Below are 1,147,702 nucleotides of genomic sequence, written 5' to 3' on the forward strand. Positions count from 1 at the left end.
CTGGGCACTCAGGTGTGTGTGTGTTAAATGGAGATCTGCATGCACCTGTCTTTCCCCCATTAGGATTCAGGAGCTGGGATGGAGATGCTTACTGCAGTGTTGGGGTTTTGCCAGGGGAGTATAGGAGGTGAGAGAAAGATGGGGCAATTCAGATGATATGCACAGGAGAAATTGTAGTGATGAAATGTGTGGTCTGAGGATTAATCTGACCAAGATGGAAACTGAAAACTGGAGGTGACTAGGGAGGGATTAGAAAATTAGAGGTCTTGACAAGGTAGAAACTCCAGCATGGTGAGGGGCCGGGCAGGGAGGTGTATTGAGCCAGACAGGAGTGCTTTGGAAATTAAGAGGTGGAGCAATCTCAGGAAAAGGCAAAGTCAAGGCTATGACCTGGAGTTGCTGGCCAGAGCTAGAGGAAGAGGCTTAAGAGGTGAGATCTGGGGTTAGCCAGGCTGGAGGGCAGATGTTGGGGAGGATAGTGTGACCTAGGAGCCAATGTCCTTAGTGAACCACAAGGCCAGTGGCACCTGCCAGACGGGAAAACAAGCATGACAGGATAGCGCCTTCCAGGCAAGGGCCTTTTGAGGAAGGGAGGGTAGGCAGTGGTCTGGAAACTAAATGCAGAGCAGTGTGGTTCCCACTGGCAGCCCTTGGTCTTGGAAAAATGGGAGTGGCTGGTGGGGGAGCAGCTGTACAGATTAGGTAGACAGACAGACTCCTAGAGGGGTAAATTACATTCTTCTCCGTAATGTCACCTTTTGTCAAACGTTATCTAGATTAAACCTCAGTATAGGCAGGCTGCAGGGAATGGACATTCCAGTAGCCCCTGGGGTCCCAGCCTGCAGCAGCTTCATCTGTGCTTTGTGCACTTGGCTCTCAGTCATCTCTGCAAGGGACCCTGAAGCCTGGGAGATCAGAGTCACTCACCATTGATGACACTGCTAATAGATCCCTTCCCTGAGGATCCGGTCCTCGGCAATTCTGGACCCAGAACTCATTCTGGATGTAATCCCGGTCAACATTAATATCATTTGGAAGGTTCCTTTAACACTCAGTCTTACTCTGCTGGAGTATCCCAGTGATCAGTCCCTTATTTTTATTAAATTTGCTTTTTATTTAGGTCTCTGGAGATGGTTGAGGAGCCCATGACTTTCCTGTATGATCCCTTGAACATACCTTCCAAGTCAGTAGATTTCTTCTCAGGCAGCCTTCCTAAAAATGTTTCATTGTGGTCAGTTTTGAGTTCATCTCATCACCTAGACCTTACAGTCCCTGGGTAGGCAGGCAGTGGGTGATAGAAGCTCACACTCTATGCTTCTCCTCCTCTTACTCATTCCCACCCTGCTGAGGTTTAAGGAAAGCCAAGGATCAGGACCCACTTAAGCTTTCCTTGGCCTTGTTAAGTCCAATCATCTGGGGGGGGAAGAAGAGAAATGCTCATTGCAATCTTTGACCCCCCACTAACTGCTGTGGTGACTTTGAGCCAAGCCCTTGGCCTCCTTTTCCTTATCTGCAATGTTGCTGTGATTCGTGTGGTGAGGTTAGAGAGGCAGCACTTGGGATAAGCGTGCAGAGATGCGTCCAGCCATATGAAAGTACAGGATGCTGTGTGTGCTTCCTGCTTCATAGCACATTTTGTTTCTTGGAAGGTGAGTGGCCCAGCTGCCTCCCCAAAAACACATATTTCTGCCTTTCTCAGCGTAATCAGCAAGATGTTCCCACTTCTCAGCATTGCACTTTTCCCTTGAGTCTGCTAGCTGCTGGTGCAGAATAAACACTTTGGGCCCCTCCCTGTCCTGAGACAAAGCCCTCTGTGGTCATCCAGCATATGGCAAAGCTGCTACTTCTGGGCTGGAATATTTGAGGCAACAGTGACTTCCTCCTTCCCCAGTTACCTGGACACTCAGAGCCGGCCAGTGAAACATACAAAGGGAGGGGAAGAGAAGAGGGAAGCCATATTTCAGTTTCAGTTTATTTCACAGAAATGTTTTGAAATCCTTTATCTCTAATGGAAGCACAAACGGGTGTGGGGGAGTCAAAAATAGGGGAAAAATTTAGTCTGTAAGCAAATCATTAGATGGCATCAGAATTTGAGCCAGAGTAAAAATGCTGGACCTTGGCCCTTATCAGACAGAGAAGTGCAGCAGATCTCAGGTTGGGGGATTCTATTTAAAACCTGTTCAGTTCTGAGGAAGAGGAGTATGGACAGGGCAGAGGAAAAAGGAAAAATGGGAAAATCCCCCATGGACTTAAGGCCCCAGCAAAAAGAAACCATGTGCTTTCTCCCTGCTTCCCCACTTCCCTTCTGACTTGGGCAAATGAGGCAGTTCGTGCTCCCTTTAGGGCTGGAGGCAGTCTGCAGGGGCCTGCTGGGCAGAGAGGAAGTCTTCTCAAAGGCAGCACTCACAATCCAAAAGCAAGAATAGCAGTGGGACTTCAGGAAGGAAATGAAACAGGAAAAGGAAGCTCCACACCAACAGCTCCCTGATGAAGGGAGTCTGTGTGCCTAGGCTTTTCACGAAAGTGCTGCTGTCCTGAGTTGCACCCGTCTCCCCACCTAGGAACCCACCATGGACATTCTCAGCTGATATGGTGGCAGAGGATACCCTCCTTTCACTCAGGATGACAACCCGTGGGTGGGGTTTTCAACAAGTATAAAAAGCTCCTGGATAAACAAATCCCAAACAGGACTCTCACCCACAGTCCCAGTCCTCTCTCCTTCTTCAGACATCTGAAAAACAGAACCAATGGGTTTACAATATCTTGTTATTCAGCACTAATTCCAGGCTGTGGATGTAGGAAAAGCCACGTAAACAGGGAGGGGAGAACAGGTGAATGACCCCAATGTTTGAGAGCAAAAGAGCAGAATAATTGCCTCTGATTAAGTAAACAGAGAGTAGTATTAATAGATCTGTTCCAGAAATACTACAAAATAGAAGAGTATGTGAGCACCAGACGCACGTGATAAAGACCATGCTCTGGAAGATTCATTCCAAGGAGTAGAAGCAGTATTTGCTCAAGGCATTTAAGGAGAGCACGGACTCTGGAATGAGGGGAGAGAAAAGATAAGACATGCATAAACAGCTGGCAACACTAAGGAAAGGATTTAAGGAGAGGGATCTCTTTGTTAGAGAACTTAACATTACCCTAGAAACAGCAAGAGTATCATCAGCCCCAGGAAAATCTACCTCTGATGTGGAGACCAGGCTTAAGAAAATCCCCTAGAACCCAGAGAAAAAGTGCCAAACAAGGAAAATGGCCAAAGAGAACATTGTAGATACAGAGATCAGACAATGAGAATCCAGAGTCTTGTTAAGTGATAAAAGGAAAATACTAACAGAACGTGTGTAACAGGAACACCATTTTAGAGGAAACAAGAAGAAAAGTTTCCTAAACTCAAAAGATACTACACCAGAAGTGGGAAGTACTCACTGTGTTCAGGGGAACAAAAAGATACAAACTGAAAAACAACATCAGAATGCTTTTCACGTGAAAAACAACATCAGAATGCTTTTCACGTGAAAAACATTTGTAAGGTAGGATAATTAGGCCACTTACTACAACACAAACTGTATGTCTATCTAAATTGATGTGCAAAAGCAGGGATATGCTTGGATTTACTGGAAAACCATACAGGTGTTTTTCAGGAATGCACAAAATGAATCAAAGTAAATAACATCAGGAAAATTGTGTAAGAAATCTGTGAGCTGGTTGTGAGGCAGTGGGTCCTATTATGTACAAATTTAATGCTAAGTTACTGTGTTATGGCTATCAATATGTTACCGATACATGGAAATGTGTGTAATATAAAAAATAAATAATTTGATTAACATGATAGCCCCCCAATTCTAGGTCATTCCATGAAAGTTAGATAATAGGGAGTATGGGGAAGAAGAATAAAAATGTGCTGATTATGTGAGGGGATGAGTAGCATGATTTAGTTTTTGAAGATGGTAAGAGTCTTCGTGAAATTTTACTACTTTAAGGGACATACCAAAGCAACAGATTCTGCTGAATATGGAAGAATGGGAAAGAATGTCAGGGAACTACAGTCAAAGGTAAGAAATCATCATAATATTAACATCAAAATTGAATGTCAAATGCATTAGAATTATTTAATTGACTAGATTATCTACAATGATCATAATTACCAACTTCAGATTATATATAGCATGATCTGCAAATGTAGGATGAAATTAACAAAATAGATTGAGGAGTGCAAACACACTTCCTTTGGTGCTCGACAGATAAAATGTCAGCTTTTTTTTTTTTTTTAATTGAGACGGAATCTCACTCTGTTACCCAGGCTGGAGTGCAGTGGCGCGATCTCAGCTCACTGCAACCTCTGTCTCCCAGGTTCAAGCGATTCTCCTGCTTCAGCCTCCCAAGTAGCTGAGACCACAGGCACATGCCACCACACCCGGCTAATTTTTTTGTATTTTTAGTAGAGATGGGGTTTCACTGTGTTAGCCAGGATAGTCTCGATCTCCTGACCTCATGATCCGCCTGCCTCAGCTTCCCAAAGTGCTGGGATTACAGGCGTGAGCCACTGCACCCAGCCAAAATGTCAGCTTCTAAGTATGCATATCTGGATCTAAAGAGAATAAAAATGAAGATGATGATGAAAACAATTAACATTTGGGGGATATTTACTGTGTGGCAGGCAGTATTATAAGTTCTTTTCATATATTAACATATGTAGTCCTTAGGACAACCTTATGTTATAGGGATACTATTGTCTCTATACTCCAAATAGACCCAGCACAAAGGCCAAAAATATAATTGATATACTTTGCATAACAGATAAATATTGTACTCTGGAACTTCAGAGAATATACCTTTAAGGGCTCAGGAAGCATTTACCAAATTAGTCATATATTGGACCTTATCAAACCTCAGTAAATCCTCTCAAATCTTCTAGTCCCCCTCAGAAATCATAGATCACATTGTTCTAGACTACCTCATGTAGTAAAACTAAAAATATATGACAGGGATAGAAACTCTGAAATGGTCTTGTTTATGTGTTTTCTTACTGTTTGAATCTTGTACAATATGTATGTATTCTATGGTCATAAAATGACAGTTAAAAAGTAAAAAACGTTTTTTTTCTTATATGTATACAGAAACTAACCCTAATAAATCAAAAAGCAAAACAAAAAAGGATTCTTGGGTGGGCAAGGATCCATCCCAGGAGGAATACTGGGGTAATCTGTGGAGTTGAGGAAAGATCTCTTCTCCAGCCCGAAATGAACAAAATCAGAGCAGAGCCTGCCTGCCTGAGTCTGAGCCATGTGCTCACATGGATCCCCCTGTGCTGACTGGAATATGCAGTCTGACTGGTCAGGCCTGGATCCTCTGCCCTCACTGTGGCCAGGGGAATGGAGAGCTGTGCTTGGCAATCTCACCAGATCAAGATTTGGGGAAGCAGCAGTTCTCTAAGGGAGGTGGCAGTATATAGCACAAACACCTGATGTCCACCACAGAGGAAAAAGCAAGGCCAGGTATACTACCTACCCCTTTGTTCCAATAGGCATGTGTGATTCCTTAATTCTTTGGTGTATGAACTACAGGTCTACTATCTTCAACCATAAGATTTGCTCCATGGTACTATGCAGTCTCCACGAGGATCATAATATTCCAAAAAGATGTGTCACCTGCATTTCAATCACCTCCTCTTTAGTTTCTTACCCTCCAAACCAACGAGAGCTAAGAAAGCCATTTTGATCTCAGGCTACTGGTGATGTATTTCCCACTCTTCTTTCCCCTGGTTACTACCCGTCACCCTCCCATTGCTCCACCCCTCCACATGGTACCTCATTAACTCTGAGTCTCAGTTTCAGTGTCCCTTCCTAAGGGAAGCATTCTTTATACCCTGACCTTCCAGACCAGATTAATTTCACCTTTTCTTCAAATCACTTATGGCCATTTCAAATCATTCATTCGTATGTGACTTTTTGATTAGTGTTTTTGTCCTCATATACTCATCAATGTTCTTGGATAGAAACAATAGAAATCATTGGGTGTGGTGGCTCACGCCTGTAATCCTAGCACTTTGAGAGGCCAAGATGGCTGGATCACTTGAGGTCCGGAGTTTGAGACCAGCCTGGCCAACATGGCAAAACCCCATCTCTACTAAAAATACAAAAATTAGCCAAGCGTGGTGGCGTGCACCTGTAATCCCAGCTACTCAGGAGGCTGAGGCAGGAGAATCGCTTGAACCTGAGAAGTGGAGGTTGCCATGAGCCAAGATTGCACCACAGCCCTCCAGCCTGGGCGACAGAGCAAGACTCTGTCTCCAAAAAAAAAGAAAAGAAAAGAAAAGAAAGAAACAATAGAAATGGATTATGGTATATTTATGACAAAATTTATTAGGAAGCTCACAGTTTTAATGGGAGGCTGGAGAACAAGGATGAGACAGGGATGAGGGTTGGTGAGGCACAGCCAGCATCTTTCTAGGGATAGTGGGCTTAGGATGCTGCCACCTGAGCCTTCAAAACTGGGTCTTTACCGTTGTGCTACTGGAACCACCACCACTGGCACTCATTACTGGCCTACTGAACCCTTAACTCTGACCATATACCTTGTGTCACTTCTCCAAAGTCAGTATTCTGAGCAGGAGCATTTCACTGGCTGTGCTGTGCTTTGGTCATAAGCCTCCTTTCAGTTACCCAAGGGCCAGAGAGGGAATATCTGCCCACTCTTAGTTTCACAGCAGAAGAGGGACTTTGCTTATTAGTATTCTTTTCAGTGGCCCAGAATTGGAAACCACCAAAATGTCTCTCAATAGGTGAATTTCCCTGACAAGAAGTCCTTTGTGCTAAGTCCCAAATGGCTCCAGCTGGTTGCTCTCTGCCGGTGGAACCTCCTTCTCCTTCCCCCATAGTATATTTGTCTAAATCAGTGGTTCTCAACCTTGGCTCTGCATTCAAAGCATCTGGAAAATCTGATGGGGATTAAGTGGACTGGTTTAAAATTACCTGGCAGATGGCAGATGGTGGTTTGTAGTCTTCTTCCTGCTTAAAAAGGAAGACCAGACCCTTACCTCTCTCTCCCTCTCCTTGACCAAAGGGATTCTGTCTGTGAAAGAATTTTGTGAAATGCAAAGTTTTATTCAAATGTAAATGATAACCTTTACCTTTACTTCATGAGATGCCAAAGATCTTTTTATTTTTAACTTTTTACTATGGAAACATGAAACTATATAAAAGTAAAAGTAAGCAGAATAACGTAAGTCCTTAATAGCCCCATCATCACCCAGCTTTGAAAATTATCAAATCATGGCCAATTTTATTTTATTTATAACTTCAGCCTCTGCTCCCTCATTGACTTATTTTTATCACGTCATTCACAAATGTTTTAGTATGTATCTCTAATAGATAAAGAACCCTAACAAAACAGCCACCATACTATTAGCACCTCAAACAATGATCAATAAATTTGTTTGGACAAATTAGGATTCAAATAAACCAACTGCTTCAATTGGTATGTTTCCTCAGTCTCTTAATGTATAGATTCTGCCACCATGTCTTTTTTCCCTTTGTAATTTATTTATTAAAGAAATCAGGTCATTTTTCCTTTAAATTTTTGTTCATTATATATTTCACTGTTTGTATTCTCCTGATTTAAAACAAATCTATTTTTTAGAAGTTTTACATCTACAGAAAATCTATAAAAATAGTACAGAGAGTTCCCATATACTCTACCTACTTTACCCTATAATTAACATCTACATTATTATAAAACATTTCTTATAATAATAGATCAATTTTGATACATTATCATCAACCAAAATCTATGCTTTATTCAGATTTCCTTAGTTTTTCTCTAATGTCCTTTTTCTTCTCTAGGATACCACATTCCATTTAGTCATGTTATGTCTTCTTAGGCTCATCTTTGTTGTGAGAATTTCTCAGACTTTCATTATGCTTCATGATTGTTATAGACTGAATATTTTTGTTCTCAAATTCTTACGTTGAAATCCTAACTCCAATTGTATTGGTATTTGGAAGTAGGGCATTTGTAAAGTTATTAGGTCATGAGGTCAGAGCTCTCATGACTGAAATGAGTGACTTCATAAAAGAGACCCTAGAGAGCTCCCTCACCCCTTCTCACACGGAGGTTTCAGCACAAGATTATCTTCTATGAACCCAGAAGTGGACCCTCAGTAGGCACCAAATCTGCCAGTACCTGGATCTTGTACTTCTAGGCTCCGGAACTGGGAGAAACCAAGTATTTATTGTTTCTCAGCCGCCCAATCTGTGGTATTTTGTTCCAGCAGCTGTAATGGACTAAGATAATAACAATTTTGAGGCTTACTGGTCAGGTATTGTGTAGAATGTCCCTTCACTGGGATTTGCCTGGTGCTTTTCTCATGGTTAGAGAGGGATTATGTCTTTTTGGAGGAAAACCACAGACAAAAGTACCATTTTCATTACTTCATATTAAGGGTACATTCTACCAATATGACTTGTCAATGATGATTTTAACCTTGATCATGTGTTCAAGGTAGTGTTTGTCAGGTTTCTCCACAAAGTTACAAAGTTACTCCTTCTCCTGTTTTCATACTGCACTCTTTGGAAGGAAGTCATTATTCACAACCCACAAGGAGTGGGGAGTTATGCTCCACCTCCTTGAGGGCAGAGTAGCTACATGAATTATTTCCAGTTCTTTTGCACAGGATGTTTTTCTCTTCTCCTCCATTTATTTACTAACAAATATTCATTATTTATTTGTATTTCAGTATGGGCCTGTAGATATTTATTTGATACTTCAAGTTATAATCCAATACTACTTATTTTGTTGCTCAAATTCTTTCAGCTTTGGCCACTAGAAACATTTTCAGTTGGTCCCTGTGTCCCTGTTTCTTTGACACACCTCCATCGATATAGATTTTTGTCCTTTTTTATTTGGTGAACTTCCTTAATTTCTGGCATCACAAGATGCTTTAGGCTTATTATATATCCATGTTGCATATTTCCAATGTTAGAATCAGCCATTTCTCCAAAGGGCTTTGATTCCTTTTATGGAAAATGGTGTTAGAAACCAAAATGTGGCAGTTGCTGTGTTTGTTGCTATTGGAATATCATTGCTTCTAAGTCCACTCAGCTGACAGAGGAAGGAAATATGTGTGCACACTAACCTTTGTATGTACACATATGTGTGTGCATGTGTGAGTGTGTATATATATATATAGCCATATCTACATCAAGCTAAAAATGAATTCATACTGATGTTTCAAACTCTAATCTATTACTACATAGATCATTTTAGTCTCTTCCTAATATTTTAAATAGGTATTCGTTTGAATTTCTTATAAATTGTTAGATTAAGATGATAGTTCAATATTTTGGCAGAAATAATCCAAAGGAGGTAGTGTGCTCTTTCATCACAATGTGTATAACAACTGTCTATTCATGATGTTAGCAACCAATGATAATCATTCCCTAGATTCCATTAGTTCTCTAAAGTTTAACAAATGTTAAAATTTTGATTGGCTCTGTCCTTCCTCTTTGACTACCTGGAATACTTTGTGAGATAAATTTCCTCTCATTCCCTAGATTCCATTAATTCTTTAAAGTTTAACAAATGTTAAATTTTTGATTGCTTCTGTCCTTCGTCTTTGATTACCTGGAATACTTTGTGAGAAAAATTTCCTCTCAGTAACTATGTGGTGGCCCTGAGGAGGAGCTCACATAAAAAGGCAGGATAAATGCTTAGTTCTTTTCATTATTATTTTTAAAATAATAGATTGGTTTTCTAGAATCCTCCCAGGCTGACCACAGAGTTATTTTTGGCTCCAGGTACCATTATGAACTTGGAGCAGCTCTTTAGGTACATGGCTCAGCCCTCTACCTGCAGCCTTGAGTCCTGGGCATTCTGCCTTAGGATAGTGGAATGGGGGATGGTTGGTGGGGGTGGGGAGGTGGGGCAGAGGCAAAGAAGGATTTGAAAGGGATGGCAAGCTTGGGGGCTCTAAAGGATTTCCATATTCATCATATTCATCTAGAAAAAGCTCTGATCTCCAAAATCGTTAAAACTCGTATAGCTGTTGCCTTGGTTTTACAGTTTTTCATGTTGCCTTCGAAATCTTTGAAGTACATCTTTAAAAGTCCATCTTTAAAGTCTCCTCAAGTAACCAGGAAAGAAAGAACAGCCTGAAGATCTGGAAAGGGCATGTTTGATCCTAAATCATTAAAGGTAGCCTATCTAGGAGAAAAACCAAGTCGCCTTTGGAATGCTAGTGGAAGGGGGAAGGCCCTGGTCCTCCACCCTGGTTATTAGTTACCTAAAATACATTTTAAAAACCACATATGACCCCCTGCATGACCCCCATACATTCTGATTCAATTGGTCTGTGGTAGGAAAAAGTGGCAGCTTTTAAAAATTTTTATAAGCTTTTCGCGAGGTGACTCTAATGTTAAAGCAGGGCTATTTCCAAACCCCCTAGAACTCCAGCAGGCTAATGACAATTGTGTCATACCTACAGACTCATCACCTTAATGCAGTTGCTTCATGTTGTTAGATAATATCTCTGCCCTGCAACTCAGAAGACTAAGCTAGGAAAGATGATGTCATACAGTCTCATCCCTCCTTCGAACACTGGAGCCTGATGAGTGCAGCTCATTTCCAACACTTGGGTCTTTATTTATTATTATTATTTTTTGTAGAGATGGGGTCTCGCTATGTTGCCCAGACTGGTCTCGAATTCATGACCTCGAATGATCCTCTCACCTCGCCTCTCACAGTGCTGGAAATATAGGTATGAGCCACTGTACCCAGCCCTGGGTCCTCAACGTAAGACATAGCACTGTGCCCCAACCCTCAACTCCAAGAATGGCTACATTTACCTTCTGCCTGGCAGTGTTCTAAGTGCTTTACATATCTCAGCATCCCTAATAGGTTGGTATCATCTCCACTTAACAGATGGGCTGCTGGGATCTGAGGGAGTTAAGTGACTTGTTAAGGGCACAAGCCTGTTTCTGGGTGGGTCCGGACTCTTTCCCACCACATGCTGTCACTTACAGGCTGTGACTGACTTTATGCCCAGCCCCCCTCAAGGAGCTGCCTCCTGCTTTCTATTGCATAATCAATATTGACACCTGGTGTAGGGGCGCTCTACAGGTTGGGGAAGGCCTGGCCTGGAGTGAGGGATCCTAAATCCCTGCTCCTCAACATCAGGCCCTGAGTAGGCCTCTGCCCTAATGGTAGGGTAACCCACCCTCCTTCACAGCTCAGAGGTGTCAGGGTGTGTGAGGGAAAGACTAGAAAGCCTAGAAAGCTTCTTCTACCTCTCACCCCTCCTCACTCCCAGTCCTGGGCCACAGGATTTCACTCACAGCTCCTTCCACCCCCACACTTCCCCTGAAAATCTCACTGCCCTGTGACTTCTCCATGTGCCACTTCCTGTGCGTCAGACCCCCACGATCAGCTGCCCACTGCCTATGGTCACCCCAATTCCTGACTAGAACTACACTTACCACTGCTCACCCTTCTCCTACTCTCCCCTTCTCAGAAACTGACACCACATCCAGGAAACTCTGAACCACCACTAGCCCAGCGCTCCCTCTTCCCCATTCACTCAGTCACCAAGTCCCCTCAGTTTCACCACTCAAGATAGTTGTTAGACCATGGCGCCTCTCCATCCCCATTTCCCTAGGATGGGCCTTGGTGTCTGAGGCCAACCCTGCCTCATTTCCTCCAAACGCCCACCCAGGCCTTGTGCTTTGTGTACCACCACACCCAACCAAATGTACTTATTGCTTCTTTGGCTCCCAGCACTCAACTGAGAGCCCCAGCTCTTCCTCACCTGCTGGGACACTTCAGCTGACTCCAGATTGTGACGTAGGCGTTTATGTACCAGCCTTGCTCCAGGTTCAGGGCGCTGCCATACCTTCAGCCCCGCCCCGCCGCAAGCCTCATTTCCTCCGAACCCAACCCAGGCCTTGTGCTTTGTGTACCACGAAACCCAACCAAAGCTACTTTCCTGACTTGCTCTTTCGGCTCCCAGGAATCTTTATGTACTGACCTTGCTCCAGGTTCAGGGCGCGGCCACACCCCCAGCCCCGCCCCACCGCAGGCCCAACCCAGAGGCTGCTTTCGGTTTCCCTAGCGTTCCTGGGCCCTGGACTTTAACCAGGTCTGCAAGTCCCGCCCTGATTAGCTGCCTCCCGCACCAGTCCCGGCGCCGGGTCCTAAGGCGCCTAGGTTCCTCCCCTTATTCCTGCAGGGATTGGGCCTTGCGGCACCGCCCAGGCTCGGATTGGTCCGAGGGGAGACCCGCCCCTCTGCCCACTTGGGTCTTCCGGACAGCAGAGGAGCAGTGTCCGGCCATGGCCGGGGCCCGCAGGCTGGAGCTGGGCGAGGCCCTGGCACTGGGGTCGGGCTGGCGTCATGCGTGCCATGCTCTCCTCTACGCGCCGGACCCTGGCATGCTCTTCGGCCGCATCCCGCTGCGCTACGCCGTACTGGTGAGAAGGGGGCGCGCCCGGCCACTTTCTGCCTGAGCCCCGCACCCTCTCTGGGGGTCTCTTCTGGGGCTCCCCTGCCAATCCCTGCCTCCCCTTCTCGCAGATGCAGATGCGCTTCGATGGACGCCTGGGCTTCCCCGGCGGATTCGTGGACACGCAGGACAGCAGCCTAGAGGACGGGCTGAACCGCGAGCTGCGCGAGGAGCTCGGCGAGGCGGCGGCCGCTTTCCGCGTGGAGCGCACTGACTACCGCAGCTCCCACGCCGGGTCAGGGCCACGCGTTGTGGCCCACTTCTATGCCAAGCGTCTGACGCTCGAGCAGCTGTTGGCTGTGGAGGCCGGCGCAACACGCGCCAAGGACCACGGGCTGGAGGTGGGGCCAGCCTGGGACTCTGTCCCTTTCCCAATTTCCTCTTCTCTACCCCAAGAAAGCATTCCTGGAGAAAAGTCTGCCCCTCTGACCTTGCCCTCTCCCCAGTTTTCTTGGTGGAGTTGAGATCGTGGTCATCTCTACTTTGAATTAGTACTGCCAACCTGGGCTTTGTGTAAAGGTCTTTCCCACCCTTTACCAGGAGAGATCCTTTCTAGAACACACTCATCTGTGTCTCTCTGCTGTTCCCTGTTGACAGTGTGATAGATGATCACATTATCTAGGTGTGGCAACCTAGGTTTTATTCTTGGGGTTTGCTTTTCTTGTGTAGAACATGTGGCCCTGATATTTCAGGCAGGGCTAGTAGATAGATTACGTATGAAAGTGGTTCTGAAAATTTGGCAGGTAGCAGAATCATCTGGGCGTCTTATTAAAATAGCGATTTCTCTCAGCATTCCTGCATTGGTGGCGGGGCGGGGGGAGAGGAAACCTGACAATTTGCAATTTTCAAAATTCCCAAATAATACTGATGCAGCTAATCCGAGGACCACATTTTGACAACCACTGGTGAAAGGGTGTGAATACATCTTCGAGACAGGAGCCATTAGAGGTTTAGAAGCAGATGTGGGAAAGATTAACTGATAGAGCTAGATAACATGTTTCGGGTCATTTTCCTGCAGAAGGTTGAGCCAATAGGCTTTAGTGAGGTGTGAACCTTGGGCCTGTTTCTGCTGGAGTATTAAGGGGTGAGGCCTCTGCTCTAGAAATATCTGCTGGAGAGAGGATGGAGTTAAGGAAATGAGCCATCTGGGGCCCCAGTGTCTCCTGTCTCCTTCCTTTTACAGGTGCTGGGCCTGGTGCGAGTGCCCCTGTATACCCTGCGGGATGGTGTGGGAGGCCTGCCTACCTTCCTGGAGAATTCCTTTATTGGCTCTGCCCGGGAGCAGTTACTTGAAGCTCTCCAAGACTTGGGACTGCTGCAGTCTGGCTCTATTTCAGGCCTTAAGATTCCGGCTCATCACTAGAGGCAGCCCTCCATGGACCCATGGAAACTGAGATGAGGACCTTGGTACTAGGGAGGGAGGGAAGGACGTGGGAATGTTTTCTTATTGGACCTGAGAGATGACACATGATACCAGATTAAAAGAAGGAGAAGTGTGTACCATATGTTTTGAGCAGAGGCCCCTCCAACTCATGGCATCAGGGGCAAAGATTCACAGCTCATCCCAGGCACCCTGGCAGGTTCTCAGAGCCTGCCTCCTCCCTGTTTATATGCATACAGCCTAGTAACCCCCAGGCATGCAAATATACAATCTGTAACAACACATAGCCTGACACCTTCCCCTGGTCATGTCCAGTGTAACCAAGTGGCATTTGTCACCATTCCCTGGTCCCTGATTGCAAGGAACTTCTGAAGCAAGGGTGAGTCCTTCCTACACTCCTCCATGGCTGCCCTCCAGGGTCTAGCCCAGCCTATTTGTTAGGGAGGATAGAGAAGCAGAGGACCCCCTGTGCTTCCTGAAAATAGACTTGCTCTTGTCTTGAGTGGTGACCAAGGCAGTTGGCTCTTAAAAGGTGGGAGAACAGCCCAACCAATCCCCAGTCCTTTTCTTCGGAAACTGACCAGGAGGGGTAAGGAAGTGGCTAGGTCTCCTTGGACGGAGCATGGACGTGAGACCTGTGAGTACTGGTGTGTCTCCTCCAGAGCTTCCATCTTTGGGATGCCTGAGACTCTGAGACTATCAGAAGGGAATTGACCCACCCCAATCTAACGCTGCCCTGCCTTCACTTCATGTACATAATGGTGGTATAAAAACATAGACTGGAGGAGGTAATCCATGGAAAGACAAAAAGAAGAGGACTCAGGACAAGGCCCTGAGGAAGCCCAATCCTAAGAGTTTGGGCAGAGGGAACCAGGAACGTTAAAGACAGTAAGTGGACTATGTGGAGTGCTTGTGAGGATTTCACTACGTCCATTGAATTCAGTAACATGAAGTGTTTGATGACTATGATGGCAGCAATTTCGGGAAGGGTGGTGTGGAAGGCAGGCTGGATTGGTTGAGTGAATGGAAAGTGGGGGAATAGAGCATGTGAGAGGTTGGCCCTAAAGGGGCTCAGGTTAATAACTAGAGTGCTGTGGAGTCAAGGCATGTTTGAGATGGGAGGTAGGGCATGCCAATGCTGATGGCAACAGTCAAGATGGTGTGATGAGAGAGGTGGGAGGGGCATGAAGAGGAGGACCCCTGAATGAGCAGAGTTCATGAGAAAGGAGGAGGGATGGGACCTTTGTAGGAAGAGACACAGCCCTGCAGCCTCACAGAGCTCAATAAAACAGAAAAGGACGAGTATAGAAGATTAGGATGACTAAAGTAATGGGGAAACGATGAAGGAGTTTGAATCTCTTCTTTGTGAAATGAAGTAAGACTATCAGCTAGATGTGGGTGGAGCACGTTCTCAGAAGGTATGAAGTAGATGTTTTCCTAGGTGTTGAAATCAGGTTGATTAAAGAAACAGCAGAAGGGCAGGGCAAGGCTGAGCTCTGAGATGGTCAGTTTAGAGTAGGATGCTGGGCACTCAGGTGTGTGTGTGTTAAATGGAGATCTGCATGCACCTGTCTTCCCCCCATTAGGATTCAGGAGCTGGGATGGAGATGCTTACTGCAGTGTTGGGGTTTTGCCAGGGGAGTATAGGAGGTGAGAGAAAGATGGGGCAATTCAGATGATATGCACAGGAGAAACTGTAGTGATGAAATGTGTGGTCTGAGGATTAATCTGACCAAGATGGAAACTGAAAACTGGAAGTAACTAGGAAGGGATTAGGAAATTAGAGGTCTTGACAAGATAGAAACTCCAGTATGATGAGGGGTTGGGCAAGGAGGTATATTTGAGCCAGACAGGAGTGTTTTGGAAATTGAGAGGAGGAGCAATCTCAGGTAAAGGCAAAATAGAGGGTATGACCTGGGGTTGCTGGCCAGAGCCAGGGGAGGAGCCTTAAGAAGTGAGATCTAGGGTTGGTGAGGCTGGAGGGCAGGGTGAGCCTCCACGTGGGTGCTGGAGCAAGAAACCAACAGATGTTGAGGAGGATGGTGTGACCTAGGAGTCAGCATCCTTGGTGAACATGAGGAGTGGCCACAAGGCCAGTGGCACCTGCCAGAGGGGAAAGCAGGCATGACAGGATAGCATCTCCCAGGTGAGAGCCTTTTGAGGAAGGGAGGGTGGGCAGTGGTCTGGAAGCTCAATGCAGAGCAATGTGGTTCCCACTCTCAGCCCTTGGTCTTAGAAGAATGGGAGTATCCAGTGGGGGAACAGCTGTACAAATGAGATAGACCCCTAGAGGTTAATCGTCATCTCCTAATCTCACCCTGACCCTTTTGTCAAATGTTATCTAGATTAAACCTCAGTATAGGCAGGCTGAAGGAAATGGACATTCCAGTGGCTCCTGGGGTCCCAGCCTGTAGCAGCTTCATCTGCGCTTTGTGCACTTGCTCTCAGTCATCTCTGCAAGGGACCCTGAAGCCTGGGAGGTCAGAGTCACTGACCCTTGATGGCACTGCTGACACACCCCTTCCCTCAGGTAATTCTGGATGCATAACTCATTATGGGATGTAATCCAGGTCAACATTAATACCACCTGGAAGGTTCCGCCCTCAGCCTCACTCTGCTTGAGTATCCCAGTGATCAGTCTCTCAGGACCTGCCTACTGGGCAGCTCATCTCTCCACTTATTTGCATTAAATTGGCTTTTTATTTAGGTCTCTGGAGATGGTTACATGGGGAGGAGCCCATGACTTTCCTATATGATCCCTTGAATACTCTCCAAGTCAGTAGATTACTTCTCAGGCAGCCTTCATAAAAGTGTTTCAGTTTCACTGTACTGGGGTTTGTGTTCATCTCACTCACATAGACAGTCTCTGGGTAGGCAGACGGGGGGTGATACAAGCTCACACTCTGCATTTCTCCTCCTCTTAGCCATTCCCACCCTGCTGAGGTTTAAGGAAAGCCGGGGATGATGACCCACTTAAGCTTTCCTTGGCCTTGTTAAGTCCAATCATCTGGGGCAGGAAGAAGAAGAAGAGAAATGCTCATTGCAATCTTTGACCCCCACTAACTGCTGTGGTGACTTTGACCCAAGCCCTTGACCTCCTTTTCCTTCTCTGAAATGTTGCTGTGATTCCTGTGGTGAGATTAGGTGAGGCAGCACTTGGGATAAGCGTGCAGAGAGGCATTGAGCGGTATGAAAGTACAGGATGCCATGTACTTTCTGCTTCACAGCACATTTTGTTTCTTGCAAGGTGAGTGGCCCAGCCGCCTCCCCACAAACACCTGTTTCTGCCTTTCTCCGCATAATCAGCAAGCTGTTCCCACTTCTCAGTATTGCACTTTTCTGCTGGTGCAGAATAAAACCACTTTGAGCTCCTCCCTGTCCTGAGACAAAGTCCTCTGTGGTCACCCAGCATATGGCAAAGCTGCTGCTTTGGGCTGGAACATTTGAGGCAACAGTGACTTCCTCCTTTCCTAGTTACCTGAACCCTTAGAGCCGGGAGCCGGCCAGTGAAACAGACAAGGGGAGGGGAAGAGAAGAGGGAAGGCATGTTTCCTTTGTGAGTTTCAGTTTATTGCAAAGAAATGTTTTTGAAACCTTTGTCACCAATGGACTCATGAATGGGTGTCAGAGAGTCAAAAATAGAGGAAAAAATGTAGTCTGTAAACAAATCACTGGATGGCATTAGAATTTGAGCCAAAGTAAAAGATGCTGGAGCTTGGCCCTTATCAGAGAAGTATAGAAGAGCCAGGTAGGGGATTTTATTTACAACATGTTCAATTCTGAGGAATATGGACAGGGCAGAGGAAAAAGGAAAAATGGGAAACCCCCATGGACTTAAGGCCCCACAAAGAGAAACCACGTGCCTTCTCCCCCCTTCCCTTCCGGCTTGGGCAAATGAGGCAGTTCATGCTCCCTTTAGGGGCGGAGGCAGTCTACAGGGGCCAGCTGGGCACAGATGAAATCTTGCAAAGGAACCTTTCTTACACTCGAAAAGCAAGAATAGCAAAGGGACTTTGGGAAGGACATAAAACAAGAAAAGGAAGCTCCACACCAACGGTTCCCAGATGGAGGGAGTTTGTGTGTCTAGCGTTTTCACCAATGTGCTGCTCATCCTGATGCACAGATGCAAACTGGAGCTGCTGCCTGTGCCCTCACCATGGGCATGTACCCACCACAGGCATTCCCAGGTGATGCAGGGGCGGAGGATTCCCTCTTTCCACTCAGGATAACAACCCCTGGATGGGGTTTTCAACAAGTATAGAAAGCTCCTGGATGTAGCCAAGACTCTCACCCACAGTCCCAGTCCTCCCACCTTCTTCAGGTCTCTAGAAGACAGAACAGATGAGTTTACAACATCCTGTTATCCTCACTAGTCCTAGGCTGTGGATGTAGGGAAAGGCCAGGTAAACAAGGAAGGGAGAACAGTTGAATGACGCCAATTGTTTGAAACCAAAATTGCAGAACTGCCCACAATTAACTTAAGTAAACACCAAGGAACATAGGTCTGTTCCAGAAATACTACAAAATAGAAGAGTATGTGAGCACCAGATGCACGTGATGAAGACCATGCTCTGAAAGATTCATTCCAAGGAGTAGAAGCAGTATTTGCTCAGGGCATTTAACGAGAGCACAGACTCTGGAATGAGGGGAGAGAAAAGATAGGACATGCAGGAACAGCTGGCAACACCAAGGAAAGGATTTAAGGAGAGAGATCTCTGTATTGAAGAATTTAACATTATCCTAGAAACAGCAAGAGCATCATCAGCCCCAGGAAAATCTACCTCTGATGTGGAGACCAGGCTTAAGAAAATCCCCTAGAACCCAGAGAAAAAGTGCAAAACAAGGAAAATGGCCAAAGAGAACATCCTAGATATAGAGATCAGACAATGAGAATCCAGAGTCTTGTTAAGTGATAAAAGGAAAATACTAACAGAACGTGTGTAACAGGAACACCATTTTAGAGGAAACAAGAAGAAAAGTTTCCTAAACTCGAAAAGTACTACACCAGAAGTGGGCAGTACTCACTATGTTCAGGGGAACAAAAAGATAAAAACTGAAAAGCATCAGAATATTTTTTGTGTGAAGGAAATTTGTAAGGTAGGAGAATTAGGTCATTTATTACAGCACAAACTGCATGTCTATCTAAATAGACATTTAAGTGCAAAAACATGGATATTACTCGTAGTTTTACTGGAAAACCATACAGATGTTTTTTATGAATGTATAGAATGAATCAAAGTAAATAACTGATCAACAGGAAAACTAGGAAATTTGTGAGCTGGTTGTGAGGCAGTGGCTCCTATTATGTATAATTTTAGTGCGACGTGCTGTGTTAATGATAGCTGTCAAACAATATGTTAGCATTTGAAAGGAAATATGTATACTGGGAGCATAGTAATTATTTTATAAAGAATAACAATAAATCATTTGATTTTATGCTAGTTCCTAGGTTCTCATTTATTTTAGTAAAAGTGAGGAGGGAGGAAGCAGCATAAAAATGGGCTGGTTTTGCTGAGGAAATTAGCATGATTTGGTTTCTGAAAATGGTAAGACTTGTGAAATTTTACTATTTCAAAGTACATACCAAAACAATATGATTCTGGCTGAATATGAAAAGATGAGAAAGAATGCCAGGGAATTACGGTCAAAAAGTAAGAGATCATCGTAATATTAATATCAAAGGCCCTAGAATTCTTTAATTGATTAAGAGATTATCCACAATAATCATATAATCACCAACAACTTCAGATTATATACAGCAAAGTCTATTAGAAATTCATAAAATAGGCCGGGCGCGGTGGCTCAAGCCTGTAATCCCAGCACTTTGGGAGGCCGAGACGGGCGGATTACGAGGTCAGGAGATCGAGACCATCCTGGCTAATATGGTGAAACCCCGTCTCTACTAAAAAATACAAAAAACTAGCCGGGCAAGGTGGTGGGCGCCTGTAGTCCCAGCTACTCGGGAGGCTGAGGCAGGAGAATGGCGTAAACCCGGGAGGCGGAGCTTGCAGTGAGCTGAGATCCGGCCACTGCACTCCAGCCTGGGCGACAAAGCGAGACTCCGTCTCAAAAAAAAATAAATAAATAAATTTAAAAAAAGAAATTCATAAAATAGTATTAAGAGAGTGCTAACATACTTTCATCAATGTTTCACAGTTAAAATGTCAGCTGTAAGTATGATTATCTAGTAGCGAACAAGAATGAAAAGGAAGATGCTGATGACAACATTTTAGGGATGCTTACTGTGTGGCAGGCACTATTCTAAGCTCTTTTCATGTATTAACATATTGAGTCCTTAGAACAATCTTATGTTGTAGGGATACTATTGTCTTCATACTCGAAATAGACTCAGCACAAAAGTCAAAAATAAAATGAATGTATTTTGCTTATATATTGAGCTCTGTAACCTCAAGCAGTGAATATAATTTTAAAGGGTCAGGAAACATTTAGCAAATTAGTCATTTACTGGACCTTATAAAACCTCAATAGGCCGAGCACAGTGGCTCATGCCACCGAGGCAGGTGGATCATCTGAGGTCAGTAGTTCGAGACCAACCTGGCCACCATGATGAAACTCTGTCTCTACCAAAAATTAAAAAAAAAAAAAAAAACTAGCCGGATATAGTGGCACACATCTGTAATCTTAGCTACTCAGGAGGCTGGGGCAGGAGAATTGCTTGAACCTGGGAGGTGAAGGTTGCAGTGGTCCCATACCATGCTACAGCACCCAACCTGGGTGACAGGGAGAGACTCCATCTCCAAACAACAACAACAATAAAACCTCAGGGGAACATCATACACTGGGGCCTGTCGGGGGTTGGGGGGCTAGGGGAGAGACAGCATTAGGAGAAATACCTAATGTAGATGACGGGTTGATGGGTGCAGCAACCACCATGGCACGTGTATTCCTATGTAACAAACCTGCACATTCTGCACATGTCTCCCAGAACTTAAAGTATATATTTTATATATATACACACACACACATATATATATACACACACACACGCACATACACACACACACACACACACACACACACACAAACCTCAGTAAATCCTCTGGTCCTCTATCACCCTCTAAGAAATGATAAAGCACATACCAAGTTCTGGACCACATGTAGTAAAACTAGAAATAAATTCACAGGGACAGACACTCTGAAATATTCCTGTTATGACTTTCTACATTGTTCGAATCTTGCACAATATGTATGTATTCTATGGTCATAAAATGACTAGTTAAAATAATAAAAAGGAACTTTTTTTTTTTCTTGTGAGTATATAGAAACCAGCCCTAATACATCTAAAAAACAAAAACAAAAAAGGGCTCAGGGGTAAGTGGGGACCTATCCCGGTAAGAATTTTGGGGTAATATGTGGAGTTGAAGGAAGATCTCTTCCCCAGCCCCAAGAGATCAAAATCAGATTAGAGGCTGATTGACTCTGGGCCGTGCGCTCGCGTGGATCCCCTGTGCTGACTGGAATATGCAGTGTGACTGGGCCCTCTGCTCTGTGGCCAGCAGGGTGGAGAGTTGTGGTTGTCAGTCTCACCAGGTCAAGATCTGCGGGAGAAGATTTGTATAGGAGGAGGAGGCAGTGTATAGCAAAAACACCTGATGTCCGCTACACAGCGGGGAGAACAAAACCAGGTAAACTCACAGAAAGGTGCAGGGCCAGAGACCATGTTATATTAGAAGCATGCCCTGTGGCATCCAGCCTGGAATTATGAGGATAATAACAAGGAAACAAGGCTAGAAATTAATATTGCCAGGAGCTAGCCTGTGGAAAATTCTTCCTAATCTAACAGCTCATATACAGAAACAAGCAAACACAAACACTTGAGGTTTTTTAAACATTTGACAAAAATTTTAAAACTTTACATTATGTTACCAATAACAAGTTGTGAAACCAAAAAAAATTGTTTAAACTATCAATAATTAAAAACACATTTTAGGCCGGGCGCGGTGGCTCAAGCCTGTAATCCCAGCACTTTGGGAGGCCGAGACGGGCGGATCACGAGGTCAGGAGATCGAGACCATCCTGGCTAACACCGTGAAACCCCGTCTCTACTAAAAATACAAAAAACTAGCCAGGCGAGGTGGCGGGCGCCTGTAGTCCCAGCTACTCCGGAGGCTGAGGCAGGAGAATGGCGGGAACCCGGGAGGCGGAGCTTGCAGTGAGCTGAGATCCGGCCACTGCACTCCAGCCCGGGCTACAGAGCAAGACTCCGTCTCAAAAAAATAAAAAATAAATAAAAAATAAAAAATTAAAAAAAAAAAAAAAACACATTTTGATTACCATCCTAGAGGACAACTGAATAAACTTCCAATACACCATATGTAGAATGATAGCATAAAATTGTCATATGAAGACTAATCAAATAGTATGCAACTAAAAAAAGGTACAAAAATATTATAAGGGCATATTAGGTAATTAATTATGTTATCATTGTGGATTTTTTCATGATTGTAGGATTTTTTAGTTTTTTCAAGTTGTAATTTGTTGTGAATTTATATTCTAAATCACTTTCCTTTCATATGTAATTTTGGTTTCTTTTTTCTTAAAAAGTGTTCCCAGAGTTGTAAAAGATTCCAGCCCCACACAACGTAGCTCTGCCCGTGCATTGAGGCCTGGCACCCCTGGCCACTTGGATGGAGTGAAGTGGGGCAGGAAGTAGCTTTTCACTATCCCACATTCCCTGAAGACCCTGATGCTGGGGTTGAGACCCAAACAAGAAAGCTGGGATATAACTAATAGGGAAATAACTATCATCTGTTTGAGCTTTTTTCAGTTTGTAGAACTGACTGAAGTTAGTTATTCCTTATTTATCCAAGAGATGGTAAGTTATGTAAATGTTCTATACCAGGACTTACGGTGATGAAGAGGATAAGAGGTGAGGCAGAGAGAGTAATCGAACCCCAGTGAGCGTAAGTGGCTGAGAAACCATGGCCCCTGAACCTGAAGCCTTTCCTTGGTGTTGGTGTACTTCGTGGTCACATGGATGATTTAATGTCCCTAAGGCAGTTGTCTTCCATGGGAGGGATTCTCCTTAAAGGGAATCTTCCTATTACCAATGTCATGTAACAAACCATCCCCACATTTAGTGGGTTAGAATAACAGCAATTCATGATTGCAGTCAGACAGAGGCAGGAGCTCGAGTAGCTGGGAGCTTGCGTAGTCTCTCAACTGAGAGCAGTAGTCTCTCTCTCATCAGATCATCTCAGGGCCTCTCCATGTTTGTTTGGGCTTCCTCACAGCATGGCCACCTTATGGCAGTGAGACTGCTTACATGGCAGGTCTGGGCTCCAGCATGAGTGTTCCACCAAGCAAGGTGGAAGTTGCATGGCCTTTTCTGACTCAGCCTTATAAGTCACACAACTTCACTTTTCCCACATTCCATTGGTAACAAACTACACACAAACTCACAGATTCAAGGAGTGGGAGGACTGGGCTCCAAATCTTGATAAAGGAGCAGCACAGCTCTGGAAGATGGTGTGGGACAGGAGATATTCTACGGCAATCTTTGGAAAATACAATCTGCTACAGTGTCCCCAAATCCTTATTTTTTAAAATTATTATTTAATTATTTATTTTGATACTGAGTCTCGCTCTGTCACCAGGCTGGAGTGCAGTGGTGTGATCTTGGCTCACTGCAATCTCTGCCTCCTGGGTTCAAGCGATTCTCCTGCCTCAGCCTCCCAAGTAGCTGGGATTACAGGTGCTCACCACCACACCCAGCTAATTTTTGTATTTTCAGTAGAGATGGGGTTTCACCATGTTGGCCGGGATGGTCTCGATCTCTTGATCTTGTGATCCACCCACCTCAGCCTCCCAAAGTGCTGGGATTACAGGCGTGAGCCACCACACCTGGCCCAAATCCTTATTGTAAAAAGGAGGCACTGGATCTGAGAACCCTTGTCACAGCCCTGAATACGTTTTGGATGGAGCCAAGCACTAACTGACAGGATTAAAATCAGAGTGCCTGGCAGCAGGTCTTGCTCCGGTTCTTGACTTGCAGCTGTCATCCTGCTCCCACCTCACATGGGCCTGACAGACATGAGGCTGCCAAATCACATGTTAGAAACCTCTGGAGATGGACACAGGTTGATGCCATGTAAAAAGTCAGAGGGAAAGTTCTGGATTCTGGACTTTTTTTCTGCTAAGTTTTAAAGGCGTAATAATGTTCTAAGAAACCTTAGGTCTGGCTTACCATTGTTTCAGTATTCTAAGACACACATTTTTAAAATCTCTGAAATAGGAATGAATCTTACAATTGATGCCAGGTTTTGTTCTTGACATAGTTGATATTTGCTGCATACAGCTTTAAAAGTTTTAGAAGGAATGTCAGCATCTTGGGAAGAAATCCAAGAGACAAATGTGGGGAACTCTTAAGAAACGTTGCCCATCATGGCTCTTAATGGCACAGAGGATGATGTTTTATAGAAAGATATGGACACCTATGATCCCAATTTGAAGTGATTCAAAGAGATGGATGCTGTGTAGAAGTTTTAGAGATATCTAAGTCATTTTATTTTGCTTATATTTCCTTTCTATGTATGTACAAACATGATCTATAATAAAAGCTCATGTCTAAATGAGTCTGAAAGATCTTTTTTAATGTGCAGAAAATTTTAAAAACACCTTCTAATTGGCAGGAAACCATCATGTTATGGCTCCATGGCAGTATTTTTCTTTCTTAATGGTACCTAAAATATTAATGCATGTTGCAATCGATGTCTCAGAGTGGGTGAAACACAGGAGATAAGCCTTGTTTTCACCTCAGAGGTGGGTGAAGACCTAAGTGACTTCTAAGAAAGAGCCCATGGAATGTAGTGATGTCTGAGAGGTGAGGAGTCAGAAATGTCAGTGATGTGTAGGCCCATCCCCTGTCTGAGAATCCAACACCTTATACCTAAAGATCTGTTCAAATATTGGCTTCAATACCTCATTTCCCAAACTCAGATCTGTGGTCTGCCAAGGTGCTTCCAATTTTTAGGACAAAAAAGCTGAATGTTTGAAACTGGACACATGGGCTCCATAGGTATCAGGCATCTTGCTCTCAGACACTACTGAGAAAATGTCAATCCTCTTTTTAGTAACATTAATCACATTAAGTGCAACTCACATGCTGTTCATTCCTGGAATGTCCCACTTGTCCCAAGCCCCTATAATGTCTGACTTGTCCTTCAAAACTCATAATCCCTTTAGGGCCGCTTTTGCCCCCTCTCTTCTGGGCTACCATGGCAACCAGAGTATGCCTCTGCAATAGTACATATGCCATTGCCCAGGATTCTGTCTTTAAATTGCTTTTGGCCCTACTAGAACACGACTTTATTTCCCCAGCATATGGTATGTTTCTTATGAAGTAAACTCAATAAGCACTCAGTAAAATGCTTATTGAATGCATGCTTCATGAGAAGTCTTTGCTCTTATGGAAGCTAAAGAAGCCTCCACATAGAAGTTCATTTTGAATATTAATTTATATTAACCTTTGTCAAGAGTTTTCTCACATTGTGGCAAACAGCACTGGACTAAGATTCAAATCTCTTTTACAAGGTCCTATGACTTTGAGCAACTTCCCTAACCCTGCTGGGTCTTGGTCTCCCCATCTTCTGTGAACCTCTCAAGGGTGCCCTTTATTTTCCATTATTTAGCACAGTGCCTGACACATAGAATGTGCTCAGTAAATATTTATTTTAATAATGTAATCTGTAAAACAAATGAAGGGACTGGACAAATCTCAAAGGGCACTCTTTGGTTTCCTCATAATGCAAATAAACACTTCTCCTCACCTCATTCAATCAAAACACTTAATAATTCTTAATTCATAGGATATAGTTTAACAAAGTAAACTTATAAGGCTGCTTGGAGGTATCTCAGCAACTTATTACCATCCTAGCAACTTACTACCATTACACTCAAATGATGGGTATAGAGCAGATAAATTTACCGAAGGTACATGTTGAAGTTTGGAACTTAAGGCCATTTTTATCGATTACCATGTAATAGGGTTTTATTGGTTCCTAGAGACATTCCTTAGACCCTTTCCCACCTATTGGCTGACACCTGAAATTTTATCATCTTCTCAGTGTGAAGGTCTTTCTATCTTTAAAAAAACCATAGAATATTCATAATTTTTTTCAATAGTGCTCAATACTAGAATAAATATCTTTATGTATTAGCTACATGGAGCTTTTAAAGATAACATTGGTGAGTTGAGAAGTAATATTATTCCTGTTTCATGATACTATATCTATATATATAATGTATATTTACTATCTCTATCTATATGAATGTATATCTGTATGTGTGTATATGTTTGTGTGTGTGTGTGTGTGTGTGTGTGTGTGTGTATATATATATATATATATATATATATATATATAGAGAGAGAGAGAGAGAGAGAGAGAGAGAGAGAGAGAAAGGGTCTCACTCTGTCACCCAGGCTGGAGTGCAGTGGTGCAATCACAGCTCACTGTAGCCTTGACCTCCCTGGGTTCAGGTGACCCTTTCACCTCAGCCCCCGCAAGTAGCTACAGGTGTCTGCCACCACACCTGGCTAATTTTTATATATACATATTTTTTTTTGGTAGAGATAGGGTTTTGCCACGTTGCCCAGGCTGGTCTTGAATTCCTGGGCTCAAGTCATTCACCTGCCTCGGCCTCCCAAAGTGTTGAGATTATAGACATGAGCCACCACACTTGGCCCATTATAACATTTTAAAGGAATTAAATTAGTAAATCGTCACTGCAGATCTGCTGTATGACAGCTAGTGGCAATTTGTCATACGTTGGTTGTAGTGGGCAGGTTAAGTCTGCAAGTTCATATGTTATAGCCAATGATATAACAAGTCTTTGCTAAAAATCATAGGCAGGCCACATTTCTCTTGGAGCTCTGTATTGGATGTCAAGGTATTAAGTTAGTATCACTCGTTTATATCAATGCATAAAGAAAGGTCTGGAAGTGCACTCTTTAAGTGGGGAAAAACCACAAAGTTTCAAGGATAAAAAATGGAGCAACAGAGGCATTACTAAAATGGAAACAAAATTATGTTCAGAAGGTGTCATGGGGCATCCTGGATTTTATTAAAAAACAATTAATTGACATTCCATTGATTAACAATTACCAATGCTCTATAACAACCACACAATCTCAGCAGTGAGTAACATAATCATCTATTTAGCTTGTGTGCCTGCAGCCCTCCAGCTGGCCTGGAGTTAGCTGCTCTGGGTTGGGCTTAGCCGAGACTGACTCTGCTCCATGTGTTTCTCATCCTCCTCCTGGGACCAGCGAGCTAGATCAAGATGTTCATCTCTTAGTTACAGCAGTGAAGCAAGGAACAATTACACAAGTCCTTTCCTAGCCATTAGTGATACCACACCCACTAACATTCCATCGGTGAAAGCAAGTCACATGGCTGAACCCAAAGTTAAGAGGCAGGGAAATACATCTGCCTCTTGGTAAGAGGAACTTCAAAGTCAAATGGTAACAGGTGGGAATCGATACAAGGAGAGGTAGAAAATTAAAACCATTCATGTGGCTGGGCCTGGTGGCTCACGCCTGTAATCCCAGCACTTTGGGAGGCCAAGGCAGGTGGATCACTTGAGATCAGGAGTTCGAAACCAGCCTGACCAACATGGTCAAACCCCGACTCTACTAAAAATACAAAATTACCCAGGCATGGTGGCGCACTCCTGTAATCCCAGCTACGTGGGAGGCTGAGGCCAGAGAATCACTTGAACCCAGGAGGCAGAGGTTGCAGTGAGCTGAGATCATGCCATTGCACTCCAGCCTGGTCAATAAGAGTGACACTCTGTCTCAAAAAACAAACAAACCAACAAAAAACTATTCATGCAATTTACCGCATATACTAAGATGTAAATTATTTACAGCAGGCGTTATTTCCAGTAAACCAAGCCCGTTGGAAGAATAGTGGGTTTTTCAGGTATCATTAAATTTGGCTGAAAACCTCCCAGCTCTGCCTGTGATCTGCAATCTTGTCATTCCCAATTAGAACATTCCGGGCTGTGAAAAAACAGAACATTAAAAACTAGTAGAACTACCCAATTGTTCCCTGTCTTTTTACTTATTTTTAATTGAGATGTGGGCACCTGGGTGGTTTTGACTGAATTTCTTACTAGAACAGGAAAACTACGTCATAGCTTTATGTCAGGAACACGTATAAATAAATGCTGCTTACTAATTATGGAAGACCAAACAAAATGGACAGGAAGAAAAAGGTGGGTAAGTTCACTAATAAACTTCATTCCAAACTTCCTTAAACAAACCCATCTGCCCTTTCTTGTTAACAAAGCAAGCTAGAAAACTGACCTTTTGAAGTTAACCCTGTAGAAGTATTGGCACTGACCCTTAATTCCTACTGACCTATTCATTGGCTAATGGATGTTAAGGTGTTTTGCCTGTCTGGTTGCCTCATTGATGATGTGGACCTATCAGGTGGGTGCCAGATCTAATTCTGATCTGCATGACTTTTTGAGCTGTAACTGCTTAATCACTACTCATGGGGGCAGCCATAATGACTGGAACTCCATAGCTCAAATTCAGTGCTCACATACAAACAAGTTGCAAATTCAGGACTCAAACTCTACTTCCAATGTAAAGAAAAATCATTTTGCTTAAGTAAGCCTATCTCCCTTTATTATACATGCCAATACAGGAAGTTGTGTGCTGAGCCCCCTGTCATGGTATGTAGGAAGTCAAATATAGTTTTGGAAATGCAAATACATTTTCATTTGCTGATGGACATGTATTATTTATGAAGTCATTGGTTGTAAGTAATAGAAAATTCAATTTAAACCTTTTTGGTTCATGTACTGGAAAATCTCAGAGGCATATGAGTTTCAGAAGAATTTGATCCAGGGGCTTGATAATTCAGTTTTTCTCTCTCACTAGACTCTAATATGTATAGTGAGGGCTCCATCGCGAGGCTGGTTCCCCTTATTTGAATCTAAGGGAGAGTCCTTACATTTGCAATGATTTGTCTGCCCTGAACCAATCCCTGTGGTCAAAGGAAGGGATTGAGCTGATTGACTGAGACCTGGGCAACCTAAAACGGGCTCACAGCGCCAAGACGGATAGGATCAAATTTCATGACTACCATTCAATGAGGAGAAGAAGAGAACCACGATGTCCAAATAATGGTGTCATGGAAGGCAGAACTCTGTCTCCAAATTAAGTACATGATTATTTTTGTCAATTGAAGTATAAAAGGTTCACAAATGAAACTTGTATTTTCTGCCCAATTTCAAACAATTCCCTGGAATTGAAGGATTTATATGAAATTGTTGGTTCTCCTTGACAGCCTACCCACTTCCACCCCATATTTAATAAGAGACCAAAGTCAGAAATGGATAGTGCAGCTTATATACCATGGTAACTAAAACCATAGCCAATCTGTGTCCATAGGTTGTGTTGTTTAGAAAGCTTGGGCAGAGATAAAAGGGTCAAATGGCCTCTCATCTATCTGGCATAACTGTTCTACTTTAAGTCAAAGTTGAACATTCAAGCCTCAGCAGCAATATCTCAAATGTCAATTTAAGAAAAAACTTCAATTTCAAATTAGCTTGTTCTTCAAAGGGTATTTGAAAACATTTGTTTGCTTAAGCAACTAAAAACTTAGTCATATGGTTGGGACTCAAAGTAACGGGCTGGTGCAGCCTTGTAAGTTTATAAGCTCCACTTGCCCACATGTTTTTTGCATTAATTTGTGTCATCCTTAAAGCCAATAAGTTATTGAGCCTTTTACAACCGACAAAGTAGCATACTTCTTCCTCTTGGGGATATGAAAGCATGTTATAAACACTATTACCCTAGAATCCCTTGAGATTGTGTGTGTGCGTGTGTGTGTGTGTGTGTGTGTGTGTATGCATATGTATGTACCATATGTACCTCCTTATGAACAGATAATTGAGTGTCTACTATGTACAAGATATGTAATGCAAGTCACCTTAATTTGCAGAATCACCATATTTAATATAAGTCCTATTGTACAGATGATAAAACTGAGTCTTGGAGAGGCTAAATGATTTTCCCAGTAGCCATAGAGCTACCAAGTAGCAAAGCCTGAGTTGAACTCAGCTCTGCCTGTGGTCACAGCTCATGATCTGATTTGCCAAATTTCACTGCCTCATTCCCTCTCTAGGACCTAAATTAAGTCACATTTCTCATTTTGCTTTTTAGCTTTGCCTCCTTCCCTGCCCAGCTTGTCTGCTGCATTCCATAGTCATTGACTCACTAAATACTGATTGAGTACCTCTTATATGCCAGACACTGTTTTGGGTGCTAGAGATGCAGCACGAACAAAGTAGGCAAAAATCCCTGCCCTCGTGGGGCTTACAATTTTAGTTGGAATGGTTCAGTCAACTGTGCCTTGATCTCCCAGATTTCCATCGTAAATACCTTTTTCTTCTGATCATTCAATAAACTCAAGGCCTCTCCTCAAAATGTTGTCCTGAAATATAACTCCATATGTCAAATTCCTAAGGATGGTGGCAATTTTCCTTCCTTCTTCTGATCCAAGACACTCTTTGCTGCCCCATTGTTTCAGTTTCAGAGAAGGTGGCCAATCTCTGCCTTGACTGTTTGCCCAGTGGCACCTGGATATATGGGCACTGAGGTGTCCAGTGGGTCAAGAGATGGGAGTCACAGGTCCAGTTTCCAGGAGAGCAGCTTCTGAACCTGAGATGTGCAGGTAAGGAGTTCGTTGATAAGTGCTCTGAGGCACACACAGAGAGAAATGTTGAACTGCTATGCACCCACCACAGAGGTCAATTCTAGAGGGAGGTCTGGGGCTAGAATGGCCTTCGGAGACGTACCCAACTGGTGTGAGAGGTTGATGCCTTTGTACTCCCACTTCAATCAGTTGTTAGATATAGGCTGCCCTGGGAAGAGACTGACTTTGGGGGAGGTAGCTCTCTCTAGCCATGGCAAATTTCCAGATAGCGTCTCACCTGAGTGTTGGACTTCAACACACCTAGAAGCTGGAGGAATGAATGCTTCAGTCCTGGAGTGGAGGTTCCGGGAAACACACGACAGTCTCCACTGCAAAGGGCTTCTTCACGTGTAAGCAGAGTGGCATCTCCTCCCTGCCTTCCCTAGCTAGAATGTTCTCATGGGCTCCTCAACTCTAGATATTACTTCAGCAAGGTTTTGAAGAAAATCAGAAGTCTCAAAAACATGGAACACAAACTTCAGTACCCTTAGACTCACCAACACTACAGGAAAACTGGGCAGAAAGCCTCTAAGGCAAAGCTGTAAGTGTGAGCTACCATTGATCAAATCTGCTACTTACCTATAACTGGCTTTTCCATGTTGGTAACATCAGAAACATTTATTTGACTGGATTTTGTTATTATTTAGTTCCTTTTGCTCTTAAGCACTATGATATTGTTTTGTTTAGTTATAGTTAACACTTATTGGGCCAAACTAGGCATTGAACCTAAAGTTACACAGATTATCTCATTTACTCGTCAAAATAATCCAATGAAATAGGTATCACTATTATCTCCACTTAACAGATGAGGATATTGTGAGGCACAGTGAGGTTGGGGAGCTTCCACATGGTCACGTTACTGAGTGACAGAGCTGATATGAGAACTCAAGTCTACCTGATGACATTGCTTGAGCTCTTACCCCTGTACTTTCCTGCTTCTCTCCCTTTCACAGGGTTGTCCTGGGTTTCCTTTAAATTAAGTATAAAGACATACTCTTGGATCCTCCATGTCCCATTGACTTATTGATTGAATCATTAAACAAACATACCATATTCTAGATAGTATCCAAGGCACTGGAGCTGTGATACACAAGACAGGGACATTTATTGCTCTCAAACATTCTCCCAGGATGGTGTGAGGCATCAGAGAAGTAAACAGACACTCACAAGATAGAGGGATACATGATAAGCTATGTGTCTTAATCCATTTGTGTTGCTATAAAGGAACACTTGAGGCTGGGTAACTTAAAAAGAAAAGAGGTTTATTTGACTCACAGTTCTGCAGGCTGTACAAGAAGCATGGTGCCAGTATCTGCTGTTGGCAGAAGCCTCAGGCTGCGTCCACTCATGGCAGAAGGCAAAAAGGAGCCAGTGTGTCACATTGTGAGAGAGGGAGCAACAGAGAGGGAAGGGAGGTGCCAGGCTTTTTTCAACAATGAGTTCTGATTGGAACAAAGAAGGAGGACTCACTCCCAGTGAGGATGGCATCGGATAGTCATTCATAGGGGGTCCACTCCCATGACCCAAACACCTCCCACCAGGCTCCACCTCCAACACTGGGAATCAAATTTCAACATGAGACTGTGCAGTCAAATAAACTACACCCAAGTTGTAGCAATATGGGAAGCCCAGAGTACTGTAGGTGCACATAGGAGGGACTCCACCCAGTCGTGGGGGTGGGAGAGATGGTCAGTGAGAGTTTCATGGAAAGGATATGTAAGCAGAATCCTAAAGCAATTATCCAGGTAAATGTGTATATGTATGTGTAGGGGTAGAGCATGGGAAAAATGTTCTAACAAGCAATAGAATGCAAATGCTTGGAGGCAGACCCAAGAATTTAAAGAAATTGAGATGTCTGGGTCTCCTCTTTGAGAGTTTGGGTATGAAAAGGACATATTGAGTAGGGACCCAGATCATGCAAGCTTTCCAAGCCACATTCTAAAGATTGCATTTTATCCTAAGATAATTGGGAAACCATTGAAGAGTGTTAAATAGGGTGACATTGTCAGATTTGCATTTTATTTTGTGAATAAGTGGTTAGTTTTCTTTTTAACAGCTTCATTGTGGTATACTTTGCATAAAATAAACTGCATATAGTTAAAGTGTACAATTTGATAAATGTTCACATACGTATATACCTCTGAAACATTATTTTCCTGCTTCAGATTGCTAACACATTCTCACTTTAAGTTGTTATGTTTATTTAAGCTCTTGCTCTGTAAGTTCCAGTCAACGTTTGTTGTCTTTAGGAGACAGTTATTTTGTCCTGGGAAAACATGTTTCTGTTTTAATCTACCCTGCCTGGTAATGTGTTTTAAGCAGGAGCCGAATCCCTTCATGTGAGTTGAAGAACAGAGAAGGAATAAACCCCAGAGCTGGATGCTCCAGATACCACAGAATTCGATAGGCTACTATTTTTGGTACCACTCTGCTAGGCAACTCCTGCGGGCAATAGTTGCCTAGATTAAAATCTGCCATCCCAGGGAGTTTGATGTGGAAGAGGTGGATGAGTGGATGTTAAATATCAGCTGGCCAGTCTTGTTTTCATCAACCCTCATCCCAATAGGGGTTTTTGCAGTACTTTTATGTACCCTGACAACACTAGCAGACTGTGTTGATGCTGCCGGTTTCAATGGCAAAGGGACCAGCAAGGATTCATTTAAAGCCAGGCAGTGAAGAGGAAAAGGCAGAACCCAAAGGCCTTCCTCCACTATCCCCTCTGCCTGCTGCACATACCCAGCTGTCTGCCCCAGCCTGCCACCGCTCATTCCTCACACTCCTACTCTAGATGGCCTTCTGTCTCTCCAGGGTATTCTCACCCTTTTGGGTGTCACTGATAATTTCCTCAGAGTTTTGATTGCATCTGCTTCTGGAGCTATCTGCAGTAAATCTGGGGGGAGGGAACCAGCAGCCCATGCTAGTATACCACCTTAACAGAAAGAGGAAGAGGCCTGAACACGTTTCTTATAGACACAAAGCACCTTTGAGTCTACCTTCCCCATAAGAAGAGTGGTAGGGCGGGCCGCCCACGGAGGCCTGGTCAAGAACCAGCACTTCTTAAAGGAGAAGAAAAGATATTAAATGCTAGCCTTCTGTTTTCCTCTCAAAGTAAACCTAAGTTAAATCTTTAAGGTAATGACTCAGAAACTCTGAAAAGCGTTTAATAATAGCTCTTGATGATTCATATGAATGTTTTACTCTAAAGATGCTTGTCTTGGAGGAATGTTGGTGTGAAACTTTTGCTCCTAGGAAGTAGAAGTGAAAGTCTGAGTACTTATTGCTTTGTGAAGTGGTTATGATAATAGTAATTAATAACTTTGTTTCTCTATGCACTGCCAAAGAATTGGGCATTGCAAAAACACTCTAGAATAAAGCGATAAATAGATGGAGTAGCTAAAGACATTAATTAAGCTGCTTAAAATAAAGTACTGTTTCGTTCCTTTTTAACCCCAGTGTCTACAAAGTTTACAAAAGAATCACTGAACTAATTGCTTGGGTAGATCCCAAGATTATAATTTGCAGAACTCTATTATTAGATAAAAATGAAACTCCAAGATTCTAAAATGCATTTGATATCAATGCTTAAGTTTGAGGCCAAACCTCTTCTAACTGATAGAACTGAGAGGGTTCTTCACCTGGTAATCTTGGCCTGGCCTGCCGCCAAGTGGCTGTGTGACCTAGGCCAAGTCACTTACCTCTGTGGGTCCCAGTTTCCTCATCTATTTCAGTTCACCGAAATAGATCTCTAGGCTAGTCCACCATTCTCTTCACTTCCATGAAATCTATCCTTTCTGATATATTGCATGCTTTAGCAGACCCATCCCTGGAAAACTGTATGTAAAAACTGCTTTGGCATATCAAACCTAATTTTTCCCATGGGCTTAGGCCAGAGCTTTCTGAGGAGTGCCTCGTACACTGGTGAACCAGGAAAGTGATACAGATGGTAGCATCATTGATGCCCTCAGTTCTCAGGGTGGCTAGGCTGGAGTCCCCAAGACAACTCAGGATCTGAAGTAACCTCACATACTGTACAAATATAATTTTTATGAGTGCTTGGATGTGAAAAATTTTGGAAAGCCCTGTCTTCGGTTTATGAAGTAAGAGAAACATCCCCCACAGGAAGAAAAATTAAGATGCCATGGAATGATACTTAAGATTTCAGCAAAACTTAAAAAAACCATGTGCATACAAGCAGTATATTTCAATAAAAACTTTCAGATGAAATAGGGATAGTCATAAATATATGTTATGGTAATTCAGAAGAAAAGCCTATAAGAACCCTAGTAACTTTCACAGCAGATGTGGGAGAGCTAGACAGGAGTTTTTCCCCCTTACCTCTGAGTATGGCTGACATGGAAAAAGCTATCACTCTCCAAAAAACTTTTACAGAAACCAAGTTTACCTTTTTTTGTCCCTTTTATCACCTCATGGCACCTCTTTCTCTCCCTTTTAAAAATAGTCTGGTCCATTTCAGAGAGCACAAGATGACTGGCTTTGGCGTCTGGAGAGAGAAGATCTTCTCTCAATTCCAACAACCAACAGTATAATACTGACAAGTTACTTTAAGGGAAGAAATACAAATTCCTGTACAAATGTTTACCTTATCCATTTCTAAATACAAATTCTGGGGTGACTTAAGATAAAAATAATCATTTTTTCAGCATAATTATGGGATCTTCTTGTTTCTTTGTTTCAAGTCATGCCAACCACAGAGATGATCTGAGAATGTGACACTTCACAGCCATCAACATCCAGGGAGTTCATCTGATTCAACACTTTGATTTCAGATATAAAAACAAGGTTTCAGAGAGCTAGTTACCCCTAAAAAGTATTTAATGAGTCCAGAATCCAGGTCTACTTAAAATTTTTATATTAGTTTCCCTTTCTTCCCAGCCTTTCCCTAGTTTAAATGGCATTTATTGTATATTTTTAAAATATTTTGGTTTTGGCTGCCCAGCACATGAAGTTCTTTTTTATTTGCAGGGAGCTCCCAACTTTTGGTCACCTTCCCAACAGAAGCTGAAAGTGTCAGAAGAGGGCTTGCTTACATAGACTCCCTTGCAGCTAGGGCACAGACATGTGATCTATGCTCTGCCAATCTGACGTACCAGCAAAGACTTTTACTCTGGAATAGAAGGGAAGCAATTGCTCTCAGACAACATTAGCACAGTGCCTTCCTAACCAGAACCAGTAATGAGATATCATTTGGGAATCTGCCCTTTGGCCTTGAACTTGGTCCTCCAGACACATCAACATTTTTGTGAGCTCACCAGTATCTATTCAGTAAATTCTTTAGCCAGAATCTTCTATTCCTTGCAACTAAGACCCTTGACAAGTACAACTAATAATATTTCTATTTGTAAATCTTATCAAACACTTGCCATGTTCTAGGTATTGTTCTAAGCACTTACAAGTATACATTCATTTAATCCTCATAACTCCATGATATAGGTATCATGATTATGTCCATTTTACTGGTGAGAAAACTGAGGCACAGTGAGGGAAATAATTTCAGATTCAGAAATTTTCTCAAAATTTTAAGCAATGAAGAAGGAGGGCTAGGATTTGAACCAGGCTGTTTGGATCTAACTCTGAGCTCTTAATTGCTACACATACTACTTCTGCCTAATTTTTTCTGATTACATAATTAATAACTATAGAAATATTTAAACACTATAGAAGAGTAGAAGAAAATACAAATAAAACACAACTCTACTGCTTATCAAAAACTATTGTCTACAATAGTTAAACTATTTAAGTTTAGCCAGTACAGTACAATTTACTTCCTTGGTCACACTAACCATATTCCAAGTGCTCAGCAGCTCAGGAGCCTCATGGCTACTGTGCAGATGTAGCACATTTCTGTCATCTTAGAAAGTGTTAGTGGATGATGCTGGAGAGTCTGCTGGCATCCTCTCTTCGTAGCTCTCTGTGGCTATGTCCACACACACATGTAATTTTACATAAATGGTAAAAAGCTGTAGATGAAAGAGAATAAAGAAGAGCCCCACAATAAAAAACAGCTTTTAAAATATTATTTTCTAATAAACCAAGAGTGCATGACTCCTTCGGTTCATAAATGTTTTTCTCTAGGCTCTTACAACCATATAAAGTCACATATTCACATGTATAAGGCCTTATTGTTGTTGATAAACACTTTTAGCCCACTTTCTTTTTTCACTTAATAAAACATTATGAAAATCATTTTAAGTTGGCCAGTGCAAATCTAATTTATTAGTGGCTGTGTGGAATTCCATGGTTCAGACATTTGACAATATTTCCAATCTTCCCTCATTGCTGTGCTTCTTTCCATTTTTTTCTATCACAAGCAATGCCCAATAAACATTACTGGCCATAGATCCTTATAAACTAAGACTTCTATTTCTACAGGATTGATTCCTAGGAGTAGGATTGTTGGATTAAAGGGAATGTTTACATTTAATTTTAATAGCTATTGCCAAATTCTATTAGAATTTGGGCTAGAATGATCCCCATCTCCTCCAGCAATGCATTAGTCTACTGTAATCTGCCCTCTCTTTTCCTCTTCTGTCTCCCCCTACTCCAGACACCCCCATCCTGGCCAGCACTGCATGCTATCACATCTTTTAATGACTCTCAGAATTATTAATGAATGTATTGTCTGTCAACATTAGCATATCAAGGGTGGAACGGTGGCAGTAGCTGCCCAAGGTATAAACAATAAAACGTCACACTGTATGTAGAGGATACAAAAACAGTAATAAAACTGACTAAAAGTTGGTTTGCTTTTTATTATCACCAGACATTGGCCATGCTAAACAGTGTTATAGGTAACATACCCCTGCCCTCAAAAATCTTTCATTGGCCTAAATTCTAGGCAATTTCTGTGGTTACTGTTGAGTCTTAAGAATAGGTAGAATAGATAAGTAAAGCTTCAAATCCCAGTTATGTACTTGGCCTCAAACACACATGGACTCAGCTACACGTTTGTTTCAAGAGTAAATTTATGAGGTTCTCAAAAATTCTCTCTAACTTCAGGTGTGGTTTATGTATGCAGCCATTGTGGTACCACACATTTTTGTGCTTAAACAGGAGATTTAAAATAAACCACAATAGCTGAATGCAATTTTTCTTTTTTGAGATTAAAAAAAAACATGAAAATATTTCCAGTTAGAATCAGTTTTGAATAACGTACTCTGAAGATATGTTAGCACCAGGCTTTAAAATTTTCCTTGAAGTTTGGTGCACAGAAATTGTGGAGAAGCCCATGAACAATGCAATAACCGTAAAAATATAAGGAAATAAATAATTCCATAGAAAACATAATCAAATGTTGAAGAAGAGTGCCAGGAAAAATGATAAAATGTGCCGGTCTTACAGTGGCAAGAAATCACAAGGGCAATATTTGAACACCTTGATCATTTTCACCAAGAACTAGACATTTACTCTACACAGTGGATCAAATCAGTGTTCACTATTCAATCATTTGTTAAGTTTCAGTAGAAGATGTAATAGAAACTTACAATGAGTTTTCTGGCAAAAATATTTTAGTGGAAGTGTTTCAACTGCAGAGACATTTGAAATCCACTGAGGTCAATCCTGAAGAAACAAAGATGTGAACAATGGTACAATTTCTGGAATTTCTTGTGAAATGTGATTTTTATTAATCTCTATCTAATTTATCTTTATGCTTAAGACTTTTCTTAAAGATTTATTGGTTGCTTCGTGTTAAAGAAACTTTCAAAATTAAAATTAATAATGGGTTTTTAATGGAACTGTGAGTGAAGATAGGTGGACAAATCTGGCTGTTTCTTTAACATGGATATGCAAATGTTGACAAAATAACTGACATTTGCAGAAGTTAAAGCTCAAAATCAAGAAATACAATGTTTTCAGAGGAAAATGGTGGCTAGGACGCAGGACTAATTTGCAGCTCTCACTCGGATAGACAGACCAGCATGTGGAGACCCATATCGTGAACCTTTGCTCTAAGAACCACCATAGGAATATACCAGGAAGGCCAAGAGAATTAGCAGACGCTTTGAAGGAGGTGGATTGCTGCTGCAGGCTCCGTGGGACAGCCAACAAACTCTGAGGACAAAGGACATAATCTCTTGGGAGCTCTATGGCCCAGCACACCACCTGACCAAGGGCAAGCTTGTATCCTTCCTATCCTACTGCAGCTGATGCACTCTTGAAAGCACCATCTTCTGGCTGGAGACCAACTAACACGAGACCAGTGCATTTAACAAAAATACAACCAAGGACCCTCAGAGTCCACTTCACTCCCCTGCCACCTCCACCAGAGCAGGTGCTGGTATCCACAGCTGCCAGACTAGAAGAGGAGTCACATCAAAAAACTCCTTGTGGACACTCTCCAGTACCAGCCTGGAGCCTGGTAGTTCTGCTGAGTGGCTAGATCCAGAAGAGAAATAACAATCACTGCAGTTTGGCTCTCAGGAAGCCCCATCCCTAGGGGAAGGTGGAGAGGACCACATCAAGGGAGCACCCCTGTGGGGCAAAAGAATAGCAACCCTTGATTCTCAGATCTTCCCTCTGACACAGTCTACCCAAATGAGAAGAAACCAGAAAAACAATTCTAGTAACATGATAAAACAAGGTTCTTTAATACCATCAAAAGATCACACCAGCTCACCAGCATTGGATCCAAACCAAGACGAAATCTCTGAATTGCTGGAGAAAACTGCCAGGAAAAGAATTCAGAAGGTCAATTATCAAGCTAATAAAGGAGGCACCAGAGAAAGGTGAAATCTGACTTAAAGAAATTTTAAAAAAAGATGCAGGATATAAATGGAAAAGTCTCCAGTGAAATAGATAGGATAAATAAAAAACAATCACAACTTCTGAAGATGAAGGACACTTTTAGAGAAATGCAAAATGCACTGGAAAGTCTCAGCAATAGAATCAAACAAGTAGAAGGCTTTCAAATTAACCCAGTCCAACAAAGACAAAGAAAAAATAATTTTAAAAAATGTACAAAGCCTCCAAGAAGTTTGTAATCCCTCCAACAAGGGATTACATTAAATTACCAAACCCAAGAATAATTGGTGTTCCCAAGGAAGAAGAGAAATCTAAAAGTTTGGAAAATATATCTGAGGGTATAATTGAGGAAAACATCCCTGGCCTTGCTAGAGATTTAGACATTCAAATCCAAGATGCTCAAAGAACACCTGGGAAATTCATCACAAAAAAAATCACTACCTCAGAACATAGTCATCAGATTGTCTAAAGTCAAGACAAAGAAAAGAACCTTCAGAGCTGTGAGGCAAAAGCACCAGGTAACCTATAAAGGAAAATCTATCAGATTATCTAGCAGATCTCTTAGCAGAATCCCTACAAGCTAGAAGGGATTGGGGTCTTATCTTTAGCCTCTTTAAACAAAATAATTATCAGCCAATAATTTTGTCTCCAGTGAAACTAAGCTTCATAAATGAAGGAAAGCTAGTCTTTTTCAGACAAGCAAGTGCTGAGAGAATTCACCACTACCAAGCCAGCACTGCAAGAACTGCTAAAAGGAGCTCTAACAAATCCTCAAAATACACCAAAATATAATCTCCTTAAAGCATAATTCTGACAGGACCTATATAACAATAACATGATGAAAAAAACCACAAGATATTCAGGCAACAAATCACACAACAAACAGAATAGTACCTCACATCTCAATACTAAGGTGAATGTAAATGGCCTAAATGCTGCACTTAAAAGATACAGAATGGCAGAAAGAATTCACCAACCAAGTATCTGCTGTTTTCCAGAGACTCACCTGACACAGAAGGACTCACATAAACTTAAGGTAAAGGGGTGGAAAAAGATATTCCATGCAAATGGAAACCAAAAGTGAGCAGGAGTAGCTGTTCTTATATCAGACAAAACAAACTTTAAAGCAACAGTAGTTAAAAAAAGACAAAGAGGGACATTATATAATGATAAAAGGACTAGTCCAACAGGAAAATATCACAATCCTATATGTATATATGCACCTAACACTGAAGCTGCCAAATTTATAAAACAATCAGTCCTAGACCTAAGAAATGAGATAAACAGCAACACAATAATAGTAGGGGACTTCAGTAATCCACTGACAGCACTAGACAGGTCATCAGGATAGAATGTCAACAAAGAAACAATGGACTTGAACTATACCCTAGAACAAATGAATTTAACAGATATTTACAGAACATTCTACCCAACAACTGCAAAATATGCATTCTGTTCATCAGCACATGGAACATTCTCCAAGATAGTCCATATGATAGGCCACAAAACAAGTCTCAACAAATTTAAGAAAATCGAAATTATATCAAGTACTCTCTCAGACCACAGTGGAATAAAACTGGAAATCAACTCCAAATGGAACCCTCAAAACTATGCAAATACATGGAAATCAAATAACCTACTGCTGAATGATTGTTGGGTCAGCAATGAAATAAAGATAGAAATTAAAAAATTATTTGAACTGAACAATAATAGTGACACAACCTATCAAAACCTCTGGGATACAGCAAAAGTGGTGCTAAGAGGAAAGTTCATAGCATTAAATGCCTATGTCAAAAAGTCTGAAAAAGCACAAATAGAAAATCGAAGGTCACACCTCAAGAAACTACAGAAACAAGAACAAATCAGACACAAACCCAGCAGAAGGAAAGAAAGAGCAAAGATCAGAGCATAACTAAATGAAATTGAAACAAAAAAAGTACAAAAGATCAAGGACACAAAAAGCTGGTTCTTTGAAAAGATAAATAAAATTGATAGACCATTCATGAGACTAAACAAAACAAAAAACAAAACAGAAACAAGAGAGTAGATCCAAATAAGCTCAATTAGAAATGAAATGGGAGATATTACAACTGACACCACAGAAATACAAAAGATCACTCAAGGCTACTATAAGCACCTTTATGTGCATAAACTAGAAAACCTAGGGGAGATGGATAAATTCCTGGAAATATACAACCCTCCTAGATTAAACCAGGAAGAAATAGAAACTCTGAACAGACAAATAACAAGCAGTGAGATTGAAATGGTAATTTAAAAACTGCCAACAAAAAAAAGTCCAGGACCAGATGGATTCACAACTGAATTCTATCAGACATTCAAAGAAGAATTGGTACCAATCCTATTGACACTATTCCAAAAGATAGAGAAAGAGGGAATCCTCCCTAAATCATTCTATGAAGCCAGTATCACCCTAATACCAAAACCAGGAAAGGACATAACAAAAAAAGAAAACTACAGGCCAATATCCCTGATGAACATACATGCAAAAATCCTCAACAAAATACTAGCTAAGAGAATCCAACAATATATCAAAAAGATAATCCACCATGATCAAGTGGTTTCATACCAAGAATGCAGGGATGGTTTAACATAAGCAACTCAATAAATGTGATACATCACATAAATAGCATTAAAAACAAAAACCTCACAATCATCTCAATAGATGCAGAAAAAGCATTTGACAAAATCCAGCATCCCTTTATGATTAAAGCCCTCAGCAAAATCAGCACACAAGGGACTTACCTCAATGTAATAAAACCATCTATGACAAGCCCACAGCCAACATTATACGGAATGGGGAAAGGCTGAAGGCGTTCCGCCCTGAGAACTGAAACAAGACAAAGATGCCCACTTTCACCACTTCTATTCAACATAGTATTGGAAGTCCTAGCCAGAGCCATCAGACAAGAGAAACAGAAAAAGGGCATCCAAATAGGTAAAGAGGAATTCAAACAGTCATGTTTGCCAATGATATGATTATAGACCAAGAAAACCCTAAAGCCTCATCCAGAAATCTCCTTGAACTGGTAATGACTTCAGCAATGTTTCAGGATATAAAATTAATATGCACAAATCAGTAGCTCTGCTATACACCAAAAGTGACCAGGCTGAGAATCTGACTCCTTGAACTCAACCTTTTTTACAATAGCTGCAAAAAAATTAAAATACTTTGGAATATACTTAATCAAGGAAGTAAAAGACCTCTACAAGAAAAACCACAAAACTACTGAAAGAAATAACAGATGATACAAACAAATAGAAATACATCCCATGCTCATGGATGGGTAGAATCAATATTGTAAAAATGACCAGATTGCCAAAAGCAATCTACAAATTCAATGTAATTTTCATTAAAATATCACCATCATTCTTCACAAAACTACAAAAAAGAAGTCCTAAAATTCATATGCAACCAAAAAAGAGCCCACATAGCCAAAGCAAGCCTAAGCAAAAAAAAAAAAAAAAAAAACAAAAAAAAAAAAACAAAAAAAAAAAAAACAAATCTGGAGGCATCACATTACCTGATTTCAAGCTATACTATAAGGCTATGGTCACGGTTAATACCGAGTGTCAACTTAATTGGACTGAAGGATGCAAAATATTCATCCTGGTTGTGTCTGTGATGGTGTTGCCAAAGGAGTTTAACATTTGAGTCAGTGGGCTGGGAAAGGCAAACCCACCCTTAATCTGGGTGGACACCATCTAATCAGTTGCCAGCACAGCTAGAATATAAAGCAGGCAGAAAAACATGAAAAGACTAGGCAGGCCTAGCCTCCCAGCCTAAATCTTCCTCCCATGCTGGAGTCTTCCTGCCCTCAAACATCAGACTCCAAGTGCTTCAGTTTTGGGACAGGGACTGGCTTTTCCTGCTCCTCAGCTTGCAGATGGCCTATTGTGGGACCTTGTGATCATGTGAGTTAACACTTAAAAAACTCCCCAACTCCCCTTCAATCCGTCAGAGTTCTCTAGAAGGACAGAACTCATAGGATGAGTTCATCCTATGAGTTCTGTCCTTCTAGAGAACTCTGACTAATACAGTCACCAAAACAGCATGGTATTGATATAAAAATAGGCATATAGACCAATGGAACATAATAGAGAACCCAGAAATAAAGCCAAATACTTACAGCTAACTGATCTTCGACAAAGCCAACAAAAACATAAAGTGGGGAAAGGATACCCTATTCAACAAACAGTGCTGGGATAACTGGCCAGCCACATGTAGAAGAATGAAATTGGATCCTCATCTCTCACCTTATATAAAAATCAACTCAAGATGGATCAGAGACTTAAATCTAAGAACTGAAACCATAAAAATTCTAGAAGATAACTTTGGAGAGACCCTTCTAGCCATTGGCTTAGACAAAGACGTAATGACCAACAACCCAAAAGCAAATGCAACAAAAACAAAGATAAATAGATGGGACTTAATTAAACTGAAAAGCTTCTGCACAGCAAAAGAAATAATCAGCAGAGTTAACAGATAGCTTTTTCTCTCACATAGAGTGGGAGTAAAGCTTTGCAATCTATACATCTGACAAAGGACAAATATTCAGAATCTACAAGGACCTCAAACAAATTAGCAGGAAGAAAACAAACAATCCCATCAAAAAGTGGGCCAAGGACATGAATAGACAATTCTCAAAAGAAGATACACCAATGGCCAACAAGTATGAAAAAATGCTCAACATCACTAATTATTATGAAAATGCAAATCAAAACTACAATGTGATATCATCTTACTCCTGCAAGAATGACCATAATCAAAAAATTTTAAAAAACAGATGTTGGTGTGGATGTGGTGAAAAGGGAATACTTGTACACTGTTGGTGGGAATGTAAACTAGTACAACCACTATGGAAAACAGTGTGTAGATTCCTTAAAGAAATAAAAGTAGATCTATGGTTTGATCCAGCAATGCCACCACTGTGTATCTACCCAGAGGAAAAGAAGTCATTATACGAAAAAGGTATGCACTATATATACTTATATGTATATATTAAACAAATTGTATATATTATATACACATACATTTTTATATATGTGTATATATACATATATATTTATATACATATATTTATATATATTTATATATTTATATTTATATATTATAAATATATATACACATATATATTTATGTATATATTATATACACATATGTTTATATGTAATTATATATACATGTATGTGTATATGTGTGTGTGTGTGTGTGTGTGTGTGTGTGTGTATATAAAGAGAACCCAGAAATAAAGCCAAATACTTACAGCTAACTGATCTTCGACAAAGCAAACAAAAAATGTGTGTGTGTATATATATACACACACACATCGTGGATACTACTCAACCATAAAAAGGAATGAAATGATGGCATTTGCAGCAACCTGGATGGAATTAGAGACCATTTTTCTAAGTGAAGTAACTCAGGAATGGAAAACCAAACATCGTATGTTTTCACTCCTATGTGGGAGCTAAGCTATGAGGACACAAAGACATAAGAATGATACAATAGACTTTGGGGACTCGGGGAAAGCGTGGGAGGAGGGTGAGGGATAAAAGACTTCACACTGGGCTCAGTGTACACTGCTTGGATAATGAGTGCCAAATCTCAGAAATCACCACTAAAGAACTTATACATGTAACCAAACACCACCTGTTTCCCAAAAATCAATTGAAATATAAAAATATTTTAAAAACAGAAATATAACGTTTTCATTACTGAGATAAAGTAGGTAATTTTTTTCTTTTTTTCAAAAATCAGACTGATATAATTTTAAAACATTAATAATTATTTTTCCTTATTGTAATATAATATTTGTTTAATTTTTAATTTTTTGGCATAATTATACACATATAATACAATAATAGAAACATTCTTAGTCTGCATTTCTTTTCTTGCCTTCATTATGATTAGTTTCATTCCATGATTATTACTGAAATTTTTTTTGCAGTATAGAGGAGGACAGGGTGTTATAAAACCATTAAAAAGACACCCAGTTGGTTTTAAACAGCTAGAATTGGCCTTGAACAGTGTAATCTGAAGCACTGAGCTTTAAAATTGTTCCTTGAAGGTTGGTGCACAGAAATTCTGACACCATTGGGCACATGTCAGCATGTGTCAGCTCTAGAACTACCACAGACATCCCAGAAAGAGAAAAGTGAGTGACCAAAGGATCCACACATGATTTAATGAGCCATTTACCGTTTCACCATACCAGCCATGTACACTTACACATGCATGGCTTAATCTTTCTGACAAGCCCATTTCTTTCATTTACATTTCCCTGACTACAGGATAGCCGAGCAGCTTTTCATGTTTTTGGACATCTGACTACCTGCTAGAATTCATTCAGTCCTCTCTGGGATGGTGACATCCAGCCTGCTTGGGTCGGGAATCTCTGAAAATATAATGAAGCCTTTGGATTTCTTTCTGAGCAAACGGCCCACATTTTCATTGGTACAGACCCTTGCACCCAAGTTTAGGGGACTCAGAAACTACCCCTTCCTCATTCTACAGATACAGAAACTCAGGCCTATGATCTTGGACTAAAATAGAGCAAGCCCCACGCCATTTGAGACTTGTTTTTCTCATCTGCAGAACAGAACAATCACACTTAACCTCATAGGATGAATGTAAGGATTAAATGAGTTCATGTCTGAGCATGCAGTCTAGAAAACAGAGTTTCTTAAAGTTTGAGTTGATTTCCAATATTTAAAAATGAAGAGATCTCACACTTTTTGAAAAATCCACATTTTCTGGCCTCTCTTAGAAAGGTAGAAACCAGCAATCCTGCCTGTGCTCACCTTGTCATGAGCTAGCAATGGGAAACTGGGCTGGGAAAACTGCTGTTTCCAGACGCAGGCTTGATTTGCAGATCGCCACTGTTCTCAGCACTCCTCATGTTGCCTGGCAACAGTGTTGACCACTGTTTTTCTTTTCCAAGTAAAGGGGCTTTTATTTTATCTGCCAGGCCAGGAGGGCCTTTGGGCTGGGACTCCTGTGCACGTGTCAGTGTCAAATCAGTCACGTAAAGGTGATAAGGCCAGAAAAGGATTGAGATGGTGCCGTCCTTCTCTGGGAGACTTGCATTCTATCACTGAGGGAAGGGCCTTCCCATAATCCTGTCACCCTGATCATGAAAAATCCTAGTAATTATTTGAGAACTCTTTTTGCAATCTAGTCAAAAGACTAAAGGTGAAATTGCAGTTGCCTTTACCTCCAAACTGTTTGGCAATTGAGTCGATTTCTCTGTCTCCACTGTCACAACCCTAGTTCCAGCCACAATCACCTGCCCAGATTCTCATGAGACCAAGAAAAGCATTCAAATACCTTTTTGTGTCTTCATGTCCTTTAGATCACACTTGTTTTTAATAAACTCTCAAATTTTAGAGGTAATAAAGTCACAATTGCTGATTATTTCTCTGTTGCCTCTTTTTCATTTCAGGAATGCAAGGGGCATGAAGACAAATCATTGTACAGAAGATGAGGGGTGAGGGTTTGGCTGAGCTACAGTGATATTTGTCAACAAATTAGTAACCTGAAGTCAAATATTGTGGGCACTAACTTCTCAGAGGAAAGGTTTGTATGAGCAGCAAGGAGAATAGGAAGAGGAGCTTGGACAGGGATTTCCCAAAGTTTGGAGCTGATACTCTCCAAACACCACTCTTGGAAATTATGAACTTGCAGTTTTGAAATTCAGCTACTGAAAAGCCAGCTTAAACACCATGAACAGAAAAGGAACTATGCAAAGCCGGCTGTCTTGGGAGCACACACATGGTTAGCAGGCTGACAGAGTCCTCTGCCTTCTGTGCCTGCAAGGTAGCACATTCCTCTCCATGCATTTTCTTCTATTTTAATCAGGTACCATGTGGCCTTGGTAAAACCCCACAAGTATCCCTTTCTCTTTTTTCTTTTTTTTTTTTTTTTTTGAGATGGAGTCCTGCTCTGTTGCCCAGTCTGGAGTGCAGTGGTGCAATCTTGGTTCACTGCAAGCTCCACCTCCCGGGTTCACACCATTCTCCTGCCTCAGCCTCCCGAGCAGCTGGGACTACAGGAGCCCGCCACCAGCCACCACATCTGGCTAATTTTTTTTTTTTTTTTGTATTTTCAGTAGAGATGGGGTTTCACCGTGTTAGCCAGGATGGTCTCAATCTCCTGACCTCGTGATCCGCCTGCCTTGGCCTCCCAAAGTGCTGGGATTATAGGCATGAGCCACTGAGCCTGGCCACAGGTATCCCTTTCTGAGGCAAACTTCTGCAATGCCCAAGTCTTGTTTAGTGTCACTGGATGCTTAGCAACACTTTGAGAAATAGGGGTGTTCTAGTACTTCTTCAAGTGGGGTTCATATGTATGACAGCATGCCCTGGGGTCCTGGCTAAGTCTCAGGCCAGGTCTCCTAAATCAGAGTCTCCAAGGGTAGGTTTGGGGACCCTGTATTTTAAATTAATCAGATCCTGTATCCTCTGCACTTAAAATCCTCCAATCACTTCCCATTGTTTTTAGAAAACAACAACAACCCAATCTCTGTAAGTTTCCATGTCCTATGAGGTCCTACATGGTCTAGACCCTGCCTGTTTATCTCCCATGAGGCTGCCCTCCACCTCTGAGCTCATAACCCAAATGGCCTCTTGTCTGTGCATCATGGCAAGCTCTCTCCTTCCACAGGACCTTTGCACATGCTCTTACCCCTGCCTGAAATGATTTTTTCTTTCCATTTCACCTGGCTAACAACAAATTATCATTTAGTTAAGTCTCAACTCAGAAGTCTCCTGCTGGGTCATATCTCTCATTACTGCTTCTCATAATATTTGTCCCCTATTCACTGGCATGAATAAATTTCCTGTAGCGAGATCTCAAAACTGCAATTAAAAAAAAAAAAGGTATCATGGCAGGAACATTTAACATGAGATCCACCCTCTTAACAAATGCTTCTAAAATGTACAATACAGTACTATTAATTCATACTATACACTTCTCAATGGTGGGCCAGTGTCGACGTCTTCTTCCACTAAATCCACAGAGCTTAAATAATGCCTGGCACATAGTAAGTGCTCAATTCATATTGAGTAAAAGAAATGGTGTTTCCCAATGTGATATCATCCAGTGTCATGACTTTAAGGCCCATCTACTAGATGGTGACTCCTAAATTTACACCTTCAACCTCAAAATGTCTAAAATTAAACTCTTGATCCAATGTTCACCATCTTGGAAAACGGTTTCATCATTCACCCAGTTGCTTAGGGTCCAAAACTTTGTGTCATCCTTAACCTTTCTCTCACCAAATATTTGATCCATCAGCAACTCCTACAGCTTCCTTTCAAAATATTTTCAGAAACCTTCCGGTTCTCACCTGCTCCCCTGCTACTAGGTGCAAATCATTACCACCTCTCAACAAAACTTACTTCTGTAGTCCTTTTTAGAGGGAAACCCTTGGGTGTGTGGAAATAAATGAAGACAACTCTAATGAAAATAAACAGAAACTATGTATTCAGAGTTGGTTATAGCAAGAGAGTCAGCCTCCATTCCTTTTGGTTGGCACAGACTCAAAGGCAAGCAGTGCAGTGTGAATGATTTATAGTGTGAAAAGGGAAGGCTTCATGTTTGCTAGATCGGAAGTTGTTGGTATGGGGAAGCAGGAAATGGGCTACCTAGAAGCAAGGCATCCTGTGTGATTGGGCTGGGGAACATATTTGGTTTTCTCTCGTTGGTCCTGAGTTGGAAGCTGACTAAGTTGTGACCATTTTAGACCAATTGCTGCAGAGGTGGTTTGGCTTTCTGGACTGGTTGCTGCTGAGTTTGTGGATCAGAGTTCTATTTTTAAATGGTGTGGCCACCCTCTGTTTGTTTATTCCATCTCTCAGGTTGATGGGATATTTTATGGCCACTTGTACTGTCCAGCTGGCCCCAACCCTTAATCTAGTTGTAGGGAAACGATGGTAGGTCTAGTGTTCAAAAGAACTGCTTTGCTTTAGGAAACTCCCTCAGAATCACAGAATTGGTCCAGCTAGTCATTGTCTTCCCCAAGAAGGGGCAGGTTTTACAGGTAGAAGAGTGTAGACTTGGAAAAACCAGCTTCTCCTGGAGCACAGAGTAAGGGCTTTTACCTCCAGGGCATGCTTGACCCTGTGCTGGACTCTGAAAAGGCAGGCCAACAAAGCCCCACTCTGCCTGAGGATTTCCCAGCCTTCTATGAGGAGTGTGGCTCCTTGCTTGGTCCCTGCAGACTTCAGTTTGACCTCTTCTTTCCTCAAGGCTCACGGACTTCCTTGGGAAGGGAGGCCCCTGTCTATGTCCTTGGGTTCTAATTTCATCCATTCTCTGTGTGAGGAATCTCTGGTGGTTTCAAAGCATGTCTGCAAATTCTTTGACACTCCTTTTTGTAAGAGGTGGACTTGAGTTTCCCTCCCCTTGCATACAGGCCAACCTTAATAATTCATTTTTAATGAATAGAATGTAGCAAAAGTGATGCTGTGTGATTTCCAAGTTTAGGTCATGAAAAGTGATAGAGCTTCTGCCTGGATCTCTCTTTGGAACATGCACCTTTGGTTCTCTCAGCTGTCATGCAAGAAATAGGTCCACTCTGAAGCTGCTGTACTGGGGATCAGATGTAGAGCCCATGTCGAGAGCAGAGAGATGTCTGAGCAGCCCCAGCCATTCCAGCTCCCAGCTGCTTGAGTCTGCCTAACCCAGGCATCAGATATGTGGATGAAGAAGCTTTTGAGATGACCCCAGCCCCAGCCACCATCTGCATACAAACAAATGCATGAGAGACCCCAAGTAAGAACCACCTAGCTGAGCTTAGTCAGACCTCAGACCTGTGAAAGATCTAATAATAGATGGCAGTTGTTGTTTACACTACTAAGTTTGGACTACTTTGTTACACAGTAATAGATAACTGCTACAGAATCCTTGAACACTGCTGAGATAAGGAAGGAACAGGCAAGAGGAGCTATGGAGATTGGCCACCATCTGTGTGGTACCTCACTGCCAGTCATATCTGCAGCCTTGCTGAGGGGCAGGTCACTCCACTGCCACTGACCTGGGAGGATCAGCCTGGGATTCTTCAAATGTAAATGTCATCAAAATATAATACTAAACTCATAATTAATACAAGAATATCCTTCAAATTATACATCCTAGGGAGGGAGAAATTTAAATGACATTTGGTTATATGTGGTTAAAATTCTAATTCAGTCAAAAATACTAGGGTTAGAGATAATTATTTTTTCCTCCCCATGGAAACTATCTCATCTTTTCTTTCCTTGTGAATACAAGATTTTTCTGGAATTTCTACTAATTATAAAAATAAGCCATGGTAAATTATGGGACCTTCAAGATTATTTAGTTCAACTCTCATTCTTACTGATAAGGAAACTGAGTCTCAGAGAAGTGAAGGAATGTCCCTGAGTTAATAGATGGCAAGCAGTGGCTAGAGTCTAGGATTTTAGACTTCCAGTCCACTGTGCATTTCAAGTAATGAATGCTTGTTTTATGTATGTAACAAACCCTTATACAAGCACTTATGGGCCAACACTAAGTGCTGCACAAGTATTAACATATTTAATTCTCATGATGACCCTAGGAGGTAAGGGCTATTTTTATTTGCCATTTATAGTAAAAAGAAACAACTGAGTACAGAGAGGTTTTAAGTAACTGGCCCAAAGTCAGTACCTCCTTTAGACCTGGACAACAGGAAGCCTGGGGCTTTAGAAGGCCCCATTCTGGTCTCCTCTTGCCTATCCCTGTGGGATGAGGAATTAGTGGGGCCAAGATGCTTGCTTAGCTGGAGGCTCTGTTCTACCTTCTAGAACATGGCCATGTACCCTAGAATTCCCTGCCCAAACAGCCCTGAGAACACTTCCAGGTCCTGTGCAGGCATTTTCCTCCAGGGCTGGCCTCCGGAGGTGGACCTCCCCTCACATGTGTGTACTCTTGGGCCAGATGGATGGTCAAGGAACAGCTGTTTTGATTGTGAGGTTTGGGGGCAGCTTGAGTGTGTAGGATGGGGAGTTCTCACATGGTGAGGGATGGAGCTGGGGGCAGAGTAGAAGGAGAGGGAAAATAGGGGGGCTGGCTCTTCCCTCACTGCCACCTAACACAAAACTCTGAAGAGCATTAGAATTCTAAGTTTAAAAATGGCGCTCCAGAGCCAAGTGCAATGGTGTGCACCTGTGGTCCCAGCTACTTGGAAAGCCTGAGACAGGAGGAACCATTGAGTGCAGCAATTCCAGTACAGCCTGGGCAACATAGTGACTCTGTCTCAAAAAAACAAAACAAAACAAAACAACAAAAAAACAAGAGGTACTCCAGGTCATTATGAAGATATATTTGCCAAGGTAGAAGATAGAATAATTCTATGTGACAGTTTGCTAGAATAACCTATAACTTTTAAATCTTTGGATGTATACATGTGAGTCTTTATACTGTTATTCTGAGCCCCATAAATGTTAGCACTGAGCAGTGGTGTGCTGGTAGATGTTTAACAACCAGCTCTGGGGGTGGAAATAGTGTGGAGGAAGCCCTGATTTGTAGATTTCCATGATGTGAACACACCTACTATGGCTGATTTCAATCCACCAACAGAATATCACTGAGCAGGGAGCTGGGAAAGGACATGCACAATCAGTTCTCAGGAACCAGACAAGCCAACTCCAGCACATAATTCAGGGTTAGCCAATGCCACATGGCTAGCAAGCGAGAGAGGCAAAATTTGAACAAAGGCAGTTTGATTTCAGAATCTGGACTTCTAATCGCTATGTTGTTTCCTAGCCCTCTCTCTAGGAAAGAGACCCACATTATTAGACCCTGTAAAGTATTGAGGATTGTTGTACTAATCTGTACTTTGAGTCCTGGACCCTAGATGGCCATGTCCTAGCATCAGCTGATGCCAATATAACCATAGACATAGAGAAGACTTTCTGCCAGAAGCAAGGTGATCATATCTCCCCTCATTTTCAAAATCTCGTCTATGCTGTGTTGTCCTTGACTTTTGAGTTTATTCCAGCTTCTGGGAACTCCTGCTTCCTGGCTCCTGCCTGCTTGCCTCGCCTTACCTCCCACCTCAACTTGATCACTTTTACTCATTTGTCCCTGTGGCCTACCTGACCATGACCCACTGGGCATCTAACTGCTGAGCCTGGACTGTAGTTCCAAGCTGGGGACATTAGGTGTTGGGTTTTTTAAAGGGTCAGTTATCTTTCTACTTAATAGGTACTCACATGGGGAAGGGAACACATAAAATATTTTGACCAGTCAGGCGCGGTAGCTTGTAATCCCAGCACTTTGGAGGCTGAGGTGGGCAGATCACGAGGTCAGGAGTTTGAGACCAGCCTGACCAATATGGTGAAACCCTGGCTCTACTAAAAATACAAAAATTAGCTGGGCGTGGAGGTGCGCGCCTATAGTCCCAGCTGCTTGGGAGGCTGAGGCAGGAGAATCACTTGAACCCAGGAGGTGGAGGTTGCAGTGAGCCAAGATCATGCCACTGTACTCCAACCTGGGTGACAGAGTGAGACTGCATCTCAGCAACAACAACAACAAAAATATTTGACCATATAAAGGAATTCTACTTTTGAAAAAATTGAGAACTACTCCTTTTTCTTGACCACTCAGACTTTCTGACTATTCTATGAGAAAATAAAATTCTAATGCCTAAAGCATCCATTAAGTATAATGAATTTGGATACTGGATGCCGGGCTCTAATTTCCAAAGGTGCTACTTGTTTTTTTTCAGTTGTGACTGAAAGAGTGTCCTTGAAGTAATAACATTAATTGAAAGGATTTATGGCCAGCACAGTGGCTCACACCTGTAATTCCAGCACTTTGGGAGGCCAAGGCAGGTGGATCTCTTGAACACAGGAGTTTGAGACTAACCTGGGCAACATGGCAAAACTTTGTCTCTACAAAAAAACAAAAATTAGCTGGGTGTGGTGGTGCATGCCTGTAGTCCCAACTACTTGGGAGGCTGAGGTGGGAGGATTGCTTGAGCCTGAGAGATGGAGTCTACAGTGAGCCATGATCATGCCACTACAGTCCAGCCTGAGCGACAGAGTGAGACCATGTCTCAAAAAATAAAATAAAATAAAATAAAATAAAAAAGAAAAGAAAGGATCAGGGAACCAGAGTGACAAAACTCCTTAGCTAGAAGACCCCAGTCCCAAATTCCATTAAATTCAACTGGTTCATGGTCCATGATGATCTCTAGATTTAATTCCTGGGATATATACTCTTTTTTCCCCTTAACGTAGAGCAGTCATACTTACACCAGATAGCTATTTGGCTTTTTGGGAGTGAAAGATTTAATGAAAAGAATGCATCTGGGGTCTCAAGTAAAATCCACAAGCTTTTAGGAGAAACGAAATGTAGACCATTGTGGATCGGATAATTTTTGAGGTCTTTCTGATGCAAATCACAACATTCAGAGACCCAGCATGGTATGTTCTGATAGTTTCAGCCCAAAGCTGAGCTGACTGACATGCATGGGTTTTTGGAATATGTGCTATATTTTCACCAGTTCTGTAAAGACTGAGCAGATGTTTGGTGGCCCTAAAGGTCTGTCTCCAATTGCTACTCTTTCCAGAGCAGTAGTTTTCAAAGTATGATCTTTGGAAACTTGTTACAGTTGTAAATTCACCCCAGATCTGCTGAATTGGAAATTCTGGAGTATATTCCAGCAATCTGTTTTTTAACAAGTCTCCTAGGTGATGCTGATATGGCTGAAGTTTGAGAACCACTGTTCCTGAGTATAACTACAAGTCTGAAAGTGCCTCTAAGAACATTGGAAACATGGAGAGATAAGAAGCATGCTGGAGAGGGGGGAGGGAGACGAAGGGAAGCGGTAGAGGACCAGCAGCTTGGTGCATAAATTAATGGGGTCTAGCATTTCTCCAGGTGTAATTATCCCCTCTGAACTGACAATCAGCCTTCTACCAGTAGAGCAGCATATTGGTGGTTAAATTTTGTCACCACTTAAAATGTCTCATGACCCATTGGTTTCCCAAATTTGTGTTCCATTCTGGTTTCCATTCCAGAGGTGATCAGATGGCTTCCTGTGATTGCTTTTCAAGCACCCCTTGGAGAGGCATATGAACCTCCCTCCTCTCTTTCCTTATTTGCATGGAGAATATCTTTTTAACAAGGATGATTCAAATTTCTGGCATTTGGCCTTTCCTCCTCCCTGTGCTTCCCAGCACAGTAAACAGCATGCTAAACAGAGCTCAGAGGGAGCACATTAAATGCACAGAGAAGTAATACGATAAAGGCAAGCAGAAGTCTCAACCAGCCTCATCTTGCTTGTAATTGATACATTATACAACTTTTTTTTTTTTTTTTTGAGACGGAGTCTCGCTCTGTCGCCCAGGCTGGAGTGCAGTGAGGCGATCTCAGCTCACAGCAAGCTCCGCCTCCCGGGTTCACGCCATGTTCCTGCCTCAGCCTCCCGAGTAGCTGGGACTACATGCACCCACCACCACGCCCGGCTAATTTTTTTTGTATTTTTAGTAGAGACGCAGTGTCACTGTGTTAGCTAGGATGGTTTCGATCGCCTGACCTCGTGATCCGCCCACCTCAGCCTCCCAAAGTGCTGGGATTACAGACGTGAGCCACCGCACCCGGCCACATTATACAATCTTAAAAAGAAAATGCAGAAGTCTAGTTTCCTTTATGGCCAAACATTAATGAGTCCTGACTCCTGAGATCCTTCAATATATTCCAAAACCATAATGCTAAATCTAGGACTGTCATGCAACCCTGCAGTGTCAGAGTATAATCAGAAAAAAAAAAGTCATCTTTGGACACACAGAGAGACGGTGGGAGAATGGGACTTGTTTTTTCTCTTCAGCTGGAGGACATACATGGAGTTGCTTGGCTGGGAGCTTCTCCAGTATTATAGCAAAAGCTGTAGGTGTCTCACCCGTATTCCCTGGGCACACTGGTAATTGCATGCTGCAAGCACCATTGACTGTCAGCTTGAGGGTTTTTGTCCGGCCAAGGGAGTTTGCTTGGTCTGTGTGCAGGGTGAGCTAGAAATTTCAGGAGATAATATCCCTAGAAGCAACACTCACCCAATTGGTAGATAAATACCCTCTCAGAGTCCTCACCTCTTGGTTGGGACAGCTCTGAAGAGGGTCTTGCACAGCCCCCTAAATCACCCCAATAGGACTTAGCTCCTGTTGCTCACAATGGGAATTGGCTTAATAACATATCCTTTATTGCCTCTTTCTTTTCCTTGACTCACTCTCCTACTCCTTTGCTAGTATTTTCTTGGATAACCTCTTAAATAAACTACTTGTACTTGAATCCTTGTTTTCTGAGGTAAGTCACATTAAGACAAGGATGACAAAAAAATATTTAAGGTGACACATACAATAGGGGTAAGAAATAGCTTTCATTCTTAAAAACAAAAAGCAAACCATTACATTTAGGTAAATGGTACAATGAATTAATTTGTTCATTCATTCATTTGTTATCAACATTTATTGGGTACCTACTGTATGCATAATACTGGGCTAGACACTGTCCTCAAAGAATTTAATGTTTAAATCTAGTTTTGACTATAAGACCAACATGAAATGTGATTGAAGGATATTCAAATCAAAGGACTGTGGGAATAGAGAAGAAAGAATATCTGCTGGTGGTCAGGGGGTATTTGATAAAAGCTTTGCAAGGTAGACGGAAGAAGATTTAACCAGAGGACATTCTACGCAGAGAAAACAATAAGAGTAATTGTGAGGAGGTGAGAGAGTAAAAGGTATCTGGGGAGGTGAAGAATTCTGTGTGCCTGGAGCCCCAGGTAGATGTAGAGAGGCTGGGGTATGACGGTAAGACGGCTTGAATACCAGCCATCTTAAATCCAGAGGAAGGGGCTATTGTGTTTTGAGCAAGAGAGTGATATAGTCACAGCTGGACACTGGGAAGCTTAATCTGGTTGTATAGTATAACCTGGGTGGGAAGATTGGGCTATGGAGGCATATTACAAAAGTGCTGGAATATTTACAGTGTAGGTGTTAAAAAATACTTTTCAAAACATTACATACATGACTTTCAAACAAGTATAAAATGAATATGTCAAAGATTAGGAATCTCAAATTGAACTTGGAAAAGTCTCTATTTTCTTTCCTACCCCCAAAGCTTGGAAACAAAGACCAATAAACTCTTTCCACCATATTTGTCCTGGAGAACCTGTAAATTTGGTGAGTTCCTATCGTCTTGAAGTCTACCCAATTTTCTAAAGTTCCTGGCCTGTCAGGAAGTGACCTTTCTTAACACCTATGAGGTTGATAACTCATTAGCAAGGTAGCAGGCTAGCTTCCTAGGAGAGTTTTGTAGACATTGGCTCATATATAAATTCAAACCCTTAATACAGGGTTTGTTGTATGTGACTGGGCACAGAAATGGTTTCCAAGTATACTGATGTGATAATTCTTGTGCACTAAGCAATCAGCATACCTAGAAGCCATTTTTACACCCACTCACAGAAAACATACCTCAAAATCTTCCAGTGCATATGTGAAAGGAACTGGATAATTTGTTAATTCAACCACAATTCTGAAATCCTACATAGCTTCACTAATAAGGAGCACTAAAGATCAAAGAAACTTTTCAGAGGTCTCAATAATGATAACAGGTTAGGCACAGTGGCTCATGCCTGTATTCTCAGCACTTTGGGAGGCCAAGGCAAAAGAATTGGTTGAGCTCAGGAGTTTGAAAGTAGCATAGGCAACATAGAAAGACCTTGTCTCTACAAAAAATAAAAACAAAAATTAGCCTGATGTGGTGGCACACATCTTTAGTTCCAGCTACTCAGGAGGCTCTTTAGCCTGGGAGATCAAGGCTGCAGTGAGCTATTATCATGCCACTGCACTCCAGCTGGGCAACTGAGCAAGACCTTGTCTCAAAAATAATAATAATAATAATAATAATTAAATAATGTTAACAGAAGCAAGATGGCCAAATACAACCCTCCAGTGATCATTCCCCCCACAGGAATAACACGTTGACCAACTAACCACACAAGAAAGCACCTCCATAAGAACCCCAAATCAGGTAAGTGATCAAAGTACCTGCTTTTAACATCATATCAAAAAAACAGGCACTGAAGAGGGTAGGAAAGACAGTCCTGAATTGCCAGCACCACCCCTCCTCCATCCCCTGGCAGTGGCCACGTGATGTGCAGGGGAAAATCTGTGTACTTGGGGGAGGGACAGGGCAGTGATTGTGGACGCCCTATAATAGCGGAAAGCAACATAGGGCAGAACTCAGCTGGCACCCATGGAAGGAACATTTAGATCAGCCTTAGCCAGAGGGGGATCATCTCTTCCAGCAATTGGAACCTGAGTCCCAACTGATCTCATCACCATGGGCTAAAGCATTCTGGGGTTCTAAATAAACTTGAAAGATATTCTAGACCACAAGGACTGCATATCCTAATCAAGTCCTGGTGTTACTGGGCTTTGAATCCAGTGGACTTGGGGTATACATGCCCTAGTGAGACACCAAATGGAGCAGCCAAGGAAGTGCTTGCACCATCCCTCCCCTAATCCCCCAACCCCAGGCAGCGTAGCTCAGAGCTCTGGGACAGACTCCTTCCTTCCACTTAAGGAGAGAAGACAGAGTAAGGAGGATGTTGTCTTGCAATGTGGATAACAGCTAGCCAGGCCCTAGCTCCTGAAAGACATTTCTAGGTACACCCTGGGCCAGAAGGGAACCCATTGTCTTGAAGGGAAGAACCCAGTCTTGGCAGGATTCATCACCTGCTGACTGAAGAACTCTGGACCTTGAATAAACACCAGTGGTAGCCGAGTAGTACTCTCTGTGGGCCTTAGGTGAGACCCAGTGCTGTGCTGGTTTCAGAGGAGACCCAACATATTCTGACCTGTGGTGGCCATAAGGAGAGACTTCTTCTGTTTGAGAAAAGGAGAGGGAAAAATAAGGGATCTTTGTCTTGCAGCTTAGATATCAGCTCAGCCCACAGTGCGGTAAGCACAAAACTGGCTCCTGAAGTACCCAATTCCAGGCCTTGGCTCTTGGACAACATTTCTGAACTTGTCCTGGGCCAGAGGGGAGCCCGTTTCCCTGAGAGAGGAGAGACCCAGGCCTTGTAGCATTCACCACAAGCTTGTTGAAGAGGCTTCGTGCCTCGAGTAAACACCAGTGGTAGCCAAGCAGTACTCGCCATAGACCTGAGGTGGTGGTGGCTGTGAAGAAAGACGCCTTCAGGTTGAGGAAATGAGAAAGAAGAGTGAGAAGGACTTTGTCTTGCAGCTTTGGTGCCAACTTAGCCACAGTAGAATACAGCAGATTTCTAAGGTTCCTGACTCCAGGCCCTGGCTCCTGAAGAGCATTTCTGGACCAGTCTTGGGCTGGTGGGGAGCTTGTCACCCTGAAGGGAAAGACACAAACATCGCTGGATTTGCCACCTGCTGACTGAAGAGCTCCGGGCCTTAAGTGAACATCAGCAGTAGCCAGGCAGAGGTCACTGTGGGCTTTGGGTGAGACCCAGTGCTGCACTGGCTTTAGGTCTGACCCACTGCAGTCCCATTGGTGGGGGCCACAGGGGCACTTGTGCCACCCCTCCTCTAGTTCCAGGCAGCTCAACACAGATTGACTCTGTTTGGGGGAAAGTAAGAGAAGAGAACAAGAGTCTCTGTCTGGTAATCCAGGGAATTCTCTTGAATCTTACCCCAGGCCACAAAGGCAGTACCTATACAAGTGTGCAACAGTCACAACATTACTGGGCTTGGAGTGTCTCCTAATGCAGATACAGCTACAGTGACAAAAGACTTAGATCACAATGCTCAAATGCTTATGAATACTCGGAGACTTCTCAAGAAGGACGGGAACAAACAAGCCCAGACTGCAGAGACTACAATAAATTAACTCTTCAATGCCCAGACATCAAAGACTTCTCAAGAAGGACAGGTACAAACAAGCCCAGACTGCAAAGACTACAATAAATAACTAACTCTTCAATGCCCAGTCATCAATGAACATCCACAAGCATTGACCATCCAGAAAAACATGACCTCACCAAACATACTACATAAGGCACCAGTGACCAATCCTAGAGTGACAAAGATATGTGACTTTTCAGATAGAAAATTCAAAATAGCTGTTTTGAGGAAGCTCAGTGAAATTCAAGATAACACAGAGAAACATTCCAGAATCCTATCAGATAAATTTAACAAAGAGAGTGAAATAATTTTTAAAAAATCAGGCAGAAATTCCAGAGCTGACAAATACAACTGACATACTGAAGAATGCATCAGTCTCTCAACAGCAGAATTGATCAAGTGAAAGAAAGGATTAGTGAGCTTGAAGACAGGCTATTTGAAAATACACAGTGAGAGAAGACAAAAGAAAAAAGAATAAAAAAGAATGAAGCATGACTAGAGGAAATAGAAAATAGCCTCAGAAGGGAAAAATCTAAGAGTTATTGAAACTAGAGGATATAGAAAATAGCCTCAAAATCTAAGAGTTATTAGTCTTAAAGAGGAGGTAAAGAGAGAGATCAGGGTAGAAAGTTTATTCAGACAGATAATAACAAATAAACTTTCCAAACCTAGAGAAAGATATTAATACTCAAATCCAAGAACTTTATAGAACACCAAGCAGATTTAAGTGAAATAAGACTACCTCAAAGCACTTAATAATCCAAGTCCCAAAGATCAAAGATAAGGAAAAAACCCTAAAGGCAGCAGGAGAAAAGAAATAAATAATATACAAAGGATCTCCAATACATCTGGCAGTAGAATTCTCAGTGGAAACCTTACAGTCCAGGAGAGAGTGGCATTTAAGGAGCTGAAGGAAACAAACTTTTATTCTAGAATAGTATACTCAGTGAAAATATCATTTAAACATGAAGAAGAAATAAAAACTAACCCAGACAAACAAAAGCTGGTGGATTTCATCAACACCTGGCCTAGCCCACAAGAACTGATAAAGGCAGTTCTTCAATCTAAAAGAAAATAATGTTAATGAGCAATACAAAATCATCTGAATGTACAAAAGTCACTCATAATAAGTACACAGAAAAACACAGAATACTATAACACTGTAATTGTAGTGTGTCAGCTACTCATATGTTGTGTAGAAAGACTAAAAGTTGAACCTCTCAAAAATATTAACTACAGCAACTTTTCAAGACATAGACAGTACAATAAAACATAAATAGAAAGAAAAAGTTAAAAAACGGGGAATGAAGTTAAAATGTAGAATTTTTATTAATTTTATCTCTGCTTCTTCATTAATTTGTTTCTGCAGTCAGTGGTAAGTTGTCATCAGTTTAAAATAATGGGTTATAAGATGTTATTTTTAAGCCTTTTGGTAACCTTAAATCAAGAAACCTATAACAGATGCAAAAAAAACACTAAAAATAAAAAGCAAGAAATTAAAACCTACTGCCAGAGAAAATCACCTTCACAAAAAAGGAAGGAAGGAGACAAGGAAAGAAGAAAGGACAGAGGGAGGGAAGGAAGAAAGGAAGGAGGGAGGGAGGGAGGGAGGGAAGGAGGGGAGGAAGGAAGGAAAGAAGGAAAGAAGGAAGGAAGGAAGGACGGGAAGAGAAGGCCACAAAACAACCAGAAAACAAATAACCAAATGGCTGTATTAAGTCTTTATCTATTACTAATAACATTGAATGTAAATGAGTTAAACTCTCCAATCAAAAGACATAGTGCATGGGCTAGGCACAGTGGCTCATGCCTACAGTCTCAGTATTTTGGGAGGCTGAGGTGGGAGAATTGCTTGAGCCCAGGAGTTTAAGATCAGCCTGGGCAACATAGTGAGATCTCATCTCTCAAAAAATAAAATTAGCCAGGTGTGGTGGTGCACACTTGTAGTCCCAGCTACTCAGGAAACTGAGGTGGGAGGATTGCTTGAACCCAGCAGTTTGAGGTTACAGTGAGTTATAATTGTGCACCACTGCATGCCTGCCTAGGCAACAGAGTCAGTCCCAGTCTCTAAAAACAAACAAATGACAACAACAACAAAAACAGAGTGGCTAAACTGATTAAAAAATAAGACACCTTTGGGAGGCCGAGGTGGGTGGATCACGAGGTCAGGAGATCGAGACCATCCTGGCTAACACAGTGCAACCTCATCTCTACTAAAAATACAAAAAAAGTTAGCTGGGCGTGGTGGCAGGCGCCTGTGGTTCCAGCTACTCAGGAGGCTGAGGCAGGAGAATGGCGTGAACCCAGGAGGCGGAGCTTGCAGTGAGCCAAGATCGCTCCACTGCACTCCAACCCGGGTGACAGCGAGACTCCGTCTCAAAAAAAAAATAAGACCCAACAATCTGTTGCCTACAAGAAACATGCTACACCTATAAGAACACACACAGACTAAAAATAAAGGGATAGAAAAAGATGTTCCATGAAAATGGAAGCCAAAAAGGAGTAGGAGTAGCTATACTTACACCAGACAAAATAAATTTCAAAACGAAAACTATAATAAGGACAAAGAAGGTCATTATATGACAATAAAGGAGTCAATTCAGTAAGAGGATATTGTAAACATATATGCACCCAACACTAAGGCACCCAGATATAATATAAAGCAAATACTATTAGAGCTAATTAGAGAGAGAGAGACTCCAATATAATAATAGCTGGAGACTTTAGCACCCCCACTTTCAGCATTGGACAGATCTTTCAGACAGAATATCAACAAAGAAACATTGGGCTTAATCTGCATTATAGATCAAATAGATCTAACAGATTAGATACTTGTAAAACATTTCAGCCAACAGCTGCAGAATATACATTATTTTCCTTAGCACATGGATCATTCTGAAGGATAGGCCATATGTTAGGCCACAAAACAAGTCTTAATTTTTTTTAATGGAAATCATATCAAGTATCTTCTCTAACCACAAATAAATACAACTAGAAACTAATAACAAGAGGAAATTTGGAAACTATATAAACACTTGGAAATTAAACAATATGCTCCCGAATGACCAGTGGATCAATGAAGAAATTAAGAAGGAAATTTTAAAATGTCTTGAAACAAACAAAAATGAAAACAGAACATATCAAAACATGGGATTCAGTGAAAACAGTACTAAGAGGAAAATTTAGAGCAAAACTACCTACATCAAAAATGTAGGAAAACTTCAAATAAACAACTCAACAATGCATCTTAAAGAACTAGAAAACCAAGAGCAAAGCAAACTCAAAATTAGTAGATGAAAACAAATAATATCAAGCAGAAATAAATGAAACTGAAATAAAAAATAGAACAGAACAACAAAATGAAAAATTGATTTTTTTTAAAAGATAAAATTGACAAATCTTTAGGCTAAGAAAAAAAGATAGAAAACTCAAATAAAATCAGAGATGAAAAAGGAGACATTACAACTGATACTGTAAAAATTCACAAGATCATTAGAGACTACTATGAGCAACTATATGCCAGCAAACTGAAAATCTAGAAGAAATGGATAAATTCTTAGACACATACAACCTACAAATATTGAACCATGAAAAAATCCAAAAGACCAATAACAAGTAATGAGATCACAGCCATAATAAAAAGTCTCCCGGCAAAGAAAAGCTTCAACCTGATGGCTTCACTGCCGAATTCTACTAAATATTTAAAGAAGAATGAAAACCAATTCTCAAACTCAAAAAATAAGTGGAGGAAGGAATACTTCCACACTCATTCTATAAGGCTAGTATTACCCTGATACCAAAACCAGACTAAGATACATTAAAAAAAACTATAGGCCAGTATCCCTCATGAATACTGATGCAAAAATCTTCAACAAAATACTAGCAAACCAAAATTAACAACATATTAAAAAGATCATTCACCATGACCAAGTGAGATTTATCCCTTGGATGCAAAGACAGTTCAACACATACAAATCAATCAATGTGATACATCGTATCAACAGAATAAATAATAAAAACTATATGATCATTTCAATTGATGCTGAAAAAGCATTTAATACAATTCAACATTTCTTCATGATAAAAACCATCAAAAAACTGGGTCTAGAATGAACATACCTCAACACAATAAAAGCAATGTATGGCAGACACAGCTAGTATCATACTGAATGGAGAAAAATGGAAAGCTTTTCCTTTAAGATCTGGAACACAACAAGGATGCCCACTGTCAGCATTCTTATTCAACATAATAGTGGAAGTCCTAGAGCAATTAGGCAAAGATTTCTTGAGTAATATTCCACAAGAATAGGCAACCAAAGCAAAAATGGACAAATGGGATCACATCAAATTGAAAAACCTCTGTGCAGTAGAGGATACGGTCAACAAAGTGAAGAGACAACCCACAGAATGGGAGAAAATATTTGCAAACTATCCATCTGACAAAGGATTAATAACCAGAATAAGGAGTTCAGACAACTCTATAGGAAAAAATATGAGACAATTTAAAAATGGGCAAAAGATCTGAATAGACATTTCTCAAAAGAAGACATACAGATGGCAAACGGTTATATGAAAAGGTGCTCAACATCACTGATCATCAGAAAAATGCAAATCAAAACTACAATAAGATATTATCTCACTGCAGTAAAAATGGCTTTTATGCAAAAGATAGGCAATAACAAATGCTGGCAAGGATGTGGAGAAAATGAAACCCTCACACATTGTTAGTGAGCATGTAAGTTAGTACAGCCAATATGGAAAACAGTTTGGAGGTTCCTCAAAAACCTAAGACAGAAGTACCACATGATCCAGCAATTTTCCTGCCAGGTATATATCCCAAAGAAAGGAATCAGCATATCGAAGAGATATCTGTACTCCTATGTTTATTGCAGCACTATTCACAATAGCCAAGATTTAGAAGCAACCTAAGTGTCTATCAATAGACAAATGGATAATGAAAAAGTAGTACATATACACAGTGGAGTATTCAGCCATAAAAAAGAATGAGATTCTTTCATTTGCAACAACATGCATGGAATTGGAGGACATTATGTTGAGTGAAATAAGCCAGGTACAGAAAGTCATATTTCATATATTCTCACTCATGTATGGAAGCTAAAAATTAAAAGAAGTGAATTCATGGAGATACAAAGTATTAATAGAATGATGGTTACCAGAAGCTGGAAAGGGTAGTGGGGGTGGGAAAAAGTGGGGTTGGTTAATGGGTACAAAAGTATAGTTAGAATGAATAAGATCTACATGGGAGGCCGAGGCAGGTAGATCACTTGGGGTCAGGAGTTCAAGACCAGCCTGGCCAACATGGTGAAACTCTGTCTCTACTAAAAATAGAAAAATTAGCCAGGCATCATGGCACATGCCTGTAATCCCAGCTACTCGGAAGACTGAGGCAGGAGGATCTCTTGAACCCGGGAAGCAGAGGTTGCAGTGAGCAGAAATCCACTGCATTCCAGCCTGGGCAACAGAGCAAGACTCTGTCTCAAAAAAAAAATAATAATAATAATAAAAATAAGATCTGGTATTTGATAGCACAACAGCGTGGCTACAGACAACAGTAATTTATTGTACATTTATAAATAACTAAAGAGTATAATTCAATCATTTTTAACACAAAGAAAAGATGAGTGCTTGAAGCGATGGATACCTCATTTATCCTGATGTGATTACTGTATGCCAGTTTAGGACTTGAGGAGAGAGGGTTGTGGAAATCTACAAATTGATTTCTCAGTAAATGATCCTGCTGCATGAGTTAATATGATTACTGGAATTGTTCTAACAGTCCTATTAATGTCTATCTTCAACAAGTAGATGACATTTATATAAAAATTAAGTAATACCATAAAGCATATCTTGAGTCAGTTGAGGGGAAAGAATGGTCCTCTAGAGTTGCAGAGTGACCCCAGCAGTTGCACGTATGAGACATTCTAGTTTTTGCTATAAAATCGGAGGAAGCAACCAGAACTTCAGCAAGTTCTGGGGCTTCTCTCACATCACTGCCATATGCTCCCAGATGGGAACATAAATAAGCAATGAAAAGGGAGTGTTGAAATGAGAGATCTAATAACAGGTCATTTGAAAAGACAGAGCAAAGACTTGTAGCCATTTTCTAGCAATTTCACAACTACTACTGAAATCAGCATAACATTTGCAACCTGGCCTACATCAGAAAAAAAAAAAAAAGGTGTGTAATATACCATCAACGGAATTGTGGTTTGAATTCTCTCTGAATGTGCGTTCATTTCTCTTTTATCCCAGCTGCATCTGTACCTACCTTGCTGTGAAACAGCATAATTAACCGGTAGGTTTCAGGGAGAGGTGATAATTTTCAGCATATTCTAGGTCATTTTCAGTCAAAATTTTAGCTTGAAAATGCTTTTCCTTTTCACTTTGGCAGCAGCTTTCAGAAGTGGATTTTGCTGAAGCCTTCTATTCTCATCACTCTGATTGCTTTATTTATGCAGCAAATCACTGATTTGGTGTATAGGAAATTGTCATGTTTGGGCAGCAAAGCTTTTTAGTTAATGGATTGAGGAGTTCTAAACTTGTTTATAAAATACATGTATTTTTTTAAAGGCCCATAAAGTTCCAACTCATCATTCATTATATTCAAGGTAGTGATTAACAGTTAGTTCTTTTACCATTTACTTCAACTCTTCCTGTCAAATCAACACTGAAGAACGTATTTATCTAAACTTAAGAATATCTTGGTACTTGTCTTAATAACTAGGTTGGATAAATCAGTCTTTTCTTTAAACAACACTCTTAGTACTTTCTTCCCTGAATATCTAATCTCGTTGAATACTTTCTACTTTCAGGAAAGTAGAAAGATAGCCTGGAAAGATAGTCTCGCTATGACACTTCCTGTCTGGAAAACGACTAGGAACACCTCTGTTGAAATGACACCAGTGAACGATAGAAAGTAATAGATGCACAGGCCATAGATTTTGGAATGAAGTAGAAATCAAGGTTATGTGCTAGTCTTGGCTCTGCCATGACTTGGTTATGTCACTGTCTTGACCTTTCATGGCTTGTTTCTCCATCAATCAATTAAGAAAGTTGGATTAGACTATTACTTTACAATTTTCTGTTTTTGTTTTGTTTTAAGCAAGAGTTTTTCAAATAAAAATTTACTTGAAATTCAGATACATAATGCAGTATGTTGGTTTTCTATTGCTGTGTAACAAATCTCCCTAAAACTTAGTACCTTAAAGCAAAGGTAGTAATTTATTAATCTCTCAGTTCCATGGGTTAGGAAACTGAGATTGATTTGGCTGTGTTACCAAACTGAACTTGTGTCTACTTGCCCTGTGTGCAGAAAAAAGCCAAACACTAATATTAACATTTGCAGCAAGAGAAATTATTGCATTTATTGGAGGGTGCCAAGCAAGGAGAATCAGGCAGCTAATGCTTAAGACCTGAACTGTCTGATGGCTTACAAGCAAGGGTTCTGAAAGACAGGGATATATTTTAAGAAAGCAGAAGTTACAGGTAAAATCATAGGTGAATACATGGAAGTTATATACTGGTGTGGCCCAAAAAGGTAGGATATCTTGAAGTGGGAGCTTACAAGTCATAGGTGGATTTGGAGATTCTTTGATTTTGTAACTAGTCAAGGAAGCAAGGCTTTTGCTAAAAACTTGGGGTCAGCAGAAAGAAATGTTAAGGTCTGGTCTGTGGGCACGATCTTTTCCAGGCCCCTCAGGAAGAAATTTAGAACAAAGAACAATGGTCAGAATGTAGTCCTCAGTTCCTTCTTAACTGATGTCTACTTGATGGTGGTCAACGTTTTCCATCTGTTGGGAAAAAGTAACTCAAGAACATATGTCAAGATGTCATCTTTTGCTTTTGTAGGGAGCCAATATCTTATGAGTCTAATTTACTTGGCTCTCACTAGTTGATAGCTGTTAATGTCCTCCTTGTTTTTCTCCCTCCAGGTGGCTTCTCTTCAGTGATTTCCATTAGCTTGCAAAACTTAACCTTATTAAGTATTGATATTAGAGGCATTTATTTTTACTGTGGTTAGAGGAGTGAAAATGTTAGGTCTTTGCAGGACCCATTCATATGCATGACTCCCTGCAGCCCTCAGCAACCCTTTCTGAGGTTCTCCCTTCTTCAGGATCTCAAAGGCACTGGAGAACTGTGAGAGCAGGAGCCTAAGGGGAGACCAAGGAAGTGCCAGCCCCAGTCTTAGAAAACCCTCCTCCCTGTCCCCTACATGCTTCTAGGTAACCGGGGGTGGGACAGCATCTCTCTCTCTCCCCCTGCCTCCAATAGTATCCTTTAAAAAGGGCTTGGTGGGAACATCCTAGGCCCTGAATCCGCCAGTGCAGGTGCAGTAGACACCAGGCGGAAGCCACCCAGCTGGCTTTTAATCAGTCCGACTTAGCACCACTGGACTGTCTCAAGCCCTCCAGAATCCTGGCCTCCCCTATATTTGAGGGGATTCTTGAAGGCACATGTTTCTTGTAGTTATTGCTTGCTCTGACTTCCTGTTTCTGTAGATTGCTGTCCCTTGCAGCCACTTCCTTCTTTCTGCCTTGCATCCACCCAGACATTGGATCCAACTTTCTTTCCCTGCCTTCTCCAAATATACCTCACGCTCGTGTGGAGCCTTTGCTACTCAGTCTCTGGGTGCAACCATAGTTCTGAGGTTGGGAGTCCCTGTGGGTAAACACAGCAGGTCAGTTAATATCAGATATCAGGGATCCCTGTTTTCAGAAGTTTCTCAGCCAACCCTCCCACCTGTACCTTGTACTCACTGTCTCTTCCTGGGTCTCGCTTTCCTGCCTTCTTGCTTGGTCTCCACTCAGCTTCTCTCTGGTTTCAACCCCTTCATTTCCTCACGCTGTGGGGAGCTCCCACAGAGCTCAATATTCTCCCATCTTTATAGGTGGAGCAATTTTATGCTTCAGTCATGTTCCTAGTTTGATCCAGGGCATGTGTTGAGGGTTATCTTTCCACACACAAAAAAAATTTTTTAAAATACAAATATAAATGCATATAAGTAAATATTTTTATATCTATTCTCCCTGAGATTTTCCAATGCCTAATATTAAACTAACAATCATTATTTTAGCTCCCACTACCCATGTAAGGGTTTCATGGTGGGGAATGAGCCACAGGACAGAAGGGTGTGTAGCAAAATAGTTATGCCTTTAACTTCCAGACACAGAGAGACCCAGATATGAATCTTGGCTACAATACTTATTTGCTACGTGACCTTGGGCAAGTTACTCAACTTCTCTGGGCTTCAACTTCCTCACCTGTAAAATGGAGGTATCAACAACTACCACCTTATAGGATTCCCATGAGCATTAAATGAGAAAATACATATAAATCCCAGTGTTTGCTGCTTAATGAGCATTTGATATGTAGCTCTTTCATGTAGGTCACTGTATGAAGCAGAGAAGACAAGTTTTAGCCAAAAGAATAGTTATAATAATGTTATTAGCAAATACCATTATATATGTCAGGCACTTTACATGTATTAGTTCATTTTATTTTATCTTTTAACTTTTTAAACTTTAATTTTTTGTAAGAGACACTCAGGCTGGAGTACAGTGGCATGATCATGGCTCACTGCAGCCTCTAATTTCTGAGCTCAAGTGATCCTCCTGCCTCAGCCTCCCAAACAGGTAGGACTACAAGTGTGCACTACCATGTCTGGCTAATTTTTAGAGATAAGGTCTTGCTGTGTTGCCCAGGCTGGCCTTGAACTCCTGGCCTCAAGTAATCCTCCCACTTCAGCCTCCAAAAGCACTGGGATTACAGGGATGAACCATTGTGCCTGGCACATTAACTTTTTTTTGAGACACAGTCTTACTTTGTCACCCAGGCTAGAGTGCAATGGAGCGATCTTAGCTCACTGCAACCTTTGCCTCCCAGGTTCAAGCAATTCTCCTGCCTCAGCTTCCCAAGTAGCTGGGACTATAGGCGTGTGCTACCATACCCAGCTAATTTTTGTATTTTTAGTAGAGATGGAGTTTTGCCATGTTGGCCAAGCTGGTCTCAAACCCCTGACCTCAAGTGATCCACCCACCTTGGCCTCCCAAAATGCTGGGATTACAGGTGTGAGCCACCATGCCTGGCCTTAACTCATTTTAATTCACATAATAACTCTCTAAAGGAGAGAATATTATCTGTCTCTCAAAGATGTGAAACTCCAATCATTACTTCAAGATCACATGGCTAGGAAGCACAGGATTTAAACCAGACTTGCCCATGTCCTTGCTCTCTGCACTATTGCTCTCCCTCTTTATTTCCACACTGACCATTAGAACCAGATATGCCCTAGTAAGTCCAAATCACAGAGTGTATATCTGGTTAGGTCTCCTGAAGCAGAGGCTGAGACGGAGTTTGGGGCACAGGATGATTTTCAGAAATCAATACCTGTAGAAGAGGTAGGGAGCAAGAAGCATGAGGCAGTGGAAGATGAACTCTGACACAGGGACTGACAAACCTTTGACCAACCCCACAGGGCACTCCAGAACACAGATAACTCATCAAAATGGTTTTAGGAAGTGAAGCAGTTTTTGGTGTAGCAAAACTGAACCCACGGTAAGTATTCAAGGGAGGTCAGTTATTAGGGATATATCAGTTAGCAACTGTATTCAGCTCACATTGGAGACAATTTCCCTCAAAACAAATTAGGGATTGGACTTTTCTTTCACATAAACGAAACCTGGATATCAGCAGTATGAAGTTTCTATACTATCCTCCATGATATCAGCAGACATACTTAAACTCTTTTTTCTTTTTCTTTTTTTAGCAGCAGCAAGATTTATTGTGAAGAGCGAAAGGACCAAGCTTCCACAGCGTGGAAGGGGACCCGAGCGCGTTTCCCTCTTAAACTCTTTCTTAGCTCTGATAAAGACTCCCTCCTTGACCAAACTTTAGCTGAGCTCCACTGAGCTCTCTTCTCAACTAGGCCTAAGCAAATTAATGCAGGAACAGAAAAGCAAATACTGGATATTCTCACTTATAAGTGAGAGCTAAATATTGGGTACACTTTTAAGTGAGAGCTAAACATTGCAATGGGAACACTGGAATTGTGTGAACTGAGTGATCATTTCAGAAAATAAAAGGGTTTTCTGCAAAGGTTTCAGCCCCTGGTGTTTCCAGCCACTTCTACACAAACAGCAGTAGTGTCAACTTACCTGGCCTTCCTCTGCCGCCAGCCCCAGGCTGTCATGTTTGCCTAACGGAATACTGGAAGTTTTGCTTTCTCCATCACACCTTCAGTTCCATCTCAAACTTCTCTTCCCTTCCCCGGATTTTAACACTGCTCAACATTACCACCAGGAAAATATCCTGCATCATCTGTCCTACAAGCCCCACAATACGTGTGAGCAGTCTGATACTGCCCAAGTTCATGAACCTAAAGCGTTGTGATTTTTCTGCAGCAATGTTCAGCTGCTGAGGCCAGGCCTGGAGAAGACGAAAAGCCAGGCTTTGCTTTCAATAAGATCAGTGCATGTGAGATAAGGCAGATGAGCTAGAACAGAAGATAGTGGTGAGAGAAAGGAGTGTATGAAATCAAGAATTTGGAGTTTTATACCACAATTCTATCGTGAGTGGCTAGTACGTGCCAGGAGAATTCTATGATTAAGTTAATGTGTAAATCTTGTCTAGAAGGAGAAGAGAATAGACCAAGGCTAAAGTTGGAAGTGTCAAAGAAGCAGAAGTCACTCACATTAGCTAGAATGTGGGATGTTTGGTCATTTTTGTGATTTGGACAATGTTCATGCTTCGTGTTCAGACATGATTACAGAGTGGTCTTGTTTTGTTTGGATCCATCAGGGTCACTGAGTGGCCTTCTCTGATGTTGTTTTTCTGTGAAAGTGTTGTGTTCAACAGGAGAACACCAAGGCCCAGCTGATAGTACCGGGCCAGCTTCCAGGTGTCAAGGACTGCTTTTCTCTTTTGTCACCCCTTAGAACTAACCACACATTAAAAGAAAGAAAATTCCAGTTTTAAATACACTGGCTTTACTAGTCTGACATTCAGGAGAAACACAAAAGGCAGGGTTAACATGTTCCTCAAGCTCCCAACAGTAGAATGCTTTTGAAGACAAATTAAAATTTGAATTCAAAAATATAAAATTTGCATTCAAACTATTTGAATGCAAGAGCAATGAAAACATGAGAGTTTTACTTATTATAGATACAGTCTAGAAACACATAGTCTCAGAGTCTGACCTACTTTAAAACTGTGATCATCTTTGGGGGATTAGTTCACGGACACGAAATAATTTACTTTTAAATTCCATTATAGTTGCTGTGGTTTTAAAATAACAAATACTTTGTATTTTCATGACTTGTATATTGGTTTTCCTTCCTCCCCCAACACCATTCCTGCTATTTTAGCAAACAAATGCATCTAGAAACAACATATGATTCCCCAAATCATACTCTTCAGGGAAAAAATAAAATACAAAGTTAATGCTAGAAGGAAGGTATCAGGATCCCAACCATGGTCACAGTCACCAAGCTAGAGTGGAAGCACAAAAAGCTGATGCTAGGTTGCTGGAATCCTTGCTTTAGTTGGATAGCCTGATACTTGGGTGGGCAGAGACATTTTCTGTCTAGTAACTGCTGGATTTCCACTGCCTAGGATGTTGCTGGATAAATTATAAGGTCTCAATAAATGAATACATAAAAATTTTTGATAAACAAAGTGCTTTTCTCTTTTTTTTTTTTTAAGATGGAGTTTGGCTCTTGTTGCCCAGGTTGGAGTGCAATGGCGCAACCTCCGCCTCCTGGGTTCAAGCGATTCGTCTGCCTCAGCCTTCTTGAGTAGCTGGGATTACAGGCACCCGCCACCATGCCCGGCTAATTTTTGTATTGTTAGTAGAGACGGGGTTTCTCCATGTTGGTCAGGCTGGTCTCGAACTCCTGACCTCAGGTGATCCACCTGCTTGGCCTCCCAAAGTGCTAGGATTATAGGCATAAGCCACCGCCCCTGGCAAACAAAACACTTTTCTAGAAAGTCAGTGATTTGGAGTTGTAAGGTACTTTAGACCTTGTTATTGAAAATACGCTCTGTTGGCCAGCAGCACCAGCATCCCCTGCTAAATTGTTAGAAAAGTGGAATCTCAGGCTCCACCCAAAATTACTGAATCTGAATCTGCATTTTATTTAACTAGTTCTCAAGTGATAAACAGGGAGGTGAAAGTTTGAGAGGTACTGCTATAGACATCATCTATGTTTTCTAATCTTGGCTGCATATCACTGTAAGGAGCTTTTAAAATATATGAATACCTTTGCCCTATCTCTAAAGAATTTGATGTTCAGTCAGGATTGAGGACCACTGTTTGTAGCCCAATATCCTGTGTAACTGAGTTACTTAACCTTTCTGTGCCTGTTTTCTTATGTGTTAAATGGAGCTACCAATATCCTCTAGCCAAAGACCATAAGGAATATACCATAATTAAACAGTTCCTTCAGTGGCTTGCTGCAGTAAGGAAAATACCACACCAAAAGAGGCCATGAGTCATTTCAGAAACAATGTGTTAGGGTAAGGTTGTTTACAGGCTATGAACTTGTGTTAGGTCATGTGGGAGAGAATTCAAAGTGTTGTTTTGCTCTGAATTGAGTGCTGTCTAGAAGTGGGAGCAATTCTATTACGCCTTAATAATTTTTATATAGGAGATGAGAGGAATAAAACAAATTAAAGGCTGTAATTTGTAAACAAGTAGTCACTCATATTAGCTAAATGAGGGGGATATTTGGTCATTTGTAATGGGTTGGATTGTTCTTGTTTTTTCTGTTTGGACACAACTTTAGAGAGACCTTGTTTTTGTCTTGCTACATCATGGTCAGAGTGGCCTAGTCTGCTGCTGGTGTACATGAAATTGTCTGTGTCCACATGTAGTAACTATAAAAGCTGTTGATAAAATATTTCACTTTTTTTTTTTTTTTTTTAAAGGAACAGGGTCTAACTCTGTTGCTCAGGATGGAGTATGATGTGATCATAGCTCACTGTAACCTTGAACTCTTGGGCTTAAGTGATCCTCCCACCTAGCCTCCCAAGAAGCTAGGACTACAGGTGCATGCCACCATGACCAGCTAATTTTTTTTTTTTTTTGGTAGAGATGGGGGTCTTGCTATGTTGCTCATGCTGGTCCCAAGCTCCTGGGCTCAAGTTATCCTCCCACCTTGGCCTCCAAAGGTACTGGAATTACAGGCATAAGCCATTGCACCCAGCCCATTTTTTTCTTTGTATTATTATTTAGTGTTCCTGTTTATCTCTACTAACAGTTTTTGTTTAAATTTGACATAGTCTGATGTCAGTGTTGCTACAATCAGCTTTCTTTTTGTTAATATTTTCTTGGTACACATAGTTTTCCTTTCAAAATACTTTAAACCTTTCTTTGCGGTTTTAGGAGGTCTCTCATTAATGACATCCAGCTGGTATTTCTTTAATCTCACAATCTCTATATTTTATAGGTAAATTTAATCTATTTACATTTATTATAATTTGTATGACTGTCTCAGTACTATCTTTTTTCTTAATTCTCCTTTTAGTCATCTAAAGTTTGTATTAGATATTGAGTTTTTTCATTTCTAGCATTTAAAATTCTTCATAGAAATCCATTCTTGTTTCCTATCTGCCTATTTTTATTTTGTAATTTCTTGCTATGTTGAATAAAATTTACTTTTATTTATCTCCTTGAGCATCTGTTTTAGTTCACTCCTACTGCTATAAAAATATCTAAGATTGGGTAATTTATAAAGAAGAGAAATTTATTTTTATTCACAGTTCTGCAGGCTGAACAGTTAAAAATCAAGGTGTTGGCAGATTTGGTGTCTGGTGAGGGCTGCTCTCTGCTTCCAAGATATCACTTCTTTCTGTGTCTTCACATGGAAAAATGGGCAATCAGCTCCCTGGAACCTCTTTTATAAGGGTGTTAATCTTGTTCATGAGGGCTTGTCCTCATCATTTAATCACCTTCTAAAGGTACCACCTCTTATTATCATCACATCGGCAGTTAAGTTTTAACATATTCATTTTAGGAAGACATATTTAGACCATAGCAGCATCCTAAACATATTAAGATTTTTGTTGAACTCTTGCATAAATTAATTTTATATGAAAGACATTTGTTCTGTTGATCATACTGGCTTTTTTTCTTTTTGAGACAGAGTCTTGCTCTGTCAGTGCAATGGTGCGATCTTGACTCACTGCAACCTCTGCCTTCTGGGTTCAAGTTATTCTCCTGCTTCAACCTCCTGAGTAGCTGAGATTATAGGTGCCCTCCACCATGCCCAGCTAATTTTTGTATTTTTAGTAAAGACAGGGTTTCACCGTTTTGGCCAGGCTGGTCTCGAGCTCCTGACCTCAAGTGATCCACCTGTCTTGGCCTCCCAAAGTGCTGGGATTATAGGCATGAGCCACCACTCCTGGCCCATATTGGCTCTTTCTTTGCATTGATTTTTTATGTTTTAGAATTTGGATTTTGAATGGGAGAGATTTTATTTCCTCTTGAAAAATGTATTTTCTGAGCTGCACACGGTGGCTCATGCCTGTAATCCCAGCACTTTGGGAGGCCGAGGCAGGTGGATCACGAGGTCAGGAGATCGAGACCATCCTGGCTAAAATGGTGAAACCCTGTCTCTACTAAAAAAACCACAAATTAGCCAGGCATGGTGGCATGCGCCTGTAGTCCCAGCTACTCAGGAGGCTGAGGCAGGAGCTCTGCTTGAACCCAGGAGGCGGAGGTTGCAGTGGGCCAAGATTGTGCCACTGTACTCCAGCCTGGGCGATAGAGCGAGATTCTGTCTCAAAAAAAAAAAAAAAAAGCAGTATTTTCTATTTGTCTTTATATTTCAATGCACATCTGTCCTTATTTGATGTTTGCATAGTTGCTTCCATCTGGCTTCTGAGCCGCAGTACAAAATGGCCTCAAGGAATCCTGATCTTCGGTGATACTGAAGACTTTGCAATTCCTGTTACTGAGCCAATGAAAACTTAGTTTATCTCTTAGGGGTCATAAAATTTCAAAGGTGATCTCCCACATCCCCAGGCAAGCAAATGCGATAGGCAACAGTACAGTTTTTCTTTTTTGTCTTCAATTTGATGCAGATACCGGAGTGATTAAATTCCTTCTGAACCTCTGGCTTCATGCAACAAGTTTGGCTTTGGTCTCTCCTCTTGGGTGAAGCATTTTGGTCCCCTTAAATCCCACTGGCACCATTTTTCTTCTTACCTATGCCCTAAGAGTCTTGTGCTTCAGTTTATTCTCTGCTTTATGTTTTATTTTTTTCCTTTTATGGTTTATCTTGTTGTGAAACATGGCTATGTCTATTTTTATACTTAATTTATCACTGCTATGTTTTGAAGCAGAGGAGGTGCAAAAAAACATGATCTCATTTCACTTTGTTTACCAGAAGTCCCAACTTGCCATTCTTAGCATTATTCTGTTACATAATCCTATGAGTATATAAGCTCCTGGAGGGCAGGGGCTATGAGCTCCACATCATGATCTCCCCAGAGTTATTATAATGTCCAGGACATGGGAGAGGGTCCTCCATAAATGCTGATTTGAGTATGTTGACTTGGTAGGTGCCAGCCTTATCTCGAAGCCTCATGTTTTGAGAATCTATCACTACAGTCCTTTCTAAAAGCCTCTTCTCAGAGAGAGATGTTCATTCATTTCTTTATCTTATAGGTGTAATGTTTTAGTTCTATATTCGTGCATTAAAAAGAAGACCAAACTAGTCTCAAATGAAGTCCTCACAAATCTAAAAGCTTACATAAATGGTCAAAGAAGATAAATTTGGAAGAAGTATGCTGTATATTTCCCTTTCCCTCCAACTTCTAAACTTCCTTTCAAATCCTAGCTCAAGTCTCCTGGATATCTTTCCTAACCAACTCTTCTGACAATCCTTCTCTGACTTAGAATCCCTTCAGCAATGGTGGGTAAAGGTATATTATTATTATTCTATTGTGCATGGTTCTATGGTACTTTAAAATAGTTGCTTCATTTATAAAGTTCTGAAGCAAATTTTGAAGTTTTTCTTTGGCACCATTCTATTACTCACTTTGAGCCCATCTGACAGCCCTTCATTATACCCTTCACATTCCATTTCCACCCTTCCATACACGACTTGCTCTTAACAGACAATTAATAAAAAATATTTTACATTCATTTTGAATTGAGGTATAGCATATATAAGTGCATAAGTTTTAAGTGAACACAATAAAATTTTACATGTAAACATATACACTCATGTAGTCATTACCCAGATAGAGATACAGAGCATTTCCAAAATCACAGATGGCTCCTGTGAGCTCCTTCCCAGTCAATATCCTCTCTTCTGTGGAAGTAACTTGCCAATTTCAATTCTGATCTCTAGTATTACATATTAGTTTTGCCCGTTCTTGAACTTCATATAAAATATTAGTTTTGCCTATTCTTGAACTTCATATAAATGGAACCATAACTGTATGTATTCCTAAACTTTAGAAATAATTTCAAACTTACACACAAGTTGCAATCATAGTAGAGTGCATTCATATGCCCTTTGCCCAGATTTATGTATTGGTAATATTTTGCCTCTATTTGCTTTATTATTTACTTTACTACCTACCTTTATATTTCTATCATCTACCTAAATATTTTCTGAGCCTCTTCTTGAACATTTGAGAGTAACTAAGTTGTATATCCCATAGCTGTTTACCTCTATATACCTTCAGTGTGCATTTTCTAAAAATAAGAGTTTCTCTTATATAACCACAGGAGGGTTATCAAGTAAACATTGATAACATATTTTTATCTAAAGTACATATTCTGGATTTACCAATTGATCCAATACAGGATTCGGTCTAGCATCAGGTATTACATTTAGTTGTCATAGCTCTCTAATCTCTTTTAATCTGGTATATATAGTCTTTTGTTTGGTCTTTTATGACACTTAACATTTTTGAAGAAATTCTTTTTCTTTTGGTGGGATTTGCCTGATACTTCTTAATGATTAGATCTGGGTTATGCATTTCCAGCTGGGATATTACATAAGTGATGTTATATCTTTGGTGTCTCACATCTGGTGACACATGATGTTCATATGTCCCTCATCTGACATATTAATTTTGTTCACTTAGTAATCATTGTAATAGTTATGATTTTCCTCTTTCAACTAATAAGCAAGCTGTGGGGAGACACTTTTAAGACCATACACATATCCTGCTCCCCAACAAAATCTATCCCTCCCTAATCCTAGGTGTAGTATCCATTGATGATTCTTATCTGAACCAATCTTTCTCATGATGGTTGCAAAATGATAATAAAGTTAATAATAAAGTTGGATTTTCCAACTCTAACACCCCTACTATATTTACTAGTTGGTACTCAACATTCTACTGTAATGGACAGTCCTCCCTTTTCTCCTGTTTATTTATTATTATTTACATGAACTCTGGATTCCTGTTTTCCAAGTTTAAAATTAGTAAGCTGACCTTTAAAAGTATTTTTCTGTACTTGTTCTATTTTTAAAATCTACTTATTGTTGTGCCAGTACCACATGCACTTTGTTCATTCTTAAGACAGAGTCTATGGTTTAGATACATCTTGCTCCTATTACATATTATTCTGGGTGAATTTTAGAACCACTTTTACAAAATTATACCCCCCATGCCTTTTCTACTCATGGCTCTCCTCAATGCTGGTGGAAGATGGCAATGTGCTGAACCTACAAATTAGCTTAGAAATAACAGGGAATTTTGTGGTATGCAGTCTCTTCATCAGCAACAGGTCTGCTCTCCATTTATTAAAGTTTTAATCTGACCAACATTTCTAATGGACATATCTTCTGTAATACGCATAGGGTACGTGGATGTGCTATTGGCTTGTAAGATTCTAGAATGATCTTTAACTTTTACAAGAGTATCACCATGGTGTTGAAGTCAACCAAGAGAAAATCAAACAAAATAATCAAAGAAATAAAAAGATGAAGAGGAAGAAGATTCTATGTTCATTTCATCCATTTACCAAATAAACCTTCTAGAAGTTCTAGATTTCATTTGCCAGGCACTGTACTAGACATGGAGATGCAGAAGGGAAACCAGACCAGAAAAAGCAAGTAAAATAATTAGGTGGATGAAATAATAATAGGAAGCCTTGCTTAACACAGCAGGTAGTAAAGTGCTTGTTGGAAAATTATTAATAGTTTGATGAGATTTAATGTTGTATGATTAATTCATAATTTGCTAATTTACCGTCTAGGAAAACCAGACACAAAAAGGAAATGCCAGTATGTCATACATTTACAAAAAATTCTCTTGAGAAAAATGTAATTTAAAATCTGGAGACTTTTCCTCAGAGTTCCACTCTCTATATTCTGCCCCATAGGACAGAACTACCTGGAAAAGCCAGGGACTTCCATGGCATCAATTGAAAGCATGCAGACCTTGGCTTTCTGTGTTCTGCAATAAGCGATTAAGATTATCAGACACCAGTGAAAACTACAATGAATGGGTTCAACATGCATGCTGCTCCTTCTTTAGCCTTTAACAGCTTTTCACCATCTCTAAGGAGTCTGTCATCTCTGTTTAGAAGCATCAGTTTGTGTTACTAGAAGCACTGGCAGAATCAGAGACCCTGGGATGTGGCCTAGATCACTTGTCTATCAGACTAGGCTTGAACCCTCAGATGGAAGCATCATTCATAGCAGGGAGAAATGGGGGGCATAACTGCTCTGCAGTGCTAATTCTAGCTCTAGGCTCTATCTGTAGTTTAAAGAGATGTTCCCAGGCCATAATTTATTTCTCCTTCTTTTCTTCATCCTTCCTTCCCACAAGGAAGTATTGGGAAACATGACCTCAAGTATTTTCCTATCTTCCTGAGGTTAAATCTTTGGTAAACAAGAGTTCAATGCACATTTATCATGTCCAACTCCTTCTGGATAAATGGGAGGGAGTAAATTTAAGTAAACTAAAGTGGAACCTAAGAATTACAGTTCCAGTTTCAAATCAGCCACTCGCAAAAGCCTCCAGTTGATCTCCCTTTCTTCCTTCCTGTCTTTTTTTTTTTGAGAGAGGGTCAAAGGCGCGCTACCAAGTCTGCCTTTCCTCTCTTTTGAAAGGTGGTTTGATTTGCCATAAAAGACACACATTTGACATTCTGAGGAATACATCCTCTTCTCTATTTTTTTTTGAGCTCACAAGGAGGGGTCAAGGTCAGGGGGTGGGTGAACCCTGGGGATGTGTACATGTGAGGCCACCAAGGAGTGTGGAGAAATACATTTTTTTTCTTTTGGCGGAATTTAGTATCTCTCAATGATTAGATCCAGGTTATGCATTCTCAGCTGGGAAATACATAAGTAATGTTATGCTTTAAGGGCAACACGACATTCAGACACTTTCTGCTTAAAGTAAGAGAAAAGGATCACTACAGGATTTCTTAAAGTTGGTCAGATCAACCTAATTTATCAAGAGGAGAAATGAGTCATCCATGGATATTCTTCCTAGGTCTGCCTGTCCACGAAGAGACATGCAGAAGTCAAGAGTGCCTCTCTGGCCTGTCCAATGTACCTTACCACTTTGTTAGGTGGAGAGAAAATTGGAACATCGTCCTGAAAAAGCTGCAAGAACTCTCTTTAATTAAATTTTGAATCAATCCTTAGATGACTCAGCAGTTGTGGCTTATATGACTTCTTTGATATTCCAGAAACTAAGAATTTGTCTTCTTAAAGAAAGTTTCGAGAAGGCCATGTGAAAACAGAGGCAGCCACAAGCCAAGGAAAGACTGGAGTCCCCACAAAGCTGAAAGAGGCAAAAAGAATCCTCCCCTAGAGCCTTCAGACGTAGCTCTGTAGTACTAATAAGGAAAAATTTCCAAGATTAAAAAAACAAACAAACAAGTTTCACGTTTTACTGCTCAGAGCTATTTCCAGGTCTAATCAATAACTGTTAGGCCCAGGACTCTTGCTCAAGTCTAATTTTGGAGTTGGTTGAGAGGGTACATATGACCATCTTGACCAGCAACCTGGAGTGAATGGGTAAATGTTTTCCTTATTTTTAATTTATCCTCAACAGCACTCAACCCCTCCAATACATACTCAACCCTTTTCCCCTTTGAGGATGGTGAAGACAGCCCTGAAAAATATGCAATTTCACTCAAATATAAATAGGAATGGCATCCCCCAGAGTTCTGCAGTCCAGTAGGTGAATTGGCCCACCCTCATTCAAGCTCTGGCAATCTTCTTTCAACTCTCTTCCTGGCTCAGGTAATGGGAGAAAAGGGAGGTGGAGAACTTAAAGGACACAATGCACACTTTCTTTTCTTTTAGATACATGAGAGAAACTGCCTCCCAGAAAATTTGTCTATGCCATGTCTTCGGGTATGACACGGGGGAGGGGATTCATCTCTACCCAAAGCTTAAGAGAGGGCTTATGCAGCAGCATTCACCAGAATGGCTAGGAAACTTGGGCAACTGGAAGCTGGGGCTCTTCCCAGAACGAATGACTTGAAGTGCAGAGGCAACGTTTAGCGCTTAGTCTTAGTTAGCCACTCACTAGATATTAGATTCAGAAAAGTTACATAATCTTTGAGTCTCAATGTTCTTCATCTATGAAGCAAAGGTAACAACTACCTGGTAGGGTGGTTGAGGATTAAATGACAGACCATGTATAAAACATCTGACAGTGGGTGTTCAATAAATGCCATGTAGTTTTGACTCAAAACTTCAAGTATTAAGGAAGAGGGGCCCTGATGAGGCCTGGGAAGAGGGATCCATTGATTACTAAGTCAACCGTTAGGAATCTGCTGGTGCAATGTTATCCTATACTCAAGATTATCCATCTCCACACCAGTTTATCTGGAGTTGTACCAAAACATTCAGCCATAAAAAGAAAGTAACAATCTCAATCTATCCCAGTTTATAAAAACAGAAACTAAGTTAATGGATAAAATTTTCTTCATTCTCAATTTTCCCTCTCAGTACTCTTTCTTAAACCTTTGATACTTGGTGCAGATGCAGGACAACCCTAACTTAAAAACTTTAGACAAGATTGACAGTTTGTTTCACTTGTGATTATATTACTGATTTGAGATACCAAAGTAACACATCCCAAAAGCAACCTAAAAGAATTCATTATTTCTGTGTGAGGCCAATCACAGTTCATAACAGACAAAAATATGGTCAACATTTTACAGCATTCTTCAAAGGAAATCATGATTCCCAGGATAGAAGAATATACGAAAGTGTCCAGTGCCCCAATTTTAGGCTCTGCCAGTCACTTCTTTCGTGAGACTCCAAATAAGTCCTACACTTGCACTCTGCTTGTTTTCTCAATTATAATACTGGGTTGATGATATCTAACATTTGCACAGTTTTACAAGATGCTAAGCATTTTCCTGAGCGCACCCTCACACGAACATAAAAACACCTTAAAATATAAAATACTATACACATATAAAACATCACTATTATTACATTTGTACAGAATTTTCTCCAATTTGAATTGTTTTAGGGAGATGGCCAATTCACTGGCCTGAGTTCCACAAATGATTTGCCTGTCTATACATCATGTTGCTTTAGGTCAGTAGTTCTTAATCTCGGCCCATCTGCCCCTCTTCAAACAGGGGAGTTAAATATTTAACTGGGGAGCTTTAAAAACCACTGATGACTGGATCTCCTACTCTCCAAATTCCAAGAATATTGGACTGGGAATTTTAAAAGCTCTTCTGTGGGGATCTAACATGCAGCCAGTGTGGAGAATTACTGTGTTAGGTAAGGGTAAGACTTGCCTTTGTAAGCCATTGTGAAAATTCCCTGTGCCTGACATGCCCCCTTCTTGTGTTCCCTTGTGTTTGGGTGGACCTTGTCATAAATACTTATCTCAACGACTCCTGGGCCACAGAACCTTTGGGCCTCTTTATGGCTAAGTGGTGTCTAAAAATGGGCTTTGGATCATTAAATCACAAAATCACACCTTCTTCCCATGGCAGGCGTCCTTGTTGGTTACTAGCTAAATAAAATTACCCTGCAAGCAGGGAGATGCTGCCTGCCCCAATATTATAGATCTTTCCTTTATTTGCTTTCTATCAGCCCTTTTTTTTTTTTTTGGCCTACTTCCTCAGCTTTATGTTTTCCTAAATATCCATTTCTTCTGTTCTGTCATTGATGATATTTTAGCAGTAGGCTGGCTGTTATTAGCAACGTGCCAAACTGTTTGAAGAGGGGGAGATAAGCACACCATTACCCCACAAGGTAGGGCATCAGATTCAGTGCTTCTGCAGTTAACAGAAAAAAAGGGACAGTCAGCCAACAGCTCCAATGCTATCTTTGCTTCATCATTTAAACAAATCACTATTTTACATAAGGAAATTTACGTTGGATTCTCAGTACAGCCATGTATTATTATTCATCCTGACACAATCTTGTTAATATAGCCATCCATGCATCTTTGTCAGGACTTCTGTGATGAAGTGTTTAGTTAGTTCCTTTTGAAATAAAGCAGATTTGGTGCAGTGTCAAAAATTGATGTCTTATCCTCATCTGTTCAAACAAACTTTCTAAATGACCTAAAAATACTTGGTGCTCATAGAGTCTGCTTTTGGAGAATCAAAATCACAACTCTCTCTCCAGTCAAATTCAAAAAGCAACAATTATGCACCTACTATGCCAAGACTTTGTCCAGTTAAAATCATTTGTTTGCTTCTGTGGTGCTAAGGACTGCATTCACTGAGATTAATATGGCCTGTCTAACTTGAACAGGCCACCTCATTAATCTAAAAAGAATAAAACATGTGACATGGACTGTGGTTGTTTGCAAACATTTAAAAGCAGAAAAGCAAATGATGAAATTGAGGCTGGCAACCCTGCACGCTCAGGACTGACTGTTTTCTGGAGGGGATAATGACACTGAGTCCTCTCATTCCAGGGAATCCTAGGTAATTGCTGGAGGCAAAGTCTGAATGGCAGTCTTCATTTGCCTGGTAGGACATGCTTTGAGAGACCACTATCATTTATGGGGCCAAGGTGGTGGATGAGGTGTTCTAGCGGAAATAGCAATAAAACTGAAAACTGAAGAAATGTCTGTTGTTACAGTAAAGTCAACTTTAAGGAAAGTCCCTGAAGAGAGTAGAAGCTTTATCTATCACTAGTAAAATAAACTCTCATGTGAAGAACTTCTTCCCATTTAGAAAACAGGTAGCTATGAAGTAACACATGATTATAAAGCTATTGAAGGCCAGGCATGGTGGCTCAAGCCTTTAATCCCAACACTTTGGGATGCTAAGGTGGGCAGATCACCTGAGGTCAGGAGTTCGAGACCAGCCTGACCAACATGGAGAAACCCCATCTCTACTAAAAATAGAAAAATTAGCCGGACGTGGTAGTGCATGCCTGTAATCCCAGCTACTTGGGAGGCTGAGGCAGCAGAATTGCTTGAACCCGGGAGGTGGAGGTTGTGGTGAGCTGAGATGATGCCCTTGCACTCCAGCCTGGGCAACAAGAGCAAAACTCTGCCTCAATAAATAAATAAATAAAAATAAAAATAAAATAAAGCTATTGAAGATGTTTGCCCAAGGTGGCCTCATAGCATAGTGACTTGCTTCTGTCTGCCTGTCTTCACTCTCTTGGTTCAGCAGTTCAGTAAAAGTTATCAGCAACATGCCCTACCTCATTATGAAAAGGCTCCACTATAAAACTATTCATAAAAGCATGATAAGCAGTATCATGGTAAGTACCATAATAGAAATATAACATTCTTCTTGCCATAGTTCCTGCAAAAGTGGAGAAAACTTCCCAAGTGGTGGCCTTCAGGCAAAACCAGCAGTAAAAGGCACTTTTAGAATCACACACATCCTACCAAGGGAAAAGAATCAGCCATAGAAAAATAATATAGCTAGTAGAAGCACATCACACTCCAGCCTAGAAAACAATTTTGCAAGACTCAGTGCCACAGGAAGCCCACAATGTGTTTCTATTCTGACAAAAAATGAGGAATATCACAAACATTTGAAGGTATTCATCCCAGAGGTCCAAATAGCAGGTTCAGAGTCAGCAAGCTGAATGCTGCTCTTTTCCCATAATGGGTTTTCACTGTGACACAGCCAACAGTCTCTCTCTCTCCGGGGAATGATTTAGGGCGTAGGTTCAATCTTGCTGGAATCAGGAGAGACTTCACTCTGACACATTCTTTCTCAAAGAGGGTTTTTATTATTATTATTATTATTATTATTATTATTAGTAGTAGTAGTAGTAGTAGTAGTAGTAAAACAAAATAAGCTACCGGATGTAAGGCAAGTAAGCCTACAGACTAACAGAATTCATTCTGCATATGAGGAACCCTAAGTACGAATTCAACTTCCGTGTGTGTGACTGTGTCCTAACACTCTTTACACTAGAAAAACAGGCTATAGTTCTATACACATTTCTCCATATGTGCTGAAACATGGTCAGGTCCCATCTGCAAATTTACCTTTGTAAATCAGCTGTAAAGGTCATCCTTATATTCCATCCCTTGAGGAAAGTTGAAAAGCAGATTTGTACCTCACCATTAAAGACTGCGAAAGCACTACTGACTCTGAAATGCTTAATACTCTTGTAAAGTATATCCTTATACTTGCTGTAAGAAATACTTTCATTTATAGCTTGTTTGTGACAGCTGGCATCATCCAATTATCCATGCCAGGGGCCACTGTGGAAATAGGACGAATTAACATTTGCATTTCAGCTTCGGCTACCCTAGCAGGTAGGATAAAGGTCTTGGAGAGGAAGGATGACCAGTAGTGTAACTCTTGAAAGTATCCCTTAATCTGTAGGCCTCTCTAAGGCTTACAGAATTATACAAAGTTCAGTATTTCCATATTTTATTCCAAATAGCTAGTACCAAGGATGCTGGAACAAATGTCTAGTTTGAATGAAGTTTAATTCCAAAAGGTTCTCCATTTCAAGACAAAATCTAAAATAGTAAATCAAACTCAAGCTCAACTCAGGCCCAGGATGGCTCCACTGCTGAGAACTGAATTGCCATCATATCTGTCCAGCGGTCAGCACTGCTCAAGAGCAGGCTTCTAGTACTGCCTGGGATGCACAGAGTTGAGCAGGAGAGTATTGGAACCATGTACTCCCTATCTACAGTAGGCAGATTTCCATTTCTGAGCTGAACATTTGAGGACAGCTGCTGAGGCAAAATGCCTGTGCTGTAGCCAGAAATGGTAACCCTAAAGTTCTTGGGAAATCACATTTTGTAGCGTTGGACTAGGCAGACTGGTTTAGGTATTCCACAACTGGAGAGAAGGACCCAGTCCATCTGGGCCACTCAGTTTGTCAGAATGGAGTCCGGATCCTCTTCAAAGGATATGTATCTGTAGAAGCTGCTGGCAATGGGGACTGGTTGGGGTTGGCAGATGAGAGTGAAAGTTTTGTTCCCTTATTCTAGAAGACAGGGATCATATTTGTAATCCCAAAAGGTGATCAGAATTGTTACTTTAAAACTCAAAAACAGATCTACAGACCACCAACTATAGTGAAAGAAGGTGGTAAGTTTGGGGCAGGCTCTTTAAGTGCAGAAGGTTCCCTGCCTTCGTCAAAACATCTTATGTCTGGGCAACTGGCTACTTTCATATACTGATTCATTTTTCACAAATAATGCAGGAAAAAGATTTTATGTTCTCCCAGAAATAACTGTCCATTTGTCTCACAAGATAACAGCTCACTGACAATGCACCTAAGTTAGTCAAGAGCTCTGATGAAGATTTACAAGAATAATGTTTCCATGCCTAACACATCTATTCTGTAGTCCATGCATAAATGTGTAACTGTGACTTTCAAACTCTAATCATTTAAGAAACATGTTTTGTAAGGTTACAGTAGACATAGTCCTTAATATATAAAGTTGCTATAATCCTTCAGGAAAGGATTCGCCATTTTAGATGCCATTAAGAACATTCACGATTCATGGGAGAAAGTAAAAATATCAACATTAACAGGTGTTTGGAAGTTGATTCCAACTCTCAAGAGTGGCTCTGAGGGGTTCAAGGCTCCAGTGGAGGAATGAACTGCAGAAGTGGAGCCTGAAGATGTGACTGAATTGCTGTAATCTCATGCTAAAACTTGAACAGATAAGGAGGTGCTTCTTATGGATGAGTAAAGAAAGTGGTTTCTTGAGACAGGATCTACTTAGGGTGAAGATGCTGTGAACGCTGTTGAAATGACAACAAAGGATTTAGAAAATTCCATAAATTTAGTTGTGAAGCAGCAGCAGGGTATGAGGATTGACTCAAACTTTGAACAAAGTTCTACTGTGGGCAAAATGCTACCAAGCAGCACTCCATGCTACAGGGAAATCTTTTGTGACAGGAAGAGTCAATCAAGTGGCAAAGTCCATTGCCTTATGCTAAGAAACTGCCACAGTCACCCAACCTTCCAGAAACTACCACCCTGATCAGTCAGCATCAACTTTGAGGCAAGACCCTCTACCACTAAAAAGATTACAACTTGCTAAGGGCTCAGAAGATCTTTGGCATTTTCTGACAATATTTTAAAATTAAGTTATGTATATTTTTAAAGATATAATGCTATTGAAACACATTATAGACTTCAGTGTAACTTATATATGCATCAGGAAACTAAAAATTTTGTGATTTGCTTTATTGTGATATTTGATTTATTGCCGTGGTCTGAAACCAAACCCACAATATCTCTAATGTATGTCTGTATAAGTTCCTAAGCATAGTATGGGGGCATATCTAACTAATGTGTAACATTTGAAGTAGTGGCTATTCTTGAATTTACACTTTCACGTGAATTTTAGAATCAGTTTGACCAGCTCTAAGTCCTGTTGAGAGTTTTAAAACAGGATTGAAATGAATTATTTACAATATAACCTTCCATTCATGGCCGTGATATTCTTCTCCATTACTGAGGTTTTCTTATCTTTCAAAAAAGGACATAAGACCCTAGCATATTTCTTGTTAGGCTTTTCCTAGGTGATTTTTAATTGTTATTATAAATAATATCCATTTTCCCATAAAATATTGCTATATGTTTGTATATTAATCTTGTACTGTTACTTTTTTCAACTCTATTGGTTCTGATAGCTTGTCAGTTGTCTACCTTTCATCTTCTAGGTAAATATTTCTTACAAAAAATGAGATTTGCTCCTACTTTCCAATTTATCTCATTACCTTTACTTGTCTTACTGTACTGGCTAAGGCACCCAAGAATACTATGGAATAGAAGTTGTAGAGGATATCCTTGTTTGATCCCTGAAAAGAATTCTTCTAGCATTTTACCCTTGTATATGATGATTACTAGAGATAACTTTTAACAAGTCAACAAATTTCTAGTTTGATATATTTTTTTAACCAAATATGGTGTGGTGGTTTTAAATGTAATCTACTCCAGTTAAAGACTATGACAGTCTGTATTATTATCACTATTCAAACTCATGAATAACGAACAGTAACAAATAATGTTTTACTTTAGCACCCAGGAAGCTCAAAACCAAACGATCTGAATATAACAACTCTGCACAGCATAGCCTGCTCATCTATATGACATTGACGCTATTCCTTCCCCCAAATACCGCCTATTCTAACTTACATTATCCTAAATATTTTTCTCTTGTTTTTCTATTTTACTGAGTGGATTTCATATCAATTGCCATATATTTTTAATGAAATAAGATAAAGTATAAATAAAAACATTTTAAAAATGTGGCTATCTTTGGATTTAAAGTGAAAAATGTGATACAACCAGGATAGTATATCACATGGAGATCTAACACTATGACTAACAAACCTACTGGGTGATGTGAATTAAGAATTTGGCCGGGCGAGGCGGCTCACGCCTGTAATCCCAGCACTTTGGGAGGCCGAGGCGGGCGGATCACAAGGTCAGGAGATCGAGACCATCCTGGCTAACACGGTGAAACCCCGTCTCTACTAAAAATACAAAAAAATTAGCCGGGCGCGATGGCGGGTGCCTGTAGTCCCAGCTACTCAGGAGGCTGAGGCAGGAGAATGGCGGGATCCCGGGAGGCGGAGCTTGCAGTAAGCGGAGATCGCGCCATTGCACTCCAGCCTGGGGGACAGAGCGAGACTCCGTCTCAAAAAAAAAAAAAAAAAAAAAAAAAAGAATTTGGTTCAGAGGAAATCAAGTATTTAAACTGAGGTCTGCTTATACACATGGTTAAGCTTATTTGTCATGAGTAGTCATTAGTAAATACATGTTAATTTCATACAATTAAAAAGAAACCCACAAACCATTGGCATTTTGATTAATACATGATTAATAAGTCTGAACATACAATCTTAGATCATTATAAATTCTTTTTGAAACGTAGGCTGGATGCAGTGGCTCACACCTGTAATCCTAACAAATTGGGAGGCCATGGAAGGTAAAAAGCTTGAACTCAGAAGTTCAAGACTACCCTAGGCAACATAGTGGGACCCCATTTTTACAAAAAATTACAAATATTAGCCAGGCATGGTGGTGGGCACCTATAGTCCCAGCTACTTGGGAGGCTGAGGTGGAAGGATCACTTGAGATCACAAAGTCGTGGCTGCAGTGAGCCAAGATCACTCCAGCCTGGGCAACAGAGCAAAACCCTTTCTAAAAACCAAACAAACAAAACAACAACATTGATCTTATAATTGAGTGATAAAACTAAAAAGTCATCACCTCTCCTAACAAAAATGTAAACAGGACCCATAATTTATGATTTGATTGTCTTTCCTTTGACTGGGCTTTAACATATATGTTTCTGTAATTTAAATAAAAATCTATTTACTTTCTCCATTTTAGCAAATGGTTTCTTTACCCAAATAGGTTGCACCATAGTCCCCATATGGTTTTCTACTGTTCCACAACCACTATTTCACAAAGATTGACAAAACTTTAATAAAAGTTAAATTTATAGACATCTTAAGATAACTTGGGAAATATGCAGTAAAAAAGAATTGAGTCCACAAATTATGAATATTTTACCAATATGTCAAACACCAATTTCAGCAAATCCAATCTACCTAACTCATATGTTTAATGTGGCAAATTTTCTTTTTTTTTTTTTTTTTTGAGACGGAGTCTCGCTCTGTCGCCCAGGCTGGAGTGCAGTGGCGCGATCTCGGCTCACTACAAGCTCCGCCTCCGCCCTTCTCCTGCCCCAGCCTCCAGAGTAGTTGGGACGGACAACAGGCGCCCGCCACCACGCCCGGCTAATTTTTTTTCTATTTTAGTAGAGACGGGGTTTCACTGTGTTAGCCAGGATGGTCTCGATCTCCTGACCTCGTGATTCGCCCGTCTTGGCCTCCCAAAGTGCTGGGATTACAGGTGTGAGCCACCGCGCCCGGCCTTAATGTGGCAAATTTTCTAACAAAATTTAATGGGCGTATGAATGATATATTTATGCCCTTGACAAAGATGACATGTTTGATTTTGTTGTGACTAAGAAAGAAGAATATGATTTCTGGTGGTGATTATATCACTCTGGCTCATCAAAGCTCACAGAATGTGTAAGGTTCTGCCACATCCAAAGATGTTAGGCAAATGTAATAGAAGGTGCACCAGGCTGACACACGTTTTCATCATACAAATCTTCTGGCAGTTCCTCTTCATCTCCATCAGGAAAATATGTAGGGAATGGTAGATTTTTACCAAGATCCTTATATGCAGGCAGTTTAGAATCTCTGACCTGAGAGAAGGCAAAAATCGTAGTAAGTGATACGAATTAAGTTCTTTAAAGGTAGCCTTTTCAGCGATTATTCATAATCAAAGAAATACCCGCTACTACATTTTCTAATGTGAGTAACATGACTGTTACGTATATAGAGTAAAAAGAACTCAGTCAATGCTTTCCTTTAATTCTAAAAAATCTGACTAACCCAGTAACAGAAACTCAAGCTATAAGGATAAAATCATCAATTATTATTTATATCTTAACTTATAAGAATCTCTAGGACTGTCCCACAGGATAAAATCACACTCTAAAATTACGACTTGAATTTCATTTATATGGATTCATTTTCAAATATAATGACCTGACAAACTAGCATTTTTGTTAGTCTTAACTCTCAGAGCACATAATCAAAAATATCACTTCTTATTAAGGAAATTAGCTTACATTTTTCTTCCCCTACCAAAAGAGTCATTTCTCCAGCAAATAAAACAAATAAACAAGATTGTATTTCTGTGTCACATGGTCAAAAAAAAGTCTTGCATTGATGGAAGATTTAAAGATAATTCTTCAGCATTTTCAAATTTGGGTGAGGGCCTTTAAGTTGAGATTATTTTATATATCAAGTTGAAACTATTTTATATCATCCTTGATTTAGTACTGAATATTCCCAAGGCCTTAGTGCATTTTCTGCTTATAGGTGTGAGCAACAAGAACCAATCCTATCTTCATACACAATAAATGCAGCATGATGTATGTCAGAGCATACATTCTTACTGAGAAGTTAAAGACAGAATAATATTTAACAAAACCAGTAACAGACCTATGAATCTCTATAAGAGTTCTGTTAACTCTATATATTCTCAAAAATTCTAATTATATCTGTGAATTCATAGACTGAACAATTTTAATATAGGTACTGATGTGATCTAAAATGTTGAGTTTTATTTTTGGAAAATATTGGATTATTCAGAACTTCTGACTCATTCTACAGCCTTCATTCATAAGTAAATTTAAAAAAATTTACATGTAATTGTATACACAGAGTAAAATGAGGCATAATTACTTTAGCAATAAGAAATGAATAATTTGGTTGAAATAAGGTACACAGCTGCTAGGAACAGCCTGGTACAGAAAAACAGATCTACTTTAATCCCTCTTATTAAAATTGTTTCAAGAAATTATGAGTACATTACCCAGAAGAAAGTAAACTTGCTTAGTTTTGTCCCCCAATCCATTAATCTTGGGTTGAACTTTAAGAAGGGAAAAAAGTCATATTCTTACCATATTAAATTTGCTCAGTATTTAGGATTGAAAATAAATCCCAAGCAAAAAATCCAATAAAACCAATTACAACAAAACTTTCTGTGCTAATTTGAGAAATAAAAATTGTCATCAATGACCCAAAGAGATACTTCTCAGCTGCTTTCACACTTTTATAGAACTATTACACCTGATACATATTTTAGATAATAGAAGCACTGTTTATAAAACCTAAGTATTATAATTCATGGATCTGAAACGTTAATGACATCTCATCTCAACCATTTTTGTCTCGGTGGTGCAAAAGTTGAGGGCCAAAGATCTGCAGTCCATATGTACTTTTGTATTTTGTATTTAATCTTACCCCAGGTTTACTATTAATGTATTTTGTATTTAATCTTACCCCAGGTTTACTATTTCCCTGCCTGCACCAGGACTCCCTCAATTATCTACCTCATTCTTTTTATGTCTATCAGCAAACCAGTCTAAATCTTCTAAGAAAATATGGGGGAAGGGCAGACAAAAACCAGGCAAATCTGAAAATAAATTATATATAGGACATAGGAATGAACATGAATGAACAGTATTTTATAACATACATTTATACTTATTACGCTGTAAACAATAGTTCTCTAGCCTTCATTAATACATTTAGTGAATCTGAACAGCAAAACAAAAAGCTCAAGACAGTTAAACAGGTTGGTCATCTCTAAGACTATCTTTAAAAACTTTAGGATCTTAAAAAAAAAAGTTATTGGTAACCCTGTACTCTGAGGAAACAAAAGCTCCCAAGACGTGAGTGGATGTTAACAAAGTTGGCTGCCCACTAGGAAATGGCTCAAAACCCGTGGGCAAGGAAGGACTAATTTACCTGCTATGGAATCAATGGAAGAACGGAAATAATGGAGTGAAAGGACATAGCAAGTTTTATCATTTAAAACACAAACCTACAAAATGTTCCCCAAATTCATAATTTAATTAATGCCTGGGCAGATTCTTTAAGGTTACAAAAGAAAGTTATTTAAGCACCATATTTCAAAGATTTTTTTAAAGGATAAGTTCTTTTATTATATAAATACACTTGCTAAAAATATATTCACTAGTGTGTTAATAGTTCAAAGGGGACTGGACATTGTTCTGATGCCACAGTTTCTCAAAATGTATTTAGACTCCTCTTTCAGAACTCTTTGGTGTATCTTCTGAGTATCTTCAGTGATGGCAAACTATTATCAATTATGAGAGTGAATGGAGTTTTTGGAAGCAACCTTTTATTGAAGTAGGCGATAAATCTGAGTAATAAATGTTACTGGTTATCAACTATTAATTTATACAACTACATCAGAGTGTCATTGTATGTACTATGGTTTTTCAAGATAATTGACCATTCATCTTTGCTGGTGGCAGGGATATTGTAGAAGTACTTGAGAAGATGTTGTAGTAGTACTTGAGAAGTCACAGCAATCAATGGTAAGGTTCGGCTAGAAAACCAGGCTAGAATCATGTATGTAGAAAAATGGGCAGAAAAGGAGGATTTGACATTTAAAAATTAATCTGGTGACCAGTATACTTTTATTACAAAAAATAATCCTCCTTTATTAGACTATGCTATTTATAACCTGTGATCTGAAATGTGGGGCCAGGGATATGAAGATATGTCTTCATATGAATTATGAAGACAAAATACTATGGGAAGTACAATGACAATCCTCTGGCTTCAACTGCCTGTCATTGTAAGTATGGCTGCCTTACTTGGGGACTAGAAATCTACTTAAACTTAAAAACCCACAAACTTAAGGAAAAAACAAAACTTATAAAAGTTCATCAAATGCATTTTTCTTTCCTTTTTTTTTTTTTTTTAAAAGAAGCTAGGTTCCACTCTGTTGCCCAGGCTAGAAAGCAGTGGTGTGATCATAGCTCACTGCAGCCTCCAATTCCTGAGGCTACGTTATCCTATCCTCCCACTTCAGCCTCCTGAGTAGCTGGAATTACAGATGCAAGCCACCAGGCCTGGCTTAAATGCATTTTTTTCTTTAAGAAAAACGAGAATAATCCAGTCAGTAAAGTGAAGTGTCCCAGAAAGGTAATTTTAAAAAGCAAAACTCTTATTCCTTGTAAGATTTCAAAAAATTATTCCTTATACTAGAAATGAAAAAAATATATATAAGGAAACACTGAGTTTAAAAAGTCAGAGGTTTAAGTTTCACTATTTCTTTGCTGCTATCATTGGAAAATCAATGAATAATATACTCTGGAGAAGAGGTGACATCATGTCTAATACAAACTTATCTTCAGCATGGAAGATTCAAAACTCAGAGGTAAGAAAATCTGTATTATGTTGGAATAAACCCCATGCAGAATATTTATTTTGTATTTTATGGAAGTAAGTCTCTGAGAACTTAAAGAGTTTTTCTTAAAATGTATCTATCCGTACAAATTTTTTACTTTTTTTTTTTTTTTAAAGAAAAACACTTAAAGATGTAATCAGAGCATGTGTGCTAGTAATGATAAAAAAGCTCCTCCTCAAATGGCTACCTTTAACCACTTTTGATGATTCCAATTTTTACCTCATGTATTTCTGGTTTGTCAAAGTAACTCTTTTAAAAGTCAAAAAACATTTTTGGGGGGAGTGGGGGCAGGGTTTACTTATAATTGACACATAATTGTACATATATATGGGATACCGTGTGATGTCTCAATACATATATACATTGTATAACGATCAAATGAGGATAACTAGCAAATCTATTACTTTAAACATGTATCATTTCTTTGTGGTGATAACATTCAAAATCCTGTCTTCTAGCTATATTGAAATATACATTACTATTAGCTATAGTCAGTCCTTACTATATAACAGAACACCGGAATGTATTCTTCTTAACTAACTGTGCTTGTAGACCACCTCCCCCAGCTCTCCTCCCCACTATTTCCCCCCAGCCTCTGGTAAAACCATTCTGCTCTCTACTTCTATGAAATCAACTTTTTCAGATTCCACATAAAAGTGAGATACAATATTTGTCTTTCTGTGCCTAGTTTATTATACTTAACATAATGTCCTCCAGGTTTATCCGCGTCACCACAAACAATAGCAATTTATTCTGTTTTATGGCTGAAGAATATTTTAGTGTGTGTATGTATTCTCTAGAATATTCTTCAGCCATACATACATACACACACACACACACACACACACACACACACACACACTTTATCCATTCATTTGTAGATGGGGCACTTTAAAAAAGCTAACATGTTCCTTTTGGAAGGACAAAGATATACTGCTATTTTGGCAATAGTTATCCAAATATCCTTCTCATACTCCTGAAGATCTTTCTGCTTACTGGCCTGATACGGTTTGGATTTTTGTCTCCGCCCAAATCTCATGTCAAATTGTAATCCCCAATGTTGGAAGAGGGGCCTGGTGGGAAGCGACTGGGATCATGGGGGCAGACTTCCCCCTTACTGTTCTCGTGACAGTGAGTTCTCACAAGATCTTGTTTAAAAATACGTAGCACCTCCCTCTTCCCTGTCTTCCTCCTGCTCCAGCCATGTAAGACATGTCTGTCTCTCCTTCCCCTTTTGCCATGATTGTAAGTTTCCTGAAGCCTCCCTAGCCATACCTCCTGTACAGCCTATGGAACCACGAGCCAATTAAACCTCTTTTATTTATACATTACCCAATCTCAGGTATTTCTTTATGAGTCCATCCATTCTATTAGGATGGACTAATACACAGCTTTACCCTTTTTACAGGTTCTTGGTTTTACAGAAATAGAATACAGGTTATCTTGTGCATTTTTTTCACTCAGGTGCTACTAAAAAGCAGAAAGATTCAGTAAAGAACATGTGAAAAAACAGCCATTTATTTATAAGTCACATATATGAGTCAAAGGAGACTTTATGGCAAATATCCACACACATAAGCAATAGAACATAAAGACAGTAACTTGTCAGCTTGCGAGTAAGAAACAAAAAAAAAAGAAAAAAAAAGGAAAAAAAAAGAAGACACTTATACTTACCTTTACTAAGCAATTTTTATGTCCAGGTACAGAGCCATTTACATAGATTATGTTGTGCTTTGTGTTTATTCTCCACACCTAAAGCATGAAATAAAACCAAAAATTTTAGGATATACTTGTATTAAAACAAACAATGTTATTAAAAGCTAAGGATGGAAGTTGCTTGTAAAGTAAATAATCTTATCAGCGCTTCAGAATGTTGAATAAGAATTGAAAAACTTCAAGTCCTATGGATGACTTGTAATAGAAGACCACAGCAGATATATCTTATGGAAGTAGTAGAAAACTCTCATTTTAAATAGAGATCTCTGTGACTGAATGATCAAGACTATTTGGATATCTCAAAGGACTCTGTTGGCACCATTAACAATAACAAGTGGAAATTTAATTTAATTTAATTTTTAGTTAATACTACCTTGCTGTAACTACAGGCTGGAGAAGCTGCGACCTCACCAATTCTAATTTCTAAAGTAAGGAGACTGAGTAGATGGTCCTCAAAAGACCTTCATGTGGAGAAAAAGCTTAATAAATGGGAAAGAATGATTGGTCAAAAAATGGTACTGAGAAAATAAAATATTTGGAGAAGAAATCAAGTTTGACCCATGCCTCCTATCTAATAATGAATAAATATTAAATATTACAGAAATTGAAATCACACAATGGATGAAAATATAGCAAATAGATGGTCTCTGATGAGTACAATTGTAATAGAAGGGGTAAAAAAAATCTTAGGTTTAAGTATACAAAATTTGAAAACTTCTCCTGGTCAAAATTTATATATAAAACGTATCCAAAATAGAGACTGGGAGGATATGCACCAAAATGTTTCCAGTAATTGTCTTTGGGTACTGTTCTTATGAGTAGCTTATTTTCTTCTTTGTACTTTCTACACTTTAAAACATATATGCAAACAAATATAAACATTAGTTGCTTAACAGAAATATAGTTATACAGCATCCATTATAGCATAACTCAGTTTTACTTAGATACATTTCTCATTGGTAGAGACTGAATCCAACTTCTCTTAAATACACATAAATATTTTTTATAAAAATGGATGTATATCGCAATCCTTTTGTAGTGCTATTGTTTCCTCCTATTTTGATTGTCTCCCACTCTCCTTCTCCTTACCTACATCCACTTCCACACATACACATCTGATATATAATCCAAGAACCTGGTATATACCCTTCCACTCTTCTGTGATTATATGATGGCACAGCAACATACATATGTAGAGAGCTTTTGTTCAATCTTTTACTCAATAAAGAGTATTAAAGTGAATGCTCTGAAACTTATTTTTTTCATGCAACAATATCTTGTAAAAATCTTCCAGGTCCAAGAAAGGACTACTAATTTTGTCTCTTTAATGACTGCACTTTTCATGGCTTGAAATATACACTAACATTACTACCACTATGACTACAACTAGAGTGTACACACACACACACAATTCATGTATCCTCTTTTCCTCAATAATTTTAAAGCCTATTAGAACAATGGTACATAGACACAGATTAAATACATATTCTGCTGCCTTTGCATTTAGACAATTTAGCTGTTCCTAAAAAGAACCACTTGTAAAACTTACTTTCAGTCCATACGCTGTCCTATATATGTTTCCCATTTTTCCAGGCATTTTAGTTCCAGGCCAGACTCTGCCAATATCCTAAATGAGAAAACTAAAGTTAACACTTTTAAGTACTATCAATTTTAAACAGAACTGATCAAACCACAATGCAAACTAAAAATATAAATTATTAAAATGTTTTATTTTTCCCCTATTCAGCTAGGTCCCAGTAAGGAACTAAATATGGATTCAGACATATTTACTCCTAGAGGATTTCCTTTCTAAATGAGACTAGACTGACAAAATAAATACAGACTAAGAAACAGATTTAGGAGAAAAACTCAGTAACAACTGACCTAATACTGGGTAAGAATTAAAAAAGGACAAGGGCATACAGACACACCGACACATGATTCAAAGAAAAAAATGGACTGCCAGGCCTGTTTTGAACTCATCTTCTGCATTAACTGACTTAATGGACTTCATCCATATAACTGGTGCTGGGATGGTCCTACTCCTCTTTGCATTAGATGTTACTTTCCTTGATCAAAATATTAAAGGACAGAGTTAGTTATCGGAATACTCAGTTTGTCTAGCCCTGGTTTTCTCTGATTTATATAAATCTAACAGCTTCACACAGTCTCTGATTTTGGCTCTGATAATGGATGATAGTTCTGTATCTAAAGAAGCAAATCTGAATTACGACTAAAATGGAACAGCTTCTTACAATACATGAATTCTCAGAATATAAACACTTTTCCATCAGCTGCTCTCACAATAACAGGTGAAACTTCATCATGGCATTAGATATGTTTAATATGTAACCAACATATTGGTTACTTATCAACATGGCATTAGATAAATACCTCATCATGGCATTAGATATGTTTAATATGTAACCAATAGGCTTAAAAGACAATTCTGAGTATTATAGACTAAGTATCACTCTTATTCATTCTACAAATATATTCCATTATACATGACTACAATGTTCCAGTAGACAGAACTAAGGCATATACACACACACACACATCCCTCTATTTCTCTGTGTGTTACATTTTTCCTTGTGTGCATGCATGCATTCCCCTCCCCCACCAAGCAGTATATGCATACTTATAGTTTGAATTCAACACTATAGGGTTCATTTTAATTTTCCCATTTTCAAACTTTAATGCCCTTTTCCAATAGTGAGAAACCTAGCTCCATTATCAATATATTTACTTATCTGCTCAATCCTACAATTCACAGAAAATTATTTCAGAATTGCTAACTGATACTAATTCAAAAGACAAACTGAATTCAACATTTGCACAAAGTACCTTTTAAATTTAGACTCAGGGTATATACAGTCAAACTACAGATGCTCAGCTAACCTTCTGGAATATAACTAATTCTAGTCTGGCTCTGGGAAATGAGTGAGGGGCAAGGATCCATAAAAGTGTGACAAGTACTTGGAGCCCCCCCGGTGTCAGACTAAAATTATGTGACTTCATATCAAGGATAGACTGAGGACTACATGTGCAGAAGTTGAATATTTAGCATTAAAAAGAGCTTCACTAGTTATACTCACACCAGTTGAAAGAGCTCCAGGTCTCCTGTGGGTTTTCGTTTGACCATGCGTAGCAGGCTGGCCTTTAAATCCCCATCTTTTCACGACTCCTTGAAAACCTTTACCAATACTGAACAAAACAAACGTTAGAATTTACATAATGAAAAGAGCATAGACTATTCCCAATTGTACACTTTCCAGTACCAACTGTACACTTTATTGTTAGAGTTTTAACAAAGCTTCTTATCTAAATAACTAGAAAAGGCTATACAAGTAAAACTGCAAATAAACATTCTTTTATCTCTGTCCTGGTCTGCACCCCTTCCTGGAGTCTAATTCTATATAAAATGATTAATTCAAGATTGTGAGACACCAGCGAGTTAAGCACAGGGAATTTTATCTGAACAGGAGTTTTATCATCCTAATCCTGTGAAGATGACACAGTAAAAATGGAAAAGCTCTAGAAGTTTCAAAGTACTTAGAACAGATATGGCAAGCAGCCATTAAGATGGAACCCAAAGATCACCACCTCCTGGTACTCATGCTCTTGCTTAATTCCCTCCCCTTGAATTTGGGTGAACCTAGTCCCTTGCTTCTAATAAATAAAATATGGCAAAAGTGATGAGATGTCACTTCTGAGATTTGGTTACAAAGAGACTGTAGCTTCCATCTTGGTACTCTCTTGCTTGCCAGGCTCTGAAGGAAGCCAACTTCCACAGTTAGTGTAAACTGTCCTATGGAGAGACAAGCCACAAGGATGTCTCCAGCTATTAACGAAGGAGCTGAGGTCCACCAATGGCCTATTAGTGGGTATGAAGATAGAGTCTCCCCAGTTAGAACCCTGACATGACTACAGCCCTGGTTGATACTTGACTGCAGCCTTGGGAGAGACCCCAAGTCAGAGGCATCCAGCTAAGTTATAATGGGATTGCTGAGCACAGAAAACTGAGATAATAAATGTTTTTTACTTTAAGCTATTAAGTTTTAGGATAATGTGTTAGGCAGTAAAAGATACTAGTATAATAGAGGACTAAATAGAAAAAAATAATGCTCTAAATGCTGAACAAATTTTATTTTAGGAGATATCAGAAGGATCTTCATCTCAGGGTTGAGAAGAAACAAATGGAGAAATAAAATCAGAGAGTAATAATTTCTTACTATCTAAAATCTCCTTTTAAAATGAAATCACTCTATTTTCAAATTCTGTTAACTTAGAAGAACACCCCATGATCCAGGTAGAAAGCAAACAAAACTAAAACTCAAGCATTATTAAAGTTTGTTTCTGAAATGCTCAATATATTAGGTATAAAAGGTATGTAGCTTGAAACAACAAAGGCCATATGACAAACATACTGATGTTATGCTTTCAGCTATTCCCCTAAGATCAGGAACAAGACAAGTATGCCCACTTTCACCACTTCCATTCAACACTGCTAGAAGTCTTAGAGCAATTAGGCAAGATAAAGAAATAAAAGGTATCCAAATTGTAAAGGAGAAAGTAAAGTTGTCCCATTTGCAGATGGTATATATAGGAAATCCTAGACTCCACCAAAAAAGTGTTAGAATAAATTCAGTAAAGTTGCAGGATATAAAATTAATGTATAAAATTGGTAGTGTTTCTATGTACTAACAGTGAACTATTTGAAAAAAAAAATCAAGAAAACAATTCCATTTCCAATAGCTACGAAAAAATAAATAACCAGGAATAAACTTAATAATGGAAGTGAAAGATTTCTACACTGAAAATGATAAAATAATGATGAAAGAAACTGCAGAGGATGTGGGTAAATGGAAAGATATCCCCTGTTCATGAACTGGAAGAACTGCTAAAATGGCCATACTATAGGAAGTGGTCTACAGATTTAATGCAACCTCTATCAAAATACCAATGACACTCTTCATGGAAATAGAAAAAATAATCCTAGAATTCATATGGAACCACAAAAGACACTGAATAGCCAAAGCAATCCTGAGTAAGAATAAAAAAGCTGGAGACATCACACTACTTGACTTCAAAACATACTACACAAAGCTATAGGAGCCCAAAGAGCATGCTACTGGCATAAAAACAGACACACAGAACAATGGAATAGAACAGACGACCCAGAAATAAATTCACACATCATGGTCAATTCATTTTTGACAAAGGTAGCAATACCACGCATTGGGGAAAGACAGTCTGTTCTATAAATGGTGCTGGAAAACTTGAATACCCATATGTAATGAGGTTAGACCCCTCTCTCTCACCATATGCAAAAATCAATTCAAAATGGATTAAAGACGTAATGAAAAAAAAAAGTATGAAACTACTAGAAGAAAATATAGGGGAAATGCTTCACAATACTGGGCTGGGCAAGTATTTTTAAATGAGACCTCAAAGCACAGGCAGCAAAAGAAAAGACACATTACATCAAACTCAAAAGTTTTTTGCACAGCAAAAGAAACAAAGAGACAACCTACAGAATGGGAGAAAACATCTGCAAACTACATCTGACAAGAGATATCTAAAATACATACTAAAAGAACTGCAAAAACAAAACAAAACAAAACAAAACAAAACAAAAACAACTAAAATAACTGCAAAGGAACTCAACTAAAAAAACCCAAATAACCCAATTAAAAAATGAGCAAAATATCTTAATACATTTCTCAAAAGGAGACAAAGAAATGGCCAACAGGTATATGAAAAATGTTCAAAACCACTAATTATCAGGGAAATGCAAATCAAAACCACAATGAGATACCATCTTATTCCAGTTAGAATGGCTACTGTCAAAAAGACAAAAGAAAACGAAGCATTGGTGAGAATGTGGACAAGAGAACACATACAGTTAGTGGGGATATAAATTAGTATAGTGACTATGGAAAACAGTACGGAAGCATCCCTCAAAACATTAAAAATACGAAGACCATACGATCGAGCAATCCCACTATGGGGTAGATATCCAAAGGACATGAAATCAGCATGTTGAAGAGATATCTTATATTTATTGAGCACTAATCACAAAAGCCAAGATACAGAATCAATCTAAGTGTCCAACAACAGACAAATGGATAAAGAAAATGTGGTACATATACACAATGGAATATGATTCTGTCAAAAAAAATAAAATCTTGTCATTGGCAACAATGTTAATGAAACTGGAGGACATTATATTAAGTGAAATATACCAGACACAGAAAGATAAATAATGTTGATCTCACTCACATGTGGACTCTAAAAAATGTTGCTATCATAGAAATAGAGAGTGTAACAGTGATGACCCAGAGACTGGGGAGAGGATGAGGATGGGAATGAGGAGCATGGGGAAAGGTTGGTTAATAGGTACCAATCTACAATTAGATAGAAGGATTAAGTTCTGGTGTTCTATGGTACACTAGGTATCTATGGTTAACAGTAAATTATTATATATTACAAAATAGCTAGGAAGGTTTTTAAATGTTCTCACCACAAAAAATGATAAATGCATGAAGTAACAGGTACCGTAACTACCCTAATTTGATCATTACACAATATACACACATATTAAAACATCAACTTGTACCCCATAAATACAACTGCAATGTGTCAATTAAAAATAAAATTTGTCTTTGAATATATCAGTACAAAGGACACAATGAAAAGACTAGAAAAGAAGTGCAAGACTGTACTAGACTTTAAATTTTTTTTTTTTTTTTTTTTTTTTTTAAAGAGACAGGGTCTTACTCTGCCAACCAGGCTGGAGTGCAGTGGTACAGTCATAACTCACTGCAGTCTTAAACTCCTGGGCTCAAGCAATCCTCCTGTCTCAGCCTTGTGAGTGGCTAGGACTACAGACTACAGGTGCATGCCAGCACACTCAACTAATTTTTAATTTTTTTTGTTAGATAGAGGGGTCTTGCTTTGTTGCTTAGGCTGGTCTCGAACTTCTAGTCTTGAGTGATCCTCCCACCTGGGCCTCCCCAAGTATTGGGATTACAGGTGTGAGCCACCATGCCAGGCATGTGACATATTTTTATATACTCTTAAAATTAAGATTTTCTTTTCACCTTTCACTAGATAAAACATCAACATATTTTTAACAGAGTATTCCCTAACTCCACCAATGTTAGCTATTATTATATAGTGTACTGTTCAGGTCATTTACAAAGAGGACAAAGAGAAAAAGATTATAAAAACAAACTTATTTCCACAAGGACTTTGCTATGAACAAGCAATTATCAGAGAGCAACGGATTGAAGAAAGCCTACATGAATAATACAGTTTGTTTTCGATACATCAAAAATGCACTCTAAAAATAAGGATAAGGCTGGGTGCGGTGGTACACACCTGTAATCCCAGCACTTTGGGAAGCTGAGGTGAGAGGGCTGCTTGAGGTCAGGGGAGGCCAGCCTGGCTAACATAGTGAGACCTCAAACTTAAAAACAAAAATGATACATTATATGTACAACTTAACAGGTGAATACTATCAAATCATAGGTCAAAAGTTACTTTTATAAGAATAATTTAAAAGTAGCTTACACCACATTCTTCACATTAAGTCCGTGAACAGTGTGTATATAATTTTTTATGTGAAAACTCAAAATAATGTGTATATCTGATCAAAGAGCTAAAACATAACACATATTAAATAAAAACCCACTATTTAGTTATGTAAACTGATTAACATCTAAGAAGAGAATAATCAAATACTTAACTGAAATTATGCTTCAGAAATTTAACAAATGTTTCCATTTAACATTGAATTTTAGAATATAATTGAAAAGTACAGTGCTTGGCAATTTAAAAGTGAAAAGGAAATACCTAAAGAGTAATCTGAACGTACCATATCATTTGGCAAACAACACTTCAAAGAAAAAAGAAGAGAGAGACTGGCAACACTAAATGAACATGTTACATTAGCCATTCTTGGTAGAAAGTTTACTGGTACTTTTGTGTTCTTAAACTGATGATCTCTTAGTTAAAAAGAGAGTGTGAAGGCATGCACCAATAGAACACATGCCAGGTGAACTACAGAAGATAATTTAGCTCATTTTAAGAGTAAATAATTGTAAGATAAAAGTGGTATCCTGAAAGTGCTAATTATCTGTTGGCTAATTACAAACTGCTTTTCAATCTAGCTCTAGAATACATCATGTGGTTATACTGTGGACAATGAGAACCTCTTCAGTAACTTTTAAACAAAAGAATAGAACACAAATAACATGACAAATTATTGGCTGGATTCAGATTAGGGAGAACAGAGTGTACCTGTTGATCCATGGGAGGTACAGGTATTTGTACTACTCTCAGTTGTCACTCAACTTGAGAACAAAAATAAAACAAAAGCAAGAAATGAATTAATCTATCCTTAGCATAGCCAGACACATTTCAAATATAAGGTTTTCACAGGTCATACAAAATAAAATCTTCATTTTACTAAAAATAATATACAATATACTTTATGTTTTATATCCCTTAACCCTTTTCTGCTGTAGTTTTTAATTAATGATAGCAGAAAAAAAATCAAATAAAGGAAAGCTTAAAGTGGAAGGAACATAGAGATCCCAATTTTAGTGAGATATATTTGAAAATTAAGAAGACACAAAAGATGTATTTTATTTAGAGTATCTACACTAAAATACAGAAATTCAGATGTATCATTTAATCCAGGAAACATTATTGTCCTTGCTTCTCAGTCCATTTCCCCTTAGTACACTTTCAGTGCACGAAGGGTAGAAACTGTGTATTATTTAGCCCTAGCGCCCTGTCTAGAGACGTCAGAGTAAAATTTTTACTGGCTATAGCTGTGTCCTGGGAAGACAGGGGATTAAGTCTCCTTTCTTATGTCCTATAGTTTCCGATTATTGTATAATGGGCATGCCTTTTAGTTTGAAAAGATGGTTTGAAGAAAAGAGGAGAAGCTTAAAGGTATGGCTAATAATCCTGCAGAAGGGAATGCACAATTTAATGTTTCCCACTGAATTCTATAAATCTCTAGAGATTCTTACTATGAAAATTGCATTCCCTTGCTATACTGTGACAAATGTCCAAACGTCTACCAGCAGACACACAGGTTTTAATATAAATCGGTCATGTATTTCTTTACTTTGTGGGAAACTGCCTTTCCTTGCATGATTCTAGATATACTTGTCTACGGGGATAAAATGAAATGTCCATAAGGTAAAGAGTGACCATATACCTGCTTTTAAACCCATCCATTCTGTGCCCTCTGAGACCTTCCTCTAAAATTCCCATCCCGAGTCTCTCCCTTGAGAAGCCACTGGATTCTCCTACCTTCTGTTCCCTTCATATCCCTCCTCCTCTTCAATGGAACACAAACTGCTTCTCCTTCTCTCATCTACCATCCACTCTCTGCAATCCATCTTTCTCTCCAATTACTCTTTGGAATTCACTCTGAGGTTAATCCCCAAATCCCTAATCCAAGTCTTTTACTAAAACAGCTTTTTATTTTGGAAGTTTTAAGGAATATTCAGGAGCAGAGAGATTAACTCAATAAATCCCTATGTATCCATCACCCAATGTCAAACAATTACTGACTCAAGGCCCATTTTTTTTTCATCTGTTTCTCTCTCCTGACAACTCCAATAGATTATTGTGAGGCAAACTCCAGATACCCTATCATTTCATTCACAAATATTTCAGTACAGATCTCTAAAAGATAAGAATACTTTTAAAGAACAAAACCACAATACCATTATCATGACCTAAAAAATTTAGTAATTTCTTAACATCAGTGTTTAGATTTCCATAGGCTCTTTTAAAATAGAATCTCTCCACAGGGTTTTCCTCTACCCCTTAACGTCTCATCCCTTTCCATTGTCGTCATTTCCTCCCTATTTTCCTGCTTCCATAATATTCTTTGAGAAATTTCTTTCCTCTTGCTGCCTCTGATTCTCTTCTCACTAAGGTTTAAAAAGAGGGATTGGCAAAATGGCCTGTGCTGGCTGTATGTTTTCATAAATAAAGTTTTATTGGGATAGAGTCATGCACACTAATTTACATATTGCCTATCTCTAATTTAGAGCTGCAATGGCAGAATAAGTTAGTTCTCTCACATGCAAGAGAGAACATAATGTCTGCAAACCTAAGATATTTACTTCCCATTCTTTGAGAAAAAGTTTGTTGACCCCTGAAGCTATTAGTAATAAGCTGGAGCTCCACAACCTTGCACTCTGGCAAGAATTCTGCTACGATCCCATTCTACAGATGTACCAACCATATCCAATTGGAAGTACCTCAGCCATTCACTTACAGTGTTTCCAAAACAAACCAAACATCCCTCTTTCTTCAAGTTATCCTTCACAGCCACTAGAGCAAAATTCCCAAGGTGGTAATCTAATCAAATAAATTTGTACTCTGCTTTAAGAAACAAAAACAAGCAAACAAACTTAGATGGTTCCCCAGTAATATTTTTAGGTTAGAATATATAAGGCTTTTTATAACTGGATGCAACCTGACTTCCAAACATTGAAAAATCTTAGTCATAGCAGATTACTCCATAAGTCCCTAAATAAGCCACTCTTCCATGCCTTTGTTCATTTTGTTCCCTCTGCCTCAAATACCCTTTGTACTATGTTGTCCATCTTTCCACTATTGTCATGAAAAAACAACCAAGTATTTATTATCAAGTTGCAGCACCTGTAAAACATTCGGTTTTTTTTTTTTTTTTTTTTTTTTTTGAGACAGACTCTCACTCTGTTTACCAGGCTGGATGGAGTACAGTGGTGTGATCTTGGCTCACTGCAACCCCCGCCTCCCAGGTTCAAGCAATTCTCATGCCTCAGCCTCCCAAGCAGCACCTGCCACCACGGCCAATTTTTTGTCTTTTTAGTAGAGATGAAGTTTCGCTATGTTGGTCAGGCTGGTCTCAAACTCCTGGCCTCGAGTGATCTGTCCACTCTGGCTTCCCAAAGTGCTGGGATTACGGGTGTAAGTCACTATGCCCAGCCCAAAATATCTGATTTTTATTTTTTAAAAATCAAAATCCATACTCTAAGCAGAGGTTTTTCAATTAGAACCATTTCCAAATTGTTTTCTTTTTTTCTTCAGGGAAATGTTTAGAGCCCTGCAATTTATCCAGCCACTGATAAAGCTGGTTAGAGCTGGCAGGAACTCCAAATTATTCTTGCATACACTGTCCCCCCTGCCTGGCCATGAGCACAGTCAGGCAAGGTCTACTAGTATGCCCTCCAAATTAACTTTCTCTCTTTATGCTGTAAGATGTTTAAGCGACTTGTACATATATCACTCAAAACACCAGTAACTGTGTACCAAATGGAAAAAGGACACTTGACTTCTTTAAGAATACACCAAAATCGGGCTACATTTTTAAAATTTAATAAACAGAAGTGGGAGTGGGAAGGTGAAGAAATTACTGGTTTAAAAATCAGCTTCTCTGTTATGGTAAAATGGAGATTCACAGGAAAATGGAGATTCACCTGCGTTTCTAGCTAAAATCAAGACTGAGCTGAAACGAACCACTAAAACAGATCAGAATTAAGATGAAATCTTTTAACTGTGATACAGTATTACTGAATATAAAAGCAAAATGTCTAAATCAACATCAAAAGAAATTCTGGTAGGCTATACTACTTTATTATGCTTTAGATTCAAACTATCCAAATGTTCTTAGTTTTAAAACAAACAAAAAATTCCAATAAACAAAAAAGAACAATTTTTGCCAAAATATATTACACGTATATAAAAGGCTTATTAGCCAGTTGACAATCTCCCTCAGGATTAGCTTTTAACTCATGATGAACTAATATGGCACAAACATTTTAATCTTTTACTATAGCTTCTCCTCATTTCAGCAAACTTCCCCAGATGTTTCCTACTTACTTCCATTTCCACATAGCATCTTTACTGAAGATCCCTGTAAAGTGTGGGAGTCAATTTCTACCCAATTCAGTGTTGCTGTCTAAACCTACTTGATTAGTGACCAACAGCTGCTGAGCCCACAAGTCAGTTCCAGTTGCTTTGTGTTCCATTCACATATAGTTAGAAAGTGGCATGGAGTATCGGTATAGCTGTAACTCTTGAGGACAAATTTGTGACAGCATGACCTGAAATGCAGGTATATGATTTCTGTCTAAAAACCATAAACCTCCCATCAATATCTGGGAACATTTTTATCAACAAGAGTGCGAGGAGTGCACTGCTTATGGCTTTTCTGACATCAAATCTAGCTCATTTAATAGTACAAACAGCCAAATGTGCAATGATTCCTTCAATTTCCCAACTGCACTAAATAAACCCAGAACACCACATTTGCTGTCCTGGGCATCTTTGTTCTTCTCATAAAAGAAAACACAAATAAACAATTCTACAATATCATGAAAGGACATATATTTTCTGAAGGTCTTCAGCCATATAATGTTCTTCAACAGATTAGAAAGCCATATTGTCATGAGCTATGAATCTACTGTCGTGTATTATTTCTTCATTAGTGCAGATAAGGGTGAGTTACGCCACTTCGAAAACTGAGGAATTATTTTTTGGAAATAGATTTTTAGAATTGAAAGAAACCTTAGAAACCATTTAGCCTCAGACCCTCAGGTTAAAGATAACAAAATCCCCACAAGTTAAGCCACTTGCCCAAAATCAAATTGCTGGTAAATGGAAGCATCTAGCCACGCTTTCAACCCAGGTCATAGTGCCTCTCAAGAAACAGATTAGAAGAAAAATATTAAAATATTCCAGCAAATCAGAGAGGCATGAAGGCATTTCAAGGGCATCCTCATTACTCTGTAAATTCCAGATACAACAGATAGTATGTGATCTTAAAATTATCTAGAGTGTTTTGTAAAGCTACTACTTCGTTACATAAAATATAAAGTAAGGCAAAACTTAATGTATTAGAAAACACGAGAATTGAATTCCTAATAATGTCATGTTTTCTATTCATTTCGAAAGATATTTTCTATTCAGGAAAACACAGATCTTTCTTTTTAAAATTGAAACAAATTACAAAGCAGCAACATTAATAATAGTGATAGTAGCTAATACTTCTGAGCATTTACTTATTATGTGCCAGGCTTTGATCTAAGAGCTTTCTATGCACTGTCATTCAATCTTTGTAATATGGGTATTAAGTACATTTACAATTATTCTTATGTTAAAAATGAAGCAGCAAAGAGATTAAGAAAGTTATCTAGGTCACAGAGCTACTGAAAGGCCCATGCTTTTAGCCACCACCCTAGATTGCCTCTTATTAGGCCTTAATTTTGCTGAGCTTGAGTAAAAACGTGCTGCTTTGTAAATAGGGAGGCAATTATAGATGACCACTAATAAAATTTTTAACCCAACAAAACAACTAAATAAAACCCCAAGACACCGCTCTCCAACCACACATTCATTCTGACTGATTTAAGAGGGGGTAATTTTTACAAAGATTATTTCTCTCTATAGTTTAATCACTCATCTTGAAAATTGTTTCACTGATACATTAAAAACACACTGCTTTGAATAACTTGTACATAAAGTTACTTGTTGAAAATGAAATAAAATTGAAAATACACAGGACAGCACAGCAATTGTATCGCGAAGGAGCACATACCTTGCTTTCTCCTTCCAGAGTTTACAACCAACATCTATCAGTTAGAACAATGAGCTTGTGGGCAGAGTTTCTGACAGTGTGTAGACACTCCACTCAACAGTGTACTGGGCTAGGTATAGAGCCCACAAAGTCCTTACTCTTTTAAGAACCCATGTTGACAGTTTAAACACTTTTAAGACTTTGATAGGCAACATACTTCTTTACACATTTTGGTATCTGAATGAAAGAATCCAAACTAACTGAATCTCAGTAAATGTGCCAAGGTGCTCCAATACCTAATCTCCTCCACCCCACTCCCCTTAATTTTTATTACTGGCCAGGTGCGATGGCTCACACCTGTAATCCCAGCACTTTGGGAGGCTGAGGCAAGCGGATCACAAGGTCAGGAGATCGAGACCATCCTGGCTAAAACGGTGAAACTCCGTCTCTACTAAAAATACAAAAAATTAGCCAGGCATGGTGGCGGGCGCCTGTAGTCCCAGCTCCTCGGGAGGCTGAGGCAGGAGAATGGCGTGAAGCCGGGAGGCGGAGCTTGCAGTGAGCCGAGATCACGCCACTGCACTCCAGCCTGGGCAACAGAGCAAGACTCCGTCTCAAGAAAAAAAAAAAACCAAAAAACCAAAATGTATTACTAATGATAACATTATCAAGTAGTTATTTTTCTGTTTTGAGAGCCGAAGGTAACGAGAATTTAAAAGGGCAATGACAACTTTAAAGTAGTAAGATTATTCCTGAAAATATGAGTTGTTTTAATCAGCCCAGACTTGTAGACAAGATTTTTAAATTATCCTTTCAGAAAGAAAAAGGTATTTTAAGTACCTGAAGTCTTCTGACTTCAAATTTTAAGTAAGTAAATAAATTACAGATAACCAGAAGAAAAATTACTTCAGGTATGCACTGTCATGAATTCAAAGATCAACAAGACACCCAGCAGGAAGTTCTCTCCATGCTATTATGACTGCATCACTACCATCTCTGTCCTTCAAGTCATTTCAGGCAGATACTAACACTGCTCCCTAAACACAGCAGAATGCATCTTTAGTTTTCTTTTTATTTGTTCTTTGTTTCATTCTTCTCTCATTTCTCCTTTTTTTTTTTTTTTACAAGTTATAATAAGCACCACTAGAATTCAACAGAAAAAAAATGGGCTAAACATCCTATGCTGAGGGTACAATTAACAGTCATACCTCAGCTTACTCACTATCTATGCATTATCTATAGTTGTTCCCTCTTCAAAACTGAGACTGAAAGAATGGGAAAATGTTAGACTCTAAACCATCATCTATTAAAAGTTACAATGGAATATAATTGCTACCATAGAACAAGAACATAAACTTTAAAAATGTACCCAGGGTAGGGGCAGGGAGAAAAGACATCATGATACATGCTCTTTTAAAGATTTTATTTGGAATGAATTACATAAACTGCCATATTTCAAAGACTGGGCTTCATTATCTATTGATAGTATAATAAAACTATGTAAAAATGTTCTGCTAGGGAGTTCTACTTATTAGATGTAAAAATCTTCCTCATACAATCTAAATAAATTTGTCTTCTACCATCCTTTTGATGAAGAACTACTTCTGGTGTTGGTGAGATTGTAAACTAGTTCAACCATTATGGAAAACAGTATGGCGATTCCTCAAGGATCTAGAACTAGAAATACCATATGACCCAGCCATCCCATTACTGGGTATATATCCAAAGGATTATAAATCATGCTGCTATAAAGACACATGCACACATATGTTTATTGCGGCACTATTCACAATAGCAAAGACTTGGAATCAACCCAAATGTCCATCAGTGACAGACTGGATTAAGAAAATGTGGCATATATACACCATGGAATACTATGCAGCCATAAAAAAGGATGAATTTGTGTCCTTTGTAGGGACATGGATGCAGCTGGAAACCATCATTCTCAGCAAACTATGGCAAGAACAGAAAACCAAACACCGCATGTTCTCACTCATAGGTGGGAACTGAACAATGAGATCACTTGGACTCGGGAAGGGGAACATCATACACTGGGGTCTATCACGGGGAGCGGGAAGGGGGAGGGATTGCATTAGGAGTTATACCTGATGTAAATGACGAGTTGATGGGTGCTGACGAGTTGATGGGTGCAGCACGCCAACATGGCACAAGTATACATATGTAACAAACCTACATGTTATGTACATGTACCCTAGAACTTAAAGTATAATAATAAAAAAAAAGTAAAAATTAAAATGAATTCTGGTAAATTATATATTCACCTCACACCCTAACGTGACACTGGTAAATTTACCTGTTTATCTAGAGAATTATAACCAACATCAGTATAGGTAAACACAATGTATCTTTCAAGTAAGCAAGTTTCCTAATGCAATTTTATTTTAAAAGGAACACTTAAAAATTGTAAGTATATCTTCAAGAAGCTTTACTGTTGGTTACTGGCCACTTTTTAGAAAACTGTCTGCAGACAATTTCATTCCTGAGGTAGACAGATTCTACTAACACTATTTTCTTGAAATGTAGATAGTGTTTGTTCCTTTAAAAAAATTTTTTCGTTATTTCTAAAGTACATTTAACTCAGCAATTAAAGTTGAAGGTATAAGGTGAAAAACATTGAAATCTAGTACTAAAAATATAAGTGAAGATTAGTAATTAAAATATAATTATTACAACATGATAAACATTAAAAAATCAGGGATTGAGATTTTTCTCTTTTCTAATGAAGAGATAATGAAGCTAATTACTAAACAGACTAGTTTTCAGTTTTATGCTAACTAAAATGTAACAGGCCCACTTTCATTGGCAATGTTATTTTAATTACATTAAACTAGCTTGCTTTTAAACAGATGTTTATATGTTATAATTCAAGCAGAATTAAGGAAAGAAAGGCATTCTGAATTCTGTGCTAGGTAGAAGAGTGAGGAGGAAAAGTGGGTTAACTGATGAGCTTCTATTTTCCAGTCCAGTGGTTCTCAATGTGTGTTCCTGGACCAGCAGCATCTATATCACCTGGAAACTTGGTAGAAATGCAAATTCTCAGGTATTAACCCCAGATCGACAGAATCAGAAGCTCCGTGGGTAGGGTCCATCAATCTGTGCTCAACTAAACCTCCAGGAGATTATAAAGCCCACTCAAGGATCAGAACCACTGCTCCAGCCTATAAATCCATGTCCTTTCATCACTCCCTTAACCATGGCACTGCACGTATTTTCCCCTAGTGTTCACACTTGTAAGAGGATTAATATCCAGAAGATAGTGCCCAAAAGTTCCAAAATGCATTAAGGAAAGAAGATAGAGGAGTTTAAAAGGAAAAAAAAAGTTAAGCAAATGCATGCACATGCATGTGTACATGTACACACATATAACACAGGGAAGTCAGTGGCAGAGAGAAGACAGAAAAGGCAATGGCAACTAGGGCTGTATGCAGCTGGGAATACAACGCTGCACTCAAAGGAAACTCAAAACAGTTTCAGATGAGAAGGACAACGAATCCTATAAATTTACAAGCATTTAAAATTAAAAGCACCTTACAGCAATAATAACATGTCAGCTACAAGAGCTATAGTTACTGGTAACATTTAGCAAAAGGTCAAATAAAGTCCAATTCATTCTCATGTAAGTAATAAATACCTCATGAAGGTATGCACACACACATGCAAGGAAAATCCTGCCCCACTGTTAATACAGTTAAACTTTTTGTACTGTGGCCCATATAATAGTGGTGATCTTCTCAAATGGAGGTCCTCACTTCTCCAGAGCTGACTGTCGACTACTTTAAATTCCAGGGCTGGTTATTCCCCCAACTCTTATAAGCTATTTAATCCTGAAGCTGGTGCGTGGCTATACACAATCTTGTTTTCTATGAAAATGATCTTATGAAAAAGAAAAAAAAGTTTTCCTCTTTTACTTTATGCTTACAAGAAGGCAGCTAAAGTTTTAAAAATCACTTTAAAGAAGCCAAGGAAACCAAACAGAAGCATATGAGATGAAAGCACTTACTGAAGATAGGCATTTGAAAAGCCAGGCTCTAATCCAAGTTAGTCACAAGTCCAGCCACAAGGCAAATGTTAACAAAGGCCTCTGACTTTGCATGGTTTCTTAGAATATTCCATATATTGTATAAAATACACAATGGAATTCACACAACATTAACTGTGTATAAATTAACAAAATTACTATGTGGCATTTTATATGCAATAATTCAAAAATTAACAAGCAAAATAATCTGATTTACAACACAGATATTTCTCCAAGTAACCAAATCAAAGCTTTTAAAGCTCCAATATTTTGAGTTCTTGCCAAAGGAAAGCAAACAGAGTTTCCAAGGAACCAGCGATTTCAGGGGTTCTTGTAACTAGGAACAAGTTCATGATAATCAGCAAGCAGGAAAAAAAAGGAGGACAGGTTTACAATCTCTCTAAAAAGAAGTCTCACCTTGCTACCAATCTATCCCACATTTCATTTCTAAATAGCGAAATGAAGGTTATTAAAGCAGCCAGCAGCTTTTGCAATGGCCTATATTTGAAACTAGGAAGACTGCATCTTAACTGTATGAAGGAAAGTGATATTAGCTCTTGTCCAGTTGCTTTTGATAAAAGGTGCTCTGGTTCAGTCTCTGTGATTACAAACCTATCCCAGAGCACCTGTAAACAATGGCATATTTTTCAGAGGGTTCCTAGTCAGAATAATCCCTGCAGAATTATCATGCAACAAAAAGGAGAAAACTGAGGCATCAAAAGAAATGAAATTATCATTTATGTTGAAGAAACAAACATCTGATCTTTGACAAACCTGACAAAAACAAGAAATGGGGAAAGGATTCCCTATTTAATAAATGGTGCTGCGAAAACTGGCTAGCCATATGTAGAGAGCTGAAACTGGATCCCTTCCTTACACTTTATACAAAAATTAATTCAAGATGGATTAAAGACTTAAATGTTGGACCTAAAACCATAAAAATCCTAGAAGAAAACCTAGGCGATACCATTCAGGACACAGGCATGGGCAAGGACTTCATGACTAAAACACCAAAAGCAATGGCAACAAAAGCCAAAACAGACAAACGGGATCTAATTAAACTAAAGAGCTTTGGCATGGCAAAAGAAACTACCATGAGAGTGAACACGCAACCTACAGAATAGGAGAAAATTTTTGCAATCTACCCATCTGACAAAGGGCTAATATCCAGAATCTACAAAGAACTCAGACAAATGTACAAGAGAAAAACAACCCCATCAAAAAGTGGGCAAAGGATATGAACAGACACTTCTCAAAAGAAGACATTTATGCAGCCAACAGATACATGAAAAAATGCTCATCATCACTGGTCATCAGAGAAATGCAAATCAAAACCACAATGAGATACCATCTCACACCAGTTAGAATGGCGATCCTTAAAAAGTCAGGAAACAACAGGTGCTGGAGAGGATGTGGAGAAATAGGAACACTTTTACACTATTGGTAGGAGTGTAAACTAGTTCAACCATTGTAGAAGACAGTGTGGTGATTCCTCAAGGATCTAGAACTAGAAATACCATTTGACCCAGCAATCCCATTACTGGATATATATCCAAAGGATTATAAATCACGCTGCTATAAAGACACATGCACACATATGTTTACTGCGGCACTATTCACAATAGCAAAGATGTACAACCAACCCAAATTTCCATCAATGATAGACTGCATTAAGAAAATGTGGTACATACACACCATGGAATACTATGCAGCAGCCATAAAAAAGGATGAGTTCATGTCCTTTGCAGGGACATGGAAGCTGGAAACCATCATTCTCAGCAAACTATCACAAGGACAGAAAACCAAACACTGCATGTTCTCACTCATAGGTGGGAACTGAACAATGACAACACTTGGACACAGGGCGGGGAACATCACACACCACACCCTGTTAGGGGTGGGGGGTTGGGGGAGAGATAGCATTAGGAGAAATACCTAATGTAAATGATGAGTTGGTGGGTGCAGCAAACTAACATGGCACATGTATACCTATGTATCAAAACTGCATGTTGTGCACATGTACCCTAGAACTTAAAGTATAATAAAAAAACAAATAAATAAAAAGCTATAACCTGATATGAACAGTTTACATACAATTAATTTGGCACAATTTAAAAACCAATATCATAGGTAGCATTAAAGATTTGAATTCAGAATGAAAAATATATTTATCCTTTATTCACTGACTTGAAAGACTGCACTTCTTTCACTTACTCTGCTCTCTTTTAATAGATGAAAACAAAAGGAAAAGAGAACTTGCTATAAGGACCTACGTTTTGGCTGTGACATCCACATACTGTCCTGGACGAAAGTGAGCAGCATAAAGAGGAGTGCCTTTATGAAAAGAAAATGAAAAATCAATATGAAATTTGACAGCACAGAAACAACTTTATGCAACATAAACTATATCCAGGAAGGCTTTGAGCTATCTGATTTCAAAATGGTAAAAGATTCTCTTCTGCAATTAGAAACATCCAAACAACGAAATTATTCAACAAACATGTCTTTTGACTGACTTCACAGAGACCAAAAGTGGTGCTGTTTGAAATGAGTGATTCCCATGACAACACAGTGTTCTTGCTGTCAAACACATAAATTTGATGATTCTTGGTTGTTTTAGTGAATAACTGTATATTAAATTAAGATATATTTCTTGTTTTCACATTGGGAAAACAAAAAGAATAACTAAAAATTGTTGGGGCTTCATTAAATATCTTGTACCCACTGGACAAACAGGAAAACAATTACTTGAACCCAAGTCCCTCATATGGTGGGTATGTATGACATCTATACAAAGCCTCTACATATCAGATTTTGGGTGAACTCCTCATTGTACCAATAAAACACAGTTCTCTAGTTCATGCTTAGATATTTAGAATAGCAAAAAACTGCCTTTATAGATACTCTTAATTTTATATAGAAACGTTTACAAAACCAGTTGTATGTAAATAAAGTCTTACTTTAAATGTACTTTGGAAACGTTATTTTAAAAGTTTTTAAATTTTGTGATGAATCAAAGCCCTTCATAATATTGTTTACATAAACTTGAAACTAACATTGAAGAGAACTATTTGGCAATTAATTAGCAAACATTTACAGGGCACTTACAAATACGTGCAGCTAGAAGTTCAAGAATGTAAGACACGGCCCCTGACAGCAAGACATTTATTATCTTGGTAAAGAATAAACATTAACATCATCAAGTAAGATATACTTTTTTAAATGGCAGAAACCACTGTAGTAGAGAATGTGACTGAAAGTTTATTATAGTTATAGTTTATTTAATACAAGCAGCAAAGTGCTGTAGGATTTCGGGGGGGACCTCCTTTAAGTTACAACCCAACCTGGATTTACATAGGCAGAGAAAAACGTTGAATGAAGAAAATAGAGATTTAATCATTCCACACTGTCTACATATTATCAAAACATCACACTGCATCCCATAAATGTATATAATTATGTCAATCAAAATAGTATTAATTTTTTAAAAAGAAATTAAAAGTGACCTTTTATGAGGTTGAACTGCTGATTTTTGACCATTTTGGATGCCAAAAAACAATTTTATATGATTTGAGCTACAGCAAAAGTTAATGTGGGCTTACTTTTATCTTTATCATAGAGTTTAAGAAAGTTAGATGTGTTAATACCAAAGAGAATATTAAAAAGTGCTTCAGAACTGTCTATACAACAAATATTTTAGAACCATCCCTTTATATTTAAAGTAGTTCCATTATAAACCATTCTAATACACAATGACCCAAGTACCTCTACTAATTTTTATATTTAATTCCATTTACCTTGCCTTAAAATTGCAAAATTTTAACTTCAAAGAATACTTTTAATTCTACCTTATATCAAGGCTGACCATGTCACACGAATAAAAGCCTACTGCAACTGTATTTTACTTAAAGCAGTTTAGTTCAGATATTAAATACCAAATCCTAAAACAGCATTCTACTGTCCTCTTGTCAGAACTCAAGTTCAGAGATCAGGGAGCTTTTCTGAAGTTCAGACATCAAAATGTTATATTTTGCTAACCATATGAGCCAATATAATCATATGCCAAATCTTTACTCTTTGACATTTCATGGATTAGGAAAAATATCTTGGAATTTTTAAGTAAGAATCTTTACATTGAGGTGCTATGGTCAGTCCCTTCCATTGTTATATTTTCTCCAGTTCTTCTATCTAAGCAAGAGCCTGGCTATTTTTCATGAATGCCAGCCTATGACCAATGATCTTTGAATTTTAAAAGTTACCGTATTTCTTTGAGGTGGCTTTTTCAAATGTTAAACTCTCTCTATATTAAAAACAAAAGTGTTCCTCTCTCACAGAAAGCAAAGAGTTCTCTACAGGTTTTTCCACTTTAAAAAAAAAAAAAAAAAAAAAGGCTTGTTTGTTCCTAGTGATTAAATCAGATACAGTTTTGTATTTAAAAGTAAGTGAGACTTTGCATTTTAGATGTAGCTTTATTGAAAGGGCTGACATTAAACAAATTGCATATTTGGGTATTTTTACCTCCCTCCTCTCCCCGACCTCAAATTACCTGGTTTAATTGCAGCATTATCTGTTATATTAAAGATTTTAACTGTCTGTTTTGGCGGCAATCCAAGTTCTCGGTAAAATTCCAATACGGGTGTAGCTTTCTAGAGGAAAAACAGCACATACAAGTAATACATTGAATACTCAAAGTGGAATTGAATGCATAGAGATCTAAATCGAGTTATTAGCACCCCAGAAAATAAATCAAAGCATACTTTATTCCTTAATGAACAAAGGGCACCCAATTCCCCTTATTTAAGGGAGGTGAGATTTATAGCTATATTTTATCACATCTCTGTGAATAATCTTACTACTTAGATTCCAACCATGTACATAGTGTTCACATATAGTACACTGGGAAAGACCTCTGTTCTGCAGGAAAACAAAGAGTTGTGCTCATTTTTAAATTCTGACCAGAGACTGACTGAATTAAGAACCCAAACCCCAAAAAATCAACTCTCTGCCTATTCTGCACTTATTCTGAACTGGAAGAAAACACGGTATGTTACATTTAAATGTTATGACCACCAACTTCAGAATCTCAAATGTGGCCAGGTTATATCTACAGATACCTAAACATCTCTGGTTAAATCATTTTCACACTCTATAAGGAAACTAAGTCACATCCTTTTCTAAAATCCTCACCACTGTTTCCTCTTCCTCCCTTTGAGCTGATCAAATAAAAGAATTAAGAGAACTTCTCCATGCTCTTACCAAATCAAATTGTCTATACCAGTACTTGTATATTAACAGTAGTATCCTCCCACCCCACTCTAGGTTACCCATGAGATGCACATGGAGAGCTTCTAGAAAATGCCAATGGCAAGGGCCCTCTGCTTAGAGATTATAACTTCACTGTCTAGTGTGGGGTCTAGGCATTGCTCATTTTCAAGCACCTCACATGATTTCTATGTCAAATTGGGGCTGGAAATCAGCTGATAGATAAGCTGTCCATATTTTTATTAAAAGCAACAATTCACACCCCTTCGTACCTATTCAATGGTTCCCTCCTGAGACTGTCCCCACTCTCTTCTAAGAAATCTTCATTTTTCTACCCTTTCTACTGGAACTTCCTATCACTATATATAACATGTCACAAAAATTCACATATTAAAACCAACTTTTTCTTGACCACATATTCTTTAGCTAATTTTTCTGTTCCCCCTTACAGCAAAGCTCCTGGAAAGACTTGCCAAGTCTACTTTCTCTCCTCCCATTCTGTGAACCCAGTTTAATCAGGCGCTTTCAGCCCCCAGAACTCAATGGAAAGTGCTTATCATTCACCAAGGATCTCCATACAGTCAACCACACTGGTTGATACTCATTTTACTGAATCTACCAGCAATGCTTAACACAGGTGACCACTCTCTCCACAAAACACTTTCTCTTGGCTTCCAGTTACTACTCCCTCGATTCTCATATATGTGAATGACTGCACATTTCTAACTTCAATTCCAAATTCTACTCTGAACTATAAATTCCTATGTCCAACTGCCAAGCCATTATCTCCAATGTGATATAGAAACTTAAGCTTAACGTGTCTAAAACTGAACTCCCTTAACCAAGCCTGCCCTTCCCTGGCCTTCGTCCAAATCTCAATTAAAAAGGTAACTCCCACAATGCTGCTGTTTAGGCCAAAAATCTTATAGTCACCCTTGATTCTTTTCTTCTTCACATTTCACGTCCCATTCATCAGCAATTCCTCCAGACTATTTAAAAATACAGCCCACACCAACCACTTTCCACCCCATCCCAAGGTCAACCTCATCCACTATCTTCTGCCTGGATTATTTCAATAGCCTCCTAACTGGTCTCCAACATTCCACACTCCTGACTCTCTAGTCTGTTCTCAATTCACAGGCTGGCATTATCATTTTAAAACTCAAGCCATATCATATATCTACAGTGGCTTCTACTTCTTGCAGAATCCAGTCCTAAGTCCTTACCATAGTTTAAAAGGTTCTACACAATCTGACCTCATCTTTTACTCTCCTCCTGACTCAGCCTGCTTCAGAAAAAAATGCACTCCCTTATTGGCCCAAGAACACATTACACACTGGCCTCAAGACCTTTGCACATCCTATTGCCTCTGTCTAGAATGCTTTTCTGCCATATTTTTGCATGACTGGCTCCCTTACTTATTCAGGTAGCCATAAGAATATCAACTTACCTTGTCTAATTACTCAATCTGAAATAGCACCATTTTTTGTCACTTATCAACCCCTCAGCCTACTTTTATTTTATTAAAGTATATTATTTTTATTAATACCAGTTATTTAAGCATACCAGGAAGCTTCCGAGAAAAATCCTTTACATTTTTAGTATTATCCTTCAAAGCATTTATCTCCATGTGTTATGATACACATTTTTTACTGTTTCTATGTCTTCTATGATAGCAGTACCTAACCTTTTCGGTACCAGGGACTGGTTTCACGGAAGACCATTTTTCCACAGATCAGTGGAGGCAGCAGGAGGGACGGTTTCAGAATGAAAACTGTTCCACCTCAGATTATCAGGCATTGGAGTCTCATAAGGAGTATGCAACCTAGATCCCTCACATGCACAGCTCACAAGAGGGTTTGTGCTCCGTAAGAATCTAGTGCTGCCACTGATCTGACTGACAGGAGGTAGAGCTCAGGTGGTAACTAATGCTCACTCTCCTGCCGTTCACCTCCTGCTGTGCAGTCCAGTTCCTAACAGGCCACAGAGCAGTCCACAGTCCGGGGGTTGGGGATCCCTGTTCTATGTAAGGACCTCCCCATTTCACCCCCAAACCTACCCAAATGTAAGCTTCTTGAAAGCAGACACTTGCTTTAGTTGCTGCTATATCCCCAGCTCCTGGTAGATCCTGCTGTCTGCTCTCCACTCCTGCCTTCTGTCCTGCTATTGTAAACATCACTACAACCAGTGTCATTAAAAACAAAACCTATAGACATCTTATTTTCTTGTAACTCCTGGGTCTTCCCCCCCACCTTAATTCTTAAGACTCGATATAGATTGCTATAGGACTTACAAAAAAGTTATGCCACTTTTTATTTCCTGATGTGAAGAGGGCCTCTTTCATTACAATATACAACATAGTACATCTATTTTCCTGCTGTTCCCTCTCCCTCAACTTTCCAACCATAAATGAAGACCCTGCAGGCCCCCAATGGCTATTGTACTCTATGTATGCTTACCTGTATCTGTCTGCACCACTCTCTTCAGCTGTGATCTCCTCCCTACCCTGCATCTCTAAAGCTTCAAAGCTGAGGAAGAGGGAACAGCAGGTAGATGTATCCGCGTTGGTTTTATTCTGGCGAAGAGGCACTCTTCACACTGGGAAATATAAGTACATGTCTCCAGTACTAAATTCAGTTATATTTCCTATCCAGATCCCTCTCTGAGCAGCCTTACCAGAGCACATTGCTCCTCTGTCTATACCAACACTAGACACTGGAATATATCTCAATTATTGTCCATATCACCAAACACTTATCTACTCAAATGTTGGTCAGCATGCTGACCTGTGAGCACCGGGATGGTAAACGCCGTTTTTATTCATCTGTGTCTCTAACTTTACAGCTAAGCACAGTGGCAGGTTAGACAATAAAGAAGTGGGCTAAATGAACAATGAAAAGAAACAGAAGATAAATGACAGGCATCCATCTGGGTATAAAGTTTGCCTAACTCCTCCCACTTTTCTACTCTTCTGCTGCATCAGTTCTTGGAACACAACGTTACTGTGTTTGTGGCCTCAATCTTCAGTTCTAGTTACTGTAAAAGTACAGGCCTAAAAGATACATCATGACTTGCTCTGAGGATGAACAAATCAGCAAGAAACTACTATAAAACCAAACCAATAGTAACTTATAATTTAAAAAACAAGAATAGCAGCAACTGAAAAACCCTAATCAACTCAAGATGACACTGATAATAACAAAGTATCCTTCCCCGAAATTCCAATGAAGTGCCTGCATAGTCAGACTTGTTTGTAGAATATATGAATACTCAGCAAACTTTAGTTACCTGTTCAGTTTAAAATGTAAACCGTTAGTACCCCTTTATAACTTACTCAGTTGCCTATCGTTGACATGAAATTGGGTGGCACTGGCTTGTAAGCACAGAAGTTTAATTTTTGGATCAGTCTACAACTTACTAGGAATCTCCCTGGAGCTCTCCAGTAGAGCCATACAACAAATGCTGAGAAGCTCTACTTTGATGTCCACTGAAGACTGTTTTATACCTTATAGAGTTCTCTCAAGAAGCTATCCTTTCCTCCACAAGAGTGATACCACAAATTCATTCCAATCATTCTCTATTATTTTATTTCCTACATGCTGAAATTAACACTAACAACCAACACCACTATTATCAAGTACCCTGCTTTTCATCTTCAATCATACTCACTTCTGCAACAAGTACAAACACAAAATTTTCATTTAACAGTATGGTTCCCTGAAATTATTTTCCTGATGTATAAAATTCAGATTAATTAAATGTTAGAATCAAGTTTATTTTTGACATTCACATATTCCACATGATTTTAAAAGCATATTATTTTGTTAATGTCAGCTTTTTAAGCATATCTGGAAGTTTCTGAGGAAAATCCTTTACTATTTTAGTAATACAAAACAGACAATATAAACATCTCAACCTAAGTAACTTTGTAGACTAAACCATAAATAGAACTAAGGTAAAACATACTTCTTGATTATCATCCAATTTCACTAATAAACACTTTTTTATTTTAAAATAAAAAATCAAAATATTATAAAATTAGGTCTCAGTCAGGAGGAAAACCAAATGCTGAAGTAGACTTAAAACCAGAAGCAGTGTGAAAGACTTTTTTTTTTCAAATTTCTAAATAAGTAAATGATTTCAAAAGGCAATTTAAAAGACTGACAGTATTGTCACACTTGGATAATCCCATCTATGAGGTTGCATTCTTTTCCCCCACTTCAAAGTTCTCTGCAATTATCCTTCCCACAATGAAAATACCTCTCCTCCTAAGATGAATTGATTTAATCAATGTTGAAGGCCATTTAACCTCCTCATTCAAAAACACTATGTACCGCATCAGTTTTTATTTATAATAAGGTACAAAATAAAAAGGCAACATAGTCTAATTTCTGGGAGGCATAAAATCTTTACAGATGAAAAGAAAACAGTTCTAACACTATTATAAATAAAAGTGATTTAATTAATTTCCAAATGTTTAGATATATGAAATTTTATATTCATAGGTCTTCATTTTTTAAAAAATCCTCTAAAATCAATCTATTTGCAATTTTTCTTGAGAGCTATAATATGAAGTCTGTATACATTTAGTTTCAAAAATCTTTGTTTTCAAACAAAAATGCTGTATTTACAAATAATTCTAAAACTTCATTTCCACATTTCATTTTGAAGAAAGGTCAGTTTATAGACAAAGCTTTTTTCTTGATATTGTAATAAATGTCATCTGGACTTAGAAATTTTGTATCTTGAAGAAATTTTGTATCTTGAAGAAAGAAGGGCCTTTGCAGTACTTTCTATGCTAGAGAAGTGAAGTTTTCAAAGTTTATGTAAATTAAGTGGGTCAAAATCCAGAACATTAGAACATAACATCCAAATCACCCTGCTGTGCTATGTAACCACTGAAGAGAATAAAGCTATCGGAATAAGCTAAAGAGAAAAAAATGTGTGAACAGCCTCGACTATGAAATGCAGTACCTATCATTTCTGTAATATTTTTAATTATTAGTACTGTTACAGTAATACTATTAGTATTACTTTCATAAAATTTTGATTATAACACATCTTCATCACTAAGTAAAATAGAATAAATTGAGCTCCCATGTACTTTTTTTCTCCAAACTTTTTTTTTCTTGAGAAGTAAAATATTCCGAGAACCAATGTGAGACTTTCAGAACTGGAAGAGAATTTAGAGACCATCAAGTACTATTCCTTGTTTTTATGGGTAAGAAAACAGATGTTCAAAAGGCGAGTAAGGGGGACCTAAAGGTAGAAATCAGGATTAGAACTCAACTCTTCTGATCCCACATCACTTATTCTCTCGCCACCTCATATTTCAGGGGAAGCAATCTTCACAGACCTGCTGGGGCAGAAGGGATTACCCTAGCATGCTTGATTTACAAATATCAAGGCCATGAAGTCATCAATCTACAAAACTGGTAATGAAAATGAAGATGATGACGCTAGTCATTACAAAAACCCAGAAGTACAATCAAGTAGAAAACAGTGGCATCTATCAAACCAAAGATTTACTCATATGAAGGCTGGTACATATTAATACATTTTTAAAAAGTCAAACACTTGATTTTTTAAAAAAGTTCCCATAAATATCTCATTGTACGCTATAATTACTATGGAGTTATTTGAAGCCCGAGTCTGTTAGTCAATAAATTGTTAAAAATAGCAGGAGAGATATTATTACAAAGTTGTAAAGAAAAATAAATGGTCTATGCTACCATAATACTCAAAAATAGCTAACTTCTCTAACACGAAACAAAATAAACCATGTCACAGATTTCAATGATATCCACCACCACTTATTGACTAATCAGTATTTCTCACCATTTATAGAACTATGATTTTGTGAACATCTCAAACATCTCTTTCCTCCAAAGCTTCCCTCTTCCTTGTTCCTGTCCCAGAGTATGTCATCAGCACTGACCTACCTGTGTCCTCCCACCCAGTCCTTTCCAATTCCTGCCCCTTCCAATCTCAATGCAACTGCCTTGCTTCTAAAGGCTCTTATCAACTCTCCCCTGATCTCTTAAAACAATCTCCTAAAGTCTTTCCTCCTGCTAGATTTTTAAAATCTTAGATAATTAATTTAACAATTTGAACAAGTTACCTAAAGAATTCAGAAAGCACCTCAAAGTCCATAGGATGAAGTCTAAACCTCACACTACCTTGATAGCTGCAGCTTCACCACCCTCCCCACGCTGGCCTGGCCTGCACACTAAAATGCAGCCACATTACACTTCTCTTCCCAAGAACACATGCTCTTCCATGTTGTCTCTGCTTCTGCAGAGGCCATTCTTTCTGGAATGCCTCTAACACCTATTTTCCTTTCTATTCTCCTCCTTGTGAAACCTCCAGGGATTTTCCCTGGCAGAATTGGCTGTCACTGGTTCTGTGCTCCTTGGATTTATAATATTGTACTGAGATGGCTGGTTTATTTGTGTAACTTCCTCACTAGCTTATGCGCTCCCAGGGGGCAGATATCAAGACACACTTAAATAAGGCTCTGGAGTCTGTCACTCTACCTCTTACCAGTGGGTGACTTTGAATGAGTTAGTTAACTGCGTTAGCCTCAGAGGCTGAAAAGTTTACATAAAGTAACAAATGAAAAAGGCGTAATGCTTATGCATGTGGCATGTAATAAATGTTCAATAAAAGTTAACTATGATAAGAAAATAGAGTAGTTAGTAGGCACACAATAAACAACTGATAGTTTTGAGAGTCAGAGATTATAGGTTGTATCCTAACTTCTGCCTTGTTCATTTCATAAACAATTTACAATGGAAAAAAAGTTTGTCTTAGAGATAAGTAATATGTTCTAGTAAACCTAAACATGTTTAGTGAAAGCCATCACCATTTTGAGAAAGGTTTTCTGGTTTTAGTTATTCAATACAGATACTCACTAGGCAGTTTTCCAAACTATAAACTCAGTACTCTACTTAAAAAAAAAAAATGTTTTATTAAAAAAATGTGATTTGGGTTCTTATATAGCTTTCTCCTAAACACTGAAAGCTCCTTCTAGAATACACAAAATTAATTCCCACGTGCTCCTGGTGTCAAGTGTTAAGACAACTTTCCATAGGAAGAAAGTGAAATGAAACATAAAACAATAGCAAAATAACAAAATCTACTGAGTGTCTGTTATATTCCAGGCACATTTGAAAAACCTAATTTAATCCATGTGATAAACCTATTAGGTAAGTAGTATTTTTATTCCCATTGTACGGATATACAAACACTACAGCTTACAGAGGTAAAAGTACTTGTTCCAGATACAGGGGGAGGTATTAGAACAAACTCAAGAGTCTCCAAGACTCCTGGGAAAAATGGTTGTACCAGACTGCCTCCCCCAAATACACAACTTTCCTCACAAACAAATGCAAGTTTGTGGCTGTGGAACAATCTCAAAACATAAACTCATCCAGATTTGAAACTGATGAAAAATGCAGTATTCTAGCTATGAAAATACATCCTTACACGAAAACGTGATACAGTTTTTCCTCCTACAGACAGGGCTGCCGTTTTTCCATTATGGTTTTCCTTTGAAGTATACTTTAGGACATGGCAGTCTTGTACCTAAAAAAACAAACATAAAAAAACTAAGCATGTGCCAATACATATTTTAACATTGCAAACCAGCCACATTGAGACCTTAGGACAAACAGGAATTCCCTACAGTTACTTACCTCATCTTTCCTCTAACACCAACCACAATCTCAAAAACATAAAATTTTTTTTAAAAAAATGATTAAATACACACTTTGGGAGGCCGAGGCAGGCAGATCACGAGGTCAGGAGATCGAGACCATCCTGGCTAACACGGTGAAACCCCATCTCTACTAAAAATACAAAAAATTAGCCAGGCGTGGTGGGGGGGCGCCTGTAGTCCCAGCAACTTGGGAGGCTAAAGCAGGAGAATGGCGAGAAGCTGGGAGGCGGAGCTTGCAGTAAGCCAAGATTGCACCACTGCACTTCAGCCTGGGCAACAGAGCGAGACTCCATCTCAAAAAAATAAAAAATAAAATGAATTTAAACAAAATATACATGCAACCACTACCCAGCTCAAAAGTAGAATCCCAAAAGCCCGTGTGTGTCTCTTCCCAGTCACCTCCTCATCTTTTTACTCTAGAGCAGGAGTACTCGAAAATATGGTCACCAGCCAAGCAGTGTCAGGATCCCCTGGGAACTTTTAATACAGATGCAGATTCTCAGGCCTCAATCCAGACCTACTGAATCAGAATCTTTGTGTTTTATAAGACCTCTATGTGATTCTGAGGTTCACTAAAGTTTGAGAAGCACTGCCCTAGAAATAACTGTTGACATTTATGGTAGCCATTTACTTTTCATTGTAATTACTATTTTGGAAAGTATTGCTTAACAATGTATTTAGATTTGCCTGCTTTAAACTTTATATAAATGGAATCAGATTTTAGGTACTCTTCCATGTCTTACTTCACTTATTTGTAAGGTTCATCTATATTGTGTGTAGCTCTATTCTGTTCACTTTCATTGCTGTACAACATTTCATTATGTGAAAATAACATGATTTGTTTACCTGTTCTACTGTGGACAGAGACTTGGGTTATTTCTAGTTTGCTGGGATTAAGTGTGATGATGCTGCTCAAGTTTTCTAGTAATACTTGGAAGCGGAATTGCTAGACTACAAGGCTTACCCGTCTTAATTTTGCCACATAATGCTAAAGTGTTTTCCAAAATGGTTTTGTACCAATTTACAATCCCACCAGCCATTCCTGAAAGTCCCCTGCCCCCACCAGTTTCCTCAGAGTTCACAAAACTACCGTCTTATACTTGGTCATTCAGAGCCAATAATAATGAGAAAAGGATCTATAGACTCTTTGTGCCTTATTAGCACTCTAAGCACTTAGATGCATGAGCTCGTACTTTACATCACCTGTATCATTACTTGCCTAAGACTAAGCCCCAAGGATCAACTGAGTTGTTCAAAGTGATTTGGGGAGTGATGATCACTTACCAGTATCTTTCTATAATAATAATAATAACAACAACAATAATAATGATAAAGACAATAGTAGCTTATAGTGGACACACAACATTGTTTCAAGTGCCTGACATTTATCATCTTGTGCAATCTACACAATAACCCTTTGAGGTAGGTCACAATTATTTCTTTTACAGAATAGAGTATCTTTTACAGATGAGGCACAGTGCTCCAAGAACACACTAGTAAGTGGCAGAATCAGGACTGCAACTCAGGTATTCTGGTCTCAGGACCCACATTCTTACCCATTAGACTACAGCTTATCTTAGTGAACAAAATGCAGCCTCACCAGACAAGAGTATTATATTCTGTTAGCAAAAAGATCAAAACTGTAATTTGGAGTTGAAAGAATTCCATAAAAGAAAACAAAATGGGACTGAGATGTTTTTCCGATTATAAAGTAAACAAGGGGATCTGTAAAAGGATAGGTTATACTTAAAAAAAGAAATTCATTGTTCTGGTTATCCAAATACCAGTATCAGAAGGCCATTGCTCAGGCAAGGGTGAGGGCATTCCTGAAACCACCATAAGTTCTTTAATACTATTTATGTTCAACATTACCCCTTTCTTCACCATACAGTTCCATGTTTCAGGATACAAATAGTTCTTGTTAAGGTTTGCACAAACAGCTCTTGAAACACATAGATATCTCTTACACCTTCTGTTTCTTTCTTACCTGAAGTAATGTGACCACGTGCTTTTCACCATCCTTGGTCCATAAAGGCATCATGCCCAGTTTCAAGGCAATAAGGCCAACTCTAAAGGAACCTGGCAATTAAAACCAAAGCAATGTGAATTAAAGCTTTTGCAACGCTCGCCAACATGATGAAATCGTTTTTCCTAAAGTCAAGTTTCAGTATGAGGAGCAGGCACAAAAGAAATATGCCAATATATTCAGAGTAAAATAGGACTGTTCTTTACAGACCTAAGTGCCTTCAACCATGCCTGGCATGACATATTGGGGCTCAATAAATATTTGTAAAATGAACAAACATAAATACATGAAATAAAGAAAATACATAAGTTAGATATATTCTGGTTTTAAAATAATGGCATTCATACAGGGCATGATAAATCCATCATTTTGCTTTCCTAGTATCAATTCTTACCCAACTTTATTCATTAGAAAACATCTATTACTCAGACTCTGAGAAGATAGCTGAGGCTATAGAGATGTCAAAACTGGTCATATATTGCTAAAATATGTACGTCTACAACAAGACACTTAGATTCTTTGCATAAACTGGTAAAGTTGCCTCATTCAGAAGTTCTGATAACCAATTCAACTGTCACAATAAACCCTAACCAGGGACCACACACTTAATAGAAAAGGCCTTATTCCTCTTGGTCTGGCCACACATGGGTTTAGCATCTTTCTAGACACCAAGAGGTGATTCAGGGGTTATGCTTTCCAAATCTACAGTGCTACAACATCCCAACTGAACATCCATGCAACACATTACAACTTATATCACACTCTTCCAGCCTTTCTTTCCTGACTTATATTCTTTTTAGCTGAAGTAAACAAGAGAATGTATGCAGAATGATTCTCCCTTCACCTATAAAACAGCTTCTCAAGGAGGTCTTTATTATCATCAGGCATTCACTAAAACTAGACTAGGAGGTTGGAAATAAACTTGCAAAACAAACCACAATAAAACAGACAGACACAGCACATGAAAAATAAATTAAAGAAATGATAAATTTATCAAGCAGTCACTATGATTTTAAATGTGTCCAGCCACACAGCAATTAGGAAAAGAGAGCTCATCAAATACAAAATAATCACCTGGTTCCCAAGGATGTATAGGCCATGGTTCATCTTTCAGAGGACATAGTTTACTTGCTAATTGGGCTTTATCTTCATCAGAGACCAACTGCTTAATGAATGGGACATTTTCTTCAGAAAGATGCTCATCCCACCACGTACCACTCTTTCCATGAATACTTCTAACAAAAAGCCAGATGTGTGTTCTATAAAAAGAAAAAATAAAACCAAACCACAATTTTAAAACTTCCTCCATTTAATATAGAAAAGGGAAGTCACAAATTGGAAAGTGCAGTCAGGGCCTTAGGAAAGGGCTTAGATTCTGTATACTTTTTTTTCATGTCTCCAACCTTTTCTTCATCCCCACATTCCTTCGGATAAGGCTCGCATTTAAACTGTTTGTCGTTACCCTGGAGAAAAAAAATTCATTTTCTCCTCGCAGATAAACAGATTCCCAAAAAAACAGTCCTACCTATAGACATGAGAAGCCACTAACCCATTTGGACGTGTACCTTAATAGTTATACATTCAGTGGAGGTGGCAGAAGGTGGCATGCTGATGTTTGTCTAATAAGCTCACCTCCTCCCTGCAATAGCATGGCCTAGGTTCAGGGAAGTAAAGAAACTGGGTGTGCAAAGTTAAAAGATCCACAAAAGGCATGATCTCTGAACAGGTGCACGTACCAAGAAAGACCTTAGTGGGTGGAGGTCAGGAAGAAGGGGTGTAATTCTTGCATGGAGGGTCAGAACAGAAGTAAAGCTTTTTGCAGTCTACTCTCCTTTGTAGTCAGGTAAATTCAGGTTAGATTCCCAATTTTCTACTTATTAGTTGAGTGACTTTGAGCAAATTAACTCACCTCTCTAACCTTCAGTTTTAACTGTAATCTTTATGATAGTAGTTTGCTCCCGTGAGGCTACATAAGGCACCTCATACACTTAGCAGAGCGCTCAGTACCTGGCAAACGCTCAGTAATTGTAAGATATCATTGCTGTTAATAGCGTTCGCTGCTAGGGGCTGGCTCATAAGCGTTTTTAAAAAACCACCACTTTAATCCCCTTACAACGTGCTTCCTTAGGTTAACGGCCCTTATTCTTCTGTGTCCCACGTCTGAACAGAGCCCCTTCCTCCTGCACCCACGGGAGGCCCAACTGCACCAGGCCATTCCACTGCTCCAGGACGCGGCTGTGCAAGCAGGACACCCTCACACCTTCCTACCTGTTCCCTGGGCCAAAGGCAGCACCCAGGCCGTCCCCGACTCGACCCAGCACCTGGGCGCCGACCTGGGTCAGCAGCCTCCAACCCGGCATGGATTAGCCCGGGAAGACTCGACTCACGACTTCCGGGCGCCCCGCCGCTCTGCTTTCAGAGCGTCCCCACGCCACCGCCACGTGGACGCAGCAGCCGTGGGGAAGTCGTCGCAAGGGTCGCCGGAACGGTCTACGGCCGTTTGCCCTCCGCGACGGAAAGAAAGCCGCCGGACCCACTTCCGGTGCGTTTTACAATGAACTCCGGGCACTGGAATCGCTCTCAGGAAACTATAGTTCCGCTTCCACCGTTGTCCTGCTTTGGATTTGAGTTGGAGTAGGTACGGGTGGGCGGGGACTGAGTCGCCTCCCCAGGGGTAAAATAAAGGGGATGTTCAGAGTTTAAACTTTAGAATAATAAGGACAGACTTCCTGAGGACGCTAAGAAAAATGAAAACACTTCTATATAGTGCCCGTTGTGGGACAACTCATTATGCTAAGCAGCGCTTGATAATCTTATATTTGTTAATCATAAAAAACGGTCCTGAAAGGAAGTAGTTATTTTTGTATTATAAATGAGGAAACTAACTCAGAATTTAAGTGCTGGTCCGAAACAACACATCTGGCAGAGAAGCAGAGTTGGCACTGAAACAGGGTTGGCATGTGTTAGCAATAGACTACAGCCATAGAAATGATGTATGACTTCCAGGGCTGGATCATAAAACATATTGTTACTTCAGTTTTTGTCTCTTGGATTGCTCCCTATGGAGAAAGCTAGCCGTCATTTCCTGTATACACTCAAACAGCTCTGCAGTGAGGAACATACAAAGAGGAACCAACTAGCCAGTCATGACTGAGCCACCTAGGAAGTGGATCCACCAGCCCTAGGCTGCAACTTGTGAAGACATTAAGCCTGAATCACCCAGCCAGGCAACTCAAGAATTCCTGACCAGGCATTGGCCGGGCGCGGTGGCTCAAGCCTGTAATCCCAGCACTTTGGGAGGCCGAGGCGGGTGGATCACGAGGTCAGGAGATCGAGACTATCCTGGCTAACACGGTGAAACCCCGTCTCTACTAAAAATACAAAAAACTAGCCGGGCGTGGTGGCGGGCGCCTGTAGTCTCAGCTACTCGGGAGGCTGAGGCGGGAGAATGGCATGAACCCGGGAGGCGGAGCTTGCAGTGAGCCAAGATCAGGCCACTGCACTCCAGCCTGGGAGACACAGCGAGACTCCGTCTCAAAAAAAAAAAAAAAAAAAAAAAAAAAAAGAATTCCTGACCAGGAGAAATTGCCAGAGAAAATAAATGTTTTTTGGAGTCATTAAGCTTTAGGGTAATTTGTGATGCAGCAATAGATAGCTAATGCACCTTCTCTACAAACAGTCCCCTGTCCTGGGTTCCAGATACAGCCTAATCACCATCTATGTGACTAGGACATTTATTCTTCTACTAATTCCCTTATTTGTCAGATTACTGTTTGTAGAAATTTGGAAATAAGCACTTTAAAGTGTAGCTATTTCAACCTTCTCTTTTTAGTAGAGATCTGGCTATCCTGGCTTAACAGGTCCAGACAATGGTCAATTTCTGGCCACTACTTGGACTTTAGTGGGCTAAAAAATCTTTACTTTGCTTTGCTTGTCCATTCATTCCACTCATTGCTGTTGCAGTTACCTTAGACACTTTTCAATACTATTTTGAACCTTGAAGGAAAAACTACATCTCTTCATTCTAGCCATGCTGCCTGGCCTCCCAGATACTTAAGGATGGCTCTTCATTGAACAAACATGTTTTCAGGTGTGCTACATGCAAGAAGTTGAGAATAAGAATACTTCTATGCTACTGCCAATAACTAACATTTCTTATCCATGTAATGTGCTAGAGTATGTGCTCAGCATTGTGGAAGCCCATCAACCAACACTACTAGGAGAAAACAAGAACTCATACAAAGTTGAGTTTAATTAGCTTGATGCAGCAAAAGACAGCATATGTCTGAGGATGTTTCCAAAAGAGTGACCTGCGAGGGGCTTGAAATGAAATTTGGACTTAAGGCTGAGTGATTTTAAGGTGGCATCAGAGAAGCAGGAGCTTGTTTTGGAATGGATGCTGTCACGAAGAAAGGACAGTTCGGAATTGGATATCTTGATAATCTTTGTTCTAGAGACAGGAAGAACAGAGAGGAAGTGGGCATAATGTTTGTAAGAAAGCAGCAATCACTCAGAATAAGGAACTGTTAGTCATTTTGCAGCAGTGGTGTGATACACAGTATGGTCTATTAGAAATTTTGTAATGATGGGCTGGGCGTGGTGGCTCACACCTGTAATCCCAGCACTTTGGGAGGCCGAGGCAGGTGGATCACAAGGTCAGGAGATCGAGACCATCCTGGCTAACACAGTGAAACCCCATCTCTACTGGGAAAAAAAAAAAAAAAAAACAAAACAAAACTAGCTGGGCATGGTGGCGGGCACCTGTAGTCCCAGCTACTCAGGAGGCTGAGGCAGGAGAATGGTGTGAACCCAGGAGGCGGAGTTTGCAGTGAGCTGAGATTGCACCACTGCACTCCAGCCTGGGTGACAGAGCAAGACTCCATCTCAAAAAAAAAAAAAAAAAAAAAAAAAAAAAATTGTATTGATGTTCTGCTATAAATACTGCAGTCTGGTTACTAACAGTATTCAATTTTACTCTCTCAGTATATTTTCTCACTTAAATGTTATAACAATCCACTGTGACAATAGTATAATTATCTGGATTTTACAGTTAAGAAAATAGGCATACAGAGATTACATAACTTAAATAAAATCACCCAGCTATTAACCGGTAGAGCCAAAGACTGTGACCATAGATAGAACTTATGCTTTTAGAAATTTTGTTTCTTTGGCTCTCTATGACAAACATGTCACTACCCTTGCCTTGGAATTTCTTTAAGGCTAAAGAAGAAAATCAGTAAGTAAACATATCACACGCAGTGGTCAGTGAGGATTGAAGAGGTAGCCATTTGGTCTAACCTTTTCCCATAGTACCAAATATCTCCTAGTCCATAAGGAGGACCTTGACAGCAGGCACCACTGCTGAACTGAATCAAGGTAAAACATGGTTTGTCTGCTGTCGTGAAAAACGTGTCTCCTGATTGCCAGCCAGGGCTGAGCGGTGTCATACTTGATTTAGTCACTGCAATATGCTGCTAATTGACAGTTACCAGGCCCAGTTGTCAAGGGACCCAGCCTAAGCTTTTCTAGGGCAGCCAGGCACTGACCTAGAGCTTCCTGTTATTTCTGATGTCATCCTTCAGAAACTGCCTTAGACCCGAAATTGTAATGCCATTTTGCCTCTCTAAGATTTCAATTCCTCATTGGAATAAAGATAACTTGCACCATCTCTTTTTAGTGCTACAATTCTATAACTCTTACTCCACTAATTCGGACCAACAGATGATCTCATAAACCTTCTCTTATTAAATAAAACATTAGGAATAGATTCATTTTTGAATTACTAAAGCTATGTTCAGTACAAGAGAATGGTCATAGAAGGAGTAGATTTCAAACCAAGAGTTCACTGAAAATAATCTTTTTTATGTGTTCCTGCCATTAGGCTCTACCATTAGCTCTTATAATGTTTGTGATATATCCTGTATAGTTGGATTATTGCAGGATGGTAAATTTTTTGTTGGGTAATTTCCATTTTAGTATTCATTTATGCTGTCTCTTAGTTTATAACATACCTTATATTTGAAATTAGAAATCTTTTAAATAATGAGTTTGGATTTACTAAGTTATCCTTGACCTTCCTCCATTTTTCTAAAGTTGTGAGGATCTAGCATATTTTAAAATCAGTGAAGATGTTATGAAGGTGAGTCAAGCATGCATTTGGGGTGTAGATAAAATGAACTTTAAGAGATTTTTGAACTTTAAGATTCCATTGCTGGCTGAAATGGAAAAGTTGAAAGGCCGTATTGCAAACTCCACAGATACTCATTCAATAAGAGAATGAATTCTGCTTCAATGTCCTTCAGTAAGGTCAAATCACAATTTGTAACTTTAAAATATTGCTTTTAAAGCATAATTTTTATTTGTAAATTCCCAAGTAAGCCCACAGTCTTTAGGGTTCTAAGAGATGATCAGAATTAAAATTCATTTGGCTTGAAGAAAGCCTAAAAAATAGAAAAAAGCAGTATGGCCATGTAGTAATCTGGGTTTAAAGTTTTAAAACTTACTGTAATTATACCAATGGGCGTTTTTTAAAGTTCTTTGATTACTTAGAAAAAATATTAGCAACAGACAATATAGCATCACATGCCAGGGAACTAATGCTTTCCAAAAGGATATCTCCTCCTCCCTGGTCTTCCTTGCAATGCCTTGGTGGCTAGAGTATAGCTCTAGACCGGTGGATACTCTGGTTACCTAGGATCATAATCAGAGCCTCTGGCCCTTGCAGATACAGAATCTGGAGAAATTCTAGAGACCGAGTTCATTTAGGATTTTGATTCCACTTGGAGGAGGCCTGGGGGTTCCCAGAAAAATGGTAAATAACTACCATTTGCATTGCTTTTGCTTAGTGGCAGACACTGATCTATGTGCTTTCCATATATTTATTAACTTATTTAATCCTCACCTGTGAAGTGGGTACCGTTAGTTTCATCCCCATTTTACAAATATGGAAACTGAGACACAGAAAAGATGAGCAGGTCATTCAAGCGCACAAACTTTACATTTGTTAAAGTGGAGCCAGGAGTTGAGGCCAGGCAGGCTGTCTACAGAGTCCAGGTGCTTAACTGATCTGCTGTACTGCCTCTTTCCTTAGAAGAGAAAGCTGCATAGCACATTATTGGAACAGTCAGCTCAGCATCCAGAGAATGCCCCAGACCAGCAAAGACTGATGATGATAGTGCTAAGCCTGCATCTTTAGATGTCTGATCAGTCTAGATCAGAATCAGTCGGTCTCAAGAGAGAGTGATGAGGCCGAACTGCTTGAGAGAGTCACCCATTCAATTCCTATGCAACCTCCCTGGAGGCTTTTCAGAGCCCACGTGATGTCATAAGCTAGTGATTCTCAACCCTGAATGTGTACGAGATTTACCTGGGAATCTTGCTAAAATGCGGAACCTGATTCATTAGGTCTAAGGTGGGATCTGAGAGTCTGCATTTCTAACAAGCTCAAGATGATGTCAGTGCTGACCACATATTGGGTGGCAGCATTCTAAAAAGGGCTGTGAACTCAGAGCCAAGAGACTTGGGATTCAATCTCAGCTCTAAACTTAATTAGCAGTGCGACACAGAGTAAATCACTTCACCTCTCTACTTGTTCCTCTGTGAGATGGCAGAAAGCAGGGTTTGTCCAGCCGAGGACTTCTAGTCTTCTAAGTGAAAGTCCTTCTGGAAGGTAGAAAACAATAGTCATATTCTTCTTCTTTTTTTTTTTTTTTTAAGACAGAATCTTGCTCTGTCACCAGGCTGGAGTGCAGAGTCTCACTCTGTCACCAGGTTGGGGTGCAGTGGCGTGATCTCGGCTCACTGCAACCTCCACCTCCTGGGTTCACACCATTCTCCTGCCTCAGTCTCCCGAGTAGCTGGGTTTACAGGTGCCTGCCACCACATCCGGCTAATTTTTGTATTTTTTTTTTTTTTAAGTAGAGACAGGTTTCACCATTTTGGCTAGGATGCTCTTGATCTCTTGACCTCGTGATCCACCTGCCTCAGCCTCCTAAAGTGCTGGGATTATAGGCGTGAGCCACTGTGCCCAGCCACAATAGTCACATTATTCTAAATGTTTATGTCCTAATTCTTAAAATCTGTAAATGTGCTTTATTACATGACAAAAGGGACTTTGCAGATGTAATTACGGTTTTGAACCTTGAGATATGGAGATCATACTAGATTATCTGGGTGGACCCAATGTAATTACATGAGTTCTTAAAATCTGAGAACATTTCTGGCTGTGGTGAGAAATGTAACAATGGAGGAAGGGTAAGATAAATGCAATGTAAAAAGAATCGACCTAACAGTGTTTGCCTGGAAGATGGAAGAAGGCGTCCACAAGCCAAGGAATACAGTGACCTCTAGAAGCTAGAAAAGGCAAGGGAATATATTATCCCGTAGGGCCTCCAGAATAGAATGCAACTCTGCAGACACCTTCATAGTAACCCGGTGAGACTCATGTCAAACTTTTGACCCCTGGAATTGTAAGATAACAAATTTGTGTTGTTTAAGCCGTTTAGCTTTGGGTACTTTGTTATAGCAGAAATGGAAAACTATTATAGACCATTAAGCCCAAAATTCAAAATGCTGGTAACTCATAGAGCAAACGGAATTTGATTTTGGAATATTTTGAGATATAGCATCAAGATTTTAAAAGAAACGATTCTATTTTCTTTATTTTTTACTTTTTTAATTTTTAGAGATGTGGTCTTGCTCTGTCACCTAGGCTGGAGTGCAGTGGCATGATATGGCTCACTGCAGCCTCAAACTTATGGGCTCAAGTGATCCTCCTGCCTGCCTTCTGAGTAGCTAGGACTACAGGTGAGTGCCACCATGCCTGGCTAAATTTTTCATTTTTTTGTAGACAGGGTCTTGCTGTGTTGTCCAGGCTGGACTCAAACTCCTGGCCTCATGCAATCCTCCTGCTTTAGCCTTCCAAGGTGCTAGGATTACAGGCATGCGCCACCACACCCAGCCAATATTCTATTTTTTAGTTTCCTTTTGAGGTCTAAAAAAATCATTATTAGTATGAGTAAGACCCCAAAAGCAAATATAATAAAAATAAATAAATGGGACTTAATTTAACTAAAAAGCTTCTGTACAGCAAAAGAAATCATCATCAGAGTAAATAGACTGTCACGCATGTCTGTGTGAAGACAGTCCACCAAACAAGCTTTGTTTGAGCAAAGGCTGTTTATTTCACCTGGGTGCAGGTGGGCTGCGTCCGAAAAAGGAGTCAGCAAAAGGTGGTGGGATTATCATTAGTTCTTATAGGTTTGGGATAGGCATACAAAGTACATTCTTAAGGGCAGGGGAGAATATTACGAAGTACCTTTTTAAGGGTGGGGGAGAAGATTACAAAGTACCTTCTTAACTGCATGGTGGGGAGGCTATATCGTTATCAGTTAGGGTGAGACAGGAGCAAATCACAATGGTGGAATGTCATCAGTTAAGGCTATTTTCACTATTTTCACTTATTTTGTGGATCTCCAGTTGCTTCAGGCCATCTGGATGTATATGTGCAGGTCACAGGGGATATGATGGCTTCACTTGGGCTCAGACGCCTGATGTTCCTGTCTTCTTATATTAATAAGAAAAACAAAATAGTGGTGAAGTGTTGGGGCAGTGAAAATTTTTGGTGGTGGTATGGAGAGAAATGGGTGATGTTTCTCAGGGCTGCTTTGAGCAGGATTAGGGGCAGTGTGGGAACCTAGAGTGGGAGAGATTAAACTGAAGAAAGATTTTGGGGTAAGGGGTGATATTGTGGGGTTGTTAGAAGGAGCATTTGTCATATAGAATGATTGGTGATGGCCTGGATGCATTTTTTTATGAATTGAGAAACTAAACGGAAGACACAAGGTCCAAATAAGAGAAGGAGAAAAACAGGTATTAAAGGACTAAGAATTGGGAGAACCCAGGACATCCAGTTAGAGAGTGCTCAAGGGGGTTCAGCATAATTATTTGCTTGGTTGGCGAGTTTTTGGGCTCTATCCTTGAGTTTTTTTATGCTGTCATATACCAGGTCAGACTGACTTAGGTAAAAACAAACAAACAAAAAACAACACTCTTCATTTAAAAATACATAGAGTCCTCCTTTTTCAGCAGTGAGTAAATCGAGGCCTCGGCAATTTTGGAGGAAAGAGAAATGCAAAACGCGCAATTGTTTGTTAAAGAAGGATTAGAAATGGCTAGGAGAGACTGAGTGAGATTGATAGTGTGGTGGAGATAGCTGGAGAGAGGTAGAGGGAGACATAAGAATGAGAACGAGAATAAAAGTAAGTATAAAAGTAAAGAATAGGACTTCATCAGAGTGAAAAGTATTGGAGTGTGTCCCGTCAGCAAAGTTCATTTATCCACTCCAAGAGGGAGTCAAGAGTGGCAGATTGGGGATAGATTTTCATGATGGAAAGGAAATGAGAGGTTTTAAGTGATGACAGAATACAATGGGCCTGTGAGGCTAAAAGGAGTTTGTTTGTTTGTTTGTTTGTTTTTTTGGTCTAAGAACCATCTGCCTTGAGTGGAGAGGGATTGATAGGTGGAAACTTCATTTGGAGAGTACATAGGAGTGACCAATGAGGAGGAGAAAAACTGGCTGTGAGGGACAGAAGTTGGAAGCTAGCTGCTTCTTTAGCTACCTTATCAGCATAAGCATTGCCCTGAGCAATGGGATCTGATGCCCTTTGATGGCCCTTGCAGTGAATGAGTCCAGCTTCCTTTGGAAGTAAAGCAGCTTTGAGAAGAGTTTTTATGAAAGAGGCATTAATGATGGAGGACCCTTGTGTAGTGAGGAAATCTCTTTCAGCCCATATAACAGCATGGTGGTGCAGGCTATGGAAGGCATATTGAGAGTCAGTGTAAATATTGATGCATAGTCCCTTTGCAAGAGTGAGGGCCTGAGTTAAGGCAGTGAGTTCAGCTTCCTAAGAGGTAGTGGAGGGGGGCAGAGCAGTAGCCTCAATGATAGATGTGGAAGATACTATAGCATAGCCTGCCTTTGGTGGTGAGTGGCAATTAAACCTGGTGGAACTGCCATTAATAAACCAAGAGTGATCAGGGTGAGGAACAGAAAAGGAGGAAATATGGGGAAATGGAGTGAATGCCAGGTGGATCAGAGAGATAATCATGGGAGTCAGGTGTGGTATCAGGAATAATGTGGGGGCCAGCCTAAAACAGTAAGGTCAAGTTGTTTGGACAGAAAGGCTACAGGGCAGGATCCCAGCTCTTGTGTAAGAATTCCAACTGCACAGCCCTGCACTTCGGCTGTGTGTAATGAAAAAGGATTGGGATGCGTTGTGGGAGCAGCTTTTAGGGCTGTTTTTAAGGAATGGAAAGAGGGGTGGCAAAAGAATTTAGGATTTATGGGATCAGCTAGGTTTCCCTTTGTGAGTTTATATAATGGTTTTGTTAGGATGGCAAAACCAGGTATCCAAAGGCGAAAGTGTCCAGCCATGCCTAGGAAGGAAAGGAGTTGTTGTTTTGTAGAAGGGATTGGGGTTTGAGAGATTGGTCGGACATTATCAGCAGGGAGAGCACATGTGTTTTTGCAAAGAATTATGTTGAGATAGGTAATGGATGAGGAAGAAATTGGTGGGGGGGGAATGTGCTATATCCCTTTGAAAGTAGATGTTGGAGAAGCAGGAGGGTGTCCTGTTGAGAAGATTTGTGGGGAGGGGATATAAAGTAAAAGGTCATCAAAATATTGAATAAGGTGAGAAGCAGATGAATGGAAAGAAAGTAAATCATGAGAAAGGGCTTGACTGAAGTAATGGGGGCTGTCCCTGAAGCCTTGAGGCAGTACAGCCCAGGTAAGTTGCTGAGGCTGATGGGTGTCAGGATCAGTCCAAGTGAAAGCAAAGAGAGGCTGGGATGAAGGGTGCAAAGGAATAGTAAATAAAGCATCTTGGAGATCCATAATAGAATAATGGGTTATGGAGGGAGGTATTGAGGATAGGAGAGTATATGGGTTTGGCACTATAGGATGGATGGGAAGGACAATTTGATTAATAAGGTGAAGATCCTGAACCAACCTTTAAGACTTGTCTGGTTTTTGGACAGGTAGGGTAGGGGAGTTTTAAGAGGTTTACAAGCCTGGCCATCAATACCTGCAACAGTTATGGAGGCAAGGGAAACAGGCCCTTGAAAAGAAGGTAATGTGGAGTGGGTAGCCTCCATATTGATTAAGAAGGGAACGGACTTACCCTCCACTGTAAGAGTTACCCAAAGCATCTGTGATGGTCCAGGAGACTTCCAAGGCGATCGGGCAGTGTCAGTCTTCAGCAGCTAAGCAGGGAAGATCTGGAAAGGAGTCAGTCGGAAAGCCTTGAGCCAGAGTGCCAGGGGTTCTGGGAGTGGCTGCCAGGTGAGTTGGACAGTCGAATTTCCAGTGGGGTCCTGCACAGATGGGACATGGCTTAGGAGGAATCCCAGGCTACGGGCATTCCTTAGCCCAGTGGCCAGATTTCCGGCACTTAAAGCAAGATCCTGGGGGAGGAAGTCCTGAAGGAACGCCTAACTGCTGTGGCTTAGGCGTTTTGAAGTTCTTGTGTGCTGGAGATGTGACTGGGGTTTCTCTCACAGCAGAGACAAGTAATTGCAACTCTTCTCTGTTATTGTACACCTTGAAGGTGAGGTTAATTAAGTCCTGTTATGGGGTTTGGGGGCCAAAATCTAATTTTTGGAGCTTTATTTAATGTCGGGAGTGGATTGGGTAATAAAATGCATATTGAGAATAAGAAGGCCTTCTGACCTTTTAGGGTCTAGGCTGTAAACCATCTCAGGATTGCTGCCAAATGAGTCATGAACTGGGCTGGGTTTTTATATTTGACCAAAAAGAGCCTAAACACTAACTGATTTGGGAGAGGTTGGATATAGAAAAAGGAGCATTAACCTTGACTATGCCTTTAGCTCCAGCCACCTTTTTAAGAGGAAATTTTTGGGCAGGTGGGTAAGGGCTAGTCATGGAATGAAACTGTAAGCCAGAACAGGTGTGAGGAGGGGAGGTGATAGAAGGATTATAGGGTGTGGAAGTGGAGGCTGAGGAAGAATTAGAGCCTGATTCAGCCTTGAGGGGAGTGACCTGAGGAGGAGCAGTCTGGAGAGGAGGGAAGAGGTCAGATGGGTAAATAGAAAAGGAAGATTGAAAAGACTTAGTGATGCTTGGGGTTGGGACTGAAGGGACAGATGGGAGGGAAAGAAGGAGGATTTGGGATGAGTCACATTAGGACCAGAGAATAGGGAGGGAACGAAGTGTGAAAAATGCCTGGATGTAAGGCACCTCAGACCATTTGCCCATTTTTCAACAAAAATTATCTAGGTCTTGTAGGATGGAGAAGTTGAAAGTGTCATTTTCTGGCCATTTAGAGCCATTATCAAGTTTGTATTGGGGCCAAGTGGTGTTGCAGAAGAAAATAAGGTGTTTAGGTTTTAGGTCAGTTGTGAGTTGAAGAGGTTTTAAGTTTTTGAGAACATAGGCTAAGGGAGAAGAGGGAGGAATGGAGGGTGGAGGGTTGCCCATAGTGAAGGAGGCAAGCCCAGAGAAAAGAGAGGGTAGCGACATGGAGAGAAGAGGTGGGGGGTGCCTGCCCCCCCGGAAAGTGGTGCTTGCCACTAAGGGTGAAGGATCAAGACAGGCATCCCTGTGGTGATCAGACACCTCTGAAACGTGGGTGAATAATCAAGCAGGCATCCCCGCAGTGATTAAACACCAAGGGAAGACTGTCTCCCCAAGTCGATGACCGGCACTAGAGTTTTGGGTTCACGGATAAAACGCATCTCCTCTGTCTCTACCAGAAAAGGAATGGAATTGAAATTAAGAGAAGGGAGAGACTGAAGGATGGCACCAAGATTGAAAGGAGAAAGAGGTTGAGGGATAGTGAGAGAGGTTGGATAAGAGAGTAAAAAGAGGCCGCTTACCCGATTTAAAATTGGTGAGATGTTCCTTGGGCTGGTTGGTCTGAGGACCTGAGGTTGTAGGTGGATCTTTCTCACGGAGCAAAGAGCAGGAGGACAGGGGATTGATTTCCCAAGGGAGGTCCCCCAATCCACCAAATGTCACAGGGGATATGATGGCTTAGCTTGGGCTCAGAGGCCTGACACAGACAGATGGAAGAAAATATCTGCAAACTATGTGTCCAATAAAGGACTAATATGCAGAATCTACAAGAAAATAAATCATCAAGAAAAATCTACAACAGATAATCCCATCAAAAAGTGGGCAAATGACATGAAGAGACATTTATCAAAACAAGATATACAAATGGCCAAAAAATATGAGAATATGTTTAACATCACTAATCATCAGATAAATGCAAATGAAAACCACAATTAGATATCTCCATACCCCAGCCAGAGTGACCATTATTAAAAAGTCAAAAAACAGTACATATTGGCATGGATATGGTAAAAAGTGAATATTTATACACTACTGGTGGGAATGTAAACTAGTAGAACTTCTATGGAAAACGGTATGGAGAATTCTTAAAGAACTAAAAACAGATTTACCATTCAATCCAGCAATCCCACTACTGGGTATCTACCCAAGAGAAGCCGTTATATCAAGGAGACACCTGCATGCATATGTTTATTGTGGCACAATTCACAAGCACAATTATTGACCAATGAATGGATAAAAAAATTTGGTGTATATGCACCATGGAATACTACTCAGACATTTTAAAAAGAATTTAATAATGTCTTTTGCAGAAACTTGGATGTAGCTGTAGGTCATAATTCTAAGTGAAGTAACCCAGGGGTGGAAAACCAAATACTGTATGTTCTTACTTATAAGTGGGAACTAAGCTATGGGTACATAAAGGCAAACAGAAGGTATAATGGACTTTGGGGGCTCAGAAGGGAGAGGATGAGTTGGCAGTGAACGATTAAGAAAACTACACATTGGTTACAATGGACTCTACTCAGGGGAAGGATGCACTAAAATATCAGACTTCACCACTATACAGTTCATCTATGTAACTATAAACCATTAGTACCCCAAAAGCTGTTGAAATTTAAAAAGTAATTTTTGGTAAGAAGGCTTGTATCCTTTAAAAATCCAAATTAATGATCACTTGCATTATTTTGTACATCCATTTATTAAAAATACTTGATTGAATATCAACTGTGAAATATACAGTTTTTAGTAGTAGGTGCTTGACAAATATTGTTTAAATAATCAAATGAATTTGAATCACACTTCATTCAATGTAGAAGATAAAATAACAATGATAATACCTGTTATTTATTGGGCATTTTTTATGTCAGGTAATTGGCTCGGAATAGACACCATCAAAGTTTTTCCTGACAATAATGATAGATATGTTCACTATTTTACATATGTGAGTGCATGTCAGTTAAAGAGTAAGCAACTTGGCCGAGTGCGGTGGCTCAAGCCTGTAATCCTAGCACTTTGGGAGGCCAAGGTGGGTGGATCACCTGAGGTCGGGAGTTTGAGACCAGCCTGACCAATATAGGGAAACCTGTCTCTACTAAAAATACAAAATTAGCCGGGTGTGGTGGTGCATGCCTGTAATTCCAGCTACTTGGGAGACTGAGGCAGGAGAATTGCTTGAACCTGGGAGGTGGAGGTTGCAGTGAGCCAAGATCGTGCCATTGCACTCCAGCCTAGGCAACAAGAGTGAAATTCCATCTCAAAAAAAAAAAAGGTAAGCAACTTGCACACTTAGCTAATAGTTAGCACAGTGGAAATTCAAAACTAGGTTTGTCTGGCTCTAAAACCTCTAATCACGCTCCCATTTTTCTTTTACTCTAGAGCATCAAGACAAAAAAACTCAGCCTTCGAGGAACTCACAGTGTAGCAGAAAAGACAAAGGAGGTAAACAGGAGGAGGTAAGTGCCAAAGCAGAGATGTATGTACAAAGTACCTGGACTGGAAGCGCATAAAGGAGTTAACATCTCAATTATTTCTTATGGGAAGAGTAAGATTGCCCAGGAATACAGAAAGCGTTAGAAATAAAAGGAACACAATTCTAGCAACTATTGCTAGGTAATAAACTGCCCCAAACTTTTTGATATCGAGAAACAGTCACTTTACTATTTGTATGGCTTCTCTTAACTAGGAATTCAGAAAGGACATGGCAAGGATAGCTGTCTCTGCCTCATGACACCTGAGGCTTCAGCTGCGATGACTTATAGACTGGGAGTGATGTCAGCTGGGGGCTGAAACCACCTGCAGCCTCATTTACTCCATGCCTGCTAGTAGATGCTGGCTATGAAGTGGAATCTCAACTGGGCTGTAAACTGGAACAACTATATGTTTGAGCTTCCTCAAAATTTGGTAGTTGGGTTCCCAGGGCAAGCACGCCAAGAGAACTAGATTACCTTTTGTGTGACCTAGCCCTGAAAGTCACAGAGTATCACTTGACTTCAGCCACAAGCTGGCCCATATTTAAGGGGAAGAAACACAGACCCACCCCTGAATGTGAACATGGCAAAGCCACATTGTAAGAAGAACACGTGGATAGAAGGTATTGTTGCAGCCATCTGTACAACTACAAGCACCATGCATATGTCCATGTGAAATAATGAAGTTGCATCTAGGCAGTTGCAGGGATTGACCACTTCTGACTATCAAGAGTTTAACACTTGAACCATTTAGCCTGACAGTTCCTTGCATCTGATGTTCCTCCTTGCTCACACCACCTCTCCAATACTCCCTCATCTGCAAAGCCTGCCTTAGGTCTGCACTTTCCATGAGGACTTTCTCATAATCAATAGCCCTGGCTGTTAGCTCCCTGCTTTCTTAGCAATTATTGTGTGGGGTGTTTTTACCTTGTGAAAAAGCTTCAGATTATGTCTGGCTGCTTACAGGAGAAAAAATAAGCTTTATTCCATATTTTCGTGTGCTACCTAGTATAGCTTTTGCATAAAATCCTAGTGTCTCCTCCCTTCAAAGGCCAGGCTTGAAGAATTGTGGATGCCCAAAAGGACATGGGGACTTTACTATGATCAAGTGTCAATAGCACAGTCTGGGAGATTTGCCATCAAATGGGGTGAGCTGCTGACATTAAGCTCCCTTTCCACTGTGTCTGTGACCCCCAGTGGCAAGGCCTGGGCAGCTGAAGTGGGTCCAGTAGGAGGAATGGACAAGCTGCAAGGGGCAGAAAGGACACTGCTAGCTTTCAGGGGTCATGCGGTGACAGTGATCCCACCATTTGTGGTATTAGACTCCAACCAGGTCTTTCAGGATCGTCATGGCAACTTACCCATCTGTGCCGCCGAGCTGAGATGAGACAGGATTCCTTTAGTAACCAAGGAACCCAGGAGATGATGCTTGAAATAATTCTTTATGCCCAGGCAGAAATAAATGCCTTTGCAGCTTTAGTAACCATGAAGCATCATGGGGCATGGCTTTCACTGTCCCTTTAGTTCAAAATGGAACAAAATGGCTTTTTAAAGTGGGAATTTCCAACCCAGGTCCAAATGTATCCTTGCTTCACAAAGCACACATCCCGCTGAAGCCAATGAGCATCACACCTGAGCTTCTGAGACGAGCTTCTGGTCACGATTATATAAATTACCTTGAAATAGACCAGGCGCTCTCTGGCTGAAATCACTGTGCTTCATCTAATCTCTTTTTTATTTCCTATTGAAATCTCAGCCAGTCTCTCAGTAGGGCAAACAGTTATGCTTGGCAAGAGTTTAATACTTTAACCATTTAGCCTGACAATTCCTTGCATCTGATGTCCCTCCTTGCTCACACCACCTCTCCAATACTCCCTCATCTGCAAGGCCTGCCTTAGGCCTGCCCCTTCCATGAGGACTTTCTCATAATCAATAGCCCTGGCTGTTAGCTCCCCCTTTTCTTAGCAATTATTGTGTGGGGTGTATATTGTATGTGTGTGTATAATGTATATATTTATGTTCTTGCATGGTATCGTTCTCTTTTATTATAAGTAGTGAGAAGCCTCAAGCTTCTAAATCATGGCTTCTCAATTAAATTGCAAACTCTTTAAGGGCAGAGTTGTAGGATATGGTTGCTTGGCCCTTCCAGGAACCCCATATTTATAATAAGAGCTCCAGAAACACTTGGAAATCTTAGAAGTGATGGTTGCAGATGTGTGTACTCTGTCCATGTACTAACAACTGAACTGTTCATGTTGAAAGGAGGACTTTCATGGTATGTGAATTATACTTCAATAAGAAAAAACTCAAAAATATGTGGAAATCTGGTATGAAATACAGAGAGAGTAGCCAGAATTATACCAGCAGGAGTAGAGGCAACCACAGAACTCTGGCTTGGGTGAAAAGGCCTGAACTTTGGTTACCAAACATCTAGCAAAAGGAAAAGTTTCTGTGTTGCCCATCGGCATGCTTCTGCCTCCTCCACCAGCAACATTAGCAGAAGCAGAGGGCTTAATATTGATATACTCATATAGTAGCCAAGAGCTTTTTTTTTTTTTTTAAACCCAGACAGGTCTGGGTTCAAATCCTATTTTGTCACTATTTCTATGCATCTAGGTGAATCGCTTAGTTTCTCTGCGCTTCGTCATCTTTAAAGTACGATAAAAAAAAATACTTCCTTCACAAGGTAACAGTACAGATTAAAGGAAATAATGTATATAAAGTGTTCAACACAGTACCTGGCACATAGTAAGAATTAAAATAATGCTGACTACAATTATTAATAGTAATATTTATATTCACTTTATTTTAGGTATTATAATCATTATAAAAAATCTCTCAAAAGAAGACATTCCTACAGACAAAAGACACAATAAAAAATGCTCATCATCACTCACCATCAGGGAAACGCAAATCAAAACCACAATGAGATACCATCTCACACCAGTTAGAATGGCAATCATTAAAAAAATCAGGAAACAACAGGTGCTGGAGAGGATGTGGAGAAATAGGAACACTTTTACACTGTTGATGGGACTGTAAACTAGTTCAACCATTGTGGAAAATAGTGTGGCGATTCCTCAAGGATCTAGAACCAGAAATACCATTTGACCCAGCCATCCCATTACTGGGGATATACCCAAAGGATTATAAGTCATGCTGCTATAAAGACACATGCACACATATGTTTATTGCGGCATTATTCACAATAGCAAAGACTTGGAATCAACCCAAATGTCCATCAGTGACAGACTGGATTAAGAAAATGTGGCACATATACACCATGGAATACTATGCAGCCATAAAAAAGGATGAGTTTGTGTCCTTTGTAGGGACATGGATGCAGCTGGAAACCATCATTCTCAGCAAACTGTCACAAGAACAGAAAACCAAATATTGCATGTTCTCACTCATAGGTGGGAATTGAACAATGAGATCACTTGGACACAGGAAGGGGAACATCACATACCGGGTCCTATTGTGGGGAGGGGGGAAGGGGGAGGGATAGCATTAGGAGATATACCTATTGTAAATGACGAGTTGATGGGTGCAGCACACCAACATGGCACATGTGTACATATGTAACAAACCTGCACGTTGTGCACATGTACCCTAGAACTTAAAGTATAAAATAATAAAAAAAGTAAAAAAAAAAATCTCAATTCATCCTTTTCTAACTTTCTCATTGGTGTTTTCAGCATGAATAATTCATCTTAATGTAATCATGCAAGACTCCTAAGAAGATGTTAGGAGACCCTGTTGTCATTCTGTTGGCCTCTAGTGTCCTTTATCTTCACATTTGCCAGCTTCCTTTTACTACTATGGAAATACAACATAAGCAAAAGTAATGTTTTCACCGTTTAAAAACGTCGTCAGCAGCATCATCGTCATTAGCTGCACCAGGAAGCCATGACTCCTTTCTGGACAAGATGCACTTGCCTCTCTTCCTTCCATCTCTTTCTTGCTCCTTGAAGTTCAGAATCCCTAGTCCAGGAGCATTGCAGAGAATGCCAGGCATGAGTCTGCAGACTTTACTTTAAAAGAAAACAAGTTCCTTCAAGTGAGTTCATCATGATGGGAATGATAATCTGTTTAAGAGAATGTGTGTTCTTTGGCAAAGGAACTGCTGTTATACCATAACAGTAGTAATAGTAGTAATAAAAATACCAATAATAAATTTATTTTTGAATTTATTTACGTAGTGTCTGGTGTTATGCTAAATGTTTTACAAATATTATTTCATTTCATTCCCACAACAATCTATGAAGAAAGTACTGTGGCTAGAGAGGTTAGGTAAATTGCCCAAGACAACATATCTAGAAACATCCCTCGTGAAGCCATTTACCTAGTACAACCTGGTTTAGACCCAAGGTCTCCTAATTCACATTCTTATTATTTCCACTACATGTGGTCCTCGGCCTTTGAGCTTGCTGTTTTGGGAGACTGAAAGCAGAACTGTTTATAAAATGTCTCCTTGCTTAAGTTATGGCCAGAAAGGTAGGGGGAAATTATTTTAAAAATGAAACATCAATTAGATTGGAAATGTTCACATGTAAAATGTCATTATGAGTAGACAAGTCCTTTGCAAAAAGAAGCCTGTGACTTGATCAGAGAAGAAAATAAGATATATCAACATTGATTCTTAGGGACATAGACTTCGTCATCTAACCTGGACACTTTCTCCCATGAGCACAGGGGAATGTCCCAACAATGGGCACATGGGAGGTCTCAAGCAGAAAAAAGGTGCTGGTCACAATGGATACTTTCTTGGACTTTAAAGCACAGTGGTCTTCTGAGGAGGAAAATGAAGCCAGCATGGGGGACAAGAAGCCATTCTCCCTCAAACCCTCAGTTTCCCCCATCAAACTTCCAGCAAATTTAGAAAACACCATAATCACTGTGTCCTTCCTGCTTCCAGGAATATGAGATTTTATTTTACTCTACCCATTGTATTATGCATATAAGTGTGAATAATCTTATTCCAAATCCTGAAGTAAAAAATGGAAGGAGCCATCATATAATGCACACCAGGGAAGTAGTAAGGAGCGGTCAATAGAAAATACTGGGAAGGCACACAGTGGATTTCCCAGAGATGGAGGAGAGGAGGACACTATAATGGTCTGTCCTTTTGCCTTTTCTCTGCAGTGGCAACTCAAATGATTTGATCTAGGCTAGAGCAAATTGAAAAGCCTCTGTCTCTTTTCCATCTCATGTAAGAAAGTGAAGTACAGGTTGGCGATTGGGCAATGTTTTTGTCTTCTTCAACAAATATCCAAACACCTTCTGTGTTCCAAATCCTATGTGCATCTGCTGTCTACATGCTATCTGCTAGCTATGTGCTTAGTCTCATGGGGAAATCAAAGATGAACATGTTCTCCAAGGTTCTAGGGCAGAATACTTATAATAAAACATTAGATTAGCAATACCATCATATTAATTTAGATACTTCGTTTTGCCATAAGGGTTCAAGGACCAGAAAGGAAGTCACGGGAATGAGTTCCCTTTGTGGCTGGTGGTGTAGAGGAGGAATGGCCGTGCAGCATTGCCTCTGTCTACCTCTGCCCCACCATATTTCTCTCTGCCAAAAGCCAAGTTATATTAGTCAGAAATCTTTATTTATTTATTTATTTATTTATTTTTGAGACGGAGTCTCACTCTGTCACCCAGGCTGGAGTGCAGTGGAGCGATCTCGGCTCACTGCAAGCTCCGCCTCCCGGGTTCATGCCATTCTCCTGCCTCAGCCTCCCGTGTAGCTGGGACTACAGGCGCCTGCCACCACGCCCGGCTAATGTTTTGTATTTTTAGTAGAGACGGGGTTTCACCATGTTAGCCAGAATTGTCTCGAGCTCCTGACCTCGTGATCCGTCCGTCTCGGCCTCCCAAGGTGCTGGGATTACAGGCCTGAGCCACCATGCCCGGCCGGAAATCTTTAATTGCAAGCAACAAAAGTCCAACTTCAACTGAATTAAACGAAAAGAAAATTCATAGGCGTTTGTGGCTGCAAATTTCAATGGTAGATCTCACTTTAGGCAATGCTGGATCCAGAGCCTGACTGAGGCCATCAGGATGCTATCTTATTCTTTTCTCAATTTTATCTCTTACGTTCTGCTCTCTTCTGTTTTGGCCTCATTTCCATGAGGTGGCGGGATGGCCTCCTGCACACGCAGATTCCTCCTCTCACAGTGTAGTAACCCCCAAGGAGTTCTATTCTCCTAAGAGCTCCAGCAAAATAATCCAAGCCCCAAAGTCCTGGGTTTGAATTATTTGGCCTGGCTCAGGTCAAATATTTATCAATGAGCTAGTCACTAGATTGAGGGCCATGAAATGCTCTAGGTTTTTGCATTTTTTCAGCTAGCTTTATTTATTTATGTATTGCCAAGCTTTTGCCTTCTAGGCTGTACAACTTGCCCATTATGCTATAAATAACGACTTATAGCCACTTTACGATATGCCATATACATTAATATAACACTTTGAAGATATTATGTTCTTAAGTACTCAGAAGAACTCTAAGAGGTAGAAAATATTGTCTTCATTTTACAAATAAGAAACCTGAAGGTCAGAGATGTTAACTAAATTTACACATTCTCTGGGGAACCTGTTTCTGCCTGACACCAAAACTCTTGGTCATAGTCATAATAATTCTGCCTTCTTTTGGAGGTTCAGATCAGCTTGTTATCCATTCTTGCTAGAATAGACAAATATACTTTCTAGGATGGGCTGAGATCTGCAGGAAAAAAAATAAAGACTAAATCCCACGGGTGGGGAAGCTCAGGTAAGCTCATTTTGATCCTAAAGATACTAAAAACAAAACATAGAATAGGATGGTAATTTCTCAGCTGTGGCTATAATTTAATGATATTTTTAGTCACTTTCAATTCTTTTGCTTAATATTAAATTCTAAATGAATTAGTTTAGATTATGAAATTATTTTCTCAGTCTAATTCAGTTCCTGTGCGTGTACATATTTTTAATATCCCACACTCCATTCCATCTGGGTTTGACATTTGGGGCTCTGATTGCTTTCCATGATGCAAGGATTGCAATCCCAGCGGATCCCAGCATTGCCAAGGATTACCTCTGGGTTGTTAATGAATGCAGGCAAGTCCTTTTTAGCATTTTTATGTCACTTGGAAAAATCATTCAATATGCAAGAATGAAGAAAAAAAATCTTTCTCTTGAAATACACCAAAACTGTTAATCACCAGTAAAAGAAATTCTTGTCTTAGAAAGTACTCTGGCGATCAGGATGGGAACATTAATGGGGAAGTGGTGTCTGCCCGCCTTGAGTAAGCCCTGCCAAACTCAGGCATGCTTTCAAATTTTGTAAAAATGAAGGCTAATATATATATATGTGCATGTATGTTCTATATACCTAAAAGAACATTGTGTACTATAAGATACCATTATATTTTTGAATCTATTTTTTTTCCCTCGTAAATTCCTGGGCAACACTAGAGAAATTATTTCAGAGCTTGAAGCCATGTTTAGTTTTTAGGAAAAAGCATTTTTTGTTCCATCAACAAGGTTGGAGTTTCAGAATCCTGCTATGTCCTCAGGAGTCACAAACAGGAATGGAATGGCAGCCTGGTGCACGTTTATGAACTTACACTGGGGTTTCAAAATTAGAAAACACTGTAAGTTTAATAAAATAAGAAATGCCTACAAAACTTCAGTGTTTCTGAGTAAGGTTCATTATTACATTATACATACTGAAGACCCAAAAAGGTCAGGATCCCACACACAGTTAAGAATACCAACATTTCTTTGTGATGCTCTGTATAGCTGCAAATGGCAGAACAACCTTTAAATTAACAATATGAAGAAGGCTTAGATGCATTTTGGCACTGAAGGAAAAAGGATAATGGAATTGCAGGGATAAATTTGTCTTATTATTGGCAACTATGAAATTTTTAAAATGAAACCTTTGTAAATGTTTAATGAGATTTTTCTTTTTCTCCTGAGTTATCACATTAACAATATATTTTATAGCCCATGACTTCTTACAGCAAACATAGGATTCAGTTTTATGTTTATCTCTTTTGCATCATAATTTCCTTTGTTCACTCCAAGTTTTCAGGAAAGCTTTGTTAAACACTACTTTCTGTTCTTGGTTGCCCTTTGGGGGATTAAGCAAGGAAAATGTGTCCATGGTGGTGTCACGGGTGGTGGGTGTGGGGTATGATTTAAAGAAAAATGCAGCCACCTAGAAATCTGTTAATGTGATACAAGGGCAGGAGATAATTAGCAGAGGAACCTGGAACCACATCCAAAGTGAGAGGTGAGGATGGGTGGGGAGGCAATCCAGGTGAGTGACTGGGTGGCATGCTAATCTAATAAACTGAGATATTAGAACATTTTATTGTGTGTTATTTTAGTTGATGTGAAATTCACATAACATAACCTATATAACATAAAATTAGTCATTTTAAAGTGGAAAATTTAGTGATATTTAGTAATCTCAAAATGTTGTGAGCCACCACCTCTATCTAGCTCCAGCAAAATATCCCAATAGGGTGATAACATTCCTGTCGGGGTGTTTTGTTGGACTGGAGTAACTTGGGGGCCATCTGAATTACACAATTGCATTACATAAACCTTGGGAAACTGGTCATATTCTCTTGTATTACAATTTTGTTGTATTTAATAATGTTTGCCTGAAAATCTTGGTGCTAAACTGAGAATTTTGGTGTAATACCAGAATTTGATTTGTGCTTGCCAGCTATATTGCTTTTTTTTCTTTTCCTTTTTTTTTTTTTTTTTTTTTTTTTTGAGACTGAGTCTCACTCTGTTGCCAGGCTGGAGTGCAGTGGCGTGATCTCGGCTCACTGCAATCTCTGCCTCCCAGGTTCAAGTGATTCTCCTGCCCCAGCCTCCCAAGTAGCTGGGACTACAGGCGCCCACCACCACGTCCAGCTAATTTTTGTATTTTTAGTAGAGACGGGATTTCACCATGTTGCCAGTGTGGTCTCGATCTCTTGACCTCATGATCTGCCCACCTTGGCCTCCCAAAGTGCTGGGCCAGCTATATTCCTTAAAAGACTGCACTGAGAGTCTATTGTAAGTGGTTCCCCTCCCACCAGAAGGACAACTTCTCTTACAGATTTATTTCTGCATGCTCTAATCATGTACTGGGCACTAAATAGGGTCTCAGTTTAAAGGTAAGACAGGGCTCTGCTCTCTGGGAGAAACTAAGGTACTAGGTGGGGAGAAAGGTTCTGAAAGAGGTATGCACAGGTAAAAAGGGAACCTACAAGATAAATATTTGGTCAAATCAAGGGTAGGGGAGGGAGGTCTAGGAGGGCTTTTTTTCTTTTGTCTTTTTTTTTTTTTTTTCTGAGACGGAGTCTCACTCTGTCACCCAGCCTGGAGTACAGTGGCGCGATCTTGGCTCACTGCAACCTCTGCATCCCAGGTTCAAGGGATTCTCCCACCTCAGCCTCCTGAGTAGCTAGGATCGCAGGTGCACACTACAATGCCCAGCTAATTTTTGTATTTTTAGTAGAAATGGGGTTTCAACATGTTGGCCAGGTTGGTCTCGAACTCCTGACCTGAGGTGATCTGCCCACCTTGGCCTCCCAAGGTGCTGGGATTACAGGCATGAGCCACCATGCCAGGGCTAGGAGGGCTTCTGAGAGGAGTTGACATGTGAGCTGAGTCTCCCAACATAAGTAGACATTAACTGGGTGAAGGGGTGGGATGGGGGAAGTTTCAACAAACCAATGTGAAGAGTTTGTTAGCAGTGTAGGGTGGGGTGGGGTGGCTAGAAGTGGGCAGAGAAAGTGTGCAAGGATCATGATGAAAATCAGATGCATATTATGTTCAAGGTCATATTCAAAAGTTAGGATTTCATTCTGAAGTTTGTGGGGAGCCACTGAAGTATTTTAGGCAGGGCAATGAGATGCTCAGATTTATTTCATAACTACCACTGTGGCAGCAGTATGGAGAGCAGATTGGATGAAGGTAACACGGATTATAGAAACCAGTTAGGAAAATATTTTACTTCCTAGACAAGAGGGGATAGGGTTAGAATAAGTCAGGAGCAGTGGCTATACAAAGAAGTGTAAAAATGATGACAAATAATAATAGCAAATATCACAATATACTGAGTACTGTGGCAAATGTGAGGTGTAATAGATGTTGTGCTTTGCAACCCAGATCTCCCTATTCAGGCTTGAGAATTTATTCTTCCAGTTGCTGAGACCCAGAGGCTCAACTTTTCTGAAATTTCCTTAGTTGAGAAGAGATGCTTTGACCAAAACTAACCCTTCTTTTGAGGTATCTGCTGGCTTATCTGTGATGGGGTATAAAGGCCAGGCCCCTTTTCCCAAACTTGGGATCACGTCAAATGGCTGCCCCCTTCAAAGCTTCTTATGGGATCAGAGTGCCACTTCCTTTTCTTTCCTTCCGCAGTTCATGATCCTGGTAATACTCCCTTAATAGTCTATCTGCATTCTAATCTTGATCTTAGAGTTTGCTTTTCAGGGAATGCAACCTCCAGATATTGTTTTAAGGTGCTTGCATACATTATCTGAAATTGTAGCAATTTGTCAAAGTAGGAATCATTCTCCTTATTCTACAGATGGGAAAGTTGAGGCTCAGAGATACCATCCCACTCTTAAATAGCAGAGATTGGATTTGAATTCATATTGCTTTGACTTGAAAACACCAGGTATTTTCACATACCATGTTCAAGAGGAAGGCACTGAGTCGAGACAGAATTAAAGGTAGAATTTTTTAAGGAGGGATTTGATTGTCTATTTCATGTGGAGGGCAAGGCAGGGGATGGTGATAAAAATGATTGACTGGCTTGATTGTTCTTCTCACCTGTGTCCTTACCTCTCTTCCTACACCACTACTCTACTTTCAATGTTTGAGAACATCTTCATGAGAAAGTCCTCAAGCAGTAAATGTCTTAAGTGTTAAGGCGTATATAATATGTCTAATGGGATCCCAAAGTCCTAGAGTCAGAGGGCAGCTCTAGGCTGTGAGCTCCTCCAGGAGCAGGGACCAAATATTTTTATCTCTGCTTCTCTCACTTTAACTCCCATTCCCCTAGTTCTCACCCCCAAGCCTAGTGCAAGGTTGGTGCTTATTAAGTGCTGGGTAGACTAAAAAAAAGGGAGGTATTCAAGCAGATTTAGAATAAGCTCTCCTGGGCAAAGTCTAGAATCAGCAGGTATTTTTAACACCACTCCTTGACTTGGTCTATGTTTTTCTTCTATTACCATGGGAAGCCTTTTCACAATTCTTGAACAACCCACATTTACTCTAAGAATCATCTAGTAATATTTTGCATTTATTTTGTGGTAGGCAGAATGGCCCCCCGAATAAGTCCAAGCCCTAGTCCCTGGAACCCATAAACATGTTCTGTTTATGGGTTTATGACTTGATGTAATTACGGTTACAGACCTTAGGATCTTGGATTGTCTGGATGGGCCAATCTAATCATAATCCCTTAAAAGCAGAAAACTTCTTTGGCTGGAGTCAGTGAAATAACGGCAGAAAAAGAAGTTAGATTTAATGTTCGAGAAAGACACACCAGTGCTGGAGGGGGCCATATGGAGAGCGTGAGAGGGAATGTGAGAAACCCTTCAGAGTAAAGATTGTGTCTGCCCCCACCCCCTGATCCCTGACACTGCCCTCCCCTCTGCTTTCTTGCCCAGCTGATAGCCAGCAAGAAAATGGGGACTTCAGTTCTACAACTGCAACCAACAACCTGAGTGAGCTTGGAAGCAGATTCTTTCCAGAGCATCTAGTAAGGAACACAGCCCTACTGACATCTTGATTTCAGCCTTATGAGACTTTAAGCAGAGGATGCACCTGAGTGTTCTTGGATTTCTGACCTATAGAAACAGTGCGATAATCAATGTGTGTTGTTTTACACCCTAAGTTTGTAGATGTGTTATGCAGAAATAGCAAACAAATACAACTTTGTCAAGTAGGCTATAAAAAGGAGTTCTCAGAGGGAGGTCCCTGAGACCCTTTCAGGGGGTATCTGTGGTAAAAATTATTTTCGTAAAAACGTTAAAATGTTGCTCACATTTTTCACTATATTGACATTGGCATCAATGGTGCAAAAGCGATGGCGGGTAAAACTGTTGGGGCTTTAGCTCACATCAAGAAAGTGGCACCACACCGTACTAGTGGTCCCTGTATTTTTCACCATCACACACTTGCAGAAAAAACATACAGTTTCACTTAACACCGTTCCTGATGCAGCAGGAAAATTGTTATCTTTATGAAATCTTGACCCGTGAGTTCATGTCTTTTTCAAATGCTGGGAGACAAATTGCAAAGCACCAGAATGTGCTTTTGCTGCATTTTAACCTAAAATGGTTGCTACAAAAGGAAAAGCATACATGCCATTGTGTTTGGAGCTGATCTAGCTGTTTTTTTCCCCACAGAACATCATTTTTACTTGTAAAATGACTGACAGATAAGGCAGAGCTATTCAGACTTGGGAGATATTTTCTTAAAAATGATTGAAGTGAGCCTGTCACTTCAAGAAAAACAGCTGACAGTGTTTGTTGGCAATTATAACATTTGAGCTTCCTAACAAAGATTAGAGTTTTGGAAAGCCTGAACCTGTCACCATAATTTGACAAATTCTCCGTACTTAAAAACTGTCTGGTGAAATCAGCAGTAATATTGCACAGCAATAGAAAATGCAGGGTTTTTTGATATTATAAAATAAACTGTGCAAGCATTTGAAACATCTAAATAGCTGAGTGGATCAATATTTTCTGAATGACAAGTGCATGATGCTACAAAATCGTGCATGGGTAAAAGAACCATTGAAAATACTAGGGCAATTTTATTGATATGATTTCATATTCTGTGTTGCAACTAACCTTTAAAATTTAAAAGACTACCACTTGTTGAGTTTGGATGTGGTAAAAAGAAGGACAATTATCTGAAAAAGCTAAAAATAGCTCTCCCCTTTCCAATGACATGTCCATGTAAGGTCAGGTTTTCAACATTGTACTTCAACCAAAACATCATTTCATAACACGTTGAATATAGAAGCAGATATAAGAGTCTGGCAATCTTTTATTAAACAAGACACTAAAGATTTGAAAAATTATAAAACAATGCTGCACTTCTCACTGACTGTTTTTTGGTGTTGAAAATACAGTTTGTTATGAAAGTATTTTATTTATGTTATCATGTAATGGGTCTATTATTGCTATTTAAATAAATTAATAAATATATTCCATTTCCAGTTTCAATTCCTAATATGGCAAATATTAATAAATATAAGCCACAGAAATAAAGCCTCTTGAGGGTCTTCAAGAATTTTAAAGTGTATATATTATCTATTGAGACCCAGTGGAGAGCAGGCCATACACAGATATAACTCAGTGGTTCCAAATTTTCACACAGAGCCAACATAAGCCCAGAGGTAGTTTTCATTGGACTTGCACAGATTGGTTCTTGCAGTTTTTTTGTTTGTTTGTTTTAGAGCGAGTCTTGCCCTGTCACCCAAGCTGGAGTGCAGTAGCGCGGTCTCGGTTCACTGCAACCTCCACCTCAGATTTCAGCGATTCTCCTGCCTCAGCCCCTTGGGGAGCTGGTATTACAGGCATACACCACCACACCTGGCTAACTTTTGTATTTTAGTAGAGATGGGGTTTCACCATGTTGGCCAGGCTGGTCTTGAACTCCTGACCTCAGGTGATCTGCCTGCCTCGGCCTCCCAAAGTGCTGGGATTACAGGCGTGAACCACCGTGCCCAGCTGGCTCTTGTCATCTTTTAAAACAGTTACTGAATTTTAAATGAGCTTTTAATATTTATAGATCAGTAGGTTTTACATGAAATACCAGGTTTTTCAGTTTTCTTGAAAAGCTGGATGGCCTGGCTGCATTGGGTCCACATTCTTGCATGGCCCCTGGACCTGGGTAGCAGCTGCCTTCTTCTGGACACACACGTTCCAATTTCCCTCCATTCTTCTTACGTTACTCTTTATGTCCCTCTGTTAAAACCTGGTTTTCTTAGTTATTCTTATGGCTTGCACAGCTCTTGGAAGCATCTGTATTTGTGATGTCCAACCTAAATGGTCTCCTCGATGGCAAGAAGTTGTGGAGAACTGGCTGTGGCTTGAGAATTTTCTATTGCTTTCAGGGCCGATGTTGTACATAACAAGACACCAAGTGCCCAAAACAACAATCTGAGATCATCAGATGAGATGGATCTTTCTGAATTTGGGAGCAAAGAGTATTTTAAGGCTAATTTCTCTCAAATTTCCTAATAATCTGCTGCTTGATATGGCAAGTGAATGAGTATAGCGCAAGAAGGATAGCCGAAATGGGGATTACACAGTGAGTTTGGGTTTAGGAGCCAGAATATCCATATTTAAATCCTGGCTCTGAACTTTCATAGCTGTGCAATCCTGGCAAGCTACTTAATCTCTCTGTGTCTCAGTTTCCTCATCTGCAAAGTAAGGCTATTAATACTACCAATCTCACAAGGATGTTGGGAGGATTAAATGAGATAGTACATTACAAGCACTTAGAACAGTGCCTGGCACACAGTAGCCTTTTGTTATGGACTGAATATTACTGTCTCTCCAAAATTCATATATGAAGCCCTACCCCTCAATGTGATGGTATGAAGAGGTGGGGACTTTTGGAGAGAATTAGGCTTAGATGAGGTCATGAGGGTGGGATCCTTGTGACGAGATTAGTGCCCTTATAAGAAGAGACCAGAAAGCTAACTCTCTCTCTCTATCATGATAGGACATAGTAAGAAGATGGCTGTTTGCAAGCCAGAAGTGAGCCCTCACCAGGAGCCAAATTGACTTGTACTTTGATCTTCGACTTTCCAGACTTCAGAACTGCGAGAAGTAAATTTCTGTTGTTTAAGCTACCTAGTTTGTGGTATTTTGTTATAGCAACTTGAACTAAGACACTCTTCAATAATTCATAGATATTATTTTTATTGTTCTTTTGAGATGAACTTGAGTCTGACTGTGAAAAGGAAAGTAAACTGCCTTAAGGTTCTGCCAGGACAACTGCACTCTATTCTCTCCGCCCCATCACACAGACTACAGGAATCCTGACATAAGTGTAGAGATCCCAACAGATCTTTGTGAATGACAGGGTGCATCATTTAATTGATAGACACAAACACTTAATCTACCTGTTAAATCTACAGTGGATTAAAGATTGATCATAAGAATATTAACAAGTCTATTCATTCATTTACTTATGTTATTAATCATCTCTGTATTTATTAAATGTCTGTTGAGTGTTTACTATGTTCCAGGTACATAGACATGAAAGTTCATGTCTTGGTTTGGGGTTAGAAATAATCACCAGATATTTCCATAATATTGTATCTAAATATTTTAATTCCTTGTTTATTAGAAGCAGTGATCCATGTTTCCATTGTACTATGAAAGAGCTACTTCTAATCTGAGGCCACATTGCGTACATGAAATAAATTACTGTTAGGAAATTGCCTTGAAAAGAGAAACAAGACCACAACTTTTAGAAGAATTCTGTAAGTACCCAATTTATTAATAAAACAATATAGCTTAAATAGTTACGAGTTTTTCCGTCATACAATTTTACCATCCTTCCCAAAATGTTGTGCATTTGGTTGACATGTATTTGCAAGATTAGGATCTATAATTGTAACTCTGGAAATCATACAAGGCATTTTATTTGCTTGTTAATACTGCTCTTGCCTTCAAACAAACAACAAATTTTGCCTTGTGATTTACTTCTTCATCTCTCTGACCAAAAATAAACTCCACTTTGTGCCTTTTATGCTTGCAAAAACACTTGCCTGTTTCTCTGCAAGAAGATTATACAAGTTAAACATTCATCCTTTTGGTTCCAGACTGGCCAGCTTATATTGAAACAAAACACCTCCTCCCCAAACAATCATTCCAGGCATTTCTGCTTATAGAGTTTGCTCTCAGAAGTGATAGAAAGGAGGCAAGAATTTCCCACACTAAGCTCAAGAGTCAACTTAGTGGACCAGATATTGGGAGCTGTGCTGCATGGCCATGTGCCATGCGTAAGTTTCTGTTGTTGTGGTTCCAGTGAAGACTCTTTGAGGTCACTTCTAGGGATTGACACCATCCATGCAGTGGTGTGTGATGCCACTTTTAAGAGGGCAGGGACTGGCCAGGAGGAGCACTTTCTAGTCTTGTCTAAGGGAGAGGTGTGAGTATAAAGCAGCCAGACTGATTTGAGGTGTGCAGCTTCTGGCCTCGGTCTCATTACTTTCTACTGTTGCCCCTGAGACAGGCAGGACTTTTATGCTACTGTCAGGAAGAGGTGCCATTCTCAAGCAGACTAGAAGCTGCCCTGTATTTGATGGTCTCCATCATGACATCCTTAAGTCTAGAGTCTCACTCCTCTTGGTATAGTCCAGGGACTGCATTAGCATCACCTGGAACCTTGTTAAAGATGCAGAATCTTGGGTCCCACACAGACCTATGTATCACAATCTGAATTTTAATAAGACTTGCAGGTGATTTGTGTACACAGTAAAAAGTATGAGAGGTGCTGGGCTAGATGACCCAGACCTACCTCAAAAAGACCCACCTCAAAAAGAAGAAGTGAATAAACCTCTTCTGTAGTAGAGAACCATTCTCAGCAGGGAGGAATTAGAGATAACAACTGCAAAAACCGTGTGGGTTTTTCTCTTTTTATTTTAAACATGCAAAATACAGTCCATGCATCTGCCATTTTAAAAAGTCTCTCATCCTATAGCAGATAAAACCAAGTATATTTTGGCTATCAACGTTCAATAAATGTTTCAAAATGCTTTAGAGTGTAAAGATAAGAAATTTAGCAAAATTTCAACAAACCTGTATAAAAAACGGATACAGATACCATTTTATTTCAAGGCGACATGCTGTAATGTAAATAGTAAGTTATTATTATCTGTATTTCTTTGTAAAAAGTTAACGATACAAGGGTTTAACAGATCCAGGCCTCAGGGCTACACATGCAAAAAAAATTGTCAAATAGTTAAAAATCACCAAAACGTGCTATTTTTAAATGTGTATGTGTTGTTTTTTTTAAAGTACAGGAGTAGTAGAAGTATTAAATATGAAATATTAGCAGGAGTAGTATTTCAGAACTCTGTAAAACTGTGTGGGGAGTTCATGGTGCTAGTGTTCTGGAAGATTCGTACATTTCTGATGAACATTTTGGTTTAATTCCTTTGCCATTGTAATAGTCCACAACTTGGTTTGGGACTTCAGCCAACACGCTCTTTGCCAGGGCAGCTGGAGATGCCTGCAGGGAAGAAGAAATCATCATGACATTGGCTTCTGGTCAAAGGAACCAGACTCAACCTAAAAGATTTGAGTCCTGCTCTGGGCAGCTAAGTTTTATTCACTTTCATTCATACATGATTTGTCAAGGGTCTACTTCAAGCAAGAGTTGTCAGATTGTTGGAAAATGGGCCTTTAATTTCATTGTTATATATTTTTATGCCTGTCTCAAACTATAAAACTATTTACATCTGAAGATGAGTAAAAGTTGGATGGGAGAATGAATTGTTCTGCAGTTTTATTTCTAATTTTCACTCAATTTTAGACACTGATTTATGTTCCAGGTGCCACACTAGGGTTTAAGGGTCTACGGTTCTTGTCTCAGGAAGGCTGTAATCACATGAGGGGAGCTAGGCATGGCCAATATTAACCCCACTATGAGGTAGAATATGATACATGCTATAGAGCAGCAATGTCACGTCACATGGGAGCTTATTAGCAATGTAGACTCTCAGACCCAACTCAGAGCTACTAGTGATTCATATGCATATTGAAATTTGAGAAGCACTTCTCTAGAGAATCACAAACAGTGAGGCCAGGGCATAAAAAACATAGAGACCAACTTTTCTTCTAAGAGGAGGCGGCTTTTAAGTTGAGCATATTTTAATACATAGCGACGGGGTAGGGGAATGGCATTTGACCATCCTAGGGACAGTGAGTCACCTGATGGAGCTGAAGGAAGTGTGCATGGCAAGTGGGGGATGAGGGGGTTTAGGGGTAGATGTAGGATTGATTGGGCATTTGGTTGGAAAATTGGCTTGAGACCAGGTGATGGAGAGTCTGGAATGCCACACTAATTCATTTAGCCTTTATTCTATCAGCCTTATGGATCTACTGCATGATTTGGGGGCAGGGGCACAGAAGGACCATGTGATTTATGGTGATGATTCTGCAGCAGAGAAAGGTTGAGGCTGATATCATACATGGACTCTGGAGTCATTCATGCAGACCTGGGCTTTACTCCTGGCTCTGGCGTTTAGTACTAACTGTACAACCCCTGGACAAGCAACTTCAATGGCCTGAGCCTCATTATTAGCTATTATTGAAGAGATTAAAAACTTGAGGCAGACTTAACAAGTGTTTGAGATTCCAAAAGAAAGAGGGCTGGACTGAATACCATGTGACCTGGTTTTCAGTTCTTTCTTTTCTATGTGGCTTGCCACTTGGCCATTTAACTTTACTAAGCCCCGCTGTTCTTAGAGGCAAAAGAGAAAAGAAAAGAATTCACTCTATCTCAGAGAGTCTCAAAATAAGAGACATGTATCTTTTAAGCAATCTGAAAACACTGTAAAGAGTTTTTCTAAAGTGATCTTTCACATTTTGAAGATATCATAGCATGATGGACATTTGTGATCTACAGATGTCCCTTTATTTTATAAATAACCGCTCAGGGTTGTGTGTTATACCATGGTCCATGTGTATAGTGGGGCAGATACAAAAGTCATTTATACCCTTTTCTCCCTGACTGTTTCTCATTCGAAGGTTAGAAAGTCAAATCCTTGATTGTCCGGCTTCCTTTACATCTAGGGATGACAATATGACCCAATTCCGTCCTTTGAGATAGAAGTGAAAATTTCCTAGGGGAGGTTTTTTGGAAAGCTTTTCTCTCCTGGTTAAAAGTTAAAAGACTTTTTCTTTGTGAAAAATCTTTAACAATACAAGAATTTAACAGATTCTGGACTCAGGGCTACACATGCAAAAAAAAATTGTCAGGTAGTTAAAAATTACCAAAATGTCCTATTTTTAAAGGTGTATGTATTTTTTTTAAGTACAGGAGTAGTAAAAGTATTAAATATTAAATATTGGCAGGAGTAGCATTTTGGAACTCTGTAAAAGTGTGTGGAGGTCATAGTGCTAGTGTTCTGGAAGACTTGTACATTTTTTTTTTTTTTGAGATGGCGTTTCACTCTGTCACCCAGGCTGGAGTGCAGTGGCGCGATCTCGGCTCACTGTAACCTCTGCCTCCCGGGTTCAAGCAATTCTCCTGTTTCAGCCTCCAGAGTAGTTGAGATTACAGGCGCCTGCCACCACGCCCAGCTAATTTTATATTTTTAGTAGACATGGGGTGTCACCATACTGGCCAGGCTGGTCTCGAACTCCTGACCTCAGGTGATCCACCTGCCTCAGCCTCTCAAAGTCCTGAGATTACAGGCGTGAGCCACCGCGCCCGGCCTTGAAGACTTGTACATTTCTGATGAACATTTTGGTTTAATCCCTTTGCCATTGTAATAGTCCAGGACTTAGTTTGGGACTTCAGCCAACATGCTCTAGACACAGTTGGCCCTATGTCCCTTTCCTCTTCCTTTCTATCTTGAAATAGAATGTGATTACTGGAGCTGTAGCAACCATTTTATCATTATGTAGGAAGAGCAAAGGGAATCACAAAGTGCTGGCTCTGACACTATTGAATCACTGATCCAGCAGCAATGAGCCCCTCACTTCTAGCTATATGAGAAAAAATATGTTCTATTTGTATAATCCAGGGTTTCTCAATCTTGACACTATTGACATTTGGGGCTGAATAATTCTTTGTGTGGGGGACTGTCTGGTGCATTGTAGGAAGTTTAGCAGCATCCTTAGCCTCTACTCACTAGATATGAACAGAAGCCCTGTATTTGTTACCATCAAAAATGTCAGATATTCCAAAATGTTTCCTGGGGCATAATGTTACCCTTGGTCAAGAACCATTTATGTAATCCTTGTAAGATGGATTTACTGTTGCTTGCAGCAAAAAATATTCCTAAACCAGTCTGTCAAGTAGCTCTTCCTCTGATGATGGTAATATTCTATATCTGTGCTGTCCAATATGGGAGTTCTTAGTCTCATGCAACTATTGAGTCCTTGAAATAAGGCAAGTTTGACTGAGGAACTGAGTTTGAAATTTTATTTTCTTTTAATGAATTTAAATATAAATAGCTACATGTGGTTAGTGGCTACCATATTGGACAGCATTGTTCCCAAAGGATTCCCCCATCCTCTTGCATATCTGTGCTGGCAAGCAAATAAGGCTTTGGGGACATGTATTGGGTGGGAAAGGGTCAAGAATATGAATGAAACTGGTAATAACTGTAATAAAAGCTTTATTTATTAACCACCTACATGGACCAGGCACTGTCTTAAGCTTTATATAGACAACACCTTATCTTTGCAATGCATGTATCATTTACCTCATTTTATAGATGAAAGTCTGTGGCATGGAGAGGTTAAATAACTTGCCCAGAGTCACATAGCTTAAAGCGTATGATAATTTGAGTGTGTCTCCTAAATTAATGTGCTGGAAACTTAATTGTCAATGCAACAGGGTTGGGAAGTGGGGCCTCATAAGAGGTCAGTATCATGGGAGCAGGTTAGTTATCATGAGAGTGGGTTGTTATAAAAGAGAGTCTGCCCCTTGTGCTTTCCTTCTCTCTGTCTTACATGTTTGCTTGTGCCTTCCGTAGCTCTGCCATGAGATGACCCTTGGAGTTGCTGGTGCTATGCTCTTGGACTTCCCAGACTCCAAAACCATGAGCCAAATAAACTTCAGTTCTTTATAAATTATCCAGTCTGTGATATTCTGTTATACGAGCAGGAAAAAAGACCATAACATAACTTGTGCCCTGTAAACTCTAAAGCTCTGAGTTATCATGCAGAGCAGAAAAAGACAGGCAATTCATGGGCTAACGGCTTACATAAAATGATTTAAGCTGCTACCTTCCCTTTTATTTATAGCTTATTGAATTCAAAGTAGATTAGTTTGGGTAATGAAATGGCTTTCAAAATCTAATTTGAAATCCATGAAGATAAGATGGGTGAGTATGCTCCTGGTGTTCTTCCTTGGTCATTCACAGAGCAGCCAGAGACTTTGTGTAGCACAGAGACTATGAGTAGCACCCTACTTCCTTGCTCTGCCCCTAGCATTCCTCTTGTTGCCAATGTCGCTGAAATTCCCTGCTCTCCAAGGCTGTCTTTCCTCAAATACTTAATTTAAGCTGTAAGCCTTTTCCCATGGCTACTCCTGTCTGCTTTGAGGTCCTGTAGCAACATTTTAATTCTTCTCAACCACCCACAGGTTGCTTAGCATGTGATTTTTCTGCTGGTACCTTTCTCCCAGTCATGCAATTCTCCAGTAAATGTCTTGAGGTCTGGATCCATGGTTGTATCATTTCATTGTGGTCCTAGTGACTAGCATGTGCCTTGCACAGAACAAGCATTCTGTAAGTGTTTTGGGGAAGAGGAGGAGGCCTGAGGGTACAGGTTAGAACCTTTCATAGCTCAGTGACATTGTGTTAGCACACAAGTGTGTTGGGGGGGGGGGGAGGTGAGGAGGTGGGGGATGCAGAGGGGAGAAAGGGTGATTTGGGGAAGTTAATGAATCTCCTAGACAGTGAACTCTTTGATCCTGCTTCACTATGCAAAGCTATCACTGGTATTCAGTGATGTGGCTACCTATTTTGTCTGGCTGAAAAGAATACAGCATTAAAATCAGGAAAAACACCCTTTCCTCCATCTTAGACACCTTGGGAGAAACTAGCTTCATTAATGAACATAATTGCAACAAATTTGGCCTGCTCTACCTCATCCCTCTGTAAAGAATACTACTTCTTTTTAACTCTACTCCTTGCTGTCCATAGGCAGACAACTTGAGGGCTTAGTGCATCTCTTTCATTAATGAGTACCTTTATTTGAAAATCTCTTCCTAGGGAAACTCGAGGATGGGATATAATAACACAATTACCCCTCATCCACATGCATAGCCCTGGGAGCTTGTGGGAAGATTGCTGCTGCTGTTACTGGGAAACTCTCTCTGTACTCAACTCTGTAGCCAGGGATTGATTTTCTGCTCCTTCAGTGATTTTAATTACACTGCAGCCCTCCTTAAAAGTAGAGTAGTAATTGTGTGGCTGTACAGTTATGAACAGTACCTCATCATCCAAGGAGCCTTGGGATGTGCAGTTACTTCCCTATGAAGTCTGGGCAGCTCATGAAATGTAGGGTTCAGCTGAGGCAGCTAAGCTGGTGATTTATCTGAATTCTCATTTTAAAGCCTGTCCAAAGAAGGTGGCAGAACAAACAGCAATTTCTGAAGAGCATATGCTAAAAGCTCTCACACTAGGACTGGTACCAGGATTACAGTCAAGTATGCATGGGGGTGGGAGGATGGGTGGATCATTGTTTTGATGATCCATTTAGCTTTCCACCTCTCATCTGTAATTTCCTTACACAGTGTAGGTGAGATTCCAGTATGAACCCAAATTGGGAGTCAGATGTGTCTGGATATATCTGATAAACTCACTATGAAGTATGTCAGGGATTTGTTTGAATGAGTTTTTGACTGGAGGAGAAAGGCTTTACCAAATAAGCTTGAAGTGGAGGGGATGGCATCCTGCCTGACCCAAATAACTGATTTGAGCCCTATGAAGGGAGGGACTGCCATGGAAGTTAATGAAGATGCTTTCCAGCAGGGATCTTTGACACATCTCACTGCATTAATGGCTCAGGTGACAGAGGGGACTCTGTAGCATGGAAAGGAGAGGACGCTCTTATTTTCCAAGGAGACCGCAGATAAGCTTCAGGGTACTGAAGATTCTGAAGATTCTCTGTTGCCAGGGCAGCTCAAGTTTAGTCACCAGCCCTGGGGAGTGGTATAGTTGGCATCTGCAGCAGTGCAGAGGGCAAGGCCTCAGTAGAAAGCAGCAGCTGGGCATATGCTCTGCTCTTGGGTGGCTTTCGCAAGAAGCACAAAACAAAAAAACATGAAGGCTATCCAGGAATGCCCAAGTTACCCCCACAGATGCCAAGATACAACTAGGATACTCTAGAGGGGTCTTCAGGACTACCATTAGCCCCAAGGGAGCTTTTATGAATTCAAGATGTCCTTCTGGGTGATTATAGCTCAATAGGTGCAGGGATTTGTGGAAATTTAAAAAATGCTCCTTCCTCCATGGACACAATATATCAAAACCTGGGAATGTGGAAAAATTGTTACTGAGCAATTTTTCAATGTCATACTAGAGCACTGTCTAATGGTTTTCCCTCAAGACCCTTGGGGAATGCAATGCTGCTTGACTGACTTACTATTTCTTATTGGTAAGAGCCCAAGACTATAAAGTTAGGTATTAATTTGCAGAAAACTGATAGCATGCAAGTGATTTCTGTCCCATAGAGAAGGTAATTCAAAGATTACTTTTTTTTTTTTTTTTTTTTTTTTTTTTACCCTCTTGGCCATTAATCAGTTTTCAATCTACCTTAGCAAACTTATTCAGCATTTTTTTCCCCACTGACTTTAACTGTCTTATTTTATTTATTTATTTATTTATTTATTTAGAGACCAAGTCTCACTCTCATCACCCAGACAGGAGTGCAATAACGCCACCTCGGCTCACAGCAACTTTCACCTCCCAGGTTCAAGTGATTCTCCTGCCTCAGCTTCCCGAGTAGCTGGGATTACAGGCGCCCGCCAGCATGCCCAGCTAATTTTTGTATTTTTAGTAGAGACAGAGTTTTACCATGTTGGCCAGGCTGGTCTCGAACTCTTGAGTTCAGGCGATCTACCCACCTTGGCCTCCCAAAGTGCTGGGATTACAGGGGTGAGCCACTGAGCCCAGCCTTATATACTGTTTTGAACTAATTTTATCATCTTGTTTTGAAGGAGTTAAGTAAATCTTTGATGCTGCTTACTATATTTTTATAGGGGATTTAGGTTTCTATCATTTTGGAAATATACTTCTGCCAGGGCACATGTCTTGACAAGCAAAACATAGGCTGCATTTCAGTTTCTCCTTGGTACTTTGGGCAGGCACCTTTGGGCAGGGAACAAGCTGCCCAACTGTAGGCAGTCCTAGATGCACTAGAGATCCTAAATTATATGAATTATAGGGCAAGAATCAGTGAAATTTTGCCTACAATAGTTAGCATGACTCCTGATCTATAACTCAATTTATAATTTTTTTCTCCAAAGAGTCATGCTCTACATATCCTTGTTGTGGGAGGTGACGTGGCCCAGGAAGGGATAGCTAAACCAGGTCGTCTCCCACAGCAAGGGTATGTAGAGCATAGCTGGTGTTGCTTCAAGAATGGTGGACCACTATAAACACTGGTGGACAAATGTGGGAGGTGAGCATGCTTTGGTTCTGCTCTTCCATGGGAAGTGCCCCAGTGTGTATATGCATACGTGTTTGAAGTTCCTGAAGGGCACGAACTGGACGATGTCTCGAAGAACAGGCTCTCCCTTGGGTGACCTCAGAATCCCATCGTCACCATCCAGCATCTGCATGTCACTGAAGTCAGCATTCCCTACTCCCACGATGATGACTGACATGGGAAGGTGGGAGGCATGAACAATGGCCTCCCGGGTGTCGGCCATGTCTGTGATGACACCGTCTGTCAGGATCAGCAGGATGAAGTATTGCTGCAATCAGATGCCCGATGATGACAGGGGGTGAAGAGGTGAGGGAGACAAGGACAATACAATACCAGTTAGACACCCAGGTGGACTCACTGCACATTGACCAAAGCAACAGTGATGACAGACATTTTTTGAGTGTCTATGCTGATAGTCCTAAAGGCTTAGAGTTCTGATGCATGGAGCTTAAAGGTAGGCATGGCAATTATAGCTTCATTATAATAACTACCTCACTGACAGTTACAAAGAAAGAGCAACAGACCAAGAGTTAGGAAGACTGGCTTCAAAGCCTCATTCTGTGAGACCCTAGGATGATCCCTTAATTCCTCTGTGTCTGAGCTTCTTCATTTCTCAAATAATTTATATGATCTTCTTTGCTTGAAGATATTTAAAAATCTAAAGCTATGACATCCAATACAATGCTGACTAGGCCTATGAGACTACTCGGCCCTTGAAATGTGGCTAGAGCAAGCGATGAACTGAATTTTATATTTTATTTAATTGTAATGAATTTAAATTTAAAGTTAAAATTGGATAACCAATTCAGTTATTAGAAACATTTTAAGTATGTGTGGAACAACTTCAGTACATCAATTAACTTTTTCAACTATCTATAAATCTAAACAAAGATAAAGTATTTATGATGATAACTTAGTATCCAAATTGGCATGCTGTAAGTATAAAATACATGTGGATTTTGAAGACTTAGCACACAAAATAGAAAGCAAATTATTTCATTAATAATTTTTTATATGGAATACATGCTAAAATGACAATATGTTGGCTATGTTGGGTTAAATAAAATATATAATTAAAATGGATTTCTCTGTTTCTTTTTACTTTTTAAAATACAGTTACTGAGGAATTTAAAATTGTGTACATAACTTGTGTTATATTTCCACTGGATGGCACTAGTCTAAAGTCCTGCTATGAGAGGGTCAGGGTTGCAGTCTCTCCCTCTGAAGGCCATGTGCCACAAAGGTGGCAGCTCTTCTCTAGGCACACTTGCAGCAGGTTGCAGTGCTCCCATGACTTCCTGCTTTAAATCCTGACTTCTGGCCTGCAGCCCGCCTGGCCCCTTTCCATCTGGGAAGCTGGAAGATGACTCAGCTAAGATGGGAATTGGAGGAAAGGTGCTGTACTCAGCAGCACAGAGAAGCCTTGGGAAGTGCTTTGGGGGCTGGAGAAGGATGACCCATTGGAGGTCATCACTGTTTTTAGTCAACATGAGAGGCACCATGATGGCCTTTACTGGTAAGAGGAAAGAGAAGCAGATTAGTCAGATACAGCTCAGGCTAAACAGAAAATAACTTTCAATATAATCCTGCAAGATGCCCAACATTTATACGGAGTAAGTGTGAGATTAAGCCATTCCACATTGCCATACTTCAAAGGAGAAAGATAGGATAGAAGAGTGATATTTTGAAAACATCTGGTTTTGAGAATAACGTACTTAAGGTTGCAAATAGTTTGGTAGTGCTGAAGAGTTTCATTTTCTTTTTCTGTGAGCCTGAAAAAAGTGTAAATGAAAAATGTGAGCTAGAGATAGGTGAACTTCATACTATGATGAAGATAGCCACATGTTCTGAATGCTTTTCATACAGCCTAATGTAAAGGCTAATTCTGTTCCATGTCCATTAACTAACCACTCACCCCTAGTCCTAGCTGAATTCCCAGTTCCCAATAATTTCCAATCTGAAATCCTGGTTTTCAGATTCATTCAAGTTGTATATTTCCATCTATGTCTATATTTTCTGAGTTGCATATATTCACAAGGAAGTTGGCTTGAGAGTTTAGAGAAGAATTTCAGTAGGATGAAGTGATGGAGGAGGTAGGGAGGTGCAGAGAGAAGTGGCAGAAAGAGGCAATATTGGTGGTTTGGGGATGGAGGGAAGGAGTATAGAATATACCAGAATCATAAGTCACTCACTCTAGAGTGCACCCGGAAGACCAGGGCAGATGGCACACCCAAAAGGAGACTACTTCTGACTCATGAGCAGGTGGGCCCTTGAGTGAATCACACTTCTGTGTCTCCTTCCTTTATCCTCTGCCTTCCCCTAACTCCTGTCTGATCTGATCTTAGAGTTCAGGGGATGAATCTTCCCTACCTGATAAATACCTTAAGAAATAAAACAACCTGGGGCAGGCACGCCCAAGATGGCCGAATAGGAACAGCTCCAGCCTCTAGCTCCCAGCGTGAGTGACACAGAAGACAGGTGATTTCTGCATTTTCAACAGAGGTACTGGGTTCATCTCACTGGGGAGTGCTGGACAATTGGTGCTGGTCAGCTGGTGTAGTCCGACCAGTGAGAGCTGAAGCACGGGGAGGCATCGCCTCCTCTGGGAAGCGCAAGGGGGAAGGAAATCCCTTTTCCTAGCCAAGGGAAACTGAGACATACAACACCTGGAAAATCGGGTAACTCCCACCCTAATACTGCGCTTTACCAAGGGTCTTAGCAAACGGCACACCAGGAGATTATATCCCACACCTGGCCCGGAGGGTGCCACGCCCATGGAGCCTCCCTCATTGCTAGCACAGCAGTCTGAGATCTAACTGCAAGGCGGCAGTGAGGCTGGGGGAGGGGCACCCGCCATTGCTGAGGCTTACGTGGGTAAACAAAGCCACCGGGAAGCTCAAATTGGGTGGAGCTCACCACAGTTCAAGGAGGCCAGCCTGCCTCTGTAGACTCCTCCTCTGGGGACAGGGCATAGCTCAACAAAAAGCAGCAGAAACCTCAGCAGATGTAAATGCCCCTGTCTGATAGCTTTGAAGACAGCAGTGGATCTCCCAGCACGGAGATTGAGATCTGAGAATGGACAGACTGCCTGCTCAAGTGGGTCCCTGACCCCTGAGTAGCCTAACTGGGAGACATCCCCCACTAGGTGCAGACTGACACCTCACACCTCACACGGCAGGGTACACCCCTGAGACGAAGCTTCCAGAGTGAGAATCAGACAGCAACACTCGCTGTTCAGCAATATTCTATCTTCTGCAGCCTCCGCTGCTGATACCCAGGCAAACAGGGTCTGGAGTGGACCTCAAGCAAACTCCAACAGACCTACAGCTAAGTGTCCTGACTGTTAGAAGGAAAACTAACAAACTGAAAGGACACCCACACCAAAACCCCATCAGTACATCACCATCATCAAAGACCAAAGGCAGATAAAACCACAAAGATGGGGAAAAAGCTGTGCAGAAAAGCTGGAAATTCAAACGATCAGAGTGCATCTACCCCTCCAAAGGAACGCAGCTCATCGCCAGCAACAGAACAAAGCTGGATGGAGAATGACTTTGATGAGTTGAGAGAAGAAGGCTTCAGTTGATCAAACTTCTCAGAGCTAAAGGAGGAACGAGGAACTACGTAATCGGCGCAAAGAAACTAAAAACCTTGGAAAAAGAATGGCTGAATGGATAACTAGAAAAATCAATACAGAGAAGACCTTAAAAGAACTGATAGAGATGAAAACCATAACGTGAGAAATACGTGACAAATGCACAAGCTTCAGTAACTGACTCGATCAACTGGAAGAAAGAGTATCAGCAATTGAAGATCAAATGAATGAAATGAAGCGAGAAGAGAAGTGTGGAGAAAAAAGAGTAAAAAGAAATGAACAAAGCCTCCAAGAAGTATGGGATTATGTGAAAAGACCAAATCTACGTCTGATTGGTGTGCCTGAAAGTGACGGGGAAAATGGAACCAAGTTGGAAAACACTCTTCAGGATATTATCCAGGAGAATGTCCCCAACCTAGTAAGGCAGGCCAACATTCAAATTCAGGAAATACAGAGAACACCACAAAGATACTCCTTGAGAAGAGCAACTCCAAGACACATAATTGTCAGATTAACCAAAGTTGAAATGAAGGAAAAAATGATAAGCACAGCCAGAGAGAAAGGTCGGCTTACCCACAAAGGGAAGCCCATCAGACTAACAGCAGATATCTCGGCAGAAACTCTCCAAGCCAGAAGAGAGTGGGGGCCAATATTCAAAAGTCTTAAAGAAAAGAATTTTCAACCCAGAATTTCATATCCAGCCAAACTGTTTCATAAGTGAAGGAGAAATAAAATACTTTACAGACAAGCAAATGCTTAGAGATTTTGTCACCACCAGGCCTGCCCTACAAGAGATCATGAAGGAAGTACTAAACATGGAAAGGAACAACAGGTACCAGCCATTGCAAAAACATTTCAAAATATAAAGTCCATCGATGCTAGGAAGAAACTGCATCAACTAGCGAGCAAAATAACCAGCTAATATAATGACAGGATCAAGTTCACATATAACAATATTAACCTTAAATGTAAATGGACTAAATGGTCCAATTAAAAGACACAGACTGGCAAATTGGATAAAGAGTCAAGACCCATCAGTTTGCTGTATTCAGGAGACCCATCTCACATGCAGAGACACACATAGGCTCAAAATGAAGGGATGGAGGAAGACCCACCAAGCAAATGGAAAACAAAAAAAGCAGGGGTTTCAATACTAGTCTCTGATAAAACAGACTTTAAACCATCAAAGATCAAAAGAGACAAAGAAGGCCATTACATAATGGTAAAGCGATCAATTCATCAGGAAGAGCTAACTATCCTAAATACATATGCACCCAATACAGGAGCCACCAGATTCATAAAGCAAGTCCTGAGAGACTTACAAAGAGACTTAGACTCCCATACAATAATAATGGGAGACTTCAACGCCCCACTGTCAACATTAGACAGATCAACGAGACAGAAAGTTAACAAGGATATCCAGGAATTGAACTCAACTCTGTACCAAGTAGACCTAATAGACATCTACAGAACTCTCCACCCCAAATTAATAGAATATACATTATTCTCAGCACCACATCACACTTATTCCAAAATTGACCACAGAGTTGGAAGTAAAGCACTCCTCAGCAAATGTAAAAGAACAGAAATTATAACAAACTGTCTCTCAGACCACAGTGCAATTAAACTAGAACTCAGGACTAATAAACTCAATCAAAACTGCTCAACTACATGGAAACTGAACAACCTGCTCTTGAATGACTACCGGGTACATAACGAAATGAAGGCAGAAATAAAGATGTTCTTTGAAACCACTGAGAACAAAGACACAACATACCAGAATCTGGGACACATTTAAAGCAGTGTGTAGAGGGAAATTTATAGTACTAAATGGCCACAAGAGAAAGCAGGAAAGATCTAAAATTGACACCCTAACATCATAATTAAAAGTACTAGAGAAGCAAGAGCAAACACATTCGAAAGCTAGCAGAAGGCAAGAAATAACTAAGATCAGAGAAGAACTGAAGGAGATAGAGACACAAAAAACCCTTCAAAAAATCAATGAATCCAGGAGTTGGTTTTTTGAAAAGATCAACAAAATTGATAGACTGCTAGCAAGACTAATAAAGAAGAAAAGAGAGAAGAACCAAATAGATGCAATGAAAAATGATAAAGGGGATATCACCACTGACCCCACAGAAATACAAACTATCATCAGAGAATATTATAAATACCTCTATGCAAATAAACTAGAAAACCTAGAAGAAATGCATAATTTCCTGGACACTTACACTCTCCCAAGACTAAACCAGGAAGAAGTTGAATCCTTGAATAGACCAATAGCAGGCTCTGAAATTGAGGCAATAATTAATAGCCTACCAACCAAAAAAAGTCCAGGACCACAGCCGAATTCTACCGGAGGTACAAGGAGGAGTTGGTACCATTGCTTCTGAAACTATTCCAATCAATAGAAAAAGAGGGAATCCTCCCTAACTCATTTTACGAGGCCAACATCATCCTGACACCAAAGTCTGACAGAGATACAACCAAAAAAGAGAATTTTAGACGAATATCCCTGATGAACATTGATGCAAAAATCCTCAACAAAATACTGGCAAACCAAATCCAGCAGCACATCAAAAAGCTGATCCACCATGATCAAGTGGGCTTCATCCTTGGGATGCAAGGCTGGTTCAACATACACAAATCAGTAAACGTAATTCAGCGTATAAACAGAACCAAAGACAAAAACCACATGATTATCTCAATAGATGCAGAAAAGGCCTTTGACAAAATTCAACAGCCCTTCATGTTAAAAACGCTCAATAAATTCGGTATTGATGGAACGTATCTCAAAATAATAAGAGCTATTTATGACAAACCCACAGCCAATATCATACTGAATGGGCAAAAACTGGAAAAATTCCCTTTGAAAACTGGCACAAGACAGGGATGCCCTCTCTCACCACTCCTATTCAACATAGTATTGGAAGTTCTGGCTAGGGCAATCAGGCAAGAGAAAGAAATCAAGGGTATTCAGTTAGGAAAAGAAGAAGTCAAAGTGTCCCTGTTTGTAGATGACATGATTATATATTTAGAAAACCCCATTGTCTCAGCCCAAAATCTCCTTAAGCTGATAAGCAACTTCAGCAAAGTCTCAGGATACAAAATCGATGTACAAAAATCACAAGCATTCTTATACACCAGTAACAGACAAACAGAGAGCCAAATCATGAATGAACTCCCATTCACAATAGCTTCAAAGAGAATAAAACACCGAGGAATCCAACCTACAAGGGATGTAAAGGACCTCTTCAAGGAGAACTACAAACCACTGCTCAGTGAAATAAAAGAGGACACAAACAAATGGAAGAACATACCATGCTCATGGATAGGAAGAATCAATATTGTGAAAACGGCCATACTGCCCAAGGTAATTTATAGATTCAATGCCAACCCCATTAAGCTACCAATGACTTTCTTCACAGAATTGGAAAAAACTGCTTTAAAGTTCATGTGGAACCAAAAAAGACCCCACATTGCCAAGACAAACCTGAGCCAAAAGAACAAAGCTGGAGGCATCACGCTACCTGACTTCAAACTATACTACAAGGCTACAGTAACCAAAACAGCATGGTACTGGTACTAAAACAGAGATATAGATCAATGGAACAGAACAGAGCCCTCAGAAATAATACCACACATCTACAGCCATCTGATCTTTGACAAACCTGACAAAAACAAGAAATTGGGGAAAGGATTCCCTATTTAATAAGTAGTGCTGGGAAAATTGGGTAGCCATAAGTAGAAAGCTGAAACTGGATCCTTTCCTTACTCCTTATACGAAAATTAATTCAAGATGGACTAGAGACTTAAATGCTAGACCTAAAACCATAAAATCCCTAGAAGAAAACCTGGGGCATACCATTCAGGACATAGGCATGGGCAAGGACTTCATGTCTAAAACACCAAAAGCAACGGCATCAAAAGCCAAAATCAACAAATGGGAACTAATTAAACTAAAGAGCTTCTGCACAGCAAAAGAAACTACCATCAGAGTGAACAGGCAACCTACAGAATGGGAGAAAATTTTTGCAATCTACTTATCTGACAAAGGGCTAATATTCAGAACCTATAAAGAACTCAATCAAATTTTAGAAGAAAAAACCAAAGAACCCCTCAAAAAGTGGGCAAAGGATATGAAGAGATATTTCTCAAAAGAAGACATTCATACAGCCAACAAACACATGAAAAAATGCTCATCATCACTCACCATCAGAGAAAAGCAAATCAAAACCACAATGAGATACCATCTCACACCAGTTAGAATGGCAATCATTAAAATAATCAGGAAACAACAGGTGCTGGAGAGGATGTGGAGAAATAGGAACACTTTTACACTGTTGCTGGGACTGTAAACTAGTTCAACCATTATGGAAAACAGTGTGGCGATTCCTCAAGGATCTAGAACCAGAAATACCATTTGACCCAGCCATCCCATTACTGGGGATATACCCAAAGGATTTTAAGTCATGCTGCTATAAAGACACATGCACACATATGTTTATTGCGGCACTTTTCACAATAGTAAAGACTTGGAATCAACCCAAATGTCCATCAGTGACAGACTGGATTAAGAAAATGTGGCACATATACACCATGGAATACTATGCAGCCATAAAAAAGGATGAGTTTGTGTCCTTTGTAGGGACATGGATGCAGCTGGAAACCATCATTCTCAGCAAACTATTGCAAGAACCGAAAACTAGACACCACATGTTCTCACTCATGGGTGGGAATTGAACAATGAGATCACTTGGACACAGGAAGGGGAGCATCACATACCGGGTCCTATTGTGGGGAGGGGGTAGGGGGGTGGGATAGCGTTAGGAGATATACCTAATGTAAATGATGAGTTAATGGGTGCAGCACACCAACATGGCACATGTATATATATGTAACAAAGCTGCACATTGTGCACATGTACCCTAGAACTTAAAGTATTAAAAAAAAAAATAAAAGAAATAAAACAACCTGATAGTCATACTACCACATTGAAAAACTTTAGAGTCATAATGCAGAGGTCAGGAAACTATTTTCCGTCAAGGGACATTAATAAGTATTTTAGGCTTTGTAGACCATAATGGTCTCTGTCACAACTACCTAACACTGCCACTGTAGTGTGAAAACAGCCGTAGACAATATTTAAGATGAATGGGAGAGGCTGTGTTCCAATAATATTTTATTTATGGACACTGATTTTTAATGTCACAAAATTTTCATATGTCACAAAATATAAATACTATTCTACTTTTGATTTTTTCAACAATTAAAAAATCTAAAAACCATTCTCAGCTTGCAAGCCATTGAAAAACAGTTGAGGTTAGTTATAGTTTATTGACTGCTGATCTAAACTAGTGGTTCTTAACCTGTCTCTGTGGACTACTGCAAGATTTCAGGTAGTCTGTAAACTTGAGGTAAATTACATTTTTATTTTCACGGATTTCTAATAAAATTTATCATTTTTTCACTATAAGTATAATGAACAAATCAAATTAATATTAGTTTTACTTGTGGCTCAGTTATTAATTAAAAAACAGATATTTTCCTGTTATATTACAGTACCTACATATATTTCAATGTATCATTTATGTTTAACACAACTTAGAAATTACAGAATTATTAGACTAACTGCTGGTTCTCATAATTTAATATATAAATAAAGAAGCATTTTATTACTATATTTATGATGTCTCCATCTTCCTTTTAAAAAATATTTTGCTCACCACATTTTAATATAATTGATTTACTTTATAATATGGGTCTTATGTTGCACATTTAAAAACACTTCTGGCTGGGCGCAGTGGCTCACACCTGTAATCCCAGCACTTTGGGAGGCCGAGGTGGGCGGATCACGAGGTCAGGAGATCGAGACCATCTTGGCCAACATGGTGAAACCCAGTCTCTACTAAAAATACAAAAATTAGCTGGGTGTGGTGGCGCATGCCTGTACTCCCAGCTACTCGGGAGGCTGAGGCAGGAGAATTGCTTGAACTAGGGAGTCGGAGCTTGCAGTGAGCCGAGATCCTGCCACTGCACTCCAGCCTGACAACAGAGCAAGACTTCATCTCAAAAAACAAAACAAAACAACACACACACACACACACACACCACAAAAAACCACTTCTGAGAAGGGCTCTATGAACTTTACCAGCTGCTAAAGGGGTTTGTGGCACAAAAAGTTTAAGAACCGCTGGCCTGCAGAGATTGTCAGCATTCTGGAATCTGATCCTGCCAGGTTTAATCTAGCTGAAGGCACCAGGCTGTAGACTGCAGGATCAAAACCTGATGGAAATTTCTGATAAAGCAAATAATAACAGTTCCTTCTAAAGTCACACTGGGAAAATGCTCATGGATGAAATATTACAGTCTTTGCATCTACTTGAGGTCCTGTTTAGATAAAGAGGGGCATTTTTTTTTACCTAGAAGAGTTCCACAAAATCAAGAGGAAAATCCTATAGCAACAGACTCCCTGGCACAGCTTGCCGAAGATGTTCAAGTTTATGACCCTCAGAGATAACAAGGGACTCTGGACCACAGACTTTTCAAAGAACAGGAGAAACCTCTGGGGAAAAGCATATGTTCTTGATCTATAGGGGTAATTTATATGGGGATATGTGGGTTGGATGCTTCTTACATTTGGTCCCATTTAATGACCTGTCCTTTCATTGCAGACCCAGCTATCCCTGAGGGAGTGAGTGATGGCCAAAAACTCATGCTATTCTATATCAGCCTGAAATCCAGACCTACATTAGTTCTGTTCTCATTTTAGCCATATGAGTCCTGGTACCCCAGAGGGGATGAGATCATCCAATTTTTAACCTGGGCCCCGGGGAGCCCTTAGGGATGCCTTGGATGCTCTTGAGGATAAAGGAGTTAAAGAGAATGGATAAGTTTCTGACACTACTCCTTAGACCAAATTTGGTAAGAATAGTGTATTTTTTAAAGTCTATTTTATATGTTAGGTTTCTAAGCAAGTTATCATTTGAAGAATTGGTTCTGGTGCTGAAAAAAGAGGTTAAAAAATAAAATAAAATACTGGTCACATCCAAACCTTATTCCTAAATCTTGCATCTATGAAGGTTCAAATTTGCTCCAAGACTTCTGTGGTAGGAAAGAGACGCATTAGGGGAAGCCTTGCAGGGTCCATGCACTGGTGGAGATGTTGGTCTATAATCCTGAGAAGTGTTGGTGGTTGACCAGGTGCAACAGCTCACACCTGTAACCTCAGAACATTGGGAGGCTAAAGAAGGAGGATTGTTTGAGCCCAGGAGTTTGAGACCAGCCTGGGCAACATAGCAAAACGCCATCTCTACAAAAAATACAAAAATTAGCTGGGCGTGGTGGCACATGCCTTTAGTCCCAGCTATTTGGGAGGCTGGGGCCAGAGGGTTGCTTGAGCCCAGAAGGTTCAAAGCTGGAGTGAGCCATGATTGTGCCACTGCACTTCAGCTTGGGTGACAGAGCAAAACCCTGTCTCAAAAAAAAAAAAATTAATAGTGTTCGTGGTTTCTGAAAAGAAGAGGAAAGATGAGCAGAGAGCAGTCAGGATTTTCTTAGCTTTCACTCCTGGAAAAGACTTGGCTTGGATTAAATCCTCAGCATCTCTGCTGGACAAGATCTCAGCTTACAGAACGTCTCTGCCCAGCATAAAGGCTAATATAACCACAGTTGTACATATTCACTATTCTAAAGTAATTATTTGAAGTAACACACTCTTAGCTCCCCAGGGTCTCCAGTCCTTTTCATAGTCAAATCACTGGTTAGTGACTTCAAGAACATGATGTAGTGAACAGAGGAGATGAGAGAACATGCAGCACAGATCAGGCCCATTTGTTTCTTATGGTTAGCTATGGGTCACCTGATGGATGTTGGGTAGGAGATTGGAACTGTGGTCAACTATGTAAATAAAAGGACATGGAAAAATTATGAGTCTAAAACAAAATTTTGCTTCAAACTATTCCTATTCCCTTGTAGGAACTGCTCATGTCACTCAATGACCCAAGCCCGGAGTAGCTGAAGATGATAATGAGATGTAGGGAAGGGCCAGTGGACTGAACCAAAGGCATGCAGTGACTGTTGTTCTCTCTAGGGACCTTGGGAATTCAGATCTTTTCAAGTAGGAGAGACTTCAAATTACAATGAAAACCGGAACACTATATTTTCTGGCATATAAGATGTGCAATATTTAAGATACACACCAATTTTACAAAAGAAAATGTAAAGTGCTTTTCATCATATACATATGAAAAATAGAGTGGTTTTATATGCATTCTTTAAATAAGTATATATTAAGCATGCACTGTGTGCAGGCATTGTTTTGTGTACTAGGGATACTAGTGAACAAGTCTTATTGTAGAGCTTCCATATGAAAGTAGAGAGACATAAAATAGACAAGTTAGTAGATGCACCTAAAGTGTTTCAGATGGTGATGAGTACTAAGAAGAAAAGTAAAGCTGAGACACGGTGTGGGTGGGTGGGTTGGCTAGTTTAGATAAGGTAACCAGGGGGAACTTTCAGAGGGGTTGAGAGTTGAGCAGAGATGTTAACACAGTCAGAGAATGGATCATATGGAGGTTTGGGTGAGAGAAATCCTGGCAGGGGAACAGTAAGTGAAAAGGTCTGTTGGTGGGAATATATTTGGTGTGTTTGTGGAACAGCAAGAAGGTCAGTGTGGCTGAAATTTAGGGAGCAAAAGAGATAGTGATAAGAATTAAGATCAGAGAGGTAGGCAGAGATTAGATCCTATAGTGTCTTCTAAGCCACATCAGGGAATTTAGATTTTCCTCCAAGTATGAAAAGTATTAGAGAATTTAGAACAAAGGAATGATGTAATACTAATTTTATTTATTTATTTATATATATATATATATTTTTTTTTTTTTTTGAGATGGAGTCTCTGTCGCCCAGGTTGGAGTGCGCGAACACCAGCTCACTGCAAGCTCCGCCTCCCAGGTTCACGCCAGTCTCCTGAATCAGCCTCCCGAGTAACTGGAACTACAGGCACCCTCCACAACCCCTGGCTAATTTTCATATTTTTAGTAGAGACGGAGTTTCACCATGTTAGCCAGGATGGTCTTGATCTGACCTCGTGATCCGCCCACCTCAGCCTCCCAAAGTGCTGGGATTACAGGCGTGAGCCATTGCACCTGGCCAATACTAATTATATTTTTAAAGGATCAATCTGGTTTCTGCATGGAGCGTAGATTATAAGTGGGAAAAAGTTAAGGACAGTAGCTAAAGGGTAAAGCGGAGTCAAGGGGGAGATTTTAACTTAATGCAGGAGATATTATTGAATGAGCACTTGTTAATGAGAATAAGTCTTCAGTACAATGGGAAGTAGAAAGGAAAACAATAGATGATAGGAGAAGAGTGAGAATATAACCGCAGAGTCAAAGTTCCTGGATAATTCAGAGGAGATGTGCTCAAGTACACAAAAGAAGATGTTGACATGAGTTAGGAGTATGGTCCTCCATCCATTCTAACACAAAGGAAGGCTGAGAACATGCAGACAGTGCAAGAAGGTTAAATGAATTGATGTAAGATGATAAAGGAGTAGTATTTTTTAAAATAAAAACTCAGTACCCAGGATAAAATTAGAGAGCAAACTTCAGACATTGGTAATATTCTACTAAATCTGGAAAAAATTCATAAAGCTAAAAAGACATGTATTAATGTTATTATTAAAATAAATACATAAGGTATTATGGTAATATATTTACTTCTAAAATATTAGGGGCAAAACTGAAACTGTATTCTTGGTTTGCATTTTTCTTAAGAAAACCAATAGAATGTGAAACCAATTTTTGCTGTGATGTTTAGCGCTGCACCGCTTTACCACCAGGAGGCAAAATCATCCATTGTTTTACTTCTGTGGTGCTTTGCTTCCATCTGTAGTATGGGTACCTTGAAAAGCAAGCTTATTTTTAAACTTTTCTTTTTTCTTTTCAAGGGCAGGAGGTGGATATGACATGCTTTAGGGAATATAGTGGCTTCCACTGTTGAGTCTCTCCTATGTTCAGACAATGTGGTAGACATTTGACATGTGTCATCTCCTAGCCTCACAACCCAGCAAAGATGGGGTGGATTATCCCCATGTTTCAGATGTCAAGACTGAGGATAGGAGGAGGTTAAGTCATTTGTCCAAATTCACACAGGTAGAAATGTTGGAATTTATTTTCAGAGTGAGATGGATCTTATGGCCAATATCCAGGTAAGGAAGCGTAAGCTCCCCTTAAAAGGCAAATACCCCCTCCTTACCGATGCCTCCTTGGTGTTAGTTTCCTCTGACGCTGACTTGGCAACCTTCTGGATGATGGGGGCAATGTTGGTGGGACCGTAAAGTTGGAGCTTAGGAAGACAGCTCTGATAGGCTTCCACAACTCCTTGAATTCCTGAGGTGAAATTGGCAAAGATCAACAGTTCCAGAGTCACTCCAACTATATTTATAGCCAAACACATGCAAAAGTGAAGCATTAAATTTCCCAAATAGTCCTTATCAACATCACATTTATGTTCTTAAGATAAAAAGGAATACCACATTGCTAGTGTTGCTTCCTCTTTCCCCACTGAAATCATTCTCCTCTTTGAAAACTGAAGTCAAAAGCAACCATTTTCACAAAATTTCCCTTATTATCCTACTTTATACATAAGATTTCATTCACTCCTCATAGCATAATGAAATAGATGCTATACCCATTTTATAGGTGAAGAAACATAGGCTTAGAGATGTTCAATGATCTGCCCTGGGTCACATAGCAAGCGTGTTCAAGACTCAGGATTTAAACCTGGGTCTGCCTGGCTCTAAGGACTGTGTTCTTAGCCACTAGCAAGCCAGCTTCAATGCTGCACTTGTTTCCACACAGTCTTGTTGACTCTAGTAGATACTACCTGTGCCCTCTATAAGAGTCAGGAGTTCCCATGACCATCTCTCCATATATTATACTCTTTGTGGGCAGGAATCATGATTTACTTATTTTTTGTATTTCCCCAAAGAGCTTAAGGCAGTAATAAGCAAATGTAATGCTCACCAAGTGTGTGATGAATGAGCCAAGTGGCTGATATACTCATCTTCTGGGTGCTGAGTACAGATAAGTGATGGTTATCATCATGGACAACCCTTCATTTAAAGGGGGGCTTCCATCCTGAGGCCGTATGAGCCCAGGAAATAGAAAAGGATGGGACTCTGCCAGGAGAGGCAGTCCTATGTATGCAGCTTCTCCTAGCACTTGATACATCTTGACTGCACATTTCATGTTATCATTCTGATCCCACAGCAATAATCTCGTTACAAATGATTTTTATTCAAATGGCTCCTCTTGTTGTCTGTGCCTGTGTGTCACTTGCCTTTCCCTATTTTTGCTCATCCTTCTATCTCTTTCTATTCTGAAACAGCACATTGGTCCTGTTATCCACACAATCCCCTCCTGAGATTGCTCTCCATAACCACCACGCACTGCCAAATAGCTCTTGAGTATTTCAGATGAGCAAGTTCTGTTCTATTCTGCCCTACATACATGCTCCCAACTTCATTGACAATCCCGCACCCACTTGGCCCTGCCCCAAAGCCTATCACTCTAAAGACAGATGCCAAGTCATTTGGCAGTCTGGTTCTGAAATTAAGCGATGCTGAATAGAAGCTCCTTATCTTTTTTTTGGTTCTTGAGTTTTTGCCTAAGATAAGCAAGTTTGATTTCCTCTTGAAAAGTATCAGGCAGATGAATTCTAAGAGTATAAAACAGGTGAATACCAGGGTTCATATTTCATTCTGCTGTGGGGGAAACCACTCTTATGGTTTCATAATGGGGGTGGTTGGGGATGAGGAAAGTCTAAACCACAGAAAACTGAGGGTGAAGAATACATTAGTGGAAAAAATGGCAGAATGGAGATTGGGTCTTGGAGGTTACTATGTTCAGACTCAATGGTATTGATAACATATTCTTGGCCATTAACTGCTAGATGGCTTACACACTCTACTGGATCTGAATTAATCCTGATTTAGCCTCCTTCCTCCTTGACAAGAAGCAAGAGAGAGATATGGACATTTCTAGTGCAAAAATGTCTTATGATCTTCGTAGCAACATATGTACTTGGCTCTGTTACTTAGAAAACAGAAAAAAATCATTCTAGAACAAAATTTATTATAATTATCATCATGGTTTCAGTATCATTATTTTGTGAAATCATGTTGGAGAATTCTGGCTGGAAACAATGGAACATGAACCAGAACCTTTGAGCAGACTTTCTCTGGCACAAAGCCATGATGCCGCTTGTTCAAACTCACTGAGGCCATGTCCTTGACCGATATGCCGAAAGTGGGAAATTATTTCCATGTTTCCCCATCTCCTTATATTGGAACAGAGATGAAGTTGTAAAAACAAAAACAAAAACAAAAACAAAAACACTTGGAAAACAGAAAGAGAGACACTGTATCACTGCCTACCAGGTGAAGTTTCCTTTATTATTATTATTATTTTGGCCGGAGGAATCCCAGACTGGGATCAACATTATTACTGTAAACTCAAGACCTCTTCTGCATCTGTCTTTTCCAGTTCTTCTTTTCCTGCTCTGTTATCATGGCTTTCTCTTGCCTGTGGAGTAGCATGGTTTATGTGGATACAGAAAGCCTGCTTCTCTGCTATGGACAATCGTAACTAATATGCTACACCAGCGGAGAGAAACTAAAATGGGAAAGGTGCTAAGGGAAGGACTGTGACTCTGGTTTTCTTTCACATTGTGCTTTACCTGCACATTCCGGATTGTCTTCATTAAAGTTGATTGCAAAGTCATGAGAGACCTAGACACCAATTAAAATGTAAGAAACAGGAAGAAAGGAGAATTACAACTTTAATCCAGTAAGAAGGCACTGGGGTTTAGAGTTTGCAAACAAATGCCCATTACATTCATTATGTGTTGAGCAGCAGGAACCATTTCAAGCCTTTATACAATCAGTCTGAGATGGAGGGTGAATTCTAAGCTCCCTGTGGAGCTGAGGTGACAGGAAGATTTTCTAGACTCAGATAAATGCTGTCAGGAGGGGAGAATAAGACTTATAACAAATCCAAGAAAAGATTTCAGAAAGATAACTTCAAATAGCTGCTAGATAGAACTGGCCACAGACTGGAGGCTTAGATTTGGCTGAGCTCCATTTGGACCCAGTGATTAAAACAAAAACAAAAACAAAAACAAAAAAACTCAATAACCCAAGCTGTCTGCTCAGGATGGTGATGGTTATAAAGGCTTCAGCTAAGCAGCTGACACTTAAGAATCATTAACGTGATATGTAGAACTACAGGGCAGGAGGATTTTCACATACCTACAGGTAAAACAGACTGCACTCTACTTTTGGAAACATAATAAAGTAATATACTTTGTAATCTTTCAACACAAATTCCTCTACCTGGCAGAACCTATGCACAAGGTCAAATAACATATTGTTTACTTTTTTCTTTCTGAAAACCTGATAAAACAAGATGGATGTTCTGGCGTCTGGACATTTTTATTGAATCATTTGGTATTTTATGGATAATTTCATTTCAAAGGATATTTCCAAGCTCTGACTCTTTTGGGTATCTATAAAATAGGTCACTTAAGATACCTCCTTTCTTAGTGGGAGGTGATTGGTGACGCTCTCGGTGCTTATCTCGTATTCCCTTGCTCTCAGCACTTCCGGGCAAGCCAGTTGACTTCCAGTCATCTTATTTGCTTTGTTTACCTTAAGTTTTTTCCGGGCCTCCAGGGCCTGTCTTGCTTGCCCAAGTGACAGGCTAAAAGTGACCCTTGGGAGTAATCAGTAATTAACAGGAGATGATGTATACACACCCCAGCTCCCTTATCCCCTGGGGTCCATGTGAGCTGTACATTGCCTCCTGGGGTTCTTCAGCAGAGTTAAGCACCAGTTGCCAACAGCGGTAACTGACCTGATGATATACTCTACACTGACTTCCACTTCTCAACCTCTACTGTGGTTTCCTCCACCTTTCAAATAAACTACTTGCATCCAAATCCTTTTCTCAAGATCTGTTTCTGAGAAAGTGGAAACTAAGACACAGGTGCTTGTGTTTCCGTTTCAATGCATACTCTGAGATTTTGTCCTAAGAAGTAAATTGTGGCAACCTTGTAAACTCTCCGGGGGGCACCTGAGCTACTCAAATCATCAGTGCTTGTCTGAGGAATGACAGAAATTAGGCATGGAAAAGGGGTATTGAAATATATTTGGGGACCAGAAATGGGGAAATGTGAGAGATGCCCGTGGAAACAGGAAGAATCAGGGGATTTTGCTGACAGGAAGGATGGAGTTAGGGGATCAAGTGAACAAGAGGACTTCAGAAAAGAGCAAGAAGGATTAGTTACTCCAGGAAGGGAACCAGAAAGACGTCATTTGTGAGAAAAAGGTATGGTGCATAGCTCTGTCCTCAGCCCTGTTGGGCCATCCTGAGGCTGGGAGAACACCTGGTGGGGATGTGGTGAAACCTCAAGAATCCCTGGGTAGTTGGGCTGATGGCTATTGAGCTATTCAGCAGCTCTATGAAGAAAGTAGGCATTCACCTGCTTACATTCCAGGTTTGAAGGGGCCTATATCTCCTTAGCTCCAGCTTATTCTTGTATAGGTCATCTTTTAATCTTAGTGTTGCCAGGCCTTTCAGGTTTTCAAGAGAAGACAGCAATGTGACATTTTATATGCAATTGCTGAATTCGTGTTTTAAAAGTGTGTCAAATATACACATTTGTGGCCTGAATAATGTCTACAGGCCACCAGTCGATAACTCTTGTTCTATATTCTTTCTCTCCACAAGCTCTATTTCTAATAAATGCTTCTAGAATTACATAGCTATGCCCAGCAGGAAGGCCAGTGTGGAATACAAGGCAAAAAAGAAGGACAACAAGTCAGGGAGACATGCCATTCCACCCACTGTTCACTCCAGGAGCAACAGGGAGATTGATTTCCTCTTTCAAAAAGGATACGTAAGAGGAAAGTCCTTTATGTGATGGCTCTAGTGAGGGAGCAAATGTCAGCATCTACCTCCTGACCGGTGGCTCAGACACAGCCAGTAAAAGAGAAATTGAGGATTGGGCAATGTTGTTTGTACTTAGCTCAGACCTCAGAGGCACTGGTAAGGTGGAGGCTGGGGCAGGTACCCTGCTGTCTCTCCAAGGCCCTGCCCACCTAGTGGGCATGAGTTCTCTGTGGAGAATGTTCTACAGGAGCGTCTAGAATATCACGGTAGTGTCTCAGCCTCATCACAGTGCAAATTTATCTACACACAATCTTTGCCTTTTTTCAGTCATGAGAAATCATAAAAACCAAATAGGATTCCAATGTCTTCATAAGAACATTTCAACTTTCCAATTCTGTAAGTAATAATTGTTCTTTCTTCACAACTTCTCTGTGTCTCCCATACAAGACTTGGACTTGGAGACTTGGGATAAGGAAGCTTGTAGACTCCATTGTCATGGACTTTCCCAGCTGGCATTGCCAATATAATTCTATTTCCTAGGGGATATATGAATGGATAGGTTCTGAGCCCCTGGAGATCAACATCCTCAGTGTTTTCTCAGACTCTGACCACATTTATAAGAAACTAAACAATGAAACTCTTCATCTGGACCTCTGAGAAGACCCATCCAAAATACCAGGAGATAGGGTTTCTGTTTGTGAGAAAGTGCAGACTAAGGCACAGGTGCTTGTTTCAGTTTCAATGCATACTCTGAGATTTTGTCCTAAGAAGTAAATTGTGGCAACCTTGTAAACTCTTTGGGGGGCACCTGAGCTACTCAAATCATCAGTGCTTGTCTGAGGAATAGGAGAAATTAGGCATGGAAAAGGGGTATTGAAATATATTTAACCCTGGGGAGTTAATCTCACTGATTCTGAAGACCATTTCTGACTCTTTAGGCCTTACTGACATAGTTATGTCAGAGTCAAGAGAGTGAGACTGCTGTGAAGAAAACCCAAGTTATCCTTTGACCACAGCAAAGTGGAAGAAGATCCCATCTCCACTCACTCACCGTGTACTCTGGAGGTATCCTGGCACCAAACCCAAAGGCAGGGAACATTTTGTCACTGAAATCAAAATGAAAAAAAGAAAAAAGAAGAAGTTGCTTCATTTATTCATTTAATGAGGAAGAAAAACATGAACCTGCATTACCAGGTTGCTAGGCCATGTTGCTATGCCAGTGCTGGCTCATGCTTCTTGATTATCTGTGGTGATGGGGGTAGCAATAGCATGGATAATTAAAATCAAGAAATAACCCCTTAAGTTCATTACAATCATTAGTCTACAACTTCCTCCCTTATTTATTTTTTTTTTTTACTAGATTCTGTTCTAAGAAATAAAATGGCCCTACCCTTTCACCAATGGTCTCCACTTCAACTTTCAACTTTGTTTCCTTTGAAAAGTGACCATGAACTAGGTAACTCTTATGGTTGACTGTGTTAGAACCTTTTGTATGTATTAACTTTTAAAATACTTACAGGGAGAGATTGTTATTCCCCTTCTGCAGGTGGGGAAATGCCTTGAGAGGTAAAGTGTCTTGCTCAAGATCATGCTGCTAATTAGAGCTAGAGTTCCAATACAGACAAGACTGAATCCAAGTGGATATTAAAAAGCAATGGGGCCAAGTGCAGTGGCTCACTCCTGTAATCCCAGAACTTTGGGAGGCTGAGGTCGGTAGATCACTTGAGGCCAGGAGTTCAAGACCAGTCTGGCCAACATGGAGAAACCCCATCTCTACTAAAAATACAAAAATTAGTCGGGCATGGTGGTGCACTCCTGTAATCCCAGATACTCGGGAGGCTGAGGCATATGAATTGCTTGAACCCCGAGGCGGAGGTTGCAGTGAGCTGAGATTGCACCATTGCACTTCAGACTGAGTAATAGAGCAAGACTCCATCTCAAAACAAAAGCAAAAAATAAGCAGTGGAAAGCTTGTAAGTTTGGCTAATTTGACAGAGCTTGGTTCCCTCTACATGACTCATTGTACCCACCACCTTATCACATACAAGTGGTGATAAGTTATTTACATGTCTTTTCTTGTTTTTTGAACTCAAAGAGACACTGTCTTTGGTATTAAAATCTTTATATCTCCACTATCCTCTGCCAAACTGCCCCCTGCCCCACCATTTATTATAGTATTTGTCATAGAATGTGTGCTCAATAGTTAATGAGTACATAATCCATGAATTTTAATTATTAAAATGTGGCTATGAAAAGAAGGGAGGATTCTTGTGAAACCCTGAGAGAGTCACTTACATATCTTTTGGTTTGAGTTATCTTATGCACACTGGAGTTTCTCTCTTAGTTATTCATTCACATATATTGGATCTTAACTCTAACTTTACTGTACTAAAGTTGATAGGATGGGGAAGAGAATAATTAACATTTATTGATGCATACAATGTACCAGGCCCCTGCTAGATGATGTACCTACTTATTAAATTCTCAATCCTGGAAGCTTCACCTACTTGTTATTCCCATTTTACAGGTAAATAGAGCCTCAGAAAGGTTAAGTGGCCCATGGTGATTACCAAGGAGAATTGTGTGATTCTAAAGCCCATGTCTTTTCTGTTATACCATTATAATTTAATGATTATGTGATTTTCTACTGGTACTTCCAGTAATCTGACCCCCTGTCTAGACAACAAATAAGACCCTCTTTAATCGAATATTGTGCTGTCGGGTGGTTGTCGCCATAGGGCTCTTGGTACTTCCAGTAATCTGACCCCCTGTCTAGACAACAAATAAGACCCTCTTTAATCGAATATTGTGCTGTCGGGTGGTTGTCGCCATAGGGCTCTTGGTACTTCCAGTAATCTGACCCCCTGTCTAGACAACAAATAAGACCCTCTTTAATCGAATATTGTGCTGTCGGGTGGCTGTCGCCATAGGGTTCTTGGCAAGGACATGTTTTTCTCATGTCATCTACCTTTTATTTCTTCTCTCATTAAGAACTTAACTGAGATTTGTTCTTTGGAACAATTTCTACATTTCTCTGTTCTTGGTATATTCCGTCAATTCAGGTTAGGGCTCACTGTCATAAACATCTGTAAGGAAGAAGGGATGAGCCCCACCAATCCCAGGCTGACAGAAAAGTCAAAGTAGCAAAGCTATATTCTCCTTTATCACCACCTGACTGATTAAGAGCTCATTACTAGCCAATGATGGTTTTGACAAAACTTTACCAAAACATAGCCAACTGTATCGAATTTGGGATTAGGGGTTGGGAGATACAAGGAAGCTTGAATTCTTTGAAATCAAAATCTAAATTCTCTGGAAAATCACCAACTCCCGCTTTTCCTCACTGTTGAATCAATCCAGGCTTTATGGTGCGTTGCATCTAGCAGGTATTAGATAAGGTATTAATGTGGGTAAATAGACACTCACAACAGCTTATGAAAGATTAACTATAGATAGGAGAAAATATACTTCTGGTCCTTGGACATACTGAAATACTTTGCCTCAGCAATTCCTCCTTAAACAAAACAAGCATGGGCGGGTGTGAGAAGAGATCTGTGAGGGGGATTTTAGGGTACATTCTAGTTAAGTATGAAATAACACTTTTCTGGGTGGAGGATGGATCCTGGTCCTTCACACTCGAAGACGACCCAGAAGTCAAAATAGAGAAACTGGGAGTCTCCACACTCTTATTTTCTTTTTTGATGAGTTTAGGCAGGGTAAGCTCTAACATTCCATCCATTTCTAATCCCTATGGTGTTCTAGCGTTAATGATATTCTTTTTATACTTTCTAAGCCACCCTTGGGGATTCAACGTTTGCTGACCATGAGGCATTGTTATGTAATTGAGTTTCAAGAGTAGGAAGATAGGGAAAATGCCTCACCTACAAGGGGAATAATTAATGAGCCAGGAGGGATAAATTCTCTGAACTTAGCCACCAGAAAGCCTCTAACTAATAAACACACTGAAGAAAAAGTTTTAAGCCTAAGCACAATGGATTTAAACATCCATTATTTCTGTTTTAAAATAAAACTAGGCAGAGAAGAGTCTTATTATACAAGAAGTAAAAGAAGGCAAGTTGAGCACAAAAGAAAGCATTGGTATACTAACACTTTAAGAACTCAAGATTGGATCCACTCAGCACCCAGCAAAGGATATTTAGCAACTGTTGGAAAAATGAATGACAAAGATGGACAATCTGGGAAATTCAGGGCTATATTACCACATGGGTAAAGGCAGTATTTCTTATAACCAGAATAAATATTATAAAATACAATTTTTAAAAAAACCCTACATACTTCAATGGTAATGAATAACTTGTCCTAACCTTCTTAGGGAATGACTATTGTCAAATGACCTCCAGATGGAAGATTTATTTTTAACCACCATTTTCCCCTTTCTGTTAAGGAAGATTTTGAGATAAATCAAAATGTTAATAAACGTAAAGAAAAATTACTGTATACATAAGGAAATGAAGCTCAGAGCAATACGGCATCTCAGGGCACGTAGACATTTAACAAAAACTTCTCTAAAGCAGAGGTCTTAAAACTGGGGTATCTGGAAATGCAAAGCACTTCTGGGGATATGAGAACATGGCTTTTTTTTTTTTTTTTAAAGGAAAATCAGTATTCAGTTCCTCTACATCCATATGTATTTTTTGCTGAAATTGATCTTCTGGGAATGCCTGTGATGGAGAGACCTGTTCTCCATTCATACCTTCGCTTTCACTTATCCTTCTCTTTTACCTATTCTGAATCTTAACTGTCATAGTCCATTGCTCCAGAGCGTAAAAACTCTGTAGCATCATATACAAGAATAATTCTAAACATGAATGATTCACTAGGAAAAAAAATCCTTTCGCAAGTCAGGTAGTTGCCAAGTTTTGCTTTAAATAAATTTTGGCAAGTGCTGATGTCAGCTGGTAGATCATTGAAGAAAACATTTTGATGATTGGCCATTATGTAATTTTTTTGGTGTATAACTTAAACCGGAAAGAATTGAGTAATACTGCTAGTCAAGTTATTATTTCCATATACTTATTTATAAGAACAGGTTTTCTTGTATTTACATTGATAAGAGCGAAAAACTGAGTTAGAATTGATGCTCGACTCTCCCATTTTAGTAATAGGTACCACTCATCCACAGGTCTATAAACTAATTGGAAAAACACCCCATTATCTGTTTCAGTAAGAGCTGATTTCTGATAGATTTTTATAGGCAAAAATTGTGAAATTTCTAGTACATTTATGTTCTTTTGATCAATTATGCACTAGGAATAATTGTAATAAAAACTCAGATTTTAAAAAATACTTTGAATTTTAGAAATTTTTAGAAACTAAAAAATTTTTAATTCATATTTTTATTACAGAAATGTACAGTGATCTAACAGAATTTCAAACCAATTTTATTAAGACACATTAGGATAAAATTTGGGGGGAAGATAATGGAAATATAAGTTGATGAAAAGGAAGAAACAATTACAATTCTCAACTCACATTGAAGAGCTTGCTCATTTTTTACAAAATGGATAATGGTGGATATCAAATAGTTATGGCGTTTAGATTCTACTTCACACAGTCACAAGAGTTATGTAAGAGTTTTATTATAAAATGTCCAAATTTACAATACATTAGAATTTTCATTCTTTGTCACTATATAAACTCATGATGAAAAATGTGAGATTTCAGTGAAAAATGTGACAGCTATACATTTTAATATATTTTTTTAAAAGTACATGAGCAAAAATATTTTAAAGATCATTGGTCCAAAATGAACTTTAGAACTGACACTATAGTTCTGTCTCCCTTTGTGTTCAGATCATTTTTAAAACATAAATCTAGGGTATTAAAGATAATAGCCTCTGCCATTTATTGAGTATTTATAACAGGTAGAACCTGTGTTAGCTAGCTGCTTTATATCTAATCCTTATAACTGCACTGCAAGGGAAGTGAGATACATCCTCAATTTACAATGAAGAAAACCAAGGCCCATAGAATGCACATCTTATGACAACAGAGGTAGCAGAGTTGGGGTTTGAACCTAGGTCTACCTGTCACCAGTTCCCCATGCTCTCTCTATCATCCCTGTTGACTCTGTCTTCATAGAAGGCTTGTCTGGTCTAATGATTCAGAAAAAGGAGAACAAATCCACCCACATTCTAGTAACAACAAAGCTGAAGGCCAAATTCTGATCAGTCCAGAAATTATTATCCCCAGGACTCCCTCCTTGACCACCACTCTTCACACAAAGGATAGAGTTAGCCCTTCCCTCTTTTATACAGTTCCCATCCTGACACAGGGCAACAACTCCCCGGCCATGCTGGGCTGTAATTTATTTACACGTGTTTCTCCCCCATGAGACTGTGGGCTACTTGGGGGAAAATTGTGCTTCATTAATTTTTCTGTCTTACAGCTCCCCATGAGGCATTTGGGGCTTAAGTAGATGCTGCACAGGACCTCAGCCATTGTGTCTGAGCCAGCTCTCATGATTTAGCACTGGGTCTCAACCCTGGATAACTAGCAGGATAAAGAATTCTAATTTCCAGGATGCACACCAGACAATTAAATCAGAGATTCTGGGGTGGGGTGCAGGCACCGTCACATTTTAAGTCTTTTCGAATGGCCTCAATGTACAGCCAAGGCTGAGAACCACTGACTGATGGAGCATGGAAAAGGTAGCACTGTGATTTGAACTGTCTTCTTATCACTAAGCAACTGCTCTACACTTGCAAATACCTGTCAGAATTGGTTTCAGTTCTAACTTTGTCTTCTCATACCACAACTAGCACACCATGGAGAAACCATGCCTTGGTTTCTGATATCTGTATCATTCTGGGGTAGACACTTCTGTAAAATGGCAATCCATATTTCCAAGAAATGTACATATTCAGTTTCTGTACTGTCTTGATAGCAGATAGACTATGCATTTCATTAGAGAACATTTCAGGTTTTCAGAGACCCATATCCCTGCTGGCCCCAAGGAAAAGGTGTCACCTTGGCTTTGAGCAGACGAGGGAGACCAGGATACAGGAGCTGGAGAAGTGCTCCAACTTGAGCTTGTGTGGGCCTGTGTGTGTGTGTGCACATACACACATGTGTGTTTTTGTGTGTGTGTACAAGTAGTTGTGCTGGGGTGGGTGGTCAAAGGCAGAGGAAATGAGCATCATCATCTCCTTCAGAGGCTGAAGGACAGATAGGGCAGGCAGGCTTGAGGACGAGCTGTCTGTGGGAAGCTTTCCTTCAAGGCCATCCTGAGAAGAGTTTTATGCATCTCTCAAGCTGTTCTACCTCATGGATCACCTCATAATGACCTGGTAGCAATGACTGTACAAGGCAAAAAGAAAACTCTCAGCTGCCAGGGGCTGGGAGGAATTTCTAAGGCTCATGGGGATTAGAAACCTCTGTGTCACTGCAGGAGGGGGAACAATGCTTTCTGTCAGTTTTTATTCAAGTGTTTCTTTTTGAGCACCAACCACACTGACTTTGATGTGAGAATAAATTAATTCCAGAGCCCCGACTTGAAATTTCCTGACTCTGCCTGTCTATTGTCTATCCACCCACACAAAAGAGGAACAGCGGAACCTTGTCAGTTTTCAAGTGAGCAGCTTGCAATACACATTCTTCTAGGGAGTTTTCTTAAAGGAGCATTGGAGTTTTTCAATCTTCCTTTTTCTTCCTTAAGTATTTGCCCATTTTAATGTTGAGCTGTTTTCTTTATATGGAAAAAAGAATCTCTCCACTGAGCTGTAGAAACTTGATTTTCTTGGTCAGTTGGGGATGATAACTTCAATCTTACTCTATTAAAATTTTTAAAACAATCATTTATGATGATTCTTCATGTAACTCCTAAGGTTTCATATCTTATTTTTATATTGAATCTGCATTTTTGAGGGAAGAAAACATGCCCCCCAGACTTTGTCTGGCTCACAAAGGAATAAAAGCTTTGCAAGGTATACATGCCACTCTGACTATAGTCTCTGCATTTTGCATGTGAGGCAATCAGGAAATGGAGACGTTCAGCACCTTCTTCCAGATCATCCACTAAATCTGCTGCGCAACTACAATAAGGGCTCTGAGGCTTAGTATCTTAATTTCTGGAAAACCCATCAGTCTTCTCTTTGTAATTTATTATTAGACTGCCTTCTTCCCTGCAGATTCAGAGTTAACTTTTTAATTAAGCATCGCATCTACTGTTTGACATTTGTGTTAAGTGCATTTACCTACTTTATCTTTTGCAAGCATTTCAAGATTGAAAAGTTGAGAATCCTGAAGACACTCTCCCCCTTCTTGTCTCTCAACATGTACACACATTATTATACTAGATTACTAATGTGTGTGCGTGTATCTGTGTGTGTGATATAAAGAAGGAAGAAAATTCTTGTTTTTGTGTCTTGAGGACGTTTGGAGAAGTTTCCAATGTGGTGGATGCAATTCGCCAGTCTTTTCTCTCCCTGTCCATCTTCATATGACATAAACCTCTCTAGGAACCCCCTGTCCCACCGCCTGCACTGGGGCTTGAAGAAATCAGTGTTGAAATTCAAGTTATCTTCATAGTCAATACCTCAAGATTAAGTATAAGAGGTGTTTTTCCAACAGGATAATTTAAAATAACTATTGACTTATTTCCTGGATGTACAGGAGAGGAAGTGTCAGCAAGGGCCTGAGTGTTTAAAGCTCTTTGATTTTACTGGGCCTGTTCATTCATTCCCCAGCTGCCTTTGTACTACATTTGAGTCACTGGTGATGACCAAGCTGAATCCAGAGACACAGGCAGGCAGGAGACTAACTACACTTTTCCCATTACCCTGTCCTATTAGTTTCTCTGTACATTCTAGTCATTAGAACGTGTCATTTCCTATGGTGTGGAGGATAACAGGTTTTTAATATGATTATCACCAAATATGACACTAGAAATAACAGAAACCATGCTATCTTACACAATTCCTCTGAAACCTAAAGGATAGAGTTGCTTTCTTTATTTTTCTAGTTTGAAAGGTCAGTTTGTCGCTGCTCATTACTAACTAGCCTTGGTTTGCAATCATACCAGGGAGTTAACAGATATTTACACATGTTTATATTTACATTGGTTTCACTTCAAAAAGCTTTGCTTAAGCAAGCACCTAAATTCCTTTACTTCATTCTAAAACTACTGGAAAGGCAGAATACATTCAGTTTAACGTAATTTATGTGAGATACTCCCTATAGGGAATTTTCTTGGTAGGAAAGGTCAATATTTATGATCAAGTAAGAGTAAATAGAATATTGATTTGATCTTAAAATCATGTTTTCTACATACACACATGCAAACATACACGCACACCTGGCTATATACATGTGCCACACCCTCTGCTGAAGTTACCAGTAGCTTTTGAGGTCAGTGAAGCATAGTGATTATAGGCTAAGCTGTGGAGTGGGTAGACCTAGGTTCAAGTCCTGCCTCTGGCTATGTGATAGTGCACAAATTACTTAACCTCCTGTACAGTATTCCCTTCTTTTAATGAATACATACTATATAAGGGTTAACGTGAGGATCAGATGTAATAATGTCTAATAGATCTGCGCTTCTACAACTCTAAAGTACACACAAATCATCTGGGGATCTTGTTAAATGCAGATTCAAATTCAGTAGGTTTAGAATGCTGCTAGTGCATAAGCAATTTTGAGTAGCAAGGCACGTGCTAAGACTTCCCCAAGTGGAAACCAAAATTGCTATCTAATCATCTTGCAAGCCAGTTAAGAGAAGGCTGAGAAAGGATTTCATTTGGTGACCAACGTGAGCAGGGTATAAACTTAGTTTTTCTATACAGAGGGGATGAAACTTTTAAGCCGCTACATAAGGAGCTACTAGACTGAATTTCCACTTTCTGCCCAGGATCAGCCAAAGACCATCTGAACCCACATGAGAGATGATAAGGCTCCAAATGTCCTGAAGCCTCTTACCTGTCATAGTCTTGGCAAATCTCCCCGACAGCTACCAAAGCTTTCAGATACTCATTGGGTTGGTAAGGGTGGATGTAGTGCAAGGAACAGCTGTTCCTGGGGTCCCCGTTTGAGGCAGTGAAATCTATAGCTACCTAAAAGAGAAAAATACAAGCAAAGGTAAATTTAAAGTGGATGCATCTCCTAGGAATTGTGATCAGCCATGAGAGAGATCTGGCCTCGGGTGAAAAACAGTAGCACATTACATACTCTGCCAATAAAGAAAGAGAATAAATTAATTCGCTTGAAAAACTAGTTATTAATTTGGTTGAGGCCATTTCTGCAGTCTTCAATCTCCCTCCCCACCAGTGCCCACTCTTCTCCCTGTTTAAATAGGAACTTGAGATGGACATAGATCAGAAAGCCCAGATGCTGTTGATTCATCTCACCAGGCAGCAAGAGTAAGGATAGACTATCTGCCCTCCAATTTCACAGTTCACTCAGAAAAGACTTCTATGCTCCCTGGGCAGAACAATTCTATCTACGGGGCATAAGTAAGATCCCTTAAAACCAAATTCTGTGTTAAAGATACAGTCTTCATAGCAAAGCCATTGTCATATTTCCATGAGTGGCCAGATGCAGAGAGATGTGTTAGAGTGGTTATAATGAATTTTCTGCAAGGAGCAGCTCCATGTAAGGCATTCAACATTTTGGTTCCTATTCATGTAAGAACTCCTGCCTACAACAAAGAGGATGCCTGAATGTTATCGCATTGTAAGTGGGAAGTGGAGATGGGAAACCTGTCTTGCCACTAACTAGTCATTTATCCTTCAACTTCTCAAATTTCTTCTGACCCCCAGTATCATAATCATGCAAGTCAAAGTTGACTCACTGAACACTTCTTAATAACAAAAGAAAGAACCAAAAATGCTTAAGCCAGAGGGTGTTAAAATGAGAAGAAACATTTCTTGTAATTTCCAACATCACCTCCATCTAAATAAAAGTTAACCCAGCAAAAATCTCTTTAAAAATGCCACTTAAGCTTCGAGGGAAGAAGGTTAAAATAAAAAGCCATACAGGAAGAAAGAAATGTTTATGTTGCATAATTCCATTTCCTTCTGGAGTACAGTAGAATGCATTCATTGGCTTACTATGGCCGAAAGGCTCTATTTTCTCATATGATCTTGGGAATCATAATGTTATTTGTGTTATATTTGGTAAATTCCATTATAACAAATAACTGGAATGCCCCATTGGATCTATGAAGGTGGGACATTATTTCTGAAAGGACAGAGAAAACATGTCATGTGTTTGTTTGTACTTCTTAAGGTATAAGTTGATGGGGAAAAAATGTTAGTCACATCTGATATTGTACCCTGCAATCAAGTCAAAGTGACTAGGAAAAGAAAAGCAATAGGCTAACAGTAATTCATTTATAGCCTTTTTTCTTTTCTTTCATGAGATTATATTTTCATCTCTGTTATTTTTTTTCTTTTTCTTCCTTGCCTTTCCACAGAACTATGTCAAAAATAAAGTTAGGTAGGATTCAAACTCTGTTTTCAGAATATCCAGACTTCTTAAAATCAGGGGATGCCTACTGATAAATGCTAGTACTAAGAGTATGTAAAAAAAAGAAAGAAAGAAAGAAAGAAAAAGGTTATGTGAAGAAAACTTGCAGTTCTTCCCTGACCCTTAAATGCCCTTACTTTGGATAAAAAACGAAAAAAGACAGAAATAATCTGTGTGTCAGGCACTGTGCTAACTGTGCGTGACACAGAGGCATGATATTACTTCATTTATATGCATGATATTACTCCATTTTCATGTGACATAGGATAAGAGGGCTTGGAGCTGGGTTTAAATCCAAGTCTATATAGTTCCTTTCTACCTTTCTCCATTATGCCATCATACATCCAGGAAAACATGCATGTCTATGACCAAAACACCAAGACTTCTCATGGGTATAACTATTCCAATAAAAAATGGAGGAGATTTGGCCTGGAGGTAGGGATTCTTGCTAGGAGGCAACCATGACAATTTGGGGAAGCATTGACTTGAATAAACTCTTTGTGACCAAAATGGTTGTAAAAGTTAAGACAAGGAAAATTGAAATATGTGTGTATGTATGTTTGTACACACAATAGTGAGAGGATTGCTACTGAGGATGACTGGAGGTAACCCAAGGACACCGAAAAAGTCCAGTGTCTTCTGAGATGGGTTTATCCTGAAGGTGAGAGCCAACCCACCGGGAAAAAAAAGGAAGACCATAGGTGAAGCCCTTTTAATCAAGGACTATGATGAAAAGCTGGTGGGATGGAGGAACCTACATGCATTTTCTGAACGAGAAGGAGGTGAAAAGCACCCTGGGATCCACCCATGAGGCCTCAACAAGATAGAGATCCAAACACAGGCAGATAATTCCAGGAAAATTTCTGAGAGGAGCACTCCAGAGATGTTTGCGAGACAATGTTTGAGAAAACCATACCTTTGGGGGCCTCCTGGGTTTACCAAGCTCAACTCACAGACGCCACTCTCAGCCTTTTACTCCTATTGGTACATGTTTAAGGAATAATGGCACCTTGAATAGGTGTACATAGTGTTTAAAAGCTAAAAGTAATGCTGATAAGGGCAGATGTAAAGCCACCCCTTTCTCTTCCACCAAGGAAGGCATGTTAGTACTCCAGGGAATTCTGGAGAGTGTGAAGATGTTGTTATGGAGATTACCTTGATTCTGCTTTAATTTATCTAAAAAGTGAATCGTTGGCAGGTGCTGATACTTTATTATTAATAACAAGTGCCCTGTGGCCCACCTCACTTCTATTCATGATGCCTTTCATCACGGATCAACACCTCCTTACCTCTGAAGGCATCATGCTTCTGCCTCTTGATACTGAAGTTAACAATCTGTCCCATGTGCTGGTTGCCTGACTGAGACTCCTGAAGTGTTAAGGGTGTTCTGTGATGACAAAAACATGCTGGTGTCTTGATATAAAACTAGAAAATGAAATCAGGTTATATAGGCCAGAGGAAAAAATTCTGTAAAGAAAAATGGCTGCTTAAGAAACATTCCTAGGCATTGGCAAAATTCTCCGAGCATGCAGGCACCTAGTGACAGCATCCGAGCCCCAGTATATCACCTGCATAAATATGTTATATCTAGATAAGTGTGCATAATGTCTGGATAAGCATACATAGATTGTGGCAACAATATATTTTAAAATAATAGGAAAAAAAGCATATAATAGAGCTGGAGATGGGGTGAGACAAAAAGAAGTGCCTAGTTTGTAAAACCCAAGGAGGCACTCACTCTCAGCGCACCCCACACTTGTAAAATCCAGAGTGAGAGTCTCCTCAAATTTTGCACCCCAGGTACGTCTCTTGCTTTACCTCCAATACTGGCTCTACTGTGTTATTTTCATTCCTATCCACTCTTTGTTGTCAGACTTGGAATAATTTTCTTATGCTTAACCAGGGTGCAGCAAAGATGATGGTGAGAAGGAAAGAGTGATTGAAGAAAGTAAGGGTAGAAAATGAATAGGATTTTTTGACCAATTGAATGTGGAGTTGGATGTCAGTTAGGGGAAGAGAATGGCCAGGTTTTGGGGGGACAGAAAAGGGTAATATATTTTGAAGATAATGAAACAAGGTACAGGCTAATGTTAGAAGGTTAGTATTGGGCTACCTGTTCTTGGTGCTACTATATAAACATTCAAACGTGCCTGGTGGAAATTTTACTATTTCTTTTCAGGCAGGCCTCTAGGGTTTCCACTTTTCCCATGGCAATGGCCCCTATGTCTGTGACAACAAGAAAGGCCACTTCATCTCAGGAGATCATCATATAGACCTGGGGGAGGGTATGAACTTAAAAAATTAACTGATGAAAAAGGAAATAGGCTTATGATTCTTACCATATAGCCCATTTTATAGTTCTCATGGCTTAAAACAAAAATATTTTATCATGTGACTAGACAGCAATGGACTGTCTTAAGTACGAGTCAGCTAAAATATTTTCATTTTTATTTTTTGGAAAGTGGTGGTTCCTAAAACTTCCTTTATGAAGCTGGAGAAAAAAATATCTATCTTCAGGGGGTGGTCTTCCACCAAGAATTCTCTGTGCTCTTTAAAGTTAGCATTAGTAGAAAGAGAGCAGAGTGAAAGGCTAGGTTTATTTTAGAAAGCAACAGGGAGGCTGTGAAAGACGGGGTTAAGTTGAGAAATAAAAGCAACAAAATGACTGAAAATGCCAGTGTGTGGAGGTGGCTACTGACGCCTGGTTTTCTGAATGCCCAGTGAGCTCGCAGAGCCCCCACGTTTTCATTTCCTGATAGGAAGCATTTATGGAAACCTGTGGTTCTGGTATGTGCTCCAATCTTCCCTGCAGGCAGCACAAGAACAGGCGCCCAGTGCTTTTTCCTTCTGCCCAGGAAGCCACTGCTCATTATTAAGCAGAGCTGTGCAGCAGCTTTCCAAAGCCTTGTAAAGTAAGAATGCAAAATGCCCCCTCCATGACGCCAAGTCCCCAGTGCATGGAGCTGTTCCTGGGAAAAGGCTGGTTGCAAATGATGAGCATCTCTTTTTAGGCATTTTTAGATTCTTACATGAAATAACTCTGCTACTCAGATCCCTTCCCTTCATCTGCCAAACAGGTCATTTGTGAACCTTCTCGATGTTTTCTAAGGGAAGCTGCTGTGTAACAACCTCTGGTTAGTTGTACCTGCAGTCTACCTTTGGGATCATATTCTTGGGCAGCTTTCTTTCTTTTCTTTATACATATCTGTGTACAATTTGGACCTATACAATGAATTTTGTAGGTGGAGATATTGTTTGGTCTGGACCATTTCTTAAATAATAGGTTACATTTTTATTCTTTTCTGTTTTCCAAAAACTTTCTAAGAGGACAGTTAAATAGGAAAATAGGGAAAGACGCCTAAGCTTACTTGGTTCATTTTCTGGAAAATGGCAAAGCATTTGCCTCTTTAACCCATTATACCCTGACTTTGCGTAGAAATTCAGTCAGCAGGGCTCACTAAGCAGTAAGCAGACTCAAAGGTCTACACCAGAGTAGGTCAGTGTTCAATCTGGGATGTAAAATAAAGATTTAAAAATGTAAACTGGGCCACAGTGTAGACATAGGATGCCCTAAATGTTTTAGGGTTAGAAAAGATTTCCTGAGACTGGGCGCGGTGGCTCACACTTATAATTCCAGTGCTTTGGGAGGCTGAGATGAAAGGATAACTTGAGGCCAGGAGATTGAGACCAGCCTGGGCAACATAGCTAGACCCTGCCTCTACAGAAATTTGTTTTAAAAAGTAGCCAATGTGGTAGCACATGCTTGTAGTCCCAGCTACTCAGGAGGCTGAGGCAAGAGCATCACTTGAGCTCAGGAGTTTAAGGTTATAGTGAGCTTCCAGTGTGCCACTGCACTGCACTCTGGGCAACAGAGTGAGACCCTGTTTCAAAAAAAAAAAAAAAAGGAAGAAAGAAGAAAGAAACAAAGAAAGAAAGGAAGAAAGAAAGAAAGAAAGAAAAACATTTCCTGAGAGAATCTTTAATAAGTTATCTAAATGTTTAGGTTTGAAGGTCAGTCTGGGAAAAGTTGCTTTCAGCTTATTATATTATATTATTAAAATGTAAACTATAGTCAGAGGTAAGAAAAAGCAATATTATCTTCAATTTTTAAAAACAACACAAAAGAAATGTCCATTTAAAATTAATAAGAAAAAAATACCACTCACTGTGCCACTAGGCTGGTAAGTCATATTTTAGTTTTCTTTCCTCTCTAGGTATTTTATATATGTAGTTGTAGTCATAGAGTAATTCTACTTTACATTTTTTATAACACTATGTCATAAACATTACCTTATGTTATTATCTAAACCTTATAATTATATTTTAAATAAGCTATGTCATAGTCAATGCTAAATACCATGATACTAAATATCATAATATTTAAAGGAATACTGTGATTTCCATAGCCATTATCTTATTGTTAGACATTTAGGTTGCCGACAGCTTGTCTGTATTAAAATCTATGTTATAATGAGCATTTTTGAGCATATGAAAAAGCAATAACTTTCCAAAAAAACCCTTTGATTTTTCTCCCATTTTTTCTTTTCAAATACCTTACAGCATCTGTCTGTTTTGTGCTATCTATAACTTTGTATTTTGTGTGTGAAATTCTAGTATCCGGTTTTAGTTTTAGCTGCTCTCCCATGTGCCAAACCCGATCTCTCATCCTGTGGTCTCTGTTTCACCTCCACCCACCTCCTCAAAGACTGAGATGGTGCAGTTGCTCTAGAGTTCTTATGACTCAAGGATTCATGTGAGGTACAAGAACTGTCTTCAGGAGTGCCCTTGACCTCCCAAATTGCATGCAAAATTGGATGTGTGCACTTCCCAGTAAGAGGCTATAGATCATGTATCAGATTCTCAAGTGTTCAGGTGACCAAAAAAGAATAAGAATCATTAACTGTCTAGGGCTCTTTTTAGCATCATTTATCTCCTTCCTTCCACTGGGCTGTTGACTCTGCTTATAGTCTGATTCTAGCTTAAAATCTCTTCTCTTTTAATTTTTAAATTGCCATCCTCTTTGTACCTCTTGCTTTCCCTTCACTGTTAACTTTCTTGAATGAATACTTATACCTGCTGTGTTCATTTCCTTACCTGGGTCTCACCCATCTCGTTCTGCTCAAGTTGCTCTTTTGAAGATGATATATGCCTACTCATCGTGTTGTTCTTCACCCTCTGACTTCTCTTTAGCATGCAAGATTGTTGTCCTTGATCTTAACCTTAGCTTTTTCCTCCTGGGCATCTGAGTTACTGCCTCCCCTTGGGCCGCCTTCTCCTCCTGCATTTCTTCTCTTAACTGTTTGCCCCTCCTTCCTCTGCTGCCAGATAGAGGTCCTTTACAATTTCTTGTCATCAGGCCCTTTTCCTTCTATACTCTTCTCTTGGGACATCTCATCCAGAGCCACATACATGTAGCTCCTGACTCTCCCCTGAAACTTAGGCCCATATTTATAAGTACCATCCCCACTGGGAGGTGCTGAAAGTACCTCCAACGTGTCCAAAGCCAAATTCATCATCTTGCCTGAAGCTGCTCAAGCCTCGCATATTACCCTGACCAGGTCCCCCACGCTCTGTCAGTCAGGCACAAAAGCTTTGATTACTTTCAGTCTTCTCATTGTATCCTAGGCAGAGGCTTAGTGCTTCTCTTTCCACAGTACCTCTCCTGCTGCTGCCACCCTTGTTTAGCTTCTTTTCACCTGGCACCAGGCCTGTGGCAGTGGGCTTCCATCTGTTCTTGCTTCATCTCTCGTTCCCCCTTCACCACCATCAAACACTCCCAGCTTTACTGTTGCTTCAAGGCCCTCCTCATTATCCTTTTGAACATGCATTATCCACCAAATTACCTTAAAATTCAAAGCCCTTCAAGTTCTGACCCCAAACTGCTTCCCCAGTACTCCCCTAAATACATCCTGTTTATTCATTTTCCTAATTAAAGTTTTAGTATTTATAATTAGAATATAGTGGTGCATAAATACTTAAGTTTATGGGGGATGCTTTTTAAAGCAAAACCCCAATATCATATTTATTTATCCAATTTGTTCTTTTTTCTAAATGTTACCTCCCTTTGAAGTTTTAGGGTTCAATTTATTATAATTCAGCAAAAGTATTTGGAACAGCTTAGCAGCTGAGGAGAAAGATGCCCCCATCTTTAACACTCTTAAGATTGAACCAGAAGCACCAGCATCTATGGAAGATACAAAGGCTTTCTCCTAGCCCCTGCTTATATTTTGGATTGGTCAGAGCCACTACAGGAAACAAAAAGTCCACCCAAAAGGTGATTGAGGAAGTTTAATGAAGGGACAATTCACAAACATGTGGAAAAGGTTAATGGAAACTGACCAGAAAAGAGTGGGAGGGAGCAGTTACCAGAATTCAGTAAGAGGAGTGTCTTCAGGACAGGACACCTGATAGGAACTGTGACCTTCTGTCAGGAAGAAGGTCGCTGCTAAACCACGGCCTGGCAGGCAGGCAGCTAGAGAAATAAATATTCCAAGTTCTCTCGCCTCCTATTCTTTGATCTCTGATGGGTGCCTCTCATTGGTCAAACCCAACCAAAAGCTAAAAGCTGGAGAGCTTGGATAGTGCTTCCAAGGAGGTTGGCTTCCTGGGGTACAGAAGTGAGAGTGGAGAAGGATGGAAAGTGACTCTAGGGGAGGAAATGGAGAACATCCAGAACTTTATGTCTCCCCTGGTGCTTGAAGGCTTTTCTTCAGGGAGACAAAAAGTTCGTGTTGGCTAAAGCTCCCTGGTTGCTCAGGAGCCAAGGGTCACATAATGTGCCAGTGGAGGTTTTTGCCTCTGAAAGCCTCCGAGGTATAATTACTGCAATCAAACATTCCTTTTCTCTCTCTCGTCTGCCCATCTCTATGCCAGGAAACCTTCCTCTTTTCACTTCTCATCTCTCTGCCACTGCCTTTTCATGTTGCCAGATGGTTTCAGTAAAATAACCAGGCAGATAATAAACACTTACAGACCAAATTAAATAAGACATGATACTTTTTCTTAACGATTTGCATTACAGCTTATAATTTAAATTAAGTTGCACTACTTTAGCAATAAAAAATTTATAATGAGAAAGCTGACTTAATTTTGGAAGAAAATGACAGAGAAGTGACTGGTATGTTTCCTTTAGTAGAACACTGGGAATAGAATACCTAGCAATTCTCTTCTGAGTCCCCAACCTGAAACCCTACAGGAGGAAAGGCTTTGTGGAGGAACTATTGTTGGCTGCCCCCTTCTCCACAGCACTCATCTGTACATTCTCCTCTTCTCATTCCTTGCTCCAGACTGCTCTCCTCACTCACACCTCCCACAGGTCTACCAGTTGACACTGGAGTACATGGAAAGCTGCAACTGGGGTGTTGCTGGAGACAAACACTGAAGCAGTACTCCCAGTGGGGAGTGCTCCCAGTAGGGAGTGGGGAGTCAGCAGACTGAGAAAGGAGGGGAGAGCAAAGAAGGACACAGGGATATCTGAGAGTCAGGATGTGGAGCTGGAAACTCTTTGGGTTGGGGCTCAGCTCCTGATTTTTGCTGGGGCTGATTCTTTGCAGCACAACTTGAAGGGCAGAGCAAGCCCCTGAAGGTTGAATACAGAGTTGTTCAAGAGCACGGGATCTACAAAATCTAAACCAGACTGAAATCAATAGAGCTTTCCCTTGAAAACCTATAAATAGTTTCCTGAAATCACTTTTTTTGCCTAAGATCTTGCGAAACTATTTCCAGTAGCTCTGCTTTATGACACTGCTTGCTCCATACTTCCATTTGGGTATGCTCAGAGCAGCAATGAGCCCACAGGACAGCTAGAGTTAGACGTGCATCCTCAGTGAACATGCTTGCTACCTTCTGTATGTGACAGTATGAATGTAGGAAGGCTTGCTGGCTGTGCATTAGAGAATCTTAGACTTTAAAGAGGTGACCAAACTCTAAAATTAGCTCCTGTAAGTATTCAGAGATAAATGCACAATATCCCAAGTTTAGGCAGGATGTAGGTAGACCTCCTTGAGATTAGGGCAGAGGATACTTCCCTAGCTAAGGAGAAGCTAGTTTAGTAAATGGCCATTTGTCTCATCCCTTTGAGACTCCTTTTAGTCCCTTGAGCACCACCATTCCTGGTTCCAGGAATATATTGGTCCTGTCTACTCTCTTGGGTCCAAAGCTTGACTAAAAAATTAAACCCATTTTCTTTCCTTTTTCACATGACTGAGCCAGTCAGGGAGCTGAACAGGGCTGAGCTTCATTAGTACATTTCTGTAAGATGAGAAATCTTACAGAAATGAGTACAAGTTGTATTTCTCTTGCTTACATCCACATTGCTTTCCAAAGGGTTCTAGCACATCTGTCTTTTGCCATCTGGGGATTCTCTTTCTGGAAGTCACATCTGACCAAACCTAGGAGGATTTCGAATATTAAGTCAGTGAAAGTCAGTTGTTCCAGTGCAGATGGACTCACAACCTTGACCTACTTAGCCACTTTAAAAAGACTCAGCCTACCTAGTCTAATATACATCAGGGGTGTATAAATCCCAAGGGCACACAAATTGCATACAGGGGATGATCCTTGATCCACTCACTGAGTCTTGACACCCACTCTACTTCTCAACCTTGACCTCGGCCTGGTTCTCCGATCTTTGGAATTCATCTTTTTATTGCCTATTGAACTGTTTGTATGACTTACTCTTGGTCCTGACCACTGGGTATGACATTGGTGCTGTAGTCTAGTCACATGAACACAACCATGGCATCTGCCTTGGCTCAGTGGAACTTACTTGCATGGCTTACTTCCTTTCAATTTTTCTCACCAGGTGATGGAATCTGACAGGCTACACTGCTTCACGCCTCACATAGTTACTGAAGAAATGGGAAGCGTTAGGAGGATTCCCCAGACCACGTGAGGTTGAGTGGCATAAATTTCCTGATATGATGCTGAAAACTATACTTATTAAAGAAAACAGAAGTGTAAACACATTTCAAAAACATGATTCCATACGTTTCAACAATGAGACTTGAACAAAGCTGACCGAAGGTTAAAATAAGCTTTTGTCTGCTTATCCCCCAAACCCAGTGCCACTCCTCATCTCTTGCTTCCTGAATAAGAACAAACATGGAAACAACTTACTGTAAACTGGATTTGGCAGCCACCCATGATGTAGTCCAAGAAAGAGTGCATCTTGTGAATCTGCATAGGAGGGGAGAGGAAACTGGGTTAGTAACAGCACAGTCTATTTCCTGATATATTGGAGGCCTAAAGGTTGGTGACTGATAAGCTGCTAAGCCAGAGGAAAGGGCAGACAGACATTGTTGATAAAAGATGGGTCAGTTATGTTTGTTCTGTTAAAGGAGAGAAGGAAGGCAATATCAATACAGATGGGCCTTTGAGGGCTGCCAATATCTATCCCCTGCTCCCCTCTATTATGGTTTATGCAAATTTTAATCAGCTTATGCCTCTGAGGTGAGACTAAAACTATATTTTCAAGTGTCACTACTGTTTTGAAATGAATGATGTCTCACACATGACTTCAGTCTTGCCTCCCTGTATCTAAGTCCCAGTCCTGGTGACATTTTTAATATGCAGGTAATTTAGATAGGCAGTTTTAAGATACCATTAGCTGAGAAGGTAATTTGCTGACAATTTCCAGTTAGTTAAATGCCTCCCCTGCCATGAACAACAATGACTAACATTTATTGGGCATTACTGAATGCCAGGTACTTAACATCTTTTACCTCATTTAATTCTCAGAACAACCCTGTGAAGGCGGTACAACTATTATTATTGTACCTTGTTTATAGATGAGGAAATTAAGGTCAAGATCACAATGCTAATAAATGGTAGAGTTGAGACTCAAATGATGCAAGTCTGGGAGACATACTCTATCCTTTTGACCTCTATGCTGGAAGCCAGTATGGTTGTTGGGTTATGCCAACTGCCATCACCTGTGTTCTCAAGTACTGTAGGGATTTCTGGTCTTAATTTACATTTCTTTGTGATATTGCTGCTTGGCTTGGCTCTTGGTGATATTCTTGTATTCGTTTATTCAACAATTATTTATTGAACACTCACTATGCACTATATTCTAGGACTACAATGATTAGAGAAACAGATACAGCACTTGTAGCCATGGAGCTTACAGTCTGGATCCTACCTGGAGAGTCAGTAACTGTAATTTTTGACTGTCACTTCTCAGATTCCATCTAATGCTCAGGAAGCTTCTTAGAGACTGACCGAAAAAATCAGTGTTCGTCTCTCTAGATATCACCTCCAGGTGGCACACATCTATTGGCATACTTTTCTTAGAATTGATGTTCACTTGGTCTCTAAATAGTGCTCACTTTTGGTGTCCTGATGGCAGTGCTTTGCCTGATAGTTGGGACTCCATTCTGCTGTGTCTGTATATCAAAGAAATAAGAACTTGAAAGTGAGCAAAATAACAGTGCTTCTGAGCACTGAACTGTAAGAGCAATTCATGGAAGAAAAAAAATTGTGTGTACACAGTCACCTTAAGGAGAAAAATAACCATTGAATCTTGATCTTTTCTCCTGCTGCTTTGGGCACAGGGGTAGTCACATAACTGTTTAGAATGCATCCAGGATTTGATTTGTAAAGTTGTGATAAGATGTCTGATATGGAGACAGTCCTGACTCTATAAGAAGAGTTTATTGCTCAGAGTTCTTCAAAGGATAGGAGGCATGTTATGCCACACAGGAGGGTCACATGGGGAAGCACCAGGATAGGTCAGGAAGGAAAAGCAGTAAGGGGAAAGCAGGCAAATCATTTATTGTTTTTTTGTTTTTTTTTTTTTCCATAGGAAGGAGTAGGTGAGGCAGGATAAGCAGCTGAGCAGGCCTAGGATTGGATAGTTTGAATAATTTCAGCAGGTTTTGAAATCTGTCAAAACCATAGGAGTGGTTTCTAGTTATCTGATACCTGACCCTTGGGTCACATAAGATGGGAGAACATTGGCTTGGTGTGTGAGAGTTTGATAAGGGAGGTGATTGGGGGTTTGAACTAAAAAATGATTGGTTTGCATGTCAAAGGCATGCTAGAAGGCAGGTTGTTTGCTGTCTGTAGGAACCAGCTAACATTGGGAGAGTAGTCCCTCTTAGGTTCATAAGGTCCAAAGTTGTCAAAGCATCAAAAAATATTGAAAAAAAAGATTAATACAATGACCCCAGATGGCCAATCATAATACATTATCCCCTAGTCTCAGTGATTGGTGTAAAGGGTAGGGATATGACCCAAAGCAGACCAATTATTCTTTTCCCCCACTATCTTGTTAGGTAAGGATATAATCCTGTATATAGACATATTAGGTTCCTTCTAATATATTAGGAAACATTATGTATGTATACACACAGATAAACACACACATATACACGTATACATATATACAATCACGTGTCATTTAATGATGGAAATACATTCTGAGAAATACATTGTTAGGTGATTTTATCATTCCATGAACATCATAGAGTATACTTACACAAACCTAGATGGTATATCCCACTATACACCTAGGCTATATAGTATAGCCTATTGTTCCTAGGCCACAAGCCTGTACATCATGTTATTGTACTGAATATTGTAAGCAACTGTAACACAACTGTAAGTCTTGTGTATCTAAACACATCTAAACATAAAAAGGCACAGTAAAAATATGGTATAAAATATAATAAATGGCACACCTGTATAGGGAACTTACCATGAATGGAGCCTGCAGGACTAGAAGTTGCTCTGAGTGAGTCAGTGAGTGAGAGGTGAGTGAATGTGAAGGCCTAGACTGTTACTATACACTACCGTAGACCTTATAACACTTAAGCTACACTAAATTTATTTTAAAAATAAAGTAATTATATTACAATGGCTACAAGTCACTAGGTGATAGGAATTTTTCACCTCCGTTATAATCTTATGGGAGTACTGTCATATCTGTGGTCCATCATTGACAAAATGTTATTATGCAGAGCATGACTGTATATATACATATATACATGTATGTACAGCTGCTCCTGAACTTACAATGGGGTTACATGCTAATAAGCCCTTCATAAGGTCAAAAAATTATGAGTTGAGTCATCATAAATTGGGGACCATCTGTGTGTGTGTACACACACACACACACACACACACACACACACTCACATATATATAGATGTATCTTCTTTTATTGTACCTCACTTTATTGAGCTTTATATTTTTTACAGATTGAAGGTTTCTGACAACCATAGAGCATGACTATTGGTGCCATTTTCCCAACAGCATGTGCTCACTTTGTGTCTGTGTCACATTTTGGTAATTGTTGTAATATTTCCAAATTTTTCATTATTATTGTATCTATTACAGTGATCTGTGATCAGTTATTTTTGATGTTACTATTGTAATTATTTTGGGGTGCTATGAACCAAGCCCACGTAAAATGGTGAACTTCATTGATACGTGTTGAATGTGTTCTCACTGCTCCACTGACTGGCCATTCCTTCATGTCTCTCCCTCTCCTTGGGTCTCCCTATCCCCTGAGACACTACTCTATTGAAATGAGGCCAGTTAATAACCCTACAATGGCCTCTAAGTGTTCAAGTGAAAGGAAGAGTCACACATCTCTTACTTAAAATTAAAAGCTAGAAATGATTAAACTTAGTGAGGAAGGCATGTCAGTAGCTGAGGTGGGCCAAAAGTTAGGCCTCTTGCACCAAACAACCAAGTTGTGAATATAAAGTAAAAGCTCTTGAAATTAAAACAGTGAATATACAAAGGATAAGAAAGTGAAATAGGCTGATTGCTTATGTGAAGAAAGTTTTAGTGGTTTGGCTAAAAGATCAAACCAGATACATCATTCCCTTAAGCTAAAACCTAATCTAGAGCAAAGCCCTAACTCTCTTCAATTCTATGAAGGCTCAGAGAGGTGAGGAAGATGCAGAAGAAAAGCTTGAAGCTAGCAGAGGAGGTTGGTTCATGAGGTTTAAGGAAAGAAGTTGTCTCTGTAACATAAAAGTGTAAGATAAAGCAGCAAATGCTGATGGAAAAGCTGCCAAAATTTATCCAGAAGATCCAGCTAAAATCATTTGATGAAGGTGACTACACTAAACAACAGATTTTCATTGTAGATGAAACAGTCTTATATTGGAAGAAGATGCCATCAGGACTTTCCTGGCTAGAGAGGAGAAGTCACTGCCTGGGTTCAAATCTACAAAAGGCAGGATTATTCTCTTGTTAGGGGTCATTGCAGCTGGTGACTTTAAGTGGAAGCCAATGCTCATTTACCGTTTCAAAATTTCTAGAGCTCTTAACAATCATGCAAAATCTACTCTGCCCGTGCTCTATAAATGGAATAGCAAAACCTGGATGGCATCACATCTGTTTATAGCATGATTTACTGAATATTTTGAGTCTACTGTTGAGACCTACTGCTCAGAAAAAAAGATTCCCTTCAAAATGTTGTAGTTCATCAACAATAGACCTAGTCACCCAAAAGCTCTGATGGAGATGTGCAAGGGGTTTTATTGTTGTTTCCATGACTGCTAACACAATATCCTATTCTGCACCCCATGAATCTAGGGGTAATTTTGACTTTCAAGTCTTCTTATTTAAGAAATACATTTCATAAGGTTATAACTATCATTATAGTAGCTTTTCTGATAGATCTGAGAAAAGTAAATTGAAAATTTTCTGGAAAAGATTCATGATTCTAGATGCCGTTAAGAACATTCATGATTCATGAGAAGAGGTCGAAATATCAACATTAATAGGAGTTTGGAAGAAGTAGATTTTAACCCTCTAGGATGACCTTGAGGCATTCAAAAACTTCAGTGGTGGGAGAGACTGGAGATGTGGTAGAAATAGCAAGGGAACTGGAATTGTAAGTGGAGCCTGAAGATGTGGCTGAATTGCTGCAGCTGATAAAACCTGAAGGGATGAGGAGTTACTTCTCATGGATAAACAAAGAAAGTGATTTCTTGAATCTGCTCCTGGTGAAGATGCTGTGAACACTGTTGAAATGACAACAAAGAATTTAGAATATTCCTTAAATTTAGTTGATAAAGCAGTGGCAGGGTTTGAGAGGATTAACTCCAATTTTGAAAGAAGTTCTGCCGTGGGCAAAATGCTATCAGACAGCATCACGTGCTACAGAGAAATCTTTCATGAAAGACGAGTCAATTAATGAGAAACTTCATTGTTGTCTTATTTTTAAAAGTTATCTCAGCTACCCCAACTTTCAGCAATTACCACCATGATCAGTCAGCAACCATCAATATCCCCAGATAAGACCCTCCCCCAGCAAAAAGATTATGACTTACTCAAGGCTCATATGACTGTTGCATTTTTAGCAATAAGGTATTTTTAAACTAAAGTATGTATGGTTTTAGACATAATGCTATTGTATACTTAATAGACTACAGTATAGTGTAAAAGTAACTTTTATATGCACTGGGAAATGAAAGAATGTGTATGACTTGCTTTATTGCATTGGTTTGGAATAGAACCCAAAATAGCGCTGATATAGGCCTCTATACATATACATATACATATACATATACATATACATATACATATGCCTGTATACACACATACACACAGAACATACACACACATCAATCATCTGGATAGCAATTGAGTCCTGTATGGTGGAGTCAGAGACACATGGGTTAAAATCTCAGCTCTTAAATTTACTACTTGTGTGACTCTGAGCTAGGTACATAAACTCAGTTGAAAGTAGACATCTCAGGGTTGTGGTAAGAGTTTAACAGAGTTTATTGTAGTTATTTTCGCATAGTAAGTACTCAACTAGTGGCAGCATCACTCCCAGATTTGAGTTAAGAAGTTTAATTATTAGTACATGTGATTGTCTGCAAAGTTTTAGCCCCTCTGGAAGGGATTCATAAGTCCTTTAATCTTCTCCTGTTGTCTTGTTTTTATGGTACACTTTCAGTATGAGTAAGGTACCACATATAAAACACTGGACAGGCAGGGTGTGGTGGCTCACGCCTGTAATTCTAGCACTTTGGGAGGCTGAGGCAGGCGAATTACAAGGTCAGGAGATTAAGACCATCCTGGTTAACATGGTGAAACCCCATCTCTACTAAAAATACAAAAAATTAGCTGGGCATGGTGGCACGCACCTGTAGTCCCAGCTACTTGGGAAGCTGAGGCAGGAGAATTGCTTGAACTTGGGAGGCAGAGGTTTCAGTGAGCCGACATCACACCACTGCACTCCAGCCTGGGTGACAGAGCGATACTCCGTCTCAAAACAAAGCAAACAAAACCAAAATAAAACAAACAAACAAACAAAAAAACACTGGACACTGTGAAGGGCATATAGTAGGTCTTCTAGAAATGTTGGCTTCCCCATTTGGAGATCTCCCTCTAGCCCTGCTCTGGGCAGAGAAGATCCTAACCTATCAGCAGCACTCTCCTGTCTTTGGGGCAGGGGTGTACCTGGGGAGAGGACAGTGACACTGGACTGCCACAGCTCCACGACCACCCACGCTTACATTTCTCATTTTATGTTCTTTAATACATGACATTTGTATTTTTATTTTAAAAGATCACATCTTTTTTATACTTTTTTCCTCTCACCACACCACCTGAACTCTTCCTCTCAGATAGCCCTAACTTCATACTCCTGGAAGAGAGGGTTGCATACATACCTTGCACAGATTGAGAATCACGGTGCCTGAGTTCTTGTAATTCTTCTTCTTGGCTTTGTACTTGGGATTGATACACTCCCACTGCACCTGAAAGAAGGGTCATAGCATGAGAATCTGTTCAGGAAAAAGCCGAGTCATTCCATAAGGCCAAACTCCTAGGTGCTGCTGAGGACAAACTGAACTGGAGGGCTGACAAATAGTCTCTAGGTGGTAACTCTTGCATGTAGAGGAGCAATAAGGGGGAGTGGTTGAGAGTGAGACTCTGCTGTCAGACTTCTAGTTTAAAATCCCAGCAACGCCACTTCCCTGCTATGTGACTTTTGGTAAGTTACTTGATTGCTCTATGTCTTGGATATCTTCTCTCCAAAATGGAGCTTATAATTATACTCTATCTCATAGGATTATTGTGAAGACTGATTAACCCAGGTAATAAATTTAGAACAGGGCCTGGTGCATGTCAATGCTTACTATTAATATGGTCAAATCAAACAGTACAGGGAAGAAGAAATCTGCAGGAATACAGTTGAGTGATGACCAAGTGCTAAGTCTTACTGCCCGAGAATTGACTCAAAAGGTTAGTGAATAGTGAATAGTCAGGCTAGAGAAATTTAGTAGGGATAATAATAAATTTACATAGAACTTCACAGAGAGCTAAAATAACGGATTGACATGTGTCCCAACAGTGACACAGTAGATCTCCAAAGGGGCCTTTTTGAGGGATAAGATCAGAGCTACAGGAGTGGCTGGGAATTGAGGAGTCAGCTGGGAACTAAGGGGAATAGGTCTCCAGCCTACAGAAGATTTAATGGGACAAAATCAATTGTAAATCAAATATCCAAGAGTCGTTGAATGTTTCTGCCCACCAGCCTATGAAAGCTGAATCTCTGGATTTCTACTCAAGAGACAAAATTTCACTACCTGAGAATTAGAAGTGTCTGAAAATGAAGTAGTTTCTGAGGCAGATGCAAATGGATAGGCTGACATAGCAGTGGCCTCTGATAATCGATTCCTCTCGTGTCCATGCATTTGTGTAGCTCCCTCCCACAATGTTGAGGCATTTAGTCACATGACTCATTTTGGCCAATGGGACACTAGCAAATGTGATATAACCACCAGCTTGAAAAGTGCCTGTGTACTGGGACTGGCTCCTCTCTTGCTTCTGGGAAGTTTTCAGGGCCATATTAAAAAGCTTACAATGGTCTCTGGCAGGATAAAAGTACACCTGGAGAAATATCCTGGCCATCCTTGCTGCTGAGGCACAAATGCATGAGTGAGTTCTGTTGGCACCACGTGGAGCACTATGTGAAGCAGAGAATTCGGCCAAAATTGCCAACCCAGAGAATGTTGAGTACATAGTGATTGTTGTTTTCAGCCAGGAAGTTTTGGGCTAATTTTTCACTCAGCAACAGGTAAGTGATACTGTAGTTTCTCATCACTGGAAGGTGCCAGCAGGACTGGGCAACTACATAGGATTTAGAAGAGGGAGATCGTATACCAATGAAGGGTCCTCCATGACTCCTTCAAAATGTGGAATTCTTGGGTGAAAGAAAGAAAGAAGAAAATATGCAAAGAAGAATCTAAAATCAGACCCCTAGCCTTGTTTTTGTCACTTAAAGGCCTAATCTCCTAATCTGTCCATAATGAATGTTGTCTTTCTTTCCTCCCTCAGATTTTCTTCTCATTTACTCTCCAGGTGGGTAGAACTTGATAAACAAGAATTATAGTCCATCTCAAAGTCAATTTAGTATTTCTAGACAAAAGAGCCCAAGTTCCTCCTAAACCAGTCAAAACTGATATTGTCTTTTGCCCCAAAGCTTCCTCTAATATTTTAGTAAAACAGGTGGCTTAGGGATTTACCTAACAGTTGGAAAGAAAAGACACTAAAATTAGCTGTGCCATTTTTTGTCATTCTCAATGATTTCTATTAATCTCAATTTCTTCCATCAAGCAGGATATATTGAGTTAAAGATTTCAAATTCTATTTCAAATTCTATTAAAAATTGTAGTGATCATTCATGAAAAGTCTACTCACTTCCTTCTCAGGGTAAGATGAGCAAGTATGGGTTAGGCAGGAGAGGGCTCCAAGGAAGTTGAATCAAACCTATAGATACTTGGGGTCCTTGTGCTTTTGACGTAGGTAGGGGGTCCTGATGGACCAGATCTAAATAGTTTGCATCTGTCTTGGGATGAAGTTGGCATATAACTATGGGCTATGCACTTTACTCTCCCAATCCCATTTAACTCTCCCCACAGCCCGCTTTGACAGATGGAAGATGAGGCTCAGAGAAGAGATGGGACTTTCCCAGGTCATACACGTGGTAACTGGTAGACCTGGCATTCACACCCACATCAGTCTCATTCCAAAGCCTGGACTATTAACCACAATGCCTTCTTCCTTCTTCTAGAAGGTTTTGGAGTAGCTCTTCTATTCTTGCAAGTATCCCCTTTGGCCACCCCAAACTAAGGATGCTTATAAATGTTATTCAAGAATTAATCAAAGTTAATTAAGAATTTACCCTGTACCTATAGAATCATAACTCCCACAGGAAAAGGAAAGTTGAAAGATGCTGTCTCCTGTTTTTCTCTCTGATGCTACAGACATTCCTCAGGGTTCGAGCCTCCTATACCCTCTCTTCAATCCCCTCTCCCTAGGTGTACTCATCCATTCTCTTGATTTTAAATGTCCTCTCTTAGTTGATGGCTCCTAAAATATATTTACAGGTAAACGTCTCCTCTGAGTACCAGTTTTTGAAACCAAATCTTGAAAACTTCCTCATAAACTGGACCTCCCTACCACAATTCTTCCTCACCTCAGGAAATGGCACCATTTAATCATTTATTCTTGAGTCAACCATTTCCTCCTTCCCTTACTCCCTATATCCAAGCCTTCAACAAACCTTGTAGCTCTTATCTCCAAAATATGTCTTAAGTCTCTCCAACTTATCTCTATGACTAGTTCCTTAACCCAAGTCATTATCACCTCTTATCTATAGTAGTAGCCTCCTAACAGATCTCCCTTGTCTCTCTTTAATTATCTACACAGTAGCAAAAGTAATATTTTAAAAAATTAAAACCAATCATGTAATTCTCTAGCTAGAATGCTTTGCAGCACTGTCCAGTAGAATTTTCTCAATAATTGGAATATTCTGAATCTGCACTATCCAATGTGGAAGCCACCAGCCACATGAGACTATTGAGCATTTGAAATGTGGCTAGCATGACTGAGGAACTTAATTTGTTATTTAATTTTATTTTAATTAATTTAAATTTAAATAGCCACATGTAGCTAGTGGCTACCGTATAGGAAAGCACAGCTTGCTCATGCTCTTATCACATTTAGAATAATCTGCTTTTCCTGGCCTCTGCCTCTATCTCTGACCACATCCTATGAATGGCTCTTTCACTCTCTGCTTCCGATACACTGGTCTCTTTCCAGGTCCTCAATCACACCAAGCTCATCCCTGCCTCTGTATTTTGCACTACTATTCCTTTCGCTTCAAATGCTTTTCTCTCACTCATTACATGTTGGCTTCTTTTTAATCCTTAAGGGGCCTCAACTTAAATGTCAGATTATCTATTCTATATGCACACTTTTATAATGAAACTGGTTCCGTTTTGTAATAGCATTTGTCACAAATTGTAGTTGTATTTTAACAGTTTTTATGTGCGTTTCTATTCTATCCTGACTCTCACCACTCTGTAAGCTTCAAGAGGGCAGGGACCATGTCAGCATTGTTAGTCATGGCACATTTAGAGCCTGGCAGAGTGCTTAGAATTTACTAGGTGCTACTCGATAAATATTGTAGAATCAATAAATAAGAGAATATTTCCCACTATATAAATACACCAAAACGGTGGCTGGGTAGTTAAACTAAAGTTTTTCTGGTATCTCAGTGACACAGAAAAGCACATTAGCATATGGTCCATTTCCTCAATGGAACTTAAAAGATCTGTTTGAAAGCATTATGTTTTGGTATATTTCATTTATGATATGTGTTACATTCTTACTTTTAATATTTAATTAATAAGATGAAATATTTTCCCTATTTACTGCTTGGACTATTTCTATTCATAGAAGTAGATAAGGCAAAACTTTATAAAAGTCTTCAGAACTCTAGCAGGTGGTATGAATGCTGTGATTGATTTAGTAGCTAAATAGGACTAGTTCTGCATATTCAATAGAGCAATATTCTCTAGCTATATTCCTTGTTATCTTGGGAATGACTTTCCTTATAATTTAGTGTTGGTTTTAACTGTGCCTCTGAAACTCTGCATCCTGGCTTGTGGGTGATGGTCTCTGTGTGTTTGACAAGTTTCTTGTAATGCTGAGTACCTAATAAAGCACTTACAGCAGGTTTTTCAGGAGCTAAGGGGAAAGCTGTCACTGTTTCCATTGAGTTTCCAGACCAAAGGTATGTGTTCAACAAATAGTCTGATCCAGATTAAGTTTCTGAATTTAAAAAAAGTTAGTTTATTTCCATGCAGTCTGCCTGTATCCTGACCTTACATATGAGAGAGTTGAAAAATGAGTTGGGGCATCTCTAATTAGCACTTCTGATCAGAACAGGCACAGAGTATTATCTATAAAGAAAAAGACTTTCTCAAAAGCACTGGGCCTCTACTTTCACTCCTTTCTGCTCCACGAGGAGAGTGAACTCCAGAGTAAGAATAGCAGGTATCTTGGGTTGAGTTCCCCAAGAAGCAAACTTTGAGGCAAGAATATAAGTGTAAGTAGGCCATCTGGGAGGTGATACCAGGAAGCATGAAGAGAGGAGTGGGAACTTAGATAGAGGAGGCATCCCAGAAATGGTGCATTATCAAGTCAGTTACCACTGTGGACAACTAGGGCCTGCTGGGGAACTCTGGGAAACTGTATAGAGCACATACCTCAGAGTTTTGCCAACTGAAGGGCAAGAGAGCTGGGGTATTTATACCCCAACTTCCATTAGTTATTTGTTGAGGGCTACCTCCTGTTACATCTTCTTCCACATTTCTAGCTTGCTTTGGGCATGGATAAAACAGGCTCCAGCAGATAGAGAAAGCCCCCGGGCAAAGAGTTATTTCAGCTGGAAATTGGGCAAGTGAACAATAAACAGGTAACAGGAGAAGTTGCATGATTTGGGCCCAGATGACTATCCATCTATCTATTTATCTATCCATCTAGATATTATATGATATAAAAGTGTGTGTATCTGAGGGAAGTTTAGGTCTCTGTGTGGGGCAATGTGTCTTAGTGGTATGTGGTAGTGTTTGTGTACAGGTCTTGGCATCAAGTGTGTAAGAGTAAAATGATGGAACTAGAAGAAAACCTGGTACCCATATGAAAATTTGGAGGATTCAAATAATTTCTCCAAAGCATGAAATTATTATTAATGTCACCAAATCATGGAAATATAGACCTAGAAAGAATACTACCGTTAATAGCAGATATTTTGGAAATGCTAGCTGTGTGCTGGGTGCTCTGCTAGCACCTTGGATTGTCTCATTTAATCTTCACAAAATTCTATGAGGTAGGTACAATTATCACTCTTATATTTTTAGGAGAGCAACATGAGGCATGGAGAGATTAAGTCACGTTTTCAAGGCTACACAGCTAAAGGAAGTTAGAAATACTCTCATTTAACCTTTCCATTTTACTAATGGAGAAACTAACATTTGGGGTCAGTGTCTTGTCCAAGGATACGCAATTGCTTTGGATTGGGCTAGTTCTAGAATCCAGGTACTCACATCCTACCATGTTCCCTTCTTATCACACTTAATCATACATTGATGTTTTGCTTCTCACTGTTTCATTTGTAGCTGGGTTCTAAGGATGCATCATAGAGACTTGAGGCAAAACCAAAAGTGGTTGACCACGTACCTGTTTCCCTTCCATTGCTCCTCTCATCTCCTTGAATGTCGAAGTGAATTCTCCAATGAAGTCATGCTTGCCATTGGAGTCCCAGTCCCATACTATGCACTGTAAGAGAAAACAATTATTTTTCTTAAAAAAATTAAGAATGTAGCCACAGCAGCTGAAGGCAATGTGAACTTTATGAGAAGGAGTAGATGAAAGATGTTTGGTCTGGAACCAAAGCCTGGGAGTCTAAGATTGGAGCATGTGGGATGTAATTCTGGTTTCTCTAGCCCTTTACTTGGACTTTTTGCCACAATCTGCAAATGGCCCTGTGATGCAGCAGTGACTACAATGATTTGCCCATTTTTTTAGATAAGGCCAGTAAGACCCAAAGGAGATAAGCGACTTGCCAAAGGGACCTTCTAGTGAATGAAAACCTGGGACTTGAAGGCAGGTGCCCTGCTTCCAATTCCAGTACTCTTTTATGCATAGCAGATAGCCTCCCTGGTTTATATTGGCATTGGATGCATGAGTCCATGTATATAGATTCCACATGGCAGCTCCTGCTTCATGATTTGAGTGGGGCCATATTAATCACATTTTTCTTTTTCTATTTTTTTTCTGAAGGCAAAATAGCAATGACAACACAAATTATTAGGAAGGCAAAAAAATCTTTAAACATACCTACGTGAAAAATGGTTGGAAAATAGTGCACAGACAATACTAGATATTTACCACACTGGTAAATATTTTGCAACCATTCACTTCTAACAAAAGGGCTAAATCCTCAGCTCCCGAGTGACACTTTTTAGAGTGACTAGCCTGAATCAGCAGCAATCCCTCTGCTTGGTCACACATCTAAATGAAGAGGAAGGTCTCCATGTATTCCAAGGGTGGAGGCTGGACTGGAGTCTTAAGCACTTTAGATATCATTTCTACATCTGAAGCCAAAGATTTGCAGGAAAGAATATCAGACCTCAAATAAGAACAAGGCAGCAAAGGGACCTTTTGCTCAGAGGTTTTCCTTGGAATATTGGGGCTCTAAGAGGCAGCTTAGTTCTTCTTCAGGGTGCAGATCCCACTGGCCAGTCTTGCCTGAAAAATCTGACTTGGTAATCTGTTCCCAGATCCTGCAGGATGCCTCACAGATCTACAATATGATCTGTCTAGAATGAAATATCGTTTCCCCCTAAATTTATTCCTACTCATTTATTTTCTGTCACAGTGAATTGCATCAACACTCATCCAGTTGCTGCAAACAGAAAACTGGGCATCATTCCTGATATTCCTCTCTCCACTCACTCTCCCACACCAAGTCCTCTCCATTCTGTCTCCTAACTATGGCTTGACTCCAGCACTTCTCTCTATTCCTACTGCTCCTTCTCATCTGCATTACTGCAACCATCTCCCAGCTTGTCTCCTTGTCTCACTTGTACTCCCATGCCCCTTAGAACCCACTAATTATGTTAATTCCCTGCTTAAAATCAAAATGTATATAGGCTAGCAGGTCTTCCAAGGTCTTTCATGTTCTGACTCCCTCAGTACTCCCAAATTCACCCTTTATGATCCATGCTTACTGTATTAGTCAGGGTTCTCCAGAGGGACAGAACTAATACGAGGTGTGTATATATGAAAGGATGTTTATTGGGGAGAATTGGCTCACACAATTACAAGGCAAAGTCCTGTCATGTTAGGCTGTCTGCAAGGTGGGAAGAGAGAAGCCGGTAGTGACTCAGTTCAAATTTGAAAGTCTCAAAACCAGGGACACTGACGGTGCAGCCTTCAGTCTGTGGCTGAAGGTCTGAGAGCCCCCAGGAAGCCACTGACACAAGTCCCAGAGTCCAAAGGCCAAAGAACCTGGATTCTGATGTCCAAGGGCAGGAAGAGTAGAAGGAAGCATCTGGCATGGAAAAAAGAAGGAAATCAGAAGACTCGGCAGGCAAGCAAGGTTATACCACCTTCTTCCACCTGCTTTGTTCCAGCCATGCTAGTAGCCGATTGGATAGTGCCCACCCATATTGAGGGTGATCTTCCTGTCTCAGTCCACTGACTCAAATGGCAGTTTCCTCTGGCAATACCCTCACAGACATACCCAGGAACAAGACTTTTCTAGTCACCTAGGCATCCTTCAATCCAATCAGGTTGACCCCTAATATTAACCCTCACACTTACAGTCTTTGAAAGTTTCTCTAAAATGTGGTTGGTAGGAAAGAAAAACATTTGCAATGGCCTTTTTAAGACATCAAGAAAAACTAATTTCTCAGCTTCTGCTATCTCTTTAAATATGGAGGATTTGGCAGATAATTATTTTGCCTAAGAAATATTAAGAAGCCCTTTGGTTAGGAAGGAGAATGCATTAGAATAAATAAGAATGGAAGAGATTAAGACAAAAGGAGCTAAATTTCTCTGCTGAAAAAAGTAATGGTCAAGTTTAATTTTCTCTTTGATAACAACTGGAGACACAGAGGTGGGACCAAGACATGAGAACTGAGAAGAAATTAGGGTGGGTTTCCTCAGAGGGCTGAAGATGGACTCAAGTTTGGGGTGGGAGGAGGGGAGAGACAGGTAAGGAATTTTTGAAACTGTGATGTCTAATTTTCAAGGTGAGATTATTTATTTATTTATTTATTTTTTTTTTTTGCAAGCCAGAGAGATTTTATTGAAAAAATAGAGCAGAACACTAATAAGAACAGCATGCTTTGTGGCATTTTAACTCAACATATTTCCACCTTTTCCTCCCCAGCTTCATGGGAGCCTTAAAAGCCAACATCCTACAATGATGATGAAAATCAGCAGCCTGGCAGTCAGTGGAGAGGGCAGAATGAGGTTGGAGCACCTTCAAAGCCTCATTCCTGAGAATTTTCATTATGTGACCTGCTGGCAGATTCTGGAATACCAGTTATCTAGCTGGACTCAGAGATCTGCTGTATAACGTTGTGTTTATGGTTAACGATGTTATATCGTACACTTAAAAACTTAAGAGAATAGATCTCATGTTATATATTTTTTTATTACTACTATAAGTTCTAGGGTACATGTGCACAACATGCAGGTTTGTTACATATGAATACATGTGCCATGTTGCTGTACTGCACCCATTAACTTGTCATTTACATTAGGTATATCTCTTAATGCTAGCCCTCCCCCCACCCCCCTCCCCACAATAGGCCCCGGTATGTGATGTTCCCCTTCCTGTGTCCAAGTGATCTCATTGTTCAATTCTCACCTATGAGTGAGAACATGCAGTGTTTGGTTTTCTATTCTTGTGATAGTTTGCTGAGAATGATGGTTTCCAGCTGCATCCATATCCCTACAAAGGACAAAAACTCATCCTTTTTCATGGCTGCATAGTATTCCATGGTGTATTTGTATACACATTTGTATAATGTGCCACATTTTCTTTTTTTTTTTTAATTAATTTATTATTATTATACTTTAAGTTGTAGGGTACATGTGCATAACGTGCAGGTTTGTTACATATGTATACTTGTGCCTTGTTGGTGTGCTGCACCCATCAACTCATCATTTACATCAGGTATAACTCCCAATGCAATCCCTCCCCCCTCCCCCCTCCCCCCTCCCCATGATAGGCCCCGGTGTGTGTGATGTTCCCCTTCCTGAGTCAAAGTGATCTCATTGTTCACTTCCCACCCATGAGTGAGAACATGCGGTGTTTGGTTTTCTGTTCTTGTGATAGTTTGCTAAGAATGATGGTTTCCAGCTGCATCCATGTCCCTACAAAGGACACAAACTCATCCTTTTTGATGGCTGCATAGTATTCCATGGTGTATATATGCCACATTTTCTTAATCCAATCTGTCACTGATGGACATTTGGGTTGATTCCAAGTCTTTGCTATTGTGAATAGTGCCGCAATAAACATACGTGTGCATGTGTCTTTATAGCAGCATAATTTATAATCCTTTGGGTATATACCCAGTAATGGGATGGCTGGGTCATATGGTACATCTAGTTCTAGATCCTTGAGGCATCGCCATACTGTTTTCCATAATGGTTGAACTAGTTTACAATCCCACCAACAGTGTAAAAGTGTTCCTATTTCTCCACATCCTCTCCAGCACCTGTTGTTTCCTGACTTTTTAATGATCGCCATTCTAACTGGTGTGAGATGGTATCTCATTGTGGTTTTGATTTGCATTTCTCTGATGGCCAGTGATGATGAGCATTTTTTCATGTGTCTGTTGGCTGTATGAATGTCTTCTTTTGAGAAATGTCTGTTCATATCCTTTGCTCACTTTTTGATGGGGTTGTTTGTTTTTTTCTTGTAAATTTGTTTGAGTTCTTTGTAGGTTCTAGATATTAGCCCTTTGTCAGATGAGTAGATTGCAAAAATTTTCTCCCATTCTGTAGGTTGCCTGTTCACTCTGATGGTAGTTTCTTTTGCTGTGCAGAAGCTCTTTAGTTTAATGAGATCCCATTTGTCAATTTTGGCTTTTGCTGCCGTTGCTTTTGGTGTTTTAGACATGAAGTCTTTGCCCATGCCTATGTCCTGAATGGTACTACCTAGGTTTTCCTCTAGGATTTTTATGGTATTAGGTCTAACATTTAAGTCTCTAATCCATCTTGAATTAATTTTCGTATAAGGAGTAAGGAAAGGATCCAGTTTCAGCTTTCTACTTATGGCTAGCCAATTTTCCCAGCACCATTTATTAAATAGGGAATCCTTTCCCCATTTCTTGTTTCTCTCAGGTTTGTCAAAGATCAGATGGCTGTAGATGTGTGGTATTATTTCTGAGGACTCTGTTCTGTTCCATTGGTCTATATCTCTGTTTTGGTACCAGTACCATGCTGTTTTGGTTACTGTAGCCTTGTAGTATAGTTTGAAGTCAGGTAGCGTGATGCCTCCAGCTTTGTTCTTTAGACTTAGGATTGTCTTGGAGATGCGGGCTCTTTTTTGGTTCCATATGAACTTTAAAGCAGTTTTTTCCAATTCTGTGAAGAAACTCATTGGTAGCTTGATGGGGATGGCATTGAATCTATAAATTACCTTGGGCAGTATGGCCGTTTTCACGATATTGATTCTTCCTATCCATGAGCATGGTATGTTCTTCCATTTGTTTGTGTCCTCTTTTATTTCACTGAGCAGTGGTTTGTAGTTCTCCTTGAAGAGGTCCTTTACATCCCTTGTAAGTTGGATTCCTAGGTATTTTATTCTCTTTGAAGCAATTGTGAATGGAAGTTCATTCATGATTTGGCTCTGTGTTTGTCTGTTACTGGTGTATAAGAATGCTTGTGATTTTTGCACATTAATTTTGTATCCTGAGACTTTGCTGAAGTTGCTTATCAGTTTAAGGAGATTTTGGGCTGAGACAATGGGGTTTTCTAAATATACAATCATGTCATCTGCAAAGAGGGACAATTTGACTTCTTCTTTTCCTAACTGAATACCCTTGATTTCTTTCTCTTGCCTGATTGCCCTAGCCAGAACTTCCAATACTATGTTGAATAGGAGTGGTGAGAGAGGGCATCCCTGTCTTGTGCCAGTTTTCAAAGGGAATGCTTCCAGTTTTTGCCCATTCAGTATGATATTGGCTGTGGGTTTGTCATAGATAGCTCTTATGATTTTGAGGTACGTTCCATCAATACCGAATTTATTGAGCGTTTTTAGCATGAAGGGCTGTTGAATTTTGTCAAAAGCCTTTTCTGCATCTATTGAGATAATCATGTGGTTCTTGTCTTTGGTTCTGTTTATATGCTGGATTATGTTTATTGATTTGCGAATGTTGAACCAGCCTTGCATCCCAGGGATGAATCCCACTTGATCATGGTGGATAAGCTTTTTGATGTGTTGCTGAATCCGGTTTGCCAGTACTTTATTGAGGATTTTTGCATCGATGTTCATCAGGGATATTGGTCTAAAATTCTCTTTTTTTGTTGTGTCTCTGCCAGGCTTTGGTATCAGGATGATGTTGGCCTCATAAAATGAGTTAGGGAGGATTCCCTCTTTTTCTATTGATTGGAATAGTTTCAGAAGGAATGGTACCAACTCCTCCTTGTACCTCTGGTAGAATTCAGCTGTGAATCCATCTGGTCCTGGACTTTTTTTGGTTGGTAGGCTATTAATTATTGCCTCAATTTCAGAGCCTGCTATTGGTCTATTCAGGGATTCAACTTCTTCCTGGTTTAGTCTTGGAAGAGTGTAAGTGTCCAGGAAATTATCCATTTCTTCTAGATTTTCCAGTTTATTTGCGTAGAGGTGTTTATAGTATTCTCTGATGGTAGTTTGTATTTCTGTGGGGTCGGTGGTGATACGTCTCCCCTCCGTTCCCCCTCTCCCAACTTGCCCTTCTTCCATTAACCCCAACACTCTACCAAACCTGCTACCCATAACATCATTATGCTGATGGTGACTTGGAGAATAAAGGAGAGGGGCTGTGTCCATATTGTGGGGACAAAGCAGACCAGAGTGCAGTGTGAGATGGCCCACTGCAATGACTGAGAACTGAATGGGGAGCAGGACTGTGGAGAGACAGCTTGAAAGGTAAATCTAGGGGTGGAACTTTACAGAAATACTGTGGAGTGGTGGAGCTCAACAGAAATACCGTGGCTATTCTGCCAACCTGAGTCCCTAAGTGAGGTTAGCATAGAACTCTCAGATGACCTATATGTAGGTAAGAAATAAACCTTTCAGCCACTGAGATTACTGCAGCATAACTTAGTCTAAGAACCATCCAAGTACTTAAAGTACTGTCGTAGGAATAGGTATTATAATTTATTTTTTTCTGATTCCAAAAGTAGGAAAAACAGAATTTTAAGAGGTTACAAAGAAGTAACAAAGGAAGCATTTTCCAATAAACCTGTACCAAACAAAAGAACCTGTTTGTTAAAAAGTGTTTTATTGCTGGAAATGTTCAAGCAGAAACTGCAGGACCACATGCAAAAAACACAGTAGAGAAAGTCAAGCAGACAGTTACAAACATTTGGTGGGATGTTTTTGAACTTTCTTCTAATTCAGAGATGCTAAGATTAGTTCTAGTTGCATAGGATGCAAAATGAAGTCAATGAAAGGCTTAGCTCATTCTGCTTGAAATGCTATGCAATGCAATGTAGCTTTGATAGGAGTGATGGGACCCCTTTAATTCAAGGTAGGATGAAGTTCTACCTCATTTTTCAATGAACAGTGGAACAAATAAATGAGTCGGTCATTTGGAAAATTGCTCAGGATGTGCACTGTGATCATCACATTGTAGAACACCGAATTGATCTGCTGTTACAATCAGGTGCTTTTCTCTCTGTGTGCCAGCCCCTCCTTATTGACCCTGGCACTCACACACTCCTTACCTGGAGAAAGGAGTAGAAGAAAGCTTGCTGGGTTTAGACATAGAAAGAGGAAGAAGAGTGGTTCCTGGGACCTTGTATTTGAGGCTCATAACATTGCCTGATAGTAAGTACAGCCCACTAAATGCCTGCATTTGACATCAGACACTTACTCTTTTACCTTTGGAAGGAGCAAATAAAAAGGCAAAGGAGGCAGAAGCCAATAGAAGAAAAGAAGTGGGAGCAACCTTTTTAACACTCCCCTGAAATGGGAAAGAGGAGGAGTTCCCTTCTTTAGGGGACAGGGCACACATCCCATTCACCCCTTCTTTGCTCTCCATTAGATTTCCCATCATGCTTTGGTGAATTACCGTTCCCCCTTAAACTGCCAACCTCAAGCCTTTAAGATGTTTGCAATGTACTCTCTGGCTGGGGAGAAAGGTAGTGACCACCAGGCCTCCCTGAGCTGGAGGATGAGTCAGGCTTGACAGAACTCCGTCGGGGGCCTCTCGGCAGCAGGCAGTGCTGCTTACAGGAGCCTGTTTCTTCAATCAGCTAGCATTCCTCATCCGGGCAGTTGCAGAATTTTATTTTGACCTTCCTGAGACGGGATCCCAAAGGAAGAAAGACACAGTGAAGCAGACAAATAAAAACACTGTCTTTCCTTCTCTCCCTGGCATGAAGCAGGCTCATGACAGCTCTGATACAGCTGACAGAGGAACGCATCTTGGTGAAAAGTCAACAGATGAACCACCCTGCAGAAAAACTGAGACAGAGGCAGAGTCCTTGGTGTGAATCAATAAGAAGGCCTTGACACATCTGTGAGAGCACAGCACCTCAAAACTACCTACAAGCCAGAAAACCTTCTCAGGTTCTTACATCTCACAGAGCAGTTTAGGTATAAAATCTTTTAAAATGCATAAGCCTGACAGATGGTCTAATTAACCCCCTCCTTTTACAGAAAAGAAAATTGATGACAGATAAATGACTTCTGCCAGTTCACCCAGTACAGGTTGGACTAAAATCCGGTTTTCATACCTCCTTGATTTCGTCACTACCACACAAACACAAATTATAGTGGTTATAAAGTATATAGTGTGTACTTTGTGCCAGACATTGTTCAGAGCACTTCATACATATTAACTCACTTAATCCACAGAACAACTTATTGTATGCTTATTTTACAGATGAGGAAACTGAGGCACAGAAAGATGAAGGAACTTTCCTGAAACTACACAACTAACACTAGGTAATCCTTCAACTATAGGAAGTTAAGCATCATAGCTTGTCTTAACTGAGCATCTTTTACAAACCCAGGCCATTTGTGTTTATGGTCTTTAATTCTTCACAATAACCATGACATGACAATATTGTTACCATTTACAGGTTAACTGCCATTCACAGATGCCATTTACAGGCTGGGAGAGGGAATGTGACTTGACTAGACACCTGGTAAGTGACAAAGGTGGATCTGAACCCAGGTGTCTAATGTCATAGCTGATACACACACACACACACACACACACACACGCATACACACACATGTATATGTTGTTGTTGTTATGCCATGCTACCTCTTAATAGAAGCAGGAACTTAGAATCAAGGTCTCATGAGTCTGCTCTGTGTAAAATCCCCATTCTTTGAAACTGTAAACTACTAGAATCCTCTAAGGTTTAGTGGGCACACCAAACAATACAGAGAAAGAACCTGCTCACTGTTTCCACACAAAAGGATGCAAAGGCAAGTAGTCTGTGCATTGTCCCTGGGGTCCTCAGCTCTGTCGGTAGAATGCATGGATAAGTGGGTCTGAGGTATTGGGTTACTCCCTTCTATTCTTGTTTTATGATTGCCTTGAACCCATTAAAAGAAATGTGCTATGCCAACTTATTGTACACTAGCTTTTGTGATGGTCAGCTTCATGTGTCAACAAGGCTAACTGGCTAACAGTTCTCAGTTATTCAATCAAATAATAATCTATTTTATATATGTGGTTACACAGTTTATAATCAGTTTACTTTAAAGTAAAGAAGGTTTTGTGGTTCCATATGAATTTTAGGGTTGCTTTTTCCATCTCTGTAAAAAATGCCTTTGAGATTTTTATTGGAGATAACTTCAAATCTATAGATTACTTTTGTAGTATGGACATTTGAACATTAAGTCTTTCAATTCATAAACATGAAAGGTCTTTCCATTTATTTGTGTATTCTTTGATTTCTTTCATAAATATTGTGTAGTTTTCAGTGTGGAAGTCCTTCAACTCTTTGGTTAAGTTTATCCCTAAGTATTTTATTGTTCTTAATGCTATTGTAAAAGGAAGTGTTTTCTTAATTCCCTTTTCAGATAGTTCATTTTAAATATATAGAAAGGTTACTAATTCTTGTATGTTGATTTTGTATCCTGCAACTTTATTTTATCCTGAATTCCTTTATTAGATTTAACAGTTTATTTTCATGAAGACTTTAGGGTTTAGTATATATAGGATTATATCACTTGTAAATAGAGATAACTTTACTTCTTCTTTCTGATTTGTTTGCCTTTTATTTCATCTATCGTAATTGCTCTGGCTAGAATTTTCAGGACTATGTTTTTTTTTTTTTTTTTTTGATGGAGTCCTGCTGTCTCGCCAGGCTGGAGTGCAGTGGAATGATCTCAGCTCACTGCAACCTCTGCCTCCAAGGGTCAAGTGATTCTCCTGTCTCAACCTCCCGAGTAGCTGGGACTACAGGCACACACCACCATGCCCAGCTAATTCTTGTTTTTTTTTTTAGTAGAGATGAGGTTTCACCATGTTGGCCAGAATGGTCTTCATCTCTTGACTTCGTGATCTGCCCGCCTCCGCCTCCTAAAGTGCTGGGATTACAGGCGTGAGCCACCGTGCTGGCCTGGTCTTCCAGGACTATGTTAAATGGAGATGATGAGAGTGGGTATACTTGTCTTCTTCCTGATCTTAGCGGAAAAGCTTTTAATTTTTTTACTCTTGAGTATGATGTTAGCTGTGAGCTTGTCATAGATGGTCTTTATTATATTAAGGTACATTTCTTCTATACCTAGTTTGTTGAGTGATTTTATCATGAAAATGTATTAATTTTTTTTCAACCCAGAATAGCCAGAATGATCTTGAGAAAGAAGAACAAATCTGGTGACATCACATTTCCTGATTTTAAAATACATTACAAAGCTACAATAATTAAAATAGTGTTTATTGGCATAAAGATAGGCAAATAGACCAATAGAACAGAATAGAGAGGCCCAAATCAAAACTATGCATATATATTCAACTGAACTTTGAGAAGGGAGTCAATAATACACAATGGGGAAATGATAGCTCTTCAACAAATTGTGTTTGGAAAACTGGATATTCACATAAAAAATGAAATTAGACCTATACCTTATATCATACACAAAAATCAGCTCAAAATGGATTAAAGACTGAAACATAAAACATGAAACCATAAAGTTCCTAGAAGAATGCATAAGGATAAAGTCTTGACGTTGGTCTTGGCAATTATTTCTTGGATATAATGATAAAAGCACGGGTAATAAAAGCAAAAATAGACAGGTAGGACTACATCAAACTAAAAGGCTTCTGCACAGCAAAGGAAATAATCAACAGAATTAGTGGGCAGACTACGGAATGGCATAAAATATTTCCAAACCATGTAGCTCATAAAGGGTTAATTTTCTAAATAAAATAAGAAACTCCTACAACTCAATAGCAAAACAAACAAATAACTCAATTTAAAAATTGACATAAAGCTTGGATAGGCATTTCTAACAGAAGACATACAAACGGCCAACAGGTGTATATAAAGGTGCTTGGCATCATTAATTATCAGGAAAATGCAAATCAAACTCCAATGAGATATCACCTTACACCTGCTAGGGTGGCTAATATTTTTTAAAATGCACACACACAAAAGATAACAAGTATTGGTGAGGATGTGGAGAAATTGGAACCTTGGTACATTGTTTTTGGGAATATAAAATGGTGCAACAGCTATGGAAAACAATATGGAGGTTCTTCAAAAAATTTAAAATAGAATTACCATATGATTCAGCAATCCCACATCGGGGTAGACAGACAAAAGAAGTGAAATCAGCATCTTGAACAGGATGTCTGCACTCTCAGGTTCATTGCAGCATTGTTCATAATAGTGAAGATATGGTAATAACCTAAATATTCACTGATGAGTGAATGGATAGAGAAAATGTGGCACATATACATACAATGGAATATCATTCAGCCTTAAAAAAGAAGGAAATCCTGCCATTTCTGACAACAGGGACTGTGTTAGTCTGTTCTTACACCATTATAAAGGAATACTTGAGGCTGTGTAATTTTCAAAGAAAAGAGGTTTAGGTTGACTCATGGTTCTGCAAGCTATACAGAAAGCACGGTACTGCCATCTGCTTCTGGTGAGGGTCTCAGGAAGCTTGCAGTCATGGGGCAAGGTGAAGGGGAGCCAGCAAGTAACGTAGTGAGAGCAGGAGCATGAGAGAGTGAGGGAGGAGCCAGGCTCTTTAACAAACAGCTCCTGTGTGAACTCAAAGCAAGAACTCACTCATTACAGCAAGAAGGGCACAAAGCTATTCAGGAAGACTCCACCCCTATGACCCAAACACCCCCCAAAAGCCCCATCTCCAACATTGGGAATCACATTTCAACATGAGATTTGGAAAGGATGAATATCCAAACCATATCGGGGTGAGCGTGGAGAACACTATGTTAAATGAACTAAACCAGTCACAGAAGGACAAATACTACATGATTCCACTTATGTGAAGCACATACAATAGTCAAACTGATAGAAGCAGAGAATAGTGGTTGCCAGGGGCTGGAAGGTGGGGAATTGGGGAGTTGTCATTCAATAAGTACAAAGTTTTAGTCATGTTAGATGAATAAGTTCTAGAGAGGTAACACACAACATAGTGCTTATAGTGAACAGTATAGTATTGCGCACTTCACAATTTGTTAAGTGAGTAGATCTCACGTTAAGTGTTCTAACAAACAAACAAACAAATAAGTAAATTGATACAAGGAAACTTTTGGAGGTGTTGGATATGTCAATTAGCTTGTGATAGTATCACAGGTGTTTGTATATGTCAAAAGTCGTCAAATTATGCACATTAAGTATGTACAATTCTTTATATACCAATTATATTTCAAAATAGCTATTAAAAATTAAGTAAAGCAAATTTTTTTCAATAATCTGGATGGGCCTGATACAATTAATTGAAAAGCCTTAAAAGGAGCATTGAGGCTTTTCTGAAGGATAAATTCTACCTGTGGACAGGATCTTTAGCTCCTGCCCTAGAATTTCCAGTCTGCCCTTCCTGATGGCCTCATATACAGACTTTGGACTTGCCTAGCCAGCCCCCACAATTACATTAGCCAATTCCTTGTCATAAATATCTTAATATATGTACATCCTCATGGTTCTGTTTCTTGGGAGGAACTCTGACTGATACAACCTTCTTTACCTCTTCCCTGGTTTTCATGTAGTAATATTCTGAAATGAGTTTTCAGTGACACACAATTGGTCCTCTCATACTAAAATGCCAACATTTATTGAACACTCACTTTGTCCCAGGTGTTGTTGTAAGCATTTGTCATGCTCTGATTCATTTAATCTTCACAGTAATCCTCTCAGTGAGACATTATTATTATCATCCCTACTGAATAGATGACGGAACTAAGAAACAGAGGGGTTAACCAACTACTGCTGCTATAGAATATCCAAGATGAGAAAACCAAACACTGCATGTTCTCACTCATAAGTAGGAGTTGAACAATGAGAACACACAGACACAGGGAGGGTAACATCACACACCAGGGCCTGTCGGGGAGTGGGGGGGTGTTAGGAGAGGGCTAACATTAGGAGGAATACCTAATGTAGGTGACAGGTTGATGGGTGCAGCAAACCACCATGGCACGTGTATACACATGTAACAAAGCTGCATGTTCTGCACATGTAACCCAGAACTTAAAGTATAATAATACTAACAAAAAGGATATCCAGGGTGTTGAAAATGTGACTCACTTTGACATCAGAGTTCAAAGGATCTGAATCTGATTCAGTTCCTGGTGGGCAGAAACCAGCTGTCCAAACTGTGATCATCAAATAACGTAACTGCTGCTCATCAGTGCACAATTCTCATAAAGGAAATATGTTATTTTTCTCTTGGCTTTAAAATTTTTATTTTTTTAATGTTACAACTTGTCATTTTTTTCAGGTAAAGCAGAAATATCTGTCAAATTTCTCCTGGCTCCTTAGTCATACCACACTCTAAGCTTCTATGTAATCCATTTATATTTGCTTTAACATATTGCTAATTACGTGGTAATCATTGGCTTGTGAGTATATCCACCACTTGAAGGACTTCTGATCACTGAGATTTTTATCAAGGTTAGCATAGTTTTGGGGCACAAGTAAGAACTCAGATAAATATTTGATGAGTAAACAAAAAAGGCTTTTCTCCCTGAGTTGAGTCTATGACAATTCTCTGAGTGTTTGGCCCTGTCTCTGCACTGCAAAGGGAAGGAAAGGTATTGTAATAAACTGGTTAATTATTATTTAAAGAAGGCAATCAAACTGAATAATATGCTTTAATGGTTGTCGACATGGGTTGTAGGCACAGGATCGAAGAGATGGGATTCTAGAAACAGCTTTAGGGATTGTAGAGGTTGCTGGGAGCTAGAAAGCAGGAGACCTGAGTTCTGTTCCAAGCTCTGAGGATAATGCTGTGAGACCTTGGGCAAGCTTCTCACCTCCTCCGTGCCTCAGTTTCCTACTCTATAAAATATGTGTCTGGGAATGAGAATTGGAATGAATGCTCTCTGAGGTCCTGTCCAAAATCCTCCGGTTACGTGGCATTGCATCTTTATCTTTTTTTCAATCTTTGTTCCAAAGCCCGGGTTAATTATATTAAAGCAATAAAATTGTTAAATATCAATACCTGATAAATAATACTCCCTTTGTTTTATTTTGTTAGGTGTCATTATGTCTCTTTGACAATGAAAAGTCACATGTTTATTGTCTCATGGTGATCCTCACCAGAGGTCCGTGAGACGGGAGAGTCCATTTTTTATAGGTGATGATCCTGAAATGCAATAAAGCAACTGAAGGTGATTTATTCCAAAACACAGAGCTAGTAAGAATTGAATTAGGCTGCGAATCTGGCTTTATTTCTTCACATCCTGGGCCCTTTTCACTATACCACATATCTTCATAGTTTACTTCTGCTACGTACCTTTCCAATGGCACTTTTTCCTTTTTCTTTTTTTTTTAACCAACTAATTCAAGGATGTCTGACCACATGGTATAGATATATATGTTTTAAAATTTCTCTTTGATAATAGATACTCTTTAAAATTGCCCCCCCCCAAAAAAAAATTACCCAAAGTGGTCCATTGAGGAGGAGCCTCACTGGGTTTATTTACAAAATGAATTTTAAATCCAGACCATCAAAATGAAAGGCTAATTGGGTCAGAAATGTAAAAAGCAAACTGTGTTCTCATATCACTCAGTCTAGAACAGTCTTCTAACTGTAGCTTTAGGAAGTCAAGCAATACTCTGTCATTTTATGGAGCTTTTAGGCAAATACATATAATCACAATTAGGTCCACCAATTATTAGGGGTTTATGAGAATTCGATCCTTAATTTAGTATTTGGAATGATGTATTTCTTTAAAACTTCAGTGACAACGTTTGACACAAATTAGTTTAATGGTTTGTACAGGACTGTAAACATCTATAAGAATAATACCAAATAGGGCCGGGCGCGGTGGCTCAAGCCTGTAATTCCAGCACTTTGGGAGGCCGAGACGGGCGGATCACGAGGTCAGGAGATCGAGACCATCCTGGTTAACACGGTGAAACCCTGTCTCTACTAAAAAATACAAAAAACTAGCCGGCCGAGGTGGCGGACGCCTGTAGTCCCAGCTACTCGGGAGGTGGAGGCAGGAGAATGGCGTGAACCCGGGAGGCGGAGCTTGCAGTGAGCTGAGATCCGGCCACTGCACTCCAGCCTGGGTGACAGCGCGAGACTCCGTCTCAAAAAAAAAAAAAAAAAAAAAAAAAAAAAAAGAATAATACCAAATATATGTATTGGCTTGTTTGGAGGTTGTGACTTGATTAGGGGCAGATTTTGGCCAGTTATATACATGGGAAGAGGGGTCAAGTTCCCTTGATTATTGTCCCTTAATTTTATTGTTTTTTCTCACTGTAGACTTGACAACAGCCCTCTGACATCAACCTAGCTGCTAGGATGGGAGTTAAAAAAACTCTTTCATTTACAACATGAACACTGTGATTTGGACTTCTGAATTTGGCAGTGCAGAATGCCAAATGGAATGAAATAGAACTCTTCCTAGGAGAGGGCAGACCCTGTAAGATGGCCATACGTAGGACCTAAATGAAGGAGAGAGTTTCTCAAATCAAAATTACATAGATATAATTCCAGAAGTGGTGATCTGGGCTGGGGCTTCAGTCATGTTCATCCCTGGAATTCACCTTGGCTAGACTGGTGGGCAGTACTAGTGGAAATCTGTCTGTACAAGGGCCTGAGTATCTTCTGATGGACTCAACCTAAGGTGAGGTGAAAGTATTCTGGCAAGATGGGTCCAGGAAAAAAGGACTGGATGCTAGAGGGATGGGGCAAAGCTGAGCAAAGTCTGGTGACAATCACTCAGGTTTGTCCCCAGGTTCTGTCCCCATGGACTCATGTCTCAGTTCTAGGGAGGTGACTATAAATAAAAAGACAGCTTTAAAGAGTGTTTTTTCCCAAAGCAGCAAGGAATATAATGACATGTGTCAAGAGAACAGAGGAAGTGATTTTGATGAAACAAGAGCCCCAGGAATCCAGTTTAGGGCATCCTGAGGGTTGATCTATATCTCTCTGCAGTTGGGTTGTTTCTTGGGGGCTGAGGGTGAAAGGATGGTACAAGTATCAGCATCTGGGATGTCCAGCAGCCATAGATGGCATTGACATTCACACACTAAGGTATCCATGCACCAAGGCAACAGCAAAGAGAGGAATGGTGCTGGAATTTTTGGGATCCATGTAACATGACTCCTCTCCCTGGTTTATGGGTTAATGCTTCATGTGAGCTTCTAATACAATGAAAGTGAAGAAGGGCCCTTAGCTGTTATTAGCTTCAAAGGTAGTATAAACAAGAGATGATGCATAGCAGAAGGGTATGGCATGATCCATGCCGTGAAGTAGCCAAGTGACCTGTAGACGAACATATCCAAAGAGCTGTTTGAAATTTGCAAGGAAATGATCGAAGGGTTAACTTTAAAGGGGGAGGCGCATCAGAAGTCTGCTTTACTTGATGGAGCAAGACCAAGTAAAATGCAGGTCTTTCCACTAGCCTTTGTTTTAAGATCTATTCTTAATATTGGGCACACCACCAGGTACAGGCCTTGTAAATGAGTTTGCGCACAGTCATCCACCACTCATTTTCCTTGCTTAGCCTGTTCTCCCACTCTGACCCCAGCCTCGAGAGGAAACATGGAGCATCTAGGGCATAAAATCTGCATGGGGTGCTCTGTGCTATCTTGCGGTTATACCACCTTCCTTGTTAGCACCATGTGTCCAGACTAATGAGGCTTCCTCTAATCTTGAAACTCAGACCATATATTTAGTAGAAGGGGCTTCTCAAAGCATAAACTTCTTTTACAGACCCTGTCGCACCATTTACCTCTGTGTGCTCCTTATATCTTGCTCTGTATCTGATTCTAGACTCTGGCTGTGGACTTTGCTACTTTTTCTTTTTCTTCTAAATCTGTTCTCAGTTTACATTTTGCATTTGTCTCACTACGTTTTCATTAACGGGGCAAAACTTCCTTTTCCAAAATCAGAGAATTGGTTAAAGAAGTCAATACTTGCAGGAGAGAGAACACTTTGATGGTAAAAGGGAACTTGGTAGTGCTCTGGTATGGTGGAAACAGCAGCATTCTCGGGGTCATTCAGAATTCAATTCAAATCTCCTCTGTTTCACTGGACAACTATGTAATCATCCTCATATCACTTTGCCTTTGGCTACTCAGTTCATTCACCTCTATGGTGGGAATTACTTTTTGTCTATTTGCCAGGTTGTTGCAAGGATGTATTATATGCACAAACACACATGTACACACACACATTTTTTTAAATCAACTACAATAGACTAGGAATTGAGCTGGCAATGAGAATATAAAAATGAAAGACAGCTTCATCCCTCAAGATGCTGATGTTATAGTGCTGGTGATGGGCATACAAATAAATAATAGTGATGCAGTGGAGGTGGCAAAAACGGAGGCTTGCGCAAAGGGTTGTCTGGGAGTGTTCAATGCAGATAGGGAAGGCTTCTAAGAGTAAATAAACCTGATAGTTTATTTGCTGATAAGTAAATACTAGTACCTGATAAACAACATATGCCGGTATAACATTTCTTTATCTTATTTATACAGAAGAACAAATTACTAATATCAGACCCTCTCCTAAGCATAAGGTAAGGACAGGTAGAGCAGGAGAATATGCTGGGAGCCTGAAGGGACAACCGAATGGTGCAAAGATACTTTGTCTACTCTCTTGTTTATATGAGAGCCTGCACAGAATTGGAATGTAATCTGTCCAGCTAAGGCTCTCCTCTTCCCTCAGATTACATGCCCCAGAGATGGTGCAAGTATCTCAAAGCACTTCTCTACAGGACTTGTGCTATGCTTTGGTGAATGCCCTAGGAGATGTGGAGGATGTTGTAGAGAATCAAGGACGGGCCCGGGAAGGCACAGACTTGGGTCCCAGTGTGGTCTTTGATGTTAACCAGCTGTGAGACATTGGGCAGATCATTCTATTCTTCTGGGCCTCAGTCCTCATCTGTTAAAACACTAATTTGTATTGGAGGAATCACAATAAAAAGTTTTTATGCCTAAGAATTTAGTATACCTAAGAAGAGTTGTTAAATTTCAGATTTCCAGGCCTTACCTCCAGAAATTCTGATTAACTTGTCTGGAGTGGGTTACAAGAATCTGCCTCTGAAGCAAGCAACTTGCCAATTTGGATGCATGTGGTCTCTGGACATACTCAGAAACACTACACAGAATACCCAGGAGTCTGTGGTTTGTGGCTATGGTGGCAATTCTATCCTGGCTCACACTGTATTCTTCAATTCAACAACAACAACAACAACAACAGAAAACCCATCCATAGACAGAAAACAACAATCAAGGGCCATCCTGTTTCCTTAAGATAATTCAATGCAGTATTGCTGTAAGTAGGCAAATACAGTCCTAAAATGTTACTACACTCACATAAGCCAGACTAGGAAATGCTAGGAGGGGATGGAAGGGCAATGGGTTTGTTGGCTTTATCTTGTCTGTTCACACATCTCTGCCCTTCTGGATTGCAGCCAAGCTAGGGGACATTCCACAAGAAGTATGTCACTCTTGGAAGCTTTCATTGGAGATTTATGGCCTTGGGAGGCTTGGTTAGCTCAGATAAGCCTCAGAGCCTCCAAAATGCTTGTCCAAACCTTTTTAACTTCACACCTCACTACTCTTTAGGAAGACTGAAACTCCTATGGTTGTGTGGGCAGAGTAAAGAGACAGGCTTTGACAGTGATTTATGCCCCAGGCTTTCAATGAGAACTCTATCTTCATTATCAGAGTCATTCTGCACTGGTTCAACCTGTACCACTCTCTTCTACCAAATTTACAGGTGTAACATCTATGTGAGAACCAGTTATTTTATTTGGGGACTGAGATGGGTGGTTGGATTCAGTAAACTTTATTATGTGAATTGCAAATATGAACATAATTCCTAGTCAATGCATAGATACTCAATAATATAGGATGGACCAGTTGGCTATTGAGGTATGATGCATGTTACTTTTAACCTCTGATGAAGCACTACTATAAAAAGTTCTAGGCCGGGCGCGGTGGCTCAAGCCTGTAATCCCAGCACTTTGGGAGGCCGAGACGGGCGGATCACGAGGTCAGCAGATCGAGACCATCCTGGCTAACACGGTGAAACCCTGTCTCTACTAAAAAATACAAAAAACTAGCCGGGCGAGGTGGCGGGCGCCTGTAGTCCCAGCTACTCCGGAGGCTGAGGCAGGAGAATGGCGTAAACCCGGGAGGCGGAGCTTGCAGTGAGCCGAGATCCGGCCACTGCACTCCAGCCCGGGCGACAGAGTGAGACTCCGTCTCAAAAAAAAAAAAAAAAAAAAAAAAGTTCTGAAATTATAAGGGTCTCTCCTTTACAATTTTTTTGGTTTTTGGACTCTCTGTCTCTATGACTTCTATATCCACCTGTCTGTATTTCCTAGACCTACTTTGAATGAGTTGGATTTGTTTCATAGCAGGAAGCAATCCTATTTGGTGGTTTATTTTTATTCATTATCAAGTCTTTATTGAGTACCTACACTGTGTTGGGAAATGATATAGGTGCAGTATATAGAAGAACAACAAAAAAAGATACCTAAGTGCAATTTAAACAGCAATAAATACGGGAAGGTAGATGGACTAATCTCTACCTATATAAATCTTACAGTCCAGTGCTAAAGACAGACATTAATTATATGTGGAAAAAATGAAAAATTAAAGTGGGTACCTATAATTAAATAATATAAAAAATTTTAATATATTTTTATATTAACATTATTATATAATATATAATATATAATATATAATATAATATATAAAATAAAATTATTAAAAATATATTTAAAATTTTAATATATTTATTTATATATTAAAAATTCTTTTAATATAAAAAATTTATATAATATAAAAATTAAAGTGGGCACCTAATATAGGGATTCAGTAAGTGTTGCTTGGATGAATGAATGAGTGAACAAAAGCAAAATGTGTGGGATTTTTTTATGCAAGAATCTTGGAGCACTTTTCACAAATGCTAAGGAAGTAATACATCTCTTCAAAAGTTTTAGAGTATCAGTAGGAACTGATATAGAAATGCATATTTTACTTAGAATTTAGCTTAGGTACATAATTTGTAACTTCATAACCTTACAACCTCAGGGTTATAAGACAGAAAGGCTGTGCTAGTTTCAGAGCTCAAGAGGCTGAGACACAGTATCCACCATATGTGCTGTGAAACAAAACAGAAATCTGTCCACATCTCACATTGGAGAGACACCTTGAGGAGACAGGCATTTTGGAGAAAGAGTCTCAGCATTCTGAAAAGATTTGCCTTTCAAATCCAATCAAGATTTACAAAAACAATTATTCTGCATGGTCCTCAGTGTAAGAAGCATTGGTCAGAGAATGGCCATTACCTTTTTAAGATAGGATTCTTCATTTTCCAGGGGCTAAAGGCTATCTTACCTGGAGAAAGAACTGGACTCAATATTCCTTAAATTCTTGTCCTATTCTTAAAATGATTTAGAAATCTAAGGATTTCCCTTTTCTTTACTGGTGTCATTCCATCCATCAGTGGGATAATACTTGATCTACTTTGGAAGAGTAATTGCATCATATTTCTTATTAATAGAGTCCCACACTTCCACATTTCTGTTCTATGTCACTGGATCCATTCTAGATGGTAATGGCTCATCAAAGACAATTCTAATGGAAAGTGATTTTAGAAGGCAAACTCTAAACTCCGATAGATGTTGATCTTTCCACTGGAACATCAAACTAAACTTTTAAAATTGCAAAATCCTCATTTCATATGGGGGAAAGATTTCCTAACCTTATTAAAAAACATGAATTCCAGTTGCATGATGAGCCCTGAGTAAGTGCCTTTTGACTGACTGATTAGGGGTTGTGATGGTTAATACTGAGTGTCAACTTGATTGGATTGAAGGATACAAAGTATTAATCCTGGGTGTATCTGTGAGAGTGTTGCTAAAGGAGATTAACATTTGAGTCAGTGGGCTGGGAAAGGCAGACCCACCCTTAGTCTGGGTGGGTGCCATCTAATCAGCTGCCAGCAAATATAAAGCAGGCAGAAAAACATGAAAAGAGAGATTGGCCTAGCGTCCCAGCCTCCATCTTTCTCCCACGCTGGATGCTTCCTGCCCTCCAACATTGGACTCCAAGTTCTTCCGTTTTGGAACTCGGACTGGCTCTCCTTGCTCCTCAGCCTGCAGACGGCCTGTTGTTGGACCTTGTGATTGTGTGAGTTAATACTTAATAAACTCCCATACACACACACACACACACACACACACACACACACACACATATATAGTCCATTAGTTCTGTCCCTCTAGAGAACCCTGATTAATACGGGAGTGATGTATGTGATGTGGGTTCCAAGTCTTGGTGGTCAGAGGTCACAACTCCCCAATTTCCTTGTAAAGTACCCTGTATAAGTGATGCCTAAAAAGTACATACCTTTTGTCATGTTAACCTATTTGCTGCTAATACAGACTGCATTTAAATTATTTCTGTGTGCCAATAAGTCATTGACTAAGTCCTCTAAGTACATCTCATTTAATCCTACCGGTGTTGGTAACCAGATTTGGAAGGACACAGAAGCCCAGGAATGCTAGGTAACTTTGTTGAGATTATTAAGCTAGAAAGGGGTGAAGGTAGAATTTAAATCTTATTCTCTTGTATGGTCCATTTATTCTTCTTTGAATGAATAGTTTTTGAGTGTCTCCTATGTTTTATGTAACTTTCTGTGCATTGATTATATGAAAGCTGAGACAGAATGCTATTTTATATATTTATTTTTAATAATTTCAACTTTTATTTTAGGTGCAGCTTTGTTACATGGGGTATGAATGATTTTGTCATCCAGGTAGTGAGCATTGTACCTAATAAGTAGTTTTTCAGCCCTTACCCTCTTCCTTCTCTCTCTCTAGTAGTCTCAGTGTCTATAGTTCCCATCTTGTAATCTATGTATTTCACTATTTTTATAAAGTCAATCCACCCCAGTATTTACTAGAGTAACTCTCTGCAGGCAATTCAGTGTGAAATGTTTTAAACAGTGAAATGACATGATCAGAGTAGCAATTTAGAAATATCACTCAGGCTATTAAGTAGAAAATGAATGAAGTGGGGAGGGAAATAGAAGTCCAATGAGAGTTTCAGGTAAATCTGTGACATTGGAAAGATTATAAAGATATTAAGGAAGTAAAAACTATAAGTCTCAATATCTATGTAGATGTTGGAGTTGAGGGAGAAGAAAAGGAGGAAGAAGAAATTAAAGATTACTCCTCAAACTTTTGGTTTGTGTCATTGAGCGTACCATTCACCTACATGTTAATCACAGCAAGAACAGGGTTGAGGGCCAAGGAATAGTTTAATATTTGGCCATGAAAGTTCTCACATTCTTTGACTTCTGATAAGTACCATAATTCTCTGAACCCATGAGAGGTAATCACTGTTTCTTCTAGCAAAATGCCTGTGTCTCTGTTTCTAAATGAGCCATGCTACTCATGGTCGTTTATTGATTGCTGTAATTTGATGCCTGGAGGCAACCTTCCGTTGGATCCCTGAGGAGGGAAAGGAACTTGAAGACCAGAAAAGAACAGATGATTCCATTTGTATGGCTTAATCAGTCTGGAAACCACAAATGGGCAATGTGGGATTTACTGACAGACAGGAGGAAGTCTTGGCACAGCTAGGCAACTTAATTACTATGTATTTCTAACTCATTTACTTGCTTCTCTTGTTTAATTATTGCCTAATGCAACCATCATAGGTGTTCAGGACTTGAAATTTTGTTTTAGAATGAGAACAATACAGATCCCAAAAGCATGGAGAAATTAGCTACTCCTAACCCATCATACATGAATGATCCACACAAAACAGTTTTGCTACTGCTATGTCCAAGCCAATTCTGGGTGTTTATAATAGATTGGACTGACCACCCTTAGACAATGAAAAGACACTCAGACATCTAGCCAGATTCACATACATGGTTCTGTACCCTCCATTTTATCACTACTATTGGTCTTGATCCCTGCTCTGGTCTAGTGTCCACAACATTTCTTTGGGTTACTTGGGCTAAATGTCTAGTTTATCCTTGAGCACAAAATCATCAGGACATTTTAGGGCCTTGCCAATCCTTGGAATTCTCTCACTCTTGGCTCCATTGGGCAACCATCACATCTGACCTGGGTCTGGATCCTGGCTTCTCCTCACTCCAGAATTGGCTGCTGGCTGGAACCTTATGCAAGACTTACTCCAGCCACCCTCTAAATATCTAGAAACCAAGTTTAAGATAATATAATATTTCTCTTTTTCCCTCAAATTTTGTTTAGTTATTTGTGATGTGATTTCTTTTGGTCCCCAGAAGCTTATTTTCTACATCGCTTAGCCTTTCTGCATAGATTCAGCCATTCCTGGCCAATCTTTTCCTCATTGAGTTATGATGCTTAATTATCTAGTGTGAGAAAAACAGTTTGGAATTTCCTCGATGAAACGAGAAAACCGAAAATTTGTACTAAGCTGTTAGCCTAACATTGCTACCACTGAAACTCTGTTTGTCAAAGAGAATCAATTTTCTTCTTCTAAACAATAATAATTATAGATAGACTTTTGGGTAGATCACTTTCCTGGGAGATAAAATGACTTGGTTCTTTGAGTCAGCAAGGAAGACATCCTATTCTTTCCACCGAGATGGAGTCAGGGACACATTTGCAAGATGGACAAGCAGAGAGCTGAGATTTTGACAGTGTTAAGCAGGGCCACTGCCCTATCCTATCAGGCTTATTTCCCAAGTAATTGAACTTTTCTTCTCATTTCATCCCATCATTGGAAAGACTAATAGCTTTATTTGTCTTTGGAGAGATAAAACAGATCTTCTTTACCTGGAAGTGTAAACCCATTCACTCACTGATGGAATGGCCCTCGTTTTAAAGTGGTCTCATCTATAACTACGTTGAGAGGCCAGCAACATGTTTGGAACCTAATTAGAAATTTCTTCTGGCTATCATAACATTCAATGTATTTTCAAAGGTAGTTTTTGATAAATGGACCCAAGTTTCTATCTAAATTCCATTTTCTACATAAAGGTTATCATTTCTGAAAAAGCAGACATCAAAATGTATTCATCCATATAGTCGCAAAGCATTTTCAAAGTTCATTTCAAAGAGCATCAGTACTATGGGAGGTTAATAGGTATTAATGAAAAATTAAAAAGGGCTGGATCCTCAAATACATTTGGATTATCCTGAGATAACAGAAGTTAAACCATATTTGATATTGCAGAAACTCTCAGAGCCTTTGAAATGCCAATGTGCAATGCCTATTACTAGGAGGGGGTAAACCAGCCACCAAGGACACACAATTTAAGAAAGCAGTCATTCTCAGGGCATTGCAAGTGCAGGGTTGGCACTTGCATTAAGCTGACAGCAGCTGCTTCCTTAAATTTTGTATTCTATACATCTACTACATTGCCAATAATTGTTAAGATTATGCATAATATACAATCTTCCCCAACTTATTTGGTCAAGAAAGTAACTTGTTTATGTATTTGAATTTAGGTAAAACTTGTAGCGAGATTAGTGTCTTAGGAAAGAAGTTTGATAATTTTTTTTCATTCAATTAATACTATCTTTTGAGTGCCTACTATGTATAAAATAATGGCAAGACACCAGTAATATGAAAATGGAAATTAAAACTATCCCTTTCTTTAAAAATTTGGAACATAGTAGGGAAAGTCAGTTCAAATAAAGCAACTACACAATTTAACAAGTGCTATGCTAGTGGTGCCTTTAATGTGGAGTACGGTGGGTTTGGAGTGGATGCATCTGACTGAGTCGGGAGTTTGGGGAAAGCCAGTCAAGGACTTGCAGTAGAACTGAGTGGGGAAGCTGAGTCGTGAAGGATGAATGCAATTAAGCCTGAAGTATGACAGGATGTGAGTCTTCTAGGTACAAGGAACAGCAAGTGTGTGCTAAGTGTACTGAGGTATGAGAACCTATAGTGTGCCTGGGGCACTGCACAGTGTTGGTTATGTCTGCTGAAATGGAGCCATGGTGAGGAAGACAACTTTCATTGAAATCCACTGGCCTTAAAAAAGGGATACTCTAGGAGGTTGATAACAGTGGAGAACTGAGAGGAAGGGCAAGAACAGTGAAGGTTTGTATGAGTATATGTATATAAACAACCTTCATAAACCAATGTATGACTAGAAGGGTATAGTAAACACACGGTAAGAATCAATAGAACTAGGAAGAAGTCTAAAATCCCTACCATAGCTTGTAGAGCCCTGAAGGTCTCTGCCTACTTCTCTAGCCTCATTCTACAACACTTCCCCAACCCCCCCACATCCCCTACTTTCCCTCTCACTGTCAGGCTTCAACTACACAGGCATTCTTTCCTACTTGTGTTAGGGCCTTGGCACATGCTCCTCCTTCTGCCTGGAATGTTTTTCTCTCCAACTTTTCTAGATAATCCTCCTCAAATTTCAGATATCAAGCCAAATATTCCTTCCTCAGGTACTCAGGCTAGATCTAGCTTGTTATAAACTTTATTCTATCCCTGTACTTTTCCTTCATTGCACATTTGGGATCATATGTTTTCATGATTACTTGATTAATGTATATTTACCCCCAAAACTGTAAGCTAGTTCTACGGGGCTGCAACCACTTCTGCTTAACTAACCATTTTATTCCCAACAGTAACAAGGAACTTTGTGTATTTTAGGTGCTTTACAAGTCATTGTTGAATGACCGATATGGTTAGTTAGCTATCCACCAAATATTTGTGCTTTCCACAGTGTAGGGTTGTTGATGGATGGGTACATTTCCTAGCCATTTAACTAGACACCATCAAGGGAATGTGACGTGTTTCACCTCTGGACTCAAGTAGTTAAGAATGAGGTGTGCCTTCTCCATTCTCTTTTCCTATCCACCAGTTGGAGGTATGAGACTTTAGGCTTTTGAAGAAGGTGGGATGATACAGCCACAGGTGTTTAAAACCAGGATGCCTGAATCACTGTATGAAGGCTGCCCAAGAAAAACTTGATTAGATTTTTTTTTTTTTTTTTTTTTTTACTGAGAAACACATCTTCATTTTACTAAGCCACTGAGAATTTAGTTTTTAAAAAATACATGTTAAGTGATACATGTAAGGGAATAATGAAAGATTAAAACACAATCTAGATGTGATAGGAATGGAGCTGGTTCTCTAGCCCATATTAGATAAGAATTTTCAAGAACATTTAATAAAAACAAACTGGGAATTAATATAAACGTTATTGTTGCCATATTTGTGTTTGTTCAGGTTGACCATATAGTAAAATGATTATAGCTTTCATTCGAGACCAGGAATTTTATTATTCTCCCCTCATCTAGTTGATATAAGAGCTCCTACTGGACTGTTACAAATGAACTCTTGGGCTGCATGGACAATATCCAACTTTTGGAGCCAAGATTTTCATGCTCAGAATGAGTAAAGTAGGTTTGCATAATTCCTTTAAGAATGTTTTACCAAGATTCGTCTTTGTTTGAGTGTGTAATATATTACACTAGTATAATACTTCCACCAAACCAACTTCCCCCTCTCCTTTCCTTTTTCCCTCTTTTCACAAATATTTTTTGAATACTAACCATGGGCCAGGTACTGTGCTAGTCACTGTAGATAAAATGATAAACAAGGCAGCCATTCCTTTTGCCATCACAAAGCCTATAATCTAGCAAGAAAGACAGGTAAGTAACTAAGCAACTACAATGCAGCATGGTAAATGCTATCTTAGAGAGTCTTCAGGGTACTACAGGAACACTTTGCAGGGCCAGTGTAGCAGATACTATCAGTCCTACTATGTCCTACTCATGTCACATTGAATTCCTTTACCATTTTGAGGCACACCAGAGTTCCTGATGTCTTTTCTCTTTCAACACTCAGCACCTCAGCCTCTTTGTTGGAGGGCTGTCCTGAAGCTGCTAGATTGTTCTCCTTGAGTGTGCAGTCCTGGAAGTGCTTGGAGAAGTCCTTACCAGTGACTGAGACACATCAAGGTTTAAATGTTGTTGATTGAGACAACTCTGAGATGTGACTACACTGTTTTTAGATATCCCTGGCAGGATTGAGCCAAAATTCTCCTGAGATTTTGCTTTATATCCTACTTTTGCTTGCCTCCTTCTCCTCTCTGGTCCTAATTTTCCACTCTCCTATCAGTTATTTCTGGAAACACTTTCACACGAATCCTTATTTCAGGGTTGCTTCTGGAGGGTCTCACCTAAGATTGGCATCTTACTCAGTCCAGAAGGTCAGGGAAGACTTCTTGGAAGACATGCCATCTAAAACGATGACTGATGGAGGAATGGAGTCATCCAAGTGTACGGGGAGTGGATGGAAGACAAGAGCGTTCTAGGCAGGTGAACAGGACAATTCAAAGGCTGCTCCTGGAGAGGCCACAGTTTGGTGCAGGTTACCTCTTCAGAATCCATCTTAATTTTCCATGTCAGCAACTTTTATGGTGAGCTCACATTTTCTTTAACCTTTATGTCTGTGATATAAAATTCCTGTTTTCTTATAATCAGCATTTATCAGGAGCCTTTTTTTAAAAAACACAAAACAAAATATATTCATTCCTCATTTACTAATAGATTCATTGCCTGTAACAGTGTGAATAATGTGTTGGCCAAAGGAGAATGAGATAGCCCATTACACTTATTGATATAAATTATCCTTGATGAAGAAGATCCATGTTCATCAATACTGATATGACTGTGCCATCAATTTAATAGCTGAATGCTAAGGACCATTAAATTTATCACTATTTGCCATCAGCAGTTCATGACCGATTGACAAAATAAACTGCAGGGTAATCAATCATATTGTATAAATGCTTATCATTTGGGCTACATGTGGAATATGGAGGTTGACTTGTGATGTTTCAGCACTTCCCTGTCTTGATTGTTGCTCTTGGCTGTTTAGATCTAAAGTCCCTATAAGTGTTGACTTACTTATTTAAATAAGCTGGTTGCTACACCTTGAGATTCAGTCCAATCTTGCTGTCTAGCATGATCCTTAACCAATGTCCTTTGTGTGGGCATATGGAGGACCTCTTCATTCCTCTTGATCTGGAATGTCTTTCTTTTTTTTAGGTCTTCCCCATTCACAATTGTTTTCCTTTATGTATCAGCCCCTGCTTTCACTTAGTCTTTCTTCTGACATTTGTATTTAAAACTAGCAATTTGCACTCTCCTGTAATAGTTTCCCCTTACTGAAGTCCTTTTGTAACTCTTTCTCCTCTCTCAGCTTGCCAGAAATGAGAAATGCCTATAAACTTCACCATAAGCAACGGTAAATGAGCCCAAGTCAGGTTTTCTCTCCAAGTATGGACTGTTTTGCAAAGCTTACAGTGACCCAGAAGGGTCAGCTTCTTTGCCTGTGATAGCTATTTGTAACTTCAGAAACTCCAGGTTTTGTGTGGCCAAAAGGAAGACTAAGATAACTGTCACAATTCATTCCAGGAAAAAAAATGGGCTGGGTGTGGTGGCTTATGCCTGTAATCTCAGCATTTTGGGAGGCTGAGGCAGGCAGATCACTTGAGGTCAGGACCAACATGGTGAAACCCCATCTCTACTAGAAATACAAAAATTAGCCAGGCGTGGTAGCGGGCACCTGTAATCCTAGCTACTCAGGAAGCTGAGGCAGAAGAATCACTTGAACCCAGGAGGTGGAGGTTGCAGTGAGCTGAGACTGAGCCACCGCACTTCAGCCTTGGCAACAGAGTGAGACTGTGTGTCAAAAAAAGAAAAAAAAAAGAAAAGTAAAATGGTTAATGGAAAGATATGACATCCCTACCAGTGTTTCTTTTGTGTGAATACTGAAGCTACTATGCAATCGTCTAACATGGTTGCACATGGAAATTGGGCCCCTGTGGTTAAGTAAGGTTTTCCCTGAAGTGAGGAGGCCTTAATTCACATATTTGTCATGGAAGAGGAGTCAGATCCATAGAGTGGTGAAAGAGAGGATCCTGTACCTCTCTCTCGGCATCTCTCTCTTAGATCTAGACTAGGATGGCAAATACTGGCCCAGGCATTATCATTCATCCCCCGATTACTCCCTTTTTATGCTCTTATCTTCATCCATGTAAAACATCACTAATCCATCATATAATTTCCTCACTGAGCTGAGATAAAACCTACCTTAGACTCCTCCTCAGTCCAGCATGGCAGTTAGTTGTTGTCTATTGATCACAGCTGAAAAATAAAATTAAAACCTATTTCCTATTGTTGGTCTCCAGTCTGCTGAGTCAGGAGGTGTGTATGTCTAGAACACACTGATGGTAGGATGTGTGCAAGAAGGAAAAGAACCATGTGAACGTCATCACCTTGGTCACTGGTGCAGAACTGCAAGCCCTGAAGTGGAAGTCATATCTTGTAAACAAGATCATTCTAGTTTCATACAACTCCTAGATTTATTTTCTCTTTGTTTTCTCCTGTCTTTCAGTGACATTCAGTTTGAATGATCTGGCCTTATCACAGCTTGGCCACAGAGTACCCAGAGGAGTCCATGGTTGGGTCAGAGTTAAGTGGGAAGTTGAGTTACCTTGAAAACAGAGTACATCTGAGGCTGCTAATTAGTGAATAGTTTTAGCAATTCTAGGTCCTATAGTTCAGCTGCTTTTTCTTACCAGAGGTTCTTCCTCCTGCTGACAACCTTAGTGAGCCTAAGTGAGATTACCAGTCCATTTCTCTTTTTCACAAAGCCATACGTTTTTCATCATGGCAAGTCCTTCTAGTTTTTTGTGGCTTCACTAAAGCCCCAAGATCAGGTAGCAGGTACCAAAGTCTTCTGATGACTCAAGACCCCAACATCCTATGGATAAAATGGTGATGATTTTCTCAGCATGAGTTTCCAAGAGAACCACAGGAATCTTGTCTTCTCTTTCTGTCTTTACCTAGAAGTTTAGTTTTTATGATGCTCTCTGTAGCTTTGATCTATAAAGAGGAGCAAATTGGCAAATATAAGCCTTGCAAAATGTTGTTCATATTTGCAAATAGCCGCCTTGGCAGGCAGGTATGTGCTCTGTAAACCTAAGTATTGCTTTGGCATGTGAGTCAAAAGGGAATTTGTAAGCAACCTTTAGGCAGCTGCTCTTGGAGAATACAGCTTGGCATGTAACCAAGTTCAGCTGAAAAATTTGGACACCTCATCACTGCCAAACAGACCATCACTCCCCTTTGTGTCTTTCTGGTCATGTACAGGTCATTTATTTGTCAGGTTCTTTCTAATTCCACTAATTGATGGCATCCAATTCGTCCTTTGGCCCTGAGTCAGGATTCTACAAGATTTTAAGCCCAAACATCATTCCAACAAAAAAAGGGGATACCAAAGAACAGTAGTTAAGATTTATTTTTAAACTTAATTAAGAGTTTGGTGGATTGTCATTTGGACCAGTGGCTGGCCTGGCACTTGTTTGGATTCCTCAACATCCCAGCATAGAGAAACATGAATCCACTTTTAGGCAAATGAGTTGTCTTGAGGATTTTTTTGGTTTATAGCCCAAGTCAGTGGGTAAGGGGTAGATCAAAAGGCAGAGAAATAAAAGACAGTGAAACTTAGTGTGAAGGTATAGAATCCATTCTGCACATGTCTATACTATTGTTTTGTGATCTAATTCATTAAACCCAACAACATGTCCCCAGCATGTGCTCAGTAGGCTATTAGGAAACATACTATGTACAAATGAGTTTAAAATCATGGTCACTGCCCTCAAGAAACTTGTCATCCAGCAGGGAAGATAAATATATGCTAGAAGAAGGTGAAAACCAAAGTGAAATTATGTGATAACTTACTAGGAAGTGCAGAGAAGGGTTTGAGTGAAAGCAAAGGAGAGGGGTGATTTGTTGTGCATCCTTATTGGACATGAGAACAGTGTCTGATACTCATTTGTCTCTGTAACTTGTGCCAGGAAAAAAAGTAGTTGTTTAATAAATGCTTAAGGGATGTAATTGAGAGAAAATATACACTGTTTCCTGTAGGGAGTCATTTTTGAAGTAGGTTTGAAAGGAAATGTGAACTTTGGGTTGACAGAAGAAGTAGGAGAAAAATTCTATGTAGGAAACTGAAGGAGATTAGACATGAGGTGGGGTGGGGGGCAGCCTGCTGAAGCAGAAGGGAAGGACAGAGAATGGTGAAAGAGAACCAATGTATATGGCGTTCATCCTTAGGTAGGGCTTCCTCCCAGATTTGACCCTCGCTCAGAGCTAACTAGAGATAAAATAGTTACCTTGTTCTTAATACTTGTTCTTAATATCTTAATATCCTGTTTAAGAAATCTTAATATCTTGTTTTTAATACTCTTGTTCTTAGCCAAGTTATGGGTACACTGCATTGTTCTCAGGGGAAGGAGTCTCCCAGGGGTCTTAGGAAGCTCACACAAGTATCTTAGATCACTATTCTTAAACTTTAGTATGCACATAAATCACCTGGGGGGCTTATTAAAACACAGATTTCTGGACCCACCCACAAAGGTTGTGATTCAGTAAGTTTGGGGTAAGGCCCGAGGATCTGCATTTTGAACAATCTCAGATGATGATATGCTATTCCTAGGACCATGGTTTGAGAACCACTGTCTTAGACAAATATACAGTTTCCTTTCCCTCATATTTGCACTATTTACTAAGACACGGAGAGAATCAAATGCCATAAGGTGGCTGTGATGAGCAGAGCCTTTAAAAATGTTTGCTGAAGGCAGCTGATTCAAAGGTGCTGGTGTCAGGTGATATGAGAAGATTTGTGGAGTAAAACTGCATTAATTTTCAATATTTAAACAGTTATACTGTGGATGTTCCTATGGTAAACTGGGTGTTTGAAATTCAGAACATTATTTTCCTCAGAGAAGTGACACCATTGTAAATAGAATTTAGGTCTCCAGCTCACAGAAGAGCCCTGGTCTCATGGAATGTATCTAAAGCACTCAGTTCTACAATAGATTATCACAGAAAATAATACCATAGCAATACCACTAGTTAAACAAAATGCAACCTTGAACATGTGTTCTTCATTCTACGAGATGATGCTTAGAAGTTATGCGACCCCTACATTTTGATAAAGTAAATTGTGTTTTAACACATTAGGAACCTCACTAATTGAAGAACCCTTAGTCAATGAATAATAGAGTGGTATAAATGAATTGTAAAACAATAACATGGTGCATAAAAGTGTTCTTAAAACCTTGGTTTATTTGCTTTTTGAGTTGGAATTTATTTTTATATATCATAGGCTTTTCATAGGAAGAGAAGTTTAGTTTACATAGGCATCTCAGGCTCTATTATGACGCTGACTTTGAACACTTTACTGGGCAGTCTAGGCTTTGGAACATCTGCATGCCTGTAATCCCAGCTACTCGGGAGACTGAGGCAGGAGAATCGCCTGAACCTGGGAGGCAGAGGTTGCAGTGAGCTGAGATGGCGCCACTGCACTCCAGCCTGGGCAACAAGAACAAAATCCCATCTCACAAAAAAAAAAAAAAAAAAAAAAAGAACATTTGCTACCCACTCCCCCATAGCCCCACTTCTGAGGGGTTCTCTCCATGTAACTTGCTATAACGGTGTCTCATGCCCATGCTCCCCTGGCCACAGATGAAAGACAAGAAATGAGTACCTTGTTTAAGGACAGCCAAGCTGTACACTGACCGGAGCCTATGAGGTGACTTGCTGTAGAAGTTTTACTCATCATCAACAATGGAGACTAACTGAACCAATCAGAACTTGAGACAGAGAAAAGAATAAAGCAGTTAGCTGTGGGAGTAGGAACAAGAGAAGAGTGAAAACAATGGGATAGCTGAGTTGCCATAATGGTATAGCATGAGCATAAATGTGAACCTCTGCTGCCTAGGAGGTTAACCGGATGGCCCAGTTGTTAGGGCTGCTCTGAATTCTGAACGATTTTCTGAGTGTGAGCTATTTAATAAGGCCTATGAGCCTGACTGTGCAGCTCTTCCTGAAATCATGGGAGTGTGGCCAGATTTCCTGTCTTTCCAATTTTTTCAGGTGAATTCTTATAAAATCTTCCCACACTAGAGGTAACCCAAATTCCTTTGGATAAAAATAGGCTAACCAACATAAACTCCTATGAAAAGTCCCTAGTGACAGATTTGGCACATAGATGATGCTTCTTGGTCCCATTACCCTCAAACCTTCATTTCAGGTCTCTGAGCTCAAGTTTTCTATGTGCTGAATTGGTATAGTATTTCTCTCCTCCTCTTGTTGATCACTCCCAACTGATGAAGCAGTGTGGTAATATCTGTACAGCTTTGAATTAATCAGAACTGAAAGCACATAAAAATGCAAGGAATTAAAGAACAGACAGAACATAAAAGAAAAAGGTATAGAGGGAGAGTCAAGGAGATCAGCTCTCACCACAAAGGAAAGTTCAAAGCCTTTGATGAACTGCACCTATAAATAACTATTAGGTCTGGCAATCCCTGTAAGGCTTTGGCCAAACGGTCCAGGTCCATCAGGGATAATGAGGGCTAGGGACATGCTGCTAACAAGCACAGCTGTAGCATAGGCTAGAGGACAATGTGCTTCCGATTGTCACTTGTATGATGTAGATTTATAGGACCTGAGCTCTGTTCTGGTGAATGCCCCAAGGAAGCTGGTCTTCTTTAATTCATTAAATGGGAACTTACCGTGCCTTTTCTCCATTTGGTCTTAGGAATCATATCTTAGATTCAGTGGTAATTTGGGGATCATTCCACTCTTACCCTCTAATTTTAAGGATCAGAAGACTGAGGTTGCGGAAGGGGAGATGACTTAACCAACACCACACAATTTATTCATGATAGTATTGCTTTAAAGCCTTGCTCTGCCTGCTCCTAGCTCACAGGCAGAGGCAGTAAAAATTTCATCTTACTGACCTATTCAATCACTTATTTTGTGGCGTTGTTTCTAATAGCTCTAATGCTGTCACATCTCTTTCTTATTTGATCCTCCCAACAACCCAGGCAGATGGGTAGAGATATTATCATTTTACAGGTGAAGAAGCTAAAGTTCGGAGGTGAGGCCCCTTTTTTGGAAACTCAGATACTCTGACTTCTAATACAGATGCCTTTTCAATAAATAATTTATTTGAAAACAATGTGTAGACTAAAATTTGCAATAGAAATGCTGATCTTTATCATAACTCTCACTTTCATCCCATGACACACTCCCTGTGCAATAGCAGAGGCCCATCCTTAAGGAAAAAGTCTTTTTTGTATCTTCAGTTTTCTGCACAGCATGTTGCTATTATAGGAATTCTCTTCAAATTAAGTCATAATTTCCACTGGGTTATATATGGGGTCCATTTGGATGGTGGTAACTTTCTTTATTTCCAACAAACCATTTTTTCCATGGGGTGAAAGACTTTAATTCTGAGTCTTTGCTTGGTCACTGTGACCATTTTCTTCAGAAGGTTCTGTTTGACACAACTATTAACTCACCACCAGTCAAGTCATTCATTCATTCATTCATTCCTTCATTCATACGTACTCCATTTCCAGGGCAGATGTGTGACAGATACTGTGTTAAATGCTGAAGACACACAGATAAGAAGACGTGGTACCTGTTTTCCAGAAACTTACAATTTAGTGTGTGTGGGGAGGTGAGGTTTGGGTATGGGAGACATCACTTTGGAATTGGGTACAAGATAACTACTGGAGATGTAGGGAATGTCTCAAGGGATTCCTAGTGGGAGACTTTGGCTGACTACCCAGGGTGTGGGGGAGTGAATGCTGGGGTAGTTTGGGAGGCAGAGGGAGCTCTAAAAGCATAGAAAGGGATGCTTAACTCATTTTAAATGTATTTTTAATTGACAAATAATAATTGTGTACATTTAGGAGGTATATTGTGATAGTTTGATCTATGCATACATTGTAGAAAGACTCAATCAAGCTAAGCAACATACTCATCACCTCACCAACTTACAACTTTTTTTGTGGTGAGAATGCTACAAATCTATTCTTTTACCAATTTTGAAGTATACAATACATTATTATTATTAACCGTGAACACAACTCATTTTCTTGCTTACTATCCTGTGGGCTACTGGAAATTGTATTAGTCCTTCAGTTTTCTACCTATATGTTCCATAGTATCGGGGCTTTCTTGCAGCATTTCTAGGATATTTGTGGAAAGAAAGTACAGTTTAAAGTAGACTGTGTTTTCTCTGCATTTGCTCTGAACTTCCAAAAACCTGTTTCATTACCACTCAAGATTAGGTGTTCAAGCCTGAAATATTTGTTAGAGAAGGCATTTTACAGTGCCTGGCATATTGATCGGAGCCAGGTGTGTTCATAGAGCATACACTGTTGAGGTGGGAGAAGCAGAAGTCCCTATTCCCAAGGAGAGAGACAGCATTGGCCCATGACTACCGGCTGACTGAGCAACATGGAGTGGTTCATGTTTAAGGGCTTGTGTGTAACTCCAGGTTTAAGGACAATCTGTATTCATGGGGTGTTAGTCTGGGGATATTGTGGAAGGTTTTACGGAAGGCAATATGATGTCAGCTTTGAAGAACAGTGTGGCAGGTGAATAGGTAGAAAACATTGTGGACAAAGTTGTAAAGTCGTTGCCCATAGAGTAGGAGGAAAATGACCTGGTTAAATGGAGAGTGCTTGCAAGGGAGTAATTGTTGGGGAAGGGGATATGATTGTAGGTAATATAGGGAGGCAGATAAGGATATCTAGTTTGAAGACCTTAGGAAAGGACAACCACAGAGGACTGGAAAGATCCTAAGTCCCCATGATGCTGTACAAGGTCTCACATGATTAAGCCCACCATAAATTACCCAACAACATCACCTGCCATCCTCCTCCTCATTCATTCTGTCCCATGTATGGTGGCCTTCTTACTCTTCCTCAAATTTGTCTGGAATGTGCCCAAGTCAGAGACTTTGTACTTGCATTTGGTCTGCCCCAAATGCTTTTTCCACAGATTTTGGCATGGTTTTCTCCCTTCTTTCCTTCTGGTTTGTGCTAATATGTCACCTTAAGAAGTCTTCCTTAACCATCCTATTGAAAATTGCATTCCTCTCTGCTTTATTTCTTTATCTTGTACTTTACTTTTCTTATCACCATCTAACAAGCCATGTATCTGCTTAATTATTTGTTTCTGTCTGTCTCTCTTATTAGGATTCAAGAACTCTGAGGGAGGAGGGATTTTTGTCTGTTTTATTAACTGCTGTATTCCTAGTGTTTATAAAATGACTGACCTTAGTATGTTTCCAAAAAAAAAATTGCTGATCAAAAGAAGAAAGGAGGAAAGAAAGAAAGAAAGAAAGGAAGGAAGGAAGGAAGGAAGGAAGGAAGGAAGGGGAAAAAAGGCAATGCTCACTTTCACATGGTAAGAGAGATTGACAAGGGAAATTCATGGGACATGAACCTCTATGATAGAGGTTAATATGTTAATTGCTGGCAAAAAGCTACAAAGGTGAAAATAGTGATAGAGTGCCAAGAGACAGAGCAATGGAGAGAAGAAGGAGGAGCAAAGGGAAAGAACATGAGGTATTCTGGGAAGGGTAATAGACATAATTTCTGGCTTTCAGTTGAAGCTCTACCACTTACCAGCTGTGTGACTTTAAACAAGTCACTTCATTTCTCTGGGCTGTCAGTCTCCTCAACTATAAAATGTAACCATTGTGGCCCATGTCAGTTGAGGCTTTTATGGAGTACTTACACTGATACCTTCTCTTTTATAAGCTTCATAATGCATATCAACAATCTTTCATGGAGTCTTTACTCATTAAACTTGGACATGACTTTAGAATACTGCTCAACATGGTAGTCAGCTATTAATGGCTAGTCCTACTATTAATGGCTCACAACTCTCACAATTGAGATGACATCACTGCTAGCCTTGGCTTAGGTGATCTCTCAGGTGACTTCCAGTTTATTGAGTTTATTATAATTCAAAGTTTGAGAGAAGAAGTAAGGAGAATGACATAGTTACTTGATGTTCATGGGGATGGGGAGAAGAAAATAAGAGAGAAAAGATAATCAAAATGAAGTAAGTTGGCATAGAGGATTTCTAAGCATTATATAGATAGATCAGCAGTATTCTAAGCTATTAAACCTTGAATAATGGTGAGGTTGCTTTTAGGAGACAGTTCATAGAAAAAAATGAGTATAATGCAATAAATCTCAAACTGAATCAACTAAGCTTTTAAAATGCAGATTTCCAGGCCTCAGTATGTCTTGGGTGTGGCCCAAGAATTTGCATCTCTTACAACTGTTCAGTTGATACTGTTGGTCTGGGAACCACACTTTGACACTTTGTCAGAAGTGGGGGATATAGAAAAAAAAAAAGATCACAATAGTTTGGGCAAAAATTGTCTCTAACAATCTCTAGTAAAGAACCTAATTGTTACTCTGAACCCACTGTCATCACCTGAAGGAGGAAAAAAGGGTTGGGACAAATAGTAAAGAAAAAGGAGGATAAAATAGAGCATAAGTCACAACATACTCCCAAGAGTCTTTGAAGCCACTAAAAAATAGAATTGCTTCCCAGTTTATGTTGAGCCTAAAACTGCCAAAAGGAAAATGGAGATGTCTTTAAAATATAGCTAGTCCCACAGCAGGTGGCAAATATGTGTTTTACAGTAGCATGCAGCATGTGGCATGTGACATGCATTTCTATGGTTGCTCTGCTGCAGGGAGACCTCAAAAATGTTTACAGGAACTCTCTGGCTAGCAGAACCCATGTCCAAGATCCATTTGTAATCTCAACCTGCTGGGTAGTAAAATTATCAAGCTTTTTTTTCCCTTGCAGAAAAAAGTCAGTCACTTACTGGAGACATTTCCTAGAACAACAGTTGACACAGCTGTGGGAGGTGATTAGCTTTTTTTGTGCAATTGGGTGCTCTGAAGAAAGGGGACATTTTCTTGTGAATGAGAGGGAGCTGTGTAGCAGGGAGAGCTCTGAAAGCCTGTGTAATTACATGATGAAATTGACAACTGGACAAATGGGGAAGGTCCTGGCAGAGGACTTAGACAAGTGTTTCTGGTTGTCTCTCTGTGACATTTGCAGAGTCAGTCAGCATCCCTCAGCTGTGAAAACTATAATATGACAGCTATTATAATATGGGGAGAGACATGAAGGGTGGTAAGAGAAGATAATTCACAATTATTGAACTCTGGGCTTTGTGTACGGTGAAATGCACACATGATTCCGTTCAACTCTCCAAACAACCAGTGAACTCTTCATTGTACAGGATCAGAGTAGCTAAGTAACTTTTCCAAGTTCATTGGCTGTAAAAATGTTCAAACAAAGGTGTGCTTGATTTCTAAGCCTGTCCTATTTCATCATGTCAGTTTTGCCCATCTTAGCCTAATATTAAGAGTCACTTTGGTGTATTTATTACATATTTAGATTCCAAAGCCCTTGCCAAGACTTAGAATAATAATTTTAAGCGAAGTGCCTAGTAATCAGCATGTTTAATATACACCCTAGATGGTTAATAGGATCAAGTCATTTTGGGGAATCCCTGCAATGTGTCACACTTCCTTGAGAAAAGGCATGAGGTTGGAGAGGAAAGAGGGGAGGGATGGAAAGAGATTAAGGAGGTAGAATTTACAGGACTTGACTGTGATTGCAGGAGAAGTGAAGTCTGCAGTCTCTGATTAGCATTTCTGTCTGAAGTTTTGTAGGTGTAAACCCCTGCCTTGCAACAAAATCCTTCTCTAATTAGGGCAAAAGTAGTGAGTGGCCATTCTGCTATGCTCTCTTGGGTGTGAGCATCCCAGGAGAGTTTTAGCCAGGACACAGCAGCATGCAAGTGTGCTGCAATGGTTGCATATGTTGGAGATGATTTTCATAATACTCATAGGTAAAAAGAAATGTGAAAGGTTTCTGGGAGAGAACCCAACTATCATGTTCCTGTTTTCAGAACACAAAAATTGCTGTAATTGCTTGGTTAATTTAAAAAATAATGATGATGTATTGCAAAAAAATGACTTAAGGAGAGAGTTTCTTGAAGCAAGAAGTGATGTTAAGTGTTTAAAGGTTTTAAATTGACAAACTAGGCTGCAGTAAATCCTTTTACTTTTGGAACGGTGAGCCATTTTCCTTGAGCTCATTGGGTCCTAAGTTACTCACCATGTTCAGCATAGATAAATGCTAACTTTTTGTCCTTCAGTGAAGACACTGCTGATGGTAGGCAGAATAATGGTTCCTCAAATATGTCCATACCCTTATCTCTGGGACCTGTGGATATGTTCCTTTAAATAGCAAAAAGAACTTAACAAATGTAATTAAGTATTTTGAGACAAGAAGAGAAGCACAGATTATCCAGGTGGGCCCAATATAATTACAAGAGTCCTTATAATAGAGGGCAGGTGAGTAAGAATCAAAGCAAGCGATGCAATAATGGAAGCAGAGGTCAGGGTCCTGTGATTGCTAGAAGGGGGTCACAGGCTAAGAAATGCAGGTAGCCTCTAGCAGCTAGAAAAGTCACAGCAATTGATTCTTTCCTAGAGTCTCCAGAGGAACGCAGCTCTGCTGACACCTGTTTTAGCCTAGAGAGACTAATTTTGGGTTTCTAATCTCCAGATCTCTAAGATAATAAATTTTCATTGCTTTAAGCCACCAATTTTGTGGTAATTTTGTTACAGTAGCAGTAGGAAATTCATACACCATCATCAAGTGGCTTTTGTCTGTTATTTCCATGATGAGTAGGAAGGCTCTTGTATCCAAAGAAAGCAAAAACCAGCATGGAGGAAAAATTAAGTTCAAAGTTGATTGTGTTGACCTTGACTTAGAACCATTACTGGGTGAATATGCCCTCATTTCTTCCTTTGACTCTGAGACCCATGGAGTTCCTGTTCCTTATAACTGCCAGTGACAATGTTCCACTTCACTGTGCCTTTCCTTTGGTCATTTACTCTTTTTAAATTCTTTTTTATACAGGGTCTATTACTGTCATCCAGGCTAGAGTGCAGTGTCACAGTCATGGCTCACTGCAGCCTCAAACTCCTGGGCTCAAGTGATCCTCTTGCCTCAGCCTCTGGAGTAGCTAGGACTACAGATGTGAATTACCACACCTGGCTAATTAAAACTTTTTTTTTGTAGAGACAGGACCTTGCTATATTGCCCAGGCTGGTCTTGAACTCCTGGCCTCAAGCAATCCTCCTAAAGCACTGGGATTACAAGCATGAGCCACCATGCCCAGCCCTCTCTTACTTCTCTTAATGCTACCATGTCAGATATCCTCTAGGCCATTATCCCTCAGATGTTGCAGCTTTTAGGGCCAGCTTCAGAGAATCTTCCACATGACACTTTTAGTCCATAAATCCTATTCTGAGGAAATTGCAATAATGTTTCCTAAAAATTATGCCATTAAATGGAATGTAGGCCAGGCACAGTGGCTCACACTTGTAATCTCAGCACTTTAGGAGGTCATGGTGGGCAGATTGCTTGAGCTCAGGAGTTCGAGACCAGCCTGGGCAACGTGGCAAAACCCCATCTCTACAAAAAAAATACAAAAAAAAAAAAAAATGAACTGGGCATGGTGATGCATGCCTGTAGTTCCAGCTACTCAGAAGGTTGAGGTGAAAGAATGGCTTGAGCCCCAGAGGTGGAGATTGCAGTTGCAGGGAGCCGAGATTGTGCCACTGCAGTCCAGCCTGGGCAACAAGGCCAGACCCTGTCTCAAAAAAAACAAAACAAACAAACAAACAAAGAAAAACAAAAAAAAAAAAAAAAAAAAAAAAAAAAGGAAAGAAAAAAGAAAAAGGAATGTTCTTAGCTGTCACATTCCAATGTGTCTTTCCCTAGTTATAATCAATCAGTTTCTTAAGCCCATGTCTCCTGAGTCTCTGTAGCTCAGAGATGGTTTATTATTTGTAAGCATCGGCCTCATATAAGGACAGATCACGGGCTGTGGTCTGTTGTCTGGTTTCATCAGTCTCAGGAACCTCCTTTTACCTCACTTATTTGCTCCCAATTTTGATTTTAGGAAATGGAGTTAATCCCCTGCTGTAAACATGGTTTCATTTGCTATACTACACCAGGAAGAATGGCAACTTAAGTTTGCTCAGTTGTCAATAAATTAGAATGCTGATTACTCACACATGACCTTAAGATTGTTATACTATGAAACATATTGTGGATCCTATCCTAACGTGTGCCTCATTTAAAAGTCTTCAAGGCCATCCCCTAGACTTATAAACATGAACAGATGTAGGTTGACAGCCAGTAGCTGAGAGAGACATACTGAAGCAGAGCAGGCATTCAATGTGAAACAGTCTAGGAGCTACAGATACATCATGGAAAACTTGTTTAATATATGGATGCCTAATTCTAAGAACATATATGCAACACCTGCCTGTGGGAAAAAAAGTCTATGTTGGCTTGTATGTATATGCACAGTAGGGAACAGTCCTATAATATAGGGAAGGGGGAAATAACTGACAGGAGAAGGTGGACACTTAGAGCAGGTCAAAAATGGTTGTCCTCTGCACACTGGCAAGAGGGAGATAGCTGCAAGGCCCATAGAAATCAAAGAGATCTGCCTCCATAAGAGTTTGCCGCTGTCCATGGTTCTGAAAGTACTGCCCTAGAACACAGAAGTTTATCATAGCTCAAGTTGGGTTGCATCACTTTTCGTTGTTGTTGTTGTTGTTCTGTTGCTTGGTAGCCACATCAATAGGTGTCTAGAAGAGACAGAAGCATGATGCAAATTTTCCTTAAATGGAGATCAAATGCTATAGTTCATAGAGGACAGTAAGTACAAGGACAGAGGAGGGGCCAGGTATTTAATTGGAGACTACAAAGAGTTAATATGATAATTCTGTCTGCAATGTCTATAAAGTCCCCATTTCTACCTTGTGCTACACCATCAATTCTATTTTTATATCATCTTTTTATGTCACTAAACTCTACTGTAGTGACATACTTAACTGAAAAAAAAAACAAAACAAAACCCTGAACTTTTATTTTTATGCAACAAGACAGATGGAGTGTGCTGAAATGAAATCCATCATTGGGTGGTGACTTTTGTTCAGGTTATGAAGACTTGTGATGGCTCTTGTGAGTGAACAATTTTAAATATTCCATCTCCCCTCCCTCCTCAAAAACAAAAAAATCCTGATGTGCAATTCTGGGTTACCCAGGTCTCCTCTTGCTGGGCTAGGAGCTGTCAGCAGTCACAAGAGAATTTCTCAAATCACTGCTCTCAAGAACTGTCATTCTTGGCTAGACTTCACTTCCTTACTCCCGGCAGGTGCTTTCTTTATTTCTACTTGCAGTCCTCCCTCCTGAAATTGATTTATGCCTTAACAAAAAGCTAGTTCAAGCTTCTGTGTCAAGGCTCTTGTTATTCAAATCCTGGGGTGGATCAGTGTGATCTGTGGATCAGCAGCATAGCAGTCACAACTGTGTTAAAATGCATATTCCCAGGTCCCATCCCAGACTTATTGAACCAAAATCTGCATTTAAACAAAACCCCCAGGTGCTTTTATGCATGTTAAAATTTAAGAAGCACTGATTTAGGTGATAGCCAAACCAGTTCAGTTGGCTGAACTAGGAAGACCTGTTTCCAATGCTCTAAATCAGCTTGTTGGGCCTATTTATTCATTCAATAGGTAATGGGTATCTACTCTGTATTAGGCACTACCCGAGGTTCTATAGGTAAAACATAAAGAGAGTATAGCTCCTTTTCTCCTTACTTGTCATGGCAGTTGTTTACCACCTTGTCCTGCCCTTTGGCTCTGGAAGGTCTGACAGTTCTCACCATCCTCCTTAGTTTTGGGTGCCTCCCCTTGCTTTACTTTCTACTATTGGTGTCTTTCTGAGTTTTGTCTGTGAATTTAGATTCTGTTTCCTTTTGTTCTGCCATGACTCCACCTGGGTTTTCTGAGTCTGACTTGGCCATCTTTCTGACCATTGCTTATCTCACACACCAAGTTCACTGAGGCTGCTCAGACCCTGGCTCTCTTCCTTGTGACCGTGTCCCATTGCTACATATGCCCTTAGACTACAGCTTTCTCATTTTAACCATGGGATACATATTTTCCTAACTGCTGATATATGGGTCCAGGTTTCTAGGAATTGTGGCTTTCACCAGAAATTGCCAGGGTCATACCTTGGGGAGAAGTAACCTGTCCTTGTACCAGAAAACACAGGGCTTTATTTTCTTACCATGAAAATATACCCTTTTCCTCAGAGCCTTTTTTGTCCCTTCCTAAATTTAACCACTTTTTTTACATAGCAGAACAATGAACCATAATAACAAATGGCTATATTTTCTAGAAAGCCTATTAACTCTCCATATTCTTTTCATTCTCTTTTATCACTAATAGAAGTTACTATACATTGAGTTACAACCCCAAATCCAAGTAGATTCAACGAATTTGAGAGATCTAGAACCTATAAATCTTAATGTGGAGTAATTTTTTGGGAGGCAAACATTGCCTGTCCTTTCTAGTTTCTTCAGTGGAATAACATTTCTCCTTAGACTGGTTCTATTTAAAACATGCTCTTTCCCTATACTCACATAGCACTTTACCAGGTGACTATTATCTGACTGGATGCTACAAAAACTGTGACGTCTCATAGGGATGTATCATTGTTGCCTTGACCCCAGAGCTGCACTTCTCATGCACAGAAGCTCATAGAGATATTTTCAAAATGGTGTTTTTAGCTTTTGGTCCTTACCCTATGCAAACAGAGCTCCTGTCCAGTTCATAAACAGGCCATGGCAGGTGCTATTCCATCCATCCAGGTTTGCCATCTCTTTCCTGCCAGAACTCTGACTGATACATCAATTATTAAGCCTTTCTCTCTCTTACCTTGCCAGGGTCTCATATATATCTTAACCAATTCCTCATTTTCTCATCTAAACAAAAGTTAACAGAACAATTAACCACACTCCTCCCCTCAAACATCTATGGGGTCAAGGAACTATTATTTTAAGAAATATCCAAACTCTATTGCCCAATTAGCCTTTCATCCCTTCTCCATTCTCTTTAAACAAACATTTATTAAGCCTCTATTATGTATCAGAAATTATATTACCATATTTTATTGACTTGAAGTCATTACTGATTCAGGGAAGCACCATTATTTCGGTCCTACTGTAAAATTAAAAGCATCTGAAATTAGGAATTTAACAGGAGACTTCTACCTAATTCTGGGATGTTATAGATTTACCCTTTGAGGGTAAGAGTAAATGAGAAAAAAGAGCTCACTATGCAGCAAGGGAGAGTAAGAAAATGTACATATATCAACTTTGGTATTGACTAGAGATAGGAAAAAAATCTCTTCCAAAAATTTGAAACAAAGCTGGTACAGTAGTGTGCATTTATCCATGAAGGATACGTTCTAAGATTTCCTGTGAATGCCTGAAGTCATGGATAGAACTAAACCCTATATACGCTATGATTTTCTTTATATGTACCTATAAACGTTAATTTATAAATTAGGCACAGTAAGAGATTGCCAAAAATAATCAATGCAGGCATACCTTGTTTTATTTTGCTTCTCAGATATTACATATTTTACAAGTTGAAAGTTTGCAGCAACCCTGTTTTGAGTAAGTCTATCAGTGTCATTTTTTCCAACAGGATGTGCTACTTCATGTCTCTGCATCACATTTTGGTGATTATTGCAATATTTGGAACTTTTTCATTATTATTGTACCTATTATGGTGATCTATGATCAGTGATCTTAATGCTACTATTGCAATTGTTTTGAGGTGCCACAAACTGTGTCCCTATAAGACAGTGAACTTAAACAATAAATGTCTGGGTTCTGATTTCTCCAATAACTGGCTATTCCCCATCTCCCTCCCTCTGCTTGGGCCTTCCTGTTTCCTTAGATGCAACAATATTGAAATTAGGTCAATATTGTTAATAACCCTAAAGTGGCCTCTAAATGTTCAAGAAAGGAAGAGTCGCTTGTCTGTCACTTTAAATCAAAAGCTATTAAGCTTGTCGGGGAAGGCATGTCAAAAGCCTAAGGAGGCCAATAGCTAGGTCTTTTGCAACAAACGCTTAGTCAATTTGTGAATACAATAAATAAATTATTGAAGAAAATTAAAGGTACCGCTCTAGTGAACACATGAATGGTAAGAAAGCAAAGAAGACTTTTTGCTGATATGGAGAAAGTTTTAGTGGTTTGGACAAAAAACCAAACCAGTCACAACGTTCCGTTAAGCCAAAGTCCAATCCAGAGTAAGTTCCTAATTCTCTTCAATTCTGTGAAGGCTGAGAGAGGTGAGGAAGCTGCATAAGAAAAGTTTGAAGCTAGCAGAATTTGGTTCATGAGGTTTAAGGAAAGAAGCTGTCTCCATAACATAAAAGTATAAAGTGAAGCATCAAGTGCTAATGGAGAAGCTAAAGCATGTAATCCAGAATATCCAGCTACGATCATTGATGAAGATGGCTACGCTAAACAACAAATTTTCAATGTAGACAAAACAGCCTTATATTAAAAGAAGATGCCATATAGGACTTTCTTAGCTAGAGAGGAGAAGTCAATACCTGGCTTCAGGTCTTTGAAGGACAGGCTGACTCACCTGGTGACTCTAAGTTGAAATCCATGCTCACTGGCCATGCTGAAAATCTTAGGTCCCTTAAAAATTATGCTACATTGCTGGGCATGGTGGCTCATACCTGTAATGCTATCACTTTGGGAGGCTGAGGTGGGCAGATCACGAGGTCAGGAGTTCGAGACCAGTCTGACCAATATGATGAAACCCTGTCTCTACTAAAAACATAAAAATTAGTGGGGTGTGGTGGCGGGTGCCCATAATCTCAGCTACTCAGGAGACTGAGGCAGGAGAACTGCTTGAACCCAGAAGGCAGACATTGCAGTGAGCTGAGATTGTGCCACTGCACTCCAGCCTGGGTGACAGAGTGAGACTCCATCTCAAAAAAAAAAAAAAAAAGAAAGAAAGAAAGAAAGAAAAAAAAAGATTTATGCTAAATCTACTCTACCTGTGCTCTATAAATGGAAGAACAAAGCCTGAATTGCATCATATCTGTTTATAGCGTGGCTTTCTGAATGTTTAAAGTCAACCGTGAGACCTATTGCTCGAAAGTAGAGTCCTTTTATAATATTACTGCTCATTGAAAATACATCTAGTCACCCAAAAGCTCTGAAGAAGATGTACAAGGAGATTCATTGTTGTTTTTGTGTCTGCTAACAGAACATCCATTCTGCAGCCCATGGATCAAGTTATAATTTTGACTTTCCAGTCTTCTTATTTAAGGAATACATTTTGTAAGGCTATCCCTGCTGTAGATAGTGATTCCTCTGATGGATCTGGGCAAGTAAATTGGCAGTAGTTTGGAAAGGATTCATGACTCTAGATGCCTTAATAACTTTCATGATTCATGGGAGGAGATCAAACTACAGGCATGAATAGAAGTTTGGAAGTTGATTTTAATGCTCAGGGATGACTTTGAGGAATTCAAGACTTCAGTGGAGGAAGAAGCTGCAGATGTAGTAGAAATAGCAAGAGAACTAGAATTAAAAGTAGAGCTTGAAGATGTGATTGAATTGCTGCAATTTCATGATAAAACTAATGGATGAGGAGTTGTTTCTTATGAATGATCAAAGAAAGTAGTTTCTTGAGATGAAATCTACTCCTGGTGAAGATAAATTAATTTCTTAATTAATTTATTAATTAAGATAAATATTGTTGAAATGACAACAAGGAATTTAGATTGTTATATAAAATTAGTTTATAAAGCAGTGACAGGGTTTGAGAAGATTAACTCCAATTTTGAAAGAAATTTAACCATGGGTAAAATGCTGTCAAACAGCATCACATGGTACAAATAAACTCACACGGTACAAATAAATCTTTCAAGAAAGAAAGAGTCAATGGGGCAAACTTAATTGTTATCTTATTTTAAGAAATTGCCACAGCCACCCTGATCTTAAGCAATCACCATCCTGGTCAGTCAGCAGTCATCAACATTGAGATAACATCCCGACACCCTCTGTATTAGTCCATATTTGCCCTGCTGATAAAGGCATACCCAAGACTGGGAAGAAAAAGAGGTTTAATTGGACTTACAGTTCCACATGGCTGGGGAGTCCTCAGAATCATGACGGGAGTGAAAGGTACTTCTTACATGGTGGTAACAGGAGAAAATGAGAGGGAAGCAAAAGCAGAAACCCCTGATAAACCCATCAGACCTCATGAGACTTATTCACTATCACAAGAATAGCACGGGAAAGACTGGCCCCCATGATTCAATTACTTCCCCTTGGGTCCCTTCCACAACATGTGGAAGCTCTGGGAGATACAATTCAAGTTTAAGTTTGGGAGGGGACACAGCCAAACCATATCACCCTCTACCGGCAAAAAGATTATGACTCACTGAAGGCTCAGATGATTACTGGCACTTTTTAGCAAGAGTATTTTTAAATTAAGGTATGTACTTTTTTTTTTTTTTTTTAAAGATATAATGCTATTGCACACTTAATAAAGAACAGGATAGTATAACATAACTTTCTTTTTTTGGACACAGAGTCTCACTCTGTTGCCTAGGCTGGAGTGCAGTGGTGTGATCTTGGCTCACTGTAGCCTCCGTCTCCCAGGTTCAAGCAATTCTCATACTTCAGTCTCTCAAGTAGCTGGGATTACAGGCATGTGCCACCATGCTTGGCTAATTTTTGTATTTTTAGTAGAGACAAGGTTTTACCATGTTGGCCAGGCTGGTCTCAAACTTCTGGCCTCAAGTCATCTGCCTACCTTGGCATTTCAAAGTGTTAGGATTACAGGTGTGAGCCACCGTGCCTGGTCAATAGTGTAAGCAAAAGTTTTACATGCACTGGAAACCCCCCAAATCTGTGTGACTCTCCTGATTGTGATATTCACTTTATTGCAGTAGTTTGGAACCAAACCCACAACATCTCTGAAGTATGTCTGTAATAGTCACTTGTGAATGTGCTCTCTCTCTCTCTTTTCTTCTCTCTCTCCCTCTCCCCCACCTCTCAAAATATCTTATTGTACTATACTCATCCTTCTTCTTGTGATGATATGAGATGATAAAATTGCTATATGATGAGATGAAGTGAGGTGAATGATGTAGGCATTGTGATGTAAATGAAAATGCCAGAAAAAAAGCAGTTTGTAAGTTTTAAATTGCATGTGTTCTGAGTAGTATGATGAAATCTCACACTGCCCTGCTATGTTCTACCCAGGATACGAATCATTCCCTTTGTTCAGAGTATCTTGTCTATTCTACCTGCCGGCTAGTCCCTTAGTGGCCATCTTGATGATCAGATCTACTGTCACAGTATCACGCTGTTTTTGTACAAGTAACTGTTATTTTACTTAATCATAGCCCCAAAGGGCAAGAGTAGTAATGTAATATTTTCAGACTGTGGCTGACCGGTGGCAACTGGCACTCTGGAAAGAGAAACCACAGAGAAAGGGGGACTATTGTACTCAGGGCCTCAGTCTGAACTCACTACTGGTGCAGTGAAAAAACCTCAAACAGAAAATTTAATTTAAAGGAGTCTCAAGTTGGTCATTTCTCAGGTGAGTGGAAGAAACAAAGTTAAATCCTTCCTGTAAGAATTTGACTTGCACCTGTGACGTCCATTAGGCCCACCACTAGACACATGTGGCTATTTAAATTTTAAACGATGAAAATAAAATTAAATTAAAAATTGACCTCTTTTGTTGCACCAGCCATATTTCAAGTGCTCAGGGAGGACATATGTGGCTAGGGGGTGACCATACTGAATGGAACAGATATAGAACATTTCCACCACACAAAGTGTTCTTCTGGACAGACTGACCAACAGCAATAGATTATAAGATGAAACCTGATTTCCAAGACATAAGAAGAATATGAATAAAATGTGTGTCTTAGACTCAGTGAAATATAGTAGATGTAGAGATAGGGAGATAAAAACCTCTCTTTGGGGACTCAGCAGATAGGAGAATCAGGCTGCTGCTTAGGTCTAAATCAGGGTACCCAGAAGTTCTAAATCACGGAGATTTCCTCTCCAGCCACCTCAGCTTCGAGAGAAGTCTGAGGCCACTTGGACTGTGAGCTCACTGTGTGTGACTAACTGGGGAATTAGCATGAAATCTCATTACTTGGATGACCTCCCAGGCCTTTACTTCTGTGGAAATTGCAATTGCATGCAGAATGACATATTTGCAGATACCTTTTTTCTCAGAATATGGCTACCCTTGACCTTTTAAAATTAAATCCATTTTTTATAAAGTCACCATAAAATCATTAGAGTTAATATAATCATTTTCTGAATCCCAAGAGAAGACAAAACCAGTTGAAATTCCAGAGTAAAATATTTTAAAGAGCAATTTTCTACCTCGTTAGCTTTCCCCAATCCCCATTCTTCGACATGTCTCTCTGGGGATTTTTGGTTTTGATTGAAAGTTTGGTGTATAGTAGTTTTATGTGGGAAAGATAAATGGAACTTCAGTAGGCCTAGAAAATGGAGCTACTAGTTTGGGTTTGCACAGTTTCAAACTGAAAAAAGACTTAATAAACAATTCAATTCAACAATGAAACATTTAATTTAATGAGAAATTACTTTGTGACTCTATATTTTTAAATTGTTGCCTGGTTTTCTCCCAGTTCAATGTATCCACTTATACAGAAAACCTGAAATCATTAACATTTTTCTTTTTCTTCAGTTAATAATAAGGGATCATTGAAATATGGTACCCATCATAAAGTGTATTTTAATGAGCGAATTGCCTCCTGTAATACTAAATAGTCCCTGGAACATGATAAAACATAGAAGTAGTAGTTTTTGTGTGTGGGAAAGGTAGGAGGGGTTGCAGGAGGAGAGAAACTGGAGATGAATGGGAGAGTTGTGGAAGGAGAATTTAGATGTTTTGAGGGCCTACTATGTGTCAATTCTGTGATGGGTGCTTACCCAAGTTATTCCGCCCCCTTTCTTTTTTTCTTTTTTCTTTTTTTTTGGAGACAGAGTCTTACTTTGTCGCCCAGGCTGGAGTTCAATGGCATGATCTCGGCTCACTGCAGCCTCTGCCTCTTGGGCGCAAGTGATTCTCCTGTCTCAGCCTTCTGAGTAGCTGGGATTATAGGCGTGCACCACCAAGCCTGGCTAATTTTTGTATTTTTAGTAGAGACGGGGTTTCACCATGTTGGCCAGGCTGGTCTCGAACTCCTGACCTCAGGGGATCCACCCGCCTTGGCCTCCTAAAGTGCTGGGAATACAGGCATGAGTCACTGTGCTCTGCCTCATTATTCCCATTATCTCATGCAACCCTGTGAAGTAGATTATTACCTTCATCTTTTAAGGGAGGAAACTAAAACTCAGAGAGGCTAAGTACCTTGCCCTAAGTCACTCAGTCAGTAAGTAACAGAGTAAGACTTTTGCCAACACCACTCTGTTGAAATTACTCTTGTTAATATAGGGTCTTTTCAATTACCCCACAATGGTAAATTCAACGAGCAATTTTCAGTCTTCATCTTTCTTGACCTATCAACAGCATTTGACAAGGCTGATGAATTCCTCCTCTTTAATATACTCTAAATACTTGCCTTTCAAGACATAAGACTATCTTGTTTTTTCCACAGTATTACTAGACACACACCTTAGAATTATTTGATAGATACTTCTCATCTCTTTGAATTCCTAGTAAGGCATGCCCCAAAGCTGAGTCCTTGAGCACCTTTTCTTCTCTTATGCTCAGGCCTTAGGTGAAGTTTTCTCAGTTCTGGCACTGTTAACATTTAGGTCCTATAATTCTTTATGGTAAGGGATTGTCCTGAGCATTACAGGGTGTTTAGAAGCACCACTGGTGTCTGCCCACTAGATGCCCAAAGCACTTGCCTCAAGCACCCCAGTGGAGAACCACTGACCTAGATGATCCCACTTGTCTCCAGTCCAGACCTTTCCCTGAACTGCTGTCTACTCTAACTCTCCATTTCTGGTGCCTAACATTTGGGTCTTCTACCCCAAACTTGATCCACCTGCAGTCCTCCCCATCTCAGCTAATAGTATCTCTACCTTCCAGTTTCTCAGGCTAAGATTTCTCTCTCCTGTACTCCACATCCAACCTTTTGAGAAATCTTGTTGGTTTTACCTTCAAAATATATCCAGAATCTAATTCAATCTCAACATTTTCACCACTACCTCCCTAGTCCATTCCACCATCATTTCTTGACTGAATTATTGCAATTAGCTTTCTATCTGGTCTCTTTGCTTCCATCATTGCCTCTCTAAAATTTCACTCACCTCCTTACCCACCCTCATCCCTACTACACTATAGGTACCCACTGTAAGGTAGAGGTACCTATTCTTCTCAAATACACAGAAATCTTTATAAAAGTTGACCTCTGGTTAGGACTAGACGAAAAAGCCAGTCTCAAAAGTCAAAAAAGCATATAAGGCAGATCATGTTCTGTGACTATTACTACTAAATAAAAACATAGATTTTTAAAAACCACTGAATCTCCATTTAACTAAAAATTTTTTGAAAGTCTGTTATCTAAATAACTCATAAGTGAAGACATAATTACTAATAATGGAAACCAAAAATTACTTGGAACTAAATGACAATAAAGATAAGTATTAGAATTTGTGTGATATGGCTAAAAGTGAGCAATCAATGAAAATTTAAAGCCTAAAACAGTTGTATTAGTTATGAAGAAAGGCTAAAAATTGATAAGCCAAATGTTCAGTGTACCATTTTTATTTTTTAAAGAACAGAATAAACCCAAAGAAAGGAGAAGGAAGGAAAAAAATTAGCAGATGATTTTGGTTCACTCTCCTTTCCCTTCTTTATTTAGAATCATTGTTTTGTAATATTATTTGTAAAGGCTGAAGAGGATTACATTATTTAGATTGTTCCACTGTTGTTGTTACTACTCACCTATGTTGGCCATTTCATTTAAAAATATGAACATATATAATTATTTCCATAGAACAAATTTTTAAGAATAGAATTGTAGAGCTAAAAAAATGCACATGCGTAAGGCCTTTGATATATTTGGGGATTGGGATGGTTAGCCATATTGACCTCAATTAATTTTGGAGATTATACCATAACCCTTCATACATTTAACAAAAATATACTCTTATTCTTTATCTTACTATTTGTGTGATATAAAAATGTATCCTCACTCCCAACATGCATATTTATCCTTCAGGTATTGGAAACACATGTAATAGTCACATAAACTTTGCATATGCTGAGCATCCATTCACTGACTTAAAAAGTTTATAATATATAAATCCAAGATTGGCAAATATTTTGCCAAAGCTTTATCCATAGGAAATCTAGATTAGAAATAATACTTCACTTTGAATAATTTCTTCAGGTATAGCTGTCAGAGTCCATGAAGAAAGTAAGTAATCAAACTCATTTATCATCACAATCCAATTTTGCAGAACGTCAGCCAGCAAAACAATTCTAGAGACAATTAAACCTAGGTCTCCAGTTTAGAGGCCAGTAATATCCAGTAACTTCACAGTCTGTTCTTATTTTCTTGCCTCCATTCTTGAAATGAGTATTTTAGATTGGGTAAACATGATTACTTCCACCTTGAACCTAACCAGACCTTCAATATTGTCATTCTTGAGTCTGACAATATCTCATAACTGGAAAGGAGATGAGAGGATAAGAAGGTAAAAATTGAAGCAATGTTCTTTCAGAATTCATGTGAGAAACTGTAAAGCTTAAGAAAGCTTTAGCTATGTTTTAAGAGAGACTATCCTAGGTCTTATGTCATTACTTTATAAGCTGAAATCATCCTAAGTGGAAAATGGGGGGATTCAACGTCTTTCCTTTTCGTCAAGGAAATTACCAAACACTTAAAAATATCTGAAAAAATAAATTAATAACACATAAAATGGTACTTGGATGCAGTCACATATGATCTTTTAAAGTTCAAATTATTTCATTTATAGCTTATCCCTTTGAAAAACTTGATTATGACAGATCTTTGATGGGTGACTTTTTGCTCAATCATAAGGATCAAAAATAACTTTTGATTTTTGGAATGCTTTTGCATGATTTCTGTAGAAGGGCATTTGTATTTTCCATGATTTTTCTCAAATTTGGGTTCAGTAACCTCTTCCCATTTAAAATAGATTTCCAAGAGCTGAAGTTATAAAAAGTCTCAGAAAACCTGCTGGTCATAGAATGACTTAATGCCCATCATAAACAGAAGGCTCCTAACTTGGTCACACTATTCTAATAAATGATTTAGACATAATCACTTTTGGAGTGGTCCTGAAAGTACCCTACTAATTTTTAAAAAGACTATTCTAGGTTATCAATTTTTAAGTTTTCTAAATACTATTCAAAAGTATACAATTACCTTTCTACTTAATCAACTATTGTGTAAGATATTAGATCAATATATCAATTCCTATGCTGTCTAATAGGGTAGCCACTAGCTACATGCAGCTCTTTAAATGTAAATTCATTAAAATTAAATAAAATTTAAAACTCAATTTCTCTGCTTCCACTAGCCATATTTCAAGTACTCAACAGCAACACATGTCTCATGGATAGCCCTATTGAACTGTGCCAATATTGAACATTCTGTTGAATGCAGAATACGACATCACAAAAGTCTTACTACACAGTGTTATCTGAGACACGTCAATCTAATATCCTGTATAAAGACTAAACAGGGGGAGAGGGATTAAGATGGTGGATAGGAGGCAAGACTAAATTGCAGCTCCTGCTTGGATGGACAGTGCAGTGTATGGAGACTCATATTGTGAACTTTTGCTCCAAGAACTACTGCAGGAACATACCAGTAAAGCCAAGAGAATCCAAAGACCCTTTGAAGGAACTGGATCACTGCTGCAGGCTCCCTGAGATGCCAAAAAACTGTGACTCTGCTTGCTTATTGGCAGGGAGGCTCATGGTCTGGGGCAAGTTCTCAGCCCTGGTCACTGAATTCCTGGAAATAGACTTGGTGCTGTTGAGCAGGGGTGCTTGGTAAGTGTGAGATGGGCCTTTAGGATTGCAGGCTCCGTGGAAGCAGGGTGAGGCCTGTGACTGCTGTCTTTCCCCTATTTCCCTGGTGACCTGTATGACTCAGTAGAGGCAGCTAAAATCTCTCTAGGAATATAACTCCAATGAACTGGGAACCATACCCCCATCACCCACAGCAGCTGCAGCAAGGCCTGCCCAAAGAGAGGCTGAGCTCAGATACTCCTATCCCTGCCGCCACCTAGTGGTCTTTCTGTACCTTCTGTGGTAGCCGAACACAAAGGTCATAGTCTCTTGGAAGCTCTGTGGCCCTGCGCACCACCTGAGAAACCTAAATACTTGACCAGGTGTCCCTAGGGCAAGTTTGCATCTTCCCTATAGGACCGCAGCGGATGCACTCTTGAAAGCACAACCTCCTAGCTGGAGGCCAACTAACACAAAACCAGTACACTAAACAAAAACACAACTAAGGACCCTCATAGGGTCCACTTCTCTGCCCTGCTACCTCCACCAGAGCAGGTGCTAGTATCCATGGCTGCAAGACCTGAAGATGAATCACATGACAGGGCCCTTTGCAGACACTTCCCAGTATCACTAAAGAGCTTGGTAGCTCTGCTGGGTGGCTAGACCCAGAAAAGCAAAAACAATCGCTACAGTTCAGCTCTCAGGAAGCTCCATTCCCAGGGAAAAGGGGAGAACAACACATCAAGGGAGCACCCAATGGGACAAAAGAATCTGAACAGCAGCCCTTGAATCCCAGATCTTCCCTCTGACATAGTCTACCCAAATGAGAAGGAACCAGAAAAACAATGCTGGTAATGTGACAAAACAAGGTTCTTTAACATCCCCGAAAGATCATACCAGTTCATCAGCAATAGATCCAAACCAAGGCAAAATCTCTGAATTGCCAGATAAAGAATTCAGAAGGTTGATTGTCAAGCTAATCAAGGAGACACCAGAGAAAGGTAAAGTTGAACTTAAAGAAATAAAAACATGATACAGGATATGAAAGGAAAATTCTTCAGTGAAATAGATAGCATAAATAGAAAACAACCACAACTTCTGAAAATCAATGAAATACTTAGAGCAATGCAAAATGCACTGGTAAGTCTCAGCATCAAAGGGACAGAAGACAAAATTTCAGAGCTCAAACTCAAGGCTTTCAAATTAACTGAATCCAACAAAGGTAAAGAAAAAAAAAATGTGTTAATGAACAAAGTCTCCAAGAAGTTTGGGACTGTGTTAAATGTCCAACCCTAAGAATAACTGGTGATCCCACAGAAGAAGAGAAATCTAAAAGTTTGGAAAATGTATCTGAGGGAATAATTGAGAAAAATCTTCCCAGCTTTGCTAGAGATCTATACATCCAAATACAAGAAACTCAAAGAACACCTGGGAAATTCATCACAAAAAGATCATCACCTAGGCACAGTCATCCAGTTATCTAAAGTCAAGATGAAGGAAAGAATCTTAAGAGCTGTGAGACAAAAGCACCAGGTAACCTGTAAAGGAAAGCCTAGCAGATTCAGAGCAGATTTCTCAGCAGAAGCCCTATAAGCTAGAAGGGATTGGGGTCCTATTCTTAGCTCCTTAAAGAAAACAATTATCAGCCAATAATTTTGTATGAAGGAAAGATACAGACTTTTCCAGACAAACAAATGCTGAGCTAATTTGCCACTACCAAGCCAGCACTACAAGAACTACAAAGGGAGTTCTAAATCTTGAAACAAATCCTTGAAATACACCAAAATAGAACCTCCTTAAAGCATAAATCTCACGGGACCTATATAACAATAACACAATGAAAAAAAAACACAAGGTATTCAGGCAACAAATAGCATGATGAATAGAATAGTACCTCACATCTCAATACTAATATTGAAAAAAAATGATCTAAATGTTCCACTTAAAAGATACAGAATGACAGAATGGATAAGAATTCACCAACTAAGTTTCTGCTGTCTTCAGGAGACTCACCTAACACAGAAGGACTCACATAAGCTTAAGGTAAAGGGGTGGAAAAAGATATTCCATGCAAATGGACACCAAAAGTGAGCAGGAGTAGCTAAACTTGAAAGCAGCAGCAGTTATAAAAGACAAAGAGGTACATTGTATAATGATAAAAGGACTAGTCCAACAGGCAAATATCACAATCCTAAATATACATGCATATAACATTGGAGTTCCCAAAGTTATAAAACAATTACTGATACTAGACCTAGAAATGAGACAGATGGCAACATATAGTGGGAGACTTTAATACTGCACTGACAGCGTTAGACAGGTCATCAAGACAGAAAGTCAACAAAGAAACGATGGACTTAACTATACCCTAAAACAAGTGTACTTAACAGATATTTACAGAACATTCTACCCAACAACTACAGAATACACATGCTATTCATCAGCACATGGAACATTCTCCAAGATAGACCATATGATAGGCCCCAAAACAAGTCTCAGTAAATTTAAGAAAATCAAAGTTATATCAAGTACTCTCTCAGGCCACAGTGGAATAAAATTGGAACTTAACTCCAAAAGGAACTCTCAAAACCATGAAAATACATGGAAATTAAATAGCCTGCTTCAGAATGATCAACAATGAAATCAAGATGGAAATTTAAAAATTCCTTGAACTGAACAATAATAGTGACACAACCTATCAAAACCTCTGGGATACAGCAAAAGCAGTGCTAAGAGGCAAGTTCATAGCATTAAATGCCTACATCAAAAAGTCTGAAAGAGGACACATAGACAATCTAAGGTCATATCATATGGAACTGGAGAAACAAGAACAATCCAAATCCAAACCCAGCAGAAGATAAAAAATAAGGAAGATCAAAGCACAACTAAATAAAACTAAAACAAACAAAAAATACAAAAGATAAATGAAATAAAAGGATGTTTCTTTGAAAAGATAAATAAAACTGATAGAACATTAGCAAGATTAAACAAGAAAAGAAGAAAAAAGATCCAAATAAGCTCAATTAGAAACCAATTGGTAGATATTACAACTGATACCACAGAAATACAAAAGATTATTCAAGGCTACTATGAACATCTTTACATGCATAAACTAGTAAAACTAGAGGAGACTGATAAATTCCTGGAAACATATAACCCTCCTGGATTAAACCAGGATGACATAGAATCTCTGAACAGACCCATAGCAAGCAGCGAGATTGAAATGGTAATAAAAATTGTCAACAAAGAAGTCCAGGACCAGATGGATTTGGAGCTGAATTCTATCAGACATCCAAAGAAGAATTGTTACCAATTCTATTGTCACCATTCCAAAAGACAGAGAAAGAGGGAATCCTCCCTAAATTGTTCTATGAAGCCAGTATCACCCTAATACCAAAACCAGGGAAGGACACAACAAAAAAGTAAAACTATAGACCAATATCCCTGATGAACATAGATGCAAAAATCTTCAATAAAATACTAGTGAACCAAATCCAACAGCATATCAAAAAAAGATAATTCACCATTATCGAGTGGGTTTCATACCAGGGATACAGAGATGGTTTAACATACGTAAGTCAATAAATGTGATACACCACATGAATAGAATTAAAAACAAAAATTACATGATTATTTCAGTAGACTCAGGAAAAGCACTTGACAAAATCCAGCATCCCTTTGTGATTAAAACCCTCAGCAAAAATCAGCATAGAAGGGACATACCTTAAGGTAATAAAAGCCATCTATGACAAATACACAGCCAACATTATACTGAATGGGAAAAAGTTGAAAGCAATCCTCTGGGAACTGGAACAAGACAAGGATGTCCACTTTCACCACTTTTATTCAACATAGTACTGGAAGTCTTAGCCAGAGCAACCAGACAAAAGAAGGAAATAAAGGCACCCAAATCAGTAAAGAGGAAGTCAAACTGTCATTGTTTGCAGATGATATGATGGTATACCTAGAAAACCCTCTAGATGCATCCAAAAAGCTCCTAGAACTGGTAAAGGAATTTGGTAAAGTTTCAGGATACAAAATTAATGTATACAAATCAGTAGCTCTGCTATACACCAGCAGTGACCAAGCTGAAAATCAAATAAAGAACTCAACCCCTTTCACAATAACTGAAAAAATAGAATACTTAGGAATATACCCAACCAAGATGTGAAAGACCTCTCCAAGGGAAACTACAAAACGCAGCTGAAGTAAACCATAGATGACACAAACAAATGGAAACACATCCAATGCTCATGGATGGGTAGAATCAATATTGTGAAAATGACCATACTGCCAAAAGCAGTCTACAAATTCAATGCAATTCCCATCAAAATACCACCACCATTCTTCACAGAACTAGAAAAAACAATCCTAAAATTCATGTAGAACCAAAAAGAAGTCTGCATAGCCAAAACAAGACTAACCAAAAAGAAGAAATCTGGAGGCATCATATTACCCAAGTTCAAAGTATACTATAAGGCCATAGTCACCAAAAAAGCATGGTACTGGTATAAAAATAGGCATATAAACCCATGGAATAGAATAGAGAACCCAGAAATAAAGCCAAATGTTTACAGCTAACTGACCTTTGACAAAGCAAACAAAAACATAAAGTGGGGAAAGGACACTTCATTCAACAAACGGTGCTGGGATACTTGGTAAGCCACATGTAGAAGAATGAAATTGGATCCTCATCTCTCACCTTATACAAAAATCAACTCAAGATGGATCAGAGACTTTAAGACCCGAAACCATGAGGATTATAGAAGGTAACATTGGAAAAACCCTTCTAGACATTGGCTTAGGCAAAGACTTCATGACCAAGAACCCAAGAGCAAATGCAACAAAAACAAAGATAAATAGATTGGACTTAATTAAACTAAAAAGCTTCTGCACAGCAAAAGAAATAATCAGCAGAGTTGCAAGCCACCTACAGAGTGGCAGAAAAATCTTCACAATCTATACATCTGACAAAGGACTAATATCCAAAATCTACAAAGTACTCGAACAAATCAGCAAGAAAACAAACAAACAAACAATCCCATCAAAAAGTAAGCTAAGGACAGGAATAGACAATTCTCAAAAGAAGATACACAAATGGCTCACAAGCAAGTGGAAAAATGCTCAACATCATTAAGTATCAGGGAAATGCAATCAAAACAATGCAATGCAATACCACCTCACTTCTGCAAAAATGGCCATGATAAAAAAATAAAAATTAATTGATGTTGGCATGGATGCAGTGGAAACAGAACACTTTTAAACTTTTAGTAGGAATGTAAACCAGCACAATCACTCTGGAAAACTGTGTGGAGATTCCTTAAAGAACTAAAAGTAGATCTACCTTTTGATCTAGAAATTCTACTACTAGGTATTTACCTAGAGGAAAAGAAGTCATTACATGAAAAAGATACCTGTACATGCATGTTTATAGCAGCACAATTTGCAATTGCAAAAATATTGAACCAGCCCAAATACCCATCAATCAATGAGTAGACCTGGATGGAATTGGAGGTTATCATTCGAAGTGAAGTAACTCAGGAATGGAAAACCAAACATCCTATGTTCTCATTCGTATGTGGGAGCTAAGCTATGAGGGCACTAAGGCATAAGAATAATACATTGGACTTTGGGGACTTCGGGGAAAGCGGGGTGTGGCAAGGAATAAAAGACTACACATTGGTTATAGTGTACACTGCTCGAGTGATGGGTGCACCAAAATCTCAGAAATCACCACTAAAGAATTTATTCATGTAACCAAATGCCAGCTGTTCCCCCAAAATTTATTGAAATAAAAAAATAAGAAAAAATTTTAAAAGACTAAATAGTGTTTAGACTATTCAAATATCTCCAGAGACCAGAAAAGTAATGTAAATGTGCAAAACAACATGGTGTAAGACTATAGAGAAATTTGATGTCAGCTGAATTGGACAGTAAAGAGTATATGTTCCATCAAGAGGAATACCTGCCTGCCTCTGGCAGCGTCTCAACCTTGTGTTCTTTTTTTCAGCCAGGCCCTGCAAAGCCCTAAGAACACTTCTGCTAATTTAAGTAAAACCTTGGACCTTGAAAAGTATTATTTTACCTTGTCTTCCAGGTAAAATAATATACTTAAAATTAAAATCTACTTGTGAAATTCTAACACAATTTCATGCATTAGTGGCTGATATGGTTTGGCAGTTTCTCCACTCAAATCTTACCTTGAATTGTAGTTCCCATAATCCCCACATGTCAGGGGAAGGACCCAGTCGGAGGTAATTGAATCATGGGGGCAGTTACCCCCAGGCTGCTGTTCTCATAATAGTAAATTCTTATGATGTCCGATGGTTTTATAAGGGACTTTTCCCCCTTTGCTTGGCACTTGCCCTTGCGGCCATGTGAAGAAGGACATGCTTGCTTCCTTTTCTGCCATAATTGTAAGTTTCCTGAGGCCTCTCCAGCCCTGCAGAACTGTGAGCCAATTAAACCTCTTTCCTTTATAAATAACCCAGTCTAGGATATTTCTTCATAACATTATGAGAATGGACTAATACAGTAAATTGGTACTACAGAGAGTGGGGTTCTGCTATAAAGATACCCCAAAATGTGGAAGCAATTTTGGAACTGAGTAAAATGGGCAGAGATTGGAACAGTTTGGAGGGCTCAGAAGAAGACAGGAAGATGTGGGAAAGTTAGAAATTTCCTAGTTACTTGTTGAATGACTTTGACCAAAATGCTGATAGGAATATGGACAATGAATTCAAGGCTGAGGTGGTCTCCAATGGAGATGAGGAACTTGTTGGGAACTGGAATAACGGTGATTTCTGCTATGCTTTAGCAAAGAGTCAGGTGGCATTTTGCCCCTGCCCTAGAGATCTGGGGAACTTCAAATTTGAGAGAGATAATTTAGGGTATCTGTTGGAAGGTATCTGGATGTGAGTCAAGGAGTGAAAGGGGATCATTTTGGAACTTTAAGGTTTAATAACTGCCCTTTCGGATTTTGAACTTGCATGGGGCTGGTAGCCCCTTTGTGTTGGCCAATATCTCCCATTTGAACTGTGTGTATTTACCCAATGCCTGTACCCTCATTGAATCTAGGAAGTAACTAACTTGCTTTTGGTTTTATAGGCTCATAGGCAGAAGGGATCAGATGAGACTTTGGACTTGGATTTTGGGTTAATGCTGGAATGAGCTAAGATGTTGGGGGAGTTTTGGAAAGGCATAATTGTGTTTTGAAATGTGAGGACATGAGATTTGGAAGGGGCCAGTGGTGGAATGATACGGTTTGGCTGTGTCGCCAACCAAATCTCATTTTGAATTGTAGTTCCCATAATACCCATGTGTCATGGGAGGGACCTGGTGGGAAGTAATTGAATCATGGGGACTGTTACCTCCATGCTGCTGTTCTCATGATACTGAGTGAGTTCTCACAAGATCTGATGGTTTTATAAGGGGCTTTTCTCCCTTTGCTTGGTATTTCTCCTTGCTGCCGCCATGTGAAGAAGGACATATTTGCTTCCCATTCTGCCATGATTGTAAGTTTTCTGAGGCCTCCCCAGCCCTGCAGAACTGTGAGTCAATTAAACCTCTTTCCATATAAATCAGCCAGTCTTGGTATTTCTTCATAGCAGCGTGAGAATGAACTAATACAGTGTCCATTTAATAGCCTTTTGTAATTAAGGTACACACTTTTGGCATAGTCTGTACCATTGGTTTTCAAGCTTTAGCATGCATCACCCAGAGGGATTGAATTTCTGCTTTGGTAGGTCTTAGGTGGAGCTTGATTGAGAATTTATATTTCTTTCTTTTCTTTTTTTTTTTGGAGATGGAGTCTCGCTCTGTCACCCAGGCTGGAGTGCAGTGGCGTGATCTCGGCTCACTGCAAGCTCTGCCTCCCAGGTACACACCATTCTCCTGCCTCAGCCTCCTGAGTATCTGTTAGCCAGGATGGTCTCAATCTCCATGTTTTCTTAATCACCATCTTAATCACCATGTTAACCAGGATGGTCTCAATCTACTGACCCTGTGATCCTCCTGCCTTGGCCTCCCAAAGTGCTGGGATTACAGGTGTGAGCCACCATGCCCAGCCAAGAATTTACATTTCTAACAAGTACCCATGTGATGCTGACACTGCTGGTTAGGGGGATTACGTTTTGAAAAATACTACTTTATGTTCTTGCTAACAGTTCTTTTCAGCTTAGTCCATTTTCCACGTCCAGATTTTAGATATGAATCACATTTCTGCTTATACAAGAAGAGGTCATACATGCAAGAAGTGAAAAGATCACAGAATTAGGAATGAGAAGATCTTGCCTCTTATCTCAAGCAACTGATTGATTCTGTGACCTCAAGCAAGTCAGTGTCATCCTCTGGGACTTACAGGAATGGAAAAGGTCTAAGAAAGCTCTGGGCATTAGATAAAATTAGCAGGTACATAAGAGGAGCATAATCAAGGAAGGTGAAGGAAAGCTGGTCAAACCATCTTAAGTCCAAATGGCTTTCCAGTAGTGGTCAGAAGCAAAGAAACAGCAAGCAATTAATTATTCCAACTGTAGATAATTTAATTGCAAGTCAATAAAATTTTCAGATAAGAAAGAGGAGACCAAGAGTAATGTCACACAAGCAAAAAGCCTCTGATGAACTGGAACTAGGAATTTACTGCCAACAGAGATGCTGGAGGTTCCAAACCATTGCTGCCCAAAAGTGAAAAATGGGAAAAACTTGGAAGACTGAAATGGTTCTGCAATTGAAAGGATACAGGATGTCTTGAATTACATTTCTGTTATTGCCACTATCCATCTGTGATGTCCAGACTAACATTGTACCTACCTTGAAATGGGACTCATCCTTTAGAACAAAGAGCTGGAGTTATTTATTTTGAAGACCTCATTATAACTAGTTACAGATAATATCTCCACATATTTTATGTTTGGCCATTTTTTTTCCTTGGAAACACTGACTTTCTGTAGGAGGGGCTGGTGCCTCAGAGAACACAAGTATGTTTCATTTCATTTGATGTATGACCAACAAAACATCTTAATTATCTATCATAACATCTAATAAAGGACACTTTGGCCATGCATTTTGACTATTTATTATATGCTAAGTGTGTTGTTTCATTTCCTTCTTTAATTCTTACAACACCTCTATGAGACAGGCACTGTTTTATGCCCATTTTATTAATGATGGAGGTTCAGAGAAGTAAAGTATCTTAACTAGAGTCACATAAATTTTAAAAGATCCAAAGTTTCAAATACAGAGTTTTGATAAAGTAACCAATTCATTGATTTTTTTTATTCTTTGAAGTCTCAAGAGCCTTTGTGGCAAATATCTGACTGCCCTGATTATGTGGCCCTGACTCCAGTAGTGCATTTCTAAAATAACAGGTCCCTCAAAGGGATCCAAAGTCCTTTTTAGACTTTCTTACTTCCTCAAAAAAGGTCACTGAGAAGTGGCTGGGGGCAGGCATTACCATCTTTGTAGGTAATGCAGTTTAAGCACAGGAAGGTTATTTGTCTAAAGTCACAAAGAGGAGTTTCAGAACTGTGAGTGGAACTCTCACCTTGACCTTGGAGAAAGGCTCAGGAGGCTCAAGAACCTACGCATGAAAGGCCTTGCTTTTCAACTGTTGCATGGTATCCAATTTCTAATGCAGGGGTTACTTTGTTCAGAAAGTGCTTAGAATCCTACTCTGTGATTCACTAAGGACACAAACTGCTGAAAAAAAAAAGCGACAAACTATACACAAATAGAAGGAAAATAATAGAAAATCTGTTATTTCATACCAGTCTCAGATACTGAAGAGTTCTAGTTACATTTCTTTTAAAACATAGAATGTACCAAGAATTAAGAGTTAGGCCAAAGGGTTATTTTCCCCCTTCCACAGCAACATACGTTTTTCTTCCTTTTCTGTAAAATGAATCAATATAAAAATATAATTTCCTTTTTTCATAGCTTTCACTGAAATGATCTACTCTGTGAAACAAAGGAAATCCTTTCCCCTACATATAGGGAAAATACTCACATACGTATAGCAGAAAACTATATAGTTTTCTCACCATAGTGAGGAAAAGCTCACTATATATAGCAGAAAACACAAGGTTGAACTCTGTCCTCCAGAAACCTCAAAAAAAAAACTCCCCCATGTTTTTAAGGTTCAACACATGTTGCAGGGCTAAATTCAGAAAGAGTCCTGCTGAGGACGGTTACAGCGGACATTCTAAAATAACTTAAAGAGTATAACTGGATTGTTTGTAACTCAAAGGGTAAATGGTTGAGGGGATAGATGCTTATATTACATTGCATGCCTGCATCAAAATATCTCATGAACCCCATAAATATTTACACCTACTATATACCCAGAAAAACTTAAAAATAAAACAATGCTAGAAAACAAACAAGCTGGTTGAAGAAAAACAGATACATAAGCATGCCAGGATGAGGAAAAGCTCTGAAAAGTTCTAGCATCCCGTGAGTACAGGCAGGTACCATCTCCGGGCTCTGTTGCTGCTAGGGAACATCTTTGCTACCTTGGAAATCATTGTGGATCATGCAGAGCATTTACTCACAGATGGTACCATTCTGTCATCTGAACCACCAGCCTCTAGTCTTGGGGAGCAGAGCAGAGATGGGGAAGAGGGGCATTCTACTGTGCCCGCAGCTGTCTTATAGTTGTTGTACAGATTCAGAGGTAACTCTGAGGGGTAAAATAGCTCCTATCCACTGTCAAGATACTGCTTTGGCCAGGCAGAAGGTTCTATATTGCAAATCAGAGCTGAAGTGAAAGATGGAGCCTGAGAAATGCTAGTAAGCAAGCAGTGAACTGGAACTTCCTGATTGTGATTTTTTAAGCCTTTTCTTTTAGAATACATCAGATATATCTCAATACCTGGAGATGCTGTGAGCCATCCCAGTAAGTCTGACTGCCAAGGGTTACTATAGAAACTGCTTTTGTTGATTTCTACAGACAGGACCAAGTTACCAGGTGAACCCCAAGAACTGTGTACCAGCTAGTGGAGAAGAGCATTGGCAAAGGACTGTAGGAGGTGGGAGGAAGAGAAGCCTGGTTATCAGATTCCACCCTTTGCCTTCCCTCCACCCTGTCTAATCTTGCCATGTCCTTTTTTTTACCTTTGCCCCATCTAATTGTCCAGGGAACAGATTTTTGGATTGAAGAATAGGGGTACATTGTCAGATTTATATCAAGATCCTAGAGGAGGTTTGATTTTTAGTGAAAAGCATGGACTTTGGAATTAGTTGGCCTAGGTTTGAATCTTGGTCCTGATCTTTCTAGTTACTTGATCTTGACGTTCTCTGAGTCTAATGGCGATAACCAACCTACCCTGCATAGCTGATGGGAAAAAAATACTCAAAATAGAAACTGGAGAGGAATTTTGATTCCCTACTTTCCCTTTCCCACCTGGTCTCTGGGCAATAACATTTCCTACCAAATTTATTGCTAAAATAAGTCTCCAAATGACTCCTTTGCTCTTTTATTCTCATTGTGACTGCATTTCAGGCCTCTTCCTCTCTTGTCTGAACCACAGTAGCACTCTGTTTTTCTTCTCTTCTTCAAGTCCATGGAACCAGATTAACTGACATTATCATTTTCTTCCCCATCCCAGGATATGTGCTCTAAGGATTTTTCATTCCCTATCATTTCTTAAAATTTAAAATAAGTCTGTGTGGTTGGACATAGTGGTTTATGCCTGGAATCACAGCATTTTCAGAGGCAGAGGAGGAAAGACTGCTTGAGCCCAGAGTTCAAGGCCAGCCTGAGAAACATAGCGAAATCCCATCTCTTCAAAAATACAAAAATTAACCAGGTGTGATGGCTTGCATCTGTAGTCCAAGCTACTTGGGAGGCTGAAAGTGGGAGGACTGCTTGAGCCCAGGAAGCCAAGGCTGCAGTGAACTGTGGTTGCGCCACTGCACTTCAGCCTGGGCAACAGAGCAAGACCCTGTCTCAAAATTAAATACATAAATAAATAATAAAAACCTTATTCATGGACATCAGCCTTACCCATTACACTTTGAATGTCCTGATAATAGAGATATACATCTCCAGAGCCTAAGAACCTAGCATGGTGCTTCATAGAGAGTAGGTCTTGAAAGAAGATTTATATATGACTGAAAGAATGACTGCATATTTAATGTAATTAAAACAGATGGTACTTAAAAGATATTCAGCAATTACTTATAATTTTTAAAGAATAAATAGTTTAAATATTTGAAATTGACATGGTTCTGAAAATTCCATTGCTGCTCCTTGATTATAAATTTTTTTCATGTGGCTCTCTTGGAATACAGTAGGCAATCTAAGATTTGTAGAATGAATGAGTGAATAAGTGAATGAACCAACCCTATGAAATAAGGGCAGGTACTATTATCTCCATTTGATTAATAAAGAAAATGAGGCCCAGGGAGGGTGTTACTAAGCTCTGGACCATGCCCACAGAAGCCCAATTCCTGTAAGTAGGTGGAAGAACCAGAAGCAAGTGCTCCCTGTGTGCCTGTCATTCCAGTTCAGCAGAAGTCTTTCTCATTAGAGGAAAATGGCCTCCAGCGAGAGAAGCATGGAAACCAAGCATTTTCCTCCTTAACTCTATGTCCCTGGGTTTGGTTAGTAATGGGTTTGCAAGACCTGAGACCTGGAAACACATGAACAACAGGTACTAGAATAGCTGTGCCCAGGTGAAAAATTTATTTGTGAAAAGCAGCAGTGTTTGGTACTTTGTTCCACAGTAGAATGAAAGGAAAGTCGTATCGAATTGCTTCTCAGAATGACAAGCTCCATTAATATTGAACCAGTCAACTGTTTGAACTTTATAGTAAGGTACCTTTACAGCCCTGATAGATGGTTCTCACACAGATTCTTCTCATGTGTAAGTAACAATGAAACACAGAACCCACTGTTGTCACTGAGAGCTACAGGTCCTACTATGCATCAGTGCTGAAGTAGAAGAATTCAGGAGAGTAAATTAGCAGAAACCCAGGAGAAAAAGCTAGTTCCCATTATGGGAGGCACCCGCAGGGGAGGGGGGCCATGTGGAATTAGTTTTATTTTGTGGTACACTATAGGGCCAGTTGGATGCAACAATCACAACAATAACAACAAAAGGAAGCTAGAAGAACTGTCTTTATACTTTCTAATCTCCAGGCTGATGTTCAAGTCTCTTGCCTTTCACGTCTGACTGTGAGACCTGAGGTAAGTCACTTAAGCCCACTGACTCTGTCACTTCACTCCCAAAGTGGTTACAGAAATATCAATTATTACAGGGTTTGGAGGAAGATGAAATGAGATCTTGTGGGTAAAGGGCTGAAAGAGTGCATAAGGTATACAAAACCTAAGGGGTACAAAAGACCAGCTATTGGTCTATTAGTTTTATATTGTTGTGTAATAATTTACCACACAATAGTGGCCTAAAAGAAGGCCCATTTGTTACCTCACAATTTCTGTGGGTCAGGAGTTCAGTTACACTGTGGCTGGGTTGTGTGCTCAGGATCTCACAAGGCTGAAATCTAGGTGTCAGGTAGGCTGCATTTTCATCTGAATGCTTGACTGGGGAAGGATCTGATTTCGAGCTCCCTCAGGTTATTGGCAGAATTTGTGACTCTACTATTCATGGTGGCTTGTTTCTTAGAAGATAGATGCTGAGAGACAGAGTCTCTGTTGCTTGGAGTTTCTGACTTCAGGGAAAGCCTAGGCCATCTTTTAAAGGGCATATCTAATCAGGTAAGGCCCGCTAGTATAACTGCCCTTTAATTGGGTATAATTCAAATGATTAGGGATATTAATTACATCTTCACCTCTTCCATAAAACCACATATGATATAAAAAAAATCACAAGAAAGATACCCATCACCTTTGCCATATCTATTGCTTAGAGAGTTACAGATCCTGCCCACACTCAAGGAGAGGGAATTACACAAAATCATGACTACTAGAGGGTGAGAGTTATAGGGGCCACCCTAGGGTGTGAGCATCACAATTGAGGTGAAGGAAGAAAATATAAACACTTTCATTTATATTATTTTTTAACCATATCCTTTAAAAAGTTTATTATTGCATAAAATTTTAAATATACATACTATATTAGCATAATAGTACGTGCCTATAATTAATAAAATGTGCCTACCTTGAAGGGTGCTTTTATTGATAGAAATGCATAGTAAAAAAATTGTAAACCATTTCAGACAACATCTCTTTTTCCCACTTTCTCTTCCCACCTTTGCTAGTTATCCATGATATCCTGTGTCAATTACTTAATTTATGTCTCACTCTCTTCATCTGTAAAACGAGAATATTAATTCCTGTGCTATTTCCTAGGTGAGGCTCTGAAGAGAAAATGTTGGGAAGCATTAGAAAATAGATACAGTATATACAATGTAGGCAGAAAGGCAAAAGCGAGTTTTTATTACTTCTGATTTCAGACTCAGAAAATCATGGAAGAATCATTCAAAGGGCCTTCCCCTTCCTTCCCATACATAATTTCTCCCACATATATGCAGGGTCCTCCTGAGATATTTTAAACACTATAGGGCTCTCTCAGCTTTTATTAAAAGCTTGAGAAAACCCTTGAGACCTCTTTTTCCTGATTGTCCACACCTAAGGCACTTCACCTGAAATGTGTTGGGTGATATTAAATCTCAGGAACGTCGTTGGTATTTCTCCTCTTCCTTTTTCATTTAATCACTGAAGATGATGGATAAACACATCTATTTTGTTCTCCTGCCTTAGGAGATCAATTGAACCTGTTTCCTCATTTAGCCTACACATCAGAATGGTAGTTTTGAGGAAGTTAGTGTGGCCTGATAGAAGAAACACAAGGCTTTAGGAAGGCTTAGGAGAAAGGACTTTAGAGTCAACCAGACCTGGGCTTCGGGTTCTTCCCTCAAGAGGTCTGCGAATTATTTAGGAACTTACTCAACTCTCTGATTTTCAGTTTCCTTCTTTGTTAACCTTGCAATTTTGTTCTATGGCCAGAGGGGATGGAATGTGGGGGTAGTACCTGGCACAGTTCCTGGCATACAATATGTCCACAATACTGTCTTAATGCTCTTTTCCCTTCTGTAAGTCCAGATCCAACTTTTAGTCTGGCTTCTAATGAGCTGTGTGGTCCCGGGGGAGTAATTTTTCCTCTCTGGTTCTCAGTTTTTTTCACTGGGATGATAAAGTGGTTGGAATACCTTGAGGTCTCTATCACTTGATTCTAAGGAATCCTAGGTTTCAAATCCCAACACTGGTGTACCTAGTTCTACACGATCCAGAACTCCCATGTTGTCTTCTCCCATGTTGTCTTCCTCACTCAGATTGAGGATTGCTGTCATCATTTTTAGCTTACTTATTTTAATGAACAGCTGATGAAATAATTGGCCAGATGCTTTCCAAAGAAATTAGGTGCGGCTGCTAAGTCTCAAATATATACTTAATTACTGTGTAGTATTGGTTGTCATTGCAGAATGAACAACAGAGCAAGGCAGTATATGATAAACTCATTTTAGAAAGCTAATAAAAATAGAGAAGGACAGCAGCCTTCTGTATTAGTTCAGTTCATATCACCAAGTGATTGTCCTATTGCCAGGTTACTTTAAGCCTAAGTAGACATGGAATTTAGGAGATTGTCACCAGGTACTAACCAAATTGGTCTGTAGTCTATTTCCTAATGCTGCCTAATGTCATTATACAAAAATAGAATACACTTGCCCATCACCAGGGAAACTCTCTGGGACTTTTAAAAATAATTATTTCCATTTTGAATTTTTAAATAGGAACTAGAAAGGTCTCAGTAAATATAACAAATTGGCATGCATATTAAAAATGTGTGTGTGAATTTTAAACTAGCATTTTATTTTTTCTTATTGCAATATAATACATTACTAAGTTAGAAAATTAAAAGCCAATTTTAAAAACTAAATAGCTTTATGTTTTAACCACTGAGAAGAATATACTGTTATTAGTTTGGTGTTTTTCCTTCTAGTCACACACGAGCGCTTACATGCATGTACACATGCACACTTGCCATGTATTTACTGACAACTCATATTTATGTCCCGGCTGAGCTCTCTCCTCTGAGAATCAAACTTATGTAGGCAACTGCCATGTTGTCCAACTGTCCTGGTTCACCCAGGACTAAGTGATTTCCTGGGATGTGGGACTTCCAATGCTAAATTTGATACAATCCTGGGCCAACTGCCCACCGTGTGGTCTATAGACACCTTAGACACAGCAAGTACAAAACTGAATTCATCTTTCTCATCCCAAACCTTTTGCTCCTTCAGTGGTCTGATCTTAAGGTATTGAACCATTTTTCATCTACATGACCAATCCAAGAACCAGGATTAAGTCTTTCCTCTTCCTCTCTTTATATCCAAAGGTGATCTGGTACCAAGTTCTGGTGATCCCTGTTTAGCAATTAACTCACATGGATTACTGATATGACTCTTTTTTTTTTTTTTTTTTTTTTTTGCGATTGAGTCTCACTCTGTCACCCAGGCAGGCAGAGTGTAGTCGCAATCTTGGTTCACTGCAAGTTCCACCTCCCGGGTTCATGCCATTCTCCTGCCTCAACCTCCTGAGTAGCTGGGACTACAGGCACTTGCCACCATGCCTGGCTAATTTTTTTGTATTTTTTTAGTGGAGATGGGGTTTCACCATGTTAGCCAGGATGGTCTCGATCTCCTGACCTCGTGATCTGCCTGCTTGGCCTCCCAAAGTGCTGGGATTACAGGCGTGAGCCACTGCGCCCAGCCACTGACAGGACTTCTAACCAGACCTCCTGCTTCCAACCTTGCCCTCATGCAATCCAAATTCTACAAAATAGGCAGAGTCCTAACCCCAGAAATTCAAATATGACCACATCACTCATTCTGCATAGAGGCCATCAGTGCCTCCCATTGCTCTCAGGATAGAAAATAAAGCTCCTTAACATGATCCAAATGTTCTGTTTACCTCATTAGCCTTGCCATCTTTAATCCTGCCCTAGGGTCTCCTCCCCAACATGTTGAAATGCTGCAGCATTGAGCCTGTTAATCACAAACTTCCAGGTCTTTGCACATGCATTTGAGGTCCTGGCTTAGACACTATGTTCTCCCAGGAAGCCTACTCTGAAACCTATAAATATTTAATGGCCTTTCTATTATGTTTATGCAACTTATACGTCAGCAGAATTTTGTAACGGAAAAAGTCTTAAGAAGCACTGAGAAATCTTGTATCAGACCAGGGGATGTCTCCTTAATACCCTAAAGAAAAATCTAACAAGGGATTTAATGTTCTCAATCTATTCAGTTAAACAGTGGTTCTTTACTTTGACTTCACATTATCATCACCTTGGCTGTTTTTTAAAATTTCTAATGTTTTGGCCTTTATACTCAGAAATTCTATTTAATTGGTTTGAGGTGGGGTCTAGGAACCAGTGGTTTTTAAAGCTCCTCAGGTGATTCTAATATGAATCCAAGGTTGAGATCCACTGCCTTAGTTTTGCCACTGCAGTCCCACCTGGTATTTATACATTTATTTTTTTCCCTACCTAAGATTAGCTATGGGCTTCCTCACCTATTTTTTTTTTTTTTCCAATCTTTTATTTTAGGTTCAGGGGTATGGGTGTGTTGTTTTATAGGCAAACTTGTGTCATTTGGATTTTTGTACAGATTATTTTGTCACCCAGGTACTAAGCCTAGTACCAAATAGTTGTTTTTTTTTTTTAATTATTTTCTGCTCCTCTACCCTCTACTCTCAGGTAGGCCCCAGTGTCTGTTGTTCCCCTCTTTGTGTCCACGTATTCTCATCATTTAGCTTCCACTTATAAGTGAGAACATACAGTATTTGGTTTTCTGTTCCTGTGTTAGTTTAAAGCCAGAGTTCATTCACCTATTGTTAATCACAATCCAAACATCTCCCAGGAGAAGCATTCCTACTTGTGCACTGGGGCCAGCTTTAGCAACAGTGAGATTATATTCTGATGGCCATGTTTTCAAGTTCTGTTTTTGTTTCTCAACTGGCCCAAACTCAGGAAGGCATGTGATGAATTTTCACCCTCAAATCCCAACAAAGAGGGAGAGAGTAAAGATACAATTGACTCGAGTAGTGGTTCTCAACAAGGGTAATTTGGCAGTTTCTGGAGACATTTTTTATTATAACCACTGAGGGGCGCAGTGCCACTTGCAACTAGTTGATAGAGGCTCGCTAACCATCCTACAATACCTAGCTCAGTCCCCCACTGCATAGAATTATCCAATTCCAAATATCAATAGGGTTAATTTAAGAAGCAACAATTGAGAGATGACTCCAAATCTTCCTTCTAGCTTTAAAACACTCTGGAAGAGTCTTTGAGTAATTGATGAATTGGAGTGAAGTGGGCAGATAAACTTGTTTTTGTAAAAAAGAAACAGTGGATGAAGTTATAGGGACATTTTAAGGTGGAGATGGATGAATTGAGGGAACTATATTGTTGAGACTGTCTCTTGACTATTTCTTCTATATGAATCATTCTCTATGCGTGAACTCCGAACGAACAGCATCAACATCATCTGGGAACTTGTTAGAAATGCAAGTCTTAGGCCCCACCCCAGACTTACTGAATCAGAGACTCTGGGGTTAGGACCCAACGATGTAAGTTTCAACAAGCCTTCCTGGAGATTCTGATGTTGCTAAAGTTTGACAGTATTATTCTAGATTATATGCTGACCTTGTCTTAAGGTCTGTTGTGGTTCATTACATCATATGCCTTCAAGAGTCAGTTTGATTATTGGGAGTAGCAGGGGTGATTGCATTGTAAGAGAGCTTATGAAGAAGGCCAGCTGGTCTGCAGGGGAGATGAGCCAGAGGTAATGCTTTCTGACAAGTCCATTTAGTGATTTTACTCTTTCATGGGAGAGCTGTCATGAAATGTTTTAAATACCAGTGCAATAAGGCATGCTGGGTGGTCAACACAATGTTTGAGTAAAGGTTTAATTGCCACGGGAAATGAAACTGAAGTTGCGGGACTGTGGGGTGGAGACAAGTAGGTTGTAGAAAAAGTTCTGAGGATCAGAATCCAAAGGATGCTCTTTCTTTTCTCACCCATTTTAAGACTTAATTGAATCCTCTTTGTCTCACTCACCCCACATCCCTCTTCCGATTTATTCTATTAAAAATCTCATTTCTTAAAGGTAAACCAGGATTCATCATTGTTAGTACTAGACTTGGTCCTTGCTGTTCTAGGAACTGTTCAAAGAAGCAAAGTACTAAACCATAAAATATGCCAGTGAAATAAAAAGGACCTGACATTTAGAAAATCCACAAGGCTACTTTCTTTTCTTTTTTTTTTTTTTTGTTGTTGTTGTTGTTGAGACAGAGTCTCGCTTTGTCGCCCAGGCTGGGGTGCAGTGGCCAGATCTCAGCTCACTGCAAGCTCCGCCTCCCGGGTTTACGCCATTCTCCTGCCTCAGCCTCCCGAGTAGCTGGGACTACAGGCGCCCGCCACCTCGCCCGGCTAGTTTTTTGTATATTTTTTAGTAGAGACGGGGTTTCACCATGTTAGCCAGGATGGTCTCGATCTCCTGACCTCGTGATCCGCCCGTCTCGGCCTCCCAAAGTGCTGGGATTACAGGCTTGAGCCACCGCGCCCGGCCTAAGGCTACTTTCTTTACCACTCCTTTTCTAAGATTTTAGGCCTTTTTCCCCTCCAAAAGCTATGCTGTGAGAACCGATGTGGCCACAATACTGTTTCTTTTCTTTTCTTTTTTTTTTTTTTTTTTTTTGTGACTTGCATTCCAGCCCCTCATTCCTGAGGGAGTGCTTTTCTCTGTTGGTTACTTCATCCTCCAGACTCTTCCCTTCCTTCTTTTCCTTCTTCTAACTCCCTATGGCTGGTGGAGGGAAAGGTATGTTTAAATTTAAGGGAAAAAAATGTTAGGAGAAAATATGGTGATAAATGAGTAGCAACGGGATGTTCTCCGAGACGTGACAATGAGGAAAGAAAACTTCCATGATGAATTTAGACTTGTCTTAAATTAAAGGAAGTGTCCCAGGTCATAACTGATGTGATGGAAACATTAACCTCATTAGCCTAACCACTAGCATTGATATATGTGGAGATAAGAATGAGTAGATAAGGATGTTTCTCTAGAGGTCTTTAAAAGATGAGACCAAATAGCAAAAAATCTGGTACAATGTCATCAATGGTATCGAGCTAATGTAACTATGGGCTTGTGTATATATCCATCCATCTATCTATCGTTCCATCTATCCATCTATTCATTCTTTAAGCATGTATTTATTAACAATCTACTAAATGCCAAGCACTGTTTTAGGGGCTGAGGATATAGAGGTGAATTACATAGGCCAGTTCCTTTCCCACAGATCTTGGCACTTACATTTCAGTAGAGGACCCAAACTATAAACATGTAAACAAATAAACAACATAATCACAGGTGATGGTAAGTGCCGTGAGGGAGATTACTATGGTGATGAGATGAAGAGTAACTGGAGGAATGTATGTATGAACAACGAAGTCTGGGAAGGCATCTGTGAGTGCTTCAGTTTTGAGTTGACACCTGAATGTTAAGAACATGCCAACTATTCAGAGACGGGGAGGCAATGAAGAGGGACAGATGGGAATTTCAGGCATATATCAGGATCTTCTAGAAATGTGAACTCAGGAACTACTTGAATCTGTTAAGAAACATTATCCACAACCTGAAAACAAGTCCAAGAGTGTGACCGTAAGCCCTTTCAATGCCATACTTAATCATTATTTAATAGGCCCATCCAAGGATGATATAGTTTCCTATAAGAATTTACCATTATTTGTTTCTGCTATTTACTATTTATTACTAATAATTGAGGGCTCAGACTCTGTAAAGTGATACATGTTAAACTTGTATATGATGCAATGATTTCCTTCTGGTGTAAAGATGACCCTGAAGTTTATGGTTTATTGCCCCGAAAGGCATTAATTAATTTTGTATCTAGAAATCTTAGTCCTGTTTAAATAAAAGGACTATGTAAATTAAATTCCCCAAAATGCTCTTGGAGAAGTTTTATCTTCTTATTGGTTACCTCATTAATTAATGAGTTGAATAAAATTTTGATACATATTCATTTGATAATTCAATGAGAGTCATACTTTTAACTTTTTGAAAATTATACATTGACAAGATATACCATGGCTCACCTCAGGAATTGGGAGTCAGAGATCAGCTTTAATGAGTACATGAGAGCCTAGAATTATCTGTATTTATTTATTTTTTTTTTGAGAGGGAGTCTCACTCTGTCACCAGGCTGGAGTGCAGTGGTATGATCTCAACTCACTGCAACCTCTGACTCCTTGGTTCAACAGATTCTCCTGCCTCAGCCTCCTGAGTAGCTGGGGTTATAGGCACGTGCCACCATATCCAGTTTTTTTTTTTTTTTTTTTTTGTAGTTTTAGTAGAGACAGGGTTTCACCATGTTGACTAGGATTGTCTTAATCTCCTGACCTCGTGATCTGCCCCCATCGGCCTTCCAAAATGCTGGGATTACAGGTGTGAGTTACTGCGCCCAGCCAAATTATCTGTAATTTTAAGATCAAGTACCTTATTAACTTAATCAGATGCTCCAGACTCTTGAGTCCTTCAGTCACAACTACTGACCAGAGTAGACTCTCTCCAGACTCCTCATGTGCCCTTGCCTTGATTTTTCTGTGTTCACCAAATAACATATTTTGGTTGCTAATTCTGCTTCAAAAGTATTCAGGTATCAGGAAAGAGGTTCCCTGTATGGAGCTTGATAATTATAGTTCTTGCCAAATTTATTTATTTATATTTAATTAATCCATTTATTTTGTAAATTATTGTGTTGGCCTCCTGACTTATGCATCTGCCTTTTGTGTGAGTCAGTTCTTCCAGGTCCCACCAAGTCTGAGTGATTGGACAAAGCTGAGTTTCTGTACCAGCAAAGAAGCTGGAGACGAGACCCAGTGAGACAGGGATCCTGACTGGAGCCATGCAGCATGAGTGGCCTCTGTAGGCAACATGAGGAGGCATCTCTTCATCTCTACCTGGTTTCTCTCTAAATTGCATGGGGTGGATGTGGGGGCGATGATCATTCTAACTTTCTTCTCTTCGTTGGAATTGTCCAAAAGCATTTATGCTCATTTTCAATGAGCTCAGGGTCCCAGGAAGGAACAATTCATACACTCTCAGAGAGAAAATAATTCATTTCTTATGAGGTCAGTCAATTTGCTCTTTCTTGATATTTGTTTTGTGTGCTCCACACAAACAAAGTCCTCCTGGCTTTCCTTAATCTTTGTGGGAAGTATAAACACTGCAGACAGGTGGGATCTTACAAGCACCATAACTTTGAGGAGATGCTGATACCTCCTCCAGCTCCTGAGAAGGAGGGCCTATGGGATTGTTCTGCCAAGCATCTAAGAAAGGGTCATTTCCCTTTGCTTCAAGGACTCTTTCTTTATGAAAGCTGACTTTCTTCCTAAGAGACAGGTCTCTCCATGTTTTATTTGATGATTCTACTGACAATACTTTCCAGAAAAAAAGCCCAGGATGGCTGCAGATTGTGATATTTTCTTCTTTTTTAAACAACATTCTGGTTTAATGTTTAAAATGTGGGAGAGAAGCTCAATGCCCTGCAGAAGCTGACTCAATGAAAAGGCCTCTTGGGATGTCAACCCAGTTTGTGAAAACCTTCCTATTGACAAGGCTAGGTTAAAAACAACATTTCCAAATGTGCAAAAATAAAATTGAGATCTTGAGGCAACTTTTTCAGTTTCTGTGTGAACAAAGTAGTGCAATAAACTATAGAGTAACTCACATTAAAAATATTTTAAACTAAATAAACAAACAATCAACTAAGAGCAACCAGCATAATCAGTGTTACCAGAACACAGCATTATGTAAACAGAGCAGTAAGTCCTATCAGTTTGAATTATGACACAAAATTGCATTGAGGGATTCTCAGAATTTCTACTCAGAAGAATCCTTCCCTCCATCATTAAGCAACTTTATCCAGGTCCCAGTTTTCCCCAAGTATCTTCCCAGTAGCTGGTTAGCTATCCATTTTCACTGTAGAAGGGGATGCAGATGGATTAATAATGTGAGGAAACTACTTCTAGTTGCAGCAATTGCAATTTATTTAGATGGACATTCTCTCTAGTAGGGAAATGTCCACCCAGATAAGAGGGCTACCTCCTTACTTTCAACTAGAGACCTCATCAGCACACTGAATAGCATTCATTTGATACTTTTAGTTCAGACTTACAAAGTGCTTTCCAAAGATGACTTTTTCAAACACAGTTTTAAAAAATCAAAGAGCATGACCATGGACAATTTTTTCAATAAAACGGTTTGGCCAGGTTGTACCACCTCTTTTGGCCTCTTCCCTCATAATGACTGGGCAAGGAAGGACCTTACCCGTTGCCTGCAAGGGTTTCCAAAAGGGAGGAATTTAGGAGTCAGAAAGAATCGCTTAGGAGCTGCCATACCCTGATCCCAGATTGCTGAGAGAACAAGAGCCATTATAGGTAAGGTATGCCAGCTTTAGGCAGGCGTTAAACACACTGTAGTACAATAATGTCAGGCAGTTGTTTCACAAGGAGCAGGTTCAAAGTCATGTTAACAGGAAGAAGTCTTTTTCTAAATTTAATTTTTATTGTGGTAAAAGATACATAACATAAAATTTGCCATTTATTTTTAAATTGACAACTCTGTGGCATTAAGTATATTCATATTGTATTGCAACGATTACCAACATCTTTGTCCAGAACTTTTCTGTTTTCCCCACTGAAACACTAACTCCCAAGGTTCTTTTTTTATGTAAGATCAGTGTATATGGTTTCTTGGAAAAAACAAACAAACAAACGAACAAACAAACTAGCACTTGCTTTAGAAAGGTAGGCTCTCTTTTTAGATAGTGAAGAAATCAGATCTAATTTTCACTAATGAAAAAGTTATTTTGACATTGAAGCATCTAGTGTTGACCCCCATTTGTAGAAGAGCCCATTTCTTCCAATTTGGAGTCACTAAAGACTGGACAGAGGAGAGGTCCCATTAGTGGCAGAGGCTTGACACATGAAGGGGCAGAATTTCCTCCTTGGTGGATGGGAAGGATGATGTTTTTTGAAGAAAAGGGAATGGGATATCAGAATGGGTGGACTGAAAATAAGAAGGAGGCTTGAAGAGAAAGAGAGGAGAGGTTGGGAAAGAATTGCTTTGGCCACATGTGGGTAGTGGCTACTCTTTTGCACATTGTAGATACAGAATATTTCCATCATTACAGAAGGATTTATTGGACTTTAGGTTCTGGTATGGAGTTTAGGTTCCAGAGTCATAAAGACTGATCCTTTCAATGCCACTGACTAGCTCTGTGAATTTAGGCTAGTTATTTAATCTTTATTAGTCTCAGTTTTCCCATTTGCAAAATGAGGATAATAAGAGTGTCTCCCTGTGGAAGAGCCAGCCAATTCACCAAAAATCTGTTTCCTTCTATTTCTAGGCATCCTACTAGGCCACATTTCCTGGTTTCTCTTGCCATTTACTGTGGCTATGTGACTGAGTTCTACTCATTGGAATATAGGCAGCAATACTAGATGTTGTTTTCAGCTAAAACTTTTAGAGAGAGGCTTCTTCACACTTTTTCCCCTTTTGCCTGTTGGATGCAAACAAAAATAAGTCCCTAAGATATGGATGAACCACAAGATAGAAGCAACCCGAGTTATTGAATCACTTTGTGAAGGAGAGGTAAACATTGATATGAAAGTTTTACCTTTGATTGTTATGTGAGCAAGAAATTAACTTCTACTACATGGGGTCTCTTTGTTACTGCGGCTTTGCTTAACCTAGAATAATTACAGAGTTCAACGAGAAAATTTAATTAAGGTGCCCATCACAGTATCTGGTACATGGTAAGTGCTCAGTAAATATTAACTGTTTTTTAAATAGTGAAGAGCAGAGATTATAGAGCAGGAGAGACCCAGGTTTAAACTAAGGCTGTGCAAAGTAAGCTCTGTAATTATAAGCAATTTGCTAAAACACAGATTCTTAATATGTGTTTTAGCAAATATAAGATGTAATATAAGATGACATTAATGAAAAGAAAGAATTATTAAAGTTGAGAGAATATGTAGTTTTTCTCTCAATTCAGAAACCTCCTTGATTCCTGCATGATTTAACACTATTTGAGCTGGCTACTGCTTTTTCATGCTGCAGTATTGATTTCCAATTTCAGTAGAGGGAGCCTGCTGTACTCAGGAGTGCCATTTAGTTAAGTAGACTCAAGAATTCCTGTGCTATGGTTGATCCAATATAGAGACACCTCCATGAGTCTGCAATCAGGTAAATTCCAGGACATTTAGAAGAATGAACTATTGACAGGCACAAAACCAGCAGCTCTTGAGTCCAGAAGGCCATAAAGAAAGCACTTGAATCTGACCAGATCTCAAGAAAACTCAAGAGGACTATGAGCCATCCAAGGATTTTTTTTCCCATTACAAATATAAGGCACATAGAGAGGAAGGTGAAATCGCTTTCAATTGCCTAAAAATGCCAGGTTCTTTGTTGCAGGTGTTTCTAACAATACTGAACATAGCAGCGGACTCAATTCCAACTGCCTGTGTTTTGCACCAATAATCATGAAATATTGATGTAATTTGTATATAGTGATTAAAGCCATTTCTATGGGTTTGGGGGAATTAATGGGGCTGAACTGGGGCCAATGCCAAGGATTCAGATGGGGGGGTTGGAATTTGTCCTTTCCTTTCCAAGCAGTGAGAGCTAGAAGGTTTGCTAGAAAAAAATCAGCATGAAACAGAAAGAAAACAAACATGCAATTAATTATAAAAAATCAGAGGCAAAATAAGAGGCAAGTAGGGACCCAGGGGTTAAGAGTCACATGAGACTGAGAATAAAGGGGGAAGTTCCAAGGCAGACTCTGTGAATGAACTCAAATTCATTTGGCAGTAGTGTGTCGGTCTGGCTCAGAGAGGCCAAAGCAAAGACAGTGAATTTGTGGAGAAAATACAATTTCAATTGAAGATCGCCTGGTCACACATGAAATGAGAAAGATATGAATAGTTGGATGTAATCAAAAGACAGCTGTTAAGGATTTCTTATAGGAGGAAGAACAGAATGTACCCATACATATACACTCAGCTTCACAGTAAGGCTTCAGAAACAGTGCTGAACTACATAAGGGCAGTACCTGTAGTGAGTCAGCTAGCTTTGGAGGATCAGTAGAAAGACAATATTTCTCTTTTTGCAATCTATCCATCTGACAAAGATCTAATATCTGGAACCTATAAGGAACTTAAACAAATTTACGAGAAAAAAACAACCCATCAAAAAGTGGGCGAAGGATATGAACAGACACTTCTCCAAAGAAGGCATTTAAGCAGCCACCAAACATATGAAAAAAAGCTCATCATCACTGGTCATTAGAGAAATGCAAATCAAAACCACAATGAGATACCATCTCACACCAGTTAGAATGTTGATTATTAAAAAATCAGGAAACAACAGATGCTGGTGAGGCTTGGAGAAATAGGAACACTTTTACTTTGTTGGTGGGAGTGTAAATTAGTTCAACCATTGTGGAAGATAGTGTGGTGTTTCCTCAAGGATCTAGAACCAGAAATACCATTTGACTCAGCAATCCCATTACTGGGTATATACCCAAAGGGTTATAAATCATTCTACTATAAAGACACATGCACATGTATGTTTATCACAGAACTATTTACAATAGCAAAGACAGGGACCCAACCCAAATGCCCATCAGTGACAGATTGGGTAAAGAAAATATGGCATGTATACACCGTGGAATACTATACAGTCATAAAGAAGAATGAGTTCATGTCCTTTACAGGGACATGGATGAAGCTGGAAGCCATCATTCTCAGCAAACTAACATAGGAACAGAAAACCAAACACCACATGTTCTCACTCATAAGTGGGAGTGGAACAATGAGAAGACATGGACACAAGGAGGGGAACATCATACACTGGGGCTTGTCAGGGGGTGGGAGGCAAGGGGAGGGATAGCATCAGGACAAATACCTAATGCATGTGGAGCTTAAAACCTAGATGACAGGTTGATAAATGCAGCAAACCACCATGGCCCATGTATACCTATGTAACAAACCTACACATTTTGCACATGTCTCCTAGAACTTAAAGTAAAAAAACTTAAAGAAAAAAAAAGTAAAAAAAAAAAAAAAAAAAAAAAAGACAGCATTTCTCAATATGTGCTTGGCAAATGGCCTGTACCAGCATTGTTTATGTAAATTGTGAAAATGAAGTCTCCAGGACCACTGAGTGTGGGATTCTGATTTAACAGAGCACTTTCCTGATTGGCCAGGAATCCAACTTTGGGGGTGTCAGAAGGCAACTCTAGAACATGGCTCTTTTAAATCAGCCAGGCATGGCAGCTTAAGACAGGGGGCGCAAAGAACAAGCGAGGTGAATCGTGGGTGAAATGTCATTGAGGGGTTGCTTTAGACTTGTATTTGGGCCTCCTTTCGGCCCTTAGTGGGTTCCTGGGTCCTACTCACTTCTACTTTGACTTTGGCTACATGCTTCTCCTCCTCTTCTGCCATTTCCTTTACTGTACCATGGGCTCAGCCTATCTCCTACATAAGGCATGGGGGCAAAGTGATCCAGAACAACTGATGCTATCACCTTAGTTTCCCCTTCAAGGCAAATAGCTCTTATCAACCATACTCTGAGAATGCCTGATGAATTTTGTGTAGGGGAAAGTATCCATATTACTTGTGTGGTTTGGAAATTAGAGAAAGAGATAGAAAATAGCCCTAGAATGCATGTGATTAAATGGCCTCAGGGTGCTTATATGGTGTTTGTCAAGACTGTTCTGGCATGACAGTTTTCCACAGTGCTAGGCATAATTGGGTTATGAGTAAATACTTGCTGACAGTGCCCTCTCACCCTTTTCTTCTCTAAGAACACCCTCTGGAAGAATCTATTCTGAACATCAGCATTGCCTCCTAAAGAACATGTTCTGGGTATTAACAATATGTTGATCAAATCAAAGAAAGTGGTTAATGCCATAGTTCCTAGAATCTAAGAGGTACATATTTTCTTATAAATCATACATTGATAAGTAAGCATTGTGTTATAGTTTTATCGAAAGACTTTCCTTTAGTGTCTCAGACTTTATGAAATGTTATATAAAGACAAATCTTACTTCTGTTAAATATTAGAGTAATGGTAAACAAATCATTCTAGTTGAAAGGTCAAGAAATATGCTTATCAGGATGATTTATTTTCTAATAAGTATAACACAATAAAATAGAGGCAGTGCAATCTGATCAAAACAACATTGAATTTGACATTTAAGAGCATGGGTTTTTTAGTCTCAGTTTCCCCATCTGTAAAATGAAGAAAATGGAACCTACCTCACAATGTGGTTAGAAGTAAATGAAATTATGATTTTGATAAGGGCTTTATAAACTCTAATATGCTGTAGAAATAATGTATATTGAGTCTTCCTATCCTAGAATATGGCATGTCTAGGATGTCATAGAAAGTAGTAGTGTAATGCCTTTTATACAGTTCAGAAGACATTTTAGCATGTTGCGGTGTTATCTCTTGGGTTACCATAACCGGTAAAAATATTATCTGAATATTTAAGGTATTTAATTTTATTGAATATCATAGGTATTTAAGGCTCAGTAGACATGACTGAGAAAGCACTGAGTGTCTGATACCTTCAGAGTTACATGAAAAAATGAATCCCAGCCAGATGCATTGGCTCCCACATGTAATCCCAGCACTTTAGGAGGCTGAAGGAGAGGGCTGCTCGAGCCCAGGAGTTTGAGATCAGCCTGGGCGACATAGCAAGACTCTCTCTCTATAAAAATATTAATCTCTGCCAGAATTAATGGGGAAACACTATAGAATTTTCTACTATGTTCATGAATAAGACAAGGAGGCCCTCTACCTCCACTGCCATCTATCACATTGAGGGTATTAGAAGAAAAAAAGGGGTAAGGATAAAAACTATCTCCATTTTCAAGTAGTAGGATTATATATTTGGGAAAAAAAACAGGCTGGGCACGGTGGTTCACGCCTGTAATCCCAGCACTTTGAGAGGCCGAGGTGTGCAGATCACTTAAGGTCAGGTGTTTGAGACCAACCTGGCCAACATGGTGACACCCCATCTCTACTAAAAATATAAAAATTAGCTGGGCGTGGTGGCACACGCCTGTAATCATAGCTACTTAGGAGGCCACGGCAGGGAAATCACTTGAACCTGGGAGGCAGAGGTTGTAGCGAGCCTAGATCACGCCACTGCACTCCAGCCTGGGTGACAGAGCAAGACTCCGTCTCAAAAAGAAAGGCAAGGCAAGGCAAGGCAAGGCAAAAAGCAAAATTAATGGGAAAATTACTATAAACAGTAAGAGAACAAATACTAGTTTAAGAAAAAATTCGATGACCTTCATATATACAAACAATAGTCAGAGGTTCTAAGAGGTACATAGAAAATAAGAGAAAAAACATTAAGCACTCCTGCAAAACACAAAAGGAGATTTGAATGAATGAAAAGACATGCCATATTCTAGGATAGGAAGACTCAATATTATAAAGAGAAAATTCTGCCTAATTCACAAGTTAAATGCAATCTCAATAAAATATTATCAAGTTTTGGGTTTTCTTCTGGTATTAGACAAGTTGTTTATAAAGCTCAATGGAAAAAACAGGTAAAATATCTAGAAAAACCCTTAAGGCGGCAAGGAATACAGAATTGGATATGGTTAACTCTACCAGGTATTAAAATATGCTACAAAACGTAGCATACAAAAATATGCTACAAAATGAAGGTAAAAGGTAGAAGAGACAGGAATGGAAGTTAATTTTTCTGAATATGCCCTGTTTTGCAGTTTTGACTTTGGAACCATGTAAATATTTAATATACTTATAAGGCAAAATTAAATTTGAAAAAAATATCTAAAAATTGAAAACAAATTGAAACAAATGAACCTGACCTATGTGCTATAGGTCTAACTATGGAGAGGGATGATTTCAAGAGACATTAAAATATGGCTCTGCATCCATAGAAATATACATACAATGAAGAAAAAGAATTATAAAATTTCAAAATTAATTTAGTTCAAAAATTCTTTCCAGAAAGCAAGGATGTTATTAAGCATTACTAAGTTTATATTAAAAGAATTCAAGAGCCAACTTGAAGAAGTTTTTATTGGCCAAATATGGGACAACTTAAGATTTCAAAGGAATTATAATAACTGAAATAGATGGAAACACTGAAATACATAAAAAATCCGTAAATTCTTAATAATACTAGGGCATTCTTGCCAGAAAACAGACCCTGAAATCTGACCAAGTTCCAAATATGCGTTTATAGGAAACACAGAATGTGAGAAATGCTATGGGACAAACCAGCCTGGTTTCTTCACTAAGTAAATTACAAGCGGGAGAAAAAGCGGAGTGAGAACGAACTGATTAAAGGAGGCTTCAGAGACATCTCAGTCAAATGGAGTGCTTAGGCCTTGTTTAAATCTTCACTTAAAAACAAACAAATAGAAACAATTGTTTAATAAATGAGAGACTCTGGCAAAAATAAACAATGGCAGAATATTTGGTGGCATTACGGAAGTATAGTTGGTATTCTTAAGAGTAATATTTTGTAGTTTTATTAATGGAAAGATTTATTATCTGTTAGCAATACATACTGAAGTATTTTCTGATGAGATGATACGATATTTGGGATAGGAACACAGTGTGACTTTCATTGACCCTAGGCACTTTTGCCTTCATGGGCCCCTCTTAACACAACAGATTTTCATGGACCCTAAAAAGTTGGTTGCTTTCTGATGCAAGAAAACAAATTAGAATATTTTAGTTAATCTTACATGTTGATTCTCTTCTTCTGATTTTGAAAGAAATTAAAACATTTTCATAGGTTCTTGAGGATTTTAACAAGGCTCCCAGGTGACTCTAATGTATAATACGTTTGATGTACTATACCAGTGGTTCTTATCGGGAAGTGATTTTACCCTCTAGAGAACATTTGGCAGTGTCTGAATACACTTTTGATTGTCAGACTGACACAGGAAGCAAGGTGTGTGAGTGTGTATGTGACAGAGGGTGGAATACTGCTGGCATCTACTAGCTAGGGCTGCTGTTAAGGATCCTACAGGCACAGGACAGCTCCCCGCAGCAAAATCCAAACATCAACAGTGCACGTGTGGAGAAACCCTGATCCTTCTCTCCCCACTCCCTTCCTTTCTCCTTTTTTTCCTTCTTTTCCTCTATTCTTCCTTCTCAAATTCTTTCTTCCTCTCTTTCCTCTATCATCTATCTATCATCTGTCAATCAGTCATCTATTTCCTTAGCTCCCACTTATTTCTCTACAGGCCGCAGAGCACTCACAAAGCCACAAAGTGTTCCTTTTCTGCATTTTAAAAATTCAATTACAAATGACCCTCTCCTTTTATCCATTTAATGACTCCTCATAAAAAAGTTGATATATGGCTAAAAGAGGTATTATTTTATTTCTGACCAAAGAGGGTCATTTACCTCCCTGGGAATAGGAGGGTGCTACTCAAAGTGTAAGTAATAATTGCCATCCTATGCCCGAAGTCACAGCTCTTGGCCATTCTGCATAGGAGCTTCCACATGAAGGACCAAATAGCCAAGAATCCTGATTTTGAATTGAAGGTTTCCAGTGGGGTTGAGGCTTGAATATCTCGGTTCTTACAGAGATATCAGGTGCAACTCTGAGTTGCTCCTCAAGAACATGGAAGTGAACATGTCTGCTAAGAGTTCAACTGCAAAGCTCATACAGAATGGGTTTAAGCAAAGAATATAAAGCCATCTTAAAGAGCTTGAAATTAACCAATCAGATGGGATTCTAACCTGACTGATCACATCGATGAATCAAAAAATTGTATCTGTCAGAAGGTTTGTGGGGCAAAAGTAGTGAGGAAAATGTGAAGCTACTAAGGCAAGCATCCTCAGTGCCCAGCTAACACTTTCCAGGGGATTAGTTCCCCTGAAAAGTCAACATGAATGTTTAGTCTGCCTGATGGACAGTGGAGGTGGGCACTCCTGGTTTTCAGAGACTGAAGCTATTAACTGTCTCAGTTACCCAGTTCTGATTTCAGGCAATCACAGCAACATTCTGATGATTGTCTTCTCTGTGGTTTGCCCACAAGAAAACGCCCTTGAGAAGCTGATATGACTGCCGGGTCTGGTTGATGGTTGTGTTTTTCACTGAACATTAATCAATTGGCCTTTTAGTTTATAGGCACAAGTCTCCAGTAAATTTGCTTAGTTATTCTTAATTGATTGAATCAACTCTGGGCCATTGACAACAAGGAACTTCTAGACTTTCAAGGTAGAAGAAAGGCCAGAGCACGGACTATAAAAAACATCTCCTGAAATCTGCTTCTGGCATTCAGCCTATTGTCTTCCTTTGGTGATTCTGAATACATATTTTCTTCCAACTTTTACATTCCCAAGGTGCTCAAAAAGCCTTTGTGATAGATTGAAAAAGTGGCCACGATACTTTGGAGCTTCTCCCACCAAGAGATGTAGTCTATCTCCTCACCCTTTAAGTCTGTATTGACCACGCGACTTGCTTTGACCTAGACTGTGGAGAAAGTGACCTGTGTGAGTTCTGAGCCTAGGCCCTAAAGAGGTCTTATGGGGTTCTGTTCTTGCATTCTTAGAACCCTAAGTTCACTGTGTGTGTTAGTCCAAGCTGGCCTGGGGATGATGACAGCCATATGGCCCCACTCCTCCTCTCATTCCAGACGACAGCCAGCCAACCCCAGAAGCAGAACCACCCTCCTCTTGGGTAGCTGATCACAAATGCCTGAGAAAAGTCCAGGCAAGACCAACAGAAGAGCCACCTAGATTAGTTCAGCTCAACTTGCCAGTACCCAGAATCATAAGCTAAATAAATGCTTCTTGTTCTAAGCTACTAAATTTTGCATTATTCTGTTATGTAACAGTAGATAATTGATATGACACCATTTTCATTTTAATAACTCTCATTTATACCCTGAATTTATTGTCATGGTTTTGTCTTTCAGAAGACATGGGTTTTGCCTCTTGATATAACACAATTGGAATTTATTTTGGGCTTTCACATGAGCTTCAATGGCCCTAGCAGAAGAAATAGCCCTTGTTTCTTCCATTAAGGTGCTAAAAGATGAGAGGGTTGGGTACATTGTAAAGAAAATCTGGGGTTTGCCAATACTATTTTGAAAAGAAAGAGGAGGATTAAATACATTTTTTAAAAAAATCACATTTCTTGGACACAGATTTCTGACCTTCAGCCGGCGGTCTGGGTCTCCGCTGCATAGAGAATTTACGGATACTTTGAATGATTTCCAGGCTGGGCTTAAGTTATTCATCACAACCTGGGAAAAGAAAGAGAGGAGTGGTGAGTGGGGGAGAAATGCTTGACATTTTTGCATTTCCACATTAAAACTGCTTGAGAAACCATTGTGATGCATATGAAAAGAATAGCCTGGAAGAGGTGCCTTAATAAAAACTTGATGTAGTAAATCTTTTAAGGGTACCCACTAAGCAGGTCATTATGAGCAGAACTCCTGTGGTCACCGTCCTGGCTGTTGTTTCATGAATAATGCCAATAATATTTCCCAGCGTGTGGATGCTGAGAATGATCCCTTCTATATCAAAAGGGGTTGAAATTAAGGATAGAGCTGTCTCTACCTATTGATAAAGAATTCTCAGTTCTGTAGGACTGTCAGTCTTGTGGTATAAATTCTCTTCTCTTGGGGTCAGCAAAGGTAAAGACTTTTAGCGGGGTGAAGGATATAGCAAGACAATTCTGCTGCTAAATAATTGGATGGTCTGGTAATCTGTGACCTTGAGTCACATCAGATTGCAAGTCCAAAGAGAAGTTTCTAGAAGAAAAATCCCAGGACCATACTTAAACTCGCTTATCACCAACTCAATTAGAATATCCTGGACAGGCAAGACAAGGCAGATCTTAAGATTATAAACTATGTCTACAACATAGGAAAACCCTTTTAAAACCACTTTACTAATCACAAACTTGGCTAATCCTTGCCTAAGAATCTATATGAGTCAAATCTTACCTTGCCATCACTATGGTTCAGATAATTCAATTTGGTTCAGAATGTACGAGTAGCTGCTCTGTGCCTAGCATTGTACTGTGTACTCGAGGGCAGGGGTTCCCAAAGTGTGGTTCCTGCATCACCTGGAAACTTCTTAAAAACAGAAATTTCTAGTCCTCACCCAGAACTACTGACAGATACTCTGGAGGTGGGTCTCCTAGGTGATTCTGAGGCACAAAGTTTCAGAACCACTGCTCTAGGGGATATATAAATAAAGTTAAATGGAATTCTGTCATATTGATTTTTCTACCTAGGAAGTCTTTAGTTAGTGGAAGTCTTATTAATTAATTAATTTATTTATTTATTTTGAGATGGAGTTTTGCTCTTGTTGCCCAGGCTATAGTGCAATGGTGCTATCTCGGCTCACTGCAACCTCTGCCTCCTGGGTTCAAGTGATTCTCCTGCCTCAGCCTCCCAAGTAGCTGGGATTACAGGCATGGCCTACCACACCCAGCTAATTTTGTATTTTAGTAGAGACGGGGTTTCTCCATGTTGGTCAGGCTGGTCTTGAACTCCCGACCTCGGGTGATCTGCCCACCTCGGCCTCCCAAAGTGCTGGGATTACAGGCGTGAGCCACAGCGCCTGGCTTAGAATTTTTTTTTAAATTAATTATCTATCCAAATAGTATAATTATTTTATACATGATTCCCTCTTCTACCAGATTCCTTAATATAACTAGATCCTAGACTCATTGTTAAATTTCTTCTAATGCATTGAAGTGGAGAAATAATGTTTCTGTGTGACTTTGTCATGTGTCCTAGTACGCTTAGGATGATTAAAGCGATAGCAAGAAGAATTATTAGGTAAAAAATTATTTGGGTTAATATAAATTTCCCAACTTTATATGGATTTATAATTTATTAATATTGTCTGTGAGGTGTTAGTCTCCCCCTATTATTGTGTGGGGGCCTAAGTCTCTTTGAAGGTCTGTAAAAACTTGCTATACGAATCTAGGTGCATACATATTTAGAACAGTTAGCTCTTCTTGCTGAATTACACTTTTTACCATTATGTAATGGCTTTCTTTGCCTTTTTTGATCTTTGTTGGTTTAAAGTCTGTTTTGTTGGAAACTAGGATTGCAACCCCTGTTTTTTGTTTTGTTTTGTTTTCCATTTGCTTGGTAAATTTTCCTCCATCCCTTTATTTTGAGCCTATATGTGTCAGGAGAACTTGCATGTCAGATGGATCTCTTGAAGATTGCATACCAAAACCCATTAATTTAAACTGACAACAACTCAACACTGATTGCATAAAGAAACAGACAAACTAACAAAGAAAAAGTTAATAAAAGCTCTACACTTTAACTTTGTCCCCCAGCTTTTTAACTTTTTGTTGTTTATATATTATTTTAATGACTATGTCTTGAAAAGTTATTGTAGTTAATTTTTTTAAATTTTCTTTCATAGAAAGAAAATAAATAGAAAAATAAAAGTATTTCATTATACTTTCTTTCTAAGGGATTGTTATATCTTCTTTTCCCCACAGAAATGCATTTTATTTTTTAATTTTTTTATTTCTATAGATTTTTGAGGGTAGGTAGTATTTGGTAACATGAGTAAGTTCTTCAGTGGTGATTTGTGAGATTTTGGTGCACTCATCAACTGAGCAGTATACGCTGCACTCAGTTTGCAGTCTTTTATCACTCAACCCCCTCCCATCCTTTTCCCTAGGTCCGAAAAGTCCATGGATCATTCTTATTCCTTTGTATCTTAGCTTAGCTACCACTTATAAGTGAGAACATAAAATGTTTGGTTTCCATTCCTGAGTTACTTCACTTAGAATAATAATCTCCAGTTCCATCCAGGTTGCTGTGAATGCCATTATTTCATTCCTTTTTATGGCTAAATAGTATTCCATGGTATATAAATACCACAATTTCTTTATCCACTCATTGACTGATAGACATTTGGGCTGGTTCCATATTTTTGCAATTGCAAATTGTGCTGCTATAAACATGTGACCAGTTTATCTTTTACCCTATCTACTCAAAATGTTGGTAGTTTACATACCACAATTACAGCATTATAATATTCTGTGTTTTTCTGTATAGTTGCTATTACCAGTGAGTTGATGATTTCTTATTGCTCATTAATGTAGTGTTGTTTCAGATTGAAGAACTCCCTTTACAGTTCTGGTGTTAACGAAATCCCTCAGATTTTGTTTTTCTAGGGAAGTCTTTATTTCTTCTTCATAATTGAAGAATATTTTTGCTGGATATTCTGTTCTAGGATACAAGTTTTTTTCCTTCAGCACTTTAAATATGTTACACCACTCTCTTCTGGTCTTTAAGGTTTCTACTGAGAATTCTGCTGTCAGATGTATTACAGCTGTATTGTACGTAATTTGTTTTTCTTTTCTCATATTCCTTTTAGGATATTTTCTTTAGACCTTTAGGGGTTTGATTATTAACTGTCTTGAAGTCATCTTATTTTGGTTATATCTATTTGGTCTTCTATAACCTTGTACTTGAATGTTGATATCTTTCTCTAAGTTTGGTAAGTTCTCTCTTATCCCTTTGAATAAACTTTCTACCCTTATCTCTTTTTCTCCTTATTCTTTATGGCCAATAACTCTTAGATTTGCCCTTTTGAAGCTATTTTATTGATCGTGTAGGCATGCTTCATTTTAAAAAATTCTTTTTTCTCTTATCTCTTCTGATTGTGTATTTTCAAATAGCCTATCTTCGAGCTCACTAATTCTTTCTTCTGCTTGATCAATTCTGCTGTTAAGAGACTCTGATGCCTTATATAGTATGCCATTTGCATTTTTCAACTCCAGAATTTCTGCTTGATTTCTTACAATTATTTCAATCTCTTTCTTAAATTTATTGGACAGGCTTCTGAATTCCTTCTCTGTGTTATCTTAAATTTCATCAAGTTTCCTCAAAATAACTATTTTGAATTCTCTATCTGAAAGGTCACATAACTCTTTTGTTCTAGGATTGGTCTCTGGTGCCTTATTTACTTTGTTTTTCGAGGGCATGTTTTTGTGGATGGTCTTGATGCTTGTAGATGTTCACCAGTATATCTGGATATTGAAGATTTTTATATTTATTGTAGTCTTTGCAGTCTGGCCTTGTTCATACTCATCCTTCTTGGGAAGGCTTTCCAGGTATTCAAAGGGATTTGGGTGTCATGGTCTCTTTTTGTCACTGTGACTGTATCTGCATTAGGGGGCATCCCAAGCTCAGTGATGCTGGGCTTTTTCAGACTTGTAGAGGTACAGTGGTGGTCTTGGATAAGATCTGGAAGAATTCCCTGGATTACCAGGTGGAAACCCTTCTCCTCTTCCTTTACTTTCTCCCAAACAAATGGAGTCTCTCTGTAATGAGCTGCCTGGAGTTGAAGGTGAGGTGACACGAGCACCCTTGTGGCTGCCCTCACTGGACTGCACTGGGTCAGATGTGAAGCCAGCATAGTACTGACTCTCACCCAAGGCCTGGGGTAACCACTGCTTGGCTACCACGTATGTTCACACAAGGCTGTAGTACTCTACAATCAGATGGCAAAGTCAGCCAGGCTGTGTCCTTCCCTTCAGGATAGTGAGTTCTTCCCAGTCCCAGGCAGGTCCAGAAATGCCATATGGGAGCCAGGGCTTGGAGTTGGAAACCTTAGGACTCCACCTCGTGCTCTATTCTACTGTGTTTGAGCTAGTACCCAAGCCATAAGACAAAATTTTCCCACTCTTTCCTCCCCTTTCCACAAGCAGAGGAGCCTCTTCGTTGGCCACCACCAAGCTGGGACCACAGCAAGTACTGCCTGCCTACCGCCAACATTCACTCAAGGCCCAAGTATTCATTAGTCAGCTTGTGGTGAATGCTGCCAGTCCTAGGACTCTCTCTTCAGGGAAGTGGACTCCTCTCTTACCCAAAGCAGGTCCAGAAATGCTATCCAAGAGCCAAAGCCTTTAATCGGGGACCCCCAAGAGCCCAACTGCTGCTCTACCTCACTGTGGCTGAGCCGGTACCTAAGTTGCAAAACGAAGTCCCCTTTCTTTGTCACTGTCCTTTGCTCAAGCAGAAAGAATCTCTCCCAATAGCCACCATAGCTGGGAATGCACTGCATCACATCTAAACCACCATGTCTCTGTGTTTCATCCAAGGCCCATGACGAGTACAGCCCGGCTACAATTGCTGATTATTCGGGACCCAAGAGATTTTTAGTCAGAAGGTAATGAATCCTGCTTCCCTTCAAGGCAGTAGGCTTCCTTTTGGCCCGGGGTTTGTCTAGAAATGTTAGCTGGGAGCTAGGGCCTGGAATGGGGACCTCAGGACTCTGCATGGTGCCCTATTCTATTGTGGCTGAGATGGTATCCAAGTTGCAAGACAAAGTTCTATTTACACTTTCCTCTCCTCTCCTCGAGTGGGAGGAAGGAGTGTCTCCTGGAGCTGTGTGCTGCACTGCCTAGGGTGTAGGGCACACATTCCTTGGTGATGCATGCACCTGAGGGGTGGTGCAGGTATTCCCTTGGTGACTTTGGCTGGTGTCTCACTAGGTTGCATGCCCCCTAAGCCCACTGGCTATGAGTCCAGCAGAGCACCAGTACTTGCCCAGAAATTGCAGTATTTTTGGCTTAGACTGCCTTTCAAGTTTATTTAGGACCCCAGAGCCCTTCAGCTTGCAGTGGCAAGGCCTGCCAGAACTCAGGTTTCCACTCCTGGGATGAGTGATCCCCTCTGGCTAGGACTGGTTTAAATTCTTCCTCTGTGGGCACAGGATGAGTTATGCCCAGTATTGCTTTCTGCTGTGATGGGGCAGCACTAAGTTCCAGTGCAAGCTCCCATAATCACTGCACTCTCTTCCCCAAGCACACAGTTGCTCTATCTGCACCATGCAGCCACTGCCAAGGGGATGAGGGAGGAGTGGTATCAGCAATTCAAGACTGTCTTTCTTATCCTCTTCAGTGTCTCTTTCAATGATATGATGTTAAAACCAAGTACTGTGGTCATTCACCTGATGTTTGGTTCTTATGAAGTTGCTTTGTGTGTGTGTGTGGAGAGTTGTTTAATTTGGTCTTCCTATGGGAAGGATGATTACAGGATGATGAGTGGAGGCTTCTATTTGGCCATCTTGCTCCACTTCCCTCAAAAGAAGTTTGTTTCACCTAAGGAAACTTAATGGGTGAAAGACCTCTTTTGGTGGTGGTGATGAGATATCACTCAGGGCAACTGTACTAGCTGTACCTCAACTTATTCTTCAGGGATTAAGTTCCAAAGAATTACATTGTTCTATAGCATGCAACAGACATACTATTTATATTTAACAGCATTTATATGTTTATTCTTTTATTAAACACATTTTATTAGATATCAACTTTGTATCAGATGATATCCACAACTAGCCCATCCAAGACTATTTAATTTTTGTCTACCATAACAATGACATGAAACATTCCCTTAACAACACCTGCAACTCTGTCACTTCAGGAAACTGGATTTCCAAAGTGATGTTGTGGGGACATAGCAACCACACCATCACCTTATGAAAGTCGTGGGGGTTTCTTCTTTTTTTACCCTGCAACTGTTATGCAAGCATAACTGGGTCTTCTCTCAGCTCCAAGTCATTCAGCACAAGTATATCACTTCCTTCTTATCAATGTACTTCACTCCTACAAAATCCCTCTTGAACTGGCTTACAAGTAAAATAAAATGAAAAATGGAGATCGTGGTTAGTTGTTGAATGTGTGTGTGGTAGTGGGTAGTAGGGCGTAGGGCAGTAAGAGATAAAGTTGGAGCCACTTGGAGAAAGAAAAGGAAGAGTAAGAAGGAGATACAGCTAGACTAAGTGACTGCTAGGAAAGGTCAGGTGTTCATGTGGTAGGACTGACATCAGTCCAATGTATGTACTTTCCCTGGGGAGGAAGATTGACTTCCCAAATTACCATGAAGCTCAGCGTCAACCTCAATTGAAACCTCAGCACCACCCTTTGCTAGCTGGTAGATCTGGGTAAGTGACTTAACCTCCTTAAAGTTCAGTTTCTTCAACTGTAAAATGGGGGTTGTCATCATCATCATCATCATCATCATCATGTATAAGGAATTTTTGTGAGAAATAAAATTATGCATGTAAAGAACAGTCTAATTCTTGGCACCTAGACATCCAAATAACCTCATTAAATGTTAGCTAGTATTTATACTTCTATTATGAATAAGTTGCTAATTGTCTGTTTTGAAAGTTAACAATAGAAATTGGGGTTAGAGAGGTTCTTTTGACAACTAAATTAAAGATTAAAAGTGAAAAAAAAAAGCTGAAAATGGCAGAATCTTCTTGAGGACATTGAAGATTTCAGGTCTGAGTGTATATCTATAGACATTAAGAAATAAAAGGAGGCCAGGTGCGGTGGCTCATGCCTGTAATCCCAGCACTTTGGGAGGCTGAGGCAGGTGGATCACGAGGTCAGGAGTTCAAGACCAGCCTGGCCAAGATGCTGAAACCCTGTCTCTACTAAAAACACAAAAATTAGCTGGGCATGGTGGCAGGTACCTGTAACCCCAGCTACTCAGGAGGCTGAAGCAGAGAATTGTTTGAAGGGGGGAGGCGGAGGTTGCAGTGAGCTGAGATTGCACTACTACACTCTAGCCTGGGTGACACAGTGAGACTCCATCTCAAAAAAAAAAAAAAAAAAGTAATAAAAGGAGTTTCTCAAAACAGGTCAATTTATCATCTTAGGAGATAAGATGGCATAGCTGAAGATGACTCTTCTTACCTCAGTTCGGTGCACCAGCTGCTGAGTTGCATCATCATTCATACGAAAAATTTCCAGAAATGGGTCAGATTTACTGAAGAAATCCTAAAATAGATAAACATCAATGAGTTGTTGTTTTTCCTCCTGCATGTGATCTAGTCCTGATCAATCAGGAATATTTAATCAATATTAGTAGGAAAACCCTCTTGATTTTCTATTGTTTATATGTGGAAGGGAGGCCATGCTTGTCCTCTCTTCCTGCTCAATTCTACCCAAACTCTCTTCTCTTTACCTGTGATGATGTGCCTCACCCTTTCTTCCTTTGTTCCTCATCCCCGTGATCCACCCTTGGCTAGAATTAATTGCATCCAAAAACTAAGTTCTTTGTAAAGTCAGTACTGGATTAGTTGAAATTCAAGGTATTCTTCAAACATCAATTCAAATTCCAGTTCTTTGAAAATCACTGTACCTGTTGTCTTAAACAGGTTCATTATAGTTATTTTAATGCCTATGTAATGACTACAATGTCTGGATCACCTATAGGTCTGTTTTTATTGTCTCTTTCTTGGTTCCACCTCTTGGTATGCTTGTTAATTTTTTATTAAATAGTAGACAATGTGTAATGAAGATTATGAAGGTTTTTACATGAGTCTTTAGCTTCTAGCAAGTGATTATAATGGGAGAAGTCTCCTGAATCCAATTAGGATTAAGCTATTTAGAGGCTGAGTTTCTTCAAATGTCTTTAAGGCCCCAATCTATTTCTGATTCCCTTTACTCCTTGGGTATAGTCCTTAAAGGACCCTAACTAAAAACCTGTGTTCACGAGGGGTGTTCTTCCTTGACAAGTCTTCAATGCCAATTTTTATTTGTGAGAGCCTCAAATGCTCCGTTTATTTTCATAATTTCTTAGCTCTAGGTTTTTGTTCAGTTTCTCTCTATGCTGCTTTTGCTAATTAGTGAATGCCTTGAGATGATAAGCCACTCAGACTGTTGGACTACTTCTCTTCTCTGATGCATCTATGTGTCTTTATCCCTTGCTCTCTCAATAGCCCTGAACTTCAGTTTTTCTCCCCAGTCCCATGAGACCACCAAAAGCTCTACTCAGTTTCTGTTTCTTAGTAGCTATTTTTTTAAACTAGGCTTCCCAGCCTTTCTATCCACACTATTTTAGGAATCAGCCTTGAGGAATTCCCTTGAGTGGAAAATCTGCACAGAATGTCTTAAGCACCTCCCTGGGTTTCTCTTCTGTCCAGTTTCTTGGCCCCTCAAATCTACACTGCCTCAGGACTCTCAAATACATGTCTCTTGTGTCTTTTCTAGTGTTTATATTTGTTTTTAGTGAGAGAATGATGTAAAATAAATAAATGCTTCATTGTTGGAAATGGAACATATCTCTATCTCTTTTAAAAACTTGATTTTTACCCCCAGTAGATTATAAATTCTCAAAGAGGAGAAGCTTTATTTTCCTTCATATTTCTACTATTTCCCCAGCATTTTCCATAGTGTCTAGATTTTAGTAGCATATACTGCTTATTGAATAAATGAATAAATATATAAATAAGTGAATGGATACCTGGTATAGAATAGGAGGCTGTCTGAGCAAAAACCTTATTCCTCACCATCACACTTTTATTATGATTTCACCAGGTAATTTTTTTCCAGAAATCTAGACTTTAGCAAAGTAGAATTAAATCCATATTTGCCTTAAAAGTCATTTATTATTCCTAAAAGTTGAGCAAGCCAGAGTCAAACTCATTATTTTCCTTCATTTGGTCTCTACTTCTAAATTTTTCCTTACTATCAATGTCTTTACCAGTCATCCTAGTCTTCAGCTCAGCAAAACATTTGTAGGACATATACTGATCACAGAGTTTTGTGCTTGATGTTGAGATATAAGGACAGATAGAACCTGATCTCTGTCTTCCAAAGTACCATCTAGGTTGCTGGTAAGAAAAGTATACAAATAAATATAACCCACAGCTAGGTATAAATGAGTAAATGAGCGAATGAATTAATGAATGAAGGTACAAGGAGTATTGAGGGAAGGGAGGGAAGCTGATGAATTTTTAACAGACATAGAGGAGGATACCCCAAGTAATTTAATGAGACTATAGCCTAAGGAAGCATAGGGGAGGAATTGGAGACAATTCTGGCAAAGTTGGCCCCATGAAGTGAAGGGCCTTATATGCTCATGCGAAGTCTTTGCACTGGCCTGGAGAGGCAGCGGGAATTATTGAAGGATTTTGAGTGGAAAAGTAATATAGTTGGCTCTGCAGTGAAGAATGTCAGTCTAGAAACTTTGTAGGATATCTTAGAAAGAGGAGATGAGAAGTGTAAATAAGTATCTTCCCCTGTGTTTTCCTTCCCATGCAGCCAGGAACCAAACACCATGCTCCACAACACCCAGAGTCTGGAACATCCCCTACTACTCTATTTCTGAAGGTATCAGATTGCCACAGCCTTCATCTTGTCAAAATGGTGGTTTTTGTCATAATCTTGCCCTTCAAACATTGCCTCTCCCCCGAAATGGCCCATTTCTCTCTCAGACGCACTTCTAGCTGATTCCCACCTCTATGCATTTACTTAAGACGTTTGTCCTTAGGCTGGTTTCTGTTTCTACATGCATCTTAAAAAATCAAAACCTCCCTCTCTTCTCCCTCTCCCTATGGATGTGGGCTACAGTAGCTTGTTCCTATGTGCCCCTGGGCTCCTCTTGTAGCTTCATGCTTTGCCTCTTTAAATAGATCGTTGGTCCCTCGGGGGATGTTTTTATGATTCATACTTTAAAACTGCTAACCACAATGTAAGAACTTTCTTATTTTTCCCTCTTTACTGTTAATTTAAAACTTTTGTTACCATCACTTTTATTTAAAAATGAAAAATATAGAAAACAGATGACAAAAATAAAAAGAAGGAAAAAAGAACCCATAATTGAACCCATAATTCCATAACCATCAATAGAATTTTGGCAAGTCTGTTTCTAGACTCTTCATAGACTTTTCTTTCTTTCTTTTAAAAAAATTTGCAAGCATGATCTATATACAACTTAGTGCCCTATTTCTTTTGCTTGTTGTATGTTTATTTTACATGTTATATATTACAATGCTTTTTCTATTGTATTTCACATTCTTTTTAAATACCATGAATGAATTAGGCATGAAGTTATTGTCAGGAGGGCATACTAAAAAGTCAATGAAAGAAAGGTCAGGTACGGCCTCTGTCTTCAGGTAGCTGAAAATCTATATGCAGCATACTGGCTTTAGCACTGCTTTCAAATCTCAACTCTACCACATATAATCTGAATAACTGTGGACAAAATATTTAATTTCTCCAAGGCTTAGTTTGCCATTCATAATGGAAGGAGTATCACCCTTTGCCTGATAGTGACGTAGGAGAATTAGAGGAGCTGGTGCATGGCAAGTGTTGAGTCCAGTGCCTGGGACATGGTGAGGACTGAAAAAATGTTAGCTGCAAAAATCCCCAACAAAATAGTAGCAACCCAAATCCAGTGGCACAACAAAATTTAAGCCATTACAATCAAGTATGCTTTATTCCTGGGAAGCAAGGTTGGTTCAACATACACATATCAAAAACCATATGATCATTTCAATAGATGTAGAAAAAAGGTTTTGAGAAAATCCAAATCCCTTCATGATAAAAACCCTCAACAAACTAGGCAGCGAAGGAACATACCTGAAAATAATAAGAGCCATCTATGACAAACCCACAGCCAACATCATACTGAATGGGCAAAAGCTGGAAGCATTCTGCTTAAGAGCAGAAACAAGACAAACATGTCGACTCTCACCATTCCTGTTCAATATAGTACTAAAAGTCCTCACCAGAGCACTCGGGCATGAGAAAGAAATAAAAGACATCCAAATAGAAAAAGAAGCCAAACTGTCTGTCTTTGTTGATGATATAATTCTATATCTAGAAAACCGTAAAGACTATGGCGAAAGACTCCTAGAACTGATATTCAGCAAAGTTTCAGAATACAAAGTCAATGTGCAAAAATCAGTAGCATTTCTATGCAAAGTGAGAGCTCCATCAAGAACACAATCCCATTTATAATAGCTAGAAAAAATGAAATGCCTACGAATACATCTAACCAAAGAGGTAAAAGATCTCTACAAGGAGAACTACAAAACACTGGTGAAAGAAATCATAGATGACACAAACAAATGGAAAAACATTCCATGCTTATGAATCAGAAGAATCAATATTGTTAAAATGGCCATACTGCCAAAAGCAATCTATAGATTCAATGCTACTTTTATCAAACTATAAACATAGTTTTTCACAGAATTAGAAAAAGCTATTGTAAAATTCATATAGAACAAGAAAAAGCCTGAATCACCAAAGTATTCCTAAGCAAAAAGAACAGCCAGAGGCATCACATTACCCAACTTCAAACTATACTATAAGGCTACAATAACCAAAGAAGCATGGTACTGGGACAAAAACAGACACATAAGACCAGTGGAACAGGATAATCCAGAAAAAAAGCCACATACCTACAGCCATCTCTTCTTTGACAAAGTTGACAAAAATAAGAAATGAAGAAAGGACTCCCTATTCAATAAATAATGCTGGGATAACTGGCTAGCAATATGCAGAAGAATGAAACTGGACCCTTACATTTCACCATATACAAAAATTAATTCAAGATTGAATAAAGCTTTAAACGTAAGACCTCAAATTATATAAATCCTAGAAGAGAACATATGAAATATCATTCTGGATGTTGGCCTTGGCAAAGAATTTATGTAAGTCCTCAAAAGCAACAAAAACAAATTGCAACAAAAAATATTGACAAGTGGGACCTAATTAAACTAAAGAGCCTCTGCACAGTTAGAAAAAAAGCTATTAACAGAGTAACAAGTGGTCAATAGAGTGGGAGAAAATATTATCAAACTATTCCTCTGGCAAAGATCTAATATTCAGAATCTATAAGGAACTTAAACAATTCAATAATCAAAAATAAACAAATAAAGAACCCTGTTAAAAATTGGGCAAAGGACATGAGCAGACACTTATCAAAAGACAACCTGCAAGTGGTCAACATACATATGAAAAAATGCCCAATGTCACTGATTGTGAGAGAAATGCCAATCAAAACCACAATGAGATACCATCTCACACCAGTCAGAATACCTATTACTAAAACTTTAAAAAATAACAGATGTTGGTGAGGCTATGGGGAAAAGGAAACACTTATATACTGTTTGTGGGAACGTAAATTAGTTCAGTCACTGTGGAAAGCAGTTTGGAGATTTCTTAAAGAACTTAAAACAGAACTACCATTCAACTCAGCCATCCTATTACTGGTATATACCCAAAGGAAAAGAAATCATTTTGCCAAAAAGACACATGCACTTGTATGTTCATCAAAGCACTATTCATAATAGCAAAGGCATATAATCAATCTAGGTGCCAATTAACAGTGAATTGAATAAAGAAAATTTGGCACTTATATACCATAGAATACTACACAGCCATAAAACAAAATAATGTTTTCTGTAACACACTGGATGCAGCTGAAGGCCATTATCCTAAGGGAATTAGCACAGCAACAGAAAATCAAATACCACATGTTCTCACTTCTGAGAGCTAAACATTGGGTACACATGGACATAAAGATGGGAACAGTGGACAATGGTGACTACTGGAGCAGTGAGAGAGGGAAGGGAGCAAGGGCTGAAAAACTACCTATTGGGTCCTATGCTTACTACCTGGGTAATGAGAACAATTATACTCCAAACCTCAGTGTCATGCAATATACTCATGTAACAAACCTGCACCTGTAGCCCCTGAATCTGAAATGAAAGTTGAAATATTAAAAAAAGTTGGCTGCTATGATGATTATCAATAGAAGAAAAAAATTCATGAAGGCATTTTGTAAAAAACTATACAAATATCAGAGATGATTACTATTAAGAAGGCATCTGATTCATGGAAATGAAATAATTCATACGCTCCTCAAAATCTCAAGTGTACATTCAGAAATTCACAGCTTCAAAACAACAATTCTGGGTCTAATTGTGTGGTCACTTTAACTTGGAATTTTCAGCTTTTTAAACTTGATTATTAGCACTAAGATGGCCATTGGGACAGTTCAGTTCAATAAAGATGAATGAATTGACTGTTTTACTGAAGTTGTGCTGTGGTAAAATTGTTTAATAACACAGAGACCATATTATTCTGCTTTTTTAGTTCAATATAAAAGAAATTTAGCTAAGTGACAGGGTGATAGGCAATTAGGAATCAGTGCATATCCATGACAGTGATCTTGAAAATGAAATATTGGACCTAGAATAAATTATCTGAAAGATGCAGGCATATCCAGGCTGTATAGCTTACTAATTTTGTGACTCTGGGAAATGTCTGATCTGAGTATGCTTTATCTGTAAAATGGAAATAAAGATACTAACTTTTGGGAATATGCTTATGAGTTTTGGAGATAATGTAAGTTAGACACCTGATACTTGGTGCACAATAGATGCTCAATAATTATAATTTTCTATCATTAATGCAGAACAGATTACAGTTTCAAGCAGGCATACTTAAACATAGTAAAATCACATCACAGCAGGTAGAGATTTTACATTGTTTTAGAGTGGGGGTCAGCAAACTATGGCACATGAGCCAAATCCAGCTTTGTTTTTGTGAATAAAGTTTTATTGGAACACTGCCACACTCATTCATTTTTGTATTGTCTATGGTTGTTTTCATGCTTCAAAGGCAGAGTTGAGTAGTGGGGACAGAGATCATGCATCCTGCAAAACCTAAAATATTTATCATCTAGCCCTTTATTAAAAAGTCTGCCAACCTCTACTTTAGAGACAGATTTGTTTACTTATATTGCACCCCATCAAACTAGCGTCACGGGAACATGGAAAATGCAGTCTATAATGATTACTACCACATATGTGGAGACCACCAGGGTGGGAATTAGTTCCAATGCACCAATATGAGTACTTTCTCGAGAACGGGAAGAGAATGAATCCTTTGTCAGCTGGAATGTTCTAAAGTGATTATTACATTTCTGCCTCTACTTACTTGTTAGATTAATTGCCAACTAGTTGCTAATGTAACAAATGTGCTTTATGAGTAAGAAAGTCCCTTTCTCTACTAAGTGAATTGCATTAACATTAGATAAATAAGTTATTTATCACAAACCTAAGCTATTTTATGTACTCGCTCTCATTGAAGAGTGAGGAGGTGATTGCTAGTCTGTTGAAAACAAGTTAAAAATGGCTATTTCTGTCAAAAAGAATGGTGCATTTCTCTGTCACTGTGGTTTGCAAAAGTACTTAGTGCTTTTCCATATACCCTATAACAGGGATTCTCAATCTTCTGGTCTTAAGACCCCTTTACATTCTTAAAAATTATTGGGGATCCCAAAGAGCTTTTGTTTTGTTGTATGTATTAATATTTGCCATATTATAAAGCTGTTAAATTGTTAAAATATTTGTTACATTGTTTAAAAAATAAGAAAATAAACCTACTACATCATAACAAAAATAGTATTTTAATGGAAATAATTATTATAATTATGTTTTCCAAACTTAAAAAATAGTGAGAATGGTATTAGTTTACCTTTTTGCAAACCAATTTAATGATTAGCTTAATAGAATGCAGCAGAATCCTCATATTTATGCTGTTGTGATATTAGGCATCATGTAGCCTCTGGAAAACTCCACTTTACATGTATGAGAGAATGAGAGTGAATAAATAAAATTATGTCTTAGCATTATTATGAAAATGGCATTGACTTCATGGGTTCCCCTGCAAAGGTATTGGGACCATGCATCTTACTTGGAGGACTGCTGCCTGACCTCCCCTCTTACCTCCCCTCTTCCTGGCTTCCTACTTCCCTGAAACACATGAAAACATTTCCAAGTCTTCCATATTCTGAGACCAAACACCTATTATTCATTAACTCTCTGCTCCAAAAGACTTAGATTTTGTCAGGCAATCTGATTGAGTCCCTCTGTTGCACTGATTTTTGTGTGTGTGTGCCTATGTGGCTTTCAGTAAGTCATATCACATCTCTGAATCTCAGATTTTTCACCTATAAAATAAGGCAGTTGGATTAGACAGTGGCTTTCTACCCAAAGTATGTGGACTCCTGGGGGCTACCAGGGTTACTGCCAAGAGACTGGAGATCCAGGCATCCTACAACCACTGTCTGAATTGGATATAGCATATTTTTCCTATATATTCATACTTCAGTTTTTAAATGTATGTAGAAACTAGTTACTTTCATGATATTCATTAACACAATAAAAAATTAGGAGCATTATTTATTTTATAGTGACTTTTAGTCATACAATAAGTTTAACTAGATACAGTAAGTTTTAACTGCTAACATGTAGGTAGTTATAAAATTGTTTAACGCTAAAAGCTAGAAAAGGGTCCTCCTTGAGAGCATCTGGGAACTATTTTTCCAGCTGTGACATGAAATAATTGTATTATTTTATTCTATTTCTATCATAAAAATTTTGTGATAGATTGCATTTTGTAAACATGACCACCGCAAGTTCATAGTCCACATGCTTTTTCTACAGTATGATTTTGCCACTGCCCTAACACGATGTGGAGTCCTAGAATCTGGACTGGCCTCATGACTCGCTTGCAACCAAAAGAATGCAGCAGAAGTGAATGACGCATGACTTACAAGGTCAGGAAGGGGTAAGAAAAGGCTATGGAGTGTCTCCCTTATTCTCTTGAGATGCTCTTTCTGGAAGAAGCCAGATACTCTAAAGGAAGTGTGACTACTCCAGGACCACCATGTGGGCACTCTGGTAGACTGTTCGAGCTAAGCCCAGCCATTCAGCCATCTCATGTGCCAGGCACGTGAGTAGAGCTAGTGTAGACCCTCCAGACAAGCTCATCCACCAGCCGAGTACCACTGATTGGCTTGCATCAACATCACAGACAGCAGAACTGCTCAATTGAACCCTGATTGAATTTCTGACCCTCAAAATCATTAGCTATAATGGAATAGTTCTTCATTTAGGTTGCTAGATTTGAGGTGGTTTACCGTGCAGCAGTAGAAAACCAGAGCAGTAGTATTGTGTCTTTGGGTAAATCATCATACCTTGCTGAGCCCTCATTTCCTGAAGAGGTTGTGTGAAATGATCTTTATGGTATCATCTTACTCCTCCATTTTACAACTTTGCCCTCTTTCCATCTGAGACGACCATTTACCTTGAGTCCAAACTGGAGCAAAGGCCTCTGATTTGTTCTCTGAATTACTAAGGATCTGGACAAGATACAGCCACATTATGAAGGAACTAGGGTCTCCAGCACTGGGGCAATGAGGCTCAGCAATGACCAGGGCCCTGGACAATCAGTACGGCCAATGGTGGGAATAGCCATTTAGAGCCATTTTAAGTGCTGCGGGTGGCTCTTTCAGTTCTATGAGCAAGTGTTCATTTGACTAAAGGGAAACTGCTCAAACACTTCAAACCCAACTGGTCCAACAAACCTCCAAACCCCTTTTACTTTAACATAAATCAGACGACAAATTAGAGGCACTCAAGAGCCTACTAAATGTAGAGAAACCATTATAAGCCATTAAGCAGGTAACTTAAAACTGCTATACACTGAGCCAATGGCTTATAATAGCACCAGGGAAGATACTACAAAGTTTTGTGAGTTCTTCTGAAATCTGGGGAGATGATGAAGGAGAAGGAGCATAACAGTTGTGAAAAGGTGAAGTTAAAAGCTTGCTCCCAACTGACATCAATACACACTGCAGTTCCCAGCACCTAGTTCATGCTAATGTTAAAAATGTAACAGTCTGTGATGGTTTCACATAAGCTACTCAAGACACTTTTAAAATCCAAATACAATTAGTTTATAAAGATAAAGTATTTCCTGATGTCCCCAGGTAGAATAAGTTGGCCTTACCAGGACACACTATTATATATCACTTATCACATTCTATTATGGATATAGTATTACTATACCATTTGTTTTTTAGATGTATGTTTTACTTCAGTGATGAATTCCAGGTTGCAGATGTGAGAGTGGAATGCCTATTTTTGATATATCTTTTTTTCCCACCACCTCATGCATAACAAGCACCCAGAAAAGGTTAGGAAAATGAATGATGAATGAGTGAACAAATTAACAAATAAAAGAGTGAATGAGTGAATGCATAAATGGGCTGAGTATTAATACCCAATAAATAGGAATTGTACAAATGAATAAATGTGATACCACATGAAAAGCTCTTAAACCTGTACTTGGCAAACACAGGTGCTTAATAAATGTCATTTTTCTTCCATTTTGCATCTTCTCCTCTCCCTTAGAACGTCCCTAGAAATGGGGTTAAATCATATTTACCTGTGCACATCTCACCTGTGGCATTTGGAAAGTCTTAGTGTCATAGAATTGTCCTGTTTTAATTATAGTCCCTTCCCCTTCTCATAAATCGCTTCTTAATGTGGGGGAAACCTTACTTTGTAGACCTCTCTGCATTTTTGGATCTGTTTGATAATGTGGGTGGAAAGGGAAAAATAGCTGCAGGGAGAAATCTGATTAAACTGTGTGCTAGCTTTATTACTTCCTTCAATAAGGCTAATGCCAAACACTTTACCTTGTCATCCAATTTCCGTGCATTGAATGCAAGCTCAACGTAGTCGTCATTGCCAGATAATTCTTCAGCAATCACCTAAAGGAAAAAAGCACACATCAGCTGCAGTAGAGGGTGAACTCCTTAGCTCCAGAACCCATGAGCAAATTTAGTTCCTGTTTGGTTCAAAACTCAACAAAGACAAATGTTGGGCAAGGAGTTTTTCCACAACCCTAGTGTCTATAGCACAGCAATTCTAGGCATTCAACGGAACTCCCTGGAATGGACTATGGTGAATAACTAGACACCATTTATGCTGAGCATGAGAACATAAGAGGTGGGACCCAAGCTGGAGGAAGAAATAGAAGAGCAGTTTGGAAGAGTTTCTTTCTTTGAAAGTCACATGGCATTGGATAGTATTTCTATAACTAACTACAATGTCTCCCTTTGGTAAATTATCGAGAAGGATAAACAGCAATATTTCTTTACTGTTTTGAGTGAGACCAACAAGAAATGGTGGAATAAACTAGTTTCCAGGTCAAATTTTTCTAATTCTTATTTTTCAGAAGACCGTCCCTGGGTTTTCTGAGATGAAGATGTGTGTATATGTAAAGATCTAAGCCCTAACACCCAAGTACAGACCATTCCTGACAAAGATTTTTGCATAGGTGAAGAAATTATTGTCCAAAAGGCTTTCTCACAACAGGTCATTTTCCAGTACTTAATAGTTAGTGACTCTCAACAAAGCCTTGGAGCAGAAATCGGTGGAGAAAGTTAGGAGAAAAATAATGACAGCAAAAACAACAAAAATCTAGAAGCCAGTCAAGTTGCAGACAAGTTAAAACCTTTATAAATAATGCTAGGATTTACCATGTATTCTGTGGCCACAGCACATGGATACACTTATCAAATTGCTTATGTCAAGATACTATTAATTCAATTTTACCTCTTTTCTATCTGGGCTCAACAATGCCATTGTGAGTTGGGTCCATATGCTCTCAATAGGCACTGGTAGTATTCCAAATATTTTGGAAAGTTTAAGTTATTTACACTTAATCTTAAAGCTAAGATGGCTGCCTTAAGACAGATAGACCCAAAAATGTATGAACAACTGAGAGTAGATAACGTGAGTCCAGGTATATAGAAAAAATTCCAGAACTGGTTGATAACCCAATAACTATCATATTTGTATTTTTCATTTGGTCCTCTTTTGCCCCTTACCACCTTAACGCCTCTTATATTTCATTTGATTACTGACCCTTAAGTATTTTGTGGTCACAGACACCTTTGGAGAACTGATGAAAGTTGTGATTTTCCACAACTGCATAGACCTAGAAAATTTCATGTACCTTTTCAAGTGTTTTCTAGAAGCTACTAAAGCCAATGTTTTGATCTAAAGACCCAAAGTTGAGGAGTATTTAAATACTTAAAATTAAGAAAAAGATCAAACTTTTCTGGGATGTGTGGAGAAAGAAAATCTCAGGATATCTCAGAGAAAATATGGCAAGATGAGATTTTGTTCTTTTGAGAAAGAACCATAGCAAATTCATACCTGGATCTACTGGGTTTGTGGGCTTTGGGAGTGAACCCGTGGGTCCACGGCTTTTCAGAGCACCATCAGTGTCTTCAAAGAACACTTTGATTCAGGATTGAAGATGGCAGTCAAGAAAAAGTTTTAACACGACAGTGTCATTTAAAATATTCAAGTGATAAACTAAGGTAAGTTCTTGTGAGAATGGCCACGACTTTCACTGATAGCTCTTTTGAATTTTTTCCTGTGCTTAAAAAAAAAAAAAAAAAATTCAGGGCTGGGTGTGGTGGCTCATATCTGTAATCCCAGCACTTTGGGAAGCCAAGGCAGGTGGATCACAAGGTCAGGAGTTGGAGATCAGCCTGGCCAACATAGTGAAACCCCATCTCTACTAAAACTACAAAAATTAGCTGGGTGTGGTGGCAGGTGCCTGTAATCCCAGCTATTTGGGAGGCTGAGGCAGGAGAATCATTTGAACCCGGGAAGTGGAGGTTGTAGTGAGCCAAGATTGTGCCATTGCACTCCAGCCTGGGTGACAGGGTGAGACACCATCTCAAAAAAAAATTGGTTTCTCTCTACTTAAAAAGGAATGTTCAAAAGAACTCAAGAGGTTTGCTTCCTGGCCATTTGCCTCTCTAGCAATTCAGAATTTCCTTGTAGTTTTTTCTACCTTGTTTCTTTTGCTTGTCTTTGTTTGTTTGTTTGTTTGTTTGTGTTTTGCTCCATACATCCAAATGGTTGGACCACATTCTCTACCTTTTTCAAGGTCTCTAACAGAAGATGTCAAAGTTTCCAATACCAGGCATTCCATTTGAAAATGTAAGCTCTTATTTAGAAATATGTCTCGCATTACCCGATAGAACATTCTGCAATTATAGAAATGTTTTATAATCTACACTGTCCCATATGGTAGCTGCTAACCACTTGTAACTATTGAGTACTGGATATGTGGCCAGTGTGATTAAGGAACTGAATATTTACTTTAATTTTAAATAGTTTTATTAAAATTTAAATAACCACATGTGGCTAGTGGCTACTGAATCACACAGTAAACCTCCAAACTATTATATCAAAGAGGAGTGTTAAATGCTGAGCTCTTTGTTTCTTAGGCAACAAACCAAACCTTGAAGAAAATGCTATCAAAGCAAAATTTGAATTCTCAAAAGAAATGAGAGACAAGGACAGGTAGCTTTGGAGCTTTGATGGTGTGAAAATGCTAAACAATTCCATAATCTCACTGTGCTCAAAAACGACACCTTTCTCCTCCACTAAAATCTATCTTGCAATTGCAGAAGTGCTTACTAGAATTAAATAACCTTACTTTCAAATGCCTTTCCTTATTTATTTTTCCTAGAGTTAGAAGGATCAAAATTGTATTGTCAGAAAACAGAAAGAAAGAAAAATAAGGGAGTGATTTCAATAGTTCAGTAGCTGTGGCGCCAACTCCCAGTGTCAGAAAGTCTGCTTCCCAAGTGTCCGGTTTTGGCTGGCCAGTCCGCCCAGGCTCTCCACTCGGGCAGACAGCTGCTTAGGGAGGGCTTGCTTACCGTGATGGACGATTTCCCTGCTGTGTTCCCATGCTTCAGCAAGGATTTGGATAGCTTTCTCTGGGAAACAATCTGCACAAACGGAAACAAAAGGTAGAGATACTAGTCATTTAACTGCAGATCTATTTAAAAATTTTTTTTTTACAAAACTCTGCATTCACATTCATGTCAATTTATATTTCAAGGTTTGTCAGTGAGCCTCTCCTAATATAGGTTATTCCCTTTTCTCTTTCTTCTTATGGTTTGTGATATGAGAGAGTTAGTGAGTGAAGAATAATTACAGATAATGCAGTCAATTGGGAGGTGGCTTAATTGTTGATGAAGGATTTACATTAAAATTAGACAACTTTGAACATGTATGTTGAGACAAAGCAGATGAAGTTTCAAAATGATCTCAAATATATCATTAAGCCTCCAGGCAAAGTGGGAGATGGGGTGCAGGGAGGGAAAGGAACTAAAGGGCTAAGTATAACCTCTAGAGTTCTAGTTTTAATATATTCATTAGGAAGCCATAAAGTAAGTCATCAGAAAACTGATGCTCAAACAAGCTAATAGGAGTAATTGGGGTTCTCTTCATGATTCAATGCCAATGCACCTGTGCAATGACAACTAAAATCATCGTCATATTGAAAGCTATTCCTAGCAGAACTTGCCCCATTCTGTTTTTCCTCTTTCTTCCTTTTTTGAAAGAGAAGTTTGACAAGGCATTGAAGCGATGATTGTTTGGCAACCCATGATTCTCAAAGAAGAAAAGGGTGAAAAGAACCAAGTTAAAGCTACACTTATGCTTACAGGGAACAACATCATCCATTGTGGCTGGAAGCTTCTATTTAACATGGTCCACAATGATCCTAGCTTTGTAATATTCATGGTATTGTGTAATATTCTCTCCTCAAGTGTGGGATGGACCCAGTGGACTTGCTTCTAAAAAATAGAATATACAAAAGTGATGGGATATCACTTCTGAGAATAGGTTACAAAATGACTGTGATTTCTTATCTCTTATATCTTATATGAGATGATATCTTATATCTTACCACTATCTCTCATTCTTTCTCTCTTTCAGAGCCTTTACTCTGGAGGAAGCTAGCTGACAGATTGTCAGTAGTCCTATAGGCAGACCCATGTAGCAAGAAACTGAAGTTTCTGGCTAAGAGCCAGGAGCATAAACCTGCAAGAAGATTCTCCTCTAAGTTGAGCCTTGAGATAACTGCACCTTGAATGCAGCTTCATGAGAGACGCTTGCATTTGGCACTAGTGGAGACTTGGTGTTTTCATTGCTGTCACACAGAGACAAAAATATATGAAGAGGACCCAGAAAAGCTGTACCCTGATCCCTGACATACAGCAACTGAGATAATAAATGTTTGGGTTTTTAAGCTCTCAAGTTTTGAAGTAATTTTTTATCAGCAGAGCAATGATACTGTACATATATTATTCACACAAAGACAGGATAGGACATCACCATGAAAGGCCAGGAGGTAAACTCATTCTTTGAAATCTTCATATATTTTTGTCTCTGTGTTACAGCAATGAAAATACCAAGTCACTACTAGTGCCAAATGCAAGAAGTCCAGAGAACTTCCCTAGGACAAGCAGATTTAAGGATCTTGATGTTCAGTCTGCTATAATCTGAAGAGAAAATATTTCTGTAAAAATGTCACCTGGTGATGACGATGATCATGATCATGATTGTGATGATGATGACAACAATGATAGCAATGTAGCAACGGAAACTCCCACTTAAAAAGTACATATTATCTTGCAGATGCTTTATTCATTCTACAAATATTGATTTGGCCCCCACTGTATGCTAGACTTGGTGGTAGGCACTAAGAATAGGGTGGTAAGTAAAATCAGACGCAATGTCTAACCTCATGGAGTTCAGTTTCTCTGCAGGTTTTTTTCCAGCAAGGGAAGTGGGGAAGACACATGTGTAAATGACAAAACAAGGGTCATCTGTAAGCAGTAGCCAGGTCAACATCCGACTAAAGAAAGGCAACATATCCCATTTCCCAAACAAATCTGGTCTCAGAAATACTAATGTCCATTGTCACTGTGTTTCATCCATGTTGGTCACCTACTCCCCTGACGTCAGGAGACCCCAACAACCATCTCAGCACTATAATAGCCCACTCATTGCATTAGCAGGTGTGGGTAGACCATTTTTTACAGACAGTATCTCACAAGATTCACATTATCTTTATTCAAGGAAGAGTAAAGGAAACTTATCCCAAGAGAACCTGGATGGCCATAGTTCTCTCTCCTCATTCTTAACTTATCTAGAAATACCAATGTTTCCATTTGCAGGGAATGAAGAAAATGCTACTACATGCCAGCTTTTGCCTTTTGCAAATGCTAAGAAGATAAGCAATTTCCCAGGAAATATCCCTTCTTAGGAAATGGGCATTTGAGTATAACAAGTGGTTAACTGAAAAAGAAAAAAAAGAAAAAGAACTTGTTTTACAGCCTCGAGGTTTCTGTCTCAGCTCCAAGGAATGAGTAATAATCAGGGTTTCAAATTTTTCATTGGAATAATGGTGGTCAAGCAATGAGTTTCCATTGATGTTGCCATTCTCAGGACAGTTGGGCAAAAATAGCAGGGAAGCCCAGCTGCAGCAGTGACCTGTAGAGGAAAGCCTATTTGTTGCAAATCCCACTTATCATGTATACTTTGTTGCAGCTGTAGCAACTGCACCCAGCTCAAAAACGCTTTAGGTCTTGACAGAAGATGAGAAAGTCAGACTCACAAGGACGCTCACCCTGGCTTCAGCTGACATTTGAGGCCAACAAATAGCAAATTGTGCCTGACATCAAGGTTAAAGGGATGCATCTGTCAAAAGTTCCTTAATTGATTCTTTACACCCTATGATGGGGTCACAGCTGCAAACCTTGGTATTCAACAAAGGGTGACGTGTAGAGGGAGGAAATAGAAGTTGAAATACTCTTTTTAGCAAGGTTGGACCAGAGAGACCTTAGTACCATTAGGCTTCTTATCTGCATCCACACATGGATCTGGGAAGAAGTGCTTCTTCTCTAGTAGAGTGGACAATGCCTTCTAACAGCATGGGTCTTCAATTTTAGAAAAATGCAGTTTCATTAAGTGAATGGGAACAAAGCAAGGAGAATAAAAAACTGGTATTTCAACAAGTTTATATTCAGCTGAACTTTATTCCAAAGTCTTTCAAAACAGTCATTTTGGGAACTAGATGGTCATTTTTCATGAGGCTGCTTTTATTGAAAATATTTTCAGAATTATTTTTTGATATTCTTTAAAATAGTTACAATGACAAATATTTATTGAATACTTTCTAGGTAGCAGTTACTGTTCACAGGCTACAATGGTGAAGAGAAACAGATTAAAAACATCTTACAATGTAGTGAAATCTCTACTAGCCTTAATTTGAGAGCCCCAAAACATGCATTACACAACTTTTATTCCTTAAAAGGTAAATACATATTATATGAAAAAGTGTTTGTGTAAATAAGTTTGGAAATTATAGGATTATACAAAGTTGAACATTTCAACTACAGACTTCAGCAGAGCTTTAGTTGTGAATCCCATGAAACAAGCACTCTTACACTTGTTTGGCCCTAGAATTCTTTGGTACAGGAGTCTCTCTAGTGTTTTGCAAACTACTAGTACAATTACTAGGACCAATCATTACAGAGAACTAAGGTTTCCTGGTCTCACTGTATAGCAGGCAAGGTAAACCTGCCCAGAACTGCCCAGGCCTCCCTCTTGCAGAGCTTGTAGGACTTCCAACAGCCAATTCAGGCATCTCTTTGCCTGAAAGTTTCCTCTGGTATCCATGGCTACCATCCACAAGCACAGCAAGATGGAAGTGGGGAGGTAGGCATCCCTTGGGAGCAGATCTCAACCAGCGACTGATGGTTCATTGGTACATAAATATCTCGGCTCTTTTCCCTCAGTAGTGAGGGTTGACACTGGGTGTTTGTTCAACATGGGTGCCTGACTTGTCCCAGTGAAATGAAGCTCCAGTTTCTCCCAGTGGTGATTTGTTAGCTAATGCACTCTTTATTTTATTGACTGTTTTCTCTTTGCTATCTCATTTCTCTTTTTCTCTCCTGCTGTTTCCTTCACCTCATGAATAATCTACTTAGCCTCCAATGCTTGACAATGTCTGGAGGAACACAACCAATACACTTATTCTGTGACAGATGATATGTGGAACACTTAATGCTAATTAGATGAATTCATTTCTTGTCATTTAATGATCAAACTCTTTCTTGTCTCTAAGCAATTGGGATGAAGGAATCAAGTCTTAGAGAAATCAAGTTCATCTAAGGTCAGTTAGTGTTATGGATGAAATTGTGTATCCCATATTGAAGCTGTAACCCCCAGAGTCACTGTATTTGGAGATAAAACCTTTAAGGAGATAATTAAGGTCAAATGAGGTCATAAGGATAGGGCCCCAATCTGATAGGACTGGTGTCCTTATAAGAAGAGACACTGGATCATGTGCATACACGCACTCACACACATTCTCTCCCTCCCTCCCTCCCTCCCTCCCTCCCCTCCTCCCTTCCCACCCACTTTTCCCTTCTTCCTCCATGCTTCCTCCTCACTTTCTCTTCTCTCCCTTCAATCGAAAATTTTTATTCATTTTTCAAGCTCTACATGAGAAGTTTGGAATCATTGCTGTGGTAGGAGGCCAGTGAAGTCACTTGTGGAACCAAGAAGGACTTTATCCTTGCTACTCGCATTGTGTACCACTCCCCCATCCCGTCCCCTCCAACAGCAGCAGCAAGGCTGGGGAGCTTGTTAGGAATGCAGAATCTCAGCCCCACCCCAGACCCACTGAATCCAAATCTGCATTTTAAGGAGACCCTCAGGTGCTCTGCAGGCACACTGATGTTGAGAAGCACTGAGCTAGAAAGGGAGAATTGCATGTAGAAAAACAGTTTGAATACAAAATGCTCAGATTTTTAAATATCTTTGGAAGGGCTTTTAAATTAATCTGTTCTGCTGATTTGGACTTTCATTAATAGGTAAAAGTTGTAGAAACTGAGGAAGGCACAATGCTGATGCTTTCTTGGTCACTCTGGGGAAACAAAGGGTGATGTGCATGCGTGTCTACATTTTATGCAAATTCAGTACAGTCTTCAGCTCCCCAGTGGAGACCTACAAAAACACCACCCTAGGCAGGCTGAGTCAGAATAACAAGAGCAATAGGTATTCTATTAGTTTGGGCTTCCCATCTTAAGCTTTCTATTTCACAACGTTCTAATTACTTCAAGTGTAATTACAGGCTTTTACCCTGTCTCTGACTTCATTAGCAAGGGAAGGAATGGAGGGAGGGTTTCAGAGAGAGATTTAAGGACTGCTTGTGTATTAATTATACACCTTTGCTTCATCTCTTGGGTAATGCCTTGTCATCATTACAAATGACCCAGCTCAGTTATTAGCCAGAGGCCATCTGCCTCTCACTTCACCCCTACCTCCACTTCTCATCTCCCTCCCCCAGCCACACCAGGTGGCAGCCAGGAGAAAGAGAAAAGGACTCACATCCCCTAGCACCTAATGTCCCGGCCAGAGCATTTTGTGGGGTCAAGGGCACGTGGTATCTTTTCAATCACTGCCTTTGGTGGGTTGTAAGTTGTCTTCAGTGAGGTTTGACACCTGAATGTTAGCAGTTCCTAGGACAGAAGAAGCTTGAAGGAATTCTTTGACCATTTTTAAGTGAAAGAAGCAAACTCTCATTTTGAGATACTATAGTTAGGCTAAGTATTTTTGTTATTACTTGTTCACAGGGAAAAAGACCACAGGCTCAAAAATAACTAAGGTCACACAGCTATTAAAGGGTCATAATAAACACTACTTTGAAATCACTGATTATGTGACAGCTACTGCTGTAAAGTGCCTTATGTATATTGATTCACTTAATTCTCTTGACAGCTCTGCAAGGTAAGTATTATAAGCTTACATATGGATGAGAAAATTGAGGTATACAGAATTGTAAACCAAAAAATGAAATTCTAAGCCCCCCTGACCATCTGAATGGATTCCTCCCCTTGGCCAAGGGTATTCCAAACTTAACCTAAGAAAACTAGTTTAGGAAGGGGGAGTCAGACATGCCTCATTATACCCTCCTCCCTGTTGGAATTCAGGCCCAGCTGACCAGCATTAACATCAACACAGACTTTAAGACTCTTTAAATCTGATAAGAAACATGTGTCATCTTTTCTTTGACGCCTGCTACCTGGACGCTTCATCTGCATAAAACCTTGGCCTCACCAACCCCGTATCTTAATCCAGGCATTCTTTTCTATTTATTCCAAGTCTTTAGACAATACTGTTTCAACTCATTGCCAACCAGAAAGTTTTTGAATCTATCTATGACCTAAATGCCCCCTACCCCACTTCCAGTTGCCTCGTCTTTCCAGACTGAACCAATAAGATAAGATGTATATCTTACATGTATTGATTAATGTCTTATGTCTCCCTAAAATGTTGTAGCCTGACCACCTTGGGCTCATGTTCTCAGGTTTTCCTGAAGGATGTGTCATGGGCCACTGGTCACTCATGTTTGGCTCAGAATAAATCCCTTCAAATATTTTACAGAGTTTGACTCTTTTCATTGACCAAATATATTCATTTGCTATGGCCTCCATAACAAATGACCATAAACTTTGTGGTTTAAAGCAACAGAAATGTGCTCATGGCTCTGGAGGGAAAAAGTTTGAAATCAAGGTATTAGCAGAGCCACACTCACTCCAGAGGCTTTAGGGGAGATTCTGCTTCTTGTCTCTTCTAGCATCTGGTGGCTGCTGCAGCGCCTCAGCTTGTGACTGCCTCACTCTACCTCCTTCTTCACGTGGCCCTTTTCTGTCTCTCCTCTGTGTCACTAGAATTGGGGCCCACCTGGTTAATCCAGGATGACCTTCGCATCTTGAGATCCTTTAGTTAATTAGATCTGCAAAGGCTCTTTCAAATAAATTCACATGCACAGGATTTAGGACTCAGGGCATGGACATATCTTTTTGGGGGCCACTGTTTAGCCCACTACAAAAAGAGTAAGTAACTTGCTCAAGGTTCCATAGCCAGTAATTAGCAGAGCTGGGGTTTGAATCCAGACAGTCCAGTTCCAGAGTTCATTCCCTTAACTGCTAAACTCTCCTGTCTCTGATAAATGACAGAGGCAGGACTTGATCAGGCCCTGAGCTAAACCCTATGAGATACACAAAGTGATTCACACTCACTCTTTATCCTCAAGGAGCTTACCATTGAGGAGAGTTCCCTCTTACTCAAACCACTACAAGAGCCACTGAACCAGCCCCCTAGCTTCACTCTTGCTATAGAATGGTAGAGCAAGCATCACACATAAGGCTCCAAATACTCTCCCTGGTATGGAATCTTGGGCAGATTAACCTCTCTGGGCCTCAGTTCCCTCATCTGTGAAATGGTAATATTTTCTATTCCATGGGTTTATTGTATATCTAATGAGCATTAACAAGATCCCAGCATCAGGCATATACAAATGTTTTGGAAATGCTATTTTCCTTCTTTTCTTTCCTATTCAATAAATCCCCACATACAGATAATTACAGTCACCTATTGGCTTGGACTGGGGTCCTGGTTGTGGAAGGGGTGAAAAGGGGTAGATAGTAGAGATATTTGAGACACTGAATTGATGGGCCTTCATGACTGATTGATGGGCTGTGGGGTAGAGAATGAGTGAGGGGCATGAGGGAAAGCCCCTAGGCTCTGGACCTCTGACTCCTGGGAGTAAGAAGGAGCTACTGAGTGAGCAGGACACATTAGAGGAAGGGGAAGATGGCAAGGGGTGTGCAGAGGGCAAGAGGAGATGAAGAGCTTGGTTTTGGGCTGCTGAGTCTGAGATGTCTGTGAGTCATACAAGTGGAATTAATATCTAGAGAATGCTGAATACATGAGTCTGGGCTCAAAGAAGAGTCCTGAGCTAAGAGTCTCCAAGTATAGATGATAACTGGAAGGGCAGGAGCTGATGGAGGAATATATAAAGAAATAAAAGGGTGTGAGAGTGAGGCAGTCTTCCAAGCTGAGAACACAGTGATGTCTGCTGTCTTCAGTGTACCCTCAGCCTCTGAATAAACCCTCTGAGGGGACCAGCCCCCAAGGCCAAGGGGGAGCTGAGGGATGACACACTCTCCTCTCTGTCTTCTTTGCTCAGGCTGGGGCTAGCGAAGGCTCTGTGGGGGGACATTCAACTAGGACAGAGGCTGTATCCTTGTTTTTGTGGTGATAGAAGCTTCAAAAGGAAGGAAGTGAGAAGTTGGAGGTATTACTGAGAATGCAGGAGAAAAGGCACTTTTGTGCACTGAAAGGGGCAGTGTAAGTAATGCTACACTTTTTCTTTGGGGATATTTGGCAGTTTATATCAAGGACCTCAAAATGAATGCTCAAATATTGCATTGTTACTAATTCGTTCTAAAGAAAAATCAGTGTCTGAGGGCATAAAGATCTATATATATACATATATATATGTATATATATGTATATATATATGTATACACACACACACACAAACATAATAGTCATAAAAATGTTGTAATTCTAAAAAACTGGAAACAGCCTTAATGTCCATGGTAAAGGGACACATTACACATTACATGAATTCTGATATCAGGATGTTTAGTAGTTATCTCTTTTTTTTTTTTTTTTTTTTTGAGACGGAGTCTCGCTCTGTAGCCCAGGCTGGAGTGCAGTGGCCGGATCTCAGCTCACTGCAAGCTCCGCCTCCCGGGTTCACGCCATTCTCCGGCCTCAGCCTCCCGAGTAGCTGGGACTACAGGCGCTGCCACCTCGCCCGGCTATTTTTTGTATTTCTTAGTAGAGACGGGGTTTCACCATGTTAGCCAGGATGGTCTCGATCTCCTGACCTCGTGATCCGCCCATCTCGGCCTCCCAAAGTGCTGGGATTACAGGCTTGAGCCACCGCGCCCGGCCAGTAGTTATCTCTTAATGGTAGGCTTTTTATTAGTTATCTCTCAATGGTGGTGATTTTATTTTTTCTATTTCTAAATAGTTTTTGCAATAAGCCTATATTATCTTTGCATACAATAAAGCCATTTCCTACAAATAATGCAATGGAGGGATGGAAAATTCTTGCTTGGCTTAAACTGATGTCATGTGGGAATTTCTTGGGTGTCTGCAGGAAGAGCCTGGGATGCTGGTCCCACGGCCTCCAACAAAGCTGAAGGAGAGTCATAGGAGCAAGAGACTCCAGCAGTTATTAGAGTGCAGTATCTGGTGAACCTGGAGACCCAACCATTTAAACGCCCTATCCCTGTGGTCCCATTGGTGATGCAGGCTTTGCAGATGTTGTTTCTCAGCAATCAGCCATTCTCTAAACCTTGTGTTAAAAATGCTGGCAAGGAGGTTGTTGCAGACTGACCAAGGCATGGAACTGTTTAGTAGCTGAGGTGGGGATATTATTTCAGAGCCAGAAGGCTGAGTTTAACTCATGCCTCCCTCATTAGAAAACCGGGTGCTCCTAAACAAGTTACTTCAAGGTTCAAATGCTTAGCAGCGAAATGAGGAAATAATGACACTTACCCTCAGGGGGTTTGTGAGGATTAAATGAGATAATTGGTACAAAGCTTTCAGTGTAGGGTCTGGCAGAATATAAGAAGTATTGCTCTTCCCTTTGCTTGGAACGCTTTTCTGGATGTCTTTGCATGATTCATGCCCACACTTTTACACTTTATTCTGGACGCTGCTCAGAAAGGGCTTCCCTGACATTCCTACCTAAATTAGCACCCACTCCCTTCCCACCACCCTCTATTTCTTATCCTATGTGTGCTTTCTTTCATGAGATCATTATTATCTGTTATTGAATCATGTAGGAATAGGTAAGCTCCATGAGGCAGGGCTTTGCCTCCTTTGTTCACCGCTGAATCTGCAGTGCCTGGAAGAGTGTCTGGCACATAGTAAGTGCCAATAAGTGGATGAAAGAATCCATACATATTTATTTGAATAAGTGAATACATGTATATTAGCTTTTTATTATTGATAGCATTAGATAGATGCATTATACATTGAATAAATGAATACATGTCAGTTATTTTCAGATTATTGTTACCCTTAACTGCCATATAAACAATAGATCCATGTCAAGGGAAAGATGGGGTCTAAGAGTATTGTGGTCCAAGAGTATTTCGGTGGAGTGTTCATTTGCAGATAGATGTTACAGGTCTGCCTGAGCTGGGAAAAATAGACATTTTAGATATAGGAGTCAATTTATCAACTTGTGAGGAAGGACACTTTTATCCTTACTCTGTGGGCAGTTTTACAGTGACAGCATTTGGGAAGAATTGCTACTCTACCTTTTCAAATTTACACTGGCTTGTAGAAATTAAAAGTGGTTTAGTAGGCAAGGTGGTATAATGAGAAGGCAGGTATTGAAATCAGAACAACTTAGGTTTGAAAATTTGCTCTGCAACTTACTGTCAGTGTACTCTTTGGTGAATTAGTTGAGCTCCCAGAGCCTAATTCACAATTTATCAAGCGGGGTTGACTGGCCTCACATAACATAATACCTGAGATATAACAAGAACCCCTGAAAATCAGTTTCTTCCCTTCAATTGACAACCAAGCAGGAAGTCAGTGGGAAGACCTGGGGCATTCATAAAGGGATAAGAATCTTTTTCTCATTAAGTTTATAAAAGAAAAGCTCAGAGGTAATGTAGCTTAAAGGTAAGGGAAAAGCAGTTTAGTACTCTCACTGAATCCAAATGTCAGGTGTTAAGCCCTTCCTTTGCCACTTAAGGAGACATGTAATCTTGGCCTAGTGATGATAATAATGATGATGATAGTGTTGATAGCACCAAGCTCATGATTGCCTGGCATGTGATCAGCTCTTAGTAAATACTAGCTATGCAAATGATTTATTATCATCAAGTGGTCGTAAAATATATTATCCAAACTGGGACACTTTTGAAAGTGAGAGCGGACAGTGTTAATAATTAAGCTATGATAGTAAGTGTAAACTGGAGAGGCAGGGGCAAACTGAGTCATAGGTTTCCCTATCATTCTCACAATACCTGATATGTAAAAGTGAATTCCTCCTTAAAGAGTATTTAAGCATTGTCCAGGAGCACCAGAGAGCAGTACAGAGATGCCTGCCCTGGCTGGCTACACTCTGCACTCACTGCTTTTGTCTTCTCAATTTTAAGCTTTTCTGATTCAGTCTTGCTGACTGGTGCCCTGTCAGCACATTTACTGTAATACCAGTTTTCCTGGTTTGAATCTTAGTGGGGAGAGAGAAGTTTGGGGGATATGTGCTTCTTTGTTTCTGATAACTGGCTTGAAAATGTGTGCTGGCCTGAGTCTCCTGATGAGCAGATGCTGAGGAAGAGTGAGGGAAGCACGAGTAATCAGCCCACCCCGGCCTTATCTGGAGATGAGGCCCAGGAGCATGCACCTATGCTGACCTGTGCTCACATGGGAAGGACTCTCAACGGCTCATGTTCCATGCAAAACAAAGCTAATTAATTCATACCCTGCCTCACTTTATCCTTGAATCTGAAACCAAGACTCGTGGGAATGCTTTTGTAAACCAAGCCGTTATTGTTTTCCTCCCCCTCAACTTTATTAGGTTAATTTAAAGTAAAACTATTCTCTTTCCCAAATAAAGCTTGAAAATGAAGAGTCTAGACTTCAGAGGAATCTCAGAGCCCCGTTTTCATTTCCAGAGATGTTCCTTAACTTATTTGTTGTTCGTGCCCCACGCCCTCCTGGGTCTCTTCTGTAATCAAAAATAGTATTTCAAAAGATCAGAATCAAATTAGCCCAGCCAACTCTCCTCCTTGTGGACAAAGGGGTAGGGACTAACATCTGCAAATTGATCTCTCAAAAACCTCACAGAAAGCACAGCTTCAGCATGTACCTCCCCAAAAAGGATTTCCCATAAATTTCCCAAGTTAGAATTCTTTACAAGCTTTAAAGTTCTTCCACATTTGTTTAAAAATCTACACAATGTTTATGTGTCTTCCTCCTCCACTTGAGTGTCAGTTCTTTGAAGTCAGCATGCAGGTCTTATTATGACGTTTTTGCCTAACATTTATTGTAATATTTTTCTGATCATAGATGTGATACAGTTTCCTTTTAGAAATACAAAAGCACAGATGGAATTTCCTACATCATCTATAATCCCACCACCTAGATGTCATCACTGTTAACATTTAAAAATATATCCTCCCAGTCCCTTGGCCTGTGAAGAAATGGTTACTTTAACAGTTAGCACCATATTTTTAATCCCCTGTTGGGACAGGTTAGCTTTTTAATGGCTACAGTTGATATTCAGAAACATTTATGATAATAACTAAATTTCATAAGCAGTCTAAACCAACAAATATTCCAGAAATCTTCACAACTTCTAAAATAATTGTAGTAAACGTTATAAATAGTTCAAGAAATCTAGTTTTTAGTAAATAAAAGTAATTGGAAGAGAGTTGGTTTGCGGGTTAAGGTATTATTTAGTGAATTGGCTTTTTGATTATTGGACTTCAACAAACTGGCCATTTGTCACACTATGAATTCAGTTTATGGTGTTGGACTGTTTCACGCTTTAGGGCTAGGACAAGGACACACATTTTTATTTAAAGCAGCCACGATACTGATAACTGAGAAGCTGCAGCATGGCACCATTTGTAGGGGAAACATAAGGGCTGAATGATGGGAAGAGTATGTGCAAATGCCATGGAGATAGCGATCTAAATTAGATTTACAGTCAGTACTTCTGAGGTGGTGGAAATGGGATTGGAATGAAAGCTAGTTGGAAACAACAAAAGTGGCAGCTGTGGGAGAGGTCCTGGGAAACTGCCTTATACCACCTGCCAATCCAGGTGTCTGGACCTGCAGACTAAGCATCACCTGGGAACTTAGAAAATGCAGATTATTGAATCTCTCCCTAGATCTTCTGAATCATAACTCTGGGGGTGAGGCCTAGCAATTTGTATATTAATACGCCTCCAGGTGATTCTGCCATATGCTCAAGTTTGAGAACCACTGTCCTGAGGGAAGATAGTATATAATCTCTCTCTCATGAATAAGGGTCAGAGGATTCCTGACAGCCCAGAACTTCTTCAAGGTGTCACAAATTTCCCAGCCCCGCTTATGATGACAGAAAGCAGGAAGTACTTGGCTTTGGCAGGTGTCCTCCGAACATTTTGGGAAGAAATACACTGAAGAACAGCTACACAACAATGAAGAGAAGATGACTTCACACAGTCATAACTGTCCTCCAAGCCATGGAGAAGAGAAAATGCCTGCAAGAAAAGCAATGATGAAACCATTGCTTTTCAGGTGCAACCACTGAATTTTGATAAGGGACTTTTCATCATGGTTGAAGGTGAAAGGAAGGTCAGAGCAATGTACCTTCTGGGTGCTGAGTTTGTAAGATTCTGGTTTTTGGAGGTTGACACATTGACATTTTTTAAGAAGCCATATTATATTTAAAGTAAATTCAGTAGAGAAGCCCAGAGAGAAGATGATCAAGCCTATTTTTCTGCAAAAGGATTCCTAGTCTGTCTCTATCAGCTCGTGTAAGACAAATAAACTTAAGAAACAAGACACCAAAAGCTAGCCAGGTCAATTCCAACTTGGCTTTGCATTCATAGATGCTACTTGATCATTTATACTAGTTAGCGGCAAGCTATTAGAATAGATGGAAAAAATCATAAAGGGCTTTGGAGCTAAAGAGATGGACAACTTGCTGTGTGACCTTGGATAACTTACCTAGCTTTATTCAGTCGTGGTTTCCTCAGCTGTAAAATGGTAATAATGGTAGTGCCTACTTCCAAGGGATGTTGTGCTGATTAAATGAATTGCAGTATAGCAATGGCTTCACCCAGTGCCTACTAAATAAAAGTGCCTGGAGTTAAAAAATTTCTTTAATTATTTTTCTTATTTATGACTCAGTTCCACTGTCTTTGGTGGATGAACAAGTGGGAAAATATGAGGATGAATGAATGAGTTAATAAGCAGTGAAAGAAAAAATAAAGGCATCACATTAAAGAAGGTCAACTGGCTGTTCTAGGCAGTGAAGTATCACATCTCTCTTTGGCATACCCGCCATTGTATGTAGCAGAGGAGGGGCTTAGCTCCTTGGTTTCTTTTGGGCGACAGAAATCTAAGGAAGGTCTCCAGACTTACCCAGAAGAAGGCAGCTTCCGAGCACCCTATGTTCTTGTGCTGCATCCCCCTCATCCATCTGTCAAGAATGGTCAATTCCGCCTTGAGTTTCCCCAAGGACCTGAGCTTTCTTTGCTTTATTTGGCATTTTTGCTCAGTGTGAAGTCACTTGCTGTGCTTGTACTCAGCTTTATGACCAATGCCAGTTTCTAGCATGCTTAAGGCTGCTATTTTCCTTTCCTAAAGGCCAAGAGTCCTGCTGTTTCACAAGGCAGAGTGAGAACGTGGCAAACTCAGCCAGAGAGAGTGAGTACTACAGCAGCCTTCAGGAGGCGGACTCTGAATGTGTGACTTCCTACATGGCTTTGGGGAAGTCACTTTCTCCTTTAGGGCCTTCACTGTGGCAATCCCTGTCTTGCCACAGTTAAGGCCCAAATTAAAATAATTGCCCCAACTTATTTCAGAGACCTGATTTAAAACAATTTTTACTTAAAAATAGTATTGGAAGAACAAATACACGTGTATGTGTGTGCACACACACAATATTTAAAATCCAACTAAGTAAAATACTTGGCAAACCCGAGGCAATGTAAGTTCAGTTTTTCCATTATACTTACCCAGGACGTAGGTGCTCTCACAATGTTTTCAGCTTTCGTGTTTCCCCCTTTGTTCTGAAAACATGTTGGTCTCTACAGGCATTGCTTTTCTCACCATTTCCTAGACTCTTGCCGCAGTAATAACAGCTTCCCCATCCTGAGTTCTCCCTCCATGCCAGGGATTCTGTTAAGCATTTTATGTGCATTATTCTACTCGATCGTTGCAGTATTTCATGAAGTCAGCACTATTATTATTTCCTTTTTTCAAATGAAGAAACTGAGGCTTAAGTGGCTGCAGGAATTTGCCTCTGGACAAACAAATTGAGGGCAGCTGAGCTGGGATTTGACCCCAGACCATCAGGCCCCACACCATATACACGTGAGCACTGTGAAACAGTGCCTCAGACTCTGACCCTGCCGGGCCTGGGGGTGCCCAACATCTGCATCTAGCCATTCCCTGCCTATCCAGGCGGAACACAGGAAAAATGATCTTCTTTTTACTTTGGAGTTTTAAAGAAGGAGAATGTTGATGTTTTTTCTTTCTGCTTGATCATACTGGAGAGGAGCAATTTAGAGAAAAAAGCAAAACCCCCATTCACGCCAAAGTGTCAAAACCTGTGAAACCACAAAGGGTAAAAAGTTCTGTTCTGCCTGTCCTTCACAAAGCTTTTAGTACAAATGCATTTGTCTGGCATATTACTCCACAGGTTAAAACACTCAACAAAGATTTTTTTTTTAAAAGACAACATCAAGTTCACACTTTTATCTGAAAGATAGTGGAAAGAGATGTCCTTACATATGCCTTGATTTTTAAATTCTTTATTGTTTGTTCATATATGGCATGTTCAAAAAATTTCCTTTCAAAAGTAAAGATAAAATAGCCTCTTTGAAGAATCTCATCCACTCTAATGTTAGCAGCTATCACCTACAGGGATTAAGCTCCCAAATCTATATTGTCTATTCTACATCCATGTCAGCTGCCAGTTGTCAACCTTCTCTGAATTCTCCACCAACATCTGCACTGAACAGGCCAGCATCATGTTATATTCCTCACCCCCATCCTGGGCATGATGGATTTCCACTTAAAGACAGCCAAATCGCTCCCCCAGTTAGCTAAGCCAGACACCTGCAAACTCTTCTTCCCCACCTCATCTCCAAGGCTTGTTGATTCTGCTCTTGGACAGGCTCTTTTCTGGGCCCCTCTTTTCAGTTTACATAAATACTGCCATCCACATTTCCTTCCTGTTATTACACGAGTATCCTAATTGGTTTCCCTGCCACCCACAGTTTATGGGGAATGCCAAAGTTATTTCCTTCCTTCCTTCCTTCCTTCCTTCCTTCCTTCCTTCCTTCCTTCCTCCCTCCCTCCCTCCCTCCCTTCCTTCCTTTCTCTCTTTCTCTCTCCCTCTCTCCCTTCTTTCCTTCCTTCCTTCCCTCCCTCCCTCCCTCCCTCCTTCCCTCTTTCCTTTTTTTTTTTTTTTTTTTTGAGACAGAGTATCGCACTGTTGCCTGGGTTGGAGTGCAGTGGCAGGATCTCGGCTCACTGCAACATCTGCCTTCTGGGTTCAAGCAATTCTCCTGCCTCAGCCTCCCAAGTAGCTGGGATTACAGGCGCCTGCCACCATGCCTGGCGAATTTGTTTGTATTTTTAGTAGGGATGGGTTTCACTATGTTGTCCAGGCTGGTCTCAAACTCCTGACCTCGTAATCTGCCCGCCTCAGTCTCCCAAAGTTCTGGGATTACAGGCATGAGCCACTTCGCGTGGCCAAAGTGATCTTTCTAATATACGCATCCAATCTTGTCCTTTCCCCAGTTATTAGGACCTCAGTGCATCAAATCCAGGCTTTCCAAAGTTCAGAGAAAAACACTTAAAAGTATCAGGACCAGTTCTTTCTTTTTTGTCTGGCATCCTCTAGCCTTTTCACATCCTCACTTGACCGCTCAGCCATACTAAGTCACTTAAGAGTTCTCTGCCATTGCCTTCATGCTGCTGTGTCTTTGTGTGCACCAGTCATTTTGTCCCAAGAGTCCTTATTTCTTTTCTCTGTTGGTGAATTCCTACTTATCCTTAGGGATTCAGGTCCAGAGACACCTTTCTTGTGAGACTCCCCTGCTTCACTTTAGGTAGAGGTCTTTCCCCTACAGCCCTTGGAACACATTTCTATTGCAGTGGTTAGTAATATGCATTTTGAGTATTTATTTACCAGTCTGTGTTTCTCAGATAATTATAAGCTTTTCTGAGGCAGGGCCTCTGTCTTCCTTTTTCATCTTTGTGTCTCCAGAACTTAGCACAGATATACTTGGCATATCCAGGGTACTTGCTAAATGTTTGTTATGAAAGCTTGGCATGCAATTGCTATGTCATTGAAAGAAGAAATAAATGAATGAATGAAACTTATAGTGTTAAAAGAGTCACCATGTCTTTCCTTGAACCAATCACTGTGGCCACACAAATGTAATATTCTGATTCATTTAAGCCAATTTGTGCCTACCCCAAAAGTGTGGGAAAGGCCAACCCCACCAATCGCATGGCTGATAATATGAGGGGGTGGTTGCCAACGAACATGCAAGATATCCAGAGAGGCCAGCATGTCATCTCAAAGTGGATCGGTACAGCTTGGGAAACATGCTTTAGAAACATACCGAACAAGTCACTTGCTGCTCATTTGCTTTATCTAGGCCATGATCTTGAAGGAGTTCTCAGAACAGGTGGCCTCCTCTCATCCTTCCCTAGGTCATGACAGAACAAAGCTCTGGATTAAGAATCAAAAGCTCCTGACTTCTGGTTTGGGCCCTGCCGAGACATTAAATCTTTCTGATCTTCAGTTTCCTCAGCTATAAAATGTAGATGGACTCCTGTCCTTCCCACACTGTCAAGAGGGTCAAATGAAATGATCAGTATGTAAGTTCTTTCAAAAGTACCAAAAACAAATCTTGAAAGGACTATTTGTAATCTCATTCTCAGTGCTCGCTTCTACACATTCCTTCTTTTGAGAGATTAAGAAAATTAATCCAACACGACCCCCTAGTTGCCCTTTGTTCACACGACTCCAGTCAGCCTGGCCCTCTTTTTAGTTCCTCATATGTGCTATATCCATCATGACACTTTTAGTTCAAGGAATAAAAATTCCCATCTCAAACAGCTGCGATGACAGGACGTTTCATTCTCCCATAATAAGTCATCCATAGACAGAGTGGGTCCCAGGTAAAGAGAGTTAGGCCCATGCCTCCACATCTTTTGGCTCTGACCTCCCCTACGGGTTGCTTTCATCCTCAGCCTTGCTGCAAGGTGGCTGTAATGGTTTCAGGAATCACAGGCAAAGAGGAACTGTTTCTTCATGTGTGTCCCTTGTTTTAGGCTAGGAAACCTTTCGAAGAAAAATCCACATGCCTTACAGGACACACACCAACCTCTAAACCAAACTCTTGCAAGTGGGGGATGAGAGTCATGTGATGAGCTGAGATCACTCAGGATTCACTCTTGAGCTAGGGATAGGGCTCTTTTCTACATAGCCACATGGTATAAAATGATCAGAAAGTGATCAGGGTCAACAGCTAAAAGAGTGGGTGATTGGGTATGAAATAGGCAATCCACAGATGCTGTCAGCACCCCACTCGTATTTCCAGGCCCTGTGACTTGAGTGCCCATTGTAGGAAGACCCCTTGAAACTATTGCTACAGAATAAAGATGAAATGCTCCTGATTATTGTAAATACAAAGTTGCATGCAGGATTGTGTAAAGACAATGCCAGGCTGGACTGCCAGAATGAGCCAACAGCGCATGATGTGCTTCCCCCTGCAGAGAGCCTGTGAATGGACGTGCAGTCAGGTTTCACATCACCAAGATTCCTATCCCAGAAAAGCAGATGTTCACAGCTCTGGGAATGGAATGGGACCCTCGTGGAAAGCCTATAAACAGATGCATGGGGGGTGCCTGTCCATATGGGTAAGATAGGGCTATAAACGCCCTCATCTTGCTGTAGCTCTTCTAGGCCTCTTTATGGTTAAGGCATGCTCCCTTCTGAGAATTTCTGGTCTAACCGGTTGTCTAACTTCACGTCCTGTTTCTGTGAATTGTTTGGAACCAGCTTTTGCTGTAACTGTTACTGCTGTTCCTGTTTTAAGGCTCTGTTAGAAATTACTGATGCACACACTATATTGTCAATTCTTGTCTCTGTATACTGTACTTCTGCACACAGATGTTATGTTAAAGAATTACTTCATCCCTATGGGACCATCTCACTCCATAATCAAATGACCCTAAATCTTTCACTATCCTACCCCCGCCCTCACTAAACTCAATAATAAATGGTGGCATATCCAGTGCATTGTTGGCACCATGGGAGCAGAAGGCGGTGACCCCCCGGAACCAGCTTTTACTATCGTGTGTGTCTATTATTTCTCAACCTGCCGATCCACCTGGAAGCAAAGAGAGAGCCCTGTTGCATTGTGGACTGCTGGCCAGATCCCGCAATATCTGGCGCCCAACGTGGCCTTCTTTGTTCCTCGGCTCAGTGCACTCCGAGTGTGGGTTCGTGACGACTAGTCTTCAGTCTCGACGGTAAGGTCTCCGGGTACGCTTTTTCCGACTCTCCCTTCTTTTTGGGTTTGTGGACTAGTAATATTCCAGGGTTATTATGGGAGAATTGCAGTTTAAACACCAGGCTTATCTGTCTTTTATTAAACTTCTTCTTAAACAGGGTGGCATCGAGGCTGATTCCAATGACTTTATTCTCTTATTTCAGACTATTGAAAAATATTGTCCTTGGTTCCCTGACAAAGGCTCTATGGACCTGTTACACTGGGATAGAGTTGGTGGTGCCACTCTCTGCCAACTCATGAGAGATGGTGTTTTACCTCCTATTTCTGTCTGTACTGACTGGGCTCTTATTCGTGTTGCTTTACTTCCTTTTCAGTCTGGTGTTCCTCTTCAACTGCCAGAAGTTAACGCGGATGGTGAACCGCTCCCTTTACCTCAGGTAGCTGACCCCCCTACTAGCCCTCCTCCTGATCATGAGGAAGAATTCGATCTCTTCTTGTTTTCTCCCCAAGAGGAGAAACCTGGTGATGATCCCCTCCCTTCACCTCCTATCTTGAAACCTGTATATGTTAACTCTTCTTCTCCTAAGCCGTTGCCCCGTCTGCCAGAGGACGATGTGTGGCATTCATCTGAATGGCCTGTTTCTCGTTCCTCTTGTCCTTTTGGACCTCTCCCCTCTTCTAAGCCTACTGTTTCTTTTGATACTCCGGGACCCCTTCTTTCAGAGGCTTGGAATCCTGCTTTCCCCAAGTCCGCATCCCAGCGCCCTCACTCTCCTTCTCTTCCTCTGCCCCTACACAATGGATGTGTGAGTCACCTCCTTTGTGGGTAGAGCAGTGGCCACTTTCCAAACACAAGTTGGAGGCTTTATTAAGCCCCCAAAAGTCCAACTTCATACTGACAATTTAAATACCTTAAATGATTTTCAAAAATCACTAGGTGACATCAATTATCTCAGACCAACCCTAGGCATTCCTACTTATGCATTATCTCATCCATTTGCCACTTTGTCAGGAGATACAGATTTAAACAGTCCTCGCTCTCTATCTGAACCAGCAAAACAAGAGTTGTCTTTTGTAGAACAATGAGTGAGAGAGGCACAAGTCTCTCGTATTGACCCAAATTTACCTTTACAATTTTTAGTTTTTCCTTCCATCCACTCTCCTAGGGGACTTATAATACAAAATGATTCTCTAGTTGAATGGGTATTTCTTCCTAATTCAGCCTCTAAAACTCTTTCAATACATCTTGATCAAATAGCCACTTTGATTGGGTTAGGACATCAATGTATTCCTAAAATTTCTGGCTTTGATCCAAACATTATTGTGGTCCCTTTGTCAAAAAATGAAGTTAAAAATGCCTTTTGTACATCTTTGTGCTGGCAGACCAATCTAGTCTAGTTTGACTTCATTGGCACTATTGATAATCATTTGCCTAAGTCAAAATTCTTTCAATTTCTACAAAATACTTCCTGGATTCTACCAAAACTTACTCGTTCATCACCACTAGAGACAGTCGTTACCATTTTTACTGATGGATCCAGCAATGGAAAGGCAGGGTATGTACGACCAAAAGATAAAGTCATTTCTACTCCATATACTTCTGCTCAAAAAGCCGAGTTGTTGGCTGTTATCTCTGCATTACAGGATTTTTATGAGCCTCTTAATATTGTCTCTGACTCAGCTTATGTAGTCCATGCCACTCAGGCAATAGAAACAGCTACCATCAAAAATATTGCTGTTTTCCTTGATCTCTTTGTTACAAAAAACTGTCAGAAACCGAAAGCATCCTTTTCTCATCACTCACATTCATTCTCATACTAACTTACCTGGACTTTTATCCAGTGGTAATCATAAAGTTGATACTCTAGTTTCTCTAGCCATTACAGATGCAGAACAATTTCATCAACTCACTCATACTAATGCCTCAGGTTTTAAACATAAATATTCTCTCAGTTGGAAACAAGCTAAACAAATTGTATAACACTGTTCTCAATGCCAGGTTCTTGTCTCCCACACAATCTCCTGGAGTTAATCCCCGAGGCCTTTCTCCTAATGTTATCTGGCAAATGGATGTTACTCATGTTCCTTCTTTTGGAAAATTAGCTTATGTGCATGTCACAGTTGACACCTTTTCCAATTTCATCTGGGCTACCTGTCAAACTGGAAAAGCCACTTCTCATGTTAAAAAACTATGTTTTCATGTTTTGCAGTTACGGGAATTCCTAGTGAACTCAAAACAGACAATGGTCCGGCCTATTGCAGTAAAGCTTTTAAAAATTTTCTTGATCAGTGGCATATTAAACATATTACTGGTATTCTTTATAACCTACAAGGCCAAGCTATTGCAGAAAGAAGTAACAGAGCTTTAAAATTACAATTACTTAAACAAAAAGAGGGGGATAAGGAGTTGTTGACCCCTCACATACAACTAAACTTGGCATTGCTCACGTTAAATTTTCTCAATATTCCTAAATCTAGTTCTGTTACAGCTGCCGAAAAGTATTTCTCTGGTAACCGTCCTATGGTAAACCAAGGAAAGGAAGTATGGTGGAAAGATGTTCAATGTAATATATGGTCAAAAGGTTCTATTTTAACGTGTGGAAGAGGCTATGTTTGTGTTTCCCCAGGTAAACATCAATCTTCTGTTTGGATTCCTGCTAGACACGTGAAATGGTGTCCTAAAGATGCATGCAACAACGAGACACAGAAATTTGCTGAAAAAGCACCACAACAGGAAACAACTAACACCTCCAATCATCAAAAAGAAGAAAATGACCATGCTAACTCCTTTACAACAGACAATCCAGTCGGCCACCCTGAACAACTCGTCTCCAGCAATCCAGGTCTGGCTCAACCTCTGCCTCCTCCTGATGACACGGATCCTTCTACCCTCTGTCACCCAACAGACTGTTAAAAACTATACATATCGGGCCTATATTCCTTTTCCTCCTCTTATTCGAGCCATGACATGGATGGATGCTCCTATCGAGGTTGTGTTAATGATAGTATTTGGATGCCTGGTTCTGTAGATGATCGTTGTCCTGCCCAACCTTCAGAAGAAGGAACCCCTTTCAATATCGCTTTAGGTTTTAGGTATCCACCTTTGTGCCTGGGACCCACTAATGGATGTCTCTCATTAGATATTCAAACTTGGGCAGTCACACTACCATCTAGTCACTCTGTCCCTCCTTTAGGACACTTGATATCAGGGCTTTCATTAAAACCTTTAAGGCAGATCAAAACAGGAATCACTGACTACATTCACACATCCCAATATAAGCCTTTAGGATCTGCGTGTCCTCTCAACTTGTCTTCAAATGCTGATAAATTAATATGGAAGGATTGTGTTAGTTCAGAAGGAACAGTGTTATTTAATTCTTCTCACTACACCATTGTTGAGTGGGCTCCTAAAGGTCATACGACTAATGATTGCTCTCAAGGTCACAGACATTGTCAACATTTTCTCTATGATATTACTTATCAAAAAAGTAGTGACAGTCCTTCCCTATTATATCGTACATTTAACTCCTTTTTTCCTTTTAAGTGGAAAGGGGCAGGGGTTGCCCCTCCAAAGCCAAGGCTTGTTGTTCCCCACTTAGGACCTGAACATTCAGAATTATGGAGATTAACCATAGCTATGACTGGTATGAGAGTTTGGGCTGGAGAAAGTGTTGTAAGTGAATCCACCTTGTCACCTCAAAAACTAAGACAATAGATTGATTTACACGACTATTTCCATACAGCCAAAAATATCACTATGGCAATCATCAAGAGGTCAATTCAAAGGTGGGACAGTAAAGATTATGAGGACTTATACCCCCCGTTGCTAATGTCCCCCCACCATCTCTCATACAACCTATTCCCACCACTCCACATTCACAAAAAAGAATATCATCCCAAAATATATATACCATCTATATGGAGTCCAACAAAACTGTATGACTTAAAAGTTGTGTTAAACCACCTATATGTTATTAGTAGGAAAGATGCATATTAGTTCAAAAACCAACATAATTACCTGTGTTAATTGTTACTTGTATACTTGTATTGACTCATCCTTTAATCAATATCATAGTATTTTAATAGTCAGAGCCAGAGAAGGTATTTGGCTCCCTGTAGCCTTACATAGGCCTTGGGAATCTTCCCCTTCTATCCATGTTATTAACAATATTTTACAAAAAATTCTTAAAACGAGTAAATGATTTATTTTTACATTAATTGCTGTAATAATGGGCTTGATTGCTGTTACTGCGACTGCTGCTACTGCTGGAGTTGCATTACATCAATCTATTCAAACTGCTCATTTTGTGGATAAATGGCAAAAAAATTCTACTCAGATGTGGAATTCTCAGTCAGGTATTGATCAAAAATTAGTCAATCAAATTAATGATCTAAGACAAACTGTTACATGGATGGGAGATAGAATTATGAGTTTAGAACATAGATGACAAATGCAATGTGATTGGAATACTTCTGATTTTTGTATAACTCCGTTTCAATACAATGAGTCTGTTCACAATTGGGAATCAGTAAAACGCCATTTACAAGGAAGTAAAGATAATTTAAGTTTAGACATAAGTAAGCAAAAAGAACAGATTTTTGAGGCCTCTCAAGCACACTTAACTGCTTTGCCTGGTGCTGAAGTTTTAGATGGTGTCTCTAAGGGGTTATCTAATCTCAACCCCATTCAATGGGTAAAATCTCTGGGAGGATCCACTATTGCTAATTTTGTTCTATGTAAAATTTGTGCTATTGGTTTATTGCTCACGTGTAAAACTGGAAAAAATATTCTTCAATCCAATCGTGATCAGCATAAAGCTATGATTGCTATGGTTCATTTAAATCAGAGAAAAGGGGGAGATGTAGGGAGATTGCCTGAAACTATTGCTACAGAATAAAGATGAAATGCTCCTGATTATTGTAAATACAAAGTTGCATGCAGGATTGTGTAAAGACAATGCCAGGTTGGACTGCCAGAATGAGCCAACAGCACGTGGTGTGCTTCCCCCTGCAGAGAGCCTGTGAATGGATGGGCAGTCAGGGAGGTTTCACATCACCAAGATTCCTATCCCAGAAAAGCAGATGTTCACAGCTCTGGGAATGGAATGGGACCCTCGTGGAAAGCCTATAAACGGATGCATGGGGGGCGCCTGTCCATATGGGTAAGATAGGGCTATAAACGCCCTCATCTTGCTGCAGCTCTTCTAGGCCTCTTTATGGTTAAGGCATACTCCTTTCTGAGAATTTCTGGTCTAACCCGTTGTCTAACTTCATGTCCTGTTTCTGTGAATTGTTTGGAACCAGCTTTTACTGTAACTGTTACTGCTCTTCCTGTTTTAAGGCTCTGTTAGAAATTACTGATGCACACACTGTAGTGCCAATTCTTGTCTCTGTATGCTGTACTTCTGCACACAGATGTTATGTTAAAGAATTACTTCATCCCCATGGGACCATCTCACCTCATAATCAAATGACCCTAAATCCTTCACTAACCTACCCCTGCCCTCACGAAACTTGATAATAAATCCTGGCATATCCAGTGCATTGTTGGCACCATGGGACAGAAGGCGGTGACCCCCCTGGACCCAGCTTTCATTATCTTGTGTGTGTGTCTATTATTTCTCGACCTGCCGATCCACCTGGGAGCAAAGAGACAGCCCTGTTGCATTGTGGACTGCTGGCCGGATCCCGCAATAACCCATCACTGACTTTGACCACCAGCATCTGTATTTCTTTCCTTGCGAGCTCTTTGTGATATCTGGAGTTTGCTACCTGCACAGTAGGCCAGAAATGTCAGAGGATTAATGTTCTCACCTCATGAATGGTTCTTTTTTTTGAGATGGAATCTCACTCTGTCATCCAGGCTGGAGTGCAGTGGTGTGATCTCAGCTCACTGCAACCTCTGCCTCCCGGGTTCAAGTGATTCTCCTGCCTCAGCCTCCCGAGTAGCTGGGACTATAGGCATGCGCCACCATGCTCAGCTAATTTTTTGCATTTTTAGTAGAGAAGGGGTTTCACCATGTTTAGCCAGATGGTCTCCATCTCCTGACCTCGTGATCTGCCTGCCCCAGCCTCCCAAAGTGCTGGGATTACAGGCGTGAGCCACCGTGCCTGGCCAGGAATGGTTCTTAATGACTGATGTGAGTATATATACTCGAAGTGTATACATATCCCAGTTCCCTCATCCCCAGGATGAAATATCTCTAATGTTTGCTTTACACTGCTCTCAGAATTTCCCCAGCAGAGTTAAGCTTCAGTTACCTACGGTGGTAGATACTTGACCACTTTCCCTTGTAGGCTCCTTACCTGTCTCACTTTTCCTCTCCACTGTGGCATTTCCTTCACCTCCTTTGACTTCCTACCTCAGAGTTGGCTTCTTAAAAAACCAAATGGAGATGATCTGCACCATATGCCAAACTCCTTCCTGAATGCAGAGGCTTTGTGTCTAATGTTCCCATCTGCTTAGAATGTGTTTCCTCTTTCTTCTCACCTGATGCACTCTCACTCTCCCTTCTAAATGTCACTTCTCTTAGAAAGCCTTCTTTGATCCCTCTCCGCCTGATGCCAGTCTCCCAATTCTCGCTTTCTTATTCTGTACTTCTCTGTAACAAAGCTTATGATGATTGCCATTTAATTAATTGTTGTGTGATTATTTTCATTCCATCTTTATCCCCAACTAAACTGCTGCTTGAAGGCAAGGATTTTGTTTTTGGCTCACCACGGTGTCACTGGCACCTAGTACAATGCCTGTCTTACTTGCAAAGTTAAGTACTTACTGGCTTTTGGAAAGATGAGCCTTGTGAGGGACTAAAGATGTAAGTTTGAGGGTCAAACAGACAAAATTATCAAAGCTTTGGACCAAAAAAAAAAAAAAAAAGATCTTTAGCCCACTTGATTCCCACATTGATCTATCTTTATTTCTTGTGACAAAATATAAAATTTATGCATAGGAGGGATGCCCATTGTTTAAGGTAGAATCTTGGCATGGCTCACATATCTATAAAAGATGCCATTTTAATAATTTTCAAATAGAAACAGGATTTTATCTCAAATCCACAATGCATTTATTCATTTAATACCTACTTACTGGACATTGTACCTGGTAAGATCCTTGAACTATCTGCCATCAACTCTTCAAAAATCATTAGAGAACATATATTAATGGAGAATATTTCAGATTCTCTTTCTGTCTCCCTTCAACTATATTTCAATATTGGACTTTTGATCTTCATTAAAGGAATAAGAAATTAATCACTATATTTGCTGGAAAAGGGTAACTGAGGACACTGTCTATTTTGTCTCTTAGTGCTCACTATGAGAAATTTCTTTTAGTGATAAGTGGTATGAAGCAAGGATAGCACAAATGAACAAGCAAATATATATGCTTGCCATCTCTTTGTCAGGTAGACTCTTCCTGACAAATCCTTAAACCTGACCCTTACCTTGACAAGAGGTGAACCCAGGTTTTGTGGGTCTTAAGACATATAATTTGGAATTTCTCTTTGAGAAAAAAAGTACAAAATAAAAATGTGACACAGAGCCATGGAAGGGGCCCACATGAGAGAGGGGATCTGGAATTAAAGCTTCATCAATTTCACAGTAAATCAGCATCTTGATTCAGTCAGGGAAAGTGGTCTCTTCCCACCCCACACCCCTTCACGTTTTCTCTGACCCCGAAGAGTTGCTTACATTGCTTTCTTACTTGAAAGGCCCCCCTCCTCTTTCTTCTGCAGTCATAGACCATGGTTTTTCAGATTTTGGTCCCACAATGCCATCTTTGACTCTACCCAGTAGAAAAAAGCTCTCTCTTCCTTCAAGGCCCACGACCTTGTATAGAGAGCCCAGGGTATTTTGTAATGAACTACTCTATTTTAAGTGCATATTACTATGCCTTCTCCAGTAAGATTATCCACTATCTGGGCACAGGGACTGTTTTTTACTTTTAGACTCACTTACCACATTTCTGGGTACAACAGAAAGGAAAGGAAAAAAGGAAAGGTATTATAGAAGCAAAATGATGAAGTTTGGAGTCAGGGAGGCCTAGTCGAGTCCTCACACTGTCACTTATTAGGGTGGAAACTTCATCAGATCACTTAACCTCTCTGAGTCTCATTTTTCCCACTGATAAAATGGATATAATATTGATATTTATTTCACATTATTGTTGGGAGAATTAAGAGCTTTTACTCATTCATTGAGTATCTATTTAGCCCCTGCCTTGGGCTATTTTTGGTACCAGAGATGTCAAGTAAATGTGAATGAGAAATACTTGCTGCATGGGGGTTCTCACAGCTGAGTTGGAGATGGAAATTTATAATGGAACAGGATAAGGCTATAACAGACATGTGAACAGAGCATAGAGCCAGACACATAAGTGCTCAATAATAGTCGTTGAATAAATGAGTGACACAATGGGGGAATTCAGAAGAGAAAGTTCTGAATTTTTCAAAATAAGAAACCGTACAGACTTGTAGAATCATCTCTACATAAACATAATGGATATGACACCACCTGGGAAGTTGTAAAATGCTACATGTTAAAGAAAATGCAATCAATAGGAAAAAGCAAGGATTAGATGAGGGGAGAAAGGAAAAGGGGGAAGGAAGAAAGGCCCTAGGATGGCAAGGAGGAGGAAGGGGTGTCTGTTGACCTACCTGGCCAAGTGTGCACTCCATGCCACCAAGGAAGTCGGCCTCCTTCAGTCCATTGTGGTTGCTGCTTATGTCATGGACTTCAAACCGCAGGCGCTGAACCTCCTCAAAGTAAAAGTCCACAGTAAACAGTTTTGAGTACACTGGGTTTATGCAGGTGCGAATCACCTCAGTCCTGTCAACCTGCAAGGAGAGAGAAAGAGAAAACCTGTCAGAGATTAGGACTATTTTTATTATTACCCTTCAAGCAAATTCATCTCAGGGCACTTCCCTTCTTCCCAACCATGAATGCTTCCCACCAAGTCACTGGGTGGGCAGTCCGAAAGTACAAAGTACAGGTAATAACTTCAGAGAATGAGATGAGTTTTAGGGAAGAAAATAATGCTAGACATGTAAATAACTTGAAGATTTAGAGCTCACTGTATGAGTTTGCATTATATAAAACTGTATCATTATATCATTGTGTCATTTTGTTGATGAGAAAATTGAGGTCCAGGGAATTGAAATGAGTGGGTGAACATCATGCACAGTAAAAACTTTTGAGTACACTGGGTTTATACAAGTGCATAAATGATTGATTGATGCATTTCATGATTGATTCAACCTTGTCCTGCCTAATGTGCCTGAGGTTACATCTAGGCTCAGAAGGAAAGAAATCCGTAATTGATTAGTGATGTCTGATGGGCACAGTAATGGAGAAACTGCTATGTAGGTGTCTCATTTTAGCCAACTCTACTCTGAGTTTCCTAATCCATGATTTACAGTATAATGAAGTAGAAAAACCATGAGAACAGATAAGACGATAACTGCCTTTGGTCTCGAGTATGCCCTTTTTCAGTGTGTAATAATCACCCATTCATTTCAATTCCCTGGGCCTCAGTTTTCTCATCAACAAAATGAAAATTAGATTAGAGGGTGAAAAGTTCCTTTCTGCTGTAACATTCCATGAGCTATGATTTCCTTTGTCTTTTGTGATAATAGTTTTTCAGTTGTCCTCCTCTCTCAGATATTAACACATCTCTGCCACTTTCTGCACTATTCTGTGACATAGGAGGCTGATGTCTATGGATTGATTTTCCTGGCACCCTTTGCCCTCTGGGTTCTGGCTGGAGTCAGCCAAATGGAGGACTTGGCAGAAGATCAGAGAATGGGAGAACAGAGAGGTGCAGGCATGCCTCTTTACACACACATTCTGCTAGCAGACTTCCTTCCACACAGGGAGCTTTTGCTGGGATTTGGTAACGTAGTACCTCTCTCTTGTCCCTTCACATTGAGCGGCAGTAATGGCTTCCTGTTGTTGCTATCTCTGATGTCTTGGATGCTTCACTTTCTTTGTTGGCTCTTCTAACCCTGCCCATTTTCCCTGTAAAGAGTTTAGTCCTTTAGGTTAAACTGTCTGGGTATGCCATCTGTTTTCTGCTAGGATCCTTATCGCTAAGATTCTTTTCCTACATACTTGTCACAAGTAAAAATATACAAAACCATTTATATTTTGGGAAGCTTTTAAAGACTAAGTTGTAAAGACCCAAGATTCTATAGCATCCCTGTACTGGAGATACCCATCCTTCCTATTTTACAAATCAACTGGAGCCTCTATGTACTGTCAGCTTTCAAATAGAAACATGGTTTATTGGATATTTTCTGACATTTGTTAGCATAAACTATGAAGAGCATTTATCTCACTTTCATATGAGTAAAGGAAAATAGTCTCTCAATAAAGGGAAAGCAGTTCTTAACTATACTATGCATGTCCATGTTGCCTAGCAAAGAAAATCTGATATTTGTTCTAGCCACCCCTGACATTCTTCAGTTTGGTGCTTTGTCTCCAGCCCTAGCCCTTCCTATGCAGGGATATATGTGAGAGAAAATTGTCCTTTAAGGAACACTACCTGCCATTATTGGTTGGATGGACAACCTGGGTTGCAAGGAGAAGAGTGTCATTCTGATTATGTCCCCATCCAATAAATAGGCATACAGAAAACCAATCTCCAGCCCATTGCTGATTAGAATTTTACAAGTTACTGTTCTGACCAAACGTTATCTGACTGTTCCAGCTTCCCACAGAAGACCCAGCTTCTATTTGGGCTAAATTACATATTCCTATATAATGTTCATTCAGAGGGTGATGGGACTGATTATGCCACTGGCCAATTGTGCAGGTACAAGAATTTACTATATCAGCATAATTTTTTCTGTTATTCAGGGATAATAGTTTTGAATAATAGCAATTAGAGATCATAAACTGGTAGTCTGCAGGCATAAGCTGACTTGAAGGTATTTTATTTGTCCTACTTAAAGTACCTTTCCCTTCATTTTCCCACTTACTAAGGTGGCTGTTTTTATTACACTTCCTTTAGAAAAAAATTGGAACATCTGGCAACCTTGGGCCACATTTCTTCATGGCAACAATTGGAGACTGTCCCATTCAGACAAACCATTTACTCTTTGCTTCTCACAGCAACTTCCAGGCCTTTCTCCCTCATTGGATTTCTCTTCCTGGCCCCTAGAGGCATTTTTGCAATATCTGGTCCAAATTCATGGAATAATGAGCCATAGAAGAGATTTAATTATATTTATGTTTTATCTTTTGATAGAGGATTTGGAAATAACCCCCAAGAAGTATGTTGTGGGTGGATTTGACATCCTCAAGACACAGAAAGGGCACCTTCTCTCCTTGTTGTTGGAAGAGAGTGCTGAGTAGGTTTAGATGATAGAAGACAGGTGATGGGAACTCAATCTTTGTTATTTTCATTTAACTGCCCCAAAGGGCACAAATAAGTGATGTGCACCAATCCTGGTACTTTTCTTCTAACTTGTTGATTTTCCAATGGCATGCCCTTATATGTATAAAGTTCATGTTGACATCAAGCCACACACCTCAGACACACTATACAAGGTAAGCTGCCAGCACTGAGTGACTTGGTTTTTTGAGAGAAATGACAAGATGGAAAGACATGAAGTGATAAACATTTGCATTAGCAAGACAGACAATTTCCAAGGATAATCAGAAAGCCAGTAAGAATCCTGAATATAACTGCTCAGAAAAAGCAGGAAAATGATGATAAGGGAAGTGCTTGCAATAATAAATGCATATTTGAAAGATGTTTTAAAATATTTTGCATTTCCAGTTATTATGGAAGATGCATTATTTTTTTCTGGTGGCTAAATCCAGGTTTCACATGAGCAACAGGGCCTAGGATTGTTTGTTTCTCATTGAGAGGCATCAGGGTCAAAGCCGTTGTTTCCAAAAGATCATTCACTTACTGGTGCTACCAGCTGCATCCTAATCAACTGGTGGGGGTGGGGGGATGGGGGCTTTCTTTAAACTCAGATTCCTGCTCCCTAACCCCAGGTCATTCTGATGTAGTGAGTATAGGGTAGGACCCAGAAATCTCTATTTTTAAAAAAAGTGTTCTAGAGAGAATTCTGGTGTGTGAACATCAGTCTAGGGGAAATGAGGAGATGTAGGGTCTATCTCGTGCTCTTGTGTGAGGTCAAGTTTTATTTTAATGTTGCTTACCCTGTTATCCAGTCTGCAAAAATGTGAGTGCTTATCTTCTCTCTTCCCTAGTCATGATGACTGATATATTCACATTGTTTTATAGTTTACGGAACATGCTCACATCTATTTTTAAAATTTGATTCTTATAGCAATCATGTGATGTAGATGTATACTATTTTACAAATGAGAAAAGTCAAGGTTAAATATCAGCACAAGGTATTGAATGTCAGAGTGGGCACCTGAACTCATGTCTTCTGACCTCAAAGTCTGGACTACTTTTCTCAATTCATGAGCATCCTTAGAAAGGAAAAAGGCAGCTAGATTATGGTGTGAGGGTGAGAGAGACTCAACCATTGAATATTGCATCTCACGAGAAGCTTTTAAAAATATCTAAAACATTTTTCAGTCTAACAATAAAGTCAGTAACAACTAACACTTTTGGAAGGCCTGCTATCATGGTGCTCATTTAAAGAAAAACAGCATTATTGAGGCATAATTGGCATATGATAAACCACATGTATTTAAAGTATACAATTCAATATGTTCTGACATGTGTATACTTGTGAAAGCATCACCATAATCAAGAGAGTGAGCATATCCTGCACCCAAACTTTCCTCATACCCCTGTGTATCCTCATCCTCTCAACCTTCCTCTCTTCCATTCCCAGGAAACTACTGATCTGCTTTCTGAGACCATAGTCTAGTTTGTATTCTTTATAATATTATATAAATATATATTATAATATACAATCTGTGGTCTTTTTGTTGTCTTTATTCTTTCACATAATATAATTATTTTGAGATTTATTCATATGGTCTTATCAGTGGTTTATCCTTTTATTGCTCCCAGTTAATTACAGATGGACATTTGAATTGTTTACAGTTTTTGGCTATTATATATAAAACTGCATGACATATTCATATACAAGCCTTCGTATGAGCATGGATTTCCTCTTCTTTTGGGTAAATATGTAGGAGTGAAAGAGACTTTTGTTTAACTTTTTAAGTTCTAGTAGGTGTGGAGTGGTCCCTCATTGTAGTTTTAATTTTCATTTTCCTAAAACTAATGATGCTGAGACTCTTTTCGTATGCTTACTTGCCACCTGTGTATCTTCTTTGATGAAGTAGCTTTTCAAATCTTTTGACAAGCACTCTCTTTTCATTCTTGTAACACTATGAGGTAGGTATTATTTTTATTCCCTCTTACTGGGAGATACAGAGACCCCCATAACTTCCAATTTTACACAACTTGTAGGTAGCAGAGGTGGGATGTGAACCTATGTAGTTAAGCTCCAGAGCCTATGTGTTTAACCTCTATGCTATATAGTCAAGCAAATTTGAAGCATTTTTTTCATAAACATTGTTGCTCAAAGTAATGCATCAGCCAGACAACAAATATAAAATGTGGAACTGATAGCGAAAGTCAGTGATTGAGGCTGCAATTTTGTCTCTGGAGATCTGATTTATCCACTGGACGTATTCGAGGTACAGTGGGAGCCCTGAACACTGCCCATAGAAATTGGATTGTGTGGCAGGACGCGGTGGCTCACGCCTGTAATCCCAGCACTTTGGGAGGCTGAGGCGGGCGGATCACGAGGTCAGGAGATGGAGACCATCCTCGCTAATACAGTGAAAAGCCGTCTCTACTAAAAATACAAAAAAAAAAAAAAAAAAAAAAAAAAAAAAATTAGCTGGTCATGGTGGCGGGCGCCTATAGTCCCAGCTACTCAGGAGGCTGAGGAAGAAGAATGGCGTGAACCCGGGAGGAGGAGCTTGCAGTGAGCCGAGATTGCGCCACTGCACTCCAGCCTGGGAAACAGAGAGAGACTCTGTCTCAAAAAAAAAAAAAAAAAAAATTGAATTGTGTGGGGGACGGTGTGTCACCAACAAACAGTTCAAGACTGTTTGTACAATGGCCATCTATTCTCTGGGACTTCCAAGGGCTGGAACTGCCCCAGGCAAAGCTGTGGGAGAGGTGAGAGCTAAATTGTGTGATGCTGTAAGTGGGGAGGAGGTGAAGGCAAAAGCCAAAATTATTGTCAGTCACTGAATGCTCTAACGTTTCCTGGAGAAATTCAGGCCCTTATCATCCCATGGGTAATAGGTCTTGGTAAAGAATGACATCATAGGCCAGAGAGAGACAAGAGGCCCTCAGGGCAGGCTTATAATTAGGTATTCCTTCAAACTGATATTCTTTAAATATTTTCGCAATATTTATTTAGTGAGGGTAGGGAGAAACTAATTTTCTCTGAATAAAGAATGGCTAATTTTCTTTATGTTTAAAAATAAAGGATCTATTACAGGCAATTTTTCAAACCACATAACTTGCAAGGAGACATATTAAACTACATAAAAGTTAGATAATAAAATGAATCACCAAGCCACCAGAAATAGCATTATTCAATTTCAGGATTTCAGCTGCTTGTGACTGCCAATTTTAAGTGACTGGCCTCAGAGTTAGTGCCTTGCCCTGTAGCTGCAACAAACAAGTTGCTGGTCTCAAAATCACTCAACAGAGAGAGGTTGGTGCTGATGAGACAGGGTTTTAATTTTTAATTTAAATGGATTTTCTACTTTGATAGGATTAAAACTCTTTAACAGTTTGCTGGTTATGTAAAGAGTCTCATGTGGAAACTTGAATTGACTAGTGCCATTTCTTTGTGATATGTCTACATACTGAGGTTGCATCATTTCTGGCTGTCTGGCTGATCTGCCACACGGACTAGGGGTTCCTGCTCACTAGTTTCTAGGACTAAAAAAATGCCTGAGTCTTTGACAGGCTTTGTTTCTCCTTAACTTAACAACTTGGGTGGAAGTTGACTCCTGCCTAGTAAATTATTAAATTCCTTCTTGAAATGGATGGCAAATTAGGTATTAACCGACAGTGATGGGAACTTTTCTGCTCAGGCAGAAGGCACTTACATGTTATCTTCTTCAAGCTTTACCCTCATCAACTTTAAAACATACTTTTATTTCACAGTTTGATATATTTGAAATTGGTGTGCATGTTTTAATTAATTACATGCCATTGTTTAATTGGAATATCTTTGAAATTGGGATGCATGTTATAATTGATGATACACCAGTGTTTAATTGGAATATCTTTGAAATTGGGATGCATATTATAATTGATGATATGTCATTGTATAATTGGAAACAATTCTTTCCTAGGGATACATAAAAATAATGATTCATTTTAACACCGATTTATCATTTTACAAATGATCCTATTAAATATATCATTCTAACTTTGCAAATGATAAAATAAAACTGTGCATCAGAAAAGTAGTGGCAAAAGTAAGACTCAAATCTAGTTTTTCTCACTCTAGAATATATGCTCTTTTTACTATATCATTTGTTATAGGTTGAGTTTTGTCCCTCAAAATTCATATACCAGTATCTCAGAATGTGACTTCATGTGGAGATAGGATTATGGCAGAAGTAGTTAACTTAGGATAAGGTCATACTGGAGTATGGTGGGCTCCTGATTTGATATGATGAATGTCCTCATAAAAATGGGAAATTTTGACACAGACATGAACACAGGGAGAATGCCATGTGAACACAAAGGAAGAGAGCAGAGTGGTGCAATCTCATGTTCCTTGTCACAAGCCAAGAAATGCCAAAGATTTCCAGCAAAACTACCAAAAACCAGGAGAGGGGCATTAAGCAATTTCTTCCTAGTAACCCCGGAGAGAACCAGCTCTGTTGACATCCTGACATCTTGATCTTGGACTTCTACCCTCCAGAACTGTGAAGGAATAAATTTCTGTTGTTAAACTACCCAGTTTGTGTTACTTTGCTATGACAACCCTAGCAAACAAATATACCATTCTGCCTCTTTTAAGAAACATCCAGACTGGCAGCACCACTTAATGGATATATCTCCAAAAAAGCACTCTTTACCCATCAAGCAATAAAACCTTCAAACACTCTAGATTAAACTGAACAAGGGATCTAGCATGACAAGTGTCTTTTTCCGACTCTCAATCCATTGAACCCTCCCTTCATCCTCCTGCCATGCACTTAACCTGGTTCTCAAGTAACAGGGCCTCTGGTGCACGCTGGGTTCCGTTTATGGACCCCTGGGATGAACATGCTGGAGAACCTGGAGCTAGACATTCCTTTCACCGGTAGACATAGCCTGGTACTCATACTATTCAAAGCAGACAGCAGGGTTGCATCAGCTTGCTCAGGAATGTGGCTCAGAAGTAAATGAAATGAGAATCCCCCTGTAGGCACCATCAGAGAGGTCTCAAGTGCTAATGTGTTCTGAGTCTTCCTCTTCCTTCGCTGGCCCCCTCAGTGCCTTCAAGCTGCTGGCTCCGTCCACACAGAGCCTGAGCCAATCCTTCCTGGTTTGCCACACAAGCATAGATCTCAGATACATCTTTCAGTGCCAAATGCCACATGTCCTCCCCAGCTGTTCCTTTTCCCCAGTGTGAGTGTCCAGTTTGTGAGGCTGTTTTCTGACTTCTCAGTTTGTATGCTTCATTGTCTTTTGCCCCAGTCCACTCAGCTTGAGGGACTTGTCACTGTCCTAGTGCTGTGTGATAGAACTTTCCATGATGTTCTTCATGGTCCAAACTAGCCACATGTAGGTATTCACCACTTGAAATGTGGCTAGTGGGACTGAAGAATGGAATTTTAAATTTAAATTTATTTTGTTTAAATTTAAATAGCCACATGTGGATAGCACTGTACTAGCCTGTGCCAGCTCTATCTCCCTGTAGATTAGTGAAATCCTGTACAATACACATACATTTAACTGGCCTGGAGATTCCCAGGTGATGTCAATGTATATACTAGTAATTCTCAAACTTTTCAAGCATTGAAACCACTTGAGGATCTCCAAACCAATTAATTTGGAAACTGTGTGGGGGTGGCAGGGAACCAATACATCAGCAATTTAAAAATCTACCCAGGTGATTCCAATGCACTGTTAAGTTTTAAAACCAATAATATTATATTCCAACTCTTATGGCTCAGCTCCATAGTGGATGACAACCAGGAACCAGGGCTATTGTGTGATCTACTCTGAATACCATACCCCAACCTCTGGATCAGACTTTGTTTTTTTTTTTTTTTTTTTTTTTTTTTTTTTTTTTTTTTTTTTTTTGAGACGGAGTCTCGCTGTGTCGCCCAGGCTGGAGTGCAGTGGCCGGATCTCAGCTCACTGCAAGCTCTGCCTCCCGGGTTTTTACGCCATTCTCCTGCCTCAGCCTCCCGAGTAGCCGGGACTACAGGCGCCCGCCACCTCGCCCGGCTAGTTTTTGTATTTTTTAGTAGAGACGGTGTTTCACCGTGTTAGCCAGGATGGTCTCGATCTCCTGACCTCGTGATCCGCCCGTCTCGGCCTCCCAAAGTGCTGGGATTACAGGCTTGAGCCACCGCGCCCGGCCAGACTTTGTATGCTAATACTTTCCTGCTTCTTTAGAAGCTGCCATTTTTACTGCTGCTTATGTCACTACAGGACATGAGGACTGAATGAAAGAAATAACCAAATTATGGGCAAAGCTGGTTTATTTGGATGTTTTATCCAATCAAGCACTCCATTAACTTGCACACTCCCTATTTGTGAAACAAGAGCTAGTGAATATGGTACCCATTCTCCTTTACATCCCCAGGTGTTTCTGCTCTGCTATGTACTAGGAGACCAGCTCATATGTGGATTGCTTCATTCAGGTTTCTTGGCCCAGCTCACCTTCTTTCAGCCAATGGGAAGCACCAGTAGGAGACTAGAAGACAGGAGGAACCCATGGTGTACCCTTTGCCTCCAGGCCCTCCTAGCTGCCCTTCCTGCAAATCTCCAGCTCTCCCTGGGTTCCAGTAACACTGCCACCTCTTCCTGCCCACCAAGTCCCTCTAATAGTAGCTTCTGACTATTGCTAGTCTCAGGACATCTCAGAGTCTCTTGCTGGTTCGTTTAACCTTGCCCACATACCTTGAAGTGGTCCCTTCATGAACATCTCTTTTTTTGCTGGAATTTTGATTGGTTCCTTAATGCTCTTAAAAATGTTTCAAGATATTACAGAACCTGGAAGAACTTCTAAATCTCAAGGGCAGGTGAAATTGTGTCCATTCTGATGGTTCATGATTAATGAACTATGGGCTTTTAAAACTTTGAAAACTGGTAATCCATATGTGATTCTTGTGGTAATTTCCTATTAGTGACAACACCATATTTCCCAATGTTATTCAACAATGGATCATAAGGAGCATTTACTGAGCAATGGGTATGCACCAAGAATTATTTAAACCACTTTACATACCTTATTCCATTTAATCATCCCAACAACCATATATTATGACTTATTGTTTTACACATGAGGAAACTTAGAATCAAAAAGGTTAACTTGCCTAAGGTCACCCAGCTGTTGAGTGATGGAACTACTTGAGATTTCCCTTCAAGCTGTTTCCCGTGACATAGCACCTCTCTTGAAGAAGACAAATATATTCAGGTACCATCTGACCATAGCAATTTTTCAGTAGGGCCATTCTGAATGCTCAATGCTTCAAACACCATCGTATGGGCAACAAACCCTGAAAAGTCTCTTCAGTGTGACTGTTGAGTATCCAGCACAGTTTCCTAATCTTCAAACTTTCTCTTCCTCCTCTTGTTATATTTGCTCAAGTTCCTTCCACTTAGCTAAAGCCCCTCTAGAATATCTCAGGAGAAATCAAAATGTTCCAGGCCAGAGGACAAGATATGATTCTATAGCATAAAAGATGTTTTTCAGTCCTAAATCAACCACCGTATATCCCCCCACTCCAGCTGTAAGCTGGCACATAAATATCAAGCAATCAGAAACTGCCTCACAAAATTCATGCCTGCCTGCTAAAAGCAGGCAGAACCTGCCAAGATTGGGAGCAGGAAGGTGTTGGATTGCAGTCACTCGAAGTTGCAGTGACTGTCAGATCCTCAGTTTATAGAAGCTTGGAGTCTAATGCCACACAAGTGTAAAGCAATTTTCACTTCACTCAGATGTTGGTTATTAACAGGATGTTCCCACCATCTCATTTCTCTGTCACAGCTGTGGAGTCCTCCAGAGAGGTCATCCGAGGATGGAGAGACTTGGTTTTCTTATTAATTGATGTTTGAAAATAGTGAAGAGGGACTCATCTGCGGGATGCTGCATATGCCCCCCAGGTCTGACACGCTCAGCAGCCAGCGGATTGGGAAGGTGGCCTTGCTGAGGCCTGCCCCAACCCTCCTCACAATAAGTATTCCAAGGAAGGGTGAAGTGATGGGGGTTGCCCTGAAGCTTGGGATCATCTTCCTTGGGTTCCAACTCCCCTTCCTTCACTAAGTCCTTTAGAATCATACATGTTTGTCCTGCTTATTAATCAATTCCCAATTGACCAAATTGTGAATTAGTCCACTGATCCAAGTGGACCTTCTCCAAATGCCACTGGTTAGGGAGGAGCCCTTCACCCTATGTCCACTGCTCTTTCCCATGGCACTCTGTTGTAAATCAGGAGGCGCTCACCACTCCCTAACACTTTGCTTTTACCATGAAAAAGGTAGGATTGTAGATGTATGTTCTTGATAGCAGTAACCTTGGATCTTAAATTCTTAGAGTTCATTAAGGATAGGAATGGCAGTGGGTTTCATCCTGTCTCTCAATTCTGGGGGATTGGTGGAAATGTGGTGTTGGGAATACATCTGAAGCTGTCTCTGAATTTAGTGAGAAGAATGATCACTTAGCAATGCCCACCTTGAATATAGGAGGAGTAGGAGTATCTTCTGTGTCACATGTATGTCATTCCTCATCTATGCCTGTGGTTTAATTTTTAGTACAGGAAACTGAAGACCATAGATATTAAAATGACACTCTCAGGTCAGGTGCAGTGGCTCACACCTGTAATCCCAGCACTTTGGGAGGCCGAGGCAGGCAGATCCCTTGAGCCCAGGAGTTCAAGACCAGCTTGGACAAATAGCGAGAGCTTGTCTCTACTAGAAACACAATACAAAAAATTAGCCAGGCACAGTGGCACACTCTTGTAGTCCCTGCTACGCAGGAGGCTGAGGTGGGAGAATCACCCGAGTCCAGGGAGTTGAGGGTGCAATGAGCCATGAACGTACTGTGGCACTCCAGCCTGGGCAACAGGAGTGAAACCCTGTTCCTCTCCTGCCCCCCCAAAAAAGACACTCTCAAATTTCTGTAACTACTCTGGCAGTTGAGCTATGTGTGAATCCAGCCACATCATCTGACTCCTGGTACAGTTCTCATCTCACCACACCAAACTGCTTATTTCACAGCTTCCTGCACAGGGTGCCTACAAGGTCTAGGGCCCAGCACTTCAGCATCAAGGTTTAAACATAAACATACACATACACACATTCAGCCTTTCATCGTGGTTTTGTCAGTAAGGCCTTTCCCTCACAAATCTGAAACAAAATTCTGAAGAAACAGGTTCCTAAAAAAGCAACCCTATGGAACTAGGCCATGCCAGGAAATGAGTTAGCCCAGGAACCCTACTGCGCAAACATCAGTCAGAGAGGACCTCACACCTCTCCGGACTGAGAGGGTGGGCTCACACAGCAGAGCATCATCATTAGACGTTACTGCATGTCCTCTCAATGGGATGATTCATACTTTAAAGCAGCATTTCCTGAAGTGTGTTTCATGAACACTAGCTCTACAGGCGGTTCCAGAAAATAAATTGTTCTGCAGTCAAATAAGGTTTGAGAACCCTTCCCACTGTACCCTTCCCTTAGAAACTCATCAAGCAGAACATATTTTAAAGGGTCTCAATGAGTTCTGTAGCAAATATATGTGTTAGGTTTCCTAATATTTTCCAAACGTATTTAGCCCTCTCTTTCTGTCATGAAATACATAAATATCCAACCAAAGATATTTTAAGAAGTTTGCATTGAAGTGTTAAGAAAATAGACATATCTATTACATATTTTAGAGGCATTTTCTCTGAGAGCAAAAAAGTGAAAACACAAGTGGAACAAATTGACTTCATACTCCATACCTGGCAAAGTGCCAACAACATATTGCTTGTTCAGTATTTATTACTATATTAAATTAATAAACAAATGAGACACCTATGAATGCATTTGGTATTTTGCACAATTTCCATAGGCCCTGCCTCTATTTTTCCCTGATGTCTCTCTTGATCAACTTCTCTCCTCTACCTCCTCCTAAAATGTTAAGCTTGTATCTGAAGCCAAATCTAAGTTACTACAAATTCTTATCACCATGAAACTAGTTCAGAAGTTAGAGTGGCAGAGATAGCTGAGTTTCTTCACAGCCTGTGGCAGAGTTCAGTATGTGGCACAGGTTCCCCTGCCTTCTCTCCACAGTTTAGTAAGGTCACACAGTTTTGTTCACGCATGAGTGTCAGGTCCTGGCCAGTGACAAATCCAGGGTAGTGCCCATGTGGCAGTAACTAACTTCATACCTGGAATTGTTTTCCACAGTGGCCCAATGACTGGCATCCACTCCTTCTGCCCCATTTTCATATATATCACTTTTTGTTTTACTAGTTTATAAAAGACTTCCTCTTGAAACCAAAAAGTTTGCGACATTTTACTATAGTTGTTAATGTAAAAGTTGAAGCTGCTGGCTGGGGAGGGTGGCTCACACCTGTAATCCCAGCACTTTGGGAAGCCAAGGAGGGCGGATCACAGGTCATGAGATCAAGACCATCCTGGCCAGCATGGTGAAACCCCATCTCTACTAAGAATACAAAACCTAGCTGGGCATGGTAGTGCATGCCTGTAGTCCCAGCTACTCAGGAGACTGAGGCAGGAGAATGGCTTGAACCTGGGAGGCGGAGGTTGAGCTGAGATCACACCACTGCACTCCAGGCTGGCTACAGAGCAAGGCTCCATCTCAAAAAAAAAAAAAAAAAAAAAAAAAAGTTGAAGCTGCTTACACAAAGGGTTGAGAAAAAGTATGGTGGGGTGGACACCCAGAGTTTAGGGATCACATTCTTTTACTTAAACTCTGACTGTCTGGGCTTTGTCTCTACCCTGCAATAGGCTGAGAACTAGAATGTTCTAGACTATCACAGATTATATCAACTCCTTTTCTACCCTAGAAGATTCAAGCTACTCCACACACCACAAAGCTCTCCAAATGCAGACTTTTTTTTCCTATTTCTGTTTCTGACACATAAACAGGATTGGTAATCAGAAAATTAATCTCAATGAATCTTCAATTCGCTACCAACCACTTGGGTTGAATGAATCATTATGAAAATTACCCTAAGACCATCACAAGATAATTTCTGTATTAGAAAAGCTAACAATCCTCCTCCTCTTCCTTTTTCTCCTTCCCATTCTAAAACTTCTACTTCCCCTGTCTTTAAGTATATTGAATGCCTCTTTTTATGAAGTATCGTGTCTTTTTTTTTTTCCGAGAGGGAATCTCGCTCTGTCACCTAGGCTGGAGTGGAGTGGCACAATCTCAGCTCATTGCAACCTCCACCTCCCAGATTCAAGCAATTCTCCTGCCTCAGCCCCTCGAGTAGCTGGGCTACAGGCACGAGCCACCATGCCCAGCGAAGTTTCATATTTTTAGTAGAGATGGGGTTTCACCATGTTGGTCAGGATGGTCTTGAGTGTCATGTCTCTTTTAGAGGCATCTCCCACTAATACTCTGGCATCACTCTTACTCACTTGTCATTAATTACGTTGATACAATGAAGGGGTGACATTGCTGGATCCTTCATAAGGTGAAAGAACTATTAGTGAGTGGGGTCAAATCTTAAGTGGTGAAATTTCTCATCACACTATCATCAGTGTCAGCATCATTAAAATGATCAAGTGATTGATGTTTATTGCATGCCTACATTTTACAAGCACAGGGCTGGGCACTCTCAGGACCATAAGGAAGCAGCAAATCAACAATAGATAGAGGGCTTCAAGAGTTTATTATGAGCTCTGTGCTAAGCCCCCAATGTTCATTCTCTTTTTGAAGCTACGTAATAGCCCTTCTATGCTGGCCCCTTGCTCAACAGGTTAGAAGGCTCGGGAAATGTAACTCAAGGTATATTGCTTTCTTGTGACAACATCAATTATTTCAGTGCTTAAACTTAGCCTCCTAGAGGACTTTTAAAAAAATAGTAACCAAAACCTTCTTTTAAAGTGTCTTATTTATTCATCTAAAGTAAATTGTTCCAAAATGATTCCAATTAGCAATTTTTACTGATTTCCGTGCATTTACTCATTTACCCAAGGAAGACTGAATGAGTGCATATGATTTTTTCAGCACTGGGCCCTAGGGATTCAGCATTAAGCTAGATACATCTCCATCTATCCTAAAGCATAGAGTCCAGTTTATAATAGATGTGTTACTCAAGGTGTCATTCATTCTGCTGAAATTGTTGAGTGCACAGGATAGATATTCTGTGTGGCAGTGTTTATTGGCCACACTCTGTGGTGCCTTGTGGTGGAGACATTCCTGCCCCAGCTCAAAGACAGACAGAAAATAAATTATCATAAGTAGAATCTTCATATGTACAGTACATGTGACAAATACAAGTGGCTCTTCATTGTGATAGTAAGAGCAGTTCTGCAATCCCATTATACACATCTTATCTGATCTGGCAGTTCTGCTGGGAGCTGAGCTGAATGTTGTTTGTATTTGTACAGCAAGACTTCAGGCTTTCAAGAATTAACAAGCAGGTGACCAAATGAAGCAAATTTTGGCTCCATAAAGGAAGACCTTTCACATAATCAGAAAAACCCAAAGACACCACTTAATGGGCATGAAGAAGAAATTTAAGCAACAGATGGGGGAAGGGAGGGGGAATGAACTAATTTTTAAGATTTCTTCCAACCCTGAAATTCTAATTCTATACCTGGTTTTAAATATGCGGTTTTTGGTTTTGTGGTTTGTTTGTTCTTGTTTGTTTGTTTGTTTGTTTCTGGCTTTGACAGCCAGAGACTGGATAGTTTTTAATTACCTAGGGGATATGTTTAGTGGTTATGGATTATCGATGATTCATTTGCAGTTCCTTGATTTTGCTTAATCAAATGTGAGGTCATTTTTCTTGATTCAATGCAAATGCACGAACACAAATAAAACACAAGGTGTACATATTCATTGTGTACTTTTCTTTCTTTTTCTTCTTCTTCTTCTTTTTTTTTTTTCTTAAGATGGAGTTTTGCTCTCGTCACCCAGGCTAGAGTGCAGTGGCTCGATCTCAGTTCACTTCAAACTCCTCCCTGCAGGTTCAAGCGATTCTCCTGCCTCAGCCTCCCAAGTAGCTGGGATTACAGGTGCCTGCCACCACACCAGGCTAGTTTTTGCATTTTTAGTAGAGACATGGTTTCACCGTGTTGGCCAGGCTGCTTTTTATTTTCTGTATTTTTATACTTCGAAATCATGGAACCTGGCTGACCCTGGAGGGATCAGTCCTCTCAAGGCTAGCTAATTCTTGGAGATAGTAAAAGCTCACCTGCAGAGCCTTTTGTACTCAAACAAACCAGTCCAGAGCACCTGCCTTTAACCACCTTTTTTTTATTCAGTTTTTATACTCTGGGCCATTCCCCTGCCTGAATCACCAGGTACAGCCAGAGACAGTTCTCCTGCCTCAGAGGCTATTGAAATTAAACTGCCAATCCTACACCTGCCTACCCTCCCTTGCCACTTCTTGCTCACAGAGAAAAGGCTCTTGTGTACATTTTCCCCTTGCTCCCTCTGCCTTCTGACCAATGCCGCTGCTTTCGCCTGTGGCTGTGTCTCCTGTTTCTAAGGAACTGTGAGTATAAACATCTTTCAGGACAGTCATTTCTGTGTCTGCATGTCTTACCATACGCGATTAAAACAAATCCTGGGTAATCTTAAAACAATGGGACTATAGGAAAGTAGACAGTTTGGTAGAGAAGAAACAACTGACATGGAAATTTAAGGATTATCTTGTGGATTTAAATGGCTTTTCCTTGACCACTATGGCCAGTAAAGGAAAGAAGATGACATTTCTTGAACATCTACTACGTGCTATTGTACTTACATGCCACGAGCATCGCAAGGTAGATACAATCAGTATCTTTATAGGCGAGGAAACTGACACTTGAGGAAGTTTAGTAATTTGTCCAAGATCACACATTTTCCTCCTGGCAATGCTAAACACAAAGCCAGGTTTTCTGTTCCAGGTTTTTATTTGTTTTATTTTATTTGCTCCTTCCATCCCATCATATCCCAGTTACCTCTCTCTATACCATATATGAATGTCAAAGCAACTTGCCCTAATTCTTTTTCAAGGATAGTAAGCACAGAATGGGAAGAGATACTTCCTATCTTTTACCCACAGAACCAATTGGCTTCTTGAGACAATGCATACACTAGACCTCATAGATGAAAGAAGCAAGTTTACAAAGGTAATATGGGTATGGGATATGGGATATAAGGCACTAAGGCTCAAACTGTCACTGTGCCTTCAGATGGAGCTGGCCTGTGACTGATAGAACTGGGTATTTCTTGGTCTTGTCTCAAGCAGGAACTCCTCATCTATGCATAAGGAAATGTCTGTGCTCAGCTGACTTTATTGGCATGATCAAAGGCTTAATTTTCTAGACTGGCTCCCTAGGTCATCTTATACAATCTCATGCTTTTATATAAAATATATGAATGGATATCTCAGGCCCAGATGTCTCCCCTGAACATCTTTTGAGGCAGCTCAGACTTTACAAGCCTACAGTGTTCCTGATAGCTACCTCCCTCCCATGCCGTTCTTCTAGATGCTCAAGCAAAAACCTTAGGGTCATACATACCAAATGCATCCTTTTCTCACATTTCCGTATCCAACCCACCACCAAATCCTGTTGTTTTACCTTTAAAATAGGTACCGAATCTCACTGCTTCTCACCTTCGCCACTGTTGCCACTTTATGCCAAGTCACTATTCTCTCTTCTCTTGGATTATTAGGATACTGTCTTGGCTAGTACTCCTTCTTCACCTCCCCTGTCCTCTTTAATCTAGTCTCAATGAAGAAGCTAGAGTAATCATGTTAAAATTCAAGTTAGATGATACAATTCCTGTGCTTAAAACCTTCCAACAACTCCCCATTTCACTCAAACTTTTCATTGTAATCTTTAAAGTCTGACTCCCTGCCCACACACACTCCTTTATTACCATTCTGATCTCATGTACTACTACTCTACCCTTCACTCTGGCCTCTCTGCTATTCCTTTGAACATCCTAGGCATACTCTTATGTCAGGGCCTTTGCTTTTGCTGTCACCTCTGCCAGAATGCTCTTCCTGTAAATATCCACATGGCTGTTTCTCCTATTTCCTTCAGATCTGTACTTAAATGTCTTCTCATTGAAGCTTTTTCTTGCACTCTATCTATAACATTAATACCTCCCTCTAACACTTCCTATTTCCATTTGCTGCTTTAATTTTTCTCTTTAGTATTTATTACTGTCTAACATAATGTAAATTCTATTGTTTTTCTGGTTCACTGTTTGTTTATCCCAGCATAATGTAAAGTACATGACAAGAGTATTTAAAATATTTAACAACTGATTCAGTAAAGGCATCATCCAAGCAGAGCAAATGCAGGCCTAGTCAGAATGGATGATTGTTGTAAACAACCAACATAGGTATACCAGTGTGAACTGACTACATATCAGGTCCACATTTATACCTAATGAGATAAAGCTAGACAGTCTGAGAATATGCTGGGAAGGGACTCTAGAATAGAAGGGCCAATCTGTTAATGGAATTCTCATAACAGTCTAGAATTAAAAATAATAAGCCATCTCGGAAAAACCTACTGATGGAATGGAATAGGGTGGGGTGAGGGTTGGGGGCAAGGTATTTCGAAGTTCTCATATGAGGTAAAAAGCAAAAGTCAGGGAAATAAGTTTTCTGAAAAATCTTATGTTACTGAAACAGGGGACACAGAAAGCACCTTGGCACAGGGGAGAGTTGTTATTTAATTATAATTATAATACTAGAGAAAGATTTGTCTGGCTACGAAAGCAGGAAAGAGGTTTGGCGGACAACTTTGCCAAAACAGTTGTGGCAGACACAACTGTTCTCTCATTCTTCTTGCTAGTGAGCCAGCTCCTACTGTAGAGGCTGAAAATGCCAGACGCTCACTGTCTTGGCCTCCCCTGTAGCCAGACCCTGCTCATGTAACCCCATTCCCATCCTGGCCAGTGGAATTGGAGACTTCTGGAAACATATGTGTTCTTCCCCCATAAAAAGATATGTGCAGGAATGAACATCTTTGCCCTCTATTCCTTCTTTTTCACATTGTCTTTGTCATGTGAGGATGTGATGTTTGAAGTTGAAGCCCCCATCTTGCCACCCATCTTGCAACCATAAGGGGTGTGATGGTAATTTTATGTGTCAAGTTGACTGGGCTACAAAGTGCCCAGATATTTGGTTAAATGTTATCCTGGATGTGTCTGTGAAGGTATTTCTGGATGAGAGTAACATTTGAATCTGTAGACTAAGTAAAGCCAATTGACTTCTCCAATGGGGTCAGGCCTTATCCAACTCATTGAAGGCCTGAATACAACAACAAGCCTGGGTAGGGGAAAATGTACTCTCTGCCTGTCTTCAATCTGGGACACTTGTCTTCTCCTGCCTTTGCACTAAGACTTGGACTGGAATTTATACCATGGGCTCTCCTTTTTCTAAGGCCTTTAGACTGGGATTGGAAGTATACCATCAGCTCTCCTGAGTCTCCAACTGCCAACTGCAGATCTGAGGACTTCTCAGCCTCCATAGTTGCATGAGCCAATTCTTAACAGTAAGTCTCTCTGTGCATGTGTGTATTCATATACATATATATATATATATATATATATATATATATATAAAATTGCATGTATACATATATGCAAACCTTACCCTCATTGAGTGGGAGATTGCACTTTTTTCTCTTATGTATATGGAACGTTTATGTAAATTGGCTTAATAGTCAATAAGTAAAATCAATAAAATTAAAAGCACACATATGCTCTGAACAAAATCCAACAAAAATAAAGAATTAAAAAGTGACCAAAATGCTGTTTACTTTGAAATTTCAAAACAAAACTCCTAGAGATCCTTGTATTAAAGAAAAAATAAAAATGATATTTGAAACACCTTAGAAAGCAACTGAAAGAACACTTCCCACCAAAACCTATGGGAATCAGTGATAATTTTATTATTTGGGAAAAGTATAGCCTTAAATGCCTTTACTAGTAAAAGGAAGACTAAAAATATAGAAACTTAATATTCATCTTAAGAAACAAGAATAATAATAACTCCGAAGAAACTAGATGATTAATAAAGATAAAGGTGCACATCAACATAATTGAAGACAAAAAAAAATTAGAAGGAATAAGTAAATTTAGGAGGTGGTTCTTTAAAAAATGAAATAAAACAGACCAACAGGTAGCAGTCTGATTGTAGATAAAAGAGAAAGAATAATGACAGATTCAGGAAGGATTAAAATAATATCGTATGTATTTCTTTTCCAATGGGAAATAATTTTTTAGCAAAATATAAATGACTCAAAGTTATCTAAGAGGCAGTGGAAAACTTAAATAGACCAGCAACTGTAGACTAGCCTGTGAAGGTGATTAGATCTACCATTGAAAAGAGCACTAGGACCAGATGGGTTCACAGCTGAGATTTATCTAACCTTTACAAAATAGATAATTATGATGTAACTTCAACTGCTCCAGGCCACACAGAAAGCTAGACAGCTCACCAATTAATTTCATGGTACAAGCATAAATTTAATACCAAAACCCGATAAAGCAGAAAAATGGAAAAGTACAGTACAGACCAACCTCATTTAAGAATATAAATGTGAAAATTCTAAATAAAACATTCTAAATAAAAGAATCCAGTGGTGCACACAAAAAATACACTATGATCAAATAGTTTATTCCAGTGATGCAAACAGAGTTAAATATCAGGAAATTCATCAATATAATGAATCACATCGATACATTAAAAGAGGGAAACACATGATCATATTTATGGTTGCTAAAAACAATACTATGAAGGGTTGGAAACTGTTTAAAGTAACTATAAGCAAACAAAATCAAAATATAATAAATAAAACAATAAAAACATTATAACTAAAATCAGTAATTAGACAAAAATTTCCATTTTTGTTATCCTTTAATATCATTTGAAAGGTTGTTTGAATGTAATATAAGAAAAATGTAAAAACTTGCAGATGTATTTTTAAAAATAGCTAAAATGATTTTTATTTTTGCTAGTTATATGACTGCATATTTATAAAGAACCAAGATATTCAAATAAAGTCTGCCAGTATTAATAAGAGGATTTGGTAAGGTGCCTGAAAACAAAATAAAGAATATAGAAATTTATTAAAAAGTGATTGGCTTTTCTCTATTTAAATATTAAGTACCCAGAAATAGAGGGGAAACCGTCTATTTCTAACAGTGATAAAAGACTTTTTAAAATCTTGCAACTAAATTTACTTTTTAGTGAAACTTTTTATTTTGTGTCAATTTTAGACTGGCATTCAGTTGTAAGAAATAATACAGAGACCCCCTTGGACCCTTTATTCAGTTTCCTGCAATGGTAACATCGTACAAAGCTATAGCACAATATCATACCAAGATACTGACACTGATACAGAATATTTCCATCCCCACAAGGATCCCTCATGTTGCCCTTCTATAGTGACAAACACTTCTCTCTATGCCTTCACCTACTTCTAAACCGCTGGCATCCATTAATGTGTTCTCTATTTCGATCATTTTGTCAATTCAAGAATATTATTTAAATGGACTCATATAGTATGTAAGCTCTTGAGATTGGCTTTTATTACTCAACATAACTCTCTGAAGATTCATCCAGGTTGTTGTGTGTATCAGCAATTTGTTCCTCTTTACTGCTAAGTACAATTCCATGATATAGATGTACCACAGTTTGTTTAAGCACTCACCTGTTGAAGAACATCTGTTTCCAGTTTTAGGCTATTGCAGATGGGGCTGTTATAAACATTTGTGTATAGACTTTCTTGTGATCACAGACCTTAATTTCTTTGGGATAAATTGCCCAAGTATGCAATTGCTGAGTCGTATGGTAGTTGCATGTTAATTTTTAAAGAAACTGACAAGCTGTTTTGAAGAATGGCTATACCAATTTACATTCCCATTAGCAAAGCATGAGTGATTCAGTTTCTCCAAATCTCCTACAGCATTTGCTGTATCATTATTATTTCAGCCATTCTAATAGGTATGTAATAGCTATCTTGTTGTTGTTTTAATTTTAATTTTCATAATAGCCTAATCATGTCAAACAACTTTTCATGTACTTATTTGCTGTCTTATGTCCTCTTTGATGAAACATCTCTTCATGTCTTTTGCACATTGGATTGCTTGTTTATTGTTGAGTTTTGAGTTTTTTAAATATATTCAAGACACTAGTACTGTTACATATATGGTCTGTAAATATTTTCTCATAGGCTTTAGTTTCTCTTTACATCCTTGTAAAAGGGTCTTTTGCAGACCAAAGCTTTAAATTTTGAGAAATTTTTATTTATCAATTTTTGCCTTTGTGTATTATGCTATAGCTGTCAAGTCGAAGAACTTTTAGCCTAACCCTAGAGCCCCAAAATTTTCTCCTATTTTTTTCTCTAAGTTTTATAGTTTAATGCTTTACATTTAAGTCTGTGATTCATTTTGGGTTATTTTTCCTAATAATGTATGAGACTTAAATCCAGGTTTTTCTTTATCTATAAATGTCCAACTGCTTCAGTACCAATTTTGGATTGCTTTTGTACCTTTGTCAAAAATCAGTTTGGTGTAATTCTGTGGGTATATTTCTGGTTTCTCTGTTGTTCTGTTACATTGATCTATGGGTATACACCTCTGCCAATTCCACACAGTCTTGATTACTGTTGCTATATGGTAAGTCTTGAAATAGAGCAGACTAATTCCTTCCACTTTAGTCTTCTTTTACAGAGTTGTTTTAGCTATTCTACTTCTTTTGTTATTTAGAACAACCTTGTCTATATCTAAAAAATATCTTGCTGGTATTTTGATAGAAATTGTGTTAAACCTGTTTATAAATTTGGGTAGAATTGACACCTGTATTATTTTCAGTCTTTTAATCCATGAACATGGCACGTGTCCCTATTTACGTAGATCTTCCATTTCTCTCATTCACATTATGTAGTTTTCAGCATTCAAGTTCTGTACATGTTTTGTTAGATTTATACCTTAGCATTTCAGGTTTTAAAAAATTTATGATCAACAGATAATTGTACATATTTATGGGGTACAAATGATGTTTAGATACACATATATAGTGTGATAATCAAACCATGGTAATTAGCATGTCCACGATCTTAAACATTTATAATTTCCCTGTAATTAGAACATTAAAATCTCTCTCTCACGTATTTTGAAATATGCAATACATCGTTGTCAACTCTAGTCATTCTACGTACATTCTAGTCATTCTACTGCACAATAAAACAGCAGAACTTATTTCTTCTATCTGTAACTTTGTACTTGCTGACCAATCTCTCTCCAAGGCCTTCTCTCCCCTCTTCTCCCCATCCTCTGGTAGCTACAATTCTACTCTCTACCTCCGTGAGAACAACTTATTAGATTTCACGTATGAGTGAGATAATGTGGTATCTGTCTTTCTGTGCCAGACTTATTTCACATAACATAGTGTCTTCCAGTTCCATCCATGTTGTCACAAATGACAGAAATTCATTCTTTTTATGGCTGAATAGTATTACATTGTATATATATAGCACATTTTCTTTATCCATTCATCTGTTGATGGACATTAAGGTTTATTCTATATCTTGGCTACTGTGAATAAGTGCAGTTATCTCTTTGACATACTGATTTTATTCCCTTTGGTTATATGCCCAGCAATGGGATTGTGGGATTATGTTGTAGTTCTAGTTTTAATTTTTAAGAAACCTCTAAACTATTTCCCATAATGGCTGTATTAACTTACATTCTCATCAGCAGTGTGTAAGGGTTTCCTTTCCTCCACATCCTCACAAACACGCATTTTCTCTTGATTTTTTGGTAGTAGCCATTCTAACTGGAATGAGTAGATAACTTATTTTAGTTTAGATTTGCATTTCCCTGATGATTAGTGATGTAGAATAGTTTTTCATATATCTGTTGGCCATTTGTATGTTTTCTTTTGAGAAATGTCTATTTAGGTTTTTTGCCTCTGCTTTAAAATCATGTTATTTGTTTTTCTGTTGTTGTCGAGTTGTTTGAGTTCTTTATACATTTTGGATATAAACCCCTTATCAGATGTATAGTTTGTAACTATTTTCTCCCATTCTATAGGTTGTCTCTTTGTTCTGTTGATTGATTCCTTTGCTGTGCAGAAGCTTTTTAGTTTGATATAATCCTATTTGTCTATCTTTGCTTTTGTTGTCTGTGCTTTTGAGGTTTTATTCAAAAATTCTTTCCTAGACTGATGCAATGGAGTTTTTCCTTGATGATTTCCTCCAGTAGTTTTGTAGTTTCAGGTCTTACATTTAAGTCTTTAATCCATTTTGAGTTGATTTTTGTATATGATAAGAATGTTTTGTTGTTTGTTTTTTGTTTTTTTAGCAATTGTAAATGTTGCTTTTCACTTTAGTATTTTAAAATTTGGTTTCCACTTAAAAAAAAATTGAGACAGGGTCTCCCTACGTTTCCCAGACTGATCTCAAACTCCTGTGCTCAAGTGATTCTCCTGCCTTAGCCTGCCAAGTAGCTGGGATTGCAGGCATGTACCACATGCCCAGCTGGTTTCTACATGTTAATTATTGGTGTATAGAAAGGCAACTGACTTTGCTGAAACTCACTTACTCATTCTAGAATTTTTTTTGTAGATTGCTTGGAATTTTCTATATAGGCATTCATTTCATATGTAAATAGGAACAGTTTTATTTCTTACTTTCCTATTTTTATGCTTATTTCCTCTTCTTACCTTATTGCCCTGGCTAGATACTCTAGCACAATATTAAAAAAGAGTAGTGACACCAGATATCTTGCTTTGTTACCTATTTTGGAGGAAAGCATTCAGTTTTTACCATTAAGTATAATACTAGTTGTTAAGATTTCTGTAGATGCTCTTTATCAAGCTGGAGAAGTTCTCCTCTATCCTGATTTTTCTGGGAGTTTTTGTCATAGATGGATATTAAATTTTCTCAAATGCTTTTTTTGGCATCAAAATGATCATGTGATTTTCTTTTGTAGCCTGTTAATATTAATAAAATAATATTAATATATTAATATTAACAGGATTACTATATTATGGTACTATATGGATTACTACTATATATGGTACTACATGAATTACTATATTATGGTAATGTGATAGATTGATTGGTTTTTAAATTTTAAACCAATCTTTGGTTTTTAAATTTTAAACTAATCCTACATCCCTGGAATAAACACCACTTAGTCATAGTGTATAATTCTTTTTACATAATGCTGAATTCTATTTGCTAATACTAAGAATTTTTGCATCTATATTGTGAGGAATACTGGTCTGTTTTTGTTTTTGTACTTATTTTGTCTGGTTTTGGTATAAGGATTATAAAATCTTTATAAAATAAATTTAGGAGTGTTCCTACTTCTTTTATTTTCTAGAAGAGATTGTGTAAATTGGGATTAATTCTTCTTTAAACATTGGGTAGAATTCTCCAGAGAAACCATCTGGGATGGGAGATCTCCTTTTAAATCACAAATTAAATTTCCTTAATTATTATAGGGCTAGTCAAATTATCTACTTCACTTTATCAAATTTTGATAAATTTGACATTTTGTCTAAATCATCAAATTTATATGTGTAAAATTGTTTGTATTATTATCTTCTTATCCTTTTGATGTTTGCAGGATGTGTGGCAATATCCTTGGTTTCATTCCTAATTTTGATAACTTGTGTCTTCTCTCTTTTTTTATTTGTCAGTTGTTATGGGATTTGCCAATTTTATTGATCTTTTCAAACAAATAATTCTTTGCCTCATTGACTTTCTCTGTTGTTTTTCTATGTTTAATTTTGTTTATTTTTGCTCTTATCTTCATTATTTCCTTCTTTCTTCTTGCTTTCGATTTTCTTTGATGTTATTTTTCTAGGTTATTGATTTGAGGTTTTTCCTCTTTTCTAATATATGCATTTATATATTAGAAGTGCATTCAGCACTTCTTTAACTTCATGCCACAAATTTTCATGTTGTATTTTCATTTTATTCACTTCAATGTATTTTTAAATTTCCCTTGAGACGGGTTTTGGATCAGGATAATACAAGCTTCACCGTGGATTATGTAGAAGTCTGTTGTTTGTTTTTCAAGAGAACATTTTTCCTGTTACATTTCTGCTCTTGATTTCTAGTTCAAATCTATATGGCTACAGAATCCATCCTATATTATTTCAATTATTTTAAATTTGTAGAAGTTTGCCTTGAGGCCCAAGATATAGCCTATCTTAATATATGTCCTGTGGGCATTTGCAAATAATGTACATGTTGCTGGTTTGGAGTGAAGTGCTCCATAACTTAGTAAGATTTTGTTTCTTGATAATGTTTTTGAGTTCTATATCCTTGCTGATTTTCTGTCTAGTTGTTTTATCAATTGCTGAGAGAGGGGTGTTGAAGTCTCCAGTTTTGATTGTGAATTTGTGTATTACTTCTTTCAATTCTTTCTGATTTTGTTTATTGTAATTTAAAACTGTTGTTTCATGTATACACATTTTAAGATTTTTATGTCTTCTTAATGGATTAATACTTTTATCATTATATAAGATTTCTCTATTTTTTGCCAATTTTCTTTACTCTGAAGTTTAATTTATTTGATATTAATTTAGGCACATCTGCTTTCATTTGATTAATATTTACATGATATATCTTTTTTCATCCTTTTACTTTTAACCTACAGTCTTAATCCATTTTCTGTTGCTGTAACAGAATACCTGAGACTGGGTGATTTATAATGAACAGAAATTTATTCAGTTCACAGTTTTGGAGGCTAAAAGTCCAAGAGCATAGCTCCAGCATCTGGTGAGGTTCTTCCTGCTGTGCCATGACATTGTGGGAGGCATCACAACTGAGACTGAGCAACTATACTAGCTTAGTTCTCTCTTACTTTTCCTACAAAGCCACCAGTCTCATCATGGAGCCTCACCTGAGTGACATTACCTAATTCTAATTCTCTTCCAAAAGTCCCATCTCCAATTCATATATGAATTTGGAAATTAAATTTCTAACACCTGACATTTGGGGGACATGTTCAAACCATAGCACCTATCTGTATTTTTATACTTGAAGTAAGTTTCTTACAGAGAGCATATAACTGGGTCATGTTTATTAATCCAACTTCTCAATCTTGGTCTTTCAATTGGTATATTTAAGTCATTTAAATCTGTTGTAATTATTGATATGTTAGAATTTAAGGTTACCATTTTCTTGTTTTCATTTGTTCTCTGTTTTATTTTTCCTCCTCTCCAATGAGTTACTTGAATATTTTTTGAAATTTCATTTTGATGTACGTAGTGTTTTTTAGTGCATCTCATTGAATATTATTTTTAGCGGTTGCTCTAGTATTACACTGTGTATACCTAACTTATGGGTATCACCGTTTTACCAGATGAAGTGACATAATAGAAACTTGACTTTCCTCAATGTCGTTTTTATAATAGAATTGTCTTAAATATTTTCTCTACATAGACTTAGGAACCACATCATACAGTGTTACAACTTTTGCCTCAACTGTCAAACATAATGCAGAATTCAAGAGGAGAAAAAATGCCAATTATTTGTGTACTGTTTTTCCTTCCTTTCTTGATGCTCCAAGGTTCTTTTATCATTTCCTTTCTATTTAAAGAACTTTGTCTCACCATTCGTTTAGGGTAGGTTTGCTGGTGGCAATTTTTTTTTTTTTAAGTTTTCTCTCATTTGAGAATGTTTTGATTTATCTTTCATTCCTGAAGGATATTTTCAACAGGTATAGGATTCTGAGTTGATAGTTCTTTTCTTTCAGAACTGGAAAAATATTATGCCCCTTCCTTCTTTCTTCTATGTCTTTTGATGAGAAATCTGCTGTCATTCAAATTGTTTTTGTCCTATAGGCAAAGTGTCATTTTTCTTTACCTGGTTTTAGATTTTTTTTCTTTGTCCTTAGCTTTCAGAAGATTAATTATGATGTATCTTGGCATGGATTTCCTTAGGTTTACCCTGCTTGAAGTTTCACTCATCTCATTGAAGCTGTAGGTTTATGTCTTGTCAAATTTTGTAAGTTTTCTGCCATTGTTCTTCAAGTACTTTTTTAGTTCTGCCTTATTTATCCCTTCCTTCTTGGACTATGACAACATGAATATTCCATCTTATAGTTTCACAGGTTTCTGAAGTGTTATTCATTTTTTTAATCTATTTTTTTTCTCAGTTGATCAGATTTGGGTATTTCTATTGTTCTATCTTCCAATGTACTGATTCTTTCCTCTATCTCCTCTATTCTATTGTTGAACATAACCATGAACTTTTTAATACCACTTGCTATATGCTTTAGTCCTAAAATTCAAATTTGGTTCATTTTTATATCTTCTATTTCTTTGCTGAGGTTTTCATTTTATTTCCATTTGTTTTAAATGTGTTAGTAATTGCTCTTTGAAGCATTTTAATTATGGCTGCTTTAAATATTTATTAGATAATTTTAACATCTCTGTCATCTTAGTGTTGGAATACATTGATTGTCTTTTCTCATTTGGTTTGAGATCATCCTGGTTTTTGGTATGACAAGTTAAACCTAGACATTTTTTGTATGCATTATGAGACTCTGGATATTATTTACATCTTCTGTTTAGCTGTTTTTGTTTGTTTTCTGGCACTGATCTGGTAGGGAAAGCAGGGGAACTGCCTCATTACTACAGGTGAATATAGAAGCCCAAATTCTCTACCTGGTCTCCATTGACAGCCAAGGCTCAAGGCTCCTTATTACTGCTGGCCAGGAATGGGAGTCCTATTTCCCTAGCTGGTCTCCCCTGACACCATGGTGGGGATGGCCTCATTACTACTGGGCAATGGTTAAAGTCCTGACTGTGTACTAGGCCTCCTCTAACACCACCCCAGCAAGGTGGGGGAAGGATGCCTTGTTACTGCCAGGTGGGAGTGAAAGCCCACACTTACCATGTGATCTTTAGTCCCAATGCAAGTTGGAGAGCTATCACCAGCCAATGGGGGTGAAATCTCCAGCTCACTACTCCGCATTTTCTGACACCATCCTGGCTTGGGTGTTAGGTCATCTTATTGTAGTATAGAAGTCTCGGCTGCCCACCTGGACTTGGCTGGCATGGGCAGGGGTGGAGCCACAATATTTTTCTCTGGTGTTTGACTACAGTAGAGTAATTATTGTCTAAAATTTTTTATGTCTAACTTGGCTGTCCCTTTCCTGGTCCTTTAGGTAGGCAGTGTAGGCTTCTACTGGGGCGTTTTTGTCAGCATTCTTTAATGTTTCCTGGTTGTTGGCTTCTTCAGCTCTTGGTCTGGGATATATGAGGCAGAAAAACGAACAAAAATTAAGAGAAATCACCACCATGTCATTTTCTTTGGGTCTCAAGGTCCCTACCCAGTCTGCATCCTTCTTTCCAACTTTTAATGTATTCTTGTTTGTTTTATATTTGATGTTCAAGGTTTTTGCCATATTTAGTGAGAGGAATGGGGAAAAGTACATGTACTCCATATTCTCAGAAATGGAAGTCTACTGTTACAATTAATTTTAACATGAAAGACACAACATTTACCAGAAGAAATTTATATAATCAGTTGGAATGACAAGATCTGTGCAAATCATACCAAGATTTTGAATGGTAAAATTTTATGTCATGATATGACAATTTCTCCAAAACTAGTATTTGAATTTAGTGCAATTGTAATAAGAATCTCAATGGGTTTTGGGGGAATTGACAAAATGATCACTGAATTTATATCAAAGAAGAAATACCTGAGTGTACCCAAGAAAAATGTGAAAAGAAAATGCCAGTGAGGAGAAGTTTCTTTTTCCAGATATTAGAAAGTAATAAAATATAAAATATAAAATTTATATAAAATTTTATGTAAAATATAAAAGCTAATGTTGCTCAAATAAACATAGGCTTGATATAGGAATAAACAAATAGATCCATGTAACAAAACAGAGGTATCAGAAAATGTTGCTAGTACTTAAGAGTATTTATTCATGAGAAAAGTCCATCTCAGAGGAAATAAATAAATTATGTAGTAAGTCCTTAACTGCCTAATAACCTAAGAAAAAAGTAAAATTTTACTCCATTTTACTCCATACTGAAATTAAAAAGCATGTCTGGAGACTCTAAATTCTCAATTACAATGAAAAAGTAAAACAATAACAAAATTTCAAGAAAATCTTTGTAACTACACATGTATATATTAGGGAAAAAGAAATTATTCTTAACTAAGTCTAGAAACATTGAAGTTTTTATTTTTTATTTTATTTTTATTTTTTATTATTATACTTTAAGTTCTAGGGTACATGTGCATAACGTGCAGGTTTGTTACATATGTATACTTGTGCCATGTTTGTGTGCTGCACCCATCAACTCGTCAGCACCCATCAACTCGTCATGTACGTCAGGTATAACTCCCAGTGCAATCCCTCCTCCCTCCCCCCTCCCCATAATAGGCCCTGGTGTGTGATGTTCCCCTTCCCGAGTCCAAGTGATCTCATTGTTCAATTCCCACCTATGAGTGAGAACATGCGGTGTTTGGTTTTCTGTTCTTGCGATAGTTTGCTGAGAATGATGGTTTCCAGCTGCATCCATGTCCCTACAAAGGACACAAACTCATTCTTTTTTATGGCTGCATAGTATTCCATGGTGTATATGTGCCACATTTTCTTAATCCAGTCTGTCACTGATGGACATTTGGGTTGATTCCAAGTCTTTGCTATTGTGAATAGTGCCGCAATGGACATACGTGTGCATGTGTCTTTATAGCAGCATGATTTATAATCCTTTGGGTATATACCCAGTAATGGGATGGCTGGGTCATATGGTACTTCTAGTTCTAGATCCTTGAGGAATTGCCACATTGTTTAGTTTACAATCCCACCAACAGTGTAAAAGTGTTCCTATTTCTCCATATCCTCTCCAGCACCTGTTGTTTCCTAACTTTTTAATGATTGCCATTCTAACTGGTGTGAGATAGTATCTCATTGTGGTTTTGATTTGCATTTCTCTGATGGCCAGTGATGACGAGCATTTTTTCATGTGTCTGTTGGCTGTATGTATGTCTTCTTTTGAGAAATGTCTGTTCATATCCCTTGCCCACTTTTTGATGGGGCTATTTTTTTCTTGTAAATTTGTTTGAGTTCCTTGTAGGTTCTGGATATTAGCCCTTTGTCAGATGAGTAGATTGCAAAAATTTTCTCCCATTCTGTTGCCTGTTCACTCTGATGGTAGTTTCTTTTGCTGTGCAGAAGCTCTTTAGTTTAATTAGATCCCATTTGTCAATTTTGGCTTTTGTTGCCATTGCTTTTGGTGTTTTAGACATGAAGCCCTTGCCCATGCCTATGTCCTGAATGGTATTACCTAGGTTTTCTTCTAGGGTTTTTATGGTATTAGGTCTAACATTTAAGTCTCTAATCCATCTTGAATTAATTTTCGTGTAAGGAGTAAGGAAAGGATCCAGTTTCAGCTTTCTACTTATGGCTAGCAAATTTTCACAGTACCATTTATTAAATAGGGAATCTTTTCTCCATTTCTTGTTTTTCTCAGGTTTGTCAAAGATCAGATGGCTGTAGATGTGTGGTATTATTTCTGAGGACTCTGTTCTGTTCCATTGGTCTATATCTCTGTTTTGGTACCAGTACCATGCTGTTTTGGTTACTGTAGCCTTGTAGTATAGTTTGAAGTCAGGTAGCATGATGCCTCCAGCTTTGTTCTTTTCACTTAGGATTGTCCTGGCAATGCAGGCTCTTTTTTGGTTCCATATGAACTTTAAAGCAGTTTTTTCCAATTCTGTGAAGAAACTCATTGGTAGCTTGATGGGGATGGCATTGAATCTATAAATTACCTTGGGCAGTATGGCCATTTTCACGATACTGATTCTCCTATCCATGAGCATGGTATGTTCTTCCATTTGTTTGTGTCCTCTTTTATTTCACTGAGCAGTGGTTTGTAGTTCTCCTTGAAGAGGTCCTTTACATCCCTTGTAAGTTGGATTCCTAGGTATTTTATTCTCTTTGAGGCAATTGTGAATGGAAATTCATTCATGATTTGGCTCTCTGTTTGTCTGTTACTGGTGTATAAGAATGCTTGTGATTTTTGCACATTAATTTTGTATCCTGAGACTTTGCTGAAGTTGCTTATCAGTTTAAGGAGATTTTGGGCTGAGACAATGGGGTTTTCTAAATATACAATCATGTCATCTGCAAACAGGGACAATTTGACTTCTTCTTTTCCTAATTGAATACCCTTGATTTCTTTCTCTTGCCTGATTGCCCTAGCCAGAACTTCCAACACTATGTTGAATAGGAGTGGTGAGAGAGGGCATCCCTGTCTTGTGCCAGTTTTCAAAGGGAATTTTTCCAGTTTTTGCCCATTCAGTATGATATTGGCTGTGGGTTTGTCATAGATAGCTCTTATGATTTTGAGGTACGTTCCATCAATACCGAATTTATTGAGCGTTTTTAGCATGAAGGGCTGTTGAATTTTGTCAAAGGCCTTTTCTGCATCTATTGAGATAATCATGTGGTTTTTCTCTTTGGTTCTGTTTATATGCTGGATTACATTTATTGATTTGCGTATGTTGAACCAGTCTTGCATCCCAGGGGTGAAGCCCACTTGATCATGGCGGATAAGCTTTTTGATGTGCTGCTGGATTCGGTTTGCCAGTATTTTATTGAGGATTTTTGCATCGATGTTCATCAGGGATATTGGTCTAAAATTCTCTTTTTTTGTTGTGTCTCTGCCAGGCTTTGGTATCAGGATGATGTTGGCCTCATAAAATGAGTTAGGGAGGATTCCCTCTTTTTCTATTGATTGGAATAGTTTCAGAAGGAATGGTACTAGCTCCTCCTTGTACCTTTGGTAGAATTCAGCTGTGAATCCATCTGGTCCTGTACTTTTTTTGGTTGGTAGGCTATTATTGCCTCAATTTCAGAGCCTGCTATTGGTCTATTCAGGGATTCAACTTCTTCCTGGTTTAGTCTTGGGAGAGTGTAAGTGTCCAAGAAATTATCCATTTCTTCTAGACTTTCTAGTTTATTTGAGTAGAGGTGTTTATAGTATTCTCTGATGCTAGTTTGTATTTCCGTGGGGTCAGTGGTGATATCTCCTTTATCATTTTTTATTGCGTCTATTTGATTCTTCTCTTTCTTCTTTATTAGTCTTGCTAGCAGTCTATCAATTTTGTTGATCTTTTCAAAAAACCAACTCCTGGATTCATTGATTTTTTGGAGGGTTTTGTTTTTAAAAGTAAACATATTTGGCAACATAAAACAATAAAACATTTGTGTGACCAAAAAACTCATGATGAAAGTCTACAGACAAATGATACATGTAGAAGAAATTTAGGTACAAGACAATTGAAATGAAAAAAGTTAATGCCAATAATGTATAATAAAATGTTGAAAATTGTTAAGAGAAAGATAAACAATCCAGCAGAAAACTGGGTAAAGAACATAAACAGATGATTCACAGAAATAAAAATCCAAATAGCCAACATATTTTAGAATGCTCAAGTTCACTAATGTTCAGTAAATTGAAAATTGAAATAACAATACATATTACTTGACTTCCATCAGACTGGTCTTTTTTAAAAAAGATAAAATCTATTCTGCTTGACATATAGCACCAAAGATTACTCATACATTAATGGTGGGAATGTGGATATTACAGACTTTGGGGCAAGCTATTAGCAACATCTACTTAAAATTTTTTAAAAAATGTTAACTATATTCTCCAACCCAGCAATTCTAAACTTCAGAATATATCCCTTAGAAATAAAACCACCACCATGTAAAAAATATGAAGAGATATATGAACTGTACCACTGGTTTTTGTGCCAAATAAAGTGGAAACATGATGAATGTCCATCAACAAGAGCATAGACAGGAGAATAAATGGTGGTTTATTATGCCATGGGATATTATGTAGCCATTTGAAAGAGTGAATATCAGTTGACTTACAGAGATTTTCATAAGGTATTTTTTCATGGAAAAAAGCAAGGTATAAGAAATGATAGGCAATGTGTTTCCATCATGTAAATCAATGGCCAGCGTCCATATTATTTTGTGTGCCAATATCTATATAAGATTACATGGGCAAAGAGAAAAACAAAAAAGGTTATATTCCAAGTTATTTACATTTGAATAGGAATATATATTGAAAGAGAGAGAAAAAAGAGGGTGGAACCAAGCAAAAGAGTACAAGAAAAGAAAAAAGAGATTGCTCTTTTAAAAGGTGATGACAAGATCACAATTACATATTTATGTAAAATGGTGTGTGTGTGTATGTGTGTGTGTGACTACCACGTATTTGAAAAACTTTTAAAAGTTAAAAATATACCTTAAGTCATATACCAAATATAGATATACTATCTCTCAATAAGTCCAAAACAACTAACTTTTCCCCCTATGTTGGAATAGATTCTGATTCTTTGTGTGTATGTGGATAAGTTGAATTAGTTGATATACATTTAGGGACCATTTTGTATTAAAAATATGTAACACTGAACCTGAGAATAGCTTCCAGCAGCAAGAGAGCATAGTTGAAGTTGTATAAATCAGGTGCTCCTGTGCCATGAAGCTATGGGTCATGGCTCCAAACTGGGTAAACTAAGGCACCCCTGGTCACCGCAGTGAACTCAGGGATAACACCAGATGTTTTCAAGAGAAACACAGAGGTGTTTTCTATTTAGTGAATACCCTGTTAAATACTATCTTTAAGTAGTTTAAGCTTTCAATGTTAAGTTACTCTACTATATTCTTTTCAATGTCTTGATATATCTGTGAAATTAGAGTTTTGGCAGTTTGCTTAAATATGGTAAAGAAAATGAGGGAGGTGGGGTCCAATATGATTTTGGGATATGATAAATTGTACATGTCTAAAAGTTGAACACATTCCTATATTATACTATTATAAATAAGTAAATAACTATGATTATTAAAGAGTAAAATTTAAATTATTTTTCCTTAAATTTATATGCATTACTTTTTCAAATGATTTGCTCAGTTGCTTGGACCTAACTACCTAATAAATGGAATAAGTAATTATTTTTTTTGCTAGGTACATTGTGAGAAAATAACTGAGCCACTAAGGGAGCTGTGAGTATATAATCTGCTATAGAATCTTATAAACTAAGCTATTGGCTGAATAAAAAAAGGCAGCCCAAACCTCCATAGGGGAGGAGACAGTGGTTGTAACTACTATGAAAACAGCCATGTGGATCTGTGACAAATGACTATTGCTGAATTACAATAAACTCCTTCCTCCTCAGATGTGAAAAAAATTAAATTTGAAAAGTGCTACCACTTACTTTACTTGTATTTACACCCCAAACTAATTGATATTCTCTCCACTGCCTCTATTATAACCTGCAGGGATGAAAGAATACAAAACAACTACAAATCAATTACTGTTACACTGGGTTTTCAGAAACCATAAATCTGACAGCTGCTTTGCTGGGAGTCACAGTGAGTTTGACAAGTTTCTTAATATTCAGAAGCCAGGCATCAGATCTAGTCAGAATTCACACATTCTAGTGTTGATTACTTCCTTTGTGTGTTTTGTAATGGGATTTGTTAAATACAAAGGCCCCTTGTCTACATTATTATTGTTAAATAAATCATATTAGGATTCACCTATCCCATCACGTTAGGCATTTTTATTCTGGAAACTATCAGGGTTGCTAGTATTTTGAAGCATTTTCCAGATGCACTCTCCAACAATTTCAAAATGCCAACCTTTCCTGGCATATCCAAGAGAAATTTTTGACTGTGTTCTTCCATAAAGTTTCTATTTCCTTTTGAGAGAATGTCAATAAAATTATTTAATTCCTCCTGATCAAATTATTATCATCCACCAAGAATGTATCCAAGGGCAGTGCACATGATGCCAAGTGTTAAGCTAGGGTTTCATCAGTGTCTATAAAGAAACAGTGAGTAAAAAATGACAAAAAGCTTTGGTGTTTAAAACACTTTTACATCTCTCTTGCCAAACTCAAGAAGTCTTAATAGTCTTGGTAATTAGGCCCCTAAATCTTGATGAGTGCTAAAGGGTTAGTGACCTCATAAAATTAACAGCCATATACTTGACCTGTTCAGCTCCCCATTATCAGATGCTGAAAAAAGGCTAGGTGTTTCTCAAGAGCATTTGTTATTGTTAGCTCAGACTTCCAATTTTACCATATGAGTTCTAAAGTTTCAGGGTCTACTATACCCATATAGGAGTCTGCCTGGATGAATATCTCACTATCTAGAGGCTGAATCTGAAAATGCCATTATAGGGCAGAGCTTCTCTTACTTTGAAGCCAACCCAGTCATTCCAAAGCGACTTCACCTAGAAAGGTACTTTGCATTATCATTCATCCATGCTCTACCTTGGGATGGGAAAAATCAATGGTAGAAGATAGTTGGTCTGACACAGTGGTCAGCTTTGGCCAGGAGATGGCAAGAGAGGACCACCCCAGTGGAGACAGCCAACACCTAAGGGGCTCCAGTTGACACTGGGCCATTAGTGACAGTTCTCAGAAATTTAGCAATTCAAAAGCAAAGGCTTGAGTTGGAGGCCCAGGGTTGGTAGCTGAAGTATGCCGATATGGTTTGGCTGTGCCCCACCCAAATCTCAACTTCGATTGTATCTCCCAGAATTCCCACGTGTGTGGGAGTGACCCAGGGGGAGATAATGGAATCATGGGGCTGTTCTTTCCCGTGCTATTCTTGTGATAGTGAATAAGTCTCAAGAGATCTGATGGGTTTATCAGGGGTTTCTGCTTTTGCTTCTTCCTCATTTTCTCTTGCCACTGCTGTGTAAGAAGTGCCTTTTACCTCCCGCCATGATCCTGAGGTCTCCCCAGCCATGTGAAACTGTAAGTCCAATTAAACCTCTTTTTCTTCCCAGTCTCAGATGTATCTTTATCAGCAGTATGACAATGGACTAATACAGTAAATTGGTACCAGTAAAGTGGGGGGTTGCTGAAAAGATACCTGAAAATGTGGAAGAAACTTTGGAACTGGGTAACAAGCAGAGATTGGAACAGTTTGAAGGACACAGAAGAAGACAGGAAAATGTGGGAAAGTTTGGAACTTCCTAGAGACTTGTTGAATGGCTTTGCCCAAAATGCTGATAGCAATATAGATAATAAAATCCAGACGGAGGTGGTCTCAGATGGAGATGAGGAACTTGTTGGGAACTGGAGCAAAGGTGACTTTTGTCATGTTTTAGCAAAGAGCCTAGCGGCATTTTTCCCCTGCCCTAGAGATTTGTGGAACTTTGAACTTGAGAGAGATGTTTAGGTATCTGGCAGAAGAAATTTCTAAGCAGCAAAGCACTCAAGATGTGATGTGGGTGCTGTTAAAGGCATTCAGTTTTATAAGGGAAGCAGAGCATAAAAGTTCAGAAAATTTGCAGCTTGACAATGTAATAGAAAAGAAAATCCCATTTTCTGAGGAGAAATTCAAGCCAGCTGCAGAAATTTGCATAAGTGGCAAGGAGCCCAATGTTAATCCCCAAGATGATGGGGAAAATGTCTCCAGGCCATGTTAGAGACCCTCAGGGCAGCTCCTCCCATCACAGGCCCAGAGGCCCAGGAGGAAAAAGTGGTTTCATGGGCTGAGCCCAGGGTCCCCGTGCTATGTGCAGCCTAGGGACTTGGTGCCCTGTGTCCCAGCCACTCTAGCCATGGCTGAAAGGGGCCAACATACAGCTTGGGCTGTGGCTTCAGAGGCTGGAAGCCCCAAGCCTTGGCAGCTTCCACGTGGTGTTGAGCCCACAGTTGCACGGAAGTCAAGAACTGAGGTTTGGGAACCTCTGCCTAGATTTCAGATATATGGAAATGCCTGGATTCCCAGGCAAAAGTTTGCTGCAGTGGCAGGGCCCTCACGGAGAAGCTCTGCTAGGGCAGTATGGAAGGGAAATTTGGGGATACACAGAGTCCCTGCTGGGGCATTGAGAAGTGGACCATCGAGAAGTGCACTTTTGAGAAGTGCAGTTTTGAGAAGAGGACCACTGTTCTCCAGAACCCAGAGTGGTAGATCTACCAACAGCTTGCTTTTGATTTTACAGGTTCATAAGTGGAAGGGGCTTGCCTTGTCTCAGGTGAGACTTTGTACTGTGGATTTTTGGGTTAATGCTGAAATGAGTTAAGACTATGGGGGACTGTTGGGAAGGCATGATTAATTTTGAAATGCGAGGACATGAGATTTGGAGGAGCCAGGGGCAGAATGATGTGGTTTGCCTATGTCCCCACCCAAATCTAAACTTGAATTGTATCTCCCAGAATTCCTACATGTTGTGGGAGGGACCCAGGGGGAGGTAACTGAATCATGGGGGCTGGTCTTTCCCATGCTATTCTCGTGATAGTAATAAGTCTCACGAGATCTGATTGGCTTATCTGGGGTTTCCGCTTTTGTTTATTCCTCATTTTCTCTTGCTGCTGCCATGTAAGAAGTGCCTTTTGCCTCCCACCATGATTCTGAGGCCTCCCCAGCCATGTGAAACTGTAAGTCCAATTAAACCTCTTTTTCTTCCCAGTCTCAGGTACATATTTATCAGCAGAGTAAAAACGTACTAATACACATGCCTAACTCAAAGACAGAGTTAGGATACCAGTGGGAATCTTGCCGAGCCCTAGTAGGATGATGGGGATGCCAGAAAGTAGAAGAAGCCAAGCAAGAAGGATGGAATAAATCAGGAACCATGCCTTACACGGGTCATTGGGCAACAAGGAATGAACCAGATGGATGCTGAAAAGCCACTGAGGTTGGCATGATCTAGGGGTAACCAGTTGGTTTTGGAACTATAAGATGAAGCTACCATTCATGTGTCAGGGTAGGTTTGATATCCTACAACTCTCTGCCAACGTAAACTCTCATCAGAATCTTCATCAGCCTACTTTAGAAAGCTTGTCACTGCAACCCAAGAAATTTGAGTTCTTGACATCATCTATTCTTTTATTTACTGTGACCAAGCCAAGATTAGCAAGTTCTTCTCTCTCCCCAAAGCTCAACTCTAGTTTATAAAGTGGAGTTCCTAATACTCAACTAATGGTAGCATCAGCTGTCCTTCCCCTGCCACTCAAACAAACAAATGGACATGGAGTCCTTAAGCCAAGCAAGAAAGAAGTTGGATCAGATCTCAACAAAGTCATCTTACAAGAAAAAAAGTGTAATGAGGGAAAAATTATGGAACTACAATCATTACCAGGCTTTGTCAACCACTTTATGATTGTTAAGATAATGAATATAAAATTGCATAATGGCTTAAAGAAAGTTTATAAGTTCTTTAAAACCTATCTGCAGGGAAGTTCTTTAAAGCAGTAATTAGCATAATGAGAAATGAGAAAATTTCAGCACTATTCCTCCTGCGAATGTGAATAAATCTATTAGGCACCTCACTAGCTATTCTAAAGACAGAACTCTAATGTACCTTAAGTGCTGTGGAGGGCAGAAGGTCATCAATATTACAAAGTTATCTGGCATCCATTGTATAGGACCAGCTCCAGGTGGCTTTGCCACTTCTGAAATAGTACTTTCTCCACTATAAAGAAAATTCTTTGCCATTGTGACCTACTGTGATACTCACTTATGTAAAAATCTTAGTTAAAACTTTGATGCACCTTTGTCAGAGTACAAATAGTGTGGATTTTTAAAAAAAGAATCAATTCCATCATTACTGGAATGCCATCATAGCTGTAATTTAAGAACAAATTTATTGAAGTGAAATGCAGTGCTATAAGGACTGCCTAAGTTATAACTGTAGGAGTTTGTCTGAATGATGAGAGGAAAGAAGACTGACATTTCTTGAGACATTATATGATTATATAACTTAATCCTCACAGCATCTCCCTGAAGTGGGCATCCTTGCTACTATTTGACAGATGAAGAAAAAGAGGCTCAGAGAGGATTTTTAACTGGACTCGGTATGCATAACTATTGAATTGCAGATTTGGTATTTGAATCTGACCTCTTCCTTAAAGTAATTTGTTCACAGAAAAAAAAAAAAAACAAAAAAACAAAAAAAAAAAAAAAAAACTATCTCCAGTTTCCCAGTTACTAATCAAACTCAGGTTCCCAGGTAACGTGTGTCTATGCTTTACTTTAGGAGGTTATCTTAGCTTCAAATGTAGCAGAAAGCCTAGACTTTTTCTCATTCTTTTCTCCCAAAGAGAGAGTCACCCTTATGGTACAGGGTACATGCCCATTTGTATTTTCATAAGATGAGATAAATCATTTTTCTCTTGAGGATGATTTGCCCAGCAAAGCTTTGGAAGCTCTCATTTGCACTTCATGAGTAACCAGATACTTCATTCCCCAAAATGCTTAAATATGTGACATTTTTTATTTTTAAAAGGGCAATTTGGAAACAAACTAATGTCAGCCCTTCTTCACAAAATGAGATGACCAGTTCTATCATTTCTCATATCTTGGGTGGTAATTGGGTCAAAGGGATGGCAAATGACATGGGGGATATGAGCTCGGTCAAAGCAGGAGAAGAAGATTCAAGGAGATGATTTAATTTTCTTAGTAGCTAGATAAAGAATTCCCTGAGGGAAGAGACACACTTTCCTTGTTGAGAAGATGCCTAGATAAATTCATCTTAGAGTAGAATCTTAGCCTTCAGGGCCTGAATGAGGATAGAACTGTTTAGCTTCAGACTTGGGGTAAGATTTGCTTTTTCCTCTCAAGAGGGAGGAGACAGTAAGGTAGAGGAAGACAGTGGAAGAGGGGAAGTGATGAAAGAGGAAGACAGTGGAAGAGGGTAAGTGATGAAATAAGAAAAGGCTTCTTCCACCTCACTTCCTACTCCTTTTTTTTATTTATTTATGTTTTTATTTATGTATTTATATATTTATTTATTTTGAGAAAAGGTCTGGTTCTGTCCCCTGAGCTTGAGTATAGTGGCATAATCAGAGCTCATTGTAGCCTACAATTCCTGGGCTCAGGTCATCTTCCCACCTCAGCCCGCTTAGTAGCTGAGACTACAGCCATAAGCTACCATGCCTAACACTACCTTCATTCTTAATCAGATTACCAAAGTCACAAAACACTTGAGAAAAATGGAATTTTTAAAATGAAAATTTATGAAAAGGCTGGGCATGTTATCTGGAATGACAAATGTGTAGTACAGGAAAAAAAGGAGGTTAGAGAGGTAGAAACCCACAAAAAGTATGCTTCTGGGAGCTTTTATCAACTGGCAGAGGTTGGGGATGACTCTCGACTCCTCCAAGTCATTACAGGGTTTAGGTTAAGCTTAACCAGATGCCCAAGGCAGATAACATCTGCACTTAGTACATTTACAATTTTGTGCTATTGCTGTTTCTCAGTTCATTTGCTTCTCTTGGAACCCTAGGGCTTTTACCATTCAACAATCATGTCTTGGGTTAACTCTCAGTAACAGTGTGAAGAAAAAAGAAAAAACAGATGTGGAAATAGAAGCAGGTAGGATATCAGGGCACTTCTCAAAAATCATAATTATCTGGCTGAGAAGAGATAAAACCCTGCATTAGCATTGCTTTAATGCTCAAATGAACAAATTAGGAGGCCTTTTTGAGAGGAGGTAAATGACTGTATTACTATTTATAGTCAATCAATTAGGGAGCAAATGATAACACTCAAATGAGGCTTCCCTGCTTGGAAATAGAAATAGTGACCCATCAGGATGCTCATTTTATTAAGGATCTTTCTAACAACTTTGATGTTCACTTCAAAAGAAAACACATTTTTAAAATACATGACTGCTGCCCCTTCCATCCAATCCTCGTTCTCTCTGTGAAGTTCATTCATCCTAGGTAAGGAAGCCTTAGTTGGCTAGAAGTTGACAACTTCTCTCTCTCCATATGTCAGAATATTAAGCAGCACCCAGGAAGACAGTGTCTAAATCTATTATATGACATTTCTGAAATCTATTTAAGATCACCTCATGGTCACTCAAATTAATAGCTACTATTTGCCAAGTTCTGTATTAAACGTTTAACATACCAGACTTCATCCAATTCTCACAAAAGCCTTAGAATGCAGGTTGTTTTATTCCCATTTTGTGGATGAAGAAACTGAGGGTCATAGTGGTTAACTTACCAACCATGTGCTTGTTCATCCATTCATTCTTTCAATATCTATTTATGGAGTGCCTACTGTATACTGCACACCATTCTCATTGCTGAAGATAGAACAGTGAATATAAGAGGGAAAAAAAACGTAGATTCATGGAATTTATATCTGACTGGGAGATATAGATAATAAAGGAGGTATGTCAGATATAAAATATGTTAAGTGATTGTGTTATTATAAAGAAAAATAAAGCAAGAGTAAGAGATATGAAGCATTAGAAGGATTACAATTTTAAATAGAATAGGGAATATCTTACTGAGACATGTGGATTAAATATAGCTTAAATTCTTTGACACTACTCCTACTAAAAGAAAGGATCTACTTTACATATAACCTTGAATCTGGGCTATTACATGTCTTCTTTAACAAACAGTATTTAGCAGAAATTATGCTATGAATAGTTGCCAGCCTAGCTTTAAGAGGACTGGTGACTTCCACTTCCACTTTGGTCTCTTGGAGCTCTGAGCTGCCATGCAAGAAGTTTTACTACTTTGAGGATGCCATGCTGTGAGGAATCCCAAGCTATACAGAGTGAAAATTATAGGAAGAAACAGAAAGAATCCCAGTTATTCTGAGCTGTTCCTGTCTCCACCTATTCAAATTATCCCACCGGAGGCCCCAGACATCAGGGTACAAAGGCAAACTGTCCTCTCTGTGTCCTGTCAGATTTCCTGACCCACAGAGTCATAAGCTATAATAAGTTGTTATTTAAACCACTGATTTTTGAGTCAATTTGTTGTGCGATGTTAGGTAACTAGTACAGAAGGAAGCTCCTGAGTAATGGCAAAGAGGTAGTTAGGAAGGAAGCTATCCCAGGAAGAGCATTCTAGGTAGAGGAAATAGCACCTCCACCTAAATGAGCTTGGAGGGCTCAACAAATGGTGAGGAGGCCACTGTGGTTAGAGCACAATGAGTCAAGGAGACAGTAGCATGAAGTGGGGTTAGAGAGAGAAAGTAGGAGGCACATCATATATGACCTTGTAGATCATTGTAAGAACTTTGAGTAAAAAGGGGGTTGGAAATTGGAAGGTTCCATTAAAGGGATGGCATGGTATCACATATGTGTAACTATTATTCCTTAAGTATCTGTATTATATATATCTGTAACTATTATTCCTTAAGTATCTGTAAGCCAACAGAGGATATATAGATGCAATTTTTATATGGAAAAATATATATGGAAAGAGCCCTGACTTGGGGCTGTGGTTTTTTTGAAACATTAGCTGACAAGATACTTTGGTAAAAAAACAAAAGTGCCCATATGGATATGTTTTGTGTGGATGTATGTGTATAAGGAGGGAATTGTGCTGAATAAGCTGGAAAACTGTATATATTTTGCCCCCTTTTCGATGATCCACAATACTAATTAGCAAATTAAAGACACTGGTAAGTAATGTAAAGTACTGGGAGACTGTATGTCACTAAAACACCTATGGTCTTTGTAATCTCAATGACATAGTTTATGATCTGCCAAGTCAGGATATGCATTTTTCTCAGTGTTATGAGTTGAGGTTAAATCATCGATCATATATCAGCTTGTCTAGTCTACAGTTGATGCTCAGTATATCGGAGTGCCGGTATCTTGTTTCATCCCTTCTTTTGCTAGCCTAAATTAAAACATACGCAGTTCTCTAGGTCTTTGTTTCTTGAATAATAAATAAGAGTGAATAATACTGGTTTTGAGCACTGTAAATATCAGAGGGATTTTTTGTAGTGCTCACCTTTCCAACTGTATGGTTTGGAGAGGAGGTATATCATAGGAGGAGGTTAGCCTGCTACCACATATAGGCCAAGAGCTGCAATCTCTTTTCCAGAGCAACTTACGAGGGATAGTATGATGCGAGGCATGTTCTAACTACTTTTTCAGGGATCAACAATAGACAGGCATGTGACCTGAAAGAGGGTAACCAGAATAGGAGAGAGCTGACATCTGAGCAATATTAAGTATGAATTCTATAACTGCCCCTTGAAATAGAAAGGTTTGCTATGTAAAATTTCATTGCTTTCTGCAGGAAGCTTGGATAGCAACATAAAAGAATATCATTACTTTTATAGATAGCATCATTATTTTATGGATAACATACTTTTATGAATATCATAAGTATAAGCAAAGGTTTATTTTTTTTTTCCAATATTGCAGTTAAAGCTTATACATGTCAAGACAGGAAAAAAAATCACATACACACACAAAAGTAACTAGACCAACCCCACTGAGATTCCCGTGGGGAAGGAGGCAAGGCAGGAAAGAATATATATATCACAGAATAATTTCTTTTAGGAAAAAAACACAATCTTTTCTATACAGGACATGACCATTTAGAATATCTTCCAGATACAGTAATTTATATTTCCCCCAAGAAGTTCCGAGTTGATGCAGGTGTCTTTAATTATAATAAAGCAGCAAGCATTTTATCCTCTTGCACAATGAGCTTTTTCTTTTCAAACCGGACAAGTAATAAAGTCTTATGATGAATGGGATTTAGCAACTGACTTAATAACTGAGATAACGTCAATCACAGCTGCCACATTCAAGTAGCCTTCGTTGGATGCAGCTGATCTGCAGTATACCCTTCATAAGTGTGCATTATGATAAACCTGTCTACTGCTATTGTGTACTTATAATCACTTAAGTTATTCTTCCTCCAAATCTTCCATGTGTTTCTGGAGACATCGCAGTATAATTTAGCTCAAGTTAGTGATAGCCCTCAATGCAATATTACCAGTTACCATTTCTCACTTTAAAATAGCACATAAGTGGCTAATGTTCCCTGGTATAGATGAAGTCCTAGGCCAGCTAATGAGGAGATTATGATGGACAGAACAAAGAGGTCACAGGAAATTGTCCTTCTGGCTCTCTAATCAGATCAGGTTTACCTCCCAGATTTCACCTGTCTCAGGAAGGTAAAGGACTGAAAGGAAATTGGTTGCTAATGTCAAGGAATAAATAGTATTCTCCTACACTGTGTATGGGATATATTTTTTGGTGGAAAATTCAACAATATATAACAAAAGCCTTAACAATGTGTATGTTCTTTGATCAAGCAACTTAATACTTAGAAATTTATTTTAAGAAATGTCTAAAGCAGAATTTTCTGTAATATAAGGAAAATAAAACAGAAATATCCAATAATACGGCTTTGGTTAAATAATTATGGTGCATCCAATATTGTTTTTAGCAAACACTACCAGGGTGCATCCTATGAGCCAGGGTATCTAAGCATTTAAAATTGTAATTTATTTAATCTCCATAACAACCCTATGAGGCAATACTTTTGTGATCCCTATTTCACTGGTGAGTGAACTGAGCCACCAGGATTTAATAACTTGCCTAAAGTCCCATGGCTGCTAAATGTCTGACCAGGCATTTGAACCCAGCAATTGGACTCCAAACTCAGTGTTCTCAACCTCTATTTATGTTATCTCACAACAATGGAATATTTTTGTGGAAAAATGCTAAAAATACGTAGGTGGGTGAGTGAGCAAAAAAAAAAAAAAAAAAAGCAGGTTACAAAATAAGATGAACAGTGTGACCCTGTTTTATAGATAAAAAAGAGAGAATATAGCCATAAAAAGAAACCTTTAAGGTCTATCAAGATACTTCAAACTAATAACAGTGGTTATTTTGGGGTGACATCTTTACCTGCTTCTGAAATTTTCTTTTTGCTTCTCTTAGTTCTAATCATTGTTATGAAAAAAATTATATTCAAATGTTAAACCCCTTAGAAATGAAACAATTGGAAGTTTGGATATGAGAAATATTATAATTAAATTGTAACATATATAACATAAAATCTATTGCTAGCTATACTGTGGTGAAAATTGTACATTCCCACATTCCTGCTAGCAGTATACACTGTTACAATCCACTATAGAAAGTAATGTGGCAATGTAAATTAAGAACTATGAAAATGTTCACTCCCTGTTACCCCATGATCCTGCTTCTGGAAATTACCCTATGATCACAATTCAAAAGAAGAAGACTGCTTTGTCCATTTAGCAAGAAGTAAATGACTGAAATATTTAATTTGCATATTTACTGGTAGAACCCTAAGAGTCTGGGCAGGCTACCAGGGTTTCTATTTGTACATCTTCCTAAAAGGCTTATGAGGAAAAACAATGACTAGACACATTGAAGAGCTCTGAGATTGTTTAACAAAGGCCTCCTGTCAATGACCTGGGTGTCACTCCATCCAGAAAAGGCCCTCAGAAAAGTGTAGGACAGATCTAAGTCCAGGATACCAGTGGATTTTAGGAGGCAGCAACTCCTAAAGGAAGAGTATGATGCCTTGTGTTGTCACTGGCATTCTCTTCCCTTCAAGGAGACTTGGTTCAAGCTTCTAGCATGAGGGCCTGTGAATAGTGGAAAGAGTAAACCACATAAAAGAATTGTGACACTAGGATTGTTATGAGAAGCAAAGGGATCAAGGCTTCCTTCCTGTTTGGGAACTCATAAGCATTAGTGGAAAAAGTCTCTTCTTCCTGGGAACTGAAAACATCATACTTCCCTCTCTGTGATAAGCAATGCTGGAACCAAGCATTTCTTTCTTTCTATGCTAAACATTATTGGGAACAACCAGAAGTAATTTAGTTAATTACTCTAAGAAATGCTACACTTGCATTTGGAAGATGAGACCGTGGGACAACCTAACAGCTTGTTTATGAAGACGAATGGCTTTGCTTATCAAGAATTGCTTTAGGCCACTCACCTTACTGTGCCCACCAGTCAAAAGCTGTTACATCATAAATTCTTCCCTATCCCAACCAGTTTCCTGTCTTGTAAAACTTGCCTTAAATTACCTAGCCCAGACCCTAAAACCCTTTAAAGATTCTCCCTTCACTTCCCCCATCTTAGACACTATGAGGACTCTGTCAAGGTCCTTTACTATCGTCTAATCATCTTTGCTTGATCAATAGGTTTTCTGGTGGTCTTTGAGAGAGGCAGCAGTTAACTTCTCTCAGATTAAGGAAAAAAACATGAATTTGAAAGACAGAAATCTATGTGTTGATGGAAGTGACATCGCTGAAACTGAGGCAAATCTAGAATGCTGTGAAGGATTGCTACATCACTGGGAAGGCTGCAAGGAAGAACTTATAACGAAGGAGGGCTGAAGACGTCAGAGGAAGGGGAAGCTTCAACTTACTGCCTATTGGGACCAAATGGTGCAAGAAAGACAATGGCCGTCCTAAGTGGGTCTGGCATCAGCATCTTCAGACTGTCAAGCATCGGGGTGACCAGGCAGAATATGCGAATTCTATTGGGCTTATGACAGGGAAGGTGGGCCTTGAAACTGATAGGCTGGGGAATCACAGGGTCCATTTGTTGGTGCTCAGAGCTAGAGTTCTGGGAATATTACTGACCACACTGTGGTTCAAGGGGTAACCTCCGGCACCAGATTGCCTGCATTTCAGACTCTGGCCTGCCACTCATTAGCCGTGTGGCTTTGGCCAAGCCACTTGAGTTTTATCCAATACTCTAAGCCTCAGTTTTCTCATCTGAAAAATGAAATTACAAATACTAATACCTAGTGTGTAGGGGTGTTTTGAAGAGTAAGCAAAGTGCTTTACATAGTATCTGGCACACGGTAAGTACTCAAGAAGTGTTAGCTTTTGTTTATTATCACTTCTTTATCATTATCCCCTTGGTGGAATTCTTCCAGGTATCAGAAGGGAAAAACACTGAGAGGCTTAGTCAAAGATGTCATTATGGTATTGTTTATAACGGAAATAAATAGTGTGATGCTGCTAAGTTTGTAGCATTTGCCAATTTTCAAGATGTAAATACCTTCATCATAGCCAATTTCTGGCTACCAATTTGAAGTCACTGAACTCAGAATAGGGAAGAGATGGGCACAGTTGCCTCCCAAAAGCTGGTACCAGCCAGTTCAAGCACAGCACTAGGAAGAGGATTAAATATTTGCCAAAGTAGAATGTCCAATATGATGTCTCTTGATAACACAATTTGATGTTATAAAAATTAGAATTCTGAAAACTAGATACAGCCCTACAAAATGTTCGTGATATTAGAAAAAAAAAACAGATAAAAATCATATATGTAATGAAATGGCAAGTCACATGCTCCCTCAATTCTAAGATGCACAGTTTTCACATTTTTGTTCATTTTATCTGTTCATAATACATTTTACCATCGTATTTAATGTTTCATTTTTTCATCCTGAACATCTGCTAATAAATCAGTGATGCTTATCACAAGCAATGCTGCTGTAAACTCAAAGATAAATGGCAAATAACATGTTGCTAACATCGGGATGGAGACAGGAAAGGAATAGAAAAAATGAAAACAGTTAGATTTATTGCTGAAGCAGGGTTTTAAGTAATTTTTTCCTCCTTATGTGGATGCCTGTTAATGTTATGTCTGCAATAAATCATAACAGAAATGTTAAAGTCTAAACCTAGGCATTAATATATGTGTGCAAGGAAGGGAAAAGTCTCCTTCTCTCTTTCTCTTTGACTTTGATCTTTCGCCTGTAACTTATCTGTGCCACTCTAATTAAGGGATAGTAAAGGCACACAGTGTGGAAGGTGCTAAGTGTGAGCGGGTGTGTGTGTATACTGTATGAAGATATTTAGGAAAAGATCTTTCATCACTTGGTTTGCCCTCTATCTAGGAACCATACTGAGACATCTATTTAGAGGTGGCCCTTTACAGAAACTGAAGGAAACCAGTTCAGATGGATTACAAAACATGCAGGATTCAATAAAGAAGGGCTGGACCTGCCTGAACCCTGTGAGTGGCATCTTTCCATATTAACAGCCCAGTTGGTTCCCTTCAGCCTGACTAGGGCTCAGTTGAGAGGCTGGGGAAATAGTCATGACCCCTTTTCCCTTTGGGCAAGGAGAGGACACTGTTCATGCTTTGTCATACTCGAAAGGAGAAAAAGCCCCAGTCAAAATTTTTTCCTCTGCTGTTTCAGTGAATATTTCTTCAAAACAACAGCTTCAGACCCAATCTGCTTACCATAAGGATAACTTTGAGCCAGAAAGATTTCTCTTCAGTTCCCCAAATCCCTGCTACCCCAAACATTCACACTCAGATTATATGTTTACTTTTTACTTTTTTTTTTTTTTAAGGAAAAACATATTTTGAGTGTTTGCATCCATAAAGTCAAGTACCCTTACCACACAGAGCCTACACCCTGTTAGTCTATTTGCAGAACAAGTATCCAATTTCTGGACTGTCTCGGTCTTAAGCTTTTCTGATGTTTTGCCACTTTATTTTTCCACTCAAGTCTAGTTAAGAGTAACACAGTGAGTGTAAAAAGTAGCTCAATGCAGCCATTGACTAGTATATCTGGAATCCAAATACCCAGTGGAAGGGGAGGCTGAGATTTAGGCTTGTAATCAGGCTTAGGCAGTTTTTCATATATCAGAAGTGTCAATGCTCTTTTGTTCCCACCATTCCTGCAGGAAACCAAGAGCTGGTTTTTGGGAACATTTGCACCCACTCATTCTAGAGCTGGTCCTGACTTCTGATGGCTTGTATAGGTCACTAAGTCAGCCCAGAAAGCTTCTGCCAGAGCCCAGGAATTTCAATTTCTTTTGTTGCAAGGAGAAGTAGAAATGAAAACAGACCACTAGACAAGCTAAACTGCATACAACAGAGACTTGAAAAACATTCTATCAGCAATGTAATATCCTGAGCCCAGAATGAATCTATCCATTGGGACAGAAATTGAGTCAGAGTCCTCCTTTGTGTAAATGCCCTTCATGTTGATCTTTTCTTTCCATCCAGTGCTGTTTTGGTATCAAATAGAATCTTTTAATTTTAAGAAAGCGTAGCACTTAAAGGACCTTGAACTGGCCAAGATTTTGGCTAACACGATGCAAAAACTGCTTTAATCAGAAGAGTCCTGGGGGATGTCTGCTGAACAGCTTCATCTCAAGCAGGATGGGAATGGCTCCCTCCGATCAGCTGTTGAAAGATTTTGAAAAAATCGAATTTATTTCCTTCTGCTGTCATGGATGATTTTGCCTTGTTTTTTATCCTCTGCACCACAAACTCAATGCCCACACTTCCCTGCCGTGCAATCAGATTGGACATGAATACTGAATGAGTGCCCTGGAAAGAAACTCAAGCCTCAAACGAGGCCATAATTCAAGAGAAAGGCTACCTCCAACTCTCTTAAAGTGATTTGCTTATTGAAGGAAAATTCTAAGTTCTTTGCATCTTTTATATGCTAGAAAAAGATGTTTTAAATATTTCATGGGCCTGCAAACTAGGCAGAGCCAATTGTAATTATATTATAATCCACATCTGGCATGAGGATGTGGAGTTACATCAAATGTCTGCAAGCCTTGACCTCATTCCAGCTTGTGTTCACCCATTGGTGCTGTCAGAAATACCTATATTTTATTGTCCATGCAGTTGTCCCTTGCTTATGGATTCCCTAGTGTTAGGTGAGATAACTTATTTACTTTACTGTTCCTCTCCTTGGATACACTTCATTCATCAGAGGGCAAGCTCAGGGATGGGTTTGGGAAGCTCTAAAATCAATTTGCTACACAAGTGAAATTAGGAAATACTGCTGGTGGTTGTTTCTCTCAAGGTTCTGGGAAGATGTGAAGAAAACTCAAGTGCCCAGTTCCCTTCCTCTGAACAACTATGAGACATGGCCATCTGTAAATGAAGGTGTACGTTTGAGTGAAGATTTAACTGTATTAAACCTAACAGCTACTTTTGCAGACAAGATGGCTACCAGGTGATCGGTCTGCACTGAAAGGGAAAGATTCAAGCATTTTCTTATAAGCTAGTAAGGAGCTTAGATGTGGGTTATGTCCAGAAAAAAAATGATTACCTGACACTCCAAGCCGCAGTGATGATAACCTGTATAGGAGGCGAGGATAAAATGCTGCCTTCAACAAGCGGTCATGGAACAACTAAAAGGACAGGCAATACGGTGTGTATGTTCAGGAAACCTCTTTCTCCATTCGTGTTTGCTTACTTCCTCCTGCCTATCCTTCCTGGAAGACCAGTTTTGCTGGTCTTAGAATTTACATTGCAACTGTTAATGGAGGGAAAGAACTTCTGCTCTCCTTTATTTTGGGTTGAACTATGAGTAATTTTTTGTCTGTCCCACCTTTGAAATAGCCCACTATAAGTCAAATAATAGGAGTTGCATTTTGAGAAGAACATAACTTATTTTCTCTTATCTACATTTTTTTGGCTAATAGGACAAAGTTAAAGCTTCAATTTATTCTCAGAATTAAACTATTCTTGTTCTGGGCCCCAAAACACTCAAGATGAGTTTGCACAGTTCTTGATGCATTCACTTCAGTGAAAAAGCAAGAACCTCAACCTTGACCTCCAGTTCTGTCATTTCTATATATAGAGGTTTTTGTGTGTTTCTGTGTCTTTTGTTTGTTTTCACAGCACAGAATGTATTCTGCGCACTCACTCACCCAACATGTCTTCACAAGCAATTATTGACTTTCTATGTTTGTGTTAGTATATTGCAAATGTGAAAGGATTTTGAATGGAGCTTTTCCTGTTGTCCTGGAATTTACTCCACATTTTAAAGAAAACAATAAATCAGGAGACAGACACCCCCTCTGAGAAGACAACCAACAATAACCATCACTGCCTTCAATAAAAGCTTAAGGTTAGAGAGGAGGGAAGGAAGGCCAAGAAATACTGAAATTGTACTTCCCCTCTAACTGGTGGTATAGTGACTTCCCTTTCTCCCCTCAAAGCAGGGTAGAGCTTCATCACTCCACAAATTCAGTGAGGCAGATGAGCTTCAGGGGAGCTCTCATCAGAGATAGGTGGAGCTAGCAACAAGGGGACCAACACCTAGCGGAAGCTCCAGGAGGCCAGGGTATTATGGGGGCACTCTGCTAGAGGCCAGAGTGAAAGTCTGGGATAGCTTAAGGAGGGCTGGGATCCTTTACTCAGTGCTTATAACCACCTGCTTGTCCATAAGCCTGCAAAGGCAATTTCTAAAGCTGATATTATGAGATTTCTGCCACCTAAGGTCCAGTTTATACTGTGGTTTTGCCACCAAAAATTATCATCTTGGGAAACCTCCCTGATTTACCTGTCTCACTGGGTTAAACGTCATGACTTGGATCCCTGAATCTAAACTGCTAAAGACTTCACATCACTCAAAAGCTATGTGCTAGAGTTGTTTGCCTGAAAAATATGGAGACATTACATATCTTTTCAGAAGTTGGATATTTCATTTTATTGACCAAGCCAGAAGACATGAAAATCTATTTATAAAAGTCATGGCTAAAAGCAGTGTCTGATGACCGTGATAGTCCTTATCTTGATTATAGTTTCCTATTTATATATGCTTATTTGTTCAAGTTTTGCTCTCATCAAGTTTAAGCTCCATGAAAGTAAGAAGCATGTCTGACTTCTTTAATGCTATATCCTCAGTATCTAGTGAAGAGACGGAAACATAATAGGTGCTCGATCAATAGATGTTGAAGAAACAACAAAGAGATCTTTAAAATTTTATTTTTTTATTTTTTTTAGACGGACTCCTGCTTTGTTACCCATACAGCATTTCTTTTTATCACTGTTATAGTTGGTATGTTTGACCCTCCAAACCTCATGTTGAAACTCGATCCGAATGTTGAGGGTGGGACCTAATATGAGGTGTTTTCGTCATGGGGTCAGATCCCTCATGAATAGATTAATGACCATTTGGGGTGAAGGGTGAAGGGTGAATAATAGTTGCTACTCTATTACTTCACATAAGAGCTGATTGTTAAAAGGCTTGGCACCTCCCCTCTGCCCTTCTTCTCTCACCATATGATTTGCACATGCCCAGTCCCCTTTGTCTTCCACCATAAATGGAAGCAACCTGAGCCCTCACCAGAAGCAGATACTGGTGCCATTCTTCTTGTGCAGCCTGTAGAACCATGAACCAAATAAACCTCTTTTCTTTATAAGTTACCCAGCCTTAGGTGTTCCTTTATAGTAATACACAAACAGATTAAGACAGCCAGTGACAAGGAAATTTGGATGCAGAATCCATATAGATGTTTCTGTACTTTTTTTTGTTCGAGCACACACACATTTCCAGATACAGTCATTTTGCCCATACATTTACATTGAGTTCATTTAATTTTAAGAGAGTTACGACTCTTTTCTGAGCCATCACAGCACTCATTATCCATTCGCAAATGAACAGGCAATAAACGGAGTGAGGCTATAGAGAAGTTCGTGGAGGGAGATGTCCCAGGAGGTTTAACAGTTTTATCATTCCTCAGAGCAGGAGTTGGACTGTCATAGGTGGCAAGGCTTGGCTGCACCATCTTCAGTGCCACTGAGAGGAAGGAATGACAAAGAAGAGAAGGCTACTTAGCCCATGCCTACACCATGCCAAGAAAGTGCCTAGCATGTAGCAGATGTTGAAAAAAAAATCCATGTTAAATGAACAAACAGATTGAATAAATTTTATTATAACCATTAATTTGTATTAGTAAGGAACTACAGAGTGAGATTTCAAGATGTTGCCACAGTAAATGTGATTCTAGAACCTCTGTCAGACAGTGTATACAGAGGGTGTGAGCTATGAGGCAGCATCTCCATATTAGCCACAAGCAAGGGAGTTTCGCTCAGGGATTCTTGACAGCATCAGAATCTCTAGATGCAGCTCCTTGAGCTGACTCATCAGAGAGCCACAAGAGTAAGAGGCCATAATTTCCCCCGAAGTGTAAATTACTGATGTGAAGTCACCTGTGTTTCTACTCAGATTTGTGAAACAAATCTGATGGCCTGGTAACAGTTTGTCAATTGGAAGAAATGAGTGCAGTGGGGTGAGATGTTTATCTACCCCAGATCTCATAGCATGTCATTTAATATTAGCACATTTCTTCCATTTGTGTTTCTGTTGGTGTTTTGCTCCTTCTAAGAGGTTATGATTTATAGGCTACATCATGAATGTGCGTGGGGAAAGCCTGGACATAGAGCTGCCCAGTGAGCGTTGTTTACTGAAGTGCCCTTGGGCTGATGTGCTTGCTGCCTGTATACAGCATTAACAGATACACCATGGGAGACAGTGTTTCCTTAAGAACTAGCAAGTGATCACGAATCCAAAAATTTATTTAAACCTTTTTAGAATGTATTGAATCTTTTGGACTGAACTAACACTTAGGTAGTGACAAAGGAATAGAATTAGTTAAGCACTTTACTGGGCAGCTAATACATATTAGGCAATACAGAATGTCATAAAATCCAGCATAGGCAAAACACCCTTGACTCTCAATTTGGAATCTCATAACCTGCCAAATGAGGTAGTATAATAGAGAAAAACTAGTCATGGTTTATTAGGCCAGCATTTTCATCTCTGTAGAGAGAAATATAAGGGATTTAAGGAAAGATTTAGTTACCATCAGCAAGGACATACCTGTTTTATTTTAATAAATGTACAAATTCATATTTGCTTTTAAGATGATAATACATGGTTATTAATGAAGTTTTATTTATTTTTATTATTTTTTTGAGATGGTGTCTTGCTCTGTCACCCAGGCTGGAGTGCAGTGGCGTGATCTCGGCTCACTGCAACCTCCGCCTCCTGGGTTCAAGTGATTCTCCTGCCTCAGCCTCCCAAGTAGCTGGGACCACAGGTGTGTGCCACCACGCCAGGCTAATTTTTGTATTTTTAGTAGAGACAGGGTTTTGCCATGTTGGTCAGGCTGGTCTCAAACTCCTGATCTCAAGAGATCCACCTGCCTTGGTCTCCCAGAGTGCTGGGATTACAAGCGTGAGCCACTGCTCCAGGCCAAGGAAGATTTAAATAAGACTTAAATGAAAAACAAGAAAATCACCTGTGATCTAATTATGTACATATAGCCACTATAGAATTTTGATATCTTTTGTATCATCTATTTTTTTAAAATCCGCTATCCAAAGCATTTTGTTTGGGTCTTGATTTCTAATAACTGTGAAATCTTGCATCCTGTTTTTCTACATCATGTGCTACTGTAAACGTTTTAACCTGTTAAGAAAACTCTTTACAAATACTTTAAATGATTACTTAAAACTATATTAAGTTGCTTAACCATTTCCTATTGCTGGACATTTTCACTGCTATCCAGATGTCTGCCCTTTTAAGATAGCAGGGTGATACATATCTTTGTGCCCAATGTTTTAAAACACATATTTTGAGACTATTTCATTAAGGAAACTGAGGCTTAGGATTATTATACACTTGATTGCCTGTTCAATAGTCATTACTCTCTTCTTTCTTGCTAACAGAGCTCCAGCTTCTTCCAGCAGGCAGGGTCCTCGTAGAAGCTGGGGACCTACCCAGAGGTGAACCATGATTAGTTAAAACCCCAAATGGCCTTTTGCCAGTGACTGATTTAGAGGTGAAGCTCTATCTAGTTCCAGCCAAAAATTCAGCAGGGGAGCCTGCTGAGGGAATTCTGCAATATATTTTCTACCCTGAAAAAAATGGTAAGCAAAAAAGAAAGGACCTCTTTCTTGTAGACACAGGAGAGCGAGGACATAATGTCCTGTGCTGTGGCCACCATCCTACTATAAGGTGAGACCAGCCTGAATGTGAAAGCCAACATGCTTTAATGAAGGAGCAAAAGGATGAAAGAACCTGTGTTCATAGTAACATTCATAATTTTATCAATAAATAGTTGCATAATCTGTTACTTGCAATCAAAAGCATTCCAACTGGCAGAATAACAGAGAGGAAATTTAAACCCAGGCCTGACTGACCACGGAGCTCACAAAATTACCAAGATGATGTAATATGATGTCCCTTGCAGCCTTCTCTTTGGTGCTTCAGGGGCTCCTACCAAGAACTAAAGGAAAGCTAAGCTGGGGAGACCCCTTGCTGCCTTTCACTTCCCTGCCTCTTGTCCACTATCTCGCTACAATACATAGAGGTTCTAAATTAGATATGGTTCCTTTTTTTTAATTTGAGACGGAGTCTCGCTCTGTCGCCCAGGCTGGAGACCAGTGGCACTATCTCAGCTCACTGCAAGCTCCGCCTCCCGGGTTCACGCCATTCTCCTGCCTCAGCCTCCCAAGTAGCTAGGACTACAGGCGCCTGCCACCACGCCCAGTTAATTTTTTGTATTTTTAGTAGAGACGGGGTTTCACCATGTTGGCCGGGATAGTCTTGATCTCCTGACCTTGTGATCCACCTGCCTCGGCCTCCCATAGATACGGTTCTTAAAATGATTCTCCTGATTACAACTAATCTAAAATTATAGCACCACACTATGTAGCCTCTTTGAAAATTGTCCTTTTTTTCAAGCCAACTGTTAACCAGCAGTTTCTTTTACTTGTGAGGTCCTCTCTTAAAATCTTGGCCTAACATTTGCTTTGATTATTTTGGCCGATAAGAGATGAAGCAAACAGGGAAGGAAAACAAAACCAAACAGCAGTTCAGAAACTGTCCTTTAACGGATCTGGTCTAATTTCTTCTTTCTTACCTAGATCTCTTTTCCCCAAGGCTAGTAAATTAAGTAGCCCAATCAGTTTCTTTCTATTCTAGCTTTTAAAAATTTTTGTCTTTTCCTTTTTTCTCCTCCAAAGAAGGCCCTGTGAAATGGCCCTGGGTCCTACAGAAGGAGGGAAGCAAAGGAGAGAAGTATCCGGGGCTATGAGGCAGTAGAATTTGAATATATTGTGAGAAAGAGCCCAAAGCATAAATTCTTTAAAACTTTTGACTTTTTTTGAGACATGTTTCAGTGATCATTTTCTTTTGTTCCAGGAAATTAACATCTTTGGTGGGGTAGAATTTTAGTCGGTACACAATAAATGTCCAAAAGATGCTAGAGAAAGAGAATGGGGATAGGTAACATGGTTTGGCTGTGTCCCCACCCAAATCTCATCTTGAATTGTAACTCCCACAATTCCCAATTCCCATGTGTTGTGGGACCCAGTGGGAGGTAACTGAATCATGGGGGCAGGTCTTTCCCATGCTATTCTTGTGATAGTGAGTAAGTCTCATGAGATCTGATGGTTTTATAAAGGGGAGTTTCCCTGCACAAGTTCTCTTCTCTTGTCTGCCACCATGTGAAATGTGCCTTTCACCTTCTGCCATGATTGTGAGGCCTTACCAGCCACATAGAACTGTGAGTGCATTAAACCTGTTTCTTTTGTATATTGCCCAGTCTTGGGTATGTCTTTATCAGCAGCATGAACACAGATTAATACACCAGGCTTCAAAACTCAAAGACAAAGGAAACGGTGCAAATGTCTTGGTTTCTCAGAATTTGGGAGAAAATCACAATGTGCTGATAAGAGAAGCCTTAGAGGGCAAAGTACATCATGAAGATAAAGGCACAAGAAATGCACCAGTTTAAACAGGCCCGTGGCTTCCTAAGCCCTTATGCACAAATGCGATCCAGAGATAGATAATTGTGAAGCAGCAGGCAAACAGTTACTTTCACATTGAGGCTCTGGGCCCAGGTGTCCTCTTTCAGGCTTGAATATCCTTTTTCACATGTACCTCTTCTCTCCTTCCTGGCTTACCGTGGAGTGCCTTCTGACCTGGTCACTGTCTCACTCCCATCCCAACTTCTCACTAGTTTTCCAGTAAGCCTCTCAAACCAATGAAGCATCTTACTCAGCTGATTGTGGTACATCACCTATTAATATATTTGTTATGGACCTGATGTCAATACCTCCTTCAATAAGATTGTGTCCCTTCTCTTAGGTCAGGAAGCCAAGACTCTAGGATTTCAAGAAACCTTCTCAGAGTTTCACTGATAGCAAGTGGTAGAATAGGATTCCAACTTGAGTCCAGGACCTATGTTCCTTTCACTGTCTGAGGAACTTCCAACACCCTGATGGGAGGCTTTGAGAAATCAGAGCATTCAATGGGAGAGAGAGGAGGCTGACAGCATCTTTGTTGAACATTCACCTTGGCATCCAATCACCACCCACAAGGGATAAGAAGAGAGTGTGATGGTGGGAACTTTATTTCAGACAAAACTGTTCCAGTCAGCTTCAAATTGATGTCCTGAGACCAAGTGAGAATAATACCCCTAGCAATAAAGCAGATGACAATTTGGGAAAAACACTGAACAAAAGTACTTAGATTGGAAACAATCAGCATCTCCAAAACCAGTATTTTCCCCCAAACCATCAAAAATGGGGCTGCCTCACCTAATACAAAACATTTATTGCATCTTGTTGGACAATGCCATTTGTTCATCAAGAGCTGACAGTTGATTAAGGACCTTTCTTTAGGGAGAAAGTAATCCCCTTCCTCATCCTCCATCTGCCACATGGATATTTAGGGAGACCTGGCAAACATTAAGAAGCACATTGGAGCAAGTATATATAGATTGACTTAAGGTATGAAGGGCAATTCATTATGTTATATATCAGTTACTGCTACTCCTGTGCCCTAATAGCTCAGGGAATTTGGCTAGTGGCTGCTGTATTTTCACATTCTCTAGCTGGAGCTGCATGGTCCTCTTGCCCTTCAAAGGTACAGTTATTGGACTATAACCCACCCACAGATTTTGCCTCATTCAAGATGCAATCTAAACAGCACACATTAATCTTCCTGAAAGGGGAGTTATCTTATGGCTAAAGTGCATCTTTAATGTGGAGGTGATATTATAGTAACTCATGTATCTTTCCCTTGTATTGATTTGAACCTAACCTCTTCTGAGTACTCATAAAGCAGGAAAAGCTTTCAATGCACTCTGCCCTAAAGCAGGGCTATAACGGTATAAATGCAGACAGAAAGGGATGTGAGATATGTTCAGCTTTGAATTTTTAAGGTGATTTTGAATCAGAGAAAATAGCATTTCAAGCTTTTTTTTTAGTTTCAAGAATTCAGGAATTTCAAATAGCAAAAAAGAAGCTTATTATAAGAAGATTTGGGGAGGAATGGCTAAAGAATAGGAATACCTCCCCAAAGGGTAGATGAGGGTTGTCCTGCTGGAGGATGATCACGTTGGAGAAAGAACCTCAGAGGATCCCAGGAGAAGACTAAGTGCCTTTCTAGGGAGCCCTGTTCATCAGGAGGTATGGTGACTGCCTTCCTTGGGGGGGGTTCTCATTAATAGCAGCCATAGAGACTTAATATATATCCCAAGACTTTATACAATCCCATTGGTCTTACACTTTATTGGCACTACACTTTCAACATTTCAGGAGAATCTTAAGCCCCCCATGACCAAGAGTGGTCCTTATGAATGTAGGAGTGGGAAGGATGTACAATGGAAAGCAGCCAGCACCTATTCTTGGGTGTGGCTGAAAGGAACCACACAGAGATCTCCTCTTGAGCAGGCCTGGAGGAGAAATACTCCCCTTTATTGCAGCTGTTGGTTAATGATGATACGTTGAGGGAATGTCACAGCTCTGGCATCAGGTAGGAGACTCACACTGATTCTGTATGATTCTGACCCAGTTGTCAAAACCTAGTCTCCCAGCAGGACTGTACTTTGCATTCCTGGTGGCTGTATTCTCCATTTTCACAAACTGCTGTTTGCACAGGAAGCCTGCCTTGGTCTTGCCTTTGTCCTCCAAGATTAGCATTCAACTCTGAACTTCGACATCAAGCCTGTTCCCTGGAAGTCAATGACGGGTTTCTTTTTGTCCATTGGAGCTCCTTGTATTGCCTATTTCTGTTCTTCTACCCTTAGAACACTGCACTGACTCATGCTGCATGCACATTCCCAAGGCCAGCTCCTTGCCTGACCCACTCCATGGGTACCACTGCCCCTCCTCCTATTGTGTACCCTTCCCAGGAGTGTATGTCTAGCTCAAGCCTTGGAGAAGCAGCCTGTTCTGGACACAGCATAGATTTGGAGTAAGGTTCAAATTCTGGTCTGGCACTTAAAAATGATGTAACATTGGGCAAGTCATAAATCCTCCTTTAACCTCAGCTTCCTCATCTGTAGAGTGGGAATTATCATCATTACCACCACAGGAAACACATGTAAAATACAGCTTCTGGCATAAAGTAGAGAGTATAAATGGTAGACCTTGCCTACTCCCTCCATAGTTTGTGTCTTTGTTTCAACTCTGCTATGTGACAGATCAGAAACTTTGTTTCTTTTGGAGAGTGAGTGTGCCAAAGAGCAAGCTGGGAAAACTCCAAGGGTGGCCCAGACACTGTGAACAGCAATGTAGAAACTCTTTCTTTCCTTCTTGTCTTATCTTTTGTCTCAAGAATGAGAATACAGCCCAGGGGGATAGGCTGGCAGGTTATAGAACTGGAGGGTCATACAAAAGCGGTGCCACCACTCCTATTCAACATAATATTGGAAGTCCTAGACAGAGTAATCAGACAAGAGAAAGGGCATCCAAATCAGAAGAGAGGAAGTCAAACTATCTCTCTTCACATACTGTATGATACTATACCTAGAAAAAACCCAAAGTCTCTGCCGAAAGGTTTCTAGATCTAATAAACAATTTCAACAAAGTTTTATGATACAGAATCAATGTAAACAAATCAGTAGCATTTCTATACACCAATAACATAAAAACTGAGAGCCAAAACAAGAATGCAATCCCATTCACAATAGCCACAAAAAGAATAAAATACCTAGGAATACAGCTAATGAGGGAGGTAAAAATCTCTACAATAAGAATTACAAAATACTGCTGAAAGAAATCAGAGACTACACAAACAAATGGAAAAATATTCCACATTCATGGATAGGAAGAATTAATATTGCTAAAATGACCAAACTGCCCGAAACAATTTACAGATTCAGTGCTATTCCTATCAAACTACTAACATCTTTCACAGAATTAGATTAAAAAAAAAAATCTAAAATTCATTCAGAACCAAAAAGAACCTGAATAGCCAAATCAATCCTAAGCAAAAAGAACAAATCTGGAGGCATCACCCTACCCAACTTCAAACAATACTACAAAGTTACAGTGACTAAAACAGCATGGTACTTGTAGAAAAAAAAAAAGACACATAGACCAATAGAACAGGTTAGAGAACCCAGAAATAAAGCCATACACCTACAACCATGTCATCTTCAACAAAGCCAACAATAGCAAGCAATGGGGAAAGAACTTCCTATTCAATAAATGGTTGTGGAATAACTGGCTACCCATATGCAGAAGACTGAAACTGGACCCTTACCTGCCACCATATATAAAAATCAACTCAAGATGGATCAAAGACTTAAATGTAAAATCTAAAACCATAAAAGCCCTGGAGGAAAACCTAGGAAATCCATTCTGGACATTGACCTGGACAAAGACTTCATGACAAAAACTCCAAATGCAATCACAGAAAAACCCCACAGCAATTGATAAATGGGACATAATTAAACTAAAGGACTTTTGTACAACAAAGAAACTATCAACAGCATAAAAAGATAACCTATAAAATGCGAGAAAATATTTGTAAACTATGTATCTGACAAAGGTCTAATACCCAGAATCTATAAGAAACTTAAGTCAACAAGAAAAAACAACCTGCGCTAAAAAATAGGCAAAGGGGCCAGGCACAGTGACTGACACCTATAATCCCAGCACTTTGGGAGGCTGAGGCAGGCAGATTATGAGGTCAGGAGATCGAGACCATCCTGGCTAACACAGTGAAACTCCGTCTCTACTAAAAATACAAAAAATTAGCCAGGCGTGGTGGTGGGCGCCTGTGGTCCCAGCTACTCGGGAGGCTGAGGCAGAAGAATGGCATGAACCTGGGAAGCGGAGCTTGCAGGGAGCCGAGATGGCACCACTGCACTCCAGCCTGGGTGACAGAGCGAGACTCCACCTCAAAAAAAAAAAAAAAAAAAAAAAAAAAATGGGCAAAGGACATGAACAAACACTTCTCAAAATAAAACATACATGCAGCTAACAGGCATATGAAGAAATGCTCAATGTCACTAATCATTAGGGGAATGCAAATCAAAAACACAATGACATATCATCTCACTCAGTCAGATTGGCTATTATTAAAAAGTCAAAAACTAACAGATGCTGGCAAGGTTGTAGAAAAAAGGGAACACTTATACACTGCTGGCAAGAATGTAAATGAGTTCAGTCACTGTTGAAAGCAGTCTGGATATTTCTCAAGGAACTTAAAATAGAACAACCATTCAACCTAGCAATCCTATTACTGGGTATATGCTCAAAGGAATATAAATTGTTCTATCATAAAGACACATGCACACATGTTCACTGTGGCACTATTCACAATAGTAAAGACATGGAATCAATCTATATGCACACGAGTGGTGGACTGGGTAAAGAAAATATGGTACATACACACCATGGAATACTACACAGCCATAAAAAATAAAAAGATCATGGCCTTTGCAGCAACATGGATGGAGCTGGAGGCTGTTATCCTAAGCAAATTAATGCAGGAACAGAAAACCAAATACTGCACTTATAAGTGGGAGCTAAGCATTGAGTACACATGGACGCAAAGAGAGGAACAATAGACACTGGGGTTTATTTGAGAGTGGAGGGTGGGAGGAAGATGAGGATTGAAAACTACCTATTGGGTATTATACTGATTACCTGAGTGACAAAATTACCTGTATATTTTGTCAAATGTCCAAACCCCCATGACATGTGATTTACCCATGTAACAAACCTGCACACATACCTCTTGAACCTAAAATAGAAGTTGGAAAAAAAAATAAAAAGACAGTGCTGAAGGAGGAGCACCAAAGGATAAACTGGAAAAGCTAAACCTGCCAGCAGATCCATAGGGGGAGGTATGGAAACAGCACTTAGAGCATAGCCTGAGGTCCGTGTGGCTGGACAGGAGGCCAGTGAAGGTCTGAGAGTAGAGATGTTCACGAACCTTGGCCTTGGTGACAACTGGTTTGCTCAGGGGTCTCCTCAAAGTTCCATGAATGAACCTGGCTAAATGTTTCAATGAGGTTGGTGTGAGGAAAAAGAAATTCCCCCAAATCAATTCATCCCTGCCTGTCAGTAAACCCAGGTATGGATAAAATAAAATTGGGTCTAACTTTGGTCCCACTCTTACCAAGAACTCAAACAAAGTTTCTGAGTGAGCAGCAAAGACATTTCCCCTGATATTTTACATTAATGGTCTAGCTATGGCTGGAAGCAGGCAGTTCTCAGGAGTAAATATACTAAAAGAGCAGAAAACCTGTTGCAAGACACATTACTGTCCTGCCTTCCATTAGGATGATGATGTCATAAATCTGGTCCCCATCTTGTGTTTATCAGAATGCTTCAAATTTTATTCCAGTCATTTGAATATTTAAAATGAAGAAATCAAGAATGAACAAATAACAAATGAATAATAAATATGGGAAGGCCATTCAGAATCTCAGTAGCAGAGTGATGTATAATGTCCTTCTAAATGAGAGACTGAAATATGACAGAAATTTAGTGTTTGCAGCTAAGATATGTACACAAGTTCAAACTCAAGTTGGATGAAGTCAAAGGAAAACACCCATTGGGTGAGGGCCACAAAAGTGTAAACTCATTGGCTCAAAAATCAATATTTTGGGTTTATATGCCAAGTAAGACCCATATTAAATACAGTATCTTACAAACTTTGGGGTTTCTCATTTAAGCCACAAAGCTTAGTTAAGGTTTCAGCCCTTTCAGATACTGATGACTTCTTTCCTTGAGTAAGTGGCTTCACATTTTTTGGTCTTATTTTCCTCGTTATTTGGAGCACACACAAAAACCTCACCACCCACGCCCTACTGTGGCAATTTCTTGAAACAGAGATGGGCTTCTCTGATTGCCACCTCTAAGTGTCTACTGCTGATTTTGGCACAGAGAGGGTGCCCAAGAGTTGTCTGTTAAGCTTGAGTGAGTGAATGAATGAATGAGAACATGAGAATATGAGATAATTAATAAGAAAGTTCTTTGAAATGGTTACATGTATTTTAAAAATACCACTACTTTTATATTTCTGCCTTTCTTTATTTCTTCCATTCGATAAGTATCTTCAAAACTCTAAGGATTTCCAACCAAGGAGGTCAAGCTTTGTAGCGTGTAAAGAGAATAATCAATTTGGTCAATTCTGAAGATGACAGTTTCTAAAATTCAAAATAAAAATATAATATCTTAGTGAAAGGAAACAGCCAATGTAAAAGATTTTCATTTACTATTACTGTCTCAACTCTATTCAAACAGATTTAATGTTCACTAACAGGTCATATGTTATGAACACTTTAGAATTTTATTGAAGAATTTAATAATTTAATTCATACCTTTACACATGTGATATACTTTAGACATATTTGAATAAATTCAGTTCTGTTTATTTCATCGATTTAAAGTAATACACACACACGCACACACACACATACACAGTAGAGTACATTGCTCCTAGTTATTTTGAGAAGATTAATCTTATTTCAAAGAGGCTGTACATGATTTCTGGAATTAGGCAACTAGATTTAAAAATGTTCTACAAGGGAATATAATACATGGTAAAAAAGATGGCAACAGAAGGGCAGAGATCTAAGTTTCCTTGGTAGGGAATGATGATGAATAGAAATGTAGATCTACCATTTTCTGTAGATGTAGAAAATCATATTTTCTGCTCTTGTGATTTTATGCAATGCGAAACTTTTCCATAAAAGAAAATGATAAAATCCATCTCTTCTCAGTGAAGTGAGCCCTCACAGATTTTATGAGGCATACGCACCTCCTGGCTTGGAGGCTGCCAGGTGTTTGGCCCCATGCTGCTGACCTTAGATAAACAGGCAGTAATAAGCAAGAACCTTGTGGCCAACTCTTGAGAGGGGCTCAGTTATAGTTGTCAAGGAGATAATCTGCTTATCATGGTCTAAGAATCCTGGCTGCAAGAGAAACCCATAATGATTTTGTGCACAGCCATCTTCAATGATGGCACTGTCATCAGTGTGAGCACCCATAAAAAGAAGAAAGAAATCATTTCACTAATGCTGATAAAAATTAAAATGACAAATGCAACCCTTAGAATAAGCATTTTGGCTTTTCCTCTAATCCCTATGTCCTCTTAAGATAAAGCCTGGAACCTCCACTATAATAAGCAAGTGCTAATTTTTAGTGCTTACAATACCATATCTGATCTTCTCAACCACCCTATAAGATAAGCCTAGTAGTAAATAATGGGCATTAGTTTTGGCCATCCATGTCTGAGCTCCCCTTCTGTGTCAGTTACCTATAAATCTTGATGGGGGATTTTCCAGCTTCTCTTGAAGGTTAAAGCAGGTATAACATTTGGGTTCTGCCATCAGATGACCTGGACTGGATTTTGACTTAGTTTAAAGTAGAGCTCCTTTTTCTCTGGAGGTGGTGGCAGTAGTAATTGCCACAAAATGAAATTCCCAGCACAGAACTGGCAACGATGGGAGCCTTAATGTCTAATGCTTAGTGACTTCGATTTTTTTATGATACCATTTTGCAGCCTTGTTGTGTGGTTCAAGCCTGATTCTCCAGTTCTCCTAAGTTCACTGGGGTATATTAATATCCTCTTATTAAGTTCATTTTCTGCTTTAGTCAAAGCCAGCACCATCTGACTTCAAAATCTATGCTCTTAAACCTATTGCATGGGGCCGGGAAAGAGGGGCAATGCTGTGATGGAAAGTAAGCTAATGTAATTCAGCAAGGTCATCTCCTATTGTTTGTCCATACTGACCCGACATTCTGGTCAAAGGACAAGAGAGCTGAGTCCAGTGATCTACACCACAGACTGCCCAGGGAACAACAAAAGTCACATTATATTTCAGGTTTTCCAGGATGATTTATTTAGCTGAAGTACCGTGAGAGGTCCTAAAGTTCTGACACCAGAGGAAAGTAATTTGAATTTCTCAGATAAATTTTGCTCAGCAAATATGCAATACAGTTTTAAGGTTTTTAACTCTCACTTGTGCTGACATTTTATGACAAAGAGTGTATATTTAATAATAAACAATGTGATAGACTCTCAGAGTTGGAATATTCCTAAAAGCTAGCTAGTCCACTTGTCTGACCAACGATTGAGTTCCTGACCAACGAACCTCCCCGCCTGGCACTTTCTATGCAGGGCGACATTACTTCCTAGCCCTTTGTTCTATCTTTGAATGTTTCTGATTATCATAAAATTTTCCTCTTAGTAAATCAGTATAGGTCTGTAGGTGATTATTTCTCTTTGGTTCCTGCACTAGTACCTAATAGAAAATAGAATAATTTATAATACCCTCATTTCTGCTCCAACCCACCTCTGATTTCTGCTGCAGCTGTGGCAGACAGCCATAAGCCTTTGCATCTCTTTGCTTCTCAGCCTCTGAATTTTCTCTGACACTATGGGAATTCAGGTAGGAGGCAGCCTGCGAGTGTGGGTGAATTATCACACTGAGGGGTAACCCTGAACCCATAAGATTCAGAAATTGAAGGGTTAATGTCTCAGCGTCTCTGCCTTGGGAGGGAAAATTCTGAGGTACATTCTACATAGCTCCTCAAAGAGTCTGCAGCGGGATTGGGCTTCAGTTGCCCATAGTAGTAATAGTCTTCCACAATCTTTTTTATTTTCTTTCCTGTCTCACTTTCCCCATTTCTTAATTCTTGCTTTCTGACATCACCTCCCAAATAACATACCTATATTCTAACATTTGCCTTAGGCTTTCCTTTGGGGGGAACCAAAACTAAGACAGAATCTATTACTAACATATCTGGTTCAAGTTAATTAAAAAATGGAATTATTGCAACCAATCTCCTACTATATACTCATTACTGCATTTGGATATTTCACATGAAGACTGTAGAAAGAACTTGGGCTTTAGAGACAAATGGGCTTGTGTTTAAATCCCAGTTGCACCTCTCACTAGTTTTGTGGTCAATATCTTTAACTTCATGAAGCCTCAGTGTCCTTATGTGTAAAATGGAGATATTAAGACCTAACTCAGAGGCTTGTTGTGAGGACATAGCAGACATAAAGGATCCAGAGTTGTACTGTCCCATACACATGGCTCCTTTGCTTAAATTATTCAATCCTTGCAATTCTGAGAAGTACATATTCCCCATTTTACAGCTGAATAAACTGAGACTTAGGGAGATTAAGTAATTTAACTCTTCTCCTTGGTCACACCCTTCAGCTATCGTGCCCTCTTTGCTATCCTCAAACATACAAGCTATAGTCCTTCCTTGAAGGCTTCCTTTATTTCCAACACCTGTAACTCTCTTCTTCCAGGTACCTGCTTGACTACCTCCCTCACCTCCTTCATGTTTCTGCTTATTTTTCAACTTCCCCATGAAGCCTACTGTGACCCCATGACCACTGGTTTCTTCCACTCCTTCACTCCATGGCTCCCCTAATCTCCAGAGCTGCTGTTTCCATTCTTCTTTCTGGGTTTTTTCTTATTGTTTCTCTCCTCTTGGCTTAGTGCATATTTTAAAAATACTTCCTTTAAAGTTAATTTCAGATTGTCTTATTAATTCTAGTTCCTCGGGTAAAAATGTGACAGTTTGTTACATCTGCCAGCGCTCACTCGCACTCTCTCTCATGGTGGCTTATTCCCCAGTGCTTTGTCATTTTGTCTGTGAGCTCATCTTCAGCAAGAATTGTATTCCTTGTGAGTCTGGGTGCTCAGGGTTTGGAGTTGTCCGTAATGGATGGGTTTTATGTTTGCTTCTGCCAAGACCTTAAGGAAGCCATAAGTTCTAGGATACGTGTTTTACATATTGTTATCTTGATTTGGGCCTTTGCGTATTCAGATAGTGTAAATCAGAACTGTGTTAAGTACTCCCAGGTGTCTCTATATTTGTGACTTTAGATATGTGACCAGCTTTCATGATGCTTTCTTTGCCAGGTTCCTTTCTTCATTCTTTAATCAGGGGAACTTCCATATCTATGGAGGGGCTTAACTGCAAGATCCAAAGCCTCTTCTCTTGTTCTACATGAAGGTAGGCATTGGGGGTTAAAGCACCAGCTTTCCAGGTCTGAGAGCTAATAGTCAGATCTTATAGCTTTATGATCCGGTCATCAACAGCTTCTGCCCAGAAATCTGGCTTTGTTCCTCTTCTCATTTCTGGCACCGAGAATTGCCTTGCCTTACTTTCAAACTCAGCTTTGTGTTTACTTTGTACATTTGTTTTATGTTGTCCAGTATTTCCTTTGTGTTTGGAAGACAGAGTTCTTTATATGGTAGATGAGTTTGCCAGAGTGACTGGAAGTTTTGAAGTACTTTTCATGTGTACTCCCTTATTAGAAATGAAACATACTTCAGACAATATGTAAATTCACATAGGACATCTAAAAATAACACTGATATTGACAACTGACATTTGTGGAGAATTTACTTTGTGACAGATAAAATTTTAGGTGCTTTACGTTACCTTTTCTAATGTAATCATACCAATAACTCCATGAGATAAACACTATTATGTCTATTTTTGAGAAGCAGAAGTGAGAGTAACTTTTGAAGGTCACACAGCTGATTAGTGGCTAAGGCACCTAGGGTAAAGTAGTATTTAGGCTGATGAGGTACATACATATTCTTGCCCCACCACTTCCAGTGTTTATGACATTGGGCAAGATAATTAAACTTTCTAAGAAAATAGGAATGGTACAAATAATGCACAATATGAAGATTAAGTGAGAATATCCTGAAAAAGTACATGGCGCAGTGCTTGGCACATAGTGTGCTCTGTAAATGTTAGGTGTTATTAAGCAGCAACCATTTATAAATCATATTTGTATTGTCTGGGGAAAATAAAAAGTCTTCTCTTTGGATACGAAGGAATGATGCTATCCTTCTTTAATCACATTCTGAGAAGTTAGCACCAGCACATGCTCTCTCTGCCTGCCAGACGGTTTCCTGCACACCTTCTGTGAGCACATCAGTTATTATCGACTTGAACTTCTGCCTCTCTATTTGTATCTTCACACATTTTAAATTCAAATTACTTGCTAATTGATGCACCCATCATGCTTCAATTCATTTCCTGGTACACCGAAGTCATTTGTAAGATTTCTCCTGGGTCTCCAGAATTAAGTTTCTATAGACACCTTGGAAGGGCTAATTTGCCAACTTGGTCCAGAGCAATACATGGGGAGGCAGATGCAGGATGTCACAGATTGACTTCTCCAGAAGCAGATGTTGAAGTAGATTTAGGGGGTTAGATGTTCATTAGGGATTAGCATCTATGGAAGAAACAGGAATAACAGGATTCAGCAGAGGGAGAAGATGAACTGCAATGTAGGGTTGATACAGTCTTGGCCAACCTAGTGGGGATCTCTGGAGCAAATATGGTCTGTCAGAATTGCTCTGTGTTAGCCCACATGACAAGGTATTTTATATCCTAGCCCCACTCATTGACTGACTGGATGCCCTGGAAAGGGCGGAGCTTGGGTGAGGTGTTCTTCTGCAACCAAGGTAGATCCTGAAGGATCTGGCAGCTGAAGGCTCTCTGATGATCACCCTTCCTAAAGCTGGGCATCAACTTTTCTTGAAGGAGGATCTGGATGGTGCATCTCTAACACATGAGAGTAACTAGCCATGCAATTTCATCACTCTTGTGATGGAAACTTTAGGCAATTACCAAGATATCTGCCTTCTCTCTTACTTCCATCTTGTGTAAGAGTTAATTTGGTAGCTTGACTTTCCCCTACTTAGTGATAAGTTCCTGGAAGGCAGAATCTGGAAACTATGAATCTGAAGACTGCACAAGACATATCACAGTGTCTTTTATCTTATAAAGGTGGTGCAGATGTTTGTTCAAATAAAACACTAGGAGAGAATTGTCTAAGAACCACAGGCAAAAGGATCGTTCAATATATCATTTTTGAATAATTGTTGAGAGAAAAAGATTAATTAGCACTTGTATCATACATGCATCAAAATGAATGGCAAATGTACCAAATTTTTAAATATAAAAATTAAAACCTTAAGTCTAAGAAAACATAGGCAAATATGATTCTGATTTTGAGGTATTTAAATTTTAGAAGCAAATGTGGAACCTACAAAAGAAATTCATAGTTTTCAGACATAATTTTTAAACCTCCATATGCAAGAAAAATCTGCTTAAATTTAAAGACAAATGAGCAATTGGAATTTAAAAAAACAAAAGACAAATAAACAATTGAAAAGATATTTTTACCAGATCAAGTCATATTCTTAATAAAGAAGTTATGCATGCTGAATAATTAATAAAAATACCTGAATGGAAAAAAAAGGCAAATGATGTTGAATGTACAATTTCAAAAAGAAAAAATATAAATGATGAAGAGCATAACAGAAAAAGTTTAGCCTCCTTAATAATCAATGAGTTACAATTTTAAAACAGAGGGGAAAGCTTTTTAGGTACCTAAGTGGTAGATCTTAAAAAGATAATACTCAATGTTGACAAAGGTTGGGGAGATGGAATTTACTTACAGATTTGGTGGCAGAGTAAATTTATACAACTTTTCTTGAGGACACTTTGTCTATATGCATAAAGTCTTTGATCCAACCAGTCTACTTTTAAATGTTTTCCCTAAAGAAATTATCTAAGATATAAACAGTGATAAATATCTGATAATAAGGGAATTAGCATTAAATTATGATTTATCCAAAACTGTGCAGCTATTAAAAATCACACAGTTGAAGGATTTTTAATGAAATTAGAAAATTGTGAGGCTATAATGTTAAATGGAAAAAAGTCAAATATAAACAGTGTGAATTTAAATTTACTTATATTTATTTATACATATACACACATATATATAACACTAGATAAACAGAAATTATTAGCAATGATTATGTCAGGATGGTAGAATGATGACAATTGTGGCTTTTCCACATTCTTTTCTTTATTGTTACAATTTTCACACTGTGCACATATTAATTTGATATTCACAGAACTCAACCCCACACACACACACACACACACACACACACAGAGAGAGAGAAAGAGAGAAAGAGAGAGAGAGAGAGGGAAAGACTTTTACGTAAGAGGCTAATAATAAAGGAAACTTCCACCTGGTCCTGGGTGTTTACCAGCCACCCATCTCAGGCTACTCATCCTACATCCTTTCACTTTCCTCAGTTAAAATACTTCAGATAATGGTGCCTGTTCTGGAGGCGTACACATTGCTCCAGAGTATAATAAACACGGAACTGTACATGTTTGAACCTAAATCCCAGACCTGTCAATTACTAGCTGTGTGTCTTGGGTGACTGACGCCCGTGTACTCTCAGAGAGACTCACATTCTTCTTTTACAAAATGAGGTTATAAATATCCACCTAATAGTAGTGTGGCAGGAACAATGTGGTATAGCAACAACTCAAAGCACAGACTTGGGAGCTAGACTGCCTTGGTTCAAATTTTAGCTCTGCCACCACTGGTTGTGAAACCATGGCCAAGTTATTTAACCTTTGTGTCACCTGATGTCCCTCTATTTAATGGGAGATCGTAATAGTTGCCACTTTACAGGGTTTAAGGAGAATTATGCACGTTAGTGAGCATGTAGAGCAATACCAGTACATGCTGCACATACGTCAGTGTTTGCTATGATTATTCGATGAGGCATTTAATGTAAAACACCACTGAAGAAATAAAATTCAGTTAATTAAGCATTTGAGTGCCTACTATGCTAAATCCTGTGTCAGGGGTCCAGAATGTTAGAATATATAACCTCTGTTTTTAAGAAAGTCTTGATTTTGAGGGGGCATATACACAGGGAAAAATAATCCCTGCAGAATAGAGAAAATCAAGTTAGAATTCTGCACAGGCAACCTTAGAAGCACAAAGAGGGAGCCCTACATCTAGCCCAGGATTTCAAGGATTATCCTGAGCCGAAGTTTAAAGCATGTAAGTGGGCACTCAATCTATGTCTGTTTTCTTCCTCTAATTCCATTCTCCTTCCAATCACCTCCCCTTGTCAGATCATTTAGTGGACACTGGGTGACAGAAAATAGGAGATGAAATCAAGGAGATTCACGTTTCTTCTCCCTAATACCACCTACCCATTCTACCTGTGCATTTCAGGCAGCCTGGCACTAAAACGCCAACTTGGACTCATATATGCACACTTTCAAAAATTCAAGGTCCTGTCTCCTGTTCCTGCCAGCCAGATATGGGACTTATATACTTCTCCCTGGGTTGGTTTGACCTTTAATGAAAGACTGTGCTAACTCCTGTGCTCACAAAGCAGTAAATACCCAAGTCTTGCTGTCATAGAGTTTTAGGAACACAGGGACATCTGAAAATTAACTAAGCTGCTTAGCCAAAGCTCACCTTCCGCAGGGGTGCTTCTTTGTTCTGCAGGCCAATTGGGACCTGTCTGGATACCCCCTACCCCAAAATAGCTCATTTTGTTTGCCAGTCACTCCTTGCCTGGCTCTAAGAGGCACTTTTCTTAGGAGTCTAATTGAGAAGTTTAAATTTCTCTATGTAGGCCAAGCCTCATGAGGGCTGTTTGGGAAAGTCAGATGCCCCCTCTGTCTAGAAATCCTGCCCTTCCTTTCTTCACCCTGTGAATTCCTGCTTGTCTTCTGAGGCTCAGCTGTGGCATCACCTCATCTGAAACTCTTTCTTGACTTGACTCCTCTTCCCAGCTCACTTAGCTGCTCCTCAGCTGTCATTTGAACAGTGATAATTTGACACCATAGTGATTAAATCCTATCATTTATTTGAGAAAAAAAATCCCACATATTTGTATACACAAATACAAAAACACAAAAATTTGCCTTCTTTAATAAATTTGGTAACCTTCCTTTTCCCCCTTCAAATAGTATTTCCAATTTATTTTCCTCATAGAATGTTAGCCTAATGAAATATAATTTTATGCTTTAACATGTTTTATTGTGCAGTCTTTAGTAATCTTTACCAAAAACAATTTCCATAACTCAAAGTGTTAAAGAGTTTTGTTTGGATTGAATTTTCATTACAATTATAAGTACAACATTGATCAAAACAATAAATTATTTTCTACATTTTGATGATTACTGGATTTAAAATTATGATTCAACATGCAGCTTTTAATGAGATGAATGGCTACTCCTCCTGCAATTACTTCATGTATCCATGGATAAATATAACCATGGATAAATGAGATTCAGCCTCAAGTATATTCCTATTTTTCATTTTAATAAATGCTTACAACTGATAAATTTTTTCTGATAAATAAATTGACATGAATGGAAGTTTTGTAATAGCCTTGTCACTCACTTTTTTTGCACTTTTTCCAACTTGTATATCAAAACCACAGTGATTTATCATCAAAAATTATTTTTAGTCATCCAACAACTGACAAGTCAATTAGGTCTACCTTCAATTTTGTGGAAAAAAAAGAACTGGAAAACCTGACTTTCAGAAAGATTTGATTACTGAATCAGGACAGTTATCCATTTTCTCAATATCTAAAGTAATATTTCAAATGGCCCCTTGTTTAGCATTTGGAAGGTTTTAGTAAACCACAGGGTTTACTGTCATTATAGACAGTGCCCCAGTGCTGACAAGTTTACTTTATTTGAAAGAAGTATGAGTTCTTAGGCAGTTCAATTTTAGGAAACAGTACAGATGGAACTGGAAGATGTGCAAATTAAGCCCTGACTGCGTACTCTTCAGAAAATCATCACTTTGCCCCAGGGGTGGTGTTTCCCCAGATTTGAAGTCTGCTACTTAGGTGAACCAATGAACAGATCATATAAGATTGGGAAAGCAGGTAAATTATTGATACACTTGCAGGATGGAGAAATTTCTCATGATTCTCTGGGAAGCCCCAACCCCATGGCCACTTTGTGCCCTGGGGACATGTTGGTGAAGGACTCATTTCATTAAGTCTGGCATTAAGGCTGTCAGAAGACATCATTAAGTTATTTCAGATATAGGGCTATAATTACTCAGTAACAGAACTGGCAATTTTCTGCTTGCATCAGAATTTAAGGAAACTAGGACCAGAAAATGCCTAGGTATTTCCTGGCAGAGAGGACCAGCCTGGGAGGAGATATGAGGCAGGAATGGTCGCAATGATTCTCTTTGGTAGGTTTGGCTAACTATAAAATGAAATAATATAGGGGTGTTATTGAAAAGTTTATTCTTGCCCCCCTCTCATATATGTTTCCATCCAATTTCCTTTATTAGAGAAAAATCAATCAGCAAAGTTAAATAAAATAAACTCTTTAGTTCCAGTTTCTTCCACTTCAGATTCCTTTTCATTTTCACGAAAGGTATTTTAATACCAGTGTAAGAGTGTTCTGCACAGAGTATTTATACTCAATTTTAATTCACCCAAAAAGTGCTTACTTGCTTTAGATGCCCTAAACATTACCATACCCCAAAACTATGTCCACATTTGCTCTTGAAGAAATCTCAACCTATGGCATGAAATACCATCTATATACCATATAAACTCAAATGTGTATGCATATACCTGATCTCTCTCCTAAGTTTCCAATGTGAATATCCCAATGTGTATCTGCTGACCAGATACCTACACTGGAAATCTCATATATATGTATATATATGTATATATGTGTGTGTATATATGTGTGTGTATATATATATGTGGGGGTGTGTGTAATGTGTGCATGTGTGTGTATATACACATACATACACACATATACATTTACAGTGTAGGTATTTCCAATGTATGTGTGCATGTGTGTATCTCCAACAAAACATGCCCAAACCAGAATTATTTATTCCACTTCCTTCTCCTATGTGCACCCATGTGGGTACCTACAGTGTCTTTGTTTCTATAAGTGGCACCACAATGCACTGAGTTGCTTAAATCAAAATTCTGTTGGTCATTCGTCTTTTCCCATACCCCCAAATCTAATCCAATCCATCAGCAAATAAACATTTTAGATAAAGCTGTGAAGGACAACACCTTAATACCATTTCTCATAGCTGTCCATTTTTTCTCCACTAGACCAAGAGAGACTTGCCACTGCCTACTCACAGTTTTCCTCATTCTTGCCACCCTTTACCCTTTCGATCCATCCTCTACACAAGATCAAGAGGGAAATTTTAAACATGGATTCTATCACATCACTCCCCTGCTTAAAATTCTTTGTGGTTTTCTATAGTTCTTAGAAGCTAAACTTTTTCCCATACCCTATAAAGTTCTATACCAGTTATCTTTAGTCCGTGATTAGAATTACCAGGAGAACCTAAAATAACAACAAAAGCAACAGCAGCAGCAGCAACTACAACCAAAAAACCCAAACACCAATGCCTGGGCACCTCCCCAGACTAGTTGATGTGGAATTTCTGTAGGTGGAGCACCTGCATTTCTGATACGTAGTCACTATACACAAATCTATTTCTTTTTTTAAACACACAGAATTTGTACCTGCTTATGGACTTTTGCATTGGCTATTTCCTGTTTCTGGAATACTTAATACTCAGATTGGCACATTGGCTGGCTCCTTCTCATCACCCAGGTCTCCGCTCAAATATCACCTCTTTAGAGAGAAGAGAGTCAGAGAAGAGGGCAACAGACTTGTAAACCTTCATGTCTATATACATGAGATTAGAGTCCTCACGTCAGGAGTTACTCCTTGCATTCTCCAGCCACTCACATATCACGTGCCCTGTTTCTATGAGTTTGTCAGTGGTTGCTCTTCCATTTCCTTGCCTATGGTATGTAGCCATTCTAAGAAGCAACAGAATAATCGAGTTAGTTTTTAACTTATTTTTACATGCATATTTATTCAACTAATTACAATTCATTGGGACAGTGACTGTAAGAATGTATGCATATGTATGCAGGATTATCAAGGTCTTAACATGCCATGCAAACAGGAGTCATCTCTGACTGCCTCTGAGGAATGACACTTCTCCTTGGGATGTATCCTGACATACAGACCTTTACGATCATCCTTCAGGGAACTTTCTCAAGAAAATACTCATTGAAAATCCAGCTCAATTTTGGAAACTACTTTTTTTTTTTAGATGGAGTCTTGCTCTGTCACCAGACTGGAGTGCAGTGGCGCGATCTCAGATCACTGCAACCTCCGCCTCCTGGGTTCAAGCGATTCTCCTGCCTCAGCCTCCTGAGTAGTTGGGACTACAGACGTTCACCACCATGCCCAGCTAATTTTTGTATTTTTAGTAGAGATTGGGTTTCACCATGTTGGCCAGGATGGTATGGATCTCTTTACCTCATGATCTGCCCACCTCGGCCTCCCAAAGTGCTGGGATTACAGGCATTAGCTACCACGCCCGGCTGAAAACTATTTTTTTTTTTTTTTTTTTTTTTGAGACGGAGTCTCGCTCTGTCGCCCAGGCTGGAGTGCAGTGGTGCGATCTCAGCTCACTGCAAGCTCCGCCTCCCGGGTTCCCGCCATTCTCCTGCCTCAGCCTCCCGAGTAGCTGGATGTGGTTGACTTTGGTATAAAGCCCTTAGTGGTAGAATGAATTTCAACTTAGATACCCAAGCCCAATTGTACTATAACGGATCTTCCTGTAGTCCTCCACTTTCAATATCTTAATAGGACTTACACTGATAAGGAGTGCTAAAACTTACAAAGTACTTTTCTAGATAGATGTTCTTCCTTATGTTCTCCCCTAACTCCCCGGGTAGTTGAGGCTTGAGCTGAGCACTAGGTAGTTGAGTACCGAGTTCCCACATTTGAATGTGTAGCTATGTGCTATAAAAGCGTGCCTGGATGAAAGCTTGGGGAATGAAACTCAGTCCCTCACCAAGGCAGTTGCCTCCCTTAGGGGAAAGTCGGCCCAGAGGAAAGGGTGTCTTTCCCATATTGAACCACCAGAGGGAACATTTTTCTTATTTCTGCAACACTGCCATCTGTCGTGGCTTAGCCATGTCTGTACTATTATTTTTGTTGGTTGTTTATTGCTTTATTTTGCAGATGAAAACTCTGCTATTGAGAGAGGTGAAATATTCTATCCCAGCAGAAAATCTTCCATTGAATCAAATATCTGCTGAGTTGACAAAAAAAATCTAGCGCTCTTTCCATCAGCACTTGGAAATATTCTTGTTCTTACTGTGGGATGATCCCTGGTTTGTAGATACTGCCTATAGGGCAATGGTTGGGTTCAGAATTACAGAGAGGCATAATCGTCAAAGCACAGAGAAGCATATTAATAAAAGCCTCTGAGAAATAAAAATGAGATCCCAAATCCGCCAGCTGACTGAACAGAACCCCTCTTGGCCAAGGGGACCTCAGAGTAATCTTGAAAACTAGTTCTCAGTCATGACAGTATGTGAAGTCAGACATTCCTTGTAATATCCCCTCGCTTGATAATCAAAGGACCAAACAGAAACCAGTCCTTTACAAAGACTCTACCACCGACATCAACTAACCAGTAACGACTGCCCCTCCCTTTTGTGGTTTTAAGAAAACAACCGGCTGGCATTTCTTCCTGGTAAGAGACCACTGACTATGAAGTGGTTCTGGCCAGTCTACGGAGGGTGTACATAGGGGCTTTTATGTCCTGTGCTTCACATTTGTCATCAGAGGGCTGAAAACACCACCCTCGGATCACGCTAATGAGGCTATATTTTGAACATGGGTCCCCTGGAGAATCATGAAGCTCAATTGTGAATGTGTGTGTTTCTCCTTTTAAAAATATTTATGACTCCTCTTATAGCTTATTAAATATGTAAATGTGGCCACCTCAGCACACATTCTTGTTTCCTTTTTTCCTCCTTTGAAGAGTCTGTTTTTGGCTCCTGGCCATGGGCTATGCTTCCCAGTCTGTCAGAATGGCCACCATGCAGGCTGCAAAACTTTATGAGAAATAAAGCTCTCCTTTCCACATTTATGAACCTCGTCATTCTTCAGTTGACATCTCCAATTCCATGGGAGTCATCTAACTTATAGAGTTCTTTTCTCTTTTGGAAATTGGAAGGGTGGACTCAGCACCAAATAAGGTTCCTCTGGGCTCTCATATCTTTGGCTAGAGGAGATGAAAGAGTTTTTTTTTTTTTTGGTTTTTTTTTTTTTTTAATAAAAGGACCTATTTATTTGCTCTTCTATCACAGCTGTCCAAGGTTATTTAAATCATGCCATCTTGTGAGAAGACTTCTGCCACATTAGGCCATTTTGGAATCATCTTCAGCCTCGTTAATGACGTAGCAGGGTTAGTTTGGTCACTACCGACTTCCCTTTTTATCAAACTTGCTGCTGAATTGAATCTCTAATTTGGATGAAGTCAGGTGTCTCATCCCCAGGAGTTTAATTACAGACACATTCATTGATTCTGGGCGTGCTCCCTCAGGTCAAGAGCACACAACCACTTCAGAGCTTTCTGCAAAGAGGACATATTGTATAAGTCTATGCTTGCAGTCTTTGGAGGAAATGATGAAGGTTGGAGAAAGGAAGCAAATAAGTACATTTTTTCTAAGTCAATTCAAACTAGAATAAGTCACTGCCACACACCATCTGCCCCCTCCTCCCCAGGGTCCCCCTTCCCTTGGACCCTCTATCAGTAAATGAATTTCACCTAATTTGCTGCTCTCTAGGGAGAATGCATTCAACCACAAGCTTCCCAAGGCGCTTCCGTTCCTGGTACAAAAAGCTGAAAATGTCATCACATTTGCAAATGAACAGAAACCTCCCACTCAAAGAGCATCAGTGCCACTGTGGCTCACTGAAGCAGCTGGCAGGAGCCTTCCTCTCACTGCCATTGCTTTGTGGTTAGAATAATACACACATTATTTTCATCTAATGACGTTGGCAAGTTTAACTTTCTGTGCAAAAGTAACAGCATTTTGCCTTCAACCAGTAGACTGTTCTCTCTTTCTTTGCACAAGGGCAGAATGGTTTCTATTTACTTCTGATAGGGTCAGTCACCTGCAACTTCTAGACATGTCTTCACTTCAGCTTTACCCCATGCTATATAAACTCCATAGGTCACAGTGGCTTTGATTTTCTTCAGCTATGAAAGTCTGAGTTCTGGATTGAGATGCTGGCCCCAACAAGCCCATCTTTCTTGGCATTCTTATTTGTCAAGGAGGGATGGGCTCAAAGCAGAATACTTCACACCCCTCATGATTTGCAATGACCTACCTTCAATCTTTTCTCAGATTTAACATTTTTCTGAGCAAGGGACCCTGAACTCTGGCAAGAGGTGGCTTCTGGGTAAAGGCAGTACAGGAAATCTCCAATTTACTGGGAATCTTTCCATGATTTTTGAAGCATGAAGGGACCATCATGGTGACTGGTTTCATATCACTGACTAATCCAGATTAACCAGTTCATTTTGTCACAGAGAACTCCCAGAGTGTGGCCAAAAGGGTTGGCTAGAGATCCTACCAGAAACTTTGCATTTACGTTGTATTGCAAGCTTGCCAAATGTACATCCTAGAAGAGTCTAACACCCAAGACATCCCTTTACATGTTTTCATCCTATTCTGCAGGAAGTAGGACCATGGAAATGAGAAACTCCAGTTATAAACTTTACTGACACTTCAAATACAATAGATACACAAGGTTGAGTTAAGTATTATACTCCATCTAGCAATGGCAATCTGGTTGGTAATTGTTCTCTAACACTAAGGTAGATGTTCCAAGATGTATAAGCTATCCTGCTCAGATATAACATATCGATGCCTTTTACATCAAAACTCACTGAATGAGCCATGTAGGGGCCTGTCTACAAGTGCACTCATGCATTAGTCAGCTCCAATTGCCATAATAAAATACCACAGACTGGGTGGTTTAAATTTACAAATACTCTGGAGACTGGTAGGTAAAAGATATAGGTACCCACCAATTTGGTTCCTAGTGAGGGTTCTCTTCCTGGTTTGCAGACAACTGCTCTCTTGTTATGTCCTCATATGACTGAGAAAGAGACCTCTGGTGGCTCTTCCTTTCTTATAAGGGCACCAGCCCTATCAGATTAGGGTCCCACCCTTATGACCTCCTTTAACATTTATAACCTCCTCAGAGGGCTCATCTTCAAATACCATCACTTTGGGGGTTAGGACTTCAACATATGTATTTGGGAGGGGGAACACATTCAGTCTATAACACCCACAAATAGCCAATTATGGGACATAGGGCCTCAGGTGCTCTGTCATTGAACTTCTGCCATAATTATGAAATGAACACTCTTCAAAGGCCTCACTCACAGGTATCTGCCAACTAAGATGTATCTATGGAGATGCAGGCAATGCTCATTCAATCACCACCAAGAGCCTACTCTGTCTCATGACCTGTACAAGACAATGGGAAGATTAAATAGGATATGGTTTCTACCCTTAAGAATATCACACCATGAGAGATTTAGGGGACATATAAAATCAGATCATTACAAACACAGAAAATGGTCTAAGTCGGATGTTAAATGTATACCTACAGTGTTATGAAAATTAACATCTAGGAACATCATCCAACCTAGTTTATGAGGTGGTGATGAGAAAAAAAGCTTCCTGGAAGAAGTGATCTTTAAGTTGAGTCTGATATGATAGTTTTGTGGGATATTTGAGAGTCCAAAAAGGAAGTGTTTCAACCTTCCAACTTTTTCTCAACTAGGCAAGTTTTTAGAAGCAAGCAAGGAATGACTTCTTATTCTTTTCTCAGCCTGATCAAATAATCAGGTGAATTAGAACACCTCAATGTCTACCAGGTGGTAGAAAACTGGTTCCATTCTGTTAATATGGTATTACTGCAAATGCCATCCATAACTCAAATTTCACCAAGAAAAGTGATTACTTGGAAGCTTTTATTTTTCCATCTTTACTTTTTTTCAAAAACCACAAACCCAAAAGAAATCAATAAGATAAAACCATGCAAAGTTTAACTTCATTACACTTTGAAATTAAATTGAACTTGCACGTCCTGTTGTCAATTAAAGACACTTTTTCCCAAACTCTCCTGAAAGGAATTTCCAAAGAGCTTAATTTGTAATTATTCACTTTGTGGAGTTTTCAGAACTGGCTCCGAAAGAAAAAAAAAATGAACAATACTGTGGATATGTTTTTAACTTTTTAAGTTATCCCATGAGAGACTGGATATAATTGAGTTAGGAAAGACACAAATAGCTGGGCAAGGACATTTTCCTGAAGTGAAAATAAACTCATTAAGGGTTAAGCTCTGGGCAGCATCATTAAGACCAAGGCAAGGAGCAGAGCTGTGATACTAAATATTACCACTATTATCATCTCATTTAAGACATGGCACCCAAGGAATTGGGTTAGGCTCAGAATTCTCCTCCATGGGTCTGCAAGAGTATATTTCATTTCATCTCACTGAGCCTACCCCATAGGCAAGAGTGGTTCACAGAATTAGGACCATGCTGAAAAAGATAGTTATTTTCTACCTACTCTGGTGGGGTGTTCTGTCTTTAATTTTGGTTTTTAAAATTTTGTTGTTATCCCCAGTCTCTGAATTTTTTAAATAAACTGAAGTAATATTGTTTCACAATCTCCTCCCTTTCCTACATTCCTCAGCAACCCTGAATGAGGCTCTATCACTAAATCTGGGGCCACATACAATCACTGTTTTAAGTAGAAGCCTGGATCCCCTTCAGCCACTGCAATCACTGGTAAAACATACCCAGCATGACAATTCAGTGGCCTCCATGTGCAGATTATCCTAGGATTAGTAAAGAAGTGGCCAGTGCCAGCAGTTGGAGCTATTGCCATCTCTATCATCAAAGAACAAGTATAACAGAGCATGCTTTAGTTTCCAAGATCCTTAAACATCAGGTCTGTCTTCATGTGGACTGTTTTTTGTTGGGGTGTGTGTGTGTATTTCATACATCTCTTTCTTTTTCCACAAACCTTTTCTTTTTAATTTTAGATTTAGAGGGTACATATGCAGGTTTGTTACATGGGTATATTGTGTGATACTGAGGTTTCGGCTTCTAATGATCCTGTCACCCAAGTAGTGAACACAATACCAGATAGGTAGTTTTTCAACACTTGCCTCCCTCCCTGTTTTGTAATTCCCAGTGTTTATTGTTGCCATCTTTGTGTCTGTATGTATCCAATGTTAATCTCCCATTTATAAATGAGAATATGTGATACCTGAAAACCTTTCCTAACCATGCCAAGAGAGTTTATGCCCCTATTTAACTATTGAGATTGTACTGCAGTTCTCCTAACACCTAATAATGAAGACCTGTTTGCAGGTCTCCTACCATTACCACATGACAAGCTTCTTGAAGACAGCTTAGAAACCTATATATTCTTAGCTCCTTGCAAGCGCGTGACACTCGAGTAACTGCTCACTGAATATTTACTGATGACTAGATGGATGGATGGATGGATAAATGGCCATCTGAGCCACTGGATCTGAGCTATTACTTGCCAAAATTATTTAACGGGTGAGAAAAGTAGGGACTCTCTCAATTCTGTTTAGTGCAGTAAGTTTTGTGGGAGTAATAGCCCTGTGTGAGGCCCTCCTACTGCTCCTGATGTTGTCCATGCACAGGCTGGGGAAGCCAGGTTGGAGATCATTCAAAAAAGAAATATTGGGGTTATAATTGTGGAGGCTTTGAATGTCATCCTAAGGGTGTGGCCTTAATTCCATGGTGAAGGTTTGGAATAAGTGAGTGACATGATTAGATATATACTCCTGGGGACCTACTTTGGTAGCAATGGAAGAAGGCCAGGCCAAAGGCAGACATACCTAACAGGCAACTTCTTAATTTTCCATGAGAAACACTAAGGTGGCTTCAGTGTGGGTGAAAAGAAGAAAGGATTGGGAACTATGTTAGAGGTAAATGCATCAGATCATCATAGCAAAAATTCATCTAGAAAAAATTTTCAAATGTCTCCCGTGTGGGTTATAAAGTAAAAGGTAGAGATGAGAAAAAGGACAGAGCTTAAAATACCAGTAGGGACTTAACGTCAAGTAGAGTCAGTATCCAGAACCCTGGATTGTGGTACATAAATATATATTTTCTCAGATGACACTCATGGGTAGCCTCCATCATTTTATCAAAGGGCCTTGGAGAAATAAACTGCTTCTATTAGTAATGCCCACAGCAAGCCAATCAATCAGTACTCAGACAGTACCTGGAATTTTCTAAAAAGTTTATGCTGCTTTCCAGATTGAAATAGGGTCAGCTTTGTTTTTGCACTTTATTGCATTTCCCAATAAATTTCTGTCTAGTCACTGGAAACCGTATATATGTATATATACACACGTGTGTGTGTGTGTGTGTGTGTGTGTGTGTGTGTGTGTATAATATCACTGCTGAAGAGTTGAATCTGTAAGATTAGGGTACAAAAAAAGTTGCCTTGTGACCTTAAGTAGAAACAATAGTAGAATCAAACTCAAGTGTCCTAAAGGTCTCTGCCAAAGTAATATGTCAGCCAATAAAAGAAAATTTGGGCAGGTTGGAGAGCTATGGGTCATTACTTATTATCAAAGACATGATTCAACTGTGGGTCAGTGCTTTCCAAAACCGGGCATCATGGTGCAAAATATTCCAGAGTATAAACTATAGTGTACTCAGTTAGTATTTTCTCAGGCTTCTGAGTGCTGATATGTAATCAGTAAATGCTCAACTTCAGGACTCAGTCTGAGTATATTGCCTAGAGCCAACGCCTCCAAGTCATGCTAGGATTTGAAGAGAACTAAGCCAAATGCCAACAAAGAGAATGTAGACAGGGGCACTGTGAGGGTAATAATAGTAATAATAAAATGGTTTTAATCAGATGGACTGATCTTTCAGGTCAAGGAAATAGGGAGGGAGAAGTTCAGGGAAAAGATAACTTCAGAGTTGGTTTCATAAATCAGGCGGTGCATGTAAAGTAAGAGAGAAAGGTTAATGCAGAACGTGATCCAGAAGGACTTTGGTGAGAATCAGGTTCTGGTCACCTGATCGAAGTAGAGTGCAAGACGTCCTTTCCAACGGGCACCAGAGATTTGAGGCCATAGAAATATGGGAGAGAACAGGGAATGGACTAAGTGAATATGTCAACCACATCTACTCCTTGTCCAGTCTCTTATGTCACTGTCCAGTAGAGCATTTCCTCATCTGGGAAGTCTGCAATTTAAAGTTTGTGGGATATTTTCAGTTTATTCTAACAAGGTACTTCATGCAGAAAAGGGGGAAGAAAACTAGGAACTATTATCCAAAAGCCTCAGACCTCTGCTCTGGGTATAGAACAGTAGACTATTACAAACTCTTCTGGTTTGCGCAGAAAAAAAAAAAATGTTGACAAATTGCCCAGCTGCACTTTCTGTGTTACAAAATTGAAGTAGGGGGAGGCAGTCAGCAGACACTGGCTATACATTGCACTTAGCCTGGGATGGGGTCAGGACAGCACTGACAGGCACTGTTTAATGGAAAGACCTATGTCACAATGCACTGAATTTCTCACAGCAAGGCTGTAAATGGCATCAAAATACAGACATCTAAGCTGAGACCCTTAACATCATCCTCAAAGCACAAAATGTTCACAGAAGGAAACCCTGGAATCTCCCCTGAAAACCTGTTAATGTGGCTGAGAGCTCAAAACGGAATCATTGAAAACAGTATATTTTATGGACATAGAGAAAGATGTTGCTTTTCTCCTGACAATCTTCAAAGAGGGGCAAGGTCACGATAACGCAAAGCTGAAAGTCACTGCAGAGCAGGTCAGCAACCCACAGAGACAATCTTCCCTAAATAGGCACCTTAATGCCTTGGGCTTTAGCATTCTGGCCTCAGATGGAAAACTTACATGGACCCAGGACTAGAATTAGAAAATTTTAAGGTTAGTTTGTTGGAGGATTTTCTAAGTTATCTATACAATTCAGTTTCCAGGGAGGTAGTGAAAGGTTAAAAAATAAATAAGAAGATGAAGAAGAAATGCTTTGAAGCCAGAAATGTTTGAATTCAAATCGTGGTTCTACCATTAGCCGGGTGGATAACCTTGGAATTGGACAAATTACATAATGTCCTAGAGGCATGATTTTTCATTTGAGCATGGGCATGATTGCACTCACTTCTGTGAGGATGACATGAGATGTTGCCAGTATCATACTTAGCATAGTGCCTGGCATATAGCAGATAATAGGAAATGCTAACTCTCTTCCCTTTCTCTGTCCAGCTTTCTAATACACTCAGTCCCACTCATTTAGTCTGTTATCTCTTTCTAGAGAACAAAAGCAAAAGGAAGTTTTGCTGGTAACTGTCTCAAGTTTTTCCACATTGAAGACAAACTGTGTATGTGATTTGCTCTCCTCAAAGGAGATATTTAGGTAAGAATACTCTGAAAGGCTAGACATCTGGGAATCTTTCCTGAGTAAAGAATTTAAAATAGGAGGAAAACTCTATCTGTTCAAAAGATATTTTAAAATGTTGTTAGGCACTTACTTTGTGTGAGGCACTGTTCTAGGCACTGAAAACCCATATTTTAGACAACTCTCTGCCCCTGTGAAGCTCATACCCAAGCTGAGGAGAACACGTTGTGCTCAGAAATGTTTATTGCAGCACTATTTGTAACCATAAGGAACTAGTGACAATATTAGTATTTAACAACGGGGAAATGGTTAAGTAAATTTCGTACCTCTAATTGCTGGAACATTAAGCAGTGATCAAAATGGCGGTTAGGAAGAGTGGAAAACCACAAATAAAGACTAATCTCTTACTAAATGAGAAATTAAAGTTCTTATTAAGGTTTGACTCCATCTCTGAGCATCTGAGTTTATAAAATCTAGTTACAAGCACAATAAATCAATAAATCTTAATTATTTTTCTCACCTTATCTCTTGTGTGCCTATAAATATCTAGAGTCAATTAGTCTCTCTCTCTCTCTCTCTAATACACACAAATCATTATTGATTAATCCATCCCATCAGAGTTAAAGGGTTTAGTTGAAATTCTCTTTTACTACTGAGCATTTGTGATTCTCTGATTCAACTATCAGGTAGAAGTCCTCAAACTTTTCTCTTCCCTATTCATTCACACTGGTTTAATCATTACGAACATGTATATCTCTGTGGAACTCAGTTTGTCTGCTATAAGCAGAAACCATATGATTTCAGACACACGAAATTGGGACACTACAGGGAAAATGTTAATGTCAAGCAGCTGGCAAGTATTACAAAAATACAAATTATAAATATCTATAGAATATGTGAACTACTCACAAACCTAGTTATATCTTCCCGAGATATGACTCGAGCCTTGTGAATAAATGCCTAGCATCCAGTTGTTTTTACTTCATATCAGACTGCTTTGTATAACCTGATCTGTAGGACTAGTACAATAGTCAACCAAGACAAGGGCTAAAGGATCACAAAAATGGACTTCTTTTACCTTTTCCTGTGTTCAATATCCTTTACAATGTGACTTTCAACTCATCTAATGAAAAGGTATCGTGTATTTCCCCATTCCTTGTATTGGGCTGGCTTTGTAACTTGCTTCAGCCAATGGGATGTGGTAGAAGTGGCAGTGTGCCCGTTCTAAACCAAGACCAGAAGAGGCTTCAATGCTTCTGCCCTTTCTCTTGGAACTATTCCACTGCCATGTGACTAAGCTCAGTCTAACCTGCTAGAGAACAAGTGACATGTGGCCCAGTCTTCCCATTTGCCCTTGTCATCAGCCAGGCTTTATCTGCAGTTGGGCGCAGACACATGAGAAAGTCCATCTGAGATCAGAAGAACTGCCCAACTAAGCACAGCATAAGTTGCTGACTCACATAATAGTGAGTTAAAGAAATGGTGTTTTTAAACCACTAGGTTTTGAATGGTTTATTATTTAAGGGAAATATTCACAAGCAGACTAAATTCCAAAATGAGCAGTATCCTGAGTACTTCCAGATTCATTTGCCTTAAGTCAAGCCAACAGAATTCTTATTGCCCGTTCTGTGATTTTTTCTCCTTATTCCCATCCAATCAGCCCATGTATGAATCATACACTACCTGCTGCAAAACTGAAAGATGTGTTTTTCCCTGGGAAAGCCATCGCTTGCTCTCCTTGATGCCCTGGGAAGATACATTATTTTGGATAGCTAGTGCGAAGTACAATTTTGCAGATATATGAGATAGGGAACTCTCATGCTTCCCAAATTTGTGGCAAGATAAAGACATGGATGGAAAAATTTAGTATCAGTGAAATCACAAGCCAGTGATTTCAACAAATTTTGACACTTCTAATTCAGGGTTGTTTTTGGTCCAATGTGCTGTTCCAGTTACATCTGTCTACAAAACAACAAATTTAAAGGTATTAAACAAATTCAATTCTCATTTATTATTATCTCACACAGTCTGAGTATTGGATAGGCTCAGCTAAATGATTCTCACTCAGAGTCTCTCATGAAGTTGCAACTAGACATTAACAGGGGCTACAGTCACCTTGAAGACTGCCTCCCTCACATGTCTGCTGGGTGATGCTGGCTGTCAGCCAGAACACCTATAAATGCTTTCTTCATGTAACCTGGGATTCCTCACAGTTGGGTGTGAGGTGGCCGTGACTGGGTACCAAAAGCAAGTGTTCTAAGACAGATCTAAGGAGAAGGTGCTGCTCCTTCATTGCCTCAGGAGTTATATAGTGACCCTTCCACTGTGCCCTACTGGTTGAGGCAGTCACAAAGGTATGCCCAAGTCCAAGAGAAAAGGACAGAGACTCTGCCTCTCATACCTATGAATGTGGAAAGGTCACATTTTAAGAGGAGTATGTGGAATAAAATGTATTATTGCAGCCTTCTTTGGGAAATAAAACCTTCCAGATGCACATATAAATAATAGGAAATCATGACATTCCAGAGTCATTTTACTTTTATTAACATGCAGCTAGAACCATGCTAGTGAATAACTTAGATATTAGATACTGTGCAGCCATATTCAAGCAGGTCTTGAATATAACTGGATACTTGAAACTTAGTATCTGAGTCTTCCTAAAATTATCTTGGAAGTTAACGAGAACGTTTTTGTTGGCTGGAAGCCATCCTTCCACATACGACTACATGATATTTAATTTAAAATATGAACTTTGCGGCCGGGCACAGTGGCTCAAGCCTGTAATCCCAGCACTTTGGGAGGCCGAGACGGGCGGATCACGAGGTCAGGAGATCGAGATCATCCTGGCTAACACGGTGAAACCCCGTCTCTACTAAAACATACAAAAAAACTAGCCGGGCGAGGTGGTGGGCGCCTGTAGTCCCAGCTACTCGGGAGGCTGAGGCAGGAGAATGGCATGAACCCGGGAGGCGGAGCTTGCAGTGAGCTGAGATCCGGCTACTGCACTTCAGCCTGGGCAACAGAACGAGACTCTGTCTCAAAAAAAAAAAAAAAAAAAAAAAAAAGAACTTTGCCTTAAATATTAATCAGAACATAAAATTAAAATATTGGCCAGGCGTGGTGGCTCACGCCTGTAATCCCAGCACTTTGGGAGGCCATGCCGGGCGGATCATGAGGTCAGGAGGTCGAGACCATCCTGGCTAACATGGTGAAAACCTGTTTCTACTAAAAATACAAAAAATGAGCTGGGCGTAGTGGCGGGCGCCTGTAATCCCAGCTACTCTGGAGGCTGAGGCAGGAGAATGACGTGAACCCAAGAGATGGAGCTTGCAGTGAGCTGAGATTGTGCCACTGCACTCCAGACTGGGCGACAGAGTGAGACTCCGTCTCAAAAAAAAAAAAAAAAATCGGAACAATTTTTATAGTTGTCAGCCTGGAGCAAGAAAACACAATAAAATTGGTCAGCAGATGCTAAGACAGAGGTGTAGGGAAAAAATGAAAATTTTATTTAAAAATATCTCTTAGGCACTTTTAGAAGCCACAAACTACAACAAAGCTATTCCCTCATTTTCTTGCTCTGGTTTCTGACATGTGGTCACTCCATGTCCCTTGCCTCTGGAGAAAGAGGCAGTGGCATGAAAGGAAGAATGAATGTCACAAAAGTCTTCCTGGATTTGTTTCTAAAAACCTAACATCCATTCTGAGAGATGGATAAGAAGGGAGGAAGTTTGTAGTTTTCAAAGTCCCCCAAATTGCTTAAGCAGAAACAGGAGGTAAAGTGAAGCTTCTCTTATTCACACTAGAGGTTTACCAGGATTAGGAGAAAGAGACAAGAGAAAGAGAAAGGTATGCATAACACCAGGGCAAGGGACCTGCATTTGTGGTAAGGCCGTTAATTATTAGGAAATTCAGAGAGTTTAGAGATCAGGAACCAGTGTTCTATGCTGCCATTGCCCGGCAGGGGTGGTGATGAAGGGAAGCGGACACAGTGACCCTCCAGAGGGGAAAGACCATGATGGGTGTCAGTGTAGGTATCAGGGAAAGGGACACTTGAACAAAAGGTTTCTTGCCCCAAGCCAGACACTGAAGCACCATAAAGTCACACGTGCCTTTGTTCGGGGCAAAGGACATCTCACAGGCAAATTTCTAGTTTTGGGTTTTAAAAATTGTTTCTAAAAAGGTATCATATTGCATATATAATTTTATACCTTTTAAAAAACATTTTACTTTGGAGATACTTAGGTCATTACATACAAATCTATTATACCTGTTGCATGTTATTTCACAGTGTAAGCATGAACTAGGATCTATTCTCTTATTCATGGACATCTCTAGACAACTTTTTAGACAATTGCTTTAGACAATTTTTCTCTAAAACAATGTAGTAGTGAATGTCCTAGTGTTAACCTCCATGTGAACATGTACATTTATTTCTCTAGGTTAAAGAAAGAGAAGTGAAATCCCTGGGTCATAGGGGAATACACTTTCAAAATACACAATTCAGTTAGGCCTAGTTATCCTCTAAAATGAGCATGGCCATTAATATCTTAATCTGAAAAAAATGAGGTAAACTATTTCCCCACATTCTCACCTGTATACTTATTATTTTAAAATATATTTTTTAAAATGATGATGTATTTTAAAAGCAAAAGAAATAGTAGAAAATATTCAAATATATTCTCCATGATAGCAAGTACATTGTCTTATTTTTATATAATTAGAACAGTGCCTGGTACATAATAGAAGACAATTAATCGTTATTAGTCGAATGAATGAATGAATGAATGACAAAGGTGAATGGAAGGACGCATTGAGAAAAACTCTTTGGCATGAAGCATAAGGTAATGCTAGAGGACTTTGAAGCCAGTGTTGAACTGAAAGTAACCATAGCAGCAACACTGAAACTCAGCTCAGGTCCTGGCTAGTTTGACTCAAGTCCCCACACTAACAGCAGAGCAATTTAAGAAGCATGTCCATTTTCAGGTATAAGGACTCTACCCCAGAGTCTACTGCCCTAAACACAATGTCCATCGTTCAATCAGAAATTACAAAACACACAAAAATGCAAGAAAAATCCCACTCACTGTTAAGAGACAAATTAATTAACAGAACCAGACTGAAAAATGGCTCAATGTTAGAACTCTCAGACAGAGGATTTAAAATAACAATTGACTAATATTTTAAAGGCTCTAGTGGAAAAAGTGGGCAACATGCAAAAAAGAAGAATTTACAGGAACTATAAGAAAGAGTCAAATGGAAATCTTATAAATAAAAACCACAGTCACTATAGTGAGGAAATACTTTGATAAGGTGTCAGTGAATTAAAAAATCAATCAATAGAAACTACTCAAACTATAAAAGAGAGAAAAAAAAGATGGGAGACAATTATTTTTTAAGAATGGTCACCAAAATGTAGCAAAAAGTTTGCCTTGTTCTATATCATTTGAATTTTCAAAAAATAAACTCATTATACAATCTTTAAAATATTTTGAATAGAATTATTTCATGTGTTATTTGTGAAAATCAGGGAAAAAGCAGTAAAGAGACATTCTGTGAGAAAACCTATCTAATAAACTTAGTATTGAGGTTCTTAGAATATAGAAAAAGAAAGAAATGTGGCAATTTGCCAGTTTTCATCATAAAATGGGAAAGAATAAATCCATTCTTCACCCAGCATTTTCAGCAGAATTTATTGTATTGAAAGGGATTTTTGTAAAAGGTAAACTAAGCCCTGGAATATAAGCTAGTAATTTTTTCCAGAAGGGAAGATACTTCACCCAAAAGCATCTGAATGGACAGAACGTGTATCTTTGGTAAAAGCAGCCTGTGGTTTTCCTAATGATACAGAACATCTTTTTGGAGAGTGTAGATGTGTGTGTGTGTGTGTGTGTGTGTGTGTGTGTGTGTGTATGCATGTGTGCGGGTACACCTGTGAATATGTTAGTTACATAGCAAAGGGGAACTAAAGTTGCAGATGGACATTAGGCTGCTAATCAGCTGAACTTAATATAGGGAGATTATCTTAAATTATCCTGGTGAGTCCAATGTAATCACTAGTTCTAAAAAGTAGAAGAGGGAAGCTGAAGAGTAGGTCAGAGTGATGTGATATGAGAACAACCCAACCCATCATTACTGGTTTAAAGATGAGGTGATAGAGTTGTAAACCAAGACATGCAGGTGACCACTAAGAAGTGGAAAAGATGAGAAGATGAATTATCCCTTAGATCCTCCAGAGGGAACATAGCTCAGTTAACACCTTGATTTTAGCCAGTGAGATCTGTGTCAGACTTAAAACACGCAGAATGTAAGATAATAAATTTGTGTTGCTTCAAGTCACTGAGTTTGCAGTAAGTTGTTATAAGAGCAATAGAAAGTAAATACACCTTCCCCCTTTATCTACAAAGCTTTAATAAATACCTAGAAAAAAGTGAGAGGTCAAAATATAAAGGCTCAAACACAACTATGTGGTAATAAATATTACGTAAGATTGACAATTGAAATACACCTGAGTTAATGAAAAACCAGTAGTATATATGCTAATAGGAAATCAAATGTTGACAAACAAATCATAAGCTTCAATGTTTACTTAATATGAATGAGAAAATGTAATAGTCACCTGATAGGTTATTGCAGAGATTTGCAAATTTAACACAAAAAGGCAATAAATACTTCCAAGGGGACCAGGCTAAAAAAGCTGACAGTATTTCTTAAGGGTCATCAATTACCTGAAGTAGGTTTAAGTAATCAGGATATTAGACTTTATCCTTGCGTTAGACAAAAATCTTCTTTTGCAATACACAAGAAAAAGAATTGAAAATGAGTCATGGAAAGGAAGAAAATAAGGAGGTAGAAAAGGAAGAGAAGAATCAAGAAGAGGAGAAGGAGGAGAAAGAAGTAGAGAATTCATAAACTTATAATGATATTAATGCTTTAAATGTGAAACCTGGAATCATAAAGCTTCTAAAAGAAATGTAGGGGAAAGGCTTCTTGACATTGGTCTTGGCAATAACGTTTTAGATAGGACACCAAAAGCACAGGCGATAAAAGTAAAAACGAACAAGTTTATACCAAAATGAAAAGCTTCTGCACAGCATAAGAAACTATCAGCAAATGAAAGGGTAGCCTCTAAAATGGGAGAATATATTTGTATGTCATATATCTGATAAACGGTTAATATAAAAAATATACAAGGAACTCCTACAACTCAATAGCATACAAACAAACAAAAAAATTCCCGAATAACCTGATCGTAAAATGGCAAAGGATCTGAATAGACATTTCTCCCAAGAAAATACACAAATGGCCAACAGATATGTATAAAAAGGTGCTCAACATCACTAATCATGAGGGAAATGCAAATCAAAACCACAAAGAGATATCATCTCACACCTGTTAGGAAGGCAATCATAAATTTAAAAAAGGTTAAGTGTTAGTTAAGTGTTAGTGAGGATTTGGTGGAAAGGGAACACTTGTACACTGTTGGTGGGAGTATAAATTGGTACAACCATTATGGAAAACAGCATGGAGATTTCTAAACAAATTAAAAATAGATTTACTACCTGATCCAGCAAACCCACTTCTGGATATACATCCAAAAGAATTGAAATTAGGATCTGGAAGAAATATCTGCACTGCCTTGTTCATTGCATCATTGTTCATAGTAGCCAAGATATGTAAACAACCTAACCATTCATTGACAGATGAGTGGATAAAGAAAATGTAGTATATACATACAATGGAATATTATTCAGCCTTAAAAAAAGAAGGAAATCATGCCATTTGTGACAACCTTGATAGACCCAAATAGCATTACTCTGGGTGAAATAAGCCAGAAATAGAAAGATACTGTATGATCTCACTTATATATGGAACCTAAAATAGTCAAACTCATAGAGCAGAGAGTAGAATGGTGGTTACCAGGAAAAGGGAAAATGGGAAAGTGATGATTAGAGGGTACAAAGTTTTAGTTATACAAGATAAATAGGCTCTGAAGATCTATTATACAGTATAATGCTTATAGCTAACAATACTGTATTATATACTTGAAGTATGTAAAATAAGAGGGTAGATCTTATGTTGAGTGCTCTTACCACACACATACACATATTAATAATTTTAATAATAGGTAGAAGAAATAATGATAGAAATAAATAGAAATTTAATAATAGGTGGAAGGAGGTGGAAGAAAACTTTAGGAGATGATGCATATATTTATGGTCTTGATGGGGGTGATGGTTCTATGGGTATATACTTCTCCTTAAACTCATGAATTGTATACTTTAAATATGTGCAGCTTTCTATATGTAAATGGTACCTCAGTAGAGTGGTTTAAAAATAGATAGATAAGGGGCCGGGCGCGATGGCTCAAGCCTGTAATCCCAGCACTTTGGGAGGCCGAGGCGGGCGGATCACAAGGTCAGGAGATCGAGACCACAGTGAAACCCCGTCTCTACTAAAAATACAAAAAATTAGCCTGGCGCGGTGGCGGGCGCCTGTAGTCCCAGCTACTCAGGAGGCTGAGGCAGGAGAATGGCGTGAACCCGGGAGGCGGAGCTTGCAGTGAGCCGAGATCGCGCCACTGCACTCCAGCCTGGGCAACAGCGTGAGACTCCGTCTCAAAAAAAAAAAAAAAAAAAAAAAAAAAAATAGATAGATAGATAGAGATATTTTCTTATCTGGAAAGGATGTAATTATGTTGGATTGGAATATTAGAGCATGGTAAGAGAAATGAAAGAAGAACAACTCAGTGAATGACTTTGCATCCAGCAGAAAAGTCACCAAATATGAACTGAAGCCTCTACTATGTATTCAAAATAGCTTCCATGGGAGTTCACCTTTCCACATTTTCCTTCTGTCCCAACCCTGCCTCTAAGTTTCTCTCTGAGAATATTATTCAAATTAGCTTAGAACTTTTAATTCTTAGTCCTCTGAGTGTCCCAGAGGGAGGGCATTATGTAGATTTTCTCAAGTCAACAAATAGTATAATCAGGATGAAACATTTCAAAATAAAGAGTACATCAATACTTAGGAAGCATGGATATTCTGTCATGCACTGTGTTAAGGAGTTGAAATATTAAGTGTATCATCTCACTTAACCTCTTCACCTTCATGTGATAGCTGTAAATATCTGGGTTAGGAAACAGTCTCAAAGAGTTAAGTATCTTGCTCAAGATCACACAGTTAACAACTGGCAAAAGAAAGAACACTACTTTTCAGAGAAGCACTGTTATGGGGTGTTGCTTGATATTTAAGTATAGGAGCGTGCACTGTCCATGAAGGAGGGCTTGGAAATCAATAGTCCTCACTAGAAATTTTAGTGTGCTGCCTGTCTGTCTTCAGGTCCATAAATACCAAATTAGAGAATTTTATCCTATACTCTAACTTACAGTCAAAATCATCCAGGATTGCAATTAGGATGCAGTCTTTATGGCTACCCGAGAAGGAATAAGGAAGGTGGAAATAAGTTGGTAAAATTGGAAGAAAAAAAAAACATGACGTATTTACATAAAAACAATTCTATTTAAAGAATCAATAAAGTTACAGACATTAAGGTGAAAGCAAGCAAAGAGATGGAATTTGGAAAGTGGAGGGCAGGTACAAAATGAATGCTCAGGAAGGAGACAAAGTCAAACACAAGTATTTAGCACAGCATGATGCTAAGGTGAATATCCAGTCAAGGTAGGAACCAGGGCTGAGGGACAAAAACAAAGACACTGGAGCCTGCTAGTTGTCAATTAGCTCAAAGCACACTTCCCACCTCTTCAAATAAAAACAAAAGAATCTGAGCTTTTCAGAGCTCTGCCTTGAGACCAACAGCCCTAGTGCTAAATATCAAATATCACATGCAAATGTGTGCCTGAGAGCATGCACAAGCATTTACTCATTCCATTTCATAACACATGTTAAGCACTTGCTGTGTTCTAAGCACTGTTAGCAACACAGATGACTTACAAGAGAGTAAGATACAGCTGAGAGGCCAGTGAATGCAGACTTGTAGACTGAAACTTTCAATAGCCACAGAAGAGTTAGTGCTGCAAAATACGTACAGTGTTGTGGGGAGCAGGGAGAATATTGAATCTCTTCACAAAAAGGGAAACATTTGAGTTGGATCTCAAAGGATACATAGAAGTTCACCAGAGAGGAATAAAGGAAAGAATAACATTTTAGGTAGTAATCCTATATCTGGGAATATACACTAAGAAAGTAGTTTTTAAATCAATGAATAAGGATATTTAAAGAAGACTTATTCTGAGGTTAAAATCTGAAAACAATCAGCATGTTCAACCACTAAAGAATAGTTAAGGAAATTGTATTGTATTGACTTGTTTTCTCAACTATTTTTGACCTATAAATGGCAATTGCACATCATTTAATAGAATTTCAGTCTAATGAAACTTATTCTGATGAAGATGGGAGAAAATCTGGGAAGACTATGTTGAAATAAAATAATCCATAAAATAACAGCAGATAAAATACAAAGAACAAAATCTGTATGTGTAATATAAATTGAAGTTTGTAAAATATGTTTCCACAGTGATAAAGATTGAAAAGACGGAAATGAGAGTAGTTGTAATAGAATAGAAGGAGTTAAAATATTAAAAATCCATTCATGTTGTTTAAATATATATATAGTATGTATACACAAACATGTATACATGTATGTGTGTATACATACGCACAATATAGAAAATACATATTTTAAAAATGTATTTTATTTATATGTATTTACTTAAAATATATTTTTCTATATTGTGTGCATGTATACACACATATGCATACATACACACATTTAAAATATGAACCCAGATGATATTAAGTTACATTCAAAATCTTTTAAAAGCAGCTTATCTAAAACATTCCATTTTATGTAAGTCTGAGAGAAACATGTTAACCATTTTTCCAGGGGAAAAAATAAGTTCATTGATTTCATTTTTAAATAGAAATATCAAATGGCAGCCAGCTGAAGGAGTAATTTGTGTGCTGTGAAGCATTGGGTTCTGGGAAGGAGAAGTCCCAGAACACATTTATTCCTGCTGCTGTCACAGTATTTGAGTCCAAGATCCAATATGCTTAATTACACCAGACGTGATTTTGAAATTTTTGTGTTGAAGATTTGGGGGATACCTAGTTTTTCTGTATCTTGGGTCTCTGTGTCTTTGAAAAGAAGTTCAAAATGTGCTACCTCTTCTGGACTGATTTCTCTCTGACTGACACATGGCAAGGGTCTAGGCAGAGGCATCAGTTTTATATGGTATAGGATCCAGTAGAGATTTGCCATGTTCACATATTCAAAACTGTATTATAACAGACTGCTGAGTGTAACATAGGCATCTATATACATGGGGGCATCTAAGGGTATCTGCTAAAGTTGTATCGGTTAGGACAACTTAGGTAATTCTCCAATAACAAACAGCTCCCCAGTCTCAGAGGCTTAAAAAGACAAGAGTATATTCTTTGTTCTTGTTATATGGACAGTAGAGCTTGGCATAAGAGTTTCTCTTCATTGTAGCAACTCAAGAAATAAGGCTAACAGAACAGCCACTATCTCAAACATTGGCAGTCACCATTCTAGAGAGAAAACAGCACTCTAGAGGGTCTTTCATGGTCTGGAAGTGATTCATTACTCATGATTTGCCAGTCACAAGCCCCTGCCAATCATAAGGGCCCAGGAAATGCATCCCTACTGTGTATACAGAAGGGAGAAAACTAGAAATACTTGACAAACATCAGTAAACACTACCACAAGACTCTTTCTGTATTGCTTATTTTTAATGGAAGCATAAATTATTGAAATGTAATTTTAAGATTGCCTTAAAATGCCATCTCAGAGAGATGACCTGCAGAGTCACAGGGCATCAACAATCAAGAAGAGTTCTAAAGGAGCCCAACACCACTTTAAGAAACTGGTGGGTCTGGTGGATAAATTAAATACGTATAGTTTGGCTGGGCAGAACCAGTAGGGAGCAACAGCAGGTGGTAGACGTGGATGTGGTAGCAATCTAAAAATATCCATAAGATGTGAAGGATTAGAAGGAAGTATTATTTAGCATACAAATCAGAAAGAATCATTAGATATTTTAAAGAATGATACGAGGAATTAAGCTCTGAGATCATAAAATCGGAAAACTGATATAAATAAAGTGAAAAAGAGAGCAGCATTCTCAAATACTTTTTACTTGAGAAGATGGGAAAAAAATTCTTTGGATAAAAATTGAAAATGGGGTTAACTTTAGGGAGACATCCAAGAGCACCTGAAATAAATCTGACCTCTGGCATTCACACACAAGATTCATATTTGCTAGCTAAATTCTAGTGCGAGGGAGCAGGATACAGGCAGATACATCCTCTTGATGACATTTAGAGCAATGGAAGTATTAGTATGTCATGGAGTACTTTACAAGGAGCCTGCCATCTATTCCAGTATGGGAAGATTTCAGAACCTGCCTATATATATATATATATATATAACTCAGTCCAAGCTTGTGCCACTTGCCACCTGGCAGCCAGTAAGTCAAGAGACAGGTGTTGGAACAAAGAAGGTGACTTTGTTCCAGAGAGCCAGCAAACCAAGAAGATGGTGGACATAAGTCCATAAAGAACCATCTGAAAAGACATGACTCTCAAGCTTCTTTTTATACTGGGGAAAGGGGAACAAACAAAGGGTTGCGATCAGGAGGCAACTGGTGACCGCAGACATCTGGGTATCAGCAGAAGTCCAGAGATTTTGCAGAACTTCTTTGTCCTTGGTTGGTTCACAGTGTTCCCATAAATCTTTAGCATAACATTGCTACTTGTGTGTACACCCTCCTTATCTCCTCAGGAGTTGGTTTTGGGAAGGGACTATTATCCTTGCTTTAAAGTTGAATTATAAACTAAGTTCCTCCCACAGTTAGCTTGGCCTATGTGCAGGGGTAAGCAAAGGCAGTTAGCTCTGAGGTTAGAGGCAAGATGGAGTCAGCTGTGTTAGATTTCTCTCACTGTTACATATAGAATACTTGGAGTATGGAAAAAGATCCTAAAACCCACTATAATTATAGCTACTTAATTATACATGCTTCTATGAGCATTTTAAAGATTTTTCCAAGTTTAGGACAATAGGTTTTAATATGTCCAGGGCTAACACTGATACTCAGGTACTGATGAGTTTTCTCAAGCCTTCCATGCTATCATGGGGAGTGTTTCATAGGCAATGGAATTTAGTTTTATATCTTCTTTTTATTGTTGCTACTTTCCTTGACTGTGTTTTCTCCCATCACAGACTTGGCTGACTCATTTGAAAAAGTTTAAAATGGAAACTTTTGGGGGGGTTTATTAACATGAGAAGAGATCAATCACTTGCTTCTCCTAGTTTGTTTTTCAAACAGGAAATACGAGCAGTTTTCTTCTCAGATAAAAACTGCAGTTTTCTGAGTTCAATTCTAATTCTCACCCCTTTTAGGATTGAAATGGAATCAACTCACTTTAGAACAATATACAACTAAACTGACCTGAAATCTTCCAGTTTCTAATGGTACCTACAAGTAAGAGAAGAACCAACAAGGACAAAGCAAATGAGCTTAATGCCCAGGGATTTTCTCTAGTCACTCAAAGCCAGAGGGAGTGATTTGCATTATATAATTTTTTTACTGACCTCTTTGTCCACACTATTTCCCAGGAAAAAATATACCTTCCTAAATGCCAAGTTCTACTACTACCCTATAATATCAGCCTACCCCATACCTACACCATGACCCAAGGGTCTATGATTATACCTTCTTTTTAAAAACCAACTTTATTGGGGTATATTTTACATACAGTAAACTGCACCCACTTAAAGTGTATATTTTGATAGTTTTGACAAATGTGTATACTTGTAGAGCTACTATCAAAATTAAGACATAGAACAGCTTTAACTTTTCTTTAGGAAGAAGTATTTCTGCTGTTTCTGAAGACTCACATTTGCCTAATGTGGGCGTAAAGGGCATTTTCAGCACAAATCAGCAATGTTGGGAAAGGATGAGGAGGTGCAAATACTGTAGTTCACTACATGTGGAAAGATCACAAGCACTATGGAAAAAAGAGAAAGCAAAGTAGGGCTGGGGGAACTTGGAGTGTGGGAATGGGAGCATAGCCATGATGTGCAGTTTGCAATATTTAATGAATAGTCAGGGAAGGCTTCATTGCAAAGGTAAGGCTTAAAGGAGAGGAGGGGGTTATCAGGGCTGCTATGGAGAGGTTGGAAGCAGGGAGAGTTCTAGGCAAAGGAAATAACCAAACAAAGGCCTTAAAGCAGGAATATACCTGTTATATTCAAGAAACAGCAAGGAAGTCTATGTGGCTCAAGTGCAGTAAATGAGGGGTGAATAGTAGGACAGGAGGTCAGAGAGGTTAGCAAGGAGTCAAAACATGTTGGGCCAAGACAGCCATTGGAGGGCTTTGGTGATCATTGTTTTTCTACCCTGTCCTATGGGGATGTGGATGAAGGAAAGCCTGAGGGAAAAGGAGTGGTAGGTACATATTAGTCTTGGTCCAAGATGCAAAAAGATAGAGTGGCAAAGGCCAGCAAGGGAAAAATGATTAAAAAGTACAGGCCAGAACAACACAGAAATTCCTGGGGCCCATGAAACATAAAATTATGTTACTGATGTTCATGGCAGAAGTTACAGAGAGAAGCATTCTCTTCAATGACTGAAAAGGGATACAGAAAAGTCTTTTCCTAGCCTTCTTGAATAAGCAACATTTTACCACCTCTCCTAAATGAAAAGAGTATAAATAAAAGAAATACTGCCTACTCACATCTGAAAGGTTGCCAACTCTTGTTTTGTAAGAATCTCGGGATCTCTTAAGCAAGGGGCTGCATTTCAGTCTTTAAAAAGTGCACCTTGTGGCTTTGTGCAATTTCAACCACTTAGGTCTCATAAGCTTTTGAGCCACAGCTCAATTTTCAAAGGAACACCCTAAATCCAATTTTTTAATGGTCATCTGATGAGACAATCAACAGGTGTAAATTTTTCAATGCCTTACTGTCAGTGTCAAGAAATTGGTTTATTTTTAGTAAAACACAAAATTGCTTTATTAGTTGAGTATATAAAAAACACCACAGGATTTATGTTCTTTCCTCAATACATGCTTGGGTAACTCCCATTAGGAGCAGCAGGAGTTGCAACAGCCCATACAGGGAAAAGTAGAAGCTTCACAGGGTAAGGCTACAATACACAGCAGAGACATCCAGTGGAGTCATCTTAACATTATACGATCTGCTTGTCTGTGCCTTAGTTTCTCCATGTCACTAATGGGTGTGAATTTTTGTGCTCTTCTGTTCAAAAGGTATAGGTTAAAGACTAATTAAGGGCCAATACAAATAGCTGCAAACACATTGACCTCATGTATGTGCCCAGCATTATTTCAATTCTCACTACTTAGAGTGTGGTCCATGGACCAGCAGCATCAACATCAACTGGGAGCCTGTTAGAAATGAAAACCTTAGACTCTATGCCTAACCTGTTGAATCAGAATCTATATTTTAGCAAGATCTCTATCTTGCATATTAAAGTTTGAGAAACAAGAAGCACAATGTTTTTGTTTAAAACCTGATTTAATCTTTATGACAACTTCATGTAGTAGATAATATCATCCCCATTTTATGAAGTTATTGAGATTGAATCCTGACATGACCTGTCATAAATTAAGTAACTGGTAAAACCAGGATTCAGGCTGGGTGTAGTGGCTCACGCCTGTAATCCCAGCACTTTGGGAGGCCGAAGCAGGCAGATCACGAGGTCAGGAGTTTGAGACCAGCCTGGCCAACATGGTAAAACCCCATCTCTACTAAAAATACAAAAATTAGCCGGGCAAGGTGGCGGGCACCTGTAATCCCAGCTACTTGGGAGGCTGAGGCAGAAGAATCACTTGAACCCAGGAGATGGAGGTTGCAGTGAGCCGAGATTGCACCATTGCACTCCAGCCTGGGCGACAGAGCAAGACTCCATCTCAAAACAAACAAACAAACAAACAAAAACAAACAAACCAGGATTCAGACTCAGGAGGGCATGTGATTCCAAAAGATATACAATTCCACAAGTATACATCCAGTAATATACTTCACTACTCATGATACATGTGATCAAAACTGAACGAAGAAATAGAGGAAATCACTCTGCTTTACCTCAACATATTGTTCAAAATAAAAGAGGCCACCATTAGCATGTAAAAGGAAAAGCCATTTGGATGAATAAGGGAACAATTTGATCTCAATGTAGGCCAGACTTAGTAGGAGAAAATGTAATTAAGGAGGACAAATAAGTCTTATGGAAGATCACAAACCAAGACCCTTCCCCAGTATGCCTTTTACAGTAAAGGGACACCCACACTCACACAGACACACACACACACACAGACACACAGACACACACACACACACACACACACACACACATATGCACACACAGTTTCCTTAAAACCAAATCCTGCTGGGCATGAATATGTATAATTAGATGTTCCCTAGGAGTGAGAAGTAGTAATTAATTCAGTGTTAAACATCACAATCTATTACTTGAACTCCATAGCAACCATGGTTGCCAACAGAGAGAAAACAAAATTTTGGAGCCTATTTTTAAATAATTACATTGAAATTTTTGAAAATGTGTAAAAGCTGACACTTGCTATTTTTAGGCTAAAACAATAGGCATTAACTCAGGGAGTAGAGAAGAATGCCAAGGAATAAAGGCAAAAGGAAATCTCATCTGAACAAACCTAAACAATGATGTGGAAAGTATAGCTTTGACCCCGCCCAAAGCGCAGAGCCCAGCTGCTCCCTCGGGGAGAAAATTGTTCTTTCAGACTAAGAAGAGATATATTAATAATTTCTGGAAAGAGTTGGCTTTTGGAATCAAACCAAACTACATTTGAATCCCAGTGTTGTCACTTCATATGTTTCCTTAGACAAGTTGCTTACGTCCCTGAGTCTCAATTCTCTCATTTGTTACAATGGGAAAAATAATAGGTCTATCTCAGAATTTTCCTAAAACAATCCAATATAAAATGTCCAGTACAAGGTGTTGTAGACTGTGTTCCTCCGGAAGCAGATTCTGAGTTTAGCATTCAGGATATTCACTAAGGAATGCCCTTCGGACTAACATTTGTGGGAGGAAAGGGAAACAAGCAAGGTTGGGCAATAGGAGAAGTTGTGCTGTGATGATGGCCCAGTGACAGCCTTGCCTAATCTCTTGGGAAGTTCTGGAGCTATCACAGCCTGACAGAGCTGTCTGACAGTGGGCTGAAATGGCCAGGACATTTATCACACCTTGATCCAACAGCCAATAAATGTGGCTGCTCACAGAAGGACATGATCTTTGGTGAGGGGGCTCTCTGCAGCTGAGGCAATCCTTGCAGGGGCTGCTGGTTACCAGCATTCTCAGCAGCTGGGCAACAAGCCCTTTGCAGGGGGACCTGAGTGCTGCATTTCTATATCAACACATACTATGCAAATAATGCTTGCTTTATTTATTTTGCATTTGTAATTATTACAAACATCTCTTTCTCATAGAGGTTCTGGTATCCAGAAAAATCCCATTATAATGCATATCGTAACAATTTCTGTTCTTAAAAATAACTTTCAGTATTTTGTTAGGTTTTGATCCCAGAAACACATACTCATCTCATTTAAATTTCTCAATATTTCTATGACGTAGTGAGTATTCATCTCCACTGTACAGTTGAAGAAACAAGTGCAGACAGTAACTAAAAATAACCAGTTCTGGTGAGCAGTTGAGGGTGAAGAATACTATATTGGACATGTTTTAAATGATACTTCTTGCCACACCATTCCTATGCCTGTCCGACATCAACTCAATCCATCAACAAGAACAACACAGGTCTCAAGGGAACTGTGTTCCCTTTCTTTCCATTTTTTTTTTTTTGGGAAGACATATCTTGCCAACTCACTTAACCTTTATACCACAATGTTCCCACATTTTACAGGGTAATCAACACATGTCTCATATTTGCCCCAGAGAACTGCAGAAGGAGCAGGAGGCTGGCTTACAGGATCTCCAGAGCCCCTTTCATTTTAAGAATTCTCCACTGATAATCCAATGTATTAATTGAAAAAGTATAATGTATTTTGAGGCAAGCTTAAAATGAAGGCCTAGATAAGTTAGAATTTCTTGGTTGCAAGCAATAGAAACTAGCTTTGGCTAACTTACAGAAAAGGGCATTTGTTAGAGAATACCAGGAATTTAGAGAATCCACAGAAGGTGTGGGGAATGAGTTTGGCAACTGGACGGACCCCTGAAAGGCTAAAAAACAGGAAGCCAGCAATCTCCCTATTGTGAGAAGTCTGGACAGATGCTGTCCATTCTGCTGATGTAGCTGCTGCAATGTGTGACTTCCACATATTCCTCCCAGCCTTCATTATTCATTCAAGATGAAAGGCCAGCAGAAAATATTTTTTCAGACTGTTTAGCTGCCACAGCTATGTCAGGAAGAGGACAGAAAGGGTGTGACGCGCTGGTTTCCACTGTAGATGAGAGCACATGGAATTTTTCTCCCATCAAGACTACACAAACTGGGGAGTAATTCATTTCACAAAAGGAAATGAGGGTGTATTAGGAAGGAAGTACATAGCTGTGTGCTACAATGTAAATTTCTACACGTATAACTGCAGTTTACTCATTTATTCTTATGCCCACAAATCAAATCATCTTACTTTTCGTATTCTTATGCTGTCCAAATCCTTTCCTGCTTCCCAGACCTCTGAGTCTCCTCAGGGGTCCTTATGCCTCCCATTTATATTTGATAAACTCCTTTGAACTATAGGAAAACTTGATAAAATCCACCCCGAATAATTCTTCAAGGGACTGTCTACTCCTAATTACCAGTAGCAGTGTAATGTTAAATACCACTTCCAGGAAGTAAGAAGGATTTGGTAAACACTTCAATAATCTGGAGAGACTGCTTACATATACTCCTAATAACCAAGGTAGAGAAAAAAAATTAATTCCTATATGTGGTAAATTCAGTGCAACTGGATTTATAAAACAGAGTAAAAGGCAATAAAGCTAATGCAAGGGCCAACTATGTACAATAAAACTTTTTTTCAAGTTTGGAAATAAATTACATAGATTTTTAAATCTTCAGCCTACAACAAAAGCTATTTGGTCATTTTGAGACCACACTACTTTTATAGGATTTGAAATTTGGTTCTCTGTCAAAAAACCCCAAAGAGAAATTTGTATGTGTTCCCTTAGTCAGTTCCCCTTATTCTCAGATTAGCATAGACTGACTAACCCTAGCCTTCACTCAAATGAACCACTTTCCAAAGTAATGAATGAACAAGGGTTAGAAAATAACCATTTTCTCCTTTTTCTCCTTTCACATTCACCCCAATTTCATATCCATATATAATTCAGATTTCATTAATTTAACATGGAGAAGAGAATCCAATCATAAGTTTGCTATTTAGCTCTCAAAGTTGATGCCCTTGTCTGCTTTGGAAAGTTGACTGGCTTTTGTACCTGTACAGGGAACCAAATGCCCAGACACAATTTTACAGAGTCAGCTGGTACTTAGCTTGCATAAAAGTATATATATCCAGGTCACTGTCTCACTCCTGCAGCCACAGAATAATCCATATGCCTAAGAGACCATTTGGGAAGTATTCCTGTTTCATATATTCAAACTTTTTTTTTTTTTAAGTACTTTCCTTATTTCTCAGCAAGGAGGCAGAAATAAGTGGCAATGTACACTTCTTTCCTTTTTTTTTTTTCTTTAGATGGAATCTCACTCTGTCGCCCAGGCTGGAGTGCAGTGGTGCGATCTCGGCTCACCTGCAACCTCTACCTCCTGGGTTCAAGCGATTCTCCTGCTTCAGCCTCCCAAGTAGCTGGGACTACAGGCATGTGCCACCACACCCGGCTAGCTTTTTGTATTTTCAGTAGAGACGGGGTTTCACCGTGTTAGCCAGGCTGGTCTCAATCTCCTGACCTCGTGATCTGCCCGCCTCAGCCTCCCAAAGTGCTGGGATTACAGGTGTGAGCCACTGTGCCCGGCCTGTACACTTAACTTCTTATCACAAGTTTTTTTATGCAGGAAAAAGAGGAAGGAAACTAATATTTATTGAAAGTATACTATGTGCCATGCATTGTACTAGATGCTTCACATACTATTCAGTCCTCATTGCAAGCTTGCAGGATGTAGTTTTACAGATTGCTGGGTAATTTTCACTGAATGAATGTGTGGAAAGGTTAGCAAATTGCCCAAAGTCCCCTGTATTTGACACCGACTGCAACGCTCTCGAGCCTTCCATGATAGAAATGACAGCAAGGCACAAGCTTGGCAACGTTACAGTTCAGAAATCGGCCTCTTGGAGATTGTCACATCCCATCACCACAAGTTGATGGGACTGAAATGTACCATATGTTCTGAATATAGACAGGGTCAGAACTTTCATTTTCACCGAGTGTGTGGTAATTAAAAACCTTACTGAAAGCAAATGATGGAGGATGAGCTTTAGAGCATCTCTGAGGCAACTTCTAATGAATGCAAAAATAACTGGAGAAGTCACATAGCAACCAGCCTCTCCTTAAAGGTTAGGTATGAAGGTCAAGTTGCTTTCATCACCCACATTGCAAAATATTTAAAGAAAAGCATATGCTGCAGAGTTTGAACGACCATACATAAAAACAATATTGTTTTCAGTCTAATATTAAGTGTAGCAAGCCAGATGTTTCTTATCTTATTGAAATGAAAAACAAAAATGGAGCTACTAGTATCCACATTAAAACTTGTAACCAGATTGTAAGATTTGGGTACAACCAATATTTCATAATTCTTTGCAGTTCCTTTAACACCTAGCACAGAGATTACAATGAATTCTTGTTAAATGAATGAATGAATGAGGGCTTGTTCCTTGATTCAGAGGGCAGAAGACAGAATGTAACAAAGAATCTTTAACACTCAGGAAATAAAAACACTGATCTAGAAGACAGAAAATCTAAAAGCTAATGAGTTGAACAAGTCATTTCAACTTTCTAGTCTGTAGTACTTTATTTATCAAACGAAAGGTTTGAGAAACCCCATCTAACACAGTGATTCCATGATCCTATGAATCAAAACCCAGTTATCAAGATGAAACTTGACCTCTGATACCTTTCTTATTATCTAATTACACAGGAATTGGGCAAAAATGTGGCTTAAAAAGAAATACAGAACTCAAAGGTTGAAAAAGAACTATCCATCTCTAACTATCCCTCCCCAGCTTACCAGGGGACTCCTGAGTATATAACCAAGTTGGAATTTTTTATGGGACATCAGCAGCCATTGAAAATACAGCATGACCTGGTGCCTAGCTTTATCCTTCTGTTGAGTATGGAGGGAAAGAGGGTGGCACTGCAGAGGTTAAGACCAGTCGGGGGTCTATCGGTCTTTTAATGTTTCTGGGTCTCAGTTTTATTCACATTTAAGCAAATAAGCCTGTGTAGACTTCTCTCACAGGAAGATCAGCAAATTGTATAAGCGAAATCAGATTAAGCATATGAGTGCCTTCAGAAGAAAAGTTAGTTGGGGTGTCTATGTTTTGTATGAATCTGAACGAGGAAAGTCAGACAAACTAGAGAAGGATAAAAAGTGTCCTTCTGCTTGCTGCTGGAGTACCTTGGATCAGGGGAGTACCTTTGGATGGAGGCTTGGGGTGGACAGCAAATTGGGGAGCAGGAAGCAAGACGGGCTTGATATTCCTGAACATTCCTCACAGCAGCACGGAATCTTGAAGTCTTAGAGGAACTACTCAAGGGGGACCTCTAGTCATATTCTCATAAAACGTGATACTTGAACTTCTACCATCAATGGAGTAGAAATGAGTTTATTGATTTTGCCAAAGCAGGACCCTTTGAAGGACCTAGGAGCTTCGGAGCCCCACAAGGGATCTATTGGGAGATTCCTTAGCAGCTTTTGATGTCATAGTAGTGAATTTTCCAATGCAAGTAATAGTGAGAAATGGGGTCCGTATGAGCAGTTTTGCAGCAAATCCTTAAAGTGAGCCTCAGAGCAGCAAAAAAAAAGTGGTAACTTCTGGCCGGGTGCAGTAGCTCAGGCCTGTAATCCCAGCACTTTGCGGGACTGAGGTGGGTAGATCATGAGGTCAGGAGTTCAAGACCAGCCTGACCAACATGGTAAAACCCCATCTCTACTAAAAATACAAAAATTAGCTGGGCATGGTGGTGCGCCTGTAATCTCAGCTATTCAGGAAGCTAAGGCAGGGGAATCACTGGAACTCGGGAGGCAGAGGTTGCAGTGAGTCGATATCACGCCACTGCACACTCCAGCCTGGGTGACAGAATGAGACTCTGTCCAAAAAAAAAAAAAAAAAAAAAAAAAAAAGTGGTAACTTCTGTCAGTAACCATCTTTTAGTGAAGAGCAACACAAATGATTACAGATCCAACCTATTCCACATGAAGACAGTTGGAGAGATTGGAAAAGAGAAGGGTCGAGGATCATTTCAAACTGAAAAAGATTTGAGCCAGAGTTAAAGAAAGTTAGAATGGGCTGAAAGGAAATTTATAAAAGCCTTATTTTTTTCTGTACAGATAAGGGCCAGGAGACAAGATCAGGTCTTCTAACTGTTCAGTGATTTCTGAACATTCTGAGTTGCCTCCCTACCTCAGAGCTTTAATAAGGCTCCTTTTCACTCGTTCTCTCATACCACACAGGTCAGAATAAAAGGAAAACAGCAAGATAGAGTTGGAAGCAATTTTCCACATTCTTAGAAAAATTTCCAAGCAGCATTTATATTCTATACGCCCTTGGGTCTTTATAGGCCCTCTTTTGGATGAGCTTCCTTGTACCAGGTCACTCAGAATTTAGAAAGGTTAAATAAATGAAGAAATTTATGTCACTTGCTCTTTAAGCTAACCTTCTTTCCTAAACCTCATCATAAACATTATCTCCCTTCAATAGGACCATTTGTTGAGCATTTAAGAGCACCCCTCACCCTGTAAATATAGACACATAGATGTACTGTATATTCTGAAACATCAGGACTTCTGGATGTCTTTTTCTTTTTTCTTTTTGTTTTTTGTTTTTTGAAACAGAGTCTCACTGTGTCACCCAGGCTGGAGTGCAGTGGTGCAATTTGGCTCACTGTATCCCCTCCACCCACCAGGCTCAAGCAATCCACCTCAGCCTCCTGAGTAGCTGGGACCACAGGCACGTGCCACCATGCCTGGTTAATTTAAAAAACTTTTTTTTGTAAAGATGGGGTCTCACTATATTGCCCAGGCTGCTCTCAAACTCCGGGGCTCAAGCAGTCCTCCTGCCTCAGCCTATCAAAATGTTGAGATTACAGGCATGAGCCCCTGGGCCCGACCAGAATGTCTTTTTCTTACCAGAATCCAATCAGTTCTGTGTCTTCACAGACAGCCTAAGTTTTTGTTTGTTTGTTTGTTTGTTTTTCTCGCTGTTAATTCCTGATCTTCCCTATTCTTTGGAGATTGCTCTGTCTTGAAGTTATTACATGTATTATATCTCTTCTTCAAAGGGACAAATTTGAATTATCCTCAGAAATCCTTTTATGGGATTCAAAAAAGATGCATTTAAAACTTCAGTCTCAGGTCAGGCACAGTGGCTTATGTCTGTAATACCAACATTTTGGTAGGCTGAGGTGAGACGATCACTTGAAGCCAGGAATCTGAAGCTGCAGTGAGCTTCTGTGATTGCATTACTGCACTCCATCCTGGGTGACAGTAAGACCTGACTCTAAAAACAAAACAAAACAAAAAACAAAACAACTTCAGTCTCAGAGACACGTACTGTTTGAGAGAAGAATAATGTCTCAGAGGATTATCACTTCAAATAAAACACCATCAAACCCTTTCAGCCGTTCTCAATTGCTTTTATGCCCAACCAAAGACACCAAATAACCTAAAATGTGTTCTGGTATGAAAACAGACTTTGCATTGTAAAAATGAGCCATTTATTCCTAAGTTTCTTTAGCCTTGCCAGTAATGAAAAGCTGCCTCACTGCAAACATGACTTTAATGTACATATATTCAAGAGTGAAGCAAGACTGTGGTAAGCCAGGTAGACACAGTAATTCATGGCTACTCATGGGCAGGCAGTCTTATGGGCTCACCTACAGTCATAGCCTTTTGCCTTATTTCACTTGTATAACTTTTCACTTTGTTGAAGAAAAGCAGTAATGAACAAATACGATATAGCTGCTAGCACAGCAAGATGTGAAACGTTTTATGACCTAAACACAATAATCCACAATGCAAAAAAACCTGCAAAATAGAGCAGAGTGAATCAAATTCAGTAGAGAATTCCTATATTTTTACGACAATGGCTGTTATGCTTTAGAATACTTAATTCCAATCTAGGTCCTTAATTATATCATAAGAAAAGGTGTTGAATTGGGACTGAAATGTAGGAAAATATGCTTTTTAAGTTGGATTTGTAATAGAAACAAATGAGAAACTAATAAGAAAAAAAATGAGATAATTAAACATGGAGCAGATCCAGATGGGGCAAGACATATAGAGCAGTTTTAAAGCAAACTTTACAGGATATCAGTCTGGTACCTTGTAGGATTTTTCCTAGGCTGAGGACCTGACAGATCCTAAAAAACTACCTTGTGACATGCATTCTGCTCTTCACGAAGAGCATATCTGAGCTCTTCACAAAACTCCTTCCTCCAAAGAGCTCATATTTCAATGAGGGAGAAAGAAACCGACGAAACAATTTAAAATACCCTAATATGATAAGTCATATATATGGCAGCAGTATCCCTATTGTCTAGAAAAAACCACTATAACATTGTATTACTTAGAGTCTAAATTTATTTAATGTAATTTTCTGATTGCTCAATCCTCAAATTTTATTCCCCTCACTGCTCTTTTTTTACTGAGAGCCTAATTTACCTATAATAAAAGGCACGGATTTTAAGAGCACAGTTCAGTGAGTTTTGGCAAATGTATATACTCATGTAATCAATACTATAATCAAGATATAGAACATTTTCATCAACCAAGAAAGTGTCTCCCTAATTTATAACACCTTAGCTTAGTTTTGTTTATTTTTGGTTCATGTAAACAGAATCATACTGTATGTACCTTTTAATATTTGACTCCCATCAGTCAAAAAATTGTATGAAATTTATCCATGATATTATAAGCATTAAATTTTTTTCTTTTTATTGCTGAGTGTTGCCCCATTGTATGAATATACCACCATTTGTTCATCCATTCTCAAGTTGAAGGCCATTTAAATTATTCCTGGTTTGAGCTGCTGCAAAGAAAGTTGCTCTGAACAATGTTGTGTAAGTCATTGTGTGATTATATTTCTTTCTCTTGGATGAATATTTAGAAGGGAAACTGTTGAGTTCACACATTGTATTCTTGAACTCTTATTTTTACTTATTTCTTGATGATCTACATCACATCTTTGAATAATGTATTAGTTTGTTTTCATACTGCTGATAAAGACATACTTGAGACTGGGCAATTTACAAAAGAAAGAGGTTTATTGGACTTAAGTTTCCACATGGCAGGGGAGGCTGCACAATCATGATGGAAGGTGAGGAGGAGCAAGTCACATCTTATATGAATGGCAGCAGGCAACGAGAGAGCTTGTGCAGGGAAACTCCCACTTTTAAAACCATCAGATCAAGTGAGACTCATTCACTATCATGAGAACAGTGCAGGAAAGACCCGACCCCATAACTCAATCACCTCCCACCGAGTTCCTCCCATGACATGGGGGAATATTGGGAGATACAATTCAAGATGAGATTTGGGTGGGGACACAGCAAACATAGCAAACACTTTTGCTGAAGTTTGGTTAATGGTATGTTTCTTGAGAAATGGTGTATTTTTCAAGAAATTATATAGAATATCTTTGTTTTCTATGTACACAAATAATACATTTTTGAAACCCATCTCTTTCTTCCTCATTCACTATTAATGTCACAACTCTAGAATAGACCTTATCATCATTCACCTGAAATACTGCATTTTGAGGTAGGGACAGTATCTTTATACCATTATGATCCCAGTGCTTGGCACATGGCCGAAGGTTAGTAAATACTTGTCAAATAAAATGTGTGCCTCTGCTGAATCACCCAAACTGATAGTTTATTGGTGCAGTTTAGTTACTATCTTTTATCTGCAATCCAACCTCATCAGCAGATGATTACTTTAAAAAAAACAACAAATCAAGGAGCAAAGACCCCAGTGGGACACTGCTTAACAAATGTTGATGATACAAAGCTAGAATAAATCAGAAGTGACAACTCTTCACAAGAGGATGGGGAAACATTGGTTGGATTATGCATCATTTGTTCTTGAGATACCTTCATACACATCACTGTTCATACATATTTCATACACATCAGGACTGTTTACTGAACACAGAGTTGCATTTCAATTAAGCCATTAGTGATGGATTTTAGAGATGAAAATTAACAAGATCCTATATTTATACAAATACACACATACACGAACACCTTCAAAAGTCAACACTATGCAAGATTCTAGCAAGAAGTGATGGTCATAATTCAGATCTACCTGGTCATAGAGGCAAGGCCTACACACTTTACATATTTTTCTTCTTAAATTAACCTTCCATTAAAATCTGGCTGCTCAACAGCCAAATACCTGGTGTGAATTTATCCCTGTGCTACAGTGACAGTGATTCATCCCCCGAGGATCCATCCTGCATTATCCTCTTGTTCTTACACACTTTATATCCAATTCATCCAGAAATTGTTTATCTATAAAATATATCCAGAATATGACCACTTTTCTTTACCTCCACCTTGGTCCAAGTCACTCTCATCTCTTGCTTGTATTATTATAATATCCTTCTATCTTGTCCTCTAGCTTTCATTCTTATTTCTCTTCTGGCAACCAGCTGACAGGGTGATTCTTTTAAAAGATAAGATAGATCATTGTTATTCTATCTCCTTCCTGACACTTCACCTCCCACCATTCCACTCCTGTATACCCTGCACGACAACTATTCAAGCCTCCTTGATATTTTTTGAACTTCTCCCTTGGGACTGTGCTTGTACTTTCCTCTGCCTACCCTTACTGGCGAGAGACTCTTCAAGTCTTTGTCCTAACGTCACCTTCAATGAAGCCTGCGCAGACAACCCTAATCTCAACACCCTCCTGCCTTCCAATCTTTCTTATTTTGAAGCAATTATTACTTCTTTTTACTACTTATTTATTATATATTATTTATTGTTTATCTTTTCCAATTAGTTCTACAAAGGCAAGCTTCATAAAATCATTTCTATTTTCTTCACTGATACATCCTAGGTGTCCGATGCTAGGCATATAGTAAGTACTGAATAAATATTTATTGGAGAAATGAATAAATGTGCATTAGATGCTTTTGGTACAAGGTACCAGATAAAAGGTACAAAGGTATGAGGTACAAAGACACAAGGAAGTTCTTCCTTGAGGTTAACTTCAGTATGGAAACTTTAGAAAATATATTTAAATATACTGTTAGAATAATTGTTCTAGGTCAATTTTTGAATTTTATGTAGGACTACGGGTAAAAGTTATTTTACCTTGGAGTGGAGGACTGTTTTTAAAGGAAAAAAAATTCTACAATTTTTCTAGATAGTTCATCTAGTATAAAACGTTGCTAAAAATCCTTCAGAATTGAAACAATAAGCTTTTCTTTACCGTGCAAGAAAAACATTGTCATGTTCTGGGATCAATATTTTAAAAATTCAGTTGTCTATGGCACAAAATGAATATTGAGAAATTTTAGAGGAAATTACACATCATACTATTCAAGCATTGACATCGTTTTAAGAATTTCTAGCATCACATCTAAAACAAAATGTGCTTCCCACACATCAAGCTTTCAAATATCACTATTACGTATATTTAGATGTTGTTTTTTCTTTATTTATTTTATTTTATTTTTTTATTTTTATTTTTTTTGAGACGGAGTCTTGCTCTGTCACCCAGGCTGGAGTGCAGTGGCCGGATCTCAGCTCACTGCAAGCTCCTCCTCTCGGGTTCACGCCATTCTCCTGCCTCAGCCTCCCGAGTAGCTGGGACTACAGGCACCCGCCACTTCGCCTGGCTAGTTTTTTGTATTTTTTAGTAGAGACGGGGTTTCACCGTATTAGCCAGGATGGTCTCGATCTCCTGACCTCATGATCCACCCGTCTCGGCCTCCCAAAGTGCTGGGATTACAGGCTTGAGCCACCGCGCCCGGCCTGTTTTTTCTTTAAATTGACACATTAAATATATCTAAACACTGGAGTTTTGTATTACTACTGCTGATGGAAAATCAGTATCACTTAGAACAAATAGATGAGAAAAATCAAATATATATTATGAAAACCAAAAAATTTATTAAATTCTAGCAAGGTACTATTGCTGGCCTAATGTTCTGAGTCTGAAGTCTTTCTCTTCTATGTTGAAAATGAAGAACACAAAAATGTTAAAAGATACAGAAACATATGCTATAATATAAAATCAAAACTTTCTTTTTTACATTATCAGGATAAAAAAAATTTAAGGGATAACTGTCTCATTTTGAGTTTCATATATCCAGATTCCACGTTTAACATCATCTCTTGTGTCACTAGTGTCCGAGGGTGGTTAGTGCAGACTTTGTCATTCAATATTTGGATTTCAATGCTGACCTCATCACTTACTGACTCTGCAACCTTGAGCTAGAGAAATAATATCTCTAAGTTGTATTTTCTTTCATCCATAAAATAGAGCAAATAGTGCCTATTTTGCTGATATGAGATACGACAGTTAAATAATATAATGTACAAAGGCACAAATCAAGTGTTTTAAATGTTAATTCCCTTCTTGACCAAAAAGATTCTTAGCTTTTAGTTTCAATGACCAAAATATTCTCTGTTCATTCAGGTCAACATGAGTCCTCATTGTCAAGGGTTCAAAGTTCTATTTAATGGGTTTACGGCTTATACTTTGTAATTGACATTAATATTAAAATGTCATTACAGCTTTAGAGGAGTTTGTTATGGAAGTCTTACATAGCAAGTATTATAGATTGGTTGTAAACTCCCAAAACTCCTATGTTGAAATCCTAATCCCTAATTTGATGGAGATGGGAAGGAATGAGGAAAAACTGTCAGATTTATTGGATTTCACAGGAGAACCACAGAACTAGGGCACTATTCTTCAAGATAATAGAAGAGTGAACACAAAGGAGATTCAGAGATCATCTACCTCACGGTTTCAAAAGTGGGGGACTATTGCCTTTCTTTCAAGGACTAGACAGTCTCTGCCAGAACCTTGCAGGTGGGACTCACAGGCAGTCTCCTGGTGAAACACTCAGTGGGCCTGGAGGTCAAGACATTAAGCCAGAGAGGGTTACTCTTGAGCCTTAAAATCTCATGGATTTTACCTTACAGTATGGACTTACTTGGGATCCATTATTCTTTTCTTCTTTCTTATTTCTTCCTTTTGGAATGAAAACATCTATCCTACATCTGTCCCACTATTGTATTTTGGAAGCACATACCTTATTTGATTTCACAGATTCACAGATGGAGAGCAATTTGCCTCAGGATAAATTGTACCTTCAGTCTCACCCATATATGATTTAGATGACATTTAAATGAGACTTTAGATTTTAGACTTTAGAGTTGATGCTGGAAAGAGTTGAGACTTTTGTGGCTGTTAGGATGTAATGAATGTATTTTGCATGAGAAGTACACAAATTTTGGAGGACCGGGGCAGAATGCTATAGACTGACTGTTATGCTCAGTCAAAATTTGTGTATTGAAATCCTAATCCTCAGTGTGATAGTATTAGGAAGTGAGGCCATTAGGAAGCAGAGCCCTCATGAGTGATCAGTGCCTATAAAAGAGATCCCAGAGCCTTGTATCTATAGCCATGTGAGGACATAGCAAGAAGGTGCTGTCTATGAATCAGGAAGTGGGCCATTACTAGACACCAAATCTGCTGACACCTTGACCTTAGATTTTTCAGTCTCCAGAACTGTGAGAAATAAGTTTATGTTGCTTATTAGCCACCCAGTGTATAATATTTTGTTATAGCAGCCCAAATAGATTGAGACAGCAAGCCTAGCCAGTTTTGAATGGAGAATAACTGGAAATGATAGGGATAAGTGAGAGTTCTTTAGAAACAGGATAATCTCTCAATGTCTACAGGTAAACATTCCATTTATATCAGAAGAGGGCTGGCCCAAAGTATCATGATATAAAATCTGCTTGGGACTGGGAGGAGTGATCCATGCCTGTAATCCCAGAACTTTGGGAGGCCCAGGCGGGCGGATCAGTTGAGCCCAGGAGTTTGAGACCAGACTTGGCAACATAGTGAAACTCCACCTCTACTAAAAAATACAAAAACTAGCTTGGACATGGTGGCATCACGTGAGCCCAGGAGGTCAAGGCTACAGTGAGCCATGACTGTGCCACTGCACTCAAGCCTGGGCGACAAAGCGAAACCCTGTCTCAAAATAATAAAATAAAATAAAATCTGCTTGGACTGACTTGCTCAAGGACAATTCTTCAAAACTGGAGAAATCTGCAAAGGTCACCACTGACTCAACAAGAACATCTCACATTTTCAGTTATTTTGTGCATCCCACATTTCATTGTACTTCCATCTTCCACTGTGAGAGCCACATACACTGCTGCAAGAGGAAATTGACATTTGGGGCATATTTCCCCCTGCTGTACAAAAGCCAGAACAATTGAGTGTGAAGATATGTCTTTATATTTATATAGCTATTAAAGTGGTTGGTTAAAATTATTTGAATAATTCAAAAAATTAAGCAGGAAAGCACAAAATATTTGTAAACTGAGAAAGATACAATCACTTATTTATGGAACACCAATTTTAATTTTATATTTTGAAAAGATGCCAATAAATATTTACATGTTTCTCATTTTTTAAAGACAAAAGCCAGGGAAGAAAATGCAGACTACAGTGAAAGCTTGTGGTTTAAATTCCCTTTTTAGATTTTATAATAACCTTTATCTTCCTGCATTTTCTTCCTTTATTAGTATTATGGAAGAGCCAGGCTTAATTATCTCCTTTTAATTTGTGTTTCTTATTTCTTTTGTTTGGCTCATGCATTTGTTTATTCCTTTAGATGTGGATTGGTGAGGGAGGGGTAGAAGAGTGAAGACAAGGAGATTCTATGTCACCTTTTATAAGAGAAGTTAGATTTTATTTTCTTATTTAAATTTCAAGAGATGATTTGTTAGACTTAAAGCTGTGGGTGGTGGAGAAATTCTTTGAAGAAGAAAAGTATTCATTCAGTAATTATATCTGTTAGTAGAGAAAGAAAGAATCACTAAATAAACAAGAGTTCCAGGACAATCAATAACTATTTGAAGGGAAAAAAAATCAAGTTACCACAACTTTTCACAAAAAAAATCAATTCAAGATAGACTATGATTTAAAGATAAAACAAATACATAAAACTGAAGACTTAACTGATTGCTTATCTGATCTTAGGAGGTAAAAATAAGAAATCACAGTAGGAAAAAAAACTATAGATTTATAAAAAATAATGAAAACAAAAAAGACAAAAAACCTGGAGAAATTACTTGGCAACAAATAAAGTTACGGTAAACAGGTAGTGTATAAAGTAAATATATAAAGTTTTGGTATTAAATAATAAGGACAACCTCTAGATCTCATTTGAAATTGGCCAAAGGACATAAACAAGTAATTAAAACAAGAAATAAAAATCAATAACAAACATAGAAAACAAATTCTATCTCACTAGTAATAAAAATAGAATAATAGCGTCTAGTTCCAGTCAGGATAGAATAAGCACATTCCACCCAACTTCTGCTAATTTCAACAAACACCCTGGATACACTTAAAGGACTTATCCAGAAGATTTTGAAAGATGGATTCAAGAAGATGGTTGGGCTAGTGATGACGGAAGCCTTGACTGTGAGTTCCCTATATATTTTTGTCTCATCTATATCTTAGTTTGTGTGCTAGAGAAGCCAGCAGCAACCCAGACCACAAAAGGGTACAGAATAAAAAGTTCCAGAGGCCAGGCACGGAGGCTCACGCCTGTAATCTCAGCACTTTGGCAGCCCAGGTGGGCGGATCACCTGAGGTCAGGAGTTTGAGACCATTCTGGCCAACGTGATGAAATACCGTCTCTACTAAAAATACAAAAATTAGCTGGGCGTGGTGGCGCATGCCTGTATTCCCAGCTATTCTGGAGGCTGAGGCAGGAGAATCACTTGAACCCAGGAAGTGGAGGTTGCAGTGAGCCCAGATCGCGCCACTGCACTCCAGCCTGGGTGACAGAGCAAGATTCCATCTCAAAAACAAAACAAAAAGTCCCAGGAAAAGCCTGTTTCCTCTATCCAGAGGACTGAGAAGAGGGAGGCTTTTTAAGACAGACCCCTTTTTTTACTCTACCTGCCCTAATAATACCACCAAGGACGCAGTTCCCTTCTCACTCCCCAGCAGTCTAGCTGTGACATATAGGTAGTGATGCTCCTTTTTTTGCTTCTCCCCAATAAGTGTACTTTCCAAAGGGTCTGTGCAGTGGAGCCCTACTAATTCATCCCTTCCTGAGGTGGGCGCACGTCAATGAAGAGGTGGTGACCCTCCTCTTCCCCAAGCATGGCTAGGGCAGATAGAGTAGAGTGGAGCTCTGTAGAACTATCCCAGTCCCTCATTAAGCAAAGGTAAGCAGAGGCAGCATCTCTCTACCTTCTCCCATTCCCACAGTTGGAGAGGATTACTAAGAAGAGAGAGGTAGGAAGGGGATCCTTTCAATCTGTGTATGAAGTCCTAGGCTTACCCTGAAATGACCTTTGCAGGAAACTGACCACAATCAACACAGCAAAAACTTTGAGAACTGAATGAATTATGGCATGAAATATCACACTGGTTTCAGGTTGGCCTCTGGGCAGCAGTGTACAAGTGGCACAGATCGGAATAGCATTTTTAAAGGCTTTAAAAAATGAAATTGAGAGGTGAACCATGCCCTTATGATCATAGATCCAAAAATTCTCAACAAAATGTAAATACATAAAAGGGATAAGACACCTACGCCCTGACCAAGTGGGGTTCATTCTAGGATGCAAAGTTGGTTCAATACTCAAAAATTAGTTAATGCAATCTCCCATATTTACAGTCTAAAAGAAAAAAAGTTTATGACTATCTTAATTAAAGCAGAAAAGCCTTTGATAAAATTTAACACCCATTTGCGCTAAAAACTCTCAGCAAAGTAGAAACAGAAGGAAACTTCCTCAGCATGATAAAGAGAATCTACAAAATAACCTACAGCTAATATTACGTTTAATGGTGACAGACTGAATTCTTTCTCCCAAAGATCAGGAACAAGGCAAGCATGTCTACTCTCACCACTTCTTTTCAACGTAGCACTAGTGCAACCAGGCAAGCAAAAGAAATACAGTTTGAAAAGGAAGAAATAAAATCTTTCTCTGCATAACCAAGGATTAGGCAGAGTTCTTAGACATGAAATCAAAAGCATGATCCATAACAGAAAGTTGATAAATTAGAGTTTATCAAAATGAAAAATTTGTGTTTTGCTAAAGGAACTGTTATGAGAATGAAAACTCAGGCTACAGATTGGGAAAAAGTATTTGCAAGTCATATGTCCAACAAAAGACTTGTATAACCAGAATATATAAAGAATTCTCTAAACTCAACAGTAAGAAAACAAGCCATCCAATTAAAAAATGGGTAAAATACTTAAAACTACACTTCACCAAAGATATACAGATGGCAAATAGGCATATGAAAAGATGTTCAACATCACTAGATACTAGGAATATGCAAATTAAAGCCACCATGAGATACTACTACACATCTTTTAGCGTTGCTAAAATAATGGCAATATTGGCAATACCTACTGCTGATGAGATAGCAGAACAACTGGATCTCTCATGCATTGTTGGTGGGAATGTAAAATGGTACCACCATTTTGGGAAGCAGTGTGATAGTTTCTTATAAACTGACAGATATGACTGAGCAACCCCATTCCTGAGTGTTTACACTAGAAAAATGAAAATGTATATTTACACAAAAAACTGTACATAAATGTTCATCACCTCAAACTGGAAATAGTACAAATGTCCTGTCCCAGTTGGATAAATTGTTGGATGTCCATATCATGAGATATTACACAGCAATAAAAAGGGACAAACTATTGATACCCAACAAGGATGGCTCTCAAGATATTATTCTGAGGTGAAAAAGCCAATCCCAAATAGTTATACAGTGTGTGATTTCACTTTATGTAAGACTGTCAAATGACAAAATTATAGTGATGGAGAACAGATTAGTAACGCCAAAGTTGTGGATGGGGAAATAAGTGACTATAAAGGGATAGCACAAGGAGATTTTTTTTTTTGGGGGGGGGTGATAGAACAGATCTATATCCTGATAGTGGTGATGGCTGTACAAATCTACACATGTAATACATGTAATAAAATTAATAGAACTATATACCACACCCCACCAAAAGCAAAAAGAAAATGAAGAGAGAAAGTACATGGAAAAACTGATGAAATCCAAATAATATCTATCATTTAGGTAATACTATTGTATCAAAGTCAAAGTCAGTCTTGATAATTGTACTAAGGTTATTTATATATGATGTTCTTTTGGGGGAAAGCAGGATAAAGGGTACAGGGGAACTGTCTGTACTATATTTTTAAGAGCATTATTGAAGTATCATATATAATATTAAATACACTCATTTCAAGTGTATAATTTAACAGTTTTAAGTAAGTTTACAGAGTTGCAAAACCATCACCACCAGTTTTAGAGTATTTTCATCACCCTCAAAAGAAACCTTAGAATCATTTGCAGTCACCCTTGTTCCCATCCTCAATTCCAGGCAACTTTCTGTCTCCATAGATATGCTTTTCCCAGTCTCTGTACAAGTTCTGCAGCTTCTATGTTAGTCTAAAATTATTTCAAAATAAAAATGTTAAAAAATAATTTTGAAAACTTATGACCTTAAAATTTGTTTTACTAATAAATTTGACAAAAATTATCGGACATTCATGTTGACTCTTTCTAGGCAAATGGATATTTTAAAGACTTCATATACAATATATATTAGAAAAAATACAGAGAACAAGATTATGATGTAGTTCTGTTATTCAGTGCTTAGAAGCACTAGTCTTATTAGAGTACCCAAGATAATGCAACAGAGAACAGAGAAAATTCAGCTATTATTGCTGACAAATTTACCCCAAAGAGACCAGTAAGAAATACACAGGTATGCAAAGCACTTGACTAGTTTATTTCTGTGATTAATATGATATTTAAAAATAAACCCTATGAATTCTGAAAATCAATAGTAAAGGAAAAAATGTTAAAATTTCAGATTAAAATAATAATAATGTTGATGAACATTAAAGTATTCCTTAAAGACTTTTACCAAAAGAAAATTCTGACAGAGAGGAAAAGCGATATAAAAATCTCAGAGAACTTCAATACAGAAGGTACTAAAGTACTTTTATACTATAAAGTACTATCTAGTTACTATATGTATGTTTGTATACATGCATATGTGTATATATATATGTGCACGTATGTGAATGTATTTAGTAAATATATGTGATTTACAGTGACTTAAAATGTAAAATTTCTGAGTTTTAAGTTTACTTAGACCAAATAAATGAAATATATTCTTAGTTTTCAGATAATAAAAAATAATGCCTTTTAAAATAAAACAATTTTGATATAACACCTTATTCAAAAGAGTCAAATAATAATGGAGTACAGATTGGTGTAAGCTTTTCAAAAAACAGTCTTGTAATATGTATCAAAAGCCTTAAAATAGTTCATTATCTGGTTTTAGAAATCACCTTTGTAAAAAAATAAGAGATGAGGACAAGAATTATGCGCAATGCTGCCCTCCATATCTTTGCATTTTAATGATGAAAAATTTTTTGAAAGAAAATACTTGCATGTAAAATGGTGGACATTTTGAATAATCAAAAAATTTACATTATAGAGAATAAGTCAAAAAATTGTGTTAAGTCCACACAATGGACTTTTAAAGGTAATCTATAAAGATTATATTGATGGAGACAATATCATACCATGGGAAAATGCTTATAATATAATGTAAAATTAATTTAAAAATCAAAGTACAAAAGCATATATATCATACATTATATTAAAGTATATTTATATTTATTTAATTTATGCTGATTTATATAATAAAATATTGAAAAACATACTTATATTTATTAACATAGATTACATATTTGCATATACACTTTATTTTATATATTAATATATTAACATGTTTATTTTATACACATATATTCATTTATACATATATAATACAATATTGATAGTGATTATTCTGAGTGGTGGGTTTAAAGGATGCATTTATTTTGTACTTTATATTTTTGTCACAGATGGGTTTGTCACAGCATATGTATGTGTAACATACGAACATGTAATAATATTATAAAAAGAAAAAGGACTATTGGCTTAAAGTGAAGAGACCTTGCACCTAGTTATTGTGTTGCCACTACCAGGTAACCCCAGGCAGATTGTTAAAACATTCTAGTTCTGAATTCTATCACCTGTTAAAGGAGGGGTTACATTATGCCATTTCAAAGTTTCATTATAACTCTATTCTTTTTTTTTTATATTTTAAGTTCTAGGGTACATGTGTACAACGTGTAGGTTTTTTACATTTGTGTACATGTGCCATGTTGGTGTGCTGCACCCATTAACTCATCATTTGCATTAGGTATATCTCCTAATGCTACCCCTCCCCCCACCCCACTTCAGGCCTTAGTGTGTGATGTTCCCTACCCTGTGTCCAAGTGTTCTCATTGTTCAATTCCCACCTATGAGTGAGAACATGCAGTGTTTGGTTTTCTGTCCTTGCGATAGTTTGCTCAGAATGATGGTTTCCAGCTTCATCCATGAAAAATTGCTCATCATCACTGGTCATTAGAGAAATGCAAATCAAAACCACAATGAGCTACCATCTCACACCAGTTAGAATGGTGATCATGAAAAAGTCAGGAAACAACAGGTGCTGGAGAGGATGTGGAGAAATAGGAACACTTTTACACTGTTGGCGGGACTGTAAACTAGTTCAACCATTGTGGAAGACAGTGTGGCGTTCCTCAAGGATCTACAACTAGAAATACCATATGACCCAGTCATCCCATTACTGGGTATATACCCAAAGGATTATAAATCATTCTGCTATAAAGACACATGCACAGATATGTTTATTGCGGCACTATTCACAATAGCAGAGACTTGGAACCAACCCAAATGTCCATTGATGATACACTGGATTAAGAAAATGTGACACATATACACCATGGAATACTATAGCTCTGCTCTGTTATTTTGCAGTTCAATTATCTAGCATGTATGAGGCCCTATACAAGGCAAAGTAAGATGGATGAAGTGCACTTAACTTCAAGGACCTTAATGTCCAATCAGGAGGAAACAATCATGAATATACATACGTACATTCATATAGCATGAGGGAGAACTTGGTGAGTGCCATGAGGGGTTAGGTTAGTAAAGGGAAAAACCACATCTGGCAGGGCAAGTAGAAACATTTTAATGAAGGAGTTAGCATAATCAGCCTTATCTCTTCTACTCCAAGTTCAGCTGATTTTCTCCTCTATAATTTTCTCAATTAGTTTCCAATTTTATTCCATTAGTTGTTTGGATCATTATTAGTTTTTATTTCAATTTCCTCTGCAGTGAGCCCTGTCAGCAGCCAAAGAGTGACACAGAACTAGTGAATTGGAATCCAAAAGAACAAATCGCAGCTCAGTTAACAAATATGTTGGCTAAATGCCGGCCTCAGTAGGAAACAGTCAGCCAAAATATTTATCAACAGGATTTTAATTCTACAGTTTGATTTAAATTTCTGCTCAACTGAGTGTGTGGTATATCTAGCTGGTTAACTCTAGAATTCTAATCAAAGGACTGTCAAAGCAGCAAGACAAATATTTGTGTCAGTGCCGCAGTTGCTAACTTCAGATGAGATGGTGTGCCCTGAGTCCTTGGCAGCCCTTTGAGGAGTCCTTTATGGTGCTTATTAACTAGTTTTTTGTGTCATGCCAGTTGTACGTCCCCACATCGCCATATGGGCTTCTAGAATACGAATTCTGGCTTGTTAATGACCCAATCTTGGTAGAAAAATGCACTTGGAGTGGTTTTCTGGTAGTAATTATATAAACAGGCATTCACACCAACTCAGGGGAGCCTCAGGTGTGACCATTTATCTGGATGTGGGGCCAGCTGCTGTGTCATCTTCTTGGGAAAACTTCTCAAGGAGTGGTGAGGCTTCCTTTTAATCTTTCCTTCTCTTTCTGCTGTCTCCCTCCTTCCTGCACCTACACATTTCTCTGTGGGAAGAGAAGAACAGAACTCTGTTCTTCCCCAATTCATCACCGCTTCTTAAGGGAGAGAAATGTTGTTTTGGTTATTCAAATAAGTGTAGCCTATCATCATACTAAGCTCGAATGGTTAGACTGAACCATCAAGCTACTTCAGGAAGAGGGGGGTTACACAAAAAGTATCGGGTATTCATGTTTCAACCTCTTGTCGGCAGAAAAAAGGATAGGGAATCAATGTTTGGTTTAAAGTCCCATAAGGAAGTGGCCACTCCCTTCCAAAGAAGTATAAACTGCCTCCCCTTTCATTGTCATGAAGTGAAGAGATTTCTAAATAGGAAAAGAGAATAGAGAATTTAGATGTGAACACAGGGTATTTAGAAAGGCAAAATTACATCACTAAGCATGCACAGAAATCATCACACAGGGGTCCCCAATCCCCGGGCCATGGACCAGCACTGGTCTGTGGCCTGTTAGATACCAGGCTGCAGAGCAGGAGGTGAGCAGAGGGCAAGTAAGCATTCAGCTCTGCCTCCTGTCAGATCAGTGGCAGCATTAGCTTCTCATAGGAGCGCAAACTGTGAGCTGCACATGTAAGGGATCTAGGTTATGCACTCCTTATGAGAATCTAATGCCTGATGATCTGAGTCTGAAGTGGCACAGTTTCATCCCAAAATCATCTCCTTCCTTCCCCACCCCACATCCATGGAAAAATTATCTTCCACAAAACCAGTCCCTGATGCTAAAAAGGTTGGGGACAGCTGATCTATCACTGTAATGAACATGGAGATGGACCACCCTATCTTCCTCCATGCCTGTTGCAGCTGGGACTGCAGTTAGCAATTAGTCTCCATCTATCAGTCTCTGGAGATCACCTCAGCTGCAAAGTTAACTATAAACAATAAAGAAGGAAATATCCTGATATGAAACAGAAGGTGATTTCTGCCATATTGGGAGGAAATAAAAGTTCTGCCTGAGTTAGAGATGCCTGGAGAGGGTGTGTGTGTGTGTGTGTGTGTGTGTGTGTGTGTGTGTGTGTGTGTGTGTGTGTGTAAAATAGCAGTGCTGAAACACAAGTTGAGAGCTGCCCTCTGCCTCCTTCTTTAGGAATAGATGGAGTAGAAACTGTAGATGGACTTTGGCTTGGAGTGCCTGGGCCAACCTGGGCCAGCCTGGGCCTTAGAGTGCCTGGGTCAACCTGTCTACCACAATAAAACAGAAATAGTAGAATGGTATCTTGAAGGAGAAGAGAGAGATGAGAAAGCACGTTTCAGTTTTCCAGTGGCTGAATGTTTGCAGAAGTTTCTACAAAGAATGAGAATGGGTCAAAGGGCCAATAAGCTGAAAGAAACCTTCACCTTGAAAGAGGAGGACATAGAGAGGAAGTTGGCAGGAACCATGAACCATCAGCAGGTTCTAGAGCTCCACCAATGACCAACTGGATTCATTTCCAAGAGCACTTAGCACAGTGAATATAAACAACTACTTCAGAGGTGGCCAGCGGGGATCCAGATGACTGCATGAGAAATGGACTCTCTTCCTCTGTGTTGTGTAGTTATACGAGTACCCACTCTGAACCCAGATAACATACTGGAAAGAGGACAGGAAGGGGAAATTCCTTGAGAGGGGAGAATCACTTAGATAAGAAGTTTGCACTTTGAATTAACTATTTAAATTCTCAATTGACTATTTACACCAACGTGATTGTGTTAATCTGGACAAGACTACAGTGAATTGGAAGTGACAGTTACCTCCAACAGGCAAGCTAAGGTTTCCATCACCATCAACCAGAAATGTGGGCTCAGAAGCAAGTTATATTCTGTTGTAAAAAAAAAAAAAAGCCATATCTCTTCACATCTGAATTGTCACTAAAAAAAATTAAACCACCAATGTATATTTAAAAGTAACATGAAACACTTGATTCCACCAGATATATAACTGAAAAGTGTTCCATGATAGGAAAAATCTAAACAATACACGGCATTAACCCATAAGACAAATACGGCATATGACAACAAGCCACAAAATCAATACCCTGAGTCCTACACTGGTGCTCTAATGGCTTACTCCTAATCTCACTCCTTCCACTATTATGCAAGGGTACCTTGGGCTGGGGCTGCCTTTAACCATCTCTGCATCTCAATTTGCCCATAGTAAAAATAAGCAAAACCCAACGATATTCATCATAAAACACTGAGCAAATGCTAAATGACAATAATTAAAATTCAGAAAAAACTAATCTTATCCCTATTACTCCTATCTCTATACACCATGCCGGATATGATTCTGAGAGACTTCTGGAAGGCAGTGGGGAGGGGAGGAGGAGGCAGTTGCTGGCAGAAATTCAGAGAATCTGCAAGTTATTTATGCATAAACTGAGTGGGACAGGGCTTGCTATTTGAATAATGCATGCTTCTGTTTTATCGAACCCATTCCTCACCCACACATATTATAGGAGCTGTCATGTCTTATTTACACACCACAGGGTACGTTGCTCAAATAAAGAGGGCAAAGCAATATGGAGCACATAGAAAAGAGAGTGTTTACATTGAAAGTGTGAGTATTTATTAAGCAATTCAACACATTTTAGATACATTTTTAAAAGATGAAGTAACGTGTGTTGACAATGTCCATGGTGAAAAGGAGTTATTTTCTCCCCAAATATTCAGCAGGCTGTTTGAACAGGTAGTACCTTATTTCTAGATTGTTGTTTGAAATTGTCCTAGTTCCAGCTTTTTAAAAATCTCCCTGAGCGTCAGTTTTCTTGTGTGCTAAGTGGGAGTAAGGAGATCTCTCTTGCAGGGTTGCTGTGAGGATGAAATGATACACCATATAACAAGCACTGGAAGTGTGAGTCTGGCACACTGTAGCAGCCTTGTCCCCTTTATCCCTGGGTCAAAATGTACCCCTCTGTTCCGCTTTCCTTAGCCTCATATTGAGGGAGGAGATTGAGGGGATGTATTGCCATGAAACCTTTACAAAGAGCATGGATTATTTCTCCCTAACGTGGTCTGAATATGGCCTTAACACACACAACCAAATGTCCCTTGGATAGAGCTGCTAGAAGACGTGGGAAGCATGGCGAAGGTGAGCAGCAGAAAACAACAGAAAGATGGAGAGGGAAAGTTAGAAAAAAGAAGTTTGTCCCTCCATTTCCTTTTCTCTGGTTACTACTCTGCACACACCTCATCCTCGTCCCATCTTTAGCCCCAGTCTGTGTTGCAGTTACAGCATACACAAACGTCTGCTCACTTTCTAAGGTTATTATAACATTTTGCTTAGTTCCTCAGACAGTTAAAAACACTCTTTCATGAATTAGCCCAAGAATCTCTGTATGTTCTTTTCTTTTTTTTTGAGATGGAGTCTCGCTCTGTCGCCCAGGCTGGAGTGCAGTGGCATGATCTCAGCTCACTGCAACCTCTGTCTCCCAGGTTCAAGCAATTCTCCTGCCTCAGCCTCCTGAGTAGCTGGGACTACAGGTGCCTGCCACCACGCCCAGCTAACATTTGTATTTTTCAGCAGAGATGAGGTTTCACCATGTTGGACAGGCTGGCCTCAAACTCCTGACCTCAGATAATCTGCCTGCCTCGGCCTCCCAAAATGCTCAGCCACCATGCCCGTTCTATCTCTGTATGTTCTCATATGTGATGTTTTCATCGCTTCTTTCAAGTCCAGTGTGTTCACCAGATTGTGAGGTCCTTGAAGCTAAATTGTTATTGTAATAATTATTAACATATTACTAGTTACTGTATGCCAAACAAATAGTTTTAAAAGATATTAGCTCATAAAATATTCACAAAAGCCATCAGGTAAGGTGTTGCTATTATCATTTTCTCTCCCATTCCATTTTTAATTTTTAAATTATAGAACCTATATTCGTAGCCACATTGCATCTTCCCTAGATTCAACCTTCTTTCTCTTTTGAAGTTCTTCAAAACTTCATGGCTCTTACATGACACTTAAGCATACTTTGTACACTACACAAGTTAATACTCTTCAAAAAGTGCAGTTACTGTGAGCTATGAGTTTTATCTCATCTGCTACTTCCAGTTTATACCTTTGCTATTTAATAACTATTGCTTCCCTCACTAGTTACTTCAAACTATATTTCAAAATCAAGGGAGAGAAAATGATGACTTGTGAAATCACCTAACAAAGCAAAAAATAGACTCAATGTTTTGATTTCATTTATGTGTATTCACTAGATTTAAGGCCTGCTTAAAAGCCTTAGAAAATTGATTTAAAATACTGACCTCTGACTATGTATGACTGCTGCATCATCATAACCACCCACCATCAACTTATATTGAATAGTAATTCTATGCCAGCTATCATGCTGTACCATTTAAATATATTATCTCACTTAATCTTCACAACAACACTATTTACAACCTTCTTCACAACAGGAAATCAGTGCTTAAAAAAGATAAATGTTTTACCTGAGGTTCCATCCAAATAGCAAACCCAGGACTCAAACCCAGTTGTCTCTGATACCAGAGTTTTTATTCTTTACTATGCAGTTCTGCCTACCAGAATTTATACTGCTCACCCATTTAATCATAGTCTAATCTTTTGAAGGCTAAAAGTTAACTGGAACAGAAATCCCTTAATCTACTGAACTTCATTATGAGAAACATGCCATACCTTTGAGAACCCACAACAGTCAAGAGATAGAATGTGGCAGTCAAGAGATAGAATGTGGCCCAAGGCAGTTCAAATATGTCTAAGGGTATTTTTCAGCTACTTTCACTCATTGCCTTTAACACAACAAGCACTTAATAAACATGTTGATTGATTGAATAAATAAATAAATAATCAATAAAAGCAACTTGATGAGGCATAAAATTGTTAGTACATAACCTTTCTGGCCTAAAGTTTATGTAGAGAGTGTTCCACTATTCTCTAGCATTTAATGTGGCAGAGACTGGACACTAGCTTGATTTTGGTTCCCTTTAAAAGAAAAAAAACATTCTGGATATTTACATGCTTTGTATTGGGACAGAAAACTAATCACGGGGAATTGAGGATTGAGTTTCCATTATTTCTTACTGAAATGGGGTAAACATTTTCAGTTTGCATCCTTGCTTTTATTCTCAATTCTGCAAAGTTAACTGTAATTAAATTAAGCATTTAAAGCCTGATATCATAGAGGTCAATAGCACAGGGCATGAAGCCAGACTGCCTAAATTCAAATTTTTACAAGTTGAGCAATTTTGGGCAAGGTACTTAACATTTCTGTGCCTATTTTCTATGTGTAAAATTTCCTATATGTAAAAATCAACTAGTTAGCTCATGGAGTTATTGTAATGAGTTAATACATGTAGATAACTTGGAAGTTCTTGGCACTTGGTAAGTACATATTTGTGAAGAACATCTAGTACGATTTCCAGGATCCAAGAGGTGTTCGTTTAGTACAGATCCTCTGGAATCGCTGGTATCTTCTTCTCTCCTTACTGCATATATTTCCAACACTCTTGAGGGAATGAATTAACAGAAATTCCCTGCATGTCCAACTACCTGGATTCTTTCCCCCTCACTCACTGTGCTTTATTGTCAGAACTTGATCTGTAAAAACCCATTGCATCATTCCAGTTTCCCCAGCACAGCCTGCTTCCCTTTATCCCCATTATTTGTCTGTTGAAAGGGAAAAACTGTCTCAGCATAGATGCAGTAAGAGTGATGCTAAGGGTTTGGACTTGTTCAGGAAGTGGATAAAGGTAATGAATAGATAGAACTTATTAGAAATATTTACGGAAAACATGGCAAAAATAGAATAAACTGGCTGCTTTGTGAATTCCTACCCACACAATAAGGAGATGACTGTTCAGTTTTCTGGTTCAGACCTGAGTATAGAAATGAGAAAGTATTTCCCTACATCTTTTACACTGGTAAACTGTTTCAGAGGGCAGGCTGAGCATCGAGATTTTACATTCAATTCCATAAGCTGAACTTACATGTGGCTGCTAGGGCTTCCTCGCAGTATGACAGCTGCTAATTCCAAAGGTGAACACTCCTAGAAAAGTAAGCAGAAGCTCTATTTCCTTCCATGATCTTTGCTTCAGAAGTCACATAGTATCACAGGCCTACCGACAGCCCACACCTTGATGGGAGGGAAGTCAAAGTCATATTGTAGGAAGAGCATGAAGGATGATGATTATAACATCTGCCCCATCTCCCCTTAGACTCTGACTAAATTGGCCCAATGGTCTCTCTCAGGTATAATGTTATCTCATGGCTGGCTCCTCACAGGTGTGTGTTCCTGCCATTCCTCTTGCAGATTCTGGTCTCCTAAGGCTTCTGTCTCATCTTCCCTGCATAGCTAGGCCCTGGGTCCACTTGCCCACATTTGCTTGGCTTTGCTCATCACCACTATGCCCACTAAGTGTCAGCTTTGTCTGATATGTTTTATACATATGCCCTTTACCTCTCTGTCTCTCCTCCAGTAAAGAAGGGAATTCCATATATTTCAATATCTTTAGTCTTAGCTAGTATAACTAGTTCTCGAAAGTAATGTTCTGAATAATTTATCTTCCTGCAATCCTGGGCACATATGATTAAGCATAAATAAATGTATTATTGGCCCTGTGTGCTCAGAGTAAATCTGATTATTTTCCAACTTGAGGCAGAACTGGAAAGAGAATGGGGGTTGATAGGTAGTGGAATTCAGGGTTGCTGCTAATTAGGTATTAAAAATGCCAAAATATACCAAAATATAGGTCCATTCAAATCCTACAGAGCCTAGATTTGTCCAGTTGGATGCAGTAAGTGTTAAGATCCAGCAGAGGAATATGGAGATTACATGTCCACTTTAGAGACCCAATTGTTTAGGAAATGTTACTATTTCAAGAGTATACCAAAACATTCAAATGGTGAGAAAACACATATGTAACTGCAGCAGATGGCCTATTAGACAAGTTGTAAGAAAGAAAATGATGGCCGTGGCCTTAATGATAGAATTTTACTTGATTATTGAAGACCACTTGGAATATATCAACAACAATAAAGAAAAATCTTAAAACCTCCCATTTACTCATAACCCAGAGATACATGATATGTACATTTTAGTAAATTAGTTTCTGCTAATTTTGTGCATATAATTACCTTTAAATAGTTTTAACATAAATGGGATCATATTACCTCTACAGCTAAGTATTCTTCCTTTTAAACAGCACTGTTAGGCCAGGCGTGGTGGCTCACGCATATAATCCCAGCACTTTGGGAGGCCAAGGCAGGTGGATCACAAGGTCAGGACTTCAAGACCAGCCTGACCAAGGTGGTGAAACCCTATCTCTACCAAAAATAAAACACAAAAATTAGCTGGGTGTGGTGATGGGCACCTCTAATCCCAGCTACTCGGGAGGCTGAGGCAGAGAATTGCTTGAACCTGGGAGACAGAGGTTGCAGTGAGCTGAGATCACGCCACTGCACTCCAGCCGTGGTGACAGAGCGAGACTCCATCTCAAAAAAAAATCCCAAAACCAAAAAAACAGTACTGTTTCATGATCTATGTCCTTCAATACTGTTTGCAAAGCTCATTGTTACTGGCTGAACACTACTGAGTCACATGAACATAATTTATGTAATCACTTCTCTATTGTTGCACCTATAGGTTGTTCTCCTTGTTTTCATATTTCACTATTGTAATTAACATTGTAAAGAGCAACTACCTCTATACAGAGGGTTTACATATTCATTAGCTCCTATTTCCATTGGCAATCATAAGGAATTTAGAGCATCTTTCCCCCATACCCTAAACAATAATGGCTATCATAATTCTTAAAACCTAAGCAATCATAATAATTGAAGATGTGCATCTTATTTAAGTTCAGACTTATTTGATTATTAATAGAGTAGAACATTTTATGTGTTTATTAGCCACTTAAGAGTCTGCCTTAGGAATTGTCAGTGGAATTATCCATATCCTGTGTATGTGTATCTGTTGGGGTATGATAATATTTGAAGCATGAATTTATGTATCAATCAAGGATCTTAATTATGAGTGAAAAAATTTTTAAAGTATTTCGAAGGGTCTTTAAGAAGGCTTGGAAACCAATCCTAAGGCTAAGCAATCAGGGAAAATGACTGCTATCTCCCTTTTCAACCAATTCTGGTGAAGAAATTACTGCCCAATGGCAATTGCCACCAAAGAGAAAGAGCCCCTTTTCCCTTGTGTCTCATTTAACCAGCTTTTGAGTCAAAGTCTAGCACTGGCATGACCAATCTGAGACCAGTGGGAGGGAGGAAGATTTGTTCCTTCCCAAAACCCATGCGATAGAAATCTCTTAACCATAGAAAGAGGTTTAGAAAAGGCTGGACAGCTAAAACAAATGTGAAGTTTCACTATGCTTTAGAGTGGGAGCCTCCTCTCTATCTCTTTGTCCTTGGCTTGACCCACAGTAATAAGATGAAACAAATTGTGATAATATGAACATATGTAGAGATCTCCCTAAGATAAAATCATCCCTCAGTGACACCTGCAAGGATTATGTTATTTATGCATCATTATAACCATTAATCAATTGGAAGTTTCTCACAGGCAGCCCTGCCTGTATTCCCCACAACACTTAGAATGGTGTCTTGCATACTCTCCGTGTGGGATAGATTGATTAAGACTTCCAAGTAGAATGAAATGGTGTCATGAATGCTTCTTTTGAGAAAGTTTTCAGACTAAACTTTCTCAGCTGTGCAGGCCAGCAGGCCAGGCTGTCAGCCAGCTGCAGACCAGATGTTCACCATTGAGATCCCACATTCATGCTATTGATAGCCATTTGGTCTTGCCAGTTTTTTAATTTAATGAAACAGGGGATCCACTGGAAACAAAAGTTTACAGTATAATCAATCGACCACATGGTTTTCTTGTTCTCTCATTCTGTAGTGAATTCTTATAATTTTATGTTGCCTTGGTATCCATTTTGAATACAAGCTTAACTTATATCAGCAACAGGGCTCAGTCATTCTTCAAAGTTTTCAGTTTTATCTACATTACACCCAAATGGCTAAAACCAGTGGCCAGAGATTAGAACTTAAAGACATCTACCCTACTTAGTGACTTGGCTTCCTACTTTCATGCAGCTTCCTTTAAAGAGACCATCTGGGCATTTGCCTATGAACTTAAAAGTGACTCACACCCTATCCCTTACATATACTGCTAGTTTCATTCTCTCTCTCTCTCTCTTTCTCTCTCACTCTCTCTCTCTCTCTCTGCCTGATGCTTCATTCCTGCCTCTCGTAACCCTGGGATGGAGGACTGCCCTCCTGATTCACTGTATCCTCTCTGCCTGGTATCTATACATAAACATCTTTGAATTTGTTTCCCATTGTGGAAGTGTTTTAGTTTGTGTCTTCCATCTAAAGAATATCTAAAGAATGAGGGACTGACGTATGCCAGGTTTTCCCCAGGATTCCAGCAGGAGAACAAAGTTGGGCTTCCAGAACCAGAGTGATGGTCAAGCAGGCATAAACCGAACATGAGGCAGACAAGAGCCACAAGGGCATCTGCTAGTATACAAGTTTTCTGTGTGAGGAACTTCCTGGCCATGGGTCAGACAACTAGGCATTAGGCCATTGGCCAGGTAAGAGAAGTATCCTGTGAAAGGCACACTGCAAACACCCATGTCCAGCTCCCCTTTATTTCTGCTTAGGGCAGGGTTGCAAGCTGCTAGGGGACTGAAACCCCCATTTAGCTGGGGGCTCTCAGAATACCTTTCCTCACAGTTACCTCTACTGCCTAGAGCCTTACTGCTACAGTGTCAACGATTTCTCAGGCTTCAATTGCCTCAAGTGAAGCTTTCATAACTAGAATATTAATTTAACTGACACTTCCTGGGCACCTACTGTGTCTATATCCACTTGAGCTACTCCAAGGCTTTCCAAATCTAGGTTATTGCTGAGCATGTTATGTTCTACCTAAAATGTGTACTACTTAGATGATCCAACTAATTCTAGCTAAAGAACTCAAAATTATGGGGGAGATTCTCTCCTCCTGGGCCACTACCTACCCTTCTCCATTCGGTTCTCTGCCCTGAAGTTTGATCTTGTCCTTTGGCTCTGCCTTCTACCTGGGCTTGGCCAAAAGGGAGCACCAGGAGGGAACTGGATTAAGAAAGGTGGGTGATGCTGGTGTTTATTCTCTCATTTTCCTCCTTGCATTTCCCCTGCCAGGCAGCCCCTCCACACAGCTCTGTCTCTGGCTCCAATGAACACTTTCTTTCTTTGCCCCTCCAGGCCCCAGGGTGCTTACCCATGGACACTGCACCATTCCTATCTTTGTAAACTCTACTCAAATTGACCACTTTGACATGCCATCTCTTCTTGCCATGGCCTTCACTCATATACCAACTAATAATACAGGAGTATTATTTTGCTCAAAGAGATAATTAATTTACATTTTAAAAAATTATATCCCCATGTCTGTAATTTATTTTGAAATTAATTTTAAAAAGGTGGATTGACAGATAGAAATGTGATAAAGCAAACATGGTAAAATGTAAATGGTAGAATCTTGGTGGTAAATATTTGTTTCTCATAAAGTTTTTTCAGTATTTTCTGAATGTTTAAAAATTTTCACAATAAAATGTTGAGAAAAAAATCCTATGGGAGAATATTTTTTCCATTATGGAGGAGATTTAAGAAATTATAAAGGAATATGACAAGTTTGATGAAATATACTATTGGTGGGAAAATATGAAGTACCAAAGCTGACACAAGAAAAAGCATTGCAATCTCCTAATAACCATTAAATAAGTTGATAAAGTTCTCAAAAGCATACTAGATCCTTATGGTCTTATGAGTAGGTTGTTTAAATCATTGACAGAATCGATACACCGATACTATTTAATCAATACAATTTTTGCCTGCATTTTCATTATTTCTTTGGGAAAGCTTCCCAGAAGTAGAATAACTTCTACTGTAATGTAGAAAAATATTGCTGTATCTCAGATCTCGACTGACTTATAATGGATATAACTAGCAATGTATTATCATTTGTATAACTTACTCCTGTCCTGTGGCCAACCTGCTCTATAGGACCAATATAGGACCTCCTGTGAAAGGCACACTGCAAACACACATGTCCAGCTCCCCTTTATTTCTCCTTAGGGCAGGGTTGCAAGCTGCTCTGGGACTGAAACCCCCTCTTAGCTGGGGGCTCTCAGAACACCTTTCCTCAGTTACCTCTACTGCCTAGAGCCTTACTGCTACAGTGTCAATGGTTTCTCAGGCTTCAATTGCCTCAAATGAAGCTTTCATAACTAGAATATTAATTTAACTGACACCTCCTGGGCACCTACTGTGTCTATATCCACTTGAGCTACTACTGCAGGCAGTGCCATGTCATCTCTTCTCAGTATCCTCTTGAAAAGTGAAACACTGGTACACATTTTTAACATTTGTTGTGATATCTACTGCTAACTTGAGAGAAAAATGAACCATAAAGAAAGGCTAGTAATGAAGAATCACAGTTGAAAGAAAGTCATCTCATCAAGAATTAGAATCCAGATAGCATTACTCTCTTTTACCCAATAGTACAGGAATGCTTTATAGACCTACTACCTAAATTAAAGAGGTTACATGAGGAAGAGAGCTGTCTCTTGAATTGTCTGTTCTTCTTTAAAACTTTTGATTTTATAGAGTAAGTAACATTTTCAAATACTCCCAAGTTTAATAACTCTAGGGAGGCTTTTATTCACTGTACATAACATTTTATTCATTGAATGCTTAGATTTTACTACCACATGAGTTTCCAGGAAACAGAACTGAGATGGGAAAAGTGTGTTCAGGGAATGAGTGACACAGTAAGAGGGAAAGCTCCAAAGCTCTCATATGATAGCAGAAACTGCCAGGCCACAGCCTTTGTAAGGAACAGTAACAATAGTCTAGAAGGGACTTGGGCATCACAGCATTTAGCACTTAAAGAGCATTCCTGTGCCAAAATGTCACATATTACCAAAGTCAATATCAGCTAACATGAGGGTGGCTCCACAGCAGGGTCACCACTGCCATTTTTTAGAACATAAGTGGGAAGCCTTAGGCCCAAGATCTTGGTAACAATCATAAATGTGAGGCTGCACTATGTGTCTCTAGGGGATGTGAATGGACGTGGGGACTCATTACCCTCTTCCTTGCCATAGCCAAGGACCAGGCAGAGCACAGGGGTCAGCTTGGGGGAGCACACATGATAGTAAAGAGCAGGTGCACTGATGCCTAGAAATAAATATTCTCCAAGCAATTATAAGAGAAGCAAGCAAAGCAAGGAACAACAGAAATGCAGGACCTAGAAGCAGGAGGAAACGGGAAGGGGAATGCATGCTGTTGCAGTCTTAATATGTAAGCATAGTTTTGGGAAAGTATCAAACATAGAATGTAAAAGCACATAAACTTTGGATTAAGTCTGGTTTAAGTCTGGGTTAGAATGCTAGTGTGGTCACTGAGTAGTCATGTTACATTGGACAAGTTATTTGTAAGTAAACCTTTCATGGGTTGTTTTGGTTTGTTTTGTTTTGTTTCCTTGAGATAGTCTCACGCTGCCGCCCAGGCTGGAGTGTGTGGCACAATCTTAGCTCACTGTAACCTCTGCCTCCTGGGTTCAAGTGATTGTCCCGCCTCAGCCACCCAAGTAACTGGGATTACAGGCATGCAACACCACACCTGGCTAACTTTTGTATTTTTAGTAGAGATGGGCTTTGGACATGTTGGCCAGGTTGGTCTCAAACTCCTGGCCTCAAGAGATCCACCCGCCTTGACCTCCCAAAGTGCTGGGATTACAGGCATAAGCCACTGCACCCAGCCTGTAAGTAAGCTTTTCTGAGCCTCTAGTTTCTCATCTGGAAACTGAAATGCCACTATCCAAATCACAGTTTTTATGCAAAAGTTATTTAAAATAATATATTAAGTGCCAGTACAATGCCTGGCACATAAAATATGCCCAAATACTTGATATCTACTGTCACTCAGATATCAGCTGGGGTCTCACTTGCCCATAAAGATTTAGGGCTCCAACTTAACACACCATGGAACTCTAAAGATTTCTTTGCATTTTTTAAATTCTCAGAAACATGTGCATGAATGTGTGCGTGTGTGTGTGTATGCATGTGTGTGTGTGAGTGTTGAGGTGAATGGCAGACAGAACATTTAACTCAATAAAGCAGATTACAAAAATGTATCTCCTCTTATTTTCTTAATTTAAAACTCTTGTTATCTCATCTTTTTCTCAATTTTGGAAGAAGATATGTAGGGGATATGCCAATAAAATGTAACACTCTTTGCATTAAAATATGCTTTCTAGTTCTTTACACTCCTTTAGGTTAGTGCTCTGTCAACTCAAGCATCAAATTCCTTGTCAAGGCTGTTTCTCTTTTTTCTTAAGGGGTCTCCCCACCCCTCCCACTTTCCTATGATCATGTCTGGGAGCATGGGGAAGCCTGAATGCTCCTGGAAGCAGTGGAGAGCTGCCTGGTCTTGTGCTGTTCCTCTTTGTAGTCGCTTCTGAACTTGAGGCTGAGAGTAGTTCCCCTCATCCAGGATTCAGGTAGTAGACCTCTGACCTCAGTGCAACTGTGGCTCTGCACAGCTGGGGTCCCCTGTGGCACCACAGACTTATCTCCTAAACACTCTCCTCCCCCATTCTGCAGAAGACTTGTATGTCCACTTTTTGTCAGATGGTACCTCTCTTATGCTCAAAGTCTGGGCCTTCTCTATACTAGAGTTTAGAATAAAATTATATGATTATTGCCAGACAAGGTTGAGTCTTATGTAAGGGGAGCTTCTGCAATTCGGGAAATCCTTTTAGTCTTCAAGACAATCAAAAGCTGCACATTCACTCTCTGCTATTGCTTTATGGCTTCCTTCCTGGAGGCAAAGCCTTCCTCTGGTTGAATGTGGAGGTCACAAACAAATAAAAAAGGGGGAAATATATTAACATATTCTAAAATATTCTCTTTGTTTAAATATCTCTTGGCTGTCTCTAATCACATTCATTCCCCACTCTTCTTTTCTCCCTACTTTATCTCATCACACTAGTCCCCAACCAGAATTATCATTTTTCTTTAAAAGAGCATTCCTTTGAAGCTGACTTCCTTCAAATCTGCAATATGTGAGCAAAAATGACAAAACAAAGAGGGGAGGACTACTTGTTGTTAAATATAAGAAAGGAAAGGGGGAAAAGTACGAAGGCAATGAGTTGGAGTTTGCCAGGGAGGCTTCTAAATTTATTCTGCTGTGAATTCTAACTGGGGCATTGGGAACTTTGTATCCTGGACATTTTCTTAGGTGATTAGTAATTAAATGTGCATCCAAAAAAAAAAAAAAAACCCTGAAGATTTGTGCTCAACCCCAATTTGGTTCATCTGAACACAGGAGCACTTGAAAAATGCAAAATTCTTTAATCACTCCAAATTGCCCAAGCACAAACCAGGCCAAGAGCGTCAATTGCTTCTAAAATAAGATGCAGGTGTTCTGAAAAATCTACAAGCAGCCTGCTCGTTTTAAATTACTCTTCACTCCATGTGCCCATAGGGGAGGGAGGATTGAAGAATTTGTTTTTTCATCACAGTCTCACTAGTGGAATGACAGTAGTGATTACCAAAAAAAAAAAAAAAAAAGAGATATCATCAACCTCCTCTTTCTGTTTTATCTGCCCAACCAAAGTCGGTAGAGCAAATACATTTCCTCAGGGAACCTTTTGATTACAATAGTAATGGTAGACTTCATCATTGGTTTTAGTTTTTCACCCTTTCTGAATTATACCCTTTGTTAAGTGATCCTGAAATTCCTCTCACTATAAGTACAGAGTATATTTCCCCACATCTTGACTTTGGCCTTGTCCATGTCACTTTGTCCACAGAATATAGCAGAAGGGATTGTGTATTAGTCCTTTCTTGCACTGCTGCAAAAAATACCTGAAACTGGGTAATTTATAAATAAAAGAGATTTAATTGGCTCACAGTTCTTCAGGCTTTACAGTAAGCATGGCTGGAGAGACCTCAGGAAACGTTCAATCATGATGGAAGGGGAAGCAGGCATGTTTTACATGGCCAGACAGGAAGAAGAGAGAGAAGGGGGTGGTGCTACACACTTTTGAGCAAGCAGATCTAATGAGAACTCACTCAATATTATGAGCTGAGACCAGCAAGGGGAAAATCCACACTCATGATCAAATTACCTCCCACCAAGTCCCTCTTCTAGCATTGGGTATTACAACTAGACATGAGATTTGGGCGGGACACAAATCCAAACTATATCAGAAGGTGTGTCAATTCTCAGCCCAAGCCCTAAGAGTCCTTGTTGGATTATTCTTGCTCTCCAGGACTTTTGCCATTATGACGAATAGAATATAGCCTGGCCAGCCCTTTAGTCCCAAGAAGAAAATGAAAAATTCATGGAACAGAGTTGCCCCAACCAAACAGAATGTGAAGGAGCCCAGCATAAATCACCTGGCTGTCAGCCAACCACAGATGTCTGAGCTAAATGAAGTCCTATTCCTGTGCCACAGAGTTTCTGTGGTTCTTTGTTCCACAGCATCATTGTAGCAATGGCAAACTGACACAGTACTAAACCCAGGCATAAAAAGGTAGGAGCATTGCATTCTTGGTCTGTGCTGTAAATCTATTCTTCTTTGTGATATAGATGCTATATTCTATTGTGTATAAAATTTGCAGTATTCATGACTGTTATCCCCTTAATATTGGAGTATTACTTTGGCTACAACAATCGACACACTCCATCATTTCCATTTCTCTGAATTTTAAAACATTTTTAATTTTTTTGTGTGCTAAGATCCAGAATTTTTATCAACTTAATGTTAACTAGATTTTTAAGATAGTGCCTTCTCTTTCTAAAAAATACTTTCTAAGGGTTGTTGATGTAGGGTTATGACATCCCCAGAAAAAGTATACCTTCTGCTATGGGGATGATGCCTATAGGAAACGAAGGCATTCTGCTCTCTGTCCTGGGAGTGTAAAAGAAAGCAGACAACAGTGAGTTTGAATTCAAATTTACTAGCTGTGTGGCCTTGGACAAGTTACTTAACTTCTCTCTGAGCCCCAATTATTTGATTGTAGGGCAGTCAAATTAAGTAGAGAATGTAGAACACCCAGCATGCTGCCTAATGTATGCCAGCAGAAGATACCCAATAAATGTTTCTTTTCAAGCCTGACTCCACTTCTCATCTTATGCAAGGAGCTATTACAGCTATGTGGAAGAATCGCCATTTAGGTATGTAACTAAGATGGCTCAATAAGAATTTACTGACATCCTAATATGTACCAAGTACAGCACTTTATTAGGGACACAACATCAGTAAGGCATGGTGCTTGGCTTCAGTGAACTGATTGTGGAGGACACGCTGGGTACTATTTTCAGTGTTTCACACGTATCATTTCATTTAACCCCCATAACAATCCTAAGAGATCTTATCCCCATTTTGTAGAGTGGTTAACCAGATCCAAATCATACATCTAGTAAGTAAGAGCTCAGGAATTCAAACCTGGGTAATGTGATTTCAGAGCTATGCTCTTAACCATTTTGCTACGATAATACCCATTAAAATTAAATATGTACATGCTCCAAGATGCAGCAATTCTACCTTCTGCCACTTCTCCCGCCGCTGTGTACAAGACAACATGAGAACCTTCACTGCAGAACGATCTCTTATATTGATGAACTAAAACAACACAATGAGGGAATGTACTGAAAAGCTGTGCATTGCATCATAGCATTTATATCATATTTTAGATTCCATTAGGTACATGTATGTATGTAAATACATAAGAAAATTCACCAAATGGATAACCTCTTGGGAGGTGACTGCGAAAGAGAGTGATTTAGAAGGACTTAGGCATTATTTATAATGTTTGGAGGTTTAAAAATGAGACTATATTTGGATATTACTCATTCAATTAAAAATTAATATTTTTAATCTCCCCTTAACAAAAACTCAATGAGAAAATCCAAAGGCTGATTTGAAGAATATTCTATGAGCTTAGCACCAGCTGTGTAACAGTTGGGCACAGGAAATATAACAAGCTGGAAAAAATCAGGGTTAGACAATTATAAAACATAGATAGGACCATTACCCTCCAAATGAATCATACACATAGAAAGGTTCTAAGGGGAGATTAACATGTCAGTAAAGAATGGTTTGACTTCCACGCTCACATTTATACAGACTGGTGTAACAAATTTTATAGAGTCACTTCAAAGAAGCTGGTGATGATAGCGACGGAGAACAGGTTTTCCTTGTGCTGAACAATTTTAATAAGCCTCCAAACAACCAGCATGAAACAGTCAGTATTAGAGAGAGGAAGGCAGAGCAATCCAGTGAAGGGAATAGCTATCTTGGCCTGAAGAGACTATTCCTGGCTTTTCCTCAATTCAGTTACCACCTCCAGATATACAGAATTTTATACATAAAAGGGGTCTTTCAGACCATATAGCCTTGTTACTTTCTAGATGAAGAAACAGAGACAAGGGCAGAAGTGGATTTCCTGGCAGCAAAAGATCCCAAACTAGGATTCTAGCCCTTTCCTGATCACTGCACAGTCTTATGAATGACCCCTCCATTCATGGGTGAAAATGGAGCCACACTGACACCAGTCCATGCCATGGGAAGCTGTAATGACACACATCTGTATAAGGCACTCTGACTTATGCAAGGTCAAGTCTGAACTTTTTATTGAGCAAAACGTACTTTTGAAAGAGACATGGGAGAACAAATGCATATACATTACTTTGTTCACTCATGCATATTATTCTTAAAATATTTTCTATGCACTTACAGAGTATTAAGAGTATGATATGGTAATAGGCCCTTTTAGAGATCAGAAATAAATTTCCTACCAGGAAATAAATCTAGTAGAAAAATATGACGGTTGTGTGTCACCGCAATATTAGCACACGTAAGCAATGTAAAAAAACCATCAATATGCAAGAAGGATAATACATTATAACTAAGTGGGGTTCATCTCAGAAACGCAGAGTTTGCTTAATATTTGAAAATGAATCAATAGAATTCATCACACTAAAGAATAAGGGAGAAAAGCATACTGTCATCACAAGAGTTGCAGAAAAGTTATTTGACAAAATTTTAAAAGCTAGTCATGTTAAAACCTCTCAGAATATTGGAAAAGAAAGCTTCCTGAGTGTGATAAAGCCCATCTATGGCAAACCTGGGGCTGATACTGTATTTTATGATGAAACAATAAACACCTTTTCTGAAGATCAGGAACAAGGTAAAGATTTCTACTCTCACTTCATCTTTTCAATAGTGTACAACATGTTTCAGCAAGTGTAACAGACAAAAAGAAAATTTAGATCAAGAATGATATATCATTACTCACATGCAATATTATTTTGTACTCAGAAAGTCCTATAGAATCTAAAACAAATAAAACTAATAAATGAATTAACAAAGTCACAGGATACCATTTCAATAGACAAAAATCAATTGTATTTTTGTTTTTAATAATAATACAAAAATATAATAATTTAAAATAAAAATAAAATATTTAGGGATAATCTTAGCAAAGCATGTACAAACTATATGGTGAAAACTGTAAGTAACTGTTAAGAGAAATTTTTAAAATATTTTAAAGAAAAATATAACATGTTAAGATGTCAATTGTCCCCACATTGATAGATTCAGAGCCATCCCAACTAAAATACCAGCAGAATTTTCTGAAGAATTGACCAGTTGACCCTAACATTTCTATAAAAATTCATGTGATCTGTAATTTGAAAAATAAGAATATTGGAGAGCTCAGATTATGTGAATTCATAAATTATAAAAATATAGTAATCATAAAAGTGTGATACTGATATAAGGATAGACAAATAGATAAATGAAAAAGGATGTTTAGAAATGAATCTATGCAAACACTGTATATTGATTCTTTTTCAACAAAGGCACTAAAGCAATTCAATGTTAAAAATGTATAAAAATATTTTAACAAGTGGCACTGAAACAACTCGATACTTTGTGTGTGTGTGTGTGTGTGTTTGTGTGTATACTCTCAAATCTTACCCTATAAACAAAATTGAGATGGATTATAGGCTGAAAGAAAAGCTAGAACTATAAAATGTCAAGGAGAAAACACAAGAGAATATTTCTGTGGCTTTGGGAAAGACACTTATTTCTTAGGTAAGATACAACATGCAATAAACATGAAAGAAAAAAATAATATATTGGATTAATCAAAGTTTAACAAAACCTTTTTTTCTCTTAAAGGCACTATTAGAAAATGAAAAGGCAGGCCATTGAAACAATATTTGCAAAACAAATTTTCATAGCATAGGAAGAACTACAAATCAATAAAAATGCAAACAGCCCAATTTTTAAACATATGGTTGAAGATGTGAACACATGCTTCATAAAAGATGTATAGTAGCCGGTAAGTACATAAAAAGATACCCAACATTATTTAGTCATCAAGGAATATGATTTAAACCACAGTAATATTTCATGCCTACTAAAATGACTGACAATATCAAATGTTGACATGCATGTAGAGCAACTGAAATCTCACTTTTGCTGGGAGTGTCAAATAGTGTAGCCACTTTAGAAGACTGGAGTTTCCTATAAAGTTAAATATGCATTTACTATATGACCTAGCAATTTCATTATTATGTATTTTCCCATAAGAAACAAAAATATTTGCTCACTTAAAAACCTGTATAAGAATTTTCACCACAGCTTTATTCACAATAGCTAAAAACTGGTAATAGTATAAATGTCCATGAAGGGAGAATGAATAAAAAATATTTTAGTATATCAAAAAAATGGATTACTACTTGGACCACACTATGGATATTTAAAACAACACAGATAAATCTCTAAAACATGATGCTGAGAGAGAGAGAGTGGCCAGACAAAAAAGAGTACATTTGTATGAACTTCAAGAACATGCAAAACTAATCTATGGGAATAGAAATCTGAGTAGTGGTCATCTCCTTGAGGAAGAAGAGCTTGTAAGAGGAAAAGGTCATGAAAAGACTTCCTTGGGTGATGAACCTATTTTATATATTGTTCTAGGTGATTTTTACCTAAGTGTATATACATGTCAAATGACTATGCATTGAACATCAACTGAATCAATTTGTGCTCCTGGACAAAATTTTTATATGCATAATTTACTTCAATTTTTTAAAAAATTGGTTAAAAATGGTTCCCAAAATCCCAAAGAGGAAAAATTCTATTTCAGGGTAAACAACCAACATTTTCACTGTCATTCAATATGACATTATCCATTCTATTACCAAAATACAAAACTATTCAACATCTTTAGGCAGGGTGTGTGTGATTCTTTTATTTTCTCTCCCTCTATCTTTATTCTTTTCCTCCATTCTTCCTTTATTCCCTCCCCTCTTTCATTTCTCCCCACCCTCCTCCTCCTTCTCCTTCTCTCTCTCCTTTCATTTCTGCTTCCTTTCCTTGTTTTTCTTTTGAGGGTTCCTAGAAAATTGGAAAGATTATTTGAAGAGTACCATTTCACATAATCCAGTAATTTAAATTATGTGCATTTATAGCATAATAAATAAATGTTTGCTGATCAAACCTTTCTCTATGGGCCTGCACAAGCCTACAACCAAGATATGGTATTTCTGTAACTTCTTTTAACAAGAATCCAGTGAAAAGCCAGATTCAAGAGAAAGTATAATAGCTTTTGTTTTAGGTCAGTGTATTTCTTATAAGCCTCTTTCTGGATCTGAGTTCCCAATGTTCAAGAAAATATGATGGGTGCCTGATCTCAACTGATTCATTTTCACTTGTTAGGTCTCTCTCCTTTGGGCGCCACGATACTCCTTGCTCTGTGATTGGACAAAGTCTTAGATCTCCCACTTGGGCATTGGCTAGCATATGTGAAGGCACGGAAACTTGGTTCTGGCACTTGGAATTGTGCCCACTAAGGCTGGATTCAATGAGTCGACAGAGAGGGAACAAAAGCTTAAAGGTGCTCATCTACAGTTTCTACACACAAGCAGATATTTTCAGCTCTTGACTAGCCAATAATTGCTCCATCTTTCACAGCACTCTAATTGTAAAGTAGTGTAAAGTAGTCTCTGTTTCGTGAAGGTGGCTTCAGATTTTGCTTAAAAGAATCTTTTTCTTCTGGCAGCCCTACCCTGTTGAATTGGTCTAGAAGACATCAGTTCTACTGTCTATCTCACACTCATTCCTTGCACAGTTAGGCAAAGCATGAGCTCTGGAGTTTCTGTTTTGATCTAAGCAGTTATTCGTTTTCCTGACTGTGCCTTGTGAGGGGGTGTGTGTGTGTGTGATGAAAATGCAGCCATTTAATTTTGAAGAATTTGTTTGGGCTTCTGCTTATAAAGACCTCTACTTCCAGACATTGCTCAGCTAAATCCTTCATCATATATCTGACTGTATTTATCATAATTATCTCTGCAGCCAAGCCTGATTCTTTCTAATAAACAGATATTGAATTAATATAAAATAAAATTTATTGTAAGTTTATTTCTGCACTTGGTCTCATATGCTTGCCTTTCTGAGTTCTCCTCTGGCTGAATAACCACTGAAATCAGAAATACATTTGAGATTTAAGCTAACAGGTCATTTGCTCAGACTGGTTCTCCTATTTGCCAATATGTTGTGTTTTCTCAATATTTTCTAAATATCTGGCCTCAAAACCCAGGCCAGGAACTTTCAATAATACAATCTGATACAAATAAAAGGAAAATCATCAATATTAAAGTTCTATCTATTAAGTCTATTCAAGTTACCAAACATCTTTGGGGCACCCACTATGTGTAGAGCCTAGAAAAACATAAACGTGCTTTAGCCTTACATAGTTTATATATAGTCATCTCTTGACCTCCTGGCCTCAGGCAATCCTCCTGCCTCAGCCTCCCAAAGTATGAGGATTACATGTATGAGTCATCATACCTGTAATCCAGCTAGTCATCTCTTTTGTAGGGATCACATACTCACTCTGTCAAAGTTCAGATGTTTTATAAAAGGCATCATTGTGAATGAGCCAGGAAATCAAATATACCATACATTCTAACATTCTGTAGTTGTACAGAATATAATGAATATTTGCTGCTGTCTAGAAGATGGGATGTTCACATCCAGTTTCTGCACTAAGGTACTGGAAGAGAATAGAACACACATGTGGATGGGAAACACGGTAAATAGAAAGGAAAAACCTACTGAGAAATGATGAAACCTTAGAAACATTGTCCACAAAAGGACTTTCCAAGCATGATCTTTCCTGGCCAACAGCAATAATTATTAATATTTATTGAATGATTACACCACATAGCAGGCACTATTCTAAAGCTTTATGCCTTAAAGCATTTGATCCTCCCATGAGGTAATTGTTGTTGTCCCCGTTTTACAGATGAGCAAAATTAAGCACAGAAAACTTACCCGATGTCACAGAGCTATTAAATAGCAAAGCTGGGATTTGACAACCGTCACGTTGTTGAGCTCATGCTCTTCCCCATGATGATATATGATTTCATTCATTCAATGGAATAAGAGGATATATTTTTATTAATTTTTTCTGTTTAGAAGACATAATGATTCAAGTATATACATTAGCATCCCTGACTTACATCATATATACATGCCACCTTGGAGCATGTGTCAAATCTTTGCTTCAAGGACTGTGCAATGAGAGAAATAAAGATTAGAAATTATGTTCTTCTATCATTCCCATGCTTTAAACACAGCTTATTGAAACTCTGTGCTAATTCAAGTGCAAGATTCTAGTGTTTTAAAAGTGTATTCAAGGAAATTACCCTTTAGGTCAATGGGTATCATATATTTTTAGCATCAAACCTGATTGTGGGTGCTTTCTTCACTCTGAAAATCTTAACTAGAACCCTGCAATATAAATTAGGTAAATGTGAAGAGTGGGTTCCCGCAGCAGTTTCATCATTCACTGTTTGGCAGGAAACGCTTCCTTATTTGTAAAGTTCCCAGAACAACTCAGTGGAGCCCTAGGGTTGGTCAATGTTTGGCTAAACAGTAGGATGCAGTAAAGTGAGCAATGAACTGGGAACTACTAAACTTGATTAGCTTGACTTTGGGGGGATATTTCTCAGTCTCCCTGAGCCTTATTTTCATTTTAGAGAAAATATCTGGGTTCTGGAAATTCTCTAAGGCCTCGGATACGACATTCTACAGTTACGGATAATTGGTGCTGATTGGCTCCAGGATGGGATGTTCTCTCTAGTGCCTACTTTCTGGTAAAGGGTCAGTGAAAGAAATACTCTGTGGAACAGCAGAGGGAAACCCTGTTACGGCCCTTCATGCCTCTCTACCTCCCATCCTTTCTGCTGCTCAACCAGATATACTCCTGGATATGTTGTAGAATCCCCTGAGAAATCCAATACAACCCTCATTTCTCCTAACACAGCAATTTCCAGCAGGTGTTAGGTGGTTAAAAAAATTAAAGAGTGAAAACTTCACACCAGATGTAGCCCATATAAATACTACCACACAGGTGCTGGAAAGAGAATAAGTTCTCTAAATTATGCAAATAAGTCTTCTTGACAACTCAATTATTTAGAATAGCTATATATATTCTTTAGACTTTTTTTTTAATTAATTTTAAAATATCAATGATCCATGTTTGCAAGTTAATTTATACAATCGTATCTTCAAACTTCTCTCAAAGTCTTAAAGCCAAGAGAATTAAAGCTTTGACCATGATTTGTCCTCTGAGAACATAACGAGTGAAAAAAGGTTGAATCAATTGCATTGAACAGGTAATTCAAAAGCATCATTTCAATTCCAGCTTCATACTTTCCTGCCATTCAACCCTATCACCAGATCCATTAATGAAAATAGTTGAGTTGGTTTTCTCCTTTTGTATTTTGTTCTCTATTCTAATGAACTATAATTAACTATTCCTCAAAAGACAAATGGCCCCAGATAAAAGATAAGAAAATAGAGCAGCACAGATCATCTCCACAGAACCTTGGATAAGAAAAGTTAGTTACATTCAGGCCGGGCGCGGTGGCTCAAGCCTGTAATCCCAGCACTTTGGGAGGCCGAGACGGGCGGATCACGAGGTCAGGAGATCGAGACCATCCTGGCTAACACGGTGAAACACCGTCTCTACTAAAAAATACAAAAAAAAAAACTAGCTGGGCGAGGTGGCGGGCGCCGGTGGTCCCAGCTACTCGGGAGGCTGAGGCAGGAGAATGGCGTGAACCCGGGAGGCGGAGCTTGCAGTGAGCCGAGATCCGGCCACTGCACTCCAGCCCCGGCGACAGAGCAAGACTCCGTCTCGAAAAAAAAAAAAAAAGAAAAAGAAAAAGTTAGTTACATTCATAATGAGACAGTGTTTGATATTTACTGTAAACACAAAGAGACATGCTTTTATTTTACTTATCATCCATAGTGGCCCTTTTAGAAATGGGCAGGAAAGATATCTTAGGTATCATGACATTCTAAAACTTTTATAAAAACTTTTAGACATTTTCTCCCTTGAATATCATCACACCAGTGAAACATTTGGAAATGATCACTCTCAAATTCTTCCCAAGATTATGGCAACTTAAATACTATGAGTTCCTAAACCATTACATAGTGGCTACATAATTTTAACAGCAAACGGAGCAAAACACACCTAGGAGTTGTGGCTATAAGGCAATAATATTCATTATACAAACCACCAAAACCAATCTTTACAATATTGCAATTTGACATCAGACAACTCTCCACAAAGGGAAGCAAACAATTTGAACTTGAATAACTCCTTCCATCTTAAGCAGTACTTTTAGGAAGCTTTAAAAGAGAAAGTGTAATGTCTGGACTTTACTCACCAAAATCTGATTCTCTTGGGAATGAGGATCAGCTATTTGTACTAAAGTTGAGAATCACTGTATAAAGAAGCAAGTGGAACTGTGGGAATGATATTATTAGAGTCCAAAAACATTAATTATATTTTTCTTAACTTATAAAGGACATGTTTACACAAGCCAAATGATGTGTCAGAAGTCATACATGAGACCCATGCTAAGAAAGACCATGCCCTGCAATCTGTCCAAGAGAATCCTGGTGTATATCTGTTGGTTCAGTGTAATTATTAACAGCATTCCATTTTATTTCTAAAATATGAGAATTTATATGGTAACCTCATCCATGAAGCTCCCCAAGAAAGCCAGCCACAAATCCTGGCTGGGCTCCTTATCTTGTTCTTATGTGATGGCAATTCACTATTCCTCAAGACACTCTTCTCTATTCAATACTCATCATTGTAAACCACCTACAGTTGACTTCCTTTTGGCTACTTTTGCAACCTAATCTAGTCTTTTCTTTTGTCCCTGTTTCAATTACTTTCCCTCAAATTTAGCATCTATCTCAGCTACACACTAGAAACTTCTTGGGAGTGGGTGATGTGTCAGGGAGGGCTAAATATTCCAACACCTAGGCCACACTCCAGGCCAATAAAAGTAGAATCTCTGGGGGTAAAACTTATGCATTAGCAATTTTTAAAAGTCCGTAAATAATTTGCATTATAGTCAAGATTAAGCACCAATGCTGCCCACAAGATTCCAATAAACAGCTAGTGTTGCCAACCATTGAATTACATCCACTGCAGATGACAAGGGTCCCTGGATTCAGTCTATAATTCTGCTGGTACCCAAATATCTTTAGTTCTCAAGAACCTTATGCTAGAAGGAATCTCTTATGTCAGATTCTGATGGGAAAACATGCAAAGAGAGGCATTCACCTTAATTAAATAAATGGTACTAATACTAACCCAATACATCATAGGCCAGAAACTAATTAAAATAGAAAATATCAGTGCATATCCATCCACAGAATTACTCCATCATTCTACACTATTAAAACTCAGCAATAATCTCCCCCATTCCTTTTTTCTTATCCTCAACAAATCACCTTGTTCTGAGTTTTGTTTATCTTATACATACATATGACAACCCCAAAGTCATTATTTAGACAAACTAAGGCACTTTGGTCTTTAACTGTCATCAGTCAGTCCTTCTGTGTCTGTAAAGTTATGTTGGTGCATCACACAACAAGGCGTGAAAACAAATGTCTCCATAAGATTTGTTTGGGAGACAATGATAGTTACAGTAAAGACCTAATCCACCAGAGTTAGTAGTTTAGTTATTGTTACTAAGTGGCAATGATAACATTTTAGAAACAGTACATATATTAATTGAGGGTTATTGGTTATGTAGAATGTAAGGGGAGGAAAGAGACAAGACATGAAAAATCCAAAAACTAATTGAGCTCATTTTAATTATAGTTATAAAACACAGCAAAAAATGGCAGGATCTGGAATGGGAAATAGTCGAGACGATATCTAGATATTCTTCAGATTTTCTTGCCCCAACTCAGAGAATTAAGACATCTGGGAACTGTATTTATTTCCCCTCATTGAAGCTCTCCACACATTTTAATAAGGCATTTAATGGAAGCAGTGTGGACATGTTTGAGAGCATATAGGACCTTAGGTCAGATAGACTTTATTTGGAGTCTAGGTTTGGGTTACATGATTAAATTAATCAAACTCAAAGAGTCATGGTTTCTTCATCTGGAAATAGGGGTTAAATTGCTTATGTCATAGAAGATGCTAAAAGAATAAGTACAATCACACATATATTAATATTTTCATTTTAGACTTTCTGAAACATACATATATATAATCAACCTTTATAGAAAGCCACATATTTGGAGTCAGTAGTGATTGTCAAACATCCCTTATTGAAGACATCTTTATAGACTTGTTTCAGTTCCATTTGATTCAGTTCAACATAAGGTATTTATCGTTTGCTGCTCACCAAAAAGTTGTGCTTTCAAAAAGTTTATAGAATAAGTGCTCAGGACTGAGTACGATTCTGCTGCAGAAAACTCTCCTGATTCAAGGATTAAGGATCTGAACTTGCAAAATTTCTCCTGCTTTCTGTACAAGTAAGTCATCTTATGACTCTGAGTTTAGAATATCTCATCGTGTGTGTGTGTGTGTGTGGGTGGGTGGGTGTGAGAGAGAGAGGTGGAGAGACAGAGAGAGAGAGAGAGAGACAGAATTTTGCTGTTGTTGCCCAGGCTGGAGTACAAAGGCGCAATCTCAGCTCTTGGTAACCTCCCCCTCCTGGGTTCAAGTGGTTTTCCTGCCTCAGCCTCCCAAGTAGCTGGGATTACAGGTGCCCGCCACCACACTTGGCTAATTTTTTTGTATTTTTAGTAGAGACGGAGTTTCACTATGTTGGCCAGGGTGGTCTCAAACTCCTGACCTCAGGCGATCCACCAGCCTCGGCCTCCCAAAGTGCTGGGATTACAGGCATGAGCCACCATGCCTGGCCTAGGATATCTCATCTTTTTAAAGGAGAAATAAGAATATATTGGGAGTTGTTAGACTTGAGAACACTAATGGGACATTTCCTTTAATATAATAACAAGGGAATTCAGGAGTATAAAAAACGGGCAAGCTTTGGCCAGAAAATGCACAAAAGATAAATAAAGCCATAAAGCTAGTCTACAGTTTTCTAGAATAGTAAAAAAGGGAGTTACACTCTGCATGCTAATGAAGAGAAGTGAGGACACCAATATTTAGACATCATCTCCCTACTCAGGATTAAGCAATATTTATTCAAGTCCCAGTACACACAGATGTTTCCCAGGGGCTCTTTCCTTTGCAATTTTTTTTGTATTCTATATCCTTTCTTTGAACAACATCAAAGAGATGTAGAGCTTCAAGTAACACAAACACTTTGGTACATTATAAACCTATATTTGCAGTCCAGAGACATTTCTGTATTTTAGGAATCTAGTTCAAGTTGTCTTCTTGGTCTTTGATATCTCAAATCTCTCATAATTCCTATCTTGACTCTTGAGAGTACCACGACAATATTTCCTGGGAAAAAAATCTCAGTCATCTTGACTCCACCTTCTTCCTCACCATGCATATAAGCGAGACTCCTAGACTTGATAATCTTCCATAAAATTTCTTCCATCTGTCATATCCTCGTTATACACACAGTCCCTGCTCTAGCTTAATGCCTCATCTTCTATTGCCAAAATAGCCTACCGGGTTCTTCAGTGGTTTCTTTACCTCCGGTTTCTCCCCCAACTAATCTACCTCTTACATGGCCACTAATTGATCTTTCAAAAATCCTAAAATTCTCATATAACATTCATTTTGATCCAAACAAATATAAGTGGTTTCCTGAAGGCTTATATAATGCCATGTACTATCTGGCCTCAATTCACCTATCTAGGCCCCATCCCCCCTCCTACCAGAAAATCATGTGTTTTTCAGTCATACCATTTTCTTTCAAGCTCTTGTAATTTTTAACACATATTTGTCTTTTTAAAAATGCCCTTCACCTCCTACTTTTTGTGGTAAACACCATCATATTCTTCAAGACCCCTTCCAAATCTCACATTCTTTATGAGGTCTTCTCTGTGTGTCACAGGTGGTTTTTCAACCTGTCCCATATATTCCCATATAATCACCCCTATAAGGGAGCCATCACCCTACAAGATAATTATTTGTTTATGTGCCTGGCTCCTCCACTAAAGCTACTGCTGAATATGGGCTGCATCTTATCCATCTTTGTGCTCCTGACCTCCACCACCAACAGACAAGGCATAGCAGACAGCCTTGTATTGAGTAGCATGCCATACCCATCTGTAGACTGAAAAGCAATTTATCATGTGTTATAGGTTGGGCTCTCCAAGAAGCAGACCTGGAGACAGATCCTAGTGCACAGGTATTTATTAAGGTGTGCCTTTGAGACCAGTACCTGTGGATGGAAAGAACAGAAATCAGGAGTGGGCTGAGGAAAAAGTTAAGCTGTGATGTGGGCCCAGTGACAAGCCACTGACACTTCTATGGGGAGCTGTAAATAGACCTTTGGCATTGTCCCAAGTTGGGCCAATATGGCCAGGCCTTTACAGGATCACACATCATTTATTGCTTGTGGGCCACTCCAGGAAGGTGCATGACTTTGGGTAAGGAGGCTCTCTGGAGCTGAGGTAATCCTGAAAGGACTAACAGCTGAAGATTGTCTGCTGAGAATACTGCCAAAGACTAAGGCAACAAATTCTTCCATGTAGAGGATCTGGGTGGCACATCACACTGCCCAAAACAAAGGCTGGACTTATTTAGTTGTAAAGTTATAATCTGATCAGTTAGGAATTGCAATCAGCTGACAGTGAGAGAGTCTCCCACACAGTGATGCAAACTCATCAGAGGCTTTTTCTTTCAACAGGAATTCTGGAGCAAGGAAGTTATTGGCATTCGTTTAGTGCACCACAATGCTAGGGCTGAGGTCTCCAGGATCCTCTGGGCCTTTTTCATGGTTGAAAAATGACAGTGGCAGCTTCATTCCTTGTGTCCAGTTCCAGGCAGCAGGAATGAGAAAGGAGCAAGAAGAAAAGGCTGACATCTATGGGAAGCCAAACTTTTTCAGGAATCCCCTGCTCAGGTTTGCTCAGGCTTCTGTTTGACATCTTACTGTTAAGAGCACTATTGCATGGCTAGCCCTAGATTTAAGGGAGGCTGAAAACTATAATTTTATAGCCGAATACAACTGCCTCTCTCTCATATGCCCTCAGTGCAGAATTCTCTCAGTGAAAAAAGAAAGAATGGAATCGGGTAGGCACAAGAAATTTCTGCTATCTATAATCAGGCTGAAGAATCCAGGTTCAAAAGAAAAATAAGTGACATGTAATAAAATCAGATAACATGGAAACAGGGCAGATTCATAAGGTAATTGCTGTTCTGTAAAGTGACTATTTCCCACTTAGCACAGCAAAATTACACGAATTAATAAAGTCTGCCAGAGGAGATTAAGGAAAGAGAAAAGCATAAAACATGACACAACAGAGAACAGATTGCTGGGACAAAGAATCAAAGTCACCTTAAATTAAAGAGGGCACAGAAGAGAATAACAGAGAAAAGGCCAAAACAGGAACAAGACACCACCTGGCATTAAAACAAAACACCAAGCATAAAACACAAAACACAAAGACTGCAACAACTAGTGAGCAGCACTCCTTAGAAATTCAGATGAGAAATCAAAAAGGCAGCTGGTGGGGCTGCAAGTGTGTTAAAAGTTTGTTGCCAGTGTTCATAAAAGAAATCAAAGGTTACATTTTGAAGATAGAAATAGGTTTCCCTAATGTGGGGAAAGAGGTGTAAAGAGGGCTATGACACACAGGAGGGACTGCCTTCCCTTGCCCGCTCTTTGGGGCATAGCTGTTTGGAGCAGGTCAGTAAAGCTAAGATGACAAAAAACACCAGGAGGTGATAAAGTAAGAATCTCTGAATCCAGAATGCAGCAAACAAAGAATGAAAAAAACGTTAAACAGATTTTAAGAATTAGATAAGAATTAAATCAAGGTATAGTCAAAGGGTGGCCAATATTAACTCTATGATTAAGAAGGAAAGGACACAAAAGAAATGTTGAATGAGCCACTGTGAATTTTAACTCCAGTCCTCAAGGAAGGCATGGGGGTGGGAGTCACCTTGAGAGGTCAATTCATCCAGCCCACCATGCAAATGGCAGTCCCTTGTGTTCTCAGAAAATGCTAGTAACTTTTCTACCACAACTGCCTTTGATAGTTTATCCCTCACATTATAATTTTTATTTGAGGGAGGTAGGGCACATGCAATGGACAGGATATTGAATATTCTGCTGGGGGTCCTGAGTTTTAATTCTGGTACCACCACTAACCAATTTTACAGCCTTGGAAAAGTAACATCCTCTCTTTTGACCTCATTTCCTCATCTGTAAAATGAAAGAGGTGAACAATCTGTCTCTTGGTCCTCTTCATCCTCTACATTGATGGATAATGAATGATAATGTTTTCCTTACAATAATCCTTCATAAGACAGATCTCAAAAATAACTCACCAGAATGACACTTTGCCTAATAATTGCTGTTTGAGAAATGGACAACCCTAGTTCCTTTAGTCTTTATTTTTCCTGCATTTCTACCCATAAAAAATAGCACTAATGATATTCTAATAATGAAAACGGCCAAAAATACAGGATTTAACAACTTGTAAAGTTTATTTGTATAAATCATGTTACTTAATAGTCACAATATTCAGATCATGGAGGTAGCAAAGATTTAATTGTCCACTGATGTCATTTCTTTTGTCTTAAATAGGTCCCTCATTTTTTATCTTGACCCATGGCCACCTGAAGTAAAGCCTATCTTTCCCAGCCCCCCACCACAGTTAGGCATGACACCTCTCTACATTTCAGCACCAAGAATGCTCTTCAGAATGCTGAAAACAGCTAGCTGAGCAGAGTTGCTGACATCTTAACATCTTTTTCCTCCCCTTTTTATGCTCACACCCTGGAAGCATGCGCTATCCTGTTTCATTGGAGAACGAAGTGTATCAACATTTTCTGTGGGTCCAGATAGAGCAGGAAGTAGGAGAACAGTGAGTGAACTAGTCTCAAAATAACATACCCTTATTTCTCTCAACAGTAATATCTTCAGTCTGACTACTATCAACTTTGGTTTTCTTGTGGAAAAAATAAAGATGCGGTAAGCTCAGACCCTTACCATTCAAGAAAACCAAACATAATGAGCTACTGGCAATCTTCTAGACAAAAATCCACCTATTACCTCTAGAACTATGACTGACTTTAGCTTTTACCCGAAATTATCTTCCCTTTCATTGACCAGCTCCTCCTGGGCCTTCATAATCCAGCAGGAACACTATTGACTCTATGAACCCCGTACAAAACCAGGCTGAGTAAGATGCTGTGGTAGATTACATTTTCTAAAGATGGCTACACCAGGATATATACTGCCCCACATATCCTTCTTATACCATAACACTGACACTTCTCCATCAAGAGATGAGATCCTTGTTCCCCTATCTTGACCTGGGTGGACCTTTGTAACTGCCTCAAACAACAGTGTGACAGAAGTGCATGACCTCTCAGATGTATTTGTCAGGGTTTTCCAGAGAAACAGAATCAATAGGATGTATACGTGTGTGTGCGCATGTGTGTGTGTGTGTGTAGAGAGAGAGAGAAGAGAAAGAGAGAGAGAGAGAGAGAGAGAGAAGCAGAGAGAGACATTTATTATAAGGAATTAGCTCACATGATTATGGAGACTGGCAGTTCCCAAGATTTGCAAGGGTGAGTCAGCAAGCTAGAGACCCAGAAGAGTCAGTGGTATAGGTTCAGTTTGACAACCAGCTGGTCCAAGAACCAGGAGGACTCAATGTTTCAGTTCAAGTCCAAAGGCAGGATAAAGCTTACGTCCTAGTTTGAAGGCAGTTAGACAGGAGAAATTCTCTTTTACCTGGGTGAGGGTCAGCCTGTTTGTTCTACTCAGACCTTCAGCTGTTGGATAAGGTCCACACACTTTAGGAAGGGCAATCTGCTTTACTTAGTCTACCAACTTAAACGTTAATCTCATCCAAAAATACTCTCATAGAAATAATCAGTCACCCTGTGACCTAGTCAAGTTGACACATAAAACTGAACATCACATAAGACTAAGTATAAAAAGCAGTATGATTTCTATCTGGTTCTCTCTTTCTCCGTCTCTCTCTCTCTCTCGGGATAATTGACTTGGGAACCCAAACACCATGTTTGAGGAAGTCCAGGCCATATGAAAAGGCCACGCCAAGATATTCTGGGAAACACCTTTAGCTAGGCCCCCAGTGAATATGTCACACATGTGAGTGAACAAGCCTTCCAATAATTTCATCCCTCAGCCTTCAAATTTTCTAGCAAAGACTCCAGATACCATGGAGACAAACTAGTCTTTATGTGCCCTGTCTTAATTCTTGACCCACAGAAAATGTGAGCGATAATACATGGTTTTTCTTGCTTCAGGCTGAGGTTTGAGGTAAAGTTTTGCACGGCAATAGAAAATAGTGATACCATCTTACATGGTCCTACAATACCAACTTTTAATGAAAAGATAGCTCTTATCACACTATGTCATAATTTACTTTAACTATCGCAAGATTGGGAATTCTCAGATGGCTAGACCATGTCATCTTAAACTTTTCTCTTTGTTTTCCCAGTCCTAAGGGTGAACAGTGCTTTCTGGAGTTGCTCCTATTTGCCTTTTCACATCCTTAATTTCTAGCGAATGATTCTTTATATTAAATTATTTCTCTTAAAATAATGTGTGGTTTCTTTCTTCTGACTAGAACCTGATTGATATGGTGGGGATGGAAATTACTACTGTGGCAAAGCTGGGTTCTGAGATTTGGCCAGAGAAACCTATCTACAGGACGCTGAATTACTTCCCTCCCTCTTATCAGATTTGATAACTTATCTGAATATTCCGATCTTTGAGGTCAAGCTCTACCCCACTGGCTCTATAAATAGACCTTGAGACCACTCTGAGGCACCTGGTGTTCTTGAGACTTTATTTACAGAAGATAAAATTCTGTTGTATGGGAAACATTTCTTTTAGTGTATCTTTTTGCCTAGTTCATGTTCACAAATATCTATGAAACCCTGAATTTCAGGATATGTGCTGAAAATTCAGTAATGACTAATGTCCAGTCCCTGCCCCTGAGGAGTCCACTCTCTAGAAGGAAGACTGACCCGTAAACGGACCTTATCACTCTCAGAGTGTGATGAGAGATGCACTGAGCCCCAGGGCAGCTGAAAAGTGGTAGTATATCCTGTGTGCCTTCTCCCTGACTCCTCGGCTTCCTCTTTCACTACCTGTCCTCTTGTCTCCTTTCTCAGGCCATTCCTGAGAGAACAGCTGTGGGAAGAGGAGTGGAAAACTAGATATCCTTCCCCTCCACCTCCAAATAATTTTTGTCTATCTATGCTTCAACCTCCACAGTAACGTGTTTGTTCAATGTGGAATGTGCCATTAGAACATTTCATCTCAATTTTAAAACTACTTCAATGCCTTGGGGTCTGAGATTTACTTACTCCTTCAGTTGTTTATTTTATTTTATTTATTTATTTATTTATTTATTTATTTATTTATTTATTTATTTTTGAGACAGAGTCTCGCTCTCTCTCCCAGGCTAGAGTGCAGTGGCGCCATCTGGGTTCACTGCAAGCTCTGCCTCCCGGGTTCACGCCATTCTCCTGCCTCAGCCTCCCAAGTAGCTGGGACTACAGGTGCCCGCCACCATGCCTGGCTAATTTTTTTGTATTTTTAGTAGAGACAGGGTTTCACCATGTTAGCCAGGATGGTCTCGATCTCCTGACCTTGTGATTCACCTGCCTCGGCCTCCCAAAGTGCTGGGATTACAGGCGTGAGCCACCACGCCTGGCCTCAGTTGTTTCTTTGACAAATATTTATTGAGCACTTACCACATACCAGGCACTGGGCCAAACACGAGGAATAAAGTAGGGAATGAGATACAGTCCAGCCCTGAAAACTCTCTTTGTTGGTTGTATGACCCTGGTAAAATCACAAGGTCTCTGAGTTTTGGTTTCTTCACTAGAAATGAAGGTAACACCATTGACTTCACAACTTTGCTGTAGAGATTACATGAATTTATGTATCTGAAAATTCTGCAGATAAATTGGGCTGAATTTAAAATAAAATGATGCTATTTCATATTCATTGTTATATTCAATATATTCATTTCATTTAATGAATTTAAAAACCTGTTTCACTGAAATCATTTAATTACAACTTTATGGTAAAAAATTAAATTTAACATTCACATCTGGAGTTCCTTGTGACAATGGGAAACGTTGGAAAAATTTTGGCTTAAAGTCATATTAAACATTAAAAAAGGAAAATCACATGTATATTACTGATGAATATTTCTCACACACCTATCTACATCTCAGACCCAAACTCTCCACAGAATATAAGATCTCTACACTGACATTTAAAGCCTTTGCAATCTGTCCTTGACTAAGGAGATTTGATAACGTGATACCCTTTAATTGTCACAATAAATCTATGAAATAGGCTTTACTCCTGTTGTATAAACCAGAGATCTGTAGGCTGAGATACTGAGCAATTTTCCTAGCCCTACTCAGTGTGTAAGTAAAATATCTGGGATTTCATCTTTAAATTTTAAACTCTGAAATCCATGAATTTTCTTTATAGCATGAGGCATCTATCACAGAAGGCACTAAATAAATACATTATCACTTAAAAAAAAAGACTAAATCTTTGGGGTGTTGAAAAAAGATAATCTGTGTAAGAAACCATTTTGCCATTTGTCATTAGAAATTTCATAGGGCTTTTACAAATTTAAACAGTTTCTTAGGTTTTTGTTGGTTGGAATTCTCATTGTAAATACTCAAGTGCAGTTAAAATAGAAATGAGCATCTTTCTAGAGGTAAAGAAGTTCCCATATTTACCAATAACAAAAACACGTAATATTTATCTAGTTTATAAAAAAAACTACAAGGTCAGGTGTGGTGGCACACGCCTGTAGTCCCAGCTACTCAGAAGGCTGAGGCATGAGAATTGCTTGAACCCAGGAGGCGGAGGTTACAGTGAGCTGAGATGGCACCCCTGCACTCCAGTCTGGGCGACAGAGCAAGACTTGGTGTCTAAATACATACATACATACATACATACATACATACATACATACACAACCAAATGAAAGGCATGCTCTTTATTTTTTGTGAGAGTGTTTTATGATTATGAGACATTCTTTTTCTCTGTTTCATTGAGTGTGTGCACGTGTGTGTGTTATCAGTTTTGCTAAAGGTTAATCTGTGTAGTAACTGACAAAAGGTAGCAGGGCCTAATGAAGTGTGAGTACATCACTCACCAGAAGACCTGCTAGGAACCACACAGCAAGTGCTCCCTAAATCACAGTGAGTACCATGTAGAAGGTGCACCAGCACCAGCACAGGGAATTATCTATTTTTCCAAAACCATTCTGGTGCTATTTTCCCCAAGGTTAAAAATAAGTTGATTCTGCTTGCTGTTTGTAGTCCTTTTCTCTAACAATCTATAGCAAATACTGTATTTTTTTTCCCCTTGACACCAAACCAGCATCCTTCTCCCTTGTCTTCCTCTGCTTTAGGAGTTTCAAAGCCAGTGATTAGTTTTCAGCCTCTTTTGCATCTAGTAGTAACCAGTGACACAATGGCCATTAAATGACCATCAAGATATAAGCAGAGATCAACTGATCAGTGTTGGAGGGATATAATTTTGTCCATTAAAAAAGGATTCCAAACATGGATGGTACAACCTTCTGCCCATTATATTTTTTCCTGCCTAAATGTTGACATATTTGACAATTCACTCAAATTCTGTGTCCAGGGGGTAACAACTATGAAGACAAAAATGCAGAAAGCTCTCTAGGGAGGGGAGAAAAAAGGTAACAAAGAATTTGGGCTCCTGGTGGTGATATGGAGCAGCTGACACAAACCAGAAACTTCTTGTTACATCTGAAAAACCCTATTTCTTTAGGATCCTCTAGCCTAGTTTTCTGATACTCACAACTGAAAATATTCTTAGCTGACGCAGGGATGTAATACAGATTGCTATGAAGCCGATGACATAATGGATGATGAGTATAATAAAAATGAGTCATGAAAAGTATTTTGAAGAGAAAGATATCACTGATAATATAAGTAATAATTATAACAGTGTAAAGCTCCAAAATACAGAGTAATGAAAAAATATGACTATAATAGCTGAGAATTAATAGGCCACTGGCTACTATTACAATAATGGCTCTAGGAGTGAATTGAAAACAGGTTAAAAGGAGAGCAACTGCTGAGGTTGGGGACACATATACAAAATGCAACTGGTCTTTAACTAAAACATTTATTACACAGAGATATGTCACAAAATAGGACACCCATATATCCAGCAAATACATAAAACTGTCCATCTTTTTATTCATAAAAGGTATGCAGATTAAAATCCCAATGAGACACTATTCCATATTCACCAGGATGGCTAAGATGAAAAAGACAGGCAATATAAAATGTTGGGGAAGATGTGGAGCAATCAGAACTCTTACATGCTACTGCTGAGAGTGCATATTGATACAAACATTGTAGAAAACTATTAGAAAATCTCTACTAAAGCTAAACATAATCTCGCCTGTCACATTCCTAGGTATTTATCCAAAAGAAATGTAACCACATGCTCATTGAAATGATTTACAATATTTATAGCAGAATAATTCTTAATCGCCCTAAACTGGAAGCAACCCCTATGTTCATCAGCAGTAGGATGGATAAATCAATTGTGGTATTAGCCATACAATGGAACAGCATACAGCAATGATAATGAATGAATGACTACATGCAACACCATGGATCTCACAAATATAGTGTTAGATGAAAGAAGTCAGATACTAAAGAGCCCATGTGGTATGATATATATTTGCATAAAAGTCAAAGATAATAAAAAATCTACATTGATCGAAGTCGGAAGAGTGGTTACTCCTGGCACAGAATGAGGGGCAGTAAACAGAAGGGGCACAAGAGGAATTTTGGAAGTGCTGTTGATGTTCTGTTTCTTAATCTGGATGCTGGTTTTACAACTGTGTTCATTTTCTGGAAATTTATTTAGCCATACAGTTAGGATTTATAAAATAAAAATAATCTGAAAAATGTATCACAGGACATTCTTCCAAAGAAAGACTTGGGCAAAATCTCGTGCCAATTAGATGATTCAAACAAGAGGAAGACATTCTTAACCCGTTTGCTATAAGGAAATAAGATATTCCATTAAGAATAGATATGCTACAAGTAGATGGGGTATGGGCTTATCTCTATAACAGACTTTCCAAACAATCAAATACAGCAAGAAGGAACCTCATTCACTCATGCAGCGAAATACTTATTTAGTGCCAACCAGGTGCCAGGCTTTGTTCTGGGTTCTGGAGATTCAGTGACAAAAGTCTCACCCTCATGATGCTTACCTTGCCCTACCCTTAGTATTTGAATAAATAACTTCTAGGAAATTGATTTGTTTAATTTGGAAGATTCCATCGAAAGTACAACTGACACTGTCTCCTATTGCATTGATATCATGAGTCTGTTTCATTTGGTAAGCCTACTAACTTAACTATTAGTGAACTGAATCTAAAAGTGCATAAGAGTGTGTGTGTGTGTGTGTGTGTGCTAGAAAGAGACATACTCAGAGTGTTTGCTAGTTTGTCAGTGAGTACAAATCACATGGAGTGTATGAGATTGTCTAAGAGACAAAACTGTGATTAAAGTGACTGAAATGAGTGTGGAACTCTATGGGAGATATAGGAATTAGGATATACATAACAAGGCTGAAATCATGCTACTAATGTAAGTGTGTTTCCATTAATGACTTTTTCCCTAAGCTTCTCCATCCTTCCCCAAAATCTCAAGATGTAAAAGAAGTCAGCTGTTTTATTCGACATTAACATATTCTGTCTTCTATGATAAATTAATGGGAAAATGCTGGCACATAAGCAATCTAATTCAGGCTTAAGGCTGTATCAGGGTTATTCTCTCTTCAAAGGATTAAACCCTCAGAAACTGACCCCCACCCCTCCTGAAACATCCCTTCCTCTCCCCACTGAGTGCTATTGAACACCATCTGTGCTAAAAAGGTTCCATAATTCAAAGCCCATCGGCCCCCTATGATGACTGCAGACTCCCCTTCTTAAAAGGTCTTTTAAAAATAGAAGAGATATTATCTTGTAGGGGTATGGCTTAGGCAGAGCTCTAGCCAAGATGATGACCCCTTTATAAGGTCCTACCAAGAACCATTTGTCATTAGAATTTTCAAGCTTTGGAGATTGGGGATTGGATTCCCCTGTTGAGGTCAGACCTTTGCACATAGCATAATTTCCCCTTTCTAGGTGATGTTATTCTCTACCTTATATACCTGGCAGACTCATTACCAAAGATCTACTTCAAGTAATATCTTCTCTATAAAACTTTCCTGGGCTCCTCTTCTCAATGTAGAGTTGAATATGCTTTCCCCTGAATCCCCTACCCATACCTTTAAAAAAAACATTGATTCATACATCTCTCTGTCCCTTTTAGAATAGGAGCTTCATGAGGACAGGGATCATAACTGTTCATTCTCATATCTCACGAAAAAGAGGGTCCATGGCATATGATTAACAACTATTTATTGAATGAATGTCAGTGACCAGGTGATGCTCTCAAAATTGAAAATGATGACTTTCTCCAAATCACAACGAAGTGGGAGATGAAATGAAGCCATACAACTGCCTTTTTAAAGATGAGGTACATTCTCCTGGCCAGATCCTTTGTGAAAACTCATGCCCTGTCTGATAGACTCAGAGGCCTTCTTTAAAAGCTTTCTGTAGGAGAGATGAGCAAAGACTTGAATGTCTTCAAAAGAGCTCCTGGGAATTTTACCTCTAACTGATCAGGGAGATAAAGAAAAGTAGAAGGCAGATTTGGGGTTAAATTAAAGAGAAAAATAAACTTATGGAATGCATGTACATTGCATACATTAAGTACCATTCTTTGGATAAGAGAGCTGAGAAATACGTTGCTTTGAACACAAGATGTGTTATAATAGATTTTTCTTTGCTTAGCCAACAAGTTGACCCATTGTTAAGAAGATAAGTATAACAGCTTAATTTCTAGGTTGCACTCTAAGCAAGAAAAAAGTAGCCTCTGCCATCTGAGAGCTGACTTGGTGCTATCAGCCTGGCCTTGTACTACTTGAAATTGGCCTGGTACTCACAGCTGAACTTTAGTGTTTTCTGTTAAACAAAGAAAATTTTCACAGAATACTAACATAAGGCAAGGTCACTCCATCCCCATGATGGAGAAAGACAAAAACTAAACTTTCCATAATCATGCTGGAGCCAGACAAAAACATGAATGCTGCCCAAAACACAACATAACCAAACATCTCTCTATCCTGATTAAAATGAATGATTGCTGCTTCTTTACCAATTATAGCTTTAGCTTTAGCCTAGGCCTATTCTCCCTTTCTTCTAGGTAAGATTTTTTAAGGTACTCAATCCTAGAATTGTCCTGGCCTCTCAACAACTTCCAATCCAGAATAAAGCTGTCGTTTGTTAAACCTTCCCTAAACCACTAACTCAAATTCTGTAAGTTCTTTCCTAAACTCTTTGACTAAGCTACTTCACAGTTCCCCATGAGGTGTATTCTCCCTGTGGTAGTGAGCAATAAACCCAACTTGTTCAATTATGGATGTGTTCTTGGTGGTCTTTGGCTGGAAGGTATTGACAATTCTCTAATGTTATTATTCACTAAACTACAATCTGGCTTCTCCAGGATGCCAGAGTTTAACACTAAGGTATTAAACTCTTTTGCTTAAACTCCGCAAGTCTGTCATATTATTGTATTTTGTGGTTATTCTATACCACCTCAGTTAAATAAAATATTTCAGAAATCTCTAGAGAAAATTGCAGAATAAATCATTTTTGAGAACTGAGAAAAAGGAAAAAAACAATTGGAGTTTTTATTTCCTTACTGCCTTACATAAGAGAGGAAAACAGCCTTCTACAGTTATGGTAAAGTGGTCAAATTTATTCCATGAAAGCAATATATTTTCTAACATCCTTAGCTCATCACCATAATTTCTACCAGTTCTCTGCACACAAAGATTTCTCCATGGAGCTGTCACAATATTTTTCTTCCTGCTAAGAATACCAGAGTGCTTTTTCTTCTCAAGTTCTTCTTGTGTTGTATAATGTGACAGGTTATTAAATCAATTTCTCTTCCTCTCTTTAAATAAGGCACAGCATCAAGTACAGCATCCTTCAGAATTAATGCTGACAACCTAGAGATGCTTGGATTCATTCTTCAGTTCTAATACACACACACAACCCACATCTCTCTCACAAACTCACACATACTGTATATTAATATGTTAATAAGTTATGGTTTAGTTATATTAGTATTTTATATATGTCATATTATATTATGTAAATAATTTTAAAACTTCTTAACATGAAGATAATTTTGGAAGAAAGATACAAATGCAATTAGAATCATTTAAATGAGCTCAAACCATACCAAGCCACGGAAGTATTCATTGTATGACTGGGGCAAGAGGAGATGGCAAAGAGTCAGCGAGTCTAATATTAAACTATAAATATTTAAAGTATTGTTTAAAGAACTGCCTTATTTGCATTTCTGGTAGTAACATATTGGTATGATCATTCGAGATAGGCAGTAGGGTAACTTGTAAAGCTTACACAATATGAATATCCTTTAACCCATCACGTCCTAAGAAAACAATCATATTTCACATAAATATATAAATAATAATATTGATGCCTAACAGCTATGCAATGGTAAATGCTAGGCACTATTGTGCATTAAATTCTTATAACAACTCTACAATGTAAGTACTTTTATTGTTCTCATTATATATTAGCTTGGTGAAAAAGTAATTGCAGTTCTGCTCTACTTTCTTTTTTTTTTCTTTTTTTTTTTTTTTTGAGATGAAGTCTCGCTCTGTCGCCCAGGCTGGAGTGCAGTGGCGCGATCTCGGCTCACTGCAAGCTCTGCCTCCCGGGTTCACGCCATTCTCCTGCCTCAGCCTCCCGAGTAGCTGGGACTACAGGCGTCCGCCACCACGCCCGGCTAATTTTTTTGTATTTTTAGTAGAGACGGGGTTTCACCGTGTTAGCCAGGATGGTCTCAACCTCCTTGACCTCATGATCTGCCCGCCTCAGCCTCTCAAAGTGCTGGGATTATAGGCGTGAGCCACCGCGCCTGGCCAGTTCTGCTCTTTCAATGGCAAAAAAACCACAATTGTTTTTGCACTAGCCTAAATAGATGAGAAAATGGAGGTAATTTACTTCTACAAGATCTTATAGCCTATAAATAATAGAGCTGGAATTCAAATATAGACAGTCTGTGCCTGAAGTTACACTGTACCAGTACTCCGTCTTGTCTCTCAACATTAGAAGCATGTTCATGGTAGAATTATTGATGCAACCTCAATCTGGAAACAACCTGCCCCTCCCCGAGTGTCACCCATCATCATTCACCAGATTGTTCATACCTCTGGAATGATTCTTGACTCCTCACTTTTTCTCATACCTTACTTTCAATTCATTAGCAAAGTCCATGGAGTGTGCTTTAACAACGCAGCTCATTTTCAACCACTCTTATCTGCTCCATGGTTGTTACCTGATCCAAACTACCAGTGCTTTCATCTGGACAAATGCAGTAGCCTCCTGAATCATCTCCAACATCCAATTTTGTCTCTCTACATTATCTATCACAAGCAGTTGTACTTTCTTAAATGGAAATTTCCTAAAATACAAATCACTTCTATATTCCACATCCTCCAATGGCCTCCCATTACATATGGAATAAAACCCTGAACCCCTACCATTGCCTAAAAGACCCTGCATAATCTCAACCATAGCTGCCTCTACAAGATCATTTCCTCTCACTCTTGCTTTCTTATACTAGTGCCTCACAACTTCCCTGCCTCCTTGCTACTCTTTTTCTATTACTGTGGTAAGAACACTTGAGATCTACCCTCTTCACAAAATTGTAAATGCACAATACAGTATTGTTAACTATAGGCATAATGTTGCACAGAAGATCTCTAGAACTTATTCATCTTGCATAACTGAAACTTTATTCCTTAAGTAGGCTAAGCAAATGCCCGTGTCATGGCCTCTGCCCTTTCTTCTGTTGGAATACCTGTCCTTATATACAAATGGCTCACTGCTTACTCATTCAGATTTCTGTGCAGATATTCCTCAAGTAAGTCTTTCTTGGTCATAATTTTTAAACCAGCCACCCCTACCATTCACTAACCCATTTCCTGCTTTTTTTGTTTGTTTGTTTGTTTCAGTTACCATTGTTTACCAATGTGTTATACATTTATTGTGTATTTTCTGTTCTACCCACTAGCACAAAAGCTGGGACCATATATTGTTCCCTTCTGTATCCTCAGCCCTTAGAAAAGTGCCTGGTAAATAACAGGAATTCAATAAATGTTTACTGACTTAGTTAAAGAATGAATCACTTATGTGTGCACCACTATGGACTGGTAGGTAAATCATGGTTCATCCACAGGATGAACTGCTTCTGGCCATTGAATTGTAGGAAATATTTATTAGAGTTGTAAAATGTAATTGGGAAAATTTCAAGTAGTAGACGGAATGTGGACAAGAAAATGACCAAATGTCAGAGATGGAGATGCTTGTTTAGAAGTGGGTGTCTCCCACAACAATGGGTACACTAGTTTCCAGGAAGGGGGCAGAACTAGGCATGGTGGGCACCAGCAGGAGAGGACTCACAGTGTGACCAAAGGATTTGAAATCTGAAGTCAGAGCATTTCAGAGAGCAGGTTCCACTTATATTGACTATATGATCTTGGAAACTGATATGGTTTTGCTCTGTGTCCTCACCCAAATCTCATCTTGAATGGTACTCCCATAATTCCCATGTGTTGTGGGAGGGACCTGGTGGGAGATAATTGAATCATGGAGGTGGTTTCCTCCATACTGTTCTCATGGTAGTGAATATGTCTCACAAGATCTGATGGTTTTGTCAGGGGTTTCCACTTTTGCATATTCCTTTCCTCTCTTTTCCTGCTGCCATCCATGTAAGATGTGACTTGTTCCTCCTTGCCTTCTCCCATGATTGTGAGTCTTCCCCAGCCACATGGAACTGTAAGTCCAATTAAATCTCTTTCTTTTGTAAATTGCCCAGTCTTAGGTATGTCTTTATCAGCAGCATGAAAGCAAAATAATACAGTAAATTTGTACCAAGAGTGGGGTGTTGCTGAAAAGATACCCAAAAATATGGAAGCAACTTTGGAACTGGCTAACAGGCAGAAGTTGGAAAAATTTGGAGTGCTCAGAAGAAGACAGGAAAATGTGGGAAAGTTTAGAACTTTCTAGAGACTTGTTGAATGGCTTTGGCAAAAATGTTGATAGTGATATGAACAATAAGGTCCAGGCTGAGGTGGTCTCAAATGGAGATGAGGAACTTGTTGGGAACTGGAGCAAAAGTGACTCCTGTTATGTTTTAGCAAAAAGACTGGTGGCATTTTGCCCTTGTCCTAGAGATTTGTGGAACTTTGAACTTGAGAGAGATGATTTAGGGTATCTGGTAGAAGAAATTTCTAAGCAGCAAAGCATTCAAAAGGTAACTTGGGTGCTATTAAAGGCATTCAGTTTTAAAAGGGAAACAGAGCATAAAAGTTTGAAAAATTTGTAGCCTGACAATGCAATAGAAAAGAAAATCCCTTTTTTTGAAGAGAAATTCAAGCCAGCTGCAGAAATTTGCATAACAAGGAGCGAAGTGTTAATCCCCAAGACAGTGGCAAAAATGTCTCCACAGCAGCCCCTCCCATCACCAGGCTGGAGGCCTAGGAGGAAGAAGTGGTTTCATGGGCTGGGCCCAGGGTCCCCAAGCTGAGCTGTGTGCAGCCTAGGGACTTGGTGCCCTGTGTCCCAGCCTCTCCAGCTGTGGCTGAAAGGGGCCAATGTAGAGCTTGGAATTCAAATATAGACAGTCTGTGGTGCAAGCCCCAAGCCTTGGCAGCTTCCACATGGTGTTGAGCCTGCAGGTGCACAGAAGTCAAGAAATGAGGTTTGGGAACCTCCGCCTGATTTTAGAAGATGTATGGAAACACCTGAATGCCTAGGCAGAAGTTTGCAGCAGGGGTGGAGCTGTCATGGGGAACCTCTGCTAAGGACAATGTGGAAGAGAAATGTGGGGTCAGAGCCCCCACACAGAGTCCCTACTGGGGCACCACTGAGTGGAACTGTGAAAAGAGGGCCACCGTCCTCCAGATCCCAAAATGGTAGATCTACCGACAGTGCACCACGCACCTGGAAAAGCCAGAGACACTCAATGTCAGCCTGTGAAAGCAGCTGGGAGGGAGGCTGTACCCTACAAAACCACAGAGGTGGAGCTGCCCAAGACCATGGGAACCCACCTCTTCCATCAGCATGACCTGGATGTGAGACATGGAATCGAAGGAGATAATTTTGGAGCTTTAAGATGTTACTGCCTGCTGGATTCTGGACTTACATGAGCCCTGTAGCCCCTTTGTTTTGGCCAATTTCTCCCATTTGGAACAGTTGTATTTACTCAATGTCTGTACCCCTGTTGTATCTAGGAATAACTAGCTTGCTTTTGATTTTCAGGCTCATAGGCAGAAGGGACTTGCCTTGTCTCCTGTGAGATTTTGGACTGTGGACTTTTGAGTTAATGCTGAAATGAGTTAAGACTTTGGGGGACTGTTGAGAAGGCATGATTGGTTTTGAAATGTGAGGACATGAGATTTGGCAGGGGCCAGAGGTGGAATGATATGGTTTGGCTCTGTGTCCCCACTCAAATCTCATCTTGAATTTTACTCTCATAATTCCCACATGTTGTGGGAGGGACCTGGTGGGAGATAATTCAATCATGGGGGCAGTTTCCCCCATAGTGTTCTCATGGTAGTGAGTAAGTCTCATGAGATCTGATGGTTTTATCTGGGGTTTCTGCTTTTGTGTCTTCCTTATTCTCTCTTTGCCTGCCACCATCCGTGTAAGACGTGACTTGCTCCTCCTTGCCTTCTGCCATGATTGTGAGCCTTACTGAGCCACTTGGAACTGTAAGTCTAATTGAACCTCTTTCTTTTGTAAATTGTCCAGTCTCGGGTATATTTTTATCAGCAGTATGAAAATGGACTAATACAGAAATGTCATTATGACGTCTCTGAATCTCAGTTCTGTCATCTGTAGAATGGCAATGAAAATACTGACCTCAGCAGGCTGTACTGTAAGGAATCAGTGAAAACACAAATGTAGAAGGGCTATGCAGATACTAGCTGTTTTTATTTCTTCTTATTCTCTATTATGTCCAGAGGTGGTAGACTTCACTTTGCATTTTCTTCCTGTTGTACTTTTTCAGGCTATGCATTTCCTAAGTTTAATATTCAGGGTAGAAATTCCTTCCTTTTACAAGACCTACATTTGCATCTTTCAAGGTTCTAAGAAAACTCCCTAAATAAGAATTGGAATGTAAATATGCCTACGTTCCTCGTATCCACATCCTTTAAAGTAATTATAGAACCTATGACAATAAGATGGGCTCCTTAGTTAACTAATGTTTCCAGGTGTAGTCCATGGTTTAACTATGTGGCAAAAAGTTGACACTCTTCTTATTAAGAAGGAGGGTCTATGCCCTTACCCTGAGAGATTGCCATGTAAGTTCACTTGTAGGTGCTCCAACTGGAAGTCCTAGCCTAACACTTGGGTGAGGATGCCTTCACACGATCTGAAACTCCAGCCAATAAATTATCCCTAGCCTTCTAGTCTTCTCAGCTGAGGTCCTAGACATTGTGGAACAGTAATAAGTCATGCCAACTGTGTTCTGCCTAAAGTCCTGAAGCACAGAATCCATGAGCTTAATAAAATGGTTGCTTCAATTCAACCTGTTACATTTCAGGGTAATTGTCATATAACAGCAGTAATTGGAAGAAACTAGATTAAGCAAATCTTCAGTTGAAGTAGGCTAAAATAGGTTCCCCAATTACAAATCCTAGTTTCTCAGAAGTCAGTTTGAAGAGACTAACATTGACCAAAGTAGGGGAAAAGGTAAGAAAATTTTTTTCCTTTGATTGACACACAGCTTCAAAACCATAATCTTTCAACAGGAACTAGTCTTTGGGTTCCAAAAAAATAAAAAAAAAAAAATAAGAAGTCTCTAGGACTAACTTCTCAGATGAAAAGGAACTCTTGAAATACCAAATATTTGAAAACAGACTATCCAAGATAGGGAGTTGAACATTTCTGATCTTAAATCAAGATAAAATATTTAATTAGCCTATACACTGACCCCAAGAACATCTGGAGTTTCCAGAAGGGAAGAATTTTCTTGTCACTTCTCTTCTAAAACTGACAAACAGTGGGGGATGATGTTGGCACAGAAGCAAAGATGGGAAGGGAAGGTTATCAGTATGGCTTTTCTGAGATTTCAAGTCCATAGATTAGAGAACATAGGCAACTGGAATGAAGTAGCTCCAAGTCTATTCATCTTCTTCAAAATGCAGAGAGTGGAGGGATAAGGAGACTTAGATAATTTCCTACTAGGAAAGTCGAAACAGATCAATCAAAGTGGTTAGTAAGAGACTTGGCAGACACTTAGAGAATGGTTAAATTTTCTTACTAAAAGTTCTCTTATTTTTCACAGGATGGATCCAAGAATACTTGGGTTGGCCAGCAGACCAAAAACTTATCTCTGGCATTAAACATACCTCAAGTATTATCTGGCAATGTCTTTTATATACTGAGAACTAAGTGATCTACTACTCACACTAGTTTTACATGTATTATCTCCCTTAAATATAAAAGTATTGAATATCTATTAAGCGTTCAGTATGCACCAGCAACTATATTAAGTGACTCATAAGGATTATCTCAATAGATCCTTAGAATAAACCCATGGAATAGGTTCTATTGTTATTACCATCATTTTACAAATGATCAAATGCAAGCATAAGGGAAGTTGAGACATTTACAAAAGGTCACATGGATAAGCCAAGCAGTGTGATTCCAGGGTTTATAGCATCAACCCCTTCATTATCCTGCTAGCCAATTATTTAATCTTGACAACCATTCAGAGATGCAGTAATATGAAAGGCTCAGAGATGTTAAGTGGCTTTCCCAAGGTCACACAGTTAACCTGTGGTGAATCTCTGCCTTATTTCCAAACTGACCTCACATCAAGTCAGGCTGCTACAACAGCTTCCTAAGTCATCCAGCAAAGTAATTTCAGGTTGAATGAAAGCCTGGTGGATCACACTACAAATAGTTAAGATCGATTCTGAGGTAAACCAGCCAAGAGTTTATTTTTCTTCTTATGGCACTCTTTCTGAATTTCAAATATTTTTTAGCAGTGAAACCATATTTCCCCCTTCACAGAACCCCAATATGTTTAATAGTTTAAAGTGATATTTTAGTAACACTTGAAATTTCTGTCATTTACTGTAATGTCAATCAATGGGAACACAATCTGAGAATTAGTGGCATCTTCACTTTAAAGGCATCTATGCCTTTAAGTGTATGTGTTGTAACATTTACAGTTAGCTGATCTTTGATAAGGGTCCCAAGAACACACAATGGAGAAGGATAGTCTCTTCAATAAATGGTGTTGGGAAAGCAAGATATCCATAAGCAGAAGAATGAAATTGAGCTCTTATTTCACATCATAATGAAAATCAACTAATAATGGATTAAAGACTTAAACATGAGACTGAAACTGAAAAATTACTACAAGAAAATATAGGAAAAAAATTCTAAAAATTGATTTGTGCAATAATGTTTTTGAATATGACACTAAAAGCACAAGCACCAAAAGCAAACATAGACAAGTGACATAGTGTCAAACCAAAAAGCTTATGCGCAACACAGAAAACAGTCAATAGACTGAAAAGGGAACCTATGATATGTGATAAAATATTTGTAAATCATATATCTAAAAAGAATTAATTTCTAAAATATATAATAAGCTCATAAAACACGATAGTAAAAACACAAATAACCTGATTTTTTAAATGGACAAAGGACCCAAATAGGCATTTCTCCAAAGAAGACGTAAAAATGGCCAACAGGTATGTAAAAAGGTGCTAAACATCACTCATCAGCAAGGAAATGAAAATTAAAATCACAACGAAGTATCACCTCACTCCTGTAAGCATAGGCATTATTTTTAAAAAACAAAAAACAAAAAACAAAAAACAGCTAGGGTTAGTGAGATTGTGGAGAAATTAGAACCTTTTTACACTGTTGGTGGGAATATAAAATGCTGCATCCATTATGGAAAACAGTATGGCAGTTCCTCAAAAAATTAAGAAGAAAACTACCTCTTATTGATCAATCCCACTTTTGGGGTATATATTCAAAAGAACTGAAATCAGGCCCTTGAAGAAATACCTGTACTCCCATGTTCATTGCAACATTATTCACAATAGCCAAAATATGGAAACAATCCAAATGTTTATCAACAGATGAATAAGCAAAGAAAGTGTTGTATAAACATGCAATGAAAGATTACCTAGTGTTAAAAAATAAGAAACATCTATTAATTGCAATCTGGAAGACATTATGGAACAGAAAGATATGATGCTAAGTGAAATAAGCCAGTCACAGGACAAACACTGCATGATTCCTCTTGAGGCATCTAAAATAATCAAAAATACAGAAGTTGACAAAAGAATGATGGTTACCCAGGGACGAGGAGGGGGCATACAGGAAGTTGTTGTTTAATAATTGCAAATTTACAGTAATTCCCAGAGATGTGCTGTACCACATAATGCCTATAGTTAACAATAAGGTATTGTCTACTTAAATATTTATTAAGAGGGCAGATCTCATGTTAAGGGTTCTTAGCAGAAAAACAAACATACAAAAATCCAAAGAGACACAAGGAAACTTTTGAAGATGATGTATATATATATGTGTGTGTGTATGTGTGTGTATATATACACACACACACACATACATACAAACTTATCTGGATTGTGGTGATACCAGTATGAGTACCACATATGTCTAAACTTGCCAAATTGTATACATTAATTTTATGAAGTTTTTGTATAACAATTACACCTGAATAAAGCTGGAGAAAAATAAAATTTAGGGATGTGGGTTGTTTTCTGTTACGTATTTTAAATATTAAAATATATTTTAGAAAATATTCTGTAATTGGGATAGTGGTTGCACAGGTGTATACGTTAATCAAAACTCATCAAGCTACGAGGTGTTTTTTTTTTTTAAACTTTTGAGTTCGGGGTACATGTGCATGTTTGTTACATAGGTAAACTGTGTCATAGGGATTTGTTGTGTGGATTATTTCATCACCCAGGTATTAAGCCTAGTACCCATTAGTTACTTTTCCTGATCCTCTCCCTCCTCCCGCCTTTCACCCTCCAATAGCCCCCAGTGTATGTTATTCCCTGCTATGTGTACATATGTTCTCAATATTTAGCTCCCACTTATAAGTGAGAACAGGTGATATTTGGTTTTCTGTTCTGGTATTAGTTTGCTAGGGAAAATAGCCTCCAGCTTTATCCATGCTTCTACAAAGGACATAACCTTATTCTTTTTATGACTGAATCGTATTTCATAATGTATATGTACCACATTTTCTTTATCCAGTCTATTATCAATGGGCATTTGATTCCATGTTTGAAGCAAGACTGTTGGCTGACTAGAATTACCTGGTGCTCATCTCACCTCCACAAAAAGGGACAAAAACAACCAATAAACAACTACTTGTCATCTAGAATAACTGAAGAAGTACACTGAAGGGCACCATAGGAATGGCAAAAGTCTCTGTGGAGTATGAAAGCCCAGGATAGAACCATAGAGAGGGAGGCAAGGAGTCTCACCTCTGCCACACTGTCTCTCCTGCCAAGATTGGCTCAGAGTTCAGGGGACTTCACCTTACAGGAAAAAAGGTAAGCTGTAGATCCCCAACAGTCCTTATTGCCCCTATAAAAATCCTTGCTATAGGAGAGACTCTGAATCCTCACAGATCCCAAATTCAGTTTGCAGAGTAGCCAATATTTGCATAGTTGCATTGCCACCGAGGTGGAAGCCACCTTAACTAACCATGATCTAAGCTGCTACAGCTCAGTGTCACCTTGAAACCAGACCCAGAAATGCTATTCTTCAGAAAGGAAGGGGAAATACAGACTTTTCCAGACAAGCAAATGTTGAGGGAATTCATTACCAGTAGACCAGCCTTACAAGAAATGCTTAAGGGTATGCTACAACTAGAAATAAAAGAACAATATGCACTATCATGAAAACACATGCAAGTATAAAACTCACCAGTAGAGGTCAATTTATAAATTAAACTCAGAATACCCCAGTGATATAATGGTGCTATATAAATCTCTTAATCCTCTACTATAAAGGTTTAAAGTAAAAACAGTCAAAAATAACAACAGCTACATTTAGTGACTAAGGAACACATAGTGGATTTTTTTAAAGGTAAATTAAGGCAATGAAAATATAAATGAAGGGCAGAGAAAAATTCTAGAGCATCTTTAAGCAACCAAACTTAAGTTGTGATCAGCTTATAATAGTGTGTTATAACTACAAGACTCTTTGTATTAGCACCATGGTAACTACAAAGAAAGAAATTACGGCAGATGCACAAATGAGAAACAGAATGGAAATAAAGCTTAGCACCGTAGAAAACCAGCAAACCAGATGTAAACAACAATAGAGAATGAAAGGAAGAAAGAATTTTAAAAACAATCAGAAAACAATTAAAAATAGTAGAAGTAACTCCTTATCTATTATTAACAACCTTGAATATAACTAAACTAAACTCTCCACTTAAAATGTATAGAGTGGCTGAATAGGTTAAAAGACAAAAAACAAAACCCAACTACATGCTGCCTATTAGAGACTGACCTCATTTTTATATGCAAACATGGACTAAAAATGAAGGGATGAAAAAAGATGTTCCATGCAGACAGAAACAAAAAGTACATAGCCATACTTATATCAGATAAAGTAGACTTTAAGTAGAAAACTGTAAAAAGAGACAAAGAAGAGCATTATAAAATAATAAAAAAAATCAATTCAACAAAGAATATAGCTATTGTAAAAATATAGGCACTCAATGAGAGAGCACCCAGATATATAAAGTAAGTATTATTAGGCCTAAAGGGAGAGGTAATCAGCAATACAGTAATGGTAGAAGACTTCAACACGCAATTCTCAATAATGTACAGGTCATGGAGACAATTTGACAGATAAATATCAGACTTAAACTGCACAATAGACCAAATGAACCTAACAGACATTTGCAGAACATTTCATCCAATAGCTGAAGAATACACTTTATTCTCAAATTCACATGGAATGTTCTCCGGGATATATCACATGTTAGTCCATAAAACAAGTCTTGAGCATATAAAGATCACACCAATTATCCTTTCTGACCACAATGTTATAAGACTAGAAACCAACAAAAAAAAGCTTCAGAAACTGTACAAATACATGGAAATTAAACAACATGCTCCTAAACAACAAATGAGTCAATGAAAAAATTAAAAGGGAAATTAAAATTTTTATTAGGATACATAAAAAAATGGAAATACATCATACCAAAACCTGTAGAACACAGCAAAATCAGTTCTGAAAGGGTCATTTATGGTAGTGAACGCATAAAAAAGAAGAAAGATTTCCAATAAACAACCTAACAGTGCACCTCAAGAAACTTAGAGGAACAAGAACAAACTCAACCCAAAATTGATAGAAGAAAGGAAATAAGAAAGCTCAGAGCAGAAATAAACAATATAGAGACTACAAAAAAAGATTCAAAAGATCAGTGAAATGAAGTTGCTTTTTTAAAAAGATAAAACTGACAAAACCTTTAGATAGTCTAAACTATTATTAACAACTGTACAACAAATTTGATAACACAGAAGAAATAGATAAATCCCTGGACACATACAACCTACCTAGATTAAATTATGAAGAAATAGAAAATCTGAATGGACCAATAACCAGTGAAGAAATTGAGTCAGTAATAAAAATACATTTATCAAAGAAAAGCTCAGGACCTGATGGCTTTACTGCTGAATACACCAAACATTTAAGAAAAATTAATACCAATTCTCCTCAAACTAGTCCAGAAGATTGACCTCAAAAGCACAAGCAAAAATATACAACTGGGATTACACCAAACTAAAAAGCTTTTGCACAGCAAAGGAAACTATTAACAGTAAAGAGACAACTTACAGAATGGGGGAAAATATTTGCAAACTAGACACCTAACAAAGGGCTAATATTCATTCAGAATAAATAAGAAACTTAACATCAAAAAAATCCCAAATTACCTGATTTAAAAATGAACAAAGACTTAAAAAGACATTTCTCAAAAGACATACATATGATCAACCAGTAAATTTTTAAAATGTTCAATATTACTAATTATCAGGAAAATGTAAATGAAAACCACAATGAGATACCTCACCCAGTTAAAATGGCTATTATCAAGAAGACAAAAGAAAATAAAATAAGTGTTGGCAAGGATGTAAAGAAAAGGGAGTACTTACACACTATTAGTGGGACTGTAAACTAGTACAACCACTATGAAAAATAGTATGGAAGTTTCTCCAAAAAATTAAAAATAGATCTGTTATATTATCCAGCAATCCCACTACCAGGCATATATCCAAAGAAAATAAAATTAGTATGTTGAAGAGACATCTGCACTCCCATGTTTATTGCAGTATTATTTACAATAGCCAAGATATTCAATCAACCTAAATGTCCAATAACGAATGAATGGATAAGATAGTGTGATATATTTGCACAACAGAATACTGTCTAGTCATAAAAAGGAGTGAAATCTTGTTATTTGCACCAACATAGATGAACCTGGAGAACATCATATTAAGTGAAATACGCCAGGCACAGAAAGACACTGCCTAATCTTACTTATATGTAGAATCTTTTTTTAAGAAAGTTGGTATCATAGAAGCAGAGAGTAGAACAGTGGATAGCAGAGGCTGAGAAGGGGTGGAGAGAGGGGTGGATGAGGAGATGTTGGTCAATGGCTACAAAGTTACAATTAGAAAGAATACCTTCTGGTGTTTTAATGCACAGTAGAGTGAAGATAGTTAATAGTAAAATGCTGTATTTTACAAAATAACGAGAGGAGAGGCTTTTGAAAATTCTAACCATAAAATAAATGATAAATGCATGAGATGATGCATATACTACTCTGACTGGATACTTATATAAAACATGAAATTATCTCCCATCAATATATACAGTTAGTGTGTCAATTAAAAGTAATTTCTTAAAATTAACCATTCTACAAAATAACTTTACATTAATTTTTCATTTTGATCCTGAGCTAATTTTATTTGTTTTGTTTTTCATAAACTGAATATGAAAATTTATACTAACAAATTAAACTACAAGTTAATCCATTTGGAAAGAAAAACCTTATCAAGCTGAACATCTAAAATGAATGCATTTTGATGTATTTTATATGTAAATTATCTCACTAAAGTTGATAAAAAGGAAGAAATTGTATTTATATTTCAAACAAATAATTGCAGTACCTCTGAAGTAATTAGGCTACCCCAGAACACAATTTGGAAACCTTGAAATTCAAACTAACATTTGGTGAATCAGAATGGGGAAGTTGAGAACTGTTTGTGTCCCAAGGTTCAAATAAACAATGAAGAACTTCAATTCTCATTCCAGGAACTTCAATGGCTAAAAAACTTATCTAATCCCCAATAGCCAGCAAGGAAAATCTGCTACCCTGTCTATATTCTGTTGACTTTGAAGGAGACAGAAGCGAAAACCAGGTGAATTTTCAGCAAATAATTCACTTTGTTTTGTATATGATCTCAGTGAGAGACCCAAGGAAGGAGGATAAACTCCAGTAGAGACCTGGAGTGGAGCAGAGAAGAGACAACTCTCAAACACTGACCATAGCTACAGGACTCTCCCTGTCTTATGTGGAGAGAAATAAAGAGGAGCATGAAGAAATTTACAGCCAAAAAGATGTACGAAAACAAAATTAAGCCTGATAGAACCATGTTAGGAACTACTCCATTTCCCTCATCCTCAAATGGCAGGAAATGTCCCTCAAGCATCCTCTCACAACCCCATGCAACATAGTTACTACAAATGCATATACAGTTTACACACAAACACATAAACAAAAACTCTTTTAGATCAAACTTCTGGCTTCAGGCACCAGTAATCCTACTTACATGTGAAAGGGATTAGCCTAAGGGGGTAGCTGAGTTCTAATGAGTTGAGTTCTTCTTCTTCTGCTAAATGAGAAAAGGATGGTTCTCAAAAATCCAAGTGTCTTTGGAGGGAGAATATGGAGAAATGGACCATGGAAATGAAATCCATCTAACCATTCAATTACAAACATCTACTGTGCCAAGGGCTGTGATAAGTTATGGGGATGCAAGAATCAATGAAGTAGTCACAGTTTCAGTATCCCAGAATCACTTTCCCAGTGACCTCTAGACTCATCTCCACTGCTCTGCTTCTAGCCATGGGACACTTTTAATTACTTTAATTCTTAGAAAAGTTTGGGCCTGAAAAAGCATTTTTTTTTTATACAAAGCATTTTTCTCAAAGAATGACACATAAGCAATAATATGTTCGATAATAACACATAGTGAGCACTCACTCTGTGCCAGACACTTTTCTAAGCACTCTACATGTATTAACTCATTTAATCCTCACAGTGACTCTAATGAGGTAGGCACCATTATGGTACCCATTTTGCAGATGAGGAAATCAAGGCATAGAAAGGATTGAGCAATTCGCCCATTCTCACAGCTTATAATGGCTGGTCCAGGACTTAAGCTTAAACAGTCCAGCCCCATAGTCTGAGCTCTGAACTACTACTATGCCATGCACCACTGGGAACCTTTAGGAGGTCAGGCTAAAACCATATAATTTGGGGATAAGGGAGAGTTCAAATATTCCCCAAAACAGATTTAATTTCTACTAAAAATTCAGTTTTAAATGAATCAAAAAAGCTAAAGCAATGAGTGGGACATTTCCATACATGTCAACGGAGCATGTATTGTTACTACTCTCTAATAAATCATTCTGGTAATTTCTTTTTCTTTTTTTTTTTTTTAAAGACAGAGTCTCGCTCTGTCACCCAACATTCTGGCAATTTCAGTCAGAAACTTTAAGAACGTTCCTACTCTTTATCATGATAATTTTACTTCTAGGGAAAAAAAAATCCTAAATACAGGGTGATGGGGGCCAGATGCCCCATATATATAAGAAATTTATCCTGTAATTATTCATAATAGCAAAGCTTTGAAAATTCATATCCAATAATGGAAAGCTGGTTAAACCAACTGCGGTAGATTTTCTATGTGAAATATTATACAATCATTTAAAATGATGTTTATGACTACTTTTGATAATATACATATACATACACATACACGCTTTATCATGAAATTATAAAAAGGGCAGGATACAAACTATAAATGCTGTATGGGTTTCACTCCAATTACTATCATATCATCACAACAAACACAAATCCTATGTTTAACAGATATTCTTTAAACCAATATTACTAAATGAAGCCAAACTAATAGCACAAACCTGGGAGATTTAAGTAACACAAAAGATGAGAAATTGAGGTGCAAACAATGTAAGTCCCCTACAAACCACAAAGGTGGACACTAATAGGGAAAATATGTATGTAAAGAGTAAAAAAACATAATTGCACAAGTGTCAAATAGCAAAATCTTGTCTTGGCACAGTTTGCATAGAAAATATCTGAGTTTTAATTGATCACGAACCACATGACCATTCTTAATGGAGTTATAGAAGGCATTAATAGAAGTAAAGAGTGCAGGTCCCTGATGTTATTGCTCAACTGTCTTCTCCCTTGATGAAATCTTCCATTGTACTTGATACCTCCTGGTGCCACATTTTAAGAGGCATGGATGCCTTACCTTATTTTACCATCCTGAGATCAGGGACCTACCAACACCAAGACCTTTATTTACCTCATGATCTTAGACATTAAACATAGTTTTTCTCTACAAAATGTTCAGGAATACTCACTCTAAAATCCATGGCCAGAAAAACGAGTGTTTAATTTTGGGAATGATTAAGAGTTTGATTTAAAGACAGGCTTAATAGAAGTAAATCCTGGATACAAAAGAGGGCAGATTCCTAGCGGGCAGGAATATCAGTACCACATACTCCAGATCAACATGAAACACATGGTTTTAGATGAAGACATTGATGAAAGGAATAATTTGGATGCCTAGAACCAAAGGAGAGAAAAACATATCAATTTTATAGACTACTGGTAATTCGTTGGGTTATTCTGCCTCCACGGAGAACCGGATGAGAGAGGTGCAATGTCATGAAGACGACATGGGTATTGGAGACACAAAGATATGAGTTCAAATCCTAATACCACTTCTCACTAGTCTCGTGACCTTGAACATATACATTTCCTATGTGAATGTCAGTTTTCTCACCAGTAGAATGGGTTATCACAGTCCCTATCTTATAATACTGTCATGAAGATTATATGAATATGCATGTAATGACTTAGCATATGGTGCATAACAAACACTCTGGTGCTCATTATTCTGAGAGGAGGACAGTGAAGGATAGCAGGAGCACAGTTTTGAAGTCAGACAGTCTGGGTTCAATTTGTCATAGCTCCTTCACTTACCACTTGTGTGACCTGGAGCAAGTTACTTAACACCTCTGTGCCTCTGCACTATATACAATTTTTTTTTGTCTACTATACCTCAATAAAGATAGAAAAAAAAATAGGCTGGGCACAGTGGCTCACACCTGTAATCCCAGCACTTTGGGAGGCCAAGGCAGGAGGATTGCTGAAGGCCAGGAGTTTGAGACCAGCTAAGCAATGTATCGAGATTCCATTTCTACAAAAAATAAAATTAGCCAGGTGTGGTGGCATGTGCCTATAGTCCTAGCTAGTTGGGAGGCTGAGGTAGGAAAATTCTTTGATCCCGGGAATTTGAGGCTGCAGTTTTCCCATCAAAGTTTTCCCAAATGGGAATCTGATGCAAAATCACAGTGGAAACTTTGTGAACAAGTGAAGAATTTGAGCTATGATTGCACCACTGCACTCCAACCTGGGCAACAGAGAGAGAGACTCTGTCTCTTAAAGAAAAAAAAAAAAAGAGGATGGAAAAAATAAAATAAAATATAGATGAGCACAAGTTGCAAGATTGTTTTGATAATTAAATATGACAATATATATAAAGTGCTTAGGAGAGTACCTGATACATAGTTTAAGTACTCTCAATATACTGAAGGTATTACAAATAGATCATCATTGTCATTCATAAAGAGATAAAATAGAATGAAATTACAAAGGAAATACGATTTTTAAGGAGATAATTATCAATAGTGAGTCTAATTAAACATGCAAATAGGCACCCAGGAAAAGTGTCAAAAACACCTCCTTTGAAATGTTGAAGGTGAGTCAATCTAGAGGCAGAAGACTCCTAATTGTACATGTCCTCTCAAACCCTCCAATCTGTAGTTTCATCTTTCAAATGACCAGCATGGGACTCAAGGTACACTATAAAAACTGCTGGGGACCAATGCTCCATTTGAATGCCCAGAATGTGGCTTGCCAGTTCTTGAGGCTAAGGATGCGAGTAAGGCTAATGTCATGGTGTTTTCCTCTATGCATGAAACCAGATGTTGTTCCTCTGGCTGATGAAATTATCTTCAGGGTATGTAAGAGAATTAATTAAGAGCCAACACAGATTTCAACTCAAATACTTTTTGCTCATCTGTAACCTGAATTTCCCTTCTCGTGTAATTCTGTTTTCAGACGTTGACATTGAAAATGTTGAGATTTTAATTATAAGGAATCCAATTAGTCACATATGCAATCCAGTAATCTTATTTTCCTATATCTAAGTGCATCACTTAAAAATTGAACATCATGGAACCATCAGCCTCTGGTCACAGGGACATAACCTCAGGCAACAAGGAGAAAATATTCTCTGGCTGTAATATTTGATTTTGTTTTCTCTTATATTCAATGCTCAGGGTAAGATTTCTAATATCACCAAGATCAGCTTTCCTTTTCTTTTTTTTTTTTTTAAGAAATTATTCTTATTAAGGATGTGTTAAGGGGGAGGTATAAAGCAACATCAAAGTTTTCCCACATGGGAGTCTGATGCAAAATCACAGTGGAAACTTTGTGAACAAGTGAAGAAAACTGTTGTTTTTTATCATCTGTCATGCTAGGTGTTACCCATCCAAACGTTACAAGTCAACAAAGTGTGAACAGAAAATCTTTCGAGAAAGAAGCTTGTCTGTGATATCCAGAGAGAATGTTTTAATTGAATTAATTTTCATTTTCTAGCTCCGGTCTATGTCCACAACTGGGAGGTTAACAGTGTTCTGAGACCTAGCCAAGGGAGTGTGGGAGTATAGTCTAAACTCAAATGCCTCCAGGGGCCACTTTTGTAGGGCAAGTGAGTGAGGCAGGCTGACTAGCAGGAGGCACAAGCACAAACCTCATATTTTGTTAAAGAGAAAAGATGGTCATTATCACCAGCTCATTGTTGCCATAGGATTAAAGACCCCACACTGCCAGATTTTCTGTTTTTTTTCATTAAAAAACAGAGATCTGGAGTTATGAAAAATCTCATGATCTTTAAGTTTTGGCAACTACTACAAAGCTTGTTGGAACACTGTGAAGACTAGACAAAATACGTCTGCAGGCAACAGAAAGGCCACCAGATTCAAGTTTGCAAGCTTTGATACAGCAGAAATAACATGGACTTTGGAAGCAACCAGATTCCAGCTTTACTGTTTACTCGTTGTATGACCCTGGGCAATGTATTAATTCTCAAGCCTTAGCTATCTTTTCTAGTTAGTAAAGCTTTTATTGCAGAATAATTGTGAGGATAGAATGTAAAATATGTAAATATGTAAAATAATACATAACTGGCATCAATACAGATTGATGGCTACTTTAATTCATCACATAAATGTTAATATTGCTCATCCCATTTTCATAAAAGTTCTAGGCTTTGGAGCAATGGAAAATTGAATACCTTAGGTACAGGTAAAATTGCTATTTTGAGTTTTATCCTCATGGTTTAATACATGAAAGGGTGCTGGCCCACTATTATCCCAAGCATGAGAGGAACCTGTTTTTTAGAGTTCTTCCACAAGCCCTCTAGCCCAGAAAATTCCAAAGCCCACTTCTCTGGGCAAGCTCAACAACATGGGCACACATTATCCCTTCTGTGCTGCTAACAGGGATGCTAGGCCATATGGTGACCAAATCCTACATCTGGGAAGTGGAGTGGGGAGGGGGAAGAGAAAATGAAAAATAGTGGAGGGATCAGGATTAATCACCAGAATTATAAGGAGTTCAAACAACTCTACAGGAAAAAAAATCTAATGATCTCATCAAAAAATGGGAGAAAGATATGAATAGATACTTCTCAGAAGAAGACATACAAATGGCAAACAAGCATATGAAAAGGTGCTCAACATCACTGATCATCAGAAAAATGCAAATCAAAACTACAGTGAGATATCATCTCATCCCACTTAAAATGGCTTGTATCCAAAGACAGGCAATAACATGCTGGCGAGGATGTGGAGAAAAGGGAACCCTTGTACACTGTTGGCGGGGACGTAAATTAGTGCAACCACCATTATGGCATGATTTATTTTAGTCCCCCTCCACATAAAGGTAACCTAGGCACCCTTGAGGTGGTCGTCCTACCACACATTCAGGGAAAGAAAAAGATTTAAGTCAAGATCTCATGTTGAGTCCTCTTTCTCAAGGTCACATGACTGTCTGAGACCCCAGCTCTCTGTCTCTAAGATTGTGTGAGATTACTGGACACTGAGGTTTTTGAGGACACAAGCCATGGTGCTCAACACATGCTGGGGTTAATTTAAATAGCTGTGTTGCTTTTTCACAGAGCTATTATCAGCAGGAAATAACATAAGTAGATGGATATTGTGAATATAAAATACTATATGGATATATTATTGCTACAAACAATAATCTTGTAGTAGAGTCCACTGATAATTGATATGTTACATATAACCACACTAATCATCACTAACAATAATTACCAACAACTCACCAAATCCCATGGTTCATCATAACATGTTTCCATATGGAATTGATCCAAAGGTAGGTAGTTTTCAGAATTACTTAGAGCTTCCAAGAAAGATCTCAATAATTGTGTATTAAAATTCAATGAAAAAATTGAATTAATATTGATTGAAGTAACCTCCTAGAACTTTGGAGTATAATTTGGGTGTTCCCAATGAGAACAAGTACTCTGCCAACGATAGGGTCACTGCCAAGGGCCACACACTTATGAGCTTGGTTCTACCCAGGCATGCCCAGGAATAGAGCACATGCTCCAGTGAACTGAATATAAGTCTTTAGCTTACAAGAGTCCTTGCCTTCTGACTCTCTGAGAAGTGTTTGTACCACTCGATTATGATGCTTAGTTCCAGGAGCTAGTGAACACATCAGGACTCACCAGAAAGCAGGAAGATATTATTTCCACTCCTCAAAGTAAGATGAAAAGCATTCTAAATTATCATTACACTTAACTGTCACCATATACTGCCACCATGACATAGCCAGGAGTTGATGAAGAGGGATTTTTTTTAAAGGATATGATCCTAAATTAGGGAAATGAAAGGGTATGAAATGAAACTCTCAGTTTGCAATGTATTTCAAAGTCATAAGTTTTTTTATTCCCTCCTTTCTGTCAATAAAAATCATGGCCATTATTAAAGATTTACTATAAGTTTTCACCTAATAAAAATATTTCCGGCCAGGCATGGTGGCTCACACCTGTAATTTCAGCACTTTAGGAGGCTGAGGCAGGTTGGTGGACCCATCTGGTATGAGTAGGAAAAATAGAGGAGTTGCAGGCAGGGCTGGAAATGCTGCCTTGAAGGGTCCTCCCACTATGATCCAGCTTCTGCTAGATGGCCCAGTTGTTTGGTTCTGGGACTGCCATCTTCTCCTTTTGTCCCTCTCACCCAGAGGAGTGCTGGCTCCCTTAGAGGGTTGGGAAAAGGGCAGAACCCTTGATTTGAAACATTTGCCAATGTCTGTGGTGTAAATACTCCCTGACTTGCAAAATTCCTGAATATTTAACAGTGTGCTCTCAGGAGACTATATAAGCTGATTCCAGCACATGACTGCTCCAGCCCTAAGCAGAGTTCCTGTTGTTCATTCCTGGGTTCCTTCACAGCCCCTATTTAGGTTTTCAGTATTTTCAGCTTCTTTGTTACTAATTATCTAATTATTTATCTTAGCCACCAGGCATGCACTTTATTTATATTATATCCTTACTGTATATTGTTAAGAGAGCAAAATTTATTAAACTTCTTCTATAAGTACCATAATATAAATGAACCATATGACTAAGCAAGCTAGAAATTAAGCTGATATTATTGGTTATAGCGTGAGACTTTCTACATAAAGGAAGCTATGAATCAGTTTACACTGTGGCACAAGGTTCCTATCACTGTGCACAGGTGGCAAAGTTTGTGGTAGCTGTGTGCTATAGTAACACTGTAATAGGACACTTTGGAAAAATTATTTGACAATATATATCAAAAACCTGAAAAGCTTCCTATTATTTGTCCCACCAGTTCTACTTAACAGAACTATTGTAGGAACTCATCCAAAAAGAAGGGAAAATCCTTACGCACAAGGATGTTTATTGTGGATTACTTAAAATAGGGTATATCTGGAAGCTATTTCAAAGTGAAAAAATTGACAAATTTAAATCCATTTGATGGGATATTATGCAGCTTTGAAATTACAATGATCAATATTATAGCAATGTGAGGAAAAGCACATACTACTAAGCAATAAAATTAGGAAAGAAAATTTTATAAGCATGATAATAATCATATGAGAAGATGCATGCCAGAAGAAAAAGGCTAAAATAAATATATACAAATAATAGTTGAATTATGTTAAGGGGTTATAAGTAGATGGATTTCTTGCCTGTAATTTCCAAGGAGTTACTTTTTTTATAACGTAGGCATTCCATTTCGTTTCGTTAAATAAAAAATAATAAGACTTACTAACAAAGTCAATGAGAATATTTAGAAGGGGAAAGAAAAGATACTACACATTAAGACACCCGTGAATACTGTTTTATATTTACATTCTAAGCCTTCGATAGGCCTGAAGTTAAATTAAGATTCCCCAATCTGCCTATCTGCATTCATTTTCTATGTATGTTGACTCCTCACCTAAATTTCACCTGCTCACTAACTGCTATCAAGCCTTTCTTTCAAAAAAGTGGCTGATATTACATATCTACATACAATTAAACATGTTGCCTCTTGGGTCTTTTGAACCTTGTTTCTACTATAGAGTGGAAGACTGTCTCTGAGAGCGGCACCTTCCGGCTGTTTATAAACAGGTGAGAGTAGTATTAAAGGCTTAAAGAATTTGGTCCTATGGATCCAAAACAGGTCTATTTGTGCTCTGATCAACATGGCTTCAAATCCCTTATTCTGAGTTCTTTATTTTCTTAGAATAAGAACTGCTTCCTCTGCTACATCCTCTTCTCCCTATTTCTCCATTTACATCAGCTAGATCTTTAAAAACAAGGCTTACTTAGACCAGGTACCTAGATGCAAAAAAAAAAAAAAAAAAAAAGGAAAAAAACCTTAAAATCAGTGCTCATTCAATTTGTTTTGAATTTTAAATAAACAAAACCTAGCTGCAGAATTCAACCTGAAATATTGCCACACAAACCACCAAAGACTGATACCAGTGTCCAGCATAATTATAAAATAGTAATAAAGATCTCAGGTTCTGGAGCTCCAATGCATGGGTTTAAATATTAGCTTTTCCACTTATAAGCTGACTGCTCTTGGGAAAATCCTTAATCTTTTTATCTTTCCATTTCCTTGCCTGTGAAATGGGGATAATATCTTGTAGAATTTTTGAAAGGACTAAATTGGTCATTTCATGTAAAGCACTCAGACTAGTGCCTGGCACTTAAAAAGTACCCAATAAGGTTTAGGTCATATTGTTTTAAGTTCTTGCTCCAAAAAATAAGTATTTCATGATGTGTCCCCTTGTTCTTCCCCAGGTACCACCATTAGTCACAGAAACATCTGGCCAAGTGTAGCACAGTTGATACAAAGAACCCCACTGTTTTTCCTAGAGCTTCTCTCCACTGGGTCCGTGATCAGTTAGAGTCTAGCAGGCACAAAAATGAATAAATCCTTCCCAGAATAAACTTTTTTTAAAAACCCAAGTCATCTCTTAACAACTTGGGGGCCCATCGCTCTTTGAAGAATGACTCACAGAAATGCCATTCCATTCACACCACTGCCAAGGGAGCAGCTGCCTTGCCCAAGCACAGCAAACAGTGTGTGTTAGGAAACATTCTGAGTGGATATTTTACACATGAGTTTTGGGGGATGTCTGAATGTGGTTTTGCTACCTTCCAAAGCTAGTTAAAACTGCATGCTCGCCTTATGAGCTTGTAGGCCCCCAGCTCTTTCCTCCTATTTCTGCCATCCCCATCTCCTTACTTCTGAATCTGCTCATGATTTCCACATGCAGGATTCATCTTTCTCCAGTCCTCAACCAACTCAGACTGAGGTAACCATCCCACTCAGCCACATAAACCCATGGGGCTTAGAATGAGTCACTTCTTCAGTCCGAGGACTGAGTTTAATTATCATTGTTGGGTTCCCATGTGGCTCTCTTGGGTCCGCAACACTTCCTAGAATGTATGTTTCTCTACAGACTTATGACTTGTCCTGTGTCAGCTCCGTCCAACAGTCACCCTGTTTTGGGCTTGGTCACAGAACTGGACTTCAGTCTTGGTCCCTACTCCTCAGTTCTGGTCAGCTACCCTGGATAGTAAATAGCTCCACCTAGCTCCCAAAACTGGAGTTTGCCCCTCTACTGCAGACAGATTTCATGGAACTGACTTGCTCATACCTGTCCTCTTGGTTCCCTCTCTCAATTCAGAACCTATGGATAGGACTCTCATCTACTGAGCTCATTCCATCTGAGTAGTCAATTCTCTCTCAACCCCCTAAAACCTGTTTCCTCAAAGCTACCATTCCTAAAATTCTAATTAAGTCTAATCTGAACTCTGCCTTGGCCATAAGACTTTGTCTCTGGAACCAGTTTTTGGAACTTTCTCACCCCAGCCCAGTCTGGGGCCTGGGTTCATGTCTGTTCCTGGTCCTCTTGCTACTTACATGTTGCCAACGAGTGGGCATAGGATGAAGAGTATATTGTGAGTATTTCTTGGTAATTAACAAAAACACCTAAAAAGTCTTAGGCTCATGAATTAAGGGTAAATGTCAAAATATCCACAACATCAAAACAGCAACATCAAAACATCATGATAGAAATGTGATCATATTCACTTATCAAATTTTTTACTTCATCAAAATAAACCACCTGAAGATATAAAATATCAAAACATTTTTGAGCCAATCATCCAGCCGTGCTTCTGTCCATTTCATTGGACATGCCTACCTCAAACCACTGCCCGTGAGACTGCATCTTGAGGATGACACAGGGGTCTGGTTTGGAAAGGGCATCTCTGTCAGAAATGCCTTTGCACGCCACACGCAGCTCAACTTTGGTCAGGCAGGGGCTGTTAAAGATTCCCAGTGTGTTGGCAGCAGACTCATAAATGTTGCTCATCTTCTTCATTCTGTTTTAGGCAAGTAAAAGAAGAAAAAAGAAGTGCCAATCACTGCAATATTTGTCAAAGGAGAAAGCCTCCCAATCACCCTTCAGAAAATGGTTTGACAGTTTCAAACATTGAAGGTATTTATCGCACTTTCCAACCTAGTGACACAGTTCCAGTGAAACAGATCAAAACAAACAAACAAAAAACAGGTGCTGGTGCACTTGGTTAAGAACACTATTTTCTTGTATGATTTGCATACATTTGCATAGTAAAATTTTTAGCCTGTGAAATAAAATTAATGAATTAGTTCAATAGGCTGCAAACTGTAACCCAGCTCTTCAATAAGTGTATGACTTGTGTGAAATTGTACAGATGATTGTTGGTTCATCAATTTAATCACATCTCAAGTTTTCAAGACTAAAAATCCAACTCAACTCCTATGTGATGGCATGGAGAAGTATATCGTTCTTTCTGAAGCAGCAGCCAAATTTCCCACCCCTAAAACTTTGCCCATCTTCTCAAAATGCCATCAGCAAGCCAGCTCCAAGACAGAGGCCCAGCATCTGAGTCCCTGTCCCCAAATGCATGAGCCTATTCTCACCTTTCCCTTTCCCACTCCCACCTGCCATATCAGAACTCAGAATCAAAAGGGAGAAAGTGATAGGGAGGAAAAACACAAAGCTTCCTATTCTGAACTTGTGGAAACAGCAGCTACATTTAAGCACTGCAGGCCCCCCACCCCTGCCCATCTCCATGTGATATCCTTTATAACAACACTTTGCATCCCAGAGTCCCAGTGATCCACCAGAGGCCACCAGTGCTCTCCTTCTCTGAAGAGGACTGGACCTGTAGGATTCTCTAAGGAGCAAAATTCAATACCTTGCTTATGGAATTCTGTGTCTTTGTAGATTCATTAGGGAAAATGACAATGGCTTCCTCAACCTCACATGGCATTGGGGCTCTGCAGTGGAATTTCTTCATCTATAAAATGGGAATAATTCCCCTCTCTCTCCTTCCCTTCTTCCACGAATATTTAGTGAGCTTCCCCTTGGTACCAGCACTACACCAGGTTCAACTGAGTACAGCATGCCACCTCTTTTACAGGATGATGGCTATGCTTCAACATTACACATTACACACAGACACACACACACACAATCACACCAACAGCATTTTATTGGAACACAGGCATGTTTATTCATTTATGTATTTATGTATTTCACACACACACACACACACACACACACACACTCTCTCTCTCTCTCTCTCTCTCTCTCTCTCTCTCTCTCTCTCTCTCTCATGCACACCAACAGCATTTTATTGGAACACAGGCATGCTTCTTCATTTATATATTGATGTATTTATCTGCGGTTGCTTTCACTACAATGGCAGAATTGAGTAGTTGCAATAGAGATTGCAAGTACCACAAAGCCTAAAATATTTATTATGTGGCCCTCTTCAGAAAATGTTTACCAACCTCAGTTCTAAAATATTAGGTAACGGAAATTTGTAGTTTTGGAGAGTTGCAATTCTGGTTTTAATATATGTTGGGAAATTAGTTTTAAGATGAAAACTGTTCTATCTTCTACCAAAGTGAACATTAATAGGGACTTTGGGACATTTGTTTTTTACAGATGAAAAAATTCAAGCTCAGAGAGGATTGGCAGCTTGCCCATATTATGCAATTATTCTAATGGCAGAGCTGGGACTGGAGTACCAGTTTTCTATCTGCCAGCCCGAAGCTATTTTTACCACAGGTAAAACCTTTAGCTGGAGAACTGTTCAAATATACCAAGGAACAGTGGATACAACAAATATCCTTGATTTATTTCAACCTCCGTACAGAGTCATACATCCCTTCTATTCGTAAATAAATTATATTCAAATACAGAAAATGCACAAATTATAAGTCTATAGCTTCAAAAACCATTTTCCCTATATTTTTACAAGTTGTGAGCAGATCAATCACTACAGCAACATAGGTGACAGAGTATACAGAAAATGAAATTTACAACAAAGTCAAGGGAGGGAAATAATCAGCTGGTGGGAAGATGGTTTTGTGTTCAGACAGGTTTGTAAGTGTGCTACAAACTCTCTTTATCAACTGTTTGGTAAGAACAGCTTATTCTTCAATAAATATCTTCCTGAGTTCTGCTTTTCCCAATGCATTAGCTGGCTTCTTGGAATCTATACTCCTCTTCTGCAGCCTTCACTGCCCTCTCCTATCTCCAAGAGCCATCACTGTCCTTCTAACTTTCCCTATCCTTATAGGCTAATGCCATGTCCATCTCTTCCAAATCGACAGTTTTAATATGTGTTAGGAAATACATATTGTATTTTTACATACATATTGTATGCAAAATACTATGCAAGCTACGATGGAATATGGGATGTCTCTAATATCAGTCTTGATTGTGAGGTATAATGCAAAAAGACTACGTCAAGGAGACAGAGAATTCCAGATTCAAATCCCGACTCCTCCATTCACTGACCATATATCCTTGGTCAGGGTATTTAACATCTCAGACAGTAATACCTATCTTGAAGAGTTGCTGTAAAGAGCAGATTAAATAATATATGTAACGTGATTACCACAATACCAGGTATATTGTGGATGCTCTGATAGTAGCAGCTATTGTTATTGTGTTCTGACTTATCTCCAGATAAAATCATTCATGCTTTCACTACCAACCGAAAACCTCTTAGATGTCTCACTATTAAGACCAAACTTCTATAAGTCCATTTAAACATCTTCTGTATTTGAAACCTGCACAGTCTGAGCATACTACCCTCCAAGAGCACACAGTCATCTTTCAAATCTGTTTATCTGAGGATTCATACACATGAGTCAATAACTCTCACAGGTTCACAAGTCAGACAGTAAAACAATGGTGACAGCTCTTCTAATATTGTGAAGCTGCTTTATCAACTTCCTAAGATAGACAATTTATTCATCAATCAGTGTTCTTTCCAAAGCATCAGCTGGCTCTATGGGAATCCTATACTCCATAAAAGCCCTTTCTTGCTCCATATAAAAGATAGTCACATGTTATGTGCAATTCACAAGGCATCTGATGGGAATGGCAGGATTCCCACAATGCAGAGGGGTCAATTGTCTCATCCTCCCTCATTTACTCATTTCCAGGTTGTTACAACACTTTTGGTTCAAATGGGTCTGGTTAAGTGAATTTTAGATGATAATATATAGTTTTAACTATCCCTACCTCTCCAATGGATTATTGCAAAGAAATCTTATTGAATGTAAAAAAATTAATAATAATGTAGGCAACCAAACACCATGAAATAGCAGAGGTGGCACATTTTTCTCCTAGTCTGAGGTTCCCGTTGGCCATCATGCTTGCTTAAAATGGTGGCAATCTTATCACATGTGTTAATAATTGCCCAAGATAATTAAAACTTATCAAGACTTCTTGAAATATGGATTGATACATGCAATCACTATAGGATATTCTATATCAACGTATGTAGTTCTTGCTCTGAATTATTGATAGTAAATTTAAGTAGTTTATAAAAGAATAAATATATAAACTGGAGGCACATGTTTAGAGTTTTTTTAATCAATGGAATACATGATTCAGAAATTTTATGGATCACTTCTTTAAGCAATGAGAAACAGACGATTTGAAGCTGGGAAATGGGCATGATCAAATAAATATTTGATAAATATCAGTCTAGTACTAATATGATGGTTGGACTGCAGGAGAGAAAAAACATTTGTAATCATATGAGGCTGTTTTGCTGATCACTTTCTATTCCTCCTTTTCCCATTGATTCTACTTTCTTCCCTCTGCTCAGGGCCCTAAAAGGCTTACCTCCATTGACTGCCAGCACATTGTTGGCAAGTGTTACGTTGGGTTTCACTAAAAGGATGCAGTTTTGGGGAAAGGGGAGAGACAGAACAGCATATTTCTTCCCAACTCCTACCCTGATCGTTAGCAGTAGCCAAGCAAATGACCATAGCTCTATCTGCAAGCCTCCAGATATCACTGGCCTTAGTAACAACACTGTTTCCTCGCCTTACTCCTTCAGTCTTATGAGTTGTAATGTTTTCCTGCCAGTCTTAAGGTGGGCATCCTAGAAGCAAAGCCTGAAACAGGGATTCAGATGCAGTTGATTTCCTTCTCTCAGAGGAGAGAAGAAAAGGGCAGGAAGCAAAGAGGTGGTCTCAGCTGGCGTCCAGCTTTAATCTGATTCCATGGGGGCTCTGGGACATGAATTGTACCCTTAAGGAAAGAGGTTCAGCCTATTTTAACTCCATGTGAGAGTCATGCTAGGGATGAGGGGGCATAAACTCTTAGATTTGCTGCTTCCCCACCTTGACTGAAAGCAATCAGGCATTCCCCAGAAAAGAGGCAGCCATGAGCCATTATCAGTTAACACTTGGCAGTCCTTGAGGGAGGGATGCACTTACTGGATAAAGGGCATGTAGGCAGAATATCATTGGGTCTATTTTACCACAATGGTTGGTCTCTAGGAACCTCCTTATAAATTCCTTTAACTTTGACCACATAACAGTAAATTTTCTTTTCATTAAAATCTCTTGAATCAATAGAGATGATTCTGTTTTCTGTTTGGAAGAGAACTAGAGCAGTACAGCTGGAATTAAAAATTAGGAGTGGTGTGGCAGACAGAGGCTAAGATGGCCACCTCCTGGTATTCATGCCCTGTATAACACCCTCACTTTGAGTGTGGGTGAGACCTGTGACTTGCTTTTAACCAATAAAATATGGCAAAAGCAATGGAATGTCACCTCTGCCTTCATGATACCTCAGATAATGACACCATCTTGATAAGAGACTCTCTCCCTTGTTGGTTTTAATGAAGTGGCCATGTTGGGAGGCAAGGAACTGAGGGTAACATTCATCCAATAGCCAGCCAGAAACTGAGACTTTCAGTCCAACACGTTGAAAGGAAATGGATTCTGCCAACAACCATGTGAGCTTGGAAGTAGATCATTCTCCAGTTGAACCTCAGATGTGACAGTAGCCCTGACTGACACCTCAATTGCAAACTTGTGAGACTTGGAGACAGTGAATCCGAATAACCTGTAACAGTATTTCTGACCCACAGAAACAGTGAGATAATAAATATAGGCTGTTTTAAGCTGCTAAATTTGTGGTAATATTATCTAGCAACCAATAATTATTAATAATACAAACAGATTCAAGAGGCGCTCCAAGGTGTATGTGTGTGTGTGTGTGTAAACTCCTTTAGATCAGGGACTACTTCTTATACTTTACTGCATCCTCAGTAGTGCTCATCTTGGTAATATTTCTGGTCTGGTGATGAAGCCAACATAAACCTTCATTTCTAGAGGGATAGGGTACAGGTAAGCAATATGGAGATACTAAAGACAAAATTCCCAGCTTTTCACAATTATACTTAGGGTCCACAGCTTACCTCCTGGTGCCTGCACAAATGAAAGCCCTGACAAAATATACTGGAGTTCATGAGTTCTTGTGCCTGACCTTGACTTTGGAGGTAGTACACAGGACAGTGAAATCAAATTGTTTGGCTCTGTTCCAGCTGAAGCTCACTGCTGAAAGGTGATCATAAAATATGGCTCTGTCAACGAGTGATCAGCTACCTCTAGGCCCAGATAAGTGGAGTAAACAAGTAATTTCACACTCTGCTAGAGAACAGGATTAATATAGCCAGATTATCAATACATTCTCCATGGCTGATTTAAATCCTCTTTGTTGCCTTTCACACAATACCTTGGTTTTAGGGAGACTAATGTCTGCTGAGAATTATTTTGATAAAAGCTGACTTTTGGCCAATTTTAGAAGCAAATTATAATTGTCCTTTCACTCAGATAATTTAAGTTATTAAAAACTACCACTTCAGCATATTCACATTCTCTAACAGGACAAACTGATCCTGAAACTTAATTAGTTTCTGAAGGAGCTGCAAACAACACAAAGACAATAGAGAACTCAAGAGGGAAGAGAATCAGCTTGAGTTCACAGGGGAACCAGTTGAGCAGAGCTTGTCTTAAGACTGTGTCAAGAATAAGTGCATAATCACTCTTCTGCTTGCCTTGGCATTATTCAGCCTTTTAAAATGTCATAGTACATGCAGGGAAGGCTGGGGTGCTGGATGTCTCTATCTCACAACATTTCCATCACAATTCAAGAAACTTGTATAAGGGATCTGCTATGTGCCTGATGTTGTGCTGAATGCTGGAGGCACTGAACATCCACTCACTCAACCAGAGATTAACAAGGTGTTATTCCACTCAGACTTGTCAATCCATTTCCTAGTCAACATGCCTCAGATCAAGAGGAGATCTATCTCGCACTTACCCATAGGTGGCAAGCACTGTGCCAGACACTGTAAGGGATGGAGGTATAAATGAGATAGTCCACCTGCCTAAAGTTTCATATTCTGGAGCAGTGCATCTCAGACTTGACCGTGATCACAAATCACCTGGGAAGTAGTTAAAATGTAGTTTCTGTTTCAAGAGTGTAGATGAGGGCCTGAGATTCTGCTCCCAGATGTTGTTGATTCTGCTAGCCTGCGGACTACACCTTGAGTAACAAGGTTGCTTAGTACAAACCAAGCATCTATAAAACAAGGCAAACTTCCCCCAGATATTACTTATCTTAGGAACAGACACTCGTATATGAGATGCAGGATAACACAGGGATAAGTGCAGATCTAGTATTGGAGCATTTGAGTTTGAATCACAGCTCTACTGTTGTTCAAGTAGGTAGCTAGTCAGGCATGAATAATGTAAAAGAGGGCTCCCCCCACTCCATCAGGAATGTCAGGCGACCATCAGGTGATGGTCAGGAAGTTGTCACACTGTCTCTCTAAAATAATAATTAGTCACAGCCAGTGCCAGGGAAAGGCAGTCTCCATAGATAAAAACACCTGAAACTGATGATCAGCAGCTTTTGGATAAGATTTCAGCAGTTGGGCGAGTAGGCTCAAGCATGCATATTAGGAGGCAAAATGGTACCATTTCACTGGTACATAACCATCAGGGGCATTCCACTGGTAAGGAAAGAATGCCTCAAATGAGCACACGTACAGCTCCAGTAAACACACTGCTCGTGCTCCCCTCCCAAGTGCTGGCAGGCCACTGTGCATGTGGACAACCCACCCCGAGGGAAGAATCAGGGAAGAAGGGACGCAAGACCCCAGAAGTGTGTTCATATATGAAACCCCAAGTCAAAAGGTCAAACTGTGCACTTGTCTGTCAAGTTGCCTGCTTGGCCCTCTTCCAAGTGTATGTTCTTTCCTTTTGTATCTGTTCTAAAGCTTTTTAATAAACTTCACTTCTGCTCTAAACCTTGCCTTGGTCTCTCCTTCTGCCTTATGCCTCCTTGGTCGAATTCTTTCCTCCGAGGGGGCAAGAATTGCAAACTCACATGGATTCACTGCCAGTAACACTATTTACTTATTGTGTGACCTTGAGTAAGTTACTTGAATTCTCTGTATCTGTTTTGCCATCTTTAAAATGGGGATAATAATAGTTCCTACTTTGTAGAGCTGTGTTCAGAATTCAGTGAATAATCCACATAAGGTCCTCAGAAGAGTACCTGGGCCATAATGAGCACTCAATAAATGCAAATTACTGTTACCATTGCTGCTGTTTTTTAATTGGACCACTAGTTCATAGAACGTTCGTTAAATTCTTATATATCTTCCCAGCATTCAGTAATAGGTCATCAGATCCTCAGGATAATCCTTTTGTAGGTCCTATTAGGATACCCATTTCCATTTCATAGGCAAGAATTTGCACCCTAGAAAGGTGCAACAACTGCACATAGCTCTCCAGTCACAAAGTGGCAAAGCAAGGATTTGAACCCAGGACCTCCACGTACAGAACTTATGCCCTTAACCTCTTTGCTATTCTGCCTCCTTGTAGGTTAGCTGCTTAAGAAGACTCTCAAAAAAAGTGACAGGTGGGGATTTACACCACAGAACATCTGCCAAAATTTTCTTGGCCCATCTAGCTACCCTAAATGTCACCTGGTGACTGTCTCTCCCTCTCTCTGTCTCTTCCCCTTCTCTCTAACGTCCTTTAGATTTTAGATTCTTTTTTCCCCCCATTTCACAGAGAGTCCTTTATTTTGTAAATTAATCTGCCTTCTGGGTTTCTTTCCTCTCACGACTTTAATCATTGCTCACCCTGCTCAGGGCCCCTCTGCTCTCATTTTAGCAGTACAAACACAACATACAATGTTTAGTAATTCTCTTTTAAAAATAACTTGCTTTTGGGCGGGCATGGTGGCTCACACCTGTAATCCCAGGTTACTTTGGGAGGCCGAGGTGGGTGCATCACCTGAGGTCGGGAGTTCGAGACCAGCCTGACCAACATGGAGAAACTATGTCTCTACTGAAAATACAAAATTAGCTGGGTGTGGTGGTGCATGCCTGTAATCCCAGCTACTCGGGAGGCTGAGGCAGGAGAATCGCTTGAACCCGGGAGACGGAGGTTGCAGTGAGCCAAGATCGCGCCACTGCACTCCAGCCTGAGCAACAAGAGTGAAATTCTGTCTCAAAAAAAAAAAAAAGAAAGAAAGAAAAACTTGCTTTCCTAGCTACTAATATTAACTACAGTAATAAACCAAACTGTTTTATTTATTCCTTGAGATAACTTCTTGAGATCAGTATTGTCAGCCTCATTTTATAGATGTGGTGGTTAAATAACTTATCCCAATGTCATAGTAAGTGACAGAGCCAGGAATTAAACCTGGGTCTAGTGGCCTCTAAAGCCTGTGTTTTTGACCATTTCTTATAAAATGATTTATAATTTGCTTAACGATTACTTTCTTTTTAGACCAGACCAAGGCAAACTTCAACTCTATTCCAATCCTAATAGATCTCTAAGGTGTAGTGTATATATTAATGAGATTGTGCTCTGGCAGTCCTTAAAAATTCACTTTACTTCCTTTATTCCCAAGGCTGCTCAAGTCACTCTAAACGCAACAGTAGCTTCATCAACAAGTTGAGGGTCCAAGAACTTAATGTCCCTACTCCGATTATTTCAAACACTGAGCATTTGAGGAGTTATAGATGGCGGAGCTACAACACCCAGCAAACACAGATACAAACCATGTGAAACACAAAAGGCCATGGTTTTCATGAATAATATGACAATATGAGTACATGAATTAACAATATGACAATTGTCACATGCATTCAAAATGGACAATATGCATACATGGATGTTTTTCTGGAACATACCATACCAAATCTCAGATGCAATAAATAATAATTTCAATCATTTCCTGAGCTTTATAATTTGAGACAACAGAGAGACCAAAAGAAAATATCTAGCAGAGATCTCATTTCTTGAAAAACAACTTCTTGGGGAAATGTGTATATGGAATCAGATACATTGATGTTCTTAGGAACTTCTGGGCTTACAATTTTGACTCCGACAATGATTCATAAAGATGAGATTTCTCCAGGAAGTAACTATGTTTATTGCATCACATTTATATTAACTTTATAGCACTCAAATGTTTCCCATCTTTATGAGAAGAATTTGATGTATAAATATAACCAAATAATTTTAAACGCTGACAGAAACTTTTAAGAGTTGAACTAAATCTCAAGAGAAATAGTATAAATGACTATATTCTCCCTGTCACAGCCCCTCCTATTCCCAGCATACCAAAGGCAACTATAGTTCCTGAATAAGAGAGATAAAGCAAATTTAAATAATGTTTTATTATTTTGGCACTGAAATAATTTGCTCTCGTTTCTCAGGCAACTAAATTTACCAAGTAGAAAGATCAAATCTCAGTCTTCTTTTGTTCAGTTATTTTCGCTTCTTAATAAAATCATAGTTTGGATTCTTCCACTAGGGTCACGTTAACAGGAAGCTGGGGGGCTCACAACGTAGATTTTGCATTTCCAGATTTAAAAAAAAAAAAAAAGAGCAAGATTATTCTTATGTTCAACGGGAGAAACTCCAGACAACATATGAAGCCAGAAGCCAGTTTCCTTGAGAAAGCATGATAACTGATCTACTTATGGGTCTTGTTCTGCTTCCATGCTGTCTCCTTTAAGAATTGTTTCATGTACTTTTTTAATTGACACACTTTTGCTTAGTTGGCAGAGGACAACACGGTGTGTTTTGGGAAAGAAGAGGGGTTTGAATAGATAACAAAGTATAAAAAGAAATACCTTTTCTGGATAAAGAGCACAATCTCTAGTTCAGCGTTGCCCAGTAGAAATGTGTAATGATGGAAACATTCTGTATTGGTGATGGACAATATAGTGGCTACTAGCCACAGGTCGCCATTAAGCACTTGAACTGTGGCTAGGGCAATTGAGGAGATATATTTTTAATTCACTTTTATTTTAATTTAAATCTAAACAGCAACTTGTGGCTAGTGACATGCACTGGACATACTGAACTACTGTTTGTTTCTTTTCTTTGTTTTTCCTGAAGAACAAAGCAACTCATGAAAACAGGACTCTTTTATAAGATAAGTCTGTCATTGCCCTATTTGGTGGAGACTGAATGAAGAAGTGCTCAAAAGACTTAACAGGCTCAAGTTTAGCTGCTAGGCTTTTCATCATCTGCCAGTGCCTGTTGAGTAGTGATGACTGCCCACCTTACTTGTGGAGACAGCATGAGAATGAATAGCATGATTCACTAGCAATGTCTGCAATCTACATGCATGGAAGAGTGAAGTGGCAATTCATGAGGAAAGACCTTGGGGACAATATTGGAGCAAAGCTCCCCTTAGAATTTCTTTCTAACGTGGCAGTACCTTAATGTCCAACATGTAATCATGTTTCTGCTAAAAGTTTCCAAGTGGGACAACATAAGCTTTGTGGTAAATGACCTTGCTAGTGTTGCTATGGATGAAAACAAAGAAGGGACTAGAATTTAGGAAGAAGTAGCATGTGAGGTGAGTGTTTTTGAAGTTGAAGAGAGGGATGTTTGAAAGGGAGGACATGTTGGAAGATACATCGTGTTTGTCGCTGCACTCAGACTCATGACCAGCTATTACAGACACTTGAGTGATGCTTTCGGGAGGGGGAAAGCCACTACAGACATGGAAGGAGTGGTGTCTGCTGTCAACATTCATACACAGACACACACACACAAATTCATATGTTCTTGCGCTCTCTCTCTCTCTCCTTACTAGTGAGACTTCTTGAGTCTGAATACCAGGTAGGGTTACTTTCATGTAACAATGTGAGAAATGTACATTCACTGAAGGAGTTTGACAGCAATAGATAGAAAAAGAAAGACACAAGTTCTCCCCACTAGCACAGAGAAACTTCGGAGGGCCTCTTGCTGTAGAAGGGAACATTGGGTGAATTGATCAAGACAGTGGACCAGGGCAAGACTGTGGAAGACATTATCAGACGAGGAAGAAATCTGGCAGATGCCTTGTGTATGGCAGCTGAGAATTCTGTGGATTTCTAGTCCCCACTGAACGTGAAAAGAACTCTAGTACAAGAAAACCTGCAGTTCCCAGTGTGGGTAGAGAGAGACTAGAGAAACAAGCACCAGATGTAGAATACTCACAGGCAACAGTAATACTCACGGGCAAGCGCTTTTGGATAATGATGTGCCTGTCCCAGTGCTTCCCATAATATGATCAAATTTAATCCTTTCAAGAGTTATGGAAGGTAGCTATTGATATTGTTTCCATTTTACAAATGAGAAAATTGAGATTCAGAAAATCTAAATAAATTGCTAGATTTCACAACCCAAAAATGGAGGAAGCAGAATTTAGTCAGATTTTTTAACTCAAAAGTGCAGGATTTTGTGTATAATGTTATTCTTCCTTCCTTTACATACCTCAAGATCTAGGTTCCTTTTACAATTCAATTTGAGTCCCTTAATGCCAGAAGTCCCAGAATGTGATATAATGCTCATTTGGACACAAAATATTTATTTAATACTTCAAGTATGTGCTGAGAACCATGGTAGGTACTGGTAGATACAAAAATGAAAAGACAAGGTTTCTATCTTCATGGAGTTTCCAGGCTGATGGAGAAATGAACAGGCAAATAAATATTTAGAAAAGATTAAGTCTGCTTGTCAGACTCAGAAGCTGACAATCACACCAGAAAGGAAAAACAAGTAACAAATAAGCAAAAGAAAAAACATGGGGAATTTCCTCTGGCTGTTTTCTACAGAGATGTGTTCTATGGAACTGTTATTCTATGAGGTGCTAATAGATAATTTTAAAAGGAACAACAGTAGACTTTATAACATAAAACAGGTTTTTTGTAACAGGACATTTGAGAGTCATTAATATGTTAATTTGCACTGTGAATCTCCAAAAAGGAGATATATGGTATATAATATTTCCCAAAATTATTTAATCACAAAAACACATTAGAAGACAAATGAAACACATTAGAAGACAAATGATTAACAGAGAAGAAAAAATGTTTTTAAAATGCTAGAGGCTAAAGAGTAACAGGTAGAGGCATATTGCATTTGGGAATATTTTATTTACTAAGAAAAGTGTTGTAGGGAGCTGAAGTGAGAATGCCCAGGAAATAGTGCAGTGTAGGAAGTGCTGTCTTTCAGGTACTACACTGGGTGCTGAGCTTGTGGTTAAGTCCGAGTTCCAGCCCTAGCCTGGAAGGTCTACTTTAAATAAATGCCTGTTGGATTCAGCAACTTAAGTCAGGTATATTAAGATGACCTTCAGATATTCAACTAAGAAGTAGCAAATGCTAGCACTAAGTGAATAGTGAAGAGGATTGATGAGACTCCACTTAATCTGTCCACTGGTAAATGCCAGCTAGATATATTTCTTTCCAATCCTGAACAAGTAAATCAGAAATAACAACAGCAACATGCAGCCTAAGAAAAGGATGGGGAATAACTAGATTGTGGTCAGTTCATAAGATGGAATGCCATATAGCAATGAAACTGGATGACCGTTTGATACACTTGCCAACATGGATAAATCTAGACATAATGTTGAACAAAATAGGCTAAATACAAAACAGTACATGCTGTATGATCCCAATTTTGTGAAGTTCAAAATCAGGCCAAAATCAATTATAACGATAAAGGCAGAACGATGGTTACCTTTTGTGAATGCAATGATGAGAGGGATACAAGAAGCCTTCTTGGGTGCAGAAATAAACTACATCTTGATTTAGGAGGGTTTGCTTTGTAAAATTCACCCAGCTGTATATTTACAATGTGTGTACTATTCTGTATGTTTGTTGTACTCAGATAAAAGTTTACTTAAAATGTAAATAATAGGTGGAAGAAATAGAGTCAACCTATCTAATATGTTATTGATCATGAAGAGGTAAAATTCTCTTACTAAAGGACCAACACTCTCTTAGATTATCTTTAACATCTAACTAGGCGATACTTAAAAAGAAAACTATAATAAGCGAGTGAATAAGTGAATATATGAATATTTTTAAACTGACAAAATTTAATTAAAAGAAAGCAGTAATAGAGATAAGGCAAAAGCTGAGGAAACAAACCTCAAATGAGTCAGAGTCACTTCTCTCATTCTCGCTAACCTGGATCCATTGTAATTTATTCCTCATTGCAGTCAGCAGGTATGAGTTGCTTAGGAACGTTTGGCAAATTGTTAAACTCAAATCTGATCAGGTCACTCCGCTGCCCAACATCATTCTGTGGATACCTGAAAGGTGCAGGCCAAAGCCTACATTTCTTAGCCTAGAATCACTGATTTTTCCTACTTTTATTGATCAGGCCCATTATTCCCCAGACACTTTAAATTGCTGTAGTCTCATTTTCCTTCTCGTACTTTCAAGTCCTAGAAGACCCATGGAATTATGTGTAGATTTATTTATGTGAAAAAAATTTTACTAATTTATTTCTCTTTCCTGGCCCAATTTTAATCCCTTGACAAAATTTTCATGACCTCCCCTTTACCTTTCTTAGTCACTCCTTAATTTGTGTCCCAGGCCCACTATTCCCCAGATACTTTAAATTGCTCTGTTCTCATTTTCCTTCTCCTACTTTCAAGTCCTAGAAGGCCCATGGAATTATACGTAGATTCATTTACATGAAAAAAAATTTACTCATTTATTTCTCTTTCCTGACCCAATTTTAATCCCTCGACAAAATTTTCATGACCTCCCCCTTACCTTTCTTAGTCACTCCTTAATTTGTGTTCCTACAGTTCTGGTTTAGCATCCTCTTACACTAATTATCACATACATGCTATAGCTATTAGTTTACATGTCTGCAAAGTCCTAGTGGCTAAGGATCAAGGACTGTTTGACAAATATTCAAGGCAGGACAGACTGGAAGTGGAGCCTCCTAAATCAATTGATGACAGATATCTTGCGTGTGGGGGTATTTTAAAATCAGTGGCTCCAGATGCTGATAAGAAAATAAATCTCTAGAACCAGGAACGAGGCCCTTAAAATGTCAGTTGACCTAGAAATATAACAAATATGATCTATGGTGTCATCTCAGAACCAAATGTTCTGAAACAAATGTTCATCATTTGTTCGTCAAATCTCAGAACCAAATGTTCATGGGTGTAAGACTCCAAGCATTTCATCCAGAAGGGCACTGCTCCTCAATTCTCCTTCCTCCCTCTCCCCAAATTGAGCTTGTCACTGATACTGCCTCAAAGACAGATTTACATGGTAAATGGCTGAAGGTAAAGAAGATGTCTGATGGTCTGGTATCCTTACAGTGGTATGGCATAACCAGAAGTTAAGCTGATGAGCAGAATAAAGGCTTCCTGTCCCACCTGATGGGCTGACAGCATTGCTCCCACACAGTTGACACTTACTGGGTGGCACCAAAGGGTGGTGACAAGAGTGACAACTTTGCCTCTGCCTCTCAGAAACCCAATTCCCCCAAGAAGAAATGATGTCACTTCTGGGCAAAAAGAACCAAACTATTCCTACTTCCACCACCAACTGGATTAGTACACCAGAGCTACATTCTTTAACCCTCAGGTCTCTCAGACGCCAGTCTTCGTGTTGGTCTGTTTCACTGGAGGTGAACAGTCCAAGTAGCAAATGAGGCAAATTCTCATAATTTCACAGATAACTGCAAAGAGACGTTCATAGTCATAGACACTCTCTCTTTATCCCTAAGACCCCTAAAATTCAACTTATTAATTACCGAGCAGCTACCGTATGCCCAATACTCGATCGTGTGCCATGAGGAGCTCTGAAATAATAAATCGTGGTCACTGCCTTTGAAAAACTTTCAGAGTGATCAAGTACATGAAATATTTATTCAAGGATGGTACTAGAGTATGATATTTAAATGTGTAGGCTTTTTAATCAGATATCCGGAGTTCACATTCTACCTCCATGGTTTACGAACCATAACGATAGGCAAGGTGTACTTTGTTTTCCTCACCTGCAAAATGGAACTAATAACAGGATCCACCTTAGCACTGTTGTGAGGATTCAGTGAGCAACAATGCAGATATAGAGCACAGAGTAAGTGCTAAACAATCATTGTTACCTGGGTTAATATAAAAGAGAGTTCTGCAAGTAGATACATGATGAATCATCAAAGTAATTAGCAAAGACCAAGTCAGTGATCATAAAACCCAGAGAAGATAGAGATGCTTTGGTCCAAACTAGAGAGAAGAGAGAAGAAAGGTACTATTTATCAAGCAGGCTCTTTTTAATACAATTTCAATTTTTATTTTAGATTCAGGGGGCACATGTGCAGGTTTGTTACCTGGGCATATTGTATGATGCTGAGGTTTGGGGTATGACTGATCTCATCACCCACCTATGTTCTGAGCATAGTACTCAATAGTCAGTTATTCAACCCTTGCCCCCAACTAGTAGTCTCCAGTTTCTATTGTTGCCATCTTTATGTACATGAGTACCCAATGTTTACCTTCCATTTACGAGTGAGAACATGTGGTATTAGGTTTTCTGTTCCTACATTAATTCACTCAGGACAATGGCCTCCAGCTGCATTCATGTTGCTGCAAAGGACATGATTTTGTTATTTTATATGGCTGTGTAGTGTTCCATGGTGTATATGTACCACACTTTCTTTATCCAATCCACTGTTGATGGGCACCTAGGTTGATTCCATGCCTTTGCTATTGTTAAGAGTGCAAGCAGCCTTCTTCATGCCAGAACTGGTTTAGTGGCTTTATACAAAATCATCACTACCTCATCTATAAACTAGGAGAGACGGGTCTTAAGCTAAACCCAGAGCCCAATCTAAACTTGAAGAAGTTAAGTAAAGAAGACAGGAAATGCCCATCTGTATGACCAGTTATCAAAGAATGGTGAAAACACAGAAACAGCATGCTGCATCTGGAGGGCATGAGATGTTCAAATGGATAAGTATCAGTTGGGTGCTACACAACATATGGTCAAAAGTGCTTTGGAAACTCATGGACATTAATTTGCTAAACATTCTCTAATTGTGACATAACTTCTCTGTACCTCTGTTTTCTTATTCTAAAAAGAAAGAAAGTAATAGCTATCCCTCAAGACTATTGTGAGAATTAGAGGAGAGAATAGACATAAAAGAAGCAAGCATAATAACAAATATAGTAGATCCTCTAAAAGTGTTATGTCTGTTTCCATTTCTCCTGTCCTGTGGTCCACAATATATTAATAGTAAATGCCCAAGTGCCCACACTTAAAGCTCAGATAATTTGAAAGAACTATGATTTAAAGATAAATAATTATTATAGATCAAGACTGTAAATTAAAATGGTTCATGTTAAAAGCTGTTTGTATATTTTGGTTTGGGCCAAAACCTTTAAAACAAACAGGTTTTATTATAAGTTGGACTGGTTTGTTGAACATGTAGGACTCTTTGGCAAGTTCTGTAAAGAAATTAGTTCATGGGAGGTTTAAAAATGAATTAACTTTATTTTAACTTGAAAGTCAGAGTTTAGTTCAATGAAAAAGCCTGCTACAAATAACTTTTGCTTTATCATAGTCTTCTTTTGTACTGATAGTAGGACCAAAGCAGCAGAGACAAAAATGTGTGTGTCTGTGTTTGTGTGTATAAAATCTTGTCACCAGACATTCAGTCTGCTCCCTCAGGACTCTTGCACTGTGCAGAGAGATCTCACTAGTTCTGAGAATGTGGAGCAGGGACTATAAGGCCTGTGAGAGGCCAGGGGATGTGCAGAAAATCCAACAGAACTGGCTGGGCACGGTGGCTCATGCCTGTATTTCCAGCACTTTGGGAGTCCAAGGTGGGGTAGATCACTTGAGGTCAGGAGTTTGAGACCAGCCTGGCCAATATGGTGAAACTCTGTCTCTACTAAAAATACAAAAATTAGCTGGGCATGGTGATGCATGCCTGTAGTACCAGCTACTTGGGAGGCCAAGGCAGGAGAATCACTTGAGCCTGGGCAGTGGAAGTTGCAGTGAGCCAAGATTGCACCATTGTACTCCAGCCTGGGTGACAGAGCTAGACTCTGTCTCAAAAAATAAATATATGAATGAATGAATGAATGAATGAATGAATGAATGAATAAATAAATAAATCCAACAGAACCAAAGAGGAGTCTGGGGTAAAATGCCTCATGTGGGCTAGTGGCTCATGTCAGCTGAGCCTTAGGCCCTAAGGAAAATGACTCCCATATCACCCCAAGGTTTTCTTTCTAATCCTCCTCTCTCCACCGAAAGTAAGACCCAGAAGGAGAAACTAAAGGGATCAAGGGGCCAGTGGCTGCCTTATTCTCCTCTGAATCCAAAAGACCAAAGGGACCCTCCTGACTCTTATGTGACCCGGCTTAATTCAACAGAACAGGAGACTCAAGAGAGATTTGGGTCAGTGGCTCACCTTGTGATACGGCTACTTGGAGGGTCTTCCAGATATTACATGCCCCCTGGGGACTCATCAAGGACACTGAAAGAACAAAAGTCCTGAATCGTTCTCATCAGAGGTATAGCTAACAATAGTCACATGACATATCTTGTCTCCCTTACAGCTGCTAAGACCTTATGTGTTTCCTTCCCTGGATAGGTATTCATCTCCATCCCCCATCCCAACTTCCAACCTTATCAGTTGGGGCAGTGAAGGAGGAGTGGGAGGGATAAGGCAAGAGAAGTAGAAATCTGAGTCATACCACTCAATTCAGCCATGAACTTAGCTCAAGCACTTCACTAAATATCATAGACATCATCATAGAAATGATTTACTGTAAATCACAAAAATTACCAAACAGGAGAGTAAAAGCATCTAGAATGCAAAGAAAGTACTAAATTATCTTGAAATGTGTAGAGCAGTGGTTCCAAAACTTTGCTGCACCCAGGAATTACTTGGAGATCTTTAAAAAAAAATGCTGGCACCTGTGTTTTATCTCAGATATTCTAAGTTAAATGGAATAAGGCTTGAATGTTGACATTTTTTAAAATTCCTTAGGCTATTCTAATATGCCTCAGAATTTGAAAACCACTAGTATAGAGGTGTGTCTAGCTAGACCAGTAATAGTATTTTCAGTCCCTAGAAAGGATGTAATAGAAACAATGGTGACATAAAGTGTAATTTTTGGCTATAAAGGAAATTAAACCCTTAAACTAATCAATGTAAATGTAGGTGTTATCAACCAGTTGATGTAATGACTTGGTGACTTATATGTCCCTGGGGATCAAATAGCAGGATCACAAATGCAACATGCTATCTGTTCTCCTTCAGCTCCCACCTCTTCTTTGGTTTTTCCAAATGGTACTGTAACCTTGTTAGTAGCAACCTCGAAGCATAACTTAAGCTAGGACAGATCCTGTTCCTCGGGCGCAAGCACTGATTGCAAGATTTTTCTCTTCACATTGAATTTTTCTGTGAATTCATCTTCATAAAGACATTTCACTCTCAAAATCTGAGGATTCCATCCTCTCATCATCTGAGATTGCTAAAAGTCTCTCTCTCTGGTTCTCTCTCTTGTTCTTCTCTCTCTCTCTCATAATTTTGTACTTTCCTTTTGCTTTGGATGCCCTTCTATTCTATTCCCCCTTGCACTCTACACACACACAAACCCACACGACATACCACATTTCAGCTCAAACATCTGGGTGGCTAAGGAGCCAGAGCCACCCAGAGTCATTCCTAGGCTGAGGTGGCTGTCCCACCTCAATGCTCTCGTGACACCCTGGGATCACCATGATGCCAGCAGAGTTAGCTCATTTGATCAAATTCATCGAGTAACTTTTGCCTGCTTTCTCCACAAAACTATAACCTCCATGAGGGTATAGGCCCTCCATCTTTCCATCTGAATTCCGTCAACTAGTACAAGACATAAAAAATAAATAAACTTACAATTGTGCTCAAAAGGTTCTCCTGGAAGGAGACAAAAAAAAGATTTGTACCCTTCTACCTGAATGACAACATTTGGTTTGGGAATAGGGGAGAAAAATATAGAAAGAGAAAGAAGAGAAAATATATCAATGTATTCTTATGATGTGGCCAACACTATTCTAAAACACATACACATGTAAATGCCTCGAACTCTTGCATCAACCCTCTGTAGGATGCACTAAGACACTCCTAATCTAGAAAGTATTAAGTCTCTGACTGGGCAGCCTCCCTAGAGCTACACGTCAAATGAACACTTGAGAAATAAACATAGGCATTCTGACTTTTGGTGACTAGTCACCATATTATCCTGCATTTATTGAGATTCCAGGGAACCTAGGGACACGAGACATGTTTTCCACCTTCCTGGACAGGAGAGTGAGAATGTCAGAAACAGAGTTGATTCTTTCTTCTCTGCTGATGGAATAAAGAGACTAATAGAAACACACACACACACACCCACACACCATTTAAAGCTTACACAAGTTAAATAAAATAAAGTGTGATTTTTAAAGGTAATTAATAAGATGGCCAACTAGCATAAGCTGCTGAGCTCCCTCTAATAGGATTAACCATGGAGAATTTACAGAAAGAAGAGGAAGGTATGAATCAGACGGGTTAACAAAAAAATTGTGAGAAACCCCAAGGTGATGGAGTGCTGGCAGTGAAAAACTGGGATGCAGAAAAACTGTTTTTTTTTGTTTTTTTTTTTTTTTAATTATACTTTAAGTTCTAGGGTACATGTGCACAATGTGCAGGTTTGTTACATATGCATACATTAACCGTCTTTGCTGCCTTCCTTCAAGGTTAGCCTGTGACAAGCACTGTAAAAAAACAAAGACGGTTCAACAATAAACATTTGTTGATTGAAGCAGAATTACTAGAACAGACGCACTAAGAATTTAAGATGAAAAATAATAATACTTGTAACAAATAGATTTGAAAATAAAGATATGAACAACATGAAATAAGAAAACAATTATAATGAAAAGAAACATGGAGATATAGGAGGATACAGAAGAATTAAAATGTCAGTAAAACAAGAAAAGCTTTTTGAGATGGGGAAGGAGACAAACCCAGAGATAAAAGCTGATATCCCTGAGTCAGTTACCAACCTGAGGACCTTCCTCCAGAGGAACACACTTTGATGTTCAGCTATTTTAAGTGGGAATGAACTATTTTAAAGTTGGTACTTGCAAACCTCAGTAAGCAAAATATCAGCAACTGATAATCCCACCCTTTTAAATTCAGTCTCCCAATTTTGAGTGAGAAATGTTCCATTTCTGTTCTGTCTCCAGAATTCCTTTAGAATAGAGAAAGGTGACTATTTGAGCCAAGTCTTGAAGAATGGGTTGTAGTTTTAAAGCAGGCAATAGACAGATAAAAAAAGCCTACTGGAGAGATGAAACAGCTTGGGCGAAGGAGTAGGGGTCTGAGGATGGGGTGATAAGAGAGGGGTATAGAAGAATCAGGGTGTGGGAGAGAGGAAGGAGCAAGACAGAACAAGCTGGACTAAAGGAACTTGCATGCCTTGCAACTGACAATAGCTAGTGCCATTTACTGACCATCTATTAGATTTCAGTGACTTTTTATAATTTACTGTCTTATTTAACACTCATAACAACCTTGCAAATAGTCATCATCATTCCCATTTTACAGATGGATTAATTAAGATTCAAAGAATCTTTTTTGTTTGTTCGTTTGCTTTTTGGTTGGTTTTGTTTTGCTTTTCAGAGAGTCATGCAGCTGTCTGATGTCAAAGTCCTGTTTGTTTCCAACTATGTTGGCTAAAATACAAAAGTTATCATTTAACTTCCCTCTCTAATCTTTTAGTGGATCCCAGGTGCTTTCAGGATTAAGAGCAAACTCCCTAATGTAGCACAGAGAGCCCTTCTCCCATCACATCTCCATGTTTCTTTCCTTCCTACCACTACAAATGACTTGTCTTTCACTCACTCATGTGGCTCAATTACTACTGTCATGACATCTCACTGTCATTGCAGAGTTAGTTATCTGATCCCTACTCCAGACTGGGTGCTCTTGGAGGTCAAGGGTATATCTTATTTTATTTTTACCCCATTGCCAAGTTCAGTGCTTGGCTCAAATTAAGAAGCCAATCAATGTTTGTTAATTGATGAATGAATTAATCAATTAATCAAAGAAATCATCTTTTTGTCCCCCTGTGTAAAACAACTATCCAAATACACTCAGCAGGACAGTTTATCCTCTGTTCTTAGTATTAACTAGAGTTTCATTTTTTTCTCTGCCTGTCTCTACTTCCCACATCGCCACCATGGTTTTCTGACTTTGTCTTTGTAGCAGGACATAAAAGTAGCTGGATCATGCTTGAGAGAACACTCATTCAAGGACAACCTTAGAAATGGCAAGAAAAGTATTTCTGATTTTTTTTTCTATTTGCATTATTGATGTCATTAACTGTATATATGAAAACCACTAAAAAATATTGGATGTATGCATGAGATAAAAGCCTAGAGAAAAATACACCACAATGTTAATGTTAATTTCTTTCACAGTCATGGGATTATAGGTGACTTTAATTTTTAGTGTTGTGAATTTTGGTATTTTCTAAGTTGTAGATAAAATTTTCTAGGTTTTTAGTGAACATGCATATATTACGTTTATAGCAGAGAAACAAAAAGGATTATGTTTTAAAGTATTAAGCAAACTGTGTAAACATGAGTTCTTATATGATATCACTGTTCAAAATCCAGAAAAAGCATGTATTAATTATACCATAATTAACATATACCATATCCATGAATTAAAGTATATGTTATCTAAAATTTATAACAATCTTCTTTTCTTAAAAAAATGCAGATATGATTAGGATTGTATTTAACACAAAAGCTTTGTAATTCCTGCTTTAAATCTACTTGGCTATAAAAATTCTAAGAGAATTACCATGAAAGCAGCCCAAATCCATTCAAAGGAGCAAGCCTTTTAATCCAGTGACCCCCAATGCCTTTTTTTCTTTGCCATTCAATAATACAAATCACCCATCTGTTACAAACAGGAACCTGAAAAAGTAACAACATCCTAGCAGTGACTGGCCCTAAAAACCATTCCCAAGTCTACCTCCAGACCTGAAGCTGTATTCAAGTGAATGTGCCTGAGGTGTGACCACCACAAGGAAACAGCACTGTGTCCTGTCTATGCCTATACTTGGCCAGGCTTGTTACAGCAAACATCCCGAAGTGACCACTGTGCTGTACACACCCCAACCAGGCAAGATTGATGTAGATGGGAGAGTGTCAGGCCTCCAGGCATGCGCTGGGGGAAGCTTCCATTTGAGAAGATTTTGCTTCCCTGACACCTCTGTCGGGACATGAAAAATGGAAGGGAATGAGCAACAGCCGGCTGCTCCTGCATTGAAGCCTGGCTTCTGGTATTTGCCGTGAGTGAGGAGGCTCTGGGTGGCATCCAGTAGAGACTGCTAGTCCTATGACTAGCTGAGGAAAAGCAGATCTAGACAGTCTTTTAAACTACAGTTGCAAAGAAGCCACTCTTATCTCTAGATCAAGGTCCCCTCTCCATCAAGGAGGCCTTGTAAAGAAAGAAATACCCCTGCTTCTGGGCTAAGATTTCTGAGTTCAGTCAGGTTTAAGTTTTATGTATCCTGTCATCTTCTCCTCTCCTTTCTTCATCAATCATCAGTCCCCAACTTGTCCTCACCAAAAAAAAAAAAAAAAAAAGATTTTCAGATCTTCTGTGTTAGAAAACACCAATCATTTGAAGGCTGCACTTATTTGCTGCTCATTCATTCATGCCAGATAAGAAACACAGATACCACCTTATTACAAACACTAAGCTCACTAGGGACTAGAGATCCCAGGTAAAGACCAGGATTTGAATGATCTTTGGTACATCCCCTCCAAAACATTTTCCCCCTTCTTATTCCTTCATGGGGACCCTCTCCAGTTTGAGACTCACTCATGAAAATCTGTCTGCTTTGGGCTTCTCTTCTGTTGGAAAATAAATAAAAAATCAGCAGTCTCATGTCTGATTTCTGCCCCTTCTCCATGCCTTCACATCGCCTCCGTTAGACAGTGCGCTTGGCCTCCGAGGACTCCCTCACAGCACCATACCACCTGCACAGATCTGCTCCCTCAGCAAAGCCCCAAATGCTGTTCTTTCACACTTTCTCCCTCCCTTATCAAAATTCACCCCATTCTGTGTCCCATTCTTTTCTGCCTATCTCTATTTTTGGAAAGCTCACCAACTAATTATCCATTCTATCAAAAGCGAGTACCCTGTCAGGGGTTTTTAATCTTTAAAGGAGCTCTCCTGGAGATGCAAAGCCTTAATGCTATTGAATGAATCTGTATAGGTGGTATTGGCTGCCTGACAAGATTCTGGGAGCAGAGCACACTTTTCATAGGAAGTACTATTCTATTGTGTATCAATGGACAATCACTTTACACCATCTATAAGATCCACATGCAGGACAGGTCCTCTTGTCTGCAAGTGCTTTTACAAATGTACTGTGGAGATTTTGCAAGTAGGTACTTAAGATGCATTCCCTGGAGGTCTTGCCAGCAGCCAGTGACTTCATTTAACTCAATAGACAGTCGTGTTAAAGTATTGGCACTTTCCAATGGATGTTCCAATGGATGTTAACAAGAGGTTAACTTTCTAGTCAGAAAGGGTTCACCCTGTTGAGTCAAGGTCCCCATAGGAAACAGATGGCATACCAAAATTAGGATGAGTATGATATAGCAGACCATCAAGGGACACTGCAGTAACCCATATGTACAAAGGGAAAATAGAAGGAGACAGAACCCAGAGGAAAAAGGTTATATAGAAGAGGCTGTCTTGAAAAGATCAGCAATACAACCAGCTCAGGGTGACCTTGCAGAGAAAGGGGCAGGGGATCATAGACCCTGACCTCATTCTTTCTTCCAATCTTCTACTTGGATTTCCAATTAAATAAAAAACTGGAAGTTAAAGGACTCATTGGTGTGGTTATCTATGGGACAGATGTATAATTGTGATAATAAATGTAAGAATACCTAATTGCACAACTGTCCTTGATACATTTTATACCAAGTACAATGTGAGTGATGCTTCCTGGAGTCCTGTAATTTGGTAACCCTATTGAGCACTTAGTACAATGTCTACCACATAGCAATTGCTCAGTGAATAGTAACTCCCCTCCTTGTTTCAACTGGTACAGACTCTGATGAAAAGTTCCCAATTATATGTGATTCTCTTTGGACCTTTACATATGGGAGCCTAAAGAAAAACTCTGTCACCCTTTAGGGCTTCTTTCCCTTAAGTAGCAAAGGACTTATTGAACAGTGGGGAGCTCTCACACCTGATTCCTATAATTATAGGAGTTGCAGAAACAGGTGCTTTCAAAATTTCTACCTCTGTTCACGTGCCTGTACCTCTTATAAGGTGCTATGAGACAAGACAAATGAATTTTTGCAAAGTGAGAAAGAATGAGCTCACACACAGGATGGTAAGGGTGTTGATTAGAAATACTTCGAATTAACACATAGGTTGATACTTCATACAGGAAATATCACTACCTGATATTTTAGCAAAGACAACTTACACTTACTCATTCCCCATAAATTTCGGGAAAGTTTCAGTTATGGTAGGAAGTACAGCCAACAAAACTTGCTCTCCCGATTAGACTGGCAGAATCTTTTGCAATATTGCTCTTGAAACTCAACTACCACTGAACAAAATCCAGCCTCAGCATACAAATACTGCAAAAATGTCTCAAGATAGGAAATGAAAACTATTTCAATGAAGACAAAATTGGTAAACCCATTTTATTAAAAAGTGAAGAAACAGCTGAGGGCTTCTCAGGAAGGGGAAGAATTAATCTCATTTTCACCAGCAATACTCTTTTTCAAAGAGAACAACATTCCATAAGAGAACAACATTCATATCTAATTATCTTAATAGTAAGCATCATAATAATGTGTTTGGAGACTGTGTTTTAGGACTTCCTTGAGAATTTATGTTCATATGACTTCTGTGGACCCCTTATATGTACCAAGGACAGTTGTGCAATTAGGTATCCTTACATTTATTATCACAATTATGATCACAATTTTGAGAGACAAAAAATGGAGACTTCCCCTTATATCACAAATAACATTTATGTCCCCTCCCCCATTTCATCCGTACCTTTGTTTTGTTCTACCTCTTTACAACTCAGAAAAAAATTCCAAAAATAAGCCTAAAGTCAGTTGACACATTTTTTGTCACTAAGACAAATGCAGGGTATAATGAACAAAGGGGTCACACAACTGTTTGACCTTGGAGAAATTACTTTACTTCTATGGGCTTCAAATTTCTTACTTGTACAATAAAGGTTTAGATTAGTACTATCAGGCACTCACCAGCTCTGACATTATATTATTCTAACAAAGAGAAAACAATCTCCTTGGTTCTTACAGCTCCAAGTTTATTGACCTTCAAAATACTTCTGGTTTGGCACCATGATACAAGTGAACACCAACCATATATGGCTATAACTACCACAGTGAAAAGGCAATGTTTCCTATGCACATAGCAGTCAGGGGACAGGAAAATTCACAGGCTTTCCTGAATGATGTGGCTGGCTGTGAATATCAGAGAGATCTCACATATCAGCTAATGGGTTTGGATAGGAGGACAGGAGGTCTCCAAACCAAAGGTCAACAGTGTAAACAGAAGTATACACATGCTGACAATTTGAAAGGCCTCATTACCATAAAATCAGCTGGTTCAGTTCCAAGGTCACAGTATGGAATCCTGAAAGGAAACCTGGCTATCTGATATATGACAGATTATGCCATTAAATACCTCTGTATCAAAGTGAGCCCAGCCTAGATTCCTTTTCAATCATCTAGTCAACATATATCAATTGAGGTCCCGCTTTATGTCATGTTCTGTGCTAGGTGCTCATGATTAAGTGGAACACAAGACTGACCTGGGCCCTCTTGGAAGAGATAGACATTAAATAAAGAAGTGTACAAATACATACCTACATAACTGGATAAAAGCCATGGAGAAAGGGTAAATAGCATGATGAGATATTATAAAAGGGATACCCTTAGGGGTCAGAAAATAATTTTCTGAGGAAGGAACATTAAAGTTGAATTTGATGCACGAGTAGGAGTCAGCCAAATAATTGATAGAACATTTCAAGCAGAAAGAACAGCATGCATTCAGAAGCTGAGGCAGGCAGATCATCTGAGATCAGGAGTTCGAAACCAGCCTAGCCAACATGGTGAAATGCCATCTCTACTAAGAATACAAAAAAATTAGCCAGGCATAGTGTTGAGTGCCTGTAATCCCAGCTACTCAGGAGTCTGAGCCAGGAGAATCTCTTGAACCTGGGAGGTGGAGGTTTCCGTGAGCCATGATTTTACCACTAGGCGACAGAGCGAGACTCTATCTCAAAGAAAAAAGAATAGTATGCAAAGTCTTCAGGTCAACATGGCTGAGACACTGAGAACAGGAGGAATGTGAAGCTTGAGAGGCAATCAACGGTTAGATGGTGCCTTGTGGACTATGTTGAAGATTCTAGACTTTAAGAGCAATGGTGAATAACTTGACATCATGTAAGTTCATATTGAATCACTCTGGATCAGTGTGAAGAATGGATTGGGAAAGAGGAAGGATGGAATAGAACAGAGACAAGGTCATTACAGCAGTCAAGTCAGAAAATGACAACATCTTGGACTGAGCAGTGGCAAAGGAAAAGGAGAAAAGGGAGTATATTTGAGTATATTTGAAAAGCATTCTAGGAGAAAATTTGAGAGGCTTCGTGAAAAGTGAAATATGTATGTGTAGAAAAGGAAACCCTTGTACTCTGTTGGTGAGAATATAAATTAGAACAACCATTATGAAAAACTGTATGGAAGTTCTTCAAAAAGCCAAAAATAAAATTACCACATAATCCAGCAATCCCACTTCTGGGTACAAATCCTAAGGATTTGAAATCAGTATGTCTAAGAGATGTCTACATTCTTATGTTCATTGCAGCATTATTGACAGTAGCCAAGCTATGGAATTAACCTAGATGTTCATCAATGGATGAATAAATAAAGGAAATGTAATATATATATATATACACAACGGAATACTATTCATCTTTTAAAAAGAAGGAAATTCTGTCATTTGCGACAATATTAATGAACCTGGAAGACATTACGCTAAGTGAAATAAGCCAGGTACAGAAAGACAAAACACACACACACACACACACACACACACACACACACACATTCTCACTTACATGTGAAATCTAAAACAATCAAACTCGTAGAAGCAGAAAGTAAAATTGTGGTTACCAGAGGCTAAGGGATAAGGGAAATAAGATGTTGGTCAAAGGATACAAAGTTACAGTTAGAAGCAAGAAATAAATGATAAGTATTTTTTTAAAGAAAGGAAAAGTGGTTATGTGAATAGAAGATGAGAGAGATGAAAAAATATGCCCATATTTATAGTGTGAGCTACTAGATATATGGAGGTTCCTTTTTCTGAGAAGGGAGGAACTGCAAAGGAAGATATTTAGGGTACAGAGATGGAAATCAAGAGTTCTGTTTTGATAGAACTATGTTAAATGCTGTTATGAGTTATTCAAAACAAAGATTTAAAAGTAACTATTTGAATTTAGGAAGACCATTGTTGACTTTAACAAGATCAGTTTAGGTGGCGTTAACACGAGAGAAATTTTGATTGAAGTGAATCAAAAAGTGAGGAATTTTTATTGGAGTGAACCAAAAAGTGAATGAGAGATAAGAAAGTAGAAGCAGCATGTGTACAAAAACATTTTAGGATGTTTGTTATAAAATGTCACTAAAAGGTGCAAGATCAAGGGAAAGTATTTTATTTTTATTTTTAATTACACTTTAAGTTCTGGGATACATGTACAGAACGTGCAGGTTTGTTACACAGGGAGGTATACATGTGCCATGGTAGTTTGCTGCACCCATCAACCGTCATCTACATCAGGTATTTCTCTCAATGCAATCCCTCCCCTAGTCCCCTACCCCCCGACAGGCCCCAGTGTGTGATGTTCCCCTCCCTGTATCTATGTGTTCTCATTGCTCAACTCCCAATTATGAGTGAGAACATGCGGTGTTTGGTTTTCTGTTCCTGTGTTAGTTTGCTGAGATAAAGTATGACATGACAGGGATACAGGTTGCTAGGATAACCCAGCGAGTGAGCAGAGACAAAGCTGTAGGAGCTAGAGGGAATACCTACTAAAGCAAGGGGAATGGATGATGTCTGGAACACCTAAAAAGGCACTGGCTGCTGATTAGAAAAGGGATGCTTCTTCCATTAACCATCAAGGAAGAAAATGCAGGTAAGTCTGTCCATATTGTGGTGGAAAAAGGGAGATTTCCTATTTGATGGCTTCTGTTTCTTCTGTGAACAGAAAGATGTCATTTGATGAAGGTTGGGAGAAGTTTAGAGATTTCAGGAGGATGTAAAATATTAATAAGCATTTTGTGATAAAGAAAAAACTCAATACAGAAATTAAATAACATATTTTGGTATTATTGAGGGCCCAGATGTTTGTTGGTGCTTATTAATTGACAATGATACAATCCTTCCCCCATGTGTGATTTTTTCCAGAGGTCTTGAGCTAGCTCTTTGAATGTGAGCAAGTAGCTGGGTTCAGTTGGGCTGGGATCAGGCAGTTGCAATGGATTGAGAGTACTTGCAAGAGAGAGATTAAAGTGAAGGCCATGGTATATTATCTGGATAGAATAAAAATGAAACAGGAAGGGTCTGGTAGAATTGAAGAAACCAATAACTTGGACATCGCAACAAGGTAATAGAAACATTGTATAGAGATATTTGAGCCAGCGATCTGGAAAGTAGGATGTTTAAATTAGCAATATTGGAGGTAGGGCTTTGTATTAATGACCAAAGCCAAGAGTAGGAAAGATGAATAGAATAAACGGGGTAGAGGAAAGAAAAAGTCACTAAAGAAAGGAAGAAGCCAAGAAAATGTGAGGCCTGAGTCCTTTTGGGCATGTTTAACTAAATGAAACATTTTCTAGGATAATAGCAGAAGGCAAGGGGCTAAGAAAGACTGAACGAGGCCTTCAGTGATCAAAACTGTATGACCAGAAGCTAAGGGGAGAAGATAGTATGCCTTGGTAATGTGGCTTTGAGAAAAGCATAAGGGAAAGGCTTATCAAAAGGCTTTGAGGAGGCATAAGGGAAAGGGGTATCTTAGGAGTTAAACCAAACGTCAAACTAGCAAGCTGGAAGACAAAATATTTGCAGAAGTTGAAGAGTTAGAGGTTTATTTTTAGAAAATTATAGGAAGCATCAACTATAGGCTTTTTGTAGGGGAGAGGGCAGTGTACGGGATCTATATAGAGGTTATGTGGATTCATAGAAGGATATGAATTCCCCTTTATGCATTAAGAAAACGCAGGAATAACTTAAGGCAGGAACAGCCAATGTACAGTTCAGAAACATAGGCCTCCTGCTTTGTTTTGCTTTGTTTTTTATTTTGGCAGAAATAATTTTCAGGGCTTCTGATACGCTCACTGATGCATAAATCAACACTTTTGTTCTCATGAAAATCATATAAAAGTAATAAACAATTTTTAAAAAATTCAAACACCATTTTTAGTGGAATTAGGAGATGAATTTAAGCCACAGAGCATCAAAACATACAAAAGAGCTGCCAAAAGCAGCTCAGAGCAAGCAGAAGCTATCCTGGGAGGGAAAAAATGAATAAATAGACATATAAAGGAACTCAACACTGATGGATTTCCTCATTTGCAAGTGAGGGTTTTACCTGAAATGCAAAACCCATATCCCTTTTTCGCAATAGTGGATGTGAGTGGGATGAGCAGAGCTGGTAGCAGAAGCCCTGTTCTACTAAGTCTAGTTCAGAGAAGATGAGAAGAGAGTGCACAGATGTACTAAGATGAGTCTGTCTATGCAGCAGCAGCAAAGGAGAGAACACTTAAGTTTACTCTGGACTCTCACCACCTCAAAGAGAAATTTCCTGTGCATAACTAATTCAGGAAAATCTAACTTTTGCTCACTGAAGAGCAATAAAAAGTGAACTGGCACAGACATGATACAAAGAAAATATTTTTAAAATGTGGAAAAGAGCAAAAAAAAAAATCTTACAAAGCATAGTCCTTAGAAAATGTCATGGACATATGAAAATTGTGATGAACACATTTTACCATTAGTTTAAAAAATGTAATGAAACAATCTCCCTTGCTAAGGAAGACAACAGAGCAGAAATATAAGAAATCAGACAAGAGATCGAAAATCAACAAGAAGAAAAGAGTTGGCGGAAACCAGGAAACAAGCAGGAAGGGGAAAAAAATCACAAAGATGAAATTTTAAAAGGCACTAGAAGAGTACATATGACAGATAGCACAGTAAAGGACATAAAGACTAAAAATGAGAAAAGCAAAAAAAAAAAAGACACATAAAGAAAGGAAAAGTAATTAAAGATTAGAGAGACAATGTAAAACATAAGAAAAGCAAAGAAGAACCAACCTATGCATAATCAGAGTTTCCAATGAACAAAACTAAATAAAGCTAAATGTAATTGTGAAACTGAATAATTAAAAATATATAATCAAGAAATAAATAATAAATAATCCTGAAATAAAAGCATTAAATATTTTTAAAAGTTACTGCATGTACCAAGAAATATGTACAAAAGTAGTCAATACTGAGACATGTCTTAGTAAAGTTTATGACACAAAGAATTGTCTAGGCAACCATGCAAAACCATGGGGTATAAATCAGACTTGCATCCGATTTTTCTACAGAGAAATTCTGCACTGAAATACAATATAGCAACACCTGCAAGGTTTTCAAAGAATGAAATTAATAGCAAAGATTTTAAATACAGCCAAACTGTCCTTTAGTTATAAAGGCCACTGGCTAATATTTTTGAACATACAGGAATTATAGATATATTGTAATTTGGAGTCTTTCTTGAGAAAATACTAGAGGACAATTATGAGATGGCTGAGGAAAGTATGGCAAACAAACAGTGCACTGAATACATTTAACTCTTCAAATAAGACCAAAATAAACTGTCAGTATTAGGGTGCCGGGATGGAAACAACCCCCTAATGCTGATATGTTAATATCTTGGCCATGTAGATACATGCAAATAACAGAAATTAGCTGGGGAAAGGAGGGAAGGAGTTTAAAGATAGAGTAAGATTGCTGATTTCCCATATAAAGCATCTGTCAGTCAAACCATATCATTTAAAACTGATAAATCAAATAATAAAATATAGTCACATTTAACAACACAAAGTTAACCAATAAGAAATGTAATATCATTTCTTAAAATCAGGTAGAAAGAAAGAAGCAGAAGAGGGAAAAAAGTCAACATGCTTCCTTGTGACTACTAATTGATCCTGGTAAGATAAATAAAGGACTAAGGGTATTAAATTAATTTATAATTATCAAGATAATACTCGAATAAAAATACAGATTTTCCTAAAGAAAGAAAGCGCTGAATTGTGAAAGTGTTTTTAAAACTTGATAAAAGGTCAGGTGCAGTGGTTTACACCTATAATCCCAACACTTTGTGAGGCCAAGGTTGGGGATCACCTGAGCCCAGGAATTTGAGACCAGCCTGGGCAACATAATGAAACCCTATCTCTACAAAACATAAAAAAAAATAGCCGGGCATGGTGGTGTGCACGTGTAATCTCAGTTACTCTGGAGGCTAAGGTCAGAGGATCACTTGAGCCCGGGAGGTCAAAGCTGTAGTGAACTGTGACCGTACCACTGTACTCCAGTCTGCGTGACACAGTGATATCCTGTCTCAAAAAAAAAAAAATAATTAATTAAAAATTTTTTAAAATAAAAAAATAAACTTGATAAAATATCCAACAATTAGGGATATATAAAGACTTAATATAATAAACAAGTCTCAACTTAATAATATATTAGTGTTTTTACACTGCTATAAAGATACTACCTGAGACTGGGTAATTTATAAAGGAAAGAGGTTTAATTAACTCATAATTCTGCATGGCTAGAGAGGCCTCAGGAAACTTACAATCATGGCGGAATGCAAAGAGGAAGCAGGCACCTTCTTCACAGGCAGCAGGAGAGAGAGAGAGAAGCGGGGAACCGCCAAACACTTTTAAAACCAACAGATCTTGTGAGAGCTCCCTCACTATCAGGAGACCAGCATGGGGGGAAATGCCCCCATGATCCAATCACCTTCCCCCAGGTCCCTCCCTCAACACATGAGGATTACAATTTGAGATGATTTGGGTAGGGACGCAAAGCCAAACCATATAAAATAGATCAGGTTTATGGGGAAATTCAAAGGGCATATCACTCAAGTCAGAAATAAGACATTGATGTTTACCACCATAACTACTTTGTAGCATATTATTAAGTTCAAACTATACTAAAGTAACTGTCAACTTCCAAAACAAAACAAAAAACTTTTCAATATAGCCTGCTGTCGATGCTATGGGGAAATGGGCACTCTCCTGCACCACTAATGGAAATGCAAATTGGTACAAGGCTTATTTATGCTGGGAGACTTAGCAATACCATTCAAAATTGTAAAGGCATATACCCTTTGATCCAGCAATTCTGTTTATCTACACCTATGTACAATAATATTCATCACAGCAATATTTGAAGTAGCTGCACATTATAAACAATCTAAAATCCAACAATGGAGAGTTGGCTAAATAAGGTAATAGTATATGCAAACAATGGAATATAATGCAGCTGTCAACAACAACAAAAGAATAAGAATGGCAGTTTGGGCTGCAATGAAGTGATCTCCAGGGTATATTATTGTTTAGTGAAAAAAAATGAACCAGCAAACGATGCACAGCAAATGTTATCTTTTGTGTAGAAAGGAAGAAAAATTTTTAAAATGTATGTATGTTTGCTTGCACATTTATGAAGAAAAGGAGATGGTTTAAGAAAACTATTAACAGTGTCTATTCCGGGAAGCGGGAAGAGCTGGGTGGATGTGTAGGGTGGAATATCTGTCTCAGTTTGCCTAAGATTATCCTGATTTCCCCAGACAGTCCTGGTTTTCACCTGTTTAAAACCAAAATATTACACTTACACTCTCAAAACTTTCTCAGTTTGGATGATAAGTTAACCATTAACTTGTACATGAACTGGCAGCCAGTGACAGCACTTACAAAGCACTTACTCGGTGTCAGGCACAGTTCTAAACACTTACATACTTAATCCCCACAGTTCATCCTCTAACTTCTGCTGCTATAGTCAGTGGCTCATCTTCTTCTGATTTCAAGCTGGCAGGATTGGGCCAGTAAAAACTAAACACATAGTAGTTATCTTTCATAAGGTACTTCCTACATCCTAAGCACTTTCAGGTAGGTATTAATAGTCTTCTCATTTCACATGTGAGAAAACTGAGCACAAAGAGTTGGAGTAACTTGCCGTAAGTCACGCAGCCAGACAAGTAATAAAGCTGGAGTTTGCGTTCATGTTTGTCTGTCCCCAAAATGTGCGTTTTGTGTTACCTGTGTGTGTGCATTTGTGTGTATGTATTCTAACCCCATCCTTGAAGCTCAGTACAAGTAATATTATGTTGAATTGCCAAGTTTAATTCCTCACAATTCATGAAATTAAGGCATTATGATAATTTATAGAAAAAAAGAAAACAGAGGTTTGTGCATTTAATGAAACTTTGTTTCCAACAATGCTCATATGTAATGTATGAATCTTCTAAATTAATCATGGCTATTAAAAAGTATCCCTACTGAATACTAAACTGGATATATAGTATGAGGTCAATTATATAACTCACACACACAGGGGAAAGAAATAATAGTGGCCCTCTCTGAGTTTCAGAATTATTAGTAACTGGTTTTGTCTTTATATTTATCAGTATTATTTCTTTTTTTTACATTGAGCATGTTTTACCTTTCGTGTATAAAAAGCACAATAAAATATATTTTAAAGAAAACTACATGAACTCTGATACATACAGGCTTCTGATATCATGGCCTACAGTTGAAAATTAATAAAACAAAAAGTGACTCTAAAAAAATTAGTAGGGTATACATTGTTTCCAGTATACAGGTGGAAACACCTCCCAGAACTCTCACCTGAAGCTGAATAAAGTAACAGATTTGATTTTCTTATGAGTTAACTCTCTCTTCTAGGCCAGCTCTAGGATAAAGAAAATTAAAGAATTATAGATCCAGAATAAGAAAGGGGACAGTGAATAACAGGCACAGAGGTTTTGTGACCAGGAACACACAATTACAAGGTAGATTAAGATGTTGGTGTCTTTCTTCTTTATATTCAAGCTGACCCTTTTTAGAAGAATAAGAATAAGTAAATCCTGCTCACCAGTTTTTCTGAATATTCACAATAGTGCATGAAGCTATTTTGTCTTTGGAGTTGGTGTTAAAACTAAAGATGCTGTCATGGACTCCGAGGAGGAGGATGAGGCTTAATAAAACATGAAATAAGAGGAAACAAAATGAAGATTTACATAAGATCTATGATCCTTGAAGACACAATTAGTCATTTTAAAGTTAATGATTTCTTTTTAATCTTCATAACACCTAGTGAGTGGAATGCTGGAGCTGGCTTGCCCTGGCTCCAAAGCACCAACTGTTAAATTTTCAGAAATTTTGCAAGCTGGTTGTTAAATACAACCATTATTAGTAATTAAATATAAAAGCTTAAAATTAAATTATATTAAGAACAAAGGTAATAAATACCTAAAAAGCATCACTTTCTAATTATTTTAGTACATTTTACTATCATTTATGCTAAGATAATTTACATGTATTATATGTGTGGTAAGGAAAGAAATACTATATTTAATCATGCTTTAATGTTACATTGAATTCAGCCATAGTGGGGAAATTTACACCACAGAGTTAGGAAACACTGCAAATCAGAGCTTTCTTTTTCCCCTTTCTATCTTCTTTTTGAGAGTTGATTTGTTAAACATTTAACAGCACACTTCTATGAAATACATTTTATTATCTACAGCTACCGATGAGAAAACCAAGGCCCAAAGAAAGGTTGTATTTGAAAAAAATCATGCCATGCAGCATATCTGTTGAATTTATTGATACTTTAATGCAAAATATTATAAAGATGATTCAATAAAAGGCTAAAGTTAAAACTTCTTGTTCAGAGGATACATATTTTAAAAACTGAGATTAAGTCAACCACTTTCTCAGAGTCCCCTAATCATCCTTGCACAAATTAGCTGCTTAATAAAAAAATTTCCTTCTGTGGCTTACAGATGTTTTATTGTTTAATCTTAATGAGTATAAACTATGATAACCCTTTGACAAGATAAGACCTTAGTTCTTTTATTAAAACCTAATACAGGTAAAATTAGGTTTTAATTAGCTTTACAAGAATGCCTAAATTCTCTCATATTACTAGAATGTTTATTACATATTATTTTATTCTTACCCAACAACCCATTATGACATAGAAATATTTTGATTCCTTTTAAATGTTGTTATTGCAATGAACAAATAAGTTTATCAAAAAACTATAGCTAAAAAAATTGAAAAATATTTTGTAAAACATAAAATAACTCCAAGTATTTAAAAATGTTACCTTTAAACTTCCTGGTATTCATGGGCAATTAGCAAGGAGCATAAGTCTATTAATTGAGAAAATCAACAAATATTTACTGACTGTCTCCTATTTACAAGGCACTTATTGCTTTCTCTCTGTTTAAAATATGTAGTTTATAATTAAAATTTTAAAAGCATATGACCTAACTATAAGAGCACAAAGTGACCATTGTGAAAAATCTGGTAAACTTTAAGAATCAAAACTAAAATCATCTATAATCTTGCCACACAAAGTCTACCACAGTTAATATTTTGACAGTGTTTCTTCTAGCTTCCTCGTGTGCGTGTGTGTGTGTGTGTGAGAGAGAGAGAGAGAGAGGTGTGTGTGCATGCACGTGCGCACATGCACGTGTAACATCATTTTATTTTGCTAGGTTGAAAACCGAGAACCGGAATCTTATTCCAATGCCTTTGATCTGGCACCCCATGACATTGAGCAGCTCTTGTCTTTCACCTTTACCTGATGAATCTGCCACAGCTGGCCACCAATCTCCATCCCCAGAAATTTCCTCCATTGCCCTGGAATCTTTTCTCTGGACAAAGGACTTATTTGAGTAAACTTGGTAAAGAAATTCTTCCTCTCTTCTAATCCCTCTAAAGCAAGGCAATGCCGTATCCAGAGGCTAGTTAAAAAGAAACATCAGTTGCTTCATATGTAAAATGATCTCTAAGGTCTCTTCCTGTCAACCTAAGCAGACAGTGTGGAAATGGTTCAAAGTGCAGGCTCTCCGGTCCAAAAATGCTGAGTTCCCATCCAGTTCTGCCACCACCTAGTTGTATGTCTCTGGATATGTAATCTCTCTATCCCTCCATTTCCACAGCCATAAGTGAAAACTATAGGCTCACAATTCCTTGTCTAAAACCCCTGGTGTTAGTTATGTTTTGGAAATCCAGAAGCTTTGGAATTTACAAAAGTAATAAAGTGGATATAAAGTACAATTTGTTACACCCACGGAGGGCATTATATCACCTCTTGCATATTCGGTAATGTTGCCAGGAGGGTCTGGAGCAGCACCTTGCAATCAAACACATTTATATTCCTACAGCAAAAACATGGTAACATAAATAAAGCCTAAACAGCCTCCTGTCATTTCAAGTCAGATTTTTCCACTGAGTTCAGAAGTCTGTTCAAGTTTTACTGCAAATGTGTTTGGAGAAACTTTTTGGTTTCAGAATTTAAAATATTTTAGAATGATGGATCAGGAATTGTGTCCTTGTAATACGTCATTGGGTTGTTGTAAATGACAAGAGTGCTTACCTATCACGGGGCCTGATACAGATCTGAGAGCTCAATAAATGTTACTACAGCAACAACAGCAACTAATCATTATTACTACTATTTGCATTGCCATTACTTATTGTTGTTATTATTTCTTATTCAAAAGCTCTGGACATCTCACTCCCTTCTCTCCAGTGCCACTGACATTTGCATTAATTCTGATCTTCTTTTCTTACCTCGACTGCTCTAATGTGCTTCTTAATCAATCTCTCAGCCTCTAGTCCTCCTGCAGCATCCATCTTCTGTTAGCACAGAATTGTTCTAAAAACACTAACATGACCTCGTATGTCACCTACTTTCTTACTATCCTCCACTGGCTTCCCCTCACTAACCTCATGAAGTCTAAATTGTTTAGTATGATGTACAAAACCACTCCCTCCTTGTGCATTACACTCTAGCAATTCTTAAAGTCCCCTCAAACATACCAGACTGATTTCAATCCCCTGCCTTTGCAGAAGCTTTTTCTGAGGGCCTCAGATATCCCATCACACACATACCCCATATCATTACTCTCTCTGTCTTCTCTGCCATATACACATCTTCATTCTATCACCACGCTTATTACGGTGGGTTGGAACTTGTTTGCTTCTGAGTGTCCCTCTTTGAAGACAAGAGCTATTTTTTTCAACTCCAAATCTCCAGCACCTGGCAGTCATCAGCATTAAAAATGTTGATTGAACTAAATTCCATGTCTAACACTGTCTCGCAAGGTTAACTGGGTGCCAAATGTTCACCTCCTAAACATGGAGAGAAAGAGGTTCTCTCCATGTTTCTTTCTCTCTCTTTCTCTCTCTCTTTCTCTCTCTCTCTCTCTTTCTTTCTTTTTTTTTTTCAGAAAATAATACATGCAGGGAAAGCCCAGAGCAGTTTGGTGTCATCCCTTCCACAGTGGAAGCTAACAAATGACTTCATGGTATGGGTAATTTGGGGTAGGGAGAGATGGGCTGCTGCGTTCTTAAATAACATCCAGAAAAACTAGTGAAGCAAGACAAATGGCTGAGAGGCTACAGGTGCTGCGTGAGTGTAAGGTCTTCCTGCCCATAGGTTGCTCCTGGCTATTAGTACTACTACTATTTTACTCTCCACAATAGCAGTAGCAGCAGGAGAAATGTAATGGCCAGCGCTCTCCTCGGGCCCTCAGCTGGTTGCCTGCCACGACACCAAAGCCCCAGACGAGGAGCAGCTGCTATTCCTCTCTCTCCCTACCGATAACATGTAAGAAAAAGAGCCATTTCCAGTCTGGCTGTTTTAACTTGGTGGGTTTGTGTAGTGGAAGTGGTGAGATTTAAATAAAATCAATTTACATCTTAATTTTTTTACTCCTAAGATGCTGTTTTTTGAAGATGAATATTTCAGTGCTGGAATTGCATAATCCTTCCAAAAGCTCCAAATGCCAATATGCATCTAATGATGAGACAAGATGCTTGGCACTATCGTAAGAACAGAAAACCAAATACCGCATGTTCTCACTCATAGGTGGGAATTGAACAATGAGATCACTTGGACACAGGAAGGGGAACATCACACACCGGGTCCTATTGTGGGGAGTGGGGAGGGATAGCATTAGGAGATATACCTAATGTAAATGACGAGTTAATGGGTGCAGCACACCAACATGGCACATGTATACATATGTAACAAACCTGCACGTTGTGCACATGTACCCTAGAACTTAAAGTATAATAAAAATAAAAAACAAATAAAAAAAAAGAAATTGTTTCTAGAATAACAACAACAACAACAAAAAAATGTCAATCATAGGCATCCTGAGAAGAATGGAGGAAGGCAAACAATATCTAAAACACTGTTTCCAAGATTCCAGTTAAAATATTCAATGAAACACGAAAAGATATGCATAGTTTTAGGATACCAAAATGTGGAAGTATTGATCAATAGCTAAAATAATATTTAAAGATAAAATATGAAGGCATTCATTTAGTACACATTTATTGACCACCTACAATTTGCTAGATTCTGAGTCAAGAGTAAAATAAGAACATCTGCTACTACTATTTAATAAATTCAGTAAGTTCTACCTTATGAAATAAGAAGAGAAGAACAAATTATTACTATTTATACCTTTGCAAGGAAGCATTCCCTGACCATCCTATTAAAACTTCAAAGCATACTGCCCCCCAGGACTCACTTGATACCTCCATTCTCTGCCTAATTTTCCTCTGTCATGCTTAATGCCTTTTAAAACACTGTATATTTTACATAGTTATTTTCTTTATTATATGTCCCTCCATTAAAATGCTAGCACTGAGGGTATTCCCTTGGATGAATATAACACAATGTCTTCATCTATTCCCTTTATGAAGGACATTAGTATTGTTATCTATGTTGTCACCATTACAAACAATACTTTTATATATGTCTTCTGGAGGATGTGTGTGAGTTTCTTATGATATATATAATTCTTGTTATTTACAGTAATTATGTTGTATAAGGTCACTGTGAACACTGAATAAACTAATACTGAACCATTGCTGTGGGGGGGTGGGGAAATACAGGGTCAAGCCCCCGAAAATTCTGGTCACAATATTTTTGTCAATCCATCAATAAAAACTTCGTTTATGTGTGCTTCTTTTAAAAGTCAACTACTTTCATATATATTGTTGATGCATTAACAGTGAACTCACAGCCACTTAACTGTAAATCATGCTTGCATGAAGCTTAGCTGACACATCTATTTTCTCAGTAACCCACATCACAGACTTCTTGCATTTCAGATTACTAGAAAACATTTCAGCACTACTCTTAGGGGCCACTTTTAATAGTAAAATCACCAAATAAAAGCACAGACCTTTGAAAATTATGGCACTAAGTCAAACACAGATAGCAAACTTGTTTAAAGTATGAAAAAATGAAAGAAGGAGGCAGAGTTTTGCCTTGTTCAACCTCAGCTGGGAACATGCGTGTCAAGTTACTCAAATTTTTCACAGCTCTGCGTACGTCCACAGGTGGCTGCAAAAGCACCATGAATATTAAGGGTTACAGATAAAATTTTTGAAAGCAAGCAAATTCACAAATACAGAATCTGTGAATAATGAGGATGGACTATACTTACAAGTAGTAATTCTGGATATTAAAATATAGCCATCATCAATTTTACTAGATGTTAGCAAATTGTTATTCAAAATGTTTGTACTTATTTCACTTCTACTCTAAGTTTCACTAGATCCAAGAGTCCCCACATTCATTCTAACCCTTGGTATTACTACCATTTTTAACATCCATCAATCTGAGGCACATAAAGGGTCAACTTGTGGTTATTTGTTTACATTTGGATTCATTAGATTACTAGAGAGACTGAGCATCTCATAAAGGTTCTTCTTCCTTTGTTCCTGTTGATGCTCTTTGTTCATTTCCTGTTGTTTGTTGATTGGTTTGTCTTGGCTATCCTTGGTCATCTACTTCTACATATAAATTTAGGAGTAAGTTTCCTCAGTTTTATGAAAAATTCTATTAGATAATTTATTGGAATTATACCAATATTTCAGGTTAATTTGTGGAGAATTGACATCATTAAAAGAATATCTTCTATGTGTTTAAGAGATGTTTTGTGATTTTCTTTGCAAGAATATTGTACATTTGGAAGTTAAATTTATTTCTAGTTATATAGAATGTGTTATTATAATTTATATGCTTATCCATTTCATTTTCTAATTGATTGCTGTTGACACAGGGGTCACCATTGATTTTTTATGTCAATGTTTTTTCTTGAAATCCTCTGAACTCCCTTACTATTTTAAATAATACTTTGTGGGTTCTGTTGGAGTTTTTCTCATCTAGATGTGGCAGAAACTACTAATTACAGCCCAGAGCCTATTTGCCACATTTTCCTTTTGCCTAGAGATACTCCTCCTCGCCTTAGTATTCCTTCTATGCAGATACACACACCAATTTCAGCTGAGCACATAACTACAAGCTAGAAATCACATGTTCCATCTTCCCTGTAACCATATGGTTAAGTTCTGTGTTGTTTTTGTTTTTTTTCTTTTTCTTCTGTTGTTTAGTTTTGTTTCTAGTGGGAAGGGCTGGATTTTCAGTACAAGATAGATTAGTAGCGGTGGAGATGTGCATCCTTGTCTCATACCTGATTTAACAGTACTGTCTCTAAATGCTTACTAATATAACATTTGTCATAGCTTTTGGATTCTCTCCTTCACTGCTACTATGGTATTTCATCTTATTATGTAATTTCCCTTTCTTTCTTAGTTGGTTAAGATGTTTTCTTTTTATTTATTTATTTTTTCTCACAAAAAAAGCGTTACATTGCATGCAATGCTTTTTCTGTATGGTATTGTATGCAAGGCTTTTTGTTTCTGTTTTTCTTTGTTTTCTTTTTTGTATGTCTTCTACATTCCCTCAGCTGTCTCATTCTCTCTTGGTTGGTAGTCTGACCTGCTGAATCTCCCCTCCACTTCTGGGCTTAGAAGAAATGCCATACAACAGGGCTTGGGAACTGGCTTCTTGAGTAGCTACCAAGTTGCCAGATGTATAGAAGTACTAGGTCTCTGTGGAATAAAATTTGACCAATGGGAAGCAAGAGTCAGGAGGGACCCAGACAGATATATTTCCCCTCCTGTCCCTCTGTGGTGGTATTTCCTCTTACAAATCTTTTAGAAAAGTTCCCATAAGCAGAGGGAATACGCTTAAATGTCTTTGCAACTGAATGTCTCTGAACTTGTATGGAAGTGGTGGCCACTACAGCAACACGATCGCTGTACATCTTTCCTTGCCTCACATGACCTATTTTCCTCAATCACTGCTTAGATTTATATTTCTCAAAGTGTCAACATTATAATCTGTGCATTGGGCTCTGGTTTCCAGCATGTGCAGCCTAGGACACTCAGGCTAAAATCCATTATATCTAGTAAGACAATGTTAATGTTTTCTCCTTTAATCTCTTAGATTATTAATATGGTGACAGATAGATAGATATTGATACACAAATCCATCTTTCACTCCTTCATTCCTGAGAAAAATTCTTCTTGTATTTTTAAAACACTAGATTTTTTTATATGCTAGCATTTTATTTAGGAATTATTCATTTATGATCTTAAATAAGATCAGTCATTAGAATTATTTTACTGTCAGTATCTGGTTTCAGTGTCAAAGTAATACGTATCTATAAATTGGAGTTGATGCCTTTTTTTTTTCTTTTTGTGTTATCTGAAATACGTATAATTACCAGTTCATTGAGGCTTGATGAAACTTGCATTCAAATTTTATTGGCTTGATGTATTTCTTATTTGAGAGATGTGGGACTGATAAGGGCATATTTGTGACTGCCAAGTCAAGTTCTTTAATGGATGTTGGTTTACTGAGGTTTTCTATAACTCCATCGGTCAATAAAATCTTAAGTATTAGAATAATTTACATTGAAAATGTAGCTTGAAATTTATGAAACAGAAGAGCATACTCATTACCTGTAATCCAGACAATTCTACTTTTGTGTAGTTAAGCTGAAATTATCATAAATGTACAGAAAAATGTATATGTGTGAATGAAAGATCAATACAGTATTTATTATAATGCCAATAATTTGAAAACTATATAAATATCCAAAAATAATTAAGATTGATTTATAAAGTGTGTTCTATCCATCCCATTGATTTCCTCATAGCCAATGAAAGTTATAGTCTTGAATCTTGGAGAATATATAAAGATTATGAGACAATACTTTGTGTTGGCAAGCGAGACATAGCAGTATATTCTATTACTTATTTTTGTTTTAGAATGGAGAGAGGAAGAGAATTAAAGACCTGTGGAATTTATCCCTAAGTTTTAGCCTTGTTATATTCTTCATTAAATTTTTATACATTTTATCATAACATGATGACATTTTTGTCATCAGGAACAAAACATGTCATAAAATATCTTTGAAAATCGCCATTGTTTTCTACATGTATCATAGCCACACTAATTCAGGATGAGGTGTTAGATCATCTTGCATGTGAGGCAGCCTCTCCCAATTCAATGCCGTGTCCTACTTAGAATGAATTGGGATGCAAAATAACCCCACACTGGGACTCAATGAGAAACTGCTGACATCTATACTGTTATCATAGCACGTCCCACTGGAGCCCCACTCTTGTCAGATACATCTAGGGCATCCTCCAAACTGCAAAAATAACAGCCCTTGCCAAAGGATAATAGTGTCTCCATGCCCATCAGCCTGATCCTGGAACAAAAATAATAGCTTCTTGAATTGAGCCAGGGAGATTTTGAAAAAGAAAATTTCCATGGTGTACACTAGCATGGTTTGTGTTCCATTCAGCACCAGGTACCCAGTAAGAAGACCCTTGTTATAAAGAGAGCTAAAGAGGAACACGCACAGAGCCTTTTGCTATCAGCATTGTTATCAAACTGTTGGATAAGAAATCATTTGACCAGGGGAGTGTACAGAGGGTAACTGAAAAGGTATAAAATTAAAATTTCTGAATTCTAATGCAAGCTTTTCGCTGAGGAAAACAAATTCCATAATGGCAAAACAATCCACACCAGGTGGCAAAGCCCTTCTGACCTCACGACTTCCAATTCCCTCAATTAGCCATTCACTCACCAGGTATTTGTTCAGATCCTGCTAACTGTGGGAGGCATTTTTGCTCCAAAGAAGTGCAAAGGTTTGTTGTACACAGCCTCTGTCTTCAAGGAGCTTATTCTCAAAGGGAATTTCTAAAGTCAAACAATTCTATTGCATTTTCTGTGCCAGAAAGTGAATGAGATGCAGAATAGCTGGAGATAATTAAAGTTGAGGCAAAACCGCAAAGTCAGAGGTTTGGAAGTTTTATTCTTTCCACGTGGATGTGAAAACTTCTAAACATTGAATTTTTGGTTGTGGGGGAGAAGGATGTAAGCTAGAGACAGTAATTGTGGAAGAAGGAGATAAAGAATACCTGAAAGTTTGATAGAAAACAACCTGTGTGGGACAGGCAAATAATGGGACATTGAAATAGAACATATGTCTCAAAGCATGAGAAAGACTAGCCAAGTCCTGGCAGTGTAATGTAATAAGAAAGATGACAATAGGTAACTTTACAGAGTTACTCCTACATTCCAGGCATTCTATTAGGCATTTGAAATGCTTTATCTCATTGAATTCTCACTGCAACTCTGTGAAGTAGGTATAGATGAGCAATAAATAGTTCAGAGATAGAGCGACTTTTCCCAGTTCTTGACCTTAGTGGAGGCAGTGTTTGAATCCAGGCAGCCTGATTCTAACAATTTCATTTTGTACATCATACCAATGGTCTCAGTGTGGTCCTTAAACCAGCTGCAGCAGCATCACTTGGGAACTTGCTAGAAATGCAAATTTCCAAGTGCCCATCCCAGACCTGCTGATTTAGAAACTGTGACCATGGAGCCCAGGAAGCTATTTTAGCAAGTCCCCTGGGTGATTCTGATGCTGCTGATGTTTGAGAAACACTGCACTATCTCAGACTGTTTTAAATCAGAGATGTGGAGTCAAATTCAAACTCTACTACATCTCAGCTATGTGACCTTTGGCAATTGATACAGCTTTTTTTTTTTTTTTTTTTTTTTTTGAGACAGAGTCTTGCACTGTTGCCCAGGCTGGAGTACAGTGGCATGATCTCAGTTCACTACAACCTCTGCTTCCCAGGTTCAAGCAATTCTCCTGCCTCAGCCTCCTGAGTAACTGGGATTATGGGTGCCCGCCACCATGCCCAGCTAATTTTTTGCATTTTTAGTAGAGATTGGGTTTCACCATGTTGGCCAGTCTGGTCTTGAACTCCCGACCTCGTGATTCGCCCACCTTGGCCTCCCAAAATGCTGGGACAACAGGCATGAGCCACCACGCCCGGCCTGATACACCTTTCTAAGCTTCAATTATCCGATATATAATATAGAGTTAATAATAAGGACCCCTGCATTCCCTAATCCTGGAAAGTTTTATAATGAATAAAATGAGATAAATACAAGTAAACTGTGTAGAGTACAGTTCAAACACCTGTACTTTTAGAAAAGATTATCACTCACCCAGGCCAATATGCCTGAGCTGGACAGAATGTTAGACACCAAAGTTGAGACACCAATTTCCTTAACATTCCCATCCAGGGACCACTGCAGAACTCCGTCGAAAACACCATCACATTGTGGAAATTGGGAAAATCAAAAAATCCAATTAAAAAACATATATTTATCTTCCACCCAGTCTAGCTTACTTGTGTAATTGCCTATAACACTGAAACACAATCATGCCTCTCTGGAAAATAAGGGGACATTGTACCAACTCTCAGTTGCAATTTACGGTGATCTGTTTTGCTCCCCTTACCCGCCCCACTCCCTGAGCTGCCCACTCACACAAAGCCACCTAAATTAAAACATAATATAATGCCCTCAGTTACAGTGCTACTAAGCTCTGAATATGAATGCCTGACAGAATCTTGTTTCTTTTTAATGACTAGCCCCATTATTTTAAATATCATCTGAATACTAAAACGCTACTGCAAATTTAAGTAATATGTCATACTTCTAGGTGTTTCCAAATATTCAGATCATTAAAACGATGGAAACAGCCCTGAAAATAATCGTGAGCCCTACAATACACTGTATGAGGCATATGGACATGAGAGAGACAGAGTGAGATAAGTGAGAGAGGGAGAGGGAGAGAGGAGAGGGAGGGAGGAGAGGGAGGGAGATATTCAGGCTGACTGGCATAAAAGGGATTTATAAACATATTACTTCTGAAACCCTTATTGCTTGAAAAATGCTGGTAATATCTTCTGACAACGTTTATTTTTATGATATGTTTGATTTACTTTTCAGTCCACAGTGAATTTCAAATAGTTTGAAAGATGTCTCATTACCATAATTTATATCAGAAGAACAAAGAATATAGGTTATTATAGCTAACCAAAACTTTAGAGATAGATGGTAAAACTGTCCCTATAAACCTTATAAAGTTAATCAGAGAAGAAGGGAGAGGGAGAACTGAAAATAAAGCAAGCTTGCAGTACATTCAGCATTAGTCATGGGGTCCGCTTGCTCTCTGACCTGCTTCCCCATAGTTGTTTGCCTATTGTCCAAGAATCATATAGAACCTGCTACAAGATTAGAGTTCCCCTTAACTGTTCTATAGATAAGAACTTGAACATTATAAAATGTTTAGCTTTTCCCTTTGAGATATTCCCTCAGGTTCTGCATGCTGATGAAACTACTGACTCAGCTGATCTGAAGAACCTAACTGATGCCAGCTGGTCAAGGACTCCCCAGAGAGCTGGATTCTCAAATAATACAGTTTCCACATCCTGATTATTTCATCCCACTTACCCTGACCAATGAACAACCCCAATTTTTCAGCCCTTTACCCTCCATAATCCCCTTAAAACCCCAGTCCAGAACTCCTCAAGGAGATAGATTTGGAGGGTCTTCTCCCATCTTCTCACTTGGTGATCTGCAATCATTAAACTTCTTCTCCACTGTAAACCCTGATGGCTCAGTGTCATTGATCTGTTACTATGCAGCAAGCATACAAACTTGGTCCTATAACAATGGCACAAACTCAGAGAGATATCCCAAGAAAAAGAGCAAAAGAGCTACAGAAATGTTCAAAGGTTTCTCTAAGACCACAGAGGGAGGTAGAGGCAGAACAAAGACTAAACTCCTGATCACCTGGTTCTTCATCCAGAGCATTTTCTTCCACATGAACATGCTTTTGTAGAGAAAGTTTAAAAGAAGAAGAAACAGAAAACAATTTTATTTAGAGTAACTCCCTCAAAGAATGAGAGTTTTTTTCCTTAAGAAATCATTTCCTTAAATGTTTCCTTAAGTGCTGTATTAGAATTTAAATCTTCTTATATCCTAAGGGATTGAGTTTCAGTAGCACCTCTGTAACCCTAGGCAGGTAACTGAATCACCCTGAGCCTGTTTTATCACTGGTTAAAGAGCAGTAACTCTGGTTCCCTCCCAGTGTTGCTGTGCTAACACCTGGAGCTCATCAAAAGCAATGCTCAACAAATAAGCATCATCATAAATCCCAGGGATGGGAGTTGAGGCACACACAGGGTATGCTAAGCTACAGCCTTTGCCATGACCTGAATGGTCAGCCAGGATGTATGGTTGAAAAGAAATAGCCACTGAAATGTTCATTCAATATATCACCCCCTTACAAACAAGCATGGTGTGTTTCTCCAAAAGTACTCTCTGTTGTCTATTCCTGACTCTTAAGATCCACACCTAGAGGACTAAAGATAGAACACACAGGATTGAAGGGGGCTCATGGTCCCACATTACAATCCTCAAAAAATGGCCTTAAAGACAGACTAGCAGGTGAAAGGATAGAGACAACACAGGTGACATCACCAAGAGTCACACACACCGAATACCTAAAACTAATTTTCCATTCATCTCTCTCCCTTCTCCCTTTTCCCTACTCAGATCCAGATCTGCCACTGCATACATATCACCAAGTTGTATCCTTTCTACTTCCAAAATGTTTCTCAACTTTATCCCCATCCCAGCTGGCCATATCTAGATCATCTCATTTAATGGTCATTCATGCATTCACCCAGCCAACATTTTTGAGTGCCTAAAAAAGTACTAGATTGTTTGAAGTGCTCAGAATTCCACGCATATTCAATTGCCCAGGCCTTTGTTGTTCCCCTTTGAGTAGACTCCCCTTCTAACCTGACAAACTCCTATTTACTCCTCGAGGCCCTGCCTTTTTCTATGATCCCATAGCAAGTTGCTCGTGCTTCCATTACAGCTAATATCTATTTCCTCATGCCTAACAAGTGCCTATTGTTCAGCAGGTGCTAAGTCAAGGGTCGATGAAGAAACATCTTTTCTTTTCCCTTGGAATTGGTTATGTTTTAGGAACCAGTCTAACCACCAGATCTGACAGTTATAATCAGACCATTACTTTATTTTCATTCAGTATTTGATCTTCTCTCAATGCCCAGTTCACATACAATGCACCACAACAAAATAAATGTGCTCAGACACCCTGGAACAAAACAAAGACCATCCTTCTGAATCACAGCAGATAGCATAGACTGGACTCCTTACAGGATTAGAGAAGACTGGAACTATATCTCAAATGTTCCTTCCTCCCCTTTCCATTCATTCATTCATTCAACAACATTTATAGAACACCTAATATGTGGCAAGTGCTGTTATAAGAACTGAAACATTTATAATGGAATATTTATTTAAACCATGGAATCCTAAAAAAATAGATGGGCTTCCAGTGTGGAAATGCATCTGTGGAACCCCAGAAACTGTTAAAAAAAAAAATCCAGTGGGTAAATCCACTTTCCTGGGAGAGAAAATGGTTTTCAGCAGATTCTCAAAAAATCCCTGATTAAAAAAAAAAAAAGAAAATGTTCTGTATTGCTCTATACCCTGCTTAGAATAATAAATATTTATACCTGAACAACTTCCAAGATTTTGTTATTTGCTATATAAAAAGAATCCTCTCTCATTAAAAGTAAGGGCAAAGTTTTTGGACTCCTGGCAAGATGGCCAAATAGGAGCAGTTCCAGTCTGCAGCTCCCAGCGAGACCAATGCCGAAGACAGGTGATTTCTGCATTTCTAACTGAGGTACCCGGTTCATCTCACTGGGACTGGTTAGACAGTGGGTGAAGCCCACAGAGGGCAAGCAGAAGCAGGGTAGGGCATTGCCTCACCCGGGAAGTGCAAGGAACTTGGAGAGTCTCCCTCCCTCAGCCAAAGGGGAGCCATGAGGGACTGTCCTGTCCGGCCCAGATACTATGCTTCCCCCATGGTTTTTACAACCCACAGACCAGGGGCTTCCCTCATGTGCCTACACCACCAGGGCCCTGGGTTTCAAGCACAAAACTAGGCAGCTGTTTGTGCAGACACTGAGCTAGCTGCAGTTTTTTTTTTTTTTTTTTTTCATACCCCAGTGGCACCTGGAACCCCAGCGAGACAGAACCGTTCACTCCCCTGGAAAAGGAGCTGAAGCCAGGGAGTCAAGTGGTCTAACTCAGCGGGTCCCACTCCCACAGATCCCAGCAAACTGAGAACCACTGGCTTGAAATTCTCACTGCCAGCAAAGCAGTCTGAAGTCCACCCGGGACTCTTGAGCTTGGTGGGGGGAGGGGCATCCGCCATTACCGAGGCTTGAGTAGATGGTTTTCCACTCACAGTGTTAAGTAAGCTGCCCAGAAGTTCGGTGAAGCTCACGGCAGTGCAGCAAAGCGGGCGTAGCCAGGCTGCCTCTCTAGATTCCTCTTCACTGGGCAGGGCATCTCTGAAAGAAAGCCAGCAGCCCCAGTCACGGGCTTATAGATAAAACTCCCTTCTCCCTGGGACAGAGCACCTGGGGGAAGGAGCGGCTGTGGGTGTGGCTTCAGCAGACTTAAATATTCCTGCCTGCTGGCTCTGAAGAGAGCGGAGAATCTCAAAGCAAAGCTCTGCTAAGGAACAGACTGCCTCCTCAAGTGAGTCCCTGATGCCCGTGCCTCTTTACTAGGAGATATCTCCTAACAGGGGCCGACAGGCACTTCATACAGGAGAGCGCTAGCTGGTATCTCGTGCGTGCCCCTCTGGGATGAAGCTTCCAGGGGAAGGAGAAGGCAGCACTCTTTGCTGCTCTGCAGCCTCCGCTGGTAATACCCAGGCAAACAGGGTCTGGAGTGGGCCTCCAGCAAACTCCAGCAGACCTGCAGTAGAGGGACCTGTTAGAAGGAAAACTAACAAACAGAAAGCAATAACATCAACATCAACAAAAAGGACACCCACTCAAAAACCCCACACAAAGGCCATCAGCATCAAAGATCAAAAGTAGATAAATCCACAAAGATGAGGAAAAACCAGGGCAAAAATGCTGAAAATTCCAAAAACCAGAATGCCTCATCTCCTCCAAATGATCACAACTCCTCTCCAGCAAGGACACAAAACTGGATGAGGAATGAGTGTGACAAATTGACAGAAGTAGGGTTCAGAAGGTGGGTAATAACAAACTCCTCTGAGCTAAAGGGGCATATTCTAACCCAATCTAAGGAAGCTAAGAACCCTGATAAAAGGTTATAGGAACTGATAACTAGAATTAATGACTAGTTTAGAGAAGAAGATAAATGACCTGATGGAGCTGAAAAACACAGCAGGAGAACTTCGTGAAGCATACACAAGCATCAATAGCTGAATGGATCAAGTGGAAGAAAGGATATCAGAGATTGAAGATCAACTTAATGACATAAAAGGTGAAGACAAGATTAGAGAAAAAAGAACAAAAAGGAACAAACAAAGCCTCCAAGAAATATATGACTATGTGAAAAGACCAAACCTATGATTGATTTGTGTATCTGAAAGTGATAAGAAGAATGGAACCAAGTTGGAAAACATACTTCAGGATATTATCTAGCAGAACATCCCCAACCTACCAAGACAGGCCAACATTCAAATTCAGGAAATACAGAGAACATCACTAAGATACTCGTCAAAAAGAGCAACCCCAAGGCACATAATCATCAGATTCTCCAAGGTTGAAATGAAGGAAAAAATGTTAAGTGCAGCCAGAGAGAAAGGTCAGACTACCTATAAAGGGAAGCCCATCAGATTAACAGCAGATCTCTCTGCAGAAACCCTACAAGCCAGAAGAGAGTGGGGGCCAATATTCAACATTCTTAAAGAAAAGAATGTTCAACCCAGAATCATATCTAGCCAAACTAAGCTTCATACACAAAGGAGAAATAAAATCCTATACAGAAAAGCAAATGCTGAGGGATTTTGTCACCACTAGGCCTTACAAGAGCTCCTGAAGGAAGCACTAAATATGGAAAAGAAAAACCAGTACCAGCCACTGCAAAAACATTCCAAAATATAAAGACTAACAACACTATGAAGAAACTGCATTAATTAATGTGCAAAACAACGAGCTAGTATTGTGATGACAAGATCAAATTCACACATAACAATGTTAACCTTAAATGTAAATGGGCTAAATGCCCCAGTTAAAAGACACAGACTGGAAAATTGGTTAGAGTCAAGACCCACTGGTGTGCTGTATTCAGGAGACCCATCTCACATGCAAAGACACACACAGGCTCAAAATAAAAGGATGGAGGAATATTTACTAAGCAAATGGAAAACAAAAAAAGTCAGGGTTTGCAATGCTAGTCTCTGATAAAACAGACTTTAAACCAACAAAGATCAAAAAAGACAAAGAAGGGCATTACATAATGGCAAAGGGATCAATGCAACAAGAAGAGCTAACTATCCTAAATATATATACACCCAATACAGGAGCACCCAGGTTCATAAAGCAAGTTCTTAGAGATCTATAAAGAGACTTAGACTCCCACAAAACAATAGTGGGAGACTTTAACACCCTCTGTCACTAATAGACAGATCAATGAGACAGAAAATTAACAAGGATATTCAGGATTTGAACTCAGCTCTGGACCAAGCAGACCTAATAGACATCTACAAAACTCTCCACCCCAAATCAACAGTATATACATTCTTCTCAGCACCACATTGCACTTATTCTAAAATTGACCACATAATTGGAAATAAAACACTCCTCAGCAAATGCAAAAGAATGGATATCATAACAGTCTCTCAGACCACAGTGCAATCAAATTGGAACTCAGGATTAAGAAACTCACTCAAAACCATACAACTACATGGAAACTGAACAACCTGCTCCTGGATGACTACTGGGTAAATAACAAAATTAAGGCAGAAATAAATAAGTTCTTTGAAACCAATGAGAACAAAGACACAATGTACCAGAATCTCTGGGGCACAGCTAAAACAGTGTTTAGAGGAAAATTTATAGCACTAAATTCCCACATCAGAAAGTGGGAGAGATCTAAAGTCAACACCCTAACATCATAGCTAAAAGAACTAGAGAGGCAAGAGCAAACAAATTCAAAAGCTAGCAGAAGACAAATAAGCAAGATCAGAGCAGAACTGAAGGAGATAGAGACACAAAAAACCCTTCAAAAAATCAATGAATCCAGGAGCTGGTTTTTTGAAAAGATTAACAAAATAAGTAGACTACTAGCCAGACTAATAAAGAAAAAAGAGAAAAGAATCAAATAGACACAATAAAAAATGATAAAGGGGATATCACCACTGATCCCACAGAAATACAAACTATCATCAGAGAATACTGTAAACACCTCTATGCAGATAAACTAGAAAATCTAGAAGAAATGGATAAATTACTGGACACATACACCATCCCAAGACTAAACCAGGAAGAAGTTGAATCCCAGAATAGACCAATAACAAGTTCTGAAATTGAGGCAGTAATTAATAGATTACCAAACAACAACAACAAAAAAAGCCCAGGACCAGACAGATTCACAGCTGGATCCTACCAGAGGTTCAAAGCAGAGCTGGCACCATTCCTTCTGAAACTATTCCAAACAATAGAAAAAGGACACATCCCTAACTCATTTTATGAGGCCAGCATCATTCTGATACCAAAACCTGGCAGAGACACAACAAAGAAAATTTCAGGCCAGTATCCCTGATGAACAACAATGCAAAAATCTTCAATAAAATGCTAGCAAGCTGAATCCAGAAGCACATCAAAAAACTTATCTACCACGATCAAGTCAGCTTCATCCCTGGGATGCAAAGGCTGGTTCAACATACACAAATCAATAAACATAATCCATCACATAAATAGAACCAATGACAAAAACCACATGATTATCTCAATAGATACAGAAAAGTCCTTCAATAAAATTCAACACCCTTTCATGCTAAAAACACTCAATAAACTAGGTATTGATGGAACATATCTAAAAGTAACGAGAGCTACTTATGACAAACCCACAGCCAATATCATACCGAATGGGCAAAAACTGGAAGCATTCCCTTTGAAAACCGGCACAAGACAAGGATGCCCTCTCTCACCACTCCTTTTCAACATAGTGTTAGAAGTTCTGGCCAAGGCAATCAGGCAAGAGAAAGAAATAAACGTATTCAAATAGGAAGAAAGGAAGTCAAATTGTCGTTGTTTGCAGAAGACATGATTGTATATTTAGAAAACCCAACGTCTCAGCCCAAAAACTCCTAAAGCTGATAAGCAAGTTCAGCAGAGTCTCAGGATACAAAATCAGTGTGCAAAAGTCATAAGCATTCCTATACACCAATAATAGACAAACACAGAGCCAAATCATGGTGAACTCCCATTCACAATTGCTACAAATAAAATAAAATACCTAGGAATACAATTTACAAGAGATGTGAAGGACCTCTTCAAGGAGAACTGCAAACCACTGCTCAAGGAAATAAGAGAAGACACAAACAAATGGAAAAAATATTCCATGCTCATAGACAGGAAAAATCAATATCGTGAAAATGGCCATATTGCCCAAAGTAATTTATAGATTCAATGCTATTCCTGTCAAGCTACCTTTGACTTTCTTCACATAAGTAGAAAAAAACTACTTTAAAATTTCATATGGAACCAAAAAAGAGCTTGTATAGCCAAGACAATCCTAAGCAAAAAGAACAGATCTGGAGGCATCACGTTACCTGACTTCAAGCTATACTACAAGTGTACAGTAACCAAAACAGCAATGGTAATGGTACCAAAACACATATATAGACCAATGGAACAGAACAGAGGCCTCAGAAATAACACCACACATCTACAACCATCTGATATTTGACAAATCTGACAAAAACAAGCAATGGGCAAAGTATTCCCTATTTAATAAATGGTGTTGGGAAAACTGGCTAGCCATATGCAGAAAACTGAAACTGGATCCCTTCCTTTCACCTTATACAAAAATAAACTCAAGATGGATTAATGACTTAAATATAAAACCTAAAACCATAAAAACCCTAGAAGATATGCTAGGCAATACCATTCAAGACATAGGCATGGGCAAAGACTTCATGACTAAAATACCAAAAGCATTGCAACAAAGGCCAAAATTGACAAAAGGGATCTAACTAAACTAAAGAACTTCTGCACAGCAAAAGAAACTATCATCACAGTGAACAAGCAACCTACAGAATGAGAGAAAATTTTTGCAATCTATCCGTCTGACAAAGGTCTAATATCCAGAATCTACAAGGAACTTAAACAAATTTACAAGAAAGAAACAACCCCAGCAAAAGTGGACAAAGGATATGAACAGACACTTCTTTAAAAGAAGACATTTATGCAGCAAACAAACATATGAAAAAAAGCTCATCATCACTGGTCATTAGAGAAATGCAAATCAAAACCACAATGAGATACCATCTCATGCCAGTTAGAACGGCAATCATTAAAAAGTCAGGAAACAACATTTGCTGGAGAGGATGTAGAGAAATAGAAACACTTTTTTACACTGTTGATGGGAGTGTAAATTAGTTCAACCATTGTGGAAGACAGTGTGGCAATTCCTCAAGGATCTAGAACCAGAAATAGCATTTCACCCAGCAATCTCATTACTGGGTATATACCCAAATGATTATAAATCATTCTACTGTAAAGAACATGCACACATATATTTATTGTGGCACTATTCACAATAGCAAATACTTGGAGCCAAACCAAATGCCCATCAATGACAGACTGGATAAAGAAAATGTGGCACATACACACCATGGAATACTATGCTGCCATTAAAAAGTATGAGTTTATATCCTTTGCAGGGACATGGAAGAAGCTAGAAACCATGATTCTCAGCAAACTAACACAGGAACAGGAGACCGAACACTGCAGGTTCTCACTCATGAGTGGGAGTTGAACAATGAGAACACGTGGACACAGGGAGGGGAACATCACACACCAGGGCCTGTCAGGGGGTTGGGGGCAAGGGGAGGGAGAGCATTAGGACAAATACCTAATGCATGCAGGGCTTAAAACCCAGCTGACGGGTTGATGGGTGCAGCAAACCACCATGGCAAATGTATACCTGTGTAACAAACCAGCACATTCTGCACATGTATCACAGAACTTAAAGTATTTAAAAAAAAAAAAAAGTAATGGCAAAAACTGCAATTACTTTTGCACCAACCTAATAAAACACCTCATTCAAGCTTAAGAGATACAGCATGTATTAGTCTGTAAGTAGGCTCTTTAAGTGTACATCAGCCTTTTGTAAAGGATATTTGTCTCTTAATTTTTAGCATATAATAAACTCTAAAGGACACTTGAGGCTGTTTTCTGATTTTTTTTTCTTCTCACTAAGAACAGTGCTCTGAACACAGGGGAGACTCGGTAACTGACCAACCATCTTGGTGCACTTCAGAGCACAGGTCTAAGGGGCAGCAGGTGCTTTATTTATAGATTAAAGTGACTCCAAATACAAACATAATTATTAACTTCTCTTCACTTCATTTTGTCCTCTCTAGTTCCGAAATGACATGCATATGCTTGGTGAGCATCATGTCAAATAAAACAAAGCAAAACAAAAGCATGCACTTTGAAATCAGACCTAAGGACTTCAGTTCCAAACTCTCCTCTTCAATTATCAGCTGTGTAACCATAGACAAGTTGCTTGATCTCTGTAGGTCTGTTTTCTGCCTATATAATGGATTTTGTCAGAATTCAGTGAGACATGCCTAGTAAAGGGCCTACTCTATAACAGATGCTTGTGTTCATAATTGGTGCTGTTCACCAAGGATTTCCAGGTCTGTCCTCTTCCAGTCAAACTTCCCTACCCTCTGAAAATTGGGTATAGAACCATATGACTTGCTTTAGCCAGTGAAATGGAAAAGCAAGTCATCTGTTTTACTTTGAGAATCAGTATATGAGTTGCCATTTCCGTTTTCCAATGCTCTAGAGATAGTGGAATCACATGTTGAGATGAAGCCTCACTTATCTGTGTCTCTGCATAACTTCAGTGAGTGGAGACACACCAACTCCCACACAGATACCAACCTAACTTGTCAGCCAAAGCAAGACATGAGCTTTCCTTATACAAGTCACTGAGATTTGGAGCTTATTTGTTACAGTAATATAATCTAGTGTATGCTCAATACTGTGCTTAATAAATATTAGCTCTTTTTCCCCATTAAGTCTCATTAGCTGCACATTTCCCTGTTGCATTTTTTTTCTTAGAAATTGGTCTAATCTCAAAGTTTGCCCTGATATGAGTACATTTGTTTCCTTGATGGGGCATTTGGGCAAGAAGCATATAATTTATACAGTTTTTTAATGAAATTTTATTTAAAGGCAACTTAAGGGGATGGGGTTTATAATCTTTCCTTATGCTGCACTTTCTAGGTCCTCTGGAGCTACTGCTTTTTATCACTTTTTCCACTTCCACATATCAAAATACTTCCAGAGTTAAACAGCTTCACATTAGATTCCATGATCTAGCTAGATCACTTATCATAGAAATGGAAGGTTAAAGTTGTATTGTGAGTATATGTATGTGTAGGGGTTAGTGGAGGGTTGTTGTTACTTCCCATTATTAATGTAGATACAGAATGAATGGATCATCAATTTGAGAGGGTAGCAGCATTTCCCAATTATCTGTTGCTGCCTAACAAACTGCCCCAAAACTTAGTGAGTTAAAACAAAAACCATTTAATTTTATCTCATAATTTTCGTAGGTCAGGAATTTGAGAAGGATCAATTCTCAAATCACTAGATCATCTGCTAGATGATTCTTCTGTTCCATGTGGCATAGATGAGGTCACTCAGTGGTATTCATCTGGCAGCTAGAAAGGTCTAGAGAGTCCAAGATGGTTAAACTCACATGTCTGACACCTTGGGGGCAACATCTGGGAGGCAGAGCTCAGCTGGGTCTGTTAACTGGAGTGCTGACACGGTAGACTCAGGGTAGTTAGATTTCTTATAGGGTGGGTCAAGTGTTAAAGTTCCCAGAGAGAATGTTCTAAGGCATAATATGCAAGACTTCTTATGACCTAGCCTTGTAAGTTCTAAAACATCACTTCTCCTGAATTTTACTGGTCAAAGAAGACCAGTAAAAGGCATCCAGCACACATGGAAGGAACAGTAATTCCATGTCTCAATGAGAGTGCCAGCAAACATTTGCAACTATCTTTATTATACCATAGAACCACAACCTCTTGAATGCTTCTCTGATTCCCTAAGATATCATTAGGTCCAAAATCTCCAGTCACTACATTAAAATTTGGCAAGCAAAAAGTAATTCCTTTACAAGTTTAAATGCCTCCTTTTTGCCCCAGACGGTTATCTGAACTCATTTACAAAACATTACTGTGCTTAATATTTTTCTTGTCCCTGCAGTTGCACTCTACCTTTGCTATATTCCCTGGAAGTCTGGCCTCTAAGGGCTGCCTCAGTGGATCCCTTGCCCTTAGGTTTCCAGCTGGAGGTAGTCAATGGGGGACACTGGCAGGTAGTAAAGACCAAGAGGAGAGTGAGCAAGACCATTGCCCTCCAGCTTCCAAGTCATTGTAGTTGATACCATTCCTCTAGCTGAGCTAAGGCCACAGCCCCAGGCAGGCAAGCCCCTCTAGAATGACAGCTATTTTCTCTAGTCCCAATAATTTCCTTCTCCCCTTATCCCTTCAGACTTACATACGATTTGCCTTTGTTTCTCTTGCATTTAGTTCAGTGTCTGGCACTTGGTAGTTGTTTGATGAACGTTTATAGAAAGAACTGTTGGATGAATGGGTAAATAAGATAATGGCAAAGGAAATACATTTAAGAGAAGAAAATGTTCATGGCAACTGAGTGTCAGGATTAGGATTATGAAAATTCTTATCTTCCTATCCTCTAGAGAGAAAGGAAGAAAAAAGAAAAATCAACAAAAAGAAATGCCTGTACTCTCAGAAGACAGTAAATGCTATTCTCTCAGAGACATTGAAGCCAATGAAAATACTAAGGGTTACACATCCACACTTCCTTGGCACACAAAGGTCTTACTGGCAGCAACAAGTATATACTTCCTTATGACTGCAAGTCTATAGTTCTCTGCCTGATGAATTCCTCAAGTTATGCTAACCAACTTGGAGCCTCATCATAGCACTTACAAGCAGAGTTTCTTTGTATGAGGTAAAGTGCAGAGAGATAGAACAAATGCCAATCCCCAGTAATCTTTTGTCCCCTTTCAAATAAACAGATGGCATTACTGGGAACACGGAATTCTGGTCTTTCCTGTTGGAATTCCAAAAGCTGCTGCTCTCATGGTACAAGGATGCCCCTCACATCTGAGAAGAACCATTCAACAGTGTCAAGGGGCTGAAAAACCCATTCCTACAGCTCACAACAGGACCTAGTTGAAGACACAAAGGAAGAAGGCCAAATGGTACAGAGCACTAAATGGCTCTATTTTTAAAGTGGTTCTGAAGTGATCTGGATTCTCATCCTGCATTTGTTCTTCCCTCCCTAGCTGACCTCGGGCAAGCTACTCATGTTTCTAGGGTTCTGTTTCCTCCTCCATAAATGGGAGGGCTGGATCAGATATTCCCAATGAGCTTATCTCCGATCTACCATTCTGAAATCACAAATCTCAAAGCCTGGCAACAAAGCACTAATACAATGGGTTTTACTCCTAATCTTTCTCTGAAATCCCAGCTGTCTCATGTATTTTTTTAAAAAGAATTGGAGCATAGAAAGGTCTACAACTAGCTTAAGTCTCACCTTTTATTTCATCAATGTACATACACCCCCTAACTCACCCTTTTGGCCCTAAAAATCCCAACTGGTTGTAACAGCAGAGTGTTATTTAGCATAAACTCACAGTGTATGTGGTGACTTGGAAAAAAGTCATTTTGTACAACCAATTTGTGGTATCATAGCCGTCTTAAAAGATAACGAAACCTGAGTTTAAAAGAAGAAAAGAAAGGCTGGAGATTTTCAGCTGTGTTCAAGAAGATTTTTAGGAGATCTTGAAAGAATTCCTGTCATTTCAAAGTTCTAGCAAGCCTCTGTTCTATGGACTGTTTCTTCTCCCCAGACTCCATCTATGTAAGGTGCAAAAAAAAAAATTGTCAATTTTTTCCCAAGAAGAATCAATGTACTACTACTAATAATAGAAACATGTGATGATGATGATATCTGATATTTATATAGCCTCTGGTATGGATCAGGCATGATTCTAAGTGCCTTACATATATTAATTAACTTATTCTTCAGCACATTTTTTAATGATAGATACTATATCATCTCCATTGGCAAACAAGGAAGCTGAGAATCAAAAAGGTTAAGTAATTTTTTCAAGGTCTCCCAACAGAGCTGGTGGCAGAGCTGTTATTCAAACCCAGGCAATTTGATACCAGTATTAGTGCTTTCAACTCACTATACCGAATGGCTTCTCCCACATCAAAATGTATTCATTCCAAAGAAATTTAGAAAGAATGTTTTGAACAGTTATAGCAGTGGAAGAATGGGCATGAATTTTTATCTCTAAGGTCAATTTAATTTGTTTATCTACTTAACTATTACCCAGGATGAATAGGAATAACGTCAAAAGCATTTATCTTGTCAAAAACATAATTGGTTTGCCAAGCGTAACGTTATTTTTTACCCTAAGAATTCAGCACAGATTGTCAAGCCACAAAATCTGCATTCCTGGGCTCCTTACCCTATTTGAAATATGCTATCCCAAACTGCAGTCCCAGACCAGTTTCTTTGAATCACCATGGCAACCAGAGTCAATAGAGATGCCCCCATGTAAATTTACAAGGGAAGGGCTGTCATTCAAATCCTGTTTGTGGTAGAAAGGAGGTATTTGGACAGAATCTATCCTACCAAAGACTTTTCATTCTAAAAAGGGAAACACTCTTGCTTTTGTCAGAACTTTCTATTCTCAGGTCTTAATACATTAGTTTCTTTTTTTCTCCCTGGAAGAGGTTAATGAAAGTCCTTAATTTCTATTTTCCTTCACAACGGTAATTGTAAAATTTCTTGTGCACATATGTGTTTGCAGATGTGTCATGTGCATATGCCTGCATCTATACACACATATGTGCATATATGTATATATGCATATACAGTGAATGCACATGCATATACATACAATGAGCACATACACACACCTAATACATGCATGCATATATGTACTGACTTCCCAGCTCTCCTTGTCATAGCACACTCAGCTTAAATGACTCTGACAGATGACCTGCTTGTCTGGAAGTAGATTCAGCTGAGAAAAGATACCAAGCAACATCTACCTTCTCTGCCTGTAATGAGAAAAGGGCCAACTCAAATGTGATCTGATTCATTAACAGAAAAGTCTCTTCTTGCTTCTCCCCACCTCCCATACTCTGTCAACAGGGTCAAGCCTATCTGCCCATTGTTTCTCTTGCCGCCTCAGACTGTTGGAAAAGGGATTAAAGAAAAAGAGAGAGGCTGGGCCCAGTGGCTCACGTATGTAATCCTAGCACTTTGGGAGGCTAAGGCAGGTGGATTGCTTGAGCTCAGGAGTTCGAGACCAGCCCGGGCAACATGGCAAAACCCTGCCTCTACAAACAGTACAAAAATTAGCCTGACATGGTGGTGCATGCCTGTAGTCCCAGCTACTTGGGAAGCTGAGGTGGGAGGATGACTTGAGCCTGAGAGGTGGAGGTTCCCATGAGATGAGATTGCTCCCCTGCACTCCAGCCTGGGTGACGAAGCCAGACCCTGTCTCAAAAATCAAGTAAGTGAATAAAGAAAGAGGTAAAGACAGAGAACCATCAAATTTTTTCAAAATTTGTATGATTCATTTTTAACAATGGCTTTAAAACCATCATCAAATTGAGATTGCAGCCTCAGAAGAGCTGGCAAAACCTATCCTGCAAGACAGAACTGCCTGTTAAATTTTAACTAGGTTCTGGGGCCTTTAAATGTCCCTTTCAACACTAAGCCTACAAGTTAAGAGAACCTTGTCAAAGTCATGAGGAGAAATAGGACGCAATAGGAAAGTCAGCCTCCAGGAAAATATAGGACAAAAGCACAGGTTTTCATGGTGTGATAGAAAAACCCTAGTTGGCAACTTGAGTGAGTTACCTGGGCATGAGAATGACTTCTCCTAGCTGCCTAGTCCTTCTACTTTGGGAATGGGGAGGGTTGGATTCATTTACCCGAGGCTTCTCCCATTGCTACCAGCCTAGGCTTCTATGCAAACAATCCAAAACTATGACAAGCCCTGGGTGCGGCTGGCTCCAACTTCTTCAGCATAGATTACCTCATATCCAGGGAAATCTACTCATACTGCTTCTGCAGGCCCTGAATGTCTACACTGCAGAAATAAACACCCTGACATTTATACCTATGGAGGGAAATGAAAGGCGACCCTGAAAAGAATGAGGTAATTTTGTACCAGTTGCTATCCTAAGGGACTTTGTAAGGTAGGGAAATCAGAGTATAGGCTGAAGCTCCTAGTACTTCTGTTTGTGTATTCAAATCATAAACATATATATGCATGCATGGATATGTATGCCTAGTGTACACAGAACTTATCCAACAAATGTATCAAGTTATGAGGAAATGACATGCAAATAAGGATGACCATCACATCATGGCTTCTAACAGTGAAATAAACATAATAAATAATAAATTAAATAATTTAAATGTCCTCTGATACAGTGCAGGTAAAATAGATAACATATCCATATTATGCAGTTGTGACAAAGATTAAAGTAGACTTACGGATGTTGATATTTGAAAAAAAAAACTCCAAGACTTTTTTTAAAAAAACTTAATAATCTGTCACTATTGTTGTTGTTGTTTTTAAAGAATGCTCTCTCATTCTTTTCTCCCTCCCCCAACCTCCTGTAAAACATTCTACCTTAAAATGTTTCTAGAAGGGTCACAGTGGTATTTGTGGTTATATATGGGGAAGAAGGCTAGGGTCAGAAACCTAGGCTAGGAGGGAGACTTACTTTTGTAGGGTTTAATTTTTTTTAATACTAAGACCATGGCTTACTTTTCCAGTTAAAAAAAAAATAAGTTTGCCTCATATAAAAACAAACAAACAAATGAAACCACAACAGCAACAAAAACTTTGATAAAGTTCACCAAAGTTATTTTCCCTTTATGAGACCACTACGTGGCAATTTGGGTCTGAGACTCTCTAGAAGAAAAAGGTTTTGGTTTTTATTATTTTAAAGAGAGTGAATATTTTAAAAAGTAGAAGAGGAGGAGAATAGAAGGAAAGAGAGAAAACAAGTCTCCTCCTGAGGTGTATGTCAGAAAATTATATCTAGCATCAACACCCAAGAGGAAAAGCAATTAAGGGAAGCTCAGGGAGATAAATCATAAAAAAAGATCAAGGAAATTACTTCTGAGTTAAAGCCAAAGGAAATGACCTGGTTATATAACAGCTGCAAAGGATTTGGCAATTGGCTTTTACATATCTGAAAGGGATAAACAGTTAACACTAAAAACACCAAACACTAAAAAAAATTAATAGGTGATAAAGGAAAACATTACCATTCTCTCTTTCTTTTTATTTTCTTTTGTGTGTGTGTGTGTGTGTGTGTGTGTGAGACAGAGTCTCGCTGTGTCGCCCAGGCTGGAGTGGAGTGGCAAGATCTCAGCTCACTGCAACCTCCACCTTCCAGGTTCAAGTGATTCTCCTGCCTCAGCCTCCTGGGACTACAGGCACACACAACCATGTCCAGCTAATTTTTGTATTTTTAGTAGAGATGGGATTTCATCATGTTGGTCAGGCTCGTCTCAAACTCCTGACCTCGTGATCTGCCTGCCTCAGCCTCCCAAAGTGCTGGGATTACAGGCATGAGCCACTGAGTCCAGCCACATTATCATTCTTAATAAACCCATTTTAAGTAAAACTTCCTCATTCTTTATCCCAAGAGTCTCTGTAAAGATGAAAATCAAATATTAACTAATTCTTCTGAGCAACAATATTCGAGCATCTTGGAGTTAAAGGGTAAAGGAAGCATAGTGAGAGGGCTCCAAAGTTGCACGTAAATTGTTTCATAAGTGGACCAAGTTACTTAGAAGAAATCTTTACCACATAGTTAATGATTAGTCCAAGTAAGACACCATTTTGTTGTCACAGTAATAAACAATATACAGTAATAATTAGCTATGACAGCACCTTCTCCTTTCAGGGCTGTGAAAAGTAGCACAGGATAAGAGACACTCACACCTCAATTAGGGCCTACAACTAAAGTTGCATCCTATGCTTAAAATTCAGTGAATTTACATTTGACAATCACCCAAAAAACAAACTCTCTAGCCACCTCCCATACCATGCAAACACACACATACGCACATACACACACCCCCAAACACAAACACATACAATAGAAACCACTGCTATGCTATTCAGTTTCAAGCATCTCCTCTATGCAGTTTTTTTTTTTAATTTTCCTACATCATTAAAGATGTTGATTTAAAGTATTTTTCCATAAGTTATTGGGGTACAGGTGGTATCTGGCTACATAAGTTTTTTAGTGATTTGTGAGATTTTGGCGGACCCATCACCCAAGCAGTATACACTGTACCATATTTGTAGTCTTTTATCCCTCATCCTCTTCCCACTCTTCTCCTCAAGTCCCCAAAGTCCATTGTGTCATTCTTATGCCTTTGCATTCTCATAGCTTAGCTCCCACATATCAATGAGAACATATGATGTTTGGTTTCCATTCCTGAGTTACTTCACTTAGAATAATAGTCTTTAATCTCATCCAGGTCACTGCAAATGCTGTTAATTCATTCCTTTTTATGGCTGCATAGTATTCCATATATAGTATTCCATATATATTCTATATATATTCATATATATTCCATATATATTCTATATATTCATACATATTCCATATATGGAATATATATGCACCACACTTTCTTTATCCACCCTCCTCTTTTCTTGGTTAATCTTGCCAATGGTCTATCAATTTTATATCTCTTTTTAAAGAACCAGCTTTTTGTTTCATTTATCTTCTGTTTTTTTTGTTTGTTTGTTTCAATTTCATTTAGTTCTGCTCTGATCTTGGTTATTTTCTTTCTTCTGCTGGGTTTGGGTTTGGTTTGTTCTTGTTTTTCTAGCTCCTTGAGGTGTGACTTTACAGTGTCAGTTTGTGCTCTTTAATTCTTTTTGATGTAGGCCTTTAGGGCTATGAACTTTCCTCTTAGTACTGCCTTTGCTGTATCCCAGAGGTTTTTATAGGTTGTGTCATTATTGTTGTTCAGTTTGAAGAATTTTTTAGTTTTAATCTTGATTTGTTTTTGACCCAATGCTCATTCAGGAGCAGGTTATTTAATTTCCATGGATTTGCATGGTTTTGAAGGTTCCTTTTGGAGTTGATTTCTAGTTTTATTCCACTGTGGTCTGAAAGAGTGCTTGATATAATTTCAATTTTTTTAATTTATTGAGGATCGTTTTATGACATTTCATATGGTCTATATTAGAGATAGTTCTACTCACTGTTGAATAGAAAGTGTATTCTGCAGTCATTGGATGAAATGTTCTGTATATATCTATTAAGTCCATTTGTTCCAGGGTATAGTTTAAATCCATTGTTTCTTGACTTTCTGTCTTGATGACCTGACTAATGCTGTCAGTGGAGTCTTGAAGTTTCCCACTATTAGTGTCTTGCTATCTCATTTCCTAGGTTTATTAGTAATTGTTTTCTAAGTGTGGGTGCTCTAGTGTTAGGTGCATATCTGTTTAGGATTGTGATATTTTCCTGTTGGACAAGGCTTTTACCATTATATAATGCCCCCTTTGTCTCTTTTAATTGCTGTTGCTTTAAAGTTCATTTTGTCTGATATAAGAATAGCTATTCCTGCTCACTTTTGGTGTCTATTTACATGAAATGCCTTTTTCCACCCCCTTTACTTTAAGCTTATGTGAGTCCTTATATGTTAGGTGAGTCTCCTGAAGGCAGCAGATGGTTGGTTTGTGACTTTTTATCCATTCTGCAGCTCTGAATCTTTTAAGTGGAGCATTTAGGCCATTTACATTTAATGTTAGTATTGAAATGTGAGGTACCATCGCATTCATCATGCTGTTTGTTGCCCGTGTACTTTAAGTTTTTTTTTTCCTTTTTAACTTGTATTTTTGTTTTATAGGTCCTGTGTGATTTATGCTTTAAAGGTATTCTGTTTTGATGTGTTTCCAGGATTTGTTTTAAGATTTAGAGCTCTTTTAGCAGTTCTTGTAGGGGTGGCTTGGTAATGGCAAATTCTTTCAGCATTTGTTTGTCTGAAAAAGACTGTATCTTTCCTTCATATATGATGCTTAGTTTTGCTGGATACAAAATCCTTGGCTGATAATTGTTTTGTTTGAGGAGGCAGAAGATAGGGCCCTAATCCCTTTCAGCTTGTACAGTTTCTGCTGAGAAATTTGCTGTCAATCTGAAAGGTTTTCCTTTATATGTTACCTGGTGCTTCTCTCTCACAGCTCTTAAGATTCTTTCCTTCATCTTAACTTTGAATAACCTGATGACAATGTGCCTAGGTGAATATATTTTTTGGATGAATTTCCCAGGTGTTCTTTGTGCTTCTTATATTTGGATGTCTAGGTCTCTAGCAAGGCCAGGGAAGCTTTCTTTGATTGTTCCCCCAAATATGTTTTCCAAGCTTTTAGATTTCTCTTCTTCCTCAGGAACACCAATTATTCTTAGGTTTGGTTGTTTAACAGAATCCCAGACTTCTTGGAGGTTTTGTTCATATTTTCTTATTCTTTTTTCTTTTTCTTTGTTGGATTGGGTTAATTTGAAGACCTTGTCTTCGAGCTCTAATTTTTTTTTTCTTCTACTTGTTCAATTCTATTGCTGAGACTTTCCAGAGCATTTCACATTTCTAAAAGTGTGCTCAACGTTTCTGAATTTTTTATTGTTTTTTCTTTAACCTATCTATTTCCTTGAATATTTCTCCCTTCACTTCTTGTATCATTTTTTGGATTTCCTTGCTTTGAGCTTCACCTGTCTGGTCCCTCCCTGATCAGCTTAATAACTAACCTCCTGAATTCTTTTTGAGGTAAATCAGGGACTTCTTCTTGGTTTGGTTCCATTGCTGGTGAACTAGTGTGATTTTTGAGGGTGTTGATGAGCCTTGTTTTGTCATATTACCATGGTTTTCTGGTTCCTTCTCATTTGGGTATGCTCTGTCAGAGGGAAGGTCTAGGGCTGAAGGCTGTTCTTCAGATTCTTTTGTCCCATATGATGTTCCCTTGATGTCGTACTCTCCCCCTTTTCCTATGGATGTAGCCTCCTGTGAGCCGAACTGCAGCGATTGTTGTCTCTCTTGTGGGTCTAGCCACCCAGCAAGTCTCCCCAATTCTGAGCTGGTACTGGGGGTTGTCTGAACAGAGTTCTGTGATGTGAACTGCCTATGGGTCTCTCACTGGTGGATACCAGTGCCTGTTCCAGTGGAGGTGGCAGGGGGTGCAATGGACTCTGTGAGGGTTCTTAGGTTTGGTGGTTCAATGCTTTATTTTTGTGCTGATTGGCCTCCTGCCAGGAGGTGGCACTTTTCAGAGAACATCAGCTGTGCTAGAATGGGGAGGAACCAGTGGTGGGTGGGGCCCTAGAACTCCCAAGATTATATGCCCTTCGTCTTCTGCTACCAGGGTGGGTAGGGAAAGACCATCAGGTGGGGGTGGGGCTAAGCATGTTTGAGCTCAGACTCTCCTTGGGCAGGTCTTGCTGCCGCTGCAGCTGCAGCTGCTGTGGGGAATGGGGGTGAGATTCCCAGGTCACTGGAGTTGTGTACGTAGGAGGATTATGGCCACCTCTTCTGAGTCACGCAGGTTCTAAGGGAAGTGGGGGAAAGCTGGCAGTCACAGGCTTCACCCAGCTCCCACACAAACCGAAGAGCTGGTCTCACTCCAAAGGGCTTGGTTCTTCCCCTGCCTGTGGAGCCTGCACACCAGATTTGTGCTCTCCCCTGAGTTCTGGCCAGAGGCTTCTCATCCAGTTCAAATTGTTACAAAGTCCAACTATAGATATGCTTCTCCCTGTGTAGTTATACCTGGTGCTCATCTCCCATTGGATCACTGTGGTGCCAGGCAGGAGTAGCCTGCTAGGAGACCCAGCAAGCTCCCAGGGTCTTTCTGCTGCTTCCTCTACCCCTGTATTTTGCTCGGCTCTCCAAATTGACTCAGCTCCAAGTAAAGTCGGAAATGTCTCCCACAAACAAACCTTCAGCTTCTCCAGTGAGAGTGTGTGTTTGGGAGAGGAAGGTCCCCCTTTTCCACTTCCGTGGTTGGAGCACTCACAGTTTTGGGGGTGTCTGCCGGGTCCTGCAGGAGCAGACCCCTTCCTTCAGAGGGTCTGTGGGTCCTCTGGGGATTGCTGGTTTGTTCTTGCAGTCAATTTGGAGCTAAAACTCACAATATGAGCCCCCACACACTGCTCTGTCCAGAGCTGCAATCTAGTCCAGCCTCCCGTCCACCATGATGATTGAACCTCTTCTTTATATGGTTCTTTAAAGGTCCACTGTATGATCACTGAAAGCTCTGGAACCTTGCTACATCTACATTGCTTGACTTCATTTATCAAGATAAATTGTCTTACTACTAAAACTTTATCCATTCAGATCTCTTAACAGATGAGCCATTTTAAACTAGTTAAAAAATTTATGTATATAATTTAGTAAAAACAGTTGCAAAGATATAAATACATTTGTCATGAGATAAGTTAATGAAGATATCAGAATTCTTAAGACCCCAATTAATCTGCAGTTATTCATTGCACACCTTTTGTGCACTGGATGCAAATGTATTCAGGTCCTTTATTGCAAAAATGAAGTGCTAGACTAAGAAACTGAAGCCATATAAAAGCAGTAATTGGTTTCTCAAATACAGTTATTATGTGCTGAATTATTATAAACAACTTCTCATCCCCTTTACCAGGATTAGTGTTTATGGTTAATGGAAGGTCATAACTTTTACTTTATTATTTGTTTGTTTTATTGCCAGAGTCATTGGTGGTATACTATTGTTATTTACTTGCATGAATTTTTTTATTTACACATAAGAAAGTACATGTTGATTTTTTAAAGAAAGATCAAGATTTATTGTATTATTATGTGTGTTAAATATTCAGGAAACTTTAAATTGGCTTATAATAAATTACATATATATGAAATACTATCTAAAAATATTCTGCCTACATTATCATTACGGATGCTCTAAAGTTTATGCTTCTATTAAAGTGATAGATACTACGGACATGAGCAAACAAAATCTTCTTAAAAGATAAAATTAAATGTATCTTTTAGTACATTTAATTACTTCATCATTATGTTCCAAATTATGTTACCAAAATCTCTGTCTAAAAATTGAAACTAGAAAATACTATAAGCACACTAATATTGAATGATATTTTTGTAAGTTTTAGACTTTCTGACTAATAAACCATTACCCTTTAAATGTCTAAGTTCTCAGGTACTTAAGTTTAGGGTCTTGGAAGTTAACTCTGATTAATTCCATATTTGTCTAAATTTACTGAAAATTAATGCGATCTCTAACAGTAGGATTCATCCTTAAAATGTATATAGGTTTACACTACAATTTTAAATACAGAACCTGGTAAGACTAATTTACATTTATATCACACTGAGACTGTGTAATTGCTAGAATGACACATGCATCTTTAAAATACTTACATATTATAAATTCCTTGCTACGATGTGGAGTTGCACAAAGACTTATTGGATATCCTAATTAACACAAAAAGATCTCTTTAAAGTGCATAACTTTAAAGGCACTAACTTCTTGAAATTCCAGAGTCTTCCAATTAAGCATTTACCTAGTTATAATAGTTCCAAAATTCAAAACCAATACTTTGTATGAGGGTATAATTTATAAAGTGGTAGGCACACTATGGGCAAAGACATATTTCACTCCCCAAATTTTGGCATGATCATCCCTTGGGTTTGAGAACAAGCAAAGATAAAATTATATAAACATTTTCTATAGATGATTTTCCTTCATGTCTGTGGAGCCAAAGAAACATTCGAATATGTCAGAGACAGATATCAAGAGTTTTCCAGGAGGAAACTGAAACAGGAGTTGCAGCCACTATCTCCATTGAAGACAACAGCTGCACAGAATCCTTAGAATCAGTTGATTTACATCTATATATCTAATGTGCCCCAAGAGAGTCACTGTTTCTTCAAATCACAAATTATTTCAGTGCTGTGGATATAGGAGAAGCACAAGGTAATCACCACCTTACAGTGAATTCAGTACTCCTGCCAAAACCAACCAGAAGCATTTTGCTCTGTTGACTAGTAGAAAACTTGGCTGCTCCTATGTCGATCTCAGCATCTGAGACAATTCCTCTTCAAAGCACTGTTCCGTGTGCTCTCACTGTAACAGATTAGCTAGGCAGGTAATTTTTCCTTTCAGTTGAGACTTGGAGATATTTGCTTCTTTCAGAGGCCACACAAATGGTAAGTGACTGAGCAAAGACTCCACAAAGATCTCCTAACTCTTCATCCTGTGGTCTTTATACTGAACTGCACAGCCTCTAGATAAACTTATCTTTTATCATATTAGAGCTTAATCGTTACAACAGTACCATTTCCCATTAAAAGCATAACTGCATAAGTGTTTCTTGTGATTTTAATTCACCAAAAAGAGCAGTGCTTGTGCATACAGAAAGATATGTAAATATTCGAGCTGGGACAAACCTTAGGAGATGAACTAATGCTCCTTTAACTATTCTCCCCACCTCTGTCACAGTAGTTGATGTGTAAACAAGCTTCTGACATGAAAACCCTCCCATATATAGCTACTGCTACCAAGTGTTTATTGAGGTACTATAGATATCAGTGCCTGCCTATGTCCCTTTTTCCCTGAATGATTTTCACACATGCTGGTCCATCTTCCAACTGTACCACCTACATCTCTTTCCTTGAGGGCTTGTTCTGGTCACTAGATCCTTCTCTGCTCAAATACATGGAAGGTTGTAGTGCCAGAGAATTAAGAATTGATGATTGATAGGAGTTGGTAGATTAATACCTCAGTTTCTTCCGTCTTCTAGGAGATACCTCTGAGGTCCATCTTCCACATTGGTTCTCAGAGTTCCCCAGTAAGATTAAGCTCCAATTACTCACAATGCAAGTATGTGTGGTAATCCACTCCTTATTGACTTTCTTCTCTTTCTCGTCTGACTTCTCCACCCACCTATCAGTATTTCCTGGGGTGACCTCTGTCTTATATTGAGCTGCTGTGACAAATTACCATAGACTGCATGACTTGTAAACAACAGAAATTTACTTCTCAAAGTTCTAGATCCTGAAAGTCTGTGATCAGGGTGACAGCATGGTGAGGGCTCCCTTCCAAGCTGCAGAGTGTCAACTTCTCATTGTGTCCTCACATGGCAGAAAGACTTAGAGAGTCCTCTAAGGTGTCTTTTGTAAGGGCACTAATCCCATTCATGAAGACTTTACCCTTATCACCTAAATTAGTTCTTACCACCTAATATCATCACATTGGGGATTAAGATTTCAACGTATCAATTTTTTGAAAGGGACACATCAGTCCATAACAACCTTTCAAACTACTTGCATCCAAATCCTTGTCTTGGAGTCTGCTCCTGGGGACCCAATCTAAGATATTAAGTGTTTTACTATGTGTCACATTTGAAGCTTAGTGCATTTCTGTTTTATGTTAATTAATCCTCAGGATAATCCTGAAAGCTATTTTTAATACCCATTTTAAAGATGAGAAACATGGAACTTACAGACATTATAACTTGCCCATGATTGCCCAAACAGGAGTAGAAGAGCCAAGATTCAAAAACAGGTTTATCTGACTCCAGATCTTATTTTAACCACTAAGAATCGTAAGTTGTTTAGCAGTGCTGCCCCACAGGTTTATATACAAAATTAAAAATACATTGGATCACTTTGTAATCAGTGGAATTCAATGACCAATTGAAACCAATTAACTCATATGCCCATCAACTCCAAGAAAATACTATATTCAATGAAAAACCTTAAGTGAGATGCAGTAATAAAAGCTATCACTGATTTCTGCTCCCTAGTCCATGTACTGAGCATAACGCTGATGATGGGATTATTGTCTGGTCTTGTTTAGGCCATCATCCTGTTATATTTATCCATGGACTGAGCATAATGGGATGATGGCCTAAACAAGATCAGACAATAGGACTATTGGAAATAATTCTGAGGGTTTTCAACCAAGATGGATGGACAAAATATGACAATTATGTCCATCTTTTTATATTTCCCAAAGGAGTAGAAGCACTGACATTATTTAAACATATTAGTAACTGCTAAATGATAAATGTGAGGTTAGGAAAAGTCAGTGCTTGAGAAGACTACTGAAATATCATCTTACAACTGCTTTAACCAGATTAAGTCCTTCTCCTTAGCAATATTTACCTATAGGGGGTGTGTAATGGCAAACCAGCTCTCTAGGAGGAGGTCAGGGAGGAAATAGAACCCAATCAGTAGTGTTTGCAAATTTCTGTTGTGTAAATACTCCCACCATGGCCAAGTTCAAGCTAACAACATGATGTCATTGAATAATTTGAATCACATCCTATATAGTTGGAAGCACACAATCTGCCCTCACAAGCCAGTATGGGTCAGCTCTAGCACACCACTGCACCCACAGGATGATGAGAGCAACAACCTAATGGCTTAAGTGCATCTCCTTTAGGTTCTAGGGAAGGTAGAAGATGAGAAAAGCAGCAAACAAACAAAAAAGCAGGCAAATCTGCTCTAGGCAAGATCTGCTTTATTCTGAGAGGTAACGACTGTTCTCTCCTAGCATGGATCAGAGGCAGGAGGAGTTGTGCAACATAGAACTTAAGGACAGACAAAACAGTGTTTTTCAATTTTGGCTGCATATTACAATCCCCTAAGAATTTTCAAAAAGTCCTGATGTCCAGTCCTCACTCAAGGCCAATTAAATCAGAATCTCTGGAAATGGTACTTAGGCATCAGTTGATATTGATGTGCAGCCAGGAGTGAGAATGAATGCTCCATAGCACACTTCTCAAATTTGAATATGCATGCAACTAACCTAGGTGATTTGTGAAAATGCAGATTCTGAAAATATTAAGTAAAAATATAGTGGTATTTCATAAGTTCAAGAACATGAAAAGGTAATAAGTTAATTAATGATAGTAGAAGTAAAACCAGTGGTTACCTCTGGAAGAGTAGTGACTGAAAAGAAGAAGGTCCACATTTGATCTGGGAAAAGGTAACACAAGGGACACATTAAGTTGTGCACTTTAGGTCAGCACACTTTACACATTAAGTTGCACAGATTTTTTTTTTTTTTTTTTTTTTTTGAGACAGAGTTTTGCTCTTGTCACCCAGGCTGCAGTGCAATGGCATGATCTTGGCTCACTGCAACCTCCATCTCCCAGGTTCAAGCGATTCTCCTGCCTCAGCCTCCTGAGTAGCTGGGATTACAGGTGTGCACCACCATGTCCAGCTAATTTTTTGTATTTTCAGTAGAGACAGGGTTTCACCATGTTGGCCAGGCTGGTCTCTAACTCCTGACCTCACGCGATCCACCCGCCTTGGCCTCCCAAAGTGCTGGGATTAGAATAAATCCCAGGCACCATGCCCAGCCAAGTTGCACACTTTTAGATTAGTATACTTTATACAACAAAATAGTGGTACTGGAGGAAAAATGCAGAACCCATGGGGTTCTGAGGGTCTGTATTCCTAACACGTTCCCAAGCAATTCTGATGCTCGACAGCATCTGATCCTACTTTGAGTCTCAAGGCTCTAGACTAGTGTCAGGGTGACTTACAAGTCAATTTGCTATAAATGTTTCCCCAGTGTTTATAATGTGCCAAGCACAGGGCTGGGCCCCTTAAGTGTTGAATAGTAGGTCCATAAATAAGCATTTGGCCTCCTAAAGGAAGTTACAGTCTACTGAGGGCAAATAATTCATGTGGTACATTTATTCATTAATTACAAATACCAGAGTGAGTCTCTGCCATGTGCTATGAGTAGGTGACATAGGCATGAACAATCAGGGAAAATGCTTGTTCCCCTTCCTCCAGGATTTATGGATATTAGACCATAAAATACACACATATTTACTCATCCCAAATGAGATAAGTGCTATAAGAACAGGGCGAAATTGCATTGCTGAAAGAAGGTTAATATGGTTGGAAAGAGAGAAGTGACAGTTAGCAGTAAACAATGAGGTCACTGATCCACACAAGGGCCAGAGAAAGCAGGGCTTGGTGAGCCAGGTTAAGGACTCTGGTCTCTGTCTTAAGAGCAATGGGAAGCCTTTGAAAGAGTTTAAGCAGGAGGGTGGCATAATCAGATTTGCATTTTTAAAAAGATCACTCTAACTGCATTGTGGTGAGCCAGCTGGAGAGGGGCCAGAAGAGGGTCAGTCTACTAGACCAAAAGAGAGATAATATTAGCTTGGATGAGGGCAATAGCTATGGAGACAGAAATGGGCCTAGTTTACAGATATTCATGTAGGAACATAGAAAAATCTTGATAGTTGATTGACTACAAAGATGTCAAAGATGACTTTGAGTCTTGTCACTTGCACACCTGTAAAAATCAGGGTGTCATGCACAAAAAGGGGGAGGAACACTGTTCTTATTGTTTCCGTATTCTCCAGACTTACCAGAATAATCTCAATTTTATGTAAATTCATTTTTTAGTTAACATAGTTTTCCAAATATAAGATGTATAAATAAAACCACAAATTAAAAAATGTTTGACAATGATATCTCTTTTTCCATAGTCAGCATAGCTAGGAAAGAGACAGATTCACATAAACCTGGATCACTGTAATGCCCGGCCAACTTATGTTTCACTGTGGACATAAAGACCCCAAAGCTCAAAAGTTAAATACAAATTATTCTTTTCTATGTGTTTCCCCTCTTTCTTCCCTTTAGGACTCATAAACTAATAGTTGACTATGTTATACAGAGATACATGCTTAGGAAACTGCTTATAATTGTGTGCACTGCTGTTTTGCCATGTGCTGATTTTACTTCTCAGAGTGATGCATTTTAAAGGTGCGTTCAAAGCCCACCTGTCTGAATGACTCTCAGGTGCCACACAAAGGGTGGCAGATGATGAACATGACCTCTAGGAGATAAGCAGCAGACCTGGATGCATTATTGCATTATTATCCTTCTAAAAGAAATAACATCTTTTGGTGGCTATTGAGATCAGATTCAACCTGAAAATATAGGAGTTTAGAGTTTACTGGAGTCCCTGTAGGTCAACTAAGTGCCCCTAAAGACTTTCAGGTAGCATAGATTGCCAATTGTTTCAAGCATAAAATGCTACTTTGGAACATCAAACATTAAACTCTCATCAAACACTGTATAAGTGACCAAAGGCTTTAATTACAAATACACTTCTTAAAAATTTCTTCTTGAGCAGTAATAATGGCCAAAGAATTGCACAAGTTTGGGAACCCATAAAACAAAGGATTGTGCAAGTTTGGGAACCCATAAACCAAGAGTCCTACCCTCATGGTGCTGTATTCTACCAGGAAAACAGATATGAGAAGAACAAAAGAAAATTCAAGACAGAATGAAATTAGTGCTGAAAAGACAAAGAAGCAACTTTTGTGAAAGCCAAAGGAATGACATATTTTCTGTCACTGGGAGACAAGAAAGAGCTCACTAAAACAATGTAATTTGAGGTGGTGATAGGTGAGTAATAAATACAAATTTTGTGGATGGAGAAAGCATGTCCAGCCCAAGATAACACCATGTCAAAAATACCAAGAAGCAAAATTGCTTTAGATTTTGGGAAACAGGTAGTCGTCTGGTGAGAATAATGTTCTGCTGAGACCAGGGTGAGCAAGCTTAGAACCAAGCATGAAGGGCCTAGAATCCTGGACTAATGAGGCTAAAACGTAATGCCTGGGCTCTGGGAAGCAATTGAAGGAAAGGCAGGAAGTTCCATTTGGAAGGGGAATGTTGCTGGACTATGGGCATAATGAAAATAATGGATTATTGTGAATTTGTAGCCAAAGCCCACATTCTCTTCAGGTGAATTGCAATGCCATTGTTTCACTGGCAGCTTTGTAAAATTAAAGAGCCATTTAAAATAACATATCTTCATTTATCATTTTGTGTGTCATACAAGTCTCTGTAGACTTATACGACCATATCTCCAAGATAGAAAGATTTATCTATATTTAATTTTCTGAAAGAAAAGATACAATCAGTAAGTTTAGTTTTGTGAAAGAATATTTTTCACTATCTAAATTATAATTGTGCAGGCTATAGTTTATTTTACTAAAAAAAATAATGTTGGTTCAAGGACTGAGTTGAGTTTTGAGTTCTAGCCAATTTTTTAGTGCCTAAGTCTAAATGACTATTGTTATGTACAGGTGGAATAAATGTTTTATGTGTGTGTTATATGTAGAATAAATGTTGTTTTGGGTTATTTTTCTTTTTAAACACCCCCCTTCCCCCTGTAAACACAATTATATTGTATGAAGCATTTCAAGTACATATTCAATAAAATATATACAGAAATGTTATTTGACTTGACAACATGATACAAGTATAGAATAAAATGTGAAAAGACTTGGATTATTTTCATTTCCTTGATCTTTTACAATAAAATAAATACCTGAATTGGAACTGTATGCTTCAAAAATTTATTGGAGTAATCGTTGGTGTCCCTTTTTCTGTTCCTGTGTAACTTATTTGTCCAGGATATCCATTGTTGAAGGAAAAAAGGAGGATTAATATGGTTTGGCTGTTTCCCCACCCAAATCTCATCTTGAATTATAATCCCCATGTGTCATGGGAGGGACTTGGTGGGAGGTAACTGAATCATGGGGGAAGTTACTCCCATGCTTTTCTTGTGATAGTGAATTCTCACAACATCTGATGGTTTTATAAGGGGCTTTCCCCTCTTTGTTCGGCACTTCTCCTTTCTGCTGCCATGTGAAGAAAAACATGTTTGCTTCCCCTTTCACCATGATTGTAAGTTTCCTGAGGTCTCCTCCCCCATGCTGAACTGTGAGTCAATTAAACCTCTTTCCTTTATAAATTACCCAGTCTCTGGTATGTCTTTACTAGCAGTGTGAGAATGAACTAATTACAGTAAATTGGTACTGAAGGAGTAGGGCATGGCTATGAGGATACTGGAAAATGTGGAAGCAACTTTGGAACTGGGTAACAGGCAGAGGTTGGAAGAGTTTGGAGGACTCAGAAGAGGACATAAAAATGTGGGAAAGTTTGGAACCTCCTAGAGAATTGGAGAACTCAGAAGACAGGAATATGTGGGAAAGTTTGGAACTTCCTAGAGACTTGTTGAATGGTTTCAACCAAAATGCTGATAATGATATGGACAATGAAATCCAGGCTGAGGTGGTCTAAAATGGAGATGAGGGACTGTTGGGAACTGGAGCAAAGGTGACTCTTTCTATGCTTTAGCAAAGAGACTGGCAGCATTTTGCCTTGCCCTAGAGATCTGTAGAACTTTGAACTTGAGAGAGATGATTTAGGCTATCTAGTGGAAGAAATTTCTAAGTGGTAGAGCATTCAAGAGAAAGCAGGGCATAAAAGTTTGGAAGATTTGCAACCTGACAATGCGATAGGAAAGAAAAACCCATTTTCTAGGGAGAAATTCAAGCCCACTGGAGAAATTTGAGTAAGTAATCACCAAGACAATGGGGAAAATGTCTCCAGGGCATGTCAGAGACCTGCATGGCAGCCCCTCCCATCACAGGCCCAGAGGTGTAAGAGGGAAAAATGGTTTCCTGGGCTGGGCACCCTGCTCTGTGCAGCCTCAGGACATGGTACCCTGCCATGTCCAAGCTGCTTCAGCTCCAGCTATTGCTAAAAGGGGCCAAGGTACAGCTCAGGCTGTGGCTTCAGAGGGTGAAAGCACTAAGCCTTCACAGCTTCCACATGGTGTTTGGCCTGCAGGTGCACAGAAGACAAGAATTGAGATTAGGAACCCTCTGCCTAGATTTCATAGGATGTATGGAAATACCTGGATGTCTAGGCAGAAGGTTCCTGCAGGGGCGGAGCCCTCATGGAGAACCTCTGCTAGGACAGTGAGGAGGAAAATGTGGGGTTGGAACCCCTATAATGAGTCCCCACTGGGGCTCTGCCTAGTGGAGCTGTGAGAAGAGGACCACCATCATCTGGACCCCAGAATGGTAGATCCACTGACAGCTTGTACCATGCACCTGGAAGAGCCTCAGACACTCAACACAACCTGTGAAAGCAGCTGGAAGGGAGCTGTACCCTACAAAGCCACAGGGGCAGAGCTGCCCAAGGCTGTGGGAGCCCACCTCTTGCATTAGCATGACCTGGATGTGAGACATGGGGTCAAAGGAGATCATTTTGGAACTTTAAAGTTAATGACTGCCCTATTGGATTTTGGATTTGGACTTGCATGGGGCCAGTAACCCCTTTGTTTTTGCCAATTTCTCCCATTTGGGATGGTTCCAGTGCTTGTACTCCCATTGTATCTAGGAAGTAACTAACTTGCTTTTAGTTTTACAGGCTGATAGGTAGAAGGGACTTGCCTTATCTCAGACGAGACTTTGGACTTGAACTTTTGGGTTAACGCTGCAATGAGCTAAGACATGGGAGACTGTTGGAAAGGCATGATTGTGTTTTGAAATGTGAGGACATAAGATCTGGGAGGAGCCAGAGGCAGAATGATATGGTTTTGCTGTGTCCCCATCCAAATCTCATTTAAATTGTAGTTCCCACAATCCCCATGTGTTGTGTGAGGGACCCGGTGGGAGGTAATTTAATTATGGAGGCAGTTACTCCCATGGCATTCTAGTGATAGTGAGTGAGTTCTCATGAGATCTAAGGGCTTTATAAGAGGTTTTTCCTTCTTCACTCAACACTTCTGCTACCTGCTACTATGTCAAGAAGGATGCATGTGCTTCTCCTTCTGCCATGCTTGTAAGTTTCCTGAGGCATCCCTAGCCATGCTGAACTGTGAGTCAATTAAAGCTCTTTCCTGTATAAATTACCCAGTCTTGGGTATGTCTTTATTAGCAGCATGAGAATGGACTAATACAAAGATAATGGAGGTTGAAGAGATAATGGAGGATAAGGCACATGATTTGCTTTTCAGCAAACTTTTGCTTTTCAGCAGACCTAGAGAATGAAGGATTGCATTACTTTGCAATAAGGAGTTAGGTCCATAAAAAATTGTTCTGTTCTCTGTCACTTCACTCATGAAAGTATCACAAGTGGCACTAACATTCAAAAGGAAGAATATTTTGATGTATTCCTTTGCTATGTGAAGTTAAGTAGATTGATAAATGCTGTCCAGGTTAAGGACCTTAAAAGAGGACACAGGAAAATTGCAATTTTAATTTCATGACCAGCATTCTTTTGAAAAAGCAGAAGATAGTCATGGAGAAACAATATTACTTAAAACTATTCAAGTCTGGGTCATCCAAGTAGAAAACACCCTTATTTTTGTGTGCAGGAGTGGCAAAAAAGCATAGCTTTAGAAACTAAAGTTCTTGCATTCACTTTCATAACTCTGTCTGCAAAAACATGGATTCTGCATAAGCCCAACATCCTAAAGTGCAGCAGAAGCACAACCAAAGCCCTTGGTAGCAGATGAGCTCTAGAAAGTTTTCTAACCCACAGGAAAAATTCTCTTTTGCACTGTTGTAACTATGAATAAAAAATACCCAAAGATGTGTTAATAGGTAATTCTCTCAATTTAAGACACTAACTTTACATTTCTCTAATTATTGCTTGGAATAATATCCCAAGCTTTAAAAGAACCAGTAAGACAGTCCCATTCAATATCATAGTAGGGACTATTGCAAAAATACAAGTAGAAGGCATACAAATTAGGAAGAAACAATGCTGTCTCTGTCCTCAAATAAAATGATTATTTACATAGAAAATCCTAGAAGTCTACAAAAAGGCCATTAGAACCAAGTGAGCTTAGCAAAGTTGCATTGTAGAAAGATAATATACAAAAATCAATGACATTTCTATATATTAGCTATGGAATAGAAAATTTACATTTTGCAAAAGTACTACTTACAATGGCACTAAAAATGTAAAATCTAAATCTAGGTGAAATCTAAATCAGCACGAAAGATGAGGGTCTACATCTAGCAAGATATGTACAAGATTCACATGCTGTAAAAACTATAATGAGAAAAATTAAAGACCTAAATAACTGAAGATGTATAACTCAACTTCATGGATTGGAAGATTTAATATTATGTAGAATCAGTGCAGTTCCAACCAAAAGTATCAGTAAGGTGAGTTTTGTGGTTATATTTCATAAAATATAAGCTTACATAAGAAAAGTTAAAGATAACCCCAAACTTCAAGTTAAATGAAATTATACTTTGAAATGTCAGCTTCTTGCTTCTCAAAGTAAGGTTCATGGACGAGCAGCAGCAGCTGCACCATCTGGCAGCTGCTCGAGACCTGCTGAAGGAAAATCTGCATTTTAACAAATTCTTCATGCAATTCAATTTATATGCACATTAAAGTCTGAGAAGTGCAATGTTAGTGTGATTTTTCACTTCCAGCCCCTCAAAGTTCAGGTAATATAAATTAATTAAATTCTTTTGAAGGTTTGTGTATTTCTTTGGAAGAACCCTATATACTGGGTCCTGAAGCCATCTCTAAGGTCTGGATATGTTAAAGTAAGTAATTAACTTAAAATAGCACCTACTCTTCTCAAAGAACCTAAACTTTTAGGGTAGTATATACACTGGAGAGATGGGAAAAACAGATTTTTAAAAACCTTTTCTATAATGAAAGCTTCACTTGTACAGAAAAGCATTTAATCAATGTTAAAAAGAGAAGTAACCAAAAGCATATGCTTCCAAATACTTTTTTTCTTTTTCTTTTAGAGACAGGGTCTTGAATCCTTGCTATGCCAAACAATTTTTTATTAAAAATGTGTTGCTGTCTTTACTGTTCAACTTTTAAGGTGCCTCGTTTCCTCGATTCCTAGCTCTAGGAGGTAACATAAAGGATTTTGTTTCTTTGTTTGCTTTTGTAGAGACGGGATCTTACTATGTAGACCAGGCTGGTCCCAAACTCCTGGGCTCAAGCGATCCTCCCACCCCTACCTCCCAAAGTGCTGGCATGAGCCACCACGCCCAGCCATAGAGTTTTATTTTTATTTGTTCTCAAATCAGAATTCACACACACACACACACACACACACACTCACACACCTGCTCATTTAAGGAAGTTCCAACACATAGCTATTTCATGGGTTGAGCCAGGACTTAGATATTTCTGTAACATTATCATTATCTCTTTAAGTTTGTATATGTTTATTCTTTCTAAACCCAGTATCCAGGCTTTTCTCCTCATGTGTCTCTAAATGATACCTCCCACCCTTCAAGGTTCTGTGGAGGCCTTTTGCCTCCCAATATCCAAGTTTATAATGCTTCTTCACTTTTCTTCAGAAACTCCATTCACAAAACATTGCATCCAGCCATGTCAGCAGATCTTGACACCTGCACTTACTTGGCCACTACCTGAGCAAGATGCCTCAGTGTGAGAAGATACCATGAAATGAAACCACTCTGAAAGGAAACCAGTCAGTCCTTGGAAAGCCTGAAAACCAGTGAAATGAAGAAAGCCAGAGGGAAGCATTTAGCCTGGCAACAGCCCAGCAGTTGACATCATGGGAATCTTGACATCACGGGAATCTTCCCAACCTCCTTCATGGACTACCTATTCCTGAGAAATCATCTACATGGAACATGTTGACTGCTTTCTGAGCACTTACTACTCAAGTCTCACAAGTCCATTACCTCGATGTGGTCCCTAAGAGAATCTCTATTCCCTGATTTGTCAACCAGATGATTTCTAACAAATGAATTGCCACTGCAGCATGTTTAACAAGAAAGAGCTCAGAACTTGCAGTATTTCATTATGTCAAAGAAACAGTATCGAGAAACAATGTCCCTTGGTCAGTAAACTCTATCGCTATCACATGCGTCACAATTAGGACTCCATGGCTCATGCTGCTGAATTTGGAAGTGTCATTCTGACACTTCATCTGACATTCATTAGCACACTCCATTTAAAAAATATATGCTGTTGATCAAGCCAAACCTCAGCTTCCTTCCCTCTTGAAGTAATCGGCTGTGACTCATCCATTTGCACAGGACACCACAAAATGCTCTCTGTGTTTTGAAGAAATTAAGTACCTGATTTAATCCACATGTTTTCCTTTGGAGATTTAATTATTCATTTCTCCATGAGAGCAAAAGGTTTGATGCCTTGGGTTATTTATAGCTGGGTGATTGTGGAAGAACATGGAGAGTAGGAGGAGAAAGAAGAGAATCAGGGGAGAAGCTCTATTAAAAATAAAGTGAACTCAGGCAAGAAGGCAGAAAGGCTGGCAACGAAAAAGTCAACAAGTAGGAGGGAAAAGAGTCATTGCCCTCAGTGAAGGCAGAGAAAGATGAGAACTAGAAGGAGACACTCAATAATGTTGGAGTAAAATGGAGAAAGTAATTAAAAAAAGAGAGAAAGAGGACGGAGAGCCCATGATAGGAACAGAAGAAAATTCTCATACCACCAAGCCTAGGGGAGCAGAAATGAGGGTACTTAATGCAGTCCAGCACTCATCTGGTCCCACCACTCAGATATCATCTAGTTGCAAAGTCCAGATGTGATTGGATCAGATTCTCCTGACACGTTATGAGCTAGACTATAGGTCTGTAGTTTCTGTGGAATCCTCAGGTTTGTGAGATTTCATTGTCATAGTTCTGTACGGCATGATCTGATTTCTGAGTTAGGAGAGGATAATGAGGGAATGGCCATATCGCTTTGAAAAAGAGCCTTTCTTTCCAGAAATGGAGCAGTCTAGAGTTTCAGGAGACCTAGAAAGTTTGCACCAGCATTTTTGAGACATTCCAAAATGTTCAGAACACCTGCTTTAAGAATTATGAGGATCTATATATCAATGTGAATGACTGGACAACACCGAGAACTCTTGCACAGAAATAATAATATAACAATAGGCCGGGAGTGGAGGGGCCATATAAGTGCTAGCACCTGCATTATTACTGGAAACACCTCCCCCTAACTCAGGCATAGTAAAAGTCTCTCTCTCCACCATGGTTTTGATATAACCTACAGTCATATAAAGGCCCATAGATTACAGCATCTCTGCAACTTTCTAAATTGCCTGACTGAAAAAAAAAAACACTTCCCAGGATATTAAAAGTCTGTTTGTAACCAACAATGGAAAGGGCAGACCACCTAGGAACTAAATTTTCAGACATTCCAACAGCTACTGTTATCCTAAACACAGAAACAAATTTTGCAGGCCAGCTTCAGCCCAAATAGTTCCATCTCCTCCCCATTGTAGAGACTGGTCTTCACAGGTGAAGATGGTTAATGCTACAAGCAGCAGTAAGAAAGGGGACTCCTGAGAAATGGTCTACTTAAGGATTCAGTATCTAATATTCAGTTAATTTTCCTCGGTCCTGGCTCTGCTATCTGGAAGCTATGTGATGTTGATCAAGCCCATAAATTTCTCTGTGCCTCGGTTTTCTTTATGTGAATAAAATGAAAGAGCTGGCCTAGAAGAGAGAAAAAGAAATATATTTTACAGGTAACAGTAGCTTCATGAATCCATTGGTAGTATTAACGTAACTAACGTACAGCCCCACATCTTTTATTGTAGTCATAGAACCAGAGCTTCTTTTATTAGATGCAATATGGAGAACATTTTTATAGGTATGGGAAAGCCATTTTACGTGGAATGCGCAGCATGGTCCCAGGTATGAACACTTAAAAACTGAGGTTGATGGCAATAAAGTGGCCAGATTTGGCAGGGACTTGAATGCTAAGCCGCAGTGTTAACATGATCTTGCAAGCAGCAGAGAAAGGTAAAAAGTTTTTGAATAGAAGAGTGGCATAATGAGAATGTTGTTTCATGAGGGCTGAACTCTCTTATAATTGCCTGCTTCCATGATAATGACATTGATCCACTGAAGAGGGCAGAGCCCTTATGACTTAATCACCTCTTATTAGGCCCCACCTTCCAACACTGTTGCATTGGGGATTAAGTTTCCAACACGTGAACTTTGGTGGACAGATTCAAACCATAGCATTTAGCTACATTGAGAAAGGAAGGACCCGGATGTAGATAAGGCATTCTTTCTCTCTTTTCCCTCTCTACCACACCAGGAATTTTAAAGGCATAGAAATGCTAAAGCTTCCTACCCTTGAACTTCAAAGATCCCCTGATGATGTAGCTGCAGGCATCCTGGATAACAATCCATGAGCAAGACAAGAACACCATGGCCAATTGCTGATCCCACGTTTGTCCTAACTACCCTGAAAGGTAAGTGCTTCTTCCTTCAACCTTACCTCCTTAATTAGAATGACTACCAGAAAACAAATCTACAGCAATACATTTTAGCGCCACTAAACAGCAGATTAATGAGCCAGTCTGTTCACATGAGCGTAAAAACGTGTTTTCCAGTTTGCCTCTAGCAATTTCTCTCTGAACATCAAGCCATGTAGGATGGATGTTGCAAATCCCCAGCTGGGACCCATTTTAATCCAGGTATTGAACGTGTTTGAGGAATTGGATTAACTGCCTTCATATGACAAGACAGGAATGAAAACATTTTTCAGAGCTGCATTTTCTTAAGTGTTTCTGACCCACTGAGAAACTGTTCCTATTTATTCATCTATCAGATTCATAGTGGGCATTTACTAGTGTTGGGTACTGAGTATACAGAGATAAAAAAGATGTATAAGCCATTGAGATTTTATTTGTTCATTCTTTATTTGCTTCCTTATCCCATGATTATTGAGTATCTACTACATATTATGCTATTTTTCACCACAGAATAGGCTGTTTAAAACTACCTATTGTATACCATTTTGGATTATGGAACGACAGTAGTAAAGCAGACAGGTTCTATCTCTAGCTTATATTATAATGAGTGAAAACAAAATTATCAGATGATGAGAAATGCTATGCAGCTAATTAACATAGAGTCACATGCTTAAGAGGGACTGTGATTACTTTAGAATGGGTGGGCAGGGGAGGCTAGGATTTGAGAGACGTGAAAGAGGCAGTTACATGATAATAAGGGGCAACAGTATTTCATACACAGAGAACAGCATTCCAGACAAAAGAAAGAGCTAGTGCAGAGTAGTGCAATGCAGGGAAAAGTTTGGTGTGTTTGAGGAGGAAAAGGAAGGGCAGTGCACTCTCTGACTCAGAAATCTCAATTATAGGTATTTAAAAAAAGAAAAGATAGCCTTTGTACACACATGTATATGAATAGCAGCCTTATTTATAATATCCATCAACTGGTGCAAGTACAAACTAACTGGGGATCATCCATGCCATGGAATACAATCTAGCAATTAAAAGGAATAAACATGTAGTAACATAGATGAATTTCAAGAATACTATTTAGTGAACGAGCCTTATGCAAAAGAGAGTACATACTATATGTTTCCATTTATACGATGCTGTAAAAGAGGCAAAATATAATTCTATGCTGGAAAAGAATCAGAAAGATTGTTGCAATATTAAGCTCTATTTCAATATATGCTGATGTAATTAGGGAGAAATGTATTGATGTCTGCAATTTGCTTTGAAACGCACCAAATATATGATGGATTAATAGATAACAGGGTGGGTAGATGGAGAGATACATGATAGGATAAAGCAGTTGATTTAAAATTTTAGTGGTAGAACTGGCAAGTGCACAGGTGGTTACTGTAAAAGCCTTTAAACTTTTCACATTTAAATTTTTTTCATAGTAAAACTTTGGAAAAGAAAAGAAGGCTAGTGCAGCTAGAGCATGCTAATGTGATGGAGACAAGCACTGGGCAAATAATTCACACAGGTAAATGCATTTTACTAACGTGGTTTTCATTAAAAATGATTATTTCTTTTCCTCCATTCAATTGTTTATATGGCTTCTAGTTAATTAAATGATAAATCCTGTAGTCATTTAACATTTTCTGGATGCAGATTGATTTAGCAACAACATTCAATGTACATCCACTGTGCCCCTATACTGAAGGAAATAGGCAAATAAAAAAAAAGTCTGAGTCATTTATTCTTGCTAACAAGAAGCTTGCAAAAATAGTTGGGAAGATCGGACCAACTCATATGAACTAATCGGAGAACAAGATCGGATAGATAAAAAGATAATGCTATCATAAAAATGGGATTTAAGGAAGGAAGACACTGTCAAGAATAATGCTGAGTGGGCCCAGAAAGATAAAGTTGGATTCAGCTATAGAATTTAGGTACTAAATGGAGGGAAGGCGTTAAAACTTCACAATGTCGTGCTTACCAAGTACTTTCTATGTGCTAAGCTGTGATAAGCACATTGCATTAATTTAACAAAAATTTATTTTATCCCCAGGCGCTAGGGATAAAACAGAGCACAAAATTTCTTGACCTCATGATCTACTCATGGGGAGAGGAAGTAACAGTCAATAACAATAAATAATAAAATAAATAAATAAATAAATAAAATATCAAATTTATTAGATACTAGTAAGAGTTAAGGACAAATAGCCGGGCGCGGTGGCTCAAGCCTGTAATCCCAGCACTTTGGGAGGCTGAGACGGGCGGATCACAAGGTCAGGAGATCGAGACCATCCTGGCGAACACGGTGAAACCCCGTCTCTACTAAAAAATACAAAAAAACTAGCCAGGCGAGGTGGCGGGCGCCTGTGGTCCCAGCTACTCCGGAGGCTGAGGCAGGAGAATGGCGAAAACCCGGGAGGTGGAGCTTGCAGTGAGCTGAGATCCGGCCACTGCACTCCAGCCTGGGCGACAGAGCCAGACTCAGTCTCAAAAAAAAAAAAAAAAAAAAAAGGACAAATAATAAAGTGAGGAAGAAAGCTATAAAGTGTTAAGGAAGAGATAAAATTTTAGAAAAGGGAAATTCTCATTGAGAAGGAAATTCCTGGGTAAAAAACCCAAAGGAATTAGAGAGCTGACAATTTGGGTATCATGAGAAAAGCATTGCAGGCAGACACAATAAACAACTACAAAAGTCTTAAAACAGTAGCATTTTAAATACATTAAAGAGACATCAAAAAATGAATGATACAATGCACTATCATTACACCATTGCCCTTCAGCCTGAGCAATGGAGTGAGACCCTGTTTCTAAAAAAAAAAAAAAAAAAAAAGAAAGAAAGAAAAAGAAAAAAAAAAGAAAAGAAAAAGGAAGGAAAATGGATAATACATTATATCTTACTTAGTATCCAAAACCATCAATCCTGTGAGCTGTGTACTAGAATCAACCACATGTTACAGGTGAGAAAACTAAGGCACAGAAATGTTAAGAAGCTTGCCTAGATCCACTCAGAACAAGCCCTCAACAAAACTAGTAATGACCATGTCAAAACAAAGTTGTTTTAATGTCCAATTTTGGTCTCTCTACTCTTCATATTGTAGATGCAAGAGTTACACTTCCATGAAGGAGCAAAGAATAACTCTTATCCAAGTATGATGAGTAGATAATGTCAGCAAAGTGGCTGTTTCAATCAATATATGACAAATGAAATGATAAAGGAAATCTGGCTGGCTACAAACAGACCATATAATGCATTATAAATACGGGTAGCAACTGTTTCCAGCAGAAACTCAAAGCCTGCTGTTATGAACCATAAGAAATGCCAGGAGTCTTGTAATTCTGAGAGAGAGAGAGAGAGAGAGAGATAAAGAAAGAAAGAGAGGGAAGGAAGGAAGGAAGGAAGGAAGGAAGGAAGGAAGGAAGGAAGGAAGGAAGGAAGGAAGGAAGGAAGAAGGGAGGCAGGGGGGGAGGGAGGGAGGGAGGGAGAGAGGGAGGGAGGGAAGGAGGGAAGGAAGGAAGGAAGGAAGGAAGGAAGGAAGGAAGGAAGGAAGGAAGGAAGGAAGGAGGGAAGGAGGGAAGGAGGGAAGGAGGGAAGGAGGGAAGGAAGGAAGGAAGGAAGGAAGGAAGGAGGGAAGGAGGGAGGGAGGGAGGGAGGGAGGGAAGGAAGGAGGGAAGGAAGGAAGGAAGGAGGGAAGGAAGGAAGGAAGGAAGGAGGGAAGGAAGGAAGGAGGGAGGGAGGGAGGGAAGGAAGGAAAGAAGGAAGGAGGGAAGAAGGGAAGGAGGGAGGGAGGGAGGGAAGGAAGGAAGGAAGGAAGGAAGGAAGGAAGGAAGGAAGGAAGGAAGGAGGGAGGGAGGGAGGGAGGGAGGGAGGGAGGGAAGGAGGGAGGGAGGGAGGGAGGGAGGGAGGGAGGGAGGGAAGGAAGGAAGGAAGGAAGGAAGGAAGGAAGGAAGGAAGGAAGGAAGGAAGGAAGGAAGGAAGGAAGGAAGAAAATGAAGAGGAAGAGAAGAAAAAAATGAATTCCATTCATACTGAGTATTTGATTCAAAGCAACAATTCTTACAGATGTCTTCATGTCTGCATGAGGTGAGTAAAAGATGGCCCTTCAGTCTTTCTCTTTCTATCCACCCCCCAAATAAGGAGACTATCCGGAGACTAAAGGGCTGAATTAAGGCCAAAATCCATATCCACTGAATCCCTCCAAATTACAGTAGCTTTTTAAGCTTTGCTCAGTGTAATAAATCATTTGACATTTATTCTGGTAACCAACATACAACCGAATTTGTTTTCCTAACTTCCCTAGATCAGCTGCTGCTGAGTAGGGGTTTTGTGTTTTGTTTTGTTTTGTTTTTCCTATTTATGATCCTTTTCAAACACTTTTATTTTCCTTAACCAGGTTATGTTATTCCCAGTGAGTCCCAGGCTACTTTCCAAAGGATGATATCATCACAGACCCAGCAGCGCCAGCTAATAAAAATCTGTTAGGCTGCCAATCTTATCATCACCTCTGGCACCTACACCCACTATGGTGATAGCCCCTGTGTCTTCTTACTTGACTCCTCTTATTTGCCCCATTTATCATCTCAGTAGTACACCATGGCATTCAGAATAATCTCAAAGGTCAAAGACCAATTGCTGCAGAGATGGAGATATTAAATTAAACCCATGTCTTGGCAGAAAGCCTTGGAGGAAGAAAAGGCCAGTGACAGGAACTAAGGCTCTCATTAATGTGTTGCTGACTTGTCACTTTTATGGGAACTCTTGTAAGGAGTTGAACTCTGATTTCAACAAGAATATAAGACAGTGAAGTTTCAGAGGATTTTCTCCAATTTTTCTTGCCACATCTTACTCAAACACATTTCTTCTTTTTCCCCAAGTTCATCCAAAAAGACAGCACTAAAAGAAAGTGGAGAATGACAAGAAAGTCTTTATTAAGCATTTGTCTGCCTGAAGCATTGACACTTGTCCTCAGGAAGCTTATAGTTTGTGAAAATATGATGCAGGGTTTGTGTGAGGAGGTGTGTTTCTGTTACATCTGCAGAAAATCAGTTGATGGTGTCCATTTGGACATTTCTGTTCTTGGTATAAATAACAAAAACAAAAACAAAAAAAAATGAGTCAATTCCTTTAAGAGTTATTTACATATCAAAGTGCATATTTAAATAAGTATCTTTTGTAATAAGTAAAAATTTAAATAGAAGAATGCATCAAAAAGCCAAGCTTTGCTAATTCCCTTCTGATAGGCTGATGATCCCCATGAAGACAACAGCTGTCAGTTAAGTCCTTACTACTGAAAATGTGGTCCTTAGATCAGCAGCCTCAGCATTACCTGGAACCTGACTAGAAACATAGAATCTCAGGCCCCATTCCAGACCTACTGAGTCAGAATTTGCATTTTAACAAGATCTCCAGATGATTCATATACACTTTAGGGTACAAGAAAAACAGTTAAATGAACTAACTGTGAGTTCGGAATGAAACACATTGTCAGAGACACAATCTGCTTGTTTACTCATCAGTGGCAGATATAAGCTGAGATGGCTTGCGTATGCATTGAATGTACACACTACATTCACATGCATGTGAATTGACATGGATCACACAGATGACATCATGGCTGCCACTTTAGGGAAACTATGCAGTTAAGGGGATAAGTGAGGAAGGACAGGGTTATTTGTCACAGGGAGCAACTCCTCAGCCTATTTTAGATGATGCTTTCTTGTCAGAAAGGCTTTAAGCTGTAGGTCTAATCAGCCTTTCCACAAAGCCCCCACCAGTCTACTCACCTTCTGCTGACCCCAGGACCTTGCCTAGATAATTTATTCCTGAGGAGCAGTCTAGTAGACCTCTGATGTCCTTCCTCTCATGATTCAGACAGCAGGGTGTGTGATGCCCTTGACGGCTGAGGGCCCTTCTCTCTCTACTACTTCTATGAAAAGCCATCTTCACCACTTGCTTCTGGGTGACAGACTTTCTGCTCACCCTGGCTCTACAATGGGTGAGGAGTCAGTGGGAATAAGACCTCAACAAGTACATTGTCCTTGAATTATATTACACAAACCATCATAATGCCATCTTTTAGTATGCTTCCTGAGAAGCAAATTATTAAATTAAAATTCAGCTAATGTCTCTCTCCTCCATCCAAGTTTATTGGGATCTGGGAAAGTAAAAAGTTACTTGATAGAAGGGAGCAATATAGATCCTGATTAAAAAGACAAGGCTGCTGACAACTAGGGGCCATGGAAGCTGAGATGCTGGAACTTGCCGGCACCAGCATTTTAATTACAAGATGGCACTCCCCAGAAGATGCCCCCAAATTAAGTAACCTGAAAGGGTAGAAGGGGAGAGCAATGCAGGGGCTGGCTGACCCTGATTAAATTGGATTTCATGATGGAAATGATGGTCTCCTCATCTCTGAATGGCATGTCCCTCCCATCCTGCTCTCCACACCCTTCTGTCAGCATTGTCTCCAACTTCTAAATGGCTTCAAAAAGGCAACAAAGCAGGCAGGTAATCTAAAATGAGCATAATTTAATTCTCTTCTGCGAAAATTACAAAAAAAATAGATACTTTAAAAAATCCATTATATATCTATGTCATGTCTATATAAAATGTATCTTCTGATTATAACACATCTAAGCAAAACAAAAGTGCATTTTTCAGTATTTTTTAATTTAGGAAAGCATATAGAGAAGAAAATCAATATAACTCTTAAGCTCTGAGATAACTGATACTAATATTTTGGTGTATTAAATTTCAGTATACGATGCATATATGTCTGATACGTGTGTATGTATGTGTGCAGAGACAGAGACAGAAAGATGCAGACAACAATTGTCAGAAAGAGAAATTTGGGATCATAATGGATATAGTTTTATATTCTGCTAAGTTTACTTAGCATTGTATTGTGAAGATTTAAACAATCTGATGAAAAATATTTTCATACTGACATTAAAAAAAGCAAGAACTCAAGTTAAGCCAGTCTTTGAAACAGTATTAAGAAAGAAAACGAAACAATTTGCTGAACTAAAACATTCCTGATGGTTTACAGGAAATATGTTACCCTTAAAAAAGTACAGCTACTGGCATAACCAACATCTAGAAATTTCAAATAGCCAGAGTTGGACATGAGCCACTATGTTTAAGCATTTGGAAATGAATGTAATAGCACATTCCCAGTGACTGCAAGACCATGAAGCTATTCTGAAGAAATCTCATGGTAGTATAGCCATTACCTCAAATCCTTTCTATGACTAAGAGGTAGGAAAAAAATAAAGAACCAACACCACTAGAATAGAGTCTTCTGGAGCTCACTTATATCCATTTTTCTCTCCTTCTGGGCACAAAAGATAATTCCTCTTTTCCACCTTCTTAGTGGACTACTGGGGCCATGTGACTAATTTCAGTCAATAAGATGTGACCAGAACTGATATGTGGCTCTTCAATGACAGGTACAAAATAGATTCAGCACCCAGTTGCTCTCTGTGGTGACTATGAAGAAAGCCTTGTTTTGAGATGGCAAAGCCAAAGATCAAGGCAGTCTCTTGAACCACTGATACCGGAGGACAATTGCCCTGGAGAGCCACTCAATTGTATTAAGCCACTGGGGTTATCTGTCAAGTTAGCATGACCTATCCTATCCTAATAGTCACCAAAAAACAACACAACAATGAATGTGCTATTTCTACTATAGCAGCTATAGGCTACTATACTTTACAAAAGGAAGACAACAATCTACTTACATATCCTTTTTCTCCATCTGTTCACAGGATTGGTCAACATGTGAAGGGACCAAAAACACAGATCAGGGAAGGCAGAATTCAGGACCAGTTGACATTCACCTATTTCAGTGTTTACTAAGGACCTACCACAGGGAAACCACTTTGCAGGGGGTTTTCAGGATAAGGAAATTATAGTCATTCCCCAGTATTTTCAGGAGATTGATTCCATTACCCCCACATATACCCAAATCCACACATACCCAAGTTTCCCAGTGGGTCCTCTGGAACCTACGTATAAAAAAGACAGCCCTCCGTATAGGCATGTTTTGCATCTTGCATTTAATAAAAAAAAAAAAAAATCCACTTCTAAAAGCCCTCACAGTTTAAACTCATATTGTTCAAGGGTCAATTTTAATAAGAAACAGTCCTTGCCTCCTAGAAGTTTGAAGTCTAACAGAGAAAACAAAACATAACACTACAAAGACAGGGTACTTTTAACAGCCATATGACCCTGGGGAGGTCATTAACATCTCTGAGCTTCAGCATCATCAGCTGTCAAATGGGCATGAAAACAGCATCTTCCTTGCTGAAGTTCTGTGAGAATATAACATCCAGTACACTGTCTGACACAGAGTAATTGCTCACTGATCACAACCTATTGTTGTTGTTTTATTTACCTGCAGGGGATATTACCATTACTAACATAGAACTTGTTGCTTCTTCTATTTAAGGAAGGTGGTCCCTCACTGACTGTCAAAATATATGATATCATGGAAAGAGCACGACTATGCAGGAGTCAGTCCAGAGATCAAAAACCTAGACACACCACCATGGGCCATAGGACTCTGAAGAGTTCTCTTTCCTCATCAATAAAATTGAGATAGTAATTTCTTCCTCTTAGGGTCATTGGGAAGAAATCAAGCATATAACTCAAAAATATAAATCTTTCTTACTCCTCCCCGCCTTGCCTTAAGAAAAATGAATAGCATAGAAGATGCAAAACCTGTTTACAACTTAGGCTGTCTCTAAGTATCTACAGACTGTGACATTTTGAGAGAAGTTTACAGCATAACAAGCAAGATGTTTCCAAATCAGTTCTACTGCATTCCTCTTCCAAAATCATGTAACTCAAAATCCTCTGTTGCCTGAAACTTTAAAATTGTGTTAATTGTTCTCCACAATATTTCTTTAACCTGACATAAACCTTTCTTTCAATTTTTTTTTTTTTTTTTAGTTCTCTGGGCTGAGCTGTTGTGTTAAAAAGTTGATTGAGAAATAAATTGCCTTGAGAAGCAATGAGCAATCAGAAGTAACTGGATTTCCAAGGTCACAAGGGGATACAACGTGCCCAGACCACAAAGGGGCAGCGTGGAGCAGGACATGTTATTTCACAATCAACTAGATGTGAGAAGACACCAACCTGACATTGTATTATCTAATTTGCTGCTGATTCAAGAATGGGATGACATCAAAAATGAGTTCTAAAAGAAACAGCATATCAGAATTGGATGTAATTCCCCTGCTGAGAAGCCGATCCTCTGCTATAATAAAAACTCCTACAATGACAGCTTTTCACTTCTGCTGGTCCGGCGCTGTTATCCTTTATTTTTTGTTAATGATGACGATGATGTGCTCGGCACCTCTGCCAGGTGGATTTTTCTAGAATGTATGATCCATTCTTCTCTTGAAGAAACGAGGAAGAAGAGCTAAGAGTATGATGTTCTAGTAACAGAAAACAGGGCAAGGGTCTTACAGAGTTCATGACTTGAAGCCCAAAATCTGGAAAAGTAACCATTTCCCTGTCTTCACTTCTTTTTGACCCCAGAAACCTAAGCATTTGGTTCAAAGATGAGACATAACTCAAATTATCAAGTTTAATCTTCAAGGGACTGTTTTCTCCTCTTCTCCAAGCAGCAACTCTGGAGTCAGATATGTCTGCATGCCAATTAAGAGTACCCTTACTGACTTTATGAACCTCACTGAATCCCCAACTCCATGCTTGCAAAATGAAGAAAACACGATATAAGTATTAAATTGTTGGAAGTATTAAATGAGACGTGTGTGTGAAATGTTTGGCAGAGTTGCTGCGTATGCAAGTTGCACATTGACTATCTCCACAATTTAAATGGTATGCCTTGGAGTTGTGCAATGTGAAACCTGCACAACCATACACAGCGGCCCTTTTTTTTTCATTCAACAGTTCATTCATTAAAACATTCACATACTATGTTTCCAAGCACTCTATTTAACTTTCCTTAGTAAGCCTTAATGAATTATTCATCATAAACTTAATTCTAAACCAATTCTTGGATTGCCATGACACCTGTCACGATTTTGTATTTTCTGTCTCACAGTCACTTGCTCATGTGTCACTTACCCAACACACCCACCATCATTGCCATATTCCAGGGTTTCTGTTCATCACTGCACCGTCTTCCCTAAGCAATCAGCAGAGTGTGGCACAAAGTTTCTTCACAATAGATATCTCCAATTTGAATGGCACATTTCTTTGTTGGAGGTGTGGCTGGAATACACTGTGCATGTAACCTCCTGGAAAGCAGGGGGTTGTATCTCTGTTTTCACTGTGGAGTTCCCAGCCCCTAGATCAGTGTCTGGTACATAGTAGGTGCTTAATAAATGTGGAACGAATGAAAAGCTGGAGCCTTGAAGATGTTATATGGGAATAATTCAGTTTCTTGGAATATAACTTATTATTTCTTATTGAATGAGGATGGAATGAAGGTATACAAAATGAAAAACATACCCACACCCTGTCTCAAGAGTGAAATGGAGTAAATATTAGGTGTAACAGCCTAACTATTGAAGAGTAAAATTATCAATTCTAGCGCAGACTTGGTATCTGTTTTATCTAAGGTTCATAAGAAGATATTGTGTTGATAAAAATAATATCATTTATCAAGTACCTTCTATGTTTTGCAACTTCTAATACATTATTTCTAACCTTAATCACAATGCTCTAATATAGCTATTATTCCTGTTTTAAGGACAAGGAAACAAGCTCAGAGACCTTAAGCAACTCATCCATGCTTTACATGCAGGAAGTGACTGAGCTGGAATTGAAACAGGTTCATCTGGCCAAAAGCCCCATGATCTTTCCATATGAAGAAAAGAGTATATGTGCACATTTGTGCACATGGGCATGAATGTACACAGACGTGTACATTTTACACTGTCAGCTATGGGTTCAGTCAGATATGCCCATAAATTCTTTTATGAAGAAGAGCTCCCTGAACATCTAATGATTTTTTCCTGATAGTTTTATTTAACTCCAAAAACTTATTTTTTAATCTCATAAAAATATTCATTATCAATACATCATCTTGATAATATCACTCAAGAAGGAGATGTCTCACTCTAAGCATTATTATAAAATTTCACAAGCAGTCCACTTTTCTAGAAAAATATGCCAATGACCTTTCTAGCCTTTTGCATCCTGGAATTATTAAACCAGGCTGCTGAGCAGCCTTGACACCTGCTCTGTGACCAATACTCCAGGCTGTTTATTTTAGCCTAGAACTCTCCAAGTTGATGGGCCCTGCCCTCAGGAGGGAGGGTGTGCACACAGAATTCAGTGGGTCACTGCGGAGCTGCCCATATCCTCTTACCTAATAGAAGGTGGACTTCAGCAGAATGCCTGTCTGGAGTCAGAGGTAAGAGCTGGCACTGGGTCACATGGCTGCTCTGTCTCTCTCTGTGGCAGATGTCAGGGTCTGCAGGGTGTTTTGTTAAAGGAACAAAATGCAGTAACTTCAAGGCACCAGCTCTCTTTCCCACAAAGCCTTGGTCTATGTGGAGTCAAGATCCCTGAGGAACCTCTGCTCCTGGGGGAGGGGAGGTCCTGTTCTATAAGCCTCCAGAGCTCATCACGGCCTGTCCCCATCCCTACATGCTTGTTAAACACCCAGCATGGTTTTCAGAGGCCATGTTGATGCCATATGTTCATACCACTGAAGCATTTTACTGCCTAAGAAGAGGCACTTAGCACAGGGAAGAGCACATTGTTTTCATACCTGGTTGGCTCTTAATACTTCCCCAGGAGGCTCCAGGCTCAAAGACAGGGTGTCTGAGAAACTTGGGAAGATGCCAGCAAGGTGAAGGTTTTCAGTGACACACTCCAGGATGTCAGTCCAGCAGGGAGAATGACCCAAGTCATTCATAACAGAATTTTTGTACAAAAGAGGAGAAAAAGAAGAGCCAGTGGGAAAAAATTATATATGCAGAGATTTCTTCTTTAATGGCAGGTAAACATTTAGTTATGCGAGTAACTTTCACTTAATCAGGACTAATTTTGCCCCCTGGGGTTATTTGGCAAAACCTGGAGATATTTTAAGTTGCTAACAACTGAGTTGGGAAAAGATGGGGAAGCTGCTATTCGGACCAAGTAAGTAAAGGTCAGGGATGCTACTAAACGTCCTATAATGCACAGGAGAGCCACAACAAATGATTCTAGAGCCCAAAATGTCAATCATGCTGAAGTTGAGAACCCTTGGGTTATGTTAACTCTAAACAGATAAGGAAATGCTCTCTGCCTGCAGCCTCATTGCACTAGCAATTAAATTAGCCACATTCGAGGTAGTATAGGGAGGCATGGGGCGCGGCTTTGAAAAGTACTATCACCTGGCTATAAATTCTGAGTTTAAATCTTAGGTGCACAACTTTCTAGCTCTATGGCCTTGGGCAGATTGCCTAACTTCAGTGAGCTTCAGTTTCCTCTTTGGCCAAATGTAGACAGAACCAGCTACACCTAACCTGGCGTGAAGTTTAAATTACATGGGATGACAAGAAAGCATTTAGCACCCTCTCTACACACAGCTACAAATAACTAAGCACCAATTATTATGGCCCAACAAAGTGGGAGGAAAAAAGAACAAAACATGGTTTTTAAGAGAAATCTACCAAATGCTTCAGTAACCTGAGGAAATTTTAGCTTGAGTTTGACAGAAATCTCAAGAATGCTCAGAGCCGTGGCCTCTTTCTTTAGAGGGTTCCTTGACTCCTGCAATGTGAGCCTCCCCATTATGTACTCACAGCTTACAGGGCACCTCACTGACATGTATTATTGTTGCTTTGCTCAGCCCGGGTATCTGGACACTTTTGTGTCCAGGTCCCCATTTTCAGTGGCCAGGCATAACCCCAGTGATGGCCTGGTCAGGGAGAAAAGATTGTCGATACATGATACTTAGGCAAATGTTCTCACAGTGCATGTTGTCAGAGGGGCCACGACCTCTCTTCATTGCTCCAAAGCTGAGCAAAATCGGGCCAGATGTAGCCACATCTGCCTTTGGTCTGACACCCCTCCTCCCCCTCCATAGCCAATATCTGCCTTAATGCTGTTACCTCTAGTTGTTAGAGTCCTGTCCTTAGAGGAACTCGAGAGCTCCCTTTTTTCCAAGGCCCAAGAACTTCCTGGCACATGGCTTATCCTGATAGCTTCAAAGGCACCCCAGTAGTGGGGCACCACAGAGCATGAAGAGAGCTGCTTACCCAACCCGCACAGACTGTCTCAAAGGACCTCCAAATTAAAGCTCCAAGGCTAGAAAATAGCTTGGAAACCACCTCCTCCGTTTTTCTGAGCTGGTGAAACTGAAGCTCAGAAACAGGAAGGGATAGGCCTGCTGCTAGCCCATAGGGCGGCTTTGTGAAAATTAGCAAAGTCATCCTACATCGACGGAGGCACTCCTGAGCCACAGTGAACAGCCTGCTGAGTAGAAGAGTCCCAGAGCTCAGGCCCACAGATCGATCCCCTTGTGCTTTAGAGAGGGGTTTGCTCAAAATCACAAAAACGAGTTGGCAGAGAACTGGGATCAGATTGACAACCTCTTTGTACAGATAGGATTAACTACACATGGAAAACAAGTAGCTCCTGAGCTCTTGCACAGGATTCCTTGGTAAAAAAGCTTGGATTTCACACTCCATTGCTAAGTTTCCTTGTGGCCCTTTTAATGATGGAAAGGGAATGGCAAACAATTGCCACGTGTACATTCCTTAGAGACATTTCATATATGGCTGGTGACCCAGAAAAACCTAGTACCTGCAAAGAAATGAGGAGGCTCTGGTAGCTGGGGAAGGGGAAACCCTAATCACCTAGTTCAGAATCATCATTTAAGAAAGCAAAGTCAAATCCCAAAAGACAGTTTAGTTTTGTTCTGAAATTGTAAACAGCCCGCATAGAATAGCTATGAGAGAATAGGAATTCATTTCAAAGCAACTCATAACATTTTTCACCACTATAATACTGCATGTGACTTCTGTGATGAAATCATATTATGAGGGACAATTTCAATTGGGATTACAAGAAACATATACCACAGCTTAAGCAACAGGAGCCTGTGTCACAAGTGTTCCAGTTAATACATCTTCCCCTTTGTTCTACAGCCAACCTTATTACTCTCATCTTATCCTTTCATATTCTGAATTTCCCTTTCTGTAGAACCTTGGTGATTTCTGCCCCCTGTATTGCCTTGGGAAGACTTCTTTCTGTTCCTTTATGGGACTGGCATGTCTAATCCTTAGGTCACAGGTCAGCAAACTTTTTCTATAAAGGGACAGGTAGTACATTTTTTAGGCTTTGGGGCCCATATGGTCCCTGTCACAACTATTCAATTTTGCCATTGTAGCACAAAAGCAGCCACAGGCAATATATAAAGTCATGGATCTATACCCTTGTATTCCAATAAAGCTTTCTTTTGCTTTTTTTTTTTTTTTTTTTTAAGACAGTCTTGCTCTGTAGCCCAGGCTGGAGTCCAGTGGTGCGATCTCCGCTCACTGCAACTTCTGTCTCCCAGATTTAAGAGATTATCCTGCCTCAAACTCCTGAGTAGCTAGTATTACAGGCATGTGTCACGACGCCTGGCTAACTTTTATACTTTTAGTAGAGATGGGGTTTCACCATGTTGGCCAGGTTGGTCTCAAACTCCTGGCTTCAAGTGATCCGACCACCTTGGCCTCCCAAAATGTTGGGATTACAGATATGAACCACTGCACCCAGCCACCTTTTTAATAAAAAGGTGGTACTAGATTTGGCCCCTTGGTCACAGTGTGCTGATCCTTGCTGTAGGTGGTACTGGGCGTGGGTGGGCAGAACCTGAGCTCAACTTATAGACACAAGCTGTGAAAGCCATCAAGAGACTCCTGGGCAAATAGAAATTAGCAGGTAAGATGGCAATGGTGGGAAGTCCTTCCTCTGATTCTACCCTTGACATACCTAAGCTGACAAGAAAATTAAACTGAGAAGATTGATATAATGCAGTAAGAAAAGGGACTTACCTGGAGCATGGATGCTTCATTCTAAGATATATCTGAACACTAGCTTCCATGGCATCTGAGTACTATGACATTAATAAACCAAGAGTCTGCTAGTCAGGTGGTCTCCTTTACATTTCTTCAGGATACTAAAAAGACAACCACCAAAGAGAAGGTCCTAATAACGGCGGCATATTTAAGAATTCATGTATCTTGGCTGGGCACAGTGGCTCATGCCTGTAATCCCAGCACTTTGGGAGGCTGAGGTGAGTGGATCAGCTGAGGTCAGGAGTTCGAGACCAGCCTGGTCAACATGGTGAAACCCCATCTCTACTAAAAATACAGAAATTAGCCAGGCATGGGGGTGGATGCCTGTCATCCCAGCTACTCAGGAGGCTGAGGTAGGAGAATTACTTGGACCCCAGAGGCGGTGGTTGCAGTGAACCAAGATCACACCATTGCACTCCAGCCTGGGTGACAGAGCAAGGCTCCATCTCAAAAATAAAAAAAAATAAAAAGAACTCATGTATCTTGTATTTATTTAGGCAATTACATTGAATTATACCTGAATAACCATAGGTTTTATTTTGTTTTTTTGTTGTTGTTGTTGTTGTTTTTAGGAGTGAATACAACACAAGGAGGATTTCTCAGAGGACTAGGGTCTGGAAGTCATTACATTGACTACATGCTTTACGCTTTATTGGGAAACAGGAAACCGGCCGGGCGCGGTGGCTCAAGCCTGTAATCCCAGCACTTTGGGAGGCCGAGACGGGCGGATCACGAGGTCAGGAGATCGAGACCATCCTGGCTAACACGGTGAAACCCCGTCTCTACTAAAAAATACAAAAAACTAGCCTGGTGAGGTGGCGGGCGCCTGTAGTCCCAGCTACTCGGGAGGCTGAGGCAGGAGAATGGCGTAAACCCGGGAGGCGGAGCTTGTAGTGAGCCGAGATCCGGCCACTGCACTCCAGCCTGGGCGACAGAGCGAGACTCCATCTCAAAAAAAAAAAAAAAAAAAAAAACCAACAAACAAACAAACAGGAAACCTCTGCTCATCCCTAACCAACAGACAGCAGCAGGAAGGCGTGATGATATATCTTCAGACATCACAACTCTTCATTTACTAATTATGAGAGCCAAGGTCAACTTTTTTTTCATAATTAAAAAGTGTCCAGTTTCCCAGATTACACCATAATTCTCCCAATGTAAAGATGGTATTTTATACTTCTTAATATTATCACACCCTTGCCTAGTATTTTAGAATAATATAATAATTGCTAACATTTTGGGAATAATTATTCAATGTCAGGCACTACTCAAAATGTTTTAAGTCCCTTCTCATTTAATAACCTCACAACAACCTATGAGTGGAGAACTAGTATTATTATTATTATTCCATATTGACAAATACTGGCACTGGGACACAAAGAGATGGTATAACTTGCCCAAGATCATACAGCTAGAGGTGGTGGATCCTGGATTTGCACCCAGGCATTGCAGCCCCAGAGCCTGTGGTCCTAACTTCGTATAATGCTGCTTACAACAATGCAACCAATATAGGTGATCAATAAGTATTTGGGGTTGTCAGTAATGACTCTGAGAGGAGGGAAAAAAACAAAGTCTGAGTTGAAGCTCAGCCAAATTGTGCACAATTATCAGTAAACTCCTCCTGCTCCACTCTCCCATGACATAGAGAATGTTACACTTTCTTGAGGGATCCTAAAGGGAACTGAGCTCTAAGAGTGGCAGCTGCCAGTGAAGAGCCTTGGAAGACATGTCCGCAGCTCTGTAAAGAAAGTCTCTCCTTCAATAGCTGCAGGCTGGAAGGCCCTGGGAATATGCCTACAGCCAGGAATGGAGCACCCTTTCCCTAAGGGGACATGGACAGAACAAATGACCCCTGGGCCAGCCTCCTCCTCCCCAATGCTCCTCCCACCCCCACTCCTCATCTCTTCATCTCTCCAAGATCCTGCTTCTGAGAAGGGCAGGGAACAAGCTCCCTGACTTTCCTAGTGACTGAGGTAAGGGCTAGGGTCACCTGAGAAGGAGGAGGGAGACAAAGAGGCACTACCAAGCTTGGGCTAGAAATTATGACTTTGTTGATTAGAACACTTAATTTTTTCCTCCTCAGTATCCAGATTATTTCATTCTCCTTTTTCTTTCTGTTTTTGTTAAAATGTTTTAAACTATATACACTATTTTAATCTCTCTCTTTGTTCTTTTTAACATTGACATTTGGGAGTAGAAAATGTAGCCTAATTATAGTTTTAATTGCATTCCTTGGTATATATAAGGAGGGTTATATTTCTATTGTCTTTTAATATATTGTGTTCTTGGCTTCTGTCATTCAAAAAAATAGTTATTTAATGTTTTTGAGCAATTGGATAGCTTTTAATTATTTTTGTATTATATACTTCCAAAGTCATTATATCATATTAGGAGAAAGTCGTGTAGAAAAAACTTGACTTTTGTTTAACCAAGAATATTTAAAAATGGATGCTATTATTTTTGTAAAATATCTCTATATTCTTAAAAACAATTTTATCTCTTATTTTTAAAACATTTTTTAACTTCTGTTAAATCACTTCCAATTAAACATGGAACAAACTCTTTGATTTATTCTGCTGCTCAAATATATAATTTATTTCTCATAGAATTCTTTGCCTAACATATTTTTTATAATAGGGTGCAAAGATTCTCTGCATCTAATTATTTCAGAGAGTCAAAGAAGCTAGACTCTGATCCTGGTTTATCTTTAATCTGCTGCAAAGATAATTGGGCTCAAATTATTGCACATCTCTGGGCTTAGGTTTTTCTTGTTTATAACATAGAGAGTTAAATAAAATAATACCAACATTTCCTTTTGACAACAGCATTCTAGGAGAGCTTACAGTGAGGCTTACATTTACCAGCAGGCATATCTTCCCCCTTCCTTTCTGCTAGAAGGAAACCCTTTCAACCAAGTTTCACCTGATAAAAGAAGGGAAGGAAAGCTCCAATAGACTCTAAGAATCAAATGCTGCCCTTAGAAGGAAAAGGAGTCCTTTCTTCTAACTCCTTAGACATACACACTCACACATGCACACACCCAACACATATATCATATACGATATGATGTCGGAATGTAAACTTTTCAATAATTGGTCAAAACGTACCAATTAAGAAATGTGTATCCTAAGCAGCCGGCAAATATTTGATAAAAGGATTGTTTTCTTTACTTGAGGACTTTTGTCACAAGCAGAGGGGACCTCAACAACCTATATCTCCGAAGCAATGATGCTGATGAGGCTAAGCCATTGAAGGGATCAAATGGAACAATCACAGAGAAATGCCAGCCTCAGAGGGAATAAACAGAATCTTCAACTTCTACAGCTAGGCTGACAACACAGCATCTCAGCTGGATTTTATGCAAGTCATTTCCACAAAAGATTCAGACAGAAGCCTAGAATTGGGGCTTCTCAGGCACCTGAAAATAAGATATTTCTCCATGGATTGGGAATATTGAAACAATATGATTTGAATTCGTTTCAGCTTATAACCATATATTTGCTATGAAACTATCCAAAGACACAGGTTAAATGTACATGAGTAAGAAAATGGGAGACTTTTCCAGACCTATATAATTGGACCATGTAAAAGACAAGATAACTTCTAAGATTCTTTCAATCCTGAGCTGTGCAATAAAAAGCAAGCAAAAATTCACTAGCATGCCAGGTATCATACCCTGGATTTAACTCAATCATACTAGACCACTTAACCTAGGAATTCCAAATGAAATTCTTGACTCCCAGGCTCTCTGAGATATCCAGCATGTCAGACCATTAGCCTTAGAGGCGTGCTTTGGCTTACCCAAGATCTTACAAAAATTAAAGACTGGAATTTCAACTACCAATCTAGGGCTTACATTTCAACATTCTCTCTTCAACTTAGCTTTCCACTGCCAGCAGGTCTTTGCCTGCAACACAAAGTGACCAATCTACTGATCAAGAATGGGTCTGAGATAGACTAGTTGGCTCCCCTGAGCCCATCACCAGCTGAAGAGAAATGGCATTTGGGGGAAACTGAAGAGGAGATGGCAGTGCCCAGGAGTAAAGAAGTCAGAGGAACCCTGAGAGAGGAAAACAGGTTCCCCTGGAATTTTACCTTGAAAAACTGGGGTAACAAAAATAAAGACCACTGCACTTTTACTTACATCAATTCCTGGATTGAAATTTTCTCTCCTCTCTGAATATTAAAATTCTATTTGGAAACCTAGCTTACACTCCTTCTCTATAAGTCTTTCTCAGACCCACCCATCTCACAAATTGGTCCATTCTCAGGACTCAAAATGCTTCTCCTTCATTCATCTAGCAGTCATGTTCACACTGTCTTGCATCATCTCACATTCCTGTTGGGTGACATCATGTAACTATTACATATTATTGCCTTTTCACATGTGTGTACCTCAATTCCTAAATTTAATTTTAACCTTCCTGAGGGTGAAGTCCATCACTATTTTAGATTTTTTTTCTCTAAGGCAGCAAATTGCATGCAGTAGGTGTTCAATATATCCTAGCCGATCACATGACTAAGGAAGACAAGCAAAGGAGAAAGAAGGAGCTGGAGGGGAAAGGTGATGCGGGACAAAAATGTCCCTCAGTAGCCGGAAGGTAGACCTGTTGTGAAGGAAAGGGAAACAAAATTCCACACAAGCTAATAAGAAACAGTACCTGATAAACAACTGAAAATGTCTGTTGAATTGAAGAAAGGCGGTAAGGAAATAACAGATGGATATAAAGGAAGAAAAGACTAAAGGAAATGATACAAGAGAAGAAAGTGGAGATGAGAAGGGAGGAGTGAGAGAAGATGGGAGAAGAGAAGATGGGAGAAGGGGGGAGAGAGAAGGAGAGAAGAATAGAAGAAAGGAAGGATGGAAAGGAAAATGGAAGGAAAGATAAAAAAGGAGTAGAAGATAGGATGAAAAGAAGAGTAGGGAAAATGGAAAAAAGAGGAAAAGAAGGAACAAAGGACAAGTCTTACCCTTGTATTTCTGGATCTTCCATTTTTATATACTCGTTCCCTTTCTATTTCCAAAATAGCTCTTGGTGTCTTAGAGGGCACCCGGCACCTAGTTCCAGGCTCGTTGATGCACCTGCATAAAGCTGTGTGTGAACCACATTCACTGCTGACTTGGTGCTTCACTGGCCAGCAAACACCATCTCCTGCAAGTACAGCACCACCGATCCTGGGAAGTCAGCCCCAGAAAAGCTGCATTTCAAGGCTCAGGGTGTAGAACTCAAGGACATTTGGGCAAAAGCCTGGGATGCCACTGGCCCTCCACCAGGAGTTACAGTGAGAGGCCTTCTCCTCTTATTAGTGCCAAGGCATCACATGACATGCTCAGCCCACCAGCTTCCTGGGCAGCCCAACAGGGAATCAGGGCTCAGAGGCTCCATGGGGTGGGGGCAGGGGAGAACCTTTGAGGATACTCATTGGCATACAGCCATGCCTCCCTCACTGCCAACTCCCTGAGGCGCTGCTAGCACTCCTCCTCCGCTCACCCCTGAAGACCCAGATGCTCAACTCAGAGTGTGCCCCCAGACAACACAGGAAGGTTGGATGCCCAAACCTTGGCAAATGCACAACTCTTTGTGGTAATCCTAAAAAACAGCCTACCCAAGACGTCCCCATTTGCTCCCTTTTCCCTCTAATGGAAATGCCACAGTGTGTGAGTGTTAATGTATATATTTTTTGAAAAGAAGTTTACCACATAGAAGGCATCTATTGCTGTGACCAAGAAGGAGTTCTTGATGGGAAAAGAAGGTGTATGCTTTAGGGATGTCCATAAACCCCCGAAATCAGATGTACACAATTATGTGAATTTGATTTTTCAGGTGAGAGAGTTCATAATTTTAGCAGATTCTCCAAGAGAACTGTGGCATGAACAATATTTTAAAACTACTATTCTGTACTCCTGAGGAGAAGCAAAGCAAGTTATCAGGGGTTTGCTAATCAGGAAGAGTGATTGATTAATTTGCCAACTAAGTTTCATGAAAATGCATTTTCTAGAATTAACCTATTTTGCTAAAATGACAACTGAATTTTGAAGTAGGGACTTTCTTCCCCTAGCACCCCTCATCTTTATGTCTGTCTGTGTCCACCAGCTCTACAGCCTGTGTCTGCTAGGAAAGACCGTTTAAACTTGTAACACTTCATTAAGCACATTTCCACCACCATCACAACTCTCTAAATTAAAGCAAACCAGTTCCAAATGGGCAAGACTTGGAGATGCTCTCACATCTGCCTATCCAAACTCATGCTACAGAAATAAAATGAGGAGCTTTAGAGGAGATTACGGTTTTAATATACCACATCATTGTCATGAAATTGAAAATATCATTGAAAGAATAACCAGGGATATACATGAAATATTTAAGCAAGCCCTAATACAGCGCTGCTGGGACCCGAAGAGTGATTTGATTGCTACAGAATAAAATGAAGCTTAGAAAAATCAGGGCGATGCACTTGAGCAACCACCAAAACATGAAATAATGGGAAACTCTGCTTTATCAAGAACTTTTTAAAAAAGCTGTTTGCAGACTCTGCAGCTGTTAATCACCCTTCACATATGGCATGGCTGTCACCTTTACGAATCATGTTTTATCTTGAAAAGATTTTCCTTTATTACCTTTACATTTGCACATTCCTAAGGAGTTGTGAAGCAAACAAAAAAAAAAAAATAGGAAAAGCTCTGAAGTTCTCAAAGCCAGGAACAATATTTACAAATAAAACAGGCAAGAAAGTGTGTTAAGGTTTTAAATTATGTCCAATTTTGTGAGACCAAATATTAGCATCTTCGCTTCCGAGCTGCAGAAACAGTCTCATCTCTTATTAAAAAAAAATTCTACACTAAGACTTTACCTTGATTGCACATGAAATCTAAGCCCACCTTGGTGAGTAGCAGAAATAGTCATATAGCTATTGTTTTAGATTAAAATTTAAATACATTTGATTCAAATTAATAGGTACAGTATTGCATCAATCTGTGACAAAATGCATCTGAAAAATAAATTTGATGAATGATGATATACATTATTGAGACATATAAAGATATACATATACAGGAATAGGAAAGGTTTACAATCATATAGTTACAGTTTGTCCATTTACTTTTAAAAACAGAACAATAAAGGCAACGGATAAAAAACTCAGCATTCAGGAAAATTCACCATAATGCTCTCCCTCGACGCAATGATGCCACTTTACTGAAATGTAATATTAGCCAAATTCATGCTTTTGATTTGCAGATCAAAAAGCAATCCCTCTGCTTTTTTTTTTTTTTAATAATGGTTCTCAAAAGTTCTAATAAGAATTAGAACTGTCAGAAACAAAAAGAAAGGAACAAAGGCTGCCCTTCAGCCAAGAGGACCAGAAAAAGTCTATTTATACAACATTCCTGTGTCTGTCTATCTGTCCGTGCCCACTAGCCCTACAGCCTGTGTCAGCTGGGAAAGGCCATTCAAACTTGTGACACTTCATTAAGCACATTCTCACCACCATCGTCGCTCTCTAAATTAAAGTCAAACCAATTCCAAATTGGAACCTGAAGGTTCAAGAGTCAGAACGCAGCACAAACTGCATCATGCCAGTGTCAGCCCCATCCTGTTCCTCTTACCCTTCTCTTCCCAAATGGAAAAAAGTAGCCTGTGTCCTGCACATGGGAGCCAAGAGTTTGTGAAGGACATTCCTCCTCCTCAGCCCCAGGTTGTTCACTGCCTGCCTGCTCTCAGCCATCCCATCCTGCCATAGAGAGTAAGTTACTTACCACAGATGGGAGGCAGGCAGGGCTGCTCCGTCTGAATCCCAGCACTCCGAAGGCTGGAGTGCCTGAGAGGAAAACTCTGGGTGCAGCCTGGGATTCTGATGTGGAGGCTGAGGCTGGGGCTCTGCTCACACCTCAGCAGAGCCAGCGTGCCTCCCTCCAAAATGTCTAAATTAGTAAATGATAACCCCATGGTCAAATCTGTGACCATGGGGTCAAATCTGTGACAGCGGACAGAAACCCCAGCTGTCTTCTCAGAAAAGGGGGGCTGTGGGAACTCCGGTTCCTGCAGGGTGGCATAGTATATGCTTTGAATTGGGAGTCAGCTACCCTACTCATATCACAGAGCATGAACATTTCTTTCAGGATCACATGGTTTACATTTTTTTTCCCTGGGGGATGCAAGGAGGACAATAAGAGCTAGGTGATCACCATCATCTCAGCCCCACCAAGCAATTCATCCACAGCTCTCCAACTCCCTAAAGAGTAACTCTGGAAACCAGTGGAAGTGTGATTTTCACCTATGATTTTGGTACATGAGTGAAGGCACTCACAGCAGCTCATCACAGGATGCTGTTAACCCTAGCCCTGCACACCTGGAACATGCCCAAGATTGCACCCACACGTGAGGAAATCTCAAACGCTGCTGAACACAAACAATAAACAGTATGTTCTTCAACTCCACCTCCATAAGCCAACTCAGAACAAGCACGAAGCATAACTTTGATGCTCTCAACTCTTAAATCCCCTTGTTTCTCTCCAGGTAAGATTCTTGATAGCACTGTGACAGCAGATGGTCATGTTTTTTGTACCTGCCTAATAATTCCAGCTGATGCTAAATGAATCTGACTGATGGTGATTCAAGAGACTGTGGCTGTCACGTTGGCACACTGAGATGCAGAGAATCAAAGGCGTTTACGTTTGCCTCATCACCTCTCTTGCTAATATTATGTAGAATGGTCATGCAAGAAGGATCCTTAGAGATTAAATAAAATACTTTGATTTTATAAATGGGTAAGTGGAACCCACACCATAAGTCATTCATCTAGAAATATATAATTATTCACGCCACAAGTACCTACTGTGTGCGAGATCCTCACAATACATAGCAACAAAGTTCTACTACTTAGCTATTTGGCCCATAGTTCATATTTCAGAATAATAATCCCTTGGATTTTTTGAAACCTATATATGTTTCCTATATAGGTTCCTGGAGATGGTCAAATAAAAATATGCTCCAAATGCAGGGGTTGGCTAACTTTTTCTATCAAGAATCAGATAGCAGGCAGTGCACATCATATGATTGCTGTTTCAACTATTCAGCTCTGACATTATAGGGTCAAAGAAGCTATGTGCAATAACAGGTATGACAGTATTTCTACAAAACTTTATTTATGAAAAAAAGTGTGCATACTGCAGTTGATACATGAGCTACAGATTGCTGATCCCTACTCTACTGGATCTCATTTGACAATGACCTTTTTTGAGCTGTAGATTACAAGTTTCTCTTAATCAGATCTTATTTTACCTCAAACCTCCCCATTCATAGAAGTTAAAAATGTATATATAAAGGACAGAAATCACAGAACAAGGAGTTTAGGAAGTAAACTTTGTTACCAGCTATTGGAAGTATTCATAAAACACAAGAAGGGAATCGGAATCACAAATAGAACTGTTTCTGATCATCCAAGCAAAGTGGAATAGAAGTTTCGATCTAAGTAACCAAGCACCAGGCCTCCCAAATTGGATATTATCTCTTCTCCCCAGCATAGGAAAGATGATGTTCCCATGGGTTTAGGCAGGTCCCTATTATTCCACCCCATAGAAAATAGCTGTCAATCATTTCTGCTGAGGACAGCAAGTCTATTTCCAGACTGCTTAGCTTGGCTGGCAAATCAAATACAGGGCAGACATGGACATGTAGGATCAGAAGGCAGGTCTGGTCTTCCCTGAGCCCATTCATTCCCTGGGCAGGGGTAGGTAAGTAAGGAACAAGGAGGCCCACCTATATTCCCTGTTTGTGCCTGCTTTAGAGAAAAGGAGTTCTTAAAACAGCCCTAGCAATCTGCGAAACCAACAGGTTCATCATTTAGAGTGAGAATATGTATTGTTCACATGGGACCACTGAGTCAAAATTTGAGAATTCTTGACAAGTAACTCACAACTTTATAAAGAATAAGAAACTCAGGTCAAAGAGTTCCCAGGAGGTGGCCCCTCATGGGACAGCATGGATTCCTGCCTGATGTGACATTAAAAAAAAAAACAAACAAAAAACAGGAACAACTTGCCAGTACAATCACTGATGCTTGGATCTTCCTGGAAGTGCTTCTCTCCAGAAATATATTTCCTGTACCCAAAGATGCTATACAAAAAAAAAAAAAAAAATCCATGCTGCCTGAGATCAGCTGGCAGAGATCCTTCACAATGAATTTCAGCTTCTACTAAAATGCCAAACGATCATCTGCACTTTTTTGACTTATTTGGTGGTGAGTTGTGCCTGATGTCAGACATCTGGATAAAAATTTTAAAAGTTGTTCAGCAAACCAGTGATCTACATGTTTGGTGTCAAAAAGATCAAACAGTCAGATAACTGTTTGATTCCCTGTTTTCTAACTTCTTATCCAAGGATCCACTATATCCAAATAATCACTCTAACCTCACTGCAGCAGCCCCCTTCATTCACTTGTTTCCATGAAAATAAAAGGAAATCTGAGTTCATTGATCACCGATTGAGAACCACATTGAGTTATATCAGCTCCGATTCAGTTGATTTTACTCAGTTAAACTTAATGATGCTATAAAGCATTCAGAGTCAGCCAGAGCATCAAAGTGTCTGAACAACCACGGACCATTACACACCAAGAGAAAATATCTATAGAACTTCTCATTCCCATTAGATAACTAATTAAAATGAGGGGAAAGGGCAGTATTTCCATCGTTAACCCATGATTCAGCTGCCAACATCATATAAAAGCCTCAAGCACTTGAGTCCAATTGTTCATCTTTTTTCTCTTGCTTTAACGAGGCAGCAGAAGTGATCCCTCAGCCTGCTTTCTGGGGCTTCCCTTACAGTGCAGTGTACCCAGAGGAACTCAAACACAATGCTGCTCACAAACTTTTATGAGCTATTATCTTCCAAAATGCCTTCAGCTACATCCTTCAAGGGATAATAAAGCCACTACATCTTAGTTTGGGCCGTGATTGATACTTTAATTGTTGCTTTTTAAAATAAATAAAGATTTAAATATATCAAAAGACAGTTCCAAAGTGGATCAGCCTTTTATTTAGCAAGTCACCATCACAAGACATACAGGCTAAAGCTTAAAAGAAGCCCTTGGATTTTAAAAAAAAAAAATGTTTAGGAGGAGATGAGAAGTTTCTCATCTTTGATGGCTACAAAAATTATCAAAACATATTCAGGTTCAGAGTCTAGAAAAGATGTTACTATTTGCAGCATGGGTCTGGTACAGCAGTTCTTAAAGGGTAAACTGCTTTGTTTTAATTTCTAATACAGTAAATATTGATAGATTTAATACACATGAACAAAAGCTCTTTGGGGTCTTCAGTTTGTTTGTTTGTTTGTTTTTGAGACACAGTCTTGCTCTGTTGCTCAGGCTGGAGTGCTGCAGTGTGATCTCAGCTCACTGCAACCTCTGCCTCCTAGCTTCAAGAGATTCTCCTGCCTCAGCCACCCGAGTAGCTGGAATTACAGGCGCACACCATCATGCTGGGCTAATTTTTGTATTTTTAGTAGAGATGGGGTTTCACCATGTTGGCCAGTCTGGTCTCAAACTCCTGACCTCAAGTGATCTGCCCACTTTGACCTCCCAAAGGGTTAGCATTACAGGTGTGAGCCATCGCGCCTGGCCCTGGGGTCTTCAATAATTATTAAGAGTGTAAAGCACCCTGTGGATAAAAGTCTGAGCACCTGTGTTTTAGTGGAAGGACTCTACATTTGGAGCAAAATGGTTTTTAAGGGTTTTATTTGTCTCCTCTGTCTCCCACTTGCTGTGTAATCACAGCCAATTTACTTGGCCTCTCTAGTCTTCCATTTTTTATACATCAGGCTAATCACCCTTATAATTATTTGCTCAAGCATGTCTTCCTTGCTGAAACATAATATCCAGAAGGTCAGGATTATGTCTGTTTTGTTCATCCCACATTACCAAAGCCTATCCCAGCACATTACATGATGCATGATAAGGTTTCAATAAATAATCATAAACTGATTGACAGGGTGGCTGTGAGGCTTAAATAGAATAATGTGTATAAAGTGCCCCGTAAGGTACCTGGCAGATGGCAAATGTCACAGGTGCTCAGTAAATGCCAGATCCCTTTCTTTACCACTAATGCTGTTCTCAGTGATACCACAGAGAGAAAATTCATGGCTTGTCTATATAAGGTAAATATTTAAGGCATTGGTTCCCAAAGTGTGGTGTCCAAACTAGTAGCATCAGTATCACCTTTAGAAGTTGTTAGAAATCAAATTATTTAACTCCTACCCTAGACCCACTGAGTAAGAAATTCCACAGGAAGGGCCCATCACTCTGGGTTTTAACGAGCCCTCCAGGAGATTCTGAGATTCTGATTCATCCTCAAGTTTGAGAACCATGGCTTGAAGATAGTATTTTATGCCAGTAACATTTTAGACTTTCATAACAGAGAGATACCCAATACGTTGTCTGATGCTGGCAACCTAAGATCCTTTTGGGACAAGGGCAGGGGAAACAAAGTCAAATACAATAAATTTCTGCTGCTAGTCTTGTAGGGTGGAATGACTGATTTTGTATTCTGGTTGTGTTCCTGGGGCCAGTACTAAACACACCTTTCATTTGAAATGAACCTGGAACCATCAGAAACAGAGGAAGTTTTATCTTAGAGAAACTCCAGCATAACCCTTGAGTCACCTTTTGTGGCTGGGCATAAAATTTGTGAGTAGGAACAGAGAGAGAGGAGGGGAGAAAAGGGAGAAGGGTAAATGATTCAGTAGCTATGAAAAGCATACATTTTGTTGTTGATATCTACCGTACCTTCATAAACACACTTCTAATTTTCACAGTTCCCTTGCAACACAGCAAACCACTACCATTAGGGTGATTAATTACTAATAAGCCTCTAGTTGGTGAGAGATGCCACCAGCAAATAAAGGTTGCAATTTCAGTAATTTCCAAGTGACAGCAAGCTTCACAACCAGCCTACCACATAGACACAATCATTATTCTCATTTTATATCTGTGAAAACTGAGCTTCAACAGGTTAAGCAGGGCTGAAATTCAAACCTAGGAATTCCTCACTTAAAATTTACGCCATTCGCCAATAAACAATCTTACCTACCTATATACAACACATATAATAGTCTTGCAAATATAATGGAGCACATTTGAGGTGAGGACTATGATTTAAAGTTAATGCATAAACTACAACACACACATAGTCAAAATAATCCTTGAAAAAATCTTATAAATTTTTCATGAAGTACAATATATGTTGTAGTACAGATACAACTATGTGCAGTGGTAATATGTCTATATAACTTCATATGTTAATTTGGATTATATGATAAAGAGTCAATAATCAAAATATAATAAGAATATTTTTAATAAATGAGAGCAGGTGTAGAATAGATTTTGAGTAAGTTAAAAGCATGCTTTGCCTGGATGCAGGATATTTGCAGGAATGGAGATGCACCCAGAGTGACAGAGGGAGTATCCTATGGGCCAAAAAAGTTCTAGGTTCTCTGGAGTCATATCAAGAAGTGTGATATACAGCTGCTACTTGGAAAAGCTTGCAACATGCTACAGACATGGTCATATCTATGAATAACCATTTAACAAGGAACACAATGCAGGGGCTGAAGCATAGCCAGGCCATAAGAGGATATGATAAAGAAAATTAACTTCAACTTGGAGAATCCAAGCCCAAGAAACAAAGATCATATGAAGCATGGACTGGATAAATGCGCCCTGGTCTTGGAATTGGAATAGGAATACCCTAAATTTGGTTCCTCTTCCTCCCAAGTTGCCAGTGCTTTGACATTGACCAAATTATTTATAAAACAGTACTAATAATATCTAACCCACAGAATATATACTCTTAGTGACCTGTGTATTTATATTTATATAATTAAATAATTTCATTTTTCTGCAAGATAAATGCATATTATCTAAAATAAATTAAAATTACTTTTTAAAAAAAGTACTATATCTAACTTTAAATCTTCTCAGGAAGGATGGAGAGCAAGGTTGGGAAAGTAGGAACAAAATATTTAGTGTATACATATGATGAGTCAAGGCCTATCTTCTACCTTATATATATGGTTTAATCTCCATTTTTTTTACAAATGAGGAAATAAGACAGAAAGGTTTAGTAATTTCCCCAAAGCAAAACAGCTATTAAGTGTCAGAGCTAGTGTTCAAGCTAAGTATATTTACTTTTAAAGTTTAAGCCCTTATCACAACAAAACTTAACAAATATTTGTCTTTATCAAACTGCATTGCAACCCATTAATTTCTTGGCACATTTCCTGATAGGCGTGAGGAAGAAAGAAACAGCTTAGTTCATTCAGTCAATCGAAAGTTCTTGAGCAACTGCTAGGTACCTAGCCCTGTTTGGGGTTCAGTTGTGAGCAAGACAGAGAGTCCTGACCCCTTGAAGCATGAAGTGGAGAGGAAAGGGGAGTGCGGTGTGGCATGGGCCAGAGAGGAACACAGGACCAGGAGTGAGGAAGCCTTTATTCTCACTGCTGTACCTCGGCCACCAACGAGCTTGAGTAAGTCATTTCACCTTGCTGAGTCTCTTTTTTCTTATCCGGAAAATGGGAGGGGCGTGCATAATTTTATGGGATTGCCAAGTTCTCACATTCTCTTATTCCATAAGAGGCATTTATTTTCCCATCTTTTTAAAATTAAATCAGGTTAGGAGCTATCATGAGTGTTATTAGTTGCCAAAAAATCAACTATTTCCACTCTTTTCCTCTTATCACACCTTTTCTCCAACATGATTCGCCATCAGTCAAGTCACAGGACATAAATGGCACCAAGCAAAAGAAATCTGACCATGGCTTCTCAGGAGCTCTGCAGTCTACCTGGCCAGATAACGTTAACACACATGATCAAAGGTATCCACCCCTGGTTTCACATTAGCACAATGTCGGGTGCAAAACTCCTTGACTTTTCCATTTTGACACTGAGATTTATGTCTCTAAGTTACCTGTTGAATCAACTGCTCCAAAGATAACAAAGACATCACCTCAGTCATCTTGCGACGCTTGTGGCTGCTAACATATTAAAAGCCTTCTCTGTCTTTAATTATAATGATAAAGCATTGTTTTTGGCCATTCTATTGCCCTTATTATTTTTCATTTTTGTGGATATTTGTGTGAAACACACCTTTCAATATTTTTAAAACAGAGCTCTTATTTAGATTGTTTCAAGCCCATCATTTAATGGTAAAGTTTCTTGGTTATGTTTCTACTACATTTTCTTCCAAATCATTTTCTGTTTAAACGAATTAAGTCAATTATTTAGGCATTTATTTCATGATATTGATGAAATTACCACATACATGGGCATGGTGCCAGTTGATTAGATTTGAGAATCTCTATTAGCTCTGTTAAGAATATATATAAACCAACCCCGTCTCTACTAAAAAAATACAAAAAACTAGCCGGGCAAGGTGGCGGGCGCCTATAGTCCCAGCTACTGGGGAGGCTAAGGCAGGAGAATGGCGTAAACCCGGGAGGCGGAGCTTGCAGTGAGCCAAGATCCCGCCACTGCACTCCAGCCTGGGCGACAGAGCGAGACTCCGTCTCAAAAAAAAAAAAAAAAGAATATATATTAACCAAATTGCCTGCTGAATGAGACGCCACCCTTCCACTTCTCCCTCAAAATTACCTTCTGTACACCTGCTTCCTTGAAATACAGGGAGAGGAAAATCACCTTAGTGTAACAGGACTTATAAAGGCCCAGGCCCTTTGAGACAAACCAAATGTCTCCTTTATCTCTTACCCAGCATCATTTGTTCATCTTTCTCCTCACACTTAACACCACAGTTTCAATGTTTCTTTTCACCTGTCTGCCTGCCCCTCAAGTTTTTATGTTTATCCCCAGTGCCTCCCACAGCTTTTGACATAAATGCTGCGACCAATTATTATTCAACAGATAGATGAATGAGACTCCTCTGCTGAGCAGGGAGGGGTAAGAGATGGGGAAAGGGATAAGAGATGGGGGAAGAGGCCCATTTAAAAATAAAATGGTGATAGCAAATAATAATCACAGTGAACCCGTGTTAAGCTCCTATTGTATGCCAGGCATTGTATATGTTATTGCTAACCTTTAACAAAAACGAAAAATGGTGAAAGTAATTTTTCTCTTCTTACAGATCTGCACTTTCAGTAAGGTAGCCACTAGCCACATAGGAGCATTAAGCACTTAAAATGTGGCAAATCTCAATTAAAATGTGCTATAAGTATAAAAATACATGCTAGATTTCAAAAATTTAGTACTAGAAAAGAAGAATGTAAAATATCTCAATAATCTCTATATTGATTACATGTTGATTTTTTAAATATTGTGTTAAGTAAAAGATATTATTATTATTTAAAAAAGAAAAGGATGAAGTTTGGGGAGAACTCCCAAGAGAATGGGCACAGGAAGTAGCATTTATCTATCCACTAAAATGTCAGACGCTTCTAAACGCCTCACATTTACAACAAATACTAGCCCCATTTTCCAGATCCTAATACTCCGGTTAAGTGATTCACCCAAATACCTGTATCTTGAAAACTGTAGCCCAGATTTAAACCAGGTATTTCTGGATTCAGAGTTCTTCTGATAACAGGTCCAAATGTAAGGAAACAAAGGGCAATCAGACCCCAAAAAGGCCTGTCACGAGGAGTTTTGAGAGCAGTCAGACTGCCCAGTCACGGAGCAAGCTAACCAGGCACCGGAAGAGACCACCAGATGCTCAGGGCAAAACCTTTTGTCCCCTCTCTGCAGCGAGGCAATCCAGGCGGGAGGGTTAGATGCACCTGGGAAAACCAATACCCCCAGGCCACGTCTTGGGGTTGGGTCAAACTCCGTTCCTTATCCTAGAAGCCCTGCTTATGGGTCCCGGAGGTGGACTCCGCCGGTGCTCTGGCGCCCTCTAGCGATTGTCCATTCTAATGCCAGCTCCCTCTAGTTCATCCTTCTAGACTCATCAGCTCCTAGGGCTTGCCCTGCCCTGGACCCCTGCCAGCCTGATTTTGCTGCTCCTCCATCTCAAGGTGCAATGAATTGCCCTACAGAGGTTTTGGATATTTTGGATAAGAAAGAGGTCTTCTGGTCAATAAACCTTAAACCTGAGGTTTCTAGAGTTAATCCGAAATACTGTATTTTCCCCCTGACATTTCCAAGGAGAAATTTCTCTAGTTTCCTAATAAGGAAAACAAAGTTAGAAATACTGTAATCTGAGCCAAAGATGTAAAAGCAACATTTAAGAAAGTTTGTTCTCTTTGAATGAAGTTTTAATTTAAAACAGAATAAAGGATTCCCCTGTGTGTTCCTGGAACTATAAACACTCATAAAATCTCTTTGTTTACTTTATCGACTCAGTTGTGACATTTAAAATAGAAAGCTAAGTCTATGCATGAGCAATTTTTTACAGAACATGCACATTAACAGAGATGGCTGCAGACAATGACTTTGTACAAATTCAATCACATTTATTGGGTAAATATTGCACTGACTCCAAGAGACAGCAATGTAATAAGTCCCAAGCCTACTCCTCCTAATACTCTAATGGAGGTGGGAGACACCCCCGCAATCATCCCTAACTCATACTTAATAAAGATCAGCAGTGCACACGGTGCCAGAGATTGGCGCCACCACTGTAATTATCTCCAGGGAACTTGAGTTTCTTTATGAGGTGAGTAATCAGAAGGGTTGTTGAATGAGTCTCCTGATTTTGAGAAGCCACTTATTTGAGCTTTAGCTTCCACATCTGTCAAATTAAATTGCTAGAGTCAATAGATGATCCCCAAGCTCTCTTCCAGTTCTGAGAGTCATAGAACATGCACATGCACAGAGATGGCTGCAGACAATGACTTTGTACAATTTCAATCACATTTATTGGATAAATATTGCACTGTTGAAAGTTGCGGTTCACAGTTTAGAGATGAGTCCATCACAGATCAGCTTAAATGGGCTCCCCTTCCAGCCCTATGACTAAAATAATATTACTGGAATAAAGTTTCCCAAAGAAGGCATCCTTATCACTTTATTTTCAAGACTTGCCTTCCAACCCTCAATATTTTCTGAGCTAAAAGCTGATGGTTCTCAAGAGGGTTTCCAAAGAATACAGCAGACAAATAAAGGATGTCCCAGGATATGCCGATTTAGGAGAAAATATATACAATATATCACATATATTTAGTCGTTCATACAGCAAACAGAAAGCTCCCACATAACTGCAGTTTCTAGTACAGAAAAAAGAACCCTGAAAGTATATGTTGGCACTGCTATGTTTTTATCATGCAGTCACAAGTTTAGGAGATACTCACTGCTTGAGTTTAACACTAATTGAGGCCTTACTATAGACTGTCTATTTCAAATGACATAGAAAAGATAATGCATCTTACCTAACCCATTTATTGTGCTTGATTTTTGGATTTACCATCAACCTTCACATAAATACTTTATCCAAAAAATGGAGTGTAACCCCAACCTAAATTATTATCGTAATATGCTTCCTTCAAAATAAAATATTATAAGATTTTGGAGATATCTTAAAAAGAATTAAAATCAGTAATATATTCTTTGCCATCTACATTCAGTCAGGAGAAAGGCAACTCTATTATTATATGTTGGAAGATCAGTTTTAATGCACCAAAGAATGGTCTTGAACTATGTGACATTTTATTTTGAATGCATTTAAATTTTTCTATTTTGATGTTTTGTGAATCTAGTATACTGGCTACTGTTGCCAAGGAAATATGACTTTGGGTTACTGCATGGATCTGCAGGGGTTTTTGTTTTTCTTTTAAAATATTAACAAGACAAAAATGAAAAGATAAAATATGGAACACAAATTTAGCTCTTTCTCTCTTTAAAGTGCATGGAATACAGATCTTCTTGCACATCACTGATTTAAAAATACAAAGATGCATGAAGTGATTTTTCCCAACTAGTGTAGAGACTTTTACCCAATTAGCCAAGTTGATATCATCATTCTTTGTTCTGGATTCAGCACACTCTGAAAATGTGCGGCACTGATTACACACAACACCGACTGCTCATCTTCAATAAGTTAGTCTCTAAATGAAAAGATCCTTTCTTTATGTGGATAAAGGTAACATAATGGTCTATGGTGTTACAGTTCAAATAATTTTCAAAGTGAAGTCAGAAGAAAGCATGGTGCAAATCTTATAAATGTGTTCAGTATTAATTCCAAAACATTCAAATGCATATGAGAATAAAGATTCCATCATTCACCCATTTTTTGGTCTGTGATTGTTTCCTCTAGTCAGTATAATCTCAAGGCTTTAAGTCATAATAATGGGGTCAAATCATCTAATTATTAAAAAGAATCAAAGCCTTTTTCTATTTTTTTTGAATATTACATAAAACTTCTCTATAAACAGATAACATCTTTACTTCCTACTAACTGAAATGAGGTATTTTTAATTAGAAATACACAAACAGATTAAGATATACTTTAGAACAAACACCTTTTAATTAAAACCTCTAAAACTAGGGGCCCCTTAAGACAAACCAGTAATTCAAGCAAAATGTCATGTTGCTACTGGAGACCTGGAGATAAACAGGAAGTCTTTTAATTTCTTTTTACAGTTAAGAAACAACTCAGAGCAACTATTTTCAAAGAAATTCTAGTAAAGCAACTATCTCACACTGGGAAGTCACTGTACCCTATCTGTGCCTTCTCCCAGTCAAATATGCTGGGCCTGTGTCCGGGAGAATAAAAACAAGGCTGACCACTCACAAGAAAGGCATAAGTTTGATGACCATGGGAGTTTTTACTTGTTAACGCATAAGTAGAGGTTTGGTTCCATTACAGGCAATCTCTTCTCACACAATCCTACAAAACTGCCCAGGATTAAACATCTACTATTGCTATAGACCAATATATCCTTTTATGTAATGTTAATGGAAAAATCACCTCATTCTGATGTGTTTTGAGTTTGATCCTCTAAAACCATAAGAATCTTCCCACGAGAGATAATTGAGAAAATGTTGGCCTTTATTAGTAGGCACTATTAACACAGGTGTTCTGACTGCATTTTCCAACCCTCCCTCTATTTTATGCACCTCTCTACATGTGAGAACCTTTGACTAACTCTGAGTCTTGACCTGCCAGAGTGACTTTGTCAGTCTCTCTTTAAAAATGGGAATAAAATGAGTTCAGCCTAGAAGCAGCAGCTCAGTAAGGGAAATGAAAATATCAGAAGTTATCTAATCACAGCCATAGCCATGCTGAGCTTCATCTTATCTTTTGGTTAATAAAAAGAAATGGGACCTTCCTAAACTTGAAGGGCATCAAATTAAGTTTTTGCTTGCCTTTGGCTTTTGGGAGGATATGCTATGTGGTTTAACCAGTGCATACTAACTACAAAAATTGGCATGGATTCAAAACACCTATGTCATAGGAAAGTGGGTGTTTCTTTTTTTGTTTGTTTTGATATAAAGCAGAAAATAAAACACAAAGGCCTTTGAGAATAGGGATTGTTAAGGGAATAGAAGGGTAGGGAGAAAAGAACACTTTATTTGAAGTTAAGGTAATTGTGTGTGTGTGTGTGTGTGTGTGTGTGTGTGCGCGCGCGCGCGCGCGTGCGAGTGCGTGAATGAGCAGGGTTTAGCTTCATTTAAAGAGAACACATTAAAGTACTTTGGACGGCTCAAAAGGGCTGTTCAGGAAACAAAACCAAGTGAGCCAGGAAAAACCGTAACAGTGCTTTTAAAATCCCTGGCAAAGCAGCAAGAGGATGAAGAGTTGGTTTTGCATAGTTTTGAATACAGGATGTAAAGGTGCTGAGGCACCTTTTCCCACAAGTCACTGAAATCCTGTGAGAGTGTGTGTGTGTGTGTGTGTGTGTGTGTGTGTGTGGAGAGGGAGGGAGAGGTTCTCAGATGTTTCTCTTGCAAAGCTTCCCAGAGCACTCTCCCTTCCCCAGCCCGCCATCGCTTTACTCTGCTCACCTTTCCCCCCTCCACTTCCCAACCCCCCACATCAAGCCCTTCATAAGTTTGCGCCCCTTGGATCATCTCTGCCGCCTGTGAATTTTCCCTGGAGCCTGGCAGGTTCTGGGGCTGAAAGCCAGTCCTCCAAAGCGCCCTAGGGCGCCCCGGGGGCGCGGTCAGATTTGGAACATAGAATGGGAAATAGGGTCTTAAAGCCCACCTACTCCAAGATAAAGGAGGAACATTTTTCATCAGGGTTTAGCCAGCTCCTCACCGGATGATAATCAGCACTCACTTGACTTGGCGTGGACCACCTCCTAATTGTCTCCACTGGATTCAGCCCTAACAGTTCTCGTGTGTCTGTGATACCACGCGGGGTCGTGAACTTACTCAGCTGTGGGTTGGTTTCAGTGGTCCCTCTAGTCCCGTCCCCCGTCCGCCGTCCCCCGTCCCCCTTTCCCCCTGGCTATTTTATTCAACAGAGGAGGAAGCGCTGAAGGACTGGGTTGAATCAAAGCACTTGCAAGCCTATTCCTTAGTTTTTAACACTGAGAGTCCCAGAGGCAACTAAACATTATTAGAACCTCATTGTAAGAAGTGTGGGGGAGGAGGTTGAGAGGTTGAATCCAACCGCAGCCAGGTCAAGCGATTGGAAGGGACTACAATGTCCCACAGGTTTCTCACTGTCAGAGAAGAAGCTGCAACTTCAGCCAGAACTCCCTGCCCCTCCCCTTCCCCGATTTTGAAAGCGGTACCCCGTCTTCCGCCTTCGGGACTTCCCTGACCTGCTCCTCACCCGCGCCCTGCTGTCCCCTCCCCTCCGCGGTCTTTCTCCCCAACTCCATTCGCCCCACCCAACCTGGGCGAGTTGGGTGGATGTCAGAAGGCGAGAGGTAAGGGATGGAAGTTCCTTCAGATTAAAGACGTTGCTTGCTGCTGCTTTTTAAAACAACAACAGCAAGGACAAACAAGCAAATGTGAGCGAGAAGCAGTGCATCTCAAAAGTTGGTCTTGCTATACAGCAGCCCCAACAGACTTTGCAATCGCAGCGCCCCAGGAACACAGGAATGAGGAGTTGGCATTTCCTTACCTGGGTGTGCCAACCTCGAAGAGTGGAGAGAGAATTCAGCCCGGGACCAGGTCTGTCCCGCCCCCAGGATGCAAAATCCGACTTTGAAGTGGAGGTGGTTGGTGGTGTAGTTACGTAGTGGTGTAAGGGGCGTCGCACCTCCTTCCCCTCTCGTTCTCCGAGGTCAGTTTAGCAGCAGCGGCTGGGAAAGGTGCTGAGAGCAGAGTTTGGTCTCTCCGGAAACCCTGACTCCATTCTCGGTGATGGGGGTGGGGGAAGAGGGTGAAAATGTTGGAGGTGGCAGGTCGGCTCTCAGTTAACTCAGAGAGTAAAGAGGAGGGTACTGAAGAAAGAGGGAGGGAGTGGAGTGGAGCGAGGGAGGAAGGAAAGGAGGATGGCAGAAAGACACGGGGATGAGCGGGTGGCGGGGAGATGGCAGCTTCTCACAGAGAGATTTCCACCTTCTGACGAAACCCATGCACCCAGCAACCCGGCAAGAGACTAGTTCCGAAACCTCCGCGCGAGCGCCCCCTGGGGGTTGCTAGCGAAGACAAACATTGCCCCGGGAACCCGAGCTCAGGGCCCCGCCCAGGCCTTGGCGGCGGCGCTCTCCATAGTCCTGCCGCGCCCACAGTCTGGGCTTTCTGCTCAGCTTTGTCGTTCAACTGGGCTCCTGGGGACACTTGATTTAGATCTTCAAGTGCTTGGTCTCCATCTCTACTCTACGGTGGAGCGGTCATATCGCGGCGGGGGTGTGGGGGGAATGAGAGTTACACTTTTTGGCACATACTAAAGACAACTTTTTAGATGGGTGCTTAACTGTCACCAAAAATGGTAAAGGTGTTGCTCATCTCTGTATCCTCTTGTGTCTACAAAAGTGTCTGGCATATGGCAGGAGCCTGGTAATTATTTTTAGTAAGTAATGCATGAGTAAATTAATGGACAAAGAGTATTTTCTTCGTCTCATGATGCGTTTCTGAATACATCTACCTTACAACTAAGATAAAGAAATACTTAGGGAGTACCCATGCTTAAAGATAGATAAAAATATGTTGTCTCATGTAAGGGATAACCACCTCCACATGTTATAAAGCACTTTAGAGAGAAAGTATGGCCTTCCTATTTCAAACATATTCATATTCAGACAAATGAACTTATTCAAATACAGGGCATTATTTCTGATTATGTCTGCTACCATAGACAAACTAGACAACTAAATTCTGTCTGCACACTGGTGTTGTCAGACTCACAAATTGGACTTTGGAATTAATGAAGTAAAGTGAATGACGGTCTCTTTCTGACATTGGGATGGTATAGAGTGTGTTACATCTAACATGGAGGGGAGATGGAAGGTCTTCCTTCTCACCCTATTAAGGGGATATCTAACAAAGCCTCTCTTCAGGTTGGAGGGGATATCAGCCTAAATCTTTTCACTAATTGTAGAGCTCTCAATTTCAAAGTCCAGAAAAAGAGAAACAATAGGGTAAGGAGCAGGACCCCCTCTTAATTGTTCTGTAGAAGTAGTCAGAAAGATCTTTGATAAACAGAGGGACAACATTCTGACAGAATACAAATAACATTTTTCTTCCTTCAGTCACCTCTAAAGCCTTTCTGAAATAGGATAACACTAAACATGAACCCTGGAAAGGACCTCAAGGAGCTTCTCTGTACACTGAAACTACCACATAAATCCTTGGATTTGCTTTGATTGCAAAAACTTGGGTCACATGGTTATGCATAAGTCAATCATTGTGACCTTTGGATATGGAATTACACTAATAGGCCAGGACTTCCACAATGTCTGGGAGCATGTGATGTCTTCTATAGCACTCCTGGAGCCAGGATGGAACCCCACCTGATCTACACGCATTGAGAGTGAGACATAGAGACAATTCTCCTAGGGATATTCAGGGTCCTCCTACCAGGAAAGGGGAGATGGATGCTAAGCAGGCAAAACCAGTGTATGATTACTAAATATGAAAATGTTAAGTCCAAAAACATTACTTCCAGGTTTTGTTAAGGGGTAGCCTCAGAGATGAACTCAAAGTTTGAGTTGGATTGAACTTGCAAAGATGAATGAAGAAGAAGGAAAAGTCATTATGCATTTCTTTGCATGTTAATTGTATCCTCTAAAATTTAATTTCTATGAAGGTGAGTGATATGTCTGTTTTGTTGTCTTGTTCATGATTATAACCCCAATGCCTAGAAAGGTGTCTACCACCTAGTAGGCAGTGAACAAACATTTATAAAATTAAAAATAATGTAAATACCTTAGGGACCATTCAGCATAAACTTCTTATATTACAGGTGAGAGAAAAGGAATTAAGATGTGCTGAGCATGTACTATTTCTAGGCAATCTGTTAGGCACTCTACTTACCATCCCATTTAATTTTTACAACAACCTGCCAAAGAAAGTTTCACTTTATCTACAAAAATAAATCCAGGATTTGGGTGGTTAAAATGACCAGACCAGGGAACACAATTAGTTAATGGGAGGATAGGGGTTGTTCATTGAAGCAGTCTCTAAAGGGGCAGCTAAGAATGAGTGAACACATGGACCATAGAGAAGAAGTTATAGAGTCAACGCTCATAGGGAAAAAGAAAAACAACATAGTTATCTTTGGCCCTACACGTTAAAAGCATAGATACACAAACTAAACACAATGCTACAACTTGTGACAAATATGGTTTCCTTTGCCAGCAGGCTTCAGCTCCCTAATTAGAAACAAACAGTTGCCTGCTCGCCAGTGTGCAGAAAACATGTGCAGCTTTATGCCAGAAACTTGGAATTTTTTCTCAAGGCATGACACCGAAGGTAAATTCAAAGAGGCTTTTTACAGGGCACATAAAGCAGAATTTACTCCCACCTCTTATATGAAATCAACAGCTCATCTGTACAAATAAAGATTTGTAACCAGCTAATAATCCATGTTTTCAATCACTGCCTCCACAGCAAGTTGCCCGCCAGCCACAGTCCCCTCAACAATTGTAACATCAAAATCCCCTTGTCTCTATCACTCACCTCCTCCCAACTCTCCTTTTAATGGATTCTGAGCTGCTGGGTTCTACAGCCATGGTCAAATTTATCTAAAGCCAAGCCACAAAGTCACTGTGGCCCTGGTGTTCCCAAGTTGCAAAGGAAGCTTCAGCTCTGGGTAGATTCACTCGCCGGGTCTCTGTTTGATAAGATAAGAGGAGGCATCCGCTCAGTGTCTTATGCCAGTATGAAAGGCATCTCACCCATCAGTGTGACAAGTGAAATGCTAGAATGAAGCCAGGGAACAAAAGGGAAGAAATGTAGATTCTTACAAGTGCAGTTGATACCATTTTTTTAAAGGGAGCAGATGAAGGGGAAAAACAGGCAGAGAGTCAGTGCCCTGCATCAAAAACCTTGGATCCTTCCCTGAATGAGTCAGGGTGAGCATTTTGTTTTGAAATTGAATTTCCATTTTCTTTTCTTTTCTTTTCTTTTGTAAGAACTACTCAAGGGAACTGTTGTAAATAACAGGATATATTTTTGAGGCTGTGGATCATATAAGAACCTTGGATTTCACCCCAGGGCTATTTATAGCTCAAAAATTTGGTTTTTTTTTTTTCTATGTCAAGTGATTTTTTGAGAATTGACTGATATATCTTCCTCTGGTGTTTCTGTGTATGCCTGAGGTGTGATATATTACTGGAAAGCGGAAAGGAACACTCTAAGAAAAACTTCTTCTAAGATGCTAAGAGTCAAGGGAAAATGAACATACATGTTCCAAACTGATGCAGAAATTAAATATTCCACTGTCTGTCATTCCTTTTTATGGGAACCCTATACCACCTGTGGTGTCTCTGACATCCGCTAACAATTTGTGCTACAAAAGGGCACTTTATACTTCTGTCTACCAATAGGTGGCATCAAAATCTCTCCAGCTTTTCTTTCCTGTATTTTAAAAACCATAGGCAGAGGGCATTTTCTTTCTGAGATTTTACATTTTATCATGAGTGATGTTATAAAGGCCACTAAATAGCTCTATATTATTTCAGAGCAGATTTTCCTATTTGCTCTATTAATGAGGTCTCTCGGTCATCCCTCTGAGCCTGTTTTCTCATCGTAAAAAGAAAGTATTTGAATTGAACTCCAGCTCCAAGATTCTGCTTTTTAGCTACATAATATCTTCCCAGACACACCATTTTTCATGCCTATGATAAACCCATTAGGACTCTACTCCTCTGGGCTTAAGGAATATTAGCAAGCAAATATCCCTTGGTTGCAGAGGCTGTTATTTGCCCAGCCTATATTCATTTGTGTTTGTTTTTCCTTACTAAGAAAAACATAATTTTGTGGAGGATAGCAACCTGCTTAGCTCCAAACCTTCATTTTCCAGCTTTTCTTGCAGATGGAGTAGTGATGTGATTAAGATCTAGCCCTGCGCTATTTATTATGGTAGCCACTAGACACATGTATCTATTTACATTTAAATTTATTAAAATTAAGTAAAATTAAAAGTTAATTTTGTCAGTTCCACAAGTGACATTTTAAATGCTAAACAATCATAAGTGGCTAGTAGCTAACATCTTGGATAGTTCAGATATAGAACATTTCTATCATTGCAGAAAGTTTTGTTATACAGCACTGATCTAGCCATTGAGATGTCAATAGAAATTATAGGGCAGTTTCTGTGAGAGTTTTCAAAGGGAAGGAGATACTGAATCAGCTGAGATGTACCTTTATCTCTTTACCTCTTCCTTTCTTTACACCCGAAGGTTACAGACAGTAAGTCAGCCATCATGTGACTATGAAGCAGCCAACATTCACCAAGGCATGTTAGGCAGAGAGATAAAAGAAACCTGGGTCTTTGGTATCATAAAGGCAACCACATTATTTTCAGCTGTATTATGAGAAAAATAAAATCTTCCATTGATTCAAGCCACTGTTTTCAGTTTTTTATTATGAATAGCTAAATATTATTTCTAACCGATACACCATCAGAAACTTACCTGGACAACTTTCTATTAATGACTGAAAAAGCATGTGTCCTTCCAGTTTCCTTTACTTTGGTTAGAGTTGAGGACCAGATTCTGGCTACAAGAAACAAAACAATGTGTACATCATGAAGTGATAAGTATTAATCATTCATTTCAATATGTCCAATGGACGAAAAAAGGGGAAGATGGGTATTAATGATTCCCAAAATAAATATCCCCATTTTAGAATCTGGCTAAAGAGTAGCTTTGCATTTTCCTGGAAAAGAGGTTGGTGGGAAAGAAAGATAATATTTGAACCTGTACTATATGCTAGAAACTTGGCTGAATGATTGGACATTATCATATTTAATGTTCATGACAATCCAATAACGTAATCATTCTTGTCTCCCTTTTTTGCAGATAACAAACAGAGGCTCACAGAAATCAAATATGTTGTCAAAATCTACATTGTTGAAGAGATGGGTTTCAAATCCAGGTCAGCTTGGCCCTTGCCACGGCTTCATAATGAAATTCCATGGGTGAGCATTACCAGTTTCTGGTCCTTCCTTGCTTATTTCAAGGGTCTCATCATTCCATCCTCTGTATCACTTTTTTTTTTTGGTTACAGGCTTTACTCTTTTCTATCCTGGAAAAAACTAATGACATTTTTCTTCTCCTTCATATGCTTGGAAATATTCTCAATCACCATAAAATTCAGCCTTCCTCTGGTAACTTTGGAGACCCTCAGAGCTTTTCTTATTTCCAGAGACTGGTGGTTTGGATGAGAATTATTCTCTATTTTCACACAAATTGGCCAGATGACATCTTTACTGGTATCTGAAATAGAAGCAGAAAACAACTTGGAGGACACAAAATGTGAAGGTTGGAGAAATAGCTTTGAATTCAAACTGAAATTAAATAGTTTCCTTTGTTGAAACTCACAGAGGAAAAGAAGTTACCTAAAAAACTTATTAAGACTTTTATTCAAATTCATGAGAGAATTCTAAGATGATAAAAAAAGTCATGTAAAGAAAACCCATAGAATTCAAAGAGAAAATCAGAGAAAAACAACATCATTGCAGATCTTAAAATCACATTCTGTAAAAATCAGAAATGGCCATAGAGAAAACACAGAGCAGTGTCACAGAGGACAAAGTAAGTGATGTTTATGGTAACCTGAATTGTTAAGAGGAAGTTCAAATATATTCTGAGTTATTGATTAAGAAATCAAAACATATGTTTTATAAACACTCCTTCTAAAAGATGATTAAATTATTTAGAAATTAACCCATCACGAAGATCAGCCTAGATTCAAGGGGAGGAAACACAGACCCACCCCTTGGTGAGAGGAATATCAAAAGATTTTCAGATGTTTTAAAACCACCATACCCTCAGTCCTAAAAATGCTCAATCCTTTCCAGCTACCTATTTCTAATGCCCTCAATATATTAAAAGTATATGAGATGTATATGAAAAAAGATGTTCTAGACAAACGTATAACTCTTAATAGCAGTTTGGAAATTAACCCCCAAGTTTCTGTCTGGTCTCTTTCACTAGTCAACTGAGTCCCAAGCTCTCCTTGTGCCCCTTCAGTGCAAGCGCAGATTCCTACAACACCCTTTGCCCTAGGTCCCCACCCTACATTGGCTATCTCAAGAGTATTAGTCTATCAGCAAGAAGAATAAAAGAGTCTTTCTCCGGAAGGCTTAGAGCATAAGACACCCACAATTCCATTTGCTCTTCTTCCCCTTGAACTTCACCAGGGGCAGGATGCACTCTCATCCTCACCTACAGTGGCAGAGGGAAACCTAAACAATCTACAATTCTCATGCTTTTTCCTAATTGTTATCTTTCTTAGTTTATTTGTGTTACTTTAACAAAATGCCATAGGCTAGGTAATTTATAAACAATAAAATTTATTTCTCACAATTCTGGAGGCTGGGAAGTCCAAGATCAAGGCATCGGCAGTTTTAGTATTTGGTGCGGGCCTGGTCCCTCTGCTTCCAAGATAGCACCTTGTTGCTGCATTCTCCAGAGGGGATGAACACAGTGTCCTCACATGGTAGAAAAGAAGGAAGGGCAAAAGGGGCCAAACTCGGTGTAAAACCCCTTTCATAAAGGCTTTAATCCCAGCCTTCATGACCTAATCATCTGCTAAAGGGCCCACATCTTATGGTATTGCATTGGGGATTAAATTAAATTTTAGAGGACACATTCAGACCATAACAACATCCAACATCTAGCACATTACACAGCAGCACTTCAGTAAAAAGGCATAGTCTTTTTCTTCACTGGGTTTGTGTTTAATTAGGGGACAAGAAATAAACAACTTCAACCCCACATGGCTATTGCAAAAATGAGGTAACCCATGAGGAAATAAAGAGGAAGAAAACCTATATGTGACCAGAAGAGTCATGGTAGACCTCAAAAAGCAGACAATGCAGAAACTAAGACCTGTGGAAATTAACCAGGCAGGTTAGAGAAAAAGGCTCTCCAGCCAAGGAAGCAACATAGACAAAGGCTCCAAGTCAAGCACAGACATGGCATAATCAAAAAACCTCAAACAATTAAATAATTCACTATATCTGGGGCATAAAGACGGAAGGAAAAGGAGCAAGAACTGAGGCAAACAAGCAAGCAGGGGCATAAATACAAAGGACCTTGTAAGATTGATTTGAGATTTTATTTTATTGCATGAAATACTTATTCCAATATACTGAGTGGGAATTCAAAATTTTCCTTAATCCATGGTGAAATAGGAAAAACAGGAAGCATTTTATATAACTAAATTAATTTTTGAGAGTATTTCTTCTTATTTTCATGTTAATATTAGTCACTGCATTCTTGTCATTAATTCTCATGAGGCTTTGCCATTTTAAAAAATATTCTTACTTGATAGAATAAAAGTACTGTGAGCTAAGAGCAACCCAAGAAACGTGTTTTGAGATTTGCTCTGTGAAATCTAAATATTTGGACACATCAGCAAGAGGTCGTGGGGAGACATTAAAGAATTTTGAGCAGCAAGTGTGATTAATGTTAAACTAGGAAAGGGTTGAAGAGAGAAAGTAAAGTTAGAGAAATGAGTAAGTTACCTCCACTGGATTCATTCAATAGATATCGAGCTGGTGTTATGGATACAATTTTGGGCCAGCGAGGTAAGGTCTCTGCCTCGTGGAGTTACCACTTGAGTCATGGAGACACAAAATGAACAAAGAAGGAGAGACAAACAGGTTGCGAGTCATGTAGAGGGCACAATGAGAGAGAGAAAGATAGTAAAAGAAAGAACATCTGTAGATTAGAATAAGTTCTGTGAGGGAAATTAAAAACTCTAATGATATAAGAAGTCACTGGGAAATGCCTCTTTAGATAGCATGGTCAAAAAGCCTCGCTAAGGAAAGAGCATTTGAGTAGAGAACTAACAGTTGAGAATGAGCCAGCACACAAAGACCAGAGGGAAGCGCACTCCAGGCACAGAGAACAGCATTTATAAGGGCCCAGAGGTGAGGAAAGTTCTCAATGATCAGTTTTAATAGTTTGGAAAAAACAGGATGAGGCAGTTTGAGCACTCCAAACGCCTTAAAGGTGAAAAAGAGGAAAGGAGCATGAAAAGGATGCAGGGAGGCTTTAATATTACAGAAGACTTGTGTTGTTAATTTTATTAAATACTGCCCAAGGTACTGGGGTTGACAAAATATTGTCCTTGTTCTTCAGGAGATTATAGTCCAGTGCAAACCACTGCATAGAAATTAACCCCAGAGGGATAACCCACAGGAGCCCCCCAGTTGGGGATTTACTTCCATCTGTAGGCTAGAGACAAGGTCAGCTCCCATTTGACATCAATGGAAAGGAAAACCTCTGGACTGCACACCCAGGCTACCAACAGCAGAGAGATATTTCTGGAGAAATAAGTCTACATTGATTTAAAGGAAGAGATGTAAAGCAAGAACAGGATTTACCTTAGCAGGTTCTATCCTCCCCCATAGGACCCACTCTCCCCATCACTTCTGTTTTCTTGATGATTCTTCAGACTTGGCCTGCATCTATAGTTACCTTCAGCATCTATAGTTACCTTGAGCTACATAATTCCATATGTGTTATTTGGTTATATGTTATCTTGTTTATTCCCTGCAATAAATTTGGGAGACACTAGCCCTATTGTCTTTGTGTACTCCTGATGGGCAGTATTTTTCTGATGTGTGCAGTTTGTCCCAGGAAGGGAAAACATCTTCCTAGGTCACAGGGTCAATCTCTGCGGAGTAATGGGCCTTGGCTCCTATGGAGACAAAGTACACTGCTAGCCACGGGACACTTCAGGACAGGCACCAGGATAAAAATGTCTTCTTCACAGGGTTGAGGTGAGGCAGTATGCTGAGTTTTTAAACCACATTTATATATAGATATTTTTAATTGTTAAATGAAATCTTACTGTATATTCTTAGGCAAGCAGCCTTTTATGTCTATGTTAATCTACATCACAATTTATAATAGCTAGAAAATATCCAAATATATGGATATAACAAGATATATGCCTAATTTAATCCCCTATTGTTGAGCATTTGTTTCTAATTTTTTACTGTTGTACACAATGCTTCCATGAGCATGGTTTATATTATATACTCCTGATTAGACCCTAGTCTAATTTGGCCAAACCTAAAGAATCATCAAGAAAACAGAAATGGGGCCAGGCTCAGTGGCTCACACCTGTAATCCCAGCACTTTGGGAGGCTGAGGCGGGCTGATCACTTGAGGTCAGGAGTTCCAGACTAGCCTGGGCAACATGGCGAAACCCCATCTCTACAAAAAATTTAAAAGTTAGCCAGGCATAGTGACACATGCCTGTAATCCTAGCTACTTGGGAGGTTGAAGCTGGAGAATCGCCTGAACCCAGGAGGCAGAGGTTGCAGTGAGCTGAGATGACACCATTGCGTGTCAGCCTGGGTGACAGAGAGACCCTGGGAAGGAAGGAGGGAAGGAAGGAAGGAAGGAAGGAAGGAAGGAAGGAAGGAAGGAAGGAAGGAAGGAAGGAAGGAAGGAAGGAAGGGAGGGAGGGAGGGAGGGAGGGAGGGAGGGAGGGAAGGAGGGAGGGAGAGAGGGAGGGAAAGAAAAGTAAAGAAAAGAAAGGGAAGGGAAGGAAGAAAGGAAAGGAAGGAAGGAAAGAAAGAAGAAAGAGGGAAAGAGAGGAAGGGAAGGAAAGGAAAGGGAAGGTAAGGGAAACATAAGAGATGAGGAGAGTGGGTCCTATGGGGGAGGACAGGATCTGCTGAGAAAAATCCTATTCTTGCTTTACATCTCTTCCTTTAAATCAATATAGACTCACATCTCCAGAAATAACCCTCTGCTGTTGGTAGCCTGGGCGCACAGTCCATGGGCCTTCCTTTCCACTGATGTCAATGAGAGCTGACCTTGTCTCTAGCCTACAGATGGAAGTAAATTCCCAACCAAGGGGCTCCTGTGGGTTATCATTCTGGGATTTCCAGCAAAATTGCCTTTAAAGTGAATCACCAGTGATCAAAGCAGACGAAAGTAACACATTTCTCTAGAGAAGAGAAGATGAAGTCCTGTCATTCTGAGGCTATTCTTGGTGGGGGGAAGAAATCATGAGAAACCAACCCAAATTGAGGGGCATTCTAGTGCCCCTCACTAGTACTCCTCAAAACTGTAATATCATTATAAACAAGGAAAGACTGAGAAACTGTTGGAGACCAGAGGATACCAAGATGACATGAAAAGTAAATGCAATGTGATCCCCTAGATTGGATCTCAAAACAGAAAAAAGATATTCATGGGAAAACTGGTGAAATCCAAATACAGTCTGGAGTCTGCTTAATAGTAATATACCAATGTTGGATTCTTAGTTATGACAAATGTTCCAATGCAATGTATTCTGTTTACATTACGGGAAAATTGATGAAAAGTATATGGGTACTCTCTGTACTCTCTTCCCAACTTTTCAATAAATCTAAAATGATCACAAATGAAAACTTTGTTCTTAAAAAAGACAACTTCTCTGTTTGTTACCTTAGGGTAAAATTAGAATAGTTGAGTCAAAGGCTGTGCATAATTTGCAGGTTTTTGGTACATTCTGTAAAATCACCAGGAGGGTAATTTAACTTAATCCATTATTTTTGCTTACTTCTGAAGTAAAAGCCCTGCCGTATCTGCTTGGCATATGTAAGTCAACTGTCTCCTTGGCAAATTACACAGGAATACACTCACCAGTTAACTCCTGGCAGAACTCTGATAGAATATTGATGAGAACTGCCAGAGAAACAGTACTCTGCCTACCCTTCTCAGCCTAGCAGGTTCTCTACAGTCAAAAGAGTTAAGTGACTCAAAAAACTCCCAGGAATCAAGGACAGAGTCAGAGGAAGCCATTTTTACATAGTCATTTTTCTGATTGCAACTCTGCTTTCTGCGTTTTTCCAGCAGCCCTGCCTTTTAAGTGAATCACCAGTGATCAAAGGCAGACCAAAATAACGCATTGTTCCTCTAGAGAAGAGAAGGTGAAGTCCTATCACTCTGAGGGTATTCTTGGGAGCAAGAGAAAGAAGAGCAAGAGAGAAACCACATTGCCCACATTTTCTAAAAGCAAGACCTATAATTTTGCTCCTTTGAAAACCTTTTTAAAAAACACTTGCCTATTGAAAAAGGCGTAAGTAATGCTGAGGCATGTATTAATAACTTTATCTGTTCTGTTTCTATCACCTCTTCCTACTGCGATGTGCAATGGATGATCTACAGTGTTTCTGGTCATGCTGTTAGTATATATAGAAAGGGAGAAATTAACAGGTATCGAGCATCTTGTGAGTGAGGCACTGTTCTAGGAACCTTCAAGATGGTGTCATCGAACTCTCCCTGTAATGGAGGGTAAGAGTGTGGAAGGCTTCAAAAATTATCATTGTTCTTCCCCCCACCCCACATATCCATGACTTTTGTAGTGTGCCTTTGTGGCTCTTACCATTAAGTAAAATAGTCTATTTTTACACTCACTTGAATCTGGGCTAGTATTGTGACTTGTTTTTGTTAATAGAATGCAGCCGAAGTCACATTCTGCCAGTTCTGAGAATAAACCTATAGGAGGTCTAGCATACTTCCATGTAGCCACCGTGAGAACAAGCCCAGGCCCTCTTTTTGGAAGATGAGTGAGAGATGGGCTACAGATGAGCCATTATGGCTGAAGCCCAAACCTGTGAGACAGCCCAGGCAAGATCAGGAAACCAAGCTCCAGTCAACCCTCAACTGGCCATAAACACGTGAGTGAGCCATGCCCAAAACAGCTGAGCCAGAGCAGAACTATGAACTAATAAGCGTTTGTTATTTTAAGCCACTGACTTTGGGAGGTGGTTTGTTATACAACAATAGCTAATTGATACAAGATGGTAGTCTTATTTCTTTTTAAGATACGATAAAATTAAGGCATAGAGAGACTAAACAATTTATCCAAGGAGGCACAGCTAGTAAGTGGTGAAACTCAAGATTCAATCCAAGGACTAAATAAATCTAAGGTTTCTTCTTCTACTACAACCTCTGCCAGTAGAATGGAAACAAGAAGAAAAACTAACACAACCAAATGTCATAGCTATTTAAATACGAAAAAACTAAAATCACTTCCCCAGCTGTCTTCTGGATAGTATGTAATGTGTGTGCATCTGTATATGTTTGTAAAGAATAATCTATTCAATGGAGAGAATGAGGTAGGTTAGAGAGAGCTATTTTTTAACTTCAATAACATAGTCTAAATCAAATGCATTCATCTTGGTGTAAATCTGTAATTGGTTCGTGATGACAACTGGATTGTTTTTGACAAACTAATTTGCTTCTCTCTTAAAAGCAAGGTCACTTGAGACAACCACTCAGCACTCCTTTTCTTTCTCCCTGTGAGGCTCTGTCTTGATCTTCCATCTTTTGTTTGGAGTCTCTCGTCAATCCTTTTCCTTTTTGTCTCCTTTGCTTATTCTCTGACTCTCTCTATCAAAACCTGTTTAATAACAGCTTAGTTAATCCCTGATGGCCTTATTTCCCCTGACTTGTACATTTTTGGTAACTTATTTTCTGGTCTTGAATTTGTCTGTCCCTAGTTTGTTACTTTCAAATTGCCTTCCTTTGAATTAGCAATAAAGTGAGCTAGATCATGCCATTTGTCTGCCTAATACCCTTCAATACTTTCCCATTGTTCCTAGGGTTGTTTGAACTCCTTAGCCTGGCCTGCAAAGTCCTGCATGATCCAGTCCTTTCTATTTTTCCTGCTTGGTCTCATACTATGACCCTCTGTAGTTCCCCAACGTCTGTGCTCTAGCCAGGCAAATTCCTTTCTTCATTTATTTTCTCTTTCCTTTTTTTTTTTTTTTTCAATTTGAGTCACTGTTTGCCTCTGTCACCAGGCTGGAGTACAGTAGTGTCATCATGACTCCCTGCAGCCTCGAGCTCCTGGGCTCAAGAAAGCTTCCTGTCTTAGCCTCCATAGGTGCTGGGACCACAGGCATGAGTCACCCTACCCAGCTCTTGCATTTGTTTCAGATATTTCAACCTCTGTTTCCAAGCCTTCCCACGTGCTGTTTCCTCTCTGGGAATGCCGTTTATGTGCATGTACATGCATGTACATGCGCACGCGCACACACACACACACAATTTTTGGCCGATTTTTTAAAGTATTTAAAGAAATGTCCCTGCTGCTGAAAGCTTCCCTTGAATCTCCTAAATGATAATATGCTCTTGCTATATGCCTAGCAGTAGTCTATACTTATGCTACTATAGCATTTACCACCTTGTATTCTATTTGCTGGCTTAATTATCTATATTCCTTAACTTACTACCTATTTCATTTGCCATTCTATACCTGAGGCTAGAATGGAGCTTTGTACACAGTAGACTCTCAATAAATATTTGTTGAATTAATAAATAATATGCTGTTATTCTTCTTGCATGTTTTAACCCCAAAAGGAATTTTCATAATTCTTAGTTCTAGTATACAAGAAAGCAAGTTGGAATATTTTTGGTTATAAGAAACAATGAATGCAGACTAGCTTACACAATCAAGGAATGGTTGGCTCCTGTAGCTAGAAGAATCCAGAGGCAAGATAATTATCAACGGTGGTTTTATCCAGTAACTCTGGTTCTGTTTTCTCTGGCATACTGTGATATAGCTGCAACTGCTCAGGCTATACTTCCACGGGTCCAAGGGGTGAGAGAAAATACTCCCATCCAAAAACCCTAAGCAAAAGTTCCAAGGTTTGTTCTGATTAAATCACTTAGGCCACATGGCCCGTAAAGAGCCAGTACAGGGACCAAGGTAATATAATATGCTGATGGCTTGAGCTTCCCACTCCCCAAATAATTGGGTTGTGCAGGGAAGTATGGCTTATTGAATACAATTTGGAATATCATTAAAAAGAGAGATATGGGTGCTGACTACAGCTAATAATGAGTCTGCATTTGTCACTACATGGTTTTCCATGACTACATTCACAGTGATTTACAGGGCATATGTTGTATATCCAGATATGCTGAGATGGTATGAGACAGAGGCAAGATACTACCTCTGCCCAATAAGAATGTAAGTTCCAGATGGCATAACTGTTCTTCTACCTATCATTTCAGATGCAAACAGAAGTTGATTTGGGACTCTGAAAGAATGGACAGGAGGAATTACTTGTATAGTTTTGCCCATTTGAGGATTCAACATCTTGATAACACTTAGTTTTTATGTATATGTATTTTCTAAATGCTGGAATTTTATGAAAATAACAGAAGACTTATTTGAGTATAACTGAACCCCCCTAGAAGATGAGATCTGTATGTGTTTTACTATATGACTAACTGCAGTGTAAAGAATATATACTCATAGTATCATGTTTGAGTTCCATTGCCTCTGCTATGATTCGACTGTCCCCTCCAAAACCCATGTTGAAATTTAATTACCAATGTAACAGAATTGGGAGATTGGGCCTTTAAGAGGTGACTAGGTCATGAGGGTGGAGCCTTCATAAAGGTATTAATTTTTATGGAAGTGGATTAGTTACCTAGGACTGAGTTTCCTTTATCAGGAACCCTCTCCTGGGATAACTAACCCACTTTGACCCCATTTCTCTCTCTGTCTCACATACTTATTTGCCTTTCCACCATGTTATAACGCAGTAAAAAAGCCCTCACCAAATGCAGCCTCTGGATCTTGGACTTTCCAGCCTCCAGAACTGTCAGCTAAAGAAACTGCTGTTCTTTGAAAATAACTCAGTTTGTAGTCTTCTGTAATAGCAGAGGAAAATGGTCTAAAACAGCCTCCTTCCCAGCAACTGCAAAAATCCTAAGCAAAAGTTGCAGGTATGGAAGTAGGCATGACCACGTGAATTTTCTTCAGTGTGGTCTGGCCTGGATATGCTATCTTCTTGCATTATATGGGTTCTAATGAGCTTCTTCTCAGCATCATTCTATGATGTAACAGTCCTCATAGCATAGCTGCCTTACCATGACTGGCAGAAAATTTTTATTCTCTTGATTAATAACCATTCAAAGTTACATTTCCTAATGCAGAGCCTTTATTAACTATTTTTAAGAGCAGTTATTCAAACATGCTCTGCTAAATCCAAATGCTGTTGCTCATTGCCTTGAGAATGGCTTCTCTCTGTTTGACCTAGTTTTCCTTTCCTATATTTCTCTAACTGGAAGTCTCTTTATTTCATCTATTCTGCATCAATGAAATAACATTTAACATTCTGCTCTTTCAGGACAGAAAGGGTAGCTCTCAGATTAGTCCCGAATTGAAAAAGTTATCTGCCTTAGGCAGAAACATGATTCTTTCTAAACTGACCACAGAAACATCCTCTCTGGCTTTATCATCTCAGAGATTTTACTGTTTAACCCCAGACTACCAATATTAGCAAGGTTTTACAATTAAAGTCACCACAAGTAGGATAAAAAAAGATATTGGTCAGGTCATTTAAGAGTGTGGTTCAGACTACAGGTTTGTAGGAAGTGATTGAATACATCATAATACCTTTGCTTCTTACAGATATCAAATCAACTAGACATCAAACCCCATTTGTATTTGCTAAGTACTCTCTCATCCATAAAAAACAAGGAACAGTAGTGCACAGACACTATAATTCACAGACTCTAATTAAAATTGCCACAAGTAGCAAGTTTATTTATTTGAGGTTCATTTATTCTTCCTGAATGCTTCCTTTGGGGAATCATAGAAGCACTGAATCAAAAATAAATGTTGAACATTGTTCATTCACTCAACAAATATACACTGAGCACCTGCTATGTGTCAAGTACTCTGTTAATCACTGAAGATACGAAGCCAAAAACAGACTGATATCTTCATGGGTGGCAGACAAGAAACAGCTCTAATAAAATATGGTGAAATTATGATAGAGAATTTGTAAGCTGCTATGGCTGCGTAAATCTGGGGGAGTTAACAGGGTCCAGGGAAAAGGAAAAAATTCCTCTAGAGATCATACTTAGGCTCAGAAATGAAGAGTCGGTAAGAGGCAGTCAGAAAAATGGGAGTAAGGGAGAAGGAAAGGGCAAAGGAAGGATTGTGTGCATAAAAATCCAGAAGTGGAGATGTTTGGGAAGAGAGAGTCATGAGGAAGGTTGAGGTGAGTCTGGAGATGGAAAGAGAGATTGATTGTTGACTCAGTGGCATAAGTTCAGTGGGAATCAAGAGAGGGAAGAGACAGGAGGGAGGCAGGTCATGAAGAGTAGACTTCAAGGAGTCATTAGAGATTTTTAAAAGAGGTCTGATGTGACTTCATTTCCACCTTAGAAAACTCCCTCTAGCAGCTGGGTGGAGAACTGATTGATAATGAGCAAGACTGGAGGCAGGGATGAATAGTGATCTGGGTGAAAAATGATGGTGGCCTAAACTCATCTGGTGACAGTGAGGATGGATGAACTGGGAGATTTCAGATATTCACAAGGCAAAAATCCACGTGACTTGGGGATCACTCGGGGCAAATTCAAAAATACCTGGACAGTTCAAATGTATAGCGTTATTTTACTATGGGTTTTACTTAACTGTAGCAAATGCTGTTGGTATCCTCGCTTCCCAACCCTCAGCAAGCTTCCTCTGCCCAAATCTGAGACCACCTGTGGACAGTTGGCATACAGAGATAACTGCCTACATTTGTGTCAGACAGCATCCTCTGGCGACCAGCATGGAGCAGGCCAAAATATGAAAAAGTCAATGCCACCAAGAGTGACTCTCAAACAAGGGTAAATGGAAATTGTGTATAAATGTTCCAGCTTCCTTGCCCTTTCATGGGATAACGCTAAGCTGTGTTCTAGATAGTCTCTCCAAGGTTGCTCATTGAGACTGAGCCTTTTGTGCCCATAGTGATCACCCACTCATTAAAAAATCTCTGTTGGATTTCTGACCTTCCCTGGGGTCTACTGCCGTGTCCCCAACTTCTGCTTCCTGGGATCAACTTCCAAATAAATCACTTAACAAAAATCCTTGACTTAGGGTCAACTTTCAGGGGAATCCAAATTGAGCTTTATATTGTTTTTACATTTATGAGCTGAAAGAGAATGTTTTAAAGACACATTTTAAAACCTTTAAATTTCATACTCACTTAACTGATGAAATTTTACTCTCCCACTTCTTCAACAGTATGATTTAGTCTTCCATCATATTAGTGTCAGATGATCACTTTTTAGTTTTAAAAGTGAAAAGGTCTTAAAGTATCTTAGAGTGTATCTACAAATATTATTCTTTAAAAGCTCATTGTTCTGATGTTCTCTGCTATTATTACCAAACATAAGATCCCTAGAAAGCTGCCTAATTTCCTGATAGAAGTAGTACAAATATTGTCAAGTGGTAATTTGCAGGAAGTTGATATTTAAAGCAATACATTTTATTAAAACTGAAATTATCCCTCACCTCAATTACAACTAACCAGAAACTTCATATATTAGAATTTCCTCCCATCTTTCAACTTCACTCCCACTGATGTTCATACCTAACCATGGGAAGAAAGGGACACAGTTTAGAATGGATACTAGAGAGACAGATGAGGTAAAAGAAGGGAAAAAGGAAACAAGGCCAGAGAAGTCAGTATTAGAGGAAAAACTGGAAAGTGCATGTATTAGCTTGCCAGGGATGCTATAACAGAGTGCCGCAGGCTCAGGGGGGCTTAAACAACAGAAAGATACTGCCTCAGTGTTCTGGAGACTACAAGTCTGAAATCAGGGTGTCAGCAGAGTTGGTTCCCTCTTGAGGACTGTGAGGGAAGAATCTGTTTCAGAACTCTTTCCTTGGCTTGTAGATGGCCGTCTTCTCCCTGTGTCTTCACATCATCTTCACTCTGTATGCATGTGTCTGTGCCCAACTTTCCTCTTCTTAGAAGAACAGCAATCATGTTGGATTACAGCCCAGCATAAATACCTCATTTTAACTCAATTACCTATCTCTAAATATAGTCACATTCTCACTGGGGGTTAGCACTTCAACATATGAGTTGTGGGAGGACACAACTGAGCCCACAACTTAAGAAGGACAAAATATTTCTAAGGGTGTGTTCTGAGCCCAGTAGGGTTTCCTTTAAAGCTTGGCACTTTTAACAATCTCAATGCTGATAATGTTTCTTCAGAGTGAATTAAGAACAAAATCCCCAATGCAAATGTTATTATGTACAGAGTAATATAATTATGGAAGCAATGAAACATATAATTAGGTCAGGCTTTTTGTTTTTCGTGGTTTTTTTTTTTTTTTTTTTTTTTTTTTGGCTTTGCAATCTTTTCTGGCAAAGTTTTCTTTTTCTTTTTAACTAAATTTTAGGCTCAGGGTACATGTGAACCCTGTTCAGGTTTGTTACATAGGTGAACTCATGTCACAAGGGTTTGTTGTACAGATAATTTCATCACCCAGGTATTAAGCCAGTACCCAATAGTTATCTTTCTGCTCCTCTCCCTCCTCCCACCCCCACCCTCAAGTAGACCCCAGTGTCTGCTGTTTCCTTCTTTGTGTTCATGAGTTCTCATCATTTAACTCCCACTTATACGTTAGAACATGAGATATTTGGTTTTCTGTTCTTGTGTGTTATTTTGCTAAGTATAATACCCTCCAGCTCCATTCATGTTCCCGCAAAAAAACATGATTTCATTCTTTTTTATGGCGGCATAGTATTTCATGGTGTATATGTATCACATTTTCTTTATCTGCCATTGATGGACATTTAGGTTGATTCCATGTCTTTGGTTTTGTGGATAGTGCTGGAATGAACATTTGCATGCATATGTCTTTATGATAGAATGATTTATATTCTTCTGGGCATTTGCCCAGTAATAGGATTGCTGGGTCAAATATGGTCGTTCTGCTTTTAGCTCTTTGAGGAATCACCATACTGCTTTCCACAATGGTTCATCTAATTTACACTCCCACCAACAGTGTATAAGTGTTTCCTTTTTTCCACAACCTCAGCAGCATCTCTTATTTTTTGACTTTTTAATAGCAGTCACTCTGACTGGTGTGAGATGGTATCTCATTGTGGTTTTGATATGCATTCTCTAATAATTAACCATATTGAGCTTTTTTATATATACTCATTGGCCATATGTATGTCTTCTTTTGAAAAGTGTCTGTTCCTGTCCTCTGCCCACTTTTTAGTGGGGTGGTTTGTTTCTTGTAAATTTGAGTTGCTTATAGATGCTGGATATTAGACCTTTGTCAGATGCATAGTTTTCAAATATTTTCCCCCATTCTGTAGGTTGCCTGTTTACTCTATTGATAGCTCATTTTACTGTACAGAAGTTCTTAAGTTAAATTAGAACCAACTTGTCCATTTTTGCTTTTTTGCAATTGCTTTTAGGGTGTCTTTGTCATGAAATCTTTGCTCGTTCCTATGTCCAAGATGGTATTGCTTAGGTTGTCTTCCAGAGTTTTTATAGTTTGGGGTTTTACCTGTAAGTCTTTAGTCCGTGTTGACTTGATTTTTCTATATGGTGTAAGAAAAGGGTCCACCTTCAACCTTCTGCATATGGCTAGCCAGTTATCCCAGCACCATTTATTCAATAGGGAAGTCTTTGTTACTTGTTTTTGTCAGCTTTGTGGAAGATCAGATAGCGTAAGTGTGTTACCTTATTTTTTGGCTCTTTATTCTGTTCCATTGATCTATGTACCTGTTTTTGTACCAGTACCATGCTGTTTTGGTTACTGTAGCCCTGTAGTATAGTTTGAAGTTGGGTAACATGATGCCTCCAGCTTTTTTCTTTTTGCTTAGGATTGCCTTGGGTATTTGGGCTCTTTTTTGTTCCATATGAATTTTAAAATAGTTTTTTCTGGTTCTGTGAAGAATGTCTTTGGTAGTTTGATAGGAATAGCAATGAATCTGTAAATTGCTTTGGTCAGTATGGCCATTTTAATAATATTGATTCTTCCTGTCCATGAGCATGTCATGTTTGTCCATTTGTTTGTATCTTTTCTGATGTATTTGAGCAGTGTTTTATAATTCTCATCACAGAAATCTTTCACATCCATGGTTAGCTGTATTCCTAGGTATTTTATTATTTTTGTGGCAATTGTGAATGGGATTGCATTTCTGATTTGGCTCTTGGCTTGGCTGTTGTTTGTGTACAGGAATGCTATCAATTTTTGTACATTGATTTTGTATCCTGAAACTTGAAGTTGTTTATCAGCTGAAGGATCTTTTGGGCTAAGGCTGACTTCTCAGAACCAGCCAGCCAGATCTAACCATCCCCAACAATAACAGGGATTTAACAGAGCACGACAAAAAACAAAAAACCAAAAAACAAAAACAAAAACAAAAAACCCAAGGTGCTTTTAGTGTGTGGAAGAAGGTACATTTAGAACAGAGGAAGACTCACTTTTCTCCTCAGAACTATAAATGAGGAATGAAATCTTCCGATACTGTTTTATTTTTATTTTAGAAAACAAAGGGTTTTCTAGATACAGAATCATGTTGTCTACAAACAGAGATAGTTTGACTTCTTTTCTTCCTATTTGGATTCCATTTATTTCTTTCTCTTGCCTGATGGCTCTGGCTAGGACTTCCCATTATATTGAATAGGAGTCATGAGAGAGGGCATCCTTGTCTTGTGCTGGTTTTCAAGGGGAATGCGTCCAGCTTTTGCCCATTCAGTATAATGTTGTCTGTGAGTTGGTCATAGATGGCTCTAATTACTTTGATGTATGTTCCTTCATTACCTAGTTTATTTAGTAGAAAACATATGATTTGTATAGAATCAAGTTTTGAAAGCAAATGGGTTTATCTGGTGATCCACTGACTAATCAGAAGTCTAATTAGGTTTGGTCCACCTTTCATTACACATTGTATTAATGAAAGCGTCAATTTGCTGTGGCTTGTTATTACCTGTGAACAATGGGTTCTTCCCAAGATTTCCAGATTGCTCCTGCAGGAAAGGCAATAATGGCTACACAGAGTGAGAGCATTTTCTACACATTTGGCTCAAATTCATAATCCCACAAAGGGAGTGGCAGTTATGTTTCTGCTGTAACTTGTCTCTAATTGTCTCTGCAGCCACAAGCTACATGCCATGCCACCTCATCCATCCCTCTTTGGGCTTTTCAAGCTATCTTTCTCACTCAGTGGAGGTAACCATGGCCATAACATACTGGGGGGCACTTTTCAAGCTGGCATTCAAATTGAGTATTGGGTTCTAATTCAGACACACCCCTGTCGTCCCCCACAGTCCCTCCGTCAGTCCAGTTCTCTGCGTGACTCTTCCTTTTCCTCATGCGTGGCTGGAGGCAAACAAAAAAATTATGCCTACTGCAATCATCTAAAATGAAATGTCTCAGCCTTATGTACCTTCATTTTATTAATAAGTATTCATTATTACTGGGCCTTGTCAAGAGCCCTTGCTGGGAGAACAATTAGTTTAGTATATAATCACTTTTGATGACTTCCTGGATTTCACACAAATTCAATTTTAATGGAAAACATAATCTTTTTATAGGGATGTGTCAGAAAACAAATATTTTACCACCTGCCAACAATCTGATCTCACTTCATAATCTTTATGTTAAAGGAGATCATGTTATAAGGTGGGAAAAGCATTCATGAAGTGTAAGATGTCTATCAGGTTCCCAGACTCATTTCCTCATTGAGCAAAGTGGTGTCTACCATATTAGCTCAGATTGGGTGGCCATATCTGCAGATCACAAAGGACAACGGGGGTAGGGTAGGCAACTGGGGAGAAACAAAGAAGAAACTACCATTTCCCAGCACCCAAGTAGAGTTAGATGCTAAACGGGATGCTTTGAATGCACATGTCATCTCATTTAATCCTCCCCGTAAGTCGATATAATAAGGGATACCATTCCCTTTTACAGATAAGGAATCTGAATCCTAAAGAGGTTTAAGAACTTGGCCAAAATCACGTATGCGTGTGGAGTTGAGGCTGAGCCTGTTTGGGGGAAAAAAGCCTTATGGTTTTTCTACTATACCCTTTTGATTTTAAGCCATTTTTACTGTTCCATGTGGATATTCCCCAAAGGCAGAAAAGCTTTTCCTGGACGAACTTTCAGTCAGAACATTTCCTAGCATCTGGGCAGAACCCCAGAGGACTATATCAAGAACACTAGTGTTAAACAACCTCACCTTCCGTCAATCCAATTTTTATAACATATCATTAAACTGTCACTGTTGCAACAAACACCTGTGTAGAAGCACTTCTAAAGTGAATAAAAACAATGATTTGTAACAAGAGAAGTGTTCTGGCAGGTAAAAGGGCAGGTCACAGGTTTTCCTCTTCCCAAGACATAATCATAATTACAACAGTAAGAACACCTTATTAAAAAATTAAAAGAACTACCTACAACCAACATTTATTATATAAACTTATAAAAATGGCGGCTGAGCCAAGGAATAGAGAAGACAATTCTGGTGCAGCTTAGCAGAATAAGTGCTGAATGAAAGAAAGAAATCAGCAAACATGAGTACGATCACTAACAGCCCCCAGGTGAGCACAATCAGCAATGTTGGGGAAGGCATAGAAATGCTCTCAACATGTGTACCTATCACCACAGCAACTCTGAGGAATGGGAGGAATTCCTAGCACTTCGTGCTCCCCACTCGGACATCCCCAGGCTGAGAGAAGCAAGAAGAAGGAAGTCAAAGTGGACAGAACCACCCAGATATAACCATCCCCAATAATAATAGGGATTTAACAGAGCATGAAAAAAGAAACCCAAAAACATGCTTTCAGGGTGTGGAAGGGGGTACACTTAGAACAGAGGAAGACTCACTTCTCCCCTCAGAACTATGAATGAGAAATGAAGTCTTCTGATACTGTTTTATTTTTCTTCTTCTACTGGTAGGAATAGAAATGGCTATGAGGGAAAGACAGGTGAGTAGAAATGGCAATGTGAAACAACCTGGATGATGTAAGTAAGAGCCACACTGACTTGGAGGATGTATTTAAAGTAAGATGATATCCCTACCCTGTCTCCCCTCCACAAGAATAGAAAACAGCTCCAGCCAAGGGCAATGAGTCCTGATTTGTTGCTAAATGCCAAGTTTGTCAAATGTCTTGTTTTGACAAAACATTTGAGAAAGTCTTAAAAAAAAAAAAGAAGTTCCGGATCCTTCTAAGGCCACATATTGCCCAAGCAGAACTCTCCAAAATCTCTCCCACTGCTATTTTTTTAATAAGTAGAACTCAATGTGCACACCTCGAAGCAGCTCAGAAAAGGTAGACAAAGAAGTCACTGATAGAGTAAGAAAAGAGTCAAGGAGAATCAGTCCACATTATTAGAACAAAAGGAAACTCTGGGTAGAGTTGCATGGAAGATGAAGAGTAAGAGTATGGTATTAAGAGAATATACTATAGTCAAATGAGAAAACTAGACAGAAGATAGAGGGAAATGCCAAAAATTGTTTAAAAAAAAACTAACTAGGAAAAAATTCTCCAACAGTACTTCATACAATAGTCTTTCTATAGGTTTCTATAGAAAATGAAATCAGTAAAATAAGACCACAAACAAAAGATTTTTTTTAAATTGGATGAGAGGAAAATTGAGATTGCAAAGATAAGGAAACAAGCTAAGGACAAAAACAACCCATCATGAAACAAGGAGTATAATAGACACAGCTGAAAACAATTACAAATATATAAGGAAGACTTAATCACAGTGAACACAGAGTGAAAAAAGATAAACGGCCCAGAAGAATAAGAAAAAAAGATTGCAAAGAGCAAAAGAAAAAAACATGGCCCAACATAAGGCATATTATTGTTCCAGAAATAGAAAATGCAATAAATAGGACAGAAAGCGTATTAAAAGTTATAGTAGAAGAGATTCTCCTTGAAATAAAGAAAATTACATGCTGAAAAGACACAAAATGTTCCAGGAGAAATTAATAATTGTGAGAGAATTGTTAAAATAATACATTATTGAACTCTGAGGCTAAAAAAAAATTCTTCAGGTATTTAGTAGAGAAAAAAGCAAGTCATCAGAATGAAAAATAGAGGCTGACTTCAGAATCTTCACAGCAAAATTTAATGACAGAAATCAATGACCAATGTCTACAAAGTTGTGAGTTCAAGAAACCCTGACCCAAGACTACCTTGAAAACCAAGGTGTTCTGCAAGTGTAGAGAAAAAAAAGTCATTTTGACCATGAAAGAGTTAAAGAATTATAACATCTGAGGGCCTTTATTGAAATAAACTGCCTCGATTTTTTGATATCTCTTAGGATGAGCCTATGAAACATTTTTACGAAATAGTAACATCATTGATAACACCAATAATAAACTGTTAAGTTCAAAAACACAATTTATCAACCTAGATTTTAGTTTCTCAGAATGACCTCCAAGAAATGTGTTTTGAAGGTTGTCATAGTCTTCAATTATGTCAGCATCTGAAATTAGTGATTTAGCTCAAATACCCTTTGGTTCCCCTATTAACTTTGAAGGAAGATTTTGCCAATGAATGCATCTATTTCCTTGCAGAGAAACAGTATTTCAGCTCTACTACCTCTTGTTACAAATCCCATATGTTTACTGCCTGCTACATGAAATCATGCCTTTTTTTTAATGACCCTGGACTTGGCTCTTCCAACTTCTTAGAAGATTTTGGTGAACAAATTCGTATTAAGATTTTCCATATCGTTTGAGATTTTATAACTTCCATTCTTATCCTGTCTCAGACTTACAAAGGATGCTTCATGAGTTTTCTCACTCCTTGTCCTGAGATCCCAGTTCCCCTTTATTCATTTTAATTCTCCTTCTCTGAGTATGTTTTTATAATACCTTATATTGTTGTACACATTTAGCTGTTAAATAAAGGAAAACCTCCCACAGGGCCCATTAATATTTCATTGGTGGCTCCAGAGCAGGAAATGAGAAAAAACAAAAATAAAACATTATCAACTATGAGCTGTCAAAGGATATCTCAACTTCATAATCACCTTCCATTAGTAAAGAAAATATGGACGATGTAACCACCACTGAAATGGGATTAAAGAAAAGCACCAACAGCATCTAGTCACTGTACACTAAACCCAGTGAGAAGAAGCTTGCAATAGACTCTGATAACTGGATTGGAACTCCTTGGGGAAGGGGAATGAGTGGAGAGAAATGAATAAGTGAATGGATGAAGCACTGGGGTTATTAAAGGATTAGCAAAGCCAATGCCCCATCAGAGCAACCTTAAAAATACAAAAGGAGGATTTATAATGTGATCATGAGATGGTTCCAGATTTGACCACTCAGTTGTGAAACAGGATAAGGTATGACGCCATCATCAATATATATGACTCTAACTCTTGATATGCTGTGGATCCTCCCAACTCTGATATTTTCTTCTGAGTCTTTGATTCTGTATCCCTCCCTGTTCCTCGAAAACAGGGTGTCAGAGAAAATGTTCTGCCAGGAACTTCAGCTGTCTCCCTTAGCCTTGTTCTTCACTCAGCCAGTTGCTAGCAGTCATCATCACTTAAAAGACCTCAAGCTGCTCTCTGCTGGGCATTGGTTCCCACCAAGAAGCAGGAGGATGAGAGCTGTATCTGAGACAGTGAACTATTTTTGTTGTCAGTCTTTCTGAAGTCTGATACAATGTTCCTTATGGTCACTTTTCTTCTGGACCTGAACTTCCTGAACTTCACAAGGCAGTCAGTCTTCCAAAATTATCTTTACCTGTTTCCTATGCTGCTCTGAGCAAGAAGAGTTGACTTTGTTCTTTGCATGTACCTCTAGCATCTCAGTTTTGCCTGTTGACCCTGTCTCCTATTATTGTTTGATTCTAGAAGCTTCATTATGACTTTTTCTAATTGATGTAACCAGGCAGGTTACAAATGGAGACCTGTCTTCTTTGACATCTTATGAATGTCACCATTTTCACAGAATTTTTCTTCCTAAGTTCATTTCCTACTGAGTCTGCCAACGTTGATGAACCAAAGGAGGTGTAAATAGTATTTTCATATGGTATTTACTAAGTTTTCTAAGTGAAAGCAGCAAGTTGCATACTGCATTTGGAACCAAAAGACCTGGATCCTAGTACTGTTTGCCACTGCTAAGTAGTTGTATCACCTTAGGTATACAGGTAGAGCTTGAGTATAACCAAATAGTCTTCAGGTTTCATATTTGTTGAATGCAAACAAGAGTACTGAAGCCATGCTCTCACAGGACAGTGAAGAAGTAAAGCAAGACAGTGAATGCAGAGTGCTTCAGTATCTGAAAATTCCTCTGGAAATAAAAAATTTATGTTGTGGTAGCAAACTGAAGAACACTTTGTTAGTAACTCTATTCTCCCCCTTTCTGCATTTAGACTCTTTCATATTAAAGAAAGGAAGTTGGGAGTGAAATAGGTAGAGGGAAAGGCCTTGCGACTTTACTTTGAATAACAAGAATTTTATTCATTTAACCTTAATTGAGCACCTATTGTGTCTTAGTCTGTTCAGGCTGCTATAACAAATTACCATAGACTGGGTGGCTTATAAACAGCAGAAATTTATTTCTCATAGTTATGGAGACTGGAATGCCATAAATCAAAGCATCAGCAGATTTCGTGTCTGGCGAGAGAACCCATTTCCTAGTTCGTAGATGGCTGTCTTCTTGCTATGTCCTTATATGGTAGAAGAGATGAGGAAGATCTCCGGGGTCTCTCCTATAAGGGCACTAATTTCATTCATAAGGGCCCTTCCCTCATGACCTCATCATCTCTCAAAGGCCCCACCACCAAATATCATCACATTAGGGGTTAGGGTTTCAACAAATAAATTTTGGTGGTACATAAACATTTGGTCTATAGTATATTATATATGTATTACTATGTGCAGTAGATTCACATCTGATTTTTACTTTGATCCTCTCTCAAAACATGGAAAATTCAATGAGAGATGCAGATGAGAAAAGAGATAAATACAATAGAGTATGATAAGCATCATGATCAAACTATGAATAGGATATTATTGGAAGCACAGACCTAACCTGAAAGGTAGACTGAAAGAAGGCTTCTTAGAGGGGTTAACCCTGAGGCAAGTCTTCTTTACCAGCAGCAACCCCAGTGTGCATTTACTTTCCCAGTATAATTATTAGTACAGCCCCCTATGACTATCAAGAATGTCATTGTTTGAATGGTAATATGGTCGTAGGTATATACTTTTCCTTGTCCTGTACAGAGAGAAGATGGGGTAGTGTGATAATTCCAAGACTCTTTTGATAGTTATGGATTTTATTTATGAAATAAAATAAAGTTCTATTGACTACCTATTCTGTCGAACCTATAAAAAGTGCCTACAAGAGGACCAGATCCTCCACTCTTTCATTCCCACAGCAGGCATCATTAATTGATTGTGGCAGTGTCCCTTACTAAGCCAACTCAAACACAACCCCACCTTTTTTCTCAACATACTGCTCTAGGCAGCCACTACCAATTGTATCAAGGTGAAATCTCTTTGTCCTCCCAACTTAGAGTGTAAATAAAGCATGGCTCCTTCTCACCTAGCTGGGAAGAACAAGTTGCAATATATATAATTCTAAAGTAAATCTGCCTGTGATAAGTAGTGCAAACAACAGATATGATAAGAGTTCTTATTAGAAAATTTTCATTTCCAAGCCTCCCATAGAATAATAGCTTTATTTCCCTTAAGAAAAACACAAGAACTTGCCAATTGGATACATTGTCTAGTGTTTCATAGTATCTTTTTTTAGAATTTGAGATTGAAAAATGTCACCTTAGTGATGACAGAATAATTTAGTTTAAAGATTTGACCAGTCAATAAGAATATCCCGAAGACACGTTGTGCAAAGAGCACTGAAGATTTGCAAAAAGACACAAAAGAAGTAAAATAAAAAGAAAAATTACAATAAGCTCATGCATTTTTACCTTCAATATTTTGGTCCCCCATTAGCTGACAGACACACAACATCTGAGCTGACTGAAGGCTGAAGTCAGCTCCTCATTCCTGGCTTTGACCGGGTGTCGTCTTGCAGTACACAAAAAAGCATGAGTCCACACAGCAGCCCTGCAAAGGAATCTATAGCACAGTTATAGAATGAAAAGAAGAATGTAATTGACCCTCTATTATAAAAGGATTATAAGTTTATCTACAACATTATTTTACCCCTGACCTGACATATCTGTGTTGCTCATTTAGATTGCATCTAATGTAGCAATATGGGATAGCTTACTGTGTTGGGGCTCAGAACATGATATACAAAAATATGGCACCTTGACATACTGAGAAAGTCTCTCTGACCTTCTCCTGCCATCCTGTCTCCCACCCCTCTTTCTTCCCCAAAATGAGCCATAGAAACCAGAATTCCTCTTCCACAAGACGGATAATAGAAGTTAGAATATCTCTTCCCCAAAGCAACCCATACATAAAACCTAGAAGGGTCACTCTCTCCCTTCTGCCTTGAAGAACCTTATTCCAGAGAGATCCTGCCTCATGGTGGGGTGGGGTTGGGGGAGGGGGAAAATGCTCCAGAGAAAGGCCAAGAAGAATCTGAAGAGTCAGGCCTTGCTGTGTTTCCCTCTTCAGTCTATTACCATTAGATCATGTCCCTTTGTCCAATCACATGTTTCCATGGCTCCCCATTCTTCACCAAACCTGAGCCTAAAGATAGTCTTCCCTGGGTCTCTGGGTGTTCATTGCTGAAGGGTCCCATGTCATATAAAACTTAGAGTAAATAAATGTGGTATGCTTTTCTCTTGTTAACATGCCTTTTGTTATAGGAGTGTTGGCCGTGATGGATGAGGGAAGGTATCACACCTTTCTCCCCCTACAACAGTCAAGAAGCACATATCAAGGCTTTGAGACTCTCTTTCAGACTTGTGGCTTACACAAAATAGCTCTCTCAAGTGTGAAGTGGTAAGCGTGGAAAAGGTGTCAGCATTTGTTAATTGCCTTACCCAAGTATTCTACCCTACACATACACACACACACACACACACACACACACACACACACACACACACAGAGCAGCTGCCTCTGGTGGACCTTCTGGGAATTATGTATCCATAAATTTTCAAACAGAACTACCAGAGCCTCTATTCTTTCCTTGCAAAGTTCAGCACCCACACTGCTCCTCTCCTCAGTGTCCCTTGCAATGTTTCTGAGGGTTGCCATAGAGTTTAACCTGTCCCATGGTAATCTCATTTTATGATCAAGTTTCCAGCTTCTACTGAGTCCTCAGTCTCCACTTTACCACTTACCCCTGTAACTGCTCTGTTCTTCCTGCACATCCTTAGGCCTTTGGGAATCCACTCTTGTTCTTCCCACAAAGCACCATAAACATAGTGTCTGTGTAACCAAACATTACTTGGGGTTCAAAGCAACAGGATGGAGACCATAATAACTTAAGAAACCCTCTTAATGTTGAAAAGTAAGATGTTTTTGCTCTGAAATGCCTTCTTCCCTCTCACAGTCTCTTGTTGTTGGCTGTGTTCCCTGGTTAGGCACTGGCTCCCTGCCAGTTTAGGGGCCTCTAGTTAGTTCTCTGTAGCATCCTCTCACCTGTCTCTCTTCTTCTAGCTCCCTTGCCTCTCACATGCCCAATTACTTCCTAGGCAGTCCTTAGAAATTCAGAATGTCCTTCAATGTATCAGGTTTATTATGCAGAAGAACCCTGCTGTTTCCTATCTACCATGCTCTCTTTTGAGATGGTGCCCTGGGAGAAAGGGAGCTCAATTTTTACCCTCAAAGAGAGCATCAAGATAGATTCCTAATTCTCCACCACCTTTGATGTAAAATAAAATCCTCCTTAGCCTGCAGAAGGGGCTACATTTAATTTTCTACAATTTAAAATGGTAATTTTTCTTCCTGTTGTGCAAAAAGAAAAACAGATATAAATTTATTTCACTATTTATATAACATGCTTCCATTCTCTACACATTGTGATTCAGGGAATTATCAGAAAGAGAAGCATTAAAAAAATCTACAGTTTAATGGAGCAGTACTACACATACCTGAAAATAGCTGCATGTTTCTTATGCCACAAATATGCATTTCTGAGTAGGGATTTTTTTAACCTCTTTATCAATGTGATTGTTTTTTTCTGTTCTCTTGCAATTAAAAAAAAAAAACTGAGTCTCAATTTTACCAGTATGTAAAGAAAACAGTATGAAAAACTGGCACATAGAGCTGTAATTTGGAACCGGGTATTGTCCTTAGATTGCTGTAGGTGTGTTGGGGGAGGTGTGTTTGGCTTTGCATCGTGATCTGAAGCTAGAGCAAGAAAAGGATAAAATTAGGACATGTTTCTTCCTTTGTAAAATGGAGGATTTCCAGATTCCACCACCTAACCTTTAGCCCACCCCTTTCCTGTTTCACCATCAGCCCCATCTTCACCCTTACTCCCCAAGCCCAGCAAAACAGAATAAGCCCTGTGCAGAATTTCCAGAAACATTGCAGCCTACTTCTGGGGAACAGTCTTAACCAATCTAAATGAGAGAGACCTAACAATGCAGGTGAAACAGAAACAAGGTTCTAGTTGACTTGAACTGTAGCATCAGGTCACTGGGAATAGGGACAATATTTTGAAGACTTTTTGAAACTCAGGATTTCTGAGTTGTGGTGTGTCACTATGGGAACAATGAAGAATGGAATAGACTTGGGGCTCAAGGACTTTTTTTCCCTGCCTTCTCCACTCATTAGACAGGTAATAAATTTTAGCTAGCCCGTACCCACTTGCTACTTGCCAATTCTGTGCTGTTTTGCTTGCATTATATCATTCATCCTTTATAATGAACGCATGAGATAGGTACCGTTAGATACTATTATTATCTCTATTAGCTTGAAGACAATTGCATACATATCCAAGTGACTTTGAAACACTCTAAACCTAAATAGTAGTTGTGGATGGAGGGAGTTGTCCAGGGAAAATTCACCAAGGGAAGCCTGAAGTGGGAAGGAAGATATGGAGAAGAATTGACATTTAGTGAGTACTTACTTCATCTCTGGCAACTGTTAAAAATGTTCTCCCTTTATTCTACAAGATCCCAAATGGTTACTATTATCAACATTTTATAGGTGAAGAAACTGCTGAGGTCTTAACCACGTTGGCTGTGAAAAATAGTTTGTGGGTTTGAATCAAAGTCTGTCTGATGCCATTGTACCAAATGTCTGGAAACTGAGCTGAAGAGCAGCCATAATTCAACATCTAGTGTTCCCAGGTCCTATCTTAGACAAGATCCAATATTTGCCTGTTGAAAAGTCAAAGAATTTTGAAACTACTTCTAGATACACATACTTAGTTTAAACTCTACGGATCTAAACTAATAAGTATCCCAGTCAGTGCCTTATACACATAATACCTTGATTCCAGTTTCCTGGACCACCAGAGAGCTGGCTGAGTCTATTCTGCTTCTCTGACTCCTGCCTCTATTGGAATAAATAGAACATCACAAAAACTCAGTGATGGGACCTCACTGTTCTCAACCACCCTCATAAGACAATAGCATAAAGTTACAGAGGTGAGATCAGAGCTAAGGGATCAGAAAGTCTGCACAAAGATGACAGCAGAGCCTTGCCATCTGAAGTCCTATCCCTGATTTCTACTCCCAGATGACACCTTCTATGGGGGTGTCCTTGTTCTCCTCTCTCTTTGGACTTGCCAGTCATCATTAACTCCTAAGTCAACATGTAGACACCAGCTTGTAAGGTACCAAAACTGCTTTCCCAGGTGGTGTTATAAATAGCTGTGGGAGAAACAACCAGGTTTTTTTTTTTTTTTCACTACGTGGTTGAAAAAAAGCATAGCTCTGAGATTTGGGGGAAGAGATGTCTGTGTATATGTGCATATATGTGTATGATTGTGTGCATATCTATCTGTATGCATGCCTGTGGATATGCACTTTGGTCCCTTGAATTTCTGCTCTGTTTTGAACAGATCTCAAGATTCACTTAGCAGATGGTCTGCCAAGAGGCTGATAGAGCCTAACTTCCCACATTAAATGTTTGTGGAGCTGCTGATCAGGGGTGGGGGCAGGGATAAGATGGTCAACTCACAAAACCCCAGAAAATAATCAAGCCCTTTTTATTTGAAATATCAAATATTTATTTGTAGTGCTTTATAGTTTACAAAACGTTTTCACATTCACCAACACATTTGATCTTCTCAATCACCTTTTGATATATACATTTATTTCAATTTTATATATAAGGCAAATGAGGCTCAGGGAGGAGAAAAGATGACTCAAGCTCATATAGTTCCTATGTATAAAAGAGAGGGTCTCCTCACCTAACTATTGTCTCACTTCAGTTTTTACCATCTCACCACATTGCTTACTACTATCTTTCCAAGAGGCACAATGAGACTAATGAAAGGGACATACAGTTATCCTTCATAAGACTCTTCCTCTTCCAAAGCTTTCAATACATACTTCTAAAAATAGAAGATGGCATTCTTCACATGTATCAACATTTTTTCCTTTGCTCTCAAACCAATTTTTTAATACAAAGGACACCTATAAGAGAATAAATGTATAGAAGCAGAACAGTACAAAAAATAACAGGCCCATTTGTCAAAGGTTTTAGGAATGCATTTCTCCCCAGTCAGGGTACAGCAGGAAGTTAAATGTTTGTGGATGAAAAACTCTAAGATAACCGTTCTACCAATGCATGAAACTTTACACTGATGCTTACATGCATGTGAATGGTGAAGATTAGAAAACAGACTGTGGATGTGTCGAGTGTTTTATTAGTCTCAATGAATGCTAATGAAGCCTCATGAAGTAATAATAAACTGAGACAGAGCATCTGGTGAGCAAGACGTGGTTGATATGGTACTGGGAGAGTAGTGGAGAAGGAGTCAAGTGTGGAGAAAGGGCTGAGAAAAGAATTGGACTTGACTGCTTCCCTCAGCTCTTCCTCTAGATCACTGGATTGTAGGGAGGCAGGTGTTCCCACTGTGTCATTAAGTCATGCCAGGATATAGCTGTATTAGAGCCCATGAAAACATGTGCTCTCTCCAAGGAATAATGAGCAAATAATTGCTGTTTTGAGGGCTTCAACACATGTTTAAGGAAGGTATATGAGATAACACAGAGGATCCAGCTGGTAAAATCAGACTAACATGAATCAGAGGTCTTACTCAGTATTAATCAAGCTTTACTAACTCCAAAAATGTACATAATCATGAGGCACAGGCAAAGCAAGGAGAGGCCTGGTACCTCCAATGCTGCCCTCAAAGTCTTTTCTTGCCACATCAGGCTAATGCTCCAGGCTCAGATTTACCTATGAGTCTCTAGGCAATGTGCACAATTTACGTAACTTATAGAACAAGTCACCTATGCTTAGGTAGTGACAAGCTTACCTACCACTTTCCAGAGAGCCAAGATCCATAAATATGTGGATCCAGGTTTACGATAAGAATTCTAGAATCCTGCTGAAAGCTTTCTATTGACAAGGACTAAGCTTATTTTCCAAGAAGTCCATAATTAGCATATTTACCAGAAGATTTGACTGGGTCTCTTGTCTTCTTTTTTTTCTGGAGCATTGCACCAATAAAGAGAAAGCTTGGATGCAAGCCTCCTCCTACTAACTCTTCCCTTCCTGGCATATGACTGCATGTAAGATGGCTGTGAATGGTCCTTTTAGTTGACTTTGACTTAGTTCTGGTGATTTGGAACCCTAAAGCATTTCCCAGTTTGTCTCCAGATTCTAGCCAGTGTTAGAGTTGGAGGTGGAAGATTAACTTAGGAACTGATGATTCATTATTTCGATGGTTCTTTTCACTCAGTAACTATTTTTATTTGTGTAATACTTTCTTTCTCTCTACAAAGAATATCCAACAGAATTATACCAATTAATGCAAAACAATCCCAGAAGCAGGTAAGGCAGGTATGATATGAATGGGGAAACAGGATCAGTTTCAGCTAACAAGCAGTGGAACTAGAATTCAAGCCCAGGTCTGTTTGGTCCCCAAAGTCCATGATCTGTTCACTGCATGATATTACTGGTGCTTTAAACAGTAGATAGGTTTTGACCAGGGTAGAGTGAAAAGTATGTTTCCATGTTTCTTAAACTGAGTTTCTTAAACTCAAGAGTTGTTTTCCCCAAGGTCTACTTGCACAAAACTTTTCTAACTTGTTATGAACGTAATAAATGCTAAGTATGCTGTGATGGAAGACTGCTCTGGCCTCATAAATCACTTCTTTAAGAACACCCAAATGGAAAAAAGATGGATGGGCTCTCCCCACAGCCCTCATCTGCCTCCTTCCTGACAGGTATGATGTTAGTAAGGGGAGTTTGATGCACTTTCCTTCTCAGGCCTCTTATTTCATCTTCCTCAATAGGAGGTTGATGATTGGCTTCTGAAAAATAGATGAGAAAAGGGAAAGTAAAGGGATGAATGAAAAATTGTCATAATTTAGTCTATACATTCAAAAGATAGGATGCTGTGCTGATACTAAACATGGACAAAACCATAAATTGCATTATCTATGCTGTCTTCCTGGTCTAGTGTCAGGCCTGCCTTGTCCCAATTCAAGTACAACTGCTTCACCCCACAGCAGGGCCCTTTTGATTCCTCAATTGCCAGCTTGTCCTAGGGCCAAGTCAGTTCTGAACTGGGAGATTATCTAGAGCTCTTACCCATTATCTATAAGAGCTTTTACCCATCATTCCATTACCCAACTTTGTTATCTGGGTTTTAAAGCAGCTCTGGCCATGAACTCTGTTATAGAACTCATCTTTTCCTTTTTTAATATATATGTAATTTCAACTTTTATTTTAGATTCAGGAAGTACATGTGCCAGTTTGTTACATGGGATGCTGAGGTTTAAGGTATGATTGTTCACATCACCCAGGTAGTGAACATACTACTCAACAGTTTTTCAACCCTTGCTCCCCTCTTTCCCTTCCTGCTTTAGTGGTCCCCAGTATCTACTGTTGCCATCTTTATGTCCATGAGTATCCAGTGTTTAGCTCCCACTTGTAAGTGAGAACCTGAAGTATTTGGTTTTCTGTTTCTGCACTAATTTGCTTAGGATAATGGCCTCCAGTTACATCCATGTTGCTGCAATGAACATGATCTCATTCTTTTTTATGCTGTGTAGTACTTCATGATGTATACGTACCATATTTTCTTTATTCAATCCACCATAAATGGGCACCTAGGTTGATTCCTTGATGTTTTTATTATGATAGTACGGCAATGAACATATAAATGCATGTGTCTTTTTGGTAGAACAATTTATTTTCCTTTGGATATATACCCAGTAATAGGGCTGCTGGGTTGAATGGCAGTTCTATTTTTAGTTTTTTGAGAAATCTCCGGTGGCTTTCCACAGGGGCTAAACGAATTTGTATTCCCACCAACAGTGTATGAGCAGCCCCTTTTCTCTATAACCTCATCAATTATTTTTTGACCTTTTAATAATAGCCATTCTGACTGTTGTGAGATGGTGTCTCATTTGATTTGCATCTCTCTGACAATTAGTGATGTTGAGCATGTTTTCATGTGTTTGTTGGCCATTTATACACTTTATTTTCAGAACTCATCTTTTCTAAATGAAGTGGCAACCTCATGCCCTGATCTGTGTAACTGGCATTCTCCTCCTTAGCCTGCCTAGGATTCCAATCTCTGTAAGTTTTTCAACTACCTTATTATTTCCATGTAGAAAGGAACTAGAGCTGCGGTCCTATATTCACAATGTCTAGACACATAAAATCTTATGAAAGACTTCCCTAAAATTACAGTCACCTTAGTAAGATCATTGCAGTCATCTCTTTTCACGCATTGTGTTATGCCTACCTATTAGGACATCTCCATTATTTCTGGGTGAAATCCACCTCTCAGACCACCCAGTATTATTATATTTGTGTTTGTTGCCATATTATTTGGACACAACATTGTATAACCAAGCTGCATCTTTTCTAGCTTCCGGATTTAGTTCTGTTCCCCAAACTACTAGAGTATCTCAGTAAACAGATAATCGCAGCTGTGGTCCCATTTCAGTCAAACTTACTTCACTGTCCTCAGCCTGACTGTGTAAAATCACCCAGCATAGAAAAGCATCCTTTGCCATTAAAGAAGTCTTTGCCAATCTTCAGGGAGCTGAGAAATCTTACTTCATTAATTTCATATTCTCTTCTCCTCTTAAAAGATTTATTTGAATTAATTTTCAAATTAAATTACATGTAATTGCTTCTGAAAAAAATCTCATAACACCTCTGAAAATAACTGAAGTCATCTGTAGGTATCACAAAACTGAAGTTGGGACTCTCTTCATGAGGTCAATTTTAAGTCAGGGTCAAAATGCTCTGTAGATAAGAAAGTCTGAGTAACCTTTCCCTTCCCTTCCCAGATCCCAATCAGCAGATCCAAGGCATATCATATCCCCAAATACATTCCAACTTCTTTATCAACCAGAATGAGAAAAGAAAAATCAGAATGTCATCAAGTCAAGAGTTCTGAGGAGGTGAGAGTGAAGAACAGGAATCATTGACAATGTCTCTTGGCAGCAATTCAAAGTCACATCAGAAAACAAAGAAAGTAATGATGGCTTTCTGGACTCCTGATTCAATCTCTTCAACCTTCTTAGGCAAATAATTCAGAAAGGGGTAATAAACGTTCAAATTTAGCAAGAAGCTCTTCTTAATCTTCAATAGATAATTCAGTAACTATTTCAATAGTAGAAAATTTGTTAAATAATATACAATATTGGAGAGTATACAGTTTGCAAATTACTTGCATATATCACGGATGGGGCACATTTGGGCACTTTCGGCCTGAAAAACAAAACCTTTTGTAGTATGAACCAAAAGCCTTAAAAAGTTAAAAGCCCTAAACCCACTATTTTATCTAAAAAATCAATCTAAAAGAATAATCACAGATGCAAACATTATTCATGAGATAATACTTATAATAAAGAAAAATCAAAATCAATAAAAAATGGTTAAATTAAGACACACCCAAATAATGGAATGTATGTAGCTATTGAAATTATATTCTAAACATATTTAATGATGTGGAAGAGTTTTCAAGATATAATGTTAGCAGGAAAAGCCTGAAAGAAATGCTATATATATATTTATAAAGTCTCTGTATACGAGATTATATCTGTAAAGTTAGATTACAAACCATGTGAAATTCTGTTTTAGACTTTTCCGTATTTTCTGAATATAGAGAATGACTCAGACACTGGCCAAGCCAAGGGATATACTCCCTGCTCTGTGACTGTCTTATCTTCTCGGCAGAGAACTCTTTCCACATGAACTGTCCTCTAAAGTGCTTATGCTGCCTCCACAAGAGCTCAGATTGCACCGTGCAACTAGTTGTTAAGAAATGAAGGTAAATGTAATTATCCTGGTAATTTCTCAGCCACTAACACAGCTTGAAAATGGAGCCTTCCTGTTCACACCCTTGGCCTCATATCTGGCCACAGTATATAATGCTTATTTTTGGAAAAAGAAAGGCTGAAGAATTTCATTGATGCAAAACAGATTTGTTGTTAATCTGGGTTCTAGGCATATGGCAGGTATTTAATAAATGCGTGATAAACAAAAGAATGAATGACTGAACCAAGCAATCAATCAGTTTATCAGAATGATGGGATTCCTGCCATTCACCTAAATTATTTGGGGCATCAAGATAAACCTCTTATTTGCCAGTCTTCTCTTCTGTATCCTGTTGAGGTCTCCAGTGACAAAGGGGAATTCACTAGCTATCAAGAACCCCAGGATTCTTACTTCATTTAAATTCTGTCCTCTCACTTCTATCTCAGTGCTTTCCAGAAAGGGACTCGATGTACAGGCTGCTCTATTCAGTAGCTACTTGCCCCACCACTACTTGCAGATGTTAAAAATATACCTTAAGAAGATATCTGAGTTCTCCCTTCCTCTTGTAAGGAACTCTGAACGCCCCAGATGCTGCCAAGGGAACTTCAGGCAGCATGATGAACAACAGGGGTGTTAAGAAAATTCTGAAGGCAAAATTTTAACACTAGAGAGTCCAGCTACAAAGTTCTTGCTCTGAAAACCATGGGTGAGGTCAAGTTCATGGTTACAGAACCAAGATACCAGAGTATGAAGGTCCAGAACTAAAGAAAATTAAGAACAAGCAAATGGTAAGGGGTAAGGGTAGGGAGAAATTCCACGGTGATGGCTACAACCACTGGCAATTGTTTTGTTTTTAAAATATTTTGTTGAACTGGCCTGGCATTAAGGGAAAGGGGCAGAGTAGACAATTAACATGTAGGGGCTTGGAGAGGGTTGATTAGGTATTAATAACTCTCTGCTTTGGGCCTTGTGGTGGTTAATATTGAGTGTCAACTTGATTGGATCAAAGGATGCCAAGTATTGTTCCTGGGTGTGTCTGTGCGAGTGTTGCCCAAGGAGATTAACATTTGAGTCAGTGGAGTGGGAGAGGCAGACCCACCCTCAATCTGGGTGGGCACAATCTAATCAGCTGCCAACGTGGCTAGAATAAAGCAGGCAGAAAAAGTTGGAAAGAGCAGACTTGTTGAGTCTTCCGAACTTCATCTTTCTCCTGTGCTGGATGCTTCCTGCCCTCGAACATCAGACGCCAAGTTTTTCAGCTTTTGGACTCTGGGACTTACACCAGTGGTTTGCCAGTGGCCCTCAGGCCTTTGACCACAGACTGAAGGCTGCAGTGTCAGCTTCCCTACTTTTGAGATGTGGGGATTCGGACTGACCCACCACTGGCTTCCTTCCTCCTTAACTTGCAGATGGCCTATTGTGGGACTTTACCTTGTGACTGTGTGAGTCAATTCTCCTTAATAAACTCCCTTTCATATATACATCTATCCTATTAGTTCTGTCCCTCTAGAGAACCCTAACTAATACAGGCCTGTATACAGTGTGTAGCTCCATAGAATTAGGAACCCCACCATCACTCATTCTCACTGGCCCGGCAAAGCCTGGAATTAGGAGCAAGCTGTGGGAAAGCATGCAGATAGAAGCCCCAGGACAAATCTTAAGTTTATCCTTTATATCCATGTAGTCTATAAGCACAGTGCCTTGCTCTCAGTCAACAATCAGGAGAGGCTTGCTCAGGATTGTGTATTTGTTTGTTTGTAATATTATAATGTGAACTACAACCCCAGAGTACAACAATCCAACAACTAAATGTTTCTTTTTTCTTTTCTTTTTTCCTATTTATTTATTTATTTATTTATTGACATAGAGTCTCACTCTGTTGCCTGAGCTGGAGTGCAGTGGTGCAATTTTGTGGTGAAGAGTTGCCCACTGCAACCTCCGCCTCCCAGGTTCAAGCCATTCTCCTGCCTCAGCCTCCCAAGTAGCTGGGATTACAGGCATAGGCCACCATGCCCTGTTAATTTTTGTATTTTTAGTAGAGATGGGGTTTCACTATGTTGGCCAGGCTGGTCTCGAACTCCTGAGCTCAAGTGATCTGCCTGCCTCAGCCTCCCAAAGTGCTGGGATTACAGATGTGAGCCACCGCACCCGGCCTTTTTATTTTTATTTTTATTTTTAGAAACCAGATCTTGCTTTGTCATCCAGGCTACAGTGCAGTGGCATCATCATAGTTCACTGTTGCCTGTCTCAGCCTCCCATTATCTCATCTTTGAATCAGCACATGCCTGGTGGGGACACACTTAACTCGGAAATGCAGAATTAACAGGACCTCAGTCAGCCGTGGAAATGCAATACTCTCTTTCCCCAAGCATCTCATGAGCCATATGGCCTCTCTCCTCTCTCTCTCTCAATCTCTCTCTCCCACTAGCTCTATATCTCCCTTCTCTCTCCCTCTCCCTCCCTTCCTCCCAAGTTTCTCTCTAGGATTTATTCTCTTCCTCTTGCTTGACTAACCAATCTTCCTGCATCAAGAGTGTCCACATCCTTGTAACTCTGAAGTGCCATCACATCCTCTTCAGGTCCTCTCCAGTTCTGCTCCTTTTGCTAAGTTGGCTCTCTCTCACGCTCTCGCGCTCTCTCTCTCTCCCTCCCTCTCTCTCTCTCTCTATCTGTCTCTGTCTCTCTCTCTCTGTCTTCTGACTCCCACAGCAAGGATCTGTTGTGTCCAGCTCATCTTTGGGGCTTAGGGGCCTAGGCCATGACATAACTCTCTGGCAAGTCTATGGATTAACTGAAAATGGAGCAAACTAATAACTACCTTGTAGGATGATTGTAAGGATTAAACAAGGTGAAAATGTGTAAATGTAACCTAGCATATGTTGGGCATATAGATACTTGAAAAGTTGCTTTCTCTTCCTTTTTTCTCTTTTTATAGTCAGCCAAACTAAATTTTAAGTCTTCGGATCTTCCTCAGGAAATAATTTCTAATCCCTAGCTATTTAGTGACATTTATAATTGCTGATCTCATCCACATTCCTTTCTAGGTGAAATTGCCCATCTAAAAGCCCATGAAATCCCCCTCCCCATTTTCATAGATGTTCAGACCATGACAAGTACCTGTTCCTTTTACGGATGAGGAAATTTAGGCACAGTGAGGTTAAGTGAATTTTCCCACACAATCAGTAAGTGGCAGAGTTAAGATCCCACTAAGCCAAAATCTTTGCTATTTTAATTGTACCATGAATAACTAACTGTCTTGAACAATGATCAAATACTAATATTAGAGAGAAAGAGAAAGTTTATTTATCTTGGCACAAAAGAAACAAACCAAAACGAGAGCGTTAATAGATGTTTAAAATTTATAGCCAGGTATTGCTTCTAACAGGATGCTGCAGATCAAGGGAAATCCTCCAGGATGAAGGTTATTGCCTGAGGCCCATGAAGAAAAAGCTTTAAATCGTGTGATAACAGAAATAGGCCCAAACTGATGGTTTGAGTTGTTAAGTCATATCTAGTTCACCTTCTGGTATTCCAACATTTAACAAGCATACTTTCTGGGGCAGAGTGGTTTAGAGAAGGGATGAAACAACTTATAAGAAAATTGTTTGACTTAAAAGGTTCAAATATACAACTAATATTTTGAAGGTAAATAAAGCTTAATTGAAAAACCAGATTAATCATTGACTCTCACTTGTTCCATTAAATTGATATGTCATAGGTAAGTATAAACTCAGTTTCTTCCTTTTTCAAGGTTGTTTCCTAACCAGGGAGAACAATAACACATTCGTTTTGGATTATCTGTAACCTAGTCTAATTTTTAAAATTATTATTATTTGAGATTATCTTAATCTAGTTATCTGATCACTGTGGCAGGAGAAAGCCAGTCAGTGTAGCACAACAGATCTTTAGATATGTCCAGAAAAAAAGAATGCTCAATGTGCTAGTGTGGCCCTTGAATTGCACCCATTTGTCCAAGTTCCTGGAGTTTAAGCAAAGACGATGCAAATAATATCCACTGGCCCTTTGCCACTGCTGCCTGAGGGACCAGACTGTGATGAAACAGACTGAATTTACAGGACAAAGGCTTCATGAAGACAAGACATGACTCATCACTGAGAAGAAAAGGAGATGGATGTAGCATATGCCTAATATATCTAGTGACTCTCTGGAGAAGGGTTCATTGCCAGCAAATAGGACATTACCCTCACCAAGTGATTTAAGAGAAAATCCTAGACATTCCATTATTTTCACCAGTTAAAGTTTATCCACTATTTGACTGAATGAATAAGCAGCTATGCATTGTTATCATATTGAAGCAGTGATGTAAATGACAAGAAAGCTGTAAATAGATATAAGAAAAGAATGAAATTTGTGGTTGGGTAAGGGAATGACCATTGATTGAGATCCAGGTATTACATACCACATGAAATGCTTTACAACATAAGGTTTTTCAGCCTCAGCACTATTGACATTTGGGGCCAGATAATTTTTTCATGGGGGGAGCTGTGCTGTACACTGTATGATGCATTGCAAGATCCTTGGCCTCAATTCAATAGCTGTCAGTAGCACTGTTCCCCAATTGAAACAACCAAAAATATCTCAAGACATTGCTAAATGTTGCTTGTGTGGGGAAATCTCCATTGGTTGAAACTGTGACTTTACAATAATAGTAATAGCTAATGTTACTATTAATAATAGTTAATAATAATAAATAATAAAATAATATTAGTTACTATTAATAGTAATAGTTAATATTACTATTAAACCATTAACCTTTATTAAAGGTTTACTAGATATCAAGTGTTGATTTAAACCTTCCTTTTATGTTTACCTTTTTTGTGGTCAACTCTATTACTCATAAAAAAGAAATAATACCACACATCTACAGTCATCTGATCTTTGACAAACCTGACAAAAACAAGAAATGGGGAAAGGATTCCCTATTTAATAAATGGTGCTGGCAAAATTGGCTAGCCATAAGTAGAAAGCTGAAACTGGATCCTTTCCTTACTCCTTATATGAAAATTAATTCAAGATGGATTAGAGACTTAAATGCTAGACCTAAAACCATAAAAACCCTAGAAGAAAACCTAGGTAATACCATTCAGGACATAGGCATAGGCGAGGATTTCATGTCTAAAACACCAAAAGCAACGGCAGCAAAAGCCAAAATTGACAAATGGGATCTAATTAAATTAAAGAGCTTCTGTACAGCAAAAGAAACTACCATCAGAATGAACAGGCAACCTGCAGAATGGGAGAAAATTTTTGCAATCTACTCATCTGACTCTAAAGGGCTAATATCCAGAACCTACACAAAACTCAATCAAATTTACAAGAAAAAAAACAAACAACCCCATCAAAAAGTGGGTGAAGGATATAACAGACAGTTCTCAGAAGAAGACATTCATACAGCCAACAGACACATGAAAAAATGCTCATCATCACTGGCCACCACAGAAATGCAAATCAAAACCACAATGAGATACCATCTCACACCAGTTAGAATGGCGATCATTAAAAAATCAAGAAACAACAGGTGCTGGAGAGGATGTGGAGAAATAGGAACACTTTTACACTGTTGGTGGGACTGTAAACTAGTTCAACCATTGTGGAAGACGGTGTGGCGATTCCTCAAGGATCTAGAACTAGAAATACCATTTGACCCAGCCATCCCATTACTGGGTATATAAAAGGATTATAAATCATGCTGCTATAAAGACACATGCACATGTACGTTTATTGTAGCACTATTCACAATATCAAAGACTTGGAATCAACCCAAATGTCCACTGGTGATAGACTGGATTAAGAAAATGTGGCACATATACACCATGGAATACTATGCAGCCATAAAAAAGGATGAGTTCATGTTCTTTGTAGGGACATGGATGCAGCTGGAAATCATCATTCTCAGCAAACTATCGCAAGAACAGAAAACCAAACACCACATGTTCTCACTCATAGGTGGGAATTGTACAATGAGATCACTTGGACACAGGAAGGGGAACATCACACACCAGGTCCTATTGTGGGGAGGGGGATGGGGAGGGATAGCATTAGGAGTTATACCTAATGTAAACGACGAGTTAATGGGTGCAGCACACCAACATGGCACATGTGTACATATGTAACAAACCTGCACGTTGTGCACATATACCCTAGAACTTAAAGTATAATAATAATAATAATAAAATAGTGCAGAAAACAAAATGTATAACTTAACGATTTATCAAGTAGGGAACATCTATGTAACCACCAACCAGGTTAGGGGGATAAAAGGTCATTGCCATCTTTAGAAGATGCTATCCTTTGGGAGGCCGAGACGGGCGGATCACGAGGTCAGGAGATGGAGACCATCCTGGCTAACACGGTGAAACCCCGTCTTTACTAAAAAATACAAAAAAACTAGCCGGGCGTGGTGGCGGGCGCCTGTAGTCCCAGCTACTCGGGAGGCTGAGGCAGGAGAATGGCGTAAACCCGGGAGGCGGAGCTTGCAGTGAGCTGAGATTCGGCCACTGCACTCCAGCCTGTGCGACAGAGCGAGACTCCGTCTCAAAAAAAAAAGAAGATGCTATCTTTAGAAGTTTCCATTGTACCCCCCACCAAATCTCTAAAAACTATCCCCCATAAGGTAACCACTGTACTAAACTTCGTTGTCTTTATAGTTTTCCTACTTAAACATGTATCTCTAAAGCTATAGTTTACCTGTCATGCAACCATTCTCAGGCATTTACAGGTGGATGTGTTCCACCAAAATAAAAAGTAAACCAAAAAGAAAATGACTTGCAGTTTCAGAAACAGAGAAAACAACACCAGAATCCTCAAGGTGTTGAGGAGGGTAATTTCAGAATAGCAGCTGGCACCTAACACAAAAGGAGCCGGCACCCACCAGCCCACAATGGAGCAAATAAGACTGACTGAAGATAGATTTCTTCAAAGAAATGTCATCAGTGTAAGTGCCTGATGCATCTGAATGTACCAAGAGGTGATTTGGACAGGGGGTGGAAATTTTTGGCTTAACTTAGAGAAAGGTGCATAGGAAATTAAGCAAACAAACAAAGGATAATTTCACTATGAGAAAAAAAAAAACAGTACAAAAAAGTTATCCTAGTACACTATGTGACTCAATCATAAATTATTTACATTGTCATAGTGTAAACACTGAGTATTGCTCTAACTGATATAACTATATTCATGTACAGGATAAGGGGAAGTGTCGTGATGGGATGGAGAAGTATATGAAAATTGAGGGAATTAAATCCTCCCAAGTTAGGAAGCCAATAGATAATGCCTAACAGAAGCATGTTTTTTAGAGATACGATGGTAAATATCTAAAGTATTCACTTAGAAAGATGAAAATGCTTGCCTCTTAAGAGGGAGAAGTGGGAGTAAAATGAAGCCTACTGTTTTTCATATCTAACTTTGTAACACTAGTTGACTCTTAAGTCATCTGCATGCAAATTTTTAATGAAAAGGAATACTTTGAAATGACTTTACAAGAGGTAATTATGATACAGGTAAATCCATAAGAAGTGCTTGAAGCAAAATAAATAGAAAAGGGGTAACGTATTCATAAATCCAGGTTTAACATACTTTTCCTGAATGATCATTTGCAAATAGGTAGTAAAGTTGTTTGGGGTGCTCCAGAAATAAAACAAAATGGCAGTAAACTCACCTCATCTCATTCAAGCAAAAACGTTAAGGGATGTGTCTGTGAGACACAAAGCACCACAGTGCTATTGGCCCTTTGTATCCACAGAGCCAACCAACCAGAGATCAGAAATTCTCAATAAATTTAAAAAAATAATAAAAATAATACACAATTTTAAAAATACAGTATAATAATCATTTACATAGCATTTACCTTGTATTAGGTATTGTAAGTAATCAAGATACCGAAAGCATACGGGAGGATGTGCATAGGCCATATGCAAATACAGCATCATTTTATACAAGGGACTTGAACATCTGTAGATTTTGGTATCCTGGAGGTCCTGGAACTAATCTCCTAAGGATACTGAGGGATGACTGTACAGGGAAATTTAAATGCTCTAGAAGACAGCTCTTCTTCCCAGTAAAATAAGTATTCACTCACTTCTATATTTTAACATAATTCTTGCTTTCTAGATCACACCAGTTATAAGAAGAATTATCAAGAATAGCCTACTGTTTCAATTATTTCAGCCTGGAGAATACCTGGTACCTCAAACTTCCAAATCCTTTGTCTTCCCAAGGAGGTGTCTGAGGTGCTCAGTGACCACTGAAAATTTCCTAGAGAGGGCACAGGATGCTGTGGAGTGAGCACAGACAGGTGTTTCAGGTCTGTTTTGGTTCAAATGCCAGTTCTATTCTTAATAGGTGTCTGATCTTGGTAAAATTATTTAATCTCTCTTAATCACAGTTTTGACATCTAAAAATATAAGGATAATAATGCCTACATTGCTTGCTGTTTCTCAAAATCAAATAGATAATTTTTATAAAGGTCTTGGCACATAGATGGTTCTCTAGCAAATTTAGCTAATGTTATAATTATTGTCATATAATGACATATATAATGACATGTATAATGACAATAATTATATATGTTATATAATTATATAAAATATAATTATAATTATTATTACTACTGCTGTTGCCAGTGGTATTACATCCAACCCACTGCACAGTGCCTTTATAAAGCATCTGCTGCTTCATTTTTCTCCTCTTCCATGGATTCCAATCTTGCTGAGGCCACTGGGTTTTGGCTGTTTTTTTTGGTTTTGGTTTTGGTTTTTGGTTTTTTTTTTTTTTTTTTTTTTGAGACAGGTCTTACTCTGTCACCCATGCCAGGGTGCAGTGGCACAGTCAAGACTCATTGAAGCTTTGACTGCCTGGGCTAAAGCAGTCCTCCCACCTCAGCCTCCTAAGTAGTTAGAAACATGAGCACACACCACCATGCTTAGCTAATTTTTTTATTTTGTATTTTTTGTAAAAGCAAGGGTCTTATTATGTTGCCCCTCTCACTTTGAGACACTGAGGCAGGAGGATCGCTTGAGACCACGCTGGTCTCAAACTCCTTGATGGAAGATGATTTCAGGGAGAATTAAGGTGCTTTCTACATAGGCCAAGAATTTTGGAGCCCCAAATGTAAGGAGTGGGATTTTCTACAAGTTGGGCAGAGAATCACAATCCTTATATTAAAACAAAAACAAAAACAAACAAACAAACAAAAAAACAGAATCAGCTGTGTGACAGGGACAGCCATGAGGAAAGGCAGAGGGGTAATATTGGGAACTAGAAGATATTCTGCCAGAGGAATTTCAAAGGGGCTAATTCTTTTTGTTTTTTCCTTGGTCATTGCAAAAAGTCAAGGTTAGCCTACAGCTTAACATTTTCCCTTCAACTCTTCAGTAAAGTGTAACACCTTACACACAACCATGAATGGTGTATGTTAAGGATAGTGTTATTGGGGGTGGGCATTAAAGGATTTCTTACTTGTTCCACATCCACTCATCTGATGGACCCATAGTCAGGGATCCTTGTCCCATCAAACAGACTGTGCCATGAAATTCTACAAGTGATCAACAGCAAAGCAAGACAGGAGCCACACCAATTTGTCATGATGCAGTGTTGAGTGGGCAGCGAGTAGTGTGGTGGAATCTACACTTGAAAACAGTGCACATTCAACAGTGCACATAACCACAAGCAGCTCTGTGGGTTGCTGGTAAATGGGATGCTGCTGTTATGGCACCATCTCTATTATAAATGTGTTCTTAGCTAACTTTTAAAAAACTATCTCCCTTAGAAATATAACTAGTTCCTATTTGAACCTCTAAAATGCATTTCATTCTAGCTAGAGCTATGTATCTACTTTCAGCCAGTCTGAAATATTGTGAGCAAGTTTAGACCTCTTAATCAATGAAACAATTTGAATATACTAAGGGAACAGTTAAGGGAGAGGCCAAGAGAATGAAAATAAGAGTCACAGTGATGTGCTAAGAAAGATTAAAAACAATCAACCTCAAACTCTTCGAAATAACCCTCAGAAATTTTAGAAAAGATATAGCTATTTAAAATGGAATACCTAGCCATTCCATTTCCTATGAAGTTTTCAGTTTTCTGTTTGTAATTACAGCAATCTATAAATTATATTATATATTTCTCTGTCTTAGGTCCCATGAATAAAGACAATCCCCAATTCATATTACATTTTCCAAGCATCTATGAGATGTTGAGCGTCCTTGAAAAAAATATTGAATGATAATCTTTTAGCTTATTGAAACGATGAGCTGCCTAGGCTTGGACATATCCTGAAAACACTATATTGTAAAAAAAAAAAATGTTTTAAATCTAGTTCTGAGAAATAACCTAAATCAAATTTGTAGCCAACAGGCTCATGAGAACAGTATCCTTGAGTGATGAAATTTGAGAACCTGTGTGTGGGAGTAAGGCAAACTCAGTTTCACTACTGCATTTTGGATTTCTATTCTCCTGCAGAAAACTCTCAGTGGCACTACGATTGTCCATTTTGAACCATCCATCGTCACCTGCCAGAAACAGCCTTGGAGACTATGGATGGGCTTCATGCCCAGCTTATTCATTCATGATAGTGACTTAGTACCAGGATGTCTCTCTCACAGAGTTTTAATAAAAAAAAAAATGGTGTCCCTCCACTTACAGATAATGAAAATAGTTAAGCAAATTGAGCACAGTGTTTGGTGTGTTGTAGACATGCAAGAGCAAACAGAGTGGAAGGAAGGAAGGAAGGAAGGAAGGAAGGAAGGAAGGAAGGAAGGAAGGAAGGAAGGAGAAGGAGAGGAAGGAAAGGAAGGAAGGAAAGAAAGGAAGAAGGAAGGGAAGGAAGGAAAGGAAGGAAGGGAGGAAGGGAGGGAGGGAGGAAAGAAAATAAGAGGGAGGGAGGGAGGGAGGAAGAGAGGGAGGGAGGGGTTGATCACTATACTTTTCTAGTCCATTTGTTTCATTTTCCCATTCTTTCAAAACACTTTCTTACACCTTCTCTCCTCAAATCTCCAAAATCCCTCCCACATTCTTACTCTCATGTTTTTTATGGAGAAATTTTAAATAATACCAAAGAAGTTTGGTGGACTCTACTGTCTCTTCCGCCCACCTACTACCTTCAAGGCCACATATTCCATTTTCACACCTGCTAACACGTGAATTAACCATACTGCTATCTAAAGACAGTCTTTTGGTACTTGATCATCTCCTCTGGCCCACTGAAGGATATCTTACTAGCAACTGTTTCTTCTCTCACCCTCTACTAAATCATCCCCATCAGCTTACAAACGTTATTTCTCCCACAAAAAAAAAAAAAAAACTCCAGAAGTTTTCACTTTTCCTCTACTTGTCATTCCATTTCTTTCATTTCTTTGCAGCAAACCCCTTTGAAGGTATTATATGTACACACAATCTACAGTTTTTTCTCCCATTCTCACAGAAATCCAACCCAACTTAGCTTTCTCCACCACTAGGTCCACCAATACTGCTCTTAAAAAGATCTACTGGGTATAGCTAAATCCAATTTTTCAGTTTTCGGTCTTCACCTTCCTTGATCCATCAGCAGACCTTAACACAGTTCCTCACTCCCTCCTTAATTGCACTTTCTTCACTTGGGTTCCAGGACACCACATTCTGCTGGCTTTTCTCCTACTTCTGTGAGAATGTCTTCTTAGTCTACCTTCTTCTGGTTTCTCCTTTTTTTTGACCTCATAATGTTGAGGTGCCCAGAGTTGAGTCCTTGGTCATGTCTTCTTTATTTATAGACATTATTCAGACAAAATTTTTAGTCTTATAGATTTAAATATCATATATACAATGGCTACTTCCAAATGTACATCTTCAACCCAAAGTTTTCTCCTAAATTTAAGACTTCAACATCCAGCCACCTATTTATCCCCACTTGAGTATCCAACAGGCATCTCAAATTCAGCATGTCCAAAGTTAAACTGACTTTCCTTCTTAAACCTGCTCCATCCAAGACTTAACCATCTCAATTGATCTCTCCATCTTTTCTATCATTCAAGCCAAACACTCAGGTGTTCTCCATGATTTTTCTCTTTCTCTCATATCACAATTAAATCTATAAGCAAACAATGTTGGCTTTACCTGAAAAACATACCTGGAATATTTTTCCATTTCTTTGTCTGAGCTCTGAACAAAGAAACAACTGGGCTCCCTGCTTCCTCCCTTGCCCTCTTACAGTGTATGCTCAAATGGAACACAGGATTTTTCTTTGTAAATATAAATCAAATCTTATTATCCCTAACTCGAAATCCTCCAGTGATTTTCTACCTTAATCAGAATAAAAGCCCAAATTCCTTCACAATTATTTACAAAGTAATTACAAACTTGCTGCTTCTTTTACCTCATTTCCTACTTTCCACTCTTCATTTACTCCACTCCATTCTCTCTAACCTGTTTGCCATTCCTCAAGCACACTAGACATACTCCCACCTCAGGACCTTTGCACCAGCTGTTCTCTCTACCTAGACTATTCTTCCTCCAGAAACCCACACAGCAGACTCTCATTGCCTTCAAGCCTTTGCTCAAATATCGCCTTTTCAATAAATCCTTCCCTGACCGCCATATTTAAAACTGCATTCTCCCCTTCCTTCACCCACAGGGATCCCACTGTGAATTCTTTTCCATAGTACTTATTACATTCTATCACATTGTATAACTTATCTGTCATGTATGTTGTTTAGTGTCTGTCTCCTCAATAAGATCCATGAAGACAGGAATCTTTCACTATTTGATTCACTGATATGTCCCAATTGCCTAGAAGAATACTGGAACATAGTAGATATTTAATAAATATATGCAGAAGGAAGGGAAAGAAGGACAGGAGGAAGAAAGGGGAGGGAGGAAAGTGGAGAGTGGAGAATTTTGGCTATTTTCAGACCATTCAGTTGCCCTCCTTTGGCCTCAGTGTTCATCTTGAAATGAGAGTGTTGAAGCAGATAAACTCGAAGATCCCTTCCACTTCTACATGCAATGATTCTATAAACTCCAAAGGGGTTCACAGAAGATTTAAAGAGCATTTGGACCTCATTATGATGCAAAAACTCAGGACAAGTAGGAGGTCTGGTAGACTACTGCCAGCCTCTTTCCCTTTTATTCCCAGCCTGCCATGAGGCTTTCCTGGATGAGTCACTTCAGCCCTCCTCCAGATGACACTGATACTGGAAAAGCTGGAGCGTCTTTCCCACGCCACCCCCTGCAGTGCAGGCTACACAACCAAAGGCTTCTCCGTGAGATCCCACGACATATGTCTCTGCCAAATTTAACTAGAACCTATCACTTGATATCCTCTGGTTAGATTATGAAAGCTACCCTTCTGCCTTTGATCCTATTCTACTGTCCCCCTTTGGTTTGTGATATCATGACAAAGCCCTCGCTCTGCTCCATGGAATTGTCAAGACTAGCAGACCAAAAGCTGCTTTGATGGCCTGCATCAGCAAAGGGCCCTACAACTCTCTCTGTTCTTGGGTACAGAGTCCCTGGTATAGAAGTTTATGCACCTGCTTTTCCCTGACAGGATAAATGCTATTTCCTGAGAGAAGGATAAATGCTGAACTGTAGGAAACATGAGATCTTAGCCCTGTGGGACACTTGCAGATGCAGAAAAACAAGATCAGCATCTGCTGACTGATTCCATTGCTGCTGCAGAGGCAAATGGAGAATTGGCAGGGAGGGCCCAAACCATAGAGAAGTCCGGAAAATATCGTATCATGGTGTGATGTGCAGATGTGTCAGGGAGGTTTTTTAGCTGTCACCCAGGGAACAAAATCCTTCTGTAACAGTATGGCCAAAGCCTAGGTCTTGCTTCCTTTCTCAAACTTGAACCTCCACTGCTCCATCACAGACCAAGCTACAGAAGTCATTTGGTTTAGTGAGTCAAGACAAAGAATCAAAAACTAGGGGATATATATTCTTTAACCAAGAAAAAGGAAGCATTTTTTCCTGAGAATAAGTGACTTATTTGCAAAAGACCCACCAAACAGACCCAGAAAGTGACCTCAAAACATTCTTAAAGGCTTGTCAAGGGTTAAAATTGATATGGACAATGAAGATGCAGCTAGTGCTTTTTATAACGTCCTACCACTGACTCTTGTAAGAGAAGAACAAATCCTTTTTCATGAAATGTCTTCCACCTGCTTTTCTACCTAGAAAACTCCCACTCATCCTTCAAGCCCGAAATAAAATTTCCTCTATGAACATTTTTCCAATCCTTTTCCACCTTAAATATATACACATGCATCAATATCAATGGATCATTATCTCCTCTATAATGCCTCAATAGTTTGTTCATAATTTGGTTCGTCAGTCCACAAACATCTTGAAGAAATATACTAAAAATGTTTAGTTGTGATACTTTCTTATCTCATTAACTGGATATATATTACAAATTTTAATTTTATGTCTTGATTATCTACAGTTATAGTAATAAGAGTGATAAAAACATATTTCCAGAGCCAGTAATAGCTAATACACATACACACAGCCATTTCTCTTGTGTCCTCAAAATTAGAAAATTTCACTTTCTTTTATATGAGGACTTTTATTCTCTTTCACAAGAAATGACTGGAAAAAAAAAAAAAGCCAGACAGTATAATGTAAGGTGGCACAGCTTTACAAATTTTTCCCCTTACTTTACCTGATGAAAATTGCTTTTCTGCTTAAAATGTTCAACTTTACCTTAAACAGAAGCTGCCCACACTTAGGAATATAGATATCAGAGCTAGAGGTGACAGCCACATCAATGTTGAATTCTTACTCAAAGTCGGTTTTCAAGCTTGAAATCTCATCTTATGTCACTCCATTTTGAAGATGGGAGAGAAAAAGATGCTGGAATGTTCAGTCTAGTTGGTTGGGGAATAATGAGACAGCTAGTCTCTGCAGCAAACTGAAATGTATCCCTTTCAAGCCAACAGATATTTGGTGGAGATCTGTCAATAGACCTTCATTAGACTCTGTGGATTCAGCCTATGCTTAAGTAGGTTTTCTCTAGTCTGGTCTTCACAGAAGGTAGAATAGTTGCTTCTCATGAAAGACACTTCTAAGGAGAGGGAGATTTGTATCATGAATGAGAACCAGAGGACAGTCATGGAAATGGACAAAACCCAACTGAGGAGTGTTCCTCTAACCCAGGGATTGACAAACTTTTCTGTAAAGAGCCATATACTAAATATTTTTCAGTTTTGTAACACATATACTCACCGTCAAAACTACTTAACCTGCCATTATAGCACAAAAGCAGCCAAAACAATATAAAAATAAATGGACCTGGCTGTGTTCCAATAAAACTTTGTTTATACAAACAGGCAACCAGCCACAATGTGCTGCCCCCTCCTCTAAGACAATCTTTCCCAAAGTGTTATATACATAACACCATGAGTACATGGGTGTACTGATTGATTTTAGGTGGCTCACAAAGAGATATTTTAAATTTTAAGTTTATGATTTAATATTTGCTGGAAATAAACATAACTGTTTTATCAAACATGATTTCATGAATATTATTACTTAGTATAAGGACAAATTTATTTTCAAGTAAAAGAAGACACAATTTAAAGAAACTAAGTAAATAACAAGAGCATACTGATATTACAAAAATCATTTAGGTAGTAAATGAATGGCCAAAGCCTGGAAATAACAGCTCTAAGATGTACTTCCATCCAACCCACCGGCATATATAACCTCACTTCATCTACCACTGTTGTTGTTATTATACTGGGCCAGTGGAGAGGTCACTAAGGGGTCACTTAAGATCTCTGGGATTGATTTTCTGTCTGAAAAGGGTCAGTTCTCACAAATCGTTTCACAAGCATGAGATACAGTTTTCTGTCTTAGCCTTTCAACTATTATGTGACCACACCCATAATTTTATTCAGAATAAATTTTTGATCCTTTTAGAGTTAAAGAAAAATAGGCCTCCTTTCTTGTAATTTTAAAAAATAATTCACTTTATTAAATCACAGAACGTTCACTCAATGGAAAATTAGAAATAATTATGTTAATAGCTATTGAGGGGTCTGATGCGAATAGCTTTTTGTTTATATTTTTGGCCCCAAATATGCCACTTATAAAAAAAATGTTTCAGAACATGTTATGTCTCAAACCATGGAGAGTAATAAAAGGCCAAAATATGTAAAAATGTTTTTTTCTCTCACTTCTTTTTCTGAGTATTCGAGCCTTTTGACAATTTATTCTCAAACTCTCTGTGGGTTTCTGGTTAGAAGCTTAATTCTTAGGTGATATAAGTGCCTTCATTCTAGAAAAGATGGAAGTTCAGCACAGGTATCAATTCCACTGTGTATTCTCAATGGCCTTTATTACATAGATTTCTATAGTCAGTGTGGGACAAGGAAAACAAGACACAGCAGGATTCAAATTCCTACTTCATTGTTTGTCTTTTGTAGTCTTCTCATATTTTAGATAAACTGTGTAAAGTACCTACCTGGTTTCTTTTTCTTTTTTTTTTTTTCATTATTTTTTGAGATGAAGTCTTGTTCTGTCGTCCACGCTGGAGTGCAGTGGCACGATATCAGCTCACTGCAACCTCCGCCTCCCCAGTTCAAGCAACTCTCCTGCCTCAGCCTCTCGAATAGCTGGGATTACAGGTGCCCGCCATCATGACCAGCTAGTTTTTATTTTTATTTATTGATTTATTGATTTATTTTGAGGCAGAGTCTCACTCTGTCACCCAGGTGGGAGTGCAGTGGTGCAATCTCAGCTCACTGCAACCTCTGCCTCCCAGGTTCAAGCAATTCTCCTGCCTCAGCCTCCTGAGTAGCTGGGACTATAGGCATGTGCCACCACACCCAGCTAATTTTTGTATTTTTAATAGAGATGGGGTCTCACCATATTGGCCAGGCTGGTCTCGAACTCCTGACCTCATTGTCTGCCTGCCTTGGCCTCCCAAAGTGCTGGGATTACAGGAGTGAGCCATTGCACCTGGCCTAGTTTTGAAATTTTTAATAGAGACGGGGTTTCACCATGTTGGCCAGACTGATCTCGAACTCCTGACTCCAAGTGACCTGTCTACCTGGTTTTTGACTAGGGTTTGCTACATTTACAGAAAAAAAAAAAAAATTCAGGCAACCTGTATTTTATCTGGCAACCCTATCCTGACACAGTATACACCTGATATATATTTCAGAAGTTGGTATCTTTATTGGAAAGACATGACATTTCTGTCTTTTCATAGAAAGAGGGAAAGGAGAGGTGATGGTAGTTTCAGGACAAAAAAAGAACATGTTTTGCAATGAGCACTGTTTTAGTTCACTTTGTGCTGCTATAACAGAATACAACAGAACAGGTAATTTTAGATGAACAGAAATGTATTTGACCATGGTTCTATAGACTGGGAAGTCTAAGACTGAGGGACCACATCTGCTGAGGGCCTTTTTGCTGCATCATCCCATGGTGGAAGGCAGAAGGGCAAGAGAGCATAGGTGAGTGGACCAAATTTATGTTTTTACAGGGAACCCACTCCTTTCACAACTAACCCACTCCTGTCATAACAGCATTAATCTATTGAGGAAGGCAGACCCCTCATGACTTAATCACCTCTTAAAGGTCCCACCTCTCAACATTGCTGCATTGGGAATTGACTTTCCAACACATGAACGTCTGGGGACGTGTTCAAACATAGCAAGAATTCAATTAACTTATATGTTTCCTCAGAAACAAAAACTCTGTTTTAGATTTAGAAAGAAAGAAAAGAAAGTCCAGTTCTGTGTTAAACAAAATGAATACTGAAAAAGAACAAATAAAGTGAGAACAAAAATTATGCTTATTAGAAAAGAGGTCAATGGGCAGGTAACATATCTACTTTTCCTGATAGGAATTTTCTTGAAACTTTACATTGGCTCCACACTTGAATCCAGTTCTTCATAGCCCTCTGTGGCTTATTTAAAATACAACAGATCTATTTTAGTAGAAAAAAGAGATTAAAGTTGGGAGGCATATGAAAGATTTCACTCATATTTCCATAATGGAGAACAGTTCCCTTGCTTTCCAGCTGACACATGTTTGCCCCTTGTAGAAACTGTGACCACAGATTTCATGATTACTTCTATGAGACAGCATGTGCCACTGAGGTTCGTAAATCTACAGGTTTTCTTTTTCCCAATATGACTGAGTAAAAAGAAGTTAATGTTCTCTATCCCAAAGGAAAGGGATTGAGAATCAATTGTGCTCTGCAATCGGCTTTCTAGGATGTGTTCTAGGTTTTCTAGGATGTTTCTTCTCATAGACCTTCTGAAGATGAATGACTAACAGTGTCTACACTCAGTGTGTCAATAAAAAATGAAAAGTGAGGGTAAAAGGCTACTCTAGAACCTACTTGAACTGTAAACCTGGAAAAAAAAAATGAGTTTTTGTCTTAATTCTTTTTTTTTTTTTTTTTTAAGACAGGGTCTTACTCCATCTCCCAGGCTAGAGTGCAGTGGTGTGATCTCAGCTCACTACAACCTCTGCCTCCTGGGTTCAAGTGATTCTCCTGCCTCAGCCTCCTGAGTAGCTGGAATTACAGGTGCCTGCCACCATGCCTGGGTAATTTTTGTATTTTTAGTAGAGACGGTGTTGTTGGTCAGGCTGGTCTCGAACTCCTGACCTCAAGTGATCCACCTGCCTCAGCTTCCTAATGTGCGGGGATTACAGGTGTGAGCCACAGCACCTGGCCTTTTTTATTCAGATATGACATGTGACCATTTCTAGGTACAGCATTTAAAAAGAAAGAAAAATAAAACATCACTGCTTCCTGCAGTATAGCTAATAAATGTTCTGAAAAGCCCTCATAAAAGCCATAAAAAAGCACTCAAAATATAACTAGATCCTCAATGAATTACACAATCAATCTTTTCAAAGTATTGCTGAGCTTACAAGAAAGTAAGACATGTCACCACATAGGTCACATAAGGTGGAGGTAGAGGTGCAGGGTGGGAAAGAGACAATGAGCTGCAGCCAGAATGATGAACAATAAGGAAGAGCAAAAGTTGGCATTTTTACTCTAGGACAAATGTCAAAACCAGTATTAGAAAGGGAAGGCTAAACCTAGAACAAGATGAGAACCTAAACCGAAGTCCTCTGCATTAGGCTTAGATTCTTAAACAAAGTGAAAGTGGTGCCAGATCAGTAGAACCACTAGCTCCTGGTAGAAACATACAAATCTTGTGTGTGACAGTAATTCCAATTTAGACTCTCAATGTCTCACAGAATAAGATCAATTAAATATGATCTCACAATATGAAATCACCAATATACAGGGAAACAAACCACCATGAATAAAAGTAGCAGAAATTAATACAACCAGTATAGAGAAAAATTTGAAGTTTCCTCAAAAAACCCTAAAAATAGAGCTACCATATCAACCAGCAATCCCACTGCTGGGTATATACCTGAAAGAAAGGAAATAAGTATATCAAAGAGATATCTGCATTCCCATGCTTGTTGCAGCACTGTTCACAACAGCCAAGATTTGGAAGCAACCTAAATGTCCATCAACAGATGAATGGATAGAGAAAATGTGGTACTTATATGCCATGGAGTATTCTTCAGCCATAAAAAAGGAATGAGATCCTATCATCTGCAGCAACATGGATAAAACTAGAGATCATTATGTTAAGTGAAATAAGCCAGGCAAAGAAAGACTACATCATATGTTCTCACTTATTTGTGGGATCTAAAAATCAAAACAATTGGACACAGAGAGTAGAATGATGATTACCAGAGGCTGGGAAGCGTCGTGACGGGTTGGACGGGGAGGTCGGCATGGTTAATGTGTACAAAAAAAAAATAGAAAGAATGAATAAGACCTACTATTTGATAGCACAACAGAGTGACTAAAGTCAACAATAACTTAATTGTATATATTAAAATAACTAAAAGAGTAAAAGTAGATTTTTGGTAACACAAAGGATAAATGCTTGAGGGAATGGATACCTCCTTCTTCATGATGTAATTATTATGCATTGAATGCCATATCAAAGCATGTTATGTACCCCATAAATATATGTACATACTATCTACCCACAAAAATAAAAAATAAAAAATATTAATGTAGATATATTTGTTTTACAGCTAAAATTTAAGGAAACCTCTAAACAACAACAAATAAAGATGATACACCTTTAAAAATATATACTGTATTATTGGATACACAATATAAAACAATATGAATGAAATGTTTTAAAAAAAGAAAAACTAGTAACGAGCAAATAAAAAGAACATATCAAAAAGACCTTGTAAAATAAAAAAAATTGAAGTTTTAGAAATGAAAAATATAATAGCTAAAAATAAGAACTCAATGGAAATTTTAAAGATAAAATTATTTAATATAACTGAAGAAGTCTTAGTGAACTAAATAATAAATGATGTTGGGAAAACTGGACATCCATATGGAAAAAAAACAAAACCTTGACCCATACCTTACGTATCATACAAAAATTAACTCAAAATTAACTGATACACCTAAACGTAAAACCTAAAATTATAAAACTTCTTAAAGAAAACACAAAAGAAAATTTTGTGACATTGGGTTAAGCAAACATTTTCTACCTACAGCACCAAAAGCACAATTGATAACAGGAAAAGAATGGTTAATTAGACTTAATCAAAATGTGTAATTTCTGTTCTATGAAAGACACTGTTAAGAGAATGAAAAGATAAGCCATATACTTAGAAAAGATATTTGTAACTTACACTTTTGACATAGAACGTGTAGCCCAAATAAAGAACTCTCGCAACTCAATAATAATAAAATAAGCAACCCCTAAAAAAGGGACAAAAGACTTGAACAGATACTTCACCAAAAAAGACACAGATATGAAATGAGTTATTAGTCATTAGAAATCATTACATAATACTACTCATCATTAGGAAAGTGAAAATTAAAATCACAATGAGATAGCACTTCACATGAATGAAATGGATAAAATACAAAATAATGACATTACCTAGTGTGAGTGACAATGCAGGGCAATTGCAAATCTCATACATTGTTGACAGAAATTCAATATGGTACAACCATTTTGGAAAACTGTTTAGTAGTCTCTTACAAAGATAAGCATATGCATATTATATGACCCAACAATCCTACTTCTAGGTATTTCCTAAGAAAAATGAAAACTTATGTTCACAAAAAAAATCCTAAACATTACTGTTTATACCGCTTCATTTATAATCACCAGAAACAACCCAAATGTCCTTCACTTGAAAAATAGATAAATAAAATATAGTACATCCACTGAATAGAATTATAGCAAAAAAGAAAGAACTACTGACACAAAAACATATATGAATTCCAAATGCATTATGCACCATTTATTTTAAAACTATCCTTTCTCCATTGAATTTATTTTTGCACCTTTATCCGAAATCAGTTGGCTGAACTTCTGTGCATGTTTCTGAACTCTCTATTATTGTATTAGTCTATGTGACAATCCTTCTGTGAAGTCCACACTTTTTTGTATTACTGTAGTTATATAGTAAATCTTAAAATCAGGTTGCATTACTCTTCTAATGTTGTTATTCTTTTTCAAAATCGTTTTAATTATTCTAGTTCCTTTGCCTTTTCACAACAATTCTAGAATAAGCTTGTTCATATCCGCCAAAAATCCATTTTAATAGAAATTGAGTTAAATGAGATCTTAACAGAAATGGAATTAAATGAATAAATCATTGTGGGGAGAACTGACATCTTTTTAAGTTGAGCTCTCCAATTCATGAACATTGTATGTCTCTCCATTTGTTTAGGTCTTTGATTGTTTTTTATTGACGTTTTACTGCTTTCAGTAGACAGATCTCATAGATATGCTATTAGATTTATACCTACATATTTTATTTTTGAAGTAGTATAAATGGTATGTTTTAAATTTTGATTTTCATTTGGATTGTTTTTTGCTAGCATATATAAATATGATTTATTTTTCTTTATGGTGACATTTTGCTAAACTAATTTGTAAGCTCTAGTAATTTGTTTGTAGGCTCCTTGCCATGACCTGTAAAGACTATTGTAGGGACATGGATGCAGCTGGAAACCATCATTCTCAGCAAACTATCGCAAGAACAGAAAACCAAACACTGCATGTTCTCGCTTATAGGTGGGAATTGAACAATGAGATCACTTGGACACAGGAAGGGGAACGTCACACACCGGGGCCTATTGTGGGGAGGGGGTAGGAAGGAGGGATAGCATTAGGAGATATACCTAATGTAAATGATGAGTTAATGGGTGCAGCACACCAACATGGCACATGTATACATATGTAACAAACCTGCACGTTGTGCACATGTACCCTAGAACTTAAAGTATAATAATAATAAAATAAAAAATTTTAAAAAAATAAAGACAGACATCTTTTTTCTCCATTCCTCTTATGCCATTTCTTTTCTTTCCTTCTTGTACTGAGTTGGACTTTAAGCATTATGTTGAATATGAGAGTGACAGCTGACATCATTTCCTTGTTCCCCACATAAAGGGGAAAGCATTCAGTCTGTCAACATTAAGTATTATGTTAGGTTTTGTGAAGATGTTGTTCATCAGGTTGGGGAAGTTACTTTTAAGTTTTAGTTTACTGAGATTTTTTATCATGAGTGGGTGTTGAATTTTGTCAAGTGCTATTTCTGCATCAGTTGATTTAATAATGTAGTTTTTATTCTTTATTGTGGTTTGTATTGATTGATTATGATTATTAAGTGTTGAACCAGCCTTACATTCCTGAAATAAACTCTACTTGGGCATATATTATTCTTTCCATATATTAGTAGATTTTATTTTTAGCATTTTGTTAAGGGCTTTTTTCATCTACATTCAAAAAGAATATTGTTCTGTCGGTTTCCTTCCTTGTACTATCTTTGGTTTAGGTATCAGGATAGCTGCCTTCACCATATGAGTTGGGAAAGTTGCTGCTTCTTCTATCTGATGAAAGAAAGTGCTCAAAATTGGTGTTATTTTTTCTTTAAATATTTGGTAAAAATCATCGCTGCAAGTGCCTGGGCCTGAAGATTTGTCAGGTTTTTATAAGACTATTAAAGATTATCTGTTTCACCTGTGCTTTGATAATTTGCAGATTTTGAGCAATTAGTCTATTTCATCTAAATGGTCCAATTTGTGTGCATAGAGTTGCTCATAGTATTCCCTTATTATTTATCCTCTGCAAGTTACATCCTGTGTTTCACCCTTGATATTGGTAATTTGTGCCTTCTCTCTTTTTTCTTTGTCAGTATTGCTAGAGGCAATTTTGTTTATTCAATTTTATATCCATGTATAAAAAATACAGTGTCTATATAGAATAAAGATACAGATATATAAAACAGCAAACTATACTATGGTATATACTCTGTTGTTACCAATATAGAGTCTAGTCTACTGTTTTTACTTTTTCAGCTTCTGCTATTATCTTTATTATTTTTCTCTCCCGCTCGTGTTGTCTTACTTTTGCCCTTTTTTTCTAGTGTATTGAGGTGGAAACTTATTGATTTGAGATTTTTCTTCTTTTCTTTTTTTTTTAAATTTGAGACAAGGTCTCACTCTGTCACCCAGGGTGGAGTGTAGTGACATGATCTTAGCTCACTACAGCCTCGACCTCCTGGGCTCAGGCAATCCTCTCACCTCAGCCTCCTGAGTAGCTGGGACTACAGGCAAAACCACCATGCCTGACTAATTATCTTTTCATTTTTGTAGAGAGAGGGTTTTGCCACGTTCCCGAGGCTTTTCTTGAACTCCTGGGCTCGAGGCATGCTCCTTCCTCAGCCTCCCAAAGTGCTGGGATTACAGGTGTGAGCCACTACACCTGGCCCTATGTTCTACTATAGGCATTTATTTGCTGCTGTAAATTTTGCTGTAAGTACTACTTTAATTGTATCCCACAGATTTTGATATGTTGCGTTTTCATCTTTTTATTCAATACATTTTTTAATTTCCCTTGAAACTTTCTCATTAAACTTTAGATTATTTAAAAGTGTATTGCTTAATTTCCAAATGTTTGGTGATTTTCCTCTTATGTCTTTGTCATTCATTTCTAGTATGATTTCATTAAGGTCATAAAACATATTTTATAAGATTTAAATTATTTTAGGTTTCTTGTAGTTTGTTTTGTGACCCAATATGTACTCTATCTTGGTGATTTTTCATGTGCCTTTGAAGAGAAGTATATTATGCTATGGTTGGGTGGATGGTTGTGACTATGCTAATTAAATCTTGTTGATGATAGAATTGTTTATTTTTTCTCTATCCTTACTAATTTTGGTCTAGTTAGTTTATAAATTACTGGGAGAAGGGTGTTAAAGTCCTCTAACTGTAATTGTGTATTTCTCAATTTCTCTATTCATTCCTGTCAGCTTTTACATCAAGTATTTTGAAGTTCTGCTGTTTGATATATACACGTTGAAGATTGTTACATCTCATTGGTAAAGTGATCATTTTATCATGATATAATGATCATCTTTTTCCTAGTAATTTTCTTTATCATGATGTTTCCTAGGTGTTATATTAATATATCTATTCCAGCTTTATTTTGATTATTTTCATGTTATATCTTTTCCACCATTTTTCTTTTATTCTACCTATATCATTGTATTTTAAGTGAATTTCTTATAGACAATATATAGATGGATGATGCTTTTATTCATTCTGACAATCTTTGTCTTTCCATTGCTATCATTAGACTAAAGGTTGGACTTTTTTGATAAATGACTTGATAGTAAATATTTTAGGCTTTTCTTGCCATATATGGTCTTTGTTTTATAGTCTTTGTTTTGTTTAAACAACACTGTACATGTAAAAACCAAAAAATGAGCAAACTATGAATATAGGGAACTTCCTGAACTTCACAAGGAGCATCCATTAAAAACCTGTAGCTAACATGATTCTTACTAGTAAAAACCTTTCTCTTTAACTTCAAGATCGAAGCAAAGATGTTCATTCTCAACACTTTTATTCAATGTAGTAATGGAAGTTGTTGCCATTGGAATTTTAAAACTACACATATTGGAAAGGAAGAAATAAAACTGTCCCTAGTTGCAGATGATCAAAGTGTCTATGTAAGATTTCATGGAATCTCCAATGAAACAAATTATAGCAAGGACTCATATCTGAATGACCTCACATATTTGAGTTTTTCATTGTGAATTAAAGGAATTTTGAACACTTTCCTCTAATAATAATATCTACAATAGTAGTTTCCAACTCTCTTTTCTATTTTTTCTGTATTTGCCTTATTCAAGAGCCCTTCTTTCTATCTCTTTCCTACTGTGATTCATATGACTGGGCTAAGAGAACACGCATCATTAATCTAATAATATATACCAAATGTTCTTAGTCACACATTCAGATATACCTTTCCAATTCCTACATATTAAAAGATAATGAAAAAATGACAATTACTTATTGCCTTAAGATTTTTATGCCTCATTTTTTATGACTAAAGCATTCATTTATTTTTGGATTATCTAGGTTTTTCCATAGTGCTTTCATAAGTCAATTACACAATTTATAGCTTCTTGTAGTAAATATTCTTTTATTACAGTACATATTCAATTTTTTTCTTCTTCTACTTTCATATTATATTCTAGGGGTACATTTGCAAGTGTGTTACATGGGTAAATTGCATGTCACTGAGGCTTGGTGTATGAGTAACCCCATCAACCAGGTAGTGAGCATAGTACCTAAGAGGTAGCCTTCCAACCCACACTACCCTGCACCCTTACCACTCATGTATTGCCCAGTGTCTTTTTTCCCCATATTTATGTCCATATGTATTCAATATTTAGCTTCTACTCATAGGCTTTGGTATGTTATGTTTCCATGAACATTTGTTTCATGAATTTTTTCAGATTCCTGCTTAACTTTTCATTGACCCGCTGGTCATTCAGGAGCATGCATACTGTTGAATATTCATGTTTTTGCATAGTTTCCAAAATTCCTCGTTATTGAATTCTAGTTTTATTCCATTGTGGTTAGAGAGGATGCTTGATATTGTTTCAATCCTTTTGAATGTTTTAAGATTTGTTTTGTGACCTAACATACAATCTATCTTTCAGAATTATCCACTTGCTGAGGAAAAAAAATGTGTATTCTGCAGTTGTTGGATGAAATGTTCTGTAAATATCTATTAGGTCCATTTGGTCTATAGTGCTGATTAAGTCCAGAGTTTCTTTGTTGATTTTCTGTCTGGAAAATCTGTCCAATTCTGAAAGCGGGTGTTGACGTCTCCAGCTATTATTGTATTGGGGCCTATTTCTCTCTTTAGCTCTCATAATATATGTTTTATATGTCTAGGTGCTTCAGTGTTGGGTGCATATATATTTTCAGTTGTTTTATCCTCTTGCTGAATTGATGCTTTTATCATTATATAGTGATCTTTTTTTTTAATTTATTTATTATTATTATACTTTAAGTTCTAGGGTACATGTGCATAACGTGCAGGTTTGTTACATATGTATACTTGTGCCATGTTGGTGTGCTGCACCCATCAACTCGTCAGCACCCATCAACTCGTCATTTACATCAGGTATAACTCCCAATGCAATCCCTCCCCCCTCCCCCCTCCCCATGATAGGCCCCGGTGTGTGATGTTCCCCTTCCCGAGTCCAAGTGATCTCATTGTTCAGTTCCCACCTATGAGTGAGAACATGCAGTGTTTGGTTTTCTGTTCTTGTGATAGTTTGCTAAGAATGATGGTTTCCAGCTGCATCCATGTCCCTACAAAGGACATGAACTCATCCTTTTTTATGGCTGCATAGTATTCCATGGTGTATATGTGCCACATTTTCTTAATCCAATCTGTCACTAATGGACATTTGGGTTGATTCCAAGTCTTTGCTATTGTGAATAGTGCCGCAATAAACATACGTGTGCATGTGTCTTTATAGCAGCATAATTTATCATCCTTTGGGTATATACCCAGTAATGGGATGGCTGGGTCATATGGTACATCTAGTTCTAGATCCTTGAGGAATCGCCATACTGTTTTCCACAATGGTTGAACTAGTTTACAATCCCACCAACAGTGTAAAAGTGTTCCTATTTCTCCACATCCTCTCCAGCACCTGTTGTTTCCTGACTTTTTAATGATCGCCATTCTAACTGGTGTGAGATGGTATCTCATTGTGGTTTTGGTTTGCATTTCTCTGATGGCCAGTGATGATGAGCATTTTTTCATGTGTCTGTTGGCTGTATGAATGTCTTCTTTTGAGAAATGTCTGTTCATATCCTTTGCCCACTTATTGATGGGGTTGTTTGTTTTTTTCTTGTAAATTTGTTTGAGTTCTTTGTAGGTTCTGGATATTAGCCCTTTGTCTGATGAGTAGATTGCAAAAATTTTCTCCCATTCTGTAGGTTGCCTGTTCACTCTGATGGTAGTTTCTTTTGCTGTGCAGAAGCTCTTTAGTTTAATTAGATCCCATTTGTCAATTTTGGCTTTTGCTGCCATTGCTTTTGGTGTTTTAGACATGAAGTCTTTGCCCATGCCTATGTCCTGAATGGTACTACCTAGGTTTTCCTCTAGGATTTTTATGGTATTAGGTCTAACATTTAAGTCTCTAATCCATGTCGAATTAATTTTTGTATAAGGAGTAAGGAAAGGATCCAGTTTCAGCTTTCTACTTATGGCTAGCCAATTTTCCCAGCACCATTTATTAAATAGGGAATCCTTTCCCCATTTCTTGTTCCTCTCAGGTTTGTCAAAGATCAGATGGCTGTAGATGTGTGGTATTATTTCTGAGGACTCTGTTCTGTTCCATTGGTCTATATCTCTGTTTTGGTACCAGTACCATGCTGTTTTGGTTACTGTAGCCTTGTAGTATAGTTTGAAGTCAGGTAGCGTGATGCCTCCAGCTTTGTTCTTTTGACTTAGGATTGTCTTGGAGATGCGGGCTCTTTTTTGGTTCCATATGAACTTTAAAGCAGTTTTTTCCAATTCTGTGAAGAAAGTCATTGGTAGCTTGATGGGGATGGCATTGAATCTATAAATTACCTTGCGCAGTATGGCCATTTTCACGATATTGATTCTTCCTATCCATGAGCATGGTATGTTCTTCCATTTGTTTGTGTCCTCTTTTATTTCACTGAGCAGTGGTTTGTAGTTCTCCTTGAAGATGTCCTTTACATCCCTTGTAAGTTGGATTCCTAGGTATTTTATTCTCTTTGAAGCAATTGTGAATGGAAGTTCATTCCTGATTTGGCTCTCTGTTTGTCTGTTACTGGTGTATAAGAATGCTTGTGATATTTGCACATTAATTTTGTATCCTGAGACTTTACTGAAGTTGCTTATCAGCTTAAGGAGATTTTGGGCTGAGACAATGGGGTTTTCTAAATATACAATCATGTCATCTGCAAACAGGGACAATTTGACTTCTTCTTTTCCTAACTGAATACCTTTGATTTCTTTCTCTTGCCTGATTGCCCTAGCCAGAACTTCCAACACTATGTTGAATAGGAGTGGTGAGAGAGGGCATCCCTGTCTTGTGCCAGTTTTCAAAGGGAATTTTTCCAGTTTTTGCCCATTCAGTATGATATTGGCTGTGGGTTTGTCATAAATAGCTGTTATTATTTTGAGGTACGTTCCATCAATACCGAATTTATTGAGCGTTTTTAGCATGAAGGGCTGTTGAATTTTGTCAAAAGCCTTTTCTGCATCAATTGAGATAATCATGTGGTTCTTGTCTTTGGTTCTGTTTATATGCTGGATTATGTTTATTGATTTGCGAATGTTGAACCAGCCTTGCATCCCAGGGATGAAGCCCACTTGATCATGGTGGATAAGCTTTTTGATGTGTTGCTGAATCCGGTTTGCCAGTATTTTATTGAGGATTTTTGCATCGATGTTCATCAGGGATATTGGTCTAAAATTCTCTTTTTTTGTTGTGTCTCTGCCAGGCTTTGGTATCAGGATGATGTTGGCCTCATAAAATGAGTTAGGGAGGATTCCCTCTTTTTCTATTGATTAGAATAGTTTCAGAAGGAATGGTACCAACTCCTCCTTGTACCTCTGGTAGAATTCAGCTGTGAATCCATCTGGTCCTGGACTTTTTTTGGTTGGTAGGCTATTAATTATTGCCTCAATTCAGAGCCTGCTATTGGTCTATTCAGGGATTCAACTTCTTCCTGGTTTAGTCTTGGAAGAGTGTAAGTGTCCAGGAAATTATCCATTTCTTCTAGATTTTCCAGTTTATTTGCATAGAGGTGTTTATAGTATTCTCTGATGGTAGTTTGTATTTCTGTGGGGTCGGTGGTGATATCCCCTTTATCATTTTTAATTACGTCGATTTGATTCTTCTCTCTTTTCTTCTTTATTAGTCTTGCTAGTGGTCTGTCAATTTTGTTGATCTTTTCAAAAAACCAACTCCTGTATTCATTGATTTTTTTGGAGGGATTTTTGTGTCTCTATCTCCTTCAGTTCTGCTCTGATCTTAGTTATTTCTTGCCTTCTGCTAGCTTTCGAATGCGTTTGCTCTTGCTTCTCTAGTTCTTTTAATTGCGATGTTAGAGTGTCAATTTTAGATCTTTCCTGCTTTCTCTTGTGGGCATTTAGTGCTATAAATTTCCCTCTACACACTGCTTTAAATGTGTCCCAGAGATTCTGGTATGTTGTATCTTTGTTCTCATTGGTTTCAAAGAACATCTTTATTTCTGCCTTCATTTCGTTATGTACCCAGTAGTCATTCAGGAGCAGGTTGTTCAGTTTCCATGTAGTTGAGCGGTTTTGATTGAGTTTCTTAGTCCTGAGTTCTAGTTTGATTGCACTGTGGTCTGAGAGACAGTTTGTTATAATTTCTGTTCTTGTACATTTGCTGAGGAGTGCTTTACTTCCAATTACGTGGTCAATTTTGGAGTAAGTACGATGTGGTGCTGAGAAGAATGTATATTCTGTTGATTTGGGGTGGAGAGTTCTATAGATGTCTATTAGGTCTGCTTGCTGCAGAGATGAGTTCAATTCCTGGATATCCTTGTTAACTTTCTGTCTCGTTGATCTGTCTAATGTGGACAGTGGAGTGTTGAAGTCTCCCATTATTATTGTATGGGAGTCTAAGTCTCTTTGTAAGTCTCTAAGGACTTGCTTTATGAATCTGGGTGCTCCTGTATTGGGTGCATATATATTTAGGATAGTTAGCTCTTCCTGTTGAATTGATCCCTTTACCATTATGTAATGGCCTTCTTTGTCTCTTTTGATCTTTGATGGTTTAAAGTCTGTTTTATCAGAGACTAGTATTGCAACCCCCGCTTTTTTTTGTTCTCCATTTGCTTGGTAAATCTTCCTCCATCCCTTTATTTTGAGCCTATGTATGTCTCTGCATGTGAGATGGGTCTCCTGAATACAGCAGACTGATGGGTCTTGACTCTTTATCCAGTTTGCCAGTCTATGTCTTTTAATTGGAGAATTTAGTCCATTTACATTTAAGGTTAATATTGTTATGTGTGAACTTGATCCTGCCATTATGATATTAACTGGTTATTTTGCTCGTTAGTTGATGCAGTTTCTTCCTAGCCTCGATGGTCTTTACATTTTGGCATGTTTTTGCAATGGCTGGTACCGGTTGTTCCTTTCCATGTTGAGTGCTTCCTTCAGGGTCTCTTGTAAGGCAGGCCTAGTGGTGACAAAATCTCTAAGCATTTGCTTATCTATAAAAGATTTTATTTCTCCTTCACTTATGAAACTTAGTTTGGCTGGATATGAAATTCTGGGTTTAAAATTCTTTTCTTTAAGAATGTTGAATATTGGCCCCCACTCTCTTCTGGCTTGGAGAGTTTCTGCCGAGAGATCTGCTGTTAGTCTGATGGGCTTCCCTTTGTGGGTAACCCGACCTTTCTCTCTGGCTGCCCTTAAGATTTTTTCCTTCATTTCAGCTTTGGTGAATCTGGCAATTATGTGTCTTGGAGTTGCTCTTCTCGAGGAGTATCTTTGTGGCGTTCTCTGTATTTCCTGGATTTGAATGTTGGCCTGCCCTACTAGGTTGGGGAAGTTCTCCTGGATGATATCCTGAAGAGTGTTTTCCAACTTGGTTCCATCTTCCCCCTCACTTTCAGGCACCCCAATCAGACGTAGATTTGGTCTTTTTACATAATCCCATACTTCTTGCAGGCTTTGTTCATTTCTTTTTCTTCTTTTTTCTTTTGGTTTCTCTTCTCGCTTCATTTCATTCATTTGATCCTCAATCGCTGAAACTCTTTCTTCCAGTTGATCGAGTCGGTTACTGAAGCTTGTGCATTTGTCACGTATTTCTCGTGTCATGGTTTTCATCTCTTTCATTTCGTTTATGACCTTCTCTGCATTAATTAGTCTAGCCATCAATTCTTCCACTTTTTTTTCAAGATTTTTAGTTTCTTTGCGCTGGGTACGTAATTCCTCCTTTAGCTCTGAGAAGTTTGATGGACTGAAGCCTTCTTCTCTCATCTCGTCAAAGTCATTCTCCGTCCAGCTTTGATCCGTTGCTGGCGATGAGCTGCGCTCCTTTGCCGGGGGAGATGCACTCTTATTTTTTGAATTTCCAGCTTTTCTGCCCTGCTTTTTCCCCATCTTTGTGGTTTTATCTGCCTCTGGTCTTTGATGATGGTGATGTACTGATGGGGTTTTGGTGTAGGTGTCCTTCCTGTTTGATAGTTTTCCTTCTAACAGTCAGGACCCTCAGCTGTAGGTCTGTTGGAGATTGCTTGAGGTCCACTCCAGACCCTGTTTGCCTGGGTATCAGAAGCAGAGGCTGCAGAAGATAGAATATTGCTGAACAGCGAGTTTACCTGTCTGATTCTTGCTTTGGAAGCTTCCTCTCAGGGGTGTACTCCACCCTATGAGGTGTGGGGTGTCAGACTGCCCCTAGTGGGGGATGTCTCCCAGTTAGGCTACTCAGGGGTCAGGGACCCACTTGAGCAGGGAGTCTGTCCCTTCTCAGATCTCAACCTCTGTGTTGGGAGATCCACTGCTCTCTTCAAAGCTGTCAGACAGAGTCGTTTGCGTCTGCAGAGGTTTCTGCTGTTTTTGTTATTTTTACTGTGCCCTGTCCCCAGAGGTGGAGTCTACAGAGACAGGCAGGTTTCCTTGAGCTGCTGTGAGCTCCACCCAGTTCGAGCTTCCCAGCAGCTTTGTTTACCTACTTAAGCCTCAGCAATGGCGGGCGCCCCTCCCCCAGCCTCGTTGCTGCCTTGCCGCGATATCGCAGACTGCTGTGCTAGCAATGAGGGAGGCTCCGTGGGCGTGGGACCCTCCCGGCCAGGTGTGGGATATGATCTCCTGGTGTGCCTGTTTGCTTAAAGCGCAGTATTGGGGGTGGGAGTTACCCGATTTTCCAGGTGTTGTGTGTCTCAGTTCCCCTGGCTAGGAAAAGGGATTCCCTTCCCCCTTGCACTTCCCAGGTGAGGTGATGCCTGGCCCTGCTTCAGCTCTCGCTGGTTGGGCTGCAGCAGCTGACCAGCACCGATTGTCCGGCACTCCCCAGTGAGATGAACCCAGTACCTCAGTTGAAAATGCAGAAATCACTGGTCTTCTGTGTCGCTCGTGCTGGGAGTTGGAGACTGGAGCTGTTCCTATTCAGCCATCTTGCTCCGCCCCCCCATAGTGATCTTTTTTGTCTCTTCTTATAGTTTTTGTCTTGCAGTCTATTTTGTCTGAAATAAGTAAAGCAATTTCTGCTCTTGTTTGATTTCCATTGGCATGGAACATCTTTTTCCATCCCTTTATTTTCACTCTATGTGTGTCATTATAAGTAATGCATGTTTTTTCTAGGCTACAGGACATTGGGTCTTATTTTTTATCCATTAAGCCACTTAACGTCTTTTTATTGGAGAGTTTAGTCTATTTACATTCGATGTTATTATTGATAATGAGGACTTATTCTTTCCATTTCGTTACTCGTTTTCTGGTTGTTTTGTGGTGTTCTCTTCCTTTTTTCCTTCCCTCCTGTCTTCCTTTTAGTGAAGGCAATTTTCTCTGGAGATATAATTGAATTTCTTGCTTTCAGCTTTGCATATATCAGCTGTATGTTTTTCAATTTGAGGTTATCATAAGGCTTGCAAATACTATTTTATAACTCATTTTTAAGCTGAACAACTTAACATTGTTTGCATAAAGAATCAAGCAAAAAAAAAAAAGTAATAAAAACTCTATGCTTTAACTTTGTGTCCCCATGCTTTTTAACTTTTTCTTGTTTCTATTTATCTTATTGTACTAACTATGTCTTGAAAAGTTGTTGGGTTTATTATTTTTATCGGTTCATCATTTAGTCCTTCTACTTAAGGGCGGTTTATGCAAACAGTTACAGTGTTATAATATTCTGTGTTGTTCTGTGTTCTTACCATTACCAATGAGTTTTGTACCTTCAGATGATTTCTTATTGCTCATTAACATTCTTTTATTTCTGATTGAAGTACTTTCCCTAGAATTTCCTGTAAGACAGGTCTGGTGTTGATGAAATCCCTCAGCTTTTGTTTGTCTGGGAGAGTTGTTATTTCTCCTTCATTTTTAAAGGATATTTTGATTGGGGATACTATTCTAGGGTAAAAGATTTTCTTTCCTTCAGCATTTAAAAATTGTCATACTATATGTAAAGTGTTGAAGGGGGGAAAGAGCATTTTACCTGTAAGATTTCCATTAAAATGTCTGCTGCCAGGTGTACTGGAGCTCCATTGTATATTACATTTTTTTTCCTCTTGTTGCTTTCAGGATCCTTGACCTCTGGGAGTTTGATTATTAAATGCCTTGAGATAGTCTCCTTTGGGTTAAATATTCTTGGTGTTCTATAACCTTCTTGTACTTGAATATTGACATATTTCAGTCAATATTACTGACTTCTCTAGGTTTGGGAAGTTCTCTGTTATTATCTCCTTAAATAAACCTTCTACCCCAAACTCTTTCTCTACCTCCTCTTTAAGGGCAATAACTCTTAGATTTGCTCTTTTGAGGCTAATTTCTAGATCCCTCAGCATGTTTTATTCTTTAATTCTTTTTTTGTCTCCTCAGACTGTGTATTTTCAGATAGCCTGTTTTCAAGCTTAGTAATTTTTAATTCTGCTTGATCAATTCTGTTATTTAAAATCTCTGATGTATTCTTCAGTATATCAATTGCATTTTACAACTCCAAGATTTCTGCTTGATTCTTTTTCATTATTGTAGTATCTTTGTCGAGTTTCTCTAAGAAAATTCTATATTCCTTCTCTGTGTTATCTTGAATTTCTTTGAGTGTCCTCAACATAGCTATTTTGAATTATGTCTGAAAGGTCACATATCTCTGTTGCTCCAGAACTGGGACCTGGTGCCTTATTTAGGTTGTTGGGTGAGGTCATGTTTTCCTGGATGGTCTTGATGCTTGTGGATGTGTGTCAGTGTCTGGGCATTAAAAAGTTAGGTATTTATTGCAGTCCTTACATTCTGGATTTGTTTGTACCCATCCTTCTTGGGAAGGTTTTCAGGGTATTTGAAGGGACTAAAGCGTTGCAATATAAGCCATATCTGGATTAGGCAGCACCCCCAGCCCAGTAATGCTGTAGTTCCTAAAGACTCATAGAAGTACCACCTTGGTGGTCATGGATAAGATCCAGGAGAATTTTCTGGATTATCAGACAGAGACTCTTGTTCTCTTCTCTTGCCTTCTCCCAAGCAAACAAAGTCTCTTTCTTGGTGCTGAGCTGCCTAGAGCTGGGGGAGGGGTGACACAAGCACTTGTGTGGCAACCACCATAGGAATGGTGCTTGCACAGACCTAAAGCCAGCACAGAACTGCGTCTTGCCGAAGGCCTGCTATAACCACTATCTGGCTACTGCTCAAGGCCCTAGGGCTCTACAATCAGCAGGTGGCAAGACCAGCAAGTTTTGTGTTCTACCCTTCAAGGCAGTGAGTTCTCCTGGGCCTCAGACAGGTCCAGAGATATTGTCCATGATATGGGGCCTAAAGCTCGAAACATTAGAAATCTATCTGGTATTCCAGTCTACTGCAGCTAAGCTGGCACTGAAACCACAAGACAAAGTCCTTCCCACTCTTATCTCCTCTTTCTTCAGACAGAGGAGTCTCTCCTTATGTCTACTACTACCATGGGGAATATTGCCAGGGTATCACCAATGTTCACTTACGTCCCAAAGGCTCTTCAGTCAGCTTGTGGTGGATTTTGCAGTCCTGGGACTCGCCTTTCAGGGTAGTAGTCTCCCCTCTGGCCCAGGGTAGGTCCACAAGTGCCATCCAAGAGCCAAGTCCTGAAATTGGGAACCCCAAGAGCCTACTTAGTGCTCTTCTCCACCGTGGTCAAGCTGGTACCTATGCTGCAGAACAAAGTCCCCTTTACTCTTCCCTCTGCTTTTTTCAAGTAGAAAGAATCTCTTCTCACTCTTCTCATATCCATCACAGCTGTGGATATGCTAGGTCACACCTGAAACCAGCACATCTCAGAGTCTTACCCAAGGCCCACAGTGTGTACCACTGGGCCTGGAATGGGGGCCTCACAACTCTACCTGGTGCCCTATCCTACTGTGGCTAAACTGGTATTCAAGTTGGAAAACAAAGTCCTCTTTACTCCTTTTTCTTCTTTCTTCAAGCAGATGGAAGAGGCCTCTTTAGGAGTTACAAGCTGCACAGCCTGGGATTTGGGGAAGGATGACACAAGCACTCCCTTAGTTACCCCAGCTGGTGTTTCACTAGGTCACATGCCCCCAAAGGCTACTGGCTCCAAGCACAATATAGTACTTGGACTTGCCTTGGAGTTGCAGTCTTTGTGGCCTAGACTGCCATTAAAGTTTATTTGGGACCCCAGAGCCCTTTACCCCATAGTGGTTAGGCTTGCTGGAACAAGTTCCAACCACTGGCATGGGTAATTCCCCTCTATTTAGGGCTCATCTAAATGCTCCCTCTATGGGCATGGGCTGAGTTCTCCCTGGCGGTGTTTTCTGCTGTAACAGGGCAACACTGAGTTCCAATGCAAAGTCTCACAAATACTGTGCTCTATTTCCCCAAGCACACAGATTCTCTTTCTGTGCCATATGGCCACTGCCAGGTGATGAGGGAGGGGTTTTGTTGGCAATTCAAGATTGTCTTTCCTATCCTCTTCAGTGCCTCTTTTAGCAATATGAAGTTAAAACCAGGTACTGTGATCGCTCAACTGATTTTTGGTTCTTATGAGGGTTTCTTCTGTGTAAATATTTGTCAAATTTGGTGTTCCTGTGGGGAGGATAATTGGTGGAAGCTTCTATTTGGCCATGTTGCTTTGCCTCCTTCCCTTCTAGGGTTATTAATGTTTTAGGTCTTACATTTAAGTCTCTGATCCATCTTCAGTTAATTTTTGTATATGGTGAAAGGTAGGGGTCCAGTTTCATTCTTCTGCATATGGCTAGCTAATTGTCCCAGCAGCATTCATTGAATAGGGAGTCCTTTGCCCATTGTTTGTTATTGTTGACTTTGTTGAACATCAGGTGATTGTAGGTGTGTGGCTTTATCTCTAAGTTCTCTATTCTGTTCCACTGTTTTATGTGTCTCTTTTTGTACCAGTACCATACTGTTTTGGTTACTGTAGCCTTGTAGTGTAATTGGAAGTCAGGTAGTGTGATGCCTCTGACTTTGTTCTATTGGTTCAGTATTGTTCCAGTAATTCAGGCTCCTTTTTTTAGCTTCATATGAATTTTAGATTAGTTTTTCCTAATCCTGTGAAAAATGGCATTGACAATTTGATAGGATAGTGAATCTCTTTGAAAAGTATGACCATCTTAACAATATTGATTTTTCCAATCCATGCACAATGGGATATTCTTCCATTTGTTTGTGTCAGCTCTGATTTCTTTCAGCAGTATTCTGTAATTCTAATTAGAGATCTTTCACTTCCTTGGTGAGCTGTATATCTAGGCATTTTTTTTCCTTTTGTGACTATTGTAAATGGGATTAGGTTTTTGATTTGGCTCTCAGCTTGTATGTTATTTATGCACAGAAATGCTACTAATTTTTGTACATTGATTTTGTATCCTGAAACTTTACATATCCTATTGATATTGTGCTGTTAGATAGTTGTTATATAGAACTTAATTGTATAGTTGCTTTATAATGTCAATAGTAAATGTACTTAAGTGTGGTTTATGTGGTGGCATGTATCTTTCTTTCTTTCCCATGTTTAGCACTCCCTTTAGGACCTCTTGTGTGGTATGTCTAGTGGTAATGAATTCCCTTAGCATTTGCTTGTCTGAAAAGAATCTTATTTCTCCTTTGCTTGTGCACCTTAGTTTGACAGGATATGAAATTCTTGGTTTGAATTTCTTTTCTTTAAGGACGTTGAAAATAGGCCCCCAGTCTCTTCTGGCTTTTAAGGTTTCTGCTGAAATGTCTGCTTTTAGCCTGATGAGTTCCCTTTATAATTGACCTGCCTCTTCTCTCTAGCTGTCTTTCAGATTTTTTCTTTTGCATTGACCTTAGAGAATCTCATGGGTATGTCCCTTGGGGATAGTTACCTTATAGAGTATCTTAAAGGGGTTCTTTGAATTTCTTGAATATGCATGCTGAAAGCAAGACTGGGGAAATTTTCATGGACTATATCCTCAAATATGTTTTCCATGTTGCTTCTTCTCTCTCCTTCACTTTCGGGAATGCCAATGAGTTGTAGTTTTGGTCTCTTTACATAATCCCATGTTTCTCAGAGGTTTTGTTCATTTTTCTAAATTCTGTGTTCTTTATTTTTGTCTGCCTGTGTTTCTTTGATGGAGTGATTTTCAAGTTCTGAGATTCTTTTCTCAGCTTGGTCTGTTCTGTTGTTCATGCTTCCAATTGTATTTTGAAATTCCTGTAGTAAATTTTCTATTTCCAGAAGTTCAGTTTGATTCTTTCTTAAAAGGTTATGTCATCTTCCAATCCTTGGATCATTTTACTGTTTTCCTTAGATTGAGTTTTAATCTTCTCTTGTATCTTGATGAACTTCCTTGCCATAGATTCTGAATTCTATGTCTGACATTTTAGCCATTTCAATCTGGTTAAGAACCATTGCTAGGGAGCTAGTACGATCATTTGGACATAAGAAGACACTTTTGCCAGGGTTTTTGCACTGGTTCTTTCTCTTCTGTAAGAACTGATTTTCCTTTATCCTTTGAAGTTAGATAAAAAGTTCTTTGGATAGGGCTTTTTATTTTTATATTCTCTACTGTCCTTGAGGGTTTGGCTCTGCTGAAAATTGGGTATAGTTAAATGGCTTCATTTCTCGATGCTTTCAGAGGGCCAAGGCTCAGCTGAACTGCTGGTCTGCAAGCTGGGACTGTGCCCATGACTTTGTCCTTTAATTTCTCAAGGTCAAGAACCAGCTTGGCTGGAAGGGCCAAGGTGCTCCTGGACCACTGGCAACAGCATTCTGTCTAGGGCAGTGGTGGGGCAAGGGGGAATAAGTAGGAAGCAGTCTGGTGGGAGGCTGTTAGCAAAAGCACTCCAGTGGGGTGGGGTGGGGGGCCTCCAAAGAAAGTGCTATAGCAGTGGTTACTGGCAAAAGCACCCTGGTGGGGTAGCTGAGTCTGTACTGCATTCTGGCACGCCAGACAGGGACTCTGGGAGGGGCTGGTGGACAGCGGGGTGCATAGCTCTGACTCACCCTGGTCATACGGAAAAGATAGCCCTGCTCTATCAGGTCCAGTGATTATACTATGCCTCATTTTCGACCTGATATAATTCTCTTTAGATCCTAGATATATAACAAGTGCTAATATATCTGGGCCACATATGCTATAACTGAAAAATATTTGAGAGTTTTAAGTGAGAAGATTCTTTTCTTCTCACTTTCTTGAGTGTTCAGAAAGATTTCTATTAAACTTGCTAAAATTATATCCTTTCAGAAGACTCTTAGAATAGACATTTATTTCCCTCAAATGGTCTTCTTGTGTGACTATGGTTGCTATTTAATGATAATCCATGATCTGATTATTCTCCTAGAACATTTCAAATGAAGTTGGAAGAAAACAAAGGAATAGGAAATAAATTTTGGCAAAATTCTAGGCACTGGTACACAGCAGTAGTTACCATAGGAAGTGAAATATTTTTGCCTCATTTTATGGATGAGAAAACCAAGGTTTAGACTGATAAAATAAATTTCCTCAAAGACACACAAACAGTACATGATAGAGCCAGAATTTAGAAATGCAAATTCTTGAGCCTCATTACAGACCTTCTGAAACTCGGGTAGGACGCAGCAGTCTATGTTTTAATAAAATTTTTTTTCTTGAGACAGAGTCTGTCTCTGTCGCCCTGGCTGGAGTGCAGTGGCACAGTCTCGGCTCACTGCAACCTCTGCCTCCAGGCTTCCAGTGATCCTCCCACCTCAGCCTCCCAAGTAGCTGGAATTACAAGGATGCACCACCACACCCAGCTAATTTTTGTATTTTTAGTAGAGACGGGGTTTCACCATGTTGACCAGGCTGGTCTCAAACTCCTGATGTCAGGTGATCCGCCTGCCTCAGCTTCCCAAAGTGCTGGGATTACAGGCATGAGTTACCGTGCCCAGCCATTATTTTAATAAACTTTTAAGTGATTCTGATGCATTCTCAATTTTGAAAACTGCTATGTCACACCAATTCACAAAAATGGAGGACATAGGTCTAGTGTTTAAAAGAGGCAAGGCACAGAACAGGGCTGTTTCTTTATGAAAAGAGATCTAATGTATACCATTGTGACTATACTTAATAATACTGTATTATTACTTGAAATTTGTTAAGGGAGTAGATCTTAAGTGTTCTCATTACACATGCAAAACAAGGTAACTATATGAGATGACGGATGTGTTAATTAATTTAACTGTGGCAATAATTTCACAAGGTTTACGTATATCAAAACATCATATTGTCACCTTGATTACATATAATTTTATTTCTCACTTATACCTCAATAAAGCTGAAAAAAGGGGAGACAGAGACTAGATAATGAATGGTCTCTAGTTTGTACCCTTGGGAATAACCCAGGAAAATTACTCCTACTTATAAACACACTTTGGGAATAAGACTTAGAAGATAATAAAACAGGCATACCTGATGCCCTAAAGAGAGATGGAATAATTTAGTTGTTTTCTTTTTTAGCATCTTCAAGCTGGAAATACTTGATAACTAGACTAGTTACAAGACTCAGAGAGGTAAACTGATTTGCTCCAAATCACACAACTAGTTGGTTGACAGCAGAACTGGAAATAGGACATAAATTCTAGAGGCTATTAATCTAGTTAGTGCTTGTTATACTGGGCCTCCATTATTTTCCTCTTCACATTTTTCCAATTCTGTTTTTGACATTAGCCTTTAGATATAGCACTGCATTTTTCTCTTCCAGGTCACAACTTGGAGTCTAAGATGATTTAACTTTGAAATACTGAAAATAATTTTAATTTTTTATTCAACCTTTCTACTTCCTGGTTCTGGGTCAAGGAAGCTGGCCACCTGTTCTTAATCTATTCTTATCAGCTGGAAAATAACTGAGAGATGCCAGCAGTAACCTGACCAAGGACTAGGGCTTGGGACTCCATGTTAAGGAAGCCACAGTCCACAGAGAAATTATGGGACAGCTGTCAGGCAGAGATATAATCAGGAATAAAGTTGCAACAAGTTGCTGATGTGATTGGGAACTTTTTTCCTTCCTAGGTTTCCCTCCACATTATAATATAGCTTTCTTGGAAGAGGCACAATAGAGAAATTAAAAATTAGATAAGAGGGACTAGCAATGATGTTGGCAGTGACAGGAGCGTGGAGGACAGAGATGGAAAACAGGTCTAAGGTAGCAGGAAACAATTAACTATAACCCTGGTTAGCTAGACCTCTGGCCAAAAAAGGTGAAAAAACAGAAGTCAAGTAGCTATATAGGTTTTCCAGATATGAAAGGGATGTAGAACAAGAAACAGAACTCAAGCAAATTTTAAGAACTATTAGGACAATAAGAAATGGAGAGAAAGCTATTTTGTAACTGCAAAGAAAAACCAAGAGAAAGAATCTGACTTCCTGATTTGGAGGTGAGGAAGACGCTGCAGGAAACCAATGATAAGCTGAATGTAAGGTACAATGCCAGTCTGATACACTAGTCTTTATTACAGAAAATTTAAAAGTTGGGAGGGAAGTAATACTCGGTTATGGTTTTATTCTAAACAGAGCTACATTGTAGCTGGAAAATTTGTATAAAGATGATAAGGCATATTGATACAAAGGAAGTAGCATGACTTGTTCCACCATAATGGGTAGTACAAGTGGCCTCGGGCAAGGCAGCAGGAGTGTGAGTGGAACTCACCAGGGCAACAAGTTGGGGGCATGTCAAACAAGCAACCATATTGGAACTCAGGTATAAGATCAAGGGGAGAGTTGAGAATGATCCCAACTATTGTCACATCACGGAAGTGTGCAGAATAATAAATAGGGACTCAGAGAAAAAGGTGAATAAGGTGGGAGATGTGCACCAAATCACCAAAAATGCTAGAAAGCTAGCATTTGTGACTTTCTAAATCAAGTGGAAGCTGGTTCCATAGTGGGTTTTCAAGTTGGCATCAGAAGTTGGGGAAGTACCTGCTAAGAACTTGGCTTAAATCAAGTTCTACTCTTTCAGCATCAGTCTCCTTACATACAGAGAAAATGATACTTGGTTGGTGCAAAAGTCATTGCAGTCTTTGCCACTACTTTTTTCTTTTTATTTTAAGTGCTGGGATTCATGTACAGAACGTGCAGGTTTGTTACATAGGTATACGTGTGTCATGGTGATTTGCTGCACTTATTGACCCATCCTCTAGGTTCCCTCCCCTCGCCCCCCACCCCTCAACGGGCCCCAGTGTATGTTGTTACCCTCCCTGTGTCTATGTGTTCTCATTGTTTAACTCCCACCTATGAGTCAGAACATGGGTGTTTGGTTTTCTGTTCCTGTGTTAGTTTGCTGAGGATGATGGTTTCCAGCTTCATCTACGTCCCTGCAAATCACATGATCTCATTCCTTTTTATGGGTGCATGGTACTCCATGGTATATATGTACCATAATTTCTTTGTCAAGTTTATCATTGATGGGTATTTGGGTTGGTTGCATGAATTTGTTATTGTAAATAGTGCTGCAATAAGCATACATGTGCATGTGTCTTTACAGTAGAATGATTTATATTCCTTTGGGTATATACCCAGTAATGGGATTACTGGGTCAAATGGTATTCTGGTTCTAGATCTTTGAGGAATGGCCACACTGTCTTCCACAATGATTGAACTAATTTACATTCCCACCAACATGTAAAGGCATTTCTGTTTCTTCACAGTCTCACAAGCATCTATTGTTTCTTGACTTTTTAATAGTTGCCATTCTGACTGGTGTAGGATGATATCTCATTGTGGTTTTGATTTGCATTTCTCTAATGATCAGTAATGTTGAGATTTTTTTCATATGTTTGTGGTCACATAAATGTCTTCTTTTGAGAAGTATCTGTTCATATCCTTTGCCCAATTTTTGGTAGGGTTATTTTATTTTTTCCTTATAAATTTGTTTAAGTTCTTTGTAGATTCTGGATATTAGACCTTTGTCAGATGAGTAGATTGAAAACATTTTCTCCCATTCTGTAGGTTACCTGTTCACTCCAATGATAGTTTCTTTTGCTGTGCAGAAGCTCTTTAGTTTAATTAGATCTCCTTTGTCAATTTTGGCTTTTGTTGCCATTGCTTTTGGTATTTTTTGTCCTGAAGTCTTTGCCCATGCCTATGTCCTGAATAGTATTGCCTGGGTTTTCTTCTCGGGTTATTATGGTTTGGGGTTTTACATTTAAGTCTTTAATCTATCTGTAGTTAATTTTTGTATAAGGTATAAAGAAGCGGTCCAGTTTCAGTTTTCTGCACATGGCTAGCCAGTTTTCCATTTATTGAATATGAAATCCTTTCCCCATTGCTTGTTTTTGTCAGTTTTGTCAAAGATCAGATGGTTGTAGATGTGGTGTTATTTCTGAGGTCTCTGTTCTGTTCCATTGGTCTATATGTCTGTTTTGGTACCAGTACCATGCTGTTTTGGTTACTGTAGCCTTGTAGTATAGTTTGAACTCAGGTAACATGATGCCTCCAACTTTGTTCTTTTTGCTTAGGATTGTCTTGGCTTTATAGGCTCAGAGAGAAGAATCAAGTAGACACAATAAAAAATGATAAAGGGGATATCACCACTCACCCCACTGAAATACAAACTACCATCAGAGAATACTATAAATGCCTCTACTCAAATAAACTAGAAAATCTAGAAGGAATGGAAAAATTCCTGGACAAATACCTCCTCCCAAGATTAAACCAGGAAAGAGATGAATCTCTGAATAGACCAATAATAAGTTCAGAAATTGAGGCAGTAATTAATAGCCTACCAACCAAAAAAAGCCCAGGACTACAGATATTCACAACAAATTCTACCAGAGGTACAAAGAGGAGCTGGCACCATTTCTTCTGAAACTATTCCAAACAATAGAAAAGGAGGGTCTCCTTCCTAATTCATTTTATGAAGCCAGCATCATCCTGATACCAAAACCTGATAGAGACACAACAAAAAAAGAAAAGTTCAGGTCAATATCCTGATGAATTTTGATGCAAAAATTCTCAATAAAATACTAGCAAACTGAACCCAGCAGCACATCTAAAAAACTTATCCATCGTGATTAAATCAGCTTCATCCCTGGGATGCAAGGCTGGTTCAACATAAGCAAATCAATAAACATAATCCATCACATAAACAGAACCAAAGAAAAAAACCACATGATTGTCTCAATAGGTGCAGAAAAGGCCTTTGATAAAATTCAACATCCCTTCATGTGAAAAACTCTCAATGAACTAGGTATTGATCGAATATATCTAAAAACAATAAGAGCTATTTATGACAAACCCACAGCCAATATTATATTGAATGGGCAAAAGTTGGAAGTGTTTTCTTTGAAAACTGGCACAAGACAAGGAAGCCCTCTCTCACCACTCCTATTCAACATAGTATTGGACATTCTGGCCTGGGCAATCTGGCAAGAGAAAGAAATGAAGCATATTCAGGTAGGAAAAGAGGAAATCAAACTGTCTCTGTTTGCAGAAGACATGATTCTATATTTAGAAAACCCCATCATCTCAGCCCAGAAACTCCTTAAGCTGATAAGCAACTTCAGCAAAGTCTCAGGATACAAAATCAATGTGTTAAAATCACAAGCATTCCTATACATCAACAACTGACAAACAGAGAGCCAAATCATGAATGAACTCCCATTCACAATTGCTAGAAAGAGAATAAAATACCTACGAATACAGCTAACAAGAGATGTGAAGGACCTCTTCAAGGAGAACTACAAACTGCTGCTCAAGGAAATAAGAGAGGACACAAACAAATGGAAAAACATTCCATGCTCATGGATAGGAAGAATCAATATTGTGAAAATGGACATACTGCCCAAAGTAATTTATAGATTCAATGCTATTCACATCAAACTCACACTGACATTCGCCATTACAATAGAGCCTTATTCCTCTTGGTGCCGTGCCTGACTCTCTAACCAGTGATTGTGGAAATCAAATTAAGAGTGATGTATGCAGAAAAGGCTATGAAACATAAATGCAAGATTATGATATTATGATGTCATTTTGCTAACTCTACTCCATTATATTGTTTTAATGAGAGGAGTGGTATATTTGTGAGCTACAAACACACACACACACAAAAACTCAGGAATGATACTCTTTGCACAGAGGCTAAGTTCAGGCAAACAACACAGTGAAACTTTATCTGGACAGGATTTATACTGTCCTTAGCAAAGCCACCAACTATTAAATTAATGTTTCTCTTTTTTTTTTCCACTGTAACAATAGGAGGGTTGATTCTTACTTGATAGATACAGCATACATCCCAATTACAGTGTCTGACACTACAAAACAAATGAATATCTCATACTCAAGGACTCTGTTATTCTTAAAGGTAGATGAAAGAGAAACAGAGAATCCAGCTTACCTCCAGGACCCTTTGATGATGCTATCCTTTGGGTTATAGACTCTGAGGGCAGGAACAGGTGTGCCTCATTTCTGTCTCTATATGCATAAAGCAAGGGCAGTTCCTAGGATAAGTCTTAAGTGCAATATGCCCACTCAGCAACAGAGGTAGTATTCAAATATACATTTATTCTATGTTTTTGAAACTTCTATTGGTTGTCATCTGATATAGACAGCAGACTTTGAAAACTGAGCAAAAGTAGAGAACCTGTCACTAAAATTCCACAACAGATAAGTTGTTGATATAGACACTGTTAATTGTCTATGCAATGGCCATTATTCCTTCTTCACTCCTTTCTTTCTAACCTGATTTGTTCAGGGTAGCAATATAGTCGTCTAAAAATATGTAACTTCCCAACCTCTCTTATAGACAGTGGTGGTCCAATGACACATATATGGCCAATGAAACATAGGCAAAGTCCCTGAGGTGGGTGCCTCTTCCTAGATAAAAGAGCGAAGCCCTGATTTAAAAAAAAAAAAAAAAAAAAAAAGACATTCCTCCACCATTCACCATTCTTTCTACTCATAATCATAAGGCCTAGAGATGCAGTCACCATCTTTGACCATGAGGTGACAAGCATGAGAATGAGAATGAAGTGTGGGAAAATGGAGCCCAAGTTCCCAGGGGCATCACTTGGAAGCTGCATCAGTCTTGGATTGCCTGCCTCTATGCCTTTTATGAAGTAAGAAAAGCAAATCCCTTGTTTAAACTTCTGTCACTTGGCCTCTCTTTTATTTTCTGCAGAATATATTCCTAAATGACAAAATAAACTTTTCAGAGAGATAATGGGACTTATGAGCCATAAGAGTTCACGGGAGCCATTTACCAGGAAGCTAAGAGTGAAGTCAGTTTGCAGGCAAATAAGAATGAGAAGGAAATTCTAGAGAGATGACGTAGAAAGGCTGATGTTTACCTGATACATCACTGTTCTGACATAAGTAGAAAAAGCTAATGGCATTTTAAAAGCAGCAAACTATGGACATGACTCTTGCAAGATTATTCAATCTATTAACTTATAGATATTTATTGAGCCCTGTTTTGTGGCCAGTGTCCTTCTCCTCCTCCTCCTCCTCTTTTGTTTGCTTCATTATCTGGAACTCCAAGATTCTTCACTTGTAGAAAATAAACCTCTCCTCCAAGGATCTTAAAATGCTTCAGCAATATCTTCAGAGAAATGTCATGCACTGATTTACTAGGAACTTTCTCTAAGTTACTCACTCAGCAAAAGAGGTAGTCATAGAATACACATCTATTCTACCTTTTTCGAAACTTTTATTCATCGTTATCTAATGTGGTCTAGAAACTTTGAAAGATGAGCAAAAAGGAGCTGAGTTTCTAATCCTAGTAGAATAATACATCTAATGCTAATCATAATCATGTTATGCTGCTTGATAATTTTACCTAAATGATTTCTAATATACATGAATGATGATTACTTGTATACAAACAAGAAACTTTTTCTATCTTTGTCCTCATTTTGTTGGTTTTTCAATGTCTAGAATTAGCAGCAAAACCCATGAAATTATTATTTTAGCATCGCCATGTACACACCCACATATATAGCAAGAAAAATATGAAGTAGATTACCCAGGCCTTCTTCCAGCAAAAGGTGAGTGCCCCTTGCTTTTGCCTTGCCCATCCTTTGTTGCCTGCCTTAGCTCTGTCCACACTTCATAAGCAATTCCTTAATTAAACTCTCTTCTTGTGTGTGTGCAAAGAGCCACCTAAATTTTGGTTGCATTTATTTCCCAAAATCTATTGAATATCTTTAATCAAGGTATTCAATGAATAAAGAACCAAAATATTTAAGCTCTTAATCAAATGTAATAATTGAAATAAAGTCTGCAGATGGAAGTCATTAAAACATTTGTACAAACAAGAGACAAACCAAACAAAATACACGATAACTCAGATCATAAATAAATAAAAATAAATTCTGCTATGAAAAATTTTCCAGTTTGTCATCTATTTTCTCCAAGGATCTTGACCTATACAAAGGTTCATATAACAAGATCCCCTCCATGGTCAGAGAGTGGTCCTGAGGAGAGAACACACCACGGGATCACCAAGCTCCACATCCCTAGCATCATCCCAGTTCCTCAAAGTACATTAATGGACTGGAGACAGAGAGACACTTAAAAATATTAAAAGGGTCAATATGTCAGGAAAACATAATCATTACAAATGTATATGCATCTAATTATAAACATTTAAAGTGTAGGGTTAATCACCCTGTGATTCTCTCCATGTTACCTGTTAATATTTTTTTAAAAATCAAAGTATATGAAGCAAAACTTGATAGAACTAAAGGGAGATAGACAAATAAGCAATCATAGCTGCAGATTTAAACACACCTCTCTTAAAACTCGTATAATGACTAGACTAAAAATCAGTGAAGATATAGGAGGTCCAAAGAACTGCCTCCCTTTCTGTCACACCATTGCCCACAATACCTATACCAGGGGACACACCTACTATTGTTATTTAGAGATAAAAATGATTTTTAAATGCTAGCACATTGATGCATATCAATCAAATTGCCAATAAGATATGAAATCCCTTAAGGAGGATGTAAAATGCAGAGGGCTCCTTATGACACTTAGAAAGTCATAGAAACGGGGAACTTCAGAGAATGACGAAATCCACATAAAAGAGAGACTCTGCACTCAAAAGAGAGAATCTGATATACGATTCAATCCATTTATATAAAGCTCTAGATGGTATCAATAGGGCTAGGAGTCAGAATAGTGGCTACTCTTGAGAAATAATTACTGGAAAGTGGCACAGAATGAACTGGTGGGATAGTGGTCGTATTCTGTAAACCAGTCTTGCTGCTGGTTACACTGCTGTGGTCAATTTGTGGAAATTCCTTAAGATATATGTTTATAATTTGTGCAATTTTTGGGTTGCATATTATTCTTCAAGAGCAAAACAAAACATTTTAAAAAGACAAACTCCATGAACTTCACTCTTTAATTTCAGTTCTTGGCTTAGCTTCATGAATGTTAACTGGAACAGAGAAATGACACATGCAAAGATATTTCATATCCCATTGTGCTTGGCATATGTGCATTTGAGGGAAACCTTAATCCTCATTACAGTACTACAAATCACAAAGTAAATGAATAAGAAGATATTTAATAACATGGGAATTTCATAACTTTAGGTCTCCTTGTTAATTCATGGCTGGGATTACTGGCCCCAGTTCTTCGCTCTCTCTGTATTTAGGCCCTATGCTATGAGACTGAAAAAAATGAATTTTTTTTTCTGCCTTCATTGATGGACTACACCTCCCAAATCTTTGCTTTTGGGATTGATCTTATGACTTTCTCTGGCCAAGTATATACAGATGGGCAGGAGGGAAAGTATGCCAGTTCCAAGCCTAGGCCTTCACAGGCTCACATATTTTTCTTTGCTCTTTTGTGCCTCTGTCATTGCTTTGAAAAGCATGTTCTCCAGGTAGCAGCTGTCCCTTCATCCTGAACCTCAGAATAAAACAAACGAAGCAGACTTGAGCCACCTGGACTCTCAGCTTGAAGCAGAGATACTCCAAGTGACTCACAGATATATGAGCTACATAAATGCTTATTGTATACATCTAAGATCTTTCTACTTATTTGTTACATAACAATAGCTAACCAATGCACTAACCAAAAGTTAGGAATATATATTGAAGCAAGTTGCACAATTCTGCCTGATTCCTTCGAGCTATAAGACCTACTTACACACAATAGAGCCTGCACAAGTTTTTAAATAATAACCATTATAATAATAATCATGATGATGGTTAATTTTGTGTGTCAACTTGCCTGGGCTAAGGAATACACTGATAGCTGGTAAAACATTATTTCTGTTGTGTCTGTAAGAGTGTTTTCAGTAGACTAAGTAAAGATTTTCCCTCACCAATGTGGATAGGCATCAGTGAAATTTTTCTCTCTTCTTGAGCTAGGATATCCATCTTCTACTCCCCTCAGGTATTACAGTTTGTGGTTCTCAGACCTTCAGACTCAGACTGGGACTTATACCATTTCCTCCCCTGGTTCTCAGGTTTGAGACTCAGACTTAATTATAACATTGGCTTTCCTGGTTTTCCAGCTTGTAGACAGCAGATGTGGGACTTCTTGGCCCCATAATCAGGTGAGCCAATGTCTATAATGAATCTTCATATATATTAATTATATGTGTTATTTTCTATTAACTATTTCTCCGAAGAATCCTTACTAACACTATTATTATTATTATTATTATTATTATTATTACAGGGTTCTGATAGTCATGCATGATTTATTGTCTTAGAGTACTCAGGGGCAAAGCCCAGGTCAAAGCTAGAGAACAATGCTAATATCAGATAATAGATGCAAAGGAAATTTGTAAATAGACCACAAAGTAGCTGAGTCCCCTAGCTTCTTGCTTTATGTTCTATTTACAGACTTCTGCCTTCTGCAGTCCTGGGTATAGACCTTTACTGTCCAACTCAGCCAGACATTCCTTGACACAGGCCTCATTTTTATCCTTTCCACCCTTGACTCATGCCCTAGCAGTGGATGCTCCAGCCTAGCAAATGGGTCCTAGGCAAACTGAGCAGAAAGAGCCCCTCAATACTGGCAAAGTAGGCCACTTTGTTCACATCATGCTAATGAGGGTATTAACACTTCCCTCTCCCCAGGATGTTATTTATTGTCCTTCCTCAAAACTTCATGCTCTAACCCCATTACATTAGAACTGCAGCACAGATCTGCATCCCAGAGCCAGTGAATAAGTCACTGAACCTCTTATCAGTCCTTATCTCCAGTTATTTCTCTCAAACTGCAATGAGAAAGCGTATGCTCTGCCTTGGCAAACTCTTGAAGCTCTTTGGTTTTAAAATCTTCAAAGGTACTCTTGAGAGCTTGAGCAGCAATGGCAATAGATAGCACATTAATAGTCTGGCAGAAGTGCTGTCTTCCTGACATTCAGCAGCTCTTGAGAAGGCTTCATTTGCATACTGGCATGGTCACAGGACTAAACCCTGCAAATAGAGAGTCTAGCATCTGTCAAAATAAGAAAGCAGTTTAGAGTACCTGATAGGAATCTGAGAAGGATGCTCAATTTGGAATCACACACTGACACATGTGGCTTTCAACTCACAGAGCAACCCACTTTTTCTTGTGAATCAGAACGGATGTAAAATTTACTAAAAACCTACAATGTGCCTGGTGAAGTACTTGGGGTTTAATTGCATTGTCTTATTTAATCCTTATACAGCTCTGCAAGGTCAGTACCCTTTTTTTTTCTTTTATAAAGGAGGAAATGGAGGCTCAAAGAGATTAAATGACTTGCTCAAGGTCATGTGGCTAGTTAAAATGAGAATGCAACTTTGAACCTGGATCTATTCCACTGCATTCTTAGAACCCAAAAGATGAATGTGACTTTAGAAGAGCTGAAACAGGACATAAGAAAGATGTCAATGACAGATCTTTTTCAAACATCCACAATCGCTTTATTTGAATAGTAAAGGCAGAGTACAAATCTGTCCCTATCATCCAAGGTCAACTTTTCAGTTTCTGTCACTCATAGGAGCCATAGTTAGGAATGCTATGTTGAATGAACTTACATCAAGCAGAAACAGAGAGTCCTCTCCCTGGAATTCCTGAGGTTTCCGGAATCCCTCAGGTCATGCTGTAACCACCCAAAATTACCACTGTTGCTACCACACAGACAGATGACACTGTCAGGATGATGTGAGGGAAAACAGAGGGCAATTGTGGGGTCTCACCAAGACATAACTAAACACCAACAACAAAATCTTATACTCATGTGCATTCTATCTCTCAGGATTTTATTTTATTTTTTTCATTCACCGCTGATCAGAAGGCAAGCCTCTCTGGGTTTCAACCTAGACAAGGGCTACTCTATGTAGCTCAATATGATTTTGAAATGAACTGGGATTTCAATATAAACAATATTTGCAAGTATTGTGTGCCCATCACTGGGCGAGAGCTTTCACCTATCTTGTCTCCTTTCTACCAGTCCCGTGAGAGAGGCATGATTATTGCCTGAGATGTTAAGTATCTTGCACAGTGCCACACAGATAAGAGTGGCAAAGCTGGATTTTAACTCACTTCTCTTGAAAAGTAGTTCAGAGTTCTTATTCCCAAACTAGTAACCTAGGTTATAATCGCTTAGATTCTTTTTTGTAACTATAAAGTAGTAAGAGTCCCACAATATTTTGAACAAGTATAGTGTCACTGGAAGAAAGATGCAACCTCCAAAGGTGGGAACGTTGAGTGATAACTAGACTGTATCTAAAGGCAGAATCTATATCTAATTCTTCTTTTTTTATTGTGCTTTAAGTTCTAGGGTACATGTGCACAACGAGCAGGTTTGTTACATATGTATACAAGTGCCATGTTGGTGTGCTGCACCCATCAACTTGTCAGCACCCATCAACTCGTAATTTACATCAAGTATAACTCCCAATGCCATCCCTCTCCCCTCCCCCCTTGCCACAATAGGCCCCAATGTGTGATGTTCCCCTTCCAGAGTCCAAGTGATCTCATTGTTCAATTCCCACCTATGAGTGAGAACATGCGGTGTTTGGTTTTCTGTTCTTGCAATAGTTTGCTGAGAATGATGGTTTCCAGCTGCATCCATGTCCCTACAAAGGACATGAACTCATCCTTTTTTATGGCTGCATAGTATTCCATGGTGTATATGTGCCACATTTTCTTAATCTAGTCTGTCACTGATGGACATTTGGGTTGATTTCAAGTCTTTGCTATTGTGAATAGTGCCACAATAAACATATGTGTGCATGTGTCTTTATAGCAGCATGATTTATAATCCTTTGGGTATATGCCCAGTAATGGAATGGCTGGGTCAAATGGTATTTCTAGTCCTAGATCCTTGAGGAATTGCCACACTGTATTCCACAATGGTTGAACTAGTTTACAGTCCCACCAACAGTGTAAAAGTGTTCCTATTTCTCCACATCCTCTCCAGCACCTGTTGTTTCCTGACTTTTTAATGATTGCCATTCTAACTGGTGTGAGATGGTATCTCATTGTGGTTTTGATTTGCATTTCTCTGATGGTGAGTGATGATGAGCATTTTTTCATGTGTCTGTTGGCTGTATGAATATCTTCTTTTGAGAAATGTCTGTTCATATCCTTTGCCCACTTTTTGATGGGGTTGTTTTTTTCTTGTAAATTTGTTTGAGTTCTTTATAGGTTCTAGATATTAGCCCTTTGTCAGACTAACTCTTCTTAATAAATATTCTTGAATGAATTTTTGAGAGAAACAAAAATATCTTATTCTAACAGCATTTCCCACTTTGCAACACTCAGTGTGGGTTTATAAGGCCCTCCCTTTATGAAGCAGTACCACTTCATATATCAGTCAAATAATCAGCCCTAAAGATCCCTAAATCCATGAAAAAATATTCTAGGTTTTAGAAGAGTTACATTTTAACTTCCTTTAGGGAAGCACATTCCTAGGAGTTCTTAGGGATGTGCCTTTAATGTTCTATACCCACTTTAAAACGTCAATGGAAATGCTATGTTTTCTTGAAAATGGCCGTGTAGACCAACAGATATATCAAGCTCATTTTAGCTAGAATTATACTAACTCATTGATTGTAAGTGCTGATAGGAAGCCATGGTCAGCATGCAGAAAGATAGAGACATGGGTGCACACTAAAATAGGAAAACTAATTATTACTTATCAATATACATTTTGTAATAAGACACGGTTTGATGAAAAAGAGAACTATTAAAAACCAAACTTAAACAAAAAATTAAGATAATTCGCGAAAAAAGAAATTTAAAAAGCTAACGTTACTAATGATCAGAGAAATGCAGGTAAAAATGATAAGATGACACTTAATACCCATCACATTAATAGAAGTTAGAAGGTCAAATGATACCAAGTATTGGTAAGGTTGTGCGGAAATGGAAAGCTTCATGCACTGCTGCTGAAACTGTGAGCCTGTGCAGCCATTTTAGAAATCAATCTAAAATAAAACAAATCTGGTTGTAGATAGTGAAGATAAGAGTGTGTGTCCTTGAAATTCCAGCACTCCTACTCCTGTATATATTCCCTAAAGAAATCCTTGTCCAGGTCCAAAAGGACTCGAGGCTATATATCAAATTTCTGTTTGTGGAAGCAGGGAAGTAGAGGCAGCCTGATTTATCCATCACTAAGGAAATGGAAAAATAAAATGTAGATTCAAACTGTGAAAAACCCTGCTGGAATTAGAAGCAATGAACTAGATGTGAATAGAAAAACATGGCTAAGTCTCAAAAAGTTAGTGTTGAGTAATAAAAATCAAAATCAGAATAAAGGCTGTAATGCAACACCATATGTGCTAACTTAAAAAATGCACACACATGCTATATTTTCCAAGAATCCATACATTCTCAAGGATATCTGTCTGACATATTAGTTAGGGTGCATGGGGAGATAGCGGGCTGTGGATACAGAATGGGAATGAGGATAAGGCATGAAAGAGGAAACAAAAATAAAACAAAAGAGGGAACTGTAATGATAGTGTTCCATGAACTGAGAAGAATGTCAATAGCAACTCCATGCCCATGAGACCCAAATAAATAAAGTATGCATTGCATGGGATGGGGGGAGGAAGTATAATAAAGGGAGAGAAACCATTGAGATTAATAATGATTGTCAGCTCTTGCAGTCAAGATCTTGTCATTGTTGGTTGAATGAAACCTTCAGGGTTACATGAAGCATTGATAGTTTGTCATTTAGTCCTTTTCACCTGTCACTGCTAAAGGGCTCAAAGCCACACCAGGTGTCCAGTGGGACCCAATACAAAGTACTGTTATGGTTACATCTGAACTTGGACCTCAATTTAGTATGACTTTGCGATAAACAGAAAGGAGAAAGAGAAACCCTGGCTTGTCCTGTGAAAGAAAGCACAACATTTCTCCTTGGCCATCAATGCTAACCCATTGCTCTATCTTTGCCACCAAAGTTGAAAACTGTTCAGCAGTGTCTCTGTTGTGGCTTCCAAGTTATCCCTAGAATAGATTAAGAAATTCTAGGAAATACCAAGTCAGGAAGAGACACATGTCATCAGAAACATAATTGGAGATAATTTGCTTCCTAGATCAGCATCCAGACTGAAGGCTCCTCTTTGTCTCAATAAACAAACAAACAAGGAAGTAAATAAAGAAATCAGAAGCAGTTACATTTGCTGCCAGAGAGCACTAAAAAATAATAATAATTTCAAGAAGCAAGCAGTATTTTATAGAACAAGAGACAAAACAACAATAGAGGAATTTTGTTGAGGTGTGCAAACTGTTAAATACACAGCAGCTGAAGAGTCTATCACAAAGAGTGTAGAGAGTAAAAGAAGATTAAGAAATATATCACAACAAGAACTTCAGAGGTTAAATAATTACTAGCATCAAATTTCATATTTAAAATAAAACTCCAGACATTCATTTAGTTGACACATACAGTTAAATGGCGGCCAAAAGAAAATCTAATTGCTATGGATAGAACATTTGCAAATGTCATATGAGAAAGTCACTTTTCAGACAACATATTATACATTTTTAAATATCAAAAAATGAGGTCTAGAGTTAAACAAAATTGAATCAAATGAAAATTCAGGGTCAGTGCTTAAAATCATTGTTGAATGTTAAATATCTAGGAAAGTTTCAAAATTTCTGGGATTTAAAGGGTGGGGAAGATAAATAATTTCTAAATAATCCAGAAGTTTAGGGGATCCTATACTACATATGTGACCTTATGAAGTATTCTCTTTGTAACTGGAAACTTCCTTCTTAAACTACTCCCATCCCCAAAACCCTACCAACACCACCTTAGCCTTGTCTCATGTAACTATATCAAATATTCAGAAATATTTTATACCCTTTTCTGATATATTTTTATCCTTTAGATAGCAGCAGGTTCTAACACTTTGCAATCAATATTCTCTAGCCCCCTTCTGGCAAAATTTCAATGTGATATAATATGTGATTATTATGCCTTTCCAATTCTCTACGTGAACTAGAAGTGAAATGAAATCAAAGTGAATTCTGCACTACTGAAGGGACAGGGAGGATTTCCTGTGCCATCAGTTAGCTTAGAATCTAATGGGGAAGAATTGAGGTAGAGGGGCAATACATTACAGAGTTTTAAATAATATTACAGCAATAATTACAGGATTATATTGGGAATATTCTTTGGAAGAGGGGGAAATAAGGTCAGAGATAGCTGTCTGGAGGAAATGATGTCTAAGCCAAAACCAGAAAGGCATGCGAGAGGTAGGCAAGGAAAGAACAATATACACTGAGTCATCATCTCAACTTTCTATATCTAAATGTTTCAATATCCTGGAATGTCTAAGTTTGACATAAATGTAAGTTGAATTTTATAACAGCAGGCCAATAACTTGAAAGTGTTAATGTTGTACATCTACTTAACCAATGCCAGGAGACCTCCACACAGTTTATTTCGTAGCCCCTCAAGTGACGCCATATGGGCCATCACTGAGTTTTAGAATCACCCTTCTGGAAATCTCACTTTGCTTTGCTCTAAGAAGCTATAGTGGGTCCCTGTTCCCTGTACCCACAGCCTCTTCCATCCTCTAAAATGTAGAAAAGATAATGTCAGTAATTATATTATTTTCTCTATCCACCACTTCAGACACAGCCTTATTTCATAAAAGGAGTATACTTGATAAAAAATATTCAAAAACTGAGTTGTGGTGGTGTTGGCATATTTTCTATCAATTTACTAAAACTACTTATTGTACCCTTACAATGGATAAATTTTGATGTTATGTAAATTATACCTCAATAAAGTGCACCTAAATGTTGAACTTTTAAATTTATATATTATTTATTTTTAAAATCTTAGGGCCCTACATTTTTTATGCATTTCTATATACATTATTTATTTATAGAGGCATCAGCCACACTTCTGTTTCCTGGTTCCTACCCCAACCTCTGTGACCTCAGCAAGCAGCATAATCTCTCTGAAACTCAATTTCCTCACATTTATAAATGAATTTTTATATGTTTTCCAACCCACCTCATAGGGCAGGTTGTAGGCTGCATGAGAAAGTGCAAGTTCAATGCCAAGCAGGGTCCTAGTATTTAATAAAAGCTCGATAAATATTCATTTTCTTCTTTCCTTCTCTTATGAAGGATAACATTTGGTAACGAATTTTCTCATTGCAACAATAACACCCCTTCCACTGAGGGATTTGTATCCCTGCCTAAGAAGCTATTAGTGTTCTAGAGCAGTGACTCACCCCACACAATCTTGGCAGAGGACATCCCTCTACCTCTCTGGTCAATAACCTGCCTGGCCTGTGACCCCAGGCTTCCTGAGAAGCACCAAGTCCTCCCAGCTTTCCGCCTTGCCAGTGGCCTTCTGAAAATGATACCATTCTGTTTGCATCTTTCATTTAAGAGACAAAAGCTGGTCCCAGGCCACATCAGGCTTTCAAAAGCACCTCCAGGTTTCTTAATAGGTCATGAGAGAGAGAATTTCCACCCAGAAAAGATAGAATCAACTAGCCTGCTTCTTTTCTGGTGGCACACAGAGTTCATCAGCAACCCCGGACTGTGTAGTTAATGCCTCACCCAGAGAACAAGGGGGAATTAAGATGTCTGGAATGCGAAGCAGCTGACAATGGGAAGCTTTGGCCCTGGAGCCAAATGTGGCTTAGACTCAACCTGCCAATGTGTATTTCTCTTTCCATGATTCATTTTGGGTAAATGCTAACAAGGACTAGTTACTCTCCTCCCCTCAACAGCCTCAGGAGGGACTGGGATCATGACTGCAGCCTCAAACTATGCAAGCAGCTCAAAGCTACCCTCTCTCTGTGGGGATTAAATATAGGCAAAGTTTCTGCCTTCAGGATGAATCTTTGGTTTCTTCTCTTTAACCTTCTAGGTCTGCAACCCCCTTGCCCTCTTGGTCTGGTAACTCTACTCCTGAGACCTTCTGAAAGCCAGTGTGCTTTCCAGGGAGACTGATGTTTACCATCCCTGCTTTCTCTCCTTCTTCCCCTCACTGACAGTGGTCCAATGACCGCAATTCCACTGAAAGACCTTCATTCCTTTAGCCTAAGGATCCCGTTCTCAAAACATAACTGTCTTCATTTAATAATATATGTTAATAGTCTTTAAAACCTTCAATTTATCACCCCCAATATAAGAATTTAGTCTGACAAATCAGAAACATGCAAAAAGATTTCTGTACAGAGATGCTTATTGCAATATTGTTCATAATATCAAAAATAAAACCAACATAACAACCCCAAAATTAAAATATGAAATAAATTGTGGCATAACTATAAAGCAATATTAAAAATTGTGCTTGCAGATCACATGCTAATAGTTAACAAAAAGAACAGGAAAAAACTATATAGTGAGTCTGATCAAAGCAATGAACACGCACCTACACACCCCACACAATATTACACATTGAGAAAATTCTGGTTGAAAAATGCTTTGAAATATGGACAGTGTTTTTTCTTCAGATGGTGGGACTATGAGTGACTTTTTAAATTTTTTTCTATTCTACTTATTTCTTCCTTAGTGTGCATATGTTACTTCCCTAGTTAAAATAAAAGACTTTTAAAAATAAATGGGCACTTTGGGAGGCTGAGGCGGGCAAATCACGAGGTCAGGAGATGAAGACCATCCTGGCCAACATGGTGAAACCCCATCTCTACTAAAAATACAAAAAAAATTAGCCAGGTGTGGCAATACACACCTGCAGTCCCAGCTACTCGGGAGGCTGAGATAAGAGAATTGCTTGAACCTGGGAGGTGGAGGCTGCAGTGAGCTGAGATCACGCCACTGCACTCCAGCTGGGCGACAGAGCAAGACTCCATCTCAAAAATAAATAAATAAATAAATAAATAAATAAATAAATAAATAAAGCCAGATGCAGTGGCTCATGCCTGTAATCCCAGCATTTTGGGAGGCCGAGGTGGGTGGATCATGAGGTCAGGAATTCGAGACCAGCGTGGCCAATATGGTGAAATCCTGTCTCTACTAAAAACACAAAAATTAGCCAGGCGTGGTGGTGTGCGCCTATAGTCCCAACTATTGTGGAGACTGAGGCAGGAGAATTGCTTGAACCTGGAAGGCGGATGTTGTAGTGAGACAAGATTGCACCACTGCACCCCAGCCTGGGAGACAGAACAAGACACATCTCGAAAATAAAATAAAATAAATAGATGAAAATTCCACAATCTAGAAAATATAACATTTCTTTATCTCATTCTTACAGTGGGTCTCTGGGAGAACATCTATCATTTACATTCAAGGTACATCAGTTTCAAATCTTCTAGAGGAACACATATTGATGGAGAGAGAAGACTTAGAGCATTGAGTATTGAGTACTGGAGAAGGAGGAGGTATGGTGTGGGTGGTCTGGGAGTGAGGCTGCAGGCAAACTTATAAAACCCACTACGCTCCACTCATATTGCCCCTTCTCAGAAACCTGCAAACCCCAACAGAGTGATGAGCAGACTGCATACAGGGAAGACAGTGTCATGCAATTTAGTGTAGTGAGAAGAACACTGAATGAGAAGTACCAAGATCTTTGAGAAAGCAAAAAGCAGCCCTGCCTGACAGCTGCCACATGTTAGCTGAATGACAATCACAAGTAGACCTCAGTGTTTCACAGAAAGTCAGTATTAAACAAGATTATTCTGCAAACATAATGGAGAAATACAAGAATGAGATCTCTCAAAACTAGTGTGCAAGCCCACAAAAATGACCATATCTCCTCCCACCATGGCTAAAATGAGTGACTACTTCTTTATTAATTACAGCTTTATCCCAAATCCATTCCTCCCACCTCCTAAGAAAGAAACTATTTAAGATGCCTAATTGTAGAATTGCCCTGATTCTTAATAGCACTCAATCCAGAATAAAGCCATGCTTCCTCGAAGCCTTCCACAAATCACCTAATCCAAGCCCTATCCAAGCTTCTCCTATAGAAATGCCCTCATGATTCCCCTTGGTATGTGCCTTCCCTTGTTGAAACAAGTACCAATAAATCCAACTTGTTTGACCACAGGTGTGTTCCTAGTGGTCTTTGGCTGACGAGGATGGACATCTTTTTCCCTCTCTTGGTTCTGTCTATCCTCAGGCAGGTCAATTATCTTTACTGAACTTCCTTTTTTGCATTCTTAAAATGGGCACACTTTCTATCCCTCTAACCGCTCAGGAATTTTTCCATTTAGTGGACAAAAACAGCATCCAATTGAACAAAAGTACAAAGTTTTGGCTAAAAGCAAATTCAAAAACAATTAGCAGTGTGATGCAGTTTGACAAAACTAATTCTGTTTAGTGTGGCATCCTGGATGCTCCACCTGCTTCTTGTGCGATGTTAGGCAAATCAATTTAACATCTCTGAATGTCATCTATAGGAAAATGATGATAATAATGCACCTATCTCAAAGAGTCTTTGTGAAGCATATGACATTTGTAGGAGAAACTTAGTTCAATGCCCGGGACATAATAAACAATATATAGATAAAAAGGCATATAGGTAAAGTCTAAAGTTCATTCATGTTGGTTTTCCCGTGCTTCACAGTAGACATCAAATAAATATTTTTGAAACGATTATAGGTGAGTGAACTACATTTTGAATTCTTTTATTCATGGAAAAAACTTCTGAGCACTTCTTATATGACATGCTATGTACCATAACCTGGGAATCCAGTGACCAACCAACCAATCAGGCAAGAGAAAGAAATAAAGGGTATTCAGTTAGGAAAAGAAGAAGTCAAATTGTCCCTGTTTGCAGATGACATGATTGTATATTTAGAAAACCCCATTGTCTCAGCCCAAAATCTCCTTAAGCTGATAAGCAACTTCAGCAAAGTCTCAGGATACAAAATCAATGTGCAAAAATCACAAGCATTCTTATACACCAGTAACAGACAAACACAGAGCCAAATCATGAATGAACTCCCATTCACAATTGCTTCAAAGAGAATAAAATACCTAGGAATCCAACTTACAAGGGATGTAAAGGACATCTTCAAGGAGAACTACAAACCACTGCTCTGTGAAATCAAAGAGGACACAAACAAATGGAAGAACATACCATGCTCATGGACAGGAAGAATCAATATCGTGAAAATGGCCATACTGCCCAAGGTAATTTATAGATTCAATGCCATCCCCATCAAGCTACCAATGAATTTCTTCACAGAATTGGAAAAAACTGCTTTAAAGTTCATACAGAACCACAGAAGAGCCCACATTGCCAAGACAATCCTAAGTCAAAAGAACAAAGCTGGAGGCATCACGTTACCTGACTTCAAACTATACTACAAGGCTACAGTAACCAAAACAGCATGGTACTGGTACCAAAACAGAGATATAGACCAATGGAACAGAACAGAGTCCTCAGAAATAATACCATACATCTACAGCCATCTGATCTTTGACAAACCTGAGAGGAACAAGAAATGGGGAAAGGATTCCCTATTTAATAAATGGTGCTGGGAAAATTGGCTAGCCATAAGTAGAAAGCTGAAACTGGATCCTTTCCTTACTCCTTATACGAAAATTAATTCGACATGGATTAGAGACTTAAATGTTAGACCTAATACCATAAAAACCCTAGAAGAAAACCTAGGTAATACCATTCAGAACATAGGCATGGGCAAGGACTTTATGTCTAAAACATCAAAAGCAACGGCAACAAAAGCCAAAATTGACAAATGGGATCTAATTAAACTAAAGAGCTTCTGCACAGCAAAAGAAACTACCATCAGAGTGAACAGGCAACCTACAGAATGGGAGAAAATTTTTGCATCTACTCATCAGACAAAGGGCTAATATCCAGAACCTACAAAGAACTCAAACAAATTTACGAGAAAAAAAACAAACAATCCCATCAAAAAGTGGGCAAAGGATATGAACAGACATTTCTCAAAAGAAGACATGCATACAGCCAACAGACACATGAAAAAATGCTCATTATCACTCATCATCAGAGAAATGCAAATCAAAACCACAATGAGATACCATCTCACACCAGTTAGAATGGCAATCATTAAAAAGTCAGGAAATAATAGGTGCTGGAGAGGATGTGGAGAAATAGGAACACTTTTACACTGTTGGTGGGATTGTAAACTAGTTCAACCATTGTGGAAAACAGTATGGTGAATCCTCAAGGATCTAGAACTAGAAATACCATATGACCCAGCCATTCCATTACTGAGCATATACCCAAAGGATTATAAATCATGCTGCTATAAAGACACATGCACATGTATGTTTATTGCAGCACTATTCACAATAGCAAAGACTTGAAATCAACCCAAATGTCCATCAGTGACAAACTAGATTAAGAAAATGTGGCACATATACACCATGGAATACTACGCAGCCGTAAAAAAGAATGAGTTTGTGTCCTTTGTAGGGACATGGATGCAGCTGGAAATCATCATTCTCAGCAAACTATCGCAAGAACAGAAAACCAAACACCGCATGTTCTCACTCATAGGTGGGAATTGAACAATGAGATCACTTGGACTCTGGAAGGGGAACATCACACACCGGGCCTATTATGGGGAGCGGGAGGGGAGAGGGATGGCATTGGGAGTTATACCTGATGTAAATGATAAGTTGATGGGTGCTGACGAGTTGATGGGTGCAGCACACCAACATGGCACAAGTATACATATGTAACAAATCTGCACGTTGTGCACATGTACCCTAGAACTTAAAGTATATATATATATAAAAAAAAAAAAAAAAAGGCCAAATTTAGGCTTTGAGTTCAGAGAAAATCTGAGGAGTAAATCCTGAAGTTGAGACACAAAACATGCTTAGGATATCACTTGGCAAATAGGAGGAGGAAGAGTGTTCTGGCAGGAATCAGAGCCCATGCAAATTCCCTGAGCCTGCAGTTCTAGAGGATTTAGAAGTCCAGTGCAGCTGGAGTACGATGTGAGAGATGAGACTGGAAGGGGAAGGCTGTTCATGCGGTCTGTAAAATAGGACAGGTTGAGATACCTGGGTTCCTCTGTGGATCCACACACTTGCTGTATGCAAACATTCTTTTTCTCATCTTCATTTTGTCTCTGTGTTTCACTATTTCTACAAGAAATTACAGAAATTGAAACTAAAGGGACAGTGTGAAGTGACAAAGACTGCAAGCTCTGCCTCAAAATCCAAGTTCTCTTCTTCTTGAGCAAACAGCCAAATACAGTGGACCAGCCTCCTCTGCAGTAGGTGTGGCCAAATGGCTGAGTTCTGGCCAAAGGAATGGGAGTAGAAGTGATATGCACAAATCCACGCCCAGCCTGAGATACTGCCATGCATGATCTTCCTTTCCCTGGTCTCTTCTCCAGGTAGATGCCAGTGGTCAGGGGAAAATGATGGGAAGAATATACTGACGATGGCAGCTCTTCGATTAGCCTGGTCCTTCAGTGACTGCACATACTGCATGGAGCAGACACCCATTCACTCACTCACCACCCCGTCAGGAACAGCCACATTGGATGGTTACATAAGATAGAAATGAACTTCTCTTTGTATTAAACCCTAAAGTGTGGAGGTTTATTTGTTAGTGGAGCTGGTATTATCCTAACAAATAAAAGCAAGATCTCAGGAAACAGCTCTCTCTGGATGGAGGACATGTTTCCCTTAGCCAGCTGCTTAATGCCAAAAAGCAAAAAAAAAAACATCTTTCAGCCTCATTGAGGAGCTGTGGAGCAAACTCCTGGACAGCTGAAACCATAAAAAGGGTAGTTTTAGCTTTAAGTTTTTCATGTGCAGAATATACTGAAAATAATCAGAAAATTTCTCTCTTCTTCTCAAAATAATGTGCAGAGAATTTATATCGCAAACATTTTAACATTGTCACTAGTCAAAAGAGAAAATCCTCTGGCAATATAAAGTTCTAAAATCAAACATGGCATAGCTAATAAATTCCAAAACTTTCTGAAAAACTACAGCTACTATTATCAATTTGAAAATTCATTGATATTCCTTCTCTAAAGGTCTTTTATGTCTTGCATATCCTTCTTTTTCCTATCACTTTTCCATCTAAGCTTATGAATCCAAATGTCAGTGGCTAGAAATGATTTCCACTTTTCAGCAATCACACACTTAGCAATCAACCAAGCAAGATGAACTATCTGCTGTATATTTATTCAAATGTACAACTCTAAATCTACGTCAAATGTAAGGAGTGGAATGCAAAGAGGTTGTCCCAGGAAGGAATTACAGAAGCATAAGCCAGAACAGATATGCTTTCAGCTTCAAGTATAAGAAAATCTGACTTTCAATGGGTTTAAGATATGGAGTGGGATACTTTATCACTAAATAATATATCTAATATTAAGTTATAATAATGTATTTAAGATTGTAAGGTAGTATATATGTATATGTGTGTATATATGTATACATAGAAGCATGTAGTTATATGATTACTAAAACAAAAATTCAATGAAACAAAATATACCAGATGCAATGTATTCTAATATTTCCTATTCTGTTTTATTTAGCTTCATTTTTAAAAGCTATCAGTGACAACCAAACCAATTGAAAAATGGGCAAAATATCTGGACACTTCACAACAGAAGATATGCAAATGGTCAATTAACACATTAAAATATATTTGTCAGAGAAATGCAAATAAAATCCATAATGAGATGCCACTAATGCATACTAGAGTGGCTAAAATTTAAAACTCACAATACTAAATTTTGGAGACAGTGTGGAGCAATTGGAACTCATGTCCATTGCAGATGAGAAAGCAACATTTTGGAAAACAGTTTGGCAGCTTTTTATTAAATTAAATTTACACTAACCATAAGACCCAGTCATTCATAGAATTTATCCAAGAAATATAAACATATGTTCTCATAAAGTCTTGCACATAAACGTTCATTGCAATTTTACTGATAATCCCCGCCAAAGATGGAAATGACCATCGCCTACCCTTCACAGGTGACTAGATAAATGAATTGTGTGTACTCTAACAAAAATATACTACTCAGCTACAGAAAGGAACTATTGATTCACACACATGGATGAACCTCACAGACATTATAATGAATGAAAAAAGATTTAAATAGTATATACTGTATGATCCCATTTATATAATTTTACATATAAGAGAAACTATTCTTAATGACCAAAATAGATATCCATGGTGCCTGGGGTCTGGAGGAGAGGACTGCCTATAAAGGGGTTCAAGGGAACTTTTTGTGGTGATAGAAATATTCTCTATCTTAGTTACGTGAGTCTCTACATTTGTCAAAACTCATGAACTGTACACGTATTAGAACAGGTCAAGTAGTTTGGGTCCACCAATGGGTAATGATTTACCATTTCAAAAAACACAAGTTTGTTACTCAAATATCACAGGGCTTTCTAGAATCCAAATTGTTGGTATAATAATCCCGTAGGCTATCATGTTACTCACGATTAAATATGGCATGACAATTAATTATGAGACCTGGTACCAAACACTTCCAATTAGCACAGGCTTTCAAAACTCTTTCATCCTTCCTAATCCTGTGACTAACAAAGTACTTTAGTAAAAATCGCTATACTGTTTAGAGAGAACTTTCTCTTCCTTTTTATGTGAACTAAGCAATAGCCAAGCAAGGCATTTATTTTTATTCCTCTTTTACAGTTGAGTAATTAAAGTTTAGAGTCGTAGAATTAGTAAACACAGAGGTGGACTAAAATCCATTTGTATCTGAGTCTGTTTCCCATTACATCACAGATACCTTTCAGAGCACTGAATCATGGGATCTTGACTTTTGGTTTTAACTTCTTTGTTAGTAGGACATCCAAGAACCAGAAGACATATTAGGTACATCTTATTTGCTTTCACAAAATAGAGTTTAGTTCTATTGCTATCATTCCAACCCACAGATCTATACTTTATGGGTTCTATAAGATCAAATGGAAGTCACCTAACAACGCAGCTTTAAAAAAAGATGTCCTTTACCTAAGCATTTCCATTTTTCTTCCTCCAAAGAGTTGAATCCTCTTTCCTCAATAGATTTGGCTAGTTAATCAAAAAGAAGAAACCATCTGAAGAGGTAAATCTATGACCTCTTCGTCAAGGAAAGTCAGATTATTCAATGCCAAGAAAGGCTATTTTTACTTTCATCTGATGGGCTGTGGGAATTTTTTAAAGGTAAACACCATGGAAGTAAAAGAAGCAACATTTAAGAGGAGCTCCCATAAATCTCCCTCCTCTTAACAGTCTCAAGGCTGACCCTGTGTTATTGGTGTTATTGGCCAGTTGGCTTGGGTAGTTTGAACTTGGTTATATAACAAGGACAAGGGAGTAGCTCTATCCCTGCGGAGGTCACTAAAGTAGCTTCAACATGTTTTAGAGCCACTCAACCCACCACTGACACCAGCAGCCACAATGTGAGCCCCCAAAATGTAGGTGAATCTCCCTTAATTCATGCTGGTTCTGGAAGAACAGGTCAGCAGCATCCTTTTGGCAGTGAAACAAAGGTAGAGTATTTGTAGTTCACTTTATCCTTAGAGCACGACCATGAGGCCCATGTTTTAGATAAGAAGGATGGGACATATTTAGTCAACATAATGCAATCACTCTAAGCTATAGCAAAGGAAATCCTGAAAACCCCATTCATTAACTCTGTGACTCCAGGAGAACCAGTTTATTTCTCTGAGCATCAGTTTCTTCATCTAGAAAGTTAAGAACAGCTCATTCCCTACTTCAGGAGGTTGTTGTGAAGTTTAAATGGGACAAATGTGGAAGAGCTGCAGGAATTGTTGAAAGCTCCATAAAGATTCATGGTCATTCTGTTCTTTGTCAGGATCTGCTTTTTGTGAGAGAAAATTAGTTTTTCCTCAGTATCTTTGGTGATTAATTCAACAAAGGTTTGTTGAGTGCCTACTATGTGCCAGACAAGGGGCTGTGTGTAAGAAGTGAAGAGGAAACATAATAAGATCCTGACCCTCATGTAGGGCTGGGAAGTATAACAGGAAAGGGAGGCTAAGAGTGGCAGACGCTGTGATGTGGCACTCTGGTCCCCCTCTGGTGTGAAAGGTCTCATTCCCCCACATGCTGGAAGTGCTATTAGCCTGTTAGAGGGAACGCCTGGGCTGAAGAGAGTCACCTTGCCCAAGGCCACACCCCCTTTCTGGATATGAGGAATTCATATCCAATAACTGATTGGCATGGGAATAAAAAAGCCCAGTCCTTTGCCCTGAACTGGGACAAATGTGAACTATCATTTCTCTGCAGAATTCCTCATAGGTCTGGCTGACATTGGAACTGTATCTCAGCTCAGCTTTCCCCTCTGCCCAACACTGCTCCCTTCCTTTCCTTTCCCTTCCACAAATATTGACCCTGGAGAACTCCTTAATTAACTTCCTACACACTGATATCTATCTCAGAGCCTACTTCTATGATGCTTAATTTCATGTGTCAATTTGGCTAGGTTATGGTACCCAGTTTTGGGTTAAACACCAGTCTAAATGTTGCTGTGAAGCTACTTTTTAAATATGATTAACATTTAAATTGGTAGAATTTGAATAAAGCAGGTTATCCTCCATAATATGAGTGGGTTCATCCAACAAGTTGAAGGCTTTACAAAAACAGACTGAGGTTTCCCAAGGAAGAAAGAATTCTACCTCTAGATTGCCTTCAGCTTCAAGACTGCAAAATCAACTCTTCTCTGGGTCTCCAGCCTGTTGGCCTGCCCTGCAAATTTTGAACTTGCAAGCCCCAGCCGCCATAATCACATAAGCCCATTCCTTGGGGAAAAAAAATTGAGCACCCCCCCAACTCCTGCTCTCTGTCTCTCTCTCTCTCTCTGTCTCTGTGTGTGTGTGTGTGTGTGTGTGTGTGTGTGTGTCCTATTTGTTGTTTCACTGGAGAATCTTGACTAATGCAACTTTAATACAACTTCCAAACAACTCAGCTATGACATCTGCTACTTATGATACAGTGATAAATGATCTGAGTTAGCACCAGGACTGGTGTCACAGGTACGCCACCTGTGCAGTCAAAAAGGGCCCCACACTCAGAAGGGCCCTGGTTATATGCTCTGCAGTCATTGCCCTAAAAATCTTAGTAATTTTATCTTCAAACTTGTGTTTTATAAAAGAGCATGTGTTTAATCAGAGGAGATACATGTGACACGCATGTTCACTCTTTCCTGCCAAACAATTTGAAGGTAATATTTACGATGCTCTGTAACCAAATAATTCCAGTGGACCCACCGTGCGTGAGAGCTCAATGAGGCTCAAAGTGACCAAATAGTTCCACTGGACCCACAGTGCATGACAGTTCAATGAGGCTCAAAGTGAGTACAAGATAAGAGAGTTACTTCTACATGTGCTTTAGAGAGGAGAGGGACAGCTGACAGCCCAAGAGGCCACACTTAAGGCTCAAACCAGAATTTGTTTCAATCACAGAAGGAATGCAATGGTATTCCAGCAAACATGCATGACCAAGAAACACTTATATTATTTTTTAAAAGTTTGTATCACTTCCCCATATTAGCCAACCACTTATGCTAAAATTTATGACATAGAAAGAAAGGAAAATAGAGGGCAACTCATAGTTCCTTTTTGTTTCATTCCTTCCTTATTCATCAGTAAGCTGAAGGTAGAAAGTATTGGTGGAAATAGCAAAGACTTAGAACCAACCCAAATGCCCATCAATGATAGACTGGATAAAGAAAATGTGGCACAGATATACCATGGAACACTATGCAGCCATAAAAAAAGGGTGAGTTCATCTCCTTTGCAGGGACATGGATGAAGCTGGAAACCATCATTCTCATCAAACTAACACAGGAACAGAAAACCAACACCACATGTTCTCACTCACAAGTGGGATTTGAACAATGAAAACAGATGGACACAGGGAGGGGAACATTACACACCAGAGCCTGTCGGAGGGTGGGGGGCTAGGAGAGGGATAACATTAGGAGAAATGCCTAATGTAGATGATGGGTTGATGGGTGCAGCATTTGTATAGCTATGTAACAAACCTGCACATTCTGCACATGTATCCCAGAACTTAAAGTGTAATTAAAAAAAAAACTAAGTTCATAAAAAAAAGTATTGGTGAAATATTTATCAATAAATCAAATTTAGAAATGTTAAGTTAGTTTTGTGCATATTTTTCACTGGGAAGAACAAAATATTGCACGTGCAAGCTATGAAACAAGACTTCTATAATTTCACTGATTCTACATATGAGATCAATGCTCTTAACTAAACTGACATTTCACAATATAGAGGTGAATGGTAAAATTTATGCTAACAATTTAAAATTTTATTTTTTCTTTACTTAGGATGATATTAAATAGAAAATAAATAGCAAATAACAAATAAATACACAAGTCAAGAGAGAGATCATGGAAGAAAGGATAAAACTTTGTATTGTAGGACCTTTAATAGACTTTTTTCCTGCTTTTTGAACAAGGGTCTGCCATTTTATTTCACACTAGCTTCTGCAAGTTATGTAACCAAACCTGGTTAGCAAAGTGTCTTATGGGTACATAGAGGTGGGTTTGATGAATGCTTCTCAAAAGCTAAGTCCCAAGAGACTGTTCAGACTAGCTGAGGAAAGTATAGTTGAGGGAAGTAAAGAAGAGATTCCAGGTAGAAGGAATCGGATCTATTAAGTCTTCTAGCTTAGAGAGAGCATGTTTCCTACAGAACACAAGATACCATTTGGCTTAGTTGGATCTTATATCAGGGCATTTGGAGTCAGGGGATGTGAAAGGAGATGAGTCTGAACAGTGTTGCCCTGTGAGTCCTGCACTATCTAATCTTCTGGCCATTGACTTTCCTTTCACCCAAATGTTATAATCCAAGTTATTCTTTAAAGATCAAATGTAATCTCCTCCTTGACCCTTCCAGGGTCATTTTTTAAAGTGCAAAGACAATTCACTAGAGAAAGAATAGTCTTGCCAACAAATGGTATTGGAATTATTGGATATGCTAGGAAAATAAATTTTAATCCATACTTTTTACTATACACAAGAATTAATTAAAATAAATCCTAAACCTAAATGGAAAATATAACATGATACAAGTTACAAAATAAGACATAGCAGAAAATCTTCATGATTTTGAATTAGGCAAAGATATCTTAGATATGACACTAAAAGTATGATTCATGAAAGTAAAAAGGTGATAAATTAAACTTTATTAAAATTAAAATGCTTCCTCTTCAATGGACACAATTAAGAGAATAAAATACAAGCCACAGACTGGTAGACATATTTGCAAAGTATGTATCTGATAAAGAACTTGAATCCAAATATTTAACAATTAAAAGTAAACAGTAAAAAAAGAAACAATGTTTTCATGGGCAAAAGATTTGAATAGACAATTCATCAAAGAAGATACATGGATGTCAAATAAGCACATAGAAAGATGTACAGCATAATTCATCATTATAAAACTGAAAATAAGTATCACAATGAAATAACAGCATGTATGTATTAGAATGGCTAAAATTTTAAAAGCTGATGATACCAAATGTTGGTGAGGATATCGAGGAACTCATTCATTGCTGATGAGACTGTAAAATGGTATCATCACTTTGGGGTTTTGTTTAGTTTAGTTTTGTTTTTTGAGATGGAGTCGCTCTGTTGTCCAGGCTGGAGTGCAGTGGCACGATCTCGGCTCACTGCAGCCTCCATCTCCTGGGTTCAAGCGATTCTCCTGTCTCAGCCTCCCAGGTAGCTGGGATTACAGGCGCCCGCCACCACGCTGGGCTAATTTTTGTATTTTTAGTAGAGATAGGGTTTCACCATGTTGGCCAGGCTGGTCTCGAACCCCTGACTTCAGGTGATCTGCCCACCTCAGCCTCCCAAAATGCTGGGATTACAGGCATGAACCACCACGCCTGGCTGGTATCACCACTTTGGAAGACAGTTCAGCAGTTTCTTAAAAAGTTAAATGTACACTTAATATATGATTCAGTTATTCCACTCCAGTATTTACCCAAGAGAAAAGAAAGCACACATCCCCACAAAGACTTATGCTCAACTATTCATAGCAACTTTATTTTTAATAGCCAAAAGCTGGAAACAATGCAAATGTTCACTAGTAGATAAAAGTACAAACACACTTTGCCATATTCATACAACAGAATACTACTCATCAATAAAAAAGAAATGAGCCAGACACATGAAACAACATGGATGAATCTCAAAATAATTACACTTGGTGAAACAAATCAGACGTTAAAAAGAGTACACACTGTATGATTCCATTTGTATAAACCTCTTTAAAATGTAAGCTAATTTATAGTGACAGAAAGCAGATGCAGTTGGCTGCAGACAGGGAAAAGGGGGATACAGAAGAGGAGGAGACCATAGGGAGTTGCCGGAGAAAGAGATTACAAAGGGGTATGAGCAAACGTGAGGGGGAGGGTAACAGATATGTTCATTATCTTGACTGTTGATGGTTTCACAATTGTGTGTGTGTCAAAACTTTTCTAATTGTACACTTTAAATATGTGCAAGTTATTGTGCATTGATTATACATCAATAAAGTTTTTTAAAAATCATTATCTGGAGATCCATTATACTATTTTGTCCATTTTTATATGTGTTTAAAATATTCCAGAATAAAAGTTTGAAAAGAAACATTTTTGTCTTTTTGGTGCAATATAATCAGAGTCATGGAAATAGAAGCGGCCTCAAAATGATATTATATCCATTCCTTTCCCTCACTGGGAAGGTCCACAAGTGATTTCAATGTTTGTGCTTGTTATAACCTAGGTTGTGTTGCTAGAGTTTTCAGAAGCATGCTGGGCTTGTACAAATTTAATTTGACCCCTAAAATGAAATTCTTCTATTCTCCCCTACTCTCACCGCTCGCTGCATCAGGGCAATAACCAAATCTGTTCATCACTGCTAGTAGTTAACATCTTGCTGTAGATTCTGACTCCCATGAGAACAAATAGAGTGCAGAGAAAAGCAATGCAAATGCAAAACATATATTTGATTGCTCAATCAGCTGCTTTCTCCCTGGTAGCTGTGGCTGATCTGAAGTCAGGCGGGGGCTGAAATGATAATCAGACCTGACTTGCATCTGAGCTCCACTGTTAACTAGCAGACAACCTTGGGCCAGTCACTTCCCCTCTCTTCACTCAGTTCCCTTCTCTGCAATACGAGGGGCTTGGTCTCTAAACTCTCTGGAAGGTTTCTTAAAGGAGCAAATAGTTACAATGTGTCTTCTTCTGTTTTCTATCTCCTCAAAGAATAATAAATTGCAGGCTGAGACTCATCAAGGATTTTACAATGTGGGCACTAGGCTGTGACTGGTGAGGACTGGGAGGAGAATTTTTCTGAGTTGGATGAGTTTTATCTGGGTTATAATGTCAAGTTCACTGTATGTGAGCTGGAATATGCATCTTGATCAGGGATTATTTGTTGAAAAGGATAGAATCCCATTTGTACTTCTCAAGTAAATGGGAAATTTTCTGGAAACTGCAGGGATGTCTTAGAACTAAAGTAGATGACGCACAGCAGGTGTTATAAGAGGCTGAAACCAGAGACCATAAAATCATGAGCAATGTCATTCACCTCAGTTTCTCACTTTTGTGCTCTTGCATTTTCTCTCTCCCATGTGACTGCTGTGCTCTCTCTCACATACACACACACACACAACCACTGACTCTGTCTTCACAAAGTCCTTACTCTCGTCTTTCTGCAAAGCAGCCTTCTAGCATCAGTGGCATATAGTAGGAAATGGCTCAACACACCTCCCGCTCCAACACTGAGCCCCACCTTGTTAGCCCCTCATTGGCAATTCCAGATTCCCTAGTAGAAATTGATGCACTGGTAGTGGGTGGGGAGGCGGGTCAAGAGGCACATAGAACTGCTCTCATCAGGGCCACAGGCTTTTAGAAGGATGGCATGAAATGATGGGTATAAAGACCGCCTTGGGTAGGGTTTGGGAATCTAGCTTAATGCCCAAGGAGCAAGTTTCTTTCCATAATAAGAGCAGTGATCTTAATATCTTAGACCCCCCCTAAAACCTTATAATTGAGGAGCTTAGGTTCAGCTAGTTGTGGCAGAGCTTGATCTGGAATTCTGGCTCAGTACTCAATCTCCAGCCCAGCATTCTCTTTTAGAATGAGTTCTGTCAGAGGTTTTTCCTCATGTCCAGGATAATGAAAATGTGGTAATAGTCTAGTGCCAGGAAGGATGCTGGTTGTGATGACCCCAGATATTGAATCATTAACAAAGGAATGGACCTTTGTGATAGGCTGTGTTTTCCAAAGATGGCCACACCATCCTTCATCCCATGTGTGACCCACATATTTCTCCAATGAGTGGTGGGGTCTATGTCCCTTACACTTAAAGCTTGGCAGAATTCTGTGGCTTCTGCCAACCAATAGAGTTGGCTTCTGCTCAACCAATAGAGCAGAAATGATGCTCTGTGAATTTTGAGCCTAGATTAGCAAATGCCCTTCATATTCCCCATGTTCTCTTGGTACCCTTGCTCTTAGAGCCTAGCCCAAACTAGGCCCCATAGAAAGACCATATGTAGGTGTTTAAGCTCAGAGCTCAGCTGAGGTCTTAGCCAACAGGCAGAATCAACTGTCAAATATATGAGAAGAAAACGCCTCCAGATGATTCTAGCCCCCAAGCCATTGAGAAATGCCCAGAGTTTGAATGTGAGGCCCCAGAAATCAAGGCGCCATCTCTGCTATTTCTTGTCTGCATTCCTAAACCACAGAATCTGTGAATATAATGAGGTAGTTATATTGTGCCAGTGAGTTTGGGGGCTAGTTTGTTATACAACCATAATAACTAGAACCACACTGGTAAACTATTTTAAATCATCTATCACCAAAACCTTTAGGTCTTAGAGACAATTTTTCTTGGGTATCTTTATCCTATGCATCATTTTAAGAAGAAAGTCTCCCATTGTATTACTACTGGTTGTTTGATTAAAACAGCAATAATAGCAACACATGCATTAAACTCAAAGTCCTGTATTTGTGAACACTTGTTTCATTACCCATTGCTGTAGCGAAGTTATAGTCAGTGTCTGTCATTTTATAATAAGGCAGAATACCCTCATTGCATATATAAGCATCCAAAAGATTGTCTGTTCCCTATATTTTACTCCATTCTTAGAATATTTTCTTTTCAGTTAATGCTGACTTTTCCCCCAGCTGTGGCAAAGCTGAGAGATTCCTGGATTTTCCTTCTCTCAGTCCTTGAGAGAAGCATCATTTCTGCTTTTAGCAATTTCTGGAGGATGTCAGTGTCCAATCCCATTAGGCTGAGAAAGCTGGACTCCAGCAGCTTTCCTCCTCAATCCATGCCCAACCCCCATGGTGATAGGCATGGAACTTCTGGCTTTGGCATTCATTGGTATTTTCCTGTGGCCCTCAGCCATGCCTCCCTTTCATCTGTTTGCTCCCTGATATGGTCTGAATGTGCCTCCCAACATTAATGTGTTGGAAATTTAATCCCCAATGCGGTGTTGGGAGGTGGGGCCTTTGGGAAAGAATTTAGGTCGTGAGGGCTACACCTTCATAAATTAATTACTGCCACTATTTAAAAAAAAAAAAAAAAAAGGCTTATGGGAGTGAATTTGCTTTCACTTGCCCTTCTGCCTTCCCCACATGCAGCAAGAAGGCCCACACCAGATGCCAGAGATTGATCTTGAACTTCCCAGGCCCCAGAATGGTGAGAAATAAATTTCTCATCTTTATAAATTACCCAGTCTGTGGTATTCTGTTATAGCAGCACTAATAGACTAAGACACTCTACATCACTTCAGCCATGTTCTAATAATTACACATCGACAGAGCCCTAGTGTGTTTGCAGAATAATGCATGATCATATCTCCAACATGAATATTTGTCATGTGTTGGGCGCTGTGCTGAGTAGTTGGGATACAAAGATAAAGGAGATATAGGGCAGGTCTGTAAGAGGCTCACAGTCATCACAGAGCTTGCATCTCCTCCTCCATCAGCTGCCTGCAGGGTCTGCTGCTGTCCCCTTTTGGTTTCCCACCCTCCAATCACTGATTTTCAAGGATAAACAAAAGCAAAGCTTCCACTAACTGTGAGACTTGGGAGCATTTCTTAATATTACTGAGTCTCCATTTCTTCGTGTGTAAATGGGAATGATACTGCCTGGTACATAGGTTGTGGGAAAAATAAAATACAGTGTAAGATGCAGAGTTCAAAACTTAGCACATAAGAGGAATTCAGCAAATGTTACTATTCTTTCCTGCTCTAACTCCATGCTACTATCCCAAATTATTCTGTTTTATACTTTAAAATCCCCTTTTATGCCCCATTCCTCTGACTGCCTGCCCATTCAATGATTTTGGGGGAATTTCTGTGAAAAACAAAAGTGGCAGGGTAAATCATAAAGACTATAAATTTCAAGGTCAATATGTGCCATGCTGGTAGTATTTTAAGAGTCATCCAACCTCACTCCCTCATTTTACAGAGGCAACTTCATCTCCTGTTTTTTTTTTCCCCCCTTTCATTTATTTATCTAAACCGTCCTCCTCATACACACTGTAAACCCAGCCTCTGTGTCTCCATTTTGGTAAGGCTGAAAATCACTCCTTGAATTCCCTCCAAATTCTAAGTCCTTTTCCAAAGCAGTGGTTTATTAACTGGAACATATAGGTGCATGGTGTGTGAAGGGAGGATGGCAGAAGGTGCCACAATTAAAAATATGGGAAGGAAAGAGGTGTAGTGTGAAAAACTTTTAATATTTTAATAAAATACCACACTTTAAAATTTAAGGTTATCTCTTTAAAAAAAATGTGATCTTTTTCAAAAATGGCTATAATTCTTCATGTATCCACATGTTTTGCAATGTGACTTTGCAGCTTTTCCCACCAAGAGGTGATGTTTATTTTCTCACCCCTTGGTTTTTAATTGGTTTTTATGTTCTTCTGGTTTCAAGTCTAGGTCTCAAGGGCTTTGCACACTTCTGCTCATTATCTTAGAAACTGTCTTGGGCTGGGCGCGGTGGCTCAAGCCTGTAATCCCAGCACTTTGGGAGGCCGAGACGGGCGGATCACGAGGTCAGGAGATGGAGACCATCCTGGCTAACACGGTGAAACCCCGTCTCTATTAAGAAATACAAAAAAAAAAACTAGCCGGGCGAGGTGGCGGGCGCCTGTAGTCCCAGCTACTCGGGAGGCTGAGGCCGGAGAATGGCGTAAACCCGGGAGGCGGAGCTTGCAGTGAGCTGAGATCCGGCCACTGCACTCCAGCCTGGGTGACAGAGCGAGACTCTGTCTCAAAAAAAAAAAAAAAAAAAAAAGAAACTGTCTCTGCCATATGAACAAACCTGGTCTTACCTACTGAAGGACAAGAGACCACATAGAGCAGAGCTCAGCTGTTTTAAATGAAGCCACCCTAGATTGGCCCACAACTAGCTAATACCCAAATAAGTGAGCAAACCCAACCCATAGCTGAGCATAGCTGCATAAGTGAGTCCAGCTGAGACCAGAAGAAACACCCAGTCAACTCATAGACATGTGAGCAAAAATTCATGCTTGTTGCTTGCAGTCACTATCTTCGAGTGGTTTTGCTATAATAGCTAACTGATATAAATAAATAAATAAAAAACTTATAGAAAAATAAAACTGAAAAAATTCTTGTTAGTTGTGGTTCTCAAAGCAGCAGGTGAGGCACAAATGTCCAAATTTCTGGGGTTTAGGAAGAATGAGGTTTTGATATTCTTCATTTTCTTTCAAAAGGAACTTCAACTTTAAAAGGCTGAGAAACACTTGTTTTGAGTTATAAAGCCTCGCATGGCCTGAATGCTGTGCAAAAAGCCAGATTAAAATTGAGTGTATTCACCTTTAAACTGACATCTGACATTGGAAATAGTTAGAAAATGAAGCTAGGACTAGGGGGAGAAAAAGAAAGATTAGGATAAGCATTTATTTGCATTCACCCTGCCTGCTTCTGGGAATTGCTGCTTTGGATCATGTAGTTTAAATAGGAGTTGCCAGCTTTCTACCTTGCCTCCTTGGCAGTAATGATTGCTCCAGAAATACAACCCGAGCAGACTCATAGAATCATTTCTTGAGATTTTAAACACTAGAATCAAGCAGAGAGGTAAGGCAATTTTTCTTCTCTGTTGGTAGAAGTAGAGAGAGGTAAGTGTAGGGCAGCTATTATTTCTGGCACTCTCAAGGAAGTCCATCACACTAAGAGAAGTAGAGACAAGAGGCAGCAGCCATCTTGGGAGTATCTGAGTTTCTGGTTTCAAGTCATTCCTGGCCTTCCATGGTTTGATGGCCTGAGCAAGAAATTTGCCTTTTCTCCTAAGCAAGTTCAACTTGCTCAAACACTTGCAACCAAAGAGAGTCTGTAGATGAAATCAATAGCAGAGAACATCTTGCAAAGCTTGCTTTCTCAATGAAACTTTGAGGGAAAAAAAAAATTGAACTAGAGAAAGATAAGTTACACGTGACAGACATGGAAAAGCACTAGTCAGATCTTTTGAGAGCTCGCTGCCCAGCTGGAAAGAATGTGGTTGTCTTAACAGCCTCCAGCTGTGAGCAACCTCATGGTCTGCCTCCACTTTCAAAGGCACACTATTTTAAGGGCAGCCACCAACCAATGACTAAGCAAGTCACCTCATAAAAGAACTAGACATTTCCACCCAATGCAGGATGCCTATAGTGGGCAATTTTCCCTCCAAATTCTCCCATTCGGCTGGCAGATGCTTTGCCAGTTTGGGAACACACTCTAGACTCTCCTCCATACACAATCCCATTCCTTCCTTTTTTTTTTTCCCAAAGATGTTATTCCTTAATAAAGCTTTCTTATTTCTCAGTGTCCATTTTGGAAAATTGGTGTTTAATGGCCTTTCTCCAGCAAATTTAAAATAATTCAACCAAAACCATAAACATTTTCATAGCCATCTTGTCTAGAATAGGCAGAAAGAAAGGATCCTGTCTAGGAGCCATGAGCAGGTAGAGATGACAAATATCTCCTCTTTCCCGTTAGCCCACATATCTTCCCATCATTTCATGGGCCACATGGCAATGGTGTAGGCAAATCAAAACCACAGATTAGGAAAGCTTTCCTGGTCCATCTGATATACCTGTGGTATCTGTGGACTTGCCTCCAACTACCTGCCCTCCTCTCCTGTCATAGCCCCTTCATTTGCCTCACCTCCTGCATCATCTGTGGAGCAGGAGATGAATTAGTGAAACATCAGTATGAATGCTGCAGACCTTGCACACTTCTCAGCCTCTTTTTTTTTTTTTCTTTTGCATGTTTTCCATTATCTCTAACCTTGAAGCTTCCAAAGATGTGACAAGTAGCTGGAAATGATTCTGAACCCAATTCTTCATTTTGTTTTCTACTGGTATACTTGAAAAAAATTAGAATGGGAAGAAATTCCAGCTTGTTCACACCTTGACTTAGGTAGTTACTAGCAGGTTGACTTACCTTCAGTCCAATAGAATTCCTAGCAGAGCTTAATATTTCCCCAGCCTGATTCGCATTGAGCACATTAACCTAATATGCAAGAATCAAACATTTTAAGCTCCATTTGTTTATCTGAAGTTTCACAGATACCTTTTCTTTAGCTTTACTCAAACTCAAAGACATAATTTTTTTAAAAAATTATACAATCACTGTGTAAATAGTCTCCAGAGATGAACACCAACCATTTCTGAGTCCTTTTGCCCTCCCCTCCAACCTGGGATGGCCCTGGGAGTACTTTGATCCAATACAATATGGGGAAAATGGTATCTGGGATTACTTCAGAGGTCAGGCCTTAAGAGTACTGGCAGCTTCTGCTTCCTCTCCAGGAACCCAGCTGCTCTTCTGTCTAGCCACATGGAGGAGACAGCAGCACCACTGGCAGCCATGTGAACAAGCCAGTTCAGTCATTCCAGCCCAGTTGAGTCCCCCAGAGAGCTGCAACCCCTGCTAATACCACAAGGGGCAGAACTTCCCAGCTGAGTCTAATAAAGCTATGAACTCAAGAGAGATAATGTAATGGTTGTTTGGGGATGGTTTGTTACACAGCAATAGATAAGCAATAATTTTCAGATATTCCTACTCAAGAAGTAATATAAAGGTATGGAAAATGGACTCTCTTACACAGTGCAGGTGGGAGTATAAGTTCATACAGTTAATTTGAAGGGGAATTTGGCAGTATTTTCTAGCATTTGAAATTTATATGTTCTATAACTCAGAAATTCCACTTCTCAGTATCTATTCCAAAAAGTCACCCACACATGTGCCAAGGAGCAGGTACAAATATATTAAGTTCAGTTTATTTGAGAAAGAGAGAGAGGGGGAGAATATTTATCAATGTAGAAATGACTTATATATCTAACATGGAATATTTTGTATCTGCTGAAAGAATAAGGTAGATCTACATGAACCAAATAACACATATCTCCAGTACATTATTGAGCAAAAATAATAAATTACAATACAATATATATAGTAAAAAAGCATTTGTGGCAAAAATATGCATGGCAATACTATATGTTTGCAATTGCCTATATATCTAAGTGCATAGAAAGTCTGATGGAATTAATTATATATTTAAGATAGGATAGTCTTTGTTGTGATAATGAGCAACTCTAAGGTTTCAACAGCTTACCATGATAAAAAGGTTTTGCTTTTTTATCCTCACAAAACTTGTGATATGGATTGGGTGACTTACTGTAGTCTCATTTTTGAGACATTTACATAATTTCCACTATTTGTCACCATTAGACAATACCGTACTGCACATACACATGAGAAGCTAAACATCTCTTTACACATGTGTATCACTTTAAAGTTTTCAAACAGTTTACACATTTATTTCTGTTTAAGCTATATAAAAATCCCATGTGCTAAACAAGCTAGCATATGACAGGATTACTCAACTACTGAAATAAGATATCTCCAATGTGGTTCTCCTCCAAATGGGTACTTAGAGATCTGGGTTGCCACCATCATGCATGTATTTACACAATCCGATATGTGTGGCCTTCAGGGTCTCTGCACCAGGGGGAGGGAAGGATGGAAGGGGGACATTGGCTTCGAAATGTCACAGCCTAGAACTAGCAATGTGTCATTGTTGCTCACAGTTCCTTGACTAGTACTAGTCATATGGCCCAAAACTTACTGCAGTCTCATTTTTGAGACATTTACATAATTTCTATTATTTGTCACCATTACAGAAATACTGTAGTGCATATACACACAAGAAGCTAAACATCTCTTTACACATGTGTATCACTTTGAAGTTTTCAAACACTTTTCACATTTATTATTTCAGCTTAAGCTACATAAAAATCCCATGTGCTAAACAAGCTAGGTATGATTCTCCTTCATTTTACAAACAGGGAAATTGAGGCCCAAAGAATCTTGACTAAGGTTTCATGGCTCTAAAAGAGCAGAGACTTAAAATTAACTCTGTGATGTTCTGAGTCCAGTTCTCTTTTCTTTAGGGATATGCCAACAGCTTTCTACCTTATACATTATCATTTAAGATGGCCTCAGTATGTGTGAATGAAAGGAACTTAGAGAATAGATAAGGATTTTAAGGACAAGAAAGAAATTGCTGTTCCAGGAATCTGGATCAGAGTGATTTTGAAAAATGTTTGTTTCCATGTCTGTCTCCCTAACTAGAGTATGACTTTCTAAATGAGATTAGGCCACATTTGCCTCTATAATCCCATTTTCCGGCACAGGGCCTGACCCATGCTGAGCACTAGATAAATATTCATTGAAAGGATGGATGGATGGATGGATGGATGGATGGATGGATGGATGGATGGATGGATGGACGGACGGACGGATGGGTGGACGGATGGATGGGTGGATGGATGGGTGGATGGATGGATAGATGGGTATGCTTTCTATATTCTCTATCATAAAGTCATAGCATTTTAGACCTTGAATAAATCTAGAACCTTGCTACTCGAATGTGGTCCTTGAAGCAGAAGTATCAACATCACTGGGAACTTGTTAGAAATGAAGAATCTCAGACCCCACTCCAGACCTACTAAGTCAGAATCTCCATTTTAACAAAATCTGAAGATGAATCATAAGCATTTTAAAGTTTAAGTAAACTCACATGCACTGGTCTTGAATTAACTCTTCTTATTGTATATATAGGAAAGTTCCGTAGATCATTGACAATCTCCAAGATGCCTCAAGCATTGGATGGAAGCCAAGCTGGAAGCAGTTTCACCCCTCTGCCCTCATTAATCTCGTGCTTCCTTACATCGTAGCCTGTTTTCAACATAGAAGAAATGCACAATAAGTGGAGTTTGCTTGAGTTCAATGCATTTAGTGTCTGTGCAGGGTGGGTGGGGGAGGTAGTCTTTAATGATAAAATTAACACATCATACTTGTAACACAGGAGAGTTAGTGGCAAACAGGAAGTAGCCCCTCAGTGTTACAGGTGAATCTTGCTTTTCTCACCTGTGATAGAATTCCCTTTGATCCTCTGAGACATCCTTACCAAGGATGGTCATGGTTCTCATCTTTACCACCATTACATTCAGGGCAGAGCATGCCAAGAACAGTTCAGGAGTATACAGGAGGAAAAAAAAACACTAACACTGACTCAGATATTTTCACAAAGATGACCTCCATTAATCCTTATACTACCCAATGAAGCAGGTATAACATGCATTTCACAGAGAGAGGAAACTAAACTCAAAGAAGGTGAGCAACTTGTCCTAGTCACTCTGTAAATGCAGAATCTTCTGTCACAAAGTCTAAGATGATCTGATATCAACTCTCCTAGATGGACTCAGGTGAAAAATATTCAGTATAAACAATAATATCCATTTCCCCAGATTAGGATGATGCAATGAGGGCAGAGGTCCACTGGGCCGCTTTGAAAAAACTGGCAGAACTGCTCAATTCTTAGTCTCCTGGCCACACTCCAGTCAAACTCAGACACAGGGCTCTGAAAGATTGCTCTAAACTCTTCAGACTGCAGATAGCTCTTCCTCTGCTGTGGAGATATGGCTGCTCTCCATAACATCAACACAGATGATTATACATAACAAGCATCACCACTTGCCCAGCATTATCAGCACATGTGGGGAAGTTGCCAGGAAGCCAGGAGCCTTGAAACTGCATCTAAATCTGGCAAAATTTTTCAAACATTGGATCCCCCAACTTTCTGTTCCTTGATACACAAAGCTGGAAGATGATTTCAAGTGAGAACACATTGAAATCAAGGAATTTTAGGCCTCCAAGTAGAAGTGTCTCATGATTTGATAAGAAACGTGATTTGAAAAGCAACCACTGTTCAAATCAGAGGCTAAAAGTAATAGATTTTCAAAAGTTTCTAAAATCAGGGAACTGAGGACCAAAGATGTACAAGGTCCCAACCAAGGCTATGTGGCTGGCAAGATGGCAGGAAAGCATTAGAACCTTGGTCCAATTCATACTTTTCCCATTTTGTGAGATGATCTTTACCATGTTTATACCCACTTAATAGCCCTCTCCTCTTTTCTTTCAATGTTATTGCCTTTAGTGATCTCTTCTAGTACCATGGCTAGGAAAATATTTAAATGCTACAAACTTCAAATTCATATTTCTGATTCTGATACCACTCTGATCATCAAAAGTATGTACAGATAACTTGACCTCTTCACCTGGATGTCTAACAGGCATCTCAAACTTAATTTGCCCAAAACAGAACTCCATCCACCTCCCCTAACCAAACTTGTTCTACCCTTTGTCCTCTTTACTTAAATAAACCGCCCTCCACTTGGTTGCTCAATTCAAAAATCTAAGAGTCATGTTTAATCCTCTTTTTCCTTCACTCCACATCCAATCTATTAGCATGCCTCATTGGCCATAACTCTGAAAGATGTCCCCAGTCAACCCACTTCCATCGTCACCACTGCTCTCATCCCCTCTCACCTGGAGTTCTCCTAATCAGCCTCCTTGCTTCCCCTCCTGCTCACCTCCCACCCACTTCCTAACACTCAGAATGGTCTTTGAAAGCATGCATCATCAGGTCATGTCACTACCCACTTCAAACCCTCCAAAGGCTTCCCGGTGTGCTTAGAATCAATCCAAATGCTGAATCGTGGCCGTTAAGGCCCCATTGATCCAGTTCTTGACTACCTGGTTGACATCACTGCCTATCACTCTTCCTCTCACTGTCTCCACTTCAAACAAATAGATCTCTATTCCAGACCAGGTCTTTGCTCTTGCTGCTCTCTTAGCTCTGATGACCTTTCTCCAGATCTCTTTATGTACATTCCCTCCACTCAGATATACCTTTGCACATGCAGAACCCTCAGGAAGGCCTCTCTGACCATACACTCTTAAGTTCTCCTCCATCTCCTGCTCATTCTCTAGCACATCATTCTGCTTTGTTCACTTTATAGCAGTTAGCACTATATTTGTTCACTTGTTTATTGTCTCTCTCTCCAGCACCATATCTTCTCCCCAAAATGCTGGCTCATTTAGGTCATGGATGTCTCTCCATTATTGAGAAAAGAGGTTCACAAACTCTTTCTATAAAGGGCTTTGCAGGTCATATAGTCTCTGCTGCAACTACTCACTTCTGCCATTGTAGCATGAGAGCAGCCAAATGATATGTAAGCATATGAGCATGACTGTGTTCCCATAAAACTTGAATGAGCTAGATTCGGCCCACGGGCCATCGTTTTCCAGCCTCTTATCTACAAAAGTATTTGTCATGTAAATATTTTTGTCAAAAAAGTATTTACTACCCAATGAAGCAGGTATTACATGCATTTCACAGAAAGAGGAAACTAAACTCAAAGAAGGTGAGCAACTTATCCCAGTCACTCTGTAAATGCAGAATCTTCTGTCACAAAGTGTAAGATGATCTGATATCAAAGATATCAAAGATCTAAGATGATCTGATATCTTCTGTCACAAAGTCTAAGATGATCTGATACATTTTAGTAAGTATGTATCAAATGCATAAATGAATGAAAGATCTAAAAAACACTCTGGGAGAAAACACTAAAAATAGGAAAATAAACACTCAGTAGGATGGTTCTTGTATACATCTGGCAATAGCTTATTATTAACAGAGGCTCATTGTCTCTTATATACTTACCACTATAACTTAATATTTCTATTCCTCTGAGACTTACCAAAAAACTGAGAGTATGTTTTGTAATAAGATCGGATTGTTCAGTTGGACCCAAAGGTCTTGGGAGATCCTTATGAACCAACCCTACTGAAGGACACCTTCTCTGTTTAGACCAGACAAGGCCTGAATGTAGAAAGAATAGTGTGTCCCATTAGTCAGCTGATGATAATAATGACCCATGGTTTCTAAAAGATTTTTAGGGAATTACCCACCAATGTTTTCATCTGATTCTGCTACCCCTCCCCCCGCCACAAACTGTATTCTTAACCCTTTTCCACATCAATTTCCCCCATATAAATTTTATAAAGGATAAAAATTATTATTAAACACTATAATTTATCATGGGACTGCACCTGCCCAAGACAGGCTTACTCAACGACTGAAAAAAGATACACACACAACTGGAGACTTGAATTTGAGGTAAAGCACTTTCTGGTTTTAAAATGGGATTTCCAAAGTCCTGGATAGGGAGGAGGCTAAGATTTACCCCCGGGAGGGTACTACCCATCTTTGCCCTTTTAAGAATAACAAAGTGTACAGGCTCTTGAGATCACCCTCAGTCATAGTCCAGGATAACAAAGAGATGAGTTACTGCTGTCCGAAGAATGATTTCAGTCTCTTCAGCTCCACTGAAAGAATTCAGAATTCATTCTCTGTAGAAACAATGGTGTACTTGGTGCCTAGATTTTATTAAAATAGTGCTGAGATGCTGAACTTTGGGACATCAAATGTTGAGAAGGCATTTCTGGGCATTTCATCATCACTCCCAAGAAAACTCATTTCAAGAAGAAGGGGACTTTGAGGAATAAGCAAATGACCTCCAAATAAAAACCCTTAGGGCACAATGTGTTCAGAGAGGGGAGGAGGACACATTCAGATCCTCTAAGTGAGAGAGAAAGCAAAATGGGAATAAAGTGAGAAGAATCATTCCCTAATCATTTGGTGGTTGGTTTTTTGTTTTTGTTTTTGTTTTTGTTTTTCTGTCCCCTCTGAGCCATGGAAGATACTAGAGTTAATAAAAATTTTATAAACTAAAGAAAGCAACTTTATAATCTAAAAGAAAGCAACTTTCCCTCCTGTCTTTTGAATTCTTATTCCTGAAAGAATAGATAATGAATCAGGAGATGAGCAAAAATGTATCTTTTTCAAAGCTCCAGTCTTCCAAAAGTCTCTAAACTCAAATGAAACCTTTTTAAAGTAGTTTTGTAAAAGCTCAAGGTGTGCCTTTTCCAGAAAGCTGCTGATGAGCACCATCTACTGGGCATTACCCAAACTCTGTCATACATTGAGCAATGAAATTCAGGAATTGCACAATGACCTCTTGGCATATGAAAGAAAACAACTGGGAACCCAGGCAGCCTCTTGGATTCATCTGGAAATCTTGTCTTGGTCTTTGGCATACGTACTGAGATAGAGTTAGAGATTCCATTTCCAGGGGAAAAAAATGCAAAATGGGCCCCTCAGGAAACAAAGGTCCCCAGAACATCTGTGTAAGAGGCTTAGGGCAGGAATCTAACTGGGGAGGGTGTGCTGTCCAAGCCTCCCTCCCTCCTCCTCTCCTCGCCTTCAGGTAGATGGAAAGAAAGGTTCAGTCATCTGAGAGAATATCAGATTGTCCTTGAAAATTTTTCTCCTCCATTGACAAAGAAAAGGCATGAATGAATATTCAGTCTGATTAGATCTTCCACTTGACAATGACTGTCATTACTGGCTAACAAAATAATATACATTCTAGATGTGAAAACACAATGGCTGATGTTTCAAATTCTTAATACATTATAATTTGGTTGAATTGAGTGGCTAACAATGCCACAATCCTATGAGGTAAACAAAACGTTCATCTCTGGATTTCCTCACCTCAGAGCTAAGCATCTCCTGCCCATACAGTACTGAAGATTTTGCACTATCACTTCTGTTTTTCTCATAAATTCTTTATGAGGCTATTAGTCTCTAGGGTGCTCTTCTGAAATCAGAAGGAAATTTGGCTCACACACACACACAAAAGTTGCCATATAAAGGCAACTGCAAAATACAGTGGGAGGTTGGTGGAGGGTGGAGTTTCACAGAGAATGGGACAGCAACATGATGGAAAGAATATGAACTTGAATTTCAGTTCTACCACTTACTAGAAAGATGCCTTTGAACAAGTCTCAATTTCTGAATTGTCATTTGTAGCTCTGTAAAATGGGATCACATTATCTCACAAAGTTGTTATAATTAAAATGAGATCTTCTTTTCTAAGTCACCTGACATATATTAAGTGTGAAATCATTTTTCTTTCTCATTTTCTTTTTTATAAGGCTCTTGTAAATAGTAGATGTAAGAGTTCTTCCCAGGATGGCTCATCAGAATTCAGAGGGTTACCATTGCTGTTCATTCCAGGAAGGTGTGCAGTGTATTACTGCAGAGTCCGCTCGTGAAGTATGTATGAACTCTCTCCAAACTGGTGTTTTTACCCAAGAAACAAACCACTTCACTGTAGGTGCCTGTGAATCAAAAGGGAAGGTTTCCATGGTACTTTTGCATGTGCTAAATCTATACATCTGCATTTTTCAAGGGAAATTGCTGAAAAGATATTAAGAGAAAAACTTCCCTATACAGATATGTCAGAAATCCCCAAATGCCACCCTAACAAAATCGATATTTTTATGAAATTGACAAAAGTTTAAGAAGAGAGTTTTGTTTCTCCCACAGCTTTCCTTTCCTTGATTCATGAATTGCAACATCAAAGAACTTCAACCAGCAAATACACAAAACTGTTGTCACATTGATTGGTGGATGGTTAGATAAAGCAAATAATCTTGGCTTTTAGTATCAACATGTTGAGATTTCAATAGCAGTGAAACATTGTCCATTGTTCATTCACTTATTGATTCATAAAATACTTATTGAATGCCTAACTTGGGCCAGGCAGTGTTCCAGGTCCTGGGAATAAAACAATGAATACACAGGCAAATCATTCCTGCATTAATGGAGTTTAACAGTCTAGTGAGGAGAGAGATAATAAACATGTAAACAAAAAAAGATATAATTTCATGGAATAAATACTATGAGAAAATATAGCAAGATAATGCAGTTCCCTGGAAGTCAGCACTCAGACATTCTGAGACAATATTGCTTGAGCAGAAATCTGAAGGACAAAATAGAGCCATGAAAAAATTAGAAGACAGAGCAGTCAGCCAATTGGAATAGCAAATGCTAAGGCCATAAGGCAGAAGCCAGGTAAGCCTATTTAGGGGCAAAAAGAAAGCTACTATACCTGGGCAATAAGGTCAGAGAGGTTGTGGGCTGTGCTTCTCAAACCTGATTGTGAATAAAAATCACCTGGGGATCTTGTTAAAATGCAGAATCTAATGGGGGTGGGATGCTGAGACTCTACATTTCTAAAAAGCTACCAGGTGATGCTGACACTGCTAGTTCATAGAGCTCACTTTGAGTATCAAGGACATAGGGCTTTGCACACGCTGGGAAAATGAATTTCCTGCTAGTTGCAATAGAAGGCCACACTTATCTGATGCCTTTACACCTAGAAAGCCCTTCTCAGTTACACAACGGTCTCATTACCCTTTGGCATTTCCACATACCCACTACAAAACTAAGTACTTGGTAAATGCACCATAAATGCCTGCATTCAATGATAAAGCTAATGATCCAGACCCTGATTTGTAGTTTGCCTAGTATTAGAAAAAGTAACAAAAATAATGCTGTAATGGGGTGAAGCAAGAAATGGCGAGTGAATGGAAAGGCTTTAGATGGGCTTTGAATCATATTTCTGGGTTCAAATTTTACATTACCATCTACAAGATTTTTGTCAAATTGCTCAACTTCTCTGAGCCTTGATTTTCTCATTTAAAAATAGAAATTATATCCACTGCATCAGGGAAATGTGAAAATCACATGCAATAGTAAAGTGGAAGTTTCTTGCAATAGTAGATGCTCAATAAATGTTTATTCTCGTTTTCTCTTCTTCCCAAGGTCTACCTGACTGTCAACACCATGACATTTGTATCAAATAGCGTCATGAATCTGTGAATTTTGTAGAGCACAACTGATTTCCAAATCAGGAATTCAGGGCCCACATCCATGCGAAGCAACTGATTGTTCCTATAACACTTGCTTATTGTTGCTTTAAAGAAAACCTAGATTCTAGCCGTTGTTCTAAACTAACTTGCTGGACAATCTGTGGTAAGTCCCTTGTCCATCTATGGGCCTTAGTTCATCTGTTAAATGAAAGAGTTGGAGTAGATGGTCCTGCCCAACCTTCGCATCTTCTAACTGTGATTACCTTGGTGAGAGTTCTGACAGTGGACTTGTCTTCCAGAAAACATAGCAGGAGCCTTGTAGCTGAGATATTTGGGTGAAAGATTCAAATTCATGAAGAAGACAGGATGAAACCCTTGCATATCAACCTTGGCCAACAAATATCCTCATTCCCTTCTCTCCAATCGCATTATTCCAGGAACTAGAGTGCCAGAAATATTATCTCATTCTCACTGGATCTTTAATATTTTTAAAAGCAACTGACATCACAGGAAAAACTCAAGAATAAGACTTAATGGAATCAAATGTGCACTTCTCTGTTATTTTACTTTGTCACATAATAATGTTATAACCCTTTATTTTGAAAAATATCTTTGAGATGAAAACAAATCTATAAAAGTGCTAGTATTTTCAAAACTTGAAAAATTTTAAGCAGGATGTTCATGGTTTTATATCTGTTCTGGTCTTCAACCACCTACTCCTCCAATCCTCCCTTACCCCAGTTTGGGGTTTTAAAGTTTTTTATTCCTTTGCCTGCTTGGTTTCTATTATTGTTTTTACAATTAAATAAAATAAAAATTAAAACAACCCCAACAGCAAATATCTTCAGATGCTAGAGGATTACAACTCCTGAGAGGCTTAGGTTGAAAAATGAACTAATGCATCTTGTCTAAAGGTATATATTTGAGATAAATGGTTTTCCAATGAATACTTAGAAATAAGCAGAGAGTATTTCTTAAAAGGTCAGGTGCTTCACCTCAACAGAATGTTTTTCCACCTCTTTCAGAGGAGACCACTTACTTTCAGATATATCAACAAAAGTTCTCCTTCCCTTAGACCTAGCCAAACTGAAGAATCTCTTTATAGCTTTGTTTACTCTCTGCCTTTTAGAGTTTTGCTGTTTGCCTTCTTTATCCTGATGCTTTGAAGTCTTGAAGTATTGAATAAATGGAGCAAAGATCTAAGAACCAAGTAATGGAGACACACAGTTCAGTTTCAGAGAGCTCACGGCAGCCACAGAACACACGATGATTAAGAGATTAAATTACGTGTACCAAAGGTAGACGCTAAGTCCTCCAAATTATATGTGTTTCCCAGATCCATGGGTCTACAGAGCTGGCAAAGGAGCAGGTGCTGCTTACCCAAAACACTGGCTCCTTTAGCATCATCTGTGCTCTTTCCCGGCCAAGGGCACCTATAATTACCTCCCATAAGCTGAACCCTCAACCCTGCCTTGCTCCACACGTACTGACTGCTGAAAATTGTATTGGCAATTAATTTGTCAGGAAAATGCTAGGGGATGTTAACACTGGTAATTTTATACCATAGATATTCAAATTAAACCTCGAGCCTGCGTATTTTCAGTGTCAAATTGTAGCATAGTTGCAGAAAAAGAGAGAAACAAAACTTCCTCCTGCTATCTCCTGACTAGAGGCGAAAAAGAATGTTCCACGTGGATGTGATAACCTTGGCTCCATTTCTAGGCTTCACTTGGGAACATTAACAACAAAACACACTAATTATGGGTGATACCTTTTGTACTCCTCTTTGAGTGAAAGGAGATGGGGTGGGTGATTCTGTATCATTCCTCAAGTGACAAGAATCATTTTAATAACCAGTAGTTTCAGATACCAATAACTTGTAGAAGCCCACTCCAATTCTGCACCTGATTTTCCTAAGATTACTGTAGTTTATAGACCCTTGGTCAATCGACAGCCATGAAAATAACATAGGACAAAAGACCACCGGCATAACACCAAACAGAAAGTTCCCAAACTATCTCATGTACACAAGGAAAGCCTCTGGAACATTGGAGGTGAATCAAAGTGAAGAACCTAAAGCTTCAGATTCTCCTGGGACTATTGTTTTAAAAATTCATTTTGTTAACTATTTTGAAAGACGAAAACTAACATTGATAGCCTACTTCAGGTGAAAAATTATGCATACATTACATCATTTAATCTTCATATCACACTCATTAGGACCCAGGTGCAGGGGTCATGCCTATAATCAAAATGATTTGGCAGGCTGAGGCAAGGGGACAACTTGAGGCCAGGAGTTTGAGACCAGCCTGGGCAACCATAGCAAGATCCTCATCTGTAAAAAAAAAAAAAAAAAAAAAAAAAAATATATATATATACACGAACTTAGCTGGGCATGGTGGTACATGCCTGTACTCCCAGTAACTCAGCAGGCTGAGATGGGAGAATTGCTTGAGCGCAGAAGTTGGAGATAGAAGTAAGCTATGGGCCGGGTGCGGTGGCTCAAGCCTGTAATCCCAGCACTTTCGGAGGTCGAGACAGGTGGATCACGAGGTCAGGAGATCGAGACCATCCTGGCTAACACGGTGAAACCCCGTCTCTACTAAGAAATACAAAAAACTAGCCGGGCAAGGTGGCGGGCGCCTGTAGTCCCAGCTACTCGGGAGGCTGAGGCCGGAGAATGGCGTGAACCCGGGAGGCGGAGCTTGCAGTGAGCTGAGATCCGGCCACTGCACTCCAGCCTGGGCTACAGAGTGAGACTCCGTCTCAAAAAAAAAAAAAAAAAAAAGAAGTAAGCTATGATCAGGCCCTTGCCCTCGAGCCTAGTGACAGAGTAAGATCATATATACACACACACACACACATACACATATATACACACACACACACACACACATATATGAAGATGCCTGCTAGCTGCTCCCACAGAGAAGAAACAAACGTGAGTAAACACTGGCTCTTCAAGTGGATATTCTAAGAGATCACATTGCGATTCACCAAAGAAGCATGGGACCCACAGAGAACAAAGAAGAACAAAGTGAATGATGAGAACCGCTGGGGATCCACACTGTCCCCACAAGCCCTTTGCAATCCTGGGCACAGGAGAACTCCCCTGACCTATCCAGGCCACCAGACCAACACTAAGAACCATCTGGAGTCCGTGCAGAGACATCTCTGAAGCCCACAGGGAGCCCCACAAGCACTGGATTCTGGAGCAGTCTGACACCAGCTGTCAATGTGCTGCCAACAAGGGAAGACAGGCAAGACAGGCTCTTTTGCAAGCCGGTAGGACAGCTGCTACAGCCACAGTACTGAGGAGCAGACCAACTGCAGACCCCACCTCTGCTGCTCCTCACCAGGCGGGGACCACCAGCTGAGGCTCCCAGCACAGCGGCCCCTGCCTGAATACTGCAGAAAGTTGCAGCTCTGGGGTCCTGTGGGATGGAACTCCAAGAAATATAACTGAAAAACCCTCTGTCCCCGCCCCTGTTGCCCTCAGGTTGAGGTGGAAACAAAGAGACTGAATGATTTCACACATCTCCAACAAGGATACCACTGCCCAGATATGAAGAACTGGGCAGACTGCACACCCTACAACTCCCTGCCTCTGCTTGCCACCTTCTGGTACCCAGTACAAGCACCCTGCCTCCACACGAGCATTTCAGCTGCAGCCCAGAGTCCTGAAATCCCTACCCCCACAGGCTTATGCTCTCCCCTCGGGTTCTTACCACCCAAGCATTCTGCCTGCCCCTGCCTGAGAGTTCATCCAGTGACCCAGGGACCAGCCTGCCCCTCTCCATCGCAGTCAGCACCAGGACCCTGGGCTAGCCTGATCTGGCTCCAGACCCTTCAGGACTCATACACACTGTTCAGCAGACCATCTAGGGGCCTGGAAACTGAGGAACTACCTACCTTATTCAAATTCTGCTGGCACCTAACCACTTCTCACACAAGCCCAAAGGCGTAGTCCCCGCCTTTACACAAAGCAGCAGTGCTGTCACATCAGAGAACAGCCCTGCCATAAAGCTATTTGTATCAGGCTGAGTGATGAAGTTGCCCCAAACCACTTTAATGGAAAGTCACAAAAGAGGCATTTTCTGAGGCTCTCAGCCACATTGGTCTAGACACAGACTACAGTGTGTATCTGAATGAGGAGTCATCAGCCCTGGAACAGGGGCATAATAGGAAAATAGACCATGTTCCTACCTATCAAAGATGAGGAGTCCATGCAGACCCCTCACCAACCACTTGCCCCGCCCCAAAGATCTCAGTGCTTTTCACCAGGAGCTCCTCCCAGCCACCTTTGACAGGGCTGGTGCCTGCACTCACCATAGGGGTATTCGTGGGCAAGTCAAAGGCTCCAACTCTGCCTAGCTGTGTCTCTCCACCTCCACAGAACAAGAAGCACAGGGTACCAAGCACTCTACTGTCCAGTCCATCACCTAAAACAACAGAGAGCACCTCACTGTAAACAAAAACCATGTACATACCCATCTGTTTGTGCAGCAACTGGCTCATACCTGTCAGCACCATCTACTGGTCTGTAAGTTGAATCACACAGCCCAATATAAAACCTGCCCACAAAAGTGCATAGGGTTATAGAAGCAAAGCTAAAAGACGTTACCCAACATACTCTACAGTCACATCCTCTAGGGAAGGAGAGAAATGGAAAAATATAGAGAGAAAGAGAAAAATTCTACCAGCATGAAAATAAATACAAGAATTAGTAGCACCAGACTCTCCAGATGAGAAGGAACCAGTGTAAGAATTCTGGCACCATGAAAAATCTGAACATTGTGAAACCACCAAAGGATCACATTAGCTGTTCAGCAATGATCCTTGACCAAAATGGAAATTCAGAAATAATAAACAATTCAAACCATGGAGCAAGGATGCTCAACAAGAGCCAAGACTAAGTTGAAAATCAACACAAAGAAACTTCTAAAGAAATCCAGGAAATGAAGAAAGAGATAAACATCTTAAAAAGAAATCAATCAGAGCTTCTGGAACCACTTAAGGAATTTTAAAATACAACTGAAAGCTTTATCAATAGACTAGGTCAAGCAGAAGAAAGACTGTCAGAGCTTGAAGACTATTCTTTTGAACTAATCCAGTCACACAAAAATAAAGAAAAAACAATTAAAAAGAGCCGTCTTCAGACACCACCGGAAGCAAGGAAGGTGCTGTGTAATCAGTAAGGAGCAGAGGCATTTGGAACTGCTAAAATGCCATATTACCTTGGTGAGAATCAGCGGAAGACCAAAGAAGATGAGAAGGATGACAAGCCCATCTAAGTTCTGGATGAGGCGGATATTGCCTTGCTGAAAACTTATGGTCAGAGCACTTACTCTAGGCAGATCAAGCAAGTTGAAGATGGCATTCAGTAACTTCTCAAGAAAATTAATGAGCTCCCTGGTATTAAAGAATTTGACACTGGCCTGGCCCCACCAGCACTCTGGAATTTGGCTGCAGATAAGCAGACACTCCAGAGTAAACAGCCTTTACGGGTTGCCAGGTGTACAAAGATAATCAATGCTGATTCAGAGGACCCAAAATACACTGTCAGTGTAAAGCAGTTTGCCAAGTTTGTGGTGGACTTTAGTGATCAGGTGGCACCCACTGACATTGAAGAAGGGATAAGAGTAGGTGTGGACAGAAATAAGTATCAAATTCACATTCCATTGCCTCTAGCCTCAGATTGACCCAACAGTTATCATGATGCACGTGGAGGAAAAATCTGATGTCACATACAGTGATGTTGGTGACTGTAAGGAATAGATTGAGAAATTGCGAGAAGTAGTCGAAACCCCATTACTTCATCCAGAGAGGTTTGTGAATCTTGGCATTGAGCCTCCCAAGGGCATGCTGCTCTTTAATCCACCCAGTACATGAAGACACTCTGTGTGCAGGCAGTTGCTAATCAGACTGATGCGTGCTTCATTCGAGTTATTGGATCTGAGCTTGTACAGAAATATGTCAGTGAGGGGGCTCAAAAGGTTCATGAGCTCTTTGAAATGGCCAGACAAAAAAAAAGCCTGCCTTATCTTCTTTGATGAAATTGATGCTATTGGAGGGACTCGGTTTGATGTTGGTGCTGGAGGTGACAATGAAGTGCAGAGAACAATGTTGGAACTGATCAATCAGCTTGATGGTTTTGATCCTCGAGGCAATATTAAAGTGCTGATGGCCACTAACAGACCTGATAATTTGGATCCAGCACTGATGAGGTCAGGGAGATTAGATAGAAAAATTGAATTTAACTTGCCCGATCTAGAGGGTCGGACCCACATCTTTAAGATTCACGCTCATTCAATGAGTATTGAAAGATATATCAGATTTGAATTGTTAGCATGACTGTGTCCAAATGGCACTGGTGCTGAGAATGAAGCGTCTGCACAGAAGCTGGTATGTTTGCCATCAGAGCATGGGAAAAATTGCTACTGAGAAGGATTTCTTGGAAGCTGTAAATAAGGTCATTAAGTCTTATGCCAAATTCAGTGCTACTCCTCGCTACATGACATACAACTGAACCTTGAAGGCTTTCAATTTAAAACTTTTAATTGGAATCCTAACCTTATATAGACTTGTTAATAACCACTTCACAAAAAAAAAAAAAAATGGTTTCAAAATTGAAAAAAAAGAACAGTCTTCAAGAAGTATGGGATTATGTAATGGGATTATGCACATCTATGAATTATTGGCACTCCTGAGAGAGGAGAAAACATAAACAACCTAGAAAACATATTTGAGGGAATAATTCAAGAAAATTCCCTAATCTTGCTACAGAGGTAGACATCCAGACACAAGAAATCAAGAGAGCACCTGCAAGATACGATACAAAATTAACATCACGTTTCTCAAAGAGCCTGTAGTCCCAGCTACTCGGGAGGCTGAGGCAGGAGAATGGTGGGAACCCGGGAGGCGGAGCTTGCAGTGAGCCGAGATCGCGCCACTGCACCCCAGCCTGGGCGCCAGAGCGAGACTCCGCCTCAAAAAAAAAAAAAAAAAAAAAAAAAAAAAAAAAAAAAAAAAACAGAGCTACCATTTGAACCATGATCTATATACCCAAAGGAATATGGATTGTTATACCAAAAAAATACACGCACTTGTATGCTCATTGCCACACTATTTACAATAGCAAAATCATGGAATCAACACACGTGTCCATCAATGGTGGATTGGATAAAGAAAATGTGGTACATACACACCATGGAATACTATGCAGCTATAAAAAAGAACAAAATTATGTTCTTGACAGCAACAGGGATGCAGTTGGAAGCTATCATCCTAAGCAAATTAATGCAAGAGCAGAAAACCAAATACTGCATGTTCTCACTTATAAGTGGGAGCTTAACATTGGGTACACATGGGAATGATAGACACTTAGGACTACTGGAAGGGGGATGGAGGTAGTGGGGGCAAGGCCTGAAAATATACCTACTGGGTACTATGCTCGCTACCTGGGTAACAAGATAAATTGTACTCCAAATCTCAGCATTACACTATATGCTCATGAAATAAACCTGCACGTGTACCCTCTGAATCTGAAATAAAAGTATATCTAATATATATGTGTCATCATCTTTTTACAGAAACTGAGGTTTATGGATTAAGTAACTATATGACTCAGCCAGTATCCATTATTTGTATAATTCAAACTCAAGTCTTCTGGGCTTTTCCCTATTCCAAAATAATCAAATTTCTGTCAAGAACCCCTTAGGGTAGAGAGGAGGACACACGGAATGGGTTAGCATATGAAACTCTTAATGATGTTTAAACTCTTTAAACTCTTTAACTTCTAATCTACTATATGTTGATTAAATACATGATATATTTCAAAGATATATACACCAAGACCTTGGAATGTTCATAAGTGCTGTTGGGACTAATGAAATCTAGATGCATATAAGTTTTACTGAACTCATAGCATCTTATTATTCCATGTTTTTCCATCAGGGGATACCAAAAGTATAATATTATCACATGGATAGATGAATATTTTTGCCATTAGGGGTCATTCTCAAGAACTACCACTGTTTGCCATACAGCTTCCTGAATCTACTCTTTAACACGTAATGCAAGCTGAGCACCACAGAATTAAATTTTTGTACCATGTGGCTCACTTACATGACAAATGAAAGCCATGATACGTGAGTTTAGGCTCAAGAGAGAAATACTTCACCTGAGCATGGCGACCATTTTGCAAATTATGACCTAAGAAATATGAGGGATTTGATTTTAAAAATCATATTCTTAGATATCGCCTCAGACCTATTAAGTCAAACTCTCTGGAGATGGGGACCACAGAATCGTATTTTTTAAAACTCCCTAGGAAATTCTGTTACCCATAAAGTCTGAGACTCACCAGTGAAAATGGATACCATGAATAAGTACTGACTATATAATACTGCATTTAAATAAGATTCAAATTATTAGCATAAAAGTACATAGGATATAAGGCCTTGGACGTAGGGGTTCTTGTCCCTGAAGAAAAGAAACTATGAACTGCTAACATGTTATTAGCCAAGCGGGATTTTTTTTCCCTATACTGAGATGTGAGGATGCTCTTCCAGACCAAATTTAAGATTTTTTTAATAAATTCTCTCTCTCCTACTTAATATAGCATAGCACAAACATCATTCATTAATATTGATATAGCCTCTGTCCTTATTGTTACTGTTTGTTGCATTTCATTTCATTTGTTTTCACATTCAGACATTCATTCCTTGACATACGTTGAAAATTGGATATGAGAGTTTATCCTGGTGAGTCTGTGAAGATAACTGTTGTCATGAAAAACGAATTGTCCTTAGAAGCTGATAAGAAAATGGAAACCTCAGTGTGATGAACAGAAAGATTCTGAGTCCACACCTAAGCCTAGACCAAGAGAATAGAGTAGTGGAATTGATAATGGGCAAGGTGGCAGCGAAGTGCCAGGCACTTGCTATTCTGCCTCTTAGAAGTTCAATATTTGCAGTGGAAATGTGTTCCAGGTTACACAGAACTCAAAGTCAGAATTCCGGAAATTTCTCCTTCATATCTGACATTAATGTAAGAGAAGCAGAATCCAAAGAGGACAAATTTCCAAAGCTACATAACTACTTGACAAAGCATACCAATGCTAGAACAATTTCACACCCATAAAATGTCTCACAATGTGACAAGTTTCCTTTAACTTTAGTCATATCTGTTACATAGCTTCTAGAAAGAAAGTTGAGAAAATTCCACCATGCCAAATCGGCAGGCAGTTCTCCTGAGCAGTATGTCATGATGCCGTACCCCTGTATCAAGTTGACCCACAAACCATCAAAAAATAATCTGTAATAGTCCAACCCCAAAGGAACCAAACCAGATAATGACTGATTTTGCTCTCTTAAGCAGAAATGCATTTCCAGAAAAGGTGGGGAGAAGGGGAGATTATCTGGGATAAAGTCAGCCCTGTGAAACAGGACAGACGGAGTCAATGCCACACGTTGTGATGTGCTTTCTTCCCTGGAACCTACTGAGTTGAGGGCTGGAGTATAGGCCTACAGGAGGGTGGTTATAGATTCTCCTTCCCAAATGCACTTTGAAATGCATCTTCATTGAGCTGGTAATTAAAGAACTGCATTTCTCCTGATGGACACATAGACATGTTCGCAGCTTTATAGATCTCTCACATCTCTAACAGTTAGATACCATTCCACTACTCCAGACAACTGGGACTAAAAGGCAAATTAGCATCATAAGCATTTCAGCACCTTCCTTCTCTTAGAACCACTAGATAGTGCCCTTTCATTTCTCTGCTATTTCCTTTTAATGGTTTTAAATGGATTTCTTAAAATACAAATCCTGTACAGAATGTTCCTCCAATCTGTAGGGATAAACACCATTGGTGCCCATAAAGAAATTGATGCTCCATACAAGCAGCTTAATCGGAATCATCCTAGAGTGTAGGCATTGCCTACAGATGATTGCAGAAAGAAAGGGAATGAAAGCAGAGTACAAGGACTGAGGCAAGCTGGGGGTGGTCCCTGCAGCCGTATCCTGTGATGCTTGGCAACAGGAAATGAGATTAAATAAATGTATCTCATTCCCCAAATATGAGGCTCTTCTAATTTACTACATCTTTTCTATACCTGGCCAGGTATGATTAACTACAAGGATAAGGATAAGGGTTGAGAGGAAAGGAGCAAGAAGCTGCAACTAAATCCTTCTGCTAGGTTTACAGGCGGGCTCCACTGGCTGCACAGATGCTAGCTTATTTGGGGACCTCCTGCGAACTAGAAAAAGGTAACCCTTGCTCAAAACGCTTTACTGCCATCTGCTGGAATGTTGTCAAAATAACTATTCATATCTAGAGTCGCTACAAGAAAATGTCATCCCCTGGAGGAGTGCCCTGTCACTGTACAACCCAAACAATTGTAAATTGAGGTTGCCTTGGGAGGAAATCTAGTCTGGCAGGTGGAGCAGGAAATCCCAAAACTGTAAAAGAATGGTTTTGGGCCAGTCTATATCAAGAGACCACAACATGTAAATAAGGTAAGGCATAAGCCATGATGAAGCACTCCAGGGGGAGCCTAGGCTCAGGAAGCCAGTGGAGTCATTGCCTCTGCAGTGAGGCTGATCATAAAACTGGTTGCTGATGGAGGCAGAAGAAACTCAACAAGTCCAAGACAGGCCATAGCACCAACCAGACTGAGGGAGTAGGGCAGACTCCAGTGCACAGAATCAGACACAGATCTTCAGACAATGAACATAATTGCAAGGAAATAAGTAATTGCAACACAAGCTGTATAAGCACTCCACCATAGAAGTTAGCACAGAGGGTTGTAGGAGCACATAACAGGTGCACTTAACCCCATCTTGGAGTACCTGAAAAGCGTTCCAGAAGCAGCAATAACTAAGGTAAAACCTAGATAGAACACAGTTCCTGCCCTCAAGGAGTTTAGAGAATAGGTCTGACCTATCTCATACAGTAGCCAGTAGCCACATGTAGCTATTGAGCCCTTGAAATGTGGCCGGTGCAATGGAGGAACTACAATTTTAATTGTATTTAATTTTCATTTTAAAACTGAAACAATGCAAAATATTTTTTCCATTAAATACAACTTTATTGTTTGGTAGGATCACATTTCACTCTAACCATTGCATTGGATAAGATATTACTGTTGCATTGTAATGTACATGTATTTTTCTCCTTTTAGAAAATTACATATGTCACTCTCACTATATTTCTATTAGATAGTACTGCTTTAGCCCAAAGAGATAGTCATACAATCTGAAAAGTAAAGCATTCATTATAACGCTGGGATAGAAGTAGGCTCACCTACTACTCACTGTTATCTGGAAATATTAAACAAAATGCTCAGAAGATCCTAGATGGCAGAGAAAAGAACACATATTAAAAGCAAATGAAAGCAAGCTGAATTTATAAATAAATGGGTGGCACATACTTAAGCACAGAATAAAAGCAATATATTTTAGAGGAGCACCTCATAATCTGGACAGAGACTGGTCCTTACCCTGGGGTAGAGTCTGTGGCTGTTACAGATGTGGAAATATAATGTTCACTTATATTACATCAGTCAGTGTGCATTAGGCTACAAATAACAAAAAGTCTAATAGCCAGTAGCTTCAACTTTAGAAGATATCCATGGTTTACTGTTTAAAAACACAGAGGTAAAAAAAATCTGTGGGTGGTTCAGCAGCTGAAATGCATCTTCAAAAATTCAACAACTGCTATCCTTTTCTCCATCTTCCTAAGGATTTAGTGTTTTATCATAGACTTGTCACTTGAAGGTCCCAAGGCAAGAAGCAGTAGGGGTGGGAACAGCCAAGTTAGAGAATCTTTCCTTTAGCACATTGACGTTCCAGTTCTATCCCTAACTTCCAAGGAGACAGAGATGGCAATTATCTGGCAAAGGAGAGCCAGAAAGTCATAATATGCTTACACAAATCCTAAGTGTTCCATTGAAACTGGACTTATTGCTGCCAGGAATTATACTGGGGTCCTATTAGCAAGAACTAAAGGAAGGTAATGCATAATGTCTGCCACATTCACTAATTGTTTCATGATATTTAAATGTCCTATATTCTGATTCTTAGCAGGTAATTGGCTAAAAGACGCTCTCTTAAATGAGAAAACATAAATTTTTTATAATCATATAGGATGGAGGAGAGCTATGAAAGCTCTAGCCAAATCAAAGCTGTAATAATCCAATGGCAACTTGCCTATGATTCTCTTATTCTCATTTAGGAAAAGTGGTATCATCTCAGTCCATTATCTCCACTGAGAAGTACAAGTATGGGATTCACAATGACTGAACTGAAAAACTTGTTTTTACTGGAAAAAAAATGAATTGTTTTTAGTATCCTTATAACGGGATGAGAAAACTGTAAATTGCTCAGCATTATTGAGTCAAGAACAAGTTATTTTTCAAATTTCTCCAAGTAACAAGCGTTGTAAATTGAACCCTGTACTCAGTGATTTTAAGACACTTTTTTTTTTTTTGGTGCGTGTGTATGTATTTTTTTAAATATATACTTTAAGTTCTAGGGTACATGTGTACAACGTGCAGGTTTGTTACATATGTACACATGTGCCATGTTGGTGTGCTGCACCCATTAACTCGTCATTTATATTAGGTATATCTCCTAATGCTATCCCTCCCCCGTCCCCACAATAGGCCCCAGTGTGTGATGTTCCCCTTCCTGTGTCCAAGTGATCTCATTGTTCAGTTCCCACCTATGAGTGAGAACATGTGGTGTTTGGTTTTCTGTTCTTGCTATAGTTTGCTGAGAATGATGGTTTCCAGCTGCATCCATGTCCCTACAAAGGACACGAACTCATCCTTTTTTATGGCTGCATAGTATTCCATGGTGTATATGTGCCACATTTTCTTAATCCAGTCTGTCACTGATGGACATTTGGGTTGATTCCAAGTCTTTGCTATTGTGAATAGTACCGCAATAAACATATGTGTGCGTGTGTCTTTATGACACATTTCTTAAAAGAATATTCTGTTAGGAGCTATAAACTGAAGACTGAAGAGTGGGAAGCAACATTAAATATCAATAATCTTGGCCACTGAGGGAAAGGAATCTCCATGTGATAATCACATGGAAATTCAAATGTGCCTTCATGATATACTTCATGGTATTCTTGTAAGCCACTTTCATGGAATGCCTTGCCACCAGGAGAGGCCACACAGCTCACCCTCTGCAAGGACGTGTCAGTGCACAGAAAGGAATGATACAGACATAAATCAAATGAAACCGAATTATGTTTAATAATTAGAAGTACATGTAGGCCTTTCATTTCTAAAGGTATTTATTCCATTTCTATTTGTTTCTAGAAGCTAAAGTGGGTCCTGGCAATACAGAAGAAAAGAGCACTAGGTCCTACCCACAATCTGTTCATAGCCTAATGGGAGAGACAAATGGGAAAACAAATGTCATTCATTAGAATAACGAGTCTTTTAGTAATAAAGACAAGAGGCTATAAGAATGTCTTGTAGAGGAAGCGAGATTTTACTTGAGTTTTTTAAATGAATAAACATTTTCCAGGGAGACAATGAGCTAAAGGGGAGTTCTGGATGAGAACCCAAAGGCAGCCATTTGATAAACAGAATGGTGGTTGGAGAACTAGGTAAATTGTTCCACATTGTGTGTAATAAAGAAGATTCGATGGCTCTGAAAGAACAGAAAGAAAAAGGCAGAGACAACATGCAAAGGGCCTTGTACTGCACTACAGTGATGTAGTAAGTACAGAGTTTTGCAGTTGAAAAGACCTAAAATTGTGTCCCAGCCCCTTCATGTGACTTTTAATAAGATATTTCCATTTTCTGAGGCTCAATTCTTCTCTTCATCTATAAAATATAGGTAATAAATCCTCTTGTGTGGATGAAATAAGATAATGATTATAAAAGTACTTGGTAAACTGCAAAGCAGTATATTGGCATCTGTTATTCTTATCAATATACATGTATTATTGTTAAACGGGATATAAAAGCAGGGAAACCTGTATTCACATTACCATCCAGGAACAATTGTACTACTGTTTCCCAGTGAATTAGTGGAGCAAAAGGGGCTGCAAACTAGCTTAAGTTGTGAGAACTCATCTAATAGCTAAAATAATGCTAATTAACTGTACTGTGACTCTAGTGGCAGAGAGCCACTAAAGAATATTTCTGAAAGTGCTGAAAACTTAGTAGATGGGCCTCTTGATGTAATTCAGTGGTGGTTTTATAGGTACCTTTAATGGAGCTGTTTTGTTTCCATCTGAACCTATTAGCTGCTGAGCATACCCCAATCCTTTCCCATGGAAAAATAAGGCAGCTGTGTTACTAGGAGCAATGGTCAAATGTACTGATTACAGCTTCACCACCACTACCAGCATCCCAATTGTGCCTGTGGAACCTTGTTACCACGGCAACCATTTACAAACCCTTCAAAAGGTCTTTCTAAGGAGTTCTGCTGGAGTATAAGCTATAACCAAAGCCAGGGCTGGCTCAAATAAGTAAATCTGAGCTCTAGCTTCAGCTATGTCCCTACATATTTCTAAGGTTTGAGAAATGATCTCAACTTACTAGGCTTTGATTGCTCCTTATCCAGAGAAAGGTTAGTCTTCACTTTTATAAGGCTCTGTGAGCACTGTCCTTCAAATAGATAATAATTGAGAGCCCACACCATAACAGGTACTTTACAAATAAGGTTCTCTACCAGGAGCCTTCATGGTTGTACGTTTTTATTCAGCATTTGTAATGGTTTCCTTCACTTTCATTTCTCTTTTCTGAGCCATCTAAGTGACCTTCTCCACCAAAGGTGAGCCTTTTTAGAAAGATGCAGCTACTCTTTCAAAAACTTACATCTTTATAAATAAGTGGCAACGCCTTTGTAATATTTCTTAAAGAGTGAATCTGGCTGTCAAAGTTGTCACATAGACTTTCCAAGGAGCTCTTGTGCAGGAGCTCATGAGACCAAGGTCCCAGGGGAGCAATGTGCTGATATGCATAAGGACCTCAACATCATTTATTGGTGTACTTAAAGTAAAAGGAAAGATGAACTTTTCATAGGAAGATCTAAGTTTAAAGCTCTAATTCTTTAATTCATTCTGTGTAACCTTGGATAAGTCACTTGATTTCTCATCCACTGTGATAGAATCTGAAAATATTAAGACTATCTCTCAAGATTGTTGTTAGACTCAAATAAGATACAGTATATGTAAAAATTATTTAAGAGCATATGTTGTTACTTTCTCATATACCAACCTGTCCTCTATACTGACTAAATCTAAACTGGCACATGACAAATATTGAGCTAAGGTGTAAGGACTGGTCAGATAGCCAGAACCAGATAAGGAAACACAATAAGAATGACTACTTTGAAAAAATAGATGACTTATGACTAGTATTTAGGAAGGAAGAGACTTCTGTCTTCAAACTCTTGAAAGATTATCATGTGAAAGCAGGAAGAGATTTGTGAAGGAAGGTGTGAAGAGACTGAGAAGTTCAGAATGTAGAATTAGCTGATCAAAAAAAAAAAAAAAAACACAGTATAGAAGTGCGATTAATAGACTTTGAAATCAGAACTTGAGTTGATCCCAGTTCTGCCACTCTTTCCAGATGACCTTGGACAGTTTATTTAACTTCTGTAAGCTTCAATTCTTTCATCATTATAATGGCATTAATAATAGTAACGACCTCATAAGGTTGTTGTGAGGATTAAATAAGATTAGAGATATAAGAGTCTTAAGAGAGCCAATGGCTCATGGAAATGTTTCTATAAATATTGACTACTTTTTCACGCCTGTAATTCCAGCACTTTGGGAAGCCGAGACGGGCGGATCACGAGGTCAGGAGATCGAGACCATCCTGGCTAACATGGTGAAACCCAGCCTCTACCAAAAATACAAAAAAATTAGCCAGGCGTGGTGGCAAGCACCTGTAGTCCCAGCAACTCGGGAGGCTGAGGATGGCATGAAAACTGGACGCAGAGCTTGCAGTGAGCCGAGATTGCGCCACTGCACTCCAGCCTGGGTGACAGAATGAGACTCCGTCTCAAAAAAAAAAAAAAAAAAAAAAAAATTGACTACTTTTATTAAATGATGAGAGGTTGAGTAGGAAGAAAAGGAAGATAGTCTAATGGGTGGAAATTTCTGGGAGACAGATTCAATTCCATAGGAGGGAAGCATTTCCAAGGATAAATGCCATTTGACAAGGGAGAAGTTATGCTGTCCTAGTTCCTCTTTCTGAGCGGGATCCCTGGATGCTGCCTTAAGCCAATGGTCTTTACCTACAAAGCTTGGTCTAGGTGTCAAGCAGTACACTTCCCTTATTTGAGAGCTGAAATATTTGGAGCTGAGGAAGCAACTAAGGGGGCAGTAGTGCCTTGAAAATCAACTAATTCAAAATCCCAGAAGACCATGCTAATACATTACCAAACCTATGGGAGCTGGGCAAAGACAGAAGATCCTGGAGGGAGGCCAACAAGGAAGAGGGAGTCAGGTAGAACCTGGAGTTACTACTCACCAAGAAAGAGGCAGCTGCTGGGGTATGTGTGTGTACAAGGCTATCCAGTGGGGATTGTTGGAGCACAGGCGGGGCAGATGCCCTCTTAAGGTGGTAAGTTTTCAGTCACTAAATATTGTCTTATAGAAGCAGAGAGCCCTCTAACAGGAAACCACAGATGGTGTTCTACCTCTGGCAGAAAACTTGGTCTGCATGCATGACTTCTATATATATATTTCCAGATCTAACAGTTATACTTTTCAATGAGTTATAAGGCCCCATGTAAGGTCTATATAGCCACCTTCTTTCCTCCACCCCTTCCCATATATTTAGACAACACATATTTATCGAGTACCTACTATGTAGCAGACATGGTGCTAGTTACTGAGGAAACATGGTTCTTGTCATCAGGAAGCTTACAGCCTACCACTGTTGTCCAGTAGCTATATAATGTGAGTCATGTGTATAATTTAGCATTTTCTGGAAGCCACAGTAAAAAAACAAACCATGAACTTAGCCTTAATACTATACTTTATTTAACTATGTATATCCAAGATATTACCTCAACATGTAATTAACATTTTAAAAATTATTATTATTATTTTTTTTTTTTATTTTTTTTTTTTGAGACGGAGTCTCGCTGTGTCACCCAGGCTGGAGTGCAGTGGCGCGATCTCGGCTCACTGCAAGCTCCGCCTCCCGGGTTTACGCCATTCTCCTGCCTCAGCCTCCGAGTAGCTGGGACTACAGGCGCCCGCCACCACGCCCGGCTAGTTTTTTGTATTTTTAGTAGAGACGGGGTTTCACCATGTTAGCCAGGATGGTCTCGATCTCCTGACTTCGTGATCCACCCGCCTCGGCCTCCCAAAGTACTGGGATTACAGGCTTGAGCCACCGCGCCCGGCCTCATTTTAAAAATTATTAATGAGCTATTTTGCATTTTTTGTATTAAGTCTTTGAAAATCCAGTGTTTTTTTTACACTTATAGCACATCTCAATCTGGATTAGCCATGTTTGAAGTGTTCAATGGACATCTGTGCCTATTGCTCCCATATTGAACAGTGCAAATTTAGTAAAGAGTTATTTTAGAAAATAATAACTATATAGACTGAGAGCAGAGATAAGCCCTGTTTTGTGGGTTAGCAATGGTGTACTGGTAATTGTTTAAAAACTGGCTTTGGGGAGTACATAATTAGTAATATCTGCTGATTTCCATAATGCCTTAATCTAAATATCAGGCCAAATAGGAATGACACCTTCTTCTGAGATCATAAAATTGTTCTTCAAGTGCTGAAGAAACAAACTTCCCTCTCCTAGAAAGTGGACAAAAAAGTAAGTCAGGGACATCAGAGAGAATGTGGCCTGGTTTCATGGTCCGGTGATCTAAACTCCAATCCTAAAAGTTTAATTATCTTCAGGAAGTTCTCACATTTTAGCTCATCTGTGCAATGGGGATTACAGCAATTGTTATGAAGCTACAAAGGGATAAAATGCATGGAGTCATGCAAGGACCCCTACAAGTACAAATTTTTATTACTGACTTTTGTAAACTTCCATCAATGAGGTTTTTGAACTACTTATCTTCTAATTGACCAATGAAGATTATATCTATTTATGGTATATAACATGTTTTGATTAATGTATACATTTTGAACTGGCTAAATCAAGCATTTGCTTGATTACAATGAGCTAATTGATTATGTTGTAATATGTTAATTATAACGTATGTATTACGTACTTATTTTTATGATGAAAACAATATTTACTGTGTTAGAAATTTTCAAGTGCACAATACAGGTAACTATTATCACATCTATTGTACAGTTGTACAATAGATCTCCTAAACTTATTCCTCCTGTCTAACTGAAATGTTGTGTCTTTTGGACATTCTCCCTAACCCCACCCCTAAGAATTCTTATTAATTATTCTGACTTGCCCACTTAGGAGCTACTGTTACTGTGGGAAGGCGGGTGGCCACTTAAAGGCCCCAAGGAAGTTCCAAACTATCATGTTCTTAGAAAGATGAGGGGCAATTGCCAGGACTAAGGCTGCCCAGCCCCCTCCCAACATGTTCCTGCTGTCCAGGAAAAGTAGCTTCCTAGAGAGATAATTAAGACATGGTGGCAATTTCTGCATGTCTCTGTGGCTCTTATTATTAATGAAAAGGGGTAGGGAGGGGCATGATTTGCTCCTGGTTCTGTCATATTATCACGAAGTAATACAGCTTCTCAAATAAATATTGTCAACTAATTGCCATCAACCCTCAAAAGCCCAGCTGTGATGTTGTGATTAATGGGCATTTCCATCAAAGCTTCTCACATTGCAGAACTAGAACAGATGGCTACAGGTGATCAGTGGGTCTAGGTGATATAGAGGCAAATATGAATAACTATCACTATTTATCAAGTGTTTCCTGGGGCTGGCTTGAGCCACAAAAGCAGGTGCTGAATATTCTGAGCTGCCCATTTGAGCACTAAGAACTATGATGATGCTCAAGGTTTGAGCCTGGTAAAAACCCTCCAGCCAGCATCTCCTCATCTTTTAAGCAGAACAGTCTCATAACCCACACTCCAGAGTTTAGTTTTAGAAGGCTTTGCTTTTCCTTGTCATGATGTATGAATCCAGGTAATTGTTATTTATCTTTTGATGTGGACATGGGAGACACACCCAATCATCAAGACATCTGATAAAATGTCCAGAGCAGAAAGTCACATGGTGCCAGAAGCTCCCAAGGGGAAAAAGAAGGGTTAGAGTTGCCAAATGAAATACAGGACGCCCGTGCAACATTTTGGAAATACTTACCTTAACAGATTATTTGTTGTTTCCCTGAAATGTAAATCTCACTTGGTATCCTGTATTTTTATCTGCTGCACCTGGCAACCCTAAGGTAGGTACCTCCCAGGTTAAAGGTACAGCAGCTAGCTAATTTGTCCTACCTCAACTAGCAATATCCTCCTCACATTCCTTGCACTAGGAAAATGAATTGCTTGTGATAAATATTAATTAAAAGCCAAAATTTTATATTTTGAAGTACACTTGAAGTATCCATCCCATTTTCTGTCCTTCCTTTGAATTCACAAAAATAAAGTCCTCCCTCATTACTATAGGCTTAAATGGTCATTGTCTTCTTTCGAGTTATTTCAAGGCCTCATTGTGGGCCATATTCTCTATTTCACATATAGCAATTAGTGCTCATAACCAGCCCACAAAGAATGTATTTTTGTGAAAAAAAAAGAGGAAGAAGAAGAAGAAGAGAAATGTCAAGGTTATCAGAACCTAGGAAACTCCAAAAAACTGCCACAGCCAAGAGGACCCTAAAGAGACATCACAACTAAACGTGATGCGGCATCTTGTATGGGATCCTAAAGTAGAAAAGGGACATTAGGGAAAAACTAAGGAAATAAAATTAACTGTGGACTTTACTTAATAATGTGTCAATATTGATTCATTAATTATGACAAATGTACCATCCTAATGTAAGATTTGATAATAGGGAAAATGGTATGGGGTATGTGGGAACTCTATACTACCTCCTCAACTTTTCTGTAAATCTAAAACTGTTCTCAAAAATAAAGTCTATTGCATTTAAAACTGAGAAAATCTATAAAACAATGGTTTTCAGCCATTAAAAAATAGAAAAGAAGGTTTCTTAATCCCTATTTTACAAATAAATAAATTAAATTCCATAGAACTTAAGCACCTTCCCCAGGTTGCACAGGTAAGTCAATGGCAGAGATAGGATTCAAATCCAGGTAGACTCCAGAACCCATGGTGAGATGCATCTTGTGTAAAATCAATCCAGCGCGCACTGTTTGGGAGCCTTCCTGATAGGGAATTATAAAGATCTATTGGAATTAGAAACTCTGTCAACTTTGTAAGGTGGGTTGTTTTCCAAAGAAACAGATCCGCTTGATTTTTAAAACTAATTACCAACTGGGGCTTTATTAATAGAATAGCAGGGGTCTAAGAATAGTGCCAAATTGTGTTCCCCTTGGGATTTAGGCTGTCAGGACAAGTCTGAAGGATACTAGGGCCCAGGGCAAGAGGCAGGGCGGGTGTGACTCAAGGGCAAGGTCCCAGGCTTAGGGGGGTGGAAGAACCCTGAGAAGAGGATGTCATTCTCTCTCAGATTCTTCCCTAATCTCTGAAGACTGGAGTCTAAATGATGGAAAAAGAGAGCTGCAATAAACAAGTTAGTAAATACAGCTCTGTTTGTTTATAATCTCCCCGGGCCATCAAGGGAACATCAGCCGCAGCAGGTTCTGTGGTGACATTACAGGACACATGAGGTCAGTGCCAGCAGCCTTCGGATAGGCATAACAGCTTTCTACAGCAACCGCTCCATCAGGCAGTGGCAGGGCAGGGCTGGAAGACATCTCCACAGCAGATCAGAGCATGAGAGGAAAAAGGCTAAAAGCAGGTTTGGCAGGGGCGTGGAGAGCACGTGTGAGATCTGCTGCAGGGACTTTCAGGGCCCTTTGGAGGAAACCAACGTCCCACTAGGCAAGTGAGGGCAGAGAAAAGAACAAACTGATTTTTGGTTATTTTTATAAAATATTCTTAGCCCCTGACTTTCTCTGGAATAGTTAGGGTACATGAAAAACAATGGGAACCTCACTGTTTTTACACAGCTTTCAAATTCAGAAATAGTCTGTTAATTCTAACAAGACAATGAATAAGAAAATGTAAGAAATAATTACTGTGAATTGTCTCCAAATGTACATTCTAGAATGCCTATCAACATGCTACGTTCTATAGCTACTTTAAGTTTTTCTTATGTCACTAAAAGTTTTAATTTCACAGCGTGTCTAATGTACGGTTTCCCCAAAGAGAATGTGTTTCTAACCCTGCTAAGTGATTTATAACCCTTTACAGAAGCCAGTTATTCAAAATGCTTTTATACATATCTACTATTTTTTCTCATATTTCTTTGAAAATCATGAATGCAGTTATTACCAGGAATTTTTCCCCTTGTACTGTTTTGGTGCCTTGCAGATTACCAAAAGCTTACAGCATCACTTTCTCACTTGAATTCATTTAAATTCTGTTGTATGTGCAGGGTAGCATGAGTTGGTAGTAGTGGTAAGGCCTCATTTATTGAGTCTCCATTAAGAATTAGGCACTGTGGAAGTGATTAATTATAATGGTTAACAATTGTTGAGGGTTTATTACATTCCAGGCACTGTTATAAGCCCTTCCTATGAATTAATTTACTCCAATAAGTTTCTGGTTCAGACCACAAAGCCAGACATAGCCTCTGCTGTGTCCTGTTTATTGGGGTCAAGAGCCTCTTAAAGATGGGTAATTTTCCTGAGAAATGACTGGAGCTAGCCATGTGCTTCCATATCTCACTGTAGCCTCTGTGGAACCCATCCCTTGACCTGGTACTGCCAGACAGATCCTGGCTGGGAGCTGATGCAGGACCAGATGGCCCATGTTCTAAAGAAATCTATATGGCTATTGATTAACTTACATGCAATAAGAGGCATGATGGAGTCGAGCCTAGCCCCCTATGTTTCTTGGGTGGTCAAAGCATTTCTTAATCCAGGGAGGTATTAAAAAGAGAGCATCTTCAGCTGTACAGGGTCTAATCCTCTGAGGCACAGGCCAAGAGTTAGGAATAGATCCATGGTCTTGGGATTCATCTCATCAGGATTCTCCAAAGGGGTAATTCATACGTGGGATTCCAAGGCCAAACTGTAGTGGTAACTTAGCTAGCCAGGATGCAAGGGATGAGTTGTAACCCAGGGACTGAAGGTGTGGTACTGGAACCAAAAAAGCAGATTATATTAATCATGTTTTTTATTTTCTCTATTTTTATGAGGATTGTGGCTCTGGGAGGGACTGCCCCTTCCAGAGTTAGCTAATTCTTAAAGATAACAAACTTCCTGAGAGCATGCCCTCGATATGCAAACCAACCAGTTCTCCCCCTTTTATCAGGCTACCACAGTCTATACTATTTGAGTCTAGGATAGTCTAGTATACACTATACTACTTCCCTACCCTAGTTATCACAGGCCAGTTATCAGCCAAGCAGGAGCAGGCCCTATGCTCCAGAGCTCGCTGAAATTATTCAAATAGCTAATCCTAAAATGATCCTTGTGACCCTGCCTCACCCAGTCTTTCCCATGAAAACCACAATAAACACTGTCACCCACGCTTTTCCCTGACATCCTCCACCTCCTGATTGACCCTGGTACTTCTCCATGGGGTTTGGATAATGATCCCAAAAGACACAATCCTGAATGCCATAATCTGAATGTTGAAATCCAGAAAGACCAAAATCCGTAAAGTCTAAATCCCTGCAGTCTAAAATTCCTAATGTCTAATTGAATCCCAAAGCACAACGACCAATTTGGAATTATGTACAATCAAGGCTTCTGAAAGTGAATTCAAGGTGTTACCAATAAAAATTGTTTTTATCCATTCAGTCCAATGCATTTGACAGAAAATTCAGATGGGTGAATTGGCCATGTGATATGGCAAAGATGAAAACTTCAGTTTAAAAATGCATCATGTGTCTGCATTGGCATTCCTTCCAGCTGACGAAATTCCAGGAGCTTTTAGCAGTTAAAGCCATATTTACCTGAAGAAGCCTAATGAAGTTACAGACTGGTTCGAAAATAATTACATGCACAGAAGACTAAAAAGAGATGCCGGGCGCGGTGGCTCAAGCCTGTAATCCCAGCACTTTGGGAGGCCGAGACGGGCGGATCACGAGGTCAGGAGATCGAGACCATCCTGGCTAACACAATGAAACCCCGTCTCCACTAAAAATACAAAAAAACTAGCCGGGCGAGGTGGCGGCGCCTGTAGTCCCAGCTACTCGGGAGGCTGAGGCAGGAGAATGGCGGGAACCCGGGAGGCGGAGCTTGCAGTGAGCCGAGATCGCGCCAGTGCACTCCAGCCCGGGCGACAGAGCGAGACTCCGCCTCAAAAAAAAAAAAAAAAAAAAACAAAAAACAACAACAACAAAAAAAAAGACATGCAACAATGTTGCTGTTCCATCACCAATATTGTTTCTGCCAAATTTTTGCTCTGTATATGAGTGCATGGGAAATGAATTTCCACATGTTCAAAACAACATGGAAGATGGCACAGAAGATGAGAAGTTTTAACAGAAAATGCTCATGTTGGGGTACAGCAAATCATAGAATAATTTTTAAAAGGGCAGCACCAGAGTGAACATATTCTCCAAGGTAAAGAAAAAAATGCAGCTATGCCTCACTGTGGAAGACTTCAAAATATAGTCAATGATTGTGAAAATCAGCCAGCTCTTAGGGACTGTCTCCATGCAATTGCCCTTAAACTATTTCTGCAATATACTTTTTCATATGTCAAATTTTCTTTTTCATTTCTTGGGGGGTTTTCTGGGGTTATTTTTTCCTTTTTTAGTTTTTTCCCACTATTTTAAATTGTCCGCATTATGTTTTACAATTTGCTATGCTATGTATCTCATATTTGCATCATTTTCAATATTGGAGATATAAATTGCTTAGAGACTTTTAGAGAGTTCCAATTCATTTTATAGATTTTTTGCAGATTTGACTCTATGTAAAAGTGCATTATCAAAATGTTGACATTGTGTGTAAGCATTGCGCATGTATACAACAACACTGAAACTTCCTCAGTAAATTAAGAGATGTCCATTTTGTACATCTGCATTTGTGAAAGATAAACTCTCTCAAGATCTTGATTATTTGGGAGACCGCATATGCAGTGGTGACCCATGGCGGGTTTTGACCAAATATCAAGAGACTTAGGTTATTTATCACAGTGTTTCAGATGACAGAAGTTATAAAGCTGGTCACACAATTACCAACCATAGTAATATACATTTGTACATTTCCATTTTTGACCTATTTCTTTATAAATACAGTTCATCTGCTTATAATGGTTATACCTGCATGACTCATTACCACACCTGTTTATGCTTGCAAAAATATGTTATTGTGTATTTTGTTTGTAAAGTGCCTATGAAGTGTTCTGTCATGTTTTTATATATTTCTCAAATAAATCTTTTAAAAACATAAATAAATGTCTTTTACATAATGTCTTTTAGTGGCCAAGTGTGACTCACACTTGTAATCCCAGCACCTTGAGAGGCTGAGGAGGAAGGATCACTTGAGACCAAGAGTTTGAGACCAGCCTGGGCAACATAGCAAGACTTGTCTCTACAAAAAATTAATGTAAAGAAAAACTAAAAAAAAAGGAGTGTTTTTTGTTATTTTTCCAGAATTATATTTTCAGGATCTTTCAGGATTATGATCAACTCCCAGTTTGGAGAACTCAGTTGAGAAACCCTGCTCTCCACACATGGAACTTCGCAAAGAATTGGCATTCAGCAAACACTCATTGACTTGGCAAAGGGAAGTGCCTCTAATGCTCAAGTACAAAGGTTTCTTAGTTTGGATTCCCTCAGAAGCAAACCCTGAATCTGCTGCAAGTGAAACTGAATGCAAGTAGTTATTTGAGAGGTGAAGAGAATACCAATAGGAGAGAGGAGGAGTGAGACAGAGAAAGCGAAGGCAGCATTTTAAGGGTACATTATCAACCCAGCTACCACAGTAGGTAACTGGAGCTCAGTCTCACTGAAAAAACGTTGGAGGCCATGTGTCTCAAAGTTATCCTCCCAGAAGGGTGAGGGAGCTGGAGTACATACCCACCAGCTCCCATCATTTATTGGCAAGTCTCAGGGGATGTCAACTCTCTAGCACTTCTCTCTTGCCCAGTGCATGGCAAAGCAGACTCTAGTGACTAGAGAAGGCCCTCAGGCAAAGAAATGCAAGTGCTTTCAGTTGGATGGGTGTTCAGTGGGATATGGGTGTGGTATGTGGAACATCTACTACAGAAGAGATCATTGGCAGTTTCTGAAAATTCCGACAACGATCTCCTAGACCTCATTCTCCAAAACCAAGAAAAGAGAAATGTCAGTTGATCCCTATATTGAATATACACACACTGTCTATTTTGGGATTTAAACATGTACCAACTGTACAATCTAGTAGAGACAAAAAAAAAAAAAAGACAAGATAATAAAATGGAAGAACTGTGGGGAGGGTAGTGTAGCTATTCACAGGGTTAAAATGCATGATTACTTTGAAACAGCCGCATGTCCAGAGAGTGTTGCTCTATACTTTTCATGCCATTATAAGGGGAAATCATAATAGGGTCTGACCTCATGATCAAACCCCAACATTCAGACAATGTTACATCAACATATCAACATCCTTTAATGGGTAAGTTTGCCTGTCTACTTTGTGCTGCCATAACTCTACTTTTGTCCATGGAACAATGACAATGACCACATATCACAAAGAGAAGCACTTGGTTGTATCAAACACAGAAGAATTCTAGGGATGAAATGGAGTGCCTCAAGGCATGCCCCAAACAGGATTTATCTGGCTGACTCCTCCCTCTTCTACATTGGAGAAGGAAGCACATGGAATTCTAAAATCATATTGCCCTGGCTAAAGACCCCATTCATCCTTTTGCTAGCAGCAGGACTGAATCATACAGAGTCCTTGAGCATCAGAATGCTCAAGTGTGAAGTGGGAATAAAAATACCTTCTTTACAGGCTTGAGTATGAAACGAGACATGGGTATAAACAAGCTTCACTAAGTGTAAAATGCTACATGAGTGTTAGTAGTTGTCTTATGCTTCATAGACCATGACGACCTTGGCCACTAGTCTGATAAGAACAAAATGATCATTCACAAAGGATAAGAAGAAAGGGGTTTCCTTTCAACTCTACTTCTAGGGAAGGGAAAACAAACCTGTCCTGAGCTTCCAGTATTTTATTATACTTGAAAAAGTAAAAGGTATACTTGAAAGCACACCCCTCCCATTGCAGAGTGAATCATGTTGCTAATCACTAACAGTAAAATCAAGCTCAAAAGGAGGAATGCTTAGTTTATTTTTTCAGCATTTGAAAGATGAAACACTTAATTATACATTCTGTAATTAGTTTGTAATTTCCCACAAAAGGTGCAAGAGGAATGTTAATGTTGGCTGCATGCCCTGTGAAGAGGGAGCAACATATCTGGTATTCAAGCACCATCCCATAAAAGGGGTTCACTAAGTACATTGGGGCCATCATCAGCTTTGTTCAACTACAAAGAAATCCTAAAGGCAACTTCCATCAGCACAGTGATGAAGGAGAAAGGCAAAATTCTTTATATATTAAGGTCTGCCAAGGCCATCACCTAGGGAGTTGACTGCTTAATTACTTCAGTTTTGTGGGACTGTTGGTCATCTCCTGAGAAAGAGATCAGGGAGTTGAGACGACATTTTGTGTTGGATGTTCCCAGAAGTCATAGGGCTTGATTGCCTCTTTTCTATTGTTCATTTCTGCTACTGGTATACATTCCTCCCAGAACTGGTTCCCTTGGGTAGCAAGCAATTACCAAAAGCATTTCAAATTTGAAGGACTACAGAGTATGTTCAAGGTAATCAGGACCAAGAAGCCTGCTTTCCAGGCTTAAGACCAAGCAATGGGGATGTAATCACTGAGCTGCCACCAATTCACCCAGCAGGTGCCTGGACGGACATGCCCCTTGGGAAGAGGAGTTGATTTTCTGTGCAAACTACAAAGTATGACTTACATTCAAATTTGATGGGCTCTGCCTGCTCATAGAAGCAGAGGGCAATTGGGTAGATTGTTTGCAAAACTGGTCCCAGTGATTTACTTCCCTGCCTCCACACTTGCTTGTAATGTGATTCAAAGTTTTTCCCATCAAAAGGCTGCTTTCTAATCCCTTGAGTCTGACCTGGCCTCATGACTTATTTTGGCCAAGAGAGTGGCAGAAATGACATTGTGCCAGTTCCAAGCCTATGCCTGAAGAGACCTTGCATTCCTTTTCTTGGAACCCTGTCCAGCCACTATATCGAAACGAACAAGCCCAGGCTAGCCAGCTGGCTAATCGAGACACATGGCCCAGTCACCCCTATTGCCTCAACCAGCAGCCAGACTAGCCCCAGAAGTAGAGCTTCCTACCTGACCCACAGCTGACCACAGATCCAACATGAGCCCAGCTCTATCCAACTAACCCGTACAATTGTGAGTTAAACCAATGGTGGTAGTTTTCAGCTACTACATTTCAGGGTGGCTTATCGTGTAGAAAAAGCTCCATAGACAGACATATCCCATAGTCTATTCTGGTGGCAAATGTCAGGCACAATGACGCCAGAGAAACAAAGTGTTTGTCTTCTCAGGGACAAGATTCCACACCAGAACTGTGTGCACAGCTCCACTCCCTATAACAAGGCTTGGTCTGCCCACTTGGGCAACTGCAAACACCAGCCTCTGGGTATTGCTCTGCATCTCCGCAAATAACCTCAACACCAGCTCTAACCCACCATTCCTTGTGCTCAGTTTCTATTTCTTTGGCCTAGTTTTGCCCCCTACCTTGGTTCCCACCATTTTCCTGCCCACATTTGTCTTGAACATCTGAGCTCAGCACAATTCTCCCACTCCTTCCTCAGCTCCTCTTCATGCTCCTGCTTTCTGACTTCTGTCCATACCACTGGATAAGAACTGCTCACACCAAGGTTACTAATGGCCTCCTAAGTCCAATGTTCAATGGCCCATCTCCATTTTCCTCTTATTCAACATCACTGCAGTAGTTGACACTGTCTTCTGTGACCTGCTTTTAAGAGAGTGTACTTACGAATTTTTCCGAGAACCTCATTTGAAAGAATCCTTTCATTCTAGTAAGTCTCAAGGCTTGAACATGATCATAGTGAGGGACTTGCATAGCAGATGCATTTTCAAATGACAGAAGAATTTCCAGTGTTAATGAGAAAGATGGCTGCAACATTGAAAAAGTGGGCAAGATATGCTGAGTATGATTCTTCATGTTCTTAGCTTGTTCCAAGCCAAGTCTATTTTTAAGGGCCTTGTTGTATCTAAAAAGATAGAAGGTAAACTCAAAAGAACACTGGACAGGAACCCGGAATTCAGAATTAGTCCCAGTTCTGTCATTTATCAGCAGTCCATCTTTGTAAGCTACTTAACATCTCTGAACCACAATCCATCTGTGAAGTGGAAACAACTGCCAGACTGTAAACTACTTGAAGGTAGGGATTCTTTGTATACTTTTTTTTGTGGAGACAGAGTTTCGTTCTTGTTGTCTAGACTGGAGTCCAATGGCGGGGTCTCCGCTCACTGCAACCTCTGCATCCCAGGTTCAAGTGACTCTCCTGCCTCAGCCTCCTGAGTAGCTGGGATTACAGGTGCCCACCACCACTCCTGGCTAATTTTTGTATTTTTAGTAGAGAAAGGATTTCGCCATGTTGGCCAGGCTGGTCTCGAACTCCTGGCCTCAAGTGATCCACCTGCCTTGGCCTCCCAAAGTGCTGGGATTACAAGTGTGAGCCACCACGACTGCCCTTGTATACTTCTTTTTACCCACACAGCCTAGCCACATTGCCTACAACTCAGTGGGTGCTCAATAAATGTCTAAATGTTCATTGACTGAATTTAAAATAATGAAAGACCTGCAATTTATATGCATAAAATCATAAACTCTAATGGGATCACTATCACATTTCTAAATTGCCAAATCCACCAGAATATAAGTCCCTCATGGTGATTTTATCCCTCCACAGAATTCTTCTTGATGGCCATTTAAACACATTTCCCTCTGAATGAGGTTGGCAGCAATGGAACAAAAAAGATAAATCACTGGTCCTCAAACTTTTGTGTATCAGAATTACCAAAAAACTTGTTTGAACAAAGTCCAGATTTTTCGGTCTCACTCTCAGAATCCAATTTGGAAGTACTGAGTTGGAGCCCAGGAGTCTTTTGTAAAAAGTCAGTCTCTCCAAGTGACTCTGATGTAGTTGATTTTTCTCATGATTTGGGAAATACTGCCCTTACCCTTCAAGATGCTTACGTGGTGTCCTGAACCTTCCTTCCCACCTCCCCTACTGAAGGCTTATGATCATTCATGAGTGTCTCGCATTTTTAACTGTCTCACCCCAGATCAATATTTCAAGTGCGACTGATTGTACTGCTACACAGACAGAAAAGGCCTCTGGTCTTGGGAAGTGGCTGGGTTCTGCCCCAAAATACTAAGAGTTTATGGAGAGTTTATGGAGGTGATTTAGTGAGACAGGCTCAGTCCTCTATGAATGTATGACTCAGAACATCTTTTTCTGTCTTGAAAGTGATTTGCAAAGCAGAACAGTGTCTTTGAAACATTGTTATCCTCCATAACAAAGAGATGAGCATGCATATATTTAAATTAAGACTGTTGTTATATAAACTACCTATTTTAGGTGCATAATCAGGAAGCACCACATACTCCACGGAAATGAACAAGCTCTTACTAGAACTTGGGATGTCTTATTTGTTTTAAATGCACATCTTGGCTGACTGGGCATTCAGATGTGTTTGTCTCTCACCATGGTGACTGAGCAATGGCTCCTCTCCTTGCCTCTAACAAGCACCTTAGGGTTCCAGGATATTCCAAACCCTTTATTTCACAGGCCCTGTTTAAACACAAGAGACACTAAGTTAAGCAACTCTTTTTCCAGTAGCAAATGAGTTTTAAAGTATGAATGTATAAGTCTCTTATGTATCACATTATTCTGGTAAAAATAATTATGGACTTCCTTCTTTGTCCATCATGTAAAGGAAAGAAAACCCTTAGCCAAGCTTGCAAGTCTTCTCAGTGGAAACCTCAAGAGGTTACCTCCTTAGGCCTAAACGACTTGAGGCAGATTTTCTGCTGTGACCCACTTCCAGAGCAAAAATGTTCCCCTTACTGCACATTTTCCCCTGTCCCTTCCCTCACTCTACTGGCCCAGTATTTGGAAAGTGCCACCAGAACCCCTGTTGGAAAAGACACTTTGGATTGGACTGTTTTTTATATCATGTGTCTATGGCAAACCTTTCATAAAAGTACCAGATAGTAAATATTTTAGGCACAGCCATTCAACTCTGCCATTATTGTAAAAAAGCAGCCATACATAATTTGTAAGTGAATGAGCATGGTTATGTCCCATAAAACCACATTTGCTAAAATATATGGAAGGCTGCATGTGGCCCTTGGGCCATAGCCTGCCAAACTCTGCCATAGTAGGTACTATTGTGTTGCTACCCAGAGTGTCTCTTCCAGGGCTGAAGTATAGATCTAGATGCTGGAAATAGTGGAGGCTGAAGGCTCTTAGCTGAATACCTCTTAGCTGAAGAGAGCAACCTTGCCCAAGGTAAACTCTGGCTTCTCAAGGGCAGCTCACATCCAGTGATTGGTTATGAGGGACTATAGGGGCCCATTGCATTGGTCCAATCCAGCACAACTCTGAAAGGCCATCCCAGACCCAGAGTTCCCTCTAGGTTGACTGAGGCTTTTTTTTTTCCTTCCGCATTTTAGTTCAACTTTCCTTTCTTCCCAGTCTTGTTTCCTTCATTCCCACACAGGGGTTGATCTGGAGAGCACTGGCCATAAACTTTCCGCATTCAAATCTCCAAGTCCGTTTCCCAGAGAACCCAATCTTAGACAATCACTACCCCTGTTCGTCCAATCCAGTTCCTCATTGACCATGGCCCACTCTGATGGGCTTACTTACCTCCTAGCTGGCCCGGTCACTCTGTGTGAGCCACTGTGCGGAGGGCCGGCCAGCAGAATTTCTAGATATTGTTCCTTCTGGAACACATTTTTATCATTTTGCTCAGGCCAGGGCCACTGCCACTAGCATGGGTGCTGCTACTACTGCCCCCTCTGGAGAGCTGCTCACAGGTAAGTCTCAAACAATACCCTGTATAAAATGCAGACTCCAGGGCCTCACACCTACATAATGTGCTATGGTAGATCTAGGATGAAACCTAGGAATCTATATATTTAATATGCATTAGCAAGCACCAGAGGTGATTCTAAAATTGGTGGCTTCTGAACCATTCATTTAGAAAGTTTGTACTATGCTAGCACATAGTAGCTTCTCCATAAATGTCGATTCAAGAGACATTTCTAAGAACCTATCTTGCTAAGGTAATTATAATCCAAAACATATTGGGGGGGGGGTGTGTGTGTGTGTATATATATATATGGTGTATATATATATAGGTATATATATGTGTATATATATGTATACATATGTGTATATATAGGTATATATATGTGTGTGTGTATATATATACACAATGACATGCAAATAATAAATTAAGATCAGTTAAATCAGTATATGAATAATCTGAATTACACAGAGAACTTCAGAACTAAATCTTCCTTGAGGATAAGAGTCATTAATAATACCTGAGATGAGAACAGTATTAGACCAGTTAAACTTGGGAAGAGGTTACCAGCTCGCATAGGAATACTGGACTGACATATAAGGTAAAGGGATGACAGAGCTGGATGCCAGATAGTAGGAATAAGAGGGGCTGCAGCATACTCTCTCCAAAGGGGGCAACTGAAACTTTTATCCATCAATTGTGACATGTGAAAATGGGGAAACAGTATTGCCAGGTCATCGAACTTTCAAGAGTAGACTAAAACTGGATACTCACAATATAAAATATATAGCTTTTTAAACATTGGCTCATATTTACTATTTCTTGAGTCTATAAACTCAATTAGGCCCTCAGGTATTCTGTAGTAGCTAAATGTATTCTGAGGGTAGCAATTAGGGTAATTGCTCTATTTCTGAAAAAGAAATATTCCACAATTCCCAAGGAGTGTGGTCAGAGGAGTCCTGGGGGCCATCTTTGCAGGAAAACACCATAAACATTCTGTAATGAGGCAGAAGGGAACACAAGCAGAAGTTTATAAGGAGAACCACAATTCAAATCATATATAAACATTCCTGGAAAGAGAGTGCAGCAAGGGTCAGAAGGGAAGTATGGCTGAAGATCAGACTCTGCATCAACCCTGGGGATGACCAGGGGCTCAGTTCAAAGCAGAGAAGGTGACTGCCTGAACAGAGGCCCTCTCCAGGAGATGCAGAATAGGGGCTCAGCTTCACAGGTCACAGAGTGTAGACTGGTTAGAAATCACTGTGGGAGTTGGGTTCAAAATCAAGTTACCCTGCCAGTGGGTAGGTTGTATTTTTGAGGTAGCAGAGGTATTGCAGGGTATTGCAGGCCCATCATATAGCCATAGGAGATATTATATTTTCAATCTCAGATAAATAAGTCAAGCGCCTGTTACAATCACTCTTATTTTTGTTTTAGTTGGCAAGCCAGCTGTGATTGTATTCTAGAAGATAAATGTCTATGAGAACTGACATCAAAACTGGCATATCAAAAGGTTAATAGTTTTAAAAGATTAAACAACTTCCTTAAAAACATCTCACCTCCAATGATGGATATAGTTCTTAAAGTTAGGAAAGGAAGGAGACCCAGATGTTAGATGAACTTCCACCACCACCAGACTATGTGACAGGTGCCCACCGTGGCTTACTCCTTCTGTAAAATAAGAAGTCGAAGGGCATCAACCCTCAGGTTCCTTTCAGCATGAACAGCGGTCATCCAGATCTGAATATTCAGGCCTTGTTTGCTTGCAAGTAGCAGAAAACATAACCCAACATGGTTTAAGCAAGAAGGGAATGTATTATCTTATGTAATTTAAAATTCTTTGGCTGGGGGGGGGGGGCAATTAGATATGATTAATCAGGACTTCAAGGATGTTTCCAGAAACCGTTATTTATTGGCTCTAAGTATTAACCCCAGTCTTAGCATTCACATGAGAGCAACATGCTGCAGCAATGCAAAGATCTATATTCTCTTCAATTCAAGCCCAGTGGAAAGACTACGTCTTTCCATCCCATGTCTCAGTGACAGTCCAAACGTATACCATTGGCTTAGTAATGAACCTACGACCCAATCACAGTTCATCTTTGTAGCTAGAAGGCATGCAGTGAGTTGATTGGCTTAGGTAACATGTTTCTCTCTGAAGAAAGAGTAAAATTTTACCAGTAAAATTCCCAAAGAACTGGTACTAAAAGTGAGATAGACAGACGCCGAACGCCCAAAAGAAAGGCAAACAAAATCTGACCTTGTCACTTCATTAGATACAATACATTATATACATAAATAAACTGCTTTTCAAAACATAACCCCTCTGATAAGCTCATTAGGTCATTCAAGGTATTACTGTCATAAAGATGTCATAGAAGAAGCAATTACAGTAATCTACCTCATGCTGGTGTTTGAGTCATTGACAAAACCCTTCACGTATTGAACAGACTTTACTTTGTTTTTTTCAGAAAACCTGCCTGTTTTACATACTGAAATCAACAACTAATCCAAAGAAAATGTACCCCTGCTACTGCTTTGGGTTCTTTTAGAAGAAAGTTATTCACATTCTCCTAATTGAGACTATATCCTATGGTTTTTCACCCTGGAAATGGCTTCACAGACCTCAAGAAAACCAGCTAATAAGCATGAACCTGATCCTACTCATTAGACACTGAAATGAGGAGATTTAAGGGCACATAAATTTCTGGGGAGAAAATCAGACAGAAAATTATCTAATTATATTTCATAGTTAAGAATCAATAGGGTAAAATTTAAGGTAGAGATCGTTTTAATTAGTGCCAGAATTCTCTGCTTGCATTCTTCATACTCCCCTAGTCGCTAGAGAAACTGCTCACTGTGGAACTAAGCCGGAGGTTCCTAGGACCTCTTTGCCTTTGCATGTCTGAAAATGAGGCCATTGGAAAGGCAGAAAAGTGCAGCCATGTGCTGGCATCAGTCAGATCTTTCTCCTTGATTCTGGCTGTTTCTTTAGAAAAGTTTTGGGTTACATGATGAGTGATCTAGCAAAGCTGCCAATTAAGTGGATCGTGAACAGCAGGCAAGACTTCTTGTGCAACTCTATTTCAGCTTGCTTTAACACACTATCTGCAGTTATCCTATAAGAAGTAGTGATGGCACAAAACTTAGAAGATTCACAAAAAGGAAGAAATCTAGGCCATATTTTGAGGTAGTGTCATTAAAATCTCAAATGCACAGAAATGCAGGAACACTATTGTACAGATAACATGGGTTTCATTAGTGTAGAATTGAATTCATAGTTATCCTACTGCCCTATCACAAAGCCAAATATGCTGACTATCTTTCTAAAGCACAAGCAATATACCAGTGTCTTATGTCTCAGTGATGGTTATCTTACTAATTTAACTGCGTTTTTTTTTGCAGTTAATCAAGTTGTAATATTTAATTCATTGCAATTTATTTTGCTATTGCTTTCCAACATCCTCTCTTTTGTAGAAAATGTAAAAGTAAATACAGAGCATTTGCAAAAGAGGGGAAATTATTATGGGATATGCTCACCTCACAAGAACATCACAAGTTAATTTTTGTCCTGTCTGTGGAAAAGAAAAAGAGAAAAATGACACAAACCCAGGATCTGCAAATCCAACACTTTGTGCCACAGGTTCATAAGGAAGATATGCATAGGGGAAATCTCAGAAAAATGCATTTTCTTTACAATGCACTTTGGTGGGCTTAAAGCATAGCAGTATGTTAGCTGCAAGAAATTATCATCCAAAGAAGCAAACTATGGTCCATGGGCCAAATCCTGTCCACTGTCTATTTTTATAAGTAAAGTTTTAGTGGAACCCAACCACACTCATTCATTTAAGTATTATCCATGGCTGGCTTCATACTACAACAGAGATAAGGAGTTGTAATAGAGATTGTATGACCTACACAGCCTAAAATATTTACTATTCTGGCCCTGGAAAAACAGAAAAAGTTCTTCTAACCTGTGTCCCAAAGGCTAGAAGCAAGTGGCTTTTATGGTCTTCTTATCTTAGTTAGCATCTGGGTTTTATTACACCAATGAGAAGAGTAAGAAGGAAAGAGAAACCCAAGAACACGTGTGCCCAGGAGGAAAATTGAACATTTCCCCTTGAGACTTCTGGCAAAGCAGGACAAGGTTGCCTCGCTAGGTCTTCCAAAGACAGAAGACTCCTTTCAGTAAGGCGACAGCTCCATTACAGCCCTCATAAGAGAAAGTGATGCACTTGATAAACTTAGAAAGAAAACATACCCCAATGACTAGCGGGCATGTGAATTAGTTGGATTACTTTATTGTCACACCTCATAGTCCCATTCTTACATGCCTCACAGCTAGGTACATTCTTTGTCTCAGAGAGATTAGGTGTGTTTTCCACTTAATACTGTTCATTGTAGCCATGTCTTAAAGAATGAATATTTGATATTATTAACAGCTTTGTGCATGAAGATAAAATGTGGAGTAATCTCAAAATTTTCACCTCTTCCCTCTTCACACCTCAAACTATTCTTCCTAACCTGTGACCCAATAGCTATCTGCCTTGAAAGCCATTATGTTAGCGATCCTTCTCAGAATGATCTTATGTGTGTCTGCTGCATTGGGAGGATGGTGGGGGAAGGGTTACCCTTCCCCTAGAGGCTAACACTAGTTATATCTCTATCTGCCTTAGTAGGATGTGTTGTTCTGAAAAATAAGGGTCCAACAGGAAATGCTTTTCCCTCTATGACCATCTTAATGATTTGTCATGTACTTAGTACATTAAATTCTTTAAGAAATAATGTAATAGAGAAGTGTGTTTAACTTTGTTTAACTTAGTATAAAACACCGTGGCTTACAGTAAACATTTGTTCTAACACTTACAAATCTGCTGCTTACTATAATTTGACTGATCTAGGCTGGGCTCTGCTGGGCACCTCTGCTTCAGGCTGAAAATTGGTTGGGCTTGACTTTGAGCTATCAGTTGGACTCAGGTCAGCTTCAGGAGTCCAGCCTAAAGTGGCAGCAACTACACAGAGGAAGTTCTTGCACAAGCATATTTCAAGCATCTTTTTATGTCAGATCTGACATCCCATTGACCAAGGCAAGACATATGGCCAAACCCAAGTCCAGGGGCAAGCTAACATATCCCACCCACCACAAGGCCATGGCATGAGCTTGGCTATGTGATTCAACCACTCTCTGACAACTCATTGGCTTTCTGGCATTTCTTTTATCCGATCTTAACCCCATCAATATTTCAACTAACATCTACAGCAGTTACCAACTTTTTTGGACCACAGGACTTTCTTCTGACTAGTATTTACCAAAACTAGTTCCATAGAACATACTTAATGTTCGTCTATACACAACTGGCTGTATGCATTCCTGTGGAACAAGGCTCGATTTTCAAACATAAGATTCTTTACACTGTAAGAGAAAAAGAGGAAAAAAATCTCCCAGACATCATACTTTCTAAACATTTATGTGCTTCATCTATAGAATAGTACTGGAAAGAACCTGAAATTGTAAAACTGGCCTCACACTGAATTTGAAAAATTTTCCAAGACTATGTCAGGGAATTACATAGAAATTCTTTGCAGACGATGTATCCTCATTTTGGGTTTGCAAAGCCATGTCTTTGTCCCTTACAGCTGTCAAGTGATCACTACTGACTCATTAAGATATATTTACTTCAGTAATTGTCCAACTTTCCTCCCAAACAGCAGGAATTTCAGGAACCCAGCCTGGAAGCCTGAGCTGGGTTATGGGTGGAAGATGTTGGCTTCTTTATCAGCTGTTTGGTTCTCAATTTCAAGGAGATCTAAGAGGTAGCATCTGGGGTGAAACCAAATGAGAAGGCAAGCAATCAGTGGTGTCAACTGAACAGGTTGATGAGATTGGCAAAAAAAAAAACAAGAACCAGATACAAATACATCTAAGACACAGCAGCTGAGTCCAGGACTGGGGAGGCAGGGGTGGTTCAATTGCCTCAAGAGAGTTCGGTAGATCCTATAGCCACTTTGCTGAGGAGGGAAAAGAATCTTGGGTCAGTATGGACTAGTTATGAGCTACTAGGTGGAACTTCGGGACACTACAAGTTAGACTTAGTAATAATTTCATAGTTAATATAAGGGTTTTTAGAATATTCTAAAACATGTTTCAGAAAACACAAGTTATGTGGTATGCTAATGGATATTACATGAAACAGGATTCCATGGTCAAACGAGTTTTGGAAACTTTTAAATAAGGTTAGAGGGATTTCTTGGCAGGACTTTGGAGCATCTTTATAATGATGATGTTTAATGCAAGTCTTCAAGAGGAATATATAATTTACAGCATTGTCCAAACTAATTGGATGATGAAATCTCCTTTTTAGAGCATTTTGGTGAAATACACTTTAAGATGCATGGATATAATGATGCAAATCAATTTGCTTCCTACTAACAAACTGCACCATATCAGCATAAATACATAAAAGAAAAACTTAAGTATAACAAATTGTATGGTGACCAATGTAACCATTTTATTCACCTCTCATTATTCTTTTTTCAAAATAAGAATATTTTAATATAAAAGTAATTTTCTCTTTTATGTTTCCACATACTGAACTTCCTGTCCTCTACCGGAAACATCTATTTCCCTTGAGAAGTTTAATGATTATTACAGCAATTGTGCAAGAAGAAAAACGGTTAATATTCAGCTTCAAAATTCCAAAATAGGATTTTGTAGCAACTTAATGGTTTAGAAAAGCAAGCTTGTTAAAGAGAAAATGGATTTCCTAAATATTTTTAACTTTCATTAACTTACTAAGGCCTAAGCCTAAGTAAGCTAGATCATACAGTTTCTTCTAGCCTGTGCTTCTCAACATTTAATATACACATAGGTCACCTGGGGATTTTGTTTAAAAACGCAAATTCTGATCCATCTCAGGCCAGGTGGAGCCTGACATTCTGCATTTCTAATAAGCTTCCAGGTGCTACCATTTCTGTTGGCCCGTGGACCACATGAGTGAAGATACACCTTAGGGAAGCTACTCCTTGTATATTTATTTGATGGCTCACCATGAGGCTTGCTGCCCTAGGCAGAAAGAATATAAAATGTAGAGAAAATGGAAAGCCCAAAGTTGTTCACTTTCAACCTGAGGGATGGCATAATTAACAAAGGAGGTAGAGGAAGGCAAGCTCTAGCTCAGTCTTACCTCTTTGGCTTAGAGTCCCAGAGATTAGAGTTATAGTAAAAGGGAGCTGACGCAATTTCCAAAAAGGAAAAGATATCTGTTCAGCTTGTGGTTGACAACACAAGAAAATTACTCCTCAATCTGCCCTTGCACCAGGGTGAGCACTTGGCCTCAAATCCAATTTGATGAGAAACAATGAGGCAGAGAAAAGGCCTCAGTTAACTCTCCAAAGCTGCCTTCTGGTCCCATGAGTGGGACCAGAAGCTTCCCAAAGCTCTTGAAAATCAGTCTGGGAAGTTTCACAGAAGTGATCACAATGGAGGAGTCCCAGCCAGACTTCACGGTTACCCATGACACAACAAGAACCAAGGCGGGGGCTAAGTCAACAGAGAAACCTAGTGCAATAAGAGCGGCCAGATCATGGGAGTAGAGAAGCAGACAACATCAATGGCAGACATCAGCGGAACACCCCTCTGATGGAACTAGTTGTTCTTGGAGTTCTCCAAGCCAAGGAGCAGCCCAGCTTAGCCCTTCTGCCAGAGGGATCACAGTGATTCCAGAAAACAACCCACAGTTCAAGAATGTCACCCCACCACCACCACCACCAAGCCAAAGTCACATAAGCCACCCTCTAATGCACCCACCACCACTTTGAAGAGGCACAATGGGTGAAGACAAGAAGAGAGTGGATAATTTATTCAAAAGAAAATAAGCATAAACCTATAAGGACTGTTTAAACTATTGGCCTGGACTCACTAAAGCTGTGTCCACCTGTGATTTGATTTGTTGATTACTTTTAATAACTCTCTGCCATTTGGAGGCCCTCAAGGGGTTCATCTTTTCATCTAAGTTATTCTTGTTTCATGTAGCTTCAAACAACTGACCCTAACCTTTTCTTTAATCTTCTTCAAATAATTTTCTATGGATGTCCTGAGAGACTGAGGAATGTCTTCAAAGGAAATACCTTCTTGAAAGAATGCATATCCCAATATTGGGCATTAAATGATTAAATAACTATCTCTGAGCCTCCTCTAAAGAAGTTGTCAGGAAGAAATATAGAGGTGTTGTCCAAGAACCATCCTGGCATCCTTGGTACTACCCAATGAGGAATGTGCCCTCATGTTAGATCTCAAATGGGAAGTGATTGAACCCACCAAAGGGATTCACCAAAAGCCTTTAAAACATCCTTCCCAAACCAACAGCAGCGGGACACACAAATTACTGCAAGGCATCTATGACTATACACATACGTACGACACAGTATCCTGAATTCTGAAGTTATAGCAATGTTCCTTAGCTAAAAGCACCTCAAGCAGAGAAGAGGATTTCTCAGAATCTCTGTGATGTGCCCCTTGGTGATGGGTAATACGTCCTTTCCTACTTCACCTCAACCCTATCTCCATTTCTATAAGAATCACTACTACAGCGAGCCAGTGCTACAAATGGAAAAGAGAGTAGTCTTTCTAATTGCTCAGACCACAAATAACAATAATAAAGTTGAGAAACATTCTACATTGAAGAAACAAGAGCTGCTGTGTCACCAACCTGAATACAAGGTAGTGCTTTAAAACAGGGGCCCCCTGTTTTAAAGGTACAGTAACAGTTCATGGCCTGTTAGGAGCCGGGCAGCACAGCAGGAGGTGAGTGGTGAGCGAGGGAGAATCAATGCCTGAGCTCCTGTCAGATCAGCAGCAGCCCTAGATTCTCACAGGAGCACAAACCCTATTTTGAACTGCACATGTGAGGGATCTAGATTGTACACTCCTTATGAGAATCTACTGCCTCCGAAACAATCCCCACCCCTACCTTCCGTGGAAAACCTGTATTCCACGAAACTGGTCTCTGGTGCCTTAAAGGTTGGGGACTGCTGCTTTATACAGTCATATTGGAAGGGCATGACAACTTTTATAAAAAATTGAAAAGTGGGAGTTGAATAATGAGGGAGGGGAACATCACTGGGGCCTGTTAGGGGTTGGGGGCTAGGGGAGGGATAACATTAGGAGAAATACCTAATGTAGATGACGGGTTGATGAATGCAGCAAACCACCATGGCACATATATACCTATGTAATGAACCCGCATGTTCTACACATGTATCCCAGAACTTAAAGTATAATAAAAATAAAATAAATTTAATTTTAAAAAATTGAAAAGGACGTATTCTAGACAAATGCATAAGCAAAGGCAAACATGAGCTATCAATTATTTAAAGAGATGGGCTATACAAAGAAAGTCTGCCTACTGAGTCATAACTAATCTCTAGACCACAATTACAGTGATAGTCACCTGCCCATTAGTGGGTAGAAGATGTATCACTTGTGTCCTTCATTGTATAACTGCACAGTTAACTGTACCTGGTTCTCATTAGAGTATTCTCAGCAAAACCTTTTATTATCTTTTATATATCCAGACAGGAACTGACCACGTTCTTTCTATCCACAGAGTCAAGATTATGGTGCCCCAGCTGGAAGGAATCAGGCACCATATCCTCCCTAGCAAACTATCTAATTGGAAGCTACCTATGTCAGATGCAAGTGGCATTGATACTTACTCCCTCAAGTAAATGATACACTGCTGTTGTTTAAAGAAGCTCAACTCTGTTGCTTCAGAACTTGTTGGAAACTTGTTGGAAACAAAACCAAGCTTATCAAAGGTCAAACTAATGTCTTTATGCCCCAGCCCATAGCGTACTCAAGACACTCTGGAAACAGATGAGTGACCTCCTCACAAACCTGCAAACAGACTGAGCTTTTCTCCCTTGCCTCACTGAGTGTCCTCCATGCCTAAGTCATATTCATCCATTAAGGATCATCACATTCCACTTCCTTAAAGAAGTACTCCTTGGCCACTCAAAGCTTCATTGGTCTCCCCTTTCATTGAAATTTTTTGAGCAAGTATTGATTGCACCATAATTGCAGTATTTAATCACATACTGTCTTGTTTGTTTTTAATACTAAGCCATTTTCGGAAAATAATTTGAAAATCTCACTACCAAAGGGCTTTTCAAATAAGGGATTGGGTTCTAGGTTTTTAAATAATATGGTTATGGTTTTAATTTATGGTTCTTTGTCAGAAGCCCGACTGTTTCCTGATCTTACCAGGACAGTTACCCCTTAAAATACTGTGATTCAGGATAACTACCTCCAAAGAAGCTGGTACTCTCTGGCAGCCCATAAGCTATCCCATTCTGACATACTCACTGCTTACCCCCTCTCCTCACCTGCCAGCTTGCATTCCTGACTTCAGCTTCTCTCTTCCACTCACTGGCCCAGACATTGCCTTTTCTCATGGGGGTAGGTAACTACCTCTGCTTCAGGCTCAGCTCTCCTCCAGGCTCGGTTCTCCTCGTTTAAGGCTAAGTTTCAGCTTGCCCAAATTAGGTGTGTCCTCAGCAAACACTCCTAGGGTAGCCAGCTCTTGGCTGCAATTCTTACCTCCTCCTTATTGATAACCTCGGTTCACCTGGCTGCAATTCTTACCTCCTCCTTATTGATAACCTCGGTTCACCTGGCTGCAATTCTTACCTCCTCCTTATTGATAACCTTGGTTCACCTGGCATCGACAGGCCATTTGGCAGCTCTCTGCTGTCCCCTCCTGGAAATTTGTGGCACAATGTCATAGCTTTCAAGAAACTCAGCCAGTTGTCTTAACTCTAGTTAAATCCTGTGGATTTGGCATTTCTGGTGACAAATGGTTGCTTAATTTCACATGAGAGGAGATGTTTTAAGTTTACTGTTTCTTTAGCACTCCCTTGCCTATCCCACATTCAGCGACTCACAAGCAGCTAGCCCTGCCTTTATTAGATACTAGTAGATCTAAAAGTTTCTCCTAAAAAGCCAGCTATCTATACCAGACTGATATATATATATATATATATATATATATATATATATATATATATCTCCATGTATATAATAAAATTAAATGGGAAATGTAAATCTACGTGAGGCACTGAAAGTCATTATACTACTCTCTTTTTCTGATTCCTAATCAATATAATAACACAGGTTAGGTCTCATGGTATATAATGATAATTCTCAAAGATTAGTTTATAGGAGAATTGTCTGATAAGCATGTTATAAGTTAAAATTCCTAAATATTACCCCTAGAAACTAATTTTACAGGTGGGGCCCAGAGATCTACATTTTTTTACGCAGGGATAGGGGGAAGAGTCTTGCTATGTCACCCAGGCTGGAGTGCAGTGGCACGATCTCAGCTCACTGCAACCTCTGTCTCCCAGGTTCAAGCGATTCTCCTGCCTCAGCCTTGCTGAGTAGCTGGGATTACAGGCACGCATCACCACACTTGGCTAATTTTTGTATTTTTATTAGATATGAGGTTTCACCATTCTGGCCAGGCTGGTCTTGAACTCCTGACCTCATGATCCACCCACCTCAGCCTCTGAAGTGCTGGGATTACAGGTGTGGGCCACCATGCCTGAACAAGATCTACATTTTTAACCAGCACCAGGTAATTCTAATGGAAGTGGTCCATAATAAACATTAGTCTATTAACCATCTTCTATTCTTTTATTCTATTTCTTGATTCAGCCAAAACTACACACTCTGAGGTTTAGCCATGGAGTAACAGCCTAACAAGGACCTGGGGTAAAAACAAGCTTCTATCAATAAGCATCTTTTTTAAGCACAATAATCATGAAAGATTCTCTACTTGCTGTGCAATGATTGCAGTGCCCAAATTATGCCTAACACTATCATCTGATGTAAGAGAGAGTGTTGTAATAACGCTCTCCTCCATAATTTATCACACTGGATCTTGCCGCAGAGATGAGAAATAACTGAGTCAGCAAGTATTTTAGCTCTCAGCAGACAAGTAACTGCTGTTTAGAATACACTGTGGTGTCGTTTAGACCTTAGACCCAGAGACATAAAATTAAGGAGGTTCATGGTTTTCTTAATTGTCATTTGCTTAGCCAAATGACTTATCAGACTAGGCCCCCTAATATTGTTGGAGTAAAGACCAAAAGATATTTCAGTCAGCTTCACAGCTGCTGAAAATGTAGTTTCACTGCATTTCAAGTGTAGTGCTTGGTTAGCAATGCTTCCCAAACTTTAAGGTGCATTTGGATCAATAGGGCTCTTGATAAAATACAAATTCCGATTCGGCAAGTCTATGGTAGAGGTTGAGACTCTACATTTTCAACAAGTTCCTGTGTGATCCCAGGACTGCTAGTCCACAGAACATATTTAGAGTAGCAAAGCTTTCTTTAGGTTTCTGCTGTAGAGGCAGGCTGCTTGCCTTGTAATCCTGATGTTACCACTTATTAACCATCCAACTTGGGGCAAGTTGTACTTTGAGCCTTAGGTTTTTGTATGTGTAAAACAGTACTTCCCTCAAAGGGTTATTGTGAAATTTAAAGAAGGAATGGCTGTAAAACTCCTGGCAAGTGAAAACCTTCTCATAAATGTTTATCCTTTTTGCTATATGACCACACAACTTCATGTGACGCCAGTGGCACATTATGATCACCGTTTTCCAATAGTATTCCCACCCTCCTTCCTGGATCATTTTCCACCTTGTGTCTACAGTCTTCACAGCCCCCAACGATCTTCACTTATTGGCACAATAGGAGAAAGAGAAGGCAATGTGATGAAAGCAGAAAGAGAGATTTGAAAATACTATGCTGCTGGCTTCAAAGATGGAGGAAGGGGCCACGAGCCAAGGAATTAAGCTCTAGAAGCTGGAAAAGACAAAAAGAATTCTCCCCTAGAGTCTCCAGAGAGAGGGTGGCCCTGCCAGCACCTTGCCTTTAGCCTAATGGAAATGATGTGGGGTTTTTGGCCTCCAGAACTATGAGAGAAAAATACAGGTTATTATTTGACTTTGACTCATCACTGTATTTTTTCTATTTTTATATTTCTGGGCCCCACCTAGAGTGCCCCTTTTTATTCACCCCACTAAAATACAAATTCCATAAGGACAATGGCCCTATGTTATTACCTGCTCCATCTTTAGCGGTTAGAACAGCACTTGCCACATAGCAGGTGCTCAATAGGTAGTTGTTGGATGAATAGATTATAGTCACCTTCTTATCACCCCCTGACTTCAAGAGTCTGAGTCCAGTCCTTTAAGCTCAGCATTATTCTTGTTGACCCAAAACTCTACACTAGAGATGCACCTGGGAGGTGGAGGCTGCAGTGAGCCAAGATCACACCACTGAACTCCAGCCTGGGCAATAAAGTGAGGCTCTGTCTCAAAAAAGAAATATTATTTTTCCAAAATAAAAATATATATATGTAAAATATATAAAATATGTCATATATTTATATATATTTTAACTAATTATATCTATAATTATTTTATATATAACATATTCGCCACTAACAAAACAACATGAAGGAAAAGTGAACTCCTCAGGCATATTTATATAATATATACTGTACAGAAAATGTATATATAATACATGTGTTATATATACATTGTATATATAATATACATATATAGTATATATAATATATGTAATATAAATGTAATATATAATATAACACATGTAAAATAATATATTATATAGAATATATTATATAAATGTAATAGATATAATGTAATATATGTAATATAATATATGTAATATAAATGTATATATAAAACATATATATACATTTTCTGTACTATATATTATATAAATATTATGTTATATAAATTATATATAATACATATATACATTTTCTCTACAATATATAAAATGTTTATATAAAATACATATACATATATAAAATATATACATATATAAAATAACTATATACAGTGTAGTCATAGTGCTTAAGTGAGAGGTAAGAAAGAACATGTGAATACTTCATCCTGCTAAAGACATGTGTTGAAACAAGGAAGAAGCTCTATGTTCCAAGAACTTATAATGCAACTATCCTATGGTCTTACCATATTATTAATAACTGCAGTTTGTATCACCTATAGGTCCCAGGATGCTAATAAGATAACTCATTGTCCCCAGAAAAGAAAAATCCCCATATTCTCACTTTTAGCATTGCCATGTAATATTTAAATAGGATATACTTATATTTTTAAAGTATTCTTTTTCTAAAATTTAAATTTAATTGGGTGTTCTGTATTTTTGTTTGCTAAATCTGGCACCCCTACCTATATTCTATTACCCAACCAAAATTTAACATCATGGTCACAGGTTGATCCAAGTATATTTTCTGACTCAATTCATGTTGCTTCCTGTCTTCTATCTCCCCTCTTCATTCCCAATATATTTTCACTTTCCTTTTCCTTCCTGGTGTCTGTGTCTTGTTAATTTCCTCCATACTAAATCTACTTAACTCACATAAATCAATGGAATATTTTCTTAAAATGATACCAGTTGTTGACAAACCTAGATTCAAAACAAATAAATAAAGTTGACAACTCACTGGTGTTGGCATTTTCTGAATAACTGAGTATGTTTCCAGTACTGAAAACCCAAAAGTCAAGAATTTAGAAAGATTGAGGAAGAAAAGTAAATGAACAGAAAAGACAGACCCAGTCCAGCCCTAAATCTTCTCACCTCTTGTCAGAGAGAGAAATATTTTTAGTTTAGCTGTTTACATCTTGAGAAGTGAATCTAGATAATTAGTCCTTTTTTAAAAAACAATTTTTATTTTGTAAAGGGGACGTTAAAAAGAAGTCAGGAGAATCAAGAGTAAGAGATATTAATGTACAGAGCCCTTTTGCTAACATTTTATGAAAACAGAAGATTTCACAAGTGTTCTTAATTAGTCCTCAACCTCTGTAGGTGGTGGATGGCACAACTTATTATCAGAGATTCACAAAGAGAGGAACACGCTCAGCAGGGTGAAGCGACTAAATGGAATTCTGATGTTAAGGTTTAGAGTGTAGGAAAACTGGGTTTTGGTGCTAAGCATAGGACTCGGGCCTTATTGGACCTCGGTAATTACTGGAGCAGCTTGGTGTCAGGATGCATCAGCTGGGGATCTTTTGTTTGCAAGTCACAGAAAACATGAAAAACAAGGAATTTACTGGGTCTCACAATTGAAAAGTCCAGGAGTGACTTGCTCTAGGGGCTGAAACCATGTCACCAGGTCTTGGGAATTTTTCTGTCTGTCTCTCATCTGTAACATGTTCTGTACTGGCAGCTCCATCTGCAGAACAGACTGCCCTTTATGGTTTTCAGTTGATTACAAAAGCTCCAGCTTTGCATGCTTTCAAATTCGAGGCCTGCAGGAAGTAAACAGACAAAAGAAAAAATCCCTTTCCCAAAAAAATCAGATAAAGCCTCTTTGAGAAGCATTGGCTGCACTTGAGTTGTCACTCTGTTTCCTAATCAATTACTGAAGAAAGAGAAATGCAGTTGTCTGATTGGCTGAGGGCCCTGATCCAAGTATGAACCATCCCAAAGCATATGGCCGAACCATCCCAAAGCATATGGCCTGAAACAGGGTAAACTCAAGTGACTCCTCAAACTCCTCTAGTACGCTTGCTTTGTAATCAAACTTTTGGATTCTGAGAAGAGGCACAACCAACCAGAATTTCTTAGAACACCAGAGTTCTAAGCTTCCTTCTAGCCTTTTCTCAGGTAGGTCAACCTACCTCCTATATATGAGGAGAAAAATACTCTTTGGACTCCCTTCAGAAGAGTCAGTACCTGTGATATCATCTCCCAGTCCTCAGAAAAATACTCAGAAATGAGCCAGCATAAGAAGGCTAAAGGAAAGACTGGTGATATCAAGAAATAACACATCCAAAGTATACCATGAGCATTCTTCAAACCCAGGCTGCAATGTACTGCTGGGAGCCCTGAGAACTCAGTTTCCTCTCTGCAATTCTGCTCTATAATGACTAGTTACACCAATGTGTGAATCCAGTGATTGTATAGAAAATACATTTTTAAAAATTCATCCAAGATCTATGTCCGTCTTCTTCTGATTTAAAAAAAAAAAAAAAAATCCAACCTTTCCTTAGATAACTACCAACTCCCAATCTTAATGGTTTGAATGAGGTGGGACCAGCTCTCCTAGTCCAGAAATATGCAAAGACTGAAGGTCCAGCTGAATAGAGAATTTCATGGTCAATGCTACAATGACTGGTTCAGAAATAGGCCAGTGAGACTTAATCACAGGACTTTTGCTGGAACTATCCAGAAGAAAAACTTGCTTTTGTCCTAGGATTGCCAAGAGGGCAGTGAGTAAACTTGACCAACTTGCCACCACATGTAGGGACTCTTCCTGAAAACAATCTTAACATAGAGAAAACAGATCCAAGAGTAGAGAAACAGATTCCTGATAACTTGACTTGGATAGATGGATCCAGCCATGTTTAAAGCCAATACAAAACCTAGGTTTGTCAGTTAAGGTAATTTTTTTTCTAAAACCAGTTCGAGTTGGGTTTCTCTCATGTGCAATGGAAAAAGACACAACCAGGCCACTGTTAGCCTATTCACACCTATAAGAGAATTAGAAGAAAAAAAAAGTCCTACTCGGGTACAGCCCTGTGGATTTAAGGCTCAGCAAATTGATGGAGCATTTGTGCTATCAACCTGAAACAATCAAAAGGATCAGAATCCATTTTTAAAGAGTTTATTCAAGTGAAAAGCTGGTAATGGTCATCTGGTAAACACAGACTCCAGAGAAATGAGGTCAGTGCTCTGAAGTTAAAAGTTAGGGTTTTGCTTACATAGGAACAAAACAAAGATGTTTAACAGGATTACATTTCTTATACGAGGCTGGTTTATGAGTTGCAACAATTGAGTTAGTGACAGTTTGTTTTCTTTTCCATACAGCTTGTTTTTATTTCCTTTTCAATAAAATAAAAAAGTGTACTTAGCATTTTGTCTTAGACAATGTGATAACCATGAAGTGTTTGTATGAGAGGTAAGAGGAAAGCTAATCTGTAACGAAGATCAACAGTAAGAGGGAAGGGGTCTGCCCTGGTGCCCTGTAGCTAGTTACAACATTTGACAAAACAAGATAGGTAAGGAAGAAGGCCAATCTATAATCAGAGAAACAAAGGTTAAAGCTGCCTGGGTTACAGCTGCCTATCATGTGACTCAGGCCCCAATAATCACATTTCTCTGAGACTCAAAATAATTGAAAGTTCTGATAGTTTAGATTTGTATTTATTTTTGCAGTTCTCATTAGAAAAAGGTTCCCTTTCCTCTAGGCACATGCAACCCTAACCAGGAGTTCTGTGGCTTACGGAGTGGGAGCTGGATTTTAGCCACTGCCGACCCTCAGGTGGGCAGCTTTGTGTAATGCTCTAACTGGATACATTTCTGTGGCAGCCAGAGCCTGGTTAGCATACAAAAAACTCAAACTTACTAACTCAAAGTATTATCTTATTGACCAAGGCATTTGTTGTTAGGACATGTCACATTCACCAAGTTAAAAACAGGCAATAAGGGAATGACCAAATGTACCAGTTGTCAATCCCTACAGTAAGTACTCAACAAATGGCTGCATTTTATAATTAATATAAGATAAGAATATCAATTCAACCTGGATTAAGTACTGGAAAAGATAAAAAGGGCTATTCATCTGGTGTAGAGTGCAGGATACCCGGCAAAGGACAAAAGTCAGCCTCTAGAATTTGCCAGAAATGGACTAGCAAAGTGCAGCATCTTAATAACTGAGTGATAACTGGCAGGAAGCTTTCTCCAAAGTCTAACTATGGCGTTTGGAAAATATGCCTGTAAATTATTTGACACCCCTCCCTTCAAAAGGTGGGGACTCATTTCTGTCCCTTTGAGTGTAGACTACCCTTAATGACTTGCTTCTAACAAATAAATTGTGACAGAAATCATGATTCATGATTTCAGGGACTACATCCTAAAAAGTATGTCTTACTCTCTCTTTGATCACTCACTGTAGGGAAAGCTAGATGCCATGTCATGAGGGCACTCAAGCAGTCCTATGGGGACATATAGATGGCAAAGAGTTGGGTCTTATTGCCAATAGCCAGCATTAGCTTATCCCCAGCCATATCTTCATCCTTTCAATAGCTTGGCTGCAACCTCATGAGAGACCCCGAGCCACAATCACATAGCAAAGCTGTTCCTGAATGTCAGATCCTCTGAAACTGAGAGATAATAAGTGTTTATTGTTGCTTTAAGCCAGTAAGTTTGGGGAATAATTTTGATGCAGAAATACATCATTAATACACTGACTAAAGAGCAAGACTCCAGCTACTAAGAGTAACGAAAGAGCCAGGCAGAACTCCAGCTCCAGAAGAAATGGGGCACTAAACTAGGAACGAAGGCAGGAACTCCAGATAGAAATTGGGGTAAAGTCAAAGCAAGAACTACACATTTGACTGAGTCCTAGAAGCAGAGGTTCTTCTATTTCTCCCATGCTGCAGAGCCCGGGGCAGGACTGAGCCTGGAAGTTGGGTTGGTAATGGGCAAATCCTGCTGTAGGAGTTGGAACCTAGTAGAAATACTGGCTTCCTGGTCCAGCTTCAGAAAGATTGAAGTCCCAGGAGATAAACTGCACCAAAATAAATGGGAGTAAGCACGCAGATACCAAGGAGCAAGTCGAAATCACATTATATGTCAGAACCAACATCTTAGAATGAGGCTAAAGACGAGCTATCAAAATCAGAGCTGGAGAGCAATGCATAGTTGAGACAAAACAAATAGTAAGAGCTCAGAATGAAAGCTAGAAGAAGGGGGAATCTGAATTAGGCAGGACTCCAGGAGCTGGCTATGTGAGGAGTGACTGGGTAGGTCTGGTTAAAGGTTCAAGATAGATCAGTGTTTCTCAAATTTTAATGTGCATCCAGTATCACCTGGAGGGCTTTTAAAAACACATCTTACTGGACGCAAGCCCAGAGTTTCTATTCAGCAGCTCTTGAGCGGAAACTGATAATTAGTATTTCTAACCAGTTCCAAAGTGATGCTGATTCTGCTGATCCACTTTGAGAAGTACTGAGCTAGATTATAGTAGGATTTGGGTAGAAAGGCTGGGATCGTTCAGGGGTATGGGACCAAGTTTGTCACAAGAGGAAGAATGTGTAAAGGAGGTATCTTTGAGCAGAGAACCATTCATGTCCCCTGAATCTAACTAGACATCTGCGTGTCCTGTCCCTACACCCCCCTTAATATCTCTTAGACCCCACTCTTTGCTACTCCTTTCACCATTGAAAAAGAAGTCACTGTAAAATAAGAATTGTTATCACTTACAGGGCAATTACTATGTGCCATGTACTCTATCGACATGTTATTTAGTAAAGGGAATATTATTCTCCCCAATGTACAAACAAGAAGAATGCAAAGCTCAGTAAAGTTGGTTAGCTGACCTCAGATCATTTCAGGGAGCTGGAATAAAACTGTAAAGACTCCCTAATTGTGTTACAATGAAAGAAGTACAGTCCTTTGTAAGTAAGAAGTCCAATTTGCCCCAGAATAAAACAATCCATAAGGTAACAAAGTACCACAAAATGAGCTTTAGTAGTCATTTATTTTCAAAGAGAGATGAGACAGAGATAGTAACTTGTTTAATGAAAGCTTGGATGCAATTCATTTTCTTTCAAAGTAGAATATAATCGAGAATCCTTTGATTTTTCTCTAAGGACCCATTCTACACTGCAACCTTCAAAAAACATTAAATAGAAGTCAGGGGAAATTTCCATACGGAGTATTTCTTTTCCATCATGTGTAAAAATGATCCATCTGTGGCATATTAATTTGTAATTCTGACCCATGGGACAAAGCTCCACTAGCTCTGTTTAGTGCTGGGTCAATTACAGTTGGATAAAAAAGTTGGAAACAGTGGAAATACCCAATATGTTATTTTCATAAATTTTGTTAATTCATGATAAATATCATGTAGCATTTAAAACACATATTTTAGAAAATTTTCAGAATATCTAATGTCATGAATAGGATATACTATTAAATTTTAAAAGTCAGTTTATAATTCTTTTAAAAATTATGTCTTTTGGCCCAGCATGGTAGCTCACACTTGTAATCTCAGCACTTTGGGAGGCCAAGACAGGAAGATCACTTGAGCCCAAGAGTTCAAGACCAGCCTAGGCAACATAGCAAAACCTTGTCTCTACAAAACATACAAAAATTAGCCGGGCATGGTGGCACACACCTGTGGTCCTAGCTACTCAGAGGCTGAGATGAGTGGCTCACCTGAGCCTGGGGAGGTCAAGGCTGCACTAAGCCATGATCATGCCACTGCACTCCACCTGGGTGACAAAGTGAGACCCTGTCTCAAAAAAAAAAAAAAAAGAAGAAGAAGAAGAAAAATTATATCTTAGATCTTAGGCTGATGTCTTGGTGTCTTGGTTTGGATTCCCATAGATCCAAACCCCAAGTCAAGAATTCAAGTGCAACTTTATTTGGGAGGTGACCCGAGAATATACTGGTAGAAAAAGAAAGTAAAATGGAAAGCAACCCATCAAGCTTGCATTTTTATGCAAATTGTACTGTGGGAAACCAGACTTAATTCCACTGAGAAACTCCAGGTCCATCTAGAAGGTATTGCAGCTCAGAGTTATCCTACAAAGGGTGTAAGGAATCCGGGTATTTAAACAGCAATTTCTGTCAGTCATTGTTGAAGGTATGCTCCCACAGGCCTTTTATTCTCTGGCACATTCAGCTTGCCATGAACGGGTGCAGAATAGACTCTGGCTGCCAGAAAAACCCTTGGGAAAGGAGATGCAGAAACTGGCAGTTGAAATCCCGCCAGCGTGAACTATTGTGGTAAATGCTAAGGGGAAAATTGGCAGAGCATCCACAGTGTCTGCTACACCTGAGTACCCCAGAATCTAGAGCTTGAAGCTGAAGCTTATGTACTATATTTTTCAGAGAGTGAAATCCCTGGGAGCAGGAGTTAGGTAAAAGAAGGTGCAGCCGAACAACAGGGTTAAGTTAGCTCAAGGTTGTATTTCCAAGCTGGCCATCACGTGATAACAAGTGCAACTGATTTCCTAATCTCGTAAAGCTCTCTCTCAAGAGAGTGTACGAAGTACTGCATCCTGGGACAGTCTGTCCCAAGGAGAAGAATTTACCCCTCAATATTTGTATCTCATTGGTGAAAGGTTTTCCTCGTGGTGCATTAACTCCTCAACCTTTCCAGATTCTGCATGTGGGACGCCAAGTGGGTCTCATGGCTTCACACACCTCAAATGCAAGAGGGAAGCCAAGAGTGGGAGGTGAGTGACATCCAGTGTGGGCAAGAGGTAAAGGACAGTAGGATTTTTGTCTGTGTGCAGTTTGTAGAGCCCACACATCTGGTTACCCACTGGCAGCCAGGGAAGAATTGGTGGCCAAAGGCCTTAGAAATAGTCAAGGCCAAAAAGATTTGACATGCTGCTTAAGATAAGCCTGATGCATATGTATTCCAATTTTTGTTAAATATTTACACACAAAAAAACCCACTCGCATTCATGTGCCTGAACACAATTACAAATAAAAATGACAACAGTTAAAATAAAAACAGTGATTAAGATCCAGCCAAATTGTATTTCTTTCTACCTATATCCTTTGATGTATGTTTAAAGTTTTATACAATAAAGGTATTTTGATTTTATAGTGGGAAAAGATCACAAATTCACATGGACAGTTTTAGAAACGAAGACAGAGCAGTAAACACTTTTTTTCAAAGTAAAAACATGGTTAAAAAATGATTCTGTGTTTTACTTGATAGGCATAGACGAGGTGGTCTTCTTCAATTCAAGGTTGAATCTTTCAAAAATTGTTTAGAAAAACAAAAATAAGTTGCTTTTTAAATATGAGAAACCTAACTCTTGTCTCATAATAAATTACTGTAGTTTCTAAATAATTTGAAATATATTTGTTTATACAGTCACATGCCACATAACAAAGTTTCCATCAACAACAGATTACATGTATGTCAGTGGTCCCATACGATTATAATGGAATGAAAAATTCCTATTGCCTAGTGAAGTCATAGCTGTCATACCACTGTAGGACAATGTATTACTTATACGTGTGTGGGGACACTGGGATAAACAAACCTACTTTGCTGCCACTTATATAAAAGTATAGCACATACAATTACATACAGTCTATAATACTTGATAATGACAAAGCACTATGTTACTGGTGTAGGTATTAACTATATTATGCTTTTTATTGTTACTTTAGAGTGTACTCCTACTTATTAAAAAAAAAAAAAGTTAACTGTAAAACAGCCTCAGGCAGGTCCTTCAGGAGGAATTCCAGAAGAAGGCATTGTTGCCACAGGAGATGACAGCTCCATGCATGTTACTGCCCCTGAAGACTTTCCGGTGGGACAAGATGTAGAGGTAGAAGACAGTGATACTGACAATCCTGACCCTGTGTAGGCCTAGGCTAATGTGTGTATTTGTACCTTAGTAACCAAAAAGCTTGAAATGTAAAAAAACAAATGGTCTCTGCACTGTGGCTAACACCTGTAATCCCAGCACTTTGTGAGGCCAATGCAGAAGGATCCCTTGAGCCCAGTTCAAGACCAGCCTGGGCAACATAGTGAGACTCAGTCTCTATTTCTTTAAAATAAAAAAATAAAAATTGTAAAATCGTAAAATTTTTTAAAAGCTTATAGGATAAGGATATAAAGAAAGAAAATATTTTTCTACATCTGTACAATGTATTTGTGTTTTAAGCTAAGTACTATTACAAAAGAGCCAAACAGTTTTTAAAATTTTTTTTAAGTTTACAAAGTAAAAAAGTTACAGTAGCTAAAGTTAATTTATTATTGAAAAAAATAAATTGTTAAAAATAAGTTTACAGGCCGGGTGCAGTGGCTTACGCCTGTTATCCCAGCACTTTGGGAGGCCAAGGCGGGCGGATCACAAGGTCAGGAGATCAAGACCATCCTGGCTAACAGGTGAAACCCCGTCTCCACTAAAAATACAAAAAATTAGCCGGGCGTGGTGGTGAGCGCCTGTAGTTCCAGCTACTTGGGAGGCCAAAGCAGGAGAATGACAAGAACCTGGGAGGCGGAGCTTGCAGTGAGCCGAGATTGCCCCACTGCACTCCAGCTGAGTGACAGAACGAGACTCTGTCTCAAAAATAAATAAATAAATAAAATAAGTTTACTGTAGCCTAAGTATATAGTGTTTATAAAGTCTACAGTAATGTACAGTGATGGTGTGGGCCTTCATATTCACTTACCACTCACTCAGTGACTTAACCCAGAACAACTTCCAGTCCTGCAAGCTCCATTCACGGTAAGTGCCCTATACAACAGTTGCATTTTAATCTTTTATATGGCATTTTTACTCTGTCTTTTCTATCTTTTAGATATGCTTAGATACACGAATACTTACCATTGTGTTATAATTGCCTACAGCGTTCAGTACAGTAACATGCTGTACAGGCTTGTAACCTAGGAGCAATAGGCTATCCCATAGGTTTGTGTAAGTACATTGCTACGATGTTTGCACAATGAATAAGTCACCTAAGGACACATTTCTTAGAACCTAACCTTGCTGTTAAGTGATGCATGACTGTATATCTTGTAAAAGAAAAATAAAATCTCAGGGACCCAAACTCACTATGTCAAAGGGAAAAGTTAAGCTTGGGAACTGAGTCATGCAAAACTGTCTCCCATTTTGTTTCTCAATAGGTAGCTCCAAAGACAGAAGTTCACATGCCACCCTAGGAGGCCTCCCTAACAATTTACGCAGAAGGAAATTCCTTGTGGGTCCCAAGATCTTTACCTTAAAACAGAGTTCTAGGGAATTTCACCCTGACAATGTAAATCAACGTTATCCTGTATTTTCACAGGTACAGGACAAAGATAGGACTAGAAGTCATCCCTCTGCTCACCTGAGACAAATGTATATTTGGCTGCTTCCTGTACTCTATCTTTACTTCATCTTGTGTAAAAATTCATATTCATGGAGAAAGCGATGAATGAATAGTTGACTATTTCTCTATCCCCTCTTTTCACATGTAAAATGTGAATTCAGTGAACGCTGCTCAAAGCCTCAGAGGAGTGCAACCACTTGCCTCTTATCAACTCTGCTTCCCTTTTTCTGTCCTGCATCCCCTACTGCCTGCTCTCTCCCCTTTAAATATTGAAGTCCCTAAACCCTCTTTGAAAACGGCGCAGATCACAGATGTCGCTGTGATTTTGTGTTCCTTTTGCCCAGGCACATCCTCAACCTTGGCGAAATAAACCTCTAAATTGATTGAGACTCACCTCAGTCATATCCTCAGCAATTTTCAAGTATAAATACATTTTTATTAACTATAACCACGATGTTGTACAATAGACCTCTTGAATTTTTCCTCCAGTCTAGGTGAAATTTTGTATCCTTTGACCAACATCTCCACAACCTACCCCACCAAACTACTCTCAGCTTCTAGACACATACACTTTCTTTTTTATTTTTTAACTTAATTTTTTGTTGTTGTTGTTGTTGTTTTGTTTTTTTGTTTTGAGACAGAATCTTACTCTGTCGCCCAGGCTGGAATGCAGTGGCGTGATCTCAGCTCACTGCAACTTCTGCCTCGCCATGTTGGCCAGGCTGGTCTCAAATTCCTAAGCTCAAGCGATTGGCCCGCCTTGGCCTCCCAAAGTGCTGGGATTACAGGCGTAAGCCACCGTGCCCAGCCCTTAATTTTATTTTATTTTAAGTTCTGGGATACCTGTGCAGGACATGCAGGTTTGTTACATAGGTAAATGTGTGCCATGGTTGTTTGCTACACCTATCAACCCATCACCTGGGTATTAAACCCTGTATGCATTAGCTATTTATCCTGATGCTCTTCCTCCCCCTCGCCCTGACAGGCCCCAGTGTGTGTTGTTCCCTTCCCTGCATCCGTGTGTTCTCATTGTTCAGCTCCCACTTATAAATGAGAACATGTAGTGTTTGGTTTTCTGTTGTTGTGTTAGTTTACAGAGGATAACAGCTTCCAGCTCCCTCCATTCCCTGCAAAGGACATGATCTCATTCCTTTTTCTGGCTACATAGTATTCCACAGTGTATATGTACCACATTTTCTTTATCCAGTCTATCACTGATGGGCATTTGGGTTGATTCCATATCTTTGCTATTGTGAATAGTGCTATAATAAGCGTACGTGTAAACACATACACTTTCAATACTAAGTCATAACACTCAAATAGAAGACCAGATTTCACTGTAGTCTACTCTTACTGCAGACCCTTTTCTTGGTCCAAGATCCACTGGAAACTGACAGTCTTATGGGTTATTGTTATCTGGTAAATATAACAGAGAAGCACATCAAAACACATTGCCACCCAAATCCAAAGTGGCCCACCAAGCAATGGGCCTTGTTCTGTGTGGTGAGCAGTGTAAGGCATAGCTACATCTTTCACTTTAGAAGGCATATGCTGATGTGCCCCAGATGCTGGACTCCTAAAAGTTTTGTTTGTTTTTTTGTTGTTTTGTTTTGTTTGAGACAGAGTCTTGCTCTCGTCTCCCAGGCTGGAATGCAGTGGCACGATCTCAGCTCACTGCAACCTCCACCCCCCTGGTTCAAGCAATTCTCTTGCCTCAGCCTCCTGAGTAGCTGTAATTACAGGCACCAGCCACCACACCTGGCTAATTTTTGTACTTTTAGTACAGGTGGGGTTTCACCATGTGGGCCAGGCTGGTCTCGAACTCCTGACCTCAGATGATCTGTCCACCTAGGCCTCCCAGAGTGCTGGGATTACAGGCGTGAGCCACCACACCCAGCCCTAAAAGTTTTACCAGCATAGCAGAACCTTAAATCGTTGCGGCCTTATCTTCCACCCCTGATGTGATATGAAAAAAATGCCACATTATCCTTGTGATAGGTTTTCTAAAAATTCACAACCCCAGTCTAATCATGACAAATCCAAAGTAAGGACATTCTGCAAAATATTTAACCAGGATTTTTCGTAAATGTCAAGGTTAAAAGAAAAGTGACAAAAACAAGAAAAGACTGAGAAACTGTCACAGTCTAACTGAGACATTACAACGATAGCAACTAAATGCAACATGGTATCCTGGATTGAATCCTGGAGCAGAAAGAAAAAAAAAAGTAGCAGAAAAAATAAACTGGAGAAATCTGAATAGTCTGTCATTTGGTTAACAGTGTTGCACCATTGCATGCCTGTATCGAAATATCTCATGTAACCCATAAATATATACATCTAGTCTATACTGACAAAAAGTAAAAAATAGTGTTGGACCAGCATTTATTTCATAGGTTCTTTTTTTATTTTATTATTACCTTTAATGGACATACAATAATTGTGATACAGTGTGATATCTTGATAAATGTATCCAGTGTATAATGATCATATTGGGGTAATTAGCATATCCATCACCTCAAACATTTCATTTCATAGTTTTGATAAATATACCATGATTATGTAACATGTTAACACGTTGCAAGGTAGGTAAAGGGTATACAAAACCTCTCTATTGCTATCTTAACAATTCTTCTGTAAATCTAAAATTTACAGAATTTATAAACTCTTCCATGAAACCTAAAATAAATAAAAAACTTGAAGAAAGGGAGAGAAAAGTACCTGGTTAATAAGATTAAATATACAGGAAAAAAGAGATAAAAACACATGTAAGAAAGCACACGTGTGTGTGTATGTGTCATGGTTTATGACTGGGTTTGTGTGTGCATATTAGAGGCAGGGTGAGTTTATGTGAGATGGTAGCTCTGCTGTAAGAGAACTAATGAGCCAAGGCACTTGCATGAACCTGAGAGTAAGCATCTGCTTAAATTTTGAGTCTTACGCACCTTGCTTGCCTTACCCTAGTCCAGGACTTTTAATGAAGCTGCCAGGAGGAGCAAAAGTATGCCATAGGGGGTACCTGGATTTGAACCAGGGACCTCTTGATCTGCAGTCAAATGCTCTACCACTGAGCTACACCCCCTTGACACCAATAGGCTTCAAATAAACATTCATTCCATCTTTATGACCTGCAAAACACCTCATAAATACTTCTGGTGTCTAAGATTCCTTTTGAATTTAAACTCATCCCCAATCTCCTCCTAGCTGTACCATCTCTTGTTTTTCCCAGAGCATGGATACTCATTCTCTTCCCAACACCTGAAGTTCAATGCTATATTCTCAGTCTATTATTCCAGCTTTAAAAAATACACCACCAGTTGCCCATAGGTCTCTGGATACATCAATGAATGTTTTGAGCATTAGGGGCTACCAACAAGTATTGGACATGGAAGGGATCTAAACTGGGTATCCACAAATGGACTTCAGATGTTCATGTTCAATTCTGAAATTATAGGCAAAATTATGTATTTGCACATATCGTATATTGTGCATATTTTCATCAAATTTTCAATAAGGACCTCATCCAGGACCAACTATCTCACTCCAGAGTAAAAACAAACAAACAAGAAACAAAAACAAACAAACAAACAACAACAACAAAAAAAAAAACACCAAAGAGAAAAACAAAGTACCCTGGATGTTCCAAAGCCCAAAATTCAATTTTGAACACCTCTGATTCCTATTCCTTTGCGTTCCAATCTGAGAACTCAATCTTGTGCATCTCCAAGATTGAGCAAAAGGTCAAGGAAATTTTTGTCAGTGCAACAAATTTTCCCTGATGAGGTCTGTCAGCTGCCATGGAGCCAGAGAACAAACAGCAGCCACAGCTCCAGCTCACAAGCTGTCTGAGGGCCCCAGACACCCACTCCCAGCACCTGCCCAATCTGATGCCCAACCGGAGCCTCAGATTTCAAACCCAGTATACCCAAACCTAAGCTTATCATCTTCTTGTCCAAACCTGCCTCTCCATCTATTTTGCTTTGTTGTAATAATAATAGCTCACATATGTTGGGCATTTTCAATATGCCAGGCATGGTACTAAAAGTTCTACTGACAACCTCCCATGTAATTGTTACAAAAATCCCATAAAATCCACATTAGTAGTAGCATACAGGATGGAAACTGAGGCACAGATTGATTGGAATATCTAGCCCTAGGTCACACAGCTAGCAGGTGGTGGGGCCAGGATTCCGGCATAGGCTCAGACTGTGTGAAGAGCCCACCTGCTTAACCAGCTGAGCAGTCTCCTTCCTGTCTTGGTCGGAGATGCCACCACCCTGTACTCAGTCATCTAGACCAAAACACTTAAGGCAACTCTAGGCTCCTCCCACCCTCTCCTCCCCAATTCCAGGGAATCACTAGGTGCTATTGATTTTATCTTTGACGTTGCTCAAATCCATCTCCACCCCTGCACTGTCAATGCCACCACCTCCTAAATATCCTCCCGGCCTCCACCCCCACATCCACTCTGCACTGCTTCCAGAGCAGCCTGTTGGAAAACTAAGTCCATCTAGATCACTGCCCTTTAAACGCCTTCACAATAAACTTCAAGTCTCTTAGCACAGCATGCAGTTCTTCTCTTCTGATTTTTACCTGCCTCGCCTGCTTCAGTGTTATCTTTTGACACTCCCCATGTCACATTTTGTGCTCCAGCTGCCTGCATCTGCATCTACCTGGCTCCAGCTCTGCTGCGCTGTTTCCTCTGCCTGGAATTGCAACCACCCTTCTCCACAACTCCACCTCCATTCCACCCTCCATCCATCAGCTCCTCCAGATGCTTACCTTCACCTCCCCTCCTCTGGACAGATGTAATCACTGCCTCTTCTGTGTTACTGCACCTATCACAGCTAGGTACAGCTCATACACTCTATTTTCTTATTCTATATGCCTACACCCTGAATGAGGGCAGGGGCTAATGTCTTATTCACCTCTGGGTTCACACTTGGCATGGTTCTGGTACACAGTAGGTGCCCAGTGTATGTTGTGCAGACTGATCTAAAAACAGAGCATTGCCTGTATTGTGGGTGGGAGTTACACCTGACTTCTGGCTCCATGCCTGGGTCCTGAGTGAAGCTACCCAATGTGGGGGTACTTGGCTGTAGGAAATGAACAGGGGATGGAAGGCAATAGAAATCCTTAAGATTTAAAGAGGAAAAAGTGCAGTTCCTTAAACTTCAGACCAGTTCTTGTTCACCTCCCCTAAAATGTTCTGTGGATAAAACTCTATTCCTTCGCTTTCCCCAGGGCAATGCAAAGTGTGGGCACAGTCACTCAGTCCTTGATTTTCCTTGTAGCCAGCAGGTTCTGAAACTCTATGGGTAATTACAGGACTGTGGGAACATTGCCTGGTAGGATTTTGTCACGAAGATTTTAACATTAGGAGAGCAGTATGTGTAGTATACTTAAGTCAGGGAGAGTGTGTGCTCTGTGTTCAAATCCTGAATCTGCCCTTTATAGCTTTTTGACCTTGAGTGAATTACTAAGTATCTCCAACTCTCAGCCTCCTCATGTAAAATGGCAATACAAACAAGCATCTATCCTGTAAAACTGTGGTCAGAAATAGAGGAGAGCCAATGTAAAGGGCCTAGACTGGCATGTACTAAGAATGCAAGCAAGGGACATTAGTTATTATTCAATCAGCCATGAGCCATAGAAGATAAGAAGTCAAAGTCAATCCATGTTCTTCTGAAACAAAAACACAAATGCACAGGGGGCACCTGGATTTGAACCAGGGACCTCTTGATCTGCAGTCAAATGCTCTACCCCTGAGCTATACCCCCACACCAGTAAGCTTGCTTTTATAGTCTATCTCTCTCTCTCTGTCTCTCAACATTCTGATTCTAAAAACCTCCAGTGACTCAGGGGAGCTATAATTAGAATGTTGTCTGAAGGAAGTCTGGGCATTACAAGCTTTAGAAGAGGTTTATTATGAAAAAAGACAGGACTCCTGAGAACTTAGTTCTCAGGAGCCAAGAAACTCTTCTTAGACTGGCCAGTACCCAGAGCCTTATTCCTATCCACCATATCTCACAGAAGGCAAACCTCAGTTGCAAGTAAAAATAATCGGATTCTCCACAAATGGCAACATCACTATAATGTGGATGACTGGATTCCTGTCGAGTTTCTCTTAGCCAAGGCTCTTAGCAACTGAGATTCTTATTCCTCTTCATGACTTCACAGAATTGAGCTCATAACTGGCACTCCAGATATTTGTTGCATTAAATTGACTCTGGAAAAAATTATGTATAAATAACGATTTGTGTGAGATAGCTTTTCCAAGCCACAACTGTAAGATGATTTTAGTCACACAAAAACAGATGGTCAGTGAGTTATACTCTTGTGTAACATAACTTGCCTGAAATGTGGAACACTGTCGACTTTGAAAGGTTATTTGATGAAGAGAAACAAGACTCGAGATGAGAGTCTCTTAATCAACCAAGTAAATAATTTATCCTGGTCCTACCACCAAAGATTTATTTTCAACTTGTAAACACAAGCACAATTATAGCAACCTGTATTTCCTGACCTCATAAACATCTCCTCTCACCCTAATAAATTGTGCAGGTGCTTCTTATGTAAATCTTACATGTTTGAGTCTTTCTTCTGCCAATTTCCTAGGCCACTTACATTATTCAGGCATTTCCAACGGATCCTACATTTGGGATGATCATTTTGTGTCAGAGTTTTGGTTGGTTGGGAGCCTAGAAGAGGCTCCCCTGCCTTAGGCTGGAACTGAATGCTAAGAAAAGAATCACAATGCATGTTTTGCTCGTTGTTCTTTCCTCATGCTGGCCATCAGTGGGAGTGGAGATTTTAACAGTAGCAGACGTACTGTGTGCTTCATATCAAAGAACTCCAGTGCTGGAAGGGTTTTAGAGATCATTATTTCATCCACTTCTTTTTGTACACTAAAAAAACACAGGTTGAGAGAAGCCAAAGAGCCTTACTTAAAATCACAAGCATGTCAGTGGCAGGATGTGGACTGGGGTCCACTCTACTTAGAGCCCATTAGAGGTGGGGGTCCTTTGGAAGCTCCCACTGCCTGAAACAATACAAGTGTTCAAAAAAATGCTTGTGGGATAAATATCAGGCTGTAGTTGTATACAGGTTGACCAACCATCCTGGTTTGCTGGGGACTTACCCTGTTTTAGTACTAAATGTTCTACATCCAAGGAAAGCTTTCAGTTCCAGGAAATTCCTCAGAAAATTGGGTATTTTCTAAACATTATCACTTGTTTTTACCATTGTCACAGTTTCTATCATTTCCATACACCTCCTATAGTAGTATTTACTTAATATGTGTCTTGCGATCAACTTACTGCTTTTTTACTTAGCCTCATCCTGACCAAAAATATCCTTGAAATCATGCTAGTTGTATTTCTTTTTACTGTACATCAAAATAAATAGATAAAACTATTAAAGTATGTTAAAATTATATTTAACATGTTCCATTTACAACTTGCCATGTATGCTTCTCAACACTTTACTAATACTAATTCATTTAATCCTCAAGACAATCCAATGAGGGAGGAAATACTATCATCTTTACCTTACAAATGAGAAAACTGAGGCACAGTGAAGTTAAATAACTTGCCCAAGGTCACACAGCTAGCCAACTTGTCCATACGTCCCCAAAGTCATCCTGGAAACCCTCAGTGGTAACCATAGTTACTTATTAATTTAATATTTTAACCTGACTGGACCACTGGGTGTTCAGATATTTGGTTAAACGTTATTCTGGGTATCTGTGAAGGTGTTTCTGGATGAGATTAACATTTGAATGAGCAGACTGAGTAACGCAGATTGCCCTCCCTAATGTAGGTGAGTTTCCTCCAATCAAGTTGAAATCCAAATACAGCAAAAATGCTGAGTGAGAGGGGACTCCTCTGGCCTGACTGCTTTGAGCTGGGACATCAGTCTTTTCCAGCCTCTGGACTCAGAATGAAACATCAGCTTTTCTTGGGTCTCCAACCTGCTGACTTTCAGCCTGAAACTACCATCAGCAATCCTGGGTCTCCAGCTTGCTAACTAGACATCTTGGGCTTTCTCAGCCTCTATAATCATATGAGCTAATTCCTCTTAATAAATGTCTTTCTATATGTATACATGTGTGTGTGTGTGCAAGCATATACCTATATACATATACATGTGTGTGTATATGCGTGTGTGTGTATATATATATTTGTGTGTGTGTATGCACACACACGTACGTATTTGGTTCTTTTTCTCTAGAGAACCCTGACTAATACACACAGAATACTTGGGAAGAATAGTCAGGTCTGCACTAATTTTGAGGATCCTGTCCATATTTGTTGAGATGGTATAAACCCCATGAGGCCCAAAACAGCACCTGCCACAAGACAGGAGCCGAACTGATCTGCTCTTATATTCCTAACCCTCTGCCATCGTGAGGCCACATATATGAATTTGCTCTCAGTGCTCTCAAAACATAAGCAAAAGTAAAAGTTAATGTTTGTTTTCATTATAAGGTATATAAGTCAAACAATCTGGTCCGATTCCAAAGCTTAGCACTCAAAGATTTTCATCAGAGCCACAAAAAAGGAGGGGATTACAAAACAAAACATCTTGCAGAGATCTCAGAAAAATTGTGGCAATTATTCAAAATATGTTCAACCACAGAGTTTTAGAAACTGAAACCTCCTAATATTTCTAGATTCCATAACCCTATTTAATAATGGAAACTAGAATTTAAGTTTTTCAAAGCTTCTGCACAGCAAAAGAGACAATTAAAAAATGAAAAGGCAACTTACAGAATGGGATAAAATATTTCCAAACCACGTATCTGACAAGGGGTTAATATCCAAAATATGTAAGAACTCATACAATTCAATAGAAAAAAAAAACAAATAGTTCAATTAAAAAGTGGGCAAAGAACATAAATAGACATTTTCTCAAAGATGGCATACAAACAGTCATCAATTACATAAAAAAAGTTCTCAACATCATCAATCATCATAGAAATGCAAATCAAATGAAATATCACTTCACACCTGTTAGGGTGACTATTAGCAAAAAGACAAGAAATAACAAGTGTTAGCGAGGACATGAAGAAAACCTCAGGTTTCATATCCACAGGAAAAGAAATCAGTATCTCAAAGAGATATCTGCACCCTCATTTTTATTGAAGCATTATTCACAATAGCAAAGATATGGAAACAACCTAAGTGTCAGCAACAGATGAATGGATAAAGTATGTGTGTGTGTATATATAAAAAATATATATACACATACATATATATACTTATATGTATATACACTTATAAATATATGTATATACTTATATATACACATATATACTTATATATAAATATATATGTATATACTTATATATACACATATATACTTATATATAAATATATATGTATATACTTATATATACACATATATACTTATATATAAATATATATGTATATACTTATATATACACATATATACTTATATATAAGTATATATGTATATACTTCTATATACACATATTTATATACACACACATAAGCACAATGGAATATTATTCAGCTATTAAAAAGAAGGAAATCTTGCCATTTGTGATAACATGGATGCAACTTGAGAGCATCATGCTAAGTGAAAAAGTTGGACAGAGAAAGAGAAATACTATATGATCTCACTTATGTGAGGAATCTAAAAAACAGTCGAACTTATAGATGTGGAGTAGGATGGTGGTTGCTGGGTGCTTAGCGGTGGGAGAAATAGGGTGATATTGGTCAAATGGTTAAAAACTTTCCGTTATAGCATGAATAAGTTCTTTGGATCTAATGTACAACATTGTGTCTATAGGTAATAATAAATGCTGTATTATATACTTGAAATTTGCCTAGAAAGTAAATCTTAAAGGTTCTCACAATTTTTAAAAATGGTAACTATGTAAGGTAATGGAAGTGTTAACTAACTTGATTGTAATAATCATTGCACAATGTATATGTATATAAAATTATAACATTGTATATCTTAAATATACACAATTTTATTAGCCAATTATACCTGAATGAAGCCAGGAAAAAATTAAAATTTTCAGTAATCAGAAGGGTTTTCCCCTTATATCAAGATATTGCTCCTCAATTGAATTTTTTTCACTTTTTAATCCAAAGTTTACTCAACTGTAAAATGCAGATGTTCCAATTAGAAGATCTACTAAATTTTTTCTAATCCTGACAATTAATGGCTCACAAATTCAAATGTTACTTTCTCATGGAGGACCAATTCAGAAAGTACAAGGATGGCCAAATAATGGCAGAACAAAATGATTAAACTGTGTGAGAGGTTTCAAATACAATCCTACATTAAGAAGAAAATATGTTCTTACCACGGACACAAGATTCACCCTCAACCTTACTACCTTAATTTTTCCCCATATTAGTTTGCACAAAATATTTGTTCTTATAAATGTCTATGTCCTATGAAAAGATGCTCAACATCCCTAATTATAAGTAAATGCAAATCAAAACCACAATGAGACATTGCCTCACACCTGTTACAATAACCACTATCAAAAGAACAAAATAACAAGGGTTGTTGAGGATGTGGAGAAATTGAAACTCTTGTGTACTGTTGGTGAGAATGTGTAATTATTATGGAAGATAACATGGAGGTTTCTCAAAAAATTAGAAATAAAATTACCATATGATCCAACAATTCTACTTCTAGGTATTATCCAAAAGAATTCAAAGCAGGATCTCAAAAGATAGTTGCAGATCTATGTTCATTGCAGCATTATTCACAGAGCCAAGAGGTGGAAGTCACCCAAATGTTCATCAACAGATTAATGAATAAAGAAAATGTGGAATATTACTCAGCCTTTAAAAATAAGGAAATTCTGTCCCATGCCTCATCATGGATGAACCTCAAGTTATGCCAAGTGAAATAAGCCAGTTGCAGAAGGATAAATATTGTAGAAGTCTAACCTATGAAGTATCTTAAGCAGTAAAAACCATAGAAACAGAAAGTAGAAATGTGGTTGCCAAAGGGCTAGGTGATTGGGGAGGCAAAAATTAGTGTTTAGTTGGTATAGAGTTTCAATTTTCAATTTTGCAAGATAAAAGGTTCTAGAACTGTGTTGCACAATGATGTGAATGTACTTAATGCTCTTGAACTATACACTTAAAATGCCTAATATGGTAAATTTAATGCTATATAATGTTTTACCACAATAAAAAAAACCTATGGTATAATATTAGAAAGAATTTGTGTAATGAAGTAAACCATCTCAAGAAAGTAATAGCAAGCACAGGCATATGTTATCTCACTTGAGGATAAGCTGCTCTGCAACCTCTAACTTAGTGAACAGATGGTGCCTGATCCACAGACCAAGACAAACTCTTCCTTCAACTCAATCGCAAACTCAAAAGCCTCTCTCTGCCCGCAACAGGGCATCCCACCACCTGGCATTCTTTATTTCCCTGATAGTCATGGTGTCCTTTAGCCCTTTTCATTATTCACTTAACACCTAATAATATTAACAGCTAATAATATTAGTCTATTTTCTGGTCTTGGAGAAGTAGCATCTGGATTTAGGCCTTGTGCCCAGATTTCCCACTCCGTTGGCACTGTGGTCTAGGGAAGTCTTTCAAGTTTTTGTTACGCCTTCAGCCAGGTGAGAGGTACATGTTAGTTTTATTTTATTTTTTTAAAGGAAAAAAAAAAAAAAGAATGTCCCAGTCAAAGGGCACCAAACTAAATTGTCATAGAAAAGTTGGCCAAATGATATATTTAGTCAATGCTTTGCAGTTTACCTCTCAAAAGCCTTCAGGGGAGACTGTCTGCTCTATTATAGCCTGGAGGTCATAAAATGTGTTACGTTTTACTCTAAAATTCACTCTCAAACTAATTCTCTCTCTCTTCTCTCTTCCCCTTCCTCTTTCTTTCTCTCTCTCAAGTTGACCCAGATTTTCCCAGGGTTCAAGTTAATTTCTAAATGAAACAAAAACCCTTTTACAAGGTGCATTCAAGCTTTCAAGCTGCTCAGATTACTTTGTTCTAGTCCAGTGGTTACAATTTCAGGTAGAGATGTGCCTTGTTTTATGAGAAAGGTTTGTTCCTTAAAAGTTACTGTGTGACCACCATATCAGTGAGATCAGTGTGTCCCTCCATGAATGCTTCTGCTAATTTGTTTAATGAAATGTCTTTTTTTTTTTTCTGATATACGCTCCCTCTCTAAGCTTTCCTAAGAATTAAAAAAAAAAAAAAATAGCAAGCTTACCAACCCTTTGGCTAGTGCACTGAATATAAGATTATTTGGAGAATAAGGAGAATAATTAAATTCATGGACGTAGTGGATTGTATGAAATCAACTTAGCTAAGCTGGAAATACATCTCCCAGAATTCCCTTCTCTGCATGGTTGTCTATCAGAGTTGCCCACAAGAAAATGTGCAGATGTGAAGGTGGAAGTGAGGCAGCAGCATGTTTACAATGAGATAGAGGTGTAGAAGCAGGTGCTGTTGCAGTCTGCCCGTAATCACTGATCTTGTGGCTCACTTTGTCCATCAGGGCAGCTGCAGGCCCATAGTTCCTCCACTTCCTACTGGATCTCCTCTTTAACTTCTCTGAATCCTGGGCCAAGTTTGTGAGCAGCTTTGGGGTGAAATGAGCCAGCCATTCTGCAAATCCCAACATTGTTGGAGTTGGAGGTTTGGAAGCATTGAGAGACTGATGTGGGTTCCAATTCATCCTTTCTCTCTCCCACTTCATATTGATCTTCCTTTCCAGACTTCTGGCCTTGCCGACTTCAAGCCCAGCACTAGACACAGGAGCAACAGACTTACCTATACTCTCACCAAGTTCCCACAATTGTGTGACATCTCATCCCTATAATAAATCTGTTATATCACTTATATGGTTCTTCTTCTCTGATTGAATTATAATTCCTTGGAAGTAAGTCAAAAAATAACATGCAAGACTGAAATTCTTTGATTTGACCAAATCTTACTTGTAATGGCTTTCACTTCATTAAATGGCTGAAGAGGAGAGTAGTGGCATCCAGACTTGACTTCTCACCTTCTTTGGAGCCTCACTGTGTGCAGGGACCAGGAGGACAACTTCTGGCCTCCCTCAGGGATCTCTCCTCACAATTTCACCCTTAAGCCTGTCTCTATTCTACTCCTTCTGTCCCCCTGTATTCACCACTGTCCAGCCATGAGCCTGCTGGTTCGTGTGTGTTTAGAGCCACTTCATATCTAAAATCAGATCTGTGTGTATCAAATCATAATTTTTTATTGCAAATATATAGTTTTTTCCTTTCTCATTAAATTATTAATTAGCAGTGACTCTGAAAACGTCAGCTCTAAGAATTGCTCCTTTATGGGCTGGGTGCGGTGGCTCACACCTGTAATACCAGCACTTTGGGAGGCTGAAGTGGGTGGATCACCTGAGGTCGGGAGTTCAAGACCAGCCTGGCCAACATGGAGAAACCCAATCTCTAGTAAAAATACAAAATTAGCTGGGCGTGGTGGCGCATGCCTGTAGTCCCAGCTACTTGGGAGACTAAGGCAAGAGAATTGCTTGAACCCGGGAGGTGGAGGTTGCAGTGAGCCGAGATTGCACCATTGCACTCCAGCCTGGGCAAGAAGAATGAAACTCCACCTTAAAAAAAAAAAAGAATTGCTCCTTTATGGTATACAGGAAAGAACATTGGGCTATGAAGTCAACATCAACTCTGATCAATCAGTCTGACCTTTGGGCAAGCCCCTGAATCCCTCTGGATCCTCCAGCCGTCAGCTGCAGAGAGAAGAAGCTGGCGTCGATGATCTCTCAAGACTCCTCCAACTTCAAACATTCCATTCTAAATAAATGAGTTGCTTTACCTTTAAAGAAGTTGGAAGTAAGTATTTCCAGAAGCAAACACTTACACTGTTATGCATGTTCAAAGACATACCAAACATAGACACAGCTGTATGAAAGTATGTTCTGGAATGAAGCTTAGAGCACATTTAATATTCAATCATTGTTACTAAATTAATTCTAAGTCTTAGCACACTTATTTATATAGTTTTTGATCCTTTATTTTTGTTTTGATAATCTTTTTAGATGTATACTGTCTCAATCCCATTTGGAAGTAAGCGAAATCCATACCATAAGGAAATAATTAAAATATTCTAGCAGCTCTGAAGGAAAACTACCTCAATTTAAAACTCCTTGATTATATCACCTAGGAACAGCAGGTTAATGTATTATATTAATGTTGCTGAAAGCAATTCAGCTCTCAAAGGGCCCTGATTTTCTTCTAGGAAGTGAATTTGGCTTGAGAAAAAAAAGAACTATGCATATCTTTTGTCAATTTGACCAAGCTCCCATGGACTGAAATAGCTTTAATCTTTTCCTTACAGGGAAACTCCCTTATTTATCTGGGTCCTCTACCCTACCTGAGCTAAAGAATACCTAAGCCCAGTCCCTCATTTTGTGTAAGGGGCCTGAGACATTAATGTCTGTCTACTCCCCACTATAGGAACCAGGTCCATATGTTTCATTATCACCAGTCTCTATGCCCAGGGACTGCCAGATCCCTGCTCCAGAACCAAACCCAAGGTCCAGAGTTCTGCTCCCTATGAACAAGTGAGCCAGGTACTAGCTTCCTCTCTTCTCAAATCTCCTAGAATTACCTGAGTCCATTTCTCAAGGACAAGGAAGAGTAACTCAGAGCCTAGAGGGCAGAGACTAGAGCCATGGGAGATCATTCTCAGATAGTAAGTATAATAGCAAACTAAGCCCTAATAAAGGAATCAGCCACATGTGCCTTGGGGATTTCAGAATTGCTGTGAACCAGTGTCTGCTGTGTGCCTCCTATTTTCTCTCTTTCTGAATGGGAGTATCTACTGCAGTTATCCTATTCCTGTTCCACCACCATAGGACAGATCATCAGTCTCTTTAATTTACAGGTTTTCAGACTGAGAAGGATGGTACTCAAGAAGATGGACTTGAGGAACCACACTGCAGGAGCCTCAATTGCATGTGGACCTTGAGTCTGAGCCTGATTTAATAATGGAATAAGATTTTTCTAGAGTCTTTGGAGAAGTGAATATACTTTGCATGTGGGAGGAAAGTAAGCAATTGTGGTCATAAGACAGATTGTGTTTTAACATATGACCCCAGTTTCTTTAATGTGTTTCTCGTTGAATGTTTCCTCCATTTAATTCAGGCCAGCGGCTCGGGACTTCTACACCAACAGGCTATGACAAAAGTAATGCTGTGTGACTTCTGAGGCTAGGTCTGAAAAGGACGTGCAGCTTCTACCTCCGTCTCCTGGGATCCTTTCTCTTGGATCCCAGCCACCATGCTATGAGGAAGTCCAAGCTGCCACATGTAAAAGCTGAACACCTGAGGCTGATGTCCCACTATCACCAGTCTCTATGTAGGTATTCAGACCAACAGCCCCAACTAAGGTCCAACAAGATATGTGAGTGAACAAGTCTTTAGATCATTCCAGCCCTAGCTGGAACTATCTGCCTGTATTTCCCATCATTGCTGTACTTGTTGGGGCATTCTACCATCTCACGCCTCAACCAGGATGAGAGATTGCAGTGCCCTTGGGTCCTGTTCCTTTCTGTCTTGCTGACTATCCCTCACCACCATCAAACACCCAAACCTGTCCTTCCTCTCACCTGCTTTGATTTGCTCTGATAAACTGCACTGCCTTATAGCTGAATCTCAAAACAGTACAAACACAATGGTGCATAACATGACTATAATTCGGCAGTAAATAAGGAGCATGAAGTCATAGTCTAATACTTGACACTTAGCATTATAATCTGTTGAGATGAGCCTGAGACTTCTGATTTTTTTGTTTTGGCACCTAAATCTAGCAAATTGCACTACATCTCCATCTCCACATTGGTATGGTACAAGGACCAATGATCAATGGATGACAAGCTTTTACAAATCTCCAGCTTCACTTGGTAGAACCCCAAACCAGATACAATTGCCTCAGACCCCTCTCCAGGCAATCCAGGATTCCCTATCAGGAGGGGAGTGCAGCAAGCAACAACTTCCTGGTCAGTAGCTACCACTCCTCCTACACACTCAGTCTCCTTTGGACCTGAAATCTCAAGCCTTCAAAGAAGTGAGATGTTCTGCTTCTCCCAAAATGCCATCTGGCACACAGCCCCTAAGCCTCTGCTCTCTACTTCCTTCTGCCAGGCAACGCCATCAACACTCTTCTCACTGAAAGGCCATGTGTTACATGGTGCTACAATAATCCTCAAGATACTGAAAGTAATGCCAAGTGAAAGACCAAGGGGGTGGGTGGAGGGCTAATGGGCTAGATGAAATAGCCACTTGATTGCTAGTTCATACAAGATGTGGCAGCAACTCCTTTTCTGGCTTGAGATCTTGGATGTCACATCTTAGAATCAGGTGGCAAAGCATCTGTGAAGGGCAATGTGGCATCCCAGGCAGTGGGTGGTGAGATCAGGAAGAAAAAATGGAAATCAACAGATGGTGGATCCTACAGCTGAGAACCGATTCTTCAATTTGACATGGTTAGAATAAACATTTTAAATGGAGCTTGGTAAAGATCGGGTTATTTTACCATTGACCAAGCTCTTGGCCTCTAGAAGGTCTTAAATTTTTATTTCCTTTGCTTTCATGAAAGTTTCTTTGCTTTCCAGGAACTTCAGGGGGAAAAGGTTAAGTAATGGAGGGAGGGAAGAGAGAGGGGTTAGCAGATCAAACCCAGGACTTAAAAGTCCCAGATCTAAACCTTGAAATCCCCAGATATTTTATGTTATAAAAAGATGTCCCACTTTCAGAATCCAGTTCTGTAAATAGTTTTCAGAAGTCAGGGGACTTGCAAAGATTTAATTGCCTGACAAAAATTTTCATTGGCATTTTCTATATTTCCTAGTGCCACCCTCTATGATTTTCAATCCCTAAACATCTAAATTAATGTGGACATCTGCTTCTAGCAAATATAGTCAGAGCTGCCCTGCCACTGCCAATTTGCAATCATAAAACCATAGGAATAAAAGGAAGAAGAAGTTAAACAGAACAACTCAGCCCAGCTTCCTGGAACTAGGGCCTTTTGTAACTTGCTCCCCTCCTCCTACCCCGTATCCTGCCCCCTCTCACCATGTCCCAATCTAATGTCATAATTCAACTGCCAAATATGCGTAATAGGAAACATAAACCACAATCCCATTTGTTCTATAATCATTCAAACATCACCAAGTTTTTGTCAGGACAGAAAATGAAAACTATGTGAATAAATACCACATTCAAGGAATCTGTACCCCCCCAGCCACTTAAGCCACAAGCTTATAATGAGGAGAATCTCACACTTTCTGGAAAGGTTGGCACTTTGCTCCTGGCCTGATGGTCATTATGTCTCCCTGACTTGGCTCCGGCTCCAGGCCAGCACTGTCCAGTGGCCATGGAATGTGGACTGTGAATGCAAGCTACCTATGCCATCTTAAATTTCCTAGCAGCCACAGTCAAAGAGGAAAAAGAAACAGACTACATTAATCTTAATAATACTTTTCGGTTTTGTGGGTTTTTTTTCAATTTGAGGGCAGGTACTGTTTATTAATGGACAAGATTAGAAAAAATAATCGTGGTAGGCACGTTTATTCTTCTAATAGGCCTATGGATCTGGTCTTCCCTGTTGTCAGCATCTCCACCTTCTACAAAATTGGTGGTCTTTTTCTTCATTCCACCTTGTTGAGAGGATAATTTGAAGGTCCACAGGAAGTTATTTTTTCCAACAGTATAGATCTCATGAATCAGATCCTCTATGTAGATGATGCCATATTAACCAAGAGACAGAGCAATCAAAGTATTATCTGTCGGAGCAAGTAGCTTCTTATTGATTTTGCTATAGCCACATTTGTAGATTAGTTTATTTACTGACTTCTGATTTGGGTATGCCCAGGCAATATATGGTTCTACAAACCTCAGCATGCTATTGAATCCCTGCTGAGCTTCACAAAGTTTCTATTGAAGATTTGACGAAGGCGAAGAAGTTGCAACACCTTTCAGACCTTTGGGCTCACCCAGTTGATAACCTCTGATCCTGAAGACAAACGCCAGTTTGGGTTCTGCAGGTACACAGAAGTTGCCAGCTTTTCTTGCCATCCTCGCCATTCGAATTTCAGTTCTGTACATCTGCCTATATTCCTTGTGATATATTGCTTTTTCAGAGATAAGCTTCCTCCTTGCCTTTTGAAGCATCTTTTGGGCAAACTTATTTCTCAGATGCTTGATCTTCAGCTCTGCGAAATTCCTTCACTTTTTCTTAAGGGATTCTGGCACAGCAGGAACCTTCTTCTTCCCTTCGACACCCTCCATGGTTCCAGCCGGAAAAGAGAGTTGATAATACTTTTTAACCCAGTACCTCCAAAATCATTTCAGCATATAACCTATTTGTTAAAAAAACATTGAAACATCTTATAGTCTCTTTCACACAAATTCTTCAAAACTCGGTATTTACACAATTCAGACGAGTCCCATTTTAGGTCCTCAATAGGTGGCTAGTGACTAGCTTAATAGATAGCACAGGTGTATGCAGATAAGCCTGTCCTTATTTATACGGCAAAATGTGTTCCTTTCTAAAAGAAAATGCCCCTCCTGAGTCAGGCAACTGGAAATGGTAATTCCTTTTCCTTAAATAAGCTTACCAGATAAAACACAAAACACCTACTTAAATTTGAATTTCCGACAAATAACAGATTATTTTTAGTATAACTATGTCCTAGTATTGCATGGAACATACTTATGCTATAAAAATTCCTCAATGTTTATCTGAAATCCAAATTTAACTGGGCTTCCGGTATTTTTATTTGGTAAATCTAGCAACCTCACCTGAATTCAACTCAAGTAAGAAATGGAGGGGGAGGAATAAAATATGGCAGTGGCTGAAGGCAGCAGCAGATGATGGTGCACCAGGAAGTCAGAGGCAGGCCTGCCGGGACAGCCACTGTAAGAACCACCATCATTAAGGGTGAGTAATGGAAGCACCTGGGAAAGCACAAGGCTGAGCAGCAGGGGTCGCCGCCTCTCTGGAGCCTGTGCCTGTGCGCCTTGTTTTCTCTTTCTCTTTCCATGAATTTTACAAAGATACCTGCACATCCTGTAAGGATACACATTTTGCAAGACCTTAGTCTTAACATGGCATCTGCAGCTTTAAATTTTGCTATGGATTTTCCATGCTAATAAAAAAAAAAAAAAAATAGGGGCTGGGCGCGGTGGCTCCCGCCTGTAATCCCAGCACTGTGGGAGGGCAAGGTGGGCAGATCACGAGGTCAGGAGTTTGAGACCAGCCTGGCCAACATGGTCAAACCCTATCTCTACTAAAAATATTACAAAAATTAGCCAGGTGTGGTGGCACATGCCTGTAATCTCAGCTACTCGGGAGGCTGAAATAGGAGAATTGCTTGAACTCGGGAGGCGAAGGCTGCAGTGAGCCAAGATGGCACCACTGCACTCCAGCCTGGGCATCAGAGCAAGACTCCATCTCAAAAAAAAGAAAAGAAAAGAAACATATATATTAATCAGAGCTCATGCCATGGGTGAAGAGATAGAAGTATTGAGTTTTTTGCTTCACTAGGTATTCTTTTGTGTGCTCCAAGTGAGAGGCGGGAGGCACACTCAAAACATTTTCCTAAATTCCTAAAAATTCCAAAACAGTAACCTAGTTAGAGCTAAGGGGCATAAGGATTACAGAACTTTTGAGAAAACATTTTCTTCAGGTGGCTAATGCTCTCAGCTAAGATCCAGACAGTCTGATGCAGTAGGTCAGGGATGGAGCCTGAGAATTTGCAATTCTAACAATTTCCCAGGTGATGCTAATACTGCCGGTCCAGGAAACATGCTTTGAAAACCACTGTTTTAGATTATGAGAGTGTTTCCATAGGGATATAAATAGCACTTCTTGAGACTTTTTGTTTTGTTCTATAGTTAGAGTTTCCTCAAACTAAAAACTCAGAGAAGATAAACTGCTTCAGCAGTGATCCTGTGGGCCAGTGGCCTCTGTTATTGCTGTTGATCACGCAGGTGAAGGATGCAGGTTTTCACATTATGAGTCAGATGGCTTATTTGCAACACTGCAGGCTGAAGAAAGAAGTGACTCAAAGGTGATCCGTTGAGAACAGGTATCCCAAGCTAGACTCTTCCCACTTCCTGATCACCTTTTCCCCCTCCACCCTTCATCCATTGTGCTTCCTCCTCATCAGCCCTGAATTTCCCCAGTCTATCCATCTACCTCAGCCTCCAGCCAATCCTATGCAGAGTCACGGGAGGGTGAATGTAGCCAAACCTCAAGGCTACCATCACCCAGAAAGTTTTTTGCCTAGCCAGCTCAGTAGTAGTTAGGAGGCCCACTTGGTAGCAATGTTTTCGAGTCCCCAGAATGACTAGACAGTTACTTTCCTGTCCTGGAGGAGAGAGCTCAGACATATTGGTCCCAGGCAAATGAGGAAGATGAAACTATATATCAGGGCAATAACAATGAGCCGCCATGAGATTTTCAGCATTTACAAAAGGCACTCTTCTGTTTAACCTTTTCTGACTCAATACCTTATCTCTAGGCACCTTCCATCAGCCTTCCTTTCCAGCAGGCTTCTGGGAGAGACATTGTTCTCCTCCCTCTTTTATGGATTTCCTTTTAGAGTTCTCTCCAAGACTTCCCTTTCCCCAGGCCCCCCTTGCCCATGCCATCCATCCAATAAGGACCAAACACTACCCATTTAAGGACTTTATCACCAAATTAGAGTTATAAAGAATGCCCAGATCAAACATAAGGAAGCCCCAGAGATTCAAAACACCTTACCACATTCTCCTAGACTTTGTCTCTCTTCTATTCCAAGAAGCCCAGTTACCCTTTCTCCTCTCTTCTATCTCCAAGGATAGAGAACATCAGCCGCACCAGCCATCTTGTGCCCAGCTTGCTGAGAGGAGCTCTTCTTCCATGAAGATCCCTTGATGCAGAGCCCTTCATTTTGGCAAGAAAGAAAGTTTAGGGCAGATCAATAATGGTGACCTAGGAGGATATTGAGCTTCCCCTTTATCTCGAGTGAAAAACATTCCTGAGAGGAACTTAAAAAGGATCTTCGAGAACTAATGGAGAGGCAGCATGCTGGCTACAACAAAGACCTGATTTTCACTAAGTGCTTAGAATTTCACCCAGAGCTGTGGCTAGACAAACCCTAGCCTTGTTCCCAATTTATAGAAATAAACAAATTATTGTTAATAAACCTATGTTGCAAATTAAATAAATCTTAAAGTGCAAGCAATTATTTCTCTCTTACTATTCTTAATGGGGTCAGCTCATTTCCACATGTAATAACCAATGTCTGGAACCCATTTACCATTTGCTTTAGATGAAAATTTCTCTGGAAATCAAAACTAATATTCACTTTGCATTTTCTTTCTCTTCTTTTGAAAGGGAAGTGACCAGGAAGTCTTCATATGTTCTGACTTCTTTCTTTCCCATTTCATTGTTCTAATAAACTAGTATTTCTCCAACTGTGGTCAGTGGGGCCACTTTCATAAGAAATGCCTGGGATGGTTGTTAAAAATGCAAATTATTGGCCTCATCCCAAACATACTCAAGTGGAGTGAGGACTTGCCCAGAAAATCTCTTTTAACAAGCTCCTTAGGTAATTCTTCACTGCAATAAGTACTGTTTATATTTACCCTGCAAGTGTTTTAAAGGCACCAATGTCCCTAGAAGGCCGGGGTTTGACAAAACTACCCCCACTCTGGAGCTCCAGTTACTCTGCTGGTTTAATTATGGCAAAAAGCACAAATGTTACTCTAGATGGGACTCAACGTTGGGTCAAATAGTGTTTCTTTGTTTTTTCCTGCTGTACTTTGCCCTTTATTACTTCTTCCCCACTTCCCTGTCTTAGCATGCCATTATCTGCAATTCATTTCATACTTATTATTCATAATTCAAACTTCATACAATGATTTCTATGATTCTATGACACTGTGATTCTATGACATTAACTCAGCTGACATTTCTAATCCTGACATCCTAACTCATCCTCCAGGTTAACAACATCAGTGCTTGCAGTACAGCTCACCCCTTTTCCTTAAGCCTGGAAACCACCTTGTTTATTCCCGAGCTAAATTGATCCTTGTGAGTAAACCATCCTAGGTCTTCATTTCTCCAATTACATTGCCATATTGCCCTTTCCCACACATACTTGAAATACCAACATCCACCTTCAAGGTAGAGATGGCTTATTAAGCCTTCCTTTGTACTGATCACATACTATAAACACATTTCAATTATTATAACTATCTCACTGTAATGTAATATTTGTTTACCTCTTTGTTTACCCTACTAGATCTAAACTACTCCTAAGCAGGCATTCGATTAATTACTCTGCTATCTCCAATATTTAGCCTAGTATCTGGTCACAAAGTGGGCATTTAATATTAACATTGGGCTAAACTACTCTCCAACTTTTATGGGCAAAGATGCTATATCATTTAATGCTGCCCCATAAAATGCTGACTTGTTATGCCACTATTTATTCTCATAAATGTTATGACTGTATATATGGAATACATACAATAATGTTTACTATATACAGTACATCTGAGCAGTGAATTTAATATATGTTTTTCTTATGACCAGACTGCTGGTAGAGTCTAAAGCAACACTGTCTCCTAGAGTTCTCATTAATGATGGTAATATTCTATGTCTACACTGTCCAGTATGGTAGCTATTACTTACATAGAGCTAATGAACTCTTAAAATATGTCTGAGGAAGTGAATTTGTAACATTATTTTATTTTCATTGATATCACTGTAAACAGCCACATGTGGCTATGATATTTTAATGCTCTCATCCGGAAAGTACTAATGAACTCAACTGTGCTTCCTTCACTGTGGACAGAGCCTGGAAATCTAGTGTTTGCTCAGCAGTGGTATTCCCGGAGCGGCAGCAGATGGGAACAGTCAGCTGAGGTACAGAGAAGAATTCTATCACTGACATCACTTAGAATTGCTGGTGCTCAATAATAACAAAGCAGATCAATTTTTTGTCTTATTACTGTTTTTAAGCTCTTTACAGACAATGCGCCCACTCATTGCCTGCACCCACAGGGAACTGCTCCCTCCAACTGCTCCCTCCAAAACCTTTGTTACACCACTATCTTTGGTCACTTTGTCTCTTCCTGCCCTCATGCTCTGTTCCAGTGAAGGTTTTTGACTCCTGATGGATAACAAAAAGTTTGCAAGTAATTGTGCTGAAAGTGACTCAAAAGTGGCGAGGAGGATTATCACACTGAGTATTAAAACACAAATTTTAAAGCAGTTCAAGATGCCTTCAGAGAAACGGCAGAGAAAACAGGGTGCCTGTCAAAAGTAGTCAGGGCATTACCACTGCAGCTTGGGAAGAATGACCAAAATTGAGGGAATCATAGCCTTAAAAACTTTGGCCTGAGGCATCTCCTAACTTTAGGAGATTTTAAAAGAATTCAAGGGCCAGGCATGGTGGCTCATGCCTGTAATCCCAGCACTTTGGGAGGCTGAGGCAGGCAGATCACAAGGTCAGGAGTTCAAGACCAGCCTGGCCAAGATGGTGAAACCCTGTCTCTACTAAAAATACAAAAAAAATTAGCTGGGCATGGTGGCACATGCCTGTAATCCCAGCTACTCAGCAGGCTGAGGTAGGAGAATTGCTTGAACCCGGGAGGCAGAGGTTGCAGTGACCAACTCCAGCCTGGGCAACAGAGCGAGATTTCATCTCCAAAAAAAAAAAAAAAAAAAAAAAAAAAAAAAAAAAAAAAAGAATTTAGGGTAGTTACAAGATCAACTACAGAAAAGCACCTTCAGAGAGGTTATGTTCTGCTAACACTACCTCTTGCTCATTTTGCTCATTTGGTTGGTCTCCCAGTTCCAGGAATTCATCCCCTGCCTAAACAAGGAATGCCTATACTTCTCTATCAACCAGCTACCTAAACCCTGAACACCGATCTGGAAATGATAAACTATAAAAAATTAAATCCAATGTAGAGAAGCAATGGATATTGCCGGCTGGGTGGAAATTCAGTAGTAATATGGGTCTCATCTTCTACAGCCTGTGTGCTTACAAATTGGCCTAGAACATAAGGCACTTTTTAATGTATAAGTCTATTTGTTCCCATGCAAATGAATTCATTATATATTTAAGTGAGAAAAGCTTACAATATAGCACGTGCAATATAATCCTGATGTGTATGTGTGTATGTATGTGTGGTAGCCACTAACTACATAGCATATCTGCATATGTGGTACACATGGTGCGTGTGCAAATATGTACTGTCTATACACAATCAGTGAACAAGATACAGAGGATGGTAGAGAATGTAACCAAAAAGTAGCAGTGAATATGTCCATATAGTAAAATAACAAGTAGTTTATTCCCAAATTCTACAATATATGCAATCAAATAAGAAATTTTCTTGAAAAGCATAGAGCAAATAAGAAAAATTATTTTTAAATGTCAGTATATTCAAATCTGTTCGTTATTAAATATATCTTGTAGGTTACCACCTTATCTGACAGCTCTCAAATTCTCAGATTTAGGTACTAGTGTTTTGTTTGTTTGGCGTGATTTGGTTTGATTTGTAGAATTCACTCATACCTCCCTGCCATGTACAGCTAAAAGTGGTTTCCCTTGGCCAGTATAAGGATTTATGCTCAGTTTTCTCCTAAACAGCTTTTGGTCAATAATCGTTTGCCTAATGATGTCAGTAAAGTCGTGGATTGGGTGCATTTCCTCTTTACACAACTGCTGTGGAATATTGCACTTTATTTAGGATTATCTGAAACCATGGTTCTCAAACCTTTTTGAACTCAAGGACAAGACAAAGTCTCCATAGACACCTGCCTCATCTGTTTCTGCTCATCATTTTTAGAAACTGGACACTTGGCATTGCTTTCATGTAGACACCAATAAGGTTACATGAAATACATTATTATTTTATCCACCAAACCAAAACATAGATACTGTCATAATACTAAATGCGATAGAGAGCTGCCTAAGATGGCCAGCTCAATGAATCTTGGGCATCACCCAGACACCACTGAAAATTCTGATACTCTGGAGAGCGCCTGCGTTACAGGAGGGATGGATGGTAAAACCAGATACAGCCTATGCTGTAGATTGAGATCTAATGCAAATAAAAACAGACCTTTGAATTTTAAATTAGATATAAAGTTGTTTCACCATATGAGCAATTCTAAGGCAATTAGAAACTGAGGCTGCCTGGTTGGATGGTTGGACTCGCGCAATAAAATAACTTTGACAAACTAGAGCTCTGAATGAGGTAATTCTGGACATCTGGGTTGCACTGCCAGCTCCTCCACTGATTGGCTGTTAGCTTTGGGCAAGCTAACAGGCTTTTCCTGAGATGTAAATTATAGCTTGAGAGTCTTTTGAATCACCTACTGATTTGCCACTGCTAATCCGCTCAAAGTAAGCCTTCTAAACGCAATAAGGAATTGGCTCTAGACATCTTCCTAAAGGAAGAGATCAGGGGAAGATGGGGTGATGGACAGATGGAGCAAATGAAGGGAGGAGGAAACTGAGGAACAGCTTATCTGCAGGATAAAAATAGAAGAGAACAAGGCTCAGGGCTCCTGAAGAGCCAGCCAAGAAGGACAACCCAGACAACAGACAAGGAAATCAGGACAAAAACGTCTACTACTTTAGTATTTGGGTTAGCCCTTGTCTATTTCCCAGGAAAAACGAGCAGTACAAACCTTCAGTTACTATTGAAATAAATATAACTGAATTTAAATGTTTAGGTTTAAAACCTTAATTTACTACTAAAATAAAAGCAATGACAAAAACCTTTGTTCTCAAAGCAACAGAGAGCTGAGGGGTGCTGTTCAGCTCCACCAAGAGGAAGTCAGAGACAAGAAGTGTCTCCTAGCATGCAGAAAGGGGTAAACAGGACACCAGCATGCAGTGTGGGAGAGAAAGGAGTGTGAGAGTAATCCAGATTCAAATCCAGACCGTGCCACTTCCACATTATGAGATTTGGGGGCATGGATACTGAAATTCTCCAAGTCTTCACTCTATCACTGGCAAAAAAAAAAAAAAAAAAAAAAAAAAAAAAGAAAGGTAGCAATTATAACACTGTTATGGGCTGAATTGTGTCCCCCCAAAATTCTTGTATTAAGGTCCTAACCCTCAGTACCTCTGAATGTGGCCTTTACAGAGGTAATTAAGATGAAATAAGATCATTGAGGTGGGCCCTAATCTAATAGGACTGGTGTCCTTATAAGAAAAAGAGATTAGAACACAGAAACACATAGAGGGAAGATCATGTGAAGACAGATGGGGAAAATGGCCATTTACAAGCCATGGAGAAACGACTTCAGAAGAAACCAATCCCACTGATAGCTTGATCTTGAACTTCCAGCCTCCAGAACTGTGAGGAAATAAATTTCTGTTGCTGAAGCCACCCAGTCTGTGGTACTTTGTTATGGCAGCCCCAGCACTCTAATATCAATACCAATGTTACAGAGGGTTTGTGAGGATTAAATGAGAAAATATTAAAAAGCAGGAGAAAATAGACACTCAGTGGTTATCTTTCCATCCCTTTCCTGGCTAAAATGGTGCTTAATCTGCAAGTTGGCTGTTTGGGCAGAAGAGGGTCAAATCAACAAGGGACGATTAGACAACAAAAGTTCAACCCATGAGGCTCTGAATTCTAAAATCTATCATTGGTACAGATTCTGAAGAAACACATTAGTGCAGAAACAATTTCTTTAAAATATTATTTTCTACTTTCAGAAGTTATCATACAATTTTTGTGACCCTCCAAACTGATGATTTTCTAAGGTCTCTCAAAAAAAAAAAAAAAAAAAAAAGCTTATATATGCTATTTGTTTCTACAGATGACTACATGACTAAGACATGAAAAGTTCATATTTCTTTCTTTCTTTCTTTTTTTTTTTTTTTTTGGAAACAAAGTCTTGCTCTGTTGCCCAGGCTGGAGTACAGTGGCGCGATCTCGGCTCACTGCAACCTCCATCTCCCAGGTTCAAGTGATTCTCCTGCCTCAGCCTCCTGAGTAGCTGGGATTACAGGCGCACACCACCACGCCCGGCTAATTTTTGTATTTATAGTAGAGATGGGGTTTCACCGTGTTGGGCAGGCTGGTCTCGAACTCCTGACCTCATGATCCGCCCCCCTCGGCCGCCCAAAGTGCTGGGATTACAGGCGTGAGCCACCGCACCCAGCCGAAAAGTTCAGATTTCATACCTATACCCAACTCTGTGACTCCAAAAGTAGAAGCAAGCCCGTCAACTGCCCACAGTTTGGTCTTTCGAAGTAACTGAGTAGCCAAGAGTCTCACTTCTTAGTTACTGTGCACAATACTTAGCGATTCAGCAGGTTTTCCTCTCCTAAAGGCCAGTTCCCATAGACAACCCATAGATGGCACTAGATGGCTACAAGAAATAAAGTTTCTTTAAGAAAAAAAAAAAAAAACTTTGTACTGTAGAAATTTTCAAGCAAATAAAACTAGAGAGAATATAATGAACTCCCATGTACCCATCAGCCAGTGTCAGCAGTTATCAACAAGTGGCCAATCATGTTTACTTATCCTGCCCACTGGATTATTTTGAATCAAATCTCAGACATCTTAATGTCATCTATACATAATTTTTAATAATTTGATAAAAATTAAGGGTAAGGTGAGCATGAGCACCTTGATCAGGCTATAATCTGTCAGAATTTTTTTTTTAATCTCAAAAGTTTAATTCACAAAGAATTTTTTTTTAATGAGCAATTTATACCGCTTCATTTCAGTGGCTCTTAACTCAAAGCACTGCAATTCATTGTTTTTTCTTCCCCACCAAACACCCCCTTTTAACTCCCAGCCCTTGTTTCTTCCACCTCTGCCATTTTCATATCCTCAGGCTCCTTAAGCAATCATAAAGTAAAAACTTCACTTTTTTTAAACTGATTTTGTTTAGGCAACTTACAGTTTTGTCAGTTTTATTACATATAGTTTTCCTGTTATTTATAATGAGGAGAGTTAAGAAACAGGTCATTGAAACAATTATATTTCAAACTAAACTGTAGATTTTGTTCATGGAAAGTTTTTAGGTGAGTCTTGTGTTTAAAAACAACAATTACGATAATTTTTCATCCTAAGGGCATTATGATGTACTCTCCATAATCAACTGGGTTCTGACTCAATTTCACATTCACCACAAACCCTGACCACACATTCAGGCTAGAGAAGCAGGGGCTGTAAAACAGCAGACCTCAAAGAGTGGCATGGGGTGGGAAGAAACTGGACTTGGAGAAGGTATGACTTGGGCCCTTGATCCGACCACCTATCACTACAGGACCTTGGACAAGTCACTTAGCCTTTCTATGCCTCAATTTCCTCTTCTGCACTAAGGGAATAATCATACCTTCTCAACTTATCTAACACAATTATAGTAGAGATGGCGGGAGATGATTGTGAAAGTGCATTTCCATTCATAATATGCTGCATGCCCTCATGATGTTAGGCAACATGGTGGTACAGAGCAGGGGTTCAGGTGTCAGACAGATCTGGATGTGAATCCTAGTGATGCATGATCTTGGGCAGGTGGCTTTACCTTTATGAACCTGTTTCAAAACCTATAAAATAAGGATAATTACAGAACATGTATCACAGAGTTATTTTATGGATTAAAAAACACGTGCAGGTAAAGCACTTAGCAGAGTGCTCGACTTATTTCTAGGATAAAGAACCTCAGAATTACAGCAGCCAAATGGACTTTGAAGAATATCTCCTAAGAGAACTCTTTAGGGCTGCTCATTCAACCTCATCTCTGTTTCCTGGCATCAAACTCACCACCGAGCTTCCTTAAACTTCTCAACTGGCCCCTTGGCCCATTGTGGCCTTCCCGGGGTCCTTTAGACCAGGCAAGGTGAGGTTTTAGTTAGAGCTGTACTTCTAGAGCTAAAACAAAGACAAACTGAGCTCCTAGGATGAAGGTCAGAGAATTCATGTTCTTTCCTTAGCCTTCTTGTTATCCCACGGGTAACTTCATGCAGTCATGCCCAGATGTTGCTTAAGGAAAATGACTATTGCTGCTCTGCCACAGACAGTGATGAGTTATGATGCCAAAATGCAGTGACTCACTTGCTTCCTAATACCATTCACCTACGTGCTGCTCTATCCATCTCTAAAGAGGCTACAGGTGCGTGACTAGGGGTTTCCCCAAGCAATTTGCCTCCTCAGTCTCAAGTGGGAGGAATGTGGGAAAAAGCAGATGCCTTAGAATAAGTCTGGTCTCAGTTCTCACAAAAGTCTGTGTGCTTCGCAGTAAGGGAATTAACATCAATCTGATCTTATTATCTCATCTGCCATTTTAAAATCAGCCTCCCACTCAAGTGTGATATTTTATACTGTTGATACTTTTAAAATTGGGATCTTAACAAAGAAAAGCTTGCAACAGATGCATGACTACTGCTCAAATCATCGCTGAGGCACTTAGAGACCCAGAAAAGATCTTATGTTTGGCTTACAGTGTTTCTAAGAGCAGTGGAATGAGGGAGGGTTTCTTTGCATATTTCCTGTAAAGCTCCATGTAAACAAACTTACACCAGAAAACACAGCCACCTTCTCATCTTTTGTGACAGCAGCCACAGCCAGGGCTTTTGATATTCATACAAAACCTAAATGTGACATGTAAACAGGAAGAGGGAGATATAGAGAGGTAATCACCCTCTTATAAGGGGAGGAAAGACGGAAAGGTGGTCACCAAGGATAGCATCTCTCTCCCACTCGCAGAAGAAACTCTAGCATTTCCCAAACCTATCTGACCAAATGATATAGTAAGTTAATAAATTACATAATAGGTCAGAGGCAGTGGCTCATGCCTATAATCCCAGCACTTTGGGAGGCCGAGGTGGGCGGATAATGAGGTCAGGAGATGGACACCATCCTGGATAACATGGTGAAACCCCATCTCTATTTAAAATACAAAAAATTAGCCAGGCACGGTGGCGGGCGCCTGTAGTCCCAGCTACTCGGGAGGCTGAGGCAGGAGAATGGTGTGAACCCAGGAGGCGGAGCTTGCAGTGAGCCAAGATCGCACCACTGCACTCCAGCCTGGGCAACACAGCGAGACTCCATCTCAAAATAAATAAATTACATAATAAATGACAAATGATACAGCATGTTAACACCAAGAGGGGACTCTTTGGTAAAAAAAATAAATAAATTCAAGAAATACTGGATTAAAGAATTCACTTTACTGCAAGATTTATCAGCACCTCTAATATTTCACTGTGCCTTATAACACTCTAAGAAAGCAAAGTGTGTCTGAAGCATTTCCTAAATATATTTTACCATGAAACCCCTTATGTACAGATTATGTAAGAAATGCAGAAAAGTTCCCTAGACCTATATGTTTTGAAATCCTGTATGTTCAAAGGGTTGCATTATCCCACAGTAGGTAAAGATCCAAACATGGAAATAAGCAAACCTGTTTTAGGTTAAAGATTTTGCATTCTGGATCTACCAACTGCTAGCTAAATGCCTCTTGGCACTTGTTCCTTTGAAACACACACTGTCATGAACCTGCCATCCCTCTCAGCCTCAAACTCCAGTTGCCATTAAAGGCAGTAGTCTATAACCATCTGTTCGGGGTTGAATTGTGTCCCTCTAAAATTCATGTGTAGAAGTACTAACCTTCAGTACCTAAGAATGCGACACTATTTGGAGACAGGGCCTTTACAGAGGAAATAAAGTAAAAATATCACAAGGGTGAGGTCTAAACCAATATGACTCTTCTCCTCCTAAAAAGGGGCAATTTGAATACAGACACATGGTTAGAGGAAAGACAATGTGAATTGAAAAAGAGAAGATGGCCGTCTACAAGCCAAGGAGAGAGTCCCGGAACAGATCCTTCCTTCACAGTTCTCAGAAGGAACCAACCCTGTTGATAACTTGATCTTGGACTTCCAGCCTCCAGAATTGTGAAGAGATAAATTTCTGTTGTTTAAGCCACCCAATGTGTGGCACTTTGTTACTGCAGCTGTAGCAAACTAATGTAGCATCTTTACAATCAGCTTTCACCGCATCTATTTATTCATCAAATACTTATTGAAAGCTTACTAATTCCCAAGACTGTTCTGGGTGCTAGAGACACAATGGTGAACAACTGCAGGCATCTTCCCTGCCATTATGGATCTTACAATCTAATAAGGAACACAGATGTGAAATCAAATAATCACTTACGAATGTAAAATTACAAAAAGAAAATAACTAAAAAGAGACAATGAGGATGCCAAATCATTCACATAAGCAGGTGCATGACCTCATCTGGGGTGTCAAGAAAACTTCCTTGAGGCAATGACATATGAGCTGGGACTTGAAAGATTAGCAGGAATTGGTAAAGTAACAGGAGGATGTGAAAAGTGTTCCCAGCAGAGGGAGCAGCACGTTCAGGGATAAGAGGGGAAGCTGAAGTGGGCAAAAGGAAGCCAGGGGGATTGAAGTCATCAAGGCCACAGGTTACCTCTCAAGCAAGTCCTTGCAATTCGATTTTAGAACGTAGATATTTATCTTAAGACACCCTTTTATGACCTCAGATGAGTGAGCAATTCCATGTCTAAGTATATACCCAAGAGAATTGAAGACATAGGTTCACACAAAAACATGTTTACAAGTGTTCATAGCAACATTATTCATAAAATACAAAAAGTAGAAAACACCCAAATGTTCATCAACTGAGGAATGGATACACAAAATGTGGTGTCTCCATACAATGGATATTATTCAGCCATTAAAATGGATGGATTAATGATATATGCTACAACATGGATGAGCTGTGAAAACATGATGTTAAATAAAAGAAGCCAGTTACGAAAGACCAATGTATTGTGTGGTTCCACTAATATTAAATGTCCAGAATAAGTAAATCTATAAAAACAGAAAGTAAACTAGTGGTTACCAAGAACTGGGGGGAGGGGAAATAGAGAGTGATTGCTAACAAGTACAGTTTCTTCTGGTGATGATAAATTGTTTTCCATTCAAATAATGGTGATGTTTACATAACTTTGTGCATAAACTAAAAAGCACTGGATCGCATACTTTTAAAAAGTCAATGTGGCTGGGCGCGGTGGCTCACACCTGTAATCCCAGCACTTCGGGAAGCCAAGGTGGGTGGGTCACAAGGTCAGGAGTTCAAAACCAGCCTGGCCAACATAGTGACACCCCCGTCTCTACTAAAAATAACAAAAATTAGCCAGGCATGGTGGTGTGCACCTGTAGTCCCAGCTACTCAAGAGGCCGAGGCAGAAGAATCACTTGAACCTGGGAGGCAGAGGTTGCAGTGAGCCGAGATTGCACCACTGCACTCCAGCCTGGGTGACAGAGCGAGACTCCATCTCAAAATAAACAAATAAATAAAAGAGTGAACGTTATGCTATGTGGATTATACCTCAATTTTAAAATGTATCAGAAAAAAGGACAAAGAGAAGCATTTCTTTTTTTGGCAGTGTGGCAGACTGAATCCATTACCACTCCCACTGAAAACTAAATGATGCCACCAAAATATTCAAAATGTCTTTTAAATATATTGATAAGCTTGCAAGAAACCAAGGAATAGTTAGAGGCCAAAATAAAAATGAAAAGAAGTAAACTGAATAGTAAAGTTGGCTCTTCCCTTGAAGTCATTTGCCTGGTCAAGTTACTGATTTTCTGTTTCCATGACCTTATAGAATATGGAGGACAGATGACAAAACCCACAGCCCAACCAACATGGATGATCTTATAGCAAACACCTCTATCTAAAGCTAGGATTTCCCAAAGGTATCCAATTTGGGCATAAGGGCAGACAATTTAGGTTGAGCCATAAGAAATTGCCAATATTTGATTATTTTTGACTTACAAAAAACAATTTTCTGTGGTTCAACCTACACTTAGCCCTCAGTGATCCCCCTATCCAAACTCCCAGAAATTGCAAGGAAAATTGCACTTTAAAACTTGGAAATGAGTAAAGAGGAAAATAATTCCCTTGAGGAATAAATGTTCACTCAGAAATACATGCTTAGGAAAGGCATTTTGAAAAACAGGAACAAGTAAAGACATTTTCAAATGCCTAACAGATGGACCAACAGATTCTCACTAAAGAAATTTGTAATGAATGTTCATCCTACAGAAGAAAAGTGATTCCAGATGAAAGAGCCAAGATGAAAAGAAATGTCACTATTATATTAACCAAAATAAAGCTAGTAGAGCTACATTATTGTCCATCAAGATAGACTTTTAGACAGAAAGAAAAACAAAAGATAAAATGGTCAGCACATATTTTAAAGAGATGCATTCTCCAGGAAGAAATATTGACTAAATTCTTTCTAATAAAATATTTTTCAAATGTATTAGCAAAGGTTGACAGAAAACAAGAGAAATGAAAAAACATATCACCATAATGACAGTTTTCAATACACCCAACTCTGTAATTGATAGATCAAGACAAAAATCAGTGAAGACATAGAAAACTGGAATAAACCATAAGAAGCTTGATCTATTGAGGACTAACTGATGTATACAGAATACTACAACCAAAACACTCGATCTTTTCAAAAACAGAGAGAATCTTTATGTATTGAACGGAAAAGAAAGTCTCAAAAACTTTCCAGGAATTAGTGTCAGACACACTATCTCAGATCACAATGTGATTAAGTTAGAAATAAATACCAAACACACAAAACCCCTTATGTATGGAAATAAACATACATCTAAATACTTCACGGGTTATAGTAGAAATCTTAATAGGACTTGTAATATATCCAGCAATGAATAATAATGGACTACCTCATTTTATAATTTATGAAATGCAGCTAAAATAGTACTTAAAAGGAAATATATAACCTTAAATATACCAATGAGAGGATGGGAGAGACTGAAATCAATAAGCTAAGTCTCTCTGCTGATCACCTTCAGTTTACCCCTCTAAATCTATTGGTTGCCCTTCTGTCCATTGTTCAGTGCTTCCAAAAGGCTTGCCTGTAAAGACTGCATCATCCCAGCTACTTTCCTTCTGACTTCCAGTTGGGTTTACTCAATGGGTGACACTGACAGGACATAAGAGGTTAGAAAGAGCGATAAGGTTTTTTATTATATCTGCTCCCTCCTTACTTAAAGCCGTGGTTTTAGCAGAAGCCCAAGGTCATGGCTTTTTTGAGCAGCCCCTCTATCAAAGGTCTGGAAAGAGTCTACCTTCCCCTCACAACTTAGTACTGAGGCTTACTACTACTGCTAGTTCTGGATAACTCACCTCTTACTGGTTTCTTTAACCCTGACACACTTACGTAAATATTCTCCTCCTTAAACTCTCTTAAGTCTTCCTTTGAGTGTGCATCTATTTCTTGCCAGGACCTTGGCATACAAAGCATCCCACTTAAGAAGTTAAGAGAAACAGAATAAACCCAGCAAAAGTAGATAGAAGAAAAAGTAAAGATAAGTAGAAATTAATGCAATATAAAGCACATATACAGTAGAGAGGACCAACAAAGACAAAAGTTGACAAACTATTTGCATGATTGAGCAAGGAAAAAAAACGAATAATATTTAAAATGTAAAGGACATAGCTAAATATGGTATAGAGATTTAAAAGATACCAAGAGAATAGTATAATTTTACGGCAACAATTTTGAAAACAAAGAAACTAATAAATCTGTAGAAAAATATAATGCAATTTCAATTAAAAATCAAGAAGATACAACCCTATCAATGAGTGTCATGCATCCACCTCAGACAGGAATCCAGGAGTCAATTACTGAGTCAATTATTAAGGAATTTTGTGAGCTGATTGTTCAACTGTTGGTAGCTTGATGTTGGCCAGGGTGGGAGTATTCACACTACAAAAATAAGTGAACATTACAACAATTAGATAATTTGAGTCATTAGTTAAAAATCTGCCAACAATAAAAACTTCAGGCTTCAAGGGTTTAACCAGCAAGCTCCATGAAGCATTCATGAAACAAGTAATTCTAGTCTTCTATAAACTCTTTCAGGTAAACAGAGAATCATTCGATGAGTTTAGCGTAACTTTGATGTCCAATATGATGAAGTATGAATGAAAAAAGTCACAGGACAATCTTATTACTAACCAAGCAAAAAATGCTAAATACAAAGCAAAGCAAATACAGTGATATATATAAAATATATATATGGATTTTATATTTAAATGGATATTTTATATCCATTTAAATTATATTTTATATCCATTTAAATATAAAATGGATTTTTCCCAGAAATACTTTCATCAGAAGGCATAACTTTTTTTTTTTTTTTTTGAGACAGAGTCTCACTCTGTCACCCAGGCTGGAGTGCAGTGGCACCATCTCGGCTCACTGCAAGCGCCGCCTCCTGGGTTTACACCATTCTCCTGCCTCAGCCTCCCGAATAGCTGGGACTACAGGCGCCCGCCACCATGCCCAGCTAATTTTTTATATTTTTAGTAGAGATGGGGTTTCACCGTGTTAGCCAGGATGGTCTCGATCTCCTGACCTTGTGATCTGCCCTCCTCGGCCTCCCAAAGTGCTGGGATTACAGGCGTGAGCCACCGCGCCCGGCCTAGAAAATCTTCTAATTCGCCACTTAATAAATTTATGAACTTATGTCATCATCTCAATAGATAAAAAAGAACTTCGATAATACTGATCATTTTGAAGAAGAAGAAAAACTCCTAACATATGAGAATAGGGGAGAATTTCTTTAACCTAATAAGGAGTAACCCCCACAAACTCCCACCCCCAGCAAAAAAAAAAAAAAAAAATGAAAAAAATGTGGTAACACATTGAATGCATTTTTTGTGAAGTTAGAAACAACTCATGGGCACTCAATCACTTTCACTACTTCTATGTAACATTGTGCTAAGGGTTTTAGCTAGCATTTTAAGGCATGGAAAAGAAATAACCTGTATAAAATAACAAGACTTATTGCACAATATAGTGTGGGAGAAGGTAGCTGTCACCATTCTCAAGGAGGAAGTTTAAAGCCAATATCTATACTACAACAAAACTTGAAGGCAAGGAGAGAAGATTTACAGAGAAAGACCTAAGAAGCCAGAAAAGGTTTCCCTCCTTCTTCTTCCATAATGATTTTTCTGACAGGCAAAGCCACCGCCACCACCACCACCACCAGGGAATCACTAAAGAGCCCTAGATCTCACCAGGTACCATAGAATCTGGAAACACAGTGAGCAAGAAATCTCATCCCATCAGGCCCATTCTAGCCATCAGTAGCCATCCCAGGGTAAAGCAATTGCTCCTGCCCTCCTGGAACGATGAATCCCCTATTCTCTGCCCTCCTTGAATGGCTGTTGGTTTCAGATATGAGTGTGCTGTAACGCTGCTCAAAGTGTAGTCCAAGGACTGTTGTAGGTCTACTCTTTGTTACTGGTCACTAGCAAGAAAAGTGCAGAAATGAAGAGTAAGCAAACAGAACCTGTATAGCAACTTGACACAGTCATTTCACATGTGTTGAATCTAACAATATTTTTTTCAATTCTGGCTTATATTTGCAAGTCTTTTTTCTGAATTTTATTTTTCTATTAATTTATTTTTAATGTATTTTTTTAAATCATGAAGGGATTGAAAAATTTCAAACAAACAAAACAACCAAACAAACAAACAAAAAAAACTGATCCCTCACCTGGGGCACTTTTAAAATTCTCAGTGCCCTGCCTAAACCCTACATCTACACCTGTTGCATCAGAATATCTAGGGTGGCACCAGACATCAATATTTCTTTATAACCCAGGCTATTCTAGTGTGCAAACAGGGTGAAGCCTTCCTCTTCAAAGCATGCCTGTGGACCAACAGCACTGGCATCACCCAGAGCTCATTAGAACTACAGAGACTCGGACTCCACCCAGACCTATGGAACCATAATTGCATTTCAACAAGAAGATTGTATGCCCACTCAAGTCTGAAAAGGTTAAATTTAGAGAATCATATTAGAGGTGTTGGTCTGCTTTTCAAGGCCCCAAGAGCACAGAGACTTTTCTGGAGAGGCAGTGTGAAGGGGGTTGTCACCAGCACTACCCTTACCACAGGGACTTTCTAATTGACTCTCCTTCCCACTGCTGGCAGGGTGACCTTTCCTAAACAAACCTGTTACTGCTCTCCTGGGGCCTACAAGATCAAGTCCAAACCCCTGACTGTGCAGGATACTCATCACCCTTCACCCCATCCCCAACATTTTGTCCCCTTCTTATCTGCTCAACCTCCTTCACACACACACACACACACACACACACCACACTTTACATACACATCACACCCACTCACATATACCACACACATACCATGCACACACTCCCATACATATCACATATACTCTACATACACATCATATACACACATACCACACACACATACACCCACCACACACACGTACACCTCACAGACACCATAGCCTCTCACACACACAAACACATGCCCCACACATCCTCACACACACCACACACATACACTACACACACACCCCACACACTCTACATACGTATCACACACACCCTCACACACACACACGCACACATTCACGCTGGATACAACTCCATTCCTCTGCTAATTCCCCTATCTCTGTCTAAAATTCTACCCCCTCTCAATTCTCATTTGATGTCACCCTCTTGCCTACCTAAAGAACTCCTTCCCCTGGTGGCTCACACCTGTAATTCCAGCATTTTAGGAGGCAGACACATGAGAATCACTTGAGCCCAAGTTTGAGACCAGCCTGGACAACATAGAAACTGCACTGTAATCTGGGGAGCAGAGTGAGACCCTGTCTCAAATAAATAAATAAATAAATAAATAAATAAATAAATAAATAAAATGACTTTCCATACTTCAAGACGCAAGTCAAATAATCTCCTTCTCCATGAAACCGCCTAGAAAAGGCAGGCGTTTCCTCCGATTTCCCACAGCTTCTCCTACAACCATTCAAATATAGCTATGATTACAAAATGGGAATTATTTGTTTACATGTCTGTCTTGCTCAGGGCTTTGTGCTCTCCCTACTACTTTCTCCCTATGGCACCTGACATCCACTTTGTAGTAAAAAGAGTCAAGAATTTTGTAAGAATCACTGGCCAAGGATCTAACTAGATCCCAATCTCTCCTCACAACTATGTCACTGGTTGGTGGAATTTCCCCTTGAAGACGTGCGATCAATTAACCATACTCGGGAAACATTTAATAAATGCTGCTTTGGGAATGCAAAGATGAAGACGTTCACGCAGAGAATATCCTTCTGCAACATTCGACTATTCCATCCTCCATTCCCACCTGGTAAGTACTTTAAAACAGTCACAATCCAATGAAAAGTTGAGATGATGGCACTCTTCACATTTTTTCACAAAGCTTTCAAGAGTAAAGATTAAAATATCTATAAACCACACCCATAAGGTGATATTTTAAATACAGTTAATTCCCATTATTCATGGTAGTTATGTACTATAAATTTACCTGGAACTCTCAATTAGCAAGTACTCAACCATTGCTCCTAAGGAAATACAGCGTAGGTTCCTGCAAGCCTTTGGTCACAACATCTTAATTACTGGGGGGAGTAGAGGGGCTACTCTTTATTAGGTTAAAGCGATTCCCATCTATTCTTGATGTGTTAGTTTTACTTCTTTTTAAAATGATGAATATTATTGGGGTTCTTTTTATCTATTGAGATCATGGCATAAGTGTATTAAGGTGGAGAATTACATGAAATGATTTTCTAATATTAAGCCATCCTTGCATTTCTGGGAAAAATCCATTTTGTTCATGTGACATTTTGTACACATTATTGAATTTCCTGATTTTTTGCTTAGCATTTTTGCTTCCATAGTAACAAGCAAGATTCTCCCATGATTTTTTTATTCACACTTGAGGAGACTGGACATCAAAGTTATGCTAAATTCATTAAATGAGTCATTGTTTACATAAAACGGTGTCTAAGACTGGAATTACTTGTTTTACAAATGTTTGATAGAGCTTACTGGCTAAACCCTTGGAGCCTGTGACCACACTTGTTGGACAACTCAAGTTTTTACCCACTCTGCACATGTCCATTAAATGACTGTGAAAGCATCCCAACTGTTGATTTGGGAGTTACAAATAAATTTGTATCAAGTAAGTATATTCACAAATATGGAATCTGCAAATAGTAAAGAGTGACTCTATCTAACAAGTGGTAGGGTAAGAGCACTAACAAACCAGAAGAGTTGCAAACCACATTATTTAAGGTCCTAGGAACTCCTGATGTGCCAGGCAAGAATACCTTGATTGCAGACTGCTGAGTCATATGGAGCTCTAGGGAGAGTCCAAAGGAAGAGCTAGGCAGCTGGGGTGGCATGGGACAGCAGCTATTTACCAATCCATTAGGGAGGAATTATAATATCTTGTATTAATTACTTTAACTAAACTGGCCCTTCCTGATACCAAAGTAATACCAGGCTGAGAAATTCCAAATTTCTCCTATTACTCACTATTTTGTAAATCTGTTTGACCCACTTACGTTGGAAATTGTATTACCCCTCCTCCAGACAGAAAACCTAATGTGTCTTAAGAAACAGGAAATCTCCTGACACTGAAATGATTTTAATAGCAATCTGTTGGTACTAGCAAACTGGTTATGTTTCATGTGGTATCACCCCCAGTCTTCATGGACAGGAGCAGAGTCTTCTCTGTAGAAACCGCAGTGTTGTCCAAATTTGCAAAATGCCAGTTCTAGAGAGTGGCACACAAGTGCTGAGGGAAGTGGAAAGAACAGCCTGTTATCTTCTACTTCAGTGCTTTGATGACTGAGATGGGAGGAGTCATAGACTGGCTCTGACTCAATGCTCTTCAAGGTATAATCTAGAGCAGTGCTTTGCAAAATACAATGTGCTTACAAATCACATGGGAATCTTGGTAAAGTGCAAATACTGATTTAGTAGGTTTGGACTGGGGCCTGAGACTTTACATTTCCAACAAGCTCTGAGCGACTGCTACTGGTCCAGGGACCACACTATGCGTATCAAGGGTCAGGACTGGAGTAGTGGTTCTCAGTCACACTTGGGCATTCATCAGAATTACAGACAGAAAACCTGTTAAAGCATAGATTGCTGCCCCACTCCACCCCAGAGTTTCAGATTCAGTAGCTCTGACTTGGGCCTAATAATTTGCCTTTTTAACAAATTCCCAACTGACAATAATGCTGGAAGTTTGCGGATGGCATGTTGAGAATTACTGATCTAGATTAGAAAGGCAAACCCTTAGAACCATGTTTCCTCCAGCATTTCCATAGACATAAAAATGCTAGCCTTTCATCATGTTGACAAAGAACTTAGATTTCCATAAAAGATATAACTCTAATGATGAAGTTCCCAAGGACAGGGGCCACATCTTGTATTCATTTGATACAATATGAATATAGTAAGAGCAATTAATACAGTCTAGATTTATGGCAATTAAATAATGAATTTTACTATCTGGTGTCACATTTTACCCTTTTAGTGCTTTCTGTCTCAACTGGTGCAAAGCTGATCACTAGCTGCCAACTCTTGCTCTTAATTCATTTTTATAAATTTCAAAGTCTCTCTCTTCTCTCTCCTTTTTTCCAAATGAAAAGCCCCAGAAAGAAAGCAACTTTTATGCCTGTCAAGTCAGGCATAAAAAGACCTGTCAAGTCAGGCACGGTGGCTCATGCCTGTGATCCCAGCACTTTGGGAGGCCACAGCAGACAGATCACCTGAGGTCGGGAGTTCAAGACCAGCCTGACCAACATGGAGAAACCCCATCTCTACTAAAAATACTAAATTAGTCAGGCATGGTGGCACATGCTTTAATCCCAGCTACTCAGGAAGCTGAGGCAGGAGAATTGCTTAAACCCAGCAGGCAGAGGTTGTGGTGAGCTGAAATCACACCTTTGCACTCCAGCCTGGAGTGAAACTCCATCTCAAAAAAAAAAAAATTTTTGTCAAAATGTAAGTGCTCGATAAATATCTGAGGAAAAGGAAGGAAGGTAAGAGTGAAAGAAGGAAGGGAGGAAGGAAAAGAGAGAGAGAGAGAAGAGAGAGAAAGAAAGAAGAACGAAAAAAGAGGGAGGAAACATAATACCATTAGTTAAATTTGTAGCTTGCCATTGGCATGTCTTCAAAATGATTAAGCTGAATAGCTTTCTAAAGGCAGAATTTTGTTTCATTTTAGTTGGGCCTTTATTCCAGATGAAGTACTTCCAGCAATAAAAATTCAAATGATTTCTTAATAATAACGGTAATAAGCTTTCTAAGCCAAAGTGTTATGATACTGTTAGCTTATATAATGCAGTTGGCAACTAGGTCACTATGTATAAGCATTATCTATAACTTTATCTTTCTTCTAACTGATATATCAGCAGATTGATTTCTCCAGTAAAAAAGATAGCAACTACCAACCAGAGACAATCACGGTCTATTTAACCAGCTAAATAATTAAAGACCAGATGTTTGCCCACAGCAATTCAACTGTCCCTTAACAAAGATCTTCCAAGAACTGATGAGACTTGGCTGCCTGTCCTGATGATCAGACCAAGGTCTACTTAACGAGCATTTACAGGTGCCTACTGCATGCTGGTGATTTCTGGGAGTAAGGGGGAGATTAAAGGAGAATCAGGTGCAACCTATAGCTATAGTAGTTGGCAGTTTATCTAGAGAGAAGAGCAGGTAAATAAGTAGCTACATTATAAGAGAGGTATGTACAAAGGCTATGGGATGGCAGAGATAGTGTCAAAATAACTCCTTGGGAGAGTCAGGAAAGACTTGGGAAAGGGTGACATTTATGCTGGCTGTAAAAGAAGATATAAAAGTGAACTTAGAGCTGAGTCCAGACACAGTGTTTTCTAAGCAGAGAACAGACATGCAGACATATTGCAAGTACCTTCTTAGAGAAAAACAAACATCATTAAACCAGTGAGGAGAGGGGGTAATCCTGTATCTCAGCATTGAGCATCTGTCACATGTGTTCATCCAGGCCTATACTTGTAGGTACAGTTTAACTCAGGGCTTGATGACAACAGCAAACAATTCATTAAGAGTGACTGTGGGGCCAGGCGCAGTGGCCCACGCCTATAATCCCAGCACTTTGGGAGGCCAAGGTGGGCAAATTGCTTTCTATCTCAAAAAACAAAACAAAACAACATCAAAAAGAATGACTATGGCACGAGAACCATGTAGCATTTGCCGCACAACTCCAGTAGCATGCACACAGTTCCATATCTGCTGAGACAGGTTTAGCATTAATTTCCAGTTTCTCATCACCAAGGAACTGGTAAAAGTCTTAGCCACTGGAACTGTTACACCAGATTTCAAATATTCTTTCACTATTTGTGATCTGCTGATCCACTCTTCTGAGTCTTAAGCTGTTTTCATCCCAATACAATCTGCCCTGTTTTCTCGGACCAGAACCTGTACTTTCAATGCCTGTTTCAACGTATATTCAAGGGACACTTTCATAACAGAGACTTTGCCAATAGTTTGGCCATGAAGAATTCTCCTGCTTACTATGTGAATTGTTGGCCCACAAATGGCTTCTCTTGTGGGGGTATGTCCCTCAGACACTGACCCAATGATGGATGAATAATGTACACTGACACAGATATTCTGCCTGTCAGTCTGGCTAAGGGTCCAGGACCCTCACAGATACCAAGGAAGGTGCTATAAAGAGTAGTAGCCATGGCCCCATTCAACCAGCAAAGCTCACATTTATTCAGTATGGATTAAATGACAAAGGTCTTGAGTAAACACTGCTAGAGGGTAATTGACCTGATTGCTGATCCCCTAGTAGAGAGCAATTATGCATCCCCGGTTGATCAAAGGTTGGTCTTAGGACCACATGAGTAAACAAGCTATTTAGATAAACTACTCTATATTCCTATGTATCTATGCCCTAAGCTTTTAAGAGAGTTCAGTTGCCTTCAGCCAAACACTTTATGCAAACTCTCAGGCCTTCCAAGAGGGTTTGTGTTTAATTCCTATAATTTCATCTTAAAATTTTTCCCACCAGCCTGACTGAACTCCCATATTCTCTCTTTGGTGACAAAGCCCTGCAGCTTTCTCTCCCTCTTTCTTACTTAAACATTTACTTTCCAGAGCAGCTTCCTGTTTGTTCTTAGTGATTAGCAGTCTCCTGTGGTGGAACAAGGAGAAAAGCATGGTATATCTTGAGGCTTTTTGGTGAAATAAATACCTTCTTGAATGGATTTGAGCTGAAAATGGGTCCCCCTTGTGGTGAAGTTTCCCACTGGGGGAAAAAGAAACACATGGCCAGCCAGGTGTGGTGGCTCATGCCTGTAATCCCAACACTTTGGGAGACCGAAGCCAGTGGATCACGAGGTCAGAAGTTCGAGACGAGCCTGGCCAACATGGTGAAACCCCGTCTCTACTAAAAATACAAATATTAGCCAGGTGCGATGGCAGGCATCTGTAATCCCAGATACTTGGGAGGCTGAGGCAGGAGAATCGCTTGAACCCAGGAGGCAGAGGTTGCAGTGAGCCAAGATTGTGCCACTGCACCCTAGCCTAGGCGACAGAACAAGACTCCATCTTAAAACACACACACACCACACACACACACACACACACACGGATTCACTCATTCAACAATATTTATGAAGCATCTGCTATATGCCTGGCATTATCCCAGGTGTTAGGATATGGTGGTAAGCAAAACAGATTAAAAAATCCTTACCAATCTGAACTGTATGATGCCCCTGTGTAATTTCATAGGAGATCAAGCTTGCACCTTTAAACCATTCCGAGATGACTATCACGCAGGCTATACAAAGACATGAAGAAATATAAGAGCAGAATCATTCAAGGAGCTGTGGAAAACAATGCCTATTATTTCTGTGCTTCTCCCATCTAACACAAGTGTCTGGTATAATTTATTACTTTATTCAATAAACATTTATGGAGTGCCTACTATTTATCAGGCAGTTATATTTCAGAACAATATTTTTCAAACTTTAACGTACATATGAATGACTTGGAGATCTTGTTAAAATGCAAATTTTGATTTATTTGATGCAAAAGTGGGGTTGGGGTGGGGTTCAGGGGCTTAGATTTTGCATTTCTAACATCCTTCCAAGTGATGCCAATGTTGCTGGTTCATGCACCACACTTTGACATAATTACTTACATTCTGGTGGAAGACAGGTAAGTCAACAATTAGAGAATAGTAAGTTGAGGCCGGGTATGGTGGCTCATGCCTGTAATCCCAACACTTTGGGAGGCTGAGGTGGGCTGATCACTTGAGGTCAGAATGTTTGAGACCCTGTCTCTACAAAAATACAAAATAAGCTGGGTGCAGTGGAGTGCACCTGTAGTCCCAGCTCCTCGGGAGGCTGAGGCAGGAGAATTGCTTAAACCCAGGAGGCAGAGGCGGAGGTTGCAGTGAGCTGAGATAGCACCACTGCACTCCAGCCTGGGCAACAGAGTGAGACTCTGACTCAAAAAAAAAAAAAAAAGAGAGAGAGAGAGAGAGGCCAGGTGCTGTGGTTCACGCCTGTAATCCCAGCACTTTGGGAGGCCAAGGCAGGTGGATCATGAGGTCAGGAGATCGAGACCAGCCTGGCTAACACAGTGAAACCCTGTCTCTACTAAAAATACAAAAACTTAGCCAGACATGGTGGCACATTCCTGTAATCCCAGCTACTCAGGAGGCTGAGGCAGGAGATCACTTGAACCAGGGAGGCAAAGGCTGCAGTGAGCTGAGATTGCACCACTGCACTCCAGCCTGGGGGACAGAGCAAGACTACATCTCAAAAATAAAAAATAAAAAGAGAAAGAGAGAGAGAATGGTAAATTGATATATAGAAAACACAGGGTAGCCGGGGAACAGAAGAGGACCCAGAGTAAGAACTAAAGATGGGACAATAGGATGAAATTGGTCTCCTGAAATATAACTCTGAGTCCAGTATGAAGGGTAATGAGGGAGAGACTGACGACATAAGCTAATACTCACAGCAATAAGGATAACAGTTATTGAGTATTTACATCACGCTAAGCATTGTGCGAAGTGCTTTATAGCCTGAAACTCGCTGAATCCTCTCAATAGCCCTATGAGACAGGTAGCTATGGTAGACAGAATAATGTCCCCCAAAGATGCTCATGTCCTAATCCCTGGAAACTGTCGATATGCAAAGGAGAATTAAGGTTGTGTAGGAAATGAAGTTTACTTGTCATCTGATTTTAAGCTAGGGAGAGTATCGCAGATTACCCAGATAGGCCCAGTGAAACCATAAGGCTCCTTACAGGGAAAGAGGGAAGTCGAAGAAGAGTCCGTGTTCGAGTGATGCCATTTGAGAAAGTCTCAACCAGCCACTGCTGGCTTTAAGGACAGAAAGGGGCCATGAACCAAGGAATACAGGCAGCCTCTAGAAATGGAAAAGCAAGCAAAAGACAGTTTCCCCTAGAGCCTCCAGAAGTAATGCAGCCCTACCAACACCTTAATTTTAGCCCAGTGAGACCTATTTCAGGCTTCTGACCTCTAGAACCATTAGATAATAAACTTGTGGGTTTTTTCATTTTTAATTTTTATAGGTACATAGTGGGTATATATATTTATGGGATACGTGAGACCAATACAGGCATACAATGTGTAATCATCACATCAGGGTAAATGGGGTATCCAGTCCCTCAAACATTTATCATTTCTTTGTGTTACAAACATACCAATTACACTCTTTTAGTTTTGTTTGTTTGTTTGTTTGTTTGTTTGTTTGTTTTTGAGATGGAATCTTGCTCTGTTGCCCAGGCTGGAGTGCAGTGGTGCGATCTCGGTTCACTGCAAGCTCCGCCTCTCGGGTTCAAGCAATTCTCTTGTCTTAGCCTCCTGAGTTGCTGGAATTACAGGTGTACACCACCATGCCCAGCTAATTTTTGTATTTTTAGTAGAGACGGGGTCTTGCCATGTTGGCCAAGCTGGTCTCAAACTCCTGACCTCATGTGATCTGCCTGCCTTGGACTCCCAAAGTGCTGGGATTACAGGTGTGAGCTGCCGTGCCCAGCTCTTTTAGTTATTTATAAATGTACAATAAATTATTGTTGCCTGTAGTCACCCTTTTGTGCTCTCAAATACTAGATGTTATGCATTGAATTTGTACTGTTTTAAGCCACCAGGATTGGGGTAATTTCTTATAGCAGTCATTGGAAATGAATACAGTACTCTTTAAAGATAAAGAAATGGATGCACAAAAGTTCATTAACTTACTAGTAAGTAGCTAGTTTGGGGTCTGAACTCTGGACTCATGTTAACTACACCTTAGTGGATTCTGGACCTAAGAAATAGGACTTGACAGGATTTGGTAACTATCTAATATGCAAGGATCCAGGAGATGAAGAAATCTAGGACACCACCAAGGTTTCTAGTTTAAACCACTGTTGGGGAAATGACATCACTCACTGATGAAAATATAAGAAATGAATGGGCAATTAGTAATTATGGGAGATGCTTAAAACATATTTGTATTTAAACTGAACACTCAAATCCAGATTCTGCCAGTAGTCAAGCTAAACTATGGTAATTCTCCTAAGACATAATATCTTCAATCTGATCTTCTCTCTGGCTCCTCATTCAAGTTCAATAGATGCAAAGTTGGGATGAAGAGATGCAAAAAACATCATGTGAGAGATACTGTCAAACAGGGTCAGCCTTTATCTTTCAAAAGAGGACATCTCTGTGGTGGCAGAATTGTTATTCAATTGGCACTTCTCTTCAATATTATGAACTTACCTCAAGATCAACTTAGAAAATAGCTGCCTATCAAACATTACTAATTCCCCCTGCTTCAACCCACAATACAATTCAAAGATCTAAGGAACCTCCTTTGAGAGACATTTTTTAACTTTAAGTTCAGAGGAAAATGTCCTACTGGCTAATATAGCTAAAACTCCCTACCTGAGAAAGGCTCTGCTGTATAAGCAGGAACTCACAGGCTTTGAAGTCTCAATGACTTGGGTTTCAATGTTGGTTCTGCTGCTTACTATCTGTGTGATCTTGGACAAATTACTTAACCTCTCTGAGCCTTCTTTCCTCATTATTGTGAGGATTAAATGAGACACATATGTAAAATGCCTGGTACATGAAAGGCACTTAACATTTCCTTTAACTTTTAAATCAGAAAAGTCTATAGTAAAACAGAAAGGAAAAAATCTGCTGGTAATGTGTCATTACCTATTATGGGAAGACACTTTTACACAGTACATTTTTATCACCTCTAAAATGTGCCTCAGTCTTGGCTGCTACTTACCAAGTAAAATAGAGATCTCTGACATCTACCATATAACTCAACTGATTTATTACCCAGGTTCAAATTCCGAGTTTCCACGCTCCGCAGGGCCTGCTGGAATGACAACTTCACTTATACACGAAGACCTGGGATCAAATTTCCCCTGCTCTTCTAGGGTCACTCAACTCAGTCAGCTCATCACGTGTAACCCATGTAAAAGCAGGCCCCCATGAAGTCCAGTCTCAAACCACAGCTGTACCAAAGAAATAAAGAACATGAAATAGAAGAATCAAATATTTTCCTCTTTTCTAGATTATCTCCCCTCCACAACTACTCACAGTTACGCTCTGCTCTCGGAAAGCCACACTTTACTCCCTGACTTTATTCAGGTCTCTGCTTAAGTGTCACCTGTTCAAAGACACCTCCCTGATATCTCTGTCTAAGCATCTTTCGTTTCTGTCCCTTTACCCTGTTTAACGTCTCTTCATAGAACTTGTTACTACCTAAAACTGTATCATAGATTTATGTTTGAGTATTGTCTGCTTCTTCCACTCTCATATAAGCTCTAGGAAGACAAGATCTTTTTCTGTTTTGTTATGATGTTATCATCATGATTCACTGCCGTATACCCATACTTAAAACTGATCTAGGCACACAACAGATGCCCAATAAATTTTGTTAGCTGAGTATCAAAAGATCAGTGTTCTTATATTATAGACATGTAACTCAAGTAAAGGAACAAAGAACAAAGATGCTCCAGAAAGGACAGTGTTCTTTTAACTTGACCAGTGGAGCCAACATAGATTGACCTTATAAGGGTCTATCTGGGAATACGAGAAACACCCTCTCCAAATAACCTGCTTTGTTCTTTTTCAAAAGGCATACAGCACAGATTATTGCTCAGAACAGTGAGTTCATAATGAGAGCAGAGGGAGTAGAGAGCAAACAATAGTTTATGTGGAGGTAAGAAGTAAGCGGCTGGAACGAAAGTTGGTACAAAAGCACAAAAGCTTATGGTCACGTGAGGAAAGTAATCTCAAGTTCTGGGGTGGCTTCACTTAAGAGGGGCATAGTTTTCCAGAGAATAAGGGAAGAAGGCCTGTGAAGCTCAGGGCAAGATGTACACACAGAACTAATTTCCCTCTTTTCTGCACACTTTGGGCACACACAGGTTAGGTAATTATTAGTTTATCTGATTTAACTTGCCTCACTCTGAAATACTTCCCAAGAGTGAATGTGCGTTGTTTTTCTCTGTATCACCAGCTTCTACTTCAGTGCCTAGTATTGTTGAGGCTCAGAAAACAAATGAAGGCCTCAGAATCAAAAGTTTTTTCTCTGATCTTCTCATGCCCTCCTGTCTCCCAGACCCATTCTGCCCCAAGGCGGGCCATAGAAATTATAATCCCTCTTCCCCAAGGCGGTTCATAGAAACCAGAACCCCTTTTCCCCAATGCCAGCTATAAAACCTAAAAATATTACTCTAATTTTCTCTCTGTTTTTCTGTGTAAAAACTGGCCACATAGCCAGGCATGGTGGCACGCGCCTGTAGTCCCAGCTACTCGGGAGGCTGAGGCAGGGGAATCATTTGAACCCGGGAGGTAGAGGTTGCAGTGAGCCAAGATCACACACCACTGCACTCCAGCCTGGTGACAAAGCAAGGCTCCGTCTTAAAAAAAATAATAAAAAGAAAAGAAAACTCTCCATAGAGAAATTATCTGACTTGCCTTGTTTGACTACAGATCATGTAACCACCCAATGTGTTCACCTTACCTGCTGCCTAGACAGAGCCGATTTATCAAGATTGGAATTACAATGGAGAAAGAGTAATTCACACAGAGCCAGCTAGGCAGGAGATCAGAGTTTTATGATTATTCAAATAAGTCTCCCTGAGCATTCAGGGATCAGAGTTTTTAAAGATAATTTGGTCGGCAGGGGGTTGCAAAGTGTGGAGTGCTGACTGGTCAGGTTGGAGATGGAATCATAGAGGGTCCAAGTGAGTTTTTCTTGCTGTTTTCTGTTCCTGGGTGGGGTGGCAGAACTGGTTGAGCCAGGTCTGGGTGGTGTCAGTTGATCCATCCAGTGCAGGGTCTGCAAAATATCTCCAGCATTGATCTTAGGTTTAACAATAGTGATGTTATCCCCAGGAGCAATTTGGGGAGGTTCAGACACTTGGAGCAAGTGGCTGCATGACCCGTAAGTCAAACCATGAACTGAATTCCTTCCCAAAGTCAGTTCGGCCTATCCCCAGGAGGGAACAAGCACAGCTTCAAGGTTAGAAGCAAGATGGAATTGGTTAGGTCTGATTTCTTTCACTGTTGTAGAAAGTAAAAAGTTTCCTCTTCAAAGTACCCCTTCTTGTTAAATAATAAATCGTAAGTGTTAGAAATGGTAGTTTCTTTTAAAGACTAACTTTCTTCAAGCCTCCTTGCTTTGTGCTAATAACTCTTTGTTAAGCCCTATCCTATGTAACTGTTGGACATGCTCACAAGCACATTCCACTTCACAGTCTATGCCCCTTCCTTATTTGGAAATGTTATCGCTTCCTTAAACCTTTTGTAAGCAACTTCTTTGTTCTTCTTTGCACTTGCCTATTTAGGAAAGTTTTAGGCTATTATAAAATTGGGTATCAGTTTAAGATCGTGAGGTTCAGCTCCAGTCAATGGATGCTGGACACAGCAGTAAGGACAACCCAAATGCATAAGGGATAAATACATCTGCTTTTCCTTTGTTCAGGTGTGCTCTCACCATTGTTCCATCTGCGATTGGGCACGCTTTCTGCAGAAAGTAAAGATTGCCTTGCTGGGAGATCTTTTGTCTCTGTGCTGACTTTTCTTTGCTGCACCGATTATTTCTAACAATTTTGGTATTTCTAACAACTGTCATAATTTCCTCAGTTATAATTTTGCATAGGTGGTTTTAGTCATAAGACCCCCATTTCAGAGTGGGGCCAGCCCCATAGCCAGAAGAAAGGACTGAATGCTCAGAGAGGCCAAGAAGAATCCAGGCAGACCTTGCTGGGTTTCCCACTCAGTCCATTAGCAGGAGATCTTATCCTTTTGGTCCAATCATAGTTCTACACAGCTGTCCATACTTTGTTGAACCTAAGCATAAAAATGGGCAATTTCCCCTTTATTTCTTTGGGTCTTCATTCTGGAGGCTTTTATTTATAACATTAAATAAATTTGTATGAGCTTTCCCTGATTCTCTGCCTTATTGTGAGTTGACTTTTCAATGAACTATCAGAAGGCCAAGCTCTTGATCCTGACAGTATATTTCAGATTTCAATAAATACTTGTTAAATAAATACATGATAGAAAACAATGTTATTTGTCAATAATTAAAATACCAAGATATAAAATTGCCATTTCTTTAAACTTTTGGCTCACACATGCCTTTTAGCAGAGATATAGCAGGATGGTTAACAAAAAAAAAAAAAGAAAGAAAGAAAGAAAGAAAGAAAAGAAAGAAATACCAGCTTTATATTCAGGACATTCTGGCTTTAACCCTGGCTTCTAATACTCTATATTAAAATCAAGATTCTGTTATTTAAACCACCTGGTTTGTGGTACTTTGTTAGCGAAGCCCCAGGAAACTAATATAAAGGGCAAAATAGAGGACGACAAAGGGAGAGAAGAAAGATAGCAACGTCAGCTTAGTAAACTGAGTCTCTCTGGAAGAAAAAAGAAAAAAGACAAACATTCATCTAAAGCTAATTTGTTATGGGTTTTTTTGTTTTTGTTTTTTGTTTTAGACAAACTTAGCCAATTGTCAACCAGAAAATGTTTAAATTTACTTATAGCCTGGAATCCCACTCCCCTAACTTTGAGTTGTCTTGTCCCATCTTTCTGGATCAAACCAATGTATTTCTAAATGTATTTGATGTCTCATGCCCACCTAAAATGTATAAAACCAAGCTGCGCCCTGACCTGAGGGCTGAGAGCTGTGTCACAGGCCGTGATCACTCATATTTGGCTCAGAATAAATCTCTTCAAATATTTTACAGAGTTTGACTCCTTTCATTGACAAAGTTAAGCTTTTAAATCAAAACATTTTAGAAGAAGAAAGCTAAAGTAAACCAAAAAAACACGAAAGATGAATGTAAAAAACAATGAATTACAGAAAAAAAAAAAAAAACAGAGAGACAGGACTAATAAATGCATCTAAGAACTGAATCTTGGAAAAACAATGAAATAGGTACCTTAACTGGCTAATATAATTTTTAAAAGGCAACACAAAAATGTACACATTTAGAAGTGAGAAAAATATACATGCACATAAAGGGAATTTTAAAACATTATAAAAACTGGATGAAATAGATTATTTTAAAATAAATTACAAGTTCATATTAAATATAAGTTAATTTACCGAAAATGACAGCAAAAGAGATGGAGAAAACCAAGGAGACAAAATACTACAAAGAAATTGAGAAAGTTATCAAATGGTTACCCTTTTAAAAACACTGAATTCAGACCATTTCACAGAGGGGTTCAATCAACTTCAGTCAAGTCCACAAGGAACAAACTTGCCAGTGTTATTAAAATAGTTCCAAAGCAAAAAGGAAAAAGGCTATTCAATCAGTATTTACAAAACCAGTATAACTTTGACATCAAATAGCACAGAAAACTGAAAATAACACAGAAAACTATAGACCAATATTTTATGAACACTATTTAAAAAGCCAAAATAGGCTGGGTGGGGTGGCTCACGCTTGTAATCCCAGCCCTTTGGGAGGCCGAGGCGGGTGAATCACGAAGTCAGGAGATCAAGACCATCCTGGCTAACACGGTGAAACCCCGTCTCTACTAAAAATACAAAAAATTCGCCGGGCGTGGTGGTAGGCGCCTGTAATCCCGGCTACTCAGAAGGCTGAGGCAGGAGAGTGGCGTGAACCCGGGAAGCGGAGCTTGCAGTGAGCAGAGATGGTGCCACTGCACTCCAGCCTGGGCGACAGAGCGAGACTCAGTCTCAAAAAAAAAAAAAAAAAAAAATGCCGAAATAAAATAATGGAAAAAGAAAACAGCTATTAAAAAAAAAAAAAAAAAGGCAACATGACCAAGGATTCAATGAAGAAATTTAAAAATTCAACGTATTAAAATATCAAAGGAATGTCAACCTAAAGGAAAAACCTGAGGCCAACTTAACATAAGTAGAGATTTTATTTGACCAAGTTTGAAGACTACAACTTGTGAACATAGATTTAAGTTGCCCTAAATACATGCCCTGATTAGTCGCAGTGACAAATAGGTTTCTAAAGAAAAAGAAGAGGCAGTTCCTAAGTTGCTTGCCAAGAATTTATATTAAAACCACATAAGCTACTGATTGACTATACATTGTTTTTCATATCAAAAACTCCAGGAAGATGAAGATAATGGGTGAGGCAGGTAGTCAGGAACAAAATGCCTTCCTCTCTTTTTTTTTTCTTTTCCTTTTTAAAAGGCAGGGTCTTGCTATGTTGCCCAGGCTGGTCTCCAACTCCCGGGCTCAAGTGATCCTTTTCTGCCTCAGTCTCCAGAGTAGCTGAGACTATAGGCATGCACCACCATGCTTGGCTAACTTAAAAAAAAAAAAAAAAAATTTAGAAACAGGTTCTTGCTGTGTTGCCCAGGCTGGCCTCCAAATCCTGGGCTCAATCAATCCTCCTGGCTTGACCTGCCAAAGCACCAGTATTATGGGCATGAGCTGATGTGCCCACCATCCTCTGTACTCTTTATTGCATCATCATACAAAATTAATACTTAAATACACACACAACTTCAAATCTCCTCCATCCACCTCCCAGTTTTCAGCTCCCTTTCTTAGCTAATTTTTCCCAGAGTCCTTAGTTGTTACTGCTTTTACATCTTCAACTCCCACTCCTTTTTCAATCAGTTGTGATTGTACTTCCATCTCCACCACTCCACAGGCACTGCTCCCATCGGAGTCAACATGACCTCATCTTGCCAAATCCAGTGGTCACTCCTCTGCCCTTGTCTTTCTTCAGCAAACACTCAGGGCTTTCAAAAAAAGCTGACCACTTCCTCATTGAAATACTCTCTCCACCAAGCTTCTGCAACACCACACTCTCCTGTTTCCCTTCTAAGTTCTGCCTTTATGTTTTCAGGCCCCTCCTCCTCTATTTCAACTCTAAATACCAGAGGACCAGAGGGCTGTGTTCTTGGTCCTTTTCTTTGTAATTTTTTAGTCATGTTTCCAAACCAAACCAAGGTCTGCTCACTCAGCTCAGTAAAGCCAAACATCTACACCAAGGTTTTGCAGCAGGGGGAAAAAGAAGGCATTTATTTGCAGGGCACCAAGCAAGGAGAATCAGGCAGCTCACACTGTAAGACCCCACCTCCTCAATAGCTTACAATCAAGAGTTTTTAAAAGCGGGGATAAATTTCAGGGAAGCAGAAGTTACAGGCAGAATTTTAAGGCATACATGGAGGTTATATATTGATTTGGCCTAAAAAGACAGTATATATTGAAGCAGGAACTTACAGGTCATAGGTGGATTCAAAGATCTTCTGATTTGGAATTGGTTAAGGAAGGGAAACTTTGTCTAAAAACTTGGAATCGGCAGGAAGGAATGTTAGGTCTGGCCCACGGGTATGATGTCCTTTAGGCTCCTGAGGAAGAAATTTAGAAAAAAGAACTGCAGTTAGAGTTCAGTTCTCAATCGCCCCTTGTCTGAGGTCTACATGCCAGTGGATCCATTTGGTGGGGGTCTGTGTTGCTGAAGAGTAACTCAGGGACATAGGTTAAGATGTTGTCTTTAGTTTCCATAGGGAACCAAACATCTCGTGACTCTACCTACCTTGGCTATTGTTTTCAGCTACTATTACCTTGTTGCCTATCAAGTTGCTTATTTACTTCTCAGGGCTAGTGAGGCGGCTAGTTCACTGCATAGAATTTCCCTGGAAGGAACTCAGTATTTTCCTCTATTTCCATGCTTGGCGAGGGGGGTGGGGGGGGCCCTAAGAGGGATCCCTGCTCCCTCTCTGTCGTGTGACAGACAAGCAACTTAATCTTTCTGAGCCTTCATTTCCTCATCTATAAAATGACAGTTAATAATAGTACCTCTCATATAATTCTGTCAAAGTCAAAATAAAAATGTAGAGATGAATCCCTAAATTTAATCTTTTGTTTGGGAAGAAGGAATTGCAGTTTGGGCCATTCACACAGACCTGGTGGTCTTCGGTATGTCTGAGTAGCAAAGAACGGCTTTTTGAAGTTTTGAAACAGGAAAAGTTCCCTTATTCCCCTGGCAGGGCGTGTGACGGGGGTGTGGCGCGCTTCTTCAGTGCCCCACTGCTCGCACCTCTAGCGGAAGCACACAGACGTCAGGTTGTGGGGCTCCGACCCCGTGGCAGTGTCTAGGGGTGAATGTTGACCGCTGAAGCCCCAGTGGGCGTGTGTTACAGGGTGCTCTTTCAGTTTAGCCGTCCACAGGGGGCTTGTGCTCGTCAGCTCAATTAGACACTCTGCCTTATCGCAGGGACCGAGGACTTTCTGTATCATGAGGTTTCTTGCCCTGGTGTACCAGAAGAATCAGATCACACGTAGGCTTGGAGAATGAGTGCAAAGGTTTATCGAGTGGAAGTAGCTCTCAGCAGATGGGGGAGCCAGAAGGCAGATGGAGTGGAAGCTTGTTTTCCCCCGGAGCCGGGCCGCTCAGCAGCCTGGCTCTGGTTAGACCGCCCTGGCCAAAGTCCATGCCCTTCCGCCAGTTGATGGCCTGCCCGCCTGCTGCCCTACCGGCATCTGTCAGTATGTCCTTAGGCCAGTGAGTTCCTCTCAGCGTCCAGCTGCTTGTGTCTTCTTCCACTGGTGTGATCCTCTCAATGTCCAGTCGCTTGTGTGTCTGCCCACTAGGGTCTCAGGGTTTTTATAGGCACAGGATGGGGGCATAGGGGCATGATGGGCCAGGGTGGTATTGGGAAATGTAACATTTGGGCATGAAAACAAATGCTTGTCCTCACCTAGGTCCGTGGGCACAGGCCCAGGGATGGAGCCCTCGCCAGGGACCTGCCCTTCTCTGCCCAGCACTTCCCTGCCCTACTCCCATATCAGTTTTATAAAAAAGGAGAAATGTTATGTATTCTTCTTTGAGAAAGTTCACTGGCATGAGTAGGAATTCAGGGAGTTAGAAAGCTTCAACTGGTGAATGGTGGTTGTGGACACAATTAGTGCTAGCCGTTGGCAGCAAGTTATCTCAGAAGGGAGAGAGAAAACGGGTTTCAGGTTGCAACAAGCAGTTCGGGCAATTTGGGCTTGCAGAGAATTACATTCTTTCAGCAATGTCGTACCCTGCGTGCTTGTTCCCCCTGGCTTCTCAACTCTGTTTTAGTTATGTGTGACAAGAATGACCCAATTCTTATGATCAACTTTCATGACTGTTATGAGAATTAAACGAATTAACATCTGTAAAGCATTTGAAACAGAACCAGCCAGGTAATAAGTCAGTGCTTCTCAAACTGTAAGGCATATTAGAACCACTTGTGACTTTTAAAAATCTTGATATCCATTACATATCCCATAGCAATTAAATTAAAATCTCCAAAAATTGTCTAATACCTAATTAGGCACAGGGTTTTATTGTTGTTATTTTGTTTTGAGACAGGGTCTTGCCCTGTCAGCCAGGCTGGAGTGCAGGGGCATTGTCAGAGGCCTTTGAACCAGAGCAACTCCTTCTTGAATAGGGGCTGGGTAAAATAAGGCTGAGACCTACTGGGCTGAATTCGCAGGAGATTAGGCATTCTAAGTCACAGGATGAGATAAAAGGTCGGCACAAAGTACAGGTCACAAAGGCCTGTACATTAATTATATACACTAATTATAATGCATTATCATGCTAAAAGACATGCCCAGCAGTGCCATGACAGTCTATAAATGCCATGGCAATTTCAGGAGTTACCCTATATGGTCTGAAAAGGGGTGGAATTCTCAGTTCAGTTCTAAGAATTGCTCACCCCTTTTCTGGAAAACTCATGAATAATTCGCCCCTCCTTTAGCATATAGTCAATAAATAACCGTAAAAAGCAGCAAGCAGCAGCCCTTGGGGCTGCTCTGCCTATGGAGTAGCCATTCTTTTGCATCTTTACTTTCTTAATAAACTTGTTTTCACTTTATGGATATGCCTCAAATTCTTGCATGAGATCCAAGAACAGCACAATCATGGCTCACGGCAGCCATCTTGGGTTCAAGCCATCCTCCCACCTCAGCCTCCTGAGTAGCTGGGACTCTAGGGGCAAGCCACCACACCCAGCTAAGTTTGTTTAGTTTTTGTAGAGATGGGGCTTCCACCATGTTGCCTAGGCTGGTCTCAAACTTCTGGGCTGAAGCTATCCTCACACCTCAGCCTCCCTAAGTGCTGGCATTACAGGCATGAGCCACTGCACCCGGCCTATTTTTTTAATTCTCAGGTAACTTCAATGTGAGGCTAAGGTTAAGAACCAGGATAGTAACAGCTATAAAAGAATGCCTTAAATGAATAAGATAAACCTGTGTCTCTCTGAAGCTTCATCATCTGTGTCTGACACTTTTGTTGCCATTCACCCAATTTCAGAAGCCCAATGCCTAGGAGTACTCCTTGATTCCCCCATTAGCCTTAAATAATGAGAACCAGAAAAATTAAGTATAGAGTTTATATTAGTCCAAAGCTTGAGGATGGCCACATGGGAGCATAGATTCAAGTTGCCATAAATATACACCCTGATTAGCAGCAGTTACAAGTTGAGGTTTTAAGGAGTAAGAGAACAGGCAGTTCCTAAGTTGTTTACCAAGAATTTACATTAAAATAACAGAAGCTAATGATTGGCTATATATTGTTCTTTGTATCACAAAAACAGGAAGAAGATTGATGTAGCAGCTAGTCAGGAACAAAATGCCTTTAAGCAATTGTCCCAGACATAGGGGAGGAGGTGACTGAAGTCCCATACTCATGTTTCTCTGAGCCTGATAAATTCTGCCTATCTCACATAGCTCAGACTGCTCTGAGCTATTTTTCCTTTTCTCACCCTTCTCCCTCACATCTCATATCCAATACTAGTATGTATTTTTTTCATCTATTCACTTCTTTTGACCTCCCCAAATCCACCCTGATCCAAGCTACAATCATCTGTTTCCTGAGCCACTACAGTAGCCTCCTGGCTGTTCTCATTCCCTTTTTTCCTTCTCCATAATTCATTCTTCACAGGCAGCCACAGAATTTTTAATGCATATCACTCCCCTGATTAAAACACCCCCATTTGGCTTCCCACTGCATTTTGAATAAATCCAAACTCTTCACCACGGCCTCAACAAGATCCTGGGTAATTCAACACCTTCCCACCTCTCTGACCTTGTCTCCTCCTGTTCTTTCCCATTTTTACAATCCTTCAGCCTTTTTTTCTTTCCTCTGAGACCACAACTCACTCCCTGCCTCAGGGTTTTTACACTTCCTGGGATGCTCTGATGGCTCCCCACTTTCCTGCATTCAGGTCTCACCTCAAACGTCACCTCATAGAAACCTTCTCTGACCACTCACCTAAAGTATCCCCCAGCTCAAGTCACTCACTGTCATGTCACCTTATTTTATTGTCTTTCCTGTAGTTCTCATTGTTACAGGACCAATGGGTTTGTATGCCTTCTGTGCAGTATCAGATTGGTAGGCTGAGACAACATGGTTTGCAGCAGAGAAACAGTTTAATGATTGCAGAGTGGCCAAGTGAAAAGATAGGAGGAGACCCTCAAATCCATCTCCCCAAGGTGTTCTGTGCTGGGGTTTTTAAGGGGATCATGGAGGGCAAGGGCCTAGAAAATTGAGGTTATTAATTAGTCGGGTAAGCGTTACAAAATCATCAGGATGTGGAAATTGCATCCTTATTTAGTCAGCTTTTCATAGGGCATCAGTGAGGTCCTTCAAACCAGTTGACATCAATAGTTTCACTGGTATGCAGGACCTGAAAGAATATCTCAAATGCAAAACAACATTTCACAATGTTTAAGTAGTTATCTACAGAACAGTGAAGTGGTGACAGGTCTGTGTGATTCTGGGGGAATAGGCAGTGAGTAACTCTTAGTCGGTAGGTCAGAGAGTAAGCTGACCTCACGATTAATGGTGAATGTGCTGCAATCTTGCTTTATTTTTATTTCTGCCCCTCTCTTCTACTCTGATTACCTTTCTAAAGTCTATAGGGATGGTTTCATCATTATCTGAAATTATCCTGTTTATTTATTTGGTTATTCATTTATTATCTCTCTCGCTCTCTGCTAAAATATATTTCATTTTAAAAAGAAACTTATCTGTTTTGCTCACTTCAGCATTGTAAGAACCTTGAACAGTGCCCAACACATGTAGGCACTCCATAAATATTTTTTTGGATGAATGAATATAAGGCAATGGGCATGGAAACTAAAACCAGGTTTTTTCAACTGAAGTTGAAGCAGAAGAGCTCTTTCTTCTTAGGTGAAGCTTAGAGTAGCCTTGGCCCTAGCTGCAACTGGAAAGATACATAGTTGAAGAAATTGAAGCCAAACTGGGAGAGAAGGAGAATGGAATAGATGAACGTCAGTGGCAGTTTTCTTCCAAGTTCCCACTGATCTTTTCCCTTCCTTTTGTTCAGTAACATGAAGCAAAAATTATTTTCCTTGCCTAAAATGAGTTAGATTAGATTAGATTTCTGTTACTTGCCTCCAAAGGAATCCTGAATACTATAGTGGAAACAGGCTTCTAAGAAAGTTCCAACATCGGAGGTTGAGAAGGAGACTCTGTCACCTAGGAGATCGTCAGGAGCCCATCACCTAGACTGAGATCCCACTGTTCCTCCCATCAATGCCAAGCCAAGAATATAAAACATGCCCTTCACAGAAACAACCAGGGAGGTGTGCTCCTCAGATACGCTTTCAAAAGCAAGCTTGACCATAAATTCCAAGGAGAGCAGTTAGCTGACATCCTCGAGCTGCAGTGCCATTGAGATCTACTCTAGTGTTTGGCCTGAGGCCACATTCTTTTCTGGTAGCCCCAGATGACTGTGCATGACAGGGGTACCAGGCCTGAACATTTCTGGCCCAACTCAAGATTCCTCTATTGCTCTGGAACCCCCATTTTGCAGGCTGTCTTTCTCAGGGTTGCACTAATCTGAGGTTCTCCTGACCCAGTCCTCCTCCTTTCCATTCTCCTTTCCCAGTTATTGGACTTGCATTACAGTCTGAAGGCTTTCCCTCCCTTCTCCTTTATCAGTCATTACTCCTAATAAATTGAGTGCTCTTCTAACTCTGTCTTGGCATTTGCTTTCTGGAGGAGCCAACCAGCACACTAACCAAGTGCAGGGCAAGGCCAACATCTCTCATGCTATCTGGGGACTGGTGTGAGGAAAAAAGCATGAGATGCAGGTACAATGGAAGGAGGGGAGACTCCTGCAAGATCAATAATTTATGGGTCCACAGCAATAACCTGTTTGTGTCTATTGAAGGGAAAACAGAGAGAAGAAGCTGAAGAATACCATTAATAGCAGCTATGATTGAAATAAAGCAGAGAGAAGAAACATCTCCCTGGGAACTTTCCTCCTCTTTTCTTGTTGGAACTTTGTATAGACCACCATAAATCAGATGTTTATGGCTCTGAATTCACACACTTTACTTATAACATATTCCTTTAACTATGGCACTGATTCCTGTAATGCTGAAGGTACAGTCACAGAGCTCTTGGTGCTTCCTGAAAAAGGAGAGAGGAATTCTCTTTCATTGTAACAGGATGTCCTCTCTGTCGGTGGCCATAGGCATTCCTCGTAGGAAGCTGTCTCAGAATGCTGAAGATTGACTTGTCCAGCAGTTACCTTCCCAGTTCCAATACATTATGATCGTGTGCTGTTGGTGACATCCCCCTAGCCTCCATATTTGTCCCTTGGTTTCTGCTTCTAGATACCACTATTCTACTCTCTTGTAAGCTTTCTAGCTTTGTTTGATAACCTCAAAAGAATAAGAATTTTGGCCAGGCACGGTGATTCACGCCTGTAATCCCAGCAGTTTGGGAGGCCGAAGCAAGTGGATCACCTGAGGTCAGGAGTTCAAGAACAGCCTGGCCAACATAGTGAAAACCCATCTCTATAAAAATACAAAAATTAGCCAGGCATGATGGCGGGTGCCTGTGATGCCAGCTACTCAGGAGGCTGAGGCAGGAGAATCTCTTGAACCAGGGAGGCAGAGGTTGCAGTGAGCCAAGATCATGCCATTGCACTCCAGCCTGGGCAACTGAGCAGAACTCTGTCTCAAAAATAAATAAATAGTAATAATAATAAGGATTTTGGAGTTAGCCAGACTTGAGTTTGTCTTCTTACACAGTGCTACTTAGCATCTGCCTTTCAAGTATGCTGTGAGGATTAGATGAAATACAATGTGCCATGAGACTGGCACATGCACTGCATACAGTAGGCACTCCATAAATGTTAGTGTCCTCCCCTTCCTTTCTTTCTCTTCTAAGGCAAAACATCTGGTGGTCACTCTCTGACCTTGCCTTCAAAATTGCCATTCTTTACCCTTTTGCTAAAGCCCTTGCACAACTTCCTCTGCCACCCACATCGTCTCACAACCACACCCACAACTGGAGTTTTACAATTACCCATCTGTCTCTGTTAGGATGTCCCATATTCCTCCTCCTCCAAAACGAGGAAACTGTAGTAATGCCAGAATTAACAATGTAGCACTAATGTTATAGTAGATCCAGTGGTGTGCTGGAACCAGTTTATGCTGGTTTACAAGAACCAGTTGTTAAACTTTCAGTAATTTTGCCAATCGGTTGTTAAATGCAGCCATTATTAAAAACTAAATTATATGTTAAAATAAATTATATTTAAAATAAAGGTAAGAATGCTCAAAACTCATCACTTACAAGTTATTTTACTTCATTTTATTATCTAAGCTCTTGAGGTTATTTTCACTTGTGTCTGTGTAATAGGAATATTGTATAACGGTGTGCTCGTCTCTTTCCACCTCCATGTAAAGTCACATCATGTTGGTAGCTTCAAATCAGACATAGGAGGAGTATTTTCACCATGGAAATTGAAAAATGCTGCAAATTATAGAAAATTATAACTTTTTTTCAGGGCCAGTTGTTAAACATTTACAACATAGAACTCAGTGGATCCTTTTGAACATGATCCAATAATAATAAGAGCAACAGCAAAATAACCAATAAAATAATAGCTAAAGAAATGAGCTATGTTTTAAAGAAATTAATTACCATCAAGATATCCCCATCAAACCATTTGCAATTCCCTAGACACGTCATGCTCTCTTATGCCTTCATGTCTTTTTCATTGATCTAAATACCGGGTTAATAAATGATTAAATGAATGTGTATCTTCTGAGCAACCATAATATTCTGTGCTCGTTTTGTTGGGTTTATCTCATAATTGCTTATCTTTTCCTACAATTATTCTCCTTGAGGCAAGGACTTTGTCTTTCAACCTTGGCATTCCCAAGGACTGCTCATGGTATAAAATCAACAAATGTTTATTGAATGAATAAAACATTTGAATCACTAGCCTATCTATAGCAGTAGTTCTCAAACATTTAATCTCAGGACCCCCTTAGACTCTTAAAAATTATTGAGGATTCTTAAGAGCTTTAGGTAATATGGGTTGTTTCTATTGATATTTCCAATATTCAAAATTAAAACTGAGAAAATTTTAAAACACAAGAATACATAAGCACACATTCAATTTGTCATGAGAGTAATGATGTCATCATATCACATAGCTTCTGGGAAACTCCAGTGACTCTTCATGAGAGAATGCGAATAAAAAAGAAAATAATATTTTAGTGTTGGTGTGGGGTTTTTTTTGTTGTTGTTTTTGTTTTTTTTTGAGACGGAGTCTCACTCTGATGCCCAGGCTGGAGTGCAGTGGCCTAATCTCGGCTCACCACCACCTTCGCCTCCTGGGCTCAAGCAACTCTTCTGCCTCAGCCTCCCCAGCAGCTGGGACCACAGGCATGCGCCACTATGCCCGGCTAATTTTTGTATTTTTAGCAGAGACAGGGTTTCACCATATTGGTCAGGCTGGTCTCAAACTCCTGACATCGTGATCCACCCGCCTCAGCCTCCCAAAGTGCTGGGATTATAGGCATGAGCTGCCATGCCCAGCCAGTGTGAAAATACTTTGACCCCACAAGCCCTCTGACTAGATCTCAGGAATTCCCTGAAGGAGTCTCAGGGGCCCTCTGAAGGGTCTCAGGACCCCCAAGACACACTTTGAAAATCACTGCCTTATAGTAATTCTTCAACTAAATAAACTAACTCAGAAAAAAAATTCCACAGAGTTAGGTACAGTGAATTTGACGATTTAGGATTAAGCACAGTAACTCTGTCCCAGAGGGAACTTGGAGAAAGGTGGACTGGTAGTCATTTGATGTGAGTCATTGTTTTGTGGATTAAATAATTTTGTAAAGTGAAAACGTGGTACTAAGCAATTACATAGTTTTGTTAGAACTTCTATAGGTTGAGGTATTTTTTAAATCAAGTAATTGGCATATTTTAGCAACTGATATTTTGGGGTATATTTTATGACTCTTGACCTTACTTTTTCATAATGCTAGAAGCAGCACTAACTTTAAAACTCTCCAGCTACAGAACCCTAGTCTCCTCTCAGGCTTTCTGAGACTGAGAAGAAGTGGTCAATAAATAGTGATTCCTGTGGTTTCCTTTTGAATTAAAGACTTTTCTGATTGAAACATCCATGTAGCTTTATAATCTGGTGTGATTAGTCCATTCTCACACTGCTATAAATACCTGAAACGGGGTAATTTATAAAGAAAAGAGGTTTAATTGACTTACAGCTCCACAAACTGTACAGGAAGTATGGCTGAGGATGTCTCAGGAAATTTACAATCATGGCAGAAGGCAAAGAGGAAACAGACATGTCTTACATGGCGGGAACAGGAGAAAAAGAGGGGGAAGGTGCTACACACTTTTAAAACACCAGATCTCGTGAGAACTCACTCACCATCATAACAACAGCAATAGGGAAGTCCACCTTCAGGATCCAATCACCTCCCACCAGGCCCCTTCTCTAACACTGGGGATTACAATACAGACATGAGATTTGGGCAGGGAAACAAGTGGAAACCATGTCACTGGTCAAATCCACTAATGTCTGTACATTACCACAATAATTATTATTTAATTATTTAATTTTATACAGATAAGAAAAGAAAGCCACTACTTCATTTTCCAAAACTAGGACTATAGAAATATTTTTCTTTCCTCTATCTATATAATATCCGAAATTATGTTATGGAAGTATTTTTGTTTTCCTCATGCTAAGAATACCAGTTCTGTCTTCAACATTATTTCTAATAAGCAGTTTCAGATAAAGAGTACGAATGTCAGGTTGCTCAGTTTCCACTCTTGTCAGACTCTATGAAGTTTATTATGTAAAAAAGAAGAATGAAATGAGATAAAATGGATATATTTAGGATGTTTTGGGATGCCAAAACATTACTAATTTTACTATGACATAACAGGGGATGCCTTAATGCCCTATCATAAAGCTTTTCCTGTTAAGCATCACAAAGGGTTCTATTTTTTCTTACAGTAATTCCCCTTTGAGGATAATATATTGCCATACTTCCAAAAGGAGGGTATATTTATCTTAGATGACGCATTCAGCAAAGTGTGTGTGTGTGTGTGTGTGTGTGCGCAGGTGTGTGTGTGTGTGTTAGAGAGGTGGGCAGTAACATCATCGTGGAGTATGTACCCCATGAAAAGTAATTTAAATTTTTATTTTTATTAAAATAGACACAGATATATCAAATAAAATGAAGACATTATGTTACTTTTCAGATCAAATATGGAATTAAAAAATGTCTCTCCATCAGCAGATTAATTCTCCCAGAACACATACCAATTGACAGAAAGTAGCAGGGAGTTTAGGCTCAGCAGTCAAATTACTGAAGAAGACTTAGAAAATCACAAAGCTTTGAAAGTCACAGAACCAAGAGATAAAGACTGGCATGACTATTTATCCAAAGCAAGTCATCCAAATGGGTAAAAGTGCCCATCCTTCTGGTAACAGGATAAACGATAAACAGTATAGAGATATCACAAGGAAATCTCAGAACACATTGGGATATAGATATCACAAAATATATTTTTTATGTATACAATGTATGTATATATATGTGTGTATATATATCTCCATATTTTGTTTGTTTTGTTTTGTTGTAAACAAAGGAGTTGGTAAGGAAGGATGCTCATACTAAAAATTTATTCGTTCATTCAACAAATATTTATTGAGCCCCTACTACATGCCAGATATTTTTCTATGCAATGAGGACATAGCCGTAAATATAACAAGTTCCTGCTTTCGTGGAGTTTGCATTCTTATGGGGGAGACAAACAATAAACAAGCAAACAATAAATATATAACATAATGTCTGATATTTAAAGCATTATAACAAAAATCAAACAGGATGGTATTAAGGGAGGAGACAACCCCTCATATTGTCTTATGCCCAAGTTCTGCCTCTAAAGAAAGAAGAAGTAAAAACTGAAAGGCAGAAATGAAATCCACAGACAGCCGGTGTCACACCCTGGGCCTGGTAGTTAAAGATCGACCCCTGACCTAATTGGTTATGTTATCTATAGATTACAGACACTGTATAGAAAAGCACTGTGAAAATCCCTGTCCTGTTCTGTTCTGTTCTAATTACCGGTGCATGCAGCCCCCAGTTACGTATCGCCTGCTTGCTCAATCAATCACGACTCTCTCACACAGACCCCCTTAGAATTGTGAGCCCTTAAAAGGGACAGAAATTGCTCACTCACGGAGCTTGGTTGTTGGAGACATGAGTCTTGCCGAAGCTCCCAGCCAAATAAAGCCCTTGCTTCTTTAACTTGGTGTCTGAGGGGTTTTGTCTGCGGCTTGTCCTGCTACATTTCTTGGTTCCCTGACTGGGAAGCGAGGTGATTAATGGACAGTCGAGGCTGCCCCTTAGGCAGCTTAAACCTGCCCTGTGAAGAATCCCTGCAGGGGACTCTGACCAGCTTGAGTGATGTGGATCCTGAGAGTGTTCCTGGGTAGGCAATTGCCCCGGTGGAACATCTCCCCAGAACAGCACATGGCAGGCCCCTGTGGAGGATCAACACAGTGGCTGAACACTGGGAAGGAACTGGCACTTGGAGTCCGGACATCTGAAACTTGGTAAGACTAGTCTTTGGAACTTGCCCATGCCATTTAAGTGGAAGTGTGGCCTGATCACCCATGGTGTGCCTATATGGGCACTTTGGTTTTTGTTTTTGACTTGACTTGGATTGCTTGATACTTTGGTTTTGATTTTGACCTGGCTTGGATTTTTTGATACTCTGATTTTGGTTTTGATTCTGGTTTGGTGTAAACTGTAAAAGTGTGCGTGTGCCTTTTTTACCCATTCTTTGTTTTGTGGTGTGCGTGTGGTGTGAGCCTGGTGTTTTGTCTCGAAGAAGCATGGGTCAGGCACAAAGTAAGCCCACCCCACTAGGAACTATGTTGAAAATTTTCAAAAAAGGATTTAAGGGAGATTACGGTGTTACCATTGTAGCAGGACGAGTTGCAGACAAAACTCCTCAGACACTGAGTTAAAGAAGGAAGAGGCTTATTTGGCCAGGAGCATTGGCAAGACTACTGTCTCAAGAGCCTAGCTCCCCGAGTGAGCAATTCCTGTCCCTTTTAAGGGCTCACAACTCTAAGGGGATCTGCATGAGAGGGTCGTGATCAATTGAGCAAGTAGCAGGTACCTGACTGGGGGCTGCATGCACTGGTAATCAGAACGGAACAGAACAGGACAGGGATTTTTACAATGCTCTTCCATACAATGTCTGGAATCTATAGATAACATAACCAGTTAGGTCAGGGGTCGATCTTCAACTACCCGGCCCAGGGGGTGGCACCAGGCTGTCTGTCTGTGGACTTCATTTCTGCCTTTTAGTTTTTACTTCTTTTTTGGAGGCAGAAATTGGGCATAAGACAATAAGAGAGGTGGTCTCTTCCCTTATTCCCCCGCTTTGAGACTCTCACTCATTTTATTAGCGGGACTTCTCACCTTTATTTTTACTACCTATGTCTTTCTGCATGACAGATCGATAGTGATTCATGTAGTACACTTGTGCTGAAGCATTCTGGTGAACTACAGTAGCAATGAAACCTTTTACCATTTGAATGAGTACAGGTAGTAAACAAGGGATTAGTAAGCAGGTTCCTGTTACTACTATAATTTCTATTATAAGAGTTTTAAATCGTCCTAGCACTGGGAACCATTTTTAAACATGGCCTCAGGGTCAAATCCGTGCCACACTTGTACAGGCATATGTGCCAGTTTCGTCATGTCTTTAACTATATCTTCGACTACTTGCCCCCGATCATCTATGTGCAGGCAGCAATTGGTAAGGTTAAATTTTCTACAGACTTCTCTTTCAGCTGCTAGCAAGTAGTTGAGAGTTAATCTATTTTGATAGATAGCATTTCTCATCTGAGTTTCTTGCCGGGCCAGAACAGTCAAGGCTTTACTGGTTTTATTAGTGATAATCTCCAAAACAGCTTGCAACCGTATGATTCAGTTGAGCATGTAAATGGGGGTCTGGTATCTCCATGAGCCATCTTGTGCCTAAGTGGCAGGCCTATAGTAATGTATAATTTTTCAGGAGGCCATTTATCATCTTTTTAATTATCTATGGCTATGTTTCGCTTTTCATGGGAAGCATAGGCAGGGAAGCCCAGGAGTTCACCTGTTTTTATGGGCAGTAGGAAGAAAGTTGGTTTAATAGTGCCAATAACACAACTACCTGTACCACTGGTCAGGCAGCTTAGCGTAGGCTCTATGTCCACATATCCAGTATAGCCCAGTGGGGGCCGTCCAGTCCCAGTGGGATTCTGGGTTGGCCTAAATGGTCTACAACTTTGGAAATTTACTGAATGAATTTTTTTCTGTGTGGTTTGAACTCCACCAAATAGTCTTCCTACAGGAAGCACAAGTCCTTCCCCACTCTTGCTATACAGTATTGTCTAATGATTGAGGCTTTTAGGACCTAGAAGTGATCAGGGTGATTCTTTTGGGCCGAGAATTCATCAGGAACTGGGTCTGTAGGTACTAATTCTCAGGCTTCCTATGGCCATTGATCTCCTATTACAGTTTCTACATACATAACATGGAGTGACATTGAGAGACTGGGCTACATGCTCAGCTAATTGCCAAAACAAATTTCTTGTTTTTCCTGGAATTTCTGGTACTGGCACATTCAGTTTATCATGGAAGGTCTGCAATACTGGCTCAGGAGAGCGTTTATAAACTTTTTCTCAAACCACGATACTTACTTGAAGATCCAGTCCAGCTCCATCAATTTTTAGGGTTACATGTTCCCCTTTTTCTAGCGAGGATTAAGGGGGTTGGTTATTACTAGATCTAAGGGGTTACACTGACCACTGGTACAGGAAGGGCCCCTTTTCCCTTGCTGAAGGTGGACAGGAATTTTTTTTTTTTTTATTCAAGTAGCCTAAATGACACAAGACCAGTATCTACATTTATTTTCACACAGTCCTAATTCATGATAAATGTCCTTATTTTCTGCCATATATCCTCTTTCCTAATTAAGAGAACCACATCCTATTCATAACTTATTACAATTAATGACAGCACAGGCATCAAATTTTAAGGTAACTTGTTTGGGCACCTCTTTTTTTTTTTCTATTTTGGCTAACACTTCACTCGTATCATTTATGAGCCTCCACCAGTCTTCAGTTCTTAATCTTATTTTAAAAACTGTGGTCATGGGAGGCTCAGATGGGTCATAGCATACATCAGGTTGGTCATTTCCTGGGCTACAAACCTTATATAGAGTAACATTATACAAACAAGTTCTTTTGAGAGTTCCAGTACACTCATAATAACTATAAAATCACAGGACCATAGCAACCTTTTGTCCTACCTCAGTGACTTCATGTATATACTGGGAACACTTCTCAGTCTGAGGAAGGTCACTTGAAGTCCTTACTGTGCAAGTCCAAATTTTAAGGAAAATGAGTCCTGTGATGAGTTTTCTCATGCTTCAGCCATGCATGGACCAGTCAGCTTCCGAGTATGACTGGAGCAGGGCTTGTCGTCTTCTTCAGAGTCACTTTGCAGGGGTGGTGAAGCTGCTGCCATGCACGTACAGCTCCCAGTCTACTGATGTTTAAGGATGGTCTCAGAGGTTGGGCCCACTAGAATAAACTGAGTCCAATACCTCTACACAGTTATATTGAACTGGGCTCTCTGATACCGGGAGCAAGGTGGCAGGGTGTTGTAAACTTCAATGGTTATGTGGGGATTTTCACAGAGCAAGCTTTGGTATCTAGTTAGTCTAGCATTCGTTAGCTAATGATGTCTTTTGGTATTTATTAAAGTCACCACAGCATGGGGAGACTTTAGGTTTAGGTTTTGCTCAAGAGTAAGATTATCTGCTTCTTGTGCTAACAGGGCCATTGCTGCCAGGGCCCGGGGACATGGGGGCCAGGCTTTGGAAACCCTGTCTAGTTGTTTTGAGAGATAGGCCACTGGCCTTGGCCAGGGCCCTACAGTTGGGGTTAAAACTCCAACTGCCATTTTTGTTTTTCTGACACATAAGGTGTAAAGGGTTTTGTCAGGTCAGGTATCCCCAAGGCTGGGGCTGACATGAGCTTTTCTTTTAATTCATGAAGAGCTTGTTGCTGTTGGTTGTAACAGACGTAGTATATCTCATCTATGTTTTTATTAACTGTCACCCACTAAAATATTGACTTAAATCCTGTAGCTATTTGATTTCAAGCTTTAAATTGATCTGGTATTCCTTGCGGGGCTCCAATTGCATCTAAATAGATGTGAGAGTCGAAAGACCCATAAGGGGCTTCTCTCGCTTTACAATGTCTTACTTTTTTCTCCCTCTGGTTGATGAAATGCCAGGGCGAAAGGGATAGCCAAATGGACTAAAGCACTAGTGCCACTCTAGTTATTCGGTAGAGTGCCCAGTAAAGGTCGCCCACAATATGATCACACAGCCGCTCAGGGATGAACAAGGGCTGACTGATTGATAAGCTCTTGAAAATTCTTAAGCTCATCGCATCCCTTCAGGTCTCCAAGGAATGCTAAGTTTCCTCCCTGTTGTGAGAGACGCGAAGTGAACTTAGTGTTGGGAGACGGAAGCTGGATGGCCCTCGGGGGCTGACCCGCAGTGTGTCGGACTTTGGGATATAGCAGAGAGAGCTTGGCATGACTTATTATTCCAGTCTGTAGAATCCTGGAAAAGAGTTACCACGCAGCCTACGCCTGGTCAGCTGAAAGACTACCTTAGTGGAAGGGGCACAATCTGGGCCTGTGACCTGCCATGTGCACGAGCATAACAATTGCTTTTGTTTAATATGAAGATGGAATATTTGATCCATTTTTAACCAGGCATTTGCATCTTGGTATCCTGTCTTTATTGCTAAAGTTTGTTTTAAGTCTTTAACTTCTATGCTCCTCTAGTAAAATGAATGTATGATTTTAAGAAATTAGAAAAACTGGTTGGGGCTGTCCATCCTTGCTCTTTAGTGGTCCACAGAATGTTGGACCAATACGGCATAAAAGCTCTACATTGGGGTGCAAGATTCCTGGTTGGCACTGGGGTCTTTATCAAAATCTCCCCGGATTAAATGGTCCTAGTTTACTAATGCCCAGTCTGAGGAGAGTCAGGAGGGACAGAAGTAGTTTTCTGAAGTAGAAAGCTGTCTTTGACTTGGCAAGTCTCCACAGGGTATAACAAAGCAAGCATTAAATGCAATAGTTTGAGGTGAAATTGACTTGGTTTTGTTAATAACTAGTTGGTCAGCAATAGAACAAGGAAAGAAGAAAGAGTAATAGAAAGATGAAAAGAATGAAATTTTCTTTAGCTTTAGTTTGGTAGGGTTTTCCCCTGGGACTATGGCCCACAACTCTGGAGGGGGTGGCGCTTTCTCGACTCAGGTATGATGAGTCCATTCTTTTTTGCTGTACAAACAGCAGCCTTGGTTGTTAGCAGCGCAAAGTAGGTTCCTTCCTAGGCTGGCTCGAGTTTTTCTTCTTTTCACCCTTTGATGAGAACGTGATCTTCAGGCTGGTGGTGGTTTGCGGAAATTCTAGGGGTGGTACAGGTGCTAAAAGTCTTTTAGTTTTTGAGGGAATGGAAAGTGGAAGATAAACCAAGTATATAATTTTTAAGAAATTGACCTTTTGTTTTAAATGTGGAGACATTAGCAGTGGACTTTATAGTCCTTGGTGCCTTTCTACTGAGAAATTTCCTTTAGCACCTATTTTTATTAGTTTTCAAACCAAAGAAACCCAAATACCATTTTATATTTAACAATGCATTTTGTATGATTTTTATACCAAATAAGCTAAATTTTACCTTTATATTAGTGTGTTGTTAATGTTAAACCTAATTTTAATAAAACCTTGTAGACATATTTATCCGATTTTTAATGTTTGACCATAAGGTAAGATTCTATAGACTCTTTTTAACCTTTTATAATTTCTGCTAAAGAGCAGGTTGGTGCTTTAAGAGAAACCTGTTTTGCTCGTATTATAAAGTCCAGTTTACAGAAAAACTGGATGATACCTCTTTAACTTTAGCCAATGTTTACACACAGAATTTTCTTTCCAATTAACACTTTAAAACTTGATTAAACCTTTAAAACAAAATATACATATCTTTAACCTTTTAATGCAGGTAAAAATTTATATTCTTATGCCTCCTTATAATTCTTTTACCAAAGGTATATTGTACTTTTCTTATGCACCTTGCACATAAACAGTTTTTGTTTTTGTGTGTGTGTGTGTGTGTGTGTGTGTGTGTGTTTAGTTTTACATTCAGGAGACCTAGTTACTTTTAAGGTATACAACATTTCTTGCATAAATTCTTTTTTTATAACATTTTTGTCTTTCATGACTTTCACAGACAATTCTTTGACATGCTTTAACTTTCTGAATTATTACAAATATTTATTTCTTTAAACAACCAGTTAATTTATTTCAGGACAAGAATTTACCATATAATACTCTTTTTATATAAATTCTGCCCCCCCCTTTTTTCCTTTTTTTTTCTAACAGAAAAGCCCCATACTTTAATGTTTTTGAGTTAGTAAGCTACTTTTTTGCTTTTTTGATTTAGTATAGTTCTGAACTGAACCTCACATTGAGGTTTCCTCTAAAAGTTTTTTTTTTTTTTTTTTTACTTTTTTTCTGTTAGCAAAGCAGTTGCTGCTACAAATTGAATGCATTTGGGCCATCCATGGGTTACTGGGTTAAGGATTTTGGATAGGAAGGCCTCAGTGCTTTTGGGATACGCCCTTGTTTACACTGACAACACAGTGGTATTGAAGTGTTATAGGGTTACAGAGAATACCTTTAATTATCAATTATAGGTTTTAAATTTACCTTGGCTTTTAAAGGAATAGGGTACACTTCTTTTTTTTTTCTTAACTACTTGTATATCTCTCTCTTTCTCTCTTTGACTTTGTCTCTCTCTCTAACTTTCCTTTTGCCTCTGTCTCTGCCTCTCTCTCTTCTCTCTCTCTCTCTCTCTGTCTCACTTATGGCTGCAGTTCTCTCAACCACTGTGGCGAGATCTAAAACCAGCTGTAACCAAGCATCTATGTATGGGAACGGGTCTGGGTGCCCTGGCTTTACAGGTTACCTTGTGCCATACCTTTGAAACAAGGGACCTGTTCAGACTTCCTTCTGATGGCCAACCCACCTCTAATGCTGGCCAGTCTATTTTACACAAAGTTTTAAGTTTTCCTGGTGTCATAGTACTCCATAGTCTCCCTTAAATCCTTTCTTGAAAATTTTCAACATAGTTCCTAGTAGGGTGGGCTTATTTGTGCCTCACCCATGCTTCTTAGAGACAAAACACCATGCTCACACCACACGCACACCACAAAACAAAGAAAGGATAAAAAGGGCACACACACACTTTTGCAGTCTACACCAAACCAAAATCAAAACCAAAATCCAGAAATCCAAGACAGGTCAAAACCAAAACCAAAGCATCAAGCAATCCAAGTCAAGTCAAAACCAAAACCAAAGCATCAAGCAATCCAAGTCAAGTCAAAAACAAAAACCAAAGTGCTGGTAGAGGCACACCGTGGTTGTTCAGGCCACGCTTCCACTCAAATGGAGTAGGCAAGTTCCCAAGACCAGTCCTGTCAAGCAAATTAAAGCAAGTCAAAACCAAAACCAAAGTGCCTATAAAGGCACACCATGGGTGATCAGGCCATGCTTCCACTCAAATGGAGTGGGCAAGTTTTCAAGATTAGTCTTACCAAGTTTCAGATGTCCAGATTCCAAGCACCAGTTCCTTCCCGGTGTTCAGCCACTGTGTTGATCCTCCACGGAGGCCTGGCACACATCGCTCTGGTGAGGCGTCCCACCGGGGCAAATACCTACCCAGGAGTGCTCTCAGGACCTGCCACTCGGGCTGGTTGGAGTCCCCCGCAGGAATGTTCCACAGGTCAGGCTTAAGCCACCTAACAAGCCACCTCAACCATCTGCCAGTCACCTCACTTCCCAGTCAGGGAACCAAGAAATGTAACAGGACAAGCCGCAGACAAAACCCCTCAGACACCGAGTTAAAGAAGGAAGAGGTTTATTCAGCTGGGAGCATCAGCAAGACTCCTGTCTCAAGAGCCGAGCTCCCCGAGTGAGCAATTTCTGTCCCTTTTAAGGGCTCACAACTCTAAGGGGGTCCGCATGAGAAGGTCATGATCGGTTGAGCAAGGAGGGGGTACATAACTGGAGGCTGCATGCACCAGTAATCAGAACAGAAAAGAACAGGACAGGGATTTTTACAATGCTCTTCCATACAATGTCTGGAATCTGTAGATAACATAACCAATTAGGTCAGGGGTGGATCTTTAGCTACCAGGCCCAGGGCACGGCACTGGGCTGTCTGCCTATGGATTTCATTTCTGCCTTATAGTTTTTACTTCTTCTTTCTTTGGAGGCAGAAATTGGGCATAAGACAATATGAGGGGTGGTCTCCTCCCTTACTATGACACCAAGAAAACTTAGAACTTTGTGTGAAATAGACTGGCCAGCATTAGAGGTGGGTTGGCCATCAGAAAGAAGCCTGGACAGGTCCCTTGTTTCAAAGGTATGGCACAAGGTAACTTGTAAGCCAGGGCACCCAGACCGGTTCCCGTACATAGAGATTTGGTTGCAGCTGGTTTTAGACCCCCCGCTCCACCACAGTGGTCTAACAGCAGCATAAGTGGCTGGCAGAGGCAAGGAAAGACCAGCAGAGAGAGAGAGAAAGAGGAAGAGACAGAGAAACAAAGAGGAAGTCAAGGAAAGAGAGAGAGAGAGAGAGAGAGAGAAAGAGACAGGCAGGGAGAGAGAAAGAGAGGCAAAAGGAAAGTCCAAGAGAAAAAGAGACAGAAAATCAAAGACAGAAACAAAGAGAGAGATACACAAGTAGTTAAGAAAAAAAAAAGTGTACCCTATTCCTTTAAAAGCCAAGGTAAATTTAAAACCTATAATTGATAATTAAAGGTATTCTCTGTAACCCTACAACACTCCAATACCACTTTGCTGTCAGTGTAAACAAGGGCATATCCCGAAAGCACTGAGGCCTTCCTATCAAAAATCCTTAACCAGTAACCTGTGGATGGCCCAAATGCATTCAATTTGTAGCAGCAACTGCTTTGCTAACAGAAAAAAGTAAAAAAATAACTTTTAGAGGAAACCTCATTGTGAGCACACTTCACCAGTTCAGAAGTATCCTAAGAAAAAAAAAAAATAGGATGATTTAACATTAACCACTGAAAATTCCCTTAACCCCAGCAGGTTTCCTAACAGGAGATTTAAATCTTAATTACCAGACAAAGGTCTGACCAGACCTAGGAGGAACTCCCTTCAGGACAGGATGACTGAGGGTTCCTCTGAGGTAATTGAAGGAAGAAAAAAAAGCCATCTATACCAATTCTAAGTTAATTTGGATAAAACAAGTTCTTATTAACAGCAAACGATAATGAAAACCCAAACTTACAAGGTTTTCAACAAAAGTAAAGTTTGCTAAAATTTAACAGTGTAACATGTATTATAGTAACTTCTAATCTTGTGGCCTTAGACAGTCTAATCCACAGACATAAAAGAAATTTGCTTTGGAAAAGAATTGTTATCATCTTCCAAAAAAAAGGGGGGGGAAAAAGGGGAGGCAGAACTTACGTAAAAAGGGTGTTATATGGTAAATGCTTGTCCTGAAATAAATTAACTGGTTGTTTAAAGAAAGAAATACTTGTAATAAGTCAGAAAGTGTTGAGGCAGGTCAAAGAATTGTCTCCAAAAGTTGTGAAAGAGGAAAAAAAGTTATAAAAAAGAATTTATGCAAGAAATGTTGTATAATTTAAAAGCAACTAGGCCTCCTGAATGTAAAACTATTGAAAAAACAGTGTATGTGTGAGGTGTATAAGGAAAGTAAAATGTACCTTTGGTAAAAGGATTATAAGGAAGCATAAGAATATAAATTTTTACCTACATTAAAAGGTTAAAAGAATTTTTGTTTTGAAGATTTAAGCAAGTTTTAAAATGTTAACTATATATAAAAATAAAAAAATTCTGTGTGTAAACATATTAGCTAAAGTTAAATGGGTATCATCCAGTTTTTCTGTGAACTGGATATTAAAGTAAAAACACAATGGGTTTTTATTAAAGCACTAACCTGCTCTTTAACAAATAATATAAAAGGTTAAAAAGAGTCTATAAAAATCTTACCTTATGGTCCGACATTAAAAATTAAATAAATATGTATACAAAGTTTTATTAAAACTAAGTTTAACATTAGTAGCACACTAATATAAAGGTAAAATTTAGCTTATCTGGTATAAAAATCATACAAGAAGCATTATTAAATATAAAATGATGTTTGGCTTTCTTTGGTCTGAAAACTAATAAAAATAGATGCTAAAGGAAATTTATCAGTAGAAAGGCACCAAGGACTATAAAGTCCACTGCTAATGTCCCCACATTTAAAACAAAAGGTCAATTTCTTAAAAATTATATACTTGGTTTATCTTCCACTTTCCTTTCCCTCAAAATTAAAAGACTTTTAGTACAGGTACCACCCCTAGAATTTCCAGTAAACCAGCACCAGCAGAAAAGGGATGGACTTATCACACCTGAGTCAAAGCACCACCCACTCCAGAGTCATGGGCCACAGTCCCAGGGGAAAACCTTACCAAACTAAAGCTAAAGAAAATTTAACTTTTTCATCTAGTCTATTACTCTTTCTTCTTTCTTCTCTCTATTGCTGACCATCTGGTTATTAACATAACCAAGTCAATTTTGCCTCAAACTATTGCATTTAATGCTTGTCTTGTTGTATCCTGTGGGGACTTGCCAAGTCAAAGACAGATCTTTATTTCAGAAAAGTACCTCTGTCCCTCCTGACTCTCCTCAGACTGGGCATTAGTAAATTAGGACAATTTAATCCAGGGAAATTTTCATAAAGACTCCAGTGTCAACCAGGAGTTTGCTCCCCAGTGTAGAGCTTTTATGCCATAGTTGGTCCAACATTCTGTGGACCACTAAAGAGCAAGAATGGACTGCCCCAACCGGTTTTTGTAATTTCCCAAAATGCATTCACTTTACTAGAGGATCATAGAAGTTAAAGACTTAAAACAAACTTTGGTAATTAAGACAGGATGCCAAGATGCAAATGCCTGGTTGGAATGGATCAAATATTTCATCTGCACCTTAAACAAAAGCAATTGTTATGCTTGTGCACACAGCAGGCCACAGACCCAGATTGTCCCCTTTCCACAAAGGTGGTCCTCCAGTCAACCAGGGGTGGGCTGCATAGTAGCTCTTTTCTAGGATTCTACAGCCTGGAGTAGTAAGTCATGCCAAGCTCTCTCTGCTATATCCCAAAGTTCAGCACCCTGCAGGTCAGCCCCTGAGAGCCATCCAGCCTCCGTCTCCTGACACTGAGTTCACTTCATGTCTCTCACAACAGGGAGGAAAGTTAGCATTCGTTGGAGACCTGAAGGGATGCAGTGAGCTTAAAAATTTTCAAGAGCTTATCAATCAGTCAGCCGTTGTTCATCCCCGAGCAGATGCGTGATGCTATTGTGGTGGACCTTTACTGGGCACTGTGCTGAATAACTGGAGTGGCACTTATGCTTTAGTCCATTTGGCTATCCCTTTCACCCTGGCATTTCATCAACCAGAGGGAGGACAAATAAGACATCATAAAGCAAGAGAAGCCCCTTATGGGTCTTTCGACTCTCACATCTATTTAGATGCAATTGGAGTCCCACAGGAAATACCAGATCAATTTAAAGCTTGAAATCAAATAGCTGCAAGATTTGAGTCAATATTTTGGTAGGTGACAGTTAATAAAAATGTAGATTGAATAAACTACATCTATTACAACCAACAGCAAAGAGCTTTTCGTAAGTTAAAAGAAATACTCATGTTGGCCCCAGCCCTGGGGATACCTGACCTGACAAAACCCTTTACCCTCTATGTGTCAAAGAGAGGAAAAAAAATGGCAATTAGAGTTTCAACCCAGACTGTGGGGCCCTGGCCAAGGCCAGTGGCCTCTCTCTCAAAACAACTAGACAGGGTTCCCAAAGCCTGGCCCCCATGTCTAAGGGCCCTGGCAGCAACGGCCCTGTTAGCACAAGAAGCAAATAAACTAATCCTTAGACAAAACTGAATATAAAGTCCCCCTATGCTGTAGTAACTTTAATGACTACCAAAGGACATCATTGATTAACAAATGCTCGATTAACCAAGTCCCAAAGCTTGCTGTGTGAAAATCCCCACATAATCATTGAAGTGTGCAATACCCTAAACCCTGCCACCTTGCTCCCGGTATCAGAGAGCCCAGTGGAACAAAACTGTGTAGAGGTGTTGGACTCAGTTTATTCTAGTGGGCCCAACCTCCAAAACCATCCTGGAACATCAGTAGACTGGTGAGCTGTACGGGTACGGAAGCAACTTCGCCAACCCCTGCAAAGCGACTCTGAAGAAGATGACAAGCCCTGCTCCAGTCACACCCGGAAGCAGACTGGTCCATGCACAGCCGAAGCATGAGGAGACTCATCGCGAGACTCAATTTCCTTAAAATTTGGACTTGTACAGTAAGGACTTTAACTGACCTTCCTCAGACTGAGGAGTGTTCCCAGTGTATACATCAAGTCACTGACGTAGGACACAAAGTTGCTACAGTCCTATTATTTTATGATTATAATAAAGTGTATCAGGACTCTAAAAAAACAAAAAACAAAAAAAACACCTTGTTTGTATAATGTATTCTATGCAAGGTATGTAGCCCAGGAAATGACCAACCTGATGTGTGTTATGACCCATCTGAGCCTCCCATGACCACAGTTTTTGAAATAAGATTAAGGACTGAGGACTGGTGGGGGCTCATAAACAATACGAGTAAAGTGTTAGCCAAAACAAAAGAAAAAGGGGTGCCCTAACAAGTCACCTTGAAGTTTGATGCCTGTGCTGTCATTAATAGTAATAAGTTATGGATAGGATGTGGTTATCTTAGTTAGGAAAGAAGCTATATGGCAGAAAATAAGAACATTTGTCGTGAATTAGGACTGTGTGGGAAATGAATGTGGATACTGGTCTTGTATCATTTAGTCTACTTGGATAAAAAATTAAAAGGATCCTGTCCACCTTCAGAAAGGGAAAAGTGGCCCTTCCTGTACCAGTAGTCAGTGTAACCCCTTAGAACTAGTAGTAACCAACCCCCTTGATCCTCACTGGAAAAAAGGGGAGCTTGTACCCCTAGGAATCAGTGGGGCTGGACTGGATCCTCAAGTAAGTATCGTGGTTTGAGAAGAAGTTTATAAATGCGCTCCAGAGCCAGTATTTCAAACCTTCTGTGATAAACTGAATGTGCCAGTACCAGAAATTCCAGGAAAAACAAGAAATTTGTTTTTGCAATTGGTTGAGAATGTAGCCCAGTCTCTCAATGTCACTTCATGTTATGTATGTAGAGGGACTGTAATGGGAGATCAATGGCATGGGAAGCCCGGGAATTAGTACCTACAGACCCAGTTCCTGATGAATTCTCAGCCCAAAAGAATCACCCTGATAACTTCTGGGTCCTAAAAGCCTCAATCATTAGACAATACTGTATAGCAAGAGTAAGGAAGGACTTCACACTTCCTGTGGGAAGGCTCAGCTGCCTTGGGCAAAATCTGTATTATAATAATACTACAAAAACAGCCACGTAGTGGAGTTCAAACCACACTAAGAAAAATCCATTTAGTAAATTCCCAAAATTGAAAACCGTGTGGACCCACCTGGAGTCCCACTGGGACTAGACAGCCCCCACTGGATTATACTGGATGTGTGGGCATAGACCTTACACCAAATTACCTGACCAGTGGGGAGATAGTTGTGTTATTGGCACTATTAAACCATCTTTCTTCCTACTGCCCATAAAGACAGGCGAACTCCTGGGCTTCCCTGTCGGTGCTTCCCACAAAAAGAGAAGCATAGCTATAAAAAATTAAAAAGATGATGAATGGCCCCCTGAGAGAATCATACAATATTATAGGCCTGGTACTTGGGCACAAGATGGCTCATGAACCCCATTTTACATGCTCAACCGAATCATACAGTTACAAGCTGTCTTAGAAATAATCACTAATAAGACCGGTAGAGCCTTGACTATTCTGGCCTGGCAAGAAACTCAGATGAGAAATGCTCTCTATCAAAATAGATTGGCTCTTGACTACTTGCTAGCAGCTGAAGGAAGTGTCTGTAGAAAATTTAACCTTACTAATTGATGTCTACACATAGATGATCAAGGACAAGTAGTTGAAGACATAGTTAGAAATATGACAAAACTGGCACATGTGCCCATGCAAGTGTGGCATAGATTTATAAAACTGTTAAAATAGGAGTTATAATAGTAATAGAAACCTGCTTACTGCTCCCTTGTTTGCTGCCTGTATTTCTTCAAATGATAAAAAGCTTCACTGCTACCTTAGTTCACCAAAATGCTTTTGCACAAGTGTACTATATGAATCAATCGATCTGTCTTGCAAGAAGACATAGGTAGTGAGAATGAAAGTGAGAACTCCCGCTGTTGAGTGAGATTCTCAAAGAGGGGGAATAAGGGAGGAGATCACCCCTCATATTGTCTTATGCCCAGTTTCTGCCTCCAAAGAAAGAAGAAGTAAAAACTGAAAGACAGAAATGAAATCCACAAGCAGACAGCCCGGTGCCACACCCTGGGCCTGGTAAAGATCAACCCCTGACCTAATCGGTTATGTTATCTATAGATTACAGACATTGTATAGAAAAGCACTGTGAAAATCCCTGTCCTGTTCTGTTCCGTTCTAATTACCAGTGCATGCAGCCCCCAGTCATGTACCCGCTGCTTGCTCAATCGATCACGACCCTCTCATGTGGACCCCCTTAGAGTTGTAAGCCCTTAAAAAGGACAGGAATTGCCTACTCAGGGAGCTGGGTTGTTGGAGATGTGAGTCTTACCGAAGCTCTCAGCCGAATAAAGCCCTTCCTTCTTTAACTTGGTGTCTGAGGGGTTTTGTCTGCGGCTTGTCCTGCTACAATATGACAGAGATTGCTGGGGTAGCTGCTCGTTTAACTGGGGTGCTCAAGGTAAGCCATCCAAAGAGATGAAGTGAGAGAATCAGCCCATCTGAGGGAAGAGTGTTCCCTCAGAGGGAACAGTCAATGCAAAGTGCCTCAAGTGGGAGCACATGTGGCTCGTTTGAGACATAAGGGATCAGTGTGGCTAGAATGGAGTGAGCAAAAGAAGCCCGATAGGAGGGAGTTGAAGAGGTCGTAGGATCCAGACATAAGCAAAGCTTATATACCATGGAAGGCTTTGGATTTTATTCTAAGTGTGATGGAATATGTTTAATAGGCCATTGACCTGGTTTGATGTAGGAAGTTCTTAAGGACAAACAGGACTTTCTAAATAGTTACTCTGTTTTCTCGTACTTTCATGCTACTACAAGAAGTTGTCTCTTTAATATAAGACATATCAAACAAAAGAGGAGAGGGACAGGGTCAGAAACTAGAGCAGAAGAAAGAAAAATTTCTCCAGTGGCTTAGGAGCTGGCCCATGTGAAGACAGGTGAACAGTGTTATGAAGCGAATTGCTTTCTAGGCCCACCTTCTATAACTCTTACACTCACTTAAATGAGAATTATCATCAAGTTAATGCTAGATATTTTACAATCTGTTTTCTGATTTTAATTAAAATATCTATTCATTATAAGACATTTGGAAAGTAGAGAAAAGTAGAAGAAAGAAAATGAAAACACCTATAATTCCATCAACCTCCCCCCAAAAAAAATCACCATTAAAAATATTGGCCCATCTCTATTCTGTCTTTTCTTCAATACACATTTATACAAAATGAGATTACATCATATTTTTGTAAGTTCATTCTGTAAGCCTGTATTAAAGGTGAAATAGCAATAGGCCAATGTTTGCCTCCTGACTGTGAGAAAAGCAGCTTTATTACACACAGGAAGCGTGAGGGGGGCTAGCTCTATGCAAGTAAGTCCAAGGAGTAGCTGGAGGTCAGCTCTGTTTGGTCTAATAGACAAAAAGTCCTGAGTCCCATTCAGTCCTAAGTGCCTCAGTACAGTCAGCCAAAGCTGGATTCACCTGACCCAAGCCTGCATTTCCTTGTAGAGAGAATCAGAGAAAGTTAGATCATTTCACCTCAAAAGGAAAAAGATATGTTATCTCCAGCCTTCCAAATCTTAGAGTCATGGCTGGGAATTAGAGTGAGGTGAATGAGGCATCCTCCTTGGGCACAACACTTAAGGTGTACCAAAAACCCTATAATCAAAAGAAAGAATATTTTAATGCAAAATTTTGAAAAATAAAAATTAATGTTAAACAATCCATAATAAACAACGTATCAAAACTTTATGTAATGACAGGATTGGTTTAATGATTTTTGCCTTTTGCCTTAGGTACCATTAAGTATTAGTGGGACACCGTTCCTCATCTTACCTGAACCCACTGAATCAGAATTTCCAGAAGTGAGGCCCTGGAAGAGTCTGTATTTTATTAAACTTTTCGGGTAATCCTTACACATGATAAATTTTATGAAGTCCTGGAAAGATGATCTCTGAAGTTTCTCTGTTGCCTTAGCTTGCATGTTCTGATGACTCAAACGGCCCTCTTGGAGGGGCCCAAGTAGCGAGGAATTGAAGGCAGCTTCCACGCAGCAGCCAGTAATTTAGGAACTGGGGACCTCAAACAGCTTGCAAGGAACTGATTCCTGCCAACAACTACAGGAGCTGGGAGAGGATCCCAGGTCTGGCTAACACCTTGATCGGAGCCTTGTGAAAAATTCTGAGCAGAAAGTCCTTTTATGTTATACCTAGACTCCTGACTCAGGAAAAAGGTAAGATAAGAAATGTGTGTTGTTTTAAGCCACTAAGTTTGTGTTCATTTGTTTCATAGCAACAGATAATTTTAATACTCTAAGTTTATATATATATATAAAAATTATATTTTATAATTACTATTAATTTTATTTAGTAATGTTCAAACTGGTTCAACCATGGACTCCATCAGTATTATATGTAACAGATATGTGTTTATTTATTAAGGATATACTTCTATTACCATGTTTATATTAAATATTGGAATATTTATTTTGTGGTAAATTATTTAGATAACAACTTTATTGAGATATAATTCAGATGTCATAAAACTCATTCACTTAAAGTGTACAATTCAATGGTTTTTAGTATATTCAGAGTTGCTCAAGTATCATTACAACCAATTTTAGAGTATTTTTAGCAGGCCAAAAAGAGACCCCATACCCCTTAGCCATCACCCTCCACCTCCTTTTCCCCCTGTCCTAGGCAATCTTTTAAAAATCTTAGGCTGTTTCCTAAGATTTTTCTATTCTGAACATTTAATATAAGTGGAATCATACAAATATGTGTTCTATTTTAGAAGGAATATTAGCCTAATATTTTAAAAGTTCATCCATGTTGTAGCAGGCATCAGTACTTGGATCCCTTTTTAATGGCCAAATAATAGTCCATTTTAAAACAGTCCATTGTGAATAAATTTCCATTGTAAATCCTTTTTTTCTTTCCTAGGTTAAACAAAAAACAAAAAACAAAAAACCAGAAATAAAAGTTTTAACACTTTCTCTACTTTTTAAAGTGTTAGACCATTGCATGAATCCCCTAGGTACACACACCTTAGTTGATGACATTCTTACTATATAATCTTTGGTTTTATGGGGGATGTATGTCTAAATACTAAACAACAAAATAGTTATTTTATGCCGAGGGCAAAAAAAGAAAAAACCAACAAAATGATGGTTTCAGAGGACGAGAACATTTATTCTAAAACCATCTTATTAATTAAATTTTGCCTCAAAGCAATTCCCATTGTAACACGGCTCTGACATAGTCATTTCATTTGCCTTTATATTGACAGTTGGTCAATTAGTATTATTGAGTGCCCAATAGTTCATAAGTCCCTGAGAGTCAAATAATACAATTATGAAGGCCATAAGAAGACAGACAGGTTAAACACAGTCTTCCCTGTGATGCTGGTGAACAGCCATGTACTTACTGATGGATCTCAGACTCTTATGGTCAGAGGCACATTTAGTGCTTTCATAGACTGTGATCTACTAAGGATCACAATTTTTTTTTCCTGTAAGTGTTCATCATCATAGATTCTGTGTTACGCTGTCCAAGGATTCATTGCTCCCCGCTCTTGGAAATTTGTTTGACATCACTCAGCTAGCAACTCCTTTGGGAATTATTTTGGCAGAAGAGAGTCACCTTTGCCTTATCCATGGTCATACTCCCTACCAGGAGCAGACTGCATCTAATGACTGGCTAATAAAAAAGGCCTGACTTCTCACCTCAATTCAAGACAACTCTGAAAGGCCCTCCCATCTTTAGAACTTGTAACAGGGTCAGCTGAGGTCTTCAACAATATTGCATTACAAATCAACTTCTCCCTCTGTCCAACCTTGGTTATTTCTCTACCCGCTACTGGTGTTAATCCTGAGTGCTCTCCTTAATAAACTTCCTACATGCAAATATCTATCTGGGAGTCTGCTTTTCAAAAATCCTAACCTGCTCCACTTATGGAACTTTCTAACTGTTCATTAGAACAGTTCATTAGAGGTTGAGCACTTGACATATAGGGAAAGAAGTACAACAAGAGAACACAAGTGATTCAGTCAGTAAGTCCTACAAATCATGGAAAATTATTGACACTCTTCACTCTTATATAAAGACTTCCCAATGTTTTTTCAAATATCACTTTTGATGTTACTATGATATGATTTGGCTGTGTCCCTACACAAATCTCATCTTGAATTGTAGCTCCCATAATCCCCAAATGTCGTGAAAGGTACCTGGTGGGAAGCAATTGAATCATGGAGGAGGACTTTTCCCATGCTATTCTTGTGATAGTGAATAAGTCTCGTGAAATCTGATGGTTTTATAAAGGGCAGTTTCCCTGCACACACTCTCTTGCCTGCTGCCATATAAAATGTGCCTTTGCTTCTCCCTCACCTTCCACCATGATTGTGAGGCCTCCCCAGCCATGTGGAACTTTGAGTCCATTAAATTTATTTTTCTTTATAAATTACCGAGTCTTAGGTATTTCTTCACAGCAGTATGAAAGTGGACTAATACATACTATATCCATATTTTTATCCCAGATGACCCTTATGTCTTTGCAAAGACCTTATTGAGTGCAAAGATCAAGGGTCCACAGAACATTCTAAAACAGGTTTCATCTGAGTTGAGGATCTTTTACACTCCATTTCATGGTGTTCAGGTTTTTCAAGACTCTACATTTATGACTTTGAATACTTCTCCTCCCCTTATAACTCAATGATCAAAGTGGAAGTGAGGGTGATGATTGAGATAGAAGTATAAACCATTTAATTCAACTTGGATTAAGTTTGAGTTGAGATGTATTCAATTCAAGCAGTCTTTTTCTGGTTTTCAAAGAAAATTTTGTTGATGTTGCCATTCTCACTTGAAAAGCTAAAAGGAACCCAGAGGCGGTACCACAGAAAAAATTAGGGTTTAGGTCAGAAAGTGGGTTTATCCAACCAGTGTAACATGGTATAGGTAGATTAGAGAATCAGCCATTATCAGGAAGGTCTAAGGCTATTGCTGAAATACTTCCAAGCACCAGTCCAAGGGTGAAACAAGGAAGGAGACAGAACAAGGACCCAGGCAGATAGCTGAGAAAATAATGCATTCAACAGAATCAGACATCTGGCACAATTTAAGAAATGTGGTTCAGAACTTTGCCTGTGAATGGTATGTAGGTGCTGGAGCTTCCTTTCTCAGATTGCCTGGTGCACACAGCAGGGATTAATGTATCAACTTCATGTATGCCCTGGACTGGAAAACCTTCCAATTTTTATTTCCTTTTTCTTGCACCCATTTCCTCAAAATCTTACCCATTAAAATGGACAGTGTGGACTGGCAGGTGGAGAATGTGATGGCAAAGAGAAGGCTGCAAATTCGCTTGAATGTCTAATCCTAATCACATAAGCATTTATTATTCTCACATTTTTTTTTTTTTTTTTTTAGACAGAGTCTCACTCTATTGCCCAGGCTGGAGTGCAGTGGTGTGATCTCAGCTCACTGCAACCTCAGCCTCCCGAGTTCAAGTGATTCTCTTGCCCCAGCCTCCCAGGTAGCTGGGATTACAGGTGCCCACCACCAAGCCTGGCTAATTTTTGTATTTTTAGTAGATTCGGGGTTTCACCACGTTGGCTAGGCTGGTCTCAAACTCCTGACCTCAAGTGATCTGCCCACCTCAGCTTCCCAAAGTGCTGGGATTACAGGCGTGAGCCACCATGCCCAGCCTATTTGCACATGTTACCTACCACCAGAAGAAGCAACAGCTCTCCCATATACCACATTCCAGGGCATCCGATGATCACATAAGAACACACTCCTCCTGCCACAGGTAAGCGCAATGTACCCGGAAATGGGTTGTGGGTAAACCGTTGTTCTCCCTCTGCCATTAGGATAGGAATGTCATGACAGGTAGCTCTGCCCCCAAATCTTGCAAAATCTCAATGTGCACCTCAAGTTTGTATTGCTTTAGCCCATGATGGAACTGACAGGTTGGGGAAAATGGAAAGCAAAGTTCCATCAGTCTGGATTGTATTTTGTAGTGTCCCCAATGAGATCATAGCTGGAGAGGCAAGGGTGTAACTCACTAAAAATGTAAGGCTTATGGCCAAAGTTGATGACTAATAATACAGAATTATAGGTTTGGGCTTTTTGTTTTCTTAAAAAACTCTGTCAGGTTTGGAAAGGGACCTCCAATCCTAGTTTTGAGATGCCACGGGTAATGTCCAATTTGTCTTAAGGTGTGACTAAAATTTTTCTTTGTTGTTGTTGTTGTTGTTTTTGTTTGTTTGTTTCGTTTTGAGATGGAGTCTTGCTCTGTAGCCCAGACTGGAGTGCAGTGGCACAATCTCGGCTTACTGCAACCTTCACCTTCTGGGTTCAAGTGATTCTCCTGCCTCAGTCTCCCAGGTAGCTGGGACTACAGGCATGTGCCACCATGCCTGGCTAATTTTTTTTTGTATTTTTAGTAGAGATGGGGTTTCACCATGCTGGCCAGGCTGGTCTTGAACTCCTGACCTCAAGTGATCTGCCTACCTCGGCCTCCCAAAGTGCTGGGATTACAGACGTAAGCCACCATGCCCAGCCTAAAATTTTTCAAAATAAACTTGCTCTTGCTTTTCTTCTTTAATTTAAAAATACCTCTATAGGCTACATGAGAGTTTTTGAAAAAGTAGCCATATTTGGCATGGAAATAGGCCTTAAATATGTCAATACCTGTATTTCCTTCCAGATTTCAGTCCTACAACTTTGGACTCCCAACAGATTAAGAATCGCTGGTCTAAGGTTTCTAAAGTCAGGGTAGATCCCTTTCCCAATGACAGCCACAAAGCCAACGCTGTATCATACCCTATCTAAAGAAAAGATAAAAGTAAACTGGCAGGGCACAGTGGCTCACGCCTGTAATCTCAGCACTTTGGGAGGCTGAGGCAGGTGGATTACGAGGTCAGGAGTTCGAGACCAGCCTAACCAACATGGTGAAACCCTGTCTCTACTAAAAATACAAAAATTAGCCAGGTGTGGTGGCGCATGCCTGTAATCCCAGCTACTCAGGAGGCTGAGGCAGGAGAATTGCTTGAACTCAGGAGGCGGGCTTTGCAGTGAGCCAAGATCGTGCCACTGCACTCCAGCCTGGGTGACAGAGAAAAACTCCGTCCAAAAAAATAATAATAATGATAAAAGTAAACTGAAAACAAGAATAGAAATGTGTACTAACATGCTCTGTGACCTTGATCAACAGCTTTCCCCACTCTTGACCTTGGTGTCCTAACTTAAATGGGGAAACTGTGATCTCTCTCAGCTCAAAAATTATATGACATTATTTACATACCAAACCTGCCCTACGCTTCCTGGAAACTTTACTATTTATGAGTGTGGCTCCTCCTTCCTTTCAATCCCTTAATTAAATAGCTTCCCCTCTACAGGCTTTTGAAGTGGTAGCAGTTCCTCCTAACTCCTGCCAGAAACAGCTGTCCTCAACATGAGAGCTGCACCCGTCCTCGTGGCCAGGGCAGCAAGCCTTAGCCTTGGCTTCTTGTTTCTGCTTTTTTTCTGGCTAGACCGAGGTGTACTAGCCAAGGAGTTGAAGTTTGTGACTTTGGTAAGTAGACTTTTCTCACTGCTTTTTCCTTAAAACTGTGTTCCCAGCAAAGTCTGATAAGGCAAGCGTCAGGTTTCATCTTACCCTTGGATTGTTTCCCGGAGACTAGCCTCTGTTCAAACTCAGAAAGTGAATCATCAAGTTTTGCAAGTTCCTCTTAATGAAGACCTAACATGTCTTAACAAAAAGGTAGATTTTTTTTGGTCGCTGGTTTTTTAGGGGTTGCTTTTTATTTGCTTTTGCTGATGTTATTTATTTCCTTACAACTGCCTTGAATTCAGATTCCTTTTGACGGCCACACCAGTCCAGAAGAAGCCACAGCTGGCGCTGTTTATGTACCAAGAGCTGGCTTTATTCGATTTAATGATTATTTGTTTGCAAGCCAAAAAACAGTCACTTTCTGAATTAAGTAGTCCTTTTACCTTTGTTTATCAGGATATTAGAACAAATATTTGTAAACAGCCTTGAAGCATAAAAGTGAATCTAAATTTGGAATTTTAGGATGACTTTCTGATATATAGATTTAGTTGACGATTAAAATCACTGGTACATGTGACCAGTTATGAAAAAAGGTGGGGGGGTGGCTGATGCATAACGTCAGGAAAAGAAAATATACTGTTGACATTGAAAATAGATGGAAAGAGGGTTTGCAAAGTGAAGGGGATTCATCATGTTACTTAAGAGTCTGATTTTCTGTTTCTGTATCTTTTTTTCCTTCTGTTTCACTCTTTCTCTGCCTCTAAGCTGCTTCTTGTCTTTCCTCTCTCGTTTTCTTTCTCTTCCTACATTTTTTTATTTGAGATAGTGAAAGTGGGCTGATAAGTAGTAAATTTTCTTTCTGTCAAGTGTACTCACGGAGCTAGTCTGAGATCTCCCTGTAAGGTTTGCTGGATTAGCTTGACTCTGAATCAGCAGGTGGTTCCCTTGCTTTTCCTCTGTGATCCCAGAAAAATAAATCTTCCTCAATTCTGAAAAGCTGTTCTTGGCAGAAAGAGGAGGAAACTGTCCTTGGCTCTTGTTCTCAGACTAACTGAAGTGCCTGTGTCCCATGAAATGCTAGTTTGACAAGTTGTTAACAGGTGTGGATGGGGAAAAAATCAGTTTCAATAGTCAAGTTAGCTTTGGGACTAGAACTGGGTTAAACTGTGTTTAAAAGGTCTCTTTAATGCAATAATCCTCAGTCTTTAACATGCTAATACACACTGTGGCTTTCAAGGAAAACATCTGGCGTTTTCCAAACGGTGTTTTTGAAATTTTGATTACGGCATTCACCTCCCTCTTTTTTTCCCCAATGTCCTGTAGAAAACACTGAGAGAACTGACATTTTTAACTTTATATGGAAAGAATAGTGACTATGGTGAATCTGGATGTACACATCAACCAGCTTCAAAAACTATCACCCATGCAATCTCATTTCATCTACATACCCACTCATTTCCCACACACACCCACTTGAGTTTTTAAAGTTATTTCATGCATCATATTATTTCATCCAGAAATAGAAAAATGTCATTTTAAAGCAACCTCTCTCCCCTAACCCAGAGAAAACCCACAAGTTCAGCTGATCCAAAACAGAAAAATTCCATCTCATTTCACTAGTGTTTTACAAAGAAAGGGATGATGAGTTACAAGTATACACTCTTCTCATTCTTCATGGTTGACTTTCTTCATGCAGAATTCTTAATCAAGTAATACAATATTCTTGGTTTTTCCGTTTTTCTTTTCTTTTTTTTCTTTGAGACGGAGTCTCACTCTGTCGCCCAGGCTGGAGTGTAGCGGCGTGATCTCAGCTCACTGCAACCTCCACCTCCCGGGTTCAAGTGATTCTCCAGTGTCAGCCTTCTGAGTAGCTGGGGTTACAGGCGTGCGCCACCATGCCTGGCTAATTTTTGTATTTTTAGTAAAGACAGGGTTTCACCATGTTGGCTAGGCTGGTCTTGAACTCTTGACCTCAGGTGATCCACCCGCCTCGGCCTCCCAAAGGGCTGGGATTACAGGTGTGAGCAACTGCGCCTGGCATAATATGATATTCTTGATGGAAGTAGCCTCCAAATTCTAAGCACATAATCTATACACTGGAATGGGTAACTTCCACATTATAGACATGAAGGACCTCCGAGCTACTAGGGAAGGTGAGGCTAGAGGATCACTTGAGCACGGGAGTATGAGGCCATATTGAGCTAGGATCACACCATTGCACTCCAGCCTGGACAACAGGGAAAAACCCTGTCTCTTGGGTTGGCTTATAAAAAGATGTACCAGAGGCTGGGTGCAACTCACACCCGTAATCCCAGCACTTTGGAAAACCGAAACAGGAGGATTGCTTGAGGCCAGGAGTTCAAGACCAGCCTGGTTAACATAGTAAGACCTCATCTCTGCCAAAAAGGAAATGATAATAATAATAAGAAGGATCAGAAAAAACTCTCCACTGAAAAGCGAAAATCAGGTCTCCTGCCTCAGTTCACAAACAGCCTTACATACAATCTCTCTCCCTTGCTGTATGGCTCCTAATTACTACAGCCAAGGAACAGCCAAGCTGTCTGGAGAACACAGGTTTTTCAAAGACCTTTGCCAGCAACAGCACCATGCGCTGAGAGTTGGTACTCAGCCAGCTCAGTTCAGTTTGCTTACATGAGTTTCTCCCCAGTTTTATGCCAATGAATTTCACAAATTTTCAGGGTTCTTTTGGCCAAGACAATTCAGCCAACCAGGTAATTCCTGTGGGTGCTTCTAAGTGTCCTAAATCCAAAGGAATAATTAATTATTCCTCTCAGCCAAGGAAATAAAAATAGGGAGAGATGATTAGAAATTAACAGAGGTATGTCTTGAAGGAGAGTGCTGTTTCCCATTGCTCAATAGGTAGTGCTTATTTGCTCTATATGCTGCAAATTATTGCCAGCAGGAAAAGAAATATATGTGGTAGCTAAGCAAAATGTCTGAATAATATAATAACAACAAAAATAATTATAACAAATATGATAATAAATCCCATATATCAAATGCATCCTGTGTGCTCGGTATTACACTGATGGCTTTACATATATTACACATTTAATTTTCATGATGCTCCTGGATGAGAAATACTGCTTTTTGTGTTTTACACAAAGGGAAATTGAGGCATGTGGAATGTGAAGTTAAATCATTTCCCAAGGTCACCCAGCAGGACCTTGACAAAGCAGGAGTTTGAACCCAGGTCTAACCAACTGAAAACCCAGATATATCATACATCTGATGTATCATACATCTCCTACACAACATAATGCACAGTTTTTACAGCTGCCCTTTTTTGCAGGCCTCTGTGTTCGTCCTGATCTCTGGATCAAAGTCTTATTAGTCTTGTCCTGATTTCTTCACGGGGAGCACAGAACATATTCTCATGCTGATTCCTTTCACGGTCAGCCAGCTTTCCTTCTAACCTCTGAAATGACACTCATTTACATTACTCAATTATTTCCGCCCAAACGATTTTATTTTAATTTTCTTTACCAATGGATTTATTTCTTAGGTCCTAAAAGAAGAAAATAAAATAGGCTTCTACTCATAGTTATCTTTGCGCATCAAGAGATTTTCACAACTTGGAGTATACCCTAATAAAATAAGAAGAATAATTTAATGTCAGGAGATAAGGTTCCTTTTAGGACTTCTAGTATCATCCCAAAGTTTTATGATGTGTCTTGAATTTCAAACCTGAAAGGAGAACATGATAGTTTATAAGACTTCAATCCAGTCCAGAAGCAGACTCACTGTTCTAGAAACAAAGGCACAAATTAATAGAGACTGCTACAATTTGAATGTTTGTCCCCTCCAAAACTCATGTTGAAACTGAATCCCAATGTAACAGCATTAAGAGGTGGCGCCTTTAAGAGGTGATAGGGCCATGAGGGCTCTACTCTCCTGATGGATTAATGGATTAACAGATTAATGGATTAATAGGTTATTACACAAGTGGGTGAGTTATCATGTCAGTGAGTCTGTTATAAAAACCAGTTTGGCTCTCAGTGTGCCCCTTCTTGTCCTGTCATGCCTTCTGCCATGTTATGACACAGCACAAGGCCCTCACCAGAAGCTGACCAGATGCTGCTGCCTGATCTTGGACTTCCCAACCTCTAGAATTGTGAGCAAAATAAACCTCTTTCCTTTATAAATTTCCCAGTCTCGGGTATTCTGTTAGAGCAACAGAAAATGGGCTAAGACAGAGGGGAAAGACAAGAAGAGGAAAGAAAGGGGGGAAAAAGCACACATAGCACACCTTGCTGATAAATAAGGATGACAATCTAAAACCCTCATGAAATGAGAAGACTGGAAACAAATCCATAATGTACTGGAAACAAATCCATAATGTACCTGGAAGAACTAGACCCAATTCAAGATTCACCTATTCATCAAAACAGGCCTTTTTTGCATGTTACTATGTTCCAGACACTGTTTTGGGGTTATAGCAGTGCGTGTGACAGCAAAGATTCTGCTTTCAAGGAGTTTACTGGGAGAGGGAGGAAGCCAGATTTTTTTTAATTTTAGTAAAAATAAAAAATAAGAAAATATCAGGAATATTTATTTGAAATAAAACAGTGAGATAAGATAGAGATTGAGAAAGAATTATAATGATGGTCAAGGGATGTCTCTCTGGAAAGGTCAAATTTTCAGGACAGACCTCAAATTGGTGAGTGGTATGTATGCTGAGAGAAGAAGCAGACCTGAGACATTCAAAGCAGATAGGACATCAAGAGCAAAGGCACTGAAGCTTGAGCAAATTTAATACGTTGGATGTAACAGCAGGAGGGCCCATGTGGGTAAGCTGAGGACATCAAGGTGACAATATCAAGGTGGGTAGGGGCCAGATCAGGTAAGATCTTGTGAGCCCTTGTAAGGACTTTTAATTTATGCAAAGAGCAATAGAACATGATATAATGTCTAAGAGTGATGAGGATATAAAAGAAACAAGACTAGCCACATACAAGTTGATAATTGTTGGAGCCAGTGGTGGGTTCATGATAAAAATCTCCACTTTTAGGCCGGGCACAGTGGCTCATGCCTGTAATCCCAGTACTTTGGTAGGCCAAGGCGGGTGGATCACCTGAGGTTAGGAGTTTGAGACCAGCCTGGCCAACATGGCGAAACGCTGTCTCCACTAAAAATACAAAAATTAGCCAGGCGTGGTGACAGGTGCCTGTAATCCCAGCTGCTTGGGAGGGTGAGGCAGGAGAATCGTGTGAACCTGGGAGGCAGAGGTTGCAGTGAGCCGAGATCATGCCAGCCTGCACTCCAGCCTGGGCAACAACAGGGAGACTCCATCTCAAAAACAAACAAACAAACAAAATTCCACTTTTGTATATCTTTACACTTTCCACAAGAGAATGTTTAATACAATGAAAGGACATTAGAGGGTTCTAAGCAATTAAGTGACTTCTGATTGACATCTTATAAAAGAACATGTGACTGCTGCAGGGAGAGAGGGACTGGATATAGCCTCGACTGTACTCACCAGGTTCTCCACACCCTAAGCCACATGCCAGATTTCTTTAGCAGATTCAATGGAGCAGGGTCATTCATGGGGGCACCAAACCAAAAGTCCTTTTAAAAACAGTTATCTATGATTTAAAAGGGTGAAGTGATTGTGGTGTGGCAGGGAAACAGTGGGTCAACTATCACGAGAATTAGGAGATCTGGACAGCTACACAATCTCTTTGATCATATAGTTTTCTTACTTGCTCAGTGCAGCAGTAGTGCCAACCTGTCATCACAGGGGGATGTAATACTTAAAAGAGGTAGCAGGGCAAAATTCTACAAACCATGGAGGGTTGTGCAAATGTAAGGAATTATTGTTTTGTTATTTTTATTTTATTTTATTTTATTTTATTTTTTTGAGACAGAGTCTCACTCTGTTGCCAGGCTTCAGTGCAGTGGCGTGATCTCGGCTTACTGCAACCTCTGCCTCCCGGGTTCAAGTGATTCTCCTGCCTCAGCCTCCTGAGTAGCTGGGACTACAGGCACACACCACCACGCCCAGCTAATTTTTGTATTTTTAGTAGAGATGGGGTTTCACCATGTTGGCCAGGCTGGTCTTGATCTCCTGACCTCATGATCCGCCTGCCTCGGCCTCCCAAAGTGCTGGGATTACAGGCGTGAGCCACTGTACCCGGCCAGGAATTGTTATTATCTTGGATGTCTTTCTATTACAATTACCACTACTACTGCAAATAATCCTAATTGCTGGTAAAGTACTTTTAGGTTTTTAAAGGATTTCACAGAGTATGATTGCTGGACTGAGAACAGAGGTAATAACTGGTAGAGCAGCAGTTAAGAAGATTGCTCTACCACAGATTTAAAAGAATGTCTTCGCATAGTCCAAGAACTCCGGCTGAATTTTGAAACTCCAAAAGCTCAAGGAATACCAGCTTCACATTTGGCTAGGGGAGGGGTGTGTGCACACATTTTGATTTCCAGCCCTGGAGGTGGAGAATGGTTTATTAAGTGTTTCTCTAGGACATCCCGTCCAAAGAGTTCACAGCATGTTTCAGCAACTACCTCGGAAACACTTAAAACCCACTGAAATGTAGGGGAGTACGATTATCTCTGAACTATGGGACAGAGTGAGAAAGCTTGCCCAAGTCTCAGGATTATGCTCCAGTTCTCTGCTCTTTAAAACACTCTGCTACGGTGACCACACTTGTTTTTCTCTCTCAGGCCATTCTGCCATTTAGTTGCATAACCTCAGTTCTATTCTTTCAATAACATACGTAGTTCACAGTGCCTTCGGGGTAGTTTCCGTATCAAGGTTTTGGTTTCTTCTGATACAAAACACAGACACACACACACACACCCCTTCCAATCCTGGAGGAAAAGAGTATATTGAGTTAATAAAGAAGCGTTAGATCCCAGATCATTCAGATTTAGCTGGTGGGACTCTGAGGAGTGCGATCACACAGAAATGAACCTCTCACGGGTGGTTAAGTATGCTGGTGTTGGAGGCACAGCCTGTGTTTGAATATCAACCCTACTACTTCTTATATGCTGTGTGAGTTTAGACAGGTCACTTAACTAAGCTAAACTTCCTCATTTGCGAAATGGAAATAATAATAGTAACTGCTTTGTGGAACTGATGAGAAGATTAAATCTGTAAGAAGCACTTAGCACAGTTTCCAGGACAAAGTGAGTGTTCAAAAAATGTTAAGGAGTTACCGTTGTGGTTATAGGTTGGTGGGAAGCAGTGTAAATTATTTTATTACAATGTCTCTCATCTGACTTCTCTTTGGCTCACTCAGTGGCTCTCAACTTGGGGTGATTTTCTGGTCCTATGGCAGAAAATGTGACCTTTTCAATTGTCACAGCTGGGGAATGTTACTGGTATCTGGTGGGTAAAGGCTAGGGATGCTGCTAGACAGTCTACAATGCACAGGACAACCCCCACAACAAAGAATTATCTAGCCCAAAATGTCAACAATGCTGAGGTTGAGAAGCCCTAGAAACTAAAACAGTGTGAGGTTTGTAATTTATTGAAACCATGTAACAACTTTAGTTATTCAAAGACACATTTACCTGGGATATGAAAACTCTAAAATGTACTTCAATTGTGGAAAGAGGCATCAATGATTAACCGTAATCATTTCAGATCATGATCAAGTCACCCCTGAGACTCGTAACTGCAGGTGCTCACAAAAAATATGCAGCTGTCCTTCCTGCCTTCAGGGGATCATTCATGAAAGTAATTTCTCACCTGACCAAAATGATTGCTTCACATTTATTGCATCATTGCCCCTGTTTCTGTAGACTGTTCCACTGAAGTTTTAATTTCTTACTGATTTAAGGGGCCAAAAGATCTGTTTTCTTCAGATATTAGAGACACAAACCAAGCATCTCCCACTTTCTTGGAATTCCTTCTCAAAAATGACTAAAGTCTGAGACTGTTTTCTTATTTAATGTCTGTTGAATTCTGTTTTACAGAATTTCAAAAGAGCAGGTTCTTGGCTTACTTTCCAATGGAACATTTTAGCCAGGTAGTATAAGTACAGGTACAGGTAATCTCAGATAAATCAAGGTGTTATGCAGCCGTCTCTATATTAAAAATATTTGCTGACATCAGTGTAGACTTCATCTTGTAGTTCTTCAGTGTTTTCTTTCTCTATCTTTTGCTCACAAGATAGCTTTGTGTTTGGTTTGATATTCTACTGAGAAAGCATATTAGAATCAAAGCACCAATATTTCAAAAGTCCACACTACTCTTCCCAAAGAGAAATGTGCAATCACAATAACATGACATGGGTACAAATACAGAAATATGTTATTAAAGTATTGAGAATTAGCTTTCCTAACCTCCCCACCTGCAATCTTTTACTCCTCATCTCCAAAAAAATAAACAAATCATTGGCTCAAAATGGTCACAAATTATATGTGGTATTAAAAATCTATTATTTTTATTATATATAAAATGTTGCCAAGTGTGGTGGCTCATGCCTGTAATCCCAGCACTTTGGGAGGCCAAGGCAGGCAGATCACTAGGTCAGGAATTAAAGACCAGCCTGGCCAACATGGTGAAACCCCGTCTCTACTAAAAATACAAAAATTAGCTGGGCGTGGTGGCGTACGCCTGTAATCCCAGCTTCTCCAGAGGCTGAGGCAGGAGAATCGCTTGAAACCGGAAGGTGGAGTCTGCAGGGAGCCGAGATGGTGCCACTGCACTCCAGCCTGGGCGACAGAGTGAGACTCAGTCTCAAAAAAAAAAAAAAAAGTTACACTGGCTGGGTGCGGTGGCTCATGCCTGTCATCCCAGCACTTTGGAAAGCCAAGGTGAGTGGATCACCTGAAGTCAGGAGTTTGAGACCAGCCTGGCCAACATGGTGAAACTCTGTCTCTACTAAAAATACAAAAATTAGCTGGGCATGGTGGCACGTGCCTGTAGTCCCAGCTACTCAAGCGGCTGAGGCGGGAGAATTGCTTGAACCTGGGATTCGCCACTGCACTCCAGCCTGGGCGACAGAGCAAGACTCAGTTTCAAAAAAAAAAAAAAAAATTATACCACTATTACTGTAATCATTAAGGGAAGAATACTTCTCATCAGAGTTTGTCTGCAGTAAAGTACTCTTGTAAGCTTTGTGTTCCTTTCTGCCCTATCTTATGTACAAACTGATTTCCACTGTGTGTCACCTGCCTTCTAATGGCTGATCATCTTGATTCTTACATTACCTGAAACACAGTGAAAGAGTGAGCTTAGAATGGTGATTCTTAACTAGAGATTTACCCAGGGAGATTTTTTAAATCCTGATGTCCTGGCCACATCCCAGACTAATTAAATAAAAATCACTAAAGTTGAAAGCCAGTCCTCAGAATCTTTTAAAACTCATTAGGTGATTACAATGAGAAGCCAAAGTTGAAAACCAATGATTTGGGAGAAAAAAAAAAAAATCTATTATAATGAGCAGAAGCAAAACACCCAAGTGACGTTTATAACATCACTCTCTCACATCTATTTTCAGGTGTTTCGGCATGGAGACCGAAGTCCCATTGACACCTTTCCCACTGACCCCATAAAGGAATCCTCATGGCCACAAGGATTTGGCCAACTCACCCAGGTTGGTTGGACTTTTTGCTAAAGATTGTTGATGAGGCCGAGTGTGGTGGCTCACACTTGTAATCCCAGCACTTTGGGAGGCCGAGGCAGGCGGATCACCTGAGGTCAGGAGTTCGAGACCAGCCTGGCCAACATGGGGAATCCCTCTCTCCACCAAAAATACAAAAATTAGCCAGGCATGGTGGTGGGCACCTGTAATCCCAGCTACTCAGGAGGCTGAGGCAGGAGAATCGCTTGAACCTGGGAGGTGGAGGTTGCAGTGAGCCGAGATTGCACCATTGCACTCCAGCCTGGGCAATTAGAGTAAACTCCATCTCAAAAAAAAAAAAAAAAAATTCTTGATGAGTCTCAAGGGGAAATGTATATAGAATTGTCTGTTTTGGTATTTTTTACCCTTCTGGCTTTATTTAAATGTAAGAGATGTACAGGAACAAAGACTATATGAGCTTAGAAATGCTGAAGAGAGCCAAGTGGTAATTATAAGCCAGACTTTGAATTTCTTAGGCTTCCCATGAGAAAGTGAAAAATAGTCTTGTAATCAATAAGCTGAATCAACAGCATTGAGAAACATGATTTCCCAAAGTGCTGATATCAGAATATGATTTCTGGTCAGCTGGATATATTGGGATTCGACCTTCCTTATAACTGGTCAGTGAAACACAGGGAGCCCTACTTTCTGAAGAACATCTAAGGAGAAGGTGAACTGGGGAGCAAAGCCATCTTTAGTCACTGTTCCAAAGCCCTATTCCCTTTGCTTGTAAGATTGGATGACTCTTCTGTTTGGAGCTACAAGGCCAGGTGCACTGCTTCTGTCCTAACCTGTTTAAATATATTAATTAAGAAAATGTCACAGAATCTTTAGAGTAGAATGTCTCCAAAACTAATGGGTCTTAATCCTGCCACAACATTGGGATTATCTGGAGAGGTTTAAAAAAACATATTGATGTCTGCCTGGGAGGTTCTTATTTAACTGGTCTAGTATGTGTCCTGGGCATTGGGATTTTTAGAAACTCCTTGGTGGTCAGTTCACTCTAATGTGTAGCCAAGGCTGAGAATTACTGCCCTGACTATATTTCATACAGGAGAAAACTCAGACAGGCTATTTGAGACCAGCGTCTTCTGTCTCCCAGGTCAGAGCTCTTCTCACCATAGCCTACATATCTTCTGTCCCTTTGAATGAAAGAGAGGCTACAAAAATTCAGATTTGCTTCTTAATACCTATGGCTCTGTAGAGACTCCTGTTATGTTGCTATGTTTTCCCATTAAGACCAAAAGATTCTTCTAGGCTGCAGGATTTGAGTTCTTCTTCTGAAGAACCTTGATTACCCATCAGATTCTATTAGGGGAGTATTTCTCAAGCTTCCATTGCAAATGAATCACTTGGGAATCTTGTCAAAACGCAGATTCTAATTCAGCAGGTCTGAGGTGGGACCTGCCATTCTGCATGTCTAACGTACTCCCAAGGACAATGGCACAGGTACATGGACCACGTTTGAAGTGACAAGGTTCTAGGGCTCAGATTCCTACCCTTGTCTAGGTACCCTTTTTTGTTGTTGTTGTTGTTGTTGTTGTTGTTGTTGAGATGGAGTCTCACTCTGTCCCCGCAGGATGGAGTGCAGTGGCTCAATCTCAGCTCACTGCAGGCTCTGCCTCCTGGATTCAAGCAATTCTCATGCCTCAGCCTCCCAAGTAGCTGGAACTACAGGAGAGCACCACCACGCCTGGCTAATTTTTTGTATTTTTAGTAAAGATGGCATTTCGCCATGTTGCCCAAGCTGGTCTCAAACTCCTGAGCTCAGGCAATCCACCTGCCTTGGCCTCCCAAAGTGCTGGAATTTCAGGCGTGAGCCATCACACCCAGCCTTGTCTAGGTACTTTTATTCTGCATAATCATAAGATAATGACTGTCTAGATCAGTGTCTAGGTACTTTTTTTTTTTTTTTTTTGAGATGGAGTCTGGCTCTGTTGCCCAGGCTGGAGCGCAGTGGCCGGATCTCAGCTCACTGCAAGCTCTACCTCCCGGGTTTACTCCATTCTCCTGCCTCAGCCTCCCGAGTAGCTGGGACTACAGGCGCCTGCCACCTCGCCCAGCTAGATTTTTGTATTTTTTAGTAGAGACGGGGTTTCACCGTGTTAGCCAGGATGGTCTCAATCTCCTGACCTCGTGATCCACCCGTCTCGGCCTCCCAAAGTGCTGGGATTATAGGCTTGAGCCACCGCGCCCGGCCAGTGTCTAGGTACTTTTAATCTGCTTTGTCTAGGGACTTTTAATCTGCATAATCATAAGATGATGGCTGTCTAGATTAGTGGTTTTTGAAGTGTGGTCCCTGGACCAGCAGCATCACCATCATGTGGGAACTTCTCAGTAATGTAAATTCTTTGGCTCCACCCCACACCCAGTGAACCATAAACTTTGGAATTAAAGCCCAGAAATCTGTGTTTTATTGAGTCCTCCAGGTGATTCTGTGTGTGCTAAGGTGTGAAAATCACTGCTTTATACAGATGAGTATTTAAAAAGTCAGCTGTAAGAACACAATTAAACCAAAAGTCCCTGCTTCTCCACTACTCAGGTCATGGTATATTATTCATTTCCCACCTCATCCCCATCCTAGATGGGAGGGGATTATAGTGGTGGTCAAGCAAATGACAAGAGTGACAAGCAAATGACAAGTGGGACCAAGCAGCAGCCACAGTGGAAGTCCACAGAGACAGAGTCCTCTCTGGCTCCCAAAGCTCTAGTAAGGCTCTGGATTAAAGACAAACTTGAATGCTCCATTTCCAAAGCATGGTGCTCTATTATCTGCATCTGAATCACTTGGGATACTTGTTAAAATGCAGATGTCAGGGCCCCCCTCAGGACCGGATGAGCTGAAATATCTGATGGAGATGCTGAGGAATCTGTGTTTCAACATGCACTGCTGGATAATTTTGTTTCTGATGCACAGTAATGGTTGTGGACCACTGACTAATGCAGTGCATCTCAGTGATTACTGTCCATCAGAAGCTTGTTACAAAAGATTCTTGAGCTCCACCCCCAAAGGTTCTGGTTCAGTAGGTCAAGGGTGGGGCCCAAGAATTTGATTTCTATAATGCTCTCAAGTGAAGCCAATACAGACCACACTTACAGTAACATGTTCTAATTTTGTTATGAACCAGGAATTAATAAACTGGGCAGATAGTAAACCATTGCACACAGAGGCTGAAAGAGACTTTCAGATTCATCAAGTCTAATATCAGATGGTTGAACTTCTTCCACGAAATCCCCACCAAGTGGGTCTCTTTGAATGTTCTACCAACAAGGATCCCACTACACCAGAGATGAACTTACTTAAATCAGATCAATCACCCAACTATCAACTAAGCACTTACTGTGTGCAAGTTCTCTATGTTAAGTGCTAATGAAGATAAGTGAGTTTTCTCAGGGAGTCAGGGAACTGTAAAGATTACAGCTCTTTTGTTTTCATTTAAATATGTGTTATTATTGTGGAACTATTAAACCACACCATTGTTCGTTCTACACATAAAATGAAAATAAAAATCAACAAATGTTCATGATTACTTCCATTAATTTTTGCTTTTATTTTTTTCCCATAGCTGGGCATGGAGCAGCATTATGAACTTGGAGAGTATGTAAGAAAGAGATATAGAACATTCTTGAATGAGTCCTATAAACATGAACAGGCAAGTTGGGGAGCCAAGAGTGGGAAGTTTGATATTTGAAAGAATTAAAATAATTCTGCATATATAAAAGTGCTTTGCCTGTTTCCCAAGGGACTTATACAAGTCAGAGATCTTGTTTACAAACATATTCCTCTTTATGCAACATTTTGTTCCTAGAAATTTTGGAATGTGAGTAATTTCAAGATTTTATGAATACCTGAATAAATACTTTGGCTTGACAAGTAGCCACTGCTTAATTGAACTCATTTGTCAATTCAACTATTGACCAACAAGGTTGCTTTGTACCATGATCATAATATTGCTCATTCCTTAACAAGTATTAAGATTCTGATGTTAGGCCGGGCGCAGTGGCTCAAGCCTGTAATCCCAGCACTTTGGGAGGCCGAGACGGGTGGATCACGAGGTCAGGAGATCGAGACCATCCTGGCTAACACGGTGAAACTCCGTCTCTACTAAAAAATACAAAAAACTAGCCGGGCGAGGTGGCGGGCGCCTGTAGTCCCAGCTACTCGGGAGGCTGAGGCAGGAGAATGGCGTGAACCCGGGAGGCGGAGTTTGCAGTGAGCTGAGATCTGGCCACCGCACTCCAGCCCAGGCGACAGAGTGAGACTCCGTCTCAAAAAAAAAAAAAAAAAAAAAAAAGATTCTGATGTTAGCACAATGCCTGTAACATTTCACTGTGGGTGTCCCGTCCCTTCTCTAATACCTTGGCAGCTCTGCAGAAGAAAACCTCATGTTCCCTTTACGTTCGCTTCTGCTTTGATTTTCCTACTCTAGGTTTACATTCGAAGCACAGACGTTGACCGTACTTTGATGAGTGCTATGACAAACCTGGCAGCCCTGTTTCCCCCAGAGGGTGTCAGCATCTGGAATCCTAACCTACTCTGGCAGCCCATCCCAGTGCACACAGTTCCTCTTTCTGAAGATCAGGTCAGTATACTGGGAAAACCAGGAGATTTCAGATGGACCTAGAATGAGGAAGGCAGGCTACTCAGTAGTTGTGGATTTGGGAGTCTGGATACTCCTTGAACTGTGCAGTTTTAATTCTTTCTTAAATAAAGATACAAAGGACAATTTAGGACATGGAAAACCCTAGCTAAGAGAGAGTAGGAACCAAATTTATCTTTGGATCTGTATGATCCACATTGTTTTGCCACTCTTGCAACTCTTGGCAATTTGCCGCCTCATCGTCACACACACACACACACACACACACACACACACACACAGAGAGAGAGAGAGAGAGAGAGAGAGAGAGAGAGAGAGAGAGAGATTAGTCTTCCAGTGTTCTGCCTTTAATTTCCAGGCTTTTGGTACCCCACACAGGTTTCTCCTCTCTCCAGATTATCCAGAGATCTCTATGCTGCCAAACACTCCTCCACTCATGAAAACCCACGTTCCTAGGTAGAGAAAAAAGAAAGATTTGAGTACATAATTATTGCCCGACATTTTATATGCGTCATCATGTTACCTTTCATAACAACTCTGAATGGATAATATTCTTGTTCTCCTTTTATAGTAAGGGAAATAAGTGCTTGGAGAGGTTAAATAACAAACAAATTGGTCCAAAGCCACACTGCTGGCAAGCATCACTCTGGGATTAAAACTAGGCCTATTTCATTCCAGAGCAATTTTCTTCCCTATAAAATCGTGATTCTTAGACTTAGCTGCATATTAGAATCACGTGGGTTTTTTTTAAAAAGTCCTGATGCCCAGGGCACTCTCCATAAGAAATCGGAATGTCTGAGGGTGGACCCAGGCATCAGTTTTTAAAAAATAATCTCCCTCGATGATTCCAGTGGGGAGCCAAGTTTGAGAACCAGCACTATAAACCAAGCTGCCTGAATGGGGCTGTTTTGAGAGAAACTCTCAAACGTATTTACACAGGGTGGGACCGACCAAGCACTCTTTAACCTTTTCAGAGGAATTGGTATTTTTAAAGTAGTAACAGATAAATCTAACTAATCTTCCAGGTGTGGAACTTAAGGCTATATGCAAGAAATAGTTTTGGACAAAGAATCCCTTCCTAATTTCCCTGCAGTCCCATCATAGGCATGACCATCTCAACTCTTTATGGCTGAAGCTTAGCCTGACTGCTGGACCCAGACTTTTGCCCAGTGACCTCTGGGGTAGGTTACTATCCTCTTTGCCCTGCCAGCACCCCTAGAAATTTGACTTAATTGCTGCATCTAGGGACTTAAGGATTTTTCCCAAATGCTGTGTAGAAAGTCACTGGAGGTAAATCTACTGCAACCATTTTTCTGCTGTTTCTTGAAAAGACAGGATGATTTATTTACATCTCTTTCCCTTCACAGAATCAGGAGGGAAGTATTATGATTACCAGTATTCTTAAGCATTTGTGAATATTTTATTCTGAAAAGAAAAATAATCACTTTTAGCAGCCTTTTCTGCAGAGATAAAGACTAGAGGTCGGGTGCGGTGGCTCATGCCTGTAATCCCAGCACTTTGGGAGGCCGAGGTGGGCAGATCAGCAGTTCGAGACCAGCCTGGCTAACATGGTGAAACCCTGTTTCTACTAAAAGTACAAATATTAGCTGGGCATGGTGGTGCACGCCTGTAATCCCAGCTACTTGGGAGGCTGAGGCAGGAGAATCACTTGAACCTGGGAGGCAGAGGTTGCAGTGAGCCGAGATTGCACCATTGCACTCCAGCTTAGGCAACAAGAACGAAACTCCATCTCAAAAATAAAAATAAAAATAAAAAGACTGGATAGCAGCACCAAAATTTAGCAAAATGTAGAACACAGCAGCTATTTAACCGTTAATCCCGAATGATAGTAATTAAATTACACAGAAAGAGAATGCAGGTGCCAGTAGAAGAAGAGGAAAGAAACAGGAAAAGTGAGGGAGAGAAAGAGGGAAGCAAGGAACATTATCTACCTATGGCTTCCATCTATCTGATTCACTAAGGTCAAAAAAATTATCTCATATCAACTAAGAAGTCTAATGAAACCAGTCAACACTAGCTTATTCCCAGCAATTAGCTATGCCGAATGCTGTAGAGAAATAGGAGGCCCAGTTTTTCTAATGTATAATTTGTCTGATGAAAGCAAATAAGCATGTGTGAAATGTGTAGAAGACATTATAAGATGGCGGGCAATAATTTCAAGTACAAACCACATATGCTGGGTGAAGTCAGAGAATGAGACATACGTGCAGTTACCACAGGGCAGTCGTTCAGGTCTTCAAAAAAGAGTGAGAACTTGAACCAGAACTCAGAGGAGAGGGAGGAAGAAGAGGAAGGCAGCAGCACAAAAACATGACCGTGAGTAAATATGTAGAATCCCAGTTCTTCTGTGCCCAGAGTTCATATTTAGAAAGAGAATGAAAATAAAATTGATTATATTGGACACAGATTAGATAATCCAAATATAATAGCCAGGAGGAATCTTGAGAAGAAGGGCTGGATTTGAAGTTGGAAAACCTACGTCTGAGAGCCAACAACCACTTCAGATATATGACCTTGAGTAACCTCCGTAAATCTCAGTTTCCTTTCTGTAAAATGAGAAAATAGCACCCACCTAACTTCTTCTTAGGGATTTATGAAAGTCAAGTTAGTTCAAAAATGGAAAATACACTGTAAACTGCAAAATTCTGGACAGATGTCTCGGTGATTATTCTGTTTATTTTCAGCCTGACTCAATTTGTGGATGAAAAAAAACTAACATCCAGAAAGTAATTAATTAAAATCAAGGCCTTTTAATGAACAGTCTTGTGCTTTTTCTCTCAACAATTTAATTTCTCCTGTGGAAAAATTTGAAAGCCATGCATGCAAATTTAGACTAAAGCAATGGACCTAAAAGAAACCTGTATACATTCTTCAGTATTATGCACATGTGATGAGTGGTACTTGTGGGCACTTGCCTGACAATAGCTTGGAAGGAAAAGACACTGGAGCCCCAGAGAATAACTATGAAGCAATTTGGGAATTAAGAAATAAGGCCTGAAATGAGATGGTAAAAGATGTTAGAGGAAGAGAAGCAAGGTAAGACAAGGTGACACACAGAATCAGAAATGATGGACAGGAAGCAACTTTTAAAATAATTGTTTTCTGAGTAGCTACTAATATGCCAAGCCCTGTGCTGGGCATTGACATTGCAGCAGTGAACAAAACAGACACGATCCTCGCTCTCATCAAGTTTATGTGTTATAGAAAATAGATGATAAAGAAGTAAATAAAATAATGTCCAATGGCGATGAGTTACTGGAAAGAAATGAAATAGATCAATATGATAGAGACTGGCGCAGGATGGCTGGAAGAGGGGTAGAAGTCAATTGGGGAGTGTTCAAGGCAGGAAACAGTTTTATGCAGAGCTCCTAAGCCAGTGCCTTCCAGGACAGCAAGAAGGCCCACAGCATTGCTGGAGAGGAGTGACAAGGGACAGTAATAGGAAAAGAGGGCGGTGCAGTTCCTAGAGGAATTCATTTTAATATGATAGAGGCCGTGGAAGGATGGCTAGAAGAGAAGTAGAAGTCAGTTGGGGAGTGTTCAAGGCAGGGAACAGTTTTATGCAGAGATCCTAAGCCTGTGCCTTCAGGGACAGCAAGAAGGCCCTTGTAACATATACAAGTTTAGCCTTGTACATGTTAAATTTGAGGAAAAAGAGAAACATCCAAATTAGTTATTTCTATCAAGGGCTAGAAATACAGGACTAGTCACAGATGGAAAGTAAGGGCAACAAAATAAACTTGGGAGCCACAAACCTGTGGGTTATAGTTAAAATTACAAAATGCTGTCAAATTTTAATTAATCTTAGGAAGATCACTTTGTCCTCACAACAGGTTTTTGAAGTATATTTTTCTAAGTATTTAGTATGTTCTCTTATTTTAACAGTCTGCAAATTTGCAAAAACTGAAGTCAATGAGTGATTAATTGACTTACGATTTTTTCCAGAATCAGATTCGTTTCTCCATATGTACACATGTTGGGGTGTGTGTGTGTGTGTGTGTGTACAGATGTGCACCTAGTGCAAGAAATGAAACGGATTGGGGAGGAAGCAAGATAACAGTTGTTCACATGGAAGATCAAGAAGTGTAAATATTTACCAACAGCACAGTTATATCACGGCAAGTTTATGAAAGAAAAAAAAAGAATTTTCATTTCTGAATACATATCCTACTATTTCAAGACCTGTAGATCATTTGATTCTTTCTCCCCAGTTTTGGAATTTCCACTCGGCTCAAAACACATTTGAATGTTTTATTAAGGTTGCTTGGACCTAATGAGGCTTAAAATATTGCTGCAGCATATTTAGCAAAGTCCTTCTGACTCCTAACGGTTTTATGATTTTTCTCTTATCCTCAGTTGCTATACCTGCCTTTCAGGAACTGCCCTCGTTTTCAAGAACTTGGGAGTGAGACTTTGACATCAGAGGAATTCCAGAAGAGGCTGCACCCTTATAAGGTTAAAAGCTAGTTTTGTTTAGTGGTGTACTTGAGTGTGAGGGCCAAGACACAAGATGAAGCTTTGGCTTCTTAAAAAGATGGGACAAATACATCTGTCAGTGGCTGGTTATAGCAATGGGTTAGAATATTTAATGAGGGGGGTCATCACTCCTGCTTCCCTTCCCTGTACGGGGGTCACAAGCGGATAGACAGGCCAGTCCTTTTGAATCCTTTACTCATGGCCTTAGGAGGAACCAGGTGTGAGTAAATGGCTGGATGAGAATAAATACAAGTCTAAAATTACCTTCCTTATTCGGGCTGAGGGGCTGGGATTATTGTCTTCATATACAAAGGCTAGTCCTTTTTTGTTTCTACGTTTCTATTTTGCAAAATACTCATTTTCGGCACAATACAAAAGGTAGATATAATGCTGTGTACTTTTTAAAATAATCTTTTGAATGAGTAATACATTCATGCTGTCCAAAAATTAGAAAATCTAAAAAGGAATACAGTGGAAGTCTTCATGACCCCACAGATAACCACTAGCATTATTTCCTAGTAGTCTTTTATGTATTAATTTTATGCAGTCTTTTATGTATTTTATGTAGTCTTTTATGTAATATTTCATACGGTCTTCCAATTTCCTTATGCATATACAAACATAAAAATATATTCTGATAGTTTCTCCTCTTGTTACACGAAAATGGTATACTATTCACGGGGCTGGGCACCTTGGTTTGGGGTTTTTTTTTTCCATTTAACTAAATATATTGGAAATATTTCTATATCTGTATGTAAAGAGTTTCCTCCTTTTCTTTCTTTTCCTTTTTTTAACAAATGTGTAATATTTCTATTTATGCCATAATTTATTTAACCAGCCCCTATTGATATGGGTCATTTTTCAATCTTGCATTTTTACAAACAGCATGTATAAATATCTTGTGCATCTAAATAGTTTCACAAGAATACCTGTGGGATAATATCCTAGAAGTAGACCTTCTGGGTTAATTTGAGATATTATTAGTTTGCCCTCCAAAGAGGTTTTACTACTTTCTACTTCTATCGGCACTGCATGCAAGTGCTCATTTCTCCACAACTTTGCCAACAGTATGTAAACCACTCTGGGGATATTTGCCAATCTGGTAAGGGGAAAATAATATCACTAGAAGCATCCATCCCCTCTAAAATTAGGAATAAGACAAGGAAGCTCACTATTATACCTACTGTACAACATCGTGCTGTAGTACTTTTTTTGTGTGATGAGTGAGTTTGGGCATCTTCATCTAGTTAAATGCCATGTTTTGGTTTGTTTTCTGGGGTTGTATTTCTTTTTTAACTTTTATTTTAAGTTCAGGGGTACAAGAGCAGGTTTGTTACATAGGTAAATGTGTGTCATGGGGGTTTGTTGCTACAGATTATTTCATCACCCAGGTATAAAGCCCAGTACCCATTGATTATTTTTTCTGACCCTTTCCCTCCTCCCACCCTTCACTCTCCGAGAGGCCCCAGTGTGTGTTGTTCCCCTCTGTGTGTCCGTGTGTTCTCATCAGTTAAATGCCGTTTGTATTTCCTTTTATATCAATATCCCTTGACTATTTTTCTTTTGGATGATTGATTTTCCTTTTACTATAAGTTTTTAGAAGCTTTTTTCTATGTATTTTAACATTTCTGTCTGTAATATTTTGTGTGTGAAAAAAAAACACACTCAACGTGCTTTTTCCTGTTTTTCTCGCTTGACAACATCAATCAACACAGACAGAAGACTTCTGTGACCAAATACGGGGTATCTCTCCCCACGAACAGGCCGCCTGTTCTGTAGTGGACACCAGCTGTTGGCCTCCAATTCAGTTCTGACACCATCTATCTGGAGATAGCATCAGATCCTACAGGTTGAGGGATCAGGACCCAAAACTGGCCACCCCCAACCTGCCACCTCAGACGTAGATGAAAGTCCAGACCTCCAAACTTCTGAGAGACTGGCTTTAAGTTGGGGTTCCCAAGACTTCCTCTTTGGGTTCGATCAGTTTGCAGGGGCAGCTCACAGAACTCAGGGAAACACAGTTACCAGTTATTACAAAGGATATTACAAAAGATATAAGGAAAAGGTCAAGGAGCTTGCCTGCCTTCTTCAGGATCACCACATTCCAGGAACCTCTATGTGTTCAGCTGTCTGAAGGCTCTCTGAACCCTGTCCTTTTGGGCTCTTTATGGAGATTTCATTGCATAGGCATGATTGATTAAGCCATAGGCTGTTGGCTATCAACTTAAATTTTAACTCCCTCCCCTCCCCAGAGGTTCTGAAGTAGGGCTAAAAGTACCAATGCTCTAATCCTGGCCTTGGCTTTCAGGTGACCAGCCCCCATCCTAAAGCTGGCCAGGGACTGCCAGCCATCAAGCAATCATTAGCATGCAAAAAGACATATTTTGGAGACTCCAAGGATTTTAGTAGTTCTATGGCAGAAAATGGAGATGAAGACCAAATATAAGGCCGGGCACAGTGGCTCATGCCTATAATCCCAACAATTTGGGAGGCCAAGGTGGTTGGATCACCTGAGGTCAGGAGTTCGAGACCAGCCTGGCCAACTTAGTGAAACCCCGTCTCTACTAAAAATACAAAAAATTAGCCAGGCATGGTGGCAGGTGCCTGTAATCCCAGCTACTCAGGAGGCTGAGGCAAGAGAATCACTTGAACCCAGGAGGTGGAGGTTTCAGTGAGCCGAGATGGTGCCACTGCATTCCAGCCTGGGCAATAAGAGTGAAACTCCATCTCAAAAAAAAAAAAAAAAAAAGATCAAATATATATTTCACAATATCACACATAATGAATGGCATTTTTTTTAAAAAGTTTGTCTATTAACTGCTTACCGTGTTCTTGTCATGTAGGTTCTGCATCGATGTATTTTTACATGGCTTCTATATTTTGAGTCATGTTTGGAAAAGCTTTCCCCACTCCTAGGTTATAAAGGAAGTCTGCAATGCTTTCTTCTAATTCCACTCTAGCTTCATTTCTCATTTATATATTGAATTCATTTATAGTTCATACTGGTGAGGAGGTATGAAGTATGTATCCTGTTTAAGTTCTTTCCTGGAAGATTATCTAATTGCCCCATCATTATTTATTGAAAAGTTCATTTTTTCCCCACTTATTTAAGCTATTATATATTAAAATTCCCATATGTGTGGGGCCTATTTATGTAATTTTTATTCTGTTTAATTTTTTATTAGCCAAAACTTGGGTTTTAATTATTAAGACTTTATAATATGCTTTAATATCTAAAGGGCTAGTCATCCCTCATTGCTTTTTCTGAGTTTCCATGGCTATGTTTTAATTTTCTTTGTGGACTTTAGAGTCAGCTTCTCTAGTTCCAAAAGTATTTTTTAATTTTTAGTATTTTCATTAGGATCATATTAAATTTATTTAACTTAGGGAGAATTTGCAACTTTTCACTGTCAAATCTTCCTTTCTAAGAATATGGTACATGTTTCTGCTTGTTTTATCTTAAAGACTATTTTAGGGTTTTCTCCATATATGTCTTTACATTTTTTGTCAGGTTTGTTTCAGGTTTATAGTATCTCCAGTTTTCAAAAATGTGTACCTCTGATTTCTTCCTTTTGCCTATTTGCACTGGCCACTACTTACAGTATAATGTTATGGGCAGTGTTGGTAGTGGGTATGCTTGTCTTATTTCTGATTTTAGAGGAGTTTTCCTAATAAGCATACAGGCTTTTAAACTAAAATAGACATATTTTTATCAAATTAAGGAAGTATCCACCTTTCATATTTTCTTGAGTGTATTTTTTAAAATCAATATTAGTTGTTTAATCTCCTGAATGATTGTTTTAACATTTTTAAATATAATCAAATTATTTTTCTCCTTGGATTAATTACAATGATTGATTACATTCATAGATTTACCAGTGTTGAACAGACTTTACATTTCTCAAATCAAACCCATTTCCTTTTATGTGACATTGAATTACTTCCTATTATTTTATTTACACCTTTTGCATTGATATCGCATTGAGCTAATAGTTTTATTTTGGGGGCAACCTTTGTCAGTATCCGTGTTACACTTAATTCATAAGAAGTTTTTGAAAGTTTTCTTTCATCTTCTATGCTCCAGAACAGTTAAAATAGCATTAGAATAATTTACTCTTGAAAAGCTTGGTAGAATTCCTCTATGATAGTCATCTGGCCCTGGAGCTTTTATGTTTGAGAAAATGGCAGTAGGAGCTCTTTAACAATAATTTCTATGTATTTTACGAAAATCTGCTGGGGTTAATATTGGCAAATTGTAGTTCCCTAGAAATTTCATCCATCAGACAGACTATCTTCCAAAAGGCTTCCCAGAAATGGCTGCCAATTTCAGCAATCAGATAGCTGAACATTGGGTCTCATTATTGCGACAATTCAAGAAACACTCAGAACCTAGTGAAAGATTTGCATTCCATCCAAGTTTTATATGTACAGCCAAAGACCAAGTCCTATTTCTGTTGCATTTTCCTGGATGCTTTGGCCTGAAATATGCTTTCTTCTCTCACCTGGGACATATTTACACATGAGTTATACTTTACTCACTTCTAAAAATAATCTGAGGCAGTGCACTTCAATCCAATTCCAGCACACACCAGGAACATGTGACAGAGAGCCAGCATCTATCTACATTTTAAATGTAGTAAGAAGAAATCATCAATTTGTGTTTGTAAAATTCTTTGGAATGGCATTATCGTAACCAATATTACTGGTGCATTTTTCTGTGAAGAACGGTGGTTCTCAACAGAGGCACATTTGCCTCACAAGGAACATTTGGCAATGTCTGGAGACATTCTGGGTTACACAAGTGGGAGATCAGGAATGCTACTGGCACCTAGTGGGCAGAGGCCAGGATCCTCCGAAACATCCTGTAAGGCACAGGACAGCTCTCCACAACAAAGAATTGTCCAGCCCAAAATATCAACAGTGCTGAAGCTGAGAAACCTGTATAGGAATTTTTCTTTCTCTGTTTGTGTTTCAGGATTTTATAGCTACCTTGGGAAAACTTTCAGGATTCCATGACAAGGACCTTTTTGGAATTTGGAGTAAAATCTACGACCCTTTATATTGTGAGGTAAAAGAAAAAAAAAATGACAGGTTAACTTGCAATCTGATTTTATGATTCATGCTTATTTTGAAATAGATGAATATATTTTCTTTTACTTCTTTATGAATGTATTACTCCTACTTCTTTCGACGTTGAAACATAATTCACAACTTCCTTAGATTAACTTGAAAATGCTAACTTCTCTTTTCTCTCTATTATTATTTATGTTTTCGCCCTTTGGAAAATTACAAGCAAAACAGCTTTTCTTCTATGAGTTTCCACTTTAGTTTTTTCCCCATTTGGATTCAGTAGGAGCTTATTCATTTTGCAGCCACTCAAAAATGCTGAGTTCCTGTCCTGGGTCTTAATGAAAAAACAATGTTGGTATAAAGAAAGACGGGAAAATTACCTGATTTCCAAATGTAGAAATAAACAAGCAAAACACAAGCCAGGCTATTTATCTTTGCTTACCAGGAAAGAACCTCTTTCTTGCTTTGCGATGCACTTGAAATATCCTTTGTGGCCAGATAAATTATGATTGTTTTTCAAGGTTACATGGTGTTTCTCACTCACCATGCTCCACCTTCTGGTACTCTCTATTCCTGTTTTCCCAACTAGTTCACTAAATACGGGGCAAGATTCTGACCACCCACCTAATTCATATTGATTTCTAACTCTGAGGTCATCATGACAGTCTAGGGTCAGCAATTACTTCCGCAGTCCTATCTTAATAACAGATGACACAGTTTGCCTCCATCCACCCTAGAGTTAATTGACCCAATCACATGCTACTTTCCCAGTATTTTCACTTTATCATCAGCATCTATTTCAGTGAAAATTCGTTAGCCCTGTAAAAGACTCTTCAGTGAAAGCAGGAGCCCCCATTTTCGTTCCAGTCTTGATTTTTTTTTCTTCCTTATGACAGTTTGATCTGAACTATTCCAAAATGTGGTCATGTTACATGATATCTTTTCCAAATCTCTCTCACTTATTTCCTCTGTAGGTCACTCCACTTTGGTCTCCTCTTTCACGAACTCACTTTCTCTCTCTCTTAATCCTGCATTTGAAACTGGGGGACTCCTAATCAACTCTTCCTAACGGGTAATAAATATTGGCACAAGGTGTCTACCTGCCCTGCTTGTACTTATTCATTCATTTTAACAGATATTAACCAAGTATCTACTGTGTGCAAGGTGCAGGCTTTCCTCAAGAGTCAGTGAACTACAGCCAGGTGTGGTGGCTCCTGCCTGTAATCCCAGCACTTCTGGGAGGCTGAGATGGGAGGATCATTTGAGGCCAGAAGTTCAAGATGAGCCTGGGCAGCATAACAAGGCACTACCTCTACAAAACACTTTTAAAAATTAGCCACGTGTGGCCAGGTGCAGTGGCTCATGCCTGTAATCCCAGCACTTTGGGAGGCTGAGGTGGGTGGATTGCCTGAGCTCAGGAGTCTGAGACCAGCCTGGTCAACATGGAGAAACCTCATCTCTACTAAAAATACAAAAATTAGCCAGGTATGGTGGCGCATGCCTGTAATCCTCAGCTACTCAGGAGGCTGAGGCAAGAGAATCACTTGAACACAGGAGGTGGAGGTTGCAGTGAGCTGAAATCGTGCCACTGCACTCCAGGCAAGGTGACAGAGCAAGACTCTGTCTCAAAAAAAAAAAAAAAAAGCACCACATGTGATGGCATGCACCTATAGTCCCAACTGCTCAGGAGGCTGAGGTGGGAGGATTGCTTGAGCCCTGGAGTTTGAGGTTACAGTGAGCTGTGATGGCCACTGCATTCCAGCTTTGGTGACAGAGCAAGACCCTGTCTCTGAAAAAAAAAAAAAAAAAGTCAGCAAACTAGACCTTGACAGGGGTAGGGGAGAATATATTACTGAAGGCTCCAGAAATATATTGCCTTTCCTAACTGGCCCCTCAGGTAGCCCATTCAGCTTTTAATGAAATATCATTTAACTCTATCAGGTTCATAGAAAGATTTCTAACCCTTTCATAAAGGAATGAGGTATTATTTCCCTACTGCACCCTTACTCTACAAAATATGAGCCACCCACTGATCCAGAGTTAAACCAAAAGCTATGGGCTGGGTAGGAATGGACAAATTCATTTATATAAGCTTCTCTTCTGAAAGTCAATACCACTACTTATCACAATATGAAGTTCTCTTAGAAAGAAATGGCAGGACAAGCAAGTCTGGCCCTACTAGTTCTTGTGGGGTGAAAAAGGATAAAATAAGTCAACAAAGAGGACAGTCATACAAATACACATACATTTTTCTTCCTTTTTCTTTGCTACAGAGTGTTCACAATTTCACTTTACCTTCCTGGGCCACTGAGGACGCCATGACCAAACTGAGAGAATTGTCAGAATTGTCCCTTCTGTCCCTCTATGGAATTCACAAGCAGAAAGAGAAATCTAGGCTCCAAGGGGGTAAGTATTAAAAAATGAGAGGAGCATATTGGATTTGTGGTTGAATGATCTGGGTCTGAGTCCTAGTCCCTCCACTAATCAATTGTGTGATCTCAGACAATTCACTTAATCACTCTTACACCAGCTTCCATTCTGCAAAATGGGGATATTAATGATTCCTACTTCATAGACAGTGAGTATTAAGATGAATGTATGTATTTAAAGGGCTTAGAACAAACAGTACCTGGTACATAATACCCTGTCAATCAATGTCATATGTTAGTGTAATCATAACTATTACTCACTCAGGCCCTTAGTTTTCTATCTGGAAAATGAAAGCCAAAGCTAAATGATCCTTTCCATCCCTTCCAGATCAAGAATCAAGGATCTTTGTCTGAGTCCCATGAAAATCAGTTGTGTCTTGTGGCCTATATGATGAATTTTTCAAGTGGGAGGTATGACAAAAGTGGCCTGTTTTCCTGAAACCCTGAGTGGTAGTCATTCTGAAAGCTGATAAAATATATTTTTCAGGCAAATTGTTATATTTTTCAGACTAATTATGCACTATTAAAATACGTTGCAACTGACAAGTTTATAACACAGCTTGAAATTTTTCATTGACATTGAAAGCTATTGAGAATTATTTATCAGTGATGCCTCTTCTTGGTTAGAACTGGCTCTTTGTAGCACAGGACACCCTGCCATATGAAGGCAGACCCAGGCAAGAGGATGCTGGATTCTTGTAATCAGGATAAGTGGATGGAAGAAAAAAGTCAGAACCAGCAAAGACAAGGACAGATGTTGGGGCCTATGAGAGAAACTGGATGGGCAGGCCAAGATACCAAATGGGGTGTCAGACTCAGATGTGGTTATCATAGGTATTAAAACTAGGGATAAAGAAAAAGAGAAAGTCCATCATGTCAGGTTGACATAATGAGGAAAGTCCAAGCCACAGGAGATGGTCCAAGTCAGATTGGCACACATATTCGAGGCATTTTGAGATTAATAAAATCGCATCATGACTCCAGCCATTGACAGACACTATTCACCATAGCATCAGGACAAGTCCATCAAAATCCCAAGAGAATGCCTAGAGGCAAAGCATATTAGGGCTGGACCAGACTCGGAGGTTGTTCACTGAGGCTACTTAACTAGGGAAAAAATTCAAATCACTGACCAGAAAAGGAGTCAATTATAGCTAGAAAAGCAGGGCTGCCCAACAGGTATAAAGAGTGAGGCAAGCTGTAATTAGGGGAATGAGGTATGAAACCAGGATGGTCAGGAGCAAATACATGTGAGATGAATAAAGTAGGTTGGGGCAAAAAATTTTTGACAGTGGCCATTAATGACATGAGGATGTTGTAGACCTGCTATTACAGAAATCCTGATTGCATGGCACAGAGACAGACTTGGTAGAAATGTGCAAGTCCTTACTTCACATTAAACACATGAGCAACGAGATCCAGCCTTGAGGAAGGGAGAGCCTCCAGAGAGGAGTCTTAGATGGAACCTGGAGTATTGGAAAAAATTACCAGGCAGGATACATATTGTGTATATGGGCAGAAGCTCAATCTTAAGTGCTTAACAACAAAAGATGCAGAGGGTGCCATGGAAGCCACATAAGCACTCAGCCTAATTTCTGGCCCACCAGGTGCCAGCAGTGTGACTCAGTTGCAAGCCCCATCAGATGGTAGAAGTGGGACTTCTAATAAATAAATCCCAATTGGGTTGGGATTTATTTCCCCCAACCTAGTTATGGCGGATTCAGGCATCTAGCCCCTCAAGACTCAAAGTGCAGTCTACTTTTCAGCATCAGCATCAACTACCACCTGGCTAGAAATACAGGCCCCACTCCCAAATGAGTTGAATCAGGATCTGCATTTGAATAAAATCCCAGCATGCTTTATACTAGACGGGAGTTGACAGTAGTCTAACAGTAGATGTAGAGATGTGTATATATGAATAAGAAATGGAGTTGCTCCACTTTCCTCATGTTTCCTCTTTTATTCCCCTTGGCTACTAGAAGATTACATTTGGGAGAAGCCACTTCCCCTCTCTGGATCTCTGTTTCACTACCTATGAGGAGATTAAACTAGATTGTGTCTATAAAAGTCCTTCTCTGAGATGTTCCCTGATCTTGGATTCTAAAGGCTGGCACTTGTATGAAACCAGCAGTCCTGCTTTCTGGAAAAAGTCCAGCACCATTGTTAAGCAGGAAATTTTCTCCTGTGTGGTTCTGCCAAAACAAAAGCTCAGACTATTATTCAGATCTGGCTGGGCAAGAGAGATTTGTCAACTACGTGTTCATTCAATGATGAAACAGCTGAACACAGTCCGATACAGAAAACACACATTGTCTAGGTGACAAAGAGTAATGTGGAAACATCAGGGCCATCTTCTGGCCTTTGCTAGTTCTTTGGTTAGTTTGTTTTGTTTTTGTTTCTTTGTATTTTTTGTTTGTTTGTATGTTTGTTTTTGAGACAGGGTCTCACTCTGTCCTCCAGGCTGGAGTTTAGCAGCATGATCAGGGCTCACCGTAGCCTTGACCTCCCAGGCTCAAGTGATCCTCCCACCTCAGACTCCCAAGTAGCTGGGGCTACAGGCATGCACCACTATGTCCAGCTAAAATTTTTTTTTTTTATTTTTTGCCAAGACAGGGTCTCTCTATGTTGCCCAGGCTAGTCTTGAACTCCTGGGCTCAAGCGGTCCTCTACCTTGGCCTCCCAAAGTTCTGGAATAATAGGCATGAACTACTGTGCCCAATCTAAGTTTATTTCATCATTTAACTTCAAGGGTGACACTGCTCAGTAACACACACACACACACACACACACACACACACCCCAAAAAAAAAATCCCTGGGGCAAATTTAGGACCATATGGCTGGTCATATCAGTGAAGAGAACTCTTCTTGCTCTAGGCCAGAGGTTGGCAAACTACTGCCTGTATGCCAAATCCAGCCCACTACCTGGTTTTGTAAATCAAGTTTTACTGAAATACAGCCACACTCATTCATTTATGCGTTGTCTATTGCTGCTTTCATGCTACCACCGCAGAGCTGAGTAGTTGCAACGGATTTTATAACCCACAAAGCCTAAGACATTTACTCTCTGGACTTTTACAGAAAAGTTTGCCAACCTCTGCTATAGACTAGAAATGAAGGAAGTAAAGTTTATGTCTTCAAATCAATGATATTTCGTCTAGTTTATAACGATTTAAAAAGGATACAACAGATAACTTTGAAGCTAGCTTTCCACCACAGCATGGTCTAATGATTACAAATAAAGGTTTTGACACAGGACATGCTAGATTTAAAGCTCTCCTTCCCTGCTTACAAGTTGTATAATCTGATTAAGTTGCGGAGCCTCTCTGAGCCTCAGTTTCCCCTATAAAACAGAATATTGATATTCCAGAGCCTGAAGAGAATCATGATAGTCACCCCAATCACTCCTGGGATAAGGCTGTAATCATCCCAGAACCAAGAACTGATATATTCATTACCAAAACTGCAGCCTGACCAAAAGGCACTTGTTGACAAAGGGCAAGTTGCTGACTGCAGGTGGCTGTCATGGCTCCCAAAAGCTTGGCCACAGAGTTTAGCACCAATATGACATGTTAATCAAGCTAAAGTCCCTAATGCATTCCACAGGGCAACCCTCTCTGAGAGGGAGGGATTTAGACCTATTAGACATGTACATTCAGATTATCCTGTTCATCCTCAAGGAATTTCCAGCATCTACAGAAACAGCAGATCACCTACCTCATTAATTAACCCCTTTTTATACTCACTGGTGTATACAGACCTGTCTCTTCTTACTGTTTTATGAGTTTTTGGAGGGCAGGGACCAGGTCTGATTCTCCTAGCACAGTATCTGGCCCATCATAGCTGCTCAGTATGTGTTTGCTGAGTGGACTACAGAACCTGAGATTATAGTCAATCTGTTAATAACCCGCTCATTACAACACACACATACACACACACACACACACACACACACACACACACACACACACCCTACTGGTCATTCTCAGCCAGGAGAGCACATGCAGGGTAAAGAGACCAACAGAGACACCAGATAGTTATAGATATCTCTGAAGCAACATGTCCTTAAAACAGGATTTGTTTTGGCACCACAAGGTACCCCACAGCCCTCAGTGCCTACAAATAGGATAAATACTGTACGCTCTGTATCTGTCTTTCACCACCTGAGGAGCAACAGCAGTTAGGTGTTCAGATGTAAAGTGTGAAGAGCAAAAGTTTCCTCTACTGAAGACAGACAGAACCTCAAATGAAAGCTAAAGATGCTGGCTGTCCCCCACATAGTGACACCTAGGGTAACGTGGAAAAATGATCCACAGAGAATAGTCCATGATCTGTACAAACATCCAGAGAGCTGCTTTCTCCCATGGCCTCCCACAGGTCTGACTGCCAGAGAGTAGAAGCAAGACGGGTGAAAACAGAGGAGTACCCACTGTGCTGTCATTTCAGGTCTGCTCTGGAGAAGAACATGGACTAAGAATTATCTTTTATGATCTGAAAAAGCTGTCTGAAGTTCCTTCCAAGTTTATCAGCCTCCTAATCTGAGCTTTAACAAAACCTGGTATGGTACAGTCCTAGTGTGGCAGTCCAGCTTTCCTCACCTGGCTGTATGAGTCACTTAATATCTCTGGACTTAGGATTCCTTACCTATAAAAGGGTTGAGACATAGGATTCGGTTTTTTAAAAAGGTATGTAAACCACACGACCTAACACAGATGCTCAACAAAATTAGATCTTTGCCCCACTTCTTAAGTCATGGCAGGGAGGGTCTTCAGCTATGAATTGACAAAAAGCTAATGAACTAAAATAGAAGCTTATGTTTGGTTCAGTTTTGTTATTGATTCATCTCCTTTAAGGTGTCCTGGTCAATGAAATCCTCAATCACATGAAGAGAGCAACTCAGATGCCAAGCTACAAAAAACTTATCATGTATTCTACAGTAAGTATTTTTGTCTTCATTTAGCATCTATTTGTTCAAGTGTATGATCTCTTGAAGCACAGGACCTCATCTTCTTTATCTTCATTTCCCCATCACCTTGTACGTAGTAGGCATTGCACAAAGCTTTTAGAATTAAATGCATCATTCTGGCCTTTAAGGGATTTATAATCTAAACTAACAAGAAGACAAACATAAACACTATACAAAACAGTATGGAAATGCCATGCAGGCAAGTGCTTTAGCGCCTCAGAAAAGCTAGGCATCCCTTCTGTTCCAAGAGGGTGGAGAAGAGAAGCAGAAAGGATTCCTGGACAAGGCAGCACATCCAACACATCAAGATGAAAGGGCTTAGTAAGTGCTCCTCACTAGTGTGTAGGACAAATAAAGTGAATCATTAGGACTTAGGTGGAAGGCCAGGAGTAGTGCGTGGAAAAGGTGGTACCAAATTAGTGGACAACTGTGCTGCTCAATATGGAATCTAGTAGCCACAAGTAGCTACTTACATTTAAATTAATTATGATTAAGTAGAATGAAAAATTAAATCCCTCAGTGTATTTGCCACATTTCAGGTGTTCAATAACCATATATAGCCAGTGGCTACTGAATTGGACAGCAAAGATATACAACATTTCCATCATCGAGGAAAGTTTTTTAGACAGCCCTGCTATAAAGTGTCAGAAGTTTATGCTGGATGGCAGCTGAAGGGCCATGTTGTCCTGCTGCTTCTTTGTTTAATTGTAGAAAGAAGCAAGGAAACAAGGGAGAACCCCCTGTCAGTGTTGGCTCAGGGAAGGCAGGGCAGGAGTGACAGGATAGGAGCAGCATTTTGGAAATTAATTATTTTGTAGAATGACTGGATGTTGGGAACAGGATATGGTGTAGAAAGCTTTTGTGATAGTCTAGAAAAATGGGGATGTGGCCTAAAATTAGGGCAGTGACAGGAGAGGAAAAGAGGTGAGCCAGGTTATAACGAAAGCTGAGTGTGCATTCTCAGTGATGAATTGGAAGTAGGTGGAAGACAATGATGTGGAAGGTGAAGCCCCAGATGAAGTCTAGTTTTCAGTTCTCAGTGGCAGGAAGGAGGTGGTCTTGGGCTAGGTAAATGTACCGATTAGACAATAGGTTTGAAATGCCACAGGGGCATCTAAGCGGAAAACTTCAGATGGCAAAGAGAATAGAAGGAGGAAAGAGAAGAAGGACTGCAACTCAAAGTTAGAGCGACATTTGGGAGTAGAAGGAAAACAGAGCAAGAGATCTTAGAACAGGCTTTCATCTTGGAGAAGCCAGGGAGAGAACAGTCTGAGAAGCCAGGGAGAGACACCGTGTTGGGGGAAAATTCTGCAATTGTATTATACATTCAAATAGCTGCCCATGGCGTCTGGGATGAGCAGGTAAACAGGACATAGCGTGCTGACTCCTTTCACTCACGTCTCCATGACGAAAGATTTCTCAGCTGCGGCTGGAGAAAGAAAGTCATGTTTTTATTCATGCAAGAAGGTGAAAGAGGTGACTGAAGTTTGCTTATTATCAGGAGCCCTAAATGGTATAGACTAGGGAAATAGCCCTGGGCAGGAGCAGAGTGCTTCCTGGAGACAGACAGGCCTGAAATTAGTCATTTCTGCCAATTTTTGTAGTGTCTAATCTGATTTCTAGTTTTAACTTATGGTGTGACTTCCAGCATGTCATATCTGTAGCCACTTTTTTTCTCTCTCTCTCTATTAGATTACTTCTAACCCCTTTTGAATATGTGCATACTGCCAAACAGTTTAGGCAGCCAAATGTTATCCCAATTTTGTAGATACGGAAGTTGAGGATTGCCTAAGATTACATAGCTAATCAGTGGCAGAAAGGGGGTTGAAAACCACTCCCCTATACCTTCCAGACACTCTGGGGTAAACATTTAGCTTTACAATTATTTTTAAATTGTACCCTATACTTTCTAGTATTTTATCTTCCCTAAACATTTAAACCTCATATATTCTTCCACAACTTTAAATCACAGATGATGCTAATCTATAGAAAAATATAATCTAGCATTAATGTGTTTGAAATACTTTGAAAGTATTTCAAAAAGGCACAGCACTTAAGGAGACTTGATTCAAATTTACTTTCTTCCATTTTTGGGTTATATGACATTAAGCAAGTTGCTTAATTTCCCTGGGTCTCAATTTCTTCATCTTTTATTATTATTTTTTAAATTATTTTATTTTATCGAGATGGAGTTGCACTCTGTCGCCTTCTGAGTGCAGAGGTGCAATCTTGGCTCACTGCAACTTCTGCCTCTTGGGTTCAAGCAATTCTCCTGTCTCAGCCTCCCAAGTAGCTGGATTTACAGGCCCACGCCACCACACCCAGCATTTTTTTTTTTTTTTAGTAGGGATGGGGTTTCACCATGTTGGTCATGCTGGTCTCGAACTCCTGACCTCAAGTGATCCGCCTGCCTCGGGCTCCCAAAGCGCTGGGATTACAGGCATGAGCTACCACACCCAGCCAATTTCTTCATCTTTTAAGTGGAAATAATGATACATATCTAAATCGTACTGCCTAGCACACCGCTAATACGCAACCAAAATCTTTCCTTCTCTACTTATTAAGTCATTATGGGGCGCATGGGAAATTGAATTGAATCAGAAGCCATCATGGTGCTCTACAAGTGTTTCATACCTATTGAATGTGAATCTGAACAGGCTTGATAAAATTGATTTCAATCTCTGTAGCATGACACTACTGTGAGTGGCCTACAGGTGGCGCTAGATGTTTTCAACGGACTCCTTCCTCCCTATGCTGCTTGCCACTTGATGGAATTGTACTTTGAGAAGGGGTAAGTGACTAAGTGCTTTTCAAAACCAGTATCACTGGACCTTAGGTTTCATTATTATTATTTTGGGTTAAGGGTTGTGTGCCTGTTTGTCTTTGATTTGGTTTTATATTCAGAGGGAAGAATGGTGGTAACAAGCTCTTTGCTAGTCATGTTTCTTTTTTCTTTTTCATGAAGACTTTTACTGGAAAATAACATGCACAGTAGATGAAAAATTCGGGAAATAGCCTATGTAATAGAAATTACATTTTTAAAAAAATTAAGGTATTCTAAGAAGTAGGCATGTATTATATATATACTTGGCAAGAGAAAAATTTATTGATGGTTATATAATATCTTTTAAATTAAAGAATTCAAACATATTCATTCAGCTTCTGATGATTCATATCCACAAGTCAAGATTCTTAAACTTCTAACTGGTGTCTACCTCTTTGTGACCTGGTGTGGCCCTCACCAGATGACCACGGCTTATCTTGAAAACGCATTAGAAGGGTCAAAGTTAGAGTAGCCAAGTGTCCCAGTTCACCCAGAATTGACCCATGAAATCTGGTGTTCTCAGAACATGTGAATTTCATTGTTAAAACCAGGAATGTCCTGGAAAAACTGGGGAAGAATTGATTATCACAGCCAAGGTCATGCCAAAAATGTTTATCTGCTGTGACAATGACATTCTCATTGGGAGGAGAAGAAGGAGGTGTTTGGGACAAGTTACCAGACTTCATGGGATATTATTAGTGAAATAAGAGCAAGGAAAGGGCTGAGTTAAGGCAGTGACCCCAGAGTTTATTTCAGGATTAGTCAGGGAGATCTATTTTGCCTTTCCCTCAAGGCTTTCACAATAGCTGCACCCCAACCTGACTGCAGTTACATGGGGACCTGGCTCAAAAGAACCCATGCTTGTTTTAATGATCTGCTGTTGCCATCTTTAAATTGTAATAATGTTTAAGCAATGGGCCCTGTATTTCATTTCGCAAATTTTGTAGTCTTGGATGTAACTTTCTGGCCCCTGAATTTGTAGAGTAAGAAAGTAACAGCACAGAGACTTCATTCTCAACCAATATCTTCACTGCTTACAAAGAGAGTTCTTCACAGTTAGAGAATGGTAGATACATTCTTTATTGAACCTCTAACTAGGTGTCAGGCACAATGAACTAGAACTAAAATGTGGTCTTAGTTAACCTTGCTCTCAAATATCTAGAGTCAGAGTGGAGAGATAAGACCCACAAAATGGAGATTGGCCAAATAGAGCAGAAAATGGGAATGAAAGGACTAGTGACATACAACCCTCTCTTAATAACAAGTCCAGCACAAGTCTGCCCTTCAAAAGGCCAGTTCTGGGCACAGAGTTAATAAATCCAACCAAATTCCAGGATCAGCTTCAGGAGCAGGCACCATCTCCTTTGGGATAAGACAAGAGAAGCTACTGACTCTACTTGTGCCTCCCTGTTTTCTGGTTTCTGGACCCCAGTGGTCCAGAGCTTGCTTTCTGGATGCACAGAAGCATTTTCTCCCACTGAATTGCCTTCTCTTACCACCCTGAGTTAAATCTATATTATGAATCAAGTATGGAGTATTTTTTCAACTGAGGGCCAGTGACATACAGAAAATAATTAACCAAGGGTCACGTAAAGGTCAAGACCAATTTGTTGCTATATTAGGATTTTTTTTTTTTTATTGGCACTCTAGGGGAATATCAAAGGTTAAACATGATTGCTTTTAAATTAGGAACAAGGAGGCTTCGAGTTAATAAATTCTGTCTAAGCCTGCTTATGGTGATCCTGGCTGTGAAGTGATCTCACATTGTCTTGTGAGAAGATATGGAGAGAGACAGAAAGAGAGAATATTTTAGATTTTCAGCCACCTTAAATATGTAAACTGTTCAGGTTGTAGAAAAGGTAGCTAAAAATATTCTTTAAAGATTTAATTTTGGGTTAGATAGAGATTTAAAATCATAGACTATATAAAATAATTCATTAAGTTAATATTGCTTTGTTTCACTTTTACATTTTATAAAATGATTTTATCTAAACTCTTTGTATGCATCTTTTGCTTGTGTCTTCACCACTGAAGCCAATTTTGAGTCTTTTAAAATTGTTTCCCACATATATTCACTAATAAGGGTAATTTTGTCTTCTATATAGATGAACCTCACATTCTTGAAGGCTTAACCCAATGAAAGTTAATTTCACACTTATCTAACAGTACAATGCAGGTGTACATTAATAGATGGGATTCACACGTGGTGATTCAGGCACCCAGGGTTCCCTTTTTGGACCTACAGTTTCAAGAGTGCCATGCTCACTTGCAGGCAGCTTGTAGAAAGGAATGAAAGGGTGAAGGCAGCAACCTGCTTATCAACCACGTCAGCTTTTTAAAAGAGACACATATCATTTCTACTCACTTTCTACTGGCTAAATTAGTGACTTGGTTCCACCTAGGTACAAGGGAGTCTTGGCAATGTGGTCACTTCTGAGCCATAATTCAATTCTATGGAAAGAGAATAATGGAGTTTGATGGAGTATTGATCATCTAGGCCATATCATCTTAAGACAGAAGATGCTGTTACTGAAAAAGTTATTCCAAGATATAAGCATCCATTCATATAATATTAGGGAGGTTTTTGTAAGTTTTATAGACATTTTATTTTATTTTATTTTATTTTATTTTATTTTATTTTAGAGATGGAGTCTCGCTCTGTTGCCCAGGCTAGAGAGCAGTGGTGTGATCTCAGCTCACTGCAACCTCTGCCTCCCAGGTTCAAGTGATTCTCCTGCCTCAGTTTCCTGAGTAGCTAGGACTATAGGCATGTGCCACCACGCCCAGCTAATGTTTGTATTTTTAGTAGAGACGGGGTTTCACCGTGTTAGCCAGGATGGTCTTGATCTCCTTACCTCGTGATCCCACGCTTCAACCTCCCAAAGTGCTTGGATTACAGGCGTGAGCCACCGCACCCGGCATTATAGACATCTTATAAGTGAATATTTGCAGTTACTATGTTTATATGGCTTTTTAAAGTGATGTTTTAAAAGGCTTGTTTATAATGACATCCAAAAGTAGCCATTGGAAGGTTACCACCAAAAGAAGGATCACTAAATCCTACCTGAGTTCCCCTCCTGCCTCCTTGATTAGCAAATGGCTTCCATAAGCAACTCATGGTGGTTTAACTGAGGTTAATTTACACCATTGGACTTTCCCAAATAGTACATTGTTGTTTTTGGGGGGGGGGGGGTTTGTTTATTTTTTTGAGCTTAAGCATTGAGAGAGCTCTCCTTAATGTGACACAATGGAAGGACTGGAACACATACCCACATCTTTTTTCTGAGGAATAATTTTCTGATACAGTCTTGCTATATATTCAAGCACATATGTTATATATTATTCAGTTCCATGTTTATGGCCTAGTTAAGGAGAGGGGAGATACATTCAGAAGAAGGACTGAAAGAAATATTCAAGAAACAGAAAAAAAAAAAAAGGAGTAAATGAGAAGCCTATAAAGAAGGGAGGAGGAGAAGGAAAACCCAACACCCCCACCTGCCTCCCACTTCTTATCCAAAGGCTCAAAGTCACACCCAGCTCCCTGCAACCATCACTTCTCACCACCTCCTCTGATTTTGCATCCTGGTGCCCACCTCCTATGTCCCTGTTCATCTAACAAACAAGCCCTCCCATTTCCACCCTGCAAATCTGTCCCGCCTGCCCCAGTCTCCCCATTTACACACCTAAATTGGCTAAAATCTCCCCATAAGTTTTTCCATTAGTCCCTCAACTGTCATGTAATAGTCCAGGTGGAAAGAAATTCAGTGGCAGTTCAACAACACAGAACTAACAGAGCTCTCTCCTCTGCCTTTGTCTGCCAGGGAGTACTTTGTGGAGATGTACTATCGGAATGAGACGCAGCACGAGCCGTATCTGCTCACGCTACCTGGCTGCAGCTCCAGCTGTCCTCTGGAGAGGTTTGCTGAGCTGGTTGGCCCTGTGATCCCTCAAGACTGGTCCACGGAGTGTATGACCACAAGCAGCCATCAAGGTACTGAGGACAGTACAGATTAGTGTGCACAGAGATCTCTGCAGAAAGAATAGCTGCCCTTTCTCAGGGCAGATGATGCTTTGAAAACGTACTTTAGCCATTACCCCCAGCTTTGAGGAAAATGGGCTTTGGGTGATTATTGTATGTTTTAGGGACCCCCAACCTCAGGCAATTCCTACCTCTTCACATGCCCCTTCCCCAGCTTGCCGTAAAACTTGCCTAAGTTTTGTTTTGTTTTTCAGTGTTAATGTAAAGGGGCAGCAGTCCCAAATATAATCAGAGATAAAACTTAGGTCAAAGTTCATAGAGTTGCCGTAAACTATATGACTGGCCACACAGGACCTTTTGTATTTAAGGATTCTGAGATTTTCCTTGAGCAGGATTAGATAAGGCTGTTCTTTAAATGTCTGAAATGGAACAGATTTAAAAAAAAAGAATGCACAATCTAGGGTAGGAGCAAGGAAGGAAAGATGTGAATAGGCTGATGGGCAAAAAACCAATTTACCCATCAGTTCCAGCCTTCTCTCAAGGAGAGGCAAAGAAAGGAGATACAGTGGAGACATCTGGAAAGTTTTCTCCACTGGAAAACTGCTACTATCTGTTTTTATATTTCTGTTAAAATATATGAGGCTATAGAACTAAAAATTTTAAAACTCTTTGTGTCCCTTGGTCCTGGAACATTTATTTTCCTTTTATAGAAACAAAAATCAAACTTTACAGAAAAATTTGATGTATGTAATACATATAGCAGCTCTTGAAGTATAGACATCATAACAAATAAGTCATCTGATGAGAACAAGCTGTTTGAGCACAACACATCAGGAAAGAGAGCACCACATGATGGAGTTTCTCTAGAAGCTCCAGTGATAATAGATGTTGACTCTAAAGTTGATTTAAGGCCAGGCATGGTGGTTTACACCTATAATCCCAGCATTTTGAGAGTCCGAGATGGGAGGATCACTTGAGCTCAGGAGGTCAAGATCAGCCTGGGCAACATGGTGAAACCTCGTCTCTACATAAAATACAAAAAATTAGATGGGCATGGTGGTGTGTGCCTATGGTCCTCAAGGAGGATCACTTGGCTACAGTGAGCCAAGAGTGCACTACTGTACTCCAGCCTGGGTAACAGACTGAGACCCTGTCTCAATCAATCAATCAATCAATCAATCAATAGTTGATTTAAGAAAGGAAGTATAGGCCAGGCACAGTGGCTCACACCTGTAATCCCTGCATTTTGGAAGGCTGAGGCAGGAGGATCACTTTAGGCCTGGTGTGTTCAAGACCAGCCTGGTCAAGATAGTGAGGCACTGTCTCTACCAAAAAAAAAGGAAGGAAGGAAGTGACACATATCAAACTGAAACAAAATTAGAAATGTAATTATGTTCTAAGGGCCTCCAAGTTCAAAACTTATTGGAATGTTGAGAGTGTGGTTACGAAATATGTCAGGAGGACAAAAGGAATGTGTAAGTCTAAGTCTTTAATGCCGGTATCTTCAGAAAACCTAAGCAAACTTACAGGTCCTGCTGAAACTGCCCACTTTGCAAGAAGAAATCATGTTCAAAGGACATTCTTAAGAGTCTTAGAGCTTTGCCATGTGGCAGATCTACATGTGTCTAGAGAACACCGTGCTCTATTACCATTATGGATAAAGATGAGATGGTTTCTAGAGATGGTTTCTACTGGATGCCAGAATCTAGAGCAAAGCCACCCCCGTTCCTGGTTGGTCACATGACTGACAAAGACATCGATTGATACGCTTCTTTGTGTTATTTCCTTCCCAAGTAAATGTCTGTCCTTGGGTCCATTTCTTATGCTTGTAACTGTCTTCTAGCAGTGAGCCAAATGTAAAACAGCGAATAAAGTCATTATTAGGAAGTTCAAAAGCATGGATTTTATAATGAACTTTAAAAAACGTATGTGTGTGTTTAATTAAAATAAAATTCCTCTAGGCAGATTTCAGGAGCTCCCTTTGTGTCTGGGATTTTTGTTTTAGTATAACAAGATGGAAAATATTAATATAAAGTAAAATGATTTGACTGGCTTAAATGAACATTTTACATTGAAAATGTAGTTTGGACTTTACCACTTCCGATAAAGGCAAAGCTGGGGATGGCTCTGCCTCATCTATTTAAGATGGAATTTGCAGAGGAAACACCTCAGGAAGTGCACAATATACTAGGGAAGTAAAGAGACACATACTGGAGTAAACAAAGAAAAACCAGAGCTATGTCTTATGACTACACAGGTTACTGTGGGAACAAGAGTTACCCAGATTTGGAGTGGGGGAAGTAAGGAAGGTCAGGGAAGGCTTTCTGAGGAAGGTAGCAACTGCACTATGTAAAATCAGTTTGAGGCCGGGTGCGGTGGTTCACGCCTGTAATCCTAGCACTTTGGGAGGCCGAGGTGGGAAGATCACCTGAGGTCAAGGGTTCAAGACCAGCCTGGTCATCATAGTAAAACCCCATCTCTACTAAAAATACAAAAATTAGCCAGGTTTGGTGGCACATGCCTGTAATCCCAGCTACTTGGGAAGCTGAGGCAGGAGAAGTGCTTGAACTCAAAGGCGGAGGTTGCAGTGAGCTGAGATCGTGCCACTGCACTCCAGCCTGGGCAACAGAGTGAGACTCTGTCTAAAAAAATAAAAAATAAGTTTGGATGGAGAACTTTAATGGTGTGGTGCAAGGTACTAGAAAGGTATTTATCAAATGTCCTAGTGCCTTAAAGCTGGAAAGGAGAGGAGAGTTACTCATCAGAAGGTTAAGTCTCCAAAGAGAGTCCCACAGGTTTCATTCAATGGGCCATTTCTAAAAAGATAAAATATCAACTCCACAAGGATTTTATCTGGTCTGTTCCCTGCTCTATCTGTCCTCAGTACCTAGAAGTATCTATGCCAGGCATGGATTGGTGCTCAATAAATATTTGCCCAATTAATATATAAATTTGTTACCTTTGGCCAGGCGCAGTGCCTCAGGCCTATAATCCCAGCACTTTGGGAGGCCGAGGCAGGTGAATCATGAGGTCAGGAGATTGAGACCATCCTGGCTAACACCATGAAACCCCGTCTCTACTAAAAATACAAAAAGTTAGCTGGGTGTGGTGGCGGGCACCTGTAGTCCCAGATATTCAGGAGGCTGAGGCAGGAGAATGGCGTGAACCCGGGAGGCAGAACTTGCAGTGAGCCGAGATCGCGCCACTGCACTCCAGCCTGGGCGACAGAGCGAGACTCTGTCTCAATAAATAAATAAATAAATAAATAAATAAATTGGTTACCTTTTCTCCCTGAACCTACTCTTGTCTATCTTGATGAGCAGCAATATCTAGTAACTTAAGAGTTATTTTTTACCTTACCCTCTTCTTCATTCTCTATAGTCTCTCACCTCCTCTTGTCAAATCTACCTGTGGTATGTTTGTAGAATTCTTTCCCTTAAAACACAAATAACAATTTAATATGCAGGTAGAGTGAAATATGATTAAGCAGCAAAAAATGTTAATAAAAAGAAAAATGTAAGGGTTGATGTGCTGCAGCCCGCTTATACAGATCTCAAGAGTGGAATGTGTACATCAGTTCCCAACTCTCAGTTCAGCCACTTCACTTGGGCAGCTCCAATGTGGCAGGAGCATTTTCACCAAAGAAATTAAATGCTACAAATCTTACCAGCACGCCACTGGTTTGGGCTCATAGAAAGTTTGTTAAGAGTCTGTGACATGATGTGGCCTCTAATACAGTGAGTTCAATATTTGAACTTCTGTAAAGAAAAAGATTCGATTTATTCAGTATAATCTTAAAGAGAGATGCTAGGGACAGCAGGTAAAAATGTCAGGGAGACAGATTTTCATTCAATGTTGGGAAACTCCTGAGATAAGAAGTGCCCATTAGGCTGGGTGGCCACTCACCTTAGAAGAGAGATGTTACAGAGAAGGTTGAAACATGGAAGGCTGTAGGGGTTGAGTAGCTCATTAGTTGGGCCACCAAATCTAGCAAATAAAAGTACAGGATGCCTAGATAAATTTGACAAATGGCTGTAACTGCCAAATTTTTGTAATTCATTGGGAAAAAAACAGAATACAGGACACTTAGGATGTTCTGAAAAAGCCGATACAGGAAGCAAGACAAAAATCATTAAATATAGGATATGTCCTATATATACAAGATACTTTGCAACCCTACTCCTTAGAGTAGGGGGTTCCATGCATGAAATTCTACCCACAACTATAAGCAGTGTTTTTAGCTAGTGCCAGTAGACTCACTTAACCAGATTCCAGATCATATCAATTAAATTCACCAGAGTCTGCTGGAAAATTCACAAGTCTAAGGCCGTAGCATGTTGCTTGAAAATAATAAAATTTGTCAAACTGCTTCTTTAATTTCAAAATTTTACTAACACTTTCGGACTTTCTTCACTAGTGCTCTCCCACCCCCTATCTCAATGTTCAACTCTAATTATTTCACAAGAAGGAGACTTACTGGTAGGAAGTCCCAGTTTTCTCTCATTATCTTTGTAAAGCTGAGAATCTGCAGCACAAATACACATGCCCAAGATTCAACCCTGAGCTTCTTAAAGGCAGGAACCATCCATGTTTCCTCTTTAGTCTTTAGCCAGTAGACAATGCCTAGAACCTTGTGCCTTCAATCACTATTTGCTAACTGAATACATGTTCAGCCCTGCATACCTGGCCTGACTTCCTTGTGGCTGGGCTCAGATGTCAGAAGCCTGGAACTCAGTTTATTTATAAATAAGAGAAAGAAGTTATGAATGAGCCTCAAAAGTGACTATACTGTAGAGACCCAATCATTGGCCATCTACACATTTGTATGTGCCAACATGTCTCTATTATTTGACTTCTGTTTTCAGCATAGTTGCTTTGCCATTCTCCTGTTCCTCCATTGCTATTAAAAGCCCTTGTTCAATCATATCCTTTGTTCAATGATATCCAGCACTGCTCCTCCCTCAAAGATGAGGCCCTCTGATTATAACACCTGTTTCCTCATTCTTGTTGCCATTATCTTCAGTTTCTTGGAATATATCTCATCATTTGCTAAAGACATTGGCAACTTGCTTTGGTATGCTCCAACTCGCTCCTCACTCCAGTACTGCCCTAAACCTAGGCAATTCTGACAGCTATAATGCTGACCTATCCCATACATTGCTCACCACGCCAATACCTAAGCCTCTAGATCAAGTCAGTCAGTCACATGGTTTTTTCATTCTGATCTGTAAGTAGAGCTGAAGCAAGCAAAAGTCCAAGCCTATTGTCACCATTTCAAACGATGAATGTTGACATTTTGTTCTATCCTCAACTGAGTCAATGTTTCTTGGTAAATGTATTCACCTCTACTGAACACTTTTCCTACTCCCTGCAGGAAGGCCTGTTTGTCCCAAATGTCTGATTCCATTTTGTTTTCTTTATTCTTATAAGCAAGATAATCCATTGATAAGTCTTTTAAGTTCTACTCTCACAACCTCAAAAATGTCTCAGTAGCTTTAACTTTCCTTTGCTGCTGTCCCTCAGGAAACCATGTTCCTCCTGCATGGGCTGACCTCACTGTGAGTGTGAGCCCATCTCCACAGTCTCCTCAGGACCCCAGGGAATCTTTTGGCTAACTTCACTTTCTTCCTCTGCACTGGCTCCTTCCCTTACACTATGAAAATGCCCAAATATCCTCTCATCAAAACACCCTCAAGTGCTTATTCCACCTCACTCTCTTCAATCCCAATTTTCTTGAACTAATGATTTGCATGCTCTTGTAGTATTTTCTTACATCCATCTTATGGCTTAACTATTCTATAAAATTATGTCCACCCTTCTGTCATCTCTTTTTTTTAAAACTTCTCTTTTGAAAGCTGTCAGTGTCTAATTCAGTGGCCTTTCTTTCCTTGTGAAGCAGCTATTAGTATCCCCAATTTACAGAGAAGAAAACTGAACCTCAGAGGATAACATGCCACAAGTAATAGGATCAGGATTCAAGCCGAACACTTTCCAATATCCTATTTCTACCATATCATACTCACTTTTCATTCCACGGTGTCTTATAGACTACTTTCTTAGACCAATTTCCAAAAATAGGATTGGTGGGTCAAGATACATGATTATTTAATAAGCCATAGATTTACTGAGTACCTATTATGTACTCAATATTTTCCTATTATCAAGCATTAAGCTTGCCGAGTAAACAGCAGCAGACAAGAAGACTGTCCCCATATGGCTTGCAGACCTTATGGAGAAAGGAGGGGTGGACAAGGAAATAAATAATTAAATCAGCCCTAACAGCAAAGTATGGTGAATTCTAGATGAAAGGCATACAGGAGAAAATACAGCACAGGCAGTTAGCCTAATGGGTCAGAGGAGGCTTCTTGGAGGAGTGATGTTCAAACTGAAACCTGAAGGAGAAACTGTACTAAGCAGGTGAATGGAGGTGAGGAGAGAGGAAGATGTTACAGACAAAAGAGGAGAATGCATAAAGGCCAAGAGGCTAAAGGCAGCATAGAGCACTTTGGGAACTGGAAAAAGGCTAGTGAATGTGTGGACGGCTGAGGCTGCAGAGGCAAGCACTAAGTGCTCCACAGGTCAAGTTGAGCTGTTGTGCTCATGGAAAGGTTTTAGGGAGAGGACAGATGCTGTAACTGGTTTCTTGTTTTAAGAAGACTCTTTTCAGTCATTACCTGTACTAGATCTCTTTGTAGTAAGATACAATTGATCATGTTCTCTTTTCTCAGTGTCTAGGACAATGCTCTGCCAAACACCTGAAATATTTTACAGTACAAAGAAGCATATCATTTAAAAATAAATAAATAAATATCACAGGGAGAGAAAGCACGTGCACTCACCTGAGTCTTTTCTTTGTTCTCGGGTTCCCCATTCCACATTCAGTATGAGCCAGTATACCCAGGCCTCTGTCTTCTATGTCTAAAATCCTTATTTCCCCATCTAACTGTAGAATTCTTGACCTGTTTTGTCAAGCTGCCTACTGATAGTCTCTATCAAGATAATAACCTGTCTCAATCCCACACTGGAGACAAAATAAATTATCTTCTCTACTCCAAAACAATTTTTTTTGTGGTCCCATTTTCAATTTATCTTCTCAGTCACCCAAACAAGAAGCCACGAGATTGCCTTGACCACAGCTCTTCCCTTACCAGTATACGTAGCCTGTTACTAAAGCCTGTTAATTCTACTGCAGGAGCATCTCTTGAATTCCCTCCTTTTCATTCCCAGGGCCACAGTTCCAGTTCTAAGCCCTCAGTGTCTTATTAAAGGTATTTCCAATAATTCTCTATCAGGCCTAACGTATCTCCACCATCCTATCTTTTCCACAGCTTTGTTTTTCTTAAACACAGAGTGGGTGGCCAGGCACAGTGGCTCATGCCTGTAATCACAGCACTTTGGGAGGCCAAGGTGGGTGAATCACCTGAGGTCAGGAGTTTGAGACCAGCCTGACCAACAAGGTGAAACCCTGTCTCTATTAAAAATACAAAAATTGGCCAGGCGTGATGGCAGACGCCTGTAGTCCCAGCCACTCGGGAGGCTGAGACAGGAGAATTGCTTGAACCTGGGAGGCAGTGGTTGCAGTGAACCGAGATTGTGCCACTGCACTCTAGCCTGGGCGGTGGAGTGAAACTCTGTCTCAGAACAAACAAACAAACAAACAAACACAGAGTGGGCTCTATCACTTCCATATGTAATAATTGCTGATGACTTCTGTTTGCCCCATGTCAAACCGAGCACTTTAAAAACTGGCCCCTGGCCAGGCACAGTGGCTCATGCCTGTAATCCCAGCACTTTTAGAGGCTGAGGTGGGAGAATCACTTGAGCCCAAGAGTTTGGGACCCACCTGGGTAACATAGTGAGGCTCCATCTCTACAAAAAATACAAAAAAAATTCGCCAAGCATGGTGGCACGCATCTGTGGTCCCAGCTTCCCCCAGGAGGCTCAGATGGGAGGATTACCTGGGCTCAGGAGGTTGAGGCTGCAGTGAGTAGTGATTGCACCACTGCACACCAGCCTGAGCAATGGAGTGAGACCCTATCTCAAAAAACAAAAACAAAAACAAAAACAAAAAAACTGGCCCCCCATTTACCCATATGGTTTCACCTCCCTGAAGTCTGTATTCCAGTCACATGTAACTCCTCATTACGTCCTAAACATGCCCTTGTGAAACTCTTTCTGTCTCATGGCAAAGTCTTACTCACCTGGCAGGCCAGCTCAATTCTCAGAAGACTTTCCAAACTCTTTATCTTTCAAATAGAATACACTCTGTTGACTGCAACTTTCTCTTTGTTTCAATAGCATTTCTTTTGCACCTCCATTTTAGTAGTTATCACAGTGTCTTGTAATTATCTATCTGGTTCTCCTGCTAGACATTGAGCTCCTCAAGGGCAAAGATTATGGAACCTCAGCACCCAGCACAGCCTACCTGGTACATGTGTGCCCACCACATGTCTAGAAAGGAAAGAAGGAGAGTTAAAGAGCGGAAAAGCATGTTCCATCGGACTGCTATGACAACACAGTCCATAAAAATAACTGAAAATAAATTTCTAAATACAGAGTCAGCCATGAAAATAGATTTTTAAGGATCACTAGTATCTGCCTTCCTCATTTCCATTGAGTCCTTTCTTTCCTTCTTCTATTTCATTTAGTTCACTTAAACTTATATTAAATCCATCTGCAGTTCTAATGAGACTGTCTCTCAGGGTATAACTTAAAGTCACCTTTTCATGATGCTAAGAAGCATCCTGGCATCATCAGAAAATACTGGGCTAAGAGTTGGGAACTTATAAGTTCCAAGTCATTATGTTTTTCTACAAATATTTATTAGTACTTGTTATGTGTCAGATACTGTTCTGAGTGCTTGGGATACATTCATGAATAAAAAAGACAAAAGTTCCTGCCTTTGTGAAGCTTATACTCTATTAGAAGGAGAGAGGGATAGATAACAAATAATAAGCATAATAAGTGTTTTGGAAGATGAGGATCACAATGGCCAATATGGGGTGGAAGTGAAGGAGGATGTACAAGATGCACTTTTAAATGGGAAGGTCTCACGGAGATGAGATTTAGGCAAAGAAAGCACGGGATGTGTGGAAGAGCATTCAGGCCATGATAACAGGTTTAGCAAAGTCACTAAGGCAGGCCTGCTTGGCATGTTTGAAGAACAGCATAAGGATTATGAGGCCAGAAGTGAGTGAGTGAAGGTAGAGTGATAGGAGAAGAAATCTGAGGGGACTCACAGGGGACAGATGATGTGGATCTTCATAAACCATCATCATTAGAACTGTAGCTTTTATTCTGATTGAGATGAGCATTCATTGCAGACTTTGTTTTAAGGAGAGAAGTGGCATGATTTGACTTGAAGTCATTTGACTGCTATGTTAAAAATGGATTGTGGGCCAGGCGCAGTGGCTCACACCTGTAATCCCAGCACTTTGGGAGGTGCAGGTGGTGGTGGGTGGATCACCTGAAGTCAGGAGTTCATGGCCAGCCTGGCCAACATGGTGAAACCCCGTCTCTACTAAAAATACAAAAAACAAACAAACAAACAAACAAAACATTAGCCAGGCATTGTGGTAGGCATCTGTAATCCCAGCTACTGGGAGGCTGAGGCAAGAGAATCCCTTTAACCTGGAAGGCACAGGTTGCAGTGAGCCAAGATGGCACCACTGCACTCCAGCTTGGGCAACAGAGCAAGACTCCATCTCCCCCACCAAAAAAAGGATTGTGGCCTTGTGGCCAGGTGTGGTGGCTCACATCTGTAATCCCAGCACTTTAGGAGGCTGAGGCAGATGGATCATTTGAGCTCAGGAGTTCGAGACCAGCCCAGGCAACATGACAAAACCCCATCTCTACAAATAATACAAAAACTAGCTAGGCATGGGGGTGCATGCCTGTAGTCCCAGTTACTAGGGAGGGTAAGGTAGGAGGATCACTTGAGCCTGGGCAGTCGAGGCTGCATGAGCCAAGATCATGCCACTGCACTCCAGCTTGGGTGACAGAGTGAAACTCTGTCTCAAAAAAAAAAAAAAAAAAAAATTACAAAGGAGAAAGGATAGATAGAAACAAGGCAACAAGTTAAGAGGCCATTATAGTGATCCTGGCAAAAGATGATGGTGGTTCAAAGCAGAGTGGTGTCACAGACGAAAAGAAGTCAGCGTTGGAATATATTTTTCAGTAGGACCAATAGGATTTGCTGATAGCGTCAGCTGTGAGAAAAATAAAGGAGTTTAAAAAGACTCCAAGAGTTTTACCCTAAGCCAACAGAAGAAGGGAGTTCCCATCAACAAGGATGAGGGAAGGCTCTGGGAAGAGCAGATTTGGTGTGGAGAATGAGGATGGGGAGATCAAGAGTTCAGTTTTGGACTTGAGATTGAAATGCCTATTAGCTATCTAAAGAAACATATCAGGTATACAATTGGATATATGAGTCTGGCGCTTAAGATAGATGTCAGAGCTGGAGATTTATATTTGGAAGTAATTACTGAATAGATGGTTTTTAAAATCATGAGACTGATAAGATCCCAACCCCAATAACCGTAACCAGATTATCTCATTGCTCTGCTTCTTATTTTCCTCATTCTCTTAATGATAATGTCAGGTGAAGTCAGTGATTTTCACCTGTGTTCTATGGTGCACTAGGGTTCTGTAGAAAGAGGTGATGGGATCAGAGGGATGTTTGCTCTCCCATTGCCTAAGCCAACAAGAAACCCTACATTTTTACAATGAAAAGACATACATTTAGAGATGGTACAAACTGGTATTTCTGATGTGTATACTATAGTGGACTAGGGTGCGTGTGTAGGAGAGTAACTTTCCAGATGAAATAATGATTTAGCATCTCATTAAGAAATGGCCCCAAATATCTGCTTTTACTGGTCAGCTATCAAAGGAATATATGTAAATACAGGTGCATATTAGCAATAGTACACAGTTATGCTAGAAATGTTTGCCATAGATAAAATGTGCGTAAGATCTCCTCTCTAACAAATATTTACCTAAAAATCAAATTTAAGAATCAAAAGATTTCATTTCTTTTAGATCCAGTTGATTGCAGTTGAGCATTCAGAATTTCCTTTGACCCTGAGATCATGGACAATTGGTAATTTAACTATAAAAAAATGCATAAAGTTAGTGCTATAAGAGGACTTAGAAATACTTCAGCTAATTACCCTCCCTTTTCAGTGGGGAGCTGAATCTCAAGGGTCAAAGGTTATGCAGGAACTGGAACCTAGGTCACCTCCTGACTCCTAGTCCTGTGCTCTTTTTACCACACACAATGCTGATTTCAAGGCCTCTTTAGAAACTCCTCTGAAATTTGCAATTAAGACAGAAAGCAACACTCACATGTGATCTTCATATTTTCCTAATGCATTAATTTTACATTAATACTTTTCCTATTTTCCCACAGTTCTAAAGGTCATCTTTGCTGTTGTCTTTTGCCTGATATCTGCTGTCCTAATGGTACTGCTGTTTATCCACATTCGCCGTGGACCCTGCTGGCAGAGAGACTCCTATGGGAACATCTGAACAGACAGCTGGATAAGCCAGGCCAACCTCCTGTGACACAGCATCTCTCAGTGGTGCCGCATCTAAAGGACAGGCTTTTGCCATGTGGGCATTGCCGTCTTCACACCCTGCCTTTTGAATCTGCCTAGAGCAGGTCTGAACTCACAGGGACCCACAGACAGCTGCTGGACTGACAGATGAATGAACACCAAGGTTACCTAGGTCTTCTCATCATGGAGTGGTAGTGCAGGCTGCTCGTTCAGCTAGAAAGAGGCTGTTATGCATAGGATGGTTGTATTCTCCGCCACAGTTGTCCAGAGAGAAATAAGAAGCCAAACTCTAATCAGCCTTTTACCTGCAAAGAGCGAAGGATGAGAAGGTGGACAAAGACATAGATTAGAAAAATATTGGATATTGGGGGAAGTTAGACTAGAAGTAGTATTATACAGGGTGATTCTTTTTTTTGTTGTTGAGATGGAGTCTCGCTCTGTCGCCCAGGCTGGAGTGCAGTGGCCGGATCTCAGCTCACCGCAAGCTCCACCTCCTGGTTTTACGCCATTCTCCTGCCTCAGCCTCCCGAGTAGCTGGGACCACAGGCGCCTGCCACCTCGCCCGGCTAGTTTTTTTGTATTTTTTAGTAGAGATGGGGTTTCACCGTGTTAGCCAGGATGGTCTCGATCTCCTGACCGCGTGATCCGCCCGTCTCGGCCTCCCAAAGTGCTGAGATTACAGGCGTGAGCCACCACGCCCGGCCCATACAGGGTGATTCTTATGAAAAGAAGACCCAATCATAAATTATAAGCAAACTTTTTATTTAGCTATTAAGTAGGTTTAATATACATACACACACACACACACACAACTGAAAAGAAATTTCTACCCAGTGTTTGACAGTGGAAAGATTTCTGGATGTGTGTCTATATATTAACACACATATGTACACATATCCATATTTAAAATGCCTACAGAAGAGGTATTTAATTCTCAGAAATTGTAGTATCACCCACTTTATATATGACTCAGGTCATCTGCTCACAATTTCTATAGTGGGGAGTAAATGGAAAATATACATGGCCACTATTAGATACCTCCACTATCAGATCTGGATGTTTTTTAAGTTTCCATTGTTACTGCATTTTAAAATTGTAAGATCTTACTTTCATAAGGGCTAGTCTAGCCCTAATGAAATGATAGTATACTCTAATTGCCACAATATGTCTGAATTTTACAGGTAGTGAAGTAGAAAAAAAAAAGTAGACTGAATTTTACAAGTAGTGAGGTAGAAAGAAAAGTGGACTGAGGGTTGACAGCCCACTGTCTCAGCCCTGCACTGGCTTTGGGCTCATGACTTAGAACAAATTTTTTTATATCTTTTTTTTTTTCCCCCAGACTCATGGTCTTACTCCGTCACCCAGGCTTAAGTGTAGTGGCATGATCATAGCTCACAGTAACCTCTAACTCCTGGGCTCAAGCAATCCTCCCACCTCAGTCTCCCAAGTAGCTAGGACCACAAGTGCACACCATCACACCCAGCTAATTTTTTAATTTTTTGTAGAGACAGGATTTCACTATGTTGCTCAGGCTGGTCTTGAGCTCCTAGCTTCAAGCAATCCTCCTACCTTGGCCTTTCAAAACACTGAGATTAGATTATAGGCATGAGCCATCACACCTGGCCTAGTTCTTTTATATCTTTTACCTTGGTCTCCTAACCTAAAAATGAAGAATCTGAATTAGATGAACATAGAAGTCACAGCTAGCTCTCATATACTGTGAATAATTTTTCATTTTATGCTCTAGATGAGTCATTGACCAAGCAAGCACTGTCAAGGATGGTAGTATTGTGGCAAGTTGAAAATGTACGCTAAACAATTTTAATCTGCCCTGAACCACCAGCCATTCAGTTGGTGGGACATTCAATCTCACTCCTCAGTGGGGTTCTCTACCTCCTCAGGTTCAACTAAAAGTCCCAGAGTATAGCTGGTGGGAGGAGTCAGAGAAGAGTCCGCTAGACCTCTGTCCATGCTAGTCTCTGTTAAGTTCACCATCCCTGCCCTCATGGTCTTCTGATGGTAGGCAGGGGATATCTGTGCCATTGCTCCCAGGATTATATGCTTGGAGTCCACCAGTCTGAGACTGTGCAGTCCTGGGGCGATACTTTTGCCTGGCACAGAATCGCCCCCAACGCCTCCCAGAACTCGACTCCATCTGTTAGTTTCAGGAATCTTCCTCTCCCCTTGGGTCCAACAGCTTCTACCTGTTAAGTTTCAAGCACTTACTTTCTATATAACTCTCACTGAGCCAAGGTTATTGCAAACAAAAGGCTAAGAAGGAATTGTCTTCTCTTGCTTGGCAATGTCTGCTTCCTGATGCAACACAAAAAACACCTAGGTAAAAACAAAAAACATAAGATGTGGCTACTTTCTTAGCTTGGGAAAGGGAAAAATATCTAGAGCAGCAAGAATAAAGGACAAATTACTGCCTTGATAAAGTAGCCAGCCATATCAGTACGTAAGCCACAATATCTTATGCTAATTCAACAAACATGGATGAGAAAACTATTATTTGCTAATCACTGACCTAGATGCTAAATTGTGCATCCCAATTGTGATTATTAATGGCTTGACTCCAACACCGAGCTTATACAGAGTTGGTAGAATGTAAAAGTAAGAGCTTTCACAACACTTTTTCCATATCATTTTTTGTTTGTTTGTTTGTTTATGAGAGAGTCTCGCTCTGTCACCCAGGCTGGAGTGCGGTGGAGTGATCTTGGCTCACTGCAACCTCTGCCTCCTGGGTTCAAAAAATTCTCCTGCCTCAGCCTCCCGAATAGCTAGGATCACAGGCCCGCATCACCACACCCGGCAGATTTTTGCATTTTTAGTAGAGATGAGGTTTCACCACGTTGGCTAGGCTGATCTCAAACTCCTGGCCTCAGGTGATCTGCCCGCTTCAGCCTCCCAAAGTGTTGGGATTACAGGCGTGAGCCACCACATCTGGCCCATATTATCTTTTAATCCTGCTGTCAGAGACATGTGAACCAGAGCAACTCCATCTGGAGTGAGGGCTACCAAAATGAGGCTGGGACTTGCTGGGCTGCATTTCCAGAAAGTTAGGTATTCCCAGCCTCTAGATGTTTATGGTTAAGGGAACAAATTAATAATGTTTACTAAACAGACCCAGACTTGGGAGTGTCCAGATATCCTGATATCTGGAAAACAAAGGCATTTCTAATTTTGCTTTAAAGATAATAATATTGATTCTTGCAAAATATAGTAATTAAGAAATCAATCCCTTATCACAAACCCTTGTAGCAGAGCACATCTCCCTATAGATACAGCGTTGTACCTGCTTTATCACTATAGAGCATTTAGCACTATAGAGGCTGGACGCATTCCTCCTCTTACTTTTGGGAACATCCTACTCTGTCTATGGAGTAGCTGTACTTTAACTACTTTACTTTCTTTATAAACATGCTTTTACTTTGCACTGCAGACTCGCCCTGAATTCTTTCTTGTGCAAGATCCAAGAACCCTCTCTTGGGGCCTGGATCGGGACCCCTTTCCTGTACATATTTCTGGGGATTGCAGAAGGGACTATAGGGCGGAAACCCCTGGTATGTGGTGGGGTCCCGTAACACAGCCAGTAACTAAAAGGACCTCTATTTTCTGTTGGTTCTGAGGGATTTTTTAACATCCTCATTTCTCTTCCTTCTGTCATCGCTTTTGATTATTGTAAAGAGAACTCTCACTCTCAACTTGGTTTGTTTTTTCTACTTTCCACAGTGCTACTTTGTTGATAAACACTGTAATTGTTTTTCATCCTTCATAGCAGAATAGAAAATCACAACTGACAAATGCTCTGTAGTGATAAAGCAGAGAGCACGAATGTACTGTAATCTTTCTCAGGAAATAAGCTAATCGAATCACTTCAACAAGAGAGAATGTAAATTCTTTCTGATGATAAAAGTGACTTTTTCAGATGGGTCAGGGATAATCAGTCCAGTTGCCCTGATAATAAATGCAGCTTGAAAGATAATCAGTAGAACTGAGGTCACCTCTGCTTCGAAATGTATTTCTCATTTGAACTACTATAGACGCTTTGAACAGGATGAGAATAAGGCAGTAATTATCACATCAATGGAGGAACATTCCTTAGCATAAAAAAACTCAGCAATGTATACACAGGAAAGTACTAAGAAAGAGTTGTAGGTGGGATATCCCTAGATAGAATGGCATTGCATTAAGAAACTATGATCATAAAAAGAATAATTTTTGCCTTTAGAAGAGTGCAAGCATTAGAGGCAAACATTTTACTGGAAGTCATTCAACCAACAAATCTTTTTTTATTTTAGAACTGGTATTTCTTCTCCCTTCTTTCACGTTTCATGAAAACATGAAAAAACCAGTCATGTTTTCTACTCTCCCAACTTCCTTTCTATCTTGTTCTAGTATGTTAGCATTGATTATTTCTCCATTTCCAGGGAGGTTTCTTAGTAAATGAATGCCAGAGTGTTACCATTTTCTTTTTTAAAAACTCTCTTTTCAGAAATCTCATTTGAGCAATAATGGATGTGTGCAACATTTTGGTGTTTTAGGCCAGGGCTGTCTAATAGAAGTAGAATGAGGGCCACACATAAAAGCCACAAATGTAATTTTAAATTTTCTAATAGCCACATTTTTAAAAGGTAAAAATGCAAAGATTAAATTAATTATAATAATAAAAATGGTTTAACCCAATGCATCTGAAGTATCACTTCAATGTGTAATTAAAAATTGTTAATGAGATATTTTATGTTTTTTTCATATTAAGTATTTAAAATCTCATGTGCATTTTACCCTTGCAGCACATCTCAATGCAGACTAGTCACATTTCAAGTCTCAATAGCCACGTATGGCTAGTGGCTACCATATTGGACAGTTCTGCTTTTGATCATTACATGACAATCTTTTTGAAGCACAGAGAATGTGTTCTTTGTTATAATTTGTAAAATCCACTTTCAGATTATTGTGAAGAAATAAAAATCATTTTTATTTTGTGTCTACACCTTACCATCTTTGTGTGCGGTTGAATTGAAAGATTTTTCTGAAATGCTTTTATCTGTAAGGTTATCTTAGTAGCAGCCCAAACCTTTTCCAAAACTATCCTAAACTAAATGGACTAGCTCCTCTTCTTATGAAATGTCTTCAGGAGGAATTTGTTAACACGCTTAGAAGATAAGGACTACTAGATTTGGTGAGGGGCCGGGGGTGGGTAGATTTTAAAAGTTAAGTTACAATTTTGATTGTGGCTAGGTGCGGTGATTCACACCTGTAATCCCAGCACTTTGCGAGGCCAAGGTGGGTGAATCACTTGAGGTTAGGAGTTCGAGACCAGCCTGCCAACATGGTGAAACCCCATCTCTACTAAAAATACAAAAATTATCCAGGCATGGTGGTGCCCCTTTATAATGCCAGCTACTCAGAAGGTTGAGGCATGAGAATTGCTTGAATCTGGGAGGCAGAGGTTGCAGTGAGCCAAAATTGTGCCATTGCACTCCAGCCTGGGTGACAGAGAGAGATTCTGTCTCAAAAAAAAAAAAAAGACTGCAAGTAATCTGTATTCAAAACAAAAAAAAATGCAGATAATACAGAAGAGTATAAAATGCAAAGTGAAAGGTCTTCCTAACCAGTTTCAATCACTAATGGCAATCCTGTCAACAATAAACAATATCTGGTTTTATTTCTTCTAAGGAGAGGCATTAATTTTGTAAAACATATCTTTATTTTCTGAAAATTTCACATCTTTCCATGCTTTTACAACCCATGGTGTCCTCTTTCTTGTATTCTTTTTTTTATTTCCCTGAAGCAATTTTTTTTAAAGATGCATGAACAGTAAGCATTCTGATCCTAACATATCTAAACATGTCTACATTGTGCCCTCACACTTACCTACTAGTTGGCTGGGTATATTCAGGTTGAAATTCATTTTCTACCAAAACGTTGAAGGCAGTATTCTGCTGTCTTCCAACACACAGGATTACTGATGAGAAGTCTATCAGTCTGATGCTCATTCCAATGTAAGTAATCTGTTTTGCTTTTCCTAATTCTTTTAAGATATTCTATTTATGCTTAGAGTTCTGAAATTTCACCAGGTTGTGTTTAGGCATGGGTATTTAGGTTTTTGTTTGTTTTCTGTCTAATTCTGTATGGCTGACATGATTTTTTTCCATCTAAAGACACTTGTCTTTCTCCAACTAAGAAAAAATTGTGTTCTGGAACTTGAATTTCTAGGGTCTATCCTCCATGCCTCAACTTTTCTCTCATATTTTCCACCATTTATTTTATTTCTCTATATTCTAGTAAATTTCACTTTCCAGAACATCAACTTGGTCTTCAGCAAATCCATTATTCCTTTTTTACTTCCAAGTATTCTTTTCTTTGGTATTTACTGATTGTTCTTTTTTCATAGTGGCTGTTTTTGGTTTGTCTGTTTTCAGAAATGGGGTCTCACTCTGCTGTCCTGGCTGGAGTACAATGGCACAATCACAACTTACTGCAGCCTCAAACTCCTGGGCTCAAGGGATCCTCCTGCCTCAGCCTCCCAAACAGCTGAGATTACAGGCACATGCCACCACACGTGGCAGCCTCACTATTTTATCAGTGCAATCTCCTCTTGAATACCTTTAAGGATACTAATAATTTTTTCAAGTTCTCCTCTGCTCCCTAAATTACCTTTTTTCTCTGGGCTCAGTTGTTTGGATTTATTAATCTTGGACCTTCTGTTTAATGCTATGGTTTTTTCTGAAATCTTGTAAATCATAATCCACAAATGAAAAGCTTGGAGGATTAATGGAGATGGTTAGTGTTGGTTTTCCTTTTAGCCATGTATGTGTTTCCCCAACAAAAGTTCTTCTTGAATAGCTGCTTTAAAATTCTCACATGCTAATTGCAATATCTTAGTCATTTCAGGACAAGTCTTCATTGTCTTTTCCTATATGGGTTCTGTTTTCCTGTTCCCTTTTATGTAGACCAATTTTGGGTTGTGTCTTCGACATTGGAATAATATGTTGTAAAGACTCTGGATGCTATTCTGTTCCTCTAAAAACTTTTTTTAAGCAGGCAGTTAAATTGGCTGAAAAACTGTAATGAGCAGTAAGTCAAATCTCAGTCCAATTCTTTTAGTCTTCATTTAGGCTGCTTGGAATCTTCCCTGTGTATGGTTAGTTCAAAGTGTGGAGCTCGGCACAGCATTTGGGCTGAATTTATATACAGAGTATAAGGTTCCCCTTCTTTGGCTTTCAATTTTGGGGAATTTCCTTCTCACTTTTCAGAGGTGATGAATGCCCCAAACTCTATCCTCTGGTATTTCAAGCCAGCAAGATGATGGATTTTTTTTTTTTTTTTTTTTTTTTTTTTTTACCTGGGTTTTTAGCCATCCGCCCCCATCCTTTACCCCTGCATGACACAGGTAAATAGGTGAGCCCGCCCTCAGGCCAAAAGCCATTAAAAAAAAAAACAAAACAAAAAAACTCACCTAGCGTCATTCCCTTTTTTTCAAATGTTGACTCCTTGCCAGTACCTTCTTTCAATTGCTTTCAACTACTTTCAACTAGCCGTATTCTATATTTTGCCCAAAGTGTACAGTTATCTGTGGAAGTGTTAGTCTAAAGGAGGTACAAGACCATTGTCTGAAGTGGATACTCTCACTTGATTGGAAAGAGCTGGTTTGTGGTTCCATATAAGGGCGGGAGTTACAGCAGCAGATACCCTGTAGTGTTTGTGAGCAGGGAAGTGGTATGGCAGCTGGGAACATATCAAAAAATAAAGGGAATTTACTCATGGCTGAGGTGAGTGTTTCTGTGTAAATATCTCCTGGGTGGAGTGATTGCAACCTTCTAAAATTTCCCTTCCATGTCTGTGATATGAGTACCACAATGTCTGTTCTGCTTCCCCTTCAAGGCACAGCAGCCATCCTAGGAGGCCGCCCCCTAAACCAGCACCCCATTTCCACAGAGAGCACTCCTCCAGATTTTAACTTGAAGGAGGCCACCCTGTGTCTATAGAGGAAGGTGGGGGATGACCAGCTGATAGGGAATGCACCCTTTAATTCGTTACCCTGACAAGTATTCCATAGTTCCCTAATGTTGTATGGATGAGCCAAGTTCCTAGCTTCCCCAGGGCTCCCTTAGGAAGAACCACATTCATCTCTAGTGACTTCAATTCCTCTGTTTTCACTTCTTCATTGGTTTGATCACATCTGCTTATCTTTGAATAATTTCTCAAAATATCTGACCTGCTGATGTCCTCTCTAGCACTGTTATGATTTTATTCTTATTTTAACATCTTTTCTATTATTTCAGTAAAAGATTAGGAGGAAGGGAAGTTCAGTACAATAGGTCTTTTTACCCTAAATAGGCGCTGTGCCAAACCCCTATTGACTCCAATGGGGATAGCACCAGATTCAAGGGACCCAGGATCAGCAAATGAGTCACGGAATTTTACTGGGGCAATTACATACAGGGGAGAGAGTTCAGTGGCAGTGGGCTGATCAGGAGAACTGCAACCACTTGTAAAAGGCATGCAGTTATATTTATATAGCATTTTCACTTAATCACTGCCCCCTAACAATCCTTACCTGGCAAACCTCATTTAACCTAAAACAACAGGCCTTGATCCCCTGTATGGCCCACAGTCCACAGGACGGGCTATGGGTTCAGATGTTTCTCATAGATAAAGAATGAATCTCTGTCTTGGCCACTGCCATATTCCTTAGCTCCGAACTCGAAGCACACATTCAGGTGGGTCTGCCATACAGGGTCATTCTCAGGGTATGCTTAAGTTAAGTTACTGCTATCAGGTACATCTACCATAAAACAGGAAACTTGAACTTGTTTTTCGAGCAAACGGGTCTATATTGTGTCAAAGTTAAGAACACTAGCCAAGACATTCAGTGAAGGGAAGAAACCAGGCATAACACTATGTAAACAATTTAATCTCACAAATATTTATTAAGTGCCTACTTTTAACCTTCAGTAGGGTCCAGAGTTTCCATCATATTTTTATTTTTTTATTTTTATTTATTTATTTTGAGATGGAGTCTCACTCTGTCACCCAGGCTGGAGTGCAGTGGTGCAATCTCGGCTCACTGCAAGCTCCACCTCCCAGGTTCACGCCATTCTCCTGCCTCAGCCTCCCAAGTAGGTGGGACTACAGGCACCTGCCACCGCACCCGGCTAATTTTTTGTATTTTTAGCAGAGACAGGGTTTCACCGTGGTCTCGATCTCCTGACCTCGTGATCCGCCCGCCTCAGCCTCCCAAAGTGCTGGGATTACAGGCGTGAGCCACCAAGCCCGGTTTCCATCATATTTTTAAAAGGGAATCTTTTAAAATTGCCATCGTTTGGTACAGGGAGTGCAGCACTGAATTACTTATAGCCTCTGCCCTTAGGAGTGTCACAGCTACATAATTTAACTGGGGTTTTCACTTTTCACTAGTTTATATTCTTTTTCTTTCAGAGTTTGAGGATTTGGCCCTTCCTTTTAATAGTTATCACCAAATTTTTCCCCTTAATCCCACATTTCTGGTTCTAAACCACAAGGTCTCCCCTCTTTCCAGTTAACTTTGCACAATATTCTTAAGACTTGTTTCTGGCCATTGCTCAAAAATACACATTGGGCAGATTCAAATTAGGTCCTCTATAATTACTTGTTTATTATCATAACTAATACGATGGTTGGTGCTAACATAACAGCATTTCTCAATTTAAAGCTAGAGCATTTTTCTTGTGAAGACCCAATTTAAATTCATTGGTTACAGAAACTCTACCAGAAGTATAACTAAAACAGCATTTCTCCAATTTCAGTGTGCATGAGAATCTCCTAGGATGTGTGTTCAAGATTCAGATTCCCAGGTCTCAATCCCAGAAATTTTGATTCAGCAAGCCTACAGTGAGTCCAGCAATCTGCCTTTTTAACAGGTATCACACATGATTCCATCGCAGGTAGTTCCTGACCTTGCTTTAAGAAACCCTGCTTTAAGCTATGCAATAAATCTCCAGCGGCTTCCACAGTGGCTGAACTAAATTACATTTTATGTATAAGCATTTCCTTTTCTTTGCAGCCTCGCTAACATCTGTTATTTTCTGATTTTTAATAATAGCCATTCTGACTGGTGTGAGAGGGTATCTCATTGTGGTTTTGATTTGCATTTCTCTGAGGATTAGTGAAATAACTAAAAATAGAACTACCATGCAACCCAGCAATCCCATGACTGGGTATACACCCAAAGGAAAATAAGGCATTCTACCAAAAGACATATGGACTCTTATGTTCATCACAGCACTATTCACAATAGTAAAGACATGGAATCTACCTAGTGTTACAGGATCCTTGGAGTGTTTTTATGGCTGAGACACTCCAGCCTTTGTCCGAGTTTTGCCTGGGCACGCTGGGCTCGTTTTGCCCACTCAGCCTTGCAGGCTGTACTCTCAGCTCATGCTACCAGCCTGGGTCCCAAACCTGTCAAGGGCGAGTCAGACGTGGAATGGTGAGAGGTGTGTGAGCAAGCATGGTGTCTGGCCACTGCGTACAATCAGACATGCCGGATGCTGCAGCGGGGTGGGCAGCTCCAGGTGCCGGGACAGACGCTGGCTATCTGTGAGGGTACGGTAGGACCAGAAACACTGCAAGCAGCTTCTATGGCTGGCAATGGGGAATACAGTGGTGCCCGGAAGCTTGGAGACATCAGGAACTGCAGGACTCCCTCTTTGGGATTCACAGCCCTGGCTCGGGGAACTCCCAGGTCTGGGATCCCCAAAGAGCCACAGCTCTTCTTTCCTTCTCTTTGCCTGCAATGTGGCAAGCAAGGGGCAGGTCTCAGCCCTGTTTGTGCTACAGCTCTTTTAGCCTTACTATTCAGTGAGTGCTGAGACCAGGAAGAAAGAGGTATACAGACAAGTGGAGGGTGAGCAAGATGAAGAGGAGCTTTTATTGAGCGACAGAACAGCTCAGGGGAAACCGCAGGGGCAGCTCCTTTCCACAGGCAGGGTGACCCAGTGAAATGGCTCCGTTGTCTGGGGTATATACCCTGGTTCTTTGTCACGGTCCAGAAAGAATTCAGGACACAGACACATACGGGGGGTGGGTTTAGGAGTGGAAAGTTTAATAGAAAAAGAAGAGAAAGAGAAAAGGTTTCCTCATGCTGAGAAAGTGGGTTGCCCAAAAGAGGTTCTCTGATTTGGGGCAGAATACAATAGATTTTGTACAGAAGCTTGAGGAAGCAGTGATTGATTTACATAGGGCTTAGAGGATTGATTTGACTACGTGTGCCATTTACATAGACCGTGAAAAAAACTGTCCCTCCCATCACAGTATTTTATTATGTAAATACGGCCTCTACCTGGTGGTGGCCATCATACCTGTACACGTGGTTTTACCTGGAGGTTGACATGACACCAGCACACGTGGTGACAAGGAAAAGAGGGTGGGAGATGCCATATTGAATGTATCTGGCTTCCAGGTACAGCTGCCAGCATTTACATATAAAAGCTCCTGGCCGGGCGCGGTGGCTCAAGCCTGTAATCCCAGCACTTTGGGAGGCCGAGACGGGTGGATCACGAGGTCAGGAGATCGAGACCATCCTGGCTAACACCATGAAACCCCGTCTCTACTAAAAAATACAAAAAACTAGCCGGGCGAGGTGGCGGGCGCCTGTAGTCCCAGCTACTCGGGAGGCTGAGGCAGGAGAATGACGTGAACCTGGGAGGCGGAGCTTGCAGTGAGCTGAGATCCGGCCACTGCACTCCAGCCTGGGCAACAGAGCCAGACTCCGTCTCAAACAAACAAACAAACAAACAAAAGCTCCTAGTTTGCATATCTATGCCAGACTCTTCAGGCTGCTTTCTGTTAAAGAAGAAATGGTTTGGGACTACTTTTTATTAAAGGAAAATTCCACTGATAACTCTTTTACCCTTTCTAGTCACCTAAAAATAATTTCTTAATAACTCCTGTATTACCAATGAGTGTTCAGCTTCTAGCAGAGAGGGTAGCTCCTCTCTGCTAGGCAAGTTGTCCCAACAAGTATTCAGCTATCAGCAGAGAGTAGCTCCTTTCTGCAGCTGGTCACCCAATGTCTGCTCAGGTCTGGCTGAGCCTGGGGCTTTCATGGGCCTCAGAGGGGAGGAAGTGCATGCTGATTGGTCCATGGGTAGCCATGGGCAGGCCTGGAAAAGGTGCCACAAGTTCCCACCCCTGTCCATGGGATTGGCAGCCCAATCCCCAGCCTTCAGGCCCTCCCTGGCCTGAAGATGGGGCCTCACTGGGGATCCACCCTATTCAGCCCAGGAACCTGTCTGCCTCCTGCTGCCATTCATGGTGCTCAGGCTGTAGCTGTCAAGGGGTGCCTATAGGTCAGTGCTGAGCTGCCCTCAGCACCCCATTGGCTTTCCTCCTATGCTCATCAGAGCCCAAAGTCCAGAGGGGGCCAAAGCGGCAGGGGGCTGGCATGTCAGCACTGCTCCAAGTGTGTACACTCCCAGTCAGGCTGCAATAGCACCCAGACTTGGCCCCAACTTTGCTCCAAGATAGGAGCAGGTGCTGACAGCAGGGAGAAGCCAGGCAGCAGGAGCAGGCACTTCTGAGCCTGTGAGGATGGTGGGGGCTTCCTGGGCCCCCAGGAATTCAGGATGCCTAGGTCCACAGCTGTGGTTTGGATGGCTGCAGCTGCACAGTTGGTGGAGGGGGACATTCTGCCTGCTCCAGAGAGCAGGAGGCCCAGGTCTGCAGCCACAGTTTGAGTGGCTGCAACTGTGCCCAGGAGAGTGGGTCTCCTGCCTCTTGCCTGCTCTGTGGAGCAGGCAGCTCAGTTCCACAGCCACAACTTGGGTGGCTGCAGCTGTGTCTGTGAGGATGGGGCTCCTGCGTGCTCACAGGTTGCGAGAGTACAGGGATGCCCAGATCTGCAGCCATGGCTTGGGCATTTGCAGAGGCAACCAAGGGGCTCTCACCCCAACTCAGAAGGGGCAGGGCTCCCACTTGTCCCTAGCTCCCACCGGCTCCATGGAGCATGCAGCCCCAGCCACACCTTCCTCCTGCAGCTGGCATGATGGCAGCAGCCACTCCAGATGGCCTGCCACTACCATCACTAGGTATCCATCAATGGTGAATTGATAAAGAAAATGTGGTATATACACACTACAGAATACTATGCAGCCATAAAAAAGAATGGAATCATATCTTTTGCAGGAACATGGATGCAAGCTGGAAGCCATTAGCCTAAGCAAGTTAATGCAGGAACAGAAAACCAAATACCACATTCTCACTTACAGTGGGAACTAAGCATTGGATACACATGGACGTAAGATGGGAACAATAGACACTGAAGACTACTAGTTGGCAGTGGGAAAGAGTGGGGCGAGGGTTGAAAAACTGCCTATTGGGTACTATGCTTACTACGTGGGCGATGGGATCATTTGTATCTCAGACCTCAGCATCACACACTATATCCATGTAACAAACCTGCACAGATACCCCATGAATCTAAATAAAAGTTGAAATTTTTTTAAAAAATATGCATTAACCCCTAGGGTGAGTAGAACATGCAGGTTTGTCCATTCAATCAAGATTCTGTGAAGTAACTCAGAGGTCTAAAACTACCTTAATTATGTAGGCATTAGGGTGTGTGTGTGTGTGTTAGAAAAAGGAATAATAGAAGTTGGAAATGAGCTCAAATTTTTAAATGTAATCTTAATAAGTGTCACCTGAAGAGCAAAGGCACTCAAAGAATTAGGCCTGTTTTAAAATGGTGGTTTGAGAACAAAGAGTGATGGCTCCTCAGGAAGATGAACCATTACAATCAGGCTTCCCAAAACTCGTTTTATTATTAAATGAATAATAGTATGCTTACTGTGATCATATTTGCCCACACAAACACGGGAAAAAAACTTTAAAATCTATAACAAATATCACATATAGAAGCTTTTGGCATACCATGGAAAATTTAAAGCCAAATTTTAATATGTGACTCTTTGTTGTTATAACATCTAAAGCTACTTGCCATCACCATTTCTCTCCTCCATCCCTCTTACAAAGATTATATACAACGTAAATCATGCTTGAAGTAAAGAAAATGAATAGGGGAAAATAAAACTTCGATACCACTCCTTCAATCTTTAAAAATGTATTTTTGTTTCTTTTTTTTCTTACCATTTTTTTGGCAGTATCTTTTCACATATATGTCTGGTCCACCTATAATTAAGTTTTAAATTTTTATAAAAGAGGGCCAGGTCTTTTAAATCAACTTTTTACCAAGTGCTTTTGTGTTAGAAGTAACTATTCTAGTGAAGTGACTAAAGGGGACACATACATAGAAAACAGAAGAGAATAAAGTAGTAGAGCCAAACAGCATGAGTTCAAATCCCAGCTCTGCCACTTACTAGCCATATGATCCCAGGCAAGTTACTTAACTTCTCTATACCTCAGTTTCCTCATCTATAAAATGTGGATAATAATAGTACTTACCTCAAAATATTGTGATGAAGAATAAAGGAGTTAATATTTAACAAACACCATGTAAGTGTTTGTTAAATGGAATAATGAATGAACAAAGGGAGAAATCTACCATTTCCAGCCAAAAACATCATTATTGTGAATTTTATGAAGTTAAAAGAAACAAACATGAGACATCATTTTTCATTACCTCTCTGCCTACTCTTAAAAGTGTGGGGTTGTATTAGTCTGTTCCCGTACTGCTATGAAGAAATACCTGAGGTTGAATGTGGCTGCTCACGGTCGGCGTGCTGCGGTGCAGAGCGGGCCGGGAAAAGTGATGCTGGTTAGCATGGTGAAACACCGTCTCTACTAAAAATACAAAAAATTCGCCAGGTGTGATGGTGGGCACCTGTGGTCCCAGCTGCTTGGGAGGCTGAGGCAGGAGAATGGCGTGAACCCAGGAGGCGGAGCTTGCAGTGAGCCGAGATTGAGCCACTGTACTCCAGTCTGGGTGACAGAGTGAGATTCCATCTCAAAAAAAAAAAAAAAAAGATATTTTGTTTCTTTATCCACCTTGTTTTTATAACACTTAAAAACCAGGACAAACCAAAAAACCTAGTTAAAGCTATTTTTTGGTTTGTAGTTTTAATTAATTTCCCCTAGGGTAGAAATTAAAGCTGGTAAGTCACACACACACACTTTGTTGGGGTAGGGGTGGCAGGTTGAGAGGCAGTGTACTTGGGTCAGCTACGGCTAAAAACAGTATTTCAATTCCTAATTTTACTTATTTTATATGTAGACAGGGCCCTAGTGATAAGATGGTGTAAATAATTTAGGATATTCATGTTTTAAAGTAAAGCATAAATATTTATTTTGCAAAATGTTTTCTAGTTTGAAGGATAGTCCATTATTAGGATTTGTAGATTAATCTGTATGGTGAAGGAATATCAGAGAAACGTGTAGGTTATTTATTTTCTGCAGTGTCATTTTGTCAAATGGTTGGTATTAAAACTGTTATTTTCTTTTTCTTTTTTTTTTTCTTTTTTTTTTTTTCAGATGGAGTGTCGCTCTGTTGCCAGACTGGAATGCAGTGGCATGATCTTGGCTCACTGCAACTTCTGCCTCCAGGGTTCAAGTGGTTCTTCTGCCTTAGCCTCCCAAGTAGCTGGGACTACAGGCCGGCACCATCACACCGAGCTGATTTTTGTATTTTTTTTTTTTTTTTTTTTTAGTAGAGATGGGGTTTCACCATGTTGGCCAGGATGGTCTCGATCTCTTGACCTTGTGATCTGCCCACCTTGGCCTCCCAAAGTGCTGGGGTTACAGGCATGAGCCACCGTGCCCGGCCCCCTCTTTTCTTATTCATTTTATAACCAGTGCCTAATGCTTGCTGACATTAGATTTTTAAAAAGAATTATGCTATACATCTTTATAAATTGTATATATATTTCTTAAATATTGCAATTGCCTAAGCATTGTATATTTTAAGGCTGTTTTCTCTTGCTCTCGATGTTGAGGAAAACTATAAATTGACCTATAATGCATCTACCGTTACTGGTTTTGGTTAGTTTGATATTTATTGTTTTTAAACAGTTTCCAATATGGAAACTTTAACACCTTTTATACAGTTCTCTACTATTCAAGATAAAGATTATTTAAAATATCTCACCAGAAACTTATACTTTCACACTTTGTAATATTTAGTTTCTATAATTTAAGGAAGTAACTTTTTTTGTTTGGGTTAAGTAAAAAGCCTTTATTTGATTACCAGCATGAGAATTCACCTTGGTTTCTATTTTATGCATTTGTACGTTTTTTTCCTAATTATATGGAAGCTATTGGAACTTCTGTATTCAATGCTAAATACTAAGCCAAGGGGAGTATAATAGGTAAGTTTTTTCAGTGACTGTGTCTTTAGCATTCAGTCATTATAAGAAAATGATCAGAACAAAATCATTACATTATAAACATGTAATTCTTTTATATAGTGATTATCATGTACTGTATTGTAACTTTAAAATAAGCTATTAAACTAGTTTTTATGGTTCAACTAATGCAAAAAAAAAAAGAAAGAAATACCTGAGACTGGGTAATTTATAAAGAAAAGAGGTTTAATTGACTCACAGTTCCACATGGCTGGGGCGGCCTCAGGAAACTTACAATCATGGCAGAAGGGGACCTCTTCACAGGGCGGCAGGAGAAAGAATGAGAGCTGAGTGAAGGGGGAAACCCCTTACAAAACCATCAAATCTCGTGAGAACTCACTATCATGAAACAGCATGGGGGGAGCCTCCCCCAAGATTCAGTTATCTCTACCTGGTCTCGCCCTTGACACATGGGGATTATTACAATTCAAGGTGAAATTTGGATGGGGACACAGAGCCAAACCTCAGGGGTTTTCTTCAATCTTCTTATACATATCTTGAAATGATAACTATTGTTAAAGTGATGGAAATTTCATTTGGTAGAACAACAGGCAGACTTGTGATCTTATTAAAACTGTTACTATGATTGAGGATTTCTTTCTAAGGGAACACAACATTCTCAGCATTCTCCCCCAACAAAACAAAAGAAACAGATTTCAAAACAAGGTCAAATGTAATAGAGTGCTTAAAAAATAAAAACCATTAAAATTGTAGAGATTGATTCTATAGGAGAGCCAGATTAAGTTATTACCAATTTAATCTGAAAGTAGATATTGTAGAAAGAAACAAGCAAAGGGTTGGTTTTACAAAGATTTGTTATCTTATTAATAACAAATAGAATAATTTCAAACAAAAAAATATTGAATGTAGGTGGCAGATATCTTTCCAACTCTCTTTAGTCCCTTGCTATATCTTAACTTCCTTATTATAAAAGTTAAGTGCATCTCCTCTGGGCCCAGTTTCAATGACCTCAATGAAGCTGACAAAAACATCTCCAAAATTACACAGGTAAACGGATGCCCTTTAGTAATTGGTTGACTTCAAGCAGGTCTGGCCATGAAGTCAGACTATGAAGCAGATTTCCCAGGATGGAAAAACATGCACTCTCCCTTCTACAAGCCAACAGAAAATCATGAATGGCCCTTTCTCAAAGGACACAAATCCTGGGTACAGTGGTCTAGAAAATTTTCCAAGTTACTTAAAGTCACTTAGTGCATCTCCTTTCTCCTTCCTACACAGATAATCTTCCTGGCCTCTTGAGAGCACCATTCAGTCCAGGGTATTCTTAATGCACAAAATTACCACCTTTGGTCTTCTGAAAGACTGACAGGGACAGACTGAGATGAGAAAAGAATGTATTTCCTGCTTAGGATGCAGTTCAAAAACAATTAGAGAAACCATACATAATGGTACCTAATGTTGAATGTTGTGGCACAGGTTTTAAGCGTTATAGGATTTCTTCTTTCTGATGGCACAATTCAATTCAACATGCGATTTTTTTGAATAATGTTTACCACTTGTATACATGAGTGAAACCATGACCACAAGATGAATTTTTTTTTTAAAAAAAGACCCAAACAGCAGAACATTTTCAAGAAGTTTCAGAACACTTTAGGCATGGAGAGCATTGTGAAAGATTCCAGAGGGGGAACAATATGTCTACAAATGAAAAAGAATGTAATTTCTCATTAGAATACCTAGATGCTATAACTTCAACTTTCTGTGAAAAATAATTATGGACCTAACATTCTACACTCAGTAAAAATATCAATCAATGAGAAAGTGAGAGGGAAAAAATGAAGTCACTTTCCAGCATGTAAAAATTCAGCAAGCTGATTTATCATGCACCCTTTCAAGAAAATTACTTGAAGATGTTCTCCAGCCAGAACAAGAATTAAATCCAAGAAAGGTAAAAACTCGAGATCCCAGAACACTGACTCCAACCCAGGACTTGGGTGAAAAAAAGTCAGAATGACAGCTTGGCATCCAGCCCAGGGAGCAGCTGGTCCAGATTATAAGAAGAAGTCAGATGGTTCTGGGAAATCCGTCTTCAACAATTACATTACATCCCTTTTCACAGATGGACTATGTTTAAGGAAGATAGATCATCTTAGTGTTTGATGAAGGCATACAATAAAAAATAAGACACTTTGAAATCATAGGAGTGTGAACAATGTTAACATAATAATAATAGAAATACTGTGTATTGATATTTTTTATTTTAGATTCAGCCAATGAATAAAGTATACAAGGATTAATTATGATTACAGAAGAGATGACAAAAGCTGACAGAAGTTGTGGGGGTGGGAGAACAGCGCATACAGAAGAGTGGGGAAAGGAGTAGAGGGAAGGATAGGAGTTCTAATTCACTCATCTTACTAATAATAGCTAACATTCGGTACTTAACATTGTGCCCATTCATGTTTATGAATTTATTCAGCTCATCTCCCAAAATGAAAAAACTCAGGGTTCTCTTAGAGGGACAGAACTAACAGGATATATATAAAGAGGAGTTTATTAAGTATTAATTTACATCATCACAAGGTCCTACAATAGGCTGTTTGCAATCTGAGAAGCAAGGAGAGACGGTCTCAAAAAAAAGCCCAAAAAACTCAGGTGAGCACTCGCAGTACCTGGTTTTAACTTCATATCGCTGAAAGAGGCACTGAAGAGATAGAAGAATCAGGCCTGAATCACCGCCGCCACCCCTCCCCCATCCTGGCAGTGGTAGGGAGTGGTGCAGAGAGCATTTCCGGGAATTTGGGGTGGAAGAACACAGCCACTGGGTGCTGTCCTGTTAGAGCAGAAAGCAAAACCAGACTAAACTCAGCTGATCCCTGCCTATAGAGGGAGAATTTAAACCAGCCCTAGCCAGAGAGGAATCATGGATCCCAGGGGTTTACACTTGAGTTCCCATGAACTTCGCCACTGAGGGCTGTAGTGCTGTCTGTCTTCAAGAAAACTTAAAAGGCAGTCTAGGCCATAAGGACTGCAACTCTTAGGCAAGTCCTTGTGCTGAACCAGGCCCAGAGACAGTGGACTAGGGGTATCACACCCACTGGGGCAGCTAAGAGAGTGCTAGCATCACCTTTCCCCTAACCCCAAGCTACACAGCTTGTGGCTCCCTTCCTTCCACTTGAGGAGAGAAGAGGAAATAGTGGGGGTGCGGGGAGTGGGGACTTTATCTTGGGTCTTGGATACCAGCTCAACCACAGCAAGACAGGGCACTGGTCAGAGTCACGAGGCCCCTGTTCCGGGCCTTAGCTCCCAGATGACATTTCTAGACACCCCTTGGGCCAAAAGGGAACTCACAGTATTGAAGGAGAGGACCCAGTGCAGGCGGCATTCATCACCTGCTAACGGAAGAGCTACTTACAAATAACACCCCAAATAACCAGCAGCAATACTCAGGTACTACATTGAGTGCCTTGGGTGAGCCTCTGAGACTTGCTGTCTTAAAAAAAGGGAAGAGGTGGATATTAAGAAAGTCAAGTGCAAGGAGCAAAGAGAGGTGGAAAGGATGTGGAGCTGATACAAAGGGGAAGATGGACAGAACAGACACATCAGAGGTTTTTATGAGGTTAAATGGAGTTTGGGCGTGTTAAAGCCAGAAGGATGAAAGGTTTGGTCAGTTACTGGAACATTAGACTTTGATTTCTAAGACAGTTCAAATTCCCAGTTACAAAGTGTAATGCAATGAACAGGTAACTGAATTGGAGTGAAAATAAAGTGATTGGAGTTGAATTCAAGCAATAATAATATTTTGTATGGAACAACTAGTAGACCATTAAAAGTCTACAGGGTAATCGTAGCAACTGAGGAGCTTAAAGAACTAAGACTCAACAGCTGACATCATCAGAGAGGTCAACAGATGACACAGTGAAGGCATTTTTAGCAAGGAAGACTTCTTTGGAGCAGAGCAGAGGTAAGGACCCTGAGCTTTGCAAGGTCGTGATGTCTAGGATGTCAGAGCTGGAATTAAACTTCAAAATTTCAAGTTTCTGGTAGTTAACAGATCTACTCACAACATCTATTTCATAAGGTTCTTGTGACAGTCCGGTTAGATGACATATATAAATAACCTAGTGCAGTGGTAGCTAGTATTATAGTTAGTATAATTCACCTTGTTATGTACTCCTGGGAGTAGAGAGGAAACACATGTCATTAATCACATCCCTCATTTTCATTTAGGGGATTGGCTGCTGGAAAACAGACTAAGGGACCCACTGGATCATGCCACCATTCTGTGAATGGTCTAGATTCCAAAACTGGTTCCTCATTCAAAACACTGAATTTAGTTCATTCTGAACAAGACAAGTTACATTTGTTTTAAAAACTCCCTGAATGCATATAGGTAAAGAGAAATAAATCCGCCTTGAGTTTCACATGGGCAAGAGAATATATCATCTTAAGAAATAAAACAAATGAAACAAGTCCTTAGAAAGTTTTAGGAAATATACTATACTGCTATAAGACAGGAAGATATAGCTCAAAATTGTTTTATTGGTCAGTTTTACCACCTTGATATAAAATGTACTACTAGAAGCTTAAAAAGAGCATGTCTTTTGAATTTTAATGAATTTTAGTGAAATTTAATTACAGATTGAAGTTAGATAAAAGGGTTGGTGGAATACAGGTCTAAATACTCATTATGTGTCCATTAATTAAACTGCTTATTATTAAATTAATATGTTAATTTTTTTGATGAATTACAATTAAAATTTTTTCATTTTGTGATAGACCTAGTTCATGGTCCCAGTTGTATATGATACAGGTGAACACTAATTCATAGCTCAACAACTATCATTTACTCTTTAAAGCGTAAGTGTATATTATTCAATGATGTATCTATGGAAGACTTTTGTCTTAGACTCACTCAGTAGCTATATTTTTGATGGAATAAGGCAGAGACCTGAGCAAAGGTTGGTAACTGCGATTGAGGGAGTGGAGAATTTGGCTCCTTTTCTTCAAGAGCATTTTTTCTTCAACCTCTTGCTTTTCTTCAATGACTTTTTGAAGGGAAAAGTCTTTATTACTAGGAAAATCACTTTTATATTACTCTTTAATTTTATTTTGAGTAATTTTTTTTCTTTTTGTGTATGGTTCTCTAAATTTTAACACATGTATAGATTCCTGTATCTACCACCATAATCAGGACATAAAACAGTTCCATCACCCCCAAAAAAATCCCTTGTGCTATTTCTTTTTGGTCACCTCGTCCCCCTACCCATAACTCCTGACAACCACTAATCTGTTCTCCATCTTTATAATTTTGTCTTTTCGAGGCAGTCATATAAATAGAATCATACAGTGTACTTTTCTAAGATCAAACCAAACAGAATCCCAAGGCTAGCAAATGGCTGATGTCACAAAATCATGCCATTTATAAAAATGCCATTTCTGAAAGTTTTACTATCTTTTCTTGAGTGCACCAAATACTGTTTTTCAATCTAGAAAGTACTAAGAACTCCAAAGACCCCCCCACTCCACCCGCTTTCTTTCAACAGTCTTAATCACAGACAATTGTCAGTATCTGTAAGATCCACATGTTAGCTTTCATCCTATAGGGCTGAGTCTGGGATGTTTTAGTCACGAAAATAGTATTTCTCAGAGCAGGGCCTCTCAAATGTCTCGTTACCATGAGGGGGTAACTTCAAAGCTATCAGTATATAGAAACTTCCCATTGTTCCAACACTTGTAAATATTGTTGTTATAGATCCTTTGCATGGTCTAATCATTGTGACACAAGAAGCTGGGGCCCATAGTCTTTCCCAAATGTTTCTGAGGTTGCGCAGAGGATTCAGCCACTACTTTGTGGGTATAGTCTGCCATCTACAGTCCACAGGTGGTCTTTGCATGCTTGCTTTCATGGTAGTTTCAAAATGAGATTTAAATGCAAATAATGTTTTAGTGTCTCTTGTGAAAGAATGGAATAGTACATCTGGATTTCTTATCCACAATCTGATGATCTGACTCCCTCATTCAGAACATTATACCTAGCTAAAACTCTGTCCAAATTCCCTTAATATTGGGCCAGAATTTGGGTATCACTGATCTGAAGAAAAAAATATTGGGGAGTGAGTTATATCAGTGTAATTGTGGGGTAGCTTACATGGTTTGAGGTTTGTACATTTAGTTTACACACTTAGAGTTTCAATTAAGGTTCCCAGCTATTGGCAAAAAAAAAACTCTTTCCTCGTGCAGACTTAAATTCTGTGGTCAGAAATGCAGAAGGAAAGGTAGAAAAAAAAGTAGATCAAGTCTTTGCAATTTTATTTCTCTTTTCCTCAACAGATTCTTTTATTATCAAGATTCAGGCCTCAACTCAAATGTCACCTTCGAGAGAGGCTTTCTCTGACCAATTGGGTAAAGCGGCTATTCTGCCCTTCTCATCCCCATTACTTTCTAGCCCATTACCCTGATTTTATTTCTTCATATCACTTAGCACTAACTTAAACTAATCTGATTCAGTCATACATCTATATATTTATTGTCTTTATTTCTTCCCCCTCACCACTAGAGCAAGTACCTTTTTCTGTTCACTACCACATCCCCAATGCTTAGAACAGAGCCTGACCCATAATACGTGCTTTAAAAACACTGGTTGAAAAAAAATTAATAGATGCAGTTATTTGGTGACACTGGCCATCTAAAGATTTGGTTTGGTCTGGTTAGAAAAGTCTACACCATGAATGCTCACCTCAAGCGTCTCCGAACTGCGGGGAACTCCTGAAACCATAGCAGTGGACTGGGAAGAGTTTTCTGAGCAGCCCATCCTGGGAGTTTTGGAGAGCACTGTTTTAATTGCTGGAGGAAAATAGCTTTTAAAAGCAAATTTGAGATTGTGATCTGATAAAAAAGAAATGTTAATGTAAGATTCAAAAACTTGGACCCTGATCCCTAGATTTAAGAGGAGCTCTAACAATAATTATCCCCAGAGTTCCAGTTTCAGGTAAGAAGGAGTAAGCATGCTTCACACCTTTTCTCACACTGAATGTAATTACAAACCCTGGACAGAAGGCAAGAACAAGTATTTGAAGACTCTGAAAAGTAAATAACAGCAACCAAATTTTGTAGTAGCATTAATCTAAATCCATACATATCAATCATAACATGAATGTAAACGATCTGAACATACTAATTTTAAAATAGGAATTTTCCCTAAGCTCATCAAGCAGTATACATTTTATATATACAAGTTATATGTAAAAACTTCTTTTATATGTCAGACTTCAATAAAGTGAGATTTTTTAAAAAATGAAATTGTCAAAATGGATTTTTAAAAACCATAACCCAACTCTATGCTATTTACAAGAAACACAACTCAAAGATAATACACTTTGATTAAAAGTGTGGGTGTGTGCCTATAGTGCCAGTTACTTGAGAGGCTGAGGCAGGAGGATCACTTGAGCCCAGGAGTTCGAGGCTGCAGTAGGCTATGACTACTGTACTCCAGCTTGGACAACAGGGCGAAATTCCATCTCTTAAAAATAAATAAATAAGACCGAGGTACGAGGATGTGGTGTTCCAACCCAGCGGGAAAATGCGGACTTTGACTGAAGAGGAGACCCGTGTCATGTTTAAGAAGACTGGGAAATACATCAGGGAGACTCTTCAGCTGCTGGTGTACCAACCCGATGGCACCTACTGTTTCTGGCTGCACAATGACCAGGTGTACTATGTGAGGGAGATTATGAAGCTGGATGCCAATATCTCCGGGGACAAGCTGGCGTCACCGGGGACCTGCTTCAGAAAATTCACTAAGACCCACAAGTTTTGGTTCACGTCAGAGCCCTGAATTACCTTGCACCTTATGCCAACTATAAAGTGTGGATAAAGCCTGGTGCGGAGCAGTCCTTTGTCTTTGGGAACCATGTATTGAAATATGGTCTGGGTCAAATCACCGAAAATACTTCTCAGTACTGGGGAGTGGTGGTGTACTCCATGGCAGACATCCCTTTGGGTTTGGGGGTGGCAGCAAAATCTACACAAGACTGAAGAAAAGTAGACCCCATGGCGATTGTGGTACTTCACCAAGCTGACATTGGAGAATATGCGCGGCATGAAGAGACACTGACTCAAAACGAAGTCATTGCAAGGACAGACAGCTGTGTGGAAGGGCCGAGCTTTGTTTCCTGTGTTCGTGTAGACTCCACCAGCATGTTGAATTTTGTCAACACTATGGCCTCTTCAGGGACATCTTAGTTTACTGTACTCTCTATCACTGACAGATGCAGGCCGGATTCTTATTACATACAGAGATGGCTCAAAAATGGGGTTTCAGATTTTTGTGTTTGTGATGAAATAGAATACTCTGTTTCAAAAAAAATTAAAATAAATAAATAAGAGGATGGGAAATATACACATTCTCATAGGAAAGCAAACATGTCTTCCATATGAAGCAAGTAGTACACTATTCATTTGTGTATTCATTCATCAAATATTTACTGAAAATATACTAGGTTCAAGACATGATGCTCAACATTTTTATGTGACTCATAATCTTAAAAGCCATATTTAAGAGTGAATTATGTTAGTCGGGAGACCAGATGATAGTACCTGAATCAGAGTAGATAGGTAGAAATTGTAAAAATTCACAAATAAAATTAAAAAAACAAAAACACCTACAATCCAATACTTGAGATAGCTTTTGATCTATAAAGGCAAAATTTCCACATGTGCATCAAGATGGTCAGGCAAATTCATTAAGTGGAAATAAAATGGAGAGCGCAAAATCAGTTGAATAAAAGAAATAATTGTATTCTTGATTGAGTTATACATCCTTCTTTTAAATAAGCATGTTTAACAAAATTGAGGCAGCAAATACAGTAATCGGTCCACCACTGTCACATGGAAAATAGTACTATAATTACAAGAGAAGTTAAGACAACGTTAGAATCCTCATTGATGGGGAGTATTATGTGTATCTTCTACTCTATTTTTTGTTAAATAGATATACTTTTCTTTAAAGTAGGTTTTTGTTGTTTTTTTGGTTTTGTTTTTTGTTTGTTTGTTTTGTTTTTTTTTACCATTTCTACCCCTCCCAGTCCAATCCAGTTACCATCATCTGGGCTCCTGACTAACGCACTCTTAACTATGTCTTTTAAGATTATGAGTTACGGCGGGGCGTGGTGGCTCACGCCTGTAATCCTAGCACTTTGGGAGGCGGAGGCGGGCGGATCACGAGGTCAGGAAACCGAGACCATCCTGGCCAACACGGTGAAACACCGTCTCTACTAAAAATACAAAAAAATTAGCCGGGCGTGGTGGCGGGCGCCTGTAGTCCCAGCTTCTCGGGAGGCTGAGGCAGGAGAATGGCCGTGAACCCGGGAGACGACGGAGCTTGCAGTGAGCGGAGATGGAGCTTGCAGTGAGTGGAGATCGCGTCACTGCACTCCAGCCTGACAGACAGAGCGAGACTCCGTCTCAAAAAAAAAAAAAAAAAAAAAAAAAAGATTATGAGTTACTATCTAAAAATGTGAAGAATATTATACCTTAAACTTAGTAAATTTTTAATAAATGTTTGATGAACGAATGCATAAATGAATGACATGATACTTGTTTGATATGAGAGACATGTTTGCTTTTCTGTTGGGACTTAGAGATTCCAGAAACATTAAGTTGGATATTGCTACAGTCCTAGGAGAATAATGGGAAACTCTTTCAAAGCACTTACCATGTGTCAGAGACTGTTCTAAGTGCTTCATAAATATTTACTGCTCTAGTCTTAACAAACGTATTAAAAAGCTTTTATTACTAACCCCAGTTTTAGACAAGGAAACTGAGGCACAAAGGGTTTTAATACCTTGCTTAAATTCTGCTTTTTTTTTTTATTTTTGAGACAGTCTCACTCAGTCGCCCAGGCTGGAATGCGGTGGCGCAATCTCAGCTCACTGCAAGCTCAGCTCACTGCAAGCTCCGCCTCCCAGGTTCATGCCATTCTCCTGCCTCAGCCTCCGGAGTAGCTGGGACTACAGGCACCCGCCAATACACCCGGTTAATTTTTATTTTATTTTATTTTTTGTATTTTTAGTAGAGACGGGGTTTCACCGTGTTCGCCAGGATAGTCTCGATCTCCTGACCTCGTGATCCACCCGTCTCGGCCTCCTAAAGTGCTGGAATTACAGGCGTGAGCCACCGCGCCTGGCCAAATTCTGCTTCTTAAAGAACTAGTAAATGATAGACATGGGATTCAATGTCTTGTAGTCTAGTTCCAAAGTTCCCACTCTAAACTGCTACTGAGTTTATATTCCAGTAGGTCTCTAAGTTGAATGTGCATCAGAATCACATTTAACTTGTTAAAACAGACTTCTGGGCCCTATCCACAGAGACTCTGATTCAGTTGGCCTAGGGTATATGCTGAGATTTTGCTGATCTAACAAGTTCCCAGGTGATGCTGATTCTTTTGGTCCAAGGTGCTGAAGTATACTTGAGAAGAAATCAAATTGCTACTGTGGACATTTCTTCAGTCTAATCCACTCTGACTGAAGATAGAGGTTCCTGATCCTGACTGGATATTACTCAGACTTCATATGCACACTGAGATGTGAGAGCCTAGCATATTTGGGTAAACTAAAGTATGATTCCGTATTCTTTCTCCCTATTATTCGATCTTACAAGGTATTTTCTTCCTTGTGAAAACAAAGTCATGCCAAGATCCTGATCCTTACCCCCAAATAAAATGATACTATTGATATGGTTTGGTTGTGTCCCCACCCAAACCCTCACGTTGAATTGTAATAGACATAAATCTCCATAATCCCCATGTGTCAAGGGAGGGACCAGGTACAGGTAATTGAATTGCGGGGACAGTTTCCTCCATGCTGTTCTCGTGAGAGTGAGTGAGTTCTCATGAGATCTGATGCTTTTATAAGCGTTTGGTAGCTCTTTCTGTGTTCATTCTCCTTCCTGCTGCCTTGTGAAGAAGGTGCCTTGCTTCCCCTTTGCCTTCTGCCATGATTGTAAGTTTCCTGAGGCCTCCCTAGTCATGCTAAACTGTGAATCAATTAAACCTCTTTCCTTTTTAAATTACCCAGTTTTGGGCAGTTCTTTATAGCAGTGTGAAAATGGACTAATACAACTATGAAATGACCACTGAGACTTTCTGTTGATTTGTTACTCACCCATTCAATTTTACCTAAGCTACGCAGCAACTAGAAAATGATACAATTCTGATAAATATTTCTTACTGTTTTATTTTGTTCGAGATCAAAAATTTTGGTACTATAGAAAAGCACAGTGAAATTAAGAAACATTTTTTTGGAATGCCACCACAAAATACTAATTGTGGTAGATTCCAATATAGTGCTTCTCATCAGTTTTTGATTCATGCTTTTTGTAAAAAAAAAAAAAAAAATTGGACAAGTTGCATTAAAGGACCTCAGCAAATAGTGTTTGAAAAGACTCACTGGAGATAAGGGTGAGCTGGCCTGAAGCTTCCCTGTGTTAGACTAAGACCCCTTTACAAATTGAGTCATTCAGGATATGACTGTGCCAAGAGGCCTATTTCTAGAAGACACTGATCAACAAAAGCCCAAGCTTCCTTAATGTGACATTATTAATTTGCTGCTTGTTAAGGAGATAAGAATTATGCTGATCGTAACTAGTTATGCTTTCAGCCATGAAAAATTTCTCCTCTGCTCAGTGCTCAGATTATCGTCATTAGTCTGATCAAAAATTTTGGAGATATGCAGGTTCATACTAAGATGTGTCTAGTGCCTGGATTGTTTTATTAACATAAGCACCCAAAGTGGGCTCTTGCTTTACCTAATTTAGCTATCTATAGTGATTAACTTTATCATCAAAATTCCATTTTGTGCAGTGACAACTAGAAAGTACTGTACAAATTCTTCTGACATGCTGGTCAATATCAGCTTTGAACTATAAACCAGAACACTGCTCATGGCAGCATGAAGGTTACAAAGCAGTGAATCTTTTCCTTTCTAAATAGGCTGCTTTATAAAGAGAATAATTGTACTGAGCAGATAGCAATGTAGGACAGAGAAGGAAGAGAAGAGGGTCATCAGTCTAGGAAGTGAAGAAAGGCTGGGAGAAAGACAATTATCAACTTTACTTATTTATTTATTTTTATGAATTTTGGTTTTAAACCTTTACTATCGGAGAATTAACCAATTCTCATTCAGGCTACTTAAGACTTTCTGATGCCAGAAAAGTGTGGAATAGGGAGAAAACACCTCCTTCTTTTGTTTAGAAATAGAAATGTCGTATTGGTTTGTTTTCTTTGTTCTTTTTATCAGCAGAGCCAGTGTGCCGCTATTGTTTGATGGCCTAACGAAAATGAAATCAAGGCTTTCACTGAACAGTCTGCCAAATGTTGAATCGACAGCCCAGCTTCTGCAACAGCTTGCTTTAATGACCCTAGACAGCTTCTATTTGAATCATATACTGGGTCACAAGGAGGAAACAGGGATAACAGAAAGCAGGATGGGACAGAAACTAAATTAGCGCTTTGAAGGCTATTTGGACTGCTGTCAAATCAGTTCCTCAGGGAAGCAGAATTATTTATTAGCTTCCTACTACATGCGTTTTGTAGTTATTTCATGTGTTATGGTAAAAATTGATGTTTTGTAAAAACTCCATCCTTCTAATACAACAGAGTATATTTAACTAGTCTAAACAAATCCTTTTATGATCTTCATAATTTATCTGGGAATTTTGATTTATTGATTCTTAAAACTGTGATGACCCTATCTTACCAGTGCAGTCAAAGTTTTTATGCAAATCAGATAAGCAGCTTCTCTTCAGAGGCTTGAATCTCCGGTATTACATGGTTCACTCTGGCCCCTCAATAGGCAGAACTGAAATTTACCACTCACAGTCTGAGTTGCTAGAGACCTGAGTGAGATCTCAGGACTATGAGTTAACGGGAATGATCTGTAATAATGATTGTGGTATTCCTAGCTGGCCACTGGTGAACCAAGCAGAGGCAATCAGACTTTCTTTTGGACAGCCAACTCACTACCTCATTCCACCTGCTTTGTTGTACTGGATTCACCATTTCCAGGAAACCTTCAGTGGAAGAAATATTCAAGAGCATATCCTGAAGGAGAGCAACAAGGAATATTTGGTTCCCCTTCTCAATGAGAACCACTCTAATAATCTAACATTGTGTAATCAAATTGCCACTGAAGTCAGCAGACTCTTAAGAACGACATTAATTGGGTTGTTGTTTTAATAAATGTTGGCTGAGAGATGGCCTGACTATGTAGAAAGCTTCTTTACCTGTTGATGGCTGAATGCCTTTGGTCATTTTCTATACAAAAGTCCCCTTGAGTAAAGTTGGGTAGGGTGATAAAAGTGAGGCAAAACAAAAGAAAAAAAATTAAAGCTGAAGGGGAAAATAAAAACAGGTATATTAAACATTTTTGGAGATAAAACTAGAAATCCCTGCCCATATTTTGTATAGGTCATCATCACTGCTAACAGCCCAGCTAGTAATAAATCCACCTGCTCCCTTCTTAAAACATTGAGAGAGTTAGGTTTTTGAGCTAGGTTTTTCCATTGTTGAGCAAGGTTTTTCCTTTTCTTAAAACATCTTTTAACAAATGGAAGAGGAAGCACGTGAGTTAAGGGGTAAAGCTAAGGGAAACAAAGGAAAGAGCCAATGGCTTCCAAGACCTGATTTCTTAATCCACCTGCTGTCATGTAGAGTTGGACCTTGTGTTCATGTCAACTGGTTATGTAATAAATTAAACACCAAGATATAATCGTTTTACTTAAAAAAAAAAAAAAAAGATGAAAATCCCCTCTTTAATCTACCAACTTCAATGCTACACAGTTTAATTTCAGTTGATTTTAGATTATTTTGCAGTTTTACTTCCCCTTTGTCATTTATTTGCTTTCACTAGAAATAGACTATTCTCTTTCCATTTCTTTTACTCCTAATTTAGCCTACAGATGGGCTAGAACTGAGGAAGACTGCAGATGTGGGCAGGTCATATTTTCTGTTATTTAAAATTTTGTACTCATAGACATGATGTTTTTGAGGAGACAGTTTATCTGTAGGACAGATTTTAATAAAAAGATAATACAGTATTATAAAATTATATTTCTAAGAATGAAACACAAGTTGTAAGCCATGTTATTCTGAGAAAATGCTCTATGAACAAAGTGTGAAAGAGTTGCACTGTCTTTCCTTCATTTGAAAATCTCTAATATAAGTGTTTAGTAGAATGATAACCAGAAGTGACTCCTGAATGACTAAGGAAAGAGGAAGTCATGGCCACTAGAGTGTATGTACTAAATGAAATGTAGTGATTTGCAGCATGGACTTTGAAATCCAAAAGACCTGGTTTGAAAAGCACTACTGCTTTCTAGTGATATGAGGTGTGGAAAACTCACAAACCTCTCTAAAGTCTCCGTAAAATGGGGATAATAACAGTGTCTTCCTGTGTGTTATGAAAATAAAATGAGGTGATGCATTAAAGTCCTTAATACAGTGCCCAGCACAAATTAGCTGTTCAATAAATGATATATATGAGATAGGATAATATATGACATATGACATTTCTTTAAAAATTGGCCCTAAATTAACCAGAACTTTGGATTAACTAGGATATCTTTTCCTTGGTTGTATGAAATAGTATAGAAAACCTTACTAAGAAATAGTGTATTTTCTTGGAAAGTGTTCAATAAAAAGAATTTTCCACTTTCACTTGTTTTAGAGCTAAGGCACTGTGAAACCATTGTCTATTTGAATTTCTCACTGTGTGTCAAGGACATTTTTGCTAAACCTGGGTTTATGTTTTAGAATCAGTTTGGTTGCTGACATATATTTAAATTAAAAAACAAATGCTATTTCATTTTCATATTTGAAAACAATCTTAAATTATATGTTTAACATGTATAAATACAGAAATATCTTATGGCAAACATAGTTTTCTAATAGTTACATATTGTTATAGTCTGAGTGTCTGCAACCCCAAAAAATTTGTATGTTGAAATCCTACCCTGCAAGGTGATGGTATTGGGAGGTAGGGCCTTTGGGAAGATTAATGCCTTTGTAAAAGAGGCCTGAGAGAGATCCCTTACCCACTCCATGATGTGAGGACGCTGCCACACACCACCTACCAACCAGAAAGAGAGTTCACACCAAACACCAAATCTGCTAGCACCTTGGACTTCCCAGCCTCCAGAACTGGAAGAAATACATTCTGGGCTTTATTATTATTATTATTATTATTATTATTATTATTATTGAGACAGGGTCTCACTCTGTCACTCAGACTGGAGTGCAGTGGCACAGTCACAGCCCACTGCAGTGTCAATATCCCAGACTCAGGTGATCCTCCTATCTCAGCTTCCTGAGTAGCTGGAACCACAGGTTGTTTTTTTTTCCATGCCCAGATTTTTTTTTTTTGGTAGAGACAGGGTCTCACTATGTTGCCCAGGCTGGTCTCAAACTCCTTGACTCAAGTGATCTACCTGCCTCACCTCCCAAAGTGTTGGACTATAGGCGTAAGCCACCGCACCCAATCGCCCAGCAAATTCTGTTGCTTGTAAGTTGCAAGTTTATGGTATTTTGTTACAACAGCCCAAATGAACTAACACATGGTTGTCCAGTAATCAATATTTACACACTGACACATAGGTTAAAGAAATCCATATTAAAGAAAGTATACACCTTCTCTGATTATGCAGAAAAAAAAAAGGATAAGAAGGTAATTACATTTAATGATCTGGTATATTTTTAAAGAGTTCCTTAATCCAATCTACTCATATAATTTTTGAAAGACTGCTTTCAGATCATAAAGGGGAAGCTGATATAACTAAGTCTATAAATAAGACTACATGTTGGAAAATCCTGAGAGTGGAAATGATAATGAATCTCAGGAAAAATATAACAACATTTCTAAATAACTATTAACATACACATTTTTTCTCCAGTGGAAATTCTCACTATTTATCACCTTTGTAATCCCCCTATCTGTGACCTCCATATGTACATATCTTTTCCTCTACCCACTGATAGTAATAACAACCACTACACAGTTTATGTTCTAGTCACAACATAAAATCTTAAAATTCCCAGAGGAAGGACCAAAAGAAGATCTCAGTCAGTTTATTCCATGTACTCACAGAGTATCATTTCACTTATAAATAAAAACAGCAGTCAGTTATTGCTCTTAGAGAATGCTGGGCCATGGAACCAAGTGGATTTGGGTTCAAATTCTAACTCTGGCACTTACTTGACTATGAGGCTTTGGACAAATCCCATTAGCTCTCTGAACTTTGCGGAGTATCTTCAACTGTGCAGATGGGGTTAGCAACAGGTAACAACAGGCTGTTCTAACAGAGCAGGGTGCGTGGTAAACTTTCAATGTCCAGCAAAGCCCTCTCTTATAACGCTCTTTTGATCTCTCAGGGCTATCTTCAATTCCTGTTTTCATTATAGTTATATAAAGCCTCTCGTTTCATATTTTCACAGATTTTTTTTTTAATCTCTCCAATTCAGAGCTGGCTAGAGGTCCTCAATTCTATACTCATGAAATTAGTGAAGGAAACACAAAGTTCTAATTTCTCCACCATGATTATTATTTTGATGCTTTTAATAAAAACATTAATTAGCAAATCCTTTTCAAGTTTATTTCATCTTGATGGTCCTTGCTTTGCTGGTGCCCTAAATGCTTACTTAATACAGTGCTGCTCCAAATATTGCATTATCTGGTTCTAGAATTACAGAGGAAGAAAACAAAGGGTATATAAGGAAGTGAGAAAGTTAACACTTATGGAGAATCAGTGGTGCTTACTAAACGATCCATAAACGTTCTTTTCCTTCTGCCTTTCATTCTTGGTTTTTACAATCTGGGGAAGTATTCACTCCCTATTATTAGATAAATAATTGGTACATTTAGACTGTCTCTCCCTTATCCCATTTTTTAGAGTTTATGAGTTTTATTTTTCTATTATATATATTTATAATATTAAATAATATTGGTTCATCAATATTAGATAGCATAGCATCTCTTCATTCTTATATAATATCAAAACAACTGTTGTTGACATGTATTATTACCTTCATCTCATTGATAAAGAAATTGAGGCTCAAAAGTGAAGTGGCTAATAAAGTAGAACTGGGATTTGACCATTTGTAAGGTAGAGCAAAGAGAGAAAAAAATATGTTCCCTAGTAAGTAAATACATTGTCAGAAGACAGTTATAAACAAGAAAAAAAGTAATACCTTACTCGCTGTAACTAAACCTCTGTTTCTTTCTAGTATAGTACAGTATTTTCTTTTTGTTCTACTTTAAACATTTATTATTTAGGTAGTATTTAGAGATTCCAGTATGTGCTGTACTCTGGTGAAGAGATTCAAAGGAATACCAAACAAAATCACACTTTGTTCTGTAAAGCTCATTAATGTGGCTATTTTTATTGGTAGCCTCTTACTATATTTTGCTGAAATAGTAATACTCTATTAATTTCTTTTTATTTGCATGAATAACACAGTGACACTCAATAGCCCAGCCCTTAGAAAATATAACATCATTGAGTAATGAATTCAGAAATGAGGCAGATGCCCAGAGACAAGCAGCTCTAGCCATCACAACTATGCTCTGGGCACAAAAAAAAAAAAACCATAAAGGGTGGGGAAAAAGGGATACCTACTAGCTGAATCTGGTAGCCCACACCAACAGAGTCCGCTTATATTTCATCAGCCAGAGTTTTGTCATCTCTGATATGGTCAGCCCATTTGAGAGGAGATTGACGATGTAGTACTTGTAGGTGGCACATTGCCACCTTCAACTTGTAAGGAAGAAGAAGAAAATGATATTGGGTAGGCAATAGTATTTACTCTGGAAATATACAGGGTTTCTAAAACTTAACACGTTCAAACCATACCTTTTTTAAAATTTTACTTTAAGTTCTGGGATACATGTGCTGAAGGTTATAGACTTTTTTTTAAAAAAGCCTTTTATTAAACAAAATTTTAGTTTAAGTTCTGGGATACATGTGCTGAACGTGCAGCTTTCTTGCATAGGTATACATGTGCCATGGTGGTTTGCTGCACCTATCAACCCGTCATCTAGGTTTTAAGCTCCACATGCATTAGGTATTTGTCCTAATGCTCTCCCTGCCCTTTTCCCCAACCCCCCAGTAGGCCCCGGTGGGTGATGTTCCCCTCCTTGTGTCTATGTGTTCTCATTTTTCAACTCACACTTATGAGTAAGAATATGCGGTGTTTGGTTTTCTGTTCCTGTGTTAGTTTTCTGAGGATGATGGTTTCCAGCTTCATCCATGTCCCTGCAAAGGACATGAACTCATTCTTTTTTATGGCTGCACAGTATTCCATGGTATATCTGTGCCACATTTTCTTTATCCAGCCTATCATTGATGGGCATTTGGGTTGGTTCCAGGTCTTTGCTATTATAAACAGTGCTGCAATAAACATATGTGTGCATGTGTTTCTATAGTAGTATGAGTTATAATCCTTCAGCTCTCAAAGTTTGTCTGACAGGCAGATTAGGAATAGACCCAAAGTAACTTTAACATTTGCAGTGACTAGAATATGTGCGTTTCTTTTATATTAGTGAGATTTTTTTCAAATTGGCTTTGTTAGTATGTGCCTTTTATTTTGGTTTACATTGATTTACTCTTTTTTTTCTCAGAATTCACAGTATAGATTTGAGAACCAATAACTTTACAAGCTAATTAGTTGAGCTTGAAATACTATTTCTTTTATGTTTTATTTTCCTTTATGCTAAGTAGGTGGCTGCCACCTCATTTACTGTTGCTAACAAGAAGAAAAAAAATAATCTTTTCATTGACAAAATTAGCTTTTACATGGAAATAACACTCATATAATCTTTATATGCTCAAAGTCAGCAATAATTTGGGTAATGAAGTTTTATGTTCTCAGATGAGCATAACTTGAGTAAGTTATTACCCAAGATTAATGAATAGATATCCTTTCTTTCTATGTGGTTGCAATGAGCTTTAACAAAATTAGTGGGAAGAAAAAGTTTTTGTTGCACCTAATTAACTCACCTTGATTTAGGCGTGAATGAGTCATTGTCATTCTAAGAACTTCTTCATGGTCAAGTTTTGGATCACCATTTTTCAAATATATTGTGACTGTCGAAATTCCATGCATCTAAGTCTTTTTTGTATTGTTAACATTCACATATGAATTGAGCAAGTCAACTCTGTGTTCTCTATAATAAATAAAATGAACTATTTAATGATTTTTCATGATAGGAGTATTCAAATATGGTTGTCAAGAACGAACACTTGAACTTTCCCCGTTCTGCCGTTCTGCTAATAATACAGAATGTCTGCTTATCTATCTTACTTAAAAGAAAAAAAAAGCGTAATCAATACTTTTTTTTTTTTTTTTTTGAGATGGAGTTTCACTCTTGTTGCCCAGGCTGGAGTGCAGTGGCACGATCTCGGCTTGCTGCGACCTCCGCCTCCCAGGTTCAAGTTATTCTCCTGCCTCAGTATCTCGAGTAGCTGGGGACTACAGGCGTGCACCACCAGGCCTGCCTAATTTTTGTATATTTAGTAGGGACGGGGTTTCACCATGTTGGCCAGGCTGGTCTGCTTATCTGACATTCTGTATTATTAACATCTGGTTAGTCCTCTGATGATAAGAACTACAGCAAACCTGTTTCATTTAAAAACTCAAGGACAAGGATTACATAAACAAGCTGGAGACCCTGATATTAACTATAGTGTGTGGTTAGTAATGAAGTGCTCTACATAAGTTATTTAACTCCTGACAATGTCTCTCAAGGTAGGTATCAATATCCGAAGTTTACAGAAGAGGGAACTAAGACAAAGAGGATAACGAACTTGCCTGTGAGTTTTTTAAACTACATTATGTTTCCTTCAAGTGCTGATGACTAAAAATGTCTGAATATAATAATTTCATAGCAGACTGGAAATCTTGTTCACTTCAAAACCCTTTATGGAAAAAACCACATAAGGCTCTTGAGTTTTCTCGAATCTGATAATACAAGAAGTATTTGAATTAATTAGTAAGAACACCTGAATTAGAAAACCCTCAGCAGTGTATATATTGTAAAAGAGCAGCTGTGGTTAAATTTAATAAGGAAAAAGAACACAGGCCTTTTTCTTAACCAATTAAAATTTCAATAATAGATTAAAATTGTTAGACCACAGAATAAGTATTTTCTTTTCCCTCCTCATCCATCTTTGAAAATATAATCAAATCTAGATAATTTCCTTTAATTAAATGAAAGCATGTGTTTGTTAATACAATATTATAAATTCAAAATCCTTTATATATGAACACAATTATACTATTTAAAAAGATATTTTCATTCACATTAATAATAAAACTAGAGTGCCGGGGGTAGGATTAAGTGAGCTGGGGAAGCCAGGCTATCATTTACAAAAAAAAAAAAATTGTGGAACGTATATATATATGCAGATACATATGTATATATGTCAAGAAATTCTCATGTCATAATTTGTCATATGTTGTAAATAATTTCAAGTCTATACAATTACAGTAAAGTATAGAGAAACACAGAAAACCAAATACGTGTGGCCAGATAAATCTTGAGAAAAACCACTAAGGACAACCAACCAACCAATCACATAACAAATTAAAATGAAGTCCAGTAGAAGATTCTGTGGAGTCTTCAAGCTCACCAACTCAACTTAGGTGTTTTCTGACACTTACTGTTTACTTGCACAAGATTTTCTAATAGGAGTACTGTCCAAGAGAAATATAATAGGAGCCATATATTTAAGTTTACATTTACTAGTAGCTACATTTCTTAAAAGAAACAAGTGAAATTAATTTTAATAACATTTTATGTAACTGAATATACAGCCATAATATTATCATTTCCACATGTGACGAAGAGTCTTTGCTCAGCCAAATTTTAATCAGGCTTCTGGACCTTTCCTTAGGCCCCTCCATGTGCTTTCTTGAGAAGTCTAGTCTGCAAAAGAACCCAGCTAAGTCAGTTTAGCCAAAATTCCCTTGATATGTGATCAGACTCCTCATCTTTCATCTTCCCCCAGGAGATGTCTAATCACTCTGGCCTGTCTTTAGCAAGAATCCTGTTACATAGGTTTAGCCAGGATCCCCACTGACCCCCGATGTTTTCTCTAAGTAATTTTCCATCCACTGACCCCCACACACTGTTCCTTGGAGATAAACGCATACTTGCCCATGTTGCTTTCTGACTTGAGCCCAGTCTCTCTCCCTTACTGCAAGCCCCTGTTGCAGTGGCTCCTCTACCTATTGTGATGGTCATAAACTGAATAAAATCTTTTTTGTGGGGAGCAGGGGGTACAGGGTCTTGCTCTGTTGCCCAGGCAGGAGTGCAATGGCACAATTATAGCTCACTGTAACCTCAAACTCCTGGGCTCAAGAGATCCTCCCACCTCAGCCTCCTGAGTAACTAGCACTACAGGGGCATGCCCCCATGCCCAGATAATTCTTTTATTTTTTTTGTAGCAATGAGGTACCACTACATTGCATAGGCTGGTCTCAAACTCCTGGCCTCAAGTGATCCTGCTGACTTGGCCTCCCAAAGCCTTGGGATTACAGGTGTGAGCCATCATGCTCAGTCTATTACCAAGCTTTAACAAGTATCATTAAACAATACTTTTTTTTTTTTTGAGCTGGAGTTTCACTCTTGTTGCCCAGGCTGGAGTGCAGTGGCATGATCTCCGCTCACTGCAACCTCCGCCTCCCAGGTTCAAGTGATTCTCCTGCCTTAGCATCCCAAGTAGCTGGGACTACAGGTGTGCACCACCAGGCCCGCCTAATTTTTGTATATTTAGTAGAGACGGGGTTTCACCATGTTGGCCAGGCTGGTCTTGAACTCCTGACCTCAGGTGATCCACCTGTCTCGGCCTCCCAAAGTGCTGGGATTACAGGTGTAAGTCACCGTGCCCGGCCTAAATATTTTTCTTTAACACGTGTAATCAATATAAAAATTGCTAATGCAACCTTTTACCTTTTTTCATAATAATTTTAATTTTTATTCTGTGTTCAGTGGCCACATGGGGCTAGTGGCTGCTGTACTGAAAACATAGTTCAAGCGTTGTTGAGTGGTATGAGTTCTTAAGGATTTATTTTGGATCTAGGCATTGATAAAACTCGGAAGGTCAATTTAGCAGCAATGGGAATTAGATAAGCGTTTGACTTTCTTGTGGGCGCTCTAAAGTCTTAGATCACGCCAGCCTTGTATGCTAACTTTGGAGACTGATAAAGGCTATTGGGGTCTAAAAGGCTGTGAAATGTATTTTTTAAGAAGCTGTGAAAGTATTTTAAGTGTACATCACATAATGATTGTAAATTTGACACATCTGCACTATGAAAGTGTCAGAAAGGCTAGTGCAAACTTCAATTTTGAATAAAAAGGTAAATCCAGAAAAAGAAGTGTGCATTTGTCACTCTTTTAAAAAAGAGTTGGGTGGGGAAAGGATCAAGCTGATGTAACCTAATAGGGAAAGAAAAGACAAGTCCTACTCTCTCTGACTCTTGTATTTTGTTGTGGCATTTTAAGAAGGATCCAATTGTACGGATGCAATTAAAAGTAACCAGTGGTTGTGAAAAGGCTTGAAACTACATCTTGTGAACAATGGCTGAAAGTACTTTGAATATGGTTTCTTAAAATGGGTATCTGTAGCAGGGGTAGTTAGAAGGATATGCATGGGAGAGGGAGTGGGACAAGGTGATGAGCTGTACTGGTAAATCCCTAAATGAATGTCACATACAAGAGGAAAAGAGCAAGAAACAAAGACAAATAACTACTCATAGAAGAGAGCGCAAGTTGGCTGAATACAAGCAAAGTGGCTTATAAAAATGCAATGGAAAAATGTGTCTTGTGAGGCAGACAATTTTCCACTACAGAGGATGGGGACAGTTCATGATGCCTAAGGCTCAACACTGAGAACTGATTTTATTGGTCTCAAATATTGGAAAGGCAGTGTGGAGGTTTAATAGTTCACTGGCCTTGATGTTACAGGCAGGCCCTGTGTCTTAATCGTGGCTCAACCTTTAGGAGTTAGGTCACCTTTAGCAAGCCTCCTGGACTCTCTGGGTCTGCTGCTTCTATAAAATCAAAAAAATATACTCCACATTTACTTCTGGGATTATTGCAAGGCTTTGTAACCACATAAACACGTGTCTGTTTCCATGGGATAAGCCAATAAGGCCCCTTAACACAGCCCTCTTGTTTCTTTTTCCTTCTCCTCCCTTCCTACTCTATTTCGGGTTCTGTCTTCCCACACCCAGCTATTCCTGGTACCTTCCCTTACATGTACCTTATCTTACTGCTGCATTACAGAAAAATCTAAGGAAAAATACAAATAGTCTTTTTCCACCCTAAGGTAGCGCAAAGGGTTAATAGAGTCAAGAGGTAAATTCTGTAAAAACCATTTTTCCACATTTTTTCATCCTGCAATCGTTATTTATAAAATGAGCCAACTGCTGAAGTGGACACCAAGAAATCACAATTTCAGGACTGCCACGAAGAATGAGTATTAAACTCCTTATCAAAGACCTTTAACCCTTATACAATGATGTATCCATGCAGGTCACCCTACACTGCCTCTACTTGAAAGTCTGCAGCAGAATAATTTTTTTTTTAATCACTAATTTTTGAACTGTGGTCTTTACGGCTCAGATCTGGGAGTGGACATAGACCTTTCTTATTTAAACCATTGCCCACAGATAACACATAATTTCTAGCTGAATCCTTTAGTCCCAATATCTCCTCTTTTCACTACCCTGATCCCCCTCAGAGGAGGTTTAGGAAGATGGTTATCTAGAGGGCACAGGTTCTGGGTTCAAATTACTTGGGTGCAAACATCAAATCCACTACTCTGAGGCTGGGCCTCAATTTATCTGCAAAACGAGGATGATTCCTACCTCAGAGAGTTGAAGATTAAGTAGCTTTAAAGTAAACTTCTAAACACTTGATCCGGACACAATAAATGGGGCTACCAGAACTATCTTTCCAGCATTCCCACCAGCAAGTGCCTTAGGTGTCTTTAAGAATTTGGTCTCCAAGACCTTTCAGAGCATTCATAACTTTAAACCCTGCTCTGCTGTAGTTCCGGGCGTCTCAATAGTAAATGAACCTGCCGGCTCCCAATCCAGCCAAACCAGGAGATAGACTGAGGCTTCAGACTGCCTCGCGGATGCTCCGTGGCACTTGACGGCAAGAGCTAAAAAGAGGTGATTTAAAACACGATTTCCTCGAGCTTAAAGCTTAAGTACCGATTTGCGACCCTACTCTCCGCAAGACACAAACAGCCGGTCGCGGCCCCAAGGCGCACGCCGGGGGCGTGGTTGTGGGCACGCGCGCGCACCCAGGGGCGTGTCCTTTTCAGCACCCACCGAGGCGCCGGCCCCCTCACGCGCAGCGTGGAATCCAAATCCCACGGTCGGCGTCGTTACTCTGCGCATGTGTAACTGCTAGGGGGCGGGCCGGCGGAACGCAAAATTTTAGGGAAAGAACAGTCGGGACGGGGAGGGCGGGGCCGAAGGCGGAAGGGTTGAAATCAGCTGGCTGGGTCTCGTGACAGCCTGGGCGGCGGCGACGCAGGCGTATTAGAGCGCGGTCGCTCAAAGCCTGAGCGAAGATGGCGGCCTCCAGAGTGAAACTCTGAGAGGCAGAGGGAGGAGGCGGAGGGGGCGGGGAGGCAGCGCCGCGGCGGCACCAGGAACCCGCGGCAGCGGAGCTACAGGGCCCCGGCGGGGGAAAGGGGAAGTGGTGAGGGTGAGGAGGCCGGAGGGCGCCTCATCCCACTCTGGAAGCTGAGCCGGCGGCGGGAGGAGCTAGGGCTGGAGCCTCTCCAGCCTCCCGCGAAGGTAAAGCCAACTCCGGACACTGGACTCGGGGGCTCTGCTTTACTCCCTCCCCACGCCGTGGGGACTCTGTGGGGCTCAGGGCAGGGAAAACCGGGTGGTCTTGGGCTGCCGCAGCCTGCAGCTGCTAACAGCTTACCCTTCCCCCAGGCTGCTGGTCTGGTTCCTTCCGCTGGACCACCCCCCCACCCCCGGCTTTGAGTGACATTAGCTTAGGGCGCTGCCCTGTCCAGCCCCACCCCTCTTTTTGCCTGGTTTTCTTGTTTTTTACCTAGTACGCTCCTCCACTCGCCTTAACAAATCCTTACCCCACACGCTCTTCATTCCCTTGTGGGCCCCGCCCTCGGGATTCCCTTCCCGTCTCCTAGGCTGAGCACCCTTCCTGCTGGATGCCGGCAACTCTTGTTTCCTTGGGTCAGCGACCCTCCTTCCGCACAATCCCTGCAGACTGACTTTCTTTGCTTTGTTTCGTTTTGTTAGGAAATGAGCATCCGTGTCGTCTCTTCTCCAGTACTTTTTCCAAAATCATTTTCTCCCCCAAGCCTTTTCCTTCCTGCCAGGCAGCTTATTCACGTGGCCTTTCCTCCGCTGCTGTGATTTTACCTTGAATGTGGCCTTTGGAGTGGGTGAAGTAGGACTTAGACGCTCAGTGAAGTGGCTGTTCATCGCTTATTTGATACTTAACTATGCTTAAGAGTCCCTTCCCTTAAATTTTCTCCGTTTGTAGAGTGTTCCGTTAACCACTTTTGTCTTGAGATTGTTTCCTGTGTCCGTTGCTTGGGGGGGGGGGGGAAGTAAAGATTTCACCCTAATGTAGCGGTGGTCTCCCAAAGTAATTATTTCTCATTTTCCCTCTGCTTTTCCCTTTTACTTTATTCTGGTTTCCTTCAAAAAGGATGCTGTTGCGTCCTCTATGGAGGGCTTTATAGTGTACAGTTATGTTGAGCCTTTTGTAATATAGTGTCTCAGGGAAAAAGTAGAAGTTCAGGATCTGCCCCCAGTAATTCTTTCTTACTATATTTTCTTAGTTTATGGACTTGATATGTTTCTAGGTTTGAAAGTACTGCCTGCGGGGAAAATTACTCACACTGGTCAGGTTTTGTAATATATTACCAGTACTCTGAGTTTATGGGAGTATGAAACAGAATTTGCCTTAAAAAAAATTTATAGAAACCACTTGTCAGAAATTCGGTATCCTGAACACAATTCTTTGTTTTTTGGAAAGTGCTGTATTGACTTATTTATCATATAACGTAGAACCTTGTTCACATTTTGTGTAATGTGAAACGCTTTTTAAGCTACTATATCTCAAACTTGGCTTGTGCTATTAATATCACAATGCATTCAGGCAACACACGTCCTTATGTAGAAATTATTACATTATACTCCTTGTTTGAAAACAGGAAGTAGAACATATTAAGGGAGGAAAAGAGGAGTCAGAGGATTATTAAGAAATAAGAATGTAAAGAACCTTAAAGCTAGAGTTCAGTTCATGGAAAATTCAGCGTTTGTATTCCACTGAGAGGCAATGACTATTTCTCTTTTTCTAAAGCGGTAGTAATAAATAGCCTAAAATATATTAATGTCATATATTGTTAACATTGCTTAGTTGTAAACAAAATACTTAAGCTAAAAAATAAAATAGCATCAATAAATGAATTTTTTGGAGTAATTTAACTTTATCCACAAATAAATAGAAGATGGTTGCCTTGCCCAGGTGGACTGTAACAATACTGGCTTTATTAAATTTGTTAAAATGTTGATAGTGGAGTCTGGTTCTCAATAATTACTGAATTAGGGTTGAAATTGAAAAGATGTGTTTTAACTAATTTGGCCTCATTCCTCCACCAGTTCTATTTACACAGGTGAATTTGAGGTTTCTGCTACACATATCTTTCCCCTGCTTCTGATTGAAGTACTTTGAATTAGTAAATTGAAACAAGACTGTGCAGATAAACTGCAGCACAAATTTGGTTGCTACAAATAGGTTTTGGCCTAAATGTTCACTGTAATGTTTGGTAGTAAAGGGGAGTTATTAATATTTTGAAAGAGTTCCTTGAGTCAGTGTTTCTCAACTTTATTAGACCCAATAAAGTCTCCCTTTTTATACAAAATAATTAGTAACACCGTCTTTGCTACCTTTAGTTTATAAGTAGTGTAACCACCTCTGGCTTTGGCCCTGAGACAAAAAAAAAAAAAAAAGCTTTGCTCTCACTTCTGTAACAAAAAAAGACCTACACTACAAATTCATGACTTTATTGAAATCTATCAAAGAGCTGAGTCCACAGAGCAAAACCACTGGCTGAAAATTTGAGAGACAGTGCTTACAGAGAGTAGATGTCAATTTCTATTTGCCTTCTTCAGACACAACTGGACAAAAAGCATGATGAAGGCTTGAATGCTTAATCTTGCAAACTTATCCACAAACCTCCGTGGGTCTACTAGAAAAGATTGGAAAGAACCCTGGGTGTGTCTGTTGTGCAGTTTGAGAGGGAGGGGAACAGCAACAGAACTTTTTAAGAGGGTCAAGAAACTGCTGTGATTCTTCCCCTCTCTGCGTCTTCTGTGAAAAAAAGCTTTAATCTGTGAGGAGAAGGGCATCTCTGTTGGCCCCATTGGTGAACATTCAGGGTGTAGATGAGAAGTGGGAGAGAATCTTATGCCTGGAGGGGCCCTGAGCCCAAAACTGCAGCTGGGGGTGGTCAGCAGAACCAAGAATGCTACCCTCTTGAGATTCAGGAACACAGTGTTTGACTTAGCCTGAACTTTAATCAGAACATCAGACTGTATCCCCCAACCCCCACCCCCTGCCACCAAGCTAAGAAGCTTTCAATAACTAGTAACCACAAAATACTACTAGGAAAGAAACAAGATTATGCAAAGAGGCACAACACAGAGAATCAAACAGGCATTGCTCTAGTAACCGTCGCCCACCAGAGACACAAACTGTTTTGCAGATACGTGAAGTCTGTAATACACTGAGGATAACTATGGCAATAAGAGATCATAAACTAAGTCCAACTCCTAACCAGATTAACACAAACCCTTCACCAAAGGCTTCACAAAGAGCAGGCATGCTCATTTCCAGTCATAACAATTACCTCAATCTCCTATACAACATGTTCAGCTTTTAACTAAAAATTATGAGACCCATGAAAAAGCAAAAACTCCCAAGAGAAAGAACAGTCGTGATACGTTTTTTAAAAAGATAGGATCTTAAAAACAAGAGTACTGTTTTGTAAAAGTTAAATACTATAATAATTACGGCATTTTGCCTTGAAAAAGTTTGCTTGAGGCAGTGAGCATTGGATGGAGTTGCAGTTTGTGAATTACTGTGAAGTAGTAGAAGGAAAAAAGTTATAAGATGGAGTGGAAAATTAGTAATATATATGTGAATGTATGTGGTTCATTGACCACCTGAAGTGTGTGTGTGTGTATTTTGTGAATTCCTACATGGCTCAGTTCAGTTGGGTACAATTTTCTGCGTTCACTTAGTGTTGGGACAAGAATCACTATAAGCAAATGGGAAATTTGCATCATGCTCAAATTGTTCAGTAATACACCAATCCTGTTAAATTCACATGATCAGAAAAGCATTATAGCAGAATTGACTATATGCATTTCAGTATGTAAATAGTTAAGTATGATTATACCAAAATACACAAAGGACATGTCAGAGGCTTGTACCTTTACGTGGAATCATTTTGAGATTTTTTTTTTTTTTTTTTTTTTTTTTTTTGAGACAATCTCACTCTGTCACCCAGGCTGAAGTGCGGTGGCACCATCTCGGCTCACTGCAACCTCTGTCTCCTGGGTTCAAGCGATTCTCCTGCCTCAGCCTGAGTAGCTGGGACTACAGGTGCTCGCCACCACACTCGGATGGTTTTTTTGGGTGTTTTCTTTATGTGTGTATTTTTGGTAGAGACAGGGTTTCACTATGTTGCCAGGCTGGTCTTGAACTCCTGACCTCAAGTGATCTGCCTGCCCAGGCCTCCCAAAGTGCTGGGATTACAAGCGTGAGCTACCATGCCCGGCCCGTTTTGAGTTTTGACAGAAATGTTGATGGCTACAGATTTGTCACATTGGTGACTCAGATACCACAATTGGGATTATTAGCATTGTCAGAAAAGAACAGGGTTAATAAAGTATAATCTCTTAATTACATTGTAGTTACATTCCTGGAAAAATCTCTGTATATTAAACCCTGCAAAATGTACTTGGTGAGTTATATATAAAACAGAATTAGATTCTGGGATTCATTCATTATAAATAAGTTTTTGCCTGTATGACTAACCATTTGGACTTTTGGACTTTCTTTTTTTTTTTTTTTTTTTTTTTTGAGACCTCATTCTGTTGCCCAGGCTGGAGCGCAGTGACACGATCATAGCTCACTGTAGCCTCAATCTCCTGGGCTCAAGCGATCCTCCCACCTTAGCCCTCCTTAGTATCTCGAACCATAGGCACGCCATGCCCAGCTAATGTTTTTTAAAAATTTTTAGTAGAGACGAGGTCTCACTGTTGTCCAGGCTGCTCTTGAACTCCTGAGCTCAAGCAGTCCTCCTACCTCAGCCTCTCAGAGTGCTGGGATTACAGGTGTGTACTACCACACCTGGCTCACTTGGACACTTGAAAGTCTTATGGTGCAGACAGTACTTATCTTTGGGACTGTAATATATGTCGAGTATCTAGTCTCATCCACTAAATGCTAGTAGTGCTCCAGTCATAGTGCCTTAGATGGGATGGCATCCTACCCCAACCACTACTTTAGTTCAAAATTTAATCAGTGGTTTTCAACATATTTTTTCTGTTTCAGCAGTGTTCACATGCTCAGCACATGCCAACTTATAACACTTCTTGTTATGTGCAGTGATTCTTAATCATAGGAACTCCTTTGAGAGTAATGAGTTAGATTTCTTTGTAAGAAATAGCTTAAGCCAATATGGTTATGATCATCTTTGCTAATTTAAGTTAGTTACCTGTGCAAAGGTGCATTTAGGTGTGGTTCAGTTAATAAAACCATATAACTTGCTAGTAATTCTTTTCAGATGCTCTTTATTCAACAGTCTACGTATGTGAGTTTTACTTGTACTTTTATGGACTACTTGTGCAGAAGAGTGAGCTTTAAAGTCAGTGGAATTTTACAGTTTAAGCACTCAAGTTGCCCTTAGAAGAACACTGCCTATTCACATATTTAGCACATGCCCAGTGGTGATATCTCTTCGCAATTGATTAGTAAGAGTTTGATATTTTGATTATCAGATAGAAAATGAAACCCCTAAAGCAATCCAAAATAATTATTTTAGCTGGGTGCACAATAATCACATCTGTAATCCCAGCACTTGGAAGGCTGAGGTGGGAGGATCACTTGAGGCCAGGAGTTCAAACCTAGCCTGAGGAACCCCATCTCATCAAAAAATAACTAGCTGGGTTTGGTGACGTGTGCTCGGGAGGCTGAGGCTGGAGGATTGCTTGAACCCAGGAGTTCGAGATTACAGGGAGCTATGATTGTGCTGCTGCACTTCAGCCTGGGTGACAAAGGAATACCCTGTCCCTTAAAAAATTGTTTCGATGCTTTGATTTTTGCCAGCTCTAGTTGCTACAACTTAATGGAAGGATTGATAAGGTTATGAATGGAGGAGATGTTCTCTAATGTTTCATGTATTCTATAATACATTTAAATGCTTATATATGGTGTTCTGACTTTTACTGTATTCCTTAATCATCTAAGGCTGTGGGGTTTCTCTCCTCAAACTTCTAGTCAAGCTACATAATGTATTTTGAATGTTTATCAAATCTTAGAGCAGATAAGCCATTTTCCCCCCAAACCTTAGAGCTAATGGGCTTAATTTTAAAAGTGAAACTTTGCTTTTTTAAGATCATTTGGTAGTGTTCTGTAAACTGTAAAGCACTACAGAAGAGGTAGGAGTAATAGGGATATTTCAGAACTGAGCTAGAAATGTATGTTATTGCTATTTTGTATTGAGTGAAGGGGGAAATGTTGCAAATTAAACTTTGGTCTTTTAATAGTATAAAGAGAACAGTGTTTGGGTTTTCAGGATGCTTTCTGTAAAACTGTCTTCAAGTTGTATTTGTTAAAAGCTTAGGAAATTCAGTCCCGCATTATGCATTTAATGTAATGATAGGAAAAACAGCAACAAGTGAAAATATGACCGCTAAAAATTTATTTTGCCCATTTTAGGGCCTGTTTACCGTAGTAGAGCATGATTATTAAATGCCTGTTGATAAGCCGAAGAGCTTATAGAAATAGTATACTTTGTTCTTGCATAAGCCAGGTTATGCTTCAAAGATAAAACGAAATAGAAATTAGGTCTAGAAAGTTACAATAATGTGTATAAACTAAAAATAGGTAAATGATCAATAGCAATGATTTCAAAGCATTGCTTAAGTGAACATGTTTCTGGAAAAAAGCTTTCAGGTGAGTATTGTAAGGCATTTTTAAGCTTTGGAAAGGGAAGGGTCATAGTAATACATCTTTCACAGAACATTTGACTTTTTTTTTTTTTTTTTTTTTTTTTTGAGACGGAGTCTTGCTCTGTCACCCAGGCTGGAGTGCAGTGGCCGGATCTCAGCTCACTGCAAGCTCCGCCTCCCGGGTTCACGCCATTCTCCTGCCTCAGCCTCCCGAGTAGCTGGGACTACAGGCGCCTGCCACCTCGCCCGGCTAAGTTTTTGTATTTTTAGTAGAGACGGGGTTTCACTGTGTTACCCAGGATGGTCTCGATCTCCTGACCTCGTGATCCGCCCGTCTCGGCCTCCCAAAGTGCTGGGATTACAGGCTTGAGCCACCGCGCCCGGCCACGTTTGACTTTTTTTTAAACAACAGATAAAGTTCTGTTTTGTCAGAAATACAAATTATTCCTCTCAGGTGAAATGAGCATATGTGGGATAGAAATAGAAGAGATAAGTCTCTTTTTCAATACTTAATTTATGTTGTTGAGTAGAAGAGGGTAACAGAATTAACTGCTATGGTATGTATGCTTGTTCCCTCCTCCCATTAAGTGTTTCTTCAGATTGAAGGGTTGCTTTTGAATTTTTCTTGTCTTGTATTTCATGAATATATACCCAGTTTGTAATTGAAAGGAACCAAGTTTTTAAAAAGAATGGGGGAGATCTCAGATTATTTCAGCTATCTAATGGTAGTGAAACTAGTTAAAAGTTGATTTTGATGTAGCAGACAGTGCAAACACTTCACTTTAAAATATCTGGGCAATTATTTGAAGATACGATTATCAGATGAAATTTGATATCACCACTGGTTTTCTTATTCTTTAACAACATCTATCTTTGGAGGTATCGGGTTCTTCAGTAAGTTAAGGAAGGCTAAGATGGTAGCTGCTAAAAATCTTAATTTGTGATAGATTTATGGTTTAAGATTCCTGTTGGTATCATACATATTATGCATATTGATTTGTTGTTCATTAAGAAGAAAATGCTTTTACCTGTACTTGAGTCACATGTTAAAATGAAGCTAAAATTTAAAAAGGGTTAAAGTTCGTATGGCAGTTTCCCCCATATACAGCACGTTCTATCTAAACAGTTTAGTGGTAGCTATTTAATGTGGGTAAAAATTAACATTCTGTTAGCCATTTATATTTTTTGCCATTTGTTTGAAACCAAACTAATCTAGTGCTATGATTTACTCAGATTTTGAATCCAGTTACAAACAAAACTAGATCCTCAAGAAGCCAATATAAAGTACTCTCTGATTAGTTATTACACTCATTGATTATTTTTTCAAAGGGTTAGTCTTTCCATGGTTCTCCTTACTACCCCTCCCTTTTTGGTAAGATATAGCTGTAGGAAGCATTACGTTCATAAATTAGTTCCTATGATGTGAATGTCTACTACATTTTAAGTGTGGTTTTGGAATGTAGCATTGTTTCTATTGTAGGAGAGTTTGATCACAAAAGGCAAACTCCACAATTTTCACACAACATATTGTAAACATTTTCACCTACAGCTGGGTTGAAAGAACTTTACATTAGATACCCACATGCCCACCTCCAAGGTTTTTACGTTAACATTTTACTGTACTTGCTTTATCATAGATCTGTCCATCTTTCCTTCAATCCGTCTTATTTTTTATGTACTTCAAGACAATTCACATTTTTAATTAATTACTTGAGGGCAGAGCTAATGATGAAAGTAAGTTCTGTTCTTGCATTTTCAGACTCAAAATGGGAAAACTGATAGCTTACCTGTTCTCTGCAAGTTGTCATATTTGTGTAAAAATTACTTCCAGTTGATCATGCTAAATACATGCTTTAAACAGGTGACTAGCCTTGATTAATGCCAATTCCTTCTTTCACTAGTGTATTTTTTCTAAGTGTATTCATTCATCCCTAGTTAAATGAGTGTTCCGTTTGTGTTTTTGCTTAACACAAGCCATGTGTATATACTTAATTTTGCTGTGTGTAAATTCTTTTGCTTATAGCTTGACCATAATCTGCTTGAGCGTCTGTAGTGTTGAGTCCCTTCATCCTGCTTTTGTTCTTAGTGTCAATTTGATGTAGGCTTCTGCTCACTGGACTCCCAAACCCTGTGGTTTTCTGTCAAAATTATGTATCTTCTAAAAGATCATTCTCATTTTAACCATAAATGATCTTAAAGGGTTTGCCAGTATTACTGCCAGTAATACATTAGAGGATGCAAGAATATTGTGTTGTTCGAAAGCATGACACAGTAGTACTCACTGAGAGAGGTAAGTCTAGCCAAAGTGCCTGTGTTGCCCTGAATTTGACTTTTTAACCCATAGGACAGTTCTGTAAAAAAAACAAACAGACGTTTCTTTGGTGGTATAATATTAGGATAGAGCATGAAAACAAGTGAAGCTGACTTGCAAAAATTGGAGATGCTTTCAATGTAATTTAATTACAAAAGGCATGTAAATTTGATTTTTCCTCATCAGAAAGAATTATGGGTCTTTGAGAACTTGAAACATGGAACACAATTGCAGGAATGAAGGAGATGAAATTTAAGTGACGTTAGTTTGAGCAGATAAATTCTTGCTATTTCGAATAGTCTCTAAACAACTGGCAGAATGGCAAATGCTAATGATACAGCTGCTACCAAAATCACATTCAAGATCCTATTTAACTGTTTACATTTTTTAGTTGGACAGTTTATGGTTGTTTATAGCATGTGCTTATACATAACTGATATTACTTGATACTTCAGCTTCTGATACTAGAAATTCTACAGATTTTTTTCATCATAAATATGGAAATTAATGGTTGCTTAAAAGTTTTTGCCTATAAGTGATGATTTTTTTGAATCACTTTTAGAGCTTATTAAATGTACAGAGGAAATATTGACTGGAGATTAAATTTATGACTTCTTTTTTCTTGAAAGTTTCTCAAGCCATAGTTAATATATAGCTATCAAACATAAATTTAAAAATACTAGGTTGGATACATGTAAGGAAACAATTCTAACAATTGAAATTTCAAATACCTAAGTGGGGAATATTAAAAATGTAGTAAATAAGATTGACTTGTAATAGTATTTTGTAGGAGTAAAGTTGAAATAAAGAGAAGCTTAAGTGTTGGGTTATAGTTGACAAGATGATTTTTAAAATTTTCATCTATCCTGATTATCTTGGTCTTTATACATATATACATGTGTGTGTGTGTGTGTGTTTGTGTGTGTATGTGTATATATATATGGGTTTTTTTTTTTTTTTTGAGACAAGGTCTCACTCTGTTACCCAGTTTGGAGTGCAGCCCCCCAAGTAGCTGGGACTACAGGCGTGTGCCATGACACCCAGCTAATTTTTTGTATTTTTAGTGGAGACAGGGTTTTGCCACGTTGCCTAGGCTGGTCTTGAACTCCGAGACTCAAGCGATCTGCCTGCATTGGCCTGCCAAAGTGCTGGGACTACAGGCGTGAGCCACTGCACCCAGCAATATTTTTTTCCTTTTAAAAACATTTTATGGGAAACATAACTTGTAGCAATAAATAATAATGACAGTAACAATAAATGCCACCCTCATGTACATCATTAAGAAATATATATTGTTAATTTCGAATGGTTAAGTAAAACTGAATGCTGATTAAATCAATAGAACACTGTACTTTTGAAGGTGGAAATTCTAGGTGATATATATTGCATACTAGAAGGATGGAAATTAAAAGATTGAGAGAAAATCGAGTTATTTAATAGAATTTCCCCCCAAAATGCCATATTAGGTACAAGAGCTGGTAAGTTCTTGAAAATAAGATATAATAGAAATACTCAAAATAACTTCTTTTTTTGGGTTATCTCATTTAGTCCTCATCATAGCCCTTCGGGACAGTTATTATTCCTATTTTATAGATGTACTATAAATCAGATAAATTCAGAGACTTTTGTTCAAAGTTATACAGCCAGTAAATGGCAATTATAAAAATTCTCCAGCCTTACCTTGGTAATAGATTATTAAAATCACTTTAATGGAATGTTCATGTAGCTTGTTGTGCCAGTCCCTCGTTAAAGTATAGCATGTAGAATGGCAGCTCTGTAATCAGTGCCCTAGGGAGGTATTCCAGGGTCTTCCCAGATTGAGTGATACTTGACTGCTGTACTTGGAGGACCTCTAGACTTGTCTTCACTCATTTGCCAGTCATTATCTTGAAATTATTCTACCTCTCACTTTGAGTGATACATAGTTGGTACGTATTTCTGATCTTTATGCATTGCCATTACCCTCATTAGTGAGTTTTCTGTGTGTCTAAAAGTATCTTCATGGTCTAAAGGGGTTAATGCAATTTCCAGACCACTTGCCATTCATTGGATGAAATGACTTTGTCAAAGAGTAGTTAAGATTTTACTGAGAATGTAAAATAGATTTACCTGAAAATGTGGATGGGCTAATATTACACTGCTGGAAGATAGATCTCAGCCTCAGATCTCATTTATCTGGTTATCTTTTTGTTCATATAAAATGTATATTTAAATAGAGATGGGGGTCTTGCCATGTTGCCCAGGCTGGTCTCAAACTCCTGGACTCAAGTGATCCTCCCACCGTGGCCTCCCAAAGTGCAGGATTACAGGCATGAGCCACCAGTGCCTGGCCAATCTGGTTATTTTAAAAGCTCGATGTTGATTAGAATAATTGAACTCTCTTTAAAGAGTATCCTGAGATCATATATTGGTAGCAAATTTTTGTCATTGTATGTTTGTTTTGAACACTTTGTTAAAAAATGTCCCCACCCCCCCAGACGAAGTCCTGCTCTGTCAGCCCAGCTGGAATGCAATGGCGCCATCTCGGCTCACTGCAACCTCTGCCTCCTGGATTCAAACAATTCTGCCTCAGCCTCCCAAGTAGCTGGGATTACAGGCGTTCTCCACCATGCCTGGCTAATTTTTGTATTTTTAGTAGAGGTGGGTTTCACCATGTTAGCCAGGCTGGTCTCGAACTCCTGACCTTGTAATCTGCCCACCTCGGCCTCCCAAAGTGTCAGGATTACAGGCGTGAGCTACCACACCCAGCCAAAAAATGTTTTTTAAGCTTATACAAAGATGGAAATACTTTGAAAGTTTATTTATAGATGATAGAATATTTCAGCTTTGGAGACTTTTTTGTTTCTTTTGTCCTATGTTGAATATGATAATTTGTTTTACTGCTTAAAATTGTAGATTTCAAAGTTATTTCTAACGAGTGTCCAGTCATCTGTCCAGATGAAGATAATAACTGAAACTAGTTCTGAATTATTCCAGGAGTTTGCTGTCAAATGATACATCTGTAATTAAATGGTCAGGGTGAATTTTTTTTTTTTTTTAATTGAGGGAAGGTATTAAAGTTTAGGTTAAGAACCTAGGGTATGGAAACTAAGCAGGTTGGTCCAAAGTCTGGCCCAATTGCTTACTAGCTGTGTTACATTAGAAAAGTGATATAATTTATGTATCAGTTTTCTTGTCAATAAAATGAGAGTCATACCTGTACTGCAGTGTTGTTATGGGGACAAAAGGAAATAAATGCATGGTAAATGCATAGCCTGATGACTAACGTGATGAGTATTCAACACAAGTTGTTTACTAATTTCAGGACATGTCATAAATTTTCAGATAAGAGTCACCTTGCCTCCCCAACTTTATTAAAGGCAGTCTTTAATGGAGTTTTAAAATGGAAAAGCATTATCCTGATCTCCATTTTGAGGTTAGGCAGACGGTAATATAGCATTGAATTATTCCACTATTTCTGGGGTTGACTTGGCTACTTAGTGGGGTATCTCTTCCCTCCCTTACCTCTCAGATATACCCCTACTTAAATATAACGTAGTTGAAGGCAAGCTTTTCAAATAGAGGAGCAATTTTCTTCCATAAAGAGCCCATTTTACTAGCCTTTTATGGGATGCAGAGTAAAACATCACTTGTTGCTTTCTTAAATATTAGAGACAGAAAATTAGGTGTGCAAATATTGGACACAGGAACTTGTACTGATGATAGGAACTTCCAGAGAATTGAAGTACTACTTCTTTCCTCCTACACTAGTTTTCTGTCAGCATTCTAATCTGCATCAGGAATACAATATTTATTCTAATAGTCCAGGTCGTTGGTAGTTTACATTTATCTTAATGTGTTATATCTTCTCACGCTCCTTTTATCTATCCAATCTAAGGACTCTCTGGAGTCTGGTGCTTTCATCACCTCCCGGTTTATAGACCTTCAAAAAGCCTTCTTGATGTAAAGTTGCTTAATTCATCTCCCAAAAGGTCTGTTGGAGTTATATACCTCCAAATCAGTGATACCTATGAGGTCATTCTTTAGGTGTTTTTTAAAAAAATTATTTAAAATTTTTTATTTAAAAGTTCTTAGATTTCTTTTGTTATTGTGAGACGATTTTGTTCTTTTTCCCTCCTATGGGTTTATTAGAGATCTTTATTCCTTCTGGGTCATGACCTGTGTTTTTTATGGTTGTCATTTAAAAATCTTTATTTTTCTCTGCCTTTCATTTTAACTTTTAGATCCTAAATTTTATCAGCCAGTCTCCACTCAACATATTTTCTTGTTTCTCAGTTTTCCCGAGATAGGCCCTTGGTACAGAGTCAGTTATTCCAATATCTTAAGTTACAGACTAGGAATACAAACACCATTCTTCAGTGTCAGCCTTTTACCTTTTCTATCTGCCTTTCTCTTCCATTGTTCCACTCTTCAGTTATAATATATAGGGGAAAAATATCTGTATACCTATCTATCTATCTATCTATCTGTCTGTCTATCTCCCCTTTTTGCTGAGTCTTCAGAAATACTGCCCAAGTTTCTTTTCAGCAATATCATTTACTGCAAAAGATTCAGAAGGCAGGGATAATGCTTACTGGGTTTAATGAATCTTAGTTGGATGCCTTTGTCATCCCAGGTATGAAATCCAGAAACAGACAAACAAAACACCACACCAACTGTCAGGACTATATTTAGCTGTCCCTGTACTCACTAGTAGGAAGATGTTAGTTGACTGTAAGAAATTTCTTCTTTGTGGTAACAATAAAAGCTTCTTTAAACTTGGTGTTACCTGTGTTTCCTTTTGTTATTTTTCAAAGCATGAATTGCTGATGCCTTTCCAGAAGATTTGACAAAACCCTATTTGGGAGTCCCTGTTACAGCATCAAATTTGAGGTAGATACCAGAATTGCCCATGTATTGGCTCAATTTTATTCCTCACTCAAATACTGATTTTTGAGCACCTGTTTTGTATCAGGCACTCTTGTGGCCTCTGTAGAAACAATAATGAGCTGAACAGACAAAACTATCTCTCTCTGGATATTCCAGTAGAATTAGGTGAATAATAAATTGCACATTCGAATGTGAAAAGTGCTATGGGGGAAAAACAGGAGTAAGAGGGAATAGAAGTGTAGAGTGAGGAGGAGGGTGGTTACAATTTAAAACAAGATGGTTAGCGTCAGCGTCATTGGAAAGGTGACATTTGAACATAGATTTGAAGGAGAAAGAGGTATAAGCCATATAAATATCCAGGGGATGAGTGTTCTATGTAGAGTACAAAGGCTCTCGCTAATTGGTAATACAAAAACAAGTAGGACGAATGAAGAAAGCAATTTCAAAATAAGGGTATCTTTAAAAAAATGTTTTTACCACTCAGGTATATACCTAAGAGAAATGAATATGTATGTTCACACAAAAACTTGTATATGCTTGTTCATAGTTGTATTCATAATAGCCAAAAGGTAGAAACAACACCTGTGTCAATTGATGAATGCATAAAATAGGTGTATCCATACACCAGAATATTATTTGGCAGTATGGACTAGCATAGGTAAACCCACAGTGACAAAGGAGATTAGTGGCTGCTAGGTGCTGAGGTTGAGGTATAATGGGGAGTGACTGCTAACAGTTTCTTATTCGGGTGATGAAAGTGTTCCAGAAAATAGTGGTGATAGTTGCAGAACTCTACATGTACTAAAAATCACCAAATTGTACACTTTTAATAAAAGTGAATTTATGGTATGTGAATTATGTCTGAAGCCGTTATAAAAATGTTTTTGCCTGAAAAGTTTTTTCTAATCATATAAAAAATACTTGCTGACTTAGTATTCACAGTATAAAAAGGTATAAAGCAAGCTTAAATAAACAATTCCAACTATTCAGTTTGTATTATTAGCACTTCCGTGTATTTTCTACAATTTTTGTTTGTTTGTTTAGAGACAGAGTCTTGCTTTGTCATCCACTCTGGAGTGCAGTGGTGCAATCTCGGCTCACTGCAATCTCCACCTCCCGGGTTCCATGATTCTCCTGCCTCAGCCTCCCGGGTAGCTGGGATTACAGGCATCTGTCACCACGCCTGGCCGTTTTTCTGTATTTTTCATAGAGATGGGGTTTCACCATGTTGGCCAGGTTGGTCTCGAACTCCTAACCTCAGGTGATCCACCTCGGCCTCCCAAAATGCTGGGATTACAGGCGTGAGCCACCACTCCCGGTCTCTACAATATTTTTAGAGTGCGTTTTGAACTAGCAAGGCAAGGGAGAGATAGCTAAGTCAGAAAAGAAATAACCATATTTAACTTTTATTCACAATGAAGTAAGTGATATAGTATTTTCAAAATCTATCAGTCTTTAGCAAGCAGTTCTAACAATTTATCCTGTAAAATTAGCTAAGTTTACTTTTTTTAAGTGAAATAAATGGATTCTGGATTTTATGTGCTGGGTTATAGTCAATGAATATTGTACATAATGTGGTCTCTTTGCATGTGACTGTTAGGAGGCTGATTCCACTGGTGAGTCATCACGCAGATTGAACAGTCTTGATCTGTTCTATATCCTGTTCAACCAGAGGAGTCCATTAATCAAACCGCCGTATAAGTTTCTAAACACTTATTCTCAATTTCTGTACTTGATGTGGCTTGGAAACAAACCATTCGCAGCTATGCTTTGAGTAGCACTGTTCTGGAGTATTCATAAAATGGAATACCATATAGCCTTAAAAATCATTTTCTTACAGAATAATTATATGGGGAAAGGTTAACATTCTTTGAAAACAAGTTAAGCAGTACAAATGGCAATCTTGTTTAAAAAAAGGATTTTTCTAAATATAAAAAGGAAGGCTAAAATTATATCTTCAGAAGCAAGAACAAATGATTTGCTTTCTGAACATTTAGATTTCTTACTATGGACATGTATTACTTTTATAATGAGAAAATTGTTTTATTTTTAGAGACAGAATCTCACTCTGTCACTCAGGCTGGAGTACAGTGGCAAAATCATAGCTCAGTGTAGCCTCACACTCCTGGGTTTAAGTGATCCTCCTACCTCGGCCTCAGATAATACCACACTATTCAATCGTGCTATTCAGCCCTTCTCTTCTGAAAAGTAGCTAGGAGTGTAGGCACATGCTACCATGCCCTGAACTGTTATTTTTTGAGAGATAAGGCCTCACTATGTTGTCTAGGCTGGTGTCAAACTCCTGGTCTCAAGCGATCCTCCCACCTCAGCCTCAGAATGGCTGGGATTACAGGCATGAGCCACTGTGCCCGTGAGAAAATTATTTTTAAATTGCCTTATTTATAGCAGGTACCCTTTGAAGTGGTAGTGTCAGCAAAATGGCCAGCACTTAGTAGCTCACCAAAAACCTTTTAGAATTGGTTTGACACTTGGAAAATGTGTTTAGGTGTCCATTGTGTGCCGTGGCATTATTTGGCAATGTCAGATTTAAAGCTTTATTTGACATTTTAAAAATTCTATACACTGGGGATGTTGGTAGGGGTCGTTTCTGGTCCTCAAGAAACGCAGTCCAGTGTGGGAGAGAGTTGGACAATCACAATGTGGTTCTAAAGGTTATGATAAAGAGTTGCATACACCAGTCCTTGTCTTTAAAAACCTTATGGTCTTGGCTGGACGCGGTGGCTCACGCCTGTAATCCCAGCACTTTGGGAGGCCGAGGTGGGTGGTTCACGAGGTCAGGAGATCAAGACCATCCTGGCTACGGTGAAACCCCGTCCCTACTAAAAAAACAAAAAATTAGCTGGGCGTGGTGGTGGGCGCCAGTAGTCCCAGCTACTCGGGAGGCCGAGGCGGGAGAATGGCGTGAACCTGGGACGCGGAGCTTGCAGTGAGCTGAGATTGTGCCACTGCACTCCAGCCTGTGCGACAGTGTGAGACTGCATTCAAAATACAAAAAAATTAGTGGGGCGTGGTGGCGGGCGCCTGTAGTCCCAGCTACTGGGGAGGCTGAGGTGGGAGAATGGCGTGAACCCGGGAGGCGGAGCTTGCAGTGAGCCAAGATCGCGCCACTGCACTCCAGCCTGGGCAACAGAGCGAGACTGTCTCAAAAATAAACAAAACCTGATGGTCTTGTAAAGGATATATGGCAGGCTGTGAAAGTAACAGATCATACTACCTTTCTTATGGGAATCTTGGGAAGGTTAAAGATATATAACATGTATTAAGTGCCCTCATATTTTTATCTTCCAGGTTTGAGCACAAAATGAACATAATTAGGGAAAATAAGGATCTGGCATGTTTCTACACAACAAAACATTCATGGAGGGGGAAGTAAGTATTCCTGTTGGTTTTATTTTTCTGTGCTTCTATAAAACTTATTACTCTGTTTCATAATCTTGAATAATACTGCACAACTCTAGGCTATACAGCCCTTCTCTTCTGAAAAACGTGCGATTTTAAGTATAAACGCTACATTCTTTTTCTCTTTTGACATTTCCAGTTTTCAGTATCTTTCTTGGGAAGGAGTTTGGTAAGAATTAAAAGTGACAGTTAAAAGGAAAATAAACCAGTTATCCACCCTCTTGTATGCTATCAATTAATGACGAGGTTATGTAGTAGTAGCCGAGTGTTAACCCTACATTTTTATTACCCAGAGACTAACCTGTCTGTAACCAACATTTTCATATCCGTTTGACTGTCAGAGAAAATAGGCCATTCTAGTGAAGTCTAACCATTTTTTAGGCCTTTAATGAAATTTAAAAATTGGGTTTAATCTTTTTTCTTTGGAAGGGAGTGATGGCATTTTTTAGTAGCTTCCTAGTCAGACCAAAATGTAAGTGCCTCTGTTTCCTGTCTGTAAGATGGATGGTAATTCCTACCCTTCAGATTTTTGTAAGGATTAAATGAAGTGATATAGCATGTATGAAAGTTTTAAAACTATGCCTTAAATATACTGAATATTCAGTGAATGGCATCTGTTGACCATTACAAAAGTTTAGTCTCTGGTCCCACAAGGTAAAATGTGACACATGCACAAAGCCAGTATGTGTTCTCTCAAGTTTTCATTTTTTAGTTACTAGAGTGGTAACTTCTTAGGATGAGCTCTCTAGTATTTCTGGTTTGCATTAGCAAACTGCCTATAATTTTGGAAGATTTGAGTATTTGATTTTGTTGTCTATTAGCTCAATTGTATGAACTCCTAAATTAGAATAATTGTTACCCTTGTAGAATACTTGTCTCTAATTTTTTTTCCCCCTAGTTAGTTTCAGTGAGTGAAGTCAGGGAGAAAAGTGGCATATCCAGGGTAGTATGAGTCATTTTAGTTCTTTGAATCAACCTTAGAAAAGTGTATCTTTAAATGATCCTTGTTTTTTCCTTAAGTGGTAGATTACTTTGGTCATCATAATACAACTTCTGCTTTTAATATGGTTATAACATACTGATACATTCTAAAGAACAGACTTACTGCAATGCTTTTTGCTGTGTGAGCTTGTAAGTAACTGTGATTATCAAAATTTTTGGTAATGTTAGAGTAGTGACTAAGACTTAATAATCCTCATTTCCTCCTTGTAACGATTCGGAGTCCAACTGTTTGTGTGCTCTTAGCAAATTCTTTTAGCCTTGAAACTTTGTTTTGTTTTTATAACAGCTTTAAGGCATAATTTCTATACTGTAAAATTCACCCTTTTAAAGTATACAATTCAGTGGATTTTAGTGTATTCATAGAGTTGTAAACCATCATCACTGTTTTGAGAACACTTTCATCACCTCGCCTTCCCTGCAAAAAACTTCCTCTAAAGACTTCGTTAGAAATCAGCAGTTAACTCCCTTTTTCCCCTTCTTTTGGCAGGCGTTAATCTACTTCCTGTCTCTGGATTTGTCTGTTTGGAACATCTTATATAAATAGAATGATACAAAATGCTATATTTTTGACTGTCTTCTTCCATTAAGCATGTTTTCAAGGTCATCTATATTATAGCATGTCAGTACTTCATTTCATTAATGTCATATAATCTGTTGTATGGATATACTGCATTTTGTTTATCCATTCATCAACTGATGGACATTTGTGGTGTTCTTACTTTTTTACTATTCTGAATAATGCCACTGTGAATGTTTTCATATTTCCAGTTGTTCTGTGTTTATACCTAAGAGTGGAATTGGTGGGTTATGTGGTAACTCTGTTTAACTTTTTGATGAACAGCCAAACTGTTTTCCAAAGTAGCTGCAGCATTTTACATTTCCACCTTCAATGTGTGAGTCCCAAATGCTCCACATCCTTATCAACACTTACTGTCTTTTTTATTTTAGCCATCCTAGTGCAAGTATGAAGTAGCTTCTCATTGTAGTTTTGATTTCATTTCTCTAGTGACTCATGATGCTGGGTGTCTTTTCTTGTATTTGTAGTTCATTTGCGTATCTTCTTTGATGAAATATCTATTGAAATCGTTTATTCACTTTAAAAAAAATTTTTTTGTTTTACTTTTTTTTTTTTTTTTTTTGAGATAGTCTCACTCTGTTGCCTAGGCTAGAGCGCTGATTTCGGCTCACTGCAACCTCCACCTCATGGGTCCAAGCAATTCTCCTGCCTCCATCTCCCGAGTAGCTGGGATTAGAGGCACATGCCACCACGCCTGGCTAATTGTTGTATTTTTAGTAGAGACAGGGTTTCACCATGTTGGCCAGGCTAGTCTCAAACTCGTGACCTCAAGTAATCCACCTGCCTCAGTCTCCCAAAGTGCTGGGATTACAGGTGTGAGCCACTGCACCTGGCCAAGTCATTTATTCACTTTTAAATTAGGTTGTCTTATTACTGAATTGTGAGAGTTCTTTATATATTCTGAATTAAAGTTCCTTGTATATGATTTGCAAATATTTTCTCCAATTCGTCAGGTTTTTTTTACTTTCTTGATGGTGTTGTTTGGAGCACAAAGCTTTTAATTTTGATGAAATCAATTTATCAATTGTTTCTTTTGCCATTTGTACTTTTGGTGATCTAAAAAGCCAATACCTAATTCAAGCTAATGAAGATTTACTTCTTTTTTTTCTTCTAAGAGCTGTAAAGCTTTAATTGCATTAATTTTTGTATTTGGTGTGAAGTAGGGTTCTAAATTCATTCCTTTGCATGTGAATATCCAGTTGTGCCAGCATCATTTGTTGAAAAAACTGTTCTTTCCACTTGAAATGTTTCAATGCCCTTGTCAAAAATCAATTTACTCTGACTGTAAGAATTAATTCCTGGACTCTCAATTCTGTTCCATTGATCCTATATGCCTAACCTTATGCCACTACCGTATTGTCTTGATTATTATAGCTTTGTGCTGTTTTGAAACTTAGAAATATGAGTCTCTGGATTTTTTTTTATTTTTCAGTATTATTTTGGGTATTCCTGGTCTCTTGCATTTCCATATGAATTTTAGAGTCAGTTGTTAATTTTTTTAAAAAGACAGCTGCCCAGCCTGACCAACATGATGAAATCCTGTCTACCAAAAAGTACAAAAATTAGCTGGGCATGGCGGTGCACACCTTTAGTCCTAGCTACTTGTGAAGCTGAGGTGGGAGAATTGCTTGAACCCTGGAGGTGGAGACTGCAGTGAACAGAGATCGTGCCACTGTACTCCAGCCTGGGCGATAGAGTGAGACCCTATCTCAAAAAAAAAAAAAAAAAAAAAAAAAGGCAGCTGACAGTTTGGTAGCCATTACATTGAATCTGTAGATCCATTAGTGGAGTATTGCCATCTTAACAGCATTGTCTTCTGATTCATGAACATATAGGTGTTTTCATTTATTTACATCTTTTAAAATGTCTTTCAACAGTGTTCTGTTGATTTCAGTGTATACACCTTGAATCTTAACTTCTCCCTGAAAGAGTTTACATTTTCCAGATGGTAATAGTTGTCATTTCATTGGGTTATATACATTATTAAATGGCACTGAGACTTTTTATTATACTTACCTATTTATATGGCCAATTCTAATCTAGGTTTAAAGTACTCCTCAGCAGTGTTAATGTAAAAAATAAATGGCCAACATTAAAAATTTTCTGTTGTTTTAGAATAGTTAATTGAACCTTGTGTCTAGAAACATGTCTACGTACAACAAAGTTTTTATGTGATTTTTGGGATTTAAGGCCTGAGTTTTTAGAGCCTCCATGCCTGTTTCCGCGTTGCTAACCTAGCTCCAGCATTTCAGAAAGATGTTATTGATTGTGGAAGTAAAGATACATAAATATTTTTTCTTCTCTTCATATGACAAAAGTAAAGATAACCTCTCCAGGTAGTCCCCTTTAAGATATTTGTGTGACCCATTTCTGTTACCTTTGTAGTAGTTTTCATTATACCTCACTTGATAGCTGCTGTGAATGCCTTTATTTAGGGTCTGTTCATCATCGGTGTGGATGCCTTAGCTGGCAAATTAGCTTCATCTACACTTTTCATTTTTCCAACTTGTATAGACATAATATAATTATATGTTTATTCTGGGAGGAGCAAGAAAAGGAGAGTAGATTCAGGGGGGAAAGGCACTTTTCTTTCATGAAGGAAAAAACTTTCTTTTTTGACCTGAGTAAGCCATTTCAGAGAGGAAGGAGGGTTCAGATGTTTCAGTTAAAGCAGAAGTGCAGATTCACTATGGAAAACTTCAGAGTGATAGTCAAGGTACAGGTTCTTAATTTTTTCTGGATAAAAATGTATAAGTAAAATCTAGCCTGTGGATCACCTTAATATTGCATACATTAATTTTAGCAAATGCTCTGAATTTAGAGTACCATTTTTGTATCTAAACAGGATTTTCACCTCAATGTATTAGGATGTGTAATGATAAAGTCTATGAAATTTAATAACAGAAGCTCACTACATTCATAGTCTCTGTAATAACTGGATACAGGAAATTGAGAGAAGTGCTGAGGGAAAGGGAAGCTGGTGAATTTCTAATACCTTTCTTATATGTAGGAGTGGAGTTCTACAAGAGAAAAGATACCTTTTTCTTTTGCTGCCTGGCATTTACACACCCCACCAGTCTTCATAACCTCCAGAAATCCTGAGGGTTTTTTTTTTTTTTTCTTGCTCTTGACCCTGCCAGTCTTTAAACCTCAGATGAGCTATCATTAATTCTTTTGTGTTTTCTTTGTCTAATATTTTGTGACTATTATCAGGCAACCTGGGACTTGAACATCTTTCACCTAGTATTGCAAATTGGATCACGTCTCCTTTATCGGAATCTTATGTTTTACACACAATGTTGTGTTCAAAGCTAGCTCCATCTGAGCTGGAAAAGATGGACATTGCATCATGGATTTTAAGGCCTTAAAATACCACATTTAATGGGTTGCCCTTTTATTTCTTCTGAAAGCTCTTACTGAGCTTTTAGGACAGATATTTGCAGAGTATGTCGTATTCATTTCTTCTTTTTCTTTTCTGAGGAGTACAACTTTTTATCTGAATGAGCCCTCCTCGGTGAAACTGATGTTTCAAGTGAAGTTTTCACCACAGAGTATCCTGGCAATACAACCAGATGAACGATCAGTTTGCCCGTTAATTTTGTTCTTTGTTTTGAATATGAATACTAAAAGCAGTCATGGACCAGGCGCAGTGGCACACGACCGTAATCCCAGCACTTTGGGAGGTCAAGGCTGGAGGATCACTTGAGGTCAAGGGTTTAAAATCAGCCTGACCAACGTTGTGAAATCCCATCTCTACTAAAAACACAAAAATTATCTGGTATGGTGGCACACGCGTGTAGTCTCAGCTACTCAGGAGGCTGAGGTGGGAGAATCACTTGAACCCAGGAGGCAGAGGTTGCAGTGAGCTGAGATTACGCAACTACACTCCATCCTGGGCAACAGAGCTAGATTCCATCTCAAAAAAAAAAAAAAAAAAAGGAGTTATGGCTACTTTAAAACATAAATACACTAATTATAATTTGTTCATTTATTCTACTGGAGTTTTGGGTTTCCCCACTATCTGTTAGTCAACTAGTGAAATAATAGCAATAGGAATAGCTTACATTTATTGACTGTTCTACTCATTAGCCAGGCACATAAGTGCCAGGTACTTTACATCGATTATTTCTTTTTTCACATTATGAAGTAGATATACAGTCATGTACTACATAACATTTCAGTCAATGATGGACTGCATATATGATGATCCCATATGTTTAGATACACAGATATTTACCATTGTGTTCTAGCTGCTTACAGTATTCAGTACAGGAACATGTTGTACACTAGGAGCAATAAGCTATACCATGTAGCCTAGGAGTGTAGTAGGCTATACCATCTAGGTTTGTGTAAGTACAAAACTAGTGAGTACAGAATTTTGAGAAGAACTCTGTGATAGTCACATAATGATGAAGTCACCTAATGACGCATTCTTAGAATGGATTCCCATAGTTAAGCAATGCATGACTGTATGTATTATCCACATCTTTCAGTCAAGGAAACCAAAGCTTAGAGAGGTTAAGGAAGTTATCAGAGAAAACACAGCTAGTGAGTAGTCCAGGCAGTGTGGCTTGAGTTGGTGTGCTTAACCATTAGGCTGTAGTGCCTCCTTTACCAGTGCTGACCATTAATCTCCTAAGAAATGTTGTAAGTCAGTTATCCTTAATTTCATTATCAGATGGACTAAAATTTTAGTTCAAGTTACTGGATTCTCAAGCTTTTAATGATAAAAGGAAAAATCCTGGGTTCCATGAGGATCCTAAAGGCTTCGAGAAATTGGTGGCCAAAACTTGTTTTAAAATGGCCAAGGGAACTAGGATATTCAGCCTAGGAAAAAGAATTCAAATGGAAGGTCTGACTGGCAGAGGAATTAGGTATACTCTGTGTGCAGCTGAAAGACAGAACTTGGGCCAGCAGGTGAAATTTGTGGGGAAGTAGATGTTGGCTTAGTTCTAGGGAACAGTTGTCAATATCTACAATACTGGGACATGAATAGAATTGCTTTCAGGGAAGGTATGTTAGTTCCCTTGCATCAGCCAGTAGTGAACAATTATAACTAGCCAACCTTGCCTACAGTATTATAAAGGTTTATGCTGTGTGCTATGAGATCTAGAGTGTGTAACATAAACGCTCTCTTCTAACTTTGAATAGCTCTGTTTGGCTTCTTTAAAGCCTGTTTGCGTAGATTCTCCATTGAAGATGATTGAGGATCTTGAACTTTAAAAGTAATACATGTTTACAAAAATTTTCTGATGTCAAGAATTTGAGAACGACTATTTTATAGTAAACATAAACTTTCTCAGTTTACAAAAATGTTGAGTTTTCTCTATTATGATAATACTGCATTACATGGATTTTTGGTGCAGAAGAGTATAATGGATGTTATGATGGTGACCAGTATTTTTGTAGTATCTCTGTTGGCACTATTTTACATACCTGATTGATAGAAGCTAGTTAAATATTCGAGTCAGAAATTAACTTTCAGACAACGACAAGAATCTTAGCTCTTAATTCTTTGAAGTTTATTTCAGAAGTCTGAATTAGATAACTAATAAAATGTTGGGAGGAAACTAAATCTTTTTTTTTTTTTTTTTTTTGAGACGGAGTCTTGCTCTGTCGCCCAGGCTGGAGTGCAGTGGCCAGATCTCAGCTCACTGCAAGCTCTGCCTCCCGGGTTTACGCCATTCTCCTGCCTCGGCCTCCCGAGTAGCTGGGACTACAGGCGCCCGCCACCTCGCCCGGCTAGTTTTTTTTGTTTTTTTTGTTTTTTTTGTTTTTGTATTTTTTAGTAGAGACGGGGTTTCACCGTGTTCGCCAGGATGGTCTCGATCTCCTGAACTCGTGATCCGCCCGCCTCGGCCTCCCAAAGTGCTGGGATTACAGGCTTGAGCCACCGCGCCCGGCCCGAAACTAAATCTGTAAAGGACTTTTTTTTTTTTTTTTTTTTTTTGAGACGGAGTCTCGCTCTGTCTCCCAGGCTGGAGTGCAGTGGCCGGATCTCAGCTCACTGCAAGCTCCGCCTCCCGGGTCCACGCCATTCTCCTGCCTCAGCCTCCGGAGTAGCTGGGACTACAGGCGCCCGCCACCTCACCCGGCTAGTTTTTTTTGTATTTTTTAGTAGAGACGGGGTTTCACCGTGTTAGCCAGGATGGTCTCCGTCTCCTGACCTCATGATCCACCCGTCTTGGCCTCCCAAAGTGCTGGGATTACAGGCTTGAGCCACCGTGCCCGGCCTAAAGGACTCTTATTCACTGCCATATTATTGAACCCAGCACAGTGTCAGATAACCATTTAATCCATTATAGTACCTAATACAGTATCTGACCTAACACATTGTTTTTTTTTTTATTTTGCCTAAAGAAAACATGTAAAAAAAAGTTATAAAATACCTTATGTAAAAAAAAAAAATACTATAAAATACCATATGTTAAAAAAAAAAATCATGTTATAAAAAAATTGTAGGTTTTTTTTTTTTTTTTTTTTTTTTTTTTTCCCCTAGATGGAGTCGACCATCTTGCCCAGGCTGGTCTCGGGGCTCAAGCCATCCTCCTGCCTCAGCCTCTCAATGTGCTGATTACAGGCGTGAGCCACTGCACCTGGCCAAAAAAATTATTTAAAAGAGGAAAGCAGTATTCATAAGTACTAGAAAATTTAAGAATGCTTGTAACATTTTTATTTTCAGGAATTAAAATAATTTAGATTTTTTTTTTTTTGAGACGGAGTCTCGCTCTGTCGCGCAGGCTGGAGTGCGGTGGCCGGATCTCAGCTCACTGCAAGCTCCGCCTCCTGGGTTTACGCCATTCTCCTGCCTCAGCCTCCCGAGTAGCTGGGACTACAGGCGCCCGCCACCTCGCCCGGCTAGTTTTTTTTTGTATTTTTTTTTTTTTTAGTAGAGACAGGGTTTCACCGTGTTAGCCAGGATGGTCTCGATCTCCTGACCTCGTGATCCGCCCGTCTCGGCCTCCCAAAGTGCTGGGATTACAGGCTTGAGCCACCACGCCCGGCCAATTTAGAAGTGTTTTAATACAAATTAATATAAGTTTAATCTGTTAAAAAAATATAAGCATCACCTTATCAAATCCAAAACTTGATTATATCCCCAGCTTTTGCCTCAGTGGTCTTCCTGTTCAGACGATCTTATCTCCACCAATACTATCATTAGCACATTTTTTTTCCTTATTCTTTATCACCAATTGCAGGGAGAGTAAAATGCCCCATAGATAAAGCAATTGCTTCAAACACTTGTGTTTCTTTAAGCAGCATTTGTTTCCTGATTCTAAATAACATTACACCTAATGGTAACATAAATTATGTTTAATAACCTATTGTGTTACAATAAGTCTGTGAATTGTGATAACTTAAGAAATACCTACTTCTTGTAGGCATTTAATGATGTAAGTTTAGTCCCTGAATAAAAAGAAAACACGTGCAGTAGGTAAAGCCAATAATGAATATTAATTTTTCATTTGGGGGGCAAAGGTCTTTAATATTTTTTCACATTATGTATCTGGTATGTGTCATAAATGTCTCATATTCTGTTGACTTCAGTCTTTTTAAATTTTATATGGCTGTATTTTTCTAATTTTTAGTATGATAATTTTTAAGAATTAGCCAATAAATTCATCGCAAACTCAGAACAGCAAATTAAATTGTCATTTATAAATGACAATATTTTTCTTAGCCAATAAAATGAATATTTTCGTCATAAAAATATGAACTTAGCCTTTTTCTGATGATCTATGAATTTAAAAATTGGTGTAAAATTACTTGCTGTCTGACATCCTGCTTTAAAGGCAAGAGCAGGCTAATAGGTCATAGTGACATTTTTGGATAGATTGTTTTATTTAGCTATTAAGCATTTATTGAGTATCTACTGTAGTCAATGCTGGGTACTATGGTAGGAGTCAGCCTCAAAGATGAAGACTTGTGCCTCCGTGAATCCATGGACTCTTTGTCTGTTCTTTGACTTGGGACACTGTTGACTTAGTAAAAGATAAAAATCTTCTATTTTTTATTTTTCTTGAGATGGAGTCTCACCCAGGCTGGAATGCAGTGGTATGATCTTGGCTCACTGCAGCCTCCACCTCCCCCATTCAAGCAATTCTCCTGCCTCAGCCTCCTGAGTAGCTGGGATTACAGGCACCCACCATCACCCCTGGTTAATTTTTGTATTTTTAGTAGAGACGGGTTTTCCCCATGTTGACCAGGCTGGTCTCAAATTCCTGACCTCAAGTGATCCTCCTGCCTCGGCCTCCCAAAGTGCTGGGATTACAGGTGTGAGTCATCACGCTCTGCTGATAAAAATCTTTTAGCTGTAAATGTTGTGACTAATTTTCCATACATGTGAGACATTTTAGAGATTTTCATCTCTGTATCTGTTATCCAAGGAGGCTTTTTTGGTAATCTTTGGAAGTTCAAGCTTGCTTATAAAGATGTCTTAAATGACATAGAAATAATTGCCCCATCCTTAAGCAGAAGTTCAATAGCCACTCTTAAAAGAGGAGTGGCATGGGGAGTACTTACGGAAGGGAATGCAGAGGGGAAGGGAATTCTCTTAGGATTTTTTTTTTTTTTATAGCTTTCTTAGGATGGCTTTAGAGCTCAGTATTTATCCGAAAGATAGCTCTGAGTTTACTAGTTATGACAGTACTCTGCTGGGTGTAGCATGCATACAACTCCAGGATCCTTTTGCTGAAGGATCCAGAATGTGATCTCTCCAATATGGTAGCCACTAACTACATGTGGCTATTTAAAGTATTTAACTTTAAATAAAATGTAAAATTCAGTTGCCTTAGCCACACTTCAAGTGCTTAATAGGTACACCTGGCTCATTGCTACCTTATTGCAGGGGCCCCCAAGCCCAGGTTTTTGGCCTCTTAAGACCTGGGCCCCACAACAGGAGGTAGGCGGCGGGCAAGCGAGCAAGCATCACCGCCTGAGCTCCACCTCCTGCACATGAGAGGGATCTAGGTTGTGTGCTCCTTATGATAATCTAACTCATGCCTGACGATCTGAGGTAGGACACTTTTATCCTGAAGCCATCTCCCTGCCCTGTCCATGGAAAAATTGTCTTCCACAAAGCTGGTCCCTGGTGCCAAAAAGGTTGGGAACTGCTTCCTTATTGGACAGTGGAAATTTGCCATATCAGAAAGTGTCTTATTGGACAATATAGGTCTAAAATATTGTCATCTCAAAGTTATTTTGACAGTATGATCTAGATGACAGAATTATATGAGAAAGATACTAGAAGAGGCTTAGGTGTGGTAGAGAAGATTGGTGTAAGATTGAAAAGGATATTTTCTTAGACAATCCTCTAAGACTGTACATGACACCAGCAGTTACATTTGGAACATTTCAGGCATTCTTTCACTTTTTGCTCCCAGAATAAAATAAACAAATTCTGTTGTTTTATTTCAGGATTATAAGCATTTTCATGTTTGACTTTCAAGGTGATTCTGAAAAATAGTTTGTGAAGTCACATCTCTTATCACACATTTGATTTCATTTTGCAGCTTTTAAGTCAAAGATTGAGCAAAATCTTATTTCTTTGTTTTAGTTCCTATTAATTGATAAAGGCTTTGAAGTTTTGAGACTTTTAAGCTCTTTAGATAGCTTGTTTACTTCACCAGTCCCCTAACCCTCACTCCACTTTAAAAAGAAGCAAATGACTGCTTTTTTGTTAGAGGGAAGTGCTGTAATTCTTTAGTTTCTCACTCTGCTTTGGACATGTAGAATTAGGAAAAAAAGCATTTATAATGTAGCAGTACTTTTTTATATGGATATGTGGTGAAGATTAATAAAATTGATCATTTCCTTTCTAATTTTTATAATATACTGATTTTAAAAATAGACGAGAAAAATGATCGATTTTATAAATCTTTACCACATATCCATATAAAAATTTAAAAATCTCATATTAAAATACAAATAGATATTTCAATAAATATAACCAATTAATAGATTTTTCTAATATTGAAGTGTTTACCTAATTGGTCACGGTGTATTACTACTTTAAAGTGCGACTTGATATTGCTAATATTAACTTTGAAAATAGATTTGTGGGGTTTTTTTCTTATTGTATTGTCTTTTCAGATTTTAGTAATATTGAAAGAATTGAGAAGCTGCCTTTACTCAGTTATCGGCAACAATTTAAGAAGCATGGGAGTTACTTGGTCCTCTTAGGTTTCTTCTGCCTTGAAATCATTTGAGCCTGGTGCTTTTGGTGGATGTAATTCTTTGCAGCTTTCTTAAATTCTTCCATATAAAGGTTGATTTATTCTTAATTTTCAAATTTGTCAGCATAGAGTTATACACAACATTTTAAAAAACTTTTGTCTGTATGGTTGTGTGAATTGTTTTCCTAAATTTTGTTTTATATATACTAATGTTTTATCCATTTTAATATTTTATTTCCAAAGAACTATTTTGCTTTAAATAAATTTTTCTAATTCAATTTCCTTTTATGATTATGATTTCCTCTCTCTTCTGAAGGATTACTGATACCCAAATGTTTTTTCTCCTTCAAATATGTTACTTGAAGGAAAGGAAATGAAGTGAGAAGTGAAAACTGCTTGTTTGTGGTATAGGCTTCCTACTTCTATAAAATTGCAACACTGAGATGTAATAGGTAGTTGCTTAAGTAGAAACTATTAAGATTCCAGGATATGGCTGTGTTCCAGGATATGGATTGACCAGTTGCCCCAGGCCATAGCTTTTCCTTCCTTTCCGAATGGCTTTGTTGTAAGGGTATTTTGAAAGCATTGGTATGCAGTGTCTTTTTTTAAAATAAGTTTCCCATTTAGAATCTTTCAGCATCCTCAGCTGATGCTTTCCCAACTTAATTTATACTGGCAACACACAAGGTTGCTTGCATGTAAGTCATACTTTTCTACTTAGATATGTTAATAGTTCACAGTAAAATGAGTGGGTGGGTTTTAATAAAAATAACATTTTAGAACATTTAAAAAGGTGAGAATATATAATTAAGCTATATTTAGTCACCATTAATCAACTAATACATTTCTGTGTATTTATTGAAGTGTTTGTTTTGTGTTATATATTTTCTTATAAAATACCTTTTTGTTTAACACTAAATTTAAGCACTTGTTTTCCTTTTGTAGGTATAAGCGTGTCTTTTCAGTTGGAACTCATGCGATTACTACATATAATCCCAATACCTTAGAAGTAACAAATCAGGTAATCCTGTTAGAAGCTGTTAGGTGTTTGTATGAACTCCCTTTGAATTTTAAAAGCCAGGCTGTGACCCATTACCCGCCCTTAAATCAGTACTTTAAGATAGAAATGTCAAATCTGAAAGAGATTGATGTGCTTATGTAATACTCTGATTTGGGGATCAAAAATAATAAATAAAGAGGAGGGGGAGAATACGCTTATTTCTAGGCTCTCAAGGGTATAACTTGAAGTTACTATTAGTTGTGGCCACCTCCTTTATGTACGATTAGTAGTTTAGTTCTCTATAATTTTTAAAGGCTTATACTTTTTACTGTAATAAAAACATATGGAAGTCATGAGTCCAGTTGGTATAAAATACTTGTCATGGAAGTAGCATTATGTGTGTATAAAGGCAAGAGTAACCTGAACATTTATAAGTAAACATATTCAAAGTTATTCTGGCCTATTTTAATTCCAAATTAGGCATGTTTCACAAACTTATTAACAAATTTATAAGTAATCATAAAATTTCACCTCCCAGTTCTTGTCACTTTTTAATTTTAATTTCTTTGGATGAATGTCATCATTAAAATAAGAATGCATATTGAATTTTTCTGACTAAAAACCTTTAAAAGAATTTCTTTACAGAATTACTATAAGACACAACTTCTAGACCTCTATTTTGTAAAATTTTGCTGATTTAATCAGTGATTATGAAATTAAAGTGACAAAAGTAAGCATTACATTTTACTGTGTTATAGTAGCACCACTCAAAATAACTTTTTTTTTTTTAGTGGCCTTATGGAGATATTTGCAGCATCAGCCCTGTTGGAAAAGGACAAGGAACAGAGTTCAACCTCACATTTCGTAAAGGCAGTGGAAAAAAGTCAGAAACTTTAAAATTTTCTACAGAGCACAGAACAGAACTTCTTACAGAAGCATTAGTAAGAAGATTCCATGTTCATAAATGAAATTTCTTTCTTCTCTTTTTAAAATGAAGTAGTTACATATAAGTAGAGAAATTAATATTCTCTATACCCACTATGATTACTTTTTCTTACTGACCTTTAACTTGACACTGTGGAATGTTCACTTTAACAGGCTGGAAATCTTTTATATTTGAGAGTTTCTTATTAGTTTTTTTTAATTGCATATGCAAGAGAAAGCATTGTATGTTTATCTTGTTCTTCAATAAGGTTTCATACTCTTTTTATTGAATATTCTTAAACTATAACTTGAATAACAGTTTTTAGTGTCCAGGTTACCAAGTCAGGATTTTACTTGCTTTGAGTAGAAGGGACTGAGCCAAGTCTTCCTTACCAGTCTGTTATAAACTGTGGTTATGTTTTCTCTTTCAGAGATTTAGAACCGATTTTTCAGAGGGAAAAATCACAGGAAGGGTAAATATTTAACATTTATTATGTATTTTTATTTGTTCAAATGTTGCCCTTTATTGTAAAAATCATTTCATAATCTGTTCCATTTGTAGCAAAGCTAAAGGGAAAAAACGGAAACAAAATTTTAATGTCTCCTGTTACCATGTGATACATGATGTAGTTTAATAGGAAACTCAAATATGAACAGTTAGATTTAAGAATGTTGATGCTGGTAGATGGGGAAAAAAAATCAGGCAAAAAAACCTTTGGAGCATTAAAAGCAACACTATAAGCATTCAGGTAGTCCTTATTCAGTATTCCAAACAATAATACTAGAGAGCATCACACTGCTGATAGTGCTTGTTGGAACATGCATTCGTTGTTTCGTGTAGAAGTTTCTTATTTCAGAAGTGTTCAAGTTTTAAGATTTGAGCATATTGAAACTGTCTTCTTTCATGTTCTTGGACTGGATCTGGCCTGTACTGAAGCTTGGCATGGTGCACTGACAGCTTTGGAGGAAACTGGTAGCATATCAGAGTCATCTTAACTTTCCCAGGCCTTTTCCAGTAATGTAACAGCAGCATTTAAACTAAATCAGAGACTTCTGGGAAAGAGGAATAGGCGTGTATGCTTTTACACTCTCTTGAAATATTAACTTTCTTCCCATTAGCAGGTATTACTTTTATAATGGGGAAAAATAATGCTTAAATTTATAGCACTGTTCAGAACCCTAGCTTTTGGCAAAAGGCAGGAACTGAATTCTAATATGCGGGCAGCACCATTCTCCTGTCCGTCTTAGGCCCTCATCCTTTCTATGAATACTCTGCTGCTTGTTTTAGCATCCTAGAAACCTCATTAATTTCAACTCTAGCAATTGACTGGTTGCTCAGCAGCCTTTTAAAATAGTTCAATGGCAACCGGCGAGCTGCTTATTTCTTGTTCCTGATGAGCCGTGGTCAAATTTTTATAAATCATAACTTGGTATGCTTATTTTAATATTCTATGTTGGCAGGTGACATACTTCATCTGTTTGGGAAACAACTGCTTTCAAAAGCATACTTAGTTTTTATATAAGCTGTCTTTTGTACCAGTTAACTTCCGCCACTTAATACTTTTCAAAATCTTGTGGTAGAAACAGTACCTCTAGAAGATAGCCCAAAGGATAGTTTACCTAATTTTACATCAGGAGTAAGGGGCTCAAAGTGACACCTATATCATCCTAAAAACAAATTTAGATTCCACCCCAAATGCTGTGCTGGCTAAACGGCACTCTTCTTGCCTAAGTTGAATTTGGCTCTAAGACCTCCATTTGCCCTAGATATACTTCTAAATCAGGGTTTCTCAAAGTCCTTCTTGGTTGGTCCGTGCAATCCTGAGATATAATGATGTTTCTATCAGCACATCTCATTAATGGCAGCTGTTTATGAGCTGGGAGGAATGGAGAATATTCTATATAGTGGTCTCGAGGCATGTACACAAGTGTAGTTTGGAAAACTTCACAATTTTTGTGCCCTACCTTCTTCTTCCATTCCTGCAGGAGAGGTGTGGCATTGATTGATCTTTTAGTTCAGAATCAAGGTTCTATATTCTTGGGTTAATGCAGGCCCCTTGTCTGTCTGCACAATTACTTTTATGGAACTGTGTGTGTGTGTGATGCATAGATCAGTAATGTTGAGGAGACTTGATGTCCTATGAAGGTCATTGCTGACTTCAGTGTTGGGATATTAGTGGAGGTATTCATTACTTTGTGCCTCACTCTCTTTTCTGAAAACCTAGAAGATAATTTGTTATTTCAGTATTAGAAATAGTTGTACCATAGAGCAGCCAATTGATTTTTATGTTAAAAATGGTAAATGACCATGTATCTCACTTCATATTGATGGGGAGAAAACTTTGTGGTGTGTTGGTGGGGGAGAGGATACTCATTTCACATCTGAAACTTTGTTATCCTTATTTTCTCTTTGCTTCAGTTTTCTTTTATTTTAAGTTTATTTTCTTCTTTCATATCACATCATTTTGCTTAGCAGCCTTGATTAAACCTTTTTTCTTTTTAAAGACTATAACTGGATAGTAAATGGATATTGACTATTCTGATAATTTCAGCTACTTTAATTTGTGAAAGAATATTATCTAAATGGAATTTTACTTGCTATTATGATCTAAAATCTTGAAAATAACTTTCCAATTGTGTGGTTAGAAAAGCCTAAGGTCAAATGTAGGCCTCAGCTTTCTTTTTTTTTTTTTTGTATGTGGAAATAAAATATACATTAATATACTGAGCTGATTCAGGTTGTTTAAATTGAATATTACAACTTCCCTGAAATGTGACTTAGCTCTTTTCAGTATTGAACTTGGATTAAAAGAATTCATCAAAGAAAGTGGATCTTTTTTCCAATAAAACTCTTTCAGAATACATTTCTATGTAGGATTTCCTTTTTTCTTTTTATAAATTCACATAGAGTGGCTTAAAATAGCTTCACAAAATATTGTAGTCCAAAACCTTTGCTAATTAAAAAGGAATGTACTGTCTTCAATTAGTGCAAACATTCTTAAACACCTCCAAATGGCTAACATTAATCATATTTTTAACAATTTGGATAGTAGTTCTAAATATTTATGATGATGATTAGATTTTTGGTTGTTTCGATAGTGACTGATACATTAAATTTTATTTTATATAGTTTTATTTTACAAACCTAAAAGTAATACTGTTCCTGTCTCTAGAGATACAACTGCTATAAGCATCACTGGAGTGACTCAAGAAAACCCGTAATTTTGGAAGTAACTCCTGGAGGCTTTGACCAAATTAATCCAGCAACCAACAGAGTACTCTGTTCCTATGACTATAGAAATATTGAAGGATTTGTAGATCTCTCAGATTATCAAGGAGGATTTTGTATACTTTATGGAGGATTTAGTAGATTGGTAAGTACTTTTTTAAAAAAAGAAAAAAACCCTTTAAAAGGGTCATGACCATTTGAAGGAAAGCAAAGCTTTTTATACTTCATTTAGAAATTTCACGTGAGTCCTCTGGGAAGAAGTATAAGAGTGCAGGTTTTGGTATCAAAGATACCTGAGCTTGAATCCCAATTTGCTGCTTTCCAAAAGGAGGAGGGTGAGGATCTGGTGAGATATGTAAAATGCTTTACACACAATGAATGGCTTAGTACTGTAAACAGTGACTACAGTTGTTATTTTCATTGGTATTACTGTCTTACCAAAAAGTTTCTAAGCTTTCTTTGAAAAAGTAATTTAAGCCTTGCAGGGTAGCTCACACCTATAATCCCAGCATTTAGGGAGGTAGAGGTAGGAGGATAGCTTGAGCTCAGGAGTTTGAGACCTCCCTGGGCAACATAGTGAGATCTTGTTCTGCACAAAAAGGAAAAAAAAATTGAAAAAGTAATTTAAAATCGCTTACTTTTTGAGAGTCATTCATCCTTTGCCTAGCTGTTTATAATCTGAAATCTGAGTATTCGTTGAAACTTAATTTGGGATTCATTACATGTTTTTGTTCTGAAATTCAGAACTATATATAAGTAAATTATGGGGTGTAACAGAAGCTACTTAAGATGCTGAGACCCTATTAATCAGTAATAGAAGCTGAAGTATAGATAACTATTTTTTTTTTAAAGATATATCCTGCCTTTCTATCTCAAAGATGTACAGTAGAGGAAGGTCTCCAAATGGAGAGACTCATTTGAACTTAATTGCAAAATTCCTTTCTCTTGAAAATTTAATTTTTGTAGCTACCTTAGTGTTCTGGGAATGCTGCTTCAATATTTAGTGTTTTGTAGATAAAATATCCTTCTCTTGGTAGCAGAGCCAAAGTAAGCCTAGAACTTTTACATATATAAGAGTAGATGTTAGCAAAAGGGAAATAAACAATGATGGGGACTAGATAATCTGATGTACAAAATATAGTTGTGTTCTTCAGAGTTACAGGCCTTTTTCCATCTTAGATTTACTCTTTCCCCACTTGATGGGTACCATCCTAGTTTTCCTCATCTAGGAACACACAGGTAAACCTCCGTGTGTTACCTCTGAGGCTAGACCCAAAAGATGAAGGCCCTTCTCTTAGCCCAAAGCCTGCTGTCTTAGTACTATCCATAGACTGTCTTCCCTGGTCAGTGGTAATTTGGAATGCTTAACATCTTGTTGGTAAACATACCCGATTACAAGAATATGGCCTGTCAGGCCTTAATAGGATAACTGTCTCACAGTAATTCAACCAAGCCATAAAATGGAATAATAAGGTAAATATTAAGGATGGAGATTGTTTGATACTCTTCTTATTGCCAACATTTTATATTACTTGGTGGCAGCAAGAAGTTTTGATTTGAATTAATCCACTTTCTCACTGTAAGACACTAGCTAAAATGAATCAATTCACTATAAATATGGTACTATACCAGATTTATTCAACAAACCTTGAATACCTTTTGCATCTATGGTGACTATAAAAAGTTGCTAGGAATAAGATCAGGTTCTTAAACACGATGTGATCCAGCGTTTCTCAGCAGGGGAGCTATTGACATTCTGAGCAGGACAATTCTTTCTTGTGTGGGACACCTACTCTGCCCTTTACAGGACATTTAGCATTTCTGGCCTCTAGGCACCAAATGCAAGTTTAGGTTGAGCATACCAAATCTGGAAGTTCAAAATGTTCCAAAATCTGAAACGTTCTGAGTGCCAACATGATGCTTAAAGGAAATGCTTATTGGGGCATTTCAGATTTGGGATTTTCAGATTTGAGATGCTCAACTGGTAAGTGCAATGAAAATATTCCAAACGCTGAAAAACTCTGAAGTCTGAAATCTGAAATACTTCTGATCCCAAGCATTTCAAATGACAGATACTCATCCTGTAGCCTGTTTCCTTATCTTTGTAAATAGAGCCCAGAAAGTTGGTCTGTAACATTAGTAGGCCAATGACTTGTAAACATTTAAACATTCTTCAGCATCATCTTGCAAAGAAGCCCACTATGTAAAACAGATTAAATCAGAGCTGCCTTGTTTGAAACTGAGAGTCCTGCCCACACAGTACCCATCACCCCCAGTGGCTTGACTGGGGTTCCTTGGAGGCCCTTCTTGGAAGAACCAGCGTGCTGTTTTGCGTAAGGTGATGAGAACCAGAACCTGAGAAATTTTGAGATAATTGCCATTCAGTGAGTTGCTTGCCAGGCTCTGTATCCCAGACTTTATTATTTTAACTTAGTAATAGTCTTTTCATTGAAACAACTGTTTATTTGCTTCTAAGACCTACCTCTTTTTTGTCTAGAATTTCTACGTTAATACCTTTCCTATGAGTTGATTAGCTATAGACACATTTCAGTTGTTTCAACACTGACTTTTTAACTTTCTAAATTTGTGCAGCATTTATTTGCATCAGAACAAAGAGAAGAGATTATTAAAAGTGCAATAGACCATGCTGGTAACTACATAGGTATTTCATTGCGGATCAGGAAAGAGCCTTTAGAATTTGAGCAATATTTGAATCTTCGCTTTGGAAAATACAGCACTGATGAATCCATCACATCTTTAGCAGAGTTTGTAGTCCAAAAAATATCACCTAGACATTCGGTAAGACCCATATGTTAAAAATGAAAATTTATTCATCTGATTTTGACATTTTTAAAAATAACTTTTTAATATGTCTCAATTTTATTTTTTGAAGGAGCCTGTAAAAAGAGTTCTAGCACTTACAGAAACATGTTTAGTAGAACGTGATCCAGCAACCTATAATATTGCAACATTGAAGCCTTTAGGAGAAGTAAGTTTCAGCATTGTTAGCTTAAATGAGATTTCTTTCTATTGGTAAATTAGGATATTTTTCTTTGTATTTTAATGTTTACTCATGGCTAAAGCATATGAAATGGACAGAATTTGTATTTAACTCTTAACATATTTATATTAATTGATCATAGAACAATGATTATTACAAAAGTTATTTTCCAAGTATATATAAAGAATGGAACTTGTTACTCAATAACTGAAAATTTGAATGAGACTTTTAAGCAGTTTTAAACTCTTACATTGTAAACAAGTCACATCTTAAAATACTGACTTTTGTAAGCTAAGCGATGCATTTCATAATGAAATACTCTAAAACCATAAACATTTTTTTGTTGAAGCTATTTTTTGTTTTTTCATTAGGTATTTGCATTGGTCTGTGACTCAGAAAATCCACAACTTTTTACCATTGAATTTATAAAAGGGCAAGTACGGAAATATTCTTCAACAGAAAGGTATCTTTTTTTATAATTTAAGTTTTTGAAATCCTAGTATGTGCAAGGCACAGTGCTTGGTCAACAAGGAAAATCAAAGATTTGTAGTCTAGAAATTTAAAATTGTTCAACTTGGGAAAAGACATTTTCTTGCATATTTAAAATGACCATCCCATTTTCAAATTACTTTTTTTTTTTTTTTTTGAGACAGAGTCTCACTCTGTCACTCAGGCTGGAGTGCTATGGCATGATCTTGGCTCACTGCAACCTCCGCCTCCCGGGTTCAAGCGATTCTCCTGCCTCAGCCTCACTAGTAGCTGGGATTACAGGCATGCACCACCATGCACACCTAATTTTTTTCTTTTTTTCTTTTTTTTTGTATTTTTAGTAGAGATAGGGTTTCTCCATCTTGGCCAGGCTGGTCTCGAACTCCTGACCTCAAGTGATCCGCCCGCCTTGGCCTCCCAAAGTGCTGGGATTATAGGCATGAGCCACCACACCTGGCCTGTATAGTGTTTTTATAGTATTTCCAGTAGTATATGACCGGTAGCGGTTTCTTGCCTTACAGAGCTTTCAATCTAAGGTCAACAAGACTGGAATGTTAAGCAATGGTTATGTTTTTTCCTGTCCTGAATTCAAGGAAAAAGAACATCTTAAAAAAAGTACAGATGTTCTAATCAGAGGAAGGATCTTAACGCTCTGTTTATCAGATGCTTTATGTACATTATCTTGCTTAGTCCTGACAGTAACCATAGGAAGAAGGTCCTCTTCTTCCCAATAATACTTACATGCAGAAAGTACAGCAAATTCTTTGTGACTTGAGGTTAGGAAAAGATTTATCAGATGTAATACCAAAAACACAATCCAGAAAAGAAGAAAAGGTTGTTAATTAGACTTCATTAAAGTTTAGAACTTAGACACCATTTAGAAAAAGACAGATCATAGGGAGAAAATCTTCGCAAAGCATATAGCTAATAAAGGACTTCTATCCAGAATATGTAAAGAACTCTTACAACTCAATACTGAAAAACCAAGCGACCCAATAGTAAATGGGCAAAAGATTCAAATAGATACCTCACTGGAGAAATATGAATGGTAAATACATGAAAAGATCATGAATCTTTAGGAAACAAAAATGCAAACTACTACATATTCACTAAAATGACTAACATCAAAAAGACTGCCAGTGCCAGGTATTGGCGAGGATATGGAGAAAAGAACTCTCATACATTGCTGGTAAGAAGGCAAAATGATAAAACCAGTTTGAAAAACAGTTTGATAATTTCTTAAAAGATTAAACACATACTTATATGGCCCAGCAGTTCCACTTTTAGGTATCTATCCAAGAGAGATGAAAAGATGCCTACAGAAAGACTTGCACATGAATGTTCATAATATCATTACTCATTATAGCCAAAAGCAGAAGCAATCCATGTCTAAATCAGCCAGTGAATGAACAGACAAAATGTTGTCTGTTCATACAATGGAATACTACTCAGCAGTAAAAAAGGACTGAACTAATACATGCAACAACTTGAGTGAATCCTAAAAGCCTATGTATGATAAGTAAAATAAGACACCTATGACTACATATTCTATAATTCTGTTTTTATGAAGTTTCTTTAAAAAGCAAAACTATAGAGATAGATGGGTGGTTTCCTGGGGCTGGGGAGTGTTCTTTTGCAAATGGGCATGAGGAAATTTTCTGGAGTGATGAAAATATATCAAAACTGGATGATGGTGATTATACAGTTGTATAAATGTATTAAAAATTATCAAACTGTACATTTTAATTGGATGACTTGTGATTTGTAAGTTAGAACTGAGTAAAGCTGTTAAAAATAAAGGGAGAGAAAGAGACGTTGAAGTTAGTGTTTAAGTAACTTGTGCAGTGTCATGTAGCAGCACAGTGAAGAGCTAGTATTAGAGCTCTTCCTTAGCCCCACTCTTTGTGTTTCCCATTGTAACTGTAGTGTGTCCCTGAGCAGGTTACCTGCTAAAGGGCCTATGCTTCATGCTAGATCAGAATTCCCCTTAATCATCAATGCTAAAACCTTTTTTTACTTTTATTCTTACTTAGAGATTCCTTATTAGCAAGTTTGCTGGATGGAGTAAGAGCCTCTGGTAATAGAGATGTTTGTGTAAAAATGACACCAACCCATAAAGGTCAGCGATGGGGGTTACTCAGCATGCCTGTTGATGAGGAAGTAGAGAGCCTTCACCTCAGGTTCTTAGCTACGCCTCCAAGTAAGTATTGATTTAAATGTAATTACATTTCCACCCATCTACTTAATAATTTAAGAATTAGGGATTCGTATCTTCTTTTTGAACCTCTTAATCTCTTTACAGATGGCAACTTTGCAGATGCTGTATTCAGGTTCAATGCTAATATTTCATACAGTGGAGTCTTGCATGCAGTAACACAAGATGTAAGATAAGTTTTATAATTGTTCATTGTTATTGACTTTTGGTATGGAAACTTTTTTGAAATACTCTTTCTTCACCTAGGGTCTCTTCTCAGAAAACAAAGAAAAACTGATCAATAATGCCATAACAGCATTGTTGTCCCAAGAAGGGGATGTCGTTGCTTCAAATGCGGAACTTGAGAGTCAGTTTCAGGCCGTGAGGAGGCTTGTGGCATCCAAAGCTGGTTTCCTAGCTTTCACTCAGCTTCCAAAGTAAGTTGTCTTCTGAAACTTAATTTCTCTTAGAGAGTTTGAACTACTCAAAATGGCAAATAAAGAACGATTCACTTCCTTTTCCTTGACTAAACCAGATACCTTTTATAGGGTGATATGGTACTTTATTCATGAGAAATGAAAAAGGAAGGTGAGGGGAGGAGAAGCGGAATATTGGTCCCATACTCACCAGTAATATTCCTGACTCTTGAATTTGAATGGGAAATTACATGCCTTTTAGTTTTAGTTAACCCTAAAAAATATTTTTCCTCTCGAAGAAAAAACTATCATGAAGACTGATAAATTTCAGAGGTGGAATTTAAAATACGTCGTTGTTCCAGTAATACAATGGAAAGTTAATATGACGTATTTCAATAATATAACATTAAAATGTTTTGATATTGCTATTATATGCTTGGTTTTTGTTCCAAAAGGTTTCGCGAGCGTCTCGGGGTGAAGGTAGTAAAAGCACTCAAAAGGAGCAACAATGGAGTCGTCCATGCAGCAGTTGATATGCTTTGTGCCCTTATGTGTGTAAGTCATAGTTTTCTTAAGGAAACTGGTTTTTCTTAAGTTGACTGGTGGTTTTGATGTCCACAATCCCAGATTTTCATTGTACCAATCAGTTCTTGTTTCTATGTTTTTTAAATTGTTCTCATAGTTATTCAAATAAACCTTTGTTTAGCATATTCTATATACCAGGCAATGTTCTGTGTGCCAGAAATTCAAAGATCTATAAGACAGAAATTCTTTTCTTCCTTCACTTTGTTGACAGTTTGGTAAAGTAGGCATATCTTTACAAGGTAAGGTAGTAGGGGCCATAGGATCTTGAAAAGCAGCACTTTTTGTTTGGTGATGAGGGGAAATGAAAGATTCTCACCCACTCTTTCTGGAAGATGTTACATTTGATCTGAATCTTGAAGGACAGGCAGGAATTTTCTAGCTCTGGAAAGGCCTTCCTGGGTGGGGAATAGCATGTACAAAGGCATGTTTGGAAAGCAACAAATAATTAAATATGGTTGGGTTATGAGGTATGGGTGGGGGGGTAATTAGGTAATTAGGAGTTGCGGCTAGAGATGTATGCAGACAGTAATAAAAAACCTTCTGTATCAGGAGGGAGGAGCTAGATTTGCATCCTTTTGTAAGGATTTTTTAGCAAGAGAGCAGTAACGTGATCAGGTTTGAGTTTTTAAAAACCCACACTGGTAGTATGTGGAGAATAGAAGTAAAATTAGAGGCAGGTTGACCAAATTGTCATGTAAGAAATGAGTTGCTGAGCTAGGGTAGTCACAGGGGCTAAAGAAGAGGTACATCTGAAAGCTGTTGCGCAGTAAAGATCTAACTCAGTGGCAGCTTGTACAGAGGGAGAAACAATTGTTTAGTATAGTTTTGAAGTTTCTCATTATCTCAGTTTTGTGTGTAGTACCTGGGACTTTTCCTTATATAAAGTGTTTTAGGCAAGCTTAGTGGCACATAAACGTAAGTAAACACTTCTATAAAACCTTGCATCCCCAAAAGTGAATTAATTATATTTACTGTTCCAAACAAGTAGTGAGATAACTAGAACTTAAAATAACAATGATTTGGAGAGTTGCTTTATTATAACAAAAGATGTTCCTATCACCCAGGAAATTCTAAGGGTAAAGAGCTTTGTGTCAGGCTCCCCTATCATTCAGGAAATTGCAAAGGCCTTAGGAGCTCTGTGTCAGGAACCAGGGTAAAAGACTGTTGCAACAAAAGATTCTGCTAGTACCCCTGTCTGCAAGGGTTTTAGGTGCTGTATGTCAGGAGCCAAGGAAAGAGACCTATATATATATTAATATGCCATATATTCCCTCTGCTCAGAATTCTTTCCCTGCTCATCATTCATTAAGAGCTCAAGTCAGCTTTTAAATGAAGCTTACCAAATATGCACACCTACTATGTACCCACAACAATTAAAAAATTTAAAAATAAATGGAGCTTTCCTATTCCTGAAGGTGGTAGTGGTTTATCCCTCCCTGAAGTGAAATTACCCTCATGAATATAACACTTATCTTTCTTAGCAATTTCTTCTTTGGATTATTGCTATTTCTAAACATGGTATATTTTTTCAATCTGTCAGCTTCCTGAGGATAATATTCTTGTTTAATTTTTATTTTTATCTTTAACGGGCCTTGTCAAGCTGTTTAATAAACAATAATTATTTTTTTCTGTGTTTCAGGTACTATTCTATGAATTTCACATATATTATTCAGTCTTCCAATGAACTTTAGAAGTTACTACTATTATATTTTACAGAGAAGGACTTAAGGCCCAAGTAACTTGTTCAAGGTCATGTAGCTAGTAAGTGGTAGAGGAGGCTTCAAGCCCACTTTCTGGCTCCAAAGTTTATACAATTAACCATAACAACGTACAGTATTTGCTAAATGAGCAGAAACAAGGAAGGAAATTCTGACACGTGTTGCAACATGGATGAATCTTGAGAACATGATGCTAGTGAAAGAAGTCAGTCACAGAAGGATAAATACTGTATGATTTTATTTATATGAGGTCAAATTCACAGACAGAAAGTAGAATGGTGGTTGCCAGGGGCTAGGGAAGGCAGAATGGGGAATTGTTGTTTAATGATTACAGAGTTTCAGTCTGGGAAAATGAAAAAAGTTCTAGCGATGAGTAGTGGTGATAGTTGCCCAAAGATGTGAATGCTTAATGCCACTGAACAGTGTAATTTAAAATGGTTAAGATGGTAACTTTTGTTATATGTAGTTTACCACAATAAAAAAAAAGTAAACGGTGCTATGAAACATTGAGCCCTCATTACATATTAGGTGTTGGCTGTGTATCTTACATGAATTATCTCATCTAAGCATTATAGTAATCTTATATAAATACTATCACTCCTACTTTACAGCTGAGGAAAATGCAACTCAGAGTTATGTAAAGTAACTTACGTTGCCTAATGTCTCCCAGTTATTGTCAGTAGTAAAATTAGGATTGGAACTGTACTCCTAACCATCATGCTGGAATGTTTCAATAGTCAAAAGAAAATCACCCTTGAGACAAGTATTTGTTGTTTAGTACATGCTTTTAAATGCTAAGATTTATTTCAAATTTTAGTTTTAAAATTCTGGCTGGGCAAATGTTGTTTACCTTTTAATAAGATCTGTGACCTTTGAGAGAGTACCTTGTGTATATGTTGAGTTAATTGTTGGGCAAATTATCTGTGAAGTCTGATCAAAATCATGGTAAATCATCACTTCTGCCTGCTTATCATGAGTTTCCTTTTTGTCTTACACTTTAAAGGCAATGGTTTTTAATTCTTTCAGTGTGTAATTTGAATACTCTTTATAAATGACTTTTGTGTGATGCTAGCACGTGGGACTGCTTATGAATTACCACTTTTTTTTTTTTTTCATCAACAGCCCATGCATGATGACTATGACTTAAGACAAGAACAGTTGAACAAAGCTTCTCTTCTCTCATCAAAGAAGTTTCTGGAAAACTTACTGGAGAAATTTAATTCCCATGTGGTAAGTTATAATTAAATTTGTCTTCATGGTAGGTCTCATGCCGTTATTGAAAGATAATCTAGAAGTGCGACATGGATGATTTTGTTTTTTTATTATAGCCCCCAGCTTTGGTCAGTATTGGTCACAGTTCAGCTTGGTCACTGATAATAAAATATTTTGTCTTAGGACTGTATCCATTAATCTGGGAAGGATACATGTCAAAGCCTTTAGATTTTCACAGTGATACTCCAATTTTTGTTTTTTCTTTCTTTAAAAATGTCATTATTAAATAAACTGCTCTAAGAAAATTAAGGCAAATCTTTGTTCATCAGTTCCTGATAATTTTGGAGATGGGCATTCTATAGCATCTTGAAGGAACATGAGCAGATTGCCAGAGTTTTTTAAATATTAAGGCAAATCTTTGTTCATCAGTTCCTGATAATTTTGGAGATGGGCATTCTATAGCATCTTGAAGGAACATGAGCAGATTGCCAGAGTTTTTTAAATATTGGCAAAGATTTCTTTTATGCAAATAAACATTAACCTTTGTTATACACATTTGAGAAGTCTTGGTTATACTCTTGAAATTTGACTGAATTTTAATTGATCCTTTTGAGGTATGATGGATAATGGATTCACTGTGTGAGCAAAGCAAGTACTAAAGAGTCATCCAACTTTGAACCTCATGTTGAGAAATTAAAGTCAATGTTTATGTCTGACATATAGAATAACAGAAAGGAACACATTATTGTTACAATGTAACTGAAGCTCCCCATCTTCAAGTCTTTAAGAGAATCTGTTGCTTTGTTTCAGGATCATGGGACTGGTGCCCTAGTTATTAGTTCACTCTTGGACTTCCTTACCTTTGCCCTCTGTGCTCCATATAGTGAGACAACTGAAGGGCAGCAGTTTGATATGCTCTTAGAGATGGTAGCATCCAATGGAAGAACCCTTTTTAAACTTTTTCAGGTGAGAGCTTATAGTTTTCTTATCAGATAGCAGTGAATTTAAGGGAACCACTTTTAGGATCACTGTTTCTAAGATAACATTTGCATACTTCTACAGCAGAGATGTCCAGTCTTTTGGCTTCCCTGGGCCATGTTGGAAGAAGAAGAATTGTCTTGGGCCACACATAAAATACACTAACACTAACAGTACCTGATGACCTAAAAGAAAAAACAATCACAAAAATCTTTTAAGAAAGCTTAAGAATTTGTGTTGGGCTACATTCAAAGCCATCCTGGGTTGGCTTTGAATAAATATAAATATCTATGTAGGCTGCAGGTTGGACAAGCTTGATCTATAATATAGACAAATGTACCTAGTACATTATCGTATTGGTACATTTTGAGCATACAGATTTCTTGGTGTTTCATGTAGAGCGCTGTTGATGGGTGTTGACTGCTGTTTTGACACTCTGCCCATTTTCTATATCTTGCTTTTTTATTTTTTGAGGCAAAGGTCTTGTTCCGTTGCCCAGACTGGAGTATGGTGATGCAGTCACAGCTCACTGCAGCTTCAGCCTCCCAGACTCAAGTGATCTTCCCACCTCAATTGCTGAGCAGCTGGGACCACAGGCACATGCTACCACACCCGGCTAATTTATTTATTTGTTTGTTTTGTAGAGACGGGGTCTCCCTTTGTTGCCCAGGCTGTTCTCATACCCCTGAACTTAAGCAATTCTCCTGCCTTAGCCTCCCAAAGTGCTGGGATTACAAACATGACCCACCGCACCTGGCCTCCATTTTAGTAGTGAAAAACTCATTTTTCTGTGGTAGGCCCAAAGTTCCCTTTTCTTTACAAATTCCCAAATAATAAAATGAGCTTTAGCAGGGCTCTTCATAAACACTGGAAAACGTTTGTTATTTTATACAGTACTATAGTACTTACTAGGTACATGTATGTATATATGATATTTATGTTTTTTTTTATTTTAGTATCATTCAAATAATTATTCAAATAAATGTTGGCTGTTTCCTACTAACATAAATTTTTTGTTTGTCTGTATCTCTGAGGCTATATTGTGAAAATACCTGAAATATTTAACCAAACTGACTTTGAGATATATCCTTTACTAATTTTATGGCTTATACCTTGTGTAAAAATGTATATCCTTCTTTAAGAGTAACAGCTAAATGTGTTGGAATAAAATTCTTCTTTATTTTTTGTTACTTTTTTTCCCCTCACTTTAAAGCATCCTTCCATGGCAATAATAAAAGGAGCTGGGTTGGTTATGAAGGCAATAATAGAGGTGAGAGAACAGTTTTGAAATTTTAACCTTACTTGAATGTTGATAGGCTGTTTTAATTGAAGTTGACAATATTGCCTTTCAGTCTTTTTGGGAAATAAACATTTCTCTGAATAAGAAAAGTAATTTTAAATCTTTAGAAATTAGTTTTAAGCTTGTTACAGAAACAATCCTCAGTAATAAAAGTTTTAATTTCATAGTAAGTGAAGTTGTAGATCAGATAAATCTGTTACTGCATTATTTGTTCATTTTATTTAAAGTAATTAAAAGTTATTATTCTATCTGTTGCTCTTTTTTGGAAGGATAATGTTGACAGTGTTGAAATCTTGAGATTGAATAGAACTCTATTGATGGAGTTAGTTCATAGCAAAATGATATCAAATAAGGCAACAAAAAAGTTCTTGCTAAAGCATATTTGTAATTGAGCTCTAGAGATTGGGACATGATCTTGTCGAAGATACTGCTTCTTTAAGATAGTTGCTTTGTTTCTATATTTTTTAAAAGATAAGGTGGCTATGAATGTTGCATACTTTGATGTTTACAATGATATCAGTCTAAATGGCTTTTGGATTCTTATAATCTTTTGTTGTCATAGAAGCAATTTGAATACAATTTAAGAATTCTACTTTTACCAAAAAATTAATCTACTGTGCATAAGTATAGCACACAATCACAGAATTAGTATGCCCTTAAGTAGCTGTAATTATATATAGGCATTGAACTGGATGGAACATCAAAGTTTATTTGCATTTTTAGTGTGTATATACAACCAAAGGCTAATTTTCTCCCTTTAGCTAATGGGTTCTTTGCTCAGTGTTAGCTTCCAAAGTACCCAAATTTAACAGAACTTGCGATAGCCAAGCCTCTCCTTTTTGTTGGCAGCTACACACGCAAGGAATGAACCTAGTTTTAATATTAAGTTTAGCAAAGCATAGTTTATGAGGTAAAGTTGTCTGGAAACATGTCTACCTTATTCCAAAGGTTTAAAAATTACCTGTGCTACTACTCATCTATGTTATTTTTGGGTGAGTAGAAGATGCATTTTAAACTTTTATTACATACTGAATGGTTTTTTCATTTAAAGATGTAAAATAAGTTTTTTAAAGTTTGGATAGTTTGTCCTGGATTGCCGCCTTAGGGATCATCTTACCCTTTTTCCAAAGGAAGGTGATAAAGAAATTGCTACAAAAATGCAGGAGCTTGCCCTAAGTGAAGGTGCCTTACCTCGACACTTGCATACAGCGATGTTTACAATAAGCTCAGATCAAAGGATGCTTACAAATAGGTAGGTGATTTAATTCAATTTGCTATAAATTAACTTCCTGTCTATAGATAATTGATTCAGATATTACATAAAACTAAATGTGTTTGTATTACACAAATATTACATTTTCTTTTGATCCACCTAGTTCTTTTCCTTTCCTTACAGAAGGATTTTACCCAAACAATCACGGTCCCTGCCTGTGGATAACTTGGGGGGAAACACTGTTTACTTTTTTCCCCCCAGTAACCTATTATCAGGCTCTGACACCACAGCCATGGGACTAGTATGGAAAAGAGTACTTACAAGCTTATGGAACTAGAACCACATGCTCAGGCCTTTTCTCCTTACATTCCTGTGACCATCTTGCATGCACATGACGCCATGTGAAAACCTCACATAGTTGCTTTTTAAATATCTTTGGTCAAATACTCTACTTTAAAAACAAACCACAGAAAACCTTACATATCTAGCCTAAGCTAGACTTAACCTAAATCTCTTTTAATTAAATGATTCCCTTTTTCCTAATAGTCATTCAAATATAAACACATAAATGTATTCATTTATTCCACACTACATGAATTCCAGCCCTTTTAACCCTCTTTGTGATTTCTAACATGTGACCCTTTTGGCTGTCTTAAGCATACCATACTATGATTCATTTTAGTAAAAACAATGAGTATCATAAATATTTTTAATTATATTTTTTGACCTTTTAAATAATAGCATAAGTTGCTGAGTTAAATGTTTAGTTTGTTACAATACTGTACATTTTCTTTGTCACCTATGTGTAGTTATTATACGTCATGGTATGCTGCCTTGCCAGTGATTTTTTTTTTTTTTTACTATTTATACTATTAGAAGAAACTACCTCCCTCACTTGTGTTAACAACAAAAGTAGTCTTAGAGGATAAAGATAAGAAGGATGTTTTCCTAGTATTGTCTTATTAGCAGTGCTAGACACCATCTTTCATTAAAAGTAGAGACTGTTGATAGCCTATTCCTTTAACCCGCCCCCCATGTTAAATGCTTGCTTGTTGTGTTCCTCTTTAGTATAGTTAATCAGTTAAATTCCCCTACTGTGATCAATAAGTGTATTAGGGAAGCATTTTAATTTGGAGAAAATTCCAAAAGGTTAGTAATATTTGAATTAGACTGTTAAAGATCTGTCAATGTATAATAGAAATATCACTCTATTTGCGTTGCTTTATCTTTTACAAATTGCTGTTATAAAGTATTATCTCTTTTGTCCCTAACTAAAGCCTTTTTAGGAGTCACTGACATAACTTACCAAATACCAGTGAAGGAAATTACAAGTTTAATTACTTTAGTATGTTAGCTTTCAAACTGGCACAGGAATAAACAGTTTTAGTAGCGTTCACTTTCTGGTGACAAAGTATATTTTGGGTTTTGCAGTTAAATTTTGTTCTTCAGTAATATAACATATATAAAACATATGTTTGTAGGTGGTTATTTGGTTATTTCCCTCATAGGTTTCATGACCATTCTTATAGCTATGGTAATTGAATCCCCACCAAAGCACAGAAGGGTCACTGGTGAGTAAAATAGGGTTTCCACTTATGAGGAGCTTTCAGTTTAAGGAGACAGATGTTGACATGGGGATTAAAATTAGTAAATGACTAAACCATAGATTGAACTTGGATCTCAGATTTTTACTTTGAATTAAAATATACTCTTAGAGCTTTTAAGTGAGATGAGTTGAATAATTTGCTATAAGTGGTTTAGGTCTTTGCCCAGACTCTAGAAGTGAAAATAATTTTCTCTCTGACCTTGCCAAAACAGTTATATTAGAACATAGTTGTTGACTTCTTGCTTGTTCAGAATTCCAAAAAATGCCAGGATGCCATTGTCACTGTATTAGTAGGACTTGTTATGCAAATTATTTGTGTCATCAACTCTAATTGTTTTTATTGTTTTTTTCTTCCTTTAAATGGGATAAAAACTACTTTTTTCATGTTCAGGTTTATTGAAAATGAGCGTATTTATTAGGAAAACATTTTATTTTTTAGAAAATTCCAAAATATTAGTAACATTTGAATTATAACTCGCCACATTAGATTTTTTAGTAACTATTTTTAACATCGGAATGATTTTTTTTTTACTGTAGCCATATTTTTTATAATTATGTGATATTTTGTTCTTAAAAATTCCTTTCTGTTCTAGCTGAGATAAAGCAGCAAACCTTTCTCAACGTCTGCTTTTTTCAGACAGCTAAGTAGACATTTAGTGGGACTCTGGACAGCTGATAATGCAACTGCAACAAACTTGTTGAAACGCATTTTGGTAAGTCAGTTGAGAAATTAGGTTTATATACTGTCTAATAAAATTTAATCGAACAAGTTATCTGTATTGTTAAAAGGGGATGGTTTGTTTTTGATTGAAAAGGTATTTATCATAGGAGTTACCCTAAAGTTTTACCCTCAATAGCTAAGCCATAGCATTAATTGATTTGGGTTGTTAAGGATAAATTTTCTTTTTCACATTGTTTTGAAAGTGGATTTTGTGCTTTGTTTTTAGCCGCCAGGCTTGCTGGCATACTTGGACAGCTCAGATCTCGTACCTGAGAAGGATGCTGATCGGATGCATGTTAGAGACAATGTGAAAATAGCAATGGTAAGTATGATTGTCCCAAGTGTGTCTTTTTTAGGAGTAAGGGTACTGTTATATATATATGTTTTTTTTGAAACACCCTAAAAATTTTAGAAACAAAGAATTCATTACATTGAATAGTAATACTTAACTATTGATATCTTTCTTGAGGTAAAATTTACAACCTGTAATATCCATCTTTTTTTTTTTTTTTGAGACGGAGTCTCGCTCTGTCGCCCAGGCTGGAGTGCAGTGGCCGGATCTCATCTCACTGCAAGCTCCGCCTCCCGGGTTCACGCCATTCTCCTGCCTCAGCCTCCCGAGTAGCTGGGACTACAAGCGCCCGCCACCTCACCCGGCTAGTTTTTTTGTATTTTTTAGTAGAGACGGGGTTTCACCGTGTTAGCCAGGATGGTCTCGATCTCCTGACCTCGTGATCCACCTGTCTCGGCCTCCCAGAGTGCTGGGATTACAGGCTTGAGCCACCACGCCCGGCCTGTAATATTCATCTTTTTAAAGTATACAATTAAATAATTTGTGGTATATTTCCAAAGTTATGCAACTATCACCACAAATTAATGTTATGAATAGTGGTCATTTTATTCTATGTTTTGTTTCTCTAATTCAACCTATTGGTACGTTCTGGAGTACCAATAAGTGTGTAAATGTACTTTGCACATATGAGATTGATAAATGTTGTCGGTAAAAGGGGCCAACCATGAAAAAAGTTATAGGTAGGGTTTTTTCCCTACAAGATTTGTGTTACTTATAAGGGTTGGGCCATCCGTGGAAAAATTAAACATCTTTATGATATACTACTATAATAATTTCTTATATGTATTCTTTTTCTGTCATCCTTCTCTGTCTGCACCCAGCTCCCACTTGCATCTTGCCACCCCTCATAAAAGAATCATCTTGAAACCTAAGTAGAAAAGTTAAAGTTTTTTGGATAAAAAGTATAATTTGTAGAAGTTTTCAGTTTGTTTCTTCGCTGAACCATAACATCCAGCATTTACCTTATAAGATAGATAGAATGACACAGCTTTACGTAGAGTTTTAAAATAAATTTGCAAACAGGCATGTAATGGATTTCAACATTATTTTACAGGATCAGTATGGAAAATTTAGTAAAGTTCCAGAGTGGCAAAGGCTAGCTGGAAAAGCTGCTAAAGAAGTTGAAAAATTTGCCAAAGAAAAAGTGGATCTTGTGTTGATGCACTGGAGGGATAGGATGGGCATTGCTCAAAAAGAGGTAAAAGTATAATTTGCTTCCAAATTCCTAGCACTTCTGTGTGTCCTGGTCTACTTCAGTTCCGGCTGTTCACAGAGATGGTATTGATATATTTCTTGCTGAATGCCTGAAGCTTAAAAATGAATGGTACCTAATTTCTAATTCATACTGTTATGTACATTTTCCTTAATTCATAGTTTTATGAGTTGATGATTAGGTTTTTATTTCCCTTCTTCTCTGCACTTTGTTTTATACCTATGAAAATAAGGCTCTTCCTGTTAGCCTTTTTATTCAGAACTAGCCAGACAAGTGTTTTGGAGATAAGATTCACATTTTAAATTAAATGTATTGTGTATACTTAAATTTTGTAGTAATTTTTTCTCACATGAAAGTTAGATCTAAAACAGTTTTAGTCTCATTCTTCAGCATGCATTATGTTCTGCAGAACCTGACTCAGTAATGCATTCTTCTATCTATAATGGGTTTTGCAGTGGCTAAGTATGAATTAAGATGTCCTGTAGAAGCAGTCTTGATCTCTGTTTTTGTTGATCACACGTACATTCTTCCTCTTTAACCTTCTCCTTATTTATGGTAGCTATTGCCTTATTCAAGGAAAATAACTTTAATATCTAAAACAAGTGGGTTTCTTATGGATTGCCAGAATACGTAAGCATAGCAGAACAAATATAGTCTTGTGTATCTATCTGAAATTGGGATCAATGTTCAATTCTTTAGAGCTCCAGAATAATAGATTACTGCTAATTTATATATGATATATTCAATATAAAGAATCATTAGACGAGCTTTCAGGTGGCTATGTAGTATAGTAAAGAGAATACTGAACTTTGAATTGGTTAACCTCTGAGCCTAGTTTCATTACTTGTGAATCCAAGTTATGGGTTTTTAGAACCTTACTTTCCTCTTTCATAAATCGGAATAACAATACCTCCCTTCTCTATCTTATAGGGTTTCTTTGATATACAAGCAAGATAATAGTAAAGGCACTATATACATATCTGGTCAGGATAATACTGGTATAGCATTTGAACAGTTGAAAAATCTACAGATATGAATGATTTTCACAGTTATTAAAAATTGCAAGCTCCTGGCTTCAGGTAGTTAAATTGATTTCTAAAATAACAGTTGTTTCAAGCTGTTAAATATAGTTATCATACTGCAGATAAGTTTTTGGCATCAGACTTCATATGTAACATTTATCCAGCATAAGCATGAACACAAAGCTGTCTTAGCTGAAACTATGACAATAATCTGCTATTTTAAAACAATTTAGAGGGAAAAGAATATTTTTAATATAAAAAATGTTTTACTGGTTTGTTGGTATCATTTCCATGGGGTATTACTAAAGTTTTGAGCAAATAATGATGCCAGATAAATGCTGGTCAAGAAGATCTTTTGGTTAGCATCAACGGCTTATCTCCTTTCTGTGTGGGTCCTATTTTTAACATTAATTTCTTTAGGGAACAGCAAATAATCTTTGTGACTTTTGTCGATAGAAACACTAACATCAAAGTTTGGAATGATCTTATGCTGTAGTTAGAGTCTGAAAACTAATCATTGTCAAGATTAACTGGCGATTCTTGAAATAATCTGCATTTCTTACATAATCAGTGTTTATGAAGTCAGTTCCATTTGCAGCTGATGCTCTGTGCTATTAGTAGTAACCTTTGGCTAATGTGTAAGATTGCTTTTTCTTTGTTATTTTCAGTTTAGGGATTTGTTTAGCTAGTTAGAACTGTTAGCCTGAGTCTCCAATTCAGTCACTTAGTTTAGGGAGAGCTTTTTGCCCTTGTTCTGTATAGTATTTACATTTTTATTACTTTGGACTGCCAGTCTTTTGTCCTGGAGGGGAGGAGGGATTGAAGAAAGTACTTCTTAATTAGAAAGTTTAAGAAAAGGTTTGTCATTAAACCAAATTTTGAATTATTTATATACTTTATTCAAACCACTTTGCATTAGCTTTCATGATAGTGCACAGAATTAAAATTTGTAGGAAACGTTTTCTTATATAACTTACAGGGTTTATATTTCAAACAATATTTTTTAAAATTTATTTTACCTTTTTTTTCTATATCAGCTAGTCTGGGGGTTTTTTGCACTTTAATTAAATTACAGACTTCCATGTTTTAATCTATACCACTTTCTACTTTTTGTTTCTATCACAATGAGGATTAGAGTTTTCATGTCTGATATATACATAGGTTTCATTTGGAACAGAGATTCTTAACCTCTGGTCCATATATAGACTTTAAGAATTCCTTGAAATCTTCTCTTCCAGTTGCAACCTGAAGTATGTGCCTATCTCTGAAACAGGGGCCATATCTCTCTTTGAATTCTCAGAGGGTTTATGACTGCCTAAAATTTGAGTCACAGGCTTAGAGAAGCACGTGCACCTATTTTAGTCTTAAAGTGAAGATAATTTTATATTGATGTGTAATAGATATAATTTAGCAGATCTAGGCTCATTCTGTTTTTATTTTTAATTTTTTTTCCTTTTTACAACTAAATTCAGGACAAAAACAATATGGTGAGTGTAAGTTCCTGCTACATGTGTGAAATGCATTAAGCTGCCTGGCATGTGGAGTCATCTTTGATAATTCTTTGTTTAATAAATTCAAGTCTTACTTCACATGTGTTTGAATGTAGACACATTTCTTCTCCATTAGCTATTTCAATTTGTACTTGCTCCTCTTGGCTTTGGTAGCACTTTAACAACCTGTAATCTTTTGCGTTTATTGTTGTCCCAAGACTTTTGTGTTAACTGCATGTAAATGTTTGAAACAAGTCACTGTTTTTGACTATTATAAATTTTATTAATCACTGTAAACTAACAAAATTTGGTGTTGAAACAGCTTTAGACTACATGGAAAATACTTGAGTAACACTATGGAAATATATGTTGTCAAATTATATGTGATATAATTTAATATCCTACATTTATATTCATGTTTTATAGATTTTATTTATTCCGTTAATTTTTGTTTCTGTCAAAATTTGATGAAAGAAATGTTTCTCATTACTTATAAATTGATGATCTTCTGACTAAGCCTATTTGGTAGCCCCAGATTGAGCACTATGAAGTTTTTTTCTATTCCAGAATATAAATCAGAAGCCAGTAGTTCTTCGAAAGAGAAGACAAAGAATAAAAATAGAAGCAAATTGGGATCTCTTCTATTATAGGTAAACTTTAGGTCTCTTTCCCAGTAAAGATTAAATTTAGTATTACCATGAGAGCATCATGACACGTTTTTCTTCCCTGAAACTATTGCTTTATGCCACAGGTATTTTTATGCCATCAAGTTCAGGAACTATAACTGTTAAGATTGGGGTGACTAGAGATGCTCCTAAAATTAAAGCTTTTCATAGAGTGATAGTCTGAGGAACTAAAATTACATGACTTTATTAAGGCTTAGTGATGATTACTTTAAAATACTTTATTGTGGGCTTAGAAATAATTGCATAATTCCTAGTTGGAAATGGAGTCTTAAAAGAGGCAGATGATAATAACATAAGACTTGTGAGAAATGAGTGTCCAAATTAGCTGATAGAAGGGCCTTCCCTCCTTTCAAATGTGGTAACCTCTTCCCATCCACTAATCTCACCCTCACCCTGCACCCCCTTCCCGGACACACACACACACACATATAGGACAGGGAAACAGTCATTTTGGGGAGTTTGCAAAGCTTCTTTTAGATAACTTAAAGTACTCACTCTAGAAACTGACATATCAATTATACCTTGGCCAGTAAAGAAAAATATGTCCTTTGAAAACTCCCCCACACTACTTTTAAAGTATACAGTATGTATGTAGTATATCCTTAAGTATATGCCTTGGATTTCTCTCTCAGTTGTGTTGCGCCCCATAGAACTTCCTTGGAACTCTGAAATGAGACTTTCTAGGCGGATTGCAGACTTGAAAGTAAGCATATGTGAAGCCCGTTCATCCCCAGTTAGACTTGTTCCCAAATATTTTACAATAGTTACTCCAAGCATATGAGGAAGATACATGGAAAATGCTCAGTCATAGCTTGGCAGTTTGCAGTATTCTTTCTTGGGTAGTCTGTAAAGTCCTAACATATATAGACTATTGCTGATTCCACATGCTTTACCCAAAAGTCCAGCAATTCTTATCTCCCCAACCTAAAGTTCTGTATCTACAATAGAATTGTGTGTGTGTGTGTGTTTGTTTTTTGTTTTGTTTTGTTTTTTGAGACGGGGTCTCACCCTGTTGCCCAGGCTGGAGTGCAATGGCGTGATCTCTGCTCACTGCAACCTCTGCCTCCCGAGTTCAAGCGATTCTCCAGCTTCAGCCTTCGAGTAGCTGGGATTACAGGCATGCGCTACCACACCCAGCTAATTTTTGTATTTTTACTGGAGACGAGGTTTCACCATGTTGGCCAGGCTGATCTCGAACTCCTAACCTCATGATCTGCCCACCTCGGCCTCCCAAAGTGCTGGGGTTACAGGTGGGAGCCACCGCGCCTGGCCAATAGAATTGTTTTCTAACTGGAATTTGTATTAGCAATAAACATTGAAGTTGAAATATCAGATTTTTTTAAAAATTCACACAGATTTGTTGTATAGTTTAGGTTCCCTTTTTTCCTCAACTTTTTATTATGAAATTTTTTTTTTTTTTGAGACGGAGTCTTGCTCTGTCACCCAGGCTAGAGTGCAGTGGTGCGATCTCAGCTCTCTGCGACCTCCACCTCCCTGGTTCAAGGATTCTTCTGTCTCAGCCTCCCAAGTAGCTGAGACTACAGACACGTGCCACTATGCCCGGCTAATTTTTGTATTTTTAGTAGAGACGGGGTTTCATAATATTGGCCAGGCTGGTCTCAAACTCCTGACCTCGTGATCTGCCTGCCTCGGCCTCCCAAAGTGCTGGGATTACAGGCGTGAGCCATCGCGCCTGGCCTATGAAAACTTTCAAACATACAAAAGGTAAAAGAATTTTGCAGTGGATATCTGTATACCTACCACCAAGATTCTATCATTAATATTTTACTCTATTCTTTACACAGATTTTATTTTCTTTACTTACACTTGCTAAAGTCTATTCCACTTTTTTTTATTTTTCTTATTATAATGTACTATAAGGTAGAGTAAGGGATATTTATAGGTTTTTTAAAATGTTTAATTCATCCTGCTATTTCCTGATAATATGTATGTCTAGGTTTGGTCAAGACCATGCCAGGTCAAACCTTATTTGGAATTTCAAAACACGAGAAGAACTGAAAGATACTCTTGAATCTGAAATGAGAGCATTTAATATTGACAGAGAGCTTGGAAGTGCTAATGTGATCTCTTGGAACCACCATGAGTTTGAGGTAAAGTTTGATTTTTCCAGTATATTAATCTTAAAAATAAAGCATGTACTATTTGAGGACTGATTTTTTTTTTAATTGTAATTACATAACTTGTCTTTACCTTTCCCCTTTAATGTTATGTAGGAAATATTGGAAAACTTTTATCTTTGTGTCAGACAAAATAAAAAATTTTGTTAAGTAACTTAGCTTTGTACCTGAGGAATCATGTAAGAATTTTAATAAATTTGATTCTATGCATTCCGAATCTGTTCTTTCCTTTTTTTTTTCTCCTCCCCCATTTCTGGGACCTTTGAGTTCTTTCTTCGTTGAAACATATCCTGTTTGCGTTGGTCCTTGTAACTTGTTTGATTTTTTTGTGTGTTAATTGATTCTGAATGTGACCATATTTTGCTGTTCTGTTAAACTATTGATGTGAAGAGCAGGAAAAGCAAGAAAGGTCATGGTGGTAGGTAATTTTGTATGTGTGGGTGTATATATAATTGAAGTATATTATAACCATATGTAATTTAAACTATTATAATAGCTTTAAATTTGAACATGTGAGTGATCCTGCAGGCTTTGATCTTTAACCCAGTTGCATTTCCAAAACGGGTAATACTTTGAATATGCTCATTCTTTTCTTAGCAAAATGAAAAACTTGTCTTTACTTGGTTTTGGGAGTCTGTATTCTTCTAGATTTTCTCCTTCTTCACTGTCTACTTACCAAGTTTTCCTTACTCATTTTGCTTCATCTCGCTGACCACTAAATGTTGGCTGGCTCCAAAGTTTCAGTTCTTTGACCTCTTTCATTTTTATTTGTTGCCTCAATGAAATCATTGTTTCATGGCTTTAAATGTTTTTATTTTATTTTATTATTTTTTTTTTTGAGACAGGATCTTGCTTTATTGCCTAGGCTAGACTGCAGTGGTGCCATCTTGGCTCACTGCAGTCTCTGCCTCATTGGCTCAAGCAATCTTTCCACCTTAGCCTCCCCACTAGGTGGGACCAGAGGCTTGCACCACCATGCCTAGCTAGTTTTTGTATTTTTTATAGAGACAAAGTTTTACCATGTTGCCCAGTCTGGCTTTAAATGTTTTTTATTTGCTGATGGCTTCCAGATTTTTATCTCTTGCTTAGACTTTCAGCCCTAGACTTCATACTTCATACCTAGATTCATAATTGGGTATCTAATAAGTATCTATAACTTTTCTCCAAAATTGTGCTCTTGTTCTTCCCCTGAGCCTACGTCTCTTACACTCTTTATGATCTTAGATAATGACTAGTCCTTACTTTCTAGTGAAAACCCTTGACATTATTTTTTCTCTTAAACCCCATATCAGGTTTTTTAGCAAATTCCATACAGTACACCTTGAAAATTTATTCAGATCTTCTTGATGGTAGATTGCAACAGTATCACTGCTTCTACTCTTGCCTCCCTAGAATCTGTTATCAACATAGCAGAGTTACCTTGCTAAATAGCAAGCACATTATTTCTATGCTCAAACCCTTGATGCTCTTGTGGTTTCCCATCTCAGTTAAAATCTGAGTCCTTAAAATGACTTACAAGCCAAAATCTATGTAACCCCCCATGCTAAGCATTGTTTCTTTTATCTCATCTCCTACTCCTCTCCCTCTCTCACACTCTGTTCCAGCCAAACAGGCTTCTTAGAAAACACCAAACTCACATTCTTGCCTCAGGGTCTTTTTATTTGGTGTTTCCTCTGCTTAGAATAAGCTTTTCCCCAGATAGCCTCATAACTTGTTTTCTCATATTTGGATCTTTTGAATGTTGTTATCTTAGTGGGCCTTCCCTGGATACCTTGTTTAAAAATGCAGCCCCTTTTATACATACACACACATTTACATTTACATTCTCTCTCCCTATCCCCATTTCCTGCTTTATTTCACTCTGTAGTACTTACTGTTACCCAGCTATCAAATATATTTCACTTTTTTATGGGCTTCACCTGTGAGGGCAGAAACCTTTGTTCAACTGCTGGGTCTCCAGTGCTTACAATAGTGCATGGCACACAGTATATGCTTAATAGAAATTGAATGAATTGAATGCTTAGACTTTATAGAAAGTGAGGCCGGCGCGGTGGCTCACGCCTGTAATCCCAACACTTTGGGAGGCCGAGGCGGGCGGATCATGAGGTCAGGAGATCAAGACCATCCTGACTAACACAGTGAAACCCCGTCTCTACTAAAAATACAAAACAATTAGCCAGGTGTGGTAGCGTGCACCTGTAGTCCCAGCTACACGGGAGGCTGAGGCAGGAGAATGGCATGAACCTGGGAGGCGGAGCTTGCAGTGAGTGGAGATCGCGCCACTGCACTCCAGCCTCGGAGACAGAGCGAGAAAAGGTGAAATGAAGATATATATTTGATTTTATATAATTTATATTTTTAGAAATCCATTATTTTAGACTTTGGAAAAAGAATTTTGATCTGAGAATTCCTTTTTATAATTGCCTGAAATCTTTCCTTGAGACACACAACCTGAGTGCAAGCATGGTGGTGCTGGCCCAACTCCTGATGTTTGACTTTGCCCTCATTTATCACCTCAATTTAGTAGAATGGGGTGATTCGACATAGAAGGAATTCTTTACGAAAATGTAAAATGTAGTTGATGTGTTGGTTTTAAGTCTTGGCACATCGCCGGGGGTAGAGCTGCGGGATAGAGGGAAGACCTGAAGTAGTGTATGTGTGTTGAGCAAATTATGTGTGATGCAGGACCATCTACTCCTTGCTTTTTTTTTTTTTTTTTTTTTTTTTTTGAGACGGAGTCTCGCTCTGCCGCCCAGGCTGGAGTGCAGTGGCCGGATCTCAGCTCACTGCAAGCTCCGCCTCCCGGGTTCACACCATTCTCCTGCCTCAGCCTCCCAAGTAGTTGGGACTACAGGCGCCCGCCACCGCGCCCGGCTAGTTTTTTGTATTTTTTAGTAGAGACGGGGTTTCACCGTGTTAGCCAGGATGGTCTCGATCTCCTGACCTCGTGATCCGCCCGTCTCGGCCTCCCAAAGTGCTGGGATTACAGGCTTGAGCCACCGCGCCCGGCCGTACTCCTTGCTTTTTTATGGCAAACCCAGTAGGAAATAAAGCAGATTTTATTCTTCCTTTTTTAATTGACACCACATAGTGCTGTGATGGTTTTTATCAGCAAGTCTGACATTTATAAAATTGGTATGTAATTCTCAGCATTTAGCTAAAATAGTCATGTTAACAATATTGAATTAATAAGTATTGTAAGAAATAAGTTCTGAACAGAAAGAATTATAAGAAACAATTATTAGAAATTGCCAAAATCTATTGTAAACTAAAATAGTGTAATTTGCTTTTGTTTATGAAGGTTAAATATGAGTGCCTGGCAGAGGAAATTAAAATAGGAGACTATTACCTGAGATTACTATTGGAGGAAGATGAGAATGAAGAAAGTGGATCAATTAAGAGATCGTGAGCTACTCTGTATATCCTGTTGCATTTGTACTCACTGTTGGTTTCATGGTTATTTCTATTGTGAACTTTTTTTTTTTAAATCTAGGTATGAATTTTTCAATGAGCTTTATCATCGCTTCTTGCTCACCCCAAAAGTAAACATGAAGTGTTTATGTTTACAAGCCCTTGCTATTGTTTATGGCAGATGTCACGAAGAAATAGGACCTTTTACAGATACCAGATATATCATTGGAATGTTAGAGAGGGTAAGGATATCATTTAAGGAAATTACTATTTGATAGTGTCACTAGGGTATGTGTTAAATTTTAAAACTAAATTTAAATTCTGTTTGATCACATTATTACTGTAACTTTCTGCATTCATTTTTCTGTAATTTATACTTACTTAAATCTGAGTTAGATGAATAGGAAAATGAATAGTGGGTTAGAATTTGTCCATGTCACTTTATGTGTTTCAGTTAGTATTTTCAAATGACTTTAGTTGACCTACTTGTCAGTCTTTAAGTATGGATGAGTTGGACAGGTGTATAAAAGAAATGGTGACTTCTAGAGTTGTATGTACCTTTGATTTTCCATTTTGGAAAAATCTTAATTGATGCTAGCATACTAAATTTAGAAGTGTGAAGATAGCAAAAACCTTTTAAAACTACAATGCTAAGCCTCCAAAAAAGAAACCTTGAGTTAGCACTTTACAAAGAATTTTATACAGTTTGTCAAATAAAAAAATTAGTGGACATGGTGGCATGTATCTGGTGGTTCACCGGGAAGTGGGAGGATCACTGGAACCCGGGAGGTTGAGGCTGCAGTGAGCTGTGATCACACTCCATCCTGGATGACAGAGCAGGACCTTGTCTCAAAAAAAATTTTTTTTTAAGAATTTGTGATTTAACACTTGAACATGGTGAAGGGGACAAATTAATTAATCATGCAGCTTATTTGATTGCTACCTGTTTGTTGCAGTGTATGTTTTATACTTTCTTTTGTGTTTACATTCCTTTTACTTAAAGTATCATTTGGACCAATTTTTTCACTTACTTCAATTTTTACATATGTCCTTAAAGCTATATATTAATCTGTTTGATGACTTTACAATGTCTGCCTTTCTAGGGAAATTAGACAAGTTATATAAAGTTGTAAAGAATGTAATTTTCAGGATTCATTAAGGAATTGCAATAATTGACAGATTTCTATGATTTTTCTCTTTAATGTTTAAAAGATGGCATTACTTATGGGCTGTTGATTTTGTCTAGTAATAGTAATAGCTTAATTTTTATTTCTATTCAGTTCTGACCAGATTCTCATTTATTTCAATAGTGCACAGATAAACTTGAACGAGATAGGTTGATTCTCTTCCTTAACAAGTTGATCCTTAATAAGGTACAGTAGTTTCGCATACATACATTGTTATTTCCAAGTCATATAAGTAATGTAAGATAAACTCACAGTTTGAGTTGATTATCCAGGGAGTGTTCTTTTCTGTCTTCTCCTTTTTAGGCAGAAAGTTCTGTGTGCTCTAACCTCCTGGAGGGAAAGGTTTTTGTCAGTATTCCCTGTATAGTCTGTCTTAATATTATAGGTGCAGAATGAATGAATGATAATAAAATTCTGAATGAGGAACAATGGATGACTTTTAATACATTAAAATGATCTTTAATAATAGAAATTATTAGCTTATTTTTCTTTAGGGACTTTCTAGGGTTAAATTTTAAGTAAAATATATGCTTGACATAAAATGGAAAGTCTTTATCAGTATACATTTTGCAGATAAAAAGTAATTGGAAGTTACAAGATTAGTCATTTTACTGTTTTCTTTTTGAAGACATTTTAATAGGTTCATGCTTATTTCGAACAAGAGGAATTCATAGTTGTAATATATAAAATTAATTCACAGTTTATGTTGAAGCATAAGCAGATTTTCATTTCTTAAAACTTTGATACTAATACCAATTTGTGTAGTTTTATTCTTGTAGTAAGTAATGCAAATGTTTTAAACTGAAGTGTAATTATACGTACAAAGATTTTAATTGAAATTATAGTCTCTTCTAAGAAGTTACCAGTTATTTTAAGTTTAAGAAAACAAACTGGAACATTAAAGGATTTTTAATATAGCAGACTTTATTTCTGATATAGAATAATCTGTTTATTAAAAAGACCTTGGCAGAATAATTGTAAAACCAGAGTTTATCATGACAGTCTTCAATTTGTTTACTCTTATTTTTGTGGGTTGTTTTTTCTTCAGAACATATTTAAGTAAAAATTCTTAAGTGATCTCTTTGTAATATAATTTTGCCCTTTTAATCAATTGGAATTCAGGTTCCTTGAACACAAAATGCTGAAAAGACCAAGTAATACCAGTTGTATCAATTATTTCCAAAGATTCCAAACATTCTCCTCTTCGAGGACCTTGTAGGTGGTAGTACCTATTGGGAAAGGTACTGTTGGGAAAGGTTTTAGATTGTGAGAAATGTTTAGATTACAAAAAAAATGTTTTCTTCTTCCAGAAAAATGTTAAGGATCTCATGGATTCAAATGGAATAAGAATCCTTGTGGACTTGCTTACCCTTGCACATCTCCATGTAAGCCGAGCTACAGTACCACTGCAAGTACGTATCCTTGTTTAGGTTTTACAAACTTAACATTCTTTGAGTATAATTTTGGAGTCAAAAGAATCATAGAAATCTGAAAATATATGATCAATCACATATTTCTCCAGTAATTACAGAGGACTAGTTCTCGGAGATTTCACACAGAAAATGTGAAACCACTGTAAGAACAATCCAAAATGGACAGTAACGGTTGAGTTTTATTTTTTCAGTTAAAGTAACTGTATCTCTAATATGGCTTATCTTGAGGCAATGTGACTTTCAGGATATAAATGGAATTCATTAGATATGTAACTAGTACTTTTAACATTGGCAAGCAGTAAGAATATGCTTTGCCTTAAAGGAGTCTGGACACCTTATTGAAACTCCCAAGAGGACTGATACTTAACTTATAGAAGAATCTATCCTTAGCTCATTTGATTTTTTTTTTTTTTTTTTTTTGGTATTTTAATTTCCTGATGTAAGGAGATGTGTCAGGTTAGATTGTGTGTGAATTGTGACCGAAAGTGCTAATCGAGTAGTATATGGCATATTCTGTTATATACCATTACAACAGGTACTGTTCTGGTACACATATAATACATTAACTTTTTGAATCCCCCAACAGCCCTTTGAGGTGGTTACTATCTACATTTTACAGATGAGGAAACTAAGGAACACAGAGGCTAACTATCTTGCCCAAGGTCACCTGATAAGAGGCAGAGCTACAGTTAAGACCCAGAAGTCTATATGCTCATAACAGCTTTGCTGTACCTCTCTATATGAGCCTAACTGAAAGCTGATAATTATGGCAGTATTTAAAACATGTTATTTCATTCTCAAAGAAGGTGATTGTAAGAAAAAGAACAGGCCGGGCACGGTGGCTCACACTGGTAATCCCAGCACTTTGGGAGGCTGAGGTGGGAGGATCGCTTGAACTCGGGAGTTCAAGACCAGCCTAAGCAACTTGGCAAAACCTGTCTTGACAAAAACAAAAAATTAGCCAGATGTGGTGGCACACACCTATAGTTCCAGCTACTTGAGGGGCTAAGGCAGGAGGATTGCATGAGCCTGGGAAGTCAAGGCTGCAGTGAGGCATTTTTGTGCCATTGCACTGCAGCCTGGGTAACAAAGTAAGACCCTGTCTCAAAAAAGAAAGACGAAGAACGTAAGAACCATGTTGTGATAAAATAACCCAACTACATAAAAATTTTAACATAGATTCTTGTAAAACATTGATAGAGAACATTGTAAGAATTATTTGTAGTAAGGGTAATAGATAATAAATTGAGACTAACTATATAAAACCACTGAAAACTAACTTTGCTGTTAGCATTTTAATGCTTTGATCTCAGATACTTATTGGAACTCTTAGTTGGAGTAAGTTTTTCCCCCGAAAGAACTTTAATATTTTGAGCATTATTGCTTAAGATTAATGATACATAGCTATTTACGTAACTATTTGCAATATTCTTTGCTACTAAAATGTTTGTGTCCTTGGTATTTATTGATGACCAATAGGGAAGGTAGATATCACTGAATTTAGCTTAGATTGCTGAGTGTGAACTTAGGAAACATTTACTTCAAATGTAACTTTTAAAGGGATATAAACCCCTCCTAAGTACTGCTGTGCAACTTTGTTTTATGACATCTGGTCTCTTAGATTTCTGCCTTGGAAAATAATTTAAATATTTTTTAAACTTAGAGCAATGTAATTGAAGCTGCTCCAGATATGAAAAGAGAGAGTGAAAAGGAATGGTATTTTGGCAACGCAGACAAAGAAAGGAGTGGCCCATATGGATTTCATGAGGTATGTATCTTGGAGAAACTTTTTGTGAAGGTCTCGGCATTTCTTATGCACTCCTGCTTAGCACTTATAGAGGTGTGGAAAATTTTAAAGCTGTCATTTAAATTCCTGTTATTAGCTCCAAGGGCCCTGCAACTCAGTTTCCACATGAAAAATGGAGAACCAAACATACATATAAAATTATGCCTTCAAGCCTTGTTTAAAAGTTGTTATTATGGATGTAGCACTCAGGTTTTTAGTGACTTTAATAATTTCTGGCTGTGTGTAGTGGCTCACACCTGTAATTCCAGCACTGTGGGAGGATCACTTGAAGCCGGGAGTTCAAGACCAGCCTGGGCAACATAGCAAGACACTGTCTCTATTAAAATAAAAAATAATTAGCTAGGCATGTTGGTGCATGCCTATAGTCTCAGCTACTTGAGAGGCTGAGGTGGGAGGGTCATGTGAGCCCAGGAGGTTGAGACTGCAGTAAGCCATGATCACACCACTGCACTCCAGCCTAGGCAATGAATAGCAAAACCCTATCTCCTAAAAAGAAAAAAAAAAAGCTCTCTTAGTACTTATGTCAAACTATAATGTTTCTATATGGTATGAACAAGTAAGTTTTAGTATGCAGTCTAAAATTCATTGAATATTACTCAGTCCAAGAACTAAGGACAATTTTCCTCTTTATCTTGATATTTGATCCTGCCTCCAATCTTTAGCCTCCTAGGCTCATTTTGAATTGGGGCAAAAATAGTTTTATAGAGGACCAACCCTTCTGCTCTCATATAATTTAATTATTTAGCACTCCACCTATCATTTTTACTCCTTCCAGTATTCTTTATGCTCTGCAGGTTGACAAAGTGGTGGTAGGTTGTTTTTTCTGTTTTTTTGTTTTTGTATTAACCAAATTTGGGTTCCCAAAGGCCTGTCAACAAAACTTGATTTTCCTAAAATAGTGTACTTGCATGTTTGTTTCATAATTTAGTATATATTTACTATAAGGTAGAAAACATTAGTGAGGTTTTTCATTTTATTTTGTCTGTTTGTAATAATGCCTTCCATCCATTAAGATGCAAGAATTGTGGACCAAAGGAATGTTAAATGCAAAAACCAGATGCTGGGCTCAAGGCATGGATGGATGGCGACCACTTCAGTCCATACCCCAGCTTAAGTGGTGTCTCTTAGCCAGTGGACAGGCTGTCCTGAATGAAACTGACCTTGCTACCCTTATATTGAACATGCTGATCACAATGTGTGGATATTTTCCAAGCAGGTAAAATGTAATTGAATGTTTTCATGGATAATTGATATGCTTCCTTAGTAACATCATAGAATCAGTCTGGTGGTTTAAAACAAAGATTCCTATTTGTGGCCTTGGAGGAATGCTGCTTTGACCTTTGGCATTTTTTGAAATGGATATAAAGAATTTGCAAATTTTATTAATAAAGTAAAACAGCTTTCTCTGGGAGATTTCAAATAATATTACAAAACTGAGACAATATTATAATTTCTGTGAATTGGTGTGAATGTTTTGAATTACCATACTGCAGTCCATAGACAGTGGTGAATGCCAGCTATTGATCTGACAGGCTAGCTATTCCTGCTATAGAAGGCAAGTGTAGGCCCACATCTTGCCCCACTTGACCAGTAAAGGTGAGAATTTGTTCTCTAAGTCATAAATGTAACACTTGCATGGAACTTTTTAATCTTTATGAAATATTTACATATAAATCATTTTGATTCATTACTGTACTGAAGATATCTTGTGATGGAAATTACTGAGAAACTGTCACATATTTTAAAACACTTGAAGTTTTCATCGTTCCAGTTGGACTCAAAAATTATACAGTTAGTATTTAGAAATAAGGTAGTATTAAAATTAAAGCAATACTTAGAAAATACCAAACATAGTTAAATCAAGGTTTAAATTTATGTAACAAAGTTTGATATGCCCTTTGGGGGAAAATATCCACTGACAGTGTGTTGGACAACACCAAGTTTAATCAATTAAATAATAAATAAGAGTCTTTGGCTCTTCTAGGATACTGTTTTTCAAGGAAATCTTATGGAAGGAAATGAAGTCATATTAAGCAGCCAAATAGATTTAAACCAAAATACCTAATCATGTTCCCAGCTGTATGAGAGCTTAGTCTTCATTAACAAAAAAGTAAGGTAATCTGCTTCATGCCTAGTAGAATGTCATATGCTCTGAACATACAAATTTTAATAAATACATTAGATGTTGACGTGAGAAAATGTTTTCTAGGGATCAAGACAATGCCATCATTCGGCCTCTACCCAAAGTGAAAAGACTGCTGTCAGATAGCACTTGCCTTCCCCATATTATTCAGGTGAGTTACTTTTATGTAATCAAACTAGGAGCAATTTTAAGAATCATTTTCTCTTAATTTTATTATCAGTACCAGTCTTTGTTTTGTTGCAGTCTATTCCATTTTCAAAAAGCCTAAACAGGCCAGGTGTGGAGTCTCACACCTCTAGTCCCAGTCCTTTGGGAGACTGAGGCGGGAGGGTTGCTTGAGTCCAGGAGTTCGAGACTACTTTGGTCAACGTAGGAAGACTCCATCTCTACAAAAAAAAAAAGTAAATAACCGCTAGGCATGATGGCACACGTCTATAGTCCCTGCCCTTTGGGAGGCTGAGGTGGGACGATTATTTGATCCCAGGAGTTTGAGGCTGCATTGAGCTGTGATCATGCCACTGCACTCCAGCCTGGGCAACAGAGCAAGACCTTGTCTCAAAAATAAAAGAAAAAGCCTGAACTTTGAATTACATTCATTTCACTTAATTTTTTATTTTTTTAATTTTCTTTTGAGACAGTCTCTCTCTGTTGCCCAGGCTGAAGTGCAGTGATGGGATCTTGACTCACTCCAGCCTTCGCTTCCCATGTTCAGATGATTCTCTTGCCTCAGTCTCCCGAGTAGCTGGGATTACAGGCATGCACCACCACACCCAGCTACTTTGTATTTTTAGTAGAGAAGGAGTTTCCCCATGTTAACCAGACTGTTCTCAAACTCCTGGCCTCAAATGATCCATCCGCCTTGGCCTCCCAGCGTGCTGGGAGTACAGGCGTGAGCCACCGCACCTGGCTATTTCACTTACTCTTGAGTTGCTGAATAGCTGTGGAAGATTGAACCTAAACGTAAGTTTCCAGATTCCAGAATTGTGCTGAAAGAGTTTATTTTTTACCTATTTTTAAAATCATACCTCTTTAATATCTGAAAAGTGATTTACTCCAGTTTGTGGTGTATGTTGATGTTGTTAATACTACTGGGAGGTACACCAGCAGGCCACAGGGGTGGACTTGGTGACTTATATCTTAAGTAGTAATCACAGCAGTCTCACTAGCTTCTGCCCTAGATTTTGACTATTCTTAGTTATGTTTTCATTGATACCAATGATTCAAAGCAGTGAGTTGGAATTAATGTTATGCTGAGCACATTTCTTAAAAGGTTTCCAATCATCCCTTTTTCTTTTGCGTTATTCTGCTTTTTTGGAATTAAGCTATTTAAACTTCAGATTAGCATTAAACCCAAATAAGTCAGGTCCTAGAGATTTCAGGCAAATGTTTTTATTAAGTTCTATGCCAGTAATTTGTGCCATTTGTACCTTTCAGTTGTACATTGGTCTGCAATGGGAGAGAAGAGTTAACTCAGTTTATATATTTTTACATTCACTTATATACTACCTAAATACCTATGTAAGTCATTGATGCTGAAAAATACTTCTAAATACAATAGGATAATGCCCTACTTTTTTTTTTTTTTTTTTTTTTTTTTTTGCCAATTTCTGTTATTTAAGCATACTCACATTTTAACATTTCTGTGCTTTTCTCTTGTGGACATTTCCATTCAGATCCTTCAGTGAAAAAGCACTGCAGTTATTGAGGACTCTAAACCATTACCACATCCCCCTCCCCGTGGGGCCATGTGGCTGCATATGTGAGGTGATGCAGAGAGAGGAATGTGTTCTCCTTGATAGACCCTCTCAACATGTGGATAAAACACCACACCCAGAAAATCAACCTCTCCCATTTTTCTAAGTCTTACGAAACTGAAAGGAAAAAGTAAATACAAATGGCATTAAATTTCAGGCTAGGAAGGGTTGATTGAAAAACTTTTAAGAAATGTGCTCAGCATAACATGAAGCTTGGGGGAGGGAGGCTTTCTTTTAATTAACCAAAAATTTTCAGTAAGATCTGAACAACGTGAATAAAGATATTTGTATTGATAAATCTAGCTTCTTTGAACAGTGTGTGACTCCTTTTTTTTTTTATATATTGAGTTAAATATTTTTAAGAAGTTATTTTTGTTTTTCTCTTAATTTTTTATATTCTGGGAGACCCAAATCTTGCCAAAGCACAGTTAGGTGGCTATAGTACTTTCCGGGAACGTTATCTTCATTGGTTGGAAAGGGATATCTATAATTCATTTGACTTTAAGAGCAGTACTCATTTTTACCATCTGATAGAGCTTCAGAATTTTTAGAGTGGTCCAAGATACAGTGAGTAAATGTTCTCGGTTTTCTAGTATAGTGATAGTTTGGAATACTCTGGGTGTGTGTGTGTACTGAATAAATGTTCTAGGTTTTCTAGTATAGTGACAGATTGAAATACTGTGGGTGGTTGGGTGTGTGTGTGCGCTTGTGTGTGTGTTTGCTGCTAATTCCCATAATGTCAAGTCTTGAACTACTGCCATTAACACTAGGGAAAATCCTATATGACTGTATGTTTCCTTTTTAAAATATGTAATAGTATGAAACGCTTTATCTAAATACCTTATGGAATACATAAGATACCAAAGCACAGAGAAATTTGAGTTATTTACTTAAAAGAACACATAGCTGTTTAGTCTCACATGAGTATAGAACTTTGGCCTCCTAATTTGAGCTACTTACTCTTCATTGTAAATAAATTAATTTAAATTAATAAAATAATTTATTTATTTATTTATTTATTTTTTGAAATGGAGTTTTACTCTGTCACCCAGGCTGGAGTGCAGTGGCGTCATCTCTGCTCACTGCAACCTCCTCCTCCTAGGTTTAAGCAATTCTTCTGCCTCAGCCTCCCAAGTAGCTGGGATTACAGGCACCCGCCACCACGCCCAGCTGATTTTATTTTTAGTACAGATGGAGTTTCACCATATTGACCAGGCTGATCTTGAACTCCTGACCTTGTGATCCACCTGCCTCAGTCTCCCAAAGTGCTCGGCTTACAGGCGTGAGCCACTGCACCTGGCTATAATTTTTTTTTTTTTTTTTTTTTTTTACTGGGAGCATTTGACCCAAAATTGAGGATTCATTGGAAGCAGGTGTTTATAGAAAATTGGAATGACACCTTTATTAAGCTTCATAGATAAAACTTATTAAATGTTTATCAGAAGTTTATTAATAGCAATTCTGTATGGTTTTTAATTAGCCCAGATTTATTAGAGTAATCCCAGAAATTCCCGTATTTGTAGCTCAGATTTCTAGAGGCCACATCTTTTGGTACTTTCTGGTAGAAGATGACTTGTTTACCCTTTGCCTTTTACCTGCACTTCTGGATCTACTTTTTAGGCTGTTTCATTGATCATTATTTTCTGCTCTGCTCCTTGAGTTCTCAAGAAGCCTTCAGGGGATTCTTATGTCAGCTCAGCTGAATTGAAACAAACCGAGAAGTCTTTTTAGGAAGATTCTTGCACAAAAAGCAATATTACCTGTAACGTTTATGACAAAACTAGCTTCAGGCATGTTTGGGCTTTTCTGAATACATTTTGATCAACTCTCAATTGATTTTCTGCATTAAATGTTGTAGAATGAATCATTTTTCAAATCTGTTGTGGGTCTGGTAGATGAGCTTACTGACTCCCATGGGTTTTTATTTTATAACTTACATAAGGAGCTATAACCTCAGCATATGAAATAAAAAACCTAAAGTGATGATGCAGGTTTTTTACAACCCAATGAAAACATGTTAATTTTTTTTCAGCTACTGCTGACCTTTGACCCTATCCTTGTTGAGAAGGTTGCTATTTTGTTATACCATGTCATGCAAGATAACCCACAGTTACCCCGCCTTTATCTGAGTGGAGTATTTTTCTTTATCATGATGTACACAGGTTCCAATGTGCTTCCTGTTGCTCGGTAAGAACTTTAAGGGTAATCTATTTGAAAGTATTATTTGAATTTTACATGGACTGATTTAATTGAATTTTTTGTGAGTACATCATTGCTTTTATTAAGATTCTCATTACAAAGGCTATTTAAGTAATATCTAAAGACTTGGAAAGTAGAAGAATGGGGGAAATTTACTCAGAATTGTACCACTATACCACATCTAGCATAAGAATGTATTATCTAGTATTTATGTATTTAATATAGCCATATTCGTATTGTACATGCAGTTTTACATTTTGCTTGCTTAAAATTTAATAATTTTTTATATTGTCACATAGCTTTAATATGACTACACTTTAAAAATCTTTCTAGTTCTTGCCTTATTCAGAAATTAAGTAATTTGGGAATATGGATTTATGTGAGTTGCCATTTGTGAGTTTTATTTAGCTGTAAAAGATCTAGTCTTTAGAAAACTAAGGTTACAAAAACTAAATCGCTTTTTATATCTGATAGATAATTCATTTTTCTTTCTAGATTTTTGAAATACACACATACCAAACAGGCTTTCAAGTCAGAAGAGGTAAGCCAGATTAATCCTCTGAATACTTAGCCCTGGGTAAGTTGTTTTGGCACTGTAAAGTTTCCTGAGCTGTGTATTATGTTTACTAGATTATAAGGACTTGAGGGCAGGTATTGTTTTACTCTGTTCTTACATCGTTCGTGGTACCTTGCACATATAAAGTCTAAGGTAATATTTTTAAAGGAAAATAAATGTCACTGACCCATTAGACTTAATATTGAGATTGCAGCTGTGAATTATAGCCTGACACCTCCATGAATATAAGTTGTTCTCTGTATAAGGTTTAGATTAGTGATTTTCGTAAACAATTCACCTGAGTCTTACGTTGTCAGCTAAAATTCAGGAAGACTTCAGCCTTTTTGTTCAGATCCCAAAGTGGCAGAAGTGCTAGGTTTCTTTTTCGAAGCTACTCAGTTTTTCACATGCTCTCAAGTGTTCTTGTCGTTTTACTGAGGAGTTAAGCTGGGAATTAAAAACAAACAAACAAACAAAAAAGACTTATTTAGGTAGTTTGGACAATCTAAACTTAATATCTACCTTTTACAAAGAGATATTTATTGTTGAAACTAAAGGATGTTTTGAAATATGTTCAGCTTTTCATGGAGCATGGACTTCTTTTTGGATCAGATAGAGCAGAATAATAAACCAAAACCAGACCACTGTTGAGAAGACTAACAGAGGAATGCTGGCACCACCTTGACAATAGACACTAAATTGTATGTTTTATAGAGCAGCCAGTGAAGCCCTAGAAAGTGACCCATTTGTCTAATATGAAAGATGCCCATGGCAGCATAATTTCCACAGCTTTATACAAATAGAAAATGAGAATATAAACAAGTTAAAAAAGTCTCTAATGATAGTACCTTAATGTAGTATTAGACATTTGGACATTCTTTTTCTTCCTTTATTTCTGTGCCATTATGCATAATGTAATTTTTTCCAAATTTTATATTAGAAATGATTTATATCATTTCAGCTAACAGTATTTTGAATAATTATAGCAAAACAGTATTTAAAGCACAAATCTGGATGTTTAAATTACCAAATAATAGTATTCAAGAATACAACTAGCAATTCTTTACCCAAAAGTTTAACAGATAGTGAATTTGTTACTCCTATTAGCAGAAAGCCTGAAAATATTCATCTTCTAATTTGTCTTTGCACCACATGATAAAACCATGTTTGGGTTTTTTCCCTTGTCTCTTTGTTTTATCCTAGATAAGTAAAATGTCTTAATTTTCCTAGAAGGAAATAAGCATTTATTTGTATAAATCCTAGCTAGCCCTTGGGATTTTATTTCTATTGAATAAAGAAATGAGTTTAAAATTTAGTATGATCATTATCCTGACCCCATTTGGCCTGCCAGAGGATATGGACTTCTCAAAACAGTTAATTATAATTACTTTAAGTAGAAATTCTCCATCTAGATCCTAGCTACATTTCATGAGGACAGGCTCTTAATGATCTTCTGAACTTATTTTTGAAAACAGAAGCAAGTACAGGTGGGACCTATAGCCAACAATATAATGCAGGATAATTGATGTAAATCTTTGTGGGATATTCCTCCTGTTTGTCCATTACTGTTACACGTGGTCAAAGGCCAGTCATCCTAAATAATACTGGCAGCTTGTGACACTTAAAGCTAAGACTGCTGCGGTACCAGAGGCTGTTGGTTCTGCCTTAGAATGCCAAGCTAGTTTGTACCAGATACCTTCCACTCACATTTTGCTGTGTTTCCATCTACATTCCCAAAGCATAAAAGCAATTTGTTTCAATTGTATTCCTTTCTTAAAGTGTTCTCTAACCATAAATCATTTATTAGAAAATTGAAAGATAACTTTAATGTTTTTGTTTTGTTTTGTTTTGTTTTGAAGACAAAAGGACAAGATATTTTTCAAAGAAGTATACTTGGGCACATTCTACCTGAAGCAATGGTTTGTTACTTAGAAAATTATGAACCTGAAAAGTTTTCTGAGATTTTTCTAGGAGAATTTGATACTCCAGAAGCAATCTGGAGCAGTGAAATGAGGTAAATAACCAGTTGGTTGATTGATTTGTATTTTATAATTTAGTCTTTGCTGCTCACCATCTGCTTTAACCTGTTAAAAGACATGTTTTCACTAGTTTTATAATCTAAAATGGCAGTAATCATTGATGCCAAATCAAATGATGGATTTCCATAAGGTCTTAAGGTTTTCTCTGTTCTAACAAGATTTGACAAAATTACTATTACCTTAACAGAACTTTGTATAACAGTAGGGCCCACCAACCACTGGTACTTTTTAAATCAGTTTATAGAACTAGTAAGATTTTAGGTAATGAACTGATAATATATATAGGAAATTGGGATAAAATCAAGACATACCTCTGGCTATTTGGAAGTAGGACTATACTCCCACTAATTAAAAACTATGCCCACATAATTTGGATCAATGGATCGGACCAGAGATACCCGAAATTATTCTAGAATGTGGGCTCCCTTACCCCAACACCTTTTTGTCCTTAATCTGGAGGTTAGCATTCCTAAGGTATGTCTTTATTGGCGGGGGAATGCTCTGGGAAAAACCTGTGGAAACACAGAAAAAGGAAAGTTTCAGAAGCAGATGACAATGCCCAGCCAGTTTCTGTTCAGACAAGGCTTGACACTTCATAGTTCCAGTGTCAAGGTTGTCTCTTTTTGGAGAACCCCTCAATTCCCCTAGCTGGATGGCATTAGATCTTCTGTGTCAATCACTGATCCTCGTCAGACTGCACACACTCCATGCCACCTGCTTATCATCATTTGACTTGTTGTCCTATGGGCTTGTCATGTGTTAGCCACCAATGTGAATATATTCTGTATGGCAGTCATATTTTTCATTGAGAAAAAATATGTAACAATATTAACAAATTACCAACACAGTTCTTCTGTGTAATATTTTTCTCCTGAGATTGGCTAATATAAGGCCCTATCTAAAAGACGGATTGCTCTTTGTGCTGATAAGTTTCTGCTTATCTGAGGCCAGATCCTAGACCTACAGTAAGTTTGTTGAAATACATGCCATCTAGTGAGCTTCTTTGGATAATAGCAAGTTTGAGTTTCCTAGCTACACCCTCATGCATTCAGATGCGTACCATTTGCCCTTCTAATGGCTGATTTTTTAATAGGAAGAACTGAGAGTATCAGCCCTTTTCTCTATGATCTTCTTTACAGATAAGTATCATAGATAAGTTTTTTCCATGTTTATACAATTAAATGCCCAAAGTAACATATTTAAAAGCTCTCATTTTAGGATAGTAACTGAATTATTCTATAGATGATTCATATAACTATCTTGCATGATTATGTATCTTAACCTTCTCTTTAAAATAATCCCTTCATAAAGCTTGACTGGAGGTTTTTATGATTGTAGGCGCCTCATGATAGAGAAGATTGCTGCCCATCTCGCTGATTTCACACCTCGCCTTCAGAGTAACACAAGAGCACTTTATCAGTATTGTCCCATTCCTGTGATCAACTATCCACAACTAGAAAATGAACTGTTTTGTAATATTTATTACCTCAAACAACTGTGTGATACAGTCCGATTTCCAGATTGGCCAATTAAAGACCCGGTAAGTCAGCAGTTTAATTTGTGCCACCTTAAGCCACAAAAAAAGGCCTCTAAACACTTCTGGGTATTTTGTCCTCCTGCAGTAAGAAGGAGAATAGCTTTCTTAAGTATTCCTTCTTAAGCACTAAGCACTGTGCGACTCTGAGTATAGTTCGTTATATTTGGGTAGATCTCACGTTGAAAGATAATTTTTTAAGGGAGTATTAAGAATATTGCAATCTTTGTCTTTTGTGACAAAGACAAAACAAACTTCATGCAGATAACATAATTATATGTATATAGTATGACATACTAGAATAGCTTGGTGGAAGCTTGTCTTTATTGCAGGTTGATTAAGCTCACAGATGGTGGAGTTAGCCAGTCTGGGATTGAGTTTCAGCTGGGCCATTAATATTTAATAACTCTACTTAATGGCCGGGTGCGGTGGCTCATGCTTGTAATCCCAGCACTTTGGGAGGCCAAGGCGGGCGGATCACGAGGTCAGGAGATCGAGACCATCCTGGCTAATACGGTGAAACCCCCTCTCTACCGAAAATACAAAAAATTAGCCGGGTGTGGTGGCAGGCGCCTGTAGTCCCAGCTACTCGGGAGGCTGAGGCAGGAGAATGGTGTGAACCCAGGAGGTGGAGCTTGCAGTGAGCGGAGATGGCGCCACTGCACTCCAGCCTGGGTGACAGAGCGAGACTCCGTCTCAAAAAAAAAAAAAAAAAAACTCTATTTAATATTCAGTACATTGCTTATTTGTCTAAACCTCAGTTCTCATCTCTAAAATATTGGTAATACTAGCAGCTATCTGGTGGTGTTTGTGAAGATTATTAAGAATTCACATAAGCATAATTCCTGGCATGCATAAGAGGCAATGAGTGTGACCTGCTCAATTATAAAACAGTATGCACTGTTGACCGGTCCAGAGTGCCCTTGGGACCCCTCTAACCTGAGTCTTTGTGTATCTGTGGGCACCTGTGCCCATGTTGTTCTGTTACCGTGGTGGAACTTACACCGTTAATACCATCTAAAAGATTTCAGAATAATCACCATTTGTACTGCAAGTCACCGCCTCTTTACAATGCAGTGACCAAAAAAACGCAGGTAGACTCGGGTACTTATTCAGGATTCAACGTGAGATACTAGATACGGGCTTTTTAGTCAGACCTAGGTTTTAATCCAGCTCTACCACTGAACTGGGAAACATGCAGCTAGCTCTTAGAATCTCAGTGTTTTTATTTATTGATGAAATTTTAGACAAGAATTAAATTTGATAGTCTGTAAAGTACCTAGCTCCTTGGCTTGTAGGCAGGCAATAAATATTAGATCTTTTTTTCCCATTTGCTAACCAGATTCCCTTGTGTTCTCTATCCTTTACATTTGTTTGAATGCTAGCATACCTATAATTATGTTAGATCACCTTGAGAAGCACACCACAATATACTGCTTGCTTTCTTCCTACAGTGTATTATCTAATTTTGATGTCTTTCATGGTTTCTGGACACTTTAAACATTAAAACTTTCAGGTTTTATCTTTCACCCATAAAGATAACATGTAAAAAAAAAAATCTTAATTCTTCCTGGGTTTACTTTGAAGCCTAATATATAACACAAATTGGCAGAGAATTTAAAAAATTTTTTAAATAGAGGAATATTGCCTTGTGACAAATACCTTGCTCTGCCCAACTATATAGCAGTGCTCAGGTGATTTTGGTTATTTGTATTTCAGAAAGCTGTTAATTGGACAGCTAAAAGTATCCATTTAAATAAATACAGCACAATGATTCTATAACTTAAAAATTAGACTCTGAAATAGTTTTACTTTGATATAAATTTTAATCTTTTGTCTTTAAGGTTAAGCTACTAAAAGATACTCTTGACGCCTGGAAGAAAGAAGTAGAGAAGAAGCCACCTATGATGTCAATAGATGATGCTTATGAAGTGCTTAATCTGCCTCAAGGACAGGGACCGTGAGTTGTTTTCAGTACAGTAGCAAATGTCTGTCCCACCTTAAAGTATCAGTATCAAAGACTAAGTTATATTTAAATCAATCATTAAAATCTTTTGCCTGTATTTTGATATGTACACCTTGGGAATAACCATATGGAACTATATCTGTGTGACTTTGGTTTATTGCAAACTTATTAGCCAAATTGTGTCCTCCTCTTGCTGGTACATTCATTTCTCTATTAATTGGAAAAATGTATGTTGAGTACCTAGCACCATATCTGACACACAGTTGCCATTCACATATTCATTTTTTCCCTTCCTTTTGTAATTTGTGTTACGCATGTGGAAGAGATTTGATAGCAATATACCTAGGACACCAAATGACAGATTATGAAAGAATGCAGATTTGTCTTATCAGTGAAGTTTTATGTAGACTAGGTATGTTACGGAAAAATTGTTTGAAAACTTAAGTATAGACTAAAACTGTACATTTTGTCAAGACTGATATAATAACTTAGAATTATAGAATTTGAAATTGGCATTTTGGACATTTTGACAAGTTAGTGGATTTTTAACAATATATTTTGTAGTTCTTCCAACTCAAGTATAATTTCATAATTTAAAGTGAATCCGTAGGGAACTTTTAGGTTTTATCTTTCACCTGTAAAGATAGCATGTAAAAAAATACATATAAAAAAAACTTAATTCTTCCTGGGTTTAATTTGAGGACTAATATATAATCATATACAATTCTTGATACAAGTAATATTCTTAAAATATTTTAGATGGTTTTGTAAACATTTTTTCTTGTGCCTTACTATACTCATAAAACAATTTTCCTGTTTAACAGGCATGATGAGAGCAAGATTAGGAAAGCTTACTTCAGACTTGCACAAAAGTACCACCCTGATAAGAATCCAGAAGGGAGGGTATGTACTGCTGTTGGAATTAGGGCATTGGGCTGACTTCCTCTTGCTCTACTATTATTTAGTAGGAGAAAGTATATTACCTTCTGTGCCAGTACCTGCCTCATAATACATACCCAGTGTATGTTTAATAAACTTCTAACCACATGCCCATAGCTTCTGCATGGATGATGCTCCCTCAGTTTACCAGAAGAGTGGCCTTTATGACTAGTAACTTACAGGTTTTATTGTGTCTCCTTATCCATGTCTGTTTGAGAATTAACTCTAATGGGCAATCATAAGAATAATTGAAAATAAGGAATGCAGGGGAACTTAATTTATTTGTAGGTTGTAGGTGATACCATTGCTATTCAGATTGCTTTGGGCAATTTATGTAATTTTTTCCAATGACATCCAATTTCATATCACTCTAACTGAAAAAATAGAAAATTTGGTTCAGATTTTAAATCATTATTCCCTGATGTCACCGCCTCATCCCATGAAGTTTGATAAAAGATGAAATCACATAAGAACCACCAAAACCAGGACTCTGTTGCTAGAAACTTGGAATAATTTCCACTGGGTTCAAGGTCTGGTTTTCACTGGAAAAAAAAAAAACAGAGACAGTATTCCTGAATGAGAAGACGTGACATTGAAAAGATCTGACTTTTATATGTTTAAGGTATTTTTAATCAAAACCCTAGGGGGTTTTTTGAGAACCTCATATTAATTCAAATTCATCTAGGAGAAAAAATAAGAAAGGAAGAAATTTTGAAATCTGTTTTAAATTGCTAGACTTAACTTACCAGATATTATAACACTTCATAAAGCTACAATAGTAAAACAATATGATACTCACACAAGAATCAACATATAGATCAACCAAACATACAGTGTAACAGTTTAAGAGCATGGAGTTAGGAGGCCGACCTGGCTGTACCTCTTAGCTCTGCCACCAATTAATTTTGTGTCCTTAAGCAAGTTATTACATCTAAGTTGCAGCATCCTCATGTAAAAAAATGAGGATAATAATGGTACACAGTTTACATGGCTGTTTGAGGATTAAATGAGATTATGGCATTTAGCACAGTGCTTAATAGTAGCTCATAATTTTTGTTATATAGATGCAATCTGTCTCTAGTTGTATGAGTTTAACGTGATGTGTTTAAGGATACATTTAATATTCTTATTTAAAGAATTTTTCAGTAAATGGTACTGTGATCATTAGAAAACTATTTGAAACAACGTTTCACCTTAACAGTATACCAGCTAGATTACAGTTGGAATGAATTCCTTAATATAAATAATAAAATAATAGCTGAAGTTACTGATAAAATACAAACCATGTATCTTGTTTAAGTTGACTTTTGGGACGTTCCAAATTAACATTAAATTATCTTTGGTTACATATAGGACATGTTTGAAAAAGTAAATAAAGCGTATGAATTTTTATGTACCAAATCAGCAAAAATAGTGGATGGACCAGATCCAGAGAATATAATTTTAATTCTAAAAACACAGAGCATCCTCTTCAACCGTCATAAAGAAGGTAAGATGTCTGTTCTCAGATTTTAATTTATCCTCCAGCTAACCCTATCACAGCTAACCCTGTACCATATTACCTGTTTCTACAGCATATTTTAATAGATGTAGAATTATTGTTGCAAAAGACTCTTGGAATTGTGTTTTAAATAAAGGAAAATGTAGTTTTCTAAAGAAAGGCCCAAAATATTTGTTTTATATCTTCCCCTTCATACCTATGTTTTTCAGTATTTTGCATTTCTGACATCTTCGTTCTGTGCAGTTATTTGGTTAGTTTTTGTGTTTAGCCATTTAGTAGCAAACGTATTAAATGAGATCTAGAATGGAATCTGGAATTTAAAGATCATTTCATGTTTTTCTTAAATGACAAATGAAAGCCTATCATAACTTTAAAAGCCTCTGAAGGTTAAAAACACCAAGAGCATTCAGGTTTTTTAAAAGCAGTAGAAACTTCAAATGATGATGTACTTCTCATATGTTCTATTTCCTATTGTAGCTCTCAGGACCCTCTAGTCCTGTGGGACAGTTTGAAGAACACTGGTATAGATAAAATAGGTATGATTTCAGATTATAGGATTATCCAGTGTTTGTGGGGCCATTTGCAGTAGCCCTAACAGTAGCAGTCCAGAAAGCCAAGAGTACGTTCAAAACGTCCCCCTTTGTTGGTGATGAGGGGTTGGGTTCAATATAGCAGATGCCCATTGGCTTGGGAACTGAACTTGATTTACAGCACAAAGTGGGAGAGCCATTTGCAATGGGATGTTGGGAGAGAAGGAAGAGGACTGTGGGGATTTGAGATAAGCATGAAGAGTGTTGGGTAACTAAAGACAAGAGATGGGGGTGCAGTTTAAGTATTTGAGGGGACAGCCTGAGGATCTAGCAGCTGGATTATTAGAGAGCACTGATTAGTTGATTTACATGAGTTTAACAATAAGTTTATAATACATTTTAGTTATATAGCATTTACCACTAATCGGAATGAGTTTAGAAACCTTTTTCAAAACCCTTGGTTGTCTTTTAATGCTGATAACTAAATTATTAGCCACAAGATACAATTATGGCCCATACTGGTTTCTCTGTTAACAAGGTCATCTTTAACTTTTCCCAAGGTGAGGTTATACCCAAGAAGCTCTGAGGTGGAGGTCCTGATCCGACAGGACTTAGTTATTCACTGTTCTTTCTTACCATGTATGTGTCACTTTTTTTTTTTTTATTTTTAGGAAAATTAGGACCTGTTCCAAGGGACCTTTTTTTAAAAAGCCAGTTTAGAAATGAGTTTTAAGGCAGATTATTGGTCAGCTTCAAAAGTCAATAAGATTTATGCTGATTTCAATTTGGAATTACAGAGATACTTTTAAAGTCACAGCCAATTAATTTGCATCTCTCTGCCTAATAGGTTAGATTGAAAAAAGAATATGGAAAGAAAGGAGTAATTAGGCATGTTGGTTTACTAGCTTTCACTTTTAAATTTGGTTATTAAATCATAGATTTAACTAAATGTAGTTTAAAAATTAACTTTCTGTTTTGTACTTCTAGTAAGAAATTGTATTCAGTGTTTTCAAATTGAAGAAAATACTGGTAAAAATTTAAGATAACTGGTAAAATAGAAAAGAGCACTTGTTATCCAGAAAACTTAATACAAAATATTCACTGTCATTTAAATATCTTCAATCTTTTTTCTTTATAAAGATGTGCATATAATATTAATAGAATTTCTGGTGCATTTGCTGTACCTTGCAGTCTATGATGAGGTGAAAAGTTACAAAAATCAGCATAGAAAGTAGGTATTCAGCAAAGGATCAAAACTATACACCAAGGGCAGTTAATTTACCAGAAAATGTTATTTTTCTAGTGGACACATTTTAGAAAAATAACTAAGTTTACTAGAAAGGAAAGATCCAAGGGATTTTATAGTAGGTTTAATTTCTTTTTTATCAACTGGAATGAGGAGACATTTAAGATGTTAAGATAAAATATTTTATCTTTTTTTTTTTTTTTGAGACGGAGTGTCGCTGTGTCACCCAGGCTGGAGTGCAGTGGCGAGATCTCCACTCACTGCAAGCACTGCCTCCCGGGTTCACGCCTTTCTCCTGCCTCAGCCTCCTGAGTAGCTGGGACTACAGGCACCCGCCACCACGCCCGGCTAACGTTTTCGTATTTTTAGTAGAAACGGGGTTTCCCTGTGTTAGCCAGGTTGGTCTCAATCTCCTGACATTGTGATCTGCCCGCCTCGGTCTCCAAAAGTGCTGGGATTACAGGTGTGAGCCTCCGCGCCCGGCCCCATTTTTATTTTTTTAAGGCAACATAATTGAACATGGTATCAAAATTGAAACCACAACATAATTAATTTTGTTTCATTTTTCTAACACTAACATTGGTTATTTCAGATTTACAGCCTTATAAATATGCAGGATACCCCATGCTTATTCGGACTATAACAATGGAAACTTCAGATGACCTCCTTTTCTCAAAAGAATCACCATTGTTGCCTGCGGCTACAGAGCTAGCTTTCCATACTGTCAACTGTTCAGCCCTCAATGCTGAAGAGCTCAGAAGAGAGAATGGACTAGAGGTAATACGGAGTGACCTTTGTGCTTTTTAAGCCAGTTTACACACATTATATGACTCTTGGCAGTGAAGAATTTAGCAAGTACAAATGCAGATTCTTTAGTTTATTTCAGCAGATAACACAATATTTTCTTTATTCTCATACCAAATTAAAGATAGAAGTGGAGCTTTATTTCATAATGTGTGTTGGAAAGTGTTGGGTTCAAAACTGATAATGGTAATATTGTTTACAAAGTAGCTTATTAGAAATGCGTAAAAAGAAACTTTTAGGAGTCCTTTGTTTACTATTTATTTAGCAAATGTTGATCAAACATTTATGTATCAAATATTTAACATTAAAGGGTTATTTATATTTTATTACTGCTAGAAAAGGCCTTTCAGACTTGAAGTCAAAATGGAGAGTTAACAGCTGACTTCTTCTTCTGCAGGTGTTACAGGAGGCATTTAGTCGCTGTGTGGCTGTCTTGACTCGTTCTAGTAAACCAAGTGACATGTCAGTACAGGTGAGGCTAAAACCTGTGGTTCCAAGAAAATTGCACTAGATCAGTTTCAGATTTTAACATATATGAGAATCAAGTGGAGGGCTATTTCAACTGTGGGTTGCAGAGCTCCACCCCACCCCAAGTTTCTGATTTAGTGGGTCTAGGGTGGTGGCCTGAGAGTATGTTTTTATAACAAGTTTCCAAGTGTCATTGATGCTGCTGATCTGTGTATCAACTGCACTAAAGCACTTGTGATCTGTTGGCTTAAGTTTTCTTTCTAGAGAAGAGTTTATTGAACCTGTATGTTTCCATTAGCCAGCTTTATGCCATTCTTGTTTCACATATCTTCCATCCCTCATTCTCCTATCCCTAGTATTTTAACTGGCTTAACATTTAAGGTTATAAGATAGGAAATTCATCAGGAGTTCATTAAGAGCTTTGTAGAACGTGTCTTTTTATTTGGCCTTTTGCTTATGCCAGCAAAATTCAGAATATAAAACAAGTACTGGCTGTTGAGTTTCATCCTCTATTTTGAAGTCCATTGTGTAAATAAAATTGTGATATTCTGCTATGTTAGTAAACTATACAAAAATACCTTAATCCAGAGGCCAACAAACTTTTAAAATAAAGGTCCAGGGAGTAAATATATGAGTGTTTCAGGCTTCATACAGTCTCTGTTACGTTTTCTTTTGTGACTTTTTTACAGCCCTTGGAAAATCTAAAAACCATTCTTAGCTCTTTGGTAGTACGAAGACCATGGTCAGTTTGGCCCATGGGTTGTAGTGGCTGTGGTTTGCCAACTACCCCAGCATTTATAGATCTTGATGAGAAAGACTAGTGATCTAGTAAAGACGTTCTATTTAATTTTGGAGCATTGTATATACCATTAAGCATTATTCACAAATCTCTGCTGGTTTGATTTCTAATGTGTTAAATAAGGAATGCCTATGTGACTCTACTGGTTTTTTTGCTCTGTTGTGTTGTCTGTAGGTGTGTGGACACATAAGTAAATGCTATAGTGTGGCTGCTCAGTTTGAAGAATGCCGAGAGAAGATCACGGAAATGCCTAGCATTATCAAGGATCTCTGTCGGGTACTATATTTTGGCAAGGTAGAGTTAATCTTTAATGCTTTCTAGATATAGAGACAGCAAAGTGTCTTTTTGTCAACTAGCCAGTTCCTAATTTATAAGCACATTGTTTTCTAAAAGTGTTTTTCACAGAAGCCTTGCTGTAAATGGAGGCTTTGTTTCTAGGCTGGCCTGCAAAGAGTAAGACTAAATTGATATAGCTAAAGGGAAGTGGGTTCCATCTGAACATTGGAATGAGTGGCAGGGAGAAAAGAGAAGCCCGTAATAAATAAGTCTATTAAAAGCAAAAGGCTAGTCCAGTGTGGTGGCTCACGCCTGTAATCCCAGCAGTTTGGCAGGCCGAGGTTGGCAGATCACTTAAGGTCAGGAGTTCGAGACCAGCCTGGCCAACACTGCAAAACCCTGTCTACAAAAAGTACAAAAATCAGCTGGATGTGATGGTACGCGCCTGTAATCCCAGGTACTTGGGAGGCTGAGTATTTGGCTGAAGAACAAGCAACTCCAGAAAATTCAACCATAAGGAGAAGTTTAGCTGGCATGCTGACACCCTATGTTGCCAGAAAACTTGCTGTGGCTAGTGTGACTGAGGTGTGTGATTCAGAGTTAGCCTGGGCCACTACGCTCCAGCCTGGGCAAGAGATTGAGACCCTGTCTCAAAAAAAAAAAAAGAAAGAAAGAAAGAAAAGAGAGGGGGCCATTAAAACCTGAAAACTGGAGAGTTCAGGCACTGCTTGGTAGGAAAGGCTTTAGAGATCTGAGAACTTACTGTTTCCTCCCAGTCCAGACCTGAGAGAGGTTGACTGTGGGTAGATGTGATAGTTGACTGGGAGGGAGAGAGAGATGTCTTAGATAACTGGGCAGAGTGAGAATTGTCTTGAATAAACTAGGATTGAGATGCTGATCTCATACTGAAGTATCAATAAGTGAGGGAACTGATGAAAGTATCTCCTCTACTATATCTACTTGATGTCCTTAGAAGTATTTGATTACAGAATAGAAACTCTGACATAAATCTTTACAACTGCACAAAAGTTATTGTTGTATTTAAGATCACTAGCATGTAAGTTGCTATTGATGCCATGTCACTGTTTTTAAAAATTAAAAATAGAAGAAATGAAACAGGAAACTATTCCCAAGTCTTCTGACACTAGCCTTAAAGGTTGTAATTCTGGTATCTCGTTATGAGGTCACTTTTAATTTTAGGCTTTAAAGGATATAGGATTCAGATTTAAATTGGAATTGAAAATATAAGAAGAGGTAAACATTTTACAAAATAACGTAGTTAGCTTGACATACACGCATAACCGGTTCCTCTTAGTTTTTTGTTTTGGTTTTTTTTTTTTTTAAACTCTGTAACAACTTATTCTCTCATTCTTTTTTCTCAGAGTATTCCCCGGGTGGCTTCTCTTGGGGTAGAATGTGTCAGTTCTTTTGCCGTGGATTTCTGGCTACAGACACACCTATTTCAGGCTGGAATTTTGTGGTATCTGCTTGGTTTTCTGTTTAATTATGACTACACACTAGAAGAGAGTGGCATTCAGAAAAGTGAAGAAACAAACCAGCAGGTAACTTTAACGTTGCTTTAATATTGAATTTGAACCCAAACTATAGGTTAGTGCTAAACTAATGCAAAGCAAAGCTGCAGCTATCCAGAGTCCCCAGAGATAAATTGTTTTTCAGGAAAATTAGGTTTATAGCTTTTTAAGACCCAAAACTTTTAGTCGTAATTGCTTATGCTGAAAGGATTCAAGGCAAGGGAATTTGCAGTGGCATTTGCTGGACATAATTTAATACTTTCTTAATTACTCGGAGTCAACTTTATGATTGCAAAATTATGGTTGTGTAACACAGGACAATATAATGTTACCATCAGGCAATTGAGGCTAGCTCCCCTAAATACTTGAGTACTTATCTGATTTTTATAGATATTTTTTGTCTCTTCTATGTGCTCTCATTTATTGCTCATATTGTAAATGTGTGCTTCTAGCAGGCAGGGCTGCCTACCTATCCCCTCCTTCCCACATTACCACCAAATGTGCTTCTTCCTGTTGTCTGTTAGATATACTGCATTGGGTATAAGTTAGTCCTTCTTATAAATAAAAAAACAAGCCCCAACACGTAAACTTTCTGATATCAATGTTAGATACTCTTGTACCCTTTTTGTTTGGTTGGCTTTTTACTCCTTAAATATGTTCCATATAGTGTGATTCGGTAAAGTTATAGTAGCTGTGTAAGATAACAGATCTACTTTAACAACTTAATTTTTTTGTAACAGGAGGTAGCCAACAGCCTTGCCAAACTGAGTGTCCATGCTCTGAGTCGCCTTGGAGGGTATTTGGCTGAAGAACAAGCAACTCCAGAAAATCCAACCATAAGGAAAAGCTTAGCTGGCATGCTGACACCCTATGTTGCTAGAAAACTTGCTGTGGCTAGTGTGACTGAGGTATGTGCTTCAGAGGTAGCCTAGGTTTTAATGAATAGTGCAAGATCCTTTAAGCAGTAAAGTAATACAATAATATTGATCTAGGAAACCTAAAAATTAAGAACGTTCACATTTGTTCTCTCAAGCAAGAAACTCACTTTATAATTGCTTGATGCTAATGATGTCAGTTCTACAAGTCCAGTTTTTGCGAGGGCAAATTAACTTTGTTTCTCAGCTGTGGAGCCCGTCATAATTCTTACCAACCTTGAGTCACAAAGGGACAGGACAAGAGAGTGAAGTTGAAATGGTATTTCACAATGGCAGACTACTGGGAGACAGGAGACCCAGAGTCTATTTCAAGCTTTTATTGTAAGCCATAGCTTATTCAGATGCAGAGTTAAAATCCTGAAAGTAAATACATATATACACGTGTATATGTATATGTATCTACGTACATACATAGATACATTACAAAAATCAGTATGACATGATAGATCTCCCAACCTCTTTCTTTAACTTCTTTTGCAAGGATTATTGAGAAATAATCTAAGAATATAGCATTAAAGAATTAGATAAACTATAGAAATCCATTAAATAGGTTACTCTTATCCTTTAATTGTAAAAAGAGTACTGAAAGACATTAAAAGATTTTAAATGAAGACCCTAGATCCTATTTTTGGTATAACAAAATAAATGGATTGATAGATTTGTACCAATATGTTAACTAATTATTTTTGAATGGCAGAATTGTAGGCAGTTTTTCTTTTGTTTCCTCTAATGATGAACCGTTACTTTTGTAAGTGACAGAATCCTCAGGTTTCCAAAGTAATTTTACAACTTTTAAACAGCTTATTTGTTTTTAATCCAATGTGATTGAGTCCAGTTTTCAGTGCTTGCCATGCTTTTCAGTCCCCATGTGTGAAAGGCAGTGGCTCTAGATGCCACTGTTTGTTTTTTTTTTTTTTTGAGACGGAGTCTCCCTCTGTTGCCCAGGCTGGAGTGCAGTGGCCAGATCTCAGCTCACTGCAAGCTCCGCCTCCCGAGTTTACGCCATTCTCCTGCCTCAGCCCCCCGAGTAGCTGGGACTACAGGCGCCCGCCAACTCACCCGGCTAGTTTTTTTGTATTTTTTAGTAGAGACGGGGTTTCACCGTGTTAGCCAGGATGGTCTCGATCTCCTGACCTCGTGATCCACCCGTCTCGGCCTCCCAAAGTGCTGGAATTACAGGCTTGAGCCACTGCGCCCGGCCGATGCCACTGGTTTTTTTTGTTTGTTTTTGTTTTTGTTTTTTAATCTTGTTTTTGTTTTTACTATTTTTCCTAAACACTAGACAACCAGGACCACTCTTGATGTTAGTTATTTTCCTGGACTTTTCACTCAACCATGTGATACATTTTGCTGATTGAAAGCATTCTCTCCAAAAATGACAAGAAGTTCGGGATTAACTTCTATAGCCATCCCCACTAAAAAATTTTTGTAGCATTTCAAAATTAAATGTTGGCATGAGCTCCATCTCTATTTAATAAAATGCTTAACTAGAAATTAGCCTTTTGAAAACAAGGCTTGCATGTCTGTATAAGATGGAGGTCATACTCCTCTGTTTTCCTATTAGCAGTAGACCTCTGTAAAAATAAAAGCTTTTTATTCAGACATTTAAGGAATTGTGAAATGTCTGTGTTTACATTTCAAATTGAGGAGAGCTTAACAATAGGAAAACACACCAGATGCCTAAGCAGCCATAATCTATGCCTGCAGAACGACTGCACAGCCTTCAGTATCAGGGTGTGGTCAAGAAAATCTGGCTTTCTCCCCATAAATTTTATTTTCCTTCATACAGGTATGCTTCTTAAAGACTTAGGTTTTGTTTTCAAATACATGTATAGAAAGGTATTGTGTTGTGATTCTTTTCAAGCTTGTATTCACAATGTGTTTATTAAATACTTTAAAAATACTGAATTTCACCATGGCACAGCAGATTTTGAGAATGTTGAAGTCAGACTCAGTTTCAGATCCCAGTTTCACCAGTTACCAGTTGTAAGACCTGGGACAAATAATTTAATGATTTGCAGCCTTAGTTTTTCTCAGCCGTAAAGTGGGTCGTATCAGCAAACTTGTTAGAATTATTGAGATACTTATTATTGAGGTCCATTATACTATAGGCAACTATTTTAGTGTTTGGCATATGATAGACAATTTTAATAATTGATAATGTCGATAATTTTTTTCACTAAATGTCATAAAACAGTAATATTGTCTCCTAGATTTTGAAGATGCTTAACAGCAACACAGAAAGTCCGTATTTGATATGGAACAATTCTACAAGAGCAGAATTACTTGAATTTCTTGAATCCCAACAAGAAAACATGATTAAAAAAGTATGTCATTGGTTTATAAATTTCTTGAGTAATTTATTCTGATGGAATCTCTGGAGATACAGCAGTGTTGATTAGAACAGAAAACTATTTCTCAGTTTAGTGTCAGTCAGTATGGCTTTCTGCCATGTAATATTTGGCCCATTTAAGAAGAGTATTGTGTTGTATGTAGTAATACATCAGGATTTTTTTATTATTGTTACCACTTATATACAGCTGTTTTCTATTTTAACCAGTTTTTTAACCCAGAAACCTTATTTTAGTTGTTCACTCCAGCCTCTTTTCCCTAGTAAGTGAAAGTTGCTTTCCAGTGTCAAAACTGAACATTTTTTTCTACCGTACCACCTTTTAGTGGAGAAGCTATTACTAAGCAATGGAAAAAAAAAAAAAGGCAGTAGGATGGGCAATAAGGAGAAGACCTGGATAATCCATACACTAGATGGTTGAATCTTGATGACTTTGAAGATAATTATGTGTGTGGCTTTGGAAATTAGAGTAGCTATTACTGTAACATCTCTGTTATTTAGCGTTTTTGAGCTCATTCCATGTTAGTACTTAGAACTCTTTATGGATAAAATTTTTGAGAATTGCAGAGCTAGGGAGAACAGGTCTCACATTTCTGTACATTGTTTTTGTTTGTTTGTTTGTTTTTTGAGACAGAGTTTCCTCCTTCTTGGCCCAGGCTGGAGTGCAATGGCGCAATCTTGGCTTGCTGCAACCTCCGCCTCCCAGTTTCAAGCGACTCTCCTGCCCTGCCTCAGCCTCCCGAGTAGCTGGAATGACAGGCATGCGCCACCATGCCCAGCTAATTTTGTATTTTTAGTAGAGATGGGGTTTTTCCATGTTGGTCAGGCTGGTCTCGAACTCCTGACCTCAGGTGATCCGCCCACCTTGGCCTCCCAAAGGTCTGGGACTACAGGCGTGAGCCGCCACACTCGGCCTTCTGTACATTATCTTTTACCAGAATAGACATAATAACATCTCTTTGTTTAGCATTTTATAATTTATTGTATACTTTTACATGTTATTTTAGTCCAACCTAAATTCCTTTTGGTTTCATTCTTAATCCTCTTTGGGACTGTTTTTCTCCCATTCCTCTTTTGTTTTTCAGCACTTTTGTTCAGTGTATTACTTCTTTTTTCTTTCTTTTTTTTTTTTTTTTTTTTTTTGAGACACAATCTCACTCTGTCACCAGGCTGGAATGCAGTGGCGTGATCTCTGCCCACTGCAACCTCCGCCTCCCGGGTTCAAGTGATTCTTCTGCCTCAGCCTCCCAAGTAGCTGGGGCTACAGGCGTGTGCCACCATGCCCAGCTAATTTTTGTATTTTTAGTGGAGACAGGGTTTCACCATATTGGCCAGGATGGTCTCGATCTCTTGACCTCATGATCTGCCTGCCTCAGCCTCCCAAAGTGCTGGGATTACAGTCGTGAGTCATCGTGCCCGGCCCAGTGTATTACTTTTTAAAACCCAGTCCAAATATGCTCATTTCTCAGCTCTGTTGTACTACATATTACTAGGTCTGATGTCTGCTGAGTTGATTAAGAAGAATAAAGTGTCATATTTGCTTTATAATCTCTTGCTCTAAGACCTTTGTTAGCTGACCTCTGATCCTTTGAAATTTTAAAATGAGTTAATAATAGTAATATTTGGAATAAAAAAATGTAATTGTGTGCCTATTCCAAAGTCATTTTAAGTACTGTGACATGTATCACACCACATTTTTTCTCTAGAAAATGCATAGATCTCTCAAGTTACTTATCTGTTAAGTTATTAAACTGAACATGGATAGATTTACATCTAACAGTCTATTTTCATCTTTTAAAAAGGGTGATTGTGACAAAACTTATGGATCAGAATTTGTCTACAGTGATCATGCCAAAGAACTTATTGTAGGGGAGATTTTTGTTAGGGTGTATAATGAAGTTCCTACTTTCCAACTGGAGGTAAGCGCTCTGCTTTTAATTTTATCTGATACCTTTGATCATCTGTTACTGAAAGTTACTAGTGTAGTCACACTGTATAGAAGCACACTTCATTTTATTGCACTTTCTTTACTATGTTGCTTTTCTCTTTTAAAGAAAAACATATTGAAGGTTTGTGGCAACCCTGTGCCAAGCACAACTATTGGCACCATTTTTCCAGCAGCATGTGTTCACTACATGTCTCTGTCACATTTTACTAATTCTCTCAATGTTTCACACTTTATCATATCTGTTACGGTGATCTGTGATCAGTGATGTTGCTCTTGCTAATTGTTTACGTAAGATAGTGAAGTTCATCAATAGTGAACTTCATCAGTAACTGTATGTGTTCTGATTGTTCCACCAACCATCCATTTCCCAGTCTCCGTCTCCTGTGGCCTCCCTATTCTGAGTCAACAATATTGGAATTAGGCCAGTTAATAACCCTACAAGAGTCACAGGTCTCTCACTTTAAATCAAAAGCTAGAAATGATTAAGCTTGATGAGGAAGGCTTGTCAGAAGGTGAAATAGGCCGAAAGCTATGCCTCTTGTGCCACACAGCCAAGTTGTGAATGCAAAGGAAAAGTTCTTGAAGGAAATTAGAAGTGCTACTCCAATGAATACGTGAATGATAAGAAACTGAAACAGCCTTATTGCTGAGGTATGGAAAGTTTTAATGATTTGGATAGAAGATCAAACCAGCCACGACATTTGCATAAGACAAAGGCTAATTGAGAGCAAGGTCCTAACTCTCTTTAATTTTGTGAAGGCTGAGAGAGAGGGTAAGGAAGCTGCAGAAGAAAAGTTTGAAGCTAGGGGGGTTGGTTCATGAGGTTTAAAGAAAAAAGCTATCTTCATAACATAAAAGTGCAAGGTGAAGCAGCAAGTGCTGATGGAGAAGCTGCAGCAACTTACCCAGAAACTTAGCTAAGATAATTGAAGGTCACTACACTAAAGTTTCTAATGCCTTCTATTGGGAGAGCATGCCATCTAGGATTTAGCTAGAGAGGAGCAATCAATGTCTGGCTTCAAAGCTTCGAAGGACAAGTTGACTGTCTTGGTAGAGGCTGATGCAGCTGCTGACTTTTATGTTGAAGCTCATTTACCCTTCTGAAGATCCTAGGAACTTTAAGATTGATAAATCTGTTCTCACTTATAAGTGGAGGCTAAATAGTGGGTACTTATGGACATAAAAGTGGCTATAATAGACACTGGAGACTACTAGAGGGAAGAGGGGGTGGTCAAGGTTGATACTGTAGTCAGTACCTGGGTGAAATCATACCCCAAACTTCAGTATTCCAGGTAACAAGCCTATGCACCTACCCCCGAATCTAAAACGAAAGTTGAAATTATTAAAAAAAAAAAAAATACGCTAAATCTGCTCTGCCTGTGCTCTATAAATGGAAAAACAAAGCCTGAATGACAACACATCTGTTTATGCATATTATATTATAAGCCCACTGTGGAGACCTACTGCTCAGGAAAAAAGAGCTTTCAAAATACTACTGTTCACTGACAATGCATCTGGTCACCCAAGAGCTCTGATGGAGATGTACAAGGAGATTAATATTTTCATGCCTGCTAATACAACATCCATTTTGCAGCCCATGGATCAAGGAGTAATTTAAAGTTTTACATCTTGTTATTTAAGACATATATTTCATATGGCTATAGCTGCCATAGATAGTGATTCCTGTAATGGATGTGGGCAAAGTAAATTGAAAACCTTCTGGAAAGGATTCACCTTTCTTGATGCATAAGAGCATTTGTAATTCATGGGAGGAGGTAAAAATATCAACATTAACAGGAGTTTGGAAGAAATTGTTCCTGGCTATCATGGATGACTTAGAGAAGCTCAAGATTCCAGTGAAGGAAGTCACTGCACATGGGCTGGAACTAGCAAGAGAACTAGAATTAGAAGTAGATCCTGAATATGTGACTCAGTTGCTACAATCTCATGATAAAACTTGAACAGATAAGGAGTTGCTTCTTGTGACTAAGCAAAGAGTGGTTCTTGAGATGAAATCTTGTGAAGATGCTGTGAACATTGTTAAAATGACAAAAGATTTAGTATATTACATAAACTGAGTTAATAAAGCAGCAGCAGGGTTTGGGAAGATTGACTTCAATTTTGAAAGAAGTACTGTGGATAAAATGTTATCAAACAGATCACATGTTACCGAGAAATCTTTCACGAAAGGAAGTCAGTTGATAGAGCAGACTTCATTGTTTTACTTTGGGAAGCCACCCCAACCTTCGGCAACCACCACCCTGATTAGTCAGCAGCTATCAACGTCAAGGTGACATTCCCACCAGCAAAAAGATTGACTTGCTGAAGGCTTGGATGATTGTTAGCATTTTTTAGTTAAGGTATGCACATAGTTTTTTAGACATAATACTATCGTACACTTAATAGTAGACCACAGTATAATATAAAAATAACTTTTATACGCACTGGAAAACCAAAAAATATGCTTTATTTTGGTGATCTGGAACTGAACCCACACTATCTCTGAGGTGTGCCTCTACACTGAAATATAATACCTGAAATAATACCTAATGCTTGTGATGGGGTGACCACTGACAGCTTGTGAGCCTCTTTATCTTGATTGTTGAAGAACTGAATTTTATGAAGTTTGTTCATAAGAAGTTGTTCCTTGCCCAGCTTTTTCTTATATTTTATGCCTACTGCTATCCCACTGGGCCGTGGCCTTTAACTCAGTAGTCCTTCATGGACATACAAGGCCAGTTACATGCTCATTTCATCACAAGGGATATCAGACCACCAGACCTGAGGCTTCCTCTGGCCAGTATTAGGAGAAAATATAGGTTGGAAATAAAGATTTTTTTAGAAGATGACTGGAGTCACATCAGATCATCTTTTGTGATGATTCCTAATCACTTCCAGAAACAACTGAGGAGCTTCTTCTGAGCGCTTGGGGATCATACAGGGAGTTTTTGCTCTCATTTTTTGTTTTTTCTATTTATTGACAGGGGTCTCACTATTTTGCCCAGGCTGGTCTCAAACTCCTGGCCTCAAGCAGTCCTTCTATCTCAGCCTCCCAAGTAACTGGGATTACAGGTGCAAGCCACTGCAACTGACTTGTAGGAGGTGGCAAAGAGGATTTGGTGATTGATTTGTTTGTAAGAAGGAAAGAAGTGAGGCTTTGTTTTAGAGTTTGCTCTTAGAAGAAAAATTTACTAAGCCATAATGTGTATCACTTACCACAGAGTAATATATATGTAAATAGCTATTAAGCAGAATGAGTTAAGTAACTTGTGAAGTCCTTTTGAAAATTGTCCTTTGAATCTATGTTCTAAATTTTTTATAACTTTTAATTATAAAAATATAACCAAATTTTAGAAGTTCTATATCATACTATCTGTTACTTCAATTGATAAAGGGAGGAGGTATTCTAATCTCAGAATTGTTACACTAAGATACTAATGGGAGTATATCAGATCTCTGGAAGTTGAGAAATACAGTATAATGTTTCCTGCCCTCTACCATGTCCCCTATAATGCATAGGTGTATTCGTATGTATGTATTTTATCATGTTTATTCACTTTCATAGCTTAAAGTTCTTTCTTTTGCTATGGAGTTATTTCTTAGGGCACCCATGTGTTTTAAATACTTGTCTGCTTTGATTAGGTTCCAAAAGCATTTGCTGCAAGTCTCTTGGATTATATAGGCTCCCAGGCCCAGTACCTGCACACATTCATGGCCATCACACATGCTGCAAAAGTGGAGTCAGAGCAACATGGAGATCGCTTACCGAGAGTAGAAATGGCTTTGGAGGCTCTGAGAAATGTCATAAAATATAATCCAGGTATGTGACTAAACCTTTGATCAGTAAGACCCATATAATACAGGAGCCCTAAAAATTCCAATAATCAGTTTGATCAGGGAAAATTATACTTGGTTATACTGTATTAACATAACATTACAGGGAATTTACCCTGTAATATTTTTACAATAAAAGTTAAGCTGGGGAGAGAGGTCAAGGCACCATGTTTAGAAAAATTCATGTCTCTATGAGAACATGTATCTAAATGAGTTGAAAAGGCAGAATAGTTTGATAGCATAAAATTTCACATGTCATAAGTTAACATATCAAGTATAAGTGCTTGAATTAGAGTTATTTAATAAGAAGTGATCTAATTTTTGCCTCCTTTCTGGTCTCTAACCAGTGCCATGTGCATATGGGCACTGATATTTTTGAAAAATTGCCTGAAGTTTTTGGTGAATAAAAATTGAAATAAAGATGTGAGAGTTCCTACTCTTAATCATCTTTAAGATATTACTCTAGCCTGACTCCAGGGAGATGGGTGAGTGAAAGTCTAACAGCTTCTTTCAACTCTAACTTTGATAGTAAATATAGAATATAAACCTAAAATAATACAAATTCAATTTAAATTACTTGATCTTTTAAAATAACATTGAACATTACCTTTCAGGTACATTTCTACTCTTCTTAGTATGTATTAAAGTACTATTAAAATTCTGACTTTTGGGTTATTGCCAAAAAGTTATTTAAATAAAATAACAGTAATTAAATATTGGGAAAATTACGCATTTACAGGATGTACATTGGGATGTTATTAAAGACAGTGTTATAAAATCTGAAGAAAACTTTGTCTTTTTTTTGGAGTTGTCAAAGTGTGGAATATTGCTAGTGGTATGTTAGATACAAAGAAATTGTAGCAGAGCAGACTGTTGATTTGGAACTTGTAAAAAGTTGAAGAAAGGCCTGTGCAGAAATCCTTCTGATAATATGTATCACATTTATTAGAATTAACTCTCTCTTGTAATTTAGAAGTATGGTTTGTGTGTCGTTGATGTATTTGACAGTTATTCCCTATTAAGTGGTTTGAAAATGAATTTAAAAGCAACATATTTATAGAATATTCTCAGACTCTTTAATTTGAAGGAGGCTTACTGAGTTATCTTAAGAATCCTCAAAAGATAAGAAATTACACTGTTTTACTACCATATAGAAAAGGAAGAATATGCTGAACAAAACCTGTTTCATGCTTTTGTTTTATTAACAACAAAATGGGAGTAAATATATGGGATTAGGATTTGAGGTAGGTAGGAATGGAAATACCATTTCATTTTATGTATTTTCACAGGGAGTGCTTTGTATATTCATACCAGTTTGTTTGTATTATAGTTAAGTGGCAGAGTTCTAACCTAGTCTTATTTAAAAGCCAAATCATGTCAGAGTCTCCCAAAGTATAATTAGGTTGAGGGGGGTAACCCTAAGGTCTAGAGGTAAAGAATAAAATTACTACCTTACACTTTAGATTTTTGAGCTATATTTGGATTGTTTATTTGATAAAGGTCTTAGCCTGAGGGTTAGGGGTGGGGATGGGAATGCAAACAAAGTAAACCTAAAAAGCTCTAGTACCTTACATTTTGCCTTTTCAGACTTATGGCTGCTTAGAGGTCAACCACTTACTTCATGTCACAGATGTTTAGAAAGGGTTATCAGAGACTTAAAATTGACAGTAAACAACAGTGTATATCGGTTTTCTGAAGCTAAATAATTTCAAACATCTCTTGGAAATAAAAAACCATTTTATTCTTATTCTCTAGGTTCTGAGAGTGAATGCATTGGGCACTTTAAGTTGATATTTTCTCTTCTCCGAGTTCATGGAGCTGGTCAAGTGCAGCAGTTGGCTTTAGAGGTAAAAACGTTTTGTACTAAAGCATGTTACTTTTCCTACCATTTACCATGTGTGATTGGAGTCTTGATCAGTCATTGAAGTTGAAGTATGCTTTTTTTTTTCATCATTTTGCCTATTAAGCCACATCAGTATTGTTTGAAACTTGAATTAACATGCTGAACTTGAAGAGTGAATATTGCACAATTGCACAATGTCGTTCAAAGTGGTTCTCTTTCTGTTATGTGTTAGGGCTTGGGATAGTGTTGTACAGTGTCAGGTATGGGTTAAGGAATGGGCTTTACTGGGGAAGCTTAGAAGCCACACATCAGCAAGAAGATGATGCAGCGTTTCCCTGATTGCTGTGTTCCCATGGAGAGACATATTGAGGCCATATCTGTTGGCTACATACTGTGGGTTTGCATTCCAGAGGAGCGATCCTTGTTCCTCCCCCTCAGCTGATCTCCCTTCTTACAAATCTAATACAAAAGCTACCTTTTCTGTGAGGGTTACAGACAGACACCTGGGTGTGCTGCTGTTATAGGAGTGGCCTAAAAAAGCCAACTGCCAGAACCCATGGGTCTTAAGAGTCCAAGAGAAGTTGGAGTCCACTTGTTCAGGATATTGAAGCCACTAGTCTCATAGGATGCTGTTTAAATGTAGCCTTTTCTTCTGAGAGAGAAGCAAGAAGTCCTTAGTCACAAGTAGTTCTTTGCCCAGGCAACCCAGACTTCCCAGGATTATTTCTGAGATCTTAATCTTTGTAACACAGTTTATTGCACAGAACACCAAATGTAACTCTGCAGTGACAGTTATATAGATGGTTTATGAATTTGTGTAACATGTTCTTAGATAACATTTTGGCTTAAAACAGATTTTTAATAGAATAAATAACTTTAAATTGGTCAACAAGCTTAACAAGCAAGTTATTTCAATTGAAAAACATGTTTTCTACTTAATTCCTTCAAGCATCTTGTAACTTTTTAAATAAACGTTATTAAATCTAGGATATGTTGCACTGAGACGCTGACCAATGATGTTTAGATGTATACTCTAAAAGATTTGAGTGGTCATTGTTTCCGAAAGAAAAACATACCTTTTTCTTTATAATAGAAAGAAAACCCCAGTCTGTTGTGCTGGGTGCTGAAGACGTTTACTTTTTTCCTTTAAAAGTAAAAAAGTCCCAGTAGTGAGAATCATTATTTTCCTGATCACCAGCCACCACCCAAACTCTGTAATTGGAAAACACTATAGTATGTACCTTAGTTCTGGAGCATGTATGGGTATAGGATTGAAGGCTTCTTAGAAACCTCAACGTATTATTTCCAAAGAGATTAAAGTAATAAAGGCAATCTTTTAAAATTAAACTCTTATCTAAAAGTTAAATGTTTTGTCCCCCAAGCATTTATCTCACTTGTACAGTCTATATGACTTAATTTGATTTAGGTTCAAAATTATTTCTGAAACTTTTATTATCCTGTTGATTAATTTTCAGGTTGTGAATATAGTGACATCTAACCAAGACTGTGTCAACAATATTGCTGAATCAATGGTTTTGTCCAGTTTGTTGGCTCTTCTGCATTCGTTGCCATCAAGTATGTATACAGGTGGAATTTTGGAAACCACAGCAGGATCAGCCCATGGAAGGGAGTTGTTGCATAATTGATACAAAACCTCAAACAAATGTCATCTATGTTTAGTTTTAAAGTGTTCTTTACACTAGATTTGTCTTCCTAATTATGTTTTACATAGGTTACTGTCTTGCTTTTCCCATGTCAAAATTTGAAAATTGGGGGTGAGAGAGGTCCAAAACCAACGGAAAATAACCTGGGATTTTCAGTTTATTGAGATCCACACATGGGTAATTGAGAATTAACTAATATTTCATGGCTTATTAAACATAAGTAATCTTGGATGATAGAAAACATGCTTAAGATACTGATGGCCTTGTATTCAGCTTAGTGTTCAAATCTGTGTACTTTGTCTTTTGCTGATTTGATATTAATAAGATAAAATACCAAGGTGGTTTAAAAAATATCCCAACCTTATTTCCTGAATACAGCCTGCCCTAATCTATACAATTACCTAGTCTAATGGTTTGTAATTATGCTAAAACCAACCCTAAGATTGCTTTTCAAAGGCAGGAATATTGAGTTTGTAGGCAATTACATGTAACTCCAGACTCACCAGTAACCAGAATACATTGCCTAGTTGACTTTGCCAATCCCTTGGAAGTCATGTTAATCTTGAATTCATGTCTGTCCACCTCCTTAAGAGAAGGAACCATATCGTTCATCTTATATACCAGTGGCTTGCTTATTTTTGGTGTTATGTTTGGTAAATTGAGTTGAATTTCTATGGAATTTTTTTTCTCTTCAATACATGATATGCTTGAAACAGGTCTTTAAAATGGCAGCTTTGTAAAGTCATTTGCAGATTGTTTTTATCATACCTGCAACCTTAGTTTGTTTTTCTTTTTTCTTGGTTTTCAGTAGCTTTGTGAGACTTCAAACAATGAAAACTAAACTGGTTGGTGAAGTAAAGGATGTTATGGAACTCATAATTTTTATACTTATATACTCCAGTCAATATTTTAATCTTACAGGGAAAATAGCTGGCATCTAGATATTTTAGCCTACTCTCGATCATTCAGATTTCAGACTAAATTATCTTACTTTGTTTGCTAAGGTACATTGTTACTGTTTTTGTACATTGTTACTGTTTTTGTTGTTTTCATGTCAGCCTAATACTTTGCAGCCTCTACCTTATTTGCCAGCACTTTATTCCTTTGGCCACCTGTCTGTCATTCCCATTTGACTCTAGAAGAGTTAAGTCCAGTAAGCTATACTTGCATATAATATGGTAGTGACTGGGTGAGAGGCATATAGGCTTTGTCCAGAAGGATGCAATTATGTCTTAGAATGGAACCCGGTCTTATAACTGCTGCTTCCTACTTTTTCCCTCAAGACAGTAGCACCAGGTAAAAATCTTAGATGCCTGATTAGAGTGTCCTCTGGGTGTCAGGAAATTAGAAGGTTTTTGGATGTGCAGTGAACAGTGAGGTAGGAAGACAGGGTTTTATAGTGGTTATGAGTATGGACTTTGGAGTCAGTCAGACCTGCATACAAAACTCAACTATACCACTTACTAGCTGTGAGACCTTGGGCAGGTTAAACTGGACCTCAGCTTCCTCACTGATAACATGGCCATGAAAATACCTGTCTCACTGGTTATTATGAAGATTAAATATGACATCCTGTGTAGAACATCTAGTTAAGTGCCTGACACAGAGCTGGTGCCAAGTAAATATAAGCTAACCTGATGATGCCTTCCTTGAAATGTCTTTTACTCTGCAGGTCGTCAGCTTGTTCTGGAAACTCTTTATGCTTTGACATCAAGTACAAAAATAATCAAAGAAGCAATGGCAAAGGGTAATGTAGAGTGCTTTCTTAGCTAGTCATGTGCAGTATAATGAAACTTATTTTGAGCTGCATTTTACAGCCTGATAAACTAGAAGAATGCTTTAGAATGTTTACAGTTTTTAAAAACTACATTGAGTTGAAATATGGTTGAAAATGAATTCTGATTAGAAAAGTCAAATTCTTTATAAGCACTAATTCTCTTTTTCCTTCATAGGTGCTTTGATCTACTTACTGGATATGTTCTGCAATTCAACACATCCACAGGTTCGAGCCCAGACAGCAGAACTTTTTGCCAAAATGACAGCAGATAAACTAATAGGTCCAAAGGTAGGCACAAAATAAGTTCTTGAAAGGAAATTAATTATTAAAGCTTTGTTACTTTGATACTGATTTCAAGAAGTTGAGTAAAATCTGAGATGGTGTGGATAAAGAAATGATGTGATGTGAAAGTTGGAAAATTGACGTTCCAGAAATTGTTCTTATATATTACTGTTTGAGAAAACTAGAGTCAGGGCAGCCTGTACTGGAATTGAAAAGTCTTAAGAGAATGTTTGGATTATGATGATAAACTGTTCATCTCCCTCAAAGAGAGAACAAAAAGTATATCAAGACTATGACGGAAAATAGGTTAGACTTTCACACTTCAAGGATTGGCCTGTGGAAATAACTAGTGAAGGAGATGGTGGTTTGTGTCTTTTATATTCCACACCTGAATTATTAAGGACATGCCACCCTCAGCAGTGAATTCATATAGGGACATGCGTATAACAGCACCTCTGGCTTCTAACTCTTCAGGGAGATCTTCTATCCCAAATCTGGAGATAACCAGATGATCTCTGGATCCATGATCCAGTTTGAAGAGCAGGAACCTGTTAAAGCAATAGTTCTGAATAGAATTTCATTCAGGTGCAAGTGGTATCAATGTCCCTTTATTTTGTTACCAAGTCAGTTTCACAAGTAGTACTCACTGAAGAATCCTCTGTGCCTGACCACAAAGCAGCACCTTAGAGTCATAGGGGAACCATGAAATAAAGGCTCAGGAGTCCCACTTTCAGAATCTGATTCAGTAGATCTAGGGTGGGGCCCATTCTTAACATGCTTCCAAAGTGATTCTTTTGAAGTCTATTAGGACTGATATTTAGGGATCATTATTCAAGCAAGTCCACAAAGGCACTTTGGGTAAGGGGGAGGCTAAGGTCCCCTGCCTCTATCTAAAGCCAGAGTGGCTTCGCTTGTACACATTGTGCCTCCATGTAAAGTTCAGTTTGAAAACAAAAAAAGGCCAAGGCTAATTAAACACTTTTTACATTAATAAAACAAATTGTATTCAGTTGTTTTCTTGCTTGATCTCTCAGTCTAGGTATTGAGAATCTATCATAGACCTGAAACAGTTTTACTTTAGTAATAAGTTCATAGTCTTCAGTAGGGTTGATGAGACAAGGGAGATTACATTTGGAAGCCTACAGGGAGGGTCTATAAAATAGTTAATATTTAATATTGAATTTTCTTAAAGCTAGAGCTATGTAGCACATAACTGTAATATCTAATATTAGTTATTTTTTCAATAGTGTTTTGGATGCTTAAATATGTACTGGAATCAACTGAGCCCTTTGGTTATATTTCTGACCTTTGAAATATGTGCGGAACAAATTTTATCAAGCTGACTGTTTTTACACTTAAACTTTCTGTATAGAAAAAACACAAGTATCAGCACCTTAATTGCAAGAGATTCTATTCTAGAACTGTGGTCAGTAAATTTTTTTGTTTTTGAGACGGTCTGGCTCTATCGCCCAGGCTGCAAGTGCGGTGGTGCAGTCTCAGCCCACTGCAAGCTGTCTCCCAGACTCAAGCCATCCTCCCATCTCAGCCTCCCAAGTAGCTGGCACTACAGGCATGCACCACTACACCTGGCTAATTTTTGTATTTTTTGTAGAGGTGGAAACGTTTGGCCATGTTACCCAGGCTGGTCTCAAACTCCTGAGCTCAAGTGATCCACCTGCCTTGGCCTCCAAAAGTGCTGGAATTGCAGGGTGAGCCACTGTGTCTGGCCAAAATTTTTTTTTCTTTTTTGGTAACAGTTTTCTTGAGCTATTAATATTGTTGACATACCATACAGTTCACACATACCTAGTGTACAATTCAGTGGTTTTTAGTATATTCACATATTGAGCAACCATAATCAATTTTAGGTTTGATTTTCATCAACCCAAAAAGAAACCCTATTTCTATTAGCAGTCACTCCCCATTCTCCCTTTCCCCTAGCACCTGACGACCGCTAATCTACTTCCTTCTGTATAGATTTGCCAAATGCTGGGCATTTTTTATATAAATGGAATCATACTATATGTGGTCTTTTGTGACTGACTTCTGTCACTTAATGTTTTCATATATGTTGTAGCAAATATTAGTAAATTTATTTTTATTGCCAAATAGTATTCCATGTTTTGGTATCCATTTATCTCAATGGACACATCGATTGTTTCTACTTTTTGGCTCTGCTAAATTACACTACTGTGAACATTTGTGTACAGGTTTTTATGTGGACATGTGTTTTTATTAGGAGTGGAATTTCTGAGTCATATGATAATATTATATTAAACCTTTTGAGGAATTGTCAGATTGTTTTCCAAAGTGGCAATACCATTTTACATTCCCCTAGCAATGTATTTATCATCTTCTTCTCTAACACTTGTTATATCTTTTATGACAACCATCCTAGTAGGTATGATGTGTTATATCATGGTTTCGATCTGCATTTCCCTGGTGGCTAATGTTTTCATGTGCTTATTGGCCATTTGTACAACTTTTTAAGAGAAATGTTTATTTACATCCTTCACTAATTTTTAAGTTGAGATTATTTATCTTTTTATTATTGAGTTGTAATTGTTCTTTATATGTTTTAGATACTAGTCCCTTATTATAGATATGATTTTCAAATATTTTTTCACATTTTCCTGATTGTTTCTCCACTTTCTTGGAGCACGAAAATTTTTAATTTTAAGAAAGTCCAGTTTCGTTTTAGTTAGGCTTGTTCTTTTGATGTCATGTCTAAGAAACCATTGCCTAATCCACAGTTACAAAGATTTGTGGCTATGTTTTCTCCTTGGTGTTATAGTATAAGCTGTTAGGTTTATGTTTTTGATCCATTTGAGTTAATTTTTATCCATGGTGTGAGGTAGGGGTGGACCAGTAAACTTTTTCTATAAAGGGTGTATTAGTCCATTTTCATGCTGCTGATAAAGACATACCCGACACTGGGCAATTTACAAAAGAAAGGTTTATTGGACTTAACATCTGCACGTGACTGGGGAGTCCTCACAATCATGGTGGAAGGTGAAAGACATGTCTCACATGGCAGCAGACAAGAGAGGAGAGACTGTGCAGGGAAACCTCCCTTTTTAAAACCCTCGGATCCCTTGAGACTTACTATCATGAGAACAGAACAGCACGAGAAAGACCTGCCCCTGTGATTCAGTTACCTCCCACCGAGTCCCTCCCACAACATGTGGAACTTCAAGATGACATTTGGGTGGTGACACAGCCAAACCGTATCAGAGGACCATGTAGTCAATATTATATCCTTTGTGGGGCATGTGATCTCTGTTACAAAAATTGAGCTCTCCTGTTGTGACAGGAAAATAGCCATGGACAGTAAATGAACAAATGGATGTGGCTGTGTTCCAACAAAACTTTATATACAAAAATAGATGGCAGGCCAGATGTGACCCCTTGTTTGCCAACCCCTGTTCAACAATAGCTGAGTAACCTGAACGTAACTGAAGGTTTATGGTCACAGTATTTGCCTTATGTAAGTTTTTTGCTCAAATGTTTAATAGTATACACACCAGTGAGTAATAAACGTATGTAGTTCTTAGCATTTGAAATGCTTTAAACATCCTGGTAAAATTAGCTTTAATACTGCTTTTTACTGATGATAGACTTGGGTCATTCATTAATTGAATTAAATTAGAATACTAAAGCATTCTCAGAAATATGATAGGAAGAGACTTTTGATTTTGTACAGCTGATCAAATAATGTGCCTTTTTAAAAAGTATGAGATGACAGTAGGTTAGATTAAGTAAACTTAGAAATGAAAGGACTCATGTTAAGACAGTTATCCTAAGTACAATTAAAGTTTGCTTTCGTATCAACTTGTTAAGACTCATAAATATAGCTCTTAAATAAGACATTTTAAGTTCACCCAACTGGTCAATAGATGATTTCTGTAGCAGTCACTTACAAATACAGCTTATTACGAGCATATAGTTCACTTCTGAAAAGGTTATTACTTCAAATTTAGTTTGCTTGCCATAAAAATTTCAATTTTTGTTTCAAGCTATAAAATACTTTAAAACAGGTTAGTTATTAGGAGTTTTTTAAAATACTAGTATATAATGAAATCTGTTAAGACATATCAGATATTTCTGCCCTAAAATTTATGTAGAATGATTTCAACAGTGATTCTTATTAGACAGCTAAGTATGTTTCAGAAGAAGATTTTGTTAATAACCTTAAACACAACAGTCAGGCACAGTGACTCATGCCTGTAGTCCCAGCTATTCAGGAGGCTGAGGCAGGAGGATTGCTTAAGGCCGGGAGTTCAAGACCAACCTGAGTGAGGTAGAGAGACCCCATCTCTTAACAAAAAAAAAAAAAGTTAGAAATTAGCCAAGCATGGTAGTGCACTTGTAATCTTAGATACTCAGGAGGCTAAGGAGGGAGGATTACTTACGCCCAGGAGTTTGAGGCTGCAGTGAGCTATGATCAAGCCACTGTACACCAGCCTGGTAACAGAGTGAGATCCTGTCTAAAAAAAAAAAAGATAAAAAACAGCAATAAGCAATTGTATTAAAGGTGAAGTAATTGGCCTGGTATAGCAAGATGGCAGCATAATGTTCTGAGCAAAACTCTTTTTATGAGTCACAGATCACGGACTTAATGACTTTGGGTAACTTGTCTGTCTTTAGCTCCACAGTGAAAAAATTAAAATAAATGGCCTTTAAGTCCTGCTCTAACTTTTAGGTGCTTCTTTGGCATGTTTTTCTCTGGTCTTTGTGAGAATGAGCTACTAGGGGCAGATATACCACAGTGAGCAGGTCAAGCATTGTTCTTACACTCAGGGAGCTGATGGCCAAGAAGGACATACTTAATCACTTTCTCTACCTTCTCTTGTCCTTTGTAGAGTTTAGTTACATTGCAGCACAATACTCTCATCATAGGGAATATAGGAAGAATTAAGCCTGTGAAACCTCTTGTTGAGTTCACCTTGGTGGTTTTATTTAATATATAACAAATGCCCTTCCATGGGAACCCCAGGAGAAATTGCTTTTTTCCTCCAGAAATAGTTGGGTGTCTCTGAAGCAACTGACATGATTTTATTTTGTGGGTGTTCTGTTATGTAACTGAAATTTAGCTCATTGGCTTCTAGGAAATTCAGAGCTAAATTTGTAGTATATCTCCGGCAGTTACGGAGCTTTTTATGTTTCTTTTGTGTACTGACTTCATATTAGTCTTCATTTATTCAAGTATTTAAGCATATGTTATGTGCCAAGGGCTGAGAATACAAGCAATGAGTAAGAAAGATTGGGCCTAGAGGGTTTCCATAAGATAAGATTTGAGCCCAGAATTTGACCCAGAGAAGAGATAAACGTGATGATCTGAAGGAAAAACACTTTTCCAACCCTTGTTTTTCCCTTTGCCCCATGCCTCGCACTAATTTTCATTTTGTCTGTATGTATATGCTAGATGTATTTTTTAAAAACTGCATTTTAAATCCTTTTTTGGAAAAAGACACAGTATAACATAAAACATGCAACAAAATAAATGCACTAGAAAATACTTGTAAGACAGAGGTAGAATGAGAAAAATTAGTTTGTGCGGGCAGGGCTATAAGGGAGAGTTGGAAGGGACAGGCCTGGCTAAGGGCATTCTGCATAGGTAAGGCAAGACCTATGAGGTGTGCTCTGGGAACTTTACCATACTAGTGATACTGAGGCAGGGGGTAAAAATAAAACTTTTTTTTTGGTCACCATGGCAGAACAGAGAAAATGAAACTTGATAGGTAAGTAGGATCAGGTCGTACTGACTCTTATTTAAAGGTACCTTTGCATAAACCGAGGATTATCTTTTTCACTTCAGAACTTTTAGGTAATGGTTATGGCCCACATAAGTCATAACGCAAATTATATTGATATTCTATCTTATTAGCAAAATACAAACAAAATATTGAGATATTTCCAATAGGTGTCTTTTTCATTCTCAAACCTCCTCCTATAGGTTCGAATTATGTTAATGAAATTTCTACCAAGTGTTTTCATGGATGCTATGAGAGACAATCCTGAAGCTGCTGTACATATTTTTGAAGGAACTCATGAAAATCCTGAGTTAATTTGGAATGATAATTCCAGAGATAAAGTGTCCACAACAGTTAGGGAAATGATGCTAGAGTAAGTAAAAACAAAGGTAATAATTTATAGCCTTTAAATAAAATCACTGGGAAGGGCAAACATTTCTTACTGTGCCTATCACCTCTAAAACTTATGCTAAAGATTAATGAAAATGTATTTTGTGACTGAAGTTTGGTATTCATCCCTTTTTTTCCCCAAGGCACTTTAAAAATCAGCAGGACAACCCTGAGGCAAACTGGAAGGTAAAATATGCTTTTATTTTACATCTTATTTTCTGTTGATTTAGTTGTTTTAACTTTCTACTGAGTCAGTTTAATGCCAACCTATAACTACTTTGTTGTTAAGACTCTTGGGTATTCCCCTGGAAAATAAGGCTTCAAACATAAAAATTGGAATACTTACTTTTGAAGTTAGTAAGAAGAGCACCCATTCTGAACTTTATTAAGAAAAAATTCATAATTTGATTACATTAATGGCTATTTGTGGACTGATTAACATTATAAAGAATTCTTTAATATAGTGTGCATTTCTAGCTTCAAGATTATTGAGTGCCTTGACTGTGGTTCTTTCTCTATTTAAAGTTACCTGAAGATTTTGCCGTGGTGTTTGGAGAAGCAGAGGGTGAACTTGCTGTTGGAGGAGTCTTCTTGAGGATCTTTATTGCACAACCAGCCTGGGTTCTAAGAAAGCCTAGAGAATTTCTTATTGCACTGTTAGAAAAATTAACTGAGCTCCTAGAGAAGAACAATCCTCATGTAAGCTTCAGTCATCAGCAAAACATTTCAAAGACTCTGCTAACTAGACTGGTGTTTCTCTTACAACCTTATTCACAAAGACCGTGAATTAGGAACTGGCCAGCTCTTTCAGTGTAGCAGCCACATTTAAATTCACACATGCCCCTCGATCATTTTTTGCCATGTTCAAAAGCGAAGCTCTTTAGTATGTTTATGAACCAAAGTTAAAGGTATCTATACTGAGAGGATGCTATTTCTAAAAATTACAGAAGCCCTAAAAGGAGGTTTTTACTGTCCATCTCTAACGAATATGTAATTTTAAGGAGAAACCTAAGTGTTCAGTGTTCCTCTGAGAGTGTGTTCTGCTTGGGCATGTGCTACACTCTATGTATATGGCAGGGATAACCCTAGTCAAAGAAATTGATAGAAGAGTAGTAACTATGTGGCTGAATCCTGTATCTGTGGCTGAGGCTACCTGGGAAGCAGGAGTGAGTGAAAAGGTAGCTTTGTTCTTGGTTTGCCAAGCCAAATACCCTGATAGTATATAAGATTTTGTTTTTCAAAGTCTTTTTTGTTTTCAGAAGTTTTAAGATTTTGTTGAGATGGAAGACAGTTGACCTACATGATTGTTGTTGAATTAAACAGCCTGGCTACAGAATAAGGTGATTAAGAGCCTGAGTTGTGTTATTAGGTGGTCCCAGCCATACCACTGACCAGCTCTGTGACCTTGGGCAATACCCCATGACTCTGCCTCAGTTGCTGCGTTTATAGAATAATCATAGCACCTGTCTCTGAGGCTGAGGTTCTAATGAGTTAATATATATAGAATACTTAACATAATGTCTGGCACATTTCAAGTGCTTAGAAATTATTAGTTATTATCATTAGCTTAGTAAAACATATTTTAGAAACATGATTAGCTTGCCAAGTATTTACCAGTGCTACTTTCCGTAGTCATATTCCTCTAAGAGGATTTTTACTACATACATAGTTTGCTTGGAAAATGCAGTTCTCAGAAGCTAAAACTTAGGGAAAGCACACAGCAGTTTCCTCCTATGTCACCTTTCTTTTTGGACACATTCCAATTTTAATGTTAATTTAAGATGCATTTTATTATGGTTCTGGATATGTGCATCTAGTGGTATAAGCTGAAGGTCTTTCCAATCCGTTATCCACAATAGAAAGTGCTTTGTGGGAGCCAGACATGTTAAATGGTAGGATTTTTAATGAAACTGGGAAAAACATTTCACTAGTTCTTCATTCTTCTGGATTATTGTTCTGACACTAACATACCTGCAACATGGTCTAAAAATTTCTAGTAATATCATTTGGGACATGATCTCTTAAACCTGCAGTAGAAATTAGGTATACCTAACCTAGTGAAATCTTGCTTATATTAAAATAGCACATTCTTAAAGTCCTTTGGATTCATTCCTTTTATCAAAGAAAATGGGAAGTTCGTTGTTCTCTTCAGATTCGTGAGTCTGTTTTCAAGTATCAGCACTTAGAACTTTTGAATCCCTAGTTTTGAACACCAAATACATTACCTTGGATATTTAGGATGGTGTGAGTATTTTATAGTTGATTTATTTTTGTTTTACACCTGCAGGGAGAAACTCTGGAAACCTTGACAATGGCAACAGTGTGTCTCTTCAGTGCACAGCCTCAGCTGGCAGATCAGGTCCCGCCATTGGGCCATCTTCCCAAAGTTATCCAGGCAATGAATCATAGGAACAATGCCATTCCTAAGAGTGCCATTCGCGTTATCCATGCCTTGTCTGAAAATGAGGTATTGATGAATCACTTAGTAGCTTATAAGCTCCAGAATTTATGTGCGCTCCCTTCTTGACTGATATAAGTTGTAGTATTATATAAATCCCCTTTCTGCCATGTGTCTTTTTGCATACGAACCACATGGTATTTTATTAGTTCTGGGTTTATCAAAACTGGTATCTATCAAATCAGTTTTGATAGATACCAGTTTAGATGATATAATTAATAGATTAAATTTTGGTTCAGTTCATTGTTAAACTGAAAGGGATTCTTTTTTACGTATTTACTTATTTTGTTATAGGATTTACCATGTTATATAAATATTGTTACTCTACAAGTAACCTTCTCTTTTGGCACTTAGCTGTGTGTTCGAGCCATGGCATCTTTAGAGACCATTGGCCCACTGATGAATGGAATGAAAAAGCGAGCAGATACTGTTGGTCTAGCCTGTGAAGCAATTAATCGAATGTTTCAGAAGGAGCAGAGTGAATTAGTAGCACAAGTAAGTGACTTTCTAGATTTAGCACTATTTTAGGAAAGCAAACATACCAAATAGACTTTCACTTATTTGGTACTGATTTGGTTTCCTTAAGGTTGATGAGAGTTCACTTGTGAGTTTGTGTATACACAATTTTATATCTTATATATACATACACATACATACACAGTGTATATAATATGTGTGTGTTTATGTGTATGCATATATACATGTATATTAGTGTGTGTATATAGACACACACAGAAAAATGGGGCCAGCTGCCAACAGTCTTACCAACTCGAAGTACTTTTATGGTGTATAAAATTTAAATCTTGGCTATCCATTGTGCAATTAGCTTAGCTTAGCTTGCTTAGCTTGATTTGTAAAATGTGCTTCATCCTCTTTGGAAAAATTTATTCTGTTAATTTATTCCTTTGTTTCTTAAGTCATGTTTAAGAAACATGCCAAGATAATGCCTTTTTCAAAGAGACTGTCCACCTAATGAAAACTGGACTTGATGGATATCCATGTAGATAGATGTTGAAAGAACAAAAAACATGCAATAAATTTAAAAACTTACAAAAGCGATCTTTCTAAAATGTAACTCAAAGAACAAATACCACATGATCTGACCTGTAAGTGGAGTCTAAAACAATCAGACTCATAGAAGCAGAGAGTAGAATGGTGATTACTAGAGGCTGGGGGTGGGGAGAATGGGAAAAAGCTGGTCAAAAAGTACAAAGTTTCTGTTAGGAAGAATAAGGCTTTTAAGATCTATTGTGCAGTATGGTGACTATGGTTAATAATACATTGTATATTTCAAAATTGGTAAGAGTAGATTTTAAATGTTTCCACAAAAAAATAAGTATTTGTAATGGTAGATATGCTGATTAGCTTGATTTAATTATTCTGCATTGTATGCATGTGTCATAACATCACTTTATTTCCCATAAATAGATATGATAAAAAATAATAAAGTGTTTAAATAGAATTCTGAAATATAACTGAGCCATTCTTCATCTTAAAAACCATTCAGTGGTTTCTCATTACCTGCCAGATGACTAAGGGACATCTGGTATCCTTAGACAGAATACAAGGCCCTGCATCTTTATTATCTGGGCTTCCCATTCTCCCAGCTCCTCAGCCTTACCCGCTGGACCCTCACTGAGGCAAGCAGAGCTGTTGGGTACATCTCAAAGAGATATTGGGTGCTCTGAGGTTCAGACTTGTGATTGGCTTGAGGAGTATGATGTGTAGGAAAGAACATGAGCTGGTACTACCACTTACTGGCTTTCTGACCTCAGATGTGATATTTAACCTTAAAATGCTCAGATTTCTCATCTGTAAAATAAGGTTATGACATCTCGCAGGGTTGTTATGAGAATAGTCCCTGAAAAAAGAGGTGCACTCACTAAGTGTCTTATTTCTACCTATTCCCTCTGAGTTTCAAAATGGATAGTGAAAATGGTGATACTAGATTATTCAGCTTTTATTAGGCTGATATGAAATGTACGATGACTACAAAGATTGATGTTTGAAGAAAATATGAAAATATACTAACGTATTTCAGAGATCGTTGCCTGTTAGTACAGTGTTACTAGGGCAGGCAGCCCAGTGCAGGAGCTAAAAGCTCAGGTTCTATATTTTCTGGCTCCAGATATATATTTTAGTACTGCCCAGCTCTGTGTTTTTTACTGTTTTACCCTTTGTGCATTAGTTGAATAAAATAATTGATGTATAGCATTTAGGATGGTTGATGGCACAGAATAAGATCTCATTAAATAAAAATATCATTAGCTACGTAAGCCTGTGTATGGCATTAAAATATGGTGCACAGGCTGCCTTCCAGGTATGGTCCTGGGGGTAAAATTATTTCTTCAGTGGATGATTTGCATTTTTTCTGTGTGTTTATATATGCTTAATATTTTTTCTAGGCCCTGAAAGCAGATTTGGTTCCATACCTCTTAAAATTACTCGAAGGCATTGGTCTTGAAAACCTGGACAGCCCAGCAGCCACTAAGGCTCAGATTGTTAAAGCTCTCAAGGCAATGACTCGAAGTTTGCAGTATGGAGAACAGGTGAGTCTGCTTAGAGGCAACTTTTGATTTTCTGAAAGCCAGGGTCTTGGCTGTGGATGATCCACGAACCTGTGTTCGAGTTCCACTTACAGATACGGTTCTGTTGGCTGTAACTGGAGAAGATCCAGAGCCCAAGGATGGACTTGCATACCTACCTCATAACTGATGAAAAAGCATAAACCGTACACTCAGTGTTCAAGAGGATTCTCCTGGATAGTGATGGCATGTTGTACACTTCAGGAAGAAAAATGCTGGAAACCTTTAGCACGGAATATGCAGCATTTAGTGCTGCTTAACTTTCAGCTCTAGGAGTTATTCATGGGTAGTGATAACGAAATTCATTAACCATCCCATAATGCTATTTTAAAAGATGTAGAACATCATTTTTGTTTTCATTTCCTTTCTTGCTGGTGCTTATAAAGTGTTGGGTTTTTTTTTTCTTTTGTCGTGACTTCATTTTTCCTGTGTGTATTAGTGTATTTCAGCTCCCCGTATTTGCTGACTTCAGGCCTGTTCAGTAATTTAATTTTCCTCCTCGGTTTTATTTTTATTATTGCCTCTAAGGAGTTCCTCATTCATTGTTACTATATAGCCCCATCTACTAATGCTCATTTTTATTGACATGAAATTTACATAGCATAAAATTAACCATTTTATGGTAAATAGTTAATTGGCATTTAGGACATTAACAGTGTTGTGCAAATTCCACTGTATCTAGTTCCAAAACATTTTCATCACCTCTGAAATGGAGCTACTCTCCCTTTCTTCCTTCCCCCAACCTTTGGCACCCACCAATCTGTTTTCTGTCTCTGGATTTACCTCTTCTGCGTATTTCATATAAATAGAATCATACACATGTGACCCTTTGTGTCTGTCTTGTCACTGAGCATGTTTTTAAGCATCATGCATGTTATCAATGCTTCATTTTTATGTCTAAATATGTGATTGTATGTAAATGCTCCAGTTTGCTTGTCCATTCATCTGTTGATGGACATTTGGGTTATCTGCTAATCTTCTACAGGTTTTAACTGACTTCAGCTACAGCTTTCCTGTAGTGAATTTACTGGATTTGTATGTTTCAAGTAAAGAAACATTTTTCATGCCATTGTCATTCTATCGATATGATCATTTAAATGATTTAAAATGATATTAAGGAAGAGAAGCAGCATGTATTGCTGCAGTCATTAACTAGTGTGTTTTAAAAAGTATGTTCTTGGGTTTTGCCTATGAGTGTTCTAAACGCCAATCAGAGGCTCTCCTGCGTACCACTTGCAGGCAGTTGTCTTGTCCTTGACTTGCCTCAGGATTCCTGGTAATGAAATTAGCAAAGTAATCCTGACACCCACTTTCTACACCCTAGGCAGGGGAGGAAAGAGGTATAGTAGTTTCTAAATAGGAACTCCCCTACCAGCTTTACAACTAATCACTTCACTATTGCTTCCTTCCAAGGTTGGAGCAGGTGCCCCCTTCCTTGGACTCACACGGTCCCCTTGGATAACCCTGCTTTAATTCTTACCACGGAATTATTTGACTGTCTCCCCTACTAGATTGTAAGCACTTCAGAGACAGTCTGTCTTTCTCGTATTTGTGTTCACTGTGCCTACCACATAAGAGGTGCTCAGTAAAATATTTGATATGAACATTGATGTGCAAAAGATATTCACTAAGTTGGCATTTCCTGAATGTTTTGTCACCCAGAAATATCGTTCATCTTAGTTTAGTGCATATTCCCACACATATATTATTTATACTCATATGTGTATGTATTTCAAGTACATACATGTACACATTTTACTTCTGATACTCTGATGCTTTCTATATTAACCAGTTTTATTTTTTCAAGCATACTGTTCATAACCCTCCTGGTTGTTTCATAAACGTCTTTAGGTCATAATTTGAAAGACTGCTTTAAGTTTTAGCTCAATTTGACAGTATCTTCTCCCCAAACTCCTTCCTTGAGAATAGCTCATCAGCCCATACACTGTCAAGCCATCTGTTACTGTCACAAGAAAATACTCTGCATAGGAATCTTCCTCCTTGAATTACATATAAGCAGTAATTGTAGGTTCAAATAATAGAGTCCAGCTTTAGCAGGACGACTGACTCGAGGACTTCTTTGGGTCTGCCTTAATGAGATGTGTCTGGCACAGTGCCTGCTATGGCGTGTTTGGTGAATGCTAGTTCTTGCTCCATATTTGGGTCTTTCTTCACTGGCCTTCTTCCTTGTTGCTTTGGAAGTTGGTTTTTCTTTTTGTCTTCCAACATCCAGCCCTTGATTTTATGTTCAAAGGGCGTGTTTTACTTCCCTAGGTGAATGAAATCCTGTGTCGTTCTTCAGTCTGGAGTGCCTTCAAAGATCAGAAACATGATTTGTTCATTTCTGAGTCACAAACAGCAGGATACCTCACAGGTAAGCCATACCTAATTGGTTATCATAAGACACCTGGCAGAAGCCACTTGGACCTTTCTTTTGCCTTAAATAGACTTAAAATTGTGTTTAGAGTGTTTCTTAGGCTACTGGCTGACCTTTCTTGGAGGTGCTATGAGCATGTGGTAGACCTCTGGTTAATTTAGCCTTATATAGCATGCAAACTGTTGTTGTGTTGAATAGGTACTGACTAAAGCATGTATTTTTTTCAGTTTTGATCCAGTTAATTGGGTCATAGAATATATTTGGAGCATGTCTGTATTAATTTATCTTGTAAAGAGAATGAGTAAATATCTGCTGAGGAATATCAGTATCAGAAACATATCATCGTTCCATATCTGTCAGAATAACAGATTAAAACTCCAATATGTATAATTGTATGTAAAAGATATTCTTGACTGGGCGCAGTGGCCTGTAATCCTAGCACTTTGGGAAGCCGAGGCGGGCGGATCACAAGGTCAGGAGATCGAGACCATCCTGTCTAACACGGTGAAACTCCCATCTCTACTAAAAATACAAAAAATTAGCCAGGTGTGGTAGCAGGCAACTGTAGTCCCAGCTACTCGGGAGGCTGAGGCAGGAGAATGGCGTGAACCTGGGAGGCAGAGCCTTGCAGTGAGCCAAGATGGTGCTACTGCACTCCAGCCTGGGTGACAGAGTGAGATTCTTCCTCAAAAAAAGATATTCTCCTAAGTTTCCAGTGATTCGTTTATGGTTTTGCTAAATATTTAGGGTATGTCCTTTTATGGGGGTGGAATATATAGGTATCATGAATGAAAGGATGTTTTATTGCTTTGGTTTCAAAGGATACTATGTTTAAAACTCAGAACATTTGTTTGACACACTAATTGCATAATTTTAGAATAGTCATTTTCATATAGCCTTCAACATAAGAAAGTCAGACTATTGCTGAATGTTAAAGAGGCAGTATCTTGTCTGGTATAAAAGTTTTTAATTTGAAATTAACCTTAGGAATATGAGGCGGTTCTTGCTGTCTGCCTGAAATTGTAGTATATAAAAAGATGTCAGCCCTGCATTCTCTCCTAACCAAAGATGGTAGAGATAAACTAAGAGAAAAAATTATCACCCACGGTTTCTAAACCATTGTAATTGTTTTAATCTTGATTGCTAGTATAGAAGTTTATAAAATCATGAAGACTCAATCTGGAATATTCAAAACTAGGGGCTTTGGAGGAAGTTTTACCTGGTTTTAATTTTAAACTTGGTGTGACACTTTTTTTCTTTACCATAACCACTTTAATATTGACACTCCTAAAGGTGGAGCAGAGTCCTAAAATGTATAAACATGCAGTGCTTTGGCTGCAGGTCTGTCCTGTTCAGAACAGTGTCATAGGTTTTTGTTTTAACTTTTCCATCTCCTGTCCCTCATATCTATGGAGGAAATACCTAGACCGTGGTCTTAGTCTATCCCATATCTCTCTTCAGATTTGGTGTTAAAACTATAGCTTCTAAGTAGGAGTTTGTTCTTACAAGCACTATAAAAACTTTACCTCTTTAGCCTCTGTCCAAAAATTTATATACCACATTTTGATGGCATTATATTCATTACTTTGTGTATAAGGATGGTATGATTGAAAAAAAAAAATCTGCCTTATTTTTATTTTATTATTTATTTTTTTGAGACAGTCTCGCTCTCTCACCGAGGCCAGAGTGCAGTGGCGCGACCTCAGCTCACTGCAACCTCTGCTCCCCGTATTCAAGTGATTCTCCTGCCTCAGCTTCCCAAGTAGCTGGGATTACAGGCTTGCCCCAGCATACTCAGCTAATTTTTGTAATTATTGTTGTTATCATTATTATTTTTAGTAAAGATGGGATTTTGCCATGTTAGCCCTGCTGGTCTTCAATTCCTGGCTTCAGGTGATCCACCCACCTCGGCCTCCCAAAGTGCTGGGATTACAGGCGTGAGCCACCACACCTGGCCTCTTTTTTTTTTTTCTTTTTTGCGACAGAGTCTAGCTCTGTCACCCAGGCTGGAGTGCAATGGTGCAGTCTCGGCTCACTGAAACCTCTGCCTCCCAGGTTCAAGCCATTCTCCTGCCTCAGCTTCCCAAGTATTTGGGATGATAGGCATGCACCACCATGCCTGGCTAATTTTTGTATTTTTAGTAAAGGCTGGTCTCAAACTCCTGGCCTCAGGTGATCTGCCCACTTCAGTCTCCCAAAGTGTTGGGATTACAGGCTTGAGCCAGCACTTCCGCCTTTTTTTTTTTTTTTTTTTTTTTTGAGATGGAGTCTTGCTCTGTTGCCCAGGCTGGAGTGCTGCAGCATGATCTCAGCTCACTACAACCTTTGCCTCCTGGGTTCAAGCGATTCTCCTGCCTCACCCTCCCAAGTAGCTGGGATTACAGGTATGCACCACCATGCCTGGCTAATTTTTGTATTTTTAGTAGAGATGGGGTTTTACCATGTTGGCCAGGCTGGTCTCAGACTCCTGACCTCAAATGATCCACCCGCCTCATACTCCCAAAGTCCTGGGATTACCGGCGTGAGCCACTGCACCTGTTCAGCCTTATTTTTCTTAACTAAGAGTAAATTGGCCCTGAAGAATAGTAGTATGTATATTATAAGCTTCTCTACAGGAAAGCTTGTTCTAATTCTTTTATTCTGTCTTATCTGCCATTCTTTGACTTGATGAAATAAAAAACATGTGTCCTTGACTTAGATTGTGAACCTTTAAAAGGTCTGTGGTTAGAATCCAGAAGAAATAGGGGTTTATCTTCAGAAACCTGGACTTCATTTGTTCCTCACCCCTATCCACATGCTCTAGTAACTATAGGGAAAAGGTATAGGCAGTAAAAAGCTTCTTGCCTTTCCTTTTACTTGGATCTGTGGGGTGGCTTCTGAATGAGATATGAAAAGTGGCTGTGAAGGGATTAGAAGAAGGTTAGGGAAAAAGAAAAGTTGGGGTATACAAATTTCTTCCCATCCCTGAGCCGGCTTAAGGGACAGCAAGTTCTGTACAGGCCTGGCCAAGTGGGGAGATGGTGTAAAACCCAACCAGGAAGGGACTTGGAGATAATGAGTCTTCCAGAAGGCCATTACTGAAGCCTGCAGACATGTCCATGTAGAACAGTCTGGACAAGCCGTAAGCATTATTGGCCCCAGAATTGTGAAATTCTGGGCATGTTATCAATCTGGGATGCTCTTCTGTAGTGATGTTAGTTTTTTGAGATTTTTTCGTCAGCTCTAGTCTGTCCTATTTGAAAGGACCAACTTGCTGGCTACAGTGGCTTTTGTCTGTAATCCCAGCAATTTTGGAGGCCAAGGTGGGCAGACTGCTTGAGTCCGAGTTTCAGACCAGCGTAGGCAACACAGCAAGACCCCGTCTCTACAAAAAAATACAAAAATTTAGCCAGGCATGTTGGTGCATGCCTGTAGTCCCACCTACGCGGGAGGCTCTCTTGAGCCTAGGAGGCGGAAGTCGCAGTGAGCTGAGCTCGCACCACCACACTCCAGCCTGGGCAACAGAGCAAGACCTTGTCTCAAAAAAATTAATTAATTAAATTACATTAAAAATGAACCAACTATTTCAAGAGTTAAAGCTGCTAACTCTTGCCGTCTGCCTGAAATTGTAGTATATAAGGTGTCAACCCTACATCTTCCTCTAATTGCAGATGATGTAGGCAAATTAAGAGATAAATTAGGTAAATTTACCACCAGTTGGATTGATGTGTGCTCATTGCTTGAGTTGCCAAATGTTTTTTGTGTTTGAGCTTTTCATTGATGTATTGTGTATCATGTGTTTGATAAAAGGGGCATGTAGTTCTAATAATGGTAAAATACCATGATGTGGAACTCCAGGAATTTATAGTGTTGTATTGAATTGGGATTGCATTTAATTAAAATGTGCCCTGTGCTACTTCCAAACTTCAGAAGATACAGATGGTACCCCGCCCCTCTGTAATCATTGAAATCAAGGTTGCTGACTGGGCGCAGTAGCTCACGCCTGTAATCCCAGCACTTTAGGAGGCCGAGGCAGGCGGATCACGAGGTCAGGAGATCAAGACCATCCTGGCTAACACAGTGAAACCCCATCTCTACTAAAAATACAAAAAAATTAGCCAGGCGTAGTGGCGGATGCCTGTGGTCCCAGCTACTCGGGAGGCTGAGGCAGGAGAACGGCGTGTACCCGGGAGGTGGAGCTTGCAGTGAGCCGAGATGGCGCCACTGCACTCCAGCCTGGGCGACAGAGCGAGGCTCTGTCTCAGAAAAAAAAAAGAAGAAATCAAGGTTGCTGTGACAACACACATCACCAACCCTTTCTTCTAACTGATGTCTTTAGGTGAGTTTGGCAGGTTAGGTAAACTTTAGGACATGGGGAAAAACAAAGGAGTGAATTACTACTTCGAAGTAAGATAAAAATGACCAAAACTATGTTGTCTTCTCTCTGGCGGCTGAGTAAATGTCATTCAGTCACATGCTCAAGATTTGGGGTAAAAATTTTAAAGTCCTAGCTAGGTTAGGATTACTCAATGTTGAAAAATTGAAATGAGACTGCCTATTTCCATAGTTTCTCTAGCCTGGCATATTTTGTTTTATGACAAATGCTTATTTAAAGGTGCCTCAGTGGAATTTTTCCTGTGGATGCAGATAAATTGTGGTTACTCATTATCCAGGGCCCTTGATTACTTAGCCATTTGTTAGGTTCTAGAACAGCTTGGTGCTGTCTCAGAGCCTCATAAAAAATAATTTCAGCGGTGAAAATCCTCAAATTACCTCACCTAGAAAATCAGTAGCAAAAGAAGGAATAACAGGAAAAGGAACAGAAGCCAGGGCGAAGATGCTTTTAGGAGCCAGAATTGGAGATAACTTTTCACATATATACTTCATCATGGTAGCCAATTCGGTTTTGTGGGATTCTCTGTAAATTTTCCATCTTTTCTCATTTCTCTGAAGTCCAACAACCTTGTGCAAACTTGCCACATGCCCATTCCTGGCAGCCCCTGTGCTTCCCATCTTTCTCTGGAGAACACAACTGCTCTATTCCATGCAAGTGACCAAGCAGCACCTTTTAGCCCCAAGAAACCAGACCTCAAGGAGAGGCCAGGGGCCTGGGGAGAGCACCTCGGATTTCATTTGTAGAACTATCCAGGAATTGATTTTGATTTGCCTTTCCTAAAGAGGCAAATGATGGTACTAAAATTTGGTTTCTTCCAAGCCCATCGTTTCACCATTTAGATTTTAGCTCAGAGGTTCCCACATTTTCTCAGTTCACAGTGCCCTTAGTAGCGCAGTAATTTTTTCATCCATCCCCACGCCAAAAGAAATACTTAATTAGTTTATGAAGTAATTGCAAGACAAACTTGAAAGTAGTTGTTTGTATGGTAGTCAGCAGATGGCGCTGTGTTTCAAATTTAAAATAACCAGCAGTTAGCTGGATGATGTGGCAGGCACCTGTAGTCCACGTGGACAGGCCGAGTCCAGCTACTCAGTCGGCTGGGTTGGGAAGATCACTTGAGCCTAGGAGTTGGAGGCCTGGATAAGGGGGGCTCTTAAGGGAGTTGCTTGAGCCCAGGAGTTCAAGGCAACATAGACTGCCATCTGTTAAATACACACACACACACACACACACGTGAAGGGAATAAATAAATACCCAGCAATGCCCAGGAGTTCAAGGCAACATAGACTGCCATCTGTTAAATACCCACCCACACACACACACACACACACACACACGTGAAGGGAATAAATAAATACCCAGCAATGCCCCAGGGTGCCTCAGCACACAGTTTGAGAACTGCATCATTAATCCACTTTCTAGATGTAGCATTCGTGGTTTGGTCTCATAACCTACTATTTTGATGGGAACCAAGTTGAGCCCACAGTCAGAATTGCTCAGAAACCACACAGTCTGGAGTGTTTGAGGTCTTACTGTTAAGGGTTACATCTTTGATGAGACCTACTGGATGGTTTTGCAGTAATGGTGCTGCAGCCTAAAGTTCAGAGAGTGACAGGTGGTGGGAAATGATCACAGGGTGCTGCTGCAGCTCTGAACTGTGTTGTTAGAGGGTCTTTGTTGACCTGCTGGCCTTTTTCCTGAGCAGATGGTGAAAGGCCTGGCATCCTGATTGGCTCAAGGCAGGAGTTGATAGATGCAGGCTCCCACAGTACCTTAAAAAGGGGAAATATTTTTTGTAAGCTCTACAAGTACAAGGTTTTTATAAGTACAGCATTCCAAGTACCTGGGCACTCTGGTTGGCTTCAGTTACAGCTCACACAGGCTGAGTCATCTCTGCCCGTGTATCTGTGCAAGCCATTTCACATCCATAGTACCAATACTTTTAAGGTCAAAAACAAGATGAATCTGAATGGTGGCCTTTTGTCCTCCACCAATCCCTGTTTCTACCTTCATCAAACTACTCTGCTGTTTGCGCTTCCTCACAACTTCCCTTGCTGCTTATATTTCTTTTTTCCCCTCAGGTGTCTCTCCTTCCCTTCTAACTGGCAGCAGCCCCCTTCACCTCAGGAGCGGGCTTTAGATCCGCTCTGCCAGGCAGCTTGCTAACTTCTGTGTAGCTCTCTGAAGCAGGTAGAGAAACGTTTTGCTAAATGCATGCCACTCCCACTGCCTTTCTAGTCCTAACCCTTCAATGTTCCTTAGTTGTTTGCCTTGTTTCCTACAATTTCAGCTAAAACTATTGCTCAGTATGCAGTATTACGCTACAGTGTCCCTTCCAAGTACTTGTTAGTTTGTACAGTGCTTCTGAGATGTAATTAAATGTTTATGCAATGTTTAAAATAAACTCTAGAGGGCTAAAGCCATTAATATGCCCATAGGACATATGGTAAATGCTGGCATATATAGCATTTTCGTGCAACAGAAACAGAATCAAGGGAGAAATATGACTAAAATATCAATACCCTTTCACGTAGCATTCTTGTTTTAACCTATGATAGATGGATGTCCAGAGCCTTCCTTTTCTTTCTCAGAGTCTTTGGTGTAGCAACCCTTGTTCATTTGGTGTTACTTGTTATAATAGCATTTCTTTGCACCAAATGAAAATAGGTTAGTTTGAGTGTTGACAGAAGTGTTTATGTTGAATTTTGTCACATATGACTTTTGGATGGGCTGAGTGTAGTTTCTTTTGTCTGTTTCCATTTTTGTCCATTCGACATAATTCTTTTCAGTGCTCGGAATTTTTTGAAAGATTGAAAATGAAAGATTCCCAAATGTAAGAAGGAAAATTTTTTCCGTATTTCCACACCAGTGTTACTGTCCAGCATACATTTTGAAATGATTTCTAGTCTATAGTACAGGCAAACATGAAAATGGTACTATGTAGCTGTTGATTAAGGTATGGATACACATTTAGGTAATTGAAATAGATGATGAGTTTTGTGTGATGGAGAGCCTGAACAGGCTCTGACATTTTTATAAAGGTCAGTGTTTTCACTTGACTCTGCTCTCTAGAGGTGTGTGTTTTCCTTTCTCTCTTGCAGGACCTGGAGTTGCTGGCTACCTTACTGCAGGTACATCCACGTCGGTCATGTCTAACCTGCCACCTCCCGTAGACCATGAGGCAGGCGACCTTGGCTATCAGACTTGAAATATTCACAACAGACAATAAACGCTGAAAGGCCAGTGCCGAGTCCACATTCCTCCAGCTGATACGTTGAAGCAAACTCTTACTGCCTTTCTCCTGGTTTCATGACAGTGTTACTCCTTTTTCTATAAATATATTTTTAGGAAAAAAGTCAGTGATTCTAATTGTATCACATTATAAGAAAGCACTCTGTGGATCAACCTAAGTGGGTACACAAGAATTTTTTTTTCTTGGTGTATGTAAGCACATTTGTTCCTTTATATCTGTTTACAAAACTGTGAATCAAAAAGACAAAACTTTCTTCCTAGTTTTTGTAATTTTTTTTTTTGAATTAGCATGACTGTAGGGTTGAGCTACAGTCAACAAAAATTGGGCTAAGTCACTTTTCCCCAGGAAAGAATATTTCCCTCTCCTGCATCAAGTCTGCGTGGCCATCCTCCCCCCACCGTCCAAGACTATTAGGTTTTGTCCCAGCACTCCTCACTGGCATCCTCAATCATTAACTTCTGAAAGCTCACAGTACACCTTAGTATGTATAACTGGCTTTACCAAATTGAATGAAGAGGAGCTTGTGCAAAAAAATTTAAAAATGGATGTCAAGATGTTATGTAAGAGATTAGTGTAATTGTGAAATGTTCTATACACTATCAAATATATAAAGCTTTCTATATTGAATGTACATTATACAGATCATTCATATGTGTACATAAAATTTTAAAAATAAAGGGAATTGACTGCTTTGTTAATGAGATATATTTGTTCTAGTTTAATCTTTCCCTTTGAAGACCTCATATATCTTTATTTCTAAGACAGATGAAGTATTAAACAGACTTATCTTACATTCGTAACCATTCCTAACTTTAATATTGCAGCCACATCTAAGTCTCCAGACACAGCATCTCATTTATTTTTCATACAACACTCAGGAATGGGTCAGGCTGTTAATAATGTGTGATATTAATTCTGTTTTTAAGAAGAGAAAATTAAATAGCCAGAAGATTTTTCAAATAGCAAGTCTCAGCACATAGATTTTCTAGTGTGACCACAAATTACAAGAAAATATAAACATGGAGAATATAAACAAACAATTCTTAAAGAATGGGGAAATACCCACACTTCCAAGTTTCCTTTCAAAGCAAGAACCGAGTTTATTCCACAGTTGATGTGTAAGAACAGCCAAAATGGAAACTTACTCCTATTCCAAATCACTAATGCAAACTTTTGCATGAAGTTTATCATCTCTCACAGATTATGGAATAATATGTTAATGCAAGTATTTTAATATGTAACTAGGGTTTTAGTTTCTAGACAATAGATGGCCATAAAAATGTTCACTGAAAGAAATTATAACAGCTAAATTGTGATTAGGTATTTAGGAGAGCATAAATCAACATAACAATTTTTTCTTTTAAATACTAAGAATATAAGTATTGTGAATACAATAAAGACCCATTAAAGTAGTCTGCAATCATTGATGTTTAGATGTCAATAATAGTTCACCTTTACTGAATATTTACTGTCTGCAAAGTATTGTATAACCTCATTTTATCCTCAGAACAAACCTGTGGGCCAGTTAATCCTCAGAACAAACCTATGGGCCTGGTACTGATATAATTCCCATCTTCCAGGTGAAGACCATGAGGTTCAGATAAGTAAAGCAGCTTACTAAAAGTCACACAACTAGTAAGTAACAGAGTAAGAAATCAAAACTCTTAATGTGACACTGAGGTGTGTATCCTGAGCCATTAAGACGACAGCAATGTCAGGCAAGTGTCTGTGATGGGGAAAGTTGAGTTTTGATCTTTGAGGGTGGGGGCTTTATCTGAGATTTAAGTATGAAGTCGTTTGCTCCAGTCCTGAGATACAAAAGTGAGACAGCTTGAGCAGGGTAACAGGAAAGTGTATATAGGACACCTGGAGGGGTGGGGGTTGTCTGGTATGGCTGGGGGATAAGGATCCAGAGAGAACCCAGCCTGAGACCCAGGGAGGAGCCAGCTGGACGGTGTCCAAAGTGCCGGGCTGACACATTAACATCAAACCTAATAGTGATTCGGGAATGAGATCTGTGTTTTAAACAGCAGTGTGGAGTGATCACTTTGGTATGTTTGTTGAGGGAGGGGCTGTTTAGAGGTAGCAAAACTCAGAGATACACCCTAGTAACCCACAGTCCATCTAAGGAGCAGTGCAGAGGCAGAAACTGGAAATGGGCAAGAGACCATGCTGGACCCTCGTCCATCCACCGAGGATCACCTCCAGATGCTCAGCTCAAGAATCCCTTTCAGTCTAGAACTTCAGCAATCCTTCTCATGCTGAAATTGTTCATTATATGAAAATTGTGTAAATAAGCTTTATTAGGATTTTGGGAAGAGCACTTGGAAAAAATATTGCAGATAAACTTTCTCGCAACCTCCTCTGACTAGGAATTTAACTGCCTACTTGAGTTTCTGGGAATGCATGGCCCTCCTTTTACTGGCCAGCAGCAGTGTGACCAAGGAAGGCAGACTTTGTTTCCTTATCTACAAAATAAGGTTAATTCTGAGCCCATTCCTCAAAGGGGTGTTACGAGAATTAAATAGGGGTATTATGAGAAAAAAAAATCAAAATCAGTCCCCTTGAAATAAGATAAAAACCAGTGGTTATGAGGAGTTGGATGGATGTGCTGTCCAATGAGTTATTAATCAGGTGTTCTTTTAAATGACTGAACTCCTTTTACAATATATAGTTTCACGGTCACATGTGTGCTCATGCCACTTTTGTGATGGGACAGAGGAGGACAAGGACTTCAGGGAAGCTAGTTGTTTGGGAGTAAATGGTTGTATCTTCCCCCAAAATTCATAGGGTGAGGCCCTAACCCCCAGTGGTATTTGGAGATGGGGCCTCAGGGAGGTAATTAGTGTTAGATGAGGTCATGAAGGTGGAGCCCTCATAATAGGGATAATACCTTAGACACCAGAGAGCCCACCGGTACCTCTCCCCTGACACCTGACATTCTGCATCAAGAGGTCACATGAGCACACTGGGAGCCAAGTACAAGCCAAGAGAAGAGGCCTCAGAATGAAACCTAACTTGCTGGCACATTGATCTTAAACTTCCCAGCCTCCAGAACTGTGAAAAATAAATTTGTTGTTTAAGCCACCGGTCTATGGTATGTTGTTATGACAGTCCAAGCAGACTAATACATAGTGTTGGCTGAAGCACCAGTAACAAAGAAGAAGAGAGTTTGCTCATAGATTAGTAGGACAAAGGGCTGGTTGGAGCCAGAGCCACCTGAGCCTTGATGGGACTTGGTATAAATTCAACTCAAGCACCTTCAGAAACAACTGACAGCCTGTCCTGAAGCTGGGGAGGCAGACCCCCAAGGCTGGCCCACAGCACACACCAAAACTTGGAATGGGCACTAAGTTAGAACTGGGTGACTGCCTGGCTCCTCGGAGCGTTTCCAGTTTTGTTTTTGTTTTTCTTGTGTTGTTTTTATTTTTTTTTTTTGAGTACATGTTAAGTTTTGAGTATCCAGGTTATATCAGAATCACTCCTGGATGCCCAAGGTGTTGATTCCATCCTCATATTAACCCCAAATGTTTGTGTGGATTTTGGTTGAATTCAGTGTTTTACCCATTATCTTGTGTCACCTGGTCTGTTTAAATCAGGGCAGGAGAACAGAAGTAAGGTATCCTGGAGCCGGTATGGACCAAGTTGGGGCCACCTGGACTGTGGTTCTGGCCTTCACCAAGTGACCTTGGAGCTGTCACCAATAAGTGGGGGTCATTAATGTCTCCCTTGTGGGGATATTCGGGAGATCAGGAATAATAGATGTAAACACCTAATAGGGTGTCAGCCTTGTAGACAGAGCGTCTAGGAATGAGGAGCTGGGCGCTGTGAGGTTGTGTCAAGGAAGAACACTGGCTTGTCAGGCAGATTCTGCCCTGCTTAGGTTTCTGACATTGGGCATTAATTTTGTCTATAAAATGCCTGTTTGACCTGGTCAGGAAATCTTTGGTGTTAAGAATCTGTTGAAATATGTATAAACCCTTTATGCAAAAATGCCCAAAAGCACATATTTTAAAAATACCCGAAAACTCAGTCCCACTGTCACCCCAGTTAAAAACCTCAGAACTAGATCACTTCTCAGAATTATTGTTTCCCATAGATGACTTTCTGTGAAATAAATTCTTTAACTCCTCCATTGTAGTAGAAACTTCAGGTATTTCTCCTGGTCATCAGTGCTTTCCTATTACTAGTTGTTACTACGTGTGTTGTTTAATATGTCATTTAGCATTTAAAGCAAAGAACTTCACGTCTGGATTATTGACCACTAATTTCCAAATTTAGGGAGTAAAAGGTGGGCGAGGCTACTGTGGGTTCCAGGGTCCCATGAATACAGCAAATAGGGTGGCCAGTTTAAAACATTTGTTTTGCTGGGCGCGGTGGCTCAAGCCTGTAATCCCAGCACTTTGGGAGGCCGAGACGGGCAGATCATGAGGTCAGGAGATCGAGACCATCCTGGCTAACGTGGTGAAACCCCGTCTCTACTAAAAAATACAAAAAACTAGCCGGGCGATTTGGCAGGCACCTGTAGTCCCAGCTACTCGGGAGGCTGAGGCAGGAGAATGGCGTAAACCCGGGAGGCGGAGCTTGCAGTGAGCTGAGATCTGGCCACTACACTCCAGCCCAGGCGACAGAGCAAGACTCCGTCTCAAAAATAAAAATAAAACGTTTGTTTTGCCATCAAGCTTATGAAAGAAGATGTGTACATTTCCATCATTTTTACAAATCCCCAATTTAGGGAAATAACTTTGTAAGAGAAGAGAAAGGCCCAGAGCTGTTAATGAAAACTCTGTTATTTACACAAATAAGAATGTTTCATGCTTAAATTTTTTAACATTGAAAAGAATATGGTTTATATACAAGTTATGCAGTTATCCTGTAGGAAGAGTTTTCAGCTATTGTCCAATGGCAGTAGATAAACCTAAGGTCTACAGAGAACATTGGCTTCATTCCCTGGACCCTAACCAATGCCTGTGAGCAGGAAAAGAGGAACTCATGCCCTCAGTCTCTATTTCAGGGAAAAGTTTACGAAGATGTGGCATGAGTCAATGAAAGAATGAGTCATTTGTCTTCAAAAGGAAAGGTCATATGGAAGTAATTCTACAAATATTTAGCTATGCATAAGTTCAGGAAAGTCACTGGAGTTACTTAAGCTCAAACCCCAATCTCACATTTTAGTATTTTACATGATTCAAAATAGCCCTTCGTATGTATCTATCAGGTCTCCCAGCATTCCAAGGCAGGAAATGGAACATTTTTCCCAGCTTTAAATGTAAGAGCTGACCTGAGGACAATCTTGTCAACACTAAAACAATCAAGGTGAGTTCAGAGTAAGCAAATCTAGAGTTTGGAGCAGAAAACTTTATCAAGTGATGCACAGCTGGATGATCCCACACCCTTCCTGTGGCAGAAGTTTTCCTAAAGCGACTCAGCCCTGCGGAGAGCCTTCGAAGGCAGCCCTTAGTGTGAATGCTGACAGGTGTTTACCTCCAG

The 1,147,702-nt window shown here is 39.1% G+C and overlaps 5 protein-coding genes, 1 long non-coding RNA gene, 3 other non-coding genes and 3 pseudogenes across 10 annotated transcripts; 5 read left to right on the plus strand and 7 right to left on the minus strand.

The window, feature by feature from the left end:
* Positions 1-6,342: 6,342 nt before the first annotated feature.
* LOC114676241 (uncharacterized) lies at positions 6,343-12,017 on the minus strand. The gene is made up of 2 exons (XR_003727098.2): positions 11,807-12,017; positions 6,343-7,077 (listed from the first exon to the last, which is right to left on the minus strand). It is a non-coding gene; the product is annotated as an uncharacterized LOC114676241 (long non-coding RNA).
* A 285-nt stretch (positions 12,018-12,302) lies between these two features.
* On the plus strand, positions 12,303-14,090 carry NUDT16 (nudix hydrolase 16). Its single transcript, NM_001260890.1, is given in 3 exon segments — positions 12,303-12,467; positions 12,571-12,840; positions 13,683-14,090. Coding segments are annotated over 3 exon segments (588 nt in total). The 5' UTR covers positions 12,303-12,329; the 3' UTR covers positions 13,863-14,090.
* A 75,033-nt stretch (positions 14,091-89,123) lies between these two features.
* Positions 89,124-130,414, minus strand: MRPL3 (mitochondrial ribosomal protein L3). The gene is made up of 10 exons (XM_015132142.3): positions 130,157-130,414; positions 128,963-129,147; positions 127,850-127,941; positions 125,631-125,729; positions 117,427-117,526; positions 115,154-115,214; positions 98,343-98,451; positions 96,794-96,871; positions 95,203-95,280; positions 89,124-89,938 (listed from the first exon to the last, which is right to left on the minus strand). The coding sequence occupies exons 1-10, from the start codon at positions 130,246-130,248 to the stop codon at positions 89,786-89,788; spliced, it is 1,047 nt and encodes a 348-aa protein (XP_014987628.1). The 5' UTR covers positions 130,249-130,414; the 3' UTR covers positions 89,124-89,785.
* Positions 106,356-106,492, minus strand: LOC114676596 (small nucleolar RNA SNORA58). Its single transcript, XR_003727648.1, has one exon. It is a non-coding gene; the product is annotated as a small nucleolar RNA SNORA58 (small nucleolar RNA).
* A 29,966-nt stretch (positions 130,415-160,380) lies between the features above and the next one.
* CPNE4 (copine 4) lies at positions 160,381-665,015 on the minus strand. Of its 2 annotated transcripts, none has more exons than XM_015132141.3 (16): positions 664,568-665,015; positions 544,091-544,271; positions 356,103-356,282; positions 328,174-328,245; positions 325,120-325,194; positions 314,529-314,612; positions 306,988-307,077; positions 219,688-219,786; positions 213,828-213,914; positions 207,304-207,363; positions 196,639-196,772; positions 187,754-187,808; positions 184,490-184,541; positions 182,006-182,139; positions 168,182-168,418; positions 160,381-160,990 (listed from the first exon to the last, which is right to left on the minus strand). In XM_015132141.3, the coding sequence occupies exons 2-16, from the start codon at positions 544,268-544,270 to the stop codon at positions 160,856-160,858; spliced, it is 1,674 nt and encodes a 557-aa protein (XP_014987627.1). In that variant the 5' UTR covers position 544,271; positions 664,568-665,015; the 3' UTR covers positions 160,381-160,855. The 2 variants fall into 2 exon arrangements, with proteins under 2 accessions (XP_014987627.1, XP_028699538.1); XM_028843705.2 differs by lacking the exon at positions 664,568-665,015 and adding an exon at positions 593,537-593,725.
* A 129,381-nt stretch (positions 665,016-794,396) lies between these two features.
* Positions 794,397-795,768, plus strand: LOC719215 (26S proteasome regulatory subunit 7 pseudogene; annotated as a pseudogene).
* Positions 795,769-847,378: 51,610 nt separating this feature from the next.
* TRNAC-GCA (transfer RNA cysteine (anticodon GCA)) lies at positions 847,379-847,450 on the minus strand. Its single transcript has one exon. It is a non-coding gene; the product is annotated as a tRNA-Cys (tRNA).
* A 2,626-nt stretch (positions 847,451-850,076) lies between these two features.
* Positions 850,077-850,148, minus strand: TRNAC-GCA (transfer RNA cysteine (anticodon GCA)). Its single transcript has one exon. It is a non-coding gene; the product is annotated as a tRNA-Cys (tRNA).
* Positions 850,149-861,916: 11,768 nt separating this feature from the next.
* Positions 861,917-862,697, minus strand: LOC144339459 (large ribosomal subunit protein uL30 pseudogene; annotated as a pseudogene).
* A 68,387-nt stretch (positions 862,698-931,084) lies between these two features.
* On the plus strand, positions 931,085-985,819 carry ACP3 (acid phosphatase 3). Its single transcript, XM_015132139.3, has 11 exons — positions 931,085-931,312; positions 940,783-940,878; positions 944,472-944,558; positions 945,336-945,488; positions 949,884-949,982; positions 954,979-955,071; positions 957,347-957,479; positions 962,355-962,437; positions 965,155-965,258; positions 969,113-969,282; positions 980,681-985,819. Exons 1-11 carry the CDS (start codon positions 931,193-931,195, stop codon positions 980,797-980,799), a joined length of 1,257 nt encoding a protein of 418 aa, XP_014987625.3. The 5' UTR covers positions 931,085-931,192; the 3' UTR covers positions 980,800-985,819.
* An 18,811-nt stretch (positions 985,820-1,004,630) lies between these two features.
* LOC719195 (60S ribosome subunit biogenesis protein NIP7 homolog pseudogene) lies at positions 1,004,631-1,005,373 on the plus strand (annotated as a pseudogene).
* Positions 1,005,374-1,021,750: 16,377 nt separating this feature from the next.
* DNAJC13 (DnaJ heat shock protein family (Hsp40) member C13) lies at positions 1,021,751-1,142,915 on the plus strand. The gene is made up of 56 exons (XM_001115526.5): positions 1,021,751-1,021,994; positions 1,038,913-1,038,993; positions 1,051,723-1,051,798; positions 1,052,569-1,052,718; positions 1,053,133-1,053,174; positions 1,055,875-1,056,075; positions 1,058,523-1,058,729; positions 1,058,824-1,058,919; positions 1,059,303-1,059,394; positions 1,061,454-1,061,620; positions 1,061,723-1,061,802; positions 1,061,882-1,062,051; positions 1,062,486-1,062,585; positions 1,065,456-1,065,563; positions 1,066,356-1,066,511; positions 1,067,737-1,067,793; positions 1,068,954-1,069,075; positions 1,071,280-1,071,355; positions 1,071,590-1,071,685; positions 1,072,770-1,072,913; positions 1,076,008-1,076,090; positions 1,078,084-1,078,237; positions 1,081,566-1,081,669; positions 1,081,758-1,081,917; positions 1,082,986-1,083,048; positions 1,084,173-1,084,274; positions 1,085,959-1,086,063; positions 1,087,116-1,087,318; positions 1,088,312-1,088,396; positions 1,092,032-1,092,186; positions 1,092,694-1,092,739; positions 1,094,614-1,094,768; positions 1,096,132-1,096,333; positions 1,098,172-1,098,287; positions 1,099,118-1,099,196; positions 1,100,586-1,100,721; positions 1,103,102-1,103,286; positions 1,103,711-1,103,785; positions 1,104,755-1,104,874; positions 1,106,239-1,106,418; positions 1,107,129-1,107,296; positions 1,109,537-1,109,650; positions 1,111,476-1,111,592; positions 1,115,264-1,115,441; positions 1,117,211-1,117,302; positions 1,118,774-1,118,873; positions 1,120,635-1,120,709; positions 1,120,915-1,121,027; positions 1,126,978-1,127,147; positions 1,127,308-1,127,350; positions 1,127,690-1,127,863; positions 1,129,452-1,129,631; positions 1,129,977-1,130,117; positions 1,132,028-1,132,171; positions 1,134,482-1,134,581; positions 1,142,061-1,142,915. Exons 2-56 carry the CDS (start codon positions 1,038,926-1,038,928, stop codon positions 1,142,165-1,142,167), a joined length of 6,732 nt encoding a protein of 2,243 aa, XP_001115526.2. The 5' UTR covers positions 1,021,751-1,021,994; positions 1,038,913-1,038,925; the 3' UTR covers positions 1,142,168-1,142,915.
* Positions 1,142,916-1,147,702: the final 4,787 nt, after the last annotated feature.

This window comes from Macaca mulatta, chromosome 2, assembly GCF_049350105.2.
Source record: "Macaca mulatta isolate MMU2019108-1 chromosome 2, T2T-MMU8v2.0, whole genome shotgun sequence".
In the NCBI taxonomy this organism is placed as follows: domain Eukaryota; kingdom Metazoa; phylum Chordata; class Mammalia; order Primates; family Cercopithecidae; genus Macaca; species Macaca mulatta.

What these genes read in the sequence shown, in the direction of transcription:
- MRPL3 (XM_015132142.3), bottom strand. Translation starts at nt 130,248, where the DNA reads ATGCCGGGTTGGAGGCTGCTGACCCAGGTCGGCGCCCAGGTGCTGGGT. An exon ending in GGACAGCGTATGGACTGAAA is followed by an intron (nt 95,281 to 96,793) that starts GTAAGTTTTACA and finishes TTCATGCTTTAG; the next exon opens with GTGTGGAGAATAAACACAAA. An exon ending in ATAAAAATTGCTTAGTAAAG is followed by an intron (nt 89,939 to 95,202) that starts GTAAGTATAAGT and finishes GCCTTCTCTCAG; the next exon opens with GTCAGAGATTCTAAACTGCC.
- CPNE4 (XM_015132141.3), bottom strand. Translation starts at nt 544,270, where the DNA reads ATGAAGAAGATGAGCAACATTTATGAGTCTGCTGCCAACACACTGGGA. An exon ending in TGGAGTGCACACTTGGCCAG is followed by an intron (nt 328,246 to 356,102) that starts GTAGGTCAACAG and finishes CCGTTTGTGCAG; the next exon opens with ATTGTTTCCCAGAGAAAGCT. An exon ending in CACGGAAATTGGATGACAAG is followed by an intron (nt 314,613 to 325,119) that starts GTAAAGTGTTTG and finishes TATCTATTTTAG; the next exon opens with GATTTCTTCAGTAAATCTGA.
- ACP3 (XM_015132139.3), top strand. Translation starts at nt 931,193, where the DNA reads ATGAGAGCTGCACCCGTCCTCGTGGCCAGGGCAGCAAGCCTTAGCCTT. An exon ending in AGTCCTATAAACATGAACAG is followed by an intron (nt 944,559 to 945,335) that starts GCAAGTTGGGGA and finishes TTCCTACTCTAG; the next exon opens with GTTTACATTCGAAGCACAGA. An exon ending in AGAGGCTGCACCCTTATAAG is followed by an intron (nt 949,983 to 954,978) that starts GTTAAAAGCTAG and finishes TTTGTGTTTCAG; the next exon opens with GATTTTATAGCTACCTTGGG.
- DNAJC13 (XM_001115526.5), top strand. Translation starts at nt 1,038,926, where the DNA reads ATGAACATAATTAGGGAAAATAAGGATCTGGCATGTTTCTACACAACA. An exon ending in AAATATTCTTCAACAGAAAG is followed by an intron (nt 1,059,395 to 1,061,453) that starts GTATCTTTTTTT and finishes ATTCTTACTTAG; the next exon opens with AGATTCCTTATTAGCAAGTT. An exon ending in TAGAGAAGAACAATCCTCAT is followed by an intron (nt 1,127,864 to 1,129,451) that starts GTAAGCTTCAGT and finishes TTACACCTGCAG; the next exon opens with GGAGAAACTCTGGAAACCTT.